The following is a 1,153,433-nucleotide window of genomic DNA, read 5'->3' as shown; positions in this document are numbered from 1 at the left end:
TGTATTCTTTTAAGAACTTAAGTATCTCAATCTCTTTGATACTCTCAATGCAATTTTCAATTTGTATTACTTAGACTCTTAGTAAAGAAAAAGCAACCCAATCAATTTCTGTTAAAAACTCAGTGACACACTGCTTAGCAGACCTCTGTGTCTGGGATCGTAAAACAAAAATTCAAATAAACAAACAAAAAAACATTTAGTGACTAATCTTTTTCTCTCCCTGTGTCTGTAGAGTCCTGCTAACTCTAGTCGAAGCTCTGTAGTGAAGAAGATAATTCTTTGTCTCTTCCTTTTAAACAGCTAACCCATATGTTGGCTGGTTTTTGAATAATGATGTGTAGAGGTAACTAAACTTCTCAGGTGCACCATTTCGTGGCTGATTGGATGATTCTTAAACTTATTCAGCCTAATTTTGTAGGGTTTTACACTCCTTAACATGAATGCCCGATATCTCTGATGTGCAAGGAGACATGTAATTTTATACAAGTGAGACATCAGTACAGTCTGATGCAAGAATACCCCTCAAGAGAATATAAAGAAATTCTCAGATAAGTCAAGATTGTTTATTGGTATTTTAAAGATAAAAGTGTTTATGGAACAGATGAACCTAAAGAAAAGGAAATCTTGCAGGCCAAAAAATGCAGATAAGATTAACCTGTATCAATATTTCTATCACCTGAGCATTGTTTATCGCTGTCACACACTTGAAATTAAAATGCTAAAGAAAACTCTCACAACACATAGCATTTTCCAGAAGATGAATCCCTAAGGAGCAGGAAGATTTAAATCAACAGATGAGTTACATTCATTATTGAAGGCACTAGTTTGGGAGTTAAAGGCTACACAGCAGTCCTCAGGAGTATATGAGTAGATGGAAAGAATATGTAGTTTATCAATGAGAGAGTATTTCCAGTAGGGTTGCTTTTATCCTATCCATTAAAACTCATACCCGCTGAACTCAGATTATGATGAACTAAGATTATATTAAATCCTTCCTTGCTTTATGAACACTGTTTCAGTTTCTCAGGTATGGTACGCTGTAATACTGCTGCTGACTTCAGTGGTGCTACACCAGCTCACTTAAGCTTAGGCTGGCTAAGTAAGTATTCAAATTCTGTTGGTTTAAATACATTATTAGTCTAGAGGTTTCCCGATATTCCCTTTTCATCTGTTAATTGAGATAATTTTTATTATCTGCTTCTCTCTCTCACTAATGACTCAGCACCTCCTTTATTCCCTTCCCATTAACTTTTTATTGTTGTGAACAGTGACACAAAATATGTTTATAATTGTTCAGTAAATACCATAGCATTGCATACAGAAAAGTAGTACAAATAACTTCTGGGAAAGTAAAAGATTATCACTCTTTTGGAATCTCATTTAAAATTGATCACAGCATCCTGTTTTATCCTGTTACAATATAGAAGGCATTACACTTAAATTTAAGAAGCAGAAATAAGAGAAGCCAACTGGATGAATGAAAATATTTGCTCAGAGGAATAGCTTTATTCTAATCCCGATACTGTGTATATGAAAATCTTCATTATCAAGTAAAATGATAAACCCTGTGACAAGGCCTCTTCTAGTAATCCACAACTGAAATGACTTCTGGTAGTTCTCTGGATCAAAAATGGCGTCCTGGCCAATTTATGTCATAGGACTATGATCCAGAAAGAAAAAAGACCTTGAGGATTTAAGGATTCACACTAGTTTAGCATCTGTACACCTTAGCTTTGTTTTCCATGTAATCAGCTCTGAGAGACTAAGATTCATTACCCTCTGTTCCTTTATTAACTGTGCTATCAAATGCTTATGATCCCTGCATGACTTCAAGATCTCACTTCAACATCAACTTGGTTCAGGATCGATTCTACTTTTTGTCAATACTATTCAAAGACTCTGGATGCGCATCTCATCTTTTATTTAAGGCCTCTATGTACTTAGTCATACGGAGCTAAGTACAGGTCTGATAAAAGCAGGTACAATTCTACTAACTTTGGCTGAATGGAACCTACTGAAACAAGAAGTGAACTCAGTCAATTGCCTTTCAAATAAGAGCCCACTCATATGCATAAAATTTATGTTTATTACATTTTCTTCTCCTAATGATATATCATCAAATATATTTTTATTAGAAAGAATTATTTTATGCTACTAATAATTAGAGGACCTTCTCCTAAAACAATTTACTTAATCATTTGACTTTGTATTCTTTAATTATTGGCATATCCCATTAATTCATGGTCTTTTCTATTTACAAGCTGATCACAAATTAAAAAAAAATCTACTGTTCTGTATTATTCACTAGTTTCAAATGCTTATGGGTGTCGATGGTTTGTATTTACCATGCTTGCTTAATATGCAAAATGAGAATTGGTCGAGATGATTTTGGCTAAACACTTAGTCAAACACTAGATCTGAGTTTTCTTATTAGAGAACCAGAGAGTAAAATTTTCAGCACATGCTCACATTCCCAACTGTAACATCATCCCCAGCATTCACTTCAAATTGGCCACTTTGCTCTTCCTGCTAGAGAGCACTTTTGCTGTCCCACCACCTTTCAGCAGGGGGTAAATTATGCCCTACAATAAGAGCAGCAAGTCAAAAGAACAATAAAGAAACAGAACAAACCCAGTTCTAAAATTCAAGTGGCACTGTCTTGCAGCATTTGCTCGGTTCTAGCAACAAACTCTCAGTATTACACCTTAGAACAATGTGCTCTGAAACTGTAACAAACAGAGGGATTTAATAATGCAGATAGATAGGAATGGGCCCTTAGGATCTTCGTACAAGGCTGCTGCTAATTTCCTGGGCTTTGTTCTGCACCAGCCTGGTTCTGGTCTATCCCACTCTGATGGTAACAGAAGATGTGAGGCTGAGAGCTGAACTTCCACACTAGAGACCTTTTGCAGGCAGGCAGCCCCTCGCTTCTCACTCCCACACTAGCCGTGTTACTTGATATCACCATCTAGACCACAACACAGCTGAAGCACATAAAAGACTGCGTACACAGCCTTGGCATCTGTCCTGGACCATGGTCCTCTCCCTTTGTGCTGAAAAAATAAGCCATCAACTTAATAAAATCACTGATGGCATTTCAAAGGTTAAAGCAGTGCTGCAAGTATTCCCTCTTACTTTCTCTCATATCTCTAGAGAAGACACCACTAGTTCTTTGAAACAGTAAATAAACCTTAAACCTTTACGTGTTCAAAGGAAATGCTGGCTTGTCTCAGAGAGCATTCCTTTTGACACAGCCTCCAAAAGCCTGCTCCCTGGCAAGTTCATCCTGTTCCTCAGGCAAGACCTGGGTATTCCCTGCTGTGAAAGAGCAAGCCCTTCTTCCCCTTTTCCCTCAGTGGAAAGTACATCTTCTTTCTAGCCAGGCTAACCTTTGACTTTGTCTAGAGCATAACAATATTCTCTCCTTTGAAAGCTTCCTGGAGGACTTCTTCCTTTAAAGCAGAGAATTGCCCTAATTGGACCTCCAAGAACGACTGTCATCTTTTTTCACAATACTTTACAAGCCCACTGTCCTTCCCACCTCTCTATTCGGTGGTGTTAGATTTTGTTAGGTTTTAGATTAAAATAAATTAAAGGCAACTGCATGAGGTTAAAGTCACCTTAGGGTTTAAACCATTGTTATTGCAGTAGCTCTCTCCCTACTGTGGCACTATCATGCATCCATCACATTGTCACTTCTCCTTTCAGAGTACAATTGACAGAGAACAAGATGGAAATAGTCCATCAATCTAGTGTCACAGCTGTAATAAAAGTCTACAGAAAACCTATAAAACTGCTTACGCTCTCAGCCATAGCACCAGCATGCTGGCTGGTGTAAAGTATTCTACAGAGCCGCAAAGAGGTAGTGTGTCGTATGGAAAAAACTGCCATTTGAGTCATTTTGCAAGTACTAACTGCTTGCAGTTACCACCCTGTCGTAAAAGGAAAGAATGAAGACAGCAACAGCAAAGAAACACTTCTGCAATTCTCACAGTAAAAGCACAAGTAATTCTGCTTAATTTTCATCTGTTGGGCTGTGCCTGTTGTACACATTAACGTGCTAAGGGATGTAGTCACCCAAGTCACAAAGCATTTGTCTAAGTAATCAACTAGTTCACTACAAGCAAGTCTACAACTGCTGTCAATGAACAGAAAAAAAATCTGTTATGTACTTCTGTGTGCACTATGTATTTGCCCCTTTGGTAAATTCTAGACAATGCATCTGAGTGTGGATTTCTTGTACGTAAATACTGGAGGCCACAGTAAAAACAGGATAGCAAGCTTTCAGAATAAAGAACATGTAGCATGTAAATCCTTGCTTACAGATCATGACAAACAAATTCATTGCATAGTGTGTATGCATCCTTAAGATGTTTGATCCCAAATGAGGGGCACGCACAAGAAATGAGAGACACATGCTCCCCCGCGTACTGTTGCCATTCCTGTGATCTTAACAAAAATGCTAATACAAAACTAAATGAAGGAAAAAGGTAAGGGAAGAGATAAAATCATCAAGGTTCACATTTAGGAGGGAAATAGAGAAGCTTCGGAAACCAAATAAACAAACAACATAAAGATGTCTGAGGAGACTGAATCTTAGGAAAAATACATGGAATACAATTCTGCTTCAGAATACAGCAATTTTCTAGAAATTCATGTAGAGGTTATACTGAAGAAAAAATAAAACGTTCAGCCTGATATGAATTTGATTTAAATTAAAGGAATCACCTTTCTTTTAAAGAAGATCAGGAAATATCACATCATCGTATTCACTCCCATGAAGAAAGCAGTCAGTATATTCAGTTGATTCTTTGCCAAAGTGAAAGATAACATGAGAATATCTTTACAGATATTCTAACATTAGTTTTACAATAAAATAGAGACTCACTCTTTAAATTGTTTATTTCTTAATCCAGTTTTTAAGTGATTGGCCCTTGATTAGTACCATAATCCACCACCAAAAGGGGTGTTACAAAGCGGTTAAATTCCACTGTTTTGTCCAGCTTTCTTCATAGACTCTTTGTCAAAAATTCACTGGAGGAATGGTTTTGTTTATCAAATCATAATCAGATGTTTTCAGGGTGACCCAGAATATGAGCAATGACAGATGTGTCTCAGTCTTTGTGTCAGAAGATAATGATTTGAGTTAACAAAAATTGTTTTGGTGAGGTCACGGATCTTTCTATCATCAAATAAGAGTTCAGCAATCTGGGTAATGAGGAGCAGCAGGGAAAGCAAGTGAGAGAATGGAATGAAAAATAAGATTTTTCCTTTTTTGATTCATTGTGACTAAGCCTTTAACTGTTCTAAGAAATAAGATTTCTTCTCACTTTTAAATAGCAGTTCAACTTAATCATTTATGTGGACACAGAAAAACGTGCTATAAATCCAAAGACAGAGAAATACTAAAATCTAGGATTTAGGATAATTCTTACCATATTGGCAATTGCTCTCTTTCTGCTAAATGCAAAGGCTTTTCCTGAAGAGGATAACCAAGAATGACAAGAGGGAAGGTGAGGAGTCTTTTATCATCCCAGCAAATACAATGCTTGAAATGTTAAAAGATCCACAAAGTAATGAACCCCCCTGCAACATGAGCAAAACTCGTGCTTGCACTTTGGAGCTGACTTCTACACATAATTCTCCTCCCCTGGAGCCATACTGGCAACTACATCCATGGTCATGCCCTGGTTCTTTTGCACTGTTAATCACTCTTCTAGCATTTTATCTTTTGCCCAGAATCAACCGCCCTTAAGTGTTGCACACTCAGCTTTACGTTACACCTTTAGCCACCTGAATGGGCATGGATTTACTGGAGTAATGGGTATTTAAAGGAATTTCAAGCAGTTCATCTTCCATTACATTAGGCCATGTGAATACACACAGCTGTGCAGGATCCTACTTTAACTAAGGGCTGAATTCACCTTCCCTGTCAACAAAGATGCAATGGCAACAGCAGAAAGCATCTGATGATTCCATAACCAGGGGAGCTGCAAGGCTGTCGTACCAGTTTGTTACTAATGGTATTCAAATGATGGAAAGACTCCAAGTAGGTTATTGCTTCCAAAGGTGAATTAACATCTAGATGGCTCCAGAATTAGAGATTTGCCAAAATAATGCAAGATTTCTCTGGTATTGCTGCTCAATAAGACTATGAAAGCAGGGGCAGCAAAGGCCCAGGAAGAATTACCATGCTTGGGCTTGCAGAGCCTCTGCCTGCCTAAACACCCCCCAGGTGTCTACGTTTGGGAGCTGGCACTATAGACCTGTACTTTTTGAAGTCTTCTTGCCTCTAGCCACTGCATCTGACCCCGGTCTCTCCTGCACACTGCCAGAGCCCTGGGCTCCACTGATGAGACCACTGTCTATTCTCAGGTCAGAGAGAGGATCAGTACTGTTCTCCAAGATGTTGCACAAACTTAAACAAACCCATTCTGAGAAAATCAGTACCAAAGAAGTTATCACTTTTTTGTATCTCTCTGAACCAAGTGCAGACACACATGTGCCCTGCAGAAGTTCTTCATTGCAATACATCTTGTCTTAGATAGCAAATGAGAGAACACAGACACGCTCCAATCAAATGAATTAATCCACACCACATCCCTGCCTATTTTCCCCACTGATCTTGAAAAGATCTCTGATGTTTATTTAGACATCCTATAAGGAATACAAATATTCTTTCTGTAGCTCAAGATCAGGGCTAATTATAAAATTTCCACTCTTTCTCTCTACCCAGACTGGTTTCTACTGTCCATGGCTGGGCCTTCCTGTTACAAAAACACACACTACTTTTTCCTGTTCATAGCCTCCTCCATCTCTTTGTACATTCTCCTGTCTTTTCTCATTTCCTCTGTACCTGCGGTTTTAAGAACAACATTGATGCTGTCCACCTGTGGAGAGATTTTCTTTTCTCAAGTCACCCCTATCTGTGAAACCAAAGGGTTTTTTACCTGATTATGTTGAGGTTACAGTTTTATCCTGTTACTGTAGTTAAGATGTGGCAACCCTTTAGAATGACTCGTTCATTGATAAGTACACTGAAACTATTTCATCTTCTTAGCACAACATGCTTGAGGAACCACTCAATAAAAGGAAGTTCTAAGACAAGAATACAGGCAGACTGATGGAAATAAATTGGAATACATAGCTTTGGATATAGACAAACTTCTCACATGAATAACTTCCAATTTCTACCAAGATGACAGGCAGAGATTTGACGCTCTATAAATAGACTAAGGATCTAAAATGTTTGGGCTACCTTAATTCTGAAAAGTGGCATCATCTCAACCATTTAAAGAAGTATTAGCCCTGAAAGTTAATTGGGACTGTCCTTATGAGAAGTTATTTTTGATGAAATCCAATATACAGGAAAATTCACAGCAATTAGTGGACATTGCAGATTATGCACACACATTTTGCATTATTTGGTGATTTTAATTGTTAAGTCTCACCCAAACTGGATTTTGCAATTAGTCTTTTATCTATTTGATGCATTCCCAGTACAGTGTTAAGCAGGACAGCTTTAGATAAAGAATGTTCAGATGTTTGTCTTAGATTAAGTAGGAGGGTGTTAATTGGCAAAGTAGTCTCTGATTTTGATATTAAATTTGAATACCATGGGGCATATTTTCACATTTATAAGGAAGCAGCACCCAAGTTCTGCATGCTGTGTTTACTTTGCAGGTCTTGAAACGAATGAAATATGTTGTTTCTAGTGTACAGATGGTCATTTATTTCCATGCCAAATTAATGATAGTTTTTTCCCTACCTTTTAACATCTGCCCTAAATTTATCTATTGTTGTGTTACACTTGGCTTTCTTAATTAGAGGAGAGAGTGAGTGTAATTTGAAGGCTCAGCTGGGACACATTTTCCAAACTAACCCACAGAGTCTGAGTCTTCTTGACTCTTGGGAAATCCAAACAGCCTGATGTTATTTTGGCAGCTCCTGTTTTCCAAGTTCCTTATTTTCTCCTCTGAACAGACAATGCTTCCCTCCAGGTCTCCCATATGGACAGTAAATAGGATGCTAACATCCTGTATGGTTGCTAAATTCTAGTTCATTCAGTTCACAGAAACTTCATGACTGCTCACTTGTTTCCATATGTTTTCAATGGTTCCTGTAACACTCCTTACCTCAGGACCAACTGATTAAATGGCATTCTCGGTGATCGTGTCCACTGTGTTTGAAGATTTAAATTCTTTAATATACCTGTTTGATTATACAGATATAACTTTTCCCTAGTTTATAACTATTTCCACATTTTCTAGTTCAGTTGCTATTTTTTTACATATAGTTTATTAATTTCACCCATATTTCCCATTAGAGCATTAACTGGTACCTGCCTGATAACTTACATTGACTTATTGCCCCAGGCTGCTGTAAAAAGCATCCTGTGAGGACACGCTGTTTGGTTATTCATGGAGCTCTGTGTTCTGCAGATTGCTCAGTCCCAATTTTTCAGAAACAGTTTCATAAACTAAAACTGCATTAGAAAGCTCACTCTCCACTGCAGCTGATGATTTAATGCAAATTGTCAAGATATTCTGCACCATTTATGAAAAATATTTCGGAAAGAAAAAAGTAACATCTTTCCATCCAGCTTATAAAACACTGCAACATCTACTCAGAAGTACAATAGACTTCTTGTAAAGCCTTCACAGCAACAAATTTTGATATATATTCTTTCCCATATGTCACAATCCTAAATAAAAGGATTTTGATCTTCACAAGCCTAGTCCACCCTGAATTACCTTAAAGGTACTGAAAATGTTTATTATCTGCATCCATTTGGCGTTGCTGCTTATTATTTTATTTAGCTTTATTTAAAGTGCTTATTCACCACTCTGTTATATTACTCTCCTATTCATTTCCCTTAATCAGAGCATTCAATGTTGTTGCTATAGCAATACTGCAACTTTTTATATGACCAAATTCTTGTCTATTGACGTCTGTGCAAAGAGATTTAGAAATAATTCTATCAACAGCGAAAGTGGGCCAGGCGTTCATCTAGGAAAAAAGTCGCCTCTTACTTGGAGAGCCTGTTTGCATGATGGCATCAATTAAGTGTGTACATAAGCCATACTTCAATATTCACCTTGATATATGATGTACCTAAATAAAGAGCTAATACAGAGCGATGAAAGGAGCTTCTCTACCTTTGTGCACCACAGAGGATGTTTTTTGTCCACACATCATCAAGGTGGCCCTGCACAGCCTTGTGTTAATGGCTAGAAATAGGTCAGAGATTCTACATTACGTATGTAATGACCCGAATTTCCATGCAAGTGGAACAGTCCCTGATAGTCCAGGCTAGCAAGTAACGCAAAAGTACCACTCGTTGGATGTAGGTTCACAGGATAGAATTTGTTTCCCCATTTTCCTTGTGCTTGACCCACATAAAGCCCTCTCAGTAAAGATTTAGTATTTGAATTAAATTCACTGATCCACAGTTGTATTTCTCCAGTGTGAGTTACACTGAGACAAAATGAAGTGGCGAATTAGGCCCTGAGGGCTTTAGGAATGATGGGGCCTTTTTGCAGGCCTTTTGGCTTGGGATGAGTTTTTGCCCACAGTGAATACATAAAATAACTAGCAAACTCTTTTACTTTGAATATCGGTTACAAGACCAAGGAGTGTTCATTACTTTACTGGCTGGGGATTGAAAGTTCCGAAATTAGAAAAGCTACTCAAGGAAAAAAAAATCTCTGCATGCTATAATTGAACTGGTTATGAAAAGAGCTGTGAAGAGACTATACAAGAGAGGCAGCAAATGTACTACTCAACAGTACAGCAGCAGCAAGAGGAATAGACACTGCAAGCAATTTCTAGGCCAAGGAGGCACAGAGGGGGATAGCAGGCCGAATAATGAGAACAAAAGAGAATTAAAAGTGCTTTACCAAAAGATTAATTTCAAATGTTTATAATAAAGTTGCACAAATACTTCCGTTCTGTAATTCAGTCTTAAAATAATGCACATTAATCGTACTTTAATTTGAGATCACATTCCCTTTGATAAACTTTCTGGGTGTTTCTCTAATAAATTTATCTTACTGCAGAGATATGAGGCCTTTTTACCTGTGTCCACTCCTTGAAGTCACAGAAGTTTCACTTTCCTTTGCTCCCATGAAAGACACCAATCCCTTGTGATTATTAAGGGAAGAGGACAGCGGCGGAAGAGGAATGATCCTATCCCTTTTACTTTCACTGTCCCTGTTAAAAAAGAAAAGAAAAAAGAAAGAAAAAATCTAAATACACAGAGAATAAGTACATAAATGTACACATCAGAGGCAGATGATGACAGTCCTATCACGTGAATTTCATGTCCCCTTCATAATTCAAATGATACAGGCCACATTCCCAGATGGTTGTACCGACAAAGCATTCTGGAAGTTGTTCTACAAGCTTGGAATCCGGTAGTATAATTTATTAAAACAAAACACGTATTTGGTGTCCCTCTGCTCCCTTAACCTTGTTATCATTAATTATTGTGTTGGAAATCAAAATATCATCTCTTTTCTGGTATTAATTTCAAACAGAGATCTAAAGCTGGGTGGTGTGCATGTGCTTCTGCCAAGCTACTTGGATCAGCTCTGCTGGACAATGTGGGTGAGTGAGTCCATGCCTGTTTATGATGATTTTTCCTTTTGCTCATCTGCAACCTGGAAGCTGTGATGAAAACTTTGATGCTGGTGTATGAGACATATAGCAGCATGCACTGCTGTGAGCTGGAACTTACTTCCCATTTCTCTTTGGGATTTTAGTTCAGCAAGCCAAATTTCATTAGTACTGGATCCCCTGTCACAGAGTCCACTTAGTTGCTACTCCTACAGACTGTAAGCATTTATAATGCACAAGCAGTGCAGTATCTGAGCACCACACAACTGGCATATGGAATAAATCTTTTGTAAAGTATGAGACCAGTAATCAGCACAGGAAAATAAATGTATTCTGAAGCATAACTGCACAGCCCATCCCACAGAGAACACGTTAATAGTTGTTAAATCTACAAGTATGCATACAAATATCCCATTATGGTGTATCTACAGTCTTATTAAATAGCAATCTTTCCTCCTATCAGTTAAATCAATCCCTCTTTCCTTTTTCTGAAACCAAGTACTCCATATTCCCTGTAGCTGGCATTAAGCCTAATTTTGTGGAAATCTGACAGACAAAATAACTTAATTTTCACTGTGTACTGCATTCAACCAAGGCTTTGGGCTATATTAGGAAGGGCAACCCTCCCAGTTCATTCATTAATCTGTTTTCCATAAATCTCATTGCATAAATAATGTAAGTTCATTATAAATATAATTAATAATGAATCCAGCTCCAAACTATGAATAAACTACGCTCTGGAGTTTTTCCAGAGTTTCCAAAGCATAAAAATTTTGTCTGAGAAATGGTTGAGGAGCCAGCCATTTTGATCTGACACAACAGCAAATTAATATTGTACTAGGAAACTTCTAAGATCAATATAACAGGCAGCCTCTGCTGGATGCATATAAAATCCCTGCGTTAAACGACTGTGTCACTGAAGCTCTCGGAGACAGGGGATGGTTGGAGGCCCAGCATGTGTTTGCTGTAGCACTCTGCTGAAATGCAGCCTTTATTAAGCCACATATCTTACGGAAAGTTTCTTTCTAGCAATTATTTTTCCTTTGTCCTAACTCTGTTTTCCAGAAGAACATATGCTCAAATTTCAGAGGCTGAGACAGACTGCTAGGTGGGGGAATACAGAAAGCATTACATGTTCCTTTACCAAAATCAAATCAAGCTTTGTAGTTGGGAATTTCTTCAGCATTTAATGAAAATGTGCAGAGGAAAACTACTTGCAGGAGGTCTATTTGCCTGCTTATGTTTAAAGCACTGAACTTTGGGGGGGCCTAAGCAATGAAGAAAAAAAAGCAGATGATTTTGCAAGTTGCATTAGCAAGTAACAAGCATGATGTTTGCAACTCAGGCTCAAAAGTCTTTCCTTTACCTTTATTCAGGTTTAAATAATTACAGAACTTGCATATGGTTTATTCTGAAATACTACTGTAAATAAGAGATTCTACATAATATTAGTATTCATAGACATCAAATAAAAAACTGGCTGAGGATGGCATATTTCCCTTCTAACAGGAAAATTGTTGTGCAAAACCGTACATAGTTCAAACAACTTCAAAAAATAATGTTTAATATTTAAAGAAAAGTACTAGTCAAGGGTTCCATAACATCAGTAGATTTTATCATGTATTATTTACCTATTGGAGATTCTGAGACCTGCTCTATAACAAAAATGTAAAGATGGGTGCTGAAGTAGCCCTTCTAACTGTGAGAATACCTGAAGGAGGGTTTTTTGAGTTTATGATCTCTTAATGAATACAAACTATACAGATGATTATGTTAGCAAAATTAAATATTTGGTGGTATTATTATTTTATTCAATTAGAATTTAACTTTTTACAATCATTCCAGACTGGGTTAGGCACCTGAAGAACAGACAGGAAAGAAAAAACCCTGCCTCACTGACATACAGGTACAGGACTACTCTCTACCCTGCTTGGCTATTATGCTCATAGACTAAAACAGAAGCCATAATATGATACATCAGCTGGACAACTCTTTGTGCTAAAATATCAGAATATATGGAATTAAAATTGATTTAAACCTGCATACATAAGCATCTGATGAAATAGACAGAAAAGAACCCCGATGGACAGAATTTCCAAACCCTCTGGCCAGAGCTGACATGAAGCACAGTCAAACAGGACAGGGGTTCATGTTCTCAAGAATGTGTAACAAAGTGAAAATTAAATTTATACTTTTCTGTGTGGTCTTATAATAACACACATTTTCAGTGAGGGTGCCTCCAAGTTGGTCCAATGGGCCAAAAGATGTATCCAAAATAAACAGACTTCTTTGCTCTTTTCCTAGTTGCTTGCTCTCATACCCCCAGGCCAGACCTGGCTGGAGGAGCAATAGCAGATGCCTCGCACACACAGCCCGTGCGTGGCCAGCTGCGCACTGAAGGATCTCATAGCATCAAGTGGCATTACACAGGAGGGGGACGCCCCATGTGCCCTCCAGCCTTCAGGCTGCGTGGAGCAGAGGTGTCTGGGGGATGCAGCCCCTGCCCAAGCCCTGGCAGTGCTGCCATCACCACGGCAGAGAGCAGTGGGGTGTCCCGACGCACAGCAAGTCACAGGAGCAAGTCTCAACACAAGAGAGGCACTTGACACCCCAAGCATGCTGCAGTTTTTCTGCTGGTGAAGCACTCCCAAGCAGATGGTTTTAGCTATGGCTTTAGCATTAGGGATACTGTAAACAGCAGATCTATCACTGCGCTAAAGTATGATAATCCCACCTGACTCAACATGTTATTCTTCACCTGAAGGGGAATCAATAACAGACATTTCACTTGCAACTAATCTTCAGCATGGCTTCAATATGGTATATGAAGCAGTAAGAAAGGAATAGATTTGCTGTTATTAAAATTATTCAGAAAATATCAAATAAAGACTAACTTTAAAGACTTTGCTATTTGTTCACGGTCATCCTATATGCAGAAAGATTTATTCAGCATCTATTCATTGAGTAAACTGCTGTGATTAATTTTTCAGTCATTGGTGTCTTTTGCAAAGAGACGTTTAAAGAGCACGTGCAGTGAGCATTTTATGAGTTGCATTTTATTTGGCCAGGAAGTTGGACAAGCGGAAGATGACCTTGCCTGACACAATTTCTTTATGAGACCATCTTCTCAATGATCTATGGCTCCACCGCGTAGAATTACGGTTGCCCTTGGAACACGGGTCAAGTAATGTTGCTAACATACATTCTTCCCTGTCAAACATCTAACTGATCCTGTGGTTTGCAGAGCCACTACTATTACTTCCAAATTTGATTTGCATGTTTTCAGCAAAGAGGTGCCTATGCCTGTACACAATAAGTAGCTGCACCTGCCTTCAATTTGCTTTACTACATATAATTTCCTAAGTGAGCAGTTCAAATACTCTAAGATGGCAATCAAAGACTAGCAAGATTTCAGTAGCATAAACAAGGACTGAATTACTCTTAGCTTTCGACCTGTGTTTCCCTGGCCTTGTCCAATTTCTTGACTAAAATTGGGAAATAAAGACTTGGCTCCACTAAATATAGTTGTCGTCTGTTCACTGAGAAGCTGCAGGATAGAAAACTGTTTTATCAAGGCATGATGCTTTATTTCAGTAACTCTGAGCTTTACAGCCACTGTCTTAAAACTGACAGAGAATATATTCCAACTTATAAATACAACAGAAGTACAGGTAATATATATTTGTGTGTGTCCCAGAAAATGTCTGCTGTTCCAGTTTACCTGTTCCTTTTCTGATGAGAACTAGTGTGTTTGATATTGTATGTCCAGTTCATGTCTAATACTTGTTTCAGTGATTACTATACAGTTGCCATTACATGTTTGTGTACCATTTTATCCGTCAGGATGAACACACCTCAGAGGATCAACACAGCACAATACAATCAATGCTGGTACATTAAGCTTGGTATTCAAGGGGTAAAAATTTGCTTATGTCCATTGCTTTTAATTGCACTATCTGAAATCAGACAAGCAAGATGTGAAATAACATTTTTTTCTGAGATTATACTTATCATTTGATATAAGAAGATTATTCCAGTGTAAAGAGCTTTCCAACATCAATATACAGAAAAGATCATCATCTTGTTGAATCTATGAAGTGTTGTAAAAATCATATGCTGTTTCTTGCAAAAGCAAACTTCACCCTGAAATAATCTAAAAGATAATGTATAGAGGAGCAAAGGTCAAATTGTAACCTGTACAGTCCATAAGTAGATGGCCATATATAAATTCCTATTATTTTCTGTGAATATATTAGCCTCATGTTTTTACATTATAGCATTACCTTGTACTAAAGGTATTACTTTTTAGGTATAATAAAAGTATTACCTTACACATCTTCACAATTTTCATATCTTATTTAAGCTGGTCTGACCACTGATCACCATTTTTAATCAAATACTGAATTCTGTCATTCCATCAAACAAAAAGGCAGAAAATGGGAACTATATATTTTGCTGCTACTGAAAATTAGGTTAAATGTTTTTAAATTGGACAGGAAAATATATGAATTGGAAAAATTAAATTGGATAATTTATCTAATATAACTAGATCCAAAACTACAAATACCTGGTAAAAATGTACTGATTTTTATAGAAATGTCTTCTGAAAAAAAATGTATCAGGAGTGCAAGAAGAGAGAGAACATTCAATACAAGTTTGCCTCCAGAATGTGAAATGTCTTATTAGTTGTGACTAATTACTTGACCAATATTTCTTCATAATATTTAGATTTAGTTTGGTTTAATAGTCACCTTGTAACAGCAGAAAAGCGACTGTGCTCTACTGTCTAAATGAGCATATCCACTTTTCAAGATCAGACTAGCCATTTGTTACCCTCAAGATGGAATACAATATGCAATATTTCTTCCTTAGAAAATCTTGTTTCGTATAATATCACATCCAAACTTTCAGCTAAAGTAATTTTTAGAATATGGATTCTAATGCAATCTCAGTTCTTATAAACGGACTCTCCTAGAAATTAGTTCTTTAAAGGCATACAATGCATGCTTGAACAGCATTATCTTCTAAAGGGCCACATGAGTCGTCCAAGTTAAAAGAGCAGAGAGATAAAATCCACTTGTTAAATAAAGTCAGAATAGCGGAATTAATTTACTACCCACTAAATTAATCATTCTATTAGTAATACGGTTCTTTTATTAATTTGTTATAAAATACGAACTGAACAATGGCAGAAAATATTGCTCAAAAACTATTCTTGATTTAACATACATATTAATTCATCACCCACAATGAAAGTCAGTACCCAAGACTTCCCTCCCAGTTTAAAGGCGAAATTGTATTTTAGTCCCTGGGCAAGCTAAAAACAACACTGGAGAGCCCACTGAGTCATTAGTCTCTAGAAACTGGTCCTTACCTGAAACCCATAGAAATAATACCATCTGCTGATTGTTCACTAGGCCCCCCAAAATTATTTGCTAGTTTCAACGGAACTATCATCACCGTGAATTGGCAATACCTCCTAACTTCTTATCTCAGGAGAGCAAGCCAACCAATTAAAACCAAACCTTGCAAACTGTCGCTCTGAAAGTGGCTTTTAACCTTCTAAGCACTGGGGCTGTGGTATTGTCAAGTCACTGACAGTAATTACACTTTCAAAATTAAAACACCTATCACATGATATACATGGATACTTACATGGCAGAGTAGTTGTTACTTAAGAAAACATTTGTCAGTATTTGTCCCCCTGAGATATAAATTGAGCTCTTTTATGGACATAGTAGAAAACAACTTGTGGTGTCTCAGAAAGTGGTATGAGAAAATTAGCAATAAATGTTTTATTTCAGTAACTGATGGCTAAACAGAAACAAAGAGTAAGACACATTTCAGGAACTGGCCCAAACACTGATGGTGCAGGTTTTCATTTCTAATTAAAAACTTCATAAAAATATATTGATATTGCTTCATTAGTGATTTCTTTTGTCCCAATATTTTCTCAAATGTCAGTTATTTGAAAGGGGCAAACTTTACACATTACCAACTTTCATAAGATTAGAAAAACAAATAAGAACATAGTATACCGTATTCCTATATAATGAAAAATTGATTATAAGCAAAGAATTGCATACTGTGCCGGTGTTGTAAATTACTTCCTCTGTGGCTTTTACAACATTGCCTATAAACATAATTGAATGTCACTAGTTTATGTTTGTAAATACAATCCCAATGACATTGCACCTGGGAGCGCGTATGCACAGTCATCTGTTATGGAGAAGGATCTAAACATATGGCCTGTTGATTGGGGTCTGGCCCCAAAGCTATCACAAAATTCTCCAGCCAGTTTTCTGCCAGACTAACCCATCACAATAATTCACTGCTATCAAATAGGAACTTCCCAACAACAACCAAGAAAGTGTACAGCATTTGAAACAGCCACTTCAGATCTAAATACTAAACATTTGAGAAAGCAAAGGTCATAGGCATACCTCTTACTATATCAGGTCCAATCCAACATTTTTATTCATTTTACTAGGCTGGCCTGTTAAGATACAGATTTTATTTTCTTCTTCAGTTTGCCAATAACACCTTTCTAGACCAAAGCTTTAACAAAGGGCTTATCTTTTGCACATATGAGTAGCATCGGTATGTTCAAAGTTAAGCTGATTCTTTAAGCGTAGTTGGACCTCATGTGCATGGCTCCCGTCAGCTGTTAGCAGGCAAAGCAGTTTTAGATAAGTCTTCTGTGTCTCACAAATGTAATACACATGCTCACTGAAAACAAGCAAAACATGCTTGTTTTCTGCATGTGTTTTTCTGAATAGGATAGTAACAAGAAAAGCAGAAATTAAACTGTAAGTTTGCATTTGTGAAAATGAGTAAATGTTCAAGGGAATTCAAATAGGATAGGATATTTAAACTTTAAATAAATACCTTTGGACAGAATATTTTTCACCACTAAACAGAAGAGTTTTATATATTTGAAATGAGATACAGATTTTGACAATCACTAAAGCTTACTGCAGGGTTGGAGACTTTAAAAATAAAGGTCTACATATACATTTTTTGCAAGAAACAGCAATGAGACTATGAACCGAGCACCTGTTAGCAATGCCAGAATCTATAAATTAGGGCAGTATCTGTTGGCGTCTCAGTTATTACATTTGAATTTGAAACATCTACCTAAAGTAAATTGCAGTATTTGGGCTGCTTTCTTTGTCATACCTCACAGTAAAAGCCGGCTTAGTTTGATCCTGAAATGCTTTTAAATTGATAACTGTAAGTGAATGTGAGCAATGGCCATGCTCATGCGATTTTACTTTGTATAAAATAAAATAGTCAAAACTTGGTACTGTAAGTGATAGCCTGCTGGTAGAACATACTGAAAAGAGAAGACATTCTTTCTAATCAACCTTTGAAGAAATGTTCTGGAGGACAAAAATATTCAAGTTACCAGCTGACCTTTAGAGTCATATAGGAGAGGATGTGCATAATGCATTATTCTGTCAGATATGCGTTACTTATTATAAAATAATAGAGGCTTCAGTACTTTACATGACCATTAGGAAGATCAGAACATAACCCAGCCTTCATAATATAATTGAGTGCTGCAAAAATATTGCTAATGATTAATACACCAGACATTATGCATCGCTCCTACGAGGTAGTTTTGTCCTGACACAGAATGATGACTGTCAGAGTACTGCTGCAGCTTAAAACATACGAGGCCTGCAGGATTCCGCAGGCAATCGTAATGCTGTATGTGGGGGTAGAAATTCCTCATTAATGTCAGAATGCCTCAAACATCTGTTTACACTAAGCCAACAACAACAACAAAAATTAAATTCTTTTCTGCACACAGCTGCACAGATCTCCCTTCAGCATGCAGGGGAATGAACTCTCAGAGCTAACCACAGACACCCACCATCACATGCCACCGCTGCCCTGGCCTTGCACAAGATTCCCCCTGTATCATCTCCCCAGGACAGACCTGGAATGACCCAGCCGTTTATAACACCTGCAAGCCCCCTTCAGCTCAGGCAGGAGCAGCTCACAAGGAGCCCACCCTTGTAGCGCTGCCGGGCCCTTCCCTCACAGTGAGGCCTGCGGCCTGCCTGAGGCCTACCTGCGGCCTGCAGCCTGCACCCACCAGGTGTGATGAGGTGCAGGGATTTCTTCTTTTTTTTGCTACAAAAAAAAAAAAAAATCAGCACTAAAAAGTTGTGTCTGAATCTGAATCCAGCTGAATTTTGTTTTGGTTTGTTTGGGCACAGAAAGAATTCTAGCAGTTTTCATGAGAACAGGTCTGAGTGGGCAGCAGTTTGACACTTGTTGCATGGAGGGAGTATCTTTCTCTGGGGTGCCATGTTGGGCTACCATTTCTTTGCCATTTACATGGTCAGCATCTGCAGGGCATCCCTGGCATTATGGTACAAGGTGGCAACATTTATGAAGGTAACCCTAGGAAACAACAACAACAAATAAAATAAAATAAAAATGGGGCTGATAGACCTTCAGTCCAAGATTAGGGATCATTTCAAGTGACGAAATGGAAAATTTTTCTTTATAAACACTCAAAAATGAAAGGACATTTGAAACTAGGGATTTTTATTGTAAGAAAAAAGATTGTTACCATTTCAGAAATTATGTATATAACACCAACTCCTCCATATCCAGAGAAAAAAAAAATCTAAAAAGAAAAGGAAGTCATTACTCATTCAAATACAGGAGTTCCAAGAAACCAAGGCAAAGTCTCTTTCTGAAACATGCAGCAGCACAAGATGGAGAAAAGAGCAGCACCATGAGAAAGCAGTGGAGAACAGATACCCCTAGTCAGCTCTGAGAACTGAAATTCCCAAAAGCAGGAAACAGACAACTAAAACCAAGATGATATTTCCAACTAAGACATTTAAATGAACAAATGTTACAAATTTAAATTATCCCATTAATCCCTTCATTCCTGAAGCCATATATTTACTCCAACAGAAGACACAACAAATGTTCCTTTGCACATCTTGATTCACAGTGGAAGCAGTAAAGCCCATGTGAGCAAAGCTAACTTTCTCTAGAAACCCAATGTTGAAAGGGTTGTTTAGAAATAGCCCCAATTTTTTAATTCTTCACTCTCATACTTTAAAATTATCTAGCAGGCATAGCCAACTGATAACGAGACATAAAGACTGAAATGGCAGTGTCTTACATAAGATCATGCAAACATCATTAATAAGAGAGACATGTAAGTGCTTTCTCTTCTTGCTGTTGAATCAAAGGATCGTAAAAGTTACCATGGGAAAGTTAATAAATACTTTCTAGACACCTTTATTTTTGGGGGGAGGAAGAAAAAAAAAAAAACTTTTACTAGTGGTTTAATTTTTATTTTGAAAATTAATAGAGTGGATGAAATCCTGCAAAAAAAAAAAAGTTTTTTTTTTTTAATACAAAACCTCTGTACTCAGCCATCAGGGATTTATGACATTCCCAATGCTCAGCCTAAGTAATCAGAAGCAGAAGAGAGTAGCCCTCCTGACCATAGTACTTCATGGCTGGATCCACAGCACTTTGTAGTTGATGTTCCAGTAGATGGATTAGACCTATAGTCCTAGAAACACTGCCTGTTGGGGATGCTTGGGAATACCATTTACAGACTGTGAAATGAAGAGAAAGAATTCATCCCTAAAAGAAAATAAAATAAAAAAAAATAAAATAAAATAAAATAAATGAAAGAAACATAAGATTTTATTTCTCTTTTCTGGAAGAGAAAACAAAACAAACAACAACAACAAAACAGAACTAGCCTCTGATTAGCATTTTAACCAGGTCTAATGGGGATCCTTTAGATTCAAATTGTAGAAATGCCAGTCCAAGAAAAACAGAAAAATGCTGAATAAACTTCACTTATTTTCTTCCTGGCTCACAAGAAAGTGTACTCAAACTTTAGAATAAAAAAGTCCGTTTAAGGAATTTTCAAACGCCATCTCTCTCATTTCTGACTTTAAGATTTTATTCACTTTTCTCTTTTTATTCACATTAAAATGTGGATGCGGTCTTTCAATTCCATCTTTTCATGGGATAAAATCACCCAAAGAGGCAGCAACACAGTTATGGACAGAAGTACAAAGGAAAATGTGCAATACACAATTCAACAAGAATAAAAAAAAAAAAGTGAAGATAAATACAATGAAGAGATTTCTGTTTTTACAGAAGCTACTTGTAGAAAGCAGAATTAGCTTGGAGACATTTTGCAGAAGTCTACTTTTATGTGCTTCTTGTATGGACACTGATTGATTAGAATACATTTGGCCTTTTCTTCATTATCTACAATTCACAATGCCATGGCTCACTACTTTTTGAAATTGATAAATAAAACAAAGATTAGAAACTTGCAAAATTTAACATACTGGTAAATTAACGCGTAAAGGTGCATTTTAAAGTACTTTTCTTGCATAACTAATACAGAAGATGCTATTAGCATTTGCTTTGCAAGTCTGCAGTTGTTACCACATAAACAGCACCTATAATATACTCCCTTCTTTCATTAGTTTATTCATATCCCTGTGAAAAAGCTGGTGCATCTCTGCTTCTTAAAGTAAATATTTTATGGTACCAGAGTCCAAAATTCAACTCCCATATTGATTACAAGGTATATTACATTTCATTTCTGTATGCACAGAATAAAAACAAAGATCTCAGAGTTAAAGTATCAGAGAAAGTTTAAAGCCAAGAGATCATTTCCCATCACTCTGAAAGTGTTGTTTGCACCAGAAGACACTGGTAATATGCATGTTTTCTAAGAATTTAGCTATGCAACATTTACTCATTAATCCATTTGGATATAACCTTTGTCTTCAGTAGAGACACTGAAAAAATTGATCACAATGAAATGTTTGGAGACAATAGGATGGTACAATTTGATATGTATTTATGTCTGAAGCTAGAGAATGCTGCAAATAAATCACAAGTAAATCTCAGACTACAGTCGACATTGCAGTCCCAGTGCTAGAACCACCATAGTCACTTCACAGAAGAGAGCTTAACTGTCATATTCTTTTCAGTCCATAACATCTGACAAGGCTGACTCCTTTTCTTTTTTTTTTTTTTTTTTTTTTAAATGTTGTCCCTGTGTACTTTCCTAGACAGCAATGCGAAAGAATATATAAAGGCAGGGAAAAGGAACCATGAATGCAGGTCATGCTTATAGGATGATATACTGCATCTTGAAAAGCAGAGACAAAGGCAGAGCTTTGGGGCCTGGACAGATAACCAACAGAATGCATTGATGCTTTAGCTAATGCACAGCAAATGTAATCTTTAGATATACAAGCAGACAAATACAAGAGCTCCCAAACACTACTGAGTCACGTACCACCTTCTAATAAAACTGGTATTTGTGTTATTATGTGTTTGTTTCTCATTTGGATCTACATACTGTAGAACCCATGCAGTTTCAATAAAGTTTTTCTAGACACTAGATTCAGATATGTGCCAGAGAGGTTTAACGTAAGTAGGATAGGACTTGCCAAAAACAAGATCTAAACTTCTTTGAAACAAACAAACAAACAAACAGATTAAAACTTTGCAACATTTGGGAGCAAACAGACAACAGAAATCTGAAACCAGAGGAAGAGAAAGGTAAGTGAAGACAGCCAAATAGCTCATTAGCTGGGTCATTCAACATTTCACTTGATCCAATTAGGCAACTACTCCCTACACTGCTGTTTCCTCTTTCTTCTTTTCTGGACCCAAGAAATTCCCCAGTAGAAACTTAAGTAAACAAATATATGATAAAATGAGAAGCTATGCTTTTGATGAATCAGTATTCTCAGAAAAAAAAAAAAAAGTTTCATCAGCAAGCCCCACTTAAGCCTAATTATAACTGACATTTTAAAACACATCATGATTTTAGACTGTGAATTAGGGGAAAACAATATAAAAGAAAGTATTATTGTTATGTCTTTTGTAAAATTCCCGTTACAAGAAAAATATTTAAATATATCAGAAAGGTATTTAGGTATTGCACTGAACTATTTTCAGTAGATTGCCCTATTCATCCAGGCTAAACTTCATTCTCCTGCTACCTTATATCTATGGAATTGCAAGATGTGAGCCAGAGTTCACCACAGAGTTCACTGCTTTTAAAAGTTTAAATCAAGAAATAGAAATAGAAAATACTGAATATTTTAGAATTCTAGAAATGTACCTATACCAAATCTACACTCTGATAATCATGTGTACATGTATAGTGAAGAGAAGGTTGCCCACACTAAAAGGCTTGAATGTATAACAAAAACAATGGTCATGAGAGCTTCCAATCCAACTTAAACAGCATATGTGCATAATCTACCATCTAACATCATATTCCAAATTTACAGTGGGAATTACTGAACAAAAGAGAAAACTAAAATTTTAAGTGAAATCTAATAGCGAAACATGTCACAGGGCAAAGTCATTATTCAAAGTAACTCAGAAGTGAAAAAGAGCAATTTAGCTAATTTGAAGACTGGGCTAGCTCAAAAGCACTGTTCTTCAGTAGTCGCTTTACTGCTCCTTAGCAGATGGTTAGGTCTGTATTACAGAGATCCAGAACATTATGATGAAGGCCAAGTGCCCCAAACAGCACACCAAATGCTTTTATTTCTAGTCTCTCACACACTAATGCCACGGTGCAGATACTTAAGTCATGATGGATATAGTCAAAGGAAGACGAGCCTTTAGAAACGAACTGCCACTTACTACACAGCCTTAGCAGTTCAGCTCTTTGGTGAGTATGACACTCCTGTTACAAGAATTGAATTTTACTGAGCAAGTGTTTGAGGAAAACAGATAATAGCAGTTACTTATCTTCTCATCAGAGAGCAAAGAAGGAAAGAATAAAAATTCCACTTAAAGTCTGCTTCTATTTCTTATTTCTTGAAGCATTACGTGAAGTGGCAAACTCTACCAACAGTATCCTTCCCATCTGAATAAATGTTATCACATCAGAACAAACATTCTGATATTACAAAGTTAGCTATAACACTGCTAGAAGCGTCAGGGAAAGTATGCTGTTACCTACATATGTGAAGTTAACCAATGATATTACTTCTTGATGTTACCACATTTACTGCTTTGGGTAACTCCAAGCTATTACATTTTAATCTCTTTTTACCTGCAGACTGCTCAAATTCCCAGCTCTTCTCTGCATCCTATTCATCTCCATACATGTACTGCCTTTGTTTGGGGGAAAAAAAACCACCACAGAATCACCTTGATTTCATTAAATGTCACTGAACCACAATGAGCCCTCAGATGTTCTAAGCACTTAACACAGCTGCCACTACACGTATGTCACAGACCCTAGTGCCAAATCATCAAAATAGGGGATAAAACTGTGTTGGCCTACTGAGTTTAATGGAGATGTAGCATCTTAGATATTCTAAGAATTAGAGAAGAGCAGGAACAGAATGGTGTGGAAGTCCCGTAACACTATGTGTGTGCTTTAGGAAAGAGCGTATCTCCAAGTTTTAGACAAAATGACAGGACAAATTTAAAAAAGCATCAAAACTAAAATTTTCAACCATGAAAACCTGGTAGAAAAAAAAAAAAAGGAAAAAAAAAAAAAGCTAAGTTGGAATTTTTAAGAAATATAACTCTCAGTGTACTAGAAAAGACATTTGTTCAGCCCTTTTCAGAGCATCACTTACAACAGTTTAGAAAAGACTGTGGGTGAAATACAGACTTTGTGAAGCACATGATGTACGTGAATTCAGCTCCACTGATGCTCCCATTGTAGAGTTCAGTTGCATTTACTTCTTATGAACCTGGTCTGATGAATTCAATTGCTGAAGGAAGTCTGTTTTTAATTCTGAGAACTACTACTTCTTTCAATTTAAATTGATTAATAATAAAAGTTACAGTATTTCAGAAGAACAGCATATAAATTAACTATAAACTGAAGCCCTAGCCCATGGCAATGTGATACAAAGCTTTCCTTCATGTCAGCTTGGATGCAGCTTTCAAGCATATTCTAAAGGTACTTCTTCTGGGTAAATATTTTACTTAATAGATATAAATTATAGTTTATTGCCAGCTGTTTAAAATATCTATGATTTGGTAAGATGAGTCTTGCTAGCCCCCAGCTGTCTCCCATTTACTTGAATGGGAAAAACAGTGGGTAAATTGCTGCCCATAGAACAAAAATATAAGCAACTCAAGTACCCATAATTTGTTGTAGTTTTAGGTCATCCTAATTTAGATATTTTTCAAAAGACATAATGTAAAGTAGACTCTACTTAATTGCCACCCTGATAAATAGCTATAGCAGGAAGATAATACCATTAGTAAAAGGGTAAATTAAAAGCAAGATGTAAAAGCTATTCTGCATCAATGATATACCCAATGTGTTAGGAGTGAAGTTGTTTGATGGGCTGATCACAGAAGTTTACAGTGACCTACCACTATATATCCTACCATAAATATTCTTTGGCAAAGCTATTTATTATCTTCAAGGACATTTCTCTTGCTCGTGAACTGATATCTTCAAAACTACATAGATATAATTAAAGAAAATCTAGAAGTTTTATTACTTCACTGTGTTCTTGGGTAACAATATGAAAACAGTATTTTATGTGCTCTCAGTGGGGCATTTAAATATCTTTCTTTGTATGTTTTATCAAACAAAAAATGTAGAGTAAGTGGGGATGTAGAATAAAATCAGGATATGTACCTGAGTTATACCGCAGTGCAGCAGCAAGAAAGGAACTCTGAGAAAAGAAAATTGACAACATGAAAGCAGTTATCTCATGTCTCAGCAAGTCTATAGCAGTGTCTAATTATTTGTGATTTTTTTGGTTCTGATTTCTGTATGTTAACCAGAGAAAACATATGGGGTGAATACTGGTTCATACTACGCTATCTGTCAAAGGTTTCTGTAGACCATTAGGTACTGTCACCACTAAGCAAAAATTGCAAGCTCAAGAACTGAGAACTATGTAGCTTTTCAATAGATGCAGAGCTCAAGTACTTTATTCTCCATCAAAAACACATTTAATATTTCCTTTTGAAGGCTATTTATAACCACAAAGGCAATTTTGTCCTCTTTGACTAGTTAAAACTTTAATCTCTGGCTTTCTGGTTCAGAAGATACTCCTTACAGAACAATTTTTAACTGTTACCATCCCTTTCTGTGACTCTTAGCTGGGGCTGAGCCTTCCCCCTTGTTTTACAGGTTGTAGTGAAGTCCAGATTAAGAAAGCAGAAGAAGGCAGCAAGAGAGAAGTGAAGGGAGAAAAACATGTAAGGAAAGGAGAAAGAAGTGCAGAAGGTAACAGTGTGGCTGACAGCTCTTGAATCCCTCAGGATCGCAGTCAGCAGCGAAGAGAATTACCTTGTGGAAAAGGCACAGCTGGCAGGAAAGATGTCAACCGCAGGAGGTAAAGAAAAACGCAGGCAGGAGGCAAAACCAGTGAGCCACTCTGTGGACAGGAGTGCCTTGGGAGTAACGCAACAAGAGTAAGATGGCCGATGACTTACAAACATGCACACAGCACATAAATTAATGCAACGTTTGATTATGCCTATCAATCCTAAATGGCTTCCTGGATGCGAGTCCAAGAGGATACAGAAATTACCTCTTCACTCACTGATAGGCATGGTTCAAGAACAAACACCTTCTACCCTCATACCCAAAGGTATCAACCAGTTGTTACTTCATATTTCCTTGTTTCCCCTAATGGGCCCCATTTCATCTCCCTGGGTATTAAGAGCTGCTTCACAGCACATCCACGCAAGCAATCGGTAACAGTGCACTTAACCAGTCAGCAGGGGTACTGAATGATGAGCCCATCTGTACTGTACTCCCAACCCCGTCCTGAAAACACCAATAAGCTCAAGGAAGAATATTTTCAAGGTACCTCCATCTAACAAAAGGAGTATTCTTATTCTTAGGGCAGTTCTCCTACAGTATATAAAATGAAAATTTTACTGTTCAGACATTAAAAACATTTCACTCTCTGTGTTTTGACAGACAGCTAATAATAAAATGTCTATTCACAATAACACCGTTATAAAGGGAACCAGAAGCAAATGAGAATCTTCATTCTTCTTTCTACCATATTATATCACAGCACATACCCATTAGTGGAAAAAAAGACTTTGTAATCCCTATGTTTGCACTCAGATTAGAAAAAACAATTGAATCACCTTTTGGTGGAAAACTACAATACAGGTGTCCAAAATGAAGAACATTCTAAGTTCTGCAATGGCAAGAAAAAAAAAAAAAAAAAAGGAAAGGTCAAGCAGGGTTCTAACCAACGGGAAACAATTACTACCATATTTTCGCTTGCCCCAATTCCTGCTAGGATCAAAGCCAAGGTTTGAAATTTCCTTTTATTTATAGATATTTAAAATATTGTCAATATAATTCTGGACTTTTTAAGCAGTTGGCACTGAGCAATATCTGAAACTGTCCTGCTGTACTAAACTAAGGCAGTATTTTTTCCCATCAGATAGTAGTGTGGCAATCCCCTTGATGTCTAATTCTTTGACAGCAATTCAGTTTTAGATAACTTATAATAGGCTCTGCCTGAATTCTGCCAGGATTGAATTGTTATTGACTGGTATGAGGCAATGGTGTAGAAGGGTGCATTTCCACAGCTTATGTTTGGATGGGTCAGATCTTCTGACAGCTGATTTCGTTAGAAAACCTGTGGTCATTTTGGGCACTGATTATTACACACCCTTGCATTTTTTCCATCACTGCAAGCTCAGCTTCTTACTCTATAAAAGATACAAGTTATTTTCTTTCTGAGGTTTACAGAGAGGTTCTTTCATATAAGATATTATAATCAGTCTTCCTTTGTATATAACCTTGCTTCACATTACTCTGAAACAGTACATTTGGTGTGTCAGAATGAAACATCTACTTTTTAAATGTTTACTGTGTTTGGGGCAAATCCAGCCCTCAGTCAATGGCACCACCTCACAGGAGTGACTTAGCCCTCCAATCCAGTGTGAATAGTCCACAGAAGCTCTCCTATGTGTCAGAAAGGCCAGGCCAAAAAGTCAAAAAAACAAACAAGCAAACCAATCTTACTCTGCAGGCAACAACTCACTATTTTTTTTTTCCTTCTTTTCACCATCAGTATCAGAATTGTTCTCATTTATTTGAGGGGTTTCACTCACTAATCAAATAACCCAAAACCTCCATGGATTGCACAATCTCGTGTTTTTTTTATGAAAGAAAGAAAGAAGGAAGGAAAGAAGGAGAGAGAGAAAGAGAGAGAGAGAGAGAGAAAGGAAAGGAAGGAAGGAAGGAAAGAAGGAAGAAAGAAGGAAAGAAAGAAGGAAAGAAAGAAAGAAGGAAAGAAAGAAAGAGACAGAAAACTTCTCTCTACTATTTATCTAAAAGAATATTGTGCTCTATTTGAAGCCAAAGCTGTCACAGACAAGTTTTAACATCACTAAGCTTCAATTCTGCTACTGTCAGTCTTGTTGACGTTGGAAACACCAGCAATTATCAAACACAGCCTGAGTATAGCAACTGGGAGTTTTAATCAATCCATTGTAAGAGGGGTTAGGAAGGAGAAAGAGGTTGCAGTCAACAGATGCTGAGTGCCTGATGCCTGCCTCAGCACTGCCTACCAGCCTGACTGAAGCTTCCTTACAAGCATATATTTCCTAATCACTGCAGGCTCAGCTTCTCACCCTACAAAAGATGTGCTTTTCTACACTGCTGAGTAAGTTGAACCCATTCAGGTTCCATTGCTGTACTTATAAATGCTAAAATACACCAAGTCAACAAAAATGTATGTATTTGACTTCAGAAGATGAAATGATGCAATTAGTAACATTACACTTGTTTTATCACCATCGCTTTGATTTAAATTGTCAGTGGTTTAAACATCTTAATTTCTGAGTGAATTATATAATTGTTTTTGTTGTCTGTTTCTTGATTCTTTTTGTATAATTAGGACATAGTAATTTACTTTACATCTCTTCAGTTTAATTGAGTTAGTAATGTCTGCTGAGAAGCATGATGTCACACTACTATTTACTTGGCTGGAAAGCTGGGGGAAAAGCTTTCACTGGGTGTAAGAATTTCAAAGGGCACCTTTTCTTCCAGAGCCGTAAATCTACAAAAGGTAGCTTTCTGTTGAAATGACACAGCTGCTTCCATATTTTTCTGCTTCTGTTATTGCTCTTGTAATAGATCATATTAAAAAATCTTTCTTGACATGCCATGGTTCTCCCTGATGATATCGTTATCACAAAACACTATCTACTGTATCAATAACAGCAAGCAAGGATGGTCTGTATTGAAAAAGAAAACCTTAGCTTTCAGTTAGTGTCTAATAACTGAAATTGCCTCTCTTGAACTCTGTTAATACAGCCAGTACAGCACATCCGTCTCTACTGGGGAGTAACATTTTATCAGCCCTTCCACTGCTCCTGACCCAGACAGTCAAGAAAAGACCCAGCTTCCACCTGAACCACGTCGAGGGGACAGGCTTACCTGAAGGCTGGGTCCCACAGTGGTGTGTGGCACGGGGCTACAGCTGAGCAGCACCCGGTTCCCAGCTGTCGCGTGGCATGCCAGCCTCTCCCCCAGAGCTGAGAACCCCCTCGATATGTACTGCTGGTTAGGAGATCACACCAAGGTATCTGCGCCTCTAGGCTGCACAGTACCACGGAATCGTCTAGATTGGAAGAGACCTCCAAGATCACCTAGTCCAACCTCTGACCTGACACTAACAAGTCCTCCACTAAACCGTATCACTAAGCTCAACATCTAAATGTCTTTTAAAGACCTCCAGGGATGGTGACTCAACCACTTCCCTGGGCAGCCCATTCCAATGCCTAACAACCCTTTCAGTAAAGAAGTTTTTCCTGATATCCAACCTAAACCACCCCCGGCTCAACTTTAGCCCATTCCCCGTCATCCTGTCACCAGGCACGTGGGAGAATAGACCAATCCCCACCTCTCTACAGCCTCCTTTAATGTACCTACAGAGAACGATAAGGTCACCCCTGAGCCTCCTCTTCTCCAGGCTGAACAATCTCACACAGTATGAATTGGATTTGGCTGGTCTCCTGTCATCAGCATAAAATTACGGAAAACAAAACCAATGCTGTATATTGGGACAAACTACCCTTATGGTAGTAAAGCAACATCTACATTAGGGGTGCCACAAAATGTCAGCTTAAAAACAATCACCATGAGTAAAATAACTCTATTCACTTAAAAAAATAAATTTTACTTCCTCCAGAAGTCCAATCATGTAAATAATGATTGCTCTTAATAATCCCTAGAACTGATGGAGCTACTCACAAGGAAAATGCATCACAGTAACTGAAAGAACTTGATTAAAAAAGCCACATCTGTTAATAGACAAGTGTTTAATATTGGTTCCCAAATAACGCTCGATAAATGTATCATGCTTTTCATTTCCAAACTGCAGATAAATATTAACAGACTGATCTTTGCATTTCCCAGAGAGGGAAAGTTAAGAATTGTATAATACCTATTTTCCAGCTGGAATAACGGAGGTGCTAAAAACAGGAAGAAAAATACAATGACAACAAGTATAGCCATGCAGGACTCCTAAAACTACACATTTTCCTAAGTTAGCCTGTGACCAAAAAAAAAAGAAAAAAAAAAACAAAAACATGAAAGCATCAGAAGCATCACATGGTAAAAATGCATTACAATTTTAGCTGAGAAAACAGCACTAAATAATAATTCATGTATAGACAAACTATATGAAGTCAAGAAAGAAGTTCATTTTTGGGAGTGTAATTTCTGCCGTTCCAAGACACATGAGCTCAGCCACAGGCTAATACATGCCTTCTGCATCCCCAGCCCGCAATGGGCACTGCTGACTCTGACTTGCCAGCAGAGATTATGCAGGCATCCTGTGTCCAAAGTTGCCTGTATGCAGAGCAGTTACAGGCAGCAAACGTTGCGTGGCTACTAGTAAGAATCGATATATACCCAATAAATGTAGTTGAGGTGGTTCTTGCAGAAGGTGACTGGAATTAGCACTTTCTGCCCCTCCTGGTTAAGTTCAGAACTAAAGAGTGTCCAAGTAGAGATGGGATTCATAAGAAAATGATGAAAGAAGAGGAAAAATAGCCTATAGCAACCTGCAAATGAGGGCACTTAATACAGGGTATCCTTAATCTTGACAAATCTGTTGTATACAGGGCTAAGCACAGTTTTATACCTTGACTTTTGAAACACAAGATGGCCACAGTCTGAGACCAAGACTTACCCATTAAATTCAAGCGAATACTTTAGTCCTGTATTCTGGCCCACTATAATATTCATTTTGAAAGTATCTGTACAATTTAACCTTCCAGTGCCACAGCCAGCAGCAAGACTTCCCAAATTAGCAAAAGTAATAAACAAGAGCCTCATTATATCTTCCTCTTCCTTTTTTTTTTTCCCTCTAATGAAGCTCTCTGCCCTATAACTCCTCTCATTTCCCTAATTCTCTCTTCATCACTGATTTCTTTATCCTTTGATATGATGGAGTCTCCTGTCATAAATAATGACAGATCTAAGTTTTCTAGAGGGCAGAGTATGAAAAGGACAGGAAGGCATGTTGTTCTTAAAACTGTGGCCCAGCAAGGCAGATGGCTCATTAATGTACCGGTCTCGCCCTCTCAGCAAGGAAAAAACACACACTCACTTACACAGAGGGGTCAACCTGCGAGGCACACTCCCTCTGCTAGCTCAAGCCTGGCTGCCTCTGTTCAAGCTGTCTTCTGTACTGCTTATGTTCACCTTTATGCAGCAATGAAGTGAATGATTTTTTAAAAGATGTCGGGACAACTCTTGACGCATGCCTTGACGCAGCTTTGAGCCTGGCAAAATCTGAAACTCTTGAAAGCCCCTTGAGATCAGCAAAAAAAAAACCCTTGGTATCATGTTTCTTTGCAGACATCATTAACTCAATTAAACAAAAGAGAAATAAAGTAATTTACTGCTTGCTAATTACACAAAAAAGGTTTAACACATGCAGGCAACAACAAAAAAAAACTAATATAATTCACTCTGAAATTAAGATTTTTTTTTAAACACCCCCGGCTTCTATCAAAGCAAGTGTAATAAAATAAGTGTATTGTTACTAATTATAGCAGTTCATCTCCTAAAGTCAAATACATGCAACTGGGATGACCTTATATATTTTGACAAATGAAACTTGAAAGAACAAACACAGCTCATCAGATCAGTTTCTTTAACAAGGAAACAAGGTCAAGACTATAGGCGTATAGCTTTCCCTGCGTTTCTGTCTTTAAAGAAGGTGTCAAAAGCACATAGACAAAGCCCTCATCAAGTCTGACAACCACAGATGATCCCAGGAAAGGCACAAGGCCTTTGCCATCTTGTTTTTCTTCTTATTGTCATTTGAAGAATGGAAATAACATTCTGTTATGCCACGCAGTGCCCCATCAGGACTCTGCCAACTTTGTTAAAGAAAGTGTATTGCTCCTCGTGTTGCTACTTCTGGGCTCTGCTTCTGGACAACCTTGGAAGCAGGTAAGCTGCTTCCATACTCTAATCCCTTCATCTTTTTATACTGGATTTTTTCCTTAAATAACAAAGCTTAATTTCACTTATGTCATTAACCACCCTCCGACCTCTCCATACTTGCTTCAGCAATGGTAAGGGCATAGTGGCAAATTTATCAATCCTTGAAACTTATGGAGAGCATTACAAGCGACAATGCAAGGAAGTCAGGGAGTGAAAAACATGAAAGACTTCTCCCCTGTTTGAAGATACATTCCAATCCCCAGACTGGCAAAACTGCCATGGCTGTGATTGATTACTGCTCTGTTTACTACCCCAGAAACTGTATTAATTAGTATCATGCATCCTACTTCACAACATCATTTAATACCAATTTGGCAGATTTGGTGTACCTTTCATACCTTCAACTTTTCACAAATTCAACTTTTAATGCATTTCAATCAAAGATAAATTCATTTTTGTTATGTGGTTCTCAGCAATCATGGCAGTTCAATAAATGAAGCTTTACATAAGTCTCAGAAATGAAACCGTGCTTGCTTAGAGATCTCAGTGATTCTGGTGCATACAGAAATGTAAAGAATCATTTTAATCTCTATTGAGAAATTCTTCTGAAGCTCCAATGAGGAAGGAAAAGAAGGTATCAAGGCATAAGGCCTATGTTTCTTTTTCTCACATACTTTATCTGTGGATCTGATCTCAAGGGGCAATACTAGGGATCTTCTGAGTTTTACAGAAGCTGCAAAAGTTTCCAGAAACAACAATGGGATTTTGTTGTTGTTTTGGCTTTGTTGGGTTTGTTTTTGCTTTTGTTTCAAATCAGCTCACCTTGCTAGCAAAATCAATCCTGTTAACCTTAGCTATTGCAGATCAGGATCCAGGCATGCTGGTAGGACAGTGGGCAGGGAAAAAAAAAAAAAAAGAGAAAAATAGAAGCAAGCCTGCCTTGGTCACATGGATCCTGTGGGCAGTGGATCCCTGCTGAAACCCACCTTCCTAATTGATCGTCTTGCCCAGCAGCGACCTGCAGACTCTCCAGGAGCTAAAGGAATGGTAGATGCACTTTTTAGCAGTAATGTGTCATTAACAAAATCACTGTCTCAAGAGGACGAAGGCCAATGTTATTTTGTAAAATACTTAGCTGAATGACATATGCATTATATCTGCTTAAGTGTACACATTGACTCATGCATTTAATCCATGATGTATAAAAGTAGCAAAATTATTGCTCGACAAGCCTAGGCAGAACTCTTGAGGGGAAAAAAAAAAAAAAAAAAAAAACTAATAATCTTTTACTCTGAGTTAAGGATAGTTGACTTTTTGTCTATTAGTGTAGCTTTGATTTTATAGTGTAATTAAATTTCAACCCAATGTGTCCAACTTCTGCAACAAATGATATATATTTCTCCTTCTTCTCTTTGTGTTGAAAATATATCCTGGCTGACTAGAATCACTGTGGCAAGCTGTAAATGATGTATGAAATGAAAAATCCCTGCTCACTGCAAAGAGAGAATGTAGACAGGGCTCAGCAATTGCTGCTGGGCCATGCTATTTGCTGAAATATTCAGCTCAAATATGATCACACAAGCTTGCCAGTGCTGACACCGGGCAGCAAGATGCATACATGAGTTTTCAATTTTATTCAGAATCAAAGGACTAAGTGATAGCTGGCATGATAAATTCAGGAAAAAATAATAAAAAATACAAAGATCCCAAATCTAGAGCAGCATTAGTTGTTTTTTTATTTATTTACTCCACTGGCTAATGTTTAACTGCCTCTTTCTCGCTAATGCTCTTAACTTTTGAAATTCACGAAGTGACAGAAGAGGGGCTGGACAGATAGAAAAATTATTAAATGACAAATGGTTTGAGCACTCCAGAACTATTTGTATAAACTACTGAACACATATTGAATCAGTGCCATTAGGGTACACTGCAATCAGGAGGGTTCTTTAAACATCTTTGACCAAAGTCAAAGGCAAAGATTTTCCTTTTTATGGTACATAGACAGGGAAATACCTCCATAACTCAGCACAAATAAATACCAGTTTGCATTCCTGCACAGAACTGTTGGTTCATTGGAGATTTTTGTGTTAACTGCTGGGACTGAGGCTATGACTTAACAATAGGCAGGCTTGTGCAGATTATGGAGTTCCCACTAACCCCACAGCCCCCATCTGTTGACATCGCACAGCTCATGGTTTTCCCCATTTTACCAAGTCAACTAAAACACAGCCATGCTGTGAACTGAGTCAGGAATCTGACTTGACTTTAACAAATCCCACCTAGGGAAAAGAAAAGAAAAAGGAAAAATAATAATTAAAAAAAAAAAAAAGGAAATGAAAAGAAGGGCAAGGAGTATTTTGGTAAGCCATACAAGTGCTCCCTAAACAGAGGGAGGGAACAGATGAGCCACAAGACTCTTTCACCATGCCAAAGTTGCTGAGCCTGTACAAAATAACACAGGGCATGGTTGGTGCCCATTCTGTCATTAAAAGCATCCAGAATGGGTACCCAAACACCACAAAGAGCTGTTTGGAAGAGCTGTCAATTACTAACCTTCAGGTGTAAGAGCTGGGAAGGGAAAGACACAGCAGCTGTAAAGAGGGATGTCTGCTATGCAGTAGATCTGTGGCTTCTGTGTCCTGTGATGACTGGGAGCCTGACTGACAAAATGCAGATCATGTAGCACCTATGGGGTTCTCTTTAAAGATTTTTATTCTTGAAGCCCTTCTAAGATCACACAACAAGTTAAAATTTGAGATTTCTTTCTGCCTCTGTGTTCTTCCTTCCCTCTCTTCCATTGAGCTGGCTGCAAAGGTTAGAACATTGTCTCACCTCCCCTGAAGGCAACCAGCAAAAGGGAACCTCAAAAAAGGCTTTAAAATCCTTATACTTTAAAATGTATTAGCTGTTAAACTTTGGTTTTGTTCAGACATTTTTACATACACATTTTCATGCATTATGGAAGTTTGGAAGTCTAGCTTTACATACTTAATGTTTAACCTTCCAGGCATATTTTTGACTTCTTACACCCTCTAAGTGAGTGTTAATTCAAACTAGTCAAGAGGGCACGAACTTGAACAGATCTCTTTTTCAATGTTATTTTCTCCAGACCTTTCAAAGATAAGGTTAGATATATGTGTCTGATCCAAATGTGGTGCAAGCAGTTAATGGCCCTCAAAGCACTCGTATAGCACCTTGAGGCCAGAGGTGATGAACTGAAGGAGCAGGGAAATACGGATGTCTCTACAGAAATAGCAAAGCGGTCCTACATCAGAGCTGGCTGTCCTTACTGTGTAGCAGGGAACACAGGATACATACGCGGAGCTGGGGCGGGGAGGGGGAAGGTCGCTATTTTAAAGATATAGAATATAATAGAGAGAGAAGACTACACAGTAAAATCTATTTAGATCTATTGTACCCGCATGGATAAAGACCCAAATGGCAGAAAACAAAGATGTTAGAAGTGTCACTGTGTTAATCACTTCTTGATCAGGGAATGAACTCTGACTGCACAAGGTTCTTTATCTAAGGTCTTTTTCCTTATGTGTTTAAACACTGACTAGTACAATGACAGCATGGTCCGCAAATAAGGCTGCTGTGCATTACTACTGTAGTCGGAATGCTTCTCCTAGACATTATTTATTCTGAGCATTGTTCTAACATCTACGATCCCCAGTCATGGAGCAGGACCCCACTGAGAAAACCATGTCTAATAAAACAGCAGTAACAGGCAACTTCAGCCCTTTGTATATAAATTAGATAGCTTAATATTGTTACAGACTCAAGATGAGCAGAACTCCATCTGTGCACGGCTTTCTGCATTTGTGTGTGACCAGGTGCTTAAAGCCTGAGCCATCATTTGCTGCCTTCCTGCAGCAGGGAGGACCAGCTGGGAGCAGAGTAGCTTACCAGGGAGACCCAAGAACCGGGAGGCAGCCCCTGTGGCTAACAAATTTGGACAAATCCAACCGAATGTTCTGAGAGCTTAGGAGAGTTTAGAAGAAGGATTTTTCAACTGCCTACTGTCTTCATTCATGGTCAGCAAAAAGAGAAAAAAAGAAAATAAAAAAGTAGTTGATAGAGAAAGAAGGACTCAAAGCAAACTAAGATTAAATTTGAATACTGAATAGCTAAAGATGCAATAAAAATGAATAAATAAATTATTTAGTTCTAAGAAACAACAAAACAGGATGATGCACTAGAATAATAGAAGATAAAGGGCAAAAGAAAGGGACAGAAGTTAAAGACTGAATTACTTTTGGCAGGAGACTCTGTGTTAGGATGATAATACCTGGCCAAACTTTTTCTCTTTGAAGTAACGGAACCAGGATGCACCTAATGTATGCATGTCAAAAAAAAAAAAAAAGTAGTGTGTCTGGGGCTGTCTCTCTCCTTAGCACCTTGATGGGAAAGATAACCCTAAGTGCCTTCATGGTTTCCTCCTTCCCTGGAGACAAGACCACCCCAAGTTTGCAACTTTTACTCTGATAAAGCTTATCAGAAAATGAGGGAATCTTTGCAGTAAAACAAAGAAGAAATGTATTGCCTAGTTTCACAATCAGACTGTTAGCTATAGCTTTGGATACAAAAGGTCACCAGTAAAACCCAATTTTAGTCTAATCTTTCTTCGATTAAAGTTTCATATTTACCAATGGAATACTTTTCTAATTGCTAACTCTTACATGGGATTTCAAGATGTATTTGACACACTTGAGACAAAGGTTCAAGGTTAACAAACATAACCTGTCTCCTGAATGCCATTTTCAGTAATCAGCACTTTTATCGTACTGGACCGAAGTGTATGTTCATTTTAAATTCTACTCTGAGATGCAAATATAAATGTTCTCAATGTCTCTGCTGACCAGCTAGCTGTCTTTGGTACCACCTCTACCCTGTCACACCTATCAGCCAAAAGACATACAGGCTCTCACAAACCTTGTAATGGCTTCTTCTTGAAAATTTGGGGAAATAGGGAATTCCCTATAAGCAGGGAATTCCTGCTTTATTCATGCCAATTGGCTGCTTCTCCTCAGTTTAATCTGTTCATTATATACGAATCATTGATTCATATATGCGGAATATCATGAGATTGATAATACATACTTCCTGTTTGGTTTATAACTTATTTCATTAGCTTTCTGTATTGTACATATGACACTCCTAACAGTTATTTTTGGAGTGTGGTGCCAGTGCATTCTGCAGCAAGTCCCACAGCTCCGGTCCCCATGTTCCTCACGTTTCCTCCTATAGGACTTGGGATGGTGCATGCCTGCTCCAGCTAGGACACAGTCAGCTAGGCTTCTGCATCTGGGAATGGGAACATCCTCTAAGAACTAGCCATATCCATAAACTAGGGTCGGTTACAGGAAGAAATATATATTAAGTGCAATCATACATGGAGACAGGCTAATCTTCATGCAGATATCCTAAGGGAACTTCAGAATGAAATGGCTGAGCTGAATACAAAAAAAGTTATCAACCTAAAATTATCTACAATACCAAGGGACTGGGGGGCATAGTTAATTTATGTTTATCCTTCAAAAAGATATAGGGGTGATTCTGAAAACGAGACACCAGTAAGATTTTTGAAAATAAAATAGAATAAGAAATGCTGAAACAACTGAACTGCAACCAGAATGAATTAAACATGTTAGGGACAGAAAAGCACAGCTCCTGCAAAGGAAGATGTGTCACTGTCATCCATTTGGCTGTTTGGGGATTGTAAACAAAACTGAATGAGGAAGAATGTTAGGGTTTAGAATGTTAGGGTTAAAGTTAAAGTTAAAGTAAAAGAAGAAAGCTTCTAGAGCTATGGAAGTCACCTTCCTTTTTCTCAAAGCACAGTGGTGACACCTTTTAAAACTAAGTATGTGAAGAGGAGCAGAAGGAAAGTTGAAGGAATGCTACTGATCACAAGCCAAGTGAACAATAGAAAAGGAGTTTCCACGTTGATTCTAATCTTGAACATTAGGGGGAAGACAAATGTTCAGATAAGAGCAATGGTAGAGACATCAGAGTTTGGCTTTTTGTTTGTTTGTGACTATTTTGCTAATCTGATGATTTTGTTTGTTTTCAGACTGCCCTGAGTGTCTGCTTACACACATACTGGCCAAAGGCCTTTGTGAAGAAGAAAGTAATAGATGCTTGCAGGATGGAACAGCAGAAGTAGAAGATCTCTCCGTGCTGTTGTAAGCTTCCCCATTTTTGATTATGAACCAGAATAGTGAGGCAACAAAAAGCTGTGTGCCAGTAATATAGTGTCTGATAATATAGTTGGCCATTTACGCTAATTGATCACTTCATCCCCTTACCATCTATCCATTCATTTCTATAAATAACAGAAACTTAAATTTCCTAAAAAAAATAAAAAATAAAAAAAAATCCAGGAAAATCATACTGAAACATAAAAAGTCATCATAAACTCTAGTCTTTTGTGTCTCAGGCAGAACACACAGAAAAGGTACTTACTGCACAGATATCAGGGGAAGAAAAGAGCTGTACAGGAAATGCAAAGACAAGTGAAAAGTAAGTGGTAGCAAGCAGCAGTAATTGTGAACAGAATGAAGGAGATAAACAATAGGGGTGCCTCCAGTGCTGTTAGCATTAACACAGAAAAGAGGAGAAGAAGTATCTTGGACCTTTTACTACATGAAAGTATTCTAACAGCATGCCTGAAACATTCACACCAGCCATATGACTGTGTTGCACTTACCAGCAATACTTATTGCTATACAAGAGAAGTTTAAAATACTGTCTGGGGTATATTTTGCATCAGTCAATGCAACATCAAACATTTCTTTAAAGCGCTGTTGGTCTCTCACTCAAAAATCTGACCCTTGAGACAGAGTAAAATCTTACTCCGAAACAGGCAGCGTATGGACAAGCTGGCAAACTTTTCTGCACTAATATTTTGGCTTGTTTCCTCCCTCAGCAATTGATAGTAACTTTTGAAGATAAGCTAACTGTTCCTTATACCTTTGGGTTTAGCAAAGATCACATATCAGAGCTTCATGACCAAATTAACGTGAGGTCTATCCCCTTCCCTAAGGACCCTTTCGTGGTTTTATTATTGCTGCTGATATTGTAAGTGTAGTGTGAAATGGCCAATTCACACATGTGCCATGTTTTGCACATTGCCTGAACCTGCTGGAACATGATTTTCGTAAGAATGATGAGAGTAATAAACATCTTCTGGCAGAGGCTTGCAAAATCTGCACACATTTTACTCACTCAGTAATGGGCCATAAAACTCTTAGAGAACTGCAGGAGAAAAGCAATGTAGATACACATGCATAAATTAAAAGAAGAAATGTGCACTCAATAGAATGCTACTCTTTTAGGCATTTAGAAAAGGCATGTGTAGCAGGAGAAAAATACATATATACTCAGTAGCACTCACAACAGTCAGAGAAATTAGAGCATACTAGTTTCTAAGAACAGATGTTATGGCAGAGCATTCAGTGATCCAGTCCCACCAGTCGCCTCGGCTGGATCCATGGTTTTATTCCTCTACAAGGGCTATAGCAATGTTGCGACAGCAACTCTGTAGGCAGAAGAGTCTTGAAGCGTACTCTCCCACACCACCCTATCACATGGACTACTTGTATTCTCCCTGGGTGACAGTAGCGAGGAACCCCAGAATTTAATCTGTATCACTAACCAAGTATAACTTTACTGGAAGGGTTTCAGATATTTTACAGCCTTTAGAGAAGGCACTGTTCTTGTTGTCTTGCCCCCCTCATTTGACTTGCTTTTGAAAGAACCACTGCTCACCTGCCATGGTCTTTCCAGATGCACGGGTAATACAAATTACTGCCATGCACGGGTGACTTTGTGAGTTAAGGAGGACAACAGTGCTTCTTCTATGGTACCTGACAGCATTACATTACTGACACACAGCTGAATTTCCTCCAAACCACATCCAATCAGAGGGATAATAAAATTGCTGTGGATTTTCTAAAGCTGAGAGACTAAATTGAACTTCTGTGCTAGAAGAATTCTGTCAGTAGATCAGGAAAGTCTTGGAAATCTGTGTGTAAAACACAAGAAAGAATGCAGAAAAAAGACTTTGCAATTTTAATGTGAAAGGTCTGATTACTTCTCTCTGTTATTCAGATTACCTACCTACCCTATCAGTACAGCAGGCCAAACTTTTACTTACCAAGGAACCAATGTGAAGCCTGAAATTGTAAAGCAATAGACATTCTGCACACTGCTACTGCTTCAAAGGTACTGGGGGGTCTCTGCATGTCCTGGTGTGCGGCATGTATTGCCTGTCTTCAGTGAGAAGCTCTGAGCATGCAGAGAAACACCAACTGGACAAGAGTGTAACTGGGGCAAAAAGCACAGTTTTGCCATGAAGTTCATGAGAGTACAGGATTAAACATAGAAAAACAGAAGTCCTTTGTTTTGCTTCCTTGTTTTAGGGAATTAATCTGGATCCTGACAGTAACACTTGTACTTAAACAGGATGAGCTCTGAATCAAAACCAGTAAATGCATGAGAGAGAAAAAAAAAAAAGAAAAAGAAAAAGGAAACACAATCACAATTTTTTGCACTGAAATAAGTGAAATCAACAAGGCTTAACCAGATGGCATTGCTCTTTCTCTTGTAACAAATTGAGGGCCATCCCACATAGTAGGGGTGACAGAAGACATTCCTGTTGGACACTACCGTGACCCTGAAAGATGGGCTCTTACATACTCAAGTGAATTCCTGATCATGTCTTTTATTTCTCTTTTATGTAACACAATTTTTTAAGAAGTTCAGTTATGACAACTGTGAAATATTTTTTTAGATCTATGAAATGTATGGGTATATTCTGTCTTTCAGGGCTCCTTGCAGTATTGTTCTTAGAGTGAAAGTAGACTAACATGCTTTTCTGGTCTGAAGTCCAATATATCTTCCCTTAACGTCTCTTGAATTGTTTCTCATAGTTCAAGATGGGATTACAAAAAAAAATAGTCATAACTGAAAGAACTGCAACACCTTTGCAATTGCTGCAACAACTTGGATCAACTTTTGTTCAGTACTTTGACTGGAAGGACAGTATTTTATTATTCTAATAACTTTTTCAAGTCTCCTTCTTTACGGAGATGTTCTGGGAACTTAGCAATGACAAAATTACCTCAGACAGTCAACATTTTCCCAGTGATCAGGCTTTGTGTGCACTTTTCCAAAGTTTTTTCTTTTTATTGTGTCATCTTAAAATACATATATATATTAGAAACCAATATCAGTTGAAAAGTAGAAAAGTGGAAACGTTGGCAACAGTCCTCCAGAGATCCTAGTTTATCTTCTATGGGGCAGAACAGATTTGCAGTTTATGAGTTTTGCAGGTTAAGAAATAATTTCTTCAGAAGCTTCAGTATCCTACCCTACAAGAACAGAATTCTTTTGGGGGTACTGTGATAGGTAGTGCTGTACACAGGAGTTTCCCAAGAATATATGTATGATCAAAAGTTATCTAATGGTGAAAAAAAAATCAGTTTTGAGATTTAGAGAAGAGAATTAGTTGAGTATGAGTGAAAATCTACCTGATCATTAACTATAATATCAGCATAAGGAAGAAACAGACAGACAATAAGAAAAGGAGAAAAAAAAAAAAACTTATTCAGGAAACTTTTCACTGATATTTTTGCTACTCTAGTAATTATTTAATAATAATAACCACCATGTTAATCAAATACAGGGAAACTAAAAAAAAGACACTGAAAAGCGTCTTTTGGGTTCTCATGCTCTAAGCTTCTTAATTTCTTTCTCCTCCTATTTTGTCTCACACTCCATTTTGTAACATAAGAAAGTTGTCTTATGGAATTTCCAAAAGACAGGCATATATTATTTATGTCTGCAGTTATCTTAGGATTTTTTTTTCAGTATCTTTTTCTTCAGTATTTTTGGGGCCAGGTTTCATGAATAAGCACATACTATGAAAAAGACCCCTACTAGGAAACACCACAAGAAAGCAAGATGGTCTTTTCTTGTTAACTAACTGTTAAGCATGTTTAGTCATTTAAAAAAAAAAAAAAAAAAAGCCCACAGGAATGCTTTTTGTTGTGGCATTCATTAAGAACAGAGGCTAAACCAGTCTCTCTGACAGATTTCCATTCCAACCCATGCCATTTCATTAACCCTGGCTCTTATGAATTTACCCATTGCAGTAATATATAGTGTGGTTAAAGACCATCCATCAAAATGATGATAAGTTTAAAACAGGATCACAATGCCATTAGATTAAGAGGTTCCTTTATGTTGCTAAGTATTCCAAAGTACAACATGCAAAGTACCATTGCAAGTAGTACATTTATTCTAAAGTGCTTTTAAATACACACTTTAATTGCTATTCCTACTTTATCTAATCATCATCAGAATTACTGAATCTCAACACATTTGATAACATGAATAAGTCTTGTGGTAATGAACCTAGGCAATGTTTCATCTAAGGAAGCTTGCCAAGGGACAGTATATTTGACCGTTAATTTAACTACATGGCAATTTAAAATATTTTCATCTTTTGAAATTTGCATGTCTAAAGAAACACAGTCGAAGAGCATTCAGATATGCAGGAGTAAACTTTCATTGCTTAGTAAAAGTGTCTGTTATTAATTTCTACACAGGTACTGAAAGAATGATACTTCATATCAGTATTTGTAAGTGTTTAAAATAAAATGATTGTTTACCTACTCATTTATCATTAGAAAGATGTAGATTGCATACTACATACATACGTAAGTGTTGAAAGTACAAAAAATGTAGACATGTATCTGTAATGTGCAGCCCAACATACTATTGCTTTGTTCAAAAACAGCCAAGCTACACTAAAAACATTTGACTGCCATAAGCTCTGTGACATCATTGAAGTTATGCCACTGGCTATGTAGGATCAAGCCCTTAATACTGTAAAAAGGTAATTCCATCTCGCAAAACAAGAAATACTGCTTTTGCGGAATTGCAGACAAGGAGAACATTAGGTCTCACTATGAATGTAATATGGATAGCCCTGTATTCACATTGCCTAAACTCCTTTTAAGTTACTGTGTCTACAATTTCCCATGGGCTCAGCGCCTTTTAAGGTCTAGATAAGAACCAATAGGTAACATAAGGCACAGGGACAAAGTTAAATTTAAACTGTGTGAACTTAGACACTATTGAAAACAGGTGATATTATTATCTTCTTTTCACCTGTGTACGAGAAACATTTTCTATAGCTAGTTGTTTGACATAAATGGATAACATGTATGAGAAAGCCCACTCCATCTGTTTGAGAGTTTTTTTATTATTCGTCCCAGAGGTAAGAATTGAAAGCTACAGCATTTACTCATTATAGCTTCAGTGACTGGAGCATGGGAAAGTGTACAATACAGATTTAGGAACAGACTCCTGATAGAGAGTTATATTGGATCTAAAATATAATATGGCCTAATTCTAATATTGTTGAGTAAAAGATTTTTCTTGCCATGAGACAAATAAATTATATACAGGCACAAAAACAGCTTATTTTGAAACATATGCCAAGTATTTTCTTAGGCTTCCAAATGCTATAAATTTCAAAATATGCCTGAAGAAAAATAAAATTTACCACATATTTTTTTTCCCACAGTAAATTTGTAAGCCATTAGTTTTTTTAAATTGAGATGCTTTTCTCAGAAGACAATTGTTTAAATTTTATGCCTGCATACTAGACCCTGAGAGATGTAGGAAAGACTGGAACTCAATTCTGGAAAGGAATGCCAGGGTCACTGAGCTTTGGTCTTCATAAGACCTGTTCATTGTAAATAGTCAGCATTGTTTTGTTTTGGTAAAACATCAGTTAGCAGGTTCTGGTTTCAATGAAAATATTAATTATTTACAATCATTTGCTGATTAAAAAAACATTTCCTTTGGTACTTACTCCTTGTTATTCCTGTCTACCTCGACAAATTTTCCAAGAAAAAAGCACAGATCTTGGAAAGCCCAGATATGTAATAGCTTGGTTTGGCTTGGAAAACAGCCTGGAAAGTAACAAATGTTAAGCAATGAATAGACAACAGAAATTTTCTATCTAGTGCACAAATAACCATTTAAAATAAGCAGAGTCATAGCAGAAGCCTTAACTTAAGCCTCTGAGGAACAGCACTTCATTGAGGCTGGAAGGCTACAGAGATAAAAAAAAAAACTTTATGGTATTGCTTCTTTTGTGAGCAAAAAAGCACTTTGAATGGGACCAAGAATATAATTAAAACATAATCACAAAAAAACTTTAAGGAATGTATGAGCAGTTGATCAAATCCCAATAAAATGAAACAGCATCAGCTGCCAGCTTCTCTCTGGCAAATCACGGGATGCAAAGGTAGCAGCCTGGAGTAGCTTTACGAACCTGAGCTGTCATGCTGGTAAATCACAAAAACACTACAACGACTTGTTATGAATAATGTCTTCCATCTAAAAACCAAATATACATAGTCACTAAAAAAAGAACTCTTTCTCTTTAAATCTTTTCTTTATTCAAAAGAAAGTGTCCTAACCCTATATTGTAGCTACTAATAACTTTCACTATTGCTCTGTGTTGCCTTTCATACATATGCAGTGTTGCTTCAGCATGTCAATCTCATTTTATTTTAAACATTACTTTTTTTTTTTTTTTAAACACGACTTCTATGACAGTACATATTTCTAACTGCTGACTGAGCCAGTTAAAGCATTAGCAGGTGATTGATTCCCAGCATTGTGGGACTCACTCTAAATATATCTGGTATTTAAATAGGAACTAGCCATTGACTTTGTAATCCCTTGTGCCACACTTCTCCTGCAAAAGGATAACGACAAAAGGCTATTACAGTATTTGTCAGGATACCCCCACCACCTCTCTGTCTCCAAAGGCAGTGACTGTAAATGTCTGTGACTTGAGGCTAGCTTGTGTTCTGATATTATTGTGCACATTCCCAGAGGGAGCTCTTTGAAAGGACGTTTGCATTCATGTTAAGGCAGAAAATTCAGCCGCTTTCCACAGGCACAGACTGCCCAAGACGAAGTGACTGACTGCTACACGGACAGAAAGCTGAAGGACATAAACATACTGCGGTGTGTGTTGTCACAGATTAAGGCTCTCTTCACAAGGGACTGAACTAAATGAATAACTGAACTAAGAGATCCGTGTGCTGAGGTCTCATTGCTCATGTAAAGGCAGTGACTGCGTGGCTAAAATGGCCAAATACATAACCCTTTTTTTTTTTTTTTTAAATTACAAAACTTGTAAAGAAGATATTTCTTTAAATAGGAGGCTACAGACTTCTGATCCTGATGCTGATCAAGTCCGGGGTTAACTGAGGTTAAGGATAGCCAGCTGCTGTACATGTAGGTGCTGCTTTTCTCTCCTCCAGTGAGTAGTTTGGTAACTGAATTACCACAATATATGCAAAGCCTCCCATTATCCCCAAAAGACCCATGTAACACCCAGACTATGGCACAGAACACAGCCGGCATACCTCAGCCCTACGGAGTCAGTTTAGGTCCATCAGGACACACTAACTCAGCAGAACTTTGCAAGCCCCTGGCCACAAGTTGCACGCTACCCACTAGTTACTTCCCCACCTGGGCATTTCACATCTTCTACCACTGCACTCTCCTGCATTTAATGTCACTCCTACTGCATGCTTGTGTCCCATCTGCCCCTTCAGACACCTGTGCAGAGCAGCCCAGTTGCTCAGCCATTGCCTTCTCTCTTACCTGCACACACAGCCCCTGCACCTGTGTTGCAGCCTTTCAGCAAACAGCCTACACTAGGGCACAGCTGGCACTGGCATTCTCACTTGCACTTACATGCTTCTATAAAGCTATCTTAGAGGTATGCCCTTTTAACCTGTCTAAAGGAAAATGAACTACAGCTGCATAAACCTTTCCATCAAAGTGTTACTTTACTCACAGAGCTGGGCTGTTTTAGCAATACAACTACTGTAAGTAAGCGAGGCCTAAATGTGGTATTTGTACAAAATAAACAAAATCTCATTAACCTAAAAATTATATTAAGACATGAAAAGCTAGCTGATAAATTACACAAAATTAAACACATACAGGCACCTGAGATCTCGTACCCGAGCACCCCTCTCGTTCCCCACTCTGCAGAACTACCAGTGTGTTAAAACAAGCAACTGTGCCCAGTCTTGATCCTGTAAACACAAATATATTCAAATTTTAGATATAGGAATCTGAAGGAGAAAATCCTCCTTGTTAAAGATGCCAGCATTACAGCTAGTAATGATTTTCATGATCATTTGATATTTGCTTGTTATTAAGACTCATATCAATATCTGCCTTGAATTATGACTCACTATTTAGCAAAATTCCATCTTATTTCCCTACAGAACAGAAAGGCTGATGAGAAATTGCTTAAAAGACCACCTCCCTCAGTAAGCAATTCCAGACAGCTTATATGACATTTCCCTGGGAATGCAAAGGAAAAACTGAAAAAGAGAGCAAATTCACTTGGGGCCTCCCCTCCAAGCTATGAGTGAATGAATCCCTGTTTGTGGTTCTGCTGCAGGCTTGGAATATGGTAAAGTTGGGGGATTAGCAGAAATCAGACATTCCTGTCTCAAAACTGAGAACTTTACTTAGCATGTTCAGAAGAAGAAACAGCAGCAAATAGGGATAGTTTTGAAAAATACCATTCTGTAATTTAAATCTGTCTGGTGTAGGTCTAAAAACAGCTCTGGCCATTTTCAAAGAACGTCAGCATGGTATTTACCATGGGCACATCTGCATAAGATTATTCACAGACAGGACATCTTTCTTAAGTTAAAAAAGTGTTATTATTGTCCTTCAGATATATTTTTGATCTGCATTAAATGAATGTAACAAAATACTTGCGAAAGCCAGCTAAATATGCACACTTTTGATACAAAAAAAAAAAAAAGAAAACAGCTCTGAATGAGTACAGTAACACAAGCCTGTGGAAGAAAAAATGTCATTTTAGAGATTGTTTTTTGAAGGACAATCAGCAAGTCATTACTTTTAAACCTCCAGAAAGTACTGTTAATACCATACACAGCAGAATACTGAATGGCATAAATGACACTACAGAGAACAAACAGTGGCATAAAACACCAGCATTTACCAATTAGTCGGTCTACATAAAAGCATACACTGTGATACGGCAATTACAGGAGAAGTACTTACTACGAGGCATGTAAGAGGGATAAAACCAAATGAAAATGAAGCGCTAGAAAGCATGAGAGAAACATTTTAATACGTATACCTACAGAGAGCAAAATATTCACCAGAAGTACGTAATCAAACACTGTTTGCTAAAGACAGCACACTGAACAGACCAAGGAAGAAGAAAACCAGGAACTAGTTTGTGAAATCTGACTACATAATAAACATAATAACTAGTGTATTTGAGATTTGCTGTTATTACCTCTAATTTGCTAACCAGACTGTCTTTTCTCTAACATGTTCAGAGTGTGACACCATACTGGAAGTATGCAAATCCTTTTAATGGACTTCTTGGAAGTTTCTTACAAAATCAGGAACTAGGAATTTGGATTTTTATTAATATACCATAGGTGTCATATATTTCCCACAGCTTCAGGCACTGGTAGGAAATTCAAGAAGACATCTGGTTGAGTCAGATTTTTTTCAGTTCAAGCTCTGTTCAGCTAAAAAAAATTTGGATCACATTTGGATTGAAAAATTTGGATTTTTATATTTTTTTCTGTATAGCAAAGTATTTCATTAAAAAAATTAGTCTTTAAAATCTTCCAAGTATTTGCAGCTAAGAGAAAACATGTTTTAGCCATGACTTTCAGCAAGCTAAGCCATTTGGAATTCTGCAGGCTTGGTATGTCACTGCAAAGACACATCAGATTTGATTATGTTGTCGTGTTGCATCCCTCAGCAGTTCATTGACAGACTGCAGGCTCTTGATCCAGCTTTGTGCTTCTTTGTAAGTTCCTCTTTGAAAGCTCCAGGGCCAAACAACTGTGGATACTGACAGCATTTATTTTCATGTGAATAAGCCCTTCACTATTTAACTGACTCTTGGACCCTATTTTGTGGAAGACGGAGGACATGAAGAGCTAGCCCATCAGTGCTTTTCAACAGTCACAATATTCAGTTCCGACAGTATTTGGTTACATCAATTCTGGATACATAAAGTCTGACATATGAAATGTTGATGGTGAACCTTCACATTTCAGCTAAACCAGTAGTACAAAAAGTTCCTTAAGGTAAGGATTTTCAATTCTATTTAAAACTCACTCTCATTCAGGCTTTAAATGGTATCTATAGAAGTCGACCCTTCAATATGTCTGTGCAGCCTATTTTAAACACTTTTGAAGTTACAGTCAGTTTACTGGCAATTAATTTTCAAATGCCTTCATATGAAGCCAGTGGGGATCATCTCAACATCCACACTGATCTCTTTCTAAGAGATGTCACCCTTAATGAACTGCGATCACATAAGTTCTCTTACCCTGTTCCATCTGAGTTATATGAAATAAAAGTAACACATCTAGATTTCAAAATGAATCTCAGCATAGTCAGGACATGCTGTGCGAGCCAGGGACAGCTAAGACTATTTTAGCCATGCCCAAAACACAAGCGTGTTACATTGTTAAGATGCAATTTACCCTGAGCTAATGTCTCAGAGGTTGTTCAGCACAAATTAAGGACTGATATCTTCCATATGTTTCCTTTTTTCTTGGGAATACAGCAGATGTAACTACATCTAGATTATTTTCAAGCTCATTTCCATAGGAAAATGAGCTGTTTGCCTCCCAAAGATCTTTCTGTCACAATATGCAGCAACAAAATGATCAGGCTTTTCTTGCTTTTCCTTAAATTTTGTAGCAATTAAGGAAAGACACAGGCTTTGTAGTCAGCAGATTTTATAGAACGGAGGTGTTTGTCCTATTTCACTAGCATATTTAGTATCCTTTTGCACCAAAACCAACATGTTCTGCTTGTTCTCCTCTTAGCTATACTTTCCTTTTTCATTACCCTTAAGTTCAACAAATACAATACAAAAACAACAACAACAAAATCTTCAAAAGTTGCTGTAACATATGTAGTAGGGCACAGAGAACTCATAGGTCTGTCTCCCTGCAGTCACATAATCTAATCCCTCTAATCCCGTCAATAAAATTCCTCTTTTGCTCCTTCTTGGAAGCAGTAAGATTTCTTTCCCCCACTGCTGCACTTTAGCCTATTTCTTGCACATCTGATAGTTAAAAAACTCTTACTTTCCACCTGCTCGTGGCTTCTTTATGTACACCCATTCCTCTGCCAACATCATAATTCAGTTTAAAAATCTCTTTTCTGTCCATAGCTTTGTTTTTCCATGTGAAAGTATTCCTTATCTCTACCTTTACTTTTGGCTAATGATTATCATTTACAAGTTGTCATTTACATTGACAACTTGCTGTTACATTTTCACTAAGTTTCACCAATTAGCCACTCATCAATTAGTCAATCAATTGCACTGAAGATTCTAACAAAAGGCAAAAAGTTACAACAGATCCAGAAAAAGAACTGAACTTTCATCATTAACAGTACCAGAACCCACGGAGGTAGGATCCAATCACATCAGTGATAACTTTTTATCCCTACATATAAATTGTCCTTGGCCTTTACCATCAGCAGGAAATGAACATAGACGAACTCATGCAAGATAATTTGCTTCTCATTAGTGAAATTCCTCATAAATTTCCATCTCCTAACCTGTGTTCTGCAATCTTTTTTCAGCTGTTCACTGTCACAATATTGACAATATTCAAAAGGCCCAAAGTGTATTTGTTGCAAAGATAAAAGCCTGTAGATAACTTCCAAAGTACATTACTTCTCAGTTAGCTGAAATTGTCTGTCCATGTTCATTTTATGTGTATGGCAGTCTTTTTCTATCTAAAATTTTAGAAGCTAGATGACTATTTCAGATCTTGAGGTGCAAATACAAACACTTGGGACATGTATGAAACAGCACAGACTTCTACCAGTATTAATTATTAGTGCAGAATCTTTTTGAAAAATTGTTTTCATCTTCAGAGCAATTCAGCAGTTCAACACAGATTCCTAACACTGAGAACTTGGACAACTCAGATCATTCAAATTATGTACAGTTTTCATTAGCAGGTTCTGCCCTCAGTTGTAACTCTGTCGCTCCCATTAACAAAATAGATTTGAATGCATATAACAGAGCCAGAATTAGCTCAGAATCTCCACATCATGTGTTTTTCATCTCAGGCTGGTCAATGCAGTACCATGCTGAATGAGGTTGGAAGTGGAATTGTATCTTCTCCAGAAATTATTTAGAAGTCTCTTTTGTTCTTAACTTCTTATGTAAGTTTTGCACTGCTTAATAGAGATTAAATTAATAAACAGGGAGAAAAAAAAGGAAAAAGGAAAAAAATAAAATTTCAGATGTAGCGCTACCCATTCCTTCTGCTACAAGTTTGGGGCTCAATATGCCTTGTTACAACCTCAATTTACTTAAGCCAACCATCCAATCAGGATTCATTCAGCTAGGATGTAACATCTGTTTTTGTGTATTTGGGAAGATATGAGTCTCCTAAATGGTTCCTCCAACTCTTTCTTATGCAGGCTATGACTATACCGTCATAGAAGTTTGGTCTGCTTTTTTGAATGCAAGGATTCTGAATATATTTGAATTCATATCAAAGAAAAAGGCTCATAACTGAATTTGTTTGAGTAAGTCATTGATTTCTTTCTGACATACATTGCTATTTCCATTATTTAATATTTTACAGTACCATCATATAATCTAGGTTCTTATCCTTCTGGTGTCCATACATTATGGCAATATAAACAAAAAGAAGCACGGTGAAAGATACTGAAGGTTATAAAGTGTAGCATCCACTTACAAGAATGAAATCAACTTTAGAAATCACTATGTGTGTATATATATGTATATATACACACAAATATAAATGTGTATGTATGTATATATGTGTTTATATAAGTATATAGAGAGATGTATGCATATACACGTTTGTATGTATGTAGATGTATGTATATATTGCCAGTCATAAATACTGCGCTGGTAGGTCATAAGTCTCAGATCCCTTGTAGTGTATGCAATGTAGCGACAGCATCTGAAACACTTAGTGTTTTGCAAGTCCTGACAAATAACAAGAAAGCATGTTTTCTTCCTGCTTCATTAGAGACACTAGTAGTTAATGTTTATAGAATATCAATAATGCAGTTTGCAGTTCTGCATAATTAAAGACACCCTATGTTAATAAAATAACTTGGAAAGAGAATGCAAAACACAAGACATAAATCCTCTCATGCCTTTGGCCTAATCTCAGACAAGTTTAATTACAATGATGTTGCTGTATGATACCCTACAAAAATATTTTTTTGTCACTTAAACCTATCAAAGCATACGCCCATATATGACATTTGTGAGGAAGAGCAAACAATATAATGGCCCACAAGTGGATACTTACAGTTTATGGATTACTAGAATACACATTTGCAATAGAATCTCATGAAAATGGAGGAAGCTTTCTGATGCAAAGAGCTACAATCCATTATTTTAAGGATCTTCTGCTAAATGAAAGAAGCCAGGAAATCCAGAGATAGAAGTAAAATTCCATCTTTATGTTGCTTTAGACTCTGACGCCTATTGAGAGAGAAGTCTTCCTGTGTGATTTAAGCAGAAATTGCTACTGATTTCAAAAGGAAAATTTATGTCCTGTAGGATTTACATCCTCAATCTGTCCCATGGAAAATGAAATAAGACAAGTTTCAGAGATTCTACAGTAATGATAATCTGTGATATTTTGGTTTGATGTTTTGTCATTTCCCTGCTTCAGTATTATTCCATTGCAATACACTATTACTACAGACAATTTAATGTACCTTTCTGGAACATTAATTCTATTGTATTTGGGCAGCTCACTGTTGGTTGTTTTTTTGAGGGAGGCAAAAAGTGGGAGAACAGAGATCATTTCTGCTTTGCCTCTCTTTCTGCCTCTCTTAAAATAATACAAAATAAAAATCTTGACAAATAGTGCACCTGAAATCTGGTACTCATGGTAGTACTTACAGTACAAAGTTCTGCTTTGTTCTTGTAGACCTCGCCTTACAGTCTCCACAAGTCACTAACAAATAATCAGACTTTACTGAGGAAGTGTCCCAGCTCCAATCCATACAAAGCAATGTGATGGTGACAGCAAACAAAGGTAAGTACTGTAATAATGTCATAATCCCTCACATACACTACCATCGAAAAGGTAAATAAAAGAAAACGATAAAATAAAGAATAGTGACATGAAGGAAGTTACTATGCAGATAAGGGAAGAAATCAGGAAAAAAATGTGAACAAAAAGTAAATCTTCTATACTTATGGGTAGCTGAAAAAAATTCACTGAAGAAGTAAAAGCAAGCTGCCTTTAAATAACATGCTTTTATGACCTTCAAATTTTACAATAAGTTGTCTGTACAGGCCCACATTCCTATAATGAATTCCCTCATTCTCACTTTCCTAATTTCCTCCTACCATTCTTCCACCCATTTACTATATTTGTATTAAGTTTGTCTTGATCCTACAACTGAATTTTTAAGGGCTCACCTGTTCATTGCCAGTTACATGCTCCAAGATCTAGCCTTTGTGATCTTGAAGTAAAAACTCAAGTCTCCAGGGCATCTGTACACTGTCCCTCAAGGGCCTCTTTCTAATTAGGACCTTGGGCAATCAATCCCATAGTATACACATGAGCAACCCTTATCAAGGCCCACGGGATAGAATGGTGTGTTAAACCCGAGGTTAGCTACCACAGAAGAGGGTTAGGGTTTAGCACTTCTTGTCCAGATAACCTGTATTAGTTCAACCCCATTGATCCAAAGAAATAAAATCTCTCAGTCTGAGATCTGAAAAATAAAATCTGATCTACTCTTTTACTCACCCAATATACGATAGCAAATTCCTCTGCTCAAGAAGAACTTTTCTCTGTACCATCAAAAAACAGAGATGCTTTCATGTCATAATATGTATCTCTTATTTCATACAAAAATATAAGTTCTTATCTCATACAAAAGTACCTCAAAGATTATCAGTATTCTATGTATGGTATATTTGGAGGCACAAAACCCAACTTGAGGCATCTTCCTTTCTTGGGATTTCTATCATCTCTTTGTAACTTCAAACTTAAAAAACATGAAAAAGTTACTCATGTATGTTCCATGATTTCCACTGCATTTCAGAGACATTGCTTTCAATTCACGACACATTTAAATTCACATCTTCATTACTGGTTAAATATTCTCTTGATAAATTTGCATACTGAAGATCCTCAGAAAATGAAGTGAAACACATCAGTTTCAGTGCTTGAAACAAGTGGTAATAAAAAACATTACTACTGAAAATAAGAAAGCTGAGTATGTGAATGCACCTGCAAGTATGGTGGGTTAGTCCTCAAGAATAAAGTCAAGCACTGAAAGAAAGAAAAAAGGATAAAAGAATTAAGATATCTCAACCACCAAAAAAAATAAGAAGGAAAGGTAGACGTAGCAATTAACACTGAGGTTGTACTTTTACCTTCCAGTGAAAATGAAATATAATGTTTTTTCATTCATATTAATTTGTCAGTATTACAGGAAAGTCTGTAAGATTTTTGGTGTTCTGCCATGTAAGTAATACGGGATGAATCTGTAAAACATAAGTGAACTTGTTTATTGGGACCTTTGTTTCTTTTTTTTTTTTTTTTTTTAAAGCTTTCTCTGGGTGAATATGGGTAAGCAGTTGTTTTTATCCCAGTGCTTTCTTGTTTTTCTTCTCGCAACATAATCTCCTGTCAAATACAAATCATGGCAATGTCCATTAGCACAGCAAGACACTTTCAAGGATGACTCTAAGGCATTTATATCAGTTACTGAAAAAAAAGAAAAAGCACCATATCACACAAGCCTTTTGGGCTATTTACATGAAAATAAGACTTATGTGAAGGAATTAAATTCACAAACAGATGATAATGAGCAACAGAAAGTAGAAATTTTTGTTGGAAAAAAGGATAATATCCAGAGTATATACCCTCGTTAACATGCTTTTATATTACAAAGCTTAGTTATTTTATATCCTTGTAGAAAAGCACATATGTTTACAATACAGTACTTAAGAATTTATTAGTAAATGTACGTCTACAATCAGATTTTTTATAGTCATTGAAATGATGGAGAAAAATATTATTTTTGAGATAAATGTCCATAGGAAAAATATTTGCTCAACAAACAAGGATGGTTTTATAAAAAAAAGAAAAAAAAAAGTCCAAGACTTATTTCATGTTTGAATTTACACCCTGGAAGAGAAAATATTGCTAATCCAGAGACTGATGGTCTTTGTGACATGTTTCTAACTCCTCCTTTTTTACAAATGAAGAAAACCCAATAACTACTACAATGAGACCTTCGGTAAACCACTTAACCCCATCCAATTTTCCAGTCTGTGATATACCGTTTTTCACCTGTTCTTTCATTCCATAGTTTGTGAAGTGATGTAACAATATAATACATTTTAAAATATAGCATCAATGGTTAGTGAAATGATATTTATCTGGCATGGCAAAATTTATTTTATATGTTGGGTTTTTTTTGTCCCCAAAACATTTTCTCTTTATTGCTGGAAAGCAACATTTATCATACTTCAGTGGAAGATGAGAGGGAAGAAGTGAAAACTGCTGGAGTTGATTTACTGAAGCAAAACATATCAAAGTATCTGAAAAGCACATTAAACAGTAAAGTCTGATCTAGCAAACTGCAAAACACTGAATGTTTTGTGTGGGTCAGAGATAATCTAATATAATCATATTTCAGCAATGTAATACAGGTTTACAGATGGAACAATTCAGTCACCAATGAACACCACAGCAAGCTTACCAAATCTACTCATCTCATCTCATTCTCTGTTTTCTTTTCCTCTGTATTTCTTTCATCTCTCTACTTTGCCCTCATAGCATTCTCTACATGCCTTCCAAATATGTTTCTTACACAAATGAGGTGTGTCTTTAGAGAAAACATTTGTGAAGTGCTTTATGGCCACAGATGTCAAAGCACTTTACAAAGGAAAGCAAGTATTTGTGTTTTGATCGTGCAGAGGGGGGGAAATGAAGCAGGCAGAGGTTAACTGATCAAGTAAAGCCTCATAGTGAGCAAATTCCACTATGAATAATAGAGTGATAGTATTGCGTAACCCAAAAGTGATATCCATCGGACTCTTCTCAAACACTTATGCAGTCTTATTTCAACACTGAGGATGACAAAAGGGGAGATCACCTGAGGAAAATTCAAATGTTTTTATGTAGGTACAAACTTGCTTTGCAACATTCCCCCTACTAAGACAGCCAGATGTTGTGCCCACCTCCTACGGCATGACACAAGCAACTGTGCATTTCAACAGCATCAGCTAAGACTCTACTGCATCTGGTCTTGCCTTAAGCTTGGAAAAAGAAAATACCCAAAAGACAGCGCCCATCGCTCTTAGTGTCTGACTAATACTGGTAATATTTGTCAAAGTGTTTTCATGTTCATAGAGTTCCTATGGGAAATATAACCGTTCCCCAACACACACTAAAAATTATTTGCTCACTTGAGGTTTTCATTGAAAGAAATGATACCACATTGTGGAAATGTAATATATTAAAAGGAGACATACCTAGATTGTATCTCTATTTGAAAATGAACTTCAGAAGGAAGTCCTGAAATTATAATATAATATATCATATTATAATTTAATGCTTCGGGATTTTATCTGTATTACATTGTTCAGTACCTTTCCCCACAGTGAATTTTGTTCTTTTGATGATTCTACAAAGTACAGTGCTATGGAATGCCCCTTTTCCTGACATTAGAAGTACCAGTAGAAGTGATGTTAAAAATGCAATTAAGAACTGCACTCTTGACAGGCAGTTAAAGTGAGCTTTGGACCGTATGAGCAGGCTTATTTTCATCCAAAGCATCTATGTAAACATAAGAAAGCATTAAAAAAATTACTTTTCCTTACATTAAAATGAGAAAAGTACAGTCTAAGGTAGTACCAGTCTGATACTAAATTATCATATCAGCTAGTTCATTTCATTGAAGAAAAATTTTAAAGTTAGCTCAAACAAACTGAGTACACTGCACTGAAGAACAATATGTTAGATAGCTCAAAAAGCATACAATCTCATTTCAAAGTCCGTGGGAAACTTTCTGGTATTGTAGTGGTATTTGTATGTCTCTCATAAAGTCTCATGCAACCGGTATAATTTCTATCAGGATAAAAATGCAGACTTAGAATTCTGTCCTGGGGATTTCTCAAGGGTGGATCCTCCTTTTTTGGTTAAGCATTGCATTACCTGAAAGCTTAGTCCTGTGCTGATCTAAATAATCAGTGCTGCATTGTTTGGAATTCTGTCACAAATCTGTAAGATTCTTTGCCAATTCTTGTTATTCTCCATGCATGGCATGTCAGGCTGATGAAGGAAGGCTTGTTTACTGGGAGAAGATTTTAATTAATTGCAAGATTAAAGTATTGTCATGAAACAGATGAATAGTTCTCATGAGTCCTCTCTAGGCTTCCAAAGCAGCAGTGTCAAGCAGAAGCTTTTGAATCTTCAGTGCCTCTACTCAGTTTCATAGAACTCACAGCCCAGCAGTGCATCCTGCTTGTACTGTTACCTGCCAGCATTCTGTAAAACTAAGCACAGGCTGCAAGCATACTGTTAACCTGGACCTTTTCTACATGCATAATGGACAAGCAACAATACAGTATTTTCCCTGTAAAGGTATATTACATTTAAAAATACAAATCTGGTTACAAGCAATATCCAGACGTTGTATTACAGTGAATTTTCTCTAGCTACACTGTAATAATTCCCAGAATAATTGTTAGATTTATACTCTTTTCCTGGCTTCCCTCTTCTTTACCACAGGTATTTTTTGCCACTTGTTTTTTAACATCCACCTATTGTCATTGTTTTATTATTGGATGTAGAACACAACTGGATGGCAAAGGGAGACAGAAGAGCATTTATTCCAAAGAAACCAAAATCAGTTACATCAACTGTGTGACAGAAGATGCTGATGAGAAGGAAGGAGTTTGGGCAGCTGGATGGGAAACAGCGAAGGTGGTAATTCACTACTTGGTATTTTTGTGAAGGGTGTGGGGAAGATTGTTTCATCACCTTCTTTCAATATTTTAGGCATGACAAGAGTGATTTTAAATTCATAGCAAACAAATTCATCATTTCTTCCTTCCCACAGATAAGCTTAAAAAATCAGTGGTTCCAATAGAACCTATATTTCATTTTCAATCTCTCTAAAAATGGCAGAGAAGTTCTCTTTGGTTGGCTGTTTCTGCTAAACCTATCACCTCTGAAGTAGTTAACAGTATTGCTTGAGCTAGGCTCCATTCAGAGGCTGGACCCATTCCAATGAAGGGGTCAGTACACAGTATCATTTTCTTGAAGCTACTGTTTCAAGCTGTCTGCAAAGGCAGACAGACATCAACTCATCTGCTTAGGTTCATTTGACATTTTGAAGGTTATCTTTGTAACCATAAGGGCTAGAGGCTTAATTACTTTTGCAATGAAAGCTTAGATTCTGAAGCACTACTATATGGCAAATTCAAAATGAACTATAATTATGTAGCAATTTACGAGACTGCATAATCACATTATACATTGGTCCTTTACAAGATGCTCGGTGTTTATCTAAGGTTGTAGGAAAAAACAGGGGGTGTCTTTCTGTGCCAGTACGCACATGCCCCTGCCCCCCACCTTCAGAAAAAGCACAGAACCACGTAACTAAATACTATGCTTTTGCAGTGCATGCATACAAGTGTGCAGAGCTAAATTTGCAGATCAGGACACCGCCTGCATATTTTAACGTGAAAGCTAAACTTTCTATTATTGCAGCATTTCCTATGGTATTTAACAGAAACTGCTTCTGAGATTAGTTCTTTGGAAACCTGGCAAGGCTCAAGAGGACTGTTCAGCTGTTTCATGACAATACTGTAATTGTGCAATTAATTAAAATCCTCTCCTCAAAATAAAACTTCTTCAGCATGTTTCCCAGCTGCTGAGTTTTCAAAGCACACTGGAAGAATTTGTGTAGCATCTCTGCTGGATCCCCAGATCTTCAGGGAACTATTCTTACCTCTTCCTCTGAAGATTTGTAGGTGCTAAGCACCAGTTTAATACCAATCAAACACTAAGGAATGTCAATAACCCTTCAGTAACCTATGCGTGTGTTCCCTGCCATCCTCCCCCAGGGTCCATGACACAGATCTCCTAAGCATTCCTAAAGCTTCTTATTTGATATAGAAACTCCATGGCTGACCGAAGGAGCAGTACGGTCAATATTTGGGTATCACTGGGTAAGTCCACTAGAGTTTTCCTCAGTGTCCCTGCAATTTGTGAAGGCATCTTTGAGAGACTGTTGCAATACATCAATACGCATGCAAGCACAGTTAACTTCTTCAGCTGTTTCTTTAGATGATGCATGCACAAACCTACTCTATGCACAGTACATAGGATAAAACAGCACTCAATAGCATTCCCCACTCATTGCCTATTGGATTTAGAAAAAGCTTTTTTTTTTTTTTTTATTACAATATTAAAAGAAATTTGATGATAAGATGGTATGCACTCAATATTAAAGGGACCAATCCTGCCTTATTTGCACACCCTATATGCTCTCTCTGTTCCTCTTATACTTTTGATCCCAAAGGTCTTGTAATGCTGGACAAAATAAATGAACCTGCAGAGTGAAAGTGTTGTCAACACTAGGTTGTCAACACAATAGATACAAGAGAAGAGGGTTACTTCACTGCCTTTATGCTTGTGCCATGGGATGAATGTCTATTAGTGGCTGGAGGGTACAAGGCTTACTTGTGGAATGTATCCTGTGGTTTAGTCTCATTGAAAAAGAATCTTGCACACACATATTGAGCTCTGTGATGTGAACCAAAGCACAGCAAGTGGAGATAACCAGGAAAATCATAAACTTTCTGGGACCAGCTTGAGATGCTATGCCTACATAGTACTTAGCACTGTGCACTTCTTCATGACCACAGTAGTTCAAGTAGTAAGATGTTACTAAGAGGAGAAAATACCAAACGAGATTTATTGCAGGATAAAGCCAGGTGCTGCTTTCCAATCAGTGAAGAGTAGCATCAAATTGCAGCCTTCAACCTCTGCTCTAGGAATACTTTTTATGAGGTTGTTTTTCTTAATATTGATCATGATCTAATGTATACTCTAATGTATATGTACTGTGTTTATGAAGACACTGAAAATTTTAAAGAGAAAATTTTAATATTTAATACACAAGTGAAGAGGGACATAGAATGGAAACTGTCATATAACCTTATTTTGAGAAGTTTCTAATGCTTTTAGTAGAAATAAGAGGAAACTACTGACTTTGAAAGCCATCATCCCATACTCCCTTAGAGTCTCTCTAAAAGTTCCATATGGAATTAGGTCAGACGTTAACAAACCACATTTCCTGAGTATGTTAAATGGATTACTAGGATAAGCCACACACCTTGCATACAAGCCCATGATCTATCCATTTAGTTTTATATTGAGGTAAATGTCGAAACACAAGAAAGCATAGAGCAAGGGATGCTAGTTCTTTCAGTTCTTATACCCATGGTTTTGTTCTATGCAAATAGGTTTCAGTCCTACTTTTTTATACAGAAATGATAGAATTACTACATTCATACATAATGTTTTAATAACTAGTGGTTTTCAGTCTATTTTTAATTAGCCAAGTGATAAATGACATTAAATTTACAAGTTACTTTCTTGAAGTGGATAATAATCTCTTTTTTAAGTTGAATACATTTTTAATCCTTAACATTTCATTTAATCATAAGAAGAAATGCCTACAGAGACAGTCACACAAACTTTTCCTTACCCAAAAATTGTGTAAGGTTTGACTCTCTTAAGTTATACAAGCCATCTAACTTAATACCAATGAATTGTTGTAGACTTAAAACAATTACACTTGTATATAAAATTAAGTAGATGTTCTAATTTTTGCAATGTGCCACCTCATAGATGGAATTTGACTGATTTTTTCATTCCCCTACAATATTAGGAGAACAATTATAATAGCAAAAGAAAGCCATGTAAAAGATTGAGAGGAAGATCAAAGAAGGCTCATATGTAAGACAAGATGGAAAGCTTCTAAGGTTTTGTGTGCTCTGATCATTCACCAGTATTCATAAATCTTTTAACATTTTTCAGCTCTTTTTGATTTTGTGTATTCAATTAATTTCAACAAAATGTGTTCTAAACACTTCACAGGCATTAGCAGGGCACAGGAGTACTGAGCCTGAAGCACCTTCTGGAAGAGAAACATTTCCCTAGGATGCCCAGTATGAAGAAAAAAAAAAAAGAAGAAGAAAAAGAAAAGAAAAAAAAAAAAGAAAAAGAACACCTTACATCTCAGAGAGTACTCATTTTCTATTGTGGTCAAAGATGGGCCTTAAGATAAACCCGGGATCAAATCACTTAAATTGACTGTACATTTGATCAGCTATATAATCAGTATTCTTTAATGTCCTCATAAATGTAATAGCCCTGTTGGGGGGGTTGTTCTATGATTTCATTCTCAGTGCAAGCTTTCCTTCAGACATGGAAATTCAGACAGCTTAAACATCATGCTCATCTGGGGCTCAAATTTCTGATACTTCTGTCCATTCTTACTGCATCATATCTTCCATCACCTTCCCCACCACCAGTCCAAGAGCCTCCTTTCCTCAACCAAGAGCAGAGCATGTTTGAAATTCTACATTTAAATCAGAACCAGACATTTATAATTTCATATTGATATTCCAGTAAATCCTGTGTGAAATTCCTATGTAAAGTATGCTGTGTCCTATAAAAGATTTCCGCATTCCCTTCAATGGTATGATTCTGTGAGATGCTGAGTGCCTCCTGTGAAATGCTAGATGTGTTAAAAATCTTTTGGGGCAGAAATTATCTGCTATTCATGGGACCAGCCTTAAACACTTTTTGTGTATTGTATACTTTGTTCATCACAGACAAATGCAAGTTTTCTGGAGGACAGGTCAATTCTCAGGCCCTGAAGGGTCCTGAAGAAAATTTCAAAAATCTTTGACATTAATAGAGGAATTTAGGAATGATTATTTATCAGGTAAGATTTTCTTTTTGATTGAATAATTTTGGCCAGTAGTTATTATTGGTCACAGAATCTACCACAGCAGTTTCTCAAATCATATTTTGTTACCAGCAGTGGCTCAAGGGAGGATGGACAGTGAATTGGTAAAAGTAAGACAAATCACAAGATTTTGGTTTGATAAGAATCCTTCTAAACAGTGTTTATTAATGATAAAAAGAATAAATTTGTGCATAAAGAACAATAAATTAAAACTAAAACTGTTGACTTCTATGCAGACCCTTAGAGTGTGGGAATTCATTTTTTCCTACATGGGGTTGGAAGTGAGTGTTGCCTGTCATGCTTCCACCTTGGAATAACTAAGCCCCTATTGGATGTGACCTAATAAGTAAGAAGTAATAGTAGGTGTAAGAATGTACCACTAATGGGAATGAGAAATTCAGTATAAATGCTCTTAACCAAAACTAGGTCAATACCTACAGGAATTCCATAAGCCTGAAAAGGGGCAGGTAAATACTGCAGACAGGCTCAGAACAGGCTATCTGTGTGTTTTAAGGATGTAGCTGCCTGTCACTAAGGTCCTTATTTTCTTTGCTACACAAAATTCCATGTATTAGAACCCCACAACCCCAGGAACTGGAATAGGTGACAAAAGAGCTAGGGGCACTCTATGATTCCTAAGTGATACAGTGCTCATTGCAGTGGGTGGCAGTCTAATCCAAGAAAACTTGTTTTGTACCTTTGCTGAATTAAACCACAAACATCAATGTTTAAAGAGTATAGTAATACAGTATGGTCTGATCGACAAGTAACCCAATTGTACACACTAACTTAAGTAGAAAAGAAAATAGAAATAGCAGGATGTGCTACAGAAGACTCCACTTTAATTATAATGAATGTAAATAGCTGGGAAACCTAAATCACTACATTATTACAAACTTTAACACAACCTGATATCTGACTAGATAGTCTTTGTGCTGAACTAGGATGACATTTCAACCATCAAGGAAATGCTAAATCCCATTTCAAGAAAAAATGTGGTTAGCTAGTAGCTTAAGATAAAATTCCAGAAATGGACTACTTAGTGTAAGTGGAACATGAAATTATACAGGTTTAAGGGCTTGAGTATACCTAAGGTATTCCTAAGGTATTCCTCCCAAATTACTTTAGAGGGAGGTTCTGCCATGAGCATCTCCAGTAGGCTTTAGAACTGCTACCTAACAAGGTATCCTATGAATATGCAACAGCAAATGAATTACTAGCTGTTCAGATGGCTCAATATGGCAAGGAGGAAATGAGAATGGGGAGGCATCTGCACTGGTGGTGGAAAAATTCTTGTAAAACCTTTTAAAGTCAAGAGAGTTAAGAAGGTATGCATTAGCCTTTGAGATGAATATATAGCATTAACTAATAGAGACCTAATGAAAGTACCAAGCAACTGATAAGAGGGAATATAGAAAAAAAAAAAAAAAAAAAACACAGACAGACTCTATGCAGTAATAGGATAGAATTGACGTTGCTCTTATGAAGTTACAATCTTTTACATTTAGCAATGCCAGTTTGTATCGGCACTAATGTCTGAACATTTGAAGAATATGATCTCTTCTGATATCCATCTAGAATATGAGATGAAGGAAAGCTGCCTTTGGATGTAAGATGATGCCCTTGTCCTAGGATATCCAGTAACATTCATGGTCTTGGAAAGTAAATCATTAAGAACATTAAGTTCTCATACTGAAACTGTTTTGTCAAGGCAGAAGCTATCACAATAACACATAAAACATCTTGTTTGGTCCTTCTCAGCAACCTGGACATCGCAGGAATTGTTAGAGCATTTAACAGAGCCAAGGACCAGTGAATAAAGAAAGCTTCTGCCAATGCTTCTGGGACTTGAAGCAAAATTCAAGGTAAATACACAGGGGGAAAGACATGCTGCAAACTTATGCAAAGTGTTGCAGAATATCCCACATGTTCCATAAATTCTATCAGCTATTTCCCCTTTAAATGGGGGCTTTTCCCCATGGTCTTTGGGTTGAAGGCAAAAGAGGAGTTGAAGATTAAGGAATGGTCTAACTGCTACAGTAACTTAGCCATTCAATACCTGCAGGACTGCAAAAAGATCAAAAGGCCAAAACCCATACTACCTCTGACATTTCATGAATTAAATCATTATATTTTTCTATGTAAACAGCTATATTGAACCTCTTTTGAAAAGCGATAAAGTTTTTAAAAGGAAATATTGCCCAAAACTGAACTTACAGTCAAGGTAACAAAATTCAGGAATGTTTCTGTAATGTCTTTTAGTTCCCTGCAAATTTAAGATTGAAAGATTTATTATGATACCAATTTAAATGGCCATTTTTACAACTGGTTACTTAAAAGTTTCATAAGCTTCACATCATGCAGCCTGTGCATGTTTGGGGCAATGAAAACATGTCATCAGCCAGGAGCTTGAGTCCTTCACCTGAGTTTTCTCTCTGTAAAAATCTTTTTTTCTGCATTAACATGACTACATTTTTGTATTAGTTAAAAGGTCAGCAAACAGGATACTCTGTTCAGTGACACTGCACAACATGAACATACCTTTTACTGAAGATACAGATTCGATGTGTAAGGTGTCTCATTTACCAGTGCTCAGTGAACCAGAAACACTGGATTGTTAACTGACGGATATTGACAACTTTACAAATGCCAATGACGATGTAGTTTCATAACAGCCCACATTTACACTGCATTACTCATTTGCAGCAGCATGTTCCATAACAACCCTTTGTCTCTTCCTCTGCTCCCCTCAGTGAGCTGTAAATCACGTCATTAAGCAAGTGCTTCCAAAGCACAGTGATCTGTCATGATCCAGTGAAGATACCAGTTATAAAGTGGGCACTTAATCTGTCAGAGTTTGTGGTGATGCACTCTGTACCAAGGACCACCATGTTTTGCTGCCTATAAGTATTAAATGACAGAAGTTAAGTGATAATGTGAAATACTTCCTCAATCATCTGGATGTATGTAAACATTATAGGGATTATTCAAAAAAAAAAAAAAAAAGGGTTGTTATTAAACTTACAGTTTTTCAAGTCATATTTTCAATTATCTGATTCTGTTCTACCAGAGTCAAACAAATCGAGAGAAGTCAAAAGAGCAAAATTTAATGTTCAGTTCCTAAATCCACCTTATAATAGGTATTTTCTGAATTATTTTTTTTACCCCAGTTAACTCCCCCATGCAAAGGTCTGTGGGGGTTTTTTTGTGTTTTTTGTTGTTGTTGTTGTTTTAAGAAATGTTACAAATGATCGAAGTACTTAACACATGGCTTTTACATTAGTTCATCCACCTGGGTAAACTTGAGGTGCAATCCTGGCATTTTGAAACCCAGGACTATTTTTTAAACCTTTTCTGCAAAGGTGAAATGTATGACATATACTGTGTATGTGTAGTGCTGTCCACTTTGGCACACATTTCCCTATGCTAACATCAGTCATACAAAAGTGAGGAACCTCCTGTAAGCTAATCATCCAGGTCTCCTCTGTGAAAAAAAAAAAAAAAAAATGGAAATAGCAAGCACCTCTGGAGGATCAGGTAGGTGACAACAAAAGTTCACCAGAATTCCCCTGTGAACATGACTTCCTCTCTCCATTGACCATAAAACGTGCTCTGGTGATAAACATTGATAAAATGCTACCTTTTGATGGCTGAAGACAGGTAAGGTGAATTCAACCCTCAGCATCTGAATCAAATCCACCGAGGGTGCCAGCAGAGTTTGGAAAGGTAACTGCAGAAGTTAAAACACAACTTCAAAGCAGCTGGCATTCTCCTGAACCTTGTATAATGTTTCTGCATTTTCCATTCTGCCCATCCACAAATCAATAGTTATAATACATTTTAAAACATTTTAATAAATATTTTCAAGGCTGCATGGTTTTTATTATATAGAATCAAAGACACTTCACCATTAGAACAGTTCAGCTACATCATAATTGCCATGGCCATAGATTTCTTTTCAACAAACAGGCCTTTGCCTTGTGTGAATCATTGGCATAGTGTACTTGGAATCTGCAACAAGCATCCACACATGCTGTTGATTTAGATAAAAGAAACCCACTGGCACAGTTTGGATGACTGCTAAGCAATATGTACCTCACGTGATGCCTTTTAATAGAAAGAGCACTCCATATTACATACACACAGAGCAGGTATAAAATTAGAGACAGACTCGGGCTGAAACATTAGACTATAATCAGAGTTCACACAACTTCAGACATCAAACCCCAACTTCAAGACCCCACAGTCTTCTCCAGTTCTCCATATATTTGTCTGATAATCCATACCCAGTTATCAGAGAATCTAAGCAGTGGATGCAAGGATTTCTGGCATAAATACAGCTTCAGAATTTGATATATATTTTTGTACATATCAGTGAACAGCACATCTGAACAAATCTGTTCTCTGTGATTTACCCACTTCGTAATCTCTAATTTTTTTTGACAAAATATTTTTACTCTATTTTGGATTAACCACAGCCAGGAAGTACTTGAATTCTTATAGAAGAGCTTGTTCTGTGAGTCAGTAAAACTCCACTAATTCAGGTACAATGGAAGGAAACAAAGAATATAACAGACTAACCTTTGGAATTTTTTACTCAGATATGTCATGTCTTCTACAGAAATGTTTCTCATGAATTCTGACAAGCAAGTCTGGTGCCATGCCTGACAGAAGAGAACCATGCTGAAACCTGAGACTGACTATTTTAATTGGGCTAGAGATGTGACAGTTGGAAGTTAGGCTATATAATTCACCTTCTACTTGTATTAGCTGCAGTGTGACACGAGATTAAAATCTGAGAGTTAAGGACTATCTATTAGTTTCAGGATAAACTGCAAGAAGTCTTTGTCTTCTACCAGCAAAGGGCACACTTGGATTTCTCCAGTCCCTTCCATTATGATTTCCTCTGTCCAAGAAGGGTGAATAGACAAAATAACCATTCAGAGGCAATGCAGAAAAAGCATTCATTAGCTATCATTGCCATGCCTGGGGCTGCTCATAACTGAAGTAAGACCTCATGAAATCAAAGCGTCCATAAGGAATGGTTTTGCATATGATATATCCATCTAATTAACAAAGGGAGGAAGTTCATGTTTGTTACTTAAACCAGTTCTGTAACATAAAAGTGAAATTAGAAAGAATACTGTTAGGGTTTTTGTTCTGTTTGAAGAAAGCTATTTTCAAAGTGAAGTTTTAGAGAAAAATCTGCCCTTCATTTCTTCCAGATGCAACTGTTTGCTCTTTGGGCTGCTATTGTCAATTTTTCTTGCCTCTGCCCTTCAGCTATCCTATTGGGGTCTCTCAAGTCCTGCAAATATGCCTCTTATGAGTATTTCATTCCATGTCTCAGGTTTTCCAAATACTTTCCCCAAAAGGTTCAATACACTGTACGTTTTTTGGTCACCAAATAGCTCTTTCCATTATCATACATCTACATTTTCCATTCTTAATCATCCATTCATAGTACTTACTCAGAGTTCATCTTGTTTCTAGTTCAAGGCTATATCTCCTGTGTTTTGCCTAGCATAAACACTCCACAAATATTGTACATGAATATCTGCTTTACTCCCACCTTCTGTATTTCTGTCTTTTGTATGCATCCAATAGGTCCATATCATTTGGCCATCTTTTACTCTGAGTAATTTGGGATTTCGGTCATTTCTTCTAAGTCCACTGGCTCTTATTGTGAAATTCATTTTTTTATTCTTCTGCTTCACTGAGACTTTTTGTATCTCGCAGCATTTTTTTCTAACCTTTTTCTTCACTTTTCTTCCATGGTATTTTTCATCTTTTTCTCTTGGGACTCCTTTCCTCTCTCATTCTGTTCTTGAGTAGTTTTATTATGGCTCTTTCAATTCAGCTCCCCTTACTTCTTTCCAAATTAGCTCATAACCACAAAAAACAATCAAAGAAATATCAGAAACTCCTAACTATACAGTTTTTAATCTTTATCCAGCATGTCAATTTACTGTGGGTAAATGATACAGAGATTCTTACTATCTCTGTACTCACATACTTTCATTTACCACTTGAGGATCATACAGCATTGGTTGCCCAGCTGAGTTTTCCCTGAAAACCTTTTCACTCAAGAAGCACAGAACAGGATATGTTGGGAGAGACGATTATATTTGCACATTAAGCAAGGACTGTAAAAACAATCCACCGATGCACACCTGTGGATAGAAATTTCTCTTCCAGATGTATGTACTTGTCAATTAGAAAGCTTCTTTCTTAGCAAGCGTATAAACAGATTTAAACTACATTCCTGCAAAATGTATTTTTTTCTGTGTGGTACAACATCTGATTTATAGATTTTTGGCATAAAAAGGGCCATTAGAAACCCAATCATTCCTTATAAATGTGGCCCACCTGTGGGTTTGTTTTCTGCATACTTACAATATGATTTTAATCTAACTGCTGGTATAGCACAGCCATTTTTTCTGCTTGGAATTGCAGGATTCTTATTCATTATTCTTAGGAAGAAGATAAAAGATAAAGCCATGTTTGGGCTTTTGTTCTTTTCCTTTCAGTAATAGTTTGCATGGTAGCAAGTCCAGTGAACTGTCTGTGCCTCTTGTCAAGATGCAATCTGTTAAGTACTCATCGCTCTGTCAGTCAGCTAGCCCCCAAATTACCTGTTCTGTGTAATTTCCTGCTACCTTTTAAGCACTGACATATTCTAACTCTTTTTAAACTTAGAAGTGATTGTCTTGGGAAAAGTGTAATTTCTGGTGTCATTTCAGTTACTTGCAAACTAAACCTTAAGAGGGTCCTCTACCACTAATGGTAAGATAAACAATGAGACCTTGGAAACATTTTTGTCAAGAGAGTCTTGAAGGTTAGTTCATGAATCCTTAATATCCAAATGATCCTGATAAGCTTTTTCAACATTTATTACTATTTCAGGTTGCTGCTACAAGTGGGACATCCTAGTTTGTTATTCTGTCTTTTTATCTCTCACATGAATAAATTACAGGGTTCTGCTTCTTATCACAGAAAACATTCCACTGATCATCTGGGGAACACAAAATATTTTTTTTCAGTCTATAAATTATTCTTAAAGAAGCTCTCAGAACTAGTGAGACAGCGGGTTGGTTTTGTTTGGGGTTTTGTGTGTGCCTTTTTGACAGCATTTGTCTAAAATAATCACATGTGGTCTATCAAATTTTAGTTTTGTCATCATAGCTGTCAATCTTTCATAAAACATAATTTTAAAAACATATGCACACACACAATAAACCCTTTGCAGTGTCTTGGCCAATGAGTGTGAATGACAAATACACCTGGCTGCTCTCCTATGGTGTTTTCTCACTATTCATGGGCAGAGAAATGGATTTCATGGTAGAAGGTAGGAAAATGACCTCTTGTAATGATGAAATTTGCATAAATAAATGCTGATTGCACAAAACGAATAATGTGCAGTGAGTATCATCACAATAAGTTGTCTCCTACTGACACAGAGACTAAGTTAGAAGCGTACAATTATGCAAATCAAACTAATGCCAGTTTCTCATTACTGTCATGGTGGTGGAGGCAAACACATATCCTCCATAGACAGCCTGATGCTGGGACACAAGCCAAAATGTTTGGTTTTGCTGACATAGTAACTGAGTCAACAAAAATAGTATATAATAGTAATACATCAGAGGAATCCATATCAGGGCAGACCTGAAACTTAATGGACTGTGAATCTTTTGTCTGCAGAGAGGCCTTTCACTGGTATTGACCCATAGTACGTCTGCTTCCACTTTTGCCCATTTTATAGAAATAGATTACAGAAGCAATTGCTTTTGGAGCTGAAATGTCTGCAAAACAGTCTATTAGCTTTCTTTATAACAGATGAGATGACATTTATAAATACTTAAATAATGTCATATATCCCATGTTTAAAAACTTCCCAGAATAATTCACAGACTGCTTATGGTTGCTTGATCTAATGTTTATGTGAAGTCTCATTATGACACCACTGGGATTTTCAAACAATGCCACTTTTCTTTTGCCATCTTAAAAATATTCAGACAAAAGATTGTGTTTTTCCTTAAAAAAATAATAAAATAAATAAAATAAAAGATGCAGCAGCAATTAGCATTAATATGAGGGACTGAATACAGAAAAGATGTTGATGGCTCCACTTAGAGCGTTGCTAACCCTTTGGAACATGTAAGACATCGGTACTGTGAGTCACTGAAAAAGAGTCTAGTGCTCCATTACTTCTATTTCTTTTTCTTACACAAGTAATTATTACTTGTTTTCCCTCATCTGCATAGTTCCCTACATTAGCACACACCTCCATACACACGACAGTATGTAATTCAGAAATACCAAGCCAAGACTGAGCCCACAGTTGGAAGCTAATACCATCTTTCCAGGCCACCCAATGCAAGAACAGTTTGAGTATAGTAATTTGCCTCTCCAACAAAATTCTGCATTAAGGGTCATGTCAAAAATATGACTTTGCCCCAGGAGAAAAAAAAATATATATAAAAAAATTAGATCTTCCATTTGACTTTAAAAACAAAGCCAAAGAAATAAAGAAAAATCTGGATATTTACAAATCAATGGTATCAACTAATGTCAACTGAAACGTTTTATTCTGTGAAGGCATAATCCATAAGCTCCTCAGAAGAGTCACCCAAATTTACCTTTAATACACACATACATTTACCCTTAATTTCAGCTGCAGATAATGTCCTAGGACAGAGCAATTAACAGTACCTATAAGAGCCGACAGTTGAAATACTTCTGAAAGTCCTTTCGGGATAGACTTCTGCATTGTTATTACCACTGTTGCATTTATAGTTCCAGTAACTGAAAAAAGGGTTTAACGGAGACAAAGGAATCTCTCCCATGTTATTTCAGGACCTCAGCAAGACATTTATTAAAAAGGAACCATTAAAATCAAACACCAGAAGCAGTCCACAGGCTCCAACAATGGACACAGGAAGCTAACTCCCAGAGCACCGAACGATTCACCCTTCTGTCCTGCCTGCTAACAGCCAGACAGCAGCTCAGCAGCCTCCCTGCACACACTCCCATGTACAGACATGAAGAAACATAGCCCCTTCCTTTTACGCATCCTTCTTGCAAAAACATTACTGCTTCCAGAAGGCACATTGGAAGTACCAATGAAGCAAGAAGGTGGGAACATCTCTGCATAGATGCCTTTGGAAGCAAAGACAATTCTGTAAGGCATTCGTTTTTATAAAGTTAGTTAAGTTACAGAAGACTTGGGTACTTCCTTGCTGATAAAGTTTGGTCCCTTCTGAGAAGCTGCTTAAAACAGAAAGATGACAAGTTACACTTTGACTTTTAAAAATACTATTGCTTTGCTTTGGAAATATAACAGATTGTATTTGATGACAGGCATTTAAGAAAAAGTCTCAAGAAAGGAGGGCACCTCTGGGAAAAAAAAAAATTAATCTCTTTTCATTCACAATTCTTCTCTGAACTCACTCAACATGAACATTTGCTGTATTAGCCAACAAACTCCTAAGTATACTTTTTTCCAGAGTAAGGTATTTTCTGCAAGTATATTCAGCATATATTTATTTCCCTAATACCAATGCATTATTTTAGGATTACAATTCCAGTAAAACACTAAATTCCAGTAAAGATATAAATTAAAAGAAAATACATAAACATCTAGTTCCTCACACATTCTTCATCTGTGAGTCCACAAGTCGCTAATGGGGTTCATCACAGAGATGCAAAATACAAGGGAAGAAGCCCACGTTAAAAACTGATGACAAGCCTGTGAAAAACTGGAAAATTTGTTCACTGAGGGTTAGTAGAATGCATATTAGCACAACAATTTTATCATAGTAGGTACATATCTGTGTTCTCTGTTAATCATTTTTCTAACTGTTGCCAATTTCTAGCAATTTGTCAAAAATAGGATTTTCTAAATATTTCATGAAGCCATATTGTTAAGCACAGAAAAGTGCTGTGAAGGAACAGACATTAAAGAAGATGTTCACATACACCCTAATTTCAGGAAAAGCTTCAAAATTCATCCTGCATTTTTTGAGCCCGAGGACATTCGAAAGCCTGTAGGACAATAGATTTAATCAGCTGTGCCCGCAGCTCCAGGCAGGTGCAGTCTGTGGCACACCCAGCAATCTGCTCCTGCCCATGCCGGACCTCATGGACCCACTAGCACTCTCTCCTATCCAGAGCACAAAGTGGCCCCAGGTTATTTCTTTACTCTGCTTGGCACCTTCCAAATGGAGATTTTATTATGGTAATTTCCACCTATCCTCACATGCTTTGAAGTCTCCTCACAGAACCCATGATTCTCTTCTTTATTTTCATGCTGTCGGTTTAAAACTGGCAAGTTTTACCCGGGCTTATAACACAGTTTATAACAGAGCACACATACTGCCATTTTCTCATGTTAGGATCTGGAGCAGGTCAGCACACCCATCTACTGCTTCTTTCTACTGGCAAATAAGTTCTACTCTCACTTTTCAAGTCTGTTTTCCTCGACTCAGTGATGTTGAATGGCCAAGAGGAACTCAAAGTAAAGATACTCAGGAACGGATTGATTGGAGGGAAACTAAAAGGCAACTTCGGTCTACATACCAGGAAAGTAGCATTTGTGGGTCTTCTGGTGGCTGACATCCATTCTATCCTGAAAAAGGCTTTCTGAGGTTTCAAGTTTATAATAGACATGTACAGCTAACTGACTTTTATCTTGCTTGTGTCATATTGACAGTAAAAAGTAATAGCCATTGAGATGGATAGCCACAGCTAAAATGTAGTTTCATGGGGACACTTAGAGCAAAGAACTGTAGATTCATGTCAGGTGGGGCTTAAGTATCCCCTTCAAAGCTCACTGTTACAAACATCCAGTGCACAGATGACCTGCCTTCAGAATATACGTTTCTATATTGATTTCCACAGTTTCAGAACAACAGGAAAAGCCAAGTGAAAGTTTCTTTGCAGAACACTAAAAGTAATTTACCTTCTTCTTTTGATTCCATCTCTGTATTTTGCTTTATGGTTCACAGTACAAGTGCTTATTTTAAACATTCATTTGTGACTCAGAAAGAAAGCAGAGAGTTGAAGATCTTTGGGAGTGCAGAGCAAGAAATGAGCCACAAAATGAAATGAAACAAAACAAAAATACATTAGGATTTAGTGGTAAGTCATTACACAACAAAGTTTATATTTTAAACACAGAAACATTGGTTGTTCTGGTAGCTTATAATATTATAATTCTAGCATCAATATGAAGAGGAAGATATGTTATGAAGATCCTGTTATTATGAACATAATAACATTGGCTTCTTATGGCCTGTGCTCCCACTAACCAACCTGCTCCTGAAGCCTAGCTAAAATAGTTTCCCTGTGCATTATAAAACCATGATTTTAAGATTTTCCAGGGTTACGACCAATGGCCTTTCTTAAGCAATATAAACACAAGCACCCTCCCCTGCAGCATTATGCTTCTAGGACCATACATCTATTTTAAACAGTTAGTTTTCTTTCTCTTTTTAAAAACTGAAATGGTGTTTATAGAAGGGACCTGACTGTTACTCGCTGTGAAATGCCTACCTGTGTCAAAAGGTGCTGTCTGCCTCTGCCTCTCTGCAGCAAAGTCTCTAAAGCTCTGTGTTGAACAGAGGCACTCAATAAATGGGACTTTGCAATTAATTCTGAGCTGCCCCCTACAAACTCTGTTATTCAGGATTCCTATTTCAGGTTATCCGAAGAGTCAAAAAAATATAACCTAATTTGTTACCTTTGCTTTACAGTTTCAAACACTACACTCTCCTGACATTTGTTACATTTTTATTTAACCATACTTAACTTGTTTTCTTTTAAATAAAAAACATACTGTGAGTGTCACTAACCAGCAGAATAACATCTCATGCCATGACAGCAGTGCAGCCTGCCTTACATGCTTACAAGAACAAGAATTACTCCAAGGGCTGAGACAGTATATCCAAGCTTGTGTTTTCTGTGCCTACCACCAGACACCTGATTTGTTGCAACAACTGAGCCGGTTATATTTTACAGCTAATAGAATGCCTGTCCTCTCTGAGAGGAAAGCTGGCTTCTGGAAAGATGAAATGTTTGAGGACAATTTCTCTTGGTATTTCTTGAAGGATTGTTCATTGTGGTAGGTCTGCCAGCATTTCTTGCCTTGTGGACCTTAAAGAGCAAACTAAAAGCTCCTGGAGAGTTAAAGAGTGCAATTTCTCTTGAAGCTAAGGAAGAGTGTTAACGACAAATTGTGTTTTAAAGTGAAATTAAAAAAAAATAAAAATAAATAATTAAAAAAAAGAGTTTCCCTCAGTTCCTGCTAGCAAAGGCAGAGGACTATCTGTTAAGCTCCTCGTAGGCTTCACAGCCAAATATTTTTATAGCTCTTCTGGTTCTGGTGGCTTAATCACTCTTCAGCATTCGTGAACATTCAAGCCCTTTACTCTCACTTCTACTCACCAGAGTAGTCACTATAAAATACCATCTAAAGATGTTAATAGAAACTGAAACTCATAACTATTGAATTGGGAAAAATAATCATTATAGTAAGCTGCCTCAGCTGACTGAGGGACTCGGACAAGCTGGGTCAGGGAAAGAGGTAAGGCCACAAAGCCAGCAGGGGAAAGGTGATGTGTCAGCAGCAAAGCTGTAACACTCACTGTGCCAACAGCTTTGTCTGATGATGCTCCACTTGGGAGTTTATTTCTTCATTTTCAGACCAAATAAAACCTATTAACTTTCCTTAAAACTTTTATTTCTCCAGAGTATATCTGGATGTCTGGATATCTGGAACTTTAGCTATTAGAGCAAATTTAGCACCTGATAGTAAGAAGAGGAAGTATAAACCCATGCCAAAGCCTCTTGGAGTCATTTTGGGGTTTATACATTTTTAAGCTACACTGTGATGCTGTTATGGTATGGGATGTTATTTTACCATCTAGTGAACTCTATATTGAGGAGGACAGCATCCTCATGGCAACCATTTAAAAAACAATTCTGATATTTTGTGTTAAACTGAATTCAGATAATCAATAAAAATCTAATAAACCTAATAAAAAGCTAATAGCAAGAAAGTATTTTCACCAAACAGCCCCTCCCCAGTGATCTTTCAGCCTTCTTCCCTACACAAGATTTATAGAATACCTTCCAGAGCTAAGCCAGGAACTCAGTAACTGATGGATACTAAAAATCATGGACTCAATAAAGACATTAGTTTTATGGCCCATTACAGCCTTCTTACTCTACATCCTACTGATCTCTCTCCATTCACTGGTGCTAAACAGCAGTTTCTGTCTCATCTCCACAGGAATTCTCTCCAGCTAACACCTATCCATTCAAAAACCGCTTCCTCTCAAGTCATCAGATCAATTAACATAATAAAGTTACACTAAAAACAATTGTTTCTATCATTATCTCAAAATTTATTGCTTCTACAATCATATTGCCATGGCTACTTTAATATAACCAAAACAAATGCTGCACTGTAAGGAGGTGGGTTTTTTTGTTTTGTTTTGTTTTGTTTGTATTTTTCCTCCTCCTTCTCAATTTCTTTCCACTTATACCACAAAATTGAATTGCTCTTGATAAAAGCTACACAAGAAGATGAGACAGTTCACATAGCTCTGTTTGGCCTGAGAAAGACAATGCAGAAACCAGACAGCTGGTTGGGCCAGCTAGAGAGCATCCTAAATCAGGGAAGGGAAACAAAGTTCAAAGCAAGAGAACTGGTGACCAACACGGCACTGCAGTGCTCTCCCTGCACAGCAGCCACTTTGTATGCTGAAGACATCAACAAACTACTCTGCCCTCCTCTGCTGCTTTCCCCACTACACTGACTCCGAAATAAATGACAGAAGTACCCACTGTTTGACAGACTTGGAGACTTTAAGCAGTGCCTTTTCTCTAAAAGAGAGGCTCTCATAAATTTGGATTCTCATTTATTTTGCATACTCAATTTGAATTTCAAGCTGCTCCATGTCCAATTCTCTCTTTACAGTACACCTCAGTCAAAAAGTTTCCTAATTTTGACATTAACTGTCTAATATGTTTGCCAGTCAGTTAGGCTGGGCATGATCTTTAAACTCAAGACCCAGAATACTTTTTTAATAGTTGTATCATGAGAGGATCATGTAGATAACTTTTAGTCCCTAAGTATACTCATTCCACCTAATCTAACACGTGCTGATCTGGTTGAAAAGAACAAAAGGACCAAAAAAAAAAGGGGGGGGGGGGAGGGGGGGGAGAGGGGAGAAGAAGGCAGTGTAATTTAAGGATAAGAATTTCTCTTGTTCAGAGAAAGAAGAAAAAATTTAAACAAAATTTTTAATGAAAAGGTGATTGGCCCTTCTGAAGGTGAGGCAATGAAAGAGATAAAACCATGACCAAAACATACTAGATCATAATATATTTGCAACAACTGTATTTAATTACATAGGCAGGACCACTGTGTGATCTACAGTGTCCGTCAGACAAAGCTTGTAAAGGTCAAAATATATTTTGCAAAAATTGCTAGATAACATCTTTTGATATGACCTGAAATATCAAAAGTGGCATAGATGCAATTTTCATTGCTTCTCTGACCAGGTCTAAAAAAACCCTCTCAATTAAAATGAAATATCTGACTGATCTGGCTTCACTGTGGTTGCAAAACAACTAAGGAAAGTGTTGCTGTTGCCTACCCCCACTGTTGCAAATGATTACACAAATATTTAATTTTTAGCATTTTGTTTATGACAGAGGTGCCACAGTCTTGAGAGCTCAGAATATAAGCAGAACTAAAAACAATCTTTTGGGGAAACTTTTTGGGAATGGGATCTTAATAGTCATCTAACTTTGATTAAAAAAAAAAAAAAAAAAAAGCACTAAGCTATCAAGATATTCAGAAAATCAAGCTGTTGGAAAGCCATCATTTTGGTGCTAAATTAACGTTAATGTGTCATGTCCCCCCCCGTGCCCCCCCCCCCCCGAATTATTCTCCTCTAGGGTGGAAGCAGCAGACAGAACAAACCACATTTTGCATGTAGAAGCTACTTAGGGACAGAGATTTTTATCCTCTGCTTGGTACTTTGTCAGGCATCACACGCAAGTACTCCTACAGCATTTTCACATGGAAATTAAGAGCAGTCCCATGAACAGGAAAGTTTGCCAAGTGCATTGTCTAAGGCCAGTTAGAAATACTTCACAATATATTCAACATATTATTATTACAAGAATTAGTGTCTACAGAGCTTCAAGATTAGAGTTGGTGCCCCTCCAATTAAAAATATTTTCTTCACTGCTCCAGAAATCTGAGGAAACATCCAAGCTTATCTATCAACACCTACACCCACATGCTATCAGCATATTGCTGGGAGCACTGACTTCTTGACAGCAGCACTGAGCAGAGCAACATCAGAATGACCTTTTGTAAGATAATATATTACACCCTTCATCGTCATCCTCACTGCTGGGATTTCTCTCAGATGCTGCATCAAGGTAATGAGCCTATGTCTCCACACAGTGATGTTTTCAAGCAAGGTAGTTAAATTATTTAAAATAAAAACCTAATTTAAAATGTAGGAGAAAAAACAGTCTAAGAACTATGAATCCTGCTCAAAGAACTGAAACTGTACATTTGTAAGATGTGTAGTGCATCATTATTAAAATAATATCCTCGCTGACCAAGCATTCTAAAGAGGTGGTATTATAATCAGGGTAAGCTGAGCTGTTATTAATGAAAGAAGCTTTACATGATTTACAAAATCCCAATGGGGAGCCTAAGCTGTGGGAGAGGCAGGTAATAGAAATGGACAGACAGAGAAAAACAGAAAAAAAAGAAAAAAAATGAAAGAGGAATAAATACTACCCCAAATGATTTATTTTCTTCAAAATAAAACTGATTTGGATCATCTAGGTATAACTTTTCTCTCTTGAACTGCCCTGGTAGCCAAAACCTACACCACAAGTTCTAGGATAATAAAACAAATTGAGAAAGAATATCTCAGCCCTGCACTGCCTATCTCTTCCTCAGTCCTCTCACTCCTATATCTCTACCAGCTTTCATGCAGTCACCTGAATTCTCCTGCCTGACTCATACAATCATGCTTCAGTCCTAGCTTCCATTAAATTAACTTCTTTTTGCTATTCACATGGTCCATTACTTTCTGCCCGGTTCCTATGAAGTAATGATGAGACAGTGGGGAAAGAGAAAATAAGCAAACAAAATTAGAACTGCAGGCACATGATGAGCATCAGTAAGATTTCTCTTCTTGCTTTCCCAATAACTCTCTGCTGTAACTTCCTCATGTTCTAATTCCACTGGATAATCAAAAAGATGCACATCCAGCTAGCACTGAGGCCACTGTAGTTCTGGAAAACCATGGTTCCATTCATTTCTGTCCTTCATGGAATTCATATTCATTTCACCCAGCTCCCTGTAGCGTTTGCCAACTGTGATGGAGGAAGGCAATGCAGAGAGGAAAGGGAAATGAACAATTTCTACCTCTTCTTTCTGCAGAAGTTGTTTCATGTGTAAAATGAAGAATTAAAGATCACTTATGTCAGAGCAAGGCCACAAGAAAGAGCACGGCCTTCTTGTGGCTACAATATTCACTTAATACTCTCAGCTCTGGGAGCTGAGATCCTAGCTCCAGTCCATGCTTCAAAAATTATGTTTAACAATGGTCACACAGAACACATGAATAGGCCATGGAGCAGTGGCTGAAAAGAATTCCCCCTCTTTCTGGTAACTTCCAAATCCCTAGGCTACAGGGCTGTTATCTCCTAGACTCCCTCGTATTTAGTCAGTCTTTAACTCTGTTTTTCTACTTACTGTAACAGCCTTATTAAGTATCTCTCTAGAACAGCGTACAGTCTGAAAGCTGGATCAAGTTCCAGGCACGTGAAGGGACTAGGATGTGAATGCAGATGCATATTCCACATAAGTGCTCCAAGCAATGAAGTATTATTTAAAAGTGACCACCTACTTTTAAAATAGAAAATATATCTTAAAAGAAAAGCATAGGCATATAGATTAAAGTCAGTATTCCAAGCTGTGAAAACTGTGTGGAAAGAGGTATTTGACATACACTTACCATCAGCCAGTTCCCCTGCTGGTTACTTTACATGGCTTCTTGTTTCCTCTGCATTCTATTAGGACCTGTCTGACTCTGTAGTCATACAGAATTTGCATACCTACATAGAAGTCTCTAGCTAAGGGTATTTAAGCACTTTTTTGCATTTCAGCTTGAGTGTTTTGCTTTTACCTTCTCATTGATATGCCTATACTTAATTCTTTTGTGATTTTCACTGATGTTTAACAATCTGTATTTCTGCACGGCATTATGTCAGAAGAAAGACACAGGCTGAAACCATTACCTCAATGAAATCAACGGAAATTGCACCTAGAAAGCTTGAAAGCCAATAGCTCTGAAAAGATGTCAGAAGGATAAACAAAGATTGTATGGATAATAAAGTGCTTTTTGAGCTGCAGATTTCAGTTCCACAACTTACATTGCAGTACAAGTCCAATGACTTGAGTGCAGTTGTTCTTGAAAAATCAGGATAGAACCTCACAAAATTCTTTTGGGGTGATACTTTTAGGATCTGAAACTTTTTCAGGATTCCTCCTCATTAACATCAATTCCAGCACAAGATCCTGGCAGTACTTCAGAAATATGAAATTACCTGCGCTCTCTTGTCTTTTTTTTTTTTTAAACAGATTAATAGCTGCAAAGACAATGCTTATCCATTTGACACACTACATGTAATGTTGGTCAGCTAAGTATGTGAACCATGAAACTAATGTCTGTTAAAGGAAGCATGTGCTTCAAATTATTCAGCTGAAATCCCAAATATTGTACTTCATTGTACTAACACTTTACAAATAACAGCCACTGTTTCTAGTCACTTCTTCCATGCATCTAGAAAATATCATTAGCTACATTTTGGCAGGGTTCTTTGTCTAATTTCTACAGCTAAGGTGGCAAAAAGGTTATTACAAGTAATAGCAAATTTAAAGTTTTATTAGCAGTAAACTGCAAAAGCTAATGGTGATGCCAACGCTAGATAAAATCATTGTCACAGTTAATTTTGAACTCCTTATTTCAAGCTTAATAATAGGAAACTCAATGGAGAGGATATTACACGGCCCATATCACTCATGAGTGCCGCAGGCCTGAGTAACTTGTTATTTTGCTCATGAGTGAAATAAAATGCAGATTATACTGCCTGCTATCAGGGGCACTGCTTTAATTGAGGGTGCATGCACGGTGATGAAGGAGTACCAAGTAGGTTTCATTTTCTCAAACGTTATGGGAGAGATTTTTGTGGTTCTAGCTGTGACTTGTCAAATAACCTTCCTATTATTGGTGAGTTTTTAAAGTTCTCTCTGTTCCTTTTTAGATCTTCAAAAGTGACTGGTTATGTTTGTATCCCTTTAGTCAGGGATTATATGAAACTGCTTTTGTAACTTCCTAATGCCTGTGCCCTCTGCCATTCATTTGCTTCAGAAGAACAAAACAATGGGATATCTCTATCTGAGCCTGACTTACTCATGTATGCCAGCCAACATAAACTACTTCACCCTGCGAAACACTCCCAGTCAAAAATAAATAATACAAGACATACTCCTTACCTTACATTTATGCAGAAAATCGGTGTTTCCTAGAAATGGTAGCACATGGGAATTTCTGTTCTTTTTCTAAAATAGATTTCTTTTCTATTCATTCACTTTTTGTACTAATGCACTGCATGCCACAAATCATCTAAAAAAGGCTCCCTGCCAATTGGATGCATTTACGGACAACCCTTTCCACAGTGTTCCCTATCTTGACTTGGGAAAGCCATCTTCATGATTACCCCAACACTAAGCTGTTTCCTTTTTCATTCTGTACTAATAGCTAGAAATGTCTGATTTCTAATCAGACTGCATTTTTCTAATCCATGCTAAATCTTTCAACTTCTTTTCTTCAGCCAGAACTACCTGTGAAATACAATCCAGTCACCTACTTATCACTGAAATCAACAGGAAAACTTTTACTGATGTTAGCAGCCTTTAGGTGAGGCTTTAAATATAAAGGTCTGTAAATTTCCTTCTCATTTATGAATATGTAACAGAAGAAAATACCCTACCTTTTAATCAACCATAGTCACGACTATCAATATTGTACTTCTAAGCAATTGCTGATGATATTCTTGCAGGGATACTAAAGAATTATTTATCAGCATTCATTATCAAGCTCCATATCCAGCACAGCATTGCAGAGAAGAAAAAGCAGCATCGCTTGGCTAAGAGTGTTTGACAAATCAGATTCCTGACAATAGACAACTGTAAGCACAATGCACTGCCATGTAAAGATGCTCACATTAGCTTTTTATAAGTAGTACATCTAGATTAGTGTGGTGTTCCACTGAACCTAATTTATTCAACTGAAAAGAGATGATAACAGTTATCTTTTTACGTTGTAAATATTGTATTGCTCTGTATAGCAATTTTGAGGGGCAGATCCTGATCTGCTGAAAGTGATGAAAGAGGTGTTGAGCTAATGATTTTTGTTTGTTTCAGAGTTTTGACTCAAACCATTTCTCTAGCGCAACTGCAAGCAGAATTTCATAAGTAAATCCCACACTTTTAGAAAGGTAAAGTTTGGCAATCTTGTAATAGCTACTTCCTAAATCTCTGGCAGCTTAAGTTAAGTTGCTAAGTAATTAAGTGCAATCAATTCTTGATAGTTAAGCTAGTCCTAAAATTACAATTCAGATTTGTCCAGGATAAACAACTACAAAACTATTTTTACTGAGGACACTATTTAAAGCCCTGTATTAAATAGACCATTAAGGATATTTTGTAACTAGGCACATGTGCAGGTACCCAGGCAGACTATCTTCCTTGTATAAAACGCTTTATGTTTCTAAAGGCACTAAAGACCATCTTCTGTAGCCATGCCATCATGAATATCTTGCAAATACCTTGTGCACTATGGGTAGATGCTTGTAACTATGTCCTCTCCCCCTAATGTGTATGAGACAAGACAAAGAAGATGGTTCCTCTTGGAAGTGCCTTTCTTCCAAAAGGAGAGAAGATGTTGACACACTTGAAATCAAAATGTCTCCTTCTTCAAAAAGGAACAGAACAGAGTTTAAAAGGTTACCATAGCTTCATCTTTTTAAATTAAAAAGAGAGAAACTACTCTAGAAAAAAAAATAAATAATCCATTGTTAAAAGTTCATTTTACTTTTCCTTAGTGACACATGCTGATACAGGGGCTTCGTGCTGTTGGTGTTTCGCTTCTCTTGGGACCTACTGTAGACTTCAAAAGATAAAAGAAACCTATTGTTCAGCAAGCCACTGAACAATGTAAAATCATATTGTACTATAAGTTTCTTTGACAGGTTGACCTCATGAAGAGATTTTTGTTATTTCTTTCTATTTTCTTTACTGTGGCTTTGGTGAATTAGGCTACGATATTGATTTTGTGGCAACGCTGAAATCATAATGGCATTTAATTTCAAAGATGACTGTTTGTCATATATTACATGCCTGTTTCTGAGCAGTTACATGAGAATTTAAGCATTACTACCCTTAAACTTTACATCTGCTTCCCACTTTGAGGTCTAATAAAGCCTTTAAATCTAGTTTCATTTTCTTTATTTCTTTTTTTTTTTTTTTAATCTCATCTAAACATGCGCTCAAGCAGAGGACTGCAGACCATTTCCTCTTAGTCCTAACTTGACTCAAAGCCATTACCATATGCATCTATTCAGCACAGAACACACTGTCCTCTAACTTGCATTTATTAGAGACTCATGCTTGGAATTTCTTCATTTACATTTATTATTATTATCATTATTATTATTATTTTATTCTGGATATCCCAAGACAGAATTAGATATTCCAGATAAAAAACAGGAGAACTGGCTATCATCCAATGAGAAGTTGTAACCAAAGAGAAACCATCATTTTATAACATAGATTCAAAGAATGTTGAACCACTCCAAGCATTCCTCAAAATGGTTCACAGCCTTGGTCATCAAAATACAGATTAAATGCTTAACTGAATTTTTCAGCCACCTTTGATCTATATACAACTTGGAAGGTGGGAGAAGGGGTAGGACACAAAACAAACATTAGGAAAAAAATTCTGTGGGCAATATTCAGGTATTCTGATTCCTGTCAGCATCAAACAAAAAAGCAGAGATTTTTTTTTTTGTTTAATTCCTCAAAGCTGTTTATAGCAGACTTTATAAACTTTAAAATTACGAATTGAATTGAGACTAATTTGAATTAAACATGAAAATGCTACATGGCTTTCATTTCCTCTTCTTCCCCCCAATATATTTTCCTTCTTTGTATGATTTCATAATCACTATGCAGCCCAAATTTTAAAACTGCTAGAGATTGCGCTTTTTATGGGGAGCACATACTAAGTAGAAAACAGAGCATTGGAGAGAAGAAAAAGAAACCAGCAAAAACAAACAAAAAAAAATAGAAACATTTCTCTGGTAAAAGCACTGAAATTATTTTTCTGGCAAAGTTATTTATTTTCACAAAGTTACTGAATTATTTTTGCTGTGCATATAGTCAACAGAGCAAAATAATAATCAGAAAAAAAAGATTCAGAAACTGACTTTATATATATATTCATAAACGTGTGGAATGGTTAGTAACAACAAAAGCACTCATAAAGGTCTGGATGTCAGGAGTAGAGGCAGAAAGAAATTAAAAGGATTCCAATTTTACTTATGTCAACAACTGCCTTCAAATATAAATAAAATTCAGACAAATACATTTATTACTTTGGCTGCATTATATCTGTAAGCAAGGAATTGAAACCATTATAATGCTCAAAGGTGGACAGATAATTTTGGAATGGACACACTAACATCATTTTTCTTACATTTCTCTGTTAAGGAGTAACACAAAAATAAGGATAATTAAAACATCTGAATTACTTATTTTAGACAATCATTTGTTGAAAGTGCCTCTCTATCTTTAAATAATAAATAAGAAATACTCCTAGTAGGCATTTATTAACTATTTTAACCTAGTAGAAGAGAGAAAAAAGACAAAAAGCTTTTATTCCTGTACTTATACAAAAATATATTCTATATATAGAAATTTTATTTACAAAATAAATTTCATAGCCACTGCTTCTTCAATCATTGCCTAATTTACTGACTACAGTGAAAATTTTATATCATCAAAAACAGGGGAATATGTTTAAAGGTTTAGATCTATATTTCAGTTAAGTTCAATGTGTATTATAATAACTATTTTTGCCTGAGGTACTTCCACTGCATCGGAAAAGAAAGTTTATTTTTATTTTTCACTATAGTTCTTCTGTATCTTTTTGCATTAATATTGAACATATCTGTCCCAGTTTCCTCTCTACTATTCTGTACTTGCCAGTTTCAGACTAATAACCTAGGATTTGGGGACCGCTAGAGGGTTATATGAGCATTCTACTGAATTTTAAGTCAAGTTAGTCATATGAATCTTAATTATCATGTGTAGGAAACTGATACCTTCCTGTGAAATCCCTTGCGATAGAAACAAAAAGAAGTCAAAAGAAAATTTTAGTAGTTTCAGTTCATAGTACATGCAAGCTTTTTCAGCTTTTGATAACATGTACTTTTCTCTTAACTGGTTTATGTTACTTAGATCTGTTTTGAGTAAAATAAATATTTTCTAAAAATTGAGAAAAAGAAAGAGTCATTATTACATCCATTTTTCATTTGAGAAACTGGAGCAGAAAGTTTTGGGGTATCTTAGTAAGAATGCAAATGCACAGAAACAAGCTGAAACCTAAATTCCAGTGTATTTATTTAGCCCAAATTTATTCTTACATTTAAATTTGGCCCAGGCTTGTATGCATGGCCAAAACATCCTTGAATGACTGGGAAAATGATCTAATTTTGCAATGAAACCCAGAGGTTTGGCTTCATCTCTAATTTCAATGGCTAATCAAGTGGCAACTGGTTAAAACAAGATGTGCACAGACTCTGGGAACATTTGGGATTCGCACATTTTATAGCATTCTTTGTTAGTGGGTTTAGAAGCAGCTCACAGAAATGCTGAGGTTTGCCTGTGTTCTCCTCACAAACAGTCTTTTGCTGTGCATTAATTTGTTGTCATAATCCCCAGTATTAGTGATTTGTTTAGAGTCAATTATAATACCCTTTGTATTACAGAAGATCATCATTTTATTCTCTGATGGCTGACCAAACAGCTTTTTGGGTTTTCAAGATGCTGTTCCTTCAGAGCACTAGGCACTGCTTAATTCCAGCCTCTCTTAGTCATAAAAGTATTTTTTTATTCAATCATCAGCCCCCAGGTAACATTTGTGGATTGGAATCCTAACGAGTCAGAAGCTGATGGTTGTTATCCAGTCTGGTCATTATCACATCCTTTGTCAAGAGCAAAGAAATCACTGATTCATGCTCTGATTTTCAGGCAGGATTGGTTCTACTCAGACATCACTGATGTCCAATTCTGTGGCAGTTTCAATCACAGGCATCCATCTAATATCCAGCAAAAAACACCCAATTCTGCTACTAACACAGTCCTTAAGTGCTGCTCTCTGCAAGGTGTCCAGACCTGGATTCATCTTCAAGTGACTCTCATCTGTGCTCAAATACAGCAGCTGACCTCTTGGCAGTGAAATATCAGGGAGTCAGCATAAACAATACTCAGACACTCACTTAGTGAAAACTCAAAATCATTTATCATGATGGCAAAGTCCCTGTGCACTGCTGTGAGTTCCAGATGATCCAGGGTCAAGCACCATCTCCTCTCTGCCCGTTTCAAAGGGCTTCTTCAATTACCTGCCACGCAGCACAACTCTGCTCCTCCTTGGATCTGAGCTACACACCATTTCAATACATCCTGTCTCCGCTTTTTCAAAAACAGTTTGCTTTCTTTAAACTTCTAAGGATAATGGTCTACTACCATTTACGTTCCTGACTTTATTAACAGTTCTGCCTGTTTTCAGTTGTCCACTGCAAGTACGTAAAATGTTTAAATGGCAATATTTAATAGCTACATATAAATTAAAATTCTCCCTCATGCTAGCTTGTCAAAACCAGTAATCCACCACCAGTTCTGAACCCTCAGCCTCTTTCTAACTACCACATTGAGCTTCACAGTGAGTCTGGAAATACGCAGACTTTGGCTTCTAAAAAACTAGCTATTTTCAAGCTGGCAGCTCCTGCTAAATTCCTCTTTGTCCTCGGCTCCTTCATATTTAAGCTAGAAGGCTGCCTGAATGAGCATTTTGTTGGAACAAAAGCAGGGTGATCAAAAATTGATTTGAGTTTTTATGTCAAAATTAACACCTGTTAATGTATTCCAGTTCAATACCAGCAACCAGTACAGATCCCTGAGTACAGATGTAACGCAGCAGTGCCAAGCAGCACCAATAACCACCCAACCTCAACACTGATGTAGGGACAGAAACGAGTGGGAGAAGAGAGATGAGGAGCAGATGCTCTCTCTGTAACTGAGCCCTCCCATACTGCTGTGTACATGTGACTGCACTGTACAATCACACTACTGCATGCATTCAGGTGGACAATACTCATCTCTCTAAGTGAATATTAATTTAAATTCTCAGTGTTCAGACAGCATGTGTTGCTGATGTCCAGCTTTCAGATGATAAAATTACAGGTGTTTATTAGCAAAGTGAAAACCAAGTAAAATGTTCCAAACTTTATACTAAGAGGAGAAGCTGGAAAGACCAATACCTACCGGTGGTATGACTTGTCTACCCAGAAGCATAGCTACATGCCTGCCTTGGCAGAAAAGAAACAATAGGTCAGAAATTTTCAAAGTCCTCCACTGAAGAATCTTGAAGGTAAACAAGCAATCACTCTTATAATCTCTCAAAAGCGGAGGATTAAAAACTGCTCAAGAGTACTTCTACCCATTTTTTTCTAATGTCAACAACTCATGAATAATATTTCATAACCAATAATAGCCAAGGCTTCTGTAAAACAGTTTGAAACACCATTGGAAGGATTTCTATAATATATTTAGAAAATAATACCAGAAAGAATAATTTTCCATTTCAAAGGTTTCTCCAGATCTGCGTAAGGTGATGAAGTCCAGAAAATTCTAGTTACAGAACCATACAACTATATAAAATCATTAATGTACCTTTATTGGAATAAACAATTAGTTTATTCATATATAATTGAATGTATCCTCAAAGATCTGAAAGTTTTCATAAATTATTTATATAGCAGTTGTTCAATAGATTAAAAAAACTTGATAAAATTAAAATGTAGATAGCTGGAGGCAAGCATAGATAGCAAAGAAGTAAAGATAGTCAGGAGAACAGTCAGAGACAGTATCTTCAGGATACAAGAGTTAAAGTCACCTTTCTCAAAGGAGGTGGATGTAGGCACCCTTAAATGCCAAACACATGAAGATGAGTAAGGGAAGTTCAAGAAAAAGACCATTCAAAGAAAGTAATGAAATTAAACAATTTTATACAGACAATTTTTGATCTACTGAATGTAGCGATACTACATAATGTGAAAATTTCTTTTCAAAAATTCAGCATTTGACCAATTATTGAAGACCAGCTTTTCCAGACATTTTTTTTTCCACTTCAACTAACCTAAACCTTAAGGTGAATTTCAGTCCCTCCTCCCATCTTCTCACCCTCCCCCACAAAAAAAAAAAAAAAAAAAAAAAAAGATTGGTTAGGTTAAGGGAAACAACTCCCCAGGCTTTTTATGTGGATAGACCTGAAGAAACTAATAGCAGTGAAATTGCATTAAGAAATGTCAAGATAATAGTGACAAGTGGTTATTTACACTTCAATGCCAAGTAAATACCTAGAGAAGAGTTTGTATTAGGGTTTCATCTTGATGATGCTGGCTACTTGAATCCTAGAGAAGACTGAAAAATATGCTGCCGCAACACAAAGTGTTCAGTCCACATATGGAGAGCAGGGATTGCTGCACTAAACTGGGAGCTAGAAGAGGAATTGACTCTACGCTGCTCACCTTAACTGTACAGGCAGCATCCAAAAAATGGGAAGACTAACATAGCAATAGCAGCTCATGCAACAGGAAGATGACCCCAGACTCCAGTGAACAGAAAGTGCATGTGCAAATATCAGTGACAACAGTGAATGACAAGTTCTTGCTCTTCAGGATAAGGAAAGTCAGACCCAGATGAGCTATTAATCTGCATATTTAGACACTGGGAGTTAAGAACATGTAGTTACTGCAGGGAAAGATGTGCCTATACAATGTCCCAGAGGAAGATACTCCCAAATAAATTCAAAGAACTTTCTCTTAGATTAAACTATGATTATATTGTTTTAAGCAAAGTTATTGGGGTTACTTCTTGGTTCTTCAGATTGATGTCAGGATAGGTTAAGTGCAAAAGGCAATTTTAAGATTATGAACTGAACCACAGAATACCTAATAAAACTTTGGGATCCCCACAGGATAGAAATATTATAGATAAGTTAAGACAGCAGCATAAGTAAAACTGAGCCAGTCCCTCTGACGCTGACAAATACATCTTTCTTCCTCCCTCCCTGTGCACCACTTTCTAATGATCATGGTATGATCAAGGAGCCATGTCATCATTCTGCTTTCTAGGAGACCAGAGATGAGCTCAGCTTGAGCCCACTTTTATTTGGACTGCTCTCTCAATACACCAGAAACTAGCGATGCTCCTGAGCCACCTTGCTACACAACAACAGAATGCTGTAACTTTAGTTTCACCTAAAAGTAAACTTAGGCACAAAGGAAAATCCTCTAAGTGGATTTTTCACCCCTCTTTCAAATACTATGCATAGCAAAGGCAATAGAGTTCTCCAGTGATACTATGTGGTCTGCTGTGAGTATTTTCACTACAAAATTCAGTCAACCCAACTGTAAAAGATTTTTTTTTTAAAACTAATGAACAAAAACCTTACCCTCTCTTTATATGGCAGAAAAAGTGATATGCTTATATAGAACAGAGGTATAAAATTTAACTAGAAAAAAAAAAAAAAGAAGCATTCATTCCCAGCCCCTCTAGGTTTAAATATTCCCAGTGAGAATTACTTTTGCAACATTATAAAAAATTATATAAAACATAGCAGTTACAAAAAATGCAAAATTTTATAAAAATATTTTATACATTATAAAAATTGTAAAAATTATAAGTTATACAAATTGCTATCTCTTGCCATACTTTTTCCACAGATAGCACAATCAGAGAGATTGTCCAAAGGGTTTTGAAAAAGGAAACAAACTTTGAACACCTCCATTCCTGACTGTTCTGCAAATATTTAAGGCATCTGTTGATAAGCCGTTCTACTTAATGTTAACTGTACTTGTAGTTTTGTCTTCCTGCACACATTTTATACACTGCAGACACAATTATTAGAAGAATTAGAAGTCATCTGGTAAGCAGACTTTGAGCCTTATGATTTTGGTTCCAAAACATGGACCCTAATGTAAGCTTCCATTTACAAGCAGACATAGTAGTAAATCCTATAGCCTCTGGGCCTTGCCCAGCTGACAGCAGTATCTTATGCTCCCTTTCAGTCAATTTATACCACTTTGTTTCCTGTCCTTAGGTCTTCCTTTTCCTTCCACACATGGAAAGAACATAGCCATAAGATTCATGGTTTTTCTGGTTCATCTCTTCAGTCTATTTTGAAGCAGTGTTCAACGCACTATCCTCAATGGGCCTCAGAAAACACCATGATTGTTGTCAAAAATGTATTTGAAATTGTGCAGACCACTGCATCTCAAGTGTGACATCATGACTATCTAAGAGTAAAAAATAAACTGATTGAAAGATATCTCCTACACTAAATCAGTTTTTCTGTTGGTCTTAGGTTTATTTAACAGTAATAATTGAATAGGGATGTTGAAGCATATTTGAGGATCTTATGGCTAGTATGTTTTGTGGTGATCACAATAGTTGTGTCAAAACTGAAAAAGCCTTGTGAAATTTGGAAGTGCTTTTTTTGTCTGGAGAAGCTTTGCATGAAAAAACAAAAATCTATAGGTTCAAGAAGTAGCTCGTAAAACACTAAGAACTTTTTTCTGAATAGCTGGAACTTGCAGCTTTGCAGGATGAAACTAGAAATTTCAGATGATTGTTTCTCTGAAAGGATTTTCAGTACATCTTGATTTTAGGCTTGAAACACAAATGCATTTTGTTTGTTCATTTTCGTATGTTTTATTAAAAATGAGATAAAATCACTCTTTTACAAATACTCAAGGAGAGCAAACTATTCTCTTGAAGAATTTGCCTGTTTGAGTGCAGATATTGTCAAGCTAACAGTATATTTTAAAAATAAGTATCTTAATATTTCCAAGTCACAAAAATATTATTTGGATCTGCATCACAATAGAACCTTCTGTGGGTTTATTTTAAGTCTCTTTGCCCAGAATAAACAATATTTGCATTGCCAGACTTCATGAGTCAATTCACACTGGTCATACATTTGTGGAATTGCACATTTCAAGATCCAAATGTTAACACGAACTATTGTATTGGACAGAAAAAGATCAAGTTTTTGTACAGAAGCAGATGTTTCCCAAAGATAAAACTGTACCTCAATGCAATCGTGTCATTTCCACTACATTTGAAGGTTAAGTGGAAACTGTTTTCAACATCCTTAGCAAGAATTGCTCCTCCACTATTTTCCTCTCCGTGTATCTGAATATAATTCATATCATAACCTAATATCAATTGTAAATCACACAATTTCCGACAGAACTATGATGAATACACTTAGAAATAGAAGAAAAAACTGGTAGAGCAATATAGTCCCTGGAATTTAACACTCTGTGGTCAAAAGGTCACATATGTTAAGTTTCTTATTTATATCCCTATTAAAGCTCTGATCTGTGGGAAGCAGGATAGAAGCAATGTGAGTCATTTTACAAATAAAGAATGCATTGTTGTTGTACTGTACATGTTTTGTTTCTGGGTGTTTAATGATAACAGATTATGAACTGCAGGTGACTTTAATAAGGGTTAAAAGATCATCAGAAGACATAAATATTTGTCTCTGCTACTTTTCTGGTAAGTGCTTTATTTTTTTAAGAAAAAAGGTAATAAAATATATATTTTATGAATGAGTCAAGAAAATTAATATTCTTCATATTTTTTCTGACTTCTATGTACCTCTTGACATCATATTATATACAGGCTGACTGGGTATTTTGAGTGGTGCTGTTATGCTGAACAACAAGCATATATGAAAAAAAAAAAAAAAAAAAGGATAAGGAATTTATGTACACAGCATACTTCAAACCAAGATAGTGAATTATTCTGACTTAATTAAGATTAATCCAGGTCATCTGAAACCAACCTGGCAAGCCTTAATTCACCACAGGAGTCTTCCCAAGACTCTCAGCACAAACTACACTGTGGCTTACTACTTGTCCCAACTGCTTTGACCTGCAGTATGCAGTATCAATACTTTACTGCTGTACATCACATAGGCACATAAGAAAATGAAATACTGACAGTTTTGTATCAGCAAGGTATAAATCTGCCCTCCAAGAAATTTTCTTTGAGAAGTAATCAAGTGAACACATCTTAGTGAGCCACTAAGATAGGCAACAGAAACAAGTAACAAGACAACAAAACAAGATGGACAGACAATAAATTATTGAGTTAAACCAAAAACCAGCTGAACTCTTTTTAATGACTGATAAGATTTGTTTTGGAATTTTTGGGGTTGGGTGTTTGGGTTGTTTGGTTTGGGGGGATTGTTTATTTTTGTTTGGTGTGAGTGCGCATTCTAGCGTTGGCCTAGTATAGTACAAAGGCCACTACTACCTGTACCTAAATACCTACACAGACTTGTCATAGACAAAACTCTTCCCACTGTTATTTTCCAGCTTAGTCTATATTGGTAACGGATGCTGAGGAAGTGTTTTTTTGTTTTTTGTTTTTTTAATTCTTGCAGTTTCATACTATAGCTGTTAATGTGCTTGGAATAAGTCGGATAAGATAGTATTATATTGGTTATGGTTTCTTCTTTCTGGCTTAAGTATATTCCCTTTGAGCATATTCTCTTCTAGTTGTAATAAAAAGTGTGAGTCTTCTTATTTGCTTGTTTTCTTTAGGAGAAGCAGCTGCAAAGTTGTAATTATGTCCACTTCTCAAGCTGGCAACAAGTAAGCTTCACACTATTGTGCATTTGAAGTCATACCTATAAGGAGGGGCTGAACCACTCCATCTAGGGGTTTTCCGAGTATCTGAAATGTGTTGTCATAAAAAAAGCCTCTTTTTTCATTTGTTGTTATTTTGAGAATAGCTAATAAATCATTTTGGAATGTATTAAATAATTAAAAGTGCCATATCAATGGAAAGATGCTGCAGTGTATTATGTTATCAGTTCATTTATTTCAATAAATTCAAACTTGAAATACAGCAACTACAGCTGCTGACTGTTTTCTGAATATCAGAAGCCAGGAAGCAACCCTCAGTCCATAAATGGACTTACAGGAAAAAAAGGGTTGGAATGCAAAGCAGAGGTTTTGAAGAAAAAAGAGGGGCAGCAGAGATTCTGGGCAGTCAGAAAGGCTGCAAAAGCTGCAGTGCTCACTTCGCTTGTACATCATACACCTCCTCATACCTTCTGTTTGTCTTGCCCATGCAAAGCTGTGTTTTGGAACAGGGACCATCTCTTGATAGTTATATTGCCTAGAAAAAGTGAGTGTCCTGTTTATTCCTTTATCAAGAGCATAATAAGCAAACGATTATTGAAACAAAATGGTGTGACTCTTTTGACCTACATGTCCATCCAAAATTCTGGCATTAATCTTTATTTTCTCAAGAGGAGGAACTGATGATAGAGTCAAGAATTTCATCAGTGCAATCTACAGAGAATTGTATGTTAAAGCCCATTTTCCTTGAACACAACAGGAATCAAGCAGCAGGAGATAGTTTTCAGCTTCATGCCTCTTTTTAGCAAGCACTTTATGTAAAACTCGCTTAGCTCTTTCTTAAGATCACAGCATAACTGCTTCTTCGGTTGCACCTGGAGCTTTGCCTGTTCCTTTCCTGTGTGCTCCTGTAGCACCTGACCTTTTTCTTACACGTACCGACACCCAGCTGCAGCCAAAGCCCTTCTGCTACTTCTGCATCTAACTTCCAGCCCACCAAGAGACTTCTCCAACATAATCACAGATTAATAATGAACAGCTTTATACATTAAGTCATTTTTAAGGGGTTGTAGCAATATTTTCAACTATCTCTAACCATATATGCATTAACTGTTCCCTCATTCAGCTTAATGAGAAGGTGGCTGTTAGTCTTAGCAGCTGCACCAACGTTTCTTCCCAGCTCTAACACAACCATAATACCACCCCACCACTTCATTCTTTGCTGAACATTGGTATTTTGCCTTTTTATTTTCTGCTCAACAAAGAAGATTTAGAATGCTCCTTTTATATTCATTTTCATAAGTGGAACAATCATTCAAAAATTATAAGTTTTTTTCTTCTCATTTTTTCTTTCTCTGTGAGATTAGCACACACTGAGAAGCTGGAGGCATTTTCTAGGGATCTAGAAATGGCTTGGCAGGAAATAGATCATCTCTTACATTGAAGATGAGACGCTGGGTATTTCCACAATCTGTCCACCAAATTATTTTTTAAAATTTGGCTGGGAGTAGACTGTCACTCTCTATACAACCAGATTCACAGAGCTACCCAGAGACTCTCTCTAGATCATCATCACTGATTTCCATGCTTGCATACTGAACGCCACGTCGCACATCTCTGCTCTGATAGTCAATGCTTTCACCTCGCAGGTAAGCTTTAACCCCTCATGATCACAGAATTTTTAAATTTAGAAACTTAGACAGTGGCAAAGCAACAGTGTTTGGTGGGAATACATAACCTTGCAAAAAGAAGTTAACCTTGTTTAAAATCATTCAGCCTACATGTGGGAGCTGGCCAAAAATACTATTAATGAACATTCTTCAATTTCATTGGGACTTTCAGAAAGGTAAAAATGGGGCTACATTATTTATGTTTTATGGGAAGATGTATTTAATGTTTGTAAATCCATTTGGATAGTAACATGGACTTTAATGGATGCATCTTCTAACATACATCACAAAAATGGTTAGCTACAGCCTATGAAAAATCTAACATTTACTTGTTGATTAGTCTTATTTGCCTGTATATTTATTATTTAGCAAAAAGTTTTCAAAAGGATGCCCTCTATAAAACCTCAATAAAATGTAACTGATTTTCTTAAAAGTGTTAACTACCCACAGATGTCAGAAGGGTACTTCCTCTTCAAGCTTGGGGAACAACATATATGAAATGGCATCTTCAGTCTCCTGGCTTCTCTCAGAAGAGAATGGATGTTTAGTCCTTCTTAATAAAAATAAGGCAGCTTTTGGCATCAGCAATTTTCAGTAGTGTGTTATAAAAGGGAGTGCCCATGCTAATGACATGGTGCTAATATGAAAATGACTGTTTTAACAACTATGTTAAGTCTCTGAGCCCTGTGAGATATGTATTTTTCCATGGCCTCAAAAGTCTCATGAGCTGGCAAATCAGGAATTTAGTAAGTGTTACTTTTTTTTTGTGATGGCTACTGTCTTTAGAGACATATCAAGCATCTAGATAGAGCCTTACAGTGCTAAAAACAACAGACTAAAGCTTGAATGAAAAGCTGCTCCTCTGTAGGCTTGGCTTCTAAATAAATAAATAAATACACATATACATACATAAAGCCTCTGTAGACAGAGCACCAAACAGAACACACTGCACACCAATGGACTGCACTGCCTCCTGGGTGCTCATTAACTGTAATAGAAGAGGAAACTGAAATCTAAATCTCATATAATAGCAAGGAAATACAAGTCACCTTTATTTGGACCTCAGTGGTGTTGATGGGTTTAAAAGGTCAACAAGAGGGCCTATGGGACTGTTATTTATATTATAGTAAAATAAAGAGCACAGATAAGGATCTTTAAATGCTGCATTAAAATATGAAAATTTCAGAGGATTTAAAATTCCTTTCCTTTCTGTTACACAATTTATGTGGCACGTAATTGAGGTGTACCTAATACAAAATGGAAATTACAGACAAAAAACACAACGGTGGAGATTAATAAATACTAAGCTTAATATTCTTGCTTGTTTTGTTGTTGTTGTTGTTGCTGTCGTTTTGTTTTGTGTTTTTTTTTTTTTAATGATGAAAGAGAATAAACGTTACAGAATTCATAGTGGAAATATACAGGAAGACAAAAAAGATGTTTCTGTCAGAACTGAAGCCTAGATAGAGAGCTTGGTCAGAAGATGTACAATCCCTGCTGTCATAGCACAAAACTAATGGTGACAAGCAATCTATACCAGTAAAGAAACACACTGAAATGCATGCTGTAAATATATGTCAAGAAGGATATATATGAATCACAATTTCAAAAAGAGGACCAAATCTCTGCAAAACAGTCCAAATAATTGTTTCTGTGCTAGAAGTGACCCTTTCTACATCTGCTAGCAAATCTGACAGCTCCAGTTGCCAGGATAATATATCTAACATAAGGAAGGATTTTCAGAATCATAGTAATAATCTCTTCACAACTATCAACACCCACAGAATTCACTTTTGACATCCACGCAGACATACCTTAGGGAAATGGGATTTACTTAAAAATGGAATGGTAACATCTTTAGTTATGACCAATGCCATGCTAAACCATGCTAGGACAAATTAAGAGAACATTGTTAAATGCTTAAAACTAAGGAAATATGACATTTCTTCTGCAATTTGATTAATCCTGGCCACAAGTCCATAATTTAGTTTCTAGTAAAGTAAACACAAACATGTAACTGGTATGCACATTCCTAAGACCTGAACCTAAAAGTTTTGAGACTTCTGCATCATAATGTGATTTAATATTGATTCTCAGTTTCTTTTCCTGTAAGCTTTTGTTACAGTACTTATGAATGGTAAAATGAGTCAGCTTTCCTTCAAAAATATATAGCACATCTTCTTACGTATATTGCTATACTTACGTTGCCATAAAACACTAATGTTGTCTTGGTCTTAAAGCATATTTTGAGACATCAAGCAAAATCTTAAAATCTGTGGTATATTTACAGTACATCTGTCACTCCAAATATGTCTCAGGACTTAGTTCCAACAGCTCATTACTTACAAACAAAATGTTACTTACCTCTCTCAGTCAAGCAGTCAGTAGTACTACTCATCACAATACGGGATTTATCTCCACTTTACAAATTGGTATCAGCACGGAAAAACAGTTGTTTTCAAACAGAAGAGTCACAAAATGAATAGCTTTACATTCTATTTTTATTTTTAAAGCAAATATAATAAAGGTACTAGCCTATTTCTTGGGCATTAATAATCACTGTCAATATTTATATTTTTTTAACATGCCAGGAATTAATGAAAAAAAAATCAAACAGTGAATTGCCTAAAGTCTGCGAATATTTCACAGTCTTCAATATGACTTGTAATGTCATCCAAATGTACTTCCAGATATAAATAAAGCCAGCTTATTTTCAGCAATACTCCCCTTTAAGACTGTGCCTTTTGTCTTAAGCTTCATAGTGTTCCCAAACAAGAACGTACAGGAAAAAGAAGTGGGAACTTTTCCTCAGTTCCTCCACAGTGCAAAACCTGAGGTGTCTGAGGACTCTAAAAACAAGAACAAAAGCAGCAACAGATCACAGGTTCCACAGCGCATACAGTATCTGAAAAAAAGAAAAAAAATAAAAGAAAAAAAAAAAGAACTAATCTTAACTAAATGAACTCTCCAAATGGACTAATCCATTGTCAGGCACATTAAGAGTTTAAAGGAATACCCTATGACCTGAAGAGAACCAAGAAGATCCCAAAAGAAGCACAAACTTTTGCTCGTGGTTAAATATGAAATAGCCTGCCAAGAATCTTCAATATCACAAAGCAAGAAACAAATGAACACAAGCCACTAAAAGAGATTGACACATTTATGCTACTATGATGTAGACCTTATAACTGTTTATCATTGCCAGACTATGTCAAATTTAAATAATATACAAGCATCCTCAAAATTAAGACTTAAAAAAAAAAATGTAGACAATGCTTGATCTAATCATACACTTTGTTCTTTCAAAATCTCACAGATATTTTGCTGATCTATCACAATTTCTAAGTGCATAAGGAACGATTTTAATTCTGTATCTTAAATGGTTTTTTGTAGGAACAGTGCCTATATAGTCTAGATGGTCACCAAGTTGTTTTTACACCACTGAATAGGACAGGTGAAGATTTAAGTTCTTGATATCTACCACCATTCTATTAGACTATACTTTTCTGGAAAGGATGACACAGAAAAGACAAACGAAGAAACAGCAATTTAGAGAAACAAGAAGTTCTAAGCCCATATAAAGCCAGGAACGGCTTGACAGTGGTGCAGTTCTACAGACCAAAATAAACTGACAACAGAGGTACCAGTGGAGAAGCCAATGAAGATAGGATAATTTCTTCCTTTTTTAGGGAAGTCATAAGTTCTCTCGAGAGAACTGCAAGTTCTTTGATGACTTCCGTAGCACTCCACTCATGAGGCCATACACACCTTCTGTTAACATGTCTGTACATGCAGAGTGCTGCTATTGAAATATAATTGTAGACAAAGAGCAAAGGTGTGAGTATTCTTTTGCAAGTAAATGTATAAAGTGAAATTTAATAAAATATGTGAACCCTTTCATAACTTCCATGGAAACAAGCATGGGACATTCACCTCAAAGAACCTGAAACAAACCATAGAATACAACACATATCCTTTACCATTACACACTATGCTTGTGTTTGCATAGCATTGTTTGCAATGTGTTTGCAAACACATTGTGTTTATGTTATTCTTAAAAAGAATGGCTCATGACAGAACTATACAGAGACTGAATTTCTTTAAAAATAATAATAATGAAAACCTTATCTATTTAGAGATTCTCTAAATGAAACAGAATTCCAAATCTTTCCTCTGTTTTTAGGGGCTTCAGCTAGCTGAAGATTTAGAGACAGAAGACGGCATGGAAATTATTAAACAGGAAATAAAATCACAATAATTATAATTGAAGTGGTGTAAGAGTAATAAGAATTAGGTCTTCTATGAAATAAAATACTCTGAGGAATGAGTCACAAAATATCAAGCATTCTTGGTGCAGAAAAACCTCTTTACACAAGAATGCCAAATATGAAACGCATAGATATACCCAGAAAGATTAACATGTGAGACCAAATTCAAACCTAACAAAAGAAACATCAATGGGATAAAACCATATAAAAATGAATTTTTGTCACAGTAATTTACAATGGAAAAAGAAGGTGGTGACGTGTACAATGTATTTCTCTGAAACAACACAGCTGCCTTCAGCCACAGGAAGGATGGATGCAGGTACCTTTTTTCTTTCCCAGTGGATCTTTCAGTAAAGAAGCTGATTTATGTCATGTCTGCTTTCCAGAAACATTTACTAATGCAACAGAGATGGAAAAGGGGTAGCATACTCACATATAGCAAGGTAATTTGATTTCATCCTGCTTTGAATGCCCAATGAGTACATTCTGTGATTACCTGAACATACATGATAAGAGAAGATGAAGAGAGTGAAAGGTCGTTATAAAGCTGATAAGACAGAGATGGACATGGGTAACCGTATGGTATCAGACAAAACAGCATTCACACAAGCAGTTCAGTTGAACTTAAATAAATATCTGAGTTTTGGGACCTTTGTCAGCAATGACCTATTAGCTGGTTGGAATATACAATCATTCTTTCAACAGTATTCAAGAAGAAAATAAGCAAAGCACAAAGAAGAAATTATATCCTCAAGAGAAATATTAAGAATAAACTGTCTCAGAAAGCTAAAATAGTGACCATCAAGCAAAATCTAGACAGCTAATGTACTCAAGGAAGTACTGATGAGGTACACCAAAAACTAGGAAATTGTTCTTAAAAGTCAGGTGTAGATACAATTACATACAATCAGCCTTGAAGTATGATACAGGTATCAGACTTAAGAATTTAAAAGTAACTTAGATTTTAAAATTTGTACTAAGATATGAATGTTCAAATAATTCAATGTGCTTCCATTTAGAAAGTAAGATAAAAGAATGCAAACTTGCACAAAGGGTACTTGAGAGTGATTTACAGATCACACACGTTCACAGTTAGCAACTCTCATGAATGAGTTTGCAAAGCATGCAGTAGAAGAGACTACAGAAACTAACATTCTAAATTTAAGTTTTAAAATATGTTTATTGTGATTTAAAGCTAAAGTTATTCATTACTTATCCAACATATTAGTGCAAACAATATTCTTTCACTTCCTCTGGGGCTTCTTTAATCTTATCTGGATTTATTTTCTGTGTATTTCTAAGTAATCAAAAGTTATAGGCTTGATATCTCTTGAGTTAAAAACATCCCTTGTGTTCCTGCTGTTTCTTTTGTATTTATTCATTTTTTTAGTGAGTCTCTAAAACAAGGATTAAAAAAAAGTCAAATAAGGTTATTTCAATCAGAAGGAATCAGCAATTTGATTTTTTCCAATGTTTTAGGTAAACATTCCTGTTAAAACAGCAATTGATCTAAGTTGCTGTTAATGAGTAGCTGAAAACATTCTGTTAGGCATTCCTCCAGCAGATGTGCACATTCAGAACTATCGTAATGAAGCTGAAGTTGAAAGTACTTAACTCATCTTTCCTTTTAATAAGTAAAATTATTCACCAGAACCTTCATTTGAATTATAGTCCAAAAGAAACCTAAATATACTCACAATACATTCATAAATAGAACTGTTGAGTAATTTTATGACTAAATTGAGAATGACAATTTGTCAAAGTTGAAGTGTTTTGCAGAAATGTCAGTGATTCAACAAACTTTCATCAGTGTGCTGGCAAAGCACCCACCAGGGCTTGCCTGGTTCCTGGCTAGGACCCAGGCCCTGCAGCTCTGGCCAGCCGTACTATATGGGGTTTTCTAAGAGCCAGGAGGCTGAAAACACTTGGAACCCTGTGTCACAAGAGTGCTTCCTACAGAAAAGTGCCAAACCCTTGAACTAGAGCTATACTGAAGCTCTCAGAGACTCCAGACTCAATGCTGTGGAGCCAGGAGACTGGACAGCAGCACGACACCAGCCTCAAAACCAGCACAGCACTTGTACCTCAGCAATGCACAATGCAGCCCTGAGAACCTCAGCTAACCGTGCTGTCAGAGCTTTCAGATTTCATGCTCCAAACCTGGCAGCCCTGGCTGTCTGGGGGTGCTTATAACCCAGGCTGCACAGAAACTGAAATTCACTGGGAAAATTCTTCTTGACTGGAGTAACTTTTTGAGTTGTGTTTAAAAACTTAAGTCATGTCTATATGTCATGTGTCTGTAGCATAGTCTAAGTATACTAGAGCTAGGTCTAAACTACATAGCTCAGGAATTGCTAACAGTACAGCTATGGAACCACTGGCTGACCCTCCAGTAACTAGCATCTTCCTAGATGAGCTTTACAGCCTGGTGCAAAACCATGAAATACTAACAGGTATTTGACCAGCAAACTGATAAGAAAACCACAAACTGCTTCATCTTGACTGGAACTGTATCTCTCGCTAATTAACTCAGGATGGCTAAACCAAGAATACACCACACTTCCCAGGGAAGATGAAACCTTGAAGTGTAAAGGTAAGGCTATTCTTTTTTGCCATAACAAAATACATATGGAAAAAGCATGGAATTTACAGGCAGGTGTGAGGGGAAATGAGTGGTAGCTGCATTATTCAGTGCAGAGAAAATATATATGATGTGTTAACACATGGTAGAGTGTGAAGAATGCATGCCTGTATGTATAAAATAATATATATATTTACAGCGCTAAGCAATTTGCAGTTTAGGGAGTGGTTATCATAGTATCTGTTGAATCCATACGGAAAACTCTGTTTGCTGTAAAGTTTGGTTAAATTTAAACTACAAATTAATCTGTAAAGATGCTCCTACTCTACCTATTTATTTATGGTAATGATGAGAGCTGACAGCCTTATCATTATGTTCCATGGGACCAATGTTACTGCCATAAGTACTTTCTGCTTTCCTAGTAGACCATTTTAAAGGTCTTACTTAGGATTTCAACTCGGTCCTTATCAGTGAGACAGAAGACAGGCACAGGGAAGTTCCTGAAAACTTCCATTAACTCATCTTTGGAAAAAGGATGTTGTTGCATAAATATCAAATGGAACTTCCTAATTCTCCCATGCTACTTCCATACATCTTCCCCAAATCATATATTTGAATTTTTATCACTGCCTTATAGAAATATAAAACTTCACACCTCATTCAGATTGGAAAGTTGGGAACATTATAATACTATCTGGGATTTAAATTTATTTTATTATTATAGGCAGGCAAGGTTTGGGGGATGGTTTTGTTTCATTAAGTTGTTTTGTTTGTTTTTTCCTCTTTCTTATTTCCTGGGACCCAAAAAGACTGACTGCTTGGCAGAAACACTTGGTTCTGGGCACTTGCTTTCCCTCATTATCTCTGAAGAAAAAAAATACCTCTTTTGTTCCCCTTACCGCTTCACTAACTTATCCAAATATTCATTTCTCTTTTAAGAAGAAAAAGAGAACTGAAATCATGCAGAAACTATGCCTTATATATTAAGAAAAACATTATCATTCAGGCAAAGTGCTAAGCACTCAGATAATAAAACAGAATAATTCTATTTCTAGGGTTTTCCATTTCATGTTTTTTCATTCTCAGCTTAACTTGAGCAATTTAAGACAGACTTTGTATGATATAAAAGAAACATTTTCTGCACCAAACTTTGGGATTATATTACAAATAATTTATCTGCATTCAATCATGACATTTTTATACAATATCATTAGCAAAAAATAAAATAAATGGTGACATCTCAGATGGTGTGAACTGGCAAAGCTCTTCTGACTCCAGTGGAGTTCTGCCAATTTCCACATTGGCTGAGACTTTGGACCTTAAACTTTTATTATAAAATTAGAAAGGAATAAATTACAAATTCTCTCTCCCTGAATAATGCAGCATCAAAGAAACAAAAGTCTTCTATCCAAATAAATTTAAAACCATGTGACATAGTATACTTATTTAACAGTAACTGCACCTGAGGTACATTATTGGCAAGGTATCTGTGTCAGAGGTGAAAAATTTGCATTGTAATAAATGCAATGAGGCTTTTCAGTTTGAGAAATACTTTTGAGAAACCTGATTATATGATTAATTTTTCCTTTCTTTTTGTCCATAATGAAGTGAAAAATCTACACTCCCATGAAACACACAGAACTGTTTTCTTTTCTCATCCATGTCCATATGGTACAACAAGCTTGGATCCAAAACATTTTCTCATGAGTGACGGTAAATGCCTCATCATTATTTTGAGCATATGGTAACATTTTATATTGTTCTCCTATTTATAAATACTTTATTATGATTTAATAAATGGTGTAGAAGATATATTCAGTCTGGTTCATAAATATAGCAGGCATTCTATATACCCCCCTTCAGCAAACATGTGCAGGTATAACAGTCATTAGAGTAACTAGCAGTAACTACACCTGTCAATTGTTAAAAATCAATTGCATTATACAATCTTAATTCCTTATTAAATATTATAACTGACAATATAGTAATTTTGATTTCCAGTTCAAAAATATCCCAACATAAAGTAAACTCTGTATCTGTCTTCAATGCACGATACTCACAAGAACTCTCCATGAGCTCTGCTCTGCGCTGCTTTCCTCTTTCAGAGCTCAGCACTCCTCAAAGTACAGAACCTAGCCCAGGAATAATGAGTCTTGGTGTGGCAAACATCTAAGTAGCCAAAGGGTACCAAATCAACATGCCAAAGCCTACAATACACTGCAACAATAACAAACAAACAAAAAAAAAAACCCTCTGGTTATCTACTCAGAAACCAGCAAGTCCAAGTTGTTTTTCATTAAAAAGTGGACCAGGAATTTCCTTCTGGGGTTCTTTAGTCAGACCTAAAGAATCCCACAGAGCTTTGGGGCTTCATTTAAGGGCTCTGAGATGATTCAGTATAAACCCTTAAATCAAGTGGAATTTGTTAAATGGCAGTGACAGAAGCATCATATCATAAACCAAAATGATGACAGGGAGAGTTACGGCACACTGCTAATGATTAGGCACCTGCTTTAGCCAGCAAGACTCCTTGGCTTCTGTGCAGTCAATGTGAGGACACTGGTGTGCACCCTGGAGACAACCCATGACTCTCAGCTGATGGTAATGGGTCCCCAGGGCACATACTTGCACAGGTTAATTAGATGGCTCGCATTGGGTTGTGTGAATTTCTCTTCTATATACAAATATGTTTAGAATTTGATTAAGAGAAAACTTCCTTGGTTTTGTTTTGTTTGTTTGTTTTTTAAGAGATCAGGAGGAAGGCAAAAAAAATGTTTAATGGCAATGGCCTGGGAAAAGCAATTTTGACACTGCAGGCAAAACTGTCAACTCGTCTAAATCAACGTACCACTTACTCCTTCACAGAGCTCTGCAAACGCATGAAACCTAAGACTCTGGCTATATACACTGTTAGGAAAAGGTTAACAGTTACTCTAGGAAAGTGGCTATCTGGAGGAGGAAGCGCCCATAGAGAAGGCAGACACACTGAAGGTAAATTCTAAATTGTTCATGTTTAAGATTAAATTAGTTCAACATTTTTAGCAGTGAGAACCAGACAGTGGTTTTGGGAGTGCCATTGCATGTGACTTTTCTACATATGTTCAATGTGCGTATCCAGCCAAAAGAAAGGCATTTGGCCTCTGGACCTCATACACTGCCATTCTGCATCTATTCCTAAACTGAAAAGGCTCAAAGGAAAAATTTCTTATGGGTTCAATCCTACCCACACTAAAGCATCAGAAACAGAAAATAAGCAAACTATGCTCATTTAGGTATGCATCCATACCTTTATTTTTGAATACCTTGTTTAAGTAGTGTACCTAACAGTGCAAAGACACAACGTTCCTGTACAGGATGCCAAAGCAAACTTCATAAGAGCAGGAAAATCCCAGTAAGTAAAATGTCTTAGCCAGGTATTATTAGTTAACACAATGGAATTGCTCATCCTCTCCCCAAAACCTCACCCATCCCGCACAATAATGCAATGGCACAGGATCAAACTAAGTAACCCAGAAAGCTATTTTCCACCTCCAACAACCTTCTTTTTTTTTTCCTTTTTTTTTCTTCTTTTCTTTTTAAGCTAAATTCTTGCCTTTTGGGAAGTGTATTTCCTAACATAACACAATTTCTGGAGCAACAGAAACATGGGCAATCATCTCTAATCAGAAGGAAAATAATAATAATAATAATAAAGGCTGTTTGAAAAACTATTTAAAAACAAATAAAACAAAACCAGTTAATTTTTCCAAAGGCCCACAGCAATTTCAGGGTAGCTGCTGTCAAAAAGAGTCAGACAGGCTGTCAGAAAGTAAATGTACCTTCTGGCTGTGAAGAATGCTTGTCCCTAAGGAAGCCATGTTTCAAAAATTATTTAAATCTGAGACAGAACTCCTTTTTTTGTAGGTGTTTTTTTATTTGTTTGCTTGGTTTTGTTTTTTATCTTTCATTAGAACAGCAATGTATCATCACATCATAACTGTGTAAGTCCTTAGTGGTAATAACTCGTATTACTGAATCTCAGAAGCAAAAAGCTCCAGGTATCAAGGCAAGTTTTATAGGGTGGATTTCTCAAGGGTTTAGTTCACTGGTTTGGTATCTGCAAGCCAGAGCTATTTAGGTTTACACTCAGTGTCTGACATGTTGAAGATTTTATTGCATTCAGAAACTGGCAGAACACATACTGAGAAAAATGTGTAAGAGGCAAGTAGAAAGTGTGTTGTCAGATTCTTAGTTCATTTAAGGTTACAAGAACAGTACTTACACATCTCTTTCAAGTATGCAGAATTCTTAACTTTCAGTTCAATCTAGTGTTAGTGATGTTCAGGCTAGTGATAGTGATAAGCAAATATAAAAGGTTCTAAATTTTTTTTCTTTTTAAATATGGAATTTTTTTATCCTGTTTTGTTTTAAATCTTCATTTCTAGTTAGATTTCATTTCAGTTATTTACATAAATTCTAAATATATACAATAATATTATTATATTTATGTAATTATGTTAACAGCATTAGAGCTGGAAAGGGAAAGAAGGGGAAATTGTTGTAAACTATTTTCTTAAACTATAAACTATTACCATTATTACTAAGTTATTACCTAAACCTTTTGATTTTTGAAAAAATAAAAATAAATAAAAAATAAAAAATCCAGCATTCTGACAAAGACAAGTTCCCCTTTGGTTCTGTGGGAAATTCTTTTTCTTACAAGCAGGCCAAAATATACCACAGAAATATTGCCCCTTTTTGGTACAGAATTCCGGCAACACATAGCTCACTTCTTGGCCAGAAACTGGAAATGCAGAAGAGCATGAAAATGAAAAGTAATGAGGGTGGAGAGGAAGGAAACATTCCAAACTTGTCAAGCCTAAAGAAATGTTAAGTTTGGGTCCAGTTCAAGTTTTGGGTGAAGACTTAACTCATTTTTTATTTTCTTCAAAATGCCTCAGCACCCTCAGGGAGTATTCTCTTCCTAGAGAGCTCTTAGAAAAGCATATTTTTTCACTGACAAAAGGATCAGCAAATGGACCCTGATGCCAAAAGTTTGAAGTTAAACCAGTTACTGTGGCAAGTTTCACTTGCATGTTTGTTCCTTAAAAAAGATTTTTTCCTTTGAAAGGATTTTAAGAGATTATGTGGAACTTGTGTATTTAGTGACTCTTCATATTGCCAAATGAGACAAAGACAGTTGTCTATTATATTACATGCAATGAAGCAAAAATGACGTCTTTATGCTTTAGTTTCAAAGTCTCTTATAAACTGGAGTTGTTCCTTTAAAATATATTTTCTAAAGACATTTACAGCTAGAAATGTGCTGCTGATCCAAAACATCAAGAAAAGGAACAGAGGAAGAGGGAGGATCTCTGAATAATTTAAAGCAGCCTCCTCATTCAAAAGTCATTCTCTTTTAATCTCTTACACTTTGTAGCCAGAGACTTTATGCTGGGCTCTGGCAGAAAGTCAGGAAACAATATATCTGCAGCTTTAGAGCAGGATGAAAAGAAACAACAAAATGTACAGGAGACCCACTGCAAATTCTACTTCTACACAAAGTTTGTTTTGCAGGTATTTGTCTGCTTCCACAGATACAGTACACTGCTTGAGGACAGAACCTCTGCCCATCGCCTGCCCTCTACCCACAAAAGACATGAGATGAGCATGCACACACATGTATGTGCATGAGTATACACAATTCACTCTGTTAGAACAGATGTTTTTTATTAACCGTTGATATTTATGTTACTTTTGATAATGAGAACTCACTATCAGAAAATTGAATGAAAAAAAGTAATCTGTATCACTAACAAAGACAACAATTAATAAACAATTAAGCCCAGCCAAAGTTCACTTACCTAGAGTTTATGAAAGAAGACTTTAACAACTGTAATACTTCCTTTTTTTGCCATAACCACTTTTAAAACAACAATTAATAAACAACTGAGCCTGGCCAAAGTTCCCCTATCTAGAGTTTCTGAAAAAGACTTTACTAACAAACTGTAATACTTCCTTTTTTTGCCATAATCACTTTTCAAAAGACCAGACAGGCCTATTTTAAAGGCTCTCTTAGTGTATTAGATAAGGGAATAGGGATCATCTGTCTTGAAGGAATACCTTACAAAGATACAAAGACTTAACAAATAGAGGCCACCTGTCTTGAAGGAATACTTTACAAAGACACAAAGACTTTACAAAATCAGATAACCTAGAGAAGAAAGGCCTCCTAGACATCTACTCATCAGCTGACTACATCTACAATTAGAAGAGCTCTAAATCACCAACTTTTCCAGCCTTTAATGCAAGCCACAGCTTTTTGGTCAACCATCTGTCTTTTCTATACCTTGCAAAGTATTCTCAAACTTTTGCATACTGTTTACTGTTTCCAAAAAACTTTTTTTTTTGCTCCCCTCCTTCCTCCTCCATTTACAAAACTTTCTGCTCTTCTTCCACAATACCTTTAAATGAAATGTATATAAAGAGAAGCAGTATTAAAAACATTTTTTTCCTTTGAATTAGCATTTAGAATATAGCAATATCCTATCAACATAAAGCTTCTGAGAGACCACCAACAAACATAGTGTGAGAGTCACTAACAACTTCAGTAATTGTTTTGGTGTTCTGTTCCACTACAGAAGTGATCAGAGAATTGTTTCCTGGAGAAACTGTGCCTTTATTCTTACAAATGCTTACAAAGGATTCACGTGAATGTAGAGAAAGACCATTTTCAGTTTTTCAGGGAAAATATTTGCAATTGTTTTCCTAAAAAGAGGAAAGAAAGGCTGTGACGTGGTATCTGAGAATATGATAATATTTCAACTGACTCTGACAATACCATTCAACAAATCTTTACATCAAATATTTACCTTTCAAAGATTTTTTCTTGCTTTTGTATATTAAAACTATCAAATACCTGTTTTCTTCTCATCTTTGCTATAATGCATATTAATTAGAGATTCCAAACAAAACTACTCAGGGTGGAATGTGTGCTTTCCTTTTACTTTGTCATTAGGTTGAAAAATCTTTTCTTTACTTTGACAGTGTCCCATTTCCTCTATTAAGTTGTTTGAATCTGTTTCCTCTGCTAAACTGTTGACACAGTTTACCCATGCCTATGTAATTTTTTCATTGAAGTGTTTAACATTAATTGTTACTGTACTTTCAAGCCAAATAGAATTTTTATGAGTTGGCTTTACTTCTTGTTCAATGGTCATGTGATAGCAAATACCATGCAGTATGAACTATTGAACTATTTGCCTAATTATTACATCTGGTTTACTGTATCCCACACAACTAGCATGTTTTAACTGAAGGGCAACAAAGATCTCTAGTTTATCATTGATACTCTTAAACTGGCACATAATGATACTATTGGGTTCTGAAAGAGTCCTTCCTAAATCTCATCATATGCCTTTATGTTAAAACAATTAACTATGTCTGGATACAAAGAGCAGATCAGAACATCTCTCTGCAGACTGTGCAAGGAAAGGCATTCAGTGGACAGAATATTTCATAAAAGAAGATGACCTTGAAAACAATTTCTGGTTTAAAAGCAAACAAACAAAGAAACAAAAACAGGTGTTTGAAATGAATTGTATGAAATGCATTACATTATACCAGCAAAGCATTTAAGAAAAAACAAGGGGACTACATCCAAAAGCACTAGAGGGAAATACTATGAGATAAGACTTTTCATATTTAATAGTTTTGCTAAATCTAAACATGCAACTGAGGGTCTATGCTTTACTTTTAAATGGAGAGAGTGACTAGTTAGGCCAAATCCATGAACAAACAGGAACAAGAATGACTAAACCATTTTTAATTCATAACTCTTAATTTTAGTTTAAAATAAAATCAGCCCTTCTTGATTTATTTTAAGTCCTTTTTTGTATATGGCAAAATAAAAAATAAATAAAATAAATATAAATATAAAATAAATATAAAATATAAAATAAATATAAAATATAAAATATAAGAGTAACCTAAGTGATCCAAAGTCACAAAAGCTGTCCTTTGCAATCATCTGTGCTATTATGCAAGTTTGTACGAGATGCAATTTTCAGTCACAAATCGTTATATGAAAATTTTAAAAAAACATCACTACTAAAGTGACTCTCTGAGTGCAAAGCCAAACAAACATGATAATGAAAGAAATACAGGGGGAAAAAAGCAAACTTAAATTCAGTACATTGTGAAAAACATTACGTAGAACACAACAACATGCCTCCATGAAGTTCTCAGTTGCTTCATTTAAATCTAATATAAACCTGAAATTTATTACCAATCATTGCTGTCAGTGGAACATTTTGGGAAGGGAAACCAATAGCAAGGGCAACAATACAGGTGTCAAATATTCTAAGTATCTTGCTATCGCTCGCTTCATCTAATATTTTATATTAACTTGATACTGATCAATAACAAAAATTATTCAATTAGCTCTCTAACTAGCAAGCTAGTACACTTTTTGACATTTTTTGACATTTCAACAGGTATGTGAAAATATGGAATGACATACCATATTTTTACTTGAAGAATAGTTTTAATTTTGGATTTTTGTATGGCGAATATGATAAAACATCAATATATTAAACTTTTTAATAACAAAGTAACTGCAGAGAAAACAGAATCTGGGCTGCAAATCATGAATGGCCATCAAGCATTATGCAATGCCAAAAAAAAAAAAGAGGGGGGGGGGGCGGGGGGGCATCATATGGGTAGGCAGTAATGTTGAAAGAGAGGTAGATGGAACTATAAATTCCAGCTGAAGTTTTCAAGTAACAAATTACCTTTCAAGCTGCTTGTGGCAAGGAGACATCCTGATCTGAAGGGTAGTTTTCCAAGGGCAAGGCTCATGCATAAATGAGTATTGGAGGACTATATTTTCACTATTCTCTGAAAAAGAAAAAAAAAGGAATTTGAGCATGCAAAAAAAATGTTGGTGGGGTGGAGGAGGGGAAGGAAAAGGCTGGGTGGCACTTAAATTCTAAAACCCACTAAAAAACTATGGACACTTTAAAGAGGTTTCACATGGGGCACATACTTCCCAAAGCCATTCCAAATACTAGAATGGTGCATAATAGGGCATGCAATTAGGAAACTGTAACTAAAGCAGTTGTTATAGATTTACACAAGGAGTTAGCACAGCAAGGAATATGCTCTACTACACAAGCTCTTAGGCTTTACAGGTCAATAACACAATACAGTTTAATAGCTCCTTCACTCTAAAACTTGACACTTGAACAGACAACTCCACATCTTATTAATCTGAAAGCATACAATTGGCTTTTCAAACCCCATCTGTTTTGTCAAATCTAGCTAGACACTTTTTTAAATAGAAGAACTTTTAAATTGTAAAGACGTCCACTGAATTTCACAAGATTTGTGTACCAAAAATTTAGCATTATTATTTATCAATTTTGAATTTCTATTTATATCAGTATGATCTTCTATGTTTGATCTATATTTTAAAAATGAAATCAGGCTTGACTCCACTAACAGTAGAAAAATTGTCTTATAATGCAAAAATATCCATCTCACACTGGCAGGCCACTGGTTAAACAACAATATTAGGTAGCCACATATTTAAGAGCTTAAAAAATAAAAATATATTAAAAAATCAATCCCCCCTCAAAAAAAAAAAAACCACCAACAAAACTATCGGAAGTGTGAACTATTAAAGGGTTTTATTTTTACTTTATTTTTATTTCATTCTGAAAATTCACAAGTACTAAGAAAGTCAAAATCTATATTCAGAAGAAATTTATTTCCAAATTGTATACATTGTTTGCAAAGATTCCCTTTGTTAAGTTTACAAGTATTTTCTCCAGCCACTGGTAAAATCCCTGAAAATACTCAAGGGATTTCCAATGGAAATGCTACCAGATCCTCAAATGTTGATGTTACTACATCTGCAATGACAAGCCCAAAGCAAAGTATTTTCTCCAATATATTTGTTTTCTACCATTATTACTTTACAATAAACAGATATAATACAATGAACAGTAAAGTACGTATTATTAATGGTGTTATAAACATCTACTTGCAAAATGTCTTAGTATATTCTTTGGAATCCAAGGCCTCTCACTCTAGGAATATGAAATGAACTGTAATGAATAGAACTGGCATACAGATAGAAATTCCCCCTCATCCAGAGAAGTAGATCCATATACAGTTGACCAAATAAACACAGGAGCAAAAAAAGAGTTTGGTCTTGTGCCCTCCCCTGGAAATACTGTCCATCTATCCTGATAGCCAGGAAGCAGGTCAGAACATACTGTGAGGTCACCATGAAGTCTCTTTGGAGATAACTCTCCTCCCTCCCAAGACAGGCTGCTATCTCCAAACAGTCTCACTATTGCCAGATACACTGTAAGACAACTGGTAAAGTTTAACTAAATTTAATCTTCATGTATATTTGAGACTGTGATCCATCAGCAGGATGTCATCACTGCCAGTACGTTAATGCATCAGCTGGCACTAGCAGGAAGGCTCTAAGGGTTATTCAGAAAAGAAATGATAATAGTGAATTCACTCCACTTCACAGTGTTAAGTAACTGCATGTGATGCACAGTAAAGGAGAATGTGATCCAGGACCTGAAAGCCATAGAATACACTACCAGGAGGGACACCTAGTTATCTAGTTTCTATTACACCAGTTTGAGCTGTATTATTATAATAGGCTATTCAATTTTGTCCAGTCACTTTGATATTGAGCAGAATAATTTATATTTTGCTAGAGCACATTTTTGCAAAAAAAGCATTTGATCATGATTTAAATACAGAGATATCACTCCACTTAGTAAGCTTTTTCGTGGTCTATCACGTTCCTTAGTATAGTAAGCACTATTTAACATTTGTCTCACTTCAGCCTCCAGTCCTTCATTCTCGCTATAGCTTTATAATGTTATACTTTCTTCTGCACTGTCAGCCACTTCTAGATCCCTCCTTTTTCTTAAAATTATCCAAATTAGGCTTTCTACAGTTCTTATCCTGGGCATTTTCTTCACTGCTAGTATAATCTTGGTAGTTCTGTTCTCATCTTCTACTTCTCAATATTTTTTAAATAAGTAATATTAAAACTGTATCCAGGACTCTACTAATGCCACCTTGCAGATAATATATGAACCTCTCTATATCTGGCTTGTAGTTCCATGGACAACACTAGGCTCTATACCTCAGTCCTGATCTAGGAACTCACAGTCAGATGCTCGTTCACAGCAACAACCTCCTCCACCAGAAGCCCCAGTTTTCAGACCAGAGTTCTCCATTCCCTCACCTTGTTCCTAACTAGAAAATGCATCACTTGGTTTTTTCTCTATATGCCCTGAGTTTCTGTTACAAGCAGATAATTTGCTTATTTAAATGTAACATTTGAAAGACAACATGCAACTAATAAACCTGTAAAAATAACGTAATTGTGAAATTCCTTTCTGGGGTAGTTAGGGTAGAATTAAAAGAAAAAATGGGTGATGTCAATCTCCCCTAGGGCCACTGTCATGCTATAACTCTCGTGTCTCATTTAAATAAAGAGTAAATAATGCAGTACAGAAATCTGCACCATTTAGATTTATGCTTAATGTATGTTAACACAAAAATTCCTATATTGTTCAATGGATAGAAATAGCACACACTAACTCTGCTGTTTCACAAGAGTAAGTCAATCTGTGTATGGGCTCTCAATGGGTCAGTCACCATCCCTACCTTTCCCTGCCGCTTTTCTTTTATAAGCCCCACTGCATATAGCCATGACATCAGTGAAATTTGCTGAAAAAGTTTTTCCTTATTTTTGGCACAATTATTTCTCTGATGGATCCATGGGTTGTGATCTAGTCCACTCAGCAATAACACGACCAGTACAGCAAATGCGGGGGAGCAGTAGCAGCACCTAGCTCAGGAAATGAGGGATCACCTTTTGGCAGTGCAGTCTCAAGTCAGTGAGTAAACTACTGTTTACTGTGATGTTACATTTGTAAGGAAGTAAAAAATGATCCATTTTTTAAAGGGAATAGCAAAGCTATCTCCTGCATAACAAAAATGCAGGTGAGTTTAAAGAAGAAAGATTAATTTTCTTTAAACCTGCTTGTGGACTCCCAATGAAAGAGGCTATAAAAGTTCATATGTTCCACCACAAAGAATTTCCTCCAAGCAGTGCACTCTAGAAGTACAATATGAAGAAAGATGTACTCACTTTACAAACTAAACAACATAATCCACCTTCGAACAACACTGTCCCTGTCTCCATGGACACCACTCTGCACAGTGCCATCCCACATGACGAACAGCCTGAAGTACCTACAAGAACAAAGGCAATAGTGACTTCTAACCTCAATGCATTATCAAAACCATATACCCTACCTTCATCCAAGGCATCACTTTCAGCTGCCTGTGTTTCCTCTAAATCTTATAAACAAATTTATGCATCAAAACTCCATTCTACTCATGACTCTGGCAAGAAAAATACCTAGGTGCTTGCACCATATAACCTCTTGTGTACCAAAGACATATGATAATACTATTAACATTGGGACAAAAAATGAAGGCTCCACTCATCTGTATCATAAATTCATAGCTGGTGTCCAGTACCCTCCATCGAAATCCCTTATGGCTACTTTAACGTCAACAGCGTCATCTAACAAAAAAAAAAAAAAAAAAGTATGCTGGTTTAGTTGGTATAGAGTTAATTTTATTCATAGTAGCTCATGGTACTATGTAAAGGGACTAGAAATCTAGATTTATGAGGAGCAACTGAGGGAATTGGGGTTGTTTAGTCCGGAGAAGAAGAGGATAAGGGGAGACATCATTGCACTCTACCACTACCTGAAAGGTTGCAGCAAGGAGGGTGTTGGTCACTTTTCTCAGGTGACAAGTGATAGGGCACAAGGAAACAGCCTCAAGATTGGACATTAGGAAGAATTTCTTCACAGAAAGGTTGGTTGAGCATTGGAATGGGCTGCCCAGGGAAGAGGTGGAGTCCCTATTCCTAGAGGTATTTCAGAGATGCATGGACAAGGCACTAAGGGAAATGGTTTAGTGATGAGGTCAGGTTAATGATTGGTCTTAACAATCTCAAAGCTTTCTTCGAACATTAATGATTCTGCGCGTCTATGATTTTGGTTTTGGAACAAAAATAGTGCTGATAACCCACCAAGATTTTAATTGTTGCTAAGGAGTTCTTACACAGATAAAGGACTTGTCTGCTTCTGGTACTGCCATGCCAGCAAAGAGGCTGCGGGTGCACAAGGAGCTGGGAGGCAGGACAGCTGACCCAAGCGGACCAAAGGGATGTCCCGTACCATGTGGCATATGCTCAGCAATAAAACCAGGGGGAGATGGCCAGGGGCCTGCCATCACTCAGGGACTGGCTAGGCATCAGTCACTGATGAGTAATTGTGTTTTGCATCACTTGTTTTGTTTTTTCCTTTGGTTATGGTTTGTTTGTTTGCTTGTTTTTCTTTTTTATTAAAACATCCTTATCTCAACCCATTACTTTCCTAACTTTTGCCCTTCCAATTCTCTTCCAACCCACCTAGCTGGGAGTGGGAGAAGTGAGCAACTGTGTGGTGCTTAGCTGCCTACTGGGGTTAAACCACAACAAAAGGATATAATGCCTACCTAATATACAGAAAACCATAACCTAATTTATTCATCTTTTTAAACATGAAGGGAGCAAAGAAACCCATGATACATAAGCAAGTACTCAGAAAACACATTTTCTCTGAAGAAAATAACAGTCACATCACCTTTGCCAACCCAAAGTCGACATATGACCTTTCTACACTAAAACTATTCTTGACTGACCAAAACACCCGGTTGTCACAAAATATCCCAAAATTTAGACAGAAAATCATGAAATAAGCTAAAACTGCATAAAGATCACACTTTGAAAACAATTTTCCTCAAACTCTACCACACTCTAAACAGTAACTTGCCAAACTCAGCATCAGAAATGAATGAACAAACAGATTTGGGAACAAAAGCAGAGAATTAATGTGTGTTGTGAAAAATTGGGATCTTTGCAAGCCAGTGAGGAAGCATAAACATGCAAGTAAATTCTAGCACAGTGTATTGGTACCTGTGAACCTTAACTGGTCTAGCATCTTTGAGCAAAAATTAATTTATTGTCATTTTTAATGCTAACAGCGAAAGTGAGAATTACCTTAACAAATGGTAAACACACTGGTGCCAAGACAAACCAGCTTAAGCATTCCAGATCTTGCTGTAAAATTCCTAACTTGGAAATGCAGCACGAAACTGTCTCTGATGCAATCAAAACATTTCAGACAATCTTGTCACACTGTCGACATGTGCAAACCATATCTTGCTTAAGTTTACGTGGCTAATTTCATTACTGCTTTTTGTATGCATGTAAAAGCCTACTGTTCTTGTACAGTATTAGTCTAAAATGCCACATATAGAGTAAGCAACATAAAGATCACAGCACAAGTTGTGTCATTGCTAAGACAAACAGTGGTAGGATGGTAGAAACGTAAGGAATACCTACATATTTTTAACTGGCAGCTTTATTAACCACAGTGGGTTGGGTCAGCATTACAATAAATCAACATAGCTAACGGGTTGATTAACCTCCTCTTAGATATCAAATGCTAATCATGCCAGATCCTTTTTCGAAGTAGAGAATTCAGTAAAACATGATTTTCCTCATTACAATGTTCACCTTTATCCATGAATGAACTTCTGTCAGGCTTTTGGCTCTTGATGTTTTAGATAGTTGTCTTCATTAAATTTAGTTATGTTTCATCAAATATCTCCCTCAGATGTTTTAAAGGACTACAGGAAAGCACTGCTAAAGAAATGTTCTGAGGATAATGTAGTTAATTTCTGGAAGTCACTGAATGTGAAAATTACAATTTATGCATATTAGATAGCATGAAATAATACCCAGGAACCTAGATATTGACCATACAATTCTTCTTTGACTATGCAGATAAGACTGCAAAGAACTTGATGATATTACTGGCCTTGCTGACATGGAAATTGAAAACAGCTAAGAATGAGTGCAGTGTGGCAATTTACAACTGAATTATCAATATCAAAATTACTCAAATCTTTGCTGTACTAAAAGAAAAGCAGAAAGGAGAAAGCAAAGATATAACAAAAATGTTGGAAAAGGTTTTTACAGAGCTCAACAGTTAGCGCAGATATGGTTCTGCGATACTTCTGGCATGCAAGTACTTTCTTCAACAGCAGTAGGTGGCATTCGCAAGTTTGTATGGTATGTAACAAGATCTGGTGTAAAATTTGCCCAAGCTGTTATCAGAAAAACAGAAAGATTTTTTTCCTTTGAAAAACATCTTCAGATATGTACTATCCAGAAAAGCATTGTTATTCATCACTTAGACTAAGAGGCCATGAGATGATGTGCATTCTATAAGATTTGCATTACAGAAACTATGTAGTTCAGTTCAAATGTATATTTTTTCATGGCCCTGTAGGTCAATTATTTACTTGCAAATACCATGCGGATGTATAAATACTGAGGAATAACCTTCCGGTTATATGTGTCATTTTGAAAAAATGAAAAATTGAAAAAATATTATAGATATTATAAAAACTTTAATAACTTAATATTTTCAGGGAAGAAGATAATATTTCTTCAGCTCCTGTTTTGTGCATAAGACAACTTTTTCCACACTATTAAGAATCCACAGCTTTTTCAGATGATTAATATGAAGACAGAACACAAATCACATTATGATTATAGTACACTGTTGTATGAAAACACATGTAGGATTTGATTGTGACTCTGAGATGTCCTACTTCTCTACACAAAGCATCTGAATCACTTTCAACATTTTTGAAAATGAGAGTTATTCACAAAAAGACAAATTTGTCATAGCAAATACAGTAAGAGGAAAGTATTATTTTGATGTTAATTAGCAGAAAGTCATGCTGATTTATTATACTAAGGTTATCAAAAAATCCAGTTATTGAGATCCAACTCATCAATATGTGGTGGTATAGCCAACACAAAATGGCCTTTATGAGCCGTCTTACACATGCATCTTTCCCAGAAGTCATAGCCTGTGAAGCCTCTAAATCCTTCTGTGAAGCCAGAAGATGTAGGTTTCAACATACACTTAGATCAATGTGCCTACAACGTTCCCTCATTAAAGTTACTCCCAGACAGCTCAAGACTCCTTGGAAAGTTTCAAGTGAAAAGTGTCATACAAGTGAAAAGAACTATCATCATTCTAAGTAAAATCTAATCACTGACACAACTTAAATGACCATTCTTGTCCTGAGCAACATATAAACACGTGAACTAAAAGAAAACTCAAGTTACTTGCATCTAATTGCAGCATTTTATTGAAACTTTTATCATCTGGAATCCATATAGGTCACACTGTCTTAACAAACAACAACTCATTTTATTTTGGTTTACTGAAAATTAACAGGGCATTTGGGAAAATACTATTATTGTAAAAGCCTGTTTCACATTTGTTTGGCAATACTAGGGCTATATAAGTGGAAAACAAGAGAACCATTTTTTTCCCTCTGTTGTTGATATTAGGAGAAAACAATGCAGCTGGTAACATTAATGATACCCTACATCCTCAACAAAGATGAAAGAGGTCAAACAAAGCTGTAATGGGCTTAACCATATGAAACAGCCATACTGGATTGATTAGCTTAGTATCCAGACACAGTAAACCCATTTTTTTTCAAACAATATTCCATGCTACAGTCTAGTAGGTCTGCAATGTCTCAAGGCTTTGTACGAGACAGTTTTCTTAATATAGTGAGCCCTACAGCAAAATGCAATGAAGGGCCATTTCTGTTTCAGCCTGCCAGGCTTGGGAGGAATCAGGGAGTGGGGAGAGCAGACTGAATATGCAGCTTCTATCACAGTACTATACTGGCTACTCTGTTGCGAGAGTACTGATAGCACTCTTATACTACAGTCCTGTTTTCAGAAGTTTACAATTAAAACTCCATTACAAAAATGTCTTCTTGGCAAAAAAAATGTAGCAAACAAGCTCATTCCAAAAGGGATTTATGTTTTAATTAGAGAAAAATCAGTTCAGCTGTCTTCTTGGAGAGTCAGAAGGTTTGGCTAAGAGGACAAACAAAAACAGATTTTTGGTGGTTTCTGTAGTTCTTTTGTTCTTTTTGAGGAATCGGTACCATGTCAATGGAATAACCATAGTGTAATAAGATCCATACCAAGAAATGAGGATTTCATTTGACAACTGATCAACAATGCCTTTAAACATAGTTAAGATTATTCCTCCATAACCCTGTAATCCAGACCCCTGTCTGTGATTATTTGCATTTAACAACAACAACAACCAAAATCTATCATTCTGGAACTTAGATTTTCAGTTTTCTTGACCATTTTAAGATGCTCATAGCCCTGCTGTTGTCACTGGTCATTATTTAGTACTGCAGATGCTAGAAGGCACAAAAACTCAGTCAAGCTTTCCTTTAAAATCACAGAATTTTTAAACACAGGGCCACTACAGTACACTGGATTCCATAACTGACCATAACTTGAGGATGATTTTTAAGAGAGTGATATTCAATATGCTGCAATCCAGAAGGACAATGCCAGGATTTTTCCTTATACTATACAATCAGCTCTGTTCTTGAAACCCTTCCCCTTATCCTGTAAGAGAAATTCACATAGGTAACTACACTGATGTCAACAGGGCTAGTATTAAGATTAAAAAGTATTTTGTATGCTTCAGGAACCCATTTGCTGGAACTCAAGACAAAAGTAGGACATGAAAAATATAGGTAGCTAAATGTTCACTTTTACCCTTTTTTACCATGATCCATCCCACATCTATAGAATAACTTGTGGGGCATGTGCCTACATTCCTACCCATTTAAAGACCCTCTTCTGAGACTATTAAGAATAGAATGAACTCATCTGAGAAACATACTGGCATTCACCTGGCCACAGTGAATATGCTCCATGACCTCTTCAAAAGGCCCAATGATCAGAAAGACATGCATTATTCCATGGTACCCTAAGAAAACCAGACTTTTCCAATGGAAACTTTTCAGTAGCTATAAATTTCCACTACTCTTGCTTTAAATATTTATTTAATGCAGTTCTGTACTAGATCAATTTGGTTTGGCAAAGAACTAATTTTTCTTCCAGGTAACATAACACGCATATTAGAAGTAAAGGTATTGAAAGTGAGGAGAAAAGAAGTTTTCCTCCACCACAAAAGCAAAATGAGTAAAGAGTTTTTAATAAAGGAATCAAAGAAATCACATCTACTTTAATAAATATTTCATAAATAACAAAATACAGCATCTCAGAATTCAAAGTATCAGTGACTTTGAGTTCTACAACCATCGCTCTTCCATTTGAGAAAAAAAGGAGGGCTGATATGGGTTTTAATCCACTATAACACAGAGGAAAGAAACACAAGAAAAAAACAAATAACCTTGTAGCCCAGTGTTTAGGAAAAGCTTCATCTTATATTCCCTTTATTTACAAAATTGCTAAATATATTCATAGGAAATGCTGACAAATTAAAATATTCAGAAATGAATGTTGATTAAGAAGTTTTAAGCTGGAGTTTTTTCTTGTAATCTTTTTGTCATTTGTGCAATATGTGATCAAAGACATTTCTCTTTCCCATTCCTCAAACGTTAAGTAAATATGTGGGCTTAAAAGAGAAATACATATAATTCATAGCAGGAAAGAAAGTTCTACTTGCTACATCATATAATTAAGGCTGAAGTATTAGAGGTGGTATTGAGGGGTACAGAGTCCCATTTTCTAAACAAAGAAATGATTACTTTTTTCCAAAGACTTGAAAAAATTCCCCAAACCATTCCTCTCTGTGCATCCATATGTGCCAACTTCTCATCTCATTCATTAATTTTATTGGCCAGCATGTCTCCCATCTGCTTAAGAATAAGCAGAGGGGAACAAATTAATCCACTTTCTCTATTCGGGTGCTGCTCTGCCTGAAGCCCACCTGAGCAGTGCCACCACAACAGTCCAGTGTTCAGCAGGGACCGAGGAGAGTCCAAACACACCGCCCATCGCTGTGCTTCTCCATTCACCCACCCTTAGCACCCAGGCCCCAGAGGCATTTATAAGCTTTAAGAGCCACGACCACCCCCTGTCCTGCCCATGGATCCTGGCCCCATTTTGGCCCAGCCCCGGGCCTTACATCGCTGCCCCCACAACACCTCAGCAGTGCCACTGCCTGACCACGGACCCCACTGACCCTGACCCATGAACCTACCTGAGAGATTCCTGACTGCCCCAGCCTGCCCTGCTCCATGGCTGGGATGGTGGGACAGGCCCTGGCTGCTAGACCCTGTCTCGCCACCCCGGGGCGGCCCCCACAGCTCCTGGCTCCCCAGCCCTCATGGCATCCAGTAACAGCACAGCACAGGACAGATCCTGCCGGTGCGGAGACAGACGTTTTGTGCCCTGACTTCACCAGCGCAGTTGGGCCCGCAGCAGCATTTGGCCTGAGCAGGAGTCAGTAGGAATTAGCAGTTATGAATCCCTGCTTCCACACAAACCTGAGAGAACAAGTAGCATTTATTTGGGGTTTTCCTTGACCAGAAAAGAAAAAGTTAAGGAAAGCTGAGGGAACTGTCCTTGGAGCAGCACTAGAAGCCTCAGGGAGCTCTGCCTAGTTGGATGAATTTCTCTGTGGGCAGATGAATGGGATTTACCTCAGCTGCCATGTGGTCCACGTCCGACTGCACAGATGTCTCTCTCCAAACACCAGAACAGAGGCAAAACAAAACCTGTTTGGAATCAAGCATCAAGCACGGCATCACTAGTCGGTCGAGGGAAGTGATTGTCCCACTCCACTCTGCACTCGCGTGGCCTCACCTGAGTACCATGTGCAGTTCTGGGCACCACAGTCCAAAAAGGATGTGAAACTACTGGAGAGTGTCCAGAAAAGGGTTACAAAGATGGTGAAGGGCCTAGAGAGGAAGATGTATGAGGAGCGGCTGAGGTCACTTGGCCTGTTCAGCCTGGAAAAGAGGAGGCTGAGGTGAGACCTCATCGTGGCCTACAGCTTCCTCATGAGGGGAGTGAAGGGGCAGGCGTCGATCTATTCTCTTTAGTGACCAGTGATAGGACCCGCGGCAATGGTGTCAAGCTGCAACAGGGGAGGTTCAGGCTGGATATCAGGAAGAGGTTCTTCACTGAGAGGATTATCGTGCACTGGAACAGGCTCCCCAGGGACGTAGTCATGGTACCAAGCCTGTCGGAGTTTAAGAAGCATTTGGACTGTGCTCTTAGTCATATGGTCTGAATTTTTGGGTTAGACGTGTGTAGTGACAGGAGTTGGACTCAATGATCCTTATGGATCCCTCCCAACTAGAGATATTCTATGATTCTATGAAATAATGAGGCACCAAAACTAGTGGCATGTCAGACCCACCACTCACTTTTTGTGATAATTATTCACTTTTACATTACTGGAGTCCTCATGTGCCCTAAACAGGTTCCTCTTCTACTTCTCCCATGCCAACAACCTAACTCATACTTTGACCATCACACACAATGTTTCAGAAAACCAGCACCACACACAACCAGAGAGAGGGGTATCAGCAGAACAAGCTGAAAAACAGAGCTGACAGAGCATGACAAGGCAGGGATCAGGAGAAGAGTATTAAATCTAAGAGTCACTGATGTCCAAATGCCAGATCAGATCCACAAGGTCTGGAAGAAAAGGAAAGAGAGGTGTACCAGGGCGGAATTTAGTAACTCCATGTTGCACGTCATGGCAGATCCTAAGACTGTTCCCATTCTTGACTTAGTCTAAAACATCAATTGTCAAAGTGCTGTAAATATAACTGATGAAAATCCCATGGATTTGGGGAAAAGAAACCACTCACCTACAGTTACACTGGAGTGCCTGGAAAGGAGAGCATCTGAAAGCAAACCCAACACAAGATTTTAAAATGGACAACTCTAAATGTCATAAGTAGCTATAAGACCAAGATGAGAGCAAAAGCCCTGAAGTTCCACTAGGAAAAGACATTTCAGATCTTAGCAGAAGCAATGTCAGTCAGGCAAAAGGGCTGGACACCACAGCCTGAAGGTGAGCCGGAATGGATACAGGTTCGATTACCAGAGAGGAGTTTGAGGCAATAGCTGTGAACATCATGCCCAGTGAGTTTGGAAGTGTATCATAAAAGAGAAGCAACAGTGATAATTAAGAAGATAGAAGAGTTTTTTTTATTATTTATTTTAAGAATGCAGGGGAGCAGACTGTGCCTACTTTATGACAGGGAATAATCCAAAATAAAGCAAGGGCTCTGGCGGAAGAAGGCTGACCAAGACTGAGGCAAGAGAGATTAGAAGGTAAGCATGAATGGAACCTATCTCTGGAAGAGGAACTACAGATGAATGAATGAATAAATTAAAAACAGAGAAATCTCAGAATTAGTGGTAAGGTAGAAGAAAAAACACTGCAGAAATGTTTCACATCTGTCTTCAACATAAAAATATACAGACTCATTACAGACAGAATATTTTTAAAAACTATGCATTGTGTCAACTATAATTGAATGGCAGTGAAGGTAACAATAACCAAAGGGACAGTAAACCTGAAAAAAAAAAAAGGCAAAAAAAAAAACAGAAGATAAAAATTTCTTTTTAATTAAAATGGATTCATAGTGTCACCAAGTAACTTGCTCCTTAAACTTTACCAGCAGTGTAATAATAAACTACAAGAGTATCAGTAGATCTCTACTGTGCTTCTAGCCTTCACTCCTCCTGATCATCATTGCAAGCCGGAAGAAATCTTGAAACAGATCATTATAGCTGAAACATTTCACCATGTTATTCTTTTAGCCCTCCCTTTTTCACTTTAAAAAATATTTTTCCTCTAGATTGTAACATAGTCAAAATGTCTGCAACATGCATGTATTCTTCTTGCTGCTGAAAGCAGCTGAATGTTTTCTCACTTTCAGCTTGTACAGATTTGTACTTAGCTCTTATTTTCTCCCTGAAGTGACATTAGCATTGTCTGCATTTACCAACCAGCCAGCCAACTCCTGATTCTCAGTATCTCCATCTCAGGCAACAGCTCACATCATGCCTTTTGCAACAGCTCTGCATTAACTTCTTTTTCTGCAGAACGCTGATTCAGAAATTTGCTCTGTGAGCATCTTCCTGAGATTCCTAATTATCTGTGTTGGAGAAGTCACTCAAAGTGTGGACCTATAAGTCCCGGAGAAAACCAGGCCGCTCACCTTTCAGTCCACTGGAAAACTTCTCTTATGAAGTTCAAAATAAACAGCCCAGAGTAAAAAGGCATTTTTTGAGTTATGACTGAAATACATTGTTTAGTTTGTATGTTTAATACTCCTGAAGAATAAGATAGGAAAATTCAGCTAAACTGAGACTGGCAATTTTCATAATCCTCCATGAGTATTTTAGAAGTTATCACAGACAGACATTGGGAATGTTAGTATATATTTCACATCAAATAAAAAACAACAGAAACATGACTCATTTTGCAAGTAGAAGAAATGCCAACCATTTTTTCTTCAATGAAAAGAGCTGTAATTCTGGGGAAGCAAGAAGGTATATGAAAAGTCAAAGATTCAAGAGCAATAACAAAATGGCACAAAAGGTTATAATAAGTAAGAAGAAAATTTTAAAGTAAGCAAGCTACAATACCACCAGTTCTGACAGAGAAATATTGCAATGGCAGTTAATCTACTGAAAATGTCTCCTCCCCTTGAGACTAATGAAAATTGCAAAGCTGGGTCATTTCACACAAGATTTACTATGAAAAGCAGCCATGGCAGGTGAATGCTAAAGTTATTCCTCAAGATCTCTTTTTACCCATCATCGCTAAGGAAACCTCTGTCTGCTATCCCTATGCCTGCTAACACAGTACCTTTTATAGTCTTGCAGTTCACTCCATTTTTCTCTGTAAACAGAGCAGGCTTTTATACTGCCAGACACATTGGTAGGGATCCTGTTTCACTCTGCAAGAACCTGGTAGGCCAAAGACAAAGCTTCTAAATTGTTCTTGGATGAACTACGTTTCTTAGCTGCTGCTAATGCTTTCTGAACCTCTGATTAATCTTCTTTGAGCAAAACTGCAGTCAGCACTTGTACCTCAAGGGCAGCAAACTCTGTTAATGCACTCTTTCAAGAGACCTATTATCAACTTGAAATCTCAAATGGCAGACCCTCTCCCTGAGTAGCTCACATTACTTTTGGCCTTTCAGACTCTAAGGGTGTGGTTTGATGATCAATTTAAATTGATCTAACTGTGGACCACTGCCAAACAGACAATCCTACATCTGTGCCTAGCAGGCTATGCAATGAGTTAGTGTAACTGAGTATCTCTTGTTTGCTGGGATAGTTTTTAGTCAGATCATTTACCAGACCAAGTCACGGCATGACAACAAACAGAATGGCACTAGAGAAGAGGCAGAAACAGACAGCTGGCAATACGGTCAGCACATGCAGCCCAGACTTGGATCTGCTTGAACTTACCATCAAACAGCACCCTACACTGGACATCTGGGTGGATTATTAATATGAGATGGAACAAAACATATTATAAACAGTAAAATCTGTGTGCCTTCATTCCCAAGGGATCCTTAATGATTTCATAGCAGCTTTGAGCAAAACGGTAGTATTATGAGCTGACAGTGCAGAATTGGCTTTCGTTCTACGCTTCTTAGGTCACTATGCAAAATGTTTTAAGAATCTCTCTTCCATGACAGCCCTAGAGTCTCTGCCCACAATACACAATCACGCCACAAATCACAACAAAGGGTATTCAAAAGGTCAGCTGTTTAAAAGCTGTTTTGTTGGTTTCTTTATTCAGTTGGACATGCCCTCTTCTTTTTGCCTCATATCATTTTTTTCTTATTTTACCATAAAATGAAGTCGATGAAGTAAAAAAGCTTCACTCCATTTGCTACTTGGGATTTAGTCAGACAAAGATAACGTGAAAGTTTTTGGATTAGCTCTTCCATAAACTCTTCTTTAAGTTTATAAAAATTGTTTACATCACCTATTTTTAAGGAAATTAATAAATCACAGAATATATATTGCTTTACTCAGTAACTAGAACCCAGTTTTGTACCTATTAATTACATGAAAGTGAAATCTATCCATATTTTATATTATTTATTTAGGATATTATAAGGATTTTTCCCCTAATGCAACCAAAGTTATGATAATTCCAGAAGTCTTTGCATATGGAGTTAACACATTGCCTGACTAGCCATCAACAGAAACAAGTAATAAAGCTCCAAGTGTTTAGTTAAATTTAATTTACAACTAAGCAAAACAGTGTTTATTGGAACAAAAAAGGTCATTAGTGTCTTACCAGGAAGCAATTAAATTAACAGATCAAACCCATCCATCAAATCACAAAACAGATGCTAAGCTTTACTGTAAGAAATCTAGAATCAATGGTGTATGTAAGTATGTAAGTCTACAAACCACGTTGCACCTTCTGTGACCACAGAGAAGTTGCTGAAAAACAAGATTTATTGCACACCGAATTTAGCTGTTATTCTCCAGTTCCAAATGTGCTCATCTTACTCATGTGGAGACTCAAAGTGAAGGCAATGAACCAACTGAGACTTGATTTCTATGATTTTAACATGAAAATTATTCTAATCCAAAGAATATATTTATCATGGTCTTGGTAAACTTTGCTCCAATTTCTATACTGAGTTCCGCTTCAACAATATAATGGAAATCTCTACTGTCACTAGAAGAGGACTGAATTAAAAAATAATAATGATAATCTAAATTGAGATTATAAACCTGTAATTTACAATATCTCTTCAGCAGTGAACTGAAACACTAAGTCTCCTAAACTTCAAAAACTCTGGATACAGTTTAATTCTCTCTACAAATTTTAAATAAGTAGTGAAAAAATATCTGCAAATAAAAGGTGATGTGAGGTTGATACTAGAATTCTGTTTCTCTCTTTTAAAGCATCACTGTTTCATAGAGGAGTTACAATCCATTGCTGAAAATCCCTGCTAATTAAGAGATTCTCATGTCACAGATTTGGGAAATCTGTCTACAAAAATCTTTAAATCTCTGCTTAGCATAACACAAACACTAAATATATGCCTATGTCAGACTGCAAACATTGTTTCTTATATAGAGCTCAGCAGTTGTCTTCCTGTCACCAATTTGTTCAGAAATTAGTGTCTACACAGATTGAACTGAGTCAGCAGTGGTGTGAGTAAGAACCAGAACTGGGAACCAGAACCAGAACTGAGCTGCAGTGAAATAGCCCCAACCCGATTTGACAGAAGTAGAGCTGTTCAGAGCTCTGGTGTATTTTTTACCAGCCCAAATGCACTGAGTTAGCTCCAGTTTGGCTGAGGTCCAGTTAATAAACCTTTCTGAAGAAGTTTCTGAATGGCTCTGTGGGTATCAGGCCAAATCAGTGACAGGCATGCCAAAAGGAAACTTGGTTCATACAAAGCCTCTCAGGATCTATTTTCCAGCACTGGTACTCTCTGGATTCTTCCATTATCCAGCATATCTAAGACCCACACTGCTCTGAGAAAGAGGGAACTGCATGAAAGGATAAAAAGATCCCAAAGCAGCAGTGTTTATACTGGGGGAAAATTTTCTTAGTTGCTGGAGTGAACAGCCTATATTCTAAAAAAAGTTATTTGATTGCCCCTGCATTTATCATGCAAAGTATAAACATTACTAATGGTCATGAAGTTATGTGATAGCAACTGTCATTTCTGTCCTTAGGGCAGCTCCTCTCGCCTAGTCAGCTCAAGTCTCGCCTAGCAAAGATTCCCTGCTGTTTTTCACAAATTTTTTGAAATGAATTGGGAGTTTGTTGAAGAATGCCCCTAAGCACCTCAAGTGGGGATTCTCATTAGCAAATATCAAAGGGAAACTCCATACCCTCCGCAAACATCTTTTAACCAAGGACAGGATTAGTTACTGACTCAGAGAAAAGAGTAGAAGCTACCAAACTCCTAACATTACTACTATTTCATCTCAATTTTCTATGAGTAATCCTCATCTATATTCTAACCCTGCAGGAATGAGATTAACCAACAGGGCAACGCACACAATACACTTCAGTGTAATAGAAGGACACCTGACCTGCTATCAGATATCTGTGGGAATTAGCTTGGGCATCAAAAGTAGTCTAAACATGACAGTGTAAGTTCCATACAGGCTAATGTATTCCATTTCTTAGAAAAATTGATTAGACTATGCTAAACTCAGTGCTGTCACAGACAGACTGCTTCTGGTATGCAGTTTGGCTCGTTTAAAATTAACTTGGGTACTAAATTGTGCTGTGGAGCAAGATGAACAGATAATTTCATAGTTCAACTGCTGTCGATGTAATGAGAGATTCAATTTTAGATCATGAGTTTTCAGTAACTTCTTTAATAATGGTCACTTTTTTTTTTCATTTTGTAATACTAGGAATTAATTTTGGTATATATTAATGCAATCTATAGAAAGCAGATATCCTTACCAGAATATCTTGTTACTCGTGGAAGGAGATGAGACAACAGAAGAAATACCTTGCAGTAGCCTAATCTGGGTAATGATTCACTTGAACAAATGCAAGTGGTGAAGGAAGATGCTAGGGAAAAAATCAGCCACGTAACTGCTTTGTACAGAGCCTGTTTTTGACAATGTGGCCTGACAGGATAATTTTTTTCTAAATACTTTTTGATTTTTTTTACTCAATCCCATATGCTTTCCGTATAGGACTTGCCAGATTTTCACACTGGTTTTGTAGCCAACAGACTCAATGAATGTTAACAAAAGATGCGTTAAGAAGAACATACTTTGTGTTGTTCTTTTAGAATGGTTATCAGATTTGCTTCTTCCTAAGTATTTTGGTGTTTTCTGCATGCATCTGAAACTTCTGAACTATTTTGTTCTATCTGTGGGAGCTCAGTCCTTTTGCTTATTGACTGTCATCTTGCATTTCAGCCCACTGATTGACAGAGCAACTAGAACGTACAAGCAGAAAATCAATAATGCAGGACCTCCAGACAGTCCACTGCTGATCTAAGTAACTGGTTTACTGGTTGCAGTGCCAGTCACTGATCAGAAAATGTAAAACTAGCCAGCCATGAATAGAAACAATGTAAGAACAGATGCAGTGTTTCTTTGCATGAAAGATTTTTTATATTAGTTTCTTGTGTATAAATTCTGTGATATTTTTCTCTAAAGGCAGACTAGGGAAAGGATGAATGGAAACAAACAAAACAAAAAAGGCGGGAGAGGAGCAGGAAAGAAAGGTATCTTAAAAGCTCTGCAGATTTGTATGCACTTGTTTTTCCATCACCATACTAACCTTCACCACTCCTTAAGCTTTAGGGATTCTAAATGTAAATTTATTCTTTAGCATAACATTTCATTTGCTCCTGAATGAGTAACACTCCCATAGAAATGAAAGAATTCAGACTTACCACTTGCAAGTTAGCATTTTACTGCTAATATGGTCTACCACCATTTACCTTCTAGTTTTATGGTATTCTAATTACAGTCCACAGGCCTTCAGTGGTCTTCTGCCACTTCAGCTGGAGTTCAACTTCAGGTGACCTCTACCTATTTGTACGTCCTGCTGTGTTATTGGTTATTAAGGTAATGCAACTTTACTCCAGTATAAAAATAACATAGAAATAAAATAATGAATAGTTTTCAAGGAGAGGAAAAGACTTCCCTTCCTCAAATGCATCTTCCTTAATAACAGTTCTCCAATTTGAATGTTCTTTACTTCCTATTAATTAAAGAAAGAAATCTGTAGCACTTCATTGTGAACAAAAATTCTTTTTTAATAAATATTGAAGCACAGTGGTAGATGCAGAAACAGTTTTTCAATCTTCTGAGAAAAACATGCCTTTCTACAAATTAATAGACACTAAGCAGCCATCAGTGCAAAGATTTCTCAATAGTTCTATTTTGTCCTTTTATTAGCTAAAGTAGCCAGTGACCTTGGTGTTAATAAAATGTTCTGCTTATGGATATTTGATAGGTAGGGAAAAGAACAAAAGGAACCAGAAGCTAACGCTTTATTTCTTAGAAAGAACAGCTCAAAGTAAGTACTACAGTAGCACTTCCTGACTTACCCTATGAAAGCCCTCTAAGGTAAATGCATAAAAATGGTATACAGGAAATTGATTTTGGTGAATAAATTGCTGGCAAATAAGCATTTGGTAATATAGATCTCTGTTATTCAACAAAATTTACAACTGAGAGTTGGCTAGGAATTTTCTAATGAAATGTGAAGGGGTTTTTTTACGTCAAAGAATATCAGTAAATCAAAACCAAAACCATATACAGCTAGCTTTAAGAAGTTTGCTACTTTAAACATGTTTCAGATAAGCTGTCCTATTTCAACATTTTCAGAATGAAAATTTGTTTCACTTTTCAGTTCAGAATACCTCATGTTTAGAAATAAATGTTTTTAAAATAAAAATTAATTATATTCAGAAAGTTTTAATACACAAAAATAAGGAAGGTCTAAAGGAAAATGAAATAGTCCATGGACATTAATCAGGGTTTTTATTGCATATTGCTTGTCATTTCAACACCTTGCCTAAAATACTGCCCCAGTATAAGGATATCATTCCTTGCTTATCTCACTTTTAAAATCACCTGGGATTTTTACATTGCCAAGGGTAATATGGACATGCTCTTGGGCCCTATGAATCAGCCACATTATATTGAAATTTGACTTTTTTTTTAAAAAAACAGAACTTTCTGCTCGCAACACTTATCCTTTACATTAAAGTTTCCATTCTAGATCCTCAACTCTTTTTCAATAACCTAACAGTGGCAATCAATTTGACAGAGACCCTGCAAAGGAGTCATAGACCCAGTCATGCTTACATCTAATCTGATCCTATATTAGATTATCTTAAAAAATTGCATCTTATTCAAATTCAGCGCTGGTGACAGTTATTGTGAGAAACAGCTGAATCTAGACCTGTCTTTGTCATTGTCTTCTGCAAGCTTCCTAGTGTAGAAGTTAGTTTTAGTCAAGTCCACCTTTAATAGGAAGAAAAGTATATAAGTATGTGCAAAGTACTTCTGGCAGAATTATTACTGGCTCTTGATTAAAAACTACCCTTTTTCTGAAAGCTGTACATACAGATGTTTCTTTATACTAAGTGATGCATTTAGTGTTTGTTCAGTTATGATAGATGTGTTTTATGTAGCATCTTTGACCATAGGAAGATCACTCAAAAGTTCAAAGGCAAGCAAATGCTAGCTCTGCTTCCACCATAGTCACGGACTAGAACATGTCAATTTTTATAGCTAAAAGATCAAAAACTTGAGTGCATCTTTACCATTTCATAGCATGTGTTGCTTTTACTGCAGTTGAGTAGCAATACAAAATTACTTGTTTTTTTTAACTACACACTCATCAAAACTAGTTTGGCTGCGGTTACCACAGAGCTCAGCATGAATTCATATATCCCTGAGACATACACAGGTGTCTCCTCAAGGCTGCAATACAGTTATGCTGCTTACAGTGAATTTCATGATCTTTTTTCTTGTATTATCTTTTATTGTAGTGCCACATACTGCAGCTGCACAGCTGTAAAGTGTGTGGCACTGCTGGATTTATCCAACCATCCATCAGAGTTAAGAGATCGCTCTGAATTCTCAAGGGTCTGAGGTGCCTTACCAGGGAGTGAGAACCCTGCTTTTTCTACTGTTTCAGAAAAAAAGGAAAAAGGAAAAAAAATTCTCTCCAAATTTCATGTTTAAAGTAAGAAAATATCTTGCATATTTAGACACCGTTGTTTGACCTTTCCTAAAACATTTGTTAGTCTCTCTTTGTGACAGCCGAATTATTCAAAGAATTTAAGCTTGCTTCTATCAAGAGGGCTTAAAATGTAAATTTGGTTCAGTGTTTTCCCAACAGAATCATTTAAATATTTGAGTATAAAAAGGTGACAAGAATAATGCTTTTCTGAAGACAACTATTCATCTATGTCCAATTTAAACTTCAGCCTTTTTAAAATACTGAACAACACATCTATACACCTTTATGGAAACAATATACTGACTGATTCTAAATTTTTTCTTCTTATAGAACAATACATAGTTTAATATTGACAAAGAGTTGAATGCTCTAAGTTAAAATTATCTTGAGGCTGAAATTCAAAATACAGTGTAACATATTGCAATTGAAACCACTTTCAAATCTATGAAACAAGATCTATGATAACTGCTAAGAGTTAAGAATATTGTAAAGAAATGCCACAAAATCCACAATCAAGGAAAAATTAACCATCCTTAGAGGAAAAAGACCTACAGGAGAAGTAAAAGCAAGTATAAAAATAAATAATGAAAGCAAAAAAGGGAACACTGATAGCAATTAATATAAATTAGGAGCCAGGAGACTGCTAGAATGCTTGAGGCTAACATCAATGAGAAATCAATGGCCAGCACAATTAAGGACAATAAGGATTTTTCAAAGTACATTAGCAACAAAATGCATTCCAACAGTAGTATTAGTACAGTAATAGATTAATACAGAAGGATGGTCATTAAAATCCAGGCAACACAAAAAGGCCCACTAGTTCCATTCTGAATTTGGGAGAATTCCAACATAAGTTGATACCATCAAGAAAATACACTACGATCTAAAAGTTATTTAAGGAAATAATACAGAGTAGTTACCACTCTAAGACTTCTGTTTTTTTCTTTTTTTTTTCTTTTTTTTTTCTTTTTTTTTTCTTTTTTTTTTCTTTTTTTTTTCCCCAGAACAGCACAGGTAGAAAACTCAAATCTAAGAAATAGAGAAAAGCTTCTTCTGTTGTTAATGGCTCATGAAATTCAGGGAACTACCTAGAAAAAAAATATATAAAAACTAATACGGTATCTTTATATCTTTAAAAGTTCAGCAGCATGACCTAAATGGATGACTGGATATGACCTCAGTGATAGGTACAAGTAATGGTAGAGCTGCTTGTTTGTCACTTAATAAAAGTTGAGAAGAGTTTAATGGAAGGTTCAAGATTTATTAATTGATAGATCTCAAAACACAATTGCAAATGGAGAATCCTCATTGTATCTGTATTCCTACCAAGCAATAAATCTAGGAACAAGTGATTATAAGATATCTTTGCCTATTTCTGTCTAGCAGACAGAGGTATAATGCATTCCAAAGCTGGAAGCTGAAGGAAAGACAAATAATTCAAAATAAAGTGCAGATCTCAACTGCCAGGTAAAAATAAATAAATAAAAATGGGGTAGCAACCTTCCACCAGTGATGTTGGATTCTCCATCACTAGAAGTAGTCAGATCACAGCTGGACACTTTGCTTTTAGAAGTAGAGTCTATTCCAAATGAAAATGATTTTAGGGAACTTTTACACCGGGCTGTCAGTTTACGTATAATCTTCCTCCAAATGCAAGGTGCAGCCATGAGCAGGAACACTCCTTACTATTCCTGGGCATACAGCCAATTCAATGGTTTTGATAGGACATAAATGGTGTGCTGCTAACAGCATTGGGCCAGCATTTCCACTGCCAGTTTTATTTACAGCCTTGCCATGTTGATTAAACATAGCCAGTGAACAACTCCGGCACAAGGGAAAGGGGCAGAAGAACTAAATGTTAGCCACTATCCGTCTGAAAGTTTATTTTCAAATGGTTGCAATGTTGTGTATGGTACTGCCAGGCAAGAGCAAAATCCTGCCATCTCTACTTGTTCCTCATTGAGACAGGGGTCCTGGGTAAAATGTCTGTAAAGACAAACAAGAGTTGGTAGTTTATATTCAGTCACCCAGAACACAAACTGATGCAAGCCACAACAGTATAACAGAAAGACAGACAGATGTGAATAAGGACTGTTGCAGATTCAGGCCCCATTTGCAAGAAGAACAAGAATTTAAAAACACATTACTACCTTAATGCTCACAGATTTTTTCAAAGCAAATTGGTCACCTGGTAATACCTCTTGCTATCTGTAATCCACATGAATAGAAAACGAATATCCAAATGTAAAAAATCTGAAATGCAATACATGCATGTGTCACATTTGAACAGTGATGAATGAAGAGCCTTTCGCATGGTAGGACAGTAGAGTGACCTTTTCCACTGTATTAAGCTTCCACTACACAATACCAGCATTAGACTCTGCTCTGCAACCAACTTTGAAAAGTATAAACTGACATCTATCCCAGAAACATTAGTTTCTGAGGCACTGAGCTGGGAAGTTTACAAATTGGTGGAGGAAAGCAAATTTTTGTTTGTTTTACAGGGAGACAAATATTATTCAGTGAAATTCAGCCTTCAGAGTAAAAAGACTCTAGTGACACACATTTTAGACCTTGCTATTACTCCCAGGGCACTCTGAAGAGGTAGCAACTGATGGAATCAAAATATTGTATGTTTTACAAGATTCATCTGATAAGCTTCTTCATTCTAACCTTATAGTTGCTGTTTTTTTTTTTTTTCCCTCTTTTTTCTAAAGAGCCATCACTTCAGTCATTCATCATTCAAACTGACACCTTGACATTACATGGTGCCTATGGGTATGTGCCAACCAAAATTACAACATAGGAATAGATAAACCACAAGTACAAAATATTCAGAATCCTTATTACTGTAATTACTGTTGTAATTGTTTTAACAGATGTTAAAAAATAAAAACACAGTAAGAGCTGGAAGAGTAATAAAGGGATTAGATTTCACTGCCATATTCATAAGCCTTAAATAATGAGCGGAAGGAAGGAAGCAGAGGATAGAAAAATAGGAGAAGAAACATCCTAACTCCTCACTGAAAGAGAAAAGTCCCCAAAAGAACCATTCACAGCTTATTTGTTCATGTCACTAAATTTTCATTCATCTTGGATTCTTCTTGACCACATTGAAAAGTATGTCATTGCTCCCTTTAACTGTAATAGATTTTGGTCAACTCAGGAAAGGTGGAAAGAGTGTGCAAAAGGCTTGTCCAAGCATTCTCCTTTCTTAAACAACCATGATGGACTCTTCAAAAACTACTGTATCATCCTCTCTGGCTCTGGTAACAAAACATTTAATTCCCCACTGTTGTCAAACAACGTGTTTAAGACTCGTGTGAGCAATGAATGTTAAAAAAAGAAGTTCTTTTCCAACAAAAGGAAAAGCTAAACTGCAAAGACCTTTGAAGGAAATGCTGCACCTCAGTGCTAGTATCTTTGATCTGTGATTGGTACCTTTAACAGAGGTACACTTGACACTTTAAATATTGATGAGATATTTGCTGAGCTGCCATTAAAAGCCAAGGCTTCACTTTCTAGTGAAAGAAAAACACAAACTTCAAAGACTCTGTAGGGGTCCTGATCTCAAGAGCCTTTAAAGAAGCTGAAAGTATATCAAACCAAGGGATGGGGGATCACCCCATCTTGGTTTGATATGCTATCACATCAGTTGTTCTACGCAATTGTTGTGAAGTATTAGAAAGTGTGAAGACTCTTTTGTAGTTACCATTTTACTACCTAGGGTGCAAGAAAATAAAATCATCCTCTTTTTATCACAATAGAACATGTTAACAGGTAGTATTTATACTACAAATGCCTTCATACATTTCTGTTCTTTGATTGTGTAGATAACCAATTTATGTTTTACTAACTTTTTCTGAGACACAGGAAAAATGCATCTGAAAACTTCTGACAGTTTAAAGTCCAGCAACCAGACAACTATGTTCAAAGCAGCCAGTAGAAGGTGAAATTTCACAGTCATATGCATAAGCACACTCTATGCAGATGAAGTAAAGGTGAGTGTCAAGGGCCAATAAAACATTCAGTTGAGTTTTCTTGCCTATTCCACTGTGATTTCATCCATATGTCCACCCAAGCTTCATTATTATTAGTGCAACTATGGGGAAACATATGCTATATATAGAAATAACTATCAAGGATAAAGAACAAAAAAGTTAAGCTACTAGCTCTTTTTTACATGGAAGTAAAGCAGTAAGAAAGGTGAATGAGTGGCTGTTCTCCCTCCATGTGAGCTGAGCAAGGCAGAATTAGAAACATGAATTTAGCTGAGACAGGAGAAGCATTGTCCAGTTTATTTCTCCACAGAGTAAGGGGAAGTATGGGTGAACTTGAGTTGTTAGACTGCATGCCACACCTAAACTGAGTACACTGCCAGATGCTCATCCAGCCATGTATGCTCTTCTGAAAGAAGTGAATATAAAGTAAATCTCTAATATAAAAGACAACATTGTAATCAAAAAAAATGCATATCTTTAATTTTGAAATTAATTACAAAAAGGAAAAAAAATAATTTCAAACAAAAATGATCAAGTTGTGAAATGTTTTTTCAAGCAACACCAAGTATACTTGGCCAGGAGATAGTGCCATTTTCAACTCTGAGGAAAAGAGATCTGAAAATTCATATTATTTTCAAAAGTTTAATTTTACGTATTTTATTTTCTGCTCAATTTAAAAAGGAAAAAAAAAGAATAAAAAATAAATAAATAAAACTCCACAGAGCAGTGGCATCCAGTAAACAGAGACTCAACACTTCACTTTTTACTATAACTTCAGGAAAAGACTTATGGAATAAATTCTGAAAATAAGATATATCTAAGCAATCACAGATGGTATTCCTAAGACTTTTATCCAGTACCCCACATGCAAGCCTGGACATTATGTGTGCTCCTGCTGGCAGCAATTTGCCTAAGTGCTTATGCATAGCACTGTGCATATATTGTAGTCATGTTAAGACATTAGATCTTAAAATAAAAGCACTGGCTTCAGTATTAGCATGTGCTAGAAGATAAAAGCAAGAAAATTAAATCATCTTTTTGACTGACATTAAATGAGAAGTGAACTGAGCAAGAAAAAAATGACTTTAATTAATAATTTACTTTATGACTTTTTTAATTTGGATGTAGAAATGGAAAAGATTAAAAATGATATAAAATCATACCAAAGAAGAGACAATAATACTATCTGCACTTGATATCACAGTGCTATGAGAAGTTACCTGAAAAAAGGACCACTTTAGTTAATCTTCTCTATTGAACAGGAGAAAAATATGGACGTAGTACAGTTAGACCAACATATTATGAATCTTTGCACATTCAGAAGTGAAACTTGTTATTCTGTTTTCATACACATTTTATTCCTAATAACATTTTCTTCAAAGCAATCTCAATTTACACTGTGAGTGAGAGAGCTTATTTGCATTTAGAAATGGAACGAAAGGTATGTGTTATTTTACAGACCAGTCAGGAAACATTGCATATGTTTTCTTCACAATGTAAACCAGCTGCATTTTATACTGAATCACACCCTGAAAATGGCTGTTCACAAACACACAAAAATTTGCTAGAAAGACATTTTGGGATTTTTCAAAGAGCATTCATAAAATTACCTTTTCAATTCCAATCACGCTAATAAAACCCAGAACCTTGGTGCCAGATCCTAAGCAGACAAATGGGCAAAACTTGCTTTTGTGTGTTAATCTTATTCCAACAGAAGACCATGTGTTTTGGTAAAGATTTGGAGTTTAAAAAAAATAAAAAAAATAAAAAATCCCCCTACTACACTGAAAAGCTAATTTCATTAATTTTGCTTAGCAGAGATTTAAAAATTGGGTCCCATGAAATAGATATCAACCATTAGGTGAATATTAGACAATATCTGCTCAGCAGTACTCCAATCTTATCGCCGCCCCAGCTGAATCAGTATAATGCTTCCTTTTCACTGTGTTATCTCTTTAGTAATATTACATTATTATGGCCAGATCATCAAATGGTGGAAACTGGCAGAGCACTATTGATTTCAGGAGAGCTATACTAACTCACACCAGCTGAGGTTCTGGCTTTCTTAACATAAATGCATTATAAACTTAAAACCATAGCTAGAACTGTGTGGACAAGCTACATGTAGTTGATACACAGGACACCAAAGCAACTATAAGAGGTATAATATAAAGAAGCACATATGAAGAGGCTTACACCGAAGAACAGACAAAGCAGCTCAGGAATCTGTTGTTTTAAATATGAGGGGCATAGTTGGAATGGCTGAATGTTGTTTCAGATTGCTCAAAAAGATTATCTTCAAATAAAAACTGATGCAATTTAAAGTCGGAGCCACCTGCAGCAATGAATTACAAAGCAAGCAGCAAGCACCATTGAAGCAGATCATTCAAACAATAAATACAACTAAAATTATCTGAATACCTTTCAAAGACAGAGAATGAGCAGCAATTCTGTTGACGCAGAACAATTTAAATACAGGCATTCAAAAAGAAAAGTTGCAAACTTTTTTTTTTAAAATAATAAAGGTGCACACAATGCACTTTCAGAGGATGTTTCCATTTCCTTACTCTAGTTACACTAATTTTGAGTGATTTGGTGGAAATCAAACAGTTGCAATGCCATTTAGACAGTATAGAGCACTCAGACTCTTACAGAAATAGACAATAGTGTTCAGCTTCCTCTGTATCATATTCTAGTACATTTGCACCCATTAAGTAATGCTTAGTTTTGAAGGTATTCCTGTGGTGTCCTAAACTGAGGACTTATATACACCAACAGGCTAATGTGCAAATTCCTATCACTACTGATGGACATTTAAAGTATAGATAAGCTCTGTGAGGTAGGTGGACCTGTTTCCATGGACTTCTAAAATGATCGATTTCTCATGAAATATTTCACACCCATATGCATCACAGATTTTGTTATACAATATTATTCAGTGGCTTACAACAAGATTCACATTTTGATGTCACAATATGATTGCTGATTTTAAAACATTCTGCATATCACAAATACAATTGATTATGGAAAAGCCACAAGCATAATTTTGGGTCTCCAATTTCATATCAAAAGAATCTGATTCACATATTCCTGGGCCACAGGGTAATCCTTACAGCTGTTTGGAACCTCTCTACTACAGGCAAAATTGCAGGACATATTTTATGCAACTGTTAATATGGCACATGCCTAGAGTATCACATGAGGCAGGATGACAAACGATGGATCAAAACAGCAATAGCCAGCCCAGCAGAGGCATGGCCAGACCTTTTCATTTACTGAAAATAAATAAATATATATATATATATATATATATATATATATATAAATACTGGGAACATTAAATTGCTCCAGGTTTCTCTTTTAATTTAAATTTTCACTTGGAAGCACAAAGCACACACAAATATACACAAAAACATAAAACAACAGCCTCAAAATGCCCAGAAGCTGGGACAAATTATTCTTCATCCTTCCACAGACAGAGTGGCATCAATTCATGCCACCTACAAGTAAAACTCCACAGTTAGTGCTCCTTACAGGAGCAGCAGCTACTGTAAAACAATAAAATAAAATTTAAATAAATAACATTTAAATAAATAAAATAAAAGTAAACATGGATTATAGTTACATAAGTGAAATACACACACGCACAGTGCCACATAGGGGAAAGACAAATCTTTCATAATTCTGTGAAAAAAATTTAAAGTTAATAAATAATAAACATATATTAAATACCTAAACAAATACATATATATAAATATATAAAAAAATTTTAAAGTACCCTATCAGGCTAAGAACAAAAATAGCATGTGGGGAACATTGGATGGCTATAAGCCCATATAAAGAGAGCTGTCTCACTGTATGGCATATTGTGTATTCCACACATATTAAATACAGGTGATCATTAAAGCCCCTCACTTGAAATGTTTCAAGTATATTCCTTCTTTACTTATTTTTAGGCAGCAGCTGTTTTGCTCTCCACGAAGTAAGTGAGATATTTTTTAAGTCTGCTATTATTTGTACTTATAAAGCACCTGTGCAAGGAAGGGCCTCATTAGCAGAGCTGACTCTCCTCACAGAGGCTGGGATTTGATCACAGCTCTATCAGTAGGCACCCTTGGGCCCAGCTGGGCCCTCCTGAAGTCACCTAGGTCCACTTTTTCCCTCTCTGAGTGCCAATGCAGAAGACTGTCGCCAGGCCTACACCATTCATGTCTAAAAAATAAAAAAATTTCCTTCTACGACAAGATCACCCATCTAGTTGACAAAAGGAAGCCAGTCGATGTAATCTTTCTGGATTTCAGTAAAGCTTTCAATACTGACTCTAACAGTATCCTTCTGGACAAAATGACCAGAACACAGTTAGCTAAAAGCATAATAAGATAGCTGAACAGTTGGTTGATGGGTAGGGTCCAGAGGATTCTTGTAAATGGAGTTACATTAGGCTGGCAACCTGTCACTAGTGGGAGACCCCAGGGCTCCATTTTAGGACCACTCCTCTTTGATGTTTTCATAAACGATCTGAATGAAAGACTTGAAGGTTTTTTGAGCAAGTCTGTGGATGATACCAAATCGGGCAGAACTGTTGACTCCGTCAAGTGTGGTGAGGCTTTGCAAAGAGATCTGGACAAAATAAAGAGCTTGATAATCACCAACAATATGAAGTTTAACAAGAGCAAGTGTTGGATTCTGCACCTGGGGAGGGGCAACCGTTATACGTATATGGTTATATATACAGTAGCCTCCAGGTGTTGATAAAGACTGGGGGACAAGATGCTGAAGAGCAGCCCCACAGAAAAGGATCTGGGGGTTTTGATCAACAGCAAGCTGAACATGAGCCAGCAGTGTGCCTTGGCAGCCAGGAAGGCCAACCGTACCCTGGGGTGCATCAAGCACAGCACTGCCAGCCGGGCAACGGAAGTGATTGTCTCACTCTACTCTGCACTGGTGCAGCCCCACCTTGAGTACTGTGTGCAGTTTTGGGCACCACAGCGTAAGAAAGACATAAAGCTGTTAGAGAGTGATACAAAGATGCTAAAGGGTCTAGAGGGAAAGATGTATGAGGAGAGGCTGAAAGTCACTTGGACTGTTCAGCCTGGAGAAGAGAAGACTGAGGGGAGACCTCATCGCAGTCTACAACTTCCTCATGAGGGGGAGCAGAGAGGCAGGCACTAATCTCTTCTCTCTGGTGACCACCGATAAGACCCAAGGGAATGGGTTGAGGCCGTGACAGGGGAGGTTCAAGCTGGATATCAGGAAAAGGTTCTTCACCGAAAGGGTGGTTGAGCAATGGAACAGGCTCCCCAGGGGAGTTGTCACGGCACCAACCTGGCTGAAGTTCAAGAAGTGTTTGGACAATGCTCTCAGACACATGGTCTGATTTTTTGGGTGGTTCTTTGTGGACCAAGGAGTTGGGCTCAACGATCCTTGTGGGTCCCTTCCAACTCAGATATTCTATGATTCTATGATTAAAAGAGACCAGAAAATTCAAAATCCAGCTGGCGTACAGTAGTTTTTAGTGGCACTGAAGAGCACTTGGAGACATGGCTAAAGACAGCAAAAGCTGACAAGCACACGTGGGTTTAAAACCATGGCTAACATTCTTGTCTGTCTCTACACCAGCACTGCCAGTACAGAGAAACAAAGAGCTGTAAGCTGAGTAGTCAAGGGTCTCATGATTAAAGATATGCCTACAAAGAACTTTCTATACTGAATAGAATGTGTGGACTACTCCTAACCACTGCTTATGACTCAGTTGGTCAAAAGTTGGGAGCTTTTAAGGCTGAACCTGCTCCATAAGAAACTACAGAACTTAACGAATTGGTTCAAATTGATCCATGCATGATATTGGGAAATTTCAGAATAGTATGAATAATGTTCTTACACAACCTTACTAACACTAACAGTCATACTGCACTTATTTTCTGTTGCAGATGAGGAAAAACAATGTATTATTCCTTTCTGTACCCAATATAAAGACAGACTTTCTAAATTGCTCTGGAGGAAAATAAATATGAATGACTTGATGTTATTTTTTAAAAAGTTTGATTGAGAAGAGACCAAAGCATTCAGAATCTCGGCATGCCAGTTTTCAAACACGGAGTAAATATTTCTGTAATAGTATTGTAACGGGGCATCACATTCTAGCTAATTGATATAATTTTTATTGCTTGATTGAAACATGGGTCCAACAGTTCTGCAGATGGATTTTTTTACCTTTTTTTTAAGCACAAAGGCTAATAATTAAAAATTGAAATAAAGCATAATGAATGTCTACACAGCTATCTAAATAATTAATTGAAACTTCTAATATTTTTTCTCTGCTAAATTTTCCTTTTTGGTATGACTGCATAAGCTGTTATACAGACATCTCCCCAGACATTTAAAATACATTTAGCATGACTTTTATTTTTCATTTGGTCATGATCATACATATTCTGGGGAGAGTCCTTTCTTTGTTGATAAAATACACTACGCAGGGTGGGGAAAAAAAAAAAAACAGTGATGGGGGGAAGTCTCTTTCTGTATGCCCCATTTGAACTCCTATAGCAGCAGACTGCCAAGATGTAGCTCCATTTGGGACCACACTCCAAGTTATCTTCAAGGTACAACATGGTAATGAAGTCTGGCTGGCTACGCTCAACTAGAACTGCACTGAATCGTATGCAAGATTTCAAATTCAGTAGCCTCCAGGTGTTGATAAAGGAACTGCACTTTTCCCTAATCCCAAATGATATGGGCCAATTTAAATTTGACATGCGCTTTTGAACATACAGGGACAAGACCTTTATTACAACTGTACAGATGAAATTAATATATGTGAGGAGATGGCAGGATGCAGAGAGAAAGGAGCATCTACCTTTTTTGCCAATAAATATGATGTCAACACAGCAGAATGCACTTCCATGTCCTCTCTCAAAGGAGCTATTATAATCTTCAGTAATAAACTTCTAATTTGATGCTTAGAGGTTATTTTTTGTATGACAAATAAATGTCTGCTTTCCAGACTGTTATGAATCAAAGCATGTAATATACAACCTAGGCTGGAGATGACAAAGATCTATTCAAGACATCTACAGAGTGTTCCTCGGCCAATGCAAGATTGCTTCCTGCAGTCTTCTAGTACTTTCTTCAGTTTACTTTTTAAAATCTCCAGCACTGGATATTTTGCCACTTTGGTAGGCTCTTCTGGTATCACAGAAATTTAAGTTACAGGACATTATTTTTAACCATTAGGCTAAATTATTTTCTTGACACTAAGACCTGTATTTCTACCACCTTTGCCTCATAGATAATTTTTTTTATTGATTTACATCCAATCAAAAAGCCATTTTCCCTTGTATATTAGGGTTTTTCCTTCCCATCCTTCTCTCACATTGTTTTCTTTCCATCTTCCCATACCCCTTTCTTTTTATAATTTGCTTTTCCTCCCCTCTCTCCAGATAAATCTCAATTTATTTTTTTCCTTTAACTCTAATTGTCTTAGAATGATTTATTCTTCCACTCTAAGTGTTGCTTGCAACTATCACTAATTCAGTATCATCTGAAAATTTCATTAACAGGTTGTTTGCCTTCCCTAGATCAATTCAACAATGATTCACATATCTGATATCTTGCACATTTTGTATGTGTAAATAGGCAACTTCTTTTTGAATAGTTGGCTGGGCTTTGTCTTGAATTTTGAAGCAGAAAGTACCACACACAGATTAATTATTACCAGAGAGGGAGGACATTTGTAACATCCGTGAGTTTTCAGAAATAGTAAGGGGTCTTTGAGTTAGTTTTGTTTGTTTGTTTTTGGCTTTTGGTTTTGTGTTGTTGTTGTTCCCAAACTAAGCCTAGGCGAGAGTTTAAAATTTAGGCATGTTATTATACTTAACCTCAAAAGATGTTCCTCTTCCTAACTACAAAACAGCGACCCCATTGCCCACTTTTACTTAGTTAGAAAAACTCTTTCTCTTACTAGTAAGAATGAGAATGAAAAAAAGAACTTCTCATTACCATTTCGGTGGCTGCAGCACATCCATTATATTTTGGGTACCAACATCTATGTATCTGGGACAGGAGCACTACTATGTGCCTACCTCAGTAACAAACAACACATGAAAAGTAACTACCAAAGCACTGAGTGACTTTGGTTAACTTTCAAAATGGACTTGTGTTGTTCCTCTTCAATATACTAGAACAAAACAGTATTATTCTGAATCTGCATTAATCTGGTTTGCTTTACAGTAAGTTATATGTTTCAGAAAGGCAAATGAGCAATTATTATTTCCTAGGTATGAATATTTACACTAATTCCCTCCTGATGACATTTAGGGAAGAATGAAGAAAAATGAAAGAGAGGAGTCAACATCATATTGGATAAACCTGGACTGACACCCAGGGAAGGCCAGAGAGTGTTGGCTTTCAATGCCAGTGCAGTGCAAGAAAGCTATTAATCAGGTACCCAGTAGTTCCATGTCCTCACACATCACTTCTGAGCTCCAAACAGTTCCTATAATAGCCTTAACAGCTTCCCCTAAGCAAGGATTCATGGCTTTTGAGGTGTCCTGTGGGAACCACATAAAGGACAAGGCCATCACAGTATGCAGCTCTTTTGTTGGTTTATTCATGCTCTTACCCTAACACTGATCATACAGAGATCCTTTGAAGCTGGATGGTTTGCACTGCACCTGACCTTTGTGGTTCCATTACTGACTCCACAACTCCTTTGCTAATGGACTGTTCTTCTTTAAGAGAGCATCTATATTCAAGGATGCTAACATTCCCTTCCTGACATGCTAGTAAGCCTCAAGGGTTTGTCTTGAATCTTTATCCTGCCTGGAAGTCCTGTAATCTAAATTAAACCTATTCCCACCCCTTCACCTTTCCCAGTCCCTGAATTGCTTTAAGCCTTATCCCTAGCCCACAGAACTCTTAATTGCTTTCCCCTTTCTCACAGCCTCTCTCATCTTCACATCCCTTTCCCACTGCCTCCAGCCTATATTTTAAGAAATTTCTCACCCAAAGACAGAGAAAAAGGGGAAATTAAAACAGATGCTCAAGCAAATGTTATTTATGTTTCCTTTATCCCCACGCAAACCATCAAGCAGAACCTCTAAACAGCATATGAACATCAAACAGCTTGATTCTGCTCAGAAATCCCTGTCCTGTGACATTCTAACAGGTTCTGCACAGTAGGACTCAACGCTGCTGTTGGTGTTTCCGCTCAGCGTGGAAGAGCACCCCTGTCCCACAGACCGTACACGCAAAATAGGTAGCAAAATAAAAAGAACTAAATTATCCTCATTTTAAAGACAGGAGGCTAAAGCACTGAACCAGCTAAGGAAAAAAAAATAAAAAATAATAAAAAGCATATTTTATGCCTGTAGTAGAATATTCCTTCTATGAAAAACATCACAAGACCTGTGTGATTTTTCACTTTGGTTTGCTGATATTCAATATTAGCTTTTTAATTTAATTTCTGTTTAAAAATTTTAGATGTTGAAATGCAAAATTTTAAGCAATTAACTAAAGCATTGAGAGAACATGCACTAAAACACCAAATGAGGGGCAGTTGACTTCAAGTACTTAATAAGACTTATCAGAAAATATCCTGAAAGAAAGACAAAAACGAGCATATGTTTTACAATGAGAAGCAGGTCACCTCAGAAGATACTTTTGTTATCACTATTGTAGTGAATGAAGCAGCAGGATCCACGATATTTAAATGTCGATCTTCAGCACTTTTCTTCATCTTGTCATGTATATCAATTAGAAAAAGCTACCATAGAGATTAAAGTATGCAAAACTTTACCAACACAAAACCCACGCCTTTAAGGATTCAGTGCATCATTCATTGTCTTTTAGTAAATCTGGGCCAATGTGTCCCTCCAGGTTGATTTAGAAAATGAACTTTTGAAGGGAGGAACTTCCCCTAACTGTATGCATGCTCATTGCCCAACGCAGCGGAGCTGTAGCCTTGCTTAGGATCTCTGGCAGACATTATAACTTAGGTAAGCTGTTGGTCAACTATGAGTTCAATAGGATTATAGCAAAACTCACTTGGGTTGCACTTCCGTTAAGATGTTTATTATTGCAGTTATTACTGTCTTTCAGCTTAACCTCTTCCCCTGTTTCCCCAATTTTCATCTGGGACCTTTTCTTTCAGTTGGCTTATTTCATGTTGTGCTTTTACTTTGGAGTTTCAACATATTGAAATAAACCAGTATGAATTCATCTCTTATCCCGTGGGAGTTAAAATGGAGCACAAGGGCCTCTTAATAACCCAGAAAGGCAGCTACCTCCACTTGAGGAAACAAGTAGCCACAGTGAGGGAGGTATACCTATGACACTCATTTTTATCCAGAGGTTTAAGTGGGTGCTTATTTGTTTTCCATCTCAGGACACACAGAGAGAAATTTGAGGTGCAATAGAGGCAGTAGATGTGATCCCGCTACCCTAAAAAACACAGGAAAGGGAAGTGTTATTCTTTTACTGAATCTAAGATAAGGGATCCATTCTGAAGTTTTACACCTGTGTCTGTGACACTTGTCATGGCTAGTACAGGCTAGGACTAGCTGCACCAATGTGCCCTCATCTTGCAAAATTTCCATGCCTCAACTGACATAGGTCAGTTGGGTTTTGCCATTTTTTTTATTTGTTTCGTGGTTTTTTTTTTTTCTTAATGCAAGGAGTGTTAAGTGACAAGCACAGGTCTTTGAAATCTACCTAGGAAAGGGCTTGTTATTATTTTGCTCAGGTATACTAAGCTTGATATTTTGAACCTTGGTGGTTTATTCTTTTCCTTAAATAAATATACTCCTACCGTGAAACGAGCAGGAGATGAAGTCAAGTTGTTGAAATGTTTCTCATTTCCATGCAGCATGCACAGTATGATAAGCAGTTAAAACTAAGCGTAATATTTAGTATTTGGTATGTCAACAAAATCTCTTTCACTGTCAAATACTTCAAAGTCCAACACAACAAGAAAATTTAAATGGGTTCCAAAATGTAAATACCTCGGGACAAGGTCAGGCAAGGTGTCAAATATTTGTGTGTACTACACAATTCTGCCTGATGAAAAACAAACAGGTGTGGAATTTTTTTTTATTTTTTATTTTGTCAATGCAATAGTAAAGGACAAATGTAGAAATCTATCTTGTACATGCATTTTTCTAGCATAAAAATCAATGTTTCTTTACCCATCATCCCAAGGCTAGTAGTTCGATTAGTTCAAACCCTATTGACTTCTGAAGTCTTGTCCACCTCCAAGAATTAAGGAAGACAAGGGTATATGCAGTCCTCCAGTCCTTAGATTCTGGAAACAATCTATGCCCCATTAAAAGCCAAAAATGCTGCCAGCCATACTAGGGTGAATATTGACATGCTTTAATGGAACCTCTTGCGTATACCAAAAACACAATGGCAGGGACTGTCTTATGACCAAGAAACTACTGTTTTGGAAGAAACTAGTTTTTTAGAAAGAAACTCATACTAGTTTCTGTATTGAAGGTTTTTTAGAAGTGATGGCATCTAGCAAAGGAAAGTCAGCAGCACCTGTTTCGTGATCTACAGTTCAAATTGTTAGTTATTAAGTAGACATGAAATAAAACTCTAGACTCATGGTCCATTGGTAAAAATACACTGCAACAAATAGGATTCTTGCCTGAGGTAGAAGAAAACTGAGCTCCATAATCTTTTGAAGCACAACAGCCTCCCCATGATAAACGCTTCATTTATAAACTGGTGGATGAAATATTAAGTGAAGTGCTCTGATAGTGAAATAATAATGTTCAATATGCCTGCAGCCATACCACCTCCAACTATGTTCCCATCAGGTCACACAAACTAAGCCAGGTCAGCTTATGTCAGTGTTTGAATCAAACACCTTCAGAAGAATGCAAGAGTTGCAGAAGTTTTACTGTGATTCAATTCATAACAGAGATCCTTCCTTCGATTCAGGTTATGTGTTCATAGTAAGCTAACCATATCTGAGTTATCTCTTCTTAAATTAATTATTCTTAGCCAAGATACACAACATTGCCAATTTTCTAAAATAGTTATTAAAAAGAAATGTTATTATCAAAGGCTGAAGAATCAGATTATTCAATTATTAGAGGAACTAATGTACCAGCAAAAAAAAAAAAAAAAAAAAGGAATTATTTTACAAGCTGCTAAATTCTGCCACCTATTGCTGCACTGTTACTCCCTTTTGGTTAACCAACTCAAAATAAGAATTATCAGGCTGTTCTACATGAAGGTTTCATGCTAGATCAAACTTAAGTTAGAGTTAATATTCAGGTAGTAAATGTTGTTCAACAACAACAGGCTTTCAGTAATGAGCCAGTATCTAAACAGAATGCTGAGCAAAATTGGAGACAGTCAAAGATATCTTTGTTTTAATCTTCAACACTCTATTGGTAAAAATTAAATGCTAAACCTTCCAATTTTTATCAAAAGGAAGAAGAAATAGACAACCAGTCTAACATTGTTTTAATGAAAGCCAAATCAAAACTTAGAGCAGCTTATAGAGCTATTTCCTAATGCCCCTTGTGTATGAATAGCCACATGAATCCCCACTGAGACCAGAACTACCTGTTGGCATGCTTCTTCTCCCTGTTCCTGGAAGGCAGCAACTAAACACAGCCATTTGCAGCTGGTAAGAATACCTGCCGGTCCTCAGGGAACAAACAGAGGAGAAGGCACACTGAAACAGCTAGCTTTGATGCTCTAAAAGGAGATTTGAAAGCTAGCATTTTTCACCTGAGACCAGAGGTCCCGTCTCACCATTAACGGAAGGAAGGAATGCCCAGTCAGGTAGGCAGCAATGCCACTAGCAGCTGCCTTCTCAAGAAAACTGTGCCAGGACAAAGGCATGGAACAGAGTGGGTTAAGAAGCTCAGCTGGCCATACCCCACAGCTCAGGCTGAACACAAAATCCTGTTTAGTAATTACCAAAGGGAGAAGAGAAACACCTTTCATGTTGGGAACAATTCAACGGAGGCAATTGTATTTTGTTTTCATGCAAATTTAAGCACAATATAAGGTCACACATAACAGGAGAGACAAATTACAAATAATTCTGATTTATTCTAGCCAACTCATAAACTACCACCACACTAGCATTGAACTATGCCCCCATGCCAGGCAATGGAAGTAGACCCAGATACACATTGCCTAACAAAATAAAAGCTAGATGTTTCATGCTTTATCATTTAGCAAAAATTGGTTATGAATTTCTTGATAGAGACTGTGATAAATATTGACAGAGTTTCCAAGACACATTTATGTTATATGGTTTTATTTTAACAAGAAAGAGATACTGAGCTTTGCTTTATCATTCTATTACAGTATTACCCAGAGTCTAAATTGCCTCTGGATGACCAAAATACAATGTTCTTACTACTGCTGCATAATGCTAAACACAAACCAACAGTGCCTTTTATAATTAAGTCCATTAATAGCTGACTTCCCTGCATTTACAGGAAGATGAACAAAATTGTCCTGATATTGGCCTCACAGGAGAAAGATGCATGTGTCTTTTCAGACAGTCTGTCTACCAATACCATCCTGTGGTAAGTGAAGTTGCAAATACATTTGTCTGAAACTAAGTAACGTCAGTTTCATTTAAAACAGTATATTTTGCCTAGATCCACTATCATCATTCCTAGTCAGAGAGCCATGCCTGCAGAGTACATAGAACTTTAATTTCAATCGATATGTGTGCACCATTTGAAATCAATATCTATAGAAGATATATTAAACTTCACTAGAAAAATGCCAGTAAATAGAGCCAATTATCAGATTTTTTTGTATATTCATGAAATAGGAATAGTCATTGTCAAGATAAGCAATCCATTAAATGAATGAATGATTTGTCTAGTAGCTGGAAAGATTTAATCTTTAGAGCAAGGGAAATCTATAAAAGCTGTGAAATCAACAATATATGCTGACCACAGAAATTCATTACTTTTAGGGAGACAGCTATTCCACAAAGTGATCAGCCTCCCTACAAGCATCTCAGTTCCCTCTATAAACATAAATTATGTAATTTCAGCATGAGATGTTTATGATGTCACTAAAGTGTGTTCTAGAATAGGAGATAAAGTAACTGGCTACAAAAAATAATGAACCCTATTTGTGACGTGGCCAAGATACGGTGCTTGATTTTCTTTGGAGATGGATCGGTCCTCTAATTTTAGATTCTTAGTATTGCTTCTTCTGGCATTTTGTAACAAAAATGTTGAGATGGTATTAATAGCGTCAGTGACAGTAGCAGAGACAGAACAAGCCAGGAGCTACAGCTGTCGTTATTCACCCTCTCAAAAATACAGTCCTAAATCCACTAGTCAGGATAGAAGCCTACCTTATAGCACGACTTTCCCAATTTCTCTAGTTTAGTGGAGTTCAATTACAAATATTTTTTATCCACATCAAAGACAGAGAAAGAAGTAAGATTTTTCTTTTAGTTTCTAAAAGTACTCGGCTGTCGAGCACTACTGATACTGCTTCACCAAACACAACTGAGCAGCACTTACTCAGCATTATAAGATGCACTTCTCAAGAAAGACACTTCATATATGCTTTAAATAGTTTTTAGGGCTCTCTTCACTACAGAAGAGCTACAACACTGCTTGCTAGGGAAGCCTTTAGAGTGATTGAAGCATGAAGAGTGGGCTCTTGCATCCAAATGAGTTGTTCTGTGCCAGCAATATCAGCTAAATATAAGTAATCTGTGAGCATGAGGACAAAGGGTGGGTAGGACAAGCTCTCCTTTTCTGCGTAGTGTTAAACCTGATTCATTCTAGGAAAAAAGCCAGTGTTTCCAATTGCACCTATCAGCAATAAGGACTGAAATTTGTGAGCTGCTGAGCAAGCACAACTGCCTCTGACTCACTGAGCACAAAGGGTGTTTAGCACCCTAGAAAATCAAGACCTAGCCTGATTTTACAAGTACAGAGTACCTGCAGATCCTATTAGTTTTACTGGGAGCACCTTTAAGAAGCCATAATATCATGGGTAAAAATAAAAAAAAAATGGGGAAGAACACATTCTGTTCCTCCTTAGAAACACCTAAATATGTGCTATGCACTAATATATCAGTAACAGCCTGGTTTTCAGAGATACTAAGAAAGACTTGTAATCCAGGTCTGGAATACCAAATTAAAATCTCCAGAGATCACAAATAGTTCATATTGAATTCCAATAACCGTGGCCACTTTTGAAAGTTTGAGTCTTAACCACCGTGGCTATAACAACATCCCATAAAGAACGTTTTGTTTCAACTTACTTTAAGCAATTGTCTCCAGAATCCTCCTCTGCTACATCACACTAAGAACAGTGACTGATTTCTAGAAACAGTTATAGGAAATAAGTGGTTAATGTCCTACTAAGGGAACATCCGATGCCAGTTTCTAAAGCCAGTCTCGTCTTCACAAGTGGATCTAAGCACTACTTCACGTGAATTAAAAAGAGTTGGAAATAAACATATTCATATCTGGAGATAAAAAGAGATGAAAGCTGATCACTGCTTGTCAGATTGAACAGAAAATGACTCAAGTTACTTATAAAATGGGTTGGTTCTGATTTTACCAATGCCTTGCAATTGGTAAAACCTCATACAGAGGAATTACATATTAGGATTGTTTATGACAAGTGCAAAACTTTATAAATCAAAACATTTAAAAGGAATATTTGGAGACCCTGCTGCAGTAGAACTGTCTGCCTTCTAGGGTGGAAAGCAGATAAAAAATGGTGAGACCTATTCATTCAGCTTTTACTCACATGAAAAGGGGAAAAAATATGGCAAAAAAGTTACTCCTCAGAAGCACCCAAAATTTCAGCGCTGAAAGTGTATGACAAACACCTTGAAAGGAAAATGGAATATAAGCTCCTTACTCCCCCACAGCAAAGGTAATTGAACATATCAAGTGAAAGCAGGCACTGCAATAGCCATTATTAACTCAGTATTTTAAAACCTGTGAAATAACACAACAACCGTATTCTATTTATGTCAAAGACAAATGTTTGAGCTAGTTCTTATTCTGTCTGACCCACTCGGACATGCATATATTGATACAGGGCACAGCAAAAGCAGCATTCAACATTTCTGTATTATAGTTCCCTTCTTGCAGCTTAGCACCCTCTTTGAAATGGCCAGCTTCCTCTTTATGAAAAGCATTACACAATTAGAACAGACCTGTCTTAGGCAGAATTCTGATCAGCCAAAGACAGCACTTTCTAATGGATTCCAAGGAGAACCATATTTTCTTTGCGAATCTGTAACTGAATAAATACAGAAAACACCAACGCTATTAAGTGAAACGTCCTTGAAGTACAATAGTGTTTTTATTTACAAATTGTATGCTTCAAATATGAGTTTTTATGAGAATTCAGGTTTGAAAAACCTCAGCTTGTAATTTAACTATACTGTGGACAATCCACTGAAGTGTCCCCATGGTGCTGGTGGTAGCTAGTACAAACCACGTGCGCTACATGACGCAGCACTGAAGTCTGATAGCTGGTTTGGTCCTCAGCAGTGCAAAGCTCATAGCACTGGCTCTACTCTGTGTGGATACACAGAGCTGCCAGAGCTGTCTCAGATTTGGCCCTCATTCTGGTTCCAATAGTACCTCTGTCTCAGCCCTCTGGATATTCATTTCTGTTTACGTCTAGTGTAAACAATCACCTAGGCAAAGTTCTTTAATACTTGGACCAGTGCGGTTCTGGGGATAATTGGAGCAAATCTGAAACAAATTTATTGTCTGAAGCTTTTGTTAAGTTAAGGTCTGTACACCAGCTTCTTTACAACCTGACATTACTGATGTCAGATGCTCTACAGTGCGTGTCCACATGATCAGTTACTGCAAATAATCCATCTGTGTTAATTCCCTAAATTACAATGTTTTAAGATAATACACTCATAAATGCATTCTATTCTCATCTTCTTGCAACCATTTTCTTCGTTTGTTTTGGCCTAATGGTATGTTTTTAACACCACGCATAACATTGGGGGCCTGTACATGTCTAGCTGATTGTGACCTATAGTGAAGCATACAGCTGAGCCATAGTAACTAATGCTGTGCATGCATTTTACAAATGTGAAATTAAATGTACTGTCTTCTGTTATTTTCCAGGTATTTTCTCAAAAAAAAAAATCACCTTAATGTAGACCAACATGTTTTACCTCACATTTGTTGGGAGGATGCACACAGTTCCTGCTGCTTAGATGAAACATAGCAATTTGAAAAGTTGGGATCATCCACACAATATACCTCTTTTCTGTAAATGCACTTGTTTGCTAAACATTTTCAGATCTCTACCTCAATAAATCTTACTCCATGATTTCATTTGAAATTGTCATTTTAATGTCATAATCTTCATTTGTCATAGCTTTAATTTTTCATAATTAAAGCAATTATGACAATTGTCATAATTAAATAATGAATTATTAGTTAAGTGAAAGTTTCATGGGTTGTTTTGCTTTCAAGAAATGTTCCCCTATCATATCCAAAAAGTCTGCAGTGGAGGACCAAATATTCACCTTATGAAGGCCTTCCTTTGAGAACAGAGCTGCAATAACAGTCATTTATATCCAGAGAAATACAAGTATTAGGATGCAGCTCTCTCCACAGACACATTCCTTGATACTGAGTTCTCAGGCTGGCCTTTAATGTCTGTATTTGTTAACTTCAGTACCTTGAGTACATCCTTTCCTAGAGTCTGACAGCTTGTAGACCCACAAGGCAAAAATTCCTTTTGTGAATGTGAGAATGTCAACAACTTTGGCCACACAAGCCTCATATCTACCACATACTGCTATAGACTGCTCCTGGCCTCCTCTTGCAGAATTGCTCTGCAGACAGACTCTACCAGCTAGCACAGTGACTCCTTCCCATTGCTTTGTTGCAGTCAACGTTGCTGTATAAACTATGTCAGCTACAGCTACATTGATCAGAGTGAGAAAAATATCCATCTGTTTACTCAAGATTGTAAGGCTTTAGAGCAATAAAAGCCATTTTTAATGACTAAAAAAATTGTTTTTCCTCCATACACTACTTATTTTTAACAATGCCCAATATCCAGCACTTTACACAAGATTTCAGGCTTAATAGCCTGACAAGAGGAAGGATGCAAGAAAGCTAACGTGAAAGGGCTGTATTCTTACTCTATGCAAGTGACTCTACTTAATGCAATGCATAGCATAGCATCAAGGCCAGAACCTGCCCAAATTTAAATGCTAAATAGTGCTACCACATCTGTGTGAATAAAATTATATCATAGAAGTTGCAATTCATTCAGTGTCTTTCTGAAGGCCAGATGAAGGGCTTTTGCATGGGCAGCCTTATAACATCTAACTCATCTGTATGCTTAATCAGGTCAGTTTTGAGTGCAATGCTGCTTAAATGCTATAGCAAATCATTCAGGATTTTTGCATAGGTTCAGCTTCACTCCATGAAGAGAGGAAAAAAAAAAAAAGAGAAAAGCAGCAGGAATAGTTTGTTTTGTTTTTGTTTTTCTCCCCTTTTGTGGCTGCTGCATCTCAACTATTTATGGAGAAATTTCAGAGCTGCAAAATCAGTATTTGATGATGTGTTCATATAAGATATTCCTTCTCCTGACCAATAAGCATTGTGCCACAGAATACAGGATTAAAATAAATAGGTAAAAATCAGACACAGCAGAATTCATTTGTTCATATGCTTAACTATATAAATGTTTTTCCTAACCACACCCCAAAAGGAAAGCAGCCCCTCACTCAAACAAACACACATTAAGTTACCATTTTCTAGCAAATAACACCCTTTCCTCCTGAAAAACACACTATGTACATTGCTTTTGACTTTTCAACTTCCTAGTCACTGGCCATCAAATTTTCTGAAACACTAACTTTACAAATGAAGGTTAATAAGTTTTTTGACTGCTTTTGAACCTGTGCTTTTAATTCTCCAAATCCATCGCCTTATTTACATTGGCTAATGGCCTTCTGCTTGTCTTTGTGATTTGCTTTCTCAGCCACAAGGGGCAGTTAACTCTACAAAAACATCAGATGCTGAGTTACCTGTATTTCTCAAAACATTCAGACAGAAAAAAAAGAAAAGTATTCCATACACCTTGTTGGCAGGAAACCAGTGGCAGAGGTTAAGGACAAGCTTTTCAAAGAGTGCTCCCTAGTTCTGGGATTTCAACAGGAGAGGGCAGGAAGTTAGGAGCATACGAATGAGTAGTGCCTGTAGCTGAAATTACAAGTGCGTGGACTGCTCGAGTTGGGCTCACAGAAACACAGAGCCGCAAGGTAAGAGGTTACTTTTGACCTGTTTCTCTCACACATAGGCCTAACAAGGTTGCTCAGATGCAAGTCAAGAACAAAACTCAAAACCTTGGATGTTCAATATCTGTGGTTTTAGACCAGACTATCAGCACAGCAAAAGAAGACAGCAACCACAGAAATGCCCACATCAGTTCCTCTACAACACTCCCATGTATATGCAAGGCAAGACACATGGTTACACGCCAGTTCCCCCTGTGCTGGCCATACCCCTGGCACACATCACAGCAACACCAAACCCCTAGTGTTGCTTTAACTCGTGGTAAGGTCCAGCAGACCCTTTTGCCAGACCTAAACTTCCAAAAGAAGGCAACAGCAGGTGCCTTCTGCCTCAATTCCTGAGAGGCATTTACCTTCACAGTGGCATATAACTCAAAGCTGTAATGCCCTGCCCATGCTTTTTTTTTTTTCATTTAAAGCAAAAAACACATTACAATAGCTCACAACTTCCTCTCCCATCCCTCCACATCTGCTCCACCTCAGGGGGTAATGGAACATAAAGGGCAAGTGACAGGGTTAAAAATGTTCTTCTTTGTTTTGAAAAGCTTAAGTCCTTCAGAAATTCCCTAATTTAATTTTTCTCCCCATTTTAGCCATACGCTGTTTACATGCCAGATGGGTTTTCCCCAAGCTCTCACACCACTAAGAAAACTGCAGCATTTTTTGTTAATTTATCACTGTATTAAAATATAAGAAGTGAACCATACATAGATAAAATGAATTATAGGTATACCTCCCATACATTCTGTACATCATGCTAGGCAAAAGCTGTGTTGTGTTAACTGTCAAGCTGAGAAATAGCTGACATTTGTTATTTTAATTAATAGTTTACTTTGCTGAAATAAGCTTCTATGAGAAGCTATGACTTTTATTAAATCTTCAGTACAGCATTATTTTCACAGATTGGGAGGAAAAGCTAATTTTCAAAGCCGCTTCACCCTACAAGGTCACCGCCAACAGCTTGAATGCACATGTCAAGGAGACATCTGCTTCAGAGATACCAATCTATGTTAAATGTGCATTATTTCAAAAAGTTAAGATACTTTTCATTGCAAGAAAAATGATTATTCAGTAATTATGTAGTTCTTTACTGGTGTTTACTAGTACAGATTTTTGTCCCCTGTGGATTTTTTAATATTTCATAACTGCCACCCTGAATTCTTAGACCTCAGCATTTGCTTTAGAAATCACAGTAAAGCACAGCTACTGATCAATTCAGACAGGAAGAGTTTCCATCACTGATGTAAAACATTATACAGTTCCACCAGAAGTTTATTCCTTTTCTTTGCCCAAATATTTTGAGGTCGTTGATGAGACCAGTAATTTCTCTCTTCTCTCCTCTATAAAAAGGACAACCACATTTCCAGCAAGGCAAATTTATCCCGTTTCTAGCCAATGCAAATATGCTTGGAAAAGAGAAAACTTGGTACACTGACCCAGAGATTCTCTGGATGCAGTTCTTAGTTTAGTAGTTTTACAGGCTTTACTGCTGCTGATTTCAAAAGAGCTTCATGTGTAAAGAAGGCACGATGCCAGACCCTTTCTTCTGATTCTTGATCCACTTGAAGACTTTATATGAGGATACTGTTAAAAACAGCAAACTTGTTTTTTGCTATCAGCAAATGAAGATCAATACATCTGCTGATTTCTATGAATTATATTTCACTTTTGTCGTTGTTGATGTCTAGCTTACAGTGAACAAAACTTGTGCTCTCAGGATTGATCTGCAGCATCATATTAATGGAAATATTCTCGTTGACTTCAGGCACTCAATGCCAGAAATAACAAGTCTGAATGTTTACGACTATGTAATGTAACCACAGGTAGGTAAGAGCTCATTTTGCCTCCACTCTAAAGTGATTAAACGTTCCATTATCACAGTTAAAATACCACTGAGCTCAAGCTAATATTTCAGATATTAGCTTGGACTCAGCACAGCATCAAACAGTCCAGTTAGAAGCCACCTCTACTAGCTGTCATCAGGTACCTTGCATGCACCACTGTGTTTCTCTGAAGGACAACAACTCTTACCATTGAGCTTGGTGAGTTTGCAGTGACTGTTTTAGTGCTTACTTTACTCATTTGCTTCCTTCCCCAGAGGGCGACTGCCAGGTGAACCACGGTTAGCTCTGCTGGGAGAGGCCAAGCCAGAGGAGAATCCCATTTGCTTTCATGAAGGGCCAGCAGCATGCACTGAGAGCCTGCTGTGGCTGAGGGGCTTGGTAAGGGTCGGTACCTATTTACACTCTTCCTGAGCCATTATCTTACAGGTAACTGCTTATTCCCTCATGTAATTTACATCACAGCTTCACCTGGACTTGAACTTTTATACAGATATTATTTTCTTGCTTCAATGCTGACAACTTGCCTTGTTTTTTTTTTTAAATTAAAAAACTGGGATTTTTTTCTACTTGCTGGAATTCACATCTTGTGTTTTCAATATTAGAAGATGGAAAGCTCTGCTTGTCTCATTAGCTCTTACATTTTTTGTTTGGCTGCTACTTTTTTTTTTTTTTTTTTTTTTTTGAAGAAAGCAGGGCTTTGTTTGTTTGTTTTTCTGCTTGAAAGAGTAATAGTAAAGCTATTACAGCCAACATTGGTCATCAGAATCCAAGACAGGCACAGGTTACAGAGAGAAAGAAAATAATTATTAGACAAATACTGGAAAAATGAACAAGGTCTTGGGCTAAAAACTTTTTATCAGAGGCATATGCATATGAGAAACAAATATACATTTGCTTGAATATAGAAACCCTTAAAGGCATATGCAAATAATTTTTTCTTTTATGCTTTACCCTGAAAAGTGACTAATTCTGCTTATCCTGTGTACTCTCGTCTACCACACTACTCAGTTTTTACTACAGATCCAATGGGAGGCATTCACCACTCAGCAGCAGCAGCAGGTACACAGAACTGGGACACCTGGTACATCTGTGTTTACACTTTCTTGGCTTATACCCATCTCCCTTTTCACATACAACTTTAAAAATCCTCCAAGTACTCCTCCAATGCATAATTTCCTAATGCACCTTTCAATAAATACTTTCCTTGAAGCAGCAGGCTTTACCTGATTCAGATTTCTGGGGGACTTCTTGGTTTTGGGAGTGAGCCAGATGTCACACACGGCATGGCTGACCTGTAACTGCGAGGCTCTGCAGAGCTTCTGTAGCATCCCAGTTGCACACATTCGTGGATGAGCTGCACTGGTGACAGGTCTGGCTTTGTTTCCACAGGAGTCAGCCATGCTGTCCCGCCTCAGGCCTCAACCTGCTGCAGCTGATTTGAGTGTTTGCTGTGCCCGAGGCCGTAACCTGCTGCTGCTGCCTTCATCTTTTATTTGCTAACTGCCTAATGCCACCTGTCTACCTCACATGATACAGCAATTGGGACCAGATCGTCTTCACCACACAGAAATTTGGAAATAAATTTCCCTCCCAGTGCGTTCATAACTGCACTGATACAATAGTAAGGTCCTTCCTCGCAGAGCTGAAGGAGCACTGTACCAAACCTGTCAGGGCTCGAATGGAACCGCTTTTAATTCAAGTATCTTCAGAAAGGTGGAAAGATCAGTTCTGCAGCATATTAGGAGAGAGACAAAGGCTAAATTACATGCACCCCACTGACAATTGAGCGATGGGACTTCCTTCCTGACAACACTGTGTGGCAATTTTATAATTTCTCATTATAACCCCGATAATCAAAGGCCGTATTTATTGCTTGGCAACAATGCACAAAGGGATCTTCAGAAGAAAGTATGATCAAGACTTAAGACTTACTGAACTACCCCAGCAAAACCATCTGTACTGACCCCATCTCCATAAAACTGTGAGGTACCAAAGGAAGCTTAGAAACGTGTCAAACTGACCAAATCAAAGAGTTTCAAGGAACAGGAGTGTAATTCATTTTTCTAATTAGTTATTATATTACACACACTACTATTTTCCACAACTGTCACTGAGTAAAATCTAAATTATAGCAAAACCATGTTGTGGGTTTTTTTTTGATTGTATCGTTGTTGTCTGTTTAACAAGAATAAGACGGGATTATTTTATAGAAACAAAGTCAAATGTTTTTGCACTTAAACTTCCATGTTATATCAAAATATTATCATTACCTATATACAAACACTACATTGCTGTCTATATTCATATATAAAATTTTACAGTAAAAATAGAAATAATAATAGAAATTAAAAAGAAAATATTTCAGTCAGTTGTATTGACTGTAGATATAAATATGGAATTTGTGAGGTTTTTTGTTTTGTTTTGTTTTTATATTAAGTAAGAGGAATTGAAAAATTTCATAATGATGGGAAACAGTTACTTGTCTTTTATCTTTGTTTGGACAGTGAACAACAATATATATATTTATGGCCTGTTAACATCTGCCAACAAGAAAATAATATGATTTAAGTATTTTTATAAGCTATATAAAGATATTTATTGGAGTCATTGCATCATTTTGTATCTTTTGGAATTTCATTTTCAGTTTCTGGTGGTTTATGAAGAATCAAATTTAGCTTAGTGATAATACTGAATGTTGGGAAACAAATATTACAAACCATCACTAAAGGAAAATATAAGTCTAAAAAGTAAATGTCAGAACTGTTTATTATAGGTTTTTTTGTTGTTGTTTTGTTTTTTCTGTAATTACTATGTACTTTCCAATGGGAAAAAAGTGGTGTTGAACATATTCCCTTTTGAATACAGAACGGCAATCATAAGCTTTCCTGAGAGATAACAGGGCAGTAACTAGCACATATCTAGATACGATGTAGATGCTTACAAGACAACATTGAAATTTAAAGCAGGAAAACAATCAGCAGTTGAATAGTTAATCTCATGTATTTTTAAAGAAAAACTATTTACTGGTTTCATTTTTTTCAAGTTCTATCATCAATAATGCAATTCTGCTTTGTTTACGTATACCTTACAAGTCACGTGGGCTTTATTCTTCTTTCCTTCTCTCCATCCTACATTTCTAAACCTCATTTGTTTGGGGGGGAAAAAACAAAAAATAACAAAAACTGGGAAAAAAAAAAAAACACAACACAATACTAGAATCTCTTATGGCTGAGAACTATTAGGATGAACCCTAGCAGGATTAAACATAGGGAAGTTGTTAAAAATGTGCTAACACAAGTGAAATCCAAAAAAACTAAGGAGTGTGAGAAGCATATAAAATTTCTTTACACATGTCCTTCAAAAAAGTTTAATACGTAGTCAGGTCACATTATTGCACATCAAATTCTCTAGGTCTCTAGCTGCCAGTAGCAATTATCTGTAAGAGAACATATTTTCCCTCGTGACTAGCTATCGGGAATTTTTGAGTATACCTAAGCATAGCCTTGAGCAAAACTCCTACGGGGCATATTTGGAATAGAGTATTTCATTTGGATGAAATATTAAGGTTTCCGTGCAATATGTCTATCTATATATTTATACATCTGTTTCAACATATTGATCTGTTTATCTGTTTACTTTAATTACACGAAATAGTTGTATTAAAATGTAAACAGTTCTAAATCTATGTGTTTCTGTGAAGGGTTTTTAAGAGGCACAGCTTCCTGGATGCTGAGACTGCCGGCAGCAATAATGCATCCTGCGCCTATGGCTTCCACCAGCCGCCTGACCCGGCAGGACCACACGGCCTGGCTCCACGAGCACATCACTGCACACCCTGCCCCTGCGCACACCGCACACGGCACCAACACACGGCAGTGGGATATGCTAGAGTCTATTATGGCGTGACCAGTGATCATATGTGCCACCAGTAAGAAACAAGGGTGGGGACTTTAAGGAAAAGGAGAAATTCTATCACTCCAGAGAGGAACGTAAAGTCCTATAACTGATCAGTTTTAAAAATGTATGAGGCAATCCCACTTGCTTGAGGACTTTGAACAGCGCCTGCTGTGGTGGTTTACACAGCTCTGCGTGCCACATGGTCAAGTTTGCTGCCATGAGTTCTCAAGCAAGTTTCTATTTTCACAGTGCTCTAGCTGGAAGAATATTTTTGTGAAGATTTCTAGAAACAGAATACCTGTAAAAAGGGCAGGAAAAGAAAACTGCCTAGCTAATGGAAAGGGTCCCACAGCATACAAGAACCACTGGACTCTGGTAATAAGAAATACAATGAAAATGTGTAGTAAGCCTCTTAATGAATGAGATTAATTTAATTTCCATCTTGTGAACACAGGTGCAAACAACTGCTTTCAAATGAGATTATGTTGGTTTCATTTTGATATGGTCTGGGTCTCAACTGTACGTTAGCTGTAAGAAGAGTTATTTGGGCTCATAACACACCCTTGGAAGCCTACAACAACCTTTCAGTTGATTTTAGTAGCAATCAGATCAAATCCTCTACATTTATGCATTATGCACATATATATATTGTACAAGCACATTAAATGTATGACAACATAAATAAAAATTAAGAGATTATTATTCAAGCACAGGGAGAATAAACTTTATCAGGAGGCTAGTGATTTTTTTAAATATATTTTTTAACAGCAATAAATAATCACTAATTTTCATTAATAGTTTAAATGCCAGAGCAAGCATAGTAAAGACTTTGATAGCTTTTATACTCATTTTTGTTACTGCAAATGAAAACAGCATTAAAAATTTGACAACTGAAATATTCTAATATTCTTTGGGGCCTTTATAGCAATAGGAGAACAAGAGTTGATACTTCGCAGCTTTCAAATGATCATGAAATATATGAAAAAGAAAAAAAAAAATCTCATGTCTCCTCTTAGTAATCCATTCACAGTCTTAAATGGTGTTCCTCCTTCATGGATTTTTCTGAATCTATCGTATTTATCAGTTTGGGTTTCTGTCCCATCTTTCCACATATTACAGCTAATTAGTACCCCCTGATGAGAAACAGTCCACCAATGAAAAAAGCATTTGGATAAAATCTACATTAACAAATGTAGTTCATTTAATATCATTTGTACTGCTGCATTATTAATAATATATAATTACCCTGCGCAGGCTGCAAGAGGGAAGAATAAAATCATTCATTAATTTCTTGGCCTTTACAAAAGGAGGAGTATATTTGCCAGGAAAAAAAAAAAAAAAAGTACTGGTTTTACAGACTGCCATTTGTCTGTGCTGTATGTCATGCTAAAATATTAACTTTTCAGTCTGGAAAGCACTGCTATATTTAAAAGAGATCCTTACAGTAGCCCAAGACGCAGTGTGCAATACCACTGTTCAAACCATAAGTCATCATTCCAAGAGAACCGAACAAAGCAGCATAGCAGGTGGCTATCTGAAAGTTGAGATTTCAAGAAAAATATTGGGAGGTGTTTTCAATGCATAAAAATTCCAGTTTTTAAAAAAAAAGATAGGAAATGTTTACACCTGTCGTTTCCGTTCCCTTTTTGTTCTACTTAGGTGGTTTCATTACTTTTCTGCCACATTTCATACACGTTTCAAGACTAACTCCACCACAATAAATACTAGAGAAAAGCCTATCTAGCATTATTCAAATTCACTCAGTTAGACAACGGGCATGCACCTCGACCTCTGAGCTCAGTTCTACAAGGCTGCTGTTCTAAAATTTAGAGAGAGACATGTCTTCCTGTGGTTCCATAAAACAGGTGATTAATGGCTGCACTGATCATTCACAATACTACTACCCCAGTGAAATTTTGCTCACCTCAGGAACATAAATAAAAACATACAAAATCACTGACAGATCAAAACACAGTGCTATATCAAACTGGAACAAAGCAAATAAAGAGCAGAAAATATTGCAAGGAAAAAATTAATTAACATTCTCTTATATAAAGGTAACAGGTTAAGGGACCTTGAAATGAAGATGGAGGCATAAAAATGTGAGAAGAGAAAAACATTTTAAAAAAATCAATCAAAAGTTGTGTATGTGAAGGGCAAGAACATTATCTATAAAAGAAAGCCACATAAAAAAAAAAAAAGAATCAGGAAAGAATAAAATAAATGCATGAGACAGAAAGCAGGGTATGGCAGGAATCACTAAAATCAGAGATTTGCCAGGTTGCAAGACAGGCTGAATAATAGGTTGAGTTCAGAAGGCAGAGCTGAGCTCATCTGGAGGATCAGGGAAAAAAGCTCATTCCATATGTACTGAATTAATGTACCTGCATGACAGAGTATGCGGGAGAAGGAACCAGCTCAATTAAAGGAGATCAGCACAGAAAAAAACAGAGCACGGTGAATAGCTGCTTGTCCCACTCACTTAACCACAGAAACAAGGACAGAAATCATTGGGTCTGCACCACTGTAACTGAGTGGATAATTTAGATATAAGTTTTTAAGTGTTACATGTGATTTAGCAGACTGCTTAGAAACACATTGCTGAGAAAAACGTTACAGCAAACACACACACAAAAAAAAAGCTGCTTTTTAAAGGGATGACCTCATAGTGGACACAAGGTCACCTGGAACTGTTTCTATCATTTGGTAAAAGCCTGAGGGGAAAAAACAAAGAGGAAGTGGGGGCTCATACTTTACACTGACAAGTCAGGACATCAGGACAGAGCTTTCCTCATGTCCCCAGTTTGAAACATGACATGCAAAAGAGAAGAACAGTTACAGTTAGAAGAACAGAAAGGAGTCAGATACATCTAGACCCAGGAGAAATCATTTAGCCAAAATTTTGAAGGCTAGAGACAAATTTAAAGCCAACGGCCTGATGGCAGACAGCACTGAGGAGGGAATTAAGCCACCCTGTAGAGGTACTGCAGGCCCCTGAGCAACTTGCTTCTTCTCAAGTCTCCTACCTCACTCCTCTGGAAAAAAAACAAAACCAAAAAGCCCCAGAAACCCCTCACTTATCTAACGGAAAGATCTATAACCAAACTGCAAGAAACTAGAAAAATAATTTTAAAGGACGTAAAGATATCTTTCCAAATGATGAAATGCAGCGAAGCAGAGTAGCAGAGACTAACTCAAAGTTTGGAGTAAAAAAGTCATTCCAGAAATGTGGGAAATATCTGAAGTGTTCGAAATCAATTCCTATTGTTGTTCTTGACTCCTCAAGCTGCTTATTTTAATTCTACAAAGTGTGAACCATCCTATAGGTTTCAAGTGACTATTAGGTTTTTACAGAGAAAAGAGTCTTAACTATTATAAGACAGGACTTGCAGGGTTTTTCAAATTACTGTGGTTTGCATGACCATTTTTTTTTCTAATAATTAAAATAATATAACTTGTTTCTTTGGTTTTTCACATAAAGCTACACAGTGATGTGTGTGCCTATAGCTCTGCTTTTAAAGTAATGAAGCTATATAGTCTTAAATCTCCAAATTAAAAATATTTTATATGCAAGGCCTATGAATACTGAATTATCTGAATACCACTGCCTGACTGATATAACAAATGAAAATGGTATGTTTTATTAAATAATATAGGAAACAGTGGTGCATATTTCATCCATAATTATTGAGAACTCACAAAATGTCATTTTTCCCAAGTATTTTCCCAAAATGTATTACATTGAATATACTCCATATGTGCCATATAAATAATGCATATATTTATGCATATATATTTATATAGAAATATATTGTTTTTATATATTTATAATGTAATTCTAAGGGACCCGAAGAGACTTCTAATCCATTTGAAGTCATTCAATACAATTGAATTCAAGGTTAATAACTACTTTACCCTAAGTAGTGTTCTCTGCCAACAATCCCAGTTTCACTGTATTTACTACAGGATGCCACAGTGAAGATAAAGCACAATATAAAATGAACGTTAGCAAGTAGAAAAAGCTAGAAAAGAATGATGACTACCACAGAATGAAGGAAAAGCAACACAGCCATAGGGGTTAACTTGACAATCAGTTCAAATCCCCGCAATATAAATGTCCCAGAACAAATCCAGCAGGATTCACTGATTTAAGTAAGCACTATAAGGAGAGGTGAGACAGTACTGTCACCAACGCAAGCTGCTCACTCACAACAAGCAGAGCTTCCTGGCAGAGGAGGCTACCTTAACTCATTAGGAGATAAAAGTTACCTAACATAGCTGGGTATTCCTCCCTGCTTTGTTACAGGGGTTGGAGACCTTCACTCTGCTCAACCCAGTTACTGTAAATGATGATCGAGAATTCTTGGAGAGAGGAAACTTGCAGGATAAATTTAGAGAAGCTGAACTTAACTTATTTTTATCTAGTTGATTAAGTATTCCAGAATATTCAAGGGATAAAGCTTTAAAATTATTATCTACTCCCTAATGATCAGAGCTACTTTGGAAGTAATTCAGAGAAAAAGAAAAAAAAAAAAAAAAGAGGTTACCACAATCCAGGAGTTTTCTCCACCTCTCTCAACCAAGAAGGGCTGGAAAGAGAAAGCCAGACATTATTTTGTGTTTGGTCATTTTCTCACTCTTCACCTGACAGCAGTCTCTGTAGAACACCTTAATTTATTTTTTTTCCCCCACAATGTTTAGGTTTGTATAGGATGTGTGAAAATGAGGAACAGAGATAACATAGCAGCTTATGATTCAGAAGCTCTTGAGCTTAAAACTGGGTACATCCATTTTTGCAAACAATATACTAGCGTCTAGAGCTAGTATATGACACAGGTAGTTTTAATAAAGGAATGTGAAGCTTAAACTCCATTACACGAGTTATGTCTTTTCCACACCTCTCCCTCTGGTAACACTACATGTTGTACTGCATTCTACCTCACTGCTCAGCCTTTGCTTTGTCAAAAGATACAGAGACACCCCAGTAATTGATAACACATCTATATTGATCTGATTTTTGGCAATCTATGCTAATCTCTCAGTAGTGACTATTCTACAGTCCTGTGTGCCTAGGAACTACTCTTTCCACTAAGAAGAACAATTTGTTTCATTCATTACAACTGTGTTAGCAATACACACGAACAGTAATACACTGGAGAAGACCCTTCAGGGAGTAATGGAGCAAAATGTCCTACATGGACGTGTATTGCATGGATCTGCTGATGCAACAGAGCTGTTTCCTGAGCTACCATCTATAAGTCTCTGTAACAAGTTACTTTGTTCTTCCTTCACTGAGCTTGTAATTGTTGTATTTCTTGACTGAAAATACTTTACACCTGAGTTTTTGTTTTCTAAAATCAGAAGGAAGAAATGGAGCATGAGAGCTAAAGGTAAATTAATAAAATTAAATCCCTTAGCACAGCCCAATGCATTCCCACTGTGAAGTTTAAGCTTTTGTACATTTGGTCATGTTTTTTAATTCCTGCATTAGCCAACTGGGATAACAATATTTTAATGCCCTTGAAGTAAAAATGTATTTTTACTCAAGATTTCTAATGCTGTCATGTACCTCAAACATAAAGATACTTGGCTGATCCATTTTCCCTTCCTCCCCACCAAAGGCAGTTGCAGGGCTTTGTGCTCCATCTACTTCCAGCAGCTCTGTGTTACTCCTTTCCTGGCTCATCAACACCTGTGAACAGTGAGCTTCCTATTATCTGCAGCTTCAGACCAAGCTGTAATTCTACACTATTAAAGTACAGTATTGTTTCAACAGGCAAACTACTAAATGGAAATATTCAATATTCAAAAAAAGAAAAAAAAATTAGAAAAGTAGGCTAAAAATTCAGTGAAGTTTGCATATAATGAAAATATTTCAACAAGTGAAACATAACAATGCAAGATTGTCTAATATTGGTGACATTTCACAGATCTTGTTAGAAACTAGGGAGCAGGCTTTATTTGAACTTTGTTGCCCTTATATTAGATTTCTTTTTTAGAATTAATTTATTTCCTTGTAGTTCTCATTATGTTTTTATTGCATTCATGGAATAGCGGAGCATTTCTCTAACTAATTTAACACCTGTAAATTCCCATGATTGCTAATGAAAGACTGTGTAGACTACCAGATAAATTTCTAATTCATATTTCAAAGGTTGCGAGTTCAAATCCTATTAAGGTTGTACTTATTAATGTTTCTATTAACTCTTTTCCATCTCTGAAGCTATAGATTGAATTAATACTTCCAGTTTCTCTAAAGGAAGAGAACACATCTGCTCTAAAATGTCACACAAACTGGGGAAAAGGAAGGAGAAGGAAACAAACTTAGTAAAAGGACAGTTCAGATGTAATGTTGGCACTTTTCAATAGGATAATGCCATTCTTGCAATTATAGGCAAAACCAATTAACTACAGGTCATGAATCCCTCAAGTAGAAATAAATTCTGGTGTATATGAAACAGTGAAAATCCATAGTATTTCCATCTAGTGCAGCTGCATGATTGAAGTTCATGCTTCTATTTTTATCTACCTAACGCACTTTCCTTTACAACACTAATCATTTAACCTCCCACTGCCTCAGTTTACTCATCTGTAAAATGGATGCGATATTTATTGACCTCCTAGTTTAATAATCCTGAATCCTTTGCACCATCTATAGCTATTTCCATTAGAATTTTAAAGCTAATAAAGTAAATGCAACTCCACTGGGATTTTGTCAGATTTAATTCATTAGTTATAAGATTCTTAATGGAACAGCTATAGAAGTGCAAAGGATTAATTATAGCTAAAAAACAAGCACTTAGAAAATAATTTAGCTATATCAAAAAGGATGTATCTCTAGAAATAACCCTGCCCAATGAGACTGGGAGCCAAGCAACCTTTAATATTGCCCTTGACTGACATAATTTAAATGCAGAAACACTCTGGAACAATGCTGTAATTTATGCAGATACAGTATCTACATCTGCTATCAGAAATAATTATGCAAAAGGTTTGAAGATTTTTTTAATATATTGTTTTGCATATTTGATAACATCTGAGAAGATATATTTTGCACAGGCGTTAAAGAAAATAATTTGAGTGGTGTACAAATACGCCATACTTGATTAGTAAGCAGCATACTATATTCCCTTTTCAATTCTTGAATAGTAATTACTTTTTTCAAAAACACTTATCAGAGTAACATTGTTTTTTCTACCTGTATTTGTAAATTACAGGTATTCACCCTATTTTTACACTGACATCCAAGTGATAAGCCTAAAAAAGCAGGTTGTTTTTTCATTCATTTCTTTATTTGACTTTGCTTCTCAATCATTTCTTAATAAACATATAGTATATATTTCCAGTTAAGGTATATTAAAATTCTATTGGAAATTAAAAGAATCCATTTGGACAAACATATCTATATCTATAATTTATGTGGTTTCAAAAATGCCACAAAAAATCACAGCATTTTTGGAAAAAAAAATCTGAATCGTCACTTTAATCTATTTGAGAAAAAGTAAACCTGTAAGTGTCAAAAACACCTTCATGTATCTGGTAATTTAAAATGCAGCTTGTTATCTCATTTGTTTTTTCCCTGAAATCACTGTAAAACTGCTCAAACACATTAGGCTCTGGTTGAGAGACAAAAATACCTATTTTCCCACATACAACACTAGAGCACGTAGTCACCAAAATCCCAAGGCGTACAGTCTCTGTTGGAAAGGTTTGTGAGCAGTACAGTGTAACTGGCAGTACGCATACGTCCTGATTCACAGAAGCCACTGTTCAAGGTCAGAAACTTTCTGACCAACTTCTTGCATTAATTTGAGCCCTGCTTTACACTGTGCCTCACGTTTGGGCCATATTTATACCTTTAGCCCAATGGCAAAACTGCAGACTGTAGCATCTCTGCCAGAATTTGCTTTCAAAAAGACTGACTGACAAGTTCCTCTTTGTTCGTTTCCTGAAAAAAAATTTAAAAAAATTAAAAAAAATCCCAGGGTCATGCTCTTTGTATTTTCAGAGCTCTAAAAGCTCTAGAGACGTAAGGGAGACAGAACTGACTTCTTGCTGTTGATCACGAGCTCCATGGCAAGAGAAAGAAGATTGAGGCCTTGATGCAGACTGTCAGAATTTATACCGAGGGGGGCTGTCTTCAAAAGAAGGCTGTGGATAAATGAAAAGCTGGATACCAGGCTCTTCAGATGGAGCATGAGAATCAAGGTGCATGGGCTGAAGAGTCCCATCAATAGTAGTTCTGCAACAACAACCTGCCAAGAAAACTAGGGAGGCTCTGAAAAATGACTCAACAGGGAATGGGAGAAAGAGGATGTTTATCCATATGGTAACAACATTCACATGGCTCCTAGTAACACACAGTATGTAGCAATGCACTTGAGAGGAAATCATTTTAAAATATATTGTCTCCAAATTCTTGTGATTCATACTAGCTTATAAAGTCCTCAGGGCCAAATCGCAGTCCCTCCTCAGTCCTTATTCAAGTAAAATCTGCTTGAAATCAATAGGAGTTTGCTTATATAAGAAAAAAGTGAACTGAAGATAAAATAGAGATATGATTCACAGTATGCATGGAAATTATTTGGTTGTTCATACATTCAGACTATCTATCATAATAAAAAGATGCTGTCCCACTGATGACCTAGTTTTCAAAGTCTGTACACGTGTATTAATATAGTTGAACACAAAATTCAGCATGCATGCAAAACCAAACCATATCATCTAGCTCACAGTTTATACAGCAACATACCTGACTTTCCTGGCCAGTTCTGGTAAGCATTCAAAATGTAAGCCCCCTACAATGCATAAGCTTTCTTGTTCACACAATTATGTGCAAGCATTTTGAAAAGAAACTGTGTGATTAGGATGGGGGAATGTTCTACTCTTCTTATGGTGCCTCTGCGTAAAAGTAACAGCCCTATCCATTTTTTTATTTTACCTCCTAATAACATATTCTGGGATTTATTTTGGAAGATTTGAGTGCTTCAGAATAATTCATCTCTCACAAAAAGACATTACCATGACAAATATTTAGCTATTATGCAGGTCATGTTTAATTCATTTTACTAAGTAAGAATGTTATTAGTACAGACGCTTATGAAAATAAGTAGGATTGTTTTATTATTTGTAAATAATTTGTACTGAATTTTCAAACAAACATGAAAAGGACAAAGACATTTCACAAAATAAATCCAACAAGTTATTATTCATACCCTTTTCTTACTTCTTTAAAAAAAAAAAAAAAAGACAATGCAGCTTTTAGTTTTCTGCATTTAATCATCTTTTCGGAGAAGAATGAGACTATGGTCCCCTGGATTTCAGCCTGTTCTACAACCCTTCTGCCATTAAATGTTCCACTTCCTTAATTCACCTTAACTTACTTTTTTCACTTTTACCAGGTTCTTGCTTTAGAGTATGAAATACAAGTAATAGAATAAAGCCAAAAGTGCCTAAATTTTAGTAGTCTGTGTACTACTGCTTTTCCCTTTGCAGTCATTGCCTTTTATTTTGTATTCATTTTTTACTCCATCCCTACATCATCATTTTCTGCACAGATACCACTGCAACCCCTCCCCACCCAACTATTTTCATGCTTTTAAGTCCCTTGTGTTCTGTTTCTCCTCCCTGCAGGTCATTTTTCCAAACTATCTCATGACAATTCAGGCTCTCCTCCCCTCTTTCTTCTACCATCTTGACTCTTTTCCTGTTTTTGTCTGTGATAGTCTTTACATCTCCAATACTCACGCATATTCAACACAGCACATTTAGGAGGTTCCCTTATTTTCCCCCTCCTTATCTCTCTTTCACAATATGTTTTTTCTCTCCTGCACCTTCATCCCCCCCCTGCAGCAGAATTTCTCTATGAAGTAATTTTTTCTCACCCTCTCTCTGCAAGATGTTTTCTGAAGACAAAGCAAGACTTCTTTTCAGCTTCTTTACTGACACATTAGTGTCTCTGTCTCACTGTGCAACAGAACAGCCTGTGTGTGCATAATGGGGTGTGTATTCTAGCAGATTGCAGGGATGGCGGGTGTTAAAATGCATGTATGTGTGTATGTGCATGCTTGTATGTGCGCATATAGATGCCAATTGCCAGCTACACTCCTAAGCTCTATGAATGATTGCGACATGCACCAGAACTGTCTAATTATTAAATTCTATTTCCAAATCATACTGTAAAAATATTTTGCCTTAAGCAAATTAAAACAGATACAGAATCTCAGAATAAAATAGGAAATGTCTCCACCTGATATCTTTGAATCTGTTAGAGTGTCTAAAACCGAACTAGAACACGAGGACAGTACAAGTGACAGGATGATTACATTTTTAAATAGAATAAAAAAAATGAAAACTGCTGAGTTTCAGAATCTGCTGGACTGCAGAAGTTAAAGAAGTAGCTGTCTATCAACATGTGGCAGCTATGAACAGAAGGGACAGGAATCCATGGGGAATGATGCAGACTAGGTAAGGACGGAGGAGAAGTGAACAAGAAAATTCAGCTGAGGCAAGGACAAGCACACAAATGTTGAATTCTTCTCCTGAACCTAAGTTCAGGAACCTGTAACCTGTGGAACCCCCATGGGTCTGATAATGGTATGTGTTCTCTTCAGATGAATGAAATATATTTTAAATATTTAACTCTTTCCTAGTATGAGAAACTGAGAAATAATCATGCACATACAACTTAATTTGACAGTTTCTAGTGCACACCCACGAAAAAAATTGTTCCATTAAGTAAACTGTAATGAGACAGTAATCTGTCATGTCATTTTCTAGATTCCTGAAGTTCATACATAAATTTCAAACAACATTCATACCATCTCATTTTTACAAATGGAATATAAACTCTGATACATGTGATATTTCTGATATATCTGTTTTTCAGAAGGCTACATTTTCATGTAATTTCTTTGCAATGAAGCATCATGACTAAGGAGACTATACCTGCTGCTAACCTCTCACCTCCATATATTGCTGTTGCCTCTTTGTTCTTCATTTACACTTGCTATTTTTCAGTACAGATTGATAACTCAGAAGTGATGCTAATCTTCACATATCAAGTCAACTGTTTTTTATCTGAGTTACTAATAAGCAGTTACTTGAAGCAGAACCTGGATAGTTCTCTGCAAGAGGCTGCATTTCCTGCCTCTGCGTAACCTATTCATTAAGAAGTATGAGCATACAGAAAACTTTTTTTTTTTTTCAAATGTAATACGAATTACATTGGGCTAGTACATCAAATATTAGGCCAATAATAGCTGACTTTAATATGTTGACCACCAGCCAAAACCAGTGCTGAATTCTCATCTCTTTGTTCCCCAAGAGCTTGGTAAAGTGAGTTCACTTCTCTGTGTACTTTGATTTGAAAAGCAGTAAAATATGCACTTTTTGAGCACTCTGAGATTTAGAGGTCAAAGATCTGTATTAGGCAGATGGATTAAGAAAGTAATTTTTTGAAAGCTTTATGGTTAAGATACTCTCTAGCAAACTGATTATAATCTGTATCTATAATGCACCCAAATTTCAGGAAAATTCATTTAATTTCTCATGCGCCTCATTTAGAATCACAGGGCCCTTTTCCTTGTTTTCTGTTTCCATCTCTCCTCTCTTTCATAGAACAAAAAGGAGCAGTGACACTCACTGCAGACACTCTTCAAGAAGGGGTAGCATAATAACCAGAATTAAATATACACACAGAAAATTGGCAAGAATAATGCCAGAGACAGGAATAATTTCACAAATCATCTCACATTCGCCAACTTATCAGTTCTACACACTGGAAGTTCAAGCTAAGCTTTCTATATTGAAATAACAGGTCTTTTTTTCAAAAAGAAAAAAACATACACATAAAGGTAAATGCAAACCTCTCTTTCACAAGATCTACACTTCTATAATATTGATAATGTTTGGTAGTTCTTTTTTTTTTTTCATAACTGCATCTATGCGCTATGTTCAATTTAGTTTTCTGTCACCCTACCTCAGTTCCACAGACATATAATCATTATTACATTTTCAACAATACCTAATTTACTCTTAAAATATACCAATCTCTGTCCACCTCTAGATAGAAAATATTTTTTGTTTCTTATCCACCATTGTTTCAATAATGAAATATCTCCAGAATTATTGTCAAATGTGTTTTTTTTTTTTTTGAAATGACATCATTACACAGTGCCCCATGACAACCAGATATGAGGAAAGAATAACTTTGCAGAAGTCACATTTCTCAATCAACTTGAGCTTACAATTTTAATAGTGCCATCAGTCAGATGGACACCGAAGTGATTGTGTATTTCAAAAGGTTCGAGAATACTGTCAGCTAGGAGTTATTCATCACATCCATACAGGAAAAAATGCAGAAATATAAATTATCCTTCTGTTTTCTGTAATGTAGTTATACGCTGACTCCACTGAGTACTGTATAATGAAGAGGCTTCTGATGAACAGAATGTTAGCATGCTCAATACGTGGAAAATTGAGCAGAATAGCGTATCTTTGTCATTTTCAGCAGTGAGAAGATACCTCACTTTTTACCTGCCAGTTTTGGCAATTTTGTCAGAACTGAACAGCAGTTCAGGCCACTCTAATGGGCTTCCTTTTTTCTTCAAGCAATGTGTCATGGTTCAAGCAGATGTAGAGGATGAGCAAAGTGCAGAGAAAGCATGCAGCAGTAATTAGGATCATTCAGTAGAGTCACCACCACAACCACTAGAAGTTACGGTGGCTCAAGTCCAGCCAGTTGGTTCAAGAAGGAAACGTCACATCCACTACTCCCACATACTGGCTAGAATGAATCTTGTCATTTTGATATATTCATCCACTGTGTACATTTTGTAAGTTACTGCTACCAAGATATGAGTGGTTAGAAATGCTCTGTGAAATACGAGATTTAATATATATGGTGATTAGTGACTAGATCAAGATGACTGATGTTATTACTTTGATGGAGGTTGTGGTCCTTTCCAGAAGCTTCTCTTGCATACTCCCTGCCTTTAAAAGGGATTGCTGGCCTATGCGCTATAAACAGAGGCAGAAAGTGTCAGTAATCCAAAACCTGCATTACATGAACAAATTCCTAAATCATTCCTACTCACCCAGGACTTCGCTCGTACTACACTACTCCACGACAAAGGTCTCTAGGAAAACCAGTGTCTCTCCTCTTTCCACGCAGCATGTTTAGATTACACAGAACAAATTGACAGGACTATTTACTGTAACATGCAATCATTTCACAATGAGAAAAGTATTACAGAAACAGTTTCTGGAAACCATGAATGAAACTGGTAAAGGAGAAAGAGCTTTGCCTGTAAAATGATACAAACTGTGAAGATCTCTTGTGACATCTCTGTTTTGTTCATCAGAGGTGTGATAGCTAAATGGTGTATATTCCTTTCTTTCATACTTAGAATCAGTAATTAAAAAGAAGAATAAAAAGCAAAAATAATTTTACTGTTCAAACAAACAAACAAAAAAAAAGATTTATTTTCCCTTGGAATCCATGACTAGATTTTTTGCAGGAAATAAATATACAGGGTGTCTAATGTATTTCTCTGCAGTTGCCTGCAGAAAACTACATGTTGACTTTTTTCTTAATAGAAGCTAGGGAAGATTTTTTCTTTCATCTTGTGCTTGTCTAACTTATTGCCATTAAGGTTGCAGATAATAAGTCTTCCATCTTCTTTAATGATATGAATGAAATAAACTCATCCCACTTCAGCACTGCTTTGAAAGCCCCCCTTCTGATGTGTCATCAAGGCAGTCCTGAACAGGCTTTAAAATGAGAGGGTTAAATGAACTGCAATTGTGCTTCCTCCTCCCACCTGTTGAATTCCATGACCTAGAAGTGAAAAAGTTAACTGCATCAATACCTGCCAGGTCAAACTGTTCCACATGATTATTGCAACTATATTTAGGATGCAATAGTGTGACACAGAATGACAGAAAATAATACTGAGACAATAGCAATACTAAGTGAAACTCAATACAAAAAAAAAAAACAAGGCACATAACAGAGGGGCGAACTGTCTGCCAGCTGGACAGCCAGAACTCCCTTTCTCAATACAGTCCGCTGTAACTGACACACAGCAGTTATAGTTCTGACCCGGTAGTGTTTCATTTTATTGGAATATTGCTGTTCTTAAATTAAGCCAAAAGGACCCCAGATCTATAACTTCTCTCCCACTCAAAAGCATTCTGCTGTTTTGGAAAACCGCCCCATCTCTCCAAGGAATATTATAAGAAATCCCGTCCCATTAATACTTTTCCTTAGGAGTTAATTTCATCTCTATGTAAGTCTATAAAAGGGTTCTTACATGGAGGTCAATAGAGTTGAACTAAAGCTGTGCAAAATGTTCAAAGAGCCACATGAAACTATATAAAACTCACCAGGTCTAAGGTGTGCACTAATAATTTGAACCAGCAGGACTTTGCTCTAAATTTTATTGAGCCAGAGTACCTTTCATTAAAATCAGAAAAGTAATTTTTAGCACTATCTGGAACTGTACACATTTCTAGAGGCTAATTATTTCACTTTTCTTCCCCCCTCTCCCCTCTCCAGGCTGAATGCTGTGGCTGTTGCAGAGTCACTGGTATAAGTTTCATGGTAGACTTCTGGAAGCCTAATTGGCGCAGTGTGACCAGCATGACACCGGCTGCAGCTAAGCACAGAGGCTCTCTGTAGCTGCCTTACATAATTCCCATTTCCAAAAGTAAAAATTCAAAAAGAAACTCTTTTAAACACTAACACATTGTGTTCCTGTCTCCTGCTGTGGCTGACCCAAAGAGAACAGCCAACTGTTAGTGCTCCCAGCGAGCAGATCAGTCCTTCGGCTCAGCAGCAGAGGTCTGTGCTTTGGGGTGACGGGTCTCAGGCTCAGTCCGCTTGACAAAGCAATTATGTTGTTAGAAATCCCTACTAGTTTCCACACAAAGTTTCACTACCTATTTGTGTAACCACGGATAAGGAAGTGAATTGGTGTTAACTCTTTAACAGGCTCTTCAAAAAACCCTAGAATAGTCATTCAAATTCAAAATGTAAAGTATTGCTCAGATGGTATGTCAGTACACCTTCTCACTGCTTCAGTCAGGATCCAAGCCTACAACAAATACAATGGCAGAGAGCTAAGAAATGCTCGTTGCCTCAGTGACTCTTTTGTTAGTAACTGTACCTGAACAAGTATAACATTCACACTTCCCTCTCATGATTACACATGCAGCAGAAGTGATTTAACAGCCAAAAAATGTTTACAAATATGCATGAGTCCCAGATTCACTCATACAGCTTAAAAAAAATAAATAAATGGTACACTATTTATCGAGGGAAGAGAAGCTTCATGAAACTTCAGATTAGGTAAATCTGGTTTCCATTGCACTTGCATGAATAAGTGTATAAAGCAACAGGAGCGACAAAAGCAACTCCTTATATACAAATAAATAAATAAATAAAAATAAAAATTGGAATAGCTGTCTCAGGAAGGGAAGACTTTTCACAAAAACACTAGCCAGAGAAGGTGTAGAAGTCAGTGGGTGAGCTGGATACATCATTTTCATCACTATAATTTTTATTTAAGTAGTTTTAACTCAAATTGCAAGAGACCTACTCAATTTAAATATAAGTTGAACTAAAAGTGTTGATAATAATTGAGCCTTTTAGACAAAATACGATCAAGGAGATGAAAATGCTAGTATTGATTTTAGTGATTACAAAATAAGATATTGTTGAATTTGATGAGGGCAATCAGAGCAAAAAGATGTAAGACGTGAAAAAATTAAGAGATGAAAATTTAATAAGAACTAGATGACCTTAAGAACTCAAGCAGCAAGAAAGAGATGAAATTGGATAATAAGCCGTTATTAAGCTAAAAGCCTAAAAAATAATAATTAAGAATGACCATAACCAACATATGACCCATGGTAAAGTTAAGCAAAAATACTGTGCTGCAAAACTGAGTCACGTACTTCCACTATTCATGCATCAGAGTAAGGCTTGTTTCAAAAAAAAAAAAAAAAGGCAAAATGCAAATAATTACTTTCTTTGACTATAGCTTAGCAATACATATATAGCATTCTGGTTTGCTCCTGAATATTTGGAAGTAGCTGACATCAAAATTTATTTTTTGTACTTTTAAGGTAGAACATTCAGCACCATTTTAAAAGCATAAAACCATACTAGCGAATAGTTTGTGATCAAAAAAAACACTGTACTGTGAAATCCACTTTGTGAAAATGACTCTACCAACAAGGAATATATAATTATGAGGAGAAATTCAATTCCCATTTTTGTTAGCATTTGGAAAGTACGTTTTACCCACAGGTATCTGAAACACTGATCTTTATTTTTGGTCATTGTCAAGGTCCTTTTTTTTTTTTTTTTTAATCCAAATGAAGTCTTCCTATAACCTGAGCTTATGGTCTTCTGAACCTGCGTATTTTCTTCCTCTGCATACCCTACACCCTCCTGAGACATCATAAAAATTACCCTTGAGAGCTGGGCACAAGCAGGTTATGCGCTAATCTTTGTGTTTTCCTTTCCCTTCACCATTCCAGAAGTAGATTTTGTCTGTAAACCACCACAGAAAACCAGACTCCACTATGTCTTCTTTCCTTCCATCCACATTTTCATTTCAAGCCTCAGCTCACAGAAACATTTTACAAAAAAACTTCAACTTTTCCCTGTGTGTTTTTTTCCAGCTGATTGCTACTCCTTGGCACCAATTATAAGTAACTGCTTCACAGCTGAACCAAAGCAGCACAGTCAGCAAAATCACAGCCTCTCCATCCTCAAGCAATCAGAGAGACTCAATGCGAGGAGCAAAGGTGAGGCAGACACTAGCCTAATAGGCCAACAAGGAATATGCCTGTAGTTTTTCCAGGCCCAGGCAGCTTGGTTTGTCAGAATGTAAATTTCTGGTAAACAGCTTCAGTACCAGTCTGATAAAGAACTACAGACTCTGTAGACAATACAAAACCACTGGGACAAGGGGACTGCAGTTCCTGCCATACTAGAGCCACTGTGAAAAATACAAGTATCTAACGAACTTGCTGCCTAGCTGGAGGGCGGCTCTTGTGGTCACTGGTCAATAGTGACTAAGATAACAGAAAGCAAAGACCATTCTCAGCACATATGCTTAATGACACGAGACGTCAAACAGTTCTCTGTACAAGCAACCCTGTGGGAATTTGCACGCTGCCTCAATATCATGTTTCGCACCTTGATTCCTGACTGTGGTCCTTGATCCTGCTTCCTACCTGCTCAGCCCTCATTCCTCTTGCATTTTCTTACTCCTGACCTTTGCTGTCTCTGCATTACAGCTTGCCTGACCAGCTCCAGCACCACCCGCTGACTTTTGCCTCACTGCTTGTCATCCTTGGCAGCCTCTCTCTAACCTAAGTGATTCCCTCAACAATGAGTTGGGTTTTTTTGTTGTTGTCTTTTTTTTTTTTTTTTACTAGTGGGTCCTTCGTTATGAACACAGCATTGATTTGTTACTGTATCATCTACCTGGCCTACCCCACAAGCATGATCATCCTACCCAGGTCATGGCAGAATTCAGTTCTTCAGGCCAGAATTCCTTTGAATTCCATGGGAATCAACACTACAGCAGAGAGGGTCTCTTCACATCTCTCCTGCTTACAAGCTTTGAGCATCAGCACAAAAAACAGCTATATTAGGCTTCATTCAATCTCCTGTACAGTGCTTGCTCCTGTACGGTCAGGTTTCACTAATAAGTACCACAGAAGGAGAAAAAAGAAACACGATAAAGACAGATACACATGACACAGAAAGCGGCTCAGATCACTTTCATACCACACTGTGCTAACTGTTGGCAAGCGCTATGGCTTTAGCAGAAAATTTGGAAATTGTTAGGTAACATCTTGCACAGATCACTACAGAAGTACCTCTTCTTACCATTATGTGATCTCTCTGACCAATCTAACAATCATGTCAGTGTATGCCAAAGTGGATTGCATTAATCTATTTCTTAGTATTCATAATGAAGTGCAATACAGTCTCTCTTGAAAGAGTGAGAAATAACAAACACACACACAAACTTATAACACAAGCATGATAGCTGTCTAGGGCAGCAGATTAGTGTGAGCACAAAGTCACAACATCAAGGAGAAACCCTCTCCTGCTGCCACATCAGCCCAGGCCTCCAAGCCAGCTCCATGACTCCATGACAGCAGCAGGGCATTGGCTTGTCAGCAATGGGTTACGCCTCTCTGGGGAAAGGAGAGCTATCAGCTAGCACCCCTCAGCCATCAGCCCTCGTGCTGTCCCACGGAGCTGCTAGGCTAAGGAGGAGAAGGAACTGACAGAACAGGGTAAGAAGATGATGGCCACATGTGGCATGAATACACACTGCTAGGGAAGGGAGCTGACTCTGCAGAGAGGATACAAGATATCTACAACATCAGGAAGCTTTGAAACCATCCATGAAAAAAATGATAGTAAGGCAGAGAAAGTATTTTACAAAAAGAACGTGATCTGGGAAATCAATTCACTGTCAGCCAACTCAGACTACAGTACCATCAGCTGGATGATTTGCCTGTCCTTGAGTGACCGAGGATTGCAAGATCCTCTCCAACATCATGGTCAGGCTGCTCTACAATCCCTCACCACTTTATTAATAACAACTATTACTTTGTTGGTGTATATTCAAGTCAGAAGTCCAATAGTTGGTGCAAACCTTTATCTCATACACTTTCTACTTAATATGTTGACCTTGCTGACCTTCCTTGTTCCCTCTGCTAAATACAGGAATAGCTGCAAACTGCTACAAACTCACCATAGAATCTCCAAAAACAAAATCCTTACCTGTTTCCCTGTTTCACCCTCTGGCACATTCACAAATACCACTGGCACTACTCCCCCAGTTTACATGTACATAATTTTCTTACAATCCACCCCCAAAGTTAAGAGGGAAATTTATAAAAAACTATCAAACTATCAAAGACTTAAGTCCATTGACCAGCCCCTTGAACAGCAGCTGTGGGATAATAATCCAGAAAGCCTGATGCAAACATGTCTGTGTTCATCCGCTAACAGAAGGGAAAAGTTGGGCTAAAGCACTTGGCCTGTGTCATGCAGGAAATCATAGTAAAGACCAACAGTACTCTGGGAAACAACACTTTCTTGAGGGTATAGTCATTTGTAAAGGGTACTCCTGTAGCCTCTCTAAATTATCTGTATTAAACTACTTTCATTCTTTCTTATACTACAGTTCACCATAAGAATTGCATTTAGAGTTCTTTTTAATATTCGTATGATTTGACAATGAAAATTCCCATTAATGTAGAAATCATAAGCAGTAATCAGTGATTCTCTCTTTCAGGCGCCCCTCATTTCTCACAAACATGCAAAACTACAAAACAACCAAACTAACAAACAGTATTTCATCACTTTTCTTTCATTTTCAATAATTCATGGGTCTAATATTTACTCTATTACCTGTGCAGCATAAACATTAATGACATGCCACTGCAAACTTTAGAGTACTTTCTGGCTAAATCAACAACCAGAAACTTTTGCCCTTGGCCTAAAGAGAAAAGTCTGTCATTGTGATTAATGACAAAAATGACAAAATCTTGTAACTAAAATTAAGAAACATACTATTCTACACAAATTTTTCACCAGTCTTTAAATGCATATCACAAAGGTTTGAAATATCTTTTTAAAGAATATGTCACAAAGCCCACCCTGAAATTATTGTATTGCATGGAAGTATTTGCAATCTTTTACTGCATTACAATGTCCTGAAAGATCTATGCCTTCCATTTCACATGTTTAACATTATGATGCAATAGTAAAAATGAAGGTTAATCCCCATCTTCCCTGATTAATTAATTTCACCTGAGTTTTAAAGAAAAGAGAATTTAAATAATATTTATGATGGAAGAATGGAAGGCATTGGGTCTCCAAACTATCCACCTATAAACAAATAAATTAAATGGGACTTTTTCCTCCAGTTTACCTGAAGTAAAAACAGTACTCATCTATGATTTCATTGAGTTAATCTACTCAGAATCTAGAAACTTCTGATGGCACAATTCTGCTAACACACATTTTAAAGGTTCCTGCATTTCCCTAATGCTACTATTAATAATGATTTATCCTTTCTTTAACGCACAAAACTCTAGTCAGTGCAGTTCAACAACTTGATGAATCAAGTTTAGCATTTGCACAGTGCTGACAGAAAAACAGTTGATGAAAGTAGGAATCTGCAACTGTCATTCTTTAGAGTCATAAGCATCTGGTGAGAGATTGTCATCTTACACAGTCAAAGAAAATTTGGACTCCTGGACTCTGAACTAACACTTATTCTAGTTAATAGAGTTTTTTACCCCGACTTTCTCAATTTACTAAAGGAGCAAAAAGGGCAGTTATCTTTATTTTTTTTTTTCCTGTGAAGCTGTAAATCTTTAAGTGGTTTTCTGACATTTTGACAATTATTGGCAGTCTTCTATTAACTGGGGGCTGCCTGAGATGGGCAGAATGCTTATCAGCTATCTCTCTCACTACCATCAGGAAGAACTCAAAAACCAAGTCAGATATTTAGTAGCAGATGAGTGAAACGTAGCATTTTTGCAACCTTAGGCAGTCTTTGTTCTCAATTCTGTTCAGCTCTTCTCTCCTAAGTTTGGCTTACTGATCAAAGTCCAAAACATGAGGGCTAAAATATGCCTAGTTTAGCATGCAAATACAAAGATCAAAAGCAGCCCTCCTTTATATGAACACACACAGACTATCCTGGTCAACAACCCCATACATCCCACTCTGGTTTACGCCAGAAGGAATATGAGATCTAAAGCAGATTCAGAGTACAGGAGAGAGAAAAAATTAGTGGCCTGTCATTTCCACCTATTCCAGCAATTAGCCACAAGCTGTAGCATGAGCAATACTTTTTATACCATGAAATTTCAAAGTATCAGAGTTATACAGTGCTGAAAGAACTATAAACAGGGTTTCCAGATTTATGGCTTCCAGGAAGAAAAGCAAAGAGCTTAACACTTCCTTTTTTGTTTTATGTAATATCTCATGGAAATATCATCCATCAGCAATTGCACCATAGAGTGTTTGTTTTACTATTATAGTGTTCATAATGTATCCACACAGATTTTAGAGTCCTTGGCCTTTAAAGGCCTAGAAAAGAGAAAGTAGTTTTGGTTGGATATAAAAATGAATATTTATAAAAAAGAAAACTACTTTCCCTGCTTGAAGAAGGAGAAAAAATCTTGTTAAATCTGCCAAAAGCCTTTGGATTTGAAAAATGATGACTCCAGGAGCACTGTCATACACATAATACTAAACAGCATATCAGACACTCCTTGTGAATACAGTAAAAATAGAAGAGTTCTGCAAATCAGGACAGGAAGGCTTTGTGTGCCTACCCAAGAGCCAGTACTGCTCCTCCATAATTACCTGCAAAGGTCCTTTCTATAAGTCCAGTGCCATTTCCCACTCTGTGGGTTTACCACCAAGTAGCAGACCTTCCAAAGCTGACAGAAGATAGTCTCTCTCTCTGCTGTGCAGAGATGACCCACCCTTCAGTAACTTCGAAAGGACCCTTGCTCAGATAAAAAAACAGCATGTTGTACAGGTACTCACTTGGAGAGTGTCAGAACAGGGGTTTCCCAAAAAGTTTTCAAGGGATCACTCTTGAAAGGCAGGAAGGAGGGCTCTGTACCTGATGCAACAAAAAGAAGCAAGACTGTGGTAACAGCAGTACATTTCTTCCTCAAGGAGTAATGCTGAGTGCTAAACAATCACACCACCAAAAAAAAAAAGCAAACCTCTGAAGGAATAACCATAAACCCCAACCCACATTCCTCACATCTAGAAATACTCACCTGTGATGCCAGCAGAAAAGCAGAAAGCTCACAGCAACCTCTTTGCTGTTAGTACTACATTAGACTGTTAATTACTAAGGCTGTTAATTACTAAGTTCATACCAGTAAAGCTTTCAGAGATTTCACTGATGCTGGCATCACACTGGCAGTACTAGCACTACTGGTAGTACTTCACACCAGCTTTTACTTAACATTGTCCAAGTCTCACATCAGATGAGCAATTAAGCAAGCTAACAAGTGTCGGGTTTTTGTTTGTTTGTTTTACTTTGTTCTTTATGTAAATACTACTCCAGGTGTAGAACAGTTCCCATAGACTGCTCAAACACATAGTGACAGGTGTAGCTGGATCCATCAGTCATGCAGAGAAAGACTGCACTGGGCACTAACAGGGGACCTCTGCTTGAGTAGAGAGAAAGAGATAACCAGTGTCCTCCTCTAATGTCACTGAGTACACATATTTAAAATGTATCATTTCAGACTCTGCCACAAGGAGCTACTCTATCATGAGGACAAGACTTCTCTCCTTGCTTTCCTGTATTTTCATAAATCTTTCTTACGAATGGTCCCCTCTGGTTCAGGAAACCATCTGTAGTTCTCCCTTAATATGTCCATCAGAGTCCGTACAGTCTTGTCTTCAAGATCAGTGTTTGATAGCATTTCTATTAATGTCAGTTCATCTCTGATCCTTTTTTCCACAAGGACTTCCTTTTTTTCTTTCTGTAAACCTTACCTTTCTATTGCCAGCATGACGGCTTCTCCTCTCCTTAACAAAGATGTTGCCATGGAACAACTGAAAAAAAAAAAAAAAAAAAGAGCAAGATGTACAGTAATCAACCACAGAGTAATTAAGTGATGGTTAGGTGTTTGGTTCCCCTCCCTGCCCCTCCACCCTGACCAGTGAAATGGAGAGAGTAAAACACTCCTCCAGTTTAACTTGTGTAATGAAACCTTTTCTGAGGTTCTGAGTCAGTCAATACTTTTAAAGAACCATACATGAAATAATTTCAATAGAAAAGCTGGAGACTCAGTGTTTCCTTAATCTTGTCATAAAGTAGCAAGAACTGTTCAATATCTTATATGAAAGAACCTGAAAATAAGAGAGCCTTAGCCCAGCGTACCATTCAGTGAGTTCCTGAATGGGTAAATAAAAGGATCAGATCATTAGGGGAGGAAGGTGGACAGCTCCTATTGATCCTCTCCCAGGGTCACTTAATTATTTATAATTTCCTTGATTACAAGCAAGAGGGGTCAAATCACTTTTGTAACACATAAGCGTTTTGTGTCATTTTTCAGCTGGTGAGTTAAAGGATTATTGCTTTTTCCCCTCTAACTCCAAATGGGCTATTGTTGTTAATGTCTGTTAAGTTAACAGAGTATGCAATATTAAGGAATATAAGATATTTATAACGAGTTATAACAGAGCTATGACCCAAACAAATCAGATATAAAATTTTAATGAATTGGTCTCTGAGTCTATTAATTTAGTTATAGGGTACAAAACTAGCAAATACATTTTCTCTCTTTCAGACGCTAAAATCGGTGAATAACATTAGCCAGGGTCAAATGTGTTGTACATGACTAAAAGAAAAAAGAAAAATGAAAAAAAAAAAGAAAAAAAGGTCTTCTTTTATTTTCTAAAAAAAATATAGATCTCCTGGAAAAAGCCTAAGAAAATTAATAGGAATTTAAAAACACATTCTACAGTCTATAATGTAAATTCAAATCTATTTTCTATAGTATTGTTAAACTGCTGATAGAATTCAGTACCAAGCATGGCATTTTTTTCCAATGAATAGATGAATCAATCAATGAAGGGGTTTTTGTTTGTTCATTTTAAGAGTTAGTTTGCTAACATAACGTAACCTGGAACATGTAATAGTTGCACACAAATTCAATACTCTCTAATGAGCATCATTCCAACTATGTGACTATGTCTTTAATGCAGATTCGTTTTGCTCCTTCCTCTCCCTCTCCTTCACTTTTACACTCAAATTTCTCATTGCATCTTTACTTGACTCAATTACCCTCCAGGATAATCTATCCATACTTTTCTACATACCCACTTAATTAATAGCACTGTCATTCCATTACCACTATCAGAAACGTTACATTGGAAAATATTAGAGGTTATTTAATTACACTGTGTTAACCATTCATTCTCATCAAAATTATATTCCTGCATGCCCCCATTCTTACAGAAATAAACATAGGAGATTTAATTCTCTCTTTTCCCTGGCTCTTGATTACTAACACCGGTGCAGTATAATTGAAATTACACCTCCTTGAACCAAACTAATCCTGATCTCTCCCAGAAACACCAGCTCAGCTACAGTAAGCGGTGTCACCACCTCAGGTTACGTGGAGGTCTGAGTGATTCATCTTCACCAAAGCAGCTCCTCGGGCAGCAGTGACCTTGAGAACTGCTGTAGATGGCTGCCAGAGGACAACGTGTCTGGCGTCCACTGCTAAGACCTCCTGCCAGCTCTACCCCAGTAGAAGTTTACACAAATAGCATTGTGGCTGAATCTGCTTTGCCATTATTTTAAGAAAGCCTGGGCTTTGTACAGGCAACTGGCAGTGTCACATCCATGCCAATATGGCTTTGTCTGTTCTTTGGGATATTCTAGAAATACTCTGGATTATACATTATACCCTAACATATTTGTTGTCCTTCGTGATTCTTGGCAGCCTCCAGGATTTTTTTTTAGTGTTTCAATTGCCCTATAAACTATTAAAAGCTCCCATAAACACAAATATTAATGTACTAATAATGCATGCTCTTATACGCTGTGGAATGACTTACTTTTACTACAGTTCTGCTTTGTATAGGGTACTATAAAAACAGCATCTTGGCATTTTATATTCATGTTATCTCAATTACTTTAATAACATTAATTAAGTTTTAAGTTTACAAGTTAAATGTTGTTTACTTTTCTGCCTGCCAACATGCAAGTACAGTTTCAAATCTGAGAGTCAAGCTAGGTCATCTCTTACTTCAGTCAGCAGAAGTTGAATTTGTAAGTTAACTCCTTACTTAGTGTTATCTGTGAAAATTCCCAGAGCGCTTCCTGGTTGGGGCACACCATGCTCAAGATTTTCCTGTTTGGAAAAAACTAGAGAAGTAGGGGAAAATTCCTAGCAGCTACTTTCTTATTTGGTAAGAAAGGTATTAAACAGATACCACGCTTCATGAGATTTAACCCTCAGAAGCCTTGATTTGTGACTGCCTTCTATGAAATGACTGCTCACTGGGATCTCTGTGCTCTGTTCCCCATTACTGTTCGAATACTTTCCCCATGCACTAAGAAGCGCATGAAGAATCCATCCCCAACAGAATGAAATCGATTGAAATTTCTCCAAAAAAGTGTTTTGAAACAATCTCTTACTGTCATACAACATGGAGAATCTTATTCACCAGGAAAAAAAAGAGTCCTCTATTCTCATTTATAATGACATTTCTGAAAATGTTTATGTCATAATATTTGGAAAATACGAGTGAAAGGCGGAAATCCAGAAGAACTGAGAATCAAACTTGTCTGGATTTACTGCCTCTAACCCACACCTTGGTGGAAGTTTAATTCAGGATGCCAGGATCCACCATCTATGAAGACATGTAAAGGGAGGACCAGCACCTAACCTAAGTGGAAGGGCTCTGGTTGAAATTTTAACATCTACATGACAAATAAGGCTCTTTTGCAGAAACTTACAACAGCTGCAGCAAAATGGAAGCACAGCACGTGTCTATGATAACATGTTCCTGTGAGAACATCACTTGGTGCTCAGTGTAGTCACTCCCTTTCCATGGCTGACATGGCTAGAGTTAGAGCACTGCACTTGCTGTAGTTGGTTCCACTCAAAGAGCAAACAGGCAGTTAGAAGTCACTGTTGAAAGGCTTGCAGTGCATGAGGCAAATGCTCCTCATGACAAAGCTAAAGCATTTCAACTCACATTATTGTTAAATTAATAACATTCCACATCCTATGCTATGTGGAAGGAATATTAAAGCATCTTCTCATTTAATTTCTCACTAACAAGTACCTTGGACGCTGTCTATATCTCATAAACTACTTACTGAAAATGCAAATATTTATTTATTGTCTGATACTCGGCTTAGATTCTTCACCATTCTGAAGCAAGACATTTAGCATGGAAACCCCAAAAGTTTTGTGAGTGATGAATCAACAGAAACAACTAATTGCATTAAATATCTCAATGAAAACACTTATACCAGAAATTCTTTCAACTAGGAAGACACTTCCAAATTACAATACTTAAATGCAAAGCTTTTAAAAGTACTAGCAAAGAAAACTATTACACCTGCAGGCTTGCAATCACCTGTGCATAATGGCACACACTGATACTTCCATTATGCAAAAGAAGACATTTAGGTGCATAACACCAAGCAACAGTGTAAGTTCTACACAAAGAAATAAATTTTCTTACTTTGTCATTATGATAGTTAACCACTGAAAAACTTTGGGACTGTTCCTTATGTCTGAAGATTTACCTCTCAGGGAACACAAACAAAATCCTTGGACAAGGAGTTCTGTCTATGTAAAATTTTAAAGAGATATTACATACAGAATTATGACTCCTGCTTGATAAAATGCATCACATGATTAATTATTAAATGAAATAAATCTAATAAAATGTTTTCATATTGGGCAGGAAAATTTAGAAAAGCATGTATGTACTGTTAACAACCATTTAGTAGACCAAATACCACTCACTGCTTCAGCAAGTGGAAGAACAAAATACCAGATAGAAGCTGTTGGCCCTGGTGGCCACACGGGAATGCCAAATTCTAAAGCAGTGGTTGGCTTGCCAGCATCCCTGCCATTGCTGGAGGACTGGTTCTCAAGGCCTTCAGCTGGGAAAGGAGGAGAAGGCAAAAGAGGTCACCAGTGGCTACCATGGCACCAAGATAATTTTCAGTGTAAACTATTCGTAATGAAATGCGTAATGAAATGCGTCTTTTCCTCACTTTCCTCCAGTGGATCCCAACCACAGAGGTCAGGAACACTGTAGGTGTTTGAAGTGGTGCAGAAGTGCAGCATAGATTTTAATTTTCAGCTTTTATAAATTAGCTTCCTTTTTTGTTCTGAGACCTCACTCCAAGAGGAGGAACGGGAGAACTCTTCAGATGCGGTGCTGCAAATACCACTACCCCCCAACATCCCAACTGGGAATAACCCTGAGCACGTGAGCCTCATCCATTCCCACCCCGTGATTGTTGGGGTATGGAATACAAAGATTAAAAAACAGTTTTAAAATGTTCTTTTCTCTCCACTCAGCACTGTCATTTACATAATCACTACTCACTACGTTTAGGTTTAATCCTAATTATGAGCAAACAAGCACTTATAATCTCAAAAAGCAACTTTAACATATTAATGCCTATTAGCTATTAAGGCCTGTTAAAGTCCATTTTCTTTCTTCCAAAAATCAATTAGCCAACAGACTATGAGTTTTATTAACAGCTACTCTTCCAGGCATTAGCATAGCAAGAGTACAATACTACAGAATTTTTGCTACAGGAATAATGAGCTATATAGAAGAAAAAAAAAAAAAAGTTACTTTGTGGAAAAATTGTAAAGAAATTCTGTATTAAAGCAGCAGGGGAAAGGATTTAGAAGCTGTATGGCAGCTGTTTCAAATAACAATCATTTGCAACTCTACTACAGATTTTTGGCTTTAGCTCGATAAAGTAACACAAATCTTTATGAACTCTATACTGTTGAATTTTGGATTATAGTATTACAGTTATGGCTGTTTATTTCAGATACACAGAAGACAGTAAAGCTCATTTTCAAACAAAATTATCCAACTATCAGAAAGCTATGTAGAGATGAAAGAGTATTGGGAAGAAATTCATAGTAGAAGCAAGTTACAGAAACGTTGCCTTGTTTGTGTACAGTTTAGTACAGTGCATGTATACAGTGTGGCTTTTTGTATTTACAGATCATCATTAAGTGTTTTATGAGCACTCCGATGCTGTTAAAAAGCAGATTTTTTTTCTTGAAGAAAAGCAGACACTCATTTTCCTTCTGCACCTGTTGCTTTGTTCATTTTTTAAATGGCATTGTGGTCTATGGAGGGTACTGTATAACTAGATAATAAGCAATAGTTTTCATTTGTTTACAGTGATGATGCAACTTACTGAAAAAGGGTTGACTCACATTTTACATCAACATGTCTTTAGCTCATTTTGTTCCTTTAGGTTATCCTAGCTATTCACCACCTGGAATTCAATGCAAAAATGAATCCCAAAGTAATCTGACTTGCTGCCTTCTCTCTCATATTTGCCCAGCTTCCACCACAAAGCATGAGAGGACCTTTTTAACTGTTGAGTGGCTGGAAGGACATAGGCTTGCTTCTGGTTTTATTCGAATCCTTCGTTATCCTTAACCTGAATGGGAAGCATCAAATATTTTAAGGTTTTTGCTCATTTGCAAGAGTCTTGTGCACATACGACAGAATTACAAAAAGGAGCTGGTCAAAAGCAGCAAATGTTGGGTTTCCACCTGTGAGCCATTTCTGTGGCCCATTGCCACAAGGCCCAGTGGGCTGGGGCTGAGCCTCACAGGCCTGCCTCAGGCCCGGGCTGCTGGGAGCACAGTCTTCCCTCGGGGACTTCCCACACCAAACACACGACAAAGCCTTTCGAAGCCCCTACCCATCTCAATACACATCATGGAATGAAAAGCTGCCTTAGACCATGCGAGGCTCTGCTAAAATTGTGTCTGAGCTCAAGTCTTTGAAAGCAGGTCATAAATGTTCAAACTGCCCGCACGCGTTTCATTCCTCCCTTGTAAATGAGCTACCTGACACCTGCTCTGTTAACCCACACGACTTCACATTTCTCCAGAGAAGTTTTTGGTTTTGAAATGCCCGACCTTTTCCTCCTAAAGTCTACCCATAATACAGAAAATGGGTTTTTAGTATCCTTTGTGCCACAGTTTTATCTGTTATAAAGGTAAAATATTTCAGACAACGCTGTGACTAACATTAAGAAAATACTTAAGATAGTGGACCATAGATGGCTGTCTGGCTAGTTTTCAAGCAGCAGAAATACACGTTTGTGAAAATAGCAAGGTCTAACAAATATTAAGTATTTTTGCCACCAGAATTCATAAATGATGTGTATTTCTTTTGTCAGCAAGCTGTATTGTTTCCTCTTAAAGTTTTATAGCATCCAAAAGATATCTTAAAACATAACTCAGGGTACTATAAATAATGGTCAAAGGAAAATAGTAAATATAGGCAATCTGGTGAGCTGAAGCTCATCGGGGATGATTACTGCCCGAATGCAATATTTTAAAATCCAAGAGTTCTTTAATTGTTACAGATTTTTCACACTTCCAACAGCATGCATTTTTAATGCTACGTTTAAAAAATGTTTATAACCACTAAAAGTGTTTAGTGGTTATGTAGGAATCAGAAACGTAATTGAAGTTTATGGGATAAATTAATTTGCATCAAAGTAACTACAGATTTCCATGGCGTTTGCTCCCCCCTCCACCCCAACAAAGCCATTCCCATTTTGCGATAACATTCATGAATAGAAAACCACACAAGTAAGAGAGAGTAAAGGAAGGACCAGGATATCTCTTGCTGAGTTTGTACAGCCTCTACAGACACACTTCACAGCCATACAGTGTTCTCTTTGGTGCCTACTTATGCTGAATTAATATTTCTCCACCGAGGACAAACACTTTGAAACAAAAATGGATTAAATGTGTTACTCAAGTTTCCAGAGAGATATAACAGCTACATTAATAGTGACCATATTTAGGGAAAAACACCAAAAAAAGTTATTTTTATTTGTTGCTCTTAAGGAAACTTGGAGTCAAGATCAAAGGGCACTTTGATTTGTTTGAAAGTTATAAATGATCCATTTCCAGATTTTATAAAGTTAGTGTGCAATCTGTGAGTACTTGTGCCATAATTGAGCAGGAAGGCTCTTCAGCTTCACATGTCAATGCTGTAAACATGTAAATCTGGAAAATATTTTCCAAGCAGACAGCCATGTGTAAAATTTACAGAACCTGTCATGAAAGAACTGCAGCTGCAGAAGTGCAAACTTCTCGCTACGTCTTGAAGAATCCAGATGGGGGGATGTGAGATTTTTTTTTTCCCATCGTGGAGGGTTCCAGCTGTACTGAGTTGGTGGTGCCATCAACTTCTAAAGCAACACTTCACCCAGTAATGAAACACTGATTATCCAATCACAAACAGCAGAACAGAGGAATCTCTTCAAAAATAAAATTTAAAAAATCTTAAGTTAATTACAGCAGTCTTTCAAACAGACTGTGGGCTAATTTATGACCATTTTGCAACATGTCCAGATGTCACTGTGCTGAGACCACCAAAGTTATGAGGGGAAAAAAAATAAAAAATAAAGGAAAAACATCTATTCAGAATTTAACAGCAGTCCAGAGATGCTCTTGAAAAGCAAAGGTATGAAACTGAATTTTGAAATATATGTATTTATATTCTGCATATCTACACATATATTCTGCATATCTACATATATTCTGCATATCACATATACATTCTATGCATTCTACATATATTCTGCATATCACATATATTCTGCATATCTACACATACACGTGTATGCATACACACACCTTAGACTCCTTCTGTGCAATCTTAGGTGGAATAAAGCTTTGACCACCACTTCAGCCAAGTCCCTTCATCATTGCAGAGAAATGGGAGAGTCATGTTCCTCCCTTCTAACCCTGCGTTCTTGGGTGTTTGACACTGTACCTCTATTCAACTCTACCCACCGTGTTTGAAAAGACCAGTGCAGAAAACACTACCACTGTAAACCTACAAGAAGGATAATCCTGGAAAGGCCAAAGTGGAGCGTGAAGTAAATCCTACCCCCCCACACCCCCATTTTCCTGCATGCTACCTGGTCATCTATTCTTTACCAGCTCACCCTTTTTGAAGATGCCAGGAAATATGGGGACTGATATGCTGCAAAAATCTTTGCCAATGTTTTTTGGATAATTATACAAAACTATCCACCAAAACTCAGTGCAGTAGGAATAGTTAAGCTGAGAACCCCCTGATCATTTTTTAAAAGGGCCAAAAAAAACACAGTTCCCAATTGAGGTAAACGATCCCGTTCACACTGCCATTGTACACAAGTGTGAACGCAGGTGAAAAAAAACTCAGCAGGCTCAAATCAAAATGGCTATTAAATTATGGACCTAAAAAGATACAATTCTCATAATCCCAATAGGGATGGACATCCCTATACTGGTTCACAATGGCTTTTGGTTCAAAGTTCACTCCTTGACACTGAAGCCACTTCTGGGAGATCATCTGTGCCAACCAGAACTATGCAGGATTTGCTTCCCATTTACAGTTATATTAAAAACCTCTTAGGATATATTTAAAAATGACACGTATAAACTAACAGATGGCACAGAAACCAATGACAATTTGAGGAATATAGGAATCAGTGCAACTATTTCTAACACCACTAATATGTATTATTTGTGATATGTAATACTCTGGTATAATATACACTATTTCAAAATGAAATCTGAACTTAAATGCCAATATCCTCTCCTTCTGGCTTCTCACTTTATGACACTAACATAGGATCTCATTCACCAAGCCAATTGAAATTTTAATAAAAGAAAGCTGGAGTTTCTAATAAACTCCCGCAGCGAGCGGATAATACTAAACATCTTTAGCAGCATGGTGTTTTTTATTATTATTTTAGTTGTATATTAATATGCTAGTATTTGTAAACTCTCTAGTGTCACCAGATTTATTTCAAAAGGCTTCTCTGTATTCTTCTTTTGTGAAAAGTTTATGTGACAATGAAATAATAATTTCAGTGGGTCTTTGCTGTATAGCTGTCTAAACCAAGAGAAGAGGATATATCTAACCTTAAAAAGGAAAGTATTGATATTATTTATTTGCCATTTGGGAGGACAGTGTATTGAATTTTCTTGTTGAGGGTAAAATTATAACAGCAAGACTGGCAGCATTCACCGCGTGAAGATTTATTACAGACCATGCCACAGAGAAATGCATGCGCTTCTCCCTCCCTCAGTCCTGCACACAGGGCCAGGGGAAATGTGGACAGAGCGCACTGCCCAGACACCGACCAACCCCAACCTCTGCTCCCAGGCAGCAGTGCACTGAGTAGCTGCAGCTAGAGAGATTGCACTAAATACTTTCCAGGACTCATCTGCATTACTCACGCTCCCACCAACAGCTGTCCACCCACTGGAAGGCATCGGAGCTGAGACCCAGGCCTTTGCTTTCCACCCTGATAGCAAAGAGCTTTTTCCCCATAGGAGCCTTCCTGCTACTAGTCTGCTCAATCTCCTCCTTTCCTCTAGGCTTGGATGATTTTAACACCGCTGGCACTAGCAATTGCAAGAGACCCAATAAAGCCTTTGAAGTCAATCCCAAAATGGCCCTTTGTCTTCAGCAGACTTCAAGGTAAGATATCTAGAAAACAAGTTCTCCTCTTCTGAGCACGAAAATCTGTCTACAGTGTTTAATTCAAGCAGGTTACACCCTGTATTTGTATGGCAAATCAATTAGCAGCATGTTTAACAACATACATATAAAACCTTGTGCTAATTTTCATAGATATTAAATTTAGCTTTTAGTTGCTGAAAACACACATATGCAACTTTTTTTTTTATCTCATTTCGTGATAATAACTGTGATTGTCAATGACAAAAAATTACTTCTTTGATTCCTAAGCTGCCTGTACACTACCATTAATTCATTATCTCTTTCATCTTGTTAGTTATGTGCTCAAACTATACACTGTGCAAACATTAATCTGAACAGTCACCTGCCCTTAAAATGCCAGAGTTTGTATCAGGTTTTGGCAACTTTAAAAAAAACTGCATTCATTGGCTTGCAAATGAAATGTATTCACAGAAAAAATTCCTCCCATAAGCAGAAGCAGCTCATCATTAACATTCAAGGAATGTGAACACAGGCTTCATAGAAAACCATTAAAATATAAGGCAGCTTTCAGCCTATTTTAAGAATTTCAGAGAAATTTTGCATTTTCTTTCCCATGATGCCATGGTGATGTCAGGCTGCATTTCAAATAAAATGACAATGAAATCATTTCAATTCCATGCAATGTGCAAAAAAAAGTCAATTTTTCTCTTGGCAAACTGAAGTCTAAAGTAATTAAGCACTGCTGTGTGGGTGGCAGCTTCCTCCTCTGAAGTCAGCCTGAGATAATTACCATATTAAAGTCAAAACATCATGTGCTGCGCTGATAGATAGATGGATGGAGAGATTGGGCATCTATTAAATGATCCATTTTGTTATGCTCCCTGGGAAATGTGCCATTGATGCCAATTAAAAATATATATTCCAAGTGAGTATTTCTAAGTGACAAAACTTCTATTCAGTAAATTGAATTTATTATTTACTGATCGTGAAGTACTTAAAGACATAAAAATCCAGATAGATAAGAACTTAGGAAGAGAATTATATATTTTACTAAGTTTACAAACCCTCATTACCCAATTGCCACATTCACATCATGTGCTCTACAACACATTTTTTAGCTGAGATACTAGGCTATTTCCTTCCGTCGTGAAATCCTTAACTAATCCTTAACTAAGTACAATACAGAAGATAAAACAAACATTTTCTAAAACTTCCGAATTCACAAATGTTCTACTGAAAAAAAAAACATATGATTTTTTTCAATATTAATAGTAAAATATCCCTCCATACATATTTATAATTAAACGTCTTTAAGTCTACGATTTTTGTATCAGAAAACTAAATGGACCAAAACTAAGGCATAGCAGTGATGATTAATTGGTGCTATTTGGTGAGGTGTATCGCAGCAAGACTTAGCGTGACTTTAAAACTTCCATATGTAACCAGTATTAACATGTATTACCAACACTGTCTTTGCAGCAGAGAACTGGCACTCCAACAGTAAAATGCTTCCACCATTAGGATGTGAAGAAAATGCTTCCACTAAAACTTAAATGGAGCACTAATTTTTATGCATCTGATTTGGATTTCATTTACAATGATTTCAGAGCACGGCCACTTGCATTAATCCTGATTTAGTTTAGTATGGGATCACATTTCAGTTGTACTTCAACAACAAAGGGATAAAGGCATTTTTTTTCTATCAGAAGCATTACAAAAAGAGCAGAGTCTCCATTCTATCCACTCTGCAGCTTATGTTTGATCTCATTTAAATGCTTTGAATGAGATTTACTCTTCATTGTTTCTATGAAAAAGGTCACAGAACTAAAACTATGTCTCTTTAAGGATAGGAATGTCTGAGGCTCAGGAGAAGGGCTTTTTCATATTGACCAAACATAAATTAATAGAATGTCATATGAAAATACACATGCACTGATATTAAAATGTTAATGAGTTTTCTCAGCAAGAAATCTAAACAATCAATATTTTATGCTTAATATTAGATTCAGCTCTTGCTATGAAGCACCTTGCTCAAGGTACTCAGATTCCAGTGAGGCCAGCATTTGAGTAAGCCCAGTACTTATGTTACTATCTACAGAAAACTCTGACAGACAGTCTTAAGACCTTTCTGTTTAACAGATTTAAGCTAAAATCCTAGGCTGAGTGAAGCTTTAAAGTTATCCCAAGGAAAGTTTAAGAATCTGTAAGGGCTCAGTCTCACAGCAACTGCAATCCAAATACATGATTTGTAGCAGCAGAATTTTGTATTATATTTTCAACATATAATTTTCAATACTAGTATGGTTCACTTTTCGATGTATAGTATAAAGTATACAAACTCAGTATACTATCATGCTTGTACTTCTGCTAACTCTCATAAGGAATTTAGGACAATGGTACAAAGCTATTAGAATTAAAAAATCTATATGTTCAAAAAAAAAAAAAAAGACAAGACAGTCCTTTAAAAGAGTTTAAGTAGGAAAAGGCACTGCAAACAGAATGAGGTAGAATCTACTTGCTATCCCCTAATTCCAAGTCGATGGACTTCTTGCAGATTTACTTTAGTGTAATGAAAACAAATCTAACAAATTCTGACAACAAATTAATTCAAATCCTTCCAAAATTAATGTTTAATACTAGTGCTACTCAGTAAAAGATTTATAAATTAAAAAGTTGAAAAATTAATGATGAGATGGCTTTAAAAATTTGTACTTAAGCATAACATATGTATAGCTTCTTTTAGATGTCTCCCAGTTATGAATTTTTTTCCAGGTTCATTTTTAACTTTTAAGCATTATTTTTCAAGTTTTCCTTCATAAACAAGAAATTTTCTTTGCACGTAATGCAATTTTAATTTCTCTAATAATACTAAGAGCTCAAGAGGTGAGATTTTAGAAGACAAAAAGATAGAATGAGGCAAGCAATCAGGCAGTGGAAGTGCATTTTCTGTTGAAAAATCAGCCTTTAATTAAAAAGGTGATCACTACTGATAACTTCCAACACACACTTATTTTTCCCCAGTCATCTTTGACAGCCAATTTGCTTTTTGATTCTCCAGGGCTGCCACTCAGCTGCTGTCTGAGAAAACAGAGAATGTTTAAATCCTTTACAAGTTGTATATTTTCTTCTTATTTAAGTCAAATTTTTCAATGGTAGTTTATGACACTTTCTCTCCTAGTTTTGTAAGTAAATTTAGAGAATATCTGAAGGTACACATGTAAATAATCTTTGGTGATCAAAATCTTGAATTTGTGCAAAAATACAAGTTTACTTAATATCCATTCCTCTCACCTGCCTCTCAAATTTTATCCACAGTCACAATACTCAATTTTAAAAATCAGGATACAGTTCTCAAATAATCTCCAAGAATATTCTTTTTCCCATCAAATGTAATAAAGAGTACTTGATCATAAATTTTAAGAAGTCAACATAAAATTCCATTTTCGCACAACTCTTCAATCCAACATGAAGTCATGTTCCAGTGGAAACAAAAACAGTTACGAACCTGTAGGTATCCTTCTAATTCCTAAAAGTCTTACTGCATCCATTTGTGTCATTGCAGCTGCATTACTTACAAACCCCTCATGTCAACAGATTTTATAATTCAACACAGGCAGACAATGAACATGCCAGTGGTCAGTCTGCTAGCAGAATTTTCGGAAGGATTTGGAAAACTGAAGTTCAAAGTTCTGACATTCCTCTCACCAGAACTGGTTCCAACAAAATACTTTTTGACTTGTGCCAACAACCAGGCACACTGTTACATTTTCTTTTGCTTGTATTAGACCAACATGCCCAGACTCAGACTTTTACTCTTCCTCCCTGTATATACAACAGGCTCAACTTCAAAACTCTGGAAAAAAGTCCTGTAGCATACTGCTCTGTCTCAAGAAAGTTTGAATAAGGACTTCACATGCCCTCTACAGACCTTTGAACTGACAACAAAGAAACAGAGGCTACCATAATGGCTAAGATGGCGTGAGAGCTGGCTGCGATCCACGAAGTGCGCGGTGTCTCCAGCACAGGGAAGGGCTCAGCCAGCTGTGTGAGGCTTCCCACTGCAGCCTACAGTGATGTGATTTCCTGGAGCTGGGAAACTGGAGAGGTCTAAATTGGAGAACTGCTCTCCTGAGGAGGTCCTCTTTCTTTCTCTTTATTAAAGACAGCTATTCATCAGTTACTTGATGGGCTATATTCATATACGTTTTTATTACAGATGCAATATATATTCATTGTAAGTCATCATAACAACTAATCTGAGGAGATTTTCAGTGTCTGCAAAACCTTTGTGTTCCTACAACATTTTGTCAGTGATATTTTTTTTCTCAATGCAGAAACATTTTTTAATTTACAGAGGAGACACCAAGGCCCAAAGATAAAGGACAATTTGTCCACTGTTGCAAAAGAAAAGACAGTACAGGAATTAGGCAGATGATGGAGGTGTCCTAAATACCAACCTCCACAACCTGTTCTAACCTTAGGCTGTGGTTCGTTCCCTCATTTATCCACCTTAAGTCCCTCAACAGTCACATCAGTGAGGCAGACATCACAGCAGAGCATGAAGGTACTCCAAGGATCTCTTTTTTTGCCAATGTGTTGCAGAGTGGATAACTGTGTGACTTCCTCAGCTGCCAAACGCAAAATTCCATTTTACATATTTTATTCTATTTTAGGAAGTCCAGCACTGTTCTATAGACGATGACTTCATAAAGCTGAGCATTCTGTAAAAACCCAGGGATTTAAATTGTGAAAGTGAAAATTCAGGACAAGTATCAGCTTATATGTGCCCCTAGCATATCCTATTAACTATTTCAATGTTGAACAACAGATCTGAAAAATGAGGCAACAGCTATTGCCCTTCTGGGCTGAAGAGTGAAGGAATTCTCCTGCAACCAGAAGCAGGAAAGAAAAAGCAGCAACCCACACAGCAAGAAAAATTGAGACCTTCAGAAGAATGTACTCGTACAATAATCAATACTGGATGTTAGTTCTACTGTTTATAATAGCAACACTACAGGTGCTCATGAGAGTGTTGCTTTGTTATGTTACTTGCAATTATGTTTCGCTGTAACCCATAAATCTGTCAAAATGAAGAAAGCAATTAGGAATTTCCGCATGAACAGACAAGGTTTCTCCTTCCCACACAAATGGTGCAAGTAAACACCTTAACCAGTGTGCCTTGTGGGGATTAGGAACAGAAACCTCCTCCTGCCTAGTGCTGCCAAGTTTTGTGCTGCTCCATGTGTAACGCTTTTATGCCAATTATTAAATGAACTGGTTTGCAGTTACAAATAATCTGCATATTAACTAGGAACTTCAGTTTACAGACTAAGTAAAAAGATACATGCGAAAAACAGAAGGAACTAGCACATGCATACTACAGAAAGTCTAAGGATATGAGATAGTTGGGAGGAAAATGCCTTGGGGAGAAGTCAAGGTACACCCAAAGGTCTCTTGCACTCACTGTTCCTCTCCTGAAGAAAATATTTTGGTGCAGCTGCTCCTCCTCCACTTTCAGGATGAGGAAGAGCAGAGAAGGGAGGCCAAATGCTTTCAAGCATGTCAGCCACCAGTGAGCTCCCGATGGCAAGCAGCGGTGACAGCAAAATGGCCAGCTCGTGGTTTCTCTGCCATGTAGACAAAATACAATTTTCTGTCAGCCCACTTGCAGGAAACAGAAAAGTGATAATTCTGCTATTTATAAAAAATACATATGAAAGTGTGTGCAAATTCTTAAAACTTGGGAGTTGGGAAGGGTGGAGGGAAATGTTCTTCAAAGCAGTAAGAGGCCAGGTACAGAGGAATAAACGGCAAAACACTGTGCTGCGTCTCTTTTGCAGGTATTTTTTAAAGTTGCAGTTACCAATCAGAAATACAAAACCAAGTAGAATGGATAGTTTCATACAGCTTTGGAAAGCTCCAAATTACTTCAGACAGTCTATTTTTCTGTTTAAAAATGTTTTAATGGCTAAAAAGAACTGGACTTTGTACGTTATTTATTACAATTAGCAGTGTACAAAATTCTCAATTAATAGAGCATTTTTCTCTGATGACTATAATTTAGCTTTTCCCTTGTAATATATAGGGTAAGCGCTCAGAAATATTTAGAAGCACTGTATCTTTTATATAGCACAAGACACAATGTTTGTATTCTTGAAGACAGAGTGACATCTAAAGGGATTTTGAAATACTCAAACCTTGCACACTGAATCCAAACTGACAAAGTCAAGGGCATGTCATATTTTTGAAAACTGATGAGTTTTCAGGTTTGCTGTGGTTGATTGTCCCAAGTAACCATGAAAAGAGGATCAAATTCCAATTTTAATGACATGCCTCAGGGTGCCCTGAGGACAACTGCCATTTTTATCTTAGATTCTGCAGGTCCTCAGTGAACAAAAGGGGGAAATCAGCTTTGAATGGATTCCTTGCACTGTTGTCAAAAGTAATCCAACTGCTCTAAATATCTATATCCTAAAATATTTTCTTACAGCAGTTTTTATTAACCTGAAGCATTAACAGAGCAGAATATTTAAATGGTGTTTTTAGCTACCAATTCTCCAAGCAGATCTTACATTCTCTAACCAGAAGGTATTATGACTGGGTTCTTTCATAACTGGAGTCTCTCTCTTTCCTATACACGCACACATACAAACAAAGAAAAAACAAAATACAGTATCTAATGGCTAGATTTGGGATCGAGGGTGGTATCTGCATGCATGCAAATACTTTTACCATATGTTAGAAATATTTTTTAGATTACACAGTTCCAGATATACTCTTGAATATAAAAGTCAGTTTAGGAAAAAAAAAAAATCAAGTTTATAATATCAAAGACAACAGTACAGGAGAAATAGTAGCATGTGTTTTGTGAACAGCATGCATGTGGTAATGATGAGCTAGTTACCTTTACAATGGACCTTTATTTCATTCTACTGTTAAGTATCTTCCTGAACTCACTGACAGGGAAAAAAATTCCTAGATTAAAAACATATTTTCCCCTCTTGGGCTGAAATCATAGTAAACTCTATTGAATTTGCTTCTAGGGACTAGTGGGGGGAGGCACTATCTTTAACCGTCTATTCCTTAGAAGTAGAATGTCTTCTGATGCAGTTTTATTTATTTATGAAAAAAATCATGAACAGTTGTCAGGACGCTGTATCTCATTTACAGTCACAATGCCCCAATGAACTACTTAAATGTGGCTCAGCAGCAAAGCACTGGCAAGCACAGTTAACTCTTTCTGGCTGCAGAGACAATGCATCTCAGTGCTGAAGACATTAGAGGAAAGAAAACCGGACATTTCACAGCAAAATGATATTCATAGCAAACCTGTGGTAAGGAAAGAAGGTGGAAAAGGGTTCTGAAAAGATGCTCAAAATAATATTTACAGTCTGTTGTAGTAAAATGGTGTTTTTCTCTCTGAAGATAGTATTTACCCATGCAACTGATTTTCTGTTTGTTGTTTTTTTGTGGTTGTTGCTTTTTTAAAAGAGCATCAGTCCTACTGAACTTTACTAAAACAACAATATTTTGTTTTCAAGTCAGCAGAAGTAGCGGCACAGCTAATGTAAAACAAAAAGTGGGACCTGAGGCACTCAGACAATAAATAGTGACAGAACCTTTCAGCGAGTCTTAATCAAGAAGATTAAAGCAACATGTAACTCTAGATGCACGTTAATAAAACAAGTGGTGAAAAATAATAAAGGGAACCTAAAGAAAAATACCTATCTCTATGCTTCAATTAGTCTTTGTGAACACTATCTTTTTTTTCTTCCCCCACCACTTTCAAATATATTGTAACTGTCTAAATTGTTTGATGATTTTCAAAAGAAGAGTTCACATAAAGAGGACCATTTCAATCCTTATTTAAAATATTATTCTTTAATCCAGCACATTTTTGGTAGGCTATTTGAAATAGCCTGTGATTAGCGCTCTTTCTGGGCTCTGTTCAGATCCTGATCAAATTCCCAGGGCGATCTGTGTTCTCACCCATCTGCTTCGATTCTGATAAGGATTCCCATACAGACAGACAGGGCTGTAAAGTCTTGAAGAAAGGAAAGAATTAGAATAGTCTTTATTAGACCACGGATGAGTGTCTATGGCTGCAAAGAAATTCATTTGCACTATATCTACAATGCAGTTTGAACTTTTCCTTTGTTTGGCAAAGCACATCAAGTCTGATTTAATAATTCTCTTTGTGGCTTTGCTTTTCTCTCTACAGCTTCATATATTTACAAAAGGATAGATGCATGAAGACTTCTGATACAGTATCAAAAAAATAGCAATTACTATACATCTTTGTGTACAATTGTGAGTCGTCATCTTACGAAGAAAACAGTGTTAATAAAAGGTATGAGTTACAAAAATCTCTCTACATATCAAAGTCACGACAATGTCAGCTGCTAGCATTTTATAAGCAAGGGTCATTTAGTTCACTAAGGCAAAGACACAAAACTTATTTTGCATTAAGAAAGAAAGCATTTAGCTCTTCAACAAACAGTGCAAATGTAAATGCTGGTATCCAGAAAGCCGAGTGAGTTTCTTGCATTAACTACTTAAAGTCGTAACTATGACAATTTATACACTGTCAGCACCTCACGTGTTATTATGAAAGCACACCCAGTTACTAACATCCATAAGCAGAACAAGAGTTACAGGTTGGACGGCAGCGACCTGGAGCTGTGACAAAGAACAGGGCCCCACCAAGGGAGGCCCTCTATGGAGAACCATCAGGGGCCAGTCGCTGCTTCCAGCACCTCCCCACCCCGTGGGCAGAGCACAGGGATTTGCTCGGGGTTGACGAGAGGCAGCTGGGGTCCTGCCCTCCGGACCAAGCCCAGCCCAGCAGGACACGCAGCCTCTCCTCGAGTCCACAGAAGATAACATGGGCCATCTCTGATGGACGGAAAGAAAATGTAGCCCCGCAGGCACTGCAAAATACAAACCTATACAGACTGAGAATACTTTTCCAAGTCCAAAACTTAAATTTGGCATATTTATTTTATATCTATATTTTATATCTATACTGGGTTTCTTTCTTTTGTTGTTGCTATGGAGTAGACCAATTGGGGTTCTCAGTTTTATTTTTAAGAGGATGTATACAGAAAAAAAGCCTACCACTAATACACCGAAATGACCAAATTTCAAAATATAAAAAATAACCCACAGAAATTTTTAAACACATCTTAAAAAGAGGCGGGGTTTGTTCATTCAAGGTAATGTAAATATGTATCTCAATACTTTCTGAAAGGGTGAAGATGCTGAGAAAATAATATATTCAGTTCACAGTAGAATGAGTCACAGATTCAAAATCTCGAATATTCAGCTCTTTGCTACAGTTTGTGCACTGTTTCAGCAGTGCACTGTTTGTGCATCAGTTTCAGCAGAAGAAAAGGAGCAATTTCAAATAACAAGATGGATCAGGCAACAAAGGAACACAGAAAATGAGACAATAGCAAAAAATGAATTAAGTAAATATATCTGAGTACGTCCCTTGTGTGCATAGAAGCAGAAACAGACAAACTTCATTAGTTCACAAATGTCCAGTTGTCTCCTTTGAGCAGTTATCCTACTGGCACAATAAACCCACCCCCCGTTTTTGTATATAAATATTCAATTTACAAATCACCTAGAGCCGGGAGGAGCTTTTCAGCTTCTCTCAACTATGCATCCTGGAGTTACAATGTGCACATATAATGGGCAGCAAGGCCTGGCATGCAAAACCAACGCACTTCAGAAACATTTGGAGAAATGAAATAGCAACATAAACTCCGAACAGAAAATCTTATTTCAATCCTGAGCAAAAATTTATCCCAATCTGAGATTTACTAAAAAACTTTGGCTGAAAATTTGGGAAGAGCTCTAGATACCAACATCTTTCTTTCATCCAGCAACCAATGCCTACAGCACTCACCCAACAGAGGAAACACCAATTTCAGCTCCCTCCTGTGGGCAAAAGAACATGAGTCCACACAGGACATATTCCAAGTAGAGTATGCAATAGGATATCCCAGGCAAACATGCACACAGCTTCACTCTTTTTATTGACATGCTTAAATGATTTGTACAGAGAATAACAATCAGCAGAGAAGGAACACCCTGAACCACCCATCTGGAGAAGCACTTTCCTCCTTCTTCATTGTCTTGGTGCACAACCAAATAAAACAGATCTGTCAGGAGGGACTATGAGAAACCCCTAACAGAATATCTTATCACACTGGTAAATAAAGGTCACCTTGGAAAGTCTCTGAACCAGAGACTTTCCAGTTAGACAAAGAAGAATGTCTCTAAAACATGCAAAACAATGCAAAGTTTCCCCCAACTTCTGCACAGAGCTCAGTTCAGCTAATATACACATCCCACATGAAACACAAACACCAATGAAAATTAAAAGCAAGCTACAGCCCTCCAGGGAAGCTCCAACAATCTTCATTTAAAATTAATGGGCTCACTGGATATATTAGAAAATTCATAATTTGCCAATGTTTCTTTCTTGGAATTATTTTGAATCTGAAGTACAACACAGATGCATCTGACTTCTCAATTAAATATAAGTAGTCATTAAGACATGACCGGTAATTTCTGTGCGACATTTTTTCCAGTACTTCAGGCTGTTCTCTATATAGTAGACTCAGTAACTTTGGTGTTTACAGATTAAGAGGAAAGCTAACCAAAACAAGGTATTCAAAAATTGTAGTCCTACAGCTTGTTTTAAGTAATGTATCTCAATTCACATGCTCACTATTTGAAAACTGAGATCTCAAAACATTATTCTGACATTTTATACCCATCCAAGAAAATTACATGAACACATATGTAAGAACACATCACTATAGGAAATATTCCGGAAAGGACCTCCTAGATTCTTCAGTGATGGTTACACCACCATATGGTTTATACCACCATATGGCTATGTGCATACACCAATGATGGTATATGATGTTTAGAAACCTTTGCGTTTCCAATTTAACTGCAGGCTATTCATATCTATTTGTTGGTATTCTAACATCATCCTTCAACTTCCATAACTTTTTTCGTTGTGGTGTTTGCGGTACAATAGGCTCTCCACTGCCCTAAGCACTCCAGAAGGCTTTTCTCAGCAATCCTTGCCTGAATTTATGATTCTTGAACAGGGGTGATGAAAAATGTACAGTGGTTTTAACACTTCCCTGCCTTTACTGGAAACATAATGCCTGATGAATACTATGGCCACATTTACTGTGCTCAATATTGATATCCCATAGTCATCCCTGCACCCTATTCACATTTTTTTTCTTTTCTTTTATCTCCTGTTTTGAAACCCATCAATATTAAAGCAAACAATCCAATTTCAACTGCAAAGCATTTCATATCTGAATGCCAAACTCTAGGCCAGGGCTTCCGTTAGGCCATGTAAGGAAACCCAGGAGTGGAAGGGGTAAAATCAGGGAAAAAAAATGAAGTTGGCTTTTAACTGGGGATAAATAAATAAATAAAACGAGGGGGAACACATTATATAAGAAACTTTAGTAATACCTTAAAGAGGTCAGTTAAGACATCATTTTGAATATCTGAAGCTTTCCAAGGCACATGTTTCACTATCTATAGTACAGTGCTGGACTAGCTGGGATGCTTTGTGAATGCTTTGCTTTCATAGACCAACTCAGATCTTTAGATCTGAGTTGATCTTTAGATCAGTATCCTTTAGCCCAAATTCCTCATATTAACTTCTTGGTAGTAACTAGAGCCTTTCTATGTTTTTACGTAAAGGTTATTTCTGTTCATTGCCCACATCTACTTGCATGCACTATAACACTTTTTTGTCCCTTCTGAAAAAAATATCAATAGGAAAACTCCAAAGCTCTCCCCCCCACCCTCCAATCTCTTTCACAGTACTAAAAATTGAGAAAATCGCTTTATGTAAAAAGTCTGGAGTATTCAGTCTTGTAGAGAAAAGCAGAACATAGATAAAAGTTCATCTAACATAAAAAAGAAGGATGGTCAAGACAAAATGTGCTTTGTGAACAGAAAGCCTCAGTGGCCTTCTGAATGGAGAATGGTCCTTCCCGAGGTTAGGAGGCATCTTTTTTCACTGTGGGTGAATCTACGATTAATCTCAGGCAAAAGAAGTAATGATTACAAATTACAGACCAATTTCTATCTTGCCTGCTGTGACAAAGATTACTGAAAAATTGGTTCACTCACCAATGATGAGCTCTCCAACATGGAACACACTAAAATTGTACAGAACTATCATCCAGATTTTTGGCCCCTGATGGAATCCAAATGGCCCTGGAAACACAACCAGAAGTTTCTTCTGCACACAGGTCAACAGTAGAATTTCTGGGCCCACAGTCATGAATTCATGAGCCTTGACGAAATGTGTTTTTATTTTTACTTTTTCCTAAATCTGTGCCAATACATTGTAGCTATGAGATTGACTAGTGTATACTCCCAAATCTGGGGACTAGCCCTCTATGGGTGGTTCCATTCACTTCTTCACTATGTTCAGGTGGGTCTGGGGAAAACAAAAGAAAGAACATTTCATATTTAAATTCTACTAGGTATATAGTTCGTAACAGTTAGGCTTACTCTTAAAACCCCAAAGCAGAAACATCTTCATTTCTGCAAGGTATTTCACTGCATCAGAAAAGAGGAATGACATTTCTATAACCAAGTAGAGGAAAGGTACTGAATGGTGGAGATGATGCTTTTTTGGGATATATGACAACTTTAACATGAACAACACAGAAAACATGCCTACTTGGAACAAGTCTTACTAGGCTGAAAATAAGGTGCTGAGTCTCCCTGTGCTCAGAGCTCTAGTTATTCTAATTGGTTTATAAATTTTTATACTTGGATGCTCTAAATCTGTTTTACAACCTTGGAAAATGCAGACGAGCAATATTATTTCAGAGTGGTATTTACTCAGTACAGCACAGGAAACATACACTCCACATTTGCTCTTTTCCAGCTCAAGGGCTTTCTGGGCCAGGAAAAACAAGAGCAAGATTCTGCCACAGACACGAGTATGAGGGCATCCCAGGTTAGCTGGAGAGGAGGGATAGCTGATTCTACAAACTAGAATGATGACTGTAAATAGACACAGGTAACTGCAGCAACAGCTCACTTTGGAAACAAGACAAATGGTAAAAAGTAGATCATGATACAAATACCCAAGTAGGTGGGTCACTGTGTACTGAAATGGTGAGCTAGGTTCGGGATGGGAGGGCAGAGGTCTGGGGGCTAGTGGAACTTTGTTAGAAAGCATCTTCCAATTGAGCATATTAACACATGCTTAAAAAGACAAGATAAAGCATTATTCTCTCCAGTTTATGGATAAGGAAACTGAAGATTGGAAAGGCAGATTACTCAATGTCACACAATGAGATGTGAAGAAGGGCAGAAACAGACCCCAGGTCTCTTGATCTCAAAATCTCTCCATACCTTTTAATGAACTTGCCTCCCAAATGCAGAGAGATGTTATAGTGCCTCAGGGCAAATCCAGATTTTCATAACTAAGTGGAATGTGAATTAAAATGGATAAGGAATTTCATCCTAAGTAAAAGTCTTGCTTAAGATATAAAAATGCAAAGGTGTGTTTTAAAATGTCAAACAGTTTGGAAAGAGACTTGTGTTCAACAAAGCAGGGGAAGAGTTTTACTTCCTGCCTCATCCTCTACAAACTCACAGAACAAATATTCAAAATTTCCCCAGATCAGCTACTAAGTAGGCTGCTTGCAGTTTTATATGCCTTACGATATGCAGGACACCGGGATCATGGGGAGGTTGAGGATGAGGAACAAACAAGCCAATAAATAGAAGGGCACTTTCAACATTTATGCAACTAGAAAGATCATAGAATCATCACAGAATTATTCAGGTTGGAAAAGACCTCTAAGATCATCCAGCCCAACCTAGTACTGACAAGTCCACCTCTAAACCATGCTTTAAAGTTCTACACCTACACGTTTCTTGAAGACCTCCAGGGATGGTGACTCAACCACTTCCCTGAGCAGCCTATTCCAGTACCGCACAAACCTTTCAGTAAAGAAATTTCTCCTAATATCCAATTTAAACCTACCCTGGTACAACTTCAGGCCATTTCCCCTCATTGCTTGGTGCTTGGGAGAAGAGCCTGATCCCCACCTCACTACAACCTCCTTTGAGGTCATAGTAAAGTACAATAAGGTCTCCCCTGAGCCTTCTTTCCTCCAAGCTAATCAATCCCGGAACCCTCAGCTGCTCTTCGTAAGACTTGTTCTCCAGATCTTCAAGAATGGCACAACCCACTGGGCAGGTGTGTCCCACCCTGGGAATGAGCTCCAGCTCCAAGCAACTCCAGGCTGCCTTAAAGAACCTCAGGGACCACAGGAGCCTCAAGGAGCCTCAGAGCAGCCCTGTGCTGGAACTACTTATTTTAATCAAAATACTCTTTGCTGCTGCTTTCACTGCAACTGAGGAAAAAGTTATAGGACAGCAATTTCGAACTCATGTTTCAGGGGTAACCAAATACTTGCATAAGCCTTAGCACAGGTTATGGTCATGAGAAATTAAGGTAGCAGCCAGCACAAGAGAACACAAGGCAAAGCAAGATGCTGTCCCCAGCACAGTGCTTCTTCAATACTGTCACCAGTGGACCTGCAAAGATCAGAAAAATGCTGCTCTAATTTAATTTATCCCATGTAAGACTTAAGGAAAACAGGGATACAGCTCTATTGAATGCTCCAAACCGCTCTCACTGTACGAGGAGATTGGATAGCCTGGTGGTTTGTGCTCAGCCTGCACCTTGTGTTTATGTGAGCTTATACCTTTTTAATGCGGCACCGTTACACTTACAGTAGTTTGCAGCTTCCCTAGGAAACCATTGTAAATGGGACCTGTGCCCAATTGTTTTTATCCCAGTTAAATAAATAAATGAAATATGCTAATTAGCACCCTATTAGCTCACAGCAGGGAGTAATCCAGGGCACTTTGATTGGAAATTATTCTGTCATCCAGGAAGCTGCTCTGTAACAGAATGTAAACTGGCCCAATTTTCTCGTTACCAACGGTGGACGTCATCCAAACAACGGAGATGCCACTGAGCACGATGTATAGGACACGGAGATGTTTCAATGAGACCTCCTTTCAGTCTCCCATGAGTCTGACCTAGAGATTTGCTGGCAAAGGACTAGGAACACTGTCTGCATTTAGACTTGGGGGTCATTTTATCAAAATCTCTTCCAAGCACATCATTTACTTTCCCCCCTACAACTGGCATTTCAAATATTGTTCCAAAATACGTTCTGAACTTATCACAAACCCATATTAATGTTACTTTTTCTTTTTTTTTTTTTTTAATGCCAGAAATGTCGAGGCTGGGACACACCAATATACTACAGTTATACCTTGACAGAACAAGAAAATGTGGGATAAAATAGCCCTAAATTCACAACCTCAGTGTTTTAAAACCATAAAGAAAGGCAATTACAATTTTATATAATTTGTATAAATATATAATTTAAATATACATTTTATATATATTATATATATATACACATATAGACTCTTTGCTAACAAAGCAGAACTGCCGAACTGCCAGACTAGCTAGTGCATAGCTGTACAGTCAACCTGGCAACAAAATGATGCTGGAAGTAATACAGGCACTGAGAGAAAAAGCTTAATAAAAATGCAGCATGTTTGCCAATCTGGTCTTTCAGAAACACCCATTTTCAGAGAGCTTTGAGGGGATTAGACACTATGACACATCTGTCAGATTGCCACTGAGCATGTCAAAATCTCCATCATGGTTTGAGTTATGCAATGAAGCTTAGTTATGTTATAGAGATGCTAGCAGCACACTTTCTTTCGTTATCAAATTTATATGAAAAGTTACAGGGATTACCTGTGGATTTACTGACTGCCATTTATACCAGAGAAGGGCCTCAATTTTTAATCTGCTGAATAGAGAGGCAGTTTGGAGTAAGTGAGTTCTCTATAAAACTTCTAGGTCTTCCTCCTAAAAAGGCCCACATTGAAGCATAACTATACTATAGATATTGCATAATTTAAGGACCAAAAAATACAAATAGTTTTTTATACCAAAAATGTATTACATGATGACATGAAATTTTGCCTGTATTTAAAGGAGCAGAATCTTTCAATTTACATAACTTTTTTTGTTTTGTTTTGTATGAAATTATGGTCTTAATTCATTAATAAAATTTTGCTGTTCATGTTCACTATGGATTCTGCCACAGTTACTTAATCTTGATATCCATTTACTCAGTAATTGCAGTACTTACATACATGAATGCTAGCCAGCAAAACCAGTATTTTGAATTTCAAAGGTTTGATTTTTAAGCTGGGAAATTCAAATTACGAAAAGGAACAGAACAAAAACTTGAGTAGCACACCACAGTCCTTTACTGCTACAAGTCTATGCTGTTTACTCTTTCAAAAGGGAATTTTTTAAATGGAAAGGAATAAAAGATCAAGCCGCTATCAAGTGGCTAACGTACTATGGGTCTGCTGCCTCCAGCTTAGCAATGCCAATTAGGTCACCTGAGGATGCGGCCTTGCTCGTGCTCTCAGGAAGAACGCTTTTATTCTGTACGCCTGCAATCCCTGACACAACACAACTGTGATTCTCTGGTATCCTCTCCTTTAATAAGGAAGAATATTGTTTTTTGTGTATCCAGGACTGCTCAGAAACATGCCCAATGGGTTTGTTCATGATGGATTATTTTATTTTTACTTTTTCTTCACAACAGGGATGCTAGCGTCTTCACTGGAAAGTAAACAGGAAATATCAGTGACTCACAGTGTGATGTGAATGGACTCAAAGGACTGCTTATAGATCTGTAGAGAATATATAATGCATATCTCTCTCTCTTGGGAATAACCACTTTTATCATTATATTTTTTCCCTCATGCAGAATAGGATCTTGTTTTTTAATACAGAACAAAAACTCACAGTGCCCCTCAACCTAACATGTACGAAAGGGGTATTTAGGCAAATGAAGCAGTTAAGAAAAGTGCAGCCCTCTGGCCCACCACTTCTCCCAGCACAGCCGCACAAGTACCCACAGAGCCAGCCACGATGCAGAGCTGGCTGATGGAAAACCTGCCTGTGCAGTATCCTGGAAATATGCATATGCCACATCTGGTCTCAAAGCAGATCTGAGCCCATCTGTTCATTCACTACTGGCAAATGTTGACTGAGGGGAAACTAAAAAGCTACATGTGTCTCACCCGTAGTTGACATCATCAAGTCAACTTCAGAGAACATCAGAGCATCCCCAAAGAAGCCAGAAGCACTGAAATGCTGTGCGGCTGGCTAGGAAACACCACAGGCAGCTTAGCATTTCTCTGCTCCAGGAAATGTGGACCAAACAGCTGAGTATCGTTCTGCTACATACATTTATTTAACCTGTTGAAAAGTCATGTGGAAAGGAGAATGAGCTCTGAATGCTTTTACACATTTACAGTTGCTGGGAAATACATTTCCTTGAAATTCACATGTTCAATATATCCATCTCACTTTGAGTCTGGTCTTCTGAAAGGAAAATTCACTGCCTGGCATCAGGAATGAAAAAACAGAAAGAAAAATCCCTATTGACACATTAAATTAGACATGTTTGCAGGGCCGCCAGAGATAGCAATTACTGTGCTGCAGCTTCTGTGGACGGATTACAGGGAAAAACACTGACTGCTACCAGGTAATTCTACCTGCTAATTACTTGGGAAGATTCAGGTACTAAACTGACCTGAATGTTTTCATGGGTCCTGGGACCTATTAAAAAGCCAAAGTGATGTTGACAGAAACTCCAGAGCTGCTGAAAATCTATCAGAAATATTCTTGCAGTATAATGATTGGAGTTCCAGCCAGCCCCGATCTGCGCAGACACTTGCATTTACCAGCAGTTACAACAAAAAGAAGTGTATTAATGGGGTGGTGATTTTTTTTTTTTTTTCGATGATGACTATAAAAAGCACCCACTGAGCTGCTTCTGGTGTCTGCCAAGTGGTAAGTGCACAGCGAATTTCAGCTGAGGAGAGGTTAGGCAGTCTTGAAATTCTTCTGTTTCGAAACAGGGTGGTTAAATTCGCTACGTGAAACCGATAATCAAAAGGGAGGAAAAAAACAGGAAGAGAAGTGAGAAATTTTGGCAGTTTCGGAGCGCCACCTGCTGTGACTTGCAGCCCCCCCAGGGCCCCCCAGCTCCCTGCTGGCTGGGGTGCAGCCCCCAGGGGCAAACAGCATTGACACGGACCTGAAATGATGGATGCTCTGGCAGTCATGAGATTTGTGTTTGCCAAGGGCGACTGTATAAGCCACGGCTGGGGCTCGGGGGTTGCCATTGGCTAGCAGTGCTGCTGCGAGGGGCCACTGCTCTAGGGATGGGATGGCACCTAACGGGGCAGGAGGGAGGGAGGCACAGACGGACAGTGGGCCTGGGCTGCACAGCCCCTTCCATCCACAGCTGGAGTGAGAGGGGCAAAAACAAAAAGCTGACATTGAGACCATGTTTCATGTCCAGGCTTTGTCCCAACATGTGCAGCACAAACTAGTGAAATATCTCAAATAGGGAGCTAATGCCGACAAAATTCTCTACAGCAGAATGGCACCCAAAATTTATTTTGCTTTTCTATATAGGATGAGGTCAGTACTATGATGAGACATCCTACATGGCAAAGCCCATAGGGTGCAGAGCAATGTATGTAACTGTTCTGAGTCACCAGAACCCCTGTGGGATGTGGCACATCACACCCGAGCTGGGACTCCAGTGCTGTTTGCAATGGCTTGTCGTGGGGAAAAAATAGGTTGTCAGATCCAAACCATTAACTCGCCCAACTGGTGATGTAAACATTCGCCTTGCAATTTTTTTGGTGCCGTGCTGAGACTGTATCAGCAAAGGTCAGAACTGGGGCCCCAAGTTACAAGGAACTTTCTGCCATTGCAAAAACCTGCCTCTGACACTCCTGCTGAAGAACGCTCCGGGCAGCAAACCCTCCCTCCTTCAGCAATCTAAAAAAGGACCCTCGGCTGCAGGATGTCCAAAAGAAGGCCAGACCAACAAGATGCACAAATCTCTCCTTTATGAGGAAGGTTCTGCATCCATTCACCAAGGCAGCAAAAAGAAGAGAAGGAATAAGGAAATTCTCTGCAAATAAATATGCGTCCACCACTGCCTTCCACGCAGCACGCTCCCCCTGTGGGGCACAGGCATTGCCCACTGCCAGACAATAAATCAGGCCGAGGTTTCAGGAGCATATAACAAATGCTACAGACATGCTACTAACTTCACATCTCTTTGCAGCTTTTCTTTCAGTGTTTTCTAAAGTACAAAGGAGAGTGAAAAATCTGACAGAGATCCAATACATAGGCAAAGCCCAGATAATCCAGGACCCACGTAATCTGCATTTCACATCTAAAAATTCAAATCTTCTACCACTGAGACAACCTGCCATTTGTCATTCTGTAGGAATTTGGGTATAATTAAATACTGCTAGAGATGCGAGGAAAGCTGTGTTATTTCCTGTGAGGAGAAAAGGTGACTTGGAGGTTTTTAATATTATGGTTATTGCTTTTCAGAAACTCTCCTTAGGAAATGTTGGAAAATCCCTTCTCTCCAAAAAGACAAGCCTAAAATTACAGATTCATTAAATCAGTGTGTGGGTAAGAAGTTTCTTCATATAGTATCACTAGGTTTAAAACAGAGAGAAAACACATCCTCCTTTCATCTGCTGGGGAAGAGAAATCTACAACAGAAAGGGAATATATAAACAAAGCACGGTGCTCCTTGGCAAGGTCTTTGCTGTCAAAAATCCTTCCTGCTCAGGGTATTTTCCCTGTCCTACCTACACTTAAACTATCACTGTCCCAGACTGTTATTTTAGGGTGGCATTAACACTTTAGGATTTACTTACTCCCTGAGCAGCAATGTCACCAACTCTCCAGCAAGACACCACAAACTTCTGATCAAGGCTCTGCAACAGCATTCAATTCACTAAACATCTGCCCAACATGAGAAAATATTCCCCACGCAATGCTTCTCACACACTTCTGGACAAAAATATTCTCTTTATCATAACCAACAAAGAGTCTACTAATCTTTTTTTTTTTTTTTTTTTTTTTTTTTTTTGAGATCACAGCATACTTAAAATTATTAAGAACAGTGTAGCGGGGCCATTAAATAAACAAGGCGTAGGGACCAAACCAGTTGAAAGTCACTAACTACGCTGCGGTTTGGGTCAATCTGGTTATCTTCTAATGAGCGTAACTAAACAAAAATGAGCAGGGAGTAAATACTTTCCTAAACTTAAATACTTTGAGCTGCACTAGTTTATCAATTCCATCAGACTAATCTGAGTCAGTAAACAGGAAAAAAAGAAAAAGGAAAAAAGAGCTGCTTACGTTTTCCCACAAATAACATCCCGCCATGTTGTCTGTGGCTGAGACAACTATCAGCCCCATTCCACCAGGCTTTCACAAACACTGCCGGTATGAACTCTATCTTCTCCAGGCTTCACCTCTCTTCTGTAACACTAGCAGCTATTATTGACATACTAACTCTCCAGCTAGAAAGGGAACCAGGTGGCCGAATCAGGGCTCAGTGGAAGCTGATAATTACGTAAGTCCACAGATTCTCTAGTTTAGCGGATCCGTACTACCTCCTGAGCCAACACACAACTCTTGATAATGAGGCACAGAGGCAGCAGCTGCCCTCTGGCTCTGTACTTCTGCAGAGGAGCAAGCCTCTTTGTGGCAGCTTTGTTAAAGCCGGATCTTTAGAGTTTCTTGCCTATGACCGTACCCTGCTTCAACAAGGTGCTTAGATCCATAAGCTATTTTAAAAAGGGCAACAGTACCCATCAAAAACAAAGGCTGGGGACTTGAAGCTAAATATATGTTTGAGAAGCCTGCTCAATAGTTGCTTCTTCTTGTAGCTCTCCAGACCAGTGCCATGGCTGAGAACAGAGACAGCTTATGGCAGAGGTGCAGGATGCTGCACGTACAGTACACTGGTGTCGTGCTCCACAGCTACACACATGTGCTGCACACCGACAACGAACTTGGAAGGATGCTCCTGATGCATCTGTGAAACAGGATCCCCTGAGAATTACTGCAGGCTCCAGCAGTGATTTTTTCCATGACTGTGAGGAAATCATTTTGTTTCTAGGCTCTATTGCCTGTACATAAAAGGGACTGATACTTGCATAACAACGTTCACTAACTTGTAGAATATTGCAAACGTTAATGTCATAAAGCACAATGAGCAAGAGACTGATAAGACTTACTGTTCCTACTCCAGGATCACCCCCAGTGGCTCATTAGCAGTTGGCTTTACAGTTACACATGTAATTTTCCACATGGGCCACCTTCTAGGGAAAACAGATGGTGAGAAAGAACATTCCTTCCCCTTATTGTCACCCCTCCCAAAGAAGTGGCTTCTCCACTCTGACAAATGTTTTCCCACCATTAACATTTTACTTCATAAAATGAAAAAAAGTCTTGGTGTGTTTTGGACAAATAAATGCATATACACAGGAGAAATTAACACGTTAAGAAAAGGGAAAATTCTGGATTTGGAAGTTATGTATGTATCCTTGCTTCCTTTTGGCTTTGTATATTTTTTGTCCTCTGGCAAGCCTGCTAATGGTAGAGACGTATCTGGTCCATGTTTCCACTGGACTATAATGCACTCACTACTGTACATCAGATGACAGATTAAATTATCTTCTATATATATTTGGTACTCATACATTCCAGACTTTCCCATTTTTGTTCTCAAACACAGACATGCAAGAACATGAAGGAAGTAGAATTCATACCTAGTTCCAATAGTACCACTCTGACTCTTACATACGGCTCAAGTAAAGCTGTGTCATATATGGATTTAACTCAGTCCACAGAAAACCTCCTCTGGTCCACATCACGGCAGTGATCTTAATGCCAATGAGTGCAAATAAACGTCACGGACCTTCTCTCTTTTCTCTCACAATGCAGTAATATTTATCTATGAGGTCAAAATACATATGAATCACTGGGTTCTATTTTCTCCTGACATAGGAATGTTGATTTAGATAAAGCCACAGAGACAAAGCTTCTTTCTTCAGCATTGACACGAAGTGTTCCACAAAGACATCAAAGGGGAAAACAATCTGCTTCTGAAAGGTGGAGTTGTTTTCCCAGGTCACCTGTGTTTAATATCAGTTTCATCGCTTAACTGTAACTGCTGTAACTGACCTAAAGGTACTTTAAGAAGACAGAGGTTCGGGTATTTCATTTGCAAAATCTATTGCACAACTTTCCACAATTAATTGCTGATACCTTCAAGTGAAGAAGGATGCCAGAGGACCACCACAGGTCTGACACCCCAGGAACTGTCTCCCTCCAGCGGCCCAGCAAACCACGTTCACATGCAGGAGCACACACACTAATGAACTGGCTAGCTCTTCAATAACAGTTGATTTATATAAACTACAATGGTTTCTACTGAGTTTAATGTATTTATAACACACTGCAGTGTATAAATATGCAGCAGGAGGGGACCCCATGCTTTGCATGTCTTTTGATCAGGCACTGTGTTTATTGTCAGTCATTTTGAAATTAGATTCCAAAATAGAAGAGACTTCAATCACAGTAACCCTATCTCATGGTGGTTTCAGAGAGCACCCTCCAGCAAAATGCCTAATTAGCAGTATTTTCTGAAGATTTGGGGCACCCAACTTGAGACAATCTGTGTCTGATTTCCAGAAATGCTGAACATTCATAGCTCTCATTGACATCAGCAACCGCAGAAGGTAGCTCAGCCTGAAAAGCCAAAGATGTTTCACGAGACCAGGCACCATAAGGCACGTAATGGGTGGTCACTTCAGTCTGCACACATGCCCAGTATCATCAGAAAACATTACATATTACCTGATTCCATCAGCATAAAATTAAGCTGCTTGTTTACAGACAAGCAAAACATAAAGGAAATCCCTGTTTTGTATCTGAACTGCTTTTCTAGAAGATCGCAGTGTCTGCTGGTACGTATCTGTTGTAGAGTTCAGCGGGAGCACCATCCCATGCACAAACTCATTTATCTAGATAAGTATTCTCTTCACTGTAAATTGATTTTGACATCTATTTCTTTCCCTAAAATTTCTTATGTATAGAATTGTCATTTTGCAATCATAAGCACATTCAGGAACTACTTGAAAGCAGGGATGAAGTAAAAGTACTTTATGAAGTAAAAGAAACAGGTGTTTTGTCTTTCCTTTTTTCACCAGGAAAAGAGCAAACAAGGTGTTAAGAAGACTCAGATGGATGAGAGGACAAAACTGGCCACATTTTCTTTACTTATAGAGTTCCACAGTATAGATAGAATATTTGCATCACCAAAATTTCTAGACCTAGATAAGTCAAACAATGTGCTTTGTCTAGAGTGCAGGGACTTTTTCCTGGTGGGAGGGATATTTTATTTATTTATTTTGCTTTTGAAAGTCCAGCAAATGTTATTTTTGCTTTGCAGCTTCTTTTATAGCTGCGAGTTATGCAGCTGATGTGACCGCCACTGATAGGAAGATGTTGCGCTGATTTTTATCAGCATCAAACGGCTGACCCAAACAAAAAGATGTGATGGTTGCAAAGATTTGAATTCATGACTCAATGTAAACGTTTGCAATTACTCTACTGCGTTTTTGCTTTCTGTCTACAGAGTGATGAAGGCACAACATTAAAACTGAACCACTGGGTGGGAAAGGAAACACCAAATCCTCTAACAGTGGTCTCCAACCGAGAACTATTTGAACTGTCCCAGACATTTACTAGAAGCTTCTTTCTCTACTTTCTAGCAGAGAAATCTCCATATGGGTAATTCTTTGGAGTAATTCACCAGCTAGTGCAAATGGATCTCAATTTGAATTCTTCTTGCCTTGCAAAATTTTCCTCTGTACTGTTACTCAGGTAAAATGAGCAGTATCACTTTACTCCACAGTTTCAGAGGACAAAAATCTGTCCTAGGACAGGATCTTCAGGTTCAGAGGTAGTAGAAATGCAGACTGTCAAATTCTGCTGCTGCTGCAGTGCTGTACTGGGGTAGTGTTGGCCCTTGTCTTGAGAACTGATCCAAATCAAGGGATGAACATGATACTCACTGTGCAACCTCATACAGATTAAAGAAGCAGGTCAATTTTCACTGTGAGGTAGCAAAATATTTTACTAATTGTAATGGTAACACAGAGAATGAGAGCTTAGATTTCACATTAATGACTATGATCTGAAGCAAAAAAGCAAAGATGTACAGTATCACCCTCCATGCTACACATCCAGGAACGGCGAAGAGAAGGGAAAATCCAGTCTGCATTGGTGGGGAAAGTTATAAAAAATTTAGAAGTATTTAATAATTTACACGGTCAGACCACTGACCTTAAAAGTTGTGTTAAAAAATTAAGAACCTTAAAGAAAAGTTATTCAAAAATACAGACTGTGCTTTAAATAGGTTATTAGTTCCCAAAATCATTACATATGACTGAATTTAATAACAAATTATGTATGAACACAATTACATGTGTAAGTAAATGTGATAAGATCTGAGAACTTCAGAGCAGAGCTATGCAGCATCAAGCCGAGGCAGCAAGTGAGTGTGACACCTACAGAAAAAGCCTGGCTGAGGCACTAACAACTTTAATCTGTGCTCAGCTGATGTCTGGCATAATACTGAGGACATTTGCAGCCTTGCAAAATATTTATTGTGAAAGTCGTCTCAGTGTAGACTTCAGTATAAGTGAGACAACAATCCCTTTCTCCATCATACCTCATGTATGACAAATTACCCCAGACTGTCACATTCCTTCCTCTCCCTCTTACTACTCCTAATCAATTCACTGTGCAGGCCAAAATAAAACATCACTTGAACAGCAATTTAAGAAACATGGGTATGATCTGAAACCTGGTATAAACAAGGATGTGCTAACTGACACTAACATGGCACTCAGTAGTGTTAGGAGTTTAAATGCTACCTGGAAAAAAAAAAAAAAAAAGGCATTTTGCCAGCATAAAATTTGATTCATAATTAAAAGCAAAGAAGGTATTTCATCTCATGAAAACTGTTATACCGATTTACTGGTACGGAATACCACTATTTTGGATGTTTGGATGCCAGTGAGTAATCCCTACCTATACACTGTGTAAAGCACTTATGTTTCTCTGTGAAGAAATAAGCTCTGGACTATTATTTTACTGTGTGCAGTGTGAAGATAACAAGCCCTTCACTTGAAGAGGAACACCTTTTTAGGTTTCAGTTAAAAAAAAAAAAAGCAGTGTTAACCTATATGCCCGAGAAGTGCATCTTTGATTGTCAAGTGCTGAAATATCTTGCTCAATTTGCCTTGACTCAGGAAGTGATCTCTGATCTCAAAATTGTTGATGCTAAAAAAGGAGCATTGTCTTAAAAGAGGCAAGCAGACAGTACTATAAAAATAATGAGCTGGGAAGACTCTTAAGCCTTTTACATAATAGAACCTCTCACTGCACTGATGAAGATTCCCTCAAGGCCCAGTGTGTAGCGCTTTACTTTTATTTTGGCTTATACAGGCAAACACCATAGCATCAATTAAAGAGGCCACTTATTTACTAAGCATTCAAAGTCTACAGCAGTTAAGAGGATTAATTGTCTTCACGCACATAAAATTTAAACATAAGAGATTAAAGACAAACCAACCTGGTCACACACAACTAACTTCAATTAACCTATCTGCACTCGCTAAGCAAATTTGTTAATAAGCACAGACCACTGGTTCCAGATCAGATCCTGATCCTGCAACAAGTTTTCTCCACGTGAACTGTGAGAGAGGGAGCACAGTCAGAGTACAACTTCAGAAGAAAAAAAACAACAATGACCCTTGGAATAAACCGTAAAGGAGCAGCTGCAACTGTATGCCAGTTGAAATTGTGGAAAATATATGTGGAGACATCCAGAGTTACCTTCAGACACTAACAGCATTTGAACTTCCAGTGTTAGCAGCTCTACTGCAATCTGAAATTTGAAAACAAGGCTGAGGAGAGGAAACCATCCAATATTACAAATCACAACTGCTCCATTCATTTCAATGGAGTTACTGTGCTGAAGTGATTTACATCCACCACATTACACATCCCAAAATGGGAACTAGAGCCACTCTATCCTTCTGCAAGTAAATTAATGGAGGCCTTGAGCTTCAGTTCTGCCTGGTTAGAAAGCTGCATTCCCTCAGAAGCCCACTGCACAGGGGACCTCCAAAGAGCTGCAGCAGGAGGCAGGTTTGCTCAGTACATGCTTGTTGATATTGGGTTTCACTACTAAATTTGTGATCCTCATCTCACCCCCGAGATGTTCAAAACTCAGCTGTGCACAGCTGCGAGCAGCCTGTTCCAGCTGACCCTGCTTTGAGCAGGGAGTGGCCTAGAGGATCTCCAGAGGTCCCAGCCCACCTCAGCTATCCTGCCATTGTGTGACAGCAGTCAAAATAGCAGTGCCCACTGCTCCCGGTCTCTCTGAACATGCCGCAGTCACCAAGCAGAACGACAGCAACACAAAGTCCCTCTCCACAAAGTCAATAGCCTCTGTAACTCAACCATGGTATGGAAGTTTCCACACTACCCGGCTCCTAATACTTCTTATCCCTTCTGATTTCAAGCTACAATGCATCTTCAAACAGCCCCTCCCTAAAGCATCATAGTGTAAGTCCTGCATTCAACACAGGATGTGGTGTTTCTTTTTTTTTTTTTTTTTTTTAAAGAAGTAGATAGCTGTCATACAGTATGCCTTCCCAATAAACAGCAGGCTAATTACATGACAATTAGGTAACAAGGAAGAGTCACATAGCAAAACAAAATCCAGTATTTCTGCTTTTCCTGATTAATATTCACAAGAAGGGGTCTTGAGAGAATATCAGTTTTAACCAATATCTTCATTTGTGAGAGTCTATTGGGATAAAAGGTTTTCCTACCCTTACTCGTGTTACCCCTGTGCAGGTAATCACCTCAGCCAGCTACACACAACTGTGGATTTTATTCCTTCTTCTCACTTGCCAGCAGAATTATTGACTCATTTCACTAATTTCCAGCCCATTACACCTGCACAAGCCCAAGGGCTCTTCATAGAAGCAAGCAATATCAGAATTTGGCCTGCTGAACCTTCAGTGCCGGTGGTGGCACGGGCAGAGCTTTGCAGAATTGCCAGTTCAGAAGGACGTGCCTGGCTGCGGCACCTTCCTTCCTCTGCGGCCAGCCTCTTCCTGCTGCACAACGTTCCTACTAACAGGCCATCTAATTGTGGCTACCTGGAGGAATCCACAGCTCTAGATTAGGAGCGTAATTTAATATTAAAAAAGTAAAATAAAAACGGTCTATATAAAATATCTCTTTCAATTAACTATTAGAACAGGAACATAGCTCTTCCTCTTCCAGATAGCTGCTCCAACAGCCACACTCAAGTCTTTCTTTTTGGCCCTACAAACAATTCGTCCACTCATTAAAAGACAAAGAGTTTCAACATATGAAATTGGACGTATGCTCTCCCACAACATTTTATAGCCAGCCAGCCAGCTGACTGCATGATTTCCAAGCATCTAAATTTTGGATTTAGAAAGATAACAGCAAATCTAATCGTAGGCATATGGGCCGTGGCACATTTCAACAGTTTCTGAGCGATTGTAACCTTTTTACTAATAAATAAACGCAGTAAACCTGTGAAGCTTCTTAAAAATAAGAAGTGGTTATATAGCCAGTGGAATATAGGCTTAAGGCAGAAAAGCAGCCTATGTACATCTTGCCTATAATTTTCCTGAAAGGTCAGGTAGGCACAGGGCATTTTTTGCCCCATTTTCACGGGAACAGGATAATAAGTTTTCTGAAGACACTGCCTAGCCATCTTCACGTCCTTCAATTTTCTTCTGTTCTAGAAATCTTTGTTTTATGCCTTTTTCTAGAAGGCCCCTTCACTGTACCAAGCAATGAAACACAAGGCTTAGCTGTGTTGTAAAATATTGCATGTGCTACCATCTGGAAGTGAGGAAATAGGATTTTAGAATCAGGGGACTGTATTTTATTTTCTGAGTGCAGAGCTTCAACAACATAGCAAACAGTCCACAAAAAGCATAAATAATACTCAGTTAGACTAACTCTCTCTTCCATACTTGCAAACTAATGTAATTTGGTGTAAGCATCACTTAAAAGTAAATGTATAGTAACATATATATTAAGACGCAGAACCTTAAAAAATCAGGTCCTGTTTTTTTCCACAACTGAAACCCTTAATCACAAAGGTAAGGTCACGTATGTTACATAAATCATTTCATAAAATGTATATCAAAATTAAGAGAGGAATATATTCTAAAAATAAGAGAAAAATATCTGTGCAATTAACATGATAATTACCTGGGTAAAAATTATTCATTTAAGAACATCTTTCCCAAGCAACTATGTACTGAGACAGAAATAATCTGATGGTGTATGTTGAACAGAAGAGGTCTTTCACATGAAACACGGGCCACTTAGGAAAGCTGGGCATTCATCGAGCAGAAACAGATTTTGAATAAAGAGCCAGACAGAAACCATAGATCAAACCAAAACTAACTTCTGTGGAAATGCACCAGTTTAGTGCCCCTCTGCAGCTGGCTTAAGGAATCCATCTCACGCTTGGCTGAAATACCTTCTTGGTCCCTACCAAAACAATACAGCATCTGAACACCTCCTAATCTTTTCTGCGCGACACTCACATGATGATGGTGATCCTACGATTTTTCAAATGGAGAGATGCCAGAGAACAAAGGGCTCAATCTACAACCGCAGCAGGCATATCAAACATGGGGCTGCCCCACTCCCCACCGCCAGGCACTGGCTGCTCAGTGCAACGCAGCACAGGTGGGATGCTGGGGAAAGGGCAGGCACAGGTGACCAAGCACCTGATTTGGTCAGCAGACAGTTAGCTACCACTGATCACCTGCTAAGTGCAGAGCTAAGCTCCATTTTTCCAGCTGCAAAAGCGCACCACATCTTTATATAAAAAAGCCCTATTCCTCCAAGCAGCAGCAAAAAAGTAATGCCCTTGAGCAGCCTTGAATGAGCATTCCAGCCATTGAGGTGAAGCATGAAACACCCTGCTCCACCAAAATATTTGTAATCTGAGGCATTTCTTTCCTATGGAAACTCCTCTGCTTGATATAAACAATATTCATAATGAGAAAAGACTCTTCATACCTACAGCTCAGTATGAGGATATTATCCTCGGTACTAGAGACCCAAATTTAAACTCCTACTCCAAAGTTCAAAACTAAAACTTTTTTTTTTTTTAACTATTGTTTGAGGTGATTATTCTGATCAAAAGAACATTTCAGCAAGTTTCTCTCAGTTTTAGTTGCTACGTTTTGTACATCATTTCCTCTGTATAGGAGGAATAAACAGACACATAAGATATTACACTACTAAGCCTAAATGTGAATTTGAGGCATCAAGCTGCTCTCAATATACACACAGCAATAATTAGAAAATAAAAATACAAGACAGAAAGGTGGTAATTTGAAAATTGTCAATTCTGTACAAGGAAAACAGAGGAAGTACAGAAGACGCCTGACTCCATATGAAGGGGTGTGCAATGAACAGAGACCATCCTTAGATAACACTGTAATCTACACACAAACACACACACAAAAAAAAAAAAAATCTCTTGTCCATAATGCAAGATGTGCCACTTAAATAACAAAGCCTTTTTCTTAACCTTGCATTTCACATTTGCTAGACTGGCAGAATCACTTTAACCTAGAAGTCTTTGTGTATAATCTTCATTTCTTGTCTATGCTCTTGTTTTTATCTTGCATTTAATGTGTGTACAGCTGGTCTATAAAGAACCTTAGCCCGAACAGAACTAAAAATCACTGAGAAATCCTCACTGAAAAAGAAATCACTGCATTATAGGATTAGTCTGTTGAAAAATGCTTTTTCTTAAAGCTGAAAAAAATGTAGAAACTGGCCATGTGTAAAGTCAAGGTCAGTTGCTGCATTCATGGAAAAGAAAGACTCCTTTGTGTCATCAGAGAAGAGATGATTAGTTTCTCAGTCTCAGTGTCATTTCACAAATCTTTGATAACCTCATCAGGTGAGACATCTCAAGTCAGTTCACATTTCAACGAACGAGCCCTAAATAATTGCCTCGCTAAAAGCAATAAGGATTATGACTAGAAAGTTATGATTTTATCAAAACAAACACCAATATCTTTGAAACAAATTACAGAACGTGTTCTCATATATTTTAAAGAATCTTTTTTCATCTACACATTAACACAATATTGCACGTTTGTGGATGTCAAAAATCTCCAATGTCAGCTTTCTTTTCTGAACCTTTGCTTCTTTTAAGTTTGGATACCAGTTCAGATCCAACTCCAATGTGACAGTACGTGATACAAGTTTTAAAAGCATGTAGAAAACAAATTTATGGCAAATGAAGCAGAAGTCACATGTATTGTGATGTTGATTATCCAAGCCTCAGATACTCAAAATTCCTGCCACCTGAAATAAGCTTGTATGCTGTGGTACCTAACTATCAAGGGAACTTATTTAACGTCATTAACTGAAACCCTGATCCTCTGAATTAATGTTCGACATTTCATGTGGCATTTGCATTATTAAAGCTGTAACTGCCCTGAAAAAGAAAAGGCTAAAATGAGCTAGGAGGCAAAGACTGTTCTGAAGACTTTGTTATTTTAAGAAGTATGCCAGGTGCTTAACCAGACAAATAGAAGAGAGTCGCCAGCTTTGAATGGCCGATGGTGTACTCACAGACACAGCGCACTACAGAACAGAAATGCCCGAGAAGAAAGAGCACAAGAGTTACAGTAATATGATTACATGGTTGCACAGTTAAGGAACTTGAAAATCTTGATGGTTCAGTTGCAAGTCTGCTGGTCATTTTGTGTGTGTAATTATTATTGATTTACTTCTTGATAGAATCTCAGAGAAAGCATGGAACAGAGCGATTTGAATGAGAAGATCCAAATCTAAACACAGATTTAAAATGGTGTTCTCATTTGGCATTAATTATATTAATGGTATTTTTTATTCTATTTTTTACCATATTTTTTTTTCTCGACTTCAAGTTATCATGTACACCGCTTTAGCAAAATAAAGCAATCGAGTGTGGAATGGGCACTGAAGGCAAAGACTAAAAAAGAGCAGCATGCTTTTTCAATCTGGCCTTTTAAAACATCCACTATCAGAGGGCTTTGGAGGTTTAAGGGATTAGATACCATGACACATCTGTCAGATTATTATGTAAGAAAACTCCCCTGCTGTTTTCTGTGGGTAGAATGTCTGCTGTGGAATATTTTAAAATAGTTTTAAAAACAAAACCACACAAAATAGGCAATATTTCTTTTGCTTCAAGGTGTGTTTAAGAAAATAACTTATTTTTCCTAAAAACAAGTTATATTTAGTGCCCAGACTGCACACTTCTATCTGAATCCGGATTAGCAGAATACACATGCCCTTGCTGTTCACAACAGAGATTGTGCAAAAACATCAGGATTTGTAGGTCGGACTAACTTGGCTGCAATTTACAGACCCAGGAATCACTGGCAGCATGTAAACAGTAGCAATGAAATATGAAATGATAATTCATGTTGGATTTCAGCTATATGCTTAAGAGATTTTAAATGACTGCTAATCCTAGGAAGCCTGTCTGGGTTAAAACAAAAGCCCGAATGATTTAAGGATAAATATATAATATCATTCTACTGCTCACGTATTTTATTTTGGCAACACAGGCACACCTCGAACCTTACTGTAGAAGACGTATGCTTGTCAGCGGCGAGGCAGGAGCATCCACATCCCGTTGCTGAGAGCACTGCAGAGCAACGACTGATCTCTGGATTCACATCAGACATGGCTAAAAGCTGCAGCTTTGTTAAAATAATTATGAGAAGCAGAAGTCTGAAGCCATCATCCACCATCAGCTGGATACTACAGATTTAAACAATTACTGTAACTTCTGTATTGGTCAATTCTGATCTCCAAGTTCTGTAATTTTCATGCCCCTGCTGTGCTTTTAGACATCTCACCCTTACAGCAGGAGACCAGATGATGCAGGGCTGTTTAGGTGGTAAGAGCTACAGTACTGCGTTATGCAAACAAATCACAGAAGCACACACAGCAAGACTTGAATTGGAAGCTTCTCCCATTCCAATAATTTCTCTCTCTTAGCAGCTGCAATTTAGCCTTTCCAGAAATTCTGCTACCAACTGCATAAAGCATTTTAGGCTCTGCTTTGCATAGACCGATGAGCAGAAAATAGTCATCAATAGACAGAAACTAGAAAGAGGCAAACTAAAAATCAGCAAAGCTCTGGAACACCTCCATAAATTTGGATCACTAATAAATATGGCCAAATATGGGGGAACAGATGGCAGAATAGTTGATGCCTTTTTTGTTGTTTTCTTTTTAAATAAACATAAACAGTACATTTGACTCCCAAACCTGACCTTCACAGGAGCACAGTATGACCATGAAAAGTGTTCCCTGCTCAAGGTTCAGCTGTTTTTTTATGCTGACATGACCACAATTTGGAGCAGCACGGCTCTGGCTTCAAGCACCAGCCCGTGACTCTCAAAGGCTGCAGTCTGAAGCAAGAAAACTGTGCGGAGCTGCAGCACCTCTTAGGGCACTTACTGAGCACACGAAGCTGGCAGTGCAGGCGCTCACTTGCTTCCACTCAAGAAACCTTATCCCCCCTACACAGTAGTCCCCATTTCTTAGTTTCCCCAGCTGTCAGCCAGTGGGAGCCTAAAGGCCACTCAGACTCGTCTCACCAAGCCTCCCCAGAACTTCTGGTCTAGGACGGGCAGTTTCACTCTCTTACTGTTGCATAAGAAAGGTTCAGTGACAACATTGCTGATTACATTGACTAATGTACGTTACTTATTCAGAACAGTTTAGCACCTTTTGTTCACAGGAACTGTATAAACTTAGTCTGGAAACTAAGAGCCGTATTTTGCCTTTGTGTGTACAACTGACATTCACACTGAAGTCAGTTTAGCTGACACCGATAAATTTACGCAACTCAATAGTTAGAATACCACTCCTGATTGTTTGTGTACACAGACAACTGCTACGGTGAGTCAAAAGAAGAGTCAGCTCAATGATTAATAGTTTCCACAAAATACATTTCCAGGAAATATCCATCATTTGGTCAAGAACTATGTACAAAAACACAAGCGTAAATACCCATGTGGGTCTCTCGTTTGGATGCCTCCGGTGCAAATTCTCCTCCCTCAGATGGCCTCCCTAACCTGGCTGTATAACCACAATGAATCTCAATAATTCAGAAAGAGGGAAAGCTCTCGTCTTGTATTGAGAGCTGGCATTAGGAGAGTGAGTTTGGTCTACAAAGGGAAGTGACCCACAAGGTCCTGCAGTAGTCCTTCCGAATTAAACCTTTTTAGCTATGCGTAATGCCTGTCATTTGGACAGAATCAGCATACCCCCCCTCTCCTGAAAACTAGCCAACCTTCCTTCACAAGAGCTCATACCTTTGAAGCGGCGGTTTCAGAAATGCTCTATTTCAATCTCAGATGTGAAGCATCCAGAGTCCTGCCTTGTAAGCTTAGGCAGCCTCAGAATGTTTATTTAAAATGCTTATTTAGCTGGAAAACATTTGGAAAAGGGGTGAGGTCTTGGCTAGTAGATTGTTAAATAAAAATATATTTCTCAGACAATTCTTTCAGAATTCTGGGTTTTGAGCAAAATTTGCGTTATGTGTGTGAATGTAGATCACTAAATGTATACACATACACATTTTATTCATCTTATTTACATGCAGCCCCTACACTTAGACTTCGGGCTGCTGATGCAGACGACTCTTCTGGTGAGAGTGAAAAGCAGGTTCAATCTCATGTTTATGCGCAGCTGGCAAAGAGATGTGAGAGTGGCTCTTCAGGGGCAGAGCCCGCCTGGCACAGACAGGGTCGCGCTCTGTGCGCGGAGGTCTCAGATGAAGAGCTCCTTATTCCAGCAGACACGCCACAAAAAACAAGCACAGGCTCAAAGCCTCAGGCACAGCCAAATCTACTTGCTGTACCCTTGCTTAGCTCTCCAGGGTCCAAACCTGTTCTCACTCCCACAACAAGCATCTAACGGAGCTGCCCTTTTGTTCTTCACAGGGAACCGTCATAGAATACTCAACTTGGAAATTAAGTATTTATTTTATTTTTAAATAGGAGTAAATAGAGGCACACGCATTGAAAATTCCAGGCTACAAAAGAACATGATTTCCTTCCCGGTAACCCCCACACCCAGCGCTTCTTGACTCCAGCAACCCTGGAAGTGAGTTTTCTAACTCTTAAAAACATACTGTCGTTTATGTTGCCTCTGGCCACGTTTGGATTCAAGCTCACTCCTATTTTACATATGTCCTGTGCTTCCTTTCTGTTACTGTGAATCATCCACATCACAAAACATCCCCAATAAGCAGGACGAGCTGCTGGGGTTGCTGCAGCAATTCTTCAGGCCCCTGTTCTCCCTGTCTTCCCACTCCGTGACCCCAGGCTGTCCCTGCCCGGCGAAGGGCAGCAGCAGGCCACGCGTGCCTCCGTGCGCTCTGTCTTTCGGCACGCTCAGCTGACGCTTTGTCGGACCCCCTCAGGTGGATCCCAGGGAAGCCACTTGGACTGCGGGACCTTTTCAAGAGTCTCTTGGGGGTCAGGGACTTGTCTGAGGCACCCGTGTGCAGCTGGGCCGCAGATGTGGGCACGCTGGCCCTTCGGCACCCTCACAGCCCAAGGCCCAACTTCACAGCACGTCCTCACAAATGCAGACCGGCTGCGTTATTGCGCTGGAAAGGTGTCTATTATTGGGACGCTGGGAATGACTGGAAAGTTCACAGCACTTCATTATCCCATCTTGGTTTATTCCAACCTCTGGACTACAAGGGAAGTAAAGAGGAAGGAGCCAAAGCCATCCGTCCTGCCCTGCTTACAAGAGGGAGCAGAAAACTGCCCTTCTCAGCCGGGCACAGGACAGCTTTTGTTCCCCTGCCCCCTCCCCTCGTCCCAGGCAGTAACAGCTACCCATGTGCAGCCTGAGGAGCTTGAGCAGGTCCAGCACTGCTCTAAAGGAGGACGCGAGGCCATGCCCCCAACACCACCACGCCCGCAGAGGCCTGCAGGGCATAGCGGTCTCTGCAAACACGGTCAGCAACCAGCTGGCTAATAGCCGTTCCCAATTCGAGTTACAAGAAATGGAACTGGTAGGTTCGGGACACCGCAGATGAGCATGTTGTGTGAAAACAACCCTTGGGCATTAAAATCCTTTGTACTTTTATTCTGAGAACCACTTTTTTCCTTTAAAAAAAGTCACAGTTACCAACTTATGCTGGATGTAGTATTTGAGCCAAGAAACTTCAGGAACTGCAACACACTTTGCTAAATAAGTATCTTGGCATATCTAAGTGCATCATTAGCTTTGGGGCTAATAGGAGTGTTTAGAGGAATGAAACAATGTAAAATAAAACAATCGACATGCTGAGGATGTTGATGAGCATTAATATTTAAAAAAAAGAAAATCTAGGCTTATGAGATCATTTTTCAAATCAATCAAAAATATAGCTGATATCATTCCAAAGCATTTGATAAAACTGAAAACATAAGTACATTTTAATGACTTTAGCCAAAGAAAATTCATGAATGCAAAGTCTGATGTTGAAAAAAAGTTTCTAACAGGAAAAACAGCAGCAATGTTTCAGCAAATGCATAAACATGTATGCTAAAAGAATTCATAATGAATGAGGAAACATATTGTACATAAATAACTGAAAGACAAAAATATGATCTGTAAACCATACATCATCAATAGCCATAAACCTAACTAATAATTGCACCACATCCCTCACATTCAGAGGCAGGTAAAATACAGTCTCTAAAGCAGAGGACAATATGTTCCTGCTCACCACTTAAAATGGCTACTTGCCTGAGGCACGTACAGTGTGCCAATGTTGCTCTCTTTTGGTGAATGCGTAGTACTGACACAAATTTCTCTGTGCAACAACTCCAGCCCTTAAAAATATTTTTTCAACACTAATTCTCAAGCTGATCTTACAAATAAACTTAGCTTCTGATTTTAAATACTTTAAAAGGATGATTATTTTTCATTATTATTGCAGTTAAGAAATGGACAATAATGCGAGAAATTAGCTGCTTTTGTCCCTGCTCCTTCATCATGCATGTCTTATATATTGCAACCTACTTTATCAAAGTAATCTATATCATACCCACACATACAAAATTCTTGATCAAAAGCTATGTATGTTGAAAGGGGTATACAATTTCATAAAAAATAAATAAGATTATGATAAATTGCATTGCTTCTTTCATATGGCAATGGCAGTTGTACTTTACTAATCTTGAGGTTAAGGCAGGAAAAGCAAAGACGAGCAAACAGTAAAGTATTTGCTGTAAATTTCAACATAAACAGAGCTATTTATGCGCAGCGGCAAAATAAACAGGATATAAAACAACTAAAACAAAGTGATCCATTCACTTCATGCTCTAGCTCATTGAGAGACTCCCACCACTGTTCCTAGAGATGAGACGAAGCACAGCATCCTAGCATGGCCATGTCCTGTGTAGGATCCCTGCACCTGGCCCTCACGGGGCCCTCCTACACCCCCAAACCACCTGGTTTAAATTCTTCCTTTCCCAACACGTTCTCACCAGTGATATCACTGGATCCTTGTTTTCCTCAACTGCTGTCCTATTTTGTCTCCTCTGTGTCAGACTGTTTGCAGGTACATCTGTTGTGCTATAAAATGTTTAATAATAATCCCTCTCCTTTCCACCTGGGCTGCACAGAACCGCAGTCAATAATGTTTATAACCAATCCCATGTGGGAGAAGTGCAGGCCAAGTAACCTTCGGGCTATTTCTCATTTGGGGCAAATAATCTAAATTAAAGAGATTAATGCTTAGGGTATGCATGGGCTTGTAAGTACTAAAGGAGGACTAATACTTTTCTCCATTTACTTTTGTGAGAAAGTCTACTCAACAACAGATAATCTTCTTAAAATAAGCACCTACAATAAAGCATTCAACCCAACTTGTAAAAATGGATGAGACATTTCTCAATGCAGGAGAACACTGGCACTTCTGTTGGACTTCAGTGGCAATTTCAAAATACTCTGCAACTTTAAATCCTTTCTCTTTTTTGGATATATATTAGTATGGTTTGGGCTGTAATTTTAGCCACCACAGTCTGAAAGCTTTGTCCTTCTTTTTCTGAGAGCGACAAACAAAGAAGAAACATACATTTTGCATAAGCATACAAAATGTAGCTACTGAAAAACTGACCATCATTTAGCAAAATCTTATATTTTAGTATCATTCAGGAAGCTGTTTATGTTGCATGATACAGATATACCTGCCTACTCTGTAAAACGATGGAAGTCACATCAGGAGATGAGAGAGTTAAATCAGATGAGAGTTTCTGAACATCTTTAAAACTTCCCTAAAAAATTATGATGGAACTTGCTTAACTAAACTGCTGCATCTACACACAGAACAGAGTGATCACAGGAGAACTGTTGTGACCAAGCCACTTGATTAGTATTCCCACTACAGCTGCTGCCCTAGGAGTAACCAGAAGATGTTATACCTAACGCAGCTATCCTGATGAGTGAAATTTTAAACTAATTAATACATATAAATAGTGAAGAGAGATTAATGGAGCCATACTCCAGTCAAATGGTTCTACCAGTCATGAACGGTGAGAACATAAACAGAGTAATATATACACAGCACCACACCTCTCAAGCAGCAATTTAGCTGCTTCAAATAAGGGCACTATGTGTATCTTTACAACATAAATAAATAAACAGTGTATTTCAGAGGAAAGGATATAAAATAAGCTGTAAGAGTGGAAACTGACTGTGCAATGTCAAGAGCACCAGAATAAAAATCTGATGATGTGAACAACTAAGGTTATGACATTACTGAAGAGAAGGCAAAAGGCGATCAACAGTAACACAAAGAAAGAGAGAGTATCACAGCACAAAATAAAATTGAGATCTAACTACTGCATATTTAAAGTATTATATGCATTAAATAAAAATAACAAAATCAATTACTGATAATTCAAGTTTGAGTCAGATATCACATGAGCACATCTAACATGAAACTTAAAACTGGCTCCAGATCAATAACCTTCACAGTGCAGCGTTATAGGACCACCTGTCTGCTGCAGCTCTGCTTCTCCAGGCTGTTTCAGTGCTCTCTTCTGGGACATCTCTCTGTCCATGAGGACACAACCGTAGGAAAACATCTTGGACAGCAAAACACACCAACTAAACATTTGACTCAACTCTAGTGTCAGCTCACTGCTGCTTCACACAGAGTACATCGGGGCAAACACCAAGGAGGAGATAAATGGGCACAGGCCAGTGCAAGGATGAACCCTGTGGGTGACAACTGACAGTTTGTTAGGTAGCCTCCCTGTTCAGAGCTTTCGCTAGGCACTGCTGCAGTCCCCTGCAGAGCCATAGCTGTCTCTCACCTGAATAGCACCTGCCAGCACCTTGCCTGGGGTTGTGCGATCACCGTGAGTCACGCAGAACACAGGTGCTGCTCTGAAGAATTCCCACAAGCTAATTGCAGAACAAACATTTTTGGCTTTCTGCTACCCTCAGATACAGACTCATCACTTGCAAAATCACCCACAACACAAGCAAGCATGTTCCAAAACTCCACTGCTACGTGTGAGGTCTGGATCTTTCAAAGCCTTGCCAGAACGTTAGGTCTAATGCTTGCGAGCATGGGAACAGTCCCAGCGATGCCTAGTCAGGCTGCCCAATGCTTGTAAAATTGCTTGTTCCACAGCATACCACACCACTGCTGCAACTCTATGGAAACCAGCCCTAAAAAACTGCAAGGCAATTTTCAATTTTCTACTCAATAATTGTCTCCTGATCCCCAGGGATCCACCTGTAGCACCCTGGGCAGCTCAGCACCCCGCCAGCCAGTCCCGGAGAGCAGGAGAGCAGCTGCCGCAGCGCAGAGCACGCAGGAAGGCAAAAATCGGGCTCACCCCACGGTCAAAGCTCCCTGCAGCCAGCTGGGCCTCTTGCAGACACGGATCAGACTGGTTAATACACTGCTGCTGAGCTGAACTTCACCTGAACTGAAACAATTTCAGTTACACTTGAGCCCAAACATGAACTGAAGGCAGAAATCCGCTGGTTACAGACCCTGGATACAGCTGATAAATCAGAGAGCAAATTTTTCCCACTGAGGCTTTATGAAAGGTCACACAGATTATTTAGCCTTTTAATTTACAGCTTACAGAATAAATGCAAGGTTAAATACCAAGTGCAATAACCCGGGGGGGAGGGGGGGAGGGATCTTGAAAAGCTAAGCTTAAAAAAAAATTAATAATATAAATAAATAGTCAATCACCGTTTTCTTAATTATTTTAACCTTGATCTTTAAAATCTCTCAATTTATTTATTTCCTATTGCTAAGGAAATGACATATTTTTATAGCTGATAAACACTCAAGTTTACTAGTTAATTAAACCTGTTTTTGATTCTTTTTCCTCTTTCAATTTTAAGCGAGAAAAAGTTTAAGCTTTTAATAGCAAAATGGAGCAGCGTTATATAATTCTTTTACTTGATGTTCTTAATTGCAATTACTGGTTTAAACTAGAGAACTCCTTTGGGGGGAGTTTGGGTTTTTCTTCCTTAACTCTCACAGTAATTAGAAAATACTTGGCTTTTCTATACATCTGATAACCTGTCTCTTTCTGTTCCAAACAACCACAAGTTTCCTCTGTCTCAAAGTTACGTGAATTATATGTGCAAGCTAGTCCCGCAATTATCGATGATATACTTAGTTCATACAAACGTTTCCCACAGCAGTGACATTTCAGACTCCTCACTAACACTAATATTCTGTGCTGTCATACTAAAAGATACTCAAAATGTAATTTTCATGTGATGCCACACAACCCAAAATATGTAGGAAAAGCGAACCACTTTTAAAAATAAGGAAACTTCAGGATGCCATCATCTTTGATTTGTGCTGTTTGTATGTGACAATTAGAGGCTTGATCCTGACAGTGTTTTCTACTGCGTGCAGTTCCGTGTCCTTAGACAGGAAGCCCTAACGCCAGCAACTACCCAGCCGCAGAAACATTACAACCCAGCAGAGCCTGACTAACCTTGACTCGAAGCGTGTGGCTTTTCCAGTAACCATCACAACAGTTTTCCTTGCAACCTCCCCGACTAATACCAACGGTTTGCACCTTCCCACTTCTCCTGCCCAGACTGGGCTGCTCCTGGTGGCCGCAGCTTGTGGGGGGCACAGGGGCAGGACCACCAGCCCCAGGGGCACACTGCTTACGGGGGCCGGCGCACGCCTGTCCCCTTCTGCAGCCCATGGACCAACTCTTCCCAAAGGGCTGCCTGGTGGCGGCTGGTTGCACCAGTACTGCCGCCTCTTCTACTGCACCTAGTAGAAAAAGTGTAAGATAGAAAAGCAGATGCTTGGTACTAACTTGTAGGAAAGAAAACTGCTGTTATCTTAAGAACTGCTCCTTAGGTAGGTAGGGTATTTTGCGCCATTCGAGTGGAAAGAATATCCACGGGAATTAAAGATTCTGTAAAAATAAATAAAGGAATGAAATCCCCCCTAACTAATAATAAGCAGCACAAAAAGGCAAGGGCAATTATGTCTAGACTGCTCTCTCACTCGACCTTGGCAACAAGAAAAAGTTAAGTTGTGAAAAACCTCCCTCCCTTCCCCAGCAGTTTTGTGGAGTCATAATAATTCAGAAAAATCATCATCAGTAGTGCTGAAATAATTCCTTTATTGCTATGGCACCACAAAACCTCAGTGCTTTATGCTGATTTATGATTATTTAGCCTGTGTTTTGAACAAGCACATCCTGCAGACCAAGCTACACCTCACTTGTCAGGAAGGAGAAGCGCTTTTTTGTAAGCTTGCCCATGCAGAGTTACAGAACTGAGGCACAAATCATGGCCAGCAGCAGGGGGACTGGAGGGAGCAGCCTTCCTGCAGACGACAAACCTCTCAAGACTGACAGCCAAGACTGGTTGTTTTAAGAGCCCTCCAGACTGTCCCTGGGACTGCCACCAGTTCTGGTCAGGAACTGGCCGGAGTGCTTGTGCTGCGTGTTTCATAAGTTCCCTGAGTATAAGGAAAAAAATGTATGCTGTGGCTGAAGAAAAAAAAAATAATTATATGTATATATTAGTTATGTCTCCACTGAGGTATCCCTAGATTATTCCATTTCTAACTTTAATAGGTTTTGGCTAGACTTGCATTCAGTGGGTGAGCCCCCTCGACTGGGAGGCCCGGCACTATCCCTCAGAGAAAACACCGAGACCTTGGCCAGGCTGGTTCTAGGGAAGCAGGATGGTGCCTGAAAGACACCAATGCTACATTGCCTGTCGTTTTAAATGATGCTGGCCATGTAGCGCTCGAAGCGTTCAGATAACAGCCAAATTTGTTTTCTAGAAATTCCAGTACAGGAACATGACCTTCCTGGCTGACAACAGCTGATAGCAGCAGTGCCTCACCCTCATAAAGACTGTCCACATCTTCCCCAATAAGACTCGCTTACGACCAGCTTCAAGAATCACCAGCGTAAGTTTTCCTCAAAAAGCAAAAATGAGTAGGCTTAACCATAAGCAAGGTAAAATGGAAAAAAAAATGTATTAACGTCAAAGAGAAGATATTTGTGCAAGCGCAACACGGACAGACACCAAGTCACTACTGGCTTCCAAGACAGACCAGGAAAACTTACCCTCTATTTAACAGCTGAAAATTCTGCCTGATGCAGACCCTGTTATCAGCATCTTTGCTATTGTAAATGTTGATTACTGAACACACTGTAACTGGTGACATTACCAAAATCTGCTGAGGAACTGCGACGACACCGAACGCTGCATATTAAGTATGAGAGCGCGCGATCTGCAGTGTCTCTGCAGCATATCTGCTTTGTCATATGGCTCAGTTGCTTTCAGATTTCCACATACACTTCCCAGAACTAAAAATATTCTCAGCTCTCAGTAGTCTACAGCCAACACAACCAACCCGTGAAACCACTTCTCTCCACAGAATAACAAAACTGTGTATTAAATTTTATAGGGATAAGGACACATGAAGGGAGCATTGCAAGAGTCCAATTACTAGACTATTTTGAAGTGATGGTTCACCGGTAGATGTGCAATGAAAGCAAAGTTGCTTCTGAATGCTATAGTTTCTTTAGAAAAAACAAGGCACAATGGTACAACACAGAAGTACAATTTATTGTTGATTAAATAATTACAGTACAGTGTTATGCTTCCTGCTGACGCTCTGCAAGCTAAACTGCAACTGAAGTGAGATAGAAATTCTTAAAGAATAAAAATGCTGACAGGACAATATGCATATTAGCATTACTGGATGTTATCATCTTTGATACAAAAGATATACAATTGCCCTCCTAGAATTTTAGAAGAGGTTATGTGGCAACCAACTAAAACAAAAGTGTACACCAATTTTATTTACTTGAGTTGACTGCAATAGCCAGTAAAGCTATCCCCATCGTGTTGTAGCAATCTGCACAGGAGAAGAAAATTACTGTGAAATAGATCCCATCATTCCAAAAGCTTGATTGAGAGCCAAGCTTCTTCCAAATGTGGCTGTTTCTAAAGTAAGAGTAGCCATCCAATTACTTCAGCTTTCTAATCCTGAATAGGTTTTCTATTACCACTAATAATACACGTATTTGTGTACTTGAAAGAAGATTCCCATGCATATATAATATCCAGGGATGTTACAAAGTACATTAATTGGATAGTGTTTGGACAATTCAAACGCATTTTGTATAGGAACATTTGTATTCAAATGCAGATTAGAACACATACTAGGATGGTTTGAACAATGATACACATTAGCTGTTAATTGATATCGCTATTAAGCCTTTACTCACACCCAGACTTGTTAGCGGTTGGAAGCTTTAAGACGTACAGTACTTACTGTTTCCTCAACTTGATCAGAGTGGGGGGAGAGATTGAAAGAAGGGAGGAAAAACTGCAAACCTTTCCATTTCAGAAAGCACGCTCGGCGTTAGCAATGCCTTCCTCTATCACGCTACTCTGAAAGCTGTAATAACGTGAGCTAGCAAGATACCAATAGCTCGTAAGTGCATAAGTATAAAACTGCTGCACTGTACACTGCTTTTCCAAAAAAAAATCTCTGACTACCTATGTTTCCATTATTCAGTAACTGTGACCAGCACTGTCATACTCAGTGGCATATCTGTGGAGCAAAGCATTTAGTTTCTCGGTATGTCAAAAGCCATGTCACGGCTGAAGGAAGTAAGAGAGCTGTCTCTGGTTCATGTCATGTTTCAAAACAAAACCAGGGGATGTGGTGACAGGCAAGGAACACATAGTCTGAAACAACTGCAGACAAAACTAAAGGTATACACAAACTCTGTGCTTGGTGTGCAATACTGTGAGTTTATATATTATGTGGTGCATTTACCTAGCGCAAACCACACAGCCGCAGGAGCTCACGCTGAGTATTCTGAGAAACCTTCCCACAAGCTAAGTAAATTAATGATTGGGAAGATGCTGTCAGGTCTAGCTTCCCAACACTGGTAGAAATTTTAAGTGTCAGAAGAACTTATTTTTCACTATGCCAGTAAGCTTTCTCAGTTGTCTCTGGTTCCGTAATGTACTACACACCGAAGCAAGTGATAATAATGTGACCGAACTTTAACTGCCCTGTAGCTTATTTGTCTAGTACCATGTCATTTCGATGCAGGTGCTTTATTCATTCTCTGAATTAGAATAAAAGAAATCAGATGGCTGGAATCCTACATGATTGTGAAAAATAAGAGATTACTCCTATCAACAGCAAAAATCCCGCAAGCAGAGGTTGTATTCCCAATTACCCTGCTTAGCAGAATGCCTGCAAACACCCAGTAGGCCAGAAAGGATAGATGTGGCTGGAAAAAAAAAGGGCAACTCTTTCAAACCTGCCATATTCCTGAGATTGTTGGCCATTTATGAATATAGTTTATTACTACAAATATATCTACACTGCACACTGTCCCCTACTAATTTGGGTACCAGAGAAAGTACAGATCTCTGCACAGGTCAGTCCACCCTACTTCTCATTAGCAATGCTCAGTCGTTTGACTAATTCACTGCATTTGTAAGGGATATTGCATTCTGGTTATCTTACCAAACACGAATTTGTAGTGCAGAAGCCTGCAGCTGCACGTGGCACACGGCGGCTCTGGCAGAATAAGCAGTGTCAAAGCTGAAAGGATGTAGTGACTGCAGCGAAAGCTGAGAGCGCTCAGCACTCAGCAGAGCCGCACCTATGCACAGGGGTGGCTTGGGGTGCAGGTGTATATGCCTGGAAAAACATACTGAATTTCTACCTTTGTCCTGTCTTGGTCCAGATGCTTCATTCGAGGTATTGCTGGGTCCACACATTTGCCACTCACAGCTGTATTTCTCTTCACAAAGCAAATTAGCCCCATGGCAAGCTCTTACACAATGACAACCAGACAGCTTCTGAGATCTGAGTCAGATCAAGACATCTATGCGCTACTCAGAAGCTTGCAATACAGGTATACCGTGACATTTTTTCCTTTATCTTGCAATGGAAATCTCCTGTTTAGAAAATAGGGCCCTCTACACCCTTCTGAAAAACTTCTAAAAGAGAGAGTGGCTTGTGGGGAATTGTGGCAGGAACAACTAAGGGTGTAGATGGTCAGATGACAAAATTCCACTCAGTTAAAATTCGTAGATAGCATTCGATGAAGCAATCTTTTGTTCTGCTGCAACAGAGCAAATCATTTCCACAAGAATGGGCACAAGGAAAAAACCTTTAATGCAAAACCTGCTCCAGGATAATGAATTGTCTTACCAGATGTCCTGACTCCTTTTAGCCCTTCCAGGCTCCACTGTACTCCATGAGTGCCACCCTCAGCTTTCAAAGTCAGACCTTTGCAGCAAGTGAAGTGCGTATCCTGTCAAACCCCGCTGCAGCAAGCTGCGTAACAATGCTTGGCAAAACCGCGCTGCAGTAGCCATGAGCAGTTGTTTGATCACAGCGCAGCAGCAAAGGCGGGTACGGGTCACTTCCTCGCGCTCCTCTACCCTCCGTGAAGTGGCTGATAACTCTTGACAGGGATAGGCGCAGAGGGTGACCGACCGCTGTGCAGCCATTTGAGCCGACGTGGAATACAAAGTAGATTCTGGGGATCAGTGTCAGCCACCATTTCAGCCAGGGGCAGGCTCCATTTTGCTCTGTGTCACTAAGAACAGACAGACCCATTCAGAGGGCATTTAAAGGCCACACAAATCAGTTTTAAATGTATAATTTTGTGGTATGGTTAATATCATTTATTGTGAAAGGAGGGGAGTTCTAAGTGCAGTATTAAGAGTTCTCCTTACCGAGTGAATGCTGCCTTTTGTTTTAAAAGAAGAAACAAGGACAAAAAAAAAAAAAAGGAAAAAAAAACTAAGACTGTCTGTCTTGCTCCCCCACAAGCAGAATCTGCTCCTGTTCCATATACATAAATGGTAAAATTACCACTGATTTCCTTGCGTCCTAAGTGCTACAGCTATTTACATACCAACAAAGACTCTTCTGCATTAACAAAACACTTGCACAATGTAGGAAACTGCACAGAGGTGGCTGACAGAGAACAAAGAACACAGAAGCAGAATAACAACTAATGCATGAGGATTTTACCACATACAGAAAAAAATTACAAATGTTTTTAGCAAATGCCATAGTGAAAGATTTTCCAATAGCTATACCATTTAACAGCAAATTATCTTCTCCTGAAAATGGGAATAAACGCAACAGCTTCAAGTTAACTGTTTTAACACTGCATGCAAAGCTAACTTGCAAATATTCACATTTGCTAACACCTAAATTAGACGTTATATAACTGTCAATGTAATTCGATCTTCCCACTTGAAGATTTGGGGAAAGTCAAAAACTGTAAATTCGTGTTTGTGTATTTAAAAGTGAATTTGTTCTAGAACTCCTAGCCTAGCTAAAAGATCATTCAGATGTAGTTTTAAAAGCTGATGTGAATTTATTTATGTTCCTGGATAGAGAGTTGACACTTAGTGACTGGTTTTCCCGTAAAGAGAGCAAAATATTTATTTCTAGGCTGAACATTAACCCAAGGCAAAGGTGTACCAAATGAGTATATTTGTGAAATACTCTGTTTCCTTTAATGTTACTTTGACGAACATATGCTTTCAAAATTGTATTTTCTTTGCTCCTGTGTCTTTGTATTTGGAAGCCCAAGTGTATTACCAAAACTAAAGAAGCACATTTATATGCACTTTCTTTTACCAGAAAATTCAGTTCCTGGGCACAGAAGAGGTATGGCTGTTTGCAGACCAGAGACAAATAGCTTTGCACCAGCAACTGGCTGCCATGGAAAGCAACATCCTTTCTGGTCAGCCCCTGGAAGCCCGTTTCATAGCCCATACGAACTGAGCTCCCACAGATTTCAGTAGGTATTTTTCTCCAGTAAAGACTAAAAGAGCAGATGCCATCAGGCTGCGCTCTCACAGGGTAAGAACTGTTTCACAGCACAAATAAGGTGTGAAATCTTTTCAAGGTTTCATAATTGGTATTTCTGAGCCCAACCCTACAGCTGTTCACCCTGCTTTGAAGTGACAGCGTTTACACCAGCGCAGTATGAGGAGGCAGGGAACAAAGCAGCCAAGCCGGTCTGCATGGCGCCCGCAGCCCAGCCCTCTGGCCAGGCCCGGCTGCGCAGACCCTCCGGGGGACAGAGCCTGCATGGCTGCTGGGGAAACCGTGAGAGGTCTCCACATAAATCACATCAGGTGCTGGCTCCTTTCAAACACCCACTCTGTGTGTGAGCTTACCCTGACTGTGCCGTTACCGACATGACTCGATTTCGCCAACCAACCAGCGGGGCAGGCACATGTCGTGGTGCTTGTGCTTAAGCACAGCCCTGCGCCTCACGCCTCGGTGCTGCCCAAGGAGCTGCGGGCAGAGGTCCCCCCAACACCGGCTCTGGGGGCGCAGCGCCCTGCCGAGACACCGGGGGGCTGCGCCCTGCCTGCTGCCGCCCTCTGGAGGGCAGCCCCCCCAGCGGCCCTGGGCTTGTGGAGAGCAAGGGCGGGAACCCCGCTGGGCGCTGCGGCACCCTGAGGCCACACAGGGCCGGCTGCGCCTCCTCGCCGCCGGTTCTCCCGGCACGGCCCGGCACGGCGTCCTCCGCGCTCAGGAACCGCCGCTGCCCCTGCCTCCAGGCGGCTCAAAAAAAAAAAAAAAAAAAAAAAAAAAAGATTGCCACTAAATGCCAATATTTTTGTATAAATATCAGTGGGTTTGTGAGGGTTGGGTCATTAATGACACTTAGTGAGGGAAGTGAATCGCAGCCTGACGTTCCCCACAGGGCCTGACAGGAAACCAGCCTCAGCTGGGGTGACATCCTTGAATATACTTAACAGGCTTAAATTAACATACTTAGACGCTATAAGTATTGATTCACACACTATTAGGAATACTCTACTAGTCTAGGAAAGGTTATCAGAAATAAATGAAACAACATCAGACATAAATCAACCATCTGGTCCACTTTTGTACATACTAAATACCTTTTTTCTGTATCTGTCTGTACCACACAGGTATACTTGGTACCCCTCTTTCAGCTGGCAGACTGCTCAGTACAGGTTGGCCTGTCCCAGCACAGGCCTCTGAGAATACTTATCAGAAGCAGTTTAAAAAGAAAAAGACAAAGTCATGTGAACCCGCTGTCAAAGGATTCTGTGGGTTGAAGTTGTGTTTTCCCCCTCAGGCCAAAAGCAGAATACAGTGGAAGCCTGCCCCAGGAAGAGAGGATTTACAGCTTTTATTAGGTGTTACAGATAATCATAATATGCTTTTTCAATATGGATCAAAGGAAATATACACAATTAATGTGAACATACTGTATTACTAAATTAGTATTACCATGAGAATGAAAAAGATTTTTACTGGACTAGAAGACTACTTATATCTGGCTAATCTATGTTTTGTGTTGTTTTTTTGTCTTTTTTTAATTGTTTACAAATAGTCTTGCTATCTTGTATCTTGCAGTTCTAGAGCTGAGGCACTACAGCACAGGCATCAAAAATCTCACCAGAATTCCCAATTTGATATATATACTATGACTAAGATTTTAAAAAATTAAATTCCAAACAACTTCAGTCTCAAATCTCTTAAGTTTCTTAAATTTCTCATAAATTTCTCATAAATTTCTGGATATCAAAAACCTCTAATATACTTCTTCTGAGGTCAATTAACCCCCTAAATTATTTTTTAACGTATACCTAAAATACATTAGTAATTTACAAACAAGTTTCCAGGTTACATTATTAGAAAGTAAACAAGTCTTTGGTAAATACCTACTACTCTGTTCTCTACTCAGTTAAAAAAAAAAAAAAAATTAAATCTAGATTAGCTGTTTGTTTTTTTTTTTTTAAATAATTATTTATATAATGAATAAGGCTTATATGGTGCAATGCTGAATGAGATGAAAGGGTATATGTAGAAAACCTGAATGATGCTTTCAGGTTACAAGTCCTGTTAATTGTGGTCCTGTTCTGGCTCAGTTTCTTTTTGTGCCCTTCAGCCAGGCCGAGGAAGCTGAATCTGAATGAGAGCTTTCTACTGAATTATATTTCCAACATTTAAAGGTGTCAACAAGTCTAGAAAATACTGTCTAGTTAAACAACACATTCTACAGTATGTACTGGATTGTATGCTAAAAACTACAGCAAACCAATTAGTATAAGGTTGAAATAATAAATTATAGCTGCAATATTTCCTAAAAATGTCTGCTTTACCACTTGTGTAGTAAAACAGAAAACCTATCCACTATGCATGCTTGCACAAGTTGTAGGTGACTGCTTGCTCCCAAAGGAAACTTAAAGGCACAGGCCATAGGTAATGTGAATGAAAGCTAGTTAACAAATACTGGCTTCTGTTTTATTACAAAAATCCAATTAGAAACTGAATGCATGAACTGATATTTTTACTATTTGCATAAAGAATGCCTTCACTTTGACTAAAAGATACTATGCCATGCCCTTTAAGAAAAGTAAAAGCACTAAGCAGGACCCGTAATTTCAGAGGAGAAATGAAAAAAGATATCTGTTTCAGGTTTGGCTTACAGAGTTTGGGAGATTATTTTAAACATGTCCAAGAAATTATCAGATTATTTTTAATAATTATTACAGTTTTACTGTTCTACTACATTTTTTTAAATCATCTGTCTAGTTAAAGGATCAATTACATTTGAGACAATAAATAGTATACTTTACAATAAATAATATTCAAGTCAAAGTATTGTACATACAAAATAATGTAACACTGTAATAGGATCTTCAAGATCAATTTCATTTCTATGTTCTGCAGCAAAAATAACATTTCTAGTAGGAATTACTTATAAACCTAGCAAGATCTACACATTCAAATGTGTGTAAACAGCTTAACAAGGTTTATTATGCTTCCAGAAAAGCTATGCTTTTACAGTAGGTTTTCAGCTAAATGTTATATATTAACTACCATATTATGATAACAGTGCTTGCATTTAGCTCCATGACAAATTATAATTTGAAAAAAAAATGGAGTGCCATTATTTACAAAGAAAAGTAACTTTTCTTTTGCTTCACAGGTGACTATATCTGTGTGTGAACAAAATGTTAGGGCGAGGCATTCCAGATGAACTGCAGCTAAGGTTGTTCGTGATGAACTGTGAAGGTCCTGGCAACAAACACCTAGAAATGATATAGAAAAATACAGCCGAATTTACACATAAGATAACATTCAAGAGTGAAAGAATTAAGAGCCATACCTTGTAATTGTTGTATGCAGGAAAATATGTGCAATAAGCACTACTTATAAAACATACAGAGCACTAGGCATTAACTGACTCAGAAAACAGATCTTAAGGTCAGAGAGAGTCTTAGCAAAATTTCAGGATGTCGTATGACAACCAAGTATCTTGCCAGTCTTCTTAAAGCAAGAAGGGAAATTAAACAATGGTATTCTGTGCAACACTACTATCAAACATTAACATTTCATGCTTTGTTCTCTGTTATTATAGTACTACTTGCTCAGTTTAAATTGGGTAAAAACTGCAGTTGTTGTTAACTATGTTATTAAAAGTAAAGTTCTAAGAAAACATTTATTAGAGGAAAAAAATAGAATTATTCAGTTTTGGTTTCCTGTTCTAATTCCCTAAAAGTACACATGCTATCATCACCACTCTAGTAAAGCAAGAAACAATGATGCTACAGCATAGTAAGTCGCATCAGTGACTATTTATCCTTTAAAATTCAGACAGTTATATAGCACGTATCTTACATAATACTACAAAAAACATTTATCATGTCTAATATTTATTCTTAAATCTGTTTCATGTTATCATTTCCTAGTAGTTGCAGAAGTATGAGTACATATGAGTACAGTAAGTGTGCAGAAATAACATCCACACTAAATCAGAGTTTCCTAATGAATGATGTCAGTGTTAGGATGGATTAGCGTAACATGTATAAATTATTGCTTTAAAAATGTTGCATCATTCTAGTGAATCATACTGATTAATGATGAATAAGTTAAAACACTGATCCTACTAGTCACATGTTATTATCAAATGTTATTATCACCAATTCATTTTTTCAAAAATTTACCAAAAAAAATGTGATTTGGTATGGGTTGGTGGTGAGCTTAACAGTTCACTACCTCAGCAGACTGAGTCCTACATTTGCTTGATCTTAAAGTGAACAGTTCTGATGCTTCTCTAAGAATACGCCATAAGATTACTCAGCAAGCTGTACAGATCTAGCAGTAGATGGTATTTTTCCTCATTTCTTAAATTTTGAAACATGGGTGAATTTATCAAAAATGAGAAAAGTCTGGCTTTTTGCACAGTTTATTTTTTAGCTATTATTTAAATGAGGTTTTTGTATTTTTTTGAGGTCTGTTGTTTTATTTATACTTAATTTTGTGAGAAAAAAATACATTAATGCACATTTACATTAATACTTTAATCTCTTCATCACATACAGTGGATTTACAGTTAGGAGCTGGAACTGAGAACAAATCCAGAAAGTGAAAAAAGAACTCTGTTTTCATAGCTTTTTTCCCTCTCCACATAGAAATCTATTTTCCTAAATAAAGAGGTATCTATTTGCTAACTGTGAAGCCTTTAGTCATCAACACAAACCTTAAAAAAAAAAAGTTTTCTGGTCAGAAAAAAAACAAAGGAAGTTCTTCAAATTAGATTTTATAAAGTCTTGAAAAAATTAACTTCTTGTACATTTATTAAATTATACTATGATCTCTTGCACTTCACACAATTTTCCTGTCACTCAAGAAAACTGTTGGTAGTAGCGCAGTTTCTTGCATAATTTAGAAACAGAAACCTAGATGATGGAAAGTGAAATAGTACTGTGGTTCTCCCATTTCTAGAAAAAAAGTTCACTACCTTACATATTGTGGGGCAGGCACCATGGGCAAGAGCATTTATTTCCACACATACTTTCATTTTACAGATTCAGAATATCATGGTTAACTAGCATGTTGCTTTATACATAGTAGAAATGGAGATTAATATAAAGCCATTAACTTCAGTCAGAGTTGTCATGCCACCACACTGCTGAAGAAATATCATTATCTAGGACATAACAGATCCTAGATTCCTCTAGCCTCTAAAGTTATGAACAAACTTCCATTCAGTGTCAAAATAAACACAGAAACCAGAGATGAAAAAGTCCTGTTGGATCATCCACTTCACTGCTTTCCAAATGCAAGATTGCTAGGTGCAGTACCTAAGAGAAATCTCATCTGATCAGTTTGAACGGTTTGCGGTTGGTTATGACGAAAAATTTTCTGCAGTATTAACAGTAAAAGCAATAAAAACTTCAAGCCTGAAGATTTTCTACTCTTTACTAGGCTAAATGACTTTACCATATTCCTGCAACAGCTCAGTAGATGTTAATATTGAATATGATTTGTTTTGTGACTAAGATACTTCTGCTTTTGCTATGACCAAATTCAGTTTCTAGTTGGTTTTAAATTATGCTAGATCACCTTAAGATTCATATGACAGTAACAAATGAGTTCAGTGTATCAAATAACCAGCCTGAGATATACCAAGTACACAATTAAGTCATAAAATAAATTTAACAGATAATATATCAAAGGTTCACTTTTCACATGGTATTTAACTCATAAAGCCCTTCTATGATATAGTGTCTGTAAGATGCTTTATATAAACAAAGCATTTGTAAGTTTATATACATAATAATTCAAATTGCCATTATGGATAGAAATTGGAACCTAAGTAATTTGAAACTTACATTTAATTTTCCATCTAAGACTGTTGAATTAGAGATCATCGACTCCCACAGTTGGAGCATTTCCAGTAATCCCTACGCTGACAATATAATCCTTATTGTATCCGGTAGGAGAACTAAACCAGCCAATGCAGAATCAGGTAAGTGCCAAATATTTTTTTTCTTTTTTACTATATGATGCTGTTTTGCAAGGTTTGAAAATATATTTATGCTATGTGAGATGAAATAATAAAGCTTTAAAACTGTAGGTTTTGGAAGTCAACTTTGCAAAACTGTGCAATACAGTAAATCAGATGGCACTTACCTGACCCTTGGCTGGAGTTGTGCCCCTATAGCATCCCACTGCGAATGTGAAGCCAGAAGTATCATACATGTTAGGATACCTCTAAGAATGCAAATCTGGAATCACTGACTTTGAGGGATCTGAGAAGCGGAAGAAAGGACATTTTCAGTTCGCTTTACAGAAAGCCTCTGCTGCAGCTACTTAGGCAGTAGGCAATCAAGACTTTAATAAGGGTAGTTTCACACAAATGCTATATAGCAAATTTTTTCATCGCATTTCATGAGTGAGCTAGAGAGCTCAGAATGAAAGAATCAAGGATCAGGGGAAATGTTGGGGTTTATTGCCCCCCCCCCCCCTTTTTTTTTTTTAATACTTACTGAATGAGGCTTAAAGGGAAGTGTAGCAGTAACAGCAATATTATCTTTAATCATTATATTTTTGAATGAGAACATTGAAATACATACCTTGTATCATCCCAGCTGGGGCTAATTCCAGTCAATGATCCTCTGGAGCCGGATGAATATTTGTAAACCACTAGTAGGCAGTGTTTACAAAGCTGTACTATCCGTTGGCAACACTGGAGTTGCTCAGGAGTCACCACCTCTGCACTTTTACTGAATATGGTTTCCCAAGAGCTCCTGTTATGGAAACAGACACAACTTCATGTTTTCTGCCACAGACTGCAATCTGAGAGCTTTACTGCTTTATATCAGATTTAACAATAAAGGAACAAAAGAAAATGCATGAACTTCCCTGTTTACAGGAAAGGAGAGTCCAAAACACATGTTAAAAAGTTAATCTTCATATGTGAAATGTCCACAAGTCACTTTTCATTTGGTGTATTCCTTAAGTATTTATAGGGCCATTACTTAGGTTTAGCATGTAAAGATTTACTGTCACATAATTATAGATGGTGTCTTACAACAGGAATGACAAAAAATACAATTTTTAACAGGCTACAACCTGAATGCAAATATGATGTGATATTAAGGAAATTAATGAGTAATGTGTTATTTCTAAACATCTACACAGATTAATAATCTTTACTTTTATTTTAAGTTCATCATACTAAGAAGAAGTAAATACTAAAAGAATATAAAGGAGATTAGTACGTGCTCTTTCTTACCCAAATAATCATAAGAGGAAAGTTTCTAAGTTTAGTCATTAAAATACTACTTATTGTTCCACCTGCTCATATGGGGTTGGTCTTTTTCTATTACGAAATGGCGGTGGTCTTCTACCATTAAGTGCAACTTGTGAGGTATATCTACAGAAGCTTTCTTTTTTGAAATGTGGACCAGAATACTTTTGTTTCCTTAAAGAGCCATTTCTCTTTCATAATATTATTATTAAAGGTAAACAAAAAAACATGTACCATACCAATGTGAGCCAGGGATGTTTTATCCCAGAAGACAAAAATAGTTCTGTGTACCCATTAACACCTGTGTTTGTGTTTATGTTATGTTCAGTGCAGAAATCTTATCAGATTACAGATCATAATATATGTTCTAAAGGCAACATGGTCCCTGCGAAGACCTTTTTTTCCATCAAAACATTATCTAGTAGCACAGATGGCTTGTAAGCTTGAGGTTTTTTATTTGGTTATGAAAGAACCACTTCACAGAGTGAGGAAAATTTGCTGCATCCATTTTTGGGGTGCAGCATAGCATCCAGGATGATTTAGTCTTGTCCCACTGAGATCAGTAGTAGATTTTGCATCCCTGAGGTAAGAAGTTTGTTCTTAAAACACTGGATTTTAGTACACATCAAAGAACCAGCATGTCTACTTCATCCTAATGAGATTTTTAAAATTACACTGTATTATGATGCAATTGTGAACATTAATGTCCAAAACATAAGTTGTATGTTTATCTCACTGATTTTTCAGCCTGGATCCCTAGTCTAAGTAGTATGTTTGAGCTGAAACCGTTCAGTCCTACAGAATTGCTACTGCACACATAATTTTAAAGTTAGAGAAGCATTTTTCTCCTTAATTCTTATCCATATAATGAATTAAGTAATATGGTTTCTATGGCATCAAGTCTGTTTATTTAATAAGCAGAATAATTATACTACTTCAAGAATTACTGCTTTCTTTAATGTATTTTTCTCAATATTGTTTCCTGTCCATGAAATTTTCACATTTGCTATTATGTGAAAATTAATCTACTGTCTTCATTCTTTCCTCCACTATGTGACATCTGGTGGAAAGCAGCAAGATGAAGTTCTAAGTATTACATTCATTCACCAGATTCACAGTGTTGCACATAATTATATTCTAATTTAACCTATAAATCTCCAAAATCTCTTGCTAGAAAACTCTCCTGATAAATTTCTTAGAAACTCTGGGCTTTGAGGTCTATAATCACTTTCCGATAGTTATGAGGGATTTTATCAGTGAAGAAGAATATGTGGCCTGCTATAATTATGGCTGATTATGACCACAGTGATATACAATTACCAACCAAAGATTGATATTTGGAAATTTATATGAAATCTCATTAAAATTCACACATATGTGTGTCTGTGCAATCTCCTCTATATGCTACACAGATTCAGTTCATAGTCCGTTATCCTGCAGTCAATAAGGACTGGAGTACTGTTACCCAAGGAAGCTGTTTATTTGTTATGCTGTAGCTTTAGTTTCCATACATGAGTAAGAAATCATTGAGCACTCACTAGATCCAGAGGAGAGTATTAGGCTTGGTTGTGCAATATTGTCAATTACATTTCATTCTTTTTAAAACCATCTGAAGCCAACTGGTTCTACCAGTTTTCTATTATTAATTTTATTTGTTTACTATACAGTAAAACAACTGTAGCTTTATGAAACCATCTACATCAACGTTATTTCACTGAGGTTTTCTTTGTTTCTTTGTCCGTTCTTTTTACTAAAATAACGTGCCTAGCAGAGAACTAACTGCAAGAGGCTATGACCTCTGTTCTCCAGAGACATACATATTATTAATAGTGAAAGTGCCATATTGCTTGATATATTTTCACATACTTGTGTTGTTTCTTAATTAGCACGCTAATACTCCTTCCCAACACCCGTCCCCAGAATCTACATGTGCCCTACGTTTATTCCAATCTGTTCTTTCAAATGACACAATTAATGCTAAGGACGACTGATGAGAAGCTGGCCTCTGCTACAGAGTCATCTTAAGGTCTGTGTGGAGGATTACATGGCAAGAGTGATGCTTGCAACTGAATAAACAGCCTTCTGACGAGCTACAAACATCCTTTTGGTTTGCTTACTTCTGTGAATTTTGTAGTAGGTATATTAGTTGTGGAGTGATCTCTACAAATACTGAGTATTTGTATATTATTTTTACAGTATTTTTTAGAAATTTTACAGAGAACTCCTCTTACAAGGAATTTGATATTTGTCAAAGAATTTAGCTCCATTCTGTAGTCAGCTGAGTCTTGTTCTGCATGTACAAAGGCATTGCTAGATGTGAAATCCTACTCTTCATTGAACTCTTCTGCTGGCTCAAAGATTGTTCTTCTGAGCCAAGTGAATAATAGAATTGTTTAAATGTTTTTAACAAAAAGAAATAGTTGCAGAGGAAAAAAAAAATCTGAAAATTTTCATGCATATTAGAAGATCTGCAAAAGGGCACACTAAAAGTAAGATTCAAAATAGTAACAGCATTATTGAAAGAGAAGGTATTTATAATATTTTATGACAACAGAAATTGAACTTTGACTCAAGAATTCACACACCTCTTTTGGCATGAAGAAGAGCCCCTGCAGCTGTTGAGGATTATGCAAAGGAAACATTTTAGATTGGAAACACAGAAACTTTAGATTGGAAACACAGCTTTTTCTCACTCCAGTTTTAAAACTTTTGGAACATGCTGCATTCCCAATAGCTACCTCTAGCAAGTCTTAGGACTGACATTATCTGCATGTTCCCACAGCCCATGTCAGTGAAAAAAAAAAAAAAAAAAGAAGACTTAACAGCTCACACAAAAACAAACCTTCCACAATGAAGAAGATCATAGTAAAAGAAACAAACAAACAAACTGATGACCTTTTGGATACTCTCAGATCCCTCATTATTGTTAGCACATTTTTCTGTTCTGTTGGGAGACAATTGACAAGTGCACTACATGCATTCTCTACCTACGACAAATGACTGTAAGCGAAGAATATGTTAAGCTGATTCCTTTGTACATACAATAGCCATCAGCACACTGTGTGTGTTTCTGGCAGTTAATTTTTAATAAATCTCTTAAAATACCTTATGCAAGCTACTCAAAACCCATCCTGTACTTTATACGTTGTATATATTGACAGAGAAAATGTCTTTTTGTATGCAATATATTTTATATTTACACATTCATATTTTCATTTTATCAAGAAGTTTGGAGGGGAGATTGCTTTATACCAATTATCTGTTTCTCTAGATCTGTCCTTACATGAATGCCATTGATTTCAGGAATGTACATTTTGAAGTATAGGATACTGGACTTTCAAAATACGGCCTCATCCTTTTTCTCTCCATTAAAAATTTTTATTTGCAACCCAAACCAAAACCATCTGCTTACCTCAGTGCGCATGTTTCCTAGTCTGCATATACTTAAATTCCCACCAGCGTGTGAAACAGCAAATGTAATCAAGCACAAAAATTCAAACTCATTATTTGTAAATCACAAAACAGATATTGCTTTTGGCAAGAGATATCAGCTGCACCTGTGACCAAATTTTTCCCTTGCAAGTCTTAAGATAATTATGATTTTGTACAGGGTAAATCCACATTCGACAGTGCAGGCCAGACGCCTAAAAATTGTGGAGTATCCAATTGAAAGAGTCAAACAAAAGCTCAGCTGTTTTGAAAATTAGTTTATTTCCTTAGATTATTATCTTTGTAAAAACCTTACTAAATGTCCTATTCCATTACTGAAACGGTTAGCCTAGATTATTAGATTTCTGATTATACTGTATCTTTATGTTGTTTTAAAACAACATAAATGTATTACAGCATTCTCTTGAATGAAAATGAGCAACAAAGTATGCCATCATTGTTTGTAGCTGTGAAATTATGAAGAAGATTAAAATAATAAGTAAAATGGGCTTACCCTGAATTACAGAAACAGTTCCACAGGCCTTGACCATGGCTCCAAAGTAAGCGATTAAATACACGGTTAAGGAGACGGTACAGATGTAAGTTTTCAATGTCTGGAGCCTTCCAGACATGCTGGAGGACTGCACGAACGCTTGTCTTGACTATATCCAAAAGCTAAGAAAGAGTACTTGAATCAAGTCAAAGCAAAGGCAGATTGCAAAACCTAAAACCAACTGTTCTCTGATTCACTGCACACACAGCTGACTGCATAGCTATAAATTCTCACACGTCTACATTTCATTTCTGTGCATTCATCAGCAAATTTTTATGAGACGCTTTTTCTGTCAATAACATTTTGGAAAACTAAATCAAAATGTTTTATTTTTATTGCTTTCCTATTTTTTTTAGTCTGTTGAATACTAGCTACTTTAAATGACAAAAAACATTTAAAAGGAAACAAAAATGGATGCAATTAGAGACTAAAAGCAACATAATTAACAACCCAAATATTATATACTTGAAGATTATCTCTTCTTCTTTTCCCCCTCCCTTTTTAAAATACCAGCTACTTTATAAGAACTAGAATGTCCTGAAAAGCTAAAGCTGCTTTTGGTTTAATATCCATTGAAACTCGGCATTACCCTAGATCAAACTATTTTGGTTTAGCAGTAAACAGGGTAGCGAAATAAATAAGGAAAAAGAAACAGGAAGATTTTTAAAACATTATTGTTTATAGAAATTAAAGAGATTTATTATATACATTTAATATATTTTAATATATTTACATATTATATTTATATTTTAATATATTTTAATATATTTACAATATAAATGCGTCAAGATGTTGAGCAAAGTAAAGAAGCTTCTAAGCTGCATTCAGTGGAGCAGAGTTTTTATCCAGGAAGTCTTAGCTACTCAGACACTCATAGGCAGTTGTACATCCAACTCATCAGATTCCTCTTTGATACACCTTTGCACACCCCAGTGAACTGGGACACGAAGGTGGGATTCACCACACTTGTTTTTACATCTGTAAGTTCTCTTAAGTCTTTTAAGTTCCCTCCATAGTCCCTGGAGGGAAACAGGCTGCAGAGCACCTTGACTTCTGTTTATTTAGATACTGTCACAAAAAAAACAGGAATAGGAAGTAGTACTTTCCAGAATACTGAAGCAGTACTTAGGCCCCTCACTGGCACTCTATACTTTATACACTCAATATTTTCCCAGGAAACTGTCAGATGTGTATGACAAATGGATTCATATGGTTGAATATCTGACTCTCAAAAGGTGAAGGAGATTTAGTAAAAACAGTAGTGTAGAATTTCAAATTTTTTGGTCCTGCATAGCAAACTGTTGTTCATAAATAGAATTATTAGACAGAACTAACAAAACAAAGCAAAAAATAAACAAAATGCTTGCAGGAACACAGTAACAGTTTACAGTACAGAGCGTAGTGGGCAGAAAACCTGTAAATGCTTGATAATGAAATATGTCATTTACATTTTATTTAAGCTCTTTTTTGAAGATCTAGGATTGTCTGCATGTATAGGCCTTCTGCTAACTCCATGCACGCAATTACTCAATGGGAATATAATGCTGTCCACTCTGTTGGGAATCTTTACGAATGCAGGTGTCTAACACTAAAAGCATGCCCATGATCTCTTCCTCCCAAAGAGTGAGATAGAAAGAGTAGTAAATTATACACTAAGGAAAGTGATCCCATTTAGTGACTGCAGGAGCTATATCCATTTTTGGACTGCTCCACACTTGTAGGAAGAATCTGGATTTTCAGACATTCTCTTAACAGCATGACCCTACTTGCCTTAATGCTCATCAGGTAGCCTTTCCTTTGTGCCTCCCCTCCCCTGCGTAAGGCTTACCCACAAAAATGGCCACTAAAGTCCCTAAATTACATAAAGGGTCAACTATACCTTTCTTTGCAATGCTACATTGACTAATTGTCATTTGTCTCCATGGGTAAAACAGAACAATTCCATGGAATATAACTCTCTAACTCATTAGTCTAAAAGACACGTACTATGAAGTATGATATTAAATGTGCAGCCCCCTTCTTTTACTTTAGCACCTGGAGTTAACAAAAACTAAAGACAGAGCCTTGCATCTTAAAGCAAAGCTGCAGACTGCCAGGTAACATGGGAAAAAAAAATCTTCTGTTCTGTTTTTACTGTGTTGACATTGCCAGCATGCCAGAGGGGAAATCATCTCAGTTAATTGTTCTTAATTTGCAAACACAGCCTCAATCATCCATTTAAGAAAAAGAGACAAGGCATTGCACAAGGGCTGGAACTTATGGAAACTACTTCCCCCCTTTTCTCAGCTAATATCCCTAGATTACCTTCATCTTTCTGTTTACGTTAATTTGCATCATCAACATAACCAATTATTTAGACGTAACAGAACAAGATGTTATAAAAGAGTACATTCAAAACAAGATGTACAGACCCTCTGGTAACCATCAAAACAGATTTGAAAGAAATTATATAAAGTGATGCAAAACAAAACAGTCACAACTCCTTCCATACAGAAGTCTCCTTTTCCTAAAAGTCTTGGGAGTCTAAATTTCATTTTAGAATGCATTGATTTCATTGGAATACTCTCAACTTTCTTCTAAATGCATCCTTTACCTCTGCCGTAATGTCATAACGTTAGACACTGAGAATATGAGCAGGAGTTTAATTTTTCTACATCACGTAGAATAATACTTAAGAAAATAGAGCTGTCAGGTATGAACACCGTGAAATCTAGTATATTGCCCAGGTATTTTCTCCTCATGTTTTAGAGTTTCACAGTTATTCTAAAGTACAGTGAAGTGGATTGAGTTTCTGTTTTGTATTTCACAAAGTTACAGAAAGTACCTTTGAGATAGATTCCTTACTTGCATAAATATTCTTCACCTTGAGCTCTCTTCTGCTTTACCCACCCCACTGGAATATAAAATATGCTTCTTCCAAATCAACAAAAGCTTACACATTCGACAGTCCTGAGCTGCGATGTCATTGTCAAAGTTAATCCATTTTTATAAACTACCCTTCTAAGAATAACTATCTGAATGCTTGAAGGGATTGAGGTTAAAAACAGTTTTAAAAAAATTATTACCAGTGCAACCAAAGATGAAGAGCCCATTAGTGCTTCAGGAATTATTAAGTCTCCCAGGCTGTAAAAGATGTCCTCACAAGAAAAGCAAAGAAATCCACATTTCTGGTTGTGTAGTTTTTACTAAAGTAAGTTTTTACTAATGACCTGGCATATCAACCTGTATGATTTTGACTTTGTTAATGTGCCCTTGGCTTTACATGACTGTCAGTCAAATAAAGGACAATACTACCCTTTTATTGTAGACTTTCTGAAATAATGCTTACAGGATAAAATTCTGACAAGAAGGAAAAAATATATATATAGTAAGAGAAGAAAAAAGAGGAGAAAAAGAGAAAACAGGAATGAGAGAGAAGGGTGGAAAGAGGAGACAAAGGGGGGAGAAAGAAGAGAAAAGGAAGGCGGGGGGGGGGCGGAAACAAGACACCTTAACCAGTCCTCTTGGAAAGCCCTGTATCTCAGCTGCAGTGAGGGGCCCCATCCGGCAACCTCTACCCACACTCATGGCTGCATAGATTAAAGGAGGCAATTCTGGCAACACATCTCCAACTGCCCCAAAGATTTCTGCTGAAAATGAGATCCCCACTGCATATCCACAATGTGCATTTTGGGCCCTGTTAGCTATGTATCTGTCTCTCTGTCCTTCCCTCCCACCTCTCCTCCCTCCCTCTTCCCAGCAGCTCTTCCTCCATATGACCATTTTCTAAAAGCCCTCACTAAGCCTCTCTCCGGATTTGGACTAAAGGCTACAGCTGCCACATGCACACAGTAATAAAGACTTATGTGCACGTATATTGGGATTGCAACACTCTTTCCTGTAATTAAAATTAGATCATTTTAAGCAAAGGACTATTACGCAGAAAATTTCTAGGTATGAATCAAAAATTACACAATTTCAGCCAATGGTTGCTCTACTGATTCCAGTCAATGGCACAAGAAAGAATTCTGCTGTTATATTGTTGCCACTTGACACAGTTATAGAATAATTTTGGTTAAGTTATAGCCTCCTACATTGTCAAGTTTGTCATGTCTAATTTAGTTTTAAAAGACTGTATAGATACATATTCCCCTTAATATCTGAACTTGATAATTTAACTGGAATAGTCAAATATTTTTCTATCATATGACATCAAATTAAATTAACGTTTTCTCTGTCCAGTATGAAGATAAAAGCATTTAATGCCATGTTGAATAAGATACAATTCAAAAGACTGAGGATCATAGTGCTGATTTTATAAAAGTTGAGATGAGGACCCAAAATTGTTCTTCTCTTCTTCCATAATAATCAACCAACCTTTTCCAACGATAATATTTATCATGTGTGCAGCATTTTGATTAAGTTGCTTTCTTTTATGGTCTATAAAAATAGATTGTGAAACTGAGAAATACAGAGATTAAATGCCTGGAACAGATATGCTAATCCACATAATGTGTCAGTGACTGAGACAGAGAAAGACCCAAATACTGCTTCAGGGTCACCAAAGTATTAACAATACTCTCAAATAAAATTTCTTCTACATTAAGGAAAATGACCGTTACACTGGGAAGATGATTTCGACTGACGTATGTTATGACATATAGATATGACTGACATACTACAGCATGTCAATTTTTAAACAGATTAAAAATTGTTTAGGTACTATGCACAATGCTAGCTATTAGATAGCAGATATGTGAAGACAGAATGGTAAACAAATCTAATTAGCTTTTGAAAGGCTAAACTAGGTAGTTGAACACTAACAATGATAATAATCTTTGCTTGGCAGGCACAATTTTTTTATTTTTATTTTTTAACATGATCTGTTCTAATGGTGTGGGTCAAAGATCCAAATAATCAAGTTCAATATTACTAGCTCTAAGGGAGTGTTAATAAACCAGTCTGTAATTTCAGACCAGAAATACCTTTATCAATCAGCACTAATTGTTCATTTGTTTGCTCTTCTTCCACCAGCCTAATTTTTAAAGAATTTTATTTGCAATTACATTCCAGGATAATTATGTTTGTCTAAACATGGAGCATCATCTTTTCCTGCAATGGATTTAATTTATACATATGTTAATGATACTAGCCAATATTGTAATGTCAAGTCACTCCCAGCTGCTAAATACTGCAAAATACCAGTAGACAATAGTAGAACAATACCAGTAGCTGCTAAATACCAGTAGACACACCTCCATTTATCTACATCAGATAGTCTTGAGAAAATGAAATCTGTATCACTTACTTTTCGTTGCTTTACAGAATCCAGTTTTACCAACCAATATGATGCCACTTTTGTTTTATGATGCTTCCAATTATCCATTATCTGTAGTCATTGCAAAACACAAGATAAAAAAAATGTGCATAGAAACAATCGAAATCTGGCATTTCATTTACAGACATTCCTAATGCTTAAAAAGTGTGCGTATTTAAGACGCCTGTGAAAAGTTTCCTCTAAGAGAAATAGAAAAGATTTGCAAATTTATATGGGGGAACATTTGTAATTAATCCTACCATCTTTTCTACCTGATTTTGAAAGTCCTACACTACAAAGCAGAAAGAAGCTCGTCTTGACTGACACAGTTGTGATTCCTTCAGTACAGCAATAAGAGTTCAATAACACATAACTGTTTATCTAATCAAATAATTTTTTTGCTTCATAAAGGACATTAGACATATTTTGAAAACAATTCATTCAAAATTTCTATAAATAATCATGTGAACTGCAATACTGTGAATGAGAAATATTCTTCTTTTATGATGTCTGTTAACAAAATAGCTTGAGCTATTAACATAAAATTTTCATTTTTTCTTTCTATTGTATTCTAGACCTATGACAAGTTCTGCCTAACTGACAACTAATATACAATTACCTGTTTCCTTCCATGATGAAATATTATTTACCAACAAAAACTGGTTAAAGCTGTAAGAGAATTCTGCAATAAGAAAGTGCATTTATAATCATGCTACTGTTGTATTAAAAAGCACCACTAGATGGAGTGCATATACAAACGCACATGCTCCCATATATAAACAAACACACACACACTCCCCATTTCTGAGAGAGAAAATTTAATGAAGGATTTTATTTCTACTTCTAGGAAGAAGAAACTAAACATGCTACTTATGAATGCTGTCTCCTAGAATGACCTAAATCATCCATCAATACAGGACAATACAATTCCTTTCCACTGTGATGTAGTCACACAGGTTACTGGAGACATAATCAACACATTTCTATGATTTTGAAAGTTTGCAGAACAAAGGGCATTTCCAACTGCATAATAAATTAGTTTGATGAATTCTAACACACCATGGACTGTGCTTACTACATCAGAATACAGGTGTTAATTTAAATGACCAGATCCCTCTATATTTTTACTAGATTGAGAAAAGAACTTCTCTGTTTTCTTCTTTCACAAGCTGATGTTAGTTTCTTTGCACTAGATATTTACAAGGTATTTAAATACCATATATTTTTTGCTTATATATCTGTATATTAGGCATTGCTTATTAATTCCACTTTAGATCAGGGATTGTTTCACATTTCTTTGAGGTGATGAGGCTCAGAGCGATGTTGGATATGAGAAAGCACAAGCTGACAGACTAGAAGAGCCAAAAAGTATGAATGGTGTTCCTTATGACCACAAGCTTCCAGCATACTGTTTTGAGTTCTCCAGTATGCCTATTCAAGAGCAAATTAAACACATCAGGATCTCCACTAACAGTATCAGATGAAATATAAACTGTTAATGAATTGTAACATTATTCTTAGCTTACTTAAAAGTTTTAACTTTCTACACAATGAAAAACTGTATTTTCCTAACCTTTCTGATTGTTTCTCATATATTTTATAGAGACATAAGAATGTTTTCAGTGCTGCTCTTTTAAGCTCAGAAAGCATGCAAAGCTCCAAGCTTTTGAAATCTTTTCAATTATCCTGAGTTATGGAAGTTTTAAGGCCACAGGAGCTCATGAATCATAAATTGAACTTTCTACTTTCCTTCATTTTAGTGGCTTAAACACTACCTAGCTTGTAATTCTTCTTTCTTATTTATAGATACTTACATCTTCTATAATTAATTCTGATTCTTCGTCTGTTTTGCCTGGGAACTTCATTCTCATGTCATTGAAAATGAGCAGAGTCTCTTTTGTCAGAGCAACTTCTTGCTCTTTCGTTTTCTGTTGCAGCAAAGACTCATTCTAAAAATATGAAATAGAGGAAAAAATCCAGGTGTGCTATTAGATCACATAATGGGAACAAAGATGCTTCCTTGAGAAATAAATAAATAAATAAAAACTCTAAACAGGGTGGTATAAAATGCATTTATAAAGTGTAGAAATGTAATATCTAATACATACCTAATATACTCAAGTATGCTTTGCACATTAATCCATCAGGGTTACTTTTAGTTGTCAAGAAATGCAAGAAAACCAGCGTTTGAATGCATGTTTGTTTGAAAAAAGATAAGCTAATATATATTCGATATTCATGATGCCCACCATTTAAAATATAAACTTGAAATGCAGACAACAAATTTGGAAATTAAACTCAATATAATGAACAGAAATTATTAATAATAATAAACTTCATTTCAGTTCTGCACTGTGACAAATTTGATTTACAGTTTAACAGAAAATGCCAATTATATGAGAAGTAAGGACATTTTGCTCCAATTCTGGTGAGTGGGGTTCACACGTTGCTTTCAATATTTCAGGGTACTGTTTAAAATATCAGTGTTTTTCGTGCCAATAGCAACTTGAACCCATAGAGTACCTAGATAAGACCATCTCTGGAGGATTTGGGGTTTGCTTTTTAAAATCTAGAACGTAGTTAGAAGTATTTCTGATCCTTTTTCTTTACTTTTGCATACTTTTGTCCGTGCAAAAGTAAGTGGGCTTAATTTTAAGTGTTTTTTTTTTTCCAAGAATGAAATTCAAAATTTTTAGGCATTTCTAAATCTTTGTACCTTGTAAGAACGACATTACTTAAGGATACTTTTGCTTAAGTAGATGAAGAATATTTTCAAACATAACAAAATATTTTGATAGAATAATATAGCTGAAATGATAAGGTAGCAAATATTTACAAATCCACTTTTGATTATAACTGCTATAAAATAAGTCTGTAATTCCCAAATGTAAATCATAGAACCACACGGGTTGGAAGGCACCTTAAAGATCATCTGGTTCCAATCCCCTGCCCTGGGCAGGGACACCTCACACCAGACCAGGTTGCCCAAAGCCTCATTCAGCCTGTCCTTGAACATTTCCAGGGATGGGGCATTCACTGCTTCTCTGGACAACCTGTTCCAGTCCCTCTCCACCCTCATAGTAAAGAATTTCTTTCAAATGTCTAATCTAAATCTACCCTCTTTTCAGTTAAAAATTATTACCCCTTGTCCTATCACTACACTCCCAGATAAGAGTCCCTCCCCAGCTTTCTTGTAGGCCCCCTTTAGGTACTGCCAGGCTGCTACAAGGTCTCCCCAGAGCCTTCTCTTCTCCAGGATGAACAACCCCAACTCCCTCAGCCTGTCTTCATAGGGGAGGTGCTCCAGCCTCTGATAATCTCTGTGTCCCCTCTGTGTCCCACCTCTGGACATCCTCCAATATGTCCATGTCCTTACGCTGGGGGCCCCAGAGCCCAATGCGTTACTCCAGGTTGGGTCTCATCAGATGGCTCATTCTAAACTTAGTTTCCATGCCTTTAGTATATTTGGATCTTACCAGCCTCCAAAAATGGCAATATACTCCTTTTTTGCTTGCCCAAAGGATTGAAAAACTAATACTTTAGCATGCACAAATTATTTCTTCTTAGTAAGTTATAGTTTATCAATTTCAATTTTATTCTAGCAGTAATATATAGTATATTATTCTTAGTTGCAAAAATAATTATGAACAGAGTTCCATTCACAATACAGTGCTAAATTATGAGTAGTTCTTATCAATTTTGTAAGTAATTTTATTCACATTATTTTAAGAAACATGACCCAAGCTCTATCACCCAACATAATTGATCTGCATATCAAGATCACTTCTGTAGTACAGCTTTCTCAATGAAAAAGTAAGTATGGTTTCTTACTAATGTTAATTTAAGTGAGCAGCCCATTTTTAATGTCATACGGTAAGAGACTGGTTTTAATCTTTCAGTAATTTGTATTGGATATAGAGTTAATGTGAGTAGAAAAATCTATATTAAGTCTGTCTCATTAAACTCTCGGAATACATCTTGATGATGAAAGGGTACTTTTTAAACTTGAGAAAGCTAAAGTGATAAAAAATACCTTTAACATGTTGTGGTGAAGACACAATCTTAATGTCTTCCCAATTCTATTAGCTGACTTTAAAGATGGAAAACCATGTTAAGGAGTATTTTGCAAGATGTCAGCACACAATTTTAAAAGGGTTCTTTTTCATCATTTAGACAAAGCCTCACAGGCAAAACAGACAATGTGTGTTCTACCGGATAAAAATGATGATTAGAGATCATAAATACTATGAAGCACGTTAATTAGCATTACAAAAGGATTTCTCACAGTCAAAACTCAACACAGTGGAGAAAGGCTGCAAGTGTGGGTTAGAAGTGCCAATTTGTTTTGCCCTCTATCCAGATTAATTATTTGGGTGATGAAATATACGGGTCAGCCACCAAAGGACGAATTGAAACACACTGGCATGAACACTCAATACAATACTGAATTAGGCTGGATACAGATCCAGCAAACACCGCCTGGGGGTAAGTGGATGTGTGGTCCACCATGGAATGACAGAAGCAATGTCTGGGTTATGAAGGAGATATCAAAGAATATGACAGTCTGGTCACAACAAGAAAAAAATATAAAAGGTATATTCCAGAAATATACCGGTAAAGTGTTAAAGTACACAGATTCTAAACAGCTAAAAATCTTTATTTAATATGATTTTTTTTTCTATTAATTACTTAGTTGGACTACATAAATCTAAATGTTTGCCTGCCTCAGGGACAGGCTTCAAAATGGAAGTAGGTTTACCTTCACTTAAAAAAATAAAAAAGGCTTCTGACACTGTTATTGCAACAGCAAGTCAGTAAATCTTAAGGAAGACAAGGAACTGCCTATAGATTTTAAATTGTTAACTCTGGAAGCAGAGCTCTGCAGCAGTGGTACAGTTTATTTGAATTAGGTACAGCAGGCTGCAAAGTAATTACGTCTTCAATGAAGAGCCATACAAAATCTTACTAATGTTTTAATCTGATACAATGCATTTATCCTAGGAGTATACACTGTTTTTCAAGTACTGATGTGTTTTTGTCACTTAAAATTTGGAAGGTAGGCAGATCATTATTCCAGAACCAGAAGTCCCCAAATAAACCACAGAAACTTTTTAAGTGGTTCATGCTAAAGTAATAACTTTCTACCTTTAAAACAGAAACAAACAAAAAAACTGTCTAGGAAAGAGGGTTTCTAAGCCACAAAAGCTCTACCTACAATTTCCATTTTCATAAAATGTACTATCTGTATAGCTGCACCAGAAACACTGGAAGATCACAGCTAGCACTCACTGTAAAACATGTAGGGATCTTACAATCCTGAGTTTCTGTTAAAATAGAATCAATTGTATATAGTACATCAGGATTTTTGACATTGTAAAAATTATTAATGCATTTATAAAGCTTTAGAGAAATGGAACACTTTTTGAATGTAACTGCTTTGCTAACTCACCCCCGAAGAATTCATAGTTCCCAGGCTGGATGTCTGAGAGACTCTGGATGAAGATGGGCTGCAATTTAAAGAACGAGACCTATTCACTGAGGATGCACGCTGGATTTGCAGAGATGCTTTGGCCGAGAAGGGACGTTGCTCATGTGACTGCATATTCGATATTGAACGAGGGCAGCTTACAGAACGCCTTATTGGACCTGCAGATGATGTGGAGGGTGAGTATGATGGAGATTTTATATTTTTAATTGAAGGTTTCCAGTTCATTCTACCTGCAGACAAATTAAAGGAATGATGTAATTACTTATTAGTCTTTTTACACCCATTTTTCAGTCTGTGTAACTAACAACACATATGACTATCACATTTACATCCGTTGTACAATAACTTACATTGACTAACAATTTTATATGCAGTAGTCATTCATGTCAGATCCTCTAATAACACATATGTTATATACTCTATAAGAACATTTATTTCTCCCTCATAGTCAGCTTTAATCAGGTAGACTCCAATCCATGCATCCGATTTGAGACAGAGTACATATTCCCTATGGGTCAAAAAGCATGTGGCTACTACATTAGTCTTCTTGACTAGAAGAATATGGAAGAAAGAGAAAATGTAGGTGAAGGAACACATATTTGTAGACCTGGTCTAACTCATCTGCTCCTGCACAGCTGTAAGGTTTTTTTAATTCAGCCTCCTGCTAAATAAAGGACGCTCCTATGAAAAATAAAACGTTAGAAGTATTTGTGTAATTAAATGATGAAATTCTATGAGACAATACACCTCTAAAAAAAAAAAAAAAGAGCATATTATATCTACCATGTTCAACAGAACACAGTCACACTAACACTCTGCAGTAAGCAAGAAAACATCTCATCAGAAACATATATATACAGATGTATTTCTGTATCCCTTCTATATTCCAGCAAATTCAAGCTTAATGAAACTTTATTTGACAAGGAAAAAATAACAATCTTATAAAAAAAAAAATCTGAGTAAATTCACACCATTTTCAACTGTAATCCAGATATGTTTTTTCCCTTTGACATTCTTGTCAAAAACAATCATTTTTTTTTCCTTTTTTGTTTTTTTAATTATTTTAGAAAAGATTTTAAAGAAGATTAAATGAACAAACCACTGTTTAACTCTGAGTTATGACTGTTGATATATTCTGAAATACTCAAGCATTCTATATAATTCACCATGTAAGACCTGACTTAGAAATGGGGTAACTTAACTTACCTGATCGTTCCAAGGATTTATATTTATTTTCTTCCAGATCATATGATACTTTATTCTCTTTTTTTTCATTATGATCTTCCTTTTCAGTTTCTTCTCCAGACTCTGACATACTGCTACCACTATCACAGCTGCTATCACTATCGTAGTTCTTAAGTTTTCTTAAGGGCTGTGCACTTTCTGGCATAGAATACAAGGGCTAAAGCAAAATAAATAAATGCAAAAAAATAAATTCCTTTATAATCCCAAAAGAACGCTTTACTATCACACTATGTCTCTGATTCAGGGAGGTTCATTTGTAAATATTTAGACTGTCCCAAATTTTTAAGTACCTTATTAAACTAATGACACAATAATTCCAAACTTTCTCATACAAGTATCAGCATAATATAGTAAGGTGAAAATGTTAGTTTATTTCAAGTAGGATTTACACTACCTGATATACATTATAGTTTAAAACAGTGAATCAAATTATACAGAACACTATTTGCAATCAGTTGCAATCCATAACTGATATTCGCAATAACTGAAGCTGTGCTGTAACAGTGATCCCTGTGAAGTAATCATCAGGGAACTTCGTCTGGTACACTTCTGAAACAGAAAGCGATTAATCCACATCCTGTAGAAGGCAGAATCTGGAGGGATATAGCAAGCTATGATAGGCGTCTTTGATATCCCATATGTACATGGGATTCAGTCTCATTAGGTAATTAATCTCATGCTATTACCGAGAGTAATGTAAGATAAAAAGCAAAAAGTAGGAGACAGAGAAACTGATGCAAGAACAGAAATGACAATTTTTTTTTCTTACATCAACAATGAGACAGACAAATAAAATACAGTGTCCACCGTTATATCTATCAACCTAAGAGGTCTCATATGGTAACTTTTTTTTCCTAAGTTTTCATTGTAATTGAAGTAATTGTCAGCTGTAAGAAGCTACGGTAATGGCTTCATCTTCCTAGTTGTCTAATGAAAAGCAATTAAATCTCCCATTAAAAAAATACTGTAATTTCTGAACATATTTTGGATCAGTATGAAATAGAAGAAACTCTGAAGATGAATTTAAATTGCCTCATTATTTTAATATAATATAATGCACAAAGATTTACTGTGAAGGGCGATATTTTACAAATAAACATATGCTACCTAAACTTCTACTCCAGGCAAAGAAGGAACGAGATTTCTCCCACTAACTTAACAGTGATAGCATGGTTATGCAAGCACAAGCTGTCAAACTGGATAAGGACGAGTTAAAGAAGTATATTCCACTGTGGAGAGCCCTGGCAATTGTTCAAATTACAAAAATAGTATTTTGATGTCTATCTACCTGCCAAAAGGACAAATTAAGGTGCCTCAACACTTACTGCTTTCTCAAAACTAGGTATCCCAGTCCTGAAATGGTACATATCATGGAGAAATAATATATTGATTAGACATTCCGGATGAGTTATACATGAAATAATGAATATTTTCAATTAAAAATCACAGGGGTTTTAAAGTAGATCTTATTTCCTCTTATCATATGCATGTTTCTAACACTTTATACAATAAACAATAAGAACAGACTGACTAAGACTTTGCATCAATTAACCAAGAAGAATAAAAAGAAAAGTCAAAGAAATTACAGAAAGCAACGATGACAAATAATAGCCAGATCTGGGTTTAAACTGACCACTTAGAAGTTTAATATTCAATTGCTTAGCAATTCTAATCACCTTGATTTTCCCCTTATGCTAATCTCGTTTTTGTTTGATTAGACTCATCTGATTTTATATAAGAAGAATAAAATAAAAGTAATTACTCATTTCCTCTAAAATACCTATGTTATTTTATTTCCTTACTTCTTTTTCCCACACAAAGAACCAGTGCAATGTAATACACATGGGAGAGTAAACCTTACAGTGTGCAAGTATAAGGTGCCCTCTAGAGGCTACAAATAAACCAGACATTTCCAGAAATAATTTCTGTTTAAGTAGAATTCAGTAATATTTTACTTGCAGACAAAAATTGCCTCCAAGCAAATATGGAATTGTTTTTACATGCAAAATTTATTTACACAAACACACGCCCTCTACCCCTCAAATATATGTATGTGTATGGAGGAGGATCGAGAGGAAAACGCTCTTCTCTCTTCTTATTTTTCCAGCTACTCTGCACAGAGTCCTAAGTGTTAATTCTTCCAAGGAAGAGAGTGTGCCTACGGCAAAGCATCTGACTTCCTAAACAGTAGCCTCTGTCAGCGGGCCAGCCACTAAAGGTTAAATGAGGGCGGCATGTTATGACCTTCCCAAACAACCTTTCATTTAACAGGACTTGAGGTGAAATGTACTGGTTTGTTTTGTCTATCAGATCTTGCATGTGTTACTTTTTGGATACCCTAATGGATCTTTATTTGTAGTATTTCATGCTTACAAAAGATTAGTTTTACTACTAGATTACTCTTTTACCTGATAGATTGACAGGCAATAGTAAATTCTATTGCTTACCTCACCAGATTTATATAGAGACAGATACTAGACACCATGTATATCATAGTAGACCTTTACAAAGAGGTAGCCAATCAAATGCATATTATTACCTATATTCACCTTACTCCTTACAGGAAAGAGGTGATACTCTTTTGGTGCAAGATACAAGGACCATCCGAAACAGACATCTGTATTTCGAAGGGAGTGCAACTAGGGAAGTCCCCAGTCACATGCCTTCACTGTGTGTATGGCTTAAAGGATTGAGAAATATACCAGGACCCTAAAAAAAAGATGCAGGAATGCATATCCTGTACAGCATGAAGTCTGCACACTGCAAAGAAAAGAAACAACCTCCTTCAATAAGCTAGTTTCATTTCCCTCTCATTTGATCTCATAAATTTTAAGGCAAAAAGTGGGAATTCTGCAATATGCAGAATTTTTTCTCTCTCCCATTAATGCAAACAATGTTGATCTGATCGAACAGCTTCTAAGCTACAGAATCTATTTGTCTACTATAAAAGAAGACCATATCATATAATCTCCGTCAGAAATTGAGACTTCAACTTAAAACTAAAAGAAGTTTTTCAGTTTGAGTTCAGTAGTCTATTAAATGTTTATGGCCTCCAGCTTGGAAATGGCTTCTGTGCAAACAGTGTAGAGCTTATTATAGATCATCTATGTGTGCATACAGTCAACCAGATAGATGCTCTTTGAGGGCTGTTGGGAAAAGACAGGCTTCTGGAAAAAGGAAAAATGCAACTGGGATGTTAAAGTTGAATTAAGTGACCCCATTTTAAAGAACTGAAAACCAAGCCTCAAGGAAAACAATCCCTGAAGAATGTGGGTTGAGTGTGTTGCCAGGGTGGACCGGATGGGGTTTTGTTTTTTCCATTTTTTTGTGTTTTTTGTTTGTTTGTTTGTTTTGTTTTGTTGTATTTAAATGAGTCCACAACTGTTAAAGCACTGGCTCACAAAACTCAAGAATGGATACACCAATTATCTTTCCAGTATGCACACCTGTATAAAGACGTAGCTCCACGGATTCTTGCACACATATTTAGTAGCCCTGCAAGCCCGGGACAATTGTCAGCATTCATTTTGTAAGGAAATTCACCTGTTCCAAGATTTGTATACCATGTTCTCAGAAACGAAAAATGCTGTAAAAAAATTTATGTGCATACTTAAACAAATCTATCAGAGGTCAGGAACTTAAAAGCAGGCTCCTCTAAGCAGACTTGACCTAAAATGTTTGCAGGATATAGTAAACATGCCTCTTTCAGCCAAGCCCAAACTATTCATCTTTACCGTCTTGCAGAGAGACACATTGTATTTAAGGCAAAGACTCACATGAACTATGTGCACAAGCAGAAAGTATTAGGCTAAAAATAATGTACATTCACTTTAAAATCAAATTTTGGATATGAAACAGGCTCCAAGATATATCGTATGACCTTTTTAGCTAGTAAGCAAGCTGCAGATACATCATAATCATAATTAATCTTTTGAGCTTCCTTAGTGCCTTTTATCCCATGATCTCAAAATTCCTTAGTAGCACTAATCGATTAAAGATCAAAGCATTCTTCTGAGATAATCTATGGATATAAAAGATCATTTCAAACACTGAAATGAAGCAGTCTCTTGTAGAACAGCTGTTGCCATGCACACCAATTCCTCAAAACAGCTTAGAGAGGAAAGGAATCCCATATCCAGTTAAAATTTTAATGGGATTTAGCTGGACAAAAGGTAATTATGCTTCTCTTCATACTTAAAAAACAAAAAACAAGCTAATGGCAATATGAGAAACAAAACTTCCGCCAGAATCAGCTAACTAAACTGCTCATTTAAAATTCTCAGACTACCTCTTTTTGGAGTAGAATTTAAAAAAATATGGTGTCTGAAAGTAAAATACCTTAGGTCCTCGCTGCCTGGTACATTTTCCCATTAGTTTTTCATCATCTATTTCACATTGCTCCAGAAGATCCAAAATGTCCTCCTCCTAGCAACAGGAATTTCAATATGATTAATTCAAAGCAAGGCATTATCCTATTCGTCCGAAGTTCAAGAGCCAACTGGTAGGAATTTGAAATTACTTTGATTATTAATTCCTAAAATAAGACTATGAATGCCTCCAAAGGAGGATATAACAGTATTTCTTCTGATGCATGCATCTCTGCCATCATCAAAAAATCAAAAGGTAAAATCAAGTCCTAACATTTATTAAAGTCTGAAGAAAGGGCTGAACAAAAGATTCCTGCAAAACTGGTGAATGATGCCAATTACAAAGATGGGAAATTATTTCTTAGATTTCAAATTAAATCACATTATTGGGTTATTTTAAATATAGCAATTCTCCTGCTTTCTATCTCTGACTACATAAATATGCAATCAGGCAGAATTTTTGGATTCCTTAAACTAGCGGAGCTGGTTTTAAGATATCGCTCATTCCAGTCTGTACAAGTGGATGAATAGGCTGGGGACATTACTGGAGGAAAAAGGAGGCAATTACCAGCTCATAAGCAGTTTCTGCCAACCTCTGGTTTGGCCAGGGGTAAGGCTGAGGATCAGGGAAATTGAAAAGCAGCTTAAAGCCAGCTAGCCTGTCTCCACCCTGGGTCCATTGCAGTTCATCCAGATTCAAGGATCTGGCCCACAAGCTGCACAAAGAATAATAATAAAATGATGGAAACATTATCAAATGCTATTTATTAGCCATCACACATTATCGTGAAACTAATATGCAAGGTCATAAATTCCAAGATAAATAACTTAAAGCCAATTTCTGTGCTTCAGTACCTTCATTCTTGTTAAAGGGTTATTCATTTCCCGCTGAAGTGAAGCTGCTCTCCCAGCAAGAAATGTCTGGAAAGCAGTGGCTAACAAACTCTCATACTTTTCAAGTAATGTTTTATCATCAGGAGGGTAAATTCGCCTGTTGGGGAAAAAAAATGAAATTGAGTTTAAGTGGAAGATAGAAGCTGAGTTCCTTATCAAATAGGAACAGAAGTAATGCAGCTAATTCAGAGCCTTCTGTAATGCATATTACATAATAATTATAGATTGAATACATATCATATCATGAAACATTCACTCTGAACAATGCTCTCTAAATCTAGACTTAACTCAGTGAACACATACGTGGTTTAAACCAACAATTAGCCAAAAAGAAATGCAATCAGGTCATTCCTGAGTTGTACGCAAACACAGCTTTGCAATACTCTGAAATTTCAGGGGAGTCTGAACAGTACATCCAGGTGTAAAAGATTCATGAACTATTAACAAAATATTGCTTGTAAAATTCAGTGCCACAGAATAATTTTTATTAGCAGTGAAAGGACACAAAACAGTGAAAATCTGAACAATTGCTTTGAGTAAATGGACATGACATACATTAAAGATTGAATATGTACTGCACTTGAATGTTAAATCTTCAACAACGAAAAAGGAGGAAGTACATGTTGTAAGAATTTATTTATTTTTTCCTGGTACGTGGACATACAGGGTGACTCTGATTTTCCATTACAGCAGCTATGCTATTATTCTCTAAAATCACAGGGAAGAAGATTATGACCATCTAAGAAACAGGACTCAGTGATTTATTCATGCTCATCAAGTAACAATGGGCTTTGAAGAAAACCACTCCAATCTATGCGATGAATGCCTGAAACAGTCAGAAATGGTGGAGATGGGAGACTAATTTCTAACTTATTGTAATAAGTTAATTCTGACTGCACTGTGTAAAACATAGGTACCATTTATATATTAACTGACATTGTGACTTGTATGTTTGGTTTGTTGTTTGTTTTTGTGGGGTTTTTTTGTGAACTTTTTACAAGGCTCTCCCTCCTTTTCCTTTTCAGTCTTTTCTTTCTTGAAAAGGTATCTTTCATTATGATTTTGTCACAATAGAAAAAGGTTGAAAATGATCCTATTCAACTCACAGCAGTTCTACAACAACCTGAAGGTGGCTCCAGTTCACATACATATACAAACTCTAATCTAGTTGCAGTCAACACTGTTTAATGGTGTTGATTCTACTGCTGAAAAAGTACCGTAGAATAATTACTTTAAAGAAAGGATATTCAAATATATGTAGAAATAAACTACAGCTAAAGGCTATTTCAAAGACATATACATATTTTTCAGTTCCTCATAAATTTACAACTGCTTGAAAGCATTTGAAAGCATCCTATTCTGAACACCACAGAATCCTAATGAAATCAATAGGTTAGCTGTACTTGCAGACAGACACTTGACTAAGCTACTTGATGAATCGACATCCATAGGCATAGTGCCTACATCTAAACCTACTGAGGCTGATGGAAAAAAACTGTTCATAGGATTAGGATTCAAAAGCTGTGTAGACATAAAGGTTTCTCTGGAAGTGCTTTGCAGGAAGCACTAATCCATACAGCAATACTAGGACCCAAAATTTCCATGATTCTATGGCAGTACCTGAGACAACCTAGTCCTGCTCTGCAGAAGGACATCACAAGGAGAAAGTACTGCAGAATGCTTAGATGAAATCTGTATCTCTAGCCAAAATTCCTTTACTTCACAGGCTCTGCTGATTCTTCAGCCTTTTTGCAAACATGTGGTATTAAGAAAACACACAGCTGTTCTGCCTATTTACATCTGCACATTTCTCATGAAATGACACTTTTTACAGAGAAAAAAATAAACATGTTTGCATTTTATTGATTTAGATCGACCAAAAGGCAAATAAAGAGAACATTTGGCTCACATTCATTCCGCAACTGAATTAGCAACCTGAAACAGGGTCAGTTAAAAAGTTAGACTTTAAAGTTATAGAAAAACCAAGACGTATTTAAGCATCATGTTTCTCTTTCTTCTAGTCCAACTAATATGAAAATAACTGCTTCATTGTGTTGTTTTTGATATACTGGTTCAGCTCTATATATGTCAAGAAAGAATGTAATTAAAACTGGGAATGTTACAAACAAACAGTCTCTGTTAGCAAAATGTTAATTCATCAAAAAAGGAAAAAAAAAAAAGCAAATCTGTGTGTTTAAATAAGGAGTTTACTGGGAAGTATAGAACATCTGCTCAAAAAGCAGAGAAGAAGAACAGCAGTAAAGATATTCTGACTAATTCAGAATGAAAGATAGAAACCCAGACCTCCTACATCCTGGATGAATGTTGTAAAGATTGGGTGAATGTTCCCAACATCTCTTCTCAGCAGTACCCTGCACCCTTTCACCAAATACCCATTGGCCTCGCTTTCACTTCTCATTGAAGCTAATGTCAAGAAATAAAGTAAAAACATCAAAAAAATTATTGTTTTCTGGCCAATGCCATTTATAACCAACAAGTTAAAACAACCTTTTGAACATATTTTACCACAAAAACTGAAGATATTTAATTTTAAGTCTACTGAGATCCAAAATCAAAGTGTAGAAATAGGAATATAGTATTTCAAATGCCATTACCAAATGTAAGGTTTCTGAAGCATCACAGAGAACATTCAGATTTGATTTTTCATTCTCTGTACAATAATGCAGGAATATTAACACCACAGTATTGTCCTCCACCCCAGAGAAAAGAACTGTCATACGTGATTATAGAACTGAACGTGAACAATCACATCTTTCAAGCGAAACTCTTGCATAAACACTAGAGTGATTGATGCCATTTAAATTCTTAAGTGCATACAAAAATTTGGAATCAGAAAACGTGCTATCTGAAAAAAATCATACTGCCTGGTTTACATGATACATTTTCTATAAATGCCTACTCATTTTTGTCATACATGTATCATGTACCACAAGTACTTGTTTCCAATATTCCTAATCAAAGCACTGAATTCTTCCCACCAATACAGTCAATACAGTTACCTGTAGTTCCCCATGTGCCTATTTTCATGCTCTTCTTTGGAAATCTGTTTACGGACTTGTGCAAGTCTTTCCTTCTACAAATCAAGAAAGTAAGACAATTAGAACAAAGAGAGCATAAGCCATGGGCAAGAAATAGCGCTTTTTCATCCTACCAGTTCTTCTTTTCTCCTTTCCAGTGTGTGGCGCTGCTTTTCCCAATCTGAGGAACCTGGCAACAGTTTTTTCATTGAGCCTTGACCATACAGTCTTTTTTGAGCTTCAGCTTTCTGTTGGGCTAAGTTTCTCCTTTTATCACTTGTCCTGAAACACAAATATATCATAAGGCATGTCAATCCAAAGAGAAGTATTCCTCAGGAAAAATTAGGAAAAGATTTCTTTATGCTGCTGAATATGTTAAAGACCTTTTATAATGAAATATATTGCAAAATATATCTAGCACATTCATTCCCATAGGCCCTCACATAATGCAGGTTTTGATAGCTACATAACAGTATGAGGAGTTCAGACATCAATTTTCAGAACTCAAATTGGTGCGTCAAGATCTACTGTATTAAGCATCTTAAACTGACACAATGCAACTGAGATATACTTTCATCTGAAGTAAATCATTTGTAACTTTCAGTCAGTCATGTGGTTTACAACATACAAATTAGTAGTCAAATGCTCATTAAGATATTTTTTTTTTAGTATTAACTTTTATGGCTACAATATCTTCACACGTTAAGTTGTACTATAATCATTCTGTACTATAATTTAATGTACAAATATGGTTGCAGCTATCTTCCTGAAGTTTAGATTTTCTCCAGCATATCCCAACTACCAGGCTTTCTTATAGAGCAGTATAGCTTTTGATTGTGTATTAAACTATTGCCAGAGCAAATTTCCTACAACTGCACTCACATTCTCACTTAGAGACCTGTTTGAGAAACCATTTAAAAGGCATGAAAATGACTTATCACTTCATTTTTGGCAAGCACAAATAAAAATTAAATTTGGATTAATTTCAATAGCAAAACTGACAGCAATGGAAGCATTTACTTTTTTTAAATATGAAGGTGGAAAAAAATGTTTTCATGTTCTACTAGTCCAATGCAGAGAATAAATAAATAAGTTCACACACAAAACCAAACAACACATTTAAAGCCAGAAGGAGAGCCAGACTGAAAAAAAGAGGACAAGTTTACCGTATGTTGAGGAGCTTTAATGCATTTAGAAGAACACCCTTTTTTACATCGTAGTCTATTTTTTGATCAGTTCCAAAGCTTGGAGCACGATTAATCTGAAAAAAATGAGATGCATAATACTCAGGAATGTTCAGCTTCAATGGACATGCATCTATTGTAACAGGCTTTGGAGAAACCATTCTTTCACACATAGCAAAGAGCTAGATGATACATGTTGAGAAGCTCATTTTGGTTTGTATTTTTTAAATAATTAGAGCATTAAACGTCACAGATACTAAGGAGTGAGGAGATGTACCTTTCAGCCACCAACTTACCCAGTCACAATGAACATGATTCAAGTACTGGCACTGTAAATTCAGCCTAATGTATTTTTGGTTGCTGAGACAAGAAATTTACCAGGAAAATGCTGCTAAACACATTATAGCCATCTATTTGCCATACTGTAGGAGTCCAGTACAGGAAGAGTTAAACTCTTTCTTAGATCCCAGTCTGACATCAATTTTGAATACAGTTCTTCTCTGAAAAGTGGCTTGTAAGAACAGAAAGTTCTAATTCAAGGCCTTCTCAAGTACATTTAAATAACTATTCTGATATGCTTTAAAGCAAAACCTTGAGATCTAACTTATTAAATCAGTACATAGTAAGAAAACACAAAACAAATAACTGTATCAGTAACAAAAACTTACAACCTAAGTATAGGACAAGATTATGTTACTATAAACAGAGAAACAAGGTAAATGAGTCTGGGAATCAATGAGACTAAATCACACACTTAACAGCCTCCACCAACTATCACCTAACCACAGCCAAGCTTTGCAGCACCTGCAGGAGAACGACTTACAGGAAAGTTTTGATAGAGGATGAAGTAAATGCATCAGCATCTCCAGGAACGCCCTCCAGCCTTGTGTAAAAATTTATACATGAGCAATGAGTGCTAATAAGAGGCAGAAATCATGCTGACTGTGAATGAGCAGTGCTGGCTAGGAAGGGACAGACATTAAAGAGCTTCAGAAGTGGAAACTAATGCCTTGTACCTCATGCAAATAAAAAGTGGGATCCAATGTAGAGCTTTATGTTTCAGTCCAACAAATACTTGAATACATAAAAAGCTCGCTGAACTGAAAACAGAGATGTAAAATCAAGCCCCAGCTCCTTATTTAGGAGAAATGTTAGATATTGAACAATATGATATTCTGTATCGAATTTTTGACTCCATAGTAACATACAGCAAATGATAAAATTGTACTTTGAAATACTAGTTTTGCATACATTAAAAACAGCTGAGCAGACAGAAATTTATAGTTAATATAGTTTAATAAAGTTATTAAAAATTCCAAAAATTTGGTAAATTAATTTCCAATCTTTTATTAGAGTCAATATACTGAATCCTTAAATCTGGTGAGAATACAGTTAGATATGAGGACTTGTTTGAAACATGTAAATGTTATGTTAGTCCAATACTGAATGCACAGAATTCCCAGCTACACACACATCCTTACACAACCCTGAAGTTTCCAATTCAGAAGCATACAAAAATGCACCGTTGTATTTAAATTTATTTTAGGTACTTCCTAGGCTGACAACAATTTAAGTACAATATTGGGCATAAATTCTGCATTAGTAAAAATGTTGTAAATATATATTACTTATGTGAGTACCAGTAGAAATTAGCACTCTGAAAAGTATAAAATTATTTACAGTTTCTCTCCTACAGGGTGAATTTTGCCAAAAATCTACTTCTGGCACTTATGAACAAACAAAACCATACTGACTATGTTTATTAAGCAAAAAAATAAGGTAGGGGTAGAAAAGATGTACGAAAGCATTTGAAATGCTGTTATTTCAGTAGGTATAGAACTAAATTATCAACGCGGTTTTAATTCCTCCAATTGAAATCTTCAACTTTTGCTTCATAATTAGAATTTCAATTAATACAGCACATACAATTAATCAAACTACTTGTGAGCATGGCAGTTGTAGAGCTCACTGTGTTTCATAATTACACACTTGTCAGTAAAGGACTTCATATCTGTAATACTTTTAATTAAGCAGTGTAAGTTGAAGCATGTAAGGCTCCCATCCTCATCTACATTTGCAAAAGATTCTGATTTTACAAAACTGAAACTCTGTAAATAATTAAGATACTACTTCACCGTATTCTTTCACCAATATGTGGGAAAAATTTCAGCCTGGCATTTTACCCCTTTATGGAAACAGCCAAAGAGCACATTCTCACCTCTCTCTCTGCTGCAGCCTATTAGTATAAAGTTGAAATATTCAACTATCGAGAAGACCATTCAAATATAGAGACATGACATAACATAAAAGACTTCATAAACCTAAAATCAATTGAATAAAATACTACATCCTTTAACAAACAGGGATTTAGTCTTCATTTAACCTGTAAGACGACATGAATGTTTTGGAAAAGATCTCATTCTTTAATAAAGTGACTATAACACTAGAATTTAAAAAGAAACAAGAAACCTGTAAGCCATAAAGTTGCTATTACACAGAAGGCTGCTAATGGCCATCATTGAGCAGATCCTTGATTAAAGATTATGAAGTTCATTCTAATCTCTTGTTTATAAACCTCACAAGTTGTGGGAGTACTAGCCACCGTTTTCGTAGCTTAAGCAGAAGACTGTTTTTGCATGGCAGTTTAATACAAATCTAACCTGTCCTACCCTACCCACTTCATTGTCTTGACACTAGCACCTAGGTCCACAGTGAGTGAGGAAGCTGATCCCAATGATCCATATGTAGATTACCCTCTCCAAAACTTATTTTTCATTGTTCCTCGATCATCTCAGGAAGGAATCTCATAAGTACCGCTGCCATCACAAGGAAGGGGGCAGGGAACATGCATTCAACAAAGGAGAGGAGAAGGGCAGAGATCTTGCAGCTAGCACATCCATCAGTTTAAGCACCACAGAACTACCCTCTACAGGTGCAGTTTCACATTTTACCTAATGTGGTGTGACTGCAGGCTGCCACAAAGGACTGCTGCTGCCCCCCTCTTCATCCTGCCTTCACATTGCATACCCATTCCTTGCACCAAAACAAGTGTTGTGAAGTCCCTGGGTAAGGAAATTCTGCAGGCTTATTTAGTGTAAAAATATGGTTTCTTTGGATGGTGAATCAGGTTTTCATCCAAACAACTTTAAAAGTTCATCCGATAGCCATGACTACCACATAGATGCAGGCTGTTAGACAAGCGCTTTGGACAACTGCCCACTGTAATGCCATATTGTTAAATCTTTTTCATTCTTGATTCATTTGAAAGGTGGAAAGAGTAGAAGTTATCACCGAAGTCAAATCTTGAGCCAGCTGAAGTCATGCACCCTTAGCAGATTCCCTGCCAATGTCTGAGAGTAAAGAGAGCTCGTGTACAAGTGTGAGAGAGAGGACAAGCCAGCAGAAAGCAAGAGACAGAAACCCAAGACTGGCTCTCCAAGGCAATAGAGGGAGAGGTTGCTTGGCGCAAGAGTCACTGAAAGTCAATCTTTTTTGTTTGTTATAAATAAAATTAAAAAGAAGGAAAGAATTGAAGGAAAGAGCTAGACGAGTAGTCTCATCAATTGTTCTTTGTAATGGTAACCAGTTAGATTCTAAATACTACTAGGCTCTTGGGCCAAGGGGCAACTGAGCTTTTACAACTTTTCTTTTTTATGTACTTATTCATCACTTAATTGAAATGCTGACCTTGCTGAAGGCCACGGGAGGACTGCATTAATGGCACTCTGCGCTCACCTAAATGATGGTTAATGCCCACACACCACTGCTTTATTAACACAGCCTCATTGACTGCTATGGAAGTGTTTTGTGATACGTCTTACATACAGTTTTTAATGAAGAATACAAGCAAAATCACACACATTTGTATATCACTTGTAAAGTGTAGCACAGTCATTCTGACAGCTGAGTCTGATTGCTTTCAGCCAAATCCAAAAAGAAATTTGAAGCGATATTATGTATATTTTTATGGACACAAATAAGTAGATAACTAGAAAATATCTGTCAGATACTTTGTCCACTGGAAAATGTACTTGACATACTTGGTAATCCTGGGTTCCGCACCAAGTTCCACCACTGACCATGCAGCCCTGTTTCCCTTTCTTTGTGTCCTCTACTTAAACTAATATTTACCAGCTATATTTATGAGCAATAGCTGATACAATAAGGCTTTTCAAGCTAAGTATAATTTAAAAATTTCCATTTTTCTTAAATTGTTTTAATTTTTTTACTTGTTGTCTTCCCAAAATTCTACTCTGGGTCTCCGGTTGCTATTTTTCCCCTATGATTCACACTTCTTTTCAATTTTGAAAATATCTCATCACTTTGAAGCATCAAGTTAAACAAAGAAGTTTATAGCTACAGCTTAATCTATGTTTAGTTTTTACAATATTTGTCTATTTCTTCACAGATTAAGTGAGATTTCTCCTTTAAAATGACTAAATTGAAAAAAAAAAAAGCATCTTTTTCTCAGTACATTAGCTCACTGGCTTCATTTTAGCAAGGCACTTGAGCACAAGGTCAGCTAGGAGCCAGCCCTATGTTCCTCCTAATCTGCTGCCTTCTTTTAGTCAAAATTTTTGCAGTTTTCCAATCCTGTGAAGCCAGCACAGCAAATAACTTACTTCTGCTCTCTCTACCATACCTGCCAAACAACTGCTGCCCAAGTTCTGGCTCAGCAGTACCTTTCTGAACCTACTAAATGCATGAGAAAACATCACCTGACTCCAGAGTTCATGCTGTGCAAGTACAGAGAGGACACAAACTGGGCGGCCCAGGCTTCCCCAAGGGCAGGGGTATGTCAGAGAGCCTCAACAGCCCTTACTGCTACGGCAGTTCAAAATCACTGTAACATGCTCATTTGCGCCTCTCACAGCACACTCAGAAAAACGGAATCCCCTTGGGTGGCTGTTCCGCACAGCTGTATCACAGAGAACTAGTTTCACGGCAACCAGGTATTAAACTGGTAAGATAATAACAGACTCACTGAACACAGTAAAAAAGTAAAAATTCTGCTTGATGTTACAAGCTTAAAGAACAGTGACTAACCTCACAGCAAAACTCAAGTTCATTTTCCATGCAAATACCTGCAAGGAAATCACAGATGCATACCAAATTTGGGTGCCTGCAATGCCAGTTCCGTTACTTTTCAGAGGAGAAGCTTAAGTTCTCTGTATGAAGAAAAGTTTGAGCTTTTTTCCCTTCTTAAGTACCCTGCAGCACATTTACTTTGCACAGTCATCTACATGCATTTATCAGAGCATCAACAAGGGATGTATTCCTTATTTCAAAAGAGTAACAGAAATCCCAAAAGATCATGCACAAAGTGTCTACAGCTATTTGTTTCTCTTGCATTTTTTTCTTCATTCAAGCAGCCTTTCCAGATCATGCCCTGTTCTCTATTCCTGAGTTTCTCTAGCCATTGCACTGGACATCTCTGAGGAGAATTTGACTTTGTCTTTCCTTGAAGCCCATTTTAGGGCTGCAGGAGGATCCCACAAAGCCTTCCCTTTCCAGCTTACGAAAACCCAGTTTCCCCCAGCCTCTCCTCATACGGCATGTGCACCAGTCCTCTAAGCACCTTAGCAGCTTTCTGCTGAACTCACTCCAGTTTATCAGTGTTTCTCCATTACTCTGGGGCATAAAGCTGGACAGAGCATTCCGGATGGGGCCTCACAGGTGCCAGATGGATCAGTCTACATCACTTAGTGTACATTGCTGGCCCACGTTCAACTCTGAATAGCACTCACACTTTGAGATATATGGTATGACCAAACCTGTTTTTTATTTTGCTGAAAGTTGGTCATTTTCCACTAACTATGTTGCTGATTGACATGCAAAACTTAATCTCAAACAAAAAGATTACATTTATGCAGGAAGTTTATGAACTATGGTAGCCCAGAAACAATTCAAGTGCCAATGAAATGCAACGAGACGTATTTCCACATGGCTCTACTCATGGCTCAGTACAAGCAATGCAAATACCATTACTCTATATACTCAGCTTTTTGATATCTGCATGTTATTTTATATAACTTTTATAATAACAAAAAAAAAACCTGTCTATACTGAACAAAGTGTCTTGCTTTATCACACGTGATCATTGGTGAGAAGTCTCAAGAAGCCTTGGGGAAAGACGCTATGTTAAGAAAATTGCTTTTTCCTAATAAGAAAACACTGTCCCTTATTTTCACGCGTCTATCCCATGCTTCCAGACAAAAAAAATGGTTGCTGACTAATCTGTAAGACATCAGTGCTCTAAAGTAATCTTCATAACGTACCAGTGGTACCGCCACAATAGGTATGCATAATGACTAGCTACCAAAGCATTGTATATGTATGTCTTCTAAGAGATGATTATTTAGCATCCAATGACCCAAGAACCAAGGATGTACAAATGACCAGCTTGTGCTAAAAGACACTAGTAGTTTTATCAGGAAGCCACATCTTAATGACTTGACAAAACAGGATTGCATACAGGGCCCCAAAAGTACAAGCAGATGATGACAGCAAAGCCCTTGAAAACCTAGAAACACTGAGATATATGCCAATTGCCGTGGCCAAGTAGCATTCACTACAGGAATGCAACCTTGTGAACTGGATAAAACTGGGCTTAGGGAAAACAAATAGAATACAGAACACAATCCAGAAAGTGTAAAACAAACCAGTAACAGTAAAACTTGGAGATAATTTGGAATTGCTGGCCAGTGAGTGAACAGCGAGTAAATAGACAGTGTCAGCAAAAGATTAAAACTAACGCTAAGACAAGCTAAGAGCAAAGAAGAAACCTTCACCATCAACGGTATATTCTTCCTGGTGAAAAACACAGGACACTGACTACTTGCCATAACAACCTACCCACCTTTTTATGTAGAACTAGACCTCTCCTGTTTCTTGCTGGCCTTTTGGATCTCCAGGGGTACAGGCAGGGTAAGCACAACACAAAAGAAAAGAGTAGACACCAGAAAACTTGCGTATGTGAACTTTAACTACTTCATTAATAGGAATTAGCAATAATTGGAAATTTTAACCTAATAGGTCCAATGACATTTTAACAGGATTGATAAAGTCATGAAAATATTTTGCTAGTAGTTCAATTACAGTAAATAAAAAACATGGAGTTGTATATAAGGTAAGTTTGTCTCAGCCACATAAATCACAAGGGAAGCTTGGTACCCTGCACTTGAGGCTTGGTTGCAATATGGATGCAAAAACAAAAAGCAGGCAGCTTGGTCTTAGTTTAGGAAGAGGGAGAAAATAAGTTATTAAAATCCAAGAATTTCAACTACATAACTTTGCAATTTACATAAAATAATCTAGTTCGGAAAATTTGGTCAAAAGCAGTAAAATTGAATTTTCTGGGAACAGAAGGGAGATCTAGGTAGCTGGTGCTCCTCAGATGGAGGCTGCTGGAACTGTACAGATGCTTGCCAGAGACATTTGGTGCCACAAGATGGCAATCATGCATTTCCCTCAGCTCTCACTTCGGTAGAAGGTTCTGGAAGTTCAGTAGCATCAAGAAGAAGGAGAGCTACGTTGTATAATGTGGAATATAAATAAAAGTCATCTCAGGAAAGCAGAGTTATTATAATGTTGGACAATTTATTTCTTATAATAGTTTATTAAGCTATCTTTATAACAGAAAAGCTACATGAGCTATGGAAATAAGAAACTAGATTTACCATCCTAATCCTATTTTGGCAATTTTCCCATAACACTGGGAACATTCAGGGCCTTGTGATTAGTACTTGTTACCACTGTTAGAAAGAATGATTCACTCCCTGGAGGGGGTTTTGGCAAGAGGGAAACGGTGGAATGAGATAAGAGTGGAAAGCTGGAGAAGAAGCCAGGACTGTTTTAGGAAGAAATATATGCATATATACTATTATTATAAACAGCATGTGCATACACACACTAGATGCACATTACTATATCTAGTACATATATATGCACTGTAAGGTTGTTCTATACTACGCTGTATATGGTATATATATTTATACACACACACACACACTACATGTTTGTACTGAGAGGGCCGCGAAAAGCATGAACAAGCACAGTGAAAACCTGTGGATGAGTGTAGAAACCAATTTAATAAGTTTTAAAGTTTGAAATTTCTGTTAGTTTAAGCTCAACATCTGGCAAAATAAGTTAAAGGATACCTGTATCCTCAAAAGCAGAAGAAATAAACTTCTATACTAAAAAATAATAACCAAGTACACAACTCCTCAAGTCCTGAAGTATTCTCCAGCAACCCCAAATATGAAAGCAGCATTTATTACTTTGCCAGATCCCTCCCTCACAAACAAGGAATCTAGAAATAGAGACCCTCCTCCGAAACTACCTTATCATAAATGATAAACTTCAGTCTGTATTTAAACAACCTATATGCAAGCTATGGACAACCTATAGATGATAACCTGGAAGTGTAGAGCTAAATTAAAGGGATTAATAGGCTTTACTTGACAAAAAGAGAAGATATAGATGTAAGTGCAGATGAAGTTCATGTCACAAATTGTTTTTGGCTAGGACATCAAAGCTTGCATGGAGGACAGTGAAGGAATTTATATTTTTCTAATTAAAATTATACTGAACCCCTGAGAGAAATAAGAGCAACAAAACAACTGTTGACAGTATTAAAGACCTGAGAACACGGCTGTAATTCAGTAAATTAATTGCGTACATTTTGCTCATCAGTAGCCAATCATATTCATGATTTATTGTCAATAGACACATTTTTAATACAGTTTGCTTTTTTCCTCCAGCTGTACAGCATCCCAGCCAGTTAACATAATGAAATAAGACAATCTGGAAAAGGTAAGTAAATACCATATGTATATATTAATACTAGAGTAATTAAAAGAACAAAGTAGACAATCCTCCAACACTGCTGGTTAAAAATGTGTGCAGGCTTAAGCTTCACTATACTATTAACATATCAGACGAGAAACATTTCTTCCAGCCCATTCATGCCAATTGTTTCACCTACATACTATATTATTTTCCTCTGTGTATGTGGGTGCTTTCAAAAGCCATAGGAAAGGAAAAGAACCCATATTCAAAAACAAAAACAAAAAAATGATTAGGATCACACATTCACTCAAGCTGCCAGAGCTATGTACTGAACCATACTCATGAGGGAAGCCCATGTCTTACCCCTTACCCAGTTCTCATAAAAAGATCCTTCAGATACAATGTACCCAGAACAATGGGATTAACATTGCATTTCTCATTAAAACTTTCACAAATGTCTAAAATGCAACATTCCTCCAAGAAAACAATTTACCTTACCTGAGTCTCCAAAATCACTGCCAGGCAGTGTTTCCATACGGCTGCTGCAGAAGAGGTACCATCTAGACATTCAATAACAGTACCTCCTGTAACACACAGATTTTCTGTGGAAGTTTTCTTACGTAGATATAGATTCAGCTGGGGCTCGCTTAACTTTACTCTTAAAAGTTTTCATTTGTTTAAAGAGGTTTACCTCTAGGAGCCATGGTTTTAGTTTTCTGTCCAGCAGAATATCAAATCCCAGGACTTCAAAGCAGACACTGTCACTTCCTGGTGCTTGCCCTGGCCTGCACATGCGATAAGCATGAAGAACATGTGGCTCTGCAACTATGAGAGTCTTCACTACTAACTCCTGTAGGGATGTTTTCAGAAAAATTTATCAGCAGAGAAGACACCAGTGTATATTGAACTAATGTGTTTCATACTTTCATAGATGCTTTAGTGAAATGATTTTTTTAAAGACTTAAAATAGCAAATAAATGTTCAAACTGAGTAACAGATTTTTTCTTATCTATTTACAGATATTTAATAGCTATTGTATTATTATACATTCCATAGCACATACTTTTTTTTAGATACATGATAGCCTAAATACTAAAGGTATACTGGGAACAATGCATAGTATAGCCAAACTTTGCCCATTTCACTTCACAATATCGTTTTTGATAAATATACTAGGAAACATAATTACAGATCATGCCTCAGCTCTGTCAGTCTTTGTCCTATTCCTCACCTGAAGATGCTTGTAACATACCCACTGACTTTAATGGTGCAGGTTCCAATCCACTGATATACACAGCACTGACTGCAGTTTTGTAAATGTTCTCACATAAAATTCGCTTTAAGTGCTAGAAAAGTTTTTGAGAGTTTAAATGGGATTGTTCCTGTGTATGATATTACTTACGTGAATAACTAACTGGTTGAAAGGGCTTTTGTACCTCAGACAAAGTTTAATATTAAATTTATAATCAAACTCTGAATATCACCTTTTTAAAATATAATCATCATTAATAGCACGTCACTTGTGGTGTGCATTGCTGAGAATTTGGATTAATAAAGTTTCAAAAATAATATTCAAGTAAAGCAATGGATGGCAGAAGCAATTAATTTTTTAAGAATATACATAGACAAAATAAAGAAAAGCATATTAGTTTTATCTTACTGAAATATCATTCCAGAATTTGGAGACATCAAGATTATTTGTTTCTAGAAACTCAGTAAACCATTTTATGGAGCGTTTACTTCCTTTGTCTTCTGTTTCATCCCGTCCAAAATGTTCATTATGTTTATTCACAGAGTAGTTAGTCAGATGCATATACAATTGGCTCTAAGGAGAGAGAGAAGAGATCAACACAATAAACAAAAAAAAAGAACAACACTTTAAATACAGTTCTAGAATAGTCAGTTCAAAATTATTTTTTAAAAATGTTAAATCAATAATGACATAGTCAAACAATTCATATTTGAAAATATATTGTGAGCAGATGTTCTGTTGTTTCTGATGTTTCTAATTCTTGGAATTTTCACATACTGAACGGTCTAGCCACGTTATAACAAAATCTGGGCTTGTATTTAAGCCAGTTGTGATCAACATCTGGTTAGGAAATATATCTGCCGTTTTTACAAGCCTGTATGTAAACAACTACATAAAAATGTGAAAAGCAATCATCATAACTTACAGAACAATTACATTACACAAGAAGCAAACAATAAAGATAGTACTTTGAAGTGCTACTTTAAAAGTGCAAAAAACACTTTGGCATCCATTTCATAGACAATCCCACATTTCAGTTGTCACTCTAGTTTAGTTATGAGAAATGTTCTCATGATAGTGATACTTTAAAGTATCTTTTACATATAAATTCATCTGCCTTGTTGCTATCTACCAGAATTGCTCATTTTTGAATGGCTGGTAGCCATACATTAGAAGGCGGTAAATTTCAAGATATATTACATAAACAAGTGAGTGCTATGATTCCTTCAGGTAAGAAAATTTAAACAACAATTTATGTTATCAGTTACACTGAAAAAAAAAAAAAGCCTTTAAAGGCTAACTTATAAATCATGATTTATAAATTTATGTATCTTTCAGTACAGGTATTAATTCAGCTCTTCACCTGCACTACCATGATGACAGTCCTTATCACAGTGAGAGGTCTTTGTCATATTTCTTTCCTTGTTTGAATGCTAGTTGATGTTCTAAGCTGGCCGTGGGCTTTCTGTTCCAATTCGTTTTTGAATAGACAGCCAATAGACAACACAAGCCTTCTGCTGTCATTTATCTCACTACACTTATGGTTAAAAAAATAAATGAAATTAACAAAACCAAGCATCTTAATTGCAGGCTAGTTAACAATATATTGTATTAGCACTACAAGTAATGAATTTCTCCCATGGCTTTCAATTACTGCTTTGAGAATGATTATGAAACCTATTGTGTTTTTGAGTAGTTGTAAAAGTTGTCTTTCCATCAAATTATTTCAGACAATTAAATCATTTTTCAGACTACAAAAAATGAAACTGTTTTTAGAATATTAGTTAAACATCTGAATTAATTTTTAGTCTGAAGTTATCCGGAACAATGTCATTGTGGAACAGTGTCATCTGAAGAACAATGTCATTAGTGATAAGCCAGGTTATTTCATACAATGAACAGACTACAACATGAACAGTTGCAAAAACACAGAAACCTGCTTATCCTTCTGCTCTGTTTATCCACTCATAGCATACTTCAGTGCTGATAACGCTGAGAATAGTAACAATAAAAAATAAAAAAATATTAAAAAAATAAAACATTAAAAGCAAGCTATTCCAAATATAATACTGGAACTTTTCTAAAACATATAATTTCTACTGAGATCCAAATTATACTGGCATTCTTCAAGAGAACAGTATTTTAAGTGACAGTAGAGTAAATGGCTCACCAGGCATTTTCTATTGCATAATTACACTGAAGCAGCTCTAAAAGCACATAGAAAAGGAAAAGGAAAGATATAGCACCAATAGAGTACAGAGTGAGGTATAAGAAATTCAAATCCACCGATGCCTGGACACTACACAGGTAAAATTCTACATGCATAAGCAATGAATTAGAATAAACTCCAACTTACCAAATTTGAGTCACTGGGCGGATGGTACTTTTCTGTGCCCATTCTCACCAGTCCATCATGATATAAAAACACTTTTAATGGATCGCAGGAGGTTACAAGAATATATACACGTAAATCAAACTTGTAGCCTTCCATAAGAAATGGTTTGTCAAGATATTCCTGAACAATCAAGTGATCCTGAGCTTGTAACTTTTCTCCATTTCTTATTAAAGAGATCCTAGTTACAAACAAAAGTTATTTTAAAAATGTAAGACTTGGACATAACTCTGAAATATTTTTTCATGGTCTTTCAGCCAGGTAGTCAGGCTAAAGACTATGTGGAAAGAGCTTACACAGCCTATTCGTAGGGTAGAGAAAAAGTGCCATTCACTTACATGGCTTTTAGTTTTCTGTCTTTTATAATACTTCACTGGACGGAAAAAAGGCAACAAGCCATTTCAAAATAACTTTCTGCTTCCTTTGATTCAACAAATGGTAATAATGGATTCCCTCTACACTTAGAAATTGTTTGGCAGAATTTGCAGCCTCTAGCATCCGTGATTATTCTTCCCCATCTTTTCTGTGAAATATCTCAAAATTTCTGTTTCATTCCAAGAGGAATGAAAAATAACGAAATGGAAAAATTTCAGGGCCTTTACTTTTACAGTAATGCTGATACTTTTTTTATTTAAAAAAAAAAAAAAGAACCAAGAGCTTTACTATAGTATATAACCCAAATTGATATTAAAAGCAATAAAAGCTAAAACTGAAATATTCAAAAATAAGAAGATAACTACTAAATCAAGATATTTAAATCTCATTTGCTTTTTACTGTGTATTCCTGTCACAGGCAAAACAGCTTCAACCCAACTGCAGGTCACAGCCTTTTCAGCAGTGTCCCTCCTCCAGTATGAGGGTCACCTCCTTCCAAGACTGCGCCTCCAGCTGCATCCCCAACGATATCTCCTCTGTTTCTCCTTCACCTTGAGGCTGCTGATCTTAAATATGTTTGTGCTGCAGTTTTAGCATGCAGTAGGGTACTTGGGCTGTTTTCAGAGCTGCGGAAGATCCTGATCTTCCAAGCAACACCCCTGCAACTACTGAAACCCTGCCATTTGTGCACAATGCAATCTCACCCTCTAAGTCTAAGCACAAGAGATTCATAAATATATTGTTTGGATAATTCCACAATAAAAATAATACTGATCTTAAGACTTATCTGATCATCATCAGAAAATGTATTCTTTAATTGTCACATTTAGAACAACATTAAAATACCACTTCCAGTTACTTTAGTATTTTAGCTGTTTCTGCTTGTTAATTCTTTGTCCAATACGTTACCTTTTTTGTACTGATTGTACCACTTGTATGACAAACTTCTTATTAAGAAACAGCTTCTGTTAGTGATGTAAATAGCACTAGATTTTGCCTTTTCTGGGTAAGAAGACTGAATTAACATGAAACTTACCCATGCCCCATTGCACCATTAGCTGGTTTGACTATAAATGTTTTCTGTCGACGCTTCTTCTTCAGTTCTTTTACATAGTTCTGAAACTGCGTGTACTCTGCAGGGAAGATCCATGTTCGAGGAATAAAAGTATACTCCTGAGGCTGACACTTGATCATTCTGAAAAAAAGTGCAATACAGTTTGTTTTTTTCAGATAATAAAATGCTTTGATGGATCAATCCTCTGGATTAAATATCATTTACAATAATCTGACTAGAAAATTTCATTAGCAAAATACTTTTTTGTATTTTTGTATAAAATTTATATTTTGTATAAAAAAATAGGAGAGCAGATGTCTGCAGTTGATTTAGAATGGTTAGAGCTCTGACATATTCACATGCATACTTTAGGAACAATAAAAGCAGACTTTCTTGTGCATTTTCGCTTATCATCATATTGTATTTATTATCTTATTGGCATTCATCTCATTTTTTGGCATGCATCTAACTCCTCTAACTCTCCTAAAAGGACAGCAGACAATTCAGTTAATAGAAGTTTCCATCACTCAAAGCCGTATCTCTGGCAGATAGGAAGGATATACCCATACCAGACTGGCAGTGCTGGCTAGATACATAAAAGTTAGCTTTAAGCAAGGTAGCTTTAATACTGGTGCAGTCAAGTTAGGTAAGCTTTATATACTTTGTAGTACTACGTGGACTAGCATAGCATGGTTCCCAGTAGGACAAATTTAGTCTTTGCTGAGTTAAATCCTGAAGCAGCTAGCTTGTTTCAGGTATGCAGAACTTCTGAAGCTTCACATGTAACTTTGTATGAACTCAGTTTGGGTAACTCTACACTAGTATTCAGGTTGGACACGTCTGGAATACTAATAGCCACAGATCAACAGAAAGCTGGATGCTTAAAAAGAAGTGAACTGATATAGCAAGCTGCCCAGACTTTAATTAAAAAAAAAAAAAAAAAAGGAACTATGGTGATTTTTAAAATTTTTTTAATTAATTAAAGATTTAGCTATACTTCTACTTTTCTAATGGAAACTAATATCATCAGGATAACTTACATGTAAAACAGACATACAATATCATTTCAATATTTCATTTCTACTATGAGCCTACATAATGATCCCCATGCACTATAAGACACTTTTACTTTAAGTGGCTCAAATACTAACAGAAGAAGCAGAACTGCCAACTGCATCTGTAAGACTAGGACTGTAGCCAGGACCTACTGGTATAATAGATACACTGTCACCAAACTGTTAGCCAGCTACCCAACAAACACTCTGCAGAAGCCACAATAGCTGTAGTACTCCTGGAGTACTGCATGAGGCTCAGTGTTCCTGCAGCTTCGTTACAATTGTCATTTTTAAAAATCTAGTTTGATGAAAGCCATTCAATATTCAGGAAAAAAAAAAACATGAGTTGATATTATAATTGATCATTAAGGCATAATTTTTAAACTGTCCATCTACTATACATTTAGAGATGTTACTGCCTTGCTGAGTGAAGAGCATATCTTAAATTACCCTATAAATTAGCCATAAATTATCCTGTATTTAGGCCAAAAAAAAAAAACATAACTTCTGTGTTAGTTTACATCCCTCTCCAAATTACTTCTCATTTGCATCCTGAAGTATTGCATGACAGAAACTTGATATTTAACTCACAGATTTCAATACTCATATCCCTATTTAACAAATATAACTTGATAACTTGATAACATAGATATCTTATTTTCTGACTGCAATTACATCAGCTCTTTATGCCTTCTTTTACCTTATGCATAACTGGGTAGACTACAAACAATAACATAAAACTGAATACTTACCACTGTTTACAAGTTCTGATGCTCACTAAAACTTTCGACAAAAGAATTCAGCTCTGTTCTTCCCTGCCTGGCCCTATTCACAAACGGTGTAGGAACATCATCAAGCAGCTTTCTGAATCAAGACCTATCCCATTACAATAGCCCTATTTTCCAGCACATCTGTTATCTACTACTGTGGGTAACCACTTCTTCACTGTGCTGCTCTGTCCTTTAGCCTTTGCAGTCCTTACCAGGAGGTCTGAGAACTAAAAAGCAAGTTATTGTTCCTCTGAGTGCTATTTTAGCTCCCAGATCCAGTCAGCCCCTGCTCTCATTTCTGAGTGCTTTCTGTGCAAAAGAACCAAAGGTGTTTTGTAGTGACTGTAGGTTATTAAAGAAATGACTTGTCAGTCAAGTAACACAGGTTCTACTGCCTATGTTTCAAGATCCTCTGACTTTTCAGATATGAAAGGAGGTTAGTGGATGAGATAGATGAGAATGACTCTTCAGCCATGACCAGTTCACAAACCTTTTAAATGTAAATAAAAAACATCTCGTATCTATTCCCTCTGCTGTTCATCCTGTACACCTTTTTCCCTACTTACTGCATACAATCTGTAATTACACTTATTACTCACGAGGAGATTGCATCTATGAGACTGTTTACAGAACACATGATTTAAACATGTACAGGACTTTTTTTTCTGTCATAATTCTATAACTATGCAACTATCTGAGTAAACAGGTCACAGTTACTTGAATACAGCATGTGACTTTTTCACAAATAGCAATTTGAAACTTCCCACTAAATGTAAGTAACCTCTGGCATGTAATAAAAAAAAAAAAGTCATTATTAACATTTCAGTTTACTGAGAGGGCATTTTACCTCAGCATAATATTTTCCCTGTATATACTAGTCAAATACGACTTACTAATTAAACTGATCTCATGATGCCTGTTATGTGGCAAAAGAAATTTAGCATTTATGGACACACAAATTCGAGTGCTGACATTCAGTTACAAGTTTTGAAATAAGAATTTACAGGAGATTTTCCAAAGGAACATCTCCTCACCATCACCCAGGACATGTAATTCTTCATACATTTGCTTCTAAGTCTGTGAGACCTGTGTAATGAAATCCCCTGCCAAACTCCTTGCGTTCATCTGCATCTCAATTTCTAGTCATCTCCTTCTCTCTGTTTATGACCAACATCATTAGCATGCACAACAGTACTTGCCATGCACACATTTTCTATACATAATCTGGGATTCAAAGAGATGCATATCACTCTAAGTATTCAATTTTATTCTAAATCTTTTCATTCTCACTTTCTTCTTTATGTTGTTTGCTTACTTCTCCCAACAAATGGATGCAGAGATAAATAAATAAGTTCTGGGCATTTGTAGCTGCTCTTTGAAAAAATGAGAAATGCTGTTCTAGGGTTATTCCTTATTTCGTTGCCTCAGAATAAAAGAGCTTTACCTGATCTCACTGAAAATGCACTGTTACCAAAGGAGCTCTTTAAGGGTGTAAAAAAATTTTTATTTATTTATTTTAAATACAACAGGGTGGGGGTTTTGTTTGCCTTTTTCCTTCTCATCAACAATCCAAGTCTAGTACACACAAGGAGCATTTGCATAGTACAAATGCAGCAGGGGGAAAAAAATGGCAAGCAGAATATGCTAGGAATAGGTAAGGATCCAATTGAATAGAAAGGACTGCATGCAGCAGAAAAGCAACAAAACATGGAGAGAATAATGCAGAAACACTAATCAAATAAATCTTAAGACAGAACAGCAGCTATATGGAACAAAATCCTCCATTATAAATACAGAAGCCTGTCCAACCACATATCACAATGGACTTGTGTTTTCACAAGCAGTCTCAAGGTATATCACTGAGTTTTGTAAATTATGAATTCCAAGTATTGAATTATGAGGCTAGTACTGCAAAAAAGAGACTGATTAAGACCCTGTTCTATCTGCTTATATTAAGTGAAGTCACAACATAGATATATTTAACCCAGGGTTATCATACCAGAGAAATTATTCTAATCTGATCTATAATATGTGCAATCTCGACATTCAGCATCTTTAAACTGTTTCAATCTCAGAATTCGGTAGGTTGAGAGAAAGATAATGAGACTGTATTTGAATACAATGTGTGCATGAATCTTTTTTTTTACTCGTCTTGCATATTTTTTTTAAATCACATACCTGCACCAATACACAAGGATAGCACTGTCTATCAAGCTGACCACTGTTCCATTGTTTCTGAGATCTCTCCAAATACCTGCTTACATCCATGTGCTATCTCTATGTTTTTACTTAGAACTAAGTCTGGAAGGGGCAGCGAAGTGCTTGTACAGCAGGTATATACTTATGGACCAGAACAAGGGGATTCTGGTCCATAAGCAGGACATGTAGACACCATAGCAATGCACATAATATTTGCATACATTCTACATACTATGTGTAGTATTTACAAAACAAAAAAGGAAAGAGAACAAGAGAGATGAGATATCACATTATATTAATACACAAAAACAAATTCTATTTTGGTAATGGCAAATGCAGTGTAGGTAAAATTTGGGGCCAAAAGATTAACTCTTTTTAACTGTTGTTTAAACTGATCTAGGCTAGAAGAATCAAAACATTCACACATATTTCTCTGAAAACTCTTCCTTATTACCAGGCTGATGAATCAATATTTACTATTGTTTTCTCAGTTCTTACTCACAGATTCTCAGCTAATATGATTCTTCAAAACCCAACTATTTCACTAGAGTAAGGATAATTTATAACAAAATCAAATTTGTCTGACTTATTTCTGACATAAACAGTAAGATGCTTCACATTTTTAATGTGATATATACAAAAATATTGTTATTAATTATTTAAAAATAAGTAATATCCATTCACACACTAGTCATTTATCCTTTCCTACTCTTACACGATGTATGCTTGGGTATATTATACATTACATGTATTATAACAACTTAAGGCCGCCTCAGGCATTCTGCAGCATGTAGACACAGAACTGAACCCGCATCATTTTCCACTGATGTAAATTGGAGAGATACAGTAACTTTGGAAATTATTCTCGGTCCTCTTGTAGCCTCTTCTTAAAAATAAACAAACCTAAAAGGCAATAATTCAGCATTGTACTGCACTAAATACCATGGCTGAAAAACTTCTTAATAATAAAAGATTACTTAGTCATGTTTCTTGCCAGAAAATCCTTTCTGCAGATCTCTCCCATTCCTGGAAAATGGTTGATTCTCTGAGGGAGGAGCAAAAAAGAAATTAAGTAAGTTGGTATTTTTTAAATTTTTCTGTCATAACTAATACAATCATTCAAAACATTCGGTTACATGCTCAGGCAAACGTAATCAGTGTTACATATTAATCATTCAAGAGAGTATCTCATGTGGTCTTAACTTATCTATGTGGTCTTAACTAAAGATGCAGTAAGTTGTATTCTCTTCCCAGGGAGGAAAAAAAAAAAAAAAAACATGGAAAAGAAAATACTTATTATTTGGGGAGAGAGCTCTGCCTAATTTACAGCTTAAAAGTTTATGAGCAACTTATAAATGATATTTTGCCTCTTCTTTAAAACTGCAATAATTCATAACAATCAACTGGCAGACAAAAGCATGAAAGAACAGCCCCCAAATACTTAAAGAGCAGATTCCAAATGGTATGAACAAATAACTCCAAAAAGGAGAACGGGATTTAAAAATATGTAGTGGTATAGCCTTGTTGCAATCTGGATGGTATTGTTTTATTGTGTTTTTTTGTTTTGTTTTGTTTTCCTCTCCATACATGTGTAACCAAAAGTGACACATTACTGAATTTCTCAGAGTGAAACAGTTTACTGAAACTTGTCCAAAATACTATCACTCTACCTGATAGTTCCGAAGTTCAGCAATCTTTTCTTGTTGCACAGCAGAATCACTCCATATAAGATTAGCTGTTTCATCTTCATCACGTGTTTTCACAAATCCCATTTCTCGTATTACCACACGTACTACAGAGAAATCACATACTTAAGGAATTTTTTGAATAAAATAGATTAATTTTCAAGATTTTAAAAATTGATCAAGATGTTGAATATTTTAAATATTCATCCCTTTGCCTGAGAACAATATTAGCATGCAAGCTCTTATTTAACTTGCAATATTTCCATCAGTCTATTGCAAATCCGTCATTACAATGGTATAGCACCTTGTAGCAGTCTGGAAACAGTGTACAATCACTGATGGTAGCTGTAAATAGCTTCAAGGCATTCCACACTGACCTAGTAAAAGTCCACTTGCACAGCTTTTAGAGTTAATTTTGGTCGTCACATACATTAGTTTTAAAACTATGATAAATATAAGTGTCACTGCACACATGGAACAAAGCCTCTTTAGTCAAGATATCATAGAACTGCTCCGGTTGGAAAGGACCTTAAAGATCATCTTGTTCCACAGTTTATTTAGTATGGTAATTACAAAAACAAATGCATACATTATTTTAAGATTTTAAAAAAAAAAAAAAAAAAAAAAAGAGATAATTCTGATTATGTTCCAGGCATAACACAGGTTCTTGGATAAAAGATTTTTATAAAGAAAAAAGAAAAGAAACAAAAAGAAATATTTTTTTCCTTAAGCTATTCATTCTGCTATCTGCGTAATAAATTTGTTCTGATATCACCTCTCTAGAGAAGACATCTCTGGATTTGAAGTCTTCCCCACGTGGTAAAAATCAGCAAGGTCTACTCAAGTATGCTGTGAGTTTGGAGTTTGAAAGTCTGTCACTACTCCTGGTTCAAAGCCTGAACCTGAGAAAAGTCGTCAGTTGGCTTCCAGTCTAAACAGTTCATTTTGAAGCTTCACAGATGCCACAGAAAGTCTCTGAAATACTTATGAGCCCTGAAGTCTTTGGAAAACTCGTTGAACCATTTCCATAGTTGGAAGGAGATAAGGGTAGAGAGAGTGTCATTCTAAAGTTACCAGTAACTAGTCCATTGAAGAGGATAACGCACCTGTCTTGATACTGAGCCATTTGTTGTTTTTTTTTTGGAGAGCTATCAGAACAAACCCATTGTGCATATTATAGGCTGAACAGGAGCATATATTTATTGTCATTATTTGCCGTTAATCAAGAATCAGCATTAGTGGCACCTCCCAGATTCTCTTCTGTTACTCCACCAAAAGCTAGAAGAAATACAGTGTTGTTTTGGTCCTACAAACACGCTATTTAAAAGACTGAGGCCAAGTTACATGATTCTAGTTTTCTACATCTTTTCTTCTACAACAGAATATAAACTATAGATTTAGTGTGATAGTAGCCTCATCAAAATGCAAAATATTATTATTTTTTAATTGAGAAACCTCTGCATAATAGTAAGGGTATTTAAAATTGCATTTAAACTGTTCATCATTTACGGTTTTAAGTATACTTCTGAATTCATATGTAAATCATAATTAATATTTTTTTCCACAGCTATCTTCATTAATTAATTTTTTGCATTTCAGGGCCCTTCCCTGAGTAAGGAGTGGGGAGTAATACATGTTGTACAGCACTCAAAGCTATCAACTCAATGTTTCCAAAAAAAAAAAAAAAGACAAAGGTTTCTCAGAACATAAAACCCTTTGGAAATGACTCACTGTCAGCTTGATGCAAAATCCATTAATTCACCCCATCAGTTAGTAATCCATTCACATCAATTGGTATTACGATAACAACAAGATATATAGCTTCCTACCAATTTCATATTTTGTGCCAGCAACATTTGCAGTGATGACTCCATTCTTCTTCTTTCTGACCTTTCTTTTAATTGGGCTTTGATAGGGTAGTTCCGATCGCAAAGTCACAGGAGCAGTTCCAAGGTTATCTTTGAAAAATAACATTTTAACTATCAACAACACATCTATATCTCAAATAATGTATACAAATGAACTAAAATTACCATACCATCCATCATGCAGCATCTGAGCTAGCCAGTTACAAAAATGTACTTCACTGCAACTTACAAGCCTACAGAAATAATTAATAGGCTATATTAAAAAATACGAGACTTGCATACCTCCCTCATTAGGCAAGGATGGCATTATAATCTAAGATAGTGTAGAAGTAGAGCTCAAATTCTGTTCCAAGTTCTGAGGAAATGATGGAGCTGTCAAAGCCAAGTTACTTAACGCTCTATTCAGACCATTTCAGTCTCTGGTTGTAGCAAATATTAGTTCTGGAACAGATAGATATCTGTGTCAAAAATGTAAGAGAAACTCTGTTATAGACAAAACCTGAAAAAATATATAAACAGCAGATAACTAACTACAAAACTGTTTTTAGTAAGTCAAAAGTAACACTTAAAGGATAAAACAAGTTATTGTAAATATAAAACTTTGTTTAATTCAGTTCAATCATTTTGTTTCTGGGAAAAAAAAATGCAGTATTAATTTGCAAAACAAGATTATACTACCTCATTGTGTTATTTTTATTTCTGTAGGGAAGATTTAGGGCATGAAAATAGGTAATACTGAATTCAATCAATACTGCAACTGTTTATCTCCCAAAAGCTAAATGAATTCACAGGAATTTTAAACAATTTTTTAATTTAAAATTCAAAATTAGACACCATGCATTATGGGTTTTAAGGTTACCAAATGGGAAATAATTGAAGTTATTTTAATAACCTTTTTTCCACTTTCTCATTTTTCAACATTTTTTTAAATGACTGTCCAATAATCATTTGGTAATATGTGACCTCAGCTTCACAATTCACAGTACTTCAAGAAACAACTGATGAAAACTGAAAGGCACTTTGGCTTGTCAAGTTTCTAAACATCAGTTTCTAAAGGAAGTATTTGTATGAAATGCTATTTTTCACATATACTTTAAAAAAATAATATTTTTTTTAATTAGTAATCTCAGAACACACGACAATATGTGAAAATACCACACTTTAAAAATGTCTTGAAAAAACAGCTTAAGCATATGAGAACAGGCTAAAACATTAGGGGGAAAAAAAAGACAAAACCACTCGGGAATAAGACTGCTCTAAACACACCACTACATGACTTTGGGTGTGCAGCATCTGTTATAACAGTCTGCAAGAAGGCAAAGGCCATCTTTGGCAGGTTGCCTCAAACAAGTCTAGTAGTTTTCAAAACATATACAATATAATTCATTGGTTTTAAAATGCTTTGATTTCTTTTCTGCAATTGTGCACGTGGCTAAAGTTCCTCACACTAGCTCTAGATCAGTTCTTATTGCTGTTTGTGGTGTTTGCAAAACTTGTTTAAAATAGCTTCACACAGAGGAATTTCTTCTGCTATATATAGCAGAAAATTGCAGTAAAAATCAAAGTTAGCCATGACTTATGATGGGAAATGAATTTGGTCATAAGTTTGGACAAGCTGTACGTAGATGTACATTGGCAAAGCTATCACAACATTACTTATAAATACTCCGGGTGGGTGGGGGGGTGCATGTGTGCACATGTGCATGTCTCAGAGAGAGAAAGAGGGAAGAAGGAGTGATGATTATATCCTGGACAAGTCACATTTTTGTTAAGAAAACATAAAAGCAGATACCTTGAGCTGTAAGATCTTTTTTTCATTTTAAGACAGAAACCTATCCTTAAAAGCTAATTAACATGAAAGGGGAAAAAAAAAAAAAAAAAGAGCAGATTATGGTTCTCTTATGACTGTATCCAACATACTGGGTGCCAAATTCTGCTATGAAAGAAGACAAAAAGATTGTCCTCATGACCGTTCAGAGGAGTTCTGCAAATTAACACTGCAACATGTATTTATTTGTCCAGGAGGTAAGCACAGACTATGACACAGATACAGTGTTTGACACCCTACCAGTAACTCTCAGCCTTTCCTACTCACAGCATCCTTTGCTGTACCAGAACTGCCTCAGAATGGAACATTCCCCTGAACTGAACTATAACTGGAGGTCCATTTGAAGTTTTAATGTTTTGGACACCCTCAGCCAAGAAGGGCGCCTGAAAGTCCTGCTGCCCGCTGGCCTGCCAACATCAGACACAAAGGTGGGAAAATGAAGCGTGCATCCTCTTCACAAGCGCTGCTAAGGAAGAGCAGCGCTGGACACAGTGACTCACTGCATATTGCACGTTATCTGTTTCTCAGGCTAAGAATACCACCAGAGTACAAGACATGTTTAGTTCCCGGGAATAACACTGAAGTATGCCTGTTTGCCAATTAAGGACTTGTATGCATATATACAAATTCCTAGCAGTTGTTCCTCAGCAGTACTGGCTAAAAGCTTTTAATGAATTTGGAAAAATGTCAAGACAACTAACGTTTCCCTGTGAGAAATGCCAGTCCTTACTAACACACCATGATTTATGAGCTACGGTGTGGCAATAAAAATCCAGCAGCTTATACAGCTTTCATTCAGCTTATACTCATAGAGAAATATCTGCCCAGAGTTACTGTAGTGCCTTGGTATTCTGAAGCTGGGCCATAAAGTTCAAAACTACAGTACATTGTTGACCTACTACTTTTCTTTATAAATAAACCATTCTACTCTTTAGAGTAGAATACTCTTTAGATTGTTTAATAGGGAGCACAAACACCCAGGCGAGAATGTTTTATACACAGGCACAATGCCTAAAGCTATAATAGTAACCCTGAGTTGATTTTCCAAAACATTTTACATAGGATGCAGTCCATTCTGCATCCTGCTGCTCTGGCAATTCTTCCAATTACCGGGCAGAGCGTTTCGCAGTGCCCACTGGATCATGCACAGGTAACTGCAGCAGCACTGTCGGGTTGTGATTACGTTACAATCTGAGTCAATTTCCGTAACTATGATAAGTTTTTACTTATAAAATAAACATAACCTATAACCTGTGTTCAGCTACAACAATGTAGAGGCACCTCTCTCCGGTAACCCATCTGAAAGACCTGTTTTTAAGAGATTGCTTTTAATAACATGGAAGAAACTATTATATTTCCAAACTGGGACTTGCTTAACCCTGGGAACTCAGCTATCAGGAATCTCTGCACTCACCCTCAGACAGAAAAGGACTGCAATTCCTACCATACACAATTTCCCTCCTGAAATCAAGATGCACATAAATTAATGAAGGTTTGTTGCTCACCCATATTGATTCAAAAGCAGCTGAATGAAAATGATTAACCTATAAATGGAGAGAGACTTGTGAAGAAGAAATTAATGCACCTTTGTCAGGTTAGCACATTCTTATACAAATGAGTACTTTGAATAGAAGCATTCTAGGGAGAATAAAAGATGACATATTACCTTTACAGTTGCCTGGCAAGGTGTAAGAGCACCCGCAGGAGAGCTACATTGCACACAGTCCTGTCCTACAAAGAGCCAGAAGTCAACACACGTGCACAAAAAAACCAAGTGCAGAGACCAGGGAATCGAGGAAACAGAAACTTTTATCTTCCAGGGACAGCAGAGGTCAGGCACACTTGCTAGAGAGGCACAGGGTCACACATGGACAGGGACCTAGGCAGATACTTGAATCCAAAGGAAACAGTTTGAGCAAGGTTCAGCAGAAGCAATTCGACAAAGGTAATAGTGACAGAGGCTGAGAGGGTGCCTGGGTGAAGAGCAGTGTGAAGAACAGGTTTCATAGTTAATGGAATAATACATGTTTCTTTGTTAACAAGTTGCAATTCATTGTAGAAAAAAAAAATCGCTGTTACACAAACTTAATCAGAAGAAGCTATTAAACTGCCTGGAAAATATTCTTCTGGCCTAGTTTATATAAAAGCATTTTTGAACAAATCACTCTTTCATTTCCCAAGTTATTTGCTCCACACTGCTTCCAAGAGACCTCTGCCTTTCACAATCTTTCATTTTCAATCCTGATACAGTGTGGAGCTGAAAAGGTTATTTTTAGCCTCTAAATAGTAACTTGCATGCCATCTAGCCCTTTTTTTCCCCTAAGAGTAAGCATCCCAGAAAATGGTTGACTTAATCAGATCAAAACAAAGACTGGGGGAATCAAATTCAAACTTAAAATAAAACACAGCAACTTGAGAATCTGTTCCAGAGAGTCACTCAAGTCAACGAGATTCTCCAAGGATCATACCAGTGACTATCAAACCACTGCTGCGTAACCTAACAACAAGAGACTGCTTTGCATATGTACGTCTAAAATAAATGTAATTTAACAAATTTGAGCATTAAGAATGATAGATTCATTTACTAACAAATCACTCTAAGCTTGGTAACCAGTATGAAAAGCCAATTGGCCACGCATAGGCTTAACTTTACGTGTATGAACTGAAAATTCGATTTCAGAGCTTAACCGATGGTACATATGTTAGTAGCTCTCAATGACAACTGGCATTTCTTAAGTTTCTTCCTGTTGTATCCTATTTCTATATTTACTTAAGTGAAATGCTACAAAAATTGTATTGTCAATTTTATTTGAATTAAATTAGCTTCTTTGTGTACAGACAAGTAATCACTCAGCAACAGTAGAATATTTTAGTATATAGATTTTGAAACTAGCAGACTGCTTTCCTCTGAGCCCATTAGTGCTATTTACCCACTGCTGTCAAAAGTGTCTAGAAATGCACAGTAGCTAGGAAGAAATCCACAAAGCTCCCGACATAAGGAGCTTTCACCCTGCAATGGAGACGCACTTAAGATACAGTTACATAACTTGGCAGATGACCACGGGGATGGAAGGGCAGCACCACAGCGCTCCCCTCCCCAGTTACCTGGGAAATTAAAATAACAATTTCACAGAAACGTGAAAAGAAAGAAGTGAAAGTAGTTGTCAGAGCATGGACCCAGCAAATATCAGAGTTCTGTATTGTCAGTCTGACCTAAATAACAAAGATTTCTGTTCCCTTAGATCTTAGGATGTGAAAGCCTGTACCCACTGTAGTAGGGAGGGCTTTGCTACTTATTACAGAGAGGCCATTAGTTTCATCCAACAAGAAAGTCACAAACACTAATCAGAAATTCTCAATATAATATTAGTGATACATCTAGCACTATCGATATTATCTATTCTTCTGAAATATGCACGAAGTACTTCCTCTGTGTATTGAGCTCTGAGATGAAGAAAAATTCTGAAGACCAGAGAAAAAGAATAAAAAATCTTCATCGATAGGAAAAAAAAAAAGATACCATGTGAGATCTTGTTCAGTTACACAAAACTATAATCAACTGTTGACCTGGAATTAAGCTATAAAATGCAGATGCAAAATGAGATTGAAACATGACCAAAAATGATAACAGAGACAAATGCCATCTTCACTATCATCCGGAAATAGCAAAGTAACAATTTGCAGCCATTAAACCACGGAATTAAAAACATCACAGCCTTTCACAATTTTTTTTAATATGTCTTGACAAAATGTGAGCAGAGCTAAGCATTTTGATTTAACACACGAACAGAACAATTTGGTGGCAAGTTCTCACTCCTACAGAGAAATTCTAGATGCAAAAAGCAATCCTCATTTTGAGGCTCAGTGTGTTATCGAAGTGATAAACTTGTTTTAAAAAGGCTATCAGTCAGCTGGCTTCAAAATACATACACATTAGCGATTGGTTTCCTTTGACATTCTGAAGTCAAAGGAAATCTATATTAATTTCAAAAGCATTTGCTCTCAACATCAAATGAGATGAGATGTTTATTCACCAGTTCTTTCAGATAAAGTGAATGTACAGAGTGCTCAGCTGCTTGGTTTGCTAAACAGACAGCTAAAAGCTATATAAGAAAAAAAAAATGATTCAACACAGCTTTTTTGAATCCTGTGCAGTTCTGTAAACTTTCAAGTAGTTTATCCAAATGGCCAGCATTTTTAAAACTTACAACTGAACTACCTGAACTACCAAACACTAGCTGAAGTAACAGCACTAACTCTGAATCTATAAGCTAGAGTTACTTTAATGAGAGCTAAAGTTTATAACTGCCATTTCACATCTGAGACCTGAATCAGCAAGTTGAAGATTGATTTTCAGTTTAAAAAATTGACCTCCAAAGTGTCTTTCATAGCAGAGCACGCAATGTGACTGTTGGCTCACTCTCACCCTTCAAAAGCCCTTTTTAACGTGATAACATATTTCAAACTGTTAACAAAATAAGTAATATAGAGTTTCATACATTCTGTATATTGGAAAAAAGAGGAAAAAAGAAAGCAAGATAGAATCAGAAAACTACAATAAAAAGGAAAATATTCGTACCTATTTCCTGTTCAGTAGAACATAGGAAGTATATTAATGAAAATGCATGTGAAATGAACCTGTATGACTTACAAATCAATAACTTGACAAACCTCAAATTCATGTAACATTCACAATAGCAAGGAAAAATACTGACAAATTAGATCAGATAACCAGAGTGCCGGTTTTTGTGTAGTAATATTTTAGTTTCAGAAAGCATACTTCTGCATCATTCACTACTAACAAAAAAAAACCAGCATGGACAATGCGTAGGTCTCCTACTACTGTACATCACTTCAACAAGTGTTGATAGCACTGTCTTTAACACTGGACATCCATCAGCAGGAGAACACTTTACTAACTCCAAAACAGAACATATTCCTGCTCCACGATCCCAATAAGTCCCACTGAACACTGCTGAATACAAACCTATCTTTATTTATTGTAGCTACCCACCCCAGTAATAGCAGCCATCGTCCTACTGTCATCTAAATTAGCATTGGAGTGTCATATGCATTTTCAGCCTACAAACACACACTAGTGTGCATCGGCCACATTTGCTCTGCAAGCAACAGGTGGCTGGTATTACACCTAGCAGCCACAGGGAGGCTGGACCCCAATCACCCCCAAGGAAGCATTCTCTTTAAAAGAAACAGCTGAAGAACCTTTGTTTGTTTGTCTTAAGGACCGCAAGTGTAGGAAGTGAAGGACTGCAACTGTAGGGAATGTCAGACTGCCCAACGCTTTTCATGGTGAGACAGCTACTGCTACTAATGAAAGAAACGATGCAAGAGTCCTATTATAATAATGGGCAAAAATGATTATGTGTAATACTAAAATTAAATTCTGATAATTAAAAGTGTGCTTTTGGTAGCGGAAAGGGTAAATGAGAGCGAGTTAGGAAAGGAATAGAGCTGTGGCACCTGTGGGAAGATCTCTGCTCTGCATTCAACTTCGTGGTGCACCGTCCATGCTCTTCATTACAGCATGTCAACACAGCACCACCTATCACAGGGCATTTTAAGTTGTGTACACCACACAATCACTGATGCCATTGAACTATTTCTTTCTTTTTCTATCATTCACTTCTCAAACTATTTAATTCTCTAGGAAGAGCTAGGGATCGCGGGGACCTATGATTCAGGACATTTTAACATTTACATATATCAACATATTTATCTTCATATAACAGAAAGAGTGCTATTCTTTAATGAAGCTGATGTATTTGCAATAGCTCCTTAATTTATAAATAGGCCATGTGGGGAGATTTACTAGTGATCCTGGGGGAGGGTGAAAAAAAAAGTCTTTAGAAGGCTCCCCCTCACTCATCAAATTCCTCCTCCTCACTTCCAGTTGGTGGCATTGGCTTGGTGTGAAAATGGCCTCAAGTTCAGGGATCCATGAGTACAAATCATTTCTACGGATCTCTGTATTTTAAGATCCACACCTTAGCCCTGCATGAAGTCGGTCCCATTACATCTTATATTTTACAGGCCTGTACTTCATGGACCTATTTCAGCGTTCCTGAACACAAACTGCAATCATCACACATGGCCCATGAAGACTCTGGTTGAGGATTACATCATCCTGCTTTACACGCTGTCAACATAATGTTTGCTAGTTTAGCAATAAGGATGAGACTCCCACTGCTGCCTGAAATATAAATTGGCAGACATTAGCTTGCAATTTCAGCACCTACTGTAAAAAGAAAGAAAAATAATGGCTTGAATACAGTACCACGGGCACTTAAAGAAACATCTATTCAAGCTCTGTTTGACCATGATAGTACAAGAAAGGTGCTCTTGCATGATCACTGAATTGTTTATCATACTATACGGACACTTCCTACTATCAATCAATTTGCTCAGCTTCACCGGGAATGCCTGCATGCATGTATGAGGAATGGTACCTGACCTCTAATATTGTAATGACCATGCTTACAAGCTGATATACTCTAAGTAAAACACTACTGCAACAGCACTCAGTGGTAGTAATATTTTACAAATAACTGAAAAAGCTAGACAGAAACTCCAGCAGCTACAAAACACTCCAACGAAAACAAGCTTTCCTCCCCACAATTTAATATTTGGGGCTTAACGTGGTGCCACCAATTGGAAAATAGTTTTTACAAATGAAAGCAGGAGAAAATCAGCAGCTTCAAAAGGATGCGAATCCTCAAAAGCCTCTCTAACTGGATTGACCCAATTTATAAAAAAATCCTTTAAAGACTGAATTGGTTCCAAACCCCCTGTGTTATGCTATTTTAATCCATATTAGTGGATCTAAATAGAGAGTCTGTCTTCATCAGTAATGAGACGTGACTCTAATATACAAAATGTTCCTATAATAGGATATATATATTGCTCACCGATAGAGAAATATACCATGTAGTTGAAAAGCCTCGAAAAATAACGTCTTAAATGTTGAACATAAACTTATTACTTAGAACGTCCAAAACAAGAAAGAGAAATGACGTACACCAGACTTTCTACACACCAGCTTTAATTTTTGCTTAGAAGAAAAAAAAGCATGAGAATAGTCTACCAAAAAGTAGTTTTCCAGGATATGTTTGAACTCTGAGGATCAGAATAATGTACTTTCTGAATCATAACCTCAGCCTTACTGATGCAACCCTGTAGTATTGAACAGTTTATTTATCAGGTCAGAGACCATATTGACAATGGCATTGTAGGTTTTTTTGTAGTTAAAATAACTACAAAATCTGAGGGGATAAGTGACCTCAGTATGCGTGTTTCCCTTCATGACTTGAATCACAGCAGCACCACAGATCCAAATTTGGAACAATATCACAGTTAGCCCTGTCCTCATCTATCTTGGTCAGCTCCCAAAAAGCAACACTTAAAAGCAATTGGCTCTGGCATGTTTGCTTGTTTGTTTTTAATAGCAAAAAGACATTGTCTGTTGGTTAAGAGCTACACTCAAGAAGTGTACTGAAATAGCAGTCCTCAGCCTGAAGCTAGAGCCATGGGATATTTAAATCATTTACAGGTCTCAACTTGATTTTTCACTGCTTTTATCTTAATTTTTGAAACTACACTCTCAGTGAAGCAGAAGGGCATAAACTTACACAGGCAAATACATGCTGGCTGCAGAATTAACTGTTTTTCAAATAGTCAAAAGAAACAAACACACTCATTTCTTATTATGCTATAATAACCCCCCCCCCAACCTAAAACATGGATGACAACTGGTCCACGTTTTTTTTCAGTGAATTACCTTAGGCGGAATACTACAACGTTTATTCTTCTGTGCTTCTGACAAAATTTGTCTCAAGTCTGGAGGGTAACTACAAACAAGCTATATGTCACAGGATATTCTCCATAGCCCAATAAAGAAAATGTAGACATTTCTATTGATTTTTGTGGGCTTAAAATCAGAGCGTTTCAGCTCCAGAACAGCCCTGATGGTGGCACAGTTCAGGAATATAATTAAAACACAGGTCAAAACTATAGTTCATTTAAATCAAATCTTCAGCACAGTAACAATTACAGCTAAAAATAACTGAGTTGCCTCTGAACTTCTCTCTTTCTTGACAAAGATTATAAGCTTCATGTATCACTTTTAGAACTGGTTGGCAGTCTAGATGCAGCGCTTCTTATTTCACAGCTCATGAAATATTCACAGGTTCAGAAACAGGAGTTACTGTGCAAGCAGTATATAGCTATATTCATATATCTATAGGAAAAGTTCCATGCTGCTTTCCAGAAGTATGTTTTGCCTAGCTAATATAGAAAGATTTACTGTATTACTGTATTCAGAAGATGCTCCTTAATCTAGCTCTCTTTATTATAAGGAAAGATAAACTGTGAGCTCCAGGATGTATGAGGAGGAAGAGGGAAAAAAAAATGAGAATAGGAGCAAGATTCTCAGAAAAGAACTCATTCCAAAATATGTGCTGTACAGAACAGATAAACATTCAAACTGAAGCTAGTGCATTTTACTTAACATAGCCTACAATAGAAAGCAATATTAAAAAAAAAAAAAAAACTTGATAGCAGCATGTGGCAGTATGATATACCAAATTCTTCTGCACACAAATTACTGGTAAGAGTGCAAAATTTTTATTTATCATGAATTTAACTGACAAGATTACATCCAGCAGAATAAATAGTAGTACCGAGACCTCCTACTGATATGGAAACAGATTTAAAATAATTCCACAGCAGAAGTAGCAAAATGAATTCACTTACCTGCTAGTGTTGCATTGCTGAGGCCGTCAGAAGAGTCAGCCCTGCGGAAACAGATTTTTCTATCAATAATTGACAGATGATACAGTTTTAGGCAGCGCTCATACACCAGGGAAAGACGTGCTGCAGCAGCAGCTCCTTCCCATTTAACCTAGCCCTAGCACTTTTTAGATCTCTTCCTTAACCCTTTCTAGGTATTTTCTCTGTTTCAAGCAAAAAAGAGAAAGGCATGATACATGCTATAAGAAAATAATACATTATTTTTCCACTTTACTTAGAGTGTGACAAGAGCTGTGGGAAGAAAGTCAGTAGGATTAGTCATAACAATAAGCTAAAGTGAAGTGAAATCTAAAAACAGAAAATGACTCAGTGATTGGGAAGGAGTTATACCAAAGGCGTTAGGTACTATAACGAGAACAATGATTTCTCTAAATGTAGAATTGAATTAAGAGGTCAAGACCACAATAACATAAAATAGTAGCACAGAAGTGAGCTTAGATGAACAGTTCATAAATTGCTCTAAGAAAAACAGTTATGATTCTCTTCCTGGTTCATACTGACAGATTTCTAAAGCTACCATTTTTTCCAAATGCTGGCATTGCATTACAAGCAGCGCACATATATGAACAAGCAGCGAACTACAGTTTTCACACAGGACCTTTAAAGTGAGAAAATCCTGAGCTCTTTGAGCCATGCGGTAACAAAGATATTTTGGAAATGGTGGCACATCTCTATGTGACGTGAAGTTTGAACCAATTTCAGAGCATTCAACTCCCTTACACAGATTCTGCAGAGGAAGCAGTACTAGACAAAACCGACTGCACCGCTACTGTTACATCTGCTCTACAAAGACGAAGCATTGTAGCGAGTCAGATTCTAGTGAGATCGAGAGGGATATACACACATAAAGTGCTCTCAGTGCTTCTAGTTGTGTTGCCATCCTTCAAGAATCACATACAGGCAGAACAAAGCCGGGAACATGATGTGCAAAGGCTACAGCACACATAAGAGACATTGCCTCTTGCTTCCCCTGCTTCATTTATGAACTCTAAGAGTACACATTCTCTCTACACCGCACGGAATGCCTTTCTTGCTTGCACATTCAAGTTAAATAGAAAATCAAATATGTATTTACCTACAGTGAAAATATGCAAAGAAATAAGGCTCTGAAAATTCCACAGCTCTACCACAGTTTGTTGCTATTTTCCCCAACTCATGAGAAGTATGTACAGCTTTCCCATTCACATCAACTAGTAGGTAAAAAACACTACAATGAAATCCCACAGGTGACATTGTAATAACATCTATTCCTTAAATATAAAGAAGAATGGTGGATTCATCTACATTGTAGACATTTGAGCTAATTTCCCTGGGCTGCCTTCACAGTCAGCCTACAGGCAGTCAGGGTTGGCAGCTGCAGGTATCTGCACTGGAGCTGTATAAACATCGATGAGATGAATCCCATCCAAGTTGCTCTGCATGGAAATGTTTCTCCACAAAAAAATAAATTAAATAAATAAATAAATAAATACAAAGATAATAGTAAAACAGAAGAATTAAGACTTCTACTTGGCCCATGGTTTGACAGGTACATCTTTCAAAACTGAAGAAGAGATGACTTCAAGAACTTTGAAATGGTGGGCAAGTTATCAGAAGAAACTCAGCGCAACCAACTGTGACACAATTTCCTGTGCAAGCACAGAATTGGCAGCGAAATCTGCACAGATTTCAATGCTGGGGTGGGGGGGGGGCGGAAAGCTGCTTTAGGAATGACTCTAGTTTACATTGTTTAAGTCAGCTTAAAGTCATCTGGATCAATCCACGTTACTATTTTTCCTTCTTATTTAAAATCCAGCTGTTTATGTCATGTTGGTGAATCCCGAGATGCTTTCAACAACATGGTTCTTTTGATTGGTGCTAGCATGCTTCCAGTTCTTTGCAGTTAATAAAACCAAGTCAGATTTCCAACAAATGAATGCACTCTCCAATTCTTCCTCAGTTGTTTATCTAAATATTTTATTGCAGAACTCCTTGTGTAATACACTCTGTATTCTCAACAGAGCGTGATGCTTGGTACAACTTCCATGTATTTTTAATAATAATCAAATACATACAATCTTCCCAAGTGTTCAGTAATGTAAGATGTCAAAACTCTTTAGCAATCCACTAATTACAAAGTTAATTGCAGTTATTAAAAAAATAGTTTTAAAGTTTTCAATGCAGTTTGGGGGTTTGTGTCAAGTCTTGTTTTTGCTTTGTGACGCGTTCTGGTGGCATTGCATAGAGCTAATATGATCCAGCCTCCACTTCCCTGCCCACTTAGCTCTGACAACCGTTCTCCATTTGGTAGGATGACTGCTACTCAGCTTTCCAGCCCTGTCTCCAGGCAGCCTCTTTTCCTCAGGAAAGCTCCCACTGATCACGGACTCCATGAGCTTTTGCTTGCAGAAGCTGGTCGAAACCCAGTCTCTAGTGAACCTATGTGCTAAAACTCTGTACTTTTCTCAAACTATTTCCGTTTCACCGCTAGAACACCTGATGAAAAACCTCAGAGTCAGGTAGTGGCAAGGGACAGTTACTCCCTGAAAAATGATGGACCAGGAACCAAGTGCAATAAAAGACCAGCGGGGCAGGAACCTTGTCAGCCAGGGCCACCCCCGGTACCCAAGCCAGGTGAGGAGGTCAGCCCCAGGAATGGGAGCCTGCTTCAGTCAGGAGTCAGATCTACAGACAAGTTTGTGGTGATGAGGCAGATCTGTGGTCAAGGTGTGAAATCGATCAACAGGTCAAGGGCAGCACCACGTGCGATGACAGTAACCACAGTCAGACACAGTGCAGTGTCACTGGGCAGGTCCCTGGTGACACGGTAGGTCTGAGGTGGAGCTGGGAAGTCAGCCCGTGATCCAGGGTCCAGATCAAGGGGGCCGTGGGCACGGCTGTGGCTGAGCTGGAGACCAGCACTCCTGTGACGTACCTCAGAGAGCAGCTGAAGCCTTGGCCTAAGCTGGTACAGTATCCTTAGATCCATGGGTAGGGACAAAGCAGGAGGATCCAGGCAGGACTTGTCAGTGCTGGTAGGACCTCCGAGCACCCTCGGGGCTCTAACAATCAAGTTTCCTCTTTGGCAATATTTCTGAAGTTTCTTCACACAGAGGACTTCTCCCGGTAGTTCCACATATTGTCACAGTCCCCATTTTCTTCCATCAAACTGTTGCAGACAGCCTGCCTCAGCTAGACTATTGATCTGTCATCTGCCAGTAGCCGGAGCAGCATTATCTATGCGTGCCCATGACTGACTGGAATTTGAATCTTCTTTATCGATGAAACTAAATAGTGTGCTGGCTATCTGCAGCAGACATTTCCACACACTCATGACAATATATATTCTTTTATTTTCATTTCTGGTAAATTTTACTACATTTTCCCAGAAAATACCGAAGACTTGCTTTCTATATGTTTTTGTATTCATAAATGCTATTTTTGGCAAAAAGGCTGTAATGCCCTTTCATTTTCTCTTCAGCTCAGGAGGCAACAGTAGAAAGTAATACACAGGATTTCAATGCCTGCTTGAGGTCATTAACTGGATCATTTCTCAACCAGCGTCCAAATTTTTAAATCCAGCTCTGTATTGTTCCTTTATTTTTCTTCCGTTTCTTTACTTGTAGGATACTGATGTAGAGCAGCATCTACAAGATGTTTGACTCTTATAAAGTCCTTGCAACAGCCCAAAAATAGCACTGATTCCTGTTCCTTCATGCAGTAACGCCTTATTTTACTCACTGAACACATCCTATCCATCCTTAGAAATCTTCTTTTCAGCATATGTTTCCATTTTAAAATGGTACAAAACGTACCAAAGTCATGTTCTCAGATCACTCTTTTTGATTTTTCAAGAAAATCTTTTATTCAAATTCATGCCTAATTGTCAATACTTGCTAGTGTTTTATAGTCTTTCAAAGACTTCAGTTAACAGAAAGATAAAAAGTTACAATAATATTATATTTCTCTAAAAAGCCACACAATATAAAACGTTATTAGAAAGGGTGCTTTTTCCAGGTGAATAAGTTGCATATTTTTCAGACCTCTTCCATCAAAAATTAATATCATGCGCTTTAGAACACCACCACCCCCCAGCCCAGAAAAGCTTGGAAGGATAAAACAATACAACAAATTCACAGAAATTTCGCATTCAATGAACACTAAATACATGACAAGTGCCCACAAAAATCCAAGAAAACGCAGAGACTCCCATCACATAGCTCTCCCATGTATTTTTCAGAAGTCCATTCTGAGCAGGTAAATAAGCACAATTTCCCCAACAAATCTCACAATCTTCTGCCCTGCCAGTCCACCTTTTATTTTGTGTTCATCACTAGGATCTAGATTTTCGCCTTTTCAACTGCATAAATTCAGTATTAAGCATCTGATTCCATTTTCTCATGCTATACTCCAATGCCTTCACTGCACCCTATAGGGATATTACTGCGCTGGTTTTCAAGTGCTAAAAATAAAACAAACATGTGTCATCCGAAGGGCAGAGTTGGAAGGAAACATGCTTTAATGTAACTAAAGAAGAATATATTTAGCATTTTGCTACTAAGCAAGGATGAAAACAAACTTGTCAACACATAGCTGCATCTAACTCCGAAGCCCACACCCCACTTAATTCTTTCTGTAGCATTTATTATAGATGAGAAGTGGGTTTAGTTTTTCTTTCTTCTTAAAAGTGACTGTTGGTTCTCTCTGTGAGTCCTGCTGGCCAGAAGGGGCTTCTAAATTGCAGCATAAAGCACTTCATCCTTTTAGGCATCAGTTTTTCTATCAATTAACAGTAATACAACCATCCAAAGTGCATTTGAGCAGAGGTACATATGAGGCTTCTTTCTGGAATCCTTCCAAGACCAAATTCAAACATAAGTGGGAGTTGCCATGCCACTTAATCCACAGAAAGAAAATAAAGAAAAAAAAAAAAGTCCTAAATCAGAAAGGAGCTTTCTTTTGTATTTCTTTCATTATTATTGTTAACTGGCGTTCACCATTAAGAGCACTGTTTCCTTGTTCCCAGAGGTGAATGCTGATCATAAGAAACGTGAATATATTCTGAAATATTACCTTTGAAGCAAAGCTTTTTTTTTTTTAAAGGAATACCTATGTTTTTAACATTTTAAACTAATGAAACTTATACCTTTAGCACATGAAAAGAAAGGTTACAACTATATATGTGCGTCTTCATTTTGGACATACCATATTCAGACTAAAACTGATACTGAAGGCAAGGACTACTATGCCCACTTTATTTAATCCTTTAAAATGCAAAACCAAGAAATTATTCTATTATGCAAGACCTTGTTTCCTGGTATATGGAATTCAAGGCAAGAGCAAAAGCATCTATAAATGTATAAATTAATATGGCAGTTTGTATACGCCTTTGTATAGGTGTATGAACACAGAAGGCAATTGAAACTCTTTTGCAAGCAATAACTTCGGGAACAGGCAAAATATCAAACACTTTAGGCCCTACAGAGGCTGAGGATTCCTACAACTACCACCACAAAGAAGAGTATCCAGTAGAGCAAGGCAGCATGAAGCCTCCTCGTCTTGAAAAGGTTCCAGTTCTAAGAAGGGTAACTACTGTGGAACACAGATTTGCTCAAATATCCAACCAACACAAAGGCTGACCATGACATGTCACAGGTTTTTCCTCCCGCATCCACTCTCAGTTACAGATGCTTCTCTTACCCACCAGTGTAGTCAAGATCAATGAATTCAGTTCTAAATCTAAAATACATTAATATTTTAAATATTAATGTTAAAAAGGTTCCAGTAAACTTTAAAGGCAGCTCATAATGTCTGCGAAAGGAATAGCTGTGAATTACCATTCTGGCAAGGTTTTAGTTGAGCATTAATGGAGCTCTAAAGAGCTTCCTCCTAATTAATAAGGCCCAATTTAAATCCTACTGCTGGAAGTCAAACAGCCCCAATTAACTTCTGAGGTGTATGGAAAATAAAAGTGAACCTCCTGCCAGATATTCTGAAGTTCATAAGGGAAAACCAAAATCCAGATAATATCGTCTGAAAAATATGCTGTGGTACTTGCAATGAATTTTCTGAACTTTGACAGTTTGTATGCATCTTTCCAAATAAAATGAACTCCCACTATCTTCACACAGACTCTTGCCCTCTTTCAGGAAAAGATTAATCCCTCCCCGCTCAGACCATTATAGAGTCTCTGTGTCAACTCTGGATGATGGAAATACCTCATGAAAAAAGTAAAAGACTGACAAGCACTCATTTTTTTCTTTATGGAGTGAAATAAAGCCTATCAATATGATTTTAGTGCTTTTATGATTTAGGATTGGCCCAAAAGTCACAACACTTCAGGGCAGTGATAACTCTCCAAATATTCTGAAGGTCTGCAGAAACTTGAAGACACAGAAAATAAGCATTGTTGATGTCAATATTTTTTCTTTACACCAATAAAATTGTAGCACAAAATCAAAAAACATTAGTGGTTCACATTGCAACACGTTGTCACACCCATTTTTGAAGACAAGACATTAGTTTTACGCAAGTAGATACAAGGTAGCTGGGGAAATGCTATCATTAATTTCTCTTTTTCAGACATCAAGATTTCATTTCAATTTTCTTGGTTTTCTAAGGATTTCCATCCTTTAACAACATGTTCTTAATCTGTATGAATGCATACATATAAAAGAATCTATTAATACAACGTTATAATGGGAAAAAAATGAAAAAACAGAACATCAGAAAGCATGGAAGTACAAAAAATGACTCATTTGCCATATGTATGCTGCAGACATTTTTAAACCATATAATAAATACCCCCAGATGGAGATGATTTAAATCAAGAAATCATGCTTCAGTCTTTCTTGGTGCTGACAGCTCAAAGCAGGCACTTTCAGCGGGCACCATAAGTATGCCACATTTCATCTTCAAAATAAATATTTATGGCTTTCATTATAAACTTACAGCGTGAAAAAGATCTTAGAAGAAATCATATTTATACAAAAAGATTTCAAGATGGTTTATTGTCCAACTGCTTGTTGACCAATTCACATCCCAGTTCTTCAGACTTGTCCACAACCTAATCTATGCTGCCCATTTAACACCGGTCACTTTGGAAGAGATGGGGAACAAACCATTAGTTAATTGCAAACCTGAGCCGCAGACTACTGAAATGGTTCCTCACTTGCCAGTATAATTACCAAATAGCTGCTGATGGGCCTGATCTCCTGGCCTCTTTAACACTTCCAAATTGATGGGTAGACCTCTTTGGAAGTACGTGGCATGTACCCAAACTATCAGAAATATAGAAAGGGGGCATCTTTCAAAAAGGAACAAGAAAAAATCTGACAACCAGTGGTCTAGACTTTCTTGCATAATATCACTGATACCTACAGGTAAAAAAAAACTCCTTCCTCAAGGAAGAATTCCCATACTATATGTGAGGCAGCTCACATCATTTCCTGAAACATTACAGCATTTGTCTTCAGAGAATCTGGCTTCAAAATTAATAGCTTCTTCTACTAGCATAGATGGTATGTTTGCTCACCACGTAGGAAAAACCCCTGGCACTACAACTGCTTCTGTCATACTTTTGTTCACAGTAATATTGATAGGTATTCCATTCATATTTTCTATTCTGGGAAATAGGATTTCTAGGAAGAAAAACTACATCCTTGTACCCGAAACGGGGGCAAAAACTACTGATGCCAAACCACTCTGTAGATTTTGAGATAACGTTACAGAATTTGGGTGACAACCAATTCATGCACACAAAAGTACTTCTCATCTTTCGGTTGCGAGAACAGCCAGTGAGATTTCTGTGAGTGTTAGTTGGATAGGCAGCACCTGCAGGTGCTAACAATCAGTTAAGGTTTGGGGCAGAAAGGAATACTGTATCAGCTATTTTTCGCATGGCTGGTTTGGGTATTTTTGAGAAGCAACACATTCGGATTTCGGTAGTCAAACTGCAAGTACATAAGAAAGGCACAAGCGTGATCAGAACTGAGACCCTATATCGGTTTTTGAGCTCAGCAACACGTTCAAATGCAGCATCAACCGCCTCCCCTTTTGCTCACAGTTCTGTGAGGCTTCAAATGTAGAAACTGACCCAGCACGGACCTTCAGCCACCAGCAGCGAGCACAGGACGAGGAGACTGACATCGCCAGAGCTCCAGCTTGCCCTACATCTAGCCTCCACCGGGCACCTCTGCCAGCAGATTTTCGGTACCATTTGGTACCATTTGGCCCCAGCCCGCCAGCCCCCCGCTAGAGATGCCGGACTGCGGATGCAAACCCCGAGGCCACAACTCCCGAGGGCACACCCCCCGTTTCGGTGCTCGCTCCCCGGTCCCCCCAGCCATGCTCTCGCCCCTGACGCCCGTTCCCCCGCCCCCCCCCCTTCCCCGCCGCCCTTCTCCTCCTCTTCCTCATCCTCCAGTGCAGGCGGCGATGCTGAATCACGGCGGGCAGCCGCCCCGCTCCGCCGCCTCTCCCCGGGGACAGCAGCCCGGCTGTCGGCGGAGCCCCCCCGGCTGCCGGCGGGCAGGGGGCTGAGGGGAGACGGCGGTTAAACGGCCGCCGGCAGGGGCGGCACGGGCGGAGGGGGGGATGCAGGCGCCCCGCCGCTCCCCTCACCGTTACCTGGCGAGGCGGCCCCGGCACCGCGCTCCTCTCGGGGGGCGCCTCACGGGCGGCGCGGTGATGTGAGGGGCGGTGCGGCGAGGTAAGGTGAGGTGCGGCGGAGCCCCCCGGGCAACACCACCCGCTCCGCCGCCCGCCGAGCCGGGCACTAGCGGGAGGAGGAGCGGGAGCGTAGGGCTGGGAGGCAGGGACAAACCATTCCCTGCGCGGGGGACACCGCCGGGGGCCGGCCGGGCGGCGCCGAGGAGGCCGAGCCCGCCCACACGGGGACGTGACCGCACCGAGCCGCGCGGTGTACCCGGCGCGGAGTGAGGCGGCACCGGGACCGGGACCAGCCCCTCGGAGCCGCCGGTCTCCTTCTGCCTCCCCCGCCGCGGCCGGCAGTGGGAGCGGCCCACGCCGTGTCCCTGCCCGGGAACGCGAGCGGGACGCAGCCACCGCGCCTCAGGGGGGGACGGGTCCGCTGCTGGCGGGCTGCCGTCCTCCCGCTCCTCCCCTCAGAGCCGCCCTTACCGCCCGCTTCGGCCCTCCCCGGGGCTGACTCTGGCAGCCGGGGTGCTCCCGAGCCCTGCCCCAGTGCCGGGGAGTGTTGGAGGAGGCTCCGGGTGCTCACGGTACCGCGGGCGACAGCTCGGGCCGCCGCTGAAATCCCTGGATCTGTGCTGATTTCCGTCAATTTTCAATATTTTTTTTTCCCCTTCCCGTTTGGTCTTATAACCAGTGTTTAAACCTCTGCGTGCTGTAGGCAACTCCGGAAGAGCCCTTTCAGGCTTTTTCTACAATGTTTTGCATCCTAGCATAAGACGCGTGACCTAATGACATAAATGGTTCAGCAGAAATTTAATAAAAAAAAAAAAAAAAGGAGAAACATCCATCAAATAAAGATTTTTAATATTTTTTAATACCTAGCACCGAGGAAATATGACAATTTGAAACCTGCTAAAATGATGCAAAGCACGTAAAGTTGATTGAAAATGTAATTGTGAGTCGGTCAGCAGTGTATCTTTTTTCTCCTCCTGCTTTAACATCCTGCAAGGTAAGCTGCTAGTTTAATAGGAACAGGCTGGGGGGTCTTGCAAACACCAGGCTGGCTGTTAAGGACAGAAAGCCACACAAGGAATCCTTCAGGGGATACAAAAGAGACGGGAGACTTTTCCTGTGCAGTACAGATGCATAGCCTGTAAATCTGAAGAAATTCATACCTTTCACAGACATGTTATTTTTAATTGGTTTTCCTTACAGTTTACATTGTGGTTTTTACAGATATGCAGAAATTATCATTTCTTTACTGCTCAAACCTTGGTTACGCTTGTCAAAAAAATAGAAGCAGAGGTATAATTTGTCCACAAATACATAATCTCATTGAAATTCACGTGCTAGCTTATGTAGGTTAGTGTTTGTAGGAACAGACCTAAATTTTAATGAAAAATCACGTGCCAAAGCAGAGGCAACATGATCCAGGTCTGTCCCCACGTAAGCATTCTTTATTTTTCTCACAGCTGTGCTACAGGATGCTTGTAGGGAAAGGTCTGATTTTCTTTCCGTTAGAGTCATTTGGAATTATGCCATCGACTGCAGATGAAATGATTTAAAAGGTTGACATGCATTGCATGTAATCTCCAGGTCAGAGCTTGCTGTGGGCCTACGTTAGATCCTGTATTTGTTTTTAGCTGTATGACCCCCTTCTGTACCCTAAACCTATACCCCAAAGCCTGAGGCATGCCCCCATGCTGAACTGAAGCATGTTATGTAAGCAGGGAGAGTGGCAAATCACAAAGGGGACTTTCTGACGAGAGATTGTACCCAGCTGTTGGTTTATAGTTCCCAGGCAAAACTGGAGCCTGAAAATATCACCGTGCCCCCTCCCTGCTCTGCTCCCAGGAGACATTTTCCGGCAGCCTCACTTCCAAGGTGCAGCTAATGCTTCTGCTCTGCCAAGGAGGACTGCTACAAATGGATGCTGGTCTCGGCTGGGAAATTGCAGTCTGTGGCACAGCCTCCCAGAAAAGACTGGAGTCTGACCACACAAATGCTTTTTCTCATCTCCATTACTGGGAGGCAGCAGGCATTAATCTCTTCCAAAATGTGCTTTTAGCTGTTGTTTCCTAGAAGCAGATCAGATTTACTTTTTCTTTTTTTTAATGTGATCTGCATTTTGAATAACTCAAAGTAAGTGGTACTCACTACCCCAAGTTGAAGTGTTAGAGGTAACAATTTAGTAAGACATTGCAGCTGGGTATTAAATACCCAGATGCTTGATTAGGAACATTAAATCGAGTTTTAGTTTGAATATTGAGCCAGTCTGAACACTGATGCCCTCAAGATAATGTGTGCCTAGATGATTATTGTAAGTAGAACTAACAGAAGGAAATATCTTTTAGGGCATGAAGATCATCTGATGAATTTCACAAAGAAACAGACAAAGACTGAAAAACCCTAGAGACCAGGAATGAATGTGCCATCAGAAATCTACATATTTCTATTAAACTTGCTTTTCTACAGTTCCACACAGGATTAGTGGGTACTTTTATGGCCTTAAAGTGTTACAGTAGAGGAATGAGTGAGGCAATCAGATCAATCCTATTTTTTAAGGGGAAGACTATTTGAACACCATTCCTATTTTACTTTTCTGGTTACTGGTAACTTACTCCCTGAATAATTATCAGCACTGTAATGCTGAATATTTGTAAGCCATGTCAAAGTCAGTCAATATTTCTTCAAATTACACAGGGGATAATTAAGTACTTCAAAGACTACTCGTGTTTGAACAGTGACAAAATAGGCTTTGGAATGAAAACATTTCTCCTGTCCACTCAACCATCACCTTATGGAGGTGCAGTGGGATGCACAATCTGATATGACCCAGAAAACTGGAAGTTGCATTTTGCCTCTGCAGTTGGACCAGGTTTTATCTTCGTGCAGTTGTTTGTGCTGTGGAATACCAGAAAGCCAGAGTTTCAAACCATTTGAGATAACAATCACGGAGTTCAAAAGCTTTGAAACAAATCCACCATGTGGATGTACAATAAGAAATTTATTAATTCCAAGTGTTTTCTTCTGTTTGCACAGCATTCCTCTCTAAATACATTAAGTAGTTAATTAGGCTTTTCTGAACAGGTGCATTTTCCAGCTTGCTATAAAACTATATCCAGTCTGCGCAGTTAAAAATCACCTATGTCCTAGAGTCTGACTCCAAAAAAGCATTATCAGTCAAAAAACAAGATTCAGCTCAAGCTCTCATCCTACACTTTATATTCCCTTAGGATTCTGTCTGCAAGACTCCTCAGCCCATTCATATTTTTTGCTTTGAAGAGCAGCACCCATTTCTTTTATAATAAGCCATCTGCTTGGTGTGTTAAAATCCATGCAACAATTTCCCAGCAGCACCAACACCTACTAATAGGGCATGGCATTCAGGCAGACACTGCCAGCCTGTCACAGCTTCTTATCTCCCATCGCTCTAATCTTCAGAGTGCTGTCTGGGATTATCTCCTGGAAATCAAATGCCCAGCAAGATGGCTTTTTAAACCATACATCACCAAACATGTGCCATGTGTCTGATTGAGTTCATTGCCGCTGTAAACATCTTTTATTATACAGATCAATGCGAATTTACAAGCTGTAGCAGTATAATATTGACATAACACAGTATTTCATACAATAACTTTTTATAGTCCTCATCACTCCAGACACGCTCTGGGTGAAATTCAGTACTGATGTAAGCAGATACCATAGTACCAAGGGCATCCGCAGACTGCAGTCAATTACACAAACTTAATGGGGCCCCTTTAGTTCAGGCATGGTTTTAAACGGCTTTAAGACATGAGCACTTTATTTTTAGCCACAAAAGATATCATTTCAGGGTGTCTTTATCTGTTTAGTAATCAAAGCTTGGAGGTACTTTTTCAAGTAACCTTGTCAAATTCCTATCTGTTGTCTGCCCTAAGAAAAAGGGAGTATCATAACTTAAGCAGTTTGGAAAGACATTTCTTTATGCTGAGCAGCCATCAACCAGTAAAAAATTTCCACTGCATGGGAGCTGTAAAACCAAATGAGTCGTATTGAAGGAAAGCGGGAATTTATATCTGTTGGTCAACTAAGTTGATGTGGTAATTCAGGAGATAGTTTTCATAAATATTCACAAACTGGGATAAGATCATACAATATTATCAAAGGCTATCTATGGTATTGCTGGCCTGCAGGCCCAAGTAGACGTGTGAGCAGCTTGTGCTTTTCAGTTGGACATGGGAAATAAACCATTACTTAAGCAGTATGGTCAGGAATCACTGGGAAGAAAAACAGAAATGGAGAAAAATTTCTGCACCAAAAAAGCTGTGGTATTTTGCATGTTGTTAGTGTGCCCTTCTATAGTATAAAAGTTCTCAGCCTCTTCAAACAATCAGCATCTTACCAAGCGTAACTGAAAGCTGTTTCATACAGGTTCATTGAAATTGTGTCCGAAGGGATCAGTTCATTAGTTTGGTGTATTGCAATGTGAGAACTACTTTGTGTGATATTGCATTTCTACCACCTTAACAACTTTTAGTAAAGATAATTGGTATCCATGTTGGTATCTAAGCTTTTTGACCTAGAGAGGTTCTAGGTCTTTTCTTTCAATTATGGACATCTCAAATTTTTTACTTATTTTCATTATTAAGGTCTCTTGATACACTGTTAATTTAATTTTGGGTTGTGAAGAAGAGAAATAAATCCTTTTACATACAGTATTATAATTTGTATGAAAAGGTTGTCCTAGGCAGGACAGTCTTTCATTCACTTGACAATCCTGCACAATCATTACTCTCAATGCTAGCAGGTAAATATTATGCAACTCCATTAAAATACAGATTCGATTTTTTTTCCCCCCAGCGCTATTGGTTCAATGTCATGTCAGCAATGAATTTATGTTGCAAGCCACACAGTAGATAAAGATCTGAAATACATACAAGGTTGAGAAAATCTGTTTTCAGCATTTAGCAAGTTTACTTCATGCTTTGCTTGGAACATGACCTTTGGAGTTTCTGGCAGAACAAAGTACACAGGTCCTCCCAGATCCCATTCATGTGCTCAACTGATTAGATGTCATAGGCTGTGTTACAAAAGTTAACATAGAGTATTAATTTATATCCTTGTCATGTTTCTTAATAGTTTAAAATCAAATAATTTTACTTTATAAGTACTATCTCCAGAATTTGTATTCTGCATAGTATTGATACAGCAGTATCTATATCTTTCTGAATTTGCAGGTCCAGATACAAGTTTTCACATGAACTAAACCCTAAAGAATCCTATCCCACAGAAACACATAGTTTTCTTATAAAAAGGGCTATTGAAGTTTTGATATTTAAATGTAATATAGCTGTAGACAGAACATTAATCTGAAGCTGGAATTTCATTAATATGCACCATTAAAACATTGAAACATGTTCGTTCTTCACTATTTGCACACAAAAAGTCCTCAAAAGTTAAGATTTTGGAAATCCTAGATGATACAAAAACTTCTTTCCATGGGTCTACCGTTGTATCTCAAAGCAGTTTCTAGCTGCATGAATAGATCAGTTCTGGGGTTGTTAAATACAAGCAAAATGCTTTCCCCAGCTGTAAAATTTTGCAAGGGTGACAAGCATCTTCTAATGACTATGACAGGACTACAGAATCCTTTTAAGTATTTACTGGTATGTTGTTTTTTTCCACCTACGTAATATAAATACTATTGTTCTCTTGCTAAAAAGAACTCTAGATGTGTCTGTAACCATGCAGTACATGGAAGAGGGGATAAAGCATTTCTGAACTCAAAGTCATTTCATTACTAGATTTGAAAGAAAGCAGCACAGTGAAGTGACAGCAGAATCAATGCTACCTTCTCCAGTGTAGTAAGATGGAGAAGTTTCATGAACAGTGAAAAATTTTTCTTAATGTCCATACCACAAGGTGTACTGTGCTGCATGATGCAATGCCATCTAAATTACACATACTGAATTCTGATTTGTCAGAGCTTATTTATGCACAGGGTCAGATGCTCAGGTGCCTCTGCACTGCAATTTGGTTTCCTCAAATGCCTCTTAGCCTGGCCAGGTGGGCACCCTGAATGCATCATGCACTGCCTCTCACACATTCAAATTAGGATGTTGCAGCAGAGGACATAGGGGTAATAAAAGCAGCAAAATATTTTTGGAGAAAAAAGTAGAAAGACACATACTGGGGGTCAAGGTCTAGCAATCTGCATTTATAGGAATAGTTAAGGTTAGAATCACAGTAACCTCTTTAGCAACATATGGTAAAACCCTACCAAGGCTGAATTTGTACTGCACAACAAGTAAAACAGAACAACTATCTGTTTACATGGTACTCACTGCATCTGGGCTGTGGGCAGTACTCTGAATTGTCTGTAAATTACATGACCTTAAAAAAGTTCAAATTTATACTACAGAAATACAACATGCTAGGAGGCAGCAAGAGTATGACTGCTCATTATGGGAGCACAAGCCAAGAGAGATCCCCCTACCACAGAACAAGAGCCTCAGCAACCCATCTCATATCATCTGGGCAAGGTAAGCAGAACAGACCTGAGACAGCAGCTGGAACCAATCAAGAGCCCATATCATAAGGCAATATTGTGGTGATGAGACAGGTACAAAGCCAAGCTAGGAAGCCACCCTAGAGATCCAGATAGTACACAACAGCTTTGTACCTAGGCTAGGTCTGTGCAAGGTATCAGTATTCCTCTAGCATAGCCTAAGTAGGAACTGAGGGCTCAGGGCAGAATAAATAGAGCTCTGAAGGGTGTGGGGGAGCCTCCAGGTGGGGCTGATCAGAGCCACTAAGGCTTATTAGTGTCCTCTATAGCCTGATACAATAATTTTCATAGCAAGGAGGATTTGGGGGTATCTTTCCTTTGAAGCTCTGCAATAGCACGTAAGATTTTCTATTTTATATTGCCTTTTATAATGTATTTTTGTATTGTGTGTCTTGTATGAATTTTATCTATGTTTGTGTAGATGGGTATGTGAAATTTAATTTGATCTGTTGAACAGAGGGAACCTCTATATGTATCAACACAATTTTGTTTGCTTAATCTTTTCAATTGAATCTTGTTTAGTATTTATAATAAAAATTTCTGGTTCTAGAAAGATAAGCAGCATAGGAGTCAACTCATAGGAGAGCTAAGGATGCCTAGGCATAGGTAATATTTTCTATAAGCTGAACAATGTTTACTTGGTTTTGTTCTATTACTTTTAGAAGCTTTGAATTTACCTGTATTGTAAAATGCTCAGTAAAAGGATTTATTAACAGAGGTTATACAGTAAACTGAGATGTATGAACTGAAGACTTGAGGAACAGTATGCCATGAAATGATTTTATTGTGTTTAATGTGGGTTTCCTGGGGGGGGGGGGAACAACTTGCATCATCATGAAAGATGCTTTATTCTTTTAAAATGAATGGGATTCAAACGTAGAAAAAACAATTTAATAACAGTCCTAATTCCTTTAAAGGACTATGTTTCTACTTAAAAAGGAAAGTTTTTTTTCAGCTGATAATTTGAATCAGGTAGTGGCAGACTGCGGGTTTGCTACTCTCCAAGTCCCATCCTACTTCTATATCAGACTAAATGTCTATCGCAATAAAGTACATGGAAGAGAAGTGTTGACTCAGGATAACTTTGTTTTATAAAAAGCACACCAAAATTAGCAGGACAATGGAAACTTGACAAGATTTTTACCATTCAAAGCTCTGACAGCTGTGGAAGATTTAAATTGTTTTGCTATTTTTTTCCTCACTTATATTTTCCTTTTATTCTGTCCTCATTTAAAGATTACATGAAACTTAAAACAATATGAACTTGGATTACTTGAACAAGAAACTCTTTAGTTTCCTTCTTCTCTCTCAGAAAAATGAAAGGAAGAGTGACGTTCCCAGCATTCAACCAAAAACTTATTTAATATTTCATTTGTGAGGTTCAGTTACCTTAATAACTTTATTCCTTAAGACTCTTCATTATCTAATCACAAAAACATAGGCTTTATACATGAGATAATGACACTGTCGTGGGTTTTCCATAAGCTAGTTTGGGGTCTACTTTTATACCAAGTACAAGGTAGAGAGCTACAACATTCACGAGAAGTAAATGGAGATTTCTTTCTTAATTACAGGCATAACATAGAGTTCAAAATTAACTTGTTCATGTATGACCAAGCTCACTTGTCTATCTCCTACAGATAATAATTATTTTGCAGACAACAATGAAAGGGGTACGTACACTGAAAGAATACTACACTTTAAATCCAGAACAGAAGTGTAATACTGTAGAGCAGTAATACTAATCATTTTCTGAAGTAACTCTTTGTAGTGAAGTAGTAGTAGTGAAGGCCAGGAGAGGACACAAACTAGATAAAACTTTAATCTCACTTCTAAAGTATCATCTGAAAAAAAAAAAATAAACAAAAACCTTGAGTTCCAAAATATCAGGGACACAATTGTCAGGCTGGTTTTATTTAACTTTACGGAACTGCGTGTAAGGTTGAAACAGCATACAAGGCTCTTGTCAGTAAGAGTAAGCTTTGAAATACCTACAGTCTAGCTAATACTTAACCCCTCTATTTAGTTGCCAATTAGATATAGCAATATTGGAAAGAGTAACACTTTAATTTTCCCAGAACTATTTTTAATCAGCTTTCTGACAGGCTCTTCACCTTTCTAAAGCCACTACCTCAAAAATAAAAACACGCTGTCAAATTAAAATGTTAAGCAGAGTTTTCATTTCTGTGTAGTTAGTTTTCTTTGTTATAATCTCATTTCATTATATATATATATAAGTATTAAATCAGTAAATATTTATCACAAGCAATGTAGAAAATGAGAGGAAAAGCTGTCAGAAAATATTTATTTTTGCTATATATCAGAAAATAAAACAAGTACAGACTAAAAGTATAAAATGTTCCAAGAGAAGTGTGCAATATATATTTTTACAGAGACTGTCTCGTCATACAGGTACAGATACAGAGTTTGGCTGTTCCAAAATGACCTATTTTTTTCCTCAAGGTCCCCAGCTTTTTTTTCTGATGTTTACAGGGGTTGTCCTAAGCAACCAGATAAACCAGAGACATTTAAAGGGGCCTATCCTGTTTGTGCTATAGTATCCAAATCACAGAAAGGCAATGAACTTCAGAGTGCCCTGCTTATGGAGAAATGCACAGCCTGATGTAGGAGCATATTTGAATTCCTTCAAAACTACTTTCTGTAGAAAAGCAACAAGACTGCTACAACCATACTTTACATAATCATGATGAAGTCTGGGTTTGGTTCAGACGGGAGAACATACTTCCGTGACTTTTTTCCCTGCCCATGGCGGAGGGGTTGGAACTGGATGATCTTTAAGGCCCTTTCCAACCTGAACCGTTCTATGAATACAATAGATAATATTAATGTAGCTTAAATTTCCTTATTTTATAGGAAAAATCCCATGAAATTGGAGGACTGATTTGTCCAAGAAGCAATAGTGATTCCATTGAGTGGTTATGACATTTTATATCAACTAGGATAGAAAATGGAGGCCCTATGCAAAGTTAGGACATAGTTTTGAATGTCCAAATGTACATTAAAACAGTTTGTTCAGACCAAAGGTCTGCAAATTATTTTATTTGGAACTGTTGGAAAGTGACTAGAAAGCTCTGTGCACAGAGCAGCCGCACAGCCAAGGACAAACCTGGACTGCTCATGCATTGCTGAGACCATAACAAAAGCACAGGTTCTTCTAGCCATAAGCAGCACTCTTTCTTCCCAAGCTGAACATGTTACCTCCCCTGCAATTTTGTGTCTTAAAAGACTGTAGTGTGTTTTCCTGTTGAATGAGACAAGTTCTAAAAGTTCTTCTCTGTAACGATTTTATCTGTTTTGTGTTCTCTGCTTTTTCTGCGTGTGTGTGCTGTAGTTCTTCTGGCTTCTTTATTCTCTCCCTTTACCATTTTCAAAATCTCTTCTGTTCTGCACTATTTTATTCCTTTACTGTGGTTACAATGTTCTCCTCTTTTGCAGCAGGGTTAAGATGCCCTTCGCAAGGGGTTCTGCTGCTTTCCCCGTGCTTCTTCCAGCCTTTCTCTCCTCCCCTCCCTAGAAATCCCAGCTGCCAGGGGACTGCCACTCTCTAACAGCACTGGAACTTCCAGAAGCCCTTGACATCATTTGTCTGTCTCAACCTGAGACTTATGCTTTTTCAAGCACTGTGCAACTGATAAGTATTGGCACTGATTGTATTTGTATGTAAAAGGATCATTATTTAAAACATTTAGCTCCCCATTCAAACAGGTAGCAGATTAGAAAAGAAATATCCCTCCCCTATCTTCCATTAAGAAAGTACTTTTAAATGAAGGACAAAGTAACCTGCATTTATCATACTTAGCATACCTAAGAAATTATAGGAATAAATTACTTACGTAGGAGAACCATTGCTAATGTCTTTTTTACCCAATCAGATTCTGTCCTATACTAACCTTGACGGAACAAATATGGCTAATTATGCTACTTTCTCTGCAATACACTGGTGGAATGTTATGGCAGCATGTAAGCAAAGTATTTTCTTTAAGATGCTTTATAAGAAGGAACAGCTGCAAAAATAGAATAACCAAGGTCCAGTACTACAGATAATATCCTGGTGCCACTGATGACAAAGCTTCTTTTGAGTATGAAGTAGGATTTTGTTTTAAACTTCCAGGAAAAATACTTTTATCTTCAACAAAGACTTTTATGGATTTTGCCTCTGTGTGTGTGTGCGCTCAAGGGATTAGAAATCTCAACTGTGGTTTGTCTTTTTAATAATGACCAGGTAGGGCCCCAACTCATTTAGACATGCACGCATATTTATGTTCAAATCTGTTAGTGAAAATGAGATCTAACGTCCCCATTATTTGGACAAAGCAGGGGATGCTAATCATCATCCAAGTGTGATGCTGAATTTCAGTAGCTTTCAACTATTAAAAAATAATTACATTGTAAGTAAATTTGCAGTACAACAGAGGGGGAAAAAAGTAAGTAAACTGAATGGAATGGGAAAGGAGAGGAAGGGAGACAAAAAGGGATAAAAAAGGAGTAAAGGCAGAGTGTGAGAAGACGTATTAGTGTATTTAAAGGCTCCTTTAAAAGCTCTTGAAGTCTCTAGCATTAGGAAAAGGACACTTCTTAGATCTCTGAGGAAAGATCCAGAGGATATTCAAAGGTATCTGTTTTAAGTGATCCACACAAAATTGCATCACCCCAAGTTAAAATATTGCATCTGGCCATAACATAAGTAAGTGTCAATGTTATCCCTAACAGTGTCAGGTATCTGTATGGCTATATGTTCTCTATTAGACTTGATTAATTGTCTTTGCCAGAAATTATTTAAAAGTAGTTCAAGTATTTCTTTGGTTTCCAGTGCTGCAAGTTAATTTCTATATGTAGACATTTGATTCATATATTCCTTGGGAATAGATCTGCCCTTTGTGCAAAATAGAATGGATGGAGATCTTTCATGCAAATGTGACAATTAAAATGGTAATACCTAATACTAATTTAGAAAACAAACAAACAAAAAAAACTTGTCTTTCACATTCCTGTGAAAAACCTGTATTTCATGTTTATAATCTTTTAACATGGATTTTAAAAAAGTTTCACTGGGAGCAGCATATTTATGTCAACTATTATTAGAAAATGAGTTCGTTTCAGGTGTTAAATCGAGTTTTAAAAAAATCTGTAAATCTGTCTTGGATTAAATGCAAGTAGAAGTCAAAGATCTCTGAGATAAAAAGAACATGCTTGAAAATATTCTCTTGCTGGATTGGTCATGCAACTATCGAAAGTACAGAACATCTGATATCAAACCACATTCTGCCAGTGACATCTTAGATTCTAGAGTTGAGAGGGAAAAGCTTTTCCCTCTCTATTTGTATTACAACCACTTGGAATAACCTCTTGATGTTGCTGAGGATTAATACATTCTTCTTGTCTAGCACCATAGATACTTGTCTGACAAAGCTAGGAGGAGAAATACAAACCAAAAATAGATCTTCAAAAATTTCTAAGTTTGTTTCTTGGCTGTTTTTTTTTTTTGTTGGCTTTTTTTTTAGATGGAAAGTGGCTTTTACTGTTTGTTTATTGCATGAGTCTTTTCAATTGATTCATGCCTATAAATGCAATACTATAATTTTCTTTATAATTTTTCATAATGAAAGGTTACTGGTGTAAATGTTCCCTTACAGTTTGTTTTCTGTCTTGTAAGTGTGAGGAAAAGGCACATGATGCACATGATTAAAAAATGTCTGTAATCATCTGAACCTAGAATGACTCCTCATTTATGGCACTGGCAGTAATAAGAAATGAAAGACACTGAAGAAATCAGAGCATTTAAAGTCTCAGATTCTGGAAATAACAGAAACTACTGGAAAAGAATAGAAGAACACTCCAATGTACATCTGGAAGCACTAGGTGTTATTTAAAAGCAAGTCAACCAGAAGGTTTTCCTTCTGAAAATAGCAAGTGTTGGTGCATTTGGCATACTTAGCAGTTTTCAGCAATCCAGGCAAAACAGGATAGTTTGAAAGCTGTTACAAAAAACGAGGAGTATTATATTCTAAAAAAAAAAAATTTAAATAATAATTTAAAAAAATATGAAAGTTACATATTTTGAACCTGAAGGTTTGAAAGTATTTTGTAGTTTATACAGGTGGGGTGACAAATTTTAGCTCAGTATATTTTTGCCTGTTACAAGGTATTATGATAAAGCATGGCATTAGTCTGTCTTAGGGTAAGGACTACTGAAGATTTTTATATTTAAGAAAACCTTCCAATTCTATAAAGCTAATTAGCCCCTGGTTTGCAATAAAATGGAGAGGGAATAGTACAGTAATAGATTGCTGGGAGAAGTAGACCCCAGATGAGGCAATTTAGAATATGCCAAGGAAATGGTACTTGAATAGAGCATTGGACTGCATAGTGTTCTGACACCTTAGATGTGACCAAGGGCTCAAAATATTGTAAGACAAAAAAGTTAGATTTTTAAAAGTATGCAGAGCTTGAAATCATAAACAAGGAATAACAACACAAATTAAGCAAATAGGAGAAGCTGAAAGCTAAGCAAAAGCTTGTATTAATTTGACAGACTCTTCAAGCACCAGGATTGTGAACCATGAGCAAACTGTATGTTGTTAACACCTCTGGCTGAGATGACCGTTCTCATATGAACAAAGGACCTTTGCAGAAGATGGTGTGTGCAAAAGAAAAAACAGTATGATGTAACCACGAGAGCAAATAGTAGTTGTGCACGTCTAATTGAATGTAATACATATCCCATTATTTCTAGGACCTGTGTTATAACCCTCTGAGAAAATCAATTGCTTGGAGAAAGATAAACAGGTAAAATTCAGGGTTTGTGTTTCCCCAGAAAATGTATTGTTTCTGTTCAAAAACATGCTTCTAGGTAAAAATAATAAACCAGGAGAGCCATCCTAGACTGGTTTTCTATTTTGAGAGAGCACTATTAAATATATTACAGCTGAAGAGCTCATTCTGCATTTAAAAAGCTTCATAGCTAGACTTCTTTACCCAGTAATGATATATGAATGGGGGACACAAGTTATAGGACAGGCACTTGAGTAGAATACAGTGAAGGTTGGATTTAGGTATGTCAATACTAATTGTTGTTATTCCTAATTTATTGGGTTGTTTGAAATGATGTTATAATACTAAAGCTGTGAAAAGATTTGCGGAGTATGTACAAAAGAAGCCGGTAGTTACTTACAAAAATCTCATGGAGAAACAGTAACAAACCCACACAACTAGAGAGCTGGTAACAGTAGCATCTGAGAAGAACTGGCATGTGAATAGCTACAAAAATATAAATAAAGCTGACTGATCCCATCTCTATTTAAAGTGATTGGGATCCTGGAAGCTGTTGTCAGCAAGGAGTGAATACGATCCAGTAAGAATATATGATGCAAATCAACACAAACAGTAGTGACACTTTGAAGTCAGACTAACATTTGTTGAGCAGCAGCAAAGTTGGTGGCTTTGTATCTTATAAATCACATTTCTGGAAAAACAAAGCAAACAAACATAAGCACTTTTTAAATACCAAAAGAGAGGAAAGAAATGACAGACTCATGTTTTGCTTGGGAAAAAAAAAAAAAATCACTTGGTTGGAAGCAAAGAAAAAAAGTTTAAAAGATCAAATTTTGGGACCTAGCACTTAATGAAAATGTGAATTTTCTGCCTCCAGCAGAAGTATCACCGATATTTCAAGCAGATCTGTGAATATAAACCATGATATGAATATCTCTGAGGTCAGCTAAACATTAATGATATGGATAATACTTTGTTTATAAGCATAAGGAATTCTGCGTGATATTCAAATTGTTTAAGAATTGTTATTAAACTCATTGGGAAAGGTATACGTGATGCTAGGAATTGTTTAGTATTTTGAAAGAGACATAATTTTTCTAGTCTTAGAAGTTCTGCAGATACATATGCTCTGTCAAGCAGAAGCATTTGAAACTGTACCATGAAATAAAGAGGATCCCTGTAGAGCACCTTGGCTCCAGAATAATCACTGAACACTGGACAACAGAAGAACTTATTTTGGGCTTTCTACTTATCAGGATCATTTCAGTAAAGTATACTTTGAATATATTTTGCTTTCCATTCTATTAATGCCACAGTCTACACTGACTCTATTCAAATTTCTACTTGGCTATGTAAGCAGTGAAGGTGAAAGCACATCCTAAAAGCCATGCTTATGTATTTTTTTGTTAATTAGGTGCCACTGTTTGTGAGATGAATACAAAGAATTATTTAAGTCCACTTCTGTAATGCTAAGTAAAAGAAGTTCTCTCTTAGAAGACTCTTCTTACATCATGTAACTATGATCAGACGTCAATGTCTTTGATATACAATGCACACAGATATCTGCACTGGAGTTTTGACCAGAATATTTTCCTTCTAACTCATTCTAGCAGTTGAAAGAAATCAAGTGGTGATAACAAGCTCAAAAATTGGTGTTTTTTGTCATAAGTCTTCATACCAAGAGATGACACAGCATGACATCACTGTGCAATGACAGGGGACATCAAGAAGAAAAGGAAAAGCAGGTAAGAGATGTCTTCTAAAAAAAAAAGTTGTCTCTCAATAAACACTGTTTTCTTGTGCTCTAGTATTTAGTAATACTGTTGTTTTTTTTTTTGACATCCACTCCAATTGGGCATGATTCTAATGTATTTTCCCTTCTGTTATCTAAATAAAATTATAAGAATACCTCTTAGAAAGTGAAAAATAAGCTTTTAAACTAGAATGAGGGATTCTCTGCATGGTGATACTGTGAAATAATCTAAACTATTTTTTTCAGATGCAGTAGTCAAGCCTCATAAACTCTTTGTGTGAACTCTTTTAGTTAGGATTAAAGTGACCTTCATTTAAGGTAGCCTATTTCACTTCCAAAGTAAGTTAAACTAAATTGAATTAAGGTCATTTTTAATTCTGAATAAAAATACGTACAGAGGCATTCAATATAGCTTAATGTACTTTAAATTAACAAGTGTAATTAACTTGGAGATCTCTGTAGAAAAGGCCTAAAAAGAGAAATCTAAAAACACTACTATTTTTGTTTTAATCTTTTTATTCTGCAAAAGGTAAGTGATCCAGAGTATCAATACTCAATACACAGTAAGAACAAACATTAGTATAATATTGATCACATCTAAATTACAGTAAGCATGCAAATAATGAAGATTCAAGTGCACTGAAAATGTTTTAATATACAGTTTATTAAACAGCTACACGTTTTGAATAGAAATACTCATTGTGTAGTCAAAGTTATTCAAACTTTGTGACTAGACTGGAACTATGTTAGACAACTATACCATTCATTTTACTTAAGTTTCACTCTTTCTATAGTTCATGTACTGCAAACCAAATATGTTGCTGATCTACTTAAAGTGCAAGAACAAGACATGCAATTAATTTCTTCAGTGTTCTTCTCTGCTCTTATATTGTGTACACAAACAACCGTTCAGAGTGAAGCAAATCAAGATATTTTTTTACTATCTTGCTTTTCTTGGCTAGGCAATCTATCATGGATTCAAAATGTTTGGACACCTGTGTACAAAAGTTAAGGTCTTCTCTTGATGTGGATAAGGAAAATTTTTAAAATGAGCTGACGGCAGCAGGATACACAAAAGGAACATAAAGTTAGTTACGGAAGTCAGTCAGTAAGAATTTTCCTTAACAGTTATTAGTGATTCAGAATGAATTACAAATTTGCAGGCAGTGTCTTCTACAAACATGGAAGAATCTGCAGAACAGTAATAAGCAACTGAAAGAAGTGTTGTTTGACTGATAGTGAGAGACTATGCCTCTTCTCCCAAATGATCATATGAGATAAAGGGCAAAAACTGAGCAGCTGGACTTACCCATTAAGGAGGTCTGTAATTTATCTCTGCAAAAAAAACATGTCTAATCAGTAGGACACTGATCACAAGACAGCACCTAGTACCTCCAATGAATGAATATATATCTACTATCCATAGTAAAACTGACAAATATTATCTTGTCAAGAGGCAATACTGAAGGAAGGCAGAAGCACAGCTCAAACTTTCCTTTTTTAATCTATATTTAAAACACCAGGGAAAAGAAAATAAATCACCACCTTCCAACCTTATGACTCTTGAGAGGTTTGTGGTGAAACAGGTATAGCTGAAAGCAGTAAGAAAACATAGAAGCAAAGTGTTTATATATTGTTTATATGTTTTAAATACTTTCTCTGACCAGTGCCTATCCTGGGAAATGTCTAGCACCAAGAAGGGAAGGATGGAAGTGGCAAAGTGTTGACTGCAAGTGTAAAATTCCTTTGGAGCATCTTCCTTTAAGTGTACCTAGTCACACTGAAGGAACCTCAAGTTATTCTTAATTAAAAAGCCTCCCACTTTGAACTAAAATGTCTTACAAAATTGCAACAGTCACAGGTGGGCAGTATGCTTTCCTGAGGCTCTAGATTCCTCCTGGACTCACAGTCAGAGTGCATCAATGAGCATTTTTCAGGGCAATTGATAGAGCAAGTTGTTGTACCAAGTTGCTCTAGTTTCATTTGGATTCAGGAGCTGGTAATTTCAGATACTGTAGAAACACAGCGTTAAGACCTTTCTTTTGCTCTTCTCTGTGAGGACGGGTCTCAGTAGCAATGAGCTGGGCATCAATGGATTTGGTCTTACCTGCACAATGATGTACTGTATCACTCTGTACAGCTACTGCATGGAGCAGGGGAAATTGCTGTACTTGAGCTTTCATCCTTTCCCCTAGCATATCTACATGACATAGCTGATATTTTCTTGGCACATCTGAAATTATGCTGCAGCAATGAATATTCCTGTTTCTGGGTCAGGAGCTGTAAAATTTGGAAAATAGCTTCTATATTCACCAAGAGATACACATGCTTCTTGACACTTCAACAACCTGCTAGAAAAACATCCCACACTGGGCTAGCTGGCAGCAGGAAACGTGCCAGTAGTCTGGAACAACCTGAAAGGAAAACAAAGAGTTAAATACCAAATATATCAGTCTGTTTAGGAGTAGAGAAGGAAGCTGGCAGTGGTATTCAGAGATGCCGGAATGTGGGATTTAGGGAAAAGTAAAGACGGGTGTTCAAACTGGGCAATTTACAAGCACTGCTGCAATCCTAAAGCCACATCAAGAGAATACCAACTAAGGCAGGTGCGTATCCATTACCTGAGCAGAGCCTATATGCTCAGAGTAAGAATTATCAGTATGAATGTACAAAGCTATCAGACTCTATATGCCAATCCCCTGCAATGCAGGCCCACCTTACATGCAAGGGAAGAAAGTTAAGTTGTGTAATGCTTTAAATGTAGTGATTTGTTTCAAATCCGTATTGAAATCAACTATTGTATTTGCTGCAGAAATGCTGCTATCTCATCTAGAAATTGGTGTGATTACTGAGTGAAATGAAATGTGGCTCCAGAAGTAATTACTGTATGAAAAAGTGATTTCCATTAAAAGCACATGTGAGAGCCTCCAATCTACCAGAAATTTATCTTCCCTGTCCTGAAATGACCCTCTCATTTTTAGTCCTGAGTCTACATAGAGTTGAATTTACAAGTTTCATTAGGGAACTATACATCTTCTACAGAGCTTTAGGCTTTATCAGAGAAAAAGATTGGTCTTGCTAGGATATTCCTAATCAATAGTACCCAACGAATATGTAGAAAAATGGATTAAAACCCACTGTGAGTCACTGAAACTACATCATTAAATGTGTATAGTTCTAAAACTGCTGGGCTGAACTTCTTGCAGCATAGCTATTCTTTTTTTAAATCTTACACAAATCAGCAAAACAAATGAAATCTAAAATTTTTAGATTGTGCCATTACTGAGTTATTCTAACATATGAACAGAGCATTTTTCATATTTGCATGATTTGATTGTTTAACCAATTGTGTTGAAAGAAACTTAAAGAAGAGATTGCTGTTGTGTGAGCAGTGACATGAGGCACTTTGGCATCAAAGGATTTTATATAAGGAAGTTAAGTAAGGCAGAGAGAGAATTAGGGCTAAGGGCTAGAATTAGAGTCAATGCTTTGAATGCTAACTATATATACACATAAAATATAGTATAACAAAACATTGATAAGTTGTGCAACTAATTCATTAATATTAACCTATTAAGATAGCATCAGTTGTGTATGCAGAGTGAATGAGAATGTCCAGCTCTGAGTCTGTATATCTTCATTTAGACACATAATACTGAGATCATGGAAGTGGTTCATTTAATGTTTCACAGCACTGTTGACGTGTTATATGTTATGTTTTTGATTATGAGAGTGCTTGGGTGTAAACATTCATGCAAATGTATCAGTGCTGCATGTGTATTCCAGGCATGTGCTTATTTGAGAACTAGCATAATGCATTGCTGCACATATATATGCATGCTGTGTGTGCGTATACAGGATTTTGCAGAAAGATGTGCTCTGACCAGCCAATCCTTGTCCAGCAAATCCCAGAGGGTAGTAATGGCTATTGGACCTTGGTGGATCCTCACATATGGAGCCTGTGCAGCATAGTTTGCTAGTGAAGGGATGAGCTCTAATGCCAAGAATATGTTAAAGATACTGCAGCATATCTCATTTGTTAGCAGTGCTGCTGCTGTCTTCTCAAGGATATCAAAATGCCTGTCAGCACCTGGATGAAAATCAGCTGACTCAGATTCAATCTGGCTGAGATGAAAATGATGATGGATGGAGTGGGGAAAAGGTTTAAAACCGGGGTAACATCTTTATCTGTGACAATATCATCAGACGCTTATCTATTGAAATGTAACAGTGCCTCAGGTTTTGTTTTGTTTTGGATTCTTTGTCATTGTCTGAGCATCGTGATGGTCGATTGCAAAAGTACCCTTTTCTTTTCCCGAGCTTAACTTCTTGTTGTGCAGATTTGGCCATTGCAATCTACTTGTTCTTCCCTGCGACAATGAACTAACAGGAACTCCCTGAACCTCTAGGTGAGTGCCTAGAGAATTAAGACACTCCAGCTGTGGCAAAATGTGACAGTCCTCTTCAACAGTAGCAGTATTGCTGCTCCCAACGGTTTGCAGGTTATTTCCTCACTGTGTTTGTCTTGTTTCTGTTCTTCAAACCAATAAAGACCTGGCTTCTTCAGAGGCTGCTTTTTTAATCATAAAAACACAGATACTCAGGTGAAGCAAGCCACATCACACAGATCAGGATAATGAAAGTGAAAAGGTAGGAGAAAATCCCTTAACTGAATGGTTCATTGGTGGGTCTTCAATGTACAAAACATCAGGATAATTCAGGTAAGTGTTCCCAGAACCCTGCAACCAGGTAGTCTGGGCAGCTTGTACCCCTGTCAAGGCAGAGCTCCATGCTGGTTAGATCCGTCTGGTATTTATGTAGTGTACACCACTGTACAGACTCAGGGGACCTGAAATTTTCCAGTGGTACCTGGTTTGATTGCACACTGGTGTGTGCATGTAAAGCACTGTCCTACAAAGGGTAAGGTCATTCAGTGTTAGGCTGAGACAGGGGGTGCTGGGCAGGCAGGTGGCCCAGGGTGTCAAGTGGGAATTTTAATAGAAAGATGGTAGCCGGGACTGCTGCTGCCAGCGCGGGGGGGCAGCCTGTAGCCCTGGGCAAGGAATGCTGCCAGAAGGTGCTGGGTATTGCCTAAATCGTCCTGGCAGAATATATACTGCTTGTGAGCCACAGGACTACCACGTCTGCTCTCCACTCTCACCACTGCAAGGCACAACAAGCTAGAGCCTTCTTTCTGATAAGCGTTTCCTTCCACAGCGAAATCACTCAAATACATATATTTAGAGAGCTATCATCGACTCGAAAGTCACAATACCATTTGAAAAAGCGTAGCCGGAGCTATTTATGCCACGAGCGGCGGCAAAAGGGAGAAGCCAAAAAAAAAAAAACCACCACAACTCCTCCCTGGCAGCCCGCTCCCTTTCGCAACGCTGTCGGTGGTGCGACGCCGAGCCCCGTAACCGCACCGGGGGCGGCCGCCGGGTCACCTTGGGCGAGGCGGGGCCGGGGGCAGGCGGCGGCCTGCGGTGCCCGGGGCCGCTCCCTCGGCCCCCTCAGGCCCCCGGGCGGGGGGGGGGCAGCGCCGGTCCCGGTGCTGCCGGCGCCGTGTCCCCGCGTGCCGCGCGCCCCCGGCCGCCCGCCGCGCGGCGCAGCAGGGCGGAGGCGCCGCCCCGGTCGTCATTTCCGCCGGGTGTCGGCGTGGGGGAGGGGGGCAGAGCGCTCGTCTCCTCCTCCGCGGCGGCCGGAGCCACAGGGAGTCAGCGCGGGGCCGGGGCCGCCGGGAGCCAGCCGCAGGCCGCGCCGCCACACGAGCCCCGGGCCCGCCCGCCCGCCCGCCGCCTCGCCGCCGCCCGCCCGGCATCCGTCCCGCTTCCCCCCTCCCCTTCCCTCCCTCTCCCTCCTCCGCCGTCGCCGCCCCGGCTCGGCCATGGGGAACGCAGCCACCGCCAAGAAGGGCAACGAGATCGAGAGCGGTGAGTGAGGGGGGGCCGCCGCCGCCGCCGCCCGGCCCCGCCGCCCGCCGCCCCGAGGAGGGGCCGGGCTCGGCCCGCCCGCCCCGCGCCGCCCGCAGGCCCCGCGGCCTAGCGGCGGAGGCGCCCAGCGAGCCCCCGGCCCGGCCCCCGCCCCGCCCCGGGAGCCGAGCGCGCCGGGGCCGTGCCGTGCCGTGCCGTGCCGTGCTGCCCGGCTGTCCCGCAGCAGGTGGCTGGCACCGGCGGGGGAGCCGCGGGCAGGTGGCACCCCGCCGCCGGGAGGCAGCGCCGCGGCCCTGCTCATCCGCCGGGGGGGTCGGCCTGGGGCTGCGGCCGTGCCCTGCGTGCTCCGCTCCTCTCCGCTCCGCTCCTCTCCTCTCCCCGCCGCCTGTCCGTGGCCCTCTCCTCTCCCGAGCCGCGGTAAAATGGCAGACAAAGGCACGGGTGGGCACTCGCCGCCGTCAGTGGGCTTCTCGCTCGGTTCCCCTCGCCGTCCTGGCACGGTCTCTAAATGGTGCAGAGGCGATCCGGTCGGTGGGGGAAAGACCGGCAGGCGTTATTTGCAGAAAGTTAACTTCCTGGCTCGCTTTCCAGTTGAAAACTTTGGGTCTGTTTGTTATGGATAGGAGAAGAGGCAAGGCGCAGAGAGCAGCCCGTTGTGCAAGCGCAGCGCTCTCCACAACAATACCCTTTGTTATGGGAAATGCCACGGGCAGTCTGAGCACGGACAGAAGCTTAAACCTCCCAGTTACTTCTCGGTGTCTTTCTGCACTCTGTTTACTCTTTATACCCACTACCCGGGGCTAGGGTAGGAGCGGGTAACCTGCCGTGCACGGGGCAGCAGCTGCCCACGCAGCGCGCCTTGCACCCACACCGTGCATCCCAATGCGGGACGAGGGACTCGGCTTGACCAGTCCAGCCCTGCTGTGCGGCTTCTCCTTTTGGTTCTCACGTGCCGTCTGGTTATTACGGATTTCACAACCCACACGTTTTATGCGTGTTTGACCATTGGTGTTTGTATTGTTTGGCTGAGGACAGTTATTTTTCACAGGAAGCGTTTTAGCCTATGAAAATGGGGGTGGGTTGGATTGCTCAAAGTACTTCGGATGACAAAACGCAGTATTTTGCACCGAGCAGTGGCTGTATTGATATTTCTCCCTGCAGTTAAATAACACTACACCACAGAGAGTGTTTATTTCCTTTTTAATTATTTTTCCCATATTACCAAATACAGTGATTTTAAGTTGCAGAAATAGTTTGGCTCAGAACTCCTCTCTCTCCCTTTGTTGAAGAGTTCACGTTTGAAAATGAAATGCTGCTAGAGACATCAAGCTCAGATGTTCAATTACTCAGTATATTTAGCAGCCAGGGGCTCTGTAATGATACAACTTCTGTAACAGAGAGAAGAAATTGATCGTCATTGACATACTGCTGGGAAAGATGAGGATTCATTTACTATGAGGATCAATAGTAGATAAATACTATACACATAATAAATTATCAGAAGCAATGTTTAGTTTACTGGCAGTGGAAGCTGATGTGTAATCTGTTCATGCAATGTGTTGTACCTGAAAATTAGAGAAACATGAAGCGTGATAAAGCTTTAATGTTTCTAATACATATTCACACTGCCAAGACAGTTTTCCTGCTGCTTTTTCGTGGTATGTGTCCTTAACAGCGTATATCCCAAATTTCAGGGCACTTAGAATGAAGTAGTTTGAAGTAGTGAGGGAAAAATACCCAGGTATGCCTAGTGAAAGTGATGTTATGCCCTTGATTCATGCCTGGAGCTTATGGCATTGTGTGGATCAAGGGCATGCTAAGGTCCCCGAGAGAACAATGAAGGGTAACTCGGCTTCCTCTGATAACTACGCTTACTAGTTCATCAAGTGTAATTTGAGAGCCCTTCCCTATCTGTGGTCAGCACAGGCAAATGCTGTTCACCTAACTGTGGCCTTTACGCTCCTCTTGTTAGTTTCAGCTTTCCACGTATTTTTGAACTTCTTCAGTTCTTGTTACTTCACTCGGGCTGCCTAGAGGAATAAAAATAGTTGTATGTGAACGCCAATAGTAGGGTGAGGCAAACATTTCGTAGGATTTCTAGGCAGAAGTTGAAAGTGAATGAAATCTGAATGCTGGTTAAGTTTCTTAAGCTCAGCTACCAAAAATCAACTCAGGCTTACGTAGGTCAGAGGGCAAGACGTATGTATGCATATACAGAAGGTGGAATGCTTCAGTGTAGGCTTTTCTGTGTTTTTTTTTTCTATGCATTTCTGATCCAGGCTCTCTTAATGTGCAGCAGATTTTGATTTTAAGGACCAAAATTAAAAGTGATCCTTTACTAAAGAGAAGCCTAAGGCTCTGTCTCTGTACCTGCTTTAAATGGGTTTGTCGGGTTCCCTGGGTATCCACAGGGCAAAACAGCCTACAGATTTTGAGAGTTTTTTAAAATAATAACAGTAATATAAGAGAAGAGACACAGTTGTCAGTCATCGTAAAAGTTTCTCTAAGTTTGATCCCTGATCCTAATTTGCATTTAATTATTCATCGCATTGATATGTTTGGGGTTTTTTTTTCAGCTGCTCAATTTACAGTAGCTGAGAAATTTTCTTTCACCACCTATGAGTTTAAAAAAAAAAGTCAACATGTGGTAAATTGCATTTAAAAAGTCACTGGGAGCTTACCTTAACTTGTTGCAATTAATGTAGGAAAATGTTGGCTCTATTAACATTCATTATTTTGGGATAATATATTAAAGTAACACAAAATAAAAGAAACAGCTACAACACATCTCTGAGAAGGTCACAGAGTATTTTACTTAATCCACTAAGTGGATCTGTTTAAAGATTGTTATTGATTTTATATAGAACAGAAATGTTTTAAGTTTACTAGGGCAGTTTTCTAAACAGAAATGAATGTCAGCTCTGCAAATTGTAAAGTTTGTTGAAAATATATATTTTTTTTCTTCAGATAACTTGGTAATACAGACTTTTGAAGTAACTGCTATGGACAGCTCCGAATTATTTGTCCTTTTAAATATTTAAGGGAGTGTCATACCTGGCAACAAAAAATTTGTTTAGAAACTCTTCCCATCCTCACTTGGAAAATATTTAGGGGTGGTGGTGTTCAAGAATAATTAGCGTAGATATTATCAGTTTCTTTCTTTTTAATCACCAAACTGGATTAGAGACCAAGTGATTAGAGTGCACTCCTTGCTGACTGCAAGGCTTGTATACCTTCTCTTCTTTCCATAGCTATTGAAACTGCACTGCTTGGACTTGAGTTGTGCTATGCAGGATTCTGATGGTCCTTGCCATTTTTTTCTATAGCAATATGTAATAGTAAACTGCTCTTAAAACATGTTTAAAATTACACTATCTGTGATTTTTCAAAACGTAATTCTGTACATGTTGCTTCTTATCTGCTAGCCAGATCTCCAGCTTCCCGTATACGAGAGTTTTGGTAATCTCATGTCTTTAGTAGCTTCACCTTTTGGGGTCTTTAGGTTGCCAAGCGCTGTGTGTGTGATGTGGACTCTGCATGTGAGTTTTATGTTCATTCACTCCTCCTCCTCAGAGTGTTCCCTCTACAGTATCTTCATTTTGACAGAGTTCCTATTATAGTCGATTCTTCCCTTTTTAACTCTTATAATTATTCTGAAAGTAGTGTTCCTTTGAAGTGTGTTTGACAGGAATATTCAGCCTTCTTAATTTTCCTTTGCCAGTAGATCTTACCCTCCTTTTTTCTTATTTTTCATGTGTGTTTGGTGCTGGGTCATTCTGCTGTATTTACTCATTGAGAACTAAGAGACGACAAGTTCATTTCGTGTGAAGACTGGCTGAGGCAAAGCTCTGTCACTGCTGACCTTGATTAGATTAAAATCAGTGAACTAGAGGTGAAAAGCTCCATGTCCATTATTATTCCAAGCTTGCTGATTCCTTGTCACTCTTCCAGAGACCCTCATTTCAGTGTTCTTGGTCTGACTGTAGTCTTGTTCATAAGCTTTTTGTCTTGTTTTTGTTTTTGTTTTTTGCTTATTTTGTTTATGCTTTCTGATACTGAAATAGCTTTTGGAGCCTTGTTTACACGTTTTAGAACATCAGCTATAGTATTTATTGTATAAGTGGCAATTAAAATATATATATATTGTAGTGATGTTATCCACAGAATCCATTCCAAGTGTTTTTAAAGCTTCTTTCCTTATATTTTTGGACTTGAATTGTTTCATCATTGATTGATTAGATTTCAGCAACGTAGGATCCTATCATCTGAAAGTCAGAGGTAATTACAATTACTTGCTGGACCAATACATAAAAATGTGTTTGATGGCATCACCAATGTAAGACTATCGGTATACACCATCAAAAGAGGCACTCTGTTATTTAAAAATTCTTCTTTAATTAAAAACAAACTGCTTGTTCACAGCTTGGACTAGCAAAGAAAAAGGCTATTATTCAGTAAATGATTGCCACCTAGGAGCATAACAAAAGGTCAGAAGGACCCCCAAGTGATAAATCAGTTTATGTACTTAGCTGTTGTAGTTAGGCCTTTAGACAGAATATTTTCAATTATTTGGCGTTCCCTTGCTTCTACGTTTCTTTGGATTCATTCATTCAACCATATACCCATATTCATAGAAATGATGGAATCAAATATTTCAAAAAATACTCCGAGTTCTCATATTTGGGGTAGAGTTGTATTTTTCCTTAGTGTAATGAAGGTTATGTCTGTGCTCCAAAAACTGACTACCTCATTGGTATAGGGAGCGAAATGTGGATGGAGCGGTACATGGAAAAACTGTAAGAACACGATGCTGGAAGTTAAAGTTTCGTGGGCTCCCCTGCCTGTGTGGAGGGGCGTATTCCCCCGCTGTGTATGAGGTTGTCTGGGATTCTTTTCCAGTTAGTTCAGTTCTTCCGTAATTGACACATCTCTCCTTTGGACAGAGCTGTGGAAAGGGCTTTGGATGACTGTCAGATTTTGTGTGTTTTGCCTGCATCCTTACTGAAGACACCATGAAGGGCTTGCTTGCTCAGAAGCCTTTTTTTTTTTTTAATTTTAACTAGAGTAGTTAGTTTAATAAAGGATATTCTCTCTGCTACACAGCATGTGGGGTGCAGGTCAGATCCACGTACAGTGTATTTTTTTAATCGATGTTTCTGGTCATTTAAGCTTGCAGAGTTTTCAGTGTTAGAAACCTCGAGTCACTGGGGATTTTTCTTATAAACTGGTGAAACTTAGGGCTGGAACTTGGCAAGGAGACTGCTCTGCAGCATTGCTCTCAGGCTCTGTCTTTGTTACAGGTGTTAGGTGTTATTTCATAAGCATTTCCTTGGGTTGCAGTTCTGCTTTTCTGTCCCCCTGCCGCTTTTTTTCCCAGCCTCTGTGCCCTCAAGTGTGCTGGAACAACTATTTATGAGACAACAAGGTGAACTGAATCTGAGATTGATCTAGGTTAAAAATAACCCTGCAAAAAAAGGGAAAGCAGGAGGGACTTGGGTTAACCTGGAGCAGCTGCCTGATCCTGCTCCCTGAAGCTAGGCTGGCGGTGGCACCAGTGTGGTATCGGCACAGGCACTGAGGTGAGAGCCTGCAGGCCCCGGCGGGGGCTGCGCGCCCCGCTGCGAGGGGAGTCGTGGTGCTGCGGCTGGGCTGGCCTGCCCGTCCCTTCGGCCGCACGTGGGTTTTATCTTCTGAGGTAGAAACGTTTCCTGGGGATTGGGGGACAGGGCAGAGTAGCGGTGGAGCTGTCAGGAGGTAAGTGAAGTGAGAAATGTGTTGTCTTAGGAACTGCAAACTGAAGAAACATTTGCCCTCGTCCATTTTTTTCCTGGTACGGTGGGAGAGGATTACTTTCATTCCTGTGTGTAGCGTTATTTATTTGTGTTATCCTAGTGGTCAGGCGGGCTGACTGTGAATTACGGTCCCGCTTTGTACAAACACCAAACAGAATTTATTCTCCAAAGCATACAAGATCTGTTCTGGATAGTAAGGTGAATACAGACAGCTGGGAAATTGAAGATAAAAGTGAGACTAGCAGGTCTGTGCAGCAGGAGAATCGGGACAAAGCGCTCTCAGGGTGTGTTCGTGTGTGTGTGTTGCCCTACCGGGAACTAAAAGGAAGACACTGAGGTAGCTCTGCCTGTTGTGTTAGGGGTCAGCACAAGTGGATGGCAGTCTCTGGTGCTTTATCGAGCCTGTCGTTTGGCATCCTGTTAGCAGTTTCTTCAGCGTCACAGCAGAGCAACGTCCACTAAAGGGTAAGGTTTCACAAAACAGCTGAGCCCATCTGGTGGCTTGTGCTGTGGAGAAGTATGTTTTTATTCCTAGTCCCTTCACGTGTCACAATTCCAATGTTTTTCCAGTCCATTGTTAAGCTGCTTTACATAGGCAAAAAACTGGCTTTTATTCCTTTAGGTTATCTACAATTATTTTGCAAGCCAAATCAGTTTGCTGAGGTGTCGGATGGCAACAGACAGATTCAAAGGAAGCAGTGAAAGTGCTTCTGGCAATGAAATGGTGAGGTGGCAAGGAAAAAGGACTCTCTTCTCAATGCTGAGCTCTTAGATTAACTCAACAGTCTCCTAAGACCTCACCCTGCTAACTTCTTGCTAAAATGATTACTCCAAACCACCTCTTTGCCGTCTGCCTGTGTTCATGTAACAAATTACTTTGTCTCACAGCTCAGTTTTTAGTGAGAGGTGTTAGCACCTAGCAGTTGGGCTTGGTTTATTCACGCATTTAGAGTTAAAAGCGTTGAGAAGATATAGTAAAACATTACTTCTTTCCATCTCCACACATCATATGGATCTTTAAAACAATAATATTTTTTTTTAACTTTTCTTCATTTTGTATTTAACTTCAGGTGTCTTTTGCCAATTTGACGTTCAAATAAAGAAGTGTACCAAAATTTTTTGTTTCATTTGTTCACTTTCTCGTTCATTAAACTGTTTTCAGCTGTTCCCTGATAAGAGGGGTTCATCTACAATCATAGACAGTTTGGTAGCTTCTAGTATAATGAGTTCTGGTGTATATTACTGGACACGTGTATTAATTAATGTGTTCCTGCATAAGTGTTCGCATAGTAAGGGTTAGGGTGTAAGGGCTCACCATGTGTGTTGTGTACTGTTTTCAAGTGTAGCGAAGGGTTGGAAGCACTTTGCATATGTGTGTTTAAACAAACAATAGAAACAAAAAACAGCCACATTTTTTATAACTTGAGACTAGATGGAAACAGTTTGTTTTCAGTTTCTGTACTTCAGGCTATTCATAGTTTTGAGCCATAGCTTTGAGGGTTTCAAGAAGTCTTTCAGAAAATCAGAGTTATGTAAATATGCTCTACGTATTAGAGATAAATGGGTCTCTAGACTACGAGAAAACAAAAGTATTTTCCATGACATGGCTGTTTTCTACCAGCAAAAGCCCGATGAGTGTTTTGAGCCAAGTTCGCTCCATACAAATGGCAGAGAATTACTGTTCTGCCTTGCTCTGGCTGTTTTTTGACAGGTAGTGTCTGTTTGATGGACTAAGTGAAATAGTAAGATAGCTTACCTGTGATGTTAAAATGAGAAACCTAGAAATCTGCCTTCCACATGTTAGATGAATGTATGTCTCATCTGGGTGGTATGTAAAGGTGTTAGTTTTGTTATGTCTGCCTCTTGTTTATCCTTTTGTTAAAGTACTGTAATGTTTAAAGAGAAGACATGGTGAACTCTTTGTTTTTTTCATTTAATTTAAGCTGCTTGCAGCAAGTGCGTACTTGTTAACCTACTGCACTTGCTGTTAGTGCTCATCCATAAACCCTCAGACTTCCACAGTCGCAACATGATTCAAGGAATTAAAACAAAGGAAGCTGTGTTTCTGGCACAAAGAAGGCGACTTTAAAGACAGAAAAGATTGCTGTTTTGCCTCTATCTGGAATCCATTTGCTCTTCCCTCGTGTGAAGTGACATAATTAAGGGTGTATGTGCTCAGATAAATCAGCAGGTACGCTGTAATAGTAATTAAGGTTAGTTTTGATTAATATGATATTAGGCAGTTTGAAATTCTTTGTTTGTCTTACAGCAGGTAACAGTGATAGGTTTATTGTATATTTAAATTCTAATTGTTAAGCATACGATAATCTAGCCTTTCACTGGGAAAAGTGTGACTTAGCTGCACCAAATCTATCATTAAGATAAAGTTTTTAATGCAAATTACCTGTATTCAAACATTTTATTATTAACTGATCCATAAATTAATTAATAGGAAGCTTGGATTTTTAGTCAGGATTTCTCATTGAAAAACGGGGTATGTGGTGAGAGACAAAGCATTACGTGGCTAAAATCATGCCATACTGATCCGAAGGAGCTTGGTATTTCCTTCTAGGAGGTGTCGTGATGAACAGAGGTATATCCTCACTGACTGGTGGAGGACTGCTTTGTACTGGGCAGGCTTTTAAAATTGAAGCCTTGAGTCATGTTTGGTCCTTGTGAAAAGCTGTGTGATGGGAAGGAGACATCTCATGAAATCGAGGACTAAGGGCACAGCGCACGTCCCCACGTCCCAGCACCGGCACTCTGCTGTGTGGATGATGTGTCAAAAGGTTCTGCACTGCTGGGCTGCAGCACCGTTGTTCAGAACTAAGGTGCTGAATAGCTTAATGGCTTCTATGACTATGAAATTGCAAAACAGTTTTGCAGTTAGTGTAGGTCTACAACAGCTTCATGTGACGTGGGATTAACTGGGAAGTTCAGGATGTGTAGTGCTTTTTAATGTTTATTGGGGTGTCTGGTGGTTCTTTAGCAAATTAGCAGATTTTTTTCATTTTTGAATTTCTTCTGGACTGAGGATCAAATGCAAAACTGATAGGGAAACAAGATTAGCTTCAGTTTTTCACCCAGACTGCTCTGGTACCAAGAACCATTTAGTTTGTCTAATTTTTGCCTATTGTTATGACACTTTTTGCCAGATAATTGTTTTTTTATTCTTCCTACAGAATTATTGCATGTTTACTATTCATATACAGGATACCTTTCATTTGCATATTAACTTAGGTTTTTTTATGTTGAACTTTGTGCTAGAACATTCTTGAATTTGAATGCCCGTGTCCCCATGTTTTTTCCCTTTCTGTTTTCATTGTTGAGTAACATTTGTTACTGTTTGTAGGTTTCCCTTTGGCATAATAAATGTATTGACTTTTCAGTTAATTGTATCAAACGCGTCCCATCTAAGCTGAACGCCCAGGAACAGGTTCACAGAAGGGCAGCAAGGATGGTAAAAGGTCCTGAATGGTTTCCACGTGAAGAATCACTGAGTGACAACTCTCCGGTCTAGAATAGAACAGCTGTGGGAGGATACGATTTGTACAACTGTGTGTGCCACAGGAAGCGAGAAGTGCCCTATGCGTGTCCTGTTCCTGCTTTTCTTAAGCAGCCAGTGTTTCTGTTGGCTCTTTCCTTAGGGACGGATACCAGTTTATCCCTGATGAAACATTAGAGCCCTCTGTGAGAATGAGCAACTTAAGGAAAAAGAGAATGGTGAGGCACCAGATAATTTGCAGGGCAACTGCTGATAAAAGGAGGAGGAGCATGGGTTAAGAAATGTAAAGGTATGGAAGCAAGGGGAGCACTAAGCAGAGCGTGGTCTGGATTTTATGCGTGTTCTCCCCTCCCTGCAGAGGGGGCTGATGATGGGTGGCCAGAGGTGCTCTGCCTGAAGGAGTGGGAGTTGATCCCTGGGGGTCAGGGTCATTCTGCGAAACTTCCTCCTGGGTCAGAGCCCACGGAGCTGATGGGGAGGTCCTGCATCAGGTGGAGCCTCAGAGAGGAGGTGTGTGAATGTAAGGGTAAGGTAAGAGGGTCATCTGGTCCCACCCCTGCTTGAGCAGGGTGCCTAGGGCCATGTCCAGGCAGCTTTGGAAGATCCCTGAGGAGGAGAAACCCCAGCCTCTCTGGGCAGCCTGTGCCAGTGCTCCTTGCCCACACAGTAAGAAGTGCTTGCTGGTGTTTAGATGGAACCTCCTGAGTTCCAGTTTGTGCCCAGTGCCTCTTGTCCTGCTGCTGGGCAGCACTGAAAAGAATCTGGCTCCATCTTTGCACCCCCCTGCCCCAAGTCTCCTCTCCTCCATGCTGAACAGTCCCAGTTCTCTCATAGGAAAAGTGCTCTGTTCCCTTCATCAGCTCGGTGGCCTTATGTCGGGCTATTTCCAGTATGTTCACATCTCTCTTGTACTGGGGGGCCAGAACCGGACACAGTGACTGCAGGCAGACAGTTGTAGTACTCTAGGTACACAAAGCCACATTCCTTATTTTGCTTCTGCCACAGAAGGCAGGTGTACTTGGCATGTCGTATAGTTCCAGCCATCGTTAGTGTTTTCCTTTGATACTTGTTGAGTCCCTTATTTACCCACAGCCCAACCTTCTTTATGCACTACCTGTATTCCTAACAGTCCTGGGCTGTCTTCCTGTAGTCTGACATAGGGCAGTTTTCCATTGCGCTGCAGAAGTCCATTGTTTTCTGCACCAAAGCGGTGCTTTTCGTCTGATCTTTTTATCATGATAACTGTCGGTGCTGTTTGTATGCCTTCAATCGGGAATATTTCTTTAAGGGACAGTGTCTCTTTAGAAGTTTGCTATTTTCAGGAGCTAAACTGCTATTTTAAAACTGTTTCCTTCAGAAGAGGACTTTGCTTTTTGCAGATGTTTGAAAGCATGCCGTTTATTAAAGAAAAGCATTTGCTAAGTAACTTACAGTGAGAATATAGAACATAATTTGGCCAAGTAACCGTTGTGCTTTTCAACCTCAGGACAGTGTTGTGTGATGATTTGGTTTAACGTCTAAATCAGTTATAGCCACAATTAGTTGTTGGTATTACTTAAAATGCCTTTCCAGAAGGCCCTTTGGAGCAATTTTAGAGTTTCTGCTGGGTGAGAGTAGTGTTTTCAGATCAGATCTCGATTTTTGCCAGTATGACAACCTTTTAAAAACAAACAAACAAAAAAACATGGTCGTATTGTCTCCAGCTTGTTGTTTGAGACTCTACGAAGTTTTCTTCAACGTGCTGTTTAGGAAGCAGTTCCATGACTGATTTTCTTTGGCAGCAGAGCTGTCGTAAAAGCTCCCTGTCCTGATGACTCCTGCTGTTGTGCACTGTGCTACAGTTTGCTGCTCACCCCGTACTGATACGGTGGTTTTGAGGACGGCTCTGAAAAAGTCACTGAAGTGAGTGGGTTAAAACCTCTGCTTCCCCTAGCTCTCCTGTTCAACTCAATCAGTGCATGGAGCTGTTCTAAACTGTGGCCCTACCTTGTGTTGCAGTGACACACAAAGAGGGGATGCAGAAAAAGGGGAGAAACGTAAGGGGGTTTTGCCACTGCAGAGAGCACACTGAGCTTTTCTCTGAAGGGAGGGAGCAGAGGCTAGCCATCGCACAGTGCTGGTCGCCTCACCTTTGGGGTGTGTTAACCTGAGGTGGTTGTTAATTTGAGGGGCTCGGCCTTTCTTTCAACCAGGAATGCTGCTGACTGACTTTTCTAATGGTACACAACGACATGCCCCTCTCAAATGCTATCGGCAGCGTTTGCCCTATTTTTGCTTACCGCTGTGATTAAGTAGTATTTGTGACATTTTAGTTCTGTTAAACGTGACTGCCTTCGTGGTCATCAGAGCATAATCTATTTTGACAAAGTTAGCGAGAGGATCACCAGCTTTCCTCTCTATATTTTTAATTATTCCAGAACGTGCTCAAGAATTTTTTTAGGACAAATAAAACTGGAAGATGACTAATGCATGGACAGGCATTTTAGATACAGCATGTGAATAGGGAGCGACAGGAGGAAGACGAGACATGCAGCCCAGTGTTGTAGTGCAACGAGAGATGCGAATGAACCAGCTACTGAAGCTACCTAAGTGATGAAATAGGGCTAGTGGTACGAGCACCGTAAATGTAGTGTTGTCTCTTACAAGAAGAATTAAGCATCTCCTGCATTTTCATCTGCAACTGAGGTGAATTTTCCAGTCAATGGTGAAGACGCTGATTTTCTGCGGGGTTGTTTGTTTTCTCTTTGAAGCAGAAATAAAGTTTGTAGTCTTAGTGCTCTTTCTTTGAAAAGATAACTTGAGGTAGCTCTGCCTTTCTTTGTGTGAAAACGCCGAACAGAAAATAGTGGTTGGCTGCTTTTCCACACTTATATTCAGAACATGGTAATTTTCGCCACCAACTAAATTGACTCATTCATTTCCACTAATGCATACAAACTTGTTTGTTCTACTGCCAGTCTTCTAGTCGAGAAGACTAGCCCAAAATACGGAGTCTGAGAAAACGGTAGAGTTCAGTATGGAAAGCACATAAATAGAAGCCTTTCATACACAGTCCCTTCAGATGTGTTATGAAGAAGCTGAGCAGCAAAGCAAATCTGTTGATCTTGAGATCCTGCTTGATACTTGTGCAGCCCTTGAGAGAGATTTATAGAAGCTGATGCCAAGTCGTGAGATGAGAGAGTCGAGATCAGGCACATTTACAAGAAGCAGAGCAGTGGGTAGAATCAGGGTTTCTCTCAAACAGTGTGGTGTTGCTTGAATAAACCGAGGAGAGAAAGAATTATGTGAAAGTTTGGATTTCCCGTTGAATGTATATTTAATCGTGAGGAAGTGACATCTAGTGGGTTTGGGGAAAATGTACACTGTAGCTGCAAATATAGGATATATACAGCATTATGGGCGCAAGATACAGTATTGGTGGTTTTCTGAGAGTCAAAGTAGTGGTAAATACTGAAGAAGGAATATACAAGACAGTAAAGAAGTAGTGGCACTAGTCCCTGTTAAGCGCTTAGTAGTGCTGTATCGGTAGCAGCAGTAGCACTATAGCATGAGGAATATTTTCCCTCGTGCAGAATGCAGAAGTATGCTGGAGTTTTGTGTAAAAATACAAGACCATTGACACAGTTGGGTGTAAAAGCCCAGTTTTTCTGCATTGTTATTGAGGAGCATTAAATTTCTGATGTGGTAGAAAAAGGGTCTGATCATCCTCTGAGCACCCACAAGTCTCTGAAGGCTGCTCTTCTTCGGGACCCTTGCCTCCTCGCTCACAAGAGGCTGCTGGACCTCAACTCATGCTCCAAGAATATGACCGAATAGGAAATCTCCCTATTTGTGGTTACATCAAGAGCTATTGAATAAAAGGTAGCACTGCTTTTCCTTTTTTTTCCCCCCAGTATTTCATCATATGGCAGAGCATATTTTCTCATGAAAGGTTAAATTGCAGGTGCTGCTGACATCTGCTCTGTTTGGGAGATTCCTGTTTCTTTGCATATCTGGAGGAAGGTTATCTGAATTGTACTCAATTGTCTGCTGCAGCAACAGCAACTTTGCAGTATCCTTTGATAGACAATTCTTGAACCACAAACAAAAACAGTACTTCAGTTTTATAGCTGCCTGTTCTTACTGGTGTGGTTTTGTGGTCTAAACACAGCTTAATTGTCACAGCACTGGATAATTTAGAACTTAACTTAGATGGCTGCTATGTGAAGTACCAAAATACTGTGTAGACATTGTTGCTATTAAAAAGTACTTCTGGCTAATAGTTCTTAAGAGCTTCGTCAGTGGTGATGGTATTTAAGAAGGGACAGCAAAATTAAAATAGCTATGAAAGATGACCTACAAGCAGATATAAATCCGGTCCTTCAAGTTGTTAAAATTCAGAAAGCAAATACGTAGTCATAACAGGATCCTAATGTTTACATCTTATGTGAATGCCATCTCTATAGACATACTTCAGTAAAAACAATCAATAACTGAAGGAAAATCTGTTTGAACAAGTGGAAGAGAATTTTTTTTACCCCCCTACTCCATGAATTTTTCAGGTCAGAGAAGGTGAGGACAAAGGTAACTTCTGTTTCAGCAAACCTAATTATACCCTGAACAAGAACAGCATTTGCATGCGAACATGTTTGCAAATATGATATTGTTGAGTGGTATGTTTGATTTGTAGTTAAAAAATTAAAAAAATATATAGCTAATATTCCAAAAGTTATGTGTAGCATTCTTGTATACTTAATTTTAAATCTGTAATATGCATTAATATTTTGTAGAGTTATATGAGATACTAGAAGAAATCAGGGATCAGTCTACGTAACCTCCTTGCAAATAGGCCATAAATCATTGGCAGTCTAGTAGTGATGGTGGTGAGGCTGTTAAATTCTGTGATTTGGGTGTCTGGTTAAAGGTAGAAAAAAAATGGATACGTATGTTCAAAGCTGAATTTTTGAAACTAATTAATGGGTAAGTGGTCTGCTTCCCTCCTACCAGCATTTATTCATAGTAGTATGGTACAATTAATCTAGATTTTTAGCCCCCCTAAAAAGCATTTTTGACAAGTCATTTTCACTTTAAGAAACTGAAAAGCTTTTTACAGTGAAATCAGATACTGTGGTGTTCTGTTAGACAATACAAGTTTAAAATTTCCATTAATTCAAGTTGCATGATGCAGTGTTACTTGGTTATTTATTAACAAAGAGTCTAGCTTGGGAACAAATTATTTTATGAATATGAAGACAATTTCTCTTAATTCTTCATTTCTATTTTAGTACGTATAGCAACATCAGAAATGTGAATATCTTTATTGAAAAATATTTTCTGTTCTTTCCGTTAAGTGGTTTTAATCACAAGCATTATTATTATTCTCATTTTAAAAATAATATATATATTGAATTGGGGATGTCTTTACTGCAAACAGGTGTTTGTGCACCATGTATCTGTCTTACTTGTTTGATCTTCTACAATTTAGTATAGAAATTACTGTGGGCTGTTAAGAATGTCATTCTTACTGGATTTTACCCCTCAAATACTTTATCTGATCAGATCATCAGGAAGACACTTCTGAAATTGTGTACACCTTGTTTCACGGTCATAGGGTACTTTTTAACTCTTTGAATTTCATGAAGGTATTTTCATGAAGGTCTCTCCTTATATTTTAGGATAATAGGGAAGTTTTAAATAATAAACAGTGCCTATTTCAGATGAAGCACTTGCATTTGAGTACTTCTAATGATGAGCGATGTATCAAATATAATTTGATTTGCTTACAGTAAAGTTGATGTTATTTCAGGGTAGTTTTCAGGATCTTGTCTGATAAGAACAGAATGATTCAGACCCTTAGGATATAGATTTCTTTTGCTGCCCCTTTTTGCTATCACGTTTGTGGTATTATGGGTTGAACACATTTTTAGTGAAAGTGAAGGATGGAAGTGCAGCTTTCCTATTTTTGGTAAAGGAAATCAAAAATTCCCACACACCAAAACTCAAATTGGCCAAATTAATGTTTTCAAATCAAAGTACAGGCAGCGCCCAGGTGCAGTGTTACAGGCAGGAGAACCGTAGGACTAGAGGAGTGTACCTGGATCTCATTTGGTGAAGGTGTGTGCGCTTCTGAGAGGGAAATCAAAGGCACAGCAAGACAGCCCCAGTTACACTTTGCACGAACCGTGGAATAGGGCATGTGGAAAACCTGGCAAAGAATTTTTGGCTAAGCATAGCTGAAGGAGACTTATTATGGACATCTCAGTTTCATTTCTTTTTTGTTGGGATAGGTAAGATTTAGGTATGCTCCTTGTAAGTACGCAAGATTGAATCAAGGCAAACTGCAAAGGAGCATCTCACCTACTCTGCTCCACTGGCAGAGTGGGTGATGGAAACAGGTAGACGACAGCTCAGGTCAGGTAGGCAGCAATGTAGGCTTGCAGTCCTTGCCTTTCCTGACTCACGGCTGTAGTGATACGCAATGTCCTGAGGATTACTTTGCTATGCTACCTAGTCATATTCCTTTACTTTTGATTTATGGTTTATTATTTATACCAACAAGGGAAAACATGACTTTTCAACTGGCACATCAGTTTCCTTTCATGGGCAGTTAAATACCAATATATGCTTTCTGTATAGAAAGTACTTCTGAGATTCTGTGATTACACACCACCAGACAGACCTGTATACAGTGTCTCAGTTTATGTTGCAAAATTGGTGCTTTCTTGCTACGAAGAAAGTTTGCAATTCTCATAAATTGAGAAGCTTTTTTTTTTAATCGGGTTTAAAAAAAAATCAGTTCTGTCAGACCTTTATGGTTCATCAAGAGTCAGCTTAAAAATGAACTCTATGCTCTTAGAGTTGTGATAACAATTAGATGATTTCTTGCCTGCACAACTTAAAATAAGCATTATTATTCTGAGGACAAGTAATTTTTATATTTTTTTTTTTTTTAGGGAAATGAACTTGTTTCTCTTATTCCTGTGTATTCTTAATACAATTCCTCTTGGACTTTTGCAGATGTATTTAGCATACACACACTTTTTTTTTTTTGGTGAATTCTTTTTAATTGTCTTTTCCTCTAGTTCTGTTTCAGCCAGATGAGTTTTATGTCTATGATGTTTTTGTTCAGATTGGGATTTTTATAGTAATACTTCAAACTATTTTCTATTGAAGTTCTATGTGAAGATATTTGATTTGATATGTTAACAAAGCTTAGCAATATGATAGAGAATAAAATAAACAGGGAGGAAATAATGGTTTTACATTTTTACAATTCTAATCACGTTATGGAGGGAAAAAAATCTTCAGTGCAGTATTACACCAATTTTCTCCATTGTATTAAAAAGTGAAATGTTTAAGAAGCCTTGAAATCTTAGCTGTTTTATATTCCAGAGTACTTAAGCAGTTAAGGAATTGTAAGATTCTGGATCTATGAGTGCAGTTGTAGGCGTCGTTCAGAGTCATAGTACAGGTAAAGTAAATGTAAGGATTAGAAAGAAATCTGAAAAGAAGGCAAGGAGATTCAAAGAATTGTTTGCAATCAGAAATATGAAAGGAACCCAGTATCTTCAAAATCTGCCATCCTTCTGATAGCAAACTTCTCTGAAAGTGTGTTATTTCACAGAGAGAGACCTCCCTTTCACAGCTGATGAATGACCTCTTAATCTAGATAATGCCACAAGGTGATACTTGGCTCTTAAAGTTTTGGTTTTTAGAACAGAAATCTAAGCTTCTGTAATCAAAATGAGAAAGAAAAACTGCTTATGTTGCAACATCAATTTTAAAAGAGTAGGAAATGCAGAATTAAAATTACCTGGATGACCACTGCAGCTCTTTTGTGCTGATGTGTTGTAATAGAGAAAATTACAAGATCCTATGCTCCTTCTCCCACTGGCTTATCCCTCATCCCCTGAAAGGATCTTGCTAACTTTGGTGCATAGGACACTGAGCTGTACTCATGAAGAATTTTTACTTACATTTTCTTTATTGTTTGCAGTGCATATCAGTCTGTCTTTTTTACTGCATGTTATTCTTCTACTTGTGAGCTTTTTACAAAAATAAGTTTAGTATACGGCTGCTGTGCAAACATGGAATTTACCTTTATCTCATTAAATGAGCTTTTGTTATTTCCATTTTACTAGCAGGGAACTGAAGCATGAAGAGATGAAGGTAAAACGTTTCCCTTTCTTTTAGGGAGCCCTGCCAAATGTGATAAAGGTCTATTTCTCAGGGCATATAATACATGAAATCCTCTGAAGTATATAGGTGCTGATTATGTAGCTTTCTGTGGCAGTTACAAATGTTAATTCTTCTTTGTGAAGCAGGTGCCCAAATACATTTTGGTCATCATAGATAGGGTGGATAGAAAAGCAGCAGTACATGCAGGTGAAAATAATTTGGTTTAAGGAACTTGTTACAGAGCAGGATAACATCTGCATTGCAAGGGTGGCATTCAGTAGCCATCATCAGAGTGCCCTGCGGCTTCCTGGAGCTGTGCGTGTCTTTCCACCTTGCGCTAAGGAGCCTTACAAGAAAGTTTCCTTCACTGCGTAATGCTGAACAAGTGCCAGAGCAGTTCAGTACACTGTGCTGCCTGAGGTATGAGTCTGTGGAAAAAGGAATACATGATTGTTATAATGCATGTGTAAAAGAGGGGAGGTTACTAAAACAATCTTAGTTCAGCCTTTTTTTTTACTTTTGAATACCAAAATATGAAATTTAAATGTGCTTTAAATGTAGCTTTCTGTTTGAAATAAGTTACACAAACAAGCACTTGTTTATAAGTACTTAAAATCGCAGTTAAAAGCACACCCTTCTGTGCTGTAAGAACAGAAACGTGTCCTGCTATGGCATTCCAATATAAAAACTGTTTGTAGATACGATTCGGCTCTTAACCGAGGTCAAACCACAGTATTTGTTGACCTTCCTACGTAGGCTCGATGCACTGAAAATCTGGGCTGTTAAACTTGGGAATCATGTGATTGTCTAAATCCTCACTTCTCAGTCGCGATGTTCCAGAAAAACAAGGCAGAGGCAAGGCAATCAGGCTTAAGAGTCCTATTGCTTTTAACCATTTCTGAATTTTGCTGGGGAAAATATATTCTCTAGGAAAATGACTATCTTTTAAAAATTAGTTGTCACTATTAAGCACCTTTCATCTGAAAACTGGCAACTAACTGCAAGTACTTGTTGAACAATTAACTTCTTAGAAGACTTAGGCATACAGGGATACACCGTGTCCTCTTATAATTATTGGAGGCTTGTAGTAACACTTCTGGTAACTTAAAATAATGTATATCTTCATTTTTCACCAGTCATGCTTTTGAATTGGCAAGTCTGTTACAGAGAGAAAACTATACCTTATTTTATGGCAATTAGTATATCAATTTACTTCACGTTCTTTAAGTGCTTATTAATTTTAGCTCAAAATAGATCAAATGTACCACATGTGACTGCTGTATCATAATACTACTTATCTATTTTTAAATCTAAATGGACTCTGGGAAAGTACTTTGCAAACTTCTGGCTTCTATGGCAGAGCAGGTTTCCTACGTATTTCTGGGTAAAGTGCCTCCTAATGGGATCGTGTATTATCCATTGGCCTTTCTGGCCATGTTTCAAGGCTTTCATGTTTATTATTCATAAAAAGCTGAAATAAAACTGGAGCAAATTGTGTAAATCCTCTCTCAAAATGAGCAAGCCAGGGAGACTCAATCTTCATTTCAGTCCTACATGGGAATGATCTGATATTGTAAAGGAAAATAAGATGTATACTGAAAGTTGTGAGCTTAGAATTATTTTTATGGTATTTTGGTTTGTTAACACTTTCTTTGTGAATTTACATCAACTTAAAAGAAATATTGTTTCCCTCTGTATGTTACAGGCTTTTCAAAATGTATTAAATGTCTCAAGTGCCTATTAAACTATATTGACTGATGGAAAGTAAAATCTTTGCCCTTCTTACCCTGTAATCATGGAATCATAGAAAAACACCTCAAAAGTTATATAAAGGGTAGTATTTTCTTTATAATGATCAATTGGGATCTCTTCTGTCCCCACAGGATGTGGTCCAACTTTAATATTAGGACTTTTCTAACAGGATTTAGATCCCAGATTATCAAAGCCATGAAAGTGAATAAATCTCTAAGGCAGCCAAGGATTTCATTTTTTCCCTAGGTTGAAGGCAGCTGTAAAATAAGACAGATGAATCTAGGGAGAGCAGATGAAGTGTTACTGGAATGCTTGGTTCCGTGGCTGTATCTGAGCATGCGATTGTGTTGCACACTCACTGGAGTGTGAGTGGCTTACCGGCATAAATGTGTGTAGTTACCACTTGTAGTCATTCAGTCGGAGTTACAAAGACAAAAATACTGATGACAAGCAGCACCACAGAGGTGATACCAGCATTTTAACAAAGCGTGGTAAAAGGAACATTAATTGTCTTTGCAGCCCAAACTACATCATAATTTGGGAACTTGGAGAGTACCGTTAGGTGACAAACATAGACAAATACAATCCACAATAGACTGTGGGTGTTTTTATTGCTTAGCCTATGTTAGAAATAGCATTAATTCTACATGTATGTTTGTTTGTTTTGTTTTGTCTGGTCACTCTTCTTGCTGCAGTCTTGGATATAGCTGAAGAGAATGCCCTGAAGTCGGAAGACATTTTTTTAATTTCATGTAGAGATCAACATGTTAGTGGTGCTGCAACCAGTGAGTTTTAGAACTTTAACATCTCAACCGGTATCCTTAGCAACATCAGGTATAAATTACGGACAATAGCAAAAAAGATTTAACAAAAACTTATGTTTGATGCATTGTTCCTCTCAGCATGTCCAAAGTCTGTCTGTAGCTTGGTATTCATATCCTGAGTCAGTTATTACTAAGTCTGAAGTAACTAAAATATTGAAGAATATTAAAGTGGGTGTTTTGGCCTTCAGTTATGCGCAGTTGGCAGTCAGTAACTAAATTCAGTTTACATTTCAGTTTAGGAACTGAAGTGAAAAGAGCTGAGATAATGAGGTTGTGTTGAATCAGTATGGGGCTGCAGCCCTCTAAAATTATTGTCCAAAACAGAATTAAGGCTGGAATTGTTTATAGACGTGTCTTAAAGTGTCCTTTAAGTTTAAATGGCTGAATAATTATGTCGGGGAGAGGTTAGGCATTTCTTCCCCTCCTCCATGACCAGTGGTAGGATAGACTTTTTTTTTTTTCAATCTAGGCAAATTTTAACTACATACTTGAAGACTTGTCTGTACATCATCTTTTGCTTTTTGTCTGATCTGTTTTTTTTTTTTTTTTTAATGAGGCCATAGTGATAACTGGCACTTTTTTCCCCCTTTAGTATGAAAGAATATAATTAGTCTCATTGTTTGGGAGAATACAGGTGAACCTGCCTTTTCTTGCTCTATATCTTATGCTCAAAGTAAGGTTTTGCCTCTGCTCACAGTACTTGTTTCAGATGTGGAGCTCATTGTGTCCTTCCTTAGCCCCTTGTTTGTTTTACCTCTGTCCTGTGTCAGCTCCCTAATTCAGATGCCTGTTGTGCACCAGGACTTGTTTCCTTGCCTGTTAGCCCTTCCTCTGCTTCATTTCTTACAGATCTATTGCAAAATTCTCATTTTTGACTGAGTAGCAGAGATTCTGGTATGCTCTCATATCGTATGTTCCCTGACTTTGTATCATGGCTGTTCCCAAAGTACACAGTTAATGACAGAGCATAGGAAAATATTTTTACTTTAAGCTGTGTATTAACAGCTCACTAGTTACCTGTAAGCAAGGAGGAAGGCATAACTTGCTTTTTTTTTTTATTTCAGCCCGTTGCATCAATAATTGATCTCTGGGTTGTGATCATATCTTTGGAAGACCTATTTCAGTCTTTTGAATCAACATATTATCTTGGGAGGCCCTGAGTTGTGCTTCATTTGATTTAGGGCCTTCCTAAACGTGCCTTTTGTTTCTGTATACTTCTTATTCTCTTAACCTGTAATATGCCAGCCAATTAAAAGTGTTTACTGTTCAAAAGTGTGATATTAATCCTTTTTCTTGGCTGATGCAACACTTGTTTTTTTAGCGATGCCATTTTTGAATTTGAGGATGCTGATTTAAGCATATCAAATGCTAATATGAGTCCTATCATTTTTGATTTAAACAAAAATTAGTTTTTTTGGAAATTGTTTTCCGATTTAAACCTTAGTATTATATTTCAGGCCACCAATTATTTTTAGACTGCACTTATAAATTAACGAAAACAGGTGAAATGTATGGTAGAAGACTCAGTATATTGAGCAGTCGGGTTGAAATTAGAAATATTTGAATGTGTAATTTGTGGGACAAAATTACCTCAAAGAGCTATTTGATTGCAAAACTAGGGGTGCAAAATGATGCTGGAAGGAAAAGCAGAGAGAACATCTGAGCTTGGCCCCTTTGCGCACTGTACGGGGTGTGACTGTGACCTCTTGTCTTCCTATGTGACTGGCTGTCACTTGTCTGTGTATTTGTATCTCTGGATGTCAATTCACTGTTCAGGGAGTGAAACAAGTAACTTAAAGTAACTCAAATATATTCCTGTTTCAAAAACAGTGCATAGCATATATTCACATAAAACGCTGCTCATAATTTGGTGTTCAGAATCTTATACTTGAAATATTTACCAAGAAACATGAGCTGCGTTGTTTGATAGCATTGAGAGGAGTTTGTCTTTGTAGACAAGGAAAAGATTTAAAAGTTCACCCTGAGTTTGTTGCCTTGTTATTTTTGTGTCTGTTCTAGGTGACTGCCAGTATTTTATCAGTGTTATTAGTTATGGGCTTGTTTGAAGCTCTACTGAAAATATACTTTTCTTATCTGTATTTGCTGAGCTGGTTGCTTTAAGTAGAACACAATTTGTACCCAGGATATCAGTTTTTCTTTCCTTTCTCATAGGGATAATGTACATGTACCCATTTTATTTCTTGGAGGAAGTTGTTTTTCTTCAAAAAGCTTTTTTTGTGTTTCAACATGAATGGCTATGATGATGCAACTTTCCCAGTGAAGTATAAAGTTCTGGTCTTCTAGCTGAAGTTCTTGTAATTAAAGAGTAAGATGAGCTTACTTTAGGTTAGGTTTGACAATCTTTTCTATGTAGGCTGGGCAGAGTATTGTGAAGGAACTTAAGGTGCATGCAAGTGAATGGTTGTGCAGCAAGCATAAAAGATGGAAACAAATTTAGCGTCCTGTATTCTGTTCTGAACAACTTACCACGTGTGCTTTGTTAATTCTGAGAAATAACAGATTAATGAACTACGTACAACTTAAAATGCTACAGTGTTGGGGGAGGGTGGTGATGGACATTAATGAGGTGCTTTAATAAAGTGCTTGAATCTGAACTACCGATGTAAGTGGAGTATGCTGCTCAGTTCCTGGAGTTCATGAGGTGTGCTGTCCTGCACAAAGCTAGGAGATAGAGGTTAAGCTTTAAAGATATCTTATGTGTTATTTTTACTGGTTTTGGAATACCGTCCTCCAAAGGGGCTGCACAGAAGCTAGACCAGTTGCTGGAACTGGACATAATTTCAAGTTACTGAAGCTGTCACGGTTAATGTAGTATAGACTACAGTTCTATTTATTCTGCTGTTAATTGGCCCATGGTCAGAGGTCTTAATGAACATATACCTGAAGATAGTGAGGGTGCAGAGATGTAATTAATCTAGTAATTGTGACAAGTGAACCTCCAGAACCATCAAAGTGGCCAGTTTCTAAACTGTCAGCAAAATCCAGATGAGTAACGAATCTTCTAATACTTGTCTCCTTTTAGCTAAGGAAAGAGCAGCACAATCTCTGTTAGTGCAAATCAATTGGATCATTAAGGATTAATGTAGTACGCTCCCATTCTGATGTTCCCCTCCCTCCCCCCACGACCTATCTATTCAGTAACCTCTGAAAAGTTCTGTAAGAAACTATTTGTTGTGCAGAAGTATTATTTTTACTTTCATTAGTAGAGTACGGGTTGCATTGATTTTAGACTCACCTGAAAAGGTAACTCAAATTTAGATTTCAGGCCGACTAGAATTTATAATTACATTCAGCTCAGAGTCCCCAAAGCCATTCATCTTCAGAACTTGGTCACGTTTGACATCCTGAATGCCCAGAAGCCCACCAGGAGCTATGCACAGACACATTAGACAATATATTAGTGTTGTTAACCTCTCACAGCTTTTCAGAAAAAATAGATACCAGCAGTGTTTTCAGAAGTTAAAATAGTACATAGTTTGCCTTATTTGGAATAAGAATCAGTTGATATTTTTTCTTCTGGAAGTGTCGTCTTTATAGAGGCAAAGGAACAAATGTTGAAGTAGGTTATTTACTAACACATAAGCAGTTCACTTCAGATAAGTATTCATTTAGGTTTTCATTTCTGCATAACTTAAGTATTGTTTTTCTATCATAATAGGAAGGTGAGGAGAGGGCTCAGTAACTGCAGTTACTCAGTAAGTATCTTTATTATTTTGATATTCCAGTTAAATAATACTATGTTTCCTCCAATTTCCACCCTGTCATCCCCAAAAGTGTGGGAACGTGGTTCCTATTGTGGAAATCAGTTTAAAAATTCATACAATGTATTGCAACTGGCACCTCATTTTGGCAGTTTTCTTGAGTAGGATTTAACTTGAGTGGAATTGGAGGAAAACCAGAATCTTCCCACATACCATGTGACTCCCAAAAATAACAATTCTGTGTTGAGGTTGTTAGGAAAAGTTATGAACATCTGAGACTGGCTGCAAGTGAAACATGTTTGTTCTTCCAGGAGGAAGAAAAGAAGTCTCTGGCTAGTTACAAAATTTTAGTCCCTTTTTTTCTCAAAAGGGTTCAAGTAATTTAAGATAATAAATTCAAGATAGCGTATCTTCCTGCTTTATCAAATTAGAGGGACTTTTGCTTCCCAGAAATTAGAAGAGCCCACGTGATGCTATCATAAGATAAATTTTTTGCCTATTCAAAATAGGAATATTCAAAACATTCTTCTTTGTTGTGGTAGTAGTAGTATTCATGGATAGGATGACCATATCCCTCTAAAATTAAGAGCAGCATGCCTTCAATGGTAGTGGTCTTTTTAGTTAAATTCTGTTCTCCCTCTGGCAGAATGCAGTCTGCAGTGGAGATGTGCACTGAAGCTCTTGGTTATTGCAGGCATGTGCATTTCTGCAACTCCAGGCTTTTTGGCAGAGATCTCTCTTTTAAGGATGAAAATATTTGGACATATGTCATTTGTCACAATTATCAAATTCTGACCTGTGTGGGTTTCCTGTGTGTGGTTTGTGCTTTTTTCCTAGCAAGAGTTCTGCTGCTCAGGAGAAATCAAAAGAAATATGAATGGCATCTCTTAAAAATGAACAAAAAAAAACCCCTGTCATTATCAGTTATTTGTTTTTATTTGCTTTGTTTTCATACAAGATCATCACTTAATAAGCCTAAGACTAATTTGTAGTTAGACTGTGGAAGATCAGACCAAGACTCTCAAAGCTTTTTGGCTTGGAAATATTAGGTCTTGGATTTGTCACAGCACTTTCTTGTCAGGTAGCTCTCTCGGCTTATGAGACTAAGGTGAGAATGGAGTTAAAGGTGTGTAAATGTTGAGATGACCTCCGTTGCTGTAAACATCTCACTTGTGTAAATATCAGAAATAGAAACCAGTGGGGGGGAAGAAATGTAGAATGAATTTTGATACCTAATATTGCTCAGTATCATATCGATTGGATCTATACCATAAAAATTTCTTTGTCTATGAGTGTGTTCATTAGCTCAGTCGGCAAAGGGAAAGACAAATGCATGGTCAAATTGTACTTGAATATGAGTTTAGTGATTTCTTGTATAACAGTGGTATAGAAAAACCTTGCAATATCTTTTTTTTTTTTGAGAATATGGGGTAGTGCCAATGCTTTGAGGTGACCTATTGCAAGAAGCTGCTCTTGGTGGTGTTTCACAGCATAAAATAGTGATTTTTCAGGACAAAATTTTAATTATTGCTTGCTCCTATTTCTCTTTAAATCAAATTAAAGATAAATACAACTACAATTACTCATGTTAGTGTATCTAATTTTTAGAAAACTAGCTTCAAGGAGAGTAAAATACAGTTGCAGGGCTGTGGCTTCTTGAGGATTTTAAGGAATTATGTCTTTTTACCTACTGTCATTCATATTTTATTGTATGCTAAACTGACGTGCGGTATGAGTTGCTTCATTTTGTTCAGAGAATTACAAGTAATGGCATATCTTATCTATACTCACTTCTAAAGCTTTTTTCCAAGTTCTCCGTTGCCTTAAGTCTTTATTCCATATGTGTAGGAATGTTTTTAAATTTTGTTTTTACAATTTTTTAATTCTTAAAACTGTCTTGAATTTGAAATAGATGCTATTTAAGAATATATTTAGACTGGTAATAAATAAAGATACATACACTTTGCTATTACCTCACTAAGAAAAATATCCTGTAACTAGAAAGTTGGTGGTGTGGATTATTTACCTTCTGAAAAATCTGAGCTATTTAGTTGTTTATGCTACACATAAATGATTAAGTACTTTTTTTAAAAATTTACTATTTAGTATTACAGCTTTGGTATCTCACACTGATCCTTGACCAGCAGATGGCATTTGCTACTGCACTTAAATGCAGGCATGAATTAAATTTTGTAAACCCAATATTAGTAACTTTAAAATATAGAGAAATCCTGGTGTTTGAGCTATATTTGGGGTGCCTGCATGTTTCTGTAAGTGGGATATCTGCTTTCTTAGCACGATGATTTGTTAAGAGCACGTAAGAATCTTTGAAATACCTGCTCACACATTCTACAGTCTAGGGTTCAGTGGCGTCCCCTCCACTTCTAGTTAATTTAATACCATTTTTTTCACTCCAACTGATGTGGACGATAGTGGTAGATGTACACTGATTCAGTCTTTCCTCTCTTCTGTAGAATATCTGCTGCCATTGAGCCGGCTGGCGGGAGCAGAGGGAGCAGAATGCTCTCCAGGGCTGTCTGTAATCCCCTTGGTAAGGCAGAGGAACACAGGATCCGTTTCTAACAGGAGTAAAGGTGTCTGTATCTCCGCATCACATGACCAAACGTTTTGCACTTTAGACCATACTCTCTAAAGGCCACTACTGTATTCTAGTGTGCATTCTGTACTCTTTGACTTTATTAAAAAGCATTATCCTTTCTGATGAAGTAACTTAAAGTATTTAGCTCAAAATGGGGTCAGTTTGTTTTGTTTTCCTCTAGAGAATATGCTGGAGATCTAAAACACAGACAAGCTTCCTGAAAGAGATACTAAAATAATTCTAGTTTCTTTAATATTTATCATCCTGGCCTTCTACTGTACAACACAGAATATGATGGTTAGAGTGTAGCTGATATCACAGTCAAGAATTATCTACCTGACTTTAGCTTTGGTAAGCATTTTGCTACTGTCCCTTCTCTCCATTCCTTCCACTATACCATACCAAGAATTAGCTGTAAGCGGGGCCCTCTCTTAGATTTAATTGCCAGTTCTTATGTTAGGGACTCTTTGCACTCTTGACTCAGACACACAATTTTTATTTTGCCCTGAACAGGGGTTTTCAAACAAATGTGCCTCTTGTGGGGCAGTTCTTTAATGCGGAGAAGTGGCCAACCCCGGGCCTCTGGAGAGACAGAATGTCAACATCGTTTCAGTGTGGAATTGTCCAGAATTCAGGCAGGAAGTTCTTCCATCAGCCCAGTCAGATATTTAGTAAAGTGTCCATGTTTTTGGAGTGCTTCTTCTAACTCAGGAACTGTGTCTTATCTTGATTGATAACTCAATAAAACTCATTAATCAAAAGTAGCAACTGTTTTGTTGTAAACTTAAGTGCACAAAAACCTTTCTCTGCTCTGTTAGTTTTTCCAGAGAAACAGAATTAATGAGGTCATATACTAAATTTCTTCAAAATTTAATCTTGGATTATAATTTGAGTCTGTATACATACCTTTTATTTTTCTAGACCTCAATTTTCTAAAAGTAAGAACATCTTCCTTAGTCTTGGCAGACAACTATTTTATGCAAGTATAACAAAACACCTATGCAGGTTTTGGGGTACTTTCTCTTTTGCAGAAAACTAAGAGGGTTTTAGAGAACTTGTGAGTATGTCAAGCTATCTTAACTTGTGCTAGGAAATAAGCTGCTTGAATAACTCCACACAGTTATGATCTGGAACAGCCTGTACTAAGCAGGATTCTGCAAGTTCTTTCAGAAGATATTGTGTACTTAAGTGAAAGCTGAAACTTCGAAGGTGGATCTTCACTAAAGTTTGTTTTATTACAGAATGACTGTGTAATCTTTATTCATATTCTGAAACCTCTGTCTGGCAGTGTGACTGCTACTGATCAGTGCAGACGGCAAGCACCGGTGACCACATCGCCTGGAAGGAAGCTGTCAGAGAAGCAAGGAGGAAGGAGCCAAGTTAGAAAGGAGAGGAATGCGATTCTCTTTGGCAGGAGTGGCCATCTTTTCAAAGCAAGTCGATCAGTTCTGTGGAAGATTTGGCTTGTAACAAGAGTTCTCTGTCCTCTTACTTGTCAGGACTAGATCTGAGATTATGACTACAGAATACATGCTATTTGACTTCAAAATAACACATATACATGTCGATAGAAATGAGGAAACTTGATCTGCTGCCAATATGCAAGTGGAAAATGGTGTTATCTTGGATGATGAATTTGTCAAAATTTGAAAAGAAAACTGACAGAAAAAAATGAGAATTTTTAGTTTACCTATTAAAAATTAGATGCTGACTACAAGAAGTGTTTCGCTTTTTTCTTTTTCTTTGTCTGTAATTTTTTTATTCTTTTTATATGGTCATGGAAAAAGAACAAACGATGTTGGTGGAGCACGCAAGCCTTAATGTATGCTTCCTGGTGAGAGATGAAGGTATAAGATGTCTGCTGCAATTAGGCCTGCGTACAGTAGATGCCAGCAGAGGTCTACTGAGTCAAAATAGAAGTAAGACCAGCATTGCCATAGCAACAACTTCCTCTTGGCAGTCCTATTTATAGCTGTGCTGCAGTCCCAGCTTTAGTACTGCTCTCAGAGGGGCTCTCTAATAAGGGTTAGCCTTGCTTGAAACAATACACATGTGAAGGTACACTTAAGACTGCATGGGTGTACATTCCTGTTGTAGTTTAATATATAAATTTTAAAACATCTTTGTTTTGAAGTGGAAAGCCATTAAATCTGTAAGGCATTAGCAAATACAGCTCTTCCTTTCATGCATTTAAAAAGAAATGCAAGCTAGTGACATAGTGCTGGATGCACAGTGAAAATCAAAATACATCTGCTTTTTCAAGAAGCCTTTTTCTGCCTCTATTTCTACCCATAATTCTTTCTGAAATATGCATGCCTGGCAAGACTCAAAATGAGCTGTGGTTAATAACATAATTTCTGATAAAATTCTTATTTTTAGTTGTTAAAGTACACACTTAATAGAAAAGGATATAAATGATTAAGTTTTATATAACTGGAAAAAGATTATACATATTTCCTCCAATTTATACAACAGAACACTTTAGGTTCTTTAGTACATAATCTTTAAAAGATTGTAGAACTAAAAAATTTTGTATTTTCTAATTGAAAATTAGACAATTAAATTATTTTCCTTTTTAATATATGTTGGCACTATCTTTCAACTTACAAATAATTTATTGGCCAACAGGAGAGCTGCTATATTCAGCAATATCCACAAGTTCTTAAAAATTGAGAAACCCTCACTAACAATTTGTGTCAAATAATTGCTTGCTCCTGGTTTATAAATAATAAAGTTGGACCTTTGTAGAAATAAGTGGTGCGTAAAGGGAAAGGTGAAGCCATCTATTTTAAAAGCAAAGAAATTCTTTAACCTCTAGGAAAAAAAATCATAGGGTTTCTTTAAGTTATTTTTCCATAATTATGAACAAAATAAATATGCAAGAAAATGTCACAGTATGTCTTTTTTTACTTGTGGATGAAGGCCAGTGCTGATTAACTATAAATATTTCTTAAAAGCTAGGAAAGAATAGTTTTAGTCTGTAAGCAGTAGTAGAACACGCTTAAGCAGGCACGTTGACTCAGCTCTGTAGGTAACTGGGAAAACGCTAAATTGGCAGATTAGAATTAAGACCTAAATATTAGCTAGCTGGGAGTGATCTGGAATTTCTTACATCATAGTTCTAGTTTTCAAGATCCTGTCAAGGAATATAGTTCATTGTCTTAAAAACTTATCTTCTGTGTTTTTGATTGTGAGATATTCATGGTTAGCCTTCATGCAATGATGGGAAGATGTTCCAGTTATGACACTGTAAGGGAGCTTCAGTTCTGTGAATGGCATTAGTTCCCAGGAGTGAGATAAATACATTTCAGCAACATGTAGTTGTGCCGTAGTTTTTCATATTATTTCACTTAGTACTATAAAGTTCAGGGAGATCATGGTAACTCTCTTGGGGAACACTTTAAATACTTTATAAGCAGTGAATATAGAAGAATGCGTACAAAGCAGGAATGTACAGATGATGCTGTTACTCAGCCATCTCTAGGTTCTTGGAGGAAAGGAGGGTGCACTTCCTGAACTGTTAGTTTTTAAGACTTGAATGGTAGGGGTGGAATTGCTTCCTAGAAACAGAGATGATGTGGTAGCAGAGATTATTAAAAAAAGAAATAGTCTATCTTGCTATGTTATTCTTGACTTTTCTTCAGCAAGAAGATGAAAGTCTTTGGCTGGGTTATACTTCTGTGCTTTGTTACCGGTGGCTGAAATACGTACTCTGGGCATCGGCTGCTGGGAAATGCACACTAGGTTATGGGCTGGCAGTCAGCAAAAGTGCAGATGGATTTGTTGCCTTTTTCAGATTAAAGCATCACAGTGCTAGCCTGTTTCTATGGGTGTCACTGTTATGTTCTGTTTTTTTTATAAAGCTACAGGAGGGTATCTTAAGAATTTTTACTGAAACGTTCTTTATCAAAATACTATAATTTACACATGTAATATTTATATTCATAGCTGAATCTCCTACCCACATCTCTGTTTTTCTAGTGTGTTTTAAAACTTCCAAGACTTAGTGACGAGAGTCAAAGCTGGCCCTGGTTCTTCTTCCAGCTCGGAGCAGCATGAGTAAGATGACCTCAGGTCTGTTTGCAGATGTCTGTGTAAACGTTTAATTGTATTTAAAGATTTACAAACTGTTCTAAGGAAAGGCACTATTGGCTAGTGAGTGAAAATCCTAAGACAAGCACAGGTACAGAATTTTGTCTTTGTCAAAGAATCACCCGTTGCTGATTACTGAGCTTTTGGGGAGTAAAATACTATGTCAGAGCTGGTGTACTCCATGCTTCGTGTATAACATTAAAAAATAGTAATACTTGGTGTGAATAAATTAATGCTGAATTGGTTTGGAAGGCTAGTCTGTCAATAAGATGAAAGATCAGCTAAAAGGAAATAGGAGGTTCCATCTCTGAAAACTGTAGATGTCGTATGAAGACCCTGAAGTCCACATGGGATGTGTGCCTCACAGAAAGTCAGTGTGGTAGTGTTTTGTGTTGTCACTGGGCAATGCTGATCAATGCCAAAAAAAATTCCTCGATTACAAAAGTGCGTTACTATCTGTTTTATCAATGCTTGAATAATAAACTATGGGTGTGACCAGTACTTTTTTTTCATGTTTTGCTTGTGGACCAGAATGTCTGTGATGGTATCTATTGGTAGTATTTTTTTTAAAACACTGGTAAACCCAGGTTTTCTCCTAGGCTATCTTTTAATAATCTATTTTTGATAGCCTATTTTCACCTAAACCAGTTCACTTCTGTGGTCTCAGAGGCTGGCTATTTCTGCTCCCTGGTTTTGACACCTCGTTCAGGTGTCTGGGCTAGTCACTTGGGTGCATTCAAAACTCTGAATTTTGGTGGGCAGAGATGCTCTCCAGCAGTTCTCACATCTCTCCATTTGACACTAGAGGGTTGGTAGACTCTAACACACATAATGTGAAGTGATGTGAATTTTGTAAATTACCTTTCCTGAGATCAGGGGAACTAAATGTGTGAAAGACACTTGTGCAAAAGATAAGACTACAGTACTATGAAAAAAAGGTGCAGAATCAGGGGAGAGGAAAATGATGAGTACTGGAGGAAGCAGTAAAGGTCAGAGAAAATAAAGTCTCTTGGAAGGATTCCCTGGATGCACAGAGACTTGCTGTAACCTACAGGGGAGTACGGCTGTGCAAATCCAGAGGGGCTCTTCCAGCCCTGAAATGTTCACTGGATGGGGAAATAAGCATGCTGTTGTCTAAGAATTTCTTATATGGAAGCTGGCGTAGCATTGCTCTACCATGAAGTGGTTGTTTATATGTGGTATATAAGCTATCCACTCTCTGCCTGTTCGTGCCCCCAGTAAGGTAAGCTAATTCCCACAGTCACCACTAGTTCCTGTTTCTGGCAGCAAAGCCTTGAACCTGGGAGGTGTCGTGGAAGTCAGCAATGATCCTGAGACAAAGTAGGTAAAAGCCAGGAAGGCTTAAGGTAAAAAATGACCTTTGGTGGGCTGGGATCCAGGGGAGGCTGCAGCACCAGAACCTGATGGGAGAGAGCAGCCTGGGCACCCACAAGACAACAGGTTCTCATCCAGATTTGCTAAGCAATGTGTAAAGTGTCAGCATTTACACAAGTTGGTCCTGAATTTTGAACAGGTGCTGGAAGAAGAAAAAAAAAAAAAGCTAGAGTATATCTAGAGCCTGCAAGTAAAGGCATTTCTGTGCTTTGTGCAGGGGCTAGAAATTTAAACTGTTCCCCTGACTGGGGTCAGTGGTGACAACTCTGTAAGTTACTATTTTGAGGAATGCAACCAGATCTGTAAAGACTGTTCTTCAGCATTTTTATTGTTTTATCATTAATATAGGTGGTTTTCTCGTCATAGTTTTTTCTGAAAATGCAGAGCTGTTATGAAATAGTTATGTAATGTCCAAGGATGGATATCTGCTGCATTTGGAAACTATTCAGTGAGAAGTATGGTGGTGAAAAATAAGAGGTGTATCATCAACAAGTTGACTGTAAGACAGGAGACAGATTGTGAAAAGTTATTTCAACCTTATTTAAGAATAGTCCTAAATTTTTAAGAAACCACGTCTTATATGTGCTGAAGATATACTGGGAAACTTGCCCAATGTATGTGTTTCCATTTTCACAAAAATGGATTTTTAGTATTACTCATTGTAAGCATGCAAAATTACATAATTTAAAAAGTTAATATAATTTAACATTAAATACCACTTTCAATTTATTTTCCCAATGTTCTGAACCATTAAGAATGACGCTTTCTAGACTTAGTCTGCAGTTGAAAACATTCAAATTTCTTGTGAATGAAAAATCCTCCTTATGTAATTCCCCAAGACTGCACTCAAGGTTTTGACATAAGCAATGTCAGGAGCCAGTGACCGTGACTTTGTGACTCCTTCCAGCTGCCCCTGGAGCTGGGAGAGTGAGTATGCGGCTAGATAAGGGTCTGCCAGTGCTGTTTGTTCTGGTAGCTTATTACTGAAAAAGCTAAAATCATTTGGTTCATTCTTGGAGTAAGTAGAACTCAGTATGGATAAGTATAATGCACTCTTGTTTGCATGTACATTAGAATTCAAATTCAGTCTGATTTTCCTCAAAGGAGGAAAATAATATATTTTTTGTGGTAATGGTTTCTTCAGCAATTTCTGCAAGCAACCCCCTTGTGTAGAAAGTTGCTTAGTTGAAATCATGGGATTGTTAATGATTATATTACAGCTGGTTAAGCTGTGGCAGTGATGTTAGTACTCCATCTTACTAACAGGGGAAGAACTGCAGAATAGTCACTTTTTTTTCATGCATGGTTGCGGTAAGTTAAAAATACATACGTATCTGGCTTCTGATCTTTACTTTGGAATAAGTTGTTTATGGTATTTTAATTTTTAAAAAACATTTCAATGTAAAATATGAGCACTAAAAAGCTGTGAAAATCTAAAGCAGTTATTGCAGTAGTTTGGTTTAAAAAACCAAAAAATAAAAATAAAAAACTTTTCAATTCACATGAAAAGAGACTCGTAACAGTATAAAACAGTGCATTATACAGGTTTTCTTAACAGGAAGTAGACCAGAGCGGTGGTTAGAAAACACTGCATACAGGAAGTTTGACACATGCGTAGCTCTTAGTGTCTCTGACTTGTCCAGCTCCTTTTAGATATTTTCTGTTTTGCTTTTCTAAAAGTCGCCAGTGCGTATAGATGGCAGCTCAGAAGGAGGTACCTTGTAACCAGTGCACAGGGACAGCCACCGCACTCCAGAGACTGGAAGGTTTCGCTAACCGCCTCTTCCATAGGCACTCGAAGGGTGGTACACATGAACAGAGAGTGCCTCTGGAAAATGAGAGCCATTTCTCTGAACTTGCTGTCCTATGGGACAAATCAAGTAAGTAGGTTTCTTTGTTTATTTTATAGATATTCTGTCTTCAATTTGCATAGCAATTGAAGAGTGTGCATGTTTGTAATTAAATACAAATGCTGCTCTGTGATACGTTCCAGGGACGACTTTGCAATTCGTTGTCTAAAGGTATTAATTTGAAGAGTAACATATTGCATCATGCGCAGAGAAGTGAGGGGCTGTTTCATGGGCTGGGTGGCTGGCACTAGAATTTATGGCTGGTCCTGTTCTGTTAAAGCACAGATGACTTATTTTAGCAAGCCTTCACCCCGAATTTTACTTCTAAATTACTTCCTTTATTTTCAAATTAAGTCTGCTAGTTCAGCAGAAATAGAAAACTCATTTAAAATTGTGATGTTTGAACTTTGGAGTATGCAGACACGGCTGCACAGATTAAACGTCTAATTATAGGGGTTTTTATTATTTTTCATTTTATTTTGAATGATATATCAGAATGCTCTATACAGTAGTAAACAAAATGTTGTTTAGTTTCAAATATGAATAGCATTAGCTTTAATTTCTTAATTAGTTAACAATTGACAATATGCATTTGTATGGACTAAAACTTCATGATTGCATTTTGGCTAATAAAAGAGAGATTTCAGAAATATCACAATATAAGTAAATTGACATTTGATTATTTTTTTCTTGTACAGCAATGCATTTTTTTGCAAAGTAATTATCTCTATGGTTAAATACTCATTTTAAAATGTTGCAGTATGGTAATTGATGATAATTTTGTTCCAAATTTCAGATTCATTGATGGATTTGGGATAGCACAGTTATTTCAATTGAAAATAGGCCTTATTTGAAATGCATAACATCAGTGTTAGCGTGAAGAAAATCAGCATTTATACATCTCCTTGCTTTCAGTTTGAAACAGTTTATGATCTTGGAATGAATCTGTTCTCAGAAGATGAGCAGTAAACATGGAAACAAAAAAGTGTTAATGCATTGACCTAAAATAGATGAAATCTAGGTCTCCAGAATGAAATGGAGAAGGATTGAATAGTTTTGTTAGGAAGATAAATGTTGAAAGTACATAAACTCCGAGCTTCCACTTCTCCAAAATATTTTCAGCTCGGTAAAAATAGATTCTAACTTCTGTTTATGTAGAAGCTCTTTTTTATGTAAATAGCTATTTGAAAAAATAACATGGAAGCACTTTTGTTTATATAATGGAGAAAAAAATGGTATTGACCTACTGACATTCACAAATTGTGACCTGTTTATGTACAAGTCTCTGCTGTTTTTTTCTCCGTCTATTTAAGGCAAGCTTCCTTGTATGACATGCGTGATGAGGAAATGGACTGTCGTGTCTTTCGATGATAAACATGGTGAAAATGGTTGTTCTATGAGTGCCATTTTGAGTAATAATTAAGCACAGTGGCTGGATGTAATTTTTCTGAAGAAAACTTACTGAGCTGGTAGCTGAATATTGGTTATCTTGTACCTTTAGTTTCAGGGCGACATTTTGAATATTTATCCTGAATCTTAACTCTCAATTTGTAGATAAGTAAGATTAAAAAAATAATAATAATTGCTGGTACCCGTGGACTAAGTCTACAAAAAAAAAAAAAATTTGGAAAGGAGCTTCTCGGATTTTTGGTGTGGCTCTAGGTTTGAAGTTGAATTGATTTGAACAGAAAGCTAATATATTAACACTGCTGTAAAGCAGTATTATAACAGGTCTGTTTCTCTGTATGTCTTTGTACAAGCAGTTACTGCTAAAGCTCTGGGTTTGTTGAAGGTGAAGGAACTGCTTGTTATCAGGTGGACTTCACTAAGTGTTGTCAGTCATCAAGTGTTGTAAGTGTTGTGGCCTAGCATGCTTTCACATGTGGCCTAAGGCCTCAGGGGTTTTTAGTAGTTGATTTTGAAATTTATTTAATACCTTTGTTTCTTTGTTATATAGAACATACTTTTTTCTTTTTTCTAACGTGCCTTGGATTCTTAGTTAATGTATGAAATAAATTTGCCGTGTAAAATCCTTAGAATCCAGTAGGGGCAGAGATGGCACAGGATACCACAGGCCTTTGAATCTATTTTAAAAACTGGACTGAGTGCATGTGGGAGTGTACACATTGAACTAGTAGTAATCAGGTCAGTTGTGCTGCACAGCCAAAAGATGAAAGGGATATGCTGGTAGTCAGCAGAAGGATATATTTCACTCTCAGTTTCAGATGTCTTGATTTCTACCAATTGCAACTATGCGAAACCTATGTTTTGATCTGTTTTTGTGGTTTGTTTTGTTGTGTTTTTTTGCTCTTTGGAAGAGTGAAGTGGGAACAGAAAGGACAATGAGGCTGCTTGGTTTTGAACGTAGAGGCAGCAAAGTCAGTGTGAATCTTTTGTTCTTAAGCTGATACGGGTATTTTCCAAATCTGTGCAAAATAAGAAACCGTATTAACAACTTGGAGTAACAGCAATGGTCAGGAGTGTCACCATTGTTGCATCTTTCTGTCATCTTCAAATTCTTGTAGTCTCTAAACTGCAAATGGATGGATGGTGAATAGTCAAAGAAATTCTATTTGGGCTCTAACTGATTCAACATATCGATGTACTTTTAAATACTATGGAATATCTTACAGATTTAGCTGAATAATTGCTAGATATATGTATATGTAGGGAAAAATACATCCGAAATACGAAATAATGTACGGAATACATTGTGTGAATTGATTAAAGCTTTAGAATAACTACTAGTTGGGTACAAGTCAACAGATAATTCTGGTCTAAGGTTGCCATGGAAACAACCAGTGCTTGATATAATTGAGAACATCTTAAAACCTCCTGGTGTTTGCATGCTTTTTTTCCCCTGCCATTTTGAGTTGCTTTGGGCATGAATCGGTAGCACTGGTCAGAACAGAAGTAGTTAATGAGCAAAACCAAATATCCGTGTGCTGAATATTGATTTTGGTTTACTACTGCTATCTTGTGCTTCGCAGATTTTTGCATCACAAGGAGCTCGTAAGGAAGAGAAGCTCTCTGGATTCTGTGTGCTTTCTCTTTCCAGTTAGTGTATAGTTGTGTTTAGAGATTGAAGCACTGATTTTTTGTAGAGATTAACATACTTTATCAACTGTCGGATTAATATTAGGAGCAATATGTTTCTGAAAATAAGCTTTTCAGCATGAATGGTAAGTCTTTTCTATTACCTTTGACACTATTTTTTGTTCTGTCTTCACAATCAGGAAAAATCTACCAGGTTTCCCTTTCTTGTCTGCATAGCTACATTGAGCACTGATCTCTTTGTTTTTGTAATCGACTTACTGTGGATTTCTGTTAAAAATTACTAGTCTTAAAGATGAGTATTCTTCTTAAACATCTTGTTTTGCATAATTAGTATTTAATATTTTAAATATTAAATAATTTTAAAGCTTTATCTTAGAAATAACTGTTCCAAATCATTGAATAAGACAGAATCAGATATGGTGAATTTTATAATTGAATGCTGTGTATGTCAGTTTACTTAATTTTCTGTGCCACTCATATTAAATTATTTTATGTTAATTGATACAAATCAAAAAAGCCTTCTGAAATTATTGTAATTATCACCTAAAATTCTGAACTAGCTTTTGTTCTTTTTCATCTGAACCAGCTTATTCTTCTTTCGTCGTTATTCTTTCTAAATGATGGGATAGCAGAATAGTTCTGGTCATTCATGGAAGTAGGGAAGGGGAGCCTCATTAAAAATGAGATATTATAATATACCCAGGAAACTTATCAGGCAGGTAGTTGCTTTCTAAAAACAGCATGATTGATTATTATAAAGTACTTTGAATTAATGCAATTATGAAGTACTTTATTCTTCCTTGGAATATTAATGAAAGTTGCATCTAAATATTTAAATTATGTATATTCAATTTTTTAGAACAAGATGTCCATGAAAATGGTTTGCAAAAAGCACAAATGTAATAGTATCTGGCATGATGCCTTATTGTTTCAAGTGGATAATCTGGAGCTTTGGAAAATGACCTAAGTTTAGGGATTGCTTAAAAAGAAAAAATAGTTAATCATGCATACAGGGTTTATGTATGTCTGTATGGTTTTGCTTTGTCCTACAAATTTAAAGGACTATTTTTACGAAGATTTCACTTCTGTACAAGGCATGAGATAGAGTGGGAGGAGTCATCCCACTGCCTTATCTAATACCAGTTTACATGTACTTATCTCATACAAATGTTTTGAGGTCATCTTCCCTGAAAAGGAAAGTGTTGTCGTCATTTCCTCGGCATATGAAGTACAACAATATGCAAGTGTCAAAACCAGTACAGTTACAAGACAAGGTTTCAGAACTTTGCGTGTACATTATGAAGATCTGTGTTACAGCATCATGACCGTGTAAGCAAACCTAAACGCAGGCTGTCCTGGAAAGAGGTGGTCCAGCCTCTGCCCTGTGTGGATGCTGCCACGCGGGGAGCTGGGCAGGGAGCTGATGGGGCCTTGCCGAGCACCTGCGAGCCAGCACAAGCACACGGCAGGGACGAGCAGGCAGCCTCACCCCTGTGTGGCTCTCTTCCAAGCGAGGGGCAAACTACAGCCTTGCTGCATTTCCTCAGCATCACACGGCCACATTATTCCACGTGTGAAGAGGTCTCTATTTTGGAGTCAGGAAGGCTCTCTGTTTTTCACTGATCGCCATCATGATGCTGGGTTTTTCCTCAGCTTTTTGTCTGTTTCTCTTACAGTTGCAGCTTCCACCAGAATTAAGATTTGTGGAAGTCAGCTATAGCAATTTTAGATTTTGCTGCTCAAGTGTTTTTTCCCTTCCTTTTTTTATTGTGTTATGATTGAGCAATTTTAAGGGAATAAATTTTTCACAAAAAAACTAGGTGAAAAAGAGGTTACAGGGGTTCATTTTGTTTGTTTGCTTTTACCCCAGGGCTTTATTCCACAATTAGCATCTGTAGATTATATTCATCTTGACATCCAGGCTCCTAGGTCCATTAAAAATAAAAACAAATAGATGTGACTTTTTACCAAGTGTCTGTTCCCAATCAAAAATATCTACAAATTAGAAGAGTAATTTTGACAAGGGAAAGGTGAATATCTCATACTCCCTTGAGTGAGAATTATATTGCCTTCAGTACAAACATTTCCCCATTTCAAGTACTTTTGCTGTTTAGTGCACCTTTGTGGTGCACTCCTCGCTGCAGCAGTTTTACACCCTTTAAGTGGTTAAAACCAGATGGTTAAAACCAGATGGTTTAACCAGTGGTTAAAACCAGATGCTGTCCTTGTAAAGGGTGGATGCCAGTGAAACTAATTCTAAATAAAAATGGCTCGCTTGCTTTTTTTCCCCCCCCCCTCCTCTTTCTCCAGGAGAGTTCCAAGAGATACAATTTTTTTTCTGGAAAGACTGGGGAGAATGAAGAACTGTTTGCCTTTCACGGGCCTTGTTTCTTGTTTTCCTTGGTTTAGGGTTTGTTTTGGTTTGAAGAGCAGGACATTCCGTAACAGATAAAGGACAGGTATTGTTCTGGCAGGTCTTCTGTTTCACTAGTAATAGCCTTAACGCTCTTAGTAACATCACGTCTACAGTTGGACTAGTACTTTCAAAAACTGGCAATAAAACTGGTAATTGCTGATCCAGAAATGATACTTTTAAGATAGTAGTTACCATATGTGCGTAGACAGATGGAGCAGTATGAGGAGTGTGAGCAATGGTAATAGCCTCCGTCAGCTGAGTTACTGTCAAGCTTTGGAGGCACTGGAGAATAGGAGCATTTCAGGAGTAAGGGCGGAGGGACCTAGTATTAATATCTTACCTCTGTGTGTTGCAGCCATCTTTTAAGAGCGAGGTACAACCAGCTCGCAGAAGTATTTGAAACTTCAGCAGTTGAGCACAGGGGAGTGACATCACAGCAAAATAGGGTTGAGTGAAGGTTCCCATTGTGAGGCAATGGAAGAAAGATGGGAATACGTAACAAAGAAGCCTTGAAGTTGAAGATCTGCTGTACATTTGGACTGACTGAATTTAGAAGTTGATTATGTAGAGCAGGGGACAGTACTGCATTTGTCATGAGTAAAAAGAGCGATTTGTAAAAATAATGGTTTAGAAAATCGTAAGATTAATGAGGAATCTAGAGGTGTTACACATCAGTACTGCTACCAAGTCATGGTTATTTATTTTCCCATTGACACATGTAGTTGTTGAGAAAGACTTAAAGAAATAAATTTTCCCCCTGCTAAAGAGGCTATGAAGAAAATGGAAGAACAGAATATTCAGGTCTTGGAAACATACATCTTCCTACATGCATTTCATAGGATTAATGGTATCTTCCTTGCAAAACTTCCCCATGGTTACCAGTTAGCTTCTGACAATAGACTAGGATAAGTTCTTAAATGTTGAGCTGGGTTCATGTTTGTTCTGGTTTTCATATGAAATATTTGAAAAAAAGAAAAAGCAACATGAGTTGCTGCTTTGATGTAGTTCTTAAAATGCATCCCTACAGAGAACAGTCCCTCAGGGTGCTTAGTTTAGAGTATGGGCAAAAAAATGAATTTAATAAAATTTGGGTTGCTTCCAAAGGAATGGGTACTTGGTACGTTGTAATCTTGCATCTCAGCTGAACTGTGGCTTACTCTAGTTTCTGTTATGATTCTTACATATATTATATATATTTTTAACAGATCTTCTTCTTGTTTTTTACTTTATATCTCAAATAGTTTATGTAATTATTTGTTGTTAGTTCCTCTGAAAATTTCTGCTGGTATTGCTGTTGTAGGCCAAAGTTTGCAGCATGCATTTCACATCTTTAATTATTGAGGTCATTAAGAGCAGTTTTATAACCTGACCAATGGGTTTAGTGCTTTCCTTTATTCATTTTAGTTGCTGAAAGCCCATTAAGAACTTCTATTTTGGTTGTTTTATTATTATTATTATTTACATTTTTGTAGGGTTTGCAACTAAATTCTGTGCAAATTTTGTGACTGCTTTTTATCAAATTACTGACCTTAAACCGGTTTTCTCTGAAGTTCCATTCATTATCAGAATGGATAGTGAACACTCTTATCTACTTTTCACCTACCCTAATCCTAAGGCAAACAAGCATTTGTTGTTCACTTCATGTGTTGAATTGTGAAATATGTTTATTTACATAAGACTTACTTCCTTATTCAGGAAGTCAGTCTCTGCTATTTAAGGTTATAAATGAGCCTCTACTAATTGGCTAGCTACTGCAGGCAACCATTTCCTGTAAATATTGAAAATGAATATTGAAATATGATCTGCAGGAGATATGTCAGTGTTGTGATGTGTCAGATTCCCAAATCTTGCGAAGAGATGAAGAGGTATTTTGCTGATTTACTCTGACAGCTGTGAAGTTATTGATTAAAGCGCAAGTATATGGGAGTGTGTATGGTTTTGTTAATGTAAGGGCTGGGACAAAGTAGTGTTGCAGGAAGTAGACTTTGAAATGAGTACAGTTAAACAAAGATTGGCATATCTAATATTATTTTGATGCCTTGTATGAAATATTCAGGAAAAAAAAGAAAAGCAAGACAAGAGCTACTCTTTTTGCGTAACTTGTAAAATCCACCCAAATAGTGAACAGCCCTCCGAAGGCGCTTAGTTTGGAATACAAGGGAAAAATTAGTTTAATAAAACTTGGGTTACTTGTAGAGAAAAGGGTATGTAGTACATCTATTATTATGAAGGATATTTTGCAGGAAATGTATTGGTCAATATGCAGACCAACTACCTGCAGATTTTTGCTTACAGTTTTTAGCTATCTAACCATAAAACGCTCTCAGTGATAGCTGCCCAGTACTAAGTTACTCTCTTCAGTCAAGGAACTTTTATGAGGAGGGAAGGTGGGGCAGTAATATAGAGAGGAAAGTTGGTGCTAGTCCGTTGGTCAGTACTTAACATTGCAGAGGGGTGGGAAGCTTAGCTGGAGTGAAACTAGAAGATGCTGTAAACGTTTTGCTTAGTGTTTTTGAATTTATATTTAGCAGAATTTACTAACAACCTTTACCCAGGAATGTAGATACAATTATAACATATTTTCTAGTAGTGCCCTAGAAAATTTTGTTCTTGGAACTCATTCTTAAAATTTATTCTTTTTTTTTTCCCGCATGGTAACCATGGAAATATATGCACTGCAGAAAAAGAACTGCTTAAAATTTCACAATTTCACCACAGTTTTCAATTTTCTTTGTGAAGTAATACCTGTTATGTTTGACAGAGAAAGGAGGTCTTTGACACTACAGACTCTGTGGTAGTTGCAGCATTTTTGATTACTTGCTGGTTAAGTTCAGCTACAACTGTAGAGTGGTACTGCATAGATGAAAGTTAATTCCCAGTTCCTTGCAAAGCATATCAACATATAATAATTGAGGATTTCATATGTTAACACTTCTTCACATAACCTTTTGTTAAATTAGATGTATGATCAAATTTTATATATAGGGAGTGTTAAGTACTGCACTTGAAAGTAATTGTATTAAACTTATAATTTATTAATTTAAAATTTTGCATTAAGAGAATTAACTTATCTAATAGAATAAGTGAAGATTAATAACTTAAAATTAGAATTATTACTCAGAAACCTTTTCAGTAGTCCAGTCCAATTCGTTCAGGTTGCGTTAAACTAGCACAAACTGGCAGTACTTCAGAAAAGGAGCAGTTCTTGGGCCTCTCCTATGCAGACAGGCTGAGGGAGCTGGGATTGTTCAGCCTGGAGAAGAGAAGGCTACAGGGAGACCTTACAGCAGCCTGCAAGTACCCAAAGGGGGCCTCCAGGAAAGCGGGAGAGGGACTCTTTGTCAAGGGGTGCGGTGATAGGACAAGCGGTGATGGCTTTAAACTAAAAGAGGGTAGGTTTTAGCTTAGATATAAGGAAGAAATTCTTTACTCAGAGGGTGGTGAGGCCCTGACACAGGCTGCCCAGAGAAGCTGTGGATGCTCCATCCCTGGTAGTACCCAAGGCCAGGCTGGATGGGGCTTTGGGCAGCCTGGGCTGGTGGGAGGTGTCCCTGCCCATGGCAGGGGGTTGGAACCAGATGGTCTTTCAGGTCCCTTCCAACCCAAACCATTCTGTGATGTTCTCTGTCCCATACATCTGCCTGTTCCCCCTGACTTGTCTTTCCCTCACCCTGGGGGAAGCATTCATGCCATGAAAAGAGCTGAGAGTTGCATTGCATTAAAATGAGCTTCCCTTGTCCTCCCCTGCCTTCTGCCCATTACTCTCTAATCTGGCCTCACTCCCCAACCTGGCTTGGCAGGCAGCCACAGGATGCTTTTCCTCTTTCAAAGAAACTCATGATATTGAGGCAGGGAATAAATGATTGTGGAAGGACAGGATTGGGTTGTTTGTTTGTTTCTTTGTTTGAAGCAGTGCTTATATATATACCAGTCTTTACTGAACAGTGAACTGCAGCCTTACAAATCAAATTGCTGTTTCTTGGACTTCCAAGCCTCAAAGCATGTGGATTGTTGCAAGAAAGGAAGCATATATAGGAGTGTGTCGTCTTGGCAGTCTGGAGTAACTCCCTTTAGTGAACACTTCAAGGATGGGAAAAAGGTACATGAGAGACTCCTTTCCTTAGGCTAAAGGTTAGTTTTAAGGCATTACAGAAGAAACTGTATGGCAGTTCTAACAGGTGTTTTTAGAGAACAGGGGGAAAAAAAAATACCACCCACTTTAATCAGAGACAGGTTGCTAAGATGCTTTCATTTGGAAGGGAAGCTTGGGCAAGAAAGAGAGGTGCCACCATAAGTGCCTAGAGGGCCTCTCATGTTCAGCAGGGATCTGTCAGAGATTTTGGGTCACGTCCCATGCTTGGATGTTTGGATGGAGCTATTCTGCTTGTCAGCATTGAGCAAGTCTTGTATATAATCAACAATTTAGGATTTGAATAATAAATCCCAGCTTGGTTCATGGATTTTGTTTGGTTGGTTTTGGCAGAGAGGAAGAAAGGCTTTTGGTATAGCCAGAATGCATAGCATTTATCTGTGTGTCTTGAGGGAGGAGTCACTTTTTTGTTGTTTGTTTAATGAAGTATATTCAATTACAAATTTTGATGAGGTTTGGTTTTAGCAAGACTTCAGGGATTCACATTTTAAGTGGCTCGGTGTTGGTTGGGTTTCATCCAGTCTCTCTGAATTGGTTTCTATTGTGTTGCACTTTTAGCATTAGCAGGGTTTGCTGCCTCTGCTTGGACCAGTGCTTTATGATTTAAAATGATGAATAAGGGCAAACAAAAGATTAACAGTGAGATTTGGAAATAAAACCAATTTTATTTCTGATAAAAATAGAAGGAAGAAGAAAGTCAGTCTGACTGTGGTAGTTGTATGCAGTAGAGTATCATCCGCTCAGAATTCAACAAAGATAGCCATTATCTCTGATAGCTGAAAATTCACCTCCTGTTTTGGTTTGTCTAAATCTGTCACATCTCTTGTACGGTCTGTCTGCTTTCAAACCAGCCAAGTAAAGAGGTGAACAATAAGACTTCAGCTTTGTTTAATTTACAGCTTAAAATTGTAGCATGCAGCCCTGGGGGGTTGTGGGGGGTGGGGATTCATTTTATCTTAGAAGACTGACAAAATACTGTCTATCTCAAGACTTAAAAAAAATAAAATAAAAAATTGCCTGTGTTCAATGTCTGGAGTTATAAAACACAAGTTTTTCTTATCTCTTAATTTACAGTGTGCAGTAATGTTAATTCCTGAATATGCTCCCCCTGAAATCAGATTCCAGTGCTATTTCCTAGTCTTCGATCACTGCAGCTGTAATTACTCTTAATTAACTCTTTATCCTGTTCCTCTCTCTTTTTCTCCATGGCTTTTCCATACCCTTTTGTTCTCTACTTTTTACCAGTCCTTCCCAGTATTCCATAGAAGTGTTTACAGTATGCGCTTTAATTAATAGCAGTTGCATTCTAATAACAAACTTGTATGCATTTAATAATTCTTACATGATCATTTACGAAGAAGTTTTAGTTTTTGTATTTCAAAAGTTTTCCATGTATATACATTTGATGTTAAGTTCTTATCTATTGCAGTTGCTAAGTTAGTAGTATGATCTTCATCACCAGTTTTAATTGTAATTAAAATTGCAATGGAAATATAAGATCAAAACTTTGCTCTCGAAGTCAGAAAGTTGATAGATGAGATATTAAATTGGTACAGAGTTTATTAATCTAGCCTTAGTGACCTTACAACTTTTAGAGCAGGAACAAGATAAAATTATCTGTGGTCAGTTTGTGACAACAGAGCCAGTAAGTGCATTTCACTACAGTGTTAAGAAGGGATTGACTGGGCCTCATATTACAGCCTTAATATCACATTGGACTTTTTTTCCCCATCATTTTCATATTGTGAGAAACAAAGCCTTTTGTTCTTGTTCATGGTGTGTTTCAATGATACCATTTCAGCTTCTGTTTGGAAGTGCGTTCTAGCTATTAAAATGTTAACTCTCGTTCACACTACTTCCTTTGAATGCGTAATATTTAATACATAGTTGTGTTCATTTGTAAAGATATACCAGGGTAAAAAAAAAACTTGTAAGCCTTGTGATAGTATTCTTCCTAATGAAAGTTACAAGAAATTGAAAGAGATTTAAGACAAGAGGTTAATGGTGCAAGAATGAGGCTTGGAACTCTTGACTTGAGCGCTTCTCTCTTGTTTCTGAAATGTGGTATCGTAACCACAGGATTCCCTGTACGTCTCGATAATGTTTAAGCCTATACCGCATTATACAAATATATTTACCAGAATCTCTTCATACATATTCATTTTTCCATTAAATGAAATTTGGAGATTTTAATTAAATATCCCATTTAATTCCAGTTTTCAAGTGATTATATTACAATTTTGGAACATAAATTGAATTGTATTTTGATAAAGGGCATTCTAAATACCAAGCAGAGATTGGCATTTAGCACAGCAGATGGGGGTTTGTAGTGGTGCCCAATGTTTGGTCTTAATCAGTTTAGTTCTTGCTTTCTTGCCATAAATCCTATCCAAATAGTTTCTTTTTTTTTTTTTTTTCCAAAAAAACTCTGGCTCACTGTCTCCTGTGGGAGATGTGCTTGAGAATAACAAATACAGTGCACGTGGGAGGTGGGAGAAAGGCAATGCGATTTATGTTAACTCTTCAGGACTCCTCCATCTGTGACCCCTTTCCCCTATGCTCTAATTGCACCCCTGCAGCTGAGAGGTCCTAACCCGCTTAATTGTTTCAGGAGCTTTCCTAGGCTTTACTTGTTTCAGGCCAGAGTGCTCTTTGTAATACCCTTTTTTTTTTCTATAGCCCTGCTAACTTTTCATACAAAAGTTAATCCACAAAACAATTAAAGGAAAATACTGTATTCTGTGTCAAGGCACTGTTAGATAACATTTATTTGGTACGTTTCCCCTGTTGTTTGGAGGTGGGTTTAGGGACTGGGGGGGAGGCGGGTTGGGGAGGGGCAGGTGGTGTTCATTTCTTTCTTTCTTTTATCTTTAAGTACCTCTTCATATGTTAGCGCTACCTGGGAACCTCAGGATCTTGAGCTCAAATTTTAAGCATTCCGATTCTTCCTGACAGAGAGCAGCTGAGTAGCAGTGGCCTCTCTGAACTGCAAGTGCCAGCTACAAGCACTTTTTCATCCCATTGTGACCAGATGGGTTTTGTCACTTGAAAACTAAGCTTATTTGAACGGGAAGCTCTTGGATTCATATGACCAGGGACTGTTAAGAAACCGGCAGATAGCTAATTCCATATCGTTGTGTTGCACTGTGCACTGAAGTGGCTGGATTTTGTTACATAACGTACTTCTATCCTACTCTCCAGTTCCCTTAAAAGTCTCTTTTAGCAGGCTCTCCTGTGTATCGCCATTTTTCTTTTCTTCTGAATACAGATATCTGTAGGCCAAGTCTCATGTCATCTGCAATACACAAGTAATAGCTTACGTATTTCTTGTCCAGCTGTGTGCACCTGTAGGATTTCTTCTGAACAGATTTTTAACCGATGCAGGCAGAAGTTATAAACTTTCAGTTTTATAAAAAAAAATTTTATCTCCTTGGCCATCATCCCATTTCTTAGTACGCTTTTCTGAATCTCCCCCAGTTTCCTTCTATACACTTTGTGTGTTTGCCTTGCATGAAACTTGCTTCTCCTGCTAACGATTGGGCTTGCTGGTGATGAAGAGCTAGATTATCGGAGGTTAGCGGGGTGTGTTTGTGCCCACCTAACCTTTGGGCCACTTGTGCAGCCCTTCCAGTTCCAGCTGGTGTCCTTACTGGTGCTCCCATAGTTTGATCCCATGCATGGCTCTTGTGCTGCTGTTTTCACTTGTGCTTTGCCCTCGCCTTCCAGCACCTTCCTTTCTTGAACAACAGCTTTTCCACCTTTAGTTTCAACCTCCTTCATTCCATCTTGTACTGTGTCAATGAAATTAGTCTGAATAGGGTCTGTTTGCTGGTCTTTGAAGTGAAATTTTGATGCAAGGAGTGTAAGCACTTAGCCATTTGTGAATTCATGATTGATCCTTGCATTAGCTCTTTGGTGCTTATGGGAACATGTATATCAAAATCTTTCTTGTTTTGTGGTGTTTTTTTTTTTTTTTTTTGTCTTAGAAAATTAAATTGTAATTGTAAAGGTACCACAAAGAATTCAAGTATGCATTCCAGATTGTATACGGTAATTTCATCTGTGCTTTTCGGGTGGTTTTGTTGCTGTTGTTGGGTAATGGGACTGAAATTTGGTTGTGAAATTTTTGGAGACTGTTTTCCATTTCTGTGCTACCCACCACATGCTATGCAATTCACACATGCCGTCTTTTGGAACAAAATGATAAGTAGTGGGAAGATCACCTGATTACAGGTTTTATTGTGATCCAGCATGCTGCGATGAAGATAGATACACTTTTGTTAGCAACGGTTCCTTGGATGTGTTTGTCTCAGAACAGGTTATTTATTAAAGATGCCAACGTGATCTCCTGAAGTTTTATAAGCTGTGCTTATTTCTGTGATGCATCATCTTTTCTCATACTGAATTTAGCTGCCTTTGGTGTGTCTTCTTTTTTTTCCCTCTTTTTTCGTTTGGTAATCTTTGCTCAAACATTCTGTGGTGTAGCATGAGTCATTCTGTCTGTGTGGGAAAGGGCTGGTTTATTGCAGGGTCCATCCCTGAGTGGGGAGGGGAAAGGGTGGAATGTATTTGTGTTTTCTATGTGTTTGTTGTGGAAATGCATAAAACTTTTTTTTCTCTTTCTTTCCTCTCTTCATCATCTCATCTGTGTGGGTGAATATTCCTGCAAACCCTTTGGGGACCTATAGAGACCTTTGGTATGCTCATTCTTTCATTAGTGCCCAAAGTCACAGATACTAGGAATAGTTTAAAGATCTGAAAAACAAAAACAAAAAATAATAATAAATTTAAAAAGTCATACCATAGCAATGTAAAGTGGCTAAAAATGTGCACTTGAGGAAAACTTCAAAGTCATTGTCTGATAAACCTGTTTGTTTGCATCGTGAAAATAATACCAATGGCTACTACAAACCATAACTAATTAGCAGAAATTTTGATTCTGCACTCAAACTGTAGAAATAAAATGTGTTCTCCTGCAGCAAGAGCTAATGGTTCGTGATTGAGATTCAGTTTTCAAAAGAACCTGTGCTATTTCAAATTCTAAGTCCTGTTTTCAAAAGTGACTGAAGCGACGCCCTTAAGTTGCCTAAATTCGATTTGAAATCACTTCCTGAATTTCACTGTGGTGAAGGAGTCCAGGGGACCTCAGAAAATAAGAACCAGGCAAGATTTGACACACTTTCTCTAATAACACCCATCAAAATATGAAATTGTTTTTAAAATATGAGGGTTTTAAGAGTGAATTAATGCCATTTGGTAGCTTTATTTTGATAATATGTGCTCAGTGCCACTTTCCAAGAAAAGAACAAAAGTAAAGAAGAGTAAGCTGGACATTCCATATTGAAGGAGAGCTTGTGGCTTCCTGATTTTTCTAGAATAGAGGCTCATTATTTCCATGATTCCCCAGTTTGAATATTTGCAGATTGATTGCAGTTTTTTCATAAACATTCTTTATTCCATAAGCAGAACTGAGAAAAAGATGATTACATGTAAATATCATGGTATATTTCTCATAAATACTGAAAATCCTGTTTCAGTACAAGAGATATGGAAACTTAAAATATCTTTATATGAACAACAGAAATTGTGTGAGGGATATTTAAGACGTTGTACCAAGATATACATACATATATATATATATATATTTCATGTTTTGGTTGTGATGTATCATGTTAAAGCAAAGTTAATGTTCGTTTCTTAACTACAGTAGCTTAAGTTTGAAGCTTGGCTCTCTGGTAATCTTAGTGATCATCTTAATTTTTTTTCTTGGCATTAAGAGAAAATAGTGCTCATGTTATTTTGACGTCAATTTATGTCCAAAAGAAAATTATCAATAATCATCATTTATCAATAGTCATCTCTGTTTTCCTAGTAGAAGAGGGATCATCGAACATGAATTTGGACATTGTTACATTCCCTTTTTGTGTTGAACTTACTTCATGTCACAGGAAATCCTATCTTTTTCTCAAATGAGAATCATTAAAAGTCATTAAATAAGTAGCCCACATAATTTAAAAACAATGGAAATATTTTCCCCACTTAGGATAAACGTGCCAAACATTTTACTGGCTACCCATTAAAATATTTTTTTTTTAACTCTCAGTGAGTTTAAATGCCAATTCATTCCTACAATTCATTTGACATAAACTGTTTTCTTATTCTACTTACACATAAATTTAAGTAATAAATATGTCCCTCCTCTCTGTTTCTCTTAAAAATACTGAGGGGATGTCATGGTTTAAACACTCTTCTAATGTTGTTGCCTGCCAGACCTTTTGACAATTTTTCTGAAATTTCTGTTGTTTTGATGCTGTTCCATCAGAGCCAGTGATGGTGGGAACTGTAAGACTCCTTTGAGTATTTTGCTACAGTTGAATCCCATATGAAAACAAAAAGGAAAACAAAAACAACAAACAAATCAGTATCGGTCTACTCCAGGGCTGCCACTGTTTTTACCACTGCTGATACTGTGCCAGTAACAGAAGTATGGTAGGAGAAAAGTTCTCTATGTGGACATTAGTATTCTCTGAAAGGAAAAGCACAAAATTGTTCTGATTCATCAGATGATTGTTTATGGCCACTCATAAACCTAATTTTCTGTGAGCATCTGAAGGTAAAATACAGTTCCTAAACCATATATTTCTAGTTACTGACCAGAATAATGTATTGAGTATTGTTAGAAATTGCTTATGGCAGAACATAGTACAGAAAATCCTCTGTTATTAACGTTGTGTTACGTGAATTGATTCAGAGAACACAAAACCAGTATGATATTTTCTTCTAATTCTGTGACTTTTTCAGAATCACAGCAGTGTCTGAAATGCCTCTCGTTCATGGCTGTGCATTAAGTAATCTACTTTGATCTGGCTGATAATTGGTGTTCAAAAAATAGAACAGCTGAAAGATTATCTGAACAAAATATGTTGGTGCACATTTTAAACAGTCATCTAGAATTTTGCAATTATTAATTCCTTCAATTTCAATGCAAAGTTAATATTAAAAGTACTTAGTCTCTGACTGTGGGCATATCTATGTGCAGTGTTGTTGTAGTCCTGTGTTTTGTCTTTGCTTGCAGTAATGCTGTGCATTTGGTACTTGAGCTTGCAAACAGCCTTTATGTGAAGGTGATGGGGGGAGCAGTGAGCTTGACATTATGCTAATCAGTTGAAAGACAATGTAACTTTATTTTAAAAAATAATAAAATCTTTTTCTTTGCGGAATGGTAATTTATATGTCAGGTGTTTGTTTTCTTTTCTTCCCCAGTCAAATTAAGAAAGTTTTGCATCACCTTAAAGCCTGCTTGCGTATACAGTGTTGTGAGTTATTAGAGCTGGTGTAGTTTAAGTAACGTGTGTAGAGTTGTGTAGTTACTCCAGAAAGCTTACAGATCCCCTGGAGATAGTTGTAGAAATTTGAGACACTGGTGCCCGCTTTCATAAAGGTAAATATAGTACCTTATGAACTGAAGAATAAAGTTGATAATGAAGATCATATATTTTGTTAACAAAGCGTCTCTATCACATCCATGATGACTCACATTAATGAAAAATTTTTTTTGTGTGTTTTCAGTGAAAGAGTTCCTAGCCAAAGCCAAAGAAGACTTTTTAAGAAAATGGGAAAGCCCCCCTCAGGTATCAATCATTTAAGAATTGAATAATTTTCTTTATTGTATTTTTTCATAGTGTGTTTTAAGTGTGTTGTCAGTTTGTAATGAGCAGCACAGAAAACTGAAGAAAGTTTAATGCAATTTTCAAAAGAGTTTCCATTTTGAAAGTCAGTTTTCTCATTGACGTTCATCAGCAGAGATGCTCAGGTCTTCTCTAGGTATGAGCTGATGAAATGGTCGTGCTGAATAGCCACTTTCTCTTACAGAAAATTGTTTGCGATCAGCATGACAAAATTCAAAATCTGTGATCATATTTTGGCTGGCTTTTATAACACTAAACATTACATGGATCTGTAATTTACCTTGCTAATTATTATCCCATGCTATTAAGAAAGAGTATGCTGCATAGAGCTTGGGGACAGGTTAAGGAGCTCAAGAGAAATCTTCTAAAAGTTGAAGGGGTGGGCTTTTTCTTGGAGGGGAGGGATGGGAAGAGTGGAAAAGGGTGGTCATTTGTTTATTGAAGCAGCATCTCAAATGCTATGAATGAATATGTGTGATATTGTCTCCAGACAACTCTCCTGTAGCATTTTGTCAAGAGCTTGGTTCTAGAATTTTGCAGGCTCTTATGTTCTTGCTTGTGGAGCATGAGGGATTTATCTGATTAAGTACATGATTTGTTTACAGCTAAGTTCTTCTTACTAAGCTTGTGTCATCTGTATGGACAAATTATAGAAACGTTGATACAATTCAGTTAAGTTTCTTTGTTTCAATGAGTGCAATATAAAATCTCGTATTCAAATTTGTCAGGCGTGACATAACTCTAAGTTGCCTATAGCTTGTTGTCTTCGATAAATTTAATTTTACTCAGTTGTCTTTCATAAATGATTTCAATTCATATAATTAAAATTGTCTCTGGGTATTAAATTGTAAATAATACCATTATATCCTTGTATATGTAGAATACTGCTGGCCTAGATGATTTTGAGAGGCAAAAAACTCTAGGAACAGGATCATTCGGGAGAGTTATGATGGTGAAACATAAAGCCACAGAACAGTATTATGCTATGAAGATACTGGACAAACAGAAGGTTGGTGTAATTTTTAGTCTTTTGTGGTACAAGAGTTTGAAGTAGACAAAGGTCTTGTAACTGTGACTAAACTGCGTTGCACTTATTTGTGCTTTCACTTACTGCATTTGGATACTGGTGATACTTTAAGCAGCTGACTGACCTTTTTAGCCAGCGGTTTGTTTTTGGGAATGTGTAGAATTCTTACAATATCCCTTAACACTAATGGCAGGCTAAAGAGACTTAGTAGTGTTCAAGGCATTAATAAATGTGATTCTTTGCTTATATTTTGTAAGGTGGTCTACATACTCTTTGGCAATAGCAAATGTAGTACTGTATTGAAACGGTAAAAAAAATTATTTTAGAGTTTTGTGTGGTAGCTAAGGAATTCTGGAAGGCTAGGAATTCTCAAAATTTTCATTTGTGAAACATAATTTAACAAACTGTTTGTTTGAATCATTTGTTTTCCATTATTGATGCCATGGGATCCAAATTACTTTTTGTATGCATAATTATGTAATATTCCAGTTGCATCTATATTAACTGCATAGATAGAACAGTAATCAGTCTTTTAAAACAGCTGTCATACAGTAAAAATTGTGTTGAAAACTTAAATTCTGTACTCTGAAGCTGTATTTTTACTCTAGTCTAATATTTTTAAAGTTTGTTATTCTTCTAGATTAAGCAGTGTCATTTGATAAAGTCTTTTAATTTTAAATAAAATAGAATTCTGTAGTACTAAATGGTATTCTTAAGCAAATTATCAATATAGTTAATTTGCAATGGTTTGCCAAGTTTTACAGAAGTACGTTATTTAGAACTTGGATTCTAAGATCCTCAATATAAGAGCTTTTATTACTTTATAAGGCACCATACATACCTTCGCTGTTATATAACAAATTAAAAAGTCATATTAAGAACACCTTGATCTAGCAAAGAGAATTTAAAAATAAGAAAACGACAAAATGAAAAGTCAGCACTGCTACAGTGTAGACTCTTGCACTCAAGCTTTATTACGTTCTCAAGTAATTTTATGCAATGGTACCATGGCAGAGGCACAAGCAAACCATTTTCTGTGAGTTGCAATTCCAGTATTCTTTACATGCGATTTGGTGTCTTGAGCCTTAAATAAGATGTAATTTAATTACAGACTCCTTTATAAGGGTTAGTGAAGAAGGAGCTAAAGTAAAGTGATCTTTATAGTGTCAATTTTGGCATTTTTTGACGTGACGAAGCTCTTTTTTTAGTTACAACTTCAGCATTCTCCTATAACTTCACTTTCTAAACTTTATTTTAAAAAATGTAGAAATCATCCAGTTAAATTTATAAGGCTTTCCAACATAGTACACCTGAAAGACATCCCAGACCATTTCTACCCCTTGTTCACTCAGTATGGCCAATGAATTCTGCTTGAATCTTTACTGTAAAGCAGGGCATGATGAGCATGAGCATCCCATGTGTGTGGGGAGAGCCCACTGGCAAGCTTTTGATTTTATTTAATTTATTTCTCTTTGAAACCTCACAGGATTAGCTGAGCCCTTGTCACTAGAGCAGTTTAGGAGATAACATCTTTCTTCAGAAAACTGCCATAAAAATAATCTGAAGATTTAAAAAAAAAAAAACCCTCATTGCTACCAACTCAGACCAAAAAAAAAAGAAAAGCTGTAGCTATAAAACTACCTGGTAAAGACACAAATTCACATTTTTAATGATTGCAGTGGACTTTCAGTAAAACATTCACGGGGTTAAAGGTATTTGCATCAAGGTGCCAGTCTCCTATTAGAAAACTAGATGTCTTTATGTCTGTGAGCACAAGTCTGAAGTGTTCCTTTATGAAATACGCATGCCAATTACCAGGTTGGGTTTTTCCAGTACTTGGGCTGAGACCAATGCTTAGGCATCTGCACGGCTCCAGAGCACGAGCCCTGGTGTCAGCCGCTGACTCCGTAGCACTTGGGTCTCGCCACCTCAGGAGACGTGGGCCTGCTGCAGGGCTGTCCGTGGCCTGGCTGGGTGGCAGCCCCCTGCTTTTGAACTGTGAAACACTTTTGCTAAGGAGCCTGATCACAGTGTTCAACTCTTCTAATTCTCAAGGCACATTAACCAAGTGTGGCTTGGGGAAGCGTTGCCTCTCAGGCCCAGCTAGCTTGTCGTTGGGGTCTTCAGCCATAGAGAAAATACACCTAAGCAATCGGTCCCTGCTTGCTTCCTGGTTCTGGGGTGGTTGCTTTGCAGCTCTGTTTGACCATAGGAGACCACAGAAAAGTCCAGCTGCTGTTTTATAAACAAGGAAAATCGCTAGGAACTCTGTCATTTGAGGAAAGAGTTCACTTTGTCTATTTAATTGTGAGAGCTATTCTTTGGTGTTGGCTTCCTGTCAATCGTTTCTATATCAAATGCGCAGTTATATTTCCTTTCAAAAATGTCTACTAATTTCAGTAAGTACATTCTCTGGAGAATTCACTAGTTCTTCATCATAAAGGAAGCAACTTAAAGGAAGATATTAAACCTTATTGCATAATGGATGGGCCAATTCAATGTCCCTTTTTTTTATCCAATCTTATGTCTGGTTCCTATAGACAGGAAACAAAAAATAAAAGTTAGTGTACACGGATCTAGCCATTTTTTTGTGTGTAGGGTTGTTATTCCTTTATTTGCCTGCCTTGATTTAGCAAAGCAACATTGCTTGCTTCGTTTCATTACACAACTACTTTTGGAAATAAAATTTTGTTAACAAAAGCTCAGATGCAAACAAGTTATGGGAGAATCTTCCGTTGGTGGATATCATTTGATCTACAGGAAGCTCTCGTAGGACATGCCCTTAGCTGGAGTTTAAATGTGAGCAAAGTTCTGTTATCTTAAGCTCCAGTTTGATAGTATGAAGTGTTAAACAGCAGTTTCAGCCTGTGATATTGTTGCCATCACCCTTCACAATCTAAGAAGCAGAAGTTGCAGGAAGGGTGGTAAAATCTTGTCTAGAAGCTGAACGCTTCACAATACCAAACTATAGCTTGCTATTTTTGAGGGCCAAAGTAATTCCAATACCATAGCTTTTTAGGGACGAAGGGAACACTTCCCACAAATGAGCTGATTCATTGTTTTGTTTTTGGGGTGTGTTTTTTTTTTTTGCTGCTGTAGTTTGTTCCTGTGCCTCAGTGCAAAATTTGGATTTGGTCCACAAAGATCTGTGATTGCAAATATTAAATCTGTTTTCAATTTGCAATTTCTTTTGTATAAAATTCCTTTCAAAAAGTTTTTTTTTTTATTATTGGTAGGTATTGCCTTTTGCATCTAAAGGATGGTTAAATTTAAACTCAGTTTCAGTCAGAGTTGGCGTATCATGCTTTTCTGTTTTTTATAGCAGTTAGATTCCTTGTTTTGATCAGTCTTGTACATTTTCTTCATGTTTCCTATGTAAAAAAAAAAGTAACTTGGGAATCGTGCCATTCTCAAAATAAGATACAGATAAATTGGGCAATAGGGATTAAGTAAAATGGAAAGAATTAATTACACAATGTTGGGGTTTAACACCAGGAAACAAATTGTTAATTCCTGAGAAAGAGTAGTGATCAGAAATGTGCTGCTCACTGCCTTGTCAGTATATTAACATTTTAATGTATTCCAAGAAGATAGCATTTTTTTTTTTTTAATTCTTTCACTGAGCAGTTTGGTATAAAGCAGAAAAGCAAAATCCACTGAAAGGTCTGGTCTGTCAGAAGTAACTTTATAAGAACACAAACTTTGAATGTGTATTTTCCTTAGTCTTCTCCTTAGTAATGTATGAAGCCTATAAAATAAGTTAGGTTACTCCTGTTCACACGTAACAAAATTCATATTTAATATCTGACATGTATTCCTGCCTTTCTTAGCTAAGCCAGAATTAATGGAATTTATTGAACTGTTATCTTGCTGCAGAAGTATCTCTGTTACAATAGCAAGCAATTATTAAGAAAACCTAGAGAGATGTTTTTTCTTTACTGATTCCTGTACTAAGCTTGTAGTAAGAAACACTATTTCTCCAGTTATCTGCAAACCGTATTGCATGAATATTACTCTTTAGAATGGTTAGATTTTTTTAATCCATTCTTATTACTGTTACTGTACCTAGTAATAACTGCAGTAACAGTAAAACTAGGGTTTTTGGCTATCTGTAAATTTATGAGCTTGCTATCAAGTAGTTGTGCTACACTAAAAAAAAATTATCAACAATTATGAAATGTCATAATTGGACTGAAGATTATTTTTTCTTTACTAGGTTGTCAAACTGAAGCAAATAGAACACACACTGAATGAAAAGAGGATATTACAAGCGGTGAACTTTCCTTTCCTTGTAAAACTGGAGTATTCTTTTAAGGTAATCATTATTTTGAAAGTAGTTATTAGAGTTTCAGGGAAGTACGTGATCAAAATTTAGGAAAAGTTGTAATTGTTCTTCATATTTTTTTGTATGAGTTTGATACCTGAGGCAATGACAATGTTGATGATGGAGCAAAGAATTTTGAGATTAGCTTCTAACTCTAAGACAGTATGTCCTAGCTGGTCTGTAAAGAAATTGAATATTTTCCTAAATAATAGTGATATGTGTCCTGTAAATATATATATATATTTTTAGTAACACCATTTAAAATGAACAAACATGATCTCTTAATCTCTATGGTTTTGAGGTTTGTGGTGGGTCTATGGGAGACAAGAATACTCTAGGCTGTCAATTCTGAACTCCTAAGGGTGCAAGTTCTTGTCTTGTAGTAGGCATCTTATCTTCTGCTCTTTCATGTCACTTCTGTACCATTCTGTGTCAGGAACTCACTGATTATGCATTTTTTCAAGAATTTCTATTTGTGTTACTTTTGATTTATTAAGATCATTGGATGGCTACAGGTTTTCATTCTTTAATAAAATATACTGGGCCTGGAAATCGTAGACACTGTAGCATGCCTGGTAAATATTTGTGTGTGTTTACTTGCTTCCTTAGGACAATTCTAATTTATACATGGTAATGGAGTATGTTCCTGGTGGTGAAATGTTCTCACATCTAAGAAGAATTGGAAGGTTTAGGTAAGAGTCTTAGTGAAATTATTTCTTTAGAAAGACTTATGCTGCTAATTTGAGAAAAGGGTTTCATTAAATTTGTTACTATAAATGAAAAAATTCTGAAGGGGTAAGTGCATTAATTTTCTCCTCTGATAGTAGGCTAAAATAGGCAATGAACAATTTATAATTATTTTTCAGTTAGTTAATGCAGGCACTTAGAATCTAGGCACAATAGAATTTTGGAACTGATATGCACATTGGCAATGAAATTAATCATAGTTTCTAAAAGTTGAAATTTAAAGTCTTAGTTTTTCTGAGTTCTGTGTTGTGTGGTTTTGCATGTGTATTTTAAATGCAAAACGTAAGAAATTAAATTTAGGGAATGAATGTATCAATTCTAAAATGTTTGCTGTTTTGGTTTGGTTTGTTTTTGTGGTGGTTTTGGTTTTTTTGTTTCTTTTTTTTTTTTTGGGGGGGGGGGGGGGGGGGGGGGAAGGTTTACACAGTAAAAGAACCAGTTAAGAGATGCTTGAATTATCTGCTCTTTTCAATAACGTGTTTGTTTCATAGCACTGGATTGCTTAATATTCTTTTAACTCTTCACAGTGAACCACATGCACGGTTTTATGCAGCTCAGATAGTGCTAACATTTGAGTACCTCCATTCATTAGACCTCATCTACAGAGATCTAAAGCCTGAAAATCTTTTAATTGATCAGCAAGGATACATCCAGGTATAATATTCTTCATATATTTAGGGTGTGGACTGTTTTTTCATAGTGCAGAGTTAGTTAATTCTAGCAAATGCGTTTAGAATAAATGGTCTAAAGATGGTTGGCATGTTAGTATATACTCAGGGGGCATTAAAATGCTCTACTGCTTAATAACAGTTAAAATCAATGGATTGAACTTTTTTTCTGACTATGAAGTATGCACAATTTTACTGTCTGCACTTGAACAAGTTGTCGAGATTTCCCTTGGGGACTGTGGTGAGGAGGAGGTGATTATATGGCTCTGTTCATCTGACCTATATTACGTCTGCCCTAGAACAGGAAGAAAGGTGTCCTAAAATGTCTTGTTCTCTGTATTGTCTATGTATGTAGTTGAGGATGACCAGATTAGATGTCAACATCTACAGTATAGTACTTAATTCCAGGTAGATGAATCCCACTCTTGGAGAGTCCTAACCTTCTCAGCAGATCAGATCAGAATTGCAGTGCTGCAAATGACTTCTTTGGTTTTACAATAGCTTCTCGTCACCTTGTCGTCTTCCTTTTAGTTATTCTGTTTGTGATCAAAAAGACAAACGGGAAGGTGGTATATAGCAACAGCCACTTCGCCTTGCAGTCCTTATACTATGGAAGCTCTTCTTTCCTCATTGTGTCACCTTTAGGCATGGCAAAATCTAACAGGAGTTTACATAATAAAAATGTTTATTGAGAGAAGTGGAAAGGATTCGTATCTTGTCTTGTTTATACTACTAAAACTGGCAACTCTTTGTATGCAACAATACGTTTTTATGGTGGTTGGCAAACAGCAAATGGTAATAGGTCTAGCAGTCAGTCTTCCTGTGTGAGGTACCTTAGTTTCTGCATCTGACCAGGAAGGGAGTTTCGTGTTCATATGTTCATGCTGCAGCTCCAATTAAATTTTGTTTAGAAACTCTTCATTTTATTTTTGAATTTTAAAACCATTTCTGTTTGTCCCATGCCTGCAATGTATTTTTCTTACATAGACTGACACACATTCACAAACAGAGAAACGATTCTTTGCTGACAGAAACAGGTCTGTCTAGTCAGCATGTTGCCATCTCCATTCAGCTGCAGGTGTGATTGCTGTTGTTTCTAAAAAAATAAATAAAAGCAAAAGCTGCCTTGATTGTTTGGCGTTTAGCTTGTTTAACTGTCTGTGTGACCTTAGTGTATCAGCAACATTGGCACTGGCTATTGCGTAATTAGCAAGGGATTATCATTATGATACAGTATGTTTTCCCAGTGAATGATTTGAAAATGATACCAAGAAGGAAGAAACAAAAGAAATGGATTGTCAAGCAAGCGTAGACTTGATAGGTTGAAACTGATCCCAGAATTTCACTTGTAACCTGCTGGTTTCCATATGTATTCCACGATATGGTCCTGGAAAAAACTCGGAGAGAATGATGAAAAAGCAAGCAAACTGCTGAGAACTTACTGCAGGAAACATGACAAGTGGAATGAAGAATCTATAATGGCCAAGAACTTGTCATTTGCAGCTACAGTTACTGCTATATTTCCCCTCAAACTCCTCAGATAAATAAGTTGGGCACTGGTGATGCTTTCAAAGATAATAGAAACAAAAGCTACTGGAGGACCTCTTATGTTGTCTTATTCCCACACTGTTCTTCCATATAACCTTTATACTCCTTATATGCCTCTATAACACTTATGAAATTAAAAACTTCTGACTTTGCAAAACTCACTGATATCTTGACCCTTTTTGTGATTCATTTGTTTGTCAACTAAAGGAAAAGATAAATATCTTGTTCCTATTCACATTCTTTAAACTTTTGGCAGTATAAACAGTCTGATACGAAAAGTATAAGAAAAAATGATTAATACAGTCACAGTACATATAGAAGATTAGCAAGTTGTAGTTCCCACTGATGTTTGAAATTCTAAATGGAAGCTTTTTCAGGGGAGGGAATGTCTATTTTGTATTAGTTATTTTATCATGAGAAACAGATTTTATCTGAACTAAAAGCATCAGGAGAAGTTGCTATGTAAGATGTATGTGACTGTGATAATTTGCGTCTCATGCCACATACTATTCCTATATATAAAATTGCTTTCCAGAATATTTCAGAAGTACTTAATTTTAAATTCTGCTACCAGGTCACGGACTTTGGCTTTGCAAAAAGAGTAAAAGGAAGAACTTGGACGTTATGCGGGACTCCAGAATATCTGGCACCTGAAATAATTCTCAGCAAGGTACTTCTTCAGTTCTATGAATAATAATTGCCAGCCATGCATTTTATGTAGTTAAAAGGTGTCACCTAATTATTAGTCTTTGAGGGGTGAATAATTGCTGGTAGCTCAAAAATCAAATCTTGACAAGTCAACTCCTAGAGAAGTACACAAAATGCTAATGTTGTACTGCAAGTGTTAACAGACTATAAGAGGATCTCCAGAGGTAACAAGAACTGTGTATTGGATGAATCAGTGGTCATTTCAAAAATATTTGCAGTGTTTCATGTTTAAAATACTATACATGAAATCAAGCATGAAAAAACACTGGTTTTGCACAAAAAGTACATGCAGGCTAATACTTGCATTGTGTTTGAACATAGAAGAAATGTCATTTATAATAAAGCTGTATAAGGAAAAATCCTTATAGTTCATGGAAATGCTTATGATATTCATAATCATGTTAAATTATGCATTTATTGTATGTTTTAACTAAGTACCCTTTGCAGGTCTTTAAAAGTAAACAGAAACTTCTTTTGTTTTAGGAGAAAATGTTGGTTATTTGCAGCTTTTTTGGCCTTATAGCTAAAGCAGCACAGGAAATTGCAATGTTTCTACTATGAATTCTCTGTAGTTGATTTTTCAGGAAAAAAATGAGTCTCACCCTTGAGCTTTGTAAAAGATCTCAGAGAACACGCATAAAATTGGTTAGGTTGGTGGGGTGTTCTGTATTTTTTTAATATTAAGTAGGAATTAGTAATGATTATGTGTTCAGGCTTTAAAGATCAGATCATAAATGTCTATAACAGCTTATTAAACTTTTAAGCTCATGTAGTAGGCAGCTAGTTTACTAAACATGAAAATGAATGTTCTGATATGTGGTTAATTGAGTCAAGAGATGTCGGTGTATAAAATAGGAAGTACTGTTATACTTAATGAAGTATCCCTCCTAAGCTTTGAAAAAAGCTTCAGTCATTCTGTACCAAGATTATTTTGATTTTAAAAATTACTAAATAAAAAGTAAAAAATTGTCCCCATTTGTCACTTAACGAGTCTTGTCACGTCAGTGTAAAGACATAACAGACTCAGCACAGCAATGTGTGCAAAATGTTTCACTTTCATCAACTGTATTGCTGTTGGAACATGAGACCTTCAGTTTGTTTTGAATTAGGGTGTAAGTTCTGTATTAAACAAAAACGTATTTGCTTTCTTCATATTTCATAGCTACATGTACAGAAAATCTTAAACTATGTTACAAATGGTACTACAATGGTATTTCTCATTTTACCCAGGGTTACAACAAGGCAGTGGATTGGTGGGCATTAGGAGTGTTAATCTATGAAATGGCAGCTGGATATCCCCCATTCTTTGCAGATCAGCCAATTCAAATTTATGAAAAGATTGTGTCTGGCAAGGTAAGTGAAAACTCTATATGTTTTTGCAAGCACGGTTTGTTTCTCACTGTGTTTGCAGAACATGATTTTATGTGGAGTTGATGCAGAATTCACAGGCTACTAGACTTTAAGCAATTTGGAAAGAATATGGTAAGAGTTGGTAATGAATATTTCTTAAGTACAGACATTGTTACAGTAATAATAAAATCAAAGCTTTAAAAATCCATGTTTAGAACCTGTACAGTTCCCTGCCTTCAAATTTAAAATGCAAGCTATAATACCACAATGTCTGTAAATTTAATATTCTTTTATGCTTGGATGAAAATGATCCAATAACTATTAACGGCTACTTACCTGTATGTTTAATTTGCCAAGCTGTTTTCTTTACAGAAATATCCTGGTAGCTTTTGAGAAGCTCTAAAGAGTTTCCATAATTCATAGTAGGTTTCTTAACTTCTGCAGCAACAAAGTCTTGTAGATCAAAATATGTCTAATGTTCAACTTTGATTGTTATATACATCTTTTAAAATTGTTTCTAATTTTTCCCTCATATTCTTCATGAATATCTCTTAGTGTGTCAGGAAGTGTGATAAGGTGATGATTCTGTTGTTTCTCCTGCCAGCCAGTGTTATCTCTTTGTTTCTTTGTGCTCACTTCATTTGTTATGGTGGTTCTCTTCCTTGTTCCTACATCAAGATATGCTGTTCCACCTGAACATATGAGAATTTAGTAAGATATATCTTTAAAGATAAATTTATCTTCTATTCTTAAAAAAAAAAAAAAAAACAAACATTTTCATCTATTTTGCTTTTGTTTTTACTGTTGGTCTTTTTGTTAATGTCTTGTTGAGTCTATGGATGAATGGTTGTGGAAACGGCACTGGACATGAACTCTGGAAACTCTAGCATTGAGTTCTCAGCTTGCAGTATTTTTCCTTTATAATCTTAAGTTAATCATTTAATCTGTCATGCACTTAGTTCTCTACTTAGAAACTGGAGTTTTTACTTCCCTACTTCTCAGGTGTCTAGGTAATAAATTCATTAAAACCTGTTAATTTTTCATGTATTACAGTAAAGCCATATTGATATGTAAACAGAAGCAGTATCCTTGATTATCAGACCTCTTGGTTTCACAGCATGTTTTTATGCTAAATAATTTCGTGTTCCATATTTACATCATAACTGATTGGCTGAACATAAAAGTGTCAAATGCTGAAACTCTGGTTATGACAAAAACAGATTTCTGTCTGTTCTTTTTCCCCTTTCTCCTCTCTCGCATGTCAAATGGTGTCAGGAGATCTTTTGCTAGTAAAACCCTATGTAATTACATCCTGTGATTCATCTTCAAATATGTTGTAGCCAGGTTAGAATGAATTGTATTGGCAAGTGACTCATTTGTGTGCTATCTTCAAGTAGCGCTGTATTATTTATCTAAATTTTTTGATGCTGGTTTAGTTAGTTATCAGAAACAGTTTACAGTATAGCGTAAAGTTCCAGATTGAATTTTCAAATAGGAAGTTCAATTATTTCAGAGCGTATCTACATATTTATATGCTGTATATATACACCATTCTATACTATACCTCCTCTGCGTGTGCACGTGTATATATATTTTTAAATTTATATATGTGTTGTGTACGATATGTACACAAGGTGTGAGAATATCTTGAAAACTGATTGTGTTGGTGTGGTATCAGTTAGTAAAATTTAAATTTAGCTTTTATATCATTATTATATTAAACTAATATTTTCCCCAATTCAATCAAACCTAGAAACTTTCACTTCAAAAAATGATAAATGGACAAAGCAATGCTATTGATAAAAGTTCTGTGAAACAGATATACATGTGCAACAACAGTAATCTCTTTCCATGTATTCCTACTTTGTGTTAAGAAAAAGACTAGAAAATGGGACCAGTGTTTCCTTTTGTGTGAACAATGTTTTACCTCACAGAAGTGAAGAATCAAATTTGTATATTAATGTTGTGGATGTATATTTTAGGTAAGGTTCCCATCACACTTCAGTTCAGACCTGAAGGATCTTCTAAGAAATTTACTCCAGGTAGATTTGACCAAACGATATGGAAATCTCAAGAATGGTGTAAATGACATAAAGAACCACAAGTGGTTTGCAACTACAGATTGGATTGCCATTTATCAGAGAAAGGTAAGACACTTCCTGATCAAACTATTATGAATCTATAAGAGGTTGAAGTCAAATTTCTATTTGTCTTGTTTATTTTTGCCTTACTAAATCTGTGAATTTTAATTAAACTGAGAAAAGGTGAAAGCAGTTTAATATTAAAGACGCTGAAGAGTATATATTGATTGAATTATGATTTTCTTTTTGGCATTTTATCCTGGACCTCTGTATGTGCATGTTCTCTTGTGTTGTGCACTAGGCTATTTCTGGAATATCTCAGAGTGAGCCATCTCCTGCCTTTTTATTTAACCCCTGCTATAATGGCATCTATAAATACTCCTCCACAGCAGAGAGGAATCTGTTTTCCTTTCCAAGTAGTTCTTAGCAGTCAGACTGTGCTTCAGTGTGGAGAAATTAGCCAAAGCCTGGAGTACCGCTTTTTCTGCTGAAGTGGCATCCTCCCTCCTTCTTGCTTTATCTGTGATTGGGTCAGGATCAGATGTAGAGCGTGTCTACTGAGGAATCCTTTTATTCTGATGCTGCACTGTAATTGACTTCAGTTTCATAAGCTGTGGCAATGGTAAGAACCCTGCTAAATGCTGTTTTCTGGCATTTTTAGAATGGTTCTCTAGACCTGACTCACCAACATGAATCGTAATGCGGCTTTTAAAAAGTCCATGCTCAGTCTGCACTATGAACTACAGACCTGCAAAACAATGAAAGTTAAACAGAGAATTGGGAATGTTTTCAGAGCAGGAGGAGCCATTGCCAAATCAGAGAGGGAGCGCATTAGCTCCTGCTTGGATGAGTGAAGCAGAGCTGGGAGAGGAAGCTGGGGAAAGGGATGGGGATGACCACAACGCAGCCTGGCTGTCTCCCAGTAGTTCCAAAGCTCCCTCTCCCCTTGGCAGAGTCGAAGGCGAATATCTGAAGATTAGTGAGTTACTAAAAACAGATTCCTAAGAAATTATTTACTCTCTTAAGGGCAACTTCTGAATTCTTTTTTTTTCCAATAAACAACAGAAAAGACTAAAATAACTTCATTAGCGCTGTCCCAGAAGAATCATGTGGAGAGATCATTTTGTGTTCAGATATTGGTAAAAAGGTTAGAGTTGAGCAATACAAACACTTCAAGGAACTGGTTACCATCACTGAAATGCTAACAGTCTTGACTATACAGGCATGAACTTGCTGCTCTAACAGAAGCATTCTAAAGGCCAAACCTAAATACTAACAATAGTTTATAAAAAGAAACTGGTTGTTTGGCTACACAAACTGACAGTGTAGTTGTTATAGTGTTCACTAATGTATTAATTACTAGAAGAGAGGGCACAATTAACACATCTTATGTTCTTTGTATTAAGTATAGATGTTTTAAGAAAAGATTCCCCATTGCAGAATTATAATTTTCTGCTCTCTGCTGTCTTAATGCCTGTTTACAAGACAGTTTTAAATGCAATAGATTTCGTTCCCGGGTATGCTGTTTTGAGACGCCCAGGCCCCGTAATATTAAAGCAGAAGTTGGCATTACTAGTGTACTTCTGTAGAAAACTACTTTCTCAAGCCTGAGCATATCCGTGGATTTGACAGGATGTGCTGTCTTTACCAGGAGGATTTTTACCTTCCAGTGAGAGAAGAGGATTAAGTTACATATGATTGGAAGTAGGAGGGAGCGAACTAAACTTTGTTCTGAAGCGAAATTAACATTTGATTCACATTTGTCAATGAGATATTAGGGTTTTTTAACTTATATTCATACATTTAGGTCTGCACATTCTTAGGCTGATTTTATTTTTGTGCCTTAACTTTAAGCTGGTTCACTGTATTATCTGCTTTCATGGCAGGATTTGAGAAGTAATGGGAATATTGTTATGCCTGTTATCACAGTGCTAAATCGAAAGGTATTTTGGTGATTACATTTTGTGTGCTTTTTTTTTTCTTCACAAATACAGGTAGAAGCTCCATTCATACCAAAGTGCAGAGGCCCCGGAGATACAAGCAACTTTGATGACTATGAAGAAGAAGATATTCGTGCGTCTCTAACAGAAAAATGTGCAAAAGAATTTGCTGATTTTTAGTAGGAGTAAGAGGACAAGATGACATCAGGGCTCACATTGGGATCTTTGCACTCTTAATAGATGAGGTGGAGCTGAGACCATCATATGTCAAAACAGTTACCTAGTTACTTCATTCCACAAAGCTGACTGAGGTCTTTATTGCCATCTTCCATGTGTGCAGTTTGCACCAACCCTTCTAACTAGGCACAATTAAGCAAGCACTGTTTGTGCAGTAACACAGAATAATAGACCACTTTCCTACTTAACTTTGGTTTCTGTCGTTCTTTGTTTCTGTGTATTGTTCATTTTCCCCCTTTAAAATGAAGTAGTTTTTTACCCAAGAATGCTCCATTTAATTTTGAATAATGTATTATTTGTGTGAGTGAAATGGAAGGTGTTGCGGCTAGTGTGATTTAGACTGAAGTGAAAGATAAATGTTGCTTCTAGTCTGTGCCAGCCAATAATTCTTGTCTGTCTAGTGTCTGATGCTACAATTTATAATAATTTTTTTAGTAGCTCAGACTAAACCTAGCCAACATTTTTAGCATTTTTGAAGGTAGTATTTATCGCCATATAAATGTCTGCTAAATTAACTTAAAAACATTTCTTCCTGGAGACTGACCAAAATTAAGTAGAATCAATTGGATGGCTTAAGTAGGGGACAGTAGCTAGACCCCGTGCCTTGGTTTTCTACATCCCTGCAGTTTTCGTCACTGCCTCCTTCCTTTTTATTTCCCACCTAGGCAGTAGGTAAATTGCCATAACCAGACTGTACCATGGAAAGCTTACAGTCTCAAGAGAGGGAGTAATTCCACCTGGTCTGGATTTTGGACCATGTTTAACCAAGTCAACTTACCAGCATTTCAGTTGGCCGGTATGAAATGGCTTTTTTAAGAACTTTAACCCTAAACTCTTAAAGGAAGTTTTGGTCAGTATTGTAGACTCATTTTGATTTTTATTTTTTTTTTAAGCCAATGTTTGGGCTCCCAAAGTATCCTTTGTTTCATGCCTTTTTTGAATTTTTTTTAAAAAAGGCATCCATTTAGAAAATAAAAAAAATAAATAAAACAACGCAAAAAGGAAAACGTGCTCTGCCATTGGCTTATGAAAAGCAAATGGTTTAGCAAATGCAAAATAACGTTCTAGATGCATTGCTGGATGAACACGGTTAATTTTTGTTAGCTGTTAAGAATAAGAGGTTATTGCCAAGTTTTTATTCTGGTATACTATATTAGTAAACTGAGGATGGAGTACTGCTACAATCATTTTATTTTTAATTACAGGACTTCATTCGCAAAGAAAAGAGACAAAGTTTAAAAACTGCAACAGCTGGGTTTATTTTAGTTGCGTTGTGTCTTCATTTCTAACCTACTTTCTTTCAATCAAACAGAATGTATGGTCACACAGGTATAAGTATTTGGGCTTAATTATGTTTTGTATACTCTCACCAACTGACTTAAAAGATATTGCTACCATGTGCTAGCTTTGGGCACTTTTACACATTTATTTCAATGTTAATAATCAGTGGCTCAGCACTTTTTTGAGGGTTGCTTTTAAACTTATTCATAGTAGTTTTATTTGTACACTTGATTCTGGCTATCTCAATGACCTGTCTTAAAACAGCACATCTAAACAGTTTAAACTAAACTCATATTTTATGATAAATTTACATGCGTACACAGATGAATTGTTTTTAATAAAACTGAGCTATATTGATACATAGCCATTGTATTTGTTTGAATGTCAGTGCAAATAAACCACTGACACTCCTTCGTTTTAAACTGTATGAAACTCCTTTAAGAAAAGCCTTTGTAGACATTTTACAAAAGAGTATGAAACGTACCATCAAACATTCTGTATGTTTAGGTTGTTGAGCATTTTTGCACAACGTCATTAGGAGGCTGACACTGAATGCAGTCTTTGTCCACCCATATTTACATATGTGCAAGGAAAGTATAAGATACTTCGCTGTAGCAAATTTTATGTAACAAAGATATATCGTCACATTAATAAATTTAAAGAAATCCTTTGTATGAAAATGTTAAAAAAAAAAAACTTTTGTATTTCATTTAGACCAAGGACATGCTGCTGTATGCTAGCTGTATGCGATAAATTCTACAGTAACTTTGTTGTCGTTTATGAACTTTAAAAGATTTTAATAAATGTTGGAGATCACAATTTGATTCTGTTATGATTTTAATTTTTAATCATTGCATAATTCTAATAAGATTTGGAGATTTTTCTGTTTTGTAAAATACTGTAATCATTCATCTTGCGTGTACAATAAGACAAAAGTCTAGGAAATTGGTTCTGACATGTCTGTCTGATATCCAGATTAAATTCTACGTGGGCATATGTGGAAAAGTCATCTTAATGCCATGATATTATGCTATTTTTTAATTTTATGAAAATCCTGTTAGAAAGTAAAATGCTTTTCCAATATGGCATAATAGACTTCAGTATGGAAATGAGATTCTATTTTGGAAAAGGAGGGGAAGTGTGCAATTTCCAAGGCATTAGTGCGTACATTTGACAATGTGAGTGTTATACAACCCTCTCATTTAAACACAGTCATAAAATATAACTACAGAATATTATGTTACCTGTATTTAATTTGAAAAATCCTTTTCACAATATGGAAAAATTGTATATCTATGACAGTAGAAGCTTGTTAATTTTACACATTTGAGGAATTAAGTGTTGAACTATATGGTATATTTTAATTGTATTCTAGTTGTATGTAACTTTCATTTCCAACATAAAGGATTGTATCTCATTAAGTAAATTGCTTTTTTATTATCTTGTCAGTTGCATTAAAACCCTTATTTTTAAATCCTTTAAAGTATTTTACTAATTTTTGCAAATAATTAGATGTTTTTAAGTGCTGCAATAGTGTGCAATATAGTAAACATTTATATACAGAAGTGCAAATTAAATTATGTACAACACCCATGCTGCTTCTTTGTGAATCAAAATGTTGTATGATGAGTTGTTGCATCTCACCACACACTGCAAATAGGGTTTGAAAGCAAGATGAAAAGGTTAGGAAACATACTGCACATACTAGTTGGGACCCATTAAGCTTTACACTAACTAGGGTGTTTGGAGAACATGGTGCGGATTAAAGGCACTATGAGAAGTCAGTGAGTTGGATTTCTTAGACAATCAAAAGGAAGCAAGGTGATGATTATCTGCAATATTGTTTGTCTTCATATTTTCACATTCAGACTTGATGCTTTTCATTAAAATAATTTTGCTTGTTTTTAAATTGTCTGCAGATCCCGCTGTACAAATTTGTGCTGTCTCATTGTGCTGTGAAACGATTGATAGAAGTAAAGACTGTTAATGGTCTTGGCATTGTCTGTCTTGAGGCTTTTTCTGCAAGTGTTGTTCTGAGAGGCTCCAATACCTGCTGTCTGTAATGCAGCTCCTCCTCTTCCTGCTTTGTGAGCAGAGCTTCGACTCTTTGCTTATGCTGTTGTGCGCCTACTTACTGTGGTTTTGTGGTTTTCTTGGTTTCATAGTCTAAATGCAATATTACATTTTGAAGACCTTTGTACTTTTTCTAAAGATAATCTTTTTACAGTTCTTAGATCATCTGCTTTTACTAAAACTCACATGCAAACACAGCATGTCAAGCAGCAGATTTGAAGGTGTCATTAAAATCTGTTCTTCTAATTTGCTGCACTTGAGGAGTTACCCCAAATAGGAATTTGGAAAGAACCATTCCATAAGAAACTGGTAAAAACGTGATTTCATTCTTAGACTGGGATATGTATAGCTGATATGGATGTGTTTGGGGGGGGGGGGGGGTGGAGGTTGTGTTATGACCATAGTTTTACAGATACAGATCTTGAACGCATTTTGAAAATGTTTTTGACAGCTTGAGGAATCAATTTATTTGAGGCATCTGACAGAAGGGGTTAAATGTATGTGCCTAAAAGGGTTCCACAAGGATGTTCAAATGTCTAAGTAAATATTCTTCTTACACAGGAATTATATCAAGTGTTTAATTTTTTTAGAAGGATAAGACAGGTATCTCAAGGCAAGATATGATCTCAAGATAGCTTCACTTCCTAGCTTTTGAAGTTGATGATGAATGAATAAAAGTTTGGTTAAATCTGAGGTCTAGTCACATTTTTACCTTTTGTTGTTGTTGTTGCTTTTCTAGACTACAAAAAGGGATGCCTGCCTGAAAGTGACTTGTATATATTGAATATGTGGTTTATTCTTATAATTCCCTGCTACACAAAGTGGGATAATAGCAGTTTGAGGCTTCCTTGAAACTATTTGGATGAGTTCCCTAGACACTATTTCAAAGTTAGTAAAACTTCCTTTAGAAGCTTTACAGTCCAGATGTCCTGTTCCCTCCCTCAGCGGGCCAAATACAAACGTCTTTGCAAAAAATGTATGTCCAAAAACTGTTTTTACTTGGCTCTTTGCTTTGTATTTTAAAAGCGATATATTTACTATGTTCGTTTGCATTAGCTCATGGTCAATGAAGCATGTGAGAAAGACCCAGTGGTGGACTTGCACATTCCTAATTAGTGCTCAGGTTACAAGATTTAAATTTTTATAGGTAACATGACAGCAATCCAGTATCTAATTGCAAATTGTCTTCTTTGTGTTGAGAAGTAGCCTGTCTGAGAATGAGACATCTTTCCTAAGGACAGCACAGATAAAACACTTCATTCAGCACATGGACATGACTGCAGCACAAAAGCTCCTTGGGATGAAAAGTGCTTCTATTAGCAAGGAGTCTGATGGCAGAGGTCAGTGATCTGTTCCCACAGTAGCAGCTGCTTTCCTGTTCTGGGAAATAAGTTATAGAATCTTCTTGCTTTGCCTTTGCTTCCAAGATGCTGGAAAGACTGGAAAAGACGCTGCCAGGGGTACAATTACCCAAGTGGAGCAAGGTCTCAGCAGCCTGGCGTTTAGCGCGGTACGTTTTGAGTCTGTCCAGTCAGTTTGAAAACTCCAGGAAAAAAAATAGTGGTGAGTAGAACAATAAAGAGAAAACAGATTGATTTTTCACCCCCCAATATCCCCACCCCAAGTACTGGATGCAGGAGGTAAAAAAGTATTGTTGCTTCAGCAGTAACTCAGCAGGCCATTCACGCTCCAGTTTACATATTTAATGTAAATTTCCTGATGATTGGAAAGTCACCATTTAAACTGTAGGAGGGTGTTCAATATTTTCAGAGTTGAGTGTCTGCAATAGGTTACTTCATTCAACAATGAAATTCTTGATTCAGAAGCAAGGCTGAGTGCTAGTTCTCATCCTCTTTGCTTATGGGTTTGTCTCTGGCAAGGCAGTCCAGCTTTGCCAAGCCAGTAACTTTTATTCAGTCAAAGTCATTCGTAGTCATTGCAGTGGACTATTTTGACAAAAGAGAAGCAGCAGGATTTCTGGTAACTGGTGGGGAGAGGGAAAGAGAAGCAATTTAGCTTACTCAAAAGCTATGTTTAGGTGATATCCCTTAAAATATTGATAGATTCAGAGGCTGTGTACTACCTGTTTGTCAGAATCATACTCAGCCAAGTATGAAATCTACTTGTGGGTAGCCTGTTTTTAGTTATAAGTCCTTGATTTTAGGGTTCTCTTTTCATGTATATGAAAAGCACCGGAGGTGCTTGTTTTGATTTTTTTTTAATTTTTTTATTTATAAAAAAAAGTAAGCTTCATGTCCAAAATTTGAGGCTTTTTCAGTTGCTTTCTTTGCGGTAAGATCATACATAATGAAAAGGGATGAAATGTCTTGTAATAGTGAATACTTTAAATGGCTTATAAAATACTTATGTCTTACATGTGTATATTTTTCTAAGTATGATGATTAACCTTTGCAGAAAGGAATCTTCTATAAAAAAACAATAATCCTACTGTTACTGCCAGCTTGCCAGTCCTCTCTAGTTCCCTCTTTAGAAAGGTACTGTCAAGGGAATTTGTTCCTTACTTTTCTTCCTCTCTGCTCTCCAGTTGGGTTAAAATCACTTTCTGAAATTTTCTGCCATCACAATAATTTAAAAAAAAAAAAAAAAAAAGCTCTAACCTTTAGTGGTGTATCAACACTTTGGTCTACACAGCTGTACCACAAGAACCTTCTTCTGCGGGAAGTGTATTGTTTTTTACTGTGTATCCATACTGTCACTTTGAAAAATATATATATCATAGAACCATTCAGGTTGGAAAAGGCCTCTAAGATCATCTAGCCCAATCTTTAACCTAGCACTGCCAAGTCCACCATTAAACCATGTCACTCAGCTCTATATCTATACGGTTTTTGAAGACCTCCAGGGATGGTGACACAACCACCTCCCTGAGCAGCTTGTTCCAGAGCTTTACAACCCTTTCAGTGAGGAATTTTTTTCCTAATATCCAACTTAAATCTCCCCCAACACAATTTATGGCCATGTCCTCTTGTCTTATCACATGGTGCTTGGGAGAAGGGCTATACACAGCTATCTAAGTAACTGTTGAACAAAATTAATGCTTTATTGGGATGTACTTTCAATTTCTTTCATCTTTACTTTCATCTTTCTACTTGATGTATTGCATAAAGCAGGGGGGATCTAGGTGTCAGGACACAAGCTATTAAAGGTAGGTTTATTATGTTGTTTTGCTCATCCCGGGTGTTACTTAGCCATTAGCTGTGTGTTAATTGAGGTTAAGCAAGTTGTCAGTGCTTAGAAATTAGTTGTGCAATATGTAACAATGAAATCAACTTTTAGTTATTTCACAAATGCCCAGAGTTTATAAAACAATCTTTTTCAACTGCCACCCAAAACAAAAATTATACAGTGCGTCTGCAGGAAATACGTTGTCTTTGTTCCCCATCTCCTACAAGTGTCTGTCAGGAGCCAGGTGTCTGACAGGCTTGCTTAGTGGTGGAAAAAACTAAGAGAGGAGCTGAACAGGTTGCATTAGTAAAAAGACTGTGTTATACCAGAAACAAGATCATGGCAGCAGAACCAGTCCAAGGGCTACGTGATATAATATGCGTATAATGTAATAATATAATTTGTTAGTGTTAGCACATTGTTTCACGTCAGGAGTGTGGTTCTGAGGTAAACAGCACAGTCAGTCCCAGTTACTGTGGCAAGGTCTGGAGTTTACGAAATAGATTTCTTTTGGGTGAAGTTAAACTGCAAGATGTGCTTCAGGAGCGCTTCTGAGATGCTTCAGCTGCTATTAGATGGTCTTGGGTCAGGTTAGACTAAGGCTAATGCAAAATAAAGCCCTTAAAATCTTTTTTTATATGGATGTTGAGTTGTTTGGACTGTTTTGTTCTGTAATTCCACATCTATTGGGCCACACTGATCGCTAATGAACATAGCCCTGGTGGCCCATTTGCTTCTGCCAAGCAGTAAGCCAAAAATAAGGGGAGGGGGCGGCAGTAGGGTAGCAGTGATACACTTAAATTTAGGTCATGGCCCCATTAAATACATGTTGCTTTTTTGCTTTTTATCCCGATGACTGAAGAAACAAAAATCTATGATGCTGTCCTCAGTATATTTGATGTATACTTGCCATAAACATAACTTGCATGAGGTAAAAAGGTGGGGTTTTTTTGGTGGTTCAGAGAACAGGATGAATCTGTGGAAATGTTTGTTGCAGCTTTCAATGTCTTACTAGAAAACACTGTAATATCATAGGTAGTTTTAATTAGGAAGTGGTTGGTGTGTTAGAGACTGCTGCACCTCCACAAGACTGCAGCTTAGCACAGGTGAGACACCTCTGGACACAGTTCCAGCAGGAAGACTGGTCAGTATGTCGAGATGCTCCCAGAAACTTAGGGGTGTCCTGCCTACCCATAGATGAGGCCTTGTTCAGTGCCAGGGCTCCCAAAGCTCTCATTGCCCTGGGGCTACAGCAGACTTCCTCAACTGCCTGAGAGAACCATGCTGCCAAGAGGGAGCTGGAAACAGCTGTGTTGGTGTGCCTGCAGGTGCACAGGCCCACGATGGGTGCCCTACATGCCTACCTGTAGCAGATATGGCAAAGGTAGGTCTGCAAGATCTCAGTCTGCTTCAGGATTAAAAGAGGCAGGTAACTGCCTTAGAGGATTTGTTTCTGTCCTTACCAGAAAATTTTGTGCCCTTTGCACTTGCCCCTTTTCAGCAGCTCCGTGTTATCTGAGGAAAGCTGAAAAAAAACTACCCAAACGCAAGCTGGACCGTCCTGGCCCACAGCTCTCCTGTGGAGATTCATGGAAACTGCTTGGGAAAAATAATGGCAGCACTTCAGGGACCTTGGCTTTAAATATGGGCAAACAAGGGTCAGGGAGAAACAGTATCTGTGGTGTTACAAAATACACCCCAAGAGTGAGCTTTCACAGGATTAGCTAAACTTGAAGTTTCAAATGCAGCTGGTGATTACATGAAAACCAGCTTTGGACAATGTGTCAAAAAAGTCAAAAAAGATTCATCCTAGCAGTGGGCTGTGGCTCAACTCCTCTTTACTTCTCCGGTCACTTATACAGAGACCCTAAAATTTTGTGTGTTGCTTTCAGCCCTTACTGCCCAATGGAGAACAGCTTCAGCGAAATTACAGTGAAGATTGCTGGTAAATAAACCTTCATAATGGCCATCCCAAGTGAGACATTTCTGACTTACAGCACCATGTGAACTGCTGGAGCCCAGTCGTTGCCTTCCTATTCTGATAAGTGCATCTATACATCCTGGTGGCTACATTACTTCAGAAAAATAAGCTAAATCCTTGGACCAATTAACATCAATTTATGGCTGGCATCACAAGGTGTGGTAATTTGCTGCACTTGAATGAAGCCAGTCCATTTGGTTTTCTGACTACGTGCTCTCAGACTGGTCAAGGCACTGCATTTCTTCTAGAGGTTAAGAGGTCCTAGATTTATCATACAGATCTCTATAGAAGCATCTGCTCTGCACATTCCTGCAAGTGGTGTAGGGCATAACACAGGAACTTGGCTCCAGCAGGACACTTGCATCAGAGGTTCACCTCCTATGGCCAAAACCACCCATAGCTTATTCACTCTGGAAGGGAGTTTCAGGACAGGACAGGACATCTCTGCAGCTGAGACATGTATTGCAGAGAATGCTGGAGTAAAATAACTCCTGAATGTCTCATAAAGCAGTTAGTCTGATTTGTAAGGTCACACAAGGAAACTTCATTTGAAATATTGACACAAATGCTTTTTTACTCAGAATTTGTTTAACCCAAAGCTATGTTTTAGGACATTGGTAGAAGGATGTCTGAAGTTATTGAGCTGGTCTTAATTCTGTGACTGCTCGTTGATTAACAGAATTCAACTCTGACTTTTCTTGAACTTTCTTTCATGTTCCAGATTACTATGAAAATCTGTAAATTAAAATGAGTCACAAATCCACCTTAACATCGCTTCTCCATGCTAAAATGCTATATTTGCATTCGTTTGCCAGTAGATGGCACACTGATAAGGCAGGGATCAGGACGTGTAAGAAATGCCAGCTGCAGCATGTAGGAGGAACAAGAGACTTGCAAAATACTCATTTAAGAGCAGTAGCAAATAAGAATTTTGGACTGTAGCGAGATGATATATGCAATACCTACCATGAGTATTTGTTGCTTACATATTAGAAGTTTTTGCCTTTAAATCTCTTATGAATTAATAAATAATACTTGCCATATTTTTACTGGTTTTTATATCGGTAAAAAAAAATAATGTTTTGACACTAATTTGAACAAAAGCATTTTTTTCCTGTTATGTGTAATTGTACCAGTTGTACAAAAATTCTCCTAAAAATCCCTGACTGATAAATTCTATTTTAATTAGGGCCAGATTTTTTTTCTATTTTAGTAGCACACAATCCCATTTCACTATTATGAGCACTTGAAATTTCAGAAGTCCTCTGCTTTTAACTAAAGACTTTTCACAGAAATTAATTGAACAGTGCTTCTAAACTAGTTCATTTGAGTATTAATAGTAGAGAGGATATATATATATTTAGAGAGTTGGGTGCTGATCAAGTTTAGATGTATCTCTATGTTATCTCTACTACTAATTATAGCGATAATACTTACAGGGAAAAAAAATGTTCAGTACTTTTTCTGAATGATGTGAGCACCAGAGCTGCTGGAGAGAAACAAAAGTTACAGCAAACAAGTTCTTGAGAGTGTCTCTGGTCAGAGCCACATCAACCAATTTATAGCTCATCAGATGTATGTATTTAAAAGGTCAACTTCACTGCTGTAACCGTAACTCATGACTTTTGAATGTCATGTCTGCTCATGTTCACACATGACTTGTTTTTTTGGTTTTGTTTTATTTCAAAGGAGGGTAGGGAGGGGAAACAGGGTCATCTACTGTGCAGCTGGAGCACCCTGCTGTAACTGTGTTTCCTTTCTTGCAGTCAGTGGTACATCCATCCTTTGATAATTCTATTTACACACAAAATGTAGGGTTGTCATGGTTTCTTTTGGTCTCTTCATAGTTCAGTGCCTACGGAGCCAGGTGAGAGTGGGTAGAGAACCCACGGACTCCCGCTGGCAGCAGTGCCTGAGAACTGCAGAAAACACCCTTCTCTGGGTGCATTCAATGGGCTGAGGAGCAGCATCCTCTCTGGCTGATCAATGGAAAAAATGCAGTACTCTGGTCTTCCACACCTGGTGTCAGTGCTGGCAGTTACATCAGGACTGTAATGTGTTAAGATGATGCCAATGCTTACCAGGACATGCATGCTTTACAAATCTTGGAAATCTGGATGTTTCTGAAGCAGGCTAGGACTGCCTGCTTCTGGCTGTTTCTGCCTGCCTACTACTTTGCTACTTATCTGGTGCAAAAACTTCACTACCCTAAAAGTTCACTGAATAATCATCCCAAATATCTCTGAAATATGGTCATTCCCCAGAATGACTATGGTTAGCAAAGGTGGACACCTTTCAGGAGCTTGCTCCTATCCAAGTGTTAGGTAGGGTTCTGTGTACGCTCAGAGCATTTCTTTAGAAGCAAACCATAAAGTAATGGATGGGTTCAGATGGACTTTTGTGTTTGTGACTAAGCCTCTGCTCTTTTCTTTAAGCATATACCTGGTCCTGAATCTTACTGATTAGGGCTTCTAAGAAAACCTCTTGATGGGAAGGTGATATATGAAAGCTACAACAGCACTTTTAAGGGAAAATCAATGACACCTCAGAAAGCCTGTGTAGGATTGAGCAAAAACCTTAATGGGCAGGTATGGAGAAGGCTCTTAAAGGCCCTGTGTTGAAAACAGAGGCAGGCTCAGCACAGCTGCATTGGAACATTTTGATTGCTGCTGTCAGGTGGCTACTGAAGGACCTAGATGTTAGCCTTACCTGCTGCAAAAATAATGAAGTTAGGATTTTTAGAAATGGAGGAGGTATTTAGGGCTGATCCTACAGAAAACATTTTCCAGCTTGTCAACGAATTATCTGTGATGGATGTTCCCTCAGTCTGGGTGGGTTGTTGTCAGGGGTCTCTTCTGTCTCTTAAATAGGTGTCCTGTGAGAGCTGCATGGACATGTAGGTATAGAGGCTTCCGTATTTTTGTACTGGGCCCAGTTCTGAGGTACAGCATCCAGGCAAGTGAGAGCTCATACAGGAGACTGGCTGGGTATCTGAAGTAGACTTCACAGCCAGGACTTGTTATGAAGATGATGACAGCCTTTACTCCCGTAAATATTGTCTGGAGAACCAACAGAAATACACAGAGCTGACTGAGACCACTGCAGGGGAAAGCCATCTGGCAGCAGTTGGGTTTCTGCCTCCTCTGCAGCAAAAGGACATAAAAATTGCCCTGTCACCACTCATCCCCCAGTGGGTCACTGGGACTGCAAGACATCAGAATTAGGCTTTTGATGGTTTTCCAGTGACAGATGGCTTTCTTGCTCCTGGGACAACAAAGCTTCCCAGGAAAGTGGGGAGAAAAAAAAATAAATTCAAAACCACTAGCACTGATTTCCTAATGTAGTGTTTAAAATACAGTTGAGATTTCTGACTGTTTTATTGACATTTTTCTGCCTGTAACTGATTTTTTTTTTCCATTCTTCTGTGCACGAGCATGTTGTGCTTTTTGATTTTCCCCATTTCATACAACCAAACTGCTACCATTCAGATTTCCCATAGATTTAACTTTTATTTCATGGAGATACCTGAGCCATCCTTATATAAAATATTCCTATTAAACTAGATTGCTTTACAATATTGGTGCTTCATATGAATATTCTTAAAAAGCTGCTTGCTACACTATCACTAGCTATGCAATTATGTGGCAGTTATTACTGTTAGCATGGGCAGGATGAGTTGTGTTTTATACACTGATTTATTGATATAAAGTATGTGCTTAATTAACAAGTATTTATGTCCAGACAGTAGCTTTGTTAAATATAGGGTAATCACCAGGATAAGAAGGAGCACAACAAAACAAGTAGGGCAGGAAATTCTAAGTGAAGTGGATATAATTCACATGCAGGAAGATTTGCTTGAGCAATTCAGTCTTGCACACCATAGGGAAAAAAAAGCAGAAAGGTACCCCTGGCCTTGCATTGCAGTGACCCTTCTTTTTTAGCTTCATCTGAGGAGGATACAGTACCAGTCATCTTACTGGAGATTCACATGCTTAGGAAAAAGATTGAATAATGTTTATTGTGTAAAAAGGATCCTAGCGTAATAACACTGGGTATTTGCAAAATGTGTTCATAAACTGTACTGATGGAGTTAAAATGCTGTAACTCAATGAAGGAGTGAGCTTTCTACTAACGCTGCATCACACAGAACAGGCAGAGGGAGCACAGTTTCCTAAAGAGAAGCCAGTTGTAAAACCCCCAAGGTGAAGGCAGTGCAAGCCTTTATTAGAAAGCATCCAGGAGCTGGTACTCCTTGTCCATTTCTGAAAATGCTCCAAATTACTACAGTGGCAAATCCAGTGTAAAACAGGAAAAGCAGAGTACGTAATTTATCATATAAATGCTCTAATTAAACCTTCCCCTACCTATGGTAAGTATTTCTCTTTTCTTATTTTAAGAAGCTGTAAAAAGGACGTTCTTAGTCACTCTTGCTCAGCTTTGTTTTCATTGAAATTCCCACTATATCATCAAAAAATACAATCAAAAGGTTTTAAGGGATTCTCCAACAGCACAAAACAGAGGGTCTTTGCCATCCTCCCCCACAGACTTGCCGCAAGGGAGCTGTGTTTCTGATTTGGCATTGTGTACCTGCCGGGCTCCCTAACCCCTGTGCTGATCCGGAAACCCAGAGCTTTTGCAAAAGTTTGTGCACATCTAAGGACCCTGGTTTTTACCTTACAAGAGTCTACCCAGGTAACTGCATGGATCATAAATCAAGGCTGACTGGCTCCTGTGCTCTGACCTAGTAATTAAACATGCACTTCAACTTAAGTACATTAGGAATGAGTGCCGGATTGGTACAAGTCGCTCTGGCATATTCTTGCCACAGGTTTTCTGCCTGCCCTCCTACACCTGCTTGTCAACAGTGCTAATTTTGGCCTTTTGTCTAAGCTTTACACAGGACTTCAGAGGAACATGGAAATGCTTGGCCATGCAGAGAACCCTGGCAGGTCAGAAGGGGGCCATGAGGAAGACATGGCAAGACTTTTGGATGACCTTCCCAGCCGGTACATAAATTGAAGAGAGAAGCTTCGCTGCTGGACTTGGTGGGTGGATTGGGGAACCTTGCTGGGAACTGTTCCTCGTGCTTCCACAAAATGCCCGAGGAGTGATGGGAGAGCAGGAGGATGGGTACTCAGCAGTTGATGCTGAGCATCAAGGTAAGTAGCAAAACTCCATGCTAGCAAGTCAGAATAGATTGGAGTGGAAAAGACCCCATCTTTACCTGAGGAAAGAGTTTTCTAGGAACAAAGTGTTGGAAAGACAAAGCCAGGGCCAGTAACGAGGACTTCTCTTTCTGGGTGCACAGCAGATGCCAGGGACTGGAAAGGACCCTGAGGTACTTTCAGTTCACAGGATGACCAGGAGCACCAGTGCCATATGGGTGTGATGTGTATGTGATAAAAGACTGTTCTAAGTGTTGCATGGACCCGGGGTATTCAGAGCAGACAGGAAAGTGGAAGGTGTTTTTGAGATACTACTGCACCCATGAGTGCAACTCCAAATGTCTGCTCCTGCAAGGTGAATGTACTAAAGGAGGAAAGGGGAACGAGCTCAGAAAATGTAAAGCTTGTTACGGGGTGTCTAAATGGGGTTGGTCACCCAGACAGTAAATTAAAAGTTCCTAACCACTGATGGGGGGGAGATCGTGGCCCAGGCCTTCTGAGTGGAGAAGGCTGAGTGTGGAGGTGGCTGCATGGGGGCTTGCTCTTGGGGCAGATCAGCCTCCATGGCCTGGAAGGTCCCTTCCTAGTCCTGCATTGCTCAGAAGGAAATGATGCAAAGGGGATTTCTAGACTATTTTTAGACTGCTGTTATTAATAGGCTAGAAATAACTGTAAACTAGTTTGGGTGGTAAGTACCCAGTGTAAACCCCTGCCACTTCCACACCTATGACAGGAATCGCTTGGAAGCGACGCAGCTCTTCCCACATCCTGACTCCTTGGCAATGTCTCCGGTGCCAGAGGCTCTGCCAGAAGCCACATCGCAGGCTCTGGACAGCAGGTGCCAGTGGCAGGACCAGGCCCAACACGCCTGTCTGCCCTTGCAGTGGCAGTGGGACTTCAGCTCCCGGCAGCCCCCGTGGCCTCCAGCGGGCAGTAAGGTCAGGCCGGCCTGCTGCCCCTCCAGCACTAGGCCACAGCCACCTCCCCACTGCCACAGCGGGTGCCAGGCCCCCACTTCTGTGCCTGGGGCATCTCCAAGCCATGTGGTCCTTGCTGACAGAGAGAGATGTGTTGTACACTCTGCGTCGTGTAGGGCTAGTTTACGTAGGGGAGCACTCCTGGCTTCCCTCTGCCTGAAAACACAAAAGTCCTTCACTGTTTTTAACTTTCCCAGTGAACACATTTAGCCACATTTTTACATAGGATGAGTAAGGATCTAAAGGGTTTTGTTTTGCTCTGGGTGAGCTGGAATTTGGTGTCCATGGCGCTTTCCCATGCCAGCCATCTGATGTATTTGTCTGCATGTCCTGCTGTCACTGCCAGGGACACCTAAAAAAAAAAAAAGCTTTTCAGGAAAAAACTGGCATTTTCCAATACCCAGGAGACAGGATCAAGCAGTTTCCAATAATCCACACCTACTTGTGTGTATGAAATGGCAGAGACTGAGAGCCACACAGGACTGACCCCTTGGCGCCGATCAGCAAGCTCTGGTCTCACTTCGCTCTCACATGGCCTGGAAATAGCTTTTGCCAGAAGTTGGATGCAGGTCGTCAGACAAAACCCCTAATTCAGTTTCCTGCATGGTCTCCCTCCAGATATAATCTTGCTTTAATTAAATCACATTACTCCAATGAATGAAAATGCAAGCCACAGATCGTGTTCCACATTGACTTTTTCCACAGCCTGTTTTCTTAAAATTCCTCTCTCTGCTGTTCAAGGTCTTTTAGATGGAACATGTACGCCGTGAGCCTCACGTCAAATACTCTAAGGATTAATTGAAGAACATGATGGAAGGAATGGGAGAGTGTGAGTAAAAGGAATGGTTTATATTTGTATCCTCAAATGTCAGTTCGTTACCAAAGTTAGAAATCAGCTGATGTAGAAAACTCATTACGGCCTCATTTAGAACGCTTATTTCTCAAGAAACAAAAAAGAATTGCTGTGTGTGACTTGTCCAAGACAAATATGCCAGATTTTACCGTATGCACTGGGATGTGAAGTAAAGAGCGTTTTCTTTAGGGTGCAGTATGTTTAATACTTTATATAACTTGTTTATCTGCATTTATTTAAAGTCCAAAGCAGTGAAGACTCACACTGTTACTAGTTTTCAATGCACCTATCAATATTCATCACTTTATTTGCATAGTTTTTGTGTATTTTGATTATTCATTTGGCAGCATATAAGTTAAGGCAAAATGAAATGCTTGGGGGGGTCATGTCTACAGCCCTTTGTGCTAAACTAGACTTTTCCTGTGATTTTTTTGTGCTTGTAGCTGCGTCCTGTTAACAGTTTGGTGGCTCAGATCCCTATTCACAAGTGCAGCCAGCATGCACTTGACTGCTTCTTGGGGGTGAGACAGGCATGCAGTGCCTGGGATAGCCCTGCATGCCTGTTTGGCCAGCCAGCAGGCTGTCTGTCAGTGCAACGGTGGCATTTGTGTCATGGAGCCCAGACCCACTCTGTAGGGAGCAGGCTGAAGTCACCTGTCTGTTCTGCACGAACCCCCAGGTACTTTGTCATGCCCCCCTTTCCTCCAAGCAAACAGCAAGGGTGTGACTGTGAGTGGTTTGATTTGAAATGAAATTCTGCAAGTGAAACATCCCACAAATCTGTACACAATCAGACTGTTAAGGGTGGTCACTGATAAATGGCCTCTGCATCTGAGCTGTGGCTGGGGCACTGCTCTGCGAAGCTATTGTGAGGGCAAGGCAGGGTACGTCGCTTGGGAAATCCAGCGAGCAATACCAAGCACTGGTAGCGTGTCATCTGTGCCACACTTGTATACCACAAGAAGGTGCATACCTGCATCAAGGGAAACTTGGGAGAATAAATAAAAAAAGAGTGTATTACAGGGAAAAAGGAGCAATTGCTGGAGAAAATTGCCAAATTTTTTTTAATCTCTGTGTGAAGTTTTATGCCCAGTAGTCCAGCCTTTGCCATTTGTAGGCACTTGGAGTTGCACCTTGCTGTACGACGGCTCCCCTGGGAATCCATGAGTCTCCCCGCGAAGTGCGGTGCTTACAGGGAAGAGCCGCGGCCCTTCTTCGGGCAACCCTGTCTGCACCTCCTCTCTGCCCGGGGTCCCCGCCGTGCCACGGCTGCGGTAGCCGGCCCGTGCTGTCCTTTGTCACCTCTCTTTTCCCCCGCCCCGACCCCGCGACGCTCCGCTTCCCGAGGAAGCCCAGCACCCTCCGTTCCCCCCGCAGGCCGCCGAACTCCTTCCTGACAGGAATTTGAAGCCCTTCTTCTGCCCGCGGGTAGGCGCGGCGCCTTTAACGCGGCCGCCATGTCGCGGGCGGCGGCCGCTGCGGGCCGCGTGTGGCGGCGGCGTGAGGCGGGCCGGGAGCCAGGCGGGGCCGCCGCCCGGTGTCACCCGGAGCCGCCTCCCAGCGCCCCGCTGCCGGCGGGGGGGCGGCCGGGGGCGGCGGGGGGGGGGGTGCTCCGCCGGGCCGGAGCAGCGCGTAGCGATGCTTTGGTTTAGTGGCTCCTAGGTAGGTGTCTCCGTCTTCGCTTCCCCCGGCCGGGATCCCCGACGACGCCGGCGGGAGGGCTCGCTCGGAGATGCTCCCAAAATGGTGCGCGGAGCCCTCCCCGCCGGCAGCGGGGCAGCGCCGGGAGCCCCCCGCGGGCCGGGAGCGGGCGGGGAGCCCCGGCCGGGCGGGGGCAGCCGTGGGCGGCGGGGCCGCGGCTGTCAGCCCGCGGTCACCTCGGGTGAACCGGGCGAGTTCCTCGGGCAGCGGCACGGGAGAGCCCCGCCATCAGTTCGTCACTGCACTCTCGGTGCTTTTTGCGCCGATGCCTGTGTAATAAAGGGTCCTTTCTTTTCTTTTTTGTTGAACGGTGTTAATTGCTATCGGCTGTGTTTGCAAAGTTGTGGCTGAAGAGCATGGTTTCCCTGTTGGGGACTTCCCCGAGCGCTGTGACATTTCGCCGGTGTCCATTAGCGCGACAGCAGGAGCGTCCTGAGCCCTTGGTTAGTTCTTTGGTGCTCTCTGAAATAGAAATGTCTTCTCTGAGAACAGAAAGGAAAGGCTGGGGTCGTTTCTGCCTGTTCCTTGGAGCAGTGGAAAACGCTGTGCAGTGAAAGCACTCCGGCACGACACGAGGAGGGAAACAAACGGGATTGTCTCCTGTGTCCTTTGTATGGTCCTTTCCTTTTCAGAGTTCAGCGTACCCACAGAAGAAGCTGTGCTAGTGCAGGAAGGATGGTCTTACGGATAAGGTACGGAATTAGGCCTCAGGAGTTTTGGACTTGATCAGTAATCGGCTTTCCAGCTTTATGTGTGACTTGGGTAGAAATCACGATGCTCATCTGTGCTTCAGGTTGCCCGTTTGTAAAACAAAGACATGGATTTCAAACCTCACTACGGATAGGACTGTACACCAATTCGGGATGCTCAGTATAGCAGGGCGACTGAAGGCATCGTAAGCACATATGGGCTCTAGCTATATACATATTGCAGGTCAATCTCGCTGTATCTAGTTTACATCAAAATTTTATTAGCTTAAAAAAAATCAAATGTGATATTACTTTCCTTAATTTTCAGGCATGAAACATTTCTTGTGTTAAAACCACACGTAAACTTTTCCTAGCTCATAAGCTATTACCAGCTTTGCCAGGCTTCTGACGAAAGCAGTCTTTGACAGTGCTTTTGCTCTCAGGTGGAAACAGTTGTGTCTCTATACTGCTTGTTTCTGTTAACGTTATGTTGCGCTTTTCATACCACCAATAATTAAACATGGCTTTTTCCCCTCCTGTTTATAGTTGCTGAAGAAATCTCCTCCCCATGCTAACTGTTGACATGGAAAACAAGGAAAATGGCTCTCTGGATGTCAAAAAGTAAGTGATTCCATAGTGTTCCGTTTATGTAAACAGCACATCAGTTTTCATTGTAGTTTTTCATTGACTTAATGTGGTTGGCAAGGGTGGGGAATCTCCATCTTTGTTTGTTTCAAACCTTCTGTATTCTCAATTACTTTTATTTCTGCTTTGAAACTGAAGAGTCTCAGGCATTGATGTAATTAAAAGTGGTATGTGGGAGGACTGTATAGCAATGGAGAGATGCAGAAACTAGTAAGTTGGGAGTATCCGTTTTTCCATTGATTTCTCATTTCAACCAGAGATCAGAGCAAGTGATAGTACTGTAACCAATACTCTACGTTTGCTCATCTGTCAGTTTTTATGGGGGAAGCTCTTTTCACCATCCAGTGTGACTGAAACAGTGAAACTCCTGAGGAAGGACTTGCAAAAGTCAAAGCAGGAAATGATGCCCGAGGGAGTCTTTGTACTTCCAGCTAGTGGCTTTTACAGAACCAATGCTTGATGGGGAGAAGCGTCCCATGTGGAAGATGTCCCCTCTCTTTCTCTTTGAAAGAGGTGTGCACATTTCTCTGCTGACTACCCAGCCACCCTGAGCTGAGAAGTAGTGGCAACAGCACGTGTCTTTGGTTTCAGTTCTGAAAATAGATATTTTAAACTGTTTGCTGAAGAAGCCCTAAACTGCTAGGTTACTACTGTAGACCTAGGGTGGAAATAAGACGAAGACATGGTGTGCATTGCTCTACAATTTTCTTCAGTGTGGTGGACTGCAAACTAAGGGATAGAAACTGTTTTAGAGGCATGTCCATATTCCTGAAGGTCAGCAGTTTTTCAGTTAGGATTTTTAGTCCTAATCTAGTTTATGACCTGAAAAGTGCATTTCTGTGTGGAAAAATTGGCTGGGCTGTGTTAGGCTTACAGATGCTGTGGTGATATATAACACAAAGAAAGGAACTAGAGAGAGTTCATCATCTGTCCTCTCAGACTGCAACACTTTATGAAGCTGCACCTCGTTCTTCTTCGTCATATCTCTTTGCTAGGGGCCTTCCACAAAAGCATGACAATGCTTAGGTTCCCTGGCACTAAATGATATAAGCAATAGTAATAATAATGGTCACTTCAGAATGCTGTTGAAAAACCTGATTATGACACAGCATCAAAAGATCTGCTGGTAGCCATTAATATTGGTATCCTTCCTCTTCATTTGAGACATTGGCTACACCCCACCAATATAAAATGCACTTCCCTATTTAGGGACTATGTGTAGGTTATACTTTGTGTGTCCCTCAGAAGCCACCTCCAGTTACCTGTTTTTTCTTCTACAACCAGGACTCCGTGGCAGGCGGGAGAACGGCAGCAGTCAAAGCAAGGACCGTTTACATTTAATCGTTTTCCCTTGAGGCTTGCGTGATAAAGGTTCAACTACTAATTGCAGTGGTGTTTTTTTAAAACTGATGGTGATTGTAATTAAACTGATCGGAAGCTGTGGTTTCTAAATGAAAGTATATAATAGCGTGTGTGCATATCTACAAAGGAGGTATTTGGCACTTTCCTGAAGTCGTTATAAATAGATTGGATAAAATCTGTTCACAGCTATGTCCTTTCAGGCCTTGCTGCTTCTGCCACATGATGGCAATAAAGCCACGGGGACAGTGGTGAAAAGCAGACAAGCCAAATCTTTATTCATTACTCATACAGCTAGTATCTGGTTATAAAGCCTAAAATGCCAGCCCTCTTAAGGTTTTACAGCATCCAGGATGCCTGGCAAAAGCTGGTGTACGGCTGAGCCATGGCTGTAATATATTCCCCTTTCTTGTCTAAAGAATTCAGCCATGCGCAACGGCAGGGCAAGGAGGAGGCTGTCTAGAAGCCAAATGAGCATCTGTGCGGGTAGATGGGTTAAAATCCAGCCAGTCTCCAACAGTCTGCCACATGCCATGCTACTCCTTGAGGGAGGAACTTGCAATTATTTCCTGAGATTAGTTAATGACTAAGGTGGTGCCCTAGAAGCCATTGCAGTTGGGCCTGGGATGGGGTTGGACCAAGCTGTATGTTCCCTAGCAGTAAAAGAAGAGCTTTATGAAAACCAGTACCTTTGGGCTGAAATACAGAATTGTGGGAGGGACTATATTTAGCTGGAAATGAACATGCTTTGTGAAGTAAGCAAAATACCGTTGGGAGGTATTTTTTACAGGTCAAGTCTTTCATTTGCTGTTAAAGAATAATTCAACATCTCCTAGGATTTTTTTTTTAGTAGTAGGCTTTGGGGATTTAGTTTGTTTGTCTTTAAGTAAGTGGTAGTTTACATATTGGGGGAAATGCAGAGGTTTAAATACAGTGCTGCTTCCACAAATACCTGTAGGTTTTTTATGCTGTTTTTCATGGCATTTTACTTCTTAGGTCTCAGAATGTGTACAACACCAAAAATCTTCATTGAAAGACGTGATTTTTTTATAAAAAAAAAAAAAAGAAAAGAAAAAGTGTTGCTCTGATAAGCTGGCCAGATAGTCTCATTTTAAATTTTGCTGTGTTGCCTTTCTCTATTCCCAATCAGCGGAGCAATTCATGAAGTAAGTCATTATGTGATGAGCAAGAGTAAGAAACTCTGGCCTTTTGCTCCTTGCTCTGAAATATGTGTACATTCTATGTGATAAGTGAAAGAAACTGCTTTTAAAAGGCCAACTGCAGCATACAGTGTGATTCATAGTTATTTAGAAAGTCCCTAGATTTGCCCAAAGATAAATCAAAAACAAATTTTAGAGGATATTCTATATTGAGCAATTTCTGGTACCTCTCATTTCTTGTTTTACAAGGTAAAGATGGTTTCCAGTAGTTACTATCCGTGTTACAAGAAAGCACAGTCTCATCTTGGAAAAGAGTAACCTGTAAACTGCAATTCTATATAAATACTTGGTAGTTGAGAACAGCCTACAGTCTTGAAAGACCCTGTACCTCGGACATTACAGCACACTCAACAGGAAAAGGTCCTGGCTGACTACCTTTGGCTGATGTGAATATTCATGTACTTTCTTCTTTTCTGAAGGGAGAGAGGTACAGAACAGGAGTGCCTGTTCTATATAGGAATGGTGGGAGGTGTGTTGAAAGGTACTTTTCCTGGAGTTACAGAGAAGGAGGGAATGTACATGGGTTGTCTGTAAAGAACCAGCAGATACTATAGATATTTAGTGATTACTTGTCTGGATTTGTGCTTTGCAGTTCAGTAGAAAATGGAAGACCTCCGGATCCTGCTGACTGGGCTGTTATTGATGTTGTGAATTATTTCAGAACAGCTGGATTTGAAGAACAAGCCAGGGCTTTCCAAGAACAGGTAAATCTGCTAGGAAACATCCTGGCACAGTGGAGATTTGCTGTTAGCTCTTGACATGCAGAGAGATGCCTCTCCAGACGGCACTAGAAAGGCATACCGAAAGCTGGCATTGAAGTTGCGTCGTGGAAAAAATGCAGAATATAGAAGAGTAGCAAAGAAAAAATTTATACGATTCTCCAAAGCATATGAATTCTTACCTGATGCCAAAAAAAAATCAGAATGGTGATAACAAATCTATGGAAGCAGTTTTAATGGGAAAACCAAAAAGAGGTGGAAGAAGTAAAGCTTACAGTAAACACCGAGATGTAATATACTTGAGTATATATTCACGCATACCCAGATAAGCATAGAGAATCAGTTTTCTATTCAATGAAAGCCTTAGATGACCTAGTTCCAGCATTTATTGAATCCACAGGGAACCTTGTGGAAGAAGAAGGGAAGGGAAATAAATGCTGTCTGTTCTTGGAGTTTGTCCTGCTCCAGGTACTGCATTTACTTCATCTGGATCCCTCCAAAGCTGTTCTTACTCCATAGCGTCATTGAACACCAGTTGAAAAGGCAACTCTAGAGCAGTCATATCAATGAGCAAAATACTCAGTGGTGTCAGAATTCCCACAAAAAGAATTGTGACAAATGAAAATGAGAAAATAGAAATTGTTTTTAACCATTAACATTTTCAGCAGTAATTGGAAGGAGGCACCTGCTATAATTGGGTAAAAAGTTATTGGAATCCTTATTTTTTAGAAATGCTGTCACACTGTGCTCCTCGGGAGGGATTAGCAGTCGATATATCTCAGTGAGATTTTACAGAAATTTCACTTTCAGCTGATGTTTGACTATGTTGTGCTTTTTTGTTGTATTTAGTATTTTTAAAATTTATCAAATCATGAGAGAGATCAATGGACAAATTACTGCTGAACTCTAATACATCTTCCTTTTTTTTTCATGTTCAGTTGTAACCAAGGGTGTGATCTGTGACATTCTGAATACAACATTTAATATTTGTAAGGAAGATACTGCAGTGGGATAAATTAATGTATAGTATATATTACTTACAAAAATACACAATTTTGGCAATATATAATCATGGACAACAACAGTGTATGCAGGCATCTGAACTTGTTGCTGGCTATTGATACCAAACTGAAAATCTATAAATTTTATTAACAGTAGAAAAGATGGCAATGAAGTGAAGTCCAGTGCAGGAGTACGCCATAAGGTTGAAGATTTCTTTGGGCTATGATGACCCTGTGGGGTCTGGCAGTGTTGTGAGACACCAATCACTGCTCTGTAGGTGTAGGTCATGTCTCCTGGGTAGTGCACTGTGGTTGAGCAGTAGGACTGTGTAAGTAAAAGGATGGTCGTTTGTCTAAAACGAAGATGGGAATTGTGAGGTGTGGATTCTTTCTTCTGCTTTTTGACCCATGAAAAAATGATTTACAGTTAACTTGCAAACATATGACAAGGTTTTGAGGTGGAAGAAGAAAAAAAGACAAAACCTAAAGGATTTCTAATCTAAATAGGTCAGAAAGTCAAGGTTTGAGAGGAAAAATATGTGTATATATATGATTTAAAAGTGGAACTTAGAGGTCATCGAGACCCAGTCTGGGATGCTGCTGCTTTTATCCTCTTCTGTTGTACGCGGAGGAAAAGTTCCCTCAGAGTGTTGAGCTCTGCAGTTAGACCTTTTTCAAATTTTTGATTGCAGGAATCTTTTTTCCCCCACAGGAAGCGTAAGAAGTTGGCTCTTTAAAGCAGGCACCTGAAGTTATTAGCAGATACTGACTAGTCCAAACTTGCAGGTTGCTGTCAGTGGTAATTCTGAAATGCATTTCACTGCCTTCTCCATAAATGTATCCTTCCCTTAATGGCTGTTAATTAGGCAAGCTGTACATGTACCTATTAATTTTAAACAGATGTACAAGGAGGGAATTTTGAAATGAGGTTGATTTGGATTTTGTGCGTAACTAACTAGCATTTATGCTTTAGTCAGCACAGGTGAGCACTTGAAAAACCAGGCAGCAGAATTTAGCAGCTATAAATGTTGTTTCAGGAAATTAAAGGCTATTATTTGTTTTCTCATTGATCCTCTGTAATAGTCTTCCATTTGTTGCATGATTGTTCTCAACTGTTTGATTTGTATATTGTCTTTATCAATTCTTTAATTCTTCTTATAGGAAATTGATGGCAAATCGTTACTGTTGATGACAAGAAATGATGTACTGACTGGACTTTCATTAAAACTGGGGCCTGCGCTGAAAATCTATGAATATCACGTAAAACCTCTACAGACACAACATCTAAAGAACAACTCTTTATAGCAAATTGTCTAATTGGGGTCATGTTGTGCCTCAAACAGTATATAAGCAATTTGGTTTCATGTGATGGAACTTTGTAAAGAGAGAATATATTAAGAATTTAAACCAAATTAAGATATATATCCTATTGGATAGAGTTGGCAATATACTATGCTGAGTCTGAACTGAGAGAGGTGGTGTGTATTTTTTACATAGTACATGATTGTCTCTTTTAGGATTTGTCAGTGAGCATGTTGAGATAGCTATATCACTATATCCAGAACAAAAGGGAGGTATGTCATTCTCATTTCTGAGCCAGACATGTTTTTGATTTCGTAAATTAAAATACCAAAAAAAAAATATATATATATATATATAAATAAAGTTTACATGCATCTTTGGGAAAGAGAAACCAATAGAAGTAGGTTTTGGTTTACATTAAAGACCTACTAAAATTATTACTACTTGTAATTCTGGGATGGGACTGACACTTGCCAACTCACCCTTTTTTGCAGAGGGTCCTATTTTGACCTTATTAAGGTTTATTTGTGGTATGCTGCAATGTTTAAAGCTGTACATAAAACTAACATAACCCCTTCGATAGCAGAAGGCATTGCTGACAAGTGAAACTGGGTTGTGTATTTTTTGCTGTCCTTCAAATTTTCAGCTTGTTTTCACTTGTTTTTACTAGTAGTTCTATGTAAAGTATAGTTGATTTTTAAAAGTTAGTGTTGCTTTGCAAACAAAAAAAAATCATTTTATTCTTTTTTTTTAATTTATGATAACTTGTTTTCTAACATTATGCAGAAGTTTGTAAAAAAAAAAAGTGAAATTCTGCACATTTTTAATATTGTCTGTCATTGGTGTTGTAATGGTTGATTATTTTCTTTTAATGCTTTACTTAACGGTTTGAATACTTGTTTTAAAAACTGAAAGAAGCTGTCTTGTCACCATACATCTCTGTTAAAAGAGAGTCTTGTTCAAACTGTTTGTACCAGTTTCCTATTTGATAGGTTGCTTGCTATATCCCAATAAAGCATTGCTTATGTTTGGATTCAGTTTACCGATTTTTTTTGTTTTACTTTCTCCGTTTCTTTGTTGTGGTATACTGGAGCACTTGTCTTTTTCCATTCCCCCATTAAAATGATACAAAAAACTACTTAATATTTAATGCTCTTCTGAGATTACTTTTTAATACCACCTACCAAGATACTTAAAGATTTCATTATTTTTGCTTTTTCTTATCCAGTGTTACATACTGCTGAAGGAGAGAATTTGAAGCACTGGTCATGTTCACCAGTAACATCCGAGCTTTTGTTCCCCTTGTCTAGAGCTGTCGGTGCAGAGGTGCCACGCTTGGCACTGGTACAGCAGGGTGAATCACCCCGCAGTGCCTGGAAGATAACCCACAGGTGGTGCTAAGCACTGTCCAGGCTCCTCATCTTCCCTGGCCCAGAGAGCTTTGTGTTGACCCCTAAAATGAGCCGTGGGGTTGAGGCTGAGCAAAAGAACTTGGGAAGGAGGAAATTACCAGCAGAGCATGGTTTAAGTGGAAATGGTGTGGGAGGCAATGGTGAGGGGATGCAGCTCAGAAGGGAGAAAGTAGTAAGAGTGTAGTGATTTCAGCCCGGTGGGGACAGCAGAAGCTCCCGCCTAGTGGTGGACCTGCCTTCGCTTCTGATTTGGCCAAGTGCAAGGTGGCTGTGGATGCTGCAGTGGTAAGGGAGCTGCTTGTGATTTCTGGTATTGAGGTTTGAGAGGGGATAACACCATGTGTATATCTGCACTACAGGTAGAGCTCACGGTATGTGGTATGATGCCTACACCGTACAGCAGCATGCTTTCTTGTATAGTTTCTAACCTTTACACTGTACAAAATACGTATTTAGAATTTTAGATGTATGGTAGGATACTGGGGTGCATTAACTGTTTCTCTTCTTTTCCCTTGTACTGTGCTGTGTACTGTAAGTATCGATCTGTTTTTAGCAACAGGTTTGTAAGTTGCAGCCTGAATTTTGCTTGCAACTTAATTGTTTATGGTTTGGTAGCATCCAGGGATACCTACTGAGAGTAGTGATCTTCTGGAAAACTTCATTCAAATAGAGAGAATCATCCCTGCCCTGGGGCGTATTCAGGTACAGTCTGTATCAGGCTGGTTAGAGGATGCAACTGAAAAATTATACATGAAACTCCTAAATATTTTAATGAAGAATTAGATCAGTTTATGAAAAGGATAATGTGAAGCAGCTGCCTGTAGCAGTCTGGAGATTCCTACCGGCCCTGTATTTGTGGAATTATTGTTGGAGTGAAATACATAATGCTACGTTACTGAAAGATGAACCGAATATTCTCTTTTTCTACATTTGCATTTTTGGGGTGTGATTGACGCATTTCGGAGATCTGTGGATGATGTAGAATTGAAAGTAAAAGATGTTCATTCCATTAGGAAGTAAAAATCTTCACTGTACAGCTGTGAGGGCTCATTTGGTGATTACTGAGTACTGTGCTTTCTTTTTAATGCATTTTACTGTGCAAATGAATTAGATTCAAAAACATCCAGATTGTACTCCTCTTTTGATCAGCACTGCTAACTCGTTCATGCAAGCAGAGGCATAACAGAAAGCTCACTGCAGGCATGAAAGGCAATTTAGAGGATGTTACTCGGAACTGTACTTTTTTTTTTTTTTTTTTAACTGTCCCTGATCTTTATTGTAGTTTCCTAGTGTTCTCTGAGCTTTCTAATGCTGCCATTCCCTTTGTGCAGGTGACTGTCCTGGTTTTGTCTGTTACATTCTCCTTGCTCTTTCTGGGAGAGAAAAAAGCTTTTAAAAAGAGAATGGAGGGTCTGAAAGAAGAAGTCAAAGCCAGATTATTTTTAGCTACCATTCCTCTTGCAGAAAACACAGCTGCTGTTGAGATGAGGAAGCAGCTGGTGGGCATTGCTGGATACCATGTCAATACTGCAGTTCTAGTAGTGGCAGAGCTATGCAGGAGTCCAGTTTAAAAGCCAATGCTGTGCTTTGGGTGGTGGTTAAGCTGCCAGGTGTCTGTCTGCTCAGCTGATACTGGATGTGAGAGTGACAATGGCCTCGATGCTGCAGGTCTCCTTGCTTTCACACTGAATGAGCAGTTTAGAAAGTGTCCTCCCTCTCCTCGAGTAGAGGCAGCTCGAAGGAGCAAAGCAGCAGTCAGCTCCCCTGCGCTACTGCCAGCCAGCACAAGAACAGAGACATGCTGCAGCCGAGGTCCTCCTGTTTACTGTCCCGCCTCTTGACCATTTTCTCTTCTGAAGCTGTATGCGCGCAGTGCATAGCACGTTCTCTTTGCACCCAAGTGTCACACTAAGTGCCACACACACAGCGTAAGGCAACCGCCAGCGAAGCATGAAGGCTGTGCTTGGGCCTGTCCACCAAGGTCACTTTCTCAACCCAGAGAAAACAGTTCTGCTTGCTGATCTCTCCTATCTTTGTGTTCAATTGTTCCCTTTAAAACAGTTTGTTCTAATGTGCTCCGCTTTGTTCTTATCAGTTAGTAGGAAGTTCTCTTCACTTACAACTACAGGACAAGGCTCAGCAGCTGTAGCGAAGGGAGTAGCTACCCACGCATCACTCCTGCATAGGGATGGCCCAGGCAAAATGTCACCTTAGGCCCTCACTGTCAGTAGTTACTTGCTGAATGACCCTTTCCTGCTTTTTTCAATGTATTCACTTTCTACCATGTCCCTTACCAGCTCCTCTTTTCAAAAATCAGCATTTAATTGGTCTGTTACCTGTAACGCTCTTCCTCCATACACTGTCTTACTGAAGTAAACAATAACAGTAATTTGAAAAGCAGAGGGTCCTACTTTATGTGAATCCAGGGAAACTACAACCTTATTTATCATTTTCTTATGCCAATATTCTATGCAGAAACCCTAAATTATTGAAAATTTGGAGGCTGAGACTGAGCAGGACCAGAAAAACATCTCCCTTTGTCTCCTTTCCTATTTACTTCCAAGTCAAAACAGCAGTTCCTTCCCTTCCAGGAATGGGTTTTGGCTCAAAAGTAATGTGGGAAGTAAATTGGCTCTAAGTGTGCATGTGAAGAGTGTAACCGTACGTGGCTCAGCAGGAAGCAGGCTGAACGGAGCAGTTATTGAGGAGGGTCTGCTCTACTCTCACCTCCACCTCGGGGACGATTGCATAGGATTGTCTTCAGCCTTCTAACAGAGCAAGAGGACTTGGTGCTTGGGGACATCAGCCTGGAGAGCCCATCCTTGTTGCACTCCATCTCACTGGAGGCCTCCACACACCTTCACCTCTGCATGCACCCTGAAGTTGCTCGGTTGCAACAGCAGCTTCCCCTAGGGGCTTGCAGAGGGCAGTGGCTGTCATTAGCTCACCGGCAGCCTGTGAGGGCAGTCTCCATGGGAATAATGGGCAGGCAGATTTAACAAGTAGCTTTAATTTGTGTTGAGAAAGGCTGTGTTCTTTAAATATACTAATGTAACAATGTCATTAAGCCCTTTTTTTGCTTAGCCCCTATAATTAGGGAATTGTTGGATTTAGTGATGTTTGGATCCCAGCTGTATGTTCAGTTTCCTCCCAGAATAACATTAGCTAGTAGACACTGTAAATTTGGGGAACATGACTAACATCAAACACCTGGAGAGCCCGAGGGGGCCACCATGATGACTGTAAGCAGCCCTTAATCTCCATGCAAGAGTTTCATCACTATTGAAGGTTGCTGGTGAGTACTGGAGACCACTGTTGTATTTACTGCTGCACCCACAAGTATCTTTAATAAAGAAACAATCACTAGTTGTAACTGCTGTATCAGCAGTTGATCTGCTGATAAGGCAGCAACAAATGCCTTGGATTTGGCAGGTTTGCACTCATTTCGTGATGTTCTTTTCACCTTTTCAATTGATTGCTATAATCCAGCTGCCTCTCTATAAACACTCTGCAATACTCAGTATGTTGAGGACGCCCCTGACTTTGCAGCAGTTGAATTGTATGAAAAGTGGGGGGGAGCCTCTTCAATGACACTGGTTTCTGATTTAAATGTAATGTTGCATTGTCTTATACTGCTGGATTGCAGCAGGAGGGAGCAAAGATGAGGGACCATATAGCTGAGTTTGTGTTCCAGCAGGTGGACAAAGCACAGGGAGAAGTGTGGAAGTGGGTTTGTGCCTGAATGTAACAACCCTGTTTCACAAGGCTACTCCTCTTCTACTCCCTCCTCCCTTTTGTATAGACACTATGTGCCAGTTTGCCCAGGCCTCTGGAAATGTGTGTAACCTAGAAGACTCAGAAATATTGGAGGAGTTTTCTCGTTACTTAGATCAGCTCAGTTCAACTTAGAATCAGAGTTCTATACTCCTGGTAAAAAGCAAATTAAAAAAAAAAAAAACTTTAAAGACTAAAAAATAGTAACTGCAGTAGTTAATCAAGATCGTCAGGTTTAAATGTGTATTCGAAAGCAGTTGGACTGAGTATTTAGAGAGAATAAGACAGTAAAAACAGTGAAAACAGCTCATTTGTACTGCCCCTGGCAGTGATATTTCATCTCTGTTTTAGATACTGGTTAATAAGTTTTGTTACTGCATTTTATCTTCATGTGACGCTGTTTAAGCATGGAACATGATCAGCAGCTGAGGAGGATCGTGGTTGGACTGTCTGGGCATCTGTCAGAATTGAACAGAAAGAGGATGTGAATGGATCAGATGCTGAAATGATAGGAAGTTTTTTGTGTACTTGAAATGCCCTGTGTCTTGGTAGGAGGCTGAGGGCCGCTCATGACAGGAACCACACACACAAAGTTATCTCAATTGAAACTACGTAAAGTCCATCGTGGAGACCAAATCTAAAGAAAATAAGAATTTGGCCAGGGTTCAGGCCCAAGTAGCATGGCTAAGTCCAATTTTCAGGAATGATTTATCCCATTGCGATCTGAATCTGTTTACCATGTGGAAGATCTGGGCTCCTTCCGATTGCCCAAGTGCTGACGTTGGAAGGAAAATGCCCACACGCATGACTCAGGTTCGCAGTGCTGGATGAGGCTCTGCTCCTCCTGTCTGCGGTCTATAGAAACCACATTGCAGGAGTGTACTTGTGTGCTTGGAGCCACAGAAAAGTTTAAATCAACAGCTGGTTGCTTCTTTGCGTCCTCATTCTGCCATGAAGTTTAATTCATTACTACTTTATAAGCCTGCAAATGAAGCACAAACAGTAATGACAGGCAACCTTCCGCCCAATCCAATATGCTTCTCACCAAATAGAAAGAAAATGGTTTGTGAACAGCAGAATAACTGATCTGCTTTGCTTAGAAAAAGGTAAATATTGAAATGTTCAGTAAGATCTTTTTTTCTTATGTTTTTAACAATTGCTAGTGAGCTGTCATTTGGAACAATACTGGTCACTTTTTGAGGCAAAATTGTCAGAACTAAAATGTTATTCTATATGATGTTTGCTTGTATGTACAAGTAGGAAATGTTTTAATTTCTTATTTGGTAAAGAGTCAAATAGTCAAATATTAGTTTGGTTTTTGATATTGCTCTTTATTTGCCCTTGAAAGATACATTAATAAATTACAAGCACCTAAAAATAGCAGCAGTAGCAAGCCATAAGCCCAGAAGCACAATACAACACAAGCTGAACAAGGTAAGAAAGAATGTCCCCAGTAAAATTTAGCAGTGTCATAAATGAAACTTTGAGAATCAACTAGCGACCAGAGCCCAGCAGATCACAGAATCATGGAATGGTTTGGGTTGGAGGGGACCTTAAAGATCACCTAACTCCAACTCCCCTGCTGTGGGCAGGGACACCTCCCACTAGATCAGGTTGGCCAAGGCCCCATCCAGCCTGGCCTTGAGCACCTCCAGGGATGCGGCATCCACAGCTTCTCTGGGCAAATCTGGGACTGATTCACTCTGTGGTATCATTTGTCCTGTTATGTTCAAGAAGTTACCTCAGGATTGTGAACAGTGCTTTGCATTTGTCTGTTATGTCCTGCTCACCAAGGCAAGTTCCTCTCTTGGAACATGGTGCAGGACATGTTCTTCATTTTCAGTGACTGTGAGTTGTACCAGTTGTACCCAGAGGAATGCTGCAGGTCTAAACTGAGAAGGCACAAAGGCAACCAAATTGCAGTTTTCAGAAATAACTTTGGGCACTTCCCATTGGATTTACACTCTGTCACATGGAGTTCTGTCACAATGACACCCAGAGAAAATGAGGGCAGCAGTCAGAAGCTGTTAGAAGTTGACCAGGATTTCTATTGCAAATGGGGCAGCTGCAGTTTGTGAGACAAGAACTGCTGGTCTTGTAGTTTTATCTTAATGTTCAAAGCTATCACCTGGGTAACTAAAGTATGATATGCATTGTCTGTCTGTCTCCCTGCCCCTCCCAGAAATAATATGGTTACTTAGGTTGATTTCTGCCCGCTCAAAAGTCATGGTGAGATTAATGAACTTAAGAAAACTATTTAATTAAAATTACAGAGATAGTCCAAAACCACAGATACCTCAGAGGTTAATATAAAAGTAATTATAAAGTAACTGTATAGTCTGATGAATAGCAGCAGCAGCTATGCAGTCAGAACACATGCAGAGAAATTAGTAAACAGCTGTTAACTAGTCATACTGCAAAGAAGATATAATAGATTTTTTTTTCACTTCCTTCACAAATCAATGTCTGACTGATTCCCCACTCAGTTATTGGGTCAGAACCTCAGCTCTGTATAACAGTGTGGCATCAAGGGGTCAGGATAGCTTATGTCAATGAAATATCTGGTCTCACGCCTGTATATTCATTGTACTGAAGGAACATGAATAAATAGAATATACAGATTTGCTGATTTTGTGTGTCAAAAGCATGTTAAAGATTATCAAATTAATTGTTTCATTAAGAAGTCTGGAAATAGCTGGTTTAAAAATTGACTATAATGTTTCCAGCAGGGATTTTTAAAAGAATTTAGGGGGTTTCAATGTGCAAATCACACTGAGATTCAGGGAGAGACTTTGATATCTGAATTTCTGAGGCTTCTTTAGAAATCCCAACATATGAGTTCATAAAGGGAAAAGTAGTCAGCAATGGGAGAGGCCAATAATGAGTACACGTGGATAGGAAAGCCATACTGCAAGTTTATCAGGAACGTGTGAGTGGAGCCAAGAGGTTTAGTTTCCCTGGGAAGCTACCAGTCCAAACTGACTTTGCTTCTCATCTTTTAGCATGTGGCCTTGAACCTCTAAGAACTTCTTTCGGCCAAGCGTGCAAGCACAAGAGCCATAGGGAGTTTCCACTGGAACCAGAACCTGAGGAGAATGAGTAGAAACACAGGTGTCATTCCTGAAACAAGGATGTGCCATTGCCATCATAGCAGAAACTGCAGCTATTGACCTCCTTTCAAAATCATGCCTGGGTCCTTTCCTTCCCTTACAGACATCAATGGTAAATTTAGTTATCTCAAGTGAAAGTGGCTCTATAATGTCCACCCAAAAGAGGACAAAGGTAGGATAGGATGGCAGGAGAATCACAAGAATTTGGGAGGGAGACTAGAGCATAAACAGACTGTAAACTGTTGGTCAACTGCAAAATGGAATAACCCAGTTTCTCTCTGTCATGCAAGGATAACAGACTTTATAGGCTTGACCCAGCCAACAGCTAAAGCAGCTGTGGAGGGAGGGTCAAATACATCACAGCCCTTCTATCTCTCACCCTCTGTCCGGTCCCAGGCTTATACCTTGTCCACCGTTAGACCAGTTTGCTTTGGCTCCGAATGGCTGCAGAACAATCTTTTCACTGCTCTCTTACAGTGTTGGTCTTCTGTCACCTAGAGGTAAAGCCTATGGCCTTAGCTAACCTACTATTTCTGTTACAGACCCCAGTGATCTCCAAAGCTCGCCCCTGTGCTCATTTATTTATTATCAGCAACATAAGAAGGCAATCATCCTTCTGCTATAGTTAGTGTAGATCTCCTTTGGAGGTAGGGTGGAGCTTTCACTGGGGCTGGAGGAGAAAGTTTGTTCCCTTTGGCTGTTCTTTTGCATTGAAGTATAGCTGTTGCTATACTTTAAGGCTGGGAGTTTATAGAGAATCCAGGTAAGTTGTGTTTGGAGCATTTACTTACTTCTTTGTCGTTGGTCAAGCCTAGATTCGTCATGTCTACCACATTGTAAAATGTGTTGTTCAAGATGACTTCTATGACCTGTACCTGAAACCAGGAAAACAGGGCAATGAATTAACACACTTTCTCAGCCAACAGCCTACCAACGTTTTCCCTCAGTGTGAAGAAAAACAGAGCAACACCTCCCTTCCCAAAAATATGTACAGTTGATAAAATGCAATCTATTGAACATGTTGCCAATCTTAGAGCACTCCTTCCACTTTTGCTCATGTCCTGCCAAGCACTGAGTGATACTCTCCCCCATTATGTTCATGGCTGATAAGAAGCAGTGCTCAGGACTGAACTTGTGAGTGCACTCATGGTTTTTCAGACCATCAAGCTGTACACCACCAGTTTCCAGTCTTAGAACTGCCAATGGAGATAGGTTCACTTGGGTCTTCTTAGAGGACCAATTAATGTTCACTGTTGTTAAAGTAAAACATCAACAGGAGGAAAGAAGTTACCTGTGACACTTTGGAAAGGACACACATCTGGATAGAGTTGACAGTTTTCTGGTAAGAGGGCGAATACTCCCCACAGTCAGGTGGCCCTGAAAAGGCCTCAAGGATACATTCCCGGACTTTGTTCCTAGAGGTAACATAGGTTCTTACAAAATCTTGGTCTAGATCCATCATATTTTACTGTGCTTATCTTATTTCTACTTTTCCCTGTCTTTTCTGACAAATAGATGGCATGTGAGATTTCATAGAAGAACAATGTCTTTGTCCTGTCTCCTCCAAATTCCCCCTCCCCAAGTCTATACTTCATCAGCAAATGTTCTGTTAAAATTATCTAACAAATGAGTTGCAAATTTGTTCTCCTGAAGTGTTCTGTATTGAACTACACTGTCCATTTAAATGCTGTTGGCTGATGCACCATCAGGGAGAGAAGTTGATTTACCTCCAAGGCTTGCCTTTTGCCCCCAGCACTGAGTGCTTACAGCCTCTGCTGAGATCTGTGCTCAGCAACTGCAGATCTGGCCCCTACGCTTGCTGTGCTGTACAGAGGGACTTTGGGATCATAGATTGGGTTGTAAATATTATTTGATTTGACATATACCATATGCAATCGAAGTCAAAATCTCTGCATTCGCCATATGACCATTTGCAGAAGAGCTCTCCACATAAAATCCTGTCGTGCCTTTCAGGTAGTGTGGTGTGTTCATTCTTATAGAAGCCTTCAAATCCAGACTGTGTTGTCTTCATAAGTTTCAGATCTTTAATTCCAGCAAAAACAACCAGAGGACCTGTGAACCAAAAATATATGAGAGCGTGAACCCTTTTCAGGCAGACAGAAAGGATTTCTGGATGTGCACTTGCAGCAGCAGCTTTAGGACCATCAAGCAGTGACTCCAACACTCATGCTTCTTCTGTAAGTCTAGCTACTTTTAAAAATTATTTTCTGCACACTGATGTATCAAGAAGTTAGGAAACACGATAGAAACCACTGAAAGCAGAGCTCAATCTAGAAAGAAGAGAATCCTATCAAGTGATCTGCAATGTCAGTCATGGAGAGTTTAGGACACCCCTTACCTTACTTCCTTGGAGCTGGGACATGCATTGGGTTGGCTCTCATTGATGTCACTTCAGAGACCACTAATTGCTTGAAAGTGAAATGAAATAGGCTACCCGTGCTGTGGTACACAGGAGAGGTAAGGTGGAACTTTTCTAACAATGTATAGAGTGTAGAAATGCTGTAACAAGACTGGAAGCCTCAGCCAGAAATTCGCTTTACATATCCGTCCTGTTGTTAGTTTTGCATCCATTAGAACGAGAGGGCAAGGAGCCAATGCAAATGCGTGCAGTTCAGCTAATTAGCAGGAACTGGCACTGATACAGATGCCACCCACAGGTTCAAACTGACAGTGTTTTTTTTTGCTCTTAGACACTATTTATAAAATGTGCCATTGCAGATCACTGCTATATGGGTGGATTATCTAAAGACCAGATAGTTGTGTCCTGAACATTTTCTTCTATCCGTTTGGATGGAAGCTATACAATTTCAACTGGTCAATCATTTAGATTACACCAAACTGATAACTGAAAATTTCACTGCCCAGACCTGCCAAAAAAGCAGATTTAGAAAGGAGAAACTTTGCTCCACACAGGCTTATCCAGAGTCTGTATAGATGCTCAGTGGCTGAAGCCCATGCTGCTGCTTTGTGCTGCTTGTGGTGCTCACACTAGCTAGTCCAAAACAACTCCTTGAATAAGCCTGGCCATAGTAATCCTGCCTTTGACACACCTTGTCTTTAAACTGTACCTTTGCAGGAAGTCATATTAGAAGTAATTCCACTGTGATGGATATTCCCAAATGACATGATTGTTTAGAGTATTTTTTTACATACATTCTCACTGGATATGATTAGAACTGTACTTCATCTATTTATTTTCTTGTTTAAATTCATTATTGTTTTTGTTTGCTTGTTTTTGAATGAGTCCAAAGAAACGTGCTATTATTTCGGCTACTTTCCCATGTTATTTACTAAAGCTTAAGGTTTATCTTATCTGTCCAATATTCTTGGACAGGTTATTCTGGATTTTGTTCAGATCTTGATGAATTCATAGCTTAGATATAAAATAGTAATACATGGGTATTAAAGTAGTGTAGATACTATCAGTGAACCTTGAAATATATTTATCTCATTCAAATGCATAGTCTTGTTTGAAAGAGCTGCTTGCAATGCATGATTGCTGGCTGGCTATCTAGCTGTCTACCTGGATCTTACACTGAAGAAATATAATGCCTAGGAAAAGCTTTCAAAGAAGTAAAGAGCCCACCTTATGCATTCAGTATGTTTTGTGCTTGTGATGTCTTTTCAGTAGTCTAAGGGCAACTACATTAAATTGCTTATGATGTTTTCAGTTTCTGAAAAATTCTGAGCCTCTTATCAGTTGATATAGCAGGGGAAAAAAAAAAAAGCTATAATTCTATTAAGTCTCACCAGGTTTCTTTTAATGATGAGTAAGGTGTTAAAACATAGGATTAACTGAGAAATACATTTCTGTGTCTGTCTGCTAGGTGCATAGGAGGTTGCTAAAGATAGAGAAGGTTCTCTTATAAGAAAAATAAAAGGGATTTAAAAATCTTCTCTTTGATTATTGTTCACCCAAGCAGGGAATCATAAAGAAATAGCTGAAGGGCTATATGAAGTGAAGACTAAGAAGGAAAGGCAGTGTCTTCAGAAAGCCTCAGTAAAGGCTTCTTGTTTGCATAGAACCTGGAATTGCAAAATTTCATACTGAATTATCAGGATGATTAAAAATTTAGATTCAACCTGTACATTAGGAGTAGATGCTCTTCAAGAAAGTGTAAACTCCTATTCTTTCTGTCTTTCTGTCTTTTTTTTTTTTCATTCAGGTTTCTTTCTTAACATTTTCCAGAAGCAAAAAGGAATTATATTGAGGCTGCCAAAATACAGAAGTAGTCAATGTTACTATGAACATTAAAAAGATTGTGCCAAAAGACATTGGGCTCTTGCATGAGCTCTTCCTTCTCTTTCAGCAGGAATATGGGGACAATGCTGAACTGAACCTTTCAAAACCTGTGTCCAAGCTGCAAGCAAAACTGGTCCTGCCACTGGTCCTAATGCTGATATGTTAGGAAAATAAGGAGAGAGGGTAGGACAGGGAATACCTCTAAGTTACTGTCCTAAGACAGATCTGACAGGAATTAGGACAGTAATAGATACTGAACTAATGCCTAAAAACTCCAAATGCATTGTGTGAAACAATGTGGTGGTCTCAGCTCTGTTCCCAGAGGTCTGATGGATTTGTTATGTGAAACACCAATGCCAAGAGATTGAACTGATGCTTTTGTTGTGAGGTATAGCGAGAAGAGAGATTTTTTTACATTTAGTCTGGAATGGCAAGTGATCCAACAAACCAAAACTCTTAGTGAACCAAATGGTGCTTTTTTAGTCATGGTGTGCAAAAACAGTAAGTATGCTCTGAAGTGTCACGTGAAAAACAGTTTGCACGTAGACCTGAGTGCTTATGATATTCAGGCCAGCCTGACTTGCAGCAATGAAACTGCATCTTTAGAAATAAAACCAAAGCATGTTGACAGGGTTTTGAAAATGACTGCAAACTAGGCAATTGTCCTATGGCAAGGTGGCTTTGTGATGTATTCTCTATAGGGTAATGATAATAATGAGACTGCAGAATACAGTATAATGTTAGAAAGTAAGCAGAGCATTCTCAGAAGGCTATTAACTCCTGTGACAATATGTAACAGTTGTGGTGAATGTGGCATTGTAACCAGTAAGTGTTTAGGGCACGCATACAGATGTGAACTATATTGGATTTTCAGCCTTGTCTCAGAGATCAAGGACTGCAAGATTAGACCATAAAAGTACTCTTCGGTTTAGGCCTCTGGAGAGGTTTGGTTGTGCTGTAAGCCCTGTAATAGCTTTTGCTCTCTCTAAAGCCATCTTTATCTGTCATCAGCAGAAATATTTACAGAGAAGCAGGGGAAGCTACAGAATCTTTTCTCACCATTCCGGCACTGCTCAGCTTCACAAAAGCGAATCCCATCAGGAACACATATAAACGAGTGGATGTGGGGAACGCCGTTCTACAATTCAGAGCAGACATGTAAGTGCAGCAAACAACACCTTAACTGGGAAGCAGGAGCTAAGAGAGTAAGGAATAGCTCCAGACTGAACCAAGTGAATGCCTTAGTATTTCAGATACCTCGTGCAGACGTTGCCATGGAACTTCCTGGACATAGGTTTTGACGTAGGCCACTTGGCAAAATGTTGTCATGAAGTGTTTGCAGATATCTATAGCAAATTGTTCTAAAGTTGGGATCTAAGGCAGCAAAGAATATTATTAGAATGAAGCAACTACCTCATCTACAAAAGTAGATTGTTCTAATTATAAATATATGGGAAGGATCAGTGTTGTTAAAAATACAGATTTCTTTTGATTCTGGCTGTGCACACAGTGAGGCTAGTCATTTGATCAGCTTGCAGCATACACTGCAAATAGCAGCTACAGATTCATATCCAAAATCTCCCATTCTGCAGTATAGGGAGCTAGAGCCTCTGGGTTGAGAGGAACTGCTACAGAAGCCTTAGGCTTTGAGGACATAATATTGAAATAATCATAGTGATACTCTGGCTCAGCTTTGCAGGCTAAAGATAGGATTTCATTACTGAGAGAGAGAACTTGATCTGCAGATTGTCCTTACAATAGGAGGAACTGAGCAAGGGAATTCTGTTCTCAAACCCAGGAGACCCAGCCATTTTCATTACTGTGGTTAATCAGACGTGAAAAGTTTCTACGTTCTAAAGTTAAAATAACTAAAATCGTAACTAAAATTGTTAGACCAGGAGGAAGGGCCTCAGTAACCCCTGTATGCAGGATGAGCACTAGAGGAGGAAAATTCTCTCCCAAATCTTTGATGGTGATTTTAGTGCCAACCTGACGTGCAGATGGGGGGACAGATTCTTCTGATCCATTTTGAAAACAAAAAGTCAGAATAATAAATGTTTCCAAATGAAGTGATAAGAAAAGCAAGGCTAGTTAAAAAATAAAAGATACCCCATTTTTTTTGGCCAACACCAGGACAATATTCTTTATGGTGTCTGTAGGTATCACAAAAGAGTTGTTTCCTTCCAGGTACTCATGAGCAGAAGTCAGCCGGAGGTGGGTGCACACTTCCACTTCTTTAACGAAGTGCTTCTTCCCTTCTCTATGGAGGCGAAGGAACTTAATTGTGTTTTTGCCATATTCACAGTTGAGGACTTCTATATCCTTAATCTGCAGAGAAAACACGTGTTACAGTCATGAAAGAACTCAGCAGAAGCATCAGTTACGATTAGTTAGTGAAACATAAACAATGCTTATTGTTTTATTTCTGTTGTTACCTATGATAATGTAAATATTTATGTTACAAATCACCAAGTCCTGATATGAAGAAAAAATGTTTTAAGAAGATGTCATTGCAAGTTGCAGCTGTGACGGAATTTAAAACTTTTATTGGGGGGCAGACCATTTAACACGAGTAGCAGTGAACAATTCTCTCTCTTTCATCACCTTTGGATTAATCCTGACTGTGGCCCTTCACTGAGTCTTCCCCGTCATTCTTCCTGAGGCAGGGGTGTCCCCATCTGTTGAGTCTTTGTGCCCCACCACTGTCCCACCGGCAGGGCTGCACCTTCCTTGACACAGCTCCTGTTTTCCCCAGGCACACGAGCAGCCGCCACCCACAGCCCCCGCAGCATGCGATGCACCAGGCAGGGGCATCCTGCAGGGCGTCAAAGTGGTGTTTCAGTGGGGGAAGGTTGCTTTGTAAGCAGGCACAAGTCCCGAACAGAAGATGAAAACAGGTGTCATGTTCCTGGTGGTTTTTTGTTTTCTATTACCCTATCTGTGCAGGTTGAGATTCCCCAGAGAAAGAAGGAAAGAAAGGCCAAACTGGGCTGGTTGAAAGCATTTTGTCGCATGTGGTTTACAGCCCTGATTGCTCCTGAAATGGATCAGAAGCAAGTTTCAGCAGCAAAATTCAGCTCTTGATTCATACCTCCAAAATCTTCGCTTTCTGGGATCATCGTTTTTGTTTGCGTTAAGCCCTAATCATTTTTATCCTGCTTTGGTCAAACACAGCCCAACTTGCACAGCTATTATGGTGCTGGAGGCACTGCAACAGACAAAAATACTGGGGAGCTTGTGGGGATTTCTTTTATGCTAAAATACCTAGCAGTTACTGCACTAGACTTTCCCTGAGGCTGAAATATCTTGTACCTAATATTAATTTCTTTCAGTGTAAGCATAATGGGAAGGGAGAAAAGAATATTTTCAACACTAAAATATAAATTGAAACTTTTTATTCATGACTTGCTGAAAACATTATCAGATGTAAAATTGCTCAATTCAGACTTGTTTGTTCCTAGGAGAAATGCTCATGCATTTAAAAGAGAATTAATATATATATATTATCTAATCGTAAGTAAATTACTGTGGCTCAGAGTTTTTTTCTTGCTGTTGGTTTCTGCAGGCTCAATTCCCAGAGGCAAATTAAGGCTCCCTATTGACAAAATGAGAAATGGGGGCTCAGCACTGCACTGGGAACGCACTTTGCAGGAATGGTGCAAAGTCTGAGCTCACTGCATGGGCTGGATGGAAAAGTAGAGAGGTGAAAGTTGTTTTGGTTTGCTTGTCTGAAAACTGAGGTTTCTCAGGTAGTTGTCAAAAAAAAATCAGACTGCTTTCATACAGCATTAAAAAAAAAAGTTTGTATTATCTGTGGCTTGCTTTGAAAGCAGGCTACCTTACGTGTTTTAAATATTCAAAATAATTCCTCTGAAGATGCAGATGTAAGTTTTCTCAAAAGTATAATTTGACAAATGTCATTTTGCCATTTTGTTGCCCAGATTGATCCGGGGAAGCTGCCAGCCGCTCCCTGTGGGTGTTCACTGCGTGGCGGCCAGGGCCGGTGGCTGAGGAAACACAGCTAACTTCTGCTTTTAGTCTCTGCCCCGTGCTCACACTGTGCAGCTGAGGCACCAAGATGACCGTGGGGTCTGCATGGTGTAGCCCTGCTGTGCTGCTGCTTCTCTCTTCCCCGTCACTATGGGCAGCGCAAATTTCCTGCAGAAATGAAGACGGGGAGGCAGTCGATTGGTAAGTAAATACCGCGCATGGGAGGAATGCTGGATGAGTAAATAACACCTAAGATTACTCTCCGTGAAGTAGGTGGGTCGCTGGGAAGTAATGCATAGCAATCACTGGTTTAATCCTGTTTGCCTGTGAGTAGTAGCTGAATTTTGCATTTGGAAAACCTAGGGTAAGTTATTGAAAGGTGATTTCACTCCACAGAACCAACCACGCTGCTGCATTATGAGTAACTGCAAAATAATGACGGGTTTACGCAGCGTTTGTGTCTGATGATCAAAGCCAGCCTAACCTGTGTTCAAATGCCAAGGCTGCGACTGCCTGCAGCAGCCCCCACGGCGCCGGGTCGCAGTGAGGGCTCCTGCACAGGGCCTCGCTACCTGCAGGAAACAGTCCAGGGGGAAACGTCGTATCCTGCCCTGAACCTTGCTGCCCGTCCCCGACCGGGAGCGTGGCAGGATTTGTCCCCTCGCTGTGGCTGTGGAGGGGGAGCTGAGGCCGGGTCGCCTCCAGCAGCAATGCGGGAGAGGTGTGAGGAGCGTGGGTGGACGCGGTGGTGTGGGAAAGCGCCGTCTGGTAGCATCGCGCTGCCAGCACCCAGCCCGGGTTTGGGTGCTAAATGATTAATTGGATTAATGCACTTTGAAGATGAAAGACGCAAAGTATAATTACATAATAGCCAACCCAGGTTTAAAAAGTGAAACGAGGCCTCTTAAAAAAAAAAAAAAAAGAGTACTGAAGCATCTCAAAGATAAATATCAACCAATGTCAAAGGAAGATTCTCACTGAACAGCGATTAGTTTGTATACAAGCAATAAAGGAGTGGCTGCTGCTCCTGTAACAACAGAAGGGCGTCCCTCCCCTCACGTGCAGAGCTGGCTGCAGGTGGGCTGGGGCCCGTCCCACCGTGGGCAGGCTCCTCAGACACCGCACTGCGTCGGCACAGCGTTGAGTGTCCAAGGGTCCAGCCTGGCCCTGTCACCCCTCACCCTTGCCAAAGCACCTCCAGATCATGTCATTTTTCAGGAATCAGTCCCTTAGGTGGTGCTGCCAGCCAACAACTCGGTGATAAGAGAAGTTTAATTTATCTGCAAAGTGTAATTATTCCTTTCAGAATGAGTCTGCATGTGCTAAAGCTATAAAACAAACAAAAAACAATGAACCACCAATAACAAAATAAAGGCAGTTCCTGAGGGATTCCAGGGCTCCTGCAGGGCCTGGTGCAGGCCCTGGTTCCTTCTGGCAGGCATAGCAGGGAAGAGAGGGGGGATTTTCTTTCAAATGTGCCATGATCCAAAGGAAGATAAACTCATCTGTCAGCATGGGTCATGCTAGCTTATTGACAAGAAATAGTGAACTTTTGCCTTGTTCTGGACTCGGTTGCTATGAAGCTGATTGAAGAAGCAGAACTGAAACTGCTGAGAAAAGCTTCCTCTTAACCAAAAGATGTTGATGCCCTTTCAAACAAACACTGATTTTCATTTTTTATATTAATTTAGCAAGAGCTTTATGTGAGTCCCTGCTGTTCAGTGGCTTCCTCCTGCAATATAATTGCTCATTACGAGTATTCACACACTTTTCATTTGGTGCTAAACTGGAGGTATCGCTTGCCTTATCCGATCTGATCCCTCCCTGGAAGTGCTCAAGGCCAGGCTGGATGGGGCTTTGAGCAACCTGGTCTGGTGTGGGGTGTGCCTGTGCAGGGCAGGGGGTTGGAAACAGATGGCCTGTAAGGTTGCTTCCAACGCAAACCATTCCGCCTGCCTCCCCAGCCCGCCTGCGGTTCCTACCCGCATGAAGTACTGCACGGGCAAAGGTCCCTAGGTGCATCCCAGCTGGGAGCTCGCCTTGCCGTCCCCTGTGCACCAGGGGGAATGGCCCCAGGTGTGACGCTCTCAGGAGAGCGGAAAGTCTCTGCTGTATTTACCCGAGCCCATGACCCTTTGGAAATCTTTTTGCACACAAAAAAAACAAACAAACAAACAAACAAAAAAAAACCTCTGCTTTCTGAAAAGGTGCTGAGTCAGGGATTCAAGCCAGGGCTGTGCATTTGTTTTTACTGGAGGGAAAAAAAAAAAAAAGGTAAAGATGTGATTACTTCTAGTGCCTTAGTGTTCAGACACAAGCTAACACTGTGACTGTGCTAATTCCTTGACATTAATGCCTTTGCTTTTCCTCAGTTCTCAGCAAAGTAACTTTCAGTCCACTCCCACAAATACTTAAGCCACTTAAGCCCTTGAGAAACTTCCCGTGTGCAAAATAGCAGTGAAGACTTTTATACAGTTTAAATTGCTAATGCACTCAACTGGCTTTCTGTACAGGTCCAAAACATTTATCGCATGGGAATCAGCAGGCAATTCACTCATAACTCAGCTACAAGCATTCCCTCCAGCACATCTGCTAACGCGTGTTTGTCAGCTGCAAGGCTGTAAACACTGGCAGAGCATAAACCTCCCAGCACATTTCAAAGCAGTTTGGAAAGGCTTCAGATATTAATTCTTGGCTCAGCTCCTACTCTTATAACTACTACTACTACTACTTGTCTTTCCAAATCTTCATTGCAAATAAAGGGATTGTTGCGGCTCCCTGTGCAGGGAATGCTCTCACCAGACCTCCCATACAAATCACTTCCTCATCTTCTCTAGAATCTGTCATCAGCTATAATTTGTCCTGAGAGATTTAAGGAACATCACTCAGCTAGTGGTGATATTGGTGGATTACCAGGATCACCTCTGTGCTTCTCTTCTTCCTGTACATGTGCCCTTCCCATGGACTAAATGTTCCTCTTTCAAAATGCTTTCCTGGCACTTTAATCTGCTTTCCGAAATGCATTTTTTTTAACCAGCTGACCAACTCTAAATTAACTGGGCAAGTCCTACTCCTCCTGACATACATATAGTGTTAAGCAGTCAAGCTGCATTTTTGGTAAGTACCATAGTATCGAAAATAAGGCCACTCAGTTCTTACTATTGACATAAATAACAAATTACTTAAGTACAGCACTCAAGGAAAGTGGCTCGATTAATTACATTGCAGTTAATCCCATGGACTTGTGCACTAGGAAAACCTGTTTACTTCATCAGGGACATTAGTAGGAACTGAACAATTTACCAACAATATTTAGTACTCTGCAATTTTGAAAAGATTTGTATTTCTGGCTAATTGTTTGTAAATATTCAGTTTGCAGCAGTTCCGTGTGAGTTGGCTATGAAAAGTAGGATTGTAACAACATTATTACATAGTTTCATGCTCATTTGTATATATGTATATATGAAAATATTGAGTTGTGTAATTTTATAATTTAATACTCCATTTTATATAATTAATTTAAATATAAAATTATATTTGTATAGAATAAGAAATTATTGGTAAGAGATACCCATGTTGACCAAGGGAATGCCAGACTGAGCTTGGGAGCTGAGGTTCAGGCCCAGTCTCTTGCTGTCTACCAGAACCAGGAGTAACAGGGATTTGGTGGCTATGCAGGGCTCCAGAGGACTTCCCTGCAATCTCCATCCCTGCACAGGTTTCCCTGGTGCATCTCCCTGATGCTGAGCAGGCAATTCGTTCACTGAAGTGCCAGGCAGAGCAGGTTCAGCCTCGTCTCCTCAGCAGCCTTCTTGCTGAGGGTGAAAACCCCATAACCGTGCGACACAAAGCTCTGCTCAAAAAGGTACACATCCACATTTTAGCCACAACAAGGGCGTTGGTGCAGCGGGGACAAAACAGAGGTAGCTCAAAACCAGCTCTTTTGGGGTACAAATAGCAGCATGGCCACAGCAAGAGGAGCTTGGTGCCAGCTCAGCCTGCAGAGAAGCAGAGTGAAGGTGAGCCCAGCATGGGCATCCCTGTGGTCACCCCAGTCTTCAAACCCGCAGGGCAGGCAAGAGAGACTTACCTATGTATTCAGATAGGATGGTTTGCAAGAAAAACAAAACTTGCTCTTCTCTGTTGCAGGTTTGCTCTGTACAAGCTGCCAAAATACACCAGAGGAGAGGATGCGGGGCTGGGGCTGCAGTACCTGTACATGGATGCCCTGGTGCAGGACTGGCAGCTCGGCAAATACCTCATCAATATGACGCAGGGCGCGCTGGGACAGACACTGAGGCAGCTCTATGAAGCATACGAGTCCAAGGCAAGTGATGTTTAATTACCATTTTGCTAGTATGTTTACTTGATATTACATGCAAATGAAATGAAACTAGCCAAAATAAGCACATAGAGCTATGGCCAGACCTGACTGACTAGATCTGCTAAAATGCATCAAGGTGAGTGTGCATGGCAGCTCAGCAGATTATGTGCAGTTTTGGCTACACTTAGAAGTTACCCTAGAAATTTCTAGTCAAGCCTTTCACACACTTGAAGTATTGCCCATCAAGTAAATGAACATTGGTACGTAGGCCCTGTGGCTTCTTTTCTGCAGTTCCTCTTGAGCAATGGCTGAAGCGGTGAACTGGCTGTCAACTCAGCCCAGGGCTGGTGGTGACTACAACTGACCTCCATCCTAAGTCCTCCCAGGTGCATGTGTTTCAAGCTCCATCTCTGATCACATTTGGGTTTTGCTGTTCCCCCATTACTGCTTCAGCAGTATTATTTTTTCCAGTCAGAAACCTCATTTATATTTGTATGAAATGATTATAAAATACCACAAGATCTGCCTGTGGTTATTTTTTACCATCCACATAGTCTACATGCTCACATTCTTAGGAGTCTGGGTGTGTCTTTGCATTTCTACTGCGACTTAGTGGTAGGGTGTCATTAAATTTATATGTAAAAAAGACTCCCAGAAGTCAGTCAAATATTGGCAAACCCCGCAACTTTCCTATCCCATGTCACACCATAGTTGCAATACAAACAATCTTTTACAAACTCAGTATTGAGCCACACTGATGCCATCTTCCTACCCTGCTATCATCGCAAACTGTACACCAGGTGGGGAAAGTTCTCTGTTCAGGAGGAAGTAAGGTGTGGCTGTATGCAAATATTTTGCAAAAAAAAAGTATTAATCATTTGTCCTTTGTAAGAACACTTGTCATGGCTATTTTTCCTGAGCAAACATTTTCACAGGATTTGGTAGCTAAATCAGAGACATACACAAAGGACAGGCTGTTGCAATGACTGAGAGAACTTCCACTTATATTAACTGGAACCATAACGCTGAGTCTTTAGGTTTATTTTAGTGTAAACTCTGTGAGGATAATGCCAGCTGACATGGGGGAAGAATGAAGCTCATGATATGCACAGAGAACTTCCGAAGTCTTTCTTCCATTCTCAGCAAAATTTGTTTGCTTAAGTGCTTTCCTCTTACCAAATGTCATGTTTCAGAAATGTGTCTTTCCCTGCAGAGCAACAACACTGCATATGCAATCTATAACGATGAGGTCCCTCATTCAGACTCCACCAGCTGGAAAAGAGGACACACCAAAGGTACAGGGAGGGTCCCCAGCTGCTGTTTCCTCCTTTTTAAAGCCGTGCATAACATCTATTTGTCTGTTTGTCAATCTGCATATCTAAAAATCCTGCCTCAAGCAAAACTGGAGAATGATTAGCATGATGCATGGTTTGCTGTATAGTGATATCCGTGGTAGCTTCTGTTCTGGTACTGCTGTGCCTGTGCTCTGTTGAAGAACTCTTAATGATTATGGACCCTTTCTATTCAAGAGTGGAAACTCCTGTCTCTCCTTTCAGCAAGTACAGACCACGTCGTCCTGAGCTGGCTGGCAACAGCAGCACAGGGTGCAAAGGGAGAGGCACCCTACATGACAGAATTGACCTGGAAGGCCTCCCAGATCTCTCTCTGAGGGCAGGATCACGGAAGCACTAAATATGCAGTGACAGTACAACATGACTTTAAATAGACAAAACCTCTGTGAAGGTCTAAGTGGTCCCTTGAGGAAGCAGGGTTTGCCCAGCCCAGCTCTGGGATGGAGAGGCTTTGCAGGGCTGTGTTTTCAGCTGGCAGAGCCGTGGGTGACTGTTTCCTGAGCCATCTGCAGCAGGGGAGGCATACCCCATCTGCCCCAAACGCAGTTTGGTCTAGGGAAGAAGGCATGGTGCTGACAGAGCCCATTTCCCCTTATACAGCAATGAAATTAAGGGAAGGGAAAGGAGCAGTGGGGGAAGAGTTGCAGCCATTAAATCATCAGATTTTTCAAAGACAGCTTTTGAGCAGATAAAGATAAAAGGTTTTGCAAAGGTATTTTTTCAAAGGAACGGTGATGACAATTGAAGTTAGGCTGTGCAGGAGAGAATTAATGCAATTCTAGCACAATATCGGTGTCTTCTACAACCCATTAATATACTCTAGAGCCAGACTGCTGTAGCCATTACCACACTGAAGCATGGTGTCTGCAGCAGCAAATCCAAAGAAGGACACCACTGTGATGTCTCAGGGCTTTTCCCTCCTTAATTCATTTGCTATAACTTTCTTTTGACAGGGTTTCTGCTCTTGGACAAATCACAAGGCTTCTGGGTGATTCACAGTGTGCCCCTGTTCCCTCCCTTCCCTGAGGATGGTTATGGGTACCCAGTGAGTGGGCAGTCCTACGGACAGACAGCCATCTGCATAACCTTCAAATACGACCAGTTCACAGAAATAGGTATGGAAAGCTTCTTCCCAAGAATGCCTTTGCTCTGCTGCACCTCTCTGACTCCTTTCCTTCGGGCTGTGCCTCCAAAACTGATTGCTCTTGTCCTTCATTGTCACATTTGGAAACCAAGTGGGGCCTGGAAGCTGCACCCTTGGCTTTCAGTTCTGTTTATCCAACCATTTCCTGTGGGAATGTGGGAAATTCACTCTTCCACTCTGCCTCCATCTCCCCATGGGGACTATTGGGATAATAATAGTCACAAGAGCGTACTGAGGGTAAAGTCAGCCCATGCATACCAAATGCTTTGGAAATATAAAGGAGGATGATGAATCATTTTTAACAGTAATAGCTCATTCAGCTGCAACAGTCTGCCATTCTAAAAATGCAAGGCAATCACTACTTGAGCTGGAGTGGTGGCCTTGACACATCAGAAATACAAAGTACAGAATAAATATTCCCAGATTTCCACAGGTACATTTTGCCACATAAAATACAAATCCTAAAAATAAGAAAAATGAAATTTATACCCATAAGACTCAGAACTACCTGACACTGGAGTCCTGAAGACTGACTGTCAAGGGCATTATAAGAAGTCACACGTTACGTAACACTTTTCACATTGCTTTTTACTCTTTGCTGAGCTACAAGTCCCAAATTATATTAAATAAATGCGTAAGACTGTACAAATGTGCAGGCTGGTCACACCACAGAGCCATCAAAACCAAGTTCCTGCTTGCGGAAGCACATCTTTGCATGTGCTTAGGAAAGAAGACAAGAAAATGAGAAGCATACAGTAATGCTTTCCTGCTCTATCTTCCCAGCTTCTGGTAATCTGTGGTTTAAGGATTTCCTAAGCTGGAAAGACTGGAAAGTTCCTAATGGACTCATCTTCATGAGCTCATCAGTTGTGGAGCCCATTTGTTCCCTTGCTCTTTACAACATTGCCGGCAAGGACTTTCACAGTTAAATTGCACTGTGTTCAGAGAAGTACTTTGCAGATTGAATCCCGATTTTGAAAGTCAAGCTTTGTTCTGCCTAAAACTCAGCTGGGTCGCTTGGCAGCTCTTCTGTTTGGCTTTGGCTTGGCAAGTGTCACTGACTGGAAACGACTCCTGTAAGCACAGGCTTGAATTCACACATGCTGTCTGAGTGCTGTGTGACCGCTCAGAGGCTTGAAGGTGACCGTGGAGGGATGTGGCATGGACTAAGACCACAGACTGGCAGTCCTGCTAAGAACAGGGAGGTACACATGGAAAAAAGGGAGCATACTCTCTCAGCCAGACTATGAGATGCTGGGTCAGTCAGAACACAAAGCAATTAAACATGTTTTTGGTTGCTAAAACCAAAGCTACTTTGAGACTGAACTGCTCCAGAGATAAGCTGGGAAGATTAAAAAGGATTCAGGTTTTCCTTCCCAGACAGAACTTTACCTTCTTGGTTGCTTTGCTTTAACCCGTTTTCATTTTGTATGTGTTCATTTCTTTGTGTGTTTTTTATTGTTTTTGTTGTTGTTGTTGTTGTTGTTGTTGTTGTTGTTTTCAGACCAACAGATGCTGAGCTCTAATCCACAAATCTACAGCTGTTCCCTCCCTAGTGCCTTTCAGGCTGATCTCCCAAATCTGCAAAAGCTCTGTGCACGCTCCAGGCTGCCCTCAGCCCCCTTGCACCGCCTCGCCAAGCTGCAGTCAGCTCGCGGGGAGGCCTTTCTCCACTTTGTGAAGTCCCACTCATTCGTGGATGGTAAGAGAAACTGCTGTTACCTACCACACATGCTCAAGCAAGTAGTAAGCAGTCAATGTATTCTTTGACAGTATTTACTCTGAGGGGAAAAAAAAAGAATTTCAGTTTCAGAAATAAATGTAACGGAGTACTGGGAATGGTCTTCCATCATAATATTCTGTCAGCTCCACTAAGTGAAAAGCTGTCTGATCTTTCAAATGTTTTAAAATGTACATTAATGGGATTGTCTGAAAATTTCTTTCCAGTTATTTGACTGTAGCAACAAAGGACAAAAATAGGGTTTGAATCATCAGCTTTTTTGTTATGAAGGATTAAAAATTATTTTTCCTTTCCTTTTTTTTTTTTCCTCCTGCTGATTATTTGTAACAGGATTTCCAGGAAAAGAAGGGAAAACAGGAATGAACTTCTGAAACAAAAATCAAAATAAGAGGAAGTTGGGGGCAAAATCTCTTCTGGTTCACTTCATGCATTAGAATTAAACAAGCCCAGTTTAGGTGATCCTTTCTGATCCCCACTTAAATGAAGGCAAATGGAGGGCTGATTTCTCCCATCCTCTGTTATCCCACAGATATCTACGTGGCCTGGGTGGCTCAGGAGCTGAAGACTGATTTGCTGGCTGAATCCTGGCAGCACTCTGGCCGAAAACTTCCCTCAAATTGCTCTCTGCAGTACCATGTCTACAACATAAATCTCATAGGGACACCACTGAACTCCACCTTCCATTCCATCGAGGATCATTCCAAATGGTCTGTTTCAAAGAAGAACAAAGATCAGTGGACCTGCATTGGAGACCTAAACCGTGCTGCTGAGCAAGCTTGGAGGAGTGGTGGGTTCATGTGCACACAGAATGAACACATCTACAGTGCTTTCAGAAATTTGGTAATCCAGTATGAAAATTGCAATGATGCTTCCACCTAGATATAAATGGACCATTCCTCCCAAACAGCATAGCCCCTTATTACATAAAAAGCATAGGAAACATCTCCCTTAAACCGTATTTTCACTCTGAAGAACAGTCCTGTGAGTTGCTAGATGTGCTAGACCTTCGCATTGTTAGCTATAAAAGCAGCTGGTTTATGGGTAAAACACATCTGGTTTTCTCTCTGCACAGTAATGCCACAGCAAAACATGCTGCTGTCAGTGATGATGCACAGAGGACCTCAGTGAGTGATGCTGGACATGGGATGTGAGGAGGAACAAAAACCTGCCTTGCTAGCTAGGTTGTCTGGGCGGTTAACGGGAGAAAAGTACCCTAAAATGTTTCAAAATCACCGCCTGTTACAGGTGTTGTTGAGATCAATCAGAGCATGTCTGCTGAGTTTGGGAGTAGGCTGGGCTGAATCTCTTAAAGAACAGGCATAATTGAATGCAGACAGGAAGACAAGTAGTCTGTGGACAAGAAGGCTTCATTTTTATGATTAATTTTTAGAGAAGAAATGAGCTTTAAATAATTTGTAACCACTATCTTGGGAGTATTTCTAGTGCTTTTATTCATGTGCAGTAATCATATAAACAAATAAACATGTCCGAATTGTGAATGAGTGAAATAAATTAAGAGAGAAAATGGTCTGTTTATGGTCTCCCTCTTCCATCTATAGCCATTTGTGGTTTATTACAATGTTTTATAGCTGCCAAAGGAAAAATGGAGAAAATTTGAAAAAAAATTAAAAGAAGAAAATATTTGAAGGAAGATATTATTTCACCTACATTTTCACACTATGACTAATGTGGCTATTAATTTTCAATACCTGCAGTCTCAGGCTTAGCATTTGAATTTTGCATGGATTTTTTATAAAGACAGACCTACCTTGCAAGCTCCTGATACATTTTTGGATTCAAATTACAAAAGTTTATCTGCTTTTAATATGTTCCTAAATATATTTATAGGTGTATATCTCACTTGTACTTTTTTTTCCTGAACTGGTGCTATAAACTCCTGTCTGAAGGTTTGGCTGTCCTGCTAATATTTCTGTGTTTTGCTGTGTTTGTAGTCCATACCCCTGACTATCTACATCTTAAAAGGAAGTAGATATAAAGAAATACCCCACAACCACAAGAAGTTGTTGAAGATTTCCTTCCCTTTCCATCGTGAAAAATCAACCAAGCAACAAAGCGTTCAAAGTACCAAATAAATTAATGTCAGATCACATTTGTTCATACTGCTTGAAGAAATGAAATTATTTAATCTGGCCTTGAAGAAATAAAATTACTGTATCTGGCCTGCTTAACAAGGGGAATTGTGCAGGACTGGATTTTTTATTTAGTTGATCTGGATCGAAGGAAAACCCAATTCTCATAGCTCAGTGAAAATAATGTAGATAGTTTAGATATTCTGCAAGAAATAAACTTTGTTCTTATCCTTGCATAGGAACAAAAAATTTGATAAATAATTTGCTTGATTATGTTTTCCTCTGAAGCTTGCCAAATTATTTACATATATATTTTTCATTTTTTACTAGCTGTAGTCAAGTAACAACTATTTGTGGCAGTGAAAATTGCCAGTGAGGCAGAATGCTCAGCAGTGGGATGGATGGTAGGACATTGCTTGGATTAGCCATGATAAAATTCATTTGTCTTTTCCCCATTTCCATGGCAGACACTGGCCTAACCTGCCTGAACTCTTGTATCTTGCCCACAGAGCTGCATGTGCGTGACCTCACTGCACAGGAACAGCCAGGAACACTTCACTGGGGACAGCTCTGGTGAGGTGCTCCGTCAGGCATCAGAGTGCCAGACTGGCTCCACCACCTGTATTTCCTATGGGAGATGCTCAGCCACAGCATTTGGGTCACAGAGCTCAACAGCAAGGAGTCTCCACCTCAGGCTGACACAGTGGTGTGTCACAGTCCCGCTCCCCAGGCTACAAGTCAACAGCCTATCACTGGGCTTTAAGTGCTAATTGTTATTCTTAATGATTTGATCAACGGATAGCTATCATAGAGCAAGATTATTCACAGCATTCCTCTTCCAATATGCCCAAGACCGGTAGCCTCCATGTTAGCTGCTGCTAAAGAGGCATAAACGGCAGGGGGAAGATGGGGAGAAACATTACATGACAGTCACCTAAATAGGCAGGTTGAGTACACGCTTATTTCACTGGTGTAGCAATACAAAGGCTGCAGTTCTGGTTCTCTCTTTTTTTGACTGTAAACAGTTTTAATGCAGTTTTCCTCACATTGCGTAATGTCCATATTTACATATTCCAGTATTTCCACTATATACATTATAAAACTCAAACTCATATGCCTTCATAGCATGCATTGTGATCAATTGCTGGTGTGAGAAGTATTTTTGCATATTTTTCCAAGGTTTTAATTTTAAAATGTGCTGTTCTTTGTCAAAATGTCAAGTGCTTGACAGCTCTATCCACCCCATGCTCCCTTTGCTGCCCATGGTGACCCCTCTGGCTGGGCTGCTCCTGCGGAGGGCGACATCCAGCACGGCCCCCGCAGTGATTTCGGGGGGACCTGCTGAGCCAAGCTGAGGCTGCCAAAGGACAGAAGTCTTGGACACAGCCTGGAGAGGTCAGAAAGCCGTTTTCCCTCCTGGAAACCCCGTGTCTCTTCCCCTCAGCACGCAGGTACGGCTATTCTGTCCCTTGGGCTCTGTTCTGGTTAGACTAAATGTGAACATTTATTACGCATGAAAATTGTTTGCCGAGGGAGTAGGAGAGGCCAAAAGCACACGTTATTAATCCACTAAACATTGCTGTAATGCAGATGAGTTTGCAACAAACACAACAGCAGGGATCATTGTTTGGTAGGAATTGCCTTGTAATTATTCAGGCAAGACTGGGCCCTGTCCCAGCACGCATCGCAAGCGCCCAAGCGACAGGGAAGGTGAATGCAGCCTCTCGCAATGCCCGCCCGCCCCGGCATCTCCCACCCTTGCCACCACCGCTGCCCTGCAGAGCAGGCAGCATGCCTATCTTCCCCTCCTCTCCGGAAAACCAGGCCCGATGGTTTTCCTGTGAACCCCCAAGGATTCTCCTGCAGCGCCAGTAGTTGGGGATCCTTCGGGTAGTGTCTTGCTGTTCTGGAAATGGGCATTTTTACACAGACTTAAATGTAGGAGGCCGTCTAAAGGATTAGACATCAGCCTTGTTGGGACAAAAACTGAAAGACTGTGAAGGTGTGGAAACTTAAGCTGTGTGAAATTTTGTTCCAGCTGGGCACTTACTCCACTGGAAAACAGGCAGAAGCATCCAGTCAGAGGCCCTTTCACAGGGTGGCCTTTAAGGGGGAATTGCTCCAGGTGTCTTCACAATGACTGAAAATATCCTGAGAGCTAGCAATGGGAGTCACCCCTTCCGACAGTGTGCTGGGGAACTTCTCGAGGACTCCATGCCAGCCATCTGCCAGCAAGTGAAGGGAATTCTGAGGAGAAATTTCTCTGACTTAGCTGGGAGCCTTCCCTTCTTCGAGGCATGCCAACATAGCCTGCCACTGGCCTTGTCACAGAGGTTTGCAGATCCATTTCTGAAACAAATTCTGCTTCAAAGCAGGCATTTTTAAAAGTACCTAAGTCCTGCAGAGCTGTGCAGGTTTTGCCCATCCAGCTGCCAGCAATGCCCGTTCTGCCAACCGCCCTTGCAAAGCCATGCCTCTCTCGCCTCCCCAGCAGCTCAGACCAGCTGCTGCACCAGCAGTGCACTGAGTACAGCTTCCTGCTCTCGGAGCGGGAGGTTTCCAGCAAACACCTCTAATGCAATCTCTTATGTCAAACAAGTGCCTTCTCAGCATGCCTGTGGTGTGAAGAGACAGCACTATTTTTGAGAAGACATATGGGCCTCTCTTGTCCCTCTGTTCTGTTTAAATATATACACCCCTGACTCCTGAGAGTAATGAAATGCTAAAGAAGAACATTGTGAGGCTTTTTTTTTATGTATCAAAGCATCATTCGCATTATTAGTGTAGTCACATAATTATCCCCAGAGAAACTCACATCCATAAGTTAACACCCATAAATTATTGTGTGGACGTCTTTTATACCTTCATTTTCAGCTTCTGGGAAAGATACATCACTGGGTTCTTAGCACAGTAATTACTTCCAAACATGTAATCTGCCTATGCCCTGAGTAAAACGTTCAGGAGACAGAGCCATGCTGGCAGTGTCTGCTAGAATCTCAGTGCAAGCCAAAGCCTAACTGTGCTCAGAACATGATGCAAGAATGTGATGCACCTCTTGTGTTTCACAAGAGATTTCTTAAAAAGACAGAAAATTAAAAATGAGAATGTAGAGGAATAGGAATTTATGTTAGGCAAAGCATGGAAAATAAAATCTTGTAGCAGGGAATAAACTCTCCATAGTGCAAGGCAGGGAGACAGATCTGAGATTTCAAGCTACGCTATCAATATCAGTATATTATAGATACTCTGATACCCCAAGCAGATTATCTATATCTAACATTTTCCTACTTAGATCAGAGATACCAGATTAAAGGCCTACCCTGCTGAATATTCTCAGAATCCTTCAGCAGTAAAAGCTGCTACATATGACCTCAGAAACCAGTTGTAGCACTTTCAGATCTTGGCCTCAGATAGGAGGTAGTTCATAATATATATATATGTATATGTATATATTTTTTTTGGCAGGCTCATTATATGCTTATCTACTGTTTTTAACTGATTTATCCCAGTGTAAAGAGTGCGCTATTCTAGCTATTCTATGCATATTTGATACCTTAATTTTACTCAAAGTGTTAAATAAGAAACACTAGGACTTGAAAAACATATCTTAGCTCTAAAACAGCTGTTACATTTTTACTCAAGTGATTTTAGTAAATCTCCTTGATTTTATTCTTTTCAGTTGAGATCATTTTGCGTTTCTACACAAGGTAACAAGTGACTATTCCAAATCTCCTGTAAGACAGATAAAAGGGAGAAACATTCTTCTACTCCTTTCATCACTTTGAATATTTGAATACCGGCTTGCAGTTCCCAAACTGCAAAGCTTTACTAGAATAGAGCATAGTATTCAATGTCGCCTGCTGGATTGCTGGCGATTGCTACAAGTGGTTCACAGTAGTACACTTGTGCTAGCATTGCATAATTTATTAATCATAGAAATTGTGCGTGCAAATTAGCCACACAGTTCTGCATCATCGTGTATTAACCAGAAGATTTGTCTTCACATGTATTAATGCCCTCAGATAATCATGTCGCATTACAGCAGTACACATTTTATGGATCACCTTCCAAAAACTGTCAAAAGCTCACTAAAAGCCATGTCATCAAGTGTGTTGTTTTTTGTTGTTGTTCCTGTACTTCTGACTTTCCAAAGTTTGAAAGTATTTAGCTCCAGGGCTTTTCTGTATCTGGCTTTTTTTAGGTTTCCTATTTGGGCTAAGGTTCTATCAGCCAAAAATCAGTATTTCTCTTTCCATAGTGCACTTTCAAAAATTTATTTTTTGCACTAGGATTCTTCTGCTTAGCTCCACTGCCCACTGCTTCATGTTGAGGATTAAGAACACTGAGCTCAGTGCACTTTTCAGGAACTGTTTCCTTCCTTGCCCTGGAAAATTCTCCATTGCTCATTCTGACCTGGGCACTGTGCAAATGAAATCTGCATCTTTTCCTCTCTTGCTTTCAAACTGCTCCGATTATTTGTTGCACAAAAGTAAGATTTTCAAGGTGAGTGAACTGACAATTTTGCATGAGACATTTTGCAAGGAAAAAGCAGGCAAGAAATGCTGCACAGCAAATAGGGACAATTACTACAGCTGTGTTCCCTGCTGCCCACCAAGCTGCCCTCCTCTTTACTGCCAAAGGATGTGAAGTACCAGAGAAATCAGAGCAAAGAGTACTTGGAGAAAAACTCAGAAGAGGGAACAAGACAACTGAAAGTGAAAAGTGAGCAAGAGAGAAGAAGCAAGGGGAGAGCAGAAGGAGCATTAGGGTGGGAGACACACTCAGGGAGGTCAGAGACCTCCATTTTGATCACAGAGGACCATTAGGAGTTAATCATGCACAAATCCAATTTGCAGCTTGTTTCACTTACTTAACATTTATCCATTTTACAAATGTAGCCTCCACAGGCTGTGCCACAGAGAGAAAAAAAACAAAAGGCACAAACTGAAGTGACTTAGCCAAGTATTAAAAAACAAACAAACCAAACACCCACAGAGGAAGCCGCTGTTTGTTACCAAACCTACAAGAGGTGGGGCAAGTCAAAGGCAAAAGCATTAAATATATAAAAGTAGGAGGGAGAAATTTATAAGCCAAACTAAACAGTTTGAACCACACACATTTGAACAACATGCTATAACTTTTTTTTTTTTAAAGGAAGCTACTATTAAGATTTAAAACCAATAAAAGTACAACGAAAACAAGAGGTGCAAAGCATTTACAAGAGTAACTGCAGACCATTTCATTATGGACCATGACACTAAAACCATTCTCATCTCATTAAGAAAGCTGCAGGCAAAAAAAAAAAAAAAAGTAAATACAAGTACAAAATAACATAAACAGTGATAAGCAAACTGATGCCTTTAACGCTTCACTCTTGGGATTATCACATGAATCTCTACAACTTGTAGCATTTTATTCTCAGATAAAAATAAAGTTTACTTTAGAAAACTCCCCAGTTTTATATTTTCTGTGGTTTCATCTCTTCCTGCATCCTGATCCTGCTTGGTTCTCCAGCAGGAACAAGCCACCAGTGGTCTAGCACCATAGTTTTGCCCTGCACTGAGTCAAAGCCAGCAAGCATTACTTACTGTCACTTGGCTCATGGTGACCCGCTGCCTGCTAGCTTCCCAGTCTTGGATCCCACAGAGGAGTAATGGCAGTGCAGAAGCTGTAGCTCTATAAAAACTGTCATCGTAATATCAGAGGAGGAGCTAGGCATAAGGGGTTGGCTCCATAAATGTAAATATTTCATAATTTATTTAGTAACATGGCTTTTTTTTCCCCCTAGGCAAAAGCTTTAATAAAGGAATAGGTCTACTGCAACAAAGGAAACAACAGCAAAAATTGAGACAAGGACACATCCTCCTAAGTCCATTAATGCCAGTGGGAGTTTGCCTTCATCTTCAGTGGGAACAGAACTTCAAAGACACGGCAATCACCCATACAAACCGGAGGATAAAATCTGAACCTTCCACGGTCTATGACACAAACCGTCTTCAGAGGATGGTACCATAGCCCTGACACGGTGGAAATGTCTCCAGCAGGATTTTCACAGCCTGGCTTGACCACAGCCTTGTCCACAGCACTGCCAGGCCGGCTGCTGGGACGGACGTCAGAGCGGCCACTGGTGCGGGCGGTTTCTTCGGCAGAGGCTGGGCAGGCAAGGAAGGATGCATCTCCTCATGGTGAACGCTGACCCTCTCGCTGCTTATGGGTTTGATTTCAGTGCCCTAGTCCAGAAGCAGTAATATCCCCACCTTCACAGGTATATTTTTTTCACACATCAATAATTTAAGAGCCTCTCAAAGACTGTCTCTGACAGAATGAAGACTGAAAGCTGTCTGTATTGCCTCAGTCCTACGGTTGTTGTTAGCACTGAGGAAGATGAGCAGTGTAGACAGTGAGACTCTTCTCCAGGAAGATTCAAGATTTTTATTTATTTGCTTGTTTGTTTGTTTATTGAGAGCATTGCCAAAGATCCTGCAGGAACAGATAACTTATCTTTTTTTTTTTTTCCAAGAAAATGCAGTATTTATTTAATACCAAATTCATTTGGTTTCCAGCACCCTCACTTCTAACTATCACCAGGTATAAAAATCACCATGTATGAAATAAGGAATGAAGTGTGTGGTTTGGCTGCTTTTAAAATCATGTAGTAATGCTATTAGAGTTTGTGGGATTAGTTTGATAGTCCAAGTAAAATAACTGTCAGCTAGACAGATAGTGCAATGAAGGTGAAACACAGTATCGCTGATAAGAAAGTAACCTTTATCTCATGGCCCCAGACTTTTCTCAGTATATGAGCAAAGCACTTTGTGGGATCAAGTGACATTCACCAACATACAGCTGCTGAGCACAACCAACATGATTAGATTAGTTAAACCAATGTGGTAAAGGCAGAGTGAAACTGAGCAGCTTCATAGCCCTTACCAAGTATAACCTAAGCATGATTTCTTCCCTACGCAAGGGAAATTTCATGTGTTAGGGCTAACAGTATTTGAAGCAAGTCCCATGTAATTTCAGTGCAGTATTGGATGAAGCATGACAATAAGATCAGCTAAGTTAAAAACTAGAAGAGCTAAACTGTTGACAAATTACAAATGTACTGCAAAAATTTTATATGTACTTGTGCAAGGTATTGAGCAGAAGAGAAATATGTTTCTTCTAAGAGGATGAAGGTGTGGCTACTACTGTTTACCAAAGACATTAAAAAAAAAAAAATCCTGTTGATGCTGTTCATTTAAAGTAATAATTAGAGTCTGGCGTCAAGTTTGAATGATAACTATTGCTTTCTTCACACAGATTTTCTAAGCTTGAGAGACCAGTTTTCAAAAGCTATCTAGCAAAGCTCTTATGTTACCAGCATCACTCCATTGGAAGAAACTGTTAAAGGACAATCAGAAGGGTGAGTCCTCGTTTTCCAGTATCCTTTTGGATTGGGTTCATAAATTAAAGTCAGCTTTTCTGAAAGTGATCTTTCATAATTACAATTGAAAATTATGTAATTGGCAAATGCTCAACAGCCTTGAAAACTGGACCTAATGTAGTCAAAGTGATAATAAAGGTATAAGCTATTTTGCACATAGACACTTTGTTGATGCTCTCAATTAGAACTCATGGTTTTGTTCTTAAAGAAAAAACACATGGTGTTTCTTTGATTACTGATACAGTTTTGTATCTCAGCGTGTTTTCAATTTTCTGTTTAGAATATTCCCAGAAGGAAGTTGTCCCTGCAGATGCCCCAGACTGCCAGATAATTAGCTTTCTATGCAGCTCAGCCATTTACGTCCATTGCATGTATTAGACATCCCAGTTTACTCCATCTTAACTTCAATTCCATGTTTTTTTTTTCTTCTGCAGGCTTATAAAAAACAACTTGTGGACTGAAAGGAAAGCACGTGTATCAGAAGAGATCCTTGGATTCCTTCTACTCCAAACACTGATATCATAACGTCCCAGACGGCTTAACACTGAGGAGTATTCTAGTAAGTTGTGTATATGGATGTATGAACATGCCACTTATAAAAAGAAAGGTACAACTGAAGAGATCTAATATTGTAAAATAAAGTATTCAAAAGTGAGGAAATATAGGAACTACACTTGCCTGGGCAACTTTGATTTGCCCTATGTATGGCTATCCTTTACAACTGTCTAATCACTCACTGGACAGTCCTTCATTTAGTGTGCAAGATCTTCAGCATACTCAGATAATGGGTAGGGGAGTTTTGCTGGATTTTAATCCTTTTTATTAAGTGTATAGTCTTGTGGTACTATTTATTGCCCATTAGCCAGCTCATTCCCATAACCTAACTCCATCCTGGAGTTTTATATGTTTAACTCCCTTAAGTATTATGGTTCTTACATTTGGTCTAGGATACTGTAGTAGTGGCGCAAGTAAAATGTATGTTTATGGGTGGAGGGATAAAGAGTATTTACTGTTAACAGACTCAAACTGTTCATTTCCTTCCTTTTGTGGGTTCACTTCTGGTATACTATATCTGCTCCGAAACAAATTTTCTAAATTTAATGTATTCTTAGTCACGGGATTACCTTGGCTTCATTCAAAGGCTTTACCTAGTAGCAAAGCTTTCTTAAATCCTACTGAAATGATTTTCACCCTAAGTACGTAGTTTGGTTTCTGCCAGGCAGTCCCCTGCTAGTACTATGATGTAATGTTTTTTCCAAATCCCTGTGGGTGGAAGCTTGGTTTGAGAACACACTGGCATGTACAGTAGCATTGACATTTATGTCACAATTGCTAAAAAGTTCTTGGAAATGTGAGCAGTATTTAAAGGACAGACGGTTCAGGAAGGCAACAGGAGATTAACTGGCACCAAAATGTGGGATAACAAAAGAAGTAAAGAGGGTTGTCTACTGCAGCTAGCTTTTGGAAAGAAGACAAATGGGAACAATTCATGCATGCAAACACGAAGGGGATAGCACTTTTCAAAGTTTTGAACTGCACAGAGCAGTGGAGTGCCTGCCTCTTCCTAAGGCAGGAGCATACCTAGGGAAACAACTGGTGGGTGAGGGTACCAGATTAACATCTTGCCTGAAACAACAGCATTATCATGTTTCATCTCTGCCAGCAGGCATAATGAAATTAAAGATCCTGAGCCCAAAGGAAAGCAAATCATTGCTCCCAAGACGAGATGGACTGCTTCCTCATGAGGAGCTGTTAAGGACAAGCTCCTCTCCATGCAAAGCTTGACAGGTGCACAGAGAAACAACAGCATAGCCAGTGGACGCAGCGATGTTCACCCTCATCAGGGTGGCAGTCTGTTCCCAGGACTACCAAGCAAAATACAGCTCAATGAACAAGTGAGAAGAAAATTGTAAATATCAGCCTCAACCTGGATAAAAGTGCAGGCTGTAAAATTATATATTTAGCTGTAAAAAAAAACAGGAGACTGATGTGCTAAAAATCCTCAACAGAGATCTGTGAAGAGATTACAATCACCTGAGCACTTTATTCTACTTAAGTTTTTAAAAAAGTGGAACAGAACTTGGGCTTGATAAACAACTTGTGTGCAGGATCAAGAGCAGCTTTGTTGGGACCACCAGCAACACCATCACTCCATCTTCCAATGACTGTGGTTGGCATCATATCAACAATATCAACCCTGCAGGTTGTGTAACAGCATAATGATACAAGCCTTAGGGATGAAGGTGGAGGTGCTGGTAGGATGACAAAGTCCCACCACCCACATGCAGAAGAAATAAGTGAGATTAGGTGAGGCTGCAGTCAGACATGAAAGATTAAATATACTGTTTATTAACAATCAAAAGGACCAATTAAACTAAGTTTATATAAACTATTTAAATAGATTAAAAAGCCTGAAGTGACTTCCGTGATCTTCTAGTCTGATTTCCTGTATAATGGAGAGTAGATTGTCCCAAACTAGCTCCTCAATGTATCATTTTAAGGAGGAAACATCACGTCTTGATATAAATATGAACAAAAAGGCTACCATAATGCTGGGTAACCCACTCAATAGCCAGTTACAGTTAATTATATATTAAGATTGCAGTTCTTGGATCTTTGTCTCCTAGAGCAAAGCCATGCATTTTTAAAGGCATATTCACTGCATAGAAAGGTACGTGAAGGGCCCTCATTTGCCTTCTCTTTGAAGGGATAAATAGGTGGAAATCCTTGAGCCCCACATTAGAAGGAGAGTGTCCTAATCCTTTAATCATATTTCATGTCTATCCTATGAAATCCCTGATTTTTCATTTCTCTTTTCAAGTTTAGAACACAAAACCCACGTACAACATTCCCACGTGCTTTTCATCAGTGCCAGATACAGAGGAAGTATAAACCTCCCCCCTGTTTCTCAATATTTTCTTGCTTGGGCAATCAGGAGTTAGATTTTCTGTTTTAGTCACTGTATCAGAGAAACAGCTGCTGTGGTCCATTACAGACTCCAACTCCTTTTCAGTGACTGCTTCCCAGGACAGCACTCTGTGCAAGATTTGCTGGGCCCTTGTCCTTTCTAGAATATGTTATGCTTATTTATCCCAGTAAGGCAAAAATGCTTTCCCATTAATTTTGTAGAAGAATAAGGCACAAAGGAGGTTATGCATGAAGTATTTGTGAAGAAGAGCAGGATGGGACACTTTAGTCCCATACTGGCACTAGCAGTGTGCATTGACATTTGAAGTTGAATTGCAGAAGTCAATTCAGAGGCAATGCAGAGGCATTGTCAGCCGAGAGTTACGATCCTGGTATCAGACTGAATGCTGTCATTACTTTTCAGGTGCATTTAAAACAGATCTTATTCTGCTGGTGAAATAAAATAATAGGGCTCAAGCATGAAGCCTAACCTTCTATCAAAGGTAACCTATACCAAAGGTTGTATCTTCTCTTTCATTAATAATCACACTCAAGAAATATAAGTACAGCCATTCGATTTTCCCAAGCAGGATGAAAATACAATTTAATTGGAATTACAGACAAAGGAAAATATTATCTTAGCTAATTCATCATTGTCATCTTGTACAGTAACTTTTACTGAAATGGTGGTTTTGATTCTGTCCACTGTCTCCAGTCTTAATAGTGATGGTCCTCCGCATCAGTCTGTGAGTGTCAGGTACAGCACCAAACCTGCTGAACCACAGAGACTAAGCAACAGAGCAATTGTCATGCAAGGTCTAACTTAAGACTAGATTTCAGGATGAGTTTCATTTCTTCATTCAACCAAATCCTGTGCATCAGATAGGATTGGATCCGACAAGTTTCTGTTGTAAAATGCTATAAAACAGGCTGAAATCTAGGCCAGAGCTAGGGATAGTTCTTGGGAAGCTCTCAGGATTTCCTGGAGGGCAAGGTGTGGCTCTGTACGTGGGAGGTAAACGCCAGTGATTTTCTGTTACTAGTAATTACGTGCAGCTTGAGTTTCATTAATAGGAGCTACTATGCATACTGGAAAAAAAAAAAAAAGTTTATCTGACATGGTTTATTATATGTTGCCAGCTAAACATCTTACAATGTTCATTACCTTTGTTATTTTGTGATTAGCACTTATAAACACCCAAAAACATGTTCATATTTTACCAACACATAAGAAAAAAAGTTCTGCCACAGAGAGTTTATAATCTAAAAGAGAAGAATAGCTCCTGATGCATCTCCAAATTATACCGCCAATCTAATAGTTTGGAACTGCTTCTCCTTGCATTACTATTTGTTTTTACTAGCCTTAGCCATTTTGCTTTTGACAGCCACCTTGTTTACAATTACTACCAAATATAGAAATACACCTTCCAGAAAGTTATCCTGAGGTGAACAACCAACATGGAAATATCAGTCTTAAAAGATTTCATAAACTGATAAAGAAAAGAAACAGAATTGTATCACGAGAAAGGGGCTGGGTAGCCTTAAAAGAGTTGCTAGATGCTAGATTGAGTGAATATTTTGAGTGTTTATTTGAGTGAATATTCTCCAAAATTGGGCAATAAAAACAGAAAAGAAAAAAAAATGTAAGCTAGCTAGAAATGTCTTTTAGCCTGATTTATTTAAAAATCCATTCATTGCAGTCTCTAATCAGGTACTACTTGAATATTATGACATATTCTAAAATTTTTATTAAAGTTTTAAAAGTTGTTTTTTTTTTCTCCATTCTGATGTTTCATAGCATCATGGGGTTTTAGGCCAGAAAAAGCACTGATTCTTCTGTCTGACCTTTTGCACACTACGGGTGATAGAGTTAACTCAAGTGATTTCTGCATAATTTCTGCAGGAGCTAGAACACTTCCTTTGGAAAAAATCCACCGTCTCAATTTAAAGACTTAAGGTGACAAGCAATACTTCACAAGTGGTTTTTAATCCAAGAATATCTCGTCTCAGCTTTCAAGCACTACATCTTTTAAAAGGTTCATCTGCTAACTGAAGATTACTACGATGACAATTATTCTCTTTACTGATGTAATTCCAGGTTAATTAGCTCTTCTGTGATTCATTGATGGGCTAAAGATATTATGTTTTTTAAATCTCTTCTGTAAGGAGGGTTTCTAGATCCTAAGTCAACCAAGTCATTCAGGTCTGTTTAACCGCTTCCAGTTTGCCGGCTTTAGCACAGATACCAGACCAAGACATGCTGCGTCACCAACAGAATTCCTGCTGCTGTCGTGTGCTCCCCATGTTTTTACACCCAACGACTGCATTTCTGTGCGCTCTTAAATGCTTTTATGTAGTGCTACTTTTCATATTGCAGTCCTCCACCAGATATCTGATCAACGTATTTCTTTCCTAGAAATATTAGCTTGCAATTAAGTATATCAGCTTGCACATTGTTCAAGTCAGCTCATCTTACCTAATATTCTGGTAACGCTGAGGAATCAATCCTTATTATATATCACTTCACAATTTCTGTTTCTTACACAATAACTTTTTCAACTAACTAATATGTGTTACTGGTCATTTATAAATACTTCTGACTTGTTAATAATGCCAAGTAGAAAATGCTCCTGAGTCTATTTTTTCACAATTGAAAATGTAAAGCTTCTACTAAGAGCTAAAGAGTAATATAACCAGACACTGAAATGTAGTAAAATAGAAACATAATTAAGCAGTATACTTTGTTTAATTGTTGACAACATGTGTCGATACCATGGATGTAGGAGAGATTTACAAGGGGAAAACCAATTTCATTTGAGGTATTTTACCCTGTAACAAAATAGTCCCATTGTTTCTATGGTAACATCTGCAACTCACTCTGCAGCAATTTTGAACAGGGAGAAAATTCTTAGATATCTCTGTAATCTGCAAGCAGAAAAACAAACAAAACTATTTGCTGTATCCAGTTCTGTTTACTACAGAGAAAATATTACAGTACAGCACAAATATGCCCTAATATAAAATAACAGGAAGTCAGTATGTAGGATGAAAACAGGAGGCAGCATATTCTGAAATATATCTGTTAGAAAGGAGTCATATTCTAATAAACTCTTTCTTCTTCAGTACGTGAAGGAATGTTTTATTAAGGTAGCCTAAGCCAGGTATAATTGCCACTAGGAGAGAGATACTAAGATGACTTCCTACAAAGAGGACCACACCCCCCCAGGAAACACAAGTTTTTCTACATACCCACAAATTTGATGAAACATTGCCATTGCCTACCTTCCCTCTTACAGGACAAGACCCTAGAAAAGGACAGTGATCTTCAGAAGGAGCAAAGTGATTTCAGCAAAATATCAGGCTGAAGATAGTAGATGCTTTGATGCTTCTTCACTTCTTTGTCACAAGTAGTTAGTGGATTAAACTTCTCAAAAAGTCTAAATGCATCAAACTACAATTTTCTGGTTTATAGGATTTGTAGTTAGGGTAATACTCCTCTTTTCTGCCCTGTACACTTGAAGCTCCAGCCAACTGGAGCTTTTTCTTTTTTTCTTTTCTTTTCTTTTCTTTTCTTTTCTTTTCTTTTCTTTTCTTTTCTTTTCTTTTCTTTTCTTTTCTTTTCTTTTCTTTTCTTTTTTCTTTTCTTTTTTCTTTTCCTCTCCTCTCCTCTCCTCTCCTCTCCTCTCCTCCCCTCCCCTCCCCTCCCCTCCCCTCCCCTCCCCTCCCCTCCCCTTCCCTTCCCTTCCCTTCCCTTCCCTTCCCTTCCCTTCCCTTCCCTTCCCTTCCCTTCCCTTCCCTTCCCTTCCCTTCCCTTCCCTTCCCTTCCCTTCCCTTTTTTTTTTCATTTTCTAGTAGTTTTAATCTACTAAGTATACTAACTAAACAGAAGTGCTGATAGATTTGTATTAAATCAAACACCCATTTTTCTTTGGGAAGATCTGCCCAGATTAAGATAATGGACAGCTATACCATCTTGATAGGTCCTGTGGGAAGGAATTATTTTTATGTCTGTTATAGCTGCATGTTTAAGATTATGTTGAAATACATACATAAAGCATCTTTTAAGTCTTTTTTTTTTTAACTCTAATGAGCTTTAAAGTTGGACACAGATACAGCAGACAATAGTTTTTATAATTTTAAATGATACATTTGCAAGACTTTTGCAAGAATACCACATAAAATACCCTATTTTTAAAGACTCTCCTTTGCTTCATTAAGTTTTGCTGTCTCAGACTTCCAAACGTTTGACCTCTTTTCCTTTCTCACACGCACATGCCTACATATTCTGCGATGTTGGACGACCATTGAAATGCATAATTAATCACTTCTCTTTGCACGGTATAGCAAGAAGGTTACAGTAGCCTGAATTGCTGCAACTTCAAGAAGAGCAAGAAGGACGATCCAGGGAACCACAGGTCTGTCAACCTTACCTCCGTCCCTAGATTGACTGTGGACCAAATACGCCTGGAAGCCATTTCCAAGCACTTGCAGGACATGAAGGTGGCTGGGAACAGCCAGTGTAATGTGCCTTTACCAAGGACAAACATTTGATGAGAAGATTGGCTCGGCAGAAAAGGAAAGAGCAGTGGATGCTGTTTACCTTGACTTTAGGGAGGCATTCAACATTGTCTCCCACAACGTCTTTGTAGTCAAAGAGGTAAAATATGGAGTGGGCCGTAGGGTGCGTTGGGTAGTTGGCTGGACTCTTGGGTACAACAGATGGTGATCAGCAGTGCAAGGTCCACCAAAAAGGTGACTGGTTCTAGTGGTATTTGTCAGGGACGCATACACGGGTCCAAATTGTTAATGTCCTCATTAATAACCTAGCCAGTGCACTCTCAGCAAGTTCTTGTAATACCTATTTGAGGGGTGGTGGTGGTATCATAAAATCTGGAACATCAAGCTGCTATTCAAAGGGGCCTTTCCTTTTTTACCATTGTTTTCTTATACCAAGGGCTTTTTTACACAAAAGTTGTAAAAAACAGGAAGACTAAAGAAACTCTCAAAAGCTAGGGCATTACAGAATGAAAATTGACCAAGAAGCTTTCATGTGGTCTTCTTACACACCGATATGAGTATAACACAGACTTTAATTTTAGGGACAGACACAAAGCCTACATTCCTCATTTACTGAGTCCTGAACTTGAGACTTCTGGAATCTGATAGCTAGAATGATCCTGAACATGGTGAAGTTAACTGTGAAACTAATTGAACATAGTTGTAATTTGAATGTATGATGCTAGGTATTCTCAAAATATCCAGCTTTGGGTGTCTCACATTGGGCATTCTGAATTCATAGATACATAAGATAAATTTTCTTTTGGCCAATTTGTTTCATTTTTCCATTTGTATAACAGCTAATACCTTCTTCCCCAAATGCCCATCCCAGATCCTGTAAAGAAAAGTAACCCAGAAAAGCAAATGAAAATAATTAATTTCTGTGTTATGGGATTAGTACAGGTATTTGGACCACATAATAAGATCTAGTGTTCATCCTGAAACGTTAAATAATACCCGACTTCACCGAGCATGATCCCCATTTATCCATTAGAGAGATTGCCCTGGGTGATTGAAAATGGTGAAATTAAAGACTGTAAACAAGATCTACTAAGGAATGCAAGCCTGTAAGTCCCAAACAGATGATCCTGAAAACTACCCATGCAGTTCCAGCACAGGCACCTTGTAATTTTACTTTGCTTCCCTACGTAATGTTCCCCTACAGAAACAGCTCTGGGTATGCCCTAGTCCGGGAACAGTCTGGAAGGAACTAAGCAGCTGAACATTTATTTAATGCTTATGCATAGCTGGATGAACAAGAGGCTTTCTACAGCAGAGGTTCTTGGTACCATGTAACAAACATCACAAGCCTAGGCTCTCTACAAAATACAATCCAGGCTTTCTCTCAAGAAGTGATGGTATTGATGCCCATCTTCCATATGACAGCACTGCAGCAATAGCTTGAATTGGAAGAATGAAGAAAGTTCTCAGCCCTGTAAAACCTGAGGGCTTGTGGTTTTATTGTTCCATTGAAAATAAGGATGTGATTCTCAATCTCCAGAGGCTGGAAAGTCCTGTCTCCTATGTCATATGTGAATACTTTGACTTCTGAACTACCACTTAAAGAAAACTACTGTCTCTAGCTTTGCTATACGGCCAGCAGGCAGAGGCTGCAAGCAGGAGTGTGAAGAATGTCTCGTTTGAGGGGCCTGGTACGGCTCGACATGATCAAAGCTCCTGTACTAACTGCTCTGCAGTCTGAAGGCTGAGGTGCTTAAAGGCCTAACAAACAAACCAAAAAAAAACAGACCTTTGGGGTACAACTACGTTAGCCACACGGCACCATGAGGGCATGGGAGAACTTGCTTTAAATGAGCAAGAATGAGAAGAGCACAGTTGTGTAGTTCAGCAATCTGCTCCTGCCAGTTAGCCCTCTGGGTAGCTGAAGAGGATGCCTGCCGCCGCAGTACGCAACCAGCCGCACTGCAAGGCCCAGCGAGTAGTTCCACTTCGCACCACCTTGTTCCGCCTCAGTTTGTTAGCCTCCGTGCCTCAGCTTGGCTACCTGTACATAGCACTAACTTTGTTTAGATAGATTCTTCACCACCAATAGAAATCTCAGGTTTTGCAGAAGGTTTTATGAGCCCTGACTGTAGGCCTCGGCAAAGCCGGCCCTTGAGGGAACCTTGAACCACCTCACAGCTTACGGGTGCTTTGCGGTGACCCCACGTTCCTTGTTTCCCCTCTCCCAGCCACGTCTAGATCCATGACAACACCATTTCCAAATGTGTAACCCTGGAGAATTTTGTCCTGGGGGGAAAACCAGTCACTTCTCCCTTAACCTCAACTGCTTTGCCCTATTAATGAGGTAACATAAATATAGTCAAAATTAATCATTTTAAAAACATATAAAACAGCTTTTTATTTTCCAGGTAAAACAACAACAACTAGAACATTTTTTATGAAGAAAGAAAGAAACCTGTAGTCTGTGTCACATAGACAACCATTTGGTTTGGAGCACTGCATTTTCTGGGGCATTTTTTTCAGTATAGTGAATCTTGAAGACATCCTGTCTACCTTGAGGTAATGAAATTAAGAAAAAGAAAACAAAAACCAATACAAACCAAAATGATGCTTCCACTGCTGCAACTCAGTCAGTGGTAGTTTACAGAAAGGTTTCCTCCAAAATTCCGTAGTGCTGACATGGAATAAATGTCTCCCTTCATTACTTTCCAGTGGAGAACTTGCTGGTTTACACAAACCAAAGCTACTGATGCTTTCGTGCTTAAACTGTTATTATTTTACATAGAATTCATAGCTAAATAAGCAAAAGACCCTGAGACCTGCAGTGTCTCTATAAAGAAATTAAATCAAGAATATGCATGCATTTATTAGTTAGGCTTTCGACTGAAATTATAATTGTACCTTTTTAGTGATCTTACTTTTGCCAGATCCAAAGTGTGTCTCTGGTGTCTTTTTATGGTCCCTCCTCTGCCTTAGGAAGTTTTTGTATTATTGTGTATCATTATTTTGTTCCTGTGAGTCCTTGGAAGAAAAGCCTACGAATAATATTAGGAAGTTGTCTTCCTTCTTCTTGAGAGAAATATGTTTGTTTGTTTTTTTCCACAAGTAAGCACTCACTGAGCTTCACACAATCATGCCATCCATAAATGTTTGCAGTGATTCCAGCTGAATCTGAAACTACAAATAACTCAGAATTCCCTAAAAGCTCTAATAACAGCAGTGAATAAAATCCCTACTAATGACTTTTAGAGATATACTTGCAATATCTAATATTTGAATCAGCTGGTAAGATAAAATTACAGAAAGTCCTTAGTTAACATAGTCCCAACTAAATTCCCCAAACCTTAATTACCATGGAAACTACTTATCCTTAAGGCTCTATGGATAGCTGAAATACTTTCTCTTGACAAAAATGGGAGTGAGGCCAGAAAAATATGGGACTGTGTGTAGTGAGGCCTTTGATCGTTCATTTACTTCTGTGTTAATTAGATATAACCTCAATGAAGCAAATCAAGTTACACAATTTAATTAGTTTACAGGACAGGAGAAGCAGATTTGAGATGTTGTCTCGTTCATCTTCTTTTCTAGGTCTTCTTCCATTAGCTTCATGCATTTATGTTAACACATTTCTTTTTCAGTTTTCTAGTAAAAGAAACCCAGTAGTGCAAAATATTGTCTGTAAATAAAATTAGTGGACATATTCCAAGTTTTGAGACAATTCTGGAGACAAATGAAACTAATCCATTCCACTGAGGTGCTGAGTTTAAGCTGGAAAATTAGGTCAGGAACAGAAATCCTCATTTCCTGTTTTATGTATATTAAATCTCTAATTACTTGTAGGGGTTCCCATTTCAAGAAAATGTTTTAAGAGCTTTTAATGGACTAAAAGTAATTTGCAGTGAAGTTATGACAAAAAACCCTGGCACATGTTACTCAGGGAAGTTGTGGATGCCCCTTCATTTTAAGTTTGAAGTTGAGTTGGACAGGGCTTTGGGCAACCTGATCTCAGGAAAGAAGTCCCTGCACATAGCAAGGGGTTGCACTACGTGATCTGTAAGGATCCTTCCAACCCAAGCTGTTCTGTGATTCTATGACAAAACCCCATGGCAGCTTCCAAGCAGATCCTTGCCATGAGTTAATTCATTCCTGCTCTGTGAGCAAACGCCTGAAACGTGTGCATGCGGTAGAGCACTGCAGGCTCAGGATATTACTATCACGTATGTAAACCCGCCAGCGCGTCGCGTTTGTTGAAGGCTTCCCATTTCCATGTTGTTAAGCCTGATTATAAGGTGCGCTGCGGTACTAATTTGTATTAAACACCTCTCATCTTATCGCAGGGTTTCTTCCCTGCTGAGCACTGAGCTGGGCCGTCCTGCAGATACCCCAAGTGAAACAACACGCCATGCCCGCGCCGGGCAGCCCGGGCCCGGTGCCCGCCTCCAGCCCCGCACAGCCGCCGGCTCCGGCCACCAGCTCCCGCGGTCGCAGCGAGACCGCGCGCCCCCTCCCCGCCGCGCACGCGCCCCCGAGCCCCGCCCGCCGGGCGGCCGCGCAGGCGCAGAGCGCGGGGTCCCGGCGGCAAGGCAAGATGGCGGCCGGCGGGCAGGGGCCGGGTGGCGGTAACATGGCGGCCGGCGGGGCAGGCTCGGAGCGCGGTGCGGAGCCGCCGGCCCCGGAGCGCGTCCTCTTCCCGCCGACGTTCAGTGTGTCCGAGATCAAGAACAAGCAGCGGCGGCACTTCATGTTCGTCCGCTGGAAGCAGCAGCAGAGGAAGGTGGGGCGGGCAGGCGGGCGGGAGCGGAGGGCGGGCAGGGAGGCTCGGGCCGCGCTAACGCCGCTGTGCCCCCGCAGGAGAAGCTGGCCCTCAGGAAGAAGCGGAGGAAGGAGCGAGAAGCCCTCGGTGACAAGGTGAGGGCTGCGGCTGCGGTGAGGGGCTGGGGGGAGCGAGCTGAGGCGCTGCCCGGCCGTCTCCCGTCCCGTCCAAGCCTCTCGGTGTGGGTTTTCAGGCATCGTGTAGGTATAGCTAGCTAGGAATTACACTCTCATAAGCAATACCCTTACAAACCAGAGTAACCAATCTGCCCAGCCCCTGCCCAGACCAGTTGTCTACTTTTTTCAGCCTTGGACAAAGGTTTGGCATCTCTTCCTAAACTACTTCTCAAGCATAGTGACAGTTTAAACAAATTGTGAGGTCCTGTATTATCATAATTTGACAATAATGAATGAGGCAAACAATGTATCCTATTTGTCATTAAACTGTAGGTGGTAAGGATATAATGTATTGTTGTTGGAAGTGGATCTTATTTTCCACAGTACAAAAAAAAAGACAAATCTCTCACATTTTATTTTATTTGCTTTGGAATTGTGTTTCATTCATTACAGTGGAATTAAGCAGTGTTGCTGTTCTATTAGTGCTTTTCCTCCACGTGATGATCTCCCTCCATGTGATGCTCTCAGGCATTCCAATACTTAGGCGTGTTTTTAATCAAGATGATGTTGCTAGTGATGCTTATTGATGTTGTAACTTATTTTCTTAAAAGTTGGCGCAAAATAAAAAATACTTGTAATTCCACGTAAAAAACAATCCCATGGTAGTATGGTTTATGCATAGCACTTTAAAGCTACATGAATGTGTTACATTAATAAACCTACATTTATTTTAGGCACCTCCAAAAGATGTTCCAAAGACTATTGAAAATCAGAGAGTTTATGATGAGACAACTGTAGATCCCAATGATGAAGAGGTAACTGCTTAATTTTTGCATATGCTATTAACATTTTTTTTTTCCAAAGAAGCAACTTAAAATGCATTGATAAAATTTGTTGTTCTTTATTCTCCTGCTAAGGTGTTAATGGATTACTTTTCACATGATGGGTTCACTAGGAGGTGATGTCCTTCTTTCATTATCTCCATTAGATAATCGCCTTTTGCATTACTGCTATTGTTAGCAAAACCTGTCAACTTTTGTTACGCTAGACTTTTCTAAATGTAATAACCATGTCTTGTGATGATTAGTTACAGGATAATCTTGTGAATTTGGATTTTTCCTATTAAATTCAGTTTCATCAAAAGTTAGGTGAGATTGAACAATTGTTCTTCAGTTATTTCATATATGGTATATTTACAAGACTTCTGTTCTTTCAGGTTGCATTTGACGAAGCAACAGATGAATTTGCACCATACTTCAACAGACAGACAGTTCCCAAGATTCTTATTACAACGTCAGACAGACCTCGTGGGGTTTGTATGCTTTACTTGGAGTGTTCTGGGCAATGAATTGGTTACAAATACTGTGATTGGTCAACTACATTTTTGGAATAGAAATTACTTTAAAAAACTCTTTGTAGGGTCTATGTAGAGACAAGGAAAACTTGATGACCAGGAGATACCTTAATGCTAAATTGTTAGATTCTTTTTGGTCACCAGTGCCATGCTTTTGGTTCTAGCACTGTTCAAGATGGGTGTAATTTAACAGGGAAGATCAAATTTTTTTGTCTCCCGACTATGGTATGATGTATAAGCCCATGATGACTCCATACAATCGTACATAGAAAAATGACCAAACTGAAAACTATAGCTTCCATGTGTTTGTTTTTTCTGTTTAATTTAGTGACTCTCAAGAACATTTGTGTGTATGCAGTCTATTAGTTTCTTTAGCACTAATTGTTTCCTTCATTAAAAAAAAAAACTTACGTTTATGTTTTTGTATGCAGATGATGTGCATTAGGTGCATCTCCTAATTAGGGAGATTTCTGACACTTGTGAAAACTTGTAAAAGAAGTGGTTTTAAAAATTGGAAGCAGTATGCCTCAAGCAGTTTCTCTAGAAACTTGAGCATAACCCATGGGGGTTATGCTTTCATAATTCTGCTTTACTGTGGTTGAGAAGAAAATAATACATTCCAAAACGTAAGTCCCTCATGTGCTGCAGCCTTGAGTACAAATAAATTTTCCAGTGACTTAAAGAAATAACTTGGTAGCTTATCTTCAAATGGTTTATTATTTCTAGTATCCCTATGAGCATCAAGGAGGGGAGGGCAGTCAGAATAAACAATCCTCCATCTCCCCTGGTATTTGAATTTGGCATTGTATTTACCGCATTGCAATTTAACTCATCTTTTACAGAGAACAGTGAGATTCTGTGAACAGTTGTCTACGGTTATACCTAACTCACATGTCTACTATCGAAGAGGATTGGCTTTGAAAAGGATTATTCCACAGTGTATTGCGAGGGACTTCACAGATTTAATTGTCATTAATGAAGATCGTAAAATACCAAGTATCCTTTGTGTAAATACTAAGATACAGTAATAGCTCTAGGCCTGCTAGGAGAAAAACTTTTTCATTAGTGTATGTCTAAGATCTACTTTTTTCTGGATTTTTGCTTCACTGTGCAGCTTACAGGGTAACTGCAGAGTTAAAAATCACTGTGTCAACTTAATATCTGGTATCTGATGTATAACTTAATATCTGAGTATCTGATGGCTAATGGAACTTCAGATTATCAAAGAAAGTGTTTTTTGTTTTAGTTTGTAGTGTATGGATAAATGTTACTGTTTCAGTAAACTTAACATTTTTTTTAATAATTTTCCTTTTTGATTAGAAAGTTTAGTTTTGCTGACTTGATAAATAATTACTGAGAAGGTAATAGAAGACAACTCTGGTTAGCTTTTGAAACAGAACTTAATGTCCATGTGTCAGAACTCTAGCTAACTAGTTGATGAATGTATTTTGGAAAACATAATGAAACCTTGTTAATGTGGCATAGCTAATGGTTATAATATTCTAGTGTCACGTTGCGTTTTACAGAACATGTTCCTCTGTAAACTGTGTGTCAAATTTTACCAACTTTTTTTTCTTAACTCTGTGAACAGATGGTCTTGTTTTAAGTCACTTGCCTGATGGTCCAACTGCTCATTTTAAAATGAGTAGCGTCCGCTTGCGTAAAGAACTAAAGGTGAGGCTCTAAAAAAATCAAATAAATTAGAGTCTGTGGTTTAAAAATAAATATGTTCAGTCTACTTGCACTGTCCAAATTGATTGCAATTTTCGTAAGGTTTAGCTGATCTTGAAAAGTTGCTTTTTCATAAGCTAACAGGAGGCCAAGGACCAGTATGTTCTACTTTTGTAAGCAGCTTACTTCAAATTTCAGTTATGTGCTGAATTTAGCTGTTTACCAAGTATTTTTATAGTCATATCAGTAAATACCAGGGAAAGCATATGCCCAGTGTAAATACAAGATAGGATACATATATCAAAGTAAGTGGTATGCAAGATTTCAATAGATGCAGTTCCTAGTCTTGAATAAAACCTAGTTTTTCTTATTCTTACAGCCCTGTCACCTCTTCTGAAGTAAGTATTGCTTACTTAACCCAAGATAACTTGCAGGAAAGTGTTTCTTTTCCTCCTTTTTTGAATTAAGTACTTTTTAAATTTAATCTTTTTATTAAGGACTGCCCAAATACTGCTAGTTGGTATGTACAGAGATTTTCAGCATCCTGTTACAGGTAGGTAGTCTGTAGGTAGTCCTCTTACAGACTGATTCTTTGCTGTAGCGGGTGCAGCCAGGAGTTGAAATTGGTGCAGGAGAGAGGAAATACAAAATTATTTTTTGTGCTTTTTCTTTCAATTTTTAGTGTTAAACCAGAGATCCTTATGTTACCACTATCTGCTTTACTTACATACAAAGATATACAAATTGTTTCAAGAAACAATTAGGCATTTTATCAGGTCCTGCTTGTCTTCACCCTATTTTATTTCAAACTTTTATTTGATAATGTATTGAAATAATTTTGCATACGATGTATTATTTGCATTCTAATCTATTACTGTCTTTCCAGCGAAAAGGGAAGCAGCCCACAGAACATGTACCTGAAGTAATCCTGAATAATTTTACAACACGACTTGGCCATTCTGTTGGTCGCATGTTTGCTTCTCTCTTCCCACATGATCCTCAGTTCATTGGAAGACAAGTAGCGACGTTTCACAACCAGCGAGACTACATCTTTTTCAGATTCCACAGGTGACATTTGGCCCAAAACTCTTGAATGGGAGATAATATTCTCATAACTTAGCACCTAATAATGCTTTTTTTCCCTCAAGGTATATCTTCAAGAGTGAAAAGAAAGTGGGAATTCAAGAACTTGGGCCACGTTTTACGTTAAAGTTGAGGTCCCTTCAAAAAGGAACCTTTGATTCCAAATTTGGAGAATATGAATGGGTTCATAAGGTATGTCTAAGTAATGCTAGGCCTGCTTGGGAGGGGATAATAAATCTGACATTAAATGTAACCACAAATCTCAGCCTAAAAAAAGTAGTATGAAGTATAAATGCACTTCTCAAAACAGATTTAACATTGAGAGGTAGTTTTGACAAATGTGTAAAGTAGAAGCATTCTGCTATATAGCAAGGATGGTAAGTGCCAATATGCCATGACTACTTAGTTGCAGCATGTAAGTTCTTTAAAATATACAGATATAAACAAAAGTGAAAAATGTTCCTCTGGTATAAGCTATTACTGGAAGCCTAATAAGCTTGATTAAAGCCATTTTTTGTGCAAGGTCAGTGCAAGAATTTTTATATAAGAACAATTAAGCAATTTGTATGAACATTAATTCTTATGTTCTGTTTGGTATTAATGCTGACTTTTCCAAATCTTCAAGTAAAATGGAAGTATTATCTAATGATAAATGACTTTTCCAGTCATTTTGCCCATCAACTGCAATTCCATGGTAAAAACTTAGAAGAAAGTGAGTATTCAAGCTGTATAAGAAGGAAAATTCCAGTATTTCTGCTGTGGTCCATGATGCGTATAATCTTTGTTTTAAAGACACTAAATCTACTGTCTGTAAAGACTCCTCTAATCAACTGATCTCCAATTTCTCTCCCTTACTAGTCCTGAAAGACTGAGTATAGAGACTCGCCTACTCTGTGATGCATTTCACTGCCTACACTAGCGTAAATTGGAGTGGTCATCTTTGTATATCATTGCTTGAATTCGCTGGTTAATAATTTTTCTTTTAAATTTCAGCGTCGAGAAATGGACACAAGTAGAAGAAAATTTCACTTATAACAGACAGCTCTACCTGCCAGTTGTTGATGACCAGAAATGCGTCTTTGAACTGTGGATCATCTCAAACTCAAAACTAGTAATAATGATACTGAACAGTATCTGACTACAGAAAGACAATCTGCAAACATTAAAACTTTCTACAGGAACAGTTCAAGTAGGACTGCATATTTTTTTCCTCCTATGGTTGCAACTAAATCTGACATGACAAAAAGACTGCACCTCTTTTTCCAGTTTAGCAGAAAGATCTATGGTAATCAGCAGCCTGTAATTTTGCTATCACTGAAGTTTTGTCATGACTGCTGATGTGCTGTAAATTAGACTTTACTATGCTGAAGACAAAGTATTTTGTTAAAAAATATTATCAGAATAAACTATTTTTCACTTATACTGCTTTTTTTTTCCCGTTATGCAGCTAAACTGAGCTGTTGCACATCTTAATCAGGTAAGAGAAATATTTTGAGATGCTAACTTATAGTATGCTGTTCTCTGACAGTGCAATGTTAGTTCTCAAAAAGCGGTCTGCATAGAGAACATTGAGAAAGATGTATGCAATGTGGGAAGTCTTAACAGTATTTCATTTCATTAACATCTTGCATAAATAGTTACGTTGCTTAAATGGGGGGGGGGGAGTGAGGGGCTTGACTACTGCAGGTATCACTCTTTTAAGTAGTGGTATTTAGAAGAAATGCATACCCAGAACACTCCATCTAAGAAATTCTGATGGGAAAGAATTCATAAAGCCAGCGTTGAGCGGGTGAGATCTCCGAACAGGGTTTTTCTCAGTAAAATCTTAATGCTTTTTTTCAGCCTTGATAGCTATGCTTGAGAGGGTATTACCTGCAGAGTGAACTTCCTGTGCTGCCTTAAGTTTGCACATTCACTAGTAGCTTAAAAGCTCAGGTTTCTTTGAATTACTTTCTTTCCAATATGTAGCAATTGCAAGTGCTTTTTATTATTAACCTAAAGAGCCCAAAGTAAGCCATCTGCTCAATAGAATTGCTCTTTAAAGAAAATCATGGTTTTATTACTCTTTGCCTTTATTTAATGTGTATGCTGTATAGCTGTGTAGCTGAATTATTTTTTTCCTGTTCTATTTCTATTATGCTTCTAGGTATAATAATGAAGCCTCATTGTTTTATAAGAATATCAACCCAAGGCAAACTTGCAGCAGCACAGAATACTTAAGACTCTGACATACTCTCTAGCTGCTGCACAGTGATGTAGTAACTGGTGAGGTATCAATATATCTAAAAGTGAATCAACTTCCTACAGTAACATCAACGCCAAACTAAGTCAAAACATTTTTATTTTTTGCTTGGTATATAAAACTGATTCCCTCATGAAACAGAAATATTGTAACTAGCATACAGTTCATTCGGAGAGGTAGATGGTAAGAGGTTTGACAACAGTAGCAATTTTACAGTTAGATTTGGCACATTAAAGCTAAGCTTTTGTACGGACTTCAAACCAGGCCACTCCTTGAGGCACTCTGCCCCTACAGACATCAGCAGCTAGGTAAAGATGCTAAAAGATCTGAAAAACAAAACGAAAATGAGGTAGTTAGAGATGTATAAAGCCTAAATGAAGCAACCCTATGTCTAAGAACATGTACCTTCAAAGTATGCCATAGGCAGCTAGTTAGAAAAAAAAACAAACACCTTTTTCCACAGCTATTTCATAGAACTTTAAATTACAAAATAAGCTTTTAAAACAATAAAGATAGCCCCAGGGGTACAAGAAGATAAAGCTGTTACAAAGGAACTGAAGTGTAGTGTCTCCTGGAAGCTAAATCTTAAGTAGTAGGGCAAAATAAGTTTTTCCCTGTCACTTGATGCCTACAGAAATATTGAGCATCTACTTCATCTTTGAAAAGCAGAGGGAGTCTGGGTAACTAACAAATTACACTTCCTCTTCCTCTTGGTTCATCTTGTAAACACCAGGATTACAACTAAGAAATTGCCTACTTTGAGGAAGTGCTTGGACAGTGAAGGAATAAAAATTTCCATGTAGACAGTGTAACTAAAATTGCTGTTCTAATGACTTTTGGCCCGTAACATCAGCAGAAACAAACGGTCCATTCCAGTCTCTGAAAACAAGGGCTATAATTAAGAAAAATATTAAATCTGTTCTGCCCGTTGTGTGCACAAGTGAGAACAAAGTTATTTCCTAACATCCCATCCATACTATGTGGCAAAACTCGGGGAACGGTATGTGGCACTGATTCAACCCTAGTTTATTTGGCTTTTTATAGGACAGCAGTCCATAATACTTCATGATTTTGTCTTTCTTGAATTACTGGTTAAAGCTGAAGCAACAATACTGGAGGCACAACTCAGTCCAGGAATACTATCTAAGAATAGTTTATAAAATGCAAGATAGAAACAACTTTAAAAGTTACACGAACTCTAAAACACATTTCAGTGACACTGCTGTAAATCGTTCCAAGATAATGGAAGGAATGTGTAATAGATTTTTTTTTAAATCATTAAGCATAAACCTTAATATTGTTATTACTCTGCTAGCTTTACTAGCATGAGCCACCTTGTTTGTACGCAGACTACTTGGAAGCTTTTTACAGTCTGCTTGAGGGTAGTGAATAGCTGCCAAACAAGAAAGAAAAATTTTAACAACTTACTCAGATTGTGATCACCTTTCTTCAAAGCTGCCTACATAACACAGCCTAACAAACTACAGTTCTTTGGGTGATGTAGATCCACAGCAAAAACAGAATTCTTAAGGTTTAAGATTCATAATCCTTAGGAATCTCATGAGCTGTGGTCAACTGCATATCAAATGATCTGAAAATAACATTTACTGTCACACCCTGGTAGATGGAAGTTGAGGCAATGGGAAAGAGGGACATGATGATTTCCACGCATTTCCTATGTGCAACGTATCAAATCACTGTGACTCAGAGTCTCAGTGAGACTTATGTGGATCAAAACCTGATCCCTCTATAAACTTTAGTCTAAAATCTAATCAGATTTTTCAAACAATGACAGATTAGTCATTTTCACAATGATAGCAGCAATGTTAGTGAACCTGTAAAAGTTTAGGAATTAAAATCCAAATGTGTATTCAACTGTTTCTAGTTATTTAAGCTGCAGTTCTTGTTGTAGTCATGTTGTCTGAGTCATTTGAGAAGCACTTGGGCAGTGATAAAATTTTTGGACCAAACACTTTCCTTCTTTGTTTAGATGTCAGGGCGTGTTCTAGAGGAGATAGAGACCCTTCTTTGAGACCATCACTAACCTATCTTTGGAAGTGCTTTCTGAGAGTTTAAAAACTAAGTCCTAAGAACTTAAGTCCGCTTCACCTACTACAATCAGCATTCACCACATACTTCTTCAGGAAAGTAATCCTATGTGAGAAGAAGGAAATAACACCCTTAATACAAAAGGAAGTTGCAGGAGAACTTCTTTACAGTCAGGTCAGACCATATAGCAGCTCAGTAGTAGCTGGCCCCCACTACTTCTGCTACAGAAACTGGTCGAAGCTCTGCAACATTTAAGTACTACTCTCAATACCTGTGAACAACATACGTCTAGTATAGAGCTACCTCCCAGAATGTGGGAAGAGGGACCCAAAATGGGGATCTAGACCAATACCAGCTGCAAAAGTCAGATGACTCTTCTGAATACTTTTAACAAAGGCAGTCCCACTTAAAGCCAGCTATTTTTAATGACAGAACAAAGTTTATCAATCATAATTCAAGAACTTACCACTGAAAGATACTAAAGTAGTCCACATAATTACAAAAATGAACAAACTTTCTGGGGTCTGAATGGATTTGTACTTGATGACACTCCTGTCAGTAGGGGATCATGTTGTGCGTTCTGCAGGCAGAACTGCTTCAAGTCCGCTGCGGCCTGAGAAACCTAGTCATAATAAAAGCAGGCATTAATTAGTATTCACTGAACATCCTCTTTACAGAGGATGTAACTGCATCAAAAATAAAATGCTGTTAAATGATTCGGCAATACAGCTTAAGTAGATGTTCTACAATAGTTTCACTGTAGTTTTTTGTTTTGCCAGCCAATAAGTTGTGCAATATTACACAAATAATTTGGAAAACTAATGTTAAAAATGCCTAAGTGTGAAGCTTGAAAGATGAGCTGTCTTGAAGATTGCTTTGTTAAATACACAAAGACCCTTATTCTAGTTTAAATTGTTTTTAAATGGGGCCTGTAGTTTAAGACCCTCTACTGAATAAGCTGGCATTTTATATTCCCTTGGAAGGCTATCCTCACGCTGAGATAGTGTATGAATTTTATTTTTCATAGGCTGCACCTAACAACTGAACAGTGCAAAAACTTCCTTGCTTTTTGCTGTACCTCTGAACTTGGAAGAAACAATTACAAACTTTCAAAAGCAGCATCTCCGCTGGTATCCTGTGTGCGCGGTTTGCTCAGAGTTCCTCTGGTTCGACACGGCCCGGTCGCACCCCGAGAACGCACAACGAAGCGTACTCGGCACGCCTCGCAGCGAAGCCTCCATTTTACAGGCCAGCCGAGGCAACCTGTTGCAAACCCGGGCGGAGCAGCCCGCCCGGCCAGCGCTGCGCTGAGAGCAGCCCCTCCCCAGCGCCAGGCGATGAAGGGGGCAGCGAGGCCCCTCCACCCAGCTCGGGGCACCGCTCCGGCCGGGCCCGGGGGCCAAGGGCGGCTGCAGGAAGCCAGAGGGCCCGGCCCGAGCCCCGGGGCGGCGGCGGGGGGGTGCCCCCGGGGTCGAAGCCCGGCCGCCGCCCGGGAGGGCCGGAGGGGAGCGGGCGGCCCCGGCCCCCGCCCTGCCCCGGGGACTGCGCCGCCGGGCCGGCCGCCCCCTGGAGCGCGGCGGGGCGCGGCCCCCGGGCGGTAATGGCTGCGCGGCGCCGCGCCTCACCTTGACGCGCGTCACGCTGGCCTCCAGGCGCAGCTGCTGCACCACCTTCTTCATGGCCGCCACGTTGGAGGAGCCCGACATGGTGGCAGCGGCGGCGGCACACCCAGCACCAACTTTCCGGCGCGTCCCAAACTCCTGCCCCGCAGCGCCTGCGCAACCGGGGCCGCCGGCAGCCGCGGGGGGCGCTGCGGGGCCGCCGGCAGCCGCGGGGTGGGGAGCGGGAAGTACCGGGAGCACCGGGGGCAGCGGGGCCGCCCGCCGGGAGCCGGGCGCCGGGTGCTGGGAGCCGGCCCCAGGTCCGGGGCCCGCCGGGGAGCTGGGTGCCAGCCGCAGCCCTGCGGGCACCACCGCCAGCTCGGCCTGTGCGGCTGGGGCAGCGTCGCTGAGGTGTCGGAGGGTATCTGTGGAGAGACCCCGCAGTCCGGGAAACAAATACATATATATGTATATGTATATTTACGTGTACAATGGATTCAATGAGAAATTAATGTTCGTTCTAAGGTGGCAAGTCTTAGTGATAGTATCAAGCCAATTACTAGCTTGAAGCTGATTTTTAGAGGTAACAAATGATGTTAGCTTTACTTTTGCGAGCTTGTTTGGTTATTGACTGCCATCTAGGAGGAGATCAATATTCTCTGCAGAGAGCATCCAAGAGTGACCACTGAGCCTGGAATGGCATAGGTGGCACACAGCGATAGAAAGTGTGACGTCTTGCCTATGTGTATGAACTACAGGGAGGAACTTGGGCTGTAACCTGCCTCATCTTTGCTTGGGAGTAACCAAGGAGAAGTGATGGGAAGGTCTAGTCAGGTCGTTGTTGAGAGCTCATTGCTCCCATAGCGATGTTAGGGCAGAGCCCAGGTAGTTTATGGAAGGATTCCACTGATGTGGTTGCCTGCCACCGCCAAGTTTCTATGGCGTACTGTGTTTGGGTAGTGCAATGTGGAATGTGCTGTGCATGGGTGGCTTGACTTCAGCTCACAAGAACTGGCCTTTTGTCAAAGATAAATCCAGATCCTGCAAGAATCCCATTTTATGTCTCTAGGTTCACAGAAAAAACTGTGCAGAAAGTTATGTACAGCTGAAGTACTTCTATGGAAGGACAGAAATGTTAAGAGGAAGTACTCCAGAGCAGCTCTGTCGGAGCTGCAAGGCAGTGATTTAGCAAGTCACCAAGTTACTTAGGTGACACTGCTTGTGTAGAAGGTGTGGCAGAGTCTGTTTGTCTGCAGTGAGCTGGGAGACAGCACAGTGACAGCTCTGTGATTTCCATAAATGGAAAGAAGATAATAAAGGAAATTAATGGAGTAACTTCTTCAGTGACAGATTGTCATGAAGCTCATTCTCAAATAATGTTTCAATCAAAAAGAAAATTAGAAAGTCCATCTGGCACTCACTGTGATCAAGTACAGCAACCGGTATGTCATTCAGTCAGATGAGACCTCAGACATCCCAGGTGAGAGTTTTTATACTTTTGCATAGAGATTTTTTTTAGATTTCTTAAATAAAAATTAAAAATATTAAAGTAACTGCCACTGTACTGTATCTAGGCGACCTGAGAGGAAGAATGTACATTTAGCATAGTATGTATAAAAATCCTTCTTTTCTAGTTTATATTTAGTATCTGAACAACTGAAGAAATACTTAATACAGCGTTATTTGCATGGCTTCTAGTTATTGGCAGTGCTTTTCAGAAGTGTGTATCATCCTTGTCAATACCATTTGATTTCCACTGTAAGTAACAAGACCCTGACATGAAGCGTCCCACAATGACCAGTGGTTTGAACACACTCTTAGTGAACTACTCAGAGCAGGCTTAGCTTTTCTTGTCGCAGATGTTTCCAAGTGCACTTCTGTGCTCTGAGGTCATTAATATTATTAACTGTCAGAAATACTTTGATATTATTTTCTTGCTTGTGCTTTCTACTATGTTTGGATCAAGCTTTTATGGCTTAGCAGTTCTTATGAGATGAACAAAGGTAGAGTTTTAGCTGAAGTATTCTTGTATACATGATATACGCTCCAGAGGATGGACTGTTTTTTTCTTAAGATGTATCTGTTGCTGTCACACCGACATACAGCAGGGAGCACAGGCTCTCTTTTTGCTCATTTCCATTGTTGAGCTTGTTCTAATGTGATTTATTTCTATGCTGTCAGCTGGCATTCAATCACAAATTGTTATGATAATCTGTTCTTTATTTAGCTGGTGGAGCTCCATGTTTTTTATGTCCCAGAGGAAGTGTGGAACTTCAAGCTGAATACAGTTCCTGTGGCTCTTACTAGCAAGTTCATCTCAGCTGGATTTATAAGGTGAGTATAGTCTTAGGCCCAAATGTGATAACACTTATAAAATATCTACCTGGTAGCACCTTCACATTGTCCTTCAGTCATTTAGTCTAGCTGTTGCATAATTACATCTGTCAGAAAAGATTCTTCTCTAATCATCTCTGGAGGGTAAGTGGTGCCCACGTCTCTTTGGGCTGTATCAGGCCAGTGCCGCCCTTGATCTAAACTGCTGTAATGCACTTCCAGAGCACTGCTAGTATTGCTGCAGAACGATTCATGTTGTAAAATCACAGTCATATTTTTTCTGTTTCCTTGAGCCTGATTATCAAAATCTTGAATTCTTTTCCACAGTGGGCCGACTTTGAGATGGAGTGGCTCAATGAAGATGGGAAAGCCTGTCACTAAGCCATAGATCTGAAACAGAAACATTATGTCCATGCAATTGCCAGCATATCTTCTTTCTTCTTCCACAATATTTCTGAAAGGTTGTCTACAACATGTGCTATGTGGGCTCTCAGGTAGCTGTCAGAGCACTTTGTGGAAGACTACCCAAAGGCCCAAACCTGGCACAGACAGCTGCAGTTTTCATCTTTGATAACTTTAGAAGTTTGGTTCATACACCTAAATGCTTGACTCACAAAATCTGTGTGTATCTGGTAAGGTAAGAATTGGCAGAAGAAAACAATCAAATAATGTAAAGATGTGCGTTGAAGCTGAGGTTTTATATGCACCTCATTTGCTTCTGTGCAAAATTTGTCAGCTTAAACTGCAGGTTTTAACTCACTTAAATTTATGCTTGTATTGTCCCCATAAGACGATATATCGTGTCGCTGAAAAAATTGACAGCAGCTGGATATAAGCATTTATGGCAGAATGTATTCGTTCTTGCAGCTTTTTTTTGTTGAAAGACTGTACAAAACCAGATAAAGTTCATGCATCTGTTCTGTTTGCTGTACTAGTTGCCAGCAGAGGTGCAAAATACATAGCTGGATGGTAACTTCAAATTGTTTCATATGACTGGACATCAGTCACCGCCTGTTGCTCTCTGGTGTAAGTTTATTTCACTAAGGCTCAGTTCTGAGACATCAACTTAAATTAGGATTCTTACTGATTGCAATGGGTTTATAGCTCAAGAAAGACATGCATCTGTTAGAGTGCATCCAGAGGAGGGACACAGAAATGATCAGGGGTTTCAGGCACCTCTCCTATGAAGACAGGTGGAGATAGTTGAGGTTGTTCAGCCTGGAGAGAAGGCTCTGGGGAGACCTTATTACAGCCTTTCAGTACTTAATGGGGGCTTTTAAGATCGAGAGAGGCTTTTTACCAGAGCCTGTAGTGATAGGACACGGGGTAATGGTTTTAAACTGAAAGAGGGCAGATTTAAGTAGATACAAGGAAGAAATTCTACACAGTGAAGATGGTGAGGGACTGGAACAGGTTGCCCAAAGAAATTGTGGATGGTCAAGCTGGTCAGGACTTTGGGCAACCTGATCTAGTGAAAAGTGTCCCTGCCCATGTCAGAGGAGTTGCACTATATAATCTTTAATGGTCCCTTCCAACCCAAACCATTCTGTGATTCTATTATTCCATGCCTGGCTGGGTATTTGTTGCTTGCTAATGAGTGTTAAGTAATTAATTATTCTGTGGGCGCTATGCAGTGCTGCAGTGCATTAGCAATAACTAACACTGGGCCAGTGTATCACTGTCTTCAAAAACAAAATATATTTTAAGAATCTTCTCTGACTTTAACCTGAGAGAGTGAACAGCAGCCTTGCTGCTACTAACCATGTCTGGACATTGTTGATAGCACCGTCCAGCCAGCTCGGCAGTTCTAGTACTCTGTGAGTCAGCTGAACAAAGGATTCCTCGATGTAAATACAGGCCACTTCCATTAATCATGAAATTAGAGGAAAATATTAAGTATGTAATCATCTGCAGCCCTGGGTTCTTGTTCCCATGAACTTGATTTCTCAGCACTCTGTGATCTTTTATTTACTCCTCATTCCTCACCACAGAACCCATACTCTTGTTACTTCTAGATGAGATTGCTGCAATGAACTCTAGTTTGCATTACTTTTAAAGGAACACCTTGAAGCAAATGACTGGATGTGACTAGTCCTCTATTAGCCTGTGGCAACAAGCAAGAAATATGTTATTATATGTTCCTAGCAGCTGCGCTAGCAAACAATTTTCAGATAAATTTCTGTTGTGCATCTCAGGTTCTGTGTACCTAAATGATTTTCTCCCGTGATGCATCCTCATAGTTACATAGATGTTTTCCCTGCTGCTCATACGTACCTCAGATTCAGATTTCTTTGCTGGTTTGGAAGGGTGTGAAGGATGTGCAGTTTTAGAATTGCTTCTGAAAAAGCTTGCATTTATTGGGTTTCAGAAAACAGTTCAAGGGACGTACCTTCTCTGTGGCATGAGCTTGAAAAAATGATAGTGAATGAGATGTATTTGAATTACAGATCATCTCTCTTATCACATAAGACCCTGGAAGGATGTGTATTGAATTATGTATCCATCTTTCACGTATTTCTTTATACATTTGAAATAAATGGATGACATTAGGACTAACATCTGTAGCAAGTGTGGGCAAAAAGCATATGGCGAAGAAATAAACAGAAGCTAAATGTTCAGGGACCAGGCAGCGAGGCCTGGATGTGCCTAAGTGCACAAGTTGAAGGGACAGTGTGACCTTGTCCATACTATTTACTGAGAATGGCATGTACTATACCCCAGGCTATGTCTGTGCATTGTCTGAAGAGTGATAGCTGGCCTGGGCCAAAACCCTGCGAGCTGTAGTGTACTAACACGTAAGCAGCGTGGGTGATTAACAGTTCTCAGGCCTGAGTTTGTTCCCTGGTTTATTTTAAATGGCAGCATAGGAGCAATCAGAGCTGCTTATGTTGAGATGCAGACCTTTTGTGTGACTCTTGCACATTTGGTTTTATTCTGTGGAGATGCTTCATTCTATGATGATTTTTATACTGAGCTTACTACTTTGGTATTTGCATGCTTTCCAGTAGCAGATTAAACGATGTCATTCATGTTTGCGTCAGCTCTCTCATCCCCAAACTATGGTAAAAATGTTCACACTACAGTGTTTGGTTTTGATTTAAAACACATTTGCATGTACGCTCGCACACACCCTGCTATAAATTTGTGTTGAAGAAAACAAAATGAAAGGAATGTGCTTGGCCTCCTCTAGTCCTTACTGCTTGAAGGAGTATGTTCTACAGTCCTGGCCTGGCTCTCTGAAACTGTCACCTGGATGGAAATGCATGACTGTAGTTTCCAATGCTTTTGTAATTCATCTGCAGATGAGCAAGAGTCTTTTTCAAATTTCAGGTACTTTCATATTCTCCCTTTGTCTGGGATTCCTAAAACATAAAGATTGCTAGCTGATGTTATGGCAGCCTTTGTAATACAGCCTGCCATAGTGTGATACAATGTTCTGACTCTACCACACCAAAAATCTCTGACCTATATGTAATTGGGTTTCGTTCCAGGAAATAGTTCATAGTTCCCTTTTTTGTTCAATCTTACCATGCAAGCCAGCCTTTATATAGCATTATCTTCCCCCTCTTACTAACTAGCCAACATTATTTGATCTTGCAGATGTATTAATGAATAACAACATTCTAGGGTGTCTCCTCACATCACATTAAGAGCGCTACGGGAGAAGCTTGGAGAATACCTGGGTGGAGTTGCAGTTGCAGATAAATTCAAATTTTTAAAATGCATTGGGAAAAAGCTAGCAGTGGTAAGTTGATTTTTTTTTTTTTAATTATTCTTTAGTGTTCTTCCGCTTTATAATACAAACTACAGATTTAGTCCCTGTAGATTTGAAAATATCACAAGAAAATAGAGATGAATTTAGGAGCATGCTTAGTATTTGTTTTGAATCATGTTGGAGAATGAGCTCTTGTCAGAACATCTACTTCCCCAAATACAAATGCGCAGCTGGACAGGTATATTAGAAACATCCTTTAAAGCATCATATGTAATTAGTTGCCATTCAGTGGAAAGATGCAAGCTTTGATAGGACAGTAAATTAAATATGGCAGTTCTAGTTGCATAAAAAAATTCCCCTGAGGTCATTATTGTCAGCACATGATTAGAAATATGGCTCTTGAAGAATTTGCACTGGGAGCTGAGTAAGCCAGAATTCCTGTAAAGGTTCCTGCTGTGACATGTCCAATAGCCTTTAAAGATCAGTCTCTGAACGAAAGCTTCTCTGATGTACATTTCTGTTCCATGAATCAGTCCAGTAATAGAGCCTGAGGAGGTTTATGTAATCAAAACACTGCATCTCTGAATCATAACTGTTCCTCGGTCTGATTCTCTATATATTTAGCTATCTTACAAACTATAAAGATTAAATAAATCTGAAAATCAGCCTGATTGAAAGTGCATTTGTGTAATACACAAAGATTTAAGTGATATACATAAATATAAAAGACTTTTTTCTCCTGTTTGAAATCCTGCATGAATTTCAAAATTAATTACAGGGCAGAAATTTAGGGTTTTGTTTTGTTTTGTTTTATTTGTAGACAATATCACTAAAATTACCCATGCAGAAAACTAGGAAAAGCAGGTAGAAAAACATAGTCAGGAATTTAAAGACTGTGGCACAACCTAAATCTGAAAAGATAAGCAAGTCTTCAAAAAAAATTTAGGTGTTTTTAACTGGATGATAGTAAGATGGTAGATTTTCTTCCCCACTGATAGTTCTGAGGTAAATGGAGAAAATTTCCAGCTCCCTTGAGAATGGCAGGAATTTAATAAAGTATTTTGCATTTAATAGTAAATGAAATACATTAGTAGATACAAGTGAAGATTTTTAGCAACAAATTAAAGATATAATTTTAATTTGGGGGATTTAGTGTTGCTTGATGTTTACTTTGTGACAAAGGGTAATGTAAGCAAGCAAATAACTGGTTTATTTGTTGTTTAGGGTCATGGTAACCTAATTGAGTTAAATCTCCATGACCAAATATTTGTTGAGTTTGGTTTTTTACTCAGTCTCCTGTTTCACAACACTGACAATGTAAACAGTACTAAGAGCTGTAGCCTGCTTGCAAGTAAGGGTCTTTAAATGAAAAACATAAACCAAAACCAAGTTCATTTTGCTATTTCTTTTCTTTTACATAGCCCATGTCTGTAAGTGTGAATTGATGTCATTGTGTGACCATTATTGAGAGCAGCATTTGGCCCCATGTTTACTGCAATTTCATTACTTAAATGTAAACTCAGATTATTATTATTATTTTCTATTGGAGCACATCTTTCAAATATACATTGATTATCTTAGATTTTGTATTTTAGGATTACTGTTGAAATCTGAAAGTGTATATCACAAAAAAAAAATCAAGACAATAAGTACTAGATGACATAGGACAGTCATTTCTACTTACATCAAATATTTTGCAATGTTTTGTCAGGTGAATAGAGAAAATTGTTAGACTTATCATTTCTATTCAGATTTGACTTGAAGCGACTTCTGGCAAAGGCAGTTGAAGATTTCGTTCTGCTGCGATAGTTGGATCAAGTCGTTTGAACCATAGGAGAAAGTGCAAAGGATAAAGAAATTTATTCTGTACATCCATATACTTTTGTGTGTCTGATTTAAATTTTGAAAAATAGGCAAAATAGTTTCAGTGCTATGTCAGAAAATAGAACAGCATTCTACGCTCCTTCTTCCCCATCAAGCTATTACAGAAGAAAAATGTTGTATGTAAAGATGATGATATAATACAGAAATTAAGTGACAACATTATTGGTAAGAAAGTATTTTATTGTTTACGCTTCTGTTCTTTATCTTCCAAGGTAAAAGCAAAGCAAGAAACAGAACTGGAACTGAAGTCATTTGCTCCCCCTTATGTACGTATTTTATGGCTTTTAAGCTATCATTTTCAGAAGCTTTTTACATTGGAAGTTTCTTCTTTTGTGTCTGGTTAATATACTGCATATTTTAGGCACTGTATCCTGAATTATATTTATTACCTGGAGCGGAGTACTTTGAAGATGTTTATCCATTATCATCATCAACTGAACAAAGACGTCACTTTAATGCGGAAGCTAATAGGTACGGTCATGGATCGAGACTACCCAATCTTCCCCAACAAAAAAGTGAAAAAAGCAGACCATTTTTAGAAAGCATACAGAGCAGTCATCAGCTAGAAAATAAGGAAGTGCATAGTCCTGCAGAATGGACTGAGAAAGAATCCGTTCCAGTTTTGAACACAGATCACGAGCAAGACTACAACAGGATTGCAGAAAAACAGACACAGTTCAGAGTGAAAGGTAAGTTTAACGAAGGTAGCAAAGAAGGGTGATGGAGTAAAATAACTATTATGGTTAACATTTACAATAAAGTAATATTTTTTTTCCCCAAATCAATTATTATGCAGATCAAAATGGATCCAGTGGATCTCTCTTCACACCAAGTCATTCAAATCCTGCAGATCGAGGGTCTGGAAAGAGCTGTATGCTGTTACAGAAATCCCAGCAAAACCACCATAGCGAGGATCAAAAAGAGCATAATACTCCTAAGTGGAATGACAAAGCCAAAGGAAATGGTCTTCACATAAACCACAGCGATGAACAACGCCAGACTAACCAACCACACCAAAATCGCGTGAAATATCAAAAAGGTATACTGTTCATTGTCATCTTGGTGCTAAGCCGAGATTTTTAGAAAGTTGGCAGAGTAAAGCTAAGTTCAAAAAAAAAAAAATCTGTAGTTGCAATGTAAGTTGGAATATTACTGTCAGAACAGTATTCTAATTTTTAAAATAATGTCTTTCAAAGAACCATAGTTTTTACTTTGGATGAGTCATTCATTATCATTATGTACTGTTGTAGGGAAGCGCTTTAATATAGTCAATGCATTTGTCTGATCTTATTTATATGGAAGCAAATTACTGAGCAGCTACTGTAAAGATTGGAAGATAATGATCCCATAATTCAACAGCAATTTTAAATGAAAAAAAAAAAAACACCAAAAAAAATCTTGTTATCAGTAAATCAGGGAAAGTAATTTATTCACTTCAGCTTCCATGGTTATCTCATCCATGCCTACATTACTACTGAAGGGAAAGTGCTTCCTCCCCTCCTTCCTATACAATGCTGTTTTATTTATGTACTATTGAACAGTGGCATTCCTAAAACTGAGAGGTAAGAGAATTCTTTGAACAGACTACAGTGAAAATGTTAGAAGAGTGTGGAGAGGTTTAAAGAACACACAAACTAGCTAATAGTTCTGTGCCAAAATAGAAAATGTAGTTTGAAAGACATTTATTAACTACTACGTCCTTTAAAATGAAGTATCTTAGGGATACTGAGGGCCATTAAGTCTCTGAACAGTTACCTAGTGCTCTTAATATTCCTAAACTTCTAGTAATTACAAATGAAGAAATGACTGAAGCGTTTAAATTGGATTGACCGCTGTTAAATTAGCATCAAAATGATAACATAAAATGTTTTTCAGGAAATACTTTTGAAAGACAAATCTTAATATTTGAGTATAATTTTAGATTCAATGTAAAAGGGGTGACCCTTGTTCTATCGCAAATTTCTAATGAGGAATTCTTAAATGAGGCAATATTCATTTTTTCATACATATGGGCACCTTACTGATTTTCTGGATATCCAGTACTTTGAGTAAGAAAACAAAAAATGTGATAATTTGATCTGAGATGTGTCTGAAGAGTGCTCTAGAGAAGGCCTTCACAGATGACTTTTCAGTAATTTCAGTTTCCGTTGGTAATCCATCAAAACTAGCTTTGTCCCTCTATCATGTTAACTGAAGTCTGAGACCACATATATATGTATATATATATATGTATATGTATATATATATAATGTAATATATATAATACATATATATATGTATGCATGTATACCTAATATTATATATATATAATACATATATGCGTATATATGGGCATATTTATACAATTAAGAAGTTTTCCAGAACTTTATTTTGAATGATGAGGGATGTAGAATTTTGTAGTTTAAAGTACAGGCAAAGTCTGTCAGCAGTTTTCTTTTGAAACATTTATTGTATATAATTTAAAGGAGATAACATTCAAATGCAAAACATTTTGCTGTCACTTTCTTTGCTGGCTCCAGTTCGTAGGATATCTTCAGGGTCTCAAAGGCAGAAAATGTTAGAGAATTATTTTGGGAAAGGAGAAATAATTAAATGATTTCATTACCTGTTGTCATGTTTCCTCTACTAGTTACCAGAATTAGTTAGATGCAAATTTTTGAAACAAAAGTAGATTTTCTTCCCCTTTATTTCTTTCTTCTGTTACTCACAAAACCTTTCATTACCCCAGATATAATCCTGTTTATCGGATTGACTCGCTGAATTTCTAATACAGGCTGGAAAGTCCAAGTGTTGACAGTCAAAAAAGTGTAAATCTTGTGATTGTAATCTATGTATTTTGATCATCATTATCCTGTCACAGAACTAAACACCAAACTCCTAGTTACAAACATGGAAAATAATGACCACAAAAAAGATACCAAACTAAGGAGAGACAGAACACGGGATTCTGGAAATCTTGAAATATTGGAAGACCAAACCACAGAATATATACACAGAAACCAAAGGTTAGTAAATAATGATTCTGTTAAAAGAATGGATAATAATAATTCATAACAAGAAACTTATTTTATATACTTCAAATAAATGAAAGAAAAAGGAGAATAAACAGTATCGTTGCATGAATTTTTCACTTGCTTCTTTGATTTGCTCTTTAGCTTGCTGCAATACAGAACTAGCAAGTCTGTAACTGGTCCTGGTGAAAAACTGGATAATCAGGTGTGTTTTTCAAGGTAGCATATTCTTTGCAATGTGGAGTAATAAACATAGTCCTCCACCTAGAAACTGACTAATTTTGTAAGGCAGGTAACTCATTAGAAATATGAAACATGCAATGTAGATTTTAGAGTAATTGAGCAAAATTAATTTATGCAATGCTGCTTTGGAGATTTGCTAACGAGAAATCAGCTGTATAGCTAAACAATGAAATCATCAGAAGTTATACCTCTGTTTATTGTTTAATAGGAACTATGTATACTGTATCAATCTCAGTCTTATTAACATTAGCTTTTTTAAATTTATTTTTTACAGTTTCTTGACAGCAGCATTGTATTGGCTGTATCAGTGACATTTTTATAATTTCATATTTCCAATGGGATAAATCTTAGTCTTAGATGGGATAAATCTTAGTTTTAATCTCAAGCAAAACTTCTGAGAAAAAAAAAATCTTAAATTATTTAAAACATACATACGGTATAGTCATAGTATCTGAATAAGAACATGCTTAGGAAGACAGAGCACCCACATGCAGTCATACAGCATAACCATTGTCACTACTAACTGTCGCCTGTGAGCTATTATAAACTTTGGTTTAGAAATGAGCAATCCAGCTTTTGCTAACCAATGAGCCTGACAGCAGTTTTCAGGCCAGTCATTCTTGGTCTTACATGGGAGTGTCAGTACTCTGTGGAGTTACGGACATGGACAAGAACATTTAGCAATAGTCTGTCTTTTGGTCCATGTATTGTCCTCTGCAATTTCAGTGCTCTGATTCTGTTTGCAGATGTCCATCTGTTTGGAAGTTTGTACAGAATAAAAGAGATTATATGCAGAATTCCAATATATCCTTCCCATTCACTCAGGCCACTTTCAAAGCATACGTTTAATGTGACTGTTCAGGATTATAAATTATGTACTTGTAGCTTTGTCTTTTGATCCTCTAGGTAGATGAGAACAAGCAAAGTCATCCTACTTGTCCAAAAGAATATATTTCACCTCCTAGTCCGCCTTTTCTGTCACTTTCTGTAAACCCAGCTCAGGTTCCTGCAGTTCAGGCAGAAAGTAAGTATGTGCTTCCAAGAAATTTGTGGGGAGTTAACATTTAATCAAGACTGAACAGTTGATGAAGACAGAAATACTTACTTTATGAAAGAATTTGTGCATATATTTATTCCCAGGATTGTTACAAATTTTAATTTGTATTTGGAAAATTGCAGGTATCTAATGTTGCCTGAGTTGTGCATAGAGTATGGTGGAGGTTCCCAGTGCTAGAAGATTCGTCGCGTGGACTTGGGGGTGGAAGGAGATAAGGAGGGAGTTTGGGTGAAATACTGTTAGCTCACGTGAGAATACAACAAAGATGGTCACTTGCTGAGGATCCTCAGCTAGCGAACAGCAGAATAGTGAAACGGGAGGTGACTAACCTGTTGTTGCAGTCTAGTTAAAGTTTGAGCTATTATAGGCTTATTAACGCCTATATAGGCTTATTAACGCCTATAGTTTAAATAAAGATTTACATCACAAAGTATTTTGAAGCAAGAAGAAATCCTCTAGAGGCTTTTTTGGCTTGATGTTGCAAGAGTTTTCAATTTATACTATATACATCTCAATAGATTCTGAAGTTAATTTTATTGACATGCTGCCTAGGCATTTAAAAGTGTGTTTATTTGTTTGTGTGCATGTATAAATACCTGGATGCATGCTGGGATTCTCATTTCCTTCTAATGCATCAGCCATTTCCAAGAGTCGGAAATAGTTTATATTCAGAAAAAAGAATAGTTTATTAAAATAAAAGAATTTCTACTGCCTGTTCTGACAGAGTTCTTGGCATGATCTATGACGGGTGCATTACAAAAATTTTGATTGATCCTTCCTACTTACAGTATCCAGATGCTTGATAAATATAATTATAATATCTTTAGAAAACAAGATGGTAGAACAATTGGAACAAATGAAGAAAGACAGAAGGCACATGGAAAAAACTAGAGAAGAACTTGTCAAAAAAGCTAAAGGGCTACTGGAACAAAATAAGCTGAGGAGATACCATGGTACATTTTTAATTTATTTTGGAATTTGGAATGATTGAGAAACAACACTGAAACCAATGTGAAAATGTTTGTCTCTTTGTCAGTGAGCTTAATTACAGAGAGCGCAGTTGGCTAAGCAGTAGCTCTGTGAAATCTTATTTGTGTAACAGTATGGTAGAAAGGTTGAAAAGTCTCTTTCCACTTTTTTTTTTGTGGCAGTCTTGTAAGTCTAAAAATATCCTGGCTTTTATAAACTGTCCAAGTTGTTTCCTGTGTATATACAGCACCCAGAGAGCTATTACTGGCCATTTTGCTGTTTGAGGCTCGAGAAAATTGACATATTCTAAAATTGCCTTTAGCTGGTGCTTACTGAGGTTTTACTGTGTTGACAGGGCTTATGTTCCAATTGCCAGCATAGTACTTTTTATTTCTCCTATCTAATAATTCAGCACGTGGCATAGACGAGTTTGACAAACCTTGTTTTTTAACAGAGGAAGTATTTCATTGAAATCTCACTCAGATTTTCTTTGTAAAATTATTTTCAAGTTTATACTTAAGCTATCCTCCTGAAGTCACATTCCAGTTATACAGAGATGAGATTTAATTACATTGACATTTTGAGAGCACTCTTTGTACATAAATACAGCTGAATCACTGGCAATCTCAACTATTATCTGTAGCTTTGTCAAAAGGAGAAGACATGCCAATTCTTCCAGTTATTCTCTGAGGGCATGGCTATGCTGTGCTCTGTAGTGAAGTTGTATTTTAAAAAGGGAACTTGGCCGCTTGGAGTGAATCTGCAGTAGCATGGAGCTGAAAGGCAAGCTATGTTAGACTGCTGAAATTAAGTCCTGAATGGCTCCTATGTTGTCTTAAATTATGCTGTTCAGTTAGGTAAATAAAAGGTTATTTCACAAGAATTTAAACAGCTTCTGCAGGTTCTTTCAGGAGAATTTGTACCTCTGAATTATTTTAATGAGACCTGTACAGTTTCAGAAGTGAGTGCATTCACAAACATGTTTCTTCCCAACGTATGAAGGGAAGAGCATATTCTGGAGACCCAGCAATAGGCCGTATTTAATTTCATCCTAAGATTGCCGTGCTGATGTTCACTCTTGCTTACATGCTGTATAGTGCTCCAGCAGCTGGGCTTTTTTTTTTTTTTTTGGTAAGTTTTTAAGAAGCAGTTATCCTGCTTTCTTAAAATATGCCTGAAAAGAAGGAATAATTTAAGACGCATCACAGAGTAGCAAATGTATGTGGCAATAAGACTGCCACACCAGATATGGGGTATGTATGTGCCAGCCACTGATAACACGTAACAACATAGCTCAAGGAATCATGGTTAAATTTAAGTAAGTGTTTATCATAATCTTGGGACTTCTGATCAAAATTTCTGGTTGTGCAGAGCTCAAATTCTGCATAAAGCCTTTAATGCTGCTGCTGCAAGGATGCTGTGGACTTCAGACTGTGGTGGGCACCAGTCTTAATAGGTCTGGAGGATCTGTGCAGCTGAAGGCCGCAGAACTGCCAGGCCAAATGAAATTTGGGGTTTGGACCTTGTGTTTTGTCTCAGTGGACAGAGAGCGCCTTATGCTGCAGGTGATTGTGTGAAAATTCTACTGCATTTATAGACTGTCATTTTAACAAATATTTTCATGATTTTTTTTTTAAAGAAACTTACTGCTAATTTTTAATATGCACATTAGCCAACTGATTCTCGTGAGATCAGTTCATCATTACTGTCTTCAACAGACCTTAGAATAAGATGAACGAGACCAAACTGTATTACTGTTTTCCTTTGTAGTTCGTGAGGAATGGAAAAAGAAATACTTTGAAACTAAGAAGGCTACAGCTTCACTGGAGGATGTTTTAAAGAAACTGCGACAAGATTTGGAGCTTTACCACCAGAAATTGCTCTTGCAATTAGAAGCCAGAGATAGCCGAAAACAACCGAACAGTATGACAAACTTGAAGGTATGTGCCTAAATTACTTTTTTTACACAATTTATTTTTTTGTATAAAACATAAATAAAAGTAACAAATTCATCATCGATGACTTCTAAACTTGCTTTAATAGCCAAATATCCCTCAATAATCTGAGGTGTGGCCACTACAGAATTACCGCATTCCATTCTTCTCAAAAAGACTGAAGAAATGCTTGAGTCTAAGCATTTTAATCTTTCTGCTTTGTGTTTGTACAATACCTTCTCATTACAAACTCCCCTTTTGTTTTGTATGATTAATGAATTGTTCAGTTCTACATTATTCTTCTCATCTAAAATTTCATGTACAGAGGTGATGAATTCTAATTGTTTTTGGGGAAGAGACACCTCTGAAGCTCTTGCAGTGGTTACACCTGAATTGTTGTGCAACTGTGAGTCTTGTGTTATATTGCTGGTGTCAAATTAGGTGAAGTTCAAAGAGGAATTTAAAAAAAAAAAAGAAAAGATAAAAGGGGAAAATACCCTTCCCAGTAGTTACAGCTGCTAATTTTTTTAATGCATTCATAGAAGCAAGTCTGGTTGCAAATCTGAAGCTAGACTGGGAAATTTATAAACTGGTAGAAGTACCTGTAGTGTGTTATGCTTGTATCTGAAAGGGGGGAGACAATCTAAGATAGTACATTATATACAAATGTGGATTATTTGAGATAATATATCTAAAATATAAAAATATGAAGTGTTCATATTACATTTTTATTATGACCTATGTTCAAGTACGTTAATGCTTCTTTTGGGGGGTCAGGGTTTTTAGGCCTCCTTGGCAGGGCACAAGGAGCCTCTGTACAAAAGATGTGCACAACTTCAAATGCATACAGCAGTTATGTATTGGCTAGCACGCAGAGATGAGAGCCAGGACTTAATGAGCTATGAGGCTCCTTAAGGAGAGCTGTGATCTCCACCCCTCATAAGTGAGGTGAGGAATTGCTGCTGGCCAGTCAGGCAGGACGAGGTGGGCGCTGGGGCTCCGGGGAGCAGATCCCACTGCTGCTGAGCTCTGTCCTCCACCAGCTTTGTCCACACTGGTGACTGAATGCGATGACGGGTGATTGATTCCTCAGGAGCCCCCACCTGGTCCGACTGCCCAGCCTGCTTTTTTCCTTTGTGACTGTGTACCTTTCCGTGGTTTCTCTGTGGTCTCAACCAGGGAGCTAGGGTCTCTGTGGTGTAGCAATCTTATCAATCAGTGTACTGCCTATGGGAGAAAGTGATGCTAAGCCTGTAAGGAAAAAATACATATATATTTGAAGCGTGCCTTTTTATTATATGTAGGGAGTAGTCGTAAAAGTTAATTGCAGAACAACTCGCTGTTAACTCAGGAGATCTGATCTGGATCTTAACTTCCCAAAGTAAGAGAGAGTGGAAGAACTTCCACACCTAGGGGAAGTGGAAGGGCTGGATGGTTGTTGAGGAGAGCTGCCCTCTGTTGGGGAGCAGACTGTTTGCAGAACGAGATGCCAGACAAGCACTGAAGACTGGAAGAAAGTACAAGAGCTGGAAAGAGTTTAGAGAACTGTTTGAGTGGTGAAGTAATACTGAATGAATGAAGAGGTATCTTAATGCTCAACTAAAGTTTTTGTTGTTTCATACAGAATAACAAAATCATCGAGATAACTACAGTGCAGCATGAACTCGATCAACTGAGGAAGAAGCTGGATGATACAAAAATGAAGCTCATAATAGAAATTAAGGTACTCTGCATTTATCCTAGTGAGCCTTTTAATTATAAAGTGTCAAAACGTTACATGGTATAAAATTATCTTTCTGAATATTAGATGATTTAAATTATAGGATTGCTTGGGTTGGAAATGACCTTAAAGATCATCTCGTTCCAACCCCCTGCCATGGGCAGGGATGCTGCCCACCAGATCAGGCTGCCCAGGGCCTCATCCAACGCGGTCTTGAACACCTTCAGGGTGTTCAAAAAATATTTGTTGTACAGTTCTTATTTTCAAGTTTTATGGTATTAGTTATCATAATTTAGCACTCGAGCCTAATTACTCCAAAGAATTAGTTTATAAGATGATTTTTGAATGTATGGCATTCAAGTACTTACATTTTCAAGGTACTATGTTGCAATCTTTTTCATGAAATTCCCATTCCACTCTGATGGTAATTAAAGGAGCATACTAGGTGAGGTACTGGTGAGTTGCACACCATGGCTAAGAAAAAAAATGGTATAAAGGGAAAAAAAAAAGGAGGGAATGGTTCTCCGAGCAGACAGCAGTTCTCTTCACCTGCTTTATTCCATACCATTGCTGCCTGTGGCTCCCTTAGAAAGGAAGGTGATGATACAGGCCTTCACATTGGATAGCCATTTAGCTATGAACGTTTGAAACCTAAGTCTTCTGCATCAAACAGATTGCCCGTGACCCTGTTTACTGTCTAATCTAGGGTGGGTATGCTTCCTCCAGTGTATAACAAGGAATGAAAAGAACAATGAATTCCATGGTTGTCTCTTAAAAGCACCAAGGCAAACTGCTAGAACTAGGCTATCTAATTAGACATGTAAGGTTTTAAAGATGAAAGATGTATCCGATATTCAGCAATCCTGTATAAAATTCATTCTTAGTTATGTAAATTCATATGCATGTCAACTCCAAAAGCTTCATTAAATTACAATTCCTTAAATGACTGGTTCTTCTGCAGATGAGAAAGCAGGCAGCATCTGATTTACGAGCACTGAGAGCAGAACTGACACAGAAGAAGATTCATTCAGCTTTAATTCTCCAGTCTGGGAAATCAGGTATTTAAGAGGATGACCCCACTGTAACATCTGTAAAGTCTATAGAAGTCCTATAATGTATATAGAAACTTGGAATTCAGAGCATTTGTTTATATGTTCTTAAAGTTCTCTAATAAAAAGACATAAACTGTGCAAATGTGGAATTTGTATACTAGCCCACTAAGGGACTGCAAATCACTTTTTAAATCTCACTGTTAGTGAAAGGTTTATCAGCTACTTGAACATACAGATTAACTTAGTTTTGGTTTAGACACATTACTAAGTTATTTTAAAAGTGCAGATTAGTGAATCATGCAATTTCAGTGTGCTGATGTTCTTTCATTAACAAAATAAGCATTAAGCAAGTAAATCCATAATCTAAAACCTCCTGTTCAGATTTTTGGAGCAGCTATTTAATTTTTTGATAAATGATTAAAATACATCTTTTCTAGAACTCTAGCAAAAGTAATCTTTATTAGCTATTTACTGAAGTCTATTTTTGTCATTATAAGTATACTTATCTATAAATCAGTGTATTACTACATTATTAGTTATGGAAAAAGACTCTCTAGTTCTTTCATATCTAGTTAGTTTTGTTTTCTCCCTCACAAGAAAGCTGCATCAACATTAGCTTTATTCTCTAATTAGGGGAAGATGCAAGCTTTGTCTTGACTAAGTTGTAATGATGATCTTGGTGCTATTTCCAGTACTGTATGCTCTGCTTTTCTTTAAGTTCAAGCATGTGCATGTACTTACATAACAATTCTCTAAAAATAATCAGAAGCTCTTCTTAGTCATTTTTTTCTAGATCTGTTTGCTTCTTTGAAGTTCAAGATGTTATTACGTTAAGTAGAACAATAACGTGCTAGGAATTCACGTCAGCAAAAAAGCTGACAAAGTTGTATTTGTTACTGCAAGTGAAACCCTGACGGGAAATCAGTAATACTAGAAGAAACTTATGCAACTTTTCAGAGGACTGACTTCCAAACGTCTTGAGTCAAACCACCCTTTTTACAATCTATTTTTTAAAGAGAAGATTTAGCAAAGATTTTAGTGCTAAGTATTAAATTTTGTATTAAAAGAACAACTGCTTTTGCTCATTTCAATAATTAATCCTATGTCTTGTAGTTCATAATAGTTTTATTTAAGACACAAGAGCAGGCAATTGGCTACTGGAAAATCTGAACCGATTTTTTTTTTAAAGTCAACTTTTTTGATGTCTCAATTTGATCAAATATACCTATCTTGCAGTCTAGCATATGAACATAAATAGTAGTTATGTGTCTTATAAATTCATCAGTTTTTCCTAAAAGCTACAGACCAGAATTCTAGTGAAGAGCCCTCTGATTCACTAAGGGGGGAAAAAAAATAGGATGATGAGAACTCAGTAGGTTTCACCTTCTGCTTTTCATCACCTGTAGTATCAAGCAGTCAGATGCTCAGATCTTCTCCTCGGCAGTCATCATCGTAGTGCTTTTGGTGCTGTGCTATTACTCTATGTTGGTTTCCCAGTAACTATTTAGCAAGAAAAAACAAACAGACAGAAAACTGACTACATATGTCTAATTAAATAGTTTAATTAATGGAGTCACTTAAGCAGGGCATAGTTGCACTTCAGTCTGGTTGTGAAACAGTTCTGAGAAACAATGTAGGCTGTAAACCATGGAACAAGTAATGCATAAACAGACAATGCTTTATCAACCTTAGCAAAGACAGTGTTTTACTGAACAAAAAAAAGTCCTGTAGACAGCAGTCCATCTCTCCATGCATCAAGCAGCCTCAGCAGAGGACCATTATTAGATGACCCCTGTAAATTCACTTGGTCTTACTTGTTACCAGATACATTCTAAGTTCAAGCTTTAACCAACCTGCTATGGTTGTGAAAAATGAAAAGGGTGAGAAGTCTTAAAGAGCGCTGCTGAAGCAATACTGGAACTTTATGAAGAATGAAGATACAGCTTTCCATACAAAATAACAAGATGAATTTGACCAGCTCTCAAAGTTTTGATTGTAATCATGGTATGTTTATAAAGAAAATCTGTCACACATTATGTGTCATAATAAAAAAAATCCAATTTTCATAGTTCTATATCAAGTGATTCACAATTTTACGTACTTCTTACGGTGTCAGGGCTTGCCACATTGCTTTGGTTTGTTGTTCTGCTGCAGCTTCCCTGGAATAGTCAAGACTATTTCCATTCCACATGCCAATGCCCCTTAGGCCTCTGTTCTTCACATAGGCCGCTTTAAGAGAGATGCTGCGAGGGTCATCAAACCATACTTGGTGGAACTGACCAAGAGAATCCTACAAAAACATGCAAATACTATGTCAGTATCTGCCTGTCTACAGAAATACGATACATTAAAGTTTCTTGAGTTTTGCTTACACTTTCTATTCAATGCAGCATCTCAGAATCTTAGTTTAAATCAGTCATCAACATCAGAAAACTGTAACAGTGAAGAATGAAGCTACAGGATTTCTTTGGCCAAAACACCCTTTTTGACATTACAAATTTCCCCTCAAGAAAATTGTGGAGCAATGAAAAACTGTATTACTCCTGTAGCATTCAGTCACTGCACCCCATTTTCAGACGAAGAAATTCAAGAGATGAAAATCTGGCCATCTTTTACTACATGAAAAAAAAAAAAAAGTAGGAAACAAACTGAAAAATCCAACCCTGAAAACTTTATAATCAAAGAACTATGGTTCATAAACACATGTCCACAACATGCATGCTGTCTTGTAAAGGGACACATACCTTGTATTCATAAAACGGAGACTTCTGTACCTCATTCCATAGCACCCCTGAAATAGAACTGTTCACCTGCTTCATTATTGCTCTGTAGGGGACCTGACGCCCTGCAGCATCACTGCAAGGAGCCCCACGGAAAGGTATTTTGGAAAGGGAACAAACATGATCCTGGAAAAAAAAAAAACACAGAGTACAGGAGTTTAACATTATGTAGATATACTGAACTCCAAAATAGCAGTACAGCCAAGAACAAAGTCACAAAACCCCCAAATCTTCAACTATCTGTGCTAGACATGCTACTTCCAAACAGAAGTAAATTAAACAGATTTTGTTCAAATTGTAGTACCACAGGATTGGATTGTCCTCATTCAACCTACACAATTGTCTTATCTTTTCCCCTTCCACTTCTAATTCCCTCTCAGATTTTTCTTAAGTGTAATGTCTTTTAAGACTCCATGATTTATCCATATACTGCTCTACTTTAACAGTCATAGTTTTGCTGTTGTTTGTTACACCTGATCTTTAAGCAGTGAGCTTAATCACTGTTGAGAAGGCAGATAAAAGTGTTGTAGTGCCTTTGGACATCACCTCTTCTCATACAGATAACATCTATAGCTCCTCAGTGAAATATGGTGCTTGGGTATTATAGGGTTCAGGTTGCCTAGGGGGAGATAAAAAGCCCTGTTTGGTAACACACTGCTCATCAGTTATCAGCCAAGGAAAAGTCTTGAGTACCAGTTTTAAGCTCTTACCGTCAGACGACAGAATTTCCTAATCCACAAACAGGATCACAAACATCTAGCTGGCTCCTTCCAAGGAAAAAAAGATTAACAGTATGACTGCAAATGAATAATCTTTATCTTACCTCAGATAAATTTAGGCAGACATAATCATAGCCATACCAGGGGACGCCCATCACAAGCTTCTTAGGATCAATGCCCATAGTAATGTACTCTTCATATCCTAGTTTTGTAGGAAATAAAATGAATTATTGCATTTTTCCATGTTTTATATTCTTGCAACTAATCTACAGCCAGAGCCAGCACAGGTCATACATGATCCTTGGACAGAAACTAAAGTGCAAGTTCTTTACCTCCCACCCACACGGTCCTATATTTGTTCTATTCAGATCCTATAGATTTGCTCACACATTCAGTTGTCCATAGCAGCTTTTGCAACAGTGCTGATAAGCACTGACATATTTACAATAATTCAAACTTCATCAATAGGTATTTCTTAGAAAGCAAGAAAAACACTAAGTGCTATTTTAATCAGGATTCATTCTCATTTGCCTCTCAGCTCACCTGTGCTGACAGCTCCTTGTGGGTCTATGTAGGAAAGCAAATCAGAGAACTGATCCAAATTTAAAATAACCACCCTCTTGTAGTCTTATTTTTAAGACTGTCAGTTCCCTAATCCAACTCACTGTGAATGTGCATGAACAGCTGTACCAGCCGAAAAGAAAGATGGGAATGCACACAAGAGACTTTAAACCCACACTTGCCAAAGGAAGCTACAGCTTCAAAGGAACCCGCATGGTTCACAAGGATGAGACAAATGTTGCAGGTTCTTTGCAAGCCCAGGCAGACACCTTTGCTTTGGCTGCCTTTTGTGATTCTAAGTGTTTTTCACAATCATAAGGGCGAGACGACAACTTTACAAGTAGGAACACACAGCTGCTAAAAGTCTATCCGTGGTGTCATAGGGATCTGCAATACTGGTTTCCCACCAGAACAACACGTTATTTGAGGCTACTACAAAACCTTAATAAAAACACATCTAAGAAAAGACAATCTTTTCTAACCATTCATACAGACAAAAAGAAATATTCCAATTTCTGAAGAGGCATTCTGTCCTTACCACTTAAAGTCTGAAGGTAAGGAGCATTGGCTTTTGCAACACAATCGGTCCAGATCTGGCTCTGTTCATCGTAAGACATCACAAATAAGAAATCACAGGCATCTGCAATCCCAGTGTAGTTGTAGCACCTTTTATCTATGCATGCAGGGGACCAAGCCACATCAAATGTTACCTGAAAGAAAAATGCATGTCAGTATCATGTATGGCACTTAGGCACTCTTGTTTTATGGTTAAAGAGCTGTAACTTTTAAAGAGTATTTCTCTAAGGTTGCAGAATGTTCAGCACATGGTGATACTAATGAAGTATATATGTATCAGCTGCTCAGCTGATAAAGCAAACATCAGGTAATAAGCTGCCATTGTTAGTGAATTCAAGGCCTAAGATGCTGTTTTCCTGAGTTATTTCACTATTTACCACATAATTTTAAAACACCAAAGAAATTGTAACATGAAAACCATCTGATCAAAAACAAGAAGCATAATGCAAATCTTTAAAACATCAATAACCAGCTTACTAAAACATTAGGAAGCTTTTTCACCAGAAGGCCCTACTTTGAAAGAGTCCTTAAGCCATACTAGTAACTGGCAGCTCCCCCAGCAGGGCAGTAACACCGTACCCGCAAATCTCAACGAAACCCTTCTGCCGTTTAAATTCACGTAGGTCAGAGTGATTTTTATGATGGAATATCATAGCTAACATTCATAATTAACCACTGATAATAGTATCATGCTTTTGATTTGCATTTTTTTTTCATATTCATATGCTAAACAGCATTCTCAAAACTCCATGTGTTTCATGAAGTTAAACTCAATGTTTGTATGAAGTACATTTTTATTACCTGTGATCCTGGAATCTCTCTGTGAAAAGCATCTGTAGTTTCTTTAACAAGCTCTGTCAATGCATAATACTCAGGGGAGGTTTCGTTGACTTCTTGCTCTATATCTATATTAATTCCATCCATATACTGCTTTTTGGCAAGGTCCACCTGTTGGGATATCCAGGCTGTTCTTTTAGCAGGATCAACAATTTCCTTAAGAGGTACATCACCTAGACAAGAGGTGTTCAAGAGTCAACACAGCATGTATTTGCATCACAGCAATAGTAAGGAGGAAAGATTTGTCTTTACCAAGCCACATAACATAACCAGAAAATAAAACATCCCCACACCTATAATGTCATCTACTTAATCCTGACGCCATACGTGGAAAATAGAAAGGGCTTAATTTTTTTTTTCAAGCATAATTTTGAGAATCCATACCAGGAGAGATTACTAAACTTCTTTGAGACAGTAGTGTTTAAAACAAAGCTCCTTTTGGAATTTGTTTTCTACAGTTTTAAGCATCTCCTTTCTTCTACTTAGTAATCTTTTAGCCACTCTAAATTTCCTTCCTTGAAGTCAGTTGACTTCCAGTATTTCCACGGAGCCAGAGAGACTATGTCTTACTGCTTAGAATAAACATACTTTTACATTTAACCTTTGTTGTTCTCCACATTGTGGTCTTTGATTCTCTTTCTGCCTCATCAGATCCAAGACTTGATTACAGAACATATGCATAGGTTGACCCAATGGACTTTGTCTTTCTAATCAGCATTTGTACACAGAGCTCCTGGGCATTCACGTTTTCAAACTCAATCACATCCTAGCACACAGGGATTAACTGAAGTGAAAAATACTAAAAATTGCTTACAATCCCTTTCCTTACCCTGTTCTTTGGGTATTGTGCATAACATCCAGAACACAGACCCAAATAACTGTCTTCTACAGCTTTTCTCTTTCCTCCCAGCTCTCCTGCGGCTGTGAAGCTCCCTGTTAGTGGAGATTTTATTTAGACATCACCAGAATGGTTTTGTTATTACTGTGACACAAGCCATCGCTGGTTTTCTTTTTAATACCCTGCATACCAGCACATGCAAAATGCCAAGGTATTATAGCCCTGTGTGCATTATCCTCTTATTACTTAGTCCTCTTACTTTTTTAACACTTCGCATAGCAGCGGATGTGAAATGTCAAGGTATTCTAGTCCTATGCACATTACGCTCCTACTGACTTATAAATACCCATATTCTGATGAGTTAGCCCACCTTTTAGCACTACCCTGGCGCCTTTGGAATGAGCGTAGCACATAAGCTCTGGATCGTACTTCCCGAAAGCTGCCACAGTTGTAATTTTCGACCAGTCATAGGATTTCCAGGCATTCTTCCCCACATCGAACACAAAGACCTAGAGGCAGGAAGAAGCCGTCCCATCAGCTCCCAACCCTCCTCAAGCTCTCCTTTCCCCACCCCTCACACGAAGCCCTGTGGCTGGCACTGCTGCAGGTGGCGAGCACACGGCCCAGAGCCGAACCAAGCCCCCTGGGTGCGCCCAGCCCGGCTCACCCCGCACCGGGGGAGCTCCCAGCACCGCAACAGCCTCCCTCCCAGCAGCCGGCCCTCCGGCCACGGCCAGCCTCGCCAACCTCGGGGCCGCCGGTGCCCGTGACGGGCCGGCAGAGCCGCGGCTCCCGGCAGGGGCAGGCTGCGGCTCCGGCACCCCCCAGCAGCTGCAGGAGGCCGAGGGGCAGCAGCCACCCGTCCCGCGGCCGCCCCATGCCTGCCACCTCCGCTTCCGCGCCGCGCCCCGGGGCAGGGCGGGCCCGGCCCAGCAGCTCCGCCCCGGAGGCCGCAGGGCCGGGGCCGGGCCGGGAATGGGGCCCCGCGGAGGGGCCGGCAGAAGCCGGGGCTGGGCCCCGCTGGGGCCGCGGGGAGGTGGGGAAGGGTCCGCGGCTTCCTGCTGGAGCCTCGCGTGGAGACCCACGTTCAGGGGAGCACACGCACGGAGGGAAATGAGCTCGACGAAACGCTTTTAGAGAGAAATGGTTTATTGAAAGATCCAACCCGCTTAAGGGAACCCAGAATTACTTCGGAGATCTCAAAATAACTGTGGGGAAAACAATTCTGTGAAGCAGGCTTGGCCTTGTCCTCGCTGGGCCGCACAACTGTGTCCACAGTTCCACAGACTGTCAGCACTAACGCTGAAGTGCAGAAATGCGTGAGTGCTGTGAAGTGGAGCGTCACGCTGAGCACGACTGCTGTTCGCAGGAACATGCTGTGTGAGCATCCACCGTGCTCACTAAATCCTCAGACTTCTGGCTTAACCTCATCTGTTCCTCCTCTGGGTTGAGAGTGGAGTCTGTAAATGAGAAAAGAGGATAAAGAAGCCACGTGACTGTTTTTTGTTTTATTTTTTTAATACATTGAGGTACTGACTCAGTGCTAGTATGATCAGCCTCAACAGTTTTTCACATCGGCATGTGTGGAACAGGGCGTTACCCAAAGCCATACAAAAAATTAATCACAAAACCATTATGTAGGTATAACTCTTGGTGAAAACAGTAAGACTTCTGACTTCTGTTGAGGCTCGTTCTTGTGGTTTTAGTGTGTACCACTGTTGAACTGATGTAATTTTTAGAAAAGTTCACTTTTCCCATCATTCATATTTAGGTAGTGCGAACTCTAGCTACGATGCTTGCTAATATGGCTTATTTTCTGGTATGCAAAGTTATTAATATATTTCATCCTTTTTTTTTTTTTAATTTACTGAAGAGGAAAAGGTGAAATGGGGTGTCCCTGCCTGAGACAGAGCTTTTTTCGTATGCTAGCATCCTAACAAGCTGAGCAACTTAAACAGCCAGATCACATGAAGCCTTAATTTGGGCTGTAGCTCTGTGTCTTGCTGTGGAGAAGAGGAAAGAGAAAGAGTAGGGAGCTGTGCAAGAGTAAGAATCACAATCTAACATGCACCTTGCATTGTGCACAAGTACACCGTTTTAGACTCACCAGCTGGTACACAGTGGAAACCCATGGAGATGGGAACAGTTCTGGTTGCTGAGCAGCCTTCTGCACAGTGTAAAACTGGCTCCATGGAAAAGCATTTTGAGACCTTTTTGTCAAATGCAACTGGCTTCTCAACTTTGACAAATCTACGCTGCAGCTTGCAAGCTACAAAAATATATATATATATATTTTTTTAAAGAATCTATAGTTTATATAAATAACTTCTGAATTCAACATATAGAATTAGCAAAAATTAAGACCAATGGCCATACTGACAAACACAAGATACGTGAAACTAATCTCATTCAAGGGAGTGCTACTTTCTGTCAAAGACTTGGACTGTAAGGCATCTGGGGGGACAATCCCCAGGACAGAGGCATGTTAAGTCAGATCTCGGTCGGACATGGGTGTGGAAATCCAAAAGATACGTGTGCATCCCTTGCTCTGCTGGCACTCAGATTTACCCAAACTACAACAGCACTTCAGTTTGGGTCAGTAGTGGCTCCTCTACATCCATATATCCACTTCTGCACTGTGCCTAGCATCACAGCCACCTTGCCATGGCTGAGCAGCTTAGGCGTTACGACCCTGTGATCTGGGCTTCACTAGACCAGTCTCCACAGGGGAGCTTGACCCTAAGAGCGTGTTCCAAAATGCCACCTCTTGCCCATGGGGTGTGGTGCACCCTACCGTGTTCAGTTACGCTCATGTTGTTGTTTTTATACAGGAGCTAAATGGTAAGAACAGTCATTCCCTGTCTGAAGGTTTCAGATTAATTCCATCTTCAGCCTGAGTAAATTAAAACATCTATTTCCCACACAAGTGCCCTCTGTTTTGTTAGTCAATGTTAGATTGTTTTGTTTTTTTTTTTTCTTTCTGGGATTTTAAAGCCTGAAAATAACAGAATGGAAATAAAGCATGAAACTTTTAGGTACAAGATAAAATGTCTTTTGTAAACAGTTAAACTATCTACTTTTCATAACAAATTATCAGCTTGGGGAGATTTAGGTTTATAATTTTATCTAGAATGCACAAACTTCAGGTAGTTCGGTAATATGTAAGAAATTGATATAAAAATGCAATAAAAACAGACTTTGCAGAGAGCTACCAAACTCAGGAGAATGGACTGTGTTTTAGTCTAAGGAAACTAATTACAAAATAGTGAACAATAATATGATCATTGTACAATTAATATAAATCAGATATGTAAATCTTATGACTATTCATGTGACTAATGAATTAGTCAAAGACAATGATACTAATATATGTTAGAATCTAAATACCTCCAGTACAGGCATCTTCTGAGACAATCCAAGACTGAGCAAAACTCACTGCATCTTTAGCTAAGTATCCACTGGGCATTTGATATTCCCTTTCCTTCTCAGCATCATATTTTCCACAAATACCACATGTCTTCCCAGCCATCCAGAAAGCAACCTGAATCTTTATAGAAATAAAAATAAAAATAAATAAATAAATAAACACTTAGATGTTTTTCTTCTAAAAATAAAACCACGGGAAAAAAAATAGTACCTCAAATCTATGTCCATCGTAATACAGTTTATCTATGCCATATTCAGGGGCTTTTAATGACAAGCCTTCCTTTTCACTGCTGATCAGCATGCTTGCATCTGCAACAAGAAAACAAAAAGATACCTTTGAAAATGAGGTTATTGTTTTAGGGTCCAACCTGAACCCCTGTTAAATTCATGGAGACAATGCAGACTGTAATGTATGGTGGAAATGAAAAGAAATGGTGGAAATGAGAAAAATCAGATCCCATCCTGCCTTGGACTAAGCCAAAGCCCAGTGACTAGTGTGGCCATGGCGGGGGAGATCTGTTTGCCTGTTCTGGGAGTCTCCATGGACAGCACAAGGTGCCCTAGCCCTGCATTATTTGGTTTGTGGATACACAAGATTGGCACCTCTTTCTTTGCTCAGCTTTCCTATCACCCCCATGAAAGCCACTTATATTAAGTGGCTTATATTATATTTGAGAGGGATTTGCAGGATTATGTCCTTCTTCAAAAGAGCAGAAAATATTAAGTGAAATAGAAAGATGAGTCTCCTACCAGAACTGGGTGTGTATGGAACATCTGTTGGGGTCTGAACACCATTAATCTTCAACTGGATGCGTCCATTGGAAACATACATGTCAACCTTACTTTAAGTAAAGGAAACGAGTATAAATAAATGTTCCTCCTCCTCACTATTCAGCTCACAGTTTCTAGTCCTGGTAGAACCAACACTGCAGGATGCTCGTATCATTTTGTGAATAATTACCTGTTACCCTTTGGGAAGAAAATTAAAAGAGCCCAGAAGAGCATGCCAGGAGGAGTACTCACAATAACCCTTTCTCCAGTTTTCTGAGCATCTCTTTGTGTCACAGTTCAAGCAGTAAGACACCAGGCTACAGAAACCCTTGCTGCAAAACAATGTAATTCCTCTTATATGTTCACATATATTCAAGGTGCTTTACATTTCAGAGGAAGATTGGGTTCTGTACAGCAGTTATGATCTCTTACAGCTTGAATAGCCTGTGTAGTACAGTATTTTCTTGGTAGCAGTGTTTGCTCTAATGAAGAAATATGACACGTACGCACATCAAAAGCATACGAGTGCTATATGAAACAATGAGGAATGACACAGTGGCAAGGAATGTATCACAAAAGATATGGTCTATAAAATAAGCATCCTTCAGTTCTTCCACAAAACAGGTGCACGGAATACTAGTTTCTCTCTGTTTCTCTAAGATTATGGCACAGATGGGCACACAATTTTCAAAAATAAATAATTACTCATAATGAAACCTTACAGATCAAAGCCTATTTATGCACTTTGAAGAACATTCCCTACAGTGATTTTGGTATGCATAATCCTATACTACTTAGAATATCAGACTATATTTGTAAAGAAGAACCTATGGTTGCTCCAAGATGAAACAAAGCATGTCTTAAATTAGTTTCAAATAGATTTAGTACATCATGTACCAACTAAAGGATGACCTAAGAGAGTGCATCTAATCTGGGATAAGTAATTCCCTTTTTAGGTATGTCCACTTCTCAACATCTCTGCTGAGATGATTGCAGGTGCTAACTAGTCCTAATTATTAGTTTGGCATAGGAGGTCAGACTAAATTATTACAGTAGTCCCTTTTGGATTTATAGTTTATGTTTCTACCTAATTACTGAGAACTGAAATGAGGCAGTTAAATGCTTACAAATTAATGAAGAGTTTCAGGCAGTAAAGACTTTAGGTTACTGTGAACCTCAGATGTATTTCAGAAACAAAGGACTTCTCAAAGGCAAAGTCCCAAATCTCAGTGACATTCCTAGAAACCTTTCCATTGACGTCAGTAACTTTTCCAGGAGTCTTATGAAGTACCACTCTGCCTTTACAGTCTGGTCTCCACATTTATATCAGCTTGACATCTATCTGTCATTATGTTTGCAATTACTTACTGACTGGCGAGTCTGACATTTATTGCTATAAGGTCAGCAGATTCTTCAAGTCTTTTCATCATAACTAAGAATTTCAGTTCTGGACTACAGTCCTGTGCCAAGACGTGGAAGCAATTCGCAGGCATTGAATAGTTAAACTCAACTCCATTGAAGGTTGTGATCACATTTTGGGAGACTGAACAATGAGCTGAAAAAAGTCAAAAGTAAACCTTTTATACTTCAAGACAGTTACTCTATTTTAAATGGGGAGGGGAAAATGAAACAAGTAAAATTCTCCTTTTTTCACTGTTATTGTATTTTGTTGGAAATCTTACCAGTTCCAAATAGAAATTATTTTACAACAATTTTAATTAACAGACAGATGTTTAATTAACATTGTGTTTTTACCAAAGAAATATGCATAGGCATGATATTAGACCACTGATTTCAGGCAAAATGTGTCTCCGTATCCCAGAATTACATAAAGCCTTTCCACTAATAATTTAACCTAAGTATCTTACAATTATGTCTTAATACGGCAAGAATGAATAAGTAACCTTTTAAAATCCGGTGCAGGAGGTAAAATTAACGGGTATATTTTCTGAAGCTGTTTCAGCTTCTTTGTAGCAGTACTATTCAAGCAGAACACCACAAACCTGAGGTCACTTAAGTGTCCTTCTCATAAATTTTGTAATGCTTTTTTTCTCCTGGAGCAGTCTCTGCAATGAAGTTCAAATGGATATACTGGGGGACAGCATATGTCTGAATCGCTGTTTGGCATTGTACTGAATACTTAATCTTGCTAACATGCTTCCTTTTCCTTACATCTTTGCAGCCTCAAAGATTTTCATTACAGACAGGTTTACTGCTATGTGAAGTCCAACTGATTTTTCAAGTGAGCGTAAAACAATTTCAAGTTACTTTAAAAATATGAGTCATATTTACAAAAATCTGCAAAGTAGGTACTTCTGCAGGTAGTTAATTGCTGACCTTTAAGGTTTTCGATGATTGAAAAGGCTGTTTGGGAAAAGATGTCCCAGTCAGGAGATGGTAGCGTTGAAGTCAGAGTACCTGGACTTGAAGGGAATGGTAGGGGAAGCCTGATGGCTCTGTTGTAAATTGTGATCTGAAAACCAGACAGAAAACAAACACGAATGTACATGCCAAATACAGTGCGGAGATGTAATAGCATTTTCCTATAACATTCAAAGAGGCCTGTACTGACCGAAATCTAAACTAGAATCTAGATTTAGGTCAGAGCTAAAAATAAATCAAGTCCTCTATCTACACCAAAAAAGAGCTCTACAATTTGACACATCTGCAATCTACAGAATAGCAATATTATAAATTAAGTTTGATATTTGCCAATTCACATTTTTTTCATGAGTTGTACATCCCACTTGCTCACAGCACAAACAGCTTGCTTACTTGAGATGCTCATCCTTTCCTTGCCTATATGCTGAGGGCTAATATTTATCCATCATGATTCTCTACAACCTGGTATTATTATCTCTTCCAAAACACAGCAAAACCTATCATCTCCCTGAAGATTTTTGGAGGAGTGGTCTTTTTAATCAATAATTGCTTATGTGTTCTCAATCATGATTGTTGTATTACCACCTCTTTTTTATTTCAAGTGTCAACTTGCTACATGAGAAAGAAATGTGCTGTAAGATATTTTCATAACAGAATCAACTATGTGAACACAAGGTACTTGTGACGGAGGAACTTCTTTATGGTTTAATAAATTAAAAATCAAAAAATTGGTGGGATAAAAAAGCTATTAATCTTCAATTTCATAAGTATGTAATGCTCCAGAATAAAAGATAGTGGAAATATTTACCTCAGGTAGCCTGAGGACCACATCGCAGGTTCTTGGAGATGTCAGAGCCATAACCATGGTTGTCTGGCGAGAGGGACCACGCTGTTGCCTTTGGGAGTACCCAAGCATATATGCAGCCCCTGGAAGATATCTGTAGAACCTGAAGAATAAAGTAACTGATTAAAACCATCCATCTCTGAAAAGTTTGTTCAGCATTTGTTCTGACTGAAGTACCCCCATAAAGCAATATGCGCTCTCTGTTAGACAGAAGTTTTATAGTAGGGTTTGTAACTTGGTGTTGTCTATGGGAAGAGGAACAGGCAGATTTTAACAGCGTTAATGGGTGAAACAGTCTTCAGCAGACTGGATAGCAGCATGACATGAGAAGAAAAGTATAACCACCTTTTTCTAAAGACATTCAGAGTTAAAAAGTAGGCACCGATTACATAAAAACTAAAATACTAAATTGCCAAAAAATAGATGACTTGTTATTAATGTTTCAGTCCTGCAATACACGGTTTTAGCAAGGATCCATTGCCCACTAAGATTGTCAATGAGGTGACAGAGGAACCTCTATGATCAGGTTCCATTACAGGCTTTGGATTTAAATAGAGAAATACAGAAAAAAAAGTTATATATATATATAGTATAGTCTTAAAGAAGAACAAAGCTGAATTCTGTAGCTTTGCTCCAGGATGGTCAATTCAATGGTTTCATCCACTATAATAAGGGGACATCAAGGTAATACAATCCCCTATAAAAATTATGCTCTTCAGCAGACATTTGTTAATCAAATCACTTGTATCCCTTCAAACATGAAAGCTTGTATTGCATCTATAACTGAGGTGTTATATGTGTCAATATTTTGGCATTGCTGTGAAGAAAAAAAAAGAGGCTTAGATACAGGTCTCAGTGCTATTGTGGGTAAATGCATGTACAGGTACAATGAATGAATTGATACAATAATAATATATAGAATATGGATATATATGTGGATAGTTGCATATATGAACTGAATACAGAATTTAGTTTTCTTATACTAAGCATCATGCAACATTTGCATGTGTGTTTATTGCATAGTGTGCAATAAACCTTATGGAAGTATTCACATCATCTTCTTCAGAAGGCAGAGGTAAGGTGCCTGCGTTAGGAAATGACTCTCTTAAGGCACCCTGTACAGTCAAAAAGAGACAGACTCCTTCAGAGAACCAAGGTTAGGCTTCTACTTAGAGCTTCCAGGGATTAGGAAGCATCAGGAGACCAAGTTCCTAATTCAGGCACTTTAAATTAAAAGCTTACAATAAATTATGTCAATCCCATCATCCACTTTGTTTCAAGCAGTTTTCCTGCAAACAAAAATGCACAAAATTTTGAGGGAATGAATGCACAGAAAAAAAAAGAGACTGAAAAAAACAATCTGATATAAAATCATATTGATGAAGGGAAATTCTTCTGGATCAGAAATTGCAGAACTGAATCTAATTATCTGAAGCATTGACATGGGTGACTTTTTCAAAAACTGAAGTAAAATCTCACCATCTTGCTGTTCTTCGGACACTTGAAGGTACTTTTGGCCACACCAGCTTCATCTGCATAGCTGGATGAGAAGCAAATTTCCCTGTTGCAATCTGAGTAGCAATGTGGTAGTCCTGGCAATCTGTACCCCATTTAAGGGAACCCTAGTAGAAGGCAATATATATTTTTGTACAAAGCATAGTAACATTGTTATATTTCATTTGCATTTGAGCTGATCACATTTTAAACTCACCGAAGCTTTATGGGAATTTATTACTGAAGCATCAGCACAGAGTTTCCATCTATTTGATTCTGTGATGCTTGAAACAAAAATCTGTATCCTGAATCCGACGGGCTGTCTGTCAGCGTACAGTACGAGCTGGAATCCTGTCGGCTGCTCGTTTCTTCTGATGGCACGAAGAACTGCAGCCAGTATTGGTGGCTTGCTGTCTCCCAAGAATTTAGGCTTAAGTCAGTAGGGAGGAAATAGAGACCAAAGACAAAGCATTAGAATTACTGTATAAGAACAGAAATAAAAAGTATTTGTAAAGGAAAAGCTTCATTCAAGTCTTTTTATATAAAGTACATGACAGTATCGTAGATCATCACTCTAGCAGTTCGGTGCATGTGTGGTTTTGCCCGTCTTTCAAGGGAATGCTCTTACAACCTTTGTAAGTACAACAGTAATGTTATCATAAACATGCATTCATTTGAAATCCACAGTAAATGTCTTTATTTCTTGTGTGTGAAGACACTCACCTGAGACATAGCTGTAGAGATGCCTTCATCACTAACTGAAGAAGAAGAGGAGCTGCTGCTGCTGCTATTCAGAACTTCCCTTTGTGAGTCCTGCAACAACAGAAAATCACTCTGAAGCAAGTTGTTTACCATTACAATTCATCGCAGAACTAATTTTTCGTATTTTTATTTTGACTGAACTAAGTTCCAGTCAAGCTAGTGAGAGCAATTATAGGCCCTGCCCACAGCATAAGCAGAAAATGTACCTGTTCATCTGCTGGCTTGAACCAAAACTGGTAAATGGGTAGATGTGCCTGTGAAGATAGATAGTATGTAAGAAGATCCAAGAGAAGAAAAACAACTAACTTTTGACAAATGCTTTAATAAGTTCAGTATTGAATACGGAAAAAAGGTAAAACAAGATGCAAATTTTTAAACATTTTAAACTGAAACCTTCTGGAATATGAAATTCTGAACTGAAATGCTTCAGAGAACCAGAGAGGTTAAAAACAGGAAAGAGCTCTGCTAGGTTACCTCATCCATGCTGCAACAAACAGTCTGTTTTGTCTTTCTTCGGTACATGCCCTTTGGGCACAATTTCCTGATTTCTAGTACAAAAACATTCACTACAAGAAGTATAAAGAATCCAGTCTGGGTGAATTACCCATTGGTTGGGATATTCACTATCCCCACTGCAGTGTTTGTCTCCAGGGCGGTCCTCTCTGCTGCTGCTGCAGATCATACTGCTGTCAGAGCCAGCGCTGCTGCTGCTGCTACTGCTCTTGCTGCTCCTGCTGCTGCTGCTGCCATGCTTCTTCCCAAATTGCCTTATTTCTTCGTTCTCATGTTTATTTTCAGGCTCCTTACCATCAGCAGAGGAAGCAGTGGAAGAAGAAGACGAACTGGAGAGGGGGTTTGCACTGGGCTCTACCCAGAGGTCTGTAACAGCAGTCTTTACTTTGCTGTGAATCCGTTTCGTATGGTGCCATGTCTTATTTGTGACCTCCAAAAACAGTTCAAAGAGTTATGAATTTACAGCTCTGTAACATTTCTCTAGGTGTCAGACAAGCATCTTACCACAGCCCTTCAAGGAAATAGAACTTCCTTGCCCCCCACACTTCAGAAGCTGCACCAGAACACACCAAGACCCACCCCTCCCAACAAAAATCCTTGCTTTCCCATGCCAGTTTTCCACATTGGACTTCAAACCCTTGGTTTCGTTCATGGGAAAATATTCCCCCATCCAATGCTCAGTCTCTTACCTTGAACACATTTTCAATGCCTAGGATCTTCTTCAGTTTAGCTTTGATGTTCTCATACAGAGATGTCTCCTCCTCTTCTTTAGACCCCGAACTTGCTACATCGATTATTTTGGAAGCAGCTTTGGGCCCAGCCTGAATCTCCAGCTGTATTTTTTCAATATCAGCATCTGTATGAACTAGAGTCAAGATACTTATATTTCAGTACTGTGCTACCTGAGCATCATTCACAGAGATTGACAGAAAAGATTGCTTTCATTACTATACCTGGCTTCAAAACTATCCTGGCTTCAAGTTCTCCAACTAATTTGTGCAGATAAGTATTTCTTAAGAAAGCAGAATTTTGTGACTTTAGGCTGAGACAAGCAGAACATCCCAAACTGGATAATTTTCTACAGAAGACACGTGCATAAGATCTTTGTCCTATACTGTGGTGATGTTCCTCTTCTGAGCCTTGCTGGTATCCCTTGGGTATCACACTAGGAATATTTCTTTGCTGTATTAAACAAAAATATGGTAAATAAAAATATTTTACACGCACACACACAAAAAAAATTGTCACAGCTCCTAAAATCTTTGCTGTATTCCTATTAATGATGAGAATGATGACATTCTTGGCTAAGAAAGGAAGCACTGCTTAAAATTAGAAACTCAAGCATTGGAAGAAGTGGGATTTTTTTCCAAAGTGCTCTGTGGAAGAGGTCAGGTTTCCTAGCCAGCCTTTCCCAGGCAGTGTTTCACAAACAAACTTGCCAATCAGAACCTCCAGGACTCTTTGGAGGGGCTATTTCTCTGCACCAGTTTTGGGATACTATTCCTCAGCTGTATTTGCAGCCAGTATATCCTTTCCATGCCAGCAGTAGGCCTCAGAAGCTGAAGAGCACATCAGAGGATGGGCTTCTACAGACCCCTGCAGGGATTCCCTTGGAATTTGGGAAACAACCTGTATATCCTGCCTGAGCCATCCTTTCCAGACTGTTTTGGCTCTGAAAAACAGGGTACTGTACAAAGGATGTGGCTTTCACACCCCCTCCCCATGACTATGCAGAAAAAGGAAGACATGTTGTCAGAGCAACCCGTCTGCATGAGATGACAAGAGCCAGCAAGCCCTGAATAAAAGTGGCTTAAACATATTGAGACTTATGTTAGGCCTGGTTTGGGATACATCAGGCACCTGCTGGGTCTCACAGTTTCCTTGTTTGTGATCTGATTAGCCAGCTGCTGTGTTGGGCGTGCTCAGCCCCAGTGAGATATGTTCTGTTCTCTACCTGCCTGCAGTGCAGGCGATGAGAGGCCTTGTTACCTTCCAGCTTTCGGCTCTTGAAGATATTTCTGATGACTGAAACTTCTGATCGGAGATATTTGTTATTTCTCCTTTGGGGAGAATATGGGTCTTCTTTTCGGAATCTGCTTCTTCCATGTTTCTTGAAATAGCATAAGCTTCACTCCTGTGGAGGTGACAAATGGCAAACAAGTAACATCTGATTTTGCTTAACCCCAATTGTCTTTAATACCAGAGAGCTATGGGCAATACAAAAGAGAATATTAAGCTTCATGTGGTTACCAAACTACAGCAGAGCCTGACAAGAGTTGTAGGTTCATGATTTTATAACAGGGAGCTCACAATCAGTAACACATAACAACTGAAATGCAGCTAACTCTTCTGTACCTTACAGCTGCAAGCTCAACCTCCTGGTGGCAAGGAAGGGTTTCAATCTTCAAATTTTTCTCTTTCATATTAACCCTGGCATCAAATTTCATTGTAGTGTTGGCACTGAACTCTGCGTGAAATTCAAGACCACTCTGAAAGTATTGCATATTAATCCCCATCGTTGCAATCATATGGAAATATACTCTGAAAGAGTGAAAATAAAAATATGCAATTACAAATTACAAATTAACATGCATGTACTTATCTTTGAAAGGCAGGATTGCATTTTCTTTGTGTTCTTTTAATTGTAAGAACCACTACTAACAGATTAAAAAGATATATCATGTAACAGGATAAAAAAGCTAAAGTGCCACTGGAAAAAGTGAAGGGATTTATTTGATAAAGCTTGCATGGATCCTCTCACAGCCTAATCACTGATACATTGCTTGATAATAAGCTAATGTCAAAATCTTCCTATAGCTTCAGATTTTGTCTATTTTTTTTCACTATTGTTATTATCATCATTATTACTGTTACTAGTAGTGTTGCTGTTGCTTTTGTGGATCCAGAAGTGTTTTCCTTTTCTGCCTGAAACCCCCCCAGCTTGTGTCTTCTGAAAAACTTTCTCATACGTAATCAATGCCTTCACGGCTTAGTAGCTTTAGTCACTGAGCAGGTACAAATATGAGCATTTTCAGCAATGGCAGAACATCGCCACGTTCCTCTTTAATGCAATGCACTTTGCTAGGCTGCATGGGCTGAAAGCATCACATGATTGTGTTGTTTTCTTACAGATTCACTGCTCAAGACTAGCACAGCCATCCCAAATCTGGTACAAATAAGATACTTACGTAATATAACTATTTCAAATATAAATACAAATGAATGTGTGTGTATATATGAAAATATATCATTTTTACTTTGGCTGCATATCAGCGTGAATATCCATGTTGGTTTCCAACAACTGTGATGGTCTAAAATTGTCAGATAATGGTGGTGACAGCTGAATATCAACTGAAAAAGACGGAGAGAAATTATATGAACACAGAAAAAATATTAAAAAAAAAGAAAAATGCGGGGGATACAATTTTTTCAATAAACATAGTAGTTAATGCACGAGCATTGCTTTTACATTTTGAAATACTTCACAGGATTACTTAAAGATTATTACTCTGAAACAGTTACAGAAGTACGTCTCAGATGAAACATGGTGATTACTTCTCAGCCCCTTTGGAGGTGTCTGGACACTGTTTCCCCATTACGAGAGTATTTTTCAAGCCTACAGAGGGATTTACTTTCAGCAGAGGGATTGGAACCACAATTATCGGGAGGAAATTGCTCAGTTAGGTGTCCCAAGCTCACCATCGGCCACAGCCTGAGCCAGCACAGCGCCGCACAGGCTGAGCTCCAGCGGCATGCCAACCACCGTGGGGACAATGTGCCGCAGCTCGGCCACCATCGCCGGCACGGTCCATCGGCCTGAAATGCCTCGCTGGACCTCTTCCACTGCTTTTTTCACCACTGTCTGCCAGTTTGATGATCCAGTCAGACTCTGAAGACAGAGAAATTGGTTAAATAATCAGGGAAGATGAGATGGGAAAGGGAAATTATTCTGCATCACAAACAAAAAAGGCAACAGCCTTGTCAGTACCATTATGGTCTGCTGAATGACTTTGTTATCAACGTCAACAAAGGCAATCTCCTGGCCCAATATTTTGATGTAAGCAGACACCAGAGGGTCTTCTGGAGGCAATTCTTTCCATCCCAGAAACTGCAGTGTTGAGGAGGAGAAAGGGAAGAAGCAGATACAGTTTCTTAAAATACAACATTGTATTAACAAAATGTAGATCACATTTGAAGGATGCTAACTATGGTTCCTTAGCCAAAAAAATAGTAGACATCTTACTAGTCTGAATTGATGTGGCCTTCCTTATGTTGCATAACTGACTTCAGTGGGAGTCTCCCCACATAAGGATGAGGTAAGGACTCGGTAATTTTTGCTGCTCTAAGTAGTGGGTGGCACCCAAGGGCTCATGAACAGAAGTCTTGTTCAATAACCATTTTAAGAGAGAAGGGCAACCACTTACTGTGTTTTAACATACACTTTAAAACAGATGAATTTTGGCTACCAGCATCATCATCATCTTTTGTACTGTACATTAAGGGCAGCTTTGCGTGGTGTGCTGACACATGGTGACTGAAAAAATGGCATCTGTTCACAGACTAAGTACAATATAAGTAAGTACATCTTTCTGTGACCAAACAGGATGGCCAACTCCTTTCTCACTGGAACATCAAAGGGATGGCTAGGAGGGTAGCTGATGCAACCCTGGGCTGATGGGTACTACATATTGCGAACAAATCAGTGAGGTGCATAAAGACATACCGTTTTACCAAGTTCCTTCAGTGTCTTGTATGTATCATATTCAGCAAAGGGAATATTCTGCTGCCTGATAATATTGATTAGGCTTTGTGATCGGAGAGCCACCTGTAGGAAACATCATCGAACATCACAGCCCAAGTACCAGGGAGCTCAGGAATACCTTTCTACCTGGTATTACACCCACGGAGGCCACTCTAAATACATACTTCATGAAGCTGTAGCACTTATAAGGCAGATGACTGGAGGCTATGACTGCAGATGCTGAGGACGTGCTGAGCTTTGAATTCGTCAGCAGGGATAATTTTAGGGCAGCTCAAAGATCAGCCCAGGCTGCAAAGCTTGCCCAAGAAGGTGAGTAAATGCCTGCATGCTGTTACATGGAGTTTCAATCTGCTGGGGCTGCACTGCTGGCTGAAATTTAATTTCAGCTGCTTATTCCCTGTACTTATGCAAAATGCCCCACACATCACGTGACTTTAGTTAGGCAGACAAATGCTCTGCTATGTAAGCTTTCCTTTGCTCTCTTAGATTTTCATGCCTATACTGAATGTTTTCATTGCTAAATCTACATGTCAAAAAGCCCAAATACAAGTAAAATCATAACCATTATCTAAATTTTCCATTCCACTCCAGTCCTTACAGCCAGAGATAGAGTCAAACACTACATTGCAGTCCAAATGGCTTAACAAGTAATGCTATCTGTAGCTGGGCCGTATCTATCTGGTTGTTTTCATGAAATACTTACCTCTATAATGTCTGTTGCAGTATTTGCATAATATCCTCTTACTTTCGTGATTATATCAGATGGAAACATAGTGTTGGGACTGTTCATTAGATAGACCCTCCAAATTGCACCAGCCTTATACACATCTATAACAGGAACAAAAAGCAGTAGAGATTTTTCTTAGGGTTTCCAAGGTGTCTGGTGCCTGTAAGTTACCTTAGGTGCATGCTGTACTAGATCTCAAATGATTCTGCCAGTATTCAGCCCCGTAGGTCCTCAAGCTTGTAACCCCAAGAGGGAATCTTTGTTCTAGGGCAGAGTCAACAGGACCACAGTGACTGAAGAAGGAGGCCTAAATCCATGTGCAGATAAGACACCTCTTTCCCCAGCAGATACCCAAAGAGTAGTAGAACACCTTCAAGGGATTTTGCATTTCAGGAGACTCTTGTGCTTTATTCTGTTTCAGGAGTGCACTAAGCCCACAGACCATGACAGGATTTTGTATGGAAATTGTGGAACACAATAGATGCCTTCAGCTAAGCAAGCCAAAGCAGGGAACATGGCATTTGGTACTCACGGGAATAACCACCAGCATGAATGACCTTGCTGTAACGATAGCTCAGCCTGTCAAGTCTGGGGCTCAGTAGTTTAATGGCAATGTTGCAAGCAGCAGATCTGAGTAATAAAGAGTTAAAATCATATGAAGATAGTCAACTGTGACCAAATTCTTAGAAAACTTCAAGAAAAATCACCATTTGCAACTAAAAAATGTACTTCTTTCTTTACTTACAGATTGTAGAGCTGTGGGATCCTGCCTACTGCCAAAGCCTTCATGTGTGAGTACGTGAAACTGGCTACTTGTAGGCTGGTGTCGGTCAGCAGCGAGGTGGCCATAGCTGCTACAATTGGAAGAGCAGGCTTTGTTTCAAAGAGGACAACACAAGCCATCATGCGGACATTAGGAGCAAGTGTATTGTCCATAAAGATCTGGAGAGAGATCTCCCTTACCTGGAGGAGGAAGATAAAACCTGTGAATACCTCATAACTCCTTGGGAAGAAATATTTCCTAAACTGTGCGTGTCTGATCTGCAGTGAATGGAGAACAAAACCCTGAACAGAGACTTGAGCATGAGGCCTGTCACTGGAAATGAAGATACTGCTGGCCGCACAGTGAACAGGGCTGGAAGAAACAGCCATTAGTAAGGGGCCCAACATTACAGCGACTGAAGCAGCCTCTTTCCCAGGACGTCAGCCACGATGGGGTGATGTCAGGAATTCACAGTGTGGGAAAAGACAAGACCTGTAACTATATCTGCCCAGAGTTGCTAACATTACCTGATGGCTTTATTATCCCTGCATCGCTAAGTCAACCCAAATTACACCCTGTAAGACATTTGTCTAAATAATAATTTCAGTTACTTTTGCAGGGTCTTTTCTGGCAATTTTCCTCAGGGCCAGCACAGCATCAGCATGAATTCTGCTCGGTAATGCAGTAGCAGCAGGTGAAAATGTTGGCAAAAACTTCAGGATGCGTTTGATACTGGCTGGCTCTCCTGCGTTGCCTATAGCTTTCAGGGCCAAGGCCATGTCTTCAGCACGGTTTCTGCTGGCAGCTTCAGCAGCAAGGTCGTGGAGTGGCTGAAATCACAGCAGACAGTGGTTAATCATGTCAGGCAGCAGTCTTGTAATAACGTATAAAAATACTCATTGCCAAAGCAAATAAAACAACTACTGGTGCAAAGCCCTGAGTAAAGATGTTCAGATTTTTCTCCCAGGAAGAATCTCACCATCGTTATCAGGACATCATTAACACAAAACATACGCACAAACTTCATTTTCTCCTTGCACAGTGTTGTAACTGAGAGTAAATTGTCGCTGAGCCTGAGCTTTGTTTCAGTCTTCCTTGGAAGATTTAAACCCATTCCAAGCAGCAGCAGGCTATCTCAATACTGTAGTCCTTCTGACTAAGGAACCAGAGCTACATAGGCCGAGGACAATGACCTGAATATTTCTGACAGTGATATGCAAGTATGTAGCAGGGCCTCTTTGGAAGCCCTAACCTATGACATATCTAGAGCTTTGCACACTTCAGTGCCTTTTTAATAGATATTTTAAGTTTGATCTACCTAATGTAAAAGTAGAGAGAAGAATCATAATTATTTTTCTTTAATCCTGAATTGTCATACATAAATTCCAGGTTGTTTACAGCACCTGTCATACCCACAGGCTTCTACCACTTACTTACATTTGAAATTCTGAACTGTTAAGACCAGATTTTTCAAAGGCATCAGCTCAGCATTTCATTTTATCTTAGCAATTTAGCAGGCGATCACAGCTAAGAGTGAGGCATGTAAACACCTAGTTACCTAATTGCCAGCATTGTGAGAGGTAAATTAGAGTCATTAAAATAATTTCTTCACCCCTTATGAAATAAGAAATGAGAGTCACCTACCTGAAGAAGTTCATTAGGACAAAATGAAGGCTGAGCACAGTATTTATTTACCATGCTACCATACCCCAGGTAAACAAGTATTCGAAGCATCGGTGCTTTCTGAATTTGGGGACAGGTCAGAAAAGACTGCAGAAGAAAGAAGCCAGAGTCGTTAATGTTTCAACTTATTAGAGCTGGTATTTAGTGAAAACTTATATCTGAAAAGTAAATAGACAAAACTACTTTGGATTTTTCCTAAATATTTTAAGAAGTTAAATAAAATGCTAGTGATTGAGCTAAAATTAAAGCAAATAGTATTGCTCCAGTTACAAGGTACATACTTTATATTTCGGTTACATTGCATTATTTTCTACAGTTCCTCTATTTTTTTAATTTGTATTTGGCAAAACGAAAACAGCAATTTTCCTAGAATTTGTGGGTTTTAACAGCATCAAATATCAAAGCCACTGAAAAATTTCTGGCAGCAAGTGTTTGGAAACATTTTCTAGATCATTCCCATTTTTGTTAATACCTTACCTTTTACAAAATATCAAGGAAATATGTTGCATCATTTGATTGTAATCCTGTGAATTCACCTTCAGAAATGAATGACAGGGTAAGAGAAGGAAGAATAATCTGTACTCACTGAGGCAACTTCTAGGGTTTGCTTGTTGGGTGTAACGAAATGGAAGGCAAGAGGGAGAGCAACAGCTGCTTCCCAGATGTTCAGCTTCTTATCGTGGATTTTTTGTTTAAGGAACTGGAACGTGTCAGTAGCTCCAGCAGCACAGACAGCGCTCAGGAACCAGTGCCTGCCGGGGAGGGGAGGACCATTACCCCCATTGCCCAGTGCTCCTCTGGTGGGAAATCCTGGCTGACAGCAGTACAGTTACCTGTATGGAGGTTCACTGGCAAACTGCTCCCACAAAGAGTTGATTTGATCAAGGGTCACTAGACGGAACAGCTGAACCATTTGTAAGAACTTGGCTGAAGCTTCTTTAGTGTCTCCTTCCTCATTATTCTTAACTAATTGTCGCAGAGTTTCTGTTAACTGTAGGCAAAAAACATGTTGAAATGTTGGAAAACATGTAGGAAAAAAACAAGTTGAAAGGTGCCATGTCTAAAATAATATTGTGCTGACTTGTTAACCTTATAAATAATGGAAAGGAATGGAGAATATGCCTCTAATACCTGCCCATCTGCATTTTTGATCCTTATGAGAGGAATTGGCATCTGGAGCAGCTCTTCTGAGAAATGATAACGAAGACTTCCCTGGTTTTGCAGTTGAACTTCTGGTACATTTATGGGAGTGCTTTTAATGTCGACCAAAACCAATGCTTGTCTTCAAGAGAAAGAAAAAAAAATGCTTCAGTAGCATTGTACACGAGAGTTGGGCATGTACAGCTGCTGGGGCAGATTGAGGGGTGCCCAGCAGGGAGCTGCACTGACCACAGATGGATTACACACTCCTCAGGTTTGTGCATTGCTCAAGATTAGCTGGAAATGTTATAGGACTGGTGAGAGCTTTCATTATAGTGTTGCCACACTACCAACATGCACAGCACCTACCTTGCCTCCATGCCTGCTGCACCATCGGGCTCGTTGAACGGAGAGACCTGGTACGCCTGCCCCGACGTAGCAAACGTTATCAAAACCCCGCTGTCATCATACTTCATCTTGTAAGTGGACATCACCGTGCCCTTAACGTTTCTGACTTTCTAAAAGTGCAAAGAGACCCACTCATAAATACAAACAGGAACTAGTTAATTTATCACAGACAAGCCAAATTCCCTGCTGGTGCCAGCGCAAGACAGGAGTCGTGCTGGTCCTACCAGGGGGCAGGTGGGGCAGGGGCGGATGTAAGCCATGCCCATGTTCTTCACCGCTCTGTCCTGGCAGTCGGTCAGGTCCTTGCTTTTGGAAATGGTGGCACGGTTATTCTTGCTGTCGTCCTGGATAACATATCTGGTTTGGCAGATGCCTTCAATGCCAGCCTGTGTGTTGATTAAACACAATGAACTTTTCACTGGAAATGGCCTTTCATTACAGCAATAAATTGGTCAATGCAAATTGCCTGGCAAGTGTTATGTTCAGGCAAGCTTCTATGGAACGGTAAAATGAGAATAAAAGTAAAATCAGAATGGAAAAGAAACCAACCTCCTGTAGTTCGTACACATTTTGTGACTTCTTGATTGTTATCTGCATCATGTTCAGAATCCCTCTCACTATGTTCGTGCACAGGACGGGGCAGTCCTCAGGGGCATAAATACTTCCCACCCTTCCCTCGGTGTACTCAAACTTAAAGGCTTGGCTGAAACATGCAGCAATGGTCTCTGTGAGCTTTGAAGATGGAGTGAAGGAGTCAAGGGGCCAGAAGCCGTGATATTTCTCCAGCTTTGGCGATTGAACCTGTGAACAGAATTAGGAAAACATTCATCCTGTCCACCACAGTGCAGTAACAGGGAAACTGGACTCTTCTAGTCCATGGCCAGACACAAGTCACTTGTTCAACACTGCAGGAAATGTTTTCCTCCTCACACTCTTGTTCTGGGGCTAGGGCATGACCTCAAAAATGCAATTTCCTTAAAGGATTTCTGCCAGAAAAAGGTCATGCAAAAGTTCAGCAAATGTGGTGAAGCTTGCTGGGTGAGTGAAACTGGCTATCAGCTGTCTGTATGGGAAGGATACTCGCCTGTTTTCCCCAAATTTTCAGTGTGATCTCCCTTCAGCCTGAAAATCAGCCAAGCCATCCCTCAAGCAGCCTACCTAGACACACGGGGGCTATGTTTGCTCCTGTCCAGCACATCCCAGAGCACCAAAACTGCAGCACAGCTGATGGGGAGGCAGAGATGGCCACAGGACCTCGCACTGGATGAGGCGGATGTCACCTTCTTTGCAAGCGGCTGTCATTGCTTCCAGCTTATCAAGCTGTACAGCTTGCTTGCAAGTCCTTGACTGCTACCTAGTGGGAAATGTGTGCCTGCATGCACATACATAGTCACATACACATACACGCATGCCTCCCACCCTCCTACATAAAGGTACGTGTTCCTGTGCAGACAGAAATGGTTTTAGTGGCCCTGTTTTTAATCAGTGCTGCAACAGTGGCTTGTCTCCTTCTCAGAGTAAATCCTACTCGACTTTTGTCTGTAGTCGCTAAAGTCATAGCACCATCAGTGAGGTTACAAAAATCATGCAGTTGCAGAATTGTATTATATTTGATAATAGGTATTCCCTCTCACTGTTTCAGTAATATAGCAGATTCAGTAAACTCCTAGGATGAATGCTAAGTGGCCTCTTACAATTCTCTTCCCCCCCATGGTGTCATCCCTTTTCTATCATCCTTTGTTCCATGCCAGTCTTTTAAGATGTTTGGTTTCATCTTTTCTATGAGTAACAGCACTTCCAGATCTGATATCATTATATCAAGTGAAAGCATTACCGTTATCATTCTTCACATTTGAATTAATGCCTATGTGAGGAATACCAAAAGGAAGATAATGGAGACAGACTTGAATTTCCTATGTGATGAAGGAATTTCAGCACTGAGCTTTTCTCAAGCTATGGACTAGGCTGAAACGTTGATATTTCATGCTTGAATTTGCATCATTTTCATATTCAAGTTTAGTGTTGCCTTACTAAAACTATCATGAGGACATTGCTTTAAAGCAGCTGCCTGTGATGTCTTTGCCTGGAACTGAACCTAAGGCAGCTTTACCAAGTGGGTGCAGGTGCTGATGGCAGCAGAGCTGGGGCAGCTCCGGCTCCCTCCCATGGCCCCGCAGGATGCGAGGGTGAACATCACTGCCTGAGCCTGACATTGGGCTTGTAGTCATCTCGGCACCAGGAAGGGCCCTAAGCTTTTGTGCAAGGTTTGCATCTTTTTCTTGTTTATTTTACCAGCCTGGAGGTATGACCTGGACTTCTGCTGCATTATGTAGGCAGATGGATGTGTTCCCATGCCCCTTGCGACTTACCTGGAGAAGGTGGTCGCTGCGGGACACGCGGCTGATCTGCAGCTTGCAGGTCAGCTTCACCCCCGCCATCACCAGCCCCTTGCCCTGCAGCCCGTGCAGGATGAGTCCCTCATAGCCATACAGGTAGGTCTTTCCGGTATGAAAAACGGGCTCTATTAAATAATAAACAACAGAAATGCCTCCTTTGTTGTGATGCTACTCACGGGAACCATCCCAGCAAGGAAGGGTGAGGCTGGCTGCCCCAGCAGGCTGGGCACAAGCAGAGGGCACAGCAGGGCTGCCGGGGAGGGCGGCGTTGGAGCCGCTGGCTGGTGGTGGGAGCGCACTTACCGAGGTCCTGCTTCTGAGCCCCTGCATGGGAGGAGAGAGAAGGATGCATGAGAAAACCCAAACCTCTGCAGAGACTTTACATTTATTATTCATTTACTGGGTGTACCAATGGCTGGCAGATGGAGAGCAATGCACTCCTGCGGCAAACCCCACATCCCTTGGGACAGCAAGCCTGCCCCAGCCCCCCTCACTGGGTGCTGTTTGCTTTTCCCCTGCTCCTACACTTAGGTGCAGAAATCTAACAGTTTATAGCCAACCTCATTAAAAGGCTTCAGCGGATTGTGCCATGAATGTCCCTGAAGTCCCCAAGGAGATGCAGCTTCCTGAGGTGGCCATCACAGCTCAGAAGTGCCAGTAAAGCTTAGACTTACCCACCAGGGAGAGCACCAGGGCCAGGATGAGTCCCTTCATGCTAAAAGCGACTGAATGCCACAGGGCAAAATGTGCAGCTTTTATAGAAGAATTATTAACAGGCATGGGAAATTTTGTTGAGTTATCAACTTTTTATCAACCACTCAAACCCGTTGAGGGTGAAGGGATTGGGTACAAGGTGCCGTCTGCTACTGCTGTGCCAAAATCATCAGAGGCAATCTTGTTCTCACCTCACCACCTAACTGCTCTGAAAGTATCTTTTGGAACAGGTGCTTAAAAGTATTAAAATATCATTAAAGCTAAACTATTTATTGTGTAAGAAAAACTACTAATTATTCACTGGAAGCATCTGGTGCTATTGCAGCCTGCGCTAACTTTGCCCAGGTTATCCTGACCTGAACATAAGGCACACATCTTATCTAACTGATAGTGCTTCAAAAGGATTGTGCAAAGCCCCAGGCAGGGCTCCTGTGACACTGCACTGATACCCTCCTGCCAGACGTACCTGCTGTCACCCACAGCGCAGCCCTCTGAGGGTGGGGAATTCACCCAGCAACACAAACCTCGGTCACGAAGACCACAGCAAAAAGGGCTCGCTTTTTGCTCACGTGCCTTTTCTTACAAGGATATCACATCAGTTTCTTTGACCAGCGTCATCACCCACAGAAAGTTGTTGGTGAGGTGGGACCTGGTGAGGCTGCCAGGCGTTACAGACACAAACCTCTTGGGTTACAAAGATGTACAAAGTCCGGTTTGCCCAAACGTGTTTCACATCAAGCAACAAGAGGCAGCATCCTCCCTCCAGGGTGGACACCCCTTCTCCCACCGGTCAGTAGCCGGCCACCTGCTGCCATTTTCCCTGTCCCTTTCCAGTAACCCCACAGGTCCAAGAGGCTGCTCATGGCTCCAGGACTTAGCTGGGTCCCTTGGCTCCCAGACAGCCACCAGCACCACTCCCACCAGAGCCCTGCGGGGAGCGGTGGCCCGGCAGCCCCAGGACAGGGGTTTTCCCACTGGGGCTGCCCCTGTGTACACCCAAACCTCTCTGGGGGTAGGGAACAGAGTTACTGCTTAATCACTGCGGGAAGGGCCGAGGTCACAGGGCACTCAGCTCGGCCAGCTTCTCATCAACACAGCAGAGACTCCTAGCCAAGACAGTTTAGTTTTCTTAATGCTCTCAGCTGATTTTTTTTTTTATAATTGAGCAGCTGAGATGTAATTTATAATAGCTGACAAAGTGTGGATTTTGTTTCTAGATCAAGGATGGCAACTGTAGGATTAAAAAAAAATTAAAATCTTACCTTCAAAATATTTTGAAATATAGCAAGTACTGCACCATGTTTTTACTGGTGCTATATTCTGGTCCTGTTTGTTTTAACGTCATCCTTAGTAAAATTGATAGACTGACAGAAAAGCTAAGCCATTCATGCTGTGAGCAAGACTAGGGAGTTGTATCATGTCTTTTGAGATTTGGTGAATATAGCTAATGGATTTGAGTATGTAACTACTGGCAACTGGTGAGAGGTTCAAAAGCTAACATACTATAGCATATTTATATGCAGCTGCAAAATTTTTTTTTTTACAAAACACTATATCTGTAAAATAGCCATGTCTGGACTTTGTGGTGCAGCAGTTCAAAGTGCAATGCAAAGGGAGTTTGCAATCAAATCCCTCCTAGCCTTGGATGCAATTTCCAAATCCTACGGGGACCCGACAGCAGGGAAAGCCTCTCTTAGCTACAGCTGAGTCCTTTGTCAGCAGGGCCCCTGCTCCCATGACGAGCTGTTTACTTTTCATTTCTTTTTACAATCAGATTTGAGCACCCCACCCCAGTATGCTGGGCAGCGAACACTGCACCCTGGGGCAGGATCACCTCTGCTGCTGCTCCACATTCCACACATGAAGACTTCACCTTAGCGGTTTTCTTTGTAGAACTGAATCCTTTAATTTTTTCTGGGCCATTTCTTCAGTCCGTCAAGTACAATTTCATCTCCCATTCTGTCCTCCCAATATACTCACACCCCTTCATGGTTCATATTTCTCCAGAAGAAATAACCTGAATTAAAAGGAGGGGGAAGAAAAGAAAGGAAACAACAACAACAACAAAAAAAAACCTAAGACAACTGTGAGGTAATGACCAACTTTGCTGTGCCCAGGGGCAGCCCTGGACAGCATTTCCCCAGAGCTCTGCTCAACGTCCACAGTGTCAGGGCAGGAGATGCAGATGAGGCCAGGGCCTCCCAAGAGCCGTGCTCCAGACCTGGCTGGGAACTGGGGAGCCAGCCGGGCAGCCTGATGCTGAGCCCCAGGTTCTGCTGGCTGCGGTCTTGGGCAAGTCTGTGCTTCCACGGGACTTACAAGCACCAGCAAACCCAGCAGCTCAGAGGGAAGTCACCTCACAGCATTACTGCCACTGCCCAAGAGTGACAGCGTTTGAACTGTGTCTGCCTCTCACACCTGTCTTTCAGATTCCTTTCAGTACTAAGGACACTTACCTTTCCAAACTATAAAATGCACACGCATACATTTGGAGGTGCCAAAGCTGCAGGGGAAAGCAAAATGGCACAATTCTTACAGAACTTTCTCAGGTCTTTTACCCAACAATCAACTCTACGCTCCATGTGGTCACTGGTAAGCGCCATTTTGTCTTCATTGTTTGCTGCTGATTTTTTAAGAATTGAGTCACTTGCTCTCTTTTAGTTAATTTACTGAAGAGTTACATTTTTAACACCTCGGTAGGATCACATTCTGCTTTGCTTAACAGAGTTCAATGTAGAAGTGAATGTGGTCAGTTATAAAAATGTCTGGCTACACACATATGAATTGGGAGAACGCTGATTAGATAGGACTGATAAATGTAAAAGGGAACAATGCTATTTCTATTGAAATTAGTGCAATAATCCTGATGATTTAAGCTACCAAGGAAATCACTGACATCAGTGGTTGTGTCTGAGTCTGAGGTGGTCTGTACCTGAGGTGGTTCTCCCACAGAAAACCCACCTGCCGTACACATTCAATCTGCTGGCATGGCCCCAGGGTCAAGCATGAAACACTGACCTGGAATATAAGGCTGAAACCCCCCGGGCACCCTCTGGCGCTCAGGGCAGAGGAGCACATCTGTCCCCGTGACCACGCAGACCTGCCGCGGGTGGGCATCACACCCAGGGGCTGTTTGGAGACCCCCTGATTTGCACCAGCTTCTGTGTGGGGAGTGTCAGGAACATAAGGTGCTCTTGCTTCCCTCAGGGCAGCCTTGTCCAGAGGCCTGAGGTTCAGGCTTATTCCCTGATCCTGCTGTTGCCCATGGCAGCACTGGCACATTGCCTTATTACTGTGGAGCACCACATTGTGTTGCTGTTGCAGAGGGTGCTGTATCACCCAGAGCCGATCAGTTCCTGTTGCGGGTGCACACCAAAGAAGAAAGCACTGGCGGAAACAAGCAGGAGCCTGGCATGCAGCTTCTGCCACTCAACCTAACCCATACCGCAGTGGGGCCAGACACAAACACTTGTCTGATGCATGTCTACACAGCTGGCTGTCACAGACTCAAGAAATCTACAAAATGTGGGTCGAGGAGAAGCAATGTGGATCTCCTCTTTCTACAACCAGTGAAATAAGGAAGCCTTCATCAATCTTTCCATGCACATATTTATTACAAAATCAGATATTTATAGGCAATTAGAACAGTTTATACAATAATAAAGTTTAATACTTTAAATTACTTAGGAAAATTCCACACATCTTTAAGTATTTAATTTAGTATTTCTATTGTTTCTTAAGATGAGTCTTCTTAGACAACACAATAAAAACATTAAAATGTTTCTGTTTTCTCCTGCGCTGAAGTGTACAGCTTCATGTACTGCATTCTTCATTCTCACATGAACATGCTATGTGTGCATCAACAGTATCCTGCATATCCTCTGACTTCTGGTCGAATTTCATCTGTTTGTCAGTCATGCTAGTAGCCGAATCTGATGGTGAACAAGAAATGAAAAGTAAATAGCATGCTTCAGAAGCAGTTTTGCAAGATACAGCATTTACCTTGCACTAGTCATTAATTACACCAGGCTTGGCTTCTTCTAGCTGTTATGCATATTTTTATCTGACTAACTCAAGCAGAGATGTTCAAGGAAATCCGCTTAAGTAATAAGTAATTTCTACACTGAAAACTACTACTTCCATGCAGAGTTTTATTAATAACACTTTTAGGAAAGGATATTGTGGTCTTGAAGGAAACACATGAACCTATCATCTATGTAATCTATATCCACCTAATTTGATCTCTTAATATCTACTATATACTTATGAAAGAGACATACCCCAGTATTACTGTACCCGTGGGCAGGAATCCTGTCCACAATTATCCTTCTATTGCCCAAATCAGCTCAGGGAAATAGGATCACACCCAAAGGCAGAGATATATAAAAATATAAAAGATGAGGATCCCTGTTTCAGGGTTCCGTATATAATCCTGAATCATCACATGCTTCAGTGCATAGGTTTTCTGCAGAATCACAATGTTGAGTGTACTCTTACGCTGCCCTTACTCTGTTAGATCAAAGCACCATGAAGGGGCATTCAGTTTAGATTTTAAATGCAACAATCATGAAAAATGGTAAAATTACAATAGAAAAACATCTGTATATCACTAAAAAAGTTTTACTTATTAATGAAACCAGGGAAAGGTCTTCAGTCAGACCAATCACATGTTTTGAGTGTAATAACTGAGTCAAGGCACCGTTTGGGTAGCTCCAATTCAGCAAGATTTCTGTTGACTTACCAGCTGGAAGACAGTGGAAACCAACAGTTACTGGAGTCGTCTGGGTGGCAGAGCATCCTTTCCTACAGCGTAGCACAGGCTCTGTAGAGTAGCACTTTGACTCTACACCCGCAAGCTGAACCATCTTCTCAAGCTTCACAAATGAACGGTGCAGTTTACAAGCTGCAACAGAATCATTGATGGTAGTTTACATTCTTATGTACAAGATCTTCAGATCTCCCCAGACTGACCCATCTGCCAATGATGTTTCACATTAGCAACCAAATTGCATCTATAAAAACTGTATGTTGTTCATAAGTAAAGCAGCATCACTGACTGATAAGCTTTTCAAATTAGCTAATTAGATACGGAGCTACAAAAAGTTAATTTCCAGTGTAACTGGTTTAATTTATAGATTAGGATGTAGAAACATAGTCATGCCAATAAACATTTTGCAAAGTTCACATTCTCACATTCAAAAGCTTTGAGTATTCATCAGTGGAAAGAAAAAGGGTATTTCTGAACAAATAAAAATAATCACTAAAGAATTACACCATTACCATTGTCATGCAGACTCAAAACTGCTGCAGAGAGCAAGCAAAAGTCATCGCTGCCAGCCAGTAATACTGGTCTCATATTGGTTTCCCAGGACAAGCAGTTACAAGTGTGTGAGAAGCTAAACAAGCCACAATTTATTCCTGACTATAAGCTTTATTCTCTAAAATTTCAGCAATTTCTTCCATAGGTTGAATGGAAACACAGTGTGGGCACTACTGCCTGTGTGAATTTTATTGTGTACATGCCCATGTACTGCATATACATCTAAAGCAAGTTTGATGCCCAGTATTCTTTACAGAGACACGCAGAAAAGTAACAGTTAATGTACAGTTAATGTACAGCTAAACATGTAAAAGTTATCTCCAGGTAGCAAGTAAGTCCTTCCCATCAGGTTTACAAAAGCAACATGCTTGTTTTCCTACCTCCACTATGGTATGCTGTTGCATCATAACCTCAGCTGAGAGAATGGAGTACCACATAAGATCCTAATCTACTGGAACACTTAAAACACAGCTTTTATTTTATTTTATTTCAACAATGTAATTAAGTCCCTGGAACTGCTCGTGTACTTAAATGCTTTGCTTGACAGGCTGCACTGGTTCAAAAATCAGATGTTCAGCCATGGTAATTACTAATCCCCATCTGATTTTTTGATGGATCAGATACTGGCTGGAAAATGCTGTTTGCTCAAATCAAATATTACACGTGAATTTATCCTCTTATATATATATATTTTTAATCTTCTTAATTGTTTTCACTTTAAAACTGAAACAAAGGTTTTGTTTCAGTTTGATTATTTCATTTCTACTGACTTTTTCTATTTTTTTAACTTGTAATTTCTTATTATTCTCTAAACTGAGAGAAAATGTTATACTTAATGTAACTTAATGATTAGCCCTTTTAAAATGTGTTTTTTTTTTTTCCAAAATGTTTATGGATTTTAATTTTTTAAAGATTCTACAATTTCTAAACAATTGCGGTGATACTATATTAAATTCATTACAGCTTGCATACCTCCTCTACAAGGTGTTTCTTCCAAAATCCAAGAATGACCAAAGGTCACAGCATCTTTAGCTAGATATCCATTGGGCATCCGATATTCCTGTTCACATTCTGCATCATATTTTCCACATATTCCACATGTTTTCCCTGCCATCCATAAAGCAACTTGAATCTTCAAGGAAAAAAAAAAAAAGTCAAAAGCATTTCAAATTAACAAACAAACAAACAAAATCACTACGTAGTAGATCTTTTCTATATAGATGCATTCCAGTATAAGTTAATGCACAAACATTTAAAATGTTTGCTTTCTTTGCTGAGAATTAAAAAGCATCTCACAATTAGATGCCAAACTCCCATGATGCTGGTGTCTTTAACTGTATTAGAGCCTTTAAAATCTAGTGTGCCCATCTAGTGTATTAAGTTATTAATAGTCTAGACTATTAATATGCTGAAGTTTTTGTGTGGTGGATGTTTTCCCAGTAGGCGATGCATACAGTATGATACTGTTTTCTTATATTTCTGTTTCACGTTTTTTCTAGTACAGCCTTTAAAACGTAGACAGGAGTTGAAAATATTTTTTTTTTCTCGCAAACGTGCTGCTGACTCAGTCTGTGTATACTCACAGGCCCATTTTCCGGCACACACCTGTTCTATAGGGATAAGGTATTACTGTTGGTGAAAGATTCTTATGTCTCCTGTTCAGGAATAAAGAACAGCACTCTGCAATGCTGGTTGAAGTATCTTCTTGGTTTTGTTTTTTTGGGGCTCTGGACAAATTTGGCTTTGCCACTGTACACTCTTGCACTCATACACAGATTTAAGGGAATCCAACAGAAATTTCTCAACATCAAAGCTCATGAAGAGGAAGAACTATACCATGAATGTGTATCCATCAAAGTATAATTTATCAATGCCATAGGCTGGGGCAACAAGTACAAGGCCTTGCTTTTCACTGTGGATTCCCAAAGAAGCACCTAGAAAAAAAAAAAAAAAAGAAAAAAACAAAGAAAAAAAACAAAGCCAACACTAAAACAGACCCAACCTATCTTCTTTAAGAAAATGTTGCTGTCATGTTTTTAAAAAGCTCTTTTGCCTCTTTTGCTTTAAATTCCTCATTTGTTCTCAAGAAGCAGAAAAGACAGAAAAACAATGCAGAAATGTGTATATATAGAAAATAGCTGTTTGTAAAAAGTTGGAAAACAATTTAATTATCACAGATTTATTATTTCTCTTTGGGTTATTAGCATATCATGTTTATTTCTAGAAACAATTACAGAGCTACCTTTAATATCTGTGCAGTTCTGCACATAATACAAGGCCCTGACTATACTATATAGGAGTAAGAAAATACAGAAAACAACACGATTGTCACTAAAGCCATTTTTAGCATAATTATCACTTACCAAGTGCATAATAATTAGGACAGAGCTCAGCACTGGCAGATGCTAACCCACTTTCAGCAAGATTTAGCCTGATTTGAATACTACAGATATACAGTCAGGAAACACCTGCATTGTACATTGCCCCTGACTGCATTGTACAGAATGAGGCAAAGTCCTCCTGTGTCCTTTCACAGAAAAAATATTCCTGCTTTGAGAGGAGAAAGCAGGCTATTTTTTCTGTATACACACAGTAGTCCATATTTATTCCTAGCAGATTTCAGAATGCTGACCAAATTTATACCTACAAATCAAAATAGGAAAATCTTTGATATATAAGGGTGGTGAAGCTTAGAAAAGCTTTACTTCAAAAAGTTTTACCAAGCAAGGCTTTATAGTATATCTGATACAATTCTTAAATTTGCAACTCCAGTGGGAGCCACAGTAATGTATGAAATGTTGGTTATATTTTGCTTAGTTTGGCTACTTCAGGAGTTCTACACTCTAATCTGTCTTTATAAATATTCACATGCAACTGAGTGAAATATAAATTCTTAAATAATAATCTTACAGCAAAAGGTGTAAATACTTATTGAACACAAACTGGGGAAATTTTTGTTAGAATATTTTTGTCTTCTCTTTCTTTCTTTCTCCTAACATATACATGAAAATGAAACAAAACAGATTCTGCATCACCTACCAGCAGATATGAGTGAAACATTTGTTGAGGGGCTTTCAACCCCATCCACCAGCAGTTTCAGCTGTCCATTGGCAGGATGCATATCAATTTCGCTGTTAAGAAGAGCATTCATACCTGTTTGTACCACGTTCATACACACAGATTGACAAAATTATTTTACTGCTTTCCAAATATCACTGGTCACAACATGAACTAATTTAAACTGCTTAAATTACTTCAGGGGTATTCTTGTCACCTAAAATGCAGGATGATGTCATAGGCATCACATTCAATACACATGGAAAGTAAATAAGGAAAATGCTAAAATCCCATGGGCTGCTGAACAATTTCAGTATAGCTTAGATCTAAGCTTCTCCCCTGTTAAATGTGGACAGTGTAGTCCCTCACAATCCCAGCATCTGGTAGGAGTTACTTACTGGCTGCCAAGCTTGATGTTGATGGCTTTAAGGTTCATAGCTTCTTCAGCATTCCTCATCATCACCAGGAACTTAAGGTCAGGGCTACAGTCCTGAGCCAAGATGTGATAGCAGTTTGCTGGCATCGTGTAGTTAAACTGGACTTCATTAAAGGTTGTGATCTTGTTGTGCGAAACTGAGCAGCGAGCTGTTTAAATAGAAAGCCAGTGAATATTTGCTTTTCCATAAAAGAAACTCATTAAATGGAATGTTTTATTTTTAGTGCTATATTATTTTAGCTTTATATTTCTTTTTCATTATGTGATATTTTTATATGGATTACAGGGGCTTCTGTCTACCAAGAAAAAAAAAGTCTATCTAACAAAATAATTGCCAGAAATTTTAGATGTTACCAGGTCAGATAATTGTCAATCTTGATTTTCCTGAAATATCCTTGCTGATTTCTGTACTATAAGCACAATTTTCTCTCCCAATTGAATTATCCTTGCATTATTACAGTCTATGTCTTAATTAACTGGAGACAAATAATGCCAGAAAAAAAATCAGAAGATTCTCAAGTAATTCCAGAGACTGAAGATGTCCTTCTTCTGAACCAGATTAAATCCCAACCTTTCAAATTCTCAAGCACTGCAGAGGGGGCTTCAGCAAAGACATTCCAGATTGGAGGCTGCAGCTCTGAAGCTGGTATCCTTGGACCTACAGGGAGTGGCAGGGGAAGTCTCATGGCTTTTTCATAGAGGATCATCTAAAAAGGAATTCAAAAGCACAGTCAAAACACACTTGTGACAAGTATTCACAGCAAACAGCTGAGATAGCCTTTTCTCCTGTTTTGAAATTGATTTCAGTCTCTTCTACCTTGGCTGACAAAGAATTTATATGAACACAAATCATCTGACTCACTGTCCACAAGTTTTTTGCTTCTGGTGTGTGTCATTCAGATAGCATTTGGGAGAGAATGAATTACTTCCCTTCAAAGGTGGTTAGGGGAACACTTATGGAGTACTAGAGATGGAAATGCATTTCTTCATGAGTACCCATTTTTTTGCATGAGCAAAATCACTCTATGAATATACATATATATGTATATGTACAAAAAAAGTCAAAAATAAACAAAAGCTGTTTTCAACATTTACACCCAAACTGAGGCTTACTTTACTTAACTTTTCTTTCTCAGAATTCACCCAATGTAATTAAAAAAAAAAAACTCACTTTTCTACCAGGAAAAAAAGAAGAAAAAAAAAAAGAGAGAGAGTGAGGATAATGTTTCATATTTACATCAGGAAGCTTGATAACAACATCACATGTCCTTGGAGAAGTTAGAGCCACGACCACCCTGGCTTGTCGAGAAGGATTCTTGTCCATTCTCTCAGAGAACCCCAGCATAAATGCAGCCCCAGGGACAAAATTGTAAAACCTTCAAAAATTCAAAAGAGAAAGATCTGGTGAAATAGAGAGGCAAAAAGAGGCACATCCAAACCCATCTGCCTCACATCTATGTGTAAGTGGCATATTCAGGATCATTGGTCATGTCCCCATTAACCACTCTCTCCGTTACTGATCAAGTGTTCACTGAAAGGAAGAATCTGTTCCTCAGTTTTCAGTAATTTTGTCCAGCATGAGGAATTACTGAATGTTACTACAGGATGGCTATGATCTCCCATTCAACTTTTATGTCCAAAGACAGTACTCAGACAGATCAGAGAATTTAAAATAGCTGGTACTTTAATCACTAGAACCACATGGGTGGATACTGATTTTTCACAGTTGAACAATATTATAAATGAGTGACATAAATGAGTGAGACTAAAACCTCACCATTCTGCTATTGATCTGACACTTGAAGGAACCTTAGGCCACTCCAATTTCACTTGTACAGCAGGGTGGCCAGCAAACCGCCCAGTTACCAGCTCAGTAGAAACCTTGTAGTCCTGGCAATTCCGGCCCCACTTCAGGTAACCCTACAGTGGAGAAATGGTCCGTTTTTAAACACAGGCAACATGATTTTCCTGTGATGCATATAACTGTATATAACTGTTTTTTGAGCCTTACCACTGCCTTGTGAGCATTGAGGACTGAAGCATCAGCACAGAGCTTCCACTTGCTTGAATCTGTGAGGTTTGACACAAATACCTGCATCCGGGGCCTGATGGAATCGATATCAGCATATACCACAAGCTGGAGGCCTCCTGTCTTCTTATTGTTACTAATGCCATTCAGGAAAACAGCTAACACTGGTGTTTTGACATCACCCAGAAATTTAGGCTAAAAAGAAGGGGAACAAAGTACGCAAAGAATGTCATTATAAAGGAGTTACTATGGAACATTTTAGATGCAAGATCTAGATGGATAAATAAAAAATAAAAAACTGAACCGCAAATATATACAAGCATATGTACCATACCTATAGATGCCTATAAATTCTCATGCATATGTCTTAGCGTGCATGTGCCTCTGCAAGCACAGATGGATTTTATCACTGTATTTGATATGAGCCAAAATTTGTGCCTTTCATTGAGCTGATACCATGGAAATGTTCATAACATTAGGATACAGTAATGGCTATATGATTTAGGCTTTATTATTAACACCTGTATATTTGCCCATGAATTAAAAAAAAAAAAAGTTGTTAAATTTAACAAACATCAGCTGTCAGTTGTATTCACCAATCCTTCTCACAATACCATCCACCAGCAGCTGTCCCTCTCTTTACCTGCCTGGTTGGTCTGCTGGCTTTCACCTCAGACTTCAGCTGTGGGCTCTGTGGGACAAGCAGGTGCCCGAACAGCACCCCAGCACTAAATATAATCTGTTACATTTCTTCGTTAAGAACCTCCCCCCTTGACAGCTGGACCATAAGCATGCTACAACTTGCAATTCCTTCACTGCATTTCTCCCCAGGCAGCAAGCCTGCATGCATCAGGCTGGGTGCTGGTGAGGAGCCAAGGTGCTACATGCCATCTCTGGAGCGTGCCTTCTCCTGAGGCTCCTCTTAGCCTTGGTCACTACTACCAATGCCCTGGCACTGCACCTCCTCGTTGCAGGGGACACAAGATCAGTCTCTATGAGTATCTGTTGGGCTGGATTGCTATGAAGGCAGGCTTATGGTATGAGTGATCCTCACCTTGCTGCAGAGGAAAGTGTGTGTGGGAAATTACAGTGTCTCTTGCTCTTGGTTGATACCCAACACTTGACAATTTCTTACTTCTCTCTTTCCCATGTCCTAGCTGTACAATTACTGTAAATGTATGGCCACTCTGCCATTTTTCCAAGCTGTCAAAAACCCTAAAAATGATGCAACTAACCTGGGAAGCAGCTCGGGATGTGTCACAACTGGATCTTGTAGAGGAGTATGTGCTGCTGTATTGGTCAGCTGGGAGTTTCCTTTTTGGGAACTGCAAGAAGAAAATACATCACGCTAAAGAAGGTAATGTAAAAATCACACTTGAGGAAATTGCACCAGAAGGTGCTGCAGAACATTATCTGTCATGACACTTATTAGTGATAAACTTGCATTCCAACACTGAGCAGCTCAATGACTTGCAATATAATATGCTTCATTCTGCTTAATATGTTCCCTGAAAAATCTCATTTAGTCAAGTATATGTGACCTCTCAGAAGAGATAAATAAGGAACACACACCTAGATGAGAATTCCCCTTTGTGAAAAAGCAAGGAACCAGATCAAGCCAAACTGAACCAGCCTCTTGTTTCAATACAAAAGATCAGAACTGATTCAGTTTACATCTGGAAGGGCCTGATCACCTGGAGGACATATTGAATGAACCAAATGACTGGAAAGTATGAAATGAATAGAGAGACACAGCCAAATGTTTTACTTTTCAAGGAACACTCATAACAATTTCACTGCCCCTGGCTGTATCACACCCTAGTGAGATATCTTCTGCTGAACTAAAGTACCATAAATTAAGATATCCTCCCACATTTGCCAACACACCTACCCTAGTGTGTGTCAACAATGATTCCAATCCAAGACACCAAGTGATCAAAGCCAGGCAAATGTCCCAGGCTTTGGTAGAGGCTTTGTGTCTACTTTGCAGAACCACAAATCATGCACACAACACAAAGGAGAACATATCTCCCTGTCTTTTTGAGTCTCAGAAGAACCATCATGGTCAATTTGGTGTTCTAAATGTTATCAGCACTGTAATTTTCCTCAACAAAGACAACAAGTGGTCTTTAAGGTTTTTCATTTGACTCACGACAGATTGCAATCTTAATTTACTGAGGAAAGAAAACTCACCTCTTGTCTGTGTGCTGATCTAAAGCGGTACTGATAAATCTCATGACCTCCCTTTGAAAATAACAAGAACAAGACGAAAAGCCTCAGAAGAAAATAAATGCTGCAATTACATTGAAATCTGAGCACTGGGAATTAAGTAAGAATTTTACTAATTATCATTCATGCAGAGTATGCTTAGTCACAAGCGCATAATGCGAGACTTGAAATAGTTTATATAAAGCATTAATGTTCCTACTGCAAAATTAAGACAGAAACAGACAGTGTGTATTGACAGAAAGCAGTGAATTGGCAAAAAATGCTTCCCTGCCTATAACAAAAGTTTCAGCAATCTTGTGGAAACTTTTGAGATGTTTCAAAGGAGTCATCTGATCCAACGATTGCAGGTGTGTTAGCAGAACAGATTTTGAAATTTTATGTTGCTAAAATTTACTGTGTCAACTCATAATTTGATGCAAAGCCAACTGCCATCAGGATTGCGATTCGCAAATATTAGCATCAATTTACTGACAAACATGAGTTACCCGTATTTTGGAATACATGCTGCTGCTGCTGCTGCTGCTGCTGCCATCTTCCAGATGTCCTGAGTGATGCCCATGGCTATGGTGACTCACTGACCTACTGCTACTGCTGCTGCTACTGCTGCCATTCAGATATCTTGAGTGATGCCTATGGCTGTGGTGATTCACTGACTTGCTGCTACTGCTGCTAGCACTACTACTGCTACCTTTGCTGCTGCTGCTGCTGCTCTTGCTGCTTCTGCTGCTGCTACTGCTGCTGCTGCTACTGCTTCTCTTACTGCTGCTGCTGCTACTGCTGCTGCTGCTCTTGCTGCTCCTGCCACTACCACTACTGCTGCTGCTCTTGCGGCTTGTGTCTTTGTTTCTAGTTTGCTTTACTTGATCATTGTCATCTTCATCTATGGGCTTTCTATGATCAGGAGAGGAAGCAGATGATGAGGAAGAAGAGGAAACAGCTGAGGAGGCAGAAGATGAGCTGGAGGGAGTTTTTGCATTGGCGTCTGTCCCAAGCTCTGTTAGCATTGTGTTTTCTTTCTTAGAAGGTCGCTTTTTCTGGTGTCGTGTTTTGTTTGCAACCTGCAAAACAGTTCAAAGGGAAGTGCAAGACAGGGGATACATCTGGTTCTATATTACAAAATAAAATATCCCTGTGTGTCAGATGAAATGCTCACCACAGCCTTTCAGTAAAACTTCCTGGCCTCACCCACCACAGAAGCTGCATAACTCACTTAGATCCACTCTTCCCAGATGAAATTTGCCCTGGCATTGAGGACCAGCCCCAGTTGGATGCACCACTTAGAATCAAACTCTGCTGACATGACACGGGCTGACAGCCCCAGCACCCTTCAAACTAGCCCCATTCTTGCTTTCCTGTGCCAGTTTTCCACACTAGCCTTCAACACTTGACTTCATTTATTTGAAAATATCTCCCCCCATGCTCAAAATCTCTTACCTTGAACACATTGTCAATGCCTAGAATCTTCTTCAGTTTAGCTTGAATGTCCTCGTATGGAGATGTCTCATCCTCTTCCTCAGACTCTGAGTTTACTTCATGAATTATTTTGGAGGCTGCTCTGGATCCTGCCTGAATCTCCAGCTGAATTTTGTCAATATCAGCATCTGTTTGAACTGCACAGCAATTGCATGGATGAGAAGGTTATACCTCTTCAAATAGTACTAACAAACCTAATAAGAAAAGGCTTGTGCTCAGTACTGTACCTGGCATCAAAACAATTTTAGCTTCATGTTCTCCAATTAACCTGTGCAAATATGTATTTTTTATGAAACTGGCATCTCGTGACCTTCTGAAAAAGCAGAGCTGACAACCAAGACGATGCAGTTTGATGCAAATGTCTCGTTTATGTATTTTTCTTCTGGTGCCATGGAGAAGATCCTCTTGAGAGCTATGGGAATGTTTACTTGGAATGCTGTCAGGCCCCTGCTGCAGTGGAGATGAGCATGTGAACACCACTGGGAGCATATCATAGGCAAGAATAAAACTGCAGACATGTGCAGCACAGAAGGGGTTAATCTTATTATATAAGAAAAAGGGAATAGATTACCACTGTGAAACTTTCCCTGGAAGCTCTCTCTGTTGGACTGAAAGGTTCTTCCATGATATTTGATGAAGAATCTCCTGGGAGAATTGAGGTCCTCTTTTCAACACCCAGTTCTCCTATGTTTCTTGATACAGCAAAAGCCTTATGTCTGTGGAAATATGCACAGAAAATGGCAAATAATTCCAAAGCCATGTTTTTGGATTAAATTAATTATGTCCTGTCAGTGCCACATAACATTACAGAAGTATGTTGTTTGAACATAGGAACTGCATACACAACCATATGTAGAAGTATTGCTAAAGTTAAATAAGAGCGAAACAGAAGAAACATCACTGGAAGTTTTCAAAGCATGGAAAATTTAAACAAATTTCAAAAACATGAGAGACATTCATTTAAAAATAAAAATAGAATAAAAAAGAATTTAACAAAATAACAAACAAAAAAAATTGAGCTCCTAAATAATTTAGGCATCTTTTGACTTTTATTTCCCTTATTCCTATCTCTTGCTTTTTACACTAAAGGTTATGCTACACACTGAAAAAAATCACACTGCAGAAACCTCCATAAGAGGTCAGTGAATTGTGAACTTCAGGCTACTTTCTGGTGCTGAAACATTATGAAGTAATGCCACTGTACCTTCCAACCAATATCTCAGTTTCCTCACGGCATGGATTTGTTTCAATCTTAATATTTTTCAATTTCATGTCTATCTTGGCATCAAACTTCATTGGCACTCTCATCTGGACCTTGCCTTGAATTTCAACAGCATGTTGAAAGTATTCTGTGTTGACACCCATTGTTGCGACTGTATGTACGTATAAGCTGAAACAGAGCACAGTGGCCATATGTAAGACGGGTGTTCTTTTTTAGCTTGAGGTTCCCCCCTTTCATAAAAGACTTCCATTAATATCTAAAGACTTAGAAAACTGCCATACCTTGGATTTATGTCAGACCGAATCTGCATGGTGGAATCAAGCAACTGAGAAGGTCTAAAATCTCCAGTTAAAGGCGGGGTCATCTTTCCGTCAACTGCACACAACAAAACAACATTTAAAAATGGTAAAACTGAAAGAAAGGACTTGAATATAAGCAAGCCACTGTTTTCAGGAATAGGTAATCTCTTCTGTTAATACAGCTAAAAAGGCTGAAAAACAAGACAGATGAGATTTTTCTCAAGTCCAAAAAATAGAGAAACTATGCAGAAAACTTGTTCTGTGTTCAAGTGCTTCAGCCCACAAGGATTTTGGTGATCTGCTGTTGGATTTCCTCCAGTCTTGCAGTAAGAACCCCAAAATGGACACAGAACTACTGACGCAGCTTGAAATGCGATAAATAAGGGGAGAAAAACATTTTGATGTTTGCTCTGCTCTTGCTTTGGCAGCCACGGATGCAGTTGGCCTTCATCACCACAAGGGCACACTGCTGATTCACTATCAGCTTGTCCACCAGGCCTCCCAGGCCCTTTTCTGCAGAGCTGCTGTCTGCCTGGGTGACGCCCAGTCTACATACACTTGCATGGGTTACCCCATCCCAGGTGAAGGACATTTCATGGCCTTCGTCAAATTCCAGCACACTTGTGCTGGGCCATCCCTCCAGCCTGTCAGCATCCCACAGAATGGCAGCCTGACCCCCAGCATGGTGACCTCTCCCCACACTGATCTCATCCACAGATGTGCTGAGGGTGGCTTCTCTTCCAAAAGTTCAGATTGTTAACAGAGACAATGATCAAGTGCTGACAACTGAGGAGCACTGCTCCTAGCAAGCCACTAATTAGACCCTCATCTGTTAACTGCTCTTTGAGACCAGCAGTCCAGACAGCTGTCACTCACTCTGTAGTCCATCCATCCAGTCCATACCTCCCCACTTTGGCTACAAGGATGTTATTCAAATCAAAACATAAACCAAACCAAACCAAAAAACACCACGGCAAGGAGGTGGGGCACAGTTTCAAAGATGTTATTAAAACAAACTAACAAAAAGCAAGAGCAGCCAAGAGAGGATGCATAGAGAGCGTAAAAAGAGCACAAGTATCTATATTTCATTCTTCATCCTTATGTGGTGTCAGCAAAAGGAAGGGTGACTATCAACCTCAATTAAAAGTCTGTAGCACAACCATATGATCAGTGAATTCTCTTCATGACAACTCATACTTGCCCATTCATTCTGCTAAAACAGAACTCTGTCTCTTTTCCAAGCCTTCTTCTCTTCCTGCCGTCTCTAATGCTACTGTTTAAATCCTGCTTAGTGTGCATCTGCCTCTCTCAGGAGGTACCCCTTCTGCCCATTCCTGCAGTCAGCTCCCCACACAGCTTTCACGTCTTCTGGCCTTGAATGCTGTGACCTTTCCCTCTGGTTTCCCAGATTTCTCACCTAATTTCTTCTGTCTTCAATGCATTCAAACACAAGGCAGAAATCAACTCTGACCTGCTTCTCTTCAAACATCTTTACTACTGCCCCTCCTGTGTTTCAAAACACTACAAAAATCAGTTGTTTTCTTCTTCAACGTCCTTCTCTGGCCTCTCTCAGCCTGTCCCTCCCAGCCCCTGCTCGGAGCTAGCACAGCACATCTCGTACTCTCCGACTCACCGTTGGCTGCAGCACGTGCCAGGGCCGTGGTGTACGACCCGTATTCCAGTGGCAGGCCGAGGCAGCTGGGAACAATATATCGCAGCTCTCCCATCCACACCGGCTGTGTCCACTGTCCTGAAATTCCATTGCGGATCTGGTTGGCAATTCTCTTCATCGCTGTGTTTCTGTCAGCAGGTTCTACTATCGTCTGTCAGCAAATAGAGAACCAAGAGGTGAGGATATGAAATTATGATGGTGTCAAACCTCGCAAAGAGAAGTAGTGGCCCCTGGTACCTTCATAGCTTGTTGCAGGACTTCCTTATTGATGTTGACATAGGCCACCTCTTGGCCAAATATTTTCAAGTAGGCTGATATCAAGGGGGTCTCTGTCGGCAGCTCTTTCCATCCCAGCAGCTAGGGAACAGATAAGGAAACAAGCAAAGTTCCTTAATGAAACACTTTATAAATGACAATTTAGCAAGGTGATGAAGACTGTTAATGACAAACCTCCAATTTTCTTTTGCCCCTTGCATCTCTCTACTTTTTTGTTAATAGCTTAGTGTCACTATTTCAGATTTACTCCCTACCATTGAGACAGATGCCCATGAATTGCCTTCCATTCCCAGGTATTCTGGTGAAATAACATCTACTCTAACACAGAGGGTCTGGGCCATTTGTACCATTAAACCCAGTTTGAAAGCACAGCACCAGATAGAGAGATCTTCTTGTAAACTAAGCTAGGTAAATGAAGGGAGGGAGGAGAAAACCTGCCACACATGAGAGATGTTTTGTGCAGCAACATCCACCCTTCCCCCTCGCCTCCCTGCTCCTTCTGCAGTCATACCTGAGGTGGGGAGGAAGCAGAGCAGCAGTAAGACTTGCGAAAGTTATCATAGACATTACAGGAGTAATGTCTTCTGCAGTCCCACTGCAAATCCCTCTCTCACAGAGATATTCAAACTGACTGCTGCATGGGTAACACCCTCCGAGACGGGCTTAACTACTATGATAAGCCTCACTAAATACCACTTCATATAACCCAGACATAACACTACTGAAACCACCTACAGTTTTTCCAAGCTCCTTTATCTTCTTGTATGTGGGATATTCAGCAAACGGAATATTTCGCTTCATTATAACATCTGTGAGGCCTTCCACTCGGACGCCAACCTACCAAAACAGCATGAAAAGGAGTGGTCTGAAACATACTTTCAGAGTGGAAACTTAGTAGTCAAATTTTTAATATGAAATTAGCTTTATTTGTTTTATTATTGATTTAAGTAAATATTTACCTCCACCAAATCAGCCACTGAACCTGCAGAATTTGCCATCAACTTGGAAATTATTGCTGATGGGAACATTGTTCCTGGGCTGTTCATAACAAAGACATCGCCAGCAACACCAACTCTATAGTTATCTATGGTAGAAGTAAACAAAAGACACATCTTTTTTCTAACCTTCTGCTTAGCATTCAAGATTGTATTTCTGCAGCTTTTTCAATTACTGACTCTAAGATATATCATGACATAAGCTTTAATTGTTTAGGGTCAATTTAATAAATGGTTACTCCTGTATTTTTAAATATGTGACTGTTGCATTTAATCCAATTTCTTTTTCCAATGCAGAATCTTTTACAGTATTACAGGAGGCTGTAACAGCAGGGAAATGAAACGAGAGACCATTTAACTGACATGAAGTATGCTAAATACACATTACTGCAGCAAAAGGGGAAAGCTTCTACCATAACTTTTGAGAAGGAAGAGATTAATTTTTCAGGAAGAAATAAACTAATTGTTTCAGAAACTAAACTTATCAAGTATCTTACAGAATCTCTTTTTGCATCCAGCAGCAGTGTTAATGGAAAGAACTTTCCTAGACATAACTCACACGGGGACTGGCAATGTTGTATTTCTCCAGAGGACTTAGTATCTCTTAAGAGATTTCTAAAGTGAAAATTTCCCAGTCACTGAAATGCTTTACTCACCAAAGTAACCACCAACACGAATAACCTTGCTATACCGATAGCTCAGCCTGTCCAATTTGGGGGCCAGCAGCTTAAGGGCGATATTGCAAGCTGAAGATCTGATCAAAATAAGAAAGGTAATAATATCCAGAAATAAACTGCACTCCACCAGAATATGAAACTGAATTCAATTTGTTAGCATATGCATGATTACTAACAAGAATGTTGCAGACATTATTATTTACAGAAAAAAAAGCACACTTTATTCCTGTCTTTACTTACATGTTGTACATATACGGTAATCTGCTCTTTGACAAAGCCTTCATGTGGGAATACACGAAACTGGCCACTTGCAAATTGCTCTCCTTCATCACCACATTAGCTATCGTTGTTATTAAAGGAAGGGCAGGCCTTGTCTCAAAGATAACAGCACAAGCCATCATTCGCACTTCAGGGAGAAGTGACTGGTCTGCAAGGATCTGGATGAGATATCCCTGCACCTGCAGAGAGGTAACACATTATTGGGAATTACCAATAATTTAGACTTTTTTTGCAGAATGGATCTACATATAACCCACAAGAAATATGGGAAGGGGGTGGGAGGGGTCACTATCCCTGCAGAAAAGCTTCTTGATCTGGCTTATTGTATGATTCCATATTGTTGTATTAACACAACTGAATGGGGCCACATGAGAACAGCCCCAAGGAGAAGGGATGGCACTGTTCTGAAATAAATGTCCACGTATCAAAAAACCATCAGCATGGCTTTTTGCATTCAGAGGCTGACATTCAGAGATCGGTGAATAAATTTGGAAGAAACAACTGTAGATAATACAATGGATTCATTCTTTGCAGTAACCCAACTGATACAGTGAAAGTGCTTTACTATTTTAGGCGGTACTTACAGTTCTGGGGTCCTTCCAAGCTATTTTTCTCAAGGCCATGATAGCATCAATCTGAACGTGGGTTGGGATATCTGAAGCACTGGATGAAGATATCGGAAGGAACTTCAGGATGCGCTTTAAGCTGGCTGGTTCTCCCATGTTACCAATGCACTTCAGAGCTAATTTCATTTTGTCTTCACGGCCCTTGCTGATTGCTTCATCTGCCAGGTCATGGATAGGCTATAGAAAAAGCATAGTTAAACCTTTTCTGCCTAATGTATACATTGGCCACAGTTATCTCCTTAGACACTAAAAAGCCTACCACAATAAAGCAAATGGTTTTCATGCAGGTATTCAGTGACGGCTGAGAAAAAAAAGGATGGGAAAACTGTGTTTTCATTTATTATCTACATTAGTAAAATGATTTATTGCCTTTGTTCTGAAGGAGAACTATGAAATGTGTATTTGTCCAATTGACAGTTAATAGTCAATTGAAAAATGTATAGCTGACATTTTCATACTGTAGCTGAAAAGAGTTAAGCTAAAGTACATTAATAAGCTACTAAGAACAATCTGAGAAAAAGACACCCACCTGAAGAGCTTCTTTAGGACATGCTGATGTCTGAGAACAGTATCTATTGACCACAGAACTGTATCCCAAGCAGGCAACTTGTTGAAGCATTGGACTTCTCTGAATTCTAGAGCTGGTCATTAAATCCTGTAGGAAAAATAAATAAATAAATAAAAATATATCAATGATGCATTTTCACTTAATATTCTGTTTTTCCTATTTAAGAAGAGGAATATTGACTAGAGATGGGAAAAACCCTGTTCAGAATAAATGCTTACACTTAATCATAGTGTCAAAATATCTAATGTTTGTATTAGCGTTTTAACTTGCAGCTCTTTCCAGTTTATAGGAATATTTTGCAATTAAAAGAGCTATTTAAATGATGTAACACACAAACCACCATTTATGTTTCAGAAGTAAGAAATAATGTGGACAAAGGTTTGTCTATAGACAGCATGACGCATGACTCCAGCAAACTAAACTGGGAATTATTCTCAGAAGCTGTTATAGGAGAAAGGCTTTTATATTACTGTAGCAATATAGAAACACACTCTTCTCTCATATAGATAATGCCAAAAGAAATTCATGGATCACGATTTGTACAAAATTGTTATACATGAGGGGAGAATCTATTTTAATAAACTTTATAACCAATGGTTGTCATCAATTAGCATTCCTTCTGTTATCAAATAGGAAAGATTCATGTAGATTTACTCACTGCTGCTATTGGAAGAGTGTGTTCATCAACCTTCATTAAATGGAAAGCCAAAGAAACAGTTAGAAGAGTCTGAATGTAGTTAAGTTCATCACTGCGAATTCTGGTCTTAATGAACTTTAGTGCTTCTGTGGTGCCACTTGCAGAAACTGCGCTCAGTAGCCATCGCCTGCAAGTAGGTTAGAAAAATAAGTCCTTAATTTTAGCTCTCAATTCTCAAAAAAAGTAAAATTCCTTAGAAGATTGTACACATAAATACCTGTAACGAGGTTTATCTGAAACTTGTCTCCAGACAGACTCAAGAGTGTCAGCGCTTGCTATTCGGCAGAGCTGGACAAGCTCTAGGAATCTTTGTGGAACATCATCGTGGAAATCTTGTTGGTTATTCAGGACTATGTGCTGCAGTGTTTCTACTATCTGAACAACAAGAGAAAGTGAACACATAGTTAATTCCTTTGGTATTTCTGATCGTATTTCTGATCACTTTTATATTATCTTTTGATTAGGAAAGCAATTCAAAGACTTAAAAATTCTATACCCGTTGCTCGGGGTTTTTTGTCTTGACTAGCTGAAGGGGCATCTGTGGCAGTACATCCGGGAACTGGTAGCGAAGGCTTCCATAGCTCTGCATGGGAATGCCTGGGGCGCTCCCTCGCTCACTTCTCACTTCCAGCAAGGTAAGCTGTTGTCTGTCAAGAGACAGAGAGGAATGAAAAAGTGTCAGGTAAGGAGCGAATTACCTCTCTCTCTCTCTCTCTCTCCCCCCCCATCTGCCTCATCTGTTTGTTGGTTTGATGATACTGAGACATTACCTCTTTTAGTCTTTACGGATTTTTCCAATCACAGTAAAATCTTACAGTTTTCTAATGGATAAAGTCCTCAGATTGGTACAAAATAGTTTTTATTCTCGCTTTGAGAGGCAGCCCCACAGCCTGCCTACCTTGCTTCCATGACAGCAACCCCAGTAGGTTCGCTGAATGGTGAGATCTGGTACACCTGCTGCGACGCAACCTCTGTGATCAGGGTGCCACTGTCCGACTGCTTGAGCTTGTAGGAGAAGGCCGCAGTCCCCTTTACCAGCCTTTCTTTCTAGAGAAGGACAGAGAGACCCAAACAGTAAGTGGCAACAGAACAGCTATGTTTGTTGTGAGGAAGGTCTTTTCACATCTCACATACCATCGTATCGACAGGACAGGGATAGATGTAAGCCATTCCAACACTCTTCTTCACCTTCTCCTGGCAGTTATTTTGGTCTACAGTTTTGGTAACAGAGACTCGGCTATTCTTCCTGTCTTCCTGGATGACATACCTTGTATGGCAAACACCTCCAATTCCAGCCTGTATAGATGAGAAAAGATAACGAGACTTCCTAATTATAACAGCATTTCACCACATGAGAGAAAGTTTTACTGCTTCTGAAGGAGCAGTAGGAGAGTAAAGATATTCTGAACTATGTTTTGGGTAAGGATAAGCTATGTTTGGGTAAGAATATACTGAATTATGTTTTGAAACCTGTTAACTTTACTCACAAGTTACCCTATTGAACTAAAAAACTGAACAGAAATGGATATTTTAAACTCAGTCAAGGAACTGAGAAAAAGTAATCAATTAATTAATATCAACAATGAACAAATAAAATGGATCAAATAGCTGTATCAGGGAAGCAATATAACAAATACATTCGTAGCTAATAATTCCTTTTTCTTGAAAGTATTACATTTTACATAAAGCAATTTTACAAATGTCTTTAAAAGATCCAGCAAAAGTAACACCTTCAACACATACACACACATTTTCTTTTTTGTGAATGAAAATCAACTTTTTTCATGATGGATGGCTGAAAGTAGATTAAAATAAACAGGAACATGAAGGAAGTGCACCTAAACAGAACACATCCTTTCAATAAAGTAGTTTTAGAATGGGAAAAACAAACCTCTTGCAATTCATAGACATTCTGTGATTTTTTAATGGTTATCTGCATCATGTTCAGGATTCCTCTCACTATGTTAATACACGTATCAGGGCAGTCTTCTGGGGCATAAATGTTTCCGATCCGTCCACTACTGTATTCAAATTTGAAAGGCCGGCTGAAACATGATGAGACCATTTGTGTGATTTTGGAAGATCGAGTGAATGGATCCCTGGGCCAGACTCCATTGTATTCCTCCACTTGTGGGGAGCGGACCTGAGAGGAATTTGAAAAAGGATATTTATATGAATAAAATTACTTTGGTACTAAATATGTAAACAGATTAGAAGAAATTAACATAATCACTAGTTATATACTCTTTCCTTCCAAATATAGGCTTAGATATCCATACAGCAATTGATTCTTCCATCTCTTACTTACAGTGTAAAGCCAGTACAAGTCCAAGGTGCTCAGCAGTGTTCTTTTGTGGTACAGAAGCAGTTAACATACCCCCATTATCTCTCAGGAAAATTTTAAACATCAACTATATAGGTAAAAATATTATTCAAAAAAGTAATAAAAATAGATTCAAGTAAATTTATCCCTATTTTTCAGCCTTAAATTAAAATAGCTGTACCAGCTTCTGCTTTAGATTAAATCTAACATAAAAAGGTAAAATCATTCTATTTTTTTAGTCTTAGAAATTTTCATTTTAATTCCTCCCCTCCCAAAACGCTTGTTGCTTTGACTAAACTACTTGTCATATTTGATAGTTGCGAATTGCTTAAATCAACTCATTTGTTTGTTTCTTTATAATTAGAAATGTGTCTATAAACCTTTTATTCCCCATACAGCATAATACAAATCAGATGCAATTTCACTAACTTTGGGGAAGTTACTGCTAATTCAGGTGTCTCTCCAAGCACAGCCTGGTGCACACAACATAATTTCAGGATGAAGACTATGATGAGGAATACAATTCCTAGCTCATAGCTTTGACATCTTGCCTTCGTTAATGAAACAAGATCTACTGCTCTGCTAAAGCTCTTGTCATTGAACTCTGTGCCCAGAAAGATGCTCTTCTTTGTAACTAAATTAAACAGACGAATAAAATTTTTGTCTGAAACATTTATTTTGGATGTGTCAAACCCTATCTCTAAGAGGCATGCTTTCACGTGTACAAATCTTTTCTTGCATTATTCAAACACTAATAATTGCTACGTGCTACTTTTTGATGCCTTTCACTTTTTTTTTCAAGTGTGTAAACATAATCTACACTTATTAATTTACTGCATGACCATGATTTTACACACCCAAGTCCAGGCTCCCCAACAAAGTTGGAAACATTTGTTGAGAATTGAATTGAATCTTAAAATCAGAGCATGCTTGAGTGTCTTGAATTAGAACTAAACATTTTCTAACAGAACTCCTGATTTTGGCACCTCTATTTCTGATAGAAAGTCATGAGAAGCACCTGCTATGAACAATTTTCACAACAAGCACTTGTAAGCGGTTGGATGCTAAATCACTCCTCACTTAAACTTCAGTTTGCAGATCATTCTCTGAAATCTACAGCACTAAGTCTCCAGATCTGTACCCTACATCTTTCTTAGAACACAAGTGAGCAAAATGCAATGAAATGAACATGATTTGCAGTTCAGTATTGATTGGTATGTTTGGAACCAGATGCGATACCTTGAGGAAGTAAGTGTTCTCTGATAGCCCACTGATCTCTAGCTTGCTGCTCAAGCGCACACCAGCTTTTGCCAAACTTCTTTCTTGAAGCCCATTCAACATAAAGCCTTCATAGCTGTACAGGTAACTCTTTCTGCTACTGAATCCCGGGTCTGTGGGAAATAACAGCCATTTTCACAATAGATGTAAGCATGTACTAATAAATAGTCATCATAACAAAGTCACTGATAGAAGCGTATAGACAGAAATTCACTTACCGATGTCAAACTTCTGGCTACCTGCAAAAATAGATGGAAAACCATGTAAGTAACATTTAGTCTAAACCTAATTGTTTTCAGTGAACTCAAGAAAATTCCAGGAAAGAGGAGTGAAGAAGGGACGTGTATGCTTACCTACAAGGGTGAGCACTAGGGCTAGTATGATTCCCCTCATAGTGAAGGTGAATGGGGCTCTGCCAGGCATGGCGAGACTTTTATGGAAGAATGCTCAGGAACACGTGGCTGTATTCTGCTGAATTCTCAAGTTTTTTATCAGTTTATGTAAACATTTCTCTTTTTGCAATCATACCTTCTCCTCACACGGAAAAATAAAAATCAAGTCATACCTTGGCATCCCACTGTTTTTTTGTATAAAACTTTCGTTGGATTTTCCAAAAGTTTCCACTTATCCTAATAAAAAACTCTTACAAGGCCATTTGCAATAAATTTACAATAGACATCTTACTTGATTCCTAGACTGAGTCATGGCTGGCTGCTGGTACGTGGTCCTGCCACAGATGAGATTGATTTTGCCCAGGTTATGTTGACCTGGCACCTGACACAAGCTGTTATCTAACTGATAGTAGCCCAATTAACAAAGTAGAGTCAGTGTCATATACATTGACTGTGTTCTCTCTCTTACCTCAGCTTTGGCTAATGGCCACCCTTGTGGACAGGAGACAAGGGTAGATAAATCCTTGCTATTATATTTATATGTGCACCAAAGCACGCTTAACATCCAACTGAGAAAAAATATATTTATTCATTTAAATCACAGGATCAATGTGTCCTTTCAGCTCCGGTCACACTGACCAGAAATATTTTTTAAATGAACGAAGGTTTCATAAGCATTCTGTAAATATTTTGTCTTCCAAGGTAAATGACAGCTAAACATGAACAATTAAAACCCACAGGGATTCTCAGCAGCAAGCAGGGAGAACAGAAGTGCAGGTCAGCTAGAACTTCTGCATTTCCTAAAGAGCCAAATACAAAATGCAGCCAAGTACCTGAATTGATGCAGGCTTGCAGCCAATTTCATCACTAACAGTGATTTACATTGATAGCACAAAAACACATTCACAGAAGTGCTCTGTTCTAGAAATGTCGGGAGTGTGGAGGCAATGGGCCAGGTGTCTTCAGAAATGGGAGATGCACAAAAAGTTCTTGCCCTTTTTGAACATGGTGATAGATAATCATGAAAAAGGACAAACGAGTTCTTGTCAACCACACACACAAAAAAGTTAGCCTTCCAAAGTGAGCTGGGTGGCAGCTGAATCAACAACAAAGACAAAAAAAATGTGCAGGGTCTTCCAATTTTAAGGTTAGCTCTGGAGGGGCAACTTCAAGCAATGCAGAAAACTGGGGACTTCAAATCACACAAAAAGCCTTTAATTCTAGTCTAATTCAAAATCTATGACATACTGGTTATTCAGTCACTTTATTTCTGTTCCCACAGTACCTACAAGATTTACCACAAGAGAGTAGTTTGTGGCAAACAATGTTTTAATGACCACAAATGAACTATGTGATTTCTGTTCTAGCATTTTCTAGTAACTGCTCTTCCTAGATTGTTGTCCCACAAGTTTTGACTTTTTCAAGTGGATCTCAACTGGATTTTAAATCCACCTGGGGTTGTGCAACCTCTGTTTTGGAAACTGCCATAGAATTCATTTCAGAATACTACAGTGTTGTTGCAAGAATTTGCCAGAAACGTCTCCTTTTACATGATTATCAACTTACTATTAAGTTTAAGCAGACAAGCACACTTTGCGCCTCGGTGATAACCTCATAATGATGCACGGCCAGCTCTTCCCTATAACTTTTTTTTTAGTAGCTGACCATTTCTTTACAACAAACTTACATGTTAAGCATTACAGTTAGCTGCAAGTCTTGTACTCATGTTTTGTTTTGAGTTGTGCATGTACATGAGTCCAGCATCAATGTGAAAACTAGAACAGTCTGTGTTATGGGTTACTGCTTTTTGTGTAAGTACAGCACAACTTCACTGGGAGTAGTCAACACTGGAGAACAGATGTATTGTAATAAATAATAATAAACTATCAAACAACATGAATATTTCTCCCACGGATCAGTTTTTGGATGCAACTATATCTTTCATATCTTGTCATCTACTTCCCTCCCAAATTAGATTGTGTGGGGGTGGTGAAGAAGCAAGCATATCTTTACATACAAAAGCTTTGTGGTAACTGCAACTACAAAAAAAATGAACTACAAAACAAACAGAAAAAAAGAAAGCACAAGTAGTAGCATGCAACACACACAGTATTCCCATCATCCTGGAAATACCTATTTTTTGTTCAAGAACAAACTCTTTAAATAGATATTATTTAGGAAATTTACTAGTTACCTTGGTCCAGTTGAAGCATACACACAGTAATCCCAGAGAAAAGCAAGGATATGGTCTGATTTTTTTCATACACATTGGAGTATTTTCGTCCTGCTGCAACTAAGCAGAGCAAGTCTGTAGAAGCTACTGGAAGCAGTACTTCAAATTAGGAAAATTAGGAAGGGGTCTGGTTTGTAGGGAGAAATTTTTCATAAGTAAATCTTTTGTTTATTATTTTTTTTGCTATACAGCCTGTTTTACAAAAGCTATTTTGTATCATCCTCAAAGAAAAAAATGAAAAGCTTAACAACTGCAAACTAATCCTGGAAAGTAAGGTCTCCTACCTAATCAGACTTACATTTATAGTAAAAGCACTCTCCCACCATGTAGACTGAAAAAGAAACCTAGATAGCAGCATGCAAAGCATGCCATATTTAAAGATTTTGTGAAATAAAACACCATAGAGTGTAAGAGAACAACTCATCTTTTCAATATCATGCATAGCTGGCTAACAATAACTTTACATGTCATTGCACTGCAGCTACCACTTCTTGTTCCTTCTTAATAGGCCACCTGCCCCATTATCTCAAATAGGTGCCTATGTGTGGTCACACACCTCTATGGCATTCCTCTGAGTAGTCTTCCCCTCTGCTCCTCAACAGTCTATGATTATGTAAGATCCTAAAGTTCTTATACTTTGCTGTGTAGGAAATAATGTTACCATCTACCAACCAGGACATTATTAGCAGTAGCTTGGCAGTAGCTGCAGTTTTAGAAGTTCCCTGATCACCGGGTATGGTAATCCAAAAACTCTAGGCGCACACGCCTTCTTTACAGAGACAGGACTGACTCTGTACCCCCGACTTCCAGAACAGACCTGTAAGGTCAGCTCAGGCCTCAGTTGCATACGTACTTCTAACACGGTTGGTTCTTTCATATAAGCATTAAACTGAATTTCCACTTCCATGTCATGGGTTACAGAAAGTTAAAGCAAAAAGTTAGTATAAAATATTTATCAGTTCCTAATCATTCAATAAGCACAAAAGATTAAATAAGTAAATTACTTTGCTCTTCAGAGGCATTAGCATCTTAAAAGTGACCGTCATGAAAAAATACCTAGTCAAAAATCCAACTAAATTATCCAGCAAGAACACATTTAAGTGTTCCAAGAAAGCACCAAAGAACACACCTTAATTATTTCAGAACAGCAGCAGCCCCTAGTGGCATCCTGTTAATCGCCTCAACTATGGATTTACAGATCTAGTGGAAGGTGTCCCTGCCCATCCAGAGGGGTTGGAATTAGATGATCTTTAACGTCCCTTCCAACCCAAATCATTCTACGATTCCATGATATTGAGTAAAGTAATAGTCTGAAAATAAGAATCTTGCACGTAACCTGCTCTTCTCTCATTTGTCACTATATGAAAATATTCAGTTTACATTTTTGAGTATGCTTTTGGATACTACTTCTACTCTTCCATAACTAAAAGTCACATAAGCTCTGTTCAGCCTTGGGTGGAAGGTGTAAGCTCAGCAGTACCTATACAGATATTATGAGTAGTGTTCACTTATTGTGAGGGAACTGGAGAAATGTTTTAAAAGACTATTAAAAAAAAAAGAAATGATGATATTTCAGCAGAAAGATATGACCAACCAGATCAATATATACAATTCTGCTCCTTTAATGTTCGGTACGGTTCTTACACAGCAAGTATCCTCTGCAGCTTGCATTGACTGCTACCTCATTTTGAGCTGTAACTGAAGGCACTGAACTAACCAGCAAAAACTTCAATGTTTTCTGTCTTAGCTCCATGAAGAATTCCAGTTTCTTCTCTCTCTTGTTATTCTATTGTTACTTTTTTTCAGGTAGTCCAGTTGCTCTATTACAACCAGGTGTGAAGATAAGGGGCACAGCAGCAATGTCTTTTCAGCGTCGGGTTCTAAGCTTCAGAGTTTTTCCTTCCTATGACCCTGAGAAGAGCAAAGGTTTCTTAGACACCTTCCAAAAGGTCAATTAGACTAGGGCTGGAGCTACACCCGTGCATTAACAAATACATGAACATCCAAAAGAGAAGAGATGAATGCGTAATAGGCAAGAAAAAGTGCATGTTTTGTATTCAGTTGAAGGAGACTTGGGACATTTCATCTACATGACTATTTTTTTTAGGAAGTTATAAACAAAGCAGATTTCTCTAGGACTACTCCAAAAATTCTGGAGCCAACTGAAAAGAAACAAAACAAAATCAGCATCAGACAGATTTGGTGACATAGTGAACCTTGGCCCTACAACCACGATGGCTTAAAAGTGCAGTGCTCATGAAACACAGAAACAGGGTTTCTTAGAATAGACTTAAACATTTATTGTTCACATTTGAAATAATTTGATTCCTGACGTAACCATTAAAAGTCCTAATGCATCTGTAAACTGAGTATCACTATAAAACAATTTAAAATACCATGTAAAATAATATTATGGATGCATGTATTTCATTTCATGGTTTCTCAGCATAATCACTTTGTCTATTTACAAATATATAAAGATTTTGCGCTTTAGGTCACCTGAAATATCAAAGAGGTATTTTCAAATCACACAACTTAATAAATATATAACTTGTTTTGTTAAAAATCTACAACATACTGTACATTCAAGTTGAGGCAAAATAAGTTTTAATGTCAGTTAGACTTCAGACATAAATGAGTGTTTGCAATAATTAAACAATTCCTAAAAGTGCTATCTCTGTCCATGATGGAAGGATTAGGATCCAATATTTTGTTACAGCCAAAGTTTCAGACCATTGCTTCATTCACAGAATCACAGCTTCTGTTACTAGAAAAATATCAAAGCTTTTATATATTTTTAATAAACATCTTCCAAGAGTTGCAAGAAAAAGTGGCAAGAAATGGTCCAAAAAAAATAAGCCATGTGCACACACACTTACACACATCACAGTTCAGATCACCACATAATCTTCCAAGAATGAACAAACTCACAGCATTCTGTTTCACTTTAGAATGGTGTTTATGAACACATCTCTAACAGAACAGCAGGCAACCCTAGGAAATCTAAGGCAGTTGTTCTATGTGCAAGTTTCTACATAGCAAAGGGTGCCAACTCCAGAGTCTTCCTGTGACTTTGTGCATTACTCGATTTCTCCTTCGTCACTTTCCTCCCACTGATTTGGCTTGCCATCTCCAGCAGGTTTCTTTGATGCAGCATTGGAACTGGTATAAAAGATAAAGTTAGTGTAAATAACTACGTATTCATTTACAAATTACACTTCAGAGAGAATCACAATGCTGTTTTTACGATATTGATATTTTCCCATCAATCATAAGGCCTATATTAGACTTTCTGTAAATTATCACAACTTAGCCTCTGCTCTACATAGAGTTCAGCACAAAGAAAAAAAAAAATCCACACCATTTCAGATACCTGTTACGTGAAATATACTGAGACATCTGGCCGGGTTCAGCTGAAACAGGACTACTCAATGTACAGTGAGGTTTTCTTTGCTGAGATGTGGAGTTCACTAACCGACTGTCTTGGTCAGAACCTAGAAGGCATACATATCATTTAAAATATACTACAATTGAAAACATTTGAAGGACTAGATCCTTTATGTCTTCTGCAGTAAAAAAAACAAAACCAAAAACAAGCACAAACACTCCCCCTCCCAACTTTTAGCATGTCTATAATAATAAATACAGCCACTAGAACTTTAAAAAGTCAATTACAAATCAAAAGCTTTGGTATACAGCCTTAAAAAAAAAATGAAGCTGCTCACACATCATTAAAATCAAGTCATTCTTCATGAGCAACAAGCCAAACAATTTAAAATCTGTTTCTAAAAATAAAAACGTTTTCCTGCTATGGAAGATCACTTCATATCACACTTACAAAAGCACTACAGGAATTGCATGGAGGAGAAACAAGGAGGACACAGAATACAAGAGGCAGATTAGTTACCTAACAAGAATACAAATTCAAGTGTTTTATCTTTACTTGCCAGTTCTTTTACGCATTTATCTAAAAATGCTGACTCCCACAACGAGAATCCATTTAACAAAGATTGCTGTTACTTTCTAAGAAACAGGGCAGGAGAATTATCAGAAACTCAGCAGTGAAGACCAGAACACTGAATTTGCATATTAAACCATAAGGAGGGGTAGGAAATCAATTCATCAGCTTGAACGAAAAAAAAAAAAAAAAAAAGAGAAAGAGGAAGTCAAAAATACTTTAAATAAAAACAATACTCCAAACTATGAACACATTATAAAACACTCATATAGCCATATTATCTTTTTTGAGGAAATGATTCCTCTAAGATTTGAATCTTGAAATTCTATTGTTTATCAAATTTATTTTATCAATATACTATCTTCACTATTTATTTTTACAAGGGATTCTGCTTTACTGAATTTATATGGGAATGCATGTTTAGTATTGCCTCATCTCAAAGAGCGAATGCTGCCTTCTTCAGAGCTTGTTTCTGATCTATAAAGATCTCTACATATCATGAGTTTTTCCAACAGCCTTGACAATGAATATGCCCACATTTTAATTAATTTGGTAATTCCAAGAGTTCTCTGTTCTTAACAGCTAAGCTGTCAGGTACTTAACATTCACCTGATCCCTTCTCAAATCTAAGTTCATTACATAGGTAATGATCAGGGAGGGAATTATCAAGATTCCCTTTCTGAACTATCAGTTAGCCTGACAGGTAAAGGCATACAGTAAGTGAAACTGGTAAAATTTCTCCTGGAAAGTTTTTTTTGTGTGGTTTTCCTGTACGTTTGTTTTGGGTAGGTTTATTTGTTTTAAATAGTTTTACTTTTGTTCAAATTTATATCTTCTAGTTAAGAAGGGGAAAAAATCATACTACAGTAACATAATTTGAACCAAATACTTGCTTCCTAAGAAGGCACTTGGAGTTGTCACATTTTCAGAGTGCTTGTAATCAGTAGACATACTTAAGAACTGTTGCTTCAGCCATGCTCCTCTATCTTCTTCAAATGCCTTTCTCTAGGAAAAGAAATGTCAGTTTACACTTACGACCACATGAACAAGCTTAGCCCGCATTAAATTGATGTTATTCCATCTAAAAATCAGAAGTTGTGGCATGTCCATGCAACTAAAGTGAGCCAGCAGTTTAACACAGAATTAGTCATGAGAGCAAGCTTTTGAATCCTACAAGGATTAGCTGAGGAGGTATTTATTTACAAGGTATTTATTTACAAGCCAAACCCCGTGGCTTGTTTCAGAGAGGTCTGAATAATCCCTTCATTTTACTGTTCTCCACTTCAGTGACACAATCTCCTATCGCTGCCTCCTGTGCTCTCCTGCCCCCACAGTGCAGCACTACTTCCTACAAGCACCCCTTATTTCTGGGCAGCTGCCAATAAGGATTACTGGTTAAACCTCAACCCTCAGCCTTTTCATAAACAGATGAAAGTGACTTTGAAAATAACACTTGATTATTTCCATCGAAAACTGGGGCAGAAAGAAAGGGGATGTTTCCTTTTCCAACTACTCTATGAGCACGGAAGAGGAAAACACTGGCTAAAGACAATCTTCAAAAGGTCCAAAGGCTATGCAATCGAGACAAGCTATTCTATCTCCAAAACCATCAGTGAAATGGGATGTTCCCATAATTATTATTTTTTTTTACTGTATCAGCAGAAAATAGAGCAAGCTTACTTTTTCACAGATACCTACAAAACTTAGAGTATTGCTTCCACTTCCTTGTTTCTACTTTCAAATGTAAGTATTTTAACAAGCAGAAGCATAGGTAGTTAACATTTATGCTGCAATATAGTCTTAAACATTTCTGGGCAAACTTATTATTTATCATCTCTTAAGACTAATAAATCCAATTCAAACATTAAATTCAAGAACTCATTGAAATGAAAGTAACACAAAATGAAAAAGTTGAAGAACACATATCTATATATGTAGTGGCTTGTACCAATATTTGTCACTGCATGAACTACTGTTGTGCCAGCATCTCAAGTAAAAACCAAAATATTCAGTTCTTGACATTTTATGTTCCCTCCTGCTAACATGTAATCCCCTTCATGTTTTGACCCTAACTACTGGCTAGACAAAAGGACACACACGCTAGAGCTCATTTATAGACATATCTAGCCACCATTCCGTTCCAGTATGTGTGTTTACTGGACAGCTTAACTACAAGAACAGAAAGTGACCCTACTAAGAGAAGGACAGCAGTTATTTTGCCTGTCTGCAATAGTCGTTGGTTTAGAAACGTTTAGCAATCTTTGAAAACTCAACACCATAGCCAAATCTGACAAAAACTTGCATAAGCCTTGCTTTCTTTGGAAGTCAACCTAAACAGGATTTAATAAGGAATTTAATAAATAAGCAGACTGATTTTTCGGAAGTACTTAGAAATTTCAAAAGCTGCAAGACAAATGGGTCATTCCCGTTGCAGTAACTGCATTTTCCAGTACACTTGAAAAAAAGTGTTTTTTTTTTTTTTTTGAAGTGCCAACCAAATGACCTGCCACAATTGCCAAAGATGTTTTATACAGTATGAGAATAAGCTGCTTGTTAACATCTCCATACAGAAATTGTTAGATGGCTTCACTTCAGTGTGTGTTAAATAGTTTTATTCTAACAATAGCAACTCATCTTTCATACGAATTCCTTTTCTAATACCTTTCAATTTTTATAATACCTCAAGTCCTAATCTAATAGCAGCTTCTGTAAAACTTCTTCGTTCCTTCTCAAAATTCTTTTTTTGTTCTCGAAATAGCCTCCATTCTTCCTGAAGACGCTCTCTTTCTTCCAACAAATAGCAGTCCTGTAGTAACAGAGTGGTGTCATCATCACATGGAGACATAAGCTGCTGCTGCAGATATAAAGCAACAAAAGACTAATATTAATTTGGGAAAGTCTATAAAGATGTGCAGGATTTCCATAAATTCAGTTTTATCGAAAAAAAAGTTGAAGTTTGATATACAAACAACACATTTGATGGGGCCAGAGTTTCACGCAGGTAACAAAACATCTCTGGTCAGGCAGCTGACCCCAGCCTCCTTCCTCATGTTTGTTCACCTCCCCCTAAATTATTCTTACCAGAATTACAAACTCATTAGATTACTAACCAACTGACTAGCATACATGCTCAGACCAACCACTAGGACTTTCTATTAGAAAGCATAATCAATAAAGGAAAAAGGTTCAGAGGTGAGAAGTGACACGTTAAAAAAAAAAAAAAAACACAAATTCAATTGAGGAAAAAAAAATTAAAGCCTGCTACCTGTAACAGTTGTTGCTGAGTTTTGATCATTTCTTTACATTGCTGAATTTCTAATTCTAGCTTTTCAGTTTCCAGCTCGTGGTCTTCCCTTGAAATTACATCTTTGTCATCCAAAGCTCTTGAATGCACACGTGACACTAAGGGAGGAAAAAGGCTACTTAAAACATAAATCCCTCACAGCACTGGGGACTCAGAGCAATAGCAAAGGTTTTTAAGCTGTATTTGTTTCATCCCAAAAGACATGTACATATTCAAAATTACTTCTATCAGGACAAGAGTACCAGAATTGGTGCTATATACATAATTAGGCACAATACCCAGTTCAGAAAAAAATTACAATAAAAACATATCCTTTTTACATTTCCCCAGGTAAATTACAAGTCTGCACTGCAACAGAAGTGTCACACAAAAATATTTGCTTCAGCAGTTATTTAATGAAAATCAAGACAAATTAAGACTTCTTTTCACTGATCTGTTGTTAGCCTATTCTTCTGAGCCCAGTTTTGAAGGGCTTGTGTGTTCATAAAAATATGACAGTAACTATATATATCACAGATAAAAAAAGAAAGACTTTTCCCTCAAGTTCTGTGAAGGAGAAACAGAGCTTACAGTCAGAACCTTGTGTGCATATTTTTACCCCAGCAAGTGAATCAATTAGAGAGGAATAAAGTGTATTTTTGTACAATCATATACTGCATTATTTTATTTCATGCAGAGCTATCATGGTGATCATAATAAGCCAAATTTTGATCCCCTGATGACAGCGACTGAACATTAACTGAATGCTAAGGAACTAGAACGCAGTCATCTCTATAAATTAAAAAAAAAAAACACCACACAAAGAAAGGTGACTCCAAGAAAAGCACTAATACATGAAGCACTTTTTCTGATGCTTACAATTACTTTTCAGTTAGCTATACAAAATCAAGTATTACTCAGAACAAGTGATCTTAAAATCCTTTCTGTGGTATAAACATATTCTTATAGACCATCTGCTCTTTTATTTGCAACTGAATGCATGACCTTCTCGGTATTATTCCTGCCTGCAAACATCCCTGTGGTAGCAGCAGCATTTGCTTACATTGGAAAAGTAATACTAGGAAAGAATTTTATATATTTTTAGCTGTCTTTTAATGCTGTTTAACAGCTGGAAATGAGAAGAGCCCAGCACCATTCCATCAACCAGTTCACTTTAGAATGCCAGCAGAAGACTTAGAGGTATGGATGCGGCAAGGCTAAGCTCCAGGAAGGATTTACATATTTTGCATCCAGTTGCTTCAAATTGTTATATCTGCATTATTCAAACAGCTCAGAGAGGTGGGGAAAGAAAAACATTTATTACAGGGCACTATTTCCAAACAAAAAATAATTATTTCTTCAGAAAGTCATTGTTTACTGTGCCAAACTACAATCATGTCTGTTCTCAGGATAACAGGCTTGCTATGCAACTGCTTTCCTAACTTCCTTCAATTAAAACTCATACAGAAAACGTCAATCACAAGCCTTTTCAGGAAGTCTACCAGGTCGCAATCCCTTCTATTTTAGCTTTCATGTAGTTTAGACAGACTGTAAAGTAAATCCAAAGATTATGATACCAAATGGAATTATTAGCAGCGTTTTATATGTACATGTAATTGTGTTAATCATCACCTTGGTTGTCCAGCTTTTCAACATGATTTTTCAACATTCTCCATTGTTTTCTAATGCTGTTGGTAAGCTGTTCTCGCACAGTTTCGCATGACAGTTCCCACATATTCTCTTTATTTAACTCTCCGATGTCCTCCTCCAGGTCTGACAACACCTGTAGAAGTAGAAGCAAAGCGTGTTGCAAACCACCTTACCATTCCAAATATACATATTTGTTTATTTAAATATGTATACAGGTTTAATTTACCAAACCAAAGTAAAACTCATATATATATGGAAAAGATTTTTCCTTCCAGGGAAATTTGTCTGTTAGGGAGTTCAATTCCCTGATGGCATAATGATGAAGAGAAGTAATGTGGCACTCCCCAAAACCCTGGCACAAAGACAATTTATAAGCTAGCAAGACTCTAGATTAGTATCACAAATCTCCAAGAAAGAAGTTCAGACTGCTGAGAAGTTCCGTTGTTATGGGCTCACTATACAGAACGAGTAGGATTTTAGATGGCAAAGACAGTGTTTCCATTATCTATAAAGACTATTTTTCTCCTTTTGAGAATTAAGTAAATCCAGAACACACCCTACGGTACAATGGAAGTAGCCCTTACAATGGAAGTAGCCCTTTCACAGTTCCGTTTCACACTACTGTTCAAACACCAAACCTGAATGCCATCTCAAAGAGCTAAGACAAAAAAGTCTGAGAGGACTAGCCCACAACAACTTAGTGGATATAAATTAATAAACTATAGCTATTTAAATACCTGACATGAATACTCCACTCATCTCTAGCATCTAAACCATTCTATACAAGCCTCTGTAGCTACAAGTAGAGAAGAAAAATGGGATGGGAAATTCCAAAACAAGTTCAAAGGCATCCAAATAATTCATTTACATACGAAGTAAGTACTTTCTTTCAAACCTGTATCATGTAAGATCTTAAGGAACAAAGCAAGAGTTGTAAGAAAAAAAACCACAGTATTTTTTAGAGGTTTTTGTCGCTTTATATAAAAACATTTATTTATATATGTATACATACATGTATGTGTATGTATGCATGCTAACCCCATGAAATCCCAGTCTGGAGTAGCCATAAAGTATCCTGTGTAAACAAAGAAATACTTAGAACTGGAGAAAAAATACTAAACCATCTCACTTGGGAAAAAACATATTCCTGCAACGTACCAGCAGCTCTGCAAAATGAACTAACTGGTCCAACCCATGGACTAAACAGAGCACACCCTAATTAAATTTCCTCCACCCCCCACCCTCTGTGGTTTCTATGGAAAGCTTGGTTTCCTTGCATAAGCACCTTGAAAGCCAGTTTCAACTTCTGACGAAAATCCAAACAAAATCCAGACGAAATCCAAACTGCATCGTTATAGAGAATTACATACAGGTCACTACATCTAACATTCATTTGAAGTACACTTTCAAGCTTCCCACATATGGGCTAGGAAGAACAGACTTGCTACTGTTCATGGACAGAATTAGAACATTTAAACATGGGTGATTTCAAGTATAGGACAGGATATGTAATCCACTGCAAGTCCTGCAAGAGGAAGTTTACCTTTTTGATGATCAAATGGCTCCAGCACTGCAAACTACCACACATTTAATTTTAACTGAAGGATACTTACCGGCCCGTCCTCAGACCTTTCTTTAGGTTTTTGTTTCTGTGGTGGGAGAAGGGAAATAATCTCTTTCTTCATTTGCTGAAGAACTTTTTTCAGCTCAGCATTTTCCACTAAAAGCTGCTTTTGGCGTTGCTCATAGTCACTTAACAGAACTTTGTACATTTCTTCTTCATTTCTAGAAGCAGAAATCTTACAGTAACAAGACAACAAATACAGCATGTGTCAATTAACGTTGTTCTGTAACGACTAGAAGTTCACCTGGCTTCTGTCTTATCAGTCCTCCATGCACCTCTCTTCCCATCAGCTCTACCAACATAATTTAGAACTTCCATAGCTGCAAGTGAAAAGGATATTTCAAAGCATGAAACAATATGCAAGTATATAAATACTCAGATGACACTACATTACTTGTTTGCCTTTACACGTAATTATTGTCAGGAGACCACATTACCCAAATACTCCCCTCAGTCTTAAGACCCATATGAGACCACATTGCCCTCCTGAACAAAACAAGAGTAAGATAATCAAGGAAAAGAAATAACTTCTTGTGTTTGGAAACCTGGGGTGGGGGTGTTCTCATCCTGTCTCTTATTTTATACATTTCTTAACAGCACCTTCATCCGTATTTCAGCTTTTATATAAATCATATGAATCAATTCTTTTAAAATCATATCAGGTTAGGGATCAAAGTTCAATTCTAGTTAGCTCTCAAGGAAACAGGAACTAGATTTAAAACCTGGTTATTTTGACCTTGCTGATACTTCAACTAGCATTATCTAACTGGAGTCAGCAACATGACACAAGTTAAGTTTTGTTCACCTTAGGGTGAGGCTTCTAGAGATTACTGTGCTGATATCTAATGATTTTCTGCTGCCAAAATAGGTGTTCCTGCTACAGCATCATAATCCAGCCTGGCTTACCCACATGCAGTGTCAAACTAGACCAGCAGAAAATCCAACTCAGCAATATTATTTTCTTCTGGTTTACTGAACAGTTCACTAAAAATATGATGTGCTACAAATGGCAAACAGCTGAGAGCATTTGGAGGGTAGCAGGAGGGATAAGAAAGGAAGAGCAGGACTTCCTTTCCAATGACAGTTTCCATGCTTTGTCTGACACAGAAATTTCACAACATATTCACTGATCCACAAGTTAAACACTTGGGAAAGCGATACGAATACACCCAGAACCAAGTTTAAACATTTTTAACATACAGAATAACTATTTTGTTCTGGTACTCTACTTACCAATCTTTTTGTCCTTTTTGTTCATGACTAATTGATGTAAGCGTTCCTTTAATTTGTTATATTCTCTCTCTTTCCTCTTCATATCATGATTGTACTGCGTAGCTCTACTTGAAATTATGTTTTGCAACTTCTGTACCTAAAAACAACCGCACAAAAAACAGATTTCAACTAATGTATAAATGGAAACATTTCTTCAGAAAACCAAAAAAAAAGAAGAGAAGTGAAATAACATTTATATAAAACTGTTTCTGGTTAAAGGAATTGACAACAGGAATCAGGAGTCCTCTCCTAACAAATAGGTTCTGACCTATCTCAGGAAGTTTTGTTGCTTTTATGTACAAACCAACACCACGAACAACATATTATAATGCTACAGTTCCCCAGTACAACTAAGCACATCTTTAGTGATTCAAGTGATAACCTTCTCTGGCTTCAGTAATTAATGTTTAGGATTTGGTTAACTCTAAAGTAGGTTTATTAGGTTTACACTAAAAAATAGTAAACACATTGCTCCTTTTGGATAACAGAATTGAAAAGGAAGACTATTTTATTTAGTCTATAAGAACAGAAACATATCATAAAGCACATTCTAGAGCCATACTATCATTTTTTTTTTCCAACGCATCAGTTTTAACTTTAACAACATGTAGAACATTCAACATTTTAAGCTAGAACTTTATGAAGGTCATTATAAACAGATACTACTATGATTGCTAACTACATGAAAATGTTTATGAATGCAGAGAACATTCATGGAAATTTAGGAGCCATATAAGTACAGGGGGCTGGGGAGAATGTGGAAACAAATTCCAAACTAAATCAAGTGTTTTCTGATCTTGGTTCTTCCAAGACTCTAAAGTTTAATGAGCGTGGGTTCTGTGTCCCCCCCCCCCACACACACACACACTCCTTTTGCTCTCCTCTACAATATAACAAAAAATAAGTGCTCCTATACACGTAGGTTTGAGGAAGCAACTGAATCATGCTGTATTCTCTTACTTCCTAATATTTAAACATTATCAAATAAAGTTAAAATCAAGAAGTATGAGAAAACTGCATGTGTTTCTACAGTACTATCTACCATTGTTATAACTTGGACCTATCCCTTACAGAACCTATTTGACACGTAACACAAATTAATTTCTTTGCTGAAATACAACACTCATCAGAAAAAAAAAATCAAAGTAAACAGCTACCAGATACCTTGCAAACATCATCATACTACTGAAAACCTATGTAATGATTTGTGTTGATGTACACAAAAACTCACTTCATCCTTTTCATTTTTAAGTAACTGGTGCAAGTTTCTGTTCTTGCTTTGCAGTTGTCTGTCCCTTTCCTGAAGTCCAACTATTTCCCTTTTAGATAATTCCAGCTGTTCCTAGAAAAAGAATGGTGATAGTTCAGTATCAATACAAAAAAACAAACTGCAAAATCACCTCACTTGAGTCGAGTCTTCCTGTATTTGACCTCTGATGTTTCATGATCACCTTGCACTCTCAATGACAAATTAGTTCTATTTTCTGAAACAAGAAGTATGATTCTCCAGTACAAGAAACACTCCCACCCACAAGAGAAAAAAAAAAAAGATTTAGCTTGGTATTTAACATATCTTATCTTATACAATTACTACTTTTTCAGTAAGTCAGGATTCTGTAAGCGTATCTGTACCACAAGATTGAGGGTGGATACTTAGCAACCTGTTTGAATTTGGGACTACCATTTTACTGGAGTGTTTCTCTTAAATAATCAAGGGAACAATTAACATAGATATGTAAGTTGTGACCATAGCAAAACAAATAGGACGTTTCACATATATAGAATAAGGCTGGACAAATGATCTCATTGTAACAGATGACGCACAACTGGCATTTAAGAACTTTCTTCCACAAACACGTGACTCAAACCTGAAACTGCTACCTTGAATGGTCAGAAGACAACACTACATACAAACTCTGTAGCGAGCTACAAATGAGTAAAGTTATGTAAGCATCAAAAGCTTCTAAGCAAATCACATCTGAACACATTTAACACAATAGCATATATCAAGAGGATTGCTGCATGATATCTGAAAGAATTTCTATAAGAAACCTTATATGATGACAGCTAAATTAAATGTCCTGACATTGAAGTAGTGCTAGCAAGTTTTTTTGCCCTCTCGACTTAAAAGCCATTTGTCTAGGAAAAGTAACATCATACAGAGCGTATAAAAATGAGTGTAGTTACACATGATTTTTAAGGTCACATCAAAACACTTCTGTGTGGCTGACTAATCTCAGCAGAAGGGCTCCTGTGATTTTGAGAAGCTATAGCAGTATTTGACAAGGAGAATGCTGGACAGTCTTATTGAAAAGCAAACTTATGAGGCCCTTAGTCATGCACTGGATTTTTTTTTTTCCCCAGGCAGAATCAAAGGAAACACAACAGTCTTCTGATATGACTGCACATATGAGTACCCACAAAGCAGCATAAGCTGTGAACTTCCAATGCATCAGCAACTCCACAGTAGCAGACTTGCAAGTATTTATCCTGTGATAAAATGAAACTTAATCTCATTTTTGCCAGCAAGCTTCTGAGCAGTCTTTATGAAAGGGCTATGTGGTCAGCTATTCAAGGAATCCAACAACAACAAAAAAAACACAGAAAAAGCTACACATATGGAGAAAGAGTGGTAAAAGCCCTGTGTAGGTAGCTTTTTCTAGTACATGTCACTATCACTGATTACAATAATATTGTGAATTTATCTTTTAGAACAGGGCATATCCTATTAGATGATATTCAATGAGCTGAACTGATGTGTTTAGCATTTTCACCTACAGCATGCATTAACACTTCCAATCTGGACAGTCTTCCCTCTTCCTTGAGGAAAGAGATCACAATTCTAAGCAAGTTTTCAGTCCTTTCATTAATTCACATTTCATTAACAAATTTTCCACTGGAAAAAAATAATCAAAACCAAAAATTCACATAAAAATACAAACGCAGATTAGAACTGGGGAGGAAAACAAAAAAAAAGTTCACTCACTGTTAAGAACGTACAGTATCTGTTAAACACAAGTGCTGCACTATATTGGCGGAATTATCTTGTTTTCTACCTTTAATTTAGCATAGGAGTTCTGTAAGTGATCCATATCACTACCCAGTTTCAGATGCTGCATTTCTACTTCTTCCTGAGCTCGAAGGTTCTTGTGCTGCTGTACAAGCAATTCATTCATGCAATTTATGATGGATATTAAGTTTAATTCTTTTCCTTTGGGCTCCACATAAATAGACGGGAAGCCCAATGTTGTCAATTCCTGGTGAAAGACAAAGGGGAGAGGGGATAAATAATGGGATCAATCTCTCAGATAAACAATAGCAGGTGAAATCCTATATGAAGGAAAAAATATATATTCCACACCAACTTTAGCATTAAGAAAGAAGCCTTCCTAATCCAGTGCTTCTTCACTACCAAAACTGGTTTAATGTCATCTTCAAACAACGGCGAGTAAACAAGAAGATCTGGCTTACCCTATTGAGATAGGATATACTCTGTTCAATATTCTCTTCTGTGCAAAAGGCACTGAAAAAGCTGTGCATGCTTTTGGATGAAGGCAGTGGCAAACGTAGCACTTGTGAGTTCATGCTTGGGGGTGATATCTTTTTTTCTGAGGTATATTGAAAAATATTTTTGCTATCTAAAAGTTAAAAATATTAAGAAACAAGTCAGGGCTAGTAGTTTAAGACATCACATACAAAAAAAATAAAAAACCAAATCCTTTAACTACCCAAATTATTCTTTATAGACATTTACAAGTCTAGAGCTTAGAATTTCATCTATAATGAAATATAACAACATAACATATATTAAACAACTCACAATAAAAAGAAGGATAGCTAAACTTCCACAGAAAATCTAAAGACTTGACAACATTTTCAGGTGTTGTATCTTTCAACTTTTACTACTCTCCCCTCCATGAAAGAACTCTCCAACCTTTCTTCTTAATTGGCTTGCTACAAAACACACACACTTTATTTATACAGGTGCAAAAGCTGTAAATTTAGTTACGAATTCCTCCGAAAATGTATGATATCCTTAGTCAAAGCAAGTGTGCACTATAATTTAACCTTCTACTAGGTAGAAGCAGGCAAAAAAATATTTTCTGTTTTAATAAATTTGTCACCAATTTACAAGGCAAGAGAACATAGAACAAATTAAGATTCTCTGAAAATGCACGATAATCTGAAAAGTATATTAAAAAAATTCGATTATTTTAAAGTATTTTAAAGCAGTATTTCTGCAAGGACTCAATCCAAAAAAAAAAAAAAAAAGCTTTGTATCTACAGACTAGTTAACAATATGTTAAATAACATGAAGTATCTCATTCATAAAACCCCAATCTCTCTTAAGCAGCTATAATACCACTGGTAAAGCTAGCAAATCCACTAAATTCAAGATATTACTAGTTTACCTGATGACAGCACTGGCACAGTAACAGTCTTCCAATCTCCCATAGCAACACGGGCAGGCAGGGTACCTGAGCAACTGGTTCAGCAGTGAAGGATTTAGTAGAATTCCCGACAATGGGTGTTACGTAGGCATCTCCTAAAATAGCAAGAGCATTTTAGATTAACAATAGCATCTAATATAGCTAGGAGATTAAAGCAGGCATAGGAGAGAGAGACTACTGAACTTAAGCCACATGACATTTGTCTACTTCTTCACACAGTGAAGAACACCATAAGCACAGCAAATATATTATACTGTAGAAATGACGCATCTGTATTTAGTTAGACTTAAATTTAACCAAGTCTTGTAAACCATCAACTAAAACACCATGCACACATGAAAAGTATAAAGACATTTTAGATAACCCAGTTGTTTCTGTCAACACACATCAGAGAAAGCACAGCAAGCCAAATATTTAATATTTTTCTGCAATATAACCAGGAAGCAGCTTTATCAAGACAAATTTATGTGAAGTTTTAACATAAATCTGTCTTAATGAAATTATTAACAGGTGACAAAGGCTCTAGAAAAGATTTATTGGCCAACAGAGCAAAGGAACATATTTTTTATATATATATATATATATATATATTAAATAGTTAACTATCTAAATTTAACTTAACCTATATACCTTAATATACTGCGTATACACAGCTATACTGCCATTCCCTGGCAAGCTGCTTGCTTCTTTGCAAAATCTCCAAAACTGTTGAAGGAAAAGGCAAAGCCTTACTCCATTGGCACAGCCACTGAGTCCAGCACTGGCCCTCTGGAAGCCAACCGAAACTCACTCATAAGAAAGAAGCAGCCGATTGTCCCCTCACCCTACCTCCACCTCACAGTCTGAAGGGATATAATAGTGTGAGAGTTGACACACTGCTGGAAAATTAAAACCTAGCTTGGATGTTTAAGATCCAGCCAGCGTAAGCCATCAGCTGTTAGGTGAACAATGACACTTCAGGGAAACTTTTCATCTGACAGGAAAGAAGGCTTTCATTTATTTAATTAATACTTTGGATCAAAATCTCAAGTCAGTTTAAGATGGCTGTACTGTAAAAGCCTATGGAGTCCATGTTTGCCACTAATTCCTCTTAATGTGCACTCAGGGAAGAGCAACTTCTGAAGGTCTGACACTAAAACCTTGTATTTTTACCATTGTGGGAAAAGCTATCATTTGGAAAACCAATCTGCTGTCTATTTAAGACACCAGACAGTTGTGGGTGGTCTGCTATCCATAAGGTCTCTTGAGAACAAAAGAGAGACAATAAGAATCCTTACTGACATTTCAAAGCACGCAACATAGTGCCCAAAGCAACACCAAGTTTTTGAGAAATCCTATTGTTATACAGCCACATCACAGAGTGTTCGGCACTAGAAAATAAGGTATCCACCTGGATGAATATTTCTGCAGGTTCATAAGTGTACTTGTATAAAAAGGTAAACAATTATTCCTCAGATGAGTTGAAACCTTGCAGCAACTACTAAATTGCACATTAGAAAGTACACATAAGGCAGGGAGAAAACACAGTCAATGTTGTAACAATCTAGAGGCTGTTGTTTATTAAGAAATTGATTCTTTTCTCCTTGCCCATTCACATTTTTCAGTGTTTTATTCCTGCAAAACTAAGATGGCCAGAAATGACCTAAGTGAACATTCAGATTCTAAAGGCAATGACTGACTTCATGGCAGGTCTGTAAGGCTGTCTCTTCTTTTTTCCCCATCACCCAAGTCAACGGTGCTTTTAAAAATGTAATTCAAAGTCAAAATAAAGATTAAGAGGACACATTTCATAGAATCATAGAATATCCCAAGTTGGAAGGGACCCATAAGGATCATCAAGTCCAATTCCTAGCTCCACACAGGTCTACTTACATGCTCATTTGGCTTCTGTTGGATCCACTGGATAGAGAAACCTGCAAATGAAAGGGGGATAAAAAGACAAATTAAACACATATATTCTCATTACTGGTACTGTTGTAATCCTGCATTTTAATAATGTCTTTCAAAAGGTTCTTAAGAAACTCAAAACATACAAATTCCATTAAGGACTACTGGAAGTTCTACAAACACACTACTCACATTTCCGATAAAAGCCAATTTCTTTGAAATTAATTGCGTATTTTTTAAGAGACCGCATATCCATTATGAGATCTTACCACCCAAATTCCCTCTAAGTACATCACCAGCCCACAGGTCTCTACAGTGCAAACACTGTTTGGGTTGAGAGGTCTGTATCAGAGTAATGCTTGACTGGAAGCAGACTGGACTAATCCATGTAAGGGAATACAATGATTCTCTAAATTTTAGTCCTGTAACCTGCATGCCATGTTATTCAGCGTAAATGTTTTCCAAAGACTACTCTCTGGTGACACATTGTTTCTAGGTACACCAGCAAGAGGATAAAATGAAAATTAACAAAAAAAAAAACCAAAAAAAACACAAAACAGGTTCAGAAGGATGTCTAGCAAAGATACAGAATGCAAGAATACTCAGGCAGTACAATAAAGTCCAGATAATACAACTATATTCTTCTCACATCAGTCAGCCCTGAAGGACCTAGAGCCTTTTGTCTCAAAAGAGCAACTAGCAGTACACTGCATATTGGTCTATACAACAGATTTAAAAATAAAAATGAAGATTTGGTGAGTGCTAAACTCAAAAACTTCCTCTAACTGTCAAACCAACACACTAAAAGTAATTCAGATTGTTATATGGCATCAAAGAACGCACTAGCTTTGAAGCAGCGATCATTTCAGAGAGCAGTCACTATGTTGTACACGCACCATCTTTGCGTGCTGTATTTAGAATTAAACTCAGATGTGCAGAACGAGACAATCCCTGTGTCAGCTGCAAAAAGGAATGCCACAAGCCTTTAGTCCCATGCTAAGATCATCTCATCAGTTCCACATGGCTTCTGCTGCCAGTTCAGGACCTTAGCCACGACTTTTAAAGCTATCTAGTGATTAAGATCCATCAGCTACATTTCTTTGCCAATCTAGGCAGCTCCCCTGGAGCAACGCAGCCCAAAATAGCCTCACTGAAGTATGCAAGAGCTAAAGATGAGCATCCCTGATCAAGACAGAGGAGATGCAAAATGAATTTAGATACACTGTATTCATAAAGGACTCTTAACACTCTTTTTAACCACCGTAACATATCAAAGAACATCTTTGAAGCTGTGTTGTTTTGTAATTATGGAAGAATAATAAAATAATAAACAAGATTTAAAAGTATTTTAGGGATCTCCCTAAGCTATCCAAAGTTAACACAGAAAGGTTTTAACTAAAAAAAGGTTAACAAGGTTTGTTGTTTTGGTTTCGGTTGTGTGTGTGTTTTTTTTTCTCCTTCTGTTGTGATTCCCACCCCCTTTAAATCCTGGCTGGGAAAACAGGCAGTAGGAAGCTAAATCAACACTTGCTGTTTCCCAGCACCTCATATTAACACCAAAAATCTGACTGACCATCGGTGGCAGGGGGGGGAGAAAAGAACAAGTCTCTGAACAGCCAAATCTGCTGTAACTACTTAACGATTTTCTTTCTGTGCCCGTTCCTGCATACAGGGATTTGTTGCAGCTATTTCACCAATAGATCTGATGACTCACCCAAAAATCTGTAATGATCCAGTGCTTGCCAGGCAGTTCTCTGCCCATTGGCAGCATCGCTTTTGTTCCAATCAAGAAATTGGGTGAACAAGACCTTGGAGGATTGTTAAAAAGAGCCTCCGGGGCCCAATTTCACATGAGTGAATGTAACAGCAGAGCCACCTCGTTGCAACTAAAAAAAATCTAACAAACAAAAACCCCACCCCCCAAAAATATGCATACTAAAAATCACAGAGAGGTTGATTAACACCAATAATCAAAGAAGTCAGAACAAGCAAAGTACAAAAAAAAAAAAAATAAAAAGCCATCGTGATGATAACACGACAGAACTTAACTCTTTTGAAAGTCACCTGAAGAGTTATTTATTTATTCATTTAAACAAAGACCTACAGGAATAGCCCCACAAACTCCTACGTAATTCACTAACATTTATCTTCCTTTTCAAGAACAAGTTTACTCTAAACTTCAAACGTAATACTACATTTCACAAGCACAGAGCTGAAAGGAGCTGTTCTTAAAACAACTGTTCTGTGGTTTGGGGGACAGGGGAGGGATTGATAATGACTGTGCCAGGACTCAAGACAAATCCAACCTAGTAAGGCTGAGTTTAGACTGTGTCACAACTGAAAAATCATGAGCAATAAGCACGAGGATTATAAACTTCACACAACACAGTGGATTTAAAATTTCTGAATATTATATTTAAACTTGAAAATGAGTAGCTCCGAGTTTATAAAAATCATTCAGACAACCCTGTATCAGAAGTGAATAGCTTGCCGTAGCATTGTACCATGATCATATTACACCATCTGGTCATTTCCAACCTACACTGGGTGTGACTTAAATGGGGACTGCAGTATCTGGTAACCCAGAAAACTTTTTCCTCCACTCAGGTAGGGAGGGGCAGTTTTTGGAGAGCGTCCTCCCCCACTCCCCGATGTCACAACGTCTTGGAAAAAAAGAGAAAGAGTCTGATTCCCTCTCTGTATATTAAGTACTTGTACAAGTTGCAACATATACACAAATTTTGACTTATAAAATTGAAAAAAAATATATATCAAAAGGTTAGTTACTTCACATTTACTTAACAGGCAACATAATTCCTTCTACTAAAATTATATCCCAAGAATAGCTGTGAATCTGCTTAAAGCTTTTTACATTTGTCTAGTAATCCAGAGATGCCCAACAGATGGCTTTTATCCGGATAAAACAAAGACATCAGTCCATGTAAATTTAGGGTACACACCAGTCATCACACTGTAGTTTTACAAATATATCCCTGGAAAGGTCATCAGAAACATACTTCTTTTATTCATGTAATCATGGAAGTCCATACGTTTCCTCCCTAGAGTTTTGACAATTATTTTCTCTCTACAGCTGTTTTAATAACAAAGGTCACAATTAGCACTAGAACATAGCTCATATTCAATGATAACTGTATATTTGGAAGAACTCCTTCCTCTATAAAAACCTATTACAGTTTGTGGCCTTTCTTTAATATTGTAATTTTAATGACAGGCCTTGAAATCAAAGCAGATCCCAGATATTTCCTCCCCACTTTTAAAATACTGTGGCAATTTAATCACTATTCTATTAACTGGAATAAAAAAAAAGGGGGGGAGAGGATGCACAAGAGAGGGCTTCCTTCCACTTGTCTACATTCTAAGGGCACATTTCTTTAACTCATGTCAAATTTCCAACTCAACTCAGCATTGTCAAAAGTAACCTGAAAAAGCAAGTCAAACCACCCAGCCTATGGGTACTGCCTGCTGAGTCTTCACTTCATTATGAGCATACCACATTCAGAAAACCCCCATCTGTATTTGTCAAATCCATTTTATTTATAAAGAATGCCAAGAGTTTTAAGAAAAAAAAAAAATCAAACATTTGATCTTCTCAACAAGTATAACCACACAAAAATATACCCTTAGACCTGATAAAAATCTCATGTTTGACTATTGTTCTCACTGTCCTTGCCCCAAATACTCAGATCAGATTATAGCCCTTGTAACCTATCACCTCAAGATTCAGCTCTACCCTTGATAAACACAGATGACTGATAAATCTTTTAATGCAGCCACTGAAAAAATTGTAACACGTGGAAATATTTCATCTGGCTCCTGAATTCCTACCCCACTTTGAACTAACACTACAGATCACAGCATTTTCCTATTGCTAAAGAATAGCACTATTTCTGATAATTTTCAGATCTTTATTCCTCTGTTTGCATTCACAAACCGCTTGCTACACTTAGATGGAACAGAACATCCTGCTACCAAACCTCCCCATATCACAAATTTGCAAAAAGAAAGCCTTAGGAACTCCGTCTTCTATAGTTCCTCTTTTGTCTGATCTCAAATTTAGCTAAACTTTATAGCTTTGCTCTCTCTGCAAGTAGAAGATTTAAAATGAAGAAAAAAAAGTCTCAGTAGCTCCTAAAATTGGTAGTATTTACTGGGCAGAGCCAAAACTAGTGTTCTAGATCTCAGGAATGATTAACTCACAAGGCTCAGAATCACGTAACCTGTAAGTTAACACAGGCATCAGGTAAGGTGAGCAGAAGATAGTAAATGTACCTGATTTCTCTAACAAATGCCAGGGGATTCAAGGAATGGTTGTCCAGTAAAATCTAGGTTTGTACAGAGCAGAAAGGAAGAGTCAAGCACAGACTTGTTAGCCACCAACAAATATGACTGGTGAAATGTCACCGTAACTTCTGTAAAAGAAATGGTAACAAGCCGGCTACGGTGCTCTTGAAGGAGGAATGCATGAGCCAGTGTACCTGGCAAGGCAGAATAACTGGATTTCCAAAAAACTCTTCACTATGTTTCCTAACAAAAGCTCTTAAACTAAGATGTCAGAGGAAAGAGAGTACATGAAAGTATCACATGAAAGTCTCAAAGAGACCAAAAATTTAGCGTCAAAAAGGGGTCTGTGCAGACATTTCTGTTATTCAGAGAATTTAAAAATGTGATGAGCAGGTCAGTGAGGCAGTTCACTTATGGTACAGAGTTATTCAGAAAAATAAACACTAAGATTGAATGACAAGAACCCCAGAAGGTTGTTTTCATACTACACAAATGGATGATAAAAATCAGCAGCTGAAATTCCATGTTCATAAACGCAAGCTAACACATAACACACACAAAAAAAAAAAAACAACCACCACCACTCAGCTACATACTTAAACCAACAGGCTCTATGCTAGGCATTATCATGCAGGAAGAGATCTCAGGGTCACTGTGATTACTCCTCTGGAAGTAACAGCTCGCAGGCAGTTATCAAAATACTGAAGCCTAGGACAGAAAACCAAACATCATAATGTCTCTGTGTAAACAGCTTCCCCAGCTTACCTATCACACACCATTACAACCTTTGGGGTACAAAAGACAGAAAAAGACCTGAAAACAGTGCAAGAAGGTCAACCAATGCTTCCATAGAAGAAATTAATAAGCTGTGACTTTTCAGCTAGAAGAAGAAACAGCTAGAGAAATAGGACAAGACTACGAAGAACAGGTACAGGAAAGTATTTATTGCTTATTTTAACACAACAGCTGTGCAGAATGAAATGGAACGTCCAGCTTGGAAGTTGGAAAATAAGAGATTTTTTTCCACGTAAAGCACTGTTAAATTGCGGACCTGCATCACCACGAGGTGTTGTGAACGCTAAATATGTAAACTGGCTGAAATCTGCTGGAGAATATCCATCGAAAGCTATTAAATTTAAGAGAGGTATAAGCTCTGCTCAGAAGCCCCTCGGTTCCAGACTGCAGTACGCTGGGAGGATACCCTGACGGAAGCATCACTGTACAACCAACCTATGGTGATCTTTCCTTTAGCATCTGCTGCCAGCCACTTGCAGAGACAAGGCACTGACCCCAAAGAACCTGTATTCCCCTCTCCTACGCTCTCTCCAACCCAAACGATGACCAATATCAATACTATGGGTTTCCCCTCCTGAAATATAAAGCACGTTTTTTTCTTAACTACTATCATCTGAAATCTCCATTAACAGCATCAAATACTTCCCCAGGTCTCCTTTCCAAGTTTACTATTAAGGATTACCTCATGCATTCACATTTTACACTGCATACCTCCCATTTTAAGTCATTGCCCTGAAACTCCTGAATTCCTACCATAGTTTCGCAGCGCAGAGGGGGAGCCCTGTGCGACTGCTCCCCGGGCAGCCCAGCAGGCACGTAAATAAGGGGCGCAGCAACACGAGCAGATCTCGCCTTTCAATTCCACCCTCACCCTGAGCCGAGCTTTGCTGCAAATAAAGATATTTTAAACAACCAAGGTACCGCAGCCGGCCTCTCCTCTTACCTGACGCGGGGCTCGGCTCAGCAGACGCCTTGCGGCTCTATCCCTCCGGGCACCGGCTGCTCGCAGCCCCACAGAGCCCAGCACGGCACCGGGACCGCCGCCCCCGCCTCGCCAACGGCCGCAGAGCGCCCGTTACGGCCGGCGAGGAGCGGCAGGGCAGGAGGAGGGGCCCGCCGGAGCACCACCTGCTGCTGCTGCTGCGGCGGCGACGGCGGCGGCGGCGGGGAGGAGGAGGAGGAGGAGGAAGAGGAGGAGGAGAGAGGCCGGGGGGGGAGCCGGCTCCGGCACGGCACGGATCGCAACGGGCCGGGCCCCGCGGGGTTAACGCAGCCCCGCCGCTCCCATTGGCCGCGCGGTTGCCAGGAGACCCCCCCAACGGCCCGCCCCGCCCCGCCGCGCCGCGGCCGCGCCATGGCGGCACCTGAGGGAGCCTCGCGGAGGGAGGCCCCGGGGCTGTGTCTGCCCGCCGCCCGGCCCGGGACGCCGTCCTCTTTCACAGGCCCCCGGCTCCGGACGGCCTTTCGCTGAATGTTCGCCCTTACCTTTGGCTGCGTGCTGCTGCGCTTTGTCCCCGCAGCTGATGTCAGCAGCCGCACATAAAAGCGTCAGAGCACCTCGCCGTGACCTGCTGTTCTTCTGGAGGGCTCGAAATCGCGTCTCAGCCTTCATAGTTGATCTCAAGAGTTGTTCAGTGCTGTCCCAAGCAAAGGCTGACTCGAGCAATGAGTGTACACCAGGAATTCCTGGCTCTTGCCAAAAGCAAATTTTGTCCAGACACCACAAAAATGACAGCCCCTCTGGCAGGAGGGGTGGTGGGCAGCACCAAAACTGCCAGTCTGGCAGCGCCTCGCTGCCCAGAGATCGCAGAGTCACCGACTCAGGAAAGTCCTTCAGGACCACCAAGTCCAACCATCGGCCTGACCTACCGCATCCCACCACGAAACCATGGTCCTTAGTGCCTTGTTCATGTCCCTTAAATACCTCCATGCTCAACCACCCTCTCTATGAAGAAATTATTCCTAACATCCAATCTAAATATCCCCTGGCACAACTTGATCATGCATTTAATATATATATATATCAATAAATATGTATGTATGTATGTAAATATGTATGTCAATAAACCACAAACCTAGGTACATATCCCATCCTGCCATATACTATTGCTATCTTGTAAGAATTATAAGTTTATAATGTTATTTAAGGGAATGAGGAAATCCTACATATCTTCCACATATTTTGCTTTGACCAGTTTTTTTTTTGCTTTCAAATATAAAATATTTTGAAAGATTCCAGGAGTGGGAGGGGATCTTTAAGGATTCACATCTCCAATTTTACAGCCTACAACACCTACATATCTCCCCTTCAACCCACTCAAAGAGATTATTCAGGTGACATTATCTAGCATTACCTTACCTGATCTGTGAGGATCTCAACAAAAATTACCTGATAGAACTCAGTAAAATTAATTGAATAGACACGATCTATTGAATAATAGAATAGCATTTGATTACCTTTGTTATTGGATTTGCAAGACCTCAGCCTTCACTCACATCCTCATTGATTTTTCTTCCTATCTACCACCTTCATATCCAAGTACACCAAATTCTGTGATCACGCATATTTATACCTGCAATATCTAATTCTCAATTAGAAAGCTACCATCAAAGAGAAATAGCAGCAATTAGGATGAACAAGATTTATTTTTAATAGATTATATATAGATATATATTCTTTTATAAATTCAGTTATTCACCCAAGCTGGCAAAGATTGACTACTATTACGTATTTTCAATGTAAGAAGGAGGTAATGCAGAATACTGGCTGTATCAATAAAAATTTGCATTTTCCTTGATAGGATCGCAACAGTGATGACATGTGGCATACAGCAAGGGATGGAATCTCAGAAGAAAATGAGTCCTGTAGGTTTTCCTGTAACAAACACAGCTTTGACAAACCCCATTACATCTCTTACACACTGCTTGTTCTGATTTCAGATTCTTTTGCATTCAATATTTCAGGTTTTCAAAGTTCAACTTGAGAATGAAAAAATGCTGAATAAGGTCAAAACCATTCTTTCAAAGTTCTCACCAAAATTTAACTCTCGGGGATGAAATTTACTGTTGTCATCTGGACTGGAATTAAGGTCATTTCTCTTGCTTGGAGGCAGACCATAATTACTTCTCCAGGCAGATGAAAAAGAATTATTATAGGGCTAGTAAACTGACTGATTCTTGCTGTGTAGGAAGCACGCTCCCAGTGCTTCCAGGAATAACAATTGTTGATTTGGCTTTTACTGCCTTAGCAATAATAGTAATAAATATTTTTAATAACAACATGTTCTTTTTAAAGTTTAGCTCATACTAAATCAGTCCTCACAGTGCAGAAAAAAAAATGTTTTATTTTATGACTCGGGTTAATTGCAGAGACTTTGGACTTTTACACTGCAGCTTTGCTGCAGGTGCACTCTTAGGAGGAAGCAGACTTACACCAAATATACATTAGTCAAAATGGCAAGTGGGACAACAGACATTGTCGATGGGAAGGATTAAGCTCTTGTAGCTTTGAAAGATAATAGATGGTGTGGGTGTTGCTGAATTCCCTTTGTCCATTTGATCATAGCAGCTGTTCCTGAAGTTGGTGCTATTCAAAAGAGAACTCCCCAAGCACTTGGTTGTGCATCATGGGTTGGGTTTTGTTTATTTATTTTTTTTAAGGGCTGGCCAGGAAAGGAGAAGTCTTTGTGGGATACTTTCAGGCAAGAGTCAGAGCAAAGTTTACTTTATGAAAAACTGTAGCCCAACACTTTTTTATTTGTAATGCACCGATTCAGTGTAACATAGTCTACCTAAACCACAGCAAGAATCAAAACACGCTTTTTTTTTAAAGTGGTTCATTACCAAGGTGGCATTTGGGTAGGATTTTGGTATAGGTGAAGTATGGTCTCCTTGGAGATTTTCATTCTTAAGAGATAAGGTAGAGGACAACAACAGGTATTTCTTGTGCTCTCTTGAGTACACTTATCGTAAATATCCTGTAATGGATTTCTGGTCTTCGGCAGTAACACAAATTTTAAGACTACAACTCCTTAAACAATTTTTTGTTTTCCTATTTATAGTTTCTTTACTTAGGTTTGCTTGAATCTAATTGATGGAGTGATCCAAAGACTCACTTTATAATTTAGCAGCTTAAAAAAAAAAAACACCTTTTATTACATCGCTGTTCCTCTCCACGATATAGACCATTATCCTCAGAATTCATTTTAGGCCTATTTCTTTTATAAATATAGCTTATAGAAAAAATATTAGAGAAATTTATAAAATGTATTTATCCTTTCTTCTTTGTAATACTTTGCTTAAAAAGAAGTGGGATTAAGAATTATAATGGGAAAGATATTAAAGAACCAGGGGAAAATGGATGCTTTGTGAAATGGAATACAAAAAGTGCCTCTATAAACTTAAATTCAAGCAGGATTAAACTGTAACATGGACAAGAGAGCAAAGAGGCTCCTACAATTCAGAAAGAGATGGACTGATCCACATTGTGCTTGCATTTCAATTCAAACTCATCTTCTTAAGTACATTCAAAAATGCTGTTTGCTAGAGCGGTTTCTATAGCAGTGTCCTGCTTCATTACCAGTCAGGAGGGCTGATGAACCATTGACTACCAGAAGCTCATTAAAATGTCTGATCCTGTTATGCAATAGACCAGTGGCAGCCTGCGACGCCTTTATTGTCCCTCAGTGTAAGAACTGTGTGTCTCAACAAAGCCCAGCTCACAGGGCTTTTACGTCTCTTTTGTGGAGATGCATAAAAATAACCTCATAAGCCAGGCTTTGGGTTGTGCTGTGCACTGGCAAGCGTTTCAAGTTCTGCCCTTGGTTGCTGTTCACATATTAAAAGCTCCAGTCATGCAATGAGATACCAGGTACATCTACCTGTGCAGGGCTCATTGGAGGCACTGTGGTCACAGACAACTCTGAAGATGGAGACACCTACAGCAGGATTTTAGGTGTACTTTACATACTGCAGTCCACCTATGTGATCCAGACTGTCCTCTCTCTCCGTGCCCCACTAACATGACAGCAACTTGGCCCACTGTCTGAAAGATATTCAATGTCCCTCTGCCTCTTGCACTTGGACTGTGAGATTTCTGGCTAATCCTTGTTAGATAATAAAAGCTAGATAAGAAGATGCCTATCCTTCCCCAGGGGGTTGACCGACTTAGCACACACCAACATTCACAAAAATATCCACGGGATGAGCTGTTGCTGCCTGGTGATAGCATCCTCCCCTAAGCCTTTGTGCTGAAGCAGTACCACAGAGAGCAAACTAAGCATCAGGGATCCAAGAAGGTGCAACGCAAGATGGATGCTGACTCCACAGCAAAGAAATTACAGCCACAACTTTTGAACAAGAGCACTTCATGGTATGATACAATGTCACTTAGCCAACTGCTCCCAAAGTTCACGCATTCTCCACAAATTTGCCTACACTGTTATGCTTTTGTGCTTGCCCAGTTTTTGATTGCACCCTCAGCTGAGTTAGATCAGCTCACTAATTCTACAGAAAAATATCTGCTTTTTTTTTCTGGGCTAGTGTTCCAACAGCTTAGTGAGTGAGTTGGCTCACAGAGGATTTGCATATGCTAGAGCCGGTACAAGATAACCCAGGGAGGAGAGAAAGCAAAGAAAGACAGGGAAGGGAATGGGACTTCCCAATTTTAGTATCAGTGAGGCATTATATCACTCATCTCTTTCATGGAGCTCACCCTCACATTTTTCTCTGCAGCGTCGCTTCAGGTTTCTATTTAATGACATCTCAGGTAAATAAGGGAGTAGACACCCACCTCATCTATGATACATGATAGAGGCACCCAAATTTTGCTTTCCATTCTGAGAGATAGATACCAAGTAAGCTGTGTTAAGCACCTTGCTTGCAGTCATCAAAGCCTTTTACTCGATTTATCCCAAAGTCCTTTGGAGGAGGAGAAAACAGCACACGGCTACAATGCCTGCAGTAACTCAGGCTCACTTCTGAAATCTTTTAGATTATTTCTAGTTCAAGGGACTATTTCTGTGAAGTAAGGAGCAGCACAGACAATGCCACTCAATTCAACTATGTTGAAGGGCTACAGTGATGCAGAGATACTTCATGAAAAATGTTGATCATAGCACCTAATAGCAACTCATACCATAAAACAGTTGTTCTTCTTTACACCCTTTCCTCTGCTATACATACACCATCTTCAGAGAATATGCACAATATTTTGTATGCCTGCTTCAATCTCTATCTGAAAAAGCTTTGCAAACGTTTGTTCAATACCTTATACTTATTAAATACTACTATAGGTAGGGCTAAACATCACTGAATCTGGCATGATTAACTGTTCTTCTTCATTGGGATAGCTGCTGAGATATTTGAGCAAATGGCATTACCAAATACTACGGCATCCAGAACACTTGTAATTGTTGTAATGTGTTATAAAGAGGAAGAACAAAAAGTAGCATCGGGAAAGTGAAGAGAAGCTCCCACATGGCTTGTGAAAAACACCAAAATAGCATTTGGGGGGAAAGTGGTAAATGAAGAATGAATTGTGGCACCCACAGAATCAGTCTCTGGTTTACCTGCCCCCTCCCAAGTCATGAAAACAAGACTCACTATCAGCAAATAAACATGTCTGTGTCATTGTTCAGCCCCCAACGTAGCATGCAAAAACAAAAACTCTGATGGGTTATCAGATGAAAAAGGAGCAGGAGTTTGATTATAATATTAAACATATGGGAACTGAGGCATCAAAGTATTAAGTGCTTTTTCAGGGGAGTCCATTTCCCAACCAAGAGGTGTAATTTATTTTCTTGGCTCCAATTTCAGATCATAAAAAATTAAATGCCAGTAGAAATATGCTCCTAACTCTCTCACACAAACTTACCATTCATTTTCCACTCCTATGAAGCAGCATGACCTAGGAGCTATCAGGAGTGAAACTGCATGCAAGTACAAATGTCCTACTTCAATGAGGAAATTAACTGCAGCATCATTTATTGACTGCAAAGGAATTACACAAATGTCAGAAAAGAAGAATTAAAGCTTTTACCTAGTGCCACTACCAACCATGCAGTGAAAAGATTTAGGAAAATAAAATTTCTAGAATCATATTTCACTGCAGTACAGTCCTTTCAGTGTGAGGCCCACAAAGTAATTCAAAATGTCAGTAAGCCAACATAACATAAGGATTTCAGCCCTGTGTCTCTTCAGCTGGTCTGTGACTAGCTTGCAGAGTAATTAAACAGCAGTTATCCACTGTGAACACAGCTGATACTCCTGTTTTTAAGTGTCCTCAGCTGCAACTAGTTTCAAATGATGCCTCTCTGGAGAGGGGTGCTTCATGTCATGCCACTGAAGTGTAGTCTGAGCTAGGGAGAGTTTACCACTTGAAGTCACTTAAATCAAAATCCCTTTTTTCATTTTAGGATGAGCTCAGCAAAAGTATAAGAAAACAATTTTATCTATAGTGCTCAGTCTAGCAATGCTGATGTACATGATGTACGCCAAACTTCACATGCAGAAGTACTGTTATCCAGACAGAAAAAAAGTAAATGCCAGAAGAGATCAACAGCTGAAAGGAAACTAATTTACAAAAATGCCGTATTCAAATTAATATTTTAAAATAAAATAACTTACTGATAAAAATAAGTTTTAAGGGAAACAATATGGGAAGGAGCAGTATCTCTTAACTCTGCCAAGACATGCTGCCACTACAGAAAGGAGGTGGCATGCCTCCTGCATGCTGTGCCTCCAAGAGAAGCAAGGACAAAACCAAAAGGGAAGTAAAATACTTTAAAATCTAAATGTTTAAAGATAATGACAAAATCCTTGTACCATGAGTTGTTTTCTCCTTAGTTCGTAATCTGAAACCTACTCGAGGAAACTTCTCATTCACTCATACCTACACAGTTTAAGCATCACAAATGCTGCTAGTATAATAGCTCTCTGTCTGTAACTGGAAAGACAACTGTGAGTAACTTGTTCTTAGTGCTCTCCTGGGTAATAGCTTAAGAAAGGTTTTCTGTTATTTGAAGATATAGAGTGAACTGCTTTAAAAACAGATTGAGACAAACAAACAGACCTTGAAAAACATCCTTAAGTGAAGTCATTTTTGTAAAACTGGTGTCATGGGTTGCATTCCAGCAAACGCCACAACAGCCCACTCATAGCCTTATTTCTTTGAAAGGCTGGAGAAACAGTATCTTAGGTTGGGTGTTGTGGGATGGGGATGGTAATAGCTGCCTTATACACGCCTTTGGTCACTGTCATTCTACACAGCACACTCAGATTTACAAACAGCTCAAGAGTTCTCTCAAAATGAAGCCAAAGAAACCTGTTTAAACAGCTTTGGTTGAGCATAGAAGGAACCCACAGTGAAAAAACACTTTTTTGAAAAAATAAAAAAAAAAGAGAACTAATATCAGGAAACATGAGAGAAGAGGTTTTGTTTTCATATCAAAATTACTTGAACTTCTGGAAATTGCAAAAGAAAAAATATGAACCATGAGAGACTTGTCTTAGACTTGATCAGAAATTATACTATCATTTTTGTCTGTCCCCGCAGAGACGACATAGTCACCTTTCCCTGGTGACTAAAGTACACTTAGTGGATTTTGAAAGGAAATTATAAAATGAAGTTATGGACCCCTCATCTGGAATAAAGTAAGGTTGATTTTAATTTCAGACATCTAGCATGTGCATGTGTGAAATTGCCAAAAGAAGGAATAGAGATGTGTGTACATTTCACGAGAGGAAGGGGAAAAAAAAAAAAAAGAAAAAAAATGAATTTCCCTTTTATACTGCCTGCAGGAAAAGGAAAAACTTATTTTAAGAGTGCTACTGCAAGGTGCTGGTATGTAAAATAGCTGTCTGATTTAATGCAAAGTTTTAGAGAAGACAATTCAAGGTACCACTGCCTGCAGTCACCATCTTCACCTCTTGCTGGAGCTGATGGCCTCTGGGATCACAGCTAGAGAACCTGAGTGAGGAACAACTAACTCTTCCCCCAGCACCAGCAGTAGGAGAGCTGTCTCCAGGAGAGGGAAAAGCATGGGAACTTAATCACAGAAAGCACCAGTGTGAAGTAATACTCACACAGGTTCAGTGTCACAGGACACAAAAGGATGGAGGCTTTGGGGCTGTGCTACACCCTGCAACGTAACACAAAGGTGGAAGAAAAGCCCTTGTCTTCCAGTGGGCTGCAGTGCACCCCTGGGAACACCTCAGCACCAGGTCCTGCATCTGCAGTGTCTTTCTGGGGGCTCAGAGACATTGCAAATCTTGAGGAGCTGCAGGCTCAGCTGCGCAGAGAGCGAGGAATTCGGTGATCCGTATCCATGACTCTGCAGCTGGGCAGAACTGGCCTGGAGTCAAACACATACACACATTCCTACACGTTAAGAACAGTAAAAAGGCTTTAATGAGCAAGATAACACAAAAACACTCATTTAAAGAAAAATCTGCTTTTTTCCCAACACTGCTTTCTCCCAGCGAGAAGACACACGACTCAGTGCCGAAAGAGGCCCTCGGCTGGTGGGACATGAGAGGCCTGGGGGTACGGGGAGCCAGCGTTAGTGTTGTTTTTCCCAGCTTTGGGACTACATTAGGTCTTCCTGACTGTCTCCTCAGCACCCTGCGGGATTTGCGATCGCTTCTCCGCAGTCAGCAGCCGGGGCCAGGCTGCCCGGGCTGCGAAGGGAGGGCTCGGTGCTGCGAGCCCTGGTGAGCAGACGCAGTAAAAGCCATAAATAATTTCAAATATAACCTCTTCTCTGCAGCGAGTTGCACGTGCTGGCGCTAGGGAAGCTGCTCTGACAGGGGCCGTGACAGCCAGGCCGGGGCCCTGCCTTTCGGTGGAACAAGAGCGGCATCCAGCGGCCAGGCGGCGAGGTGGGGGCCCGCCAGGCACCGCGCTGCGCCGCCGCCATTTCCCTGCCCGGCCGCCCGCTGCGGGAAGCAGCGCATCTCCCTGAGGATGGGGTGTAATTGCCGCTCAGCCAACACAGCAAAATACAGTTTATAAACTCCAGTAATTAAAAGGTTAACCCCTGCGGCCGTGTTGTCGCTGGCCTGAAGAAACTGTGGAGAGGGCTTCGTGGGCCCTGGCGCAAACGCGCTTGGTCTGAAGGCCCTCTTCTTGAGCTGAGGTCGACCCCGCTGGAACACGGCATGGCAGCCGTGCTGCGGGTGGCTCCCCTGGGTGGCCGGAGGAAGGTCTGGGTGCTGCTGTGTGCATCACCAGATGTAACGCTTTGGTTGCTCTATAGCCTCGGATACGTGTCTTTGCCATATCACTGAAGTGAGTTGCATCATGCCTCCTCACAAGCTATCATTTGTATCAGCGAAATTATCACTGGATTGTGTAGCTTTATATCACTTCTTCCCAGCCTGACTGAAGACTTCAAGAAGTGTTTTTTCATGTTTGGTTTTAGACGCTCACCTTTAAATCATGCATTTAAAGGCCAATGAATGGAGAGCTTCCGTTCACATCAGACTCATCACCGTAATACCCATTACATGGGAGACCAGTCCCTGACAGCCTGCTGCTTCTGGCTCACCAGCTCCTTGCAGAACTGAAGAACACGGGAAATGAAAAAGAAAAGAAAAAAGAAAGAAAAAAAAAAAGGAAAAAAAAAAAAGAAAAAAAAAAGGAAAAAGGGAAAGGGAAAGGATGGGGATTTTTACTCCAGCAGACCTCCAAGGAGCTCATTTACATCCATCTACTGCTATTCCATTTGGATTTCAGCTAAAGCAATGAACTTGACCCTAACCTGGTAATGACAAAGGCAGCTGCTGCAGTCTCATTTCTGCACAAACAAAATGCTCTGAATGAGATGGTGCTATACTGGGGGAAACAAGTTTGTGTTACCTGCCAAATACAGAAAGACAATTAATTAAAATTGTGTGTCGTGACATCTGATGGAGAAAAACTGAGTAAACTTTTTCAGGAAGTTCAGAAGAGGTTTCAGCCCTTTAATTTAATTACATGGCAGTCAAGTGACAGCAGGGACATAGCATAGAGGGGTGGGAGAATCTTGTTCTGTTGTGGTTAGTAGATGCTTTCTGCTAATAAAAGATTGCTGCTGCTATCTCAAATGTATGTATTTTATGTAGACTCTGTAAATTCTGAATTCTGATTTTGTACAGATTTCCCCTCCACGTCCCCTTCTTTGTCCTTCATGCTCTTCAAATGTCCCAAGTTGGTCCACACTGAAGTAAATGTAAAGCCTTCCACTGACTGCAGTGGGAATTGGATTAAGTCTCTAAAACAACAATTACATGCCTAATTGCTCTTTACTGCTCACTTAAAAATGCATTCTTTGAAACACTACCAATATTTGTAAAGGCTGAGAGTTTAATGTGCCAAACTATTTAGGTTATTTGGAGACCTGTTTTCCACCAGTGCCTGGGGATTTAAATAAATACTATAAAAGAGTGTTATTTACATTCTGCATTTGTAACAGAAGTGTTTATATTGCATCATTATTCTTCACAGTGATTTTCCCCTAAATGCCAGAACTTGCTGCTTTGAAGTCAGTGGGAGATCTGCCATTGACTTAGTTCTGACTGAAACTGGTGATGCAGGTTTCAGATCATTCAGAAAAAAAGACAAATTTTGTGAAAGACTCTTCACAGAGCTCTGCCACTGGCTTTCTCTCCTGAAGATCATCTTTACCCTGTCTACTCCCATCCTGAGTGTCTCTTGAGCAGCAAAAGGCCATGTGAGTTCGGCAGTGGCAGTAAATAGTAACTGAAATAACTGTATTAAATCAACAATAGCTTGGAGAACTTTAACCCTACTCTGCAAGCATCAGTCTGTGCCAGCTCAGTGCTCTGAATCGCAGTCCTAGCCCTAAAATGAGTACAAACAAAAAACACGTGAAAGTGGATAGGAGAAGATTCTGTGGAAATTAATTAACCATCAGTGATTCTTTACTTGGCCTCCAAGACTGAAAAAGTAGTCAATGAAGGAAAACAGCACAATTCTCTCCCTCTAAAATCTACTGAAAGAAACAATATAATTAAAATAACTCTGAGTTTCACAAGCATAGCCTGGAGGAGGACTGTAAGATTTGAGTTTGGCTGTGTGCCTAATGACTTCTACAGAAGCTATGACTTTCTTCATTACCAGCATCCCCTCTGCATACAAAAACCCAGTCTCTGCCACAGAGCACCTTCTAAGTATAGAGTTTGAAGGTTAGGCATCCTTTTAAACAGGTATAGCCATAACTCTCTGTATAGACTTGTGGATAATTCTGAATAGTGCTGAATAACATTTTTAGACACTATATGTGAGTCAGATTTGGGGAAACAGATTAAAATGGTTACAGACTTTTCTCTCTAACTCTATAGAGGACTGATGAAAGGCATCTAGAGAGTAAATAGCCTTAAAAATATTTACCAAAAAACAACTGATGAGCAAATAAAAATCAGCAGTCCATCAGTATACAAATTAATTTTAGCATTATTTCAGAGATGTATGCAGATCCCGTAAGATGACCAGACTTTTCCAAGAATTAAAAGCATACACATCATCCTGCTGCTATAATAAATCAATGTACACACTCTTCATATTTAAAAGCTTTTTAAGATCATATCTTAATAAGCTGCAGCAATTAAAATAAATAGTTTCTTGTATAGCATACTGTTTCTCAGGAGCTGATATTAGAGTAAAATGTACTCTTCTACTAATTTGATAGAGGTAAATAATTTAAGAGCAACCTAGTAAAATATCCCAAAGTTAAGACTGGCATATGAACAGTTTGTTTTCCTGGAATCTTTGATAACTGTAGAAGTTTTTTCCACAAAAACATAGGCTGCGAAGATGGCTCCAAACTCTTATTTTCTTTCTTTGCAGCCCTGCATTTCAGCTGTGATTACATTAAATTTTACCTCAAATACTTTAATTTTTATGCAGTTTAAACTCTCATGGTCAAGTTTATCTGCAGAGTGTAATTTTCCTTGTCATTACTGTTCGCTTAGCAAGATGTTACTATGATGCTAGGGGCAAACATTTTCAGTACAACTAAGAACCCTGTGAAACTAGGGCAAAGCTGGAGATTGCTGAACACAGCAAAATGAAAGGACATAAATGTGCGACATAATGATGCTGAACTTGGTCATATACTATACTGGCACTGGCTCAAGGAAACGCTTCTGGATTAATAGAAAGAAGTTATGTCCACGTGCCTGCTCAGTTGCAGCAAACAACTCTCCTCATCAAACCCATTTTCTTGGCGATGCTCTCCCTGTTGCTGGATCTGGGCAGAATCTATCCCCTGCCCATCCCAGCATCACTGTGGTCAGAAGTGCAATACAAATGGAAGGGTTACATCTGACCAAAAAATTCAAAGACAAACATGGACGTCGCACAGCTGTAAAATAAAACCGACAAAAACTACATCCCACAAGCTCTGATGCTATTATCATTTTACCTTCTGTCCCCCCAGCATTTTTTCCAGTATGAAGAGGGATGAGTTCAGAAGCCATTACCGAGCACTCGCTGAGCTGAGGCCCTTTCCCATGGCAACGGGAGATGCAGCCGTCCACGACCATCTGCTCCTGCGCGAGCCTGGCTGATGGCAATCCAACAGCAGCAGTCCACACATTTTTAGGAACTAAGCTTTACTGCAGTATTTTCAACTAAGTGAAACAGAGAAATAAATATCCTATTAATGCGCTGTCAGACCTTTTTTTTTGTGTGTGTGCAACTTCTTTTTAAAGTTATTTCATAAGACACGTCTTCCTAAGGAATTTTTATTGACTAGGAAATGCTAATATTTACATTTTAATTATAGCATTTGCAGTCAGAAACTTCACCTGATCTTTCAGGTGCCTCTGTGCAGGGGCAGCAGCCATGCCCGTGAGGCACTGGCTGCAAACCAGGGCTCACCTGCAGGTAAGACAGCTCCCTTTTTTTTTTTGAGACCTTGCAGTATTTGTGTAGCTCCCTTTGATTCTGGCTGACAGCTAGAGTCACCCTCTTGCCATCAGTGGCAAGCCCCAAATCAGCAGTCAGGAATGCTGAGCTCTTCCCCTCTGCCCTGGCAAGGCTGACACACGGGCAACAGCACTTTGTTGGGTACTGCCAACCCAACCTGGCGTACCTTGGTCCCCAAAATAACCCGCAGGTGTAGCTGGATGTGGCTCTCCTGTCCCTTTCCCAGTGTCCAAAAGCCCCCTGCAGGGACCTTTGCCAAAGCACTCCTGACACACCTCGTGCCTCCCCAGCATGCAGCAATGGATGGTGTGGCACGTGTGATGAGCAAGTTGTGGCTTTGGCAGCTTTATACCTGTAACAGAATTTTCTGTCTGCACAAACACCAGAAATGCAGCACAGCTTGCCCCTGCTTGGAGCATATTGAATTATAAGGAACTAACTAGAAAAGTACGTAGGGAGTGTGGCATAACACTGTGCAGCATATGGATATGCTGGTTTTCCATGCCTAAATTCTGTCTAGCATAAATAGGCTCATTTCTCACTGGCATCAAGAGATGCTGTCTTACATTATTCCATACTGAAATTTAAAAGAGGATCACGATCATCTCCCACATCATCAAGCAAAAACTAGTTGTCCGAAGCCAGACAACATTCCCATAGCAGCTTTAGTGTACACCATCAATCTTTCCCTGAGAAGCGACTTTCCCTCTAGCTGCACCGACTGTCCTCTGATGCAGCAGAAGGTTACTCGCAGGACAGCATGGAGATTGTACCTTTCCCCATGGTGCGATGGCTCAGCCTGACGCCATGGGGAGACATGACAGCTTTCAAAGTGGGGAAGCGCAGGAGCACATCCCCTCCTATCAGCATGGCCTGGTCTTCTCGTAGCGGAGGTCATCCCTCCAGGATCCACCACATTTTCCAGCATCCCCATTTCACTCACGCAGCCTTCCCCATGGAGTCTGCAAGTAACGGAGGAGCCACATCAACTGCCAGTGAAGCGCCCTTTGGACTAATGTTTTTCAAGTGGCCTGCTGTGTCAAATCCCTAATTGCACTAATGGACTTAATGAACCGAGGCTCCCAGAGGCAGCCACACTGACAGAGTTATTTAAAATTAAACCAAATGAAGTGCTCAGGAACAGACTGCTGGAGCGGCCCTGCCCCAGAGGGAGGCAGCCCCTGGGCCCGCTTCAGTCTCCAAGATTCGCTGATCAGCGCCCGCAGCCCCAAAAGGAGGGGCTGATGAGCTGTGTTGCTTCTTTGTGCCAACAAACGGCAAATACACAGGCAAACCATTCATTTCCTGATGTACCCAAGCCTGAAGGTTATTAACCAGATGTCCACTATTTTTAATATCTGTTTTAAGCTGTTTTCCATGATGATTGCACTGCCTGAAATGGGCGTGTGTAGTGCACAGCTTGCTTTATGGTCCTGAGGTGATTTTTAATTGATGAGTGGCCTAGAACTGGTTGAATGCTCAGAGCTATCTTTTAATAATAAAACAGGTTATTTCTGTATCCCTCCTGCTGTAACTGCTTGTTCATTTCCATAACTTTCTATTTTTTTCTTCTTGGGCAAAGAAAGAGCTAGGACCAGCTCCTGGAGAGCTGGGCTTTGGCAAAAATGCCTGCAGCATCTGAGGCTCAGTCGCTAGCCTGCCTTTCATCGAGGGTCAGTCACTGAGTTGGTTTTGTTGTGCTGCAGTTGCCATAGAAATTATTTTAAAGTTGTTTCATCCCACTAAAGCAAACTCTAACAGACAGCAGCAATTCATGAGTCTTTCACATTTTTCTCTAGTTACTCTTGATCCTGTCTGTAACTGCAAATATTTACACGTGGGCCAGGATAGTTTATCCCTCAGGTAGCCTTTTAATAGCAACATAACATCCCTCGCAGATCTTCAGCCCCATTCACGGAAGCCTCAGCCTGCTTCAGGAAAGAGAGTTAGCTGTTAATCCAGTTGAGGGGGACAGGAGTCATCACCTTACTGTCTGGAGAGGTTACCTGCTCAGGACCAGCAGCAAAACTGGAGGTTGAGTTTGGAAATGGTGCTTGCGAAGACTTACACTGCCACTGCCAAACTGTCTTCCTCTGCCAGAGCCTGCAAAGCAAGGAGGGTGAAGGTTTCACAGCCCTGACCAGGTATCTGCAGTAACGCAGGCAAACCCCAGAACACATTACTGGAAGAAATGGAAGATGCTGCTAAATCAGCAGACCAGCCCTACCTGTAGGCTCCCCCACACACTCATCTCCTCTCCTCTCAAACCACTCAGCAGTGGTGTTTGTCTTCCGTCATCACGCAGGTCTACTGTCCGGCGGGCTAACTCAGGCTTCCTGGGAGGTCAGGTTTCTGTACAACTGCCAGCTGTGCTGCTGTCCTCCAGAGACTTCCCAATTTGTCCGGAAAGTTCAGCCCAGTGTCCTGCATGCAGCCTGCCACTGCCAAGCCACATCAGAAAACTGCCTCCCATCCTGCTTGTGCAAGAGTCCTGGTATCGTCCCTCTGAATGGCACTGGTATTTCTCTTCTGTCTGCAACAGCCCAGCACTAGTGTTCAATTCTTGCAAAGACAGGATAGAAAATGGCCTGAAAATGTGCTTTACCATCAGCCTTCAGAAAAATAAACGTAACTCCTCTCAGATTGCCATGAGCCACTGGGTGGGGGGGGGGGGGGGAGGGAACACTGTTACACTGTTCTCCCAGATCCAAGTCCAGGTGGTCCCTTTTAAAAAAAAAAAAAAAAGTCTCCAACCATGCCCAGACAAAGGAAACACTAGCTCCATGGGGTAGCACTTTCTCCCATATGCATAACAAACCTCTGCCCCAAGATTACAGGTGCCAAAGCCCAGTGCCACGGCTGGCAGCTCCTCATCGATCCTCCTTGGTGCTGGGCCAGGTCACCATGAGCTCAGACAGCGTTTCGGTGCCCGGAGCCCTCCCTGAAAGCCACATCTCCCCACACCCACCTGCCCCCACCTGGGGCCCAACAATGCCATGGCCAGGGAGGGCCAGGCCGTGCTGGGCCACAGCTTGCCCAGGACGTGGCTCAGGGCAGCACCGGGCTCCCGAGCCCTGCTTGTCGTCTGGCTCCGGGTGTGCCATGAAGTTGCTCAGGAGGCAGGTTTGGCCCAAGCACTGCTTTCATACATCCCGTGTGAAGCAACCTGGTCCTAGGTGCTGCGGCCTGGGGCTGGGAGCAAGCACAGGGGATGCCGAAGCCAGATTTATACAGAGGGTATACATTTGTATGTGGGTTATAAACACTAACATCACATTGTTTAAATCAGGAATAAGCAAATAATTGTGTTTACAAGCATAGATGTGTACAGCCTCCCTAGCGTGCATCAGCTACAATCCAGAGCTGCTATAAATAGCAACATTCCTAAAATCACATCCTAAGAAAGCTCTATTGTAACAAAACTTTGTTTATCTTTACTGGTAATCGGGTTTTACTATTCTTTGAAGACGACTGCTAAATAAGACCTTTCGCAGCTGCTACTGTCAGGCAGTAGTATTTTTGCTGCTGGAAACATGGCATTTAACAGATGGAAAAGCAGATAATGTAATGCTATAGCATTCACAAATAACATTTCAAAAGTGGTAGTCATGGGCTTTAAATAAAACTGGGCAAAGCAGAGCTGAGTCAACTGCAGCTCCTGGATCAAAGAAAGCTCCAGTTGCTTCAACTTTGACAAAGTCAAAAATGGTCCTTAAAAACTACTGGGACAACATTTAAACCTCATACCTGGAAGATGTACAAGTGCCAGTGAGCTCTCCAGAGAGGGTGGAGATGGAAAACCTGAGGAGCCCCCCAGCATGGGTGCGAGCAGTTGCTGTGCCCTGGCTGAGCGGTACCGCCAGGACTCTGTCAGTGAAGCTGCCTGCCTGCTTTGTTCCTCCCTTCCAAATAAATAAATAAATAAATAAAATGTAAGAAGCTTCCAGCTGCATTTGGTGCATAGGCAGCCCCAACCACTGCTGCACCTTCGGAACCCCAAGATCCTTACTTTCACAGCGATGTCTCCCACTTTAACCTATGCAGAAGGCAGGTGCACAGAAATCAGAGGTGCAGAACAGCAGTGCCAGCTCCTCACAGAGAATGTTTTGGGTTTACTGTTCATAAAAGTAGCACATCACAAAAGCATTGCTTGTCTCCCAGCCAAATACAGGGATCAAATAAAGCATTAGCAAAAACCCAATCTGCTGGGCGTGTCACCTTTGGCATGTCAATGCAAATATTTGCACCCAGCTTGCCTTTTGACATAATAGCTCCTTCAGTCTTCATTGTGGGATTAAGTGAATCAACAACCCTTCAGGGCAGTTCCTGATGGAGCCTGCTCCTACCATTTGTATCACATAAGTGGATACCAGCCCACGGAAAATTATTGTAGCAAGTCAAAATATTCAGTGTGAATGCTGCAGGGAAGGAAGAACTGCTCATACCAAATCCAAGTGTTATCTCAGCCCCAGCACCTCTTCTAATCAACGTTTGTCTTTACTCCCTGAAAGCTCTGTGCCTCGAGTCTGAAGCTCGCACTGCTGCTGCCGCAAAGGGACAGAGGGCAAGAGCAAAGGGGACAGAGAATTGAGTTCTCATCCATCAGACATTTCTGTCTGGCAACCCCCAGCCAGTCGTTTGGGTTAAATCCCTTGTGATATTGAGGTGTCATGTCTTACTATTCCTTTGAGCTTGAACCAAAGGGGATGCCAGCCTAAATACCATACCTGAATACCAGGGAAGATGAACCTCCAGTCTCCCTCCTATATAAAAAGAAGTGGACCTGGAATTAATTCTTATCTGACAGTTATTGACAGGGTTATAAAGCGCTTTGATAACGCAGTGAAGAAGACAACTGTAGATGTCACTAAGATAGATGGCCATCTGTTAATGTAAATATTCATGACTTCTTTTGTCCTGCTCACAACCCTGGTACACAGGCAATGAATGCCCTGGACCTGCTGCCCCTGGACGTGGCATCCAAGGCTGTGAAATCCCAACAGCACCATGGGCTGGCCCACTCCCATTCAGAGGAAAGGAGCTGGAAACTACAGCTGTCAGCTGAACTGCTTAACAGCAGAACCCAAAGAAAAGTCGATAGCATCAGGTTTAGTTAGTAGGATGAGTAGCCCTGTGTACTGGGAATCTCCTGTGACTGGCTGCAGCCCCTGAGGTTCCCTCATGTCAACCAAGGCGTGATCACTGGCTCACTGAAATCTCTCCTGCTGGACACAGAGCTTTCAGAATTCACATATATAAGCAAACACTTGCAAGAAAGCCTCTGGTCAGAGCTCCTTCTCGGCTCAGCAACTGTAGCTCCAGCTCTGGGCTGTGCTCCATTCCTGGGACTCAGCAGAGGTCCTGGGAGCCCACGGATGCGGGTGGGAGCTTTGCCAGGGCAAGGGCTCAGCATGTCGTGCCTCGCGCTGGGTTCTCATGCCCAAGAGGGGCTGCACGCACACTACAGCCACGCTGAGGTTCAGAGAAGTTGATCAGAAAAAAGATTTCTTCAGTTCTCCTCTTCAGAAAACTCCCTGGTTAACAGCCTAAGACTCCCAAAGTATTAATTGTAGAAATCAATCAAATGCCTGGGGTCTACTTTTGTTTAGCCAAAGTATTTGTCATTTGCCAGCATCTAACTAATGTATGCAAACATTACTTCTTTGTTGTTGCCGTTATTGTCAGTATTCTGACCTTGCAAAAAAAACACGATGAAAATGTCTGCTCAACCATATCTATTTCTTCTTGTGGCTCTCTGGTCTGTGAAATTGGAGGGTTGCTTTAGGATCCAGTACTGCTGGAATTTATCTGTTTAGAGAAAAGTGTGGTTTAATCTGTGCTTTGAAGAACAAAGCAGAACACAAAAAAATACATGGACTGTGCAAAGAGATTATACAGGAGAAAATGGGACAAAACAGCCTAGGTCAAATTATGGACATAATCCAACATTGCAAAGTTCTGCTTTATGGGCCCAAATGTTTCCTCTTTAAAGTCAACAATTGTGTCTGGGCGGGGGGGATTAGTGTGTCGGCCAATCCAGCCTTCTGCTGCTGCGCCTGTTGGTAACGATGTAATGGGAACATTTGTCATATAGCAGAAACTTACAGCCCAAAACCAGATATTAAACGTCTTGATCTCACAAACGCTGACACATGCTTGGCTCCTTTCACATGAAAGGTCTCCTGGAAGCAACACAACTGTGCAAAAATTACAGCTAAGCACATGTGTGAGCAGTTGTGAGTTCACAGTCTATGGGCTCTTTATCCTTATAGGCACAAATCCTTGCATTTCTAATTAAATTAACTCATTTATACCTGTGGGAAAAATCACAGCCCAGTATCACAAAGTACACTGCACAAACACACTGACATTCATAACAACTGATGCGTTAACCAGAATTTGAATAGAATCATTTAAGCATTAATAACATCTCCATCTCTGGAGGTCAAGCCTTTTTACTCCCCTGCGTTTTGACATCCATTAGTAACGGAACATATTTCTAATAGAGACCTAATTAAAGCCAACACACCAAGTGTTTGTTTGCGTAAACACAAATGGAAAATGGAGATAAAATTAACTCTGCAGTACTGTGAGAGTCTAGCATATGCAGGAGAATCTTAACATTTGGGGTCAAGACAGTAGATACATATTCTTAACCATTACACGTACAAAATGCAATACTTGGTGAGAGCACCAGCTCTTCCAGGCCACGATCTCATCTCCTTCCACAGCAAGTTTAGGAAAAAAGTGAAAGGACCTCCCTAAATAAGAAGTACATCCCCAGATCATCACCTTCAGAAACAATAAGCAATCCACTTTTGCTCAGAAACATCACCTTCTTATTTTCATATATATCAGAGCAAGCGAGGAAAACTAAAAAGGTCAGGGAAGTTAAGTAGTCTGACTTACTCCTGGCCTACAGATATGCAGAGGAGTATTTTTTGGAGAAGTTAGACTGTATCCATGGTTTCAGTGAGGCTAATGTTTAAATTAAAACACAGACATTAGTGTCAACAGATTAATAAGTGATTTGTGCTTTTGTTATTGAGCATGTTGACTTCCTCATAGGGTTGTACATCAAAGCCCTAAGTGCACAAGTAGAGAAATATGTGAAGTCTAGTTCACAAAAAAAATTGTTTCTAACATAACTATCTGGTGAACATAGCATTGGTTAGTTTGAAAATAATTTATTTCAATATACACAGGAAAATGCACTTAGATACTTACAGAAGACGATCCAAAATACCATATATACAGGCTGTAAAACAACACTTCTAAATAGGTTGGAAGAAAGCAGATGCTTCTGCCTGCTGCAGTGAAAAAGCACCCTCATCATATAAAAAGATGTATAAAAGAAGCACAGGGACCAATTACTACTTGAAATATAAGCAGGGTGTTTTGAAGAACTGCTCAAAGCATAGAAGTGTTTAAATTCCTTATCTTCCAAAAGGCCTTGGTGGGGAGGGGGTTGGGAAGCCTAACATGACCTAATTCCCTATTTCATGAGGGATTTTTTCCCCCTTCCCCCTGACAAGCATGCATATTCACTGCAAAGCATAGAATTCAAGGAGGATTGTTTTAAAAAGAATTCCAGAAAACAAGTCATCTGTGTGACTATATAACAAGCCGATGAAATAATTCAGCTGCTAGGTAATGGCAAGTGGAAACTCTTCTCTAGTTACTACCAGCATGCATCACCCAGAGTTATTTTTCAGCTGGATTGGATACCCACTGCAGTTCGCCATCTGGCCTCACAAATGGCTGCACCAGCAGAAGTGGGAAGTGGGTGCAAGGGGGAAAGTGAAATTACTTCTTTCATGTAAGTTGGAAGCATTCTTTAGACTTATATACTAACAAACAAAATTTACCTGCCTTCTTCTTTTCAGTATTTCCACTTTTGGGGTCTAGTCTTGCAAGAAGCAGTTGCTTTGGGCTAGACCAGGGCCTTACCCCACGCTGCATCCTCTCTAGGATAGCAGCCAAGATAGCCAGAACTCTATATGGCAAGCTTAAACTGACCCCCATCAGCTTCCATTAACCTGCAGTTTAGACCTAAAACCTAAACCTAACCATTTTAGCAAACAGTTTCGTTCACTAGAACCATGGAAGAATCATAGTAGTGTTATTGCTCACGTTGTTAGCTGCTACTTGGCAGTTTTGTTTTGTTTTTTTAAACAAAAAAACAAAGCCATGTATAACTATTCATAACATGTATCTGATCAGGGAAGGAAGGGCACCATAACTTCACAGAGCTGCAGTAGTTATTGCAGTTCACAAATACATGCACAAGCTGCCATACAGATAAATTCTGTTGTATTTCACCATTTCACAATAATTACTACAATAAATAAATAAAACAACCAAAAAAAAAGTTAACCACAGAAACACAGAGAAAGAAAAACAGCCATGGTAAAACAGCCCCAGAAGCAGTGCCACGCAGGCTGCAGCAGTCTGGCTGCTCTCCCAGACGGCCCAATCACCCACACCACCTTGGTCAAAGTGATGGTGCAGATCTTGGAGGAGAAACATCTCTCCCACACACGATTAGTAAACAATGACCAGTCTAGCTGCTTATCCAGAAAGATTCAAAAGATCTACCATGTAAAATAAAGCCACGTTGCTTGAGCTTTTAATAGCAATTCTCTGAAAATCACCTCTAACTATCGTGACCACAGGGACTTTATAGGAGAGCTAACTGTGGAGGACTCTCCCAGCCTCTCTTCAGCCTGAGAAAAGCCACGGAGTGTTTCTTCCTACACCTACCGATCAACTGGAAGAGCAACTTTGGTCTGGGAGACAAGCAGTTGGGGAAGGTACAGGAAGAGACATCACAAAGGTTCTCAATAATTTCTGTGAACAAATTGAATTAGAAATACCTGCTCACCACTTAAAACAATACAGCAGCTCTTGAGGGTCTCCCAGAGACAGAAAGGCCTCCAGCATCACCAGGAACACCCAAAGTCTTGTAGCTACACAATGTTGTGCCAACTACACTTGCCTTCCTCTCTCTCCTAAGAATTAACCTCCTAGAGTTCCTGTGGGTGTTCAGCCTAAAGCCCTCCCCAAAAGCATGTTTCAACTCCTACATCAGTACACTAACATATGTAAATAGGAGCAGACACATGCAAAGTCAGAGGATACTGATACCTTTTTTGGGTTATTACTGAAAAAGGAAACAGCGAAACCCCATAGAACATGCCTTCTCCATCTTCTTTAAAAAAAAAAACACTTAAGTACAAATAATGTTTTAATGTTTTCCTTGAGACAAACTCTTCTGATAAATATTTACGGAGTTAAAAAGAAATTCCCTGCTTTGTGAGTAGCTGGATGTTTAGACAGTTTGATAGCTCTCCAAGGGAAGCATCATGCCAGAACAGAGGCCATGGCACAGTGCAAGAAGTGCCATTCACAGAGCACCAGTTTACAGAGCTTTTTTTTTCCCCCCCCCCCACAGGGAAAAGCGTGGAGACAGGTTTTGGTTGTTTGGTTTTGTTTTTAAATGAGACAACACAAAGACTAGAAGTACAGACCTCAAATCCTTCCACTTACTTGTGGCAGAACAGTTGTTAATACCTCTCAGGCCTTCACCCAGAACGCAAATCTACTGTAGGAGGAATACTACAAGCAATGCCATCCTTTACCTTTTTACAGGATTCACCTTTTCCTGCTTACCTGGAGAAACTGTCCACATGTTACTGTTTTGCAGTCCAAATCCCAAGGTCTGCAGGAGAAATCTAGTGCTTTCTCCACTGCTGCAGGTGTCCCAGGCCTTCATGCAAGTTCTCTTCAAGACCCTGACCAACCAAGTATTACACTGGCTAGTGTTGCCAATAAACATAGCAATTTTATTAAAACAAAAATCCCTCTGTGATAATATAAAACAAGGCTTTGCCATCTTCATTTTTACTTGCAGTTCGATCAGTCTCAGCTCCAGTGGCTCCATGGAAACAAGTATGAGCAGCAGCAGCCATTTACTGCTGGCGGTGGTGCCAGGTAACGTTCAGCCACAACCCAAACAGGAAACAAAACAAGTATTTTATTTTGAAGTAGCATTTTATTTTCCATTGGCTTTGTATACTGAGTTTTGGCCTGGTTAACACAAACTGTGCACTGCAGGTAGCTCTAGGGACACAAACATTTGCATGATATGCCTTTGCAATGTCACTGTCTTTACAAAGCACAACTTTACGTAATTTTCAAGACACCAGACTAATGAAGTAGTAATTGCACAAGAACATTGCATTATAATGGCCAAAAACAAAACCAACAAAAATACCACATGTGTAAACCTTTCCAGCATTACTCATAAATACAGCATTTACTGTGAAATGTTAGGTCATACCCATACTAGCTAACTTGTGTTGGGGGGGTGCTCTCTGGCCATGGGCTTGCTGTGCTCGTAAACTAAGGTCTGCTCCCAAATCCCCCGGTGCCTTCTATAAAACTTCAACTTGGCCTTTAAGCCAGGCGCTGGTTCTGCTTCAACCAGCATGATCCAGATTTTCTGCGAGCAAATTGTGCCAGAAGAATTTGCCCAAACCAAACCACAGATTATCTTCTGGCCTTGTACAATACGCTCTTGATGTTGTTCTCCAACAATTCCACGTGGTCTCTGCATGCAATTGCCTGATTTAGTACCAGGGATCAGGTTTTCTCTAGGACAACACAGGTAACTCCTGTTGAAATTAGGAAGAGGGAGCAGGAAGCTCACTGCTGTTGAAATCGGACAGCAAGAGACAGGTTCTTAGACCACTGAGAAATCCACATTCGAATTTTTAATTTAAAAGCTTATGATTTAAAAACATTACCCTAGAGCTTTAAATTGCTGGATCCTCCATTAGAGCATAGTCCATAAGTCAAAACTTAATTTTTTGGACGGCTGTGACCGCACGCACACTGCACATGATCAGTCACAATGCTGAAAGCCCTTCATCACTTGCTGTTTCATGGCCTCTTCAAGCATATTACCTTAAGACTTGCTTGCAAATCAGAGGTTAAATGTGGTCCAGATGAGGTCAGATGATTAATTCATATTGTATTCTTGTAGGAGTTGAAGTCGTTTTCAGGCTTTTTTTCTTTAATTAATTTATATTTTAAATAAATTAATTGAGCCTGTATATATTATATGTACATTTAAATACCCCTTAGAAGTTTGCTGTGTTAGAACAGGGTTTCGGGTATCACTTCTCTCAGTGGCACAACAGTCACAAAGAAGGGTGAGCCACCCATTTGATATTATCTGGGAAAGTAAAAAACAGGCTTAATAAGCACTGCCTTGCTGTTAGTCCACCCTCCACAGCTGCCTACGTGACAGCAGCAAAGTGTGCAACATGTCTCCTTGCAGCACTCATCCGCCTGTATATAATGGCTTTTATACACTTTGTAATGTCAGATCCTGATGATTTATGGCTGAATTTCATACACACGCACAGGTATTTGGTCTTCCCATCGCAGCTGGGCTTCTGGCACAGCTTTAATAAGCCATCGAACTACTTATCTTGAAAGCAAGAGGAGGAGGAGGACAAGAGAAGTATGAACTTGTAAACAGGGAAAGCGAAGAGGCCACAATCCTGTCCAACCAAGCCTACAATCCTCCTCAAGAAACTGTTCAAAGCATGAATGCCATTCACTGGAGGACCTCACTACACTGTTTACATTTTGTTTCCATGCACAGAAAGTCTCTCATATATACTTATTCCATTCACAAAAAAGATAATTTCAGGCACTTAAAAGAAAAAGAAGCACAGGAAGTTTTCTTCATTACAAAGTGTTTTTCCATCAGTCAATTACTTATAAGAACTTTTGTTAACACTGGAGTTGAGGCTCTGGAATGAAGTGGATATATTGTTTACCAGTTTTGCCAGTCAATCTTCTCTTACAAAACTTTTCCCTTCCCCCTCCTTTTCTCAGCCAACTCAGGCCCTTGAATTACTCAGGAGTTTCCTTTATCATTAAGATCTCCTTTTCCACAAATCGTCCCTTGAATAATACCATCTTCAATGTACTGCCCTGTGGTGTCCGTGCTCCTGCCAAGCACAGTGGAGGGAATCCGTGACGAGCGTCTCTCCTGGCTCTTGTCATCAGACGAGCAGCAAAGCATCTTTTTCATGGTGCTCCACATCTCATCATCTTTGTATGAATAAATTACAGGATTCATGACAGAGTTCATCAGGGCCAGGAGAAGAAACCACCTTTTCACATTCTGAACCCCACAGTAGGTGCAATTTAGACCATCAAGCAGTAAGACGACCAGTCCAGGAGTCCAGCAGACAACAAAGGCACCTGGAAATAAAGGAGACAGAGAAAAGAAAGGAAAAAAAGATTTCAGACTTCTAGCTTTGTTGTTTTTTAAACATCTTACTAGTTTGTTCATCAAAAAATTACTCAAAAATTAAGAAAGCTGGAGCGGACAAAATACTAGTGACAGTAGCAAAATGGCGTCTGCTACAGCTTCTCTGCCAGGCCTGGAGCACGAGGCCCTCAGAAGCAGGCAGGGTGTGAGAATCCAGCTACTGTCAGCATCAGCTCAAACGCAAGTCGGGAAAGGACCTCACAACAGCAATTTGTCCACTCTGGTAAATAAACAGGATCTCTGAAGCACACAGCTAGCACTTTGAACAGAGAAGATGTCCTCTCTTCACGTATCTCGTATGCTGGAGGGGAAGATGCCCAGTGTCTCACTGCCACCGCTTGTAAAGGAGAACAGAGAAAGAAAAAGATGAGGCAGTGAAGATGTAACAAGGCTGTAGCAGTCAGGGCAAAGAAATGCAGCAAAGTGCATGATAAAAAAAAAAGGCAAAAAAGATGAGGAAGTAGGAAAGTAGTGGTGTGGGGAACAAGAAAACAAAGGACTAGCCCTAGAGCCACAGGGTTCTCTTCGTCTCCTCGAATGTGTGCAGAGTTGTCGGGGGGACGACATCGGGGTGTTTGGTCTCAGCCCTGGGCTTGGGAGGTGCTCGGCCCCAGTTGCCCCCCGCGGCACCGCCAGCCTGGGAGCCCATGGAGAAAACAGCCCAGTGCACGATAATGCTAACTTAGCACAAGCCACAATTGCAGCCTGACGTACTGAAATAGAAAATTACAACTCTGCGCAGCAGTCACATTTCAAACAACGTACTGAGCAAATTCCAATCATTTACAGAGGCATAGCTCCCCTTTTTTGGGCGTGAAAAATAATCAAACACATAAGGATGGCAGCAGCTACATGCTATAAAGCTCTCCTGGGAGTCTTGGTATCTGTTCAACAGTTTTGGTCATGCTCCTTTTCTCGAGGCCACTGATTTTTCCATGTCCAAGCTGTGCCCAGGCTGGCGGGGGAGCCCGGCTAGCAGCAGGACACCAGCTGGGCAGCACCACAGGCATGCCCTCCGCTGCGTGCGCCCAGCCTGGGTTTATGGGCATGCACACTTACCCCCTGCTAAGGAGCTCAGGGGTCATGGTGCCCACCTACACCAGGCCATAACGGTATGCAAAACAAATCAACGTGACAACACCCCACAGACCTTGTTGCAGAACGACCCCTCTTTTATAAAGAGCATCGTAAGGAGTCCGGAAGAAATCCAACTGATGCCTTTACTGCATTCCAGGAAGAATTACACAGAATGGAAAGGTGAGAGACCACCTCCTTCGGGAAATGCATTTTCTGCTCTGCTGTACCAAGATGTCTGTGATGCTAAGTACCAATTTCATGGTGTTAGTTTTGAGCTAATGGTCAACATCAGTGACATTCCTCCAATACCCACTGGCACCAGGAGCGGCAAGCTGCGACCACAGCACGCGCTCTCCCCGGCCAGCCTCTGCGCTACGCTGCACGCTGGTTTGGCTCCACCACGCTGAGTAAGCAGTCGTGACACCAGCTCCCTCTTACAGGCTGCAAGGGAGAAAACATCCTACTGATTTATGGCCCTGGAGTTCAAGGGCAAATCCCACCCACTGTAACAAGCGCTGGAACCAGACCACCCAGACATGGCTGTGTCTACACGAGTGCCTCAGCAAGTATTTGGACAGGATGCTTTTGCTGGCCACCAAAGGTCACTGGCAAAGTTGTCAACACACCACCTCCATGCAGAAATTAATATGGTAACAAACCCTCCTCAGAACAAGCACAGAAAGCATTCTGATCACCTGCCTTTTTTTTTTAATATTATTATTTTTTCATTCTACCAAAGCATGCAAGGTCCAACCCTGCTTTCATGGAGGCCAGCTGGACAGGAAATGGACCCCACAGCCACATTTAACTAAACCAGAGAGAAATCCCCCCTGCAAACAAAACCCTGAGCTCACAAGCAGGATTAGTCCACGAACTCTCAGGAGACATTGTGGGAGCCCTATCAAGGTTGCAAAGGGAAAAGTACGGAGGGATAACATCTGCAGGCCTCTCTCTGGCACCCAGAGGACTGCACACAGAACCTTTTAGTTTCCCCTGCTGGGAGGCTGCACCCACTCCATGGGCAGTGATGAGGAGGGGGCAACGCAGTGGCAGCACTGCAGTTCCTGGGAAGTGCTCTCACAGGGCTGCTACTTCAACTCCATCCAAAATACATTTTACTGTCACCAAGCAATTCACACCCTACTCACAGCGTGGCACTGATGAAAGCAAGGCGTGGCTCAGACTCGCAGCCTTTCTAGGATTTTGCTATTTTTACCACAGAACTTTGAGAGGGACCCATGGTTAAACATAAATATAAGCCTTTGTCTCGGCCCTTCGGCAATCTTCTTTGCAGACTTTTTATCCCGTAGGAACTCCTCTCTCTGAGAAAGTGCCACGCTTTGAAAATAATTTCATTTCTGGGACTCTAAAATTCAGCGAGTGACAAGAAATAAAGCCTGGCTGCAACATGAATCGGAAGAACAGCTCTGAGACTTCACACCGGATTATGGGAGATCAGGAATCACAGAGCCTCAAGGTCAATTTGAGGATTTTCCACTAGTTTCAAACATGGATTTTCTTGTAGATTACATCATCTCTACTTAAAAATTAATGGCTTCCTGCATACCTGGACGTACTACTGATGCTTTGGTGGCACCATGCCTTAAAAATCCACATCAAAGCTGTCTCTCAGCATGCCGACACTAAGAAAGGGGGGGGAAACAACAACAAAAAAAATACGATGCGGTAGCTTCCGCTTGCCTTTGCCACAGATGTGCCCGAGTTAAAACAGCAAGTTACCAATTAAACTATAAATTCACTAAAACTGGAAGTCACGTGCCTTAAGGTTGCCATTTCAGCGGGAATCTCCCTGCCAAGTTCAGACAAGCTGCCACACACACACCACCTGAACGTCGCACACCCCTGCACCCACCAACTGCCCTGCGTCACAGGGACAGTCGCATGCTTTGCCAGGACTGTGCCACAAGGTCAGCCTGAGAGGATTTTAGCTCCTTTTGCTAGGTTTCCCAGTTCCAAGCAGATAACTTCCTACAGTTGAGCATGCCAAAGGGAAAGCCATTTCCACTGCTCCTATCCTGTGACGGATCATCTGAGGGCCTATGGCAGAAAGAGAGAGCTTACAGGGACATCGTCGAGAAGACGGGGACCTGAATCCCAGGCTCTGGAAGGAGCCATGCAAGCCCAGCAAAGGGTGGTGCAAAAAAGCCATCTGCAGCTGAGATGACCATGCACCCATGAAGTTAAACAAACCCAGACTCCCCCAGCTCTCATCTGCAGGACCACAGGAAAATACCCAGAGAGGACAGCAATGTGTTGAAAGCAATGTATTGCCTGTGCCTCTTTTCCTGGGGAAGACGGAAGGATGAGCATGCCAACAGCACCCTGCAGCACGCAGCCTCCTCCCATGCAGCAGAATTTTGTCCTGAACCTGCCATGACACCAAGACAGCAAGTTAACAAGCATTCTCATTCTCATCATGCTTCCTCCAGCAACAGCGCTTCCTGTAATTGCTTTTAGTTGAGACCATACCAGCCATTTACTGCAAAGCATCTTCAGACGGTTAAGAAGAAGCCACTAAAAGTAACTGCCTTGAGCTGAAAACCCCGCGCCCACTTGCTGCATATAGCTATAGGCCGTTGCATAAGTGGACGTAAGAGCAGTTTGTAAGTATCAGAGTGGTCACTTGGGGGTTCCTTTGGTAATCAAAAAGGCCATAAAACATGGCAATCCAGTTTCTAATGGTTTTTGCATAGTGTGCTTGAATGACTAGGCCAGGAATACACATTGCAAGCTGTTCTAAGAAATAAATTCTCATTCCTATAAACAAATATTTACAAAAAGCCTCACAGAGCCAAAATCTGTAAAATTGATAAGAAGGAACAGGCCAAGAGACAAGTCATCTGACATGGGAGTTTGGGGTACATCTTGCACCCATTGACATATGCACTCATTCGACTTCTATGAAAGCAGGCTCTGTTCTCATTTTATTTCTGACTGGCAAAGTAAAAATACAAAATAATGACCTCCAAAGCAGCACCCCGACTAAGTTAAATTTGTCTGACCCATGAAGTAATATCATCATATGCTTTGTCTGAATTATAGTTTAATCTGGTGGCTAAAAACCCACACTCTGCAAGTAAGAGGAAGCTAACGCTGATCTTTAAATTGACCCAAAGGCCCCTCTCCCCACCAAAAGAAAGAAAGAATTTGAAAGGAAGGACATGAAATTTGAAGTCTGATTTATTTCTTTTCTGAATGCCTAAGGAGGAACAGGAACAGATTCATGCTGCCTCAAGAAACAAGTGTAAGTAACTACACCTGGAGGAGGGCTTTGTTCTGGTCCTTGAACTTTATGCTACAGGTGCTCACTACTCCACTAGGAGATGCTCACTGCCCATTCTGCCTGAAAATTCACCACCACAGCTAGTGTTTTCTTCCAGCAATCAACCATCCACTCTGCACCTCTATTTAATAAGCAGCTACATCACAACTAGCTGAAGTGATCTGAGCTGCTCAGATAACCAGAGTGTCTCTAGGGTGAAATCTAGGTCACATCTCTTTTTGTGATCTAGAGATCTAAGGCTGTACTGTATCACCATCTGAAAGTACTTTGCACTATGCAATCTTTACAAAACAGAGGCAAATTCTCCCCCTACAAAGCAAATAGCTGCCAGGAAAACGTTACAGATCCACCAGGCATCCTCTCCTTTCCCCAGTGAAGGTGAATTTTCAGTAAATTCAGGAAACGGACAGGAGGAAGAAGTACAGACAAAGCTACCCACATACAGCCACAGGATTCAGGGCCCTGTGCACATATTAAAGAACATTATTTTGAAAGTGTTTTACTAGGTAGCAGTGAACCTTCATAAGCCTTCCTCCACAGCTGTTCTGTAACTCCCTGTCCCCTGCAACAAACGAGGGACAGCTCACATTTTTAACAAGCTGCCTACAAACAAGCCATGTGAGCATTTACCAAACAGAGACACGTCTCTTCCACGTGCTGCCAACTGGCCCTCTGCTTTGCATTTCTATTTCGTGCAACATTGATTTCACTATTTAAGCTGGACAGAAGGCTAAATAACTTCACCACTTGTAAGTTTAGTGGGTGTTGTTCTCTAATAAACACTGGTTGGCATTGCCAGCCTTGCTCCAGCCTCTTACCTAAGAGAGTCATGACGGTCTTCATAAGCTTCACAGGGGTTCTCCTGCGGCTAATGGATCCACTAGTGTGCGATGATAAGACATTAGTTTTCCGCTGGACGTACATGTAGATTCTTATGTAAACCACCACCATAATGAAGAAAACAACAAGGTTTAGGACGCTCCAGAACACCAAGTAACTTCTGCTGTAAATAGGTGCCAGGGAAGAGCAGGCGGTAATGTCACAGAGGCAGTTCCAACCCAGGGAAGGAACAGCGCCCATAAAAATAGCAATGGCCCAAATTGATATAATTAAAAAGGTGACTCTCTTCTTTGTGAGATTACTGTGGATCTTCATCCGCATGATTGACATGTGCCGCTCAACAGCTATGACAAGGAGATTCACCAGGGAAGCTGTCAGGCTGGTATCCAGAAGACCCTGACGCAGAAACCAGCGATTTACAGTTAATGTCTTAGACACTGGGCCAGTGTTGAACATCAAGAAGACATAGGCAATTCCAGCAAAAAAGTCTGCAGCTGCTAAATTGGCCAGCAGATAATAAAAGGGAAAATGAAACCTCTTGTTCTTGACCACAGCTGCTATGACCAGTGAGTTTGAAATGAAAATGAAGAGGCAGAAAAACGTCCCAAAACACAGAACAACAATAAGCGTTGGCCCTGTCCACTCATCTGCTGTGTCAGTGTTTGTCCTGTTATAAAAAAAGTCCATGCGCTTATCATAGTAGCATTCGTTCATCCTGGATTACAGCCCCTGCATCCTAGGAAGAGTGGAAGGGGAAAGAGAAAGAATTAAGTTAACTATTGGTCCTTGCTCGAATTACCATACTTAACATGTTGGGGTAATTTTTTTTCCTTTGGGGGGCAGGGGGGCATGTATTTGGAAACCTCAAGTAAAAATTCATATTGTACAATTTATTAGTGCAGAAGGAAATATTCTGTCCTCTAAAGGACTGCAATTAATGATGCTTCCATGAATGAGGATTTTTTGCAAGTCTTACCCGCTTACAGCCAGCAGTCCCCTTGCACTAGCAGTCATACTGTGCAGGCAACAATGTGGAAGTTAAGAGGTTAAAAGTGGAGGTCAAAAAGAAAACCTGAGCTACAGCCAGGCCTTTCTTACTGTGAAATCCCATGTTTGAGCCACAGCCCCATCATTATTTCCATTTCTCAGTGCATCCAGTCAGGACAGTAAAGCATAAATCATAACTCTTCCATTTTACTGACTAAGCAATAAAAAGCCTATTACTGGAAAAAAACTTTTTTTGAATTATATATTAATGAATGCAATAACGTATGTATATAAAATGCTAAGGGCATATATATTCTGAACACATGCCTGTTACTTACTGCTACGGGATTCAAGTAAATGTGCTGAAAAGTGAAAAAAACCACTGTACATATTTGTCTGCACTAAAGCCACAGATTATTTTATTGGGCTGTCACCCCAGAGCGCTGTGAGCACCACACACACACCAATTATCTTCAAAACCAAAACGCAGTTCTGTACCCAACCACAGGATAAAGAACGGCCCAGCAAGAGCAGCAGCGCAGGGTTGTTTTCTGACATCTGCTCCGCACTGCTGTGGACACGGGGCTATTAGACGTGACGGAGGGGCAGCTCTGGCTACCAGATGACAGCACACTTCAACTTCTCCAGCGAGGTCAATGTCAGCAATTTTGACAGCAACTGCTCACGGCGAGCAGACCCTGTGCAGGGTCTCACAGCCTGGTAGCGGGCGTTTGTGTCTGATCACCACGAGCCCTCACATTCACTGCCAGGACCTGAGTAAGTGTTTTAACCTTGACTTTGCTAACAAATACCATATAATTTTTGCCAAACCCAGGATCCCAACCATGGCACAAGGCCCTAGGCACGGCAGACACCACACAGAGCAGCAAACCCGTGCCTGACTGAGGACAGGAGGCGGCGTGGGGATGCAGGGCTGCTGGAGGAACAAGGCTGCCAGCTTTGTCAACTTCCTCGCAGGCCTCACGGTGCTGTGAGTGCCAGAGCAGCGGGCTGAGTGGGGCTGAAAGGATGGAAAGAGCAGATGCAATGGGCACAGGCAGAAAGATGCAAGAAAAGGCCTAAGCTTCTCACCTCTGCAGCTAAGACTGATCACAGATAAAGATCAGGTACACTTAGGTAACCACAGGCTAATAATGGACTAGCAGTGGTATCTCATCTCTCTGGAGAGTGAGCAGAAAATTAAGCAACCCCCAGCAGGCTGGCTAACAATCCACATTTATGTTAAAGATTCTTTCTGAGCTTTAAGATAAAAGGTTTGTCTTCTGTGATTTAAGTTATGCTACTGTTGTTATTTCTCTCACACAGCATTTGTATCATCTAACTTTAGATCAACTCATACTATTCTGTGATTAATATTTGCAGCTAAGTGAAAATTTGTTGAATACTTCATTTTTCTGAACTGGCTTCTTAGCCTTTCCTGGTTTCCACCCTGTATCTAATAGTCAGCATGAAGGCAGGCCACTTGACGTTGATGTCCATTTTTTTACCCTCAAGAACCTACGCAACTGCTTCTTTTATACAAGAATCTCTTATTTAAAGCATCAAATTCAAGTATATAGCCAGAAGTAAGAACAGCTGTTTAAGGATAAGAAGTGGAAGGAAACAAGTAAATCATCCCTTGCACTGAAATATTACAGAGCATCCCTTCATCTAAAAATAAAGAAGCCTCAGTAACTCAGAACCACCATCAGGAGTCAACTAGAGCTTGGTACCTACCTCTCCCAGCTCAAAGCAGCACAGTAAAGTTGGGCAGTCAGTAAATTCCCCATTTTCACTTAGAAAGTATTCAGAAGAACATGATGCAATTAAATCTGTAAGCAACCAGAAGTCCCTAAGCAGCTGTGAACAACAGCTACTCAAGCTGGGAACCCTGCCCAGACCAGGCAGCTCTGGTCTTACCCACCAAGGCAGTAAAGGACTTGCTGAGCTTGGCAGGAAGCTTTTAAAGAACAACCCAAGTGCCTGCATATAGAAGTAGCAGTTTGGGCTAGAGTAGCAGGAGAAAAAGAAAAAAAAATCTGTGAAAATTACAGGGAAGGTTTTCTGAACATGCATCTTACTGTGTAATCATCTCAAGAGATGAATCTCTTGCTTGCAGTGACAAGAGAGCAAAGAGATCTGCAGACACATCGTTACATCTTATCTGGGCAACAAGCTTAAAGAAATCAGTAATATCAACTGTGAACTTATTCTGAATACTTCCGCTTATTGAAATGCCATACTCATTTGAAATAGTACCCCCAAAAAGAATAAAAATCACCTATCAGTAATTCTCCTCCAAAATAATCACAGTACACTCACTGTCACTCAGCAGAGCTCAAACGGCAAATGACTTTGAAAGTGATGTCTTGTGATGCTGAGATAAGGCACGAAGGGAGTAGGAAAGCGTTCAGCTAAGGTCTGAAGGTCACAGGGCCAACTCTGGAGATGTCCAGACAGAGGCTGCATCCAAGCAGTAGCTGAACTGGAGCTAGCTTGCATCCCAGTACTGCAGAGCGCAGGGCTGCCTGTACCAGCCTATATACAGAGAGCACTGCTCCTCACTCCAGGGCACATCCAGAGCATGGATATCTCACACCTTCATTTTTTATGCCTGTGTCCTTACAGCAGAACTGGCCCAGCCTCAGGGCAGCTGTATCCTCGATGGCCCTGCACCAATCTGCACCAGGCACAACGAATGTGCGAGAGGAGATCCCATATTTCCTAGCGTGGCACAGGTTAACGCATTGCAGGACTTCATTCTCCAGGTCTTCGCTTCCGCAGTCAAATTGAAGATCTTTTTCCTTACAGCAGGTTTAAACTTACGAAGAAAACCAAACTTCTTAAGTATTAGATATTTCAGATTTGTTTATTAAGTATTTTTAAACAAATATTTGAAAAACCAGGCATAATATAGTCTGCCACAGTTATAAAATTAATAGAAACTGAAGTAGTAGAAAAATAGCTAGACCTTTTATTGTTGAAGTGGCTCTCACCAGCTTAATACTTCTAGCTTTTATGGGAGAGGACAGCAAACAACCTCCATTCACCACCTCTGTGCCACTCGTGGCTTTATAGAGCTCCACATAGATCTCCAAAACTCAGTGACAGTAACGCTATTTGCTTGTTCCAAGTCAGTTGCGAGTGAAGACATCAAAACTTTGCCAATCCCAGTGCCTTTTTGCCCTTGTCAAAAAGGTTCTTTTCCTCGTGTCAGTCTATTTAATTAGTTCAGTTCAACTAATTGTGGCTACAAATATCAGGAGCTGATGGACTATTTCTTCCTATTACTCAGAGTGCTAGAGGTATTGAGGGAGAGAAGTCATCTGCTTCAAAAATCTCAAAGGATTTGGTTCAGTTAAACTGCTTGCAAATGAGAAAGCATATATTAAAAATGCTTCTCATTACAGTGCATTTTCAGCTCTCTTGTCTTCAAGATAGCTTGCGTATTTGAATTGATTTTACTTTTCTCTATGTGAGCACAACTTGTATCATGTCAAAGAATGGTTTGGGTGGGAAGGGACCCTTAAGGACCACTTAGTTCCAACCCCCCTGCCAGGGGCAGGGACACCCTGAGCCAGAAAATATCTTTCACCATTCTCAAGAATTTGCCTGAGTCTCTACTATTATAGTATGCTAGCTACTTAAACAAAAGGTTACTAAAATAAACCATCACGTGGAAGCTTCAGACAAAAGCTTCAGCTGGCTGCCAATCAACACACTATAAGAGTTGTTATCCAATTAGAAAAGGGTTTGCCTCAAGAAAGTTACAAAATCATGTATATTTACAGAAAAACTGGTATCGGTTATTTAAGTCAATGATTTTGCTGATACAAACTGTGATTAAAATCACCTTTTAAATCACTTTGACTCAAAATTAGCTCGGCCTGTAGGTCACTCCCAAGGGGAGATTCTCACCATTAATGCAGCCTGCTCTGAAGGGAAAACTCAGATAGCATTTTATTGAGAGATTTTAATGAGAGGGTCATTATAACATTTAGCCTGCAAGCCACAGCGTGATTCACAGCACACACCACTGCCTCACTGCCTTTCCCATCCATTAAAAGCCGAGTTGTTTCAACGCGTTTGCCACAACCTTATTGCAAAGCTGGCATCAGTTTGGAGGATTCAGGGTGGCTGCTGGCCTGCTGCTGCAGGAAGGCACCAGGGTGGGAGTGTGTGAGCTGCGGGGAGAGGACAGGAGCTGAGCTTCAGCTTCAGGCCGGGGCTGGGTGGGCAGTGAGGGCTGTGCACACCAGGCAGGGCAGCCCGGCCCCAAACCCAGCCCCAGCAGCGGGCAGACCTCTGCCAGGCATCTCAGGCCTGTCACACAGCACCTCTGAGGCATGCAGGGGTTGTACAGCCGACTTGTCACAGGCACCTGTGGTGGAGCAAGGAGGAAAGCTGCTTGAAATCCCCCACTCCAGGTCCTGCACCCGGTCTGTTACTGCAGAGAAACACTCTAGGGTAGATCCGGCTGAGGACAAGTTAAAACACAAGTCCCACTGGCAGCAGGTGGCTGTGCAGCAGCACGAGCCCAGGAAGGCCAGGACGCTCATGGATGACCCCATTAGCTACACTCCTGCCTGCCCCATGGGCCCATGAGGGCACCCCCGGCCCCCTCCTCTGTTCTGGACAGCCAGTGCCCCTGCCATCTTGTTTTCCAAGTCACTGAGAAGCTCCTTCTCACCTGGATCCACAGAGGCAGCGATGGCAGCAGAAGGCAGCCAGCACTCAGCAGCCAGGCTATGTGTACCAGTAGTACCAGTTTACCAGTCCAGAAAGGGAATCGGTTCCTTGTTCCCCTCCACACCCTGAACACATGCATGGCCACGGAGGAAAACAACACAGCCAAATGATTGCGCAGTAACCCAAGAAACCCATTCAGGTTGCCTCAGCTTAAAAAGAAAGAAATACCAATGCTGAAAAGGGTGTGTAACAGAGCCGAAGCCAAAAATGTTAATATGTAACTGTAAGAAGGAATTTGGTGAGGTAAGCTCTTAGGTTTACTTTGAATTGTCTTTAGTAGCTAATTAGTATTATACAAAAGTCAGTTCAGACAAACAGACAAAAAGGAAGTTTTTCCCTAAATCCACATTTAGTCGTCAGTTTCCGATGCATAAAGAACAATGTTATTCCTTAGTCCTCAGATTCTAAACTAGAGACTTTATCTGATACCATTAGAGGATGCAATGGAAACCAACATTCATTTGGCAGGTTTAACGAAGAAAAATTATCTCAGAAGTAACTGTTTTACATTTGGTTTATTAGGGAAATTCTGTGGGCACTGCCTGTACTTGGAACAGCTGCTACATGGTCCACTTTTCCAGGCACTAAGAATGTACTTTTTAAAAGCCATTCTTTTTAATTCAGTGTTAAAAGTATAATAAAAAAAGATTATAAATAAAGCTATAAGGCTTAATGAGTAAGCTCTTGAATCCAAAGAATTTATTACTACGGAAATCCATTTCTGTCTGTGGTTGGCCATGTTTATTTTTCTTCATAACTTAAGTATCCCCCATTTTAGATAATTGACTGTGAACTCAAATCAAGCATGCACAAGCAGCATTATCTTGTTATCTTGGTCTTCAACTCTTTTTAGAATAAGAACAGAGTGCCACATCCATTTCCACTCCAAGCCAGCTTCATCCACATAACGTTAACTTGATGGAAATGCTCAGGCTTCCACCAGGGTTCCGGCCGCTTCCAGTAACAGTCCATTTTAGTGGCAGCATAGGTTGGAATAAAACAGGCAGGGACCGGGAGGAGGGAAGTCAAGATGATTCTGTAAGCATGTTATACTTCTGAGAAGCATAAATCATATCTCTTTGAATTACTTCTATATTTGTCAACTCCTATGTATTGGTGGTGGAAACATCTACGGCTTCATTACTTATCAGATAGCCTTGGTACTGTACACAGGATAGGGGGTACAAAGGGTCTTAAAGCATTAAACCTTCCAAAATTTTAGGAGCTCGAAACTAAATATTTAAATTGCAAGGTCAGGAAGCAGTACCACCAGCCACGGACCCACAGCGCCTTGTACACACAGACTGATAAGAGGCTTAAAAATCGTTATGGGGGCACCCTGCGCAAGTCTGTGACAGCGCTGATCCCCAGCGAGCCGTGGCAGGCTGGTGCAGGCAGCTTGGCTGTAAAGCACAGGGTCACCTACACCAAGTCCTGAAAAGGCTCAGGCTCCAGCTCCTGGCATCCCTTTAATTCACAGCTACCCCACTGCACCAGAGGTCTTTTTAAAGCTCCCGTCCACTACAAGAAGTTGTTCAGGGCAGCTACTAAGTAACTCACTAGTTACCACAAGTTCAGACTTCAGACTTTGGTAATTTAAGACTTTCTGAAATTATGGTTTACTAAATCTATATATGGAGTCCAAACTAAAAACTTCACTGCAAAGCTTTCATTTAGAGCCTCCTTTAAGTGTGGTTCTGGAAGGAGCTGGCAGGTCATCCTATAATGCGGAAACAGACACAGTATTTAAAGTATTTCAAAGCCATTCAAGCAGCCTTTACATTGTGAAACATGCCTAGAAGAAAATACCTGTTCTGCTTATAAACTAAGCTTATCGTTTCTCCAGAACCCTGCCATCAGCTCATTGATCACCAACAGATGCATTTCTACAGCCCAACACATCATCAGTCTTTCACGAAACTTGTACACTGGAAGTACAGACCCCTTCAGCACATTCACAAGCAAGTGAACTTTCATTTGTAATTTTCAGCACACTGCTCATTGGGAAAAACCACCTGCCCGCATCTGATTTATTAACAGATTCAGAGCTGTGGTTTGCAAGCATTCACTTCAGTGGAAGTGGTAAGAAATGGTGGGCTCCAAGAAACACTTAGCTAGGCACATGAAAGTGGACTTAATTGCTTTAAAAAAAGAATCCAGGCATGAGAATCTTGAAGACCAACTACCTGAGAAATTGCTTTTGTGGAATATATTCTCTATGCTGTTTTACACTTCAGAGACCTTATTTCATTCCCTGATAGCATAAGGACTGTGCCGGAGGGGGCTTTGAAGTGGTCATAGCAGGCGATGAGGATACAGCCAGTTCAGCTCCTCCGAAGCTGTAGTCCGGCATTCTGCAAAGAGCCAAACGCATCCTTCAGCTTTTCTTGCTGATAAAAGCCACGTCCTTTCTGACTGTGCAAGTTAGCTTCTTTTCTTTTCAGCAAACACATAAACTTAGCGAATTCAAATGTTTCCCCACATAACTGGATTTGAGTTGTGCTTTCCGCTAAACCTCTTACAAGACTTTAAGAGCACGGAAGAAACCACAAACTCTACGTAGGCTGGCGAAGCGAGCTACAGCAGTGCACGTTACCAGCCTGTAACAAAAAGCGCTGGTTTCCAGATCGGTATCGCGGGCGGGAGCACGGACCTACCTGCACGACACGGAGGTACAAAGGCGCTTGTTCTTTTTCCTTGAGGGAAAAACGATCAGAGCATATCACACAAAGTCGCATCTCTGCGTTTTTCAGAGCAGCACGCGGATTGGGACCCTACCTTACGAACAAGGTGCTAAGGAACCACCCGCACGGCGTGCCTGCTGCCGGCGGCTCGGGGCAGAGGCGCAGACCCAGGGGCGTGCAGCGGGCGGCGCACGGACACGACGCCGCGCGTGTGCCTGCCGAAAGGAGCCGCGGTTCCGTGGGCGCTGCCTTCGGCCCCGGCCGCTTCACCTGCGGTAACCCGGGGGCACCGGGGCGCCCCCCCGGCTCCTGCCCGGCGGCACGGGGCAGGCGCTCGCAAACCGGGGGGGGGGCTGCGGCATAAGCGCGAGTTCAACAGAGCTGCAGACAGGGCGGTTTTGACCGAATAAATGAAAAATAAAAAGTTCATAAATCACGAAGTCGGTCCAGCCTGCGACGGAGCCATCCCGCCGCTGCCCCCACGCCACCGGTGCCCGCGGGCCCTGCCCCGTGCCCGCAGCCCCGCCGAAACTCACCCACCGGCAGCCTCCGGAGCGCCGCGCCCGCCGCCCGCCGCCCCGAGCCGGCCCGCCCGCTGCCCGCCCCGCGCCGCCTTAACCCGTACGGCGCTGCCCGCACGGCCCGGCCCGGCCCCCCCTTTTGGAGGGGTCCTTCTGAGGCGCGGACAGCCAAGAAGCCGGCTGAGGGGTGCGGAGCCCCAAGAACCCGCTGTGGGGGCGCTGAGACAGCCCCTGCCCGTGGGGAGCTAGAAGAAAGCCCATGGAAAGCAACTCAGAGTAGGCCTGGACAGGTGCACGGCCGCTGCCCCCCGCCTCACCTGTACCCGTGTTTATGCCTGGTTTAGGAGAACAAGCAAACAGATTATTGTATGGCAATACAGAAAGCGTGAGGCTCACTCAGCTCCCACGGGCAGGACCTAGCCCACACAGCTTTGCCACGAAGGACGAACCAAGCTCAAGTACAGAAGGTAAAGACAAAATTTACCTAAGGACTGTGTTCTGCTGGGTCTGTCCAGCGCTACCTACCTGGACAGGTTACCAAGAACAAGCCTGGGTAGAAGCTGTGCGGAGCTACTCGTGTGGCTGCTCACAGCTGGAGGAGAACTGGCAGAAGAAAATCTCGGCAGAAAGTCTCTGCCCCACTCCGCAGAAAACCCAGTCACAAGTATGACATAAATCCTAGTGTTCAAGACTGGGTGGAGCCTCGCACATTAACTTTACGTGCAGAACAGCACACAACCTCTGCTGCAACCACTTTTCCCCCATTTTATCCATGAATGGAAGGCCCCAAACTGAGCCCTGAGTCTTATCCCACACCATCCTCCCTCCCCTGAACGCTCATCTTGAAGACGGCTCAAGAAGTTATCTTATGCTCCTTCCTGCCCTTTTCATTTAGTGCAGCCTTCTCACTGCCTTCCCACCCATTTCTCTCCTCTTGAATCTTACATGTGATTAGCTTTTTATTCCCAGGGAACAAGACAAGCAAAAGTAACAGCTTGCTTTCAGGACACTTTGCAAAAGCATAGATTCAGGTCTTGCTTCCATTACAGTGCATCGCCTCCGTAACAGCTGGGGAAGGACCACCTATCAATCAGCAACTGCATTCAAGCCCGTACTAATGCACAGAAGTAAGGCTCACCTTATGCCAGATTTCCTGTTAAGTTCAACCTCAGTGGAACAGAAAGCTAATGAGGAGCTCCAGCAACTGGCTCTTATCTTTCTTCCAAGAGAAAAACTAAAAACAAAAAACCACCAAACAGATGGTGAAGACACAAATTGGTTTCTAAAATACATTAGTGACCTGTTCTAATAAGGCAGGGCTGAAGCAGCGGTCCAGCTAGCAAACAACTCATATGATTAAAAAAGACATCAATACAGGACAAGAAAGCTTTGTGATTCCATTATAGAAATTAAATCTGAACAGCAGTAAGAACAATAAGCATTTTCTATATTCCTGCAGTTGATAATACGTACCCTCATTCCCTGAGGATTCCCTCACAACTATTTACCTGGGCCGTGGCTCCAGCAGGTCACGCTCAATGCCCAACCAAGTCAGTGAGAAGCAGCCCCAGTGAGAGCGCTGTGGCTCCTGCACTGCAGCTCAAGCACTAGACATGGCTGGTAGAGACCCAACACTGGCCGAGACCCGGGACAGCTATAAGCTTGGAGACAGGCAATGTCCATCCCCAACAACGCTTTATAAACACACAAAAAATGCTTTTTGTTGTTCTCTCAGTACTGACACACAGAAGCAGGATAACACGACCAAAGCAATAGGTACTGCTACCAAGCACTACCAAAGGTATCAGAGAAATGTTACTGAACTTTTCATACCTTTGCTCAAGGGTAGCAAGTCAGGCTTTTCTATCCATGAATTACTTTAGGTAAACAAGTAGTGCTGTTAACAAGAGCAGGAGCCTTGGACAACACTGTTAGCAAGCCTTTACCTTTTTAAAAGGTTGAACTTTTTTTTTTCTCCTGACCACCACGCAATACTGGAGCATGAGTTTGCCAGGTTCTAGTTTTTAACCATAATTTTTCTACGCTACAGTTATCTGCTACCAACAATTCCTGGTCCTCTCTGAAACTCTTCCCGCCAGATTGTAGTGAGAAGTATATGCAGTATTGTGAGGATGAGTCTTCGTAAGAACAGCTGTCAGTAAGTCAGGATCTTGTACAAGTTTTTACCAGCATCATTTCCTTTTTACCCCAAACTAAGCTGCCACCCACCTTACACATACAAGGACAGGATTTCAAATTGCCTGTAAGAGAGGAAAAAAAAGTCTTTTCATCATCCCTTACATTATGCTTGCCACAGAAGATTCCAACTGTGCAAAAAAAGTGTTTACCTATAGGTGAAGCAGTAAGTTTAATTTGGTCACAATATACACATCAAATACTGTGAGCATAATAGAGAAGACTCACAACCAAAAAAGGATAACAAATTGCTTTTGTTTTTAGTAAAGCTGTTAAACAGAAAAATGATCTAAAAATGGTTTATGTTAAAACTGATATACAAGAAGGAGAACAGCAGTTCTTTTGCACTTTTTTGCAGCTCTGTAGTTTTACATAAATTTATTCCAAGGAAATGAATTGTGCCAAGTAGAAGTTAGTCTCAATGCTAAATGCATCACTTGAAGTGAAATGAAAGCCTCCTCCCTTCTCCTTGCCAATAGTTGTAATACTCTACTTTTTATTTTTGTGTGCATGTGTTTTTGTTTTTACTGTGGAATTATTTTTAAATATCATCCATGTATGTCTTATTAAGAAGAACTGCTGGTTCAGCACCACTTTTCTTCCTCCTGGAGGTGATTAGCAAACAGAGCTCTCATAGACACTTCTCAAGGATCAGCCTTCTTTAATGTGACAAAACTTGGGGCAAGAATGTAGAGTTCTTCACAGGTCTCCTCCAGACCAGCTGGGCTCTTTTCCTGATCAGCCAGCTGAGGTCACATTAGCAGCTTTTCTTCCCCAACACCTTAATTAGGTCCAATTAGTCTGTTCACAATGAGGCAGGTCCAGATAGTGGGTTTCGTTGCTATTTGGAGAATTATTATTCTCCATACAACTATGCTTTCTTTGCATACATTAGTGGTGAATTTCAATGCAGAGTCATCAATTAATGAGTATTAAGTTGTCATCACTTTGTCGCCTGCAAAAGAAAAGTTTACAATTTTTCATTCAGTAAGGAATAGGAAGCAATACAAAACTACAATGAATTTTGATCATTCTGCCCTGTGCTCTCCCATTTCAGGATACAGCTCTCAACACCTGCACTGAAACAATCAAGCAGAAATTGTTTTAGTAAAAAGCCCTATAGATTTGCACTCCAGCTACCAAGCTTCTGTCCTCACCACAATCTGCAGCATATTACAGTAAAATATATTTATTATGCTCAAGCAGACAAGAATCTCTTAGCTTGCATGATAACTTAGATGTGAAACCTGAAGCTGTCCCTGGCTGGCTTTCTCATGAACTAGTCAACTTTCAAGTGCCCACAGCAACTGCTGGGATACCTGCCCATCATCATCTCACTTCCTCCTTTTTGGCTAAGAGGTTTCTTTCTGCCAGAGTACATCAAAAGTATAAGGTTGCATTTCACAAAAGCCTCGGTATAAGAAGGATTCGTTACACCAGTTGGGACTGAAAAGGAATTCACATTCAGCACTATTCCTTCTCCCATAGCCTTGGCTTCCTTGCCCTGTGCCCACAATCATTCTGTGCACAAGCACAAATACTCCTAGACTGTCTAGTGACAGTGACAAGAAGTCTCCTACCTTTTCAGTCACGCACTCAGAGGTACATTAGGTTTCCCCAGAAACAGAATTCTATTCTTAGAATTCCAAACCAGATCAGCACCAGATGAGATCTCGATACCTCACCAAGACCAGCTTAAGAAGGACCACAGCTTAGATCTCCAAAGCTTTGAATTTAGCGGCAGACATTTAGAAATGTTTCTGGTATTGTGACAGATTATATTGGACTGGTTTGCCTCACAGATACAACATAGCTGTGGAATTAAGTACAGGTCCCTTGCTGAATCACATCCTCTTGCTGTCTACTACTTCCCACAGCCTAGTGGAAAAGCTATTTAGAAACAGAAGACTTAAACCCTAAGCTGCGGAGACATAATTTTCTCCTGACTTCTTGGCAGCTCCACATTATACTTTGCCATCCTTCTGTCAACTTCCACCAGTTTCTGCATGGTAGCTTTTCCATGAGTAAAACACTTAAGGTGTGTTTAAACTTAGAAAAGCTCCCCTTCACCACAAGCAGACTAAAGATCTAACACCAAGTAAAACACGGGAGGGATAACAGAGCCCAAGTACCCCACGGGCAGAATTCTGGGTGCTCCAACATTTGTGAAGCTCCACTTTGTAGTGAGAAGCTAACTGGTGTACTTCTGAGAATAACTCTCATCAGAAACACCCTACTAACCTTCTACAGCAACAGATGGATGGCATGGAAGCCTGTTGTTTTCTGTAACAAACATTGCCACAATCTTTTAGAAATTCATGTAGATCTGTTACTGGAAACCCACTTTGCTGGTATTTCTGAAAAATAAAGCATGTTATTACAACACATCAGAAATTACCGGGCATTAAGTGTTTTCAAGTTTCCTCTAGAGTACAAAAGTCAAAAAGTGATTTAATGATTTGTTTCATTCATTCAATATTTATATAAGAAGAAGAAAAAAAAATACAATCCCATCCCAGAAACACCATACATGTAGTGGGACCAGAGCAAACTAAAAGTGACATAAAATTCACATTGTCCAGATTCTTTTACATCTAGTTCACTGACTGCAAGAACAAGCAAGCAGTCTTGAATCATGCTTGCATTGATCCTCCCTTGTTCCAGCTAGCTGCTGTGCTAACTGTGATTGCCCTGGGTTCATTTTCATTAGCAACAGCAATTCTGGATTCCAAAGGCCCCAGTGTGGACATTCAGCATTGCCATGCAGAGGAAATGCTCTCCAAAACACCAGTTCAACATACAAGATTCTAATATTCTAATCAGTCATCATAATTAGTGCCAGATATTCTGGTGTTGAGTGATGAACAAGGATAAATACAGAACTAGTTAGAAGTGCAGTGGAAGACTAATGCTTTACCTTTATGGTGTCATAGGAGTCAGTGATGAGTGCAATAAAAAGGCTGAGGATCATGTAAATGAACAGACTAATGAAGGAATACAGATATAACCGACTGAACACCCACACCAACGTGCTTTTCTGCTGGATTTGAGCAAATGTTGCAAACATATCATCACCGTTGACCAAAGAAAACAGACACTCGGCCACCGTGTTCAGATCTTCAAACTAGAAAATAATGAGTACAAATACTATTAGAATTTCAATCGCTCATCCAGATTAAAGGGAAGGTGAAAAATGTAACTACAAGACACAAGTATTTCCTCCCTTTAGAGCTTTACTCTTAGCAGAAAAAAAGCCAACCGAAGCACTACCATCCTTTGTTTCTTTTCTGAACATTTAAACTGAAACATACCTATCAGTAGTAGCTATGCTTATATTTCTACACAGTTCTGAGCATTTTGCATTGGCTCTTTTGCCCATTGAGCAACACAGGTCTATTTTGTGATAATAAATCTCCTTACATTTCTGTTGTCAATAAGTGACCACCACAGAAAATTTAAGTTCTTAAATTTTAAGCTATTCTAAACCTGCAGGAAAATAAAAAATAAAAAACCAGCATAGTTATGTTTTCCAACTAAGGCTTTTCAAAGTATCTGAGAATTAGGACCTCTCTCCTCTGTACCTGTCCAGCAGGGAAGACTCTTCCCTCTCCCAGTGCAGGGAGCAGGCTGCCAGCCCAGCACTGGGCTCCGCATGCTCTGCACAGCGCCACACCGCCTTCCAGTGGGGCACAGGGGAAGCGTTCAGAAATAGCAACAGTGACAAAAACCCCTACAGAACTACAGTTGTTTCCCCGATACCGATCTGTAATATTAGCACGAATTAACATGGAAATAGATAAGCACATTGTTGACTACATTTCCTTCTGCTCAGATCATTAGTGCACTTTCTACAAGGTCAGCAGGGAAGATTTCAGGGAACAGTATTCATGTCGTGCTTCTTATAAAGAACTTAGCCGCTATTATGATAGAAGATCTCACAGCATATAGCATCCCGGAGAAATGCATTGTCCTCAATTTAAAACATATGCAGACTGAACACCTACACTTCAGAGGAGAGAGTTATGAGTTTGATGAATCCAAACCCTGGGGGTAACAAAAGCTAAAGCAAGCACTGCAGCATGCATCTTTGTTACTGTATATAGGGTGTGTAATCAGAAGTCAAGCACAAGAAGTCATTTGTTATTCATGAACGGACGTTTAAAATCAGGAACCTGCTTCCCCCTCCCTCCCCCCCAAACAGTCAGATACAGCATCCATTATGAAAAGAAACCAAAATGTAGAGTTGTTTTTGTGTGCATTTTGCAATGTATAAAGCTTTACTTCTGTACACAGGTTTCTGAGAAGACGAACACACCAGGCAAACATTTTGATATCAAGCCTACACAAACAACACAGAATAAAAGAAACCACAACATACCCAGACAAAGCAAAGCAAACAGAGAAGAAAACCACTCATCCACCCATCTGAGTCAAGATTTAGTGGTTGAAGTTACATGACATGGAAAAGATTTGGAAAACAAAGTCAGCATTTGTGGGTATCACATCCACTAACACTGAACTTCATTCCAGTTGCACCGGGATTGCCAGGAGAGGGCGACAGAGAACAGAGCAATGCACCCCTAGCCCCAGCCAAACAATACAGACACTCAGATTACAGGTCAGTACAGTTCAGACAGAACGCAAGAACAGAGTTATTTTGTTAGAAGAAGCAGGTGACAAGAAGTGTATGTGGAAGGAGAAACGCTCCCATGTTCTTTTGTGTTGGAGCTTTTAAACAAAAAAGAAAATACCAGAAACAAGTCCTAAATTCATAACTGGGAGCTACACGCAGACATTTACACGGTTGACCAGAAAAGGAGTAACACTGCTGACATACCTTTTCATGGTAAGGTCCCAATACAATCCAGCCACAGAAAGTATAGCCAAGATAAATCATCCCAGCACAACAACAAAACCTTAGCACTTTGGGCAATGACGCTTGCATAGTTAAAATGAGCACCTACAAAAAAAGCATGGAGGAAAGAAAAAGAGGTCACACATTAAACAAAGAGACCTGAATAGGAGTGACAGATGTAAATATATATTATAATTGTTGAATGTTTAATTCCAGCCTTACATTGTAGGTTTGAAAATATCCCAGGTATCTGATGACTCCGACCCACACAAATAAAGTTGATGTTCCAAGTAAAATGCTGCAGACATCGTAACTTGTAAGATTCTGAGGGATCCAAAGAGAGCAAGTGGTCAGGTTACTAAGCAAGAAGTATGTCAGCTCGAGAGCTGATCGAGTTTCGGCAGGTCAAACAAACAAAGCAGGACAGTCTGATATGCAAAGGATATTGCTACATCACAAAAGTCAGACCACAGTGTGCTGCACTTATTTAGCAAGATGACCCAAATGCACTACTGCTGCAAATGGAAGCACATCTACACTGACATTCTTGAAGTTTTTCACAAAGCCTGGGAAAACTAAAGCCCTTACTTTAGTTACTGTATAGTTCTATGATCAGATTGAATATATCTCCAAGTTCATTTGTTTTTTAATGGAAAAGTTAACATATGCCGTTGTTAGGCCAACAAGCTTTCATTCACTATTTAGTATAATGTGAGCCATCATTTGAACAACAAGTTAGCCTCAGGACCACAGCCCTGTCTGTGCTACAAGCATTAACAGCTTTGAGCAGGTTGCCAGCTGTTTGAAGTAGAACACAGTTTTCACTACCAGGGACATTTGTAACCAACTCTACTCGCATTCTGCTTGAGCAGATGGCTAGAACTGGTGACAGTAAGTGTGAGATACTCATTTAGTTCACGATTTCCCACCCTCACCATACAACTGGACATTGGCAAGTGCTTCCTCTGAAAGCCACTCTGGGCATTTGCCCTTTGAGCATTAGTACACATGAAGCAGCAGCAGCACACCACCTATTCTGCTTTTCCCAGAATACAAAGTTTTGTGAACATACAAATTGTTGACACACAGCTCTATTGAAATTAAAAAAAAAAAAAACACACACCACACACCACTTAAAGCTGCCAGCTGGACAAAACACATTGATTTCCGCAAGCCCAGACGAGGAGGTCAAGGACTAGCAGTTGACACTGGTTGTGCCTGTAGTTTGGGCAGGCTGGGACAGCAAGCTATACTAGCTATTTTTCCTGCCGCTGGAGCCATTGAGGCCCCTGTTTTATCCAAGGGGGATGACTCCTGACTTCCCTGTGCAGCATGCACTACCACTACTTACAGGAATAACATAACCCAGGGATTTTAGTTAGGAACCATCTACCCACAGGTTCTAAACCAGGGATTAGGGGACTTCGCACTGCGGAAATGAGATGTTTAAACAGCTTACAAGGTCTTAATGAATGACACTGGGGAAAGGGGACTGAAAGCAATTATTAGTAAGAATAGCCCAGCACAGCCTTCATTTTAACAGATGATGCATGCATGTCCTTTTTGCTGGATGCAAGAATCCCACCACCACCCATAAGAGCAGTGCTCAGAAAGAAGAGCAAGCCCAAGAGTTTGATGTGACATACAAAATAAGCCTCAAGGGAGAACAAATGCCCAATATCTCAAGCAGCTGCCTGTGTTACAGCACAGAGGACAATGACATAAGAGAAATAAGAACTAGCAAGAAGCAAACAAGATAACTATTAACTATTTTAGCTCACTTTCATTTGTCCCCAAGTTAAAACACATTACACCTGATTGTAACAAGACTAGTACTTCACCTGAAGCATTGAACTCTCACCTTGGCTTTTATTTCCATTTTTAGGATTGACCCAATGATTGTCATCACATCACTGATAATGACTAGGACATACCATCCATTTATGAACTCCAGGCGATCAGCATGACAGACATGACGCTTGTATTTCTCCAAGAAGAAGTTCACAAATCTCTATTAACAAGCATTTAGATGTTTAGTTACAGGTCACCTTAGATGAAAAATATGTACAGATGCCCCAGTACTGTAGTAATGCTCAAGATTCACATACCCACTTTTCCCATTGTATGTGCTGGAATAATAGCCTGAAAGTCATTGGCAATAGCAAGAGAAATAAACGCAAAGAAAAAAAAATTTAGACCAGTGAAAACCAACTTTCCATAGAACAGCTGACTTCCTAACCGATCCCCACTAACCTAGCCATGACTTGTTATCCCCTTGTCAACTGCCTTCACAAGAGGTTTCTATCCACCCCCAGCAGGAATGAGACAAGAATAATTGATACCTACAACTCAAACATGGCTGTAAGGCTCTCACTTCTGACAGAGCCAACAATACCACCTCCTGCACCCCACCTGGCCTATCTGCTCTCACCTGTTCTTTTTGCTCATAAACAAATGACAGTGTCCATACTCCTGGCAGCAGTTTGATAACACCTTTGCTGAATTCTGTAAACCACACAAGGGTGAGGACAAGAAGGATATACTGAATAAGACTGAATAAGATAAACAAGTATCTGTGTTTTCATATCATACATATCCTGCACTTATTTTCCACCTACTATAAGCTTACAAAGTCTGCGCCAATTAATTGTTACAGACTATTACACCTCAGGGCCCAGCTCGTGTCTCTGCATCAGCCTTTGGCCCAGAAGAGCCAAGTCTGCTTACACAAGGCTCTACAAGCAGCTTGAGATGAAGTCAGTCTCAGAGTCTGCAAAGGAAGGTAAGCAAGAGGAATCTGACAGCGGGCTGACCAGGGATAGTAGAGGGAGAAGGAAGAACTGAAAACAGACAGAATTAAAATATATGCTATGCTTTCTGTTCTCCAGTTATTGTTGGCTTCGAGGGATGTTCATTAAAGTATTAATTTACAATATGACCTGTATAGGATTTCTGCTCTGAAGTCAGTGAAGGAGAATTCATACTTTTAAGGTGTAAGATGTGTTGGCTGTTAGCAGCACAAAGACTCAGAAGTATTATTTTGTTTGTGAAGGTCTTGATGGTTTTGTTTGTTTGTTTTTATTTTGTATAAGATCCTGAACAACATTAAGTCCTGGACACGCACCCAAAAAAGTGCCCTCCTAGCGCCCTCAAGAGATAAAATGAAATGCTTCATATTACAGTAGAATACAACCAGAAGTAAAACCTCTTTCTGCAAGCAACTGTTCATCACAGACACTTACACACCCTTTCTAGCAATAGAGATATAGCAAGAGAACATCCTCACAAGTGATTTGCCAGCCAATATTTCAAAAACATCCCACTTCACAAAACTAGCAAACATGATAGAGACAAAATAAACATTGAGATTATGAGTACTGTGCTTACTTTTTGTAGCCTCAAGGCAAGAACAATGGATCGTGTGCAGAGGATAAGAGATGCTAAGCAACTTAAGATGACAAATCCATCAAAAACTAGAATATACTGACTGTTTTTCTGGAGAACTGTAAAAAAGCCAAGGAAAGGAAAGAGTTAGTCTTCACATCTTTTTGAGCACATATTGTTACAAAATGGTCAGATATATTACATTTAAACTCTTACCCCATGAAGAAAGGGGGTATGAAACTACTCATTTTTGAACAAGTATGTCTTGAGTACAATTGACCAGAGAATTATATGGGTATCCAGAATTATAAGCATGCTTGAGTTTTTCAAAATTAAAACAAAACTGGGAATATTAATACAGGTGTCCCCTTTTTCCACTAAGTTCATCTCTCCATCTACATCTGTGTTCCAACAGTGTTACAGCTACACAGGGTAAAAGAAGTGATGTTGATGAGTCAACATCTGTATTAACTTTAAAACCAAACAACAACAAAAAATCCCACCTCATTTCTCATTCCCTGACCTGCAATCAAACTTGTTTGACTTTGCATTGTATTCTTTCCATGCAGATTTAGAAGCCATCATGTAAACCCAAAACAGATGTTTTATCATCAATTGTCCCTATCACAACATGTATTTTTTTTTTAACTATATGAAATACAGTAAAACACTCTTTACCATTGTAAACAGCACTTCAGCTTTATTGCAAAATTACACATGGTTCCTCAGCTGGTTATTACATGTAAACAAACTACTCAGGAACAGCTAGCTGAAAGACAGCTACCAAGAAATTTTGTAAATAGATGCAAGCCAGAACACTCTGTGGTTATTCAGAACACACTATAAGATATCTCTTTAATATCAGTACCACATGCTATTATCAGAGAAAAGTTGGCTTTGGCCAAAGGTAGGCTATTTAACATCATCATCAATTGAAATCCTATATAGGACACACAACTATTACTCTGCCATAGTCCTTTACAGCAAGTCGACACACAGAAGTAGTCACATGCTGTTCAGTACAGTGACTATTCCTGCGAAGGAGTCTTTAGTACACAATCCTCAACCATTAGATAAAGCCTTCACAACTGAAAAAAAGGCAGATACCATCCCTTGCTCATGCACATTATGAAATTTATCAGTGGAAATAACAATTAAAGAAAAAAGACAACTCTAAACTCTTTCAGAAATGGCATGCTTCAACCGCTCATAAAGAAACACTTTTGAAAGTTGTAAAAAGGATTGAGTTGGGAATTTACCATTATTAGTACATGAACTGGAATTGTTTGAGCAATCTCAGATCAGTAGAACAATTAAAATCTAAGAGAAACATCCACCCTCCTTCCAGACAGAGCCTACTGCTAACACACACCACTGTATAGAGATGCCCATGTTATCTCAATCTCTTCTGTAAAAGGGGATTATTTCCCAAACACCTGATTACAAAGAGGTAATGAGTTGCATCAGGCAAAGCTTTTTGTTGTCAGGGCAGGGAGTGGGTAGGATGAACAGGATAGGGAAAGTCTTGTTAGACAGACTTACAGAGCAGGTGAAATGACAGGAGGAGACGTGTAACACTGCCATTGTGCAGAAGCGTGTGCTATACTCACCAGAACCAAGTATGTGCCAGTCTTTGCATTCTTGAATATCAGTATCACTATCAAAATAGATTTTGATTTTTCCACTGTGAGCTCTATTATTGAAAGTGATCTGGAAGCACAAAAGTATATCAGAAGCAAGACCAGCAAAAAAGTATTTATAAAACAAGTTTTGGTAACTGCTCTGACATAATACGCATCAGTATTTGTTATTCAGGTAAGTTTTAAGAAAGCTGTCACCATAAACAGTGGTGTAGAAATAATTTGAGAACATGTATCTTATAGCATAAAAGGCAATATTCCAAGAAGCCAAACTTCAAGTTTAACCTTTAGTAGACTAGCAATTACTTACCTCCTTCTCAGGCTATGAAGTTAGCAGCTGGAAACAACATTGGCCCATGGAAACAATTCCAGGAACCTTTGGTAAGAAGGGGTAAGGGCCAGGACTCAACTGCTTTTCCCTTGCAGTCTAGATACAAGGATGATGCCTGTGGGCCCTTAAGCTCTTGTTATATGTACAGTGTTGGAAGTGCCATACCCCACAGTCACTTACAGTATTTTGAAATGCATAGCAGTCAGGCAATTCACGGGCATGGATTGTTTGTAGGGCAATGCCTTTCAGCTTGAAGGAGATTTCAACCTGTATAAGCCTGAATGTTTTAAAAAGTATATAAATATACACACAAATACATGCATACACAAAGCATAGAAACTGTACCAATCCAAATCCATCATATCCATATGAAAGTGAAAAAAATTGCAAAACCAAATCCCACACTACTTTACCTATAAAATTCAAGATTGAAGAATGAAGAGTTCAACTTCAGTTCAGCATTTTTACTGGCCAGCTCCTGTGGCTTTAAAATGATACATTCTGCAAAGAGAAGAGGAAAAGATAAAATGCAAAAAATTTCACATATAAAGCACCATAAAATTCAGCTAATTGGGTTCAATCATAAGTCCTAATCAAGCAAATACTCATACAGAGTCCCAGCTAGGGGATTATGTAAGCAGCTGTGGAGAAGCTGCAGCCAGGTCTCTGCTCTGAGAGGTGGTAATGACACCCACCTACTGAAGTTACAGCCTTATCAGCACTCAAATCTGCATTTGAACTTTCTGCATGGAATGGAGATGAAAAAACAAACAGGAAAAAAGAAAAAAAAATAAGACCACAACCCACTAATGACAGCAGCTGAATAGCTTCCTATAGTCTACACAGTTGTCATTTTTAGGTAGATAAGCAAGAGGGAAAGAGGCAAAAAACACATGAGCACCACAGAAAAAAGCCATTCGTTTTAAATTTTACTGATTTAGCATTAGAATTTAAATACTCTACAGTTCAAGATACTTTTTAGTGCAACAGTACCATACCTGTTTCAGTAGAAATGTCTATGTTCAGTGTGTCATTGGAAGGAAGCATTGCACCTTTCTTGTACTGCTGTTTACAAATTTTTAAACCTGATCCATCATGTTCATAACCAAGCGTCCCCAAGGATATGTTCTTTAATTGTTTGTACTAGTTTAAAAGCAAAACAGAACTAGAAGTTAACAGAGATTCTCCTCTTTCTGCAAGAGACAGTAACTTGCTGTCTCAGAGTTACATGCATCAATACAACTTTTGCATAAAAAAAAAAAAAGAAAACCCCTCAACTTGCAGACTATGTGAAAGTAAAGATTTTGGGGCATCTCATAGGAAGCTAAGCCAGCTGCTGGCCACTAATGAGTAGTGCTTGACATCCTGGTTACACAGTGACTAGTTGCCCCATACCTACTGGGCTGCCGGCAAATGATTACCCCTGTGCTGTTCAGCAAGCCAGCAGACAAGTTTTAATGAGATGCGTGGCAGGGACTTCAGTGCAGTCCTGCTACTAACCACACACACTCCAGGGATATCTTATGTATTTAACTCATGAAGGTGTTAGTTTTCAAACCACTTGAAACTTTAAGATCTTTGGTTTAAAATTCAGCACAATTTTAAAAAATCCTGGGCTGTATAAGTTAAACTCTTCTATCTTGAACTCAGATGCTGGTTAAAACAGTTAAAAGCACAATACTAAGCAAGCTTAGGACTTACGTGAGCTATTATGGGTTTAGTGTGAAGGCCTGGAAAGATTAGTAAGTGATTTGCAAATTTCTGCTCTTTTTCTACAGCAATCCCTCCCCTAAAGTAGTCATCTCACGAAGATAAGCGTACCCAAATTATTTCATGGAGGCAGTAGAGGTTTAGGTTGAAAGCACATACAGTCCAAGTCACAGTTGTATCTTTGTCCGTAAACCTACCCCAAGAGCAAAATCAAAGCTGCTCCCTGTAACTACAGGAGAGTGAAGCCACGTATCTGCTGTACAGCTAGCAACCAAGGAGCACACACACAGCTTGGGCAGCGTCCAAAAGTAATTTAACCTGTCTGCTTTACACAAGCACAGAGGCAACTCAAAGTATGCCTGTGAAGAAGGCACTTTAGTTTCCACTTACTTTAAATACAGTGCAAGTCACCTGGAAAGCGTCACTGTGCTAGCTTCTTTGTATGTGCTTAAAAACAAGGGCTAGAAACGCAAGCCAATAATGAATGTCAAGTCAAGCATTCTCCACGCATGGATCCACTGAAAAACTCCGTTTCAAGGCTGATCCTATCCTGACCTGCCTCCTACACAGCCCCAGGGCTGGATGCCAGGTATATGCTCTGACCGTGGAGTCACACCTTGCAGGTGATGCTGGCACCTGGGGCACAGCTCCTGCCGTGCCTCTCAGCTGCCCAGCAGCAGAGCAGCTCAGTGACAAGCCCATGTGCCAGCCCAGCTCAGCACCAGCACCCAGACTACACAAATTTATCCTTCTTGAACAATATGTCTACATTTATCCAACATAGGCATTTTATGAAGAGACCTTTTCCTGATGCCTGTATCACACACTGGCCCATTCTTGAGGATATAAGCTATTATTTTTCTACTGTCTTCTATCTGGACTTCACCTCAGCATTAGTGCCTACAAAAGAAGGAAAAGAGAGAAAGCGAGCAAGAAAGAAAAAAAGGAACGTTTTGAAGCAGAAATAGTAGCAATATTGAGAACTCGGAAGATGGAGAAAACTACCTCAGCACTCATTTTAACAGTCAGACCCTTGACCTTGTGCTGCACAGTAGAAATGTGTTTGATCTGCTGAGGGCTCTGCTGTAGTGTAGAGGTATCTGAGAAGCAGCAAGCCCCAGCACAAGCACACATTTAAAGAGGAGGCATGGCCTCGCACCGCAGCATCCCCAGTGGGCAGCACTGCTCTGTGTCAGAGCTAACGTCCGGAGGTCCGGGAAGGGAGAGGTGGTTTAAAGCCACTTGCTGTTCCTCCCACCTGAACTGTTCCTGGGCCTATCACCATTCCTGAACACAAACAACACGTCCCACTTTACACACACACACCACCTCCTTCATCTCATGACTTCTGAATGTATTAAATATAAAAATACATACTGAATTTTCATTCTAGATTTATTCACCCTCCTCCCTCAATTATAAAGGGGAGGTTCTTTAAAATGCCATCCCTAGCCAGGGCCAGTGCCCCTACATTCCTGGGAGTACCGTATTCCCCATTTTGAGGCCTCTGGCACTCACTACAAAGCTGCAATTCAGTATAGCTGTAAGCACAAAATTTTTTGAATACCACACATAGGTATACTCAGGCCCATGGCTCTTCAAAGCAAGACCTAAACAAAGGTTCCAGTTCATGCGAGATGACTGATTTTCCAGGTTTTCTGGATTTCAGTACTATCCACTAACCAAATAAAATTTGTCTTAGATTTATCTCCAGGAGACAAAAACGCAGATATCTACACACAAGCTTCAGAACATCCCACCTAAGTGGATTCACTAAAATATCAAAGTTGAAATTCAAACAGAGACAGAAAAATAGAGGCTTAGCAGAGGTCTATTAGCTCTACGTTCAGCTTCAACACTCTTCATTATAAACGAATGCACTTACCTGATTAATAACATAAAAAATACTATCGTAAGCATCCTGCTGTGTATATATGCTGCAGCTGTAGTCATCTTCATCAACACCAGAATAGCCTTTCAGGAATAGGTGTTTAAAAGCGACAGTGTTTTCCTCTTTGAATGAAACCACCAGCTGGTTACTCAAACCGAAGAAGATAAGCTGACAAGAGAAACAGAGTTTTGAGTACTGTTCAAGCAGCAACATTTTGGGAACAGCTTTAAAGTACAATAAATACAAAATAGAAAGGTGCCAGTTACTGCGATCCTGCTACAATAGGAGCAGAGTATCTGCCTGTTTACAATGCTAATGAACACCACACCACTACTAAAGTCAAGGTTACCACATGCATGGCAAAAGAAACAGAAAACCAAAGTTTTCTACTGATCCCAAAACTTACAGTGCAACAACTACACAAAGAGCTAGGTCACTGCTGCCTTTTACACACCCACAACCAGCAGCTCTAACTGAAGTTTGCTAAAAATTTTGTGGAGGGTGCAAGGGGCAGAAGAGCTCACCTAACAGCACAGACTGCTACCCCAAAAATGCCCTGCTTTGCTACGGGACAAATTCCAGCAGGTCCTTGGCATGGCACAAGGCTACAGCAAAGGTATGTGGGACCCCAGGGCAACAAAAAGCATCACCTGGGGCCCCAGGTGCTGCTTAAGGAGGCTATAACAAGCAGCAGCAGAAGACAGCAGAGTCATTTCTCAGGATTTGTGCTGACCACCTGTATGGATGCCCCTAGATGCTGAAATCAAGCGGCAAGAGTTTCTTCATGGACACCATAGCTGGAGCATATCCCAGGCCCCAAATAGCTAACCCTTCAACCCAGGATTCAATTGTTTACTAATAGTAAATGTGAAACTGGCTCATTACTATATCAAGTTTCCAAGCCCTGCGAGAAACTGGTAGAAGCAGGGAACCAGTAGGAGGGAGAAACTGCAAGGGAATCACAGACTTAGCAGTCCACCAGAGCAAACAGGCAGGCTCCACTAACATTCAGGTGCCTTCACTGAAAACAATGGAAGCTGGAAAGCACACCTATTTTTTCCCCTTCACTGGCACACTTCATCATTTGTCCGAGGCAGTAATTGCTTAGATCTGGGCTAGGCTAAAGGATACATGCAGCAGTACTATTTAGAGAAAGGCTTTTTGGTTGCACAGCAAAACTGCAGCCAGAACAAAGAAAAAGGAGGTGCCAGCTGTGCCTATTACGCACAATCTTTAGATTAAAAATATTCATGCTTCTAGCCAAGTTTTAAATCAATTACATCTTCAGTTGGCTACAAAATTGTTAACTGTGCTACAAATGAGTCCACAGCACTCCAGTTAGGATCTCTGGAAGAGTAAAAATAAAAACAAACAAAACCAACAACAACAGTCCACAGGGGTCTTCCAACCACAATACAGAGAAATCAAACAGCAGAATTTCCTCAGGGGACTCCCTAGGGGATTTCTGCACAGAGTTGGAGTAAAACTTATTCCCCACACTGGGACAGATGCCTCTTCTGCTTTTCACTAAGGCACAGATGTCCAGCTGCTATGCCACACCTAAGGAGCTGCAACAGGAGCCTGGTAATAAGCTGACATGAGGCAGAAGCAGCTACAAGGCTTAAACAACTTCCAGGACATTATTTGGGATCTGTGAAATATACAGACACTTACAAGAATCCGTCTGCCTGATATTAGCTCCCATTCAAGACTGCCTTGAGCCTTCACAGTTTGTTTTCCTTCCCTTGCTGACTACCTGGCAGGTGTCAGAGCAAGGCCCAAGGTCAGCCTGAAAGAAGCCTTAGGAATTGATCCAGGAAATCTTGTGGCCTTTGAAAGCAAAGCAGCAGAGCACCCTTCTGCTCACAGAGGGCTATGAAGGGACCTGCCAGTCAGCATTTGCCAGTGGATAGTACGATAACCAACCACACCATGACAGCAGTGTGTTTAACAACCTCCTCTCCTCTGCCTCTACCTGTCCAGCTCTCTGCAGACTGTTTGAAATGCATCACTCGGTGACAGAAGCAAGGGGCACGCCTGATTATTCCCTGCATCAGCAGACAGACTGCCTAGCATTTTCACACTGAACACATACATTTGAAGTTACTTACTAGATTCTGAGGACCACCATCTTTGACGTGACCCACTGAAACAGGGATATATGAATGCAGCAGGAAGCAGAACATGCAGCAGCACTGTGACACAAGCACTTCTTAGATGGTGTTGGATTTAGAGGAAGGGATGAGTAATTTTTTTAAAGTGCTATCTTAGAAACAGCAAATTATTTGGTCAAACACTGCTGCAAAACCTCTAGGAGGCTTTTGTAATTTAATTTGTTATTCTTCCCCTTCAACATACAGCTTTCGTAGTATTTTTTTTTTCTTTCTGGACTGAAGCAGGAAGTTAAAGCCAATGAAGAATACTCAGAGATGGTAGAGACAAAGACCACAGACCTCCTTCTCCTGCATATCATTGCTTTTCTAGGAGTAAAAACAGAGGAAAGATTACCTGTGTAGTCACCATAAGGATCTTCAAAATCTGCAAAGCCAGTTTCCACGGTATCTGACGTCTTGCTCTGTATTTTTCACATGGGTTCATGAAGTAAAATTTCAAATCCTCTTTTAGAGCTGTCTCTTTTAGGTCTAAATCTGACTGAGCCATCATATTTCTGCCATACAAACAACGTTAATTAGAACCCAACAGAACACTTCAGCAAATGATTCCCTCATTTTGCATTTTCACCTCACATCTCCACATGACATAAAGGGGCTGTAATTTCTTTTTAAACAGTAGAATTTAAAAAATATTAACATATGATCACAGAATTAAAATCACTCAACCATAACATAATTAAACAGCTATTTCTCAGGAAACAGTTGTTAAATAGGACCTGTAATGGCAATAACAAGTCTAGTTTTATCTCTCTCTTAAAACTGAAGCTTTGAAGCAAGAAGAGGCCACTGTTAACGCTTCACTGAACAACCCACATTCCACCACCAGAAAAAGATGTCTTTAAGACTAAACCCAAGCAGGCTTCAGAGCGCACTGCCATCATGAACACACCTCTTTAAGGGCTAAAGTCATAGACATTTAAATATTTGAGGAAAAAAAGAAATCAAATACGTTAAAATAAAAAAAAAAAAAAGAAGAACAAGCACAGAGGACAGCTGTTGTAGATGTCTTAAACCACTGGAAGTTTCTCCCTCTCAGCTGAACACGGCATTGAAAGCTTTCCCCTTCTCTCACAGTCTTTCTAACCTTGTTCTCCGGTGCTGCAGTTGTCCGAGTTTCCCTGCCTCAGACAAAGGTCAGAACCAAGCGTGTAACCTTTTCCCCCCCCCCTCCAGTTGTCAAGGCAGAGCGAGCACATCTGAAACAGCTACACCAGCTGATTATCAGTCCCGTTAACCATCCACAGAACTGCTCCCACCTTCCGAATTTTAAAAAGGAAATTTTCTCTCAAGGTCAAAACCAAAACCACCAATTCCAAGTTTTCAGATACAGTCTTACTTCTTCTGTCCCCACCTGTCCGAGGAGTACAGGTATTTCTGCCCGAACGGTAGACCACGATGTACATTTGGCTTGCTAGAGCAGGCAAACACGAGAAGCGAGAGCTAAACGCAAAGGCAGCGCGGTGCCATTCCTCCATAAGAGGAAGTGAAAATCTATTTTAGCATCAGAATCTCAAAGGTTATCTTTATTACACATTAAATCAATCATTCACAAAGGGGGGGGGGGGGGGGGGGAAGGTTGATTTTGGTTTTGAGACAGAGAAAACACAGGAATGGTTTTAAAAGGAAGACTTGTTAAATACAATTGTACTTGGATTTTTAAGAAAAAACAAATGTGATTAAAGTCAGTCCAGTATAAGATATAAACTTGGAAAAACAAACAACCAAATCTAACAGAAAAATATATTATAATAATAACTGTGAGTAGTCTCTACGGAAGGAGATGTGTGTGCTTTTCAATCCAGCACTGACACCCCAGGAAAGAGCTTCTCCTGTCCCGGCTGCTCGTGAACAGGCAGAAGCACTTGTGTGGTACACAATGAACAAGACCTGCACCAGACTAAAACGAATAGGAGCAGGGAAAGGAAGAGGAAACGGAGCAGGTTTAAGCTGGATCTGATTGATACCTAAAGCATAGAAGTATGATGTAAAAAGCACCCCAAGATATAAGCAAAATCCTCCCTTAAACTTCAAGTAAATCATATCTGAAATGGCAGAAGTTAAACCAAACAGCAAGCTTTCCGAGAAAGACTGTTTCCTTAGATATTCGAGTACATACCATGGAAATCACGGTGTTTTTTTCCAAAGTCGCCTCTCGAGCCCCTACAGCTAGCTGCTCTAGCAGCTACAAGTTGACTAATAACAGTACTTTCACTTCTACACAACCCTCGCTTATCTGCGCTGCGAGGGATCATCTTCACTGATGCCTTCAGTTTCCTTCACTAACCAGCTGCAGAAACTCTTGACAGGAAGTTCAGCCACGGAAAGCAGCGCACATTTTGATTTACAAAAGAAGAGGTGAGACTCAAGCCTGCATCACTGTTGGGTTTCTGCTTCCAGCAACTAACAGGCAGGAGTGCTCTGGTGTGATATTTAAGAAATAATACCCTCAGCAACAGGTGATACACGGCAATTGCTTTCTAAGACGTTAGTTTCTAGAATAAATGCAAAGTACCGTTCGAATAAATTGCATTAAACTGCAGAGCTGCAACTTCTAACCAAAATATTAGGAAATAAGCGTGAAGAGCAGTGGTTAGAGCACCCTGAGCGGTCAGCGGGGGGCCGCACGTTGTGAGCATCGCCCAGCTCCGAGCCCCCAGCTCGGGGCACGACGGTGGGGCGGCTGCATCCCGGCACGGTCCCGGCCCCGGGGGCACCGACACGAGCGAGCTGTGCCCAGGGGAGCCGACACCGCAGCGTTACCTGCCCGTTACCTGCCGCCCCGCGGCGGGGACCGACCTCCCGCAGCCCAGCTCGGGGGAACACCGGGGGCTGCTACCCCCCACCCCAGCCCCGCCGCCTCCCCGCCCCGCTCACCCGCTGGAGGCGGCCCGGCCGCCGGGCAGGTACTTGAGGGAGATCTCCATGGGCAGCCCGCGGCAGGGAGGGAGCCAGCACCGCCTCCTGAGCGGCCGGGGCTGCGCAGCGCCGGGCCCCGGCCCCGCTGGCTTTAAGGGGCGCGGGCGGAGGAGGGCGGACACGTGCCCCGGGCCCGGTGGGACGGGACGGTACCGGAGGGGACCCCAGGCCGCGGCCCAGCGGTGCCGGCTCCCCCCAGTACCGCGGTGCTCCCCCGGCGGAGTCAGGGGCAGAGGGTGGCCCGGCCCAAGGCGGCCCGGCGGCACCTCAGTGCTGGAGGAGCGGCGTTTTGTGCCCCCTCCAAACGGGGAGGGTTGGCGGGGGCTTCACCAGAGCAGCCGCGAACCCCTCACCTGCCTACACGACTTATGCACTTGCTGCTTTTAATTGGGAAGGTGTGAGCAAAACGGGGCGTTGATTTCCCCCTCTTTGCATGCGCACTGTACTCCTTCCCTCAGGGATGTGCGGTGTGGGCAGCGGTGCCCAGAAGGCCATATTCCCCTCAGTCTAACTTATTCTGTTTATACACAGGAGGTGTGCTAAAAACAAGAAGTTTTCACTGCCCAGCCATATGCAAAACCACGGTACTGAGACGAGCTTCGGTGTCAGCACTGCTGTGACCCACGTTGCTTGTTTTCATGAGGGAATACTGACTGAAAAAATCTCCACAAAGCAACTCTTACCCCTCCACACCTTCATGGACAGCGCTTAGAGCCCCATTTTCTTTCAGAGGGCATTTTTGAGCACAGTAATTTCATCTGGTGCTTAATTTGCTTATTTGCTCTCCCCACCTACACTTTACAGTGCTATCTGTGCCTGCCTGGTGGTTGTATCGGCACGAAGATAGCAATGTCTCCAGGATGCAGCTTTACATGTGTCGCTAGCATTGCTGATGTTGAGGTCACTGATACTGAGGTCAAGACTGTTTTTTTTTTTTTAACTGAAATCATTGTCTCTGCAAGGTTATAGTCAGCACATCATATGTTGACAAGAAATAAGAGTAAAAAGCCTCATCACATGCAACGGCAGCAGCTGTGGGGCTCCTGGCAGAGCTGCCCTTTGTCTCAGTTGCAGCCAGCAGACCAGAAAGCACAGAACCGCCTGGCTGCTTCTCAGGTGAGCCAAGTGCTCCGGCAGAGGAGGGTCCTGAACACCAGGAACTGAGCAGGTCGTAAATCTGGACAGCAAGCACTTGGATTGGCAGCACGACTACCACAGAGAAAAATAAATGTTTGAGCATCTCTTTCTCTTAATAAATAAATAAATAGATATGTAATACAAAGAGCATTTGTTTGTAGCCACAACTGGACAATTTGAGCAGGTGTCAGTCAGTAACCTTTCAAAGTACTGATCTTTCCTTCATATGCTAGCCTGCACCCATGGCCAGAAATATGCAAGCGTTGCTCTGCTACCTTTCTGAGCACTTTGTCCCTCCTTTTCCTCCCACCCCAGCCTACCCACTGCTTCACATAGCCATCTCTTAATTTCAGATAACCCTTCCTTTCTGGCTTCACACTGTGGCCTTTCCCATCATTGTCTAAATGCAAGTTGCGTTGTGTCTTGCCTCCCCCAAGCCACACAGCTATCAGCAGTGCTAGATTAGAAGCAGCACTAACACAGCCTGGTGTTCCAGCAGTGCTCTGTGTCTCAGTTGATTGCCATTTAGCTGCAACACAAGTACAGGGCTGTACTTAAAGGCTCTAACTGGAATCTTGCTGCGGAACAAACTTCACCATGAGGTTTACTCTTTAGGCAACAGAAACCATGAAGGTTTACTCTTTAGGCAAAAGAAACTACTCTTGAGTAAAAGATTTCTCCTCCTAGGAATTAAAAGAATCTGTATACAGTATCTTGTCCTGCTTTTGTGTCGTCCACTATAGTTTTCTATGCCTTATTCTCATGCTGCAGGCTTCTATTAACATGATTTCTCCCTACTTCTATGAAACTTTGTAAGAATTTGATACTTCAAAGCTGTCAAATTCTGCCGAAATCTGTTGCCAATTTTGTAAATTAACAGAGATGAGGCACTCTGCCTTGCTTCTAAATGAAATTAGACTACTACTTCCCTTATAAATGTATTGGAAAACAAAGTATTCCATAACTGTTTACAAAATGCATCTGCATTTTGAGCAAGTTATTAATTCAGGGAAAAAAAAACAAACTACTGGGCCAGCTTTGTTTTGGGTACAAACCTTGAATGAGTGTTGTTCTCAATGCAAGCCTCAGATTTTCTATTAAAATTTAGCTTTCTCTTAACGTGGTATGAAAAAGCCATGTTAAGATGCCAGCCTTCTGCATTTCAGTGGTTTTAAAATGCAGAATTCCTTACATAAACTGCTTTACACAATAGCGATGTGCACATTATTATGTTGTGTGCTTTCAAAGATCCATAAGGAGTTTAATGTGTCACCAGAACACGCAGTTGCTTAATATTTGCTTTTCAAGGCAAGGATGCCTTTAACTTCCTTAAACAGCTTCAAGAGTCTGCAATCTTAGGTGGCTGTTAGAGGACAAGTATCTCAGTACAAGAATCTTTTAGATACCTTGAATAATCTGTTCTGCCTCCACATGGCATTTGGTTTGCCTTTGCTGAATTTGAACTTCATGTAATACACAAAAGCATTCGTAGTATAAGGTTTAACAGTTGCTTGTTTTTATGACAAACATGCAAAGCTGTTATCAGGATCAAACTGAGACCAGCTGCTCACCATGATCCACAAGAACTAGCCTGACTGCAGGAAATACAAGTTTGCACACACTATATATTGCTGCAAGCCAGAAGTTAAATATTGTTATTAAAAACCAAAAAATAAGCAAAAAAGCTCCTATGCTATCCTGAAAAAATATTAAATTTTCACTCTTGAAATGAATAGTAACACACCCAATACTTACTGCAACCACAAGTGTTTATTGTAGCACATTTACAATATGTAAACATTGAGACAAAATATGTTTAGTGTCCTTCATATTGGTGCACAGCATACAGAATTTCATTACGTATTTGCACACACACCTACTAAATTGTTGCTTACAAATGCAAGTTATCTAAAATATGCTTCCCTTTGTTTTTCTCCTCTGCTCCCAGAGTGAATAGACTACAGAAAATAAGGCATCCATTAAACGGTATCACAATGAGCAAAGTATATCATCCAAGTTGCCAGAATTGAAATTCTGTAAGATCTAATGTTTCAGACAGCCACAGACAGTACCAGGTTATTAGGGTGATAGGAAACATCAGTTTCAATAGTGTGGTGAGATGACTCTCAGAGTCTGTGTTCACCTCAGTTTATACTCCAGGTTTACAGACCAGTGTACCAAGGGAAGTTCTCATCGTAAGAAAATAGATACTTTGAAAGTGCTTCTGTCTGACTTTTCCTTTAAAAACATAAGGTGAGCAGACTGCTAAGCTGAAGACCGCAACTGACCCTTACTGGAGCTGGATGTAGAAGGTCTACATCTCTCCTCTCCCCTTGCCCTGACTTCAGCCATGTCCTCCCTGAGAAGAGGCTGCCACTTACATCGCATGGCGCTTCTCTTTATACAAGTATTTAGTTTATGCTCAGAGCCGTATTTGAATGGCTTGTGCACCAGTTGTGCACTGTAATGTCTCCAGAAACAAGTTCCACCAAATTTCATAGGTTTAGTTTATTTTTACTATGACTGCAGATAAACAAAAATGCTGAGAGCACTAGAGTCTGCCTTAGTTCAGTGAGCAAGAGAGAATGCCTGCAGTACTGAGGGCCAGCTCGGTGCTCAAAGTCACAGTTGTCCGGCACCATTTCTTGTAGTTGAAAGTTCCTGCCTTCCTAGTCCCTTGTACAATCTAGCCAAGTCTCTGAACACAGACAGCTTGTTAATGCCCTTTGCAGTCCAGCACAATTTAACTATGGAAACAAACAGAACAAAGCTAAAAAACAAACAAACAAACAAACCTGAACTAGAAGTGAGAGTGCCTAATCAGAAAGGCTGCAAGTTTACCACAAGCTTCTGCCACAGGCTTATGCTGTTTTTGGAGAAAAGCATTCAGACTTCAGGTGTAACATTTTCTGCTGACTCCACTATCAAGTTCTTGCAACATGTGCTGCTTCAAAGCCTCCAAGATATGCTCCCACAAACCATCAAATATGTTCACTAGAACCTATACAGGAGAGGGGAATAAAATGTTGTCAGGTGTAGGCATCAAAATTATAGTTTCATTGTACAAAGAGCCTTAAAATTGCATCTGAACTAGCTAATTAGTTATTTGACATATACTGATAGGAAACTACCATGAACCACAACAAAAACATTTTGAACATGTGAAAGAATTAAGAGGAGCCTCGTGTGTTGTGTAGGACCACGTGACTATTTATGGAACAGAAGCTATACAACCTTTACCACCTGAGATACTTGTTTATTCCTACGGACCATTTGTTTCCAAGTAAACCCAGAAGGCCACAGTACTGAGCTAAAGGAGCAATGTCCATTTGGAGCAGTGACATTTGTCTTCCCAAGATACCGTTACACGTGATGAGCCCTGCTTTCCTGGGAGTGGCTGACACCTGCCTGCCGATGGGAAGTAGTGAAGGAATTCCTGGGTTTGCTTGGCTTGTGTGCAAAGCTTTTGCTTTGTCTAGTAAACTGTCCTTATCTCAACCCATCAGTTCTCGCACTTTTACCTTTCTGATTCTCTCCCGTATACCAGCTGGGGAGAGTGAGCAAGTGGCTGGGTGGTGCTGAGCTGCCCGCCAGGGTTAAACCACAACACCTCCAGATAAAAAATGGTTTGGAACACTAACATGCATAGCATGAGGAGCACATGTGGATCACGACATTTGCCACAATGATAAATAATTGAAGAATCAGTTTAGGAAACAGGGCTGCAAAACCAGGCACTTCAATGGCCACAGCTCCATTCACATCCAGGGCTCTGCGGACTGCCCAATACCCCTGAAGAACAAGTTGCTTGAGAGCAACCAGTTTTTCATTTTCAAATGCTCTTCTAGAGTCCTCCAAGTCAGTGGGAAAAGTACCATGTCCCCACCCTGTCCTGCCTCATATTGGGTTTCTTGCCTGATTAAACTGAGAGGTGTGTGCAGAAAAGGAAACATTAACACCAGCGCCCTTTACCCAGGAGCAAGATGGCCTGCTCTGCTCCATCCCACACTTTCATCTCAAGTCAGGCAATGGGTCGGAACAAGGGCTCTCAGCTCTGGACAGCCTCACTGCAGGCTCTGTTCTGTCCTGGCTCCAAATTTGCTCCCATCTCCTCTCCTTCATACATAAGTGACATTTCACAATATATTGCACCAGAAAAGCCATAACAAGGAGCTTCAAATTTCTTTGATCTTTTTAGCAAGCTGCAAGTATTCAAGGCTCCTGCACCAAGGGACCCTTCAGCAAGCAAGACGCAGAGCTGCTGCCAGCCAGGTTAAATATAAACCACATATCCTGCAGTCTGTACTCCTAAAGAAACAAAACTTTAACTGAAGCATTATGCTCTCCATTGAAGTTAGGCCATCCTTTTCCTAGTGCTGTGATAGTACCTTAAAGTGCATGCTATCTTAAAACCTTTGCAAGCTGACTTTTTCAGTTTCACAACTGCTAACATTTAAATTAAGACACCTTGCTGCGTAAGGTATCATTAAAAAGTGGATAGGAAGACAGGGAATGACTTCGGTAAGTCCCAACTATTGCAGTGGGTACAGGAAGAGTTAATGCTTGCACATGATACATACACACAGTAACTTGGGAACCCTGTATTATCTAACTTTTTGTACTATTTTTTGTATGTTAAGAGATTCTTAATTTAAAATTTTCCTCACCTCTCCTGAGGAAGTTTGGTGGATGCAGACATTTCATACAAATGTTCCATACAGCATAACAAATGGTTTCTGATTTTTGTGTTTGTTTTTTCCCCTTGCCCCCCAGAAATTAAGTACACTTCATGAACATTGTATCAGGGATCTTTTGTGGTGTGCTCCTTTTGCACATTCAGTAATGTATAATTTTAAGTTAAGTACTTACCCTTGCAACAACAAAATAGAGACACAGAACTCTCCTCTTCTAACCTGTACCTGCCAGAGTTTGGTAAGTCTTTGCACTGCGATATAAAACACTGAAGTTCTGTCTCTGGAAAGCCATCTTGTTGGTAGTGCTAAAAATTGATATTTAGTTAATACTTTAACAAGGCTAAAACATACAATAGCCTAAAGCAAAACAACAAAAACATACAACGAAACATGCAACAGCTTCCCCAGACAGTGGTCAGATATTCAGATACTGCTCAGGCCTGAAATAGGCGAATGGAATATGAAATTACTGCTTTTTAGTTGATACTTAACTTCCATTGGGACAGGAAATCAGATAGGTTCGTAAGAAAACCAGAGTACAGAAAAATAAAAGTCTCTTGTAATCACCCTATGCCCTCAAAATTAGATATTATTCTTTAAAATGGCATGCACTGCAAGTCAAAATATCAAGGGAAATAAGAGCCTGCATAACACCAATCTTGCCTTTGTATTCCAAACAAAGAGTAGGAGTTCGTGCTTACCTTGATAGTTTCATACGTATCTGTAATGAGCGCAATGAATAGACTCAGAACCATGTAGATGAACAGACTGATGAAGGAATAGAGGTAGATCCTACTGAATAACCAAACCAAGTAGCTTTTCTGCTGCATTTTTGCAAAGGTGGCAAACATGTCATCTCCATTTATCAATGAAAAAAGGCATTCAGAAACCGTGTTCAGAGAACGGAACTAGAGAGGAGGGAAAAAGACAAGGACATCCGTTGCCACTTTATCTGGGGCCAAAGCCTGTACATAACATGAAGGAGATATATAACTGTTGACTGGCTCCTCCGATCTCTTTGCATGCCCACAGTATGACAACATGCAGTGCTAACAGTAAAACATCTCAGGAATGAGCAAAGTTTGTCACCTCCTATACCCACGCAGACTCAATTCATTCTCCTGTGAACACTTTCTAGAGTTGATAAGGCAATTTCCCTTTTAAAAGGGGTAAGGATAACATCTCCAAAGCTTTAATCTGACACCAGAGTTCTGCAAGATGAAAATTGTTTCTCAGAACACCAGGCAGGACTCCCAGCATGTGACTGGGAGTCACAGCAACTTCCACTCCTGACTCAGAGCTTTCACAACCAGAGGAAAGTCTGACCGTGTCATGACAGTCAGGCTCCTCAAGCAGAGCAGCATCATCTTGAAGATGCACTATTCTTATATTAGAAAAGCCTTGACACGGAAACTTAGAAGACAACAGTAGTAAACTCTCATTTATTTGGAATCCATTCTATTACTCAAGTTGTCTTTTTCACATCAAGTATATTACCTTCACGTGGTACGGTCCCAGTACAATCCATCCACAGAAACAATAGCCCAGATAGATCATAGCAGCACAACAGCAGAACCTCATTACATTGGGTAATGCTGCTCGCAGTGTTAGAATGAGAAGCTGCAGAAGGCAATACAAACAGTAAGAATTCAACCAGGTATTTCTCCCAGTTGTCTTATAGCAACAAACAGAATAAATACCAACAGCACGAAGATCTCAGGAGATCCTTACATTATACTTCTGAAAGAAACCTAGGTAGCGAATGACTCCAAGCCACACAAGCATAGTGGATGTTCCTAGGAGTATGCTACAGACATCGTAACTTGTCAGACTCTAAAGGAAAAAAAACAAAAAACAAAAAACAACAAAAACAAAATCAAATATAACAACTGACAGGCTCTAAATTGTGACTCTCATTACTACAAAGATCTGGTAAGGAGCATTGTTTTCCTTGGCAATCTCTCTCATTAGAGGTTTGTTTGGGGCAATATACATCAGAGAGCAGAAGTGCCACCAAAGAGCAAGGGAACTTTCAAGCGTTACTCATTTCACATGCCTTTACATATGACTGTTTATAAAACAAATTCTGACAATGAGCTAAGTTTCTTTTGCAAGGCCAGCTGCACAGCTGGACTGCAGATGCAGAGACCCCCTCGCCAATGCCCAGCACTCCAATGCCAACTGCATTGGCAGATTCCCTGCATCAGCTTGGGAATCTCTCAGCCACATCCCAACATACAGCGTAGACCTGATTTTAAAACTGCAGAGCAAAAACAGTTCTTCCAGCATGCTGGCAAAGCATTTTTTAAAAAGGTATCATGACTTGTCAGCAGAGTTGACATAAATAATAAGGAAGTTCTTGATATATAGCAAGGACCTGCAAGGTGTAGAAAGTTACAGTGAGAAGAATAATTAGTTTCACATTAATTCTAACCAGAGCTTCATTTATATTTTATTGGCACTTGGCTGTTTTTTTTTTTTTACACCTATACATACTGGCTCACTTTCATCCAAGTGAGCTGATACTCTGTTCCCTGAACTGCAGCTCTTCTCTGGAATGCTCGCATCTGGAAAGCTTACTTGAATAAGAAGCTTCCACTATTTTCTGTTTTTATTCCTCTAACAGCTGGCTAATCTTGCGTATTTGCATAACTCATTTACAGCTTGATAAAAAGCAAATATGGACTACTTTAATGTAAACTTGATACTTATTCAGCATTAACTTTCACACAGTAACATGGAAAAAGACCTTGTTATTGTGACCCACAAGCCTTGTAAAAGGAAGTGAAATGTACCTGTAGATAAGAGTTTAAGTAAAATACTGCCTTAGAAAAGATATATATATATATATATATATATATATATATATATATATATAAATATATGTATTTATACTTATGAGATACAGGAATGCTAAACACAGGATCTTATTTCAGTCTTGTTCCTGTCTTCGCTTCTCCCCAGGCAGGATAGACCTCTCTTTTATCGTAACTAACTTCCTCTTAGCTTCTTTCTACTTCTAAAAACTAAGTTTACATCTCCAAAGGTAAGATAAAACAATTTGTGCAGGGTGTTTATGACAGTCAAGCTGTCACCAGATGGATTTCAGCACTGTGCTTTTATCGCTACTGTCCAAAGTCTGTTGTGTTGCAATGTTATGCTTCAAAGTCTGCTACTGATTCAGTGAAGAACAACATTATCTGAATATTAGAGTGTTTCAGGACAGCATATTGCAATTTTCGTTCCCCAATGTTAAAAAAATATATATATATTTTTTCTACAGCAAGTTTATTTTAGAAATTGAAGGCCTAAAACCAGGCTGTGACTGTTACGTACATGCTGGAAAGCAGTAGATGGGAAAGCAGCAATGTGATGCTTAAGGAGAGTCCTTACACCAGTTAAGCACTCATTAAATGGGGAACAGAAAGTTAAATGCTAAACCTAAAACAACAACAACAACAAAAAAAGTATAACTGGTCCTAAATGGTGAAGAGAGGAAGTCAATAGTCTTAAGCTTTCAGAGGTGAAATTAACTTTATTCCTTGGAGACATCCAAAAGGAACAAAGAGAAATAGAATTATAATATCTAGTGATATTTGGAAACAACACACCTCAGTTATAAATGTAGAAGAGAAGACAAAGTTTTAAAATTCCATACCAGTCAGAACTAATAGCCAGCCTAGAGTCCTCAGAGATTTAAACCTAGTTGGCATAGAAATAACAAGCATTGCTTCCACCTAACTATCTTACCTTGGCTTGTATCTCCATCTTGAGGGTTGATCCAACGATAGTTAGGACATCACTAACTATAATCAGGATGTACCACCCATTGACAAATTCCATCTGAGCACTGAAAGATACTTCTTTTTTATAATAATATAGGAAAAAGCTTACAAATTCCTAGGGGAACAGAAAAAGATAATTAGACTTACACAAGATGTGAATATTTTCCAAAGGAAGAGTTATACCCACCCTTTGGAGTCGAATTCCTTTAACCACCGATCGCGTGCAAAGGATCAATGAGGCGAGGCAAGTCAATATGACAAAAGCATCGAAGATCATCATGTAATGAGTATTCTTTTGTACTGCAGGAACAAAAATGCATGTGTTTATCACCATATGCGTTTCATCTTGAACACTGAAGTAAGAATCAAGTTTTGATGTTTGCGTTTATATAATTGAATTATGAAAAATCTTAGCATTTTCCCCACAGAAGCTTGTCTAACATTTTCAAGAGAGACACAAGTATATCTCCACTGCTGATAGCACTTCAGTTCAGAAAGTTGATGCCACATCAAAAATATCATATATCAGAGTGTGAATGCATCTTACAATGCTGCAAAATTGGGGGAGGGGGTTGTCCATTTTACAAGCACTGGAGCCACAACATTTGACTAAAAAAATGTCTTAGGAATTTTACAAAATATTTACCTTCTCTTCCAGAACAGTATTTGACTGTTAGATGGGATTTCTGTCCTAGAGCCATGTAGATAATTTGCACTGTTGCTCAGATAGCTAAGACCAACATTGAGCTGGACGTGAGATCTCCATCTCTTTTATTACTAAAAATCTCATTCTTTATCAATTAAGGTCAAATTTTGCACCAGAACTACCATTAGGCATCTTTTTCCTTTTTATCCTTATCATACAGAAGAAAATAGATCAAGTTAGTATAAGGATTAGATTTTTAATGCTAAAAGTATTACTGTTTGAGGAAGAAAAAAAAAAGCAGCAAATTAATGCTAACACTTTGAGAATAGGCAGCAAGTCTCCAAAATGGGATGATGAATTTCTAGTTGGCTTCACAAAAATACCTGCAGAACTGCCCAGAAAAAGCCCACCTACTTCTTGTTTATACAAAAGCCACTAACACACGTGCTGGTGCCATTTAAGTTGGTTTTACAGTCTAGTCCAGAGCAGCAGCAGCTTGTTATTATCCATTTGCCATCGCTGCCTTTGTATTTTTCCTTGACTATCAAAAATTAATACAGGGTACTTCCAGAGACGGTTTTGGGAACTGTAACATAGGCAATCTACATAAATGTGAAATATGGATTATTATAGAAGCCTGGTATCGAAACCTTCTTCTACTGCTGCACAAGCAATCTGTTTGAGGTAGTATGCCATCTGGTGTGCATTTATAACATGGCATCTAGCAAAGCCAGTTGATAAAGACTGTTTAGCAGAATATGTGTTTGCTTGAGCGGTATGTCTTGTCCTCTGTGATGCATTTCAGTAAATTTGCAAAATTAATTCCAGTCTGGATCTTAAAAAGAAAACAAACAAACAAGTAAAACACTCATTTCTTACTCTCAGCTGTTCACAAGGGAATTTCCTAATGTAGACACAGCATAAGAGAAAACAGCCAAATATAAAAATGGACCTCTTTCATTGTATTGCTTACATCAGCAAAAAATTGAAAACCAAGTGGAATTTGGAGTCCTGGAAAGCTTCTGGCATTCAAAGAGATTACTTTCTCTAATCTTAAAAGATCTCAGGCAAAGTTTGGACTGGAGACAGTAGGTGACAACAAAGGGTGTTCCTGTCAGTAACTATCTAAAATAGATACTTAACCATACCATGCATCTCAGTTACACTCAAATACACACCAAAGATCATTTAAACAGCAATCAGAAGTGTTTCTAGCCATTGCACTCTAGCAGCCCTTAGCAACAATGCTTCCTTATCTGGCTGGTGTTAAGTCCTGAAATAAGAGTGAATCAGTTTCAACTTTCCACCGCTATCACATGTCCTTCTGTTGCCCAGTGCTACAGCAATGCTGCAAAGCCCTGCCTTAACCAGTGAGCGGCTTAAGCTCAGTAGCCAAAACAAGAAGGATGGAAAAAGTTTGGTTTAACAGCATCAGTGTTACAAGGTTTCAGAGCTGATAAGAAAAGTAATGATGTGGCTAGGTTCCAAGATTTCAATTCAAGAGTTTAAGTACAATTCTTTAGGAAAAAAAAATCAAAATTTAGAGTGTACCCCCAAGGTAATGTATGTCAATAGTGCGTCATCTTTAAATAAAGGAAAAGGTTAATGAACATTATGTTAGCGTGATGAAAGTTTAGCACAAAAATTAGATCACATTTATGTCACTTACTTGATCCAGAAACATGCCAGTCTTTACATTCCCTGATCTCTATGTCGTTGTCTAGACTTATTTTAATTCTTCCACTATGTGCTTTATTATCGAACAATATCTGTATTAACAAAAATTAAAAAAGTGCATGTCTTTTTAAAGTTAAACCATAATATATACAGTATATTGTACTGCTAAGATTGCATAATGATTCAGAATAATTCTGCTAGGGCAGAAGTTATGAAACTTGTTTAAGCTTAAAGTAATTTTTGTTTATTCAAATAAACAGTCAAAATGAAAGACATCTAGTGAAGCAAGTATCTGCCACAAATTGCTTGATCAACTAGATACTGAAATATAGGTGAAATTCTTTTAAACTACAGCCCCCTATCTCCAAGACAGGAAAAAAAAACCACCCACATTCCTAGAAGCACCTCTCTAAAGACAAGAGATTTGTGCTTTCCCCATACGCCAGATGGGTTAGAGTACAAAAAGCAGTAAACTGAACAAGCGTGTGATGACTGTTTCAGGAGCACTCAAAGTTTAACCTTCTATAATCACACCTGATGGTGGTTTAAAGGGTACCAATACAAGGCAGAGTAATCCAGACACCATTGGGGACCACTGAATGGCACCCAACACACCTCAGAAAACATCTGTGCTGACTGCGTATAGTAAATCAACAAGAGTGGGTTCTCATTTCAACTGAAAGATGCATGGCAGGCTCCCACGTACCGTCAGAGTGAAATCATAACAGTCAGGGAGCTCGTGGTGACGAACAGTCTGGAGGTTGATTGCCTTCAGATTGAACATGAGCTGCACTGCCACTAGCCTGGAATAGAGTCTCACATTAGCTTTTTGCAGGGGAAACACACAAATACACCGATGTAGGAAGTACTTACTCCTCCTCACCTGTGGAAATCCAGAGTGAAATTCAAATTGTGCTTTCCCACTGTTCTGTTGTCTAAAGGTGTCATCGGCTCAATGTACAAGCAGTCTGCAATGGATAAGTACTCACAAAAACATCTCATGGGTTATCACACTCTTTAGCTGTAATCTGCCTTTCCCACTCCGAAGGCTGTAAAGAGCAGTTGGGTACAGTAGCCAAGATAGCATGCTTAAGTGATGAGTTGTTTTGAAGGCTAGGTTACAAATACGTTGGCTTGCTGAACGCTAGCCAAGACATTCATCATGAATTCACTGGGAAGGCTCCTGAAATTAGCCTCAAATACTTGTATTAAAGGGTCATCATGTTAACAGATCCCTTTTTTGTGGCAGTAGTTAAAAAGGACAGTTTTTCTGGAAGTGAAATTAGCTACACAGTACTTTTCTTGTGGGTTTTGGCTGGTACTAAGTTTAGTACACCACATTTGAATACACAATATAGTGCTGGATGTTCATTAAGAATTTACCATAAATGTAAGGTCCCTCACCCCAAAGAAACGATACAATAGACGAGATCCATTACCAGTCACAATCTCTGGGTCTATATCAAAGGTGTCATTTCCAGGACAGATGGCTCCTCGCTTGTAGAACTGCTGACATACAGCCAGGGCTGTCTCTTCTGCTCCCCTCTTCTCATAAGCATGGTTTCCAACAGAAATGTTGGGCAGCTGTAAGTACTAAAGTTCAGAACAGACAAACCAAGTCAGATTGCACCAAAACTATTGGTCTCTTAAACAAACAAAAACAACAAAACAAAAACAAACAAACAAAACAACAAAACAAGCAAAAAACACAAGTGCTTGGATCTGTGCCATAACCCATCTTTGTTTTTAAAAGGTCCCACCCAATTTTGCCACCCAATAAAAAATCTTTGATATTCAACAATTAAAATTTGTTACCTCACCATAAAGTGCCTGTAAACAACAGAGGAAGAGCAGTGTTTGGGTCCTCATCTTTCCATGAGGAGTAGGTTTCCAGGACAACATTAACTCAAAACACTTTACCACGTGTATGTCATATTTTAATTTGCATTTGATAGATGGGACACAAACCTTCCCCAATATCAAAAATACCCTTAACAAGTCAACATTCGAGTGTTAAGTAACATGTGCAATCTCAGACATCAGGGAAGGAGGAGGAAGAAAAGGCACATAGGTAAGGAGCACGTATATTGTATACATGGCAGTGACAACCCTTACCTGGTTAATTGCAAAGAATATCTGGTCATAGACATCTGTCTGTGTGTAAACAGCATAGGTGTCATCCGTTCTGTCCATGTACCCCTTCAAGAAGAGATGTTTGAATGCAACAGTATTCTCTTCTTTGAAGGCAACCACCATTTGATTGCTCAATCCAAAAAGCACAAGCTGAAAAGACATTTATATTTCCTGTTCAAAGGCAAATTTGGCTTCTGGAATAGCAGATAAATCCTGTCCTACAAACAGCTACTCCCATCGTGCTGGTACACACAGCACTTACATGCAGGCTACTCCATTTTGCAGCTGGTCAAGTTTGACTTTAAGGAAACAATGGCTTTCAAGAGTGTTCCTTTAACGTGGTTACCAGTGTCTTGGCTAAGGACTCACATTTTCACAAAGAAAAGTATACCAACCCAAATTCAAGCTACCCAGATACTGTTACATGTTATTTTTTAGTTCAGCCCGACATTAATATAACTTGCCTTGAGGAATATCAGTGTTCCTCGGCTAAACAGGCAAGACAAGACATAACCAGACCCCACTTGGAAGTCTGGTCTCCAGCGCAGAAAATAAAAATTGAGGACAACTCAAAAGAAAACAAACATCTCTCCCTCAGGTTCGGGTAAAAGGTGCTTTGACAGTAACTGATGAAAACTGTGCTTGTAACAGGATAACCTTCAAAGCTGTTAAAAAATGATACTGCAACAGTTCATGAAGAGTTAGCATAAAACCCTGCTAGCTATCATCCAGGGTGGGAAAGGTTTCCGAAAAAAAATGTACTCTATTGTTTGCAGGAGCTCACAATTCTCTTTAGTGACTATTGTTTCATATCTAGTGTTGGGACTATTGTGAAGAAACTCATCAGAGCTAAGTCTGAATCAACAGTCTACAGATTAGCTTTATGGCCATGATGCAAACTGTATATATACTTTTTGATAAGGATAACTCAGTTACAGAGATACTAAAATAGTCTGTGAGCAAACTCGGTATTCAAGGCACAGACGAATACATTGGCTAATCAACAGCACTAAGATTTAATTACCTATTGGCAGATTTTCTCTGCAAAGGCTAGGGTAAATTACCATTAGTTTCTTTCTTATTTAGGTTCTTGAACCATCAAATTTTATTTCTAATTGAAAAATGGGACAGATGACAATCAGAGGATGATGATGTATTTGAAACTAAAGCATAAAGTGGGGAATACAAACATACTTCTAGATGTATAGTAAGAGAACTACTATTCCTGTAGTTTTACCCATCTTTCAGGTAACTGTGGAAAAAAAATCTTCTCCATACTTTTATTTTCATAGCACTAACACCACCATGAGTGTAAATCACATGGGCAACTCTGAAGGATGATCACCCAAGGCATTAGAAACGTTACATGGAAAACTTCCTAACTCTCTTCTCACATTGCTCTGAGGCAAACCTTGCAGCTCAGGCAGCAGATAATTTTTTTACAAGAAATCCATGGTGTAAGGCTGGGTGAGAGGAAGAGTGGGGCAGAATTTTTGCTTTTTTGGTTACAAGTGTTTGTATACCATATGCAAGGCACAAGCTACGGACGCAAAACAGGTATCAATTTCAGTTCCTATCACTATTGTAATGCACGCCACTGTTCCTTCCCCTAACCACACACACACCGTCAGAGAGAAAATGGTACTGGGGGTAATAGACATGTAAGGATGCCACCCTTCAAAAAAGGAGAGGAAGTGGAAAATGGGAAAAAGAAGAAAGCCCTTGAAGATGGTTCTTTTCATATCCACTCTCAGTAAAGCTTTTTCAGTCAACATTTTTAGAGAAAACTATGCCTCATGAGATCCTGAGATGTAAGCTACATATATGCAACTAAGTCAGTTCTGTAGTCCATCCTCTCCCACTCTCCACACCAGACCAAGAACAGCATTTCTAATCTACACCCTTCATTTGAATTCCCCTGGACTAAGAAGAGTTCCTGTTTCCATACTTACTCACCTGAATAGTAACCATTGCTATTTTGAGTAGCTGAATCCCAAGTTTCCAAGGTTTCCTGCCCCGGGCCCAGAATTTTTCACACGGGTTCATGAAGAAGAACTTTAACTTCCTTCTGAGCTGGTCTTCCACCAGCAGCTCCTGTGATGCTGACGGGTGTTGTTTGTAGCTGCAGAGCCCTTCATCATCATAAGCAATGCAGCTGCTTACAGCCACTTCAGGATTTTCCATTTCTGAAATGAAAAAGGTGCACAGCAGTTGGAAAACGTGCAAGCATGCATACAGCAGCATCAGGTCGGTCTGCACCGACAACGTGGATCCCAAGGGCGCTTGTCTTCTGTGAAGGTACCTGCACGTCACACCGAATGGGGGACCCGACCCGTAACGTTGCAGTGTTCTGCAGAGCCCTTATTGGCAGCTTCACAGCCAGGAGGTCAGAACATTTATTTAGTAATGGAATTTCTGCCGTGGAAATTCTGTGGAATTATAAAGTCACTTGTGGAAAACCTCTTCCCCTCTCACTGCCCAACGCCAACATCACACATGCAGGGCACCCTGACTCATTTCCTTCTGCTCAGCAGAGCACCGAAGCCTCCAGCAGCATTCACTGGAGGCTGATCTGCCCTGTAAGGGCTTCCTCCCCGGCCCCAAGCCTGCCGCGGTCGGACGCGGGCACCAGCGGACCTTCGGGCGGCGGTGAGCACCGTCAGGGCCAGAGGAGGCACGGGTTGGATGAGCACTGAGACAGCGGTGGGCAGGGCCGCTCACAAGCACAGCTCGGGATGTTACCCTGCACTATCAGCGTGTTTAGACCTTAACCCGTTACCAAATTCACTGCGTCCCAAACGCTTTACAAATGCTATCAGTGATATCGATAGGCAGGCAGGGCCGTTCAGCTGAGAGGACGGCTGCTGACATTAAGAACAGCGCAGGCAGCCTAGGTCATGAATGAATTTACTGATGTGCCAGATTAGGCTTATTTTTTTAAATTTGCTTAATAGAAGTTTCCTACGTAACTCAAACAGAAATCACCAGCCGGTAAACCCCCCAAGGCACAGCTGCCCCCGCTGTCCCCGAGCCCGGTCACGGCACACACGGGTCCCCCCGGCACGCCCCGAGAGCCTCCCGGCCGCTCGGCACCCCGGAGGGGCACGCAGATCGGTACGACCGGCCCCCAGCACAGCCGGCCCCGCTCCCGTCTCCGTCCCCCCCCGCCCAGGGATGCGGCCCGGGGGCTCCCCGTCACCTTGCTGCACGCAGCCGGTCCCAGCGCTGCAGGGCCGTAATGGCGGCGGGCGGCCGGGCGCCCCGGTACGGACGCCCCTCGGCGGCACGGACAGCGGGGACCGGCACGGGAGCGCCTTCTCCGCGGAGCCAGGAGCGCGGAGCGGCCGCCTACTACAGCCCCCATGGTGCCCTGCTCCTCGATCGCCCCGCCGGCAGCAGGCCGTTGCGCGCACGGCATGCCGGGATGCGTAGTTTTTCTGCCCGGCCGCGCGGAATAACCAATAGCTACTTCCTCCCGCGGGGGCGGAGCGCTGATTGGCCGCCGGGTGCGTCAATCCTGGCCCGCCCTGTTGCCGTGACAACCGCGGGGCGCCAGGGACGCGGCGGGGCCGGGCCGCGCAGGTAGCGGCGGGCGGGGCTGGGCCGGGGGGGCTGAGGCGCCCTGTGAGGGGGTGCGGGGCCGCGTGGGACCCCGCTGCCCGCGCGTAGAGGAGATAAACTAAACCAGAGGCCGAAACGGCAGCTTTGCTCCCCACAACACCTATACAGAAGTCGTGTCCAAATATGTACGAGCGCTATTTGTAAAGCGAGCTTTAGGCGTTTAGTCAATTTAGTGTTAGCGCTGTAGAGCGAGGTAGAATATTGTGTGCTTCCTGACAGAACCCTCCTGACAGCTGGCACAGCACGCCGGCATTAACGTACTGCACTGGTGTGCTACGCTGTGTGTGTACTGAGTATCAGCGTATGTAGAGGCCAGGTTGCATGTGTATTTTCTACAAGAACTGCCTTTGGGACTAGATCAAAAGACGGTATTTTTAATGAGTTCCCAAATGTTTGCAGACAGAAGGGTGGTTTCTAGCTTGACACTCAGACTACCTAAAGAACCCCCAACAAAACCACAAAAATAGAGCACGTTTTTAATAATTTCCTCGCAGTGCTTTTGTTAAATGGACTCACATTTTATCATTTCCAAACCAGAGCAAATTACTGGCCTAAATTAGTAATGCACACAAGCTTGATCTTAAATCATTCAATTAGGCAAGCAATGAATCACTCTGACCTCAATTCTGACAGCATCTTTTGTGTTACCGATAGCTAATTAACTTTCCCCTTTTGCAGTACCTAGCAACTTTGTGGATTTGTTTTGTAACTGTAAATGTCTCAGCCCATTACCCGACCAGAGAACATTCTGATCTGACTGTTTCTCTTGACTCTGCAGATCTGAATATGAGATCTGTCTAAAAATAAATGAGGCTACAAAACGTCAAAGGATGTTGTCAAACATTTGCAGCTTTAATTGGGCCTTACCAATTAAAGCGTGACATCATGTTCTGCTGAAAATTTGCTGAAAAATTAGTCAACATATTTAATGAAGAATTTTAATAAAATGCTACTTTAAAAAATAAAATACAGGGTAGTGTATATGACAACTGATTTTCAAGAGTTTTTTTTTTTTAGTTTTTGCACTTTGAAATTTTTCAAATTATGTTGATGTAAATGCTGTTTCCACGTTCACTTCTCAATCACAGCATCATAGATTTATATAAGCATTAATGGAAAAGTATAATGCATTTTTGCCTGTTTGTGGACAAATATTTGTATTATAGAGTTCTTCCTAAATAAGCAATACAGAAATATCCCTTACAGGGTAGGAGCTAACCACAGATTAAAAAAAAATCTCTTCACATTTAAGACGTTATATTGCATGAAATCTTTGGATTGCAAGATTTCCACCAGCCAAACAACTGATTTTCTTGTGGCTCACAGTCTAAATACTTAACAAGAGGTACCTCAGCACATTGTATGCAAGTGCTTTTTTTCCACGCCCTTTTTTTCCCATGAAGTAAAACACAACATTGAATAGGAGCAACGGTGCCAGTGCCTGGCATGCTGATGCGAGGAATTACTGAGCCCCAGCCCTGCCTGGCAGCATGGTCCGCTGTAGCTCTTGGCCACAGGTTGCCCACGTGCTCACTTTTTGGAAGAGCTGGGGAGTGGAAGATTGCTGGTCAGTTCATATTCTACAGTTCTCAGCTGGTGCCAGTTTCCCACAGGGAGCACCTAGGGATTAGTAGCATAATTCTTGGTTTTGTCTGTTTGTTTTTTAAACTTTAAAAAAAAAAGTTTAAAAATGTGCATATACAGTTTGTAAATGGATATAGGCCAGATCATCTTCCAGAGGAGTTTTTTAGAAGTTCTGCCTTTCCTTTCATTAGAGGCTGTAAATGTTTCCAAACCACAATCATACGCCCACAGGATGACAAACAGGCAGATGCAATATGTTATTAGGGATATTGTAAAAAGAGATAATTACTCTGTATTTTACTTACTTGTATTTTTCTAACTGCTTTGGATATATCTGCTTTCCAGTTGGTGAGGTTCTGTCACCAAGGATGGGACCATAAGTAGTCCTTATTGATTGCTGTATTCGTTTGCAGCCGTTAACATATTGGATAGATACATGCTCACCCTCCCTGCTTTCACCAATGGTCCCAATATCTCTATAACACAGCTGATTCTTTCAGTTAAAGGAGGAAGAACTGCATTACTTGGAGACAACTTCCAAAAATTTTAACTGTTTTTCTAGGTATAATATTCTTGAAGTAATTCAAAGGAAAAGAGTTTTTTTTTACTTGCAAGTTATTCTACTAAAAATAGCCATGTGATTTATCTCTGCCCTTTCAATGTTTCCTCCATGCATGTGACTTAGGGTTTAGATTACTCAGAAGAACTCAAATTTTCCAAACTGGCTTTGTTTCAGAGTATAATCAGGAAACAATAAAGTAAGACAATGTAGCTGTAATACATATGAGATGGTTGGTATTGCCCTTCAAATAATTTCTAAAACAACTGTCCTCTCCTTCTATCCTGGAGGCCACTGTCTCTTTTAGTCAGAAGTATCAAGGTTGGTTTCAAGTTAGAATAGACACAGAATCCCTCTGTAAAATGTGTCACAGATTTTATTTAAAATATACGAAGAGATGGACAGAAAATACCCTTTTGTTTTTTTTTTGGTTAAATGAGAAAATTAGCCTCTCTTAACCACCTGAAGTAGCATGCCCTCTAAGTTAGGTAGCCCCAAGTGTTTCAGAACAGTAAACTAGGCATTGTCCAGTGTAGAGGCACCTTTAAAAGGTTGTAACTGGGAAAATATATTGAATGTTGAACATAATAAATATATTGTCAATGTTTGTAATCCTGTACTTGACAAAAAGACTGTAAGAATGAGGGCAGAAAAAACCTCCTAAGTTTCTCCTTACAGTACATAATTCACTTTTTTTTTTTTAAATCTTCCAAAACCATCAGCTACTGCAAGTAAAAAGTTTCAGAATTCTGAAGCATTAATTTGTTGGGTTGTTATTATCATTGCTTTTTTGGCAAAAACAGAAGATTAAATTGCTACAGGTCTTCAGATGGAGTAAGCAAGGAGATTGTATTTGCCATAATCAATACACAACAGAGAAATGCCCACAGCTTATCACCTGTGATCTGCAAGATCCAGTCTGATAGAGAAAGGAGCGCAGGGATTTCGAGAGTATTTTTCTATTTTAATTGGAGCAGGATAAAAATGCATAACTGTAACAAGAGTTTAAATCTTGCTGCCATTAAAGTCAATAGCAAAACTTATCCTAAATTCATGTGAAGTTAACATAGGTCCCAAATACAGGCTATACCACCAGGCTATAACCTGTGACCTCTATCTATATTGCTAGCTTCCAAAGTATTTGAGAACTGTGTTACAAAACAGATAAACACTACGTTTCGCAGCCTGGGAGCGAATGACCAACCCAAAATGATAGTAGCACCCAAATACTGTAGGTGCTTTGTATAATATTAAGAAACAATTCCTCTGCCTGTCAGTTTACAGTCGTAAGGAAAAGTGGGGAGATGGAAGTGGGGAGAGGGAGGGGGTTCAAGTTTCTTTCCTGTCACTAGGGGTACTCGGAGCACAAAAACTGGGAGTCCCATTGTCCTTATCCCAGCTGAATACCTCCAGCTGTTCAATAACAATATCAATTTTCAATACTTTTCATAACAAATTTTGGAGCATGCTGGTGTAGCTTTACCAGATGCTACATGTACATCTTCCACATGATGGTGCTGGAGCTCTGTTTTTTGGCGGTGTTGTCCAGTCTGTACAGCGTGGGCAGGCTGTTTCGTTTTCTTCTTTGCAATGGAACGTTCTTATGCTTATTCTAGATACTAGGAAGAAGGGGAGTAAATGAAATAAAAGTAGCTTTCTATGCAGTATAGTCTCCAGCTGTGTGATTGCTGCATGTACTCATGCGTACAATTTCTTTCCAAGTTTGTCTTCCACAGACTTACACTGAAAAATGAAATGGAAATGCAAAAGCACAAAAATAGTTTGTGCAGCTGTGTAATGATTTTATACTTGAGGATACTGGGACAAATATGTACAGCTATAGAATTTTCACCTATACTTTTCACACTGCGGCTCAGGTTCTTTAGCTTTCTGTAAGGGTAATGCCTATTCTAATTTAACATTCTACTGTTTTGGAAAATCAGTTTCCATACTTAATGACCCAGGACAGAAGGAGTATTTCCAACTATCACATAAAATATAAAAATACAGTTTATGATTTAAAATTCTGGAGCATACCTTTGACTGTGGCTGAAATTTAAACTGTAATAATAAACTACATAAAGGGCCAAATTTTCACTCATGCGCAGTGCATTCCACTGCCTGTTTACTGTTTATTGATGATATGTATTCTTCTCTAGAGAATCTGAAAACATGTCAGAAAATCTCAGATCCAGCAAGACCACCTCGAAAAGTCCAAAAACTTCAGCAAAGAAACAGAAAGGTGACAAAGCTAAGCAATCCTCAAAAGGAAAACGAAAACAGCTTGGTACGTAAGATACTACAGATATGAAGAAAGCAGTTATCTGGTTTTGCATAACAGCTACCTTAATTATTTTGGGCCCAGGCATTTAAGGAAACATGAGATAAATTAGAATATACTATTTTCATAAACAACTGAGTGATCTGTGATTACAGATAATGTTTTTGTAACCAAAATATGGAACAGAAAGCTACATTGCAATATTGACACTTTGTCTTAGTAGTTTAGATGTAATAGTTTGTTGTATCATAAAACCAGTATTGAATGGGAAATTAGGAGACTTCATACATTTAAGCGGGGAGATTTACAAGAGCTAACTTAGTCCAGGTACAGAACACCCGGCAGAGAAAGGTGCCCCAACAGCTGGAGTTTAGATGCTCAGGATCATACTCTAAAGGTACAACAACAGACCTTAAAAATATACCAAAGTCTCACAATTTAATTGCAGTGCATTTTATTGCATTTTTCTGAGATGTCATGAGAGACTACACTACTTACGTCATTTACAGTGCACAGCTAAGGAAGCATAAGGCTAAGAAAAGGCCTTGCTAAATACAAATTTGTTGTTGGTAGGGTGTTTTTTTTGGTCGTGACAGCCAACTTCCATAAGTTGGTTTTCCCTTTTAATCACCTTTTTGTCCCCATTTGATTAATAGCTGTCATGCTGCAGAGAATATTCTGCTCATCAGTGGTAATCTCCTCCTATCCTACCCCTCCGTGGAGTTTGTAGGTTCTCTCTCAGGAACTGACGAATGCCCAACTCCTGCAGCTCCCTGCCCCTCAGAGCAAGCCTGACTTCTCCACTGTTAGGAGGAGTAACATCTGCTCCTACCCGCACACCTGCCAGTTCTGCTACTGTACCATGTTAGCCAGCCTTGTCTGTTTGTCACCTCCTCACATGACATGATTTGCATGATGATTGCCCCACAATTTTAAGATTTTAAATATTGCCCCAACAAGGAAAAGACGGTTATTCATGGGTATTTATTAAGGAAGAAAAATTACTGATAACATCATGTTGTTGTATTTCAGATAAAAAAGATGAAGTTGATCTTTCTATGGAAAGAATAGGTAAGTGCTATGATGACTGGGCTTTAAAGTAATAGTTTTGGAATATTTTCAACATTTTGAAGCTTCAGTGTTACTAATGCCATGGAATGAAAAGAAAAAAAAATATGAATGGGAAAAAATAGAAACTGGGAAGAAGTACGTCTATTACAATAGTGATTACAAACAGTACCACTCTCTGAGTAGCACCAGTGCAGTGAGAAAAGAAGCAGATATGGGTTTGTAGATGATGTTTTTATCTTGGATTGAGAGGTGCTGTGATCAGGGGAAATAAAGAGCATTGCAACAGAATTATGGGATACAAAATGTTTGCATTTAATAATAGGTAGCAATTGTAAGAAAAAAATGACATTTTAATCATTTTTTAATCTTTGATTTCGTCGAATCATTGTTAAATCTGCTTATTTAATATTACGTGGCAAGCTAGGAATATACAAACCTGGTAATTTTTAAAGACTTCGTATATCACTTGCCTTCGTACACAATCCTATACAAACGTAGGTGAAAGTGAAAAGTGCGCTCTGACTAGCCTCACCAAAATGTGTAATCTGCAATTAAAGAAAATGGACAAGTGATTCCTCAGATCATGAAAGTGTTACTTTTAAAATGAAAATCATGGTGTTCCTGGAGATTCTTAGTTTTGTCATTGAGAGAATTTTAGCTCCACCTGGTGGCAAATAAGGTTAGATCCATAATACCTAACCTGACAGTAGAGAGAGGAAAAAATGATGCTCTTTAGTCACCGTCTGTGTAGGATTCAAACTGTATCCACAGTATCTCCTTAGTGCAAGACCTGCAAATGTTCTTTACTTCTTGTAGAGTTTTTGGCCCTTTGTGAAGTGCTGATAGCACGAAGAGCTATGGTCTTTTCAAAGTACATGAATACAATTTCCTATTAGAACAAAACATGAAGTATATATGCTACATACTCTTTACTGGAAAACAGCATTCAATTAAAATGTTCATACTGGTAAGAATTCCAATAGTAGCTCCTTATGAATCTATAATACAGAGCTACGTATAGTTCCCAAGAATCTATAACACAGGCCCTACAGTATAGAATGCTGTAAGGTACAATTCTATAATACAGAATATTAGTACTTTTGACTAAAAGATGCACATATTTTACATCTGATGACTGCTTTGTTTTTAACTTGAACCTACAGCAGTTGAGCAGTGAAAAAACACCACTTAGACTATCTGTCCTACTCTGCCCTCTCTCGTAATGATGTCCATTGTATTTTGCTTAACTTTAATGCATGCTTGTATTGTTTCTATTGATATTGAAACCTATATCTCTTTGAGAAGATTTTTTTAACTTTAGTCTTTGTGGACAAGACTGTTTGCATCTGATTCAGCATTTAAAAAAAAAAAAAAAAAAGTCGTCATACAAGCTTCCTGAAAAAAAAGTTATTTCTACTTAACTTTTTTGATGTATCAAAAATTTAATTGCTCAATTTTACTTTAATTTACTTTGAGCCATGAGAATAATCTTCTGTTAGAAATTCACATAACAGTCACCAAATTATGCTTCTAAATTTTTAATTTCTACTCCTCTAAATTGCACTAGCCACATAACCAACTCTGAAGACTGTGATACACACAAATCCGCTGTTCCATTGCCTTTCCTGTCCATTCCATCCTGTGAGCCGGTTGTGTATGGCAGAGATGGAAATTACATTCTTTTTTGTAGGCAACTCTAGGTTTCTATCCTCTTGGCTTATGCCAAGAGCACAGCAAAGGGACAGCCATACCTTCTTAGTCATACTTTCAGATGGAAGGTTTCCCACTGTAAGCAAGAGGGGACCATTTCACCTCCCAGTACTGTTCTTCTGTTTTGTCTTTGTGTTATTTTTTTTCTGCACCCCTTTTTACTAATTTATCAGATATGCTTTAAGAAATGCAGTTTGCAAAATGAGATTTAATTTATGGCTCCAATATATCAAAATGTAAAGTCTGTCTGTTCTGTTGTGGTTTGTACTTCGGTTTCAGTCCATTTCCTTATGAGGCCTCCTGTCTTTGGCTAGGGTGACCTGGGAGTCCTGCAGATCAACTTTTGCAGTTTCTTAAAAAGATTATATGTTTTAAATCAACATAGACTATGCACTTTTTCTGAGTCTGGTCTCATTGCCAAAATTGATAAGCAAAAGTAAAATCCAGATCTTGGCCTCGTCAGCTACAGAGAGTAGTATCAGAAAGACAAGAATACGGGCTCCAGAAGATAAACCAGAGCTGACTTGGTTTGGTGTTGCCTATAATGACAACCTTCAGAGATCTTTCCCAATCCTTTGCCTATAATATGTAATTTTTGGAAGCATCCACACAGAAATCCTGGAAATCTCCGAGATATCGAAAAAGAAAGCCATGTAATATTGACTACGATTGTGCTGAAAGTGAATTAATGGACTGTACATGCCTATTGTGTATGCTACAAAATAACCAGTGAATGCCAAATAAATCATACCTGGTATAGCGCAGGGTGTACCAGATGTGCCATACATTTCATTAATTTTCATGGATGACTGTAGCAGAATGGGTGCAGTGGAGGAGCAGCACTGAAAGAGTTTAAAGGATAAATGTCAGATTCATCAAACATTATATATTACGTGACAGGCTTATGCAGATTTAGTTTCCCAGATGATAGACATTAAGAAGGATTTATTGTTCTGTCAGTCCTTGTTGGCTTAGGTCAGAGATAGCTTCTCAAACGTGCTGAGCCAACTGGTCAATATCATCATTTTAGACAAATCAACTCTAATTTAAGGCACACACAAGAATAAAAATACCACAAGTGCGGGGAATTAAGATAAAATATTTAATATCTCAAAGAAATATTACAGAGACTGAAAATATCAGCTCTTATCAAGCCCATTATAGTAGATGATAAACCCATGTTAGTAGATAATAAAAATCCCACATATACATGTTGCTAAATCTTTACCATTTTCCAGTTTATCGAAAAATTGAATGTTCAAAATGAACACTTGCTAGCCTTCTCAGATGAAAGTACAGTGGCCTTCACGAAGAATACAGTTGTGGTTTTTTTTGTTGGTTTTTTTTTTTTATGGCAGGGCAGTATTGGTAAGAGTCTTAGTGAGGAAGGATTCATCTAGCTTGGTCTATATTGGTCTTAACTTTTATCTGTTATGTAAGGCAGAAGATGTAGTTTGTGCAAGACAATGTACATATGGCTGACCTAAGTACTGTATATTATCTTCAGATTGTGAGTGTTTGCAAAGTGCAGTCCCCAGGTTACCTAACTGCACCCAGCCTCTCTAAAAATGCTGAAGATAACAATGTCAAGAGTTAGGATAAGAAACTGCTGTCTTGTTCTGAACGGACATGATTGAACCTAACAGAGGTCAACTATATATTCTCCAGCAAAGCTGAAAATAAACTCTTGTACCTGGTTTAAATCTTAGTGACCTCACTTCAGTCTCACCTACTAGTTCAAAAATAGACTCAATGACAGTCGGAACTGAATGAGAGGAAGGCCTAAGTCCAAAATCAGAGAAGCGTCCTTATTTGGGGTGGTATTGAAGCTGTATTTAGATTGAACAGCGGCTTAACATGGTCTTGCTCTACAGGGAAGGACTAGAGTATATAATCAAGCGCTCTTGTCTCCTTAATGTATATTCATAAAATTCATAACCACCTGTTGATCAAAAGAAAAACACTCATACTAGGAATAACATATTTATTAAGTAGAAAACATCAGGTACAGTCATTTCCAAGATAAGCAAAATATAACATAATTTGTATTCCACACCTCCATAAATACCACAAACTAAGCTGAAAGATTCAAAGGCAATCTGCTAGGAAACAGTAAAGACCTGAAGTTATTAAGGGATATGTTTACATTTAAAGAACACTCTAAATTTGTTTATCGTGCAATTTTGCTTTCTTTCATAGGCCACCCAGAAATTTTTCCCTTGGTCTTCACTACAAAAACCCAAGAAATTTTTAACTGCCGAGTGGATGAGGATGTCACAGAAGAAAATTGTTTCAAACTTATTAAAAAAGAAGACATAATTCAGGACCTGAAAACAAGAGCTGCTATTTCTGATTTCCATCCTGTCAAAAGAGTTGTTCTAGTATGTAGCTTATTTCATTCTCACTTTAAATTGTATACTCTCAGAGCATACATTCTTTTAATAAGTTCTGTCCTTGTTTGACTCTGTAAAAACATTAACACTAATATCCAAAGGTCATGGACCACTGTCAACTCTAGACGTTTGTCATGGCCCACCATGCACTTAAAAACAAACAAAAAATAATTTTAGATTGAAAATATGCTAAAAGTAAAATAAATGGTACTAGTTTTGATTCTGTGAACAGACAGAGCTGAACAGATTTGGCTTTCTCTGATTCATAGCCTACTTACTGAGAATCATTGAAAACAGTTTCTTGTTTAATTCTGCACATGAAATTCTCTGTTAAGATCACAAGATTAACCAAAGATTCTGAGTTTACACAATCTCATTAGTCTTATGTCTTTTTTGGATGCTATTTGTTTTCAGTTTTCCAATATTTGTTTTAATTAAAATAGGAATATCCAGGGGAAGAACTTCTGGTAGTTTTTGATGCAAATTTCCAGTATGGACAGAACTTTTACCTTGTTGCTTCTGAGGAAGCCAAGGAAAACTTTCTGAAGGTAAGGAAATATACCACAGCATTACTCTATCAATAATTCAGAATCTTGTCTGAAATATATACTTCAGGATTGGTATTGTATTCATAAACATCTGATATGCTTGGTAAGCCAGAATGTTTCTCTGATGGTTAATCTGATCATGAAAAATAGATGTATCACTGTTAAAATACTTTTTGCAGTGAGAAAGACTTTGTATTTTACTTCAGATGGCTAGTATAACTGAGTGCTGCATTTTTATCATGTGTTAATTTCCTCTGCCAAGCTCCAGGTTTACAAGACATACAATTACGAGATTATAATAATATATTGGGTACCTTCAAGTAAGTATTCTATTTATTTTTCACAATACACATATATAGTCTTCAAATAATACTTTGTTCTGTAGCTCTAAATAACAGCAGATATATAGATTTCCCCTTGTGCTTTGCATCACAGGAGAAGGTTTATGGTCAGATTATATCATTTTTCAACATGAGTTTCTCACCCAGCATTAGAAGCAACAATTAATAAAAAAGCAAATTGCAATTCCAGACAGGAAGGCGTAATGTAGAAAATCACTATAAATTCTTTTTACGTAACACTGATTTGCTTTCAAGACAACTCTTGAATATAACATAACACTCTTTAGTATTTAAATATTAAATATGTAACATTTATTGGAAAATTCTAATGCACAAATGGATAAATGGGACCTAACCCAATTGAATGCAGGGGCACAGCATAGCCAGATTTATTGCACTGAGACAAAATAATGTGTAAATGAAAACTGAATTCCAGGTTTCTAGTTCATACTTATATTTCAGAAACACATTTTTGAAAAAACATTATTTTTCACTGTTTGATGTCACAGACTCCAGACACTGCAGAAGAAAAAGAAGAAAAAAGTGAAGAAGAAAAAGAGGGAACTCTGGAAGTCCATGCCTATAAGCATTCTGTCCACAAACCATGGGTTTCTCTTGGCAGCGAAAAGGAAGTTGAAGAAGAATCTGTTAAAGGCTATGTTACAAAGGTCAGAAATAGCAGATGTAACTTAATCAAATATCACAAAAACAAATTTATTTTAAGTTCCTCAAAAAGCAAAAGTCAGAAATTGAAGCTTGCAATCCTAGTTTTTGCTTGGAGTCTTTAAAAAAAAACACACACAGAAAAGAGAACTATCAACTGTTACCAAAAACAAAGTGCTGCAGAAACTATTTTTTATGACTCCTTTCCTTTTAAGGGTCTCATCTAACCTGGTCTTGAACACCTCCAGGGACGGAGGCACTTGTACATAGCTGATTTATATGAACACTTCAGAATTTCACAATGCAGAAATATAAGTAAATTCAGTACAGAAACCATCAATAAAACTCGTTCTACTATTATAAGAATAATGCCATTTTACAAAATGGATCTTCCAAGAACTCTCTCCTTTGCTAACTTTGGAAATACTTTTTGCAGATTAAGTACATGTTTTCTCGAGCACGCAGGAAGTTTGGCGCACCAATTAGATTTACTGATAGGAATGCTTCACATGTGAAAGACAGTTATGTTGAATGCACTTCCTACCAAGACAAAACTTTCAGCATTAAACTGCTTGAAAGAGATGTGGGTGTACAAATGGTTCCAAAAGTAAAAGAAGCTAGTACTCAGACAAAATGGTAAGTGTGAGAAATATTTATCAGCTTGTTTACTAAGCTATGAACCATTTCTGATCTCGCCTAATGTTATGCAGATTAACTCAACTCCTCTGGACATGCTCTGTTACAAATTGATTAAGAGAACAAAATTGGATGCTCTGTCTGTATCTTCTTTCACTCTTTTCCAAAGAGATTCTAGAAAAAATGAATATACTTAGCCTTTAGTTTTACATATTACATGGGTTTTTGCATTTGAAGTTGTTTATATGCATACTCATGTTTAAATTTATTTCAATTGGTTAGGACCTATCCAAAAAATGCAGCCACGCAGTATTCTCCTAGACAGTTGTCAAATGAAGAGATGGAAGAGAGTCTGTCATCTGAGAAACTGAAAGAATTTCTCACATCAGTACATTTAAGGTAAAGTTACTGCAGCGATATACTTTAAAGGCTGCATGAAATCATATAGAATCAAAGTGAATGGAGTCAGAACTCTTGGCTGAGTGGACCATCGATCTGGTCAAATACTGAAGTTTTTTTTTCTCTTGCTTGTTCTTTCTTATCCTCTTGCTTTTATTCTTTCTCTTGCTTATTATTTTAATATTAACAAATATTAACCTGATATTTGTGCCTAATTAAAACGAACATGAAATCTATACTGCATTAATTTGAATAATAGCTTAAATTGGAATTACACCTGTTACAGTTGGTAGCAATACATCTTTTCAAACAAGCTGCAAAGCTCATCTTTCAAACACTGCTCACTCAAGCAGAGAGTTATGCAGAAGAGCCAAGGTGCTGTTCTACAGGCCCAAGTCATGGGACAAGTCCCACTTACTGACACTTTTTGCACAAGAATGGGACAACTGCACAGTACTTGATGCACACACAACTGGAGTCAAATTCTTGGTATAATTATTTTTTTAAATGGGGAATAGTCTCCTTACAGTTGTGATGTATCACTGAGGAATTTTTCTTTTTAATAATATGGTCATAATTTTGTATAAAACAAAAGCTGTCTCTTCACAGACATATTTGTGATTCTACTATTGAGTAGTCATATCTGGATTCTTCAAAGTATTAACTGTTCTTTTCACAAAACAGAATGGAAATTGCATTGCAGCAGAATGAAATTATGAATGCCTTTTTTGATGACTGGAAGGCCCTAGCAGAAGATGAAAGCAGTTCTGGTGACAAGTCAGACGTCTATCTTAAAGCATACCAATCATTCACAGATCCGAACTATCTCAAGGACAGAAGTATTAGCTGCGTCCGCTGGCATCCGACCATCTATGGTAATGATCTTAATCTTGAATGACATGTATTACATGACTGCTATAAACTGTGCATCTTTCATAGTCATTGACCTGTAAATTTAAAAAAAATAATAAACACAATTTTGTATGTCTAAATTGCCAATTTGAGATAAAGTGAAAAATAATACAGACGTTTATGTAGTTCAGAAAGGTCATGCAAAGCCTATCACACTAGCATAGAACTGGAGCTTATAGGAGGGGGAAATTTCTCCCTTATGAGGCTCATTTAAGCAGGGCTGCAACTGTGCTAGGTACTTGTGGTTCTATACACGTTCTCCCCATGGCTGGGTCTTGTAGCACGCCTAGTATTTTTGAGGAACATTACAGCTACCCTGGCATGTGGCTCTACTGAGTGCCAGGGAGCATCACGAGCCATATTAAATGTCTCCTCCTGCTCCCTACTTGGTATTACTACCCTAAAAAGCCATGCTTGAAAGCACAATTAAGTTTCATATGAATGTCTTAATTGCACAGCATACTAACAGCCAACATTGCTGCCTGCATAGGAAATTAATTAAACTACGAAAGATTTGATTTCATGATGGATGGCCAGGTCTACATGCTTGTCTTATCATTTCAGGTTCAGTATTACATGATTACAGATTAGTAGCAGAAAAATTGAGTTTTATCCTGATCCTGAGCTTCCACAACACATTGATAGATAATTCTAACAGAAGTAATTTCTTCAAAGTCAATCTATAAAAAGAAAAATATAAATATATGCACTTTTTTTTTTTACCACTGTACTGGCAAGGACTAAATATAAGTCACTTAGCGTAATTAATAGAATGTTGAAATTTGATTTATCTCTTCTGAGAAAATTTCTTTTCTCTCTCAATCAGGGATAATAGCAGAGTCAGCAACACAGCAGCATTCTGATGAAGAAAGAATTAACCTTTCTGACAAATTATTGTTGCAGGACTCAGTCATTATTTTTTGGAGCTTTTCTGACCCTATCCGCCCTCAGGTATTTAATCAGGACTTTCAAAAATTCCAAGTGTTCAAATAACAAGAGAACAATAAATGTGACTATTTCTCAACTACTGTTTTCTTCTTCTTTTTAGTTAATATTAGAATGTCCTCATGACATTTACTGCTTTCAGTTCAGTCCAAGTGATCCAAATATCATTGCTGGTGGCTGCTTCAATGGACAGGTATTAATTCTCTGTTTCAGAATGAAGTTAGATATCTCTGTATTTTCTTACAGTATGAAAATATTGTTAGCCAAAATTCTATGGCATAGAATTTGTATTTCTTTGTACTTTCACTGTGAAATGAATTTAAGAAATTCTCTAATCCTGTACTGAATTCTGCTAAATTGTCTGATTATTCCAAAGTTCAGCCATTACTTCAAAACGGTTCTTTGCAGTTCATCAGTAAAATAGGATAAAAATCAGGTAAATAGGTCAAACTGTGAAGACTTTTTTTTTGATGTAAGCATGGCCTTTCGACATTGAAGAGGCAATACTTCTGAAGACTTAAATTCTAGTACACAGTAAATTTCTCATTCCCCCCCCCCAAAAAAAAAAAAGAATTGTATTTGAAAAATGCATATTAATACAAAGAATGAAAGAAATCATAATATAATTATTTGTCATTGTAGGTTGTACTGTGGGATATCTCTAAACATGAAGAAAGACTGCAAAATGCAAAAAGCATTACTGTTGGAGTCAAAAAGTCAGTTATTAATATGGACAGTGCTTCTGTTCTAAATCTATTGGAGAACAACGATACATCTGAGGTGAAGACAAGGGAAGTTAGAATACAAGTTAGTGGGAAAAATGGGTGAAGGTATCCTGGCTCAAAACAGAGGAGTAGATAATCTTTGCAATGGGATACTAAGCAGGATAAGAAACCTGATGGGTTCACGAAATAAACCCATTATCACAATATCATTTCTACCTGATTAGTGCAGCTTAATAGCTTTACTGTATTTTGTGCAGGCTTTGGCTTCACTATGACTGCTCTTTATTGGGCATCAACATATACTCAACCCTTATCATATGAAGTCCATCAAATATGTGTAGCATTTGTTGGTGAATATAATACTGAAAATGACGCAGTATTTCACTGAAAATGAAAACGTATGGACAGAAAAAAAAAAAGGTAGCTTGGAAGATGACAAACAGATTTCAGTGGAAGGAAACTATAAAGGGGAGAGACCTAAAAGCAGAGGAGAAACTAATACCTTACTGGATGTGTGCCTGGAGAGGCACATTGGAATTCTCTTCAGAGCTTCATATCCAAATGCCAGTTTCAAGGCTTTCCATTTTCAGAAGGTTCTATATTAGACCCCAAGAAAGTTTTACAGATAGTTCTGAAATATGTGAAGAAGGATTTATCAGTATGTAAAGTAAGCTTTTTCTCTGACAGGTTTACAATTTTACTTTGGAAATACGCTAAGATAACTCTTTTTAAAACATTTCTAGCCGTCATATATGAAAGACGATGAGAGTGATACAGAACCACCTTTAGTGAGATACTGCGCAACCTCTTCCATAGAGGGTAGCCATAAAACAGTGATTACAGATATACACTGGCTGCCAGATCATTTTGAGGTGAGTTTAAATACTTATTTTTCCACTTTTTACTGTTTTCCTACTTACTTCAGAAATCATAGTGTAAACTCAAGATAAAATATTAAAGGTTCAATTATTTGTAACAGGTCTCATTACTTCTGACTGCATTTTAAATGCTAAATAATCTGGTGCTGCTTGTCCTGTTCATTGCGTTTTACAACTGTGCTGTGTTCTCACCCTAATACGATTCTGTCAGTACTGGAAAAAAAAAATGTAGTTTTACACAAAATACAATTTGGAATTACAAGTCTAACTGTAAGTTTTCTGTATCTAAAATGTGTTGAATTTCTACTTTGGGTAATCCCAGTCTGCCACCAAGAATTCAGAAAAGTAATTTCAATTACCTAAGTACCTAGGCACCTAAAAAGATTGCTATAGTAGTTAACTTAGTTTTTCTAGCTGCTGTGTACTCAACTCTTGTATTTTCTGTGATGTTTTTAAAGCTCCATGGTACACAGGCTCAAGTAGTTAAAGGGTCCAAGTCTATTACAGGAGTATCAGATGTTCATTTATTATCAAAGTTCCGCAATTTGTTGTACAAATTAACTTGAAAAGCAAAAGTAATCAAATGCAAAATGGCAGTGGAAAAGCAGGTCAAGAGGAAGAAAACTGACACCTTTGAAGGGTTTGTGCAAATTAATCTATCAACGTTTTTTGTGACCAAATGTTTAAGACTTAATAGATACTACAGTCCTTCACAGCAGTACCCATGGATTCTAAATGGTACCAGATGTAAAACACGAAAAAAGGGATCGGGTATCAGAATGCTAGTTTTATTTTACATTTGTTTGTTTGTTTTGCCAAAGTTTACGCTCAGAAACCTGTTTTCATGTTCATATGGGATAACAGATGCAGGAAAATGGGGCTTTATAAATAATAGTGATAAAGAAATCACTTTTCTTTGTCAATATCTAAGAGTATGTACTGGAACATACTTGTTACATAAACAAATTTGAGATGTACGTCAGCCTTTCCACTGCACTGCAGTTTCTAAGATCTGCAGTTCGTTATTACATATCAATGAAAAAACTTTCAAAATTATATGCAGAACCTAATCCAGCTTTGCATGGTTGAGTGACTACCACTTAAACTCCAGGTTGGCCCTAATGAATGAAAACAACAGTAGAAATAGGCCTAAAAACCAACCAACCAAACAAAAAAGCATAGCTGAAACTTTGCTGCACAGTTGACAAGTAGAGTTTAAGCCAGAAATAAATGTTTTTTTGCCTTCTCTGGGGATTGTGTTTAATTAGAGCATAGCCTGTCATCAGTTGTTCCCTCTCCAACCCCTCTTCTGTATAAAACAATGACTACTCAGTACATAATTACTATAAAACCTGCAGCATCCCACATACACAGTGATAATTTAAGATAGATGACCATGGTGTGAACTGGGTTCCCACCACTTGAGATAAATTTGTCAACAATTTGCTCTTTGGTTAAGCTGGATGAAAAGTTACAAACATGGTAATCTAAGGAGGGCCTGACTCACAATGTTTGCAGCAAGTTTTTATCCTGTTGATTTCTTAGAAGTTTAGGTGTCTAGGAGGCAAAGCTGACATCATTTCACTTGAAGTACATTTGTAAAAATACTTTAACTATTATTGTAAAACTACAGGTTACTGAGCCCTGATTTCCAAACTTAACCAAGTTGAAACAGTGTCTTAATTCCTAGAAGACCATTTTATGTATTGAACTATATCCTTAGCAGAGCATGACTTTCATTGCTCACCTTCCTCTCCCCTGTAATTATTATTATTGTTTTTAGGTCAACCGAACGGGCACCACTTTTGAAAACAGATCTGAAATTTGCATCCAGCTTGTGACCTGCTCCCCTGATTGGTATACGCAATGCCTACTTTCTTTACAAGATGTCTTCCAACTTCCTTTGGAAGGTTTTATGGAACATACCCAATGATACTAGCACAATTCTGGATTCCTGTCAGCCTGTCCTAAATAGTTGAAACATAGTTGTACACAGAAGACAAACACACCAAGTTTAAGCCCTTTGCAGTGATGGTATTAAGGGTTCATTAATCGAACAACCTCACATGTACACCTGTATATTATGTGCTTACCAAGTGCTGGTCACACATACATTGGCCCGGAGAGCCAAATCACCACATTTGGCTCATTTATACATTTTGTATGTATGAGTCACATAAGATTATGAGAATCTTGCACAAAAAACTGTTAAAGATTTTGAGGCCACATAAATAGTGTAAACTATATTTAAAGATGGAAATTCAACTGGCAAAATTATTTGGTATGAAACTCCTCTTTTGTGGACTTCATAATCATGAAGGTTATGAGCAAATATTATCTTATGTGAAAGACAGGCAGGGGGACAGAAAGTAAGAAGTGGAAATACGTGTTTAGCTTTCATAATGGCAAAAGGCTTATGGCTAGGCTCAATCAAGTATTTGCTAGTTATATCAAAAGGAGGATCAGTAAAAAGACAGCAAAATTTGTTAATAATAGAAGTTATTTTTCCTAATCAAAATCAGAAAAGACTTCAAAGAATTAAGTAGGAAGAATGATTGCAAATACAATTGTCTGTAAGTTTGCACTGTAATGCTGGTAGTGCACATGGAAGAAATAATTTTAAACTACTCGCATACCAGGGCTCCACATTAATAGTATGCACCTAAAGAGCAGGGGAGTCGCTGTAATGTGATCCTTGAAGAGCATGGGTCCCTGGGCAACTTCTGTAAGCAAAGCAAAGGAAGGTATCAGTGATGAGGCAAATTATCATCATCTATGCCAATTCAGTGAATCAATGCCCAGAGAAGAGCAACGGGAACAATTACAGGGCTGAAAACTCCAATGGTATGGTACATTCAAGCAAGTAGGGCCATTTGTCTTAAATGTCAGCAAATGAACTGGCACATATAAGAATTGGTGATGAGGTTTGATCTGCATTACTGTATTACCTGCTAGAGGGTTCTGTCCATTTCTCTGAGCATCCAGTACTGGCCCAGTCAGAGACAGAATATTGACTTCGATCAGCTAAGATGACATCTATATTTTTAGGCTATATTAGCATGTTCCTGCTCTTACAGCAAACTGGGCCCATCACAGTTGCATAACAGCCTCATGATCTGGTCCAGGAGTGGATTTCAGCTCCCTAACCACTCTTTTAACTAACTGTGGAGAGCCCAAGTAATCACACTGGTCAACAGATAAGGGAATTTCACCTAGTACTGCCATTAACTTCACCCAGTAACTTTCCATAAGCAAACTGTATGAATGCCATTTGGCTGCCTTGGTAGAGTTAAAACTGATAAAATGTTGAATAAATGAATATAATTACTTCTTTCATAAATGATGGCTTAAGTACTTAGCATTTGCCTGCATTTCAGGGTCTCTATTGCTAAGTTTGAAGATGAAAAGGTAAAAAAAAAAACATTTTTAAAATGCATTGAAAATTGCCCCGACTTTAAAACAGAAACAGAAGATAATACTATACAGTCATTTTGCAGCTTAATATTGTTTTGGGATATTCGAGTCACCAAACATCCCGGCAAGCATTCATTTGAGAAAGCAAAAGAGAAGAACATTTTTGATATGCCCCCTGGAGTTCCAGATACCTTTAAGCACCTAGCTCTCAGCTGGAAACCTCTCATAAAGGTACCGTACACTAATACAGAACAGTAGGACCAAACCAAACTGTAGATATGGCCAGAACTCCATAGGAATGTATTCTTTCGCTTCCCAACCCTTTAATTTTTCCACAATGTTGCAAGGTTCCTGTGGATTTCCTTCTAATGATGAAAGGCTTCAAAGTTCCTCTGAAACTTCAATAAAATGTGTTCTGTAAAGTTAGCACGGAAGCAGCAGCATGATGATGTCTTAAAAACTGCACTAATGCAAAAGCAGTTGTAGTAACAGCAGATGTTGCTGTCAGCACTTTCAACCACTATGCTGTCTATCTCAGGGGGTCACAAATTGTGAAACACGTCATGATCAACAGGACCTCAGTTACTGGCAACCCAACAACCAATGTCTGATGAAAATGGTCATAGCAGTTTGTGTGGGACAGTAAACAAATGAAGGCTGAAAATAATAATGTTAGAAAAAAGGAAAAGAGAAACTGATGACCTGTTCTGCTCAGAATAGCTGCAGCTAGTACAGTCACTGAAAAAGCATGACCACTAGAACCATTTTTTGTTTGTTTCTTAGAAACATAGCAAAAGTCTTATAAGGAAAAGCTAGCACAGGAGAAACTGCAAATTTGCAGTTGTATGCACTTGCAAGTGAGGCAACAAATGCTGGTTGTGCAGTATTACAAACCACAGACTGAAACGACCTCTTTCATTACGGCAGAAAGTAATTTAGTCTTGTAGGTACAAAACATCTGACAAAACAAATTATCAAATGCTTTTTTTCTGAACAGATAAACCTGTGCAAGAGTGATACCGAAATGGAATACAGTCCCATCAAAATTTGTCTACTGGAACAGCATCATCATTACAAAATCTTAGGTAATATTTTTATTACACCTTATTGGAAAAAATGTTTTTAATAAGCTTGTATTTCAGTATGTATATAATGAAAGCTAAGCAACAAAATGTTCTACAGCATCTGGAGAAAAAAGGTTTCTGAAATATACTGCTATTCAAAGTGGAATATACTTATATTGAATATGAAAATACATACACATATTGAACACATAAGAGCAGTTCCATATCCACAGTAACTGCTGCATTTTGCTCAATACCCCATGCAAGTCTCCCAGTCTCTTAACTCTTGAAATAGTACATCCTTTTCAGTCCATGCAGAAAAGTATCTTTAGAAAACAAATTCCTGGCGTAACAGCATATATTGTATGCATTTGGATAGAGGCATCCTAGCACTTCACATTCTGTAGTAGATCAATTCTCACTAACAGTGCAAAGGAACTCAGAGACAATCTGCTCCTGCCCAATGTGTGTCTAACCTACTGCTGGAAATTGTCACTTCAGAAAGGGTCACACCTAAAGTACCGGCATGGTAGGATTAGACCGTAAGTCCTGCTCTGACAGAGAAAACTGAGCTATTCTAGCATTCCCATCAGCTGCAGCCCCAGTATCAGGGAAAGATTTTCCAGGGAAGCAGCTAGCCTGCAGGACTGCTGCTTTACTTGGCAGTCGTTCTTTCTTTCTGCTCCTGTAACTCCCCTTATCTATAAACTACCTTTATAAGACAAAGGAATTGTTTGATCTGGTAACTTTTCCAGTATAATAAATAAATGCATCTATATCGTTTCCCAGATAAGGCACAATCTCTGAACAAACCACAAGCGCTTGCCAAAGAGAACCCACATGCAAAGATGAGTGTTCCTTCAAACAAACCTCTGAAAGCGCTAGAGAGTATCTCCAACAACTTTTTTGTTGGAACTAAAGTAAGTGAAAGTAGTAAGTTACTATGAAAATGTTAATAAAAGATCTCTGTTGTTTAGTTTTTCAGTCTTCCAGGGCTTCCACAAATGTACACACCTACATGTTTTCTTCAGGTATTAACTAAAAAGATCGTTCTGGACGTGCCATATTTTACTCTCACTTTAATGCATTTAGGGACATGATTAAAACAATAATAAAAGCCTGTATTTGCTAGACTATGAACCCTTACTTCAAGGGCAGAGTTAGAAGACATTTCCAAAATGCATTGAATTTAACTACCTGACATCAGAAACCAAACAGTCAACAGAATTCCAAAACCCAGATTAGTAATATTTTTTCTAGTGTTTCCTCAAATGTCTGATAGAAACAATACTACAATTTCCCCCAGAACTTAATTTTATTCTTAATTCTTAATTCTATTCTATTTATTTTATACAGCTACTCATAGCTCTCTACCTACCCTACCTATCTAAAATTCCAAAAATCTATCCCACTTTTAAGTTCACGTGGAAACAAACATTCATCTTGCACCTACCCTTCTTGCTTCCACCATTTCCCCAAATACTTGGGTGCCCAGTTGTGCAGGAAGGACTGCCTACGTACATCATGATAAGTAAAGCTGTTTTGGCAACACAAAACTGTAAAATGGTGATCCAAAAGTTTAGCGTTTTTTCAGTAAATAGCGGCAGACTTTTGTTTTAACTTACCAAGAACATATTTAATAATGGCTATAATTAAGTCACAGCTTAAAAACAAACCACTTTGTTCTATGTCATCACACTCTAAATTTAGTATTTACTTGATTTTTCTGGCATTACAGGATGGAGAAATTATCTATTCTGACTGGAAAATAAAGATCGATAGCGACTCAGGAAAACCAGTTAGTAAGTTTCTCAACATCTGTTTAAACCTTAATATACTGCTAACTTTAAAATCTTTGCCCCTACACTCTGCCTTCTTAAAGTTCTTGCTCATTCTTCTGTTCTAGTAAGTTGGTCTCACTGATGACACCAGGGTTCATTCAGCAGGACATGCTCAAGACTGCATGCAGTTTAGCTGTCACAACAGAATAGCAAAAACTCTGGTGTATCGCTATGTACCTGTTGGCACAAATCAGGGAAGTCATACTTCACAGTAACTAGATTTACTGCAATTCCAATTCCTATACCATGTAAACAAAAGAAACAAGGCTAGTATCTTTGAGGCCTGTGCTGGATCCTTCATCTCCATTTCCCCCCACTTAACTCCCATTGTGAAGACAATCGTGGAAAGCACTAGTTATAAGCAACTGTCTTTTTCATTCTGTTAGGTAAGAAGCCCTCTCATAAATACATCATCCATGACGAAGCTGTAAATACTGTCCAGATATCTCCCTTTTTTAAAGACATCATTCTAAGCGTTGGAGGCTGGAATTTTGCCATTTGGAAAGAAGGTGTCACAGTAAGTTACTTTAAAACATGTGTAACATAATTGATGGAGATACAAAAGATATCTATAATAATAGCCTCACAGACCATTTTCAGAACTGTTTGTATATCACAAAGCTTGATAGCTTAGAAATAAATTGGGTATAAGAAAAGCTTTTCCCTTTTCTTCACATCAGAAAAGCTGTTTTGGAAGTAGCTTTGTAATCTTGACATTTACAGAAAGAATGGGGTGACCTTGTTTAATACCAACTTCATAAAAGCTGTAGCTTCTTGACAAATTATTTCTGCTGCTATAAAATCAAAGAATAAAGGCGAGGTGTGCTAAACAAGTCTGAAGAGCTCTTATTTAGGATGCAGTCTTTTTGTCATCTGAAAGCATAAAAACATGGGCTTTTTTTGTTTGTTTTTGTTGTGTAGGGGATCCAGGTTAGCTGCACTTGGCAAAATCTCAAGACCACAGATTTTAACAGCAGATAGACAAATTACCTTAATAGACAAAGTGAGATACCAGCTTTTTTTAATCCCCCATATATCTCCTAATCACAGGTGATACAGATTTTGCCATCTGTATTATTCTGTAATAGGATCATTTAAATTATGAATGTTCTCAAATGATAGGAAATTTAAGGTAGTGAATGGACAGCATTGTTTGATTGTTGGGTCTTGTCTTTGTTTTGAAAAAAAATTAAGGATGGACCTATTCTCGAGTCAAGCTGCACGGCACAAAGATACACTACGGGACACTGGTCCTTAACAAGACCAGGCGTTTTCTTCATTGGCAGAGATGATGGAAATATCGATATTTGGGACTTACTGAAGAAAACTCATGAGCCATCTCATTTCCAGAACATCTCCGAATCAATGATAACTTGCATCAGCCCCTGGATTGCCTCACGTATGTTGGTGTTGATCACACTTTATTATGCTTTATGTATGTAAAATGGCCCATTACTCCAAAGCGCACTAATCTTGCTACATCCTATATAGCAGATAAGTATATACTTCCACTAGTTGAACGCTGCACTGTACACAGAAGTGCATACATCACATTCTAAGCATATTAAGTGTATTAGGAAGGCATATAGCAACTAAAAATTTTAAGTAAAAAAAAAATTGAAAAAAGTACAAACTTTAAAGGGAATTTCATTTGTTAAGAAAATAAGAGCAATAAAGCTGTGTTTTTGCCTCAGTGAACAATAAACCAAAAAGACCACAATACAACTCTTCGTAGCTCTTTGCGCTATCCATACTAAGAGACATCAGTTCTCGTATTAAAAACCAGACATTTCACGGTTAGGTGGAGATATGTATTACTATTGGAATTTAGATTATGTTTTTGTTAAATATCTTTCAGCAAAGCAGCAATTTCTCGCTGTTTCTGATGATTCTGGAGTACTGCATGTTTTAGAAATCTGTCCGATATTAAGCCAGCCTTCCAGCAATGAGGTTGGTAATGGTTTTTATTTATCTCTGCGACAACTTATCCTGAAAATTCTAAAACAGAAACAGGCCTAGCTGAAAAATCTTGCCTTCAAACATGTTGTGATTAATTTGAGGTAAGTAGGCCATATTCTCCAAAGATCACTCATAGCAAAGCTGACTGCACAGCTCCTGTTAAGAGGCACCTAAAGGAAACCCAGGTGACAGCTGGCAGAATTCCACAGCTCCAACCTGCCTACATGAAAACACAGTGAAGAGAGCTTCGTGCATAAAATGACACCTGCTTTCATACATTAAAGTAATGTTATGTGGTGCATAGTAATGAAAATATACTGAGTTTCTCTTATTCTTCCCAGCCCAAGAGCAAGCTAGGATCCTGGTATTACCTAGTCGATCAGTCTTACTTGCTACATAGTCTGTTATTTTTATATACAAAACTTTCACCTCATCTTATCCCAGTTCTAAATCTTCCATGTATATGTTGAAGTAGTTTATAAACAGCCCACAAATGGTTTGCTGTGTGCAGAGCTACAGTATGTCACAATGTAACACCAGGTGAGCCACCAAATTTTAGTAAAACCTTTCCAAAGTAAAGTAGGAGTGGGCTAGGTGCAATAACTGAGGAAAAACATTGCTTCTGCCCAAATTATGAGTGTTGTGGATCTATACAACTTAGGCCACAGAATTATTAATTCTGTGTAATAAAATTCAGTGTAAATAAAGTTATAATATTCAGTATAATAAAAATCACTTAACCCTATGCATATTTGTATCCAAAATTAACTGGTTTCTATCCATATCTTTGCATTATTTTGCAGCAAATCATTTGGATGAATAGAGATCTATATTCTTAAAATAGACAATTTGTTAATACCATGCAGATCATCAGCAGTAATTCCAAGTCTTTAGGTTTGTAACAAGACTTGCTTGTCATTGTGTTAATAGCAGGCCAATGTACTTGATTATTTTGAGAGAGAAGTCAAATACCTGAAGAATTACGAGAAATACCACGAGTTTCAAGCCAAAGAAAGAACAGAAAAGGAGCTGGCGACACAGATTGAGAAAACAGTACGTTATATTTGGAATTAAGCAAACTTCCTTTGTTTCCTTAGATCTTTAAAATGCACCTATTTTTGCTAGGCTGAATTTCCCATAGTATTTTCAAAAATCAGGATGTGTATTTTCAGAATGACTTAGCAGCTCCTTATTTCTTATTTGCCATGGTTAGGATTAGAATAGATGGTCTTGGTTCATTGGTTTCTTTCTTCACATAAGGATTTTGCCTATGCATTCTTTGGTAGATGGTTTAATAGTACCAGCTAACAAACCAAGAAAATAACAATTCAGTTAACATAGCTCTGCCTACTCATTTCTGATTGCACTTAATACTATCCACTGGAAGGCAATGGAGTCTTTGCTTTTGTGTTTCAAAGCTTAACAGTGAATTATTGCCTTGTTTCTGTTCTTCCTTCAGAGTGCAGCTACTAAACAGAAAACTAAGAGAGATGGAGGAGCAAGAAAATGCAGATTATGAGGTGTTGCTGGAGCTGGAGAAGCAGGTACTAATGGATTTAGGACTAGTAAAGGAACCAGAAATGCCTTACTCATCAGATGCTTAATGCCCATTATCAATTTGAAAAATAGCGAGCTTTTTATTTCAGGGCCTCTTTGTTTCAGTAGAACGTCTTTAGCTTCAGAAATAAAGCATCTCACACTTGGAGGTTATTGTTTCATTAATTTTATCTAGTTTATTCACAAAGGGTTAGAGAACAACTGCTCTGGGCACAATTCCTCCACTACCTTCATTAACACAGTTGTTATGATTATTCTATCTGTTTAAGTAGTAGGTTTTTTTTGTTTTGTTTGTTTTTAAGTTCTGTGCCCATCAGGACTCTATAAACTATAGAAATCTTAAACAAGTTAACTGATCAAATCAACATGCCAGTATTCACCCTGCAATCCACATCCACTTGCTCCCATCAGAAGGAATTGATTCTGTTCCCATAGTTACGTACACATAGGCCATCTAAATTCTGCTACTCTGCTCCACCAAGGATCTCCTCCCTCATTCTCAAAGTACTCATCTTGAAAAATTACAGACAAGCAGTAGTTTTTTTGAGGTATCCACGACATCACCTGCTCTGGAGATACAGTGACAGAACAGACTCTGGATTGAAGAAACACCCTCCTGAGTCTCATGCAGCCCCGCATCCCTGAGTTGCTGCTGAAGGCAGAAGAGGAGGCATGCAGGCACATGGGTACCTCAGATGACGAGATCAATCACAGTAACACACAAAAAGGAAGGAACAATTCCTCATGAAACAGCTCCACTCTCACCCTGTCTGTCAAAAACAGACCCTAAATTGCTCTTATAAATCAATGAGCCACTGCAGTTCATGAAGCATAGGAACAAAAGCAGTTTTTCCACAAAAAGGTGATTTCATTATTAGGTAGTTTTATGCACTGCAACTTCCATAAGCAATTGTTTCCTCAGATACCATGTGCACTCACCTGGACTACAGCAGGGAAGATCTTCTCTGTATCAGAGAAGAATACCTTCTCTGAAGATACTCAAAACCCGCCTGGATGCCATCCTGCACAATGTGCTCTAGGTGATGCTGCTCAGCAGGGGAGTTGGACTGGATGATCTCCTGAGGTCCCTGCCAACCTCAACTGTTCCGTGATCTGAACATGCTGTCATATGCACGACAAATTTTGCAGCCTGAACCACTTTTACTCACTATCATTGAATTAGAAAATGAATGTTATTTAAGCCTGGGTAATACTTCAAAAACAGAAAACCAAAACTATAAAATACATTGTTCTGTGACAGGAATCAGTACTGTTTAGAACGGCTTTTACTAAGCATGCTGCAGCTGTTACGTGCTTGTACTTCTGTCAAAAGAATTATTCTTGAGGGAGACTGAACTGTTATAGAGCAGTTTTGTTACTTACCAGTGTAAATGAGTAACAGCTCGTTAATATTGATGTTCGTCCACCGTCCAGAGGTGACTCTTTCCATACGCAGTGCTCTGGTTGCTGCTTGGTATCCAATAGGCAGGTCAGACAGCACGTAACTGAGTGCAGCCTGTCAAGGAGAAATTAAATCCATCAGAGGAGGACAGATTAAACTCTATACGGGCGAATTCACTCTTTTCATGACTCACCCAACTGTCTGAGGGTCAAAGACTCCTGTCAAACAAACATCCATATGGTCACAGCAGAAACCAAAGCGCAAAAGAAAACTGACACACGGGGGATTTGCAGAGAGGAACTGCAGCTGACAAGCAATCACCAGATCCAATGCTGTGCTTCATCAGAGCAAAACGTGGCCAGTCAGAGCACAGGATCACTGTGAGCCTCCTGTGTCCCAAAATAAACGCTGCAGATTGGTTTTAGGTAATGTTAAAAACGTCCCCCCTCAATTTCCTGGGGCCAGGATCTATCTCCCTCTCACAATACTTTTATCACTTTGAAACTCAGTCAGATTTAAGATAGGTTTGGTGCCAATGGATCAGATTTGGTTTGAAAAATAGTCTTTTGTTAATTTGATGTTTAAATGTTATAATAATCTATCTTGCCCCTCATATTAAACTACCTGTAAATTAAAACCAAAGAAAACTCAACAAGCCTGTCCCTACCACCTGCAACAGTGTTTGCAGTTGGAGTTCAAACAGGAAGAGAACACAGTTCCCCTGCTAAACCAATATTTAACTAACAATCTGATTCATACGGACATGTAAATATCCCACAGCTGACTAATCACAAAGCTCTGCTCTTGGTTATCAAGCCAGGATTTCTCTAGAACACCTCCGCAGATCATCTTTCACAGGTTTTTGATTAACAGGGCTGCCAACTGCATATACATTAAAGTCAGTCGTATGGCCTTGACTTGCCTGGAAAGCCCCAGTTGTCTCCACTCCTTCACAGCTCTGTAACTGCCACTTAGGGACAGCAGCCTCAGCGTGCCCCTATTTCCCCCGGTGCAAGAAGAGCAAAACCTGCCTTCCCTGTCACCTGAGCTGCCCCCTCTGCTGCCCTGTTATCAGCACAGACCAGCCAGGGCCAGCACGTTGCACCCAGTCCTCCTGGATTTCAGGAGAGGCTGCTGTAAATGCATTTATTTTCCCATGTTTCCAGACAAGAGATATCCCAAACCTGCTCACACCAACTGAGAGTGCAATCCCAATTAGCCTCTGTGGGAGCTGGGCAGGAACAGCCAAGTCTCGCTGCTCTTCACACATTTTAGGTTAAAAAAAAACAACGGTGCAAAAAGAGGTACTTACTTTGTTAAACAGCACCACAGCGTTAACATGGCACAGCTGCTCTCTTTAGAGTCTTGATTATCAGGTACTCCTGAATATTAAGAATCTTGCAGTTATCCTAAAAGCACCCAAGACCCCCAGGCCTTGTTCTGGGCATGCAATCCTGAGGTGGTCAAGCGAGGCTCAGGCTTACTCCCTTCATGACTACATCCAGGCACTGGCTGGCAGTCCGGGCGGCTCCCTCGCTGCCGGCATTAACTGCACTGCCTGTGGACAACCTGAAGCACTACCGTGGCCAGCCAGATTTCAGTGCAAAACCCAGCAAAAGTTAAATGAACACTGCAAAATAAAGTCTTGCTTTGCCAAGTTGGAAGACAGCCAGATTTCAGCTGAGTTTTCCTAACAATGAGATAAAGGAGGCAGCGAAAAGGAGGTAGCAGATCAACCCTGGAAATGGAGAAGCTTCCCAGAGAGGCATTTTCCTCCTAATCTATGCTAGCAAATAATACCAGAGACATGAGATTAAACATCCCGTCGTGATCTTTGAACATCAAGGATTACATTAGAGAGGATAAAAGGATAAAAATACCTGTACGGTTTGCTTTGCATTATCTTGTGGCAGGCTGTTACACAGACAAATTCTGCCTAGCTGATGTTGTTGTTGTGATAATATACAGGGTTTCTTGCATGGCTCTGAGAAAGTCAAAACAGTGAAAACAGTTAAAGTGTCATTCTGCACAATGAAGTAAAACCAATACATTCTAGTTACAATTAAAAGAAAGATGTCCCATACACCAAATAACCACCTTTCAACTGTTCCTAGCTCCATGGGTCTAGATAAAGACTTCTTATTTCAAAAGACAGTCTCACTGTTAAGAAAACCCTATACCTTGAGACTGGGAAGAAGGTGAAGGGGTTAAGGTCTGGCAGCAGAAATAACAGATGCGTCTCTGGCTTATCAGATTTATAGATTTATTCTGTAAAATCCCTGAATACCCACTTCTGCTGGGGATGTTTCCCTTTATTTTTAGAACACATCTGAATAACTGCAGCTACGTTTCTTGCCTGTGCATTAATAAAAAAACATATACATTATGCATCTGGGAAAAACAGATTGAAGACCTGAAGTTTCTCTCTGTGAACATAGGTCCCCAGCAGCTTAAGCCAACCCCAGGCCACACAACCTGTACCCATCCCTTGCTCACTCCTGTAAGAAGCCAGTTCGGGAAGCTGGAAATGGGTGGAGAAGGGATTCGGTGCCAGCCGGAGCAGCCACACAGCCCTGCACACCCATAACAGCACTGGCACACGGGACGCGGCTGCACCACAGGGTCAGGACTGCTGCAGCCCAGCCCAGCACCGCGGAGATCGGCACATTAGAGACCTACCAGGGAGGCTAAACCAGATAATCAATTACAAACCAATTTCTGGGTGTTACAACAAGTACTGATGACCACATGCAGTCACGAAGGTCCATCTAGCTTACCAACAGCTCCCCAGGAGCAGCCAGTAATTGTGGTTGGAGGGAAATAGTAAAGAGCAGGTAAGCCCAGCAAGTCCTTTTCCTGTTACAGCCTCACAGCCTTCTCCAGTCACAGATGTGAAGTCTTCCCTAACTGGCAAGCAGCATTTGGACAATCCTGTTTAAACAAACAGCAATGGATTAAAGTACCATGAATTACCCTAGTATATTTCTGAACTCATGTTCAGTGTATTATATCCTTAACATTTGGCAATGAAGAGTTGCACAGACCTACACAACTCATTTCCTCTTTTCCCTGGGGAAACCTTACAAACTTACTATCTTATCCAAATCTTACAAACTAAGATTCTTGGCTGCCACCCAGGCCAGCATATGTACATCATTGGCCAGATCCAAAAACACCAGAAAAAACACTACCTGTGTATAACAATTTGTCTCTGTGATTTTGGTGCAAATCTTGGAACTGTTTCTGTGAGAGCACCTGTGTTCATTCTCTTCACCTGGGAGCTTGCACCTGAAGGAAGTCCAAGCACCCCAAGGACATGAGCTCTGAACTCAGCTGCAGGCTCTGCCCACTGCATTTAACCGCTTCCAGTCATGGTAGGAACCCCTGCAGAACAGAAGCTGCTCTATAAAGCCAGGCCAAGTTACACCAAAAAGTCAACAATAACCATTAGTACTCTACGAAAAGTTTCTGGCCATGCCCACGGGGTTCAGTAGGAGCTTTGCCCTGCAAAGCCCAACAGCCCAAGTCTGTCCTTATACACAATGCTCGTTACTATCTTGGTAGAAGCACATTATTTTAATTTCCTCACTTGGTGTTTCTAGATCAGGGTAATTCCCACACCAATCTTGTTCCTTAAGAATCTGCAACAATCCTAAAAAGGATGCAACTTGACTTATATAAGTAACTATATAAATATAATAGTATCTAAGAGTGCGTGTATGTATACCTCATATAAAGTACAACATGAAACAAAAATACCACTCACGAAATATCTCATTAAAAGAGGGATTTCTAGGATACAAAGTATGTTGTACAAGTTGCTATAACTAGAATAAATAACAAATCAAATGTTTCATTTGAATAATACCAATACTAAATTGTCTTTGCTTTACTATATTTTAATTATCTAATTCGATTAACATTAATACAGTTTTATCAGGTCATTATTTCCCATTGCAAGATTACAGTATTAAAAGTTGACAGAACAGCACAGTGCTGTACCGAGTCACGTCTTACTGCAGGAAAAGCTCCGACGTATTCAAAGGCACTCATTTCCATCATCTTGATTACTAAAAACAATTAAAAATGAATATACCGTTTATCAAATAGCTTTAAAAAACACAAACACCTTTTAACTAGTGCTAATAAGTTCACATACCCGGTGCAAGACAGGCTACGATCAAAAGCATCAGCATCCTGCAATAAAATAAATAAATAAAGACAGAACTGCTGCCAAAACATTAGTTTGATGACTTCTTGAGAATATTATTCCTTTTGGATTTGAGGACATTTTCTCTTTTTTTTTTTTTTTAATTGTGTAACTGAAATGCTGATCAATCTAGAGAAGACGCAGGTTCAAATAATCAGTAACCATGCTTAGTCATATTTTGTTCTTAAATCAAATTTTATTTAGAATTAAAATTTATAGTTTAAAATGTATGCACATTCTGTAGGTATAAAAGTTTAAAAAAATACATTGATTTATTGATAAATGCTTCAGGTTAAATTTACATTTTCATACATTATCATTATATTGCAATAATTGTTTTGCATCTTTTAACACTTACAAAAAATAAATTAATGAGATTGAATAAACCATTTGAAACCATTTAAAAATAATTCCTTAGAAAAGAGGGATGAAGTTTGTCATAACAATTCTTAATTCCTTGCTATTGTAAATAAATAACTCTTCAACTAAGCAATACAAGGAAGTCTGGGTTGGCAGAAAAGCACTTACCCACACGGAGACTAGAAAGCCATGGCGGGATGCCAACATTGTACCAAAAACATGGAAATAATTCTAACCTGCCAGTTGACAAAGACTTGACACCTCAGAACAAATAACCACCTCACCACCTCTCCCCCAACTCCCCCGCTCCTCACCAAGGGTGACCTGTAAAGGACAAGGGTTGACTCCACGTCTCCTGTTTGTTAGAGGGGCTATCACTAACTGTATGTAATTTGGTAATTATTCTTAATTAAACAAAGATTGTGTTTGGTTACCATCAAATGTTTAATTACTCACCACACACCAATGACTAAAGATAAAAGTTGATCTGACAGCATGCTGACAGCTGAATCTAACGGAGCCGCAGCGAACTGCGATCCCACTGCAGCTCCCCAGGGGTAACACCACTCTGCCCACTCGGCCCCGTGGGAGAGCCCAGGTTTCCATTTTGGGGAGATTAACTAAAGGCTCCGAAAAATTAACTGCTGCTGTGCAGAATCTGAGCTCACATCTCCAAAGGGCTCAAACACTGCTACCAGCAGCCAGACGGTGCTAGTTCAACACAAACACAGGAAACTCTGGAGCAAAAAGAAGTGTCAAAGCATCGAGAATATGGGAAGAGGTTACAGGGACAAATCAAAAGCCTTTAAAATAGAAAGTAAGCACCTTTCAGACCTTCTTTACATGAAAAAAAACATATAGAAAAATCTGAAGAACAAAAAATAAAGAATCACGCCTTAATCTTCTTGCTGGTCACCCTTAAAGACAGAAGAAAAGTTCACTGCCAGAAATCCTACAAAATCCTTACAATTGATCTGAAAGGGTTGTAGGGTTTTGATTTGGGGATTTGGGGGGCGGAAGGTTAACAGTCAACACCTGCAAACCAATGACCTGCAACACGAAGTCATTTATATTAATCATTCACCGTGCCTTCTCTCTGAACAGGTTTCTGTGCATAAACCAAATGCCGTGCTACTCCAGGGGTAGCTTCATCTTGGCTTCACCGAACAAGTCTTTTCAGAAATGGGGCTGTTTCAAAATTCAGAGACCTTTCCTTTCCAAAGGCTGCTACAGAAACATGCACATTTATACACAGATGTATACAAGGTTAGAAAAATATTTAATTTTAGCTTGTTTAAATAATTATTGAAAAGTGTTAATACATGAATACATTAATATTTGTACAATTAAAACTATATATATAAATATTTTATATATATATAAAGCATTTTTCATAGCAGCCATTGCATATATAGTAAAATGAGTCTATCTAAAGTTCATGCTGCAGAACTCAAGCCAAGCAGCATAAATCCTCTTCCAAGAGGAACTTCTGTACCAGAGCTAAAGTTTCAGGAACAAGGATTCCTGCTGTTACAGACAGCAGAGATGTTGATTTCTCCTCTGTCAGATATTGCCCAAACCGCCTAGGTGCGTAGCATTTTCAGGGAGAAATGCCACTACGTGAAATCACTTTATGGTTTCCAAGCTTCAGCCTTAAACACCAGAATCAGGCCAACAAGTTCTTCTACCAAGAACGCAGAAATATAACGGAATGCCTTGAAACAGACTCGTTAACACAGGGTGGGCCACGGTCTCATGGCAGCTCGTCCAAGGGCACCGGCACCCCTCACAGCACTGCGGGGGAAGCCCGGTGAGGGGCAGAGGCACTGCAAGGAGGCATCGTGCAGGCCAGGGCTTAGCAACTCATGTTTAGTTTGTTTTTGTTGAGTTCCCTTTCCAGGTTTCCGATCAGGGTATCGATACTTTCCTGTAGGTCTTTGAGGTTTGCTCTTTGGTCCACCGCCGAATCTATCGCTTGCATTGTCAGGTAGCTCTGAAACGCGTGCTCTCCGGGGACGGGCTGCGGACGCGTCGTGAGGCCGTCCGAGTCATCCACCCTGCCGCCGTCATCTCCGCTATCTGCATCCTCCGAGGGGACGTAATCGTAGTCTGCTTCACTCAGGCAGTCTTTTGGGTCTGAGAAGTAGTTCTCCCCACAACCGCTCCAGTCGCCAGCGTAGCGGTTGCTCGATGGGCTGTCAAGGCCGGCCGGCCTCGGCCTGAGCACCCCAGCCATGTCAGCGCTGCTCAGATTCAGCATTTGAGGCCTTGGCCTCCTGGGCCTCAGGTAGTTCAGGGATGACGGGTGCTCTGGAAGCGTGTTCGGATGTGCCGGTTCTTGGGCAGCTGAGTGATGTACTAGAAAAAAGGAGAAATTAAACCAAATGTGGCTGAATCCATGCTGCAACGCGGAGTCCATCACGGAGTGCCCACTGACTCCCCTCTGCAGTGCAGGCTGACAGCATGCAGGGACACGTGCACACTTACAGCCAACACTGTCACGTCTTCTGCCACTCTTTGATACAAAATACTATAGGAAAACTACTGTAAAAGCTGTTTTGAAGGGTCATGCCAGATTCAAACTGCAACAGAGAAATCCTCTTTAGAAGGAGAAACCCCCGGAGCACTAATTAAATTCACTGCATTAGTCAAACACCATCCAGCTATGGGTCAAAGAAAAGCAAACAGCTCGGCTCACACGCTTCATCCAGGCTAAAAGAAGTAACAGAAAGCAGGCACAGCAAAAGAGGTTAAAACACAACAAAAATACCAACAACTGAGAAACACCTAGAGAAGCTAAAGATGCACCAGAGCTGAACTCTCGTGTTTCTCTTTTGCCCTAATGTTCTGCACTATTAATAGAAGCTCATTTGCATTAATTTTTCTAAGCAGCCACAACCAGAGGTGCACTCAGGCAGGTTTGCTGGCAGCGTTACCTGAGCTCACGATCACACAGCACAAGTTACTAACAGTCTCCTCCACTGTTACCGGCCTCCTACAGTAAACAGCACAAATATTTTTACTGGCCTGTGCCTATTAACTGTCTGAACTGCAAAACTTTTTTTGGGGTTTTAAACAGACCATTACCTCCTGTAATTAGACGCGGAGACTTTCTACGTGCGCTCACTGCTGAAAGCACGGCGTGCACCAACACAGCTCATTCAGCATCTGACCCATTTTCCCTCAGACTCCTCACAGGCACAGGCTCAGCCCCGAGCCCTGCCAAACGTTTCTCTCTGGGCCACACTACAGGTCTCCCCGGGGGACTTTAGCCTCGCTTTACGTCTTGCATGGTAACGTGCAGTAACTATCACTGCTTTTTTTTTTTTTTTTTTGCCTGCCTCTCCTGTAACAAAAGTCCTTCTGTTTAGACTATGCTCCATTAAGACGAAGGGGCATGGGTTAACAATAACTTGCCAGTATTGCATGTTCTAACCAAACAAGGACTTACTTGTCTTCAGTTGGAAAAATACGGAAATTGAAGTATTGCACAACATGTTGGTTATCAAGCTGTCCCAAGCTCCTGGAGATTAAATGGAAGAGACCAGACTGCGATCTCTCCCTGAGGCCCAGCTGCTCTATTCACACCAAGTGTCTGCTCGCTCACATCTCTGCACTCATATTTACCTCAATTTTAGCAGTGTCCTGCACACCTTTTTCTTTCAAGCCGAGGGATTCGGACTTTTCTTCAAGGTGAAGAAGAGCTCTACTACTTACCTTACTCTCACCTCCTCGACAGTAATGCGTACTCCTATGGACAAAGCTGCATCTACCCGCCTTTGTTCCCTACAGCACTCATGCCATGAACTATCCCCAAAGTGTCACGATGAGCTTCTGTGCAGTATTTGCTGCCCAAGCAGCTCTTTATCCCTTTTTCCACCCACCTTTCCCACCTCTCTTGCACTGCCGCATGGATGTGACTGAAAACTTAACTTCTGGTGCCCGGTGGCTCTGGGGCTGCCCAGGTAGTGCTGACAAGGGTGCACACATCAAGCCAGCTTCTCTGGCTCTTGCTTTCAGCCAGAGGCAGGTTTCTGTGGTGCTGCACTGAGCAGACCGGACACCAGGCAGCTTCCCAGAGGTTTTGACCCAGAATGTGGTTGGTGTGTGCTTGTCACAGCCGCCCAGTGAGCTGTCACCCAAGGCAACTCCAGGGCACGGTCAGGTCAGCAGAGTGTGAAAAAAGAAGTCTAAAAAGCACTGCCATTTACTTTGTCTACAAGCTGCTTTCTAATGGAAGCAGTCCATTAGGAAATCAGACTTCCAGGGGAAGGAAGAAAAAAAACAACACACAACGGAGACAATATTTGTTCTTCCCTCTGGACATTTACTGTCCACGCTGACTTTTTTGCCAAACTCTTCTCTCCCATTGCTAAGAAATGGAGGCAGAAGCAGGTGCTTGCAGCCAGCCAACTGCTGCAGGCACTCCTGCCAAGGAGGTTTTCAGCAGAGGATGGAGCCCTGTGATGCACCCAGCGTGCTGACTGTTTGTAATAGGAACAAAGATCGTGATGGCTGCACTCACTGTCTCACCCAGAATATTCTAAAAAGCAGACCTCCTCCTCCTCACGTAAAAATAAGTTTAAGAACACACAGTGTCAGACACATTATTCCTTTAGATGAACTGTAATTGTTTCATTGGTGCAGAAAATTAGCAGTTTCCCAAGAGCAATTACTATGCTCTAAAAGGGAACAATTAAGAAGCTGCTAAGATGAACTGCATCTTCTCTTAGTCTCAAGAACTTAAGGGTTTACACTGTTCATGTTCGGGAAACAAATGTTAAAATACTCAGGGTACCAAAAAAAAAAAAACCAAACCACCAGTTCTCCACACCATCAGTGAAACCAAAGTGAAAAAGGAAGGTACTACAGCACAGAACAACAGATCCATCATCTGTATAGAAAGGAAACTTTCAACAACTATTTGGCCAAAGAGTATCTGAAAACAAAATTAAGCCCATTGGATCTACTGTTGAGTTGTTTCACAGCGTTATCCTCAAACTTAACTGAAAAGCTCCGATCCCTTCGTCTGCTCTTGACTTACAGCAGTGCTTAGTGCGATTCGACAGTAGAAGAAATGCAAAGGAATTCACTGTGGGCTGAAATCCAAGGCTCACTGATGCCATTGTGTTTCCACTTATGTCTCCCCTAATCGCCAGGGAAATTTGAACACTGTATTGGCGTGCCGATTTGAAAGGAAGATCTTAGCAGAAATAATTGCCTTCACTTGCACTTCAGTAGTTAATTAAGACTGGAATTTCCTTTCCTTTCTTATTGGGAACTGACCGCAAATTGGGCAAAACCATACAACCTCTTAAGCTTGAAGGGGGAGATAAAAGGTACTTACCTTTAAAAAAAACACAAAAAAAAACAAAACAAAAAAGACAAAAAAATCACACAAAACAAACAACAGAAATCACTACACGCAACATTTTTCCTTACGCAAAGCTCTGGAGAAACTACCAGAACCTGCATAGCTCATACTGTAAGGAGCAACTCTGCCAAATTACAAATGTAGAAATAAAGTAAACCATTGAAACAACTAATGAATCCCATACACTCAGAATCCTGAATGGTAGAAGTATAAAAGCAGGAAAAAAAAAGAAGCAAAACACTGTAATTCAGATGTGGAGACATTATTATTACTGGGTCTGCTTTCTCTGGTGCCTTTACTTACATAAAGCACTTTTCACTGCTTCTTATGTTACACTCAAACACTGCCATTTGGTGAGGAAGTAATTAAAACAACAAACTTCCCATTAAGTGAAGTGACTGAGCACAAAGAGTAGATTATATACTTGTCATGATTTCTTTACGTTTATAGGAGATGCCACAGTACCTCATATTTCAAGAATCTTGATGCCGCTTAATTATCCCGTGACTTAATCTACACTGACACACAGTAAAAACATACAGCAGTGGCTTGACATTTTCCTCTGATCAGGCTCATGAAACAGTACCTGGCCATAGCTGGAGTAAATAGTGAAGAACTTCTATGTGTTTTTTGAAGTCCAGGGCACTAGCAAGCTCCTCTGAGTCTGTGAAGACTCTGTTGTTATGGTTGGTGGTCTCCTGCTTCTGGCTCAGTAACACTGGCCCAAAACACACAGCTAAGTTCTGGCACGTCATCTTATTTACTTCGTGGTAAGAAGCCACCAGTTTCAGGTGATCCAACAGCATCCTCAGGGTAGCCTGAAAGAACAAAATATCAGATGAGGCAGTGCTGACATCCTAACATCGCTGCTCTAGAGGGATAAGACCAAGATTCATAGCTGAGGATTTGCTACCAACACCCCTCAGTGGAACATTTAAGTGCTGAACAAAAAGAAATTGGATTAGACTGCCACAGAGGAGACTTGTTAAGAGAGAATTTCAGGTAAAATTCATCTCGCTTTTTACCTGACCTCAGTTTTATGTGGATGAGTTTTCTCACAGTGGAGAGAGGGTGTGACGGAAGGGGGAGACTGCAGAAGCATTACAGGCAATCCATATACATTAGAAAATAAAGAAACCCTCAATAAGACTTCAGCATCAGAACAAGCTTCCAGAAGTCAACTTGCTTTAATAAAAAATGACTCGTTGCTAACTGTCTGGCAACCCACTCCTGCTTTAAATGGGAATGACTTACCTGAAATCCATAAAGCAGTGTAATTTCAACTGCTTAGCTTGCAGAGACAATTCACAAAGGTACATTTTAATTAAAGTTATGTCCAGGTACTTTCACTTTCAGCTGTAAAGCTCTCCTGTATCTTTACCATAGGAAGTATTTTCAAAGACTTGGAGCATCAAAAATCCATGTGGACTGTTAAGTCAGAAAACTGATGTACACGTTTTGACATGTTCTAAATACAGTGTGAAAATGCTACTTTATTTTCTGGAGCAAGCAATCATCACTCGACCTTGTTAATACCACTCACCTTCTCAACATCTGGCAGGCAATCCAGAAGTGCCACTGTGTGCTCAGACTCACTTGGGTCATTTTCACAACCACTCGCTGCCATTTTCAGGGGATTTTTCACCATGGCATCCACCACTGCCTCATAGAGCTGCTTAGTTATGAGGGGAGAGGGTAGCTCTCGCAGGTAATCCTTTAGGACGCCTTCAGAAAGGACACAGGGATAGCTGCTGTTAGCAAGCCGCAGGTTCACTGATCAGAATTGGTTGGGAGCACTAAGGCACACAAAATTCCCCCATCTCATGAGAAAATCCTCCATGCCCGTGACAAATCTGGGAGAAAGGGGAACTGCTGTGAGGGACTAGTTCAGGCACTGGCCACAGCTAGGGGGATGCTGAGAACTGAACATCTGCACTTCTGTAAGTTGGTTTTAAAGGCTGGCCGGTACTTCAGTGTGAGTGGGGTTTCAGCAACTGTAAGAAAAAAACCCAGCACAAGACTCCAACCAGCAGCAGGCACGTGAACATAACGCCGTCAGGGGCAGCAAATACTACCCCATTCTGCTATTTAACAAAGCACAAGTTTGTATGAACTCAGTCTTTATAACTTAGTTGCTAACAACTGTATCGCAGCGGGCTTTCTTATGAGGCTGTTTTAAAAAAGAAATATGGGGAATGGAGTTAACATTTTCCCCTTCACAGCCATGTTTACATGCAGAATACAAGTAAAAGTTGGCTTCTCTCTGTATAGATGTTTTTACCCCTCAAAAAGGCTGCATTCTCTAACAACGCAGACATCCACGTCGCACTGCACGAGCAGCGCTAACTGGGCAGCACCACGCACTGGAGCGGTCGGACCATCAGTTTGAGGAGTGGGGCAGCCAAACAGAACTTGGGTCCGTGCAGAGCAACACCCAGCACACAGCAGCCCGCCCCGAGCTTAAAATGGGCACATTCCAGCAGGAACGTAAGAACCCGACACAACCGTCTGTGTAGTTTCCTGAAAACATATTCCCCTGGGCCTTTCTGTTTGCTTTTTTGTTGGTGGTGGTTCTGTTTTAATGCAGAGCAGTTACAGAAGTGGCAGATTCTTAAGTTTTTGTTCAGTAACTTACAGTCCCTCACCAAATTTTATTTCTTCCTCTCATTTTAGAGGCCCATGTCCCACGCGTCGATTAACTGGTCAAAATATGTCTGAGACAAATGTGGCAGGAGCTGGAGCAGCATACGACAGGTTGGGGTGCTTTTCCCTTTTCCATAGGCAGAACACTAGCAAAGGATGCTGACTTTATCAGGATTTGGCGGGGGAGGCTGACATCAGAATCAGCTTACAGCAAGAAATGAGTAAAAGGTACGGCTTAATCACATCAGCTCACACCGTTGCAACATTCGTAACCGTCTGTTACCAATAACCTGGGAGGAATTCCTGCAGCAGCATCCACAACCACAGGACTTCTACCTGCCAAAAGACTTTCTCAAATTTAAACCCGGATAGGAGGCTCGTTTGGGAGCCACAAATGCCCTCTGACCTTTCTAAATCTTTCTGCTATTCACTCTGCCAAATTAGTCCCGTAGGAGGCTGCTGTTATTTTCCAGGAACCTACGCTTCCCGCTGCTGGCTGCCAACCCCCCAGCACATTCTCCTTGACACAACCCCTCACCCCACAGAACAAATTTAGACGGCAAGCTGAAATTGCCATCCACTTCATTAATTCCTCATTTTTCTGACCCACTGAGCTGTTAACAGTAATACACGCTTTACTCAGAGGTATGAATTCACACGGATGAGAACAGACATGATGCAACAACACTGCTGCCGGTCAGTTCCTAAAATTGGCAGCGTGCTTGATTTTGGGCCACGAGCACACTTAATTGTGTGTAAGCCTCTGCCAATCCCAGGAGCAGTTCTCAGTCGAGATTTAATCATTAAATGTTTATTCCTTGGTCTTTGGATAGCTGTCAAAAAAATATCTTTATAATCTTCTAGAAAAACAGTGCTACTCAAATTTCAAACAGGACACAAGAAAGCACTCCTCTTCAAACCTGCCAAGAGTTACACTGAGAATTCGTACTGCACGGAACACATGTTTTGGCTTAGAGAAGTATGAATCATGTGCACCAGCCTCAGCACTGCAAGTGCAGCAGCAAAGCGCCAGGGCAAACATCCCCCATCAGCCAGACTCCCCAGGCACACGCGGGATTTTGTACTGTGGGCATTTTCATTCCTAGTGCTAAGCACAGCGGGTACCTCGGGTCTGCCAGCAGAAGTCGCAGGCTCGCCATTACGTCCAGCCCCCAGTGCTCGCAGTTAACCAGAGGACAGCTTACATTTTGGCCCTGCCCTGCCTGCTCCCTGCGACACGCACGGTATCACCGCATCGAGGCTTCTCAACGCAACGCCAACACGGGCACTGCTGGCCATTACGTGGCACAGAGGCAGGGCTTCCAGAGGGAGACATTTCTTTTAAATCATTTCTTAAAACGATTTTTCTTATAGGTAAAGCAGCAGGTAAGTACATTCTTGCAATATAGCATACAAAAAGCATAGCCAGTAGGCTGTGTGTAAGAAAGGCATCAAGGCTTTTCACTCCTATGACCCTAATTCTGGATATAAAAAAAAAATTTACACTACAGCAGGATGTAGCAAAAGGAGGACTAAGAGCCCAGGATGTCCTGCACGGTCACAAGTTCACCAGCGTCAATGAGGCTTACAGCAATGGTACTGTGACACTAAAGCACACTGCAGTTTAACCATCGCATCCTAGACCCATGACAAAAAGAAGTCAGACCAGTGCTGCTGCCCTTCCAGGGCTTTTTATCTGTACTGAGCACTCCTGCAGTACAAACTTCAGTTTCAACCAATTATGGTGGGTTTTGAGTGCGCAATGTGCTCAGGGATACAAAATGCTCACAAAGTATTGCAAGTTCTTTTGTATACAGATAGGAAGTAACTCCTATAACCTTTCCCAGAATACTTCTGAAGCATTTCTGCAAACAGTTTTATTGTAGATGATTTCCTGGACCATGGGAGGAGTGCAATGACATTTTTATAGTTGCAAAATTAAATGTCAAATATGTCAAATTTTACATCAGCCAAAAATTTGCATCAACCAAATATCTGCCTGACATTGGTCTGCTCACAAGTCAACATCAGACAGCTTCTTCTGTTTGGCAGAGATTTTTTTTCCCCCCTTCTGAGTTCATTTACTAAAATTGGGAAGAGGTTTTCAATAATAACAACGTGATTTTAGAAATCATGGCTGCCCTTTTTCATGAACTTACATGTAAAGAGAAGAAAAATATTGTTATAAGACTGTCTGTATTATTTACTTTTACTATACACCTTCTCTTAAAAAAGGATGTCTCGTACCAGAGTGAAGCATAAACACAAGATTCTGCTGCTGCGAATGCTCGCGCTCGAGAGCAACACCGAATCCAACAGCAAAGCCAGCCAAGGCGAGTCAGGTGAAGAGACTAGCTGGATGTTCTTTACCAAAAGGTCTATTTAACAAGGTAAATGTCACCAAGTAATATCTCCTGACACTACTTTGCATAATTATGAAATGTACTGAGCACAAAATGAATTCCCAACACGCTGGAATGAAATTAACAGTCAAACAGGACAGAACTGTCCAATACCTCTGAACGTCCCAAAGTGCTCTGGCACAGAAAATTTATACCCTGACCACTGCTGTTACGTGATGTTTTTCCATCACTGGATGCATAGGAAACGAACGTTATTGCCTGATTGCCTGCGGCAATTAGTTTACTCTGTGATCCCTTAAATTAGATCAACTTTGGTTTACATAACAAATATCATCAACAGTTTTAGAATTGTTCCACCTTTAAGCAACGACAAAAAAACACCTCAACAACTTCAGTTGTACTGTGCTGCTCCTGTGAAAATGCTCACTTAAAAAACCGATGCAAACGAAGACAAGCTTTGTAAGACCTCCCGCTCCTCCGCTCCCAGTCCTTCTTATCCTTGCCAGGATCTTGCTGTGAGAGCCCCCAGCCTTGCGCACCGTTACCTTCCTGCGCCAAATGCCGTGTTGGCAAAATTCCACGTCCTCCTCCCTCCCAATCCCAGCTATCTGATATTTGTACGTCTCCTAGGTTTGTATATCTCCAATACTCATTTTCATTTAACTTTTAGCAATACAGGGAAGTAATTAATAGCTTGTTAAATGACAACAGAAAACTAGTTCAGAGCCCAACTGCACCTTTTTGAAAATACGTTATGCACATGTCTGGATTATGTATTACAAGTAAAGTAAACGTCTTACCTGTTATCACATTAATATCTGGGTACTGGCTTTCAGAGAGAGTAACTGCCTTGCTGTCCCTCTCAAATGCCTCTCGAAGCTCCTTCTTAACCGCTGCTGAGCCACACAACCGATACAGCCCTACAATCTAGAGGCAAAAACAGTAGCCCCACATCAGTTAGCAAGCATTAGACAAGGGCCTGTTGATCTGTAAGCGAATAACACTACAGTTTTCCATAACAGCGGACATCCTGAGCAGTACTTTACTGACAGAAGCCAAGTTTTCAGTCACAAGCACACCATCAAGTAATTCAAGATCATTTAGTACTTTTACATAAAACTTAGAAATACGGATGAAACACTGATTTTCCCTTTATCCTACTCATTCAGGTCACCACTGTTTTTCCTAGCGTAACTGTTTAGTTATACAACATAAAACTGGGCCTTCAGCAGAAATAAATGAGGACAGACAGCATTTGGAACTTTAAGTATACCAAAGTACAGTATCCCAAAATAGTTATTAATCGTTAGTAGAAAAAAAAGCCACACTACTGACTACCTGCTAACACCAAGAAATGCTATAAATCCTCTTTTAAAAATCCTTAACATTTTTCCTGCATGAATAAGCTAGACATAACTAAAACTAAATTATATTTGATGTCAGTAAAAAGAATTTCAAGAGAATTATGAATACTCCATTATGACATCCACAAGATGCTTTTTCGAAAGATGGCAAGATGTTGACTTGCATGTTTCAAATTATATGGTAAGTTTTATGCAAAGCAGGTGTTACTTCACATGTTCAAGGCGATAGGACTGAAGCCCACAACACACCTGGACTGTTACTAATTTAACATGCTTTCACACACAAATTTTGCATTTTATCATTACTGTATTTTTCATCAACATCATTTGTACAAAGCCCTTCTATGAGTGAAAGGAAAAATCTTAAAGACATTCTTTTTATGGACTTTACAGGCAGCTGTACTGAGCTGTAAATGGCTAGTCCAGAACTGCTGTGGACTTTGGCAAACAAAAAGCCCCCAAACCTAATGCAGACCGTACTGACTTAGAACACGTATATCCAGGTTTGCAAAGAAGAGTATTTGTCTGGCCATATATTAATTCCTGTTTAAAGAAGTGGAAAGTTACTCAATGGAATTTGTACTCCCTCCTTCCCAAGACTGAATGACCTAGTATTTGCCTAAGAGAATTTCTTTTAACTCTGAAGTTTTCTAATGCCATGTCTGAAATTCAGGTGGAAATGACGTACCATGACAGTAGTCTGCAGCCTATAAGAAAATAAAAAACCTCAGACAGGCACATGGTTAAAACAAGAAGTTAACAGTATATTTTGCATTTTTGGTTCTCCCCGTGCAAATGCACAAATCAGATTTCACGCTCAAAAGCACCAGGTGCACGCAGACAGCTCGGATCTCAGTCGCCTCATTACCAGTGATGCCTTGATTACCCAATATCAGCTGCATGACTAGGTTCTAATAAGCCCAGAATAAAATGCTGAAACCATGGGACACATATACTGTAAAGAATACAACTTCTTTTTTTCCACTGATTTGCATGTCAGGAGAAGCACTCACAATGAAAATCACAGTTATTATCAGTAATGACTTTCAATAAGTAATTACACAGAAATACTATTGCTGTCTGTATTATATGACCTAGGTTGTAAGTACCACGTTAGTCTCATAACACCTGGACTTACAGCCAAACTGCCAGCAATTTAAAATAGCAACAGTGGTAGGTGTGATCACTTCTCAATTTCACCTGAGCAGGAACACGTGTAAAAGAAACCAAGGGCTCACACATGCTAAGGAGCAGTGCAGAAGTCCTCTCACCAATTTCAGGTGAGTTGCCAGGGGGAATCACCCATCCTTAGGGCTGTGCATCTTCCTATCTAACAGACTTGCCTACGATGACATATGTCCTCATTGCATGATCTGTGCCTCTGGAACAAGACATTTCCAAATCCTAATCTCTTATTTAATGAGAGATTTATTTATTAATAAGGCTGTGCCTTATAAATAAAGGCGTACTTATTAATAAGGTTGTGCCTTATTTTGATGGTGACTCTACACGCTAGGGGCTGCAGGTTCATTTAACTACGCCTAGTCCCAGAACACTACTGTGAGCAAGCGTACTTCTTTACGAAGGCCAAGTTGGAAGCATTGATATCACAGTCCCGTTATTGTTCCCACAATACAATGACAAGTGTTCAACAAACAACAGGAGCAGCAAAAAAAATTAAAATTTAAACATGGAAAGTTTTTTTTTAATTACCCCTTTTCCACTCACTGCTTATGCTCCGTAAGTAACAGTGCAAAAGATCTGTAACAGCAGAGATCCTGGCACAGCAATATTAACAACACGAAACAGATTTAAATGCGCACAGTACCTGACAGCCTCTCTTTTCAATCTCCATAATGCATTTCTGAATTAGAAGGGGTACCATCAAGCCTGTATTTTCTTTCTCTACAACCTTTTGAGCATCTACACCGAACATCAATGGCTCCCGATCTGCATCCAGACCATCGAGGGAGTTCTCCCACTGTTCCATAAGCGACAGTTTGACGTAAATAAGTCCCCTTGGCTCCAGTCTGACAGCCAGCTGATGTGTCTTTGTCACTCGAAAGAGAGTAGGAAGAGCCACAGTGCCGTGACAACACACGCGGTTTTTCCGTGGGGTGGGTTCCCAACTGAACACCACTAGCTTTAAGTGCTGAGCATTTTCAATTTCTATGTTGAACGTGTGGTCCATATCTAGAAATGTTGTCCTGCATGTCAGCAGGGCTGTTCTTGCCTTGTTTACCGAATCAACCTGTATTGCACAAAAGACATCTTTAGAGTCTATTCTTGGTGGTTTCAAGTCTTCGGCACCATAAAAGTGAATGCTCATGAGTCCAGAGATGTACTGAGAACACTTGGGTTGATCAGAAAAGTTGTAGTGCCTGAAAGCATCAATATCTATCTCAGTTTTACCACTGTTACTAGGAAGGCTCTCCTTTCCTTTCCCACACTTGGTTTCATGTCCATGTTTACCTGATTTTGTTATGAGTTCAGGAGAGTCACCATCACTGAGGTAACCACCTTTGCTGGAGGATTTGGAACTCCTCGAGCTTTTCTTTTTGTAGGTGTGCTGCGACGACACGCTGCTGTCGAGATGGTAACGACTTATCACGTTCCTGCTGGCAGCTGCAGTCGAGTTTCCAGAAGATGGCAAAGATGTTGTATGGCTTGTATCCCGGCAGTTCCCTTTCAACAGGGAAGAAGGATTATCTGAACTATTATGGCTTGAAGTTCCCTTGACACTCAGCTTCCTGCTGAGCTCTGGCAGCTTTTTCATTTTCATGGAAAGTTTCCTCACAGTTCTGGGAGATTTAATTCTATCAGGGAAGGGCCAGTTGATGGATCCGCTTTTTTTCAAGGGACTGGGACTTGGAGGAGAAACTTCTGTTGATGGTATATCAGCCTTGTGTGCAAGTGTAACTCCAGACCCTTTAGGAAAAAAAATAAAAATAAAAATAAGTATTTTTTGAACCATTTGGTAACTGCAGTTTGCAGCTATGAAAATAAAACAATGAACTAGGGGAAAATATGTTGATTTGTCCTAACTTTATAAACGCAATTCAGACAATCATCAGTCAGATGGTCAAATGTTCACAAGCATGCAGAAAGCTGTATTCTGCTGACTTGTTCAGCCAAATTTGGCAGTTCATAGTCAGAACCCTGATCTGTTCTGCTTTATGGAGATGAAAGGGCCAGAAACTACAGATAAACAAATGAGCTATTTCACCACTGCATTCAGCTCAGTCCATTTGTGTTATATCCCCCTTCATCCAAGCAGACACAACTGCATTCCTGGGGCACAGGTGCAACGAAGCCAGTATCAAAGTGGAAAACACTGCATTACGACGTGCACTCCTGCCTGCGAAGCAGTTAGCTATGAAGATAACATGTCAGCATTGCCCTCTCAAGCCTAAAGGAAACAGGCTCATCCCTGGTGAAAAACACTGCTTCTTTTGCATGGCCCTCTGTTACCCCAAAGTGTAACAAATCCTTCACCGTGTAGATGCAGGTAGTGTCTCACACCTCTTCTTCCATTTCTTTCAGCTCCCCTTTTCTGCTGCAGGAAGGAGGAAGAGGAACACAACAAGGATTTCTTTCTTCTGAAAGCTGCATCGTGCACTGCCACATGCCAGCAATTTTCCCTTTCCTGGCACAACCATCCCACAACAGGGCTTAGTTATACAGTTCCCAAGTGACATCCTTGTGGCAAATCACTCATTTTTCCAAGGAAATACAAAAAGAGCCTCTAGTTCCAGTTCCAGTTACAGTTCAAGCCCTTCTCACTGTCACCAGCATGAGGCAGTGATGACTGCAGGAAAGGCAATGGATTTACATGAGTTGCTGAAGCGTGCAAGAGGGGGATTGAGGCCAGAATGATAGATACAAATAAAATTTCGTAAGTACATTCATTTAGAGCTACTTTTCTGCCCATCAAGAAACTGATAGTGGTTCTTGGTAGCAATAACCACCCCATCCACTCATCCCTTGGCAAACTCTAGCAGCTCCCAGCAGGACTTGTGTAGCCTTGCACACTCAGCTGAGGCAGCACGGAGCCCCCAGGCAGGCTAATCCCTGCTTGTGCAGCTGGAGACCACATGCCTGTACCCACCAGTTATCCATCCCCCTGCTAACCAGGGGAAGGCAGAATCTATTCACGGCATGTAGAAGGAAAGAAAGAAGAGACTTCCTCGAGATACTCAGGAAATCATACTTTACAGCAGTTGCTTCTACAGATTTTCCTAACACTTACTGTATAAAGCCTATTAACTAAGTCCAAATCACCATACTACTAGTGATTTTTACAATTCTCCTGCTCATCCAAATTATTTTTTCACGATTTAAGTACAACTTTTTAATACTTCACTTAGCTTAATAATATAATAGGCAATCTAGTCCTTGATCAAACTGATGTAATGCCTTTTTTTTCCTTCAGAAAGCCTACAAAGACTAGTTTTAGTCCCAACAGAAGATTGGCTTTAATAACTTCTGCAGGTAATTGCTTAAAAGAGCACCTTTGTAACAGACGGTTTCATTTATGAAGAATAACACGTTAGAATTGGTTCTCCAGTGCAACAGAGTAAGATGCGCCTAGCCCTGCATCTCACCGAAGGTGTGCCCTCGGAGGGCGCGGGCCATTTCTAGCACGCCTGCTGTGCTTTTCTGGCAAGCAGCTGGTTAGGAACGTGCTGTTTGATAAAGTTGGACAAAGCCCCGCTTGTGCTGCGACTCGCGCCCTTGCCGTGCTGGTGGGCTGGCCTGAAGCACCCCGTAGCAGTTGGTGGCATACTCCAGCCCGCTGGCATTCATCTTCCCTTTCTGCCATGTCTCTGGCACAGGCTCAGAAAAGCAGGCCAGCGAGTTAAACTTCCCTCCATCTCATTAAAGCTGAACAGCCAATTGACACCGTGACTTCTTTGGGTCCAACGTCTGCTGCCTGCAGCGCCAAACAGCTAAAATGAAACACAGGGCTGAGAGTCACGTGCTGTGTGGGTCAGCATTCCCACCAGGGTCACGCCACACGCTGGCCCACTAAGGCCAGCAATGTGCTGAGGTACACACTGAGGTACTCCTTTAACCTGCAAAAAAAAAATCATCTTTTTTTTTTTAAACTCTATGAAAACTACTGTTTTGACAAATTCAGTCCCTGTGTGCAAACCCACAGAATGCTTCAAGGTCAAAGAATGGAGAAATTATTAAAAGGGTAAAAAAAAAATCTCTAAGAACTCTGTAATGGTAGCTTATTTTCTTCCAATACACCGTCAAATGTACACTGATGTTAACTAAGCTGTGACAAACCCATCAACTCTGGGATCACGTTTTCTGGAGCAGAAGCGACGAACTACTTTAAACAGGCCACTAATTGCAGAAGGACGTGACTACGAAGCAGCAGAGGCCGACGGGCCGATCGCCGCCTGCTCTGCACCACAGCAATCTTCAGAGCATCCTCTGCAGGGCCACCCCATCCCAGGGGAGAACAAGCATGTTTAACAGCACCGACCAGGCTTAAGAGTTCAGTATCTGCAAACAAGAATGAATTCCTTGCAAATATTTTAAATGTTAATGATTCTCCACGTCACGCAGAGCACAGCAGGCTTCGTTTGAATGCTGGCGTTGGCCCAAACTCCACTGGCCCCAATGCCAGGCATGGCTCATTCGGGCTACCTGCACCAAGTTCTCCTCCTCTTGAGGTTTCTTTCACGGCACAAAAAGCAGCTTTGCCTCCATTTCCCCAGTAAGAGGATAAAAACAGTTATTCAGTACAAATTGGAGGCTGAAAAGGGCAATAACTACTTTAATTTAAAGTGCTTTTAGTCCTCAGTTGCTACATCCCCTTGCCTCTTTCACCAGCAGGTCCTTATGGTACCTCTGCTAGACAGATCGAAGACATGCCCGTGAAGAGGCCCTCAGCCTGAGGCGTGCGTGTGGTGCCCTACAGGCCCGCTGCTGCGGCCCCACAGAAGCAGCAGGAGCCCCCTCGGCCTGCTGCAGCCGGCCTAGCGCAGCCCTCGCCCACCCTGCCTGAGGCCCCAGCACCAGCCCAGCCACAGCTCAGGATGCTCTGCCCCGTGACCTCTCATGGCTCAGAGGCAGCTTCGTTGCACTCGGTGACATTTTGTCACTGACATTTCGTCACTGACCTCTCCTCCACATACCACATCATTTTTGTACCACAGACGTGACACAAATATTTCGCGTGAATGCTCTTTTGCCTTATGAAACCACAGCTCCTTGCACTTGAAAAATAGTAAAATCACAAAACGCATTCATCTCAAAAAAGTTAAGCAAAGAGGATTTGCAACATATGGAAGTCAGCAAACGTGATCTGCTGCCCTGTATGATCTATGTATACTGCTGGACGCTCATTTGCAACACGCAAGCATGAGAAATACTTGCCCTCACTGGCCCCAAAAGATGCATTTATAAGCCAGGATAGCAGTCATGGCGTAAGTGAAAAAAAGAGCACAGTAGTTTTATTTTGATTTAAATCAACCCCAATACATGCCAACTGTAGTTTTAGTGCACAGTACCAACCTTTGGTTCCTGCCAAGGTCCTCACAAGCTACAATGAACAAGTCCTACTAGGATGTCTCTGATATACAGATGCACATGAAATGATCCCCCTGATTAGTTGGACACCAATCCCAACAATAAACCTTCCCAAAAACTAAAACATTACAAATGCTCCAAAAAGTCCTATTTGGAGCTCCACAACGTAAACCTGTTGCAAGAGCAGACACTACAAAGAGGTGCTATTCTTCAACATTTTGCAAGGAACACACACATCTAGCAAAACATACAGAGTACAATCTTAAACAGTTGTAAAGAAAATTTACTTTAAAATTTTGCATATGTGAAAAACTCTAACTGCAATATGAAATGTTCACTACGTAACAAAATGTCCTTTACTTCCAATCACAACCATTTTGCCTGTGCAAGGACACATTGAGCTATAAACGTGCTCCACAGTCCACTTAAATTTCCAGCTAAATTCTTCTCCCAGAGACCTAAAAGCACGAGCTGATGCTATGTTTCTACACTACTGACTCAGAATTAAATTAGCTTCTTACTGCTACCCTTTGTGTTTGTCATAAACAAAATACATTAAGTGTTTTCTCTGCTACAGGGTCAATTTATTTTTAGTCAGTTTCCTTTCTAAAAACCAGCACGGCTAAAATTATTAAATGAGGAATTACCTGACAAATCCTATTAACATAAATGGCATTTACTGAAGAAAGTAACCTGAATAACACCAGGAACTAATGATGTAAGTTAAGACTATGGGCAAATTAGCACCCCTACGATTATGTCCCATTTAAAAATAACATTTACAGGACATGTCTGTTTGCTACTTTTTTTTGGGAAGACTCCCAATAAATTAATTCTTTTAGATTTTTTTCTTTATATTTCGATATAAACTTTTCCAAAAAATAATAAAAAGAAAATCCATGACCACATTCTCTGTACAAAAGTTTGAAATCCAAAAGAGGCAGCATTGTTTAAAGTTGTAAAGGTTAAACCAATTGCATTGTCCAAAGAAGAAAGCAGCAAACGATAAAGCGAACGAGATCTAGATTTTGCTGGCTTTAAGAGTATACCACTTTTTTCTGCCATTGCTTCTCAAAATCTTTCTTAGATTCTAGCACTAACCAAAACTGACATATATGAAGTTATATTAGTAAGAAAGATAAGCAGACTCTTCCCCAAAGCAGTAACTGGGTATTTCTCAGGAGTTACTGCTTGATGTATGCAGTTCTCTAAGAATATAAACATCTATTTCGTAGCAATTGTGCGTGTAATTCAAACAAGGTTCTAACACAACTAAAGTTAAATTGGCCATGTTGCCCTTCATGCGGTAATTGTGTATGGATAAGCTGTCATTTTAAATTTGACTGAAAATAACTGCAGACACCTTAACTGGACTGAAAAGAAGAACTAAACCACTTCTCCATGATAAAGCCAATTACTGAGCAGCAGGGATCCACTTCATCACCAATTAATCTATTCAGCCTGATCACTGTTCAAAACATGCAAAAGGATAGCTGCATTTAAAATAGCTTAATTAACTCAGTGTGCACCGAACCAGTCAGGGGGAATTCGTAACACTTTTTTCCTGGTTTAATGAAAGACTCTTTAAATGGGCAATTGTGCTCTCATGAATAAATGTTTCTTCAGCATGAAAAAAAAAAATTCCTTCTTCCATAAAGAGTTATTTTTTAAAAAGAGTCATACATCAAGAGATTAATCACCAAATTAATCAAAGGGGGTCAAACAGCCTGTAGGATGTGCTCATGCCTTTCCTCAATAACCATGCTTAATAATGACCACTCCAAAGTGCCTTGAACTTCAACCGTGAAAAAATATCACATTTCACCTATCTTGCAAGCAAACATAATTGGTCTAAGTATTCAATGCAGACTATAAAGTGAACTATTTCTAAATAAATGTTCTCAGTATACTTTGTGACTAAAAGTACATTCAGATCTGCAGTATTTCCACAAAAAGAACAAAATGTGAGCTCCCAGAAGAGAGGACAGAGTGCTTTTTCTTCCACTGTTTACAGAAGTTGCTTTGGTGCCTCTGAAAACATCTCCCATTCCCAGAAGCCATCTCTGCGCTGGAAATCCATGCAAAATAACTTCTGGCATTTACAGATTTGGGGCAAATTTTCCAGGAGTGAGCACCACGGGGACAGGGCTCCTCCACAGGGCAAGGCAGAACAGGAGCCTGGTACCCAAGATTCAGGTCCTCTGCTAGCTCGGGAAGAGACACCAGTGCTTCCAAGTCGGTGCCCTGCCTCTCAGTGCAAGGAGGCATTTAAACCAACCCCAAAACACACGAAGCAGCTCATCGCACCTCTCTCCACTGCCTGCAAAGCAAGCCAAGGGGAACAGTCTTCAAAACTCAGGCATCCAGATGTCTACATGGTGTAACATGAACCCCCTCAGCTTTTGATTGTAAAAATACAGTATATCCACACGAAGCAGATGATTACTAATGCATCTGCTTTGTACATGAAATACGGGGTGTGCTGGCAGATGAGCTGTTCTGTCGAGAAACCACATCGGTGCCAAGAGTGGAGTCTGGAGTTGCTTGTCTCCTGATTTTTATGCTAAAACTGTAACTCAACAGGATACTGGAGTTAAGGTCAAGATCTAAGAAAAATCAGTAATTAAAAAAAGACCTTTTTGGATTTTCTTTTTGCTTACTTTTGTTCAGTTATTTCTGTTTCGGTTTTGTTTGTTTTCCTTTTTTTTAAATAGACTGGGAAAAAATCTTTAATAAGATGCTGAACTCATATACTAATGGAATTATTAAAATGAGACTATCAAACACTCAGCCAAAAGTAACAAGCCAGTTAAAACCATTCCTCTCCAGTCTATTAGATTAACCTGAGAGAGTCAACAAGACAGCAATTACAGACAGCGACATGATGAATGGCATTTATAGTCTTCCAAAAAGCCTTTATTAAAAATCCCAGGCAGCAACTTCTGAAGATATTAAGCAGTTCCAAGGCTGGAACCCAAGACCCGAATCAGACACTAGCTAACAGAAAGGAAACCAAGTGCGTCCTCTCATTAACAGGCTTAAGTAAGCTCACTTTATAAAACCTTTGTTTTCAGCCAGGTGGGAGCCAAAACGAACAAGGACTGTTTTGAGTTCAGAGCTGGTTCCAGAGGGCTGGCAAGCAGGGCAGAGGAAAACCACATCCGGGCATACCAGGTGAACAAATTGACTGAAAAATCACTGTGCATTTAGTAGGTATCAATATCACTACTTGAGTCTTTTTTTTTCCTTCAAATGAACTTAACATGCACTTCCACTGGAAATTTGCTCAATGCAGACAAAAGGAGGAAAAAGAGAAAAGAGACGTAAGAAAGCCTTATTATTCCTTTAAAATATGAGAGAAGATTTTTGTCTTCCTGAACGCTCTTACCTGTTGAAGGGCACCTGAACGCAGGATTGTCTTCTGCTGCCGGCACACCCTGGATCTTGCAGGCAAACCTCTGCCGCTGCTGCTGCAGATGCTCCCCAGGGTGCACGGCATCAGCTGGACCCAGCTCACCGGGCTGAGCGTCCCCTGCACGCTCTGGGGAGCCCGGGGGGCCAGCGTGGGGCCCCAGCTCCCGCCCCAAGTCCCTGCTGGGCACGCTTTTGCAGCAGCCCGCGGGGCAGTCCGTGGTGACAGGGTTATTCGCAGCAGGACGGAAGACCCGCAGGACGTCTGGCTCGTCGTCTTCAGGAATGGGATTGTACCATATTTCTCCTTCATCGTCTGCGTCGTTATCCTCACCAAAGTCGAAGGCACAGCGTCTCAGCGCGGTGGAGCCCGCGGTGCTCGGAAGGGCGCTCACGGCACCGCAGCCAGGTACGGGGCACTCCTGCCCTCCCGGGGACTTGGCAGGAGCCCTCTGAGTTTTAGGTGTAGGCTGCGGGCTGGGAGACTTGGGTACCTGGGTGACAGCCCCCTGCATTTTCTTACATGTGCTTTCTCCCTCCGGCCAAGGGGCTCTGTGGGTGCTCTGGTGCAGCCAGTTGCGTTTTTTGGAAACAGTAATGCTGTTCATCTGTGGCCGGTGCTCGGGGACCTCGCTTACCTTCAGAGACTTGGGTTCTTTTCTGCTTCGTGGAGCTATGTAAACATTTTCAATTAAATCTGCTGTCAGAAAGAAAGGCAGAGAGAAGGCAAGACTTAGAATATCATTTCGTTTTTAACAGGATGAAGACATATGCTGTCATGTTACATTTGCCTTAGACCCCATCCAAGAGGGCAAAAGACAAGTTGACACCATCATAAAATTATACTTCAGCCTGCCAAAACAGAATGCACATATAATTAATAAAAAGTCAGACTTGTCGGGCTGTATTTTTAACACCATGTAATTTAGATAAATGGCAGAGAGACAGCTCTGTGGAAAGGTCACGCATACTTACACAGAAACGGCTGCCTTTTGCTCTGGTAAGTTCAGGTACAGTGGGTTTGACAGTATTTCTACAGTCTGTTTCTGCCACTGAAGAGCAGCCCGTGCTTTTGGTATAATGTACTGCTCAACTAGCTACCAAAACCACGTAGATTCACTTCTACATTTAAGTACAAAATGAAGGTGAAGACCTCTGCTGTGCAGAAACCTCCAGAAAGGACTGTCCTTACCAGCTTTATCCTACACTGAAGATAGGAGCATCCCCTGATTTGTGGGGAATAAAATGAAGCACACAGTCATGAAAGGAACAAAGGCGGAAAGAGCAATCTAGAAAAGTTTTTAAATAAGCCATTTTACAAGTAAATTTTCATCTAATAACTGATCAAAGTCCATTCACAACTCCCAGCTTGACACAGCTGCGTTAAAACAACGGGTAAGCTTTTAATGGTGCACCACCGGGCAGGCTCCTCCCTGCCCCTGATGACTACCTCAAGGCCCTCACCTTCTCCAAAAAGCCTAAGGAACTCTGCAGGCAATATAAATAGGTGCAGCGTGCAAGAACTGTGTTCCCACAAACAAAAATATCTGCCACTTCCTGCTTTTCCAGGGAAATATGGGCCCTCCTGCAGGGGCTAAGCAAGCCTGCAATTCTCTAAACCAGAAAGCCTGCACTTATAGCACCCATAAAAAGTGCATGCGTGCCCAAGTACACACCGATGGCACACCTGGAGCCGCGGGCTGCCCCCGGTGCTACGAGCAGCAGGCGCGCAGAGCGAGCTCAGCAGCATGCTCCACCGCGGCTGTTCTCGATGCGAACCCGGGCATCTCAGTAAGAAGCTACCTGCAGAAGCTCACCGCAGACACGTTAATAACCCGGCAGCTTCGGAGCACTCACATAACCTTCCTGCTTGCAGAGGCACGCTGCATATCGCGCTTGCACACAACTACCCACTCACAGTCTCCCAGCCAGCCAGCGCGCTGCCAAGAGACATCGATTGCAAATGTTCGCTGAATCCCATCCAAATGATACACTTGCATTTAAGCCTTCCAAGCGCAGCTCTTGCAACCAATAGCTGCGTTTGCAAGTACTGCTTTCCCTTTATTCAAGCTTGGCCCTGATCCTGAAAGCCCTTATGCCTGTTTATTTTAGTAACAAACCGTTTCGCATGCAAGTATCTGCACAACCAGCGGTTCCACGGAACAGAGCGAGTTCTAAACATCGTGAGCTGTTATAGTAACGAGACAAATTCAAACAAATAGGAAGCTTTCGGAGCTATGCAAGCGACGAACACGCTTTTTGCTCCAGAGCAAAGCTTCATTCGGAGGGACGCCGCCTGCCCTGTGCTAGTGCTCTGCTCCCAGGATGTAGGGCATCCCCGAAAGCTGACCAGGCCTCCGCTGGGCAGACCCAGCACAAACACAGAACAAGACGACAGCTCCTCCCCAACAGGCCTTGATACAGCACTGAAAATACATAAATAAGTAGGAGTTGGAGGTTCAATTCACCTTCCACTCTTCCTACAGAAGATTAAATAAATCGCTAGTTAAAGCTCAAACATTACGGTAACACCACAGACACTTTCAGAACCAGCGCCTCAACGTTTCAGCTCAGCTGAGGTCAGGATAAATATTCTGCCTATTACGTGCACACATGAAACATTTCAGCACGATGCTGGGCGCTGCTTTTCGGGCTGTAACGCGCTGGGAGCGGCTCGTCCCAGCCTCCCCACATACGGGTCAGGACAATCCGCAGCCCCTCGGCTCGGAGCAACGGCCACGGGAATGCGCTCTCCTCCCCGAGTCTCTCAGTAAAACCATCGCACGTAGTTATCACGGATTTAAATGGCACAACAGCGAGACTAAAGTTTGATTTGTTAGCTTTCAAATGCATTGTGTAATATAAAAAAAATGGAGACAACAAAAGCCAAGGAATGACAAACAGCCGCAAGCCAAAGAACAGCAAACGGTCATATGATAAGAAAGCGTGTGGGGACCCACACAGAACAGCGGTCTGCGCTCAAGAACCAATTCTTCCTAAGAAATTTTACTCCTGAGACGAAGAAGGACTGACGTGAGGATGCTGCCGCTGAGGGCTGGTTCGAGACCTAAGCTTGGAGGTGCCGAACTAGACTACCTCTGCTCTCACCAGATCCGGAGGTTTCCCAAGGTCTGGAAGCAAGGCAGACGCTTCCAGACTGCGGTAAATAACTCGCTTCTTCATCCACCTGGGTGCTGGCAGCTCCAGCTTAAAGCCCCTCGGTTTTAGGGCTCCGTTTCTGTTTAGCTGTACCTTCCAGGAGCTGACGCGGACCGGCGCGGGGCCGGGCGCGGGGCTGCCTTGCTCCGGCAGGGCGAGCCGGCGGCTGGAGCCTGCCCGGGCTCACCCGGCGGGCCGGCTGCTGCCAGCTCCGAGCCGCAAGCAGTGCCCCCGCGGGGAGGCGCGGAGGACCCGGGACGCCAAACGCCTCCTCTCGCCGGCTTCTCACTTACCCTGCGGGGCGCAGGTCCCGCCGTGCCGGTGCCCGCCGCCCGCCGCCCCGCGCTGGGACCTCCTGCCGCGGAGCTTGGAGAGGGTCCTGCGGAGCGGCTCGGCCATGCCTGCCCGCTCGCTGCCCGCCCTCAGCGCCCGCTGCCCGGCGGCGTGCGGCTGCCGGCGGCCCCCGGGAGGAGCGGCGGCGGCGGCCCCCGGCCGCGCTGCCCCATGGCGGCGAGGCTCCGCGCCCCCGGCTGCCGCGGCGCTGCCGCCGCGCACATACTTGGCATAGCTGAGCGGGGTGAGAGGCCGCCCGCACTGCGCATGCCCCCGCCCCGCGCCCTCCCGCCCGCCCGCCCCGGGGCCGCTCCCCGCGGGGCGCTGGGGGCCGGGGCCCGCCTCGGCGCGCGGCCCCCCGAGGGGAGGGGGCCCGGGCCGCCCCCGGCCCCGAGCCTCCCCGTGCGCGGCCGGGGGCTCGCCGCGTGTTTTAAATACCTCTTTTCCCGTGATGTTAAATATTTTCCTCGCCCCAAAGAGACAAAGCTGTGGGCTGCAAATGCGCGGTGCTCGCTCCCCGGCAAGTCTTCAGGTGGTTGCCTGGGCCCTGGCCTCAGCCCCTCGGCACAGCAACGCCAGTGAGGCAGCGGTAGCCTTCGGTATTCCAGCCAAATGCCACAGAGGAAAAAGACAAATGGCATTCGGACAGCAAAAATAACGTACTGAGGCTGCTTCACTGGGCAAAGCTTTGGTTTTGGTGTGTGCGTTGCTCACACATCTCCCATCGGTTCCGTTAGTGGGCATGCATTCCCCACCAACCTCGGGAAAAGGTACGCCGCCGATTTGCTACCAAGATAAAATCCCGAGACGGCTTTTGTTAATTAACATCCACACAAGCTTACACCTCGTGCTCTTCACTGCATTACAGACAACTTCAGGAAAATATCTGGCAGCTTTCCATATGCCGTACCCTACAAACAACCAAATACTGGGCCACAGGAAATGCTCCCTAGGTTCTGGAGAAAACCACTGCAGCTCATGAGCATGGCATGCATTCACAGATTTTCTTGCTTACCAAGTTTTGAGAGTGATTTAATTACGTTTGAAACTGAGTTTTTCTGAAGAACAAAATTAGATTCAAACTTTAAGTCTTAATATGTAAAACACCAACTGCAGTAGGCCAGTAAGACCTGTACACACATGATGTGGAGGAGCTCCAGAGGCCTCGGCCATCCTCGGTCACTCCCTTGACCCCAAATTTCCCCTCACATCTGGGCTGCCACCCTCCCTGGCCGAGGCATGGCCCGGATACGAGGAAGGAGCTCCAGCCAAGCAGAACACCAGTGATTTCCTGGGTAAAACCCTGCACAGGCACCACAGCACTGACCTTGCTGATGCTATCAGGGGGTCAGCTGTGCCACCAGCAGATGCGTGCCTAAAGCAAAGGGCAGGCATTTGATGGCTGGAGGAGAACACTGAAAGGATTCAAAATATCTCGTAGGTGAACTGTGCTTTTTCTGAAAGAAAAAGTCAAGGTAACCACTTCAAGCGGAGCAAACATACCAAGTCCTAACCTCCCCCGACTGTGACCTTCATACCTGCAGACTCCCCACCTGCTCTAACAGCAAATCAGCTTCCTGCCTGCCTACCCGTGCGTTAGGCTGTCTAAATCAGCTCCCTAATGAGTAACAACTTGCTGTATGGCAGCTAGCTGTACTTAACTGGTAGCAAGTTCCTCTTTAGATGCCATTTTTGGGAAGTTTTTGTTACTTGGATATTTTCCTTTAGCAATTAGAATAATATTAGAAAGTACATGCTAGCCAGAGTAAGGACCAAATCCCCTAAAGAAGTGGACTACCCACGTTTGATTTGCAGTACCGCATTCTCCCATGAGTATTACCTATGGAAACAAAAGAAAATTCAACATCATTGTGTTTTCTGTGCTGCTTCACACAGAGTTTTCCTCGTGTTCTCTATGGTCTTAAATGTTAGTTTAAGCATTTAAATGACTCCTCTCTGCAGTAGGCACACAGGAAATGGCTCAGTGAAAAGCTGCCAATAGTTGAGTCTATAAACACAGTTTGATCCGTATCTTAGAAAACTGTTTCCATTCCAAACTGTGGTTACAAAGCACTTTTTCTTGTTGGCAGATGGATTTTTTTTTTTTTAAATCCCTATGCATCCTGTATTTGCCCAACAGAGTTGGCACTGATCACAGAAAAAAAACCTGCGGATAAAATAACATTAAGGATCTGGCTGGAACTAACTTGAGCCAGCGGAGCAAGAGTCAAAGCCGAGCTTTTGTTTTCAGCTCAGCCTGTTTTGTTCAGGAGCTGTAAAGCACACAGTGCAGAACGTGATTTGCTTTACCAGGCTTTCTGCAAAATGCAGAAGGGACTTCAACAGAATGGGAATAGAAGAGACTTACTAGGAGACTGACAAATATTTAGGACTGGTTAAATACAGTATGACTTTAAACAAATAGCAAGCAGTATTTTCCTGTACATGAGAAATGTTTTTACAAGTTTTTTTTTCATCACCAGACCAAGATTTTGCCTATTTATTACTTAATCTTTTGTGAGTTGAGGACATGAGAACTGTAAATGGTTGCACAAGCAAAAAGGTCGAATTCAAGTTGGAAAGAAACCACACTGGTGAGGAGGATGTCCCTGGTGAAGAAGCTGACACGTAGGTGGCAATGTTTGGGCACTGATATGCCCGAAAGATGACATGATGCAAATAAATAGCTCCTAATAAAAGACTGACAAATAACTTCTACAACCTCCCTGGCAGCTTCAGAGATCAGCTCTGCCTCAGCAAACACCTTTAAGTGTCTGTGCTTTCCTAAGTACACAGGCTTCCATTTCTACATGGGCTCAGTGGCTGGTTTTGCACTGCTCTGGTATGATTTTGGAAAATTCTGTCTCATAGCATGTAAGCTGTCCTCAGGTGTACCTGAACTGAAAGTTAAAGATTAACTTAGGATGTAACTGTGCAAAGATACACTTAACTTTACTTCAGTGGGATTCATTCATGTGAATAAAAGTGTCTGGAAACAGGCGTGAGTCCCCTTTTCATTAAAGCCTAGCAAATCAGTATCTTTCTTCTCTCAAAATCTGTCACAGGCAGGGGGATAAAGCGAAAATCATACGAGTAAAGTGGAGCTGATGACAGCTGGGAACCGGACGCAGTTGAATGACCCAATAAAATCTTTGAGCACTCTTGTTATTGAGAGCGTCTGCCTTGCTGACATCCAAACGGACTGAAACTGGAGTCTCATGAAATTCTATCAGCCACACCTGCCAGCTAATGGCAGCGTGCATTATCTCCAGCCCGCCGAGCGACTGATCTCTTGTGTATGCAGACACCACTCCAGCCACCCACATCTTTGTTACCCCCAGACCCTATTCTGAATGGGCCAGACGAGGCACCCCAGTGGCTCCAACAGTTTGTAATACAGCTGTTTATCTTCTTGCAAAGACAAACCAATGGGAGAATAAGCCATTTGTATTCCAGACCTAAGGAGGCTGCTAGACAAGAGGCCGGACAAAACCGAAGGTGTTCATTACCGAAATGGCTCCACCATCAGCTCCCTGGTCTCTGGCCCCATTTGCAGTTGAGGTCGCACTATTTAAAAGCAAATATTACAGACTTTTAGAGCAGCGAAGTGTTTGGCTCAGACCAGTGACTCCTCTCTCCAGCACATCCTTGCCAAAAGCCCCCTTAATCCAAAACTGCTCTAAGAAGCACTGCTGTTGAGACTTATGCTCGGTGCAGGTTTTGGACAGCAGCCATGAACTCCTGGACACTCCCAAGAGGCACGTGGTGTGACAGCCCACCCTAGGATGTTCATACAGCTGCCAATGGTCTGCTTGCTCTGTTAAGCTGAATTTAAAATTAAACAGGAGAGAATTTAAAAAAATATCTAAGGTAAGTATAGATTCAAATGAGCAGTGCGATGGAAATACTTCTGTTCATAACTAAGGTAGGCAGCAAGTGTACTCATGGCTCTGCCTTCTGTGCTTTGTTTAAGCAGAAATAAGACAGTAGCTCATGCTCTTTTTGGTATCTTGTACTTAGCTTTTTAAGTTGGTGTTTGTCTTTTTAAGGAATGCAAGCTAACATCCCAATGAGCTTTTCAAACCATGCTGCTGAACTTCAGCGCTGTCATTACCACCTCTGATTGCAATCTTACAGCATGAGAGTGCTATTGTAGGATGCCAGCCTCCCTAAAGATATGCTAAAAATACCAAAGTATTTTGGCTACCAAGAAGCCAAAGCATTACCCACACAGTAAAAATAGTTGGTATAATGACCATCATTACCATTACCTCCTCCTAACATGGAGACAAAAACAACAGATCAGTGACACTCCACCTTGGCTGAAGTGAACGTAAACACCACAAACAAGAACGTAATATGTTTAGGCAAAAGAACAACAGATTCAAATCTATGCTTAAAACATTAGAAGATCGTCTTCAAAGGAACTGAAAATACTAAATATCCTTTCTCTGCCTACTCTGTCCTACCTGCTTCTGGTCAGGACCATGTTTACAAGTCACGAGAAGCATTTTCCTGCTATTTCTGCCCAAGGAGGACAAGAAAGAGCAGGATTCTCACCAGTGTGCCTGTGGTCTTTCTCCTCAGCCTTGTGACTGCACAAAGTCATTGCCTTCATCCCGTTTCTCTCTGTATTTGCCTATTAGCCCAAATTTAGAAACTCATCTTGTAACTAGCTGGAGCCATGGAGTTTTTGAGCTGTGTCCTGTAGCAGTGCCTGTCAGCGTTGTCGGAACATGAGACCGGCTGGCAGACCCTCGGCACAGCCACTGTTCTTCCTGCCAGCCTACACAGTGAAGTCCATCAAATGTTGCCAGAATCCTCTTATGCATAGGGTCCTAAAAATTCCTCCATATGCAATATGTATTTAATTAAAAATCCTGCAAAACTTAAACACTGTAAGAAAAATATTTTGAATGGTTTCCAATTACCTATTAACAGCCAACAGTGCGTCAGATTGGGAAAATGCATTTAATGAACGTGTTCTGAGGAGACTCCACTTCCTTAAAGTTCCTTTCTTTCATTTCTGCCATTAGGAATGGGAATTTTTCTTTAATCGTCAGCCTCAGAACTCTGAGTTTCAAGACCGAGCAAAGTGTAAAGGACCCAAATGCTGTAGAAGGATAGGCAATATTTAAAAAGGAAAATTGAAAGGTCCTTAAATTGGAACACTGATCCTTTTTAAGAACTGAATATACTGTGCTGTGCTCAAAGTACTTAAGATAATCACAAGATACACACACAAAGATGTGTGGTCTTCAATTTTAAGCAACCGATGCTGTTTCTGTAGGCAAATTCTGCAAATGGCTTTCACATATTGAAGGCACCTAGTTTATTTTTCTCTTAAGTTAAATACTTTTATTATTCAAATAACTTTATATATTTGCATGTATGATCATTTCACAATAGCTACCCTGTATGTTGCAAAGCCAAAAAATTAATTAAAAAAAAGGCAGAGAAACCCAGAGTACCACCTCAAGCTGCTGCACAATCTGCAGAGTTTTATATGTGAACCATTCTCTTCTGTCTCTTCACTGTGTGTGCGGCAAAGGGAGCAGTCAGAGAAGCTGTTAGTAAGAAACTATTACAATGAAGTCTGTGCATGCATTAACGTGCTCACGCCTAGTTGTTTGCAGAATGTGAACAGCACCGCTTCAGTAGGGTGACTGAAAACTAAAAAAGCATTCTTGTCTGCCTGTGCAGATGAACCCTGGGTCTGGGTGGTGGGCTTGTTTTTACTTTTTTTTTTAATCTCCTGGAGTGTACCTACCAAGTGGAACAGAGAAAAATCAGTGTTTCACAGGAGAAAAAAATCTTTCCTGTTTAGGCCAGCCACGGTGAAGCACATGTTTTGACCTGATGGGCTTTCTTGACTTGTAAAGAACAATCCAGCAAAGAAGACTAGTACTTGATCCGACCGGCTGATGCAGGGAAATTCCCTCATTTGCAAACTTGCCAGGGTTGCTGCTTACCTTCTGCTGACAGCTCACTCCCAGCTCTCCTTCATTCCTGTGATAACATGGGAAGGCAAAAGCGCAGCAGCTGATGGGGAAGCAGCACGGTCAAGTTTCTTTTGTTGGTGTTGTAATGATTACTCACCCCAGGAAGACACAACAGAATCCAAGAAAAGAAAGGTGAAAAAATACATTTGTGCTCCCTCAATCATAAATCTCCTTGTTTGCTCATATTCATACCAATCTAGTTATAAGTATCTCAAGCTTCATGGAGCTACTAGCATCTCAACGGCCTAACCAGTCACGTGGTTAGGAAACATTTCCAAAAATGTAAACCAAACGTTAGTCAGCTATTGTGTCCAGTCACATCTCATGTGATGCATCAGTGTAACGGTCTGCTAGCGTTCTGTGCTTCCTCACTGGTCTCACTTGTAGAGGACTGTCCCACCCCTTTCAATGTGCTGCCGTGGTTTGTTTGGCTATTTTTAGACTCAAATTCTGTTTTGGATTAAACTCTGTGAAATTTCACTGACTCAAAGTGCGCTGCAAGACCCGATTCAGAACAACACCTCAGTGTGGCCCCTTCTCTAGACCACAGGCTCTCACCTCCTGCCACTAACATCATCGCCAAATGTGGACGTTGCACTTTGTCCAAATTCAGCTCGGTGCTTGACTTCTTTAGCTTCACCCACTGCCACTACTAAAAAAAGGCTCCCGGGATGGAAGTGCTGACAGTCGCCCCTGCCCCTGATCCCAAGCAGTAGGCACCCTATGGCTCTAAGCACATCTTAAATGCCACCTTATCTTTCCTGATGTGAAGCGTGCATTACAGCATGACATGTACAATAAGTGCTGCCAGAACGAGGAGCGGGCTTTGAGTAAACACAGAATTATCACTAACAACAGCAACAAAACAGCAACCAGGAGGGGAAACTAGATGTCAGTCATTAGTCTATTAATAGCATTTGAGGAAAAGACAGTACATAGTAACTGTTTAAAAGTATGTAAGAATCAAACAACATATTAAATATATACTAAGCTGTGTTAACAATTCGTGCACTCGGCTGCAAGGCGCAGGCTCGCTGTTCAGTCTGCGGTTACGAGTCAGTGGTCACTGCCAGGCAGAAAGTACACAAGCACTGACTGATGGGGTGGCCAGCCCAGGTGCTGTCCGGGCACTGCTAGGACGCAGGACAAACGCCGAGCCAGCAGAGAGAACTCTCGACACAGCTGGCTGCAGCCAGGAATACCTGCAGTACAACTGTAATCACCAAACCCATGTCTCTTGTGGTGCACAGCAATATTATATATATAAACGATAGCGTGATATTCTTGTAAAACGTGTTGCACAGAGCGAGATGCATTTGGCTTTCATTTGCTGCTGTGTTGTGGTGCCCATGACGTGGCCCTGCGTGGCATCTGCTCCTACCCCGCACAGCCTGTGGCAGTCCTGCAGGAGGGGGCGGCACTGGACGCTGGCACACTGTCAGTCAGTACCGCACGGGTTCCTCTGGGACTCCAAGAGTATTACGTGGACAATGAAATAGATATTTAAATGCGATTTAATCTTTCAAATAATTTAAAAACAATTTGCTTTTCATTTTGAAATATTTTCTGAGTGAGAGTGAAAAATCCATGCACCTCAGCTCATTTCAAGTGCACGGGGAAGGCTACAAAGGCTTCTGTGCTTTCTGTAGTGGGCCCTCACAGCGAGGGTGCTCTTCAGATGAGGTCTGTTATTGAGAAGTGTGAGCTGCTGAAAATATTCAAAATATTTACATTCTTTAGTGGATAGAAGCACTACTTTATCCTAATCTCCTCCCTAATTACTTTGAGTCTCCAGCCACGCCACAGCGTAATCTGGGTAACGCCTGCCCAGACTCTCAGCGCTGCGGTACAGCACAGCACTGGCGATGCTCACAGACCCTGTGTGTCTACTGCATTACATCCGTATTTCAAATTAGGTTATTCCTTGTTTAATCCCCCCCCCAGCCTTTCTTTTCATCGCTAAAACTCATTTCCTAAATGCCATATTCTTCTGCAGAAGGAAAAGACTTTGCAGTACGTAAAAAATAAGCATTTAAAATTAAACTTCTGGTTTGTTTTTTTTTTTACACTTATCTGTAAGATCTAAAAATGTCTGGTTGCTTTTTCCTTTTAATCTATTCTTAGAAGGGTTTAACTTTGTATGTTTCCAAACACTGGTTTCATGCTCTGAAACATCATATGCAAGGTCATTTTCAGTGTTCTTCCAGCTTTGTCTGGCAGATTCCCTTGTTTATATAGAAAAGAAACACAGCTAAACAGGATATACCAAGTGTAAAAACAGAATTTGCATGGGAGGGAGGAGGGCAGATGGAAGTCTGAAACTAAAATTACTCCAACTCATTTTTTGAAACGGTTTTTCCAAGGTGACAGAAAAGCCTTTATGGTGAGGTTGCTCATTTATCTTGAACAGTTGCCAGCATTTTGATCTAACTTTTACTTCTGAAGACCTAAAATTACCTCTCTCCTCCTCAAAAAAATCACCAACCAAACACAACAAAAGAGATTTTAACCACACGGAGGCTTCTAACTTTACGAACAACAACAAAGAAAACACAGGTCCCATTGTAAAGCCTCCAGTTTTAGCATCCTTTGGAACAGGTCTCTCTACCCAGCCCATTCTGATCATGGGAGCATGCGTGTGGTTTATCAGGTATCAGGGGCCAAACTACGTGATCAGACCCCATTACGCCTTTGCAGCCCTTCTGAGCTGACACAGCGTGTCCTTCCATGACAGACAGGACCCCGTCTGGGCAGCTACTGGCAGGTCAAAGCCTGCAGGCCTTGGAAGGAAAATTTTGGAGACACACACACACGGCGTCTATGGCAGCATGTAGCCATGAGTACTTAAATACACAAATCTACCTGGTGAAATGCTTCTTCAGATCTTCATACGTGTTCGCTATCAAATATTTAAGGGAAAAACAATAACTCTAAAAAAGCACCAAAGAATCCCTCTATAAAACATCCCCAAGCTGATGAAGCGTTTAAGCAACACTGCTGGAGCCATACAGCTGGCACCTTACCAACTAGAGCATCAAGTCTCAGAGCTGCAAGACCTCTAAAGTGTTAGCACCTTGTCTTAGGATTCAAAGTGCTCTTTCCTACAGGATGTTCCTTCTTTAATGACAGAAACCGCAAGGTTCATCTCCTTTCCCAGTCCTGCCCTTCCTCCTATTTACATCCTGCTCTCACAGAAAACACTCTAAAAACCTATTAGCAGGCATCTTTCCCCTTTACCCCCAGCTTTATCTCCTTTCTCCCTCTTTACTTCATTCTCCTCACTTACTACATCATAGCTGAGTTTGCTGCTCAGTTTTGGGACGAGTACCAGAACAGAGCTCCACCGATTTGTTTGCCTGAAGTGGGATTTCACCAGCTCTAGACGTCTTTCCCTCTGCAGACCCCATGCATCAATTTCTCTGGCCACAGAAGGGTTCTGACAGCGATGCTTGCCAGGGCCCTGGGTTTTGCCACTGCAGAGGAGCAGAGCCCTGTCTCGCTGCCTGCTCTTGGGTAGAAGAGGCACAAGCTGTGGTGCTGCTGCTCCTGGCACTCCCTTTTCCCCCAGTACCGGACAGGGTCTTCTGGCCCCTGCCTCAGGGCACGTGCTAAAATGTGCTTAGCTATCATTTTGATTGCCAGTTAAAGCAGCTTCAGGACCAACATGTGAACGGAGGCAGGCTTACAGCAGCTGCTCACTTCGATTCGGTGCGCACAAGCAGGCAGCACGTGCCGTTGCACCGCCTGCCCTCGCACCCTCTGCCCGCCGAGTCAGCAACCAGCCTGTGGCTCACGAAGGCATTCGGTCTGCACCGGCTCTTCCGTCCCACACACCCTTGGAGAAGGACAACAGAGGTTATGGGGGGACGTGAAGGACTGCTCACTAAGGAGCCGCTTCCTTCACTTCTGACAGATGGGAGCCCCACCACTCCCACTGCTCAAAGCCACAACTGCTGTTACCTCAGAGACAGGCACAGTTGGGAGGAGAACCTTTTGATTCCAGCTATCGGGGTCTCTTTCAGACCTGGCTGATTCTCAGTTTTCACCATTAAGACGTCAGCATACTGTAGCCATTAGAGACAGGACACTGCTGCCAGGGAAGAGTCAGCAACAAAGGAAATATCAGCTTCTTGTGCACAGGCAAAAGCAGCAGTGATGCCAGCTGCTGCTGCGTGAGTCCTGCTCGTGCTCTGCAGGAAAGCGAAACGGAGCGTACGAAGAAGAGGATGCAAATGCACAGTCACTCCGTCACTCTCCCTGACTGTCTCCCATCTCCGATGACACGCAAGACATCCGCTCTCCCTGCTTCTGTAATTCAGGGAACTCCCCAGAAGCCCCTTGTCAAATTCCTTGTCATTCGCTGTGTCCTGTGGGCATGCAGTATTTAGGAAGCCTACCAGGAAAGGTACCCAAAGCATCAATTAAAAGGTGAGTGATGGATCCTTATCAGACCATTTCCACTTCTAAGCAAGCAGTGCGGGGTCATTTGTCTAATGAGAAGCACGCTGAATGCAGCCTCTGTATTTCTCCATGAAAAACACATCCATCCTCTGCCTGGAAACAGGTGACACAGGGAGGGAAGCTCCGAAGACTTTTAGCCCAGTCAGCAGGGGTGAGCCCCATCGTACCAACGCAGCCATGGCAATGCAAATCGGTGCATCTCAGGCACTGTTGGGATGCCTTTCATACTGGCCTGCACTCTCCCTGCCAGATTTGCATACAACGTGGATAGTTTTGAAATACATTCACAAGTGTTACCTGAAGCAGAGTTTTTCTTTGCCTGCCAGCAAAGAGCATCTGGAAATGATCAATCTCTCTCTCCACCTTGCCCAAACGTCCTCAGGGAGAAATTCATCTTTTAAGACAACTATATTGCAATGAAAAAACGTTTTTGTAAGCTTGCTAAATTCAGATGCTAGTAAGTTTTCTAGAGAAGAAAGCATAGGGAGGAGAAAGGGATCCATTCTTTCAAGGAGTAAAAAAAAAACCAAACAAATTACTTTCCTTACTCTACTGTGAGACGTATAACAAGGCTTCAGTCCCTATCAAGAATTAGATGATCAGTGCTATGGCCCCGGCAGCATAAATTCACATGTGATTTACTTCATACACAAAGCTTTTCCACTGCCTGTGGTGGGATTCATGCATAGCTGAGCTCCACAGACACATCAAGTGCTGCAGCAACAAATGCTGCATCTCTAAGGAGAAGTGTTACCAGTCTGGGTACAAGGAAGCAAGGATAAGTGCTTAAACTCTAGTTCTCTTTCTCCAGCATTCCCTGTGCTTAATTAATATCAGAACCATTAATAGGAAAAGAACAAAACCAACAACGCCAACAATAACAACAACAAAAAACCCCACACCACAATCTAAAGCATGGAAAAAGCTAAGTTTAGAAGTCAGTATTGGCATGCTACCAAAAGCACAAGCCTTGAATCCAATCTGCATACAGTCGTGTTTGTCCCAGCAAGGCTAATTTTGGGCAAGGAGGCGTGTCCCAGAGACAGGGCTGCTCACAGGGGCTGTCTGTGGCAGCAGAAGCATTCTGGTTTGGGTCAGGAGCGTGCTTTTGAAGTGACTCTCCCCATCGTCCTGGCAGATCATGCTTTGGTTTCAGAGTGCACCAGCTGGATTCCTTTCGGATGAAACCCAAACCAGAAGATGCAGTGCAGGAGTGCATTTAACGCCCTCCAGCTGCTGCTGGGTGGTGAGGCTATGGGAGCAGAGCAGCGCTAGCCTGCAGCACTGACTGTTTCACATTATGGATACTCTCCCATTGTGCCAAATGATTTACTGAAGTAAATGTAGCCACAGACTGAAAAGCATCATTGTAGCATGATATCAGAAATAGAATTAAAGTGGTTATACCACATATAGCTTCCCAGCAACCCTATAGTATTGACAAGGAGGGTCAGTAAACCTGCTTATTTTGCAATAAAAACAGAAGAGCTACTTATTCAACAATTAAAACTCATATGCAATATAACTGAGGAAACCAAACAGCTTTTTAAGATGGAATTGACCTTCTGAAACGGATTAGCAAGCACCAGGAGAGCCAATTTCCCAACAGCTTTTCTCTCTGGTCCTAAATGTTCAAGTGTTATATCCCAGTCTGGCATACAAACACAGCACTGATGGAAACTTGTAGAGAGTTTCCTGGGAATTAGTGCTACATGTTACTAAATGTGATAGCTTTTCAGGATAATTTCTGTGGAACACTATTTAAATGTGGGACTTCTGCAGAATGAGAAGGAAAAACAAAAAACAAGGTCTGCAAAATATTCCCATCATAAAAATGACTTTCATTTAAGGCATGTTACCTAGGCTGAATTTCAGAGCTATCAGTGAAGACACCTGTGTTGCACTCAGCAGAAGACAGCGAAGGCATGCATGGAGCTGTAGTTCAAGTGGAACTTCCACCTACCATGGGACACATTCAGCTCATGGCAACCTGTGCCTTTTAAGCCCATCATATTAGGTATTTCCACAGCAAACAAGATCATTAACTTCCAGTATAGAGCCAAAATCCAGTGAAATATTAAATGAGGTCTTTTAATTAAAAAACTGAATACATACAGTGGGTCAGTTCCAACCTCTAGGACCTCCATTTCATCAGCAACACAGTTGTCAGCAGAAGCCTGCTCCAAGGGAACGTGGTTGCAGTGCATTACCAGGTTGTTTTGACCAGACAAAATGCCCTCAGAAATTGCTAAAATTCTGTCATTGAGCTTAGAATTGGTTCATTGACATAAAAAAATGTTTTTCTCCCGGCTGTGCCGCAACCAGAGAACCAAGCGAAACCCGAGACAAATCACATTTGGTAGCTCTGAATATGTCATCCTGAGCCACGTACCCCTGTGCTTACACAGGAGGCCTTGCTCTGAGCAAACACAAGACTATAAACCCCAGAGCTGAGTGAGAGGGTTATATGATTCCCCAAAATGGAGAAGAAGGGTGTCAACCACCCCCTTATTCAATGCGTGTTTTTGCTGATTCCTACAGATCCATTAAAGTACTGACTTGCCAAAACCGAAAGACGTGCTGGTGGTGCTCACTGCACTGCTGCCTTCCATGGAAGCATTGTTTTCCAGCGGAGACGTCTGCCAGGAATGGCGTGGGTACGGCTGGCCTGGCCTGGGGCGGGCGCATGGGCTGGATGGCCTTTGCGAAGGCACATGACAGCTTTATTTTTGTAATTTCTATGAAAGAAGGGAAAAAATATCTGTAAAACTGCTGCCTAATACTCAAGTTACAAGCATGCCTGTTTTCCTAATAAAACAAGAAGCTTACGATTACATGGGAAATTAGGCAAATAAAACTTTCAAAAGCCAATTCCTCCTCACTTTCTTATTCCCAAGAAATCAGCTTTTTGAGTGGTCTTGAATTTAATCCAACCATTACTATTCCAATTACAGGATGATAAAATCCCTGTTCTTGGTCTTTTTTTTTCTAACCCAGAAACTTTGAAACCCATGAATTCGTTTGCCTTCAGTAGAAGTTTGGTATGGTTTTAACCATTTATTATTTTGATACTGATTTTCACTGCTTTGTTGCAGACAAACATACCTGGCTAAAATCATTTCCCAAATAACTTCAGTTTGAAAAGCCTTTGTTGCACAAAAACAATCTAGAGCAAGGTATCAAGAAAGCAAACAAAACAGATGTGCACGCTTTCAAGAGACACTTAATTCAGGCTGAACCAAAGAAAACCAGGCTCTACAGCATAAAGTAGTACTGCTAAGTGAACGAAAGCGCCCTCTACTGGATACATACCTATACAGATACTTTGCAAATTTTCAGTTTGAAAGATGTAAACAGCATTTCATTACAATGTCAAAGATCATGAAGACGTAGCTTATTGAAGCTGTCTCAGAGATACAGCACATTTACGACCATCCCAGAGGTGGGCACCAAGGCTCCTTTGAGACCATGCCACTTACAAGTCACTAACAGCAAGTACAAACTTGGACCTTGTATAAAAATCAGGATGCCAAACTATTAAACGGTATGTTTACAAACAACCTCTTGCCATCACCCCTGTTACAGCTACATTAAGTACTAATAGTCTTTGAAACGTTTCAGACATATATAAAGCTCTCAGTTAGTCTCACAATATACATTAGGATTTATCAATCCTAAGGAAGGGATTTGTGCATTTGTTTTAGAAATCTTATCATACCAGACAGGGATACTTTCTCTAGACCAGAAGCCTAACCAAGAGAGCTTTGGTTGTTTTTTTTTTTGAACCTTCTTTATCTCTTTATTAAGTAACAGTGTTCCTTCCTACAAAAGGGATGAACTAAGTCTCTCACAGCACCAGGGCTGGTTCCTCAAGCATCTCTTATCACAGTGTGTTGGAGAAGTTTAACAAAACTGGCCCATGTTTTGCTTCCCAACTAAAAGGCTCATGATAACTCTCACTAGGAGCCTGCTGCCGGGGGGTGTTGTTTGGTCGGTTTGTTTTGAGGAGAGGATGTTAATCCTCTCCTGATGAACCCTGTGGTTTAGCTTTCACTCCCCATTATACTTTCCTGGGGTTACTCTGTGTTAATCCATTCTGTATTTCTTTTTCTATCAATCCATCTACAGCCAAAACAGACAGTTGGAGAAGTTAAGCAAAGGGATGGCAAATCAACGTTTGCACCCGGGAATAAGCTCACCTTGTCAGAAGGCAGCACAACACAGAGCACTTGTGTTGGTGCTCACAGCCGCAGCAGAGCAAAGGTGTGATTTATCTTTTGAAACTACCAAGATGAAAGCATTCTAAAGATGAAGAGCACTTCATCTTCTAAATGAAGAGCACTGATAAAAGTATTCGATAAGGATCAAAAATGCTTATCTCCATTCATTGAATTCATTGCATTCTTCTGTCAATCCAGCTCCACAGGTCCTGGCTTCCCTGAAAATTCCTGATTTTTCAGAGGTGCCCTGAAGAAAATAGTTCAAAGGAACCAGAGCATAAACCCATTCCAATCTCTAACACAACTCCCCCCTCCAAGTCCAACTGATCTAAGTCTACATGTCTATCAACGACAAATTCAGTGCACTCGTACGAATACTCCCTTGGACCTGTGATACCTCAGGGACTCTATTGTGATCTAGTTCTTACTCATGTTGAATCTCTGTTCCTCTGTTATTCCCACTATTTCTTGGTTCCTAATTATATGACTTCACAAGCTCTGATAAATAGTCCACCACTACCAGACGGTTTGTCTCAAGAAGAAAATAATTCACTGAGATTCCGGCGTCTCACTGGAAGCCTCATGTACAACAAAAGCATGGCATTTCTCTCAGCAATTTTCTGTATTTCGCAACCACCTGCTATACAGAAATACCGCTTACATTTCCATTTTGAAAGTTCAACAAGCCCAAAGAATGTCTAGCTACTCTCTGCCTGTTTCCATTTTGAAAGTTTGACAAGCCCACAGAACGTCTAGCTACTCTCTGCCTCTTGTTGCATCACCCTTTAAATCTGACCTTAGTCAATGCACCCAGAAAATGCCTTTGGCAGTAACGGAGTTAGTTAGATTCCTTAACAAGGTGTCTCCATTTGCCAAGGTGTTTTCTGAAAACATCCCAGTCAAGTCCTCTTTTTGAGAAGTCTTTTTGTCTGCAATATTAGCCTGAAACATGCTTTCAAGACAGTCCCGTGTCATTCGCACATCAAACCTACACCCAAACCAAAAGCACAAGCATCTGTGTCCAGCAGTAAAAGGGTTGTGGAAAAACCAGCAAGCTAAGTCAGGAACGGTCACAAGAGCCTTTCAAGCCTGAAAAGAAAACCCAGATGGTATCCTGCTGGTGACTGAAAGCATTACATCTTTTCATCCAAATTCTGCCGAGATTTTGCAAGATTAGCAAACCAGCAAATGAGCTTCCTGTCATCAGAGAAATAAGGGTCAGCCAGCTCCACACAGCTCCTGTTTCTCCCTGTTGATAAAAAAAATTCTCCTCCTTTGCTGATTACAGGTTCAAGATAAATTACTCTTTGTGGAACACACTGCATGTCCCCGGCTTCAATTTCAGATTGGCAGCCTGAAGCTTATCACAAACCATTTGTAAATGAATCAGTTCTTCGACAGTGTTCGCATGCATCGAGCCCTCGCAGCGGAACAAGCAGACTGACAGAGGGATGCCTTGCAGCAATCTCTCCATCAGCACTTCCCAGAGGACACGCTGCCTGCCACGAAAGCCATTATCCTAAACAGCTGTAGTTTTATACTGCCTTGAATATTTCTTCTCCAGATCATCCTGCCTGTCTCGGAGAGCTACATTATGTAGCTGCTATTATGCCAGCATCTGGAGGCAACATGTGTTCATTGCAAATAAATTGCCTTCCAGCCACCATTTTTCTACTCTTGGCAATTTTTTTAGAGAATTCAAATCAAACTTGTAGGGACTTTTTACTGCCTTTTTTCCCTGTTACACATAATGATCATCATCACATTTGATTCATGGTAAAAACAATGCAAATGATGAGTTAATAGTGGGCTAATTTTCAAAGCCAATAATCCACATTTGTAAGCAGGGATATATGTTCCCTGCCACTGTCTCCTCTTGAAAGACACTCTGGAATAAAGTGTTCTCTAGACATTTTTTGAACTGAGCTATCAGTTTAAGTTTAATAAGTGTTCACTTATGCACTTCACAGATCCTGTCGCAGAGTAGCCAAATTTTCATTCTGAGCTGCCCAAAGCTAGCTTTGCTTTTCAGCTTCTCATCTTCCCCTCTTCAACTTTTGAATCAAATGGGAAAATCTTACTGCTCATTTCTTCACGCTTGCCTGATCTGCTTCTCTCAAGCACTGTATCATTACCAAACTTTCCTGTTTTGTAAATCAGTGTCACTCCACCTAGTCACCCAAAAAGCACACAGAGGGAACAGTCCACTCTCCCCTCTAGGCTTTTCTGTACACCCAAGAACACTTCTGACTTGCTTCAGTAGCTGCAACTCCAGAGCTTCTCTGGACAGAAGCATCTCTACCAAAAATCCCTCCAGCAACAGCAGCAGTTCACCCAGGTAACTCCACCTCATTCAGGCTCTCAGCCTTGCTTCAGACGTCTTAAGAAAAAGACGAACAGTTGCTTTTGCCACGCGTCCTGAATAGGGATGCTGCCATGGTCACTGCTTACAATGGAGTTTCCCTGAATGTGTAAATAATACAATTAATCATTCTTCTCCCAGATTAGATATGCTGGTTTTCTCCTTGGAAACTGAGTATCAGATGGTGCTAGCTTCAAGACAACCGGATACCACGTATTTCATATTATCTGATAACAAAAGGCGTGATTAGCATGGTAGCTTCCTGAGCTGCCACGTAGAATAGCAGAGCACACAATGCAAGGACAAAAGCCTCCTTGGTCATGGCAATCGTGGGAATGCATCCTATTTCCAGAGGTAACGACATTACCCTCCAGCTGTAACGCTCTTCAAGTAGCATGTCAGTAGCAGACATTACTATTAGAAGTTTTTTGAATGGGGCAGTCCATTGAACCCTGTACTTATGTCAAATCCCTCAAATTTCAAGAAATTTTTCCACTCAACCCACATAAACCTGGAATAATTTTGGTACATAACAGGCAGATTTCTCCAAAAGTATCTTGCTAGACAAGGTAATCTGCAATTTGCTGGCTGGCCACAAGCTGAACCTTTGAGAAACTGACCTAATATCTGATTTTCGCATGTCAAAGGGAGCTTGTTATTATTTCCTACTCTTAGGTCTCTACATCAATTATAGTATAAATACATTTCCGCTAACAAAGGAGCATAAACACTTTTTTTTTTCCCCTACTGCATTCTCTGAGGACTAGCACCTTCAAGCTAGCAACATCAGGACAGCAGATACAGAAAAAAAACAGGTCACAGTGAGCCTTTTCATTCAGAGAGGTCGTACTCAACGCTCAAACACTTGATCTCAAACAGAAGCTAGCGAGCAGCTGCGTTAGCAGCTTATGACAATCTGAAGTGGATGATCTAAACCTGCATTACGAGCATGGGGACAGGTATTCCTTTAAGAGAACAGATATGCTTTAGATGGTAACTTTTAGATAAAGTTTCATGCACAATTACTAGGATACTGGGAAATTTACACTAGCATTCTAGGAAGAAATGAAGTATGGGCATACGAGTATAGTCCCTCAGCTGACCAAAATGCAGATATCCGCAGTTCCTGAACAGATGCACCGTGCTGGCTCCCCACCTAGTAAAAACTCCATTTCAGCAGAGGATAAACTGCTGCTGATAAACTGCTGTGAAGGGCTCTTGACTCTACCTGGCACTCAGCAAGATCATTATTAAGGAGGGTTTCTCCTTGCAGCAATTACGAAAATAAAATATACCAGTGTTTACACTGATTGTTTAATTACCCAAATTTCAATCAGTAGGCCTAATCTCACTGTACACTTCCCAAGGTGCAGATGCTTTAGTTGACAGCAAACCTATGGTAACCCTCCCTTTCCCCCACAAGTTTGCTGTTACTTTTCCATGTACAGACCCAAAACTCCATGCGGCAGCACATCACCAATGCAACGTGCACTGTCTGTAATACTTTAAGAAGCTTAACTACTGTTAGTACTGAAGTCGATACAATTTGACAGCAAAGACTGCCACAGCTTTGCCTTAATATTTTTCATGTAAATACACAGTTGCTATTTTCAATTTTAGGAATAACACTTTAAATGCCTCGATTCTTTTATCACTTAAGATTCATGTTTCACTGATGCAGATCATGTAACATCAAAATCAGTCATCCAATGTTAAACTCCATTTTTAGGTCCATGTTTCGGTTTGCAGTTGTGTATTTATTACAAACAAAACCCTGAGGAACCTGTTGAGACATTAGAGATACAGCACCAAAAAGCATACAATGCGGAATCCATCCCTCCTATTCATCAAGCATGCAGTGCAATACTTACACCACAGATGTTTTCAAACGTAGATTTATTCCAGTGGCTTATTTACAGTCTTTACACAAATTCCAAAACAGCATTATTCAAACATATCACAGTACAATACTCAAAGAATTTTTAGTATATGCTCCTTTATGAAAGGCTTTGACGCAATGGAAAGATAGATCAAGAAAAGCTCACGTTACCAGGTTTCTCGATAAACAAAATACCAGGAAACCCTGTAACCTGCACAAGTACCCATCACAATGCTTTAAGACACCTCTTTTAAATAAACTGGTTTAAATTTTGTTTAGTAGCCGAGTTTCTATCACAACACTGTCCACTGAGTTTGTGCTTTCCAAAAGGCAAGCATACTGCTGAAATACAATTCCCCACCCAACAGGAGAGAGAAATTCCGTAAACATGTATTTGTTTCCCATTCCAGCAGAGGAATCCAAGTTCACTGAAATTCTCATTATAGTGAAATCAAGCATACTCTGCTTATACCTTCTTCCTCTTTGTGTGCTCCCCAGAGTCTAGTTTACGTTTCTTAGCAGAAGCTGGTTCGTCGTCTTTTTCATCATCTTTAAATAAAAAGACAGAATTAATCAAAGTCAGCAAAACCAGTATTTTTGTCTTAAACACCATCCTCATCCCAGAGCAACTGACTTAGCCACACCTGAGATGCCTGGAAAAGAGACACAGAAATATTAGCCAACAACATCCTCATTTTTGGAATGTGGACAACATGTGGTCAGAATAGGGTTGATTAGCTGTTTTAACTACCACAGATCATGGAGCATAACTAAGAAAAAGCCTTGCTATGCTAGTAGTTATGCTGTGCAGTACCTGCTTCTAAAAAATTATTATTTGAATAGATGTGATAAAAAGCTAGGAAATACATTTTAGAAGCAGAAAGTAAAGTCGAGGTAAATTAATAATTTATCTTTTTAGTTTCTGGGTGAAGCCTAAGAGAAAAGAAGCATGGAGGAAAAATAACAGCATATAGAACAAATAAAGCAAGACAAAGACAAAATAACAAAGGAACGTAGAGAATGAAAAAGTGCAAGAAAGCAAAAAGAACAAACTTTGTTTGCAAAAGGTTTGATGAAAACTTAACTGGTGAACCAAAACATTATTGTACATTCTGGAAGTCCAGAATTTCTTCTTCTGGTTTTGTTCTCCTGTTCGTCATTGGCTGTTCTCTTTCTCCATTAGTTTGTTGTTTTGTTTTATTTTTGTTAAATAAAATCATTCCTTCCATCTCTCAAATATTTCTTTCTGTATTTCCTAGATTACCATTAATGTTTGTACCCTGATCAAAAGCGAAAAGGACAGTAAGTATTTTCTTCAGTAATCTGTCACTTGCATTTTATTTTTTTTAATTTCCACCTTGGACCCCAAGCTTTGCAAACATAAAAATAATCTGACCTGCTGCTCAAATGCATCTGCATCTAGGGTTGAGACAGCAGTATGAAAAGAAGCTCTCACTCCTCTTTGTATTCCAGCAAGTCCTGAACCTCTCGGTCTCTCATAACTGCTGCCCTATAATGCCTTTTAATCATTCCCTGCTTCCACTAATGATAATGGAAGGGGATCAGAGAAATTCCTGATGGGTTCCAGGTTCAGGAACCCAGGTTCAGGTTCCATGTTCAGTTGGTTCCAGGAACACCAGAACACACACACACTGAACTGGGTTACCATCACTGCAGCCAGTTACTACTCTGCCCTTGAGCAGCTGCAGATGTAGAAGAGGCCAGCAGAATTTCCTCTGAATTCGTCAGGAACAGCTCCAGTCACAAGCTACTCACAGAAACCACGTGCCAGCAATTCTGCTCTTTATGCACACGAATTTGAAGCACGTGTCTGTGCAAAGCACACCAGGTCTGCACAGGAAAGGAACAGATTACAAACTGTGCAAGAGCATCACTTGTTACGTGTTTATGACAGGAGATAATACATCTTGAATAAGCCTCCAAGAACTTGCAAGTTGTAACCACTGAACCCTTCAGACATTAACGCTTTTAAACCATCTCCTGTCAAGTTCAGTCACTCAGTACTGTATGTAAAGCTGTGGTTTCACTTAATCTCTCTGTAACTATGTATTTATTAAGTTACCTTACACTTCTGCAGACAGAGGGAATTTTTGCCAAGGCTTTCTGCACCGACTCCCTGCATTAGGACAGTACCTTACGAGGAGGGCACTGAACACGGGCCGAAGGCCACCAGCAGGGCAGGATCCCGGCCGCCCTGCAGACACCCTACCTGACTCGGGGGGCTCCCGCTCCTCCTCCGGTAAGAACTTGGCCTTGCCGGCCTGCCGGGGCGCATCGTCGCCGTTGTCCTCGTAGATGTTGGACCACTTTATGGCCATGTCGACGGCGGGGGGCGGCGGGGGCTTCTTCTCGGGCGGGCTGTACACCTCCGGCGGGGGCACGGCGTTGTTCCTCCACACCTTGAACTCCCGGGGGGGCTGCGGAGAGAACACAGCGCCCGGGGCTGCGGCGGGACCCATCCGGCCCCGCGCAGCCCCGGGCCCCCCGCCCGGCCCGGCCCGTACCTCCTCGGGCGCCCTGAGGACGCGGCTCTCCCAGTCGATCTGCTTGTTGAGCGGGTTGTAGAGGAAGGCGGGCGGCTGCGACACCTCACGGAACAGCTCGTCGGGCGGCGGCAGCCGCGGCCGGCTCCCCGGGCTGCCTTCCGCCGGCGCCGCGCCGGCTCCCGCCGGGCTCTCGTCGGCCGGGGCCTCGTCGGCCTCCGAGTCGGAGCTGGAGCTGCCGTAGGCCGCGAAGAAGCCCAGCGGGTCCCCTCCCTCCGCCGCCATGGCGGGGCCTGCGCCGCCGCACGGCCCGCACGGAAACCGGGCCCGCGCCCGGGGTTCCGGCCTGAGGCGGCGGGCGGCGGGCCCGGCCCTGACTGACTGCCCGCCCGCCCGCCTCCACCCCGCCGAACAGCGGGGCCGGCCCCGGCAACCAGGGCCTTCTTCTAACGGGCCAGAGGTCTAGGAAGCAGCCTTTGAGTATAAGATGATAAAATTCTTTGCTGGGAGGTAGTAAACCGGGTCCAGCTGATCTCTCCTATTACATACCGTAAAACATAAGAAACCCTACACGCAGTACAAAGAAAACAAGCACTGAAGTCCCTGCAACACTTGAGAATCCTTTTGAGTCATGCTGCTCAATGCACAAAGGTTTTGGTTCTCCCCCGCTAGTCAAAGATGTCTTGAGACTGAAGTCAATATATGCATAGGCAGAAGCAACACTTCTCACATCTTTATGAGTGGAGCAATCAAATCATTAAAAAAAAATCACAGCAAGAATCTGGTTAGCAATGCTAGTCATGAACCACAGAAAGGGTAGTTAAGCAGATGAGGTCTTCATTTCACATGCATGTCTTCCCTACACGCTGCTCTTGAACGCAGTCCTACAGCCACAGGTGTTTCACAGTGTCAGTCCTTCCACCAGAGACAAACCTCTCTAAAAAGACAGCAAAAGCCTCTCTCGTATACAAAACCAAAACCCCACATCCAGACACTGGCATGAACTGCACTTAGAACCTATATATTTTAATAATGATAAAGGCAGACAGAAAACAAGCAATTGTACAAAAGAATTTATTCCAAAAGTTGTGATAAAAATATTTTTTAAAAAAATGCACCTTACAAACATTGGTAAGATAATACATTCATTTAAAGTCTCAGGTTAACAGGCTCCGTTGCAGGAGTAATCCCTGTATAGGCAGGCCTACTGCACGCTGTGCTGTGTGGCAGGCAGCAAACAATGCAAGTTCCGATTTAGAACTGCAACACGGTTTTTACCTCGAGCCGATGCTCTTTCAGTTAAGGCGAAGCTTGCTCTCCCTCCCTCTCTCCCCTCCATTTATGAGGAATCCAAGAACAGACCCAAAACTAAGCTTCTAAGGAGGTTAAAACAAGGAGAGAAAAAATATTTGAGAACACAAGTGCAACTCAAGTGGTTTACAGTGAACAAAGGGACATTTAAACAAATTTTTATACATCCTGAGTACATGCGACTACAGTTCAAGTTAGTGGAAGAGAGATTTACACCTACCCTCCAATTCATGTTAGAGAGCAAGATTTTGCTTGGATTTAGGTACTTAAATCCCAGAGTGCCTTCTGTATTGAAGTTTCATTTACAAGCATTTGCACCATCCTGACAGTCTATCACATCCCGACAGTCTATCACCTTAGATGCATACCAGAAAATCAAGGATTTTATAAACACTAAACAGAAGCCCACATCTTTAGCAAATGTAAGCTATTCACATACTGAATACAGAGTATAACTGAACAGTCCAGTTTATTTTAACCTACTTCCAAAACCATAGCAATCATGAAATAAAAATTTAGAGAGGCCTTCCACAGGACCTCAAAAGGAGAGCACAATTTAGGGTTATTGCCCTAAATTATTACCCTGGCTTTGAATTTGAATGGAATTATACAGCTACAGAACTGTATAAGAGCCTAAATAATTTAAAACCTTAAATACAAACCTGCCTTTCGATATACTGAAAATACTGAAGTGTAGTTTTGCAGAACATAACTGTACACATTTCCAAGGAAGAGTTTGTCTTTGTCTAGTAATTTTAAAGTGATTAAAGGCCGCCTTCATAAAAAGCAGATTACAACTCAAGAGTAGAGTATGAGAGGAATATAGCATGTTATATTGTCAAGAAATATGAGAACCTTCCCATGCTCAAATGGTTTAAATACCTTTGACTAAGCAATTTGAAATGTAAACGTGTCTATCTGCCTCGAGGAGTAGGTATCTTAAGTGCAACATTTCCAAGAATCCTCCAGTTAAGGATGCTTTCCTGCTACACGACTCCTCTACTTACCTACTGGGACAAAACATACAAGCATTAGTCCTTAACAGCATTATACAACAGCATTTTCTCATAGCCCACATGATGTGGTTACAGCAGTTTACTTTCCTTTTCCAGTATTAAGGAGAATTTATATTTAAAGTGCATCTCAAATCACAAATCTCTAAATAATATACAAGAATAATATGCTAAGGCTTGTGGAAGTATACGTGATGCTGAGTGCCTTTCAATGTACTGGTAGACAAAAAGCTCAAAAATTAAGAGACTTCTTGCAAATAAGCGTAGAAACAGATTTGGTCAGATTTGTTCTTTGCAAATGGAAATACGTTTTGCACGTAATATACATACATGGAGGACAGACTTTATCCTACAGAGAAATATTTAATTTGGCAAATGAGGTCAAGCTTTTCTGCAAGCGAGCTAAAGCTTTTAGTTCAGGAAGTTAATTTCAATACTCAGTACTTTTCCTAACCATCTTTGCCTTTCACCTGTCACAGAAAGGCTAAGAACACCAGGTTTGTTAGTTACTGTTCTGTAAACTACAGCTTAAGTGTCTGCAACTAAACACGAAATCTTAAATATATTGGTTAAAAAAAAAAAACAAAAACAAAAAAACAGAACTTTGCTGGCGTAGTATCATGATTTTTTTTTCTAATAAAAGCTTCCTAAATAACATGAAATCAAGCAGCTAGAGTCACCCGATCATCAATTAAAATTGTTAAAAACAGTAAATAGCACGGACTGTTTCCTCTGATTTCACAAATAAACAGTTTGAAAACTTTTTTTTACCCTTATAAGACATCACATGCTGTTTCCGTACCCTTTGGATGAATAGACAAAAGTCACTAAGTTCACTATGGTTGAAGAGAACGTGATCTTAGAGGCAAAAAGCAATTGTCACTTGAACTGTTAGATGGTTCTTGCTGTTCTGACTGGAGCTCTGGTGGGAGAGGGGGTGCACCAGGGTCTCCAGGGCCTGGAAGGGTGGCTGAGAACACCACACTCTCTGCATTTCCTGTCTCTGCAATTGGTAAATTCATGGAATGAAGAGAGACAGCAGACATAAACGCAGCAGTGCTATAATCTTCTTCTGGATGATGCATCTGGGTTGATTCTTTGTCTTTTGTTTTATCAAAAAAATTAGATTCATCAGAATATGATCTAGAAAGATTATTCGTTCCTTCATACAGCGAGGTCATGCATGTGCTGCAGCTTAGACCTACGACAAAAAAAAACAGAAACTAAATTTAATTACAGTATGATGCACTCTTAAAACTGTGCTGATTTAGCATCAGTAACATTGTCAAAGATCAGTTGTCTGTAATTTTAACCAGCTGTCCTTTTCGTCTCACCTGTGACGTCCAAGTAGTTGTGACAAATTAGAAAATACATGCAGGTCATCTCATCAGCCACGTGCATGATTCCTCTACGTCAGCTACTAGTTGACAAAGTGCACTGTAATTTACGCTTCACTTTAGGATGCCACTTGTACAGGCAACCTGACCTATCTTCCGATACTTTTCTCACCGTATTCTTTAAAGAACCTTTTAAAAGCTACAGCCACATTGTTCTACTCCAAACTGGACTGCTTTTGAAGGCTGCTGCACTTGAAGCCGGAGAAAACTTCAGGCCTTTCCTGTCTAGGGTCAAAAATGTACCTTCTTCCTTCTTTATTGCTCTTTAGATGGGTGTGGAAGGGGAAGTAAGGTTTTTGGTTTAGAAAGCTTATACTTTCTTTTTCTGCCTTCAGATGGAAATACATAGAGCAACTTCAGTTTTCTGTGTCAGCAAAACTTCTGATTGCATGAAGCAATACATTCAGAGTCTACTTTTAAGTTTTGGACTGAAAGCATTTTGGGAAAATTCCCCTCAATACTGCATTTGTGGGCTTATCCTCTGCTGAGGTGCAAAGTTGAACAAAAGCCGAGCATCCTGCCACTGCAGTAAATAGCTTCAAGAGAAACGCAAGATGGAAGATAACCACTTATTTTGCGTTCTGAATTAGAACCTCACAGAAAGCAAAACTGAAGTGTGAAAAAAGACTTATCCATCAGAACAAAACAGGGTATGTTTGTGGTTTTCCCCCCCTCTCCCTACTTTGTTATTTACGATGTGTTCAGACAGTAAGGAGGCAGAGCTATCAAGACGTCCTGAGATTTTAAACCCAAACTGATGCAGTTTCCAAGAACACTGTCCCAAACACTAGAGAAAGGAAAAAATCTGCAATAAGAAACATGTATTGAGGAACTGTGCGAGTTTTATTTTGCAGACCCTCAAAGTAAAACTTCTATCTTACAAGATTTTATTATAAACTTCTTACCTTTAAGAGCTTCAAGTTTTTCATTTTTGACTTTCAACACTATGTCAGTTATCTTTTGTAACAGAAAGTTTTGTGTTCTTTCTCGCCTGATAGACTCAATCAAAGCATCTAGTCCCTTTGGGTTTTCCGCTAAGTAGTCCAACAACTTCCCAGTTTTTTTCCTACTGGAAGATCGAGAAGAGATCTCTTCTGTGTCCTCTCTGGTGAGTATTTTCTTTGAACGTAGGTAATCAAAGTGTCGCTCAGCTATAATCTTGTCACACAAGTAAGGTCGCATCCTTTCTAACGCCTGAAAAACAGAACAAAGTAGTATCAGCCGATCTTTCCATTCATTTAGAAGCCTTTATTAGACATCTTGATTCTTTTGTTACAGGTTAGTCAAACAGTTTTTAAAGCTGCCACCATGTTACCTAGGGGAGAATTTTCTCAGCGCAACTGAGTAAAAAAAATAATATATATATATTTTAAAGTATTTTAATTTACCTATCCTTTTCAGGAGTTTTCTTTTGAGTGACCTGTGAAGTTTTAATGACTCTTAAGTAATTAAGGCAAATATTTACTGAAAATATTACATTAGGTCTATGATTATCACGTTTCAGAACAGTCACCAAGTAAAAATGAAATTAAATAAAACACAACAGCAACTACTCATTTTGCCTACATGCATCCCCACTCTCCCCATTTTACTACCCTACTGCCACATTCTCATGTTATTTGTATCCAAGAGGCACAGCTCCGTGGCACGGCTGTTATTGATGCTTTCTGTACACTGAGTAAGAGCGGTCTCAGAGCAACAGCGTGCATATACTCACTGTTTAGAAGTTTTATTAGACAGACATTGCTATGAGTTCACCAGCAGATTACCGGCATCCCCAATACACGCACACTCTTCCACAGATGTACCTACTCTCAACTACTTGACCGGCCGCTTTTTCTTTACCAATCTGCTTTCTGGTGGTTTAAGATTTTATATTGAACACCTGCAGCACCCTGTACGCTTCCGATACGCTGCACTGACCCCTGAGAATTAGTACATCTCTGATGACTCTGGCAGAAGTAAAATGCCTCTCCCCCCCGCAGCGCGACTTCAGCTAACAAGTGTCAGCTGGTCGCTTAATCCTCTCTGTAACCAGAAAAAGAAGAAAAAGGAAAAAAGCAACAATCTGCCCCGGGAGCGGATTCCATCCATTGTCTACAGACCCTCGCACGCAGTCAGTGAACATGGGGCAAGATGAAGCAGAGAAGCCTGCTCTGAGCACTTCACATCCTCAGGAACTGCACCACCTAGTATCCCGTCCCTTCCCTCCAGTTCTCCCTGGGCAGATGCGCTGTCCTTTCTAACCGTATTCAATTAGCACGCGATTACCGATTTCAGAGGTAATTTAGAGGAGCAGCATCACCACTTTGAACTCTTCTTTGCAGGATCCTGTGTCCTCTCTTACACTGACGGGTTTGCTCAGACACCTAGCCAAACAAGAGGTGACCTCCACCCCCTCGTTCAAAGGGTCCACACAAGCACCTCCAAAGCGTCACTGACATTCACCTTATTTCAATCTGCACATTAAGAGGCCTGCTTGATGCCAACATCATAACGGAACTAATGCCTGCGTTCACAACTCTGGTTTCAATAACCAATCTACTGCTCTAGGAAGATGACAGTCACAAGTATCTTTTTACTTGAAAAACAAACTCTCAGTTTGTACAACACTACGGAATCGGCAGGTTCCCCTGCCAACAATTTTTCCTGTGAAGAAATATGCAAGTCAGATACACACTAGCTGGAAGTCACTGATGTGAAAAAGCATTCCCTCCTCTCCTCCCAAAGTTGCCTCATTTGATTCAACAAAAGTAAATTACTTGAGAGCTAGAAGGGGAAGAAAAAAAAAACTTTACATACGAGAGATGTTATAAGATGAAAAACAATCACAACTTTTTTCCTGAAGAAAGTCTTCCAATACCCTCTTGTTTTTTGATTATATCGCATGAAAGCAGCATGAAGACGACTTTGCTTTAAAGGAATTTACTAGCTCAATAGAACTGCCTGGCGTCCTGTGCTGTGGCAAGCACCAATAACTCAATTAAAGAAAAAAATTTCTGGACTGCTTCACCAAGCTCAGCAAAGGAAGAATGGAATGTGCTCTTGTAGCTTTCCGCTCCTAGAGGTCCAACAAAAGCAAGCCATCAATAAACAGCCTGTGGTTATGCAGTTAAAGGAATAATCAGGAGGGCATGCAAGGAAGAGAAAGGAAGGCTGCTGGCAGCAGACCATCACCAATGAATACAACACAAAACCCAAACCCCAAGGGCGCGGCTGCAGGGTGCCTAAATCAAGCTGAGGGCAGCTCCCTGTTCCCACCCTCGCTCAGGCTCTGGCAGGTGAGAGGATCCATCCACAAGCTGGTAAGTTACCTGACCCCGTGCTGGCACAGCAGACTGGGAGGAACAGAAAAAGGCAACAGCACAACTCCCACCACTTTTCTCTGCCATCCCTATCAAGTATCCAAGCGCAACAAGCCCCTGCTTGCTTGGCTACGAGTGTTGCGAGCAGTGCTGTGTTCTTTCACTTCTCAGAAACCTCTTCCTACCACCAAGGGGGATTCATCAACGAACTCCGAAGCAGAAGAGTCAGTATGTTTTTCAGCATTAGAAGAATATAGCGAGCTGTTACTCAATTGAACGAGCATTGTGTTTTGACTAACATCCTCCTGTAATGAGTCTTACACTGCATGAAGCGCTTCGGTCCTGAATTCCCCTCTGCATTGTCCTCAGAGGGTAACAGTTTGTAAAGGACAGAAAGGGTAAACACAGAGCACAAGCATTAAGTACCCTTTGCTCCCTATCGATGCGTTTGCATGGCTCACTGCCTCCTTCCCAGCCGGAGGAGGCGAGATTCCAACCTTTCTAACTTCTCCTCAAGACAAGTTTACTCAGACCAGACCACCCCTGCAAGACAGCTGAGGTATGCTGCCACACCACACACTGAGAATTCCTGCTGTTGCCTCATTTCTCCTTCACAGTTCACTTAGTAAGGAATAGAAGGAGGCAACACACGGTAAGGTCACCTCAAGTCTTCCCTGATGTGACAAAACAGTAGGGAAAAGGTACAGAAAGTTTTGGGGAAAACTATTTAAGTGCTAGTTTACTTGATCTCAGATGCCAAAACAAATCCTGACAGTGCTTGTGTGGTTGTAGCAAAAGATAGCAGAAACTGCTTGCATACCCTACATAAAACATACCATGTTTTAATTATTCTAATGTACTCGACCCTAAGCAAGCATACCTTCAGTTTCACGAAGATAACACCTATATCCAAGAAGAAATAAAGCTTTAATACAGCACCCTGTTTTTGACGGCTTTAAGACTAGCGCACAGAGCAGAACATAAGTAGTGATGCAGACAGAATACAAAACATTTTAACCTAGCCATCTATGCAACGTAGCTGTCAGTGACGAGCAATAACCACCCGACAATGTGCAAGTGAAGAAATATAAGTACAAAAGAAATTATGCACAAATATATTTAACTACGTCTTTTTTTTTAAACCTAGGATACAAAGATTTACATTTTCTTTTAACAAAAGCATCAGTTTGAGCGACTTGAAGCAGTCCGCCCTCTTATTTTAAATGTAATCTACATGAATATTGTTTATTGATGCTAATTAGCAGTTAAACTTTTATTACAGCTATGCCTTCACAACGATTAGTTGGGTCTACACCGTATCTGATACCCTAGCTGTCTTGTTCATTGTTTAATCTACCCGAGGCACAGACACCTGTTCATTCTGTTACGCTCACACATCTTGCCATGCAACTCACAGCAGTGTCGTGCCGACTGCGAGAAGAGGCCAACGCCTGACTGGATCCCAAGCTCACCCTGACAAGGTTACTTGACCAGAGCCACCTGCACAATTTTGGAGCAGCCACGTGAGCTTGCAGTGAGCAATGAACCTCCCTGAGGGGAGGATCTCTGCAGTCAGGTTTACTGTATTGTGTTTTGATGACAAACCTAACGGTATTTCTTACCACGCAGTAAGTTACCACCACGCCCTCCAATTACTGAAGGAGACTCTGTAAGATTTGAGGCTGAAGCGACACAGATGGAGTTTTTTGTTTGAGAAGAAGCTGTGAATTCAGTCACTAGCTCAGACCGATTTATACATCGTGTTACACAGCTGGTCTGATTTAATAGTTCTTTTTTCCCTGTGACGACAGGATGCTGCCTACTGCAGCGTTACCCTGCGGCTCTACAGAAGCAAGTAGTAACTTGTAAAACATGCCTCACGGAGCTCTGACAAAGCGTTTAAAGAAAACTCCATATGCGTAATAGTACTAAGAAGCCAGAACTCAGCTCTTTAACGAACTGGAAGATGATGTGACGGTAAAAAAAAAAAAAAAAAAAATCATACAAAGGGCCCCGGGGAGGCGGCGGGGCCGTGAGGGAAGGCCCGGCCTCACCCTGCCCTCAGCGGCTCGGCCCTGCCCGGGCCGGGCCGGGCCGCGCCACCCGGCCCCGTCCCGTCCCGTCCCGCCCTGCTCCGCCCCGCAGCGGCGCTCACCTCCTTCTTCACGTCGGCCATCTCGTCCTCCGTCAGCGGCCGCCCCGCCGCCGCCGAGGCCGGGCCCGACCCCGCGGCCTCCATCGCGGAAGCCGCCGCCGCGGAAAGCCGCCCCCGGCCCCGCTTCCGGCCCGGGCCCCGCCCGCCCCGCCGGGCATGCGCGGTGGCACCGCCCCGCGGCGGATGGCGGCCGGGCAGGGCGCGGGGGGGCGGGGCCGCGGTCACCCCCGCCCTCACAAGATGGCGGCCGCGCGCCGGGCCGCCACAGGGGGTCGGGGCCGAGCGGCGCCCGCCCGCTGCGGGACAGCCCGACCCTGCCCTGCCGCTGCAGCGCTACCCGAGGCGTAACCACTGCCGGCGTCAGCCTCGCGCTGCCGGCTGATCCGGCTCCCCGAAAAGCACGTTGGTTCCGCTCAGAACACTTACACGCGCACAGGGGATACTCACCCTTCTTACCTGGCCCAGAGCTGATCCCTGCAGAGCCGAGCGTTAACGTCACAGTCCCCAAAATGGCTCGGAAAGGTTTCAGGCCGTGCGGAGCTCCCAGCGAGGTGGCTGTGGCATGGCCGAGGCAGAGGCCGGTGCCCCCCAGCTCCTGAGTCCATCCTTGCCCGTTAAACCAAACGCCCTCTGGCTCCTTCTCTCCAAGGCGAACGAATGCTGCCGTAGGCTTCGCTGGCTCTCTACAACGCTTTGATAAAAATAGCTATTGTGCATTCTGGACCTAGGGTATTTACTAATAACCTTGCTCAGCAAGAGGTGCAGTTCAAAGCCACGCGCCGTCTGGAGAGCTGGGCTTCTGGATTCCTCAGCCATGTAGGCCAGCATGAGGCAAACTAAAAGGAATTAACTTAAGCAATCAGGGAGGAGGGCATGTGGTTAGAGAATATGAGAATAGAATAGATTTTAGCAGATTTACTGCCGAAAAAAAAAAAAAGAATTAATGGTCCAGGCAGCTGGAAGAAGACTACTCTCAGTATGAAATTTATTTCAGGAGGTTAGCATCAGTTCAATATTGAGAAGTGAGCTTCAATGAGGAGTGAGTTACAACTTTTTTTAAAGGGAGGTGAGAAGATTTTGGACACTACATTGGTTTATATGATTATGTATATATGTCGTGTTGATATAGAATAAATTTCTGAGTCAAAGAAGTTTGCCATTTAGAAACAAATTCAAGTAAATTGGTACCAACTCTCTCCTGTAGACATGGGTACACAAAGATGCGTATAAATGATGCAGTTTACTATATTAAGTAATTGCGCCAAGCTACCACAGTAGAGGTAGCACCAATTTAAATACCGTATTATAAAAATCTTACCTTTAACTCCTGTAAATAAGTACAAAGGCTATACTTACATCAGCCGTAAACAAAATATTTCCTCATCCTTGCTTCTCCAGCAGGAGGCTCTATTAGATTATAGTCTGTTTAAAGTCCTATTACTAGCCAAACTGTACAGTTTGGAATTGATGTAATTCTTTCGCTCCAGTACTGTTATTTTATGTTGGGTTTCCTAAATAAAGAGTTGACGCAACAATACCGAAGCCCTAAACAATTAAAACTTTGACTGCCACACGGTGGCACTGAAGGCCTACGAGCACTTACCGTAGGCCTCGTGGAGGTGGGTGTAACTGCGCGTCTCCTAAGATCATTACTCCTGGTATCAGTCTAGTCATATTAGAGCACGAGAGTACGAGCAGAGATTAGCCCCACCTGCATCATCTGCAGCACGCAACCAGTGGTATTTAGATATAAAACACACAGCCATCTGTCATATTACCACAAAGCAATGCCTGAAACGCTGTTAACTCTCTTTACATCTTGCAGGAGGAAAAGATATAAGAGCTACATAAAGAATTAAAACAATGATCATGCCACTATACCTTTGTCGTTTCATTTGTTGTAACTTGCAGTAAATACACACACCACAGAAAAATACTGTACTACAATAACATCTATTTAGTTATCTTGGAGAATAACATCAATCGCAATCATTGCATCTAGCACACTTAGCCAGTACCTTCTCTATCTACGTTATTCTTAAAGTCTGAAATCATGATTTGTTTTTAAAGAGTCAAGATTTCTTCTAACAGGCTTAAAGGTTTAGTACTTGTGTCTATTACTGGCTTTATTTCTAGGTATGTAGCAAGCTTCCAAATAAAAAGATGGCATAGAACAGTATGAAATTAAATGCACGTGCTTGCTGTTTCAAAATAAGAGGCAAAAACTACATAGTTCACAGTACAATTGACACTTTATTCCATTGTGATGGGGATATATAGTAATGAAACTGCAAGGATCACAAAAAGAAAAAATCAAAGTGCAAACCTCTATTAGAATAGATTATGGAATGTACTGATGTTTTTGGCACAAAAAGTGGGAAACTATATACTGCAACAAGATTTTAAGTTTGATGAAATGTAACACTTCTGTGTTCAGTAGTCATATTTGTGCACTGCAGAACAATACAATGTAAAACAGTGACTAACACGATTCACATGCAACTCTAAACAAGTTACATCATACGTCCAGTTAAAACTTTTCTGAAAATACACGAGGTCCAACGATACTTTGTTCACAATCACTTAACAAATACCATTCTTTAAGCAGTCTTATCTTTTCAGCTTCCTTACTGATAAAAACAAAAATAGAGAATCTTAAATAGTAAATTATTTTCCCAAAATGATTCTACATGAATACCAGTATTTTCTATCAAAGTAATTTGGCTCTGACTTCATTGATATAATGTTTAAGAAGATGAGTGAAATCAAAAGCTGATTTTTTTTCCATATTTCATCCCCAATTTGCTGTGAACAAACAGAAAAAGCAGATTCCTTGTTCTGCATTTCACTGAGTATTTATTTTTAAAACTGGACATGGTGCTGCCTATGACCTCTGTACCTATTACATGGAAAACACCCAAAAAATCAGAGAACAGCTTCATACAGTGGCATCTATTTAAGACCAGAAAGGATTATATTAGCATGGAAATGACAAAAATGCAGAAATGGAAGAATTCAAGATTATCTTAGAAGTACAGGATGCATTCACATTTTCATTGTAGAGAGAGATACTGTGTTCACATTGTTAAAGAGAGAAACCCACATAACACAGATCTTTCTAAACTCATAGTAAAGATAATAACCGTGAAAGATCTTCAATGCACATTGCAGCTCCTTCATTTCATATAAGCTAAACTGCTTGCTCATAAAAAAAAAATACTGATGAGTAATTCAAACCCCATTGCTGAGCTATTAACCACAAGATCTTCTGCACTGACCTTCTATGTCATACAGCCTGACAGTTGTTATCAAATGCTTTATGTGGGCAGTTCAGTGTCTCATCTCCTTTTTTGGTTTGGGATTTCATCTTATTATTTATATTAATCAAGGATGATGATTCACATCAGACATCTGAGAAATGTTCTAGTGACAAGATGCACAGGACGCCCGTTAGATGTATATGTGTTACAGCAGAAATGTCCTCGCAATTGAATTCTTTGTTTGGGCAGCAGAAAAAGTAGCAAACAGCAAGAAGTAGCAGCATTTGGCATGACTCTAGTTCTTAGTACCATACTGTAAATGCACAAAATGAAATGCTTTTAACGTTGTTGCTTTTTAATGTGATAACAAAGCATAATGCTAAAAGCAGAGAGGTGATGGCAATCCCATTAACCAGTTTAGGTAACTTTTGGCATCAAAGATTTCATGTAGAGCATCTACATTAGGAGGCAATCACACCTATGACAAACTAGGTCAAATGGAAACAAAGCACATGTGATTTAGAGCACCCAAATTCTGCACCTGAAGTTAGGTTGAGTACAATTTGAAATAACCACCTGAGGGAATTCAAATCCCTCAGCCACTCCTCTACTCTTTCTGTATGCCAAAATACAGCCTTGAAGGCAAGGAAACCTAAATGGCAATAGGTGAAAGACCAACAACCTCTCTGGAAAATGAGGTGTTTCTCAGCTCTGAGATCCACTCTCCCCTCTCCCTTCCTTGGGAAAGCTATTATCACCTATTCTGTTGCTTTCAGGGACACAAGGTATGAACAATGTCCACCACATTTTTCTCTTTTCTGGAGCAATCCTGAAGAGGATTCATCTCCCTTGTCACTCTCTAGATGTACAGCCCCTGCTGACAGTTATCCTTCCAGCTCAGTCCCTCAGAGTAAAAATGGACACCTCAGTTTTTCCTCCCACCTGGCACCTACTTGAGGAGGGAGAGAATTAAGGACCATTCACTATGAAGCGAACAGCAAGGAGACAGGAGTGCAGAAAAAGAAGACTGAAGTAGGAGAACTGAGGCAACAGAAGGAAAATCCACTTCGAGTTAAAAGAGAAAAGTGCTTATTGTACCATAAACAAGAAGCTGTAGTCTGAGGAAGAGAGGGGAAAAATGCAACAAGAAGTTTGTGGTGTGAATTGAATGGAAATCCCACAGCCTAACTGGCACAGGCCAGCTGGATGCTCCCGCTCCCCACTGAGATGATGGAGAGGGACTGAAGCAGATAGATGCGGCAAGGGGCCAGGGGAGTACAGACAGGTCAGGGGGTTCTGTTCAGGCTTTGTACAACAGCTCCCCCAGATACAGATGTTTTTAAGCATAAAGCCTGGCTCTAGAAGTTATAGTTAAATACTACAGGGTTATTTTTTGGCACAAGATCTTTGTTTAGTATCAATTCATTTTAAAATGCAAGATGCTGTACCAGATACATAAAAAGCACTGAGGGAAGGAGAGAATGGAGATTTCCCACTGCAACATTTACATCTCTAGAGCCTGATCATGTGGGTCAGGCTGAAATAGTAGCTCATGGAAACGGAGGAGACAAAGGAGAAACATCAGGAGAATCCTTTGGGACAGCCACAAAAACAGCTGCTGTTTGGCTGGTGAAGGACCTCCTTTGGGACATATCTTTCCACATACATTTTATTTGCTCGTCATTGTTCTCTCCCTCACGGTGCCTCGTGTCATCACAACGTACAGTGCACCCAGACATGAGATGCACCCTGGTGGCTGCCAGGATGTTTACTCCATGTTAGCCACTGATGTGGGGTGAGAGATGCCCTGTGGAGAACCTATAGATATATGTACTTGTGTTTCCAACCTTATGATTGTGTGAAAAATCACGTGGGTTTCCAAAGCATACCAAAGTGTGCGCTCGGTTAATACTATTTGCTGTGCTACAGAACGCATTACTAACCCCCCTCCCGCCGCTCGCTTCTGAATGTACCTCAGAAACACGCCACAAGTGGTTCAGGAAAGGTGGAGGAGGTGCCTAGGAAGTCGATAACATGTTCAGACTATTCGTCAGTCTCCGGAGAGTTCCCACTGCTGCCTCTGTTTGGGAATTTCTCCATCCTTAGTTTACAGATGGTTTACCGAGAAGCATGTGAATACAATGGGGAATGCTTCACTTTACTGTGGTGAAAAAAAAGTATGACTCAGTGGGTAAACATGTTGTGGAATTTGCTACAAAAACTGTATTTGTTTTAACTGAATACCACAGTAAATATTCATGCAATTAAAAAAATAAGATGGTCATTGTTCCAAGGAAAACTACCCCAAGGGCAGATAAAGTACACATGCCAATCTTCCAGGAAACAATAGCTTCCCTTATTCATGAGCATAATCCAGGAATAACTGTCCTTCAACTCATTCTATCAGCCTTTCCTTTTGAATTTTGCTAGTACGTGGCCTCCAAAAGAAGAGAAAACAGCAGAACAGAGGGACAAATACACAAAAAGTAAACAAAAGAATAAAAAAACAATTTAGCTTACTTTCATAGTTTTAACTTTTCCAAGAGCATCTGAACTTTTCATTTTTGTGGTCCAGGTGCTCCCTGGGATCTGGCCTTTAAAAAAAACTCATCTTTCATTCTCACTAAAGTGAAAGACAGAGCATTAGCAGCAAACCGGGACCTGAACTTGCAGGACATGCTGCACTGTGATTTCTTTTTCTGTCATCCAAGTTTCCCAGGCAGACATTGCCCTTGAATGCTCCTGTCAGAGAAAGCTTTTTCCAAAATTGCTACCTGGCGTCTGAAACTGATTCTAGGCACGATTCTGCCCAGCAGCAGCAATGTGATATGGCTGAGACAGTGAGCAGTATATTGCCCACTGTTCCAGCTTCCCAACCACACAAGATACCAAGTTCATGAGCCCCCTGAACTTTCTTCAGCCCCCACTGACACCTTGCATTACTGAAAGAAAAGAGAGAAAGAGATGAAAGACTGAAGAAGGAAAAAAAGACGCAGATCAAGGAAGCAAGGGAAAAAGACGGGAGAAGGCAACAGCACAGAGACAACAGAGGTTCTTGAAGTGTTGAGAATTAGTTGGTTTTCATAAAATTTTCACACAGATAAGTTAAATCACTAACGTGAGGGGTTAGCCATTATAATTGTTTTCTGCTAGCCCATGGGACTAACATACTTGAGAGTTATGTGCCCCTCAAGAAAAGCATACATCCACCTTAAATACCATCTGCAAGGACATAATAAAATTACACAAAGCAAAAAATTTGTAAACAAGGGTTAGTAGCACAGTGGTACAGTAGATTGTCAATAAAAACAATAGAAGTGTGGATACAGATTCGTCTACCTTGTGTGTAACGTTATTGCCAGTTACAAGGGAGGGACTCTGTAAACTCATAATTCTGAAGTTTTGTTAATAAGCACAGAGCAACAGGTGAGTGCCCCATCTACTTTCTCCAGTTCTGTGTTGGCTATTGGAATCAGCATGTGGTCCTTCAGTTTTTCAAAAACCTATTTAGGAGAGAAAATAGAAGAGAAATCATTACATTTTACACTTCCTTATTTTCTTTTTTCTCTAAGTATTTTCAGAATGAATAGGCATGGCTGGATCAGGGGGTGCTACGCTGTCTCATCATTTGTAATCAATACTAACATTTATGGTGTATGTGGCCTTCTGTCCACAGCTTTCAAAAGGTTCACAAACAACAATACCGCAGCAAGGGGAACTGTTACTGCTCCCAGTTGTGCTGAAGTACCACCAGGGGCACAAGAGACAAAATTAAATCAGTACTGGAGACGAGCATAGAGCCCAGGCCTGCCACCTTTTGGAAGCCAGTGCTTTTGCCCTCTGATTTTTTCCACGACAGGATATAACCCATTCTGGAAAGCACCGAATTTCAGCTCCCAGCGACTTCCTGGAGGGGCCAGGATGCTGGCGGTCTCCCAGCCATGCTCAGCACCTCTCTCACCTTTGCGCTCTCCGGGTACTCCTCGGGGGCTCGGTGCAGCAGGACGTGGCCTTTGCTGGGAATGTTTAAGTAGATGCAGTTTGCAGCAGCATCATCGGGCACCGTCAGCTTGTCGTAGCGGTGGTCACTCATCTGTTGCATGGTCTGCCAGGAGACACAAAGTGCAGCTATTTAGACCAAATGCTTTAGAGGGGCCCAAACAAATGCAAGAACAGAGCCTTCAAAAAAGTGCTAATTACGACTGCCAAGTCAGCCAAGAGCCATTTTGCTATGCAGCAAGTAAGGAGATCTCTCTTTATCTCTGCCTTCAAGGAAGAATCTACTAACCCTACCCAAAAAGAGCAGTAGAAAACCTCTGTCAAATGGTTCCTGGAAATGGCAGGATTAAGCAACAAACAGTCCGTGGGCTTTTCCTGAAGGAATGCACATTGAGTATGCAAACCTCCCGCTCACTTTGACAGAAACTGTAGGTGTTCAGCACCTTTGAGAAAAGCAGCCATCATTCGATATTTATAAAACGAGCGTGAATTAACACAAACAGGACAGGAACGGTTCCCAGCTTGGCTATCAGCCCAATCTTAATTCTTTTCAAGGACCTCCTTTCTGCTTTCCAAGCAGTTACTCTTTCACTAGCTAGGCACCTGTGCCGGGGCGCGAGAAGGCACGTCTGAGTTAATCCTTGTTCCCAAGGGGACGACACAATAACCTTGTCAGAACAGTAGAGCGGGTGGTTTTCAGAAGTTTGGTTTATAAATATAGGGCTCATACTCAAATTTGGATCCTGGCAGAATTTCCGAGACAGAGACTCTCAGCACACGAGAAGCCTGAGATCGCGAGTTTTGGATTAGGCTCAACTTTTTACTAAAGATAGAAAAAGCCTGGAGACGAGAAGCCTGACTCCCCATTGTATCACTCCAGCTTTACACCAGCTTCTCTGACAGAGACCTCGAATAATGCAGAAGTGAACAAAGCTTAAAGCTTTGGCCCTACCCAGAGCCTAAGCAAATTCAAGTGTTTCAGTTTCTCTCCTAGCTCTCCTGCATTCCCACACAGATTTTTAAGCTTTTTTTTTTCAGCTTAAAATTACTCACATTAAAATTATGTTAAAAATAAACTAGCACTCTGTTCACAAAATACTTCAACTAAATTTCCTTCTCAGGGAAATCCCGCAGATCTACATCACGTAGCAGAGAGCAAACTTTGATCTTAGGCACAGTTATCTTCAAATTACTGGTAAGGTCATTTGTACTACTACTCATTCATAAAAAATGCCATATGGAACTGAATTATAACAACTGCATCTCCAACATATTGTGAAGCACCAAAACAACTCACACTTCCACACAGCTACAGTAATTCCTTTATAGGTCTGGGTGCATTTTTCATGTTGCAGCCTGAGTCATCCACATCCCGTGGAGAACATGGAAACTCGTACCGAAGAATGCAATGCATTCTTGAGGAAGCATTATCAGATTGTTATTTCTTGTTCCTTCTTAAGTTACGAATCTCTGCTGAGTTCCCAAGGTTACATCTACCTCCATAAAAGGTTAATGTGTTTTGCTGGGGAAAAATCCTTGCACCTTTCCCTTACCGGATGTATTTTTATTACTGCACTTAACATGTTTGACTTCCCTATTTATGAATTTGTTTCCGCTCCATTGCCATGATGTATTTTTTTAAAGCTCTCCTCGATGCTGTAGGCATCCAGCAGCAGGTGACACGCCTGCACCCACTGCTGCTGCTGTCCCTGGTAACAAGTCTGCAGACTCGTCCTCTACCCACAGCCTCCCTTCCCTAAATAATCTTTTTAAGTCTGGATTAAGGAAACGTTTTTATTAAATCCACACTGAAATACACGTAGTGGTAGAGAAAAAGCCAGTGCCTGGATTTCGCTCCGCTCCCAAACAATTGTGCTTTCTCCAGTCCTTGTTGGTAACGGAATCCCATATTACGAGTTTTCTGTAGGAACAGCTCATTCATCAGAAATACATTGTGACTCACTCTGAAATATTTCCATAAGAAATTATAAATTAATTCTCAAACAGAAGGGTATGGACACATCTCCCATTCATTTGCCTCCACAAAACGCTCCAAGTCGGAACACCCATAGTGAACAGAAATGAAGAACAAGTGCAAGGCTCTCGCTGTGCCACAGCAGACACAAACCAGCTTCAGGAAACCTGCGAGATGATGGCGAGGGCACGTTAGGAGGATTGCTTTCAAGATTAAAAAGCACAGAAGTGGTGGATGAATTAATTTGGGAACAAATGAAGAGAAAAAATGAGTAGAAAAATGAGAAAGAGAAGCATGGGATTTTGAGTACCCAGCTGCGGTAGTGGGGATGGGTTCTGTTAGCAACAACAGTGCCGCAAGAAAGCATTTATTAGTAACTGGCAGTCTGACAATATAAAATTACTCTCTTCCTTGGCTTTTAAGATAAGAAGGAAATCATATTTGCAAGCTTTCATCCCTGTTATAACTATGTCTGCATGTTGAAATAAAATTCCAAAAACCAATTTGTTGCGAGCGTGCACAGGCAATAACACCCCAGACCTGCGCCACAGGGAGACTCCGAATCCAACAGAAATATGCTGATACAATGTAATCAGGTTATTTTAACCTGACCCACGGTCTTACATATCTCTATGACATAAACTCACTGCATGAAGTCACTGAGCACGTGCACCTGACCAGACAGGACTACAAGGCAGAGAAAAAGATAAAAGCAAGGTTCTTTGATCATATTTTCTATCAGATATACCCCCAAAATATGTATTTTGTTTTTTGGAAATGGCTAGTTTACAGAGACTATAGCCCTTGCACAATGCATTTGGGCTGGCTTTCTGCCCACAAACATATGACCAGCTATGTTAACAGTCAGGCATTTCCCGCATGCCTAGTTTTTCTGGGAATTTTCTTCAGCCCAGAGAGGGTAATTTTCATTGCACATTCTCTCAGCCCTTAGTCATGCTTTCCTTATGTTGAAGTCACTCGCATAGCCTAAAATGCCTTTTCTATAGTTTTTACAGTGTGTCCTCAGACAACTGAGGTAATGGATAAGCTAAATAATCCTAAATATGAAGCAGCATTATGCATGAAGGAAAAATGCGTATGTGTTCAGGGCCTATTATCGCTAGCTGAGCTGAGATGACCACATGCACATTTAAGGCAGGCCAGGCCCAGACACTTTGTCCCTCTAGGAGGAAGGCCCCAGCTGGAGCCCTGCTGCCATCTGGGACCTGCTCACATGCTGGTAGCTATGAGAGGCAGTGACCAGCCCCACGCCTTTTTACCTCCAGCACCCCATAAGCAAAGACAAACACACAGCAACTGTTCTTCTTCCAACATGACAGCAAACACTGTATGTAAGAATGCCTGCATCACATTGACAGAAAAAAAAACCTGTCAATTTTCAGGCTCTGATTTTAGTTTTAATTAGCCCTCCTTCCCTAGCCCTTACCATTTAAGAGAAAAAAAACCCACAAACCTAAGCCCAATTCAACTGCATGTAACTCCATACCCACAGGATCATTCCCCTTCTACATTCCATCCAGTTACCTTTCCTAAACCCTTCTAGTCACGGTATTCTTATAAAAAAACTATTTATGATATTTTTTCCATCCCTCTTCTCCTCATTCTTTCCAAGCATATCAAAGTTTTGCCTGTTTTACACTGAAGCATAAGAAACATTTGGCCTGGGGTACAGAGCAAACTGGGAGATTTTAACCCAAGAGATTGAAAGCTGTGAGAAGAGATTAAGCTACATCAAGTCTTTGTCTGCAATGATGACAACTGGGGTGCAAATTGGGTGCTTTTTGGGGTGCAGGGTGACCAATGCTGAAGAGAAGAGTAACCCAGCAATAGGCAGTAACATCTCCCTCACTTGGCTGGGCAGTCTGGAAGCACAGCACGCTTCTCTTCTGCTTGGAGGAAGAACTACTTGTCTAGGAATATAAATCATTGCTCACTACCAGGAAAATAACTCTGAGGAAGCAAGATGAAGCTCCTTGCCCTTAGAGTTACTCTGTTTTTTGCACCAGAAGAGACAAAGAACAATTGATTCCCAGCCTCCTTTTCCACACCATTCCTGGTTTTACAGGCATCTATCATCCCCTCTTAGCTGTCTCTTTTCCAGGTAATAGTCACAGCTTGCTTAATTTGTCTCTTTATGCAAGATTCTGGGTATCTGTCCATCTATTACCCTTTTCCAAGTCTTTCCAGTTCTGCTTTTTTTTTCTTTTAATGAAGGTATGGTGCACGCAAAAGGCATGTAACAGCCAACACACAGACGTACCACAGCTTTAACTGGTGGCGTAATGATGTTCTCCATTTGTCTTTCAGCTCAGATGACAATCTCAATTTCTTGATCAGATCTTATTTCTGTGGTAATGACCAGTCAGAGCACATTATTTCATACATGAAGTTCACATTACCATTCTCCCAGCCCCATCACTTTACATTCATCTACATTGAATTTCATTCACTGTTTTATTGCCCTGTCTCTGCCTTTTAAGTTCGCTTCATCACATTTGGAAGAAATAATTGACACTGGAGCAAGAAAGCAGCAACCTTGGGGTTCAACAGGAGAATGGGGCTGGGGAGCCATGCTGCGGTGTTACTCGCCTGGGTGCCGGCACCCAGCCTACACATGCACCATGTCATGCGATGTTTTCTGAGAGCTTCCTTGAATGCAGCAGTGACAACAGCGACTGTGACCAGATGGACAGGAGAGAGGAGCTGTTGGAGCCAGTGCTCTGTTCAAATGCCAGGATCTGTCAGGAGCATCACCCCAGGAAGGTGGAGGGGCCAAAGGGACGATGGTAGGAATGGGACAGCACAGCCAGTCTGGGCAGTGCAGATCACACTAGGAATGATCTGGGTTTTTTTGTCAGGAACACATACATCTCCCTAGAGATAATAATATACTTAATACAATATAAAAATAAACCCTGCAGATGCAAGCACAGGATCCCACGAGTACAACAGAACAAACGCACACCACACCTCATCCAAACCAGCCATGCCCCCAGTCAGCCACGGCCACGGCACCCAGTCTGCAGTGGGCACGCAGCCAGCGTGCGGCTTTAATCTCCGCCTGCCCCCACATGTTCTTGGCAGCTGGGCTTTGGGCCCTTTCCTCCCTCCTGCGCCCTCCCAGTCATCTTTTCCAGAACGCCGAGTTCTCTAAGACACCTCTCCCACCCCGGCCCACGGCGTGGCCTGGCTCAGGCCACCCTTTCCTTCACCTCACACCCGTGGCACCGCCCTGCCCCTCACAACGCCTCGCGGCCCCTCACAGCGCCTCGCGGCGCAGTCACCCCGGCCCCTGCCCGCGGCAGCGCCTCAGGGCCGCTGTGTCCTGAGGTAGGGAAGAGGAAGCAGCTAGCCTTTGCTGTTGCTCTCAGACAGACGCCTGCAGGACAAACATCCTGTCGTTTGGGACAGGAACCCAGGGAGAGAGCAGGCAAAGGAAAAATAAGGCATAGGAATGCGAGTCCTCATTTACGCAAGTCAAATGACATCGTCTGTCAGCCTCTGACCCAGCTCCTGGTGATGACAAACGCATACGTAAAGTGACACTTGCCTCGCCTTTTATAAAAACAAAACACAAACCAAAAAAAACAGCAACAAAACAAACCAACACCAAATACAACACGTTATTCTATAAATACGCTTCTGAGTCTGTATCTTACAAAAGACTCAGTTCTCCTGCCTATATACAAATTGAACAACACTGACACTCAGTTCAGCGCAGCAGATTCATTACAACATCCAACCTTAATTAAAAGAAAAGCACAAGTAGTTGCCTTTTTAAAACAGCAGGTCATCCGGTACCGGTGAAGACCTGTGTCCTCTGAGACGCCATACACCCTTAATTCATGAAGTAATGGAAAATCAGGAGCTGAAAGCATGCAATGTCTCACAGGACCTGATCCAGAGCAAGCAAATATGAGCTAAAGGAAAGTGCACAGAATCGTATAAATTGACTAATTTTCCTACCTATAAGGCTGAGAGCACATGACTTTTTTTTTTTTTTTTTTAAATTATTTTAAGGAGCAGGTTGTCAATTGTTCTCTGGATTTCACTAACTTCTTTGCTGCTGCATTATACAAGTCAGGATTCATCTGCACTTTCTGCTAATTCCCTACCTGAAGTCATCCTCCTTGGGTTATTAATATTAGTAATCATTTCCACAGCAACCCTTTGTGATATCGTAAATAGAGGATTATGACTTCATGCAGGGAATAAGCAGAGGCACAAATGATGAATTCTTAAGGAATAAGAGATAATGTGCTCATGCAAACTTCTGCATTACTAGCAAAGAAAGCCACTGCACAGACAATAGCAGGAGCAGCTCTGGATGAGCCTTTTAGTATTGCCCAGGGAATACGGGCTGCTTTGTAAGCACACGGGATATATGACCTTTTCTTCTAGGTGCCCATTCTGGAGACGCTTCTGTGGCTGAGCTGGGAAGTCCAAAGCTTTTATGCAGGCACTACATCCCTGATGTAGTGCATGCAAACAGCATTCTGCTTCTTAAAGCTGGCACACGCTGCAGGGACTTGAGTTACCCAAGACAGAGTAAGAAAAAAAGGCATTTAATCACAGGGATGGGGGCAACTCTGCCAATGCTATAAAAACTTCTTGTGCCCAAGTCTTTAAAAGCATGGCTGTGATCGTAGCTTTGGATACAGACTAGTTGGCCTAGCTGCCCAAAAGAGATTTCTTTCTACTGTGTGCTTACGATGTGGTTTTCATACAACTTCCTTGACCTCTGTCAAATCAGAGGGGCTGCATTTGTAATAGCGTCCTCCAGGGAACGCTCCAGGAGATGAACGAACAGCTCCACTCCCCACAGAAGACACTGAACGGAAGAGTTGATAACTAGGCAAAGCAATAAAGTCCAATCTTTTATTCAAAGGGAGAAAAAAAGACAGGTATTTACTGAAGTCAGAGTACTCCAGTACTGTACCTACTCTGATACTCTCCTGATCATAAAGAAATCTCATTGACTAGTGAGGCTGGGGCACCAGGGAGCAGCTCCACATGCAGGTGTCTCCAGCACACTGGGTCCCACACAGGCAGCTCTGCCGGGGGAAGCGAGCGGAGGTGAGCCTGGCCGTGCTCACTGCTGTGCCTTGTCACCTGGCCATACCGCTCACAGCCCAGACATTGCCCGGCCACGCTGCCTCGCGCTTGGCAAAGGGCAACCTCACCTCCCAGCAGGAGAATTTTCAGGACTTAGCATACGGAGAGAGCACAGACAGGAGTGTCAGCACACACTGGGGCACTGATCCATTGCAATCCTAGCGTTTGCCTTCGCTGCTGAAACTGGACCTGACTGGGCCCCAGGCTGGCTCCCGCTCCTCTGCTGTTCCAGACAGAGCCCCCACTGCGCCCCTGGGTGCCGACAGCGGGGAGCAGAGCGTGCACCAGCAGCACTGCCTGGCACCAGCCCGGACACGGATTCCTCACGCTTATGGTCAGGGCCCCAGCCAGAGCCTCCAGCAACGCAGGATCAGAGCCCAAAGGTGGCACGTTTGGAGAACTCCTGGCCTCACCGAGGGAACAGAAAAAAAATCGCCCCAGGCTTTATCTGCCCAACAACCACGGCAAACATTCAGTGACAGAATTATGAACGGGGTTAACTGCAAGAAGGAACTAAATGCATGGCGCAAGCAGCAGAGGGAAGTTAACATTTCAGATGTGAAATCAGGACAGGCCACGGTAGTTTCTGTAGTTAATTTGTCTCTCTCTTTCACCCAGTTTCCTTAAGCGTCTCTTTTCAGCTGCAGCCCAAATAAATATTCTGTACTTGCCAGAGTCTGAAGTGGATTTCATGGTTAAAATGTCACTTCTGATTTATTATCTGCTTCTAGCATGTGCTCTCTAGTCCTAAAACCTGTACACTCATTTTATAGTTCACTTGCAGTGCTCTCCGTTACACTCATGATAAACAGCACTCTGCCAGACTTGAGCACCAGATGTCATTTCTTTTTCTATTTTTATGGAATCATATGGATACATGAGTAGCACCAGCAAGAACAATCAAGAAAAACTGCTGTCTTTCAAACAAGACTGCTAGTAGAAAAAAAATTCCAATTTTAAATATAAAATGTTAGTCTAGCATGACTCAGCATGACAGCAGCTCACTTGCTGCCCACCAAGACACCCTACAGAACAAAACCAACTGGACTACCACAGGTGCTCAGAAACATCATCATCTTGTACAAGAGCATTTCCAGAGCAGACATGAAGAATGGCAACGACAAAGCCGAGGCTTAACACAAGGAGCCATCCAGCTAAAGGAGCAGCACTCAGGGCTGCCACAGGCACTGACTTGCTAGGAGCTCAGGGGACTGCACGGCCGCAGAGGCTGCGAGGAGAGGCGGACAGGCACTGCTATTGCTCCATCAATCAGCCCAAAGTCAGGCAGCAGCTTTTAATTCCGAGGATCAGCACCTCATAGAGATCCTAAGGCAGTTTTATTTCCACCAGGGTGTGAGACACTGATTACCAACTGATTATTTTTTTCTTCAGAGGGAAGCGAATAAATACAAAAATCACTTAGGTCAAAAAGCAAGAATTCAAACATTAGACAAAGCTGGGGATATGCAGCACGACCATTCCTATCATTTCTGAGGGAGATGCTTTACTCACTTCTTTTCATATAATTTCTTTGAAGAGAAACCCAGCTCACAGAGTGTGAGCAAATATAACCCTTACACACACGTGAACATGCTGCTCAGTCTCTGATGCACAGAAATACACTGAAAACTGACATAATTGATTTTCTTTTAAACAACAAACTGCTAGGTTACCCTGTTATTTAGGGTGCTCTCTTCAAAACGTATCCGCTTTTCACTGCGCCTTGATTAATGGTGGTATCTGCTCTATTTGACGGCTAGTTATCAGCATCATTTAATCAGCTTATACAAAAAATATGTTTGGCTACAATAGCTGAAGTTATGCACTGCAACACGATTAGCCGAGCTGTGCAAAAGGCTTTAATCACACTGATGAGTTCTCAGATTAGTCCTGGCTCAAGTTCAAATTGCAGCTCTGAGTACCAGTATTGTACTTGAATTTTGCTCATGTTTATAAACACTCCACACAAGAGTATGGTTGTCTGGATATCTGCAAACTTCATCAGGCTGCAGCTCACGAGGCATTTTGAGTCTGAGCCTGAATATTTGGGATAGTGCATATTTCACTGGGAAAGACACAGGGCACTTTCCATCCCAGACTAAATCAATCTCACGGCATCAGGAACATCAGACCTTTTCAACCAAAGCCATTTGTCATAAGTTCCTCAGGGGAGAGCAGAGGGCGATGTGGCTGGGAACACACTCCTAGAGCTGCACGCAGTGATTTCTAATGAGACAGTAACTTCCTGAGGTCATTTAAATGAACGAGCAGACTTACAGCCACTCTGAGCTGTGTAGGAAACCAAGGGACCATCCTCCTGTTTCACAGCTCCCCTAAGCTTATGCTCATCAAAGCAGTTAGGGTGCTACCCTATTCCCTCCATGGCTGTCAGGCTACAAATCTAAGGCAGCCAGGATTGCATTTTCCCCTCCATAATTCAAGCAGCGTCCAGCAGGGGAGATCCTGAGCAGATTTGAAACATTGGTTTTATATCAGCTGGGCACCGAGACATTTTAAATCTTGAACTATCACAAGATGGAAAAGAAACAAACAAACAACAAATCTCTGCTGAGCTCTGATAGAATAAATGATCCTGTTGGGAAATGTAAAGTCTTGGGATTATGCCCACGAAGAGGATCTATATAAACCTGAAGAGCAAATGTGCAAGGAAATATCTCTGCATGGCGCTAAGAATGAGAACAGGCCTCCATCTTGCAGACAATTAAGGACATTTTTAAGTCAGTGTCACGTTTTAAAGTTGGTGTCACTAGCTTGCTGAAGCCAAGAAGGCGTTCAAGACATGCAGGACGGGTTCCAAAGCTCTTTCGGAACAAGATTTCAGAGTTATTTATTACATCCATAGTAAATGTACTGCATGTAGCAGATACAGATCAGTAGCCATGGGCACCCATAGCAGTGCTGTTCCTTCAAATAATTTATGCTTTATAATCAGAGCAAGAGAGAGAAGCTGCATTTAAACTGAAAGGACTTCAGAGGGCTTTCTCACTATAGTTAAGTAGAGCTATCTCCACCCTTCCCCATCTGTAGCTGGCTTCCTCCATGCATTAGTGATCACATTGCATCAAGGAGGCTTTGGCAAAACCTAACAGGTAAGCAAGTCTGCCAGCAAAGAGACCCAGATTCACAAGGCCCCCTTGAAGGCTCAAACCCACCCCTCCTCCTTTAAAGGGAAGTGTTCAGAGACTCCATGAATGGCAAGGCTCGGATGACAACTCCCTTTCTGCTGAAGCCATCCTGCTACAAAAGCCTGATGTGAGCAGAGAGGAAAAAGTGAGCAGAAAGGAACCTGACTCTGCAGCCACCTGATGGAGGGATGGGGAGTCCTGCACCCAAGTCCCTGTGGCTGGAGTTACGTACTGATTTTATCCAGAAATCCTACACTGAAAAAATGTACACACAGGCCACCTTTACAACAGGGACCATGCCCCTTTCCCTCCTCCTTCAAGCCAAACCTTTTACTTCTCTTCTGGCAATTTTAAAAGCCACATGTTCTCACAGCAACATCTGAAGTAAATACAGAATCACAGAATGGTTTGAGTTGGGTGGAACCTTAAAGCTCCAGTTCCAACCCCCAGCCACAGGCAGGGACACCTTCCACTAGACCAGGTTGCTCAAGCATCTCCTACTGCCTTGATAGTATCTCTTTCCTCCCTCCTATCACCAACCTGTCACATTCAATCAACAAAACTGTAAATAATAACCTGTGTATTCCATTTTATAAATTAATGTAGATAGCTTAAGCTAAATTAATGTCACTGTTCTCTTACCTGATATAAACATGTACTGATTTCCTATTTCACTGATCTATATCTATTTTAAAATTCCAGCAACCTTGAGCAGTGATTAAAAACAAACAAACCAAGTCTGCTGGTTAAAGAAAATTTTCTTACGTGCTTTACCTTGAGGGCTTTCTGTGCAGCTTCACTTGATCCAATAGCAATCAGGTTTGGTCCAGCCATGCTGCAAAAACTCTTCAGGTGCAAAGAATCATGAACAGGGACTGTGGAGACAGCATAATCCTGTATGGGATCAAAGAATGGTTGCTATAATTATTTTTAATTTGTCCTGTTTCCATAATTATATTGAGACATTCCATAATTAATTGTACTCTCTGCAAATTAACAATAGCAACATATCCCAGGGCACATTGTCAACTGTTTAAGTACAACATACCCCTCTGGACCAGCGTGTCTTATGCACTGGAGTAAAATCCAGAACATGCTTCATAATACTATTGTTGCAACTGTAAAGCAATGCATTAGAATGCGTAATTAAACAGTATGTACATAAAAACTCTCCAGGGACGAGCATTAAGAACACGGTGCTGATACATGAGAACATTAAGAACATGTCAATATGCTCTCAGATAATAACAGCTTCCCACTCTCCAAATTACTTTTATGCAGTGATCCCACACTTCAGAGCTAACTTCATCATCTCTCTCTTTAAAGGACATTCAAACCTTTTCATTAACTTCTGCATTTTTTAAAAAGAAATTCTAAACAAAGCACTTAAGAGTATGACAAGTGTCTTGCCCAGTATAATTTTTCAACTGATCCAGCGGATGATAGTTTGTATTTCCTGTGGCATGAATGAATTTACAAACCTTAAACGTGTCAGCCAGAATTTCTGCACCACGTTGATTTGTCCGCTTGGAAAGACCCACAAAAAATTCTCTGCCTGGAATGAAAAAATGAAGGACAAAACAATTACAGTTTTTTTTGTTAAGCTGAAAAAAAAAATCACATCAGCTCTTCTGTCAAACAAGCAGATTTCAAAACCAGGCCAACTTTAGAGACATTTTGAGGCAATCTTTAATATAAGTTCCTATCTTTCTCTTCTTAACTTGAATAGTAAAACTGAAAATTCAGCTTAAACGTATGCAACCTGCAATCGTGAGCTGATAATTTAAAGCAATTATCTTTTTCCAGAAGATGTGTTTTGCTAGAAGCATAAATAGCTTCCTCTCCTAAAGCCCTGCAATGGTCATTGACTCAGGAAAGAGAGCAGCTGGGCTGGATTAGTACAGTGCTGATTGACCATTTCCCCCTCCCTTTGAGATTTCCTCTGGTCTCAAGGCAGCTCTGCAGATGCTGGCACCCTCAAGCTCCAGAGGAAATCAATCGGTGCTGGATCTGCACTGCATTAGAAAGGCCTTCCTTCTTGGCCTGCCTCTTCTGAGACCCTTCCTTCCCCTCTCTGAGCTAAGGCAAGCAGCCAGTCTGCTGTGATGCTGATCAAAATGAACAGGCTCATTCAGCGCAGGTGGGGAGCAAGCGTACACGCAGCTGATGTGAGAAAATGCCTAATGGGCTTAATGACACAAAAAACACTGTCAGGATCTTCATCCTTGAAGTCAACCATGCATATAAGTTGTCTAGCACATGACATCTGGCAGGCAACTCCGCCACTTTCTGCATAAACTAAAATGCACTTTTTGCATTTGATTCGTTGAACCAGTGACAATTGTCTGCATCAAGCTCTCACAATTCCTGAAAATGAGTCTGTGTGAGCATAGCTGCTTGTAATAAGAAATATGAAACAACTGCAGGCAGCTGACTATTGAAAGCATTTTTCTTATTGGCATTTTACAAGCTAAAATAAGATTTGTATGCACAGTACTGCTCTTTGTACTGTGTGTACTGCTACTTCATTTACTCAGACATTAGGCAGGACATTGAGGGTTGCACTGAAAATTAATCTCTCAGCTACCTGTGTGTCATTTAGCAAACAACTGATTTAACAAGCCACGTGAACAACATTTTGTTATGCAGACAACAGATAACATGCTGTCTTCTAGGCAGCTGGAATATTTAAACAGCAAATTTACTACCACTGTACCTGTAAATAAGACGTCTCCGCCATCCAAGGTCGCGTTTTCATCGACCATCTCTACTATATTGAGGTTAAGACTTTCTAGTACTCTCTTCATGGCTTCAACCTGTGTAAGAAAAAGGTGTTTAGATCAGACTTTGTCTGTATCACTAAAAAACTTAAAAAAAAAACAAAACAAAACCACAAAAAACAAACACAACTCAAACCCTACCTGAAATGCGTATCTTTAATAAAAATCAAAGCTCTTTAACACACCAAGAGCAAGATGGACAGCAGAGCCCCTTGTGTCCTTGTGTCAACCTCCCTTCAGTCAGAGAAAAAGACTGAAATCATTAAGTGTCCATTTTCTCTATAGTTTTCCAGCTTTCCTGAGAACTAGTTCCCTCTGCATTTCTAAGCTACCACACTAGAGAACTGCAAGACCTGTCATTTCGGTGTGCCTCTGTGCATCTCTCATTTCTGCCTGTTGTCCATGCGGCTGCTCGCTGCGAGGCCGTGTGCGTGGCAGGAAACCCAGGGCTGCCCCAGCCCTTTTCCCACTGACTGGTGTCCGTAACAGAACCGGGGAGTTCAGCTTTCCCGTGTTTCTTCTGTCCCATGAGGGCTGCTAAGGATGCTGCGTGCAGAAGCTGCTCCCACAGTGTCATGTCTTTGGCCACCCGTAAGAGGGGTTAACGCGCATTATGTTCAAGCACCGTTGTCTTGGTGCCCTGTAATCCAAAAGAAGCGCCCACACACAACCAACAGCTCACCAAAGCTTATGACTACACCTGGCAAAATATCAACGTGAATATTGCCTCATCCACAGGAACGTGCAAACTCGGGTCCCGCACAGCAGCACCTCCGTGCTCAGCGAAACCTCCTCGCTGTGGTTAACCAGCGCATTAACATGTGGAAGATGCAGCGAGGGCCTGTTAGACAGCGCTGATTTTTGGATGTCCTTTACCTTTTTAACACGATACATTAAGCATTTCTAGACGAAACACGGGAAGCTAAAATAGGTGACACAGTAGCTGTCCTGCAGCACCATGCACCAACAGTGGCAATGCTGGCAGCACTGCGACTTGGGCGCCCCAGCCACGCCTGTCACAGCCGGGAAAGCAGTCTCAGAGCAATTGCAGCACGTTGCACGGCTGTCGGGCCTTCGTAAGAGCAGTGCTGACTTCAGGGAATAAGGGAAGGGGCAGCCACAGTCCACCTAAGCCCACTTTTGTTGCTCATTTTCCATGACTCAGACATGTGGCACCTGTGTCGCCCCACCAGCCCCGAAGCGCAGGCAGAGCAGGCTGGTCTGCAGGGACTGCCAGGCAGCTGACGTAGGGACGTACGGGATGCACCGGGGTCGGCATCTTACCAAAGATCTGATGTGCTCTTTGCAGGTACCTCTTCCTCTAGCCCATTCGCACTGTCCAGTCACTTTACAGACAAAGCACAAGCACACTGCTGAAGCACGAGGCTCGGTTTGAGGCTGAGTGGGATGAAGGCAGGTCTCTGCGCCACCTGCGGCACGCTCACAGGTTAAACGGCAACACAGAGCTGCACCCAGGAGCTTCCCCAGAGCGAGGGACTTGTCCTCCCTGCTTTGTCACGCAGTCTGGAGCGAGCCTGAGGCACATCCTTTACAGCTACTAATGTTTCTTTTTGATCCTGTCTTTCACTTGATGCTAGAATGACTTCATCTTTGCACTGGAGTCTCCAGGCATAGCAGCAAGCTTCACCTTTCTTGGTCCTGCTGCTCCATCTCCAGTGATCTTTAAAATTAGGTTTAAGAGGAGGACTAGACCCATGTGGTATTTTAAAAACCAATGGGAAGCAGCTGAGTTACAATTGGAAAACTGTCTGTTGTACAAAACCTGCAACCTTTCTTAACATCCGTGTGCTCTCTGATACCAAGATTTCTTTTGCCTGTGAAGCCCAGCTGTGTGTACCATGCTGGTGCTTATGAACCGTAAGACCCCCAAAGAAGAAAGGATAATACAGGGGAGAATACAGTTGTGCCATGCTACAGGAAGGCTCCCAGGCCAAGAGCACGCAAACTGACTGCGTTGTGCCAGAGCAAAGCGGACCAGCCAACTGAAGGCTGGGCACGAGGATACCCTCGCACACAACTAGGCCGGGCATTAAGGAGCACAGACCTGCCCTACCTCCCTTCTGCAGGGAGAGCCAAAAGCAGAAGTTCCCCTTTGCCACAGAAAGGCATCTGAGAGGGGCAACGTCTGTGCAATCTACAGGGAGGGGGAACAGGGAGGACCTGGATGAGCCTTGGTGCAAGGCAGGCTGGCAGAAAGCTCGTGTCCATTGTTTTGACACATTTAATGGTCAGAAGGAGACAGATTAACGAGGAGAGCAAAGCAGCACACGTCTTGACTAGGCAAGGGGGTACAAAAGACCCAGGGTGGGTGCATCTGAGACCAGAGCTCCACCTGGGCTCCCCCTGGCAGGTGGGAATTTGACCTGAGCACTGCAGCGATGCGAACACTTGCACTGCCCTGAGAAGCAGCCCTGACGCCAGCAGTCACCTCGCAGAGGTGAGCGGGGAGGTGGCTGCAGGCAACGAGGCCGGAGCGTGTCCACGGCTCCCCGGGGCAGGCAGCAGCACCCAGGCCCTGCGCCAGCACAGGCTCGGAGCCCTTCTGCTAGAGCACCAATTAAGCAAAGGGCCCAGCTAATGAGGACAGTGAAAGGTAAATACTGACTTCAGAGTTGTCATTTCAGCCATGTGCGTTTTAATTAGCAGGTGCTGATTACAATTTAACCACCAGGCTACGTCAGAGATGCCTCGAATTGTTTCTTTATTTAATTTGCAGGGGTTGATGCAGCTGTGGCACAGACATTAAGGAAAGTTATCACATCTGTAAGTTGTCCAAAATCACTGAAAACCAGTTTAATTTGCTCTGTGATTGTTCCAAGCCTTGCAGATACACATAAAATGCTCAAGATGTTTTTCTCCCGGGCTGTGCTCATTTTAACTTACAAAACCAAATTTAAATAAATAAAATGACTGCCATGTAAATAGCTGGATCTTTTTCCCATCATGGGTGTTTATGAATTCAAGTTTATGGTTCTCTATTTTGTGGGGTTTTTAAGCAACCAGTAGAATTTCCTACAGTTTTAATTGGAAAGTGCTGTTCACACGTCTGGTGACATATGCTAGGAATCTCATTCAATATCCGCAGCTTACATAAAATAAAAAGAAGTCTCAAGTTACTGTTGGTTTTTTATGTGAACAACACCAGGAGCTTCATTCAGTAGAAGCAGAAATGGAAGAAGGAGCACAAACTGAGACACAGAAGATCAGAGGGAAGACTTGGCATTATCAAAAAGACTATTGGGAAAAGAGGATTTGTAAATACAGGATTCTGGAAAAACAAAACCAAAAATGACCAGCCCTTCTGCTTTTGCATATAGTTGAGTTTCATGCACGGGGAGAGTGCAGACTTGCATCACCCCCACCACACTGACATCTTCAAAGCAACGCTGCAGTCCCCAGCAGGCTCTCCAATACAGCACGTTCAGTGTAAGTGCTCGCCACCAAAGACACATGACCTGCATCACTCAGCGACGGGGTTAATAGGCGGTAAAGTCCATGCAAGTTACTTGAGTCTGTATCTCCCTATTGCAAAAGGGAATCAAGAGCTTGGCTCCATCCTTGAGCCTTCGTGAAAGCGTTCCCAAATGAGGAAGGACTGTGTCACTTCTCAGTGCAGCTCCTGCGCAGAGAGAACACAAGGTGCCATCTCTAGCCGATGAGGGACAAGCGATCATTATCCTCAAGTGAAAAGTTAAAAATAGGGATGCAGGAAACTGGTTCGTACAGAGCCCTCTATCCTCCTTGTGTTTTGTTCTCCCAAAGCAACCGATCCCAGTTTTTCTGAAGCATGAAGTCTTAATGCATATTGGTGGGATTTTACAATGAATTAAAGACTAAGTCACGGAGCTAGCTTTGATTTTGAATGCATAACCACCTCTTGCTTTTTTTCCCAGGAAAGAACTGAAGAAAGGTAGACGGACAAAGTCTTCTGTAAAGCCACGTTACCCAGGAGACAGCTGTAAAATACATTAAGCGTTTAGACATGAACTGACTACAAGCGTATTCACTATGAGGAAGAATTATCTTTTTTTTTTTTTGAAATAGCCAAAAAGAAGTCACCTTCCCTCGCTTTATCTCCTTTATTTGAAAAATAAAACCCCAGGTAGTCAGAATTGTATCGCACAAAGAAAACACTCATCTGTATCGCTTAAGATTCCTGTATCGTATTATCTCAGGTCAGCTTAAGGTTTGTAACACAATATTGGGTTTTATTGTAAATGTAGCCATTAGTACATCAGATGAGTGTTAAAGCTTGTATGCTTTGTGTAGTGATATTTTTTCTAATAAGCACATTCCTGGTGTGAGACGGGATGTGTCTAATCCATAACAAAGCTGATGGAGAGACAATGGACTTCAGCCAGCTCAGTTCTGTTTCAAGGAAAGAGGACAATAACTGCGTTTGACATTTATAAGAATCTAATTTCCTCGTGCTTTACAAATGGAGCTCATTACCCGCCGGACTGCTGGTTCCACCAATTACTGTAACTGATGGGCTGGGATTTTTCCTTCTCTATATTACTATTTGATGCACTCCAAACAGAGGCTGTTTCCTTAATTATTTACTGGTATTCTGTGCGCTAACCACATTATGAGATTTATGTTATTGACAATAAGAAGGAAATGATCTTTTCGAAGGACAGTGGAAACAAGGAAATGATTTTGCAAGAGGGGCCTGAAGCCAGCATTGAGCACTCCGCTACGAACCATGGCTCATCCCAGCAAAGAGGCCAGCAGAAAAGATGCCTGGCTAACACCTGGGCTGGGTGCTGGGACTTAGGCAGCGCATCCCTGAGGCTCTGAAATGCCACTGGGTGCAGGGGCACAGCTGGATCTGGGCAGAAACTAAGCGTGGTACCAAATGAAGCGTTCCTTAATGACTGCAATTACCCGTCTGCATTTGTCTCTGAGCTCTCAGTGAAAGAGAGATGTCTGCAGATCCATTTCAAATGAAAGGATGCAAAGATTCAGAAAACAGAAGATGATCCAATGAACCAGAGATTAAATTAGGTTTCTGAAACAGCAGAGTTCAGCTTTAAGTGCTAACAGCTCGGTTCTCTGGAGACCGCAGCCCTAACAAAAAGGACTCTCAGCCCAAGAAACACTACTGCATTGTCTCCTGAAATTTTACATCCACCACCAATTTCTTCAGCACGGTAAATCACAATTATTGGATTTCAGTCTCCACTTCATTGTGCTTTAAACTGTCACTTATAGCCATGCAAAGCAAATGTCAGACTCAATATATGCAAAATTTGGGCTATGATATCTCTGAGGTGACTATTTCTGGAGCCATTAGTTCCGAATTCACGAAGTGCCACTGTCAATATATAATGCATTTTTTAGCAAGGCTCCGAGTGAGGACTATAAATAGAGAGGGACAAATCCGGGGCCAGGGAAGGGTAGACTTCAGTTTTGCAAAACCAGATACCAGTGTTGGCCTTGATCCAGATCCTTGCCTGTCTGAATCTGCTGTTTGGACACGAGGAAAGTCTGTCTCCCCCTGATGATAAGCACTGCCATTCTGGGCTTCCAGAGGCTTCAAAGAAAATAAAGAGCATTGTAATAGTTTTGTGTTTTTTTTTTTTTTTTTTTTTTTTTTTTTTTAAGAATAACCCAGTACTGGTTATTTTCTTGCTTTAAATAGGTCAGATACACACCCTAGTGCGTATTGATCTCACAAATCAGTGGGATGTGGGTTATGGCAGAGTTTCTGACTCCTGTTTCCAGCTCTGTTGACACCAGAAAAGGCCCTGGCTTTGAGACATCAGCCGGGAAGCAGTGGAAGAACAAGACGCTCCAGAGCTGCTCTTCGAAGCAGATCAAATCACAGAAGAGTTATGTGCAAGACAAGTAACATCAGCTCCGTCCCAGCAAACAGGCTCCAGCACAGCCTGGTAAGGCCGCCCTGTACCTGCCATCGCCTCCCGTGCCAGCTGAAGGACTGCAGTCTGCCTTGGCAAGTGATTCATTGCCCTTTCCACCCACGCAGGGCCTTTGTGTCTACCCCCTCCTCTTTCAGGAAGGGAAGGCGAGGTGAAGACCTGCAGCTAGCTGCTTGGCACCACGTTACGGGGTGACACGGGGTACGTGTGCCTGAGGTACCCTTACCGAACCCACCCACACTGCTCAGTTCAGAGCCCTCAGAGCACAACGTGCCCAAACCAGACCGCACATCGCTGTGTGTGGACAACACGGTGCTGCTTCAGAACACCCAGAAAACCCTTTTCAGGGCTTTCCCTTTTCAGGGGTTTTAGTGAACCCTGCCCCTTCAGTGCCCTAGCAACGTGGAGCTGTGGGGCCAGGCCTGCACGTGGGCTCCTTCCCCTCCCTCACCGGTGACCACTTCTCCTCACGCGGACAAGGCCACAGTGGGGACAAGAAGGAACACGGAGGTATTCCCAAACTATGTCCTCGAGCAGAAGATCTTGTCCATTGTTCCCAATACACAAAGCCCACCAGGTACAGGTACAGCTTTTGGCAGGGTTTGGGTAGTTCCTGATCCACAGAGTTCAGAAAGGGCCACACGGATAATTACCCCATTCATTATTGCCCACACACTGCTTATTATGGATCCAAATCCACTACTACTAAAATAGTCTCAAACTGTGTACCTAGAACTGATGTACCTGGTGCTCAATGTCCATCGCCCTTAGAGCACCCTGAGATCAGGTTAAGCACAGCATGACTAGGAATGGCCGGGGAAGAGGAAATATCCAAAGAACTGGACCATGGAAGGCACCGGGAGGGGCCAGCTCATGGAGGAGGAGCAGAAAGTAGAAGGTGGCCTCCAGGGCTTCATGTCACTGAAGTCTCCTCAGCTGTACATCAGGAGAGCTCCAGCCCGGCACATCTCAGGAGGTCCTGTGGCAACCTCCTCCTGCAGGTGCCCCAAATGCTGGGGCCACATCTGCTCGCACGCCCACACACACACAAACGCAACCTTTCACCAGTGCAGCAGGCATCATCTAATCTCATGCCCATCCTGCGGCAGAGAAACTGCAACAGGATGAACTGATAATAATAAACAAACAATAGTCTGGATATTCTATCTTCACTGATATTTTATGATTTTAAAACTTTACTAAAAATCCATTTGGGACTTGATTGTTTTACTCTGTTTTTCGTGATGCCTATAGAAATAGATTTATGTAGATGTAAAATGACCAAAAATCCTTCAAATTGCTACATAGACAAGAGATGAAACACACTGTGGAAAAACTCTACCCTCGACCACTATTATTCAACTGATCTGCAACAAATTCATTGTAGTTAGACTTATACACACAGTTAAAACACCGCTAAATGGGATGTCCTTGAAGCGTGTCATGTTTTAACAGCTAAGCAGAACTGAAGCACATGAGAACAACTCTACATAGCTCACCAGTAGTAAAGGACGCCTGGCTTTCCCCTTTCTCTTACAACACTTACCCTTTGAAATGTAGAGACACCATTTCCCACAAGACAGGAGCCAGCGATCTGCTTACTTACTAGAAAAAGGCTGAAATCTCAACCCACAGCAAGTGAAAATAATTTCAGTCGAGTGTAAATTGTTGACAGCAAAAAAAAAAGAATGCTTAAAAAGATGGAGATTTAAAGTCACTAGAAAAAAAGGCTCGCTAAGATCTACTAAGTATAAAATCAGGTTAGTGGAAAAGTTTAAGCAGCATTGCCTCAGAAAAGCAGCGAAGATTTTGCTGGATAAAGATGATGACATGAAATTTAAGTCGTACACAGGCATGCTGAGAAAGTAACGTTCTAAATACTTTCTGCTTACAATTACAAAATGATCAATTGTTAAAGGTTGGACAGAGACATATCTTCCACTCTGCCTGGACATGCACAGTGGGCCAAGAATGCACCTGGATAAGCCAAGCATTCATTATCTCCCAGACACTCAATATCCCATAATACCCACAGCGGCTGCCAGCTTCTTGTCCACTGTTGACCACACGCCATGTGCCCCATTTCACAGCTGAAAAGTATTTAAAATTCATGAAGGCTGTTGAAAGCTCGACTGTCACATTCTGCTCATTCCACAGGGTATGGGAAAACCGAGCAGAAGGGACATTTCAGCCAGGGCTATTATGGCTCTTGAATAACCAATATTCCATTAAATTGCTAATAAACCCACTTGAAGATAAGTTGATCACAATCGAACCATACAGTAGCATTCCTTTCCTTTAACGGCGAGTTGTCAGGTTTCACTCTGTACTGTACTAATGTTTCTGTGCCATTTGTTCATGACTTGACACCGAGTATTCACCATGCTTACTTTGTCCCAAGCCATCTAAATGCCCTATTCTAAAGAGGCTGAAAGATCTCTGGCAAGGATAATACTCCACTTATTTTAAGGTAGGGAACTCTTTTCAAAGGAAAATCTACACTAAAGAAGTGAAAAATAATTACGCCTCAACCAGGACAATATATATTACGTACATATAGTAACTTCTTGAATGAGGTGCTCCCAGTTTGGATGCAGTAGTAAATACTGCTGGGGCTTCCTGCAGAGGAATGGCCTCTGGGGCTCCCAAGTGCCCCGTCAGGTTTGCTCGTCTGCATTTTCATTTCAGCAACTCATCTCCTCCTCTCTTCACCGAATCTTAGTTTTAACAACCAAAATAAATATAAAAGACTTAAAAAAAAAAAAAAAAAAGAAAAAAAAAGAAAAACAACTCCAAGAGTGTTTATTTTGCATTAGAACAGATTTTGCTGAGATTCCTAACAGTTAATTGTCAAGACGTGGGCAGACTGCCTTCTGATCTTGCTGGGTGCGTGCCGTTTTGCCAAGAGGACTCCAAATTTTGTAACTTCTAAAAGCATGTCAACCTCCTTCTCAGAAGAGGGTTTAGAAGTTTCCCTTTATACTAGCTAATGTTACCCTGCTGAGAGGTGGCTCCCACCCAGCTCTGTCCCAGCAGGGCCCTGGAGCAGTTGTTCCCAGCCAGATCCAAATCCTCTTCCCGCCACCCGGACGAGGCAGGCACCGAGCACTCCGAGGACTTCAGCTGCACGAATGGCAGAGGATCTTCAGAAAGATCTGGCCCTACCTCACCTGTCTGGTGGGGAGCCACAGAGAAGACCCAGTGGTCACTGGCAGGTCCGCGTGCTGCGGATGGCAGCGAGGAGAAGCAGAGTCCCCTGGAGCCAGCCCAGGAGGAGCAATGACCATCGCCCCAGGCAAAGAGAATATTTTTGCTCGCATTAAATTCACTCAATAACTGACCTTTCACTGAGAAACATCCGGTTGCTCCCTTGTTATTTTATAACGAGGGCCCCACGGGCAGAGGTTATACTAACCCAGTGTTTTTCCCCCTCTAATAATAGGTTTCATTCATACTTTTACTGAAGTTGACTTGACGGTCTTATTTTAGCTGCGCTAACACATCCTGCAAGAGTGCCCTGAAGTGTGTAGACAGATAACCACAATAACAGCAGAAAATGTGAGTTCTGACCATTTTCCTTCCCCAGATAGTTCCAGGAAGGTTCTGCTGCCTGAGAAGTGTCATCCAAGAAGGAATACAGAAATTTGCTGAAACACGTAAAACGGAATTAAATCCTCAAAGACATAACAACAGTCAGAGTAGTCAAAAATCGATGTACCTCGGTACCAGTAAGTAAACTAGAAGTGATCCGCTGAACAAATGGGCCATCACAGCGCTAGCTGTGACACTTCAACCTGAAAATAACCTGAAGTGGTCTAATACAACGCTGACAGGTTTTAACAAATGCTTAGGCTCTAGAAGAAAATCCGCAGCAAGCGTAAGTAACTGCCCATCTCTGGCTACAACGCATTCAGCTCAACCCGACCGAGGCGGAGGAAGAGCCCGGCTCACACGAGCTGCTTTTACAGGCTGCCAGCAACAAGAGGAGACGAGAATAGAGCAGTGAGCACAGAAGCAAAGAGCACGCGAGGAAACACAGCGGTTGGTGCGTTCTCTCCCCAACTGCACGCACTTACGAGGTAGGAAGCCGTGCATACACACACCCCCTTCCCCGCAAGCCTGCCGGGTGCTGCCTGGCAGGCTGACAGCAGTGTGGGAAGAGCCCGGGGCTCCCCGAGTTGCCGTTGGTGCTCCCCACAGGCACGGTGCTGCCCTGGGCTGCCCCACAGGCACTGCTCCGCACCTCCGCGAGGGGGGCATCGCGCTAAGGGCCCCCTCTGGCCACCTGCAGGGCCGAGCTGTACAGCTCGCGGGCAGGGGCTGGTTTAAAAGCACCAACACCCGCAGGCAGACTGCATCATTTTGTAACAAAGGCTACGTGAAGGTTACACGCACAAGACAGGGGTCACACCTCCAAACCAGCGCGCTTACGCCGTGCCCCCGGCCTTCCTGAGGCCTTTGCTCGGGAAGGCTGTGGGCACAGAGCCGCACCACGGGACGCTCACGGCAGCAGCTGATTGTAAGCCCGAGTCATTCCGGTTTCAAGTCTCAGAGGATGACGCTGCCCGGACCCCTGCCAGCACCACCAGCGTAAGCCCACGCGGATCTGCCAGGGGTGGGAACTGGGACGGTCAGACCTGAACGTGGGACACAAACCCTGGGCAGGTGGCAGGGGGGAACCCTGACCCCAGCGAGGTCAGAACCCCCTTCAAGCTGTCCTTAATATTTTGTACAATCACTGCAGGAACGCAAATATCAGCATTCCTATAAGGAAGCCACTTTCCAGGCACTAACAGGTGCTCCCTTCCCCACCAAGCAAGACCATATTCTTTTAATGGTGCTAAATGCCACGTTCTCCTAGAAAGAACAGCGAAATGGGGGAGGGGGCTGTTGTGGTTTTGATGGGAATAATTTCTTTGACATGCCTGCAACTGGATTACTGCTGCACTGCGCTGCTGTATGGACTTGGCTTTGTACAAATATAAAATGCAAATGGATTTTAAATGCAGGGAAACCACCACACCTCGTGCTCCTTTAGAAAGAGATGTGCTTTGCAAAGCTGTCTCCCTTCACATACTTAACAATTCCATTCATCGTGCACTTTGCAGGAGATGCAGCTCCCTAGACATCCTACCACTTTGTCTTGCAGTTACTTCGGGAGGGGAAATCTCTCTGTGCAGGCTTTTAAATGCACATTAGAAATCAGGGTTTAAGCTAAGGTATTATTTAATAAGTGCTACTTTGAAGGAGGAGCAGATCTAGAAAGAACTACTCATAGCCAGATTGTACAGGGCTAATTAAATTTGATGACCCACATTTCCTTATTACACCCCCTGTACCTGAGGCAGCACGTGCCCACGTTTCACAGCATCCAAACCTCCTTTTTTGCTGAGTGACCAGGATATTCCCAAATGTTTGGGTGCCAGCACATCTCAGCCCTGTCCTCCAACCACCTCAGCCCCCCGACACGTCCCCTGCTCGGGGCTATGACTGTGCCACGAGCTTGGCTCGAGCCCACCGCTGCATGAAGACCTGAGACAGGAACAGCCCCCGTCCAGGCTCGGGTGCAAGGGGGAGCACATCTGCTGGAGTAACAGCCAGGAGGTGATGATGCAGCAGACTGCCTGATGGCTTTTCCTTTCCCCACGCAGCACTACATAAACTCGCCGCTGGTTAGAAATAAAGGGAAAGGCTGAAATTTATAAAATCATAACAAAATGGAAACGATTACCTCACCAGCTGTTATCAAAACCGCCTGAGGTGCGGCAGTAACCCAACAGCTTGTAACTGCAGCACGCCCAGACAACGGCGATGCCAGAGCCCACACATACCTGCAGGACCTGGAGCAAACAAAAAGCAAGCTTCGTGCTGGAGCAGGGTCATTCACAAGAGTTAAATGAAAACCATTTCATGTGCTCATGTGTCATGGAGGAGCTGAAGAGCATGTTTCCTCAGTGGGTATTTCTGGTTTCAGCCACGGGGCTGGGAGCAGCTGCTGTCCCAGGGGAGAATATCACTGCTGCGTTGGGCAGCTAAGCCCATCAAGAACCGCAGCCCTGGATGCACACATGGCCCGGATTGGGAGGAGGGAAATAGTGCCTGCATCACAGGGCAGGCATTTGGGAATTGCTGGGATCGCCTGGCCTAACAATGATTGTGCGTGACTGCTACATCAAGCCCTTAGTGCACCTCCTGCCAGAGAAAATGAAGATGCCCCAACACTTGCTCATTACATACCACCAAGAAGCTAAACTGCTCGAGAGTTCCTCATTCACTTCTCACCATCACCGGGTTACTTTCAGGAAGAACCAGAGGAGCATGTGTGACATGGCATATGTTTTAGCTTCCACAGTACAAGGGGCTTCTGCTGCTGGTGAATCTCCACATCACACATGCTTACAGATACACAGGTGAAGCAGTAAAGTGGAAACTTAGATAACAACAGCTATATAATTTGTAGATGTTAGCAAGTGTTTTTAAAACTTGTCTCCATCTACTGCTGAATGCTTTTGATGTCCTGCGAGCAGTAAGTGCTTGAAGAGAAAGGTAGGAAGCCTGTTTTCCTACCCATTTTGGTTGGTGATGAGTTTTAAGTGTAGTTACACAACAGCAGAGAGAAAAAGCTGCAGAAACGCATACAGTCTGGAGGGTCAGAGCAGGAAGAATACGATCTTCTCTTTGGCTTATTTATCTTGAGCTTCAGCAGATTAACAGGTTAAAAAGAAAGTGAAGGCATCAAGCACGTCTGCAACATGCTGGAATGCACCACATCTTTTCAATACTCACTTCAGCTGGGGGGGGAAAACACAGCTTCTCCTCCAGAGACCACTCATCACAGTGACCAGGAAGATGGTGTTCCTGACAAACCTAACGCACAGTTAGCGGATATTAGTTTATAAAGCCTGTTATTTTGTTCCAAATATGGGTAATACTCCATGCTCTTCCAGTTACATAGAAAGTGATGAAGGTAAAATCCACTGAACAAGTGACAGATTTCATAGACAAGATGTCTCTAATAAGAGAAAGCAGCTACACAATGAGTAATGTTTGCAAGCATGATTTTCTCAAAGCTGAAATAGTCGTAAGACAAATCATTAAGCAGCAAATCCGCATGCTAGAAATAAGCATGCTCAGGAGCAGTTTTATGAAAATGTCACTAAACGTCCAGAAAGCCTGCACGCACATGTGAGAAAGAGCACCATGCAAGATTAAGAAGCAAACATAATGCATATTTATAGCCAGCGTAGAGGAAAAATTAAAGTCAGTTAAAAAAGCCAAAACAATTGTAAGAAATAAGTTACAGTGCAATATATCAGGAATTACGGGAACTTATGAAAGCAAAAGGCCTGGTGAAAGCTTCTGGACAGCAGAATCAAGATTCAGAACATTTTTTCAGCTTTGCTTCTCTATCTGAGGAACAACAGGAACAGCAACAGTGGTGCCGATTCATTACTAGCTGGAAAGGTGAATTTTTCAATATTCACACACAGATAGAGCATTAAATAAATATTTTTGCTCTGTGTTTCGGAAAAAGTCAGTTAAATATTCAGATTGCTTCATGGAGAGTCACTTTTGATCCAGCTGTAACCCAGGAGGACATTAAATAGCAGATATTAAAAGTCATTTTTAAAACAGCAGGTCAGGGTGATCTCTGTCTGAAGAGGAGTTGCGCAGTGTTCACGGCCTAATGGTGATGCCAGAACAAACTGCAAAGTGACTGACAGGGGAGTAACAGGGAATTGCAGGAGGTTAAAATAATTGATACCAATCAGCATGTGTTCACATAAAAATCAATCCTGCCTAGTCTGGTACAGTTTTAGGTGAGAGGATAACTCCAGTCCATAGGAATGACGGTGCTGAATGTCAGGTTGAGATGCCTAAGACTGGGTGCAGCCGTAGGTATACAAATAAAGTTTTTTCATATTAGTCTCAAGATGTCATGCTAATGGAAATCCTTGCAGAACAGGTGTGTTTCAGAAGGAAGCCCACTGGTGAGTGGTTACACAAGTAGCACACGAGGAGCAGCAAGCCAGCACTGCTCAGAGCACAGGAGCACAAAGCAACACACAAACCAGGCCACAAGCAGGGAGGTGGCAGCAGGTAGGGACAGCCCACGCATGCAGCCCTGCGGCACCTCAGGCCAGCAGCTGGGGTCATCTTCAATCTGCAACTTAAGCCATGGCAGAGGATCATCACCTGTATGGGGCCTCTCGCCACGACCCCAGGACTGAGGGGCCTTTGGGCAGACAGGCAGGGGCACCCCCAGGAGCAGCAGAACCCAGCCAGCCCAGTGCCCACGGTGCCACCGCCGCTGCCCAGGGCCGCGTCCCTGCACTGGGAGTGGCAGCAGCCAGCACCAAGGGCTGGGGGGGAGGGCGCCATTTCAGAAGCCTCAGACAAAGCAGGGTTGTCAGAGCTCAGTCTATTTTGCTGACTGGAGTAGATTAAAAGAGGGCTTCAGCGGTGTTCACAAAGACCTACACAAGGAAGTGTTTAAAAGGAAGGCAATTCATCGCTCAGGTAACTTGCGGCAGGCTGCCCGGTCTGGGAGAAAATGCTGGACAAGAGGCTGGAGCCAGAAGCCCACCGTGTGCCTGCACAGTGACAAGCCATGATGGGCAGACTGACTGGGCACCATCTCCTCCCCGCTCAGTGAGGGGGAGGAAGGTGCCGAGCAAGGCAGGCGCTCCTTTCAGACTGCTGCCAGTGCCCAGGAGGTAACTGAGGAACAGATGAGTCCAAATGTCTCAACTAAGGAACTTTTTTCTTTCACAGTTTTTTAATCACTGCCCCACATCCACACACAGACAGAAGCGTGCTCACAGAAACAGATGATGTGCTAGGCTGTGCTACCAAGCAGATCAATCTTCTCTTTGTGGGTAGTAAAAGGCCTCCTTGAGGTTATTTTGGATGGGTGAGGTGGTTGCAGGTACCTGACAGCACCTCTTACTTGGCACTTCTGCTGGCAAGCAGGGATGTTACAGGGCCTGGCCTGCCATCAAACCGCCCCGTGCCCGCAGCAGGCCCTGGGCAAGCGGGGAGGAGCAGCACCAAGAGGGAGCTCGCCTGGGAGGGGCAGGGGGCAAGGCAGCCCGGGAAGCACTGACGTCTTGTCTTTCCATTACTGAAAATTACACTTCGTGAAATAGCATTAGATCATTTTAAGAGGTTTATATAAGGACACTGAAAAACAAGTCATTTTGCAATTTTTTTTTTTTTAAATATCTCCCTCCTCTCTTTCCATTTCCACTCTGCATCAAGTTGTGAAAACTCAGCATGCAGTAAGCCTCGCGTTCCCAGACAGAGGGGACCAACCCCAGCCCAAGTTACATCTTCCAGCTGTTCCCAGCTCCTTCTCTTCTCTCCCTCAGACAGGCTCATAGCAGTGCCTTAATTACTTGTTTAGGAAGGATGTGACATGTTCCAATTTAATACATTCAGCCCTTCTTAGAGCAAATGTAGAATTAAGCCTCAGTATGCACTTGACAGATCTCTTAGCAACTGGAGTGCAATCGGCCAACAATGGATGATTCACAGTTTTAGCAAGAGTGTGCAGAACTGCCTGCCAAAAGTCTGAATAAACGCACATTGCTAGACACTATGGTAAAATGTACCCTGATCTCTTTTAAACTATTATATCATAGAGGAAAGTTAAACTGCATGCATTCCAGCAGCTTGTCGGAGTCTGGAAATACAATTGAACTGTAACATCTTGATTTTATGACAACCAATACTTCTCGGGGGTTATTTCTGCTTAATTGGAATAATGGTACCTTTCAAAGAGAACCGCTAAAATCCATCAGTGTGTGAACAGGGAGCTGCTATTTCCGTTCCTGTTGTTCTAAAACGGGAAGAGAAACAACCCCCGTTAGTGTCCTCCAGGTTCTTATCCAGAATCTCGCCGATTAAGAGACGGGCTTACCCTCATGCCTGCTGCTGCAGACCCAGCATTGCCTCGCATATTCAGAGACCCGTGCAACCCGCCAGCCCCACCGGAGCAGCAGGAGGTGGCACAGGGGTGCCAATGGCTGTCTCGAGGCACTGCTGCATTTGCTTTACCACTCACAAAGCATGGTCAAGGATCCAGCTCAATTCCTCGGGAGGATTGCTCCTGCGAAGAGGAGGCTCTTTGTATTTCTGCAGCCAAACTTCTGCCTTCACTGACCGGTTTTACTCCACACTTCATCTCTTGCTTTAGAAGAGTTTCCTGTATACACACCATGTGGAAATTGTAATACACAAGAACAAAGTCAAAGAAATCTTTATGAAATATTATGAAGAACAAACAACACAGGAAGAGCACTGTTGGGATCAGTCCCACACTGCAAGAGCACCAAGGCACAGAGGGTAAGTCACAGCCCCTTCCCCTCCTGCTCCAGCCACGATTAGTGAGCACAGCTTTTCCTGCCACCCACTTCGTACCAACTGAAGAGACACCCTATACAAAGAGAGGCATCTCATGGCCTCCTTTCTCCTCCACCTGTTCAGGGGGTCCCATCCTCCAGCCCTCCCGCTCTCTGCTGCCATGGGGTAGCAGCCCAGCACCCGGTGGGGCACCAGCCCTCAGCTCAGCCCACGCACAGCAGCAGCGTGGTGCCCCCATGCCACTCAGGGAACCGCCACAACGGTCCTCACCGACCAGGCTTCAGCCCGAGACCCAGGGCAGAACCACCAGCTGCAGCACACCAGCCCACTCACCGTCTGCCTCAGCTGCCCACGGCTCTCGCTCTGCCAGCAGCAGCCGCCCTCTTCCAGGTAAAGCAGATGAGCTTGGCAAAATACGCAGCTTTCTTTGGCAGAGGAGAGCAGAGCACCCAGGCCGGCTGGCAGACTTCGCCTCTAGGAGGAGGCTGTGGTCAGGGGAAGGAATTTGAGCACAGAGCTCCCTGCTGCCTTAACACTAGGGTGGCTGCAGGCTTCTGCCTGTACAGGGCTGTCAGCCTTCAGAGCACAGCAAAGGCAGCAGGGGAGGTGCAGCAAGTGTTGGGGAGATGCATTAAGTGCAAAAGTGCCATAGCTGAGAGTTCCTGTAAGCGTACAAGGACAAAAATCAGGCAGATAAAGAGAGGAGCAGGTACAAAACAGAAGGTGCTTCTACAGTTATTTCTTTTGTAGAGAGAACGTCTCACTGAAAGTCAGTAGGACAGCACTCAATAGACAAACCAGAGCCCAGAAGTTTTTTCCATCTGCTTCCACAAGGATTACATCAAAGGGCTCAGAAGAACGCGAGCAGCAGGGCCGCAGAAGAGCCGGGGCACTGGCACTCTGGTGGGGAGCAGCAGTGCTCGATCTGCCTGCACCGCCAGCATCACCATGTACCACGGGCTAAAAAAATATCATTACATCTAGAAACAAAACATGCTAGGGGCTGATTTTGCCTCAGAGCAAGCTACCCTTTGCTGGAACGAAGGCAGATGGAAGTAATTTTTCCACCCTGAGCTGCCCCGCTGCAGCCTCGGAGCACGTTGCTGCAGTGCCCCTGCCTGGGGTGCTCTGGAAGGGGGCACGTGGCTCACAGCCTGACACGAATCCCACATCGCAGGAGGCAGGGGAGCAGGGCTGCGCGCTCCCGCTGTGACCGTACAAGGGCAGCCGGTGACAGCGCCGTGAACCTGCGCCTTCCCCCAGATTTTCTGCAGCTGCTGGAGCACCGCGAAGCCAAGACCGAGTTTGGATTCTTGTGTGTTGTGATAATCAGCTGGGGTTCGGAAAATCCTTCAAAAAAAAATCCAGCGTTCTGGCAATTCTGCAAGGCTTCTGAAAAAATAACAGTTTAACATCTGGAACAAAAATACTCCGAGGAAGTCCAAGAGCAACACAGCACAGAACATTTTCCCCCCCATAGCTGTTGCCGTACAGCACTTCCTTGTCCCCGGCTCCGGGAAGCTGGAACATTCGCATCAAGATGCTGAAACGTTTCATTGGAAGTCACGCAGAAGTTGGAGAGAGAAAGAGCTATTCATACACTTGAACGTTTTTTAATTTTCTGGGTTTTGTTTGTTTTTCTTCCTGTCCCATGAATTTCCTCAGTCATTTAATGCATCTTAATCTTCATCAATATTTAACTCTGCAGCAGAAATACTGCATGCTATGTTTGCCCATTTAACTTGAGGGGGGGAGGTCTACAGGAAGAAGAAAAACAGCCAGTTCTGAAGGAAACTGCTTTTCCTTTTTCCACAAGATGTCCTGGAACAGAGTCAGGGAGAAGGATGAAAGAGAAAGGTGGGCAGCAAACACACCATGCTGTTTCAGAGCGTTTGCTAATGTCATGATTTAGCTCTGCTTTCTGCCTCTGGGGGGCCAGGTTTAAAAGCTGGTTAGATTGAGACTGGAAATGTTTCTCGGGGATGAACTCAACCAACCCTCAGCAGGCATTACCACGTAAGAGCTGTTCCCTGCAGTAATAAAAAACTGCAGCATCATTCCCAATGAACTAGTAACCTTTATAAAAGGAGTACGCAACTTATGATATAGTTCCATATTAAGGGCACACACACATCTGTACATGTATGTGATATTCTTAGTAAAAATTCACATCTTCGGTTGAAATACAACCCTTGCAATCTAAATGAAATTCCCTCACTTTCTGTATTTCCTGGAACAGGAATCTCGAGCAACAGCAGCAGACGTTCCATGATCCTAACGCCCCCTTGGAAGCTGGGCACACCCTCCAGCTCTGCCAGAGAAGGCAGGTACAACAGCTGCTCTGCACCTTGGGATCCACCAGGAAGCAAAGCTAAACCCAAAACGTTTTATTCCGTTGTATGGCACAGAGGATTTACATGGATGAACGCTGGTGCGGTGAGCTTTCCTGCAAAGGGAACTCAAACCTAGCGGAGCACGTATTGCCCCTCCACGGGAGGATTTCTAAGGAACACTGCTAACATGACAGGACAGCAGAACCAGGCCCTGCAGTATTTACATTTGTAAACGCATCCAGGCACAAGCAGCGGCACGCGGTGCCAGGAGCCGCTGCCTGCAGCACCTAGCCACCCGCTGGGGTTAAATGCTAATTGTTAAATGACAAATCAGCCTAACAAGTCTCACGTGTGGGTATACCCCAACGCGTGGGAGCGCTCAACAAAGGAGCTCTGACAGCCACCCCTGGAGTCTCAGGCTGAATACATTACACATCTGTTCTTGCTTGCAACTGAAACCTCGAGTGGAATCACCAAACACTTGAACAACGGCTTTCAAGCGCTCTTGCAGGAGTTCACGATTCCTCCCTTCACCTCTGCAGCACAGGGTTTCGCTGCCCACCACGGGCAGACGGCACAGCCCTGCCCGAAAGGGGCCAGGCACCACCACAGCCACAGCCACAGCAGGACGAGAGCCAGGACTGCTCAGAGCACACCTCAGCCCTGAGAAGGGAAATGCTGGAGAAGGACCCGTGCCCACCACTTAATTGCTCTGGCTACAGAAAATCCTACCTGATTAAGCAAAAACTGAACTTAGACAGGAAGAACTCAGACCTGAAAAAACAAGCAGCAACTTTCAGCAGGCTCCTTGCAACTCTGACCTGAGATGCCAGATGTTCAGGCAGCTTATTTGTTCATTTCAGATGTTCTCTTGATCAGAGCAAACAAGATAAACAAGCACTTCAGAAAGAGTACAGAAATGCTTTAAGTTTAGCCTGGAATGTTTTCCAGACTCCTGAGATTTGCCTCAAATTTCTGTCTCAGATTTATAGTGAAAAGATCCCCTATTCATACAAACAGAAGTAGAACCCATCAAATCCATCCTCATTTCAGGCAAAAACCGAAACAAGATAAAAAATGAATACAGGACTCGATGAGGAAACAGAAGTTGGAGCTACAACTCTGTCTGCGTGGATGCTCCTGGGGCACTCCTGTGCCACCTGGGGAATTGCACGATGCGTTTCTCCTCCAGCCCAGAGCTGACCGTCCCCAAGGACCCCAGCAGTAGTGTTTTGCAGCAGCTCTTTGGAAGTGTTTGCTGCTGAATGTCTACTGGAGAAACAGCTTAACACAGTTGTGTTACAAAGCCAAACTAAGTACATAAGGCATCTTAATTTTTCAGCGTATTTCACGGTGACTTCGCACTCCATAAAAGCTAAGCGAGTGGTCCTTAATATAACCTGGTAGATATGTCCAATCTGGACAACATTCAGCACCTTCCCAACTACAGCTGCCTAGTTTTAATTCTCCCTGAGTTTCAGGGACCTGCCCATAGCCCTGGACTAGCCGGTACCCGTCCTCCTGGCTCGGTGCCTACCGTCACTCCACAGGACCTGGGCACCCCATGGCAGCTGGGGTAAGACCAGCACCACCACCTCAGACCTAGTGTGCTGTTTCATGGATTTCCCATCTTCTGGGTTGCTGTTTGCTCACTAGGGACACAGAGCCACTGCACTGCTGACCACCCAGAAGGTTGCAAGAGCCCATCCTCTATCTGTTGTGCTGTCTATGGCAAGCCTTCTTCGAAGGAGAGGGCTGCAGAGCACAGGAAGAGGTGCAGGCAGGACGAGCTCAGCCCAGATGCTCACCTCCCCTGCCATCCAGGGCTGGAAGCCCCAGACTCCCACACAGCCTATTCTAATCCCTTACCATCCCTCTCATTTTTCACCAGTATCAAACCAGAATCTTGCTTGCTGCATTTTAATCCCACATCATCTTACCCTATCTCCTGTAACTAATTCCTCCCTTTCAGCAGTTGGCTGCCCATGGGATACTTCTGTATTTTTACTGTTGGACTATATAGAACATAATGAATCTTTAAATGGACTTGATGAGTAGTCATTCAAATCAGGCTTCATCAGCAAGACAAAACCCCAGCTGTCTTTCCTAAGGGATATAACAGAACAGTTTAAACTACCTGGAATCTAATTTTAGCGCTGCAGAACAACAGTTCGCAAAATGAATTTGAGGTAAGCAGGGAATATCTGAAACAGAAGAAAATCTTCAGAATCTTAAACGGGCATCTTTTTAATCCATGCAGCTTTTATAGAGATTCCTTCATACCAGTAGTTTCTAGCAGCCTAACAGGCTTAATGGAGCCAGTAGCAACTTTGCAACTGGTTTCACAGGGGTTGTCACTTGCACATTCAATGTATTACAGAAAAAAGGTGCAAGAGCCTTAGAAAAGCACCTCCAGGAAGCTTACTGTAGCTCCACGGAGATGGAGTAAATAAAGCATGCAGCATCAGCACATCCTCAACACGCTTCTCATCTCTTTCGGATGAAAGCAATGCTGGGAGCTTCTCTTGTTTAATCTGCAGGAGAGATTGCACTTGGCACTGAATGACTCCTCACATTGACTTCAGTGGGAATAAACTACCCTGGATCTTAGAAGAAAAAATGCACTAACAGAAAGTTAATGAGGTACAAACCAGGTTATGAATGGACCAAAGAAAAACTCTCCTAAAGCTATTTCCTGCCCTGCTGTGATCGAATGCATGCCTTTTAAGGCCTCCCCTTGTCCCCTTCCCTTCTTTGGGCAAGGCTTTATTGCACCCCAAGACTTTCCCCACTTTTCTAATCAGTTTCCATTATGTCCTTTTCCTTTAAAGTTCCCCACCATTACAGCTCCACCAGGAGCAATAATGCCAAAAACGGCAGCATAGGCTGGATACAGCTTTTAAAATTGTCTTGAAACGGAGCCAAGGTGGAATAAGTCTGCTGGACGGAGGTTAAAGCTCGGCTCCCTCCCTCCGGTGCCGGCATCTCAGCTTCCGCCCAGGCAGCTCCGCACACGACAGTGCGGAAAGTTTTAGAGCAGAGTCTAGCCCAGGTTAAGGAAAAATTCCTGACCTACAAGTTCGAAAAGTGTTGTGAACCGAAGTGCTGGGTTTGGCCCCCTTTGAACCAGACGGAGGCCCCAAGGAAGAGCAGTGCCAGACCAGCTCCAGCGGAGGAGCTCTCAAACTGCAAAGAGAGCTTCCCCATGTCCTCCTCCACTGGAGCAAGGGACATGACACAAGTTTGCTTCATTTATTCATTGCTTTTACATTCAAAACAAAGAAAACCATTGCCTCCCCCCATACACACTGCCATCATTTCTAATTAGCCATTTTGCCCATCTTCAGCTATTTCCTTCTCAGCTACATTCCCACCTCACCATTTTGCACTAATAGCTAGCAACAGGGCCAGCCTCGGAGCTGGCTGGCAATCTCATGAGACAGGCTCTCACAAGAATTTCCTGCTTCTGGTTCAGCCAGACGTACTGCAACAACAGACACTCTCGCGGTATTTTGGCACTCCCATTCCTTCTTCAGGCCAAGACCCTGGAATGCAAGTGAAAAAAACCTTAATTTTCAGAATTTTAAAATAACTTGGCTCTTCTCTCTGCTGCAGTGGGTGTCTGGGTGGCTTCCACTGAGATGAACCGAGTTGGAAGTTACAGTGCTGAAGGTATCACCAAAAAATTTGTTTCCCAGAAACCAGCTTGGTAAGACACCATCACAGTGGGACATCATGGCAGTTTAGCACAAAGACGCAAGTGTTATGGAAAGAACAAATGAATGACCCTCCCAGCACAATAAATTGTGTTTCCACGAGTCCTTGGGTATTTCCAGCAAGTGCTTTGATTGAGATGACCTAGTTGGTGAAAACTGCGTAGGAGCCTCAAGCAAGACCCAGAGATGGATGTTCCTAAGTCCTAAGAAGTGCAACCCATGAGGGACTGAAGAGCTCTTTCACCAAATTACTGTGCGAGCCTGCACTCCACTTGGACAACACCATTTCTCAGTGTGACTAATCTCACAGTAAATACTTTGGATACTTGCAGGCTGTTGCAGCCCACATCTGTACTTCAGGGAACATCTTTCTAAGCATCACTGCTGGGTCAATACAGTTCCCACTGACTGACCGGGTCATTCAAGGCTTGGGTAAAGCCTTGCTGGAAATGCAGAGTTCAGACCACATACAGATGCCCACAGCCATCTTTCCTCATGTCAGGTCTCACCTTGCAGGACAGCCTGAACATACGCCCATGCTGCTGGCCCAATGTAATGGTCACGCTGGACACCGGAGAGGGTCCCTTTGTGGCAACATGCTCCCAGCAGATCAAGTTTTAAGGGGCGGTTTAGAAACTGGAGCCAAAACTTCTCAGTACAAGCTCCTACAGCTGGGCTGGGCTCCTAAATCCCATTTAGGCTCAGAAGCAAAGAGCCCTGCCTTTCAGAGATGCTGCGCCTGGACTTCCCATCCCAGGCTTCGGCCAGGGGTCAGAGGACACTCAGCACAGCATGAGCTGTTATCCAGGCATGTTTAAACACTTTTAAAAAGACCCTGCCGCTGATCTCATCTGTGAGAGTTATCACCTACTCAGTGCCTGTGCAGGGGCAGAGGTAATGCCTCGCACCAGACAGCACGAGGTGAGCTCTGCTCCTCCTGAAGGAAAGCTGGGGCTTACAGCAGCAGCCTCCTCACCCCCAACCCCTCTGGGCTCTGGAGCACTCCCCCAAAAGCTACACAACTGCGTCTGTTCTCTACTCGGCATGAAGGGACAGATCTACAGAAAGGCTGATTACTAAAGCAGCCAGCACTCAGGGGGGATGTGTCAGGTGCTTTATGCATCACCAACAAAGAGACGGCTTTCCCCATCCCCGGAGGAGCACACAGAAAGCATGACACAGACCGAGCGTTTAAAGATGTGTGCTACATATGGATTTAGCTTGTTCATAAAACTCACAGGATATATTAAATATTACTACACACAGCATTTAACATTAGTATTCCAAGCTCAGTTGTGTTATTAACCACACTTGCAGGCACTGTGCTATAGCCTAAAATCTCCTAGTCAACATTTCAGGCTAAGAAACACTTTCAAGCTAAAGCCATGTCATTTTGACAAATGTTACATTACATCAGACTTTCCACTACAGAAAAACATGATCATGAGATCAGCTCAGAGAGAGGGTAAGTAAGCAGACAGCACAGGAAAGTTTAAGCACTTTAAGCTAAGGAGAACGATTACAGGCTCCGTGTTAAGCACTGCACCTTGCAGGATTGAGCCCTCGCTACCTACAAGCTTGCGTCACAGACATAAGACAGGCCTTAAAATCCGAGAGTTCCCCTCCTTGAATGCTAATGTTACATTTGAACACCAATTGCCTGTCTTTACCCTGGGCTGAAGCCGTGGGCAAGGCTACCCCCAGCTCCCAAAGCCACCCTGGCAGCAGGCCGCAGCAGCCCCCACGCTCGGTCAGCCTCACACTGCAGTGGGCACAGGGGGGCCGCTTCCCACCCCAGATCCCTCCTGCTGATACTGAGGCTGTGCTCTGTTCTGTGCACTCATATTTAAAGTGACTGTCAATATGCAACTTGTAAGGTAATAAAATTAAAGTTGCCTCTCATGCTGCCCCGAGAAGTTGGGTTTGTTCGCAGCACAGCACCTCACGTGCAGCCAATGTAGGTGAATTTGCTTTCAGGAATGCAAACCAGAGCTATTTCTAGGCACAGACTTCGTATTTACACAATCTCAGTAAGACCTTACACACTGTTTTATTAACAGCTCTTTGTTTACATTCCATCCCCAAGCAATACAAACACATTTCTTAAGAAGTTTTGGGAGTATTGCTGCCCATTGGAAGGGCTGGCAGACCTTTATGGGCTCCCGTTAGGCCTCTGGTTGGGTGCAGCAATCTTGTAGAGAGGGTGAAGAAACTCAAAGCAGAACTCAGTTAAAATCAGAAGCCTGGTCCAAAATTACAAGCAGTGCCTTTAGTCCCCAAAAAAAAAAAATCAAGCACGATAGCATTTCAACAGCTCAGAAGCTTTCTGCAGTTTCTGGTGGCTGCTGACATTCATGCCAAAACTCCCTTATGTAAGAAGAAATGAGAAATATAAAGCCATGTCTGGCAAATATCAAAGCTGAATCATTAACCAGAAAACCCATGGAGGGAGAGGACACGCTCGCCCCAACCTGAGCTGCTCACTACTAATGGAACAGGACAGTCAGGACAGTATTTTCCCCACTTGTACCACAAACTCACTGTCTTTGTCAGAGCCTGGATAGCAGCACTCTTCTTCATACTAGTTTCATATTCCCTGGCATTTATTTTTGCTACTCGTCAGTCTCCTGCATGGCCTTTGCACAGCACCATGGCAGTAGGGGCTGAAGGGAAGCTCCAGCTACCAGGCCAGACAAGCCCCAGGGAGCACACTGCAGCCGAACGAGTGGCACTGAAGCAGACAGGGATGCAGCCCCCGGCTTTCCTCCTGCCCAGAAGGGCCTGGGTACAAACCACCAGGTCCCAGGTTCACGCAGCCCACATCTGAGGGCCCCACCACTGAGGCCATGGGTCCGCACCAGGTTTCTGTGGAAAGGGCTCACAGCTGGGAGGAGGCCAAGCAGGAGGCTTTGCAGGCCAAGCTCGATGCTCTGCTGTCAGAAAGGGCATTATCTCGGATAACAAGATGGATGCCACTCCTGGCACTCTGCCATTCATCAGACCTGCCTGAAAGTGTTCCTGTAACTGCTGTTTGCAGGCATAAGATCAGTTCTGCTTTGCAGATGTTTAAAAATTTGATTACCTGTAAAGCAGGGGTATAAGTGCAGAAAAGAACAGCACCTTTTCCAAAAGGCTCCTTGTGCTCTGAGAAAGAATTTCCTACCACCAACGCTGATGTTTTCAGGCTCACTATGTGTATCATGCTATTCACGAAAGCCTGACCATGATCTCCACAGCCAACAGTGGCAGATTATCAGCTGCCATCAGCTCCCCCATGACAATATTGACCTCAAAGCCCAGGGGAGACCACCCTCCCCACAGCACCTTTTTGCCAAGCCTCCTCAAGGACACTCTTTCACAACACTAAGCCTGGCTCTCAATACATCAAACCTCTGTATGCCAAGTATTCATTGCTAGGCCTTTCTAAGAAAGATTTTGCAGAGCTTGGATGGCAATATGTTTTCACAGCTGATGTGGAAAAGCTAGAAACAACATTTCCCAATGAGAGATCTCTGCATTACAAAGTATGCACTGTTTCTTAGGGTTAATCTGACTTGGTAGGGGGGAAGAAAAAAATCCTTTTATACTGTTGACATAAAATATCTCAGCCTGCCTTAATAGCGGAATCATTCCATTTTCTAGTACCTGTGCTAGGATGGATATGGACAGAGGCAGAGAAGACAAAAAGTTAACACCTGACCTCAGATCATCCACATGTGTGCTACAACAGCCCACCTAGCACCACCTGACACCCTAAGCCTGAACACAGGTTCCCACAGCCCCACAGGACAGAAACACTGGCAAGATGACTGCAGCATTCACACAGGGCAGCAGTGGAGAAGTGTGTCCCAAACTGCACCCCTTGAACCACTTGTGACCTTTGGGATAACAGCGAGCGACTCATTATGAGGCTGCTAAACAGCTATCAGTATTACAGCTTATTCATAATACATCAGCTGCTTAAGTGGGTCACAGGGACCTGGATATCCAAGTAGCCTGATTCCAGCAGAACTGGCAGCTTAAGGAAAGAATAACAGAAAGGACAAGTATAGAGTGATTCTGTCTCCGGTATAATTTTCCTCAGCTTATATTGTAAGAGGCAGTGTACACATTTCCAAAGCCAGATATTGCATCTGGATCAAAGTGTTGAACAGCTATTGATGGATCTCTTTTGTTAATTTACACCCAGCTGCACTTTTGGACCCCACAACATCCTGGCAATGAACTTGACAGCTCAGTTGTGCATTGCATGACAAAGTACTTCCTTCTGCCTGGGTATTTCTCTGGATGTCATCAGGTTGTTTTATCATTCCCAGTTCATTTTCTCTGTACCATTTGAGATATTATAGAACTCTCCTATTTCTCCCCTCCCCAGAATAGCTTTTTAAGATGAAGGCATTTATCTAATTAGCCCCACTTGACACAAAAGCAGTCCTGTACCGCAGCAAGGTCTTCTCATCCACCCCTACCTTTTCTGCTTATGCTGCATTTCCAGGACAGGTAACCAGAACATCATGCAGCATTTCTTATCCAGGTGAATAATTAATCTAAATCCTGTCCAAAAAGTGGCCTTTCAGCAATACTGGAGGTATACAGTATTTTAAAAAAAGTTTTAGAAATGCTCATTCAGAAGGGAACGTCCTAATACAGAGCCCTGCAGTCAGGGAAGCCTAGAAATAGTTATCTAACTCATATCCTCCTCCAGTGGTATCTTTAAGCAGTTTCTATTTGCCTCTCAACAGCGCTGCTTACTTCAGCTCTAACTACCACATTTTGTCAGCACAGGCATTAGTATTCCCATCAGAGGCTTTCAGAGGCTTTTAACGTAAAGCGAGCCACAAACTAGCGTTAAGCCTCAGGGAAACCTAGTAGCTAGCAATAGCCACAGCTCCGCTCCTCTGTGTGGTCAGCACTGGAAGAACACGAGGTGCTTGAGAGCCACCACCTTGACTGTTTCAAGCACAGTGATGTCAGACGCTCAGCTATCTGGGTAGATGAAATGCTCCAAATCACTCAAATTGTTTGCAAAACGAACTCCTGAAGGACTGGTAAACATCTCATCTTTACGAAGAGGCATAACCTGGATTACTACTAAACATCTAAAGTGCTCTTAAAACAACAGCTTGCTACTTCTGGACAGCAGGCCAAAACCGGGCTCCCTCTCTAAAACACTCACCTTTCTAGTTAGCTGAACGTAAGTGCTTGGAAGGAGATGACCTCGCCGTGGCTGCTGGCCTGCAACTCAAAGGACACCAACTACACAGAAATGCAGGGACATCGGTATATGCAGGGCTCTTGTCCTGAAACATCCCCCCATGGGGTGTGGGAAGAAACATACAGCATCCAGCTTCCACGACAACTCTTAGGTTAAGCCTCTTTACAGATAAAAGGAAAGAAATCCAGAAAGATATCACAACTCTGCTCCTAGTTCCCAATTCTGTGGCAGGCCTTGTTTCAGCTTGCTGCAGTGGCCAGCTGGGACTGAGCTGAGACAGACGATTTGGTTTTGCCAGAGAACTTCGGCTGGCATTCAGAAGCAGGCAGAGAGCCAGCTCCTTTACTATTAACACATACAGCCCTTCCAGAAACAAATTAGCACAATTTTTTTTTTTTTAAAGACAGTGCCAAGCATTGAATGTCTACTGAAATTAAAATGAATTCTGCAAGTCTCAAACAAGCTATTTTTGATGTACTTGTTTGGTTTTGCTATCAGTGCGAAGTAACAGAAAGAATACATCACCTGACACAGCCGAATTGTGTGCTATCAGCTGCTTTAGATGGAAGCAAGGCCTGACTCAGGTACATCTGAGCCATAAAACACTTCCTTAAAAGAAGGTATTGCTACTACTACTAGAAAGAAAGGCAGCAAAAAAGATACCGTGACCCGATGCTGTGAGCACATCACTCACCTCACCCTAGAGCAGCGACTGACCAGTTCTTACCACTGGCCAGATCAGACACCAGGGTGAAACTCTTACAGCATAAGCCTTGACTGAATAGAGGTGTGCTCCTGTGTAAAAATAGGGTGTTTGAGCAAAAATTGATCAGTAGTTACTGACCATGGTAATTACTTTTTGATAGGAGCACGTTCTCTGCAGGCACTAACCTCCGCAGGCCTTCCAAAAACAAGGGCTTGTACACAGCTGCCTACGCACCGGGATAACTTCTGGGCAATGGAGCCTCCTGCTCTGCATCTGTATAGGCGACTTGTGTTTCAGGTCAGACATTTACTAGTCTAGCCTGCGTTCTTCATCCAGCACTGTTTACCAGGAGAATTAAGACAGACAAGAAATCCTCTGAGAACTGAACAATGCAGAAGCACAGACACCACTTTCTTGGATTAATTTGTACCACTAATCTCACCAAATGCTCAATAGAACAGAGTAATGCAAGTTAAAGCTTGCTGTATGGTCACCTCCTATAGTATCCTCAGCGCAGTCCTGCTGTGCCTGCAGCCAAGGTTGAGTACCAGACTCGCCTCTCCAGAATCACTCCTGGGAAACCAGCAAGGGCAGAAGAACAGTATTGGCAGAAATGCAAGCCTGAGTGTGCTTGCTTTAATTAAAAAGGTCAGTGCTTACACCAGTAGTGCTTGTTGACATGCTGCATGCTCTGGTGCCCTCGCCAAGAGAGACAACTGGAGGCACTGAGTTCATTAAGGACAACTGCACCTGTTACTAACTCTCCCCAAATCCCATCTGACCAAACCAGAGGGCCTTACCTTCGCCACACGTATGCTCCTCGATCAGCCGTAAGTATATTTTATGATAGCCAAAAGTTTCACAAACTTGGTCAAAGTGACAGACAGGCACCCACCTATCTGACCCGCGGGACAGGCACTCCACACACGTATTACCAGCAGACCAGAGCTGAATTTGCAACTGGAAGCATGCAAGAGGCAGAAGGGGGAAACCTAGACACACACTTCTTCCTGTGCATGTGTCCTGGCACAGCGCTGGGAGCAGCTGCTGCCTGTGCTACTGGTACAGCTCGGGAAGCTCAGCTGGGGACCTCGCTCCCCACACCGAAGCATCTCAGAAGCCAGCAGGCAGAAGCAGAGCACACGGCAGCTCCTCTGCATCCCACTCGGCACTCAGATGGTGCTGTCGGATCGCACCGCGAGCAAGGCAGCGCCGCAGCCCAGGTACAAACCCTCTCCTTGGCAGGGTACACAGGGTGCTGTGGGACTGTAGGGAGTGTGAGGTTAAAAATGTATCCATCAAGCAACTGGGGATGTCAGGAACCCGCATTTATACTCCAAAACAAGATTCCAGTAGTGAGTGAGTTAAACCAATTTTTATGATGCTTTTAAGTAAGGCAGCTGCCAAAGAGAAAGATTTAGCTTCAACCTGACAGTCGGGCAGGAATCTCTTGGGAAAGAAGCAGGGTAGCTCCGAGCCATATGGATAAGTCAGAACAGTAGAAAAGGCTCTTTTCACTTCCTTACGGAAATGCTTAAGGTTATTTGGAACCTTTAACCACTTAGCATTTGCACTGAACCATAAGCTCACCAAGGACTATTTATCACAGCTGAAGAAGCGGTGATTAAAAAGGTACAAAAGCTGACATCAGGCTTGCAAAATAATAATTGGTGTTCACAGGATATTAAAAGCAGACATTTAATTTGGCTTCTGCCTTTTTGTTTTGAATCTTTTGGTCAGCAACTCAGATATTGCTGAGAAACTTGATGTAGCAATTTATTAAAGTCTAAACATTGCCTCTGGTAGAAGAGCATTGAACTCAACTTGCTCCTAGACCATCCTTAAAGATGGTTTTACAGTTCTATAGATAGAAAGCAATTATAATGAATACAGTCCACTTATATTGATCTGACTAGAAGCTGCTTCCTAATATTTTCATTAAATCTGTGATTACAGCAGCAAAATTGAAAAATCAAAGAATGTAGTTCTTGGCATGACCCATTTGCCTGAAGTGTCAGCCCTATTCATGTAGGGTCAGAGCTACATCAGCACGAACTCTGAGACCAAAGCAGAACATACCCAAACCACAAGGCAACACTCCAGCTGCAAAGAGATAGGAGGAACAGAGCCACAGAAACAAATACAACCTGCTTCTGAAGTAGGCTGCTTGAAGAGGCTAAAACATTCCTTCCATGTGTCTGAGACTACAATTACATAGGCTCCTGATACAGGTCTGATGCTGCCAGTGATTTTTTAAAACTCACTTCAAGTACTCTTTAAGAGGAAAGCTGCACACTGTTCAAGACAAAACTTCTCCGCTGGGTGCTTTCCAGTTATTTTACACACTAACACCAAAACACTGAAATGACAGCTAATGAAACCAATTGTAGGAAGCACTGATGTAGATTCTGAGAGCCACTTGGTTGCCTTCTGTACCCCACAATGGGCAGCACCTGTTTGCTCCTGGAAAAAGCTGCTTTCCCTCAGCACAGGCCCCAGCACACACCTCCACATGGCACACACTTTGGGGAAGATCATTGCACTTGGCTCCATCAATTACGCGTGGAGAGCATTGAGAACACAGCATCTCTGCAAAAGACGAGCACAGCCCAGGTATGCATCCATCTCAACCATCTTATCCTACATCTGACTGGGACTTCTTGACTTGTTTTCAGCACAGCTGCAGATAGCAGTGACAACCATCGACAGTATCTTTTGCACTTCTGATTTTGAAGTTAGAATGAGAACACTGAAAAGAATAGGCCAAAGGAGCTTGTGTATGCTTCAGCATAAAATGGGAAAGGCATTCAAGAAAAAAAACAACACAGCCTGAGGGCAGAAAGGTGCCTAACACCATTTCTAATTGTTTTGTCAATCCTCAAAGCTTTTGCCCCTGTTTACTCACCAGCTGGTTCAAACACTAAGCAATGACAGAGGGGTAACCCCTGAGACTCCCTGCCAAGCTTTCTAGGCAGAACATTAATCAGTAACATCATGGGTGAAGCACATAAGTGCACGCAAAGGAGCCAGTGCAACTGAACAAGACCTCCAGGATCTGCTATGACAATTTACAGAACTATGAATTAAAGTTGGTGTTTTTATTTTTAAATCTCTTGTCTCTCTAACAATCAGCAAGTGCTAATCCTCCAAGGAAATGAGACAGGTCTCTGCCAGTTGTGCAGAAAGATGCTGGTTTAAGTGATTAGTCAGCAAATACAGGCTCTTGCATCCTAGCATGTGCTATAAAATAAATCCCCCATAGCCTAATTAGGTTCAGGAGCTAGCAGAGCCTTGAAACATTTCTCTAGAGCCAAGCTTTTCTATTACTTTGCAACAGACATTATCCTATAGAACTACTGAGGTCTACAGATGGAACAGACGAGATATCTGTCATTTGGCAGCTGCACTACAACCAGACCTGCCTATGCAGGCAACTCCTCACCTGTTTGCTTTCTGCTTTCTCAGAGGTATCGGCCACCCAGCCCACGAACCATTCCTGGCAGCACCAGGCTGCAGCCAGGTCCACAGCCCAGCGCATGCATGAGCTCCAGGATGACCTCTCCATGCAGCCCCACGGGAGCACACCGAGCAGGACGAGGTGGCTGTGCAGGGGGCTGCTTGGTGCTGAGCAGCAGGTTACATGGCCCAGCACTGTGGGGAGCTTGGCAGGACCACGGCTGCGCACAGGGCCCTGCCACCCGGTGAGCAGATTCAGGAAGAACCCAGAGATGCTCAAGGGGCAACTGGGAGGTTCTTCCAAACCTTGTTGAGAAGATACCACATGATAAGCACATTCCCTTGTTATTCACCCCATCCTCATTGCCTGTCTTCCCTCCCCATGCTGCAGGAATGCAGCCCCACAGACTGGTCCCCAATGGGTTTTGGGGGGAAGAAAGAGGGCTCTTGGATTGACATTTCCTCTTGACTTCTGAAGGAAGAATCACTCAGTGATCTCTTCTGCAGCAGACCCTGAAGCTTCCCCAGCCATTCTCCCTTCCCAATGCAGCAGCTGAAAAGAAGAGGCCAGGTTAGCAGGGGCTATATTTCGCTGAGCTTTTGGATTTCCATCTGCCTGCATAAGCACAGAAATGGTGGAAGCACTGTTTGTGCTATCCCAAGCACATTAAGACAACTTATGCAGTACGAGCAATGTGCTGATCAGCGCTCTTCTCCGCATCTAACCCTGGTGTGTTCAGAAGGTGACGTGAAGCGTTTATACTAGAGGAATAAGCAATTGAGAACACGCTGCTGGAACAAAAGGTGCTGGAACCTGATCAGTGATCACAACATTTCCATTAGAGTTACTCAACTTGAACATTAAGTGCACTGGTGACTGCACACAGCTAAACAAAACACCAGCTTATCCGCATTAGGTATCTACTTCTGGCTTACTTTAAACGCTTTCACATTTCTACTAAATCCAAAACTCTCCAGAAACTATGAATTTTAAAATAAGTTCAGAAGTTGATAACACAAACATAATGCCTTGGAATAAGCCCCTGCCTCTTGCAAAGAAATCATTAAATGCATGACCAATTTTTCTACTTTACTAAAAAAATATTGGTCTGATTCCCAGTACTGACTGAACATGACCAAGTTTAATTCAACTCTTTTTCCTCCCTACAATAACTTGGAGCAAGAACAAATAATCTGTGGGTTGGGGTTTTTGTTGGGTTTTGTTCCAGGCAGACAACCAGTAAAGAATCCAACGGTGCTGGAAGGGGAACCACTAGTATCTATACAGCCTGGAAGCTCAGTCAGTGCTATTAAAGACTGCTGCAGAACTGTGCCTGCTACGCACAGCATAGCAGTAATTGATAACAAGCCTTCTTAATAAGGAGTCTAGTCAGTGAAAGAACACGCTGCAACAGTTCTTAAATATTGCATTACAGTTTTCAGTAACATGAAGTGCAGGAGGACAGAGATAGTGCCTCCTGATGAGCTGCCTGCCAGATGGGAGGGCTGAGCAGCTCCAGCTGTGTTCAGCCAGGCCCCACCTCAGCAGCCCCCAGGCCCTTCATCTTCCCCTCCTCCTGATAGGGCTGCAGCACATGGCCCACCACAGGCCTCCCAGCAAGCTGCCTGGACACAAGCCCTCCTCCATTAACACTTCACAGAAGCAGCGCCCCGCAGCCCTGCAGGTCAGGGCCGAGGCGAGCAGGCCATGCCCAGCACAGCAGCTCCAGGCCTCACAGGAGGCACGGCCACAGCACATGCTCAGCACACGGCCCTCACATTAACTGGGTTAAGCCGAGCACCAGCCGCACTGCTGAAGTACTCATGGGGTTATGCCTGTGTTACATAAAGAGAGCAAGACTGCGCTCTGAGAAACCCGTACTGCACGTGGACCGCAGCCGCCGCCTTCCCTCCTCTGCGAGCCTGCTGACAGTATGAGCCCCGGTCACATTTGTACCAGGCTGGCCAGGCCAGCTGGGCTAGGAGCAAAGTCCTCCAGAGACAGCATAAGAAAACTGGTCTCGCAGGGCCTTGTCCTTCTGACTTCTGGCAGTGGATCTATCAGACCATGAGCCATCCAGATCTAGTGACTGTCCACGTCCTGGGCAGGCAGACCAGGTCATTTCATGACCGTTAACTGACAATGCCCATCTCCAAGTATCCTAACCTACAACAGGCTTCACCCCCAGAGTAATTCAAGTCGGAGGGGACCTCAGGAGGTTTCTAGTCCGTCCTCCCTCTCAAAACAGGGCCAGCTATGAGAACAGACCGGGTCGCTCAGGGCTTTATCCGGTCAGGTCTTGAAAGCCTCCACAGATGACTGCACAGCTTCTCCAGGCCCCCATTTCACTGCTCAGCTGCCCTCACTGTGAGAAGCCTCCTTACACCCCATTAAAACATACTGCTTCCACCGAAGCCTGTTGTCTCCTGTCCTCCTGCCACAGGAGTGAACAGCCTGGCTCCGTGCTCTTGATAACCTCCATGTAGGTACTGAGGAGCTGAAGGATATTTATAGCTTGTTTTTTAATTCATTGAAAGCTCATGGGAGTGATTGCCCCTTCATTCAAGGAAACTAATAAGTTTCAAATTGTGCTTCAAAGCTTCCTCTCACGTTGATTTGTGACTCTGCCTGGACAAGTCATCCAAGGAAAGAAGTAAATCTGCTCCGCTGCTTCTGCTAAGAGTTTACCATGTTCAGGCTTTATTTCAAATCATGTCTGAGTTACTACTTCATGCAAAGTAGTTGCTGCTGATCAATAAGAAACCTAGCCCAGCAAAAAGGAATATAAACAGAACAAACTTTGTATTACCCTCTGACAATACACTACATAATTCAATGATAAATTGTTACCATATGCATCCTCTCCAGCACAATCCTTTTTAATTATTTTGTGGATGCTGGGGAGCAACTTCTAATTATGATTTAAAACAATTTAACATATTTAGAATTACGTAAGTAAATGTCATGTCTTGTCTTTTGTTAATGGGGTAGAAAACAGACTGTTTTACCTGACTGATTCTTATAATAAGCAGGATACAACTCATGGAACTTCATTTGCTGCTGTTAACCCTCAGGAGATGGCTAATGCCATCAGGTACTTGCACTCAACATTATTTCACTCAAGGGCCAAGCAGCTTCAAGCATCACTAACTCCCCCTCACTACCCCTGCAGCCTTGGGTTATGCATCTTCGTCCACTACCTTCGTGGAACCAGAATAGCTAGTAACACTGAAGGGAGGAGAACAAAGAGGAAGGAATGAAGAGGAAGACAACTTGGGGTTTTTTAAACAAAGAAGCAAGTATCCCACATCCTTTGCTTCCTTGTTTCATGCTTTTTCATTTCCTTATGGCACCTCAAATAGAGCAAACAGTTACAGCCACTATCGCATTCAGTTCTGCTGCCATATCTCATCTCTTCATGTTCACTGTGCGTTAGCATAATCTGAGACCTCAAAGTAGGCAAAGAAATACCACCTTTTACTTTCAGCTGGTGGCAACTGGTGTCTCCCACCTCCTGCCAGCACCACCAATTGTCACCAGGTGGGTAACAAACCACCACCCCTTGCTTCCCAGGCTCCTTCTAAGCACATCCACCCAGAGCTGACCCCCACCTCCACACACAGACTCCTGTCTACTTGCAAAGCCCACAGTCAGTGACAGAGGCGTTTCTCCTGCAGGCCACTGGAGCACACATGGCAACACACACCAGTGACTCACGGGATATGGCCACAGAAAGCTCAGCTGGGCTCCAGCTGAGCAACAGCCAGTGCTGGAAGCTTCGCTCTGGTGCCGCTGCCTCGAAGAGGACTGGGATGTGCTTGAAGCAGCGCACACACGTGTGTATGCACATGGAGGTACGTGTGCGAGAGCTGTGAGCCATCTGGGACTCACTGTCAGACAACACTCAAGTGAGCCTTATTACTAGACTGAGGGCACCATACCCATACTACGGATGCCAAGGCCACGGAGACCCCTCCCCGCTGTACTTGCCAGCCAGGCCAGGGGCACTCACTGACAATGGGCAGCAGCAGGTGCCCGGGGATGACGGGGCGAGTCCTGTCCCTGGGGAGGACAGGCACTGCGAGACAGGAGAGGGCTGCATCGGGACACACCTGCGGGAAGGCGAGCGGCCAGCTGGGCAGCCCCGCAGCTCCGGGTGAAAGGTTCCTCGCCCCCCGAGGATGCGGCAGCCGGGCTGCACTCGGCCACCCGCCCGGACCGCGCCCTGCGGGCGCCCCGCGAGCACTCGGAGCCCGGCCGCAGCCCCCGCCCCGCCCCGCACCTCCCGCGCCCGGCCGGGGCCGAGACCACCGGCGGCAGCTCCGCGAAGCGCCGCGCTCGGCGGCCGGGGCCGAGCCGCGGCAGCGACCCCCGGGCGGCGGCGGAAGGGAAGGGCCGAGCCCGGCCGGGCACCTGCGGGCCGGACCGGGGGGCCGGGGGTCGCGCAGGCGGTGCCGGCCCCTACCTCCTTCCTGCGGCTGGGCGCGCCCGGGCGGGTGAGCAGCGCCGTCTCCTCGCACACCACGGCCGCGTCCTCCACGAAGACGCAGTCGGGCAGGCTCTCGTCCGCCGGCAGCTCGAGCACCCGCAGCCCCAGCTTGCCCCGCAGCACGCCCACGTACAGCTGGTGCTCCCGCTCGGCGCGGGCGAAGTCCACCTCGGGGCCGGCGGCGCTGCGCAGCGCCTGGCGGCACAGCGACTCGGGCAGCGCCCGCACCACGGCGTGCGTGCAGCGCCCGAAGGCGCCGGGGCCGCCGCCCAGCCCGGCCATGCTGCGCGGGGCCGCTGCACGGGGACGCGCGCCGGGACCGCCGCCGGCACCGGGACCGCCGCGACCGGCTCCGCGCCGCCGCCGGCCCTGCCGCTGATAAAGCGCCGCCCGCGGCCCGGCCGCGCCCCATTGGCTGCCCAGCGGGCACGGCGCCATGGGGCCGCCGCCGAGCGCGCTGCCATTGGCTGGCGGCGGCGGCCGCGCCCCGCCATTGGCCGCCCCCCGCCGGGCGCCGCTTACCTGGGACCCGCCCGGCCCGGGTGGGGCTGGGGGCGAGGCCGCGCCCCGCCGTGAGGCGGCCCCGCGAGGGCCGGGGCCGGGGGCCGGGGGCCGGGGTCCAGCCCCACCGCACGGCCCCGCGCCCTCCCGCCCGCTGGGGGGTCCGTGCCCGGCCTGTAACCCCCAAGGCCGGCTGGGCGACGCCCGGCGTGTGGGAGATGGACCTCGAGCTCTGCCCCTCACCACGGCCGTCCCGGCATCGGGGCGGTGCCGTGTCTGCACCAGCCCGAGGGCCAAAAGGCTGATTGCCCCTCAGCCTGTTCAAGTCCGACACAAGGCGCCCGCTGACTGTTCCAAGCAGTTCGAGGAGCTACTTGGGTACAAGGTCATTCCTGTAACCCAAGCTCCAGGCGTGCAGTGCTCTTACAACCACGGAGTTACACCGACCATGCCCAAACTCCGGCATCTCCCTGCGCCTCTACGTTCAGCCAGGCTCGGCCCAGAAAGGCCGCTTGCTGCTCTGTCATGCCCAAGTGCCGCGCTGTCTGTCTGCTCCTGCCTGTTGTTTCCCTGGGACTGGGCAGGTGGCTGGGAGATTGATCCATAAAGCCAAATGGAGAACCTCCCGTGAAGGAAGGCAGTTCCAGATACAATCCAGAGGAAATAAAACCAAATCACTCTTCATGCCTTCCTACGGGACCATTCATTGGGACAGCTTGTCCACCTTCTTCCCTTCCCTTAAGGTATCAAAGTCTCCACCTCTGCAGGGTGGTAGGGAAACCAGTGTTCTGCTCCATTTCTGCCTTGGAGACTGAATCAATGAGGACTTTCCATCATTTCACCTAAAAAGAAGCCCTTACTTCCCCCCGTTGGATTTTGCCCAGGCTTCATCCTGACGTGAGGTCACCCTGGAGGAGGCCCAGCTCTCCCCGGCCCCTCCAGTCACGCACCTCTGGCTCGCAGGCAGGGAGCGGATTCGGCTCCGCGCCAGGCCTCGCGCTAAGGGAGATGCCCTCCCGGGTACCTCGAAGTCTCTCCTCACCAGAGCAGATGGGAAGAGAGGAGGAACATGAATTTGCCTTCCAGCTGTTCTTTTCCTGGCGAGGCTGTTTCGGGTGTCCCTCTGATCACTGAACTCCCCCAGCACACGGCTCCCTGCTCCCTTCTGGTGCTCAGAGAAAACCCGGGCAGCTGCCTTGGTTGTGCTGTCGTGGACACAAGCACATTTCATCTTTTGGGGATATGATTTATGAGTAGTAACATGAAGGAAATATCAAGAGTGTTTCTAAAATGGCAGCTGACTAGATTTTCATCTGCATTTTTCACACGTTCTCCAAATACCCTGTATCGGCTGCCTTTACTTAACGTGCATAGGCGCAGTTATTTGAATAACTGTGATTCATTGAATCACGTGCAAATATTATTCTCCTTAAACAAATGGTCAGGCAATTGAGCTGCTATCATTTACGACAATTTAAATTATTGAGAAACAACTACAAATGGTCCTATACCATTTCTGGTATACAGTATTCAATAGCTCATAGACTATATATAACATGTGGTCATTCCACAATCATTAAGGCTGATTTTTACATCTTACAGATTTGGGATTTGGCCATTGTCAGTCTTCATTTTATTTATTTATTTATTTATTTATTGTTAGCACGACTTTTAGCCGGAAGAAGAAATGCTACTATCTTTCCGCAATTTAAAAAATTGCCAGTTCCTATCTGAAAAAGTATTGAAAAGACTTGTTCCTGCAGCCATTCAATCGGAAAGTTCCAGTCAATACAGATTTTTTGACTTTCATAAATACCTTACGAATTTATATGCTCTGACAATTTTTAAATCTCACTGAGAGATGCCATGCACTCATCTTGGCTGCATATTATACGATAGGACAGTGCAGTTTGCCCTGGAGGCATTGCCACTGACCGGGTGACCTGAGGTGGCCCGCGGGAGCTGGCCCAGCACCACAGCCAGCATCTCCGGCGTGCCTTCCTCTTGTGGGGGACGGGGCTGGAGAAAGGAGAATCTCTTCACGGGCAGCGGCATGCAGAGAATGTAACGTGCTTTGGAAACATAAAACGTTACCTATTTAGACAAGGTTATGCAGAAATAATTACCACAGTAGAAAGACAAAGCCCTGTCTAGCTCCACCAATTTATAAAAGGTGCAGTGTACATACAAATGACGAACTGTTTGCTGATTGTGATTGTTCTATTATTTATGTTGAACAGAAAGGCATCATCAGCAATCTAGGAACAGATGCAGTCAGAGCAAAACTGCGTATTTGTAATAAGATTAACAAAATATCAGTTTGCTCACAAATTAGTGTTACATAAGGGAATGTGTTCACACAGTCCTGCAGGAGTTATGTTAAAATTCATCATAGGCAATAATACAAAATGGGTCAGCTACAGTCATCTACATAGTATTTCTCGTCTGCCTTGCTGTATAGCCAGTATTTTCCTGGTAATTTTGTCCTGCTGGAGCAACTGCTGTTAAAGAACAAAGCTGCCTCCCAGCAAGAAAAAAGCTGTGTCACCTTATGGAATTCAGGCAAAAGGAGAAAACCGTGCTGGTAACAGAAGACGTAACGCAGACCACTCAAGCACTATCATAGAAAGCTGTATGTAGAAAGGAGAAAACACTTTATACAGAAAATATAGAAAAGAATGCGAATCTTTTTTTTTTTTTTTGACTGACACTACACAGAGTCATCTGCTGGCAGTGACAGTGAAAAGAAAATTGCCTTGCAAAATGTACTTGAGGAAGCACATGTGAACAGCACATTCACTTGCAGGAGAAAGCATTAGATATCGAAAAAGAAGATATGGCTTAAAAGTTATGACAGAAAAGTCATCAATAAACAGAGCAAAATTTCATCCATTTGACAAAATCTCCAGCAGCATATTGATAAGATTTTTTTACAGCCGTGACTTGAGAACAGCCTGCAGCTCCGTGAAAAGCTGCTGCAAAGACGAAGGGAATAATTTGTCCTCCTTACCCACAAGGTTGGAGACAAGCATGGGACTTAGATTACTGCAAGGAAAAGTACGGAAAACTTTCTAACAATAAGGAGCAGAGGAAAAGATTGCCTGGGAACAATGTGCAGCTGCCATACCAGCTGTTCTTAAGAAGTTAAAAATGTATCTGTCAGGAGCAGAAAGCTCGAGCTGGGGAAGAAGGATGGATGACAGGAGGTCTTTTCCATTCCTGGGCTTCTCTTATCATTTTTACGCTGGAAATGACTGATACTTTTTTTCACTGCTGTTGAACAGTTTGTGGGACAATGACAACAGAGAATTTGGACTTGGGCTGATTGCTCGGACGTGTCAGAAGGCTGCAAAGACACCTCTGGGTCTACAGCCTTAATGACAACCTCGCACACCATAACTAAGAGCCACCTGAAACTCAAGACATTGAAGACCCCGGACTAGAAGGCCGCCGAGCCCCTCAGTCATCAGCACTTCCCGCTGTGGTGGTTGAAGCTGTACCAGAGAGATGGAGAGACGCCGAGTTCCACTTTTTAAAAGGAGTACAAGTTTAAGGGATTCCTCACCTCAGTACAAGACCCGTGCAACTACTTCCTAGCCAAACACCGTTATGAACAGGGGCAGACACTTTGCAGGAAAAGCTCCCGTTATGACCCGAGGGTCTTTCATTCTCTTAGCAAAGGTACAGGATTGGGTCTTACAGCCATAAAAAAGAAAATATTATTTTAATCATCCTTTAGATACATGAAAAGTCATTCAAAGGGCTTAAAAAGCCTAGATGACTAATTTTCAACTTCGGCTCTGGTACTGTAATGCAAAACAACATCATGAGTCCATTGAACAGTATTTGTACTAAGTAAGTGGCCGGGCGCCTTAGGCAACGTATCACCTCTCTTAACTTTGCCCCAGCACATGGACAAACTCCAGAGCCTTTTATGTTTTCCAAATGCTGAACAGACTTAGCTCTCTGTGTAACAGGCTGCTCTTGGAAGAGGGACCAATCTCTCTGGATGGTGTAAAGCAGCAGTGCATCTGCCAGCGTGCGGGGAGCAGCGTTTTCCCTCGCCTGAGCTGAACCCGAGCTATCTCACAGCCTTACCACGGTCAGATTAATTCTATATATAGCTGGTTCAGGAGAAACACAATATTTGTTTTGTCTGGTACGGGCTAATGAACCGGGCCTGTTCTCAGCTGGCATTTCGCATACTCTGGAGAAGGAGGAATTTCCCTGAGCTGACAGCTAAGCAGTTGTTGGGGGACAATGCTGTCAAAGGGTGATTCTTTAAAAGTCAGCTTTGGCAGCATTGTTGCCAGGACACACGGCACCAAAGAGCCTGGACAAAACTCAGAGGCTCAGGGCATTCTTAGCATTTATAGCCTTCCCACGTGTTTTGTTACAATAGGTTGCACTAGTACCACCAGGATCAGCTACTCGGCTGAGCAAACAGATCGTTCGGGAGGGAGCTGCTCAGTTCTGTTCATGTGCCGTGCTCACGTTTCCTCACCTGCACCATGCCTTACATGCACTTCTGCCATCCTTCCTCTGTAGGGGGAAAGTCTCTTGTTCAATTAATAAATAAATAAATAAAGCCTGGGTTAGGTACCACAGTTTCAGACAACAGGCACTAAAAAGCAAGACTAGTAATTTGTGGGAATTTATGCTGAATTACAATATTTGACATCTCTCTTACAGAAAGGAATAGGAAGACACCATTTGTTTCCCTGATGGATATACTTCCCAGCAATACGCCAGAAATACTATGCCAGCCAGAAAGAGGAGACAGGGCTAGCGTAAGTGCTTTGTAATTTGTTCTCATTGTGGCTACCCTGGGAAAATTAGACAATAAGACTTTTTCCTGGTATCAGATGGCATTTTTAATAAAGTATGCTATTTTATCAGCTTGGCAAGGGAATATCTCCAGCAGTAGAAAGAGGGATGGCTCATGCCATTCGCACTTACGCAGCTAATTTTCAGTGTGTCTCACAAATCCCAAAATGCCTGCTGTGGGGTGGCTGCCTGAGCAGCGCTGCAGGTGCCCCCATGGGCTGGGAAGGGCAGCACAAAAAGGCTGCCAGAGGTAAGGGTGGGATGAACTCTTCGGTAAGTCATAGCTGCTGAAACAGGGAAGCAACGATATGACAGGGGTGATGCACATGCTGTTTTTTCTTTCCGTCAGTTCTCCAGCAAAAATATATCTCTAATCCCTAAAAACCCAAGAGCCTAAAAATGCTGATTGATCCAGGTTAATATTTTCTAAAGGACCCAAGCCCTTTACAAAGTGACTTGAGTGGCTTTTTAATGTTTACCCTAAGTCTCCATTTGCCTTTTCTATGGAGCCAGCTGACCAGCTGGCAGCACCCCGCAGGTGTGGCAAGCTGTCCTTCCATTTCATTACCTGAAAAGCCCTTGCAAGCTCAGCAGTAAGATGCAATGACATTTGGCTGTACCATTTCTTGCTTTTCTTAGTTTGCATTTCTTATTCCTTCCAGTGGCCAGCTGCCTGAGAATGAATTCCCAGCCCTTCTTGTCACGTTGGCATCTTTTACCTCGGTTTGTAAATGCTTGGTACATTTTTGGTGTTGTTTTGGTCAAAAACCTGCAAATGCAACTATGAAATTGTATATTCACATGAAGATGGTAAAGTGGAATTAGCTTTTGTATCCTCAAGAAAGAAAATGTGTTGGTATATATAAACACACACCTATATATACATCCATATATGTAAATGTATTCACATAAGTCAACAACTTTGTGGTTTCTCTGGCGTGCCTGCAAAGGACAAGCAGGTCTTTTGCCAGCTCCTTTGGCACTAAGATTAGTGTTAGAGACAAACAGGTTAATACATCACAAATTAAACTGAGAAGGTAAAAGATTTCCAATATGCTTTTTTACAGAGTTTATTAATATACTGTCCTAAGTGTCAGAGTTAAGCTACAAAACATGAAAAGATGCACGGATTAGCTTCAGTATTAATGTATCCAGGCTTATGGCAATAAGCATTGCTGTAATCCGTCACAGAATAGACATAAAAGAATCTTTTCTCCTTCAAACACAAATATTCAATAGCTGTTTGCCCCTCCAAACCATAACAATCTGTAGTGTTTCCACAGGAAGCAGGTAGTAAACAGGGGAGTGACACTGGTTGGAAGACTTGACGAGATACTGGGTGATCAGCTTGTTCCATTTTAATTTGTGTTGTTCTTTATTACTTAATTTCGAGGTTTCTGGATACCTCTAATGCACCAGCTGAAAATGGAGAGATGGAACAGTTAAGGTGCAGTTCAGAAAAGGATGTAACTACCACTGCGCACAAGTTCCCTGGCAAGCAGAGCCACTGCACACAGCCGGGTCTGGAGGCAGCGCTGGGAGCACTGGCTTCAGGCAATAAACTGACAGAGCAGCAGGAGTTGAGGCACCCTTGACACCACCTAATGTCTGATTCTGAGGAAGTGCTGAGCTGAAGCACCTACCGAACTTCAAGATCTTTCCAAATGGCAGTAACCAGATCAGAAACCATCTCGCCGTGTTCAGTACTAGGATCATTTCTCCTTATGCACATCGCTTGAGTAAATGTTTCCTGCTCGCTTGTCCTGCAAGCAGTTTGCACGGACGGTCTACAACCAGAGCACTGCTGAGTAGCTGCGTTCTTACTGACCTTCATGAAGATGGTTTTGTAGGGTCCGTCTGAATTATCCCACAGATCAGCACAACCCAAACTGAAGATTTGCACCTCAGCGTATTCCAAAGAACAAGCAGGTACACCAGTTAAAGATCTCATTCACCTTTTCTTAATGATGTCTTGAAACTGATGATTACAACTCTTTTTTTCCCCCAAATCCTGAGGACTTCTGATAACATGTAAATTAACGTGCTGCAAATATTCTGTACTGCTGCTCACATTTTGGCCTGATCTCTCGATATTTCAGAATTTCTATCCTTTTACATTTGATAGCAATTCAGTATTTCACAGAAATTCAACCATTAAAATTTTAGGCAGACATACAAACATTGCCAGCCACATTATTTGAAAGGAATAAATGTTGTCTTAATAAACAACTAGAAGAAATCAGTTCACATACTGAGTATGCTTGCCAATAGCTTTGCTGACCACATAAATTCAGGTCTGTTCGAAATGTTTGTGAAATGAAGTGGAGAGGACCAGTTATGCCTTTCACAACATAACTGCAAAGACAAAGGCAGCACTGAAAGCAGATAGCTCTCATTGATTTCTCCGAAAGCAGCAACAGAAAAGTATACTTTGTGTATTTTGCCAGTTCTACTCCTTACTGCTATAAATATATCTAGACTAGTACCACAAAATGCTCATATTCTTAATCCATTCAGGATCAGAGAAGAAATACCATATGGTAATGAGCACATTAAGTGGGAATGGAAGGAATTTTATTGTGCATCTAAATAAAATATAATTATTTAATGATTATGGTCGTAGTTTCACAGGATATATAGACCTAAAGTATAATTCTCTGCTCACTTCCACAGATGCATTAAATAGCAGGAGTGGAACTGTATAAAGCAATTTAAAACATCTTTTTAATAGCAGAGGGAAAAGCATTCTTTTAGATATTTTTCACAAGAGAAAGACCTATCTTTAAAAATAACCAATTACTTCAGGCATTTACACTTCTGGGTTCTCTTCTTTCAAGACCTGAAAGTCAAGGGCCTGGGAAAGCGCTTTGGTAAAAGCAACATCTGAAGTATCCTAAGTAGGACACACCACACCATGAGTCATTTCTCAAAATCTCACTAGAAACAGTGAAGATGACAAGACAGTGTCATGTGGGAAGTATTTTGTTACAAACAGTAGAACTACTTTGAGTATAAAATGAGGCTATGATCCAACACTGAATAACAAAGGAGATGTATCAATAGCTGTTGTATTTTAACAGCTGTCTGAGGTACCAGATTACTTGTGCTGTGCATACTGTCATCTCCTGATTAGAAAGGGAGATATATATACATGAAAGTAAAGCAGCAGTGACATCATGATTTAAAAATACTCTATTAGGACAAGATGAAATTCAAGATCTAACTAACCAACAGAAAATGCATCATTTTCCTATTCTGAAGTTGGCAAGTATGGATCTAAAACTTGCCTTTTTTTACCTCCACTATCTTGTCCGTGTACAAGGTTTGCTTTCCACTACAGGCTATTTTAATGGGATTAGTTATTAAATTCAAATGTAAATAAATCATTGTCTCCTAGAATGTTTGAATTTGGAAATTATTTTTTCCCTACTGCTTCAGATTAAATCTTTCTTAAACAAAGACAAACACACAAAAAAGTGAGATATTACTAGTGAATGACTGTACTAATCCAAGTTAGGCATTTCTTTCCTGGTAAGTCAGAAAAAAGATAAATTTAAAACATAAAAACTCTTATTACACAATATTACTTTTAGACGATTCCTTTTTAGGTATTAGTCAAGTATCACTTTCATCTTAAGTTCTAAACCATCACTTAACTTTGGCACACTTCCTCGGTATTTAGATATCTGGAGGCTGATTCTGCCTTATCATTGCTGTCAGGAGAAGAGTTGTTCCAGTAAAGTCACTTCAGATGAAAACACGGGCAAAGTCATTTTGCTAGAATTGGGTACGTCTAACCATTTTTACTATTGACCGTGATTATTTTTACTGTCTAGAGCACAATTGCCTGGGGCACTATACGATGGAATTCCTTGTATGTGTAAGGTGTATCTGCTGAATATGTAGCATTTTACTAATTATCAGTTCCTCAACAGAAGGGAATTCATTATTCCAACCTGTATATTTTTTTTAATTTCAGAAAGCCATACACACATTCACCCAGCACAGGCACACCAATCTCCATTACACGTACAATGCTGGATTAGTTATCTGAAACTGTGCATAATGATGCTGTTTGCAGATTGAATTGTAAATCACAGCAAACCTGTATTTTCAGTAGCTTTGCAAAGGCAATTCTACCTCCTGCTCCCTTCTCAACCTTTTCCTGCAACATTCCCCCTATTTTTTTTCCAAGTTAAATTGCTACACTTTGTGTCTGCATATGAGTTTTCTCATATCTGTTTCAAGATCGCAACCTGCACCAGCTGTGCTCCCCTGGAACAATGAAACTGTCAACTACAGGGCAAAAATGTGGCATTTAGCCCATGAAATTTGGAAGTCACCCACAAAAGGGATCATGTTGACTATGGGCATTAGTGTCTTCAAAGTGAAATGCAAAATCCACTTCTTTTGTCTAGTCCTCCACTCAGTAACACCACATTTATAAACAAACACACGTCATAAAATAAACAGTGCCTTGCTCTTGTTAACCAGAGAGAAGAAGGATCTTTCTGTGCCCATTTTATTTTTGGGAAGCAACTGGACACTACAGCAATGAGATGCTTTATCTAAGGACATAGAGACGTGGAGATTCTCCAAAGCTGACAGCACATCGTGTACTGGTGGTGTGGTTAGAAAGGCTATTTTACAATTAACTCCTTGCAATTCTATCCACATATTCAGCTGAACCCCCACCTGAAATCTGCAGATGAAAGCAGCTTTAGCTTGCACACAGCAGTGACAGAGAATGAAGATACACATCGGGCTGATGAGCACTAAGAAGTAAACTGTGTGCCCAGATGGAAATCAATAGCTCTCTTCATTCTTTGGCAAGATCAGGAGCTTTGGATGGCAATTAAAGCTCACCCAGCTGCCAAGTGTCCTAATTACACACACAAGAAATTTCACGTATCTCCTTCTACCTGAAACATCCCTTGGGCCACATTCATTAAGGTCATTACAGTCATACCTGCTGCTGTTGCTAGCACTGATTTTTTTTTCTTTAATATCAATCTATCTATCTAAATATATCCTTGCTTGCACCTGGCTCCACCAGTGAGCGGTCCACCCAAAGGCCAGTGGATGCTCCACGATTGCCTCCAGCCCCCCTGCAGAGGCCAGGCAGCCACCACACGGGATTTTCACAAGGCCCATCCAGGCAACGTCTTATCTCTCCCACTCCATTTTTACTGTTTTTCACCTCCTACTGAATTTCCACGAAGAATTGCTCTCCTGCCTGCTCATTCACCAGCCACTTGTTTTATTGCACCGAACTACCTCGGATTGTCTTTAGCCGTCCCTCTCACCGCCCGGGCTCTGCACTGCAAGCCCCTTCAGAGCAGCATTTACAAGCAGTGAAAAGCAGCACAGGCCGGTGCGGAGATAAAACGATGGCTTAAAAGTGAGGCTGCATCTGCGTGCGGGACCGTGCATGCAGAGCACCTGCGGGTGCCTCCTTTGCCTGCTCGTCCGCGTGAGCAGGTGAGCAGCTTTCCAGGACGGCGCGGCATCAGCTGCACACACCGCGCAGAGCACTCAAGGGCGAGCGGCGAGCTCTTCCGTTGTGACATCCAGGGACCTGCCTGGTTCTCTTGGAAACGAAGCCCTGTCTTTTATGTATTTTGGCATTACTTTGTTCATACAGCCTTTGTGAGCTGAGGCAGGTTGGGATTCTAACAGGAAAGAGCAGATTTTACTTCCCTTGTTAGGAACAATACAGAAAAAAATTCTTTAAAATCTCTTTAATTTTCCTGGCACATTTTCGTACTGTATAAATAATAGTACCTAATGGACAGCTGAACTTGAGTGGTGCAAACAGTTTCCAGGAACGCCTCCTAATTGTCCTTGACCAAAACATGTTTCTTTTTTGTTTTCAGAAGCCTTCAATAATTCAGATCTGAATCTAATGCAATTAGTGAAGCTGTGCAAAGCACACTGAAAAGAAAAGCCACTAAAAGCTCAGGACTCTTCTTTTATCATCATGATTATCACTTTATTACGAATTAAAGTGGGAACACCCATTAAGTACCTGTGGAGCCAAGAGCAAGGGCTCTAAAAGCTCTAAAAAGTCAAAGATAAAATACCATCCCACTTAGCCTGACAGCTCAAGACCACAATGCTCAAGTCATTGTGCCGTATAAATCACCTTGTGTTTGCACAGAGGCTAGATTATTTTTATTAATCCACAAGATTAGCTGAACAGGGTTCAACTTTATTCACCAAAGAACAAATAAGCTACCGGATACATCAAAGGTAAGAAGAGACAAGAAAGGGTAAAAGGGAATCAGTGATTCCCCTCGGGCCGTTCCAATCTACATATGAACTTCCCAGGAGGAGGAAGGCTGACTATTACAAACATTTAAGGATATTAACTTATCCTATGCCTTTTTTTCTCATTTATCCTCAGTGTCTGCTGCACCACTCTGGAAGGGCAGTGAGGCCTCAGAGGCAGGTATAAATGGCTTTATGCTGCCAGACAAACACAGGGGTGCCTTAGAGATAATGAAAATTATCTCCATTGTCAGAGAAAAAATAAACATTGAACAACCAGAACTACTTTTGGTACAAGAAATAGTTAATAATTTCACTTCATCTAGATGCATTTTAGTTTGCAAATAAATACTATATTCATTCTCCTTTACTACAAATGATTCATATGCACATTAACTATTGCAAATAAAGCCTGATGGGAATTCTCCTTGAAGAAGAAAAAGACCATCTGTCCTTCACCAGCCAGGCACAAAAGGGATGCTTGGCTATTTTATAAAAGCTGCCAGTCACTTCAAGGTGTGGGATCATCTCTCACAATAGGCAACGTGCCATCTCCCACACTGGTGAATGCTGTGTAATTTGCAGCACTAGGAACATGGTTTGTAATGATATTTGATAGGGCCGTAGGACATAAATTACAGAGTTATTACACTGAGCTGCTACCGCAAATTCCTGTCTGGCATCAGACCCTATGGGTTTTCACTAGGGATAACCAAGAGGAGAAAAAGACATGTTCTGAACTTTTTAGGAGACGTTATTTTTACAAAGAAGTTTAGGGGGAAAAAAGTCTTATGTGGAAAGGTTTTACTGTTATCCTTGTTATTTCACTGTTAATAGAGTTATCATTTCAACTGGACAACATCCTGATAGCAAGAGAAAAAAAAGGACAATTTATACGTTTATGTAGTTGTGTTAAGTCTGGGGATGGCACTATCTGTCTAGGTACGGCACAGCAAGACCGGTTTTCCTCTCCTAATTTCAATGCTTCGTAAGCGCAGCTGTCAGGCAACATTCTAGTCTGGAAACCAGCTCCGTAAAGGCGATAGCTTATACCCCATTACACACGTCGGGTGCAAAACTTTGTCATATTGCTGACTATCATGACAGATGCTCTCCAGGACAAACAGCACGAAGGCCTCTCCTGCAGAGAACTTAGCGGTGGAATTTGAAGGGACAGATCATAATCACGGCACAAAAGTACATACTACGCGATTCCCCGGGGTCTGCTGTCACTGAGGAATCGGAGCCTGAAATCGCTGCCCGGCGAGGCCGTCCTCAGACACTGATCCCAGCGAAACACTGCATGATTGAGGATTAGCAACTATTTAATTCATTTTGGCCTGGAAAGAATTTAAGAAGAATGAGAAGCTTGAATCAAAACTTGAGTAAGCCTGAAGCTATCCTGACATGTTTGTGAACTAAATTCCCTCCCAACACTTTTCTATTATTTTGGTTCTTGGATCATCATTCTTTGCATGCTGGGACCAACAATGCCTTTTATTGTAGCCTGCCCCATTTTCATCTTGCACACAAAGGGAAAGCTCCCTTGGCGAATGCCATAGGCAAATACTGCTTTCTCAAAAAGTTACATGGGAGAAGTATGTTTCATCTTTTGTTTGCATACTGTAATCTTCAGCCTCTCTGAGGGCAGATGAGTCATTCATAAATACGGCCTTTGGACTTTAAAGGTCAGCTATGCTTTTTATAACAAAAACCTGTTACACAAAATCATCCTGGCAAACCCAAATAGCAACTTGAATTAACGTATCACAAATGAACCACCTTGATAAACACTCCACCCACAAAATGCTACTCTAATCTACAACAAATGGTAGCAAAACAGGAAAAAGTGATGAGAAGCTCTTGAAAAGGTTTAGGAACATCTGGGGTACTTTTCACGGCTATAGCTTGGTGCAGGAGCTTACAGAAAAGTCTAGGACTTTTGAAACAGAAGGCCAGCTTAGGAAAGACACAGAATCATCCAGTGCACCTCACGCAAAGGATCAGCTCATGAATGAGAAGCCTTGCAGCGAAAAGACAAGAGCCAGCTGTAAATAAGAGAATAAGATGAGATACAGAAAAAAAGCAAAAGCTCTCTTCCAAACATAATGAAAAGTTCAAACTCTTCCAGCAGCTTATGGTACTTAAATGTAAATGAGCCTCCTTCACCCAACCCGGAATTAAGAATTGCTTAGAAACTGTTGCATTATTTTCTGTTGAGTCTTCCTAACTTTTGAGTGTCTGGGTGCTCAACATACTGTCTGACAAGGAGCCTGTAAGCCTGGTGCTGGCATACGTATGTGACCGTCTCATATTAAACAAAAGGGATGTCTGTTCCAAAAGGTGTAGCTCCTTCGCAGCTGGGTTTTGTGCACACCAGTTTAGGTGAGACCAATTCCTTTACGATGTGCCCGAACCCCAACGGTTTACTGTAAAGTTGTCATTTTTATGGAAATAAGTTAGAAATATTTAGAAAGAGTGGCACAGGGTTGCTTCCTCTTAAAAGCTGTAATATATTTTGAGATTTATGACTGGCCTTGGAGCTGATGCTTTAACTTGACAGCCAGAAACCAACAACCGCTGCAGAAAGCTTGCTCTGGAGGCAGTGGGAAGCAGCACCAACGCTCTTGGCTGCAGCAGCAGCCCCTGGGGCTGCCCACATCCCTGCGTACTGTCCTCCTCCCTCCCCCGCCAGCACCAGCAGCTATGCCGGTCCTCACAGAGATCTCTGTGTCCTGGGGGGTTCCCCACCAAGGTGGCAGGAGTGAAGAGCAGCCCTCGATCTGGCGTTTGACTTTGCGCAGGACTCGCAGTAGGACAGACTCAATCCTCACCTTCCTCCGAAGCCCCTTCCTCCTGCCCCATCCATGTCAGCAGTGCCACCGCCCCTCCTTCCATGCAAGCCTTCAGCATCCCATAACCTCTGGTGCCTTCGTGTCCTTACTCCTTCTGTCCTCCCAAAATGCGTCGAGCCTCTGACATTTCTTTCTCTACAACTTTCCTGACAAGTCCGGGCTGACCTGGCCATCTGCACTGGGCTGCAAGTACGGTGCCCCTCCTGCCAACCCGGCACTCAGCCACCCCTACAGCCTGCTAAAGCATTGCTTTTGAAGTCATCTGACTCAAGGATCCATCAAAACTGGACCTCCACACAGTTCTTCGCCAAGTTTGGGCTTCTCAGAGCAACCCAAAGCTGGCGGGAGCCGTCCTAGGTCCCTCTGACTTCAGGATCAATGTTTCTACCACCCACAGATCTGCCCCTTGCCCTTCCTTTAAAAACCCATCCCTGGTCCCTTCAGACTCTGATACTGCTCTTACATACACATCCCTGATGCTCCTTTCAGGCTCTCCCAGAGCAATGTTTTCTTCTCTTTCTTCTGCCACAGCTCCATAAGGAAATGTTTTGCTAATTCTGCTCAGCTTACTGCTTCTTCTCTTTTAAATCCCTCGTCAAACTCACTCTCACCAGACCGCTCGCAATGCAAACAAAGTAATACCCAGTTATTTGCAATAGCTTCTCGGGACCTTATGTCACATTGCGATACAACTTAACCCTTCTCCCACCGGCTTGCAGCCAGGGCTGGCAGGGGAAGGCAGGGCTGGCGGGACGGACCTGCACCCCGGGGATCTGAGGAGGGGAAAAGCCAGTGCCCGCAGCTGCCCTGCTCACCCGGTGCACGATGACCCCACTCTGCACCGCTGCCCAGACCTCGAAGCTGCTGTCCCCCACTCCCTGTCCCCAGTCCTGTTGGAAATAGTCAGCTTTTGGTCTTGCTTAAGTTTGGATTGTTAAGATCCCTGGCCAGGAAACTTGGGCTGTCATCAATAAGAGAATTTCCCTTAGAGCACCCAGCAAATCCCTGGGCAGTGCCAATTTACCACGGGGAAGGCCATTTCTATTGCCAAACAGGATGAAAATGAATGGAATTTGCAACTTTGTTTCTAGTATTTGATAAATGCTTACTGATGTGGATTAAGATCTACAAAATTCCTATGTCCAGTTTATTCTACAGTGTGATTAGTAGTAAATAACTTAAAAGGCCAAAGCTAGCAGACTGCATGTGAGCTAAAGATGGAAGATGAATCAAGAAATTATACATACTGTAAAATATTTATGCTACTGGATTTCTATTGCATAGATCTAAATAATAAAATGACTCATGCCATGTAGCTATCCCATTCCTACATCCAAAAAGGCACTGCAGCTATTGTTATGGTTTCTACATTTGAGAGCTGGCCAAAGTTTGTCCTTTTAACTTTTGCGAGTTATAAAAAGGCCCATCTCTAGTGAAATATGTATTTAATTTGTATTTAATGTCATTTTTGGAAACCAGACCCAGACTTATTTTATACAGAAGAGCACAAAGGCTTAACATCTGACATTTTCCTGAGCTTCAAATTGTACTCCAATGAGCTAAGATCTTACTTTAACTTGCTTACAAGGATTTCTGTGGGTAAGAAATTTCTTGTTGGCTGTGATGTGTTATTTTATTTGCAGTTAATGTCTTTAAAACAGAAGGTATCAAAGATAGCAATTACAGAGTCTGCTTTCTACTCTGGTATCAGAGCAGTGCCAGTGATGCCTGAGCGCGTATATGAGAAACTACCACAACGATGGAAATCAGGAAAGGGAAGCATCAGCGGTAGGAAAGTGAGCGAGGCAGGATTCAAAGAGTGCTCCAAGCCCACACAAACCACACCACCGTGGAGCTCTGGCTAGAGGAACGGTAAGACATGCCCTGTCACAGTAATGACGAACAAGACGAGCATCCCAACCACACAAAAATGAGCTGAAAATGGATAACAACTGGATACAAATAAAATTTATGAAAGCATGCTGTACAGCTAGGCAGAGAGGTGCTGATACCACTTACAGACCCTATCCAGGCAATCTGACCCAGACTAGAAATTCCTCTGAAAGCACAGGTGTACCTTTGTACTCAATACACGTACAAAACCCTCCGATTTAGGAGGTCAACTAGTTGCATATGCTTCTATCTCCAAGCTCATGCTGAAATCCCACGGAAGACAACAAGGCTTTAAACACACGCTTGAAGAATTTCCTGCCTAGGGAAGGAAGTCTTCCTCGGCCCAGCAGTGTCCATCTGTCTAGACACTGTTTGGGTTGGAAGGATTCACCCTTCTCAGAAGTATCTGATGAATGAAGGTAAGTGACAAGACAGAACAGAGATCCTGTACTGCTTGGCAATTCTTCTAGCTCGCAAAGTGATAGCCCAAGGATGTGTCATTCCCCGCAGAGAAAACTGAGCTGAGAGGTTGCGGGTCACCTTCCTGCCGTGATGCTATGCCGCCGGGTGTGTGCACACTCCAGGGTGTAAATCAAGGGAGACTTTGCCAGGAAGAGCTTACAAGGAAGGGGAGGATAAAATAACAGGCTGAAGAAAAAAATCTGGGGACAGGGTGGGGCGGTGCGGGCGTTTCGGATACCAGTCAGAGAAGAGGATTAGGGATGCGTATCTTCTCAAATGTTAATATCTCTGCAAGAATCTGACCTGAAACACAGAGTTCAGACTTACACTAATGTATTTTCTGTATGTTTCACTGGATCCAGGAAGGAGAGAAATAAAATCAATTTCTGCGACAGAGCTGGGGTCTCCAGCATTTGGACAGACTTCCCACTGCTCCTCCCCTGGGCCCAAGCAGTCGCCTCACAGCTCATCGTGCCCAGGTACAGGATGGAACTTTTTTCTTCTCTTTTTAAAAAGTCAGACGCCCAAAGGACAACTTTTTTTTTTTCTTTTTTTCTTTTTTTTCCCCCCAAAATGGAAAACTCCTTGTGCTGGAATCAAATAATTGAAAAGATGCTGAAACAAGAGACTAACAGTTAATCCTGCCCAAAGGGTAAATCTAAATTCTCCCTGGAAAGGCTACTGCATGTGGGATTACATACAGTGGTTAACCAAATATTCAAGGGACATTAGTAATTACCATAACATCCCACCACTTACTCTGTCAAATGCACAATTTATGCAACAAGCCCACAACTTCAAAAGGAATTTGTTTACTTTAAAAATAGTTGGAAATACATTTCCAACCCACAGTTTTTCCCCCAATGCCTTCCTGTCCCCACCTCAAAAAATGCCTGAAAGGCTTGGAGGTGTTTTGTGCAAACACCTTTCTGGGTAAATTTTCTCTCAGTGCCATCCGTTCAGAGCATGCAGTGTGCCAGGAACACAGCTTCTTCGTTCCCCTGCTCTGCCAGCAGAAGTGTGGGATGTGGCTGCTCTGGATGTGTGCCACCAGGCCCAGGTCCTGGCCTGGCTCCTTCCTTCCCACCTCAGGGGATCACCGTCGGCTCTGGGGCTGCATCGGGGCACTGGAGAGGCTCACACAGAAGGTGGCTGGACAGGGGCTGACCTTTACACTGCGATTTCCAAATTCTAAGATTTATAAAAAACACACCTCCGTAAGCAGATGTACAGCACGAAGTCACAGGTGGGGGGGCAGAGACCGGTAGCTCCTGCTGCTCTGTGACACCGGCACCCGGTGCTCTGTGACACCGGCACCGCCACCCCGGGTGCAAGAGATGCACTGGGACAGAGGGCGAGTTGGTGCCCCTCTCGGCTGCTCTGCTCCTGGTCCAAAACCAGCTGTGGCCACGGCCCTGAGCGGCACCTCCTGCCATCACCGCCCCAGGCCAGGCTGAGTCAGGGCCCTAAAAATAAGAGTGGCCCCTTTCCAGCCCCCGGCCGTTTGATCTCCCGGCCCTAGCACACACGCTGGAAATGCAGCACTGAGCGGCCAGCCCGGTGGCCTGCCTGGGCTTGTCTTAACCCGCAGCCCGGTAATTTCAGGGATGTGTCACACTTCATCCAGAGCTCGCTCCTTAAACCTGATACAGGCTTGTTTTGGTCACTTGCTTCGTTCTTACCGACGCCCTGGGAGCACCAGATGCCTTTAGGGACAAGGGATCAGGGTGTGCCCCTGATAACACCGTGTTTTTATAGCAGCACTTCAGCTTCCGATGGGATTTATGTAACGCTGTGGAATATTTATAGTTGAATAGAACTGAGCAGGGGAATAAATATAGGCTTTATACATTACAAAGCTTATGCTATTAACTGACCCAGTACCGGTAGCCAAGCCTGAAGCAGCGCTCAGTAATACAATTCCGTGTGTCCAGTTGAATGCACACGTCGGGCTGAACCGAGGGGTGTCTGAGCCAGCACTCACTGCCCTCCCTTGAGTTTTTCGCAACCCCCCTTCTTCCCCTGGTACATGCTCCTCCGGCCGGGGCGAGCCCCTCGGCTGCCCTTCCCGCAGCCCCACAAAGCACCCGGCCGTCCTCGAGCCCCCAGCCCGGGCCTTGATGGGCTCGTCAGGGGCAAACGCCGACCTGGCCCTCCCTCTCCTGGCCCCTCTTCCCGCTTCGCATCTCACCTCACGGCTTCACAGCTGAGCCTGCCTTAGTAGAGGCTCCTTACTAAGCCTTACAAGGCTATTTTACAAAAAATCGCAGAGATACCGGAACTAAAAGCCTCGCTTTGTTCATATTTTTCTTCCCTTAGCTGTGTGCGTGCCAAAGAGCTATCATCTTGCTTTCCGGCTGAAATAGAAATTCAGTAATGCATACTTTGGGAGTTCTGTCACTGAAGTAATCACTTAAAAGTGACAAATAAGCCAGAGAATAAAACAAACAGATGGAAAATGGTCATCCCCATCCATGGACACCTGCTCTGGGATGCAGTCTGCGATGATCTATATACACTTCAGAGACAAAATTACTTTACCACATGTTCAAGAGTATCTGTTCAGACCTTGGAATGGGTTACAGGAAAGACATAATTGGTACCAAAAATGGCATAAAATCGGCAGTCTAAAAAGTACCTAGTTGTAGTTTTGAAAATAACAGATTATCTCATTCACAAAAAAGCTCATGAATTGTGAAACAAAATAAGGATAAAAATACTCCTTAAAGAAAACCAATGTGAGCCCCAGCACAATCCACCCCCAGGCTGAGTCACCTACGCCCTAAGCTTTGAGGGCTTTTTCAACTGTGCGTTACTGAACCTAATTTTATTCAAATGAGGCAATCCTCTGACTAGGAGCAAGACGGAGCCTTCCATGCATTTCATTTCCAGGATCAGGCCTATATTGAGTTTAGAAAACCTACATGCTTAACACCTCCAAAACACCAGGCAAACCTGACTGAATGCCTAAGAAAGATTTCAGGAGCATGTGATAACACTGGCAGCCATCCCTGTGTGGGTACAGTTTACAGTAAGGAAGAAGAACCTTTGCAAGAACACACCTTATATGTGTTCCCTAAGCAAAACTGGCCTTATTGGATTTTTTTGCAAAGTAGAGAAAAGGTGCAAAAACGCCCACTCCTTATTCAACATCACCCGCCCAACAGAAGTTTTCAGTGTCTCCATCCTTCTGAAAGAAAGTATTTTCACTCCTAGATTTTGAAAGTGTCTTGGAACTCAGATAGTCAGAGCACTCTTACATAATAACAATGTGGCATCATGCTATGAAGTCACTATCTGGTCAAGTTTCAGCTGTACAGTACATAGGTATTTTAAGATTGGGATTGCTGGTCTTTATTTGTAGGAAGGCCAGATTTAGGTCACCACAAACTGAGTACAAAAAAATTCTCTTTCCCTGCTCTACCCCTCCCCTCTAGGGTTTAATGGGAAACAGCGTAAGTCCTAAATATACATTCATTATGTTGTCTTTCTGAGAACATATAAATATGCTAAAATAGCCCACTAGCATTCCCCCCCCCCCAAAAAAAAAAGAGCAAGCCAGTGTAGATGATGTAATATGACAATTCACTTATTAAGACATCAATTCTTTTGCACTAAAAGAATAGATATTATTGCAGTCCTAGAATCTGAATTGGACAGTGAATCCTTGCTTTCCAATCATGTGGCTTAATAAAAAAACTTTGTAATAGGAAGGAAACAAAAGCAGATATAAACATGGAAAGAAAATTGAAAGCAAATGGGATGAATTTTGGTGGCAATTACATAAAGTAAGCGTGAGCATATACAGAATATGTATAAAAGCCTTATTGCATGTTTTAACATCAATTATACACCATCACTCCAAAAATAACTTTCCGGCAAAAACACATATCCACAGGAAGAACAGAAGACTGTTATATAAAGGGAATCAGGGTCAAAAAAGAAGGTCCATGAACAGTGATCTATTCACAAACCCTGAATTACTTCACCTCTTTCATGGAAAAATACAGGGCAAGAGTAGGCTTTCTTGCTTCATGTGGTTACAACTAAAAATACATCTTTTGCTGACCTGCAGATATTTACTGATGCCAGGCAGATTAAAAGGAAATTCTTGCCAGCCTTTTCCTCCTTCGTTTGATAACAGGTATATGTCCATGACACTTAGCAAGAGCAAAGTCCAAAAATGACTTTGGGAATCTTAGAAGTGACAGTGGCTATTTTTATAATCCCCTTGCCTAGATCTGTGGGATTTTCCCCATTAGATAATTGCTATTTTAAGATTAACTTGTCAGCCAACATGAGCCAGAAAGATAAGAGCCAAACTTTGTACTGTTTGTATCACCATCTTGAGTCTGTAATCAGTAATGCTGTAAAACAACTAATTTTAGGCATCTGAGGCATGTAAGCAACCTCCAGCCAAAAGAGCATCATGAGCAGTCTACCTCACCCAAATGGAAAAGCACTCCATGTGTTTGAGATGCTGCCCACTACTATTTGGGAGGGAAAACTGGTTAGCCCCGTATCAGGATTCAGTCAATACTGCTGCTAGCCCAGCACATCACCGCGGGGTCACCGGGAGCTTTGCGGCCACCCCGTGGTGCCCTCTGCGGCAGCCCCACGGGACACTCGCCCCTCAGCTGCATGCTGCCACCCAGGCGAGGGCACAGACCCCGTGCCTCACGCACTGCCTGCACAGCCAGAGCCACAGACCCAGCCTGGCACGAGGGGCTCCTTTCCCGGGCAGACGCTGCTCCCGGAGCCATTCGTGCGAAGGTGAGGGGACCGTAGGAGCCTGCCGAGGGGAGGGCGAGGTCTCAAACCAACAGCCCTGCTGCTCAGGGCAATTACTCCATCTTTGAGCAATGCAGATTGTGAAAGAGTTCAGTTGTATGGGAAAAAAAAATTATTATTTTTCTTCCTCCACAGAAAGGAATGGATTCAGCGTGTGCCAGACTTGCCTTTTTATTTTTTTTTGACAACTTGCAGCCCATTGTTTATAAAATGGCACCCTGAATCTTCTGCGTCATATTTTAACTTAAATACTTTTATTTAACTAAAACAATGTGTATGATGGCAAACAAACAAACTAATAAATAAATAAAAAAACAGGACTTCTGTGGAAACTAAGTTTACAATTTCCCACATGGATTAGATGTTGATTTTCCTAATGAAGTAAAACACTTGCATATAATTCTGCTCTGGGCCTCCAACTATGGATTTTTTCAATGTGACTGATGATTACAAACATGTTGTGATCACCTCACCCTTGTACCTTTTTTTTTTTTTTTAAGAGATGCTACATTTCCGTTTCCATGTGGCTTCTGACCTTTTTTGTTTCCTCCAACTGGAACAAATCTGTTCCAGAGGACACACGTGTCCTTCTCCCCACCAGGGGGTTTCAGGGACGAGCTGGTGCGGCCAGCCCGGGACCGATGCTCTGCCACAGGGGCCCCTACACTGTGGTTGGGCAGGGGATGTGCCAGCAACACATTGGACAGGAGGCGGCTTTGGCTGGACCCCAAATGCCGGGATGGTACCTCCTAGGATTTGTTAATAGCCTGAATAACTGAGAGCAGCCTTAGCCTGCTCTAAATCACGCTGAGGCTGTGTAACCCTCCCTGCCATGCCATTGAAGTGCCCATCAGAGGCCTGTGTCCTGCCCTAGGCTCCCACCTTACCCTGCCTTAGTCCTCCCCAGTGAAATTGTTTCAATTTTTGCCTTCAAACAGTGGAAGTAAACAAGAAATATCAAGTGCCGTTGGCAATGGCCGAGAGGAGAGCACTGCGAGCCTCTGCCAAGGAGAGGCGGTTACCTAACGCTATGCCGGCACTGCAGCACCGCTTCCTTCACCTCCACTTGTCCCCATTTGCCAAAAATAAGTAAAAAATCAAACCCTACAATCCTTACATGATGCATCAAACCTATCACTCGGGGTCTCAGATGGCTGAAGCCCTTCTAGGCTAATAGCTTTGCCGTGAAGGAATACTGGATTAATGTAGCAAAGGGTTCAAATATTTATGAGCATCATGGAACGAGGCCAGGCAACACGCACAGTGTGCTAGTCCAGCTGTTACACTCCTCTGGCATTTTTAAACGGTGCCATCTTCTCCAAAGGACAATATGCACATTTAAAGAAATAATTAAAAACAAAGAAAACAAAATATGATTTAGAAGTTAATTTTCTTTGGGGATTTTTCTTCAGGTAGACAGATGACCAGTATTTACAGAAGGTGCAGGGTCTATGGTGCTTGTGGTTGGTTTGTTTTTTTTAAGCAAGCTACAGTTGTAAATAAGACCTCTGATGACTAAAATGGAGAGAGGTCAATGTGTAAAGCTTTTTCAGGCTGTTTATGAACATTTGAGAAAGTCTGCTTCACTTTTTCCTCTGCACAGGCAAGTTTCCTCTGCCTCTGTGTACAGCAACACAGGAGAGAAAAACACTGGGAAGATGTTGGAAAATATGATAATAAAGCTACCAGCACTGACAGGTGGGCTCAGCCGAGGTAAAGCTCTCCCTAATCATTTTATTTTTAACAGGCTGGACTCCATATGGAAGCACTGCCTTCCCCTCCGGTGCAAGAAGGAGCCCATTGACAGGGGAGGGAGGAAGGAAGGTGGGGAGGGAGCGCGGCAGGACTGAGCTGGCATTTCAGCCCAGTTCCTCCCAGCTCTGCGGATTCCTTCGAGTCATCCTTGCCCTGACGCTCGCCCGCTGCCCTGCTTGCACCCAGTGCCTGCTTCCTGAAACGCCCTGTCCCCAGGGACCCCCTGCACCACGGGTGTAGGTGGCAGCTCCCCGCAGCAGAAACGCGGCTGTGGAGTGACGCCGTGTTTAGGGAGGCCGGGAGACTCCCACCTGCTGATCTGCGGGCCAGAGGAGCAGCTTGGCTCCTCGCTAGGTGATCTCACTCGAGCACAGCTTTGGAGAGATGTCCCATATTCAGACAACTCCGTGTCTGGGTGCTGCTGAGCTACCTGGGGCCGGGCAGGGTGCAGTGTGATGCAGGCCGTGCAGCAAGGCCTGGCAGCACGGTTGGCTCCACGAAATCCTCAAATAGTGTGTATGTTCGTACCGGCGGCACTTCGAACCTTACTGCGCATTGAACAGCAGCTGCTCGAGCATTCACGCAATTTTTCCCCAGCAATGTTCCTGACAGGCTGTTTTTTTAATTTTATTTTTTACTTTCTTAAAAAGGGGGGTGTTTCACCGTGAGGCCTCCTCCGATGCCGACAGGCGGCTGTGGTAAGCGCGGACCCAGCGCTGCCAGGATCAGGCCACGTCTCTGAGCCCGGGCTGCACGGCCCGGCTAACCCGCTGCAGCGTGGAGAAACAAGGGCTATTCAGTGGTTTTAAAAGGGGAAATTATTTTGCTGCCAGACCATCCCTGGCTTCTAGCGCTCCCCACACCGCCCTGACCAGGAGCTACGTTTAAAACATCCTCTCTGGCTTGTTCCTTCTGTGGAGGAGACATGAACAACAAACCAGCGCAGCCCTGTTATAATGCCACATTTCTCCTGGTCAGTAAGATCTCCAGCAAAAGCACAAAATATCCAGCTGGATTTTGCAGCATGGGAGCCGGGGCTGCATGAGGGGCAGGCTGGGCTCAGCTGGGTGGCACAGCCCCGTGACCCATCCAGGCCCTCGGGAAGTGGAAGCTCAGGGTGACTCAGGGCAGACATCTGTCCACTTTCCGTCTGACCAAAAGCGAACGCTTGGAAGCCCTGGTAGAGCAGCTAACAACTTCTGTCAGCAATGGGACTCATGAAACCGTATTTCCTACAGACCCATGTTCTGTGGTTGGGCTTTCCAGTGTCCCAGGAGCACAGGAGCTCCAAGCAGGTGCTTTCTCCAGTCGGGGTGCTCTGCGCCTCTCCTGTAGGGGCTCCCCAGCACCCAGGTGGAGCTGTGCTCGGGCAGCAGCATCTCCCGGGGCACTGGCAGGGCCTCCCTCAGCTCCACAGCTGCTCACCTTCCTGGACTCTGCCTGTGATTTCATCTCTCTGAAACAAATCCCTTGTGTTTATGCTGGGTTGAAATCGATCTGATGGATTCAAAAACCATAGGGGGAACCAACAGGCCAAAGTGACTTTAAAAACCGCATTTAATAAGAAAACCTCCTGACGTCCCTTCCAACTTGAATGATCCAATGACCTTGAACTTTCGCTCTGCCATGGTTTCCCACGTGCAAAATGCAGAGGAATACATGGATAGCATTTCCCACTCACAGTCGTTTCAAGAGAACACATACCCTGAGACTGTGTGGCACCAGTGACCACAGAGGTTTAAATATAAATACCTTTTTAAGACAACGAAGAATAAATACCCTCCACATGAACAAGTACAAAATTAGCTAGGGGCATGTTGTCTGTGGGACAGGATTGACTTTGCTGTGACTTCAAGCACTGGTGCTGGTTTGTGGCAGAGCTGCATGACACGGGGTGCGACCTGACGGAGCACGTTCCCTGCTGAAGGAGGCAACCAGGACATAGGGCCAGAGCCTCCATCTGCATTTACAGCTTAGTCCACGCACCCAACACCTTCTCTCCTTGCATGATAATCTGCTTCTTGAAATATTTTCCTTCCTAAAACTAACATGAAAATGAGAGCAGAAAAAAAGCTTAGCCTCAAACTGCTGTTTAAATAGCACTGTTACTAAAAAGCAGAAAAAAAAATCACACACAAAAAAAATCAAGCTGTAGATGAAAGTTTCTGGAGTAGAAGAGACTGAAAGGCAGCAAGAGACTTCCAGATATGCTCAGAGAAAGTTGGCTCCCATTCACATCTACAGCAAAATGTCAGTCAGCATCTGGATCAGGACCCCTCTGCACTGGAAATCAGCCTTCAGATGGGGGGCAAGCCATTCTTTTGTATTTCCTTGTCTGTGCCACAGTGACAGTGCTGCTAACACTTCATTTATTTTGTTCATTTAGGAGACATCTAGTTATCTCAATTATTTAACAATGTGTAAAATTACAAACATATTCAACTACAATATGTTCCTCTTGCGTAAACCTCTCCTCTTGGCCACATGCATAATGAAAACCCTGTTGAGTCAGTAATAAAATCCAGAAAGCTTTCAAGTCTCAGAACTGAATGTTCAAATTTTGTAGCTCACTTCCTTTTCTAACCAGACAGCAGGGCTGCCAAGAGAATTTCTGGGCATTCAGCCCCTTTTGATATACATATACACACACACACACATATAGCACTTTACCAGGGCTGGCAAAGAGCAGGCACTAATTGTTTTTAAGCCAGTTATGAACAAACGCATTTTCAAAAGAAGTCAGAATACTACTTGTTTTCATCTGATGGAACAGACAACTCAGACCTGGACAGGGAAAACGATCAGCTCCAGCTCTGTCAATAAATAAATATTTGTATTTCATTCCAGCAGAGGAAAAATGCAGTACTGATTTTAGGAACCAACCTCAAAAATTTGTGTGTTGAAATACCACAGTTCTTCATGCAAAAGGGCCAGTTGCGCTTGCAAATTCCTGACTTGCCTGAATAACTGCACTAAATGCATGTACAGGTTGGGCACATCATCTAGCATACCACATTTTTGGAGGTTAAGCCTCATTCCCATGAAGAGAAGAGCATCCTCATCCTGCACTGAAGCCAAACTGTAATGAGTGAACTTGGCCCATCTCAACTAGGAAGACTTCAATGCTAAATATGAGAGCTTTAAGATCATATTACACAGCACACTTGTGATTCTTGCCTGAAAGATTAAACAGCTTCTAAATCCTTTGCACTATTTATAACAACAACCACAACTACATTTGTTTCTCTTCAGAAGCACTGTCTGCTTTTGCATTTATACTGTAAGCAGCATATTAAAAAGGGGACAGAATAGGTTTCACATATGTCAATGCAATACAAGAGCAGACAGCAGCCACGTGAAGGGAAGGACAAACACTCAAAGAGTTTCATATGGCATGGAAATACAAAGCTAAGTTCAAGTCTGAGAGTTTTCCCACACTTTGGCTAAGTACATTACCAACAGCCACCGATGTGCTACTCGCGGCGATCATATGGGAGTGTGATGACACACGGCACAATGCAGCACACCCCTAACGCACACAGGCTCCACAGCCAAGGAATATATGTGTGTCTGCTGCTGTGTGTCCTAAGAACGACCGAACAGTCTTAACCGTCTGTGAGATACATTGGCAAATAAGCATTGACTGAGGAATTAGACCCTGTGGCTCTTCACTTGCCAGCAGAAGCGAGGTCGTCCTGACCTGCCCTGCACACCCAAATGGAAGATCTTTGCATTGCTTGCGTGATCAAATCTTTCCACTATCAGTGGAGAGTGAGTCAGAATAGGATACAGATATTGTTTACTAAAAATCTCTTGGAACATGAGAGAGGAAAAGGGAAATACATAGGAGAGGCTAAGGACAAATTCCAAAAAACAAGACAAGAAAAATAAAACAGGGACAAACCGTGAAAGTGAGAAAAGAGGTCGAGAAAGAAATACCGAAGTGAATGCAGAAGGGGAGACACGAGCTAGAAGAACCCAGACAGAAAGCTGAATACAAGTAAGGAATAAGGAAGCCAGGCTGGGACACCAGAAGGGTGACAGTGGGAATAAGGGAGACGAAAAGGGGAGACAAGAGGCGGTGGGTCCCCAGGATGTGCGCTACTGATGTGCACACGCCCTTTATTTAAGCAAACACATAGCCAAGATGACCCTAATATCTTCTGGACACTAACAACACTGTCAGACAGGTGGCTTGCACTGGCAGAGGGTATAAAACAGAGCAGCCTATGAGCAGGGAGAATCCCTGCTGTGACCAATTAGACGAAATGACTGGGATGAAAGGGAAGACCCGTCGTCCCCAAAATGCCATTCCTCCCACAGAGGTCATTACCCCATGTGCTGTGGCTGCTCCGCACACGCTCTTGCCATCCGTGAGTAAGCATCCACAGTCCTCTCACCCCTACTTCAGGCATCTGAATGCCTCCCGGTCTTTAGCACGCCCCCACGCCATCCCTGTGAATCAGGACACAGAATTTGTCTCCTCTCTACAGATGGGGCATTCAAGCAGAGAGGGATGCCTGTCTTGCCCAGGACCACACTGGCAGGCTGTGAAACCCAGAGCTTGAACCCAGCTCTCCCAAGTCCCAGGCCAGAACTGCAACTGCTAATGAGAACCAAGAAAATTCAAAAAATGCAAATGAGCCATCTTGAAAGTTTTATAAGTAAAACTCCTGCTGTAGGCATGAATGGAGGAAGTGCAGACTCCAGCAGGCAAATTCTTTGCCACCCCATCTCCCGAGTCCCAGAAATCCCGTTGATCTGGGCTAATAAATTTCCCCAAGCCCTAGACATTCTCTTGGCCCTCATCCCAAGCTCACATAAGAAGCTATTTCATAGGCAAGGTTCTTATTTACAGTTACTCAACTCCCATAATATTTTATCTGAGGTGGCATTTTTAACACTCCCCTCCCCAGTACTGGATGAACTGTCTCTTTCTTTGCTTTATAGGTTTGTAACTAACCTAGTTAAAATCCCATAAATACTGCGATGTTTCTGTGCTTCACATTCAGGCAGGAGGCTGGCTGAGGAAAAAGCACATTAGCATTAAAATGATGGTGACATCCAGACTGAAGCTGACAATTCATTCATTTTTTAAGCCTACTGTCATTATGCCAGCTGCCCTTCAGGAGCTGACTGTGCAGCAACTGTGTTCGCTCCTAAATGTGCAATACTCGGGCACAGGTATCCTGCCATAAAATCCAGAGTCACAAGCCCTTGCCAGGTCACACAGTGGGTTAATGTGCTGGGTTTCCACCCCCTGGAGACCTGGGCTGGCTTCTTTGTTTTGCTGCAGACCTGTGTGCCACTCCAGCAGCAAAGGGGAGGTCATAAAAGCGGTGGAACAGGGCACTGGGGAGCAGCCGCAGCAGCGCGGGGTGCCTCAGGCCAGGGCTGCTTCTGGAATCAATGAATCTCAGTATGGGTCTAGGAGCGCTGGTTTTGTGTGGATCCCTGCTCACAGCTAAGGCACAATGAGGAGGTGCAAGCAGGCCATACCGAAACGTGGCCTCTAACTCGGTGTGTGAAGAAAGAGTTGCATTATTCCACCACTTCTCCCTCTGGATGGGCAACGGCCCACAGTGCTGCAGCTGTAACACCAGCGCTTGGCATAGGTTTCCTCCTCTTGGTACCCCAGCTTCACGAGGGGTCCACCAGCGTGGTCTGTGGCTGGGCAATTCCAGGGCAGGATATGGCCAGTCTGCCCAGCAAACACCTCCTTCCCACTGATGAGCAGAGTCCAACCCAGACAATGCTTCACCTTGCCGTACTGCCCCGTATCTGTCCTCCTCTGGACTGTAACAACTTCCCAGCAGCTTCTTCCTTGACGGTGGCTCCTTCAGCCCGTCACATTCAAGAGTCCCTCCTGCTTCTGCGCCACCCCTCCGAAGGACACCGGCCAGCCTGCTCTCTCCCACTGTTGCCATTTCTCCCATGCCGAAGCCCAAGTAAGTATGGCAGCCTCACACCAGCAAACCTCTAGGTTTGCTCTGGTCGACCTTGGGCTCTTCCCTGCCTTCATCCCTTACTGGGCAGTCACCCACCCCTCCTTGCAAGGCCCTCCTCAGTTTCATTCCCTCATCTCAGCCGGTTCCACGCCGCCTATGCCCAGACACCGGTTTCTGGGCTGCAGCCCCTCAGGCAGAGCCCTGCCGGTGCTTTCTGTGCCGACCTCAGCTGCTGCCTGTGGTCACGGCGACAACTGCTCCCCGGATCCATCCCAGCTGCTTCTCTTACATCCGTTCTTCTGCCATGAGGGAAGGGCCACGTCCCTGCACCACCCAGCCCAGCAGCACCTCTTAAAGGACGTGCGGGCTTTCCACAAGACTAGTGACAGAAAACAGTGATACTTAGCCTGGGGGAGGATGAAAAACCAGACCCTGCCTAGCACTTGTCAGAGGAGGAGCTTGCAGACCAGGCGGGGTACCCGTGCTGGGGCGCTGAGCAGCTGCTGCCTTGCCTAGGTTGCTCCCCACGGCCTGGCCCTTCGTGTCAGCAGGACAGGGGGCCGCACGTGGCTGGGAAACGTGCCCCTCTGCTGGTGTGGCTGGTGGGAAAGCAAGACAATCCCACCGCGCCTCCCAGCTTTATACACGTGCTGAGATGACTATTACATTTATACACATATATATAGGCGGCTCTACGTAATCACACAGTGCTTAGCCCACCGCAATGCAGACTCCCATTCCCTAACTCTACTTTTCTTCAACAGAAAATTTCCCTGAGAAACTAGCCAGACACTCCAAGAATCTCTTTTTAAATGTTACCTTAATCTCTCACAAGAGTTACAAATCAGCCAGCTGTTTAATCAGACTATCAAAATGAACTCACTTCTTAGCTGAGATAACTTCAGAGGAAATGAGAGAGACACTGATGCAGTCCCCCAGTCCTTGGGAGCTCTCCAGAAACTCCAGTGTCAGCTCTTTAAGTTAATTAATGTGTGCTAATTAATGCCATTAACTTTGATCAGACAAATCAGGTTTGATGTCAGTATAACTGAGATGGGAAGCTAGTGCTCAGGTAAGACCTCAGTCGAAACCAAAGCAAGTCTTCAAGAAATCCTGAATCTGGGAGCGTATTTCTTAGCATCCTGGCCAGCAGCCTACGCGCACGGTGGGTGCTCACCTGCCACCCTGCACAAAACCAAAGGCACCGTATGCTTGTGCACGTGTCCATCCGCACCCGCTATCAGGAGCGGGGGTGGCACAGCGTGGCTCGCTCCTGAGCTCTTCTTCCTCGTCCCACACCAGCCCTTCATCGGGAGCATTTCTATAATAACTCTTCTCCATCCTGACCTCCTCCTTCGCTGGCTATGTAAGCGAGGGAAAGCTTCTTACCCCACATCCTCACTGACCACAATCTAGTCCTCTATTTTTGAAATATTTAAGGCCTGAAATGTAGAATTTGGGGTTTTACACCAGTTAATATTAATAGAAGCATTCTCAGGATTTTTTCCCCCAATGTAAATGGAAGGCTTTTATTTTTTTAAACATCCCCCTGTGGTGCTCGCAGACCAAACACTGCAGCATTGTGCCAGCCCGGGGAGCTCGCTATAAACAGATCTGTCTAGCTTCTCTGTCAGACCCAGGGAGCTCCGCATAAACCAGGAAAAGTAAACGTGTACATTAAATATTTACTGTTTTCAGCATGTATAATCTAAAAGTGTTTTTAGCAGCACAAGGAGGGTGCACTTTTAATCTCCGATTTTTATTTTGACATGGCACTGTTATAAAATGGTACGGGTACATCCTGAAAAAGCCCAGTCCTTCCAAGCAGAGGCTCTCCTCTCACAACTGCTGACAAACATTGTGTTATTACACAGTGCTCACCTGAAAGACCCACGCTGCTCCACATTGTTCTCACAGAGTCCCATTAAAAGTTGAGTCTGTGGGAGTTTCAGAATCGGACCCCCGGATAGGCAGCAGGAGAGGACAGTGATCAACATGCAGGTAGCTGAGTACAATACGATGCAGAAGAGTGCAAAGAGTTAAAAGAAATGAGGAGCAAACATCTCTGAAAGTACATAGCTGCCAACCAGCACTTTTTTGTTTATGATTAACATAACAGCTAGCTTTTAATGCCTGCTCCACGCGGAAGGGTTTCTGCTTTCATCTCAACACTGACACTAGGAGTCATAATTTCTGCACAACAACAGGAAAAGATACGTTAATGCAATCGTAAAAAAGTCTCCGCACCACAGCGGTCTGCTGATAGCCCTGCTAACCCCGTACTTCCTGAGGACACCAGTCCCTGGGAAAACAGTGGGCAGCAGCCACGCTTCCTGGCTGACTCAAAAGAGATGTCCTCTCCGCACGGGTCGCGCTCAGCGGCGGGCTGCACGGCGCTGGCTGCTGGAGGGAGCCACGCGAGGACCCGGTGCAACGCAGCAGCCTCTCGCCGGGCTGCCCACCTGGTCTTGCCGGCTGGCTCCCTCCAGCTTCCCTTTAGTCTCCGGCAGAGATAAATTCAGGAAGGGATTCCATTCAAATCGTTTCTTCTTCACTCCCCAAGAAAAAATCCCCCCAACCAGTTCAATAGAGCAAGACACATCTTTTAGATTTGGATGCTACTCAAGTCTAGAGATGGTTTAGCACTTCTCCTGAATCGCAGACACGTAGGACTGGGATGGGCAGTCATTTGCACATTCCTGGACCATAACTCTGTCTCCAGAAACATTCTCAAAGCACATACATGATCTGTTGGCTTTCTGCAAGTCCTCCCTATCTGCAAGGATGACATCGTGTCTACTTATTTGTCTGCCATTGATTTTTTGTGCTCCACTATCACTGACTAGAAGTGAGGGGCACAAGCCAGAGAGCAGTGCACGCAGCTGATCTCCAGCAGGGCAGCCCTGGGCTGGCTTCCTTCTCTCAGCTAGCTCCTGGGTGTCACAAGACAAACGCACACAGGAGAAGAAAAGAACACAGCTAGCTGCCACTGAAAGGTGCTCACAGTAACAGACTGGTAGGCGAAGGGTAAGAGCCTGGAGAGAGCAGAATGGAAATAAACAGTAACGCAGCAAACACAGCTACGGTCTCACCGTGTTTTAATAACCTTGTGTATGTAGCAGAGAATGAGTAATGATTCTGGACAAAGCCAACGGGCACCTCAGGGGATTCGGCACTATTCTGCAATTAATCCTGTGACATTTACAGCAGCTAGCCTGAAAACTGACAGAATTCACTGTGTGGCAAAGCATCTTCAGTATCTTGCAAGATCAGGCCTTCCCTTCTACATGTGTGCAAAGAAACAGAAACGCTATTTTTTTCACAAAACCAAACAACAACAACTAAAAACCTACAAAAAATAAAATAAAAAAAAAACAGACACAGACACAGATTTCTAGGTTGGAAGAGACCTCAAGATCATCGAGTCCAACCTCCGACCTAACACTAAGTACTCCACTAAACCATATCGCTAAGCTCTACATCTAAACGTCTTTTAAAGACCTCCAGGGATGGTGACTCCACCACCTCCCTGGGCAGCCCGTTCCAATGCTTAATAACCCTTTCGGTAAAGAAGTACTTCCTAACATCCAACCTAAAACTCCCCTGTCGCAACTTTCGCCCATTCCCCCTCGTCCTGTCACCAGGCACGTGGGAGAACAGACCAACCCCCACCTCACTACAGCTTCCTTTAAGGTAACTGTAGAGAGCGATAAGGTCGCCCCTGAGCCTCCTCTTCTCCAGGCTGAACAAGCCCAGCTCCCCCAGCCGCTCCTCGTAAGACTTGTTCTCCAGACCCCTCACCAGCTTGGTCGCCCTTCTCTGGACTCGCTCGAGCACGTCCATGTCCTTCCTGTTGTGAGGGGCCCAAAACTGAACACAGTACTCAAGGTGCGGCAATGTGTTCTTAAAACCAAAGGCCAGGCAAGCCCTTTGAATGTCCACGTACCAGTGACAAGAAAACATTTCCTCAGGTCATTAGCAGGAGAGAGGGAGTGAAAGCACCAGAACGAAGGCAGAAGGTTCTGCCAGCTTTTATTCAGACTAACCTTAAGGAAACAGAACTTTGATTAACAACTATAACACAACAAAACGCCTTTTGGGAAAGAAGTTTGCCAGGTCTTTTAAATGCAGAAATGTAAAAACAAATCTGAATGCACTGAGGAGCATGCGTTCTGGGCCAGAGTTCCACATGCAGATAATGCAGAAGGCAGCTGTCCCCAAGGTGTAGCTATGATGTAGGCTGAGGCAGACAGCAGCTGAAAACCATTACGGGCTGCAGCCCGCAAGTGTTCTGATGCTGAGAAAGAACCCGTGCATGCTCCTGGTACCTCAGCTTCCTTCAACGAAATTCACAAAATGCAGCTGTGAAAAGGATTTTTCTATGATACATACAGAGAGATTTCAGCCTACATTTCAAATTGAATCGCTGCATCACAAGATGATACGCGTGACTTGGAATTCATGCGCAGCCAGGTGCTAGCCAGGACCACCTGATGGTCTTTTTGTGTTGAGCTTACGCCAAAGCCCCCCAACAGCCTTTTCACTGCAAACTTCAGATACAGGGATGGGCCTGATTGCAAATTCTATCTTCTGAGTGTACCAGAATGTTGAAGCATATGCACGTGAGAGTGGGTTAATACATACTAAGTAATCCACCTGCCTCACTGAGAAAACTGAACTTCCCAGTAGTGCAGCAGTAGCTAGTGCTAAAATAAACTGAACGTGAGCTCCTTGAGCGGCAGCGACAAAGAGCTCTCGGTTCTCTGAATGGACAGCAGGAACTAAGCAGAAGATGACTGTAACTGCCTTGCCTTTCTGCATCCAAGCTTTGGGTGAGAAGCCGTTCAGTATGTATTACCAGTCAGAGGTTCAATGGGAACACACTGACCATCAGCAGGGATGCTTCTCGCCTCTGTTATGATGTTATGTCCCTTATACCTACATGGGGTGCAGTTCACGAGCTGAAGCAGCAATGAGCACAACTGAATACTACTGCAAATTTAACTTCTTTGGTTCCCCTGCAGGCTCAGGAGACTCACAAGTTCCCTTTCCACTTTCACAGAAGCAGAACCTTCGCAATACCTTGAGAGCAGCCAGAGGAAGAATCAGTGCACCTACAAAGCAAAGTGCCTCGGCACAACTATTGCAAAGCACAAACCCACAAGTATTAGAAAACACAGGCAAGGCACATACTATACAAAAACTGGCAGGCATGAGCATAGCTAAAGGGAAGGTAGCAGGGAAGAGGAAGAAAACAAATAGGAAATGCCATACTCAAAGAATTCAGCATAAACTCCGAGCAAATCAAAGCTAGAAAAAAAAATCTGAACCCACTTGAATTTTAGCTGCTGAAGTCTTCTGGTTACTCTGCCTGTGTGTTGGTATGCTTAATTTGCCCCACTGGATTTGCACCTCCTGTGAGTCACTGAGAGGAGCCATTGACTGGAAGAACTGATTTAGTGCAGCAGGAACCGGCGGCCTGGCAGGAGCTGCAGGAGAGGCCCAACCTAAGGTAGGTAAACATTAGAAGAGGAAAGGCCACAGGGAAAAAGACTGGAACAGGGAAAAGGAGAAGAAGGAGAAGGAGAGATGGAAGAAATGCACAGCAAAGGATGGGCAAAGGAAAAAGAGAATGGGGAAGAGGAAATAAAAGTACAAAAAGGGCTATATGCTGCTTTTAGTAAGAACCTTCCCCAGAATCCACACGATTGTAAACTTTTGATGTTCCCTAGTTCAGTGCTGGATACCTACTGCCACTGGACATAGCAACTCTCGGAGGAATATCTGTCCTATACATCCCCTTACGCTGCTCCGGAGTCCCTACACATAGCTGTGGAAAACAGTGTAGAAGGAAGATAAACCATTCAGTTATTTATTTTTTTTTCTTGATTTGTCTCTCTGGAAATTCCTTTTCCTGGAGAAATAAAGGCCTGCGGAGATGACAGTGTGTACTCAATAAATCTGTAATACCTGGTGTATAAGCCAACTGTTTCAAATTCCTGCCTTGCATTAGCCAAGCTCTCAGCAGACTTTACCTTACAAACAGCTATTATGGCCTATGGCACAAAAAGTTAGGAGACAGTAAAATACCCTTCATTACATAAAGCTGGGAACACTTCCCAGTTCCCTTAGGACAACAAAGGTCTGGAACTTGATGTTATACTGAATACAACCTCAAAAAAGAAAGATACTCCAAACTTTTTCCTGTTTCCTGACGTCCATCCACAAGACATAGGCACAGCCTGGAACGTAAACTCGGGGTCACGGTTTATGACAGGGAAATGTGTGCCGTGGAAGCGTATGAAAGGTTCACAGTCTAACCTGAGCTCCAGAGAAACGCAGCCGATCTCGAGCGTTGTCAACTACTTGAAATTCAGGACAGGTTTGTTAAAAGGTGCTTCAAAGCTTTCGAAGTGACCTTTTCTGAGCAAATGCAGGTTCGGTTACAGTTTCCCATCAAAGTTGTGTGAATGTGTGGTAAGACATGAAACCAAATGAGAAAAGGCGCCATTCATCAACTGTTCCTGCGGCATTTGCTGAATGTTGTGAAAGTCATAGATCAAAGCAAAACGCTTGGTACGTGTCCTTAAATTAGATGTAATTAAACAAACAAGTGTTTGCATAAATCCCTGAAAAGCAAAACTGTCCAATTTAACCACACGTTGGTGTGGTAGCTCTTTCTGCTCTAACATTTTCAAAATTGTCACTAGCAAAAACGTGCTGAACGACAAAATCATTCCTCCTGATCACAATGCCACCGCCACAATGTCACCTTGAAAAAAAAGGACCGGTCAGGCACTCCACCTACGAGCCAACGTTTGACTTTGTAAAACTAAAGTGCCGTAGCACACACACACCTACCAGACCGAGGGAAGCCTGGAGCACTGGATAGCTCAGAGGCTGGAAGCAGGACCAAGCAGCTCCTCCTCGTCACAGCTGGAGCCTGGCCAGTTCGGTGGGGCTGGAAAGTCGTTACCGCCATTACTGGCAGCCGCCTGAGTTCGCCGGCTGTCTCTGTCCAATTCTTCATGGACACATAAAGTGATTCCTGTCGCCAGTAATGGCGCTAATTGGTATATATTGGCATTCTCAGGAGATAGCTGCATATAATTAAAGACCAGATTTCCCTTTCAACTATCATCCTTTCCAGTCAAGTTTGGAGGTGTACGAAGGAAGCAGAAAACCAGTGCCTCCCTCTGAGGGCAAAGCGGGCCTGAAGCTTTTCTCCTGCCACCTTTCACAAGCCACCAAACCACCCGAAATAACTGCGGGGATCTAATCTGGAGAGAAAAGCACAACAAGACTCAGCTGTGGGGGAAAGCACCCACAGGGCACCAGCCCTTTTGCCAGCGGCAGGCTCTGCAGGCCTGGCCTGGGCCAGCCAGCTCAGGGCCTGGGCCTGGCTGCTGTGTGTTGGGGCAGCCCAGGCCTCTGTGGAGGCTTCCCCAGTGGGGAGAGGCTGTCTGGCAGCAGGAGGCCAGGCTGGGGTACCAGGGCACTGGGGACACCGCGCTGGGTGTTTTCTGTGTGAGGATGACACAGCGGCTGCCTCGCCAGCCCCCCGCTCAGAAAGGATGCGCCTGGGAGAGGCGCAGCAGCTCGGTGCGTGTCTGTGGGAGCCCGCCATCGGGGTGCGGTGCAGCCGAGGACAGGGGCCCCCATTGTGTGGGACCCCTCTTGTGTCACCCCCGCCTCCCTGGCAGCCCGAGTCCCCCCGCCGCACTCCTCCGGCCAAAGCCAAGCCCAGGAGCAGCGCTCCCAAGACAACAACGAGCCCCCTTTTCTGCGGCTCCGGCAAGGTCCAACAAGGCTGCCTTATTATTCCTGCTGGTATTAAAATACAAAGCAAAACAAATCGCACGGGCGTGTGCGCACGCCAGCCCCCAGCCCCTCGGCGGGCTGAGCGCCGGGAGCAGCCCCTGCCCAGCACTTACCCAGCCATGTGCACCGTCCGTCCGTCGCCGTGAAGCCGTCCTGGCCGTAACCCTGCCGGCAGCGGAGAGAGCCCGGCGGCGAGGTGCTGGGGTGCTGCTGGAGCCCCTCGCTGCGTGCCCCTCGCTGGGAGCAGCAGGCACAGGCTCGGTGCCTGGCAGCGCTAGGCGGGCAGGTTAACCTGGTCCCCCTCCTCTCCGCATCCCCTCCCTCTCCCCTGCCTCCCCCTCCCCTTCTGCTTTTCTGGGCTCCCGAGGGTTTTTTGCAGTTTCTCCCCTCCTCTGCGTCTGCTCCTCCACCTTCCATCGTTGAAGGCAAACAAGAAAAAAAAAAAAAAAAGAAGAAGTTAGGAAAAAAAAATAAAAAATCCCCCCAAGCCCACCCCAAAGTTGTGTTGGGCACAGTAATCTCATTTGCCAGGAAGCATCCCAGGAATGGGGCTGGCGGTACCGCCGCCGGGTCGCACACGGCGCTGGGCTTTTTTCAATCGAGCAGCGAGCGGCAGCGCTGCGCCAGTTGGCTCCTCCGGCACAGCGCTCCTAAATCATGATGGACAGATTGCGTGAAAAACAGGAATTCCAAAGAATTTCCTGCCCTGGGAACAGAAGCGAGGGCTATATTTAACAGCCTCTGAAGCTGTCAAGAATGCTTTGTGGCTGGATAACAGAGCAGAAAAATGCGAAAAATGCGGGCTACTGCTCTACCAAATAAGGCAATATTGTTACGTCGGGTGCCCGCTCCCAGCTGGAAGCGCTCAGGGCCGCCAGGAGAAAGGCCGCCCCAGCAGCGGGCTCCCGGCCCGGCGGACGCGGCGGGTGCCGGGGGCCGGGGGGTGCCGGGGGCGCCGGTGCCGTGCGGGCGCGGGGCCCCCCCCCTGCGGCCGGGGCGGGGCGGGGCGGGAGGGGCGGGGCGGGGCGGGGCGGCCGCGCGGCGCGCGCCAGGCGCATTCCTGGGATGCCGCGAGCGCTGGCCGCGGCCGCGGCCCGGAACGCGCGACGTCAGCGGCGCGGCGCACGCGGCGGCCCCGCGCCCTATATAAGGCGGCCCGCGCCCCGCCGCCGCCTCAGACCGCGCCGGCCCCGCTCCGCGCTCGCAGCCTCCCGCCGCCGGCAGCCTCCCCTCAGCGCCCGACGCCACCGCCGCTCGACATGGGCTCCGCGGGCACCCGCCCCGCTCTGGCGGCCGCCCTCCTGTGCCTGGCCCGCCTGGTAAGTCCGGGGAGGGAGGCTCGGCTCGGCTCGCGGCTCTCCGCTCGCGGCTCGGTAGCCCCGGCGCTGACCGGCCCCCGCTGTCTCCGCTCCGCAGGCTCTCGGCTCGCCCTGCCCCGCCGTCTGCCAGTGCCCGGCCGCCGTGCCGCAGTGCGCCCCCGGCGTGGGGCTGGTGCCGGACGGCTGCGGCTGCTGCAAGGTCTGCGCCAAGCAGCTCAACGAGGACTGCAGCCGGACGCAGCCCTGCGACCACACCAAGGGGCTGGAGTGCAACTTCGGCGCCAGCCCCGTCGCGACCAAGGGCATCTGCAGAGGTAAGGGCCGCCGCCGTCTCCCCCGGCCGAGCGGTGCTCCCCGGAGCGCCGGAGTTTAGTAATTTTGAGTCCTTGTATGGTTATGCTTTGTTGTTGGTAGCTTGGCAGAAAGGCACATGACTTCAGCAGTCTGGAATGCGATTCAGTATGTCTGGGCTCCGCTAAAAGCACATAAGGAAAAGTGATTCCTGACTAAGTTATTGTTCTGGCCCCGTGTCTCCTGGGGATTGTAGGGAGCTTTACCACGAACCGAATTCACAGGGCTGCAAACGCGTGCGTTTAAAGGAGCGACTCCCACCTCTGACTCCCTGTCCTTTCTCTCGTTGCTCTCTACAGCACAGTCCGAGGGGAGACCGTGTGAATATAACTCCAAAATCTACCAGAACGGCGAGAGCTTCCAGCCGAACTGTAAACACCAGTGTACGTGCATAGATGGAGCTGTGGGCTGCATCCCGCTCTGCCCGCAAGAGCTCTCCCTTCCTAACCTGGGCTGCCCCAGCCCCAGGCTGGTCAAAGTCCCTGGGCAGTGCTGTGAAGAGTGGGTCTGCGATGAGAGCAAGGATGCGCTGGATGAGCTGGAGGGTTTCTTCAGCAAAGAGTTTGGTCTGGATGCTTCTGAAGGCGAACTGACCAGGAACAACGAGCTAATTGCCATCGTGAAGGGAGGCCTGAAGATGCTACCTGGTGAGTATGGGCTAGCCTGTGTAATGGTGACAGTTAAGGTGGGGAGGAAAGCTATGTGGCTCTTTGGACCCCAGTGGGAAGATGCACTTAAGTCTGAGCCCTCCTTTTCTTTTCCAGTGTTTGGATCCGAGCCACAAAGCCGAGCTTTTGAGAATCCCAAATGCATTGTGCAAACAACTTCCTGGTCTCAGTGCTCCAAGACATGCGGAACCGGCATCTCCACGAGGGTTACCAATGATAATCCTGACTGCAAGCTCATCAAAGAGACCAGGATATGCGAAGTGAGGCCATGTGGCCAGCCAAGCTATGCCTCCCTAAAGGTAAATACAGACTCCTGTGGTGCTCCTCTTCTTTCCAAACCGGTTTGGATGGAGGGGAAAAGCTGGACAAGAATCTCCCACTAACAATATTATTGCCTTCTCTTTACAGAAGGGGAAAAAATGTACCAAGACTAAGAAGTCCCCATCCCCAGTGAAGTTCACTTACGCTGGATGTTCCAGCGTGAAGAAGTACCGCCCCAAGTACTGCGGCTCCTGCGTGGATGGCAGGTGCTGTACGCCCCAGCAGACCAGGACTGTCAAGATCAGGTTCCGCTGCGATGATGGAGAAACCTTCACCAAGAGCGTCATGATGATCCAGTCCTGCCGATGCAACTACAACTGTCCGCATGCGAACGAAGCTTACCCCTACTACAGACTGGTCAATGACATTCACAAATTTCGGGACTAAGCTGTGGTGGGGGTGGGATGCTAAACAGAGGTCTGAAGTAACCAGCCATGGAGAAAGGACCTTTGATGGAAGTGGTGCCTTGCCCATTGGAGGGCAACATTGAGATGTTACAAGAGTGCACTGTGCAACTGGACACTAATGGACAGAGATTTAAGCATACTTAAAGCTTCATAGTACTGGAGCAACTTCACTGCTTCTTTTTGGAGCACCTTATCGTATATACTGTTTTCTGTTTGTAAGTGATCTGAGAAATGTTTTGTTCCGGTTATGAAAACCTTCCTATCCTGTTCGATTTAACACTATGCTTTTTCCCCCCTCCCTCTCTCTTCTCCCCCCCTTTCCCAACCAAGTTGGAAGTCACATTCCTTCCTGAGGTGGGCACTTGTGAGGTGTTCACAGTGGCAGCTATTATGTACCAACTGTAGTTTAATGGCAAACAGAAATCAGTTGTTTTAAAGCTGAGTATTTTATTTATCGAACTGTAGCTTTTTTTCTTTTTTTAACCCCTTCCAGACCCTGTAATACTGGAATAAGTTGTAAATGATTTTAATTTTATATTCAATGAATTAAAAGAATTTATTTATGGAATTAATCATTTAATAAAGAAATATTTACCTAACTACTCTCCGTAGAGCATTTGAAGAGGCAACAGCTTTAACTACAGCAAAGGCAAGACCTTTCTATGAACACTCAGAATCCCAGGAACCAAGATTCTCTGGAAACTAAAGCAAGCTCTCCCACAGATGTAGCCATGAACTCCCGTAAGCTGAGTCTAATTCATGGGGTAAATGATATATTGAAGTGGTATATACACTCTGCCCCCCCCCCATGCTCTAGAAAGCATGTGCAGAAAAAGTTTCCTGGCAGTGAAAGCCCATGTTTGATGGAGAGACTGAAATGTTAATTAGAGTGTCAGATTATTCAAACTGTCCTGGAATTTGCAACATAAGGCACTGCATTAGAATGCAGTATGTGCACAGCGATGTAGAGCACTGGGGTGGAAGTGGTCGTCAGGTCTCACATTTTTTTGGTGGCTGCTTCTTGCAAATTAATAGAGTTCTCTGGAAGAAGAATGTTTCCTACAGTCTGCAGGAGGTAGTTTGCTTTCACTAAATTCAAATTAAATGAGCTTGAAGCAATGACTTTTGTTAATCCTAATAACCCAGTGATGAAAAGTAAACATACTGTTAACAGAAGAAGAATGTGAGGAATTTCAAGTACTTTTCCAATAGAGTAAAAGGCAAAGCAGCCAATCTTTTCTCTTCCTTGCCTCCCCTTCCCACTTTTCAAATATGTAACTACACTTTAGGGATGTGGATGACATTTAGCAAACCCAGGGGGCCCTAAGAGAGCTAGCTGGCATGCGTTAAGAAAATGGCATTTAAAAAATGACCTAGAGGAGGAACTGAGAAAGCTGCATGGAACATTTGTAGTATGCTGGCTAGTATAAAGCTGCACTACAGATAAGGCTGAAAAGAAACCTGCAACACTTTTTTTTCTCCTCATCATCACCGGTTAGTTCTCTGCCAAGAAGCCTTCCTGCAGTCTTTAGTGAGAAAAGTACTTCTCAGAAAAAGCAGAGACCGATTGTGAGGTTTTAGACTGGTAGTACTGTCATCCACCACCATGCGGTTTGACACGCAAGTGGTTAAGAGTTCACTTTTCATTTGATTAGACATAAATATTTCAGTAAAATAGATGGCCAAATATCTCAGAAGCTCATCTCTGGCACCTAATGCTTTGCCTGAAAAATTACAGCTGTCTCTCTTCTGCTCAGTCAAGTTCTCTCCCCGAAGGCATTCAAAACTTCAGCTGTTTTGGAATTTACCACCTGGCCACCAGTCTTAGCTGTACCTAAACTTGTCTGTACAACATTTGTTGACAGTAAAAGTGTAAAACGCAATGAAGCGCTTTTGTTTGGTTTTGACTTACATCTAGCACCGAACACTTCATTACATCAACCTCTCAGCGAGGAATCACCGGGTCTGCATGTCGGGTTACTGCACGGAGAGTAAGAACACACGGTTCCCAGACACAGCGGAGCTGCCTGCTCGTTCTTAGCCACCTCCACTTTCAGCTATACCCGAATGACACCCACTTTGAAGAAACCTAACTCAGCTCTCCTAAAAATTACACGTAGGCATAACAACACTATATCCACAGAGTAAGTCTGAACGCGCACACGGCACCCAAGCAAAAATGGCCCTTCCAACTTCTGTCCGAAGCGTGGTTCCACACAGGTCCTAGTTTTTACAGCCTGCACTTTGGGCTTTCCATGTCTCATCAAGTAGAGGGGTGGGTCTGTAATCTTTGCTCACTAGAAAAACGTACTGGTGGGAGCATAAGGGCTGCAGGAGCAGAACATGCAAACATGAGAGCAAAATATACTAAATAAAATTACCCTGTCGTAAAGAGGGGAAATGAACCCCACGAGAATGAACTGCTAATCTTCCAGAGCTGGGACTTCACACCAACCGAGCATCAACCACGCTGTTCTCTTCTCACTTGCTACATTTCACAATTGCATGGCAAAACTACTAAACCCCACAATACTGTAAAAGGAGTCAGCATCACGTCTTGCGTATTGCCTTTGTGCTTGCTTTGAAATCTTTATGTCCCTGTTGTTCCAGCAGAAAAAGAACCCCAGATACTAGGCATGAAAATATCACTGGTAAAAACACAGCTTCCTTTAAGTGCAACCAGGAGGGCCCACAGGTAAGATAAATGATCATAACTGTTATTCCATATCTGGGTGGAAAACTAAAATACCAACATTCTTCTTCAACAGTCCTCGCACAGCAGAGGGGCTGCTGCTGCCCGCCCGTGTCTGTGGCAGTGCATTTGTGAGGTGCTCCGTCTGCCGCGCACCCCTGCAACCAACAGCGGAGGGCTGCCAGCAGTGGGGTTACCTGGGGATGGGAAGCGTGGCACGGGGCAGTTTGCTGCAGCTGCTGCTGCCGCCAAAAGGAGCGCTCGTCAAACTACAGCTGCAGGCCTGAAGAAATGCCTCTTGTTGTACGAAGCACAGTTATTTACAAGTGCCTGGTGGAGGTAGCCACTGCGGTATCAGGGGCGCACATAAAATCTTCCCTACCAAGGTAGGCAACGCCGTGAAGACAAAGTTTATGTTTCCTCAAGTGCTGCATCACAAGAAACAAAACAAAAGCTACTGGGGAGCCCCAGCAAAGCAGGGCCCACCGGGCTGCGGGACCGCCGGTGGGCACCTTCTGGCCAGCAGGCCCAGCCCCCTGCTCCGGCTGGGACGCCGCGCACAACTTGTGTCCTGTGTAACTGGTGGATCTCTGCACGTGCAGCACCCAGCACCCAGCAAGGGAACGCTGGGTCTGTGGTTTTACCTGCTGCTCTGCCTCAAGCCCGTTTTTCATGTAGGCACGTCCTTATTTTGACCTTCACATTTGTTTTCTCCATGTAACATGCCCACGTACAAACCAGCACATAGAAACGTAGAGGGGCCACGGAGAAAGCAGCAAATACAGCTCGCTTTGGAGGTACCTATAAATGCACTTCAGGTCACAAACAACTGAACTACACAGAACTGCAGTGAGACTTGGTATCCAGAAAATACAGATCCAGGCAACAAAGCGATACAACGAGCACCTATCTGTATTATCCTCTAGAGACCAAACACCGAGAAACTGAACAGATGGCATCCAGTACGCTATGACCTCCCCACACCCCCTCCAAAAAATGTCCACATACACAATTTATATTGGAGAACATCCTGGAAGACCCCAAGGCACCACTCACATAAGCAACTTTATCTGTCCTGAAGTACAGCCACTTACCAGATGGAATGCAGCAACCATCCAGGACGAAATGTTACACGAGCTTTTCATTTACTGGCCAGAAGGAAGACTTGTAAAGGTAGGGTGCATAGGTTTGTGCAGATGGAAATCTGGCTCGGATATAGGCACTGACAACCTCATGCTGAATGCAGCCGGAGTTTTAGTAAGAGGAGTGACAAGACTCCGCTATACGCACCACTTGAAGTCGGCAGGCCAGTCCAGTCATGTTCTGAGAGCACTGTCCGACAGCAGGCCAAAAAGATACCTGTGGATCTGCAGACTCAAAGCAGCTGATTCTCCAAAGCTACCGAGCTTCTTCAGCATCTCAAACCAAACGGGTTAGATCTAAATTGGCTCATAAAATCTGACATAATCAGACATTAAGATAGCACAGCTATAAAATCTGCAAGTTGTTTATGAGGACGTAAAATAAGAGAGTAGGTTTTACTTGTACTGCAGTGAAACAATCCCATTAAAACCAACATGGATGCCCAAGCACAGCTGAAAGCAGAAGCAACAGGCAGCTTTCACAGTCATTTCTTCCTCTTCCTTGTGGCTGAAATGGGATGCCAGGAAGAAAGTGGCAATGTGATTTTCAAAACACTTTTGCTTTCTCCGCAAGCTGGGATCACGCCGGAACCAGCCAGCTCCCAGCGCAGTGTGGCAATTTGTTCTCTAAACCAGGACTCACTCTCCTCCCTCACTTCTATCCCTGTTTCTTGGGCAGGTTATTTTTAACTTGCTCTGATTTGTCATGCAACCCCACCAACAGCTGTACTGATGCAACTGATGCAAAAAGCAGCCTAATGCAAAAGGACGAGACAAATATGAGGACTTCTGTGCCAGTTAAAGAAAAATCCCCCATTTCTATCACAAGCAGGAGGCAGCAAGTCCAGAAAGACTTTCCTTTGCCCCAAAGGTAGGCAAGGCACTAGTGGATTTCTACGTTTTATCAGTGTTAATTTTCCTGCCAAAAAGCCCACTACATTAGGATAGGCTGGAAAAGTTAGTGGTGGGGAAATCAGGCCAAGGCAGTGGAATTCTGCTTCCCAAACAACAACAACAAAATATGTCACAGTGTGCAGAGCCAAGGAGGGCAAGAAGCTCAGGCAGTAAAAGCATCATTACAGCTACGCTGCTGTCCGAGGGGTCGGTGAGACTGGCAGGACACGGCACGAGCATGGTTCTGTTGTCAGTTCACAGAGATGGGCAGCAAAACAACTATCCCTGTCTTTTCCTGGTTTTACGTGTCATCTGCAACTCCCCTTTCAGTTTCAGTATTTATTTGGAGTTGGTTTTCCTGCCACTTCTTGTTTGTCCCGCATACATATGACTTCCTTCCATCTCACCACAAATTTCCACCAAATAAAACCATATGCACTGCCATAGCAACATCCTAATACAAACACAGGGTAATCTTTGTTCGCTGAAGTACACAGTTGTGTTTTTTTTCTCCCTCTCATTAAGAGAACCTGCATCTGCATACAGTTTAACTGAATGTCATAGCAACAACACAAACACAAATTCAAGATATTTTTTCTTTGGAGGGAGGAAGAATAAATGTTTTCAGGAAAAGTGTGTGGGACTTGAGAAAGCAGAATGAGATGTTTGTGACCAAACAGGGCCTGACGTTACATCATCACAGCTGTATATTTACTCCTTGAGAGCCTGCTCTGACAAGGTGTGATGCATTCCCAGCTCCTACAGATGTCAACAGAGAACAGCCCTAGCTGGCAGGGCAGGGCCCGAACCACAGCTGTCCCCACGCTCAGTGCAGAGGTTGGGCTTCCTATCGGCACTAAGCCTGGACATTTCTGCACTTTTTTAATCTAGAGAGGGTTTTCTGCACTGTGAGCAGGTTTACTCCTAACGCGAAGTAAATCTGCCCTGCTTTACTGCAGTAGCAGCTCTTGGTTAGCTCGCTAGTCCAGACTGCCTCTAAGAGTTAGGGCAGCAACTCTTTTTGCGGCATGATCCCCTTTTCCTCTACAAATCAACAATCCCGAAAGTGGAGTAAATACGGTAAAGCCTAGCATTCAGATGTGTTCATTCAAAACCTCGCTGTCATACTGACAGGGAGTTGTTTACCCATGACAGTTCCCTAGCTTATGCCTCATCCACCCCAGGAAGCTGTACAAAAAAGGAAAAGAACCAAGTTCTCTCCTAGGACTGACTCAAGCCCAGCTCTCAGCTATTGCTATGCTCTTAGCTAGGCTCTATTTTCGTCCCTTAGTTTGTGAAAAGGATGACTTCATTACTTTTTTTTTTTTTTTTTTACTAGCACGTTCATTCAGTACAAGAGCCTTTACTCTTTGCTTTGTAAGCTGCTGGTCCTTCAGTTCAAGCACGCTGTGAGAGTTCAGGGTTTGAAACCTGAACAGTCTAAACATTAAAAGAAGTGCTGTAACAACGCTACACACAGAGCTTGTTCCTTCTGTGACAACTAGTTTATAGAGGAAAACAAATGAGTAAGCATAGTAGGCATAAAATCAAGCACTCAACGCAAGCTGGTGCTGAATGATGAAGATTAAAACAACAGCACGGGTTTCTCATTCACAGTCATCATCTGCGCTGAATCAAGTCAGCAGCCTATATTGGGATGCCAATACAATGCGATTATGAGAGGATGTTTTCAGAATGGACTGGACTGAAGTCTTCCAGGCATCCTCTGCGCTTGACCAGAAATTTAAAAATATGGCTTTTTAAGATGTATTTTCTTTCTTCAGTTTTTACGATACAAGATGTTCATTCTGGGTTAAGTCACTCATAGGAATTAAGAACTTCTCCTAACTGCCTGTTAAAGTACTAACAGCCAAAGAGTGCATCAGCTGTGATTAGATCCGTAACCTCAGCACTGTTACCAATTATGCCTGTTGCAGGACCTGCGCTAGCCAGCTGTCATCAGTAAGACTGTGCTGTTAGCCCAAGACCATCACTTTAATTCACTTTAATTCATTTTTACATACAAAATATTCAACAAGTTTTGCTAAGCTAAATATTTGAATTCCACCTTGGCTCGCATTCGATGATTTGCCACTGCTCAAACCAGTGTGACCGTTACCAACATTGAATAAAACCCACTAGACAGCAACCTGGGAATGAATGGCAAACACACCTACTAACACGGCCTTTTACTCTCAATTTGTCTGAAATCTGGACTATGCTCACAGCTTTGTTTGGTAAATCTCCTTTCTGGTAACCACTACAGGAATAACCTTTCAAATTTTTTAGAACCCTCTTTAAGGTAGGAAAAGATTTACATCTGAAGGGTAGATTTAACAGCATCTTCATTTAAAAACAAATTAGGGTTGTGTTTTGACTCCCAAGAGAGCTTAAATTAGATTTCTACAAGAAAACACAATGCAGGGAAACAGTCAATTAATGAAAGCCTCCAAGAGCGCAGGAAAGTAATGCAAATCCCATTGATTACAAATGCGTGTTCCTCAGCCGAAGCCTAACCACACACACATGCAGAGCAGTGTTAATACCTGTGGCACTCTCACTTCCACTGCACGCTCTGACTTGGGGCAGAACTACCACGCTTTTACTCCAGATGAAACACTTCTTGGCAAATGAACTGTGGCAGTTTTGCTGCTCTGCTCTTCTATAGGTGTTAATATGAATGGGTTCAACGCTGGTTTAAAGTAATTTGCGACTACCAAGTGAGCATGCAGTAATCACTGATTAGGAAAAGCTTATTCACTGTCACTGAACTGAAAAAATATGAAAGCAACACTTATAGCTAGGAACCGCGGTCCTTTAAAGAGGGTTAAGAAAACAAACATTGAAACGAGAGGTGGGCAGAGGACCAACAATGATTAAAAAAGAAAATAGAGCACAGGTGGCTACTGACAGGCAAGAACAAAAAATTTCCTGTTTTATTACAGATTGCAAAACAGATGAAGGAGAAGGCACACAGAATCACCGTGAGGAGAAGCAGCACGTGACTACCAAGGTCTGATGCTCTTTCCAAACTTCATTAGCTGGATGCAATGAATTTATAGCAAACCATTTATTAATGACAATTTGTTTGCAAAAGCATGAAAAAATAACTTCTACAACCTTGAACATCTCAGAAATCCTCTCCAAGCAGTATGGCTGGCCAGGAACGGACAAGCTGGCGCCCTGAAGTCTGGATCGAGCGCCTGAAAGCCTGAGCCCTTCACTGCTGTCACAGCCTCGTGTGACCTCAACAGGCAACTTCACTGCTTTGTGTTATCTTTCTGTCTATCATGTCAGCCCTGGCAGGAAGAACACTTGTGACCAACAAACCACCCTCATGGGAGTTTGTGGTCAAAACATCAAGCTCTGCACTCGAGTGGCTGACCAGCGTGCATCCCGTGCCGCCGGCCTTGGTCACAAGGGTGATAATCTCCAGCAGCGGACAGAGCAGGGCAACAAGGAGCTGGCAGAGCTGTTTACTGAGCTGGGTAACCACGTGCTTAGGATTTTACAAACGCTGACTTGCAGGTAGACCTTAGGTGAACCACAACCCCCACCGCAAACTAATCCCAGATGCCTGGGCTGACTCCCGAGACTTGCGCTGCGAGGGCGCCGAGGGGCTCACCCACCCACCTGCCTCCTCCAGCCAGCCCTGCGGGCACGAGGGGCTTGAACCAGACACCGCGACAAGTGCTCGGAGATGGTGGAATCCTCTATCGGCGGTTAGTGACAGATTGCTGTCGTCAGTAGATGATACAGTACAGGATTTTTCTGTTTCGTCTTTATTTGCTTTTAGGTAGTTAAGTTCAGTTGATATTCCAGTAAACCTTCTCAGTATCTGGCTTCAGTAGGTAAAGCAACAACACAGGATTACTAGATGCACAACATCAGCACTGTTTAGGAGATCAATACGTTAGCATTAGTGACACTCCATGTATCTACTTCTATTCATTTTTTAAACCGATGCTAATTTAGAAGATCAGGGTAGAAGATTAAACATGCCATGCATAAAACATGGCTCAGCTTGGTTCTTGCTTGATATGTTAAGCAAGATGCAACCAAACAAGAAAAAGATACTGCGCTAGACATCCAAAATGCCACCAAAAATTAAAGTCAGAAAACTTATTAAAACCAAAAGTAAAGATCATATGCAGCAGCTCAACATGACAAAGAAATACCCTAAAAGAAAACTGATCTAATGAAACACCAGATTTTTTTCAGTAAGTTGAAGCATGATGGCTCATATCCATTGATAAATGCAAATGTGTGATATTTATGCTCAGACAAATCAGACATTGAGATGTTAGGATAAAAGGAAAAATATATTGTTGAAATGAACTTAGAAACTTTAAATCTGGGTTACTCTGTTTAGTAAAGATAATGGATAAAAGGGTGCTGTGCAATAATATCAGATTTTTCTTGAACCATTAATTCCCCATCTCTTTATTTACATACCTAAACATGCATTACTAAATCCAAAGTTAGGGAGGCAGCTTGGAAGTGCTGCCTTTAGTGAAGCAAGCCAAACCGAACCTCGGAGAAATCTGTTGTGTAAAAAAGATTAAATTAAATTTAAAAAAAATATATATAAAAGGCTCATCCCACCCTCTTCTCACAAAGAACTGTCATGAGCTCTCCCGAATTTCCCCTTCTTCCTCAGATGAAAGGGACGAACTTTCACTGTCCGAATCCTCTGCAGATTCGCTGGCATCTGAGGGTGAAGGACACAAACAAACAAAACAACAAGCAGTTAGTCTCAGCAATGTCGTTTCCCCCTTTTCCAGCTTGCTCAAACAGAAGCAGTGTTCTGAATCTTCTTTTCCTTTTCATCAGAGTTTCCTTGAGGACAGTTATTTCCTAGCAAGTAACAAGTCTCATAATGTAGGATATAGCCCCGCGTAGTACTTTGTTGTCGAAGGACAAAGCAAGACAATGTTTAGGATTTCTTTTAGCTTTTAAATCTTGGTCTCTCGGTCAGGTAGGTAAGCAGAACATTTATTCCACACAAAGCTCTTCCTCTTCATCCACTGAGAATTTCAAATTGTTCTCTTGGTTTGTTTTAAATGCTGTTTTCTGGGTTGCTACATACATGTATTACAACTGCAGTGAATTACAGGTCATTAGCAGTGTGCTGTTAGCATTTCAGTTAAGATGGGCAGCTATTGAGAAATTCTGAACAGAAAATTAAGATGCGGCACATGTGCTCCTTCCACATATTCCCACATCCCAAAGATGGTGTCAAGCTGCATGAATCCATGAGCTAAGGCTGGGGAGGCTAAAGCTTCACATTAACGTGTGCTTTAGGACAGGCTGCTGCATTCTGTTGCGATCACATCATGAAGCACTCATTTCCCAAACTGGTCTTCAGCCATACATCCTGAGACTCCCTCCTTAACAAGCACCGACCCCTGTCACCTCGTGGTGAGGTCACCAAATGCCGCTGGTCGGTGGCACTCGAGCTGCACAAAAATAAACTACAGCGAAGCAGGCACATGATTCACACACTGCTCTCATTGATATTTTCAGTGTTTGATCCGACCATGAATTTAAAGAAGATTTTGAGCATTTAGTGTCAGATGCTTCATTAAAGAAACACTACCAGAAGGGAGCTGATGAAGCATAGCTACTGTCTTGTCAAGCTCAGTTCTACATCTGGTAATACACAGGACACAGTGTGCACCTGTACTGTTTCAATGGAATTTGTTCAAGAAAATAGAAGGATTTCACCCAGAAACACCAGAGGTCACATTTTGTCTATATTAAATCTAGTGTATAATCAATTAACATTTATATGCCAGATATGTACCGAGTAATGCACAAAGTAAGGATTGTTTTTGCCTCTAAGTCCTGTGAAAACTTCTATAATCCCCTACTATCTTCAGCCATGACTGACCCTGCCTGCTGAAATCAGAGCACCTGTATTTTTTGCTGTAAGCAAGTCAAGCATCAAAACATCCCATAAAAGAATGTGGCCATCTCCTGGTTCGCCATGAAGGTCGGCAGACAAATGTTAGCTCTAGTTTAAAGTTTTGTTTTACAGGTATTAGAGATTGTCTTCACTCAAAAAGAACATATTTTTATGGTCATAATGGCATTGCCTATAAATTAAGATGGTCCAGTCCCTCTCACCATAAAGCTGTCCACAGTTTACTGATAATGTAAAAATTAAACTCCTGGTCTGAATTGTTCAGTGCTGGTTACCGTCCTTCATTAGAACATTTTTGCAAGTTTCAGCCAAAATACTTCAGCCATTTCTGAGAACGAGGACAGGACAAACAGGCTTTGTCCTCACTAACTTCTAGCAGCCTCTCAGCAGGTGTCCAGCTCTAGCTCTTCCCCAGTCTCAGGGTAATAACTTGTGTTGTGGGGGTGACAGTGACGTACTCGGTGAAGAAGCTGGACTGCAAGGAACATGCCAAATGCTGCAGCAGTAAGGTGACTTCTGGGGAGACAAGTGGCCTAACACTCCTCTCTTGTTACAGGGTACTTCTCCCTGGCCATGCTGGAGGTGAACCCACGACTCCCACTCTTAGCAGTTATCTGTGAACGTAACTGGTAAAGCAAGCTAAGTAGTGTTTGTTTCTCCTTTTTTCTGTAAGGCTCTTTACAGTACACAAACGAAGAGTTTGATGATTGTGACACACTTCTACAAAAGCAATTTTTTGTCTTCACGTGGAGTAACAGCACCAAAAGGCCCTCCTATTTTTAAGTTCTGAGCATGCTTTTCCTGAAACAATCTGGAGGACTGGAAACTCGGCGAATTCAACACCAGAAAATAATATGCTTGTTTGCAAAGCCCAGTCTATGCTAAATGCCTAAATACGCAGTCAAGAGAGAGCAATGAAAATGTTCAATGCTTGGCCTTCATACATAAGGTCCTAAGAAACACAAAAGGGAAGTGGGAATGCTTACAAATACACACTCAACATCTTTAATGTTCCTACAATAAATACTTTATAGAAGTATACAATTTGCAATGTTTTGCAGGTCACGATTCATTCTTTTCCTATTAATTTAGAAGTATCTATTACTACTTGACTAAAAGTACCAGAAATATAATTGGTTTTGTGAAGTCAACTTTCAGATGTCCAATTTTTGTTGGCCTGTTAGTAAAGTAATATCCTTCACAATTCAAACCCTAAAGCTTTATGGAGAAAAAAAGACAAAAAATGTAATAAAAGGAAAGAAAAAAAAGATTGGGAAGACTGAAAAGGCTTTTTTTTTTTTTCTTTTCAGTATATAAACCTATTGAAATAGTTGGCTTTTTATTTACTTTCCAAAATTATCTTACAGCAAGTATTAAGTAAGGGAGGAAAGGACTATGATACTTCAATGTGAACAACGTACTTCACCCCTTTCACAAGAATGTAAGTGAATGCTCCTACTCTTATGCAAGTAATGTGAACTGGCACTGAAGAGTATTTTGGACATGAGGAGCTATGGCCAAATCGAAACTCACATGTATCCAAATGAAGAGACATTAATCCCCTGCATTATACAAATATCCCTACTCTGCATTTTAATGTACAGTGAATATTTACACAAGCACAGTATGAAGACTGTGCAGCTATTATGTATGTATAACATGTTACATATAGCTATAACATGTTTTATTTCAGTTACTGTGTCTTCAGTTTGCTTCCAGACAATTTGTTGGAGACAGCTGCATATGAATCTTAAGAAGATCACCTGATTATAAACTGGCTTCACCCCTCTTACCTCCCACCTCCCTTTAAGTGCAAAGAAATGCTGTATAGCATTTCTCTTTCCTTCCCCTCTGTTATATCCTGTTATTTTTGCCGTTAGCTAAAAAATTTTGCTGTCACAAACAAGACACCTCAACAACGAATTATGCACCTCATTTTTATGGAATCTCTAGAAACAGTTACCAAAGATTAAGAAAATCAATGGTTCCCCAAAGCTGCAATAGCTGCCAGTGTTCCCCGAATACCAGCCTCAGGGATGACAGCTAACTGAATGATGCCTGCAGCAGAGGAAGGTCACTGTCGTGAGGACACACGCTTGCACTGCCCTGCGCCAGCTATCGGCACTTCCAGCTGCTATCAGCTCCCTTCCCCTCACCCCTCCGCCCTGCGGTCCTGCAGAGCCTGCCTGTCCTCAAAATACGGTCGTTCAATCAACTTATTTGAAACTACACCCTTAGAAGGACAGCCTCCCTACCAGCTCAGGAGGCGGTAACGACGACCACGCTATTCAGATGGACTTTGAGTCAACCAGTCGTAATTCCCTCCTGACATCTAAATCATACGGGCAGGGCTGACAACTGAAAGGCAAGGGACCCTGACTGAGAAACAATGGACGAATTAAAGGTATCTCATGTCTTTGTCCTGCAGCACATCTGCACGTACTCCCAGGGTGAACATCAGGAGATCCAGTTGCTCAGACAAGACTCCGATCTTATCCCCTGGCGTGGTGTCTCCCTCTCCTGCAATATACAGATAGCACAAGAAATGTCCGCATACGGTTCCTTGACAGCAGATTGCTCCAGTGGATCACTTAGTGAAATCTAGCCAGAACATCAGTGACCCAGGGAGGTGTGCTATCACTGGTATGATATTCTTAGTCTCATATTTACTCAGTTTAATTATATGCATACAGAGCCATGACTCAGTTGCTGCAAGGAAATAGCCACAGCAAACTTATTTCAAAGCTTTTCCTCAGAAATCTGTAAAAATAACAGATGGGCCCATCACTGAAAAGTATATTCTCTGACAACTGAAGTTACTAGCTGGGGACTAAGGGACAAGGAACTGGCTCCCTCTATCAGCAGCTGCAGAAAGCAAAGCTTTTATATGGAAAAGCAGAAATACAGAAAGCGAAGCCTTTGTATTATCGAGAAAGATGGTACTTTCCAAAAAGACAACCGTGCTTTTAACCTACCCAAAAAGCTACTTTGCCATTACAATTTCTAATAACCATCATATAATTCATAATTATTTGACCAATTTTAGGAGTTACGCTGTGAAATCATGGACAAAGCTTCCCTTTTCTATAGGGGGCTTACTTACAATTAATCTTCCTCTGACAGCTTGATTTTTTAAAAACAAACAACTCTGTCCAACTGCTATGTACAAAATTTAGCACAAGTCTGAACGATTGTTTTACCTTAGTGGCTAAAACTATACAAAAACAGATGAAGCACCAGTAAACAATGTTAGGACAAATACATACAGTAACACTGAAGTGAGACATCAACCATAAGATTTAAGACAGCATTCACAACAGTTTGATATCAATCTTCTAGAGTCTGAGGGAAATATAAAACATACTGTGCATTCCTGGCACCAATAATGGGTGTATCCTTGATTATTATTTATTCAACTAAAATATCTAAGTATAGAATAACAGGAAATAAATATATGCTTACCTTGGCCAAGAACCACCATGTCATTCTTCAATTTTTTTAAGACAACAAATAACGTTGGGTACTCAATTATTACTTTGTTTTTCAAATTTTCTAGGAGGCTTCTACTGGCATCCAGTTCATTGTACCTTAAAAATAACAGGAAAGTTTATTTTGGGTTTTAATACTACCAAGGACATAATGTACACTTTCTAAAAAAAGCTTTCTTGCAGTTCACAGGATTTTCAGATGATATCATGTTTAGAAGAACTCTCTTATGATTCAAATTACATATCTGGCCTTATTATCCAACTACATCTTTTTAAACCCTCCTAACATCTAAGCTTAAGAACAAGAGGAGAATGGAATTAAAGTTTCATTACAGGCCAAAATGTTTTCAGAGCTGTTAATGAATATTTTTACCAAAATCAGAAATGGACATATGGATATATTTACCAAAATCAGATTCTAAACTGAAAATAAGACAATGTCCTACTTGTTTTTTCCAATCATTCTTAGTATATGCATAGTAAATGTATACATTTGTTATTTTTCACGCTTATGGCCTCTAATATTACAGATTTAATTTACATGCCTAGTAGTGCACCTTATCATGTTTTCTTATGAATTGTCACTTAAGTATTGGAAAGATGACATAAAAAGCGTGGCTGACCAACTATAAAAGCAAAGGCACCCTGGAAGTGCTTAGAGCTCCGTTTTTGTAGGGCTCAGATACCCAGAACAGACAACCATAAGCAATCATTTCTAGAAGGTGGTACAAGATCCCTGTTTATGGCCAAGAGAAGCCCTGCTTACAGCACCATCTCCAGGAAACCCTGTATAGCAAAGGTTACATGCGTGTGTGCTACGAGGCACGTGGCTCGACGCGCAGCCCCTTCCCACAGAAGGGCTCCCTCCCCTTCACCCCGCAGGCTGAGGCCGGTTACGCAGCCGTATAATGTCATACAAGTAAAAGGTAAACTGAGCATCTTCTCTGAATCTACAATGACATCCTAGAACTGTAATGTCCTCTCCCATCAGAAACCTGCACGTGGGATTTTGGGGAACGGAAGGGTGTTTCAAAGCCCTCTACGAGAGAAACCCTGCTGCTTTCACTTGATACAACCGCAGCATCCAAAAACGCTCTGATAGTATTACACTGCAATCTGAGTTATGCAATTCTTTCTGTAATCAGGATTATAAAATCACCACTAAGCTACTGTATCAGCTAAAGCCAAAGGAAGTTCAAAACCAAAATACACTGTGGGCAATAAGGGGAGTATTTCGCACAGCTGCTCCACCTTCTCTGAGCATTTACATATTATGCACTTGGACTTTCTTTTGCCAAAAAAAAACCACCACAAAACAACCCTGGAGGGGTGAAGGAAATGTACACTTTATGATTTTCAGCAATGTACGATTAGGAACAGTACATCAGAGGAGTCAGCAGACAAGAAGAATATTGAAGGCAAAGCAGGATTTGAGTTCTTGGGATTTAAGGGAAACTTAGTTTGAGCAAAAACTATTTCTCTCTCATATTCGACTTCAATCATCATGAAAATATTTGGTTTCAAGTTTCTCTTAACCCAAAGTAATTATGACCTGTTCCTTCTGAAACCCTTTAGAAAGGATAACAGTATATTACATTTCTCATTGAATGAATGCATTCATAACTCGGGGATTAACACACATGAACAGAAACATATTTACTGCTTTATTTACAGTACTCTAAATGCAAAGCATGGCGATACCTTTCCTTTGGCAAGGACCTCAACACATTCTTTTCTGGTTAAGCAAACGTTTACCACCAAGAGGCTAAACTAATTCACATGCCACAATACACTTTCCATTATCTCATGTTTTAGACAAAACATCTCCAGCGTCCAGCTTGGCATAAGATAAAACATTTGTACTTAAAACTATTTTATGATAGTAAATTACTGAAGTGTTAGATCACTACAGTCAGAGCTTTATCTTTTTTTTCTGTTTAGTAAATGGTACTGTTTGACAATGACAGAGAAAAACCCCAAAGTTTAGTTCATGATCCGGTCTGTAAACTTCAGGGAGAATATAACAAAGGAGCTTAAAGTCTCTCTTTTTCTAACTTTAGTGCTGTTAGTGCCCATTCTATCCAAAAGACCTCAGTCTACCACACTCCTTACTCAATATACAAGCACAAGTTGAGGTTTTCTGCTAATCCACCTGTCAATCTTTTCCTCGACTGTGCATGTTTAAAGATCTGAAAAGAAAACTAATACTTATCATTCAATTTCAGTCAAATACAGGATGGCTCGCAGAGCAAGGCTGACTTCAGGTTCTCTCTGAAGGACTTTGTCATGAGAAAAACCTTCCCACTTGTACCCCAGAAGCAGAACACAGCTGTACACCAGTGGGGAGAGCAGCACAGGCCTGTGGCCAAAAGACAACCGCCCTGTACAGCATTTCTAGAAACCCAAATTCACCCCAGTCTCAGTTTTTACTTATGAAAAGGGTAGACCTATTTGAAGAAAAACCAAAAAGCATGAATCCTAAAAAATGGAATGGCTTCTTACAAGTCTTGTGACTGCTCAGCAGCATGAGGAGCTGCAGGGAAGCGGTGTCACCACGGCTGGGGATGGTGTGGTGAGAGCTCGGAGCAGATACCCCTTTACCATCACGTTACCTACTTCTCCTGTATCACTAGCATCGCCTAGCCTGCTCAGCAAGAACCTACGGCTGGCTGCGCCTTTTTTCACGCCCTTCCTTCAGCGTGCTGTTCAAGTTCAAAACTTGATGTGATGCACCACAACCCCGAACTGCACATTTGGAAAGACACAAATAAGACACGGAGGTTTTCTTTTTTAAGTTGTGGCTAAGCATCCTGATGCAGAGAAGCTGTCCTGTTCTGGTACTGAACACACGTTGCTGTCCCTCCTTGCCTGATTCAGCTTCCCAGTTCTTACACTCGGCAGGACTTCTCACTGTGCTTTTCCCTCTGAATCTTCCTTCCTCTATGGTATTTACTTCCATTTACTGCCCCTTCCATACATTCTCTCAGTCTCCTCATCCTACACCCGCCGCCTAATACATTTTCCAGATTGTTATCTTGCCCCAGGCAAGGCTTTACGCCCATGTCATGAAGCAAGAAATGGGCCTGGATTTCTTCTTAATAAGAAGATTCCATTTATAAGGACCACAAAGAGACACTCTTGGCACATAACAGCTTTGGTTTTAGCCGGGATGAAATAACAATAACTGCTTTTTAAAGGACAAAAATTAAACAGAATTTGCCTGCCAGCAGGCAGTTTAAAAGCCTACAAAAATTGAGACAATTGAGAAAATTTAACAAGATTCAGCAATCCCACATCAGTTCCCATATAATCTTTTACATTTACCCTATGAATTGCTTTGTTACCTTTCACAAATGCTGAAATTCACATGGCTCTGCACTTCTGATAGCATCTGTATCTGCAAAGGCCAGTTTCACTATCTATAGTTATTCTGCTACCTTCCAGGAATTCAAAAATTCGGCCTCCTAATCTGTCTCCCCCCGCAGGAATGCTCCATTAGGTCACTGCATCACAACAACCTCCCTCAGATGGAGCCTACGGCTGTCATCGCAGTGGTGTAACTTGTCTCCACAAATTCAGACAGCAGGAAATTCCCTGCTGATCAGGTTTTCCTGAATGTCATCGACAGGAACTTTGATTTTAATAATAAAGAAAAATCTGCGATCTGGAATTAAAGATAAGTTGTAACCATGTTACTTCTCTCATTTAGTCTTCTAGCTACTGGAAGAACAGAGCAAAAAAGTTTTCCCAATCTAAAACTGCAAATATTAGTAAGATGCATGCTTGTGTAATGATGTTCATAGTTTTCCTGTGAGAGATATAAATTAAAGCTTTTACTCATATTTTAAACAAAGACATTTTTTCTTCCTAGAACTCAGTGGAAACATCTAGGTATCCAGTTGGCATAATTCAGATACAATAAATCATGGTATCTATTTCGGGCCTAATCTTAAAATCCACACTCAAACTTCTGCTAAATTATGGGCAGGAGGATTTCTCCCCCACATCCCCCAAGTAAGGCAGGCAGCATTTTCCAGCTATCTGCGTTTCCCCAGAAGAGAGGAAAGACTGGGTACAGCATTTAAAGGCTCTCCCAAGCACTCCTTGTGAAGAGCTGCAGCATAGCAAAGATAATAACTAACAGATGGACTTTCATTCCTAAGTGGTGAATAACCTCATCGTGTGGTTATGATTTGGTGAACATGGAAGTAGTGAAATGCACTCTTGAATAGATATGAAAGGAGGCTTATATGGCAGAAAGTAAACACAATGTACCAAAACAACGCAGACTTTTAATATTTAACTTTCTCACCAGAATTTTGACATTCTAAAAATCTGGAACACAGTGAATTTTGTTAGTCCTTATGCGTGAAAAAGAATTACAGAAATACAATAAACAAAAAGGCAGAGTCCTTAAAAAAAAGAAAACAATAAAGGAAATTACTTGCCGTAATGCTTCCTTTGTAACATAATTAATAACAGCAGCTGAAAAACACGGAAGTCTCTGCTTTGCTTGACCACTCTTAAGGAAAGAGAGAGGAGGGTCCGACCAAGTTTAAGTTAATATTCTAATACAAAAAATATAATACAGTTTACACAACTATTTTAAAACTTCCTAGGCTCCTCCTTCCACTTTTGCTTTATGGTTTCTCTCCCAGTGCAGGACGTCCACAGTCTGCCTTGACAAACACTCACTAACCTCTCCTCCCTGCTGTCAAAACCTGCATAGCTTAACCTACACCGATCCAGAACAGATGCCTGACCAATCTCTTTCTGAATCAGATGGCCATTTTCAGCAACAAGTTCCATCACTGTACAGTCATTTTTCCCTTTTTTTTTTCCAGAAAAGAAAAAGGAAAATTAGGACAAGCAACTTCTTATTTTCAGCATTTGGCCCACCAGTCCCATTGGGATACAATCAACAATGCAGAGGAAGACACGTTGTCAGCGCACCAGGAAGGCATCTCAGACTTCATCGCCACCTCCTCACTATACCTACACGCTTCAAATGCATAAAGCCACTTCAGAGTAACGAGGAAACCACGACACTGTTCCTTTTCCTTGCCGTATCTCTACCACAGACCATCTTCATACAAAGACCCTATTAAGACAAGCTATAACAGGGACACTAACTGTCACCTAAATTATCAGGCACAATAGTAGCTGTCCAGAAAGATTCATTGGTTTGTTCACTTTCACCCTAGCAAATATACAAAGCAGTTTGGGGAAAGAAGAGATAAGCAATGTAAGAGTACAAGTATGTCACTGCAGAAGCACAAAGGCTGTCCTTGTCTAAACCTCTTGAGAATGAGGCAATTGCATGAAGGGAAAAAAAAAAACACAGCAAAAGTTCTTTAATGACAACCACGGAAAAAAAATATCAATTGATGGCAAACAACATAACACAGATAAGGCATCTGTTGCAACAACTGGGTGGACAGAGCATTAGGCGAGATGTGGTAAGTGGACTCAGGATGCAAAACAACAATCTAAAGATTAACTCAAGTACGAACCATTCTGAATCTTTTAGTTATTGGAGAAAGTACAACAAAACAAACAGGAGGAAAATATGAAGCTAACTAATGTCATTTTCTTGGATTCAGAAGAATTTGGTTCAAAGAATACAGAAACAGTGATACTGAATTTCAAGAAAACAAATATTTTCCCCATCTCCTAAGACATAATGAAAAGAAATAATAAAATCCAGCAAGTAAAGATACTATGGCTCAAGTGCATGACAGCCAACAGTCCTTTATACATACAGAAATTTGCCATGAAGCTTCACAAACTGCTCAGGAGCTTAAGGTTTACGAATCTACGTTGTACAGTGCAGATATACTGTGAAAGGGTACTCTGCGATCGTATGCTGCTGCTACATGCCTGAGATAAAGAAGCTAACCAGCCTAATAAGTTAATGATAGCCAGAAGGCCTAGAGGGAAAATGAAATTGCACAAGGGAAAAGTTATTAGAAAGAGAGCGGGTTTAATACTGAAGACGAATTCCTGAAGTTTCAAAACCTGCAAAGATACTAGTGGCATCTCTAGTGCAAGCAAAAGCTGTGGGTGGTTCCCCAAAAATCCAGGGAAGTCAAGTTCTGTAACTTTGCCATTAACAAAATACTGGCATGTTCATGGAGGAAAAGTAAATGTCACAGATCTGCTTTACAGTCCTTCTGTTACAGTGCCCCATGAAACATTACTGCAAGGAGTCTTAGAGGTGTGGGGGGGGGTTACAAAGGAGTAACAAAGGACATGAAAAACTCTGATATACCGAGTTCAGAAAACTAATAGGTCAAATCTCATTGACAACTTAATGCAAGTCAGCAGTGCACTGACAAAATTAACAGAAATATAAAGCTGATGAGAAATTACCCTTTGTACGCTGGCAATAATTTTCTTATTACACTTGAGCTAGTCTAATGAACCGCTACTTCAGAAAACCGAATTGATACTTCTGTAATTTAGGATCCCTTGATAGCAAATTCCAAGTTTTCCAATTTGCCTCCCATGAAGATAGCCTGAACACTTCTAACCCTCTGCACTAAGTTTTGGAAACGTATCCACAAATTTACACTTCTTTGCATGGAAACCACAGCTCAATAAACCTTCCATTAAGGGGTTACTAACGCTTTACAATGAAAAGGAAAAGCTATGAAATAAAGAAAACAAATTATTTTCTTGGCAAACAAGCAGGAAGGTCAATTCCCTCTTTGGCGGGGTCGAAACAATCAGTCCTTGCTCATTTCCGTCAGGAAAGCGAAAAAACAGAGGGATTCCCCTTTGGCAGCATCACAAGGAAATAACAGGATCTCGCCTTTCCCACTGGAGCACAAAGAGGTTCCCCTTTCCTCTGCCTCTGTGAAAACACCGATGGCTGAGCTGCCATTTTTCACAGCACTGCAGCTTCCAAGTTCAGTCTATCGCTTTGACTGCTCTCAAACACAAACGAGTTTGTATCTTTGCTTCTAGAAGCATTTTACTCCGGCCTCCCCGTGCTGCCTGGTCCCCAAACCTGAGAAACTCGGCTAGCTTCAAGTCAGAGCCTCACCGTGCCTCCTCCTTCCAAGGCACAGCTGAACGTACTCTGAGACATAGCCTCTCTCCCCTTCTCGAAGACACTGAAGAGCAATCGAGGTAGATACAGCTGAATTAAACCCTCAGTACGTCTCACAGCACGACACTTAAGCTAGGCTGGATCAGGACAAATGGTTTGAATGTTTCCTCCAATCTACAACCCACCGACAGCAAGTCCCTCCCCTAGCTGAGGGGCGGCAGTTTATTCAACAGGGTTTTTTCCAGTCTGCAGTTGTCTCTCGGGCTTCATGGCCTGTCTTCTTGCCTTGAGGTATGCCCTAGGTATGCATGGTGCACTGTGCACGGACTTCAGTGAAGGCTTTTTCCACACCATATGTACATTACACGTTACAGCCGTATGCACAAGTTCTCTCTTCCCCCCAGAAGAGACGGTTCTGGAAACCCATTCCTAGACGAACACTTACTCAGAGAGAGAAGAGAAAATCGGCTTGTGCGTATGCTGGGCACATCGCTCCCATGCTAATAAGCCCAGTTATGATGCAGAAAAGAGGCTACGGTGTACACTTTTCCTCATCTTTCACAATTTGGGGCCTGCCTACTTGCTTTGAAAGCGTGAAGGCTCTGAAGGTCTTTAAGCCTGCCTGTGGTACCTGCAGATCACCACCAGATGACTAGACAGGGCAAACCACTCGGGTGAAGCCAACACTAACACTTTTATTGTTATCTTATCCTCCACCTCTTCACTTACTCACACGTTTTTCCTCTGTAAGTGGTCTGGATCTAACTTGCCGCAACACAGACTGCAGAATTTTGGAGCGGAGAGAGCAATTTCAAATAAATCTTTGTGCAATAGATGTCTCAGCCTGAGACTCTCTAGCTGGGACACTCCAGAAATCCTAATGCAATACCATTAATTATAAAACAGTTCATCCAAAAGAATTCAGCATGGGTTACAAAACGCTGGATTGTTACTTTAAAAAACAGGCGCATACTGGTTCATAAAGGAATTCTTTTCAGGAAAAGAAAAAATGAATGATTGCTCAAGATAGTAAGATAGACAAATTCTGTTTTCTTTGGAATCATCCCAAAAATCTTCTCAAAGGTCAAGTAATTATAGTCAGACATCATAAACGTTTAGCTGTGCATGCTACAGATTCACATCATACGTACTTTTTATAGTCAGCAATGACTAGTTTTCTGCTTTCCTTTTATGTTGTGTAAGATGATTTCGATTAAGAACGTAAGTAGAAAGAAAGGAAAACTGACTACTTTTTACAGTAAAAGTTGTACATCCTGGCATCTGTTGCTCTCCATCGCTTTTGTCAGCAGGGAGACCGATGTTCAGAGAAGGAGGGAGCAAGTGAAAAATGACACTGAAATGGCTGCAGTAACAAACCTGGGAAGATGAAAGTGACCTATAAGAAAACATAGTAAAGTATTCAGGAAGAAAAGCAAAAGTTTTAATAAAAAACAAAACCCAGCACTCTGGGAAGAGACAGCAGCAAGTAATACACAGGAGCACTGTGTTTAAGAAACAGACTACTGAACAAATTTGACTTCCCCTTGAACAGGACAAAGTAGCCAGAGCCTGACTAGAGTTGTGCAGTGAAGAATAACTATTGTAAGCTAACTCCCTGCCTTTGTAAAGCAGGCAGAGCTGCTTTTGTGCCAGCTGCTGTGAGCTCGAGAAGAGTAATGAATTCTACTGTCAATCTTCTGCTGGCATAGGCTAAAGCCAGCCTGGGGTCTGTTCCAACTCATGCCAAGGCCAGCAGTTCAGCCAGGGATTTGTATCCGTAATTCCTGTCTCATGTATACCAAGCACTACATAAATGTGAAGAGAAATTGCTTCCTAAGTAAGACTAGGGAATATTAAATAAACCACCCCACACTTTTCAACACTTGCAGAAAATGCAGGGAAAGAAAGAATGCCTGAGAAGGGCCCATTCCAGCCTTTTGTTTTGCTAGATGAATGAAGTAGTAGTTTTGAAATGAGTTCTTAAGATGATGATAAAAATTGATCTGAGCACCGCACTGGTTGCACTGATTTTTTTAAGCAACCAAATCACCTATGAAAAGCAGAAAACAAAAACTATAAGCTGTACTGGTTTCACATGAAGTTATTCGCAAATGATAATGCAGAAGGAATTGCCCTAGGAAGACAGTATGAAAAATTAACACCATCCAAGGAAGACACTGACACTTGATATTTGAGGCTCTGATGTGTTTAAAGATAGCAGTATTTGATACTCTTACAATCACTGACAAAATACCAGGTATAACAGACTTTAAAAAAAAAAAAAAACAAGAAAATAATCAAATCTATGTAAGTTTTGCATTTAAAAAGATTCGATTCCATTGCATTTATATTACTCTTGGAATTCCAAGGCAATTTTCTAAAAGTCTGTTGGCACACACGCACTGAAGCAAAAAGAACTGACTTCATCTTCCTAAATCTATTACTGTGACTACTGCGACCTACTAATGTGATCTAACCCGCAGATGCTGAAAAACAATGGACTACAAAAGAAAATTCTCTTTGAGCACAGAACTCAGTCATCCAAGGAAATAACTCTCATTTCTGCCAGCTGATCTTGAGACAGGGAAGTGCTCCAACATTACTAACATCATCCAGGCTTCTGGGAAGCAACTGCACTGGATCAGTTGAAGCAAAATAAGCGTTCACCACCATAAAGCAATGACATTTAGTAGAGGAGAACCTCTGATACTTGTTTAGCAAATTTTCTTCCCAGTGGTCCACAAGAATTAAGTGGCAAACATGCCAGTATTCTCATGTGCACCAGCCAATGTCACCACACAAAGCAAGAAGCCCCCTGATGCTGGAACCGGTACAAAAATGCTTTGGATATTTTTGGCTTTCTGAGTAATTGAATCATGAGCTGCACCAGTACCACTGATACAAACACCAATGCTACAACCGATCCTATACACCAACACCCCTGCGTGGTGTGGCTGGTTTACAACAGGAAAGTCAGAGTTCCTTGGAGGACATGGTCCCCCAAAAGTAGTGGGCTTTGCAAGGCTTTAGAAGGCCAAGCAGCCTCAATTTTCCACACATCTAAATGTTCTGGCAGTGCCTCCAAAGTGTTCTACAATGACTTATGCTGAAACAATGTTTACATGTCATTCTGAATACACTAATAGTCAAAGAAGAAAAATGACCTATAAAGGACCTAACAACGATGTTTAAGAAACCATTATTTTTAATTCCATTAAACTAAACGAGAGTGTCTAAAGACAGACAACTATCTCAACTAGCTTCATGCAAGATGTTATGAACGCAGTAAAGGAGATCTTTATTTAATTGTCTCAGAGAGAGAAAAACATCTACTGTAAACCTGGTCTGTTGCAGTTCATTCTCATGTAGAAATAAGTTCATCTTCTATGGTAAGCAAGTGTAAGTAATGATCCCATTAGAATCTACAGTCACAAAACCCCCCAAAACTCTGGCCACTAACTTAGCTGTAACAAATATCAAGGATCTGCTGGATTTCGGATTTTTGTTTATGCTTTTTTTAGTTACACAAAGCCTAATAAGGCAATTCTCAGGAAGAGAAGAAAAAGAAGGTGTATTTCCCAAACCAGACTGTATAATTTGGCAGTTGCATTTTTTCTTTCCTTAGTGGAAAAAGCAATGCTCTTACCATATGAAGTCACTTTGAAGGCATCCCAAATAAAGGACTGAAGACAGTCAGGACACTAATTTATCCTGAAGAAAGAAAAGACTATTTTATAAAAGAATGTAGACTGTAAAAATCATCCAAGAGGCAGCAGCTAAACCTTTCTTGGAATATTTTCAGCCAAGGACAGAATGGACACCAACTAAATATTGCGTAACAGGTGATAGAGGCGAGCACCACAAAACGGAAAACTATTATAACAACCCATTCAAATGCAGATTTTTTCCAAACCAAAGTTTTAAAGAAAGAAGAGTTGTGTAACACTCATGTCTTTAAACCCTCCTTCACAAGATTCCTTATAAAGTAAGTGCAATTACACGACAAGACTATCGAGTGGTGTAACGGGTGTAGTGCCATAGAGCATTAGGTGACAGATGCGGACAAGAGGACACGAGGGGAGATCACGCTTTAGGTTACTCCGAACAACTGTGGGGTGCTACCAGCTCAAACCGAAAGCAATTTTAGAAACTGGTTGTAGAGAAGAGCTAGAGATCAGGATGAGGAACAACAAAAACAGAAACCCACAAGAGCTTATCACAGATGGGAAAGTTCACTAAGAACTGTCACCAGGGATCACAAAAAGCACCTAGCAGGGAGAAAGCCAGCACCACGCTGCTTGGCAGCTCTCCGTGAGAGCCACACAACAGTGCATTTCTGAAGTTCTGCAGAACTCCTGTGAAGAAGCAGAAATCTGCACTGCGTGGATAATTTATACTTCTGGATAAAGAAAAAAAGCCTCCCCCTTCCCCTCCATCCCCAATTTAAAGCATTCTGCAAAGGACTTTCAAAACTGAAAGGTTTGTTTGCTGTGAAATACAGAAAACAGACAAAAGTAAACCACAAACTCCTGTTTCATAAACATTTGCAGGAAATACTAAAATCCTTCTGTAACATACTTAAAACTAGCAGACTAACATTTATAACCCATAATAATCCTACTTAGATGTTCTCTGAAACACCACTGCACTGACTCAATAATACATAATCCCAGCTATGAAAAGTATTTTTCTTAAATGGTTCTGCTAAGCCTAAAACCAACATCCACTCAAACAAATACATTTTTACAGCCTTCCTACTAACCTACTACTTGTGGAGAAATAATTCTCTGGTGGACCAGAGGAAGTGCTGGATAACAGAGTATTTATGTAGACTTGCACGATTCATAGACTACACCAACCGCATTCCTCCAGGCTGCTGTCCCCAGAGTGACGAAGAGGAATGAAGAGGGTTCTGCCCTACAGGAGCCCACAGCCTAAAACCAGGCAGGGGAGGCAGCACAGGATGAGTGAGCTCACAGTGACAGTGATGACTTCACAAACCAGCAGCTCCCCACCGCTAAGACACAAGCTGGTCTGCATCAGTAGCAAGTATCAAGTACTCCCACTGCTGCCCCAGGTACTGAGTTTTTACTGTGAGACAACGCACACCCTAATTAATTTAACAGCGGGGAGCCAAAAGGAGCCAAAATCAAAATAAATTCTCTCTTAACTATAACGCAACTACAGTAAAAGCTTAAATTCCCTCCGAGAGCCTTTGTCACAACAACTCTGCTAGCACAACTACACCGAGAGCCTGCTGGCAGAGCCCCAGCTCACGTTGACAGAAGATGCTCTTCTGCTGAGCTGGCAGTCCCATCGTGTCAAACCAACTTTGTCCTTTCCTTTCTGAGGCAGGATTTTCTTTCAGTGTGCTGCTTCCGTGACCTGCCCCAGCTGCCACAGCAGGGCCTGCTCTACCAACAAGGAGTTGCGTTTCTCATCCAAAAGACTTCTTGTTAACTTCCTACAGTTCTTCTTAAAACGTACGATTCACTGATTAAATACTAATTACTATAACTTTGATATTGGAAAATAAAGACGATTCTGGAAGTGTTGGAGTGAAACTCCAATTTCAGGCTATTTATTTTGCAGATAGCACAACTTCTGAGATTCTTCTAAAAAGCTTCATGAAAAATGATTTTCTCTCAAGCACATGGGCTAAGGAAGCATTATACCCATTTCAGAAGATGAAAATGGTTAAGTAACAAAAGGAACCAATGAGCAAAAGAAATTGTCCACTTGATATGAAATTGGTTTCCTTCTCAAGCTTTCTGCACTACTATCCTACTTCAAACGACTGAAAGGTGGATTTAATCTGCTATTGCAAAAGCAAATTTTTTTTCCAAGCACCTATCTGAAAGTTTAAGTAGCAGTTTAAGCAGTCATTAACACTTCTGTAACTGAAAAAGCCGCCAAAAGCTTAAAACTAAAATAACAGTGAAAAAAATCTGTGTATAAATGACTATATTTTAAAAATACAAATGAATATTCAGTACCATCACCTGAATACTGCCCTTCCAACCATGCACTGCAGAATGATGTACAGCAGTAACTAGCTGAATGCATTCTCAGTTTTTCCTACGTTAATCTGCAAAGGGGACAGAAGTTGTTCATGCTGTGGAAACCTGTCCCGAATACCACTATTGACAGCTGAGCCCAAGTCTGCCATAAAGTATTGTAAAATGGGAAATTGTTCTGATGCTGTTTCCTAGCACTAAGTTCTAGAAGGTCTTTTTTACTTGGGTACAACACCATACACAACCTGCACGGCTAAAGTGCCTGAACTGAATTCACGGAGCACTGGGAAATACAGCAGAGAGAGAAACCTGAGAAAGCTTCACCTGCCTGCACCCTTCCACATGGAACTTTTCAGGTTAGCTCACAATACCAGCATTTTTAATTCCCCCCCCCCCCCTCCAAATGTAGAGAATTAGGCCATTCTTGAAGTAAACAGAAGTCAGTCCACACATTTCACTCAAAACCAACAGGTTTGTAGCTGAGAACTCTGATGGCAAATTTTACTACCTTATTTCAAGTAGTGATTGCAAAGAGGGAAAAAAAATCAAAACCATGAGGAGTTTATATTTGTGGCTTGAATGCTGGAAGTATGTTACTCACTTCTGAATAATACTTACTGGGAAAGAGAAACATAGCACAAACATGAAGTTCTGTTACAACTGGCGTTCTTTTACTATACCTTTTTTCTTCCCCTTAGAAATAACATACCATGCTTCAGGGAAGTATATTATTTCCATTTGTTACATTTGAAGAAAAGAATGTACTTTAAGAACCCTAACTAGGAATCACTGGTCAACCACAATAAGCTATGATATTAAAGCTGGTACATATCCTTTTCAGTAACAATGACAACAGGGTGGAGTCTTCAAAATGGTATTTATACCATCAAAAATTATTTATTTAAAGTTTAATTTTGAAGTCCGAGATTATTACTGTCTGTTCTGGAAACAAAGAAAACAATTTTTCACAAGTCAAAACTCTGGAAACTTAAAAGCCCACACCCAGCAATATCTTAACATGAAGAGTAATGAGCTAGTAACGTTGAGAAAAATATGTTACTTCCAATTCAGCGACTGGATGCTGAGAAGTAATTTCTGCTGCAATGGTGGTTTGAAAAAGACAGCTCCCCAGCTGACTCCCTTGAGAGGTTCACATATCCACACAGGAGCTTATAGAAGAGAATGGACACTACACTTCAGCTGGTCAATACATTAATTTAGCATTTAACACAAACCCAACTTCAGCGCAAACACTCAAACACTTGCACGGACTGCTGCTGAAGCAGTTCAGGCACAGGCACACTCACCAGTCCACTGATGCAGCCGTGAGTGCCACGGCTTCTTAAATTGTCCAAGTCTGACTTGGCTGAATTTACCGATCGTGCAGAATCGTCTAATTGTGCAGAAATTTCAATGTTGATATATTAAAAGACAAAGAAATAATGTTTTTTGCGGAATCACTTAAAATGGCTGGTAATTACTCACAGCTTAATCCATGAGATATGTGATTTGTCCCTGTGATACTAAAGACTAAGAAACGTATTTATATATTTTTTTGTATCCTTAATTAAGAAGCACACAAACTAAAGAACCATCTTACCTGATAGAGTTTTGCTTCCTGTTTTCTATTTTCATTAAAATTTGTACATCTGACTGAGGAGACATTGTATAGATTTTTAATCTGAAAAAAAGAATAAGCAACAGATGAAGAGACAATGATGTACTTCAGACTCTTACCATCCATAAGAGATGGATATCTTTTGTATGTCAACAAGCAAAAGCATTTATTTCTTTATAAAAAACAAGTGTTTGCCGTATGTTGAGTATCTTCTAAAAATTAGGGCTATAATTACTAGTGTGTTTTTCTAATTCCTCCAAAGAAAAGGTTTACTGCAGATAATTATGGTCATATTTTTTAGAATTACAGTTGCTTTATTTGATCTGTATGCTATGAGTCAATGTCTTAATCTTCTACTGATTTAAACTTAGTGGCTATATTCCAGGGTTACTTAATTGTGAAAGTTGGGATGGTTTTTGCCACAGGAATTAAGGATGTCCTGCTGACAGGGACCTCAACCTTTCATATTGAAAGTGCAGCTACTTTAAGCAATCTGTTCAGGATGACTCCTTTCTTTTATTAGTGAATTAGACAGAAAGTTATTCAGTACGCACCTTTGACAAACTACAGGATCTGACTCCACTGGATCGATGTAGGGCTTAAGGATATCGGTGAGCATTTTATCCTCTGGCACCCTTTCACAAAAGATAAAAATCAAATACATAAGACATGCTTCATCGTGTACACAAAAATCTATTATCTGAGTCATTTAAAGGAAACTGTGTATTTGCATGCTACAGTGGTACAACTGAGCGCTTTATAGGAGGATTATAAATGTGTATCAATACAGCACAGGTAATTGACAGCTCTATCTCAGTTTCAACACTGGGACTTCACTGGCATCCACAAGGAGTAAACAGATGAGTATCTCTAGTTTCAAACCCTGCAGCATAACATGCTGTTCGTACAGCCCAGAAGTAGATGCGGGCATACTTCTCATACCCCTTCAGGCTAGGAAAAAAGGAGAAAGAAGGATTTGTCAATAAAAGCTTAGTTTGGGGATTTTGCAAAATGTGCTTATGGGCTTTCCTACAAAGGAAACAACGCAACCATTTCATCGTATGTGAAGGTCAGCTCCAGCGCGCAAGCGGAGAGGAAAGTGAAATCCTGCTGAATCCCTGCTCCACGAGAGCAGAATAGATTAGCTGTACAGCATGTCACCACCATGAATATACAAGCTGTTCTCTTTACATCAAGGAAGGACTAGCAATGAAATATTTCACCTGATTTGAAAAGCCCACTAGCTTTCAAGGACTAAAATACTACACAGCGTTAATTTAAATGCCCCTGTAATTAAGGCAGAAAATAATATTAAAGTTTACCTTGTATAATAGAAATATTTAAGAACTGATCAAAATGTTTTCCAGTTTAATTCCAGCAGAAGAATTTAAACTTTATACAAATCTGTTTATCAAGCTTGTACCTTTTTAAAGTGTATTCAGCATGACAGTGAGGAAATACAAGCTTCAAATGCCAGTAGAACTTTTGCTCCCTGAAAAGAAAAAGAAATGCATGCTGTTAATGCCTTACTAGTGTTAGCTGGTAACTGCCATTTTTTTTCCTATGATAAAGCTTGGTAGCCTATGACACAAGTGCAGGATACAATATATAGTAAAGATTTTGAATGGCATTTTCAAAGAGTAAAGCAGCACACAGAGGAGCTGAGAGGGGCACTCAGAAAGAGGCAATGATCCCAGCTCCTGCTGAATTTCAAGTCCTTTTGGGGTGAAAACCTCTTCCTTGCAAATACAGGCACGGTACCACCAATCAAGTGATCAGCAGCATTTCACGTTTTAAAAGGGAACATCTTCCAGCTGACTTTCTATGCGCACAGCTGCCCTTTCATTTGAGAAAAGGAAAATACTTTTTGGCATATCACCCAGGCCAGACTGCCAACCCAGCGCAACAACAACTGCCACAGGTCCGAGCGGAGGCCAGGCTCCCCACAAAACAAAGGACTCGTCTTTCTGACCACAAAAGGTGCTGGGGCAGGGAGGGAAGCTGCGTTTTGGCATAACAGGGTTAACAAAAGTTGGAAAGAATAAACGCTTTACAGAAATATCAGGAAACTTTTGGTAGACACAGAAATTGATGCCACAATCCCTTCTCCACTTTGTGGGCTGTAAAACCATCTTCCCTTTAAAGCTAGCGCAATTAGTACCTGAGAACAGAAACTCCTGGAGCATGGTTCCAGCGCAGTATCATGTCAAGAAAGGCAGTACTGCCTACAGGACACCCCTCTATGACTAGAAAATCTCTGGCTTTGTCTCTCATTTGCAGAGAATCTGCAGAAGTCAATAATGACTTAAGACCAGCCATTCTTCCTTTCACTGTTTCAAACTCTCCCACTCTGTATAGTGCATGTAACAATCTTCTTCTAAATGAAATCTCATAAAAAAAAAAGAAAGAGCAGTCTAAAAGGTAGGTGCAAGGCCCTTTGCTCTGGTTCCGAATTTTACACTCGTGACAAACAGTACAGATTTGGGAGAGGAAGGAGGGACGGACTAGTGCCATTTAGAAAGCAGACACCAGACATCTAAGTGAAGCACAGGAACTTTGAGCGGTGGTGGTGGTACTTTTTTTTTTTTTTTTTTTTTTTTATAAACTACTTAAGAGCTATGAATCATTATATCCAAGATAATCAGCATCGGTTATGCGAAGGTTCTGGTACCACAATTAAAAACAAACACGTTGCTCCAACTTGCTCTCTCATTTGCTTATCGGGCAGATGGAACATTATCCAGCGGGGTCTAGTCAGCTGCGGAGACAGGGATGTGTATCCAGCAGCAAAACAGTCAACAAGTTAGTTGCTAAGCTCAATTAACTATCTTATCAATTTTTAAACGCAGGCTCTTTATGAAGTGCGCTTACCAAATATTCACTGCCTTATCTAGTTATTTCTGGGTTAAAGCTAAGCTTTACAGCTGAACTATGCTTCCTGCAGTGTAAGTACCGTGGTCTTCGCTTTTACCAAAAAAGAAAGGGATGGGGGGGAGCAGCAAGCAAGAAGCACCCTTCCAAGGAGTTACTAATCAAATACAATGAACTAAGGAAGGCTAAGGTCCACAAAGTAACATGGAACAAGCTCACTGACATCTTGCCTCGCGGATTTTATGCTATTTTGCATATTGCTATGATGCCGACTTAAACTACTGAACTGAAAAAGTTTTGAAGTAACTCAAAATCAGTGAGTTTAATGGAATTTTGAAAGTCTTCTGCAAGGTGAGTGAAACAGTTTTTAATTCTTTATCCTCACGACTGAAGGAAGCATCAACACCAGCATGTGCAGAGAGCAAGCTGCAGTGGTATCTGGCATTTAACGTGGCACAGTATTAATGCAAAGCACCTTCCCAAGCAGGCTTCGGTAAAGGTTTGCAATCTTTAAACAGGAATAGGCTCACTATCATTAGCTGCAGTGACCACTAATGATGGGTAGGTATGCTTATTAAAACACATACTTACAGGACCGTTTGTTATATACTGTCCACTAACTCGGGGCTTTCTAGCAATTTTTCATTTAATTCACCACCGACTTGTTCAAACAGGCCATGCTCGTGTATTGTAAGTGACCAAGCCTTGCAGTGATGTGAACTTTCTTTCTGCCAAACCTTTAATCAAGACGGCCAGAGCAGTGGGAGCACTGCAGACCTGCCTCTCCCAGCTGGGCCCAGCACGGTGTGACACAGGTCACAGAAGCACGGATGTGGCTTGTAGGGCTGGCTCTAACACAGGCACTTGAAACAGAAATGTTCCAGAACTACTTCCAGCTATCTGCTACCTGTTGCTAGGAATACTCTTTGTGTCTGCAGAAACTGTAGTCACACAGCACATCCTGATTTCACATGCAAGACCAGTTCCCTGTGGGCTCACTGAGGCAGACTCAGTCCGTCGCTGCAGCTGTATAATCAGCTTAAGAGGGCTCTTTTCAGACTTTCGCCCAGCCTCCCTCCCCCTTCCAGGCACGACCTAGTCCACGGATTAGTGCATAGAAAGAGTTATGAATCAGAAGTCTGAACTCTACATTTAACAATATCATTCCTTGTCAGAAGGTTCCACTGGAAAAACAGAAATGTCGATATTGTCAGCACACTAAAACCTAAACCGGTGTTACTTACTTCATCTCTCTTTGAAGTATTCTTGCCTGAACGTAAATGGCAAACAGTAAGAGGTAAGATAGACTGAGAGCTAGGTAGAAGAAGGCAAGGGATAAAGAAGCTTAGAACTGGAATAGCCTCACACACTTTGCTGTCAAATGAAGTCTTGAAAAACAGCAATACTTTTACACGGTAAGTTTCCATAAGTAGAAAAAATTTGTAACGACCTGCTGGATCCCTCCTATTAAAGTGAAGCATCCCTCAACATCACTGATTTCTGCTCAATTAGAGAACTTGATGTCAACTGTAGATGCTATCAAAGCTCCTTCACAAAAAGTTCAGATTAAAATTAGATATCCTGGCTCCAGATCTCACTGACTTCATTTTCCATTATGGCTCACTGGGGTAGTATTTCCTTCAAATATAACTGTCATGTACCATGTTCATTTTCTAAATGAAACGCTTAATTGAGTCAGTCATCTGCAGTTGAGTAACAGCTCGCTGCTCCAAGTGCTCCACGCCGCTCAGCTGCCGAGCAATGCCAGCCCATGGTTTTCTTGAATACCAAGGCACTGACTATAAAACTACCAAACTGCATGGATCTGGATGAGGCACAGCACATCCTTGATGCCAGTAAGAGCAGCATCATCGCTCATCCCTGCACCGCTTGGCTTCATATCCTATTTTGCCTGCTTCAGAGCCATACAAGCCGATCAGAAGGAGTAAGAGGAGCCAAGCACCGCTTCCCTTGCGTGAGATGCAGCTGCAAATTATGCTCAGAGCTGCACAGGCTGTTCTGCAATTACTGCTCTTCTACAACAAATAACCCTCTCCCTCTCATTTTACCTAAGACTTCCAAAAAACTACTTTTTGTAATCAACTTCATTTTTCCTCACTGTTTTTTTTCTGCTGAACCACGTGCAAGTGATATTTCAATTTCTGAAAGCTAGAACTGAAAGATTTTTATTTCTGATATTACAAAGACTGCAATGACATGCACAATGTGGCTGTTACCTTCAAGTAGCTCTGGGCACAGCTGCAAAGGTTTTCTTCACTGCCTTTTACATTTAACGCAGCACCCAGGGAGATGTTCCAAGCTCTGTGGGTGTATGCAGTACGGGTGCTGGGAGGTACGGGACAGATCTAGCATCTGCCTAGGGTGCTACAAAGGATTTCGGGACTTGGAGCCCCCCCATACGTACCTTGAAGGATTTTTAAAAGGGGTCCAAAGCCTACATATTTCTCAAAACATTTGAGATTGTTACAATTTCATCCACAAATGTTTCATATAATATAAATGTTTCATGAAGCTTAACATTTTTACCTAGTTTCCTCTGAACAGTCAATTTTGTCTAGATCACTGCAGAAGTACATATATATATAAACAGCTTTATACATATATATTTATTTTTATAGAGAAAACCTATATTAAAAACCTATTATATATATATAAAACTTTTCACACGTGTATTTATATAGATGTGTAAAATATAAATATAATGACAGAAAGTTCCAAATTCATCACATCTTAAGATACCAATTGCAGTTCTGGCTCTGCAGAAGTACCTAAGGGTTGGTCTATCAAAGATCTCTGACAATTTTGTTTCCATTTAGCAACTAATATTCTTGAAATGTTTTAAATAAGTATGTGTGACATATTACATCGAAGCACAAATACTGTAGTATTTCCCATCTACGTTATTTTACATTTATAAAAGAGATGAAGAGGAAATAGATAAGCTTAATGAAGGACCAGTTACCTTTAATTTGACACTGCCCTGTACTCTCACCTAACACACTGAAGTTTAACTGCAACACAGGGCCTTCACTATCCACTCCTTTGGATAATGTTACCTTTCTCAACTTAAGCAACAGAGATTCAGCACAACTAAGTGACTAGATTCCCTTGTGGAGTCAAAACACCATTAACAAATGAGAACATACAGAAGTGTGATGGTTTCCTTCTCCCCTCCGCCACCAACTATGTGCTCCTAGTGCCAAAATGACTGCTGCTGTACTTCTAGCAGCAGCACACAAAAGAGGATGTCTCCATTTTGTTGAAACTTCATTAAGCTTATTCCTGGATTTGATGTATAAACAATAAAACAATGAAATATTTCTCCTGAAAGTTCAAATGTTTCCTAGTTACAGTAAACAGCATGACAATCGATGAAGAAACTGAAGCGCACTTCCGCTGTAGCACATATGGTCTTCTACAAGGGGGCCTCACAACAGCAGGAGATGTTACTAACCGCCTGTGTTGCAATAATCAAACACGATAGGCTTGAACTGAGAGTCCTGGGTAAGGCAAGGGGATGCTGCTAAGGCTGAGTGAGTAACCCAAACTGTAATTCTCAAAAAAACCCCAAAAAACTACTGTCCTCTTTAACTTCTGCAAGTAAACAAAATGAGCATCAGACTCACTATGAGAATAAAAAATTTCAGTTGCTAAAATAAAAAAAAGTAAAAAAATGTCAGCTACAAAACTCAGTAGCTATTCATTTTGACATGGGGATATTTGGAAAGCTACTGATTTGCAGAAATGCACACAGATCCTGCCCTCAGTACTAAGTAACAACTAAATTCAAGCTTAAGGGCTCCAGCAGTGTAATAGGAGCCCCAAAACCTGCTCATGTAACTTCTTGGTAAATTCTCAAGATCAGCAACACTTCAAAAAATTCATGCTGATTATCTTTACCTAGTTGAGGATTAAAGACTTGACATTTTAGGGCTTTCATAAGCACCTCAGAAGTAACTTCCACAGCACTAACTATCACCTACTACTAATCCCAAGCCTCCACACCAGATTTTATTCACACTACTAAATCAAAGAAGAGAGACAAAGGAGAGGATCCCCTCCTCTCCCACGTACACGACGTGATCAGAGGTTCCCAACCTGCAGGAACGCCTCCCACCTGGGGGGAGCTGCATCCCTCCTTCCCATCTCCAAGTCTCCACAGGTTCCGTGCAGGGGTGCTGTGCGCAGACGGGATGAGGCAGGGTGGAGGTGCCCAGGCAGACAAGCAGCAGAGGGGGGCTGAGCAGGGCTGCAGACTGCAGAGCCGAGGGAGTGGAGCTGCACTGCCCCACCTCAGCTTCTCGTTGCTGAAATCGGCTCCTGCTGAGGATGCAATAGGCACAAGCTGCAAGCTCCCCCTGCTCCTCCCGTGTGCCCTGCTGGCTGGAGCTCCCCTCTTGCTGCCCGGCCTGGTCACACCCTGCAGCCCTCTCCCGAAGGCTCCCTGTCACAGCAGCGCACCCCAATTCCATGGCAGCACCTCTTCCAGAAGGGGAACCAGCACTTCTATTGGAAAATGAGGGCACTACAGCAAAGGTACGATGAAGCAGTGCATTAAAAAGAATTTGCAAATAAGGTGGCCTAAACCACCTGCAAGTCAGAAGGCCTACAGGCAGGAGTTCACAACCTGGACTCAACCTCCACTCTCTACTGACCCTCCGGTATCTGGATTGCTTGATACTGCAAGTTAATCTAACCCGTGTGTTACCCAGCACTGGCACGTATGCTTTCACAATGCTAATGGAAACAACCAACTAATGGAAACTGGGAAATGAAGAGTCTGGTTAACACATCTAAACAACCACTGATTTGTCCTCCAGAGCTGGCAGGGGCAGGGGATGACACAAGAATACATCTTGTACTTCCTAGTTTTGGATTACTTTCATTCCTGCCTTGTATAGCCTAACAGCTTGGCTCCCACGGAGAGTGTGAAGAAGACATCAGAGAAGATTCTCAGCTCTCCACACACATATGCAGCACAGCTTCCAGTCTGCACCCTCCAGAGCAACCCCTCCACAAACCCCGACAGACAAACAGCGTGAGAAGGGGTTCAGTGCTACCGAAGTGCAGACACACCAGAGCCTGACAAGAATCAGGTGTTAAACTCATAGAAAGCAACTATTTGCACAGCTTTACCCCACTTGGATGTAACATTCAACAAAAGTTAGGGGTCATATCATGAAATCACACGGGACGGGTATCAAATGGCTGATACTTTTTGGTTCGATCAAACCTTGGGTTTGATTCCTCAGGCACCCACAGAAGGCGCAGGCAAAACGTGCCAATTACAGAAAATAAAATTAAAAATAATTAGTTTTTAATCTACATCACTGAATTCAAACAGCCTACTGCTGGGTGAACAGTAGCAGCACCAGAGAGGAAACGTCCTTCTTGTAGTTATCACAGAGCATGCCCCATTCCCTTGGGCAGCATGTGCAGGAAGCAGAGGGTTACTTCCTATCCTCTTAGGACAGAGAACGTTACCATGTTCTTTCTGCTGGGATCTGAAAGCCCCGGAAAGGATAACATTCCAAATCAACCACAAAAAAACACCCCAGGACCTCACAGTTGACAAAACAATAAGGCATCATCCCAGACGGCCTGTGAGATACTTCCATACCTATTTGCCAATGTCACTTTCTTTGCCCCATCCTTTTAGGTTTTAAATCTGCTATTGTTAAACAACAGAAACACGTGAAACTGTAACCTGCTTAAAGCTTCATCCGTTATCAACAGAAGGTACATTTCAGTACCTACCCAAAAAAACTTTCTAGAGAAAAAGAACTGAAGAACATGCTACCTGAAGGCAAATTTCTGTCAGCACAGGATTGCACTGTGCCCGGGATCCTACCAATAGGGTCAAAATCCCTGCATCTGTGCCTCTTCTGTTCTTCTGTCTTTAGATACCAAGCTGCTGATCCCAGCATCTCTGGGCCTTCTGCCCTTGCTCTGGCTCTGTAACACGACTCCCTTACCCTGTACTGCCAGGGATGCCCATTTTGTTTTATCCACAACACTGAGGAAACGCCGCAGCTCGGCCTGAGATACTTCAATAGTATGAGCCCAGCACAAGTTATCTGTAGAAGGCTGAATGTGTGGCCAAAGCAAAGGAAGGCAGTACAGAGGCAGACAGCCTCTGCTCATGTGGCTAGAGAGATCCCCAGTGATGGAGAAAACACCCCAAATTTCCTTTCTTTCCACGGGTCTGTCATGGATTTGCTCTGGCAGAGCTTGCAAATTATGTAACTGTTAAAGGTTACACTTCTACAACTTTCTATGCCTTACGTTCTGCTAAAAATTACGATATTTGTGTTAAAAAAAAAAAAAAAAAGCTCGTGTCTCAGAATGGCAGAGATGAGACGAGATGATACTGGGAAGTGTGCTGAGCAGCTTTTCAGGTTGGTTATTAGAGAGAGACACCTGGTGGCTGCTCCCCAGCCACAGGCACCTCACCCCTTCCAGCCACCGCTCCTTAGATCGTGGTTTGTGAGTCACAAGAACAGAGGGAAAAATGCACACTGAAACCAGAACTTGCCACCAGAACTAAGAATACGAAGAACAGAAGAGGAGGAGCCAGCAGGGATAGCCAACACATCTAATTACTGTAAGAAGCACAGATCTTCAAGCTGAACGTGATCTGTTTCTTGTCGTAACAGAGTACTCTGCAGTACTTTTTTCATAGTAAAAAAAAAAAACAAACAAAAAAACCCCGAAAACAAACAAACAAAAATGCTTTACACACAAAGTCTGGATACCAGAGAAAACCTACAAGAGTAGATAAAAGAAAGCACGTCTAAAGTCTTCTTAATCTTAGCCTTCTTCCTGACTTCATATCTGTCTGTCTGCAGTTGTCTAAGCTGTGCACATGCTACAACATACGTCAACCCTAAGATGGCATGCAGCAGGTAGATGGACTGGCAGCACCCCTTTCAGACTTAAAGACAGCTATTTTCAGAGAGAGGAATTTTCAGCAACCATTCTACATCAATATTCTACTGTAAACCTTTAAAGGAATGTTTTCTTCTTCCAACAACAAAACCCCCCAAAACCTTCAGAATCCCATTTAACAAACGAAAATCACAACAGTACTAATTCCTCCTTCTCCTCCTACTTAACGCTGGTATTTTTCAAAATAAAACATGAATTGTGTAAGCTATAAAACTGAGCTCAATGAGACTAAAAATGAAAAACTGCAGCAGGAAATATTAAATCTAAATAGCTTTTGTAAAAAGAAAAAAAGCATAACAGATTTTAAAAGCAAGCATATCAGTATGAATTTAGACTCCCATCATTATGGGTTCAGCAAAAGCAAAACATTGCTGACTAACCGACTGAAGACTCACTTCTTATTGAAGATGGTTGAATTTTCTCTTCTTTTTGTAAATCCAATGGGCAGTGTCTTCAGGTTGATATTATGCCTTCGAGCTCTGTTTCGCAAGTAATTTATCTAGCAAAAAATAAAAATACATTTTTTTGAATACGAACAATATACACAAAGCTGGAACATTAAAATAAAAAATGAAGAGTAAATCATAAAGGAATTATGAGGACATTACAGAAAAGGCCACATTTAATGTAGAACTTCGACTTTTGGAAAAAAAAAAACAAAACATTGTGAATGAGAAAGTCAATAAAGCAAGAATGGACACTACCTGAAACATTTTCAGGTGAAGTTTTCCACAGTTAAGAACAACATGCCAATGACCTCTTTTCTTTTCCAGTTAAAGCTCTTCAACATACCGTGAAAGTCACAAACAACCAGTGTGGGTGTAAAACCATCCACAGAGCTGGGTTTTGAGCTACAACCCTGCTAGTGGATGGGACACACAAGCAACAACTTAGCCACTCTAATAAATTCCTGTCTGAAGGTAGCATGAAGGATATCATCCTGTAAAGACGCCTAAAAACTGCTGCCTCTGGAGCATTTCACCATCTTCAACGCACATTTTCAAGACATGGTTATAATACAGAGTATGACAGCAGCTTAAGAGACAGAGAAGACTTCAAATCTACTTGGCAGTAAAAAAACAACATGAATTCTCTCCAACTGAGAAGTTGAATACTATATTAAAAAGTATCTTCACAGGATTGGAAAACAGGGCCCTTATGCCTTTTTCTGACACACAAATGAGACAACTTATTTTGGAGTGCATTTTGGTTTTTATACTTCTTGATCTTGGTCTTCCCTGTTCTGTCATAGGTCTTTTAGGAAATGACATCTAATTCCATGATCTCATTGATGCTCTACTGGAACTGGAGCAGTTTCAAGAAAAATCGCCTCTCATCTTTAGCACGTTAGCTTTTACTTCACAGTTGCTTAGATTTATTCTTTGCAGAACTCTAGTTATCTTGGTTTGGTAAATGGGGAAGCATGTAAAACTTTTTAGGCAAAAAAATGCCAAAAAACCCCATGTTGTTTACATGGGAATATTGTATGTAAAAATTCAGAAAAGTTGTGGAGGTAGAAAGGAGCAATCAGGCTCTCTTAATACACATCTGTCATTCTCAACCCAGGAGAACAGCCACGCATCAAGTATTTTAAGAATGCACAGACTGTTAGCAATTTATTCTTCTAAGCAACTGGATGTAGCCATCGGTACTACTACTACATAAACCTGGAGACCTTTCTGATTTCTGGCTCTAAAATCCAGGGTCATCCATACCTTCACAGTAAAGGTATCAGCTCTGAAATCTGGACTGGGACTGTCTCAGTGGGAATGTAAAGGTAGTCAACCCTATCTCCAACAGGCCAAGCTGCTAATTTAAAACTTACAAATTTATTTGTTGTTGGCCTATGCACAGAAAGATCTCGAGCAGCAGCATCAGCTGTCCTTCCTACATCTTCCAGGAAACGGTAATCTGAAAGCAAAAAACAGAATAGAAAAAAAACGTAGTGCTAACCTACTACAAATGGTGAATTTTAAAAAGCACATGGAATATTCTTACCGCTCAGAAGGTTCAAATCGGTAAATTCATTTACAGAGATAAATGATGTTTTATCCCTGACTCCATTACAGCTCAGTGCAAGCTTATGCTTCTTTACACACGATAGACTGAAACGACACAAAAAAGAACCATTAATACGCCACACTCAGCAAAAGAAACGTAACAGCTTAATTTAGATAACAGATACCTGCACGAATATTTCATGCATCGCGGACATCTGTACTTAGCTTCCTCTTCACTACATGTTTCACATCTGAAAGAAGCAGAAAACATCTCTTAGGAAAGTGGCAGCTTTGTGCCCAGCTGGCAGTGGCTTGGGAGGGCACCACCCAACAGGCAGGCACGGTGCCATCAGCTGTCACGTTTGGATAACGTTACCTGAACCTTGAAAGGAGAGAGAGAAAGCACGGGTAGCTTGGATTTGATAAGCTAGTGGACACAGCAACATGAGCTACGGTGAATATCTCCAAACACGTAGCGGGGTCCTACCGATATTAAAATGCACTGCAGAGATACTTTGAGGAATACCAAGCTAATGCAGGGCTGGAAGCACAGCAAGGCTGCATCACTTTATGCTTTGCAGCCTGCTCTATCAATGGCTTTCTGCATTTATATTACTCATAATGTGCATTATTACTTTTCATCTGTCTAAAACTGGGTGCATCAGTGTCTGGGATTCACACTATGACCTGCACACCTCCTTTCCCCAGCAGGGCAGGCAACCCATGCTGACAGAGCCAGCAGAAGTGCCGGCTGGCCGCCGGGCCGGCCCGTGTTGAGGGCACCCACCACAGGCACAACGGGCAAGCCCTACAAACCCCGCTACTAAACACAGCCTCGCTGTGCTCCCCTCCGCACACACAGCCTCCTGCTTTTTAACTAGGCCGGTACAAAAATGACATCTCCCCTCTTTTTAAGAGGAGAAGGTGAGCACGACGAGTGCTGCACGCCCTGCGAAACAGAGCCTGAAACAGCCATTACCCTGAGCTTCCTATTACTTTGTCACATCTTAAATACTCCTCCGCTGCAACCAACACGAGCTGGCAGAGACCAAACCTGGTGCCTCCTGGGGGTGCCTCCCAGCCCCTGCCCGCTGCCCAGCCGCCCCGCACCCTGTCGGGCAGCCAGGCCGGCCGCACGGCGCCGCACCGCCGCTCCTCCCTCCCAGGCGCGGCGGCAGGAGCGAGGATGCCCGGCGCAGGGCGGCGCCGAAGGGCTCGGACCCCGCTGGGCAGGCCCGGCCCGGAGCAGCGGCCTCGCGGTGGGGAGAGGCCGCCGCAGGTCGCACGCGGGCCGCAGCCTCCCCGCGGCGGCCCCGGAGCCCCCGGGACGGAAGGCGCCCCCCGGGCCGGGCCGCGGCCGCGAGGGGAACCGAGGGCGCAGCCCGGGGGCTGCGAGGCCGCCCCGTCCCCGCGCCCCTACCTCTGCAGGGACATCTTTCGCCCCCCGGCCGCCCGCCCGGGGCTCCCGGGGCCGCCCTGCCCCGCCATGGCTGCGCGGCGCCGCCTCCGCACGCGGGGCCCGACGGGGCGAGCCCGGCCGAGGCCTTCCCCCGGCCGGCGGCGCCGCCTGGCGGCTCGCGGCGGCCTCTGCGGCCCTCCCAGGTGGAAATCCTCCCTGCCTCAGCAGGGACAGCAGGGTTCTGACACACAGCCGTAGTCTAGGTCAGGGTTCGCTCTAAAATTCAGGGTAACAAAGGAGACGATTGCCTCCAACCATCAACAATTAACAGCTGAGGGAAGGTACCTTCACAACACTATGGGACAGAGTTGTGCCAGAGCTCCTGGGAATGCTTTGAAGAGCTCAGGTGGCTGTAGGCAAGCGGCTTTCCGAAACTCATGCTGCACAATGTAATAGTACACTGTCAAAAAGGATGCTTTCAACCAACTGTTTCTGGCAGCCTCCCACCTCAAGCACCACAGTACATTACTGTCCGGTAGTGGCCCGGTGCACAAAGTCTTCGTGCCATTGGCATGGGATTTGCAGTTTTGACTCAATCACAGATATGAAGATATTTACATCTGAGCAGACTAATAATACTTTAAGATATGTGTTTTTAAAATAGATGATTTCTGATAGAAACTAAGAGAAAACAAATACAGGCTATAAATAATTTCCAAAAGTAAGGCAATAAGATTAAAAAATACACATGAAGCAGAACATTTTCTAACATTCTTACTATATATACATATATTTATCACATCAGCTCCAAAGACAAACTAAGAGCAAACGCCAAGTGATGCTGGCAAAACTAGCAATCTTGAAAATGCAAAAGCAACAGGAAGGAATTTTCTATAACCTTTATTGTCATTCAGTGATCTTACACAGTCTTTGATCAGATTTTCTCACAGGGAACAAAAGCAATGCTTTAATCAAAAACATAGGATGTACATGTACTTTTCCTTGTAAAAAGTAAATACTTGTGCAATATTCCATGGCATTTCCCCTTGGAAAACAAAGCACTAGCACCTAAAAAGTACCCTTCTAGAGGATTTCCATCATTGCTGAGAATGAACTATACAGTATCAAAACAAAATAGTAAAAGACAAACGGACAGTTTGGAAGCTTATTTTATTATAGCTTAAGTATGCTTTCCTGTGGATCAAGACAATTAAACCAGTTGTTTGAACACTTCCCTGCTTTGCAGTATGGTTTGGTATCATTTTCCACTTATCTGCCATCTTCCTCAGTAGACTTTGGATTGAAAATAGATATGTCGTTATAAAAGAGTTATAAAAGAGTGCTTTTCCTAATGGTAAAATTGTTTTTTGTTTGTTTGTTTTTAATAAAGATGGTTGAACATTTTAGGCTTAATTTAAGGAAACAAATGATCTAATAATATTGCAAAAAAATGAAATTTCTAAATTGATGAAATGTTGATTATAATTTAACAGCAGTCTTTCAGAAGACATGCTGTAGTAATTTGTTTAACAAGTTACAAAATCTATACACAATATATCATCATCTTAAGATGCCTTTGGCATTCAGAATCTAAAACTCAAAACTACTGCAGGTAGCTCATCTAACAACAACTTTTACAATGGTTGTAAAGCTAACTGTTCTGACTATATGCATCATATACAACGTGCTGTCTTATATACCATTTCTGCAATAGTACATAAAAATATTTTAAACAAGAAATCCACATAAATAATGTTCTAATTGTAGTGAAGTATGTGACCAACGATTTAAAATAAGTACCTTGACAACAGAAACATATCCTGATGTAACCAGCACATACAGTCTGAAAGATAGAAAGGGACTCAAATAATCTCTGTTAAGGCCACCAGCACCTTGTGTTATGAAGAGCACCAAGGCAACACAGACAGGAAACACATAAGAGGTAGTGTGCCATCTGTTAAGATGAATGTGTCCACAAAGGACTATAACAAAACCTTATGTTTAAGAAAAGAGGATGTATTGTACTGTGGCATAATTCACTTTTCATATATAAGCTATTGCACATTTAGGAGCATTAGCCAGTATTGCTCCTTAGTATTGTATGTCTCCAGCTTTCCTTGGGGTGTTTTTTTGCAGTGCTGTTAAACAGATTGCCAAGAACACTAGAGGTCCTTAAAAATTCCATGCTCAGATATTCAATTTCAGGAAATTATGCAAGAAAGCACCAACCAGTATTAAAAAGAGATTTAAATACTTTAGGAAAATTGTTGTAGTCTTCTCTTTCTTTCTTTTCTTTATTTTGAAATGCCATTTCTCCATAGGAGGAAGTCTTTTCTTCCCGAAGTTCTTTAACCAACACTGTTCAAAATGAATCTTCAGTTTCATAGCAATTCTGCCTATAATAGGTCATTACTCTTGCACTCAATCTGTGCAGCAATTCCGTGCTGATGCAAAAAGAACCAGGACAGAACCTTTAAAGGAAGCACACTGAACCACTTTCTATGAAGTGCTGCTGCCCTGGTTTGAGATGAGGAAGTGTGTTAACTTGAACAACTGGAAGCTGATTAGTGTCCTGAGTGTGAAAGACGAACTGTGTCTTATGCCAGCTGCCATCTTGAACCTGCAACACACAGAAGCAGAATATTAAATTCATATCAAAGATGAGGTTCAAAACACAAATGGAAGCTGTGCTTAAGGAGTGAGGGGAGAAATGTACAGAAACATTTCTTCTCCCAGCAGTTCATAAAGAAACTGTGTAATGTAACAAATGCCATTTCTCCCACAGAAAATCACAGGCACTCATGGCGAAACTGTGACTTCTCAGCCTGCTACAGAATACAGCTGGGGCAGATTAAGACGCAGTGCAACAGGGCTCAGGGGAGAGAGCCTGCCACTTTGCAAGAAGCCCTGGGCTCATACAGCTTCTTAGATCTCTTGCTAAATTCACCTTGAAAAAAAATAATTGACTCATAGTCAATTAATTTAATGATAATTAGCTGTCCAAAAATAATTACCAGCTTCTTCAAAACTGAGATTTTGTGTTATATAACCTCAAGCGAACTATCATTAAGTCTGAATTTTCATTTTGAGAGTAACCATTCCTAAAATTCCCTCGAGGACCTCCTTATTTCTGTTTCCACCTCTCTTCAGAGTCTTAGTAGAGTCTTAAAATATTTGTTATTTAATGTGAACAACAAGTACAAGCTCCATACTACTGGAATTGCTTTTGTACTTGAGTAGATGTTGTACTGAATATCAAAAGGTTGGTGTATGCATAAATATGCAGAACAATGTAAGAAATAAGCTTCAAGGCATATAAATCTAAGTGATTGTCACAACAGCAGGAAAAAATTGTTCTCAAAGATTATTTGCTGAAAGTTAATACTGCCTAAACAGTGACTCCATTATGGTTTTAATGATGCTAATGCTAAAAAGTATTTACCATGCATTCATCCACCAGCACCTTCGGTTCGAGCAGCGTATTTGCTTTAAATACTTGACCGTTCCAGCCTTTGAAGCTAACTGATGTTTTCTGGCCACCTGCCTCATTTAATTCCCACATCGGTGTGTTGAGACAGTGAACTGTGATGCTGTGGGTTGCTTCTGAGCTCAGTAAATGAAGAAAGTTCATCTGCACTTTTCCAACGCCAAATTCCAGCTAAGTTCCAAAAGAAACACACTGTTAGACTTATAGCTGGGCCATGCCAAACGGCCACTGCAACACGAAGTGACGTGCATATACTTGTGCAGTATTTACACATAGGAGCACGTACACGTTTATACATGGGGATCAGTGCCGAAGAACATCATTTGTAGTTTTCAGGAGAACTATTAGGTCCTGTTAGAGTGCTTACTTCAAAAAGAAACTTTCCCTGGACATTTTCAAAGCTCAAAAAGAAACATTTGCTAATGCTTACAATACAGTTGAAACATAGCTAGGCAGGAAACGCTATTTTAAAATAAGGAAACTGAGACAAAGGATTTTGTCATTCAAAACAAGATAATAGCAGCAGCAGTGCTTGAACTGCAGTTGCACCTTTCTGCTAATTAGTCTTCTTAGACCACAGGTTCTGGCTGTTGATACCTACATCCTGTTAATAGCCTGAAAATTATAAGCATACTTTGATTTTAGACAGAAAATACAGTTATACAATCCTCAACAAGAATTTCTCCAAGACTAGGTCATATTCAGGAATCTTCCAAATGTAGGAATGCATACGGAGCTTTATGTTATTTCTGATGCTCTTTGATGGCTGAAGTAGATATGCAAAACTGCATAAATATAAAATGTCTACTCCCAGTGGTTTAAGGACCACATGCAATGGGCAGCATGGACTAATGACATAAAGGAAACCAGTCTTTACCTAACAAGGCATTTAACAGTAGCTAGGTGTTGAAAAGTATTGATAATTTTTTTTCCTTCCCATTGCAATGATGTCAGCATTACACATGTAGCTGCCCTGAGTGATGAGTTACTAATGTAGCTTAGAAGCATTTAAGGCTTATTTTTATGCTATTTTTAGAAAGGTATAAAGCAAAACGAAAGAATTCCTTCAGCATGGAAGATGAGTAAATGAAGAAAGTGACAGTTACAGTAACATACGTCGTCTCCAGGTATTCTGCAACTTCCTTACCAGACCATATAACACGTCCTTCACGAAGATGCACATAACGCCCGTTCAGCCCCCACACTCCACACTCCCCTGAAATCTAACATCTTCTCATGTAGTCAACAAGCAATCGTTTGCTTGAAGTTTTAGCATAAACAGAATCTCCCAGGAAGCAATGCATACCTTTGTCACAGATGGTGGTGTTAAACATGTCTGACCACCTGCAGTGAAGTTGCAGTAAACTTCAATGGCATCAGAAGGACAGCCAATATTTGGGTCAATCCAGTATCTTCCTATTAGTATATAATCCCAGATAGAAAATGAACCCAAATTATAATTGTTACTAAACAAGAGCTGCTAAAATATTCATAGTTCTTGGCAAGCATTAGATTTATTATTACCATAGCTTCAGTGAGGAATAGATAGAAAGGGAACATGAAAGTCTTTCCACTACCATAATTCTATTAATAATGAATGCTGAGCAAAATTATCATAGCCATTCAGTTCTGATTACATATGCAATAACTTCTGAATACGGTTACGGTTTCAAAAACGTCCTCTCTTTCTGCAGCTAAATAGTGGGAATAAATGGCATTTGCAGTCTGCTCTTTATGTATGAAAACTTAACTTTTTCCTTGGCCTTGGCTTTATACCCAGAATATATTCAGAAATCTAAATTCTTTTCCTCTCACAGCAACTCGAAGGTCTTGTCTTTTTCCACTCTCTTTCTCCCACCAGGTACTTTGTATGACATGTGCTAGTGACAGTAATAAGGAGAATTTACTGTTGTGAACCCATGGAATTTGGTTCACAAAAAGAAATAGGACACATGTAAATTAGAGTAGGATTTAGCTTCCCTGAATTTATGGTTAGAAAATAGGTGAGCCTGGGCCATCCAGTTTATTTGTGTGTAATCCTGTGAAGTGAAGAACTGTGTCAGTGACCTCTGTGGCCCTAAAGGAAATCTTTTTAGTTCACAGTTCTAATTAGCGTTAGGCTCATCTTGAAAAACTGATTTGTCCTTACCTATGCTAAGGAACAGGGATTTCCCTGTGATCTCTAATTTCATTTCCCATTTCCTCTTTAGTTAATGCTAACACTTGATAATAGGGATGTTTACAGGTATTTATTTTATTAACCACTCAGAATGAGAATTATGTCACAGAATTGACATTACACATTAAATAATTATTTTTGATTTGAATTATCGATTCAACATCTTCTAAGATATCAACAGCTATCAGTGTATCTGACAGTGGTAGTCTATTGTATACAATTTTCTCATTAGTAATCTAGAATCTGATCCACACAAAACTCATTCCAAGTCGGCTCTAAATATTCAGAAAACTTTTGATCACAAAATGAGATTCACTTTCAAAATTTCTGGACGCTTTTGTTTGTTTTATATATAATCTCTATCAAATATCTATATAATACTAGGTAGCTACATACTTCAATCTCTAAAATCCAGAAATTGTATCATAAATAAAGATAAAATAAAGATAACCGACAAACTGCAACAGAATCTAAAAAAAAATCTACACATCCAAATCTGGATATAGAACATATCATTTGGCAGGAATGCATTTCAAAGCCTAGTTATGTTCAAGCTTTGATGAAAGTGGACACTTACCATCTGACACTTTACGTTCACAGCTAAGCAAATCCCTGCAGATGCGTGCTGGGTTATCTCGTGTGCCAAGAGGGTTCTTGATGCTGTGCAGTAAATTGCTAAGGTAGTGCAGCGTTTTGTATATCTCTGTACTGTGATCTAGTAAAGTTACTTCAGTATTCTGGTATCTCTGCCAGGGGCCATTAGCAAATGTGTTACCACAGAGAAGTATCACAACAGCAGTATATGCAGTAAACATCAAGTGGCCATTGAAGAGCCAGACAGAAGCAAAATATTTATAATATATGCCATCAGCCATACAAAACAGGGTAAGAATAACATATTCCAATAAACACGTTAGTGCATTTTATTAAAATTATCAGAGCAGTGAAGTTACAGGCAGTGGAAGATCATGCAAATACAACAACAACACGTTGACAGAAATATGAATATGGGAGAAAAAGAAAAAATAAAAGTATATGCATCAGTTTTAGATTTTGAGTAGTGAAATCTACTCTTAGACTTATCCTGGAAAATAAATGCAAATACATTTGACTTCACAAATGAAAGGAGGGTTTGTTTTTTTTTTTTCTCAATGAGACCACATACTTGCATAAAATTAAGTATGTATGCCAGTATTTTTTGGATCAGGGCCTAAATGTTGCTATAATCTGTAGCTGAACAGTTACGGTCCACTATGTGTGATAATTTGGTACATTTCCATCACTGCTAATTGTGATGAAAAGATAGAGATGCTGTTTTTCCTTAACTCTGTTTAAATTGTATCCTATGTATCTCAACATGTTTAATTATATTCTACAGTAATTGCTTGTAATCATTGATTTGTTTTAAATTGTTTTTCTAAAAAAGCCCTGATATTTCCTCAAATAGTCTCTTTATAATTGCATATGTAAATGTTAATGTAAATACACTGAAATTCATTACCTCCATCTGCAGTGCAGCATTTGACTCAATCAAAGCTTGAACAGCAGCATTGATATCCACAAGTTTCTGAAAAATAAAAAAAGATATTTCAGAACATAAAAAATGAATAGAAATATTCTAAACTACAGGTAAGTATATTTTTCAGTATTCTTGTAGAAGCATACAGATGATCATAATTTTGTCATTTTCAGAAAATAATTCATTGTAAAAACTTACTTTTAAAATAGTATCTTCATTCTCTACAGTTTGTGCAATGTACATAGCAGACACCAGGTTTATTTATTTTTAAAGAATTAAGAAACCCATACAAACAACTAGGTCTTGCAGTTGGTTCTGGTTCTCAGATTATATATACCATCGCAGATTTAAAACACTTCAAATATTGAGTTTGTCTTAACTGGCACAATCCCTTAACAGACTAACCGTATATAGGAAGAACAGCAGGGCCAGAAATAACACAAACTTTTCTGTTGCTGTCTTTCTGTGTGTTCAAATACAGAACAGCAGAAAAACCTTTTAGAGTATGATGGAGTTAACCCATATTAAAAATATGAGCGTGCCCATGAACATTGCCTGTTAAGGACTCAACAGTGTGGTAGAACAAAGCCAACAGTGTAACGTGGCAGGTCCAAAACCTGTATTACTGTAGCAAGGGAAATTGTAGAAAAATGTATTTGCATTTCACTTACAGTCACAGAATAAGCAATGCATTTGAAGACAATCCTGTATTTTCACCTTCAACAGAGGATACAATATGTAGTTCGGGTAGTTACAGTACTTACTCTTGGTCCTGGTGGTCCAGGTGGTCCCTGGAAAATGGGAGAAATCACAGATTAGGTGCTTCACATGTTTATTTTTTTACATGTTTGATGCAATCACAATACAATAATACAGGCATTTTTAATACACTTACAGGTGGCCCTGGCTGGCCCTGAGGTCCCTGAGGTCCCTGAAATAAATTGAAATGAAATGCAGTGGTTATAGATGAACATTTCTACTTTTATATTTATATATAAAATAAATATACATATTTAATCACAAAATGCCACAATACATACAGAAAAGTGAAAATGTTTCTGATATAGGTCTCGATAAAACTGTAGATTATTAGTTATTATTCTTAAAGTACCACACTCTGTTAATGTGAGATTGTACCTGTGAGAATTTCTGGGTTGGCTGTTTACCAAAACTTATTTATTCAATTACCTGTGGTATATAAGTTATACAAGCTATTAATATACAGTGTGGCAGCATTATGCGCATATTGCTGATACAAGTACTACAGTGGATGAATGATCATAAATGCATTGTAAAAAAATTTATAGATTGTTGTAAAAAACTGACTGTTTGACTCCACAGATATCTACTAGGCATTTATTAGCTCCATTTATTAGCAGTGCCACTTTTCAGCCAGAACATGTTAGGCTCATTTTTAATTTTTAACAATGTTATTGCAGGCTTCCTTCATATTAATGAAGTTACACCCATGCTCCTGATCTTAAGAGACATTTTTTTAGTATGCAGGATGTTACAGTGGGGAGGAGAAGAGAAGGAACAGCTGCTTTTCCCTAGTTTATAGTGCCTACAATGCACATAGTCTTATACCTGAGTTTGTCTTGCCTCAGGGTTGGATGAAATGTAAATAAACTCCCTGTCTGATTTAGCCTTTCTCTGAACAACTATTCACACTGAGATAGAATGATTATGAATATCTGTAAATATTCAGTAATACTTCTGTCTCTGTTAGATTCTCTTCTTCAGTCTCTATATGCTTAAATCCTCTAGGAGCTGCTGTAACATAAACAATAGCAAGAACAATGACAAGGGAAAGAATAACTGGCAGTGGCTTAATACAAAAAAGGAGAAGGAATGAAAGGCACAGACCAGATCTGCATTATGTATTAGTAAAACCATTTAACATAACTGAGTTTATTTAAGCATAACACTCTTTAGCTAGTACTTATTGTACCAATTATTTAAGCACAATGAGCTGTTCCAGCAAAAACAGTCTTATACCAATACGGTTATGCTAGTGCTAAGTCTCTGTAAAAAGAGAAATAATCTTATTTGACATGGTAACTAATGCTGGCGAATATTGTGAAGCTAATTTAGTCAAAGAGGTATCAAGTTGTAAATCACTTAATATAGTAATAAGAAGTATTCCTGCTGTGAGATTTCACAGCAAGATCTGTGCGAGTATCACTGCAAGCTACAACTGCTGAACTCGGGCTGTGCTTCAACCTGCCACCAGCTGAGGCAGCTGGTTCAGCTGGAAATGACTAGATGGACAAAAACAGATTCAATCTTACATTGATTTATGTATACTTAAATAAAGAAGACTTCAAAGTACATAGGAGCAATTTATTTAAGTCACTGAGGCTCCAAATCTATCAATATTAAGACAATACCAGCTGCGTTTTTTACTATTCCTATACATACTCATAGAATAGAGCATATGGTAGCCACCTGGGAATAAATCTGACAGGGGATTATGATGACCTCCACAACTGCATGAGGTTAAGTGTGCCTGCACGTCACCTGCCCTGGCCATGCCAGAGGGGCTCAGGTGCTGGAGAGTGAAGGCTGTGAAAAGTGGGGGCCATCATGTAATTCCTAGCACCAGATCTGTGCCAACAAGGCTATGATAAGGGACCACAAATGACTTCGAGACTGAGACCCATGTTTTGTGCAAGCTCTATGGGAGAACTGAAACTGAAGCTATTTCTGGGAGTTTAGAGATATGGCCTTCTGACAGTTAAGATGACATTGATGGCATAAACACTAGTAGACTAAAAGTCAACTTTCAAAATAAATATGGTCAGGATGCATCAGTTGCATTTCATACAACTGTAACTGTATAAGGGACTCTAAATCATTTTGTTGGTAAATTTGTACTGATATTTAATTACGGCATCAATGATTAGTATTGAAAAATGGAAATTAGAGGATAAGTCATTTTAGAATACTCAGTAATACAGAAAACCTGGTAGATTCTGTGGCAAGTACCTAGATTTCCCTTTTTACTCTGATTTTGATTACTGTCCAGCTTGAAGTTTTCTTTAAAATCCCATTACTACTACATAGGCATAAAATATTATTACTGTTATTCATTATTTCAAAACTGATGAGGGATGAGTTCTCAGGGATGACATCCACTTCACTGTCTTGTTGTAGACCCTTGGGTGATACAAATTAACTGGGTTTCAGAGCTACACTGTTGAATACCAGTTGAGAAAGCTGACCTCCACATTTAATGAACCAGATCGGCAAACTCAGGGGCTGTGAGACTGCTGCAGCATACCTTCAGTCCCACGTGGATGCGTTACTGAACTCTATGATCATACTTGGGGAAGTATGTTTAATATAAAATGAAAGAGAAAGTGTGAAAAAGAAACTTGAAGGAAGAATCTGACAGTGTGAGGACATATTTGTTTATCTTGGTTCGGTACTTGATTATGCAAACACCGAGTCAAGCAAGGCACAAAGTCTTCAGCAGTTTGTCCCTAAGTAACCACTGCTCTGATGAATACTTGTCTTTGTTCTCTGGGTGTTGAGATTTAGAAATTCCAGTGGATTTTTCAGATGACTGAATACTTCATCTAATATTCTATATTCTTGGCATATGCCACAATTTTAAGACTTCCAACATCTTGAGACTGGAACAGCTGAAAATTATAGTGGTTTTTGAGACAGAACTGAATACTTCAAAAATCAAAAAGCGCACTGTTCCGATGAATTTAAGGTATTTTGCGAAAGACGAATGTGATTTTTCTTGATTTACTGTCACCTTGCCAATAAAATCCATGTGGAAGAAAAGGTAAATAGTGAATGCTATTTTTTAACTGTAGTAAACTTCTTTGGAGGGATATTAGATTTCTTAAATGCATTCAAACTTCAAAGGCCTATATCAATTACTTTTACAAGCCTTTAAAACGTAACAAAACTGCTTGAGCGTGTTGAAAATCCTGTAGAGATGTTATAAATGTTCTCTCTGTTTGTTATAGAGCAACAGAATAAGGTTAAGTTACACTTTCCATGAATTAAGCTAATTGCAGAATGTTTCATTGGAATGTGCAGGATTACCTTTACAAATCCACTTAATTTACCCTTTGATCATACTAGAATTTAAGTGGGAAGGTTCCAGTATAACTCCAGTATACTGAGCATAATTCTAGTTCATAATAACAAAAGCAGACAATAGAAATGCTAGTTTTAGTGTGCTCTTTAATTCTTTAATCACCCAATTTGATTGCTAGTACAGAAGTCCACAGGCCAAAACTCTAATCTTTTTCTAATACCACAAGGCCCTGATTTTATATGCAATGATACACATGCTTAACTTTGAAAACATGAGCAATCCCAGGGACTTCCATATTTTCCATAACTTTTGAAATTTTCCAAGAAACAAAGTAAAATAATGATTTTAAATCAATAAAAATAATTTTAAAGAGGAAAAAAATGTCATCCCAAATAATTAAGCTTTCCCTGATCACTTCTGTCACTTTGATGTTATTTCACTGTGTCTTGGAATGGGTAAATCATAGCAGCATCCTGCAGTACAATACTCTGATATACCATTACAGTGTAGCAGCAGCTATTAATTACTGTAAACCTAAGATAAAAGATCATAATAGAAAATTACAGATTATGCTTTATCATCTTGTGCATGTATATATACATATAATAATAATAATTATTATTATTATTTTACTTTGAGGATAGTCAAGCACTGTAACACTTGCCCAGAAAGATTATCTAATCTCCGTTCCTGGAGGTTTTCAAGACGCTAAGCAATGTGGTTTTATCTCAAAGCTGATTAAACAGGAGGTTGGACATGAAATACCTCAAGATCCATAACAACCTGGATTATCTTATGATTCTATATTATCATCCATTATGTATTATTAATGACATGCAATGAAATAAAAAATCCCAGGTAAATGAAAACATTTTCAGAAATGTCAGAATTCTGAAACAATACTCTAAAAAGCATTCCATGATTTTCTAAATGTTTCAATCAAAGCGATATGAATATTAGGAATTCGAAAATATTTTTGATTTTTTTTTTTTCAAAAAACTCTCAACCTGACTATCAATTTTTCTCCAGAAATAGCCTACTGAAGCTGAACCTTGGTTCACCACTGAGCTAAACAAGGAGGCATGATTTTACATTCCGTGTTTTTCAGGGGATAAGAGAACATTCCTTTCCAGTAATGAACTGATATCCCTGACAGACTAAAAACTGTAACTAAACTTGGACTCTTAAAGAAAAGTAAAAATCTTTGTGAGTCTAGGAAGAATACCAACACAATTTAAGATGCAAATCCAATCTCAGAATACACAGTTGGATGGAAATCATTTTCTCATCTTTGTTTGTGAAAATAGTTGGAAATATATCCTTTTCTTGGCTAGATATTGAAAACTTCTTGGCTAGATATTGTAAACTAATGCCACTGTGTACAGTTTAAAATTAAACTTTAAAAATTTAATTATTTAATTTAAAAATTAATTTAGAAATTAAAATTTATTTTTTTTAAATTTAATTAAAAAAAAATTATTTTGAAAGCAATTAATTAATGATTTAGGAAATCACCTCTTCTTTTTTTAATCTCAGCTTTTAGTTCTATGCTGTCATAGAAATTCTTATGAACAAAAGATGAGAAAAACACAGTTGAGATGTTTAATAGTAGTACGAATTAAGAGCCTAGTTTTCCTCTTACTCTGAGATAGGAATTGCCTCAAGACCCTTAAAATCAATGAGGAAAGGTCCTTGAGACATGTACACCAAGCTTCATTCTAATCCTTAATTCTTTAATTTTGAGTTTTTATGATTTATTTTTCAAAGCTTTTATAAGGCAATTAGGTTGGAATTGTACACAGGTGGATGCTTAAACCAAAATACAGTAAGATGAGAAACCAAATGATTTAAAGTGAGGTGGGATAAAAGGCAGGGTAAGAGGAACAGGAACAAGATCGCATTGGCCAGTTACTGAAAAAGGAAGTAATTATAAATCTATCATATAAAGTAACGTCATAGATATCAGCTAACATTGTATTCATATTTGCTGTAAATATAATAAATTGGCACAGTCATCATTAATTGGAGTCCTTACTAGCTCTATCAAATTTTAAGTAAAATCAAACATTTAGTAATATACAAAAATGAATGTACTAGTCTTACTGAAAACAGAGAGTGAAACTTCATTACCCGTCAGTACTGCCTACTGCTAATATAGTCAGCATATGTTGCATAGACACCCACCTTCAACTCCGGGTTTTTCCTGAACTTCTCCTGTACAGGAGATGATGTAGACATCATGAACGTGGCATTGTACGCACATTGTGCTGTGAGGTACTGGAGCATTGACAATGAATGTGACAAAGGATTTTGCTTTTAGAACTGAGCTGTAACAGATCTGGAGTATGTGACTGCTACATGATCAGGGCCCTATTGCCTGACAGCACACACTTATCAGGCATGCCTGTGTGAACCAACTCGTACAAGAAAAGGTCCAGCTTTGAACTCAGGGTCCCAGCCTTCTTGGCCAGCACTCTGCAGGAGCACAACCAGGAGGTTTGGCATTCAGAGCACGCAGAAACACATTCAGTGTAACACACGAATACTTTTATCACAGCCAAGAGGACAAAAGCACAAAAGTTGTTTCAACTTACCATTTCACCCCTTGTGCCCTTTTCACCTCTTGGTCCCTGTAAGACAGAGAAGTAGTTAAGCCAGCACGCTTTCTAGGCTTCTAGGACTGAAATAAGCAAATTAATGTGTGAGAGAGGTATACTGATCCCATGAAAAGTCCAAACTCATCTGTGGAAATATTTACAGCTCTGGGGCTTTAATTTTTCTGCATTATTAGAAAAATAAATCACTTGAAAACATCTTGTAATTCCTTTATTTGGAAAGTTGATTGTTTCCTTCAGGTTGTAGATATGTTTTTTCCTCAGTAATTTTAACTGTCAGCGTTCTCCCTGTCAATCAGCTGTACTCTCTTCAATTTGATCTACTGTAAGAGGAGATAAGTGTTTCACTATTGAAGAGCTGAGAGCCAAACATGGCACTCTGTCACTGAAGAAAGCTATCAGTCATATATCTGCTTTATTAGCCTATTAGTTCTCTTCTCACAGTATACAGTGGTTTTCTGTCTCCATGGCATTTTTTTGCTAGCTTTCCACTTACACTGTGTTTCTGAAGCCAGTAGCAATCTTCCGATTCTCCGGAAGAATGTTGTATCTTGATGGCAGCATTTCATATCACATATAAATAATCTTCAACTTTTAATGCTTTCTGAATGATAATGGCAAACTATTACATTCAATATGAAGTCTATTAAAAGCCTTTATACTGGTATACATAACTGTAAAGTTTTCCTCCTGAATGGCAATGAAAAGAATGCAACAAGACTTAAAATGCTTTTTCCCGGCAGGTGGAAAGAATATTCTAATTATAGGAGAACATTTTCCTTCCCCTTTCTTTTTCACTTTTAAATATTCATATTTATTATTTTTATTATGGATTTCTGTTATTTTGAGGATTATTATTTCAAATTTTTCAACATTCTCATTCCCTCTAAGTTTTGTTGATCAGGCAGAGGAACTTGGGTGGTATAAAAAAAGCTTCTATATCTATCTTACATGGGTGGGACAGGCACTCTGGACGTAGCAGATAGAGCCAGCAGGTGCTCCTGCAGAATGCTGCTCTGCCTCTGGCACAGGGAATGCGACAAGGGATGGAAACAGGGATGAGAGCAGAGCTGTCCCACTGCAGAAAACCTAGGGAGCTCTACAGGTCATCAGAAACACCAATAATTTTTTTTTCTAGAAACATTGCAGACTTAAGGCTGAATATGAATATCCAGGTGACAGTTAGGGTGCTGGTTTACACCTTGATTTGTCTACTGCTCCTGTAGAGATGTCCTCTGTATACTGTACTTTGGTAGAATGCCATTACAATGATTTTTTTCATCATCTTGTTTGTATCAGATGCTGAAATCACATACATTAGCTTGGCAGCATGGTAATATTACAACGACAGTCCTACCAGTTGACAAATGGCAAAATACGTCTAGTTGTAAAACAGATTATTAAAAATAAAGGTAGGTGAAATAACCAAACTATCCAAAAGATAAGGGAAACTTACAGGCCTGCCAGTTGGGCCCGTAATGCCTTCTTGACCAACAGGACCAATATATCCCTGTAAAAAAGCAAAGTGATTTATTAGTCCACCACGTTTTCAAAATGAAGAAAATCCGTATGACATGTCCTGGTTTCAAGTTGCTCAGCACTCAGCACTGGCAAATATCCCAAATATCATGGAAATATTCTCTTTCTGAATACTGAACATAAATTGCTACATAATCAACAAGGTAGTTATTTTAATAATTAGTAATAGTTATGTTTGGAAAGCCCATACGCATTCTTTTATATGAGAGGTGATGCACTAAAAATAATGGAAACTTAAGTACTCTGACTACCAAAACCAAGTATTCATTGAGCTACTATCAGTATTATCTTGAACTATATTACTGCCCACAAGTGCTCTTGTAAGGCTGCCAGTAAATACTGCTAAAATGTTACTTTACTGTTCTGTTTCACTCAGAGCAAATTCTTCATTTCCAGTGTTTATCTTGTATAGGAATGTTTAGAAAAAGAAAACAGCTATTAGAACAGGCCACTAAAGCCTTTGCTCTGCATCTGGTTAACTGAACTGAGTAACTTCTGTGATGTCAATGGCAGCAGTGAGAGAAGAGCATTTTGCAGTAAGATTTCCCATGCTGCAAACTTCCTCCCTTTCCTGCTTTTCACTTGATGCTGTAAGCTGGATGCACGTTCCCAAATATGATAAAATTCTTCCACATTTTTGGAGAGTAAGAAAGTAGAATGTCCTGAAGAAGGTGTTATGAAGAACGAGCTAATGCAGACTTGTAACCCCATAGATAAAAAGGAAACATATTTAAAAGGCTACCTATTAATTCACAGTGCTTTTGAGCACTACCCTCTCTTCTGTAGGTAAAGTTTGACCCCTTTTTTTGTTTCACTGCTGGACAGTCATACAGTCAGCATTATTGCCAGTAAGAAGAAAGAGAGCATTAAACCCCCTCAGACAATGAAATGACAGTGATCAAGAGACTTGTAGATAAAATTATTGCTAAGAGTATAATTGTCAGCTGAGTGTGTTTTTCTTCCTTCAAGACTGAGAGCCCAGTTCTGCTTGTGTATCTGTATGCATACTGTAACCAGACCAGTGCGGAAGAATAGGCAAAGGGCTCCTAGTGCAGGCACAGTCAGAGAGAAAGGCTTGGCTAGAGGGCTCCAGCCTTTCCAGTAGGAAGAAGAGGATTCCCTAAATTAAAAATCCGTGCCACCTGCAAGCTATCCTGACAAGCACTTTCATGGAGTGAAACACTTACGATTTGCCCTGTTGGACCTTTTGGGCCCAGAATTCCAACTAAGCCAACGTCCCCTGCAGGACCCTGAAAATACAAAGAAGTTTAGTCAAACGTGAACATTAGTTATCAACTTGTATTAATCTCTTGTAAACAAGGGAAGTAAGATAATTTCTAAGAGCAGCAACAGTGAAAATACCAAGCTCACTGACCCAGACCATTCATCCTTGAAAGTGGAGTACATAGCTCTGCCTAAAACGTCCCAACAAGTGCAGATACATTCTGAACAAATTATTGTTAAAGCTGATTAAACCTACACTTTCCTAATATTTTCACTCTGTACATCTTAATCTTAAGATCTAACAGAAAAGAACGAACACATACTTTTGGACCTGGGAATCCTTGAAAACCCATCAAACCTTGATCTCCATCTTCTCCCTGTAATAGAGGCAGGCATCCTCACTTATTTCATATTGGTAACTCTTGGAGTAGTTGTTTTGCATCAAATGCTGTAATTACGTACAGTCCGTCCTTTCAGACCAGCATCTCCTGCTGGTCCTTGGTCACCTTGTGATCCTGGATGGCCTCTTTTACCTCGTTTTCCTGGATGACCAAGAAGCCCTTTCTCGCCCTATGAAAAGGAAGATAATACATCCTTTATTATAACTGTGAAAGTTATAAATATTAGTTTCTGGTCAGAAATGTGGAACATGCTTTCTGTCTGTTTTAAGAAATAAACATACTCTATTCATTTCATTTCCATAATTATTTCTTTCACTAAAATGAAAATATGACCTGACTGTTCCTTGACTTGATAACAAACAAAAAAAACCATACATTTCAGGCCATTTCCAGTATGGTACCTCGCCATGAAAATGCTAAAGTACACAAAATGAAATACAGAATAGGCAGGTTAGAATCAAATTAAAAAAGCAATCCCCTGAGCACGGCACAGTATAGCTGCAGAACACCATGTTGTTAGATTAAAAGTTCATGTAATTTCACATGGAAACTACGCAAGCTCATGCTAGGGAAATCCTCTCAGGACCATCAAACACACAGAAACCATGTCTAGCTCAGGAGATCACCAATCTGCAAGTAATTAGGGACTATTCACCTTCCATGACTGTTTTGCACTTATGCTATTTCTTTGGTGTTTCCTTTTAGCTCTAACAAAGACAGACTTTTGGTCTGACTCAGTACATCTGCTCTTAACATTTATTTTGCACAGTCTAGTATCCCTTTTCCCTCACCTCACCTATTCCCTGCCTTTTTCAGATTGCAATCTTTTCTGAGCAGGAGCTACCTTCCTACGGTTCATTGCCTAGACAAAGGCGTATAACCCAGACTGAGAGCACTGGCAATAAACACTACAAACAGTGAATAGAGTTTATACTAAAATATCTTCATGAAAAGAGAACAAAGACAGTATTTCCCTCTCCAGTTTTCAATTAACTTGAGGTTTTAAAAACTGCTTACCGATAAAACCACACAAAGCAGTGCATATCATCATTTGAAATGAAAAATCCTACTCCAAATGGTGGAAATTATCAGTAATGTTTCCATTCTTTGCTTCTTTTACCATTGAAATTAGTAGTTAATATTATCAGTAGAAGCTGAGGAGGGCAGCAAAATCTGCAGTTTCACCCTTCAAATACATTTTGTTATCAACTACTTGTACAATTAACAGTAGCATGGTGGTTCCACAATCACTGCATGCAGCATGAAGACTGGCCAATATCAGTAATACTTCTCTTAAACAACAAGAACCTATATGCCTACCTTTAGTCCGGGTGCTCCCATGGGCCCTGGCATGCCTGGCAATCCCTTGGGACCTCGAGCTCCAGGATAACCTGCCAGACCCGATAAGCCTGGGCTTCCCTTATTACCCTTAATGAATAAAAAGTAATTGATTACAAGCAGAAAGGCCAAACATATATTTTCATTGTATGCGAAAACAGGCATGTAACATACAATCAACTAAAGCTGCTTAATATTTTTCTGTATACATGACACATTAGAGTACATCAAAACATATGAAAAGAATGATCAGCAGTATTTCATCTGAATTTCTGTTAATTCATCAGAACCCATGATACTTAGCAACATAGCTATATGTGTTTTAACTGTGGGTTAGACTGAAGATTCTGAAGAGTCAAATTAATGCAACTTAACAAGTCACTGACTGTCAAGCAAAGCAAATGCTAAGCATGCTTAAGCAAATGTTCATATCAGTATTCATCTCAAACCTTGTTCTGTTCTAACCTAAACATATCCTGCTGTCATCTGTGATGAGAACCTTCTGAGAACCTTTGAGAGAATCAATTGTCTGTTGGAGTTGACGCATGGCATCTCCCCTACTAGCACACTCCTAAATAGGAATAGTTGCCCAGCTGGATCACCAGGTTGGGTACCAAAGACCTACAAATCCTGAGCATCTTTCTGCCCACAGAAGTTGTCAGTTTTATGGACATACCAGTGATTGCTTTCACCTTCCACAGGGAATCATACAGAATAGTTAATGAGACTTAAAACTTCACCCACACCTGCAAATTTGCATATTCAAATTAATAGTCTTTACAGCTGAAACATATTCTTTTCTAATGGTATTTTGAAACCTGCAGAACAGAGCACTAATATCTGTTACTTATAGAAGATGACTCCTTGAAATGTTTCTTGGAAGAGCGCTATGTGATATCTCTTTAGCTAGAACTCTGAGGATTCTGAGCTCAAAATAAGAAGCTCCTTCTGATAGAAACAAGATGCTAAATTCATTTACTATGGATGAGCTGAAAATGCTGTTGAGATTCATAGCACTCATTTTTCAAGAAGGGACTCTGCATCAGGAAACAAAATGAGACTCCCTTCCCACAGAAGCATGCAAAATTCAACATGTCTATTTATAAATACCAGGCATACTAATAATATTAGTACGACTATGTACACTCTGAAGATATACATATAAAACAACTTTACCACATCAAGGAAGATCAGAACAGTTGTTATGAAAACGTATGATAAACTCTAAACAATAGCAAGAATTTTGAATGAAAAATAAGTTATTGAATGCATGGAGTTAAGCCAATTGTCATGTTAAAGAACTCAAAATGGAAATTTGCCACCATCCAAATGAACATTGCTGTGATGTTGTTTAGTAGAAAGAACATAGTTATCTTACATTTCATATGATATTCTGCTAAGTATTCATAGAAATAAAAGGGTTACATGAAACATGATTTTTATATTAAATGTGATTTCCAGAACTTCTGAATATGGCTTATAGACTGATCGAATGATAAACTTACATAGCAAAAGTTGTGTTCTTTTATTCATAATGGGAAAAATCAGTTAGAAGTCTCTCTTTAGTACAGGTTATAATGCTACTACATCTAGTTAATATGAAGTAATGGAGTAACTTTTAATATGAAAGATAACATTTTGAATGAAAAGGCCAAAATATAAGAATTCTTCAGGGTGTTTCTCCTAAATCCAACTCCCCAAAAATTAAGTACTTGAAAGAGATTCAGCAGGCCATTACCTGAAACCTGAGAGGCTCAAAGAGGGTACACCTGCCCCCTATGGGCCTCTTGTTTAATCTTCTGTCAGATAGGCAAATTTATATTTATAAGAAAGAAAACAAAGAATTGGTCGAATTTTCAAGATGGCAACAGTACTGGGAATGGTTCCTTCTATTTAAACACCTTGGCTCAGAAAATCTATAAAGCAGAATGACAAGAAGAGGGGCAATGTGGAAAGCAACTTACCTTAGGGCCAGGTTTCCCTGACAGCCCAGGCTTGCCAGGATTCCCAGGAATGCCTTCTGGTCCAGGGTAGCCCACTGCTCCTTTCTGCCCTGCTGGTCCCGGTTTTCCCTTGAAACAAATTCAAATCAAATATAGCATGGTTGGCTCTCTTTAGCTTCACCATTACAGAACTACATTGCAGTCACAGTATTTCTTAAAACCTAAATAAAAACAGACCCAGTGACACAGATGGCTCTGAGTTAGCATGTTCGATTTAAATAGCTATTGGCTTAACTTTAGATGTGTTGTATTGTGGGATCTAAGCAAATTCAGCTGAAACCATGAGGCTGACTGCTCTGCATACAAGGCCTGGAAGATGGCTGAGTGTGTTGATTCTTAAACTGAAGCAAGGAAACCTGATGAAGTCATCTAAGTAACTCTAAAAGATTAACCATATGCCTTCATTTTACTAGATAGCATATATTGGATGCTTGCAAATATATTCTGTTCAAATTTGTACACATTAAAAATCCACACAAACTTCTAATGAGACAAGTTTGTGCTAACTGTTGCTATACGTGCACTGAAAAGCCTTATGTCACATTCACCAAATGAATGGTAATTTTTTTCTTTATAATAATTTCCTTTTAGAGTGACACATATGATCTTAGGGGGCTCAGAGTTCTGCAATTATCTCCGTATGAATGTATCTCAGAAATTTAAAACAATCTAGCTAGAACACGGCTCATTGTAAGAAGTATATTTAACAACTGTCTTATAGAATATGAGGAGTGTGCCATCTTAATCTCATTTCTAACTTCTGATTGCTGAAGAATCACATTCTTGGGATGTGTTTTGAGATTTCCTCTTTACTGTCTTTTCCTCCTCACTTCTCCATTTTTCTTGCCTTTTTCTTTTCCTCCATTTGCAGAACGATTATCTCTCTCCAGAGGGAAGAGCCAAATATTTACAAGAGACACAATTTGCTTGCCTTCAAAAGGCTATTCTTCCACTCTGCCCAGAAGGTACAAGCTCTGCGAAGCAGCTGCATTTCTCTGGTTGCTGACAATGTTTTGATGTGAGGGAGTAAAATATATTTACAATATGTGCTTGTGTGGTATTATTTATTAGGGGACCAAAATAGCCTTGGATGCATTTTGTTCTTGGTTATGTTTACAGAACACCTACTGCTTCCTGCTCTTTCTCTTCCCTCAGGGAGAAAGGGATGCAAGTTATTTTCTCCCCAGTTAGCTTCTCCAGAAAGAGCATTAAACATTTCAGCTCATGGCAAGTGAGAAAGAAGAAAACCTCAAGAGATACATCAGCCGTATGCATCATGGACATATGAATACAGCCTTCTCTAGGCTGCAGCTGTTCAAGGAACTGATGGGAGCCAGGAGTGAACAGTAGTACAGCTCTGTGCAACGTAACGCGATAACTTGACTATGAGCCACAAAAACAAATCACTTAATTAAGTAACTATACAAGTAGGAAGCACCTTGTTATAATAGCTGCACTTCACTTCCACGTGCTGGGTAACTGAGTGTAAATCAGGATGATGTCAGAGTTTCAAAAATCATTCTACTTTCATGGGGGCTCCTTTACGCTTCCTGGACAATGAGGCGGTTCTTTAGAGTGAGCAGACGACTTCCTGGTATGACTCTGGCATGACCCAAGTTTGGTTTTATTAATTAATATATATGTTTCATTTATCACATGAAGATTATAAAACTAAACTTTTGTTACTTACAGGAATTCCAGGTTTTCCCGCCTGACCTGTTGCTCCTTTCTTCCCTGTGGGTCCCTAAAAGTTACAAACACTGGTGAACTGACAAGTGTTATAAACCCAATCCCCTAAGAAGAGCTGAGAATCGTTTTCCCCTCTAGAACAAATGTTCACATTGCCTGGCTTTGGACCAGATCATTTCCACTTCAGGAGACAGCAGAAGGTTTTTCAACAAGTTAATACATTTTCTGGTAGAAAACCACACCACTGTAAGGAAGTATGCTTTTACAGCACTTTCAATACCTTTCAAAAATGGAAATCATTAAAAGTTGGCAATGTAGATGCACTGACTGTATGTGGAGGAAAGTACTAGAAAACAGCATCACAAATGGGAACATTCTTTTTATCTAAAATGTAGAATAAAGATAAAATTTACATAAAACCACTCTTTTTTTGGTCTTGACTCATCTAGGAATCTGTAGTCTCAGTCAACCAAGTGATACTGACAGAAGATAGCATTCTTGTAAGTGGTTTAGTTACACAGAAGCCAAGTACCAACACGGAAAAGCTTGGAATGGGTCGGAAGGATCTGCGAATTCTGTTTGCAGCATATTCCTCATGGAATATAGATATCAAACATACCAGAAAAATTTAGGAAGTATTCATAAATTACAACATGGGCATGAATTTTATCTTAACTCTCTGACAAAACCCCTCAGACAGCAGAGATAAAAATAACATTTGTTAGCACTGATCAAGTAGAAAAGAGTTTCCAAGGTTTTCTGGATTAATTATTTTTAAGACTGCTATTAAAGGAAAAACTATGATAATTATGCTGCCATATTACATAACATGCAATAAAGTGGAAAGAATAACAGTCATTTTAAGTGTACTTTTTTTTTTTTTTTTTTTCAATTAATATGAATATGATAAAATCAGCAAAATTGTGTTCTACTCCTTAATTTAATGTCTTTTTGTTTATAAAGGCATACATAAAGTCCACCAATCAGAACAGGAACCTGTATATCTAAAGATCTCTATATTGTTTTCATTAAAATTTCTGAACACATAAACTAAACCCAGATGATTCAGCATTGCAATTTATGGGATCGGCTTTGTGAGGCTTGTTATAGCAGCACCAAGCATGCCAACGGAGTTAAGACTGTATGGATGTTTCCACTATTTCTTGTGTAAATCTTTAAGCTCTTTTGGTTTGCTCCAGGCTGCATATTGGTTCCATATTTGCCAATGGCAGTTTTAATCTGCGGGCTGTTTGCAGGACCAAGAAAATGTTCCCCAAAGGAAAGACAGAGGAATGACTGATTTTATCCTGTGCTGTGATAGTTTGTTGAAGACAATATATCTGAGCACATGGTTACAGTACATGCTGACAATGTTTACACATCACATTTTCTTTTTGTTTCTCCCTATTCCTAACCTACTGTAGATTCTTGTATTCACCCAGAAAATTTTGGAACTTTAACAATCGTCTATGGAACATTTCAGAGAAAATTTCTCATTTAAGTTGCAAAAGGCAACTCAAGTTGTAAGAAATCTTCTAGCCTAAATCTTCTGGAATCTCAAAGGTCACCCTATGGTAGAATATAAAATACTTTTGGTAACTTTCAACACACCACCTAGATGAACTATTATTTCTAAAGGAAAATATTTAGTCTTTTTTCTTGACTTGTTCTGTCTTTTTACTGTACTGTTCTGTAGCAAATCCCTTATTTCCAAGTCTGAGTGAAAATTCAGCGCAGTGCAGTACAGGGAGGCTTCATTTACAAACCAGAGCAGTAAAATCCTGGGTGTTTTTCAGAGCTAGTTTGTCACAAGGAACTCTATTTAAGGGTATAATTGAATATCACTCAAATTTTTCCAAAAAAGCCTCTCATAATGCTTTCTATTACCCCAAAGTAAAACCACTTATCTATCAAATTACACATATATACTAAGATCATTACACAATTTTCCATTCTATATTTTTATTGTCCCTGTAGGTATGAAAAGGAAAACCAAACACTGAATTTCAACCTTATATAACAGTAAAACAAAAACCAAACCAAAACCAACCAAACAAAACCAAAGAAACAAAAAATCAAAATGATTTCCATGCTGCTCTGTCAGTCATTTACAAAACTTTCCAACAAGCTTAATGTTTGGAAAAACTAGCCCAATAGTTTCAAAAGAGAATTTGAGTATGAAAACCAATTATTTTCAGGGAAAGGCAAAATGCCACTAATATATACTGTCATACAAATGCCAAGACACTACACACGCATCTTAGATGAGCTAAACTGTGCCTGCAAGAGAGAACACTGTGATCCACGTGCAGGTGGCTACTGCCAGCTGTAGAAGCAACCACAAAAACTGTTGGAGCTTCAGTGAGCAGTGGGTACTGCTCTGTTCCCACTTCAGACTGTGTGACTCAAATGTATTGCTTGGGGATGTAAAATAGTACAAAAAGAACCTTCATTTAAGTAATCAGCAAAAATTCAGCCTAAATCTACAAAACAGCTTGCATCTATATTTGAGATGATTTGAAACCTAAATATCTTTAGTATAGCGATGCCCAGCAAGCACACAGATTTCTTACAAAAGGCTGTAGCAAATCTGTCTAGAGCATCATTCAAATCACAGTGGCAGACAATGATAAGAATTTAAGCAGAATTCAACTCAAACGTGCTGGTTCAAGTTGTTGAAGATTTCACAGGATGTGCAACTTGAGAACAGGTGATGGAGAGCCCTAATTTTCTTGTAAAACTGGAATATGAAAACAAATACTACATCTTTAAGAATATCCATCAGAAATCATGTTTTACTCTTGAAACAAGTCTTATCTATCAAAACCCTACACTTTCTTCTTTTCCAAGGATAGTCAGTGAACAGTAAAAACAGACAAACTCCAATTAAGTGCACTGTTTCTTTACTTTTTTCTACTTACTTCTGAACCTCTTTCTCCTTTTGGTCCTTGCTCCCCAAATCCACCTGGCTCTCCCTTTGGAAAGAACATATATTAAACAAATAACTAACAACGTATCACAGAAATGCAGAATAAAATGTAATTTCAACGATCAGCAGAGAAACCTCATTGTTTACAATACTTACTGGAGGCCCCTGCTGTCCAATTGGTCCTCTAAGCCCTGGAAGGCCTATGTGACCCTGGGAAGCAGAAAATATAATATATTGCAATATAAATAACTCAGGATGTCATGCTCCGTGAGCTACAGACTTCCTTCGAAAGCCAATCTTGGGAGGTGCTGAGTGGCCTCAGCTTCACTGACTTCACCTGGATAAAGTATGCTCAGCTCTCCTGACACCAGACCTTAGGGACCTTTTCTTCTTTAAACTCTCTACTCCAAACTCACTGCAAGAGGGAAATATATGTTTTAAACATTCCTGCACTTTTCTGTGCACAGACTATATTTGGTTCACTGATTTATTAGTGTGTCTATCTGCACTGTCTGTGTAACTTGAACAGGATACTCCCTGTCAAGGAGTCTCTTCTGTTTTTCAACAAACAGAATGAGTTACCAGCCATTTGTATTTGCTGAAAGACTGAATACAATTAATGAATGATTATTAGGATTAGATTTGCAAAGCAATAGCACTTACATTTCAAATAAAAATGTTAATTGATTCTGTCTTACAGAATCATTTAGGTTGGAAGGGACCTTTTGAGATCATTTAGAGCAACTAAGCTTAAGCAGGGCCATCAGTCTGTCCAGGACCATGCCCATGGGGGTGTTAATGATCTTCAAGGATGGGCACTCCAAAACCTCTCTCTGGGCTACCTGTTCCAGTACTCAGGTACACTCACGGTTTAAAAAAAAAAAAAAGTGTTTTCTGGTGTTCAAATGGAATATTTCATGTCTCTCAATGCGTGCCTTTTGCTTGTCACTGTATACTACTGAGACGTGTCTGGTTCCTTCATCCTCATTCCTTCCCATCAGGCATTTATACACATTAAGATCCCCTGCCTGAGCCCTCCCTTCCTCCAGTCTAAAGAGTCCCTGCTCTCCTAGACTCTCTTCACATGATAGGTGCTCCAATCTATACTAAGAACTCATCAGTGCAGTGAGACACCAGCAAGTGCATCTTAGCATACTTGCATATACTAAAGCATACTTTACATTACCACATGTATGCACAGCACACCATGTTCAAATACAAAGAATTAAAAAGCAAGAGGTACTACCTTGTAGCCCGCATCACCAGATTCTCCTCTATCTCCACGTTCTCCACTAGGCCCCTGGAGAGAAAAACAAAGAGCACAATGTAACAGCTGGACTGAAAAACTGCTGCAGAGAAGTGAAAAAAGAAAGCTGGGATTTCTCTCAAAACAGACAGACCAACAAGAGTGACTTGAGGATTACTAATATTAAAGTTAGCTTGTCTAAAGGAATAAACATGATTTTTTTCTAAACAAAATGCATTACAGTCAGGCAGGAGACACTTTCTAAAATATTTTGCAACTGAAGACCAGAAGCTAAAAGATGAATCTTGTATGGGGAAAAATGAAATAGGAATATTGGCCTCAGTAGAAGTTCTCCAGGTTTACACCCATATATATACGGTATCAGAATTAAGACTCTGTGAATGACCAGACTTTATTTTCAAGGCATGTGAGGAAAACTCTCTTATGGCTTTCATAAGAAAAATGGTGGAATAAGGAATCATGCCCACAGAAAGTAAGAACGGCCAAGACTTTCAAAAAGACATCCAGCCGCTCATTAGATGAAATAAGGACTGTCTTTTTCTTCCTATGTCTGAAGTAAAAGCACATAGTGAAAAATTGGCCCGGCATCACTAACTGCAGCGCATCTTTATGGTTCGGAAATGAATAGATCAGCCGCATCTACTGCATATCCACCAATAGATACTATTACGCAACTGCTTCTATACTCTCCAAGGTTTTGGCAAGTTCATGGCATGTTTCCTAAAAGGAATCTGCAAAGGGCAAGGCCCTGCTTGCAATGTTTGAACAGTCAGCATAGCAGAGTCAGCTCACCTACAACAGAACTGGCTGGAGTCTTTTCTCTCATGCCTTTCCCTAATTAAGTTAAGAACCTAGTCCAGACTGTCTCCAGTTACATCGGTGTCTTATAGTCCCTGCTTTTTGGGGAGGTGAGGTACAAATACTAAGGCCAATCTGAAGAGGAGTAGGCTGTACAAGCACTACTTTCTGGCACAAAGCCTGAACATTAAATGCTTTTAATAAGATTTTGAGATTGCATTTGTTTTTTGGACATGCTCATAATTGCATAGAAATTAAGTAAGCAGAAAGGTTACAAAATGAAGCTAAAACAGCTAAATTAGCTTTGTAGTGATAACGAAGTAAGTCAAAATATATTTCTGGTTAGTAAAGCAATTAGGTATTATTCAGTATAAACATAGAGGATAAAAATTCTGTTCCAAAACCTGCCAGTCTAGGCACAGAATGATGGCATTAGTGTAATTCAACATTAGGCACATACTCTTAAAGCAGGAAAGAGCATATAATTGCATTTTTCAGAGAGAGATTACTGATTAAAGGACCATCCCTCTACAGTTTTGTACAAGGGGGTACTGACTCCTTAGACAGTGATAAGAAGTTTCAGAAAGAGCCTGCGTTGTCTCTTGTATTGAGGTACCAATATAATTTTTCTGAGAAATAAAGACCTACTGGTTCACCTATGGGCCCAGGTGGTCCAAGCACTGTATTGTCTTCGCCTGGGTAACCCTAGAATAAACATATGGATTAAACAGTGCATATATGTTTAAATATTAGTAATACACCACAAAGCATACTGTGTAGATGCTACTAGTGAATGTGATGCCTATGTTTTTAATACAGTGGAAGTGGTAACTCCATTTCAACATGCACCATTTGTTTTAGGAAATAAATATAGGACTAAAAAAAAGTAGTATTTGTTCTACTTTTAAATGCGGCTATTAAAAATAATACTAGTATTAGAACAAAGTCTACATAATCATTTATTAGGAATGGAGAAACAGCGTATTTGACAAGAGTAAAAAAACAAAATTTCTTCTACTGTCTTGAGATATATACTTAATACAGGTAAACAAGTGTCCAGAAAACTCCAACGATCAGCATAAACAGGATCATTCTGTTTTTAATTTTAAATATGAAACAGCCATCATCCAAGTAATCCAAATAATAGACAACACAATTACATATTCTAGATGATATTTGCCAATACATTTAATGCAGAGGCACGTATTTTGAATATGATTACCAGTTTCAAAAGTGCATCAAACTGAAATTTCAGAGGCAACTAAGCAAGTTAGACTCCTACCTCCCAACAATTCAGTTTTCAGGTAGTGTTTATGAAGATTTTCTCAGAAGCTATTTAGAAAATCCTCACTAACTGCCTATTAGCAGTATTCATTGCAAAACTGGCCCTAATGTAAGAATAGGTTTGTCAGGCACAACTCTAAATTAATCTTCCTGAAGGGAATCCCTGTACCTCCTTGGGGCTACACAGACTTCACTCAGCATATAAATTTGCTTGCAGGACTTGGAGCTTAAAAGAACAGTAGTGAATTTGACACTGAAATAGCAACATTGAGGCAATATCCTGCCCCTAACATTGTATATTAAGCATAGAGCTTTGACCATCATAGTTGAACTTTCAGCAAAATCCATGGCAGTACTCACAGGTTTAAAGTTAAGTGAATACTTGGCAGTTCCCACGCTGATTATTTCTGTCAGTAGCGTTTACTGAGGGCAGTGGTGCTATCTGATAGAATTACACATTTTTTACACTGGGTACCTTGTGTTTTAAAGCCTCAGACATTTAACTGCAGTTCAGAACTTTGCATCCGAATGATCGGTTTCCACAGTTCGTATTTCTTTTCATGTTCTCTCACAATACTAATAAAAACTCCAAATGGTGGCTTTGCTGCATGCTGAGGAAAACAGTGAGCTTACAGTAATATTTCTTTTCTTTATGATTACTCAAACGATAGAAAAGAATAATCCAACTTCATACCTTCTCTCCTTTGGGTCCTGGGGGCCCTGAAGGCCCTGGAGGACCTTGGTGGCCCTAAAGAAGAAAACAAAGCAAAAATTAGTTCCAACACAAATAATTACAGAAAGAATTCATTTTTTAGATGCTTGTTGTCATTATGTTTTGCTGCTTGCAAAATTAATGGGCACAGGCAGAAAAATTATTCTGTGCAGGAAAACCTATGTGCACAGTTAGAAACCGAAGGTTCTGGAAGGGCTTGATATAAGTGAGGGGAGCTGGGCTGGTTCTCACTTCAGGGTTAGGGCCACAGTTGGACATTTCTGTTTGGAGTAGAAATGGCAGTCTGGTCTGTAAGAGCAGGACTCAATCCATCTACAGCGATCATTGGAGAACAGTAATTATTTTTCAGTGAAAGTCACAACATTTTTATGCCCTTCAAGTAACCTCATTCAATCATTGGTTTTGTTACTGAAAGGGAAACTGCCTGGCCAGACAGTAAACAGAGGTGGTGGTTTGCTGAATCCTCTTTATAATGAATAGCTGTAGTAATTTTATAGGAACTTCATTAACAAATAGAGTGGGATGCACTGGACAAACAATAGTTTCAAATCTGAGAGAAAAAAAACTGCTGGTGAACTCACAAAAAAACAAGTCACCACTGCTTAAGGCTAATGCTTTTAAGTAGGCAATCACGTGTGACATAAAAGTATGTATCTGAAATGCAATACATTTGTGTATTCTAGATACGGATGATATTTGAAATTCTTTAGAGCACCAGAGTTACACAGGAATGTGTGTGTACATGAATTCATTAAAAAAAACTCACCCCATAACCTGGAATTCCTAATTCTCCTTCTGGTCCCATTCCTCCTAGATGTCCCTATTAAAAGCAATAAATCAGTGATAGAAAAATTAGTTCTCTTTTAAAATGTTACAACAACACATACTTCATAAAGTAATCACTTGGAAAAATCTTCAGATATTGAGATTTGAGAACCACAGATTACTTCCTTGTTACTTCCAACTTCATTCGTTAAAGAATACTGGACTTTTCCTTGTGCTGTGGAAATGATGGTCAAAATTTCAGTCCTAACAAAATAGTTCAAGTCCTTCTCTTGAAAATTAGGCAGTTACTTTAGTTCTAAACTTCATGTGTTGTGGGAAACAATGCTGCATTCAGTGGTTACGGTATTGGACCTTGGAGCTGTGAGGTGGGCAAATTGCCTCAGTTGCATGGAGGGTGCATTTGTTTTTGCATCTGCTATCACACAGTGTGAAGCAAGCTTAGAGAGCTTGTGATGAGAGAAGTTCATGAAGTTAATGAAAATACCCTTAAATCAGTTAACTTTGCCAGACTCCCATTCAATAGGACGAGCAGTTCTCAACTGAAATGCTTTGTTTCAGCCATGACTAAGGCTTTCTTTATGTAATAGCAAACCCCACAATTTCTTTTCTTGGAACTAGAAAGGTTTAAGGAACAGCAACATCAGTGAAGTTATATCTGGATTGTGGGGCATGTGTACTCTATGGCAAGCCCTGCCATCCTGCTCCTCTGATTGCCAGATTAGAAACACGACCAGAGCATGAGATGACTTCCTGAAGGTCCATGAATTTCTGCCTGGAAAGGTGCATAGGTCTCATGCTAACACTGAAAGGCCAGGGCACACATCGGTACCCAGGGGCTGAGAAGGACTTCTAGATAGTTTAAGCACTGCCTGCATCTCCATCTCCAGCTGGTGATATTTGTACATGCTACACCTGTGACTTGCCTCCTCCCATGGAGAGGCGACACTGCTAAATCATAAATATATGAGCTCTTAAATAAACATATTTTGTACAAACCGAGGGGCCCCGAGTTCCTCTTGCACCTTTGGGACCAATTCCTCCAGGTTGGCCAGAGTCACCAGCAGGTCCAATTTCTCCAGGAGGGCCAAGCTGCCCTTTTCCCCCCTATTGGTGTTATTGTATTAAAAATAATAAGAGATTGATACTATATTTAAAATGCAGTTCAAATGCCTACTGAAAGCATATAACAGCATTATTTAAGAGGATTATTATATTTACATGTCGTTTACTGTAGTTTTTAGAATGTCTGATCCCAGAACTCTGCAGTGGAAAAAAATAATTCTGATAGAGAATTTTTTTGGTTTAGCCAAAGCTTTACATTTTTGATAGCACCAGAAACTGAGTTGCACATTTTGATCCAAATTTAAATTTCCTGAGGTCTCAGAAGTTATCAAATGCAGAACAATGACAATTCTAATTGCTATGGCTAACAAGAAAACAATTAGCTTGAAGTGTGATGGAAAATAGGTATAGATTTAGTTCACTTTATCGTTAGATTGCAGTATGAAACTATCAACACATAAAACCTGATGTCTTTTACTGTGCTGACTGGCTCTCACAGTGTCAAGGGATTGAATGGAATTATTTTGTAATGTAAATTTCAGACAAAAGGAAGGGAATTTGGGAAGATGAAAAATACTACCTTCTTTCCTACACGTCCCCTTTGACCTGGATTTCCTGGTGTTCCTTCAGGACCCTGTATGTTAATTAGGGAGAGAAAAAGAAATGATTGAGAAAAGCCCTGGAAACATGTTTAAATTGTGCTCCAAATTGGATAACTAAGCAGGCTTTTGTAATACACAGAGGTGGGAGGAAAAAATCTCATTAAGTGTTGCTGTGAGAAAGTCAGTAGGACTGTTTCAAGTTACAGCAGAAATAAATGGGCATACATAAGGGATCACTTATCAAAGTACTGAAAATGCTCTGGAAATGAAGAAACAAAACAAACAAAAACCACCAACCAATAAATCTTGTCCAGACAGAAAATATTACTTTATTACTAAAGTTGCTTCAAGATAAATTCTGGATTTAGAGAAATGCAATACACAGTCAGGGGAAAATTAACAAAACTTTGGGGCTGTCAAGTGTGAAGAGCAGGGCACTGACAAAACTTGCTGCAGCAGAGAGCCCTAACTCAGTTAGTGGTGGTGCCTCCCACCACCAGCCTCCTGGTGATGGTGTAAGTGGGTGTGTTGCCTGCAGGTGAGGTGTGCATGGAGCTACAACACCGCTGCCCTCTGGGTCACTTCAAAAAATGACTCTCCCAAAGGGCTGGAAGTGCCTAGAGCTCATTGGCCTCAGGTTACCCGATAGCTCCTTGAAGGCAAGGAGGTAATTCAGCTTCAGTTTTGGGTAAGGAGAGATCTATCAATCTCTCTATAATATTATCAGAGATACTGTGGTGATGAGCCATGACAAACAGAGTTCAAACTGATTTGTGAAGTACATATGTTGCTTCATATGTATCTGTTCAAGTAAAACGTCGTATTAGTCTAATCCCCAATAGAACACCCAGACAATTGACGATAGGTAATCCATTTCCTTGTTTAAACCAGAATGGCATGATCTGTCCACACCCCTAGAATGAGGTCAAACCAGAATCATGATCTGAACACTCCCAGATGCTGGGGAAGATGAGTGAGGAGGGACTGCAGCCACCTCTGGAACGCATGGAACAGAAACGTGAAAAATACCCTGCTAACCACATCCTCCCAAACATCGAATCACCAGACCCGCCTGTCTCACTGAGGCACAGCAGCACTGTTGATTTTGTTTACTCTATACAAGTTAGTTACATACTTTGCAGATATGCCAGGGCCGAGCTGTTTTATAATTTTAATGTACAAAACATTCCAGCTTTTCCAGAATTGCCAATCCATAAAAGAAAAAAAAGTCAGGGTGACATTACTGTATGAGAAACTAAAATTGTTCTGCAGCACACTGTGAGCTACCAGCACGCTGACAGCTGAAAGCGCACTTTCTTCCTTTACTAGCAGAGTAGGTCACCCTGAAGAACCCAAGACTTAAAAAAAGCAAATTGTAACACTGAGGCTTAGAGGACAGAGAGGATAGTGCTCACAGCCCTTAACAGCTGGCCCTCCAAATTAATGTTTACTCAGACTGAATCATCACATAAGAGCTACAGTGAAGGCAGCCAGAGGACTGTGAATGAGAACATGACAATTTTTGCTAAGGGAATCTGATGTCTGAATTAGGACTACGTACTTGCTTTGGAAACTGTGCTCTAAAAGATTAGTTTACATTAAGAAGTTGTATAAAACTTCAGCAAAACAGATTATATGGATGGAGTTTAGGTGCTAGGCATTATGCCAGAACAAATAAGCAAACTGACCTAACAATGTTGACTGTGGATCCCAATGCTCATCTGCTATTCGACCTGTGCGTGTGCTGCTCTTTCTCTCCATCTGCAGTCTCTGGTTTAGTTATCTATGGCAATTGGCGATATGTTCATTTAATGATATGTTCATTTAATTCCTTTCACAGAGGCACCAAAATGAAGTTAGTTAAAGTGTCTTTTAAGAACAAAATGGAATCAAGAAATTCTTTCTTCTTTCTCTTTGCTTTTTATAGTATCTGCCTCATTACAGGGCCGTTGACAAGTGAAGAAGAGAAAGCCCACCAAAGATGTGACCTCACACCACGGCACAGAATTATCAACTGAAGTAGGGCTTCCTGGCACGACACACCTTCATTTCTGGAAGTCAGTTCCAGCATAGGATGGACAGCATCCGTAACGATGTCTTTACATCACTTTGCCAGTGTCCTGGTTTCAGTTAGGACAGAGTTAATTTTCCTCCTAGTAGCTGGCAGGGTGCTATGTTTTGGATTAGGATGAGAAGAGCGCTGATAACATGCTGATGCTTTAATTGTTGTAGAGCAATGCTTACACCAAGCCAAGGACTTTTCAGCTTCTCGCTCTGTCCTGCTAGCGAGCAGGCTAGGGATGCAGCAGGAGCTGGGAGGGGACAGACCCAGGACAGCTGACCCAAACTGGCCAAAGGGTATTCCATACCATCTGACGTCATGCTGAACAATATATAGGGGTGGCTAGCCGGGGTGGGGGGCCGGCTGCTCGGGGATATGCTGGGCATCGGTCAACGGGTGGTAAGCAATTGCATTGTGCATCACTTATTTCGTACACATTATTACTATTAATACTATTATTATTATTTTTTTTTTCCTGTCTTAATAAACTGTCTTTATCTCAACTCACAGGCTTCACTTTCCCGTTTCTCTCCCCCATCCCGGAGAGGAAGGGGGGAGGGTGAGCGAACGGCTGTGTGGTGTTTGGCTGCCAGCCGGGCTAAACCACAACAGCCAGCAATGTAGAAAGGCCACTGTTAGGAAAGACAGGCCATCCTCCAAAGGCAACTGATCAGGAAACACCAGCAGAAGTTGTTTGGACTATGTGGTATCTACTATCACGTGACACTGGTTTTAAGCCACTTTGACCTGTCTTGTATCTCTTACCAGAGAAGGCCCTATAATCCAACACTTTAAGAAATCCCATGCTGTTGGTGTCTGTGCTGCAATAATTTTCTAAATAAAGATACCTCAACATTATGGATATCACTTTTTCTAGAAATGTTATTTTTACACTTAACTTTTGTTGTTAAAGTGTATTTAAAAGAACGACAGCATGTATTTGGTGAGAACATCAGCACAAAATCTTCAACTGGAGGCAGATCTTGCATGCTTTAAGTTCTAGAGCTTTATTATTCGTAAACTGCTCAAAATGGCAGTTCTTTGTCCTGACAAACTTTTAATCTAAACTATAAACTAAATAGCCCTGGGACAGCAAACAAAGCCATTAGGTAGGGAAAGATACAAAACAATGAAACATCTTACAGCACAATTTATGGTAGGATACATTATCTCACCAATTTCTTTCGGCATTTTTAAAAATTTATAGAATGATTTAATTCTGTTAAATTGCCCACAGTCTCCAAATGAAGGTGAGGATAGAGACTAACAACAGAAGGTTGTCTGGTGGGGAGAGATCTGAAGTGAGAGTCGCCAGGCTGTGTGGTGTATGTGTCTAGGTGACAAGTGTGAGGAAATACTGTCTGCTAAGAGACCCCAGATTTAAGATGGGGAAAACACTTGTTGCTCTACCAACCCTGAAAAGCAGAACCACATAGAAAGGGGAGACAAACTAGTTTAAAGACAGTAATCTTTAATGCAATAGCAAAACAGAAAATAAAAAATAAAAGTAAGCTAAATTAAAAAGAAAAGAATCACAAAAAGCCCACTTAAAGTTGAAAACACTTACAGGAACACCCATTATGCCAGGCTCACCAGGGGGTCCGACAATTCCGGGTATCCCCATCTCTCCTTTTTCACCAGCTTCTCCAAGTAGGCCCTGTTCTCCAGGGTCTCCCTAAAGGGTAGCAAAAATAAATAAATAAATAAAATTAATCAAGTTACTGTTCCAAAATTAATTATTCTTGAGAAAAGTGAATTCAAAATCTTCAGGTTTGACCATAAAAAAAACCAACCAACCAACCAAACAAAAACACTGAAAAACCACCACACTAAAACTGACAGGAATTTTTCCAGTCAAATTCAGATCAGGCTCCAAGTTAGGGTAAAGCCCTTTCTATCTCATTCATTCACTCCTTCTACAGCCAGATTTTGCTTCATCCATCTCCATCTACCTTGAGGATGTGACGTCCCCTGTCCTTGCACCTGACACAGTCCCTGGCATAGCATTGATCTGAGAGAGGACATGGAGCAAATTTGGGCTTGCTCTGTCCAGCATGATGGTCCTAAAGGAAATAAGATGTACTCAGTTCTTCAGTTTGCATTTCTCTGTCAAGCCATTCAACTTTGTTGAGCTTGCAGAGCAGGTCTGTGCCTAAAAGGCACAGGAAAACCTATAATATATAGGGCCTCCTATGTTAAAACTAAACTTACTCAACTGGGCTCTGGTGAACTTGTGAAACAGAGAGGGGGGAGCAAAAAGATATTTTGGTCTTTAAATTAATATGACTGCTTTACATCTGCCATAAAAACTTAATGTACCTTTGGACCATCTTTTCCTTGAACACCATCTTCTCCTGGAGGTCCTGGTTCACCCTTGCAGAAATGAACAATTGAAAACAAAGTTATTGCCACTAACAGAACTTCTCCAGATAAAAGTATTGCCTTGGAAGAACTCAGACTGGTCTTACATATGCTTGTTATCTTTTTGGACTTTCTGAACTTTGGACTACTTTTATGTTGCTGTGATAATTTGTCTTCATTTTTCACAGATTTACAGTGACAGTTACAGCCCTGTGAACCTGGAACACCGGAACATGTAGAAGACAATCTACATTAGAAAATTGAGGCAATACTATGCTCATGTAACAACACTGAAGATTTGAACAGTGGCACTGAGATTGCTTAGTTTCAGAGTACATGACATGTAATTACAGTAACCTCAAAAATACATCTATTCTGTTCCATTTTATGGAAGTTTATGTGGATAACTACTATATTGGTATGTTCAGTGACTTGGTTTAGGGCCATGAAAAACTCATCATTTACCAACAGTACTATCTACTATGACATTTTAGAATATTTGCGTTTCTCAGGGCCTGATATTCAAAGACAGTGGCGACTTGCAACTTTTGATTCAGATAGTAAAACAGCAAATACAAGCTGTCCTATACAAATAACACGGTGTTTCAGGCATAGAAGTATCGTAAGTCCAGAGCTTCTATTGTGTACTAGTACCAGGTTTTACTGTTCTGCCAGGGCTGGCAAATTGTGGAATGTACCTTGCTAGAGATTTTGGGCAGGAGAAAAAGATAACAGCAAGGAACTAACAGAACAAGAGAGTTGCTCAATGGTAAGGCTCAAATCTAAAAGGATACGGTTTATGCTCTTTTACAAGTGCCCCGAATAAAACCTGTCTCTAGCATTTTAAAAGCTTTTATCATCCTTCAAAGGTAGGCAACTGTCACATGAAAGAGGTAACACATGCAGAAAGAATAAGCAGGCGCACAAGTGTTTGGTAAAACTAGTTGCTGAATGAGCTATCCACAGCACCAGAAGCAAATCAGCTGCATGAGCCAGTGGTACAGAGGGATAGCTTGCTCTGCTGGGACTATAATGTTCCCATTATTTCACCCAGACTGGGTATCTGTACACAGCAGTATTCTGTGCTGTTATCTTAACAGCTGGGCTAGACACCCTTGGATTTAGTTTCCTGCTCAAACCACTTATTCATGGGTCTCTGTGACATGAGACACTTAGAAAAATTTCACGTTCACAATCAATACTCTTTTTAACTTGTCAGGGCATTACAACATTCTTTTAAAATCTTCTGACAAATCAAGGTTTTCTGACTTGCATTTCTGACACATTTGTAACATACTTTTCTTTCTGGAAAAGATTTACCCAGAGCTCACCCTTAAACCTTGGTCGCCTGGTTCTCCAACCTTCCCAGCAGGTCCAGTGTCTCCCTGGAATATCACAAGAAAATTAAATCTTGAAGTTGATATTTCTAACAATGATGGGGTTTACAGATAATGCAATCATCATGACAATACTGCTTAATGGCTCACATACTGTATCGCTATCTACTTGGCTAATAAGTCAGATCACTCTGATTTCCTTTTTTTTTTGGAAACTGAAAAATTTAAAAAGCCCAAGAGAATATTTTCAACATTTACCTTTGTGCCTGGTTCTCCTTGTGGTCCAGGTTCTCCTTCAGGGCCAGGAGGTCCCTGCATGGTACAAGAGCTATTGTTACACATGATCATCAATAATAATTTTGCTACTACCAAATAACACAGACAAAATACAAGCAAAAATATGACATGAGACACTTAGAGAACTGCATGTCTGAAAAATAAAAATAAGAGAAAACTATTGCTTGGTCTTACTAGAGACTGACAGGAGAGTATAGAGGCATTCAGAACTGTACCATCGAGCGGTAATATACTGAAGACTCAGCAATACCACTAAGCATTTACCTTTCATCATAAATTGCTAGCAAGCTAAGCAATAATCTACCTTTTGGAAATCTTACTGACTACTCCATCACTGTTTAGGCTTGGAGTTAAGTAAATACAGACATTGGAAAACAAATATACAGGTCTTCAGCTTTCAAAGGGTTAATGGTAGCAGATTACTTCTTGTAGAGTTTACATTTAAACCTTTTTCTGATTTGGTTTTTAACAGGCTGTCAGAAGACTGGGTTCTGGGTGACGGAGGCAGTGCGTTTCTTTGAAGAAGCCAAATTCCTTTTGTTCTAAGCGAGCTCATCCTTCAGCTACTTCATTGCAAATGTGGCTAATACGTTATGTCATACTTCTTTCAAAGAGATATTAAAAACAAAACAAAAAATAGAAGCAAGTTAGGAAGAAGACAGCCTGCAGCTGCTTTTCTTCATCTACCATTTGCAGGACATATGATTAATACCATTCCAGTTGCAAACCCCCCATCTTGGATAAGCTGTCTAACTGCAAGGAGAGTGTTTCTTCTTCCCACCACGAGTTGTTTACTACAGATGTTGTGAATGCATGCCTGACAACAGCTCACAACAGAAAGAGGTACTTGTTTCAGACATTATTGCTTTGCAAAAGCTTTAAGAGAGACTCTCTGCAGCTCATGGTATTTAAGTCAGCTACATGTAATCCAAAAAATAATTTCTGAACACATTGTCTAGGCATATTCTGTTGCTCTAGTGTTTGTAATTAGTATATAGATGATTAAAAACTCACCTCCAAACCCATTTCTCCAATAGTGCCAACATCCCCTGGTTGTCCTCTTGGACCCTGCCATTAAACAAAATTTTGGCTGCATCATTCAGTTAACGTTAAATTATGTTGTACAGCCTTGACTTTGTCTCTTCAGAACTCTACCAACTGGCATAAAGAAACATACTTCATTGTCTTTCCTCCTGAATCCCACAGTGTATGCAAGTACCATGAAAGCATACAGTACCAAAGACCTCATTGCCAGTCCTGACACAGTGAAATAACACATTTCACACCAAAATAACAGATTTCCAAGAATAACACAGATGTCTCTTCTTATAGACCAAAAGTAAACTGTTATCTGAACTAAGCTCTCCTCTTGATTAACTGAGACTTTGTTTAATTAAGGTTTGTTAGACTGTCTGGTTTGTTTTGTGGAAAAGCCTACAGTCTGGTACAGAATTAACTGAAAGCAACTACTGTGTGCTTCACTGTGGATTTAACAACGTTTACAGAGAACAATCACTGAGGTGTAATGGAGTAAAGGCTGGAGTCTTTTTGATAATATCAGTAAATATGCTACGATCATTTTCTTATAAGCCCTACTATAAATAATAGATTGCAGTAACACACGTAAGGATCTCTTCCTAAAGTAGCATGCTCAAGCTCTATGCATGTTAGATTGTCCACCTCTGCATATGGACTGGGATTTGCATGCCTGGGGAGCAGAGTTTGCTTGTAACAGCTTACAGCTGATTCTAGATCCACTATGAATATATGTCAAGACAAATCAACCCCCTCGATGTATCCAATCTGAACTCTGAGAAAGTTTGTACCCATTTACCTCTTTTGGACTCATTTGAGTTTAAGGAGACTCTACATTCAAAACATTTTGTTGCTCTATTAAATCTCATGTAAAGTAAAGATGCTGCTACTCGTATTGGTGATAGAAGCCTTTTGAGCAAGTATTTACTCTTTTTTATTTCACCTCCTCCTTACAAACTACGCATATGGTTTTCCTCCTCCTGATGACTTGGCAGGGATCACACAAGTCTGTTCTTCCCTTGCAGTACCAATGTAAACTGCATGTGAAGGAGAACACTTCAGCAGATGCATCTATTTTAACCTATAGATTCATTTAGGTGTGAAGAATGACTGAAACTGCAGTTAATTTCCTGTTGATAATTCAGTTGGGCTACACTAAGTCCATTGGGTTTTGGTTTGCAGCAATTCCATGACATTCCACAATGCAATTGTCAGAAAGCTTAAGTTTGATTCAGGAGTCAAGTCGTAGTATTCACGCATAGCTAAGCCTGCTGGATTGGTAACACATCTTTCCCCTGTGACTTTCAGGGAAATCCAGACGCCAAACAGGGCAATATAGGGATTCCTTTTAACCATTAACAGCAGATAATTTGCAAACAAGATTTTCACTGAATTGCCTGACAATAGGTCAGGTTAACATGTAATTTAGATCAAGCCTGCTACTACAAATAGTTCTAATTGCATAAGTTTCTGTGCTCCTCCATCAATAATTTGCATTTTTCTGCTCTGTGCAGAACTAGTGACAGGGCAAGGGAAACTGTTTCGGCAGCTGGCTTCTGTATAGTGACCAGCTGTCAGAAGATGAAATCAACTTGCTTGCAAAAGCAGTTAAAAAAAGAGCCAAGCATTTCATTTTGAAATGTCTTGCATCATTTTCACAGCTTCCTTCATAGCTGACAGTGCGCATATAGATTCTACAATGATGAGAACAACAGAAGCGTAGGTTCCTCAAGAGTAGACCATTTAAGTTAGATAAGGCTGATTGTCATTCAACGTATATAAAAATTCAGTATTGACCTGAATAGCATATAGTATAGCATATAGCATGAATAGTATAGCAGGAATTTTATGTATAAGTGTATACATATATTTTATATATATATACACACACATATATTTTATATATATATTGTATATATTTTATGTATAGCAGGAATTTTATGTATGTCTTGCGTTATAAGGCTCTCAGATGTCACAACATTAAGTGAAATAGATTAGATTATATGGAAGAGAAAAAGTGACACGAACCCAATAACAGAGGTTAGAAAATACATTTTCTGTTGACACATTTTGCCATTCCTACAAGTTGGCAACTGAAGTAAACAGGCAATTTTATTCAAAAGAAAATTTGCTAAAATTTCTAAAATGTTGGCGGTTGGAATTTTTCTAGACCACACTTCTCCAGTGTGCAATGGCTTTCTATAAGCATCTGTCAGCCTAAGGATTACTAGAAATAATTTTTAATAATTTTAGAAATAATATTAGAAATAACATACTTTATATCAACAGTTCACTTTCAAGATTTAAATTAACTGTATGTTGTTTGATGTACAAAATATCATTTCAGAAGCAACAAAACCACACATTTTTTGACAACTCAGACTTCCGCACCATTAAATGGCAGCCTTTCCCCAAGTCCCCCTTCTAGGAAAGCACACTCTTTCACTGGACTTACATAATCTGATTTACCCCCAGAGATGGTGATGCAATAGTATTCCTATCGTGGCTACATATTTCAGTACTTTGTACGTATTTGCTGCAGAACCTTCACGTTTGTCTGTTACAACTTTAGCCACATGAAAGTGAGTGTGGCTTTGAAATAATAATAATCAGAACAAGAATCCATTCAGCAGAGGAACGTCTGAGGTTTATTAGAACAGTCTCTTTTTTATTGAAACTTTAACCTGCCAAATAGATGTGGTTCCTGAGTTTCTGAATAACAATCCTAAAATTTGTCTGAAAAAACACCACTAACTTCAGTACTGGCACATACATTTACATAATCCATAACTTGGATGTCTACCTCAATACACAGTAGAGCCACCTAATATTGCAACCCAGATTCTGCCATGCTCTCTTATGTTGCGCATGCCTTACTTCAGTGCTTCCCAACATGATTAACAGGTCTCCTTATTTACAAGTTAGGCTAAGCAATGGAGGCAGACTCTAGCCCTGTAGTTTTAGAACAATTACCCCACAATTCCTACCTAACCGCTGCTAACAACAACAAATCCTGGTAAAATGGAGCTTGAGTTACTAGGGAATTCAGTACAATATGTGGAAAAATTTTAAAGCAGGCATAAGGATCAACTTACTGGCTCTCCCATTGGTCCTCTGTCTCCTGTGGTTCCAGGAGGCCCAGGCATACCCTCAAAGTTAAAAATAAAATGAAGTAAAATAAAAAATCTGTAGGAAACAAGCTGTTTCACATTCTGTGAAAAGCCACTTCCCTCTCTTATTTCTGCTCACTCAATCACTTGCTCAGGAATACCTAAGAAATTTTTTCTTCTGGATGACATGCACTGCCATATCACTGGCCCTTGTGGCAGGTGAGGAAGCCCCAAACAACATTTTTTTTTTTTTTTTAAATATATTATTTTTTACTTAGGGATAGATCTTGGCTGACCCACCATTTACCAGATCCTCACTGTTCTCCTTAGTCTCATGTTCTGCTTGTGTGTGCAGACTCAACCTAACCATAACATTATGAGTGTCTTGTCCTACAAACTGTATTTGAGGTGACCACTAAGGGTTCACACCCCACTTTTCTTTCTGCTCATCCTGGCTCATTGCATGCATCTCACACCCTCTTCTAGAAACTGCAGCTGTAGTACTAGTGCAGTATCTTGTACTTTGCAATAAATGTACTAATTCACATAATTTCAGCCTAATGAGGCTTTGCTACATTCATTTGTGTATATATAGACACACACACAAGTCCTAGTGAAGGAACAGGAAATGAAAACCCATTGTCAAAGGTGAGAGGCACCAGGCTCCCAGATCTGACCAGAAGAGGCAAGAGAAAAGCAGTGGCAACCAGCATTCTGAGTCTCAATTTCAGCACAAAATCACTACCATTACTGCTTTGCTTCTGCTTTTCTGCTTCCTTCTTTTTAAAAAATACTGTACCATTAGGATTGATTAATTACCTCCTTTGTAAAAGAAAAACTTAAACAGAACACATTAGATTTCCATTGAAAAAAAGAGGAATTTTCTCCTATACAATATCTATTTTATATATTTTTCTTTATTTATCCCAACATTGATGGCACACATGTAGTCTAAAATCCATCAAACAATTATTTTCTATGTCACAATGAATTTCTCCCTTAAAACTACAGTAAAACTACTAGCAAAACAACTTCTAGCACCCCCAAGCTACACATAGTTGCCACTCTGCTGCAATTTGCTAACATACTGTAGGTATGCACTGTGGGCAATTGTCCATGAAAACACTGGTCTAGCAGCAGACCACCATGTTCACACTTACTCTCACTTCTGCCTCTGATTCTTTGTATGAAAAAATACAAACTCTTATGTTAGTTTTCCAGCTGCTCCAAAGTAGACAAATTCCCTTATACGATAAAGAAGTATGGTATTTGGTGTTTGGGAAGAAGTACTAGAGCATTTCATACTCACTGGTGCACCTTGATCTCCTCTTTGTCCTGGATTTCCAGCTTTGCCCTGGTCAAAGAGAAATATTGAAAGATGATGCTGGCTTCAGATAACTTCCAAACACAGCCCAGAAACTTGTGTTAACTGCATTAAGGCTTAATATAAAGATTGTCTCTAATACTTACAATGAGCCCAGGAGTGCCTTTCTTTCCTGGATCTCCTCTTTCTCCCTGATAAATAACCAAAACCACGTGAGTTCTATGTGCGTTTGCTAGATAAGCTGCATACAGCTGCTCCAAGTTTAAATGTTGGGTTAAGTGCAGAAATTGCGGATTCAGGCTTAGATGAGTTTATACCATAATAAGGAAATATTTGAAAAAGGCAGAAATTTGCAAGGCTTCTCCTAGACTAAATGGAAACTTGTTATGACTTCTAACACGCTAGGTGTTGTGGTTTTTTTTGGGTGGGGTGGGGGGTATTGCCAGTCATGATCTATCTAAATGTTTTGTAAAGTACTGAGCAATGCAAGCACTCACCTTAATGCCTTGTGTCCCTGGTTCTCCTGGAGGACCATCTAGACCTCTAGGTCCCTGAATATTGAACAAGTGATTAGGAACATTAATTGCATGTTATTTCAGGCTATCAGCAGGGAGATGAAACATAAGTTTTAGGAGAGGGAAACACGTTTTGTTGACATGTACTCTGAAAATCCACAGGACAAAGAAAAATTTTCACTGTATGTTAAGTGTGAAATAGAGCTTCAAATAATAAAACTCATTACTGGCTTACTACAATGTGAATGTAAGGTTTTCTTTTTTGTTTTTAAAAATGTAAACAAGATATTTAGGGACTCTGTTAGACCCAGCTTGCAGGCAGATATTTTCTACTCTTTTTCATCCACTTTTTAAGCATACAACATGTATTTAGAAGTATTTAGATGAGCACTGGTTATATGGGGTGCTTGCTTTTGAGCATAGGTTGTACATGTAAAAAAAATCCAGTTAGGTTGTAAAACTTTAAAACAGGCAGATAAAGTTCTTCCATTAGTAAGCCAATTTGAGGCAAGATTAAAACCAATTTATAATCTCACAGAGTGAACTGCTGTATTATTAAACTAAACTGTCTACTGTAAATTGATATTTTACAATCAATACATGAACAAAGACTATTATGTTATGCTATGCTATTACAAATATAGCAAATATTTATTGCCAAGATGTTCAGATATGATTATTTAAGATTAGTAATGCAAACCCATTAGTTTACAAGCAAATAAAAAAATCCTTAAAATAGGTAATGAGCAAAGTGGAAAAGAACATTTTATCCACACTGACTCAGGAGGGTATTTCCATAACTCTAAACACAATGAATGTTTGTATATAGAAAACAAAATTAAAACCAGTTAATAACAATCTGAAACCAATGACCACTTTAAAGTAAGAGCTAGATGAATATCAAGACAACAGAGCTGGGCTCTTTACAGCAGTATGCTGTGGGAGGATGAGAGACAACAGCTTTCCTGGTGGCTTCTTGGCTGTGCTGGTACCAAGCAAAAGGAACTAGTACACTGCTATGGCATTGCCTTGAGGAAAAACATCTGCATTTTTGGAGCGCACTACTAAGTTGTGGAGAACCTTACTTCTTGGGTCATGGTTTATAGTGCAGGGCATGCAATCACATCTGATTCCAGAGAGTTGTAAAGTGTTCTATCGAGTAATAATGCAGGGCTTGTAAAAAGACTTTGTTGGAAGTGCTGGAAATACATCTGATTTTATTTATATTACTTTCCCCTCAAAAAATGTTTGTGACTTCCATGTCCCTCTTGAGCTTCTGAGGTAAAACACGGCAAAACTCTGTTCACTCTAACTTGGGTTTACCAATGAACATCAAAACCTCTGTCAGAACAGATGATGAACACCCACCTGCCCCTCTCTGGAGCTACAGTAAAAGAAGTGGCTGGTTGGTAACTTGGAATCCAGAATCTGTTAGCTTTGCTCTTGCAACAGAATTGTCTCAAGAAAAGGTCCTTCCTGTGAGTTGATATATCATTACATCCCCTGGCCAAGCCATAATTATCCCATGAGAAGCTTATCTGCCAGCATTTCAGCACTGCTGCTTCTGGCCAGCATGAGGGAGCAAACAGGAAACACAGGATGAGGAAAAGGAACAGGCAGGGAAAGCTGTCTGAATACTTCGGAAACCTTTGGCAGTTTTGGACACAGCTTTTGTGAGGCAATCCTTGTGTTATCCTGGCCACCTTCCCTGTTTTGATCAAATCATGACTGAGTATTTACAGGCACTTTTTTTTTTTTTAAGCTAGAATAGAAAAGAAGAGAAGCTATAAGAGACAACAACACTCCTGGCTGCTGCAGAGCTCTTGCTGAGAAAGGTCCCAATCCAAAGACAACTAAAAGTCTACGGAGAAACTCCTAGGGACTTCAACACACTCGAAGATCAGGACCGAAAGACTAACAGTGTTTTCGAGGGTGATGGAGGCCTTGGTAAGGGAAACAGGACTGGGTCTCAAGTTCAGATTATGTAATTGTGTAAGCCCAATTACTGAATTATTATACAGCATTACTTAACAGAAAGCTAAACATCTGGATTAAATTAATGTCAGGTTACTGATCTGCTCTTTTTCTGTAACTGATACCCATAATGCACACCAAATGAGTTGTGATGAAAGCTCAAGGAGGACTGAGCAGGTTGAGAGTCCCATGATCTGACATTGCTTTCAAGAGAAAGTTCTCCGACAATGGAAGGGAAAGGGAAGGTGGGAAGCCTTGTGATGAAACGAGGATGAGTCAATGAGTAGGGGTTAAGGGGAGATAGAAGTTCAAGGACAGGCTGCAAAGGAATTCCCTGGGGAACACAGGGAGGGAGAAATTCAGAGTGTTAAGGTTAGCAATTGCAGAATAATTTTAGTGTTTCTCAGACTTCTTAGATACGTGGCCTGTCATTAGTCTTTGCATTCTCAACAGGGCTGATAAGATGAAATACTCAAGGAGGACACATTTTAATTGTATGAATTTGTGTAATTAGGAAATTTTATCTTCTATCATTAATAATATTAACAGATAGATCTTTTTTAAACACTTGTGACTTCCTTTTAGTCATAATGGGGGTCATAGTCCATAGTTTGAGAAATGGCCCTGTCAGGAAACTGCATAGGATTCTGTCTGTATTATGCGTGTAACGCGCCAAAACCTTTCTGCTAGTCACACAGGTACTGCCGCTTCAGTGGAGATGGCATGAGCAGCCCAGTCATTAGGAAGAGAATGACAACTGATTTAATCGTTGCTAATCAAGTCAAGCGGCGCATCATTCAAAACACCAACCTTTCTCTAAATAATTTTGAATCGAAAACAAAGTAACAGAAACCAACATGAAGCTCAGCTTCTGTCTCTGGGCAATACCTGCTTTTAACCTACCCTTAGCCTGCCATAGAGTAGAGTGCTGGAATCCAAGGGAAAGCCAATTTAATATTCTATCAGAAGCACACCGTAACATTCGTATAAATAGCACAGTGTGACTCATTATTGGCACGGATGGGTTGGATCTGTATCTTTTCCTACTATAACTAGGACAGAATGAGAGATACACATAATTTGCCTGCTGTTATTTAATTTAGGTTGCAACTGAGCTGAGGAGTAAGGCTGCCAAATGATTGCTACTACTTTTTTCTTTGGCAAGAGTTCAGCTTTATTTCTAAAATGGAACATATTGCATAGAAAACTCAAGGATAATCAAATGAGAAAAAGTTCATATAAGAAGGCAAGAAATGCCCATCAACTCTTTTTGTTTTCCTCATCCTACCTCCTAGATATAAGAAAAGATATAAGAAAATAACATTATAAGCACACTATGCAGCTACTTATCTCTCTTAATGAGCAGAATTCCAGGAAAATAAGAGCAGAAAGACTATTGCTTTTAAGCTTTAAAACACCAAACATCAGCCTGAAGATTACTAACTGCTCAGAAACTTGGCAATTCTTAAGATTTTTACTCCAGTCTCACTCATTAAGTGAATCTAATGATTCATGAACTCTTCCTCTCCAATTAAAGATAACTGCTGTGTTAATCGGAGATTATCGTATGGACAAAAAGCAGCACCAGTCTCTGGCACATTCTAGTTTTCTTCTCCTTACATTAACACACAGAACTAAAAAATGCATCAATGGCTTCACGGCTGCCAACATTGCTACCAGCTTGTCTTCCAGAAGTCTTGAACTTGAGCTGAGGAACCTCTGTGCTCAGTGGCACATCCCCCAAAGCCCCCTGACTGAGGTATTCCATAGGCTCCCAGACAGCCTCCCTTCAGCTGGCCAGAACTCCCCAGCGTACTGGAAACTGAGCAGCTGGATGCTCTCAGGCAGAAGTAGGCTGCTGGGTAATCTTGGATGTGAACTGGTTGCTGAAAGGTCCAGAATTTATGAGATGAAGGAATTCCACTCTGTGACAGTGCAGAAGTGGAGGGTCAGCACTCCCAAGACTTCCTGCAGATTCCAGCTATGAAGATGGGGTAAGATGTTTCAGTCACAGTGAAGGGAAATTTCCATATGCTTCTATTTAACTTCTGTATGTGACTGCGGTATGCATTTTTCCAAGGGCTGCCACACAGAGCTTAGGGTTCTTACACTTGTCATTCTGAATCCAGTGATGACAAACCCCAGGTTTCAGAGGCCTCCAGATATTTTCCTTATGCGAGAGTCCACTTTGGGTCTGATATTTTGATCTTGAGAGCTGAAAAAGTTCTCAATGGTTTCCTTGGGAGTTTGTTCACAGAGCCTGAAGACCTGGATCGGCTCCAATACATGCTTACATGAAGCATTCCCAGTCACGCTGGATGAAGGCAAAGGCACAAACCACAACTCCGAACCAGGACTTCCACAGAGCTTGTGATGTTTGGGATTTATTTTGAGTGATCTTTAATTATAAGCAATGTACTCCATGATGTGCTGCCAAAGGCATAGAGACTCCCTCAGAAATTCCTGTCTCAGTTGGCAGATGATGTGATACTCCTTAAATAAAATACCTCCTACCTTCAAAACAGAATCCAAATTAAAATAAGTCTGTCCCGCACCCCACAAAAACAATCACCAGGTAGCAGATGATGCTGGGAGGGAGGAGAGGCTACAGGACTCACATTTATGTCAGCAGCTTGGTTCTGACTCCAGCTCTGGTGATGCTGGCAGATGGACTGCCAAGAGGGAAGGATCAAAAGGGGAGTTTCTAAGGGAATGCTGCGTCTACTGGAATTAAAACATACATCCTGAAAGCAGATCAGATCCAATCTTAGAGACAACTATTTACACTAAGTTACTTTTCAGCTAGCCTTTGAACTCACTGCAACCTATAGGTGATTGGTGAGACAAACTCCAAAAGACAGATAAGGCCCAAAGGATTGTTCTTTTTCAGATGAATCTCAAACATCAGCATTTTACAGTGAAAATGGGTCTGCATATATGTACTCCTCCTCCACGTGCCACTAGCCTGATGGCTAGAAGGGTGCAGCTTCACTGCTATTTTTGACAAACTTTGTAAAGCCAGTCAGAAGAAGGTTGTTCATGCTGTAACCAAAAGCATCTATACAATGAGCCACCAGTGCTTCCTGCAGGCATCTTGAGGTCAGACTGCAGAAGTAAGAGGATCCAAGCCCAGGAAATGACTGGTGGGGTTTATGAGGAAAAGCATTTATGAAAATCATGAAGCCATCAATACCAAGGTAACAAAGTGGAATACTTTCCCTGAACTGGTTTTATGCACTGTGATCGAAAGCTCGTACAATTTGATAAGGACAGACTCCCTCTTGGTTTATTTGGACTTTGCATAAAATGAAAAAGAGCTTCCCATTTCATTTTTTCAAAATGCAGGAAATGCAAATGGACTGTCTAATTGGAAGTCAGAGATGCTCGACTACATCCTCTTCTGACTTTGCTCTTTCCTCTCACAGACACTGAGGACTTTGATTTTATTTCCAAAGATATAAATGACATGCTGATAAAGAAAACAGTTCCTAAAACACCGAAACAGTCCAATGGTAGTTATAAATGGCAACATTTGCATATTTATGCCTACAGAAAACAAAGCCATTTGCAATTTTTGTTCTGGTCCTGTTCTCAGCTGAAATCAATGGCAAACCCCTATTTAACTGGAATGGGAGAAGAAATGAAGAATCATATTGCTTCCTACGTGGGATTACAAGTATCATCCGTCTGATGTCAGTACAAATAGTTGGAGTCCAGAACAGAATTCTGTGGAAGCAGCTGTATGTGGGTCACACATCAGATTCATACATCAGTATTACTTACTCTTCTTCCCTTAGGTCCCTGTGGCCCTGGTGGTCCTCTTGTCCCAGAAGGTCCCTACATGTCAAACAAACTTATTATTGTCTTTTACAGACAGATTTCTAGAAACTATGGGGTTCATGCACACTTAGTAATAGCTAATGTAGCCAACACAAATCAGTAACGTCTATTCATGGTTCAAATTCAACTAATTATGTTAGTACAATTTATCTATCAAAATCTAAATAGTAGTCTCTATGTAATTTTATTCTGAGTAAGAAAGCACGATGTGACTGTTGGATACATTACTTTTGTCTAATGTCCAAAAATTCCTCAAACTTTTATTTCAGCAACATTATGTTCAAAAAGGCTAACCATTGTGTATTGATGACCCACAGCCAAATTACAACACAATTACATAAGTAAATCAGAAAATATTTTTATTAATAATGAAACTAAATATGATATATGTAAATTATATTAAGCATCAATGAATAAAATTGCTGTGCAATAATAAACCACCCTTAAAAAATTTTAAGCCTCTACTTTTACCAGCTGAGTAGTTTTTATATCAGTGAGTAAATGATATAATTACTTTTCCTGTCCCTCACGGATTATCCTGGCAAAGAGCAGGTAAACAGACTTTGCGTCTGGATGGGTAAATTTTCATGACAGTTTTACAGACTGCAGCACCAATTAGAAAACGTTCTTAATTCCAGCAAAGCAAAAAGGCAAGTTAACAATGGCACATTTTTTAACAAACCAAAGCACTATTTTATACCTACAGGTAATCCTTCAGGCCCCGCAGGCCCAGGGCCTCCTGGAGGTCCTGGATAGCCCTAGAATTGAAATAAATACAGAAAAGGACACAGTTTTATCAAAACTGTTATTACAACAACAATAATAAATCCAGTTAGTTACCTGCAAAATTGGAGGTAAATTAATAAAATGTTTAATCTTGCAAAAATTATTCTCAAAGCTTTGTTTAGAAAACAGAGATCTATTTGGATATATCACAAAAATATCCAGATATTGGATATATCACAAAAAAAATAGCCTAAGAATGTTTTTCCCTGCACATGGGCACTAGCTGACAGGGATTTCCTGAAACAAAGTCTGCTGAGTTCTAACTTGATTTAATTATTTTAGAGTCACATTCACAAAATTAGTCATGCAATTCTCAGATATCCCAATAAGCAAAATTTCGTCTCCAGTACCACAATATACCAATGTGAGCTCCTCCTGATGAATAGAACTTTTCAAGTCTCTAAAACTCCGAAGTGTTAGCTGGTTCTAGAAATAACTTTTTGTGGGACTGCTGATTTGGGGGAGGAAAAATATGATTAGAGTCAGTGGCCCAGAATAACACTAACCACTTAGTTCAGTGGTCGTTATATACACCTAATGAGTCAGTTAACTGTGGCAATGCATCCTATAGGGTTTGTTAACCCCATCCAAAATCCTCATGACAAAGCTACGACAATGGGAACAGAAAGTGGAGACAACCTGGTGTGGACAGAACTGGCCAGGACAAAACACCAAGCACAGCTCTTGTCCAAAGCTCTTGTCCATCACACACAGGCCCACATCTGCAGCCTCTACATAGAACCACTGAGGCTTCACCATAGCCTACCACATTACTGCCAGATATCACAGGACAGAGTACCCATGCTATGTCAATGGATAATGAGCATGTCAAACTACCAGCATGTCAGCTCTACACTGACTTTAATACTGTATAAAAGGAAAGTACAAAATAATCCCTGAGACTGACAGAGCACAAAATCATGGTATGACCCCAGAGCCTCATCAGTAACATTGCTTTGAGACCAAAAATTTCTTATAAAGGAACACTAGGACCATGAGGGGAAGGTTAAGCGTTATGTATTGCCTATAACCTCCCTTCCTGTTTCCTTATAAACAGTTAAGTCTGTAAGCATTCTCTGTTCATTCTGGAACCACCACGATACTTGCAAACAAATGCACAGTCAAATCCCAACCACATCTCCTCAAGAACTTCCATGCGCATTTGGTGATGGCCACACATGTATAGCTTTATACTTCTGTGTTCTGACAACCCACCTAATATGACTGTGGCCTCTAGACTGCCAAATGATGCATGAAATGTTGCATCCTGATTTAGGACCAGTGGTGCTGTCAGGAAGTCAATCCTCCAACTAGGGTGGTACCCAGGGGCTGTCTGGGTACTGCTGTGCAGCAGAATTAAAGAGGTCACACTGGTTACTAGCCTGTCAACTAGAATAACTTGCGTTACCCCAGCATATGTAATAAACTGTTCATTTACTTTCCTTCCTTTATTTCTCTCTCCTTTCAATTCAGTGTGTTTTATTTTTTTATCCATGTTTGCAAAAGCCATTTTCAAAAACAGTTATTTTGCTGCTTCATTCAGCAGATTACTCAGAAGGTGTTAAAGCTGCTAATGAAGCTTCTGGGGAACAATGCCTCATAAATACTACTCTTTTCTATACGGCTTGCACAGTCAGAAGGGTGAGAATTTCTCTCTGTTTTGGAAAGTAAAGTGCCTTTCTAAGTAATGTAAATATGGATTCTACATTACTTGTGACTTACCGTGACACCCTTCTCTCCAGGAGGACCTACTGGTCCTGGACTGCCTCGCTCTCCCTTTAATGAAAAATTAAAAAGAAAGTAACAGTGAGTGCTCTGTCCCATGTCCATTGTTCCTAGGATATACTGCCAACAAGGCTAACCTGCACTAACAATATAACAGTGATAACAGTGATGCAAAAAGACTTGTATCAGATTATAGTCCACAATCTATAAGCAACTTGATTGCTAAAGGAAACAACTACTTGCAGAGCATAATACCACCGCTGGTTTAGGGACTGCCCTTCAGGAACAGAAGCGTGTTTTTTTTTTTTTTTTTTTTTTTCTTTTCAATAAATGATAAAATTGAGTTGGTGTGTCTTCCCTTTTCTTAGATGACCAGAGAATAGATTCGGTACTACTTCAGTCTCTGTGAACTGCTGCTGGCAGATCCCTTGTCTCTGTTGCATGTACCACATTCTTTAACCCATAAACCTTGCCATGGAAAACAAAAAAAAAAAATACATTCCCGTCTACCTCATTTCTTCAATATGTATTGGGAAAAACAGATCTAAAAGCAAGGCAGCCCTACAAGCAGCAGCAGAAATCAATTGGAGTAGGTGGAGTAAAAAGGGTCTCATTCTTGTCTTGCAAACTTTCTCATCTTTTATTCACTTCACATCCAGCCCAAGTTCTATGTCCACAGATTTTTTCTATTGCAAAGATCACACTTCTATTACAGCATTATCACTATGCCATGTGTACTACCTGTATTCGTTACATATTTTAAAGGCATATTTCTTTAAAATAACTGTGCTCAAAGTACATTCATCATTTAGAACCACATAGCACTTCTGCACCGCAGCATTTAATCTATAAAAGAGGAAGATCAATTCTACAGAACCAGCACAGTAATGAAAATAATTATTGCACCATGAAGAAGATTGCTTCCATTTGCTGATAATTAGCCTTTTTCTCTCTTCCCTCCCCTCCTACTTAAACTAGCAGCAGTATCCCAAGGTAATCTTTGTTGGGTGAAGTGTAATTACGAAGAACAAGAATCCTTTGATGCTGAATTCCAAGATAATATTGTGATTAAAACCATACGACAGCTTCCTAAATTTTTAGTTTAAAGAAATAGTGCTTTCCACTGATATATTTCTGTTCATATATTATATAAACCAACAATAAAAATTATCATCAGATTTTCATGGATGCTCTAATAAATTGCAAAGACTTTTACAATGAGGTCTCTTTAAATAGCAGCCACCAGTCCAGGTGAAATAATTCAGCCCTGCAGGGCAGAAATAAAAATGGTGCTGGATCATTCCAACAATTATGTTTTTATTATAATTGAAGCTGACATGCAGTCCCGTAATAGTTTCCTGTTTTTCACTTTTAAAATATTTCACCTAAATAAAACCATGTCAAATATGCTTAAGCTATTTATACTGTTCTAGTCAGGTTGTCTGCCAAACTTTGCTTTCATAAACACAACTGTTACTGCACAGCAGACAAAACTAACAACATTGCCTTCGTTACTCAGTTAATGCATACAGCCAAATTTTATCTTTCTACATTCATCTCTTAACTATGTAGCAGGGCTTAATCAGCAACTATTGACTACACCAAGTATCATTTATGCCAGTTTTGTGAACCAATAGCAATGGATGGTAAAGTAAATGTCGTGACATGAACAAGGTATCAAATCTATCAGCAATCTGTCAGATTTGATATCTTACCATTTAATACATCCCTGTTCTCTGAAATAGCTACACAAATACTAGCTTTGTCTGGGGACAGTAAACGATCTGTCACCAATATTTTATCTCCTCAATGGTTTTTAACTCTGATTTTTGCTGCTGAACAGTCAGATACATTTTTATACCTTGTCACCAAGGTTTCCAGATGGCCCAATTTCTCCAGGTAAGCCAGCTGATCCCTGCGATAAAAAGTAAGGAGAATTATTAGTGCAATGTCCAAGTTCACGGCTGGCAGCTCCCCAAAAACCTGGCAGTGGAGCATGTTCTTCATCCCTGAGAACTACTGGTCTATTTGTCTAAGTGCTCATGGGAAGAAGTGATGATTGCACAAGCTAACCTGGCTTACAGTTCAGGCAAGAGGATCACTGCATTTAGACTCATCAACAGTAAATGGCTACTTATAGAAATTGCATTAATTTAATAATGATACCATGCCACCACCTAGGGTCTGCCTCTGAAGTCAATCTTGCAGTGCTAGAAGCTTTGCAAACATAAAATTAAAGGTAGTAATTGCTCTGCTAGCACTTCAGTCTAACCACAAAGTTCAAGGTGAATAAATTCAGTAGAACAAAGTAAAAGACAGTCAAAAACTATATTGGATGAGGTGTTGCCAGAATTTCCCTTTAAGTGTTGTTTTAAGTGTTGTAGCCCCAAACACCTTTGAAGTCAGGGGATCAGAGCCTTCCAGCCCTTTTAAAAATGAAGTAAAACTCTCTCCTGAGACTTTCCCACAAATTTCCACTGTGTAGAACAGAACCACCACATGGAATGGGAAACAAGGTATGAAGTACCTTTAACAATCTTATTCCCAGTGCTTGGAATAACTCCGCTATTACCAAACTAAGAAACAGAAAATAAGTTATAGCGCAAGGCCCCAGCTGAGAAAAGTATGGAACACTGAGCTTGAAGAAAAATAGGTGCCCAGAGTATATTGCATGACTGCACACAAAAGATGACAGAAATGTGGAAGGTCCTAGCAGTCCATAATACACAACTGGATTGTCTGTAACACTCTGAAAGGCACTGTACAAACAAAATGGCATTTCACACGTTGGCATTGCTCTCTATACATGTGTAGAAATGTACTGGCTTAACTAGCACTAGGCCGGTACTAAAGTGAGTTGTTTCGTGGTTGTTTTTTTTTTTTTTTTGTTTTTTTTTTTTTAAACATGACTCCTATGCTCCCAATGACAGTTATATTCTTTTCATAAGCCTAGTAATAGTTTTTTTTTTTTCCATAGAAATCATTTCATATCAGAAAGACAACATTCCAGTCTGAGATTTGTCTTTGAAAATAAATCCATTTTTCAGCTCTTTACCTGTATAATTTCAGCACAGTTCAGCCTCAAGTACTTTAGCATGACAGGTGCAAGGCTTCAGGATTGCTTTTTATTTTCTTCATTTTTTTTTTTGAACTACTAGCTACTCTGGAAATCTCATAGTTAAAATTATTGCAATGAGCCACTGAGATAGCCATCTTTGAGGTTGATAACACTGGCACAAATAAGTTTGTGGAAGGGCTAAAGAGACAAACAGGCACCTCAATGGCTGCTGGAGTAACGTATTGTATGTCTGAACTTCTGTATTATGTGTCAGTCTAAGACGTCTCTTGGCAGCTGTCAAAGATTTGTCCTGGTGATACTGGCACTAAGGCAATGCTCAGAGGTCACTGGCAGAAACGAGGGACTTCGTGACTAACTCTGAGAATGAGAGCTACCACTGCTGCCGTGACTCATGACTGACAATGGGCCTCAATACCAAGTAGAGATCTGTGAGACAAAGAATTACCCTGTACTTTTGCTCATCAAGATGAGGGCTGTAGAGGTCTGGTTGTAAAAGGCTGAAGACTAATCACTTTGATTTTCTTATTCCAGAAAGGGAGTAAGATGTAATCAGAGCCAAGATCTAACTCAAGACCTGTTCTCTCTCCACAGAGACACTCCTGAGTGCCCAGTCAATGCCACACTGTTTAGAGGGCTGAAGGTGTCAATTAGAAAGATGGGTAGCCGTGTCCCATCTGCGTGCAGAGAAACATTTGCTATAAAGCCCCTGATCAAGTCCCCTTTTCAATCCAGAAGTATTGTGTTTCTCAATAAGTTGCTCTGGTGTGAGAGAGAAGGAATGACTAGGAAGCAGCAACTGTGAACGTGCTATTTTGTTACCCAGCACATTAGGCTTAGCCTACAACGTCTTCCAGAGCAAGGACTAAAGTTGGCTATGAAGTAGAAAGTTTTGTAGATGCTATCCCTCAAAAGAAACTAATTAAAGAAAATTCACAGTAGAAACACTAAAAGAAAGTAGATTTTTGTGGGGATAAAAAGAAGGAAAAGAAACACTGTGTGACAGGAAGTGGGTATGTATGGAAAGCAAAACAATACTGAACAAGAACTGAAGCTAAAGAAACTGGAAAAGCAATAGGGACTTCAGGAGGAAGAAAGGAGAAAATTCATGACAGATTAACTAAACCTTCTTTCACCTCTCCATCCAAAACAGAGATCAAGTGTCCAAGACTGAGATAATGCTAGGGCAGGTACCAGCAGAGGCAAGAGAGACAGAAAGTTTTCCTGGGAATATCATTTTAGTTTTCAAAACAATTAGTAGCACACAGTGAAGAGAAAGTGCGATCAGAAAGAAAAGCATCTTGTTCTATTAATATATTAGCCATAAAGTGGTGTTTTCCCCATGGACTGTCTTTAAGATCACGTGGCTCCTTAAATCTTAGTTTGGGGTTGGTTTATCATAGAAACCAGCCACTAAGACTGGGATGAGGTTTCAACTCTCTCTCCTTCTTATGTAAGAGAATGAATACACTCCAGTGTCTTCCAGAATCCCTTCAATCCTTTGGGAATCAGTGGTGGACTCAGAAAATCAAATTGAAAGTATTAGGCAACAGAAAAGTAAACCCAAAAAAACAACCTTGAAATGTTTAAAAAATCATCATAGTTTTAAACCTAATTAAAAAGCAGTCATAAACTTTCATTTACAAAGATATATGTAAAACTCTACAATGACAATAACGGCATTTTAGAAACCTTCTTGACAGAAGCATTTTCATGGAAAATCAGAGACCAGATATCACAATTAACACATGCCTAAGACAGACAAAACATCTTGCAAGCACATATGCTCCATGTTAGAAACCGGACTGTAGCTGAATAATTGAAAACACACAGAATACTTAACGAAAACCCAAGTTTGGAGTAATCCATTGAAAAGCTTGGTAGTGAGGAATGAATACTCAGCTGGTTCCAACAGTTCCTGTGGAAGCAGCTGCATATCAGGTTGTATGCTAACACAATCTTCTGTGTTAAGTGAAAACTTTCCAATCCAACATTATTTCATGAAGAATTCAGCATTTTCAAATCTCCTCATTCTGTATTCTTTTAATGAGATCCCAGAAGTAAGTTTTAAATATCATCTTACCACATTAACTTTATTCTTTGAAATTCTTTTGGGTATTTTCAATTAATTTTCATTAAAATTTATCCTTAACCTGTACATTCTACTTTCCTCCATATTCAGCATGGTCATCACCTCTGCCTGCTCATTTCATTTCCCACTTAAACATTTCTTGAGATCCCATCAGCTTCATACTGCATGAGGGACTTTATGACGCATACAAAAAAAGCAAATGAGCAAACATTAAGGTTTGATTTTAACAGATCAAAACCTATTTGACAATGCTTGAAGATTCACATCAACTACCTCTGTTAAAATAAAAGCCAAGAACAATGGGCAGAAGAAGGAAGAATGGACGCTCTAACAGTCAGCTTCTACTAGTTCATACCCAGCTGATATATAGAAAAATACCTCTACAACTCATAATATAATAAAAATGAAGTTTTAAGAAATAAATATTAATCTAAGCTCAGTTTTACTAGCCAGACATAACAGTACTTACAAGTATTTTTAAAACTGATACATCTGGACCCTGGTACCATACACACTAATTCTGGATCACCCTTGTAACAGATGTGACCTCGATTAGGCCTGGACACAAATGAGAAAGAAAGCCTGACAAAGGGCTTGTGCTGGCTGCTATTTGGGCTTCATATAATCTATAGTTGAAAAAAAAGGTAGCTGATCTGTCAGGAAGGAGGTGTTGTGGACAGCTGATACCAGCTCTGGGTTTTAAAACAAACAAACAAGAAAAAAAACCTAACACCTGCTAGTTGTAGGTTTCTGGGTGAATTTCTATTGGACCAGTGCTTTCATGCGGCTCTGTTAGTGATCTGACCAAAACTAGCATATTGCTGAACCACAGACAGGCTTTTGAAACCAAAGACTTGCAATAACACCTTTGTGTACAACATCTGCTCACTGCTGTACCTGTATCAGGTACGAACTAAATGGAGCAGCTGTTAATATCCTTAGAGAGGCATTATCCTCTTCCTTACAGGTAAGAGTAACCTGAAATTTTAAAAGAAATCCCTGTCTCCAGACTACTAAGAAAGGTGAATAACATTATAACCAATCAAGAAACTGGGAAAACAGTTCTGAAAATGCCACCTAGCTACAGTCCAGTTTTAAGAGGGTTTTCTTCTAGGCCAAGTTTTTTTTAATGTCATGCACAACCTGGGTACAAACTGACTGCATCACAGGAAAACTAAGTTCTGCACTTGTACCCTGCCTCCATATGAGTAGAAATGTCTGTGATTTCTAATTATAAGCCCATGGGCCAAGCAAGGGCTGAACGTCTGTAATGGAGTTGGCATGGAAAAATTGGAATTAGCTTCCACTTAGTTATTCAGAGTGCCCTGGTCTGGGTAAACACTAGCACTATCAAACAGTAACGCAGTCCTGACAAGCAGCCTTTAAGTTCAGATGAGTTCAGTTTTGTGCCACAAAAACTACGCAATGAATCATTTTCCTAAATCACCCCACCTCTGTAACACAGGTCATTGGTATGAGGTGCTTGAAGCAACATGGTTTCAAATACTTGCTATCCATCACCGATACAAGAATACAAAATCCAACTGGGTATGTCAGCAAAGTGAGCTCTTCCTCCCCCCGACGTACAGGCAATTTTCTCAGTAGCTGAAGTGGCTGTTTCCTTTGGCATGACTTCCAAAAGATTTTGTCTCATCAGCACTGTAAATTTGCTCTAACTTCTGGCTGTTACTTTTCACTATCTTAACTGATTCCTCTTCAATTGCACCTATTGATTGTACAGTAACTGAGTATCTCACAGCAAAGGAAATCCCACTCAGCTTTGGGCTCTCTTTAGCCAAGCAGTACCACCTGAACCCGCCCACTTTCCCCTTGAAACAGGGCAGTGGCTGTAGCCAAACTTTTTTTTTTTTTCCACTGTAGAACTCAGTTAAGAATAGTGTCTGAAGTCTGATCTTAGGAACATTCCTGCTCTAGTATTAAAATGTGTGTCATTTTTAAGCTTATGAGCACACTGAACATTTTGTAAATTTAGTCTCAGTTTCCACTCTGGACAAGCATCCAGAAATACTTCTGCAGAAGCATGCTTTAAAGAGTCAGCAGCTTCATATGACCTAACAGATGGTGGACAATATGACAGCTAGTCTATTGAGAGAGTGCGTTTCAGCACATATCCCATCTTACTAGACTGAACAATAAAGCATTATGCTCCAGTCTCCCACTGCTGAAACTTCCCTGCTTGTGCACAGCTTCCATCTGTATTCTTCCAAGCTGATATTTAGCAGAACTTGAGTAGTAAGACAGATTAGTTAAAGATACAAGATGGATGATACTGGGAAAAGCAGAAGAATAGAAAGAAACAGAAGAAAAATATTGGTGTAGCCATTTGGTATCAGTAGCAGACACATGCTTCTTGTCATAATTTCTTATGAATTTAACATTTACAGGACTTATTATTTCAAAATTGTTTCTTTTGACAGAATATTCATGAAATGCATGAGTTTTCTTTTAGAGAATTGGAATGCTGTGATGGATTTCCCAATACTAAAAACTAATGTAGTATACTTCAACTGTGGGCTTTAAAGTTTATATCATTTTCTGTAATTTGAAGAACTCAGTTAATGAAGATCATGAATAAATATCAATAGATAAGCCCCCCCCAAAAAGAAGAAACCATAAACACAGGAAGTCCAATGGCTAATAAAATACTACCAACTTTCTAGTAATCTCCTTTTCCCTTTGTCTTTACTGTTAAATAAATTGTACAGTAATTGTAAAATATTTAGTGTTATTTGTACAAATCTTGTTTGTATTTGGTGTCACCAAGCATCTGATAACACAGGCTTGATAAGGTATCAATAAGGATGGATGCCTTACTCCATTTAAGGAGTTTGGATTCTCTCTGCACACCAAGGACAAGAAAAATTACTTACTGCAAACAGAAGCCGGTGAGAAACTGGAAATAAAAACTGCATCCAAAGCGTACAGAAGTGAATATTTTGCATCAGGAATCACATCTGGAAAAACATTTTCTGCTAGTGCTTTTCATTTACTTAGGCAAGGCTTAACTGTTATAGATTACAGTGGGGAAAAAAGTGAAGGGATTTTGAAAGGCCTTTCTTGAGTTGTGCTGTGTTTGAAAGGAGAGAGCCTCTCCTGCCTTAGGTGTTTTATCATAAGCTTAACAAAGAGATAGTATATATTGCCCTCCAAAAGAACAGACACAAAGTGGGCATTAGTCCTCTGCTGCCAGTTAATAAAGGTAATACAACAGGATGGAGCGCCAATGAATCTCATTTGAGTAAAATACATCTACATAAAACAGAAGACATTCTAAAATTCACAAGTAAAAATAAAGAGTAGTTGCCAATGGCTGGCCAACCATGTCAGTTTGCAGGAATCATGTTCTCTATTATATGAAAATTGTCCAAACAGCAAGTATGGGAATTGTTAATGATGGGCCATAATTATCTTTCTTTATAACACTGTAACAGGGCTGCAATAACCCTTCTTTGGGAATAAAGCATATTTTATTTTATTCTTGCAGCTTGTTCCTGACTGCAGTTAGGTAGGTAGCTTATTTGATTACTCATAACCATAACATATAATAATTGATTATAGATTTCAGCTACTCTATTTCACATTTCTATTAGAATGGAGCTCACTTTGCAGTGATTATTATGTACACACAAAACATCTGGGTTGTGGAAAATGTGTGCACTGAATTCAAGTTCACTGAGGAGCAAAACAAAGCCTATGACAAATTCAGAATCTTAAGGTTAAGTAAATTCTGTGACTGTTTTATGTGCTATTTAAGTAGTGGACTAAGATTGATCTTAGCTTTGTTTTATTTTGAGGATTTTGATGCACATGGCACAGAACAACCAAGTAAATGATACCGATTTTTCCTAACTTGTTACAGGCTGAAAAAATCGAATTTGTATGTAATAAAGCCTTCATTTTGCACACTGTTGGAAAAATCAAGTGTAATGTTGGCAGAGAAATGATGTTGGACAGATTATATTACTGTGTCTCAGTACACAGTCACTCCATAACAGCAACATAGTGTTATGATGTCCCACCCACTCTCTCTCCTCTACCATAACATCCTCAATCCCCAATACTCATCCGTTTGTCCTAATCATTCAGCAACATTAAAAACCAAACAAACAATTTTCCAAATTGTATCACAAGGAAAGGAAGCCACTGTTTTACAGCTCTAATTACAATCTAAAGAAAGAGAATGTTTTGCTATGTGTATGAACTGCTGAACAAAGCTGTGGATCAAGCTGCTGCTAAGTATACTTGCCACATTCAGAGAGATGCTGGCTTTCAAATGGACCTTATATGACATTATCAGTACCTGTCTAAGCAGATATTTTAAATGTTGACTGAGAGTTCAGTTTCTCAATCCTCTTTCTTGGGATATGGACTATTCATAATGTCCAGAGGAGCCGGGACTTGACTTAGAAGCAATTCTGAAAATTTCAGCAGTAACCAAGCATCTCATGAGCTTGGAGGTATGTCTGCTTCGTATTTTGCAGACAATTGGGAGCTCGCTTTGACTGCGGTCTAAGTTGAACAGTTTACATGAACAGGACAGTACTGAGTCCAAACCATCGTATGGTATCTCACTTTGGGACGCATTAACTCAAGAAACAAAATCAATTTAGTCACGTTCACACAAATTCTCAGTAACACAACCATTGGGTCAACAAACTCACACCTGCTCATAATTCCCAGACAGAAGTCAAAAATACAAAAGGCATGGGATGAAATGCAGCAGGGAGAATTGCAAAGCAGCATGTGTAAGTGGTAATTAACTAAAAAAGCACCTAAAATGGAAAAACTGAGAAAGATAACTTCACAAAACAAAACAAAAGATTGGAGACTGTGGATCACAAGCTGAACAACACACTACTGCAAAAACTGGGGTGTATACACAAACATATGGCTTGTAAGAAGCAATTTTTCCTTTCCACTCAGCTGTCTGAAGCAGCTTGGGCAACAAGCTGGAGTCATAGGTGTAGAGATGAGTTAGAAACAGGTTACAGGAGAGTAAGAAGGTGATCTAAATTATCTAGAAAACATGAAAGGCTAAGTGACTTAAGACAGTGTAGCCTGAAAAGACAGAATGAAGGAGGGACGCAGTAAGAGCTATCATTTGCAAAAGGTTGTTTCAAGCAGAAGAGGGTCAGTTTACACAATTGGAGGAACTTCAAAATAGACAGAGAAACCCTAGGCTGCCTGCAGGTCGTGGAGCCTTTGTCCTTGGAGACTTTTAATAAATGGTTTGCCAAGCATTTGTCAGATGTGATATAACCGATTCTGCCCAGGCACATGGACTACATGTCAACTCAAGGTCACCTTGAGCTCTGTGATTTTACAGAGGGCAGACATAACCAGTCTGCAAAACACATCTCAGGCTAAATGTAGCCTCTCAAATCATTTCACTGGAAAAGAATCGGTCATTCATTTACTTGAACGTGCTTTGGAAGATCACTACAACTACCTGTAATGTTCACTCAACCTATTAGGAAAAAAACAGAATTAACTCTGGCAAATATTTCAAATTGGGATTTTTTTTTTAAATAGTATGATTCTGAAAGACCACAAAAGGTATACCTGACATCTTGTAGCTTCAAAGGAAAAACAAACTTTTCCTTTGAGAAAAAACAATGAAAAAGTTACTGTAAAAAATGACTCCACTCTCAAATGAACATAGAATTAAAAATAAAATCTGAAAGAGAATTCAAGCTTACTGCTTCACCAGTTTTTCCAATGTTTCCTTGGTCTCCTTGTTCTCCCTGTTAAATGGAGAAAACAGATAATGCAGTTCATTAGAGAAGTAATTTCTTTCATATGTGTATATCAAAGTTCTTTATTTTCCTAAGAGACTCTTTATTTTCTAAATTACAGCAGCAAATTATAACTTTAAAAAATAAAATTAAGCAACCAGCAAAAAAATAAATATTGTCATTGGCTAATTTTAATTTTGTAAAAAGATGTAAATTTTGTCCTAAAGTATTTATAAGTTGCCCATAAAAATGAAAGCCGTGCATTAAGGGCTCACTAAATACATTAAGTCAGCAAACACTGTAAACGAATGATATAATTTTAATTGAAATCTTCTTCTTTGCAAATATGATCACCTTCATTATTTTACAGTTGTTTCAGAAGTAAAATGTTACCTGTGTACTCCATAACTTTTACTACATTACAAAATATTCTATTAGGAAAATTAACATTTAAATTATATTTTAAACAAATGCTTTTTTTTCCTTCCAGAAATTCTGTACTTGAAACTTGAAGGATTAAATGAATTAATTCTGTTCTTAATAATGCTGCCAGCCAAGTAGCATTTTGCTATGTATTTTACAGGTGAAAGCTGGGTGTATATGTGGCATGAATTATCGGTCTTTGACTATAATCCCAGTGCCTCGATGAACAGTGATTTGGGAACTGTTTGCTCAGATTACAACACAGCATTGAGAAATTTTGCTACCACAAGCTCCTCTTTCAAATTGTAGCACTCCTCCTTTCCCTGCCTCCCCAAGTTCTGCCAGCACAGGAACTGCCCTTGGTCCCTTGATGCCCCCCGGGCCAGTACCCCTTAAATATTTCTGCAGCTAGATCTCTATTTAGCAGGTGCTATCTTTTTTCATACATCTCCTAGATGTGCACAATTTTCTTTTCCAAAATGAGATCTTGTGAGAAAGCAGAGTTACCAGTATGATATACATTTGTATTATATGGAAGCATATGTAATTCTCATTCTTTCACCGGCACATCACTGTACATTGGACTGTACACAGCTGATACTCCAAACACATATTCATTTCATAAATAAAAACAGCATTTACCTTTAAACCTTCTGGTCCAGGGTCACCTACATAACCTTTCTGTCCTGGCCTTCCCTAAAATAAATAGAAAGAAATATTAAAAATATTTTAATGTCATCCTCATTTCTGTGTTTACCAAAATACATATATTAAAAAGTGTACAGTTTAGTAAAATTTGATACCTGTGTTCAAAGTCAGTGTATTTATAAACTTAAGTCTGAAAACACTATTAATTATCACAGACCACACTAGCGCAGAAAGCAGAATCTGTATTAACTCTCAGTTAACGCGAAGAAAAAGTTACAATCCAAGAATCAAACACTTCATATTTCATTTTTAAAACCACATTAAGGAGACAAAGAAAAGACAAGCTCATGTTCTGTCCTGGCTAATTCCAGCAGAACAGGGAGTAACAGTAACAGAATTTGATCTCTAGACTTTAGGGACTGGTGTCATAACTGTCCTTCCTCAATGAGACAAAGTCAACTCGAATATCTTTTCCTGTGTTTACCAAATTAATTATTTTAAACCTCATTTCCCTCCGCTATCATTTCTCTGCTAGTAGATCTTGGTGTTATGATACTCTGTCAATGACATAACATTACCTGGAAGAAACATAGCAAGACCAATCTGAGCAGAAGGCCATGAATTGAAGAGATCCTTGAGGAATTTTCAAAAATACATCTCTCCCTTTGTTGTGACAGAACCACAAAGGCATAAAAATTGGAATACTTTTCTCCTGAATTTTCAATTAGATGTTTATAGCTTATTATGTCTCACTTTTAAGAGGTTATTTTTATTTCAGGCAATCTTTACTTCCTATACAATCTAAAACATGACCTATACATTTGGTATATGAACAGCGTAGCCCTGTCTAGACAAACTTTCTCCATCAGCTCTGAGGCAAAAGCCTTGCTCCAAAAGTAAAGGTCCAATAGGCTGGAACTGGCTCTTCAGCAAGCTGTTAATGAAACTGATGAAATGTGACAATTGGAGAAGGAAAATAAACACCACATTTTAATGATTCAGCATCAGGAAAATGCAGATTTCTGCTAAAAGGAAATTATCAGCCATTAGACCATGTGTTCGTTCCAGCAGACTGAATAATTGCAATCAGACTCTGTAATGAGAGCTTTCCTTGCCATACTGGGTGTTCTGAGACAAAACTGATCAAAGCAGCAGGCACCAAATAAGTTCCTTCAAAAAAGATGTGATTTTTTGCATTTGGCTCTTTTGCTCTGGCTTCTTTGTGCCTGTTTTTCAGAGCAGAATGTCAAATTTCTGGGCATCTGAGAAATTCTCTATTAATTATTTTAATAATATTAAAATGTTATTATCTTAGTAGGTTTTGTGACTTCTACATATTAATCCTCTTTCTCTCCCATTCTCTCTCTCTGTGATTTCATGCCCGAATGACTTCATTTTGTTCTCCAAGTTCCAACAAGTCTCAGTGCGTTAGGAACAGGCTTTTGATTTGGAAATGGATTAGCACATGACACAGCCTGGAATGCAGGGAGAAGAGACCATGAAGACTTGTTCTGAGAGACTCCGATAAGGCAAGTCATGTCTTTCCACAGGGCTTAGCAAAGAACAAGCGATGTGCTTCTGCAGGTTCCTACATGCTCTTTTACTACTACACTGCAAAGAATGTGAAGGTCTCTGTGGTGAGCAGGCTGTAACACGGGAATGTTTTAAATGGAATTCCTAGAAAGAAAACTAGTGGCCACTATTAACTACCTAGATGATTTATTTCAGTCCGGTCAGACCTGAATTTAAGTTACAGCTTGTAAAGCTTTCTTAGCTGTACTGCCCCAGTTACGTACTAACTTTGAAGGACACATGGCAGATGCAAGTTGGTCAGAGAATGGAACAAGTGGATTTAACTGGTAAAGCAATTTGAAATGCACAGATCTGGCTCTCAGCAGAAATGCAATACAATTGTAAATCACACGTGGAGGAAAAGCCACTCACAGAAGGTTAGGCTAGGGATGGCTGCTTTTCTACTTGCTAACCCCTAAGAAAGTTACTCTTCCAGGGCAGTGTGATCCCAAAGGAAATGCATTTCCTAAAATATTAACTGAAAGTTCCTTTCAGGAAACCTTTCAGGAAACAGCAACCACCTGTGCTTCTTCTCACCTCACAATGGGTTGAGTACAGGCTTGGGTATTTTAATATAAATCTCTCTCATTATCTCTCCATTCCCAGCCCTCCTCCACAAGCTCCTCACATGCCTTCAGCCCTCAGGAAGACACAAGCCACTTTCAGGAAATACTGCACCGGGGAGTGGGGTACTTCTGAGAGCAGTTGCCCCAGCCTTCAGGAGGAACTGCTCATCTAATGTCTGTAAGATGCCAGCTTCTGCTTAACACATCTCAGAAATATCAACTTGCAGCTCTTTTTTACGTTTTGGTTTAAAACAATTTCCCCCCTTCAATGCTCCTATGATGAAGATACAAAAAATGCTTTCACTGACAGCTGACTACAGACAACTACAGTGCTAACATTGGGATAGCTTTTGAGAAAGAGTTGATTATGAGGGAACTTAATAAACACAGTTCTTTAATGTTGCATCTACTGTATTTTCACAGAACAAATAAACAAATGCTAAAAAACCACAACATTTTTTGATTTATAAGGATACATTTAAGAGAATGCAAGTATTTGACACTGGAGTAGAATGGGTGGGAAATCCTGTGACCAAATTCAGCTCAAAAATCCCTTTCTAAATTCAAATAGGCTGAACTCTGCGGAACCTGAGACATCCTTAGTAAGCAGGGAAGCATCCTCAGTTTTGACTCCAGCTGTTTGAGACATATGGGAATTCTTTTCAAACCTCGGACCTGGAGCACAGGTTCATATTCACCTTCTGCTCCAGTAGAGAATGATCTGTTTTGCTGGCAGCATCTGTCAGGTGGGACCCGGAGGTTTTTGGTGTCATGTACTTTTTTTTTTTTTTTTTTTAAGTAAATGTTAGGAAGGAGTGGGGAGGATGGCTGGGAGGGGGAAATGAGGAGAAACTGTATTGCTGCCTGCATGGTGCATGCCTAAACCTGACCTTGGGGCTGAACACTTTAACCTGAAAGCTATACAGTAAGGAGATGATAAATTCCAGAAAAACTAGAAATCATCTCCATTACTGTTCAATAGAAAGCTGGAATAGTCTTCATAAAGATAATCAAAGGTTTAAAATATATAATCTACAAGGATACTTTACTGAGTTTAGAGAAAACCAAAGAAAGTGAGGATAACAGCTGCTGAAAGGGGGAGTAAACTACTGATGTCTGTACCTATATGTCTGTAGGACAGGAAATCAGGTTGTATTGAGAAAAACAGGTGAGACTTTTAGACAGAAAGGCCAGACATTAGAAAAAATGTCAGTAAAACAAGCAGAGCACTGAAGCAGATTGCCAGGGAGAATGAGGAATCCCCGACCCCTGGGGGCTGCAAAAAATAAGTAAGAAACATCTGCCTAGAAAGGCAGAGCTGACAGCTGATTGTGCCTTGGGACCCCAAGCATGGCTTGAGCAGTTCCTTCAGGTCCCTGTCGGAGACCTCCCCTGCCCCCTTGGATACTTGACTAGTTCACTGAAGACAAACACAACAACACAGCTTTGACGCATTTACTTTCAAATATGTTTTAAACTTCCTTCAATGAACCTGGAAATTAAACCTTATGTAAATGAAATGAATATAATCAATCGCAATCAAGCGAACATAACTTAGAAAGATGGATGCGTTCCAGAGTTAACTGATTCAGTCCCATTAAACTATGTATAATGGAACAACTTCATGACTGGGACTCTCTCTCCAACAGGCACGTTGTCTGCGTTACAAACGGGAGGGAAGAAGCAAGGACAAGCAGCGTTCAGGGAGGCAGTGAGGAGAAGCTGGCCTGGAGCTGTGAAACAGCTTGAGCCAACAGAAGCCGTAGAACGCAGGCGAGAACAGATGGGCCCCGGGATGAGGGGAAAACAGGCAGGGCTCCACACCAAGCAAAATTCCCATTTCCCCTACCTCTCATTTCAGGAGGTAATGTTAGCCAAGAAGCTACTCAAAAATGTCTGGAGACAGCAACCCAGGGGCCCACCACGGATCCACACATTCTTCTCTCAGCAGCTCGTAGTGAGAGAGAAACCACGGAGCTGTAAGACACGCCAATGGTGTACACATTTCCCATTGAGAGAAATCAAAACCAAATTAATTTAGGTCAAACTGACCCAAAAGAGATTAGAAATATTTCTGCTTGCTGGGCTACACAGAAAGTTTTCTTCTTGGGTCATTTTGACATCAGCTGGTGGTGGCCAGTGCATGCACGGTGATGCGGAGAATGTGATGGTCGGTGTCTGATTGCCCATGAGTCACCCGCTGCTGCATCATCTTCCCCAGTCGCCACAGCACAACATGGGAGATGCTGTCCAGCCACAAAGCCCTTCCCAAAGAAGAAGATTCAAAGCATGATGCAGCCAAAATAAAAATTTCCATGAGGCTCTTGGCAGAAGCTCAGGCAGATGAAACAACATTGAACTGAGTCACAAAGTGTTTCAAATTTCTGTTCATTTTTTTGACCTGTTTCCTCAGCTAAAGAGTGTTATTTTAATTTTATTATTCATTTTTACTTATTTCATGTGGCAAATAAGCTTTTTAATGTTATTTCTAACAGAAAGAAAATTCGCAGCTTTGACTAGCTAATGAACACCAAAAATGACAGAGGTATATTCTCTCCAGAACTGGGGAGCAGTAGAAAAGACCTCACTTTTGATTTTTATTTTTTAAATAAGCTTCAAGTCCCCTAGAATGCTTAGATGCTAATAAATATTCCTAATTAACGAAACTGGTGAAGGTAAATTATCTTTTAAAACATATCAGCCCAAACAGCATTGTGACTTTTCATCTTTAGTGTTCTCAGCAGTCTACCACGTCAACTAGAGAATGCTTTCTTAAAGCATCAGTCCCTTATATCGCTCCCTGCAAGGTGAGTCTCATGCTGGGTTCTTCCCCGATTTCAGTATTTCAGTCTATCAGCTGATTCGGGTTTACAGAATAATTTATTCATGAGGTGGCATTTCAACACAGTCACTTCGCAGAGTAAATGTATCTTTTAAACCAGTACTTCTACTAAAAAAAAGTCTTCCATAACAAAATTACTTACTCTTGGGCCGACTCCTCCAATAGGTCCATCTGGTCCTACTTCTCCCTACAAGAAATCAGGACTTCAATAATCTTGATGCAAAGACTAGCTTAAAAAATAAATAAATCTGTAGACAACTGTTTTTACTTATTATGTCACATTACACTTGCTTCATATGTGTACGCATGGGTCTTTGAGTCTGACAGAAGCACTGTAAAAGAGACTAATCTGATTTCACTTAAATTCGTTAGCCAGAAGGCCATGCCGTATGTCACCACCAGAAGTGGCCAGAAAGGCCGTTGAACTATTGATATCTTCCTTCACAGCAGTATCTTCATGATTCTGAGCAAGGGGAGACCTGACAGTGATGGGTCAACCTCTGTCTGCCCAACATGACTACTTGTAGCAACATTTCACGCTTCCTAACTACAAGGACAGTAGGAACGTTCTTGCTCTTTTCCTCCACTTGGCTATGGTACAGCCACTAAGTTAGTCAAACCATTTAGGCAGGGCTTATCCCTGTCTTTTCTTGGGAATGGAGGAAGACTAGAGGGTCAGGCTTGTCAGCTGTATAGTAGAAGAAATGAGACACTGTGCCTGTGCTGCACAGTGCGCTGATATAGCTATGCATGCTAATTAACACCAAAGCATGGATTTGTATCAGTGCCATACCAGGAGCTCATGCTGTTATTTAACAGTTGTCTGATCATCCTCAATGTGTAAGATTTTCTCCAGCTTTTGGAGGAAGTGGTATACAACCTTTTCAATTCCAAAAAATACATAGCAAAGGAATTAAGAAACACTATCTGCAGCTTCCTGGCTGCTAACTGAATGGATCATTTTGCCACTGCTAGCTTTTAATCATTCAATATCTGTCATTAAAGTCCTAAGTAGCCTGCTTAATTATGAAGACTAAAGGTCTATTCCCAGACTTGTTGATTAAATAATTTCTAATGTTAACTATTTTTAGCCTAATAGACATGAGTTTTCATTTTTATTGTGATGAATTAAGAATACCTAATAAACTTGTAAGATGAAACGTTGCCTTCCTTCCCCTTCAATTAATAAAGGTCTCAGTGATCACTTAAATCTATCTAAGACACTAATTAAATTCATATTTGCTATCTATCTCTACACACACCCCTGCTCTGTCTGCCTGCTTAACAAAAAGAAGCATGTCAGACTCTGGACCCTTTGAGACTCCACTGAAATCACTTAAATAAATTATGAAATGGATGCATGGCCCTGTAACAGCACTAAAGTCTCTCTGCAACACCAGCCAAAATACCAAAAAAAAAAAAAAACAAAAAAAACTTGCATGACATCACCATAAATACCTAACCATTATTGTTTAACACTCCTCCTCCTCCTCATAATGTTTTATTTTAAACAATCTGTTGATCAAATAATTTTTTGTATCTTACCTCAACTCCTTTGGGCCCCTGTGGCCCTGAAAGCCCTCGGTCACCCAGAAGTCCCTGAAAATCCAAACACACACAGTGAGATCTTACATCAACCAACAATCATATTGGTATAGTCTCTTCTCCTCTTAAAAACCTGGACACAAATGCAAAACTGAGTAAGCAGACCTCATTAAATACTATTGTCCATTTGCCTTAGGAAGCCAAGAGAATATGCAGGAGAATTTTAATATCTGCTGGAAAGCTGGGTATCTTACAAACTTCAACTACATTAATTTTTCTGAAATTATTATCTTGACTTTTTGAAAAGGAAATATTGGAGCTCTCAAATCAACAATTTCTCTTTTTTGAGGACAATGCATGCCATCATATTAAGATCAGAGGCCTATAAGAGTTGCATTGGTCCTGCTTTAATTTAGATAATCTTTAGTATAACATTTGATGACAACGTTGCAATGGAAATGAACTAGAAAGTGAATTTAAACTACCACCTCATCCAAAACTACTTGTGATTTTCAGTCCTTACTTTTCTGTCAGAATTATATTCAGCTTCCCAAAGATGAAGGACCTCGGCCTCTGCCAACTCTGAGTTTTTATGACTGTTTACAGCAATGCTTTCAAAATTTTGTTAAAATGAATTAGCAGCTAGCAGTGTGTAAAAGTTCTCAGTCATCCAAATTACAAAGGTAGTAATTGGGTACAGCACTTGTTGACCAGGCATAGGACTTTTTTTTTTTTAATATATATCTCTATATATCTATGTAAACGTATTATTAATGTTCTTGGAAGCTGGGATTAACAATATCAGATAAAGCAAGAAGAAAGACACTGTAGAGATGATTAGCCTCTGAAGAAAGCGATGGTGGGAAAGTTCCAAGTGTAAGCCTTATTAATTGCTTACTAATGAAGCTGAAGTCTAGACTGAAGGTGCAGGCATTCATCCAGTAACAGTTCACTCAGCACACAAAGTAAAACAGAACAGAAAATTGAATAGGCCACCTCAAGGTCCATAGGCCGCCATCACTCTAGGAAAGAAGAGGGTGAAGAGCTGTTGCTCGATGTACCACAGAAAACGTGACAGGAAGGCTTTTAGTAGCACATAAGCAATAGTCCTGTGCAGTTAGTCAAGAAATGGTCATTTTATTCTAATAGCAAAGCACGTTAGGAGATATGATTTTCCGTACAATGTAGTCGCACCATGAAAATGTTAGCAACACTGCTACTCTTGCGCTGCACTTAACTGGATCTGCAAAAAAGTCCCAGACTGTACAATTGATATTAGGGCTAAACGAAATTTCCACCTCTCCTTTTAGGTTTCAGACAGCAAACAGAATTGAAGGTAGTCATCAGACATGTGCCAAAGTGTCTGGAAAATATCTGTGGAGTCAGCAAACAGTGTATTCTGTATTTCACATACATAGCTTTGCAGATGATCATCTCTTCCAAAAACAGTGGAACTCCTAATAGCCACTTGTATTTAGCGTGCTATCCAAACAAACATAAACGAGCAGGACTGAAGTTCTCAGCTACTTCCATGGTACAAATGCACATTACTGAGGAAACAACAGCTGTGGTCAACATACTCTGTCTTTTCCTCCCATTTTTCTCAGTTACAGAGCATAAATACTTATAATAACATACAAAACCAACTAAATTGTTTCAGAACTTCTCAAACTTAACTTTTTTTTTTCCTGTTAAATAAGCACTGGATTAAGATCAAACACCTTCTAAAATATTGCTTCCAAACTGAGTAACGTGCTGTACACCAGATTATGTAATAAATCACTTGAATGTTATTTTAGAGAGGTTAGATTTGCTGATTACTGCACTAATTTAGGGAAAAATTAATAATTCAGAAGCTCTACTGGTATTTAGAAATGGCTGATCACGCTTATAGAGCTTAAACTTTCCAACAAGAAGCTGAATTTCTCCCACACTAACTGCTAAGAAATAAAGTTTACCCCGCTTTCTTTTTGAAATTAAAAATGGGTATTGCTTCTGAGGAAGCATAACAAAAACATGCGGAAAAGAGCAGCATAGTGAAAACAGTTTTCTAAAAATAGAAAGATGGAGGTTTTTTTTTTGTTTGTTTGTTTTTTTTTTAAAAAAAACTGTAGTCAACACAAGACAGCTGGGAATCCTGAAAGGCAAACACTTCCAGTGTGCAGACTTTCTCTAACGTTCTAGGAGCAATTTAAGAATTTTTCCAGTTCTTCCATCTCAAATGTAAGCCATCAATTCTTCCTGATTAGAACAGGCTGTCTAAGCTTTTTGTCTCTAAGAGCAAATGTGCAAGAGACCACTGAATCCTACTCTGCTATGTAATTTTTTTGTCATTGGAATGCATAATCTTACATAAACATTGTTGGCTACCTTTTTTTTTCCTGTTGGAATTTGGGTGAAAAACTAATAGATTGCTAAGGTATGTGTTAAATATTGACCCAATTCTATCAAAAACATCTAGTTTAACATGTTGGATATAACATGGAAACATACAATCTCAGTTATTGAAGAAGCTGGGTAGCAGAGCAGGGACAAGGTCTCAGAGCATTCATATATCAACTTGGAGGATTATAACTGATTTGTAATTCAAGAACTGTTGACTCTCTTCTATCTCCTTTAGATTCTGGACACAATCTATCACCAAATTTTTAAGTCTCTTGATATTTCACCATTCTCAGAAACACAAGACCAACTGCTACTGCAGTGGTCTGATAATCGTTCATATAGAGAAGGCTATTACCTTTTCACATACAAAAAAGTTAGTAAAGCAATAAAACAGAATGAAAGTAAAAGTCTGCACCTGTCTCTGGAAATGTATTTTAACTTCTCCCCATTTCTTTATCAAACGATTTTTCAGCCTTCCTAGTAGATTCATGTCTGGGTTATTTTGGGAGAAGGCTCGTGACGCAGCTGATTCTTGGAGCAAGCATAGTTCATGCCCATGGTTCTTCATAGTTCTTCTGCCTCCCCACAAATTCTGCCCTCTGCTTCACTTACAAAGCTCAGAAAGGCCCTTCGCTTTGGTAGGATAAATAAACTGTCTCAGAATACAGTAATTTGAGTAACCTCTTCGGCATCTATTCCCATTTGAGTCCTGGAATACAAATGCCCAGAACTCTGTGGACTACTTAGATAAAGTCTTCTCATGCTTTGTACAGTAGCATTAACATGACACCTTCCCTCCTGCATTCTAGAATTTCACTCATTTTTAACAGCCTTATAATGCTTTCCTTTCAAGGAGATCTGGCAGTGGCTTTCCTTCTATTGCCAGCTGCAAAGCTCTAAGTTTACAGTAGGATTTATTGTTTTAATCCCTGCATGCATCAGTCTGAAGTAACAGAAGTGGGGTGAACTGATGCAAAGTGCAGTTTTTAAGATTATCTAAAAGTGCTCAACTTTGTTTCATATACAAATTTAATTCCAGCACTCTTGTGCCTACTTATTAATGAAAATATTACTTAAGGATATTCCCTACTACTATATTAACTACTAAGTTAGGAACATTATTGGCACTTTTAACAAGAAGTAGTCTACATTTAGGCACTACGCAATCATCACCCCTTTGGGTTAATTTCTGACCCACCTGCTTTTTTTGGTACTCATCCCTACTTTCTCCATTTTAGGAGAAAACTAATGTGTTTTTATCCAAAGCTTCACTGAAAACTCTGTATGAATTATTGCTAAGCTTGGTTTACAACATTAGTCTGCTAAGTAATGCTAAATTATTTAACCTGGCATGTGATCTTTGTCCATTTTTCTGTAACCTTTGCTATTTCTATCAAAATTTGTTTAAAAATTTGTATTAGCTGAGATTTTAAAGGTCTGCATGCCTTTGACAAGCACTGTTTTTAATATTTGTGATATACATGTTACTTCCTAGCTACGCAGAGCTTTTTCCAAATTTCCTTGCACTTAACTTGCCATTACAAGCTTCCACCTAACACAGTAATTGCCCTCATAACTGTGCGGACAGCATTAAACATTAAATTAACTTCCTCATACATACACCTGGGGCAACGTATTTGTATTTTGACAGATTATCTTACCATAACACCAATGTCCATCTCTCAAAGTTTTTCCTCAGACTTATGCTGATTAACTGTTACTGTGAATAAATTTTCATATAGTCTTACCTTGGGACCTTCAGGGCCGTTTAATCCAGGTACACCAATATCTCCTGGAAAACCCTAAATAAATCAGACAGACAAATGATTTATAGCCTAGGAACGTTTCCAATGTACTTGTTCTGATTCTGTCCATTCATTTAACAAACTTGAATCACAGAAACAAGAACTAAATTTGTTCTACCATTCCCCAAGTGTCAAAATACATTAAGTACCCTTGAAAGGCTTGGATAAGTGGTGGATTTTAGGCAGCTTTCATTAAACTCATTTTAGCAGATGTCAGTATGGCTTTCAATTCTCTTAACATGAGACTTTTTAACCACTGAGCAACGTTTATAATTAAGCCATTGGACTGGTCTTAATACACAAAATACACACAAAGCAGCCAGCACCAGGTCCTGTACTCGTAAATTCAGCTTCTTAAAAAACAAAACAAAAAAACAAAACCCACAACCTTAGAGAGCAACTAAAGCTTTTTAATCCTTGGCCTCACTTTAAGGACAAGATCACTGCAAGATTAAGAACATAGTAGAAAGCCTTTTGCCTCCAAATCAGCAGGTGCTAATCCAGTTCTGGCTGGCAGTAACTGAAGGTCACCAGCTTGCAGCATTATCCAGAATAAGCTTTGGTGAAGTAGCGTGTGGCACAGGTTGGTGAAGAAAACTGTATACGTAAAGGAAATGAATCAACTGGAGTTATCACCTAAAACCATCTGGCCAGTAGACCCTAAGTGGGATACCACGAAGACGCCTTTGTGAGAAGAATCCAATACTACAACTAGATTCCTTTAAGGAATGAGCACACTTTAAGGGAACAAAGATGATGCAGCTAACCCTTACTCAATGTAAACCGCAGGGAGTTAAATTTCATAAATACCCTGTGAAGAAATAAAATCTTTATATTTGTAGGATACAGCATTGGTAACTGACTCATTAGCCAATGCAGAGCTCACTCCATCACTGGCCTAGATAGCTTTGTTTTGTTTTTAAACATGTAAATTTCACTAAACCTTGCCTATTTGAAAATAGCAAGCTGGCACCGAAAACTTCTTCTGAGTGATTTATTTACTACTACGTCTGTGCACATCCACTGCCTACCAGAAAAACTAGTTTCCTTCTTCACAGAACATCATTGCAGAATAAAACTTGTAACTAGCACTCTTTGAATGCATACTTTTCCAGTAACAGAACTGAAAGCATCGTTAAGTGATCAGAACACCTTAAACAATATCTCATAAAGATCTTCTAGCATAAAATTCTTATATCTTTCTATACTAATGCAGGCTAATGCATGGCTTCATTAAAGCTTCGAGAGTCACTTTTTAGGTTCTCTAACCATGAAAAAGGTATAAAAAAATTGTCTCACTATGTGGCTAATAGTTGCCCATACTATATTCTTCCAGAATAACTGAACTTCAAATACAGCTAATAACCATTTCTAATGATTATTCAAAATCTGTTAAGCATAAACCAAAACAAACAAAAAACCACACAACTTACCAGAAAAGTAAAGAGAAGTCATAGTAAAGCAAGAGGTTTAGAAAAAAAGACATATCCCTTCACCCTCAACTAGAACAGTACAGCTGTCACATCATAATAGAATTAAAACTTTTTTTTTTTACTGTTCTTATTTGTAGGGTTTTCTTCCATTGGGTTTATATAACCTGTTCTTAACAGGATAGAAGGAGAGAGAGGAAGTTATAAGTAGAGATGTAGATATGATGAAAACATTTTTAGGTGCATTTATATAATAGATCAAACACAAACGTTTAAAACATCAAACAATCAAAAAAAAATACAAAAACACCTTAGTGTTAGCACTTGAATACTAGCTAGTACTAAAGAAAACCCACTGAAGAATGAAAAAAGAACTGAGCTGAATGTTCAGAATAACTGGAACAGCCCTAACGGACAGCATTTCACAAACATCACATTGGACATTGCTTTTTTGCCATAAAGCAACTGGTAGAGCCATGCAACAGCCCCAACATGCCTCTAGGTGGCACTTGGCATATTATTCACGTGACAAAGGCACCCAGACTGATAGCTCAACTTCATCGTTGAAATTAAAAACAAACAAACAAACCAAAAAAACAACCTCGACACACTTGTGACATTCGGAAATTTCAAGCCAAATCTTATGAGGTGAGAGCTCTACTGGCCTGACAGCATCAACACTAGCGATGCATTTAAACATTTAAAATCTTGGATCATTTCGTCTTTGCTGTAAAGAATAGTCTAGCAGTTTTCTTGAGCAGTACCACCAACGCAACACAGATGTTACAGCAGTCCTAGAGCACCATATCCTATATCCAAGCTGGTCTCATATCAGTGAGAGTCCAGGAGATGATTAGAGTAATCCTTGACATAGAAAACGCCACTTCAGCCAATTAGAGAAAAAGAATAAAGGAGCTCTTAAAACACCTCAGCAATGGCATTTGCCATTCAGACTCTGAGCAGTGAAATGGTATGCATTTCTATTTATACTTAAATTTGCTAAGAATTATTCAGCAGCCAGTTCCGTAGGAAGCCACTCCAGATTAAAAATTATTATTCTTCCGTAAGTGAAAGGCTGGGAGATCAATGTATAGCTTCCAGCTGCAACTTAGTTTTCTGCAGAGACTAAGCGGAACAAAGCATCACTTGATATTATAGCTTCTCCAAGGGAAATGTGACGGGCAGATTCTGGTCTTGCTATCAGCCAGAACCCTGACAGCCTGTAGACTACCGATTATTTTCAAAATCTTGCTGCAGAGAGAGGTGGCCTTTTGCCAGCAAAGCACTTTAGAGTTCACTCAGTTTAATCATACTAGAGAGTGTCAGAAAATAACTACAGTAACCACCTATCTCAACACAAAGGTAGTTTAACCTTGCTATGAAAGTTGCTTTTTGTGCTCAACCATTTGAACATAAAATTAATTTCATAAATAATACATTTATTGTTCTCATTTACCTATATGATCTTTAATAAACAAAAATGCAGAGATGAGCTGGCTGCTACAATGTCAGGGTATGTCTTTTTGTACTGAAATCAGTGTCTCAGAGACGAGGAATCTGCAAATGCTGTTGCTTTTCTTTTGTTTGTTTTCCTGTGTGGCTGCTAACGTGGAAGCAGAATATCAGGAATGTTTGGAGATTACACTCACTTTCCACTAGGAATTTTCTTGCATTTGCAGAAGCCCACTCATTCCAAGCAGTTTCCACACGACATTTGCCAGCATCACTATTAGTCACTGGTCCTCACGCCCTCAGCTTCTCAGCAGCCCTCAGAGGGACGGGGATGAGAGCTCTGGTGCAAGAGCAACACAGAGCAAAAATCTCTCCAGGGACTGTGTTAAGTCCCTGCAGTTGACAAATGCTCCTTCTCAGAAGCAATTTCATTCAATTGCATGCTGTGTTCCATTTGAATGAGAATTTACAATGAATTTTCAGAAGCAATACTGACTGAACTTCAGCAAGAAGCTTTATTAGAGCTTCACTACAACTTATTATCAAATTACCAAAGAAAGATTTCTGCTTAAAACTAAAATCTCTTGGAATTGAGAAAGAGAGAGCTTTAATTTTGTATTCTCAAATAAGAAGTGTTCATTCTTCTGCTGAAAGGACAGGCTATCCAGAGAGACAATTCAATCCAAATAATCTGCTTTTTTCTCCACACGATTTTAGAAATGTCACTATTCACACAGTTACAGGACTTTGCTCTCTGACATTTGTACAACTGTGTGACAATGTCAATAATGTGCCAAGTACAAATAGTAAAGTAGTAAGGAAAAAAAAAAGATTTGAAATGAGCTTTTCTTCGTGTGTACCATTCCAGCCAAAGCTTAATGCCAGCATTTTTAAAGGGCAGAGACAAAACCTTATTTTTTTTTTCCTACAAACCTTCAATCCTGATTTTGTAAAGGGTGAAGGAAGGAATCTAACAGTATAAATTAAAACCACACGATTGCAATTTGTCAGAGAACAGAAAAAACAGCAATCGTGGATTACAGTAAATATTGCAGGCAAGATTCACAATTCACTGTTACTGAGATGTCAGCAGAGTGATGCTCCTGGCTTGTGCATTTGCTAATTGCACATAGCAGATCCATTCAGTCATGCTCAGCAAGACAGTAGCGACTGCTTTTCTTGTGAGACACGACGTGTAATGTATCTAGTGTATTCTGCTTCATAGCATGAGCAGACACTAGAGCAGCACTTCCAAATACATGTCTTCCACAGACCTGGTTGGCTGCTTTATAACCAAGTGGCTGGCAAGTGACCTGACTGACAGCACAGCAGCACCTGCCTCTGATCAGCGTATTAAAGGTGAAATCTTAATGCATTCTGTAAATTTACAACACAAAAAGGAAAGAGCTTTGGCAAGAACTTCAGTGCAAACCTACCCTGAGGGTCAGACAGGACTTCCAGACGGAGCTGGACAGCTACTTTTATGAAGCTTTCCAGTGCACAGAACAACGCTAAGCGGGCAGATGTATGCTTTTACATTTTCTTCTGACTGATGGTGAAAACAAACACCAAGTGTGAGAATTTCTTAAGGAACAAATATCAGTTTACATACTACTTTTAAAATATCCAGGCTCATTTTTGTGTTACAGGTCCTCCAATAACAGTTAAAAATCTAAAGATATGAGGAATGGGTCTTCATTCAGGCATGCTTCTAATGATGTGATGGCATGGTTATGCAAAGCCTAAGTGCAGAGGAAAGTCACCAGGAACAAATCCGTGCATTTTTAAAATCGATTAACTTTAAAGCTTAGAAGGAATAGTAACTACCTAATGGTTGGTGAAATAATCCTCGTGCAAGAGAAAAGACTTGAGCTGAGCAAGACAGTTCCAATAGATGGCCTGGAATCCTTAATGGGAGATTCAATCCTGGAATCTGCCAACATTAACTCATCAGCAGAGATGTTAGGTACGGTGGTGCTGCATGCTGTAGGTTGTGTCTATGCTGTCAACTGCATGCCCACACAGATCAGATCACAGCTAGACCCAGGCCCCTCCCCACCCCCAAAGGAAGAAATTTCAAATTTATTTCTTCTAAGATCAACAGCAAAACCCAAGATGCAAAGCAGTACAGGTGTTTAAAAATCAAATAAAAACATTTATATATTTGCTTGCCTTACTAGGCAGATTCAGAACTTGAAGAGCAAATATATTGCCCTGGTAAAGCAGCACAAACCAAGTTTGATTTATTTGTATGTACCCTCCTTTCTAGGGGGGTCTCAAGACAGCCCTGCCTGAAAAAGGCAAGTCTCCAAGAAGACAAATGCAAAACAACTATGAAAGTCTGTAAAAACAGCCTAGGACCTAACAGGCAGAGACTGTTTCACTCCAAAAATACAGAACACGGGAGGGTCATCTGGAAAAAAGTTGTTCAATATCATTAAAAAGGCAAGGAAAACTGAATATTTCTGCAAAAGTAATACACCTTAAAAAAAAAAAAAAGAACAGAGAGGTACTTATGTCAAGTAAATTTATGAAAGGACACATTAAAGATTCTGTGCAAAGGCAAGCATAAAATATAAACAGTTCTACAGTAAGAACAGCTCTTCAGACATATGCCGGGACATGCAATTAATTCACCTATAAAATTGTCTTTATTTCTATATTCCTGCCAAGTCATTTACACTTTATTTTGTTTGATGTAATATTGAAAGAGAAGACTATGTTATTAGTGCATTCATGGCATTGTCCGCACAACTCAAAACATCATGTAAGATAAAACAAGCATTAAAAATAAACTTCCCTCTTTTGAAATGAACAACTCAAAGCAACCAGTGATTCACTTAGAAAATATGTGCCTTTTTGACTGTTTACTATGATTTGAATGCATTCTTTTCCTTTGTAAGCTACTGCCTTCAGCATGAAGCAAAGCAGCTGAATCCCATATGAGCACCTTCCCAAAAGAATAAGCTAACAACTTCAGATCAAAACAATGCACAGATGAAGAAAGTTCTGTTGAAGATAATGACTAATGCTCCCTCCACTCCAGATGAAACCTATTTATAATACTCAAAGCACGTCTGAAGACACATCTGAAGGAAAGTATCACCACTGTTCATGGGTGAATCACATTCAATGTGATTCATAGAGCAAAATTTACCTATAAATAAAAATATTCTGAATACACACAGAAGCCTGTTAAAACCTTGCCTAACTGTGGGTTTAAAGTCAGACCAGCACCTTCTAGTTGCTATACCAAACAAAACAAAAAAAAACGCTCTCCAAAAGTTGGCATTTTGGCATTTTTTTTTCTTTTGTTTTTTAACGAATAACAAAGCAGGAAAACATGCAAACACAGATGAAGAATACACTCTGTCAAGTGTTCACTAAAGATATCCAGTGCTTTGTGAGCAGCAAGCATTCAGGCATACAACAAAACTGAGCTCTGTGGCAATATACCCAGAAGAGAATTTTGCCTGATGCTGCAGCAATCTTACACTTGGCAGCCCCACCTCCTACAGCCACCCCAAGAGCAAGCAGAGACCTCTGTCCCTTCCCCACTTGCTCCTACTGGTCAGCACTGCAGTTCCCAAACAGAGCTATGAGTGGGTGGCTTATTTCAATGTCAGCTTGGTGTACCCAGGCTGAACAGCTACAGAGGAAAGATTTAGAAAGCAATTCATTGCTGACCTGCATATAAAAAGCCAAGACCCTGGGAGAATGAGCAAAGCCTGCCAGGCTTGCTCCCGCTAATGCGGGAGCCCTGTTTGACCAGCCTGTTTTTTGGAAGAAACAGGATTAGTGATCATAGAATGGGTTAGGCTGGGAGGGACCTTAAAGACCATCTAGTTCTGACCCCTTGCCACAGGCAGGGACACCTCCCACTAGACCAGGCTGCTCAAAGCCCCATCTAGCCTGTCCTTGTTGGCCAGCAGGATTTTCTCGTAGGAAAACCTGCGCCCACTCGTATTTCATACACCCAAATTATTACAGAACTTCTGAAATTTCCAGTTTGTTCAAGATCCTGGTATACTGCTGTCCAACCTCCCTTATACTTCTTTTATTTTGCCATATGGTGACCATGTTTTTTGTGTGTGTGCATAATACAGGCCAAACTATTTTTTTTTTTTTTTTTTAACTTTATATGGATCTGCCTTGTGTGACTAAAACCAAGTGAAACACTGCTTTGTAGTTTTAAACCTTATGTTTTGTAGACAAATATTCAAAGGAAAACACCTGCTTTAATTACATGCTTTGATTACTTAACATGAAGCACTTTATTTGCCTTCTAATGGCTGAAGCAATTCTGCACCCCTGAGCAAAAGGAAATGGTGAGATTGTCAGACAGGAAGATTTCCCATACAACCTGCCGTGAGGGTACTAACCCTGAGTGATGAATTTCTCCCCAGGCCTAAAGGAATAGCATGCTTGGGTTGGAATAAGGTTCAAGACCAACAGCTGGATACTAACCTGTCGCAGGTCTTCCTTGCTGGCAGCTGTATAAAGAGGATAATGCAGGAACCTCTTATGCTAACAGCAAAGAGGATCATGAAATATGAGATCCTGAGCCACAGAAGGAGGCAGCTCTGGGCAGCATGCACAGGCTTTGTGCATTTTTCATTGTAACTGAAGGGCATGAAAATAATCTCTCGCCACTGACTAAAACATGTTGGCGTTGCCTGAAAAGACTGTCTTGTTTTACTACCACGCATTTCCCAGTGACTTCTCTCTCAATGAGGGGTCACAGATTTTCTTGTTGGATGTGTTATCTAGGACTTAGAGGAGCTATAATAGCAAGTCAGGTGATAAAACCCAATAATTTGTTCTGTGAAGATCAGAACCCTTCAGTTCCCCCTTATGAAAGGCAGAGGAGATACACTCCTAGAGTTAAATCTTGTAAAGCAGGACAACCATTATTGCTAAAACATAGTCCAAATGTATTAAAAGAAAAAAAAAAAGTAAATACACCTGATTAAAAAAAAATCTGATTTTTTTCCTTTTATCTCTCCAGCACGGATACGCATATATTGTGTGTGTGTGGGTGTCCAGCAGCATTTTTTCCAACAGCCCATGGTATAAATGCCAAAGAGCAGCCAAATGGAATGATTCAGGGACAGAATTAGTTTCTATGTACACTTCCATAATACTATTTATCATGCCCTGTTCTTGGGCAACTCCTGAGACAGATTAAAGTGCTTGGCAATGCTTCCTACGTAACCAGGGTTTATTCTTTGCATTCCTTCCAAATACAGTTATTTTGTAAGAGAGAAATATGCAACCAGGCTTGAAGAATCCAATTTTTAAACATCCTGTAGAATTCATGTGTTCAAGACATCACATGAGCCCCATTGAAGGTGTAAGCCATAACACCTGGTTTCAGATAAGAACTAATCCCAATCAAATAAGTGAATGAGGCACTTGTTTTATTCAAGAATTGCACATATTAATATTTTGCATTAAAAACATGCTAGAATCTTATGTACTTTAGGGAGTAGAACACAAGCACTGGAAATAACTGATTAAGAAGTGCTCTCCGATTCAATTAAGACAACAATCTTAGAGGTAAAAGTGTTTGCTTCACAGATTTCCGTAATTCAGAACTAAGTAACATTCAGTTTATATCTATCAAGCAACTTCTTACCTCAGGACCTGGTGGACCCAATGGTCCATGGGATCCAGGATCTCCAATTTTCCCCTTAAAAAAGGAAAACAGATTTGTGATATATGTATTTTTTTAAACAACTGATTGTTATTAAGATTTTAAACACATTTTATACCTTCTTCTATTTGGATATAAATTCTAGTTCTTCATATCTCATTGAAGTCACAATAATATATTATATATATATATTATATATTCTATATATATTAATAATATATAATAATATTTTTTTTCCTCAGAAAAATAAAACTGGGGGCTTTGGAATGGTCCACACAGTTGTATAAAGCAAAACTTGAAATATATAGCTGTTTTCATAATAAAAACCACACATTGTTTGAAAGTTAAGGAAATAAGTCTTATAGATATTGCTTTATAAACCTACCTCTCTAGCTTAACTGTTCATTCATGTCCAAGACAGTTATTGGCAGTTTTGCAATTAATGTTGCAAATATTATTAATTATACGAATATTATTAATACTATAATTTGCCCAATAGCAAAATTGGGCCCGACCTGCATGTTATAGTGACTCCATTGTATACAAATATTTACACACCTAAAAACTGATCAAAATTTTTCTCAAAAGTCTACCTTTTCTTTCACATTTTTGAACATTTCCTGCTGCTGCCATCACTGTGTTCACTGAGCTAAATTCAACCTTGACCTTGAAAAATTTTTTTTTTCATTTTTTATGAAAATGATTGTAATCTGAATGCATTCTACAATGTTACTTGAAGGACTGAAGTCTCTTATCTTAATTTAACAGAAGTCAAGATGCTGATCACATTCAGTTGGTGCCTAAAATCTACACCTGATCAGGAAAAGGCTGATGCACATGTTTATCTTTAAGTGCAAATAGGCCAAGCTTTCCCACATAAGCTTAAGTAAACTTGCATAAGTCTTTTTGTAGTATTAGAGTTTATATTATAAATTCTCTGAGACAAAAAGCTATTCCTATCGAGTCTAAAGGACCATGATAAAAACTAAGACTGGAGTTATTAATCTTTTAAAAACATTAGGTATTGGCTGCTTTAAATTATACACAAGAAAAGAGGCTGCTAGTAGTGCTAAAAACAGGTGAGGAAAAAGCCAGGTAAACCTTTCATGCCTCAACATTTATAAACCTAGCAGAAATGCTAGCACCACACAGATGCTTTTAAAGTTGCTACAAATCAGTACATACTTGAATTCATGACTACTCCCATCCCTGTGAGAAATGACTGACCAGTATTAATGAGATTTCCCACACTCTCTCCAAATCCACCTAGCCCTAATGGTCATCTTGGCAGCTCCCAGAACTCTCGGCTGGATTTGTTTCAAACATTACCAACATGTCCCAACCCCCAGCAAAATGAGTGTCAAAGAATAAATAATGTAATAAGAAGTCCCATATTAAAATCTGACACATACTAAACTCTGTGATATTGTCTCACACATGCTAGGATCTGACTCATTCTAAATAGAAATAAAAGCAGCTTAGACCTTATTCTTCATGCTTTTTGGTGTAGGTAGCTTCTAGATGATGCACTGTGAGCATAAGATACAAAGTAGTATCAAACATAATAATATGTAGTGATATATTGAAAGCAAAACTTTATGTCTAAACTTACTGGGGGTCCTGGTTTTCCTCTGATCCCTGGGGGTCCTGGTAAACCAGGAGCACCCTGAAAAAAGAAAGCCATTAAATGCAAACGAAAATATATTGTTGTTACATTAGAAGCAATAGATCGCTACACTTTGCCACCTGAAACAGTCTTCAAAATAACTGTAGGATCAGAAGTGACTTCTAACATTAAACTCTTAACAAAAGAGTTCTCACAGGATGTGCTATTTCAGAGACTTTTGATGTACTAATCACATTGGAAAGACGATACTGTTTCATCATAGGAAGGAGAACACCAGATCATGTGCAGCTGCTAACCACAGTTGATCCACGTGAGGTGCAGATGAACAGCAAGGTTCAAGGGAAAGCATTTTTTACAATAGTTTCTTATCAGGTTTCATATTACACCATAATTATTTTCTTGTTTGATGCATCTCAGACAGCAGCCATTATTCTGCCCATGCCCTTTACTTGTCTTCGCTCATTACTTTCCCCAACTAAGTTTTTAAAGAACTGCTATGCTAATTAAAAGTGTTAATTCAGTGGCATCCAGTAACTACTGCATTCTTCTTTTATGCAGCTGAGTTATTGTATTGTAATACTCAGAAACCTAAAGAAATGTCTGAAAAGGGACAATTTTTTAGAACAATGCAACTGTAAGTTACCTTGTCTCCTGGGTACCCCTGGTCTCCTGGATCTCCTGCAAGGCCGTGCTCACCCTAAACAACATATTTTATACAGACATGTTTCTGGTTTAGAATGGAGTAGTTCTTAGAAAAGGAGAAAGATTAATTCAATATTTAATATTTAAAACTAACATGGATCTTTGAATGACAATGCAGTATGTGGCACTGAAGCACCTTCTCCATGAAACCCTACAGACATAGCAATGAGATACTCTTATGTCCAGTGCTCTGTCCAAATGCTTGTTCAAAGTATCAGATCCTGAAGTATTTTTAAGAAATACAAGTTGAAAGAGAGAAATCAAAAGGAAAACTAGAAGGCTTTGTCAAGCAGGTTATTTTCAAGATGTGATGACAGGGGTTTGAAAGAACTACATCTCTGGGATAATGGAAATATTTAAATCACCTTATCACCTTTCATTCCGGGCTGTCCCATACTCCCTGGGAGACCCTATTAAAATGAAGAAAACAAAAATCCAATGTATTCCAATAATTTGGAAAGCTGCATAGGCACTTGGCTGTGGTAATGTTCAACACCATACCATAGGCCCTGGAATTCCTGATGGTCCACTTGGTCCTGCTGGCCCAATGTCACCCTAAGAGACAGGAAGAAAGGTGGCTACATTAAACATTTGATGAAGTGGAGAGACTGGTAATTGTAGCATTTCCTGTACCACATAGATAAACCAAAATTGTTTTCAGGCTAATTTCTCATGGAAAAAGCATTCATATTATAAACCCTTCATCTTATAGCTCCCATGTACACGAACAGAAACACCAAGAATCGAACTTCCCTCTTTTCCTGCAGATGACGTATCCAAGAGAAGATAGTGCTGCATTGTCCAGTGTAGAATAGGGAAGCTTTCCTTTGTACTACAGCTGCACATTCAGTGGCTATTCACTGTCCTGAGGGTTACATGACAACACTATGCTGTAAGCATCAAATTTGGCTTAAAGGAATTATTCTACTGCCAATTATGACATGGAATAAAAAGTGACTTTTTCTAGGATTTCTCATCTCTCCATTACTTCTTTAAGCTAAAAAAGAGATGGGATTCTCCCCAAATACTAAGTGCTCAATCTTAACCTAAGATGAGCATGCTAACTTCTTCTGTTCTTATGCACCTTCAAGCTGTTCCTACCTCCCTCCTTTGTGGGATTTAAATCTACAGTTTCATGACAAATGAAAAACGAACCAGAAATTAAAAAAATAAGAATTTTAAACGATCAACACAGCAAGCAATAATATTAAAGGCTGTGAACTAAATATAAAAAATGATCCAGCAATAACTAAAGCTGTATTACAGAGAGAAAAGGAAATCTACTTTCTGCATATTCTATCTCTGGAAGAAAAAAAAAAAAAAAGGCTATGTTACACCTCTGTGACTATGCAAGAATTTAGCAACAAACATGAATACAGAAACCTTTAGTCACTTGCTGAAAGTGACATGAAAAAGCTGAGGTGGACCTACTGATTCCCAGTTCAGCACACATCATTATTCTCTGGAGGTTCTTTATGTAATGTTAGCACAAACATTTTTCTGCAGCCATTATCAACCTCATGGATTGCTGAAGGAAAAGGAAGAACAATGTCTTGTCTTCCCAGTGGTGCTTGGTAAAACTCCTAGGAAGATTGCCACTCTGTATTGCTTCATAATTCAATAACTGCTTATAGACTATATTGTCACATTATCTCGTGCCAAGATAAATCAAATATACTATTGTCTCTTACTTGAGCTGTACATATTAGTTCAGCAAGACATTGCTGTATTAAAGATATCTTATGTTGAAATATGTACTTATAGTAACAAGACCTTTCATTGACTGAAAAAGCACAGAGCTGGGAAATTTAGCTTACAAAAGCAATGGGAAGGAATTCCAAAACAGGAACAAAATTCAGGTTAATGAAAGTCCTGCCACAGTCTCCAGAGATATTGCCTGGCCTAATTAACAGCAAAGAGATGGAACTACACAAAAATGAAACTGTCTCAAAGGACATCAACCTTATTCCGAACTTTCACACTTGTGTTCAACTTCAGGCATGAGGAAGGTCTGAAAACCTTCTGCCTCTATTAAATTTGATAGCCTTTTCTTTCACTTGGCGTTCACATAGAAAAAAGGAAGGAAACTGTGTCACATTTTCTACCCTAACATGAAGATGCAGGGTTGAGGTCACTGATAAGAAAAGAGATGAATAAGGAAGTCTGTCAATTTTTGAAATTGACCTCTGTCTATATCAGCCTTGCTTTATGTTAGCACACATTGATCAGTTTTAAAATCTGCTAGTAGAAAGGAAACAAATTACTTCAGCTACAAAAAGCATACAAGTTAAACTAAAACCAAGTTTCTTTTACCTGTCAAAAAGACAGGATATCAGCAAAGGAAAACATGTTTCCTAGTATTAGGATTTTTTATTATTATCATTATTTTTAAAAGAAAAAAACATTTAAAAAGGCTAGCTCTGATAACTGTACTTGCAAATTTTCTCAAAATCCTTGTCTTACGAAAACTCCTGGCCTTGCAAATCTTGAGACTGACTGCTGAGCAAGCCAAAACTCTGAGCTTGGCAACAGTTTTGTATATTTAAAAAGTCATAGAAAGAAGGAATTCTTGGACACAGCTTGCCAATGCTGCTTGCTTTGCCATTCTTCTCCTGAACAAACACAAAAATATAATTAGCTCTTGACAATGCATACAGCTGGGCTGGACAAGCTATTTGAATTCATGTTGGGTTCTGCCAGAATAATATTACATTCAATCTCATGTTCAACGCTGTATCTTGTAATGATGTAATGTGTATTATTGTATAATTCACTAAGTTTTTTAGGACAAATGTTGAGATCTCTAGCTCTTTACTCAGTTTTAAATGGCAACTAGCCTTTTTCTGAGCAAGGGCCATGTGAAAACAGAGGCCAGAGGTGCACAAAACCATTTGGTTTAGTATAGGAACAGGGCTACACAACAGAAATTGTGTTTGGTGGTGGTAGGGTCACCTGAAATTCCTCTTCGTGAAACTGCTACAGTTTAAAGAGCACAATGAACCCTTGTAAAAAAACTCTGAAACAAAGCAGAGCTTTTCCAATTATCTTACTGACTGGGAAGCTGGGAACCAGAGCACCAGTATGATGCAGTACAGAGACACGAACAGATGGTGCATAATAATAAATGTTGCTGATCACGCTTATACATTGTGTTAGCATCTACACAAGAATCATTAGGACAATTAGATACTGAAGTTCTCTTTAGCTGTATTCTGAACTTATTTCAAAATTCCAGGTAGGCTTTCCAATGCCTTGGAAGCTTCCAAAGGCTGTTCAGAAATCTGGAGCAAAACATTGCTGTGCCATTTTCCTCAACTGCAAAATCTTGCTGTACCAGTAAGGTCTTATCAACCACAGAGACTCATTGAGCCAAGACATGTTAGAAATGCTGCTCAAGGGCACATAAAAAAAAAAAACAAACAACAAAACAACAACAACCACCTTCAAAAACACCCTAAGATATCCATAAGATCTATTAGGCTGTCAGAAAGGTGCACAACGACCCTACCTTTAATGTGCTGCATTTGTACTTCGTAAGCACTTGTCTGTACATATTTTTATTCATACATTTGTCATCCCAAGCAATACACTCATTTAAGACCAGAAGCTCATTTGCAAAATCATTTCTGCCTTTAAAAACGTTAGAGTTTTCAGCATACATACATACACCTCAGCTACAAACACAGGTGTAGGAATCAAAGGAGCTCTCTGGTCCATAAAAGTCTCTAATTCCTTTCAGTCAAAGGAAGCATCAGCAGATGGTAAGAGGATGATAACAATAGAGGATCAACTGTCATACCTTCAAAGGAAAAGTTAGATGACCATCAACGTAAACTAACAAATGTATCAAGGACGTTTTAGATCTCGAGCTATCAAGAAAACCCCACCAACAAACAAAAAAAACCCAACTCACACTGGACACAATTATGGCTTTCTTAGCTGAAGTGAAAACATACTATTTTCTCCCATGTTATGAACACTGCTGTATAGATAGGCCTTGACTGAGCCAACATCAAGAATCAAACCCAAGTCCTCTACCAGCATACACTTGAATTACTTAAGGAAGTCTACATGATACAAAAGTATCAGTCAATCCCACCTCTAACTCCTACACAACTCATTCATGTCACAGAGTTTCTCTGGTGCAACTGCATTTATACAACTGCAGTTGCCAGTCCATAATAGGCAGTGCATAATTCTGAAAACATTAAAAAAATTGGACATGATACTGCATATAAAAAGTAATTTTGCTTAGGAATTAATTTTGCTTATAATTTGGTAGCCACATACAGGAATTAATGAGGACTTTGAACATTAAAAAGGGTTTTTGAAAGCATTGCACATTTTCAAAAAGTCATGCTGGATTTAGGAGTAGAAACTCAAAAAGCTGGTTATTTCAAATGAAAAACCCAGACACATCTGAAGCATACAAAACTCAAACCAAATATAGAAGTGCTTCATACCCAGCAATATTACAGCAACTTTGTGTAGTGACTTTAACTAAAATCACAGCTATCTAAACCAATCTGCTTAAACAACTGTCGGAATTTCTGGATTCTTGTATTTATTTTTGTTATTTCACAAACCTACAAGACAATATTCTAACAAATATTCAAAGCCATATCAAAATAAGTTTATGTGTACTCACTCTTAGTCCTGGAAATCCAGGAGGACCAACACCACCAACAATTCCCTACAAAGACAATGAATTTTAGATTATAATAAACATGTATTCACTCTCAGTGATATGCAAAGCAATTACATTGGGATTTATATAGCGAGTTCCTCAAGAATGACAGATTTTCACTCTGTAGGAGAACATGCTTATTAAAACCTCTGATTGCAGAGTTGGATCTCACAGTATTTGCATCATGAAATCATTCCTGCATTACCAAGGAATATCAGAATTGTTACCTTCGTATTTCAAGTGGGAAGAAGAAAACATTTTTGTGTGGAGAAAAAAACAAACACCTGGAAAATTTATATAGATTCCTTAGAAGATAAATAGAATACCAGCACAGTTCATTGAAAGACCTTTGCAAATTAAAGGCTACACTCTTTATGGAAAATTATGGAAAACTTGCTCTAGCAAAATCCTCCAGAGCAGACTGACGCTCAGGGAACTGAGGGGTTGTTGGGGATGCACATGGCATTACTCTGTTAAACAGAACAAATCAGGCATGGCGACAAATGTCATCAGCACAGGGAAGATGGGAAGAAGAGTCTTCCCTTCAAGCTCCTGCTACCGCAGGCTTCCTAGGCAGCCTCTGGTCTCTGCTGCAGCTCAGGAAAAGGCTCTGTAAATATTCCATCAGCATTGCAGACCCCTGCAGCTGCAGCTCTGGCCCCTTGCTTGAACAAGCCCTGCAGGGTGAGTTTTGGGGGAGGAGGGAGAAGTGTTGCTGCCTGTTTGAGAAGGCAGCAAGATCAGAAGTTGTCTTGACAGATTAGAAGGAACTTGTCTGCAAATGTGTGTGTTAAAACAGGCTTCTTTGTAATGGGTAAGTCTAATTTCAGATCCAGGCTTTCTGAGTTTAATTCTGTTAAAGTACTGTTCTTCCTCAGATCTTGTGGAAAGGGCATCTCTGCTTTCCTCAGGAAATGAGGGATACTTGGGAGTACAAAGAGGGAGGAAAGAACTCACCTTTTGATATCATCTGCCAAGCAGCAGGTCACATAACCCCTCAGAGTGCTTTGAGGATGAAAAGCTACATGCTGGCATCACCTGACATTCCCACAAGGGGAACTTTGCCTCAGTGACAAGAAATGAAGAATATTTTTTTCCTTATGCTCCAAAACATTAGCATCAGAGGATAACAGCTATAGCAGCAAAATTTGCATAACCTTTTCTAAAATAAATTCCTCATAAGGGTGTCTGGAAAGGACAAGCCTTCAGAAAGGCCATCTCTGCCCAGTTGCTGACTCCGGTCCATATCAGAACAGCCTTGAGAGACAAACTGACTGCACTTTCCAAAGGAGCATCCAGCAAGAAGAGCTGATTCAAATCAGTTGCTTTTTTGCCCAGCACTGACTGGTCATTTGTCTTTTCACTGTTTTCCCATATCAAAGGAAATTTGAGTTTGGAGTCTTCAGCCAAGATTTCCCTACAAATAGAGCAAGACAGCAAAGCTCCTTTGACAGTAGCCAGTAAAGTAACTTGACTGTGCTGCAGTTTGAATACCATACCACGAGAGCACTTCAAGTCTGCACAATGCCAAAGCCAAAGCTGTTATCATACTGATTATAATGCAGTAAATGACATACTTGTATTCAAAATGACATAATTGTATTCAGTAACAGTTTGAAGGACAAAATCAACTATCAAATGCATAAGTATATGAAAGCTGGGGTTTTGGCACAGAGGCAGAATCCCATTTGTTAAGATGATCCTAGAATAATGGTTTAAATAAGAAATACAAAAGCATATCTAGTGCAAGAAGTTTTGGAGACAAGACATTTATCAGCAATGCAATGAGGACAGTAAGACACCTGATTCTCAAGGTAGTCAGCACCTGCAAGAGTGGAAACTGTGCTCTCAGCAACTGTGCAGTTCTCTTATCTAATACATCTGCTTACTACAGGACTACCCTAGCACTTTCCACATAAAAGTAACAGTGCAAAATTTTCCTGTGGACTTCAATACTTTGCTTTTCAGGCATAATTCTCCTTTCTGTTTGGGAGAGGAGTTAATATTGAGTGTTACATATTTTACTATGTTAATCAAAACATAATATAATACTTACAGGATTCCCATCTGGGCCTGGGGGGCCTCTATTTCCAAAGTCACCTGGAAAACCCTGAAGCAGAACAGAGAATGTTTTCTTTATCCAAGACACAAAGGATGGTCTAAGCGCTTTGTTTGTTTTAAATTAATTTTTATCAGTGTACTATGGCCAGGCAGATCTCAACAATCTACTGCCGTAACTGTAAGGTGTGACGTACATAGCATTACTGTCTTATCATTTAATCAGTAGAGGTTCATAGGTTAGTGGTCAACACAGCAGATTTAACTGATTCTCAGTCTGTACACCAGTGGCCAAATTTTTGCAAGGCACTGAAAGTGTACTATAAAATTTCTCACACACAAAATGTGTATTTGACAGTGTCTATGTTGTTAAAAGTTACCAGCTGACAGGATATAGACAGAGATTAATTTACTATTCTTTTCTTAATAACATATTTTGGTTGTATAGTCTACTGCAGGTAGACGTTGGAAGAAGCAGAGTTACCACGACACACAGGAGTATCAATTATAAATAAAGTGAAAAGAAGAATACAATGGGAGTTTTGCCAGCCATCAGATCACAGATGCAGGCCACAGATGATTATTTATATACAGCAGGAACACAGCATGGCACAAATTATTAGGGCACTAGATTACCCAGTCATCGTAACCCCATTATCTTCTAACTGATGCTGATGAAACTACACTAGTAAGTAGAAAAAGAACTGAATATGCAACAGGAAAACAGATAAGCCTAAAATTGAAAGTAATATAATACTACTACTATGCAACAAATGTTTTATTACATCAATATCATCATCTAACATTATTATAAAGCATATGAAGGACAACCATTCCTATTTTTAATATAAAACAAACTGGTTTTGCATAGTTATAACGGACAGGACTAGTAAATTCTTGGTATAATTTACAACATCTGTTCTGTCATATTGACGGCTGGTTGTAACTAATTCCATACAGAAGAAAACTGTGTAAAAACATTCTCCCTAAATGTGGTCAAACTATGTACGTAAAAGCACTATACATCATACTAACAGGACTGACAATGCATTAAAAATATTGAAGAGTCAGCCAAATTTCATATAACAAGCATACAACGGCAAGAAATGGGATACATATGCTTTGGCTATGAAGTATTTTCTTTAAAACAATTGTATGTACAATCCAAAATTCAAACAAATTCTCCCGCTATAATCTTTGGTAATTGGAGATGTTGTTCAATTTCAACTGTGCCAAAGATATGACAAATATGAATAATTATTTAATAAACCTGCTAACTGGTAGTATATTGAATTTTAAGGGAACGATCCCTTCTTGGATATCAAACATGATACCTATCAGTTCCTCGAGGTGATAAACTAAATGGGAGCAAGTGCAACTGTTTATGCCCTTTTAACATGTCCTTACTGTAGTCTTCAATGCTTACAAAATGTTAAATGAACATGAAACGATTTATTTACCAGTGAAAGATTGCAGTCTCATCTTTTCTTCTACTTTATATCACTTCCCAAAAATAAGAATCATATTTGGGACTTTTTTTTTTCTAGAAAGAACTATACCAGTCAGAATATTTTTTTCCACTAGCATTAGGGAAGGTCAGGTGTCTGACTTCTGACGTTATGCAATTCCCATGCTTTTTTCCTTTAAAACAAAGCCCTGCCCCAGAGCACTGGAGTAGTCAACTCTGGGACACAGTGGCAAAAGACATTGTCATCACCACTATCATTGTCTAGGGTTAAAATAACTGACATTCTCTACATTTGTGATCCAGCAAAGTACTTCAAGACAGGCTCCCAAGTAAGTGTTTTCCTGGTTTGTTCCCTACATTAAAGGACTTCAATCAAATAAAGTTTACAAGATTATATAGAAAGGATGTAGAATGAATCCTAGGACTGAGTAAAAGACAAGATAGCAGAGGAATCAGTACTGAATGAAGATAATCACAAAGACTGTGCAGAGGTGCTTTTGGTGCCTGTCCCCTGTGTCAAACCACTTAACTGATCTATATAACTAGAAATCATCATCAGAGCACAGCCTGGCACTAATAGAAGCTGTGCTTTCGTAAATGAAGCAAAAACTGCTTACTACAGCATGCACAGAACCAACTTTCAAAGAGTGAAACAAACTACTACACAGGCAATCAAAAGCCTCAGTGAAGCCTGTCATAGTGAATAAAATTACAATGCAAAAGCAGGTTTTTGGAGAACCCTGCTGCCACCTCCTCTTCCACACTGAGCACAAGCCTCTACCTTCCATCCAGCTTCACTTTCTTCTTGAATGCCACTCGTGACTCACTGGCACAACGCACTGCTGACTACCACAATGCACTGACAGCACAGACAGCTCTTGCCCAGCACTCAGCTGTACAAAGCAGCGTTTGATTCAAATTACAAGCAAACTACAATACTGTCAATAAGCACAGAAGCACCCAGTCCTGCTAGCTGAATAATTAAAACCCAGAATCTTACTTTGATTTTATACCTTATCAATTTGATGGCAGCTTCAGAAAGAGCAGTCTATCAACTTAATGACACTTTCCTCTGCATGACTTTCTTTACACTAGAAGGAACTCTACTGAAGCCTAGCGACCTTTTTTGGCTGGTATTAGAGCACACAGAAAACAAAACTTAATTAACAGAATCCTCCACAATTTTCATACTGTACATCAAGGGCCAAACGATAGTAATCGCACTACCACTGCCGAGCATGCTTGTTCAACATTGTAAATGAAAGTCATCTGAAGCACAACTTGAGTGCACGACTGCAGAATGGTATCTCAGTTTCCAATCACAGACCACAGGAGAGTTAAAATTGGAAACTCCTGGATAGTTTCAAAGACCTAAAATAATAAGGTTGCAGCAGAAAACAAAAGACTTGGCATTAAGGATATACCACAGGAAATATGTAAACCTTGATAATGTATACTTGGCAGATTTGTGTTTATTCTCAGCTGTAGAAATATATTTTAAGTAGAAGACAGCTTTAATTTACCATCATCCAAAAATATCATACATTAGAAGCAGCTGATTTGCATTCAAACCAGCACCAAAATCAGACCTCATAAAACTTGCATCATATCTGTACCTTGAGCTAACACTAATTTTATTGAATATATTTATGTGTTTCTGTCATTTTTTAGCCCTCTGCAGCTGATATCAGTACCCAGCCACAAGGCTCATCATGTTGAGCATTCTTCACTTCAAAATATCTACTAGTTATACCCTGCAAGGAGTTTGCAATACTGCAAAGTACTAACTGGAAATAATAGACATATGTGAAGAAAGCAAAGTTAACATTTTTCAGCTGGTTAAAGTTGCAGAGTAAATTACAGGTACATTTACATTGGCAGTAGAAATTGTAACAAATGTTAGCAGCTTTACCTGTCTCCCTTTAAGACCTCTTTTTCCACGGAAGCCTGGAATGCCCTGAGAAAGAAACAAACCATCATAACTAGGTTTTCTTTTCTTCATCATCTTAAAGTCAAGTAATTAAACCTTCCTTTGATTAAAAAAGATAGCCTGAGAAGTACCACCATTAAAAATAAAAAAATATGTTGAGTGAAGAAACAGCGAGAAAATGTCTTGTAACAGGGGGGCAGAAACAAAAGCTGTGCTTGTCTTTATTTTATCCATATCAGCAGAACCACGAAGAAAGGCCACATTGTGCCTCCATTAAAGTACATGGCCAGGCATCCTCTGTACTCAAGAGAAGAAAGAATTTGAACACAGTGACAGAGATTAAGATTTCCATGACAATTTTTATGGCAAACATCACGTGGCAACTGACAAATATTACTTATTGATTGAAATTGCTTCAACAAAAAACACTCGTTATAGATCTCTGTGGCTCTAATCTTTTCATACCATTTAATTTAATCAATTAGACAATTTTGATGTGACCTATTCATGTAGTTTCCTCCACATCAGTTTTGCTTTTAGACCAAGACTCAAATGAATGATTACGTGCATTTTTCCCCATTCTAACATATATTACCGCCCAAACATTAACGTTTCGTTGATATTTCATTAACCTACCCTTTCTCCTTCAGGTCCTGTTTGTCCTGCTACACCCGGAGGTCCAATGAAACCCTGGAAACACAAGAACAATTCAATACTTACAGGGCTGCTTCCTACCATCATTGCTTGCCCGTTAGTATTTTCTAGCTGTGGGTTCAAGATCCAGGGATTAAATCCAGGCTCATTTTAAATTACCAGTGAAATTTAACTGACTTAAATGTGACGAGGATTTATTCTCCAGCTAACAGCAAAAACAATTCCCTATTATACAGATACTGAATAAATTAACAAAGAACTATGAGGTGAGTGTTTCAGTAAGTCAGATTGGCAGAGACTTTATTTGAATAAATGAAATCTGAAAAAGCTGCTGATATTAACCTTATTCACAAAATGCATCAGAAAAGATGTTCCTTATCTCTAATAACTTTGTCTGACCATTGTTATGTATGAGTGTCCCCATGACTTTATCTTGTCATAAGCAGAATGTTCTCCTTGAAGTGCAGTCACCGTGTATTTCTCTCCCACTTTCCTCTCAGAAAGTCAAAAATAGATCTTGTATAATTAATTGCATGGACATTGAAACATGCTGTTGAAATGACAGTACAATTCACAAAAAAATTTATAATGGATTCTGCATTAACAGATTAAAAAAGATTGGAACAGTTATTGTTAGTTACAAAAAAATAAATCCCTGGCTTTTCTATTTCTCTAAAAAAAACTGTTTCTCTAAAAGAAACTCATTTCTTCCACGATAAGGAAGGTACTTTATTGTTTTCAATGATTTCTTAAACAGCTGAGAAGCAGACTATAGTTTTATTGCAGGGATGTTCTAAACTTAAATCTTTAAAGATACTGTACAACATGTAGCTACATACCTCCATGGTACCTCACAGTTGTATAACTCAACAGGCTACGTCATCATTTTTACTGCAATTTGCTTGTATAAGTCATATAAAGGATTTAGTCTTAAGACCTGACAGATATTTTTCTCCAAAATTACTCATACCTCTAAACATTAGCCATTTTTAGCTTTGTGTCAACAGACAAGTACTAACGTTTCGGAAGTAACTGGGATCACTTAATACCTTGTTGGTTGAGAGGAGAATGAGACAAAATGCAGTCAGAATTTGCGCAAAAATAAAGTGAAGAAATGTAGAAGAGATATAATCCCTGAGGGTGCAGTATGTGTTCACACTTGATCCCAACAAACGCATTTTTCCCATCACTGTAATGAAAACTGACATCAAAGACATCCCCACGCCAAAAAAACAGACTTAGTTTAAGAAGATATTACAGGTAAAGGCTTTTAGTAATTACATTTTAAAAATGGGCCAAGAACAAATCTAGTAACACAATAAGATTATTTCAATAGATGCTTGAGAACACAGCAAACTGCTCAGCAAACTCTACAACATGAGACCTGTGGAGCTGAGGACCTGAAAACAGCTAGCAAAAGACCCTTGAAACCCTTTATATGCAACCTGCAATATCAAAATTTCTGGAAACCGATGTGTACTGCCTGATAGTGAGAGTCAGGCTCAAAAAATTTTTACACACAGACATGTATACATGCACATGTGCCTATTTAAAAACAAACAAACAGGCAAAACACAGAAAAAAACTACTTATTTTACCTCTAAAAGTAATCAGGAGCAAACCCTGAATCAACAGAATGTTAAAGTTTGAGCCTTCAGTCCCTGCGATGTGTGTGACTAGAACTGAACCATTCTGAAATCTAGAAGACAACCACTTCTATGTTTTTTATGTGACAAGACTGTTTCCCTTTATCAACTTCTGTATCTGTTGCAGATTGTAAATGGCAGATACGTCTCCCCTTCTTGGCAGTTTGTTATGGAAATAATGCTTCAGGCAGGAAATGTCCACTCCTTTACACTCCCAGATCTCACACTCCCAGATTCATTACTGCTTTACTTTTCTTGCCCATATGCATTCCAAGTGAGAGGAAGGGCATCAATATGAGACTGTTCTATGCCTCTCACCATGGCAAAAAAAAAAAGTTATCTTTTTATTTTGAATATGTACTAGGATCTCACTTTCAGGTTCTGTAAAGAAATAGTGGTTCACTGGGCATACAACTGCCAGGGATACATGAAACTCCCCATACCCTTTCTTAGGTACTTTATATGTGAAAATAGGCATGCATGCCAAAATGCTTAAAATCTTTACTTACTCTTGCACCTTTAGGACCTGGGTTACCCTCTGGTCCAGCTAAGCCCTATTAAAAAAGACATGAGTTGTACTTAATTTTAAATTCCAGTTCTTTCAAACAGAGCATATTTGTTTATAGTATTTGTTAACTGCAAGCTGGTAATACGTTCTTCAAAGTGATTAAAATTGAAGAGGGTGTCTGCCATCAAGCAGTGCCCTAGAACCATCCTCAGAAAGGTCTCCCATTAGTTCATGGCTGAATCTTAGACAATGACCAAAACTTCCTTTACATTAAAATTACTTCTTCTCAGAGGAAATTTTTTCCAGACTCAGTGATCTCATATGACAGTGACATAATTTCACAGAGTTTTTCATAAGCTTTTATATTTGGACACAGTTCCATTTATTTTCAAGCTAATGCCCGAATAGTACATGTAGTCCAAATGCTCTAAACATTTTATATGATTCAACACAAACACGTTACCATCCATTACTATATAAAATATTGTAATGGAATTTTTAAATATATAACCATTACAAACCTAACCCAATAAAATGCTAAAGTACTGGGCAAAATCACTCTTCAAGCAGCCATAAAAACACAAAGTCAATAGTTGAATTTGGCTCACATACCTTTATATAGGGAAAACAATGAATATTTCTATTTTACGTTTTATTCGTGTTACTGGACTGAGGTACCTGTTAGCTTATATAAATACCGGTTTATTTTTTCATATAAGTGCTTGTGTTTATAGAAAGCTGGTTTCTGGTTTTGTTGGTTCTCCTTCTCAATTATCTGAGTGGAAAAAACTCTTTCTGTTTCTCTAAAAGGCTGAAGAAATAGTTTCAGCAGTGAAGCAAATACACTGGTGCAAATCATGAGGAACTATACCACAGTAAGCGTTTTCCTATTGCTTCTAAACTTGAAATTCAGTTAAAAAACACAGATCTACAAGAGGTTTATGCAGGAATATACAGTGCTTAGACATTCAATACTACAGTATCGTGATTTTTGCGCACCAGAAAGGTACAGCATTATGCATTGAGGCCATCCAAGTTTAAAAGGCCACAAGATTCAACATTACCTAAAGGCATTACCTGTGAAAGAGATTTGTTTCAAGAATAGATTATAGGATATAGATCAATACATTTATACTCTTAGTTCCAGAAGAGTTAGATATGATACTCTTGAAAAGAACAAACAAGGAAAAAAAAAACTACCAAGACATTAGTAACAGTTACTGCACCTGCCTGCCAGGGTAACCCACTGCCCCAGTACTGCCAGCCAGTCCTGGAATTCCCTAAATGGAAGGAAAAGAGAAAAAAAGAAAGAAAATACAGAAACAGCAAACAAGCTTAATGTCAGGTTTAGAGTTCAATTGTTTTATCATTTTTCTTTTAACACTTAGTCATATAAAATAGCTTAAGCTCACTGAAAAATTGTTTTGAAAAAGTTACACAGCAACTACCCAAAACTTACTTGTCATATATAAGTAATTCCATCAGTTGCATATGCTTAAAAAGGTACTACAAGAGTAGTGTAAGACTTTGTGAAATACAAAAGCGTACTACTCCCATAATAAAAACACAGAAACAACTTATGAAAGTAGTTGAGGAGGACTCAGGAGACAGATCCTTATAGCAAAGTAACTGCACTGGTCTTAGCTATATTTGAACAAATACGTTAAATGTTTCATTAAATTAGAATTCTTCTGTCCTTCCAAAGTCAAATTTCTTTGTGTTCTCCAGAATCAGGTCAATATAGCGCTGTATTAGTCATGAATGCATTCAGCTTCTCTCCACCTTCTTCCTCGTAATCAAATGCAAAAGTCAATCATGTTGCTGTTTTACTACTTAAAATCTGCACACCCTACTGTTTTCAGAAAACTGTGCTTTTCTGAAGTGGTGCCATATGCTATGGTGCCATCACCAAGACATAGGAAGCTCCACCTACTTCTGTTCAGTTCACTTTATTTTATAAAAGCCAAGTCCATAAACTGCACTGTCTCCCAGACTGACCCTTCCCCTCACTGTCATATGTCAGTGTTACTATAGCAATAGATCAGGACTTCCTCCCCGAGCCATTCACAGCTGATTTATGGTCAAACAGCAGCCATAGGAAGGAGAACTCAAAAGTGCAGAGGCAAAAAGGGGTCGCTGTATATTTTGTTTCAGTGAGCCGTCACTGAGGCAATTCTGTCACTTAATTTCAACTGCCAGTGATTCATCTTCTGACAGATGTTATGCTGTGGAAATGGGATCTGCGCTCTCCTACTTTGGCTCAAATGGAACTCAAAAAAAAGAAAGTGTGCATGAAAAAAGCTCAAAAAGCAGTAGAATCATTGTATTTACAACTTATCTTTTAAAATTCTGCTTTGGTTACTAGCTGTTCAAGGAATTCAACAATTGACAAATGCAGAGGAATGTCTGTCTTTGCTGTATAAGCTTCTAAAAACTACAGACATGGATAGGTGCTACAGATGACTAGTAACTGGTATAACTCATCACCTTCTCCAGACAGGTCTGAAAATACCAGCAGTAAGAACTACTTGCAAATTAAAACACTGTCCTCCAAAACGCTCTCTTAAAAGTGAAGTCAGAGTACTTTCTAAACAATAATAAAGGAAAACTATTTACAGCAGTTCTGTTAATCTCACTGTTAACTCAGTCATCACAGAAAAATACCTTTGGGCCTAATAAAAATCGCCACTCATTCAGCAAAGATGGCTAAACATAGTTTAAGTTATGGATGATGTTCATGAGTTATCATCTCCCTTCTGCTGTCTATCATCTATTATCATCACCATTTCCCTTTCAGCATTGTCCAAAAGGGCACTCATGTTTCCACCTATCCTGTTGTTAGGTGCCTTGTTAATGCTAACATGATGCATTCATCAGTTGGGTATCTCCAAGAGGTTGCTTCTTGAACTGACATGGAAGTGCGAAAAACGCACTGTATAACCACTTCACTTTCCACATGTTAAGAGACTAAAGAAAAAAAAGGCATTAGAAGCATTACATTACAGGTTTTGAGAGAATCTGAACTGTGCCTCTAACAAGGATTTTACACCAGCCTCTGCCAAGCCAGCGCGGTAGTTGAAGAAAAACAAACTAGTCTTTTCTACTTCATCTACATCATTTTTTCACCACACTGATCTCTATGTAATCTGATTCTTGGTCAAGAACTATCAAGTATTTCCTTAAGCAGTCAGTAATTTACTCTGATTGATTGCACTGAAGTCTTATATTGGATTATTCATTCTTCTATTCTCAAGTTCTCATCCAAAGAGTAGAGTCTACCGTGTTTTCATCACTTACCTGCTCACCCCGTGGCCCTTGCAGCCCTAGGTAACCCTTATGACCCTGCAGGTAGAGAAACAGACACGTAATAAATGTAATTAAACACAAAAGAGACTCTCTCTCTTCTCACTCCAATCTCTCTTTATGAAGAAAAAAAATATTCAAACTTGTTTGCCTGCAGCATTAGCGTGGTTTACATTTAGCAGCTCTCATGGAAGCCAACCTCGAGAAAAGGAGTAAAAAATCTTCACGGCAGTGTAGATAATTTCAGGATATCAGCATACTTATAGACAGTTCCAGACTTGTGCTTTTTTAAACAAAGGAGTATATAGGATGCCTTCCCCTGTGACTGCTGAAACTGCAGAACCGGATTTGGTCCAGTTTATTACTCTGCTCCCAATCCTTGTCATAATGCCCTCTCTGCATACAGCAGAAAGGTGGACAGCTATATGGAGTCAACCCAGACTGTTCTAGGACACCTTAAGGAAGACAGACGTTTCAGGACACAATACTTTTTAAAAATTAACCTGTAACAAATTCCAGCCCTTATTATACTATGGAGTTCATATCAGTGGAGAGAATAGCCTGTTCCTCATCTCAGAAATCTTTCCTCTAGTGCTGGAATCATGAAACCGTCCAACTTTACTCTCTGTACTTCAACAATTTCAACCATATTTTAGGTATTAAAGATTAAAAAAAAAAGAATTAAAAATACACCTGGAACCTGCTATCAGCCTCAGTACACTTGAAAAGGAAACCTTCTTGGATGTCTTTACACTGTCCCAAAAATATCCAAACAAGCTGACCAAAAAAAGAGACTGTAACAGTTGCACGATTGATGCAGAGGCCAAGCGTCTGGTCTCCACATCCCTTGCAGAGGTACCAGGAATACACAAGCTTCTTTCAAGCTGCAGCTTTGGGATAAGACCAAAACAATCCTCATTCCATACAGAAATCTATCACAAACACATTGGCTTCAAACACATTGACTGAGGAGCGGGAGTGCCTTGGCTGATGTGGAACATCTGGCTGCCTTGGGGTACGGTGTTGCTTATTAATAGAGATTGGGGGTAACATGACAGACCCATTGTAATAAGGAATCCTGAAACAATTTCAGTAAGCTAGGTATCCCCCCCATTTTGGATAAGTTTCTGCAGGACAAAAAGAGTACTGCTGCATGGAATTAATTATCATATACAAAATTAAAGGACAGAATGACTTGACTTGGTGATAATTTTAGGTAACGGAAGATAATTTTAGGTAACTGCTAGGCAGTTTTACTATTATAGGATTGCTTGAGGAATTTTGGTCCAAAAGATGTACTCATTAAGCAGCCCGAAGGCCTCATTTTCTCAAAACCCAACACAGCAGGTGTGTCCTTTCATTTTGCTAATCACACACAGGACATTGCCATTTTGCAAAATTATAATCTATTCTGGTTTCAATTCTCTCCCATAACATAAGTCTAACAAACTTATACATGTTATCTTGTATCTAAGAAAACAGCTCTGCATTGCTGTTGTGGAAAAAAAAAAAACTGTAAGAGATATCCAGGGTAAAACAATTAATCCGATCTTGGATAAACCAGTTAATGCAAAATATTCTAATTTACCATATTAATGCATGCTTAAAGAAAAAAAAATGATTAAATTGCTAAAGCAGAATTAAAGATGCCTGCATAACCCAGTAACATATCTTCAGATTTCAAACTGTGCTTCAAAAGCCACTACATTTGTTATGGTTCCAGTCCTCTCTGTATTTCACGAGTTTTGCACATTTTAGAGGTTTGCACTCTCTCTATGATTAAATGATCAACTAAAATAGGTGTTGCTAGAAGAAATCTCTCAGTAGTTTATTATTTCTGTGCAAGGGAAGAAGGAAAGCAAGTGCTGCTATACACGCAAAGACTAAAAGAGAAGTTTGTCACAATTTAAAGTGGGTCAGTTTATCTGAGTGACAGCTGCATGGACAATCTCAAAAGGCAGCACACAAGGAACTGTGAGATACAGAAGGCCTAATTGCCACATGTATGTTTCTACATAACACCATCTTACTTCTGCCACAGGAAAACTGCTATTATGAACTTCAATTTTAGAGCAGTATGTCTGTTCTCTTATTCAGACTTAACACAGTCCGAATTTATTTTCAACTCGATGCTGGTTGGGAACAAAGCTAAACAACACTAAAGCGAGTATTTAAAAATTCTGGATTGTTCATTAGTCGAGGTTCATATTCTTAAGCATACCCACAAAAACAAGTCCCAGTTTGCTCTGAGCTAAGATGAAAATGAACAAAAGGAATACAAGTTCATATGTATTGGTTCGGAAAATGAAATACCTCCCAAATCCTAATGCAGATCAACACTTTGATTTAAAAGATCAACGTGGAAGTGAAAGGTTTGAAGCTTTGAATTACAGCAACACAGACTTCAAGCACATAACTAGAACACCGCAAGCTGCAAGAATATTTCGGTCTACATTACAGAATGATCCTTACCACCAGCTAATGGCAATCAGAGAAGCCTTCACAGAGAGTTTAAGTGTCTGTCTACCATATGGCCAGTGCAGCAGGACCCAGGCTGAATGAATTCTGTATACACGAGTACTGTCCTTTCTGACAAATCTATTCCCCAGTACCCTGTCAGAGGCAACTACTCGTCTGTCTGTAGAGGTCAAGTAGGCCCTTTTTGGGAGGAGGAAAGAACAAGGGGGCTTCTACCCTGGTGAAGTCTCTGCACTGCTGTAACGAAAGTTTTGTAAGTTTTGTAAGTGCTGATTTTAAAGTGGCACTGTCAAAGATAGCTCCAGATAAAAGATTTGTGCAACTGCTCTAGAAACAGCATTCTCCTCAACCTAATTCTTAATTTCCAGCCATCAATTCTCTGTTTCAAAAGATGCCTGAAAATACAGCCTTTAAACACTTCATAAACATGCAATTTTCTATTCTTACGCTAGAACAAATTTGGAACACTATCCAGGGCAAAAAAAAAAAAACTACCATGAACCAAGCAAAGCCTGGCTTTTTATAGTGCGTGTTACAGTCAAAAGAAATATGTCATATTTTATATGTAGCCACAAAGATACATACTCCAACACATGGTGTGTAATGAAAAAGGTCCATCAAAATAATCTGTTTCCAGAGTCCTGATTATTAACATACTTTTGTTTTACTATCTTACAAAAATAAAAAAAACAACTAACCCCTCCGTGTATTCAGCTTTATAAAAAGAGACACATCATTTTATAGTTATAATACAAAACAGTAGTTGTACTATTGTACTGCACTGAGAATTTTTTTTTCTTCTTTCTTTTTTTTTGTTTTTTGTAAAAAGAATCTTTCAAAGAACCTTTCCTAATATGATTTACTAAATTCAGATATTCAGGAGAAAAAAATAAAATCACATGGCTTCTCAGAAGTCATTCAGATAAAAAAAATAAAATAAAATAAAATAAAATAATATGGATGTTGGCCTCAAATTTCCAAAACACGTTTTTGTATAAGCAGTGAGTAACAAGAGAAAGTCCAGAAGCAGGGAAATTCTGATGAGAAAACTTGAACACAATTTCAGCCGCAGCTACTGATGGCCTAGAGCAGGTGTGCTAATGCCCAGCGGAGGGCAGCAGGCATTGCAGTGTACCCAAACCTCAGCTCTCCAATGCCACCAACCACCATTATGGTTAATGCAGAATTGATGTTGAATTTGCTGAAGAAAAACTTCAGACTTATAAGTCGTTCAGGAAAACAATGACAAAAATCAACGAAAAAATGTAACTGCCATGAAACTAGTATAGATTTGTATTACACTATTAAAAGAATATCTGTAAGAACTTCAGGCTTATTTGCTATCAAATATCTCATGGTTTAGAAACTGTTGAGTTAACACAAGCCATCCGCCAAATATCAAAGAGAATTTGTGACACCATTAATTCATATATAAGATTTGCTTATCTTCCTTTTTAAGTGGAAGAGAAAGAATATTAGAAATATGTTATTTATTCTGTACTATGGCAATTACCCAGTAGTACTGGGCTACAAAACAAAAATTGAAGTACTTGGTTTTTTTCCTGCAGTTTATTCTTGTATCTGGTTTATTTCACAGCTATTTGTGCTTACATTCCTTTGTAAATAATTTCCAAGATCACAATAAGCTAACAGCAAAAGGACTAGTCTGACAGTGCATTTACCAATTTATATATATTGAAAAGTGATAATGATCAATTATTTAAAACAATGAATTGTGAGCTTGTCATTAAAAAAAGCAAGCATGAAATGCTTTTTAATGTTTACAGGTGTAGTGTGTTCAAAATCTGGTGTTCTTGCAATGTAGGTCAGGCAGAAGTTAACTTAAAAGTGGTTCTAATTAGTGTCTGACGTGTACAACATGGAAATAGAGAGTAAAGTTTCCAGTGATCAAGTGATCACAATTCTCCGCTGAGTCTCTAAGCCTCAGATAAGGAGTGAATTCTTGTGGCAGGAAGAAAGCATGATGGCCATGAGATTTTCATTTCCTTGCCCCCAAACGTCAGTCTTATAATCCAGAACAAGTGACAGCTGCTTCCCATCTAAAAACCTTTAAAACAAAAACTACTTTGTTTTCTAAGTAAAAGCATAAACCTGATGAAATGAGAAAGCACAATATGTGGGGAATCTCAAGGTTCCCAAGTTCAGTGAGTAACAAAAGCTATCAACGTGTAGGTTAGCTCCCAACAGAAGGGTTGCGTTGCAAATTCTTGTTACAGCTATACATTTTCCCAGTTCACAGAACTGTGGACCACATGTGTTTGGCAAACACAAGTTTCCACACTCACGCTACTCATGATGCTAATCAATGATAGTTTCCTTTTCTGGTCACATTTTTACTGTTTTGGTGAATTCTAGAAATGAACTATTATTTATATATAGTTTAAAAAATTGTCTTACACTAAGATCAAGACAACATAGAACAAAGATGTTTTAAAATGTAACACTGAATGAGTTTTGTAGCAATACCATTTTTTCTTTAAGTCAATAACAGGCAAGCCTTCAATCATTATTCCTTCTTCATATATCAAAGGAAGACCACGAATTCCAGGGCCTATATTTCTAACAGTTCATTCAATTCTTTTGAGGAACACTTTACAACTGCTTTTAGTGCTACTACTGCAAAATTTTACTGTGGTATCTCTTCTCCATCTTTTTTATTACAATTGCAAAACAAAATTGTCTTCTTAAAAGACAGCATTTAACACTACTTTCCCTCCAACCTTCTTGATGATTTTTTCTACTGTGCCTTTTTATTAACAATACTGACAATCCGGAGCAGCCTACTGGACATGTCAGATAATCTTTCCACAAACTATACCCACTCCCTCACTCTACTCTGCTCATTTTCTTCAGGTTGTTTCATTCCCTGTAAACAATTTTTAATTAAATATAATCAATTATGTTAATAACATCCTTCAATTTCCCTCCCCAGATCTCCTTGTTTGTCTTGTGCTTTCTTGTATATGTGGGCCTGCCATAGTTTTGATGTATTTCTTAAATGCAGTGTGTAGCAGCTGACATTTCTCATACTGAAAAACATCGCCAGTATATAGCACCCAAAATTGGAACTTATTTCACCTGTCTTCTATTTTTAGCAGTTCTGGCACACATTTGGAGATGTAGTAAATAACGCAGCACTGAAACACTGAGCACCAGAATTACTACTCAATGAAAGAGCACAAGATCCCGAAGAACTTTTTCGAAACTATGAAGTACACAATAAACAAAATTAAGAGACTTACTGAAAATTGAACACAATCAATTTTTAAATGGTTGTATCTTGCAGGCACACCCACACTCCCATTCTGTTCAAGAAGGGGCATGCCATGCCTGCCATAATCCGTTTGTTTAGTTTTTACAGAAAGTTTTGCGCTGATGGCCCTGGAACCTCATACATTTAACAGTACCAACAGCAGGCATAAAGCTCGTTCACTTTCTGTTCCCTTAACCACAAGATATACTTCTGATGGCTGCGCATTTGAGGCAGGGAAGCCTGTGTGAAAAAGGAAATAGGAACTTACCTTCTGGCCTTTGATCCCAGGTGGGCCTTGAAAGCCTATTGGGCCTGGATCACCCTGTACAAGAAGAATATCCAGAATCACTGTTTCACTGGAACATGATCTAGGGCTATCAATATGTAGGACTTCATATCTTTGCACTCTTGGACATTTGGTGTGAAGAAGTAAATATTTTATTAGGCACAGATTTTTTTGCTTAGAGGAAAAAAATTGAATAGGCTACACTTCCCCAGATGCTACCAGCTGGTACTTAGGCTGATGAAATTTGACTTGGGTGAAAAGTTGAGAACCCAAAAGAAAGAGAACTAGAAAAATGCCTATCCATCTGATATTTTTGGATTATGGAGGCATTTTACATACAACTAGGTGTACCTAATACTTATACATGGGTGAGCTTTAAACTGTTCAACAATATTTCTGTGATAGGTTGGGCTCCTGCCAAAGAATAAACTTTGAGTTTCAAGTGGCCGTATATAGCTCATAACACTGGTTAGATTGCCAAAAGTACAAGCTCGCTAGCTTAAAATAATGTTGTTATTTCTACAAAAGCAGCAGTTAAATTTCTTATCAGTGCATCAATAGAAACTTCTCTGAATTTTGCTCAGCATTTCTTTAACATTGAAAATATGTATTTGTGAATGTTAGGATTCAACAAAATTTACACATTAACAAAGAAATATTATTTTACATTCACATCAGCAGCTAGTAAACAACAGTTATTTGTTAATGCTTATTTCATTATAGCTAGTATAAGTCCTGGACTCCTACCTGTTTTATACTTAGCACAAACACTCCGCAACTGAACTAACAGCAAATGCTCCTAATAAAGTTTTTCACAAATACAGGTCACTCCAAGAACTAGCCTAACACATTAAAATGCAAATATGCCATTATATTTTTAGCATTATCATTGGTTTTAAAGTTTCATATGTAATCAGATGATTCGCAATCTAAAAATTAATAAGCCACAAGCTTTCAAACATAACATTTCCATGAAGAATCATTCTAAATATCTATACTCAAGACTTCCACAAAAGAATGCGACAGATAAAACTTTTTTTTTTTTTTTTATAATTAAGAAGGTGTTACCTTCTCCCCACGTTTTGCAGGTCCTGGGGAGGATCCTGGGTCTCCTTTAGGGCCCTATCGCAGAGAAATTAAGCTCATTAATATCACCAGGGAACAGAGTTTTAAATTATGTATGTGGAAACAAACGTTTTCACTGTTACAGCAAGAGAAGTGGGAATGTATATATAAACTGTATTTACTATTACTGAAAAAGTTTTGGAAAAAAATCTGAAAAGAATGATGACAAATTATGGTAATTCACACTGAAAGGAGATTTATGTTTTTGAAATTTCATGTCACAACAACATTTAATAAAAAGCTTTTATTTGTAACTTGTCTAGCAATATAGATGTCAGTGTGTCTGTATTCACAATTATAACTGAATATATGACCTGTTATTTGTTTTGCCTCTAAAGTCTTATTTATCAAACAGTAAATGGATACCAGTAGAGCACGCTGTTATTTCAATTTCTGTGAAACTATATTTTAAAATCCTTTAATCCAGAGTAGGCCTGTTTAAAGCTGTTCATTTACTTCAAATGCTTATCTTTACTTAACTGTGTCAGTGTTCTTCTCCGAGTTAAAGGCTGCTTTAAAGGACCACGTGCTTTCAGCAACCACTTTTATTCTCACAGGTATTCCCATTAGCTTGTCCATAAGATTAATATACTTCTGCACTAACCCTTTAAAAAGGCAGAGAGAAGCAGTCCTGCTAAGCAAGATTACAGTAGTCACCCCAACTAAAATGCTTTCCCTCAGGACCCACCACTTCAGGACGCCACGTATTCCCCAGTACAATGCAAGATAACCACTCTATATTATTGCGCTGATTTATATGTCTGGGTCTTCCTCATGCTCACCACCTACTCTACCCAGTGAAGACATCCTGGAAGGACAGAGCTGTCACCATGCCTGAAAGCCTCTGTTCATTTACAAATTATTTCCTAGCTGATTATACAGTTCATCATCCCTGGGCAGAAATTACTGCCTGCATCTAAAACTAGGCCACAGAGCAGGGAAGAACTCTGCCCCACTGACCCCTGCTATTCCAAACCCTTTGTGCCAGACCCTGCCACCAGGCCCCGCAGGAGGGCCTGGCACCTGGCCCTGCAGAGCTCTCAGCTACAGGCACCTCTGCCAATGCCACAGACACCGCACCAAACATACTGGTGTATCTTCACAGTTACTCCTCCAAATGGCACAGAATGTGTATCATCTGCTTGGGCTCCTTGGTCAAGCTTTACAGGGAAGTCACTGAGACCTTTTGTTTCCTTTGAAAGAAACAGTTTAGGCCATCCTGGGGACAAGGTACAACAAGACCTGCCACCCATGGCTGGAGATCTCTAGCTACCCAACACTCCTCTCATACGGATGTACAAAACGAGCAGTGTGAGGCTTCCTGACAGTCTGCCAGTTAAGACCTGTAAAATAGTTAAAAATTTACATATTTGAATTTCATATATAAATTTTATGCACATGAAATGCTACTGGGCCTGATACTCCTCTTGCTTACACTACTGCAGATCAAGAATTATCTCACCACAGTTAGGATTTGTATGTGTGAAGCCACTGGAGAAACTAAGCTTGTTGAATACTAAAAATAAAGTCTAGAAATATAGGCAAAATGAATCTTTACTGTCAATTTGTCAGGTCACATAGAACACAATTCTTCAGCATGGTAAGAGTTTTTTTAAGTATATACTAGCAGCTGGCTTACATTTTGGAAGGTAGATTATGATATTCCTTGAAAAAATCCAGTCTTCTGCTTCTATTTTCCAGTGCAGGAAAGCTTATTAAACTAAGAGTGGAAATATAAACTAGCAAAGAGCTGGACACATACACACAAATCAAAAAAAAAAAGAAAAGAAAAAACCCACCACCACCAAAAAGAAAAATCATACACAAAAAGAAAACAACAAAATCAACACAAACACGCCAGCTCCCCCCAAAAAAACAACAAAAAAATAACACAAGCCTTCTGACAACTTAACTCACAGCCTTTCCTTTCCCCTATAGACATAATTCCTCATTACTTTTAATCTAAAAAGCAAACCAGCCATTGTTATGCATCATTTTCAAATTTGGATGAACACATGACCAGGTCAAGATGCGAGGATAAATAAAGCAGCTCATTATTTAATCTATGTAACATTAGAGTGTAGTTACAACAGTGCCAAAATCCACAAACTTGATTTTCTTGACCTAACCCTTTTTCCTGTGAGCCAGAAACATAGTAAAGCTTCTTAAGTACTTTTAAATGACTTTAACGCCCTCAATCAACTGTTTATCAGAAATTAAATGCTGAGGACACTTAGCTATCGGTAAGAACTGCTAAGCATATGTTCAGGGTAGAATCTGGCTCTCCATCTGAAAGGATCAGTAGAAACACTGAGAAGGATATTAGCTAATGTTGTTCCATGCTTCAAACAACTGCATAAGGAATGTTTCAACACAGAAGGGAAAATGCATGCATCTCATAGGTAAAATAGAATTCTGCATGGAGAAATACAATTTCTGCCAGAAAATTATTGCAACTCATCTGTAATGTGTTAAGATCAAACAGAAGTGTTTCATTTCAACTTCCATAATCAGTGTAGGTCAACTGGATCTTCATAGTTGAATTCTTGGTGAGCACCCGGTTAGTTTCTTTTCAAATAAAAGTGTTTCAGAAGGTACTTGTACTGAAAGGGTAATTTATAGTCCAACAGATTAGGAAGAGCGCTAACCACCTAGTGAAATGTGTGTGTATACATACCTATATATCTGTGTCTGTGTGTGTGTATAGATATGTGCATATCCACACAATTGCTTCTGGTTTTAAATTCATGGAGATGGCTACATGACTGATCAGGATTATAACTCAGTGGAGTGGGAAAATCCATTATCAAACAAAACCTAGGAGTAATTGGTTACAAGTATTTTCCTAACAATATACTCTATTATACAGCAAGCATAAATAATGTGACAATTAACTATGAATCTAACTGTTCCTATAAAACTAGACAGTAACAAAAGAACATAACAAATAGAGTTGCTTCGTTTTACAGTGTTTAACACTGAAAGCTTTATTTAATTTCTTTTTATGTCCTCAAGTAGTTTCTAACACCTGTCATGACAGGTCAGATTCCTGCCACAAGGAATCGCACTAAAACAAATCATGGTTGCTGTTCTTTTTTCCTAACTTATCTATCAAATCATTGAAACTAAACATGAGTTGAAGGCATTCTGCAATTGCACAAATCTGTCAAGACTGTTTAAAGGGCCTTATGTTACACAGGGTTGAAGGGTTTTTATTTGAGCTTCCAGGTCTTGTATTTTTTCTTCGGTTTTAAATATCACATTCACACATCTAGAGAAAATTACTATATTAATCAAGTGATAACATTTGAAATAGCAGAGTATTTAAATATGAAAGATTGTGTACTGACAAAAAAGAGGAATTTACAGAGAATGACTCAGTCTTTTTTTCCCCCCCCCTTGTTCTTTTCTATCAAGACAAAAAGATTACAGCAATTAAATGTTTACTCTCCATAAATTCCAGCTTATTGAAGAGGCTGAGCTAATTTACAGGAACTCTTTTGGGAAGCACAGACTACTTGCACGGGTAACAGTTTCCAAGCCACCATTCTGCACATAGTTTTTTATTCCCTGAATAAACTGCCATTTTGTTTTGATTTGATTGATTATATTTAATTAAAAATTGTTTACAGTAAGTCTCCATCTGTAAACCAAAGAAGGCCAATTACTTCAATTAAAGGAACCAGTGCTATGACTTCCAAAAAGTCATTAAGAAGCTCACGTATTCACATGGCAACATAGATAAATTAACTCACCTTTGGACCTGGTAGTCCTGGCAAACCTGGATTACCATGTGGTCCTGGAATACCCTATAAAAACAAACAAAAAAGAGAGTGGAATTACTCAGCACATCACTGAACAACTGTGAAAAGTTTCATGAATCATTTTACTGTATAATTGTTGCTTTTAGAAGCACTGTTCGGGACTTTCAAAGGATTCTCAAGAAATGTGCACATCTTCCTAAAAATTAAGTACTTCCCCCTTCTTTTAAATCTCTCGTGTTTTTTTTTTTTTTTTTTTTTTTTAAATCATCTTCCCAAATCTTAACAGGTATTTGGCATGCAGTCACTGCAAAGTTGCTCTGCAACTGCAATGCAACTGCAAAACTTGGAAGCATTGGATTAAAGCAGAAAGATCACATTCAGAGGCACCCAGTTATAAACTGCAAAAGGAAGGAATTGTAGTAGTTCTCACTGATTTAAGGGATGACTCAAACAGGAGTATTCCATCTCCTCTAAATAAATCATCACAGATAGAAACCTGTCTGATTCTCCCACAACCAATGTAGAAAATGGGTTTGTTGCCAAAATAATTTAACTAAAACCATTCCAGGAACAGAATGGCTAACCGGGACTATCTATATCCAGTTAAAACACCATCCAGGACAAGCGTCCATTCCTGCAATACACTGAGTAACCCTCAGTCCATGACAAACTGTGCATTAGGGAAAATATTTTTGCAATGGCTGTCAGCAGCTATTTATCCAATAACTGGAGGACCAAACTGGTGAAAATCTATCTCTGGTAAGTCAGCAGCAAAACTTTCACTGAATTTACTAAGGCCAAAATTCAGCCAAACAATTCATCCAAATAACAAAATAATAAGAATCTGTTTCATCTCTCTCATATTCTCAGTATTCTTAAAGGAGATAAATTCAGCCTCTATTTTTTTCTTCACATGACTCTGAATTTAGCAATTATACCTTGCAGTAACACTGAAAGCTCTCTCTCTTAAGCGCTCTGTCTTACTAATGACAATGTTGACAAAACTCCATAGAAATACTAATCTCTCGAACAGCATGTGGGATTAGTTTGACTGCTGGCAACATTGGAGGCGCTCTCAGGGATTTAGGAGAAGGGAAACAAATAGAAAGTGCCAGCGGAGCTCCAGTGCTGAAGTGGCTTCTAGCTTTTGCTGCTTGCAAGAGTCACTTGCAAGTTGGAGCATAACTGAAGATGTGTTGCACCACAGAGGTGCAAAGGTATCCTGGTGGAATGGGAGGCATTAGGGGAAGTTGATCTCATTGTAGATTAATTCTGAAGTCACTGAAAGTTCACGCTTGAGAAACTTGGAACAAGCCAAAACACCAAATACACACAAAACCAAACACTTCAGTGGACTTCTCTACCACAGAAACACAAAAAATCAAAATCTGTTTTTAATGATAATCTCTGACCATTAATCAGACATTGGTACCGTGCCCAAAGTGTTCAACCGTTGTGAACTTGTCAAAATCAGGCTTGGGCATGCACCCAAGAGACCTTGCAGAAGGCCCAGGCAATGCGGCTCTGCACTCTGCTGCTTTCCTTTGACACCTCGAGTCACATTTTCAGATCTCAAATGGCAGCTCACGCGATGGAAGACAAAGTCACAGGGCAGACTTGTACATGTGGAGATGAGCTTTGCATCAACAGGGTTTTACATGCTTTTTGGCTCAAACTACTCTGACATACCATTTCTTTTCACTACCTGTACTTGCCTGAATTTATCAGCATTAGGCAAAGTAAAGAGCACTAACATTTCCAAAAAAAATTATTTCATTGCTCAAATACTTTTCTAGGCTTTCTTGGCCCATATAAATATGTATTTTAAACTCTGTGGCAGAATTGCTGGCAAATAATAATCACCTTGGCCATTTCTTTACTTCTTCAGGTACCCTACCATAAATGATGTCTCCTTACATCAGGAAGGATGCCCTACTCAATAATTAATCCAGAAAACTCACACAGTAGAGCACTATACTCATAAGTCCTTTACACCTATAAAGAGGATCTGCAGCAATACGAACAGAGCAAGAGAGAGATCTCACCAACAGGCATGACTTTAGACACATGGGCAACCTCCAAAACAAAGGCAACTTCCACTTGTGAGGGTTGACTTGGGTATGTTGGATCCTGCCTCTGAGGCAGGAATGGCCTCAGAGGCAATATTGTTTGGCAATATAAAAATCTGAGATGTAGGTACTGTCAGCTCTTATGTAGCAGGACAATTTGAGAAAAGAACCCAAGAAATTAAGTCAAAAAGGTACGTATTTGAAGAAATTGTTTTCATTTTATACTTTCAAACGTGTCTTATCCACTCTCTTACCTCCAGCTGCTCTAAAGCACCAAGTCATTCTGCCCCCTTGACCAGTGTACTTTCCTACCCAACCACACCAAGTTTTGAAAGGACATTCAACACTATGTGTGACAACTTGTTTAAATGTGCCTCAAAGGCTGACTCAACACTACTCCCACACACCTGCTGAGATTTTCATATAAATTGCTCCCTTACTTCCCACTTGCCATTCAGCTAGCCTAAAGCGCTACAGCCATAACCACTTATATCCCCAAATACCATGACCCTAAATCTTCTACATAACAATTACCTATCACCCCTTTTATCAAGCTATTGTAACACACAAGTCCAAAACAGATCATTAGGAATTATTTTTTCTGTCTTGCAGCGGTTAATTTTGTGTCAACCGCCTGCTCCTCTGTGGCAGTGATATGCATTGCTCACTCCCTCTCATTCCAAAAAACAAATGAATGTGATCTTAGACTGCAAAGCAGCAAATGGGAGCAACATGGAAAAACAAAGTTAGTATTGCAAGCAACAAGAGCTAGGCGCAGATGTAACAGTGCCCCGTGTACACACCCATACACAGAATTAACTATGCTGAAGGGTCACAGCAGAAGAAAAAGTTGATTAATTTGCCTTATTCTAACCTATCTACCAAACGTTAAGAATTACATACTTTCATAATCAACGGGTATATGAATAAGGTTGAAAATAAAACAAAAAGATGCAAACTCCAACTCCAGTTTAATTATTGTTGACCTGTGCAGACCCACACAAGAACACGCTTTTACTCACCCGAGGACCCCTCTTTCCTGACGGACCAGGTAAGCCTGGAGGACCTGGAGGACCCTGGTGATAGAAAATCAAAACAATTAAGGCTAAAATTCAGCACAAGGACAGTACCACAAGTCTGAATCAGACCAGTTCTTCTCGCTGATGACTTTTTGCTAGTAAAAGCCTTCTCTACTTAAAAACTGATTCCCAAACTGCAAGCACGTGTGTTTTTAGTCTTGCTCAATATCAGATTATGTTTAAAAATTATTTTATGCCTGAGGAATTGGAGACAATCTAGATTAATACAAATACACTTAAGCAAAATTTACAAAGGAAGGAGAACTGATCTCAAGAGTTAGAAACATGTTTAGTGTATTTCAAAACAAAGAACAAAGGATAATTAAGCCTTTTTAATAAACACACTGGCATGCCAAACATTTTAAAAAGTCAGATAAGTAATCATGAAAAATGAGATACCACTGCACAGAAAAGACAGACATAAAAAAAGAAACAAACAGACAAATGATTGTTCGGGTTCCCCAATTACAAGCTTGGGATAAGGATAACTGGCAACATGTTCATCCTTAGTTTCACTTGTATATAAATAATTTGCTCGTTTATATTATATATATATATATATATATATATATATATATATATATAAAATATAAATCACCCAGGCTTCCTCATGCTTCTGTGTTCTGCAGATTCTGCATCCTCTCACCTGAAAGCCTAGGCAAAACACTTTGAATATCATCCTGCCCACCCCCAAGCAACACTGCTGAAAGCTGGCAGGCATACCAGAGAAAATCAAAAGGGCAAGTATGGTGACTGAAATGAAATGGCCAACTTGCAGGCTTTCAAAAGAAAAGCCAGCATGTTTTTCATAAAATAAATATGTATATATTTATAAAATAATCCCTTTGAGGTTTTAGTAACAACAAATAAATTACTTTATTAAGGCAAAACTGTATTTTTTATAAACCTAATTTTTTAAGGAAGTGACATTTCTTTTACCTTGGAAAGAACATCACTGGCAGAGAAGAGAGTGCTGATTACAGGCTTTAGGAAATATCAAGCCAATTACCTTCATTTAGCCAAAATATGGACTACTTCGCACAGTTCTGGAAAAAAAAATCTTATTCTGAGGAAGAACAACAACAAAAAAGATTTTCCTCTCCAATTAATCATAGTAATCTTCAGAGACATTTTTTTTTTTACTGGACAAAATTCAAGTGATACAATCTTCCACATTAGAGGACAGAGCTTCAGTGTTCTGGACTCAGTAAGATCCCACTGCATTTACTCACAAAAAATCTGCTAGAGCCACACTGATACCTCCAGATAATTATAGCCCTATTAATTAAAAATGGTCTAAGAAAACAGGGGAGAATTTTAAATTGGAAAAATAAAGTCTTGCATTAATAAATGTCTAGCTGAATCCTGGAACCTTGCTGACTGCCCCAAAACCATCAGAATTGGGAAACATCTGGTTTTGGAGTTAGCCCCCGTAACAAATGTGGATTCTTCTGTAAACAAATTATAGGCTTTTTTTTTTCCCCCCTCCCCAGGCTGGCAATTATGGCCAGTGAAAGTCTCAGGGAAATTGGGCATCAGCTTTGGCAGTAAGAGCAGACGCCTCGACTCTCTGAAGTGCTGAGCACCGGCTATTGTCACTGGGCTCCGTCTGCTGGAAAGTTCAGTTGGCACCCACAGTGAAAATAATGACGTATAATGACTTATGTATAATGACTTTTACAACCCAACTTTAAGAGCAGTACTGGCAGCATTTCCCCAAAGTTACTGCCATAGACGTGATAGCTGTTGGAAGAAAGCTCAGTGGTAGGCAGGGACAGTGCAGAGAGGCGGCCCTTCTGCTGTAGCCCTAGCCCACACCTGCACCTCTAAACAGCAACGCAAGTCTTGCTCTGCACGAGGAGATATTATAACGGAGCAAGACTTTGAATACTGTTGAATGCAATATTCATCCTAACTGCAGTGCAGCTGCCTATTCATAGCTGGGAACGTATGTATGCCCATCCTGCATAACGTTATGCAGACACAAACCACATACTGGTTGTACTTCCATCCTGGTGTAATTTAGATCTGTTACTGTCCCAGGTAGGAAGTCCTGGTCATGGTGTTGAACTCTAACATCATATTTTAAGCTAAGGATATTCACTATTCACCCTGACTGCATAAACACTCACTAGCATCCTTGCACTTTTCTACAGTTAAAAGACCCTCATAGCATTTAAGAGTAAAAACCTAGCAGGCAGACACGTGGCAAGCTCTTCACCTGGCATTTTTGTCAGGAGAGTTCCAAAAACGCACCTCAGACAGCACAGGGAGCTCCCGGAATAACGCTTTCTGATCTTTCCTCTCAAATTGTAAATTGAGATATACACTTTGTTTAGAAAATTATCCTGTGGCTACAAAACAAAACATGCCACATTTTTCATTAAGTAAAATTGTGCACTAGTTAAAACTATCTTTTGTGGTGAGACGTTCTTCTCTACTCTTATTTCAGACACTCTCTACATTTCTGTAAAAAAATAATAATCAAATCCCACCTCTTTCTTCGCAGAAATATGAATGTGTATTTATTGACATCTCTAGCCTTTGCTGCTGATTTATTGAATGAGGGCTGCAGGAATATTTTCCTTACTTGACTCCTTTCTTGATAGTTTTTTTTTTTTTTTTTTTTTTTAAGAGTCTGCTTCCTTCGCAAAAAAATGCTTTGTGATTACACTAATTCATTAATAATTACCTCTCTTCATCTAAAAACACAAAAATGAAGCAAAACTAATGGAGGAGAAACTTTTAGCTACACAGTAGGAAAACACACTGTTCTCACAACCAAGCTCTCAGCAAACCCTAGAAGAAGTAGCAAAATAATTTGAACTGTATAGCCAGGGGTGAATAATGCTTTCCTCAGGCTTTCTAAAACAAAGTCAGCTATTGTAGTAGATGAAGTCTTTGGTTAACAATAATTAACAGTTAAAGTTAATTGAACAATCTCTCAAGACTTGAGTCTTCCGGCAATCCTTCCTTCATCCTTAAGACATCATCTTAATTTTTTTCTCCAAGACCATTTTCTCCACAGAAAGCCCATTTGCCTTTCTACCTGTGCACAAGGACTAACAAACCAGCTTGCTGAATGCATCTGCAGAACATTACCACTTAGAAAATATGCAGTGGGAAATGTCTTAGTGACCTTATTCTACAAAGGGTAGTCCTACAAAGGGCGCCCCAATTGACTTGTGCCTCCAGCTTCCATCCTGTAAAAGGATATTTTAACTTTCTGGGGAACAGCAGCCATAGAACTGTACTTAAACACTTCTCAAAACATTCACTTGCTATATAGGTGCAACACATTTCAAGGAAACATTATTGCCCCTCCCAGGTGATTGATTAAAGCATTAACAAGGGCTCTCCTTGACCACAGCATCTTTCTTACTCCTTAACCCACAGCTCAGACTCCTCAACTTATGCAACCTCTCATCTGAGAGCAGACTTAGTACACCACACACCAGTCTTCCTGGAAATGTTATTCCAACTAATTGTGAGAAGCTATTACGCCCCATACGCTTCTTCAACTTGTTTAAGGAACAGCAAACTTCAAGACAGCATGACTGTTTCTATACTAGCTAGGAAGCAATTTATAAATACGGTAGAGAGAGACCTCTCAGGCATCCACTTAAGCTCCTGAAGACAACTTCTGCAAGTGAGTCAGCCTCTCTTAAACCAAGGAATTAGTCATTTGTTTGAATAGTTTCTCCTCCAACTGTTGCCAACAGTAGTAATTAAACAAACTTGAAGCAATTAAAAGTGTTAACTTTTTTGTACTTGACATTTTAACCACCAACAAAAAATTCCTACTTTGGTAAACATTACAGATGCAAACTTTAAATCCACTTCTTTAATAGGATCAGCTTGCACAACACAGATCGTATGCAGCTTCTTTAAAAAAGACGCTGCAACTTATTGTCCTTATGAATTCTGAGCACTTCATTGATATAATTGAGGGGAGAAGCTCAAGTTGTGACTTCATCCTGAAAAAACAAGAGTAGATCCCCCACTTTCAGTAATTTTCACTACCTTTTGAAAGGTCCTCAATGAGTGTTGTAGTGAGCGTGCACAGATTTCCTAGGATATTCAATCCAGCCTTTCTATGGATGCATGTACAGTTCTTCCAGTCTGTCAAATTGTTGTTGGTATGTTTTTGTTTTTTAAATTTATTTAAAGACAGAGCTCAGCACATGAAAATTGAGGACAGTTCTCTCAACTGTGGCCTCAGCATACTCAAACCAGTAGAAAAATAGCCGAAGCTCATCACTCCTAGTAATGAATACAGGTTATCACTGTAATGCTTGATGCATTCTCTAGTTGTACTGTAACAACACCCTAATACCCTCATCTGACTGCCTAACCAATCATTCCCCAACAACTATTTGTACTTCTGATTTCTGTAATATTGCACTAAATGTCACCCCATCAGTTTTGGGCCATCTAGAATTCAGATTCTGTCACTCAAAATTCTTCTACCTACATCTAGCATGCTCTCTCTACCTTTTTGAAGTATTAATTTTTGAGCAACCAGGATTCTACCAAACATGAATGCCCACATATTTTTTTCCACTTGCTTCATTTGAATTTCATTAGAAGTGATAAATGAAAAACACTTATCTTCCCCAATGCCCTAGAGCAGGCAGTCACTTGTGTAGGATTAACCTCCTTTCTGTACAGCTGTTGAAGTCTCTCTGTAAAGAATCCTACAGCAACCAAAGCAATGTTATTAACATCAGAGGAATATACCTGGCTTTGGGTTACAGATTAAAGCTTCTCAAGATTGCTGTGAAGAAGATAGGAAAAATGTATCAGCTTCAGGTGAAGTAAAAGAAATGTTTAAATAATTAGGATAAACTTTTTTTTTTCTAGTAACAAAAATAAAACAGTAGCTTAACTTTTTAACTGAATTAGCAGATACTGAGATAAAGATTTCCCAGCCTGGGCAGGGAACTGTGAGGGTTACCTGCAGAGCTAAGATATGTGAAGGTAATTAACTGCCCAGTACATCCCCTGTGGCTAGGGAGAGCCGCAGCAAGCAATTTTGTTCAACTGATAAATATGCTAAGAGTGAAATCTCAGATGACTATTCTTACTGCTTTTCTATGTAGCACCACATTTAGGATTCCTAAACTCCTGCCCTCTTTGAGGGTTCTCAGCCTCACGCCTCTTGGCTGGAATAAGAGGAACTTGTCCAGGACTCAATTCTTCCTAATGCAGGGACTGCATTTCCAGTTCCTCCTGGCAGTATCTCCAGACTACTTGTCCTTACCAACCAGATAACCTAAGGAACACCACATTTTGTCTTCTACCACTTCTCCTGCCAGATTAGTGTCTTCATAACCCAAAAAGCTTTTCCAACACAGAAAACTAATTCCTAGCTCGTTTCTCAGGGGAAGTCAAATCCTGTGCAGCTAGGCAGGCTGATGCAGTTACCTGCCAGTAAGTAATCGAACTTGGCTCTTCAGCTCTTACTAACCCTTCCTTCTAGACATGTGGAACTATATATCATGCTACTGCAAACAGCCTTAGCACTGTGCAATGAAGAGTATCAGTTAGAAAGTTAAACCGCTAAAAACACACTTTTTTTTAACCTTTTTTTTTTTTTTTTTTTAACCTTTACACATTGCCAATACCATTTGCAATACAAAAAGGAGTGGCTCAGCAGATGAATGGAGCAGTTTCCCTCCAAACTAGTGGTTTAGGAGACCACACTGTTTCACTTTAAACTTGCATCGTATTTTTTTAGGGGATTTTGGTCATTGCAATTGCTAGGATTTTAATCAGTCATAGTACTTTTGAAGAATTAGGTGCCCTTTTCCATATGCTATCCATAAATGAAAGCCTGAATTCTGGAGCCCTGCTTTGTAGTGATGGGTGAATTCCACAGCTGTAGGATCATGGAACACAAGGGGCCTAATTATACAAGGCAAGAATCAGTTCTGGTAGATGATTAAAAGCTAACGTGAAGCTGAGGAGTTTAAGAACCACAAAAGCTAGTTCTTGCCTGTCAACTCCAATAGAACGAACATTATTTCAGTGATGAAATCTTGAAAGAAGGTTCAAACCAACCACAACATAATGAAAGAAGAAGAAAGGGGGCTTCATGCCTCATCAGAACTTTTTTTTCTTCCCCTGCACTGTTGCTTTTTTAGGATCTTCACTGATAAGACTGTGTGGGTACCTATGTATTACAGGGTTAGAGCCACGCAGATAAAACCTGGATTACCACTGTTTTCTCTCCATGGGTGTACTAGACTGAGAAAGGAAACCAAAAGCATCTCTGCGAGTCCAAGGACAGTGACAGGCGCTGTGCCACACAGGTCGCACCAAGCACATTACAGAAACCTTGTGTGGAAAAGCCATACAGAGGTCTTTTCTCCCTTTGGTGACACAATGCTTCAGCTTTGCTCAGTGGCTGCTGCCGGCCCTTTCAGCTGAGCTTGTGCCCACAAAGGTCTAGATCTAGCTCCTGGCTCTGCAACAGATCACTTTTAAGACCTTGTGCACGTTAAATGCTGACCCAGCAAAACGCTCCAGCACAAACACACAATATTCACTGCTACAGACTATGCCGAATGCAAGGTCTGCTGTCACTAACTTGTAGACAAGAAACTTCTGCATCCCGTCTGTAAGAGAGACATTGATAGATTGACATCACATTCAGAAAAGATTAAGCAAGACGACCCCTCAACTAGTGTGAATTACTTGTTAATGCATTTCTCAATTGTGTAACAACCTCTCTTGGCATCAGGATTCTGGTTAGAGTAAAAACTCATTTTTAAATAAGTTGTCAGCTGCTGACTACACAAAATATTTTTCAGTGCTGAAAGTATACATGCCATAAATTTATGGACACATTCAAATGTTAAGAGCTGCTTAACATCTACCAAATTACTTTCCAGTAATATTCACATAAACACACACAAGAGAAGAGCAAGTGGAACTACCTTCCTCATGCTATAGTTTAAAAAAAAATTAAACAAAGACTTCTGCATTAACTACCATATCTCCCAAGCTAAACATGAACTGCTGTTCTTTCTTGCCTGCAGCTTCATATAGATTGTTCCCATTTTTATGTATTAAAAAAAATACATGGCTTTCATGCACACAGAAGAAAGGACAAATTAGTGCTATTAAAAGCACTACTGTGCATTTGAATCATTTCAGAGATTGCTTACCCACTAATTGAAGAAAGGCTGCAGGGTAACGTAAGAGTTTAAATGTTCTTTTGCACCCAGCTTTCATGATCCTGCAACTGTGGGTTAGGAATGGTTTTACTGGTCTAGATTCTGCAACTGGTCTGCTTCTACCATTACAAATGTTGATAGCATTGCTCAACTGAGAAAACCATGTCATTCTTCCAAACAGCTTGGCTGTTCTTTTCATGGATCAGTGTCTATGTCTGTGTACAGTATGAATTTATCCTGTAATTTTGTTAAGTGAGCAGTCTCCATAGTTAGCAGTTACAAACATCTGGCTGCATTTCAAATTTTAAAAGAGTCTGGCTTGCCTATCACTTCACCAGAAGCAAATGTCTATGTATTCTGCCAGTCAAAAATAGACAACACTTAGGCCAAAATTACATGTGAGAGACACACTTAATGCAGACAAACATTTGTACAGTACAGTTGGGAGAAATAGCAGTCACAGCACGGCATGCTTTGCAACACTTATTTTAAAGCCTCTCTTAAAGGTATGTTGCTTCATTACAATAAAGAGTGTAGTAAAGGTAACTTACAGGAGGTCCAGTTTCCCCCTTTGAACCTCTGATACTTCCCATTTCAAATATTTTGTCACGATCTTCATAGCCATAAGCATAATTATCAACATCAATTTCATAACTGTTTTCCACGTGATAAGACTTATTAGCATCAAATAGGCCTTCTTCCCCTAGACTGAGTTGATTATCCAGAGACAGGTCAGCAGTCAAACCGTACAGGGTTGTGTTGAAGATTTGCTGCTTTTTGGTTGGTTCACCTACATGCTGTCGTTCTTTGTCCATTCCATCACTTTTAATTTTGCTCTCTTTTACAGGGGAGATCAGAGAAGGCTCACTTTGTCTGTCTGCATCTTCTATGGCATTATGTGAAGTATTTGGATATGAACCCATGGGTTTTTCAGTAATGCCTCTTCTTTTGCTTGGTTCCTGCTGATGAAGGGGCAGACTGACCTGCTTCTGGAGTTCTGTTTCTGACCATGCTTCCAGCACAGGTTTGGCCTCTGCCGAGACATTTCGTGATTCCAAGTACTCTGGTAGAGAGTGAATCCAAGCAATGTTAGTAACAGGAATGTTTGATGCTCCTTTCCTTCTGTAAGCAGGTATGTCTTCTGACTGTTTTTTCTCACCCGTATTTTTCTTTAAAAAAACACCCAGCCCATCTGACACATGTGGAGCTCCTAACTGAGATCGATACGTTTCAGCCTGACGACACTGCTGTTTCACATATTTACAATAGTTTGCAGAGGCTTCTGCAGAAGGAATAATATCTAGCTGGCATATAACTCCTTCAAAGCTGACAGAGTGAGAGTTCATCCTTCCCAGGGTAAATAAACCATCCAAAACAAACATCTCCACTTCAGAATGTATTTCCTTGCTATAGTACTTCTTTCCACACTCAGCAAATATTGAGACAGTCTTGTCTCTAATGTCAATGGCAAACGAATGCCATTGTTCATTATGAACACTGTATTCAAAGTATACGGGCTGCTTCCCTCCAGTGAACACCACTACTTTTCTCGGTAGCAACTGGACACCAAACTGCAGCCTGTTTTTGTTCCTAATACCGAAAAGAAAAGCATTATTTACTCTGTAAGAGTACAACCCAACCAATATGGTGAAACGATGCCCTAGATTTGCTGGTATGACTTGAGCGATGGGGGACTCAACATGTGCATCACCAGTCAGTAAAACTCCTGCTATGGTCAGACGAACCCCCTGAGGTAATGGCGATGCTGAGGGCACTGTTGTCTCTGAAGGCTGTTGAACATTGCTCACGAGGCCTAGCTGATGAAGAACATCTACTGCTGTAAAAAGAAATAAAAGCATATTGTTGATTTTGTTTGCAAGCTCAAATTCAGATCCATGTAAACAAATGTACACAGAGCATCTTAACGAATCTGTGCTTCCTAAAGCATAAATACTGCATGCAGCAAGGCCTCCAAATCCCTAAAGTAACGTACAACAAACTTTCATATAAATCAGACAAATACAATTAAAGCCAGCTTTCCTGATGAACAAAATTTAACTAAAAGAAAATAAAACACTCATGTAATGCCCATTGGAGACTAATTCATTTATGAAACTGAAAAATCCCTAGTGCTGTCCCACACCACAGTTGTGGCACACCGGTTGTCTGAGGCAATTCAGAATGGTCCTCTCCATTCTGACTTGGAGTAAGAAATTAAAGCCACTTTCCTCCGAAAGGAGAAATAAATGGCCAAGGATGAATGAATTCATTCGCTATTGCCTAAATTAGATACAGGCACATTGGAGTTGGTGTGCCTAAACACCTTCTTCCTTCAGGATGAATATAAAGACACTATATTAAAAATGACTAGTATTTAACAGTTGCACTGATGTCATAAGCCTAACTAGGAAGAGACTGGTACTTCCCACAGTATTTAGCTGAGGGTGTTTTTTTTGTTGTTTTTGTTGTTTTTTTTTTACTGCACAATTTGTGCTTATATTAAGTAAATAAAGCTATCAAATGGCATAACAAAAACTGGGAGTAATCAACAGAAGCCAAGGATGCACTGCTATCTTAAGAGAAAAGAGCAACTGAAACAAATGGATGTTCAATATTTTAGTGGAAAAAAGGTTTCCTTTCCCAGCCTTCCCTTCCTCTGTTTACTGATTGTATTCACGGCAAACTTTAAGGACAGACAGATGTTGGCTTAGTTTCAGTAGTAAATTATGAAAAGAGCCTGAGACTTCCTTGAGAGTGGTTTATAAGTTGGAACCAAAAGCATCAACCTGAACGCACTGTGCATCTTGAAAATTAATTACACACCTTGTAGTGTTTCTAGCCATGTTAGAGATGTGCAGGCGTGCCAAGATTATGCTGGCGGGCAGCCAGCCCAGCCAGAGGTACAGGGATAGCATATCTTTGCAGAAAGTCACGCGTACGCCAATTTCTCAAGATGTTCTGCCTCAGAGCAATTAATTTACTAGGCTATATTTTAATCTGTCATACTGATAACAGAGGTCAGGTTATAGAAGAGCTTCGAAGCAGAATACTTCTGCTAATGAACCACCACTTTCCCAGGACCCCAGTCCTGCATGGTCTGAACATAGCTACACAGGAGAAAGCTGTGCATGTGTAACCCTTGTGAAAGTGAAGAAGAAACATGGGCCTGAGCTCTGGGCAATGCAGAGGTCTTACACAGGCAAATAATTCCCTGAGGGCTGGAGAGAGAGCTCCAGTACTTCTGCGCGCTGGCTGAGCCAGCTGATTGCGTGCGGGAGAATACACTGCACCATGAAAGCCAGTCTAATCTAAGGCTGTACCTAAACATCACAGTTCTAACCTGAGATATTCGACAGGTATTTGCAAATATTTGAAACTAAATAGTCCTATTTAAAAATAGCAATGCACCTATGATCTCTGTCCAAAACATTATAAACTGCAGAATAAAGCATCCAGCCTTCCATGACAGAAAACAACCAATTTTAAAGTGATATTAGAGGATCATTCCTAAACCTTAAAATACAAATTTTGAAAGTTCCAATTTGAAAACAGCACATCGTTTAAAAGTTATTTTAAAAAAGAAAAAGGATCCTAGAGCACAATGAGAAATAAAACATTCTCCACATCCTGCAAACAGATCCTTGCTAACAATGACAGGTCTTGAGAAGGCTCAATGCTGAGAAATGCTGTGTGAAAAATAACAGCAAAAGATTAAATATCGGATAATTATTCCTTGCTGACTTGCTGCCTGTTAACCCACCGTCAAGCCAAAAGGCTGTTCCAGACTTTTTTGGCGCGTCATTTCACTTCTGGTCCAACTTTTTTTTAAGCTTTCAGAAGCTCTTGGCAGTACATAGGGTTTTGGGAGCAGGCAACCCTCTTAACTCTTCCTCCCAGCTTGACAACCACAACTTTCTTTACCTATCAGTAGTCAGTTTTCTTTGTTTACCCATGTCTGCACAACATCTGTCTTTGCTTACTGTTCATTGAATGCATGAGTCCCCTGAACTACAACGGCTCAGCTTCTTGAGTGAAAAGCTATTTGGGGTTTTTGGTGTGAAGTGCTTTCCTTCCATCTCCTTGGATTACTTTTAAAATTCACAACATAATCAGATCATAAAGGGAGGAAAAACGTATCATGACCTTCAGCGAAAAATCTTCTGACCCTCTTGTGGCATAAAATAATACCAAAGAGAATGGTGGGGTGGTGGTGGTATCAGGCTGTTACTCGGTTGTAGTGTTCTGCATCACTATTCTGTTCAGTCTCTGTTGTTCATTTTCCGCATTCCTTCGTACTTAAGACTTCTCTGAAGGCAGGATATTTGGGGTGCTCTCTTCCTTTCAACAGTCCCAGTACACACATTACTCACTTTCCTTTTACTGGTACTGGTAAGGGAACAGCAAGGATCATTCTTCAGTCAGCTCCATCAGAACAGAGGATAATTACTCATCGGGTGATTACTCATCACCCATTTTCTAGGTGATGCTGCATCTGGAGTTGGGTAAGTTAGGACACCTGGTTGCAGCAGATGCTCTCCCAGACACCAAGGTTGAGTACTGGCACAGAAAAAACAACCCGACACATGGATTCTGTGTGTACTTAAGCCAAAGTCAAAGTACTATTCCTAAAGCCTGAGGCTGTATATTTACATATATTTCACTGAACACAATTTATAACACCCAACTGAAATGCATAAGGAAGAGCTTCTCAGGTAAAGGATGCACAAGCTGTCTAGAGAAAATGGCTTCATTCACTTACTTTCCCTTCTCTGATGATTTTCAGATCTATGGTTCAACTACAAGACTTCCTAAAGAAAGGTTTTTGGCAGGTGCGCTTATGCAATTACTTTTCAGGAGCCGCACTTTTTGTATGTCCTTTATACAGGGATTCAGAGGGAAGATGGGGCCTCTGCACTCATCCCCACCAGCAGGAAAACAAATCCTACAGAGCTAGAAGGTGCTGGAGCATCCCCAGGGCTGGTGGCCCAGCAGCCTTCACAGCCCTCTCCTTATGCTTTTTCAACAAACCATTTCTAAGGCTGCAGAACATGAGAAGCAAAAGAAATTGCTTATTTATTTGCAGAGGAGAGTGGGATGGAGAAATGAGAACAACTCAAACCATGGCTGCAGACCTGTCTCTGGCATCGCTCCCCAGCTCCACTGGGAAGATGCAAACTGCCTCCCTGCCCCAGCCTCTCCCCTCCCATCCACACAGGCCTGGAGCAGGGCAGGCCACACACATCTGCGGGTGCTGCCCTTGTCAGGCAAGCTTTTTTTTTTCCCCCTCCTCTGATGCAGAACTTGGCTCAATGACTAGAAAATCTGGGAAAATCCCATCATCACAAAAGCACATGTCCCCCATTTAGCTGAATGTGAAAAAACCAGCAAACAATCATACCAGGCAAACAATGAGCAGCTGATGGAAGATAAAAGTACAAAGGGAAAGGGGAACCCACCCACACCCCCCAAAAAAAAAAAAGTAACCATGACAAAAAAAGCTCTCATTATATAATGAGAAGGAAAAAGGCATTGGTGAGAGTAATGGTGGGAGGCTGCAGAGATATCCCACAGGGCTCTAGCAAACCTTATCAGGAATGTGCCCTGACTTCACCACGTGACCCGGCTGTTTGTATTCAGCTGAGCATTTGCAGTTACCATACACATCATCAGCCAAGGACAAGCTACTTCTTGCTTCATCTGTATGGTGAAGGAATATGGTAGAGAACTGACGTTGCCACTCTCCTTTCAAATAAGAGAATAAATGGCATGTCAACCTTCACCACCCTGGGACACTAACATTCCCACAACGGTCCCTAGTGCAGGCTGCACATCTGGTGCAGATGTAACAGCTGGCAGATCAAAAAAGAAACAAAAAACAAGACAACCCTATTTCCTCACTAACATCTGCATCTGAATGCAAAACCAAATGAATACACAATTTCACTTTTTGCTTTTATGATGCCAGCCTAGACTAAGCCCTTATTATATGCAGTGGTTTGCTTGTTTGTCCTCAGAAGTGCAAAGGTAACTCAGTCATAGCTTGCCACCCCCAAGGACACCCACTTGCAGTGAAGACACAATCAAAGCCCTTTCTCTGTACAAGACTTCTCTTTTATGAAGAGTCTGCTTAAATATGTAAGCAATTTCATGGACAGAAAGTCTGAGTAATTTTCAAAAGGTCATCTTTTCCAAACTGATTACTTTAAACTTTAGCTCTCATCATAGTGCTACTGATATTTAAGTCACTATAAGGAACTGAACCTAGGGTCACTAGTAGACATTTACTCTCTTGATCTAGTAAGAATCTAAGCATCTTTGTATAAGAAAGTGTTCTCACCTTGTTTTGGTGCTTGCGCAACACCCGCAGCTATACATATTGCAATACAAAGGAGGAGGGGCTTCCTAAAAAGAAAAGAACATGTGAGAAAATATGCAAAGTTTCAGGAAAGCATGCAAAGTTTCAGACTCGAAGGAATTAGAAACTTGATTCAACATCCACAGCCAATGTCAGGATACCACTGACTTCAGCAAGTCCTGGATCAAAACCTTCAAGCTCTCCTTCACATCGTACAACTTTCCACTGATGCTGAGAAGGCATTTTGCACAGATATCAAGGACCACGGATGCTCTCATATATAGCACATACATTTCACAATGGCTTTTATTAATAACGTAACTGCATCTGTTTTATATTTTCTTGTGGCAGCCCTCAAATATGAACACTGCTACGTAGTAAATTTCTTCCTGGAAAAAAAAAGTTACCATAAAGAAACTAAAAAAACAAGTGACAAGTTAATGCCTACTAGATACTTTTGTCCCAGTGTACCTACAATGTCTTGTCACCATATCACATTGTGTACCATAAATTAAAGTGTTGTGTCACTTTTCGTCCTGTATGATAAAGTTTTATCATATTACAAACAAAATACGCTCTTCAAAGTAGGAAAAGCCCATCGCATTTTGACTTAAAACTTCATGATCTGATAGAATTTTAATGGATACTTTGGTCTCGCTGATGGTAAAAAAGCAAATAAGATCAATACAGATAACGAACTTGAGATTCACATTAAACAAAGACACCATTAATGCTGAATCTGTGGGTTGGGAACACATTTTAAAATATAGACTGTTTTTTAACAATGGTTAATTAATTCACAAATTAGCCAGATTAGCAGCTAATCTTCTTACCAGTGACTAAATCTTGTAATAACCGAGAAACATTTTCTGTTAATGTTAGACATCCAGGCACAGACACAATTTTACGTAACAATGATAGCGACATATACCAATTTAGCAGTAGGAAAAAATATTTCTACAAAGTGATGCTGAGCAGTCAACTCATGCTCAACCCTCAGCTCAACCCTCTTGCTCACTAACATATGTTTAATATCAAGAAAAATCAATGAATGAGATCCACTGAAAGGGTTTGCTGGACCACACCAGAGTACTTGAGCACCTGGAGTAAACAGAAAGCATTTGAAAGTAATAAAACCGCAACTAAACACCTGTAACTTTGTATGAATTAGTCTTGCCAGTTAGTCAGGTTTGCACGTCAAGAAAGTGCAGGAAGAAATCCTCATGTCTTTGTAGAGGAGTGTACAGTTCAAACCGTAACGGCAGACAAGTTTCTTCCCCTAAGTGTTTGCTGCCAGGTTACCTTCAGCACGGAGGATAACATACACATAAGCCAGGAAGTAATGCTTCAATGAAAATAAATCATGCTATGATTTACAAATATCTATGTACCTATATAAAGCAATATTTAGTGAAAGTCTTAATATTTCTTTCAAGCGTTTGCAATTCAAACATTCCAGAAATCACAGAGCAAAAATCTGTTTTCATTGTTTCCACAGAGAAATAGAGTCAAACCTCATTGACCTAGCAGAGGGTGGGTTTGCGTACTTACCCTGTTCCACCTGGACAGCTTTACCGTGAGGCTTTCAGAGCCAGTCTCTCCTGGCACACCCCCTGTACCCCAGCCCAAGCAGCAGGCAGCTCTCAACCATTGCCCCCAGCCCTTGCTGGCACTCGCCAGCCACCAGCGGAGTGTTCCCCCTTCCTGCTACAAGGAGAAACACCTGCAGCAAATGCCGGAAGGAGAAAGGAAGCATTACAGGCTCAACCAGTTACCACCTTACAGGTGCTCTGGTTCACAAGACAATCGGAAGAAGCATGCTTTCCATCACCACCCGTTCTGCAGGTTGTATAGGTATTTGGCAATAGCCATCACTGCTCTAGTTCTGATCACGGAAGGGGTGGGGGAAAGCCTATGCCTCACAAATCCCAATGTGCTTGTTAGGACACACTTTAAAATTAACCACTGCAGTCCCTAGCTATTCTTCTCTTCAGTCCTTCTCCTGCTACAGTCATGAAACTTCTACTGCAGCAGTTCTGCTGCTTCTGCAAAAGAGTTAATATTGCCTGTTATCCTGACAGCAGGTCAGTTACTGGGCTCACACTTTATTTTTTTCAACTCCGAAGACCAGAATTCAAGTTCTGGTGTAATTTCATGAGTAAACAGTTTCTGTGTCACACAGTGTTTCATCTTTTGATCTAGTAAGAAGCTCGGTGAAAAAAAGTCTTGGAGGTGGACAGCAGACAGCTGTGTTAGCAAGGAAGTCCAAGTATTGCACTGTATCAGCCAGAACTTTTTTTTTCTTTGAATTTTTCTTCTGTTTTCCTATCTTTCATGGACACAAAATGGACTCCCAATTAAAAATAACATGAAACATTTTAATTAACTGAACTCCAAAGTCAGGGTGCTCAGAGAACCCCAGAGCCCAAAGTGCAAAGATCACTCCTTAACATTACAACAACCTCTTCCACAAAGTCAGCCAGGGACAAGCTGAGTGTCAGGTATCCGCCCCTGTCACCTCCCAGCAAATGTTGTAGGAAGGCAAGAAATTCTGAAATGCTCCCAGGGCTGTAGATTACACAGATGTAATTGGATATACAGAAACATTAAGTGAGAGGTAAAGACAAATGTCTGGCTTACATAGTGCGCTCCAGCTAATGTTAAGAACAGATGAGTGATCAGCTAAGAGAAAAAACAGGGACCAGAGACAACCACAGGTCTGGAGGTCCCTAATGCATGGGAAAAGATATTCTTCCTTCTACCTTTTTCCACAACAAGGACAAATTTTTGTAAATGAAACCATGTGCAAACTACATTGAAGCTGTCCAATGCAGCCTCCTCCATGGCCAAAGACGGAAGATGAAAAAAGGAAATTCTATCTTTTGAAGAGAACCTGTTCATTAAAAACCTTCCTTCTTGGTCAAGATCACTACTGTTGGCATTAAAAGCAGCAAAGCATCCGGTTCCGAGACCCTATCCTCACACACAGAGACCAGGTTCCCTGCTGCATAATGCATACACGGCTGAATCCATCTTCTGCCATAGCTGCAGGAATGAAGTGAGCAGTGTGCAAGGCACAGAAGCTCAGCCTCAGTCCATGTGCCTTAGCAGAGGCCATAGCACTTGGGGAGACTTGCCCTGTTGGGACATGACAACAGAAAAATGCAGAAGTGCATGGCAGGAAGACCAATCTCTCTGGCTGACTCAAATGTTGGCCGGTATTCCCCCTTTTAACAACACACAATGAGCCTGAAGCTGTTCCGTATTGGAGCAGTAATGCCCCTTGGCAATGTCCTGTCCTAGAGTCCAATTATCTTTTGAGCTTCCTCCCCTTCTCCTACCTTTGCATCTTCTCTCCTGTTTTATATGGAAGCATGAGCTGATGGCAACTACATAATTGCTTGCAGGAAGGAACTACCAAATGTGGTTGAGCTATTCCACCACTTAAAATAGAGCTTATCTTTCTGTTTATCTTTAAGATCTTGTGGCTGTTTGTCTCTTCCTATGCGTGGACAGCGACTGTGTTTTTTTCCATTCAGGATGACAGACAGCTGAGGAAACTGATAAGCTTCAAAGCAAGTCATGGCAAGCAACAATGCAAAATTCCACATTTGAAGACTACTCAGCAGCATACAGAGCTTGGGTTTGGTCAGTGCACGGCAGTGTAGCATAACAGTATTGTCTTCATTCCCTGATAGTTTCCTAAACCTCAGATTTGAAGGAAGGAAGACCACTAGCTGGCTGCTAAAGAAGGCTAGAAAACCTGATCCCGGCGTTACCAGCACAGACACAGAACATACTAAACCTGAGGGCTGCATTCAACCCTGCATTCATCAGTGACCCCACATGCACTGCTGCTTTAGATCTCCTCTGAAGACAACAGCCCAGTTTGTGTCCATGACAGAAGTTGAAAGAGTGTCATGTACATCTTCTAATGTATGCTGCATAGGCAGCCTCCCTCCCAGCAGCTGTCCCCATAACACCCTTCCCCTAAACCACCTGGGCAAACACAGACTGTGCACCCCCTCATTCCACTCAAACCAAGAGCCCCCTTGGAAATCTTAGGCAAGTGTTTAAACATTGGGAAGACCCAGGACACAGTAGTATATCAGGAGATTTGGATTATCCTCTCCAGATGGGCCTGCTGTTGGCAGTCTACAACTCCAAGCAGCACAACCCCTGTCTCTGTCAGCTCCAGCAGTGCTTAGGCTGGTGTTGCAGTTCTCTTCTATCTCCTGATGGCACAACCCTCCACAGGGATCAGCACTGGCAAAGCCGTTCATACTTGGACATACCTGAGCGTCTAGGTATCCATACAGATAACTTTATAAGTCAAACCTCACAGCAAGTGCAGTCACAGCTCCCTCACTGATGGACACTAGTGTAACTTCCTTCCTTTCTTCCATTTTTTTCCCACCCTAAAAGCACTATATCTGTTTTTCACACTGCTCTCCTCAGCAAGGCAGCCCTAGAACATCCCGTGCCTCCCACACAGATTTTCTCAGAGTTTCCTATGAGCCTTGTCTCCACACCAAGGAAAAGGAGCAATGAGTGGCAGAGCTCCTGCCATGCACAGCCTCTCTGGCCTCTCAAAAGCAGGAGGCGAATAAGGCACTCAGGTAAAACCCTGAGGGTTTTTTGGGGAATGGCGATAGAACCTTCTAGACAGAGGCACCCCATGCCTCTCAACGACCTATTTCAATATCTGAGAAGACAGATGTCTTCCTTTGCCACTATCACGAGACAAGGTGGCAGGGCCCATGCTGCTCCCGGGTTCTGACGCCTGCAGCCAGTGCGGCTGGCGGGGACATGGCGGCCTCCACAGCCTGGTCCTGGTGAGCGTCGCACACCCTTTGCTCACCATGCACCTGGTAAACAGCGAGGGTGAGGCTCCTGAAAACCTTGCAGCAGGCTCATAACTTTAGAGAAGGGAAGAAGGAAGGGACAGAAGATAAGGTGAGAGGAATAGTATCGAAAAATGCATTGCTCTTCCCTCCTGAGGAGCAGTGGCCTAAGAGGAGTCCTACAACAGAGCTGTGGTGTGGAGGAAGGGAACTCCCTGTCTGGTGGTCCCGTTGCTCTCGGGACAGCATGTAGCTTATGATGACAACCTAGCACATCCAGAACAATCACGTTAGCATTTCTAAAAGCAGAAAAATGAATGAAAAAATATGATTTTAGACCTGTTTTTATGAGCATGTACTTGATTCCTCACATTAGCTCTTGTCTGGACAGAGGACACTAAGTTTCCCTCTGTATCAAGGCAGAAGTATGCAGCTTGGATTCCCAGTCCTGAGAAATGCGCTTGTCTTTCTAGGATTGTCTCTGTGCATTTTGTAGATCACTCTTCAAAGATCCTACAGCTCACTGCTTGCAAGAGACAAGGGGAATACAGGGTTGTTCATGTTTTAAAATGAAATATTCTGTCAGCAAACTGTCAGACTTAGGCATCACGCAGCTTTAGGAGTTTTATGTATTTAACCTGCAGAGACAATCCTATAGAGGTAGCAGGTCTGACCTACTGGCATTTCCACAAAAACGTGGTTTAGGTTGCAAGGAACTGACTGGTTTGAGAAACGCTAAGTAAACCTGATCCTTTAGCAAAAAAAAAATCTGGTTTCTTAACACAGGCAAGCACCCGGGTTGCCTTCTCTCAAGAGAATCAGGTAAACAAGTCAAACTGTCCATATAGCTCCAGAACATATATTGTATCTACTATAATTCTATCTCAGCGATACAGATTTTGTACTCAGGTAAACTGCATCTGTGTTACTTTACAATAATTCAGCTTTTCTCCATCAGCAATACCCCCTCACATATACCAAAAAAAATAATCCTGTTTTTAACTTGCACTCAGAAGTCCCGCAGACGCAGCCACTCAGACCACCTTCAGGCAGCCACGTAGCTGCTGATCACCGCTCAGGCAGACCCAGGTAACACGCCAGCAGCACAATCCTCACTACAACACAGAACAAATCCTTCCTGTTCCCACCCGGAGCTCACTGTAAACCTCATTCCAGCCACTGCCTGAATAAAATAAGCACTTTATAAAGAAGACACACACTGGTAACCTCTATAATGTCATTTCAACCATCAAAAGTTCACGATCATCTTGCTTAGTCTGCATTTAGGCAAACCACAGAGGAGAGAGGAGCTCTGCCTTCACATCGCAGATGTACTCTAGAAACGCATAAGCCTCTTGCAGAAGCACGTAAATGCAGGGCACCTCACCTGGTGATACACGTTACAGAGGGAGCAGCCTCAGCTGTTAAGCGTTAAGCCTTGCAGGTTTTGCTTGTTGCCCTTGAATAGACGTGCAGTAAGGGGGGGACATGCAACCAGGTCACCTGCGGGTGCAGGGACACGCTGTCCCCCAAGCACCCCGCTCCAACCTGGGGATGGGGGACACCGCACCTCGACCCCGCACCCCTCAGGACAGGACAGGGGAGAGCTACAGAGCACCGGGACCCCCACAGCCCCCTGAGGAGGGAACCAGCACCTCGCTGGGTTAGGGCTGGCGGCTCGGGAAAGCCCCCGGGTGAGGAGCCCCCAGCCCAGCCCAGCCCAGCCCATTCCACCCTATCTCCTGCCCGCGCTCCCGCTTACGTTGGTGCTGCGGGAGAGATGCGTCCTCGCCTTGTCCTCTGGGCTCCCAAATGCATTTGTATGCATTTGTCCGGGCAGCGGAGGTCCGAGGGAAAGCCGGAGCCGAGCGCCGCGCCGCCGGAGGCTCAGGTCCTGCCCATCAAACCCCGGCGGCCCCGAGCTCTCCGCCGAGCTCCGCGCACGGCCCGCGGGGGGGGGGGGGGCGCGGGGGCCGGGACGGGGCCGGGAGCCGGAGGGGGCGCGGCGGGGCCGGGGGCGGTGCAGGGGGCGCGGGGGAGCCCCGCGGCTGCCGGAGTCCGGCGCTGCTGCCGCCCGCCCCGGCACCCGCCGCGGTGTTGGGTTTCACCGCCCGCTGCCGGGAGATTACATCAGCAAACGCGGCCCCGGGGCGGGCCGGCCCCAACCCCAACCCCAACCCCAACCCCAACCCCAACCCCAACCCCAACCCCACAACCCCGGCAGGTGATGCCGCTGGGCGCTGCCCGCTGGGCTTCAGGTGGGGACCGGGGCTGGAAGGCGCAGGTTGGGTCAAAACGCAGGGATTGGGGAGGGGGGCGGTGAAGCGGTGTGAGGGGGAAAGCTGAGCGTGCTGCAGCCTTCTGCTTCTCGGGTGGAAGGGGAGTGGGGTCCTGCAGTCCTCCCTCTGGAGAATGTTTGAAGAGCAGATGTAATTTGGTAGCATGGGGATGCCAAAAGAAATATGACTCCCTTCGCTGTCTCTTCCTAAAGAGACAGAGGGCTTCTTAACTGTCATCTGCAGTTCTCCTACCTCGTCCCAGGAACAGTCTAGCACAACTTTTTCCGATAAGATATCTTGATGGAAGCTGTCTCTGAAAACACACAAGGTAAAGTTAGATGATACAATACGTTGCAATACACACCGTGCTGCAAACCCACGGTCAAATCCTGCAGCCTCACTTAAGCTGACTTCCATTGACCTAAGCAGAAATTTTACACGAGTTAGGATTGTGGTATTTGGCTCTATCTGGGTGTAATTTCACAAAGATTTTACATCAGACCTGCAGCAAAGATCTTCAAGCTGTAGGTATGATGGAGAAAGGTGACATGAAATAAAACTGAATGTGCAGAAAAGAATTGCTAAAGCACAAAGAAAGGTTTCTCAAGATGAGGATTGTATGTTGTCACTGAGGATGCTCCACTCAGCTGAAAAAGCCTCCTCTGCGTGGTCCAAGAAGCTGGGAACAGGCATAAAAATGGGGAAAAAAAGGTGAGGCAACCAAGGGCAAACCTAGACTGGTGACTTTTCTTGAGTATAGCAGAATACAAAGTTACAGGAGATAAATTACTCTCAGAGAATTGACCTGAATGTTTCAGTGTTTAGTTTCACACAAATTCATTTTCAACAACTTGAATCACCCAGAACGTTCATCGTCTCACTGACTACCCTGGGATTTCCTATTTCCTTTGCATTTTGAAAGCTGAAGGAAAAAAAATGATGACATTTTACCTTCCTGTCTATGTACCTTGCATTAAAAATAAGTGACAGCAGAACAGGAAAATGTATTTGTTCACTGAGGAGAACTTTGTTCCTGCCCAGATGTATTAGACGCTGCTGTAATCAAGTCTTTGTCAGCATTTCTTTCTGGTTTAGACCATACTTGAGTGGCTTCCTGGGTGAATCCTGCCCTCGTTTCAGTGCACATTGACAGGTCTAAGAGCCATCCTGCAGCGCAAGGCGAGGTGGGGTGAGGGCATCATGTGCCGAGATCGCCCCTTCCTGCAGTGCTTGTGCCAAGGATGGCACAACTTGAGCTTCTCGCCAGCCATGTGTACCGGGTATAAATAAAGCTTGCTGACCCTGACTATACAGTGACTTAAAGCAGTGTAATGTTTAAAAATTAACGCCAGTTGTTCAGTTTCCTATATTCAGAATGACAAAATTAAGTTCACAAGTAGGACACTTGACTCCTGCTTGGTGCTTTTTTCTTTATGTCCCTGTTAAAGTCTGTGCTGTGGGTTTGGGCCCTGCCTTCGGGCTACTTGGGCAGGGTCCTTGGCTGGCCCATTGTAGGGAGTCCAGGGGCCCATCAGGACATGGGAGGCATGGGCCAGGGCTACTTGTGCCATCCCGTTTCCCTGCCACATGCAGCCCACACGCTGCAGAGCCAAGCGTGCACCAGCGGGTTGGGGCCCCGTGAGGGCAGGTCCTTATGCCCCCACCCCGTGTCTTGAGCCTCTTTCTGTAAAGTGACTAATGCTACTCTGCAGCTCAGTTGTTTTCCTTTGGCATTAACACCATTCAGAGCCTCTGAAGCTTCTAGCAGAAGCAATGAGCACCATCGAATGGAGACAAAGAAAGCAAATCAAAAAGCATGAGGAAAACAAATGGCTTGCGTGAGGTCAGACCACGAGTGTGTGGCACTGCTGGAAACAGTCCAGCAGTCCCCACCTCATAGCCCATCACCTTGCGTGTTAGATCTGTGCCAGCTCTCTTCGAAGCTTCACACCAAAAGTCAGCATCGGTCTTAATCCTACACTTCTTCCAAGTGTTTTTACAGCCTAATACACAAAACCTACCATGTTTAAAGCTATCAGATTACTTGTGTTTATTTCAAGAGCTATATTTAGTCATCTGTATACTTACAGACACTGAAAGACACATTCAAGCTCCAAATGTGTTAGCTCTCATTCCAACACAGTGATGCTGGAGTTTCGTTTCCTATGGTGAATGTCCTGAGATCCCATTTTTCCGTGTCTGCTCTCTCCTGCTTGACTACAGCCTGTCCCTGATTTCTCTTATCTCTCCAAGTAAGATTACTGAAAGACAAAATTAGTTCTTTCAAGGCACCACTTCTGGCCTTTCTGACGTGATTGCAAGCTCTTCTGTTTGTTTTCTCATTTTCCATCAGTTTTTTCCTCCTTTCATGAACTAACTTGCTCATCTGTCACTCCAGATTACAGCTGCTGAGTTCCAGCCCCACTGCGAGGCACATAGCACATGTTCTTAAGCGGTGTAAGAGGCAAGGAAAAAGGTTCCTGTCTGGGATTCTCCTTCCAAAATAAGTACAGGAGAAACAAACAGTAAGTACATTTCCAGAGCCTAAAAATAAAGAAATAAAGGAATAAGAATTTGAAGGAAAATGTGTGAAATGGTAATGTAAGGGCTTGGAGTTGGACTCTGAGTCTTATCCCATTGCACTCAATGAGCTTTACCTTTGACTTTGGTAGGAGCAGAACAGGACCCATACAAGTTTCCTGGTCCAGTCCCAGAATTAGGATTTTTTGGCAGAAGATCTACACCGCTATTGAGTTACCACTGGCGACCGATTTTCCCTGCACACCACAATATATGGTGTTAGGCTACGTACCAAAACTGTTGGAACATAGTTCAGCAAAATATTTATTTAGAACTCTCTCTGTGGCAGCCAAAAAATGTTTAACACATTGCTCTGGTTAAAGAAAGTTACCAAGCTATCAAATGTGATTAAGAAATACAAGAGATGGAAAGGATTACAGCATGTCTTTGACAAAAAATGCCTAAAATCAAAGAAAAAGGAAAAGTGGTCTGAAACCATTTGTCTTTGCAGAATGTGAAAGAAATTGTAATGACCAGTATCTGCCTTCTATCTCTAGTTATGCCTATTACCTTCTGATAGAAAGAATTAGTGAGAAACAATGTTTTTCAGTTCTGAATATGCCAAAAATCTGGAAATGCCTTTGAAGAACATGGTTCTTGATGACTTCTTACTTCTATCACTTTTAATTTTCTACTAGCAAAATTTTTGCTATGGAGAAATAATTAAATTTACATTCCTAAGAATTCAGAGTGGAGAGGATTTTTCTACCTTACAAGACCAACACAAAAACCTGTGAGGGGAAGGGGCTAAGAGAAGAAAAGATGCCATGAGTTCAGAGGACTAAAGTTCAGAGATCCTGGCACACAGAGCAAAATAAATAAATAAAACTAAGATAAAATAAAAGCATGCAATAGTCAGGACTGACAAAAATGCCAAGCCACAAATGACCATACAGACCAGTGAGATCCTTCAAGATGCTTAGTTAAAGCAAACAAGGGAACATATCCAGCCAGGAGCAAGAAAGAGAAGAGAGCCCCAGTGAACCACAAGACATAGTACAGGCTCCAGACCACAAGGCTCCAGTGACTCCAGCTGGGAAAGGTGTGTCACTGAAGCCAAGATACTTGTGACCGTTTGTGAGACCTGGTATCATCCATTTTAATAAGCCACAGCTATAGCAGAGACCAATCTTAACATAGAGTTAAAGACCCTTTTAGAGAAAGCTGAAATGTGCAACTGAAGCAAAACGTGCTGGAGGAGCAACCCCACACCCAGCAGCTGAAAATCTGTGACGTGTTGTTCCAGTGATGGCACATCGTATGCCATACCAAGAATGCGGAGAAGCCTAGCCAAACACACAAGAAAATATTAAAGGAAGAGAGAAGCCTGAGAAGCAGCTATTCTGAAAGTAATAAGTGAATGGAAAGTACAAGAGCAAGAACGAGTGCAACATAGGAACCATGGGAATGGCTCACCAGACAAGAAGACTCCAATTACCAAACAGGCCAAACTGCGAAGAGAGAAGCACAGTAAATTTCCATCCCAAAGAAAGGCTTTGAAGCCCAAGAGCAACTAATGAAAGAAAAACCAGAGGAGTTAAAGAAAACCCTATGATTTTCATTTTTAGTTAACCTTTGTCCCATCATCGATGGAGTGTTTTGCGATCCAGGCAGGAAGCGGAGACACCCACTCTCATGGGCAGAAAGATGTGTTTGACGTGAGGTATTTCTGGGATACTCACTGAACTGAAAAGCTACTTGTAGGTGACATCTGTAAATATGGCTGAGAGTCGGTATGCCCAGGACCAAATCACAAACTCTACAGGCATGTGCTGAGACAGAGAGCAAGACAGACCTCAGTGGGTGCATTTAACCAGTGCTCCCACTGGGGTGGTGGCTGTGACCTCCCACCACAGGATTTCAGCAACCTCGGTGGGGTCCCCTGCACCACAGGGCTTCCTCAGCAAGTCTCCAGGAGCCTTCCCGTGGAGAAGCCTTTCCCAAAGGGTCCCAGTCCTCTGTCACTGTATGAAACCTGCCCCATCTCCATCCATAAAGGGATGTAAAAGCCTATTTTTGGAAATAAATAAATAAACAACAGGAAAGCTCTGATAGTTCTATATGAAACTCATTTGTGTCACCCGAGGATGCTTGGCATCCTTGGTAGTGCTCACTGGCACCCTTCTGCATAGGAAGAAAGGGACAAAAGAACTAGCATTGTATAGGACATCTTTCTGTAGGATAAAATCTGCAGTTATTTCCTGAAAACCACTCTCTGTAGAAGAATAAAAATGGAACTCATTTGGAGTGAAAGTGCCCACACTGATAGTGCTCTCGCAGCCTGCTAGCAAAATCTCAGCAGCACTAAAAATTGCTCACACATCTGGAAGAAACAGCGCAGTCATCTGAGCGGTATTTCGCTCCCAAGCCACAAAGAAGTCTGCGTTAGGCCAGTCCTTTTCCAAAGACATTCCCATTCTTTTCTCAGCAACTGCAGATGATGCTTCATTCCTCAGTTCATTAGTCCTAGAAAGGTCTTGTCCATCTTTGCTTCCAGCCCTCGCTAGAGGAACAGGGCTGAAATATGCTTTTGGCCTGTTTCTGCAAAATTAGCTTCTGGCAACATCAAGGACAGGTTACAGAAGATTTACTCCTCCACTTACTCGTGATGAGTGGTAGTTAAAACCACATTAAATCTCTGCCTTGGAAAAAGGGAACTTGTTCTCACTTTAGAAAACCTTCTCACAATTCTCTCCCGTTGATCTGATACATCCGAAAGTTTCCTCCAACTTCTCACCAATTCTCTTAAGTGGTTTTTGAGTCTCTTATTACAAAGCTTATCTAAATCATACAGAGCAATGGAGTAATTTAAACTGGACAGTATTTGTTGATGCTGTTCATTAAAACAGGAGTTTCTAGACTCAGTAGATACTAACATTATCAATATAAACTGCACTATTTCCCACTTTTTTTGGTACAGGTATGTCAGCATCAGACTTCTCCTGTACTCTTTAGCTTCCAGTAAAGGGAAAAATTGGGACTTACTTTCTTGGAACCTCTGGATCAAAGAAGCAAGCCAAAAGTATTTTTAAGTAGGATTTGGTATTTTTGCGTCATGGATATTTAATTTCCAAAGTGAGAATTCTAGATGAGGCATGTATAATAGCAGGAAATTTTTCTATACAGAAAGGGACTTTAAGTAGATCGCTTTTTCTGAAAATACCAGACAGCTGAATATGTGGAATCTCAGACCAAAATACATTGGCACCAACTTCAATGCTGATATTTTTGTAGTAGTAGTATAATTAATTTTTGTAAATCCTTTGCAGCTGTACCACCAATATAGTGTGGTATTTTTAATAGCCTATTTTCATCACCTTATTTTTAGAGATGAAGGTTTTAATCCTGTTCTTCAGTTATTTAAAATTGATTAGATATGCGGACAAGAACTACTGTTACAGCAAGGGACTTTCCCTGGGCACAGCACGATTTCAGAGCAACTCTTCTCCTTTCCCTCTGTTCCCAGTCATCTCACAGTAGAGACTATTCTTGGAATAAAACTGAACCAAACAATAAGCACTGATTTTAAAAAAAGTAGAGAAGAGATGAATACATCTGAAAGATGAGAATTTTTTGCTTGGATGTAAAATATTTGTTAAGCCAGATGTGCCTGGATTATTCTTATTAGACAGTGGTAAAACCTCATGGTGGTTTAATTATATGGCGTTGGCTTAAAAATCATCAAAACAGTTGAACAACAGATGATGCACGTAACTGCACTGTGTTGACCCAAACTCACACAAAGGTTTAGTAAACGATCCTTGTTACAAGCTTTGGACTTCTCAACTGTAAGTCGAAGTACCAGCATTAACTATTGCCTGCAGCCTGGCAGTGCACACTGGAGTTCTTGCAGGATTGTGGATGATTTTTCACAGGGCTCCGGCTTCTTCTGGTGCTCGGGTTCCTCTCGAGACCAACCAACATTGCACCCTGCGACTTCCAGGGTGAGCAGTGGTGGAAGCTGCAAAGCCTCTTGTGGACACAAGGGAACTGCTACATTTCCAAAGCTCACAACTTGCCTGAATTTTAGTGGAAAGGCAAGAACTATCAGACTGGCACAATGGTCCACTTTACTGTCAGACTTCAGCTATTTTTGCTGAAGCAGGAGATGCCAAACCTTAACTCAGTCTCCACTTTCAAACATAGGTTTTCATCATCAAACAATATGGTTTTCATCTCCCTTCAGAAACTGCTGGGGCAGTACAAAGCTTTCTGAAACGATCCAGCTGAGACAGACCTCTGCAGACTGAAATGTAGACCTCCCTAAAACCAGTAAGAAGAAAAATGCATAAAAATTCTATAGTTTGTTCTTTTTTTACTTCATAGTTCAGGGAGCACTTTATTGTCCCTAAGTATTTAAGGCATTAGAATGTGCTTACCAAAAAATATGGCATTTATGGTTATCAGACGTTTAGCTTTGCTTTAAATTGATTGCCCAACACATGTAAGCTAGCCGCTCTTTTCCAAAGTGAAGTATTTTCCCCGTAATAGCTAACTTACAATGATTTTAGAGTTACATATGTAATAAAACAGCACTTATTTGCCTGCTGGAGAATTTGAATGAAACAGGTTTTAATAAAAAAGTTAAATATCTTATTCCTTTACAAAGAATTGTAGCCTGTATTTTATAGTTTAAATACACATTAAAAATTGGATGAATATCCTCAGATATTTCCAGAAGATTTGCATTATTCTTGAAGCAGCGTTATTTACAAAGTGATTTCCCTAAGCTTAGTAGTCTATAGGTTGAGTTTTGGGGTGGTGTTTTTTTTGGTTGTTTCTTTGTTTTTTGGTGGTGGGAGGGAGGCAAGGGTCTTCAGCTCGCCAGGGTAGCTGAGGCAGTATGAGTTGATTATAAGCAGACTTCCTGTGAAAGGGTAGGTCCCGTGGAGCATTCCCAGGTCCTAGAACACCGCGTTTGTCAGAGCGGACTCCAGAGGAAACTGGGGCAAGCAAAAAAGGGCTATATTTTCCAAGAAATAAAATCCTCTTTTCAGATCCATCCAGATACTTCAGTGACATGTACAGATCCCTCATTTTTGGCAATATCATGTCTATCGAGTCCAGTTTACCTTAGCAAAATCCCAGTAACTGTCAAACACAGACATGGGTTTTGTGGAAGAAGTCCAGATTTTAGAAACTTGGTTGAAGAGAGAAGTATTTCAGACGTGCCTCTGACAGCCAGCCACAACTTGATGCCTTCACTCCACTCCATTTCCTGCACTTTGGAGGATGGAAGAGATTTTGAAGGCCTTTGGTTTAGCAAACTTGGTGATAGGAAACATCCTTCCATGCTTCATACTGACTGCTGGGAAGATGAGGCATGTGCTAGCAGCAGCCAGCCAAGCATGCCCTTCCCCAGTTCTGCATATACAACTGGTAATTCATACGGATCAAGGCATGCATCTGTTAGGAAAAAGATTGTTTTATCTTAATGATACTTCTGAGGAAATGCTGGCACTGAAGACTGACCACTGCCATCAGACCATCACCGAGGAGTGGGAAGAATCCCAATGGCACCAGAGCTGCTTGTTCTGCACTATGGCAATTTGTGCTGAAGTTACTCCACGTGGCAGCTGGACAGAAAGAAAAACTCCAATCTTCATTTTGCATAGCAGCAGGTAATATATTACTCCAAATGTGTAATTAAACAGCATAACTATCAGAGAAATATTTGCTAACAATGACTATCACTTCCTTGTTGACACTACATAATTTATTTCTCTCCCGTTCAGCTGCTTCACTCATTTGACACTCTTCCATGAAGAGACTGAAGAAAATGATGCCGCAGAACATTTGGAAGGGGGAGTGTTTACAAAGCATATAAATAGTCTGATATAGCCCGGGTAATTAGTTGTAAGCAAAGTAATAAAAAATGTGGAGAACTTGCAAGTATGTCAGATGGCTGAAAATGCAGGACTAATTCAGCCATTGGGGCTAGGTTGCATGCTATATGAACACATGATGAATGCCACTCCATAATGTGAGAGCACAAAATAAGCCATGGGCTACGTTCAGTCCAAGCGTGTGCACTACAGCTGAAATATCAATCAAGCCAGATGTTAATTTAGCTCATGGCCCTAAAAATACATTTCTGCAATCTTAGGTACAATGTGCAAGGCAGGATACATTTTTTCCAGAGTATTTACTGAAAATGGAATTATTCTGAAAGATCCTTAAAAAACCTTAGAATTCTTCAAAATTTACCCACGAACACAAATTCTGCTTTTATTTAGACAAAGAGCAGCGAGCACTGAAAGCATACCTCATCCCCTTTGTAGAAGCTGCTGGTTAGCAGTGAAAATCCCTGGACCTCTTTGCCCCCTGCTGTTACATTTTAAAAATTAATGCAGAAGTCCATCAGATCAATGTTTATTTCAGACAGTGAGGTTTGGCTGGGATGTAGCTAATGTCCTTGGCATGTTTTAAGTATCATATCAGAATGAATCATCGACTTCGGTAATACTGTATTATATTTGTCTCTTGTTCAGAGAAATAATGTGTAGCAAGGGAACCCTTAAGGATTAAATCCCCATTTTGGGAGACAGATATACATGTGCTAAGATATGCGACTGAAGTTGACCGAACAGCAGCTCTGAACTTACTGTGTACACACATCTGTCTGTTGATTTTCTTCTAGTCTAGAATATTAACCAATTCTCCAACCTTGCATTTCCCAGGAGAATATAGTTATTAAGGTTTTTTGCTGCATTGTATCATTCAAATCATCATTCTTCTAAGGGTCTAAATGTATGGAGGGCTACCACCAGCCCAGTGTTTTCTAGCTTTAGGCACACAACAGCTTGGCTGCACCAGAAGCACACGCAGTGCAGGGGGATGCCAGGGAGCACTTTTCACAGTAGCCCATGCAGAGCTTGAGGTAAAACTGGTGGCTGGACGTAGGTGCTGGCTGTGCTGCTAGTCTCTCCCCTGAGCTGCTGACTTAAATGAAACACCATCAGCTAATGTTGTGGTTCTCCATGGGATGCAAGACTCATGGTCTTGTTTCATTTCATTCAGTGACTTCCCCATCTCCCCCGGGAGCTGCTCTCCACAGTGATAATATCAGACAATTGTACTGTAGCAGAGCCTGGCCCTTTGTAACCTTGCAAGTACCTTTATTGTCTCGTTACAACAGTGCTGCAGCACGGAGTTTTATCACAATTGCTTCCATCCCTATTTGCTATTGTATAATTCCAAGGGCTGTAAATGCAAAAAGCTTGATTGATATTGGCACTTGGATTTGCATTGCTTTTTTTAAACGTCCTTTAGTCCTAAAGTCTGAAGAGATTATCCTCCCAAACAATACCAGCTGTGTTATGATAACTTTATTAGCACTCAGTTATTTGGATTGACATTTCTACCACCACACTAGCCTCTACAGCACAGGCTGCTATTGTCTGCCTGAGCTTGTGCATCTGAAAGGATTGCAGACAGCAATATACTGCACCCTGATCATCTTCCTGCTCAACTTTAAAACAGAGCCAAGAACAGCCAATGAATAGAAAGTCATTTAGTTTTCCTGTTTAAGTCGACTGCACCTCCTGACTGCCACTGGGAACCTCATGCATCTTGTTTCTACTGCATCAAACTCAGACTTTGCACTGTGCCTGCCTGCTCTTCAAAAAAGGCTTTCAAAATCTCTTTTCATTCACTGGTTCTAATGACAGACCATATAAAAGCTTCATCCTGCCTCTATCCTTCTGTGTTTTCTGTTGTGTTTTTTTTTTTTCCCCTCAAAAAAATATTCTGACACTTGTTAAATTACTTTTATGCTGTTTGTTGACAGGATAATATAAATCAGGAAACACTACAGTCAATTGTGCAAAAATCTTCAACTGTTTCCCCAACAACAGGTAACGGCACCCCACAACTAGGAGTTTATTCTGGTCTGCTGCCCTTTGACATATTTTTCAGTTTTATTTTAGTTTGCAATTGTGCAGTCCTGCATCCTAGGAATTCACTCAGAGGAACAGCAAGTCACTTACAAATATCCCACCTGGCATTTCATGTATTACTGATGACAGGATTTCATACTTAAAGAATTAAAATAAGTACTTGCAAATAAGTTTTAGGGTATTGGCTTTAGTTTGTCAATAAGCAAGCCAGGCCATAGAGTGGAACGTGTCTCAGAAATACAGTTCATACTTCAGAAGGCTTCTTTTCAGAGAGAGGTTCGGACTCCTTCATTTTTGAATAAACATGACATTCATAAATCCCTTGTTTCAGTGATGATAGATCAAATTCAAGTTGGTTCATTTAAACACTCTAGAGGAAAGTCTACTACAAAATCAATTTGGAGAGGCAGTGGAGAACAGAGCCCACATGTCTCATGCCTCAGAGAGAGGCCTGGGTGTGCTGGGGAGCCAGAGGCACCACGAGGGGCTCCTCCCTGCCCAGCCACCCCTGAGCAAGGAGCCAGGACAGCTGCCCAGTGCTTCCACATCCACCACCTGCCCACAAAATGGTGCCACCCCTCACAGACCCCCACAGCTGCTCAGCCAGGAGATGCAGGTCAAGGGACTGCATCCAGTACTGCAGCATCCAAAGCTGATGGCACAACACTGCAAGCTGCAGATCTAGTCGCAGCTCCAGCTGCTTGTTAACAGCTACCCCAGAGCATATTTAAGACCATACCTAACATTTAGTCAAGTTGAGCGAGCATCTTCTCTTCTCTGGCATTTTGACCTGCAAAAAGATACCCAGTGCTTTCACATATACCATGTACTTTTCAGAGAGGCAGATTTTAACTCATTTTCCTCAGAAACCTCTCAGATCTTTTGCTGTTTCATGTACAAATATTTACAATAAAGAGCACTTTCCTGTAAGTGTAACAATAGGTCACAACATTTCACTGTTGTATTTTGGATTTAGCCTCAAAACCAAGCAGACATAACTATTATCTGTTTCCTTTTTTTTTTTAAGCAATAGCTGCCACTGTTATCAACAGCCACGTAACACCATCCCAAACTGAACGCATTCAAGAGCAAGAAGATTCACAAAATTGTGTTGAAGTACTTGTGCCCATGACAAGAATAGGAAAAAATATCCTAAGAAACCACGAGGAAGAACCAGCACAAAACTGGATCATATAAAAATGGTTTACTGGAAAAGACAATTCTCCTTTTGATTTCTCAGGAACTAAAAAATAAAATGTTATGGATACGTTAAGGTTAGGAGACTGCTTTAGAGGGGAGTTAACTCCACTGCGAGGTATTACTCTGTACTAGAATAACCTTTAATTTTTTTTTTTCCAGACCTGTCACACAACTGAAGAAAAACTGTAAGAGTATGTTTGCCCCAACCTTTTGAAAGGTTAGTTTATAGACTCCATAGCATTATGCAAACAATTTCAACCCCTTTTAAATCTGGAAGAAGATAGACGCCTAACTTGGAAGTTAGCAGTGTCAGATGTAGTTAGGAGAGCATCAATCTCCATGAAGAAAAAGGGGTTTTCACCCTGAACCTGACACTGTTTGCTTTCTCAGGGAGAATGAAGCACGGGTGTTTTACTTTCAAGACCTTACAGTAAGGACTGCTTTACAGCTTCCTTATGTGAAGATCCAGAGACAGATGGCCTCCGCTGCCAGCAGCCTCTGGACTGAGTTGTTTTCACTCCTAGGACCTTTGCCCATTCCTCACCTGGAGTCTGAACCTCTGGTCTCTGATGCAGGACTTTCCCTTCAACAAACATGGAAGCTGCACGTGTGAAAGAACACGGAGAAAACTCTACCAGTTACCAAAATGCCTCAGTCTTTAAAGATTCAGAACTAATATCAGACTGACATAACAGTGGAAAGGGAAAAATGCGAGATACCAGCCTGTTGAACCTCACTGAATCGTGGGCTGCTTTGGATGAAACAAGTTTGGTGTTTTTTTCAGTCTGCAGACAAAGCATGGTGCAATGCCATCCTCAGGCTTACAGAAGTCTGCCTGAGCCTAAAGCCACTGCCAGGACAGCAGCTGTCGAAGTTGAGGCACGTGTCCTGCCTGAAGGACCACGTTGTCTTCAACATTCGTAGTTCGCTCAGCCTGACCAATGCAAGCACCAAGCAGCCATGCTGAAGCACATTGGTACTACTGGTTTCTGACCTCATGGCAATGGAGCAAGTGCATGGGTAGTACAACAGCACTCCTGACACAGAAGCAGCGAGCCATGCTGATGTGAACATAGAGGGAAGTAGGGTGGATGGTTCAACAGGGAACTGCATTTCATGCCTTGCTGTGTGGGCCAGCTCAATCAGCTGCATTACAGGTGAACATGCCTCTGGTATAGTTGCACTAGGATCCTTATCACTGCACAGCGAAATTTAGAGGATTAGTTAGTATTATTGTCAAATGGAAATAGCATCTACCCCTAGAAAAGTGAAACATTCTAGAGCTAGGAGTAAGACTCAGGATTGTTTCAGGTCACTGTCCCACCCTCTTCATTCTGGTGAGAGGGGATCCCAGGTGCATACGTGGTAGCAACTCTCTCCAGCTGCCCACCAGCTCCAGCACAGCCTGGACTCCTCTGCAACAGGGCTTTGTTGCAGCCCTTCTCCCAGACACCAAGTGCCTGCTCTGGGCCTGAGCAGCCACCCTTGGAAGAAGGCTTCAGCAGGGCTTCTGCAGCCTGTGCGGAGCAGATAACTCATGGCAGTGGAGAGCTGGAATGAGCCTCTCTCCTCTGATCCGTAGGGGACAGCAGCTAGAGAGGAGCGAACATGTCTGGGATCAAACCCTACTGCCCTCAGCCACATTCCCCAGCCACCAGTGCTGGGGCCAGGAGCAAAGGGCTAGCTCCAAAGGGTAATTGGTAAACGCAATCAAGAGCAAGTTTAATCAAAAAGTACACTCGCTATTCAATACAGCTGTTTATATTTATCACATACATTCAATTAATTCTGTCCTCACTTTGAATTTGTTTTCTACTCACTGCACTGGCTTCCATGACCATATTCTAGATTTGTACTAATGAGAAGAGTAGAATCAGGCCTGCTGGGTTCCCTGGTGATTATCATCTTTGTAGGCCCATGCTTAATGAGGAACCTTCAGCAGCCAACAAATGACATTAACAAGACAAAAAAAGGAAATAATGTCATTCTTTACAATACATTTGTAAATGAAAGAAAATTCTTTGCATCTGGCACTGTGGTTTACTGAGCAGGTATTTCTTATCATTTGCCAAAACACTATGTTCATAATAGAAGGCCAATAAGTGATCCAACAAAACCAGTTGACATCTATATAGCACATTAAATATTGGTATCTGTTTCGGGAGTTGGACAGAAATGAACTGGTGACAAAGCAAAGGAACTGTCTCCCAGAACATTAAATGAAAAACACCAGAAAACATCTAGCATAAATTACTTTTCCATTTCATTTCCTGATTCAACAACCTTTTTAAATGAATGAATACATCTTCTTGATGAGTTTTCCAGTCTTGTTTTAGAAGAGGAAATGGAAAAGACTGTGGTTCATACATTAAAAACAAAGAGAAAGCTGTGTTAGCTTTGTCATGTTTCCTCTTCACTCTAGATTAGAGTGAACTCTGACTTTCTTGTAGGAAAGTTACTAGAACGAGCAAATGCTACAGGTGCTCTGAAAATGAACGTGTTTGTGGTTGGTGACTTTTGCACAGATTTATGGAAAAAAATAAAAGGAAAAAAGTATCCGTGCAGGTACTATAAGCCCAGAAAACATGGTATGTTTGAGAAGAACATGGTAAGATGTTTGACAGTAGACAAGACTAAGCCACACCTTAATATGAAATATTTGGCATGGTCAAACAGCTCAAATGGCCAGGTACAATAGGAACCTTGTAACTAACACTGTAATGACAGTGAATAAACACTCTTCACAGCAAGGAGTTTACATTGGTTTCTGTTCTGGGGGCTCAGGAGTCCCCCTTTTATCTGCTTGAAATCAGGATAACCAAGATGTATCCTTGACTGTTACAATTTCCACGAAAAGCGCATCTGAGCATCCTATACAGGAAGGGCAGAGGGCTATCAGAAGAGGGCTATCACACTCATACAGCTGGACTCTGACAGGTTCCCATTTCTGCCAGTCCCCCCACACTGCTTTAGCAGAAAACACCAGTAGTCATGCTTCAAATTCCCTTTTGTGTTTGAGTAAATCAGCCTTACCATAAAACGACAATCAGCCTCAGAAGTCTTTATGGGAAATACTACATGGTAAAAAACACGTAGTCCTACAAATATAGAATCCTTTCTTTTCTTCACCCTTTTTCAAACCTGAAATTTTCCTTAGGCATATGAAGACATATAATTAAGGACATGGAGCTGGCTGTAGGGATGCAAATATATAGCCCTGCTCTAAGTTAGGCTAGTGAAACGGAAGCTGCAAGACAGACCGATAATCAAGAAGAGCCATTTATAGAAGGAGGGGACACAGCACATCTGCCCACAGATCAAGCCATGGCCTCGCACCTGCAAGGGGCCCAAGTACAGAAGGAGCACATTTCCCTGCTCCTGCAGCCCTCTCCTGGAGCCTGCCCTCAGCCAGGTGCCCTTAGCAAGGGTTGGGGTACGAGAAGAAGTAGCTCTTGCATTGAGTTAGGGTTATCAGGGACTTAGGGGTGCTGCTGAAGCAGCTTCCCACAGTCCTATGGACAGCAGGGAGATCACAGGAAGGGTCTGGGCTCAACTACAAGACTTGAGTTCATGCAACGGTTTAAGGAGGAAGAAAGAGGGGATGACTCTCACAAACATTTTGATGTGACACAAACTAGTTCATATTGCCTTGTTCCATTGCAGGATAGGAGCGTGCAGAGCAGAGGATCCCTGGGTTTGCTGCAAGCAGTAAGCAGATCCTTGGTGTGCAGCAGTGGGGCTGTGATCTGCAGAGTGGTCCTGCTCAGCAGCCACCTGCCTGCCAGGGCCCAAAGGCATCCACTGCATCACTGTTTTTTAATGAAATCCCATTGCATTACAGTCCCTGTATGCAGCTACAAAAAAACAAAACATATATGCAGTGCTGCTTCTGACACCTCCAGGACTGGCAAGTATCTCAGAGTAAAAATTGTAGGTATTTGCCATTTTACTCCTTCACACAGGTATCTGAATGCAGGCTGACAGGGCCAGTGGAAAGCATCAAAGCTGAGAGCTTTCAGCAATTTTTTACTTAAAAGCCTGTTTTATGCAGCTGTCCCGAAGTCTGCAATATTTGAAGGAAACTGGTTTGGATGAAAGAGGAGCTGTGTACAGGTTAACCATTTGTTGTGAATCCGACTTCTGCTCCTGCTTCAGGAGTCTATCCACAAGCTGCATATGGCACCGAGAAGGGCCAAAACCCAGTGCGAGGCTCACTTCTCCCTCTGCTCAGACAGGTAACTCCAGGCCAGTCCCACACCATGCATCACACCATGGGGGAGAAGTTCACAGCAGGCTTGGAGTCCTTCACAGGAAGGAAGTCACCAGCATGTATTGCTGACCAAACAGACTGTCCTTAAGTAAACACGTTATGATTCCAGTTGTCATCCAGGACAAAACCTCCTTTCACCAAAATACAACACTGCTCCCTTCCCCTCTGAGCGATTCTTTCTCCAAAAAACACACGCCTCCTTTCCTATGTTACCAAAATAAAACTCCCAGGACAAGCAAGCAATGCAGCTGCCATGCCAAAACAGTGGGAATGCTTTCCTACAATAGAGTTTCTTGCTGAGTGATGAATTCAAAGCAGAAAGAGGTAAACTCATCCTTGTTTTGTTCCCTGTAGAGAGGGTAAAAGAGCTGCTTCCTCAGATCCAGCAGATCAGTTGTGCTGCAGCTCCTCACTGACCGTTCCCCTACGTTCTCAAGAGCACAGGAGACATTTTTCTTGCCAGCCCAGTGGATGCAAACACTGCCAATGGTAAGCAGGGGTGGAAGCTAATGCTGTTCAGTGAGCAGTGCCAGGAGTGTTGTAGCAGGCCTAGGTACCAAGGTCTTGGCTCGTCTGCCCCAGATGACAGACAAATCTGATCATCCTGCCACCAAACATTGCTTGTTCTGTTGCAATAGTGTAACAGAAAGCTAAAGATGTGCCTCAGCAGGCCACAGTGTTGGTCTGTTTTCCTCTCCACAAGACAGGAATACTCTACAGCACACCACACACTCACAGCTGCTCTCAAGGCAGCTTCTGGTCTAAAAATCCAAATGTTACCTTAGAGTTATGAGCAAAATCTCCATATTCATGTGATGGAGGGTAATGCAATGGGGACACCAGTACCTTATTCAAACTTGGAGCACAGGTTTCTTAGTCTTGAGTGAGCTCACTTTCTACTGAGAGTTCTAAAAACTCATTAACATTTCTTATCAAGCTATCAGAAAAATGTGGCCTTTAAACCTCTGATCTGAACACAGAGAGCATGATCTGCAGGATGAAGTTTGTGGTCGCACTAGGGTAGGACTACACTGGATACAACAGCTATTCCTGAGTGCCTCCACAGCCAATTCAACCCCAAGTGCCTGTCAGCTTTCCGAAACAAACCAAGAACATCCTGCCTTTAAAGACAAGAATAGGTTTTTGTGGTACTGTATGCCCTTGAAAATATTCCAATTTTTAAGCACAGTAAAAAAAAGTATTTTGTTCAGCAGAATGCTTTCAGGTCCCCCCAATCTACACAGCACCCCAAAACGGTAGCTGAGGAAGCTTTAAATTACTGAAACTAAATGTCACTGTGCTGCAGGTTGAGGCAAAGGCATGTTGGATATGAAAAATGAGGGCTTACTTCAGCCGGCAGAAGTCCAAATGCTTTACTTACTAGCACAACGCTAAATCACTCAGAATTGAAGGCCTCATGTATAGTGTGACACACCTGATTTTAATGGTGGAAACTCAGGGGACACAGCTGCACACCACCAGAACAGGCAGCAAGAGTTCTTCCCTGGCATCTGATAGAAGTTTGATATGTGCCAAGATTGTTAATGGGAAAGACTTAGAAGTGATGCTGACTACTGCATGTTGTATTTATTAGGCCGTATTCTTAGTTTTTTTTTTTTTTTTTTTTTTTTTTTAACTAGCTACAAAAACTGAAGATATACCTGGAATGGCTTTCACAAGCATCCTAAAATTAACAAGGTCGAATAATTAGTGCATCCTGCAGACAGTGATACAGTATATGCAAAATAAGCAGAGCATTCTTTCATGCACTTTTCAAAGTATTACAAGAAGCCAATAATGGTTTTGCTTCCCTTATTTCACACCAAGGCCACCAGAGAAACACTGAGGTGAAGAAGTTCAAGCACAGGCCTACAGTCACAAATATGTGCACTTTGTGATATTCACGCATATAACAGCTACAGCCTCACACAGTAGCAGCATAGCAATATAGCTAAATATCCACTTAACTCTACAGCTGGTCCTGAAGGGGTTTCCGTACACTCACATGTAAGCATGGTAACAGAAAAAGGAAGCAGCAGGGAAGAACCAAAGAATGGTTCAAAGCCTCTACTCAGACACAGAGCCTGCACTAGCAACTGCATTCAACCAGCCATCAAAAACTGTAGGAGAAAGCACACTCATATCCCCTACAAAGCAAGGGACAAAAAACCACTGCCATTCTACAACGAATCGACTTAGTTCAAACATATGAGCCCTACTAAGCCCAGTGCTCCAACCACAACACGTACTAACCACCCTACTTACACGAGGCTTCTCACAGCTGTACAGCCTCCCTTCACCCAGGCACAAAGAGCTGGCTCTGCAGAGGAAGGCCCCAGCCACCTCACCCCAGCCAAACAGGGGCAGCCTAAGCCTGGGGGGTTATAGGGAAAGAGGCTGATCCTTTGGGACTGATCATGGCAAGCAGAGACAATAGGTCTCACCTGGGTTTTACCCAGGCACGCTGTTAGGGCTGTTTCTGACACAGAGGGCCATAGCATCTCTAGTGATTGGACTAGGTGTTGGGACTATTCATACCGGTGCTATTTACATTCTTCCTGCTTATTGAATAGAAGCCCACATGTAAGGAGGTGGTATCGTACCAAAACCTCAGCACCTTCAAAATCTGGTAACGTGGGGTTAAAACCTGTCAACCGCCCCTCTCTCAGCTTTTGAAAAAAAAAAAAAAAGGAAAAAAAAAAGATACATTTACATTTCCTTTGAACCTCTAAATCAAGCTGGAAGGGGTTCAAGTGCCCCAGAGCAATTTATTGTAGCTGCTGGGAGATAGGAAATTTGCATACATTCCTGTTAATATGAATAAGCAAGAGAAGAAGGCCCAAATTTCACTTCTGCATAAAGCACATCCATCTTTATGCTAAACTGATTTATATGGTGAAGCCATCTGTCTGTTAGCACCTTTTAAAGTAGAATCAACAATTGCTAATAAGGCAGCTATTTAGAAAAAGGGATAAATACAGCGGTGGAAGCAGGTGCAGCTCTGGCTCACTCCACAGCGTAAATATACCTTGTGCCCCCAGTGAATGGGGGTCACTGTAAATGGTACACTTCAAAGCAGGTTAAGAATTGTATCGGATGTTGGACATCTTCACAGCATCTTCCAATGTCGTGTATGTTGTGGCACTGATGGTTTTTTTGTTTTAAAGCACCTGGCCGGGACAGGAGCAATAACAAGGGCAGGGCATGAGCCTGTCTGGCCTCAGTCAGCAGAGGGGCAGGGACGATGCATCCCCCAGGCCGTGCCACCAGACAATGCTTTGTGGCTGTGGTTGTGAGGTGTTCCCCCTCTGCCCCTCCCTGGCTGCATGGAAACTGCCCTGCCAGGGCTGATGGCAAAGAAGCTCCTGCTGCCTGCCCTCCAGCCCCGGGTTTGCGTGGGAGCCCAAAATACGAAAATCGGTGCGTGACCCACGTTTGTCTCATTCAAAGTGACATCGTTACCCAAACCGTAATTTACTGAGGAGACCCGTCTATGCCAGGCCGCTGCATAGCGTTCAGTGAGACCAGGAACAAATGCTGTGCAAGAGAAAGTGCACCTGAGCTGTTTTCCTGGATCTTTTGGGTACTGAGAGACCATTAGGGTAAATGTGCCGGGCTCCGCAGGCCGCTGCCCTAGGATGCCTTTCCACACCTGGGAGCTGCGGTGCCGTGAGATTTACACAGTGTGTATATGACTGCCAGCGACAGACCTGATAATATCTAAACACCCACTTTTCACCTCTTTAGGTGAAATGGGTTAAATCTGTGTGTTTAGCTTTTACTTTTCCACATTCCACAGTGCATAAATACACACCAGATGTGCGCAAGGAGGGATAAACTCCTGTCAGGCTGAGAAAAATGGCATCAGAGGCTGCCTTGACACTTCCAGCTGCTCCTGAGGATGCAGGACAGGTGCCTGTCATGGCAGAAGCAATTGCCTTTCCTCGGGGAGGTGCCCCACGAAGGCAGCCCTCACCCTTGGAGAGCGTATTCTTGTGTATCGGGTGCACATAGCTAACAAAAGCAGTTGCAAGCTGTATTTTTCTTGCTCTCTCAGCAGCTTAGGGGGTTCTCCACCAGTTCCTGGGTTCCCATCTTGTTGGAGGTATTTGAGACATCTGACAGCTTTGTTAGCTGAGGATGACTTTTTTCAAATGACATGACAGATTCAAGGCAAGACACTCCTGATAATTTCATACATCATTCTGTTGTCAGTAATTATTCGTGGATAGTGCAAAGTATGTGAAATTCAGTTGTTTTCTCCCATTCTCACATTTCTTTCTGAAGCTAGACACTATCTGTATAATGAAAAAAGCTTTCTACTTCACAGAAAACTCATAGCATGTTTCCAGTTATTGATGTCTTGTTTGGAGGACCAAATTTTTAAGTATCTAAAGGTGTTAGTTGTTTGTTGGTTGGTTAGTTTTTAGCATTTAAAAAGCTCTTTTTTTCCACCTCAGAATTAAAAAGATTTTTCTTTTTATCTTTAGAGACTAGAAAAATCTGAAGGGAATCCTTCTGCAGTAAAGTTTTTTTGTAAAGGGAACATATGCCTTTTATTTTCACAACGTTACATAAAGGTATTGTGCCATGCATGAGATTTTTATTCACAATAAATAATAGCAAATTTTTAAAAAGTGCTTTAGACATAAGATTAAATTACTCAAAACAGCAAGAGCACCAACAGAAGCCGTTTTGTGCTGTTTATTAGACAGATGTTACTAATACTGAATGTTCACCAAAATTTCCACGGAAAAAATTTCCCCGAGCTTAGTAAATTTTAATGATGATTTTGCTGAAAGTCTCATGTGTTTAGAATATAAAGCACAGAGCAGGTAACGACCCTGCTTACTGTAAGATGCACTTAGTTAATCAAAAGTGCTCCAGAAACATTATCAGAGTTCCTTCATTTGACTGAGTCCAGCTGGGAACTCAAGATGTATCACGTGTAAGATTTGCAGTTAATTGGCAACAGCTTAAAAGATTTGAGAAATTTCCTCTAATATAATGTATGTCCGCAGAAAGTCGTATTTGACTCACAAACGCAGCTCCATCTTGAAGAAAAGCACCTTCTGACTGTTTTCAGCAGAGCAGGAGCCGAGGCATTTCCTGTCGCACAAGCAGCCCTTTGCTCAAAGCCTTGCAGGACAGAGGCTGCGCTCGCTGCCTCCCTACATGTGGGGACGTGCAGGTAGCGCCACTGCTGAGCAGCCTCTCGCAGCGATGGAATCGCTTTTCTTGCATCAAACTTCCAAATCAAATAAACTCTTTTAGTAAAATAATGTTTGCTGGAGGCCTCAGCTTATGCCAGAGACAGAAGAAGATGGCTAAAAAAAAGGCCTAACTCAAGAGGATGTTTACAGTTTAAGATTTGTTTAGCGCTTATGCTATAATTTGTGCCATGTGTCCTCTTATTTACAGTTCTCCAAGCAAACAATTTTCTATTAGATGTGGAGCATGAGGAACTTTCCATACAACAGTAACTCTCCCCCATAACATACCCCTTCATTTCCTTTCTATAGCAATTGGTAATAACATGTTCCTTCAATTTTTTTTATCTGGTCTCTGGCAGCAGACAGAAGTTGCAGTTGATGAGCCTGATTTACTGAAACCCGATCTGACAGAATGGAGCACACATGTTATATGGAACATTAATTTGGTTTTCTGATGACCTTCTGTATTCATCCCTGGAGAAAACTTCCTTCGGAGGTCATTTCCAGTTCTTGGTAGCCCAGGATGCTCTGGGGTGAATCTTTTAACAGAAAGAAGCAAATCTTGTTATTAATCATACTGAAGTCGCAGCAGCAATAGTAAATTGATGAGCATACATTGTCATAAACTGTCTGAAGCAAAGGGCCAAAGTTGCCAGCCACCACAGAAGTATTTGTACGTTTCTTCTATCCCCTCTGAAGGGACCAAGTGTTGATATTTCAGCATAACAGTGGAAAATACAAGCAGAAGCTACAAAGACACAGGGAAGAGAAGATCTAAAATGGCTGAGATGTCAGATTTTTGAGGAACAGCTTTTGCTCCATTTCTGAATGAGATTCCAGTCCTGTGATACAGCAAATACTTCAGAATGCTTCTTGCTTCAGAAAAGGAGAGGCTTTTCCTTTACTGGCAGGAGTCTATTTCTCCAGCCCTTTCTGTCGGTTATTGTGGCACCAAGCAGTATCCATGCAGCACAAATAACTACGGGAACTGAACTAGGTTTTACATCAGTTGAAATTTTAGTAACAATTCAGAAGGGTTTTTTTAATCACATGCAGCAAAGGGGGAACCCTTTGGTTCTCTGGAAGGAACGATAGCCCAGTACTTAGCTTTGAAAAGTCAGCATTGAGGAAATTTGACATGCAATTCAGACCCAATAAACAAGGAAAATTTCTGGTATTTTTCCAAGTTGTCCTTCAGGCTGCCTCCACAGTAAGTGTTGATCAGATGCTCGGTGGCAAGCGGTCATGTGCAGCTTCAGGCCCATCACTTGACAGCAATTACAAGCTTTTGGTGCCTCTGCTGTGAGCACACCCACGTTTCATTACATGCATGTGGGGGCCATGCACACGCTGCTGCTGCCTGGAGGAAAAGAAAGTCCTTCACATTTTTTCTGCCTTTTTTTTTATTTTTTGAAAAGCTGAATTTAGTTAGTCCCAGGGCAGATTTATAAGTAATTTTCCTAGCCTGTTGGCGTGACCATTTTGGAAAATCCTTACTCGGGTGGCAGAAATATTCCTGTTGGAGGTAGAGAAGTTTCATGTGTGCAGATGACGGTGCCACCCTCTGAGAGAGGTGGCAGAGGGAGGCAGCTGTGCCCCCTTCTGTCTGCCCTGGTCCAGGCAAATACAAAGCTGGGATTTCTTTTTTGCTGCATCTTTTGTTCCAGCATTTTTCCCCCTAACCACTCTGGAGATGTTTCACATCTACCCGTGCTTGTTCATGTCCATCCCTCCTGATGGTGCTCATGTTCAAGGTCAAACCCCACTGTTAGGTGCACCAAGAACAGACAAATTACTGCCTCTTCCACCTTCACAGGCTCACAGCCTATTGTTGCAGCAGAATCACAAGGGCAAAAAGACAAATAAAGCGCCTGCTCTTCCCACTGTACCTGATGGTGGTCTTTCATCCATCAAGCAAAGAAACTGAATTTGTAATTGCCAGACTTAAAATGTTTGGTTTGTGTTCTCTGCTTACATTTCTGCTGAACTTATCATTGCTATTTATACATCAGTGTCTTTATGCAGAGCATGCTTCCTCTGTATCATTCTCATTCAGGAAAGAAATGGATGTTTGTACTGACATTGTCCAGAGTTTTCAGTTTTCCAGACAGTGAAGGGCTTTGCTTTGTTGTAAAAGAAATATTTTTTTTTTCTTCCTCTTGTTCTTGAGAGCAATGCTTGTTAGCTAATAAAAAATGAAATGCATTGGTAGGCTTGGGTCAACACAAAAGTGAAAAACAAAAGATAAAAACAAGAAAAAAGACGGTCTCAAAGTGCTTTGTATGGTCTCTTTTCATTGTTTAGTGGTAAAAGAATATATACAATGGCAATAGTCCCTGGGTGTTAGGTTTATGCTTATTTCCCTCATATTTCAGCTTTGCTGTAACCTCAGCCTTACCACCTCTGTCAATCTCGCCCTTGTTACAGGGCATGCAACCTGAAACAACACAGCCCTGAGGAAAGCATATTTCTGTGACTTTATTTTCATTTTGTTTGTTTTAAAAAGTTTTAGTACTGAATTTCAGTCTGTGGGGATTTGCGGGAGGATCCCTGTGGGCTGAAACCAGGGAGAGGTCCCACCTAAGTGTAGCTGTGGTTATACTGGAGTAGCACTGGTCCGTCCTCACCTCCCACTCCTTGGCACGGGGGGAGCAATTGTTGCTCAGTTTAAGCTCCCTGTTGCAAATGTTTGTAAATTTTTAAAGGATCTTCACCAAAAATAGATCAAGAATGCTAATTTAGCTGTAAGCATAATTCATCTGGCATCTTTGAAGTAAGTTCTTTAATGATTTCACTGGAATCAATGTAGCTCACTAACTGTTAATTAAGCATTTTCATCTGGTGGACCATAATAGCCTTTAGAAATAAAACTGTAGATAATAAAATGAAGGAAGCTTAAAAGAACTTCTTCTGATCTGGAATTTTTCCCCACCATAATGAGATCACAAATGCTTCATTATGTTTTATAGACTGACAGAAGTTCAAAGTTAACACTAACAGAAATTGGTTGTAACCACTTGATTAAGTATCTGTGATTCACTCAGGTATAGTTATTGGTTGTGATAAGTTCTGGAAAAGCCCATCCATGAATAAAAACTGCAAGTATGGTAATCATACATAATCACAGAAAAGTTTAGGCTTATGTAGGAGCATCATTACCGCCTGTGGGAATAAGAATCAACAATTTACCATGAGGTGCTAGAAACAAAATAAGAAGCAAGACACTGGGGACATTGTGCATCTCATACGCAACTGTTCCCAACACTGGTTTCTGAAGGACCAAGGATGTGGCTCTAGTTTAGAGAGAGATTGTTCACAGGTGGAAAGCTAGAACAGTAAAAGCTCCATTTTGACCACTTAACTCGAGACATGATTTTATGGTGGAGATTAGAGGGAAACAATTTTCCCCGTAGGCTGGTCACGGGTGCCCGGTTTGGCTGCAGGCCTGCCAGTCGCAGCCTGCACGCCATCACCTCCCCGCGGCCCTGTGGTGCTTGGGGACCTGCACCCACAGCACAGCCACAGCATGGGCGCCAGGGCCGGTTTCCAGTCAAGAGACCTACCTGTACATTCAGCCTGATGGGCAGGGGATGAAGGCTCTGCGCAGCAGGAGCCCATGCCTGACCACATTTCCAGGCAAACTCTGCAGAAGCTGACAGGAGACAAGGCCGCTTGTGCACAGCAGGGCTCCAGGACAGCCAGATGTGAGCAGCCCTCACTGCCCAGGGCCTGCTGCTCCATCGGTCAGACTGCTTCCGGGTCTATTTCATGTTTTAGGTCTCTAATCACCATATTTCTCCTCTAATTAACTCCCGGTCACATGTTGTGAGAACTTTTCCTGAAAGTTGAACAAATGTGATTCCAGGCATTTGCCTGCTCTAATGCAACTCGGACTTGCAGAAAATTCTCCCAGTACTTCAGGCTCCTCTTCAGGTTTTTTTTCTTCCCTCTGACTTAGGATCTGCTTCACTTCGTTTGTCTCTACAGAGAAAAAAAAAAAGAAAAAAAAAAAGCAATGCTGAGATGGCCCCTAATGTTGGAATCTCTCTTTGTGATTAATAAGCTGAATGTATTTAATTGTTCCCATTCGATATGGTTTGATCACATTTATTTTCTCTTGCGGTGTTACCCACTAGAAAGAGAAAAAGAAAGCTAATTCAACCCTTATGTTTCTGAGACACACTCCTGTAGTTTTCAAAGGAAAACACATCCATGGGACTGCACACTGAATTCAGGGCTCAGTTTGGAAAAGCATGGAGGCTGGTCGCACACTGCTGAGCAACTTCTCCTGCTTCCTTTAACTTCCTTGCCCTGCAGTAACAGATGCCCCAAATCACTCCCTATAGCAAAACCCTATCAGAGGAAGAGCAGACAACAATGTTTTTCTCACACACTGTCATCAGGATGACCCTCTTGGTTGTATTAAAATTACTGTAAAATAGAAAATCCACACATGGAATTACATAGTACATGCTGTTATGTTAAAAATAAAGTATTAAAATGCATATGTGAACACAAATATCATTATCAGGCATCACTATTTCAACTGCTGAGCAAATTCTGCTTCTTGCACTTACCACCCTCCCAGAATAGCTCTTGCCTTTGCTGGATGACATAGTCTTGCACAAGCTCTCTGCCCATATAGTACCTCAGGGGCTGGAGGCAGCTGCTGAGACAAAGTTCAGAAACTTGGACTAGATTTCGGGCCTGACAACCTCTGCCTGGGTGCCATCTGGTCCTGCGGATGCTGACAGTGTCTATGTCCGTCACTTTTTGACACTGAAGTTTCACAGGTTCCTGAAATTCTGCTTCTCTGCGTTCCCAGTCATGCTGGGCATGGCAAAGCCTGTGCAGCCCCTGCACAGCAGTCAGTACCAAGCACTGCTGCAAATACCTACAAGGCTTGGAGCAGGAAACATGTAGAAGCTTTTAAGACTATGACATGCTCTCATGTGAGCACTTGCTTTCAATAATAATCATAAATGGAGAGCCTACAAATTCTCTGGGAACTGCTTAATACGTTTGTATTTTCTGGACTTCTTGGGAGGATTTTTTTCATACCAATACATTCTTTGTTTTGTGTTGGGAAATGTGAATGGTCTCTGGACATACATATGTAAGTACATGTAATTGCATATGATGGGTAGAGGAAGTCTACAAGAACCTCTTGTTATCAAGTAAGCATTTTTTTTAACCTTTGCTATAAATGAAGATGACAAAAATCACATCTAGCCTGCATCAGCTTTAACTTACTTTAGAAAGGGTGTTGATACACAGTCTATATGCAGAATGGAAAATAACCAAACTTTCATCCATCTTCTCTGAGAATTTTCTGTGGACGTTACAGCTTCCAAACTCTCCACAACAAAGAATGTATTTAGAAAGCTCATTTACACACCTTCATGACAAGAGCAGTCAGTTATGATCATTTTTTATACCACTATTATCACAAACTACTGATAATTTGGTACCGTAGTTCATTTCATTGGATACTATGATACAGCAGCCTAGTGAATTTTATCATGATACCCACAGGAAGGCAACTATTTAGCCATTTGAACAGAATCAAACTGATCTGAGAGTTCATACAGATAAACGACAGAAATAATACCATGCTTCATTTAATTTCCTTTCCTATTTCCAGTGCTAGCAGTACTGCAGTACTACTACGAATATTCCTGCATAAGCCACCAAAATATAATATTCTCAGTATCACCATGTTGTAAACCCTTACATTGCACAGAAAAATGAAAATTATGCAGACTGAAGACATAATAAATGCTTTCCTAAAACTGAATCAAATAATTTCATTTCTGAGGTATTTTGCTGTCATATGTCCATGGCAAAGTTGGTTTTTTTTCATTATTCCTACTATGAACATATGCTATTAACACATCTAAAATGACTCTGCACATGCTAGTATTTCCCCAAGAACAACTAACCTGGAAGAAGAAGATTTAGAGTTTCATTCCTAGTCTTTCTGCTGTACTTTCCTACTGTATTTCTAATTCTGGATGACTAATGGTACATTTTAAAGATAGCTCCAAGTTTTACACAGGTCAGCAATGGATTTGGCAGTCCCTTAACTTCTTTTCCCCCCACAATTTCTGTAATATGGACTATGGAAATTAAACACAATGGAAATGATCTGATCATGCTCTCCCTCTTTTACTGCTCCAGTCGTAAGCCAGTGTAGGAACTGTGTTATGCTGTGCTTTCCCATGGGATTGGGACAGCGTCGCTCTGAACAAAATCTATCTATAAACAATAAAGTTAATAATGGTAAAAATATTTTCCCATATAACACCTGTTTCCTGAAATATTTACCTTAAAACTTGTTGGAATAATTCAAAACCAGTTGGGCTGTAAAACATCAAGCTAGAGGCACGCAATTTGAACTTAGCAAGTCTTAAATACAACACTAAATTTGAATGTGAATATTCGTTAAACATAATAATGTTAAGATTAAGTAAAAATCTGGTAGATGTACATGCATATACAGGTTGCTAACTGCCCAAATAGTTGGCTGCAGCAACTCACAAGAGCTCAGCTGTAAAGAAGAGAAGGAAATTGTCTACTCAAAGTGATTTGTTATTCTAGGACGAGTTGAACTGGAGTTTACAAAAGCCAGAAACTATTCAACTCAGATTAATGTTAGGAGGTACCACATTCCGTAGGTAGTTCCATAAACTTTATAGCTCTTGATGAAGATGGTAAGTGCCACTGGAGAAAGCAAACTTTTCAAAGCAAATTGAGGCAAATGAGCAAAGTCCAAGGTATAGTGAGTATTCAGGAAAAATAAGGTAGAACAACGAAGAAGTAATTTCTACCAGGGCATTCGCTATGAGTCTGGAATTCCTTTGGTGCTATATGTAAAGTTTTACTGTTCAAAGTGTAAATCAAATTTTCATCTAATTTTACCAAGCTCAATCATTATCTCCTTTCTTTTATATGATCAAGGTGTTAATTAAGAAGAAGGTTTTAGTTAATGAGATCAGTAAAATTGAAAGACTCTTCTACATCCTTTCTTGAGGAGATGCTCCAGAGAGTCAACCCCAAGTTATCATTTGGTTTTGCAGAGATTAAGGTTATACTAAGAATTACAAAACCCCTGAATATGTATCTAAAAGAATCTAAATATAGCTTCTTTTAATGTTTTAGTACCTAGTGAATAAAGCAGCTGTCAGCAATATGTTCTTCTGAGAGGCATTCATATGCACACAAAGTCTGTTGTTTCTAATCTCAAAAATATGGTCACGGTCAATAGTCACCCACAAACAGGTGTGCAGTTCAAAATATAAATTTTGCATTTGCCAGCACATATGCACATTAAATAAGATGATGGTAATGCTAAGTTTTACACAGTGGAATAAGAGGTCTAAAATTAAAATCAAATGCCTTGACACTGTCAGATGGTTACCAGGTGCGTTATGCTATGAATTTTACATCATTATGGACATATTTAAGAAACATGATTTGTGGTGCAATATGTCACTGAAATTGCCAAATTCAAAAGTTAAAATATGTTGTGTAAAATAATTTCTCACATTTGACAGATTTAAGTGGTCAATTGTGTGGAAGTTATTTTTCTCCTATGGGCTAGACTCTGTGAGCACTTAATAGAGATATTTTCAAGAGGGCAAGCTAAGGACCTGGAACAGGATCACCACCTAAAATAGTACCGTGCTTGTTTATGGCCAGGTTGAAACAGTCCACAGTTCTCTATAGGTCTGAATAGACATTTACTTCATGTACACTGAGTAGGAAAGTATATGACAAGGTCCTGGCCTTGTTCTTGTCACTGGAGAAATTCCCACAGATTTTTAATAAAACCACTGCTGTTGGCTCTAACAAGTACTATTAGATCTAGAATAGCAAATAATGTATTAGGGAGATGCTAAGTGTAAGAGCAGGAGTTGCTCAATGTAATGTAACACATTGTCTGAATTAAAACTTTTTTTTTTTTTTTGCCTTTCATAGAATCATAAAGGCTGGAAAAGACCTCCAAGATCATCTGCTTCAAACATCCCCCTACCACCAATATCACCCACTAAACTATGTCCCTGAGCACCACGTCCAACCTTTCCTTAAACACCCCCAGGGACAGTGACCTTTGTTTCTTCTCAACTAAGAACAAAAGCATGCCTGAAGTTGCATGAAAAAAGCTGTGTACAACTTTCAAGTAGAGATAATGAAGCTCACAAATTTGTGAGTTTCTTTCCCCAGGAAACTGTACGCAAATTTTATTTTTAAAGAAGGAAGGAAGGGGAAGAAGAAGAACAAAACCAAGCAGTTCTAAGATATTTCTGTATGAGGGTATTATTTCATTTTAACTAGGAATAAAGGCTATACCAGACAAAAGGAACATATTTTGAAATGAGGGCATAATTGCTGCAGCCACAAACATTCACACTCTCACTTTGCTCACAAAACCCATTGTAAGCCTGTGTGTTGCACATCTGCACATTTCTCGTACAAACATAGGACTGAATCTCCATCATGTGTACCTTCATCTCTGTACCTGGAGACATGCCCTCTGCCAGCAGCAATTAGGAGCACCTTCAAGTAGCAAACAGAATACCATCAAAAGCCATTGTAGAAGCAGAATAAACAGAGCAGTTCATTGATTTTTAAGAAAATCTCCAAGACTGGCACACACCCAGAAAGCATTTTTTTGTAGCCTATGGATTTTTAGTTAATAAAATTTTGATAACTGTTAATCTTGAGTAATATATCAGTATGGAAACAATATAGTTCAAAGGATGATTAATCTGTTCCAGTGTGATAAATGTTAAACAAGGATAATTAATTCCAAATTTTTACATTCAAGAACGTGAGCTTCTGAATGGTTAATCAAATACATACAACAGTAAGATAATTCAGGAAGCCTGATCACGTATCATATGCCCCATCAGAGGCCTCATCTATCATCAAAGAAATAATCTCATTCTAAGAGCAACTTGACTGCACAGTCAGACATTGAGACATTGTCCCTAAAACTGTCCATCCCACATTTGCCTTGGAAGGATTGCTGTAATCCATATGCTCTTTCACACAACTTTGCAAGTGTGTATGAGCCTTCGCTATGATCTCTTGTTGGAAGTACTCCATTTGCATCATCCCCGACCAAAGTTAAATCACCAAAATCTGGAATCAAATGTGGCAACCTTGTACAAACCTCTTAATACTTCATCCAAGCGCACTGCTCTCAGATGAATCTTTTCATGCTTTAGGAAGTGAAGCCTGACATGCAGTATGAGGTTCACTATTATAAAGCAATAGTTACCCAAGAGGTAATAGTTACAAGAAAAATATGCTTTCCCTATATAAGACTAATAACTGTAAGACTTTAAAACAAAAGTGGTAGCCAAAAAGCAAACACAAGAAATTTAGGATGGTCCTGAATAAGTAAGGAGATTAATAGAGAATGAATCAGGGAGAGCAGTTTCTGCTAAACAGTTTCTGCTATTGTCTTCCTTTAGGGTTTGGGCTGCTTGCGCTAGAGGCAAACAGAAATAATTAGCCACAGAGGATAATTTCTGAGTTCACGCTGAGGTCTTTTGGGCATGATTTTCTTGTTTCCAGCACTTAATTGGCCAAATTACTGCTGTCACTGAAATGCGCCGGGAGGGAGGGGGGTGGAAATGGCTTTTCAAAACAGTCGTTACTGTAGAACTGTATAAGCTCTGGGAAGTACATCATCCACAGTTTCTGAAACCTGCACAACTAATGTAAATAACAGGATGTAAAGCAAATTTCCTCTATAGGTTCTAGAAAATTATACTTTGTTGTTGTTGTTTCTGTCAGGAAAAAAATGTTTAAACAGTTTTACTGTTGCTCAAAGAAAGGAGAAGCAAGGTGTCCTTTAGAAACTGCTGTGATTAGATCAAGGAGCGTGCATCTGACAAAAGACACAGACGGTAAGGATGCTTTGAAGGCTCCTGAAAAATTGGGTGCTTGGGTACTTGAAGGTTTTGCACTTTGTTTTAAAATAAAGTATCTTCACAAAAGACACCTTCACAGGGCGGACTGCTATGTTTCTGTTATGTAATGCTGAAAAGTGCTCAAAAGGAGGCCAAACTGGATGGAGAAAAGTTCCTGTTTTAACACAGAATTTTAGTTTATTAAATATAGTGAGAAGACAGAAGGGAACAGGAATTTTTGATGTCTACCATTCAGTGCTGAGTATGATGCCAAGAACAGAGAAATTATTAGACTGCTAGAAAGAAACAAGACCTGTACAAAAATCATAAATCTATCCTGTTTCCAGATGCTGGCTTGCTAAAGGAAGCCAGAAGAGCTGAATCCTAGCAAGCAGTATTTTACCAAAAATCAGGAACTGCACTTTGTACCACTGTTCCCAGTTCCCCGAACAGAATCCAGAATGTAAGCATCGCTGAATCATGCAAAGTTCAGTAGGGAAACCATGCCAAGAGTGCTATCAACAGGCAGTACCTAGTAGGGTGCAAATGATGTCTTCTGCAAAACAACAGCATGAAGTTTTCATTTCTGTCTCTGGGATTTATTTCAGATCTTGGGATGATGGGTCTACTAGAAACATGTCATTAGAAGACAACCACATTTCCCCTCCGTTATTACATGTGCACAATGAAAGAGAAATCAGCAGGGCTACCACCTCTGAATGCTTCTAGCTGGGGAAAACTCCCATGAAATACAAGTATGCAAAGAAGAATTTAAATGTCAATTTCCAAGTCACACATGCCTGATAGAATAGGTCAGTGCTTGAGTATAACTGCATCTAATTACCGAGGTTTGGAATGTCATCAGTAGATGTCAGAGCAATATTTGAACTCTCCATTTTTAGAATTCAAACTCCTATTTTTTTTTTCTCTGTAGAGAAACTATAGGATTCTATCTCTTCAGAAATAGCTGTGTAAAATTTCTCCTAAACCATAATCTTAGTAAAACAAGATTTAACAAGAGTTGGAAAATTATTTTAAAAGGAATTAAACTGTTTGTTTGTTTGTTTGTTTTTCACATAGCTGGGATTAAAATTATTGCAAGATATAGCATATCATTCAGCTTTCATTTCAATCAAGAGAAAAGCAATTTTATGATACTTAAAGACAATCCTCTCTTTCTTGATTGTTTCTATCAATCCTCTAGTGCCAGGCTGCCACCTACAGAGTGCTAATTCCAGGATCTTCTGATCCTGCCAAACTTCATCCAGAGCCAACTTCTTGCTTTACAAAGCAAGGGTGTTTTTGCATACTCAAACTCTGGGGTTTCGTAAAAAGATGGAGGCAAAAGCCACTGGAGAAAAGAAAAATCATTAATCCTCAACAGTCCTCAGCCAGGCCTCCAAGCAAACTTTCCCAGTAGTATTACCTTGTTTTTCAAGCATATTCTAGAGAAAGATTTGACCCTTTAGCCTAGCTGAGCTGGTTCTGAAATTTTATTATGACTCTATATGTCAGTCAATATTGTCAGTCATTTCACTGTTTTACAAAGTTAGAGCAGTCTACATTTTGGGCAGGCAATGAGTACCAAAAGTAGAAGAAAAACAGGCTATTTAAACCCTAATGTGACATGCTTTCTGTACTTGCTGTTTTTTAAACAATTACACAGCCTCAAAAGTTTTAAGAAAATATGACTGCAATAATTATGACTTAATATACTTTACAGCTTTGATAGGGTACTTCCAACATGAGGTAGATTTTATGCTTTAAGTATATCATCGTCTTGAATATCAAAATATGATAAACCATGAAGCATATGGTTTGTCACTACAACGTAATCTGTAAGAAAAAAAAAGGTTAGCTTCTGTCTCAGAGGGGCTACTGGCGTGCCTCATGCAAAGTACCCATAAACAACTACCAGGCTGCACAAAATTTGCTACAGCATATTCCACCTAAGTTCAAACGTCCTTTCTGTTAGTACACAACCAAATTTAAAACAAACTAACTAACTAAATGGCTGCAGGTAAACAGCTCTTCATGTCCTTACCACATTTTATGTGATTGAGAAAACACAGGACCTAATACCCTGCTGCGTGGTAAGAAGTTCAGAAACAAAATGGAAATAGAGCCCAGGACAGAATCAGGAAAGTTTGCCTGTGCTCTGGCAAAGGATTCGCACAAAGATTTGAAAGCTTCTAGCTTGGGGGCCTTTCTTCAGATTTCTTAAGGTATTTTTCCTCTAGAAAGTAATGAAATGCTGGCATGGAACAGTATGCGTTTTGCAACATGTTAGTGTACTGACCTTCTCAAGTGGGGAGAGGAGGAAAAAGCCTTACTGTGGAAGAACAGCCAATGGTCTGAGAATAGTCTGAAACGCCAACTTAGCATTTTTGCACTTCAAAAACATCTTTGACTTTTATAAGCAGGTGTGATGGTAAAATTGAGGCTGTTAGAAATATATGGTTTGCTTTGGTAGTTTATAATTCACAGTGGCATTTAGTGGGTGGAGTTGTAAATTAGTAAGTGGATTGCTGCCACAGCAGAGTATGCTGCTACACTGCAAAGAAGAAACTTTACTAAGAATAGGAATGTGGTCATGGTGATAATGAACAAGGGCCTAGCATGCTGAAATGGTGATGGGAGATCTGGAGGTGGTTGCTGGATGTGTAACAGCTGTTCTAGAAATGAGATGTTATCAAAGATTTTTGAAAGATTGAATTGGATGAAAAGCATAGAAAGCTTAACCAATAAGGCTTGGTTTCAATTTTTGGTGGTACTACCAAAAGGAATAGTAGCATATGAAATATTTATCTTGTTAATAAATTGGAAGGTACAATTTTACTGACAAAAAAATGCCATATTTATTCTGCCATAATAGGGAGGCAAGATGGCAGCAGAGTCTCTATGCACAAAACCGTCCTTTTTTCTATCACTTTTCAGTGAAGTGAATTAATCAGCTATAAAAGTAATACGATATGGTAATCAGATATTTGATCTGTTCTATCAAACACCCAAACCAAAAAGGCCTGTTTATACACCAGTTACTTCCAAAAAAGAAGAAATAATATCGATCTTAATGCAGAGTTTTAAAGACACTAGCTTTCTCTGGGGCGGTGAATGATTTACCTATTGCTTGCTTGGACTGTTTGTAGCTGCAAAAGGTTGCAAGCAAATAGCTTTAATCAGGAATTCGGAGTGAAAGGTGCAGATAGATGGGCATGGCAATATAAAACATGCTCTACCTTCAAATATTTGGAAGCTGTACCACAGAGTGACAGCTGCAGCACGATCAGCGTTCAACCATGAGTTCACAAGAAAATACACTGAACCCAAATGCTCATCAGGGTGACCTGTGCGACTACAGTAAATTCATGGTTTTGACTGCTTGAATTCCCCATCAGTGAACATCATCATAATACTCTCACTCCTCTTGCCTTAACATGCGTGGCCTATATCAGCCTTAAAACAATCTGTAGGAAGCTTTTCAACAAAAGCAAAGAGAAATCTGCAAGAAATCACTGTGTCCACTTCATGCCCTAGCACAAACCTTTCCTATGGGGCCCTGCTTTGATCGCTGTTTGTGCTGGCCAGCTCCAAGCCTCCCAGCAGAGTAGGGGTTGTACACAGATGTTGCACTGCAAACAGCTTATCAGCAGAGGAGGCTGGGTCACTTTTCCTGTAGGAAGACACCAACAAAGCGATTTTGTCACAAAAGGTCTAACCTCGCTCCTTTCCAAGGGAGGGTGTTGGACATGGTTCTAACAGCAGATGCTTGGAGCTGCACATTAGCAGTCCCTACTTATTTATTTATTTGTTGTTCTCAAAAATCCAAGTGTTGATTTCATTCACCATCAGTCAGATAAAAGGACTATTCAAAAGATGTTTTGTGCCAGCGACCTATCACTCCGCACAGATGAGTTGTCCACACAGAGCTACCGATCATCCAGTGATCGCTACAACTTCTGCACAGGATCTCCTCAAGGAGGCAGGTATCCAGAGAGAAATAGCTGAGTTTCTGTTCTCCTGCTGGAAGGAGTCCATCTTATAACAGGATTTATAGCAGTTTTTGTGCCATAGATAGGAAACTGATAAAGTTCTTCTATCAACCTTAAGCCATTTGTAATGAGCTATTTGGCAGACAGGATTAAAGGGCGGTAGGGCCCCAAGTAGCCCAAAGACTTCTGCTTTAAATTCTGTGTTCCCATATATTAACAAATAGAAAGCATATGATAAGATAATGATCTTCTGTTTCAAATCCTTTCTTTCTCAAAAACAGCAATGAGGCACTGATGTGTTACCCTCCATTTTATCACCGATAAAGAATTGCAGGAGTTGGGAGTTCAGCACAACCATTTAAAGTCTGCCCATCTCAGGACTGTACATGCTTGCAATTTATCTTAATTAAAGCTCCCAAACTCTGTTTGAATAAGAAAATTCACTAGCCAGAAAGTGAACTTCGCAACCTCAAAGTATTTTGCTTTTCATAACACTGAAATCTGTCATGTTAGGAAACATATACAATAGTAAGCAAAGCACTGATAAGAAATATCATAGTTTAAAATATTTGATTCTAAACTACATTTAAAAAAAGTAAAACTAGAACTGCATTAAGTATTTTGACCCCATGTCTCATTCCCTCTTTAGACTATTCTGAATAGCTCAGGAGTAGTGCTATGGGATGGTGTAATGAAATAAGCAAGACCAGGATTGTAAAAAAGTGGTAATACCTTTTCCAGGCAAACTGACATAACTGAAAAATAGATGAGCTCTCAAGAAAAAAAAAGATGTTTGTCAAATCTCCAAAATAAGTCTTTACAAATAGATAAATTGAATTGTTCTGATACCATGATGATAAATATAGGCATACTCTAAAAAAAAAAACATAGCTAGAAAATTTGAAGTTAAAGAGTGATTCATATCTCTTGTAGGAAATTCATAAAGCTATGTCTCAAGACATTGCTGCATGGTTGAAAATCCATGGAGGGTTTACCCCTTTTTAGCGTAAGAAAGAAACAACAACAGTAATATTAATAAATTGGAAACCAGGAGGAGAGAAAAAAAAAAAGCATTATCCAAATTTAATTTACTGTGTGAAAAGTATAAAACATTTAATAAATTGCTTACAGAATAAACTGACTTGCGGAGTGTTTTTCTAGTGCCAAATACAACCAAAGGACAACACGTTAAATAAAACTGAAGTTGACTTGAATGACATGACTGGATGGCAAATTTTGTCACTAACCAGATTAGAAAAATACCAATGAAAATTCATACAAAAAATAATTAAAAAAAATCAACTGAGTTAGAAGTGAAGTTAAAAAACATAATCTATAGCACAGTGGCATATGAAGTAGCACAAAGCAAAAAAAGTAAAAGTGATTACATACTAAAGATGCAGATGCATATGTTTTTGGTGGCAGTATTTAAAAAAAAAAACTATTTCTTGCAGTCATTGATTAGGGGCAGGGACTATTTTCTTTCGGTGTTGTCAGTCAGCTTACTAGAGAACACACATTGGTATGGCTCAGCATTACAGAACTGGCAGAGCTGGCAAGGTTGTCAGTCATTTGGAAGCAATAATAAAAATAATAATAAAAAGTCATATTAAGGGGGATGAGTTGTCTCATTTTCCAAAACAGTATTACAGGGAAATGCAAAGACTGTATTATGTGCTGTCACGATTCCATCCAATTGCTCTTTCTAGAGATTAAGTACACATACTTGGATATAGTATTACAGGCACAAGTAAATTATTTTGTATTAATTCTTAATACATGGTTCCTCTACTTGCAATCTAAAACTAAATTGGCCACATAACATTACAAATGTCTATTATGAACATGCAATGTCACTATTAACCCCATATTTTTCCAGCTCAGCTGCTATTTTCCAAGCATACTAAATTGATCTTGTCAAAGCTTATTTGTTTGTCCAGGCTACTTTGTTGTATGGGCCAGTTGTGATCACCATCATGGCAGAATTGACTTAATTTTGTCTCCAATAAACATGAAAATTATCTCCTGTACTCAGACTTAAAATATCCCTTAGGCTCAAAGTGAACCACAGCCAGTTGACGTAGGTGCACTTTAATTTTTTTTTTTTTTTTTTGCTACTCAGCAGCTGAAGACTTGGTTAAAGGATTCAGCATCACGTGAATAACCCACTTGTGCACCACAGGAAAAGTGTTGTACAGATCAGAATTTAGGAATGTCTGATATTCAATACATGCCTTGATGAATACATGCTTCATCATGCCAGCTGATCTTTACACTGACTAACATTCCCTATGATTCCTTCGGAATAGCTAAGCTCAATTATGTTGGTTATTCTCATCTCTTTTTGGACAAGTTTCTTCTCTAATGCTGTCTTCTATGATGTAAAATACACTGTTCTTCTCTGATTAAATGAATCTGTTCTCCAAAATACATTAATAACATTTCGCATCTTAACAATTCTGCAGCACAGAGTGGCTCCTGATGCCTATTATCATCTAGAACCAAGTATCTGATTGATTTAGAGGCTTCAAGAACATCCAAGGTCTACACAGGTTAATTCACACAGAGCTGAATTTTTCTGTCTCAATTCAGAAGTAGATGAGTATGAGCCACTTGCAGTCCAAAGATATACAACAATTAGTAACAAGCAGTATGCATATTATATGCATCTAGAACTTGCCATATACAAACTTGTTCAGGACATTCACAGATAAAGAGGTACCTGAAGCTGTCAACAACTTCAGTAACTTCAGATCTGTTTCTGGCAAACGACGCAAGGGAAAAAAAGAAAAGATCTTATTTCCTGAGTAGCAATAGATAGGCTGAAATCAAGTTATTGTATGTCTTTGTATCATTTAATCAGTGAAAAGCATGCAATTTTTCAGGACAACCTTTTAAAAGCCATTCATGGACTTCTATCCAAAATGTACACATGAGCAGATAATTATCACATATCAGTATTTGTTAGGATGGATGAGCATTTGCAAAATAATGAAAAAAGAGCATCAACATTCTACACATAAATAACAATAAAATACTATGCATAACAGAGTGTGCACCAACCTGTTTCCAGTCCAAAAATATTATTTAAATATGCACTCTAAATTACATATATTTAACTTATATGAATGTACTATTCTGAAAATGAAAACATATCACAGTTCTATAAGCCTGTAAACAGCTACTTTCTGAATAAGAATTGTTTTTTTCTGTATTAGTCCTGTATCAACTGAATATTTACACATTTAACCTGAGGCATAAGTAAGTCTTACCTCAGGGAATGGTAGCTTTGTACTAGAACACGGAAACACTTAATTGTCTTAATGAAGCTGTGTCAACATGAAAGGGTATTTTAACACATTCAGAGCTTAAATTATATTTGTATTTAAAATACTTTTCTAATTATATTTGTAAAAGATAGATGTACTCCTTTTCATAATGGGATGGTGGCATGTAGGGAACAAGGCTGGATGGAACAGCCTGGTGGCTGCAAGCCTTTCACACAGCGTGGTATTGTGTACTACACTACACATTACACATGGTGCAAAGTTACAGGAAAAAGAAAGGGAGAGAACCTAATTATTTCTAAATTCCTGCTTGTCTTAACAGAATGTGTGTCATCACCTTGGGCAGCTAGATCTCTACAGAAACAGATGGATAATGACTGATTAATAAGATATAATTATTAATAACAAAGATATGCAAATTATTATACAGCCAGTCCATGAGTGTTCTCTTCCCCCATTGAGACTGAAAAGTAATTTATGATAAGCTGGCATTTACCATGAACTAAAAGGACACACAAGAATTTATAGCACAAGACCTAACACATGGTAAATTCACAGACCAATTTACAACTCTGTGCGCATACCCTACACTTACACACATTTCACTACTATCACAGACTGCCTTTTCTTTTCTGTTCCATGAATAATACAATTATTTATATCAGTAATACCAACTAAATCTTCTGAATGTAATCAACCAGTAGGATATACAATAATTGACCCATGTTTCCAGATCCATAGCAGAAGTTTTCCTAAAACAAACTAAACTAATATAGTTCAATCCAGCAAAATTCTGAGGCCTCAATAGCATTGACTCTAACAACAGTTAGAGCCAAATCTTGTAAAGTTTCTTTATTATTAAAATTAATGAAGTTAAAGGATTCAGCCAAACATTGTTATGTATGAGGTTTTCAAAAACTGCACATAATTCTGGATGCTCTGGTTCTTGTTTTCTGACTTTCGTAGGCTGTTCTCCAGCTCTTTCAAGCATATCTCATGGTGCTTTTCATTCTAAAGGAAAAGAAAAGTAACACAACACAACTTAGAAATAAATACAAATCAAAATATTAATGTAATAGAATTAGTACCTAAATTTTATAAGCCTTAGTTACTCAAACTTCTCAGGGGCTCTGAAAACATAAGGTCCTCAAAAGGGCCTCAAGACACAGAAGATTTATGTTCAATCAGAACCAAAATGAACATGTTTAAATAGGTTTATAATCCAAAAAAAAAAAAAGGCCTGGGAATGTAGAAACTAATCTAAATTTGTGTCATAAGTGACTCCTAGCATATTAACTCTATTATTGACTTAAGACTCTATAAATTTGATTTTTCAAGGAAACATTAGTTACTGATCTCTGTTGTAACATGATTTTTGTTGCCTATGGTTCTTTATTTAAAAAAATAAAGCAAACAAATGAACAAGAACAAAAAGACTAACTGCAGCACTACCTGCTCATTAAACCCATACCTGATGCACAGCAGAGATTGTTTGTTATATTTACATGGGTGTTACATATATTCAGGAGTTACCTTTTACACCTATTACAGATTTCAGATGCTAGTTGGTTAAAATACATTTTTTAAAAAGTAATTATATCAAAGTCTTCAGATTTAAATCCAGCTCTAGAAAAAGAAACTATCTAGAATGATTAACTGAAAATAGTTACCTTCATAATCCTATTTTGTTTCCAGTTTCATTACAACAAGGTGAATAGGATCATATTATTTTCTATAATGCATTGCTGGTTATACGTAAATGTAGTTATAAAACAAACAAAAAACCAATGTATGTTCTGAATTAATTTACAACTGTTCTTCTCAGACAAATACCTTTTGTATTTATTTTTAACTGTAAAATGGAAACCATTTGAAAATATCTTATTTTCGCACAGAATGATCAGCAGGAGTATTCTGGCAAGTGACCTGAATTTTTATTATCTAGGATTGGTGATTCTCAGAGTTTCTTTACCTCCAGCCATCAGTGTGAGCATTTAAAATGGACTAAGGAGCAAATAATGATTCAGAAATGAAAATATGCTGGTATTTTCATTCAAAATAGCAAATATAAATAGCTTGAAGTAGAGCCATGTGCTAGAGATCCAATTTTGGATCTCAAACAAAGTAACTTGACTACCACTGATTTTAAAGAAATCACTATGAGGCCTAAAATAAACAATAAAATAATCTACAGATTTCTTAGAAGTGATAAAAAATGATTACTTTCAAATTAATAAAGAGTACAATAAGAACTGACAAAAACAGAAATGCAAGTCTGTGCTTGTTTTCTAAGTTGCTGAGAGAAATAAATTGGGATCTGATCTCAAGTATGCTCAGACATCAGAAAAGGAATAACTGCATACAGCACCACGTAACAGTAACTCTGCCTTGTAAGTGCTGGCAGTGACCCTTTCCATATTGTTTCTTTGATGTACATTTTCAGGTTCTTTAAATCTCCAGGGCTTTAAAATTAGTTAAGGATTCCCAACTTACACTTGATTTCATAACAAGAATAGAAAAGATAAAGTTGAAATACACTGTTTCTATACCACCATACACATACTCTACTACCAAAAACTCCTAAAGAAGACTAAACCAAACTGGAATCACTGAACATAGGTGTTAAGGTATAGGATCCAATAAAGAGGTTTTTTTTAATCTCTTTCGGCTGAACTACAACACTCTCACTGTTGTGCCCTTCCCGCCCCGAAAAAAAAAAAAAAAGCTGTGAATGCCTAGTCTTAATACACCTCCTTAGGGCAAGGAACTTCATTTCTTTCTTAAAATTAAAGCAAAGATATTGTGGTAATTTGCTTGCTGAATATGATTAAATTTTATACCCCAATTCAACCTGAGTGTTCTTCTGGGACAACAGGCAAGAAAATTTTCTTAATTTTCTACTTAACTTCAGCATAGTAAGAAATTACTATTAAAAATATATATATTTGAAATTTGAAATAGTAATTTTAAATGTCTGACTTTGTTTTAACAACACTTTTATCTTAGGGCAAATGCAGACATTAATTAAGTTACACTTGATGCAGATAAAAATTAAGCATATCAAACACAGAACTATATCTCTGATGCCTTATTTGAATCCTGAATAGAATTTACATTTAGGTTGGCTTAAGATTTTAGTCTTGAAAGCTTTAAGTCAGAATACAGAATATTGTTTCTGAGAGTCTAGGAGAGTAGTAGTATCTTTTAGTGCCTTTTTACCATCATTTATATTTATTTTAAATAGCTTTGTAGTTTATTATCACTGATTGCTGGACAAATCTTTAATTGTATCAAAACTTTGGTTGAAGCAAATGATATGCCATTGCCAGTGTAGGGAATTCAGGTGTGGCTGTCATTTTATTAAGAGACAATGAAAAGAGATTTTTTAGATTCATTAAAACATTAAGTAGCCCCCTATTCCCCACCAACACTTTTTTTGGCTTTCAGATAGTATTACCCATCCAAAATACCTATTCAGCAGAGCCACAGTCTAAGAAGATAAGTATTTGCATATCAAAGCCTAGGCATTTAGAAGCCTGAAACTTTGGAAAAAAACAAACAAACAAACAAAAAAACATCTCTTCTGTTACTAATTACATTTACATGCAACATCAGTATGCAACTGAAAGCTTTGCACAAATTCCAGTAAGATCAGATTCTTTTATCAACTCAGGGAGGAAAAAAAAAAAAAAAAAAAAAAGATACCACTACATGGTTATGGAACTGTTATTCTATTACTCAAATCTAGTTATGCTTACTGAAGCTGATTAATCTGAGAGGGAATTTCATATCTTTTTTTTTTTTTTGATTTTGGCTTCCTGGGAAAACTGGATTGCATAAGAGATGTAAACTCAATGTTATTCCAGTTATTTAGTAAGATAGGCTAAACATCTGTTGAGTCTATTAGAAATGTCAATATACAAAGTATATTGTCGAGTTGAATTAATTTGCTGTTTCCTAAAATGCATATCAATTGTATTAAAACAGTGGTTTTCAGTAAAAGAAACTTCATGGAAAAAATGATGTAAGTAATTTCTTAAGTCATAAACAATGTTATTTACTCACATGGTGAAATCTGCAGAGAAGTTGGTTTTTCTCTTCTTGCCACTCTCTCAGTTCAGATTCAAGGAGTAGTATTTTTGTCTGAAGGGCTTGTTCTGTGTATGACAGTCTTTCAAATTCTTCAGCTACCTATTATAGTATGAGATAGAATGTATTTACATCTACTTGCAGTTAAAGCCCAAACCAAACTATTCTCTTGTACCTTTGCATTAACAGCTCTATTTCCCATTCTATTATCTAACACTTCAGCTATTTCCCATGCACAGAAACTACAAAAAACCTGGGAAGTACTCTGGCTGAATTTGAATACAGTTTCAATTTGGAAAAAAAAATTATATATATATACACACACACGAGTAACTAATAGTAACTAATTTGTAAGTGTACCCCAACTTATTTTTTTCAGAACCAAATCTATATTCTCAGACAGTATTGAGAAGTAGTATTGAGATAGTTGTTTTTCAACATAGAATCACTGAGGTTGGAAAAGACCTCTAAGATCAAGTCCAACTGTTAATATGATTAATCTGAGATGAAAATTACAACCTTGTGCCTATTTTCTGATTAAACTAATATAATACACTGCAATCTAAATTCCTACATTTCCTCTTCCATACTGTTTGCATCCTTTGTGTAAACAAAAAATCTCCGCTTAAAGGGTGCAAATCCTTCCTCTAAAATTAGAAAGACTTTAGCACCAAAGTTCTCGTGGACTGCAAAATTAATCGTGGAGGGCAAAATTAAGATCTCGTTCAGAAACCTTCTGTTCTCTTCGTGAGATTTATGTACAATGTAGTTAAAGCATTTTGATTTGTCACAAAAATGATGGTGAAATGTTGGTTCACTGAACTTTGTCATTAATTTCAATAGGATATGTATTCCACAAAGAAGTTGAATTGCATGATTCATATTTAAACAGGCAGAATTCCAAGTAAATTTTAGCAATGCTCCTTATATGCAAATAATCTTTTCCCATCTTTTATTCTCTTGTTTTTAACATCATATGAAAGCAGAAAATAGCAAACAAAGCTGAGAGGTGCACTAAATAATCAGTACCATTTTTTTCCCTTCCTCCAAAGCAGATTCCAGTTGTCTGGTTAAACCATTATACTCTGCAATTTTCTTTTCAAGCTGCAATTTACTGCACTGAAGACTCTCATCTTCTTTTTTGAGCTGATAAGCAAGTTCTTCATTTTGAAATTCTATCTTTTCTAATTTCCTTTAGGCAAAAGAAATTAATGTATTATAATTCATTACAGCAAACCAGTAAAGAAATTATTTGCAGTCAGATTATTTTATTTTTTAAGAATTACCTCTTAAGGTCTTCATATTTCTTCTGAATGTTAAAGTTTTCTACTTCCAAGGAATGACTGTCCATGGAATTTATGTTGTCTTCCTCCTGTGAAAATGACAATTCCTTTCTAGTTGAAGAGACTTATATGCAGGATATTACAAAGTAAAGTAAACCTGCCTATTAAAATCCAGTCAAATTATTTAACTTCAATTTCAAGTACATCTTATATTCATGTAAGAACTATCCTATATTTGAAACAAATAAAAATGCAGTCAAAGTAGCGGACTAAAACTTTGTGTGAACACTTAAGACTGATGACCTGCTATGTAACAAAGTGAAATCCTAACAAAACCCATATGCTGCCCATGCAGCGTTGTGTTTTGAGAGCTGGCCAGGTCTGTCTCCTTGTGAACCTTGACTCTTAAGCTTTAAATCCCAGAAAGAATAAATTCCCTCACTCTAGAGTCACAGAAACCATAAAAATAATACTATATATATATATACATACATATATACATACATATATATATATATATATATATATATATATATATATATATATAGTTACCTGTGAAGAACAGGGTAGCACTAACAAAGGATTTCAGAAAGTGGTAAATATTTATAATTAAAAATGACAATCAAGTTCATAAAAAGAGGTATATCACTAGCAGGACATGAAAAAAAGCAAGAAGCCAAACTATTTTACCCCTACCCAGCATCCAGATTGACAAATGTTTACATTGTCTTTTAAATCCCATAACAGTAGTAGTGGGATTATCGCTCTTGCTATCAACCATCAGCTTCAGATCAGCAGTAAATGGCCATATCAGCATTCTGCTGGCACCGTAACATAACTCACAACCTCCATCATTCACTGGACTACCTCAAGCGGTTCCATTCACTAACTTGAGCTAACCTGGCTGAATTTGCTGACGTTATTTATATAGGCTGTTCTACTGGCAGACTGGGGGTAGAAGAAACCTTCAGCATAGGGGTAGTAAGTTGATGTCCCAGTCCAGATGAACCCAGGAAAGGGTTTCTGCACATAGTCCAGTTACTTCAGAAGAAACTTCCCTAAATTCTAATCATAGGATCAAGGGCCAGGCTAAAATATCTAAAGGACACAATTGAGATTTAATGCCAAAATTTAACTGCTATTTACCATACTAGTAGTTATATTCCCAATTATGTCACTATGCTTAGAAGTGGCTTTTTTTTTTTTTTTTGCATTTGTTCAGGAAAATATATAGTTGGACTAAAATTACATATAAAATTATCTATGTGTACCTCAAAACTAATTGTTGCTTAAATACTTTGCTATGCAAAAATTGATTTATGAGCTTACGAATATTTCAGGAATAAGTATTTAAAAAGATACAAACAAAATTTGATGTTATAATGATGATCTTGACATGAAATTTAAAAAGAAACATCAAGGTATACATATTTTTAAAGAGCACAAGGCCTATAGGGACACAGAGACTCACTATGTTTCAACTTAAGTCAGCATAAGTTTTCCACACACAGGAAAAAGATTAAATTTATTTTCTACCCTACTGATTCAAACACCTTTGTCATTTTTGCTAGCAAAGTATTCTCTTCTAATACAAAGCACATTAAAGGAAATGAGGAAAAAAAAACAACCATGGAAATTGATGTCACAGACAAAAAAAGGCTGAGGAATATTTAGATTCAGGCTTTTATTTTCTCTTAAAGCAGTAGTGTTAAAATTCTGCTAAAAATAGAAATTTTCCTATTGAAGCATATACTTGTTTTATATTTTATCAACCAACACAGTGTACTCGTTAACATGGTAAAGTTATCTTAAAAATATAATTTGTGGCTATTTCTCTGTATGAATATTGTCTGGTTTATAAATGAGTCATTAAAAACAAAATAAATGTGGTATTAAATTACTCCACAGGATACAAATAATACTTAGATTTAACCATTTATTTCCAGGGAAGAATTCTGAAAGACTTCTCATGACATAACTATGCAAAAGGTTCAAGAATGCACTTATTTAAAAAATAGAAAATCTGAAAGTAAAGACAAGTAACTAGGATTTCTTGTCACATACTGAACTCGCTTCTGGCAACAGTTTCTGAGCTTCTGATTTATGAAGCAAACAACAAAGGAAACAGCTTAACAGGCCCATGCACTAATAGAGGGGGAAAAAGTATTCCAGAGACTTTCTTTCACATTTTTTCCATTTATCTTTAAAAATCACTATGTTCTAGGCACCTGAACATGTAGCTCCCTAGGGTTTTTGTGTTTCTGTGCATTGATCCTTTCCCAGTATATAAGCTTTTCTTGAAATCCTTGCAGCTTTTCCTCAGCTGCATTCAGTATGTCACAAACATGTTCTAACTCCTTTGACTCAGCCTCTATTTTGTCCTTCACCTGCATAACATCATCACAGTAAAAAAATCTAAGTGTAAAACCATAAATTAAGTGTTATAAAACTTAACGGCTTTCCATGCAAGTAATAAATCTGAAATTCTACATAGGTTGCATAACATCATCTATTTTATAAATACCCAACAAAGTTACAAGTTCATGACTGGGGAAATTTCTGTCTCTGACTACATGTCATTAAAGACTCTGTAACACTGATAACGAACGTTTACAAAATTATGCAAGTATTAGTAGCTGATCATGCAACACCTAAATTTTTATTTTTATCATAATATATTTTGGAAGATGGCATGCAAACACACTAAGCAGCTTACAGGAAAAATTCTGGCCATACAAATATTGCAGTGTTTGAAAAGCAGGCAACAACTAATGCTGCATTCAATGCTGCACAAATATTATTTATGGGAACAGAAAATATTTTTCTCCATTCTACAGCTGAATCATGGAAAAATAAAGTTAGTATGAAATAAAATGAACATTTGAGATGCTCCTCTGTGAGGACTAATTCAATTCTCTAAAACCACGTCAGGCAATACAAACCTTGTCCCTGCCTCAACTTTATTGTTTGAAAAGAAAATGTATTATGATGAGCAGTGGAACTCAGGAAAGTGATTTTCCTACCATGTGTTCCAGCATTCAGCTTCACCTGCTGAAAAAAATTAAATCTCATCTCTATATGGGTTCTCTCTTTTAACCACTATGTAAAACGAAGTTATGCTGCAGAGCAGTCTTACAGTGGGTTTTCTTCCCTACACAACTTTCACAGATGTTCTGTCAAGAGATCTAGTTTTAAAATCATCAACAAAATTGTATTTTTAAAAGTGACAAAATGAATTCTAAAATAGTAGCCCAAGCCCATAGTCATTTGTCTAAGAACCTTTTCCCACTTGTTTGCAATTATATAGTATCCAAAAAACATCCGTTCGCAAGTAACAGTTAGTATAACATTCAGTGCATTTAAATACAATTTTGTAGATGGAAAAAGAAAGACAGCCAGTACCTTGATACTACTACAATAAGTGGATCACAATAACATACGAAGGATCAAAGTCCTACAGAATTGTTTGGGAGCATGCTATAATACTGCAAAACTTACCTCATCTACTTCTAAACATTTGTTTTCTGTTATTCTTTTGTTTTCATTTAAGACTGTTTCATATCTGGATTTCAATCCTACTTCTGTTTGTAATTTTTGTACCTACAACACAATACATTTAAACCCATATTTTATTTTTTAAATCCAGAAAAGATAGAATTATTTGTATAGCTTCTGTCATTCCTCTATTACAACAGCATTATAATCACCATGACAACAAATGTTTTATTACAAATAACAGCTTTACCATTTCCTCAAAACTACTTATAGATTTAAATCCTATATTTGAACGTTTCAATATGCTAGTCACCTGAATTTTACACTGTTCAACAAGGTTTTCCTGTAACTTTGCCTTTTCTTGCAGACCTAGCATCTCATTTTCAAAAGAGCCAGTACTGTTTTCCAATGTAGCAAGGGAAACCTTGATTAAAACATGGAAAAAAAGCATTACAGTGCTGTTAAAATAACACAATATACAATATAATATTACCATCAAGTGACCTGCAGACATTAAAAGGAGTGGCAACAATTTATCCTGTCAAACAAAAACAATAGTCCACAGTTCACTTATCAGCTTATATGAATATTTACTTGGGAAGATAAATACACTACAAAATCTGGAAACTTAAAAAATTGAAATCAGTAATCAAGGTGAACTCAGTTCTTATGTTTGCAAAACTTTATTTTTAATTAAAAGAAAATTTCTAGGTAAACAATTTTGTAGCTACTGACAGTAAAATAAATGGCATCCTGGTTAAGCAGGATGATTAGAAAATCCTGTTCCTAACTTGATATCTACTATCCAGTAGATAAATTTTAAACGTCTCATTTCACTTACTGTAAAAAAAAAAATGGGTGGCAAAATTTATTCTACAAGTGTGGTATCTCTAGACAGAAGGGTAAAAGTGAAATAATGTGGTTAATTTTTTTTAATGTATCAGAAATACAGAGCCATTCCTCAGTGATTTACAACCATCTCACCTTTAATTTTTCATTTTCAAGATAAATCTTTTCATTTTCAGAGTTAACAGAATTTAGCTTTCCAAGAATTTCCTCATTAGATTTTCTTCTGTATTCCTCTTTTCTTTTCAGGTCTTCAGAAAGGCTTGTTATCTGCCTTGTTAGATAGGCAAGAACTTCTGTATTAGATGTTTCCAAAACTCTCACTATGCAAATTAAATTGTACCTTAAGATACGTTCCGTCATTGTTTTTATTTATTACAAGGAAAAAAAAGAAACTGGAGAACACATTTAAACACCTTTAAAAAGATCTTAAGAAAGCAGTATCTATTGAAATAAGTTATTTTCCAAAAGAGATGTGATCCATCAAGGAAGTGAACGTATGGCATATTCTGTGTGTACATTGACTGGATAGTTTGAATAAGATTGGATAGTTTTGTCTTGCTTTTCCAAGCAAGAGTAAACTGTTCAAATGGACATTTGAGAGGAACCAGTGGGGTGAGACTTTAATGCAACCAGAATAATTTTGCTGCTCCTTTATCCGGAGTAGAATCCGGAAGCCTAAGAAGCTTCTATGCTGCAGCAGATGCAAGGATTGACTCAAGCTGTTGAATCAGTTACTAAATGATTCTGAGGAAGCAGCATAGTAGTCACTAGCAAGCTCAGACTATTAGCAAGAATGCAGGAGAAATAACGTATTCCTTACTTCCACGGGAGAATTAATTTATTTTAAAAAAAATGTGAAACGTAGCTAGAATTATTACATTTGCTCTAGTTTTCAACTATAAAATTCTGCTCAAAAATTTACAATATCAATACATAAACTTGCTTACATTGTCAACATTAATACATTACTAAATATTAAGTTTATGTGATTACAGAAACTATAAAAATCAAAAACCAGCAGTTTAACTTACTTCTTAAGGTCTTCTGTTTGAATTTCTAACATTGCCTTTTCTTCTACCATTCTATCATGCTGTTTTTTCCAGACATCAGAAGCTGAGAGTATTTCAGACAATTTGACTTCCTATAGAATACATGAATCACAGATCATGTAACATAAGGATGTCATAAAGAATGCCATCTCATTCTACAAAATCTTTTAAACACAGGAGGTGTTTAATATAAGCTGGCACTATTGGATTGCCGTAGTACAAAGCAATGTAAATTTTGTCTTTTTGTCTCAAAACAAACAAAAAACCCTACCCACATTTAAAGTTGCTCTCAAGGCAGAGAGATAGTTCAACACTTGTACTGTATACCAACTTCAGAATATACCAGCATTTAAGATGAAAATATTTTCTTAAAACAAAAATATTTCTCCAATACATCCCTACGTATATAAATTATATTAATTAATAACAAAATAAAATTCTGCCAAAACATTTAAAGAATTTAAAAAATGATAGCTTGATAAGAAATGCAAAGTTACATGAAGTCCCTCAGAGAAGTATGGATCATTAACCAACACATGCGATCTTGAAAGTACGTGATGTCTTCAATGGGCAAAGAAAACAACAGTATGACTACAAAACATCAGAAGTTTAGGAGTTAGACTAATGCCACTCCTCTGTACTGCTATTACTACTGTTTCCTCACAGAGATAAAATAAATAAATAATTATTAAACAACTCCAGGTATACTAACTGGAAAAATACATCTTTAATACTGACAAAGCCAGAATGATAGCAATGCACACAAGAGTATGAAAACACACTCTTATTAGGAAATCCAAATAAGTCAATAAAGATCTCAGCACAGTTTTGATCCACTTGGCCTTTTTGAAAAATTACATGCAGTACAGATATAAGGGACGAGGAAGAATCCAAGGAGTAATATGGATTAAGGAAGTTGTGCTTGGATTTTGAAAAAGTTCAGAGCAAGCAGCTTAGAAATAGAAAGCTAACTATCCCTGTGAGGCGCCGTAAACTGATAAAGAAAATAAAGACTTCAACCCCCAATTCTGAACTGCCAGCTAGTGTACCATACTTCTGAGCTTAGTCAGTGCACCTCCACAAAGGTGTAACAGGAAGATCAGAAAAGGTGTAATTGAAGCTGATCAGACTCCTCTCATTTACTACAGTTTGGAGCATACAACCTCGTGGCTTAAGACATTCACTAAATTTTAACAAAAGAAAGACAGCGAATATAATTCATAGTTTGCAGGTCACTTATAGCAAGCTTTTCCTTAACTGAGGAACAAAAAATAACAGATGCAAATGTAGCATGAACAACCAACTTTCCTATTTTCCAAAGGTAAAAGTCTCCCAAATCTTCAGTTTAAAAGAACACAGTGCAACATTACTCACAGTGTAGTCACTCACATGTTCTCTTATTCTGGAGGTTAAGTTTTTCACAGCTTCTTCAAAATGTGCAGCTTTTCGTTTCTGGGATGTGATTGCTTTTCTCAGACCAGTCTTCTCTTGCTCACTTGTTTTCCTTAAGGCTAATATCTGATGCTTGTATTCACCAACTCGAAGTTTGTACTCTGCTATTTTCTTTTCTAGAGTCTGCAGCATAATTAAACATCAGATCTTTTCAAATTCTGTACCTTACAAATCAGTTTGTGAGATATAATGAGGAACAGAGCTGCAATTTTAATCTGTTTCCATTAATGTCTCTGTATCCTGTAGTTGACACAAGGAGCTAGCCAAGGTATGTACAGCAGTAGGCAAGAGAAAATACATGTTGGGAATCTCATTACGAAGATGAGCAAGAGGAAAGGTTGAGGAGGAATAGAAACAGAAACAAACAGGAGTAGCAGGAAAGACACCAATCTAACCATTGGCAAGTGCTCTTGGCAATGAATGTAAAATTTCAGTGTAGGTAATGTGGCATGGCCACTGAACCCATTTATTGGATGGAAAATAAACGTGGTTACGTCATTCCCTTATTTCTATAAAGATTATCACCTTAATAATGTGATACATACTGATGTACTTGCAGTCTATGCTCTGAATCTGAAGTCAGCATGTCCATAACTAGGACTAGAGATAAGTAACACTGCATATGAAATTTAAAACAAAAGTTAAAATCTTGAATTTGTGTGGTTTATTTTTTTGTGGGTGGTGGGTTTTTTTTGTTTGTTTGTTTGTTTTGTTGTTGCTGTTTGTTTGTTTTAAATCAAGAACCTAGGAAAGGCCAAGGTCTTTTCCCAAATATACATATTGTGATAGGGTCTTTTATTAGATGACTAAATACTATTTTCTTGCAACATCTCTGACTTTTCCCCCATGCACATAATGGCACCACTCTATTAATGAAACAAAATTGTGTAGTAAATAGTTAAAAAAGAATCTAGTATTTTATATTTGATGAAGACTACCAAAGACAGTTTTCAACATATAATTAAAACAGGCTATGACAAGCTTAAACCAACGTAGTACATCACACATTGTATGGACAATTTGTGACTCTCATTTCCCCGTGTTTGATTTTGCAGCCTTCATGTATTTTTCATCCATTTAATTACATTATCAAATACTTATGATTCAATTGAGACTAAATCTGGGTTCTACAACTGTAATGATATAATCCTTCCTATTGTTGTTAATATTTCTGACTAACAAGAAATGTCAGATGAACACAGTTTACTAATCCCATCCAATCTGGGAAACTGACCTCTCTAACTTCCTGACATCCATATTTTTCATCTACATATAGCTTTCTATTAAAATATGAATAGAAAAGGAGACCAGATATTAAAACACTGTATGATGACATACAACAACAGTCATATTGGACTCTGCTTCAAGGAGAATCTCAGATACATTATTTTTAAGGTACTATAGTTTATCAAAAACATGAAAAAGCTAGCAGTAGACAATTATTTTCATAAAGACACATGCAAGTTTCATTCATATAATTTCTTATTCTTCTGGCAATGTCAGTAGGCTATCAGTATTTATTTTTCCCCTCAAGTCATTGATAAACATCCTAATTTTAAGAATGATTAGAAACATGCATTTAACATCTAATATTTAACTTGTGGTCTACACGAATGGGACCACGACACACCATTTACCTAGTAACTATGCTACTTTGCCAGCCTTATTCATGACACTATTTGCCAGTTGCTATAACATGCACATAGTATGCATATGAGAGGATATCTCTTAGTAAAGGTGCTGCTAACGGCCCCAAAACTTATCTACAATCAATGCAAAGTCTATGTAACTTGCAATGTGAAAGATGGCCTCAGCTTACTGGGATTTAACAAGATGAAAAGTACAACTTCTAAAAATGAAATGATTAAAAAAGAAAAAAAAAACATATGCAGGAAAGGGTTTTCATATATAGGTTCTTAGAATGTATTTAATAAACAAACACGTGACTTGCAGGAAAAATGACTTCAACAAACAGAGCAAATAAACATTCTGAGTCTATATATAGGCTTCCTTAATGTTGATAAAAGCAAACAACTGTTATCCCCTGTTATAACCGCAGGGGGTCACAATCACACTAAAAATGGGTGTTTTGAGTATTATTCAGTGGCTGAGGTAAATTTAAAGGGAGAATTAATTTCATATGCAGTCCCAAGTTCTTGTCTAGACGCTAACAAAATCATCGCCAGCTAGCAACCGACTTCAGCACTTTTCAAAAAGCACACAAATGAAACTTTTATATAAAGATTTAAAGAAAATACAGTTATATATCAAGTTACTTATTCAAGTATCATTGAAGGAAAATGTTGTAATTCTAACTACATTAGGCAGAACAAGAAAGCAATTTTTATTCAGAGGAAAATATGAGGTACTTATATAGACATAGATGTAAGTGGCCTTTTTTTTTTCCATTGAGTTGCTGTAGGTTCATTAACAAGTTCAAATGATACAATTTGTATGGGGTGCACACTATTAAAAAAAAAAAAGCTTGTAAATTAATAACACACAGTTTTGCAAACAAGGCTCTCTCATTTATACCTACATTCTTTACAAGTTTCAAATACTAAAATCTGAGACTGCTTACAACTCCAGTCCCTGGCACATAACCTTTTCCTTACCAGTAACAACTGTAAATACCCAAATCTTCCTTTTGCTTGTTTTAATTATTTTTATTTTGAAGAAAGTAGAAAACATTTTACCTACCTTAAACAAAGTAAGATTAGACTCAAACATTTCTCTATCAGTCAGCATTAAGACCTTTATTGAGTCTTCCACAATTTATAAAAAGAAACAGGTGTGTTTCACACTTATCTTAAACAGCTTAAAATAACAGACTCATGCTGGGGGCTTGTCTCTTTCTTCCTATTAACTATACGGAAACTGCTTCAGGATAGATATCAATCTCCCAGATAGTAAAGTTAGGTGAGTGCAAATACTTTTACTTGTGCTTAACTTTTCTTCAGTAGAGCTACTAACATGGACAAGTTCAGAAAATAAGAAAAAAAAAACTTGCAATTAAAATAATGCAGTCAGACAGACTGTGCAAAATATAATTTTTTTTTTTATTCCAAAATTTTCTTTTACCAAGGGTTTATTTCAAATGACACCTGAAATTAAAAAATATATATTTGATTTGATAATATATCCATGTATATTAAAAAAAAAAAACTTGAAATCAAAGCAATACCTAAAAAAGATACAACTCTCAGTTGTGAATTAAACTCTGACTATAGTAGGGCTTTCTTAATTTACATATAAACTTAAACACGAGTAAAAATATGTTAACCTGTATTTTCAGTTTTAATTCCTCATTTTCCACTCCTTTTCTTTGAATCTGACACTGCAGGTGAGCTTCTACTGTGCTTGCCGATCTTGATATGTGGTCTTCTTTCAGTACATTGATCTAAGAAAGAGAAATAATCACAACTGAAAAGGAACAAGGGGATAGCATAGATAATCTTTTATACTTTCAGATACTGGGCCCCCCAAGCTGTTCAGTATCAGGTAGAGATCTAGTCAGGGCATGTATGTTGTGTAGACTCCATCTATGCTGAGGTTTGCTGTCATTATGGTCTTCAGAATTTTTATAGGCCTTTCTTAGAAGTAAACAACCCTATTCAGCATTTATTCTTTTAAGCGAAAGGATGTTTCTATGAAAACATGGTGCTCCACTTCAAGATAAATAAAAGGACATGCCAGCATCTTTGGCAAGTAAGAAAGTATTGTTCAGTTGGCACCATGTGGTATGGCACATCCCTTTGATCCGTATGTTTTATTTGCAATCACTTAATTTCCTTTTTTTTTTTTTTTACTAATAAATGTTTAAGCCTGTATCCAATTGAATACATTTAACCTTTATTATACTAGATAGCTGATTTTGGAAGCAAGGGATGGATGCTAAACCAAAAAAAAAAAACCAAAAAAACCTAGGGTGTTCTGCTGCTTTTGAGGCAATATATTAGAATGAAGCAATAATGTGCAGGCAGTCCTAGTGGACTGGAACTCCAAGTTGTGGCTAGGGAACCTAGAGTCTGCAGAATGCTTTCTCCAAGTCTGCATAAGGCTAGTGGGGAAAATTATGTTGAGAAAATGCTGAGTTCTGGGAGGTAATTCTCTTGGTTGAGAAAAAAAAATGGAGAAAAGCCATGGGTTTCAATAAACCCCAAGGAGTTACAAAAATCAAAGTACACCTTAAAGATTTAACTGGGGCTACTCTATTACTCTGGGCCACCCTGCACTACATGCACCTTATGTGCAATTCAGGTATAAGAGTAGTGTAAAACAGATTGCTAAACTGTGTATAAACCACACTAATCTTGAAATCGTTGTTGTATCCTTTTATCCTTTTATTGTCCACAGACAATTCTTTTAATCTTGTTTCTCCACTCAGACCCTTCTTTTGCCTGGTTCAGAGAAGCAATGACGTTTTTCCAGCCTTTGAAGGTATCAGATCTGCTGTCCACACCACCCTTCTTTATTTGTTGAGTTCCAAAGGGCCATGGATACTAACTGTGAAAATATCAGTTTAGTTTATTCTGTATTACTTCACTGTAAAAGTTTATTCCAGAACTTCTGCAAAGGAGAAGCCACAAAGGGGTCCAAAGCCAGTAGTCTGGATTTATGACCCTCCCAGAACTGCGGGGCAATAGTGTTAAGGATAATCTGTACTCTTAAATAGGTTTGGATACGGTCTTGAAGGTTTGAATATATTTTCATATAGAAATGTCTTTCAGACTTTCTTTTTAATAATCTTTTGAAATAATTGCTTTTATCAAAACTTTAAATTTGTAAATAAGAATTTAGTACATTGGGAGAAAACATTTATTCCAAAATAATTGGTCACTCACTTTTTTAAACTGAAGCATGGATGAAAGTTCTTTGACATGTTTCTCCCTTTTGAGTATCCTTCTCCTGAGATTCTTCATGGGGAAAAAAATTAACAAAAATTACTTTTATATCTGTACACAGAAATGCAGCAGTAATGTGCACTGATAAATATTTCAGTTGTAAAAATAACAGATTCCATTTTGTGATGATACACCACAAATACCTCAACTATGTACCTGAAAACATCTGATGAAGTGTAATATTTACTCTGACTGTATAGATCATAATAGGCACTAGGCTGATTAATTTCACTAAGATTTATTTTGAAACATTTTCCACAATTTCCTCCAAATCAATTTGTTCTTAATATTTTCTTCTTTTATTACTACACAGAGAAAAAACATTGTTTACAAACAAACAAACAAAAAACACCACAACAGGCAGTAGGAAAAGTGATGGGGGGGGGAGGGGAAGAGAAGCAAAGATGAATAGACAGAGCAGAAATTTAGGCACCTGTACAAAGATTTTAGAAAACAAAAAGCTAATACAACATAACCATAGACCTAATAAGCATTTGTGAACAAAATCCAATTAACACATTATTTGAGTGGAGACCTCTTTTATTTGAGCTCTTAGGTCAGTATTTAACAGATTGTCTGATCAAATAAATAACAGCTTTAAAATATAAGAGATTGTTTTTTAAGTATTTTATTACTGGTCGGGCTGCTTGGAAATCACATACTCTCAGCTGCATTTCTGGTTATTCACTGTTTAACTTTGGACAAATTACATAGGATATCTTAAGGGTTTCAGGTGATCAGATTGCAGACTACTCCTGAAAGTGGCAGTGCTGCTATTCTCTTTTCCCAAGCTACACAGGGCTACCTTTACCCTGGGAAAAGCTCAAGTGAAAGGTCAGGAACACAGCTGGGAGCATAGCAAGTAGAATTAACACTCTTGACAGCAGTTGAGTTTGATTTCCATAGGCAGACTGTAAAATTGCAGGATCACAGCCTTCAGTGCTTTAAATTTCCTCATCTGTTACATTAGGCTAACACCGTATCCTAGTCTTAGCAAGAAAACGTTAGTGTTTTTAAGCAGGACTCCTAGAGTGACGTATCTCTTTCTACTTTCTCTTCAGAATTTGGATACACTTAGTCTTTTAATTAAAAAATTGGAAGTTACTTATGGAAACATTAGTTTCCATAAGTAGTCCACCCCCCCTCCCCCCCCCCCCCCCCCCAAAAAAAAAAAAGTAATAAGAAATACTATTTTTTTTCATTCATGAAAAAAAATTGTCTGAATTCAATATTTGAATTTTAGGGTTCTTGTTATTAGGATATTTCTTAATGTTGGTAAATGACAAATAAAGGAAATGGAATCAGGGTTTAAATGCTTCTTCCTTTTTCTTCAAAGTTGTATTACTCAATCGTCATGGCTACCTAGGTACTGTGAATTTGTATCAGAACCAATTTATAAAGCTTCTTTTTTTTTTCTTTTAACAGTCATTTTGGTGGGAGCAAGAAAGAAAGTTAAAGTTTGCTATGTTACGTGCCCATTCACATCAGAACAAAAGACAGGTTCTAGCTGAAAGACTATTGCATAAAGCAGAGCCAGTATGTAATCTTACGGCAGTATTTATTTCATTTGCAGTAACTGTAATAATTATTCTGAATCTACCTACATAAAAAAATGATGTGCAATGCATTAAACCCTGTAACAGGAGGAATACTAAAATGCACTGCATATCCTAAAATATCCAATAATATAGTGGTAGTGGTTCAGTGTTGATATAGACTGTATTAATTAGCAGTAGAGTTCCTAAGCCCATCTTGCCACTGTAACACGAAATTGTATGATACTACAACATAACCCTTGTTAGGTGTACAAGGTAGAACAAAAAAAGAGGTAGAAATTTCAATTTACTTACAGCATTTCGGGTTTCATTTTCACTTAACTTCTGTATCAAAGTGTCGGTATTTTTGCTGCTTAACTGCAAGACAAAAGCAGGAAATATTAACAAATTACTTCAGATTATAAATGATTCTGCATTTTTCAATGGCTTTGAATTTCATACACATAATTTGATATGTTTTTATTTTAGTGAAAAGGAGTCTAAATACCTTAAATATTTAAATGTTATTTTAATGTGTAGTCAAATAGTAAAAGCATTTGTACAAACTGTAATATTTTAAAGACTAACATTACATGTTAAAGGCTTCCAGGAACTTCATTTAGATATGAGAATGTGAAAATTGAAACAGAAAACAAAGGCTGGGAAATCACAAAAAACAACTTATGTTAACTATTACTAAAAATCCGAAAGAATTTATGTAGTTATAACATCGTCAATTAAATTTTTACTGTAAAGTATCAATTTTGGAGGAGGGCTAACTTTCAATCTGAAAACAAGCAAACAAAACCACATAAATAATCTGGTGGGATTTTCAGATTGTAAATCATGAACATTTTAATTTCACCAGTGAGGGGATGAACCTACGTCTCCAAGAAGAAAAGGGTGAGTCAGCGTCTTATGCAATCAAACCTAAACTCTGAACAACAATAAAGTAATAATCAGCACCATGGAATGTACAGGAGCATGGATGTACCAGCAATTAAATTATTAGCCACAGCACAGTGGCAGTCAAATTAAGTTAAGCGTGGCATTCTAGTACTTCCTGCGCTAGCTCTCTAAACTGTATTGTGCTTTGTATCAGGAATTAGAACAGCTGTTTTCAGACCTTAAAAAAATATAACATACCTCCTCCAGCTGGAAATACCTGTGCCCAACTAGCTCCTGCATCCTACCTGCCCAGTTACCTGAGGACGAATATGCTCTTTAATATCTCTGCATTCCCATTATTTTAAGGCATTTCCCATTGCCTCCATAGTCCAGGTATTCAGAACCTGTCTTGCAATTTACAGGCACATGATCTCTGGCTCCCACAGGTAGCTAACAATTCCTTCAGATTATCTTACATGTTCATGTTCTCTTGTTTGAAGTGAAGGCCACAACAATCTTTTTGTGGTTTTGAGTGTTTCTAATTCCTCTACCAGCAAATCCTCTTGTGTACCAGTAATTGTCATCTCTGATACAGAAAGTTTACAAGCCTGTTAAAACATCATAACCAAGAAGATATTATGGATGACCTACAATACTTCCTCAACATATATTATTAATATTCAAATTTGGCTTTAAAAAACAGTCACTGAAAATTAATAAATGTTTGCAACTACACAGTAAACTAAAAGAAAAAATGCTGCCTCAGTAGTGTTTAAACTGCGTATGAGACATACAGATTCATCTTCCAACCTAACAGAAATATGGTATGCTTATCAACTTTATTTTTTCTTTCTGATAAATGGTCCAAATCTCACTTCAAAGGAGTAAATCCAGTCAGACTAGCTACAAGAAAAAACAAAACAAAAACAAGTGGAAACTTTGGCATCAAAAGCTTTACTGGAAATCCATGCAAAGAAGTCATCCTATCCTTATCTGCACATAATTATACAGAACATTTTCATGTTAATGTTCTTGGGAGAAGTTCAAATGGAACTCTGGGATGACAGTTTAGAGGGAGAAATTATTTTAAAAGCTTGAAAAAATCCCCTCTATAGTCAGGCTGTATTAATTTGTGAATGTAAAAAAAAAGGCAGAATTTTAAAGAATATCTCTAAACAAGGTTTTTCATTGCATGCAAAATCAACAACATACAGATAACAAATGCATTTATCTGAATCTGTGAGCAAATAGTATCTCTCTTATAAAAGAACTAACAATGCTTGAAACATTCACCACACATTTATGGCCCTCCAGCTTCAGGTTATATCTAACACAGGTTAAAATTGGAAAATTCACACCTCTCTGTGCTCTTTCACGAAGTCTTTCATATGGCCTCTGTAAATGTGACAAGCATTTTCAGAGATTAAAAACTTAAGCTGAAAAGCTTAATAATTCTACAGACATTGATAGAGACGAGATTAAAACAATAACAATTTATTTTGAATGTGACTAAAATATACTTACATTTGTTATTCTGCCAATAACATCTTTAAAAGTTGGCATAAAGTCCTCTGCTGAATTAATTTTCATGTCTGCTTCAAAAACCTCCTGTAAAGCACCATTTTCACGAGGGGCGTTTTCCTTCTGCCTGACCACATGCAAAATAATAAATGCAAATTGACTTCTCTTAATAAGTAAGTAAATAAGCAAGACACATATGCCTAGTTCATACAGAATTCTACGACTGATTGTTTTTAATATGCATAGTAAAGTTGATGCGGTATGGACCTCATACTTTGGCTTCTCTGCATCACTGTTTTCAAATACATATTTGAAATTATTTACTTTGTACTTACTACTCAAAAGAGCACTTGCCCCCTGCTGACATATATTTTATGTTAAAGGTGAAAAATTCAAAATAAAATCTCCAGCACTAAAATCATATATTAGAAAACGCTAATAAAATACCCTCCTAACTGTGACTGGTTTATGGTTTTCATTCATTTGCAGTATTGCAAGATTTCAACCGAAAATGCAGTGCCTCTGTAAGCAAAAAAATAAAATTAGTCTTTCTTCAGAAGGGTCTACTGTATTGGGTTTATGTGGCAAGGTCTGGTAGCAGAGGTTGGTTGCAGGGGTGACTTCTGTGAGCAGAGCCCAGCAGCTGCCCCATGTCAGATCAGAGTCAGCTCCAAAGGGGATCCACTGCTGGCCAGAGCTGAACCAGGGAGCGATGCTGGTTGGGCATCTGGAGAGCAGATTTAAGAAAAAAAAAAACAAAAAAAAAAACCTGCTATGCAATAGAAGCTGGGAGAGGAGTGAGAACCAGCCCTGCAGCCCCCAAGGTCAGTGTAGAAGGAGGTCAGCAGGTGCTCCAGGCAGGCAGCAGAAGTTAGAAGTTCCCCTGCGGCCTGTGGAGAGGCCCCTGGTGGAGCAGGCTGTCCCCCTGCAGCCCATGGGTCCCACATGGAGCAGATCTCCACGCTGCAGCCCCCCCATGGAGGAGCCCCTGGTTGGGGCAGGGGATCTGGGGGGAGCTGCTGCCCATGGAGGACCCATGTTGGAGCAGTTTGCTCCTGACAGATGGACCCTGTGGTACGGACCCATACTGGAGCAGTTCTTGAAGAGCTGCTGCCTGTGGACAGCTCCCGCAGGCTCAGTTTGGGAAGGACGGCATCCTGTGGGAGGGACCCCGCAGGAGCAGGGGCAGAGTGTGACCGTGAAGTAGCAGCAGAGAGGAAGTATTAGGGACTGACCGCAGTCCTCATTCCCCTGTACCACTTTGGGGGAGGATGTAGAAGAGGGTGGATGGGGGAGAAGGTGTTTTTAGTTTGTTTTTAGTTTCTTACTGTTCTAATCTGCTAGTGATAGGTAATGAATTATATTAAACTCCCTATGCTGTGTCTGTTTTGCCCGTGATGATAATTGGTGAGTGATCTCCCCATCCTTCTCTCAACCCTTGAGCCCTTTCCATTGTATTTTCTCCCCGTTCTCCTTCAAGGAGGGGGAGTGAGAGAGCAGCTGTAGTGGAGTTTATCTGCCCATCAGGGTAACACCATCACACCTACACAAAAAAAGAATACCCTAACACCAATCTATGCCAGCTCTCTATGTAGGTCTTCACAGGTCAATACTTACAGGCCTAATATACTCATAAACTTCAAATGCTTAAGTAGCTTACAAATACATTCCTTATATCTTAACATTTTACCATTTATCTTTGCTTGAAGCACACCTTCTTGACGCACTTTCATTCAAGCTCTGTTGTAGGTGATTTTTTGGTGACCTTTTTTTAAGCAGTGGTGACAGTTCTGTAATCTTGATCTGATATTTATGAGGACATGGAGCCCAACTCTGCTTCCAAATTTTCTCCTGTGTAGGCTCTGCAAGCTTATAAACAATGTATTCAGCTAGTTTAATCCATTCCTGACTACAATTGCTACCACAGAGTAAGTAAATTGTAAACACGAATGGTCATTTTATGACCCCAGAATAATCAGTCAGAAAATTAAAGGGAATTTTTCAGAAGACTTCCAAGAACTGAGAGTGACTCATCCTGAATTAATCACACCACTTTCCATTTCTCCCATAGTTGTCTTTCTAACAGTCTCTCTATGAAACTACTTCCTCTGTAATGATCAATGAAAAGCCTCATGCTGTAGCCTCACAGCTAGCTCTCTGAAAACCTAAAGATCAAAAATAATATCTTTAAAATTAAAAGAAAAAAATCAGAATAAACACCCATCTGTTATCCTGCAAGAAGGAAAGGTTATGACTTATGAAGGAGAACTAAGAAAGTCAGCAACGAAAGGTCACATTTAGCCCCCTTTCCCCTTTGAATTCCTTCCAACTTCGCAGGAACTTTTTTTTGTGCACAGGACATAACAAAAAAAAAACACTCAAGTATGTCTAATGAAGAAAATGATAAGATTAAGTGTTAAAGACTTGCATAAGAAAATTATATTTACATTGGCACCATGTCTTACATATATTCTTACTTGGTGTTCAAGACGGTCAGACTCTTTGCTTAGATCAGTAAAGTATTTTCTGCTTTGGATGGCATTTGTAGTTCTATAATAATTGTCTTTATACAGCTGAACCAGTGAACAGAGTTTTCCTGTTTCTCCAGATGTAATTGGTACCACACACATTTTTCCCTGAAATATATTCATAATCATGTACTGTTTAGTATCACTCACTCACTGTTAGAATACTCACCTTCCCAGTTCAAGGCATATCACCATAAAACAAGTCAGCTCTTCAGGCAAATTATTTAGAAGGAGTTTTAAAGATCAAAGAAATCTCACTTTCATTTATTGTTTCCAACAAGCGTACAATACTGTGATACCATAGGATGTACCCTCAAAGTGACAGCTCACAAAACACACCTATCTATGAGGCAAAGGTAAGCTCTGTTTCCAGTGAAGGCAGAGATATTACATGTCACAGCAGAGATCAGCCACTTGTGAGGCAGAAATGGCTTTTCTCATTTCCCAGTTTGGAAAAGCTCCTGGCTTGTAGCTGTACAGGAAAATAATGCTGCCCACGCCATTGTAAGTCCATGTCAAAGTATCAGGGCCTACAGGCAAACACAGCCTTCTCCCCTACTTTCTTATCAAGCACCAGGAACCTGCCTTCATCTGTGCTGCACTAACTACTGATTATGTTTCACAAGTGGATCGCGTTTCCTTTTTTTGTGACTGTGCCAGATACATCCCTTCCAAAAGGATTTGTCAGAATAAAGTTTATATTTTTCCATACATATCTCCTTAGGAACATACTTGAGTGTAACAATATTTGGGGAGACTCCTAACTAAAAAAATCCCTTCCTCACAAAATCAGGATGTAGGCTGTTCTGCTTCCAGCTCTTGCTGTAAAGCAAGTAACTATATTCCAATAGTTAAACTTTATTTTTTAAAAAATACATACTTACATTTCTTGTTTTATTACGTGCTTACATTTGCTGGCAGAGCTCCATCTGTGTAACATAATCCAGGTCTCTATCTTTTTCTAAGTTATATAACCAAAACCAAGTTGTTGAATTTAATTGCTTCCAGTGAAAACAGCATCTTGGATGATTAATCACAGAATTTATTTTATCCTAGCTCATCTATGCTTGCAGAAAAGAACAAATAAGATTTTTCCAGTGAGCCAGTTTTGTGTTCCCCACTCTCACCCATTTTCTGAAATATCACCTACTTCCACCTGGAGCTTGGTACAGAGCTTTTTTAAAAGTTTTGAGGTTTGCTAACAAAGCAAATATAAAAGAAAAAAAGAAAAATCAAGCTTAACAGGAACAGAATGAACTTGCCTCGTTAACATCAGCAAGAAAAAACTTTTCCTGAAACTCAGAGTCCAAGAAAGGCGCAGTGCAGGTAGGTGCAGGTAGAGCAGAGGCTGCCTGAGGTGATGATGACATGTTGGAGTGCTGGGGAGCAAGTCTGGGCGTCCTGACACCTGCTGCCAGTGTTCATCCGTCAGTAGCTGAATTTGTCTGGGTATCCGTGGTCAGTCCCACTAGAAAATACCGTGTAAATACCTCCTGCACTGCAAGGAAAAAGCACTCTCACCAGAGATGTAACGCAATTAACGCATGAGAAATCTCGGCACCCGCAGCCCCCGGGCCCCTCCACCGTGTCCCCGGCCCCGCTCCCCTCACCCAGCACCGGGGTGCCCGCGGCTGCTGCCCCTCAGGGCTCAGCGCCCCCCGCTCCACCCGGCGGGCTGCGCGTTCCCCCCGGCTCCCTCAGCCCCCTCAGCGCCGCCGCGGCCCGCTTGGGGCCGTTGCCGCGGCAACGGGCGGCGCGGCCTGCCCCGGGCGGGCGCCTGAGCCGCCTGAGGGAAGCGAGAGCAAATGGGTCTTAAGCATTTACTTCTTCTGAACAGCTACAAAAAGTTTCGTATACACATAAATAAAAAAATCAAAGGCTAAATTTCATCCTTTGTAATGCTAGGAGAGATGAAACCACGCCATTATTCATTATGGATTGGCTGCCTGTTTATACCTGCGTTGTGGGGGCTTTGCATGTGTAGAAGTCTAATGCTTTGTTCTTTGCAGGAACCTTAGCTTTGAACTGTGAATTAATCACCTCCATTGTAGCTTTGCTTTGGCAAAGCAGTTTGTTAGCTCTGGCCGTGGTGTGTCGTATTCAGCTTAGACAGAATTTGTAATTTTAGCTTCTCAGAACTTTCCAAGATAATTTTATGTTTAAAGCAATACAGTGTTGCAGTTATCTAAAAATGAGGTGATTGCTTATGTAATAAATATTAAGGTCAGGGCTAATTACCATGATATTTGACATCGGACTATGTACCTCATAACCAAAGAAGTACAAGTTTCAGTCCTCAAAAATCCATTTAGATGACCCTGTTGCACAATCCACAGAGTGGAAAATAATTAAAGGAAATATAACACACGATTCAGCTATCACATAATTGAAAGTCTTAATAAAAGAGGTAAAAAGAGGTATTCTAGAGAGAGGCTTCTTCAAATACTACAGAAACTCCGCTGAGTGTCCCAGCTCATGACTTTATCTGCTTTAAAGGTATAACAGAACTTTTTGTTTCTGTGCCAGAAATTCAAGACTCCAAAGCCTTTCTTTGTTCATTGTTAAATTTTGGCAATAGCTTCTTATCACAAAAAGTCTCTATTTTCACTTCTTAGTCATGGAATTGGCTGCTTTATAACTGCATATAATGTGTTTGCAATGCTGTGCTGGTGCTGCTACATCTTTATATTTCAGAGAAAGAGCTATCAACCTTTAAAAATAAATTAGGCTATCTGCTAATATTTTAATGTGGGGAGAGAACCAGGAAGAGGGAAAAAAAAAACAACAATACAAATAACAAGGCTTATCCAGGAGATCAAGAAGTTACTGAAGAAAGAAATGTGCTTTCAGTTCCCCAGTTTTCATGGATTAATCAGTGTGTTCATGCCCAGGACTAATCTGTCATTTGCAAAGATACATTGCAAAATGTATGGAAACATTACTCAAGTTTCCATGGTCATATCAATAAACAGGACTGTAATAGTTCCCAAATCTAAATTAGCAACCATAAATTGGCAATGAACAGTAATCAAATAACCTTTTCATCGAGTAACCTGCATAGCCATGCGCTCTCTGATTCCAATGGAAGGTTTTGCTAATACTTCTGGAGAGAAAATACAAAACAAAGGTGTTATCCTGCATAATTCCTCCATTGCACCATCAGTGGGTGGATTTTTTTTTCTCTTGATATGCTGCTGCCCTGATTATAAAACCGTTCCTTCCCCACCCTTTTTATCCAACACAAGGTCTAAGACTCACCTTCTCTCCAAAAGGAAGAACTTGCCATTCCTTTCTCTAGGCCAGTCTTTAGACACTTCCTGTTTTACACAGCAGTATTTGTCCAGAAGAGATGACAACATTTCTTCCCGCTCTCTTCTGTAAAATAGGTGTGGTGGTTTCTGCTGCTTCCCTCGCATGCTTGTTAATATCCTCCACTCCCTGCTGTGTCATGCCAGCTTCTCCAGCAGGTCAGCAGGGAAGTCCTTCCCTTGGCAGTGCATGGGGTCATCGGCATCAGGACAAGCTACCCGTTGGGGTTATGATGCTGTAGGGTCCCAGTCAAGGACCATTGTCTCTTTACATGGAAGACTTGGCAGAAGCAGTAGGTCATCTTCACTACTCATAGAGCAGCAGCAAGCATTTCTGCACCTGAAGAGATGAAAGAAATATAAGGAAGTTCCAAGGTACAGGGCAGTAACAGGGAGCGCTTTCTCCTTAACAACATTTTATGTGAAGGTCTGGGTGTCCTTCACTTGGAGGTCACTGATTTGGTGTTGATCTTGTTAGGTTTTGACTGAGAGGTGTTTGGGAACTTCTCACCCTACATGCAGGTTATATAGCAGCTATAGCAATGCAGAACTTCCCTTACTGCATGCATTGACCTGCCTGGATCAGAGTTCCCAGTCCTCTTTGATACCCATAAACCCAGCTGTACTGGTGCCACTCATTTCCATGTGAGTCACATCCAGCTCAGACAGACAGCTCAGCTACTTGCAGGAGACTTTGTATTGCCTCGGGAGGCAATAGTAGTTTTAATTTATTTCTCTTTTACTAACAAATCCTTAAATCCACATCCCTCAGTTTACTCTTTCTCCCTGTGCAGTGCAACCCAGGGAGTGAGTATATGAGCCCTGTTTGCTCCCATACGCATTTCCTGGGAAATTACTTGCACCAGTTCCTAAATTGCTACAGACTCTTTCATATTCTGAAAAGTGCCTGGGGAGCAGGGTGAGGTCCCAGAACCAGGGCAGGTCCTACGGGAATCTGCTTAAGACTTGGGAAATGGGATGGAGACCTTTAGGGTGAAAGAAAGAGAAGGGAACACCTTACAGTGGTGTTCCAGGCAGAAGGGCAGAAACAGCTGGGACAGCATTGTATTTTCAAGAGGCATTTTGTATAAACATGGTTTAGTTACAGTAATTCCTTTCCAGGACAAAGAGGCACACTCGGACATACGTATATCTTCAGTTTTAAACAGGTTTGTAGAGGCCTTCACCTGGCCAACTTCTCTCTTACCATGAACAAGTAGTCCTGGAAATCCTAAAGCCCTGCAAGTTCTGTGTGTGGAGGCAGAGGCCCTGCTGCACATGGGTAGAGCAGGTGGTTGGTGTGGATACGGGCAGTGCCTGCGGGAAAACAGGAAGCTGTTGGAAAGCGAGCTGGTGGGTCGGAACCATGAGCTGGAGCCAGGCTGGAGCCTGGCTGGAGGTCACACTTCACCCCTGTCAAGCCATTCCCCCCACGTAGCAGCAGACATCCCCGGCCCCGCTGGTCATCCCAAAACCCCTGCTCAGGCCCCGACCCGGGGCAGTGGCTCCCTTAGGGCACTCAGCGGTGCCCACGGCTGACCCCTGAGGGCTCCCAACGCGGGGCCCCAGCCCAGGCCAGCCCCCCCTGGGGCACAGCCCGGGCCAGCCCCACCGCCGCGAAGCCGAGATGGCGCCGGGCCCTGCTGCCCAGCCCGGGAGAGGGGGGCCCTCCGTGGGCAGAGCCGCCCGGGGAGGAGGGAGCCCGGCCGGCGCCCGCCTCGCCCTCCCACGCCCGCGGCTCCGGCATGGACGGCGGGGCCGCGGCGGGGCCCGCGCTGCTGCTGCTGGCGCTGGCGGCGGCGGGGGAGGCGGCGGCGGTGCTGCGGGACGGTGGCTACGAGGGGCTGCTGGCCGCCGTGCACCCCCGGCTGCCGGAGGACGGCCGGCTCCTCGCCCGCCTGCAGGTAAGGCGGCGGCCCCCGAGGCGACAGGCCCGCGGCTGCCTTGGTCCCGTGCTGGTGGTCACCGCCCGGTGCCCCCCGGCCCCGGGGGGGAACGGTCCCGACGCGTCCCTTTAGCCGCCACCAACCTCGATGGCTCATTTTGCCGGTCTCCAGAGAGGCAGCCCTAGCGTTTATGTCATCCTCGACGGTGAATGAGCGCTTCTAAAGCGGCCCTGAGATGCCTGAATGCGAGGTCTTGCAGAAATGGGACGATGGGATGATAGGATCGTTGCGCTGACTTGATCAGATCGCTGAGCTCTTTTCTTTAATGTTTGCTGGCAAATGCCGTAGTCAGGACCAATCGCAGAACGAACATACTGCTTAATCCAGTCAGCCTGGTTTTTTTCCATTGTTTATTTGCCAGGACATGATCACTGAGGCTTCTTCGTATTTGTTCAATGCTACAAGAGGAAGGGTCCATTTCAGGAGCGTGAAGATTCTGATACCTCCGACATGGAAAGACAAGAGTTATGAGAAACCAAAACACGAGACCTATGAAAAGGTAAGGCTCAACACCTGATGCAGGGAATAGAGCACACTAAAAAAATCTTTTAAACATTTATTCGTGTACCCAAATGTACGCTAACTGTTAAAAAGTGATGTGAACAACCATCCACATGAGAATGCCCTTAAGAACAGGCAAAATCATGATCTAGGAACCACCGGTAGTAAATCCACAAGTAATGAGCATGTTAAAGTAACAACACAGAGCTGTACCATCCTTTTGGTTTTAAATGAGAAACAAGAGAGTGCTGAACTGCAAGAAGCTCCATGTTAAATCTGTCATAGTCCATAAACACAGTCCTTTGCAGGCTGTTTAATTATATTGGAAACCTGGCCTGCAACTGGACTGAATACCCTTGGTCTGAATATCCTGTCTGCTCTGAATATCCTTGTTGTTACTCAGTTTTGTTTCTCTACTTGTTTTCACATTTATGACAAGTCAAGGACTTTTGCTTGTGAGTTCCAGTGTTTTGCTTTGTTGTGGTTTTGGTTTGCTTTTTTTTTTTTCCCCTCTTGCTTTCTTAACCTATCATCCCTCTAATAACTCCTGGCTGGCAGTTGTGCTGATGACAGCAGCAATACTTGTCTAGGTGGAGTTTCAGACTTATTAGGGAAGGTCCGTCTCAAAAGCCAAGGAAATCCAAAAGAGCAAAGTCAGCTTGTTGCTACAGAGGTCGAAAAAGAAGCGGAGACTAGTTCATAATGGTTAGTTTTCTCCGTTTATTCCAAACTTTGTGTAGCTGGAATCCAGGAAATGGGATGCACATTAATCTGTGTTTTAGCTACACGCATGGCCACTGGTACTTATGACCAGCTCCACAAGTAAGAGATATTTGCAGCAGATATTACAATATATTTTCTCACTAGGTTGTGTAATAATATCAACAAATCCTTATGAAAATGTATTGGTTGTCAGAAAGAAGACTTTCCACTTGAAAGGCCCTTGGAAATTGGACCTGTCCTTGTGTTTACACCTGCAAAAACATGTAGATGTGGATTCTTCCTCATTTGCTGTTTTTAAATGAAAAGAAGCTAGCTCTGTAAAAGATGTGCTATAGATTTGTAGGCATACTGCAGGTGGATACAGGAGACCTCAGCAAAAAAAGTGCATAGAACTGTCTGTTTTGACTTTAAAGATGATCAGTCCCTTAATTTGATTAGTTTAAGGCTGATCATCATTGAAATAAACTGAATAGCATATTTGGATTTTATATTCTAAATTAAATTAACATTGGAACTTGCAAAGAGGAGTATTTTATGTTCCTTCTCTCTGTGATGTTTCCTGCCAAGAATTTTAAGCTAATACATGAAATAGCAGTACAGAAAGGAAAAGCATGGCTATGTGCAAGAAAAGAAACACCCCTTTCAAGATCACTGGGCTTCTGGTGAAAGGGCTTGCTTGGCTCTATTTTATTACTGTAGTCAGAAGTATTTTTTTCTAAGAAATGTGTCTCATGTGTGAAAAGCTTTAATGAAGGAATAAATACAGTAGTCTCCCACTTCAGGCTTTCATTATGCTGCAGGGAAGTCTGTCCATAATCTGCTGTTAGTCTGCTAAAAGCATCTGCTGTTCTGCTGTGGCAGAAGGTAGGAGCTCTGTTATGGGCTGGGTGGTATTACATTGGATCATGTACAACAGCAGAATACTTCTATCATTACTCAAGTTACTTTTTGTGTAATTTCAGGCAGATGTCATAGTGGCAGATCCTTATTGGAAATACGGTGATGATCCATACACCCTACAACATGAAGCGTGTGGAAAAATGGGAAAATATATTCATTTCACACCTAACTTCCTACTAAATGATTATTTGACGGACATCTATGGCTCACGGGGTAAATTCCTTAAAGAATTTACTTCTCCAACTTGCCTTTAGCAGTGTTGAACAAAAGACAGAAGAATCCTGAAAACTACATTGCATCACCCTTTCCTGTACGTTTCCTGCACATGTCTCAGTAGCATGTGCTGCTGTGCAAAATCTGTGCTAACTGCATAAAGATAGCCTTTGTTCCTAATCCCACACTAGTGTGGTTAATGGAAAATGAAGTTCTGGTTTGTTGAGGTTAGTTCCACTTCCAACATCAAATTTTTAATTATAATTTGATGCATGTTTTACTCTCATGTAAGTGTATATTAAAAAGTATTGCTGTTTTGTCATACACTCCTAGAGTCTGAATTCAAGCTCAAACAAGTGATGATAAAAGAAGCCAATTTTAAGTGATGTAAAATCTAAGACTTTCAAATTATGTTATTTGAAGTTAGTCACACTTAGGCACAGATGTAAATTGCTTGATATTAAAACTGTGTACGGCTGATTGTTGCTGGAAAGGTGCTGGTCAGGAAGTCCCTGCTGTGGCGTTGCTGATTAGTTCTGCAGGCAGTGGCTGACTCCCGTTACAACGTCTGCCCTTCTGTCCTCCCTCTAGGCAGAGCCTTTGTGCATGAGTGGGCCCACCTTCGATGGGGGGTGTTTGATGAGTATGACACTGACAGACCTTTCTATGTCACCGGGAAGAATCAGGTTAAAGTTACAAGGTAATTCAGCATTTTTTCCTTCTACAAGCCCTTTCTGGTGCACTTCAGAAAGCTGCCTGATCTTTTTCTATGAACTCTTGAGGCATTCCTATTTCTTTTAGCCCTTATTTTATCAATCATTAAATATTTTTCTTGGTTATGAATAGAGCACATGATTTTCTCTGCATTCATCTTTCCACATTTCTGTCATTGATGGACTGGCAGTGTTGGTGAGCATTATATTTTTCTGAACTGACAGTGGAGACTTAACCACTTCCAAGCTCTGCTCCTGGAGACGAATTGGTGCTTGTACAGAAATCCTTCTTCCCGTGCTATTTGTCTGTTCAAGCTTTTCTGCCACTTCCCACCTCTCCCTTCTCCGGGTACATTGCAGATATTGGACTTTCCGATTAAGCTTCTCAGTCTCTCTTCTTCAAACAACTTTTTTCATCTTTGCTACAGCACATATTCACCCCACACACTCACCAGTGCAGGAATGCCTGACTCTACCTGTTTTTCCTTGCTGTCCATACGGCCAAAGGGACACTGAGAAACAAAGTTTTATTATAGCACATTTAACCTGGTAGCTCACCGAGATGGTGCCTGTGCCTATGGTACATCAGCAAGCCATTTACAGACGTTTTCTAGGATACAGAAGCATTTGGAAGAGGTGGCTGCTGGATGAATAAGATTACTTCTGCAGTTGTAAACTTTACATCTGTAGCTGTAATATTTCTACTTATTCAAGAGGATGATGTGATGGAAAGGTAAAACAAAAAAAAAAAGATTTTTCTTCATGTCGCATCACATATATCTTTTCACAGTGATAACTTATACAGGAGGTGTGCAGAATATACTGCAAACATCATTAATGTCAGCACTATATTCAGGTAGGATTTTTAAGTGGAAATGTATTCTGTTTTATCCTTAGGTGTTCCTCTGATCTTACTGGCATCTATGTCTGTGAAAAAAATTCCTGCACTGACGGTAGTTGTGTCATTAATAAGCTATCAGGGCTTTTTAAGGAAGGATGTGCATTTATTCCTGAGAGAAATCAAACTGCAGTATCATCAATAATGTATATGCAAAGTTTATCATCTGTAAGTACAAACATATAAGAATAGATTTCCTTCAATGAAACATACTGTTATAAAACTTCATATATCCTCCTTTTAGAAAAGCTAACTTTTTTTTCAACTTTTATGTAAGCAAATTAACTGCAACGCATACTGTTAATAATGTGGAACGAAGTTTACTGTCAGCTGATGTCTCAACTATACAAGAAAATCAGCACTAATGGTTTTCCATTGCTATATTTATTCGTTACTGTGTTGTTGATTACTTCTGATTTTTGTCTACTTGTTTTTCATTTTAGGTGGCTGAATTCTGTAATGAGCATAACCATAACAGAGAAGCACCCAATCTTCAGAATCGAATGTGTGACTACAGAAGCACGTGGGAAGTAATTAAAAACTCTACAGATTTTGAAAATAATCCTCCATTGACCAACAGCAGCCTCGTTACTCCTCCCTCCTTCTCATTGCTGCAGAAGAGAGACAGAGTCATCTGTTTAGTTCTTGATGTTTCCAAGACTATAGCTGGGGTAAAATCTTTATCAGATGTATTACATTGCACATTTTACTTTTTTTGTCTTGTGTTTTCAGAAACTGTATTCATCTAAAAGTAGTCTCCATGCAGAGATGGAAAAATCTGGCTACAGACGCAAGGAATCAGTTTGACAGTGACAGAATTTGGGATTGTCTTTTCTTTTGAGGCAGAGGAGTCAAAATCAACATGAATGAGGCCGGGACGGTGATGCTGGTTACTGGCCAGTTGACTGTCAGTGATGAGGTTTTGAGATAAATAAAGGACGCTGCATGTTATAGTCTTAAGTATTTAGGCTGGGTAGCCTGGAACATGAGAAAGATGGACGTGAGCTGGAAGGGTAGGGAAAAAAGATGAAGGAACAAAAAAAATTCCAGAAGAGAGGGATCTGAAAGTCTGAAGACAACCAGTGCTCAACAGTGAGTGGGCTAAGCATTTGATTAGTTTAAGGCTGATCTTCATTGAAATAAAGTGAATAGCATATTTGGATTTTGTATTCTAAATTAAATTAACGTTGGAACTTGCAAAAGGGAATATTTCATGTTCCTTGTCTTTGTGAAGTTTTCTGCCGAGAATTTTTAGCTATTAGTTTATAATTTGCAGCATTCATTATTATTCCACATGCTTACAGGTCTGTTTGTTTTTAAACTTCTTTTATATGTAGGGTAGCTGGATCAATAGATTGCATCAAGCAGCAGAACTGTATTTGCTGCAAATTGTGGAAGAAAACTCTTACGTTGGTATTGTCACATTCAGTGACAGAGGAGAGATCAAAACTCATGTGCTCCAGATAGTCAGCGATGATGCACGGAAACAGCTTGCTTCATACCTACCTACAGCTCCAGGGACGGACAGAGCAAACGTCTGTGCAGGCCTGCAGCTGGCGCATGAGGTGAAGCATCGCTTCTGTTCACACCTTTGGTGTAGACGGTTTGTTCTTTTCAGTTATGAGGATTTCTGTGTCTAGGCTACATCAAGTGTTTTCTACTGATTATTATGTAGTTTTTGAAAAGAACCTGTGTGGCTTTCCTGTAAACCTATCAATGTATCATCTACTAATAATTAAAAACATAATAGCCAAACTCTTTTAAAATAATGTTATGTGATTGTTGCAATAGGCTTAATGATACATTTAAAACTATCATGTTATATATTCTTAAACTTTGCAATTTTAGCCATTACAAATTTTATGAGCTATATAAGCTTTATCTTCTGCTTTTTTTATATTTTGCTTTCTAAATTATTCTTAAAACCTAGGCTGGCACACTCAGCATTTCTGCATCCTTTAAAGAAGATTTTGTTTGTTAACTTCAACTTCTGTTTCTCTAAAATCACATTTCTTTTGGTCTTGTTTTGCAATATAAATTCATTAACATGCTCTTATTATTGCATCTTTAAGCCCAGTATATTAAGGAGAATTTTTTCCTGCTTTGGTTTACTTCTGCCTGCTGAGTACTGCAACTGTTCAGCAAATGCCTCATGTGAAATGTATTCATCCTGCCCCCAGGATGGGTCACCGCCTCTCTGAATTTGTCAGAGAAATGAAGCAGAAATTTGGGAGCAGCGATGTTTTTTCTTGTCTGAGTTTAATTGACTTTCTGCATTCTGGAGCCTGTAGTCTCAGCCTTCTGCTAGGAGAAGGGAAGTAAAAGAGGTGCTTCAAGAAAGGAAAGTAAAAGAGGTGCTTACTGCATGGCTACTTGTCAAGTACCCATTTGCAGCATATTCTTATTTTAGTCCCTTTCATTTCTATACCTTATTGTGATATAAAACTTTCATGATATTCATTCTGATACAATTTCTTTAAAGATAGTGTCAAAATTAATTGCAGTGTAGATGATATGATATTTATAGCTTCTGCTAATGCTTGTTCTTCTACCATCAGGTCATTAGGAAGAAAGAAGGAAATCTGTATGGATCTGAAATTATATTGGTAACAGGTGGACAAGACAATAGTACGAGCAGGTGTTTTTCTGAAATGATTAACAGTGGATTGATCATCCATACCATTACTGTTGGGTCCTCAGCTGCTAAGGAAATCGAACACTTCTCCAAAGAGACAGGTAAGTATAGGAACAAACCATGACTCTGGTCTTGAAAGTGTTCAACTCAGGTATGTCTAGTAAAGCTGGCATATGTGTAAATTTATGTGAAACTGGGAACCTGACAATATATTTCTGTTTGGAACAATCTCAAGCAGTAAGTCTCAGACACAATTTCTTTCTCAGAAAACACCAAAGAAAAGTGGCCTTACTGTGACTTGGAGTAAGACTCATTATGAAGTCCTGCTTCCACTCAAAGGTGATAGCAGAGCCACAGATCTAAAAAGAGATTGAAAGCCAATGGTACTGGCAACTAGACTAAGCAGAGAAAATCTAGGTTCCAGATTTTAATAGGTAATAGTGTAGTAACATCAGTGAAAATTCAGCACCTAAATAACTTACTTTTGCCAGAGACACTGGATGAAGAATACAGCTTTTATTCTTGCACATAGACACTTATAAAAAGCTGTCCCTGAGTGTCTGTGTTGGAAATGGCCTTCATTCATGCAGGTAGCCTTGACAGGTCTTCAGCTTGGTAAGTTGTGCTACTTGTTTAAAAATGTGGTATTGTTATTGCAACATTACCAGGATATTTTCTTAAAGCAATGTAAAATTATTCCATATAAAGTAATTTCAGAGTAGTAAACTCCCTTTATCATTCCGATTCAAGAGTCATTTTGAAGCTGCTGGGAAAACTCTGATGAAGAAGATGGTCAAAGGCCATGGTTAAGGGAGGTGGCTGTCCTCCCTCCCTGACAGTTCTGTGACCTGTGGTACATCTTGCGAACCTGATGTAGTTATTGTATCATGTATAATATGTAATAGCTAAATTTGTAATCAACTGTGCTGTTTCAGGAGGGCTGAAGTATTTTGTTCCTGAAAGACTGGACTTCAGTGACTTACTGGATGTTTTCACTGGCATTTTGTCTGGAACTGGAGATACTTTCAATCAATCTGTTCAGGTTTGTCATATGAGCACAGTTAATATTTCTGCTTCCCATTTTTTTTAGATAAAATCAAAATGTAGCAAATTTATCTAGGTGTCCTACTTCCTCTTTTCAGGTGACCACTTGTCCATCCTGGTGTATAGTCCTCTATTTGCAGGTTGAGCAAAGTGTTGAGAGACAATATAGTTCTGTTTAACTCCTTTTGTATAATCTGGAAAACTGTAGAAAGTTCCCTCAGATTCTACAGTGCGCTAGAGTATATCAAGCTTTTTCTCTGCAGTTTACAGAGGTAATTGTCACCCCACACAAGGTATGGAATGTCATCTGATAATTTGATCCTCCAAGGAAGTCATGAGGGCAAAGATTTGTCTCCATCAGGAATTTTATTTATTGCTATTTTTTTCCTCATGGAAGAGCATGTAGATGGAACTTTAAACTCATAAATCAGTCTTCTTCAGTGTCACGTTCTGTAACAGCAGTATTGCTTTTGAACTGGGAAAGTGGCAATATCCCACATAGCTATATGTTTCTGGAATTCCACCCAGCAGAAATGTAACATGAAAAGAAGGCCACTGGGCCTAATTTTTCTGTCATTTCTGTGATTCCATGGAACTGTCACTAAATTCTGCCGTTTTGTATTTGAAGGGGAGAATAAAGTCCCCATTTATTATAACAGATTAATATTGGTGTGTGTTTTCATTTCTTTTCAAGTCTATCAGGTCTGATATTTAAAGTGGTAGAATAAGTCCTTCTTTGTCAGAACACATGATTTTCAAAACTGACAGAATAATTTTGTTTTTGATAGGTCGAAAGTGCTAGTGAAAGTATTGGAGGGTACAAGCAACTCAGGAGGGCAGTGACTATTGATAGCACCGTGGGAAGAGAAACCTGCTTTGTAGCCACCTGGCAAGCTGCTGAACCACCTGAGATCAATCTGGTTGATCCCAATGGGAAAAGCTACACCAGCAAGGACTTTGTCTTTGATTCAGTTTTCCATGTAGCACGTCTCCAGATTCCAGGAACTGCAGAGGTACAACTTATCGTCTTTTTTTGCCTTTTAGCAATGGGAGGAACATCCTGACTCTGCATTGCTTCAATTCTAATAAAGTTATGTTAAGAAAAATCATTTAATAACATGAGATAGAATGGCTCTGCTACACTATGTTAGTATGACTGCTGTTGTGTGCCAAACAGAAACATCTTCTGTGTTCAAGAGCACTATCTGAAGGTGTTTGTTTTTTTTTATTACTTCACACTTGGTTTACATCTTAATTGCAAGTTTCTGAGTACTATCAGTAGCCAGTAGACGAATCTTCCGTCTTGTTACTATTCTAGCATTACAAGTGTGTGGTTTTTCTTTTTAACTTCATAATTCATTTAAAATTACTGCATTGTTTGTAGAAACGTCTTCCCATCATTAAAATTCTGAAAACTTTTTTTTTCCCCATAAAAATTAATCCTTAATTTCTTAATTAGTCCACAGAAGCTAAGAAACTAAATCGAATCTGATGCTTGTGGTCTTACACGGAATAGTTGCCAAACAATTGGCAAAAGACAGAGGACAGCTGGAAAACACTTCTTCATTCTGAGTTGCATTTATGAGTGTTCCCACTGACAGAAACAAAGCTACTTGAAGGATGTTACTTAGTCTAAGTAGGCTGTCAGAATTTAAATAAGTGTAAATTAAATTATCCAAAAGTGAGTTATTTCATTTGAAAATATTTGGTTGTTGTTTTTTCAGACAGGAGAGTGGACATACACACTGACAAATGTTCACCTGGCTCCTCAAGTTCTAACAATGACAGTAACTTCTCGAGCAGCAAATTCTACTATACCTCCTGTGGCTGTGAAAACCCATATGAGTAAAGATATAAATTACTATCCCAGTGCAATGGTTGTCTATGTACAGGTTAGTCATGGCTTTTCCCCTGTTCTTGGAGCAAGCGTGACTGCTGTCATCAGTCCAGAGAATGGAGATCCCATTTCCTTGGAACTTCTGGACAATGGAGCAGGTAAAAAGACTCTAGGAATATAAATTCAAAAATATCTAGAAAATGAAATTAAAGGACTCCCCTAAGTGCTACCTTCACTGAATACTGTATGATACAATGCATTGAGACCGAGTTTCCAAGGTTCTGTGGTAACACACAAGAGTGCAACAAACAGTTGGTGGCGTTTCTTGATACACTTTGATTCAGAAAAGGATTTATGTGCATAAATTAAATACACAGACATGTTCCAGTAATCAGAATTGCACTGTGTGCATAAGCTACCAGTTGTCATTCAAGCTGATCAAAATGAATGATGTTCATCACATTGGAAGATGAGGTCTTTAAAGCTCAGTAACTTAAGAAGCTGTTAGCAGAGTCAAGTATGACCACTTACAGGCAGAAATTGCAGGCCCTATGCTTTACTCCCTCTTACAGTTGTCAAGCAAAGGTGTAAATACCCAAAGGAGTTTGGATTTAGTAATATTTTAACTCATGCATTTGCTTTGCAGAAATTATTCTGGTTACTTCAGCATGCTGCAAGGCAACAGTCTTACATGCAGTCTATCATATTGGTAGAAAGGATTTTATACAGAGTAGGTAGTTATGAAATCACTTTATTGAAGTAGCTCCAAAAGTTACCAAAGTGTTTTTTCTATATTAAATTTCACAACTGAAAACGATCAGAAGTAGTAACGAATACTCTCTGGTTTGTGCCACCATAGGAGTAAGTCCATGAATGAGAAGTGCATTTCAGGAATGTACACCGAGCACTTTGGAGGTGAAGGTCCAGCCACCCCATTTCCCCTGAATTCCCAGGTGGTTTCCCAGATCCCAGCTCAGGGGCCCAAGTGTAACAACTTGTGAAATAATAGATGATTTTCCTAAGTTAGCTTTTTCTTCAGTTAACATGCCATACAAAGAGGTATCTTAACTTCAGATCATTGTCTTCTTGAAGTTTTAACATACAACCAAATGCAGAGGATCTGCACAGGTCTCATATCAGAGGAGAATTTACCTATTATTCTTACATTCTAGTTTCTGTATGTGAATCTAGAAAGCGTAAATAAGCACATCCATTTTCGTTTCATGTTAATTTATGTCATTTTTCTGTTTAGGTTCTGACATTGTTAAGAATGATGGCATATATTCCAAGTACTTGTTTTCTTTCCCTGGCAATGGCAGATACAGCCTGAAAGCTCATGTCCAAGCTAACAGGACTATTGTGCCACAAACTGCAATGCTGTGGAGTCATGCCATGTATATACCAGGTTACGTAGAAAATGGTAAGGTAAAGCAATGCAGAGAAAATGATATAGCTATCTATTCCAGCACCTGAATACATCACATCCCTTCACAAATACTAGGAGTAGGCATTAGAACAACAACAGCCCAGCTAGGAGATGTTCAGTTATGATGGCATTAACACAAAAAGAGTCTGTATACCCCAGAATATTGAAAATATACCTCAAACAACTATAATGGGGCAGTACCTATGTAGTACAGATAGACAGGATTTGTGTTTTGTTAGTGAAAAGACTAACCATAGGTTTATTAAATAATAATGACCATTATTAGTTATATTCAGTCATCCTAAATTAAGAACTGTTACAGTATTAGGATATTAAACTCTCCTGTAATTATTTTATAACAAGCAACAGTTACTGCAATTTCATATTAGCTTTCTTAGTAATTAGCACTCTTGAAACTGTAAAGAAACAGTTACTGCACTAGAAATGATTGTACATAATTGAGGCTTATAGATTTTTCAGATTTAAAACAGTATAAATGAGGTGACATTCAGGTTACTTGCAGAGTACAATAATATGCAAGAAGTTAAGACTGATGAGCATTTTTAATGCTGTAGGTAAACTCAAGATGAACCCATCAAGACCCCCAGTTATTAAAAGTGATATCCAAGTCAGAAGAGGAGGTTTCCGTAGAACAGCTGTGGGAGGATCCTTCATAATATCTGCAGTTCCGATGGGACCTCATGCTGATGTGTTTCCACCGTGTAAAATTATTGACCTTGTGGCCAGAATAGAAGATGATAAGGTCATTCTATCATGGACCGCACCAGGAAATGATTTTGACAAAGGCCAAGGTATGTTTGTAGCTTGCCATTCTGCTTCCTACCCAAAGTGAAAGATCTGTAATGGAGTTTACTCTCACTGACACTAGTGGGAATTTTCTTATAAACTATGGTGGTTCTAGGGCTTTATTCGTGCTCTGCTCTTGCAAAGATTTTAAATGGAATTAGACGATAAGCTTTCTGAGAGTTTCAAAATCAGTGCTGGTGATTTTGATGGAAGGCTTACTTTTACTAAGTTGTAGTTTTCTGCTACTCATGGAAGGTAGACATTACTCTGTACACGTAAAGAAAAAGTGTAAATAAACATCAGATTTGGTCAAGTAGGAATTTTACTTCACTTACTGTTATGTCAAAGTTGGTGAAGTCAGAAATACTGACAGACTTCAGTGTGGGCTCATGATGACCACCATCACTTCTTTATTTCAATGCTGTGCTGTGAGAAATTGAATCATTCAAGCGCTTAGTTTAGGTAACAAGTTTTCGCAGATCTATCCGTCATGCTGCATTAATTTTTTATGGTGCTGAACTGACTTTTGGAAGTGTTTTGAAAAGAGAGTATTTGGAAAGAGATCAGAAGTTTGAATGATAGCTAACGCACAGGTGACAATATCTTTTAATATTTGTATTTTCAGCTGCAAGTTATGAAATCAGAATAAGTGAGAGTCCTCTGGAACTAAGGGACAGATTCTATAACACCGCTTTAGTGAATACTTCCACTCTATCACCTCAGCGTGCTGGCTGCAAAGAAATATTTGCATTTAAACCAGAAGCTTTTACAACAGGAAACATAACCATAACTTACGTTGCGATGCGTGCCGTTGATGACGTTTTTCTTCACTCTGAGCTGTCTAATATTGCACAAGCAGTAAAGTTTGTTCCCCCAATGGTGTATCCCACTTCTAACATGGAGTTTAGTTTTTCAACAATATTGTTGCTAGTCTTTGGATTACTAACAGTAGCGTGTCTTACAGTAAGCACAACCCTTTGCTTAGTAAAGAAAAAGAAGAAAAAGACACTTTCAGAAAATGCAGCTAAGTTGCTTTAACATAAGGTGTCAGAGCTTGTTAGAGCTCCAGATATTTAAAAATATTTAACTGCTTTGACTTGGAAAAGTAAATATCCTACAATAAACAGAATAAATAAGTAATCACATTCCAGATATTGAAGTGATTTGTTAGCCATATCATGCTGTCTATGAATTTGATAACAGAAGGCTTGGTTACAGTAAAACAAGTCGTATGCTGATAGCTTGTACCACAGAGATGCAATATCTGTCTATGAACTTACATGTGTGCTGTGCAATGTCCTAGTCTATTCTTATTGTGTGGTGAAAACGTTGTAATTAAATTGAGAGAGATACTGAAGACAGTGTGCCTTATTTAAAAACAGAAAACAAGAAAAGCAAAACAAAGCAGTATGAGTTCCTGCAGTTCTCATTTACATTTATGTAAGCACATGTGCCATTCAGCTTCCAGGTGTGGTGGGGAATTCCACAGGAAGAAGATCGGAGGCTGAGGGCGCTTAGTTGAGAAACTTCTCTGTTGAGGCAGAAATAACCTTTGTCCTGACCCTACAGAAGGCAAAATAGTGTTTACTGCAAACCAGAGCAGACAAGGGAAGGAGCACAAGAGGTACACACAAAGCCTATCGGGCACACTCTCTGCTTTCAAGTCTGAAGTGTCACATTAAGGGTGTTTGGAGGGAAACTGTGCCAGTGTACAAGTGTTTCCAGTATGTTTCTTCTACTCATCACTTGTATCCTTAAACCACAGAGCTGAATCTCTTGGTTGTTAGCTGCTACTAAAGGAAACAGTTGCATTAGAATTGGATTAGCCCTGTTGATGCTGCTCGGCCAGGGTTCAGAAGGCTGAAAAGTGCTGATTATCAACGCTTGGGATTGCTTTGAGTTTACTATGTCCTTCAAGGATCTCTTTTGATCCTATAAACACATTAAAATTTTTCTTTTATTTTTAACTACATCTGTGCGTATGAATATATATGAGTGTGTGTATTGTGCATGCAATGTGTGGGGTTACATTTGTTTCCTGTAACATGAAATCTCAAATGTAATGATTATCTTGCTGTAAAACCATGTATAAAGATAAGGCAGTGCAATATTTTATGGCTGGAGTCTGGGTCAATTTGTTCTTCACTACCTGGAAGAAAAAGAATTGAGGAAACTTCTAGAATGTCTCCTCTATGTAAAGTCAAATTTGCATTGTTTCCTTGAAATGAATTGGATACTGAATTAAATACAATAAAGTCAGCCAGATTCTGTATTGCTAAAATGATCTTTTCCTCAAAGAATACAAAAGTGTACACAGCATTTCAGGAGAGATTCGGGAGATTGTCACATTGCTAAAATTTGACATTTACATGTCATCACCACCATCTCCTTATTGCACCTCTGTGAGGTGACAGCTGCTGCTGCTGCTGCACCCCAGGAGCAGCCAATTTTGTAGCAGCTGCAGGTGGAAATAAATGGGCTCTGCTGAGAAGCAGCCTATGGCAGCAGCGAGATTGCTGTTTGGTGCTTTAGCTCCTCAGCAGTAATGCAGATTGGAAAGAGCAAAAGCGCAAAGGAAAAGGAAGGGCAGGGAAAGGAGTTTGGGGACAGGAAGGACCCTTGTCACAATCTTTCCAGAGTGAAAAACTGAGGGCTCTTCTGAGAACTCTGAGTTCTCTCTCAGTGACTTCTCCCAGTGAGGTCTCCCTCTGTGAAAGAGACAGGATGGTGTAAAGGGAATAGGCATGAAGCCACTGGAGCTAGGTAGCCCTCTTGCCTGCTCCTGATCCTTATGGAGTGGCAAATTAGGGAAATGGTGGATTTTTACTTTTAGCTGAGTCCAGATACCCCATGTATCTGGAGGCTTAAAGAGTTCCTATGCTAATGTAGGAGGTGAAAGAAATAAAACTGCATTATTCAATGAATTTAGGATTGGGAATAGGTAAGATGGAAAAAGGAGCAGGAGGAGAAGGGATGACCTGGGCATTTCAGTGGGGACCTGGTCTGGAAGAAGTTGGTGCTGCAGCCAGGACAGGCCCTGCTCCCTTGCCTGTAACTGCTCAGCCACCACCTTCCTTCAGCTGCCACCAAGTAACCTTGGTAAACCAGATCACCTCCCTGATTTGGCTGGAAACTCTTTTGTGTTTACAGCACAAGGTATGGCACACAGTCCAGTGTTACTTTGGCCTACATTCCTTTGTGAAACCCCACCCTCAAAAGAGGCTGAAATGTTACAGATCTAGGTGATTTTGCCTTCTGCCCTTTGAGACCATTTCACATTCTCACTGCTGAACCAGGGAAGAAGGAGAGAGGTGCATCACCAGGAAAAAAAAAAAAAAGAAATAGGAAGAGAAGAAATTATCTTTTCCATTGCATCAAGTTAAGAGACAGAGATAAAATAAGCTTAAGGTTTGTAATGGTTAAAATCAAATGGGCAAACAGAAAGAAACAAATGAAAACATCACCACCAACAACAAAAAAACCATCCAAGCAGGAACAGAAAGCAAGGCATAAGGAAACCAGAATAACAGAAAGAAAGAATTCTTTGGCTTCATTTAGCCAGAAAATGGCTGGCTCCATTTACTATATTGCAATAGGACTGTTTTGACGATGGAGCAATGACAGTAAATGTTAACTGCTTACTCCATGATGAAAGAAAATTCTAAAGCTGAAATGCTTTTTTTCATGTCAGATATCAGGTCTATTGTTCTGCAGGTGATAGCAGAATAGAACTGCTAATGGAGTGGCAGGTCCAAGGTGTGAAGGTAGTTGTAAGAAGCTACAGGACAGTATTTCTCCACCATGTCCTGCTTCTAAGCAAGTGTGTGGTTTCCTGTCAGAATCTTTCAGAAGATATTGCTTGATGATCAATAATCAAAACAATGCAAGACTATAGTCATGTCATCTTGCATTGATCTTTTTTGGTATTTGGCAGAATGTAGAGGAGTAAGCAAGTGAAAAAGCATTTGAAGATTCTGTCTTCCTTTGAGGATTGTTCCTGCAGTGCAACGATGACTGCTGTTCTGAAGAAATGAAAGGAAACAACAGCAAAACTGGGTTTCCCTGTAAAGGCTTCAGGAAGCTGTCTTTCAATTTAAGACTGGAGATACTGCCCACTCATTTATGTCAGTGCTCCCAAATACCGTACAGGTTATAAAAAGGCACATGACTGGACATACCACAGCCCATGGCATTTCCAACTGTGTTCAATCTATACCTTTTCTACCATTTCTTGTTTACTTGGCTTGGACTCAATGAAAGAGCTGAAGGTGTTTACAACTGAATGTTACAGGAACAATTTTCTTCAGGAAGTAAACCAGTTCAACTAGACAGTTAAGTTTAGGAAGCAATTTGGGGCAACCTGATATTTCAAATCTCTAGAAATATATCCCGAGTAAAGTCAGTTAGACAAGTCATTAAAAAAAATATGGAAAGTTAGGAAGAGATGGGAAGGGAGCAGGTAGAATAATTTGGCTGTTTTCCCAAGAATCTGATCCAAGATTTCATAGGTGCACCAAATCAGACTTGATCTTTGCAGTCTGGCAGTTAAAGGCTGGGGTGGGTGAAGGCTGGGGGTAGCTGTGGGAAGGCTACAGATAAAGGTGATTATAGGCAGGTTAGAGTCTGTTGGTGCATTTAGGATTTTGATAAAAGAAAGATGTAAAAAAGACAGCAATTAAGTAAATATATAAAAAGCACTCATAAAAAGTAATGAGAGTACAAAAGGAAGTCTGCAAAAGAATGACTGCTGTAGTATCCTGCCTTACAGGGAAGTGTCATATCATTTCAGCCAAAAAAGAATTTACCTTTTGACTTCACATTGTGTAATGATCCTTTTCCAAGGTGTGGCTCTTCATTTTACTTCCTGTCCTCTAGCATGACAATACTCTTTCTATGTTCGTAGTAGGATGTTAAAGAAAAGTTACACAATTTTTATCTCATCTGAACTAGAGAAATATAAATTTTCCATTGGAAAAATGACAGAAATCTTCCTTCAGAAAAGTTCAGATTAATACTGTTTGCTTTCTGCTGGAGTAACTAAAATGGGCAACTGATCACAGGCCAATAGTGAAAGCTGGAAGGCTAAATAATTTATTCAATAAAGCGTGGCCCTCTTGAAGGTATAGAAAATATTCTAGCTTGATTAGGCATAGCTCTAGACAGCCACATCCCTTCTCAAGTGGGAAATGAGACTTTTACATGATTAAGTTTATTTTGCTTAGACCTGCATGGATGATCATAGTAGAAGGAGCTCTGCTGGAGACCAAATGGGCAGGTGTGACAGGAGACCTGGGTCTTGCCAAATCTTCCTCATCTCACCAGCACTTTGCTTTCAAGCTTCTCTGTGTTTTGCTATTGCTTTTAAACTTTTGCCTTATCTACCAAAAGGAATTGTACCAATGTTTACAGTGCTTGCAATAAACCAATGTCCGTATTTCCACATAACCAACAATATTTCCTTCTCAGCCTTTTCTCTTCAAGACTGCTGGAATTTTCCAGCTCCCTCTCAGTTTACCAGGAAAAGGGAAAACCTTTCTTACACCATTTCAGCCAAAATATTTTTTAACTGGAAAAACCCAGCCCAGGCAGGAGAAAGGGATGAGGAGACCGAAACTGGATTCTACTGCTAGGGTGCTCCTTGTTATACAAACACCTTCAATATCAGAGTAACTTTGTAATGCCATTGTACTGTCTTGCGTTTCATACTGGACAAGTCTATTGGCCTTTGGAGCTGCACATAGTAGAACTAAGCAGGTGTCCTGTAAAAGAATTTTCAACTCCTCTGTTATTGCAGTAATATTAAAGGAAATGACTTAATTAATTAAGAAAATATTGCAGCCCGGTACAGTAAATCCATGGGTCAAACTAAACACAAAGATCACAGTAAATCTAAGACAAAAAGCTGTCAAAGACTGAGTCATGCACGATTTCCAGTTCTGACTGCATGACATGGCCAAACACACACACTTAAGCCCCTTGACATATTAACTGTTGACTTCCCTGTGTCATAACTCCTTGATACTGTAAAAGTCAATAAGTTTTGCTTTTCTCCATTATTGTGGAGGGGGGGTGTAAAAAGGAGTTGGACGTTACTGTTCCTAAGGCTTCAGTGACTACTAAAAGCAAACAGAATACAATTTTGGTTTTGCGTAAGTGCCTCCTCAGATCAGAGGTGAAGTGAAGGTAGTGGCAAAAACAAGAGTATCAGAAACAGCAAGAAAAAGCTTATGCTAGTATAAGGCAGTTAACATATACGATAAAAGCATTACTGGTTTAAAAACTACAAAGGACAGCAAATATTAGCTAATTACTCTATCCAATGTTTGGGAAAATGTGGTATGATGTCATTTCATACTGTGACAATCAGAAATTATTTGTTGATCCACTAGTAAAACAGATGGAAATAAATTTTCTGGCAGAAGTATTTTTAAATGCATGTGCTTGGATAATTTCTGCACAGTGATTTTAAAGAATTGTATAAGAATTTCAACAGCAGTTTACTCTCCTGGCTATTAAGGACTCTTACAATATCACCAAGAAGAAATAATATTCTTATAAAAGGCAGAGGGTATGACCTGAAAAATTATTGGAAAACTTACCATCTGTTCCACAAAAATAATTGAAAGACTGATACAGAAATCATTCAGTAATGAATTAAAATATGAAAATATTATCAAAAATGACAACATTTATTCCATTTTTGTTATTTTTATACAGTTAAGACTGTAGGATAGATTAAGGATATAGCTATATCACGAAATGTCTGTGACACTGCCTGATAATGCAATTTAAAGTATAGCAATGTGCTGGATTAACCAAGCACCTCATTAACAATTAGGAACTACTTAGCAGATGACTCAAAAAGTAGGTGGTAGAAAATCATCACCTCACAGACATCTCTCAAATCATTGGAAATCAGTTATAGGCATGATGGTATTAAATATTCCTCCAAGGAACTGGAGTAAAATGTAAGGTTACTTCCGCAGAAGATTCTTAGAATATGAAGTGGGACATGTCAAGGAGTGTTAGAACAGCCCCATGGAGTAATCTGACTTGCCTGACAAACTTTTCCCTCTCCAGAAAAACACATTTTAATCCAAATGTCATGATTATTCACCTAAAGAAAAAGAATGCCAGTCATTTAAAAGGGGGGATATTACATGCTAAGTAATATCTACAAAGTTTATCAGCACTTTTAATCTCTCAGTCATCTGATTTTGTTTCAATTCCATATTATATAATTACTGCACTACTATATTTTTTCATGAAATTCCAAAGAGCTTTGTTTGTACAATTATTTCTGCTTACTCAGAAAAGGACCCTGACTAATTTTGACATAAAGTAAATAAAATAGCATAGACTATCTGAAAAGGCATAACGAAGTAAAATTTATTTTTTAGGTGGCACTAAGATGGAAGCATTTCTTCCTGAAATTAACGTGTAACTGAAGGCAACCAGCTTATCCAATCACTTTTCACTGTACTCACATAGATCAAAGTCTTCCCGCAAAATGTCACGCCTCTCTTGACATCAAAGGCATTCATATAAATAAGGCTGACAACCCCTTCCTTTTCTAATGCTAAGTGTGGAGACAGGACAAATAATGGGGGTGTTTAGGAGTTTCATATTTTTGTTGTCTTTTCAGCTTCTGTATGTGGCAAACGGTTCCATGGTGTGGTTAAATCAGACTGGCTATGAGGATTTGGTTGTTGCAATTAATCCCAGTGTGCCAGAAGATGCCAACATCATCCTGAACACAAAGGTAAGAACATCTTCATTTCCATACATTGATTCTCAGCAGTAGAGAACATCTTGACTTTTTCTGCTTGCAAAGTAACATGAGTCCCATTTATACAAACAGGACTTTTTCCTCTGGCTTTGAATTCATCATGGATGAATCCCATAGTTAGTAAACCAGTCATTTCTAATTTGTCTTGCCATCTATCGCTGTTATAAAGAGCAGTAATTATCTGAAACAGTGCTGTAATAGCCCTGTTTGGAGCCAGCATGAAATTCCTTTAAATAGCTTTCCAAATTATCTTTATCTGAAAGAATATTCTATGAATGAGTTTATTATTCATTGATTATACTATTAGGTGTCATTAGCTGGCATGTCTCCTGATGTTCCTTCAAAAAATTGTAAAGGCTAAAGGAAGAAAAAAAAAAAACACAGAAAGCTTAGGTTTAGTGGCATTTTTGGGCTTAACTTTCATTACAATCCATTTAGATGCCTTGATAGGTCAGTTCTCCTAGATTAAGATGTTGGCCAGGTTCGTAGAACCACAGAATATCCTGAGTTGGAAGGGACTCTCAAGGATCATCGAGTCCAACACCTGGGTCTGCACACGACCACCCCAAAATCAGACCATATGTCTGAGAGTGTTGTCCAAACGCATCTTGAATTCCATCAGGCTCGGTGCTGTGACCACTTCCCTGGGGAGCCTGTTTCAGTGCCAAACCATCCTCTCAGTGAAGAACCCTTCCCTAATATCTAACCTTGGCCTCCCCTGTCCCAGCTCCATGCTGTTCTCTTGGGTTCTGTCACTGTCCCTGTCCTGGTTTCAGTTAGGACAGAGTTAATTTTCCTCCTAGTAGCTGGCAGGGTGCTATGTTTTGGATTAGGATGAGAAGAGCGCTGATAACATGCTGATGTTTTAATTGTTGTAGAGCAGTGCTTACACCAAGCCAAGGACTTTTCAGCTTCTCGCTCTGTCCTGCTAGCGAGCAGGCTAGGGGTGCAGCAGGAGCTGGGAGGGGACAGACCCAGGACAGCTGACCCAAACTGGCCAAAGGGGTATTCCATACCATCTGACGTCATGCTGAACAATATATAGGGGTGGCTAGCCGGGGTGGGGGGGCCGGCTCAGGGGGCTCCCCTCATGAGGAAGCTGCAGGCCACCATGAGGCCTCCCCTCAGCCTGTTCTGCTCTGGGCTGAACAATCCAAGTGACTCTAGACCCTTCACTGTCTTTGAAGTGATCCTTTGAACATTCTCTAATAGTTTTATGTTCTTTTTATACTGTGGTGCCCAAAACTGCGCACAGTACTTGACCTGAGGCCGCACCAGGCAGAGTAGAGCAGGACAATCCCTTCCCTCCACCAGCTAGCAATGCCATGCTTGATGCACCCCGGGGCACGGTGGCCCTTCTGGCTGCCAGGGCACACTGCTGACTCATATCCAACTTGCTATCAACCAAAACCCCCAGATCTCTGTCTTCAGGGCTGCTCTCTGGCCTCTCTTCCCCAGTCTGTACGTACAGCTACGGTTGCCCCCTCCCAGATGCAGAATCCAGTACTTGCTCTTGTTAAACTTCATGCAGTTGGTGATTGCCCAGCTCTCTAAATTGCCCACATCTCTCTGCAAGCCCACTTTACCCCTGACAGAGTCAACAGCTCCTCCCAATTTAGTATCAGCAAACTTACTCAAAGCATTTACTAGTCCTACATACAAGTCATTTATGAAAACATTAATGAGTACTGAGAACTGGCCCTAAAATGGAGCCCTGGGGAACCCTTCTAGTGACTGGCTGCCATCTTGATGTAACTGCATTTACTATAAACATTTGAGCTTGACCTGTCAGCCAATTGTTCTCCCACTGTATTATATTTTTATCTAGCTGTATACTGGACATTTTGTCCAGAAGGATACTGTGAGAAACTGTATCAAAAGCTTTACTGAAATTCAAAAAGATTACATCAACTGGCTTCCCTTGGTCAACTAGATGGCTGAACATGTCATAAAAGGGAATTAAGTTCATTAAGAAGGACCTTCCCCTTGTGAACCAGTGTTGGCTATGATGAATGACCACAATGTCCTTCAGGTGTTTTTCAATAAGTCCTAGAACAATCTTTTTCCATAATTTTATCAGGCATTGCAGTGAGACTGACAGGCCTTTAATTATCAGGGCCTTCTTTTTTTGCCCTTCTTGAAAACTGGAACAATGTTTGCCAGCTTCTAGTCAACTGGGACCTCTCCAGATTCCCAAGAACATTGAAAAGCAAGACAAGTCTAATTATTTTAGAAAAAACGTGCCGAACAGGACACTTATTCTGACAAATACCCCAACTTGTGCAGTGCCTTCTGTATCCTGAGGCCTTCTAATCTATTGCCTTCTAATGTATTGCCTTTTAATCTAATGCCTTCTGTACCCTGATGTAAGATTGTCACAATCCCATGTCAGTTTTAAGATCAAGTATGAAGGATACCATCCTTTGGTCAGCCGTAAAATTTATAACATTTCCAGGCTTCTTTCATCTAATGAGAAGAGTTTTACATGAAGCAAAAGTGGATGTGATAGTTTACTTACTAATGTCAGTCACTGTTTCCTTATTTAACAATGAAATAAAGTTTATATCACTGTATTTTCATTGACAAGCTACTAAACTTCTTTATTTTTATGTTTTTATTTATTTATATATGTGTGTGGGTTTTTTTTAGGATAGAAGTGATGGTTACTATTGGTGTAAGATATCTACCACCTGATAAATTAACAGGGTAGCTGGCCTTATGAGAACTTCGTCTTACACCATTCCTTTAGTTTCACTGAACTAGCTGAAGTACCCTGTTCTGTTTGCAAAGCAGGCAAGGGGTAGCATGGGGGCAGCTGAAGCACAACATCTCATTACTACTCAACTTGTCATGGGGTTAGCACTCACTATCACTCTCAGTCCTGGCAAACTGAATGTCTACAAGAAATCTCATTTAGTTTAATTTTGTGTGCATGTAACATGGGTATTTAATTTCACTTGCTGTCATGTCAGTATTAAGGATAAAATTCTTGTATTCAGTAATTTTGATCTCATATGAAGGCTAGAGTGTGAATTTTATTGCTATCTCTGATTAAGAGGAGGGTTACGGAACTGCTGAGAGATTCCAAGAACAACAACCTGGGTCTTGGCTTCTTCATTCCTTCTTTTCTTAGTGAAGACTGTAGTATTTCATGATTTTTGTTATGTACTCAGTTCTGCTTTATTCTACTACTGTTTCTTGAGAAAGGTAAATTATTCATCACATGTACAAACTTTAAATACTAACATTGATATTAATATTTTATTTTCTTTCACGCTCTAGAGAATGATTAAAGATGCTTCTAATTATTTGTTTGAAGCTACAAAACATCGATTTTTCTTCAAGTCTGTAAAAATTATAATTCCTAAAACATGGAAGAAAAATGGCAACTATTCAAGATTAAAAACAGAATCATATAACAAGGTATGATTTAGAGAACCATGTATGATTAGAACCACAAAGAAAAGCAAGACTGATAAGTCTACATTATGAATCATGGCAAAATGTAGAAAAAATCCTGTAAGTGCTTACTCAAAATAAGAGTTAGTGGGAGTGCTGGTAGGATAAAAATACTTGCTGGACTAAATTAATTGAGGAAGAATCACCTAACCCTTCTCTACACCCATGCTGTTGGTCTTACTGTTTTAGGCAGATGTCATCATAGCAGACCCTTTTCTGAAATATGGAGATGATCCCTATACCTTGCAGTATGGAGGATGTAAGGAGAAAGGACGGTACATCCATTTTACACCTAACTTCCTGTTAAATGACGGTTTGGTTAACGTTTATGGAGAAAGAGGTAATACTGCTATTTAATGTAACTGCCTGCTTTATTGTTAATATGAAATGGCCAAGATTTTTCAAAGTGACTAGTAAACTTGGGTATTCCAGTTTGCTTGTCAAAATTAAAAAAACTTGGTGAATTCACCCCCTCTACTCTGCTCTCATGAGATCCCACCTGGAGTGCTGTCTTCAGCTCTGAGGCCTGCAGCATAAGAAAAATATGGACCTATTAGTGTGGGTCCAGTGGAAGGCCATGAAGGTGATCAGAGGGCTGGAGTACCTCTCCTGTGAAGACAGGCTTAAGGGAGTTGGGGTTGTTCAGCCTTGAGAAGAAAAGGCCCCAGAGAGACCTTAACGTGGTCTTCCAGTACCTAAAGGGGGCCTACAAGAAAGATGGGGAGGGACTCTGTGTTAGGGAGTGTAGTGGTAGGACAAGAGGTAACAGTTTCAAACTAACAGAGAGTAGATTTAGATTAGGTATTAGAGAGAAGTTCTGTACTTTGAGTGTGATAAGGCACTGGAACAGGTTGCCCAGAGAAGCTCTGGATCCCTGGAAGTGCTCAAGGCCAGGCTGGATGGGGCTTTGAGCAACCTGGTCTAGCAGGAAGTGTCCCTGCCCATAGCAAGGGGGCAGAACTAGATGGTTTTTAAGGTCCCTTCCAACCTAAACCATTCTGTGATTCCATGATATTTACCTCAAGGAAAAATTATTTTTCCTGTTGCTTAACTCTCACAATTTTTATTTATTTATTTGTTTGTTTGTATTTCCTGAGATAAGAATTATCTGAGTTTGTTAAAAAGAGCAAGCAAAATGCTGGGTAGGTTTTAAACAGTTGTATTTTAAATGTGCACATATTTCTGCTTTTCAACAGGTAGAGTTTTGGTCCACGAGTGGGCTCACCTTCGCTGGGGGGTGTTCGACGAATATAATACTGATGCACCTTTTTATGTGTCCATAAATTCTGAAAAAGCAAGTGTTGAAGCAACAAGGTATCAGTTTTCATATTTCTGCTTTTACATTTCACTTTTAAACATTTCGATAATGTTTTTGATATTCTTGTTGTCTGTGCTGAGCTTGTACTTTGTAGAGTCTCTTAGATCTGTTCATAAGATTAAAAGAAACTGACTCAGCATAGTCTATGGCCTACCTGACCCAGAAAGCAGCAGCTGCCTTCAGTGCTGTTTCGTAACAGGTTCTATGGATCAGGCTGGATAATATTTGCTTTGTGTGCAACTGTAAACTTAGTCACCAGTTGTTATAAACATATTTAAGATAATTTTGTTAAATAGCAGTTATTAACAACACTGAAATTCCCTACTGAAACCTCTGTGATTTTAAACAGCTTCTGCAAAGAAGGACAATAACTGAATGGATGTAGAGAGTTCAAGCTTTTCTTGGTCAGGCATACCACTACAGTCTATTGCATTGCAGCTACTAGCAGAATGTTTTTCATACATAGTCTATAAACATCACAAGAAATTTATCAACTCATCAACAAAAGACCACAAGTGTTTTCTGATTATAACCCTTTGTAGATTAGTTTGAGGACTCTTCCAGGCATAGAGACTGTCTACCTTTGTGCTTGGGTGGTGTGTAGTACAGTGCTGTGTCAATGGCAATTTGTCTTACGGCAATCAAAGTTCAAATAAATAACCTGTTGCAGATAATGTATGTGTTCTTAACCAGCCCTGCCTATCTTATCTTCCCATAGGTGTTCAGCTGGTGTCATAGGTAAGCCTGTGTTCCAAAGCTGCAGTGGAAACAAGTGTGAGGAAAGAGACTGCAAATATGATGGTCAGCTATATGAAGCTGGATGTAAATTTGTAGCAGATAAAACTCAAAATCACACATCTTCTATTATGTATATGCAAAGCTTACCTTCTGTAAGTATTACTAGCCGTTTCTGGACTGAGAGTTTAGTAACATTTGGGGTCTAGTCAATTAATGATCAATTAGGTTACTTTGATTAACTTCTGTCTATTTCAAAGAATGTGGTTCATGCTATAAGTTCTAATAAAATCTGTTCAAAAGAGAAGACAAAGCAGTTAGAGAAAGTGATCTGACAAATGTTTCATGTCATTAAGGGTGAGATGTACTGAAATCTCAGCAACCTTCTTGTTCCTTGTTTGGAAAATTTGGTCAACAGGCATAAAAATGAAGCATTCGTGCTAAATGCCTTGCCATAAGATAACTGTAAAAGAGCTAGTTAGCTCTATTACACTCTTTTGAAGAACAATCTTATAGTTCTTATCTTCTTCTGAGATCCTGTCTGGCCAGGCACCGTGACACACAGGACGTTTGTTGGAGAAGACCAATTTGCCCTGTCACCCACCACAAACTTCATATATTCTTTAATGAGATACTCTTTTATGCTCAAACTGTTGGGTTCAGAATTCTTATTGGTTTCAATCCAACTTTTTAGGTGGTTGCATTTTGTGATAGTAACACTCACAATGGTGAGGCTCCAAATATGCAGAATAAGATGTGCAACTACAAAAGCACATGGGAAGTAATAATGGAATCTGAGGACTTTATCAACTCGTCTGTTGTAAATGGTTCTGCACCCCCTTTCGAGACCACCTTCAGTCTATTGCAGACCCAAGACAGAGCAGTCTCATTAGTATTGGATGTTTCTGGGAGCATGGCATCGGTAAGAAAACACATTTTATAAGCAATTTTAACTAAAAATTGTAAGAAGCAGAAAAAATTTCAAAACTAAAAATATTTTCAATCAATTCAGTCATTAACTATATTATTTTAGAAAAAAAGTGTTACACTTTTTTTTTTTTTTGAATTTCCACAGTAAATCGTTTGAAGAAAAAACTGAGACTTCTAGGCCAGACTTAGTGGTTGTTTTTTTTTTTTTGTTTGTTTGTTTCTCTGTTTTTCTCCTTCTAAAATCTCCACTTTAAATGCTTTCATTCCTTTGTTCCAGACCTGGAGTCACAGTGCTGTTATACTTCTTCCAAGCAGAAAATGTATCATGGATGGCATTTCAAATTGTATTTTCCTTATGAATAATCCTAAAATTTTAAAGTAAACATGCAGGTTACAATATATCAATACATTAGATTTTCATGATTTTCTTCCCTCATTGCAGTATTTCTCTTTGGAATCAAGAGTGTGAGCTGCCATAATGCTATATCATTTTAACAAGGCTGAGGCTATATTTCTTTCTTTTTTTTTTTTTTTTCTCATGTAAAATTTTGCATTGGTTTATCCTTTCACAGGCAAGACATGCTAAGCTTGTATATGGATGCAAAGTTTAGTAAAGATACCTGAATATAGGATTATTATGCAAATAAGCACAACGCTTTTATAAACCTGTAAACAATGTGATCATCTGTAGAAGGGTGACATAGTTATCTGGGTAGGTAAGGCAGATATCTCATGATTTATTAATAGACTTCAAACCTCTATGCATACTCCAAAAGATTTTATAAATCAACCTATATATATATATCCTTTTTTGATGACATTCTGCATTTCTTTATCCAACTTACCTCTTCCAAGGTTCAGTAGTGAGCCAATAGCCATTACTTTTTTACTGAAAATATTGCAAGTTCAGAGTTTCATTTCTGACAGGAATTCAAGCCTAAAAATAAGACTGTTCATCTCAAGAAAATAATTCAAAAGTCTCTAGCAGTTTGAGAAATATTCTTAAATATTTGGCAGTCATGCCTTAAACCAAAATTTACATGAAGAAGCATAAGGCAGTATATGCTCCAATTCTACAGGTATGGCATCCATGCAATAACTGTGGGATTCTCCTGTAGAACTCCATCACGGGATCTATCTCCAGACATGCCATTCTAGCCCTGACTGATCTTCAGCAAAGATCTGCAATTGTAATAAATTATATGATTTTTATAACACAGATGTCTATCATAGTACATTTTATTAAAACAGTAAGTAATGTAATGCTGAAACACAAAATTAAGCTAATTACAAAAAATACTGTAAGAATAGCTAGCTGCAGAGAGAAATGTTTCCAAATATAACTGTTTGGTTTTTTTTTTCAGTAATATCTTCAAATATTTGCATTTAACACACTCATTCTTTTACTTTAATTTATATTTCCAAAATGCTTAGTATCTAGTCTAACCTACTCCTAAGGAATTGCAGGCGTTTCCTTTTTTCATTACCACCATATCATCAAAATAAAAAAAGGGACAAAAATCTTGTTTAGGAATGAAGTCATAACATTTGAAGATGGAGTTTCCTGGTGACAACTTTCCTGGAAACTGTAGTTTGCTACACTTTCATGATACCAGAACATGGTACACATCTCCTGTGTTTTAGAACTGAGCATACATATTTAACCTGTGGCAGATAGTTTTTAAATTCTTATTAAAAACAACATAAAAAAGTTCTATATTTTGTTTATAGTAAAAGCTTTTCAAAGGAGACTGCATTCTAAAAATGTTGTTTTTCTTCACATACAGTATAACCGCATCAAACATCTCTATAAAGCTGCAGAGGTATTTCTGCTCCAAATTATTGAAGTTGGTTCCTGGGTTGGAATTGTCACATTTCATTCTTCTGCATCTATACAAAGTTCTTTGCAACAAATAACCAGTGATGCAGTACGTCAAAATCTTGTTAAAAAATTACCTACAATAGCTAATGGAGGAACCAATATCTGTGCAGGTGTACGGACAGGACTGCAGGTAAAGTACAATGTGGAAATATCTCCTGGAAGGTATGGAAAATGAGGAAAAAGCAAAAAGCATACTTAACAGCTTTCCACTGAATCCACTGAACATGGATTTCCTTGGTAATGGTAGAGCTAAAAAAGATATTATGATTATTGAATCTATCAGGAGAAAATTGGGTATATAAAGTATTTGGATGTGATGCCCTTGTTTGAAAAAGGATATTGAAAAATAAGATCAGATTGCAAAGTGAAGTTCAAGAATAATCAAATTTCGGAAAATTGAATCTCTAGTTGGAAACATACAAAGCTTATTCTATTTAGGTTGTGCAAGAGTAAGTTTAGTAAGAGTAAGAGATTACTTTTATTTGAATGACTTGTAATGGAAGGAAATAACTCAGAGATGAGTGGTTAGAAAGCTGCCTGGCAGAGAAGGACCTGGGAGTACTGGTTGATAGTCAGCTGAATATGAGCCAGCAGTGTGCTCAGGTGGCCAAGAAGGCCAACAGCATCCTGGCTTGCATAAGAAACAGTGTGGCCAGCAGGGCTAGGGAAGTGATTGTTGTGTGTCCTTGTTGTGTTCCTCCCCCCTCCCCCCTCCCCCCCATACTTGGCTCTGGTGGGGCTGCACCTCGAGCGTTGGGTTCAGTTTTGGGCCCCTCGCTACAAGAAGGACATTGAGGTGCTTGAGAGAGTCCAGAGAAGGGCAACGAAGCTGGTGAGGGGTCTGGAGAACAAGTCTTATGAGGAGCGGCTGAGGGAGCTGGGATTGTTCAGCCTGGAGAAGAGGAGGCTCAGGGACGACCTTATCGCTCTTTACAGGTACCTTAAAGGAGGCTGTAGCGAGGTGCGGGTTGGTCTGTTCTCCCACATGCCTGGTGACAGGACGAGGGGGAATGGGCTAAAGTTGCGCCAGGGGAGGTTTAGGTTGGATATTAGGAAGAACTTCTTTACTGAAAGGGTTGTTAGGCATTGGAATGGGCTGCCCAGGGAAGTGGTTGAGTCACCATCCCTGGAGGTCTTTAAGAGACATTTAGATGTTGAACTTAGTGATATGGTTTAGTGGAGGACTTGTCAGTGTTAGGTCAGAGGTTGGACTAGGTGATCTCAGAGGTCTCTTCCAACCTAGATGATTCTGTGAAATATGGAGTACTGCAGTCAAAACTCTGAAATGTCTGGACAAACTCACAGGCAGGTCACATTGCTGGGTGTATACACAGAGGAAAGTCTGCAGGCCAGCATGACAAGGGACATCCTGTATACCTGACATCTTCAAGATTTTTTTTCTAGCAAAATGTGGACTGAGAAAACACAAGGGATCTGGCTAATGAATCATGGTAAACATATAGAGTAAATAAGTGTTGATGTGGGAAGATGTGCAGTAGTGGTATTCTTAATTCCTAGAGCTCACTAGTCATGAATCAAGCCCCTAAATTGTGAAATCACATACAAATCATGAGACTGGGAAACAGTAATGAATAGATAGTATTATTTTTTTGCCCGTTTTACTTTCTTAGGCTGGCAATATTTGAAATCCCAGCAGATGTCACCTAATTCAGATGCAAAACTGAAAACAAGTAGCAGTGTATAGGAAATGGAAAGAAAGAAATTATTCAGGGAACAATGAGACTGCTGAGGTAGCTGAGAGCCCAGAGCAGAGAGGAGGGTCGGGACAGGGGTTCAGGACGCTGATGGGCAACCAAAGTGGGATGGAACAACCAAGACAGAGGCCTCCTGGTGGGCAATCCCTACCACTTCCAGCCCACCTTCACTTAACACAAACATTGCCATGAGTCCATACTTTTCCTTCTTCACTCTGAAATGTTGCTTGGAGAATAAAGATGAATAATTTCAGGCAGCAGACACAAGTTTTTAAAAATCCATTCCATAAAACAGCAAAGCATATGCAGGCAGAATGTTTCTGACATATTCAGCCAGGGACAAGTGTCTTCCCTGAATAGAATAGAATAGTTCAGTTTGAAGGGACTTATCTTAAACATTTCTTATTTATAATTTAATACTTACTAAGTCTAAGCAAGTAGATGTTGCAATTTCAATTATAATAATATTAGAAATTAACACAGTACTTCTAAATGCACAGATTATTTGTGCTCTGGGATATGCTAATATTTAAAAGTTATTCTGCAGTTTATATCTCAAATTCTTGTCTCAATGCAGATAATTAAAAATCAAATCAGTGTAACATATGGGTCAGAAATTGTGTTGCTGACAGATGGAGAGGATTCAGGTATGGCAGCTTGCCGTAATGAAGTGAAACAAAGTGGAGCAATAATTCATACCATTGCACTGGGTGAAGCAGCAGCCAAAGAATTAGAAGAATTTTCAACGATAACAGGTAACTTTTCTAAATGCACTGTTTCTTTGCCATGCATATAGAAGTATGAAGATGTCAAAGCATGGCAATTCTTTGGTCTGGAAAAAAGAAATATATTTGACTTGTAAAAAATTAAAAACAAATTTAATTTTTAAAAAATCTGGTTTAAAAAAAAATTCTGGTTCTGGTGGGCTTTTTAATGCAAACCAGCAGAACTCTTTTTATCCACAGTTTTGCATTATGAGCTATCTTGATTTTAAAAAATACAACATGATAATACCATATTATTAAAGAGATGGAATCATGATACTCTCATACAGCATATAAGAGGTAATGCTCTGCAATGACTATAACTTTATTTCTGGTATAACACACCATGACTAGAACACTCTATATTCTTCAAATTTTTTTTTTTTTTGCATTGTACATAAATTTTCTCCATTTGCTGCAGCTGAAGTGATCTAGTGTAAATGCTGTGACTGCCCTTGTCATTAGCCAGCAGAGCTGTCAGCTGAGCTGGAGCTACATAGTTAATTGTAAAACAACCATTTAAAACTATCCATAGGGGTGTTGCTTCATGCTAGAGTACCTGAAAATGCAAAAAAAAAAAAAAAAGGGGGGGGGGGGGAAGAATCCTACTGTAGATCTAGAAAGCAATCTAACTTCAAACAAGCATAGTAAATAAATACTCTTATTTGAGAGGTGTTCATGCTGTGCATTTTCAGACTCATACCCACATGTAGGCTCCCCAGGGCTCAGCACTGCAGTCACTCCCTGACACTGAGGGGGGAGGAGGGAGATGAGATGTGGCTCCAAATCCAGAAGTACTAAGAAAAGTCTAAAAATGCTGTATGTGATGTTTTGCTGCAGGGAGTGATTTTTAGGCAAACTGTGTTAATGAGAGATGAAAGTGACCTGATCACACAAGCCAAAATAGAGTTTTACATGAATTTACTATAATGTGTTTTATTGCATTAATAAAAAGATATCTTTAATTTTTTACTCATTAATAAAATGGCTATCTCAGTAAAACATTTGGTATTAGAAGCCACATAAAAACTGTCATTTTTAGAGTATAAATTAGTATTATTAAATCTTTTACTCTTGTCTTTCAGGAGGTTTACAACTTTATGCTATAGATGAAGTCCTCCCCAGTAAACTAATTGAGGCATTCAGTGCAATTACATCAGGAAGTGGAGATATTTCTCAACAGTCTATTCAGGTCTGAATTTCAACACTTCTTTTTCCTCCTATGCTCTGAAATATACCACTGCAAAGGTAGCTAGATTATAAACATCCATCAGTGTAGATTTAAAAAGCATGTCCAGTGTTTTTTAGTTGTTTTATTGCCTTGAATTGACTCTTCTGCCCCACCTAAACAGCAGAAAACAAAATTAAGGTCATGACAGGCTGCTTTCTTAATGTAGACTTTATCATTCTTGATACAAAAGTGAGGAAATTATGCGAAATTATTATAATTGTAATACAGGAAATCTTGTATACTTCTCTTTTCTATATGTTTTCCTCTGTTCTACTTTAATTTCTGTCTTATTACTCGTAAGCTGTATAGTCATATGTGGAGACACTTGTTTTCTCTCCTAAAAATCTGAAGGACAGACAAACTACAGTGGAAATACAACTTACTGGCACAATGCTTTGGATGACTAGATAAAGTTAAATACAGATGTGAAGGACTTACTGTAACTTATTCTCTTTACCATAATTTTACACTTAAAATCAATGTTACTATGCAAGCAGTCATTTCAGAAAGCTTCAGAAAGCATTTTTATTCATTCAATAGTTATGCCAAATTGCTCTTAATTTTCCAGTTGCTTCCAGTGCTTCTTTACTGAATAGCAATAACATGTATTTTATTTCTCTAACAGCTTGAAAGCAAACAGATAGACATTAAATCTTATGAATGGATTAATAGTACTGTGACCATTGACAAAACTGTGGGAAATGACACTTTCTTCGTCATTGCATGGAGTGCCACGAAGCCATTTTTCTTTCTGAGGGACCCTAAAGGAAAAGAGTATGGAAGTTCAGACTTCACATTAGATAATTTAAACTCAAATGCAGCTAGACTCAGTATAAATGGCACTGCAGAGGTAAAGACTGAATGTTTTCTTTTATTTTCTGAATTAATATTTCCTATACACTAGCATACTACTTTTCTTTAATGGTCATTGTTTAGTTTGTTGTTTATTATTATTATGTAAGGGAAACAATGGTCCTGTTAGAGCATGAAGCTTTTTCGCATTTTTTAAAATATATTTTTGTATTTTATTTGCAGGTCGGAGATTGGCATTACTATATTAGAAATGAGGGTACAACAACTCAAAATATATCAGTAACAGTTACCTCTCGAGCAGCATCTTCTGTTGTTCCTCCTGTGAACGTGGCAGCTTACATGAAAAAGGCAAACATTGCACCAAATCCAGTTGTTGTTTATGCAGAGGTTAGCCAAGGGTTCTTGCCTGTTCTTGGTGCAACTGTGATAGCTACCGTAGAGAAGGATGGTGTTACACCAGTAAGCCTTCAACTTCTTGATAACGGTGCAGGTAATGTTCCATATACACAGTAAAAACCTTTGCATTTATGCATTTTGGAATACAAGTCTGTGTGTTCTCTTCAGACTTACCACTAAGGACTGAGTCATGTCTATGCCCTAAAACAGGGTACATAAATAAGATTTCAATGGGTTATCCTGTGTTTCTTAAACACCATCTGTCTTCTGAACCTGTGAGGTTAATTTTGTACTGCTGCTAGGATTTAGAATAGATAGCTTGGATGCTACCAGCAGACCATCTACTGCAGTCAGTCAGGTACAACCACACAAGTTCGCTTAGAGAAAGAACCTTGTCTTGATGAACTCCTGGCCAAAGGTTATATTATGCTGGTTTTGTTTTGTTTTTCAATTTAAAGGTGTTTGACCTATTAGATGGTCAGTAAGAATTAAGTTGGTGGTTACAAGTAGTAACAAGAGATTTACCCAATTAAAGGTGTCAATACCAAATGGTTCTTTTAAGCAAAATACATTATAAATTCAGTTTATCATAATGGGACAATGCCTGTTTTTAAAGATGTCCGCATTATCAAAACATTGCCAGGTTTTCTGCATAGTAATGTTCAGCTTTTATATTTGTGTATGAATAGCAAAAATAACCTGTTTACCAGCAGGTATTTTGTTCTAGATATTAATTCTCAATAATTTTATACCAAGGTGCTGACACAGTCAAGAATGATGGAGTCTACTCAAGGTATTTTACTTCTTTAAAAAGCGGTGGAAGGTATAGTCTAAAAGTCAGCGCCCAAGGGAGAAATACGACTGTCAGACTTGGCCTTAGGCAAAATCGAGCCTTGTATGTACCAGGCTACATAGAAAATGGTAAGAACTCTTATGAAAGAGACAATTATGTGTGTGATTCCAGGCGGGGAGGTGGGTTGTCTAAAAGTGAAGCAAATGTGGTCATTTAGGTTCACAAAATGGTATTTGATCTTAACAAATATTCTTTTCCAGTATTATTCCAATATTTCTAGTATAAAACAAACCAACTCCAACTAGTGTTTCCTATGTACTGGAATAGTGTTAAATATTGTCTTTAATCTAAAAAACCCTTTTTCTGACAGCCACGAAAGAGTAAGTATTGCTCAGAGTCTGTATGTCTGCAGCTAACAACAAAAATTTCAAATCCATAATTCTTCTCAAGATTTTAGAATGGGGCTTTGGGGTAAATATATTCAATGTGCAACATTTGTATGCAAGTTAATGTTAGGAAACATCGCTTTTGTATTCTCTGGATTTTTTTAAGTACTTTTCATCTTAATGCTGAAGATACGTTAGTTGTTGCAATTTAATAATCACATACACACACAGTGAAATTTATAAGAATTGATATAAAAAAGTCTAAAAACCTCACTGTATGGCCTGTAAAACAGAAACACTCCTAAAGCCTGCAATATGTAGGAAGAGATGGAAAAAATGACCTTGTTACAGCCACTATTCACCAACATCTGCAACTTGCTTTTCTGATGGTCATTTTCTGTCTTTAGCTCACCAACTTTCTACTAAATTTGAATAGGCTAAAGCAAAATTATAGGATGAGAAGAGATAATAAGATACAGTAAAAATAAAAAGAAATGTAGTCTGGAGTTCTGTTATGGTGGAAGTTGAAAATTTTTTCAAACAGGTAAAATTCAGATGAATGTACCAAGACCTGAAATTGCCGATGAAGACGTCCAAGCCAAGCTGGGAAGTTTCAGCAGAACTTCAACAACTTCTCTTGTACTGGATAACATTCCAACAGTAGGTTTTCCACCCTGTAAAGTTACAGACCTTGATGCTCATATAGAAAATGAAACAGTAGTCTTGTCTTGGACAGCTCCAGGAGATGACTTGGACATTGGAAGAGGTGAGTAAGACACTTTGTGTGATGTGATGGATCCTGCTGTCTGATAAGGCATGCCTCGAAGACCACCAAACAGGGATGAGGGCTACATATTTCTCACTTGAAAATGGAACCAAACAGAAAGTTACCCTGTTGCATGATACTTGTTTTAATTGTCCTTAATTTTTCACATTAAAAAAAATACATAAAAGAATGTTATAAAAATATTACATGAGAATTTTATAAAAGAAAATGTTTTATTTATATATATATATATACACGTATAAAAGCAAATAAATAAAATACATCAAGATCCTGTATTAGTCTGGAGCTGATAGCACACTTCTCTAATATCTAAACAGAGAAAGAGATATTCCTAAGAAGAAGAGATACGGAGGAGGGGAAAGTCTTGAAAAGCTACAACCTTGACACAGAAACAGCAGAACCTCCAAAATTAGACAAATGCATGTATAGCAATGTAACTACAGGTTCTCTAATTACACAAAATGGGAGATTCATTTTGTGTCTTTCCCAGTTTTTGGTATCGAAGCCTCATGCTGTGAGAGAGAATACAGACTATGTGCAAGGCCCACCCCTTCTGTATACACATTTTAATTGCTGTTTCGCCATATGTTTGTGTTTAGACAGCAGAGCTTCTCATTCAACTACATTTTGCACAGTCCACACAGAGCTAAGAGTGTTGGTGAAACTATTTTTAAGGCTATTGAAAAGAAAGAGTTCCCAGATTTGGGAACAACAGACCCTTGATGCTGCAAAGTAAGGGTTAACAGCAATCCTAAAACAGCACCTCCCCCTCCCCCCACCCCCCAACGCTGCTGAGCAATACAGTCAGTAGTAAAACAGGAATTAGCAGTAGTTGTTTGTTTGTTTGTTTGTTTTTTAAAAAAACTGCTCTAGAAGTCCTATACTGTCACCACGAGCAGGGATATTAAAACATCTATATTAATTTGTTGTTATGCATGTTCTTTTTTCCCTAGCTGTCCAATACATAATAAAAAGCAGTGACAATCTTCTGGTCCTAAAAGATGAATTTGATAATGCTACTTCTGTGAATTCCTCTGATCTCACACCTCAGGAGGCTGGTAGCGAAGAAACATTTAAATTTAAACCAGAAAATTTGAGAATAGAAAATGGTACCATAATCTACATCGCCATGCGTGCCATTGATAATGAAAGCTTGACTTCAGACATGTCTAACATAGCAAAAGCCACGTGGTACATCCCTCCAAAAGCATCTGAGCCTTCAGGCGGTGGAGGCACTGAGCCTTCAGGCGGTGGAGGCACTGAGCCTTCAGGCGGTGGAGGCAGCAGCAACGGCGTTAACATTACACTAATAGTGGCAATTGTAGCTGGATGTGTTGTAGTTGTCTGTGTTATTGTAAGTTTGTCTGTCTGTGTTGTACAAAAACAAAGGAGAAGGAATCCTGCAATCAGAATATGACAGTATCTGTAAAATAAAACAATAATAATAAAAAGAGTTTACTGTAATTTTTGCCATATGTAAGTTTCAAAGCAGGGAAAGGTGTATTTTTATGTTCAAAAAGTGCACTTGTTTTAAATAGACATGTATGTGTCTTTTTGATTGCCTTATAGACGCAGATTTTCAAAAGCATGTCTTAAATTCAAGTACATGTACTTTGTTTCTCTGTGATAAATTCTTAACTCTTCTCTTGCAAGGTCTTTACAATATAGTGTGTGGTGTTTTGTCTCTTAAATAAAGAAAGTAAAGGAAAATAATGTGTTCCTTATTTTTATGTTCTACATAAGTCACATAAGGTAAGTTGGGAAAAGAGGTCAGAAAGATCTTCAAGTAGTGCAGTAAGACTTCCTATGTATCTTCCACAAGTTTTTACTTAGGTTTAGTGAGCCAAGAACAAAAATATATAATCCCAGGCAGTTTATTTAAAAAATAAATTTAAATGTATATTTACAGGCCTCCCAGGAAAGTTAAGTATATAAATACTTCCAGAATGAGAGTTGCAGAGTAAATTCAAATGAGCACATGGAAAATGTTCCTATGAGACTAAACAGAGCTACAACTTAGAAGCTAGGACAAACCATTGTATAACAAGAGGTAACTTAGAAGCTGCTAATGGAGAAGGTGTGTGAGGAAGACAGGAGATCTCTACAACTCTCTCTCAGGTTGGTGACTAGCAAATTAGTAATAACTGTCTCAAACCAGAATGCTTCAAGCTTCTTACATGGCCAGGTGCTTTTTCACCTCTGCCTACTGGGAGAAATGTACTGATAATAATGAGAAAAAAAAAAAAAACAAAAGTAAATTCAACAGTCAAATTATAATTCACAGTCCAGCATTACCCAGTCAACACACCATGTCTTGCAAACATGAGTATTTTCATCTACAAGCATGATTCTATTATCTATCTAAATTGCATCTATTAACACGATTTACATTTTGAAAGCACAAACTTTTTAATGTTTTAATGGATTTCTCTACCTTTCATTTGCTACTTCTGTACTTTCCACAAGTTCTGCTTTTTCTTTACCTAGATGCCCATTTTTTTGCGGGTTTCTGTAACTCTATGTAGTACTGTCTCTTAATGAGTCGTATTACTGGACATATTTTCAGATCTAAAATTCTATTTCCTCAAGAAATAACAAATGTTGCAATTTCTTTTAATATCAAGACAGGAATAGCTGTCACATTTTAGAGAAGGGAGGCTCCTTTGGAGAAGAGAGTCAGAAACCAAAGGCCTATTTGAGGATATCTGTTCTCCCTAGTAGCTTTTAGGTCACTGAATGTCCACTTTTTCAGATATTTCTCCTTTTGGTTTCTTCTTAAGTGTCTTCTAATTCTCTGAAGTATTTCTGTGGCAGCTGCGTACAAGTTTTTTGATAGGAACTACATTGTACAATCAGAATAAATGGGTTGCAGCACTGTTGCTGGAACTGTTTTCTAGCATCATGTAAAAATGTGATAGACCTAAGATACACACTCTCAGTGATCCAGGTCAATCCACGCGTTACTCCAAAGACATCCAACCCTACCTGCCTAGTGAGCAGAGCTGCATTACGTGTGGTGACACTGACATCTAGTGGGCTCCACCAACACTTCCAGTTTTCCCAAATGTTCCAAAAGTGTTTAGATACAGCATCTCTTTCCGGGATACCTTAATATAAACGCATATTTGAAAGTACAATCAAATATGATTAATCCGAGGCTGAATTTAGTACTTAAGCCTGGCTCCTACTAGAAGAGCAAGAAAAGGAGTCATTTGAATTAGGGTCTTTCTTTTACAGGGAAATATCTGAAGAACTCTGTTCATGTATTTGAGGATTCAGCACACCCCAGAACATCTCCGCAAAAGGCAGACAAATTTTGCTCTTTCATGCTTCCTGCCAAGCAAGTGCAAAATGACACGGTAAGATTGTTTTTACTAATTTCAGTTATTAATTTACACCAAGAGTATGTATACACTAAAGCTACGTGAGTTGGGGTACCAGTCCCTGATGCAACTGCCACACTCAAGTTTAGACTAGCTAGAAAAGATGTTCTTGTTCAAGTCAAAACCATATCAACTTTGTTCCTAAGGATGGTCTTCCCAATGCTTTTAAAATAATTTTGGCTTCCTATACAGAGCTTTTCTAGCAGTAGACTTCACAACACAGAGAAGATTTGTTGAATTATTCCTTTACCACATGTGGAAAAACTGTAGTACCAAGTGTTAAAGTGACTTTCCCTCAGGCATCAGCAGGGAAAGGGTAGAGCTGCAAATCTATATCCTGTCATAAGACTAATATTACACAGTAAAATGAAGAAACCCCAACATTTTCGCTTTAGTTTCTATTTCCATAGGGGTCAGTTCTGGCCTATATAATTCTCCATACAATCTTCTTCCAAGTATATTTTTTTCTAAGATAGACAACTGGGTTATGGGACCAATTACTATCTTGCCTGAGTATCAAACTAACCCACTATGGCTCCAGGAAGTATGAAACTGCGAGGACAAAGATCACAAAAACAACATGTGATTGAGGCAGTCCAGTTCCCTGAAATTTTAGGACCTTGGCCTACTGAATGTTTTGCCAGTTGCTGTATGCAGTCCTAGTACAATCCAGTCAACGTGTTCAGGAGAAGCACAGCAACAGCTGCCATGAGGATCAGTGGAAGAGGGCACTAATATGAAAAGGAGCATTAATTCTCATTCAGATAGCTGTAGTTTCTGGATGGAAGCATGGTGTTGAGAACAGCCGCTTTCTGGTTCTGTCAAATCCAGTCCCTGGATTTTTCATAAAAGACTGATTGTACATGAGCCAGGCAGCTGGCACTACTGATTTTATAATCTTTGCCCAGTTATTATCAAACTAATCTCACAGTTGTTAATATTGGCACAGAAGTTGTAGACTCATACACAAACAAGTGCTTTTACCTATCTTAGTAAAATAAGTTTTGACTTTTAAACAGAGGGAAAACATCATAATGTTTCTTTAAAATGGCACAATCTACTCCTTTTATTTATTTATGTATTTATTTATTTTGTCTTTTGACTACATTAAATCAATTAATGTTAAATTAAATTTACCTTCAGATTTTTGTGCATGTGTATTTTGAAAATCTGGTTCAAGGATTGCTGCTATTCTTCAGAATATTAGTTGATGTTTTGCAGAGGTGTGACTTGTAGCACACTGCCAGAACTTACTCAATTTCCAGCTGTTTAACTGCATTCAAAGAAGACATAAATATGAATAGACATAAATATCCATAAAATTGCTATTTTATGCAAATATATGCTGCAGTTGAATAGTCACGAGTAGAAAGGGAAATAGCATACATACACACATTGGCAGAAGATATGACCCATGTAACTCAACCTATTGTACAACTAAGCATATATGAATTCCAGCATGAGTTCTACATTATTGGGATTATAAACACTACCAAAATGTATTTATTTTAAGGCATTTTCACTGTGATATAAACTGACTATGGAGGCATTTTGGGGCCATTTTTGTTAAATGTTTGACTCCAAAGCCTTCAGTTTAAACACCACCCTCCCATAAAGTCAGAACACAGGGTTTTTACAAGTGACCGTCCCTGCTGTTTACCCTACACTTCTGAAGGGGGATACTGTTCCTCCAGCACAGGTGGAAAAAGTAAGCATGCTGACTCCTCAGCTGTTTGCAGCTGATTTTAGCAGAACTAGCTAGTGTATCTCTACATGCCATACATTCTTTCAATATACCTTTAGAGCTCTCTAGGTCAGTATATAGTTCACAACAAAGTCTGCACACAAGGTATGGCTCTCCTTGCCTGAACCAGATATGTTAGTTTAACCAGATTTTGTCCTTAACACTACATCACAGGCTTTCTGGGTATGGAGAAAAAGAATTACAAGAAAGGGAATAACTCAGTAGTGTCTTTTAGGAGTAGGAAAAAACTATGGAATTCAGGCAACATGGAGTTCCACGTTGTGATCCAATAACTGAATTTAGTCTTACATTACACTATTGTAAGATAAAATGGGGAAAAAATATCCAGATTAGGACTGATTTATATGAAATATATAAACATTTACTAAAACAGATCTTCCTCTTTGAGAAGTGTAGTAACCATTAGCCAAAGAGTTATTTTCTCCCCCTCATTCACACTCCAACTGCTTTAACATTCGTGAAAAGAGGAAGGATGTTGAAAGGGGGAACTGAAAATAACATTTGATGCCCCACATAAGCCAAACAGCCCATCTGCTAAAGGTGGAAGTGATGTCTATTTAAGTCACAGTCCTAAGAAGTGGGACTGTTGTGTTTAGCACTCCCTAGGAAAGAAACAAAAGTAGTTATTCCAAAGCCTACAAGAGCGCTCTAACCCTTGGGGGCTTAATAGATCAGACTCTTCCTCCTCTTCCAAGAAAAGGAGAGGTATCTCCCCATTTTCTGAAGGAAAGAGGTGAGTGTCAAGACTGTCAATACGCCATAGAGGGCAGCACTTTCCTCTCTGGTTGGTGAGGCTTATACGCCATGGGCAGCAACAGGGTGCAAGGTTCACAGAAGAATAAGCAGTATTTTGTTCTGGCCAGAGCTCGACCACGTCGGCTTTTGTGAATTCCAGCCTGAACACACCACTTGTCCCAGGCATTCCTGGGGTACCTCTCACCTGAGGTGATGCTTCTGCCTCAGCGTCAGGCACCCCTGCACTCAGTTGTTCGGTATCTCTGTCTTGTTGCGGGACATCACTGGGAGCTATCGGCAACACCAATGAAAGCTATGAAAAGAATTACGTTTGCGTCTCCAAATGTAAAATCTTTGTTGCTGCTGTCTTTTCACACATTGTATGCTGATATCACAAGACATACTAACCAGTTCTTACACGACCACCTAGAGCACAGCACTGTCTCCTCCAACACCAGAGACTCCTGAGACCTTATTATGCTAGTAGAACTCCTTTTAAGAAATGGAAACAAACATGCCATATACTTTTTGTATATAAACAGTTACACACATAGGTGTCTATTATGTAAGTGACATGATAAAAGCTGAAACTGGTAGAACACGTTCAGGTAAACAAATGCACGCATACAATAAATTTCAGTCCCTTTCCTTAGCAGCAGTGCTATGGGTACAACGGGAACTTGACACGGCTTGGCTTTTGTTTTGGCTTTAATTCCTGGAATCTGACCAGCACTTCAGAAAGATTGTGTTGGTTCTTCCGGTTACTTCCTTGTTCTGGAATTCACTTCCTGCCTTCGTGCCCTAGGATTTCCTCCAACTTTATCAAACCTAGCCTGGGGTTACTTAACATTAGGATTAGTCGGTGAATTACCTCGCCAAATGACCAGGTTCACTTTCAAGCAGGGAATATTAATTTATGGCTAATGATAACACTTTGTGAACCTTTCAAACTAGCTAGCCCATGCCAAAGGTCCTTTTTTCCTTCTTGAGCATTCAAAACTAACAATGAGGGATGTTAAAATAGTGGAAAAATTATTAAAACCAGAGACTATTTTCTTCTAACTTGCTTTATTGGTGGCGCTAAGTTACGTTATGATACTCGAGGCGTTTTCAAATACTCCTGTGATGTTCTGGCGCTACTTTACGGTTGTGTCTCTGCACAAAACCAACAGTTTCTGAACGACCGCTTCCAGGCTGTGCCCGGCTCACGCTCTCACAGAACGCCCTGAGGCGGGCGGTAACGGCGGGCGGCTCCCTCAGGCGGCGCGCGAGGCACGACCCCGCACGGCCCCTCACGGCCGCCCCCAGCGGCGGGCAGCACCGCCCGCCCGGTCCCGCCCGGTCCCTCCCCGGCGCCGCGCTCGCCGTCGTCCCTTGCGCGGCCGATCCGGGCCCTGCGCCTGACGCCGCGGCCGCGCCCAATCGGCGGCGGCGCCGGGCCCGGGCCCTCCCCCCGGCGGCTCCCCACAGGGCCGGGCAGGGCCGGGAGCGGCGGCGGCCGCCGGAGCTGAGTCAGCGCCGTGCCGCCGCCGCAAGATGAACATCATGGACTTCAACGTGAAGAAGCTGGCGGCCGACGCGGGCACCTTCCTGAGCCGCGCCGTGCAGGTAGGGCCGCCCCGCGGGGTGGGGTGGGGCGGAGGGGGCACCGCCGTGACTGGGCTCCGTGAGGCCGCCGCGGGGCGTTGGCCCGGCCCGGGGGTGTCGGGGGCAGCCCGGTGCTCCTGCGGCTCCGCCCGGGGAAGCGGGGCTCCGACGGGACATGCCGAGGCTGCTGTCTGCCGGGGGTGGGCTGGTTCGGGGGTTGTTGGGCAGCCTATTGTTTCTGAGTCGGTTTTCCCTTTTCTTCACGCTGAGGGCACTGTAATTGGCTTTTGTTCCTTCGCCGTTTTCTTGAGCCGTAATCCTCTTTCTTTACATAATCAAACCTGACCAGATTTCCTGTGGGGAGGTGGAGGTCCGAGCAGAGCGTAGTAATTCGCTGTGGTTTCTCGTGATTTTTCCGTGGGTCACGGTCAGGTTTGGCACGGGATTAAAGAGGTTATCTGGTGTGATCAGGCTGACGTATTGGCCTAAATCTCCATGTTCAAGCAGAACCAGCAATCAGCAGCAGAGCTCTGAAAATACAACCTCATCAGAAAACATTATTGCTCCGATTGCAATGAACTCCAAGTAGTAGTTGTGGCTTTCCTTTGTGATGGAGGTCTTTCCATGCCCCCCCTTCCCCGGCTTCTGTCAGGGCTGCGTGCTTCCCAGCCTGTCTTCCTTTCTTCAGCTTTTCTTGCTGGCCAAGGGGAAAAGGGATGTGAAGTTCACCCCTCATTGTAAGAGCCTGTGGCGGGACCTTGCGATTTTTGTCATCTCCTAAAATGAGAAGCGTAATGAAGCCGCTGAGAGGGAGGAGCGAATCCTTCACACATTATTGCAGTCCGAGTGGCTAATGCTGTGTGTGCTACTGCTGCTCCTCCCGTTTTGTTTCTTTATTTGTGTTACTGGCTATGGGAGGCCTACAGATGAGATTGAGAGGCAATCTGTTTGTGGATTTATTTTTTTATGTTTGGGCATCATTGGAGAATACGGTGTAATCTGACAGTAGTTCCTTTGGTATTAGTAACAAACAAATGAAACAGTTCAGCGGCATAAAATGGTGTGTAAGAAAATCACTTAACTTCCATTTCAACTTACTTCAGCCATCTTACAAGACAGCGAACACCTTGTTAGAGGTTTCACAGGCTTTTCTGTTCCAAGGGGATTGGGACTCTTACTAACAAGCACCTGATGCTTATGTTCCAGAAAACCTTTTTCTCTGTGAGACTATTCCATATTCAGACTGCTATATTCATTTCTGCATTCATTATCTACGGCAAAGTTGAGCCTACCAGCTGTCTGCATCCCAAAACTGTCCTTTCTTCCGTCAAGTAGAAAATGCTTTGAATGACTTGTTCTCAGTGAATCTTGCAGCAGCTCCAATTTGTGGAGCAAAGCAGAAAACAAGTGTAGTATTTGAGGTAAAATAAATAATGTCACAGAGTGTAGTAGTAGGAATGTGTCCTTCCTCTTGCCAGGCCCTGTAATTGACAAGCTGCATGTATAGCAGATGGGAATGAGCTGGGCTTTTCCTCTTTAGTAGTAGGAACACTTTTATTATCCGTGACTTCTACCTGAAGTTAGAGGCTGTCTTGATGTAACTTCTCCTTCTAGGAATTTTGCAGTGCAAACTCAAAATGTCGATGGGGCCACAGTAACCCAGTTGTTTGCAGAACAGTACACTTTCCTTCTGTGTAAGCTGGTCACATTCAGGCAACCTGTGTGCATATTTGGATTTTAGTAGCAATAGCTTGGTAGGTGTCTTGCTGATGTGACTTGTTACAGAAAGCTGTTCTGGAATCCATACCGTCAAACTACTATTTTCTATATGCTCTGTATTGCTTTTTTTTTTTTTTTTTTTCCTTTAAGTGGGTACAGGAAGTCTAACATGGAGTAAGCAGCCCTTACACTGCAAAGTAGAGTTCTGGAAATATTAAGTGAAAAGGCCATTTTGTAAACAAATACGATTCTTTGTAATTAGTCAAATTCAAAGCCATTTATATTGTATTCTAATGAATCTGTTAAAAGTTTTTGAGAACTACTTACAGTGCCTGACCTTGTTTTAAGGAGCCTTTTAAACAATAGTAGTAGCAGGTCCATACCTAAATTCTATTCCCTCCCTATACTGCAGCTGAACTTTCTCACCAAGGCAGCTTACTTTTATGTACAACCCTAAATGCTGCAGCATGCCTCTAGACTTTAGATGTGCACATTATCAAAGCTGGTTTTGTTCTATGTGAAATGGAAATTAAAACCAACTTGGACAATGCAGTTTTATTCGTATTATGTTCTTGTGTTTTACTGTGAGTTTAAATATTCCACCTAAGAGCTTGCTAAGAATCAGGTTTGACAGTTGGAGTGTTTCTAGTACTGTTTTCTTAACTGGAAAGACTGTTAAGGATTTAATCCTAAACCAGGTTCTTCTGAGAATGCCTGCCTTTGAACAGGCTGTCAAGTGATGAGATCATCATCATCATGCGGAACCACCGATCCGAGGAAAGTCAGGCCAAGCCCTTAGTTCCGGTTTTGTTTTGTTCCCTGACATGAAACATGTCTTCCTTCTCTCCCAGGGAACTGGGACTGAAGTACAAACTGGTTGTGGAGTAATAAGACTCGACATGAATTTAATATCAACTGAAATGAATCGTCTACTGTATTTATTTAGTTAAATGCAGTTACATTGGATTTCACTAAAAATACAGCTTGAAAGAGAACTCAAGAGGTCAATTTACTGTTTCTGTAAAGCTTAACAGGATCTGTTTTATCTAAACAGTTCCTGAAGCATTTGTCTGTCCTATTCTAAAATGACCTCTCCCTCCTCCCTGACCAGTGTATATTCCACAACTTCCCAGGACAGTCTTATTTTAACGTTCAGTCCTTGCCTTGAAAGCTTTCTCTGATGTCTGATTTAAATCGCCATACTGAATTTTGAACCCACTGCTTCTTGCCCTGTTTGCTGTAGACAGGATAACACTCTAAATACAGTAAAGGTATCTGCAGTGAGAATCTGTTACGTCTTCAGCTTTCCCCATGGGAGAAGGGACAACCTTAATTACAAAACTCAGAAGGCTGAATTAATCTTGAAGTTGCCTCTGTTACCTCTGGGCTCTCTTGGCTCTTGTTTTCATGAGCACTGTGCAAAGTTGGACAAAATGCTTCAAGTGAGAACTCTTGGTAGCAAGAAGAGGTAGACCAGAAGATTTCTTCATAATGTTGTAAATTACCCTCCTCATCTCAGTGTGAGTAAAAACCCCTTCCCTTTTTTTTTTGATGATAATAATGGTGGATTGTTGAACTTAACTTTCAAATCTATCCTTAGGTTTTCAGTGATGTCTGAATAACTTGATGTGCAATGAGAGTGAATAGTTACTGTCTTAAACTTGCACTGGGAAACTATTTCTATGAATTAACTGCTTTCAACCTGTTTGACTAACCATAGTTCACAGAAGAAAAGCTTGGTCAAGCAGAGAAGACTGAACTGGATGCTCACCTGGAGAACCTCCTCAGCAAAGCAGAATGCACTAAGCTGTGGACAGAGAAAATAATGAAACAAACAGAAGTGTTATTGCAGCCAAATCCAAGTAAGGAGTCCTTTTTTTTTTGTTTGTTTGCAACTTTTGAATTCATAGCCTTGCCAGTGTAAACGTTTACTGGCATAGGTATTGCCTAAATTATGACTAACTTCAGCAGTTTTGAAGGCTGCAGTTACAGAGGGGCACACTTCGAAGAGCCACTGGGAATCGGAGGTGCTGTACCAATTGCTTTCTTCCTGTTCTTCTGTAACCTTTCAAATGTAAAAGGCTTTAAACTATAGCATTGGTTCCCTACTCTAGTAGTGGATCTAGTGGATTTTTGTTTTGCTTTGTTTCCTTTTAAAATGAATTTCTGACTCCAGATCCAGAAATATTAGGTGTCTGTAAGAACTCTAAAGTTTTTCATGCAGATGCAGTGGCTCAAGGAATTTCATTGCTCTATTTCATAATATTAAACTTCCTGTACAATACAAATCATTTTGAAGCAGGCAAGAAGAACTGAAATGTTTGTCCCTAACAATTCCTTTACTAAATACTTATTTTCTCTAGATGCTGAGTCTTTAACACTTCCCAGCTTTGTAGTTTTCTATGCGTGGTACTTTTGGTTTGTATTTAAGGAGAACTGTTTAAGTTAGAGTGAAGACTTCTGGCCCAAATTTTTAAAACCCAATTATAGGAGGGGAAAAAAAAAGTATAGCTTTTCACTTTCACGGAAGACTCTAAGAAGCACTTGAAGCAAGCATGACAAATGTGGAATATAGATAGTCTCCAAAAACAGTATCTTCAACTTCACATTGTTTGCTTAAAGTTGAATTTGAATATCTGGGTTTAGAAATTCTGCTTTCTTTTTCCTTTTTATTTTTTTTCTTTTCTACTTGTAAGTTGTGTTTTGAGTGATAGTGTTTGAAATACACATTTTTTTTAGATGCCAGGATAGAAGAATTTGTCTATGAGAAACTGGACCGGAAAGCACCAAGTCGTATGAATAATCCAGAGTTACTAGGCCAGTACATGATCGATGCTGGTAATGAATTTGGCCCAGGAACAGCCTATGGTAAGTGAAAACAACAAATGAAGGGGAGAGGGGGGAAAATGCACAGATCTCTTCTTTTCTGAACAACGTAAAATTATATTTCTCATCTTCCTCTAGGAAGTTACCTCGTGTGTTACAAAAGTATTTATTGTCTGAGAACTTAGTGAGTGCATCTTCTAACTCAGTCTTGAGGGTTTGTTGAAACATACTAATGAGAACTGTATTCCTGATGTACTAACTTGAGCTTCCTTACCTAACTTACAACAAAATTTCAAAGTATTGTTCGGTTAATGTACAAAAGCTACATGCATGAAGTTGGAGCTGATCATGGGGGTGAGGAGAGAAGCATTTTCTAGTAGCTAAGCAGGTGTTTTCCTTGTTATCAAGTACTCTTGTTTAATTACTTTTAAATGTGGTACAAGAGAAGGAAGTTGTTAGATTAATATACGGATTATAATATCCAATCCTAACAGGTGTGCACAATGACGTTGCCATATCTAATGCAGCTTCTACAATGCTGTATTTATTTGTATTGAAATCTGGCCTTGCTCTGTGATTGATATTAATATAAAACAAGAAGAATTAGCATTATTAGGTGATTCTAATGTATTTTGAAAGTACCTACTATGGTGTTGGATTGTCTTTCAAACTGTTGGCTTTAATTCTTGTTCCCATAGTAACTTGTTTTGATAACCACCTGCCTGAATTGCTACGAAACTATCGTATTTTCTCACTTGCAGGAAATGCACTCATTAAATGTGGAGAAACACAAAAGCGAATTGGAACAGCAGACAGAGAACTAATTCAGACTTCTGCTATAAACTTTCTTACTCCCCTAAAAAACTTCATTGAAGGAGACTACAAAACTATTACTGTAAGTTGAAGCGTGTGTTCTTCAGCATTTCAAAATGGTTGGAAGTGTAAATCTCTGAAGTAGTAGATAACTGCGCACTACTGGTTTCCTCAAACTAATTTAGAAAAGGTCAGATAAAATTGTGCCCTTGTTGTATTCTCCTTCCTTTTGACTAATCAAAATTCTGAAGTCTTGCTTTTTGTAACTATTGTACTTTTAAAGGTACATGCGTTGAGTATAAACTGTGTGAGAATAGTTAGGAGCTAATTCTGCTTCTTTGTTCAACTGGAGAACCCTTTTTGTATGTGATGCTGGGGGGGGGAGGGATCCAAATAGATTCAAAAGCAAAATCCTGTCTGCTTTATCTCATGAACTAACCTAACTTGCTTTCAGAAAGAACGTAAACTATTACAAAATAAAAGACTGGATTTGGATGCAGCAAAAACCAGATTGAAGAAGGCAAAAGTTGCAGAAGCTCGAGCCGCAGTAAGTAGTATTTTAAACTTGTCCATAACTTTCACACTTGTTATAAATAAGTCTGACTTCTTGGTTAGGTTTCCAGTACTAGCTTCTTGCCATCACTTTTTTTTCTAGGTGAGATAATTTATTAGAAATGCGTCACAAGGAAATGAAAGTGAATTGCTGATCAAGATGTTAGTCTTTTATTTTAAGGTGTTCCATTCAGTTGAATTTACTTGATCCAAGTAAATATTCTACCCTTGTTCACTACTAGATGAGCCTGTAGTGCCAAAAATAACTTGCTACAATCTGCCAGACAGTTGTAAGTATAAATCATGCAGGGTCTTGAGGAAATCTGTGATGAAACACGTTTGTCATGTAATAAAATTAAAATAAATACCAAGATTTAGATTTTATTTATTTGAATCTTTGCAAGTGTTGAAGCATACATACAATCCCAATTTATATACCCATCTAGACTTAACATCACTATATCAAAATTTTGTAGTTTCTTGTTTCACATCACTAAACAAGACAGGACTCTTAAACTTGCATCTCTTAACCATTCTTATTGCCTCAACTAAAAAGCTGCTTAAGATATCTATAAATTCAGTATTTTAAGTACTGCGGACTAGATAATCAAATGTATGCAATTTCAGCAGCATGTGCTTGAAGTGTTTTCAGAATTATCTACTGACTGAAATTGCAACAGTTAGTGAAAGAAATGATGGATACTGAAGTGACTGCTACCACCCCACAACCCTCTGCCTTGGGAGTTAGGGCATTTAGTGCAGTAGGTTTCACGCACTCAAATTCTGAAGAAATACTGATAGTTTAAATGGAAGAATGTGCATGGTGTGCAGCATGAAGGGGCAGAAATGGGATTCTCAGACTTTGCTGGTGTTTCTGAATAGATCACTGTTCTAAAGATCTCAGAAGCATCATTGGTGTGACTGAGCTTCATAGATGAAGCACCTCACATCTTTGGGGTGGTGATCATTTCTAAAAAAAAAAAAAACAACAAACAAAAAACACAAGCAAACAAAAAACCCCACATCTGCCTTATGGTTCTGCCTTTGTCAATCCTCCATGTCATGCATGCTATCCCTGTGTATTTAAACTATTGATAGGTTTTTAGATCCATGTACACATTTTTCCTTGTGTTATGTTAATTTTATGCAAAAAGTTAATTTTCTGCTTGTCAAGCTTTCTGTAATTTGTAAGATTACTAATGGAGTGCAGAACAGGTGATTAGTCATCTCGCAGTGGAATTTGGAAGCACTGAATAGAGTAGCAGCAGATAATAAACTATTCCTTTACTTGGATTTGTTCAAAGTTAATTTCCCTGTTCCCCAATACCCCCCTCAAGGAAAAAAAAAGTTTTGCTTATTATCGTGGTAGCAGGTATACGCTGTACTTCTTAAGTAGAAATACCGTGAGGAAATTGTTCCTGCTGAGTTTACTATTAAAAGGAAGGTTCTGTGTTGAGTTTATTAGTTCCATCACCAGTGTAATCATCCAGAGCTGCATGCTTGGACAAAACTATTGACAGTTGCTGCTGCTGCTGCTACTTGACCAGTCTTAAATATTCTTATAACAAGTAATTCAGTTTTACTCACAAGTAATTTTGTGGTGCTAGAGCATGAAACTCGAGGCTTCTTACATCACTACCTTGCCTATACTTCAACTTTAATTACATTTTAACAGCAGTATGCCTGTCTGAGAAGTATTGGATTTTAGAGTTCCCAGAGAAGTGAAAAAATTGCATCTCTACTTTTACCCTCTGCAATATAGAAAGGGAGGCTAACATGGATATAGGTGTGATGACATGGTTTGCCTTCTGCTGGCTCACTTCTTTTTGAAGGAAGATGTCTGACAAACACAGCTGAATCTGATAGGCTAGCAAAATGTGTTGAATCAAATGTTTGTTTCACTACTTTATTTGTCAGGATGGAATAAAGTCATAAATTAGGATCTACTTTTAAATATTTTTCCTGTTGTAAATGTATTTGAAGTTATTTTACCATGCTTATTGTACGACTGAAGTAGCTTAGATCAGTATTTAGAAGAGCTAAATAAAACTGTTTGAATTTCAGTATTCAGTTCATAGTCTTGCTTAGCTTAAACTTGCAGCGTTTGGTGCCAATAATCTGTTCACCTGCTATATTCACTGTTGTAACTTGCTTTTGTCTTTTATCTATGTACTTAAGCAACTAAACACCTCTCAGCCTGAAGAGAATAACATTATGGTAAATGTCTCTTACGTGCTCAACTTGCTGCATGTAAAATGGCTGAAGGTTTGTTGGCCTCCTGTGTTCATTCATTTTCTGTCAAATGGTTCCTCTTGCTATCCTGCTAATTTGGCTTTGTTTCAGACATTTTCCATTCCAAACAGGGTCTGTAGCTAACTTATATATAAGTATACTAAATACACTTCTGGTGTATAGCATTAGATGTTTTCATCAGAAATATTTCTGATGATCTGAAAATATGCAATACTGTGTTTGCATTCATATGAATTTATTAGTGTAAATTTAAGGTGCAAAGGAATTGATTACTTTTTTTATCCCTTGTGAAATTAGTTTTACCCATTGAAGGGAAAGGAATTATTTTATTTTCATGTTTTCATAGGGGTAGGAATAAGTGATGTGAAACAGCCAGGAATATGCAGAAACTATTCATTTTCTTCAAGCTGTCTTTTATGAATAGCTGGAACTGGGTAATGTCACATATGTGAAGGGCTTAACTTAAGTATGGTTTTAGCACCCTAATTGTGAAAGTGGGGGAGGAGGGTGTTAATAATGTACAGCAGTTTGTCGTGACATAGTTTGGGTCTGGGATCTGCACAGCATAGTGGGTCTCATTGCAGTAAGTGTTACAGGTTTCTCAGTTGTGATCAGGTAAAGGAGCACCTAAGTTTGTTTGTTTCAACTTTCTTCTGCAGCTTTTATGAACGTTTCTTCCTACCAAAGTCCTGATTGTGTCATCTTCTTAGAACTGGACAAATAGGGAGGTTAAAGGACAGCTGCATTGCAAGAGGGGATTGGGACAGCAAGCTGAAGTAATTAAGTTCTAGAGTAAATTCCTTGCAGTTCTATGACTGCTGTGCTACGTGCTCCTACTTGAATTCTCAATTTGAGAGTATTTTATTAAGCTTAGTTTCAATGAAAATTCTTGTGAAATAAGAAACTGGTAATGGAATTAGCAAGAGAAATCATTAATTTGTCTGTTTCAGTGTTTATCTAATGTGTTGTTAAACTGAGAATAGCTTTCCATAGTTTCCAGTATTCTAACATATCAAGATAACCTAACTTCATCCATATAGTATCTTAGTTTTATTCATATCACTTGCTAATCTTAAATCTTAAACTGTAATAATGTTACAAGTATATATTTAAATCGGTCAAGTTCTACATGTCAGGTATTTTTCAGTGTATGAACTTATTTATGAATTTATTGCAGAGGTTAAGTGCTATCTGTACTTAATTTAGCTTCATTGTATATGAAGGGCTTTAGGCAATTAGCTTTTTCATAGAGCCTCTCAAATCTCTGAAGTTCTGAGGACAGAAAAATAATTAAAAGACAGCATAGAGTTGCATTCTGTAGTAAAGTACCACCAATCTCTAAGTTTGTGTATGTTTTTATTTTTCCCCACACTTTTAATGCTGACTAGATATGGGCTGAGGAAGTGACAAAAGTAAGTAAACAATTTAGAAATGGCAGAATTCTGAAACAATAACTTGTGCTGGCATAATGCAATAAAGGATATTGCATGTTGTTGATTTTGGTCTAATGCTGTTGCATTGCATCAGAATACTCTGGTTCCCTCTAGGGCCTTCCAAATTCCAATGGCAATACAAAGTCTGTAGCATGTCTTATAGTAAGCTGTTTCTGGCTAACTGTTGCTTAGTACCATATGACTGTCATGTGACAAGACAGACTAGAAAAAGAACTACAAGACTTGTCTCTCAAAAGTTACTGGCAAGGTGTCCTGTTAACAATGAACCCTTTAAGCTTTTTTTTGAAAATTTTCAGAAAGGTAAAGGTATAGTAATCTAACCTGTCCTGAAAAACACTGACCATCAGCTTTTATTCAGAACATAAAGCAGTATACAAAACACTGGAGTGCTTGCCAGAAATGTCAATAAAACCATGTGACATTGTTTTTTATTACAGCCCTTCTCCATACTGTCACAAGAGAATGCAGCGCTTAGCTTAAGCAACTGAAATTAGGAAGTAGGTACATCTGAAAAATAACTGGGCTGAAGGGTGGTTCTTCAGCTCCTCTATAATATAAGGGGGACTAAAAGCTTTAAATCATGTCATGAATTACGTACATTCCTTTTTCTTTTTTCTTAACCATATAGAAAGCAGATACTATTCAGAACAAACTATACCCCATGCATTATACTGAAGAAACCTGGACAGGTTCCTAAAGGCAATTGGTCAGTTATTCTCATGGATGTTTCGTCCTCTTAAAGCTTCCTATTCTCATGTGTTTACTTACCTGGCAGGAAGAAAGAAAATGTTAGCAACTTCTGGCTTCAGAGAACTGGGAGACTAGTCTTTTAATCTCCAAATAGTTTATGTATTATTTTGTTGTTTTTGTAGAGGAAATTAAGATATTGGTTATACAGAAGGGAATGCTTTTCTTCCCCTCCCGGCTATCAGAATTGCTGTTCTCCACTGCTTGTTCTTTCATTTCTCTTGGGGACTTCCAGATGGATTTCACTGATATCAATACAAAGATTTAATAGGAAAATTCCAAGTGAAGTTTCTTGCCTCAACAAACTTCGAAAATGTAATTAGTTTGTAACTTGATACATACAATCTCTCAGTTTTAAGTAGGAAACACGCAGTACCCTATAGCTGCTTTCTCACTGTGCTTGATTAATGTATAAGCCTTCACAGCTGCAGTGACTTAGATGAAAAATGTTTCTTGAGTAACTGCGTTATTCTTCTGTGCTTATTTCTGAGATTAAGATCCTTCCACATGGCTTTCCATATTGATTAGCATTAATGCCATGCAAGAGCAAAATGTTTGCAACCACATAAAAACCTCAGGAAACTGGAAAAAATAGTTTCACGAAAATATATTTCCCTACTCCATTGTGTTAAGAAAAGTAACTGCTCTATCTTGGATTTAATGCAGATTTCCCCCTTGGGTTTGTTTCTGGGGAATAACAGAAGGAACTAAATGCATGTAAGCACTGAGGCAGGGTAATAAAGATTCCAGGACTGAGGACACTGTGTCTTGGAACAGTAAGTCTTAAATATTACAACATAGATTTCTGTGTATTTGTGTCTTTTGAGTAGTGTCCTTTTTTTCCAAAATACTCTGAAATAATTCAGTTCATGCTAGATTAAGTCCTTTAAAACTGCTATGATTGTTAGATCCAGTTAAAAATCCTTGATAGGTAGGTAACAAGGAAAAAACAAATTGGAATTCTTTAAGTATCAAAATTGAATCCAATCATTTTAATAGAAACTCTACTCTAGTTAGGATTAGAACATTTGATATAGTCCAGATACATTTTTTTAAGACACCTCAATTCCAAACTCCAGAAATAGTTTTAGTAGATTGGTGGTTAGTATGCAACATTAATATATGAAATATCCTGTTAGTCCTGACACAGATTTACGTCTAGCTGATTGTCGTGTGGTTGTCTGGCAAAAATCAGGTCAGGTTTACCCTAAATTACCTGAGTAGAGCCCTGTTAACTTGAAATATGGAAAAAAATCGCCTTGTCCTTGACTGCCACTGCTGTGCCAGCAGAACCTGTGGTTCAGACACTATTGTGCTGATGAATACTTGGTTTGTTATTGGGAGAGGTGGGGTAATATTGCTGGCAGAAAAATGCCCTCCTTTTGCATACGTTGGATATATGTGGTAGGTATCGGATGTTAAAGGTGTTTGTCATGTAGATAGAGCCTCGATGGTTCTGAACCTAGAAAACAATTATTTTTGTGTAGTGAAAATCTGCAAAGAAGCAGCACAGGATTCAAACACCTAAACATGTGATTAAATGCATTTGTATGAGTAGCTCTGAATAAAATTGGACTGTTGTGGTTGGAAAGTTTAATAGAATGCATTGTGCAAATACCTAATATGCATACTTGCTTTTAGTCTGAACAGGAAGTACGAATTACTCAGAGTGAATTTGACCGTCAAGCAGAGATTACCAGACTTCTGCTGGAAGGAATCAGCAGCACACATGTGAGTACACAAAAGGCGGGGGGGGGGGAACAGTTAAAATCCAGGCACTTCCTTTTAAAACAACAACAAAAATCTACACTAAACTACTTGGGAACAGTGGGCTACTAGGTTTCACCTTACTGCCTTAAAAAGTATCCCACAGCCAGTTTTTTTTGTATTATACTTTAGTATCCACTGAATTTATTTTTAATTTTCCATTTACCTTGAACTCAGGTGTTTTCATTTTTATTCTTTCAATTTAGCTTTCCATTCATCAGATTAGATGAATATTGAAACCACAAAAACATGCTAAAATATTCTGTTGTGGAAACAATATTAGGTAAATGGCATGATGGTTGGACAGAACCTATTTTTTTGTGCTTGATTACGCTGATTTGTGACGTTTTATTGTAGCTACCTGCTAAATCCAGGCACAGTGCCTACGTGGCATAAATCCTGTGTCCCGGTGTTGGCCTTACCAACGTGATGAGTAGACTCATCTTTCTAATGCAATCCGGAGTTTTTGCAGGCTAAAAACTTGAATTCCTTGCTGTGTTACAGGCACATCATCTTCGTTGTCTGAATGATTTTGTTGAAGCTCAGATGACCTACTATGCACAATGTTACCAATATATGTTGGATCTCCAGAAACAACTTGGAAGGTAGTAACATTGTAAAAACTTCAGAAAAAAAAACTTTTCTAAGTGCTTATCAATAGTAGGAAAACTTGCACTGATACAACAATAGTGAACACACGGGTTGTGCTGGACTAAGAGAAAATATCTCTTCTAGTGTAATTAATCTGTGATTCATAGAATCATAGAATGGTTTGCATAGGAAGGGGCCTTAAAGATTCTCTGATTCTGACCCCGCTGCCATGGGCAGGGACACCTTCCACTTGCTTACCCTAATTACCCCAGTATAACTACTTCCCTAAGTCTACACATTGGACTAATGCCTGTTGAAGGTTATTTTATTGAGATTTTATATTTTTTATTATTGAGGAAGGTGAGCCCATGGTAACATTATTTAATGGCAGAAAAAACCACCTTGTTATTAATTGTAATCATTGTTATCCTTTTTGCTACAGAACCGCTGTATGATATAGGAAAAGTTGTTGCACTGCCCATAAATTCATGTTGCCTCTTAATTTGTAACTAGCCACTAACTGATTTGAAATGAAACTACGTTCTCCACTGTTGAGTCGCCAGCATATCTGTAATCAGTAATCCAAAACACCTGCAATGGAATGGGCAAGCTTATCTACTTTTAATGTTTTGTGGCTTTGGCGTTTTTTAAAGTAAGAGAAGAAACTGCCTGATGCTAATCTGTGTTCATAATTCTTTCTTTGTGGTTGGTGGTGATGTAAAGAGATATACATGCTTGCTTTTTATACAGTTTCTCCATTCAAATTCTTCTTTACCAGCCAGTCTGTCTTAGGGCTATTCCAAACCATATTATTTAGGTGAGCATATGCACTGAAGGGTTGTCTGTATTTAAAAGTTTACTGTAGTGGCTGTTTTAAATAACTGCCTCTATAAAGTATCTTTGCTTTTGTTTCTCGTGAAGAGGAAGTAAAAACAAAAGTGTTTTTAATTCTTGTCCTTTTCCTGACTTGCTACTTCCTGTGGTATTTTATGTCCTTTCCTCAGTTTGTTTAAATAGATAGTTTAAAGACTTTTCCAAAAAATCTTTAATCTGTTTTTTAAAGAAGCTACATCTTTAAAGCTACATTGCATTGAAAGAAGTATGCAATCTTAGGATTTGGTAGCACCTGAATGCGAGTTTTAGAACTGAAGTTTGAGAATAAACATTCACTGAAATAAGGACAAGTGCCTCTTATACTTCACCTACCCTTTAATATATTTACACAAATATTTTGAGAAGTTGTTTTTAAAATTTGTACTCTTATCCTAGTTTACTTGCCAAACAGAAAGCTTTAAGCATAATAGGTTTAACCTAAAGAACATATTTGTCATTAAAATCTTGCCATAGGATGTATAGCATATTTAGAACAGCTGTCTTTGTTTAAAATGTATGTAAACTGCTACAAGGTATAAAAATAATATATTTGAAGAAAATACTGCCTTTAGGAAAACAGAAGGATATATCTTTGTGTTGCTATGATCTTGTCATAATTTTATCAAAAATACTAACTGCTAGAAGACCAAAAGCTTAGAAGCTTTTAAAAATCCCAAGTTCCTTAATCAGCCCAATTAAATTTATCTGCTTATGTGGGTTAAAACAGACAGGTTCTCAAGTTGCACTCCTTGCTTTGGAAGAGTTTCTCATTTTATAGGTACGTGGTGGGCAGTATTTTTGGTAGCTATTGGATTAAGTAGGTGAACAGGGTATGTGAAGTGTTCTTCTCACGTTACACAGAGACAGATATAGCCACCAAATAAATAGCCTAGGCAGCTCAGTTAGGTTTTGGTTGTATTTGCAAGCACTTTGTCAGTTAAAAAGGGATATAAAGTGCTGGGTTACGTGTGCTCTTTTCACACATCTCAGAACAACACTGTGCCATATCCTCATATGAAAGCCAAGAGCTGTGAGGGGCTAGTTTTGTTTTTGAGATCTTTAGTGAACCAAAGGTGTGCCAGCTCTAAGTGGGATAGTTTGTTACTTGAAATAAAAACTTGGTTCCCGGAGTAGATGCATATTAAATGTTTTATCTGGCACAGAATCTAGGGCATAAACCCTAACCCAGTTCACAGTGAGACTATTCAAGTTCCAGGGCTGACCACTGATTTTGGAGATGTACTCTTCAGAGTCAGCTGTGGGCAAGGTGAGAAGAAAACTTTCACTCAGTTCTCTTTATATAAGTAGACATAGTTTTATGGATGTTTCTCTTCAGTGCAGCACCAGCTACTTATCCCTCTACTGCATTCTTCTCCTGAGTGGCTGCTCAAAGAATCAAATCTCCCAGGTTAAAAGCAGTATCTTTTTTTTTGTTGTTGTTCCCCGTATTTAACTAAACAGATCTATTTCAAATATTCTAGTACTCTAGCTGTTTTTTTTTCTTTCTGACAACTGCTTTTGCTCTGAATTTTCTCAGCTTCCCTGACAGCCAAGCCTAAGTTTTGGCAGCATTTAGTCTTCCATCTTACCCTTTGCTATTCACAAGCTGTGAAACTCCTACTACTCAAGTGCTGAAAAAAAAATTTAAATCCCAGACAATCTCTGTACAGCTGAAGATTTACAGTAATGTACCTACATAGAGCTTTGCAAAAAGTGAGACTTAATGCTTTACTGATTGACCGGGTGGTTAGAAAGTCTTAGTTTTCTTCTCCACTAGCTGTACAAACCAGTGACCTTTCAAACTGAGCGGAATGATCTACAAGTAATTACTGTGCTAACAGAGAACAGGTTTAGCAGTATATTAAACAGTTGTTTAATGATACTCATAAGCAGCTGATTGTCCCTTTAAATTTTGAATGCCAACTATGATAGTAATAAATACGTCACAAGGCACATCTGAGTTATCACTGTGAAAATGTTGTGGTGTTGATTTTTCTCCCTCTGTTCTGCTGATTTGATTTGCTTACACAAAAAAAAAAGTGTGGGGGGGGTGACGTGTCCATATGCTGGATCGTAAAGAAAAAGCATCTATGCAGAAGGACTGATGAGCAAAGTTGTGTGGAATTGATTGACCAGTTGATGCATGGACTGGTCAGAAGAAGAGTGGAAGGAAGTAGAGCTACAGGTCCACATCATCCTGACTTGGACTAATTCTCCCTGCTGACCCTCACCTTTTTCTCTGTCAGCTCTGCCATTTTTCAAAACCTTCACTGGCCTGCTCTTAAGGTATAATCAGATGAGCACTGGAACAAAGTAAGGCAGCAAGGAATGACTGCATCAACTACTAAATGAGTTTTGTCTGCCATGGAACTGCATCACAGGATGCAGGGCAAAGTGACATAAGATGGTAACCCAGTCTCACAGCTCATCATTCACAACCATGCTGTTCTGTCCCCTTTATCCCCCACCCCAAAATACGTGGCTCTCTTGCTCTCCTTTCTGCTCCTTCCACTTTTTAGACGTGTTGTTTTGTGCTTTCTGTTGTATCACCTCTGTGTTGCAACACTTTTTTGCAATTCAGTTCATATATATATATATGTATGTGTATATATATATATATATATATATGTTTACTGGCTTATTTTTCAGGCAGGTTAATGAGTTGACTTCATGGAAGTGTCTGGCAAGCAGTACAGCTGGCAAAGAACAAGCAGTAATCTGATCTAGAAAGGAGGGTCTTGAGTTGATTTAAGTTCATCTTTAGTGTTAAAAATATTTTTGCTTTACAATGTGCAGCTAGCTGGATCAACAAACTGATTTAGATAACAAAAATAGCTGTGACTTTTTTTCTGCTTTCAGAGGAGGGCTGTGTTTTTAACCTATATTATTTCCCTGATCTGGTTCACTAACACAAACCTTTGTGTAGCCATAAAACTGAGGAATTAGCAGGAGGGGGTGAAGGTTACTCTTACTGGCAGAGCTGCCAAAATAAATGTTTATTAAAATGAAGTGTGAATTAGGTCTGACCAATAGTATTTGCCTGTATTTTTTTAAAGTGGCAATTTTCAATTTTTTTTACGGTGGCAATATTTATTTTAAAGTGTATTGGCTTGGTTTATACTATGCATTATGAACAAATCTTTATTTAGGTTTGTACAAATATCGGTGCTATCCAATTGCTGCTGTCTATTGCTGTCTATTCTGTAACTGATGAAGGCAAGAATACTAATTTAGGTGTGAAGGCATGTAGAACTGATTCACCCAGAAGTCGTTTTGTTTTCCCCTACAGCTTTCCGTCTACTTTTCTCTCTAACAATAATCAGTCTTCCTCGACTCCTGTGCAGAGCATTTCTACTCCCTCAGTTTTGGCCTCAGCTTCTGCTTCATTGCCTTCAGTAAGCAATTCAATAGTTACTTCAGGCATCAGTGAACTGAAGTCATCAAGTGGCAGCAGGAAAGCTAGAGTTCTCTATGATTATGATGCTGCAAACAGCAGTGAATTATCACTACTTGCAGATGAGGTAAGTTTTTTAAGTACCTTGGTCATTTAAGAGTAAACTCAGAATTCTTGTGACTATCTAGTTAAGATGTGCTACGTGAAGAAATCTGTGTAGTTGATTTTCTTTTTAATTAAACTTCAATAGTACTCTGAGAAGCTAGTGTCCTGTACCTGTATACCCTAATATTCTGTAGTGAGAGTTAACATTTGTTATGCCTGCTCAGCTTGCAAGAAGAATTTTCTAGACAATCAAGGTTCAACTATGCAGTCTTCCTTTTAACATACCTCTAGCACTGTTATCAATATAATTAGTCTTTCAAACACGAAATGTTGCATTTTGAGAAGAATATGGAAGTAAAGCCACTTCTGGTTTTGGTGGCAGTGGTAGTGCTGTGCTTACTCCTCTTCTAATTGAATTCTTAATAGTTGAAAGTCAGAGAGCCTATACAAAGCAGGCAGAGATATAAAATAAAGTCACCTAGTTATGTGACTGTAGCTGAGTGGTGAAGAATAACATCCACAAAATATGTTATAACTTTTTAATGCGTGCATTACTTACATATTTTTATTTGACTTTTATCTTATGTAGACAGTGACTTAGATGGAAGCTGTGGCCTCAGATTTTCTGTTAAGGTGTAGCCCATCAACATCACCTGTCTTTCTGTCATGTACTTGAAGATTCAGGGAACTTGCTTCTAGGTTGCCTGTTGATGACAGTATACAAGATACATAGATTAAAAAAACTAATAAAAGAGAAACAGTAATTATTAAAAAATCTTCAGAAAAGAGGTGAAGTATTTTAACTATGCTACCGTATTTACTTCTTTTCCTTTAACCAATGAAATAATTTTTATGAGCACTAGATTTTGGTCTGTGGATACTCAAATGTTCAGTTTAACTTGGTTAATCCTGTTTCTAAGACCTTGTAAATCACATGAAGATAGACTATTTTTTTTCCAGACAATTATAAGATTATAATGATGTGTTTCTATTTTTCAGGTGATAACAGTGTATAGTATCCCGGGCATGGATTCAGACTGGCTGATGGGTGAAAGGGGAAGTCAGAAAGGCAAAGTGCCTATTACTTATTTAGAACTGCTAAACTAAATGGCTGGCCTGAATAAAGACTGTCAATTATGGTGACACCATATTTATATACAATTAATGTTATGTAAGCAGGTTTAAGTGTCTTCCATGTTTCTTTCTTGAGGGACAAATACCAGCCATTACAAACTGGCTTTTCTGCCAGCATGGTTGCATGGTAAATACTCTATTCAAACTTAACGTGTTTAAAGCTTTTACTTCATGTGCCAAGAACATGTTTCCTACAGATTTGTTTCTACTGAAGTTTTCACTAATACCAGCTTCTACTTTTGAGTAACCTAGATTGAAAGCAGGAGGTACTGTTTTCTACTGAATTTTTTCATTAATGGCAAAGCTTTTCTTCACATAAAATAAACTTATTGTGAACTGATGCAGGTGTAATGCACGTTATTTGAATAATCAAAAACAAACATGAAACGTAAACCTTAAATAAATCCATATGGGTTTGTTCCCAATACGTGTGGAGTAAAAATGTACTGAGGCATGTATCCACTGAATAACTTGTGCATTTAATCACCGTTGAAAAATGAAAACAGATGTCCTCTCTGTTGAAAACATAAGGCAAAATGCTAGTATGTTGAGGTTTTAAGCTGCACATAGGTGGATTGACACAAGTTAGTGACACACATTCTGACATCTTAATTTTGCTTTGTATTCGTACCCTTTAATTGCTTTCCAGAAAAGAGGCTAATTCACTCTGATGAGTAACTATCAAGATTCTTTCAACTGCAAATCTGCCTTTGTTAAATCAAGCACAGCATTTTTGCTAACCAAATATATACTCTCTCATTTAAGTAGTTCTGTAGATGAACATACATTTATTCAGATTATAGTTTTTAATAAAAATATAAAAGTCTATATTCACACTTCTTATGCTACAGTTTATTGTCATGTCCTAATTAGATTGAAGTAGTGTTATGCTTCTGCTTTGCAAGAGGACCTCCTTTAAGTGTGCGGGAAGTAAAAATGCCCCTTACTGTTTCATAAATAGTTTTTTCAGGCTGTAAAATGCTAAAAGGATAGATTGAGGGCAATCTTTTTTTCTGAAGTAGCAGTAGATTTAATTCATTGAATTGGACTGGCTGCATGAGGAGAATAACTTACTTCCCAGTGGAAGGAAATTCCTTCCGTTGCAGGAAGATGTATGGAAGACTTGTGGAAGTCAACTTTAACTCTCAGCAGACGCTGGTACCAGGTGCTTAGCTAAATGTTTCTGATCAGCAACTTTAAAATTGTCAGTGTAAGCAAGTATTGATGAAACTTTCAACAATACAAATTACTTCAGTGGGATGAAATTTGTTGTTTTTTTTAGGTCATGTGTTGGTTTAATTAAAAGGTATTTTCTATTTTGAATTATACTTCCAGAAGTAATCTCCTTCAGTTTTAAAGTGCAGAGGTTGCATTAAAGCACAAAGCAGGGCAAGAACCAAGAAAATCCGAGGTTTATTTGGTCTGTTAAATGTGAAGATTAGAGGAGTCAACAGTAATAATTCCCGATAAATTATAATTCACCATGAATAATTCATGATTCATTAAATAAGATAAGAAGATGTAGTTCTAGAGTTTACATGGAAAAAACAACAAAAAAAAAAAATCCAAAAATTGACCATGATGAACCATTCTCTAGTCTTCTATAGCTCTCTGCTAACTGCCATCAAATATGTTTAAATTCAAATCAGTATTCATTTCACTTAATTTATAGAATGTTCAGGAATACGTATGTCACCTACTTCAGAAGTATAACGAATTGACTCTGCTAAGTTGGACCATTTGTTTCCTAACTGCCTATTTAAATGCAGTAACATGTTACAGAGCAGTGTTTTGTAAAGTATTATCGTGTTTTAGGGAAATACAAGTAATGAAGCTATGTGAAGGCAACATTTGGCAGTAAAACTACTTATTGTTATGTATCAGTAGCTTAATCTGTTTGAGAGAAATTGCAAGAGACCCTTTAGCTTACTTAAACTGCAAATCCGTATCCTCAATTCCCCTGATTCTCTTTAAACCAAAAGTACTTTTCTTCTAAGTAAAGAAAGGTGCTATTGTTGTCTTATCTCATTGTGAGGTTCTGTTGTACTGTTGAGAAAGGAAGCTGGCAAAAGTGCACATATGCAGCTTAAATGCATCTGTGAGGAATATGGCTTTTCCTATATTACATCTGGCCCATCCAGTCTCCTCTTAAATGCTTTCTACTAAGCAGCTTCATTAAAGTTCATTCTGTGAATTTGACAAATGTTTTCTGTCCTTTCTAAATAATTGTACTGATGAGAGCGGGGCATCCACGGAAGCACTTTTAACACCAATTGCCATTTTGGCATCCCACTACAATGCTTTTTACTGCTGTCTCAGTCAGTCATGACATAGAATAAGCATCGGAAGTATGATATATCTAGCTGCTTTTGCCAGAAAAGCATGGTCATGATTGCTTGGTTCCAGCAACTAGTGGTTCCAGCAACTAGTTTCTGCCATCAGCAGCCTGTCTATCTGGCTTTTAGACTTGGCGACAGCGCAGACATTTGAGAGTATATGCTGACTTCAACAAATACTGGTAATTACACAATACTTTTAAATACAAAGTACCATGCAAGGTACCCTGGCTGAATCCCGTGGGGATATGGGTTGCTTCATAATGGTTCTGCTCTTTCTTCAGAGGTCATTATATCTTTAAATATTAAGATGTCCCTATTAAAACCTAAGATTTAATATGACAAGAAGTCTCCTTTGTATAGAAATTTTGTAGCATAATACCAGTAATCACTGCAAGAAAGGTGTAAAGACAATACATTGAACAGAACCAAATTAGTGGTAAATTTTAGATTAGTGGTACCCACGTTTGGGTTTCTAGAAATCTGTCAGATCGCAGTATCTGGTTTGTCTTAGAATTATTTTCCTGATTTTTCTTTATGTTTGGTGGTACTAAATATGGAAATGCCTTGAATTTAAAATATTTTGTCTTTCTTTCTTAGTTTACTCCCAGCTCTGATTCTTGGTATGAAAGTGACCAACAAGGCTTTCAGAAACCTCCCCCCCCAAAAGAAACTCAAATATGTGGACGTAAATAAGCAGCTCAAGAAGGCAGAAATTGCTAATTCCTAAAGATTGCAGCATCGGAAGAAAGCTTGAGCACATCTGTTGTGGATTATTTTTTTTTTATTATTTTTACAGAGCAGTGAAGAACAAGGGGGCACATGCACCATTCTGCAAGATAAGTGAATTTCCTCCCCATAGTGTACAGTACAGTTCCTCTAGCATAGGGTATACTCTACTACGTGCATACACATCTCTAGGTCAAACCTAGAGGAAAACTGTATTTAGGGCTCATTTTGCTGTACTTTAAAGGACTTCTGTCAGCTTTGGTGTAGACTGAACTGGTTTAGTAGCTGACGTGTAGTCTAACTGTGGTAGGTCTGAACTGTGCTCATGCATTGTAGCATCATAGGCAGGGATTTATACATGATAACATGAACACAAATTGGGCATGACTGGTCTTGCCTGTATTTTGGACGGTAAAGATGGGGGGGACTTTAGATTTTACAAGGAGCTGGCATGGGCTTTTTGAATGATAGAACATACCGAGAATATATTACAATTCAGAAAATATAAAAACAAATGCAATACTTGTTAGGACTCATGCTGGCTGTATCTTTACTGTGGAAGCACATTGTCTGGGTTTTCAAAATCAAAACTATTATTCATTGTGAAGCCTTTTAGTATTGCTGTCCACATAATAGCATCAGACAATTAGAATAGCAGAACTCACTTCATCCTATCTTGAAAGCTAGGAGGGCTTAAAAACTGACACTGGGAAATAGATCTTGGGCTGGGGTTTAAGCCAGGTACTGCAATACCATGGGATTGTTTGGGAGCAGCAACAAACTGTTTTGTCCTTTGTTTTTCACTTTAAAAAACCCAAGAATTTGCCATTTCGGTGTTGTACACAGAAAAGCACTCATGACTGCCCACAAATATGAAAGGCTTATGAAACAAATGTTCTGTTCCATTTAAAAGACATCGTATTACTTCTCTGAGTCAAATTTCTGGCAGGAATCCCATTAGTAACTTTTGTTACTTCCAGGTGGAAGCACAAAATACTTGATCATAAAGCGAAACAGAGTTTCAGTTCCCCCAAAAATGGAGACCGAAACTGTCAGTGGAAGGTGCTGAAACCTTGTGAAACTCTGCAGTACAACCTGGTACATTTTAATCCGTCTTTCAGATTTCCTGGAATGTTCCTACCTAGCCATGCAACTTCAACTTAGAACAAAAGGATTTAATGTCTGATCAGTAATTGATGACACTATATTTTGTGGCTTCTCGTATCCCAGCTCAACCAAATGTTTTACATGGTCAGGTGGTCATCTGGTCTCAAAGAAATACTTCTGGGAAAAGGCCCAATCTTGGAATCTTGTGCAACAAAAACTCCCATGGGAGCTAGTAGATGACGTTCCTCCCTGTATGAGGTGATGGAAAGTTAGTCATTGTCGTTCTGGTTCTATGGTTACAAGTGCTGTCTAAATAAGGACTGCAGAATTAGGCTTCCTTATTTTCCGTGGACTACCAAGTGTATATATTTATTTAGTGTCAAGCCTTGGGAGACTGGAGTTGAACCCCCATATCCCAGACCTACTTGAAACCTTTTTAGTTTTTTGCTCCATTTCATTCACCTAGAGAATTTATGAAGTGCAGAAAATGCTTGCTAAACTTGGCTTACAGCCCAATCCTGACCTATTTCCTTTTTAAGTAGAATTCCTTATTGGGTATGTTCCAGTATAATGGGCTGCAACCCATTTAATTAGACAACTATTAATGGAAGTGCAAGGCAGTACATTGCAGGCTTGTTCGTTTCACTTAGCTGTGCGGATTTGTGTTTGGTGAAAATGCAAAGACATCCGTCAAGTTGACAGACACAACCTCAGTCATCTTCTATGCTAGTGCCCTTACCTTTGTTCAGTGACATGGAGCATTCAGTGTGGCATCTGGCAGTAAGAAGCCCCTCCAAAGAAATTGGGTAGCTTAATGAATTCTGGATCTTAGATGAGGGAATGGCAAGAAAACGTACCATGAATGCAAACACTAAATTGCTGTGTGAATGTAATGCCTCTTATAAATAGCTTCCTGCCACAAGTGAATGATAGCAAACATATTAGCATGGGGTGCTTGCATCCAGTTCATAATCTCAATGCTAAGAAATTTCCTCCTCGTGACAACATGGAATTGTTTTATAAATTTTTAAAAAATGTGAAATAGGTGTTTGACATGAACGATTAAGGCAAGCTATTCAGAATTGCAAAATGAATTAAAGCTTTAAAACGTCTCTACACATTTATAGGCAGAAGCAGAAGTACTAGAATTGGAATAATGAGCTAGGAAATTGCTTATTTGAAAGGAGAAACATTTGACAACTGCCTTTCCAGAAAAAAAAAAGTCTTCCAGTTTTATTTCTTTGACTTAAATTGACTTTAAGTCTTGATACTCAATGCTGGCATACATCAGAAATCCCACAAATAGGGTTTTTTATGTAAGTTTTTGAAGTGTTGAAATCTTCTTTTGGAGATTTTAGGGAGTTATATTTTATTCACCTTCGGAAAAGGAAAACCCCAGTGCCACTGACACTTCATTTCACATTTGCCACATTATCTTTTACACATTCTCCAGTGGAAATATCATTGGTATCTGCACTAAGAATACTGAGCATCCAGGAGAGTTTCTAGATTTCTAACCCAGTTCCTTTTGCAGAGAAACTCTTCATGATTTTCAGTCTAATGCCTCCATATCATTGGTCATAAACTTCCTTTACAAAGGTGAGCGACATTGCGTTTGTTTACCTGAGAGGAACTGCAGCACGGAAACATACATGGGGGATGATTCATCCAGATTGTCTGAATGGTGTGGTCATTGAGCCTACTGTTTCTTAATGGCTTGTGCCTTATTCCTGTAAAAGTTGGCTCAGAACTGAGATTTCAAGGGCCGTGCTCATATTTAGTATGAATAGCAAAAGGGGAAAAAAATACTTCAGGTTGAGGAAGTGCAAAAGTAACACCAACGTCTCCTTTGAAGACAATGAGTGAGAAAGAACTCAAACTTTCATTTTGCTCTGTTGGTTTGGTTCTTGGACAGCCTGTTAAAATAAACCTGCTCAGGAACAGTTGTGAGGAGGTCTGGCAGCCATTTGAGGAACACAGAAGTAGACAGGGTCCAAGATGCGTCACAGCAGGCATATTTGCCCTGTGCTGAACTGCTGGTGTCAACCTAATAGGCTTGGTGTGGTGTGTGTGTGTTCCCCTATTAATTTAATCATACAAAGTTTTTTAACCTTTTTAGATCTGCAGATATTAAGATGCTTCTAGAGACAGGAGTATTGCTCTTAAAAGCTGTATTCAGTGACTAGTGCACCAGGTGAAGATCTACAAGTTACCATGGCTACCCTAAGGCGTTTCCAAGTCGCACTGGCTGAGCTCACACAGCTGGTAGCACTTGCTGTGATCAACAGGAACCAAAGGGCGGGTTCTGCTTCCACCAGACCTGTTTTGCCTCTGCTGGAGCCTGAAGTTTCTCCGCTCTGTTTGCCACAGGAAGTGGCTTCTTAGAAATGCGGATTCTTCCTCCTTTTATGTTACCAGACAGGCTCAAACCCTGCAAGAAGGTAAGAGGTTTGAGGGCTATGCCTTATGAGAAATGAATGATTGAAAAACTGAAGCCCAAGCCACACCTGATAATGTCCAGCTGAAATCTTGTGGTTCCAGTCCCCATTCCAGCCTGGGTTGTTAGGTAGCGTGTTTGATGATATGTTGGAGAGGCTTAAAGGAAGGAACGTTCAGCTGTTTAATAACTGTGTTATCCTATCAAAAAGTCTATGGATAGCATACTTTTCTTTAAGTTACTATTAATTTAAAATATGCTTAAAGATAAATAGGGCTGAGTTAAATTTGGCTTGGAACGTCTGGGGGAATAAATAAGGAAATTGGTTAAACTTTGAATTGAGGGGAGTCTGGCCCGCTGTGAGCTCCTGGATATGGTGTGATGGTATACACTGGTAGCTTAATGGTTTTTTTTAAGCGTTGTGAAATTTGACCAGAAAAATATTTAATATTAATATTTTA

At 39.8% G+C, this 1,153,433-nt stretch overlaps 27 protein-coding genes and 2 long non-coding RNA genes across 64 annotated transcripts; 11 read left to right on the top strand and 18 right to left on the bottom strand.

Moving 5' to 3' along the window:
* Positions 1 to 99,383: 99,383 nt before the first annotated feature.
* LOC118243635 (uncharacterized) lies at positions 99,384 to 156,553 on the top strand. 2 transcript variants are annotated; one of them, XR_007708609.1, is made up of 5 exons: positions 99,384 to 99,882; positions 101,479 to 101,583; positions 147,046 to 147,135; positions 154,987 to 155,110; positions 156,122 to 156,553. It is a non-coding gene; the product is annotated as an uncharacterized LOC118243635 (long non-coding RNA). The 2 variants fall into 2 exon arrangements; XR_004777297.2 differs by lacking the exon at positions 101,479 to 101,583.
* An 82,270-nt stretch (positions 156,554 to 238,823) lies between these two features.
* TTLL7 (tubulin tyrosine ligase like 7) lies at positions 238,824 to 311,363 on the bottom strand. 10 transcript variants are annotated; one of them, XR_004777300.2, is made up of 24 exons: positions 310,950 to 311,363; positions 302,286 to 302,326; positions 295,183 to 295,247; positions 291,971 to 292,129; positions 291,650 to 291,778; positions 289,806 to 289,927; positions 289,113 to 289,180; positions 284,094 to 284,252; positions 282,647 to 282,863; positions 280,699 to 280,863; positions 279,730 to 279,888; positions 270,231 to 270,325; positions 269,199 to 269,346; positions 269,047 to 269,120; positions 265,988 to 266,123; positions 265,104 to 265,190; positions 260,727 to 260,922; positions 259,482 to 259,750; positions 255,847 to 255,981; positions 254,024 to 254,104; positions 248,698 to 248,858; positions 244,078 to 244,251; positions 243,635 to 243,753; positions 238,830 to 240,747 (listed from the first exon to the last, which is right to left on the bottom strand). XR_004777300.2 is itself a non-coding variant. In XM_035537968.2 (24 exons), the coding sequence occupies exons 4-24, from the start codon at positions 291,993 to 291,995 to the stop codon at positions 240,703 to 240,705; spliced, it is 2,685 nt and encodes an 894-aa protein (XP_035393861.1). In that variant the 5' UTR covers positions 291,996 to 292,129; positions 295,183 to 295,247; positions 302,286 to 302,326; positions 310,950 to 311,363; the 3' UTR covers positions 238,830 to 240,702. The 10 variants fall into 10 exon arrangements, 9 of the variants coding, with proteins under 9 accessions (XP_035393856.1, XP_035393861.1, XP_050568323.1 ...); XM_035537968.2 differs by having other exon boundaries at positions 243,714 to 243,753; XM_050712366.1 differs by lacking the exon at positions 243,635 to 243,753 and adding an exon at positions 295,022 to 295,060 and having other exon boundaries at positions 310,950 to 311,121.
* Positions 311,364 to 331,786: 20,423 nt separating this feature from the next.
* Positions 331,787 to 400,505, top strand: PRKACB (protein kinase cAMP-activated catalytic subunit beta). Of its 3 annotated transcripts, none has more exons than XM_035538119.2 (10): positions 331,787 to 332,004; positions 382,885 to 382,946; positions 383,884 to 384,012; positions 388,247 to 388,345; positions 388,964 to 389,046; positions 389,629 to 389,755; positions 391,892 to 391,987; positions 393,256 to 393,378; positions 395,358 to 395,522; positions 397,451 to 400,505. In XM_035538119.2, the coding sequence occupies exons 1-10, from the start codon at positions 331,959 to 331,961 to the stop codon at positions 397,574 to 397,576; spliced, it is 1,056 nt and encodes a 351-aa protein (XP_035394012.1). In that variant the 5' UTR covers positions 331,787 to 331,958; the 3' UTR covers positions 397,577 to 400,505. The 3 variants fall into 3 exon arrangements, with proteins under 3 accessions (XP_035394012.1, XP_035394013.1, XP_050568365.1); XM_035538120.2 differs by lacking the exon at positions 331,787 to 332,004 and adding an exon at positions 332,192 to 332,445; XM_050712408.1 differs by lacking the exon at positions 331,787 to 332,004 and adding an exon at positions 365,396 to 365,722.
* Positions 400,506 to 414,782: 14,277 nt separating this feature from the next.
* Positions 414,783 to 422,822, top strand: SAMD13 (sterile alpha motif domain containing 13). The gene is made up of 5 exons (XM_035538118.2): positions 414,783 to 414,811; positions 415,192 to 415,542; positions 416,086 to 416,160; positions 419,356 to 419,467; positions 421,645 to 422,822. Exons 3-5 carry the CDS (start codon positions 416,108 to 416,110, stop codon positions 421,786 to 421,788), a joined length of 309 nt encoding a protein of 102 aa, XP_035394011.1. The 5' UTR covers positions 414,783 to 414,811; positions 415,192 to 415,542; positions 416,086 to 416,107; the 3' UTR covers positions 421,789 to 422,822.
* Positions 422,823 to 429,385: 6,563 nt separating this feature from the next.
* On the bottom strand, positions 429,386 to 437,464 carry LOC118243432 (uricase-like). The gene is made up of 8 exons (XM_035537457.1): positions 437,437 to 437,464; positions 436,455 to 436,684; positions 435,603 to 435,719; positions 435,405 to 435,483; positions 431,968 to 432,154; positions 431,373 to 431,496; positions 430,873 to 430,956; positions 429,386 to 430,057 (listed from the first exon to the last, which is right to left on the bottom strand). Exons 1-8 carry the CDS (start codon positions 437,462 to 437,464, stop codon positions 429,920 to 429,922), a joined length of 987 nt encoding a protein of 328 aa, XP_035393350.1. The 3' UTR covers positions 429,386 to 429,919.
* On the top strand, positions 432,172 to 448,430 carry DNASE2B (deoxyribonuclease 2 beta). Its single transcript, XM_035538078.1, has 8 exons — positions 432,172 to 432,279; positions 435,360 to 435,503; positions 438,287 to 438,536; positions 442,485 to 442,662; positions 443,873 to 443,954; positions 444,965 to 445,126; positions 446,660 to 446,857; positions 447,426 to 448,430. Exons 3-8 carry the CDS (start codon positions 438,424 to 438,426, stop codon positions 447,773 to 447,775), a joined length of 1,083 nt encoding a protein of 360 aa, XP_035393971.1. The 5' UTR covers positions 432,172 to 432,279; positions 435,360 to 435,503; positions 438,287 to 438,423; the 3' UTR covers positions 447,776 to 448,430.
* A 19,962-nt stretch (positions 448,431 to 468,392) lies between these two features.
* On the top strand, positions 468,393 to 474,297 carry RPF1 (ribosome production factor 1 homolog). Its single transcript, XM_035537252.2, has 9 exons — positions 468,393 to 468,614; positions 468,692 to 468,748; positions 469,504 to 469,584; positions 469,986 to 470,081; positions 470,966 to 471,119; positions 471,715 to 471,797; positions 472,681 to 472,862; positions 472,943 to 473,069; positions 473,871 to 474,297. Exons 1-9 carry the CDS (start codon positions 468,429 to 468,431, stop codon positions 473,910 to 473,912), a joined length of 1,008 nt encoding a protein of 335 aa, XP_035393145.1. The 5' UTR covers positions 468,393 to 468,428; the 3' UTR covers positions 473,913 to 474,297.
* A 904-nt stretch (positions 474,298 to 475,201) lies between these two features.
* On the bottom strand, positions 475,202 to 478,972 carry GNG5 (G protein subunit gamma 5). The gene is made up of 3 exons (XM_035537253.2): positions 478,794 to 478,972; positions 477,635 to 477,790; positions 475,202 to 475,445 (listed from the first exon to the last, which is right to left on the bottom strand). Exons 1-2 carry the CDS (start codon positions 478,872 to 478,874, stop codon positions 477,665 to 477,667), a joined length of 207 nt encoding a protein of 68 aa, XP_035393146.1. The 5' UTR covers positions 478,875 to 478,972; the 3' UTR covers positions 475,202 to 475,445; positions 477,635 to 477,664.
* Positions 478,973 to 479,230: 258 nt separating this feature from the next.
* On the top strand, positions 479,231 to 496,747 carry SPATA1 (spermatogenesis associated 1). Of its 3 annotated transcripts, XM_035537246.2 has the most exons (13): positions 479,231 to 480,249; positions 480,997 to 481,103; positions 484,731 to 484,848; positions 486,915 to 486,968; positions 487,064 to 487,391; positions 487,499 to 487,741; positions 489,563 to 489,707; positions 489,858 to 489,918; positions 490,863 to 490,980; positions 491,841 to 491,966; positions 493,753 to 493,922; positions 495,541 to 495,639; positions 496,598 to 496,747. In XM_035537246.2, exons 1-13 carry the CDS (start codon positions 480,214 to 480,216, stop codon positions 496,700 to 496,702), a joined length of 1,710 nt encoding a protein of 569 aa, XP_035393139.1. In that variant the 5' UTR covers positions 479,231 to 480,213; the 3' UTR covers positions 496,703 to 496,747. The 3 variants fall into 3 exon arrangements, with proteins under 3 accessions (XP_035393139.1, XP_035393141.1, XP_035393140.1); XM_035537248.2 differs by lacking the exon at positions 491,841 to 491,966; XM_035537247.2 differs by lacking the exons at positions 479,231 to 480,249; positions 480,997 to 481,103 and adding an exon at positions 483,971 to 484,433.
* CTBS (chitobiase) lies at positions 496,654 to 503,924 on the bottom strand. 2 transcript variants are annotated; one of them, XM_035537250.2, is made up of 8 exons: positions 503,747 to 503,924; positions 503,370 to 503,508; positions 502,126 to 502,334; positions 501,287 to 501,458; positions 500,292 to 500,389; positions 499,433 to 499,594; positions 498,790 to 498,978; positions 496,654 to 498,188 (listed from the first exon to the last, which is right to left on the bottom strand). In XM_035537250.2, the coding sequence occupies exons 1-7, from the start codon at positions 503,876 to 503,878 to the stop codon at positions 498,793 to 498,795; spliced, it is 1,098 nt and encodes a 365-aa protein (XP_035393143.1). In that variant the 5' UTR covers positions 503,879 to 503,924; the 3' UTR covers positions 496,654 to 498,188; positions 498,790 to 498,792. The 2 variants fall into 2 exon arrangements, with proteins under 2 accessions (XP_035393143.1, XP_035393142.1); XM_035537249.2 differs by lacking the exon at positions 496,654 to 498,188 and having other exon boundaries at positions 498,235 to 498,978; positions 503,747 to 503,923.
* A 239-nt stretch (positions 503,925 to 504,163) lies between these two features.
* On the bottom strand, positions 504,164 to 525,784 carry LOC118243550 (vitellogenin-2-like). Its single transcript, XM_035537698.1, has 35 exons — positions 525,745 to 525,784; positions 525,374 to 525,394; positions 525,044 to 525,195; positions 523,224 to 523,475; positions 522,899 to 523,060; positions 522,636 to 522,784; positions 522,258 to 522,408; positions 521,960 to 522,117; positions 521,713 to 521,878; positions 521,088 to 521,213; positions 520,055 to 520,273; positions 519,426 to 519,643; positions 519,213 to 519,310; positions 518,657 to 518,781; positions 517,915 to 518,016; positions 517,180 to 517,299; positions 516,891 to 517,080; positions 516,449 to 516,542; positions 515,547 to 515,732; positions 515,181 to 515,325; positions 514,145 to 514,373; positions 513,881 to 514,056; positions 513,283 to 513,621; positions 512,885 to 512,932; positions 512,640 to 512,729; positions 512,134 to 512,346; positions 511,902 to 512,044; positions 510,387 to 510,525; positions 509,534 to 509,669; positions 508,565 to 508,751; positions 507,182 to 507,267; positions 506,637 to 506,734; positions 506,387 to 506,546; positions 505,107 to 505,268; positions 504,164 to 504,459 (listed from the first exon to the last, which is right to left on the bottom strand). Exons 1-35 carry the CDS (start codon positions 525,782 to 525,784, stop codon positions 504,341 to 504,343), a joined length of 5,199 nt encoding a protein of 1,732 aa, XP_035393591.1. The 3' UTR covers positions 504,164 to 504,340.
* A 2,741-nt stretch (positions 525,785 to 528,525) lies between these two features.
* Positions 528,526 to 553,947, bottom strand: LOC118243513 (vitellogenin-2-like). Its single transcript, XM_035537634.1, has 35 exons — positions 553,827 to 553,947; positions 551,459 to 551,479; positions 551,202 to 551,353; positions 549,531 to 549,782; positions 548,774 to 548,935; positions 548,538 to 548,686; positions 548,136 to 548,286; positions 547,857 to 548,014; positions 547,601 to 547,766; positions 546,904 to 547,029; positions 546,333 to 546,551; positions 545,710 to 545,927; positions 545,449 to 545,546; positions 544,757 to 544,881; positions 544,533 to 544,634; positions 543,759 to 543,878; positions 543,483 to 543,672; positions 541,832 to 541,925; positions 541,533 to 541,718; positions 540,900 to 541,044; positions 540,556 to 540,778; positions 540,290 to 540,465; positions 539,341 to 539,913; positions 538,820 to 538,870; positions 537,862 to 537,951; positions 536,609 to 536,821; positions 536,375 to 536,517; positions 535,835 to 535,973; positions 535,169 to 535,304; positions 534,560 to 534,746; positions 534,144 to 534,235; positions 532,941 to 533,038; positions 532,077 to 532,236; positions 530,526 to 530,687; positions 528,526 to 529,716 (listed from the first exon to the last, which is right to left on the bottom strand). The coding sequence occupies exons 1-35, from the start codon at positions 553,843 to 553,845 to the stop codon at positions 529,598 to 529,600; spliced, it is 5,415 nt and encodes a 1,804-aa protein (XP_035393527.1). The 5' UTR covers positions 553,846 to 553,947; the 3' UTR covers positions 528,526 to 529,597.
* A 2,204-nt stretch (positions 553,948 to 556,151) lies between these two features.
* SSX2IP (SSX family member 2 interacting protein) lies at positions 556,152 to 596,766 on the bottom strand. 9 transcript variants are annotated; one of them, XM_035538067.2, is made up of 21 exons: positions 596,712 to 596,766; positions 595,745 to 595,780; positions 594,765 to 594,919; positions 593,245 to 593,579; positions 593,024 to 593,120; positions 591,791 to 591,979; positions 590,512 to 590,719; positions 571,976 to 572,016; positions 570,065 to 570,198; positions 569,124 to 569,290; positions 568,709 to 568,909; positions 566,884 to 566,994; positions 565,614 to 565,749; positions 564,625 to 564,700; positions 564,370 to 564,541; positions 562,739 to 562,889; positions 561,089 to 561,225; positions 560,504 to 560,677; positions 558,717 to 558,828; positions 557,239 to 557,359; positions 556,159 to 557,027 (listed from the first exon to the last, which is right to left on the bottom strand). In XM_035538067.2, the coding sequence occupies exons 9-21, from the start codon at positions 570,105 to 570,107 to the stop codon at positions 556,946 to 556,948; spliced, it is 1,683 nt and encodes a 560-aa protein (XP_035393960.1). In that variant the 5' UTR covers positions 570,108 to 570,198; positions 571,976 to 572,016; positions 590,512 to 590,719; positions 591,791 to 591,979; positions 593,024 to 593,120; positions 593,245 to 593,579; positions 594,765 to 594,919; positions 595,745 to 595,780; positions 596,712 to 596,766; the 3' UTR covers positions 556,159 to 556,945. The 9 variants fall into 9 exon arrangements, with proteins under 9 accessions (XP_035393966.1, XP_035393965.1, XP_035393960.1 ...); XM_050712374.1 differs by having other exon boundaries at positions 593,024 to 593,579; XM_050712375.1 differs by having other exon boundaries at positions 590,570 to 590,719; positions 593,024 to 593,579.
* A 4,398-nt stretch (positions 596,767 to 601,164) lies between these two features.
* Positions 601,165 to 609,304, bottom strand: LPAR3 (lysophosphatidic acid receptor 3). Its single transcript, XM_035537769.2, has 2 exons — positions 608,569 to 609,304; positions 601,165 to 603,299 (listed from the first exon to the last, which is right to left on the bottom strand). The coding sequence occupies exons 1-2, from the start codon at positions 609,302 to 609,304 to the stop codon at positions 602,950 to 602,952; spliced, it is 1,086 nt and encodes a 361-aa protein (XP_035393662.2). The 3' UTR covers positions 601,165 to 602,949.
* Positions 609,305 to 619,881: 10,577 nt separating this feature from the next.
* Positions 619,882 to 638,686, bottom strand: MCOLN2 (mucolipin TRP cation channel 2). Its single transcript, XM_035537297.2, has 14 exons — positions 638,587 to 638,686; positions 636,047 to 636,206; positions 633,533 to 633,706; positions 630,936 to 631,080; positions 630,351 to 630,438; positions 630,118 to 630,214; positions 629,577 to 629,676; positions 627,970 to 628,085; positions 626,444 to 626,593; positions 624,805 to 624,906; positions 624,565 to 624,687; positions 622,645 to 622,851; positions 621,969 to 622,084; positions 619,882 to 620,682 (listed from the first exon to the last, which is right to left on the bottom strand). Exons 1-14 carry the CDS (start codon positions 638,634 to 638,636, stop codon positions 620,646 to 620,648), a joined length of 1,665 nt encoding a protein of 554 aa, XP_035393190.2. The 5' UTR covers positions 638,637 to 638,686; the 3' UTR covers positions 619,882 to 620,645.
* A 2,828-nt stretch (positions 638,687 to 641,514) lies between these two features.
* On the bottom strand, positions 641,515 to 656,103 carry MCOLN3 (mucolipin TRP cation channel 3). Of its 3 annotated transcripts, none has more exons than XM_035537295.2 (14): positions 655,900 to 656,103; positions 654,657 to 654,886; positions 652,683 to 652,850; positions 652,007 to 652,160; positions 651,451 to 651,535; positions 651,274 to 651,370; positions 650,560 to 650,659; positions 648,432 to 648,544; positions 648,210 to 648,359; positions 646,191 to 646,292; positions 645,957 to 646,079; positions 645,161 to 645,367; positions 644,635 to 644,764; positions 641,515 to 642,766 (listed from the first exon to the last, which is right to left on the bottom strand). In XM_035537295.2, the coding sequence occupies exons 2-14, from the start codon at positions 654,882 to 654,884 to the stop codon at positions 642,747 to 642,749; spliced, it is 1,677 nt and encodes a 558-aa protein (XP_035393188.1). In that variant the 5' UTR covers positions 654,885 to 654,886; positions 655,900 to 656,103; the 3' UTR covers positions 641,515 to 642,746. The 3 variants fall into 3 exon arrangements, with proteins under 3 accessions (XP_035393188.1, XP_035393189.1, XP_050568114.1); XM_035537296.2 differs by having other exon boundaries at positions 641,519 to 642,766; positions 652,683 to 652,766; positions 655,900 to 656,015; XM_050712157.1 differs by lacking the exon at positions 655,900 to 656,103 and adding an exon at positions 655,003 to 655,069 and having other exon boundaries at positions 641,519 to 642,766.
* Positions 656,104 to 660,636: 4,533 nt separating this feature from the next.
* Positions 660,637 to 680,656, top strand: DNAI3 (dynein axonemal intermediate chain 3). The gene is given in 22 exon segments (XM_050712156.1): positions 660,637 to 660,751; positions 661,778 to 661,816; positions 665,726 to 665,907; positions 666,363 to 666,467; positions 667,318 to 667,476; positions 667,908 to 668,107; positions 668,390 to 668,506; positions 669,191 to 669,381; positions 670,245 to 670,369; positions 670,467 to 670,556; positions 671,006 to 671,143; positions 671,832 to 671,960; positions 673,750 to 673,823; positions 675,464 to 675,611; positions 676,378 to 676,465; positions 677,234 to 677,364; positions 678,183 to 678,242; positions 678,677 to 678,802; positions 679,480 to 679,684; positions 680,144 to 680,235; positions 680,299 to 680,389; positions 680,392 to 680,656. Coding segments are annotated over 22 exon segments (2,697 nt in total). The 3' UTR covers positions 680,484 to 680,656.
* A 6,931-nt stretch (positions 680,657 to 687,587) lies between these two features.
* Positions 687,588 to 726,137, bottom strand: SYDE2 (synapse defective Rho GTPase homolog 2). Of its 3 annotated transcripts, none has more exons than XM_050712290.1 (7): positions 725,989 to 726,137; positions 709,452 to 710,171; positions 701,346 to 702,445; positions 698,954 to 699,080; positions 694,691 to 694,872; positions 693,734 to 693,965; positions 687,588 to 690,131 (listed from the first exon to the last, which is right to left on the bottom strand). In XM_050712290.1, exons 2-7 carry the CDS (start codon positions 710,080 to 710,082, stop codon positions 689,629 to 689,631), a joined length of 2,775 nt encoding a protein of 924 aa, XP_050568247.1. In that variant the 5' UTR covers positions 710,083 to 710,171; positions 725,989 to 726,137; the 3' UTR covers positions 687,588 to 689,628. The 3 variants fall into 3 exon arrangements, with proteins under 3 accessions (XP_050568247.1, XP_035393560.1, XP_035393561.1); XM_035537667.1 differs by lacking the exon at positions 725,989 to 726,137 and adding an exon at positions 712,927 to 713,058 and having other exon boundaries at positions 709,452 to 710,174; XM_035537668.1 differs by lacking the exon at positions 725,989 to 726,137 and adding an exon at positions 712,927 to 713,042.
* Positions 726,138 to 731,877: 5,740 nt separating this feature from the next.
* Positions 731,878 to 734,700, bottom strand: C8H1orf52 (chromosome 8 C1orf52 homolog). The gene is made up of 3 exons (XM_035537665.2): positions 734,416 to 734,700; positions 734,121 to 734,328; positions 731,878 to 732,439 (listed from the first exon to the last, which is right to left on the bottom strand). The coding sequence occupies exons 1-3, from the start codon at positions 734,677 to 734,679 to the stop codon at positions 732,357 to 732,359; spliced, it is 555 nt and encodes a 184-aa protein (XP_035393558.1). The 5' UTR covers positions 734,680 to 734,700; the 3' UTR covers positions 731,878 to 732,356.
* A 752-nt stretch (positions 734,701 to 735,452) lies between these two features.
* On the bottom strand, positions 735,453 to 743,713 carry BCL10 (BCL10 immune signaling adaptor). Of its 4 annotated transcripts, XM_035537209.2 has the most exons (4): positions 743,576 to 743,713; positions 739,021 to 739,309; positions 737,521 to 737,919; positions 735,453 to 736,712 (listed from the first exon to the last, which is right to left on the bottom strand). In XM_035537209.2, exons 1-3 carry the CDS (start codon positions 743,657 to 743,659, stop codon positions 737,555 to 737,557), a joined length of 738 nt encoding a protein of 245 aa, XP_035393102.1. In that variant the 5' UTR covers positions 743,660 to 743,713; the 3' UTR covers positions 735,453 to 736,712; positions 737,521 to 737,554. The 4 variants fall into 4 exon arrangements, with proteins under 4 accessions (XP_035393102.1, XP_035393101.1, XP_050568120.1 ...); XM_035537208.2 differs by having other exon boundaries at positions 735,453 to 737,919; XM_050712163.1 differs by lacking the exon at positions 743,576 to 743,713 and adding an exon at positions 741,430 to 741,677 and having other exon boundaries at positions 735,453 to 737,919.
* Positions 743,714 to 745,808: 2,095 nt separating this feature from the next.
* DDAH1 (dimethylarginine dimethylaminohydrolase 1) lies at positions 745,809 to 837,822 on the bottom strand. 2 transcript variants are annotated; one of them, XM_035537199.2, is made up of 7 exons: positions 800,032 to 800,404; positions 763,808 to 763,907; positions 762,573 to 762,646; positions 761,866 to 761,985; positions 750,797 to 750,940; positions 750,175 to 750,338; positions 745,809 to 748,996 (listed from the first exon to the last, which is right to left on the bottom strand). In XM_035537199.2, exons 1-6 carry the CDS (start codon positions 800,335 to 800,337, stop codon positions 750,222 to 750,224), a joined length of 861 nt encoding a protein of 286 aa, XP_035393092.1. In that variant the 5' UTR covers positions 800,338 to 800,404; the 3' UTR covers positions 745,809 to 748,996; positions 750,175 to 750,221. The 2 variants fall into 2 exon arrangements, with proteins under 2 accessions (XP_035393092.1, XP_035393093.1); XM_035537200.2 differs by lacking the exon at positions 800,032 to 800,404 and adding an exon at positions 837,292 to 837,822 and having other exon boundaries at positions 745,809 to 750,338.
* On the bottom strand, positions 766,505 to 786,001 carry LOC118243291 (uncharacterized). Of its 4 annotated transcripts, none has more exons than XR_007708588.1 (4): positions 780,473 to 786,001; positions 779,697 to 779,981; positions 779,548 to 779,615; positions 766,505 to 767,848 (listed from the first exon to the last, which is right to left on the bottom strand). It is a non-coding gene; the product is annotated as an uncharacterized LOC118243291 (long non-coding RNA). The 4 variants fall into 4 exon arrangements; XR_007708589.1 differs by having other exon boundaries at positions 779,841 to 779,981; XR_004777245.2 differs by lacking the exons at positions 779,548 to 779,615; positions 779,697 to 779,981; positions 780,473 to 786,001 and adding exons at positions 769,321 to 769,428; positions 769,550 to 771,314.
* A 445-nt stretch (positions 837,823 to 838,267) lies between the features above and the next one.
* On the top strand, positions 838,268 to 840,843 carry CCN1 (cellular communication network factor 1). Of its 2 annotated transcripts, XM_035537197.1 has the most exons (5): positions 838,268 to 838,497; positions 838,595 to 838,811; positions 839,148 to 839,495; positions 839,613 to 839,815; positions 839,925 to 840,843. In XM_035537197.1, the coding sequence occupies exons 1-5, from the start codon at positions 838,438 to 838,440 to the stop codon at positions 840,222 to 840,224; spliced, it is 1,128 nt and encodes a 375-aa protein (XP_035393090.1). In that variant the 5' UTR covers positions 838,268 to 838,437; the 3' UTR covers positions 840,225 to 840,843. The 2 variants fall into 2 exon arrangements, with proteins under 2 accessions (XP_035393090.1, XP_035393089.1); XM_035537196.2 differs by having other exon boundaries at positions 838,356 to 838,497; positions 839,148 to 839,815.
* Positions 840,844 to 848,738: 7,895 nt separating this feature from the next.
* Positions 848,739 to 882,449, bottom strand: ZNHIT6 (zinc finger HIT-type containing 6). The gene is made up of 10 exons (XM_050712161.1): positions 882,336 to 882,449; positions 881,101 to 881,166; positions 880,914 to 881,020; positions 880,741 to 880,826; positions 879,311 to 879,414; positions 870,499 to 870,567; positions 869,630 to 869,710; positions 869,058 to 869,138; positions 854,361 to 854,485; positions 848,739 to 849,683 (listed from the first exon to the last, which is right to left on the bottom strand). The coding sequence occupies exons 1-10, from the start codon at positions 882,401 to 882,403 to the stop codon at positions 849,598 to 849,600; spliced, it is 873 nt and encodes a 290-aa protein (XP_050568118.1). The 5' UTR covers positions 882,404 to 882,449; the 3' UTR covers positions 848,739 to 849,597.
* A 749-nt stretch (positions 882,450 to 883,198) lies between these two features.
* COL24A1 (collagen type XXIV alpha 1 chain) lies at positions 883,199 to 1,018,301 on the bottom strand. The gene is made up of 60 exons (XM_035537455.1): positions 1,018,244 to 1,018,301; positions 1,011,620 to 1,011,684; positions 1,005,834 to 1,007,119; positions 998,045 to 998,098; positions 994,945 to 994,998; positions 991,133 to 991,186; positions 990,047 to 990,100; positions 984,021 to 984,065; positions 981,950 to 982,003; positions 980,725 to 980,769; positions 978,552 to 978,605; positions 977,898 to 977,942; positions 974,516 to 974,569; positions 972,421 to 972,465; positions 968,274 to 968,327; positions 968,138 to 968,182; positions 967,714 to 967,767; positions 967,056 to 967,109; positions 965,426 to 965,479; positions 956,849 to 956,902; positions 952,716 to 952,769; positions 951,313 to 951,357; positions 946,185 to 946,238; positions 945,084 to 945,128; positions 936,057 to 936,110; positions 934,193 to 934,246; positions 932,389 to 932,442; positions 931,628 to 931,681; positions 925,853 to 925,906; positions 925,502 to 925,546; positions 925,341 to 925,385; positions 924,017 to 924,070; positions 920,901 to 920,954; positions 919,848 to 919,901; positions 919,584 to 919,637; positions 918,211 to 918,264; positions 917,459 to 917,566; positions 913,808 to 913,861; positions 913,162 to 913,269; positions 912,146 to 912,199; positions 911,341 to 911,394; positions 910,011 to 910,067; positions 908,544 to 908,597; positions 907,454 to 907,507; positions 907,290 to 907,343; positions 904,370 to 904,423; positions 902,641 to 902,748; positions 900,659 to 900,766; positions 899,400 to 899,507; positions 899,261 to 899,314; positions 898,901 to 898,963; positions 897,631 to 897,684; positions 896,154 to 896,189; positions 890,395 to 890,430; positions 890,264 to 890,290; positions 889,482 to 889,547; positions 888,554 to 888,726; positions 887,108 to 887,213; positions 885,757 to 885,972; positions 883,199 to 884,934 (listed from the first exon to the last, which is right to left on the bottom strand). Exons 1-60 carry the CDS (start codon positions 1,018,297 to 1,018,299, stop codon positions 884,788 to 884,790), a joined length of 5,061 nt encoding a protein of 1,686 aa, XP_035393348.1. The 5' UTR covers positions 1,018,300 to 1,018,301; the 3' UTR covers positions 883,199 to 884,787.
* A 39,704-nt stretch (positions 1,018,302 to 1,058,005) lies between these two features.
* ODF2L (outer dense fiber of sperm tails 2 like) lies at positions 1,058,006 to 1,080,818 on the bottom strand. The gene is made up of 17 exons (XM_050712351.1): positions 1,080,666 to 1,080,818; positions 1,079,879 to 1,080,039; positions 1,078,192 to 1,078,315; positions 1,077,144 to 1,077,275; positions 1,076,095 to 1,076,157; positions 1,074,185 to 1,074,256; positions 1,072,624 to 1,072,740; positions 1,069,278 to 1,069,463; positions 1,067,871 to 1,067,980; positions 1,066,975 to 1,067,110; positions 1,066,304 to 1,066,414; positions 1,065,994 to 1,066,095; positions 1,064,724 to 1,064,882; positions 1,062,499 to 1,062,584; positions 1,062,242 to 1,062,404; positions 1,061,189 to 1,061,314; positions 1,058,006 to 1,058,134 (listed from the first exon to the last, which is right to left on the bottom strand). Exons 1-17 carry the CDS (start codon positions 1,080,816 to 1,080,818, stop codon positions 1,058,006 to 1,058,008), a joined length of 2,130 nt encoding a protein of 709 aa, XP_050568308.1.
* Positions 1,080,819 to 1,085,769: 4,951 nt separating this feature from the next.
* On the top strand, positions 1,085,770 to 1,098,744 carry LOC118243428 (calcium-activated chloride channel regulator 2-like). The gene is given in 14 exon segments (XM_035537453.2): positions 1,085,770 to 1,085,928; positions 1,086,332 to 1,086,469; positions 1,088,157 to 1,088,307; positions 1,088,899 to 1,089,007; positions 1,089,918 to 1,090,086; positions 1,090,362 to 1,090,589; positions 1,091,256 to 1,091,483; positions 1,092,477 to 1,092,654; positions 1,093,489 to 1,093,595; positions 1,094,386 to 1,094,610; positions 1,095,322 to 1,095,592; positions 1,096,687 to 1,096,854; positions 1,097,436 to 1,097,672; positions 1,098,293 to 1,098,744. Coding segments are annotated over 14 exon segments (2,820 nt in total).
* A 6,520-nt stretch (positions 1,098,745 to 1,105,264) lies between these two features.
* LOC118243593 (calcium-activated chloride channel regulator 1-like) lies at positions 1,105,265 to 1,122,082 on the top strand. Its single transcript, XM_035537788.1, has 15 exons — positions 1,105,265 to 1,105,429; positions 1,108,739 to 1,108,879; positions 1,109,105 to 1,109,255; positions 1,110,112 to 1,110,229; positions 1,110,952 to 1,111,123; positions 1,111,663 to 1,111,890; positions 1,113,686 to 1,113,910; positions 1,116,073 to 1,116,250; positions 1,117,345 to 1,117,451; positions 1,118,116 to 1,118,340; positions 1,118,526 to 1,118,793; positions 1,119,456 to 1,119,620; positions 1,120,423 to 1,120,644; positions 1,121,619 to 1,121,891; positions 1,121,937 to 1,122,082. Exons 1-15 carry the CDS (start codon positions 1,105,271 to 1,105,273, stop codon positions 1,122,080 to 1,122,082), a joined length of 2,778 nt encoding a protein of 925 aa, XP_035393681.1. The 5' UTR covers positions 1,105,265 to 1,105,270.
* A 5,885-nt stretch (positions 1,122,083 to 1,127,967) lies between these two features.
* SH3GLB1 (SH3 domain containing GRB2 like, endophilin B1) lies at positions 1,127,968 to 1,146,703 on the top strand. The gene is made up of 9 exons (XM_035538271.1): positions 1,127,968 to 1,128,156; positions 1,131,575 to 1,131,716; positions 1,132,594 to 1,132,722; positions 1,133,442 to 1,133,575; positions 1,133,948 to 1,134,040; positions 1,140,141 to 1,140,230; positions 1,140,771 to 1,140,871; positions 1,145,020 to 1,145,251; positions 1,146,229 to 1,146,703. The coding sequence occupies exons 1-9, from the start codon at positions 1,128,085 to 1,128,087 to the stop codon at positions 1,146,334 to 1,146,336; spliced, it is 1,101 nt and encodes a 366-aa protein (XP_035394164.1). The 5' UTR covers positions 1,127,968 to 1,128,084; the 3' UTR covers positions 1,146,337 to 1,146,703.
* The last annotated feature ends 6,730 nt before the right edge of the window (positions 1,146,704 to 1,153,433 follow it).

The sequence above is a fragment of the Cygnus atratus genome, chromosome 8, assembly GCF_013377495.2.
Source record: "Cygnus atratus isolate AKBS03 ecotype Queensland, Australia chromosome 8, CAtr_DNAZoo_HiC_assembly, whole genome shotgun sequence".
Lineage (NCBI taxonomy): Eukaryota > Metazoa > Chordata > Aves > Anseriformes > Anatidae > Cygnus > Cygnus atratus.
Note: the sequence above shows the minus strand (reverse complement) of the source record. Positions and strands in the feature narration are given on the sequence as shown.

Bases quoted from the DNA above. Each gene is read 5' to 3' on its own strand.
- TTLL7 (XM_035537963.2), bottom strand. From the start codon at position 291,995: ATGCCATCCTTGCCTAATGAGGGAG. The intron at 291,779-291,970 runs GTATGCAAGTCT...TATTTTTCAAAG, and splicing joins ATCCTTGCCTAATGAGGGAG to ATAACCTTGGAACTGCTCCT. The intron at 279,889-280,698 runs GTAAGATAAAAC...ACATCCCTACAG, and splicing joins AATTCTGGAATGATATTTCA to GAGTTAGTAGTGAAGACTCT.
- PRKACB (XM_050712408.1), top strand. From the start codon at position 365,539: ATGGCAGCTCAGAAGGAGGTACCTTGTAACCAGTGCACAGGGACAGCC. The intron at 365,723-382,884 runs GTAAGTAGGTTT...GTGTGTTTTCAG, and splicing joins TGTCCTATGGGACAAATCAA to TGAAAGAGTTCCTAGCCAAA. The intron at 384,013-388,246 runs GTTGGTGTAATT...TTTCTTTACTAG, and splicing joins AGATACTGGACAAACAGAAG to GTTGTCAAACTGAAGCAAAT.
- SAMD13 (XM_035538118.2), top strand. From the start codon at position 416,108: ATGCTAACTGTTGACATGGAAAACAAGGAAAATGGCTCTCTGGATGTC. The intron at 416,161-419,355 runs GTAAGTGATTCC...TGTGCTTTGCAG, and splicing joins GGCTCTCTGGATGTCAAAAA to TTCAGTAGAAAATGGAAGAC. The intron at 419,468-421,644 runs GTAAATCTGCTA...TTCTTCTTATAG, and splicing joins CCAGGGCTTTCCAAGAACAG to GAAATTGATGGCAAATCGTT.
- LOC118243432 (XM_035537457.1), bottom strand. From the start codon at position 437,464: ATGATCCCAGAAAGCGAAGATTTTGGAG. The intron at 435,484-435,602 runs GTATCTGAAATA...TCTGAATTGTAG, and splicing joins CATGGCAACGTCTGCACGAG to AACGGCGTTCCCCACATCCA. The intron at 432,155-435,404 runs GTGAGAAAAGAT...TTTGGTTCACAG, and splicing joins AGCTGAGCAGTGCCGGAATG to GTCCTCTGGTTGTTTTTGCT.
- DNASE2B (XM_035538078.1), top strand. From the start codon at position 438,424: ATGACCGTGGGGTCTGCATGGTGTAGCCCTGCTGTGCTGCTGCTTCTC. The intron at 443,955-444,964 runs GTACAGGGAGGG...TTCTTTTGACAG, and splicing joins GAAAAGAGGACACACCAAAG to GGTTTCTGCTCTTGGACAAA. The intron at 446,858-447,425 runs GTAAGAGAAACT...GTTATCCCACAG, and splicing joins GTCCCACTCATTCGTGGATG to ATATCTACGTGGCCTGGGTG.
- RPF1 (XM_035537252.2), top strand. From the start codon at position 468,429: ATGGCGGCCGGCGGGCAGGGGCCGGGTGGCGGTAACATGGCGGCCGGC. The intron at 468,749-469,503 runs GTGAGGGCTGCG...CATTTATTTTAG, and splicing joins GAGAAGCCCTCGGTGACAAG to GCACCTCCAAAAGATGTTCC. The intron at 470,082-470,965 runs GTTTGTATGCTT...CATCTTTTACAG, and splicing joins CGTCAGACAGACCTCGTGGG to AGAACAGTGAGATTCTGTGA.
- GNG5 (XM_035537253.2), bottom strand. From the start codon at position 478,874: ATGTCGGGCTCCTCCAACGTGGCGGCCATGAAGAAGGTGGTGCAGCAG. The intron at 477,791-478,793 runs GTGAGGCGCGGC...TATTATGACTAG, and splicing joins CCAGCGTGACGCGCGTCAAG to GTTTCTCAGGCCGCAGCGGA.
- SPATA1 (XM_035537246.2), top strand. From the start codon at position 480,214: ATGTCATTCAGTCAGATGAGACCTCAGACATCCCAG. The intron at 480,250-480,996 runs GTGAGAGTTTTT...TTCTTTATTTAG, and splicing joins TGAGACCTCAGACATCCCAG to CTGGTGGAGCTCCATGTTTT. The intron at 489,708-489,857 runs GTTAGTAAATAA...TTTGCTCTTTAG, and splicing joins TATATACACAGAAACCAAAG to CTTGCTGCAATACAGAACTA.
- CTBS (XM_035537250.2), bottom strand. From the start codon at position 503,878: ATGGGGCGGCCGCGGGACGGGTGGCTGCTGCCCCTCGGCCTCCTGCAG. The intron at 501,459-502,125 runs GTAATAAAAATG...TTTTTCTTTCAG, and splicing joins GAGAGATTCCAGGATCACAG to GTAACATTTGATGTGGCTTG. The intron at 500,390-501,286 runs GTAAGGACAGAA...CTACAAAACTAG, and splicing joins TTACCTTCAGACTTTAAGTG to GATATGAAGAGTACATTACT.
- LOC118243550 (XM_035537698.1), bottom strand. From the start codon at position 525,784: ATGAAGGGACTCATCCTGGCCCTGGTGCTCTCCCTGGTGG. The intron at 525,395-525,744 runs GTAAGTCTAAGC...CCTCCCATGCAG, and splicing joins CCTGGTGCTCTCCCTGGTGG to GGGCTCAGAAGCAGGACCTC. The intron at 506,735-507,181 runs GTTCTGGTAGGA...TTCTTGTTGCAG, and splicing joins AGATGTTCCATACACACCCA to ATGCAAGCATGCTGATCAGC.
- LOC118243513 (XM_035537634.1), bottom strand. The intron at 540,779-540,899 runs GTAATCTATTCC...TCTCCACTGCAG, and splicing joins CCAGGGAAAGTTTCACAGTG to CAGGGGCCTGACAGCATTCC. The intron at 536,518-536,608 runs GTAAGGCTCAAA...TCTCCACTGTAG, and splicing joins TCAATGCTCACAAGGCAGTG to GGTTACCTGAAGTGGGGCCG.
- SSX2IP (XM_050712374.1), bottom strand. From the start codon at position 570,107: ATGGGAGATTGGAAGACTGTTACTGTGCCAGTGCTGTCATCAG. The intron at 561,226-562,738 runs GTGATGATTAAC...TTCCTCCCTTAG, and splicing joins TGAAAAGCTGGACAACCAAG to TGTCACGTGTGCATTCAAGA. The intron at 558,829-560,503 runs GTATTATAAAAA...TTCTTTTCCTAG, and splicing joins CTATTAGATTAGGACTTGAG to AGAAAGGCATTTGAAGAAGA.
- LPAR3 (XM_035537769.2), bottom strand. From the start codon at position 609,304: ATGAACGAATGCTACTATGATAAGCGCATGGACTTTTTTTATAACAGG. The intron at 603,300-608,568 runs GTAAGAGGCTGG...CTTTATTTCCAG, and splicing joins GACCGTCATGACTCTCTTAG to GTGCCTTTGTTGTCTGCTGG.
- MCOLN2 (XM_035537297.2), bottom strand. From the start codon at position 638,636: ATGGAGATCTCCCTCAAGTACCTGCCCGGCGGCCGGGCCGCCTCCAGC. The intron at 624,688-624,804 runs GTAAGGCTGGAA...CTTTTTTTGTAG, and splicing joins GATATTTTCAAACCTACAAT to GTGCTCATTTTAACTATGCA. The intron at 622,852-624,564 runs GTATGTCAGCAG...ATTATTTTCTAG, and splicing joins TGGGACCTTACCATGAAAAG to TTTGAAGATCTGAACACGGT.
- MCOLN3 (XM_035537295.2), bottom strand. From the start codon at position 654,884: ATGGAAAATCCTGAAGTGGCTGTAAGCAGCTGCATTGCTTATGATGAT. The intron at 652,161-652,682 runs GTAAGGGTTGTC...TCTGAACTTTAG, and splicing joins TATTCTTTGCAATTAACCAG to TACTTACAGCTGCCCAACAT. The intron at 648,360-648,431 runs GTGGGTATAACT...CTGTTCCCCTAG, and splicing joins AAGGAATTCGACTCCAAAGG to GAATTTGTAAGCTTTTTCCT.
- SYDE2 (XM_035537667.1), bottom strand. From the start codon at position 713,032: ATGGCCGAGCCGCTCCGCAGGACCCTCTCCAAGCTCCGCGGCAGGAGG. The intron at 710,175-712,926 runs GTAAGTGAGAAG...TCTTTCTGACAG, and splicing joins CGGGACCTGCGCCCCGCAGG to CAGATTTAATTGAAAATGTT. The intron at 693,966-694,690 runs GTGAGTGGTATT...TTGTTCTTTCAG, and splicing joins GCCTGCCAGATGTTGAGAAG to GCTACCCTGAGGATGCTGTT.
- C8H1orf52 (XM_035537665.2), bottom strand. From the start codon at position 734,679: ATGGCGGCGGAGGGAGGGGACCCGCTGGGCTTCTTCGCGGCCTACGGC. The intron at 734,329-734,415 runs GTACGGGCCGGG...TTCTCTCCGCAG, and splicing joins TCCTCAGGGCGCCCGAGGAG to CCCCCCCGGGAGTTCAAGGT. The intron at 732,440-734,120 runs GTAGGGTGTCTG...TTTTATTTAAAG, and splicing joins GCGGGAGCCCCCCGAGTCAG to ATGATGAAAAAGACGACGAA.
- BCL10 (XM_050712162.1), bottom strand. From the start codon at position 741,004: ATGCGATATAATCAAAAAACAAGAGGGTATTGGAAGACTTTCTTCAGG. The intron at 739,310-740,917 runs GTATGTAAAGTT...TCTGTTTTTCAG, and splicing joins TTCATCTTATAACATCTCTC to GCGTTAGAAAGGATGCGACC. The intron at 737,920-739,020 runs GTAAGAAGTTTA...TTTTTGTCGTAG, and splicing joins AAAACTTGAAGCTCTTAAAG to GTCTAAGCTGCAGCACATGC.
- DDAH1 (XM_035537199.2), bottom strand. From the start codon at position 800,337: ATGGCCGGGCTGGGCGGCGGCCCCGGCGCCTTCGGGCGCTGCACGCAC. The intron at 763,908-800,031 runs GTAGGGGCCGGC...TTTCTTACACAG, and splicing joins CGCCCAGCCGCAGGAAGGAG to GTTGAAGCCATGAAGAGAGT. The intron at 750,339-750,796 runs GTGAGAGAGGTG...TCTCCTAAATAG, and splicing joins AGTACCCGGAGAGCGCAAAG to GTTTTTGAAAAACTGAAGGA.
- CCN1 (XM_035537196.2), top strand. From the start codon at position 838,438: ATGGGCTCCGCGGGCACCCGCCCCGCTCTGGCGGCCGCCCTCCTGTGC. The intron at 838,498-838,594 runs GTAAGTCCGGGG...TCCGCTCCGCAG, and splicing joins TCCTGTGCCTGGCCCGCCTG to GCTCTCGGCTCGCCCTGCCC. The intron at 838,812-839,147 runs GTAAGGGCCGCC...TGCTCTCTACAG, and splicing joins GACCAAGGGCATCTGCAGAG to CACAGTCCGAGGGGAGACCG.
- ZNHIT6 (XM_050712161.1), bottom strand. From the start codon at position 882,403: ATGGCGGGGCAGGGCGGCCCCGGGAGCCCCGGGCGGGCGGCCGGGGGG. The intron at 881,021-881,100 runs GTATCTGTTATC...GTGTCGTTTCAG, and splicing joins TGCATGAAATATTCGTGCAG to TCTATCGTGTGTAAAGAAGC. The intron at 879,415-880,740 runs GTAAGTTTTAAA...ATTTTTTGCTAG, and splicing joins GGCCAACAACAAATAAATTT to ATAAATTACTTGCGAAACAG.
- COL24A1 (XM_035537455.1), bottom strand. From the start codon at position 1,018,299: ATGCATTTGGGAGCCCAGAGGACAAGGCGAGGACGCATCTCTCCCGCA. The intron at 931,682-932,388 runs GTAGGTATAAAA...TTTGACATGTAG, and splicing joins CGGGGCCTGAAGGATTACCT to GGACCTTCTGGGACAAGAGG. The intron at 899,508-900,658 runs GTAGGCATATAG...TCCTTTTCATAG, and splicing joins TGGGAGCACCCGGACTAAAG to GGCGAGAAAGGGCTTCTTGG.
- ODF2L (XM_050712351.1), bottom strand. From the start codon at position 1,080,818: ATGTGTGTGGTACCAATTACATCTGGAGAAACAGGAAAACTCTGTTCA. The intron at 1,080,040-1,080,665 runs GTAAGAATATAT...GAGCCTACACAG, and splicing joins CTGACCGTCTTGAACACCAA to GAGAAAATTTGGAAGCAGAG. The intron at 1,066,415-1,066,974 runs GTGAGATGGTTG...GTTTTAATCAAG, and splicing joins TTGAAAATGAAAAATTAAAG to GTTTCCCTTGCTACATTGGA.
- LOC118243593 (XM_035537788.1), top strand. From the start codon at position 1,105,271: ATGGGGGTGTTTAGGAGTTTCATATTTTTGTTGTCTTTTCAGCTTCTG. The intron at 1,118,341-1,118,525 runs GTAAAGACTGAA...TTTTATTTGCAG, and splicing joins GTATAAATGGCACTGCAGAG to GTCGGAGATTGGCATTACTA. The intron at 1,120,645-1,121,618 runs GTGAGTAAGACA...TTTTTTCCCTAG, and splicing joins TGACTTGGACATTGGAAGAG to CTGTCCAATACATAATAAAA.
- SH3GLB1 (XM_035538271.1), top strand. From the start codon at position 1,128,085: ATGAACATCATGGACTTCAACGTGAAGAAGCTGGCGGCCGACGCGGGC. The intron at 1,128,157-1,131,574 runs GTAGGGCCGCCC...GACTAACCATAG, and splicing joins TCCTGAGCCGCGCCGTGCAG to TTCACAGAAGAAAAGCTTGG. The intron at 1,132,723-1,133,441 runs GTAAGTGAAAAC...TCTCACTTGCAG, and splicing joins TGGCCCAGGAACAGCCTATG to GAAATGCACTCATTAAATGT.